General features: G+C 45.9%; 1 protein-coding gene across 1 annotated transcript; it reads left to right on the top strand.

Moving 5' to 3' along the window:
• The first annotated feature begins 45,259 nt into the window (after positions 1 to 45,259).
• On the top strand, positions 45,260 to 944,968 carry LOC115474937 (pericentrin-like). Its single transcript, XM_030210648.1, has 16 exons — positions 45,260 to 45,334; positions 97,888 to 98,439; positions 141,486 to 142,004; positions 208,405 to 208,456; positions 268,442 to 268,608; positions 309,525 to 309,716; positions 310,468 to 310,641; positions 427,058 to 427,253; positions 465,222 to 465,444; positions 582,875 to 583,013; positions 648,350 to 648,925; positions 671,952 to 672,217; positions 722,233 to 722,329; positions 811,861 to 812,031; positions 850,342 to 850,579; positions 944,931 to 944,968. The coding sequence occupies exons 3-15, from the start codon at positions 141,543 to 141,545 to the stop codon at positions 850,447 to 850,449; spliced, it is 2,823 nt and encodes a 940-aa protein (XP_030066508.1). The 5' UTR covers positions 45,260 to 45,334; positions 97,888 to 98,439; positions 141,486 to 141,542; the 3' UTR covers positions 850,450 to 850,579; positions 944,931 to 944,968.
• Positions 944,969 to 1,153,433: the final 208,465 nt, after the last annotated feature.

The raw sequence follows: 1,153,433 nt of genomic DNA on the forward strand, positions 1-1,153,433 counted from the left end.
ACTTACCCCGATCGCAACGGCGTCCGTGGGACCTCCCCGGAGGAGCTGGGCACCACTCTCATCTCAAAAGACCGAGTCAAACGAGCTCCGGTCAAGCTGCACTGGAAAATAGCTCAGAATAGCCACGCAGAACCAATGCGTATTTCTTTTTTTTTTTAACGCTGTGAGGAAAGTTGGAGGCAGGCAGCAACGGAGGTACTCCGGTAGGCAGAGGGATGGGTAAGGCAGGGAAAGGGCAAACCTATATGCCTTCAAAGTGGGCACCACCAGCCACAACACCCCTGCTTCAACTGGCAAAAGCACAGGAGCCACCCCAGGCAGAATTTTTCCAGGAGCAGATCAAGTTACATCCACACCTGCTGGGAGATAGAGCAATATTGAAGGCAGATGGAGCTAGCCGTCCATAAAGCACTATGGTTTTTCAGTATTCTCTATCTCCACCTGCTGGTAAGTGGATATAACCCATCAGTTAATGGATTCATCTGCTGCTGATGACAAGGAATCTAGCTTTACGACTATTAGCTGGTTGATATTCAGCAGAAGATAACCAATTCGACGTCAAGTTTCCTAATATGATTTGATAACAGCATTTTCTCAGTTATTATCCAAATGCAAACATAATTATAATGTCAATTAATACGTTTTGGATGTTACTGATTTCTATTATTCTATCTCACTGTATTTCCAGTTTTGGCACAGTATAAGTCATCACAAGGAAAAAATAGAAGAAAACCAATGGACTGCATTAAAGGCTTATGGCCCATCTAGTTATGTTTAAACAAATGAGAGATCTGCATGAAAGAAATATTTATTTTTATTATTTTGACTTATGAAACCACTTGTCTCTGAAACATGCTCATAAACAGAATAATACATTGTACAAAACAGATGAGGTGAGATGTGATTCTGGTCAGCCATATATGCAGACCAATGGTCCCTAACAACCAACACAGAAGATTTCCTATCAGAATGGGACAAGAGAACCGACAACATACTGGACGTCAAAGCCCCAATGAAAACTAAAACCAGACAGAGGCGCAAAGCAACCCCCCTGGTATGAGGAAGACCTGAAAGTGGAAAAAAACACACTGCAGAAAACTGGAACGAGTATGGACGAAACACAAAAAAAGAAACAAACCTCTTGGAGGGAAGCATGAAATAGCTAAAATAAATTCTATAAAGATATAATAGGTTCAGATTACAGAGACACGAAGAAGAATTATACAAAATTATAAATACGCTAATAACACCAAACCCTTAACGACTCATCTCTTCAACAAGGCCTACTAAGAGAACCCACAGCCTCACAACATTACCTCACCAATATTCCCAATTGTTAAAGTCCACCTTCTATACCATCCGAATAACACCTTCCTTCCTTCTTTCTTCCTTTACTTAATCTCTGTACAATACTAAGTGTTTTTGTTATCATGAAATGACTATACCATAACAAACTATGTAAGCCACATTGAGCCTGCAAATAGGTGGGAAAATGTGGGATACAAATGCAATAAATAAATAAATAAAATAAATAAATAAATAACAACATCTAACGAGGACCCCCCATCAACAAATAAACTTGCCAGACTCTTCGAAGAGAAGATTCAAAACTAAGGAATAGTCTAACACAAAATGACACAAACTTTGAAACCCTCATAGATTAACACAATCGCCCTCCAGAAGAAGCTCCAGCGGGCAGGACATGGACCTCTTTCACTCTACCCACAAAGGAGCCAGTAGCACAAGCACTAAGAAATTCTCCTCAGCATACTGCATGCTAGATACATGTCCCAACCACGCACTGAAACTCACCCCTGACTGATTCAGACCAACTCACCTCTCATCTGACTTACATGTTTCAGGAAGGTCAATTTCCACTGGATAAAGGCCACATAGTGCTCACACCAATCCCAAAAGACATCAAGAAAAACATCATGGATATCTCGAACCACAGACCAGTGGCATTCATACCTCTAACGATTAAAATAATGGAAGGCATAGCAGCAAACCAGCTAAGTGACTACATCAACAAATTTTACATATTACACAAATCTCAATCAGGCTTCAGACCTCATCACAGCACCGAAACAGTGCTGATTACACTATTGCCTAACTTCAAAAAGGAAATCGTGAAAGGAACAAACATTCTGCTACTATAATTTACCATGTCAAGCGCATTCAACATGGTTGACCATCAAATCCTCAAAAAAATACTTGACAAAATAGGCACCGTAGGGAAGGTGCTCAAATGGTTCCTTGGATTCCTAACTACCAGATCCTACCAAGTGAAGATGAATTTCTCTCTCTCTCCCCTCCATGGAAAGCTGAATGCGGGGTCCCCTAAGGTTTGCCACTCATCACTATTCAAACTAAAGATGGTCCCCCTCGCCCGAACACTATTAAAAAACAAGGATTCAACTCCCTGATATACGCCGATGACGTGTCAATATACATCCCTTTTAAAAAGGATCTGCATGAAATCATAACCAGAATCACGGATGGTATTACTATAATGGAATTCAGGGCATCATCGTTCAAACATAAACTGAACAAAGAAAAAACACAGTGCGTGATAATAACATCACCACACAACACAGATCACTTCCCGGTACATCCCTCCTGATTACAGACAATCTAAAAACCCTGGCCATCATCATAGACCACAATCTGTCCTTCGACAAACAAATCTCAAACACCACAAAGAAAATGTTCCAGAACATGTGGAAATTCGCACACTAGTCCAATCCATAGTCGTCACCCACGCTGACACTGCAACGTAATCTATGATGGATGCAAGGAACAATCACTAAAGAGACTGCAAACAGCACAAAACAGAGCAGCAAGACTGATCTTCGGAAAAAACGATTCAAAAATGCATGACCGCTACTTCCGATACCTACGCTGCTAGCCGTTAAAGCACGCATATCCTTCAAGATATGCACCCTAGCCTATAGAATAATTTTTGGACTATCTCCGGAATATATGACAAACCTAATAGAACTACCTATACACAATGCAATCAAGGGTGCAAGAACCTAACTCACCCTACACTTCCCCAAATGCCAAGGACTGAAATACAAATCTTCATACTCAATGAACTTTACATACATTTGCCTCAAGCTACAAAACTCAATACGAATGAACCTAAAATGCACATTTACTTAGCATTCTGAAAACAACTGAAAGCCCTCTTCTTCAGAAAATTCTTCTTCAACGAACCAACATAGTCAAACAGACCACCAACCAACATTCCATGGTACTTGACCTCTAACAGAACCTGAATAAGGCAAACACTAAATTCTAAACGACTATATAACCTCCTCTCAAGAGATCGCACTCCTGGGAGGCGTGGAGCGAGGAGCACCTGGGGAGAAACCCAGAGGCCGAGACCGTGACTGGCCCTGCTGGAATCCGCGAACGAGGCCTCTCACATGAGATCACCATCCGACCGCTTGGTGACTCGAGCTGCGACGGCCGACCGAGACGCGGCCCTGAATCAATACCCAGACTCCATCCTGCCATTTGACTACAGAGAGGAGGGAGTGGAGAGCGGCTGGGGACCGATGATCGGAACAAGCCCAAGACTGCCCAGCGGAGGCTCACCACGAGGCTGTGCTCCTGCGACCCTGGGCCCAGCATACTGGAGAGACCTCTGAAATCTCGTTGCGCCAGGAAGACGGAAACAATAGGGAAATCGACCGCCGACCGTGCAGAATAGCAGTAGGAGAGAAAAGGCCACACACCCAAGCACACACCAGATTATCGGACTGCAGGTCATCCAAGCACATCGGAAGTACCAGGGGACCAGGCTACAAGAAAGCAGTTGGTGGAATGCAGCTCCAGACCTCTCTCCCTGCACAGGTTAACTCTTTGTTTGCTTGTTGAAACACTGTAGTAAAAACTCTTGTGATAAATTCCATGCATAGACACTCTAATCGAACTACCACTCTATTTGTTAAAATATTGTAGTAAGAGACCCTAAGAACCTGGCCAACCTAAATGTTTCAGCTGCACTGCTACACTTAAATGTACCTCAAGGTTTTTCGAATGCTTTGCTTTTAATGCCTTGCTTATAAATGCTTCTAAGTGCCTTGCATTATAAATGTCCTACCTCACTTAAATGTTTAATGCCAACATAAATGCTTTAATTGCCTTGCTACCTTTAAACACATGCTAAAACCTTTCAATTTGCTTTACTTCCAAACGTTCCTAAATGCCTACTTTTTAAATGCTTTATAATTAACCTGTCAGACATCTAACAATACCACAAGGAAACACGATCCGTTACCTATTTAATTTTAAATACATACTACGGACCTCAGTACAACAGCCAACATGAACACCAACAAACTGATTATGATAATCTACTTCCTCTCCCTTATATATCACGCATGGACCATTCCTAACACAAACACCAATTTGCCTACAACATACACAACCTTCAGACAATTTACGCACAACCCACAGAACAAAGGAACAACAATCAACTAAAAGGAAAAAATAATATATATGGAAATAACCAACAGAAAGGGAAGAAAGGACATAACAAAACTAGACATCAGGAAAACAGGCAACTAATAAAAATCAAGACGTCAGCGCCCCGAATTGAACCTTACCACTCAATCTTAATGGGATACGTAAACGCCAGATCAGTAGTAAACAAAACAGAAACCATAACAGACTGGATCATTGCCGACAACCTTGACTTCCTATTTATCACTGAAACCTGGGTCCACAACCTTCAAGATCCTATAATCCCACCAGGATACAAAATCACACACTGGACAAGAAACGGGAAAAGAGGAGGAGGAATAGCCATAATATACAAAGCTGAGTTCAACATCACAAACATAGCTAAATCCATACTGCCAAAACTTGAAATCACTTCCAAAAGAATCAGTCACCCAAATTTGCAGGAACACCTTAACGCAGTTATACTCTACAGACCACCAGGCAACTGGCGAGATAGCCACTCTTCATGGACTTTATCTCGAACACTTGTATCTCTTCCTCTAAACTCATCATAATAGGAGATATTAACCTACACCTGGAAGATCTCACCACAACAAGTACCCCAAGACTGCAAAGAGTTCCTACAATTATGGGATCTACAAGGACCAAACACGCAACCAACACACAAAAAAGGACACATATTAGACATCATAACACACAAATTTGACCATGACACAAACTTCATATTAACTAACACTAAATGGTCACCTATACTGTGGTCAGACCATTACAAAGCACATATCACCCTCCAATGGAGAATGAAAGACCTACGTAACAAACAACCACGAAAAACTTACACCACAAGAGGAAAAATAGATCCAGTTATATTCTGGCAACAGATCTACACTGACGGATGGACAATAAAGACAGACACAATCCAATTCCTGTCAAAATGGGATAATAGATGCAAATCAATACTAGACAACATTGCTCCAATCCAAACCAGGACCTCGCACAGAAAGAACTCAATACCATGGTTCAACGAAGAATTGAAAAAACTCAAAACACAAGTCAGGAAACTAGAACGTGTGTGGAACAAAAAGAAAGACAATCCCGCTCTTAACGCTTGGAAGCAACTCCGAAGGAAATATAAATATACCATATGACAAACCAAAAGACAATACTACAAAACTGAAGTCGGACCAAATTACAAAGACACACACAAACTCTTCCAACTCGTGAATAAATTATTAGATACCACTCCAGTCACCAACAACAACAACAAAGACACACCAGGAGCTGACGACTTGGCGAAATACTTCAAAGAGAAAATCATACAACTGCGACTCAAAATACCTGTCAGCCCAATCAAATACACTACACTCCTAGAATGCCTAGACCCAGACCCTGGAGTTTACCCAGCGGACAGGATTTGGACTGAACTTACTATACTACCAGAAGACCTTATTTCACAAACACTTAAAAAATTCACCAAATCTCATTGCAAATTAGATATATGCCCAAACAACCTCATGAAGTCAGCCCTTCAACACTTTATAACGGACCTAACAAATCATATGAACTTTATGTTTATGGACTCTTCCCATGGGAGAAAGGTAACATCCTACTCACCCCCATTCCCAAGGATGCAAAGAAAAATGCTAGTGAACTAACGAACTATAGACCAGTAGCATCCATTCCCTTAATTACCAAAATAACAGAAGGTATGGTGACCAAACAACTCACAGAATATCTAAACAAGTTCTCAATACTACACGATTCCCAGTCAGGATTTCGCTCTAATCACAGTACTGAAACCGTACTAGTTACGCTCATGACCAAATTCAAACAACTGATAGCAAACGGGAACAACATACTACTGTTACAATTCGACATGTCAAGCGCATTTGACATGGTTGACCATGGAATCTTATTACACATCCTCGAATACTTCAGAATCGGAGGCAACGTTCTCAATTGGTTTAAAGGGTTCCTAACTACTCGCTCATATCAAGTGACATCAAATTCGACTACATCAGCAATATGGACACCTGAATGCGGAGTTCCACAGGGATCCTCCCTCTCACCAACCATATTCAACCTAATGATGACACCCTTGGCAAAACTACTATCGAATCAGAATCTAAACCCATATATATACGCTGATGATGTAACGATTTTTATCCCATTCAAACAAGATCTAAGACAAATCTCCAATGAAATCAACCAAAGCCTACATATTATGAACTCCTGAGCAGGTGTATTTCAACTGAAACTTAACGCAGAAAAAAACCCAATGCCTAGTACTCACCTCGCAATACAACAAGAATGAATTTACCACCATCAACACACCTAAACTAAGTCTACCAGTTTCGGATACCCTAAAAATTCTTGGAGTCACCATTGACCGACACCTAACACTTGAGAATCATGCAAAAAACATAACTAAAAAGATGTTTCACTCAATGTGGAAACTAAAAAGAGTCAGGCCATTTTTTCCAAGGAGTGTCTTCCGCAACCTGGTACAATCATTGGTACTTAGTCATCTGGACTATTGTAACTCACTCTACGCTGGCTGCAAAGAGCAAATACTTAAAAAACTCCAGACAGCCCAGAACATGGCAGCCAGACTAATATTCGGCAAATCAAAATATGAAAGCGCAAAACCCCTACGTGAAAAACTACACTGGCTCCCACTCAAAGAACGCATCACGTTCAAAATTTGTACCCTAGTTCATAAAATCATCAATGGTGATGCCCCAGCATATATGTCAGACCTAATAGAACTACCACCCAGAAACGCAAAAAAATCTTCTCGCACATTCCTCAATCTTCATCCTCCCAAGTGCAAAGGCTTGAAATATAAATTAATGCATGCATCAACCTTTTCCTATACAAGCACACAGCTCTGGAACGCGTTGCCACGCAACCTGAAAACGGTCTATGAATTGACCAACTTCCGCAAACTATTGAAAACTTATCTTTTTGACAAAATATATCACAAAGATCAACACGTGTAACTGCACTATCTTTAATATATCCAGAAATGTTCTTTAATGTCTTTTGCTTTAAAACTATCATGTATTTCACCACCATGTAACCCAAAACTCTCTGTAAAACCAATTGTATATTCTCGTCTACCTCCAGCATCCATGATGAATTGTAAGCTACATTGAGCCTGCAAAGAGGTGGGATAATGTGGGATACAAATGCAATAAATAATATAATAATATGTCTAACCAAATGTAACAGTAAGCCATGTTGAACCGACACCTAGATTGGAAAAATGTGGGGTATAAATGCAGAAATAAATAAATCTCCATGTGCCCCAGTGAAAGGAGAGTTTAATTTCACTTCCAGTGTTTATACACTAGGCTTCCCAGGCAGATTACAACAGTTAAGATGAATCCATCAGTAAACAGGATATGCTCACTGAAATTTGAACATGTATTATGCATTGTATAGAACAGTGTAGAATAATGTGCACAAAATAAAGCCTTTGTTAGTACTGTTTCCACCAGCTACAATAATTTTGAAGCTGTTTTAGTGATATGCAGTTTTCATTTCATTTTATTGAGTGGAGGAGTGGCCTAGTGGTTAGCATGGTGGACTTTAGTCCTGGGGAACTGGGTTCAATTCCCACTACAGGCACAGGCAGCTCCTTGTGACTCTGGGCAAGTCACTTAACCCTCCATTGACCCAGGTACAAATAAGTACCTGTATATAATATGTAAGCCGCATTGAGCCTGCTATGAGTGGGAAAGCACAGGGTTCAAATATAACAAAAAAAAAAATTTCATATTTATATCTACATATGGGAAGCTTTAAAATAAATTAAAAAGTTGTCAAAGTGAAAAAAAATCTTTTGTCCTCCACATTTTAATGCACTGCCTATCCAACTGGAACAGCTTTTCACTTTTTACAAATGGACCACGCATAGGCAGTCGTATCTCTCTATATAAAACGCACCTCCAACGTTCTAATGAAGCCTCAAAAAGTTCAAAATTTGTAGTTGTGTAATTGCTGTTTGCCCATGAGTGTCTGCCCCGCCCTCACGTCACAACGTGATGACGTCGAGGGCGGAGCACTGACACTCAATGAATCGCATCGCTCACCCGTTGCTATGCGACAAAAAGTGACTTCAGCACCCCAAAGTCACCGCCCCTCACCCCCCCAGGCTGCCACCGTTACCACCCTCCACCCCCCCCAGGTCGCCGCAGCCACTGATCAACCCTCCACCACAGGTCGCTGCTGCTCCCCCCCTCCGTCCAACGTCAGCTGCGGCCGGTACAAAAACAAACAAAACAACAACAACAACAAACCCTACAAAAAAGCTTTTAACAAGGAAGCAGAGCATCGCAGGCAGCCATCGGCTGTCAGCTCTTCATCCACTCCTCCTCTAACCTCTCACATCACTGCCCCTGGAGTAGAACCCCGGAGGACCACAGCAACGTGAGAGGTGCGAGGAGGAGCGGATGCACAGCTGACAGCCGATGGCTGCCTGCGGTGCCCTGCGTCCTTTAATAAATTCAACGCCGACTGTACTGCAGGCGCACACAGACACAGCCTCCACGTGCTTTCAAGCAGACAAGTTCCGGGGCGAGAAAGAAGTCTGCGCATGCTCCTTCTCAAGCTCTGTATCCTGACTTGTGGTGTCTGCAGTGCACCTGCGCCGCGCGGACTCTCTCCCTGGCCCTACCATGTGGCTTCCCAGAGCTGCTGATCCTCGCAAAAACATGGGCAGTAATTAAAGTAAGTGTGGAGGTGGAGGCAGAGGGCGTGCAGCACCAGCAGCACCACAGTTATTGGTAGGGGCTAAAGCAACCCGGCGCAGGGACCAACCTGAGGAGAGCAGCAGCAGCAGCAGCAGTCGGGGGGGGGGGGGGGGGAGAGGAAGGAGTGGTGGCACCTGGGGGGGGGGGGGGGGGGTGAGCGGCTACAACTTTGGGAGGGGCTTGGCGGCAGGGATGGGGCCTGAGACCACGGAGGCGGAAGGGGTCCTGAGGCCAGAGGGGAGGAGGTCCTGAGACCACAGGGGAGGGGGAAAAGAAACCTGAGAGGGAGGGGGGATGGGGAGGATGAGGGCCGGAAGGGGTCCTGAGACCAGAGGGGGGAGGGGGTCCTGAGAGCACAGACAAAGGGGGGAGGGGAGATCAAGAGACCTGAGAGGAGGGGTGGAGGGAACCTGAGAGGAGGGCGGGAGACAGACCAAAGAGGGAGGGGGAGGGGTCCTGTGACCACAGAGCGGGAGAGGCAGGGAGAGGGGGGTCCTGCGAACATAGAGAGGGAGGGGGAGGTATCTTTGTCACACACACAATCTCTCACAGTCAGTGTCTCTCTCACTCTCATACACTGTCTACAACACACGCAATGTTTCACACTGTATCACATTCACTCTCTATGTGTCAGACGGTCACTCTCAAACACTCTCTCAATCTCACAGAGTCTGTGTATCACACACATACTCTCTCACACACACACTCTCTCTCACACACTGTATCTGTGTGAAACACTCTCTCACACTCACTGTGGCTCACATATGCACTCGTAAACACTCTCAATATCACGCACACACTCTCTAACAGACACACTCGCAGCCACACACATTCACTCTCTCTCTCTCACACACAGTCACTCTCACACACACTCTTCTCAAACATACACACTCCGAGGAAAACCTTGCTAGCGCCCGTTTCATTTGTGTCAGAAACGGGCCTTTTTTAATAGTTTCTAATAATTTTTTACTATTATTTTCATTAGTATTTGCTGTTGCTTTGGGTGAAACCAGTGTGATGGCAAGCTCTGCCTTTTGGCTTTAACCCATGTAAGGGGCTAGATAGGCGGGACGGTGTAAAAACCGGATACGGCGGGATCCTCGGGATCTTCCCGGATTCGATCACAAACCTTTTCAAAGTTAATTTTTTTTCTCCGAGGACAAGCAGGCTGCTTGTTCTCACTGATGGGTGACGTCCACGGCAGCCCCTCCAATCGGAACACTTTTCTAGCAAAGTCCTTTGCTAGTCCTCGCGCGCCGATGTGCACTGCGCATGCGCAGCCGTCTTCCCGCCCGAACCGGCTCATGTTCGTTAGTCTTCTTTTGTCCGCGCTCGGTACAGTCGTGTTACGCCGTTCGCGCCCCTTAAGTCGACCTCACGCGTCTTTTTGGCTCTTTCGCTAAAAAAAAAAAAAAAAAAGGGGAAAGGATTTCGGAAGAAGGCCTTTTCGGTCTTTTTCCCCTTCCGGTAATTCCAGTTTTTGCCCCGTTAAGTTTCTTTTCATTTTCGGGGTAGGCCCTTTTGAGGCCTCGGGTCGAATTTTTTTCTTCCCCTCATTTTTGGTGCCTTACCGCAATTACGAGTTTTGATTTCGCCGGCGTGATTTTTCCGCCCATGTCATCGAAGTCTCCCTGCGGCTTCAAGAAGTGCACCCTGTGCGCCCGGGTAATCTCGCTCACTGACAGGCACGCGTCGTGTCTTCAGTGTCTGAGGGCTGGGCACCGCCCGCAGGCCTGTAGTCTTTGCACCCTTTTACAGAAAAGGACTCAGGTAGCGAGATTGGCCCAGTGGAACGTTTTGTTCTCGGGCTCTTCGTCGGCATCGGCACTGGGAGTATCGAGTGCATCGACGTCGGCAGCGTCAAGACCTCCGTCCTCGGCCGCGACTGCATCGAGTGCATCGAGGCATCGACCCTCTGCATCGGGGCCGAGACATCGGAAGGCTGTGTCGGCGTTGGTGGTACCGGGACCTCCACTTCTGCTGATGTCGTCAGATGGTGGTGCTTCGACTGGAGTGCAGGTGAGGGCTGTCCATTCCCCTGCTGTTGGCGGTGAGCCTTCGGGTGGGTCTCCCCCTACCCTGAGGGCTCCTGCGGTACAGCCCCCCCCCCCCGAGACCGACCTTCTTCGGCCTCGGCCCCGAGGAAGCGACGGCTGGATTCTACATCCTCCTCGTCGGTGCCGGGAAGTTCTGGTGACATGCTTCGTTTGAAGAAGTCAAAGAAGCATCGACACCGGTCTCCTTCCCGTGTCGGTACCGAGAGCTCTGGGTCACCGAGGGAGTCGGCACCCAGTAGGCATCGGCACCGAGAGGACCGCTCACCCTCTGTTCAGGAGGTGTCGATGCGCTCCACTTTGGACAGCCCGGAACAGCCTCCACGCCCGGAACAGACTCTGACATCGACAACTGCATCGGCTTCCATGTCTTTCTCTACAGCCGCTCTGCACGAGAGTCTCCGGGCCGTCCTCCCAGAGATCCTGGGAGAGCTGTTGCGCTCTTCCCCTCCGTAACCGGGGGTGCTTGCGCCACCGGTACCGTCGAGTGAGGCGCCGGCTGGCCCCTTGCCCGGGGTGAGGTCTCCGACATCGGTGCCGCTTGCGGTACCGACTGCGGTCGCCTCCCAGGAAGGCTCCCCGACGACGTTGGTGGAGGGAGCTTCACCGGTGCGGGCGAGGGAGTCTACCTCTCGACGTTCACACCGTGGCCGTGGTTCCACGGAGTCGAGCCGGGCACGGCTTCAGACACAGGTCCGTGAACTTGTGTCTGATACCAATGGTGAGGCCTCGTGGGAGGAGGAGGAGGACATCAGATATTTCTCTGACGAGGAGTCTGATGGCCTGCCTTCTGATCCCACTCCGTCCCCTGAAAGGCAGCTTTCTCCTCCCGAGAGTCTGTCTTTTGCGGCCTTTGTCCGGGAGATGTCTACGGCCATCCCCTTCCCGGTGGTTGTGGAGGACGAGCCCAGGGTTGAAATGTTTGAGCTCCTGGACTATCCTTCTCCACCTAAGGAAGCGTCCACAGTACCCATGCATCATGTCCTGAAAAAGACATTGCTGGCGAACTGGACCAAGCCATTAAGTAATTCCCACATTCCCAAGAAGATCGAGTCCCAGTACTGGATCCATGGGGGCCCAGAGCTGATGTGCACTCAGTTGCCTCACGACTCTGGAGTTGTGGATTTGGCCCTAAAGAAGGCTAAGAGTTCTAGGGAGCATGCTTCGGCGCCCCCGGGCAAGGACTCTAGAACCTTAGACTCCTTTGGGAGGAAGGCCTACCATTCTTCTATGCTCGTGGCCAAAATCCAGTCTTACCAGCTCTACATGAGCATACACATGCGGAACAATGTGCGGCAGTTGGCGGGCTTATTTTTTTTTTTTTTATTTAATTGCATTTGTATCCCACATTTTCCCACCTATTTGCGGGCTCAGTGTGGCTTACAATACATTGTAAATGATGGAAATACAGTTTGTTACAATACGATTATGGGTTACATTGTGAATAGTTAAGGAAGACAGAGTCAGGTCAATCATCTTTGGGGTGTAGAAACTGGCTTGGGCTTGGTGGACAAGCTCCCTCCTGAGCAAGCCAAGCCATTTCAGGAGGTGGTCAGGCAGCTGAAGGCGTGCAGAAAATTCCTGGCCAGAGGGGCGTATGACACCTTTGATGTTGCGTCCAGGGCTGCTGCTCAGGGTGTGGTGATGCGCAGACTCTCATGGCTGCGTGCCTCCGACCTGGAGAATAGGATCCAGCAGCGGATTGCGGACTCGCCTTGCCGTGCGGATAACATTTTTGGAGAGAAAGTCGAACAGGTGGTAGAGCAGCTCCACCAGCGGGATACCGCTTTCGACAAGTTCTCCCGCCGGCAGCCTTCAGCTTCTACCTCTTCAGGTAGACGATTTTTGGGGGGAAGGAAGACTGTTCCCTACTCTTCTGGTAAGCGTAGGTACAATCCTCCTTCTTGACAGCCTGCGGCCCAGGCTAAGCCCCAGCGCGCGCGCTCTCGTGAGCAGCGTGCGCCTCAGCAAGGCCCCTCGGCTCCCCAGCAAAAGCAAGGGACGAGCTTTTGACTGGCTCCAGCAGAGCATAGCCGACATCCAAGTGTCAGTGCCGGGCGACCTGCCGGTCGGAGGGAGGTTGAAAGTTTTCACCAAAGGTGGCCTCTCATAACCTCCGAATAGTCCGGCAAGGATACACCCTCAATTTGGCCTCAAAACCTCCAAATTGTCCACCGGGAGCTCAGTCTTACAGCTTCCAACACAAGCAGGTACTTGCAGAGGAACTCTCCGTCCTTCTCAGCGCCAATGCGGTCGAGCCCGTGCCATCCGGGCAGGAAGGGCTGGGATTCTATTCCAGGTACTTCCTTGTGGAAAAGAAAACAGGGGGGATGCGTCCCATCCTAGACCTAAGGGCCCTGAACAAATATCTGGTCAAGGAAAAGTTCAGGATGCTTTCCCTGGGCACCCTTCTTCCCATGATTCAGGAATATGATTGGCTATGCTCTCTGGACTTGAAGGACGCCTACACTCACATCCCGATACTGCTAGCTCACAGACAGTATCTGCGATTTCAGCTGGGCACACGTCACTTCCAGTACTGTGTGCTACCCTTTGGGCTCGCCTCTGCGCCCAGAGTGTTCACGAAGTGCTTGGCTGTAGTAGCAGCGGCACTTCACAGGCTGGGGGTACACGTGTTCCCATATCTCGACGATTGGCTGGTGAAGAACACATCCGAGGCAGGAGCTCTACAGTCCATGCAGATGACTATTCGCCTCCTGGAGCTACTGGGGTTGTGATAAATTATCCAAAGTCCCACCTTCTCCCAGTGCAGAAACTCGAATTCATAGGAGCTCTGCTGGATTCTCGGACGGCTCGTGCCTATCTCCCAGAGGCGCGAGCCAACAACTTGTTGTCCCTCGTCTCGCGGGTGCGAGCGTCCCAGCAGATCACAGCTCGGCAGATGTTGAGATTGTTGGGCCACATGGCCTCCACAGTTTATGTGACTCCCATGGCCCGCCTTCACATGAGATCTGCTCAATGGACCCTAGCTTCCCAGTGGTTTCAGGCTGCTGGGGATCTAGAAGACGTGATCCACCTGTCCACGAGTTTTCTCAAATCCCTGTATTGGTGGACGATTTGGTCCAATTTGACTCTGGGACGTCCTTTCCAAATTCCTCACCCACAAAATGTGCTGACTACGGATGCGTCCCTCCTGGGGTGGGGAGCTCATGTCGATGGACTTCACACCCAAGGAAGCTGGTCCCTCCAGGAACGCGATCTGCAGACCAATCTCCTGGAGTTGCGAGTGGTCTGGAACGCTCTGAAGGCTTTCAGAGATCGGCTGTCCCACCAAATTATCCAAATTCAGACAGACAACCAGGTTGCCATGTATTACATCAACAAGCAGGGGGGGCACCGGATCTCGCCCCCTGTGTCAGGAAGCCGTCAGCATGTGGCTCTGGGCTCGCCGTCACGGCATGGTGCTCCAAGCCACATATCTGGCAGGCGTAAACAACAGTCTGGCCGACAGGTTGAGCAGGATTATGCAACCTCACGAGTGGTCGCTCAATTCTAGGGTAGTGCGACAGATCTTCCAGGTGTGGGGCACCCCCTTGGTGGATCTCTTCGCATCTCGAGCCAACCACAAAGTCCCTCAGTTCTGTTCCAGGCTTCAGGCCCCCCGGCAGACTGGCATCGGATGCCTTCCTCCTGGACTGGGGAGAAGGTCTGCTATATGCTTATCCTCCCATACCTCTGGTGGGGAAGACTTTGTTGAAACTCAAGCAAGACCGAGGCACCATGATTCTGATCGCTCCTTTTTGGCCGCGTCAGATCTGGTTCCCTCTTCTTCTGGAGTTATCCTCCGAAGAACCGTGGAGATTGGAGTGTTTTCCGACCCTCATCACACAGGACGAAGGGGCGCTTCTGCATCCCAACCTCCGGTCTCTGGCTCTCATGGCCTGGATGTTGAGAGCGTAGACTTTGCCTCTTGGGTCTGTCAGAGGGTGTCTCCCGCATCTTGCTTGCTTCCAGGAAAGATTCCACTAAGAGGAGTTACTTCTTTCTATGGAGCAGGTTTGCCATCTGGTGTGACAGCAAGGCCCTAGATCCTCGCTCTTGTTCTATACAGACCCTGCTTGAATACCTTCTGCACTTGTCTGAGTCTGGTCTCAAGACCAACTCTGTAAGGGTTCACCTTAGCGCGATTAGTGCATTACCGTGTGGAAGGTAAGCCGATCTCAGGACAGCCTTTAGTTGTTCGCTTCATGAGAGGTTTGCTTTTGTCAAAGCCCCCCATCAAGCCTCCTACAGTGTCATGGGATCTCAATGTCGTTCTCACCCAGCTGATGAAACCTCCTTTTGAGCCACTGAACTCCTGCCATCTGAAGTACTTGACCTGGAAGGTCATTTTCTTGGTGGCAGTTACTTCAGCTCGTAGAGTCAGTGAGCTTCAGGCCCTGGTAGCCCAGGCCCCTTACACCAAATTTCATCATAACAGAGTAGTCCTCCGCACTCACCCTAAGTTCTTGCCAAAGGTTGTGTCGGAGTTCCATCTGAACCAGTCAATTGTCTTGCCAACATTCTTTCCCTGTCCTCATTCCTGCCCTGCTGAACGTCAGCTGCACACATTGGACTGCAAGGGAGCATTGGCCTTCTATCTGGAGCGGACACAGCCCAACAGACAGTCCGCCCAATTGTTTGTTTCTTTTGATCCCAACAGGAGGGGAGTGGCTGTAGGGAAACGCACCATATCCAATTGGCTAGCAGATTGCATTTCCTTCACTTACGCCCAGGCTGGGCTGGCTCTTGAGGGTCATGTCACGGCTCATATGTTAGAGCCATGGCAGCGTCGGTAGCCCACTTGAAGTCAGCCACTATTGAAGAGATTTGCAAAGCTGCGACGTGGTCATCTGTCCACACATTCACATCTCATTACTGCCTGCAGCAGGATACCCGACGCGACAGTCGGTTCGGGCAGTCAGTGCTTCAGAATCTGTTCGGGGTTTAGAATCCAACTCCACCCCCCTAGGCCCATGTTTATTCTGTTCCAGGCTACACTCTCAGTTAGTTGGATAAATTGTTAGGTCAATCTCAGTTATGTCCTCGCCGTTGCGAGGCCCAATTGACCATGTTTGTTGTTTTGAGTGAGCCTGGGGGCTAGGGATACCCCAGTTGTGAGAACAAGCAGCCTGCTTGACCTCTTCTCCGAGGACAGCAGGCTGATTGTTCTCACAAACCCGCCCGCCTCCCCTTTGGAGTTGTGTCTTCCCTTGCTTTGTTTGCTACATATGGGACTGACGAACACGAGCCGGTTCGGGCGGGAAGACGGCCGCGCATGCACAGTGCGCATCGGCGCGCGAGGACTAGCAAAGGACTTTGCTAGAAAAGTGTTCCGATTGGAGGGGCTGCCGTGGACGTCACCCATCAGTGAGAACAATCAGCCTGCTGTCCTCGGAGAATACCTTCTACAGGTAGATAGCATTCGCTTTTCGGCAGTCGTTTAGATACGGACATTTTACATGTATTACACAAATTTTTTTTCTTTTCTCTGTTGATTCTACTACTACTACTACTACTATTTAGCATTTCTATAGCGCTACAAGGCATATGCAGCGCTGCACAAACATAGAAGAAAGACAGTCCCTGCTTAAAGAGCTTACAATCTAATAGACAAAAAATAAATAAAGTAAGCAAATCAAATCAATTAATGTGAACGGGAAGCAAGAGAGGAAGGTAGGTGGAGGCGAGTGGTTACAAGCGGTTACGAGTCAAAAGCAATGTTAAAGAGGTGGGCTTTCAGTCTAGATTTAAAGGTGGCCAAGGATGGGGCAAGACGTAGGGGCTCAGGAAGTTTATTCCAGGCGTAGCGCTACAGATTATTGATTATTCTCCCTGACCCTCCCATTTGCACATAGTCCACCTTAAAAGGGGCGAGCCCCCGTACTGCCGTAAATTTCATTGGTTCCTCTCCAGAGGACAACGTCACGTCACAGGGGGCGTGGCCAGGGGCGTGACTTCACCCATATATTCCATCGTCTTTATAAACCTCAGGCTTCACAAGGCATATTACAATCAGTTAAGATGAACCGATCAGGAAAAAGAATATTCTCACTGAAATCTGCCATCTGTATGGTATAGAACACTGAATAAAAATGAGCACAAACTACAGAATTTATAATTGATGTTTCTACTAGCTACAATAATTTTTGAAGTTGTTTTTGTGATATTCAATTTTGTCTTTTCTCCTCCACTTTGTAAGGCATTTAAAAGTTGCAGCGAGCTTTTAAACAGAAAATATGTTGAACACTGCATACTGTAAACAGCAGCGGAAGCGGAGTGGCCGTCAAAACACAGACGTTTTTAAGGTCGTACGTGGATCTGGAAGAACCCGGGGATCCCGCAGATCTGGCTTTTACACCGTCCCTACACCAGGATCTAGAGGTATGCTGTCCATCTGAACCCAAATACACCCAGATCCTGGTCTTTTTTGCCCTCCTGCGCGAAATAAACAAGGATCCTAGTACTTGTGGCCCCTGACATTGCAAAATACACCAGGATCTGGCAGTGTGCGGCCCTGCAGATCAAAAATACACCAGGATCTAAAGGTATGCTGTCCATCTGAACCCAAATACACCCAGATCCTGGTCTTTTTCGCCATCCTGCGCGAAATAAACAAGGATCCTGGTACTTGTGGCCCCTGACATTGCAAAATACACCAGGATCTGGCCGTGTGCGGCCTTGGAGATCAAAAATACACCAGGATCTAGAGGTATGCCGTCCATCTGAACCCAAATACACCCAGATCCTGGTCTTTTTCGCCCTCCTGCGCGAAATAAACAAGGATCCTGGTGCTTGTGGCCCCTGACATTGCAAACAGACCAGGATCCTGCAGTATGCGGGCTTTCCAATCAAAAATACACCAGGATCTAGAGGTATGCTGTCCATCTGAACCCAAATACACCCAGATCCTGGTCTTTTTCGCCCTCCTGCGCGAAATAAACAAGGATCCTGGTACTTGTGGCCCCTGACATTGCAAAATACACCAGGATCTGGCCGTGTGCGTCCTTGGAGATCAAAAATACACCAGGATCTAGAGGTATGCTGTCCATCTGAACCCAAATACACCGAGATCCTGGTCTTTTTCGCCCTCCTGCGCGAAATAAACAAGGATCCTGGTGCTTGTGGCCCCTGACATTGCAAACAGACCAGGATCCTGCAGTATGCGGGCTTTCCAATCAAAAATACACCAGGATCTAGAGGTATGCTGTCCATCTGAACCCAAATACACCCAGATCCTGGTCTTTTTCACCCTCCTGCGCGAAATAAACAAGGATCCTGGTGCTTGTGGCCCCTGACATGGCAAACAGACCAGGATCCTGCAGTATGCGGCTTTCCAATCAAAAATACACCAGGATCTAGAGGTATGCTGCCCATCTGAACCCAAATACACCCAGATCCTGGTCTTTTTCGCCCTCCTGTGCGAAATAAACAAGGATCCTGGTACTTGTGGCCCCTGACATTGCAAAATACACCAGGATCTGGCCGTGTGCGGCCCTGCAGATCCCCAGGAGGGACGTTGTAAAAACCGGATACAGCGGGATCCTCGGGATCTTCCCGGATTTGATCACAAACCTTTTCAAAGTTAATTTCTTTTTCGGCAGTCGTTTAGATACGGACATTTTACATGTATTACACAAAATTTTTTTTTCTTTTCTCTGTTGATTCTATTTAGCGCTACAGATTATTGATTATTCTCCCTGACCCTCCCATTTGCGCATAATCTCGTCCACCTTAAAAGGGGTGAGCCCCCGTACTGCCGTAAATTTCATTGGTTCCTCTCCAGAGGACAACGTCACGTCACAGGGGGCGTGGCCAGGTGTGTGACTTACCCACATATTCCATCGTCCTTATAAACCTCAGGCTTCACAAGGCATATTACAATCAGTTAAGATGAACCGATCAGGAAAAAGAATATTCTCACTGAAATCTGCCATCTGTATGGTATAGAACACTGAATAAAAATGAGCACAAACTACAGAATTTATAATTGATGTTTCTACTAGCTACAATAATTTTTGAAGTTGTTTTTGTGATATTCAGTTTTGTCTTTTCTCCTCCACCTTGTAAGGCATTTAAAAGTTGCAGCGAGCTTTTAAACAGAAAATATGTTGAACAAAGTAGCTGTAAAATGTCTGTATCTAGTGCAGGTATTATGGAGGTTCTTTGTATGTATATTCAAATAATTTAACCTTTACTTTCCTGCATATTTATTCTGTCAAAATCTTCATATACTTTTATACGAAGAACCGGCAAAAGGTAAAAAACGGATAACGCGGGATTCTCGGGATCTTCCCGGATTCGATCAGAAAGCTTTTAAAAGTTCATTTTTTTGGGGCAGTCATTTACATACGAACATTTTACATCTATTCGACGAATTTTTTTTTGTTTTCTCTGTTGATTGTATTTAGCGCTAGAGATTATTGATTATTCTCCCTGACCCTCCCATTTGCGCACAATCTTGTCCACCTTAAAAGGTGCGAGCCCCCGTACTGGTTCCTCTCCGCAGGAAGTTAATGTCACGTCACAGGGGGCGGGACTTAGCAGGATCTGTTTTTCTCGGAGGTTGAATAAAACAGGATACGGGTTCTTCCTATGTAGACCACTAAAGCCAGTAGGTGGAGCTTGCCTGGACTAGACTGAGCATGCCGCCGTTTTAGTTCACCAAAACAATAGCAATTGACAACACTTGCAAAATGTATACTTTCTCATGCATTTCCACTACTCATGACGTATTGTAAGCCACATTGCGCCTGCAAAGAGGTGGGAAAATGTGGGATACAAATGCAACAAATAAATAAATAATAAATAAAAAAATAAAGATTATTAGAAATAACGGACTGGTTATGCTTATGCATGGTCCATCTGTGTAGTCTAAACCTAATCCAGTTGGATACAGATGGCCAAATTTCATAGAACTCCTGTTTCCTGATTGGTTCATCTTAATTGTTGTTGGAATCTGCCTTGGGAAGCCTGGTGTTATAAAGATGGAATAAAAAACTCTCCTTTAATTGGAGCACATGGAATCACATCTTCATCTCATCTGTCATGTAGATGTTGACATTTTAGATATACAAATGGATTATTCTATTTTTAGGCATATTTCAGGGACAAGTGGTTTTATAACTCAAAAGAAAAATAAATATTTTATTTCATGCAGATCTCTTTTGCTTAAACATAACTAAGGTCCTCATGATCAAAAGCAAACTCCGGCGCTAGAGGCTGTTAACGCCATACTAGCGCCGGAGTTTGCTGCCGACCCATGATCAGAGCCCTCAAGCGCCTGAAACAACGCACTTGAGGGCTCTTAGCGCAAGTAGCTTGCAAATGCATGCTAATCAGCGCTTAATGCATTCATCCCCCAATGATCAGCGTCCAGCGCGCCAAAATCAACGCCAGTTCCGAGCTGGCGTTATATTTTGCGGATCATTGGGGAGGAATGGTGAGCCCTGTCCAGCATGCAGTTGTATGCTGGCAGGCCCCCGTTCCCCCCCAAAGCAAACGCGAACAGGGGGCTGGAGGTCCGGTGGACCTCCGGTCCCCCCGACGACCCCCCCCCCCCCCCATGTTCAGGGAGGGCTGGAGATCCGGTGGGTCTCCAGCCCCCCCAAAACACCCAGAAATTGTGAAGTGGCCGCCTCCGGCCAAACGCTCTCCCACCCTCCCACCCAGTGACGGGGGTGGGGGGCTGGAGGTCCGGTGGGTCTCCAGCCCCCCCCAAACCCCCAGAAATTGTGAAGTGTCTGCCTCCGGCCAAACGCTCTCCCACCCAGTGACAGGGGGTGGGGGTGGGGGCTGGAGGTCCGGTGGACCTCCAGCCCACCCCAACTCCTCCCCCCCCCCAGCGTTCTCCTTTCAATCCCTGGTGGACCTGTTGCCCCACCCAGCGCATCCCAGGATGCAATGAGCGGGGCTGGGCGCCGCCATTTTGCGGCAGCGGCGTCGACTGGAAGAGGAGGGAGGCAGGCTGCGTCCCTACTCCAACGAAAGGTAGGGGGGCCGGGAGGGGGGTTGTCACCACGGACCACCAGGGATTGAAAGGAGAACGCTGGGGGGGAGGAGTTGGGGTGGGCTGGAGGTCCACCGGACCTCCAGCCCCCACCCCCACCCCCTGTCGCTGGGTGGGAGAGCGTTTGGCCGGAGGCAGCCACTTCACAATTTCTGGGGGTTTGGGGGGGGCTGGAGACCCACCGGATCTCCAGCTCTCCCTGAACATGGAGGGGGTGGGATCGTCGGGGGGACCGGACCTCCAGCCCTCCCCCCCCTGTCGCTGGGTGGGAGGGTGGAAGAGCGTTTTGCCGGAGGCGGCCACTTCACAATTTCTGGGGGTTTGGGGGGGCTGGAGACCCACTGGATCTCCAGCCCTCCCTGAACATGGAGGGGGTGGGATCGTCAGGGGGACTGGAGGTCCACTGGACCTCCAGCCCCCCCCCCCCCCCCGTTGCTGGGTGGGAGAGGGTTTGGCCGCCGGCGGCCATGACGTTTTCTGGAGGTTGGGGGGGGGGGGGCTGGGGACCCACCGGACCTCCAGCCCCCGTTGTTCGGGCCTCGGGGCAGGCTGTTTGACAGGTTTAGGCATGCTCGGCACAATTCGCCCGCACTTCTACATGATAATCAAAGATAATTGCGCTGCTTAGATTTGCATGCATTATCTTTGATCATCTATGCAGTAAAGCCCTGCGCTGTTCCAGCGCTATTTTTAGAGCGCTGTTCGGAACAGCGCGGGGCTTTGGATCATGAGGGCCTAAATGAGCTAGAAGCCCCTAATGCAGTCCATAGATTTTCTTATGTTCTGTTCGTGTCATGACTTATACTGTACCAAAACAGAAATCTCTTATCTCTATCTGTTCGATAATTGTGAACACTATTCACCCTAAAAAGTTGTTATGTGGCTGTACAGGAGGAATTGTGATATTGAATAAAGCGAAAGATACATATCTGTAGCAGGTATTCTCCGAGGACAGCTGGCTGATTGTTCTCACATGAGGGTGACGTCCACGGCAGCCCCCTCCAACCGGAAGAGTTTCCCTAGCAAACTTCAAAAGTCTCGCGGGAGGTCCCGCGCGCGGGGCACGCCCACTGCATATGTGCAGCTGTCTTCCCGCCCGTGCTCGACCGCTCCCACACAGTTAAGTGAACAGCAAAATTAGAGGAAGAAGTACAACTCCAAAGGGGAGGAAGGAGGGTTGGTGAGAACAATCAGCCTGCTGTCCTTGGAGAATACCTGCTACAGGTATGTATCTTTCGCTTTCTCCAAGGACAAGCAGGCTGATTGTTCTCACATGTGGGGTATACCTAGCACCCAGGCTCACTCAAAACAAGAACCCAGGTCAATTGGGCCTTGCAACGGCGAGGACATAACAGTAATTGACTTATGAAGAACAACTAACTGAGAGTGCAGCCTGAACAGAATAAAACAGGGCCTAGGGGGGTGGAGTTGGATTCTAAACCCCCGAACAGATTCTTCAGCACCGACTGCCCAAACCGACTGTCACGTCTGGTATCCTGCTGGAGGCAGTAATGAGATGTGAATGTGTGGACTGATGATCACGTCGCAGCCTTGCAAATCTCTTCAATAGTGGCTGACTTGAAAGTGGGCCACTGACGCTGCCATGGCTCGAACACTATGAGCTGTGACATGACCCTCCAGAGTCAGCCCAGCTTGGGCATAAGTGAAGGAAATGCAATCTGCTAGCCAATTTGAGATGGTGCATTTCCCGACAGCAACCCCCTTTCTATTGGGGTCAAAAGAAACAAACATTTGGGCGGACTGTCTGTGGGGCTTGTCCGCTCCAGATAGAAGGCCAATGCTCTGTTGCAGTCCAATGTGTGCAACTGACGTTCAGCAGGGCGGGTATGCGGACGGGGAAAAAATGTTGGCAAGACAATTGACTAGTTCAGATGCAACTCCGACACCACCTTCGGCAGGAACTTAGGGTGAGTGCGGAGGACTACTCTGTTATGATGGAATTTGATATAGGGAGCATGGGCTACCAAAGCTTGAAGCTCACTGACTCTACGAGCTGAAGTAACAGCCACCAAGAAAATGACCTTCCAGGTCAAGTACTTCAGATCGTTCTGAGTGATGAGGGTTGGAAAACACTCCGATCTCCACGGTTCTTCTGAAGACAACTCCAGAAGAAGAGGGAACCAGATCTGATGGGGCCAAAAGGGCGCAATCAGAATCATGGTGCCGTGGTCCTGCTTGAGTTTCAGCAAAGTCTTCCCCAGCAAAGGTATGGGAGGATACACGTACAGAAGGCCGTTTCCCCAATGCAGGAGGAAGGCGTCCGATGCTAGCCTGTCGTGGGCCTGAAGCCTGGAACAGAACTGAGGCAGCTTGTGGTTGGCCTGAGTGGCGAAAAGATCCACCGAGGGGGTGCCCCACTCCCGGAAGATCTTGCGTTCCACGCTCAGATTCAGCGACCATTCGTGTGGTTGCATAATTCTGCTCAACCTGTCGGCCAGACTGTTGTTTACACCTGCCAGGTATGTGGCTTGGAGAAGCATGCTGTGCCGGCGAACACAGCACCACATCCCGATGGCTTCCTGACACAGGGGGCGAGATCCGGTGCCCCCTGCTTGTTGATGTAATACATCGCAACCTGATTGTCTGTCCGAATTTGGATAACTTCAAAGGACAGCCGATCTCTGAAAGCCCATAGCACATTCCAGACCACTCTCAACTCCAGGAGGTTGATCTGCAGACCTGATTCCTGGAGGGACCATAGTCCTTGAGTGTGAAGCCCATCGACATGGGCTCCCCACCCCAGGAGAGCTGCATCCGTCGTTAGCACTTTTTGCGGCTGAGGAATTTGGAAAGGGCGTCCCAAAGTCAAATTGGACCGAATCGTCCACCAGTGGAGTGGATTGCGAAAACTGGTGGGCAGTTGGATTGCATCCTCTAGATTCCCCGCAGCCTGATACCACTGGGAAGCTAGGGTCCATTGAGCTGATCTCATGTGAAGACGAACCATGGGAGTCACATGGGCTGTAGAGGCCATATGGCCCAGGAGTCTCAACATCTGCCGTGCTGTGATCTGCTGAGATGCTCTGGCCCGGGAGGCGAGGGGCAGGAGATTCTCCGCCCGCGCTTTGGGGAGATAGGCATGGGCCGTCTGTGAATTCAGCAGAGCTCCTATGAATTCGAGTGACTCGACTGGGCGGAGATGGGACTTCGGGTAATTTATCACAAACCCCAGTAGCTCCAGAAGTTGAATAGTCACCTGCATGGACTGTAGAGCTCCTGCCTCCGAGGTGCTCTTCATCAGCCACTCGTCGAGATACGGGAACATATGCACTCCCAGCTTCGGCAGCGACGCCGCAACCACTACCAGGCATTTTGTAAACACTCGTGGCGCAGAGGCAAGCCCAAAGGGTAGCATACAATACTGAAAATGCTGTGTTCCCAGATGGAATCGAAGATACTGCCTGTGAGCTGGCAGTATTGGGATATGGGTATAAGCATCCTTTTTAAATCCAGGGAGCATGAGGTCACGTGATGCGGAGGGAGCAGTAGACATGTTTTAGAACTCCTCCAAGGTTCCCACTCGATCCTTGCCCGCCACGAACCTTCAAACACACCACAACAAGGTACCTGGACTCCTCCGGATCAGTAAAGTTTGCATGGAACAGTTCCTCGTATCCATGCCATCCGGAACGACGAGAAAAAGCGGGAAAAGCGAGAAAGATAAAATGGCAGCACCTGGGAGCAATTCTAAGATGGCGGCCAGGTCTCCGCGCAGTGAGGCGGAGTTCTTGGCCCGCCAGCTGACACAGCTTGCTTCCGCGGTGGGCACAGTGCTGGAACCGCGCTTCGCCGCACTGGAGGGGTGGCTGGTGAAATTCGATGGATTGCTAGCGGACCTTGTGAGTTGTACCGCGGAGGCAGAAAAATGGGTGTCCGATTTGGAGGATTCATGGCAGCGGTGGGAACCGGAAGTAAAAGGCCTCAAAGCTACACTGGCTCACCAAGCAGAAAAAATGGATGAGCTGGAAAATAGCGCAGCAACCTTAGACTGGTAGGACTGCCTGAAACTATTTCAGACAAGAACCTGGGTACTGTACTCGAGGAATGGCTCCCAAAGGGATTTGCGCTATCCGACGACAGCAGAGGACCTTTCTGCATTGAAAGGGCGCAAAGGACTGGGAGGCCACAGCAGAACAGCCAGCGCCCGAGAGTGGTCATCATTAAAGTTCATAATTATATCCATAAGGAAGAAATCCTGCAGGGCTATCGATTGAAAAGAGAGTCCTTAACCTACGCAGGGGACCAGATCAGAATTTTTCAGGACTATTCAGCTAGTGTACAAGAAAAAAGGTGGAAATTCCACCCGATCTGCACAGCGCTGATAGACAAGAAAGCCCGTTTTATGCTACCATACCCAGCTGCTTTGAAAATACAGCATGAGGGGAAATGGATCTCCTTCACATCCGACCAATTGGCTCTGCAGTTTGTGAATCGGGAACTGAAGGGATCCGCGAGTCCAACCTGACGCCCCACCACTTTACTCCCTGTTTGATGGGGATGGAGGTTTTTGTGGGTTTGTTGTGGTCGGGGGCTGACTTGCATTGCAGACTTTGAGTGGTGAAGGTTAAGTAATTTGTATTAAAGATGCTGAGGAGTCTGAGGCAGGGGCGTATCTGCGTGGGGCCACAGGGGCCTGGGCCCCTGCAGATTTCGTCCTGGACCCCCCTACCGCTGTTAACCCTCCCCCGCCTTCCGCCGTCAACCCTTTCCCCGCCTACCGCCGTCACCTACCCCCGGTCCGCTTCCTCCTGCCGGTTTTTTAAAATATTTACTTCAGCTGGCGGGGACCCCAACCACCGCCAGCCCAGCCGAGGTCTTGTTTAAGTTCTTCGTCCTCATGCTGTGAAAGCTGCATCCTTCCAGCTGGATGGAGTCTGACGTCGCAGCACGTTGACGTCCTGCACGTACAACGTGCTGCGACGTCAGACTCCGTCCCACTGGAAGGATGCAGCTTTCACAGCACGAGGGTGAAGAACTTAAACAAGTCCTCGGCTGGGCTGGCGGTGGTTGGGGTCCCCCGCCAGCTGAAGTAAATATTTAAAAAAACCGGCAGGAGGAAGCGGACCGCGGGGGTAGGTGACGGCGATAGGCGGGGAAAGGGTTGACGGCGGTAGGCGAGGGAGGGTTAACGGCAGTAGGGGGGGCTATAATGTGCCCCCTCACTCTAGCCCCTGCCCCCCCTACCGCCGAACCTCAGACACACCCCTGGTCTGATGGCAGGGGGACGCCTCGGTTAGAGGCTACCAGAGGAGCTCCAGTTCCCGTTTCTCCTGATTCGGAGACGGAGGGTCAGGGTGAGTGTTTCTCCCCGGAGTTTGTGCTTTTAATGCTGAAAAGAGCTCTGCCGCATGTGTCTGCCACTACGATGCTACCTGGTTTCCCCCCGGGTGTTGATAGCCTGGGGCTGGCTGATTACCCCGAGCGTTGGAAGGACGCAAAACATTGACAGGTAAATTCCCCGTCGGAGAGTGGCGCACTTCCCTCTCCCCCCCCCCCCCCCTCCGTGGTCGGGCTGTGGGGATTCTGAGGGTTCTGGCAGGGCCTCTTGGTCTGAAGAGCCAGAGGAAAGTGCTAGTTTGCCACGATCTGGATGATCCCAATGCGGTGAGGATTTTCCACCGCGGTGAGCTGCCAGCGCTCATTTCTGCCGCCTTGCAGGCCCTCTCTATTGATGATCCTGCCAAGGGCGAGGACTCCTCTGGGGATCCGAGGATGGTGAGTACTAAGAAGCCTGCTCGAGCCTTTCCTGTGCATGACTCCATCCAAGAGCTTATTTCAGCTCATTGGTCTGAACCCGAAGGGCCTTTGAAAGTGGCCAGGGCTATGGGTCAGCTTTTCCCTCTAAGTGAGGAGCACTTGGCCCCTTTGGGGATGCCTAAAGTGGACGCACTGGTCACAGCGGTGACTAAAAAGACCACCCTCCCCGTAGAGGCCGGGGTTGCCCTGAAAGACATTCAGGACCGGTGGCTTGTATCCACATTGAAACAGTCATTTGAAATCTCGGGCCTTGCCTTAAGGGCGTCTATATGCAGATCTTATGCTGCCCGGGCCTCCCTCTCTTGGTTACAACAGGAAGTGGCACAGCCCACGGATGGTGCGGAGTCCCACTCTGAGGTTGTACCGTGGATGGAGTCTGATCAGGGCTTTGGCTAAACAGATGTCTGGGGCGGTTGTGGCCCGCCGCCTTCTATGGCTACGGCATTGGGCGGCTGATATGGCCTCTAAGCACAGGCGGGTGAAGCTTCCCTTTCGGGGTCACCTGTTATTCGGAGAGGAGCTGGAGAAGATTGTGAAAGCCCTGGGGGACCCTTAACCCCAGCGCTTACCCGAGGATAGGCCGCGGCCTTCTTCCAAGGGTGCTGTGTGGCCCTCCTCTTCAAGACCTCGCTTCTGTGAAGCTCGCAGGTATCACCCGGGGTGCTCTGCTGGGGTTTCTCAACGTGCCCGTTTTCAGCAGAGGAACTCCTTTCGCTCAGACAAGCGTTCCACAGCGGCCGGTTCTCAGCCTGGAGTGCAACGGTGGCCCTCTCAATGATGGCGCACCGGTCCATTCCTCGATTCCTGCAGTAGGATGATGGGTTTCCCTCTCTCTCGAGGAATGCACCAAGATTTCCTCAGATCAGTGGATCTTGGACCTGATCAGAGAAGGGTACCGATTGGAATTCAGCGCCCCGGTGATAGACGTGTTTGTGGAGTCCCGATGCCGTACTGCCATCAAACGGGCGGCGGTAGGGGAGACCTTACAAGTCTTGTTGCACCTTGGAGCGGTGATCCCTGTGCCTCCTGCCGAACGCGACTGCGGTCGCTACTCGATTTACTTTGTGGTGCCTCGAAAAGGCGGGTCTTTCCGACCGATCCTTGACTTAAGGTCAGTCAACGAGGCTCTCAGAGTGCGACATTTTCGCATGGATACCCTGCGCTCCGTCATTGTGGCGGTACAGCCAGGAGAATTTCTCATGTCTCTGGACCTGAAAGAAGCTTACTTGCACATTCCTATTTGGCCCCCGTACCAACCGTTTTTCCGGTTTGTGGTGTTGGGAAAGCATTTCCAGTTTCAGGCCTTGCCTTTTGGCCTCGCCACAGCTCCCCGAACCTTTTCCAAGGTAATGGTGGTAGTAGCTGCCTTTCTCCGGCGAGAGGGTATCCGGGTTCACCCGCACCTCGATGACTGGCTCATCATGTAACAGCCAGAGTGGTCTCAGTACTGCAATCTCTGGGCTGGGTCATTAGTATACCCAAAAGTCACCTGACCCCCTCTTTAGATTTGGGGGTCCGGTTCGACACAGCCTCGGGGTTTGTCTTTCTACCCGATCAAAGGCGGTGCAAGCTTCAGAATCAGGTCCGTCTGCTCCTGAGGATGCCTCGCCCACGAGTTTGGGCCGTGGTCCAGCTGTTGGGGTTGATGATGGCCACCTTGGAAGTGGTGCCATGGGCGAGAGCGCACATAACACCTCTGCAGTTTTCCCTGCTTCAACTATGGTCTCCAATGTCTCAGGATTATCAGCGCAGACTCACGTGGCTCCCTGCTGCCCAATTCAGTGGCTATCAGTCAGCATGCTGCGGCGAGGAATGCCGCTAGCGCTTCCTGATTGGTGCCTGGTGGTAGCAGATGCCAGCCTGAAGGACTGGGGAGCACATTGCCAGGGAAGGCATGCCCAGGGTCTGTGGACACCTGAGTAATCGGAGTGGTCCATTAATCCTTGGAGCTGAGAGCGATATTCCAGGCGCTTCTGGCCTTTCACACGACCCTGGAGGGACTGGCTGTCAGAGTTCTGTCGGACGACAGCAGTGGCCTACATAAATTGACAAGGCGGCACTCAGTGCAGAGCACTAGCCGCGCAGGCCACGCAGATTTGCCACTGGGCCGAGCTACATCTGCAGTTTCTGTCAGCAGCTTACATTACAGGTCAGAGCAACGTGCAAGCCGATTATCTAAGCAGGCATCAAGTTGACCCAGCGGAGTGGGAACTGGCAGACGAAGTGTTCTTTCAGATCTGTCCCAAATGAGGGACGCCCATAGCGGATCTTATGGCGTCAAGCGCAAATGCCAAAGTCCCATGCTTTTTCAGCAGATGGAGAGATCCTCGCTTGGCGAAGTTGGATGCCTAGGGCGAGTCCTCCTGCGAATTCGGCTACATCAAGGAGTGGTGGTCCTCATTGCCCCGGATTGGCCCAGGTGGCCGTGGTATGCGGACCTTCGGCGGATTCTGGTGGAGGCTCCCCTTCCTTTGCCTCTGGTACCGAACCTGTTGTCGCAGGGTCCGGTGACAATGGAGGATCCCTGCCGCTTTGGTTTTACGGCATGGCTATTGAGAGGGCGCAATTGAGAGACAAGGGCTATTCAAACAAGGTTATCTCCACTCTCTTGCTGGCCTGCAAGCGTTCCACTTCCATTGCTTATGCTCGGATCTGGCGCCAGTTTGAGGCTGGGTGTGCTTCTAAAGCCATCACACCCATGCAGGCTTCTGTCTCGCCGATACTTGACTTTTTGCAGGATGGTTTATGTTTCAACATTTTTTATTGATGATTGACAAAATTAACCATTTAGTTTCAGTCTTATGCATAAATGCCTTCAATACACTCTCAGGGTAATTACAGCAGTAAAGTCCATCATCAAAATTTTTACCCTTTTCTCCCTACCTCCCTAACCCACCCTCTTCCTTCCTCTGTTGGATCTATGGTTACTAGATACCATGTATAAACAAACACACAACAGAGCAATCTGCATCAGCAAATACATAGAACACATCAATAACATTGTTTAAACACAATTATGTTAGACTGTTTCCCCCTTTCCGGTAACCCGATTGACCTTTTTCCATCTCCACCGGTCAATAAACAATAAGTTTACTTTAAACTGTGAGTACAATCTAACTTAAATTAACTGTGTAACCTGCTGCGAGTGATTGTCTTCTTTCCCTCCCCCCCCCCCCTCCCTGTGGACTATTCAGGTGTTCAAATATTCAGAATATAGCTGCGGCCTTTGGAAGGCATGGTTAACCACAAAGGTTCCCATTGTGTGCGGAATTTCTCCCCTTCTTCCGATTCCAACGAGTGGACACCACATCTTTCTAATTTCATTTGATAGATTAACTGTGTTCTCCAGTATGTCAGTGGTGGTTTCAGGTCAGTCAGCCAGTATTTTAAAATAGTGGAAATCCCATGTAATGATGTCAAATGCATGAACCGTTTAAACCCTGGAGGAGGTGGCCCCGTGAATTTATACTTATAGAACAAGAGGAGGGGGTCTCGAACCACTGTACATCCCCACATTTGTTGCAATGTTTGAGTGATCTCCCCCCAGAACTCCTCGATCAAGGGGCATCCCCAGAACATGTGACCTAAGCCCGCCTCTCCTCTTCCACATCTAGGACAGGTCCCATCACAAGTTTCCATTACATGTGCCGCCCTCTCAGGTGGCATATATGTTCTTAATAGAAATCTATATTGTCTCTCACACTGTGTAACTGGTAACTGCAACCGGTATAATTTTTTAATAAACTCCTTACATATATCCGTCGTTATTTCAGCTTCTAGTTCCTTTGACCAATCTCGAGCTAATCTCCCATAATCTATTTCCGAGGTAGAGTCTTTTAGCTGTTGGTGATGGAACCTGAGAGGAACTGACAACTGAGCCCCCAGTGTGTATGTCTCTTTTAGAGTGTCAATTACATCCTCTGTTAAGTCGGTCCACAACAGCGACGCTATGTAATGTTTCAACTGCAAATATTCAAAATAATGCCTCTCTTGTATGCCAAATTCTTCCACCAATTTCTGGAAAGGTTTTATTTTCCCCTCCTCATCGACTACATGTGTTAAATAAAGAATGCCCTTCGTGGCCCATTGACTAAAGATGCTGTTGCCCTGTCCCGGAGGAAAGTCGGGGTTATTCGTGATGGCTAATAGTGGGGTGGTTTTAGTCGTGAAGTGATGTTTCCTACACACCCACCGCCATGTGTTCCTAAGTGATTGTAACAGGGGGTGCTTCTTAAATGCAAGTGCTGGTAGTCGGGTGCCCGAATGTAACAAATAACTAAAGTGTGTTCGGGGGAAAATAGTAGTCTCTATCCCTGTAGCCGAAAATTCTTGGGTACCCCGATACCAGTCGTTTATATGGCGCATTGCACTAGCAATTGATAAGTTCCTTATGCTCAGGAGTCCCATTCCCCCTTGTTCCCGTGGTGTTGTAATCACTGACATCGGTAATCTGGGACGTTTCCCCTTCCATAGGAATCTCTGAATCTGCCTGTCCAAGGCCTTCTCGTCTTTCCCTTTCAAGTATAGGGGTAGCTGTTGGAAGAGATACAGCCATCTCGGGGCTATAATCATGTTGAAGAGAGCGATTCTACCCCATATTGATAAAGGTAAAGTCTGCCACAAAGATAATCTCTGTTTCGTACTTTCCATCAGGGGGCCCACATTGATTCTGTACAGTGAGGTCCCATCCCGAGGGATCATTGTTCCTAAATATTTAAGGCCTTCTCTGCCCACTGTAATGGGAAAATCCCTTGCCATCTCTCCCGTATGGCGTTGTCTACTGCCAGTGCCCCGGACTTCTGCAAGTTCAGAGCAAATCCCGTGAGCCTGCCGAACTCCTCCACGGCATCTAGGACATATTGCAGTGACTTCCGGGGTTCACGAAGAACCAGGAAAATATCATCAGCATATGCTAACGTTTTGACCTCCTCTCCTTTCAGCTGTACCCCTCTAATCTCCCGGGAGCCATTCAGCAGTCTTATTAGGGGCTCCAAGGAAAGGTCAAAGAGGAACGGGGACAGGGGACATCCCTGTCTCGTTCCTCGCATGACTGGGAACCATTCTGACTGACTACCATTTGCTATGATCCGTGCGCCCAGACCTGTGTACAGTACCCGGATGATCCGTATGACCTCTTCCGGCAGTCCCATCCACTCCAATGACTGCAACAGATACCCCCAATTGACATGATCAAACGCCTTGGAGGCATCTAAACTCACTAGCATCAGGGGGTCATTATTGCTCCTACAGTGTGCCATAGCAAGGAGGATTTTCCGTACATGTAAAACTGAATGTCTTTTTGGTATGAATCCAACTTGTGCAGCATCCACCAGAGTTGAAATGTGTTCTGCTAATCTATTAGCTATTATTTTTGAGAAGAGTTTAATGTCTACATTAATGAGCGATATTGGGCGGTAAGAGTCGGGATCTGATGCCTCCTTTCCTGGCTTTAATATTAGAGTAATTAAGGCTGTGTTTTCATGTTTCGGGAACTCCCCCCTCACTGTCACTTCTTGAAAATAATCAAGTAAAGTAGGAATCAGAGGCAGTTGTAGTGCTTTGTAGAACTCACCCGAGAACCCGTCTATCCCAGGCGCCGAGTTATGTTTTAGACCTCGGATAGCCCTCTGAAGTTCCCTCGACTGTAAGGGTTGGGCTAAATGGTCCCGGGCTTCTGAAGTTAATTTTGGCATCCCGGCTCTAGTCATAAGTGTTTCTACCTCATGTTGTGAAGGTGAGCCAGATGAGTCATACAGTTCTCTAAAATATGTCTGTACTATTTCCAAAATGTCTGCAGTTTTATTCTTTACTTCTCCCTTCTCATTCTGCATGGCCGTAATAGTCCGGTTTCCCGCCCATGGCCGAATTAACTTTGCTAGCATGCCCCCTTGTTTGTTACCATGTTTGTGTAGCCTATATTTATAAAATGTTAATCCTCTTTGTGTCTGTTCGTGTATTAATGCGTTTAGGGTGGTTTGTAGTGCCTCATAATTGTCCCTATTGGCTTGGGTCGGGGAGTGCTGGTATGCATGCCTTGCTCTGCCCAATCGGTCGGACAGATTAATGATACTGGCTGCGATTTTCCGCTTTCTTGCCGTTACATAAGAGATGATCTCCCCCCGCATCACCGCCTTTGCAGTGCACCAGAACAGAGTTGGGTCGGATTTGTGTTCCTGATTATGTAAGGTGAATTCCTCCCACTTTTTGTGTAAGAACTTCGTAAAATCTGTATTTTTTATTAAATAATTTGGGAATCTCCATGTCCTGGCTGTCTGACTTCCCTTTTGATCGGTCCACTGAAACCACACTGGTGAGTGGTCTGAGATCAGCTCTTGTTCTATCCCTGCTGCTGTTACATTGGGAAAGCTCTGGCTAGATATGAACATGTAGTCTAAACGGGCCCAGGACCCGTGAGCTCTAGATCTGTGAGTGTAGTCTTTTACCTCGGGGAACAGAGACCTCCAAACATCCACCACTCCCAGATCAGAGGCGAACGTCGAGAGGACCCCCCCATCCCCAGCTCCCTCCACCCCTTCACTCCGTCTTCCCGTACAGTCCATATTTGGATTCATCAATATATTCATGTCTCCAGTAATTATTAATCTCTTGTCTCTATATGGTAACATAATGCGTAATAGCTCTGAAAAGAAATCAGGAGTGGAGGGAGTCGGCGCGTATACAGATAGCAAGAATATTTCAGACCCTTGTAAATTAAGTTTAACTAATAGATATCTGCCATTCTCATCCCGTAACATGACCTCTGATGTGTAAACAAGGTGTTTGCGATATAGGATCGCCACCCCCCCTCTTCTTTTACCTGATGACACATAGTCTACGTGTCCTACCCATGTTCTCTGTAATTTCTGATGTTCTTCATCAGAGAGTCTGGTTTCCTGTATGCAGGCAATGTCAGCACCCAGTCTCTTCAGATGTGTGAGGATCTTCCCCCGCTTTAGTGGGGATGAAACTCCGCCCACATTCCATGTAATTATTTTATAGCTTGGCGAGCCCAGTTATCAAACATTCTCCCAGTGTATCCCTCTTGTTAATCTTGTTGGTGCCCGGATCCCAGCCCTTCTCCGGACCCAACCAAGTCTTTCCCTTATTCCACTTCCCTTCCTTATTAGTTCCACAGCCTTCTATCTTATGTACCCAATTAGAACAGTCCACATTCATCCCCACCCTCCCCCCGTCCTTTACCTTGTATCAACTTATCTCGTTCTAACCATTCCTCTTCCCCCCCCTGAAATTCCCCAACATAACTATTGTGTAGTGACGCCATCTGTCGCCACCAAGGTCACTTCTCTGCGTTGGCCCCCGCTCCCCTGTGATCTTAATATTTATATAACCTCTCAAACATTCAGTCAACTTTAACTCTTAACCTCTGTGGTCTGTTTCAGCCCCACAAGCCACCAGAACACCAATTTCAAAGTAACAGATACCAAATTAGTCCATACCCAGTCTTGTTTCATGAAGCCTCTTCCTGATGACCCAGTTCTCTGTTTATGTAGTCCATGGCCACTTTCTCTGAAGTAAAGGAGTTCCACTTCCCATCTTTCTGGATTTTGAGAGTTGCTGGGTATGCCAGTGTGAAGCGGATTTTCTTCTCCGCCAATGTTGAGCATGCCGCATGAAACCGCCTTCTCTTTTCTTGCAGACCTGCTGAGTAATCAGGAAAAATTAGAATCCGTTGGTCATCGTATTGTAAAGTGTCCCTTTTTGATCTGAATCCTTGCATAATCTCTTCTTTATGGATATAGTTATGTATTTTTATAATGACCACGCGGGGCTTCTGCTTCTCTGCTTGAAACCTTCCCAGCCGGTGTGCTCTCTCAATGCAGAATCCCCCGCTACTGTCTGAAAGGGCAAATTCTTGTTGTAGCCATTTTTCTAAAATAGGACCCAAGTTCTTTTCAGTTATCGATTCTGGAAGTCCAACCAGCCTCAGGTTTGAGCGCCGTGCTCTGTTTTCAAGATCTTCCAGTTTCTCTGCTTGTGCCCTAAGCTCTTGTTCTATGGTAGTCATTCGCGGCTGGTTAGCGTTACCCGCGTCTTCCACGCTGGACACTCTTTGTTCTAATTCGTGTGTCCGCTTTGTTAACTCTGCCATGTTGGCGTCCAGCTTCACCAAATGGTTTGCCAATGATTGAAATCTTGGTTCCAAGGCTGCCACTACCGCCGTAGTCAGCTGGGTAATTTGTCGTTCTGAGAACTCCTCGTTTGTTCCTCGCCCACTGTCCGCCATCTTGGGCTCCGCCGGCGAGGGAGGTAGTTTCCCTTTTTCCACTTTTACGCTTCGTTTGGACGTTCCGGTCGGCATAGGGACCAGAAAAGGTTCCATGCACCCTCTAACCGTCTGGGTTGAGTTCGGGTTCCGATTATTTGCTGTTTTTGTTAGCTGGCCGAGCAGTTAGAGGAGCGGGGGCCCGGAGCTCAGCTTCTATGCTGTTAACGCTCCCAGCGCGTCACGTGACCTCTGCAGGATGGTTTATAAAAAGGCTTGGCCTATAATTCCCTGCGTGTTCAAGTGGCAGCCTTGGCATGTTTTCGGGGGAAGGTGGCTGGCCTCTCCCTGGCTGCTTATCCGAACATTGCACGTTTTTTTTAGAGGGGTGCTGTGGCTCCGTCCTCTCGTGCGGGCCCCTTGTCCGGCCTGGAACCTGGGGCTAGTATTAAAGGCTCTTCAGTGTTCGCCCTTCAAGCCGCTTAGGCGAGCTTCGGAGAAGGATGTGACCCTAAAGACGGTCTTTTTGGTGGCCATTACATCGGCGAGACGGGTGTCTGAGCTCCAGGCGCTGACCTGTCGAGACCCATTTCTGCAGTCCTCAGAGTCCGGAGTCAAAATTACGTACTGTACCTTTCTTCCTGCCTAAGGTGGTTTCAGCGTTTCACCTAAACCAGCCTATTTTCTTGCCTTCCTTTTCTAGGGAGGAGTTTCCGGAATCCTTTGGGCAGTTGCACCTTCTGGATGTACGCAGGGCTCTGTTGCAATATCTGCGAATGTCAAATGCTTTCAGGACCTCTGATCACCGTTTTGTTTTTTGTCAGGTCCTCGCAGAGGGTCTCCAGCGTCTAAAGCTACACTACCCGTTGGCTTAAGGAAGCTATTTTTTCTGCATATCTGCTGTGTGGCTGGCCTCCGCCTGACGCCTTTAAGGCACATTCCACAAGAGCGATTTCCTCTTCTTGGGCTGAAACAGGAGCACTCTCTCTTCAAGAGATATGTAGTGCAGCAACGTGGGCCTCTAAACTCTCATTTGCCCGACATTACAGGCTGGATGTGGCCACCAGGAGGGATGCGCGTTTTGCAACACAAGTGCTTGCGCGTGGTGTGGCCTGTTCCCACCCTATCTAGGGATTGCTTTGATACATCCCATTCGTAATGGATTCATCTGCTGCTGATGATAAGGAATCCCTGGAAGAATGGCTCGGAGTCGCTCGTCTAGAGTGTCTGTCGAGCAAGGCTGTGGGATCGGTACAGGAGACGAAGCCAGAATCTGCCTAGGGCGAGGAGGCGGTACCGGGCTGACCGGAGACCGGCGCATCGACACCTCCTGAATGGAGGGTGAGCGGTCCTCCCGGTGTCGACGCTTCACGGGTGCCGAATCCTTCGGCGTCCCGCAGCTCTCGGTACCGTGACGGGAAGCACGTCACCGGTACCCCCCCCCCCCGGTACTGACGAGGAGGACGTGGAATCCACACGCCTCCTTGGGGTCGGGTCCAAAAGAGGTCGGTCCCGATGGGCCTGTACCGCAGGCGCCCTTGAGGCAGGTGGAGACCCACTCAATCGTTCACTGCTGCCAGCGTGAGATGGTCTCTGGACAGCCATTACCTGCGCTCCTGATGTCAATGCACTCTCCGGTGCCGCCATCGACACTGTCCCCGAAGACCTCGGTACCGCTGCCGACGTCAACTCCAAAGGACCGGGCACAGCTCGAAACAGACGTTCCCACTGGGCTAATCTCAACACCTGTGTCCGCTTTTTAAGGCTAAGACACAGAGTACAGGCGTTGGGGCGATGACCAGCCCCAAGACACTGAATACACGAAGCGTGTGGATCAATGACTGAGATTGCCCGGCTGCACTGCGTGCACTTCTTGAAGCTGCTGGCAATCTTCGATGTCATCGACAGAAAAACAGCGGCTGCGAAATCAAAACCCGCGATGGTCCCAAAGAAGGGCACAAAAAAGGGAGAAAAACCGTATGGGCAGCCAACAAGGCCGCACCCGAAAACGAAAGAAAACTTACAGGGACAAACTAAGAATTAAAAGAAAGTTTGTTTTGGGTTCTTTTTTTTTTTTTTAAGAAAACGAACGCAAGTGCACTCGTACAAGAAACAAGAAAAAAGCAAAAAACGCTACATTGCTGAAGAGGGCTCTCTTCTGAGGCGCATAGCAGCCGAAAAACAGCCACCCTGACCGCAGAAAAAAAGAGACTGAGTCTGTACGCTCGCGCTACGGGCGGGAAGACGGCTGCACATGCGTGGTGCTCACACATGCGTGGTGCACGCATGTGTGTGCGAGGGCTCTAGCAAGCTTTGTTGCTAGGAAGATTTCCGGACCTGGGGCTGCCGTCGGATGTCAACCCATCAGTGAGAACAAGCGGCCTCCTTGTCCTCAGAGAATATTCTGTTTCCTGATGGGTTCATCTTAACTGGTTGTAATCTGCCTTGGGAAGCCTGGTGTTTATAAAGACGATGGAATATATTTGTAGAAGTTTGCCTTTTAGATACACAAATGGATTATTCTGTTTTGGAACATGTTTTAGGGGCAAGTGGTTTTATAACTCCAAATAAAAATATGGGCTATAAGCTCCTTATGCAATCCTTTGGTTTTCTTATATTTTGTTCTTGTGATGACTTATACTGTGCCAAAATGAAAACTCTTATCGCTATCACCTTGAGGTTAAATGAGGGGACATGGGATGAGCTTATCTGGTCCACATGAGACGGTATGACTATGAAGTTGAAGCCGGTCCCCCTGCAGCAGCCATCTCCATTTGTCAAAAACAATACCAAAGTAGATTTGCCTTCTCTCTTGTAAGGGGATGGGGGTGGGGGGTGCAGGGAGGGAGCGAAGAAGGTCTAAGAGGAGTTGTAGGGGGCTGGTGGAATTTTCAAGGATCTGTGAAGGAGGGAGGGTTATTTTCAAAATATATTTGTCAGTACTGCAGAAGCTGCTTTGTTATTTCCAGTGCTGCATTGTGGTTTTCATTGGAGCGCTAGATGCCTGCCTTTTTCTTTATGATGACAATAAAGAGAGTCCTCTATAAAAATACTTGCAAACGTTTTAATGCCTATGTGTGTCATTTTTTTAAATTTGACAAAATTGTATTTTATTTTAAAGCTTCTCCTATGAACATATAACATTAAATTTTTAAATCAGCAAAACAGCATTAAAAATTACTGTACCTGCTAGACACAGCAGAAACTCTGTTTGCATCACCTGATCACCTTCACACTTCATCACCCTCCCCCTCAGTCCCCCCCAATACTAACCACTACTTCTAGGAATCTCCAGGCGGTCGACCCTCCCACCTTATCCTCTACTATCTCTGATCTCCTCCCTTCTATCATGTCCTCCGAGACTGTCGACAAGACTGTCTCCACATACAATGCCACCCTCTCCTCTGCTCTCGATGCCCTTGCACCGTCCATCTCCCGTCCCATGAGGCGTACTAATCCCCAGCCCTGGCTGACCCCTTGCACCCGATACCTTCACTCCTGCGCCCGATTGGCTGAACGCCTCTGGAGGAAATCTCGCACCCACACCGATTTCATTCATTATAAATTCATGTTATCCTCCTTCCAGTCCTCCCTATTCCTCGCCAAACAGGACTATTACACCCAATTGACCAACTCCCTCAGTTCTAACCCCCGTCGTCTCTTCGCCACCCTTAACTCCCTCCTCAAAGTGCCCTCTGCTCCCACCCCCCCCCCCCCTCACTCTCTCCTGAAACACTGGCGGACTACTTTCGCGACAAGGTGCAGAAAATCAACCTCGAATTCACCTCCAAACCATCTTCTCCTCCTCCTCACCCTACAACACACTCCCTCAACCAACCAACCAACCCAGGCCTCCTCCTCTTTTCCTGATATCACCGAAGAGGAAACCGCCTATCTTCTCTCCTCTTCGAAATGCACCACCTGTTCCTCAGACCCCATCCCCACCATCTTACTTAACACCATCACTCCAACAACAACAACAACAATCATTTCTAAAGCGCTACTAGGGTTACGCAGCGCTGTACAATTCAAACATAGAAGGACAGTCCCTGCTCAAAGAGCTTACAATCTAAAAGACAAGAGAACAAACTAAGGACAAGTGAACAATCTAGAGGACGAGTGAACAGTTAATCTGATAGGGTGGTTAGATTGGGGTATTTTATATTTCTCGAGCGGTTAGGCGCCGAAGGCAGCATTGAAGAGGTGAGTTTTAAGCAGAGATTTGAAGATGGGTAGGGAGGGGGCCTGGCGTATGGGTAAAGGAAGATTATTCCAGGCATAGGGTGAGGCAAGGCAGAATGAGCGGAGCCTGGAGTTGGCAGTAGTGGAGAAGGGTCACCCCCCCCCCCCCCCCCATCTGTCATATCCTCAACCTCTCTCTCTCCACTGCAACTGTCCCTGACACCTTCAAGCATGCTGTAGTCACACCACTCCTCAAAAAACCATCAGTTGACCCTACCTGTCCCTCCAACTACCGCCCCATTTCCCTCCTACCCTTCCTCTCCAAGAAACTTGAACACAGCCGCTGCCTCGATTTTCTATCCTCTCACGCCATCCTCGATCCACTTCAATCCGGCTTTCGCCCCCTACACTCGACTGAAACGGCACTATCTAAAGTCTGCAATGACCTGTTCCTTGCCAAATCCGAAGGTCACTACTCCATCCTTATCCTCCTCGACCTATCCGCCGCTTTTGACACTGTCAATCATAACTTACTTCTCGCCACACTGTCCTCACTTGGGTTCCAGGGCTCTGTCCTCTCCTGGTTCTCTTCTTATCTCTCCCACCGTACCTTCAGAGTACATTCTCAGGGTTCGTCCTCCACCCCCATCCCGCTGTCTGTCGGAGTTCCTCAGGGATCTGTCCTTGGACCCCTTCTTTTCTCAATCTACACCTCCTCCCTGGATTCCCTAATCTCCTCCCATGGGTTCCAATATCATCTTTATGCCGATGACACCCAGCTTTATCTCTCCATACCAGACATCACTGCAGAAACCCAGGCTAAAGTATCGGCCTGCTTAGCCGACATTGCGACCTGGATGTCCAACCGCCACTTGAAACTGAACATGGCCAAGACCGAGCATATTGTCTTCCCTCCCAAACCCACTTCTCCTCTCCCTCCACTCTCTATCTCTGTTGATAACACCCTCATCGTCCCCGTCTCATCTGCCCGCAACCTCGGGGTCATCTTTGACTCCTCTCTCTCCTTCTCTGCGCATATCCAGCAGATAGCCAAGACCTGTCGCTTCTTCCTCTATAACATCAGCAAAATTCGCCCCTTCCTGTCTGAGCACACCACCCGAACTCTCATCCATTCTCTCATTACCTCGCGCCTTGACTACTGCAACCTACTCCTCACTGGCCTCCCAATTTGCCACCTATCCCCCCTTCAGTCCATTCAAAACTCTGCTGCACGTCTTATCTTCCGCCTGAACCGGTACACTCATATCACCCCTCTCCTCAAGTCACTTCACTGGCTTCCGGTCAGGTACCGCATACAGTTTAAGCTTCTCCTTTTAACCTACAAATGCACTCGATCTACAGCCCCTCCCTACCTCTCTACCCTCATCTCCCCTTACATTCTTACCCGTAACCTCCGTTCTCAAGACAAATCCCTCCTGTCAGTACCCTTCTCCACCACCGCCAACTCCAGGCTCCGCTCTTTCTGCCTCGCCTCACCCCATGCCTGGAATAATCTCCCTGAGCCCATACGCCAGGCCCTCTCCCTGCTCATCTTCAAAGCTTTGCTCAAAACCCACCTCTTCAATGTCGCCTTCGGCACCTAACCATCATACCTCTATTCAGGAAACTTGGATTGCCCCTACTTGACATTTCGCCCTTTAGATTGTAAGCTCCTTGGAGCAGGGACTGTCCTTTATGTCAATTTATGTTAATCTGTACAGCGCTGCGTAACCCTAGTAGCGCTCTAGAAATGTTAAGTAGAAGTAGTAGTATATGTGTAAAATTTTCTGGAAGGGCTGCTCACACCTAAATCCAGCTGTATTCATTGTATGAGGGGCAGCGTATATCTAGACTGAGCTCTGTTTCTCATCAGAAGGGCCAAAGAGACCAGGATCCTGGTGTATTTGGGATCAAAAGCACAGCACACATCAAGATCCTGGTGTATTATTGATTGGAAGGCCCGCATACTGCCGGATCCTGGTCTATTTGCGATCTCAGGGGCCACAAACACCAGAATCATTGTGTATTTTGCGCAGGAGGGCGAAAAAGACCAGGATCTGGGTGTATTTGGGTTCAGATGGACAGCATACCTCTAGATCCTGGTGTATTTTTGATCTCCAAGGCCGCACACGGCCAGATCGTGGTGTATTTTGCAATGTCAGGGGCCACAAGTACCAGGATCCTTGTTTATTTCGCGCAGGATGGCGAAAAAGACCAGGATCTGGGTGTATTTGGGTTCAGATGGACAGCATACCTCTAGATCCTGGTGTATTTTTGATTGGAAAGCCCGCATACTGCAGGTTCCTGGTCTGTTTGCAATGTCAGGGGCCACAAGCACCAGGATCCTTGTTTATTTTGCGCAGGAGGGCGAAAAAGACCAGGGCCTGGGTGTATTTGGGTTCAGATGGACAGCATACCTCTAGATCCTGGTGTATTTTTGATCTCCAAGGCCGCACACGGCCAGATCGTGGTGTATTTTGCAATGTCAGGGGCCACAAGTACCAGGATCCTTGTTTATTTCGCGCAGGATGGCGAAAAAGACCAGGATCTGGGTGTATTTGGGTTCAGATGGACAGCATACCTCTAGATCCTGGTGTATTTTTGATCTGCAGGGCCGCACACGGCCAGATCCTGGTGTATTTTGCAATGACAGGGGCCACAAGTACCAGGATCCTTGTTTATTTCGCGCAGGATGGTGAAAAGGACCAGGATCTGGGTGTATTTGGGTTCAGATGGACAGCATACCTCTAGATCCTGGTGTATTTTTGATTGGAAAGCCCGCATACTGCAGGATCCTGGTCTGTTTGCAATGTCAGGGGCCACAAGTACCAGGATCCTTGTTTATTTTGCGCAGGAGGGCGAAAAAGACCAGGATCTGGGTGTATTTGGGTTCAGATGGACAGCATACCTCTAGATCCTGGTGTATTTTGATCCGCAGAGCCGCACACGGCCAGATCCTGGTGTATTTTGCAATGTCAGGGGCCACAAGTACCAGGATCCTTGTTTATTTCGCGCAGGAGGGCGAAAAAGACCAGGATCTTGGTGTATTTGGGTTCAGATGGACAGCATACCTTTAGATCCTGGTGTATTTTTGATCTGCAGGGCCCCATACTGCCGGATCCTGGTCTTTTTATGCAATCTCAGGGGCCACAAACAGCAGGATCCTTGTGTATTTCGCGCAGGAGGGCGAAATATACCAGGATCCTGGTTTATTTCTGATCAGAAGGATGGCACACCTCTAGATCCTGGTGTATTTTTGATCTGCAGGGCCGCATACTGCCGGATCCTGGTCTATTTGCGATCTCAGGGGCCACAAACACCAGAATCCTTGTGTATTTCGCGCAGGAGGGTGAAATATACCAGGATCCTGGTGTATTTCTGATCAGAGGGACGGCACACCTCTAGATCCTGGTGTATTTTTCATTTTCAAGGCCACATACTGCAGGATCCTGGTCTTTTTATGCGATCTCAGGGGCCACAAACAGCAGGATCCTGGCATATTTTCAATTAGACGGGCCACATACAGCAGGATCCTGGTCTTTTTGGATCGGAAGGCCCAAATAAATGCAAATCTACTTTGCTATTGTTTTTGACATGGCTGCTGTTGGGGGACCAGCTTCAACTCTCCTGTGGACCAGATAAACTTATCCCATGTTCCCTCATGTAACCTCAAGGAGATAAGAGTTTTCAGTTGTGGCACAGTATAAGACATCAGAAGAACAAAATATAAGAAAACCACTGGACTGCATTTGGGGCTATTAGCCCATTTACAGAGAAAAGTTTACTTAGTGTGCCTTTGGTTTCATAGTTTGTGGGAGTGCTCCTGGTTAACAAAATGTTAAAAGTTTCACCGGGGAAGGGAAACAAAGCTTTTTTTTTTCTTTTTAAGGAAACATGCAAATGTATGTGATTGCAATAATTAAAACAGTAGGAAGATAGACATTTTGTAAGAATATAGTAATTGTAGGAAATTCTTGTATTTTCATAATACAACATTACTATTTTCCTGTGCACACGTATGTGACAAGTCAGGTAATAATACTTCTGAAAATGTGCTTTGGTGTGTGTGCATCAGGAGGCAGAGTGCAACGATTTGTTGTTTTTTTTTGGTTTAAATGCTTGCCTCTATTTTTGGGAGGGGGGGTGATTCAGAATTTTTGGTATGGGTGTTTTCTTTGGGTGGGGGAGCAATAAGAGTTTCTCCACCCCACCCAATCCATCTGAATATGGAGCTCCAGGTCTGGTTTTTCGCACTTGTACGCAGGGAAATGTAGTTCCGATCCACTCAGGGACCTCCGCTGGCCATTGGAGTCGACTCTGTGGGTGCGCAAGCAACCACAGCACCCACACAGTCGGCTCCAATGGCCAGCGGAGGTTCCTGAGTGGATCGGAACTATATTGAAAAAATTCCTTATATGTGTCCAGGGAGGGGTTATTTCCATTGGGCTTAGCACCCCCAATAATTTTTAAAAGTTGGCTCCTATGCCGCTGGCAAATAGGAACTACATTTCCCTATGTGCAAGTGTGAAAAAAACAGGGCTGGATCGCCCTGTTCTAATGATTTGGGGATTAGGGGCAAGCAGTTTAAGCTTAGCTGGGAGTATGAAAGTTTAAGTTGCTGCCACTGGTGCAGGTTTTGTTTAGGTGCAGCAGCCGATCAGTCAGTGATGCGCCCTAGGACTGGCCATGTGCCCCTGGAAGTGCTGGGGAGAGTGCGGGGCGTGCAGGGCCTCCAGCCCCGTGAAGTCATCCTCCTGCAGGATTGTGGCGCTGCTGCGCGGGATCTGCATACTGTAAACAGCAGCGGAGCGAGCAGGATCCTCGGGATCTGCATACTGTAAACAGCAGCGGAAGCGGAGCGGCTGTCAAAACACAGACGTTTTTAAGGTCGTACGTGGATCCGGAAGATCCCGGGGATCCCGCAGATCTGGCTTTTACACCGTCCCCTAGATAGGCTGGTACCGTCTCCTGTTCTCAGTCTAACCTCCTTGCTCTTCCCTCAGTATTCAATACCTCTTGTTCAAATAGCAGTAATAAAAAAAAAATCAAGTTCATTTTTACCATTGCACTCCACAAAACAAAAGGTACAAGTTCCCATATACCATCTTTCTCTTTTGATCTATGCACAAGAAAAAAAAGATTTTAAATGCTCCCAGGTTTCAACCTATTAACAAACCTTTGCAGTTAAAAATAAAAACCCTGAATGTTGAGCACCTGATTCTCATAACATGATGTCCGTTTTGGTGGTCCTTTACTAGGTGAAAAAATCTCAGCACCAATACAATGCCTGCTACGGTATTCCTATAACCAGCCCCTCCAAATGACAGGACGATTACGATTTAGAAATAATTACTACTCTAACCGATGAAAAGTTGTTCCGTTGCGATAGTTCCTCTGTGCACATCCCTAGGTTGCACAAGCAGGCAAGTGGGATACAAATGCAATAAATAATAAATAACATAGAAAATGTGGATACAGCGCCTGATAGCCTCCTTGCTTTGTATTGGGTGTACGAATATGGTGGCTGCTAGGAGAAACCAGCTTCAGACCTGTGGCGTCATGCCGTCTCCGGTTCTTTCTCCACCCTCTATGGGTAGGTAGCCGGTCACCAAGATACCTGTACACGCCGCACGAACTACCTTTATCCCCATAAACCCCATTCCCGTGCAGCTCTCTACTTCCAATTTGTCTATGAGATCGCCCGCGCCGCGACAGGTTCCTCCTCTACAGCTTTCCGTCTCCTCTCCGGTCCCACCCTCCACTGATGCTATTTCCATTTCCGGTAAGGCGGGCCGCGGGATGCTTCAGAATGCTTCAGAGGGAGAAGAAAAGCTTCTTGATTGTTGGTGGGCAGCATCGGGTATGAGCTTGGCGGCAGAGAGAGAGAGAGTTGAGGTTGAGGACATGCTAGACTGGGGAGAGTGGAAGCGAGAGAGAGAGAGAAGGCAAAGGGGAGACCGGTTCCCGAATGCGTGTGAGAGTGTGAGTGGAGCCCAATGAGTGTGACTTGGGCCAAGATGCACTAAAACAATCGTTAATGCCCGTTGCTAAGGAATCGGTAAGCAACAGGAATGCATGAAGGAAAGGGAATGCAAATGAGCTGCTCGTTGTAGCTCACTTGCATTCTCGATTCCATCGCTAAACAGTCAACCGGTCGAGCATGGGCAGAGCAGCCAAGTGTTATGCTGGCTGCGCTGCGCATGCCAAGGACATCCTTTATGGACGTCCTTCACTATATATATATATATATATATATATATATATTTATAAAAAGACGAGCTGTGCCTATGGACGTCCTCCCCCCCCCCCCACCACCGAGATAGCTGCCGCTTCCCCCTCCCCCCTGCATTGAAATGAGAGCATCCTGCAGCCCCGCCTCCTCGCCATCCTCCGCACCCCCAGGGCCCCTGCCCTGCCCTGATGTTGCCGCCACCGCTCCCCCCCTCCACCCGCCCCCCTCCATCTGCCGCCGGGCCCTCACAGCGCTTCTCATCTCCGTGTGAAGGTGCTGCAGCAAGCAACAGCTGATCGCTTCCCTTCGGACTTTCCTCCTTTCCTCCCTGGCCCGCCCTCGTCTGGAGGGGGGGAGCGGAGGCGGTGATGAACTCAGGGGCGGGGCAACGGGATGCGGAGGATGGTGGGGAGGCCGGGGCTGCGGGAAGCTGTCATTTCAATGCAAGGGGGGGGGGGGGGGCTGAGCTAAACGCACTGTGAGAGACTTCCAGGTCTCTCAGCTGAGTGAAGAACGTCCATAAAGGATGTCCCCGACGAGCACTCAACCTACACCTAGATAAACAGAACAACACCAACATCAGAGATCTAATGAACTTCCTAGACTGATGGAACTTCACAGCAGCACAAGGGACATCATCCCACACAAAGGGCCACCTTGTGGACATACTACTACTACTACTTAACATTTCTAGAGCGCTACTAAGGTTACGCAGCGCTGTACAATTTAACAAAGAGAGACAGTCCCTGCTCAAAGAGCTTACAATCTAATAGACAAGTGAACGGTCGGTCCGATAGGGGCAATCAAATTGGGGCAGTCTGGATTCACTGAACGGTAAGGGTTAGGTGCCGAACGCAGCATTGAAGAGGTGGGCTTTAAGCAAAGACTTGAAGACGGGCAGGGAGGGGGCTTGGTGTAAGGGCTCAGGAAGGTTGTTCCAAGCATAGGGTGAGGTGAGGCAGAATGAGCGGAGCCTGGAGTTGGCGGTGGTGGATAAGGGTACTGAGAGGAGGGATTTATCCTGTGAACGGAGGTTACGGGCGGGAACGTAAGGGGAGATGAGGGTAGAAAGATAGTGAGGGGCAGCAGACTGAGTGCATTTGTAGGTAAGAAGGAGAAGCTTGAATGCGGTATCTGATCGGAAGCCAGTGAAGTGACCTGAGGAGAGGGGTGATATGAGTATATCGGTTCTGGCGGAATATGAGACGTGCAGCAGAGTTCTGAACAGATTGAAGGGGGGATAGATGGCTAAGTGGGAGGCCGGTGAGGAGTAAGTTGCAGTAGTCCAGGCGAGAGGTAATGAGAGCGTGGACGAGAGTTCGGGTGGTGTGTTCAGAGAGGAAAGGGTGAATTTTGCTGATGTTAAAGAGGAAGAAGCGACAGGTCTTGGCTATCTGCTGGATATGCGCAGAGAAGGAGAGAGAGGAGTCAAAGATGACTCCGAGGTTGCGGGCAGATGAGACGGGGAGGATGAGGGTGTTATCAACTGAGATAGAAAGTGGAGGAAGAGGAGAAGTGGGTTTTGGTGGAAAGACGATAAGCTCGGTCTTGGACATGTTCAGTTTCAGGTGGCGGTTGGACATCCAGGCAGCAATGTCGGATAAGCAGGCCAATACCTTTGCCTGGGTCTCCGCGGTGATGTCTGGTGTGGAGAGACACTGGGTGTCATCAGCATAGAGATGATACTGGAAACCATGAGATGAGATCAGGGAGCCCAGGGAAGAGGTGTAGATTGAGAAGAGAAGGGGTCCAAGGACAGATCCCTGGGGAACACCAACAGATAAGGGGATGGGGGTGGAGGAAGATCCATGAGAGTGAACTTTGAAGGTGCGGTGGGAGAGATAGGAGGAGAACCAGGAGAGGACAGAACCCTGGAACCCAAATGAGGACAGTGTGGCAAGAAGTAAGTCATGATTGACAGTGTCAAAAGCGGCGGATAGATCGAGGAGGATGAGGATGGAGTAGTGGGCTCTGGATTTGGCAAGGAACAGGTCATTACAGACTTTAGAGAGTGCCGTTTTTGTCGCGTGAAGAGGTTCTCACACGGGTTCTCAGTAAATAGCAGTAAATAGCAAGCACATACTGGAAAACCACAGATGGGAAGACCATAACAAGCGCAATTTCACACAAAAATGGAAAGAGAACAGAAATAACCCCAAAACCACCACACACATACATAACCAGAGGGAAGGTAGACAACCACACCTTCTGGGAAACAGCGAAGAACAAACACTACAACCTAACACCAAATGACATCCACTTCATGAGAAACTGGGATGAAACAAGCGACAATATCCTGAACATAATAGCAACGATCAAAACATATTTACTTATCATTCAAAAGCAGCCAAAACAGGTCTGGACCTGATGGAAAACTGGGCAGCAACATTCAAACTCAAACTAAATAGGGACAAAACCAAATTCCTATCTCTATCAAGTCCACACAACCCCACATCACACCAAAACATCAATCAAAACACATCTAAAAATACTGGAAATCATCCTTGTTAGTCGCTTCTGCATGTAAATCATAATTATATCTTCCACCGCAAGGCAAACTGTAGGCAATCACTGTAATTTCATAAGAATGTAAATTGTAAGCCACTTTGAGCTGAAACTTGTTTTGGATAACAGTGGGATACAAGAATGCATAAATAAATAACTGTTACTTTGTGGCCATGTGGTGGGGAGCACTTATCGCCACCCACTGAAGTGGTGTTAAGGGCTCCCATGGTAACTGGGCAGTGCATGGTGACGCCCAATTACTGCTGGGTTAGCGCCACACTACAAAAAGAAAATTTCCCAGTGCGCTGGAAATAGTGCGTACTTGAGCCGGGCTTACCGCAGCTTTGTAAAAGGGCCCCTCAGTCTTTTATTGTTGTTAGTCAACTTGTTTCCTTTGAGTTGGAATTCTGTTGGTCTCTCCCGTTTGTTTCTTTTGTTCTATTGTGCTTTGGGATTTTCTTTTGCTTTTAGAAACTGCCCTTATTATTTGTGTATTAACAGTGAGAGGGAGAGAGAGAGAGAGTGTGTGTGTGCTTTCACATACACACACACTTTGCCCGGGGAAAAAGCGAGCCCCCTAAACATTTTGCAGTGACGATTACAAGCTTGCACTTAATTAAAATTTTACATGTACAAGGTGACATCTATTTCAAACAATGTTGTATGGTTTAATAGAAATTCATCTTAATGTTACTGAGATGTCAAATTTTAAATAACATTACCCAGAACTTAAGAGTTTCTAACACAGTTAATGTCAACCTGAACAGTCTGAATGTTTAAAAATCTTTCAGCGCTGTATCTTTCTTCAGATCTGAATATCTTTTTGATAACATTTTGTTTATCAAATGCGCAATGACATCACAGATGACATCAGCGAGTAAGTAATTAAGGCATGTCAGAAACTGAGATTTGTGACAGCAGTTTGTAAAATTTAAAAATCTCTTGTAATTTTGTGTCAGTGACATAAATAAATGTCACTTTGTGCAAGTAAAATTGTAATTAATTTGGTGTAGGTTCGAGGTTGTTATTGCAAAATGCTTAGGGGGCTCACTTTTTTCCAAACACACACATTAATGTATGTGTGTGTATATATGTGTGTGTGTATTTATATGTGTATAAAATGTAATGTTGGTTTGAGGAAGGGCAGATCAGGGGCCTGAAAATTGAAGGTTCACCTAGAGCATTGAATGCTCTTGCAGCAGCCCTAACTGTGATTGTTGGTATGGCCTGTGCTGTTTTTACATTCACTCAGTGGTTGCAGAATGGCTTTGTTAATTTGCTCACTACTGCACCCAAATAACTGGCACCTGTGCCATACTTAGTTAAATCGCAAACCTTAAACTCCATGGCTGAGAAAAATGATCAAAACAAAAAAGCTGTAGCCATTGTGACTAGAGTGGGTACAGCAGCTCCCAACTTTTTTTTTGTTGGTATTGGGGCATACCCATTTTACTGGGTTCATCATCTTTCCATGAAACTCCGTCATTTGTTTTCCTAATAGTAATTTTGTTAATCATGTGGCTTCAGATGATATGTAAAAGTTGAGGCTGCCGTAGTTTTTCAAACCTGGTACAAAATGTTTCGTTTGGAAGAATTACATAGCTGATGAGATTGTCACTTATTTGAATCTACAACATATGTAGAGTTCACAGAGACAATAGACCTGTGCTGGAGAGGTGAATTGCTAAAAACAAAAACAGCAATTCAAAATACAAACATCGGAAATGCACGTTTTCTGAAGCTGTCAGGGAAAGAAAGATTTCCCACTAGGGTCATTCTATGTCAAGTGGTCTGATTTCAGAGAAGTGCCCTGCTCGACCATCACGGATTTCAGTGAAATTTTCTGTGAACATTCATACACGTCCCCAATGAACATTGGTAAAGTTTTATGTTCACCGATGCAATACTTGCTGAGATCTAGGGTCATTCCATGTCAAGTGGTCTTGTGGTCCCTGCGCGACCATCACGGATTTCGATGAAATTTTCTGTGAACATTCATACATATCCCCAATGAACATTGGTAAAGTTTTACGTTCGCCGATGCAATACTTGCTGAGATACAGTAATCTGTTTGACCCCATACTGCAGCCTTCTATGGTATGACTCCGAGATTTCGACAACTTTGATGCACTGTATCTCCGGCAATATTTTGTTGAGAGAAACAAAACTTGGCCATCTTGTACAACATTTTGTGCTCTATTAAACAAAATAATAAAAAAAATCTTCATGAGCGATTTCCATGAAGAAAACTTGGAGCAAACTTGGTCCGAAAAATTTGTGGCACGAAAAAATTGTAAAGTTTGGCTTTTTATATCTCAGGAATTAAAGGTGTGATAAACGTGAAACTTTGCACACAACAACTTACCAACACAAGGTTTTTGAATATAAAATTTCATTCCCTATCATCAAGCCGATCAATCCATAGACTGGTGGGTTGTGTCCATCTACCAGCAGGTGGAGATAGAGAATATACACCTGCTGGTAGATGGACACAACCCACCAGTCTATGGATTGATCGGCTATGATTAAGGGAAAGAAAATTATCAGGTATGATACATAATTTTACCTTCTCCTAATAGTTTCCATTAGTTCACAAATGTGTAAAGTTGATGATTTTTGCCAAAACGCCAAAAATAAGGTATTTTTAGCCCACTTTTACAAAAAAAGACCTTCTGGAAACTCTTTTTAATCATTTTCATTAGAAAGAGCATATTTCAAACTCCTTAAAAAAGTAGGGTTGGTTTTTCATCGCTGGCATATAAGGCCCTAGAAATAGGGACAAAGTTGAGGACGTTGCTATAGCACTCTGCTATCGCAACATCACATGCATTCTATTATTTTTGTTTTATACAGACATTAGTGCCTAAATTGCGTTGGTCCATGGTGATATTGTCACTACCAGTTCAGGAACTTGAACCAGTAACCCCATCGCCATAGGGGTCACGCCCGATAGCTGTGCAATACCAGCCACGGGTGGGTTTCTTGGATGAGGATCCCAAGCCTCTAGTTTGGTTTCTTCATCAAGGTTCCAAAGCCTTGTGTGGGTATCTGTCTGGTTCCCAAGCCGACGATTGGGCAGCTTATCCTAGGTTCCTAAGCCTAAAGTGGGTATCTTAAATGGTTCCCAAGCCGAAGTCCGTAATGTTTGTATGAACTGCCAAATTCCAATGATTGCTTATTTATTATTGAATTTACAAGCCACTTTCTTTAGTGTCACTTCTGGGAATTGATACTGGCAGCCTGACGACGTAACTGATGGTGCTGGAAGCACACAATAAGATGTTGTCCTGGAACCCAACAAACATCTTTTCTTTCAGGCCAATAAAATGAATGAGCCGGGCCTGGTGGATGCATAAATGTTACCAATGCATCATTTTGTTCGATGGAAATTTCTACAACGTTGCCTACCCACCACTTATTGTCATAAATGCAGGCAACATAACAACCAGGCAATAGTTTGGCCAATTTTAAATTAGGATCGACGATGTTGGAAATTTTGGCCACAAAGTTAATCATGTAATTTGAAACTTTGCTGACAGAAATCGAATTCGAATCAACTGGCACAAACTGGTGATGATATCTTGTGCCAGCTATTGTGCAGCTAGCTTTCCGTTTTTCTTCTTGTAGCATACTGTTTTCTTGGATTTCTTCAGTCGGAACATACATATATTTAATTCCATGAATGTTTTTGTCACAAAAGTTAAACAGATCTATTGGCGTCAGTATTTGGTCAGTTAATGGTCGCTGGAGGCTGGTTCGAGCAGCCAAACGTTTAGTCATGCCACCAACTCCATCACATGGTGACTTGCCATGACTCATGCCAAAAAAGTTCCATTCGGCCTCAATTTCAAAATCATTCTTGTGATTGCACAGATTGACAAAATTTTTGTAATTTTTGTATTGTGCTGCTGAACCGTCACTAAAGTAGTATATTCTTGTAATCTTTGTTTTATTCGTCAAAAACTCAATCAACTTCCGAATGAACATGTGCACGGAAACCGTATCATGTTGCATATGATCAGATCTGACGAAGAAGGGCAACCTTCAAAAGCTAATCAAGAAATGTATTAAGTTATGTCCAATAAAAAAGGTATCATCTTATTTTCTTTTCCATGTTTTATTTTGTTTGATTTCTATTGATTCCTCTTGGGCTGAAACTGGAGCACTCTCTCTTCATGAGATATGCAGTGCAGCAACATGGGCTTCTAAGCTCTCATTTGCCCGACATTACAGGTTGGATGTGGCTGCTGAGAGGGATGTGCGCTTTGGAGCTCAAGTGTTAGCGCGTGGTGTGGCTTGTTCCCACCCTATCTAGGGATTGCTTTGTTACATCCCATTCGTAATGGCTTCATCTGCTTGATGACAAGGAAGGGAAAATTAGGTTCTTACCTTGGTAATTTTCTTTCCTTTAGTCATAGCAGATGAAGCCATGAGCCCTCCCTGTCTGATTGACTGTGTGCTGATGTGACGCTATTTGATGTTCAGTTTCTTTCCTGAAGATTTAGTCCTTCCTTGGGAGAAAGTTGGAAAACAGTCTTCAGAATTACTGTTCAAGTGCAGGAGGATGAGTTCATTCCCTCCTTTGAGTTACAGGAGGACGAGTTCATTCCCTCCTTTTGAGTTAATGCTCCTGTTATGGGGCCATCGTTCGCTGTGAGGAAAGTTCATGTTATTCCCATTGCGGTCTGTATACTGCTTTGGAAGCTTCAAATACTGAAGAGGCAGTGGAGCTAGCTGGCCAAGAGCTACTATGGTTTTTGAGTGCTCTCTATCTCCCCCTGCTGGTTGATGGACACAACCCATTCGTAATGGCTTCATCTGCTATGACTAAAGGAAAGAAAATTACCAAGGTAAGAACCTAATTTTCCCTTATGGAACTTTAAACACAATCTTAATACACATTTGTTAAATGTTTATATACATATGTTTCAACATTTTTATTGATGACTAGTAAAAGAAGCCCGTTTCAGAGGAAATGAAACAGGCTAGCAAGGTTTTCGTCTCCAACACCCTCCTCCCTCCCTGGCCAACCCCTTCGTTGTTCTGGCATTGGTCCGCCCCCAACGTTATGACGTTAGATGTGAGGGCGGGGCCCGGAGCGATTTCCCACCCACCTCTGCCTCCCTGCCTCCCACCCTGCTAACCCCTTCTTTGTTCTGCCATTGCTCTGCCCTCGAGGGCGGGGCCCGGAGTGATTTCCCACCTCCCTGCCTCCCTCCCTGCCAACCCCTTCGTTGTTCTGCCATTGCTCCGCCCTCGAGGGCGGGGCCAGGAGTGATTTCCCACCCACCCCCGCCTCCCTGCCAACCCCTTCGTCGTTCTGCCATTGCTCCGCCCTCGAGGGCGGGGCCCGGAGCGATTTTGGTGGCTTCACCACCACGAACCTTCGAACCTTTTTGAAGGAAGTCAGGGCTTGGCTTCACTGACGTCAGTGTCCTCAGAACGTTGAGGGTGAGTTTTATTATAGTAGATAATTCAAAAAGAACATTTCCAATTAACAGATGGAAATAAAATACACAGCTCAAATTTGTGTTCAACTCTAACAGAATAATACAGTCTACCATCAAGCTTTTCTCCCATTTTTCTCCCTCCCCCCACTTCCAAGATGACCCTCTTGCACTGCTCAACACATTGTAATAAAATCCATTTATGACTATCAAGAATAATAACTATATCGCAACGCTGCTTCAAAAAAACATAAATAGTGTAACCATCAACTGTCACTGCAGTATTTATAAAGTACTGCTCTAGCGGAGTGCCTTAACTCTGATTACACCCCACCTTAATTAAGTAACCTACTATTAACCCATCCCCCAAGTCCCTACCCAATCTCTAACTATCAATGAATATTCCCACTCCCTGTATCCTAACCCTCCCTGGCAATTCACCTGACCACCCAAAGGCCAAAACATTAAATTAAAATAGAAAAAGAAAAAAGAAAACACACGTCTTCCCTTTCAGAGCTTGTTAAATATTAAACTACAAGCTTTATGTGACAAGGATTGTATATAGGGTTCCCACACCGCCAAAAATGCTTTCCGCCTCTTAGGGGAAGACCCAACGCCCCTGCGTTCCAGTAAAAGAAGTTCATGTAATTTGTTCCTCCAATGCCAGAAATCTGGCGGGGACTCACTCGTCCACGCACCCATTATGAGCTTCTTCCCCACCATACTTGCCTTACGGATAAGCTGCTGGGTCCCCTTACCATGAAGTCGAAATACTTCATATTTGTCCAATAATACCCCCTGTGGCGAAAGTGGAATCCGAACATTCACCAGGGACTCTAAATATTGGAATATCTGCCTCCAAAAGGCCTGAATCTTATGGCAAGTCCAAAGGGAGTGCAACAACGTACCCTCTCTCTGCCCACATTTCACACAAAGCGGATCCACAACCCCCCCCAAATTTGAACAATTGGCTTTTGGCCATATATGCCCTGTACGTTATACGATATTGACACTCCCGGAGGCCTGCATTTACTGATATCTGAGGAATACGTGGTATCAGTTTATGAAAATCTAACTGCAAATTTGGTTGTCCCAAATCCACTGCCCACCTTTGACGAATAGAGTCCGTGTCTCTCTTTCCCTCCAGCTCCCCTATGGCTTTCTGTAGGCTTGATACTGACAACCTGTCTCCGGGGATCATCCCAAAAAAGGCCCTGATTCTACGCCCATGTCCACTCTCCAGCTTACTTTGGTCCGGAGAGCGGACATAGTGAGCCAGTTGATGGTATGCAAATAGGTGGTTCATACTAATACCAACTCCTAAGGCTCCTAGAGACAGGATCTTTCCCCTTGTATCCAGGACATGCTCAAGTCTCGTGATTCCCAGTTCCGCCCATCTGCGAAATATTTTGTTTTCAGACCCTGGGGTAAATTGTGGGTTGTCCTGCAGTGGCAGCAGATCTGAAACATCTGCCTACAAGCCCCATATCTTATTCAAATCCCTCCAGACCTCCCGCAAGGGACCCAACAGTATACTGTTACGAATGTGTGTCGGTACTGCTCTCAATGCAATAAGTAGTGTGGATGGAACGGTTTAAAAAACTCATATTCCATACCCCGTGGCGTATAGTCCTGCCTCCTCCTCAGCCAGTCCCCCAAGTGGCGCAGCAGACAAGCTTGGTTATATCTGCGGATATTGGGAAGTCCCATGCCTCCCTCTCTCCATGGGCCCATGAGTAAGTTCAATGGAAGTTTCGGTTTAGCATCTCTCCACACAAACCTCCTCAGATATCGATATAACTGACTTAGGTCTTTACGCCGAAGCCACAGGGGCAGCACCTGGAATGTATATAGCCACCTCGGAAATTCGACCATTCGAAACAGATGTATCCGCCCGTGCAACGTAAGCGGTAACGTCCCCCACGTACTCAGCCGACCCTTTAACTTGTCTAACAGGTGATTAAAATTGAGCTGGTATAACATGGACGTTCTCATAGAGATCCTCACCCCTAAATATGGAAGAAAGTCCGAAGCCCACTTGAGCGGGAATCTAGCTTCCCATTCCGTCTTCACACTTGTGTGGGCTGTCAACGCCAAAGATTTAGAATAATTAATTTTGAGCCCTGCAAGGTCGCCATATTCCTGGAACAATTCCAACAAAGCTCTCAACGACCTACCGGGGTGGGTGAGATGTACTAAGATATCGTCCGCAAACGCGGAAACATTAAACGAGGAGGTTCCCCACTTCACCCCCTCCACTTCTGGATGGTTCTCGATTTCCCTAATCAATGGGTCCAGAGCAAGCACAAACAACAATGGGGACAGTGGACACCCCTGGCGGGTGCCTCTTCTGATCGGAAACAGTGCCGACTGCTCCCCATTGACCCACATGAATGCCTGTGGGTTAGAGTAGAGTGCAACCACTGCCGCAAGGAATTTACCGTCCACGCTGACTTTTTCCATAACCGCGAACATGAAATTCCAAATCACCCGATCAAAGGCCTTCTCTGCATCGAAACTGACCAACAGGGAAGGCGTTTTCCACATCTCCACAATCTCCAGGGATGCCAAGAGTGCCCGAACATTACTCCCTACCGACCTGCCTTTCACAAATCCCACTTGTGGGGACGCAATCAGGTCTGGCAGCACTCGAGGCAGTCGGTTGGCCAGGATCTTAGCATAGATCTTGACATCACAATTTAATAGGGATATGGGCCTATACGACCCTACATCATTCCCATCTTTTCCAGGCTTCAATAACACTATTACTTTTGTCACGTTCTATGTATCTGACAATACCCCAGAAGTTGCCACGTCATTATAAAGATTTAACAGAGGAATTGTCACCTGATCTTGAACTATATTGTAATATGCTATGGTGTATCCATCTGGCCCTGGTGCCTTTTGTATATTACTCTGCTGAAGCGCCCGCATCAGCTCACCTTCTGTAATGGGACCATTTAGATACATCTTCTGGGATTCTGACACCTGAGGCAAGGCCTGATTGATTAAGTATAACGTACTATCTTGCATTATATCTAATGGCTCCCTATACAATCTCTCATAATACCTTTTAAAACGATCTGCGATGTCTTTAGACTCCCTGAGGAGATGGCCACCCTCAATTTTTACCTCTAAAATTCTCTGAGTACCTCTTTTCCCCCGCACCAATCTCCCCAACAGTGCCCCAGCTTTGTTGCCATGAATGAAATATTGATATTAATACTTATGAGACTTAACCGCCCTCTGATGGAGTAATTCATTCAGTGCTTTCTGAGTGGCTAAGAGAGCGCCTTTCTCCTCAGGTGTCATGTGGATCCCACACCTAACCCTCTGCGAATGGACCTCCTTCTCCAGTCTAATGATCTCTTTGACCCTCATCCTCTTAACTCTAGCCTTATAGGCAATTATCTCTCCCCGTATCACCGCTTTAGACTTTTCCCAATATAAACTGGGTTGGTTCTGATGTTGTTGGTTGTGGGTCGCATACTCCCTCTTTTTCACTTATGTGTGCTTTAAATTGTGAGTCCCAAAATAACTCAAAGGGGAATCTCCAACCCCCCCCCCTCCTCCCCCAGTCCCTATTCCCTGCAACTGGAACCAAATGATCGAATGATCCGACACTTCGCACGGCCCTATCTCTGCTACTAATACTTTTGAAAAGAGAGCTCTTGAAATGAGGAAATAATCGATACGCGATTGTGTAAGATGTGCTCTAGAAGTATGTGTGTAGTCCCTTACATTCGGGTGTAATACTCTCCATACATCAATCAAATCCAGTGTGGAGCAGAGAAAGGGCAGGCCCCTCGCCCCTGGACTCTGAACTGCCGTCGAAGGACTCGTTTTATCCATCTGAGCATCGTACACCAGATTAAAATCAAACTGAGCTCTCTTTTTCATCAAGCACTGCCATTTCCTCCCCTCACCCTCCCCACTGACAGTTTGAACTTCGTGGGTGTGGCTTGGATCTCTTTCAGGGGGAGAAAACTAACAACTTATAGCAGCAGCTTCAGAGAGCATTTTCCATCTCACAGATAGGCTGCAGAGAATACCTTCTCCTGCTTTAGACTTAGCCTGGCCTCAGAATGACATCCTATAGTATATCTCCTATCAAACTGAGCTCTCTTTTTCATCAAGCACTGCCATTTCCTCCCCTCACCGTCCCCACTGACAGTTTGAACTTCGTGGGTGTGGCTTGGATCTCTTTCAGGGAGAGAAAACTAACAACTTATAGCAGCAGCTTCAGAGAGCATTTTCCATCTCACAGATAGGCTGCAGAAAATACCTTCTCCTGCTTTAGACTTAGCCTGGCCTCAGAATGACATCCTATAGTATATCTCCTATCAAACTGAGCTCTCTTTTTCATCAAGCACTGCCATTTCCTCCCCTCACCCTCCCCACTGACAGTTTGAACTTCGTGGGTGTGGCTTGGATCTCTTTCAGGGAGAGAAAACTAACAACTTATAGCAGCAGCTTCAGAGAGCATTTTCCATCTCACAGATAGGCTGCAGAGAATACCTTCTCCTGCTTTAGACTTAATCCTACCCACCCTACCCCTCTACCCACCCACCCCTAGAGTGACATGTCTTATATAACCTCCCTATCAACCCACTCATTACTTTACCTCACCCATTTCTATTCTTCTATCACCTTCTCCCACTACTCCAACCAGAGTTACACCTAATCACACTGACCACCCTTCAACATCTTCTGTCCTTCTGTGACTGTTCTCTTGTGCTTGACTGCTTAAATATTTTAAATTTAAATGCTTTACTTTTTGTCTATTAGATTGTAAGCTCTTTGAGCAGGGACTGTCTTTCTTTTGTGTTTGTACAGCGCTGCGTACACTTTGTAGCGCTCTAGAAATGTTAAATAGTAGTAGTAGTAGTAGTAAAATCTCCTCCCAGAATCACATTTCCCCCCTGATGGGGACCCAGCAGCTCAATGAGGGTTCGGTGGAATTTACGGTCAAATACATTGGGTGCATATACATTACATAAAATATACTTGGACTGCCCCAACTCCATTTCGACTAATACGTATTTACCCTCTGAGCCCCGCTTAACACGGTTTCTCCGAGGACAAGCAGGCTGCTTGTTCTCACGACTGGGTTGTCGGCCACGGCAGCCCCCACCAACCGGAAGAAAACTTCACAGGCGGTCCCACATGCAGGGCACGCCCACCGCGCATGCGTTGCCGTCTTCCCGCCCGTGCGCGACTGTTCCCGCTCAGTTTTTTTCTATTCCGCGCTGGAGAGAGACGTGTTATCGTCTCTCTGTCAGCCCCGGAAACCAGAGTGTGGCCTAGCCGCGGCTTTTTTCTATTCGCGTACGCGTTCGCGTATTTTTTTCTATCGCTTTAAAAAAAAAAAAAAGAAGTTTCCTCGTCGTTCTTAGCCAAGAGGGCGCTTCGTTGCGGCCTTGTGGCTGCGCGGTCGTTTTCTTTTCGGGTGTGCTTTTTACCGCCACCATCGACAACTTTGACTTCGCCGACGCGATTTTTCCGTTGATGTCCTCGAAGGTCCCGAGCGGATAAAAAAGTGTGGTCGATGTGGCCGGCAGATCTCGCAAACCGATACCCACGCTTGGTGCCTCCAGTGCCTCGGCCCGGAGCATAATACCAAGACGTGCACCTTGTGTCTCGGCAAAAGGAAGCGGACACAGGTGGCGAGGCAAGTTCTTCGGGACCGTCTTTTCGGTACTTGCGCCGCCCTTCGACGTCGACTTCGACGGCATCGGTGTCGACGGCTGGATCTTCGGTACCGGTACCGATGTCGACGAAATCGGCGCCGACTCTGGCACCGACCCCAGGAGTACAGGTACCGTTGGCCCACCGGGGGTGAGCGGCCGCGCGGGCAGTGGCCCCGGCCACTCCCTCTACCCAGGGCCATCGGGACCGAACCCTGTCGGAGCCGATTCCTCGAGGCCGGGGGGTTCTACCTCCTCTTCGTCTCTGCCGCCGAGCGCCGGGCATCGAAAGAAAGCGAAGAAACACCGTCATCGGTCGCCCACGGCGCACGGGACTGCCAGCTCCGCTACCTCGAGGGATGACTCGACGCCCAGGAAGCGGCAGTGCCAAGAGGAGCATTCCCCCTCGGTTGAAGAGGTGTCGCTGCGTCAGTCCGCGGGTACTTCGGTACCATCTCCTGGAGCCGAGCAGCTTCCGACACCCACACCGGCCCCCCTGCCTTTCCCGACAGCGTGCCTTGACGAGTGCCTCCGAGCCATCCTTCCGGGGATTCTGGAAGGGCTGATGCGTCAGGCTCTGCCGGCACCGGGGGTGCTTGCGCCCCCGGCGCCGTTGATGGAGGCGCCGGTGTGCTCTAGCCCGATGCCGAGGCCGCCAACGCCGCTTGCGGCACAGGTGTCGACCGCCACGCAGGTGGAGTCGACATCGATGGAGGGAGCTTCGTCCCCGCCGGCGCGGGAGTCCACCACTCGACACCATCATCGAGGACGTGGTTCCTCGCAGTCAAGACGGGCCCGGTTGAGGTCTGAGCTGCAAGAGCTCATGTCCGACACCGAGGAAGAGGAGGCCTCGTGCGGGGAGGAGGAGGACCCCAGATATTTCTCCTCAGAGCTGTGGGCCTTCCCTCCGACCCCACTCCTTCACTGGAGAGGAAGCTCTCGCCCCCTGAGAGTCTCTCCTTTGCCTCCTTTGTCAGGGATATGTCTATTTGCATTCCCTTTCCCGTGGCCACTGTGGATGAGCCGAGGGCTGAGATGCTCGAAGTCCTCGACTATCCATCACCACCTAGCGAGTCTTCCACGGTGCCGTTGCACAATGTCCTCAAAGAGACACTGCTTCGGAACTGGCTGAAGCCATTATCTAATCCCACCATCCCCAAGAAAGCGGAGTCCCAATACAGGATCCACTCTGACCCAGAGTTGATGCGGCCTCAATTGCCTCATGACTCGGCGGTCGTGGACTCTGCTCTCAAGAGAGCACGGAGTTCGAGGGATACCGCCTCGGCGCCCCCGGGACGGGAGTCTCACACTCTAGACTCGTTTGGGAGGAAGGCCTACCAATCGTCCATGCTCGTGACCCGCATCCAGTCATACCAGCTCTACACGAGCATTCACATGCAGAACAATGTGAGGCAACTGGCGGACCTGGTCGACAAGCTCCCCCGGAGCAGTCCAGGCCTTTTCAGAAGGTGTTCAGGCAGCTGAAGGCGTGCAGAAAGTTCCTGTCCAGGGGTATCTATGACACCTGTGATGTGGCATCTCGAGCTGCGGCCCATGGTATAGTGATGCGCAGAATCTCCTGGCTGCATGCCTCTGACCTGGACAACCGCACCCAGCAGCGGCTGGCGGATGTCCCTTGCCGGGGGGATAACATTTTCGGCGAGAAGGTCGAGCAGTTGGTGGACCAACTACACCAGCGGGAAACCGCTCTCGACAAACTCTCCCATCGGATGCCTTCAGCATCCACCTCTGCAGGTGAACGTTTTTCCCGGGCCCGGCAGGCTGCACCTTACGCCTACAGCAAGCGTAGGTACACCCAGCCGGCCTGAAGGCCTCCTCAGGCACAGGGACAGTCCCAGTGTGCTCGTTCCCGTCAACAGCGTGCGCCTAAGCAGCCCCCTGCGCCTCCACAGCAAAAGCAGGGGACGGGCTTTTGACTGGATCCATGGGAACATAGCCGCCATCAAAGTGTCCGTGCCGGACGACCTGCCGGTCGGGGGGAGGTTGAAAGCTTTTCACCAAAGGTGGCCTCTTATAACCTCCGATCAGTGGGTTCTCCAAATAGTGCGGTGCGGATACACCCTGAATTTGGTCTCCACCCCACCAAATTGCCCACCGGGAGCCCAATCCTTCAGCTCCCATCACAAGCAGGTACTTGCAGAGGAACTCTCCGCCCTTTTCAGCGCCAATGCAGTCAAGCCCGTGCCACCCGGGCAGGAAGGGCAGGGATTCTATTCCAGGTACTTCCTTGTGGAAAAGAAAACAGGAGGGGATGCGCCCCATCCTAGACCTGAGAGGCCTGAACAAATATCTGGTCAAAGAAAAGTTCAGGATACTTTCCTTGGGCACCCTTCTACCCATGATTCAGAAAGACGATTGGCTATGTTCCCTGGATTTAAAGGACGCTTATACTCACATCCCGATACTGCCAGCTCACAGACAGTATCTCCGATTCCGTCTGGGGACACGGCACTTTCAGTATTGTGTACTGCCCTTTGGGCTCGCCTCTGCACCACGGGTGTTCACGAAGTGTCTCGTGGTGGTTGCGGCGTATCTACGCAAGCTGGGGGTGCACGTGTTCCTGTATCTCGACGATTGACTGGTCAAGAGCACCTCAGAGGCAGGCGCTCTTCGGTCCATGCAGTGCACTATTCACCTTCTGGAGCTGCTGGGGTTTGTGATAAATTACCCGAAGTCCCATCTCCAGCCAGTCCAATCTCTGGAATTCATAGGAGCTCTGCTGAATTCTCAGACGGCTCAGGCCTTTCTTCCCGAAGCAGGGCGCAGAATCTTCTGTCCCTCGCTTCCCAGACCAGAGCGTCTCAGCAGGTCACAGCTCGGCAGATGTTGAGACTCCTGGGTCATAAGGCCTCCACGGTTCATGTGACTCCCATGGCTCGCCTTCACATGAGATCTGCTCAATGGACCCTAGCTTCCCAGTGGTGCCAAGCTACCGGGAATCTAGAAGATGTCATCCGCCTGTCTGCCAGTTGCCACAATTCGCTGCACTGGTGGATGATTCGGACCAATTTGACCCTGGGACGTCCGTTCCAAATTCCGCAGCCCACGAATGTGCTGACGACGGATGCATCTCACCTGGGGTGGGGAGCTCATGTCGATGGGCTCCACACCCAGGGACTGTGGTCCCTCCAGGAACAAGATCTTCAGATCAACCTCCTGGAGCTCCGAGCGGTCTGGAACGCACTGAAGGCCTTCAGAGATTGGCTGCCCTACCAAATTATCCAAATTTGGACAGACAATCAGGTTGCAATGTATTATATCAACAAGCAGGGGGGCACCGGATCTCGCCCCCTGTGTCAGGAAGCCGTCGGGATGTGGAGTTGGGCTTGCCAGTTCGGCATGCTTCTCCAAGCCACATACCTGGCAGGCGTAAACAACAGTTTGGCCGACAGGCTGAGCAGAGTCATGCAACCGCACGAGTGGTCGCTCCATTCCAGAGTGGTACGCAAGATCGTCCGAGAGTGGGGCACCTTTTCGCCTCTCAGACCAACTACAAGCTGCCTCTGTTCTGTTCCAGACTACAGGCGCACGGCAGACTGGCGTCGGATGCCTTTCTCCTTCATTGGGGGAACGGCCTCCTGTATGCTTATCCTCCCATACCTTTGGTGGGGAAGACCTTGCTGAAGCTCAAGCAAGACCACGGCACCATGCTTCTGATAGCGCCTTTTTGGCCCCATCAGATCTGGTTCCCTCTACTTCTGGAGTTGTCCTCCGAAGAACCGTGGAGATTGGAGTCTTTTCCGACTCTCATTTCGCAGAATGACGGAGCGCTTCTGCACCTCAACCTTCAGTCTCTGGCTCTCACGGCCTGGATGTTGAGGGCGTAGATTTTGCTAAGTTGGGTTTGTCTGAGGGTGTCTCCCGCGTCTTGCTTGCCTCCAGAAAGGATTCCACTAAAAAGAGTTACTTTTTCAAGTGGAGGAGGTTTGTCGTTTGGTGTGAGAGCAAGGCCCTAGAACCTCGTTCTTGTCCTGCACAGAACCTGCTTGAATACCTTCTGCACTTATCAGAGTCTGGTCTCAAGACCAACTCGGTAAGGAATCACCTCAGTGCGATTAGTGCTTACCATCATCGTGTAGAGGGTTAAGCCATCTCTGGAGAGCCTTTAGTCGTTCGATTTATGAGAGGCTTGCTTTTGTCAAGGCCTCCTGTCAAGCCTCCTGCAGTGTCATGGGATCTCAACGTCGTCCTCACCCAGCTGATGAAACCTCCTTTTGAGCCACTGAATTCTTGCCATCTGAAGTACTTGACCTGGAAGGTCATTTTCTTGGTGGCAGTTACTTCAGCTCGTAGAGTCAGTGAGCTTCAAGCCCTGGTAGCTCATGCTCCCTATACAAAATTTCATCATAACAGAGTAGTACTCCGCACTCACCCTAAGTTCCTGCCAAAGGTGGTGTCGGAGTTCCATCTTAACCAGTCAATTGTCTTGCCAACATTCTTTCCCAGACCGCATACCCGCCCTGCTGAATGTCAGTTGCACACATTGGACTGCAAGCGAGCGTTGGCCTTCTATCTGGAGCGGACACAGCCCCACAGACAGTCCGTCCAATTGTTTATTTCTTTCGACCCCAATAGGAAGGGGGTCGCTGTTGGGAAATGCACCATCTCCAATTGGCTAGCAGATTGCATTTCCTTCACTTACGCCCAGGCTGGGCTGGCTCTTGAGGGTCATGTCACGGCTCATAGTGTTAGAGCCATGGCAGCATCAGTGGCCCACTTGAAGTCAGCCACTATTGAAGAGATTTGCAAGGCTGCGACGTGGTCATCTGTCCACACATTCACATCTCATTACTGCCTCCAGCAGGATACCCGACGCGACAGTCGGTTCGGGCAGTCGGTGCTGCAGAATCTGTTTGGAGTTTGAATCCAACTCCACCCTCCAGGACCCGATTTTATTCTGTTCAGGCTGCACTCTCAGTTAGTTGTTCTTCGTAGGTCAATTTCTGTTATGCCCTCGCCGTTGCGAGGTTCAATTGACCTGGGTTCTTGTTTTGAGTGAGCCTGAGAGCTAGGGATACCCCAGTCGTGAGAACAAGCAGCCTGCTTGTCCTCGGAGAAAGCGAATGATACATACCTGTAGCAGGTGTTCTTCGAGGACAGCAGGCTGATTGTTCTCACCTACCCTCCCTCCTCCCCTTTGGAGTTGCGTTTTACTCATTCCTTTGCTTGTCATTCAACTGAGCGGGAACGGTCGCGCACGGGCGGGAAGACGGCCGCGCATGTGCGGTGTGCCTGCCCTGCGTGCGGGACCGCCCGCAAAGTTTTCTTCCGGTTGTTGGGGGCTGCCGTGGACGTCAACCCAGTCGTGAGAACAATCAGCCTGCTGTCCTCGGAGAACACCTGCTACAGGTATGTATCATTCGCTGTATCCGAAACTGCAGGCCTTTACGAATCAATATCAAGACCCCCCCTTACCTACAGCTGGGGATCCCACTGCCTGTTCTACCCATCCCTGCTGGAATTTATTGTGTTCCTGAGTTGTCAGATGAGTCTCCTGCAAAAATGCAAGATCTGCTTTATGTCGCCGCAGGGCCTGCAGCACCTTAGTGTGCTTGATGGGCGAGGAGATCCCCCCCCCCCCCCCCCACGTTCCAGGATACTATTTTAACGATCCCATCGTCCTGCAGGACCCCTGTGCTACATTCAGATTGCAGAACCATCATTGTGAGGCCGCACCCCCCAGCCCTTGGATGTGACCTCCACCCACCACTCCATTTAAAGCATTTCAATTTACAATTTTTATCCCATGCTGCACGGAAGGAAGAAATACAGTAAGAAAATACAAACCAAACCAGACACACAAAATACTTGGGCACACTTACACCCCATCCACCCTCCCCAACCCACCCCTCCCTTCCTCTCTTCTTACCTCCCACCAACTTTACTGCGTCCTCACTGAGAACTGGTCATGCCCACCGCCCCTCCCCTCACCCGGCGACATCACCCGTTCAGTATAACTTTTATCACCCCAGCTCCAAAAAGTTTCCATCTCATGAGCAATTAGCTTAAAAATTCGCCCTCTTGCCCACCTCCCAAGACAGTAGCCAACACCTTTAGTTTACTGTCCTCTGCTGCTCTTTATGCTTCTTCTCAGTGTTCTTCCCCCTATGACTTGTGTCCTTCTCTGATGACATGTTTCCCTGCCGGACGCTGGTCTGGTAGATTGCCCGATGCCTTCATGTCTCCGCAGGGGATGTGAAAAAGTGTGGCTTGCCTTCAAACTGAATGCACAGCTTGGCGGGAAATAGTAGTGCGAAGCGTGCTTGCCTCTCGTAGAGCTGCTTGCAGACCTCCGTGAACTGTCTGCGCTGGGCAGCCACCGCTGCCAAAAAATCTTGGAAGCAAAGCACTGTGGAATCTTCATACTGGATTTTGCCCCGCAGCCGCCATGTGTGTAAAATATCCTGCTTGTGGGTATAATTCAGGACTCTGCATATTACGATTCTCGGTCTATCCTTCCCTTGTCTGATACTTCCCAGTCGGTGTGCCCGCTCAATCTTCAAACAGTTCTCCAGCTGTTTCAGATTCAAAACCTGGGGCAGCCATTTCTCCAAGAACTGTTGGAGGTCCACTTCTCTAATGGACTCCGGCAGCCCCACTAACCTTAAATTGTTATGGCGCGAGTGGTTCTCTAAATCTTCAAGCTTGGACTCTAGGCTTTCCAGTCTTTTTAGCATCTCTTTCTGCTGGCTTTCATGCTGCATGCTCTGGTCTTCTATACCAGAGAGACGCTGCTGGAAGCCTGACATGTCAGTTTTTAATCCCTCCATTTTACCGTCCAGCTGTTCAATTTGGTCTGAGATCCGCTGCAATTTCTTATCCACTGACACCTCCAGGAGACTCGATACTTCCCCTGCAATCTCTGCTGCCCAGATCGAGCTCGGTGATTCACCCGAGGAGCCTGCGTCCACCATTTTGCCGTCTCCCACACGGCTCCTCATTCCTTCTTTACGGCTCGCTTTTGATGCCATTCCAGCCTGTTTGCCGCGGTGATTTTGAGAAGTTTTGCTGTAGGGAAATTCCCACTTTGCGTGCTGCAGTTTTGCTGGGTTTTTACCGGATTTTGATGTCGCTACGGGTTGATGTTACACGAAGATCCGCGGAGCTACAACGTGCGGCGTCCTACTGCTACTACTATTTAGCATTTCTATAGCGCTACAAGGCGTACGCAGCGCTGCACAAACATAGAAGAAAGACAGTCCCTGCTCAAAGAGCTTACAATCTAATAGACAAAAAAATAAATAAAGTAGGCAAATCAAATCAATTAATGTGAACAGGAAGGAAGAGAGGAGGGTAGGTGGAGGTGAGTGGTTACAAGTGGTTATGAGTCAAAAGCAATGTTAAAGAGGTGGGCTTTCAGTCTAGATTTAAAGGTGGCCAAGGATGGGGCAAGACGTAGGGGCTCAGGAAGTTTATTCTAGGCGTAGGGTGCAGTGAGACAGAAGGCGCGAAGTCTGGAGTTGGCAGTAGTGGAGAAGGGAACAGATAAGAAGGATTTATCCATGGAGCGGAGTGCACGGGAAGGGGTGTAGGGAAGGACGAGTGTGGAGAGATACTGGGGAGCAGCAGAGTGAGTACATTTATAGGTTAGTAGAAGAAGTTTGAACAGGATGCGAAAACGGATAGGGAGCCAGTGAAGCGACTTGAGGAGAGGGGTAGTATGAGTAAAGCGACCCTGGCGGAAGACGAGACGGGCAGCAGAGTTTTGAACCGATTGGGGAGAGGTGACTAAGTGGGAGGCCAGCAAGAAGCAGATTGCAGTAGTCTAAACGAGAGGTGACAAGAGTGTGGATGAGGGTTTTGGTAGAGTGCTCGGAAAGAAAGGGGCGGATTTTACGGATGGTGTAAAGAAAGAAATGACAGGTCTTGGCGGTCTACTGGATATGAGCAGAGAAGGAGAGAGAAGAGTCAAAGATGACCCCAAGGTTTCAAGCTGAGGAGACAGGGAGAATGAGAGAACCATCAACAGAAATAGAAAACGGGGGGAGTGGGGAGGTGGGTTTGGGGGGAAAAATGAGAAGCTCGGTTTTGGTCATGTTTAATTTCAGGTGGTGTTGAGACATCCAGACAGCAGTGTCAGACAAGCATGCTGAAACTTTGGTTTGGATGCAAGGTGAGATATCAGGGGTAGATTTGGGAGTCATCAGCATAGAGATGGTAGGAAAAGCCATGGGATGAAATTAATGAACCAAGGGAAGAGGAGGGGACCAAGAACAGAACCCAGAGGGACAGAAGTAGAAGATCCCATTCCCACCCACCTTCTTAATGCCATCTCTCCTGCTCTTATTCCTTTTATCTGTCACATTCTCAACCTCTCACTTTCCACTGCGACTGTCCCTGCTGCCTTTAAATATGCTGTGGTCACACCTCTCCTTATGAAGCCTTCACTCGATCCTACTTGTCCCTCTAATTACCGACCCATCTCCCTCCTTCCTTTTCTCTCCAAATTACTTGAGCGTGCTGTTCGCCGCTGCCTTGCGTTTCTCTCCTCACATGCTATTCTTGACCCACTACAATCTGGTTTTCGCCCTCTCCACTCAACCAAAACTGCGCTTACTAAAGTCTCCAATGACCTGTTACTGGCTAAATCCAGAGGTCAATATTCCATCCTCATTCTTCTTGACCTTTCCGCTGCTTTTGACACTGTCGATCACAGCATACTTCTCGATACCCTGTCCTCACTTGGATTCCAGGGCTCTGTCCTTTCCTGGTTCTCTTCCTACCTCTCCCTCCACACCTTTAGTGTTCACTCTGGTGGATCCTCTTCTACTTCTATCCCTCTGCCTGTCGGCATACCTCAGGGTTCTGTTCTTGGTCCCCTCCTCTTTTCTATCTACACTTCTTCCCTTGGTTCATTAATCTCATCCCATGGCTTTTCCTACCATCTCTATGCTGATGACTCCCAAATCTACCTTTCTACCCCTGATATCTCACCTTGCATCCAAACCAAAGTTTCAGCGTGCTTGTCTGACATTGCTGTCTGGATGTTTCAACGCCACCTGAAATTAAATATGACCAAAACCGAGCTTCTCATTTCCCCCCCCCCAAACCCACCTCCTATTTCTATTTCTGTTGATGGCTCTCTCATTCTCCCTGTCTCCTCAGCTCGAAACCTTGGGGTAATCTTTGACTCTTCTCTCTCCTTCTCTGCTCATATCCAGCAGATTGCCAAGACCTGTCGTTTCTTTCTTTACAACATCCGTAAAATCCGCCCCTTTCTTTCCGAGCACTCTACCAAAACCCTCATTCACACCCTTGTCACCTCTCGTTTAGACTACTGCAATCTGCTTCTTGCTGGCCTCCCACTTAGTCACCTCTCCCCTCTCCAGTCGGTTCAAAACTCTGCTGCCCATCTCGTCTTCCGCCAGGGTCGCTTTACTCATACTACCCCTCTACTCAAGACCCTTCACTGGCTCCCTATCCGTTTTCGCATCCTGTTCAAACTTCTTCTACTAACCTATAAATGTACTCACTCTGCTGCTCCCCAGTATCTCTCCACACTTGTCCTTCCCTACACCCCTTCCCGTGCACTCCGCTCCATGGATAAATCCTTCTTATCTGTTCCCTTCTCCACTACTGCCAACTCCAGACTTCGCGCCTTCTGTCTCGCTGCACCCTACGCCTGGAATAAACTTCCTGAGCCCCTACGTCTTGCCCCATCCTTGGCCACCTTTAAATCTAGACTAAAAGCCCACCTAACATTGCTTTTGACTCGTAACCACTTGTAACCACTCGCCTCCACCTACCCTCCTCTCTTCCTTCCCGTTCACATTAATTGATTTGATTTGCTTACTTTATTTATTTATTTTTTGTCTATTAGATTGTAAGCTCTTTGAGCATGGACTGTCTTTCTTCTATGTTTGTGCAGCGCTGCATACTCCTTGTAGTGCTATAGAAATGCTAAATAGTAGTAGTAAATAGTAGTAGTAGTAGAAGAGGATCCACCAGAGTGAACACTAAAGTGGAGTGGAGGAGTGGCCTAGTGGTTAGGGTGGTAGACTCTGGTACTGAGGAACTGAGTTCGATTCCCACTTCAGGCACAGGCAGCTCCTTGTGACTCTGGGCAAGTCACCTAACCCTCCATTGCCCCAGGTACAAATAAGTACCTGTATACAATATGTAAGCTGCATTGAGCCCGCCATGAGTGGGAAAGCGCAGGGTACAAATGTAACTAAAATAAATAAATAAAGGTGCGGAGGGAGAGGTAGGAAGAGAACCAGGAAAGGACAGAGCCCTGGAATCCAAGTGAGGACAGGGTATCGAGAAGTATGTTGTGATCGACAGTGTCAAAAGCAGCGGAAAGATCGTTCTTTTCTTACAGAAAGGAGAAGCCCATGGTGTCCTGTGGTATCTCAGGCTGCCATCCTATTTCCCCACAGCAGTTCTCCTACATTTAAGCTGCAGCTAGGGCTGTTCTAGGGTTCCCCTTCCTTCCAGCCCCCTGTGAATTGTCCTCCAGGATTTGTCCTCAATTTGCTAAGTTGCAGACAGGGATTTAAGAGTTTTTGTGTGATAGAGGAGGGATGCTGAGTCCACTGACAGCAGGATTAGCTGGTCCAGACGTTAATGTAGGTGTCCTCAAGGAATACTACTTTATTGTGGGCAGAGCCTGAGCTGCCTCTTTCGCATTCATAGCTAGCAGATAACGCTATCACTGATGCATTCGATACTGAGCTCTCTGGTGGATTCCCATTTTAGTGCTCAGTCCCTTTCTACTTTTAATAATGAACAACAAAAAAAGAAATCCAGAACTATGAAAGAAAAAATTCTCCCAGCCAGCAGCTGCTCTAACTCTCTGTGAAAAGCGAAGCTGGGTTCGTGTACAGAACGAACAGGAGAGTGTTCCTGGGATTACGTCCAAACCCCAGATGCAGCCCAGTCTCTTGTGATCCCGTCTAAGCCTCAGAAAAACAATTTGTTTCTTTATGCAGGCTGCAGGATACAGACCAACACAATCACCCTGCGACCCTGCGGCGGGATTTCAAAGCTCACACAAAGGGGATAGCCAGACTGGGAAAACCAGTTGATCAATTAACTGAAGACAAAGTTAGTTACAAAGGATTGTTGCTAAGTTAACATGACAGAGACACAAGAAACAATTCATCTATGCTCGCAGAAGAAAAAGAAAAAAGGTGTTTAAAAAAAGACGCTGCTTACAACTAAAATGAAATATATTCCTGGTTACAGTGCGTTAGAGCCATGAAATTGAACATAACAAAAGAAGATTTGAACAGAAGTCAAGCTAAATAAAAATATATTTAGCAAGATTTATTACAACAAATATCAAAGAGTTATTCTGTGTTGGCTCTTGGATGTCAAAATGAATTTAAAAGTTAAATTGTTTCAATAAGTCTCTGCCTAGTAAATTTACGGGGCACAGTAGGGCAGACAATAAAAGAACTTCTTATCCAGAGAAATGAATTTTAACAAACCCATTTTGGTAACATGCTCATGGGATAACTTTAATTCTTTTTAGTAAGTTCATAGGGTCATTGGCCAAAACTAATCTGTACGGGGCTGAAAATAATTATTATGGGAACTCCCTCGTGTCTGGGAGCCGCTCCTACACTCCGAAGCATAATGACCAATATTATTGCATTACCAACATTGAATATTGGGTCGGTGAGATGAACTAGGTTGTCCAGCTCTGCTGTGGCTAGAGAAACCAAAGCCTTTCTGTCTCCCACGAGAATTACCTTTAGGTGGGCTTTCATATGGTGGAGGCGCTGGCGAAGCCATAGCCGTAGCTTCAGGTAGAGGAGGTGGGAATTTACCAACCAAAACCCATGTATCTCTGCATTCAGAGGCAAAATGTCCATAGTTGTTACATTGCCAGCACTGAATATTATAGTGGCGGGATGGACTAGGTCAATCTCTGGCTTTCACGTAAAAAACAAAATTGTGGTCTTTTTCACCCTCGTCAAGGTGAGAACAATTTTGATCTTGGTGGTGTTAAACACAGATGTGCCGTTCTTATGTTTTTCATTATAATCAATGCTTTTAAAGTGGGCGGATCAAAAGATTCGTGCACTGGCCAACAAAAATCAGTTTGTTTTTGGTTCCATTTATACAATTTAGTACGGGTCTTAGTAAAATCTGTTTGTTCTAGTGGAAAGCATTTAATTACTATCTCACAAAACATGGTCCTCTTACATTTAATACTGTAAACAAAATATAATAAAAGTAAATGTTCTTCTTACTACTGTTCAGGATTCCAGAAGTCCTGCAGCTTGAAAACTGAAGACTATTTTTACTCGTCACGTAGTCAGCTAGTCGGATGACCTCGTCCAGTGTCCCAGATCGAGGTTCTATCCAACCCTATCCAAGTATAAAACTAAAAACTTGGATCCACTTTTTATTGTCTTTTTCCATTTTTTTTTTTTTTTTTTTACTTTTTATGGTCTTTATTGTTTTTTTTCTCTTTTTTGTTTAAATGTTTTTTCTTTTTTTGCTTTGCCTCAACCCGAAATCTGGGTCAATCGGAGGGTCCGTGCATGACCCTTAACGGACGATCCCTCCTATCAACGTCAGGGGTTACCAATGTTTTTATATTACTAGTCTTTTTACCATCTCCCCAAATTATTACTCATCAGCCACCCAAAATTTAGAGAGATAAAAGACTAGGAAGGCCACGTGTATGAGAAAAGCAATTCTTTAATTACTTACCAAGAGAAAGTTACAATTACAAATGCTAGTTTCTTATGTGGAGAGCAGGGGACACAAACACGTGGTCTGCCACTGCCTCTCCAACGTAATGCTCTGGTTCAATTGTTTATATACCTTTTGTGTTAAGCAATACTTCACATTACTTCAGCACTTATCTTCCTCAGAGATCTTTCTGTTTTCTGTTCTCACCATCTAATTTCCCTTAAGTTGCTAAATCACATTCTCTTGTTTATACTAGTTTATTTCCCAAGGCCTGCTTTGCCCCCTAAGGGTATCATAATAGACCATAAATTCCTGAGTTTACACAGGCTTATGTTCTTTAATAAATTACAGGCTTCTCAATCTCTGATAGATTCCAGAGTCGCACCAGCTTGTCAGCCTCTGCCCTTTTTGACCTGTGCTGGGGTGCTGACCTGTGCTTATGATTCTACAAGGTCCAGCCTTTGGTGCACGTGGGTGCTCGATTGAGTCAGTTTTACCAGAGGTGGACCCAGATCACGTTGGATCAGTGGGTTCTAGAGATAATATGCATTAATAGTTTGACAGTCCACTCCCCGAGTTCTTTCTGGAGTCCCTGTGTCGTTCCCGGCTCAATGCGGGATCAGTTCGGAACACTTTACTTCGTCTGATCAGTCTGGGGACCCATGCCTCAAAGAGATCGGGGATTCCCGAGAAGGGGGGTTCCTTTCATACCATTTTAAATCTCAAGAGGGTCAATGGAGTCTAAAAGTCCCCTCCTTTCGAATGGAGTTGTTACACTTTGTCATTGTGGCGGTCCGGAGTGGAGAATTCCTCACTTCGCTGGACTTGATGGAAGCTTATCTGCATATCCCAATCCGAGTGGCTCATCAGCGCTTTCTTTGGTTTGCTGTCTTAGGGAAGCATTTTCAGTTCTGTGTGCTGCCTTTTGGTCTTGCGACGGCGCCACGGACCTTTTCCAAGGTCATGGTGGTGGTAGTTTGACAATTGGTTGATCCAGGCCAAATCGCGGACAGAGAGCGAAGTGACGACTGCTCGGATGGTGATTTTCTTGTAGTTTCCAGGATGGGTTGTCAATCCGGCCAAGAGTCCCTGGAGTATCTGGGAGTTCTGTTTGATATGTTGAAAGGCCGTGTGTTTCTGCCTCCTGCGCGGATTTCCAAACTGCAGAGGCAGATTTGACGACTTTGTTCAGAGAGGGCTCCAATAGCCCGTTCTTACCTTCAAGTGCTGGGTCTGATGGTGGCAGCCATAGAGGTCGTTCCGTGGGCCAGGGTGCGGCAGTTGCAGTTTGCTCTTCTGAATTGCTGGTCTCCACAGACGCAAGACTTGGAGGTAAAGTTGCCTGTGATGGGAGTCCCCCGCCTCAGCCTGCAGTGGTGGCTTCACACGCTGAATCTGGAGAAGGGCATGCCTTTGGACCTCCCCCCCCCCCCCCCCGGAGTGGATAGTTCTCACCACGGATGCGAGTCTGGGAGGCTTATTGTGTAGGTCAGGTAGCCCAGGGTCATTGGTCTCTGGAGGAAGCTCGATGGTCCAACAATCGGAGACGCAGGCGATTCATTTGGCTCTGAAGTCCTTCCAGTCACTCCTCGTTGGCAAGGCCGTCGGGGTTCTCTCCGACAACACAACGGCCATAGTCTATGTCAACCATCAAGGGGGCATGAAGAGCCGGTCAGTTGCCGAGGAGGTGGTGGAGTTGCTGCACTGGGCAGAGTTTTATCTTCAGGATCTCTTAGCGGGTCATGTGGCTGGCATGGAGATTGTGAATGTAGATTTTCTAAGCAGGCACACTCTGGATCCTGGAGAGTGGTTTCTTCATCAATCTGTCTTCGCCCGCATCGTGTTGGAATGGGGTCAGCCAGTGATGGATCTCATGGCAATGGTTGACAGTGCCCAGGTACCATGTTTCTTTAGTCGACGAAGGGATCCTCGGCCAGAAGGGATCGACGCGTTGGTTCTTTGGTGCCCCTCAGGAGTTGCTGTATGTGTTTCCCCTGTGGCCTTTGGTAGGTCGGGTGGTTCAGCTCATCGAGCGTCACTCTGGCCTGGTAATCCTGGTGGCTTCAAATTGGCCGTGTCATCTGTGGTACGGAGACTTGATGTTCCTGGCAGAGAAGGAACCGCTTCATTTAAGGGTGACAGTACTTTTATGTGAGGGTCCCATCATGATGCCCGATCCTTCTCCATTCTCACTTACGGCCTGGCTCTTGAGAGGAGCAGGTTAAGGAAGAAAGGTTTTTCTCCCAGGGAAATTCCTACGATGTTACGGTCCACTTCATTGGCCTATGTGTGCATGTGGTGGATTTTTGAGAATTGGTGCCAAGAAAAAGGCTTATCTCCCTTTGCGCACTTCTGTCACGGAGGTGTTGAGATTTTTGCAGGATGGTTTGGACAGAGGCCTAGCTCTGTTTTCCTTGAAAGTACAGGTAGCTGCTTTGTCCTGCTTCCTGGGGAAGGTTCAGGGGTGGTCCTTAGCTTCCTCTCTGGATGTGGTCTATTTTTTATGGGGAGTAAAATTAATTCAGTATAAAAGAACCAAACTCAGGGTAAGATGCTCCAATAGGCAATTTTATTTGGACCCTACACGGTCCGTGTTTCGGTTTTTAAAAAAGCCTTCATCAGGGGTCTAGAAAATAACATATACATAATAATTAAATTTAAGAGGGGTCACGTGATGAGCTGAGGGAGGAAGTCGCAGCTTTCATCTCTCCAGGGTTCCCCCTCCGCTTTCACGCCGTTAACGGCTAATTGTAGCAGCGAAACTGCCCCAGAATCGGTGTACCAGCCCGGAGTAATCTATGGATACGTTTGTGACCCGAGAAACGAGAGTGACGCCAGCAAGAACGGCAAAAAAAGGTGTAGACAAACTGCGAGGCTCGGGAGATTCCAAGATGGCATCGAGCGCGGTGTTGGACCCACCTCCGCAGTTCCACCCGATGCAGCTACAACAAATTGCAGAAGCAGTTAAGTCTGCACTTGAACTGCAACTTACTAAAATTTCCAAACGACGCGAGGGAGTTGAAATGCTGTTGGGGGAAACAACGCGTTGCACGGGGGAGCTGGAGGTGCGGGTGTCTGAATTGGAAGACATGGCTCTGGGCAGAGATGGCTTACTCACGGAGCTCCAAAACCATCTAAAACAACAGGCACAGCACCTGGATGACTTGGAGAACAGATCACGGAGGTCCAATCTGCGCCTGATCGGCATCCCAGAGTCGGTGCAGGACCGCCAACTGCCTGCACAATTGGAGCGCTGGTTAAAGTAGGAGTTTGCCCTATCTGATAGTGCTGGGCCCCTGTGCTTGGAAAGAGCGCATAGACTGGGACGCAGGGCCACTGGCAACAGGCCTCGAGCTGTGATCATAAAGGTCCACAATTTTCTCCACAAGGAAGAAATACTGAGAGGAGCGCGGGCGAAATGGGACACTCTAACATTTGATGGCGTGGGAGTTAAAATCTTTCAGGATTACTCTGTTGCCCTACAGGAAGGCTTATGGGCCATTGTGTCGACACTTGGCTGAGAAAAACCAGAGGTTCATGCTGCTTTATCTGGCCCAGTTGAAAGTCTTAATGGAGGGTGGATGGAAAACATTCCAGTCTCTTGAAGAAGCAAAGAAGATGTTGCAGGATACTCCAGTATCAAGCCCTGGACAGCTGGACTGAGGAGTACCCTGTTAGCCTAGAAGTGGCATGCATTAGTTGATCACTGGCGCAGGCCTGCCAGCAATTAGGAGTTGAATTCTATTGAGGTTATGTGACATTTTTTGTGGAGGGCGGAATGCACACTGTTTAATGTAAGTGCGGTTTGACTGACTGTGTTTGTATGGGGTAAGAGTGAGTAGGCGTGTAGGGTGGGGGGGCCCCTTATCACTTTGTGACCTGTACTCTCCGTGCAGCAGATGCTGCGTCAGGAGACTGTGGTTAAGGGGGGGGGGGGGGGGGGGGGGAGGGGTGAGGGGGGGTTGGGGGGGTCAAGTGGGAGGTAATAGTGAGGGAAAGTATAGAAGTGGGAGGAGAATTTATGGGAGATTGATAAGTGTAGAGAGGGAGATTCAGAGGATAAACGTATGGGCGAGGAATTCTCCGGGGAGAGGCTGGGCCCCCGGAGCTACATAATGAACGAATGAGGTGGATGTGGGAACTTGTGGCAACAAAAGAGGATGGGAAAATCAACTCTTAAACTATTGTCTTGGAATGTGGCGGGGATAACGTCGCCAATCAGACGCTATAAGATCTTGTTACAGTTGAGGGCGCATGGAGCTACCATTGCTTGTCTTCAAGAGATGAAGCTCTCGGATAGTGAACATGCGAAATTGTGCCAAAGGTGGGTGGGGGAATGTCATTCTTCTTCTTCTGGGAACCGTAGGAATGGGGTGGCTGTTCTCATAAAAAAGGGTGTTTCCTGCCAAACCAAACTTGTGTATAAGGACTCTGATGGGCGAGTGGTGCTGCTTTATGTAAATTATCAGGGAACAAAATTTTATCTATGCACAGTATATGGGCCCAATACATTCTCTCCCTCCTTTTTTCAGCAATTGGTGGCGTTGGGCTTGCAACACACAGTCGCCCCGTGGGTGTGGGCGAGAGATTTCAACCAAGTAATGGACCCTGCATTGGATAGATATTCACCTTGAGCGGTGGCAGCGGTGGGGGGAGGGAGAGGCCTGCCGGCTTTGTGTAACTCTCTGCGGTTGGTCGACACCTAGAGATTGTTGCACCCTGCGACGCGGGACTATACTCACCAGTCCAGGGTCCATCAATCGTGGTCCCGCATTGATTGTATACTATTGGCACGCTCCTGGTTTTTCAGGACACACAAGGTATTCATTGGCCCCACGGAAATTTCCAACCATTCTCTGATTGGGTTAGAGTTGGCTGTCGGCACGGGAGGGCCCGTGGCGAGTTCCTGGCGATTCCCTTCGCACTTGTATCAAGACCGACAATTCATAGGGCACCTTAGAACCCGATGGCAGTTTTATGTAGAGACTAATGAGCCCTCTTGCACGTCGTCAACCTTGTTTAGGGAAGCCTCCAAGGCGGTACTCCATGGTGAGGTTATCGCATTCATGAGTGCACGAGCCAAACAGCTGGCGGCAGGCATCATGCGGTTAGAGTTAGCTTATAAGACTGCAAAGAGGCAACACATAATTTACCCATCTAGAGAACACCAGGAGAAAGTGGCAACTGCCTTGGTGGCGTTAAATTCTATGATTCACGAAAAATATAAGGGACTATTGTTTGCCAGGCAACTAAACTTTCAGAGATTTGGCAATAAGGCGGGAAGGTTGCTGGCGCAGGTAGCGAGAGCAAAAACATTGCGGAATTATATTTCTCATATTACTTCAGGCGCTGGATCCTGCATCTCGCAACTGGCAGAGATAGCAAAGGTCTTCAAAGACTATTTCCAGGGAATTTATTCCCATAGCGGAGAACCCCAATCCTCTTTTATAGATGATTACTTAGAAGATGCGGGTATGCCGCGCTTAGAACAAAGAGTTAAAGAACAGTTGTCATTACCTATTAGAGCGCAGGAGTTTCAAAGGGCCATAAAATCCCTTCGGCTTCGGTCAGCCCCTGGTCCGGATGGGTTCTAGGGCGAGTATTATAAAATATTGGGTTCGGAAGTGGTGGGGCCCCTTGTCTCATACTATGACGCAGTGGTGGACCATGGTTTCTTTTCCCTGGGAGGAAACGAGGCCTTAATCACCCTCATTCCGAAGCCTGGCAAGCCTCAGGACCAGGTGAAATCTTACAGGCCAATCTCATTGCTCAATGTTGATATTAAGCTTTTGGCAAGAGTATTGGCTGAGAGATTGGCGCAGCATTTGCCGTCCTTAATTGGTGAGCACCAAGTGGGCTTCGTCCGAGGACGCCAGGCGACGGTCAATGTGCGAAAAGTCCTCTTATCCATGGCACACAGTCACAACACTAAAGAACAGTTGTTATTGTTGAGTTTGGATGCTGAAAAAGCGTTTGATAAGGTGCAATGGAACTACCTTTTTAGAGTGCTGCAATGGGTAGGGCTGGGGGGCTGGTTTATGGAGGCAATTGCGGCCTTGTATGCCAGCCCCTCAGCACGCATAGTGACGAACGGGACTGAGTCTGCAGCATTCCGGTTGCAGAGAGGGACAAGACAGGGTTGCCCACTCTTCCCGCTGTTGTTTTTGCTGTATCTAGAGCCTTTGCTCCGTACACTTATGAAAGACCCAGATGTTGCGGGGATCACCATGCCAACACAGGAGGTTAAAGTGCTAGCATTTGCGGACGATATCCTCTTTACTCTGACACGACCTGAGAAATCGGTGCAGCATCTGTTGGCGACTTTAGACGAATTTAGTTTTCTCACAGGCTTCTCCCTCAATTTTGAAAAATCTGTTGCTCTCCCACTACAAGCTGAGATTCGGGCAGGGTGGGCGGGCCAGTTCCCTTTCCAGTGAGAACAATCCCAAATTAAGTATTTGGGGGTTTATATCCCCATAGACCTGTCAGAGTTATATACACAAAATATTGTACCTTTAAAACAGCAGACTACGAAACTTCTGCAGAGATGGCAGGCGCTCCCGATTACCCTGTTGGGCCGCATAGCTCTTTATATCATGGTTTTGTTTTCCAAATGGACCTATGTGTTGCAGATGCTTCCCCTTTTACTGCGACCTAATGAGGGAAAGTGGCTGCGGAAAAAACTAAACTACTTCTATGGCAGGGGAAGAGGGCCCGCTTGCCACTCTCCAAAGTAATGATGCCCTGAGTGAAGGGGGGGGGGGGGGGCTGGGGCTTTTGGACCTCAGGCTTTTTTCCATGGCTAGCAGTATGAGACATTTATCTGATTGGTTTCGTAACACCCACTATTTTTCTTGCACCACAGCAGAAACCACAATTGGGGCCACTCAAATGTGTATTGGGCCCGCTGCATACTACCTGGAAGCAGTGGCGGTCCGTGCTTGGCTGACACCTGGGGCGGATCACCGCTGCGCGCACCCCCCCCCCCCCCGGGTGCAGTGCAACACAGCGCCCCCCCCCCCCCCCGGGTGCGGTGCAGCACGGCACACCCCCCCCCCCGGCGCAGCGCCTCTCACTCCCCCCAACAGTCCCCACCTACCTACCAGCTGAGCTCCGGCCGGTACCTCCAATCTGCAGCGCTGCTGACTTTAAATGAAGAAAACCGTCTCGTCGTTGGCCCTTCACTACTGAGTCCCGCCCTCTGATATAACTTCCTATTTCCTCGAGGGCAGGACTCAGTAGTGAAGGGCCAATGACGAGACGGTTTTCTTCATTTAAAGTCAGCAGCGCTGCAGATTGGAGGTGCCGGCCGGAGCTCAGCTGGTAGGCAGGTGGGGACTGTCGGGGGGGAGTGAGAGGTGCTGCGCCGGGGGGGGGTTGGACGGAGCACCCCCCACCCGTTGACACCCGGGGCGGACCGCCACCACCGCCCTGCCCTTGCTACGCCACTGCCTGGAAGCGGCTTGGTCGGTTAAAGTTGTTGGATTCCTCTGTTTTGGTGCTTTTGCCGCTCCAGGGAAATCTGGCATTCCCGGCGGGGAGCTCATCGCTCCATTTCCGGAGGTGGGCCGCAGCGGGAATTAAATATTTGTTTCATGTGGTTACTGAACAAGGGGATTTGAAATCATTTGAAGCTTTGTAAGAGGAGTACGGATTGAGTGGGAATGACTGGTTTGCATATGTACAGTTGAAGCATTATGTAAGTTCACTGCCCTCGGCATCTCTAACTGCTGACTCTTGGGAAAGACTCAATGAACTATTGGGATTAGACGCACAGTTAAGAGTGCTGTTGAGCTATTTCCATCACCATCTGAGAGAGGCACTATCATCGAGCGGTGACCCCGGCCTGGAATATGGAGCTACAGCTGAACCTCCAGCCGGAACATATAAGTACATGCCTGAAATCGCTGTATGCAACTACGGATAACGCTGCCTGGTGGGAACTGCAGTATAAATTTTTGCTTCACTTACACATTTCACCTCACAGAGCGGAAGTCGGACTCTTGCCCAAAGTGCGGAGGCGCCAATGCACATCTGGGACACGTATTGGAGCTGTCCCTGAGTCAAAATGTTTTGGACTGAATTAAACAGACATGTGTCTCAGCTCTGGAGCACGACGTGGAAATCCTCTCCGAGGCAGCTGTTTGACTTATTTGGAATACAAAGCCCGACTCCAACAGGATTTAAATGTTTTTAGAAGCGTACAATGGTGATGGCAAAGTGAGTCATTTTGCAACTATGGTTGGCGGCGGACCGTCCGACCATATCCCACTGGAGATCAGCTATGATTCAAGCCTGTGCGCTTGAGAAGACAGGAATCCCGGACTTGGCCTCCAAAAGAGGCGAACAGTTCTGTAATATTTGGTCTCCTTTTTGGGACTCTCTCACTCCTGTAGCACGTAGCAAGATATTGAATTGTTAATATAGATAGGATACTGGTTGATAAGGAACGGTAGGGGGGGAAGGCATGGGGGGGGAGGGTAGGGGAGGGGGAGATTAGTTGAGACAAACTTTAAAACATGCAACCCAGGCGATGTCTTTCTTTTGTGTCGCATTGTTTCATTTTGATTGTAAGCTGACTCAGTTTGGATTGCAATAAATATGATTATAAAAAAAAAAAATTAATTTAATATATAAAAATCAAAATAGACAAGATATATAAAGAAGTTTAAAAATCAAAACAAACATATATACAAAAAATATGTAAAATTACACATTCAATATATTAAATTAATAGAGTAGATGTAATTCGATAAAATGAAAATTATTGTATAGCTATTATAATAAATCCACTGATACATCAGAGATAATAAGAGATTAGAGGTGATACAAGTTAATAACAAATATAGAAATTAATAATAAAAAATTATTTGAAAAACTCTATAAAAACATACCTCAGAAAAATCTCTATATATCCATGGCACAAGTGTATTATATCAATCCATTGTAATATTTGTTTATATAAAATGATATAGCATACAACAGAACAAAAATAAAAATAATATGATAATGTTAAAAATAATAATATAATGAACTGATCCATAGAAGTAATATGACATTCCTACATATAAGGAACTATTATAAATAGAAGTAAAAATACTAATGCAAATCCAATCATAAGAGAGATAAAATTGTTGCATTACATATAGGTCTATATTTGTTATTAACTTGTATCACCTCTAATCTCTTATTATCTCTGATGTATCAGTGGATTTATTATAATAGCTATACAATAATTTTCATTTTATCGAATTACATCTACTCTATTAATTTAATATATTGAATGTGTAATTTTACATATTTTTTGTATATATGTTGTTTGTTTTGATTTTTAAACTTCTTTATATATCTTGTCTATTTTGATTTTTATGTATTAAATTTAATTATTATGTATATGTTATTTTCTAGACCCCTGATGAAGGCTTTTTTAAAAGCCGAAACATGGACCGTGTAGGGTCCAAATAAAATTGCCTATTGGAGCATCTTACCCTGAGTTTGGACTGATCTCTTGAAGTTGGTTTCTTTTCCACTTTTTTTTGTGCTGTTGAATTTTGTGAATATTGTGAACCCCTTTGCTTTGCGGGAGTAAAATTAATTCGCCTGTCGTGGCGTCCATTGGCCCCTTTGTGGGATTTAAATGTCACCTTGGAGGCTCTAGTGGGACCTTTCTTTTGAGCCCTTAGAGGCGAGCACGTGCAATGATCGTACCCTGAAGACAGTGTTCTTAGTGGCCATTGCCTCGGCACAGAGGATTTCAGAACTTCAAGCTTTGTCGAGTAGAGCTCCTTACTTTTTCCAAAGAGAAGGTTTCGCTGAAGACGGTATCATCCTTTTTGCCGAAGGTAGTTTCCGATTTTCATGTGAATCAGGTCATTTTGCTACCATTTCTGGGAGATAGATCAGGAGATTCGACACAGCGTCGCCTGGCTAAGTTGGATATCCAATGGATCTTGTGGTCTTACCTGAAGCGGACATAGGAGTTTTGCATTTCGGATAGGTTGGTTGTTCTCTATGGCAGATCTAAGTAGGATGCAGCCGCTTCCAAGGTGACAGTAGCCAGGTGCTTGAAGGAGGCGATTGCCTCGACCTATTTGCTGAAGGGCCGCCATGTGCCACTGGTTCTTAAGGCACATTCCACTCGGGGGTGGCTTCCTCCTGGGCGGAAAGCAGTTTGACTCCTCCGTAGGACAATTGCAGGGCTGCTTTCTGGTCATCTTTATATTCCTTTGTGAAACATTATAGAATTGACATTCAGGTGAGAGAGGATGGTAGTTTTGGGGCAGCAGTCTTGACCTCTGGGTTTCTGGGGTCCCGCCCTTGCATGTTTTCTGCTTTGGTACATCCCAAGCGTCTTGACCGGACTGGAAGGTTGCTGATGAAGGTGAAATTAGGCCTTACATGCTAATTTTCTTTCCTCTAGACCCTCTAGACCGGTCAAGAACCCACCCTGTGTTTATAGGCTATGGGGGTGTCTTCTGGTTTCTTGTTTTGAGCCTGTGTTTCGCTGTGGCTGCTGAATTGTATGTTATAGTCCATACTAGTGCCAGGTGGACGTTCTGGTGTTAGACTGGTGCAGGTGTGGGTGCTGGTTGTGTTCAGCCTGCAGAAGCACAGTCATAGTTGAGTAGAGTTTCCATCTACAGGGTTCTGTTTTTCATCTAGGTTTCTTTCTCTGCTTTGTTATTGATATACTGGCTAGTAGTGGTTCCGCACAGGTTACATATACAGTGTTCAAAGTTCAGTGTTTCTCAGTCTCTCTTTGCTGGTAGGCATGCATAACCCAAGCATTTTGACTGGTCTGGAGGGTCTAGAGGAAAGAAAATTAGCAGGTATGGCCTAATTTCAGCTTACCTGATGCTAGGGTCCACCTTTAGGAGTCAGCACTCAAGAAAAAGATCTAGGTGTCATTATAGACAAACTGAAATCTTCTGCCCAGTGTGTGGTGGCGGCCAAAAAAGCAAACAGGATGCTAGGAATTATTAGGAAATGGATGCAAAATAAGACCAAGGATATTATAACGCCTCTGTATCGCTCCATGGTGTGACCCCACCTTGAGTATTGCGTTCAATTCTGGTTGCTGTATCTGAAAAAATATACAGTGGAATTAGAAAAGGTTCAAAGAACCGTGACCAAAGTGATGATAAAGGGGATGGAACTGTTCCCATTTGAGAAAAGGCTAAAGTGGTTAGGGCTCTTCAGCTTGGAAATGAGACGGCGGAGTGGGGATATGATTGAGGTCTATAAAATCCTGAGTGGTGTTAAACGGGTAAAAGTAAATCGATTGTTTACTCTTTCAAAAAAGTACAAAGACCAGGGAACACTCAATGAAATTGCATGGAAATACTTTTAAAGCAAATAGGAGGAAATAAGTTTTCACTCAAAGAGTAGTTGTTCTGGAACTTGCTGCTGGATGATGTGGTAACAGCGGTTAGCGTATCTGGGTTTAAAAATTAATGGTACAGGTTGATCTCCTGTAAAGACAAGCAAAGAATTCATTCAGTCTTTCTTTGCTATGGCCTCATCCTGTGTGCACCTTTTGCTCTTTCATGATTTAATGGTACAGGTTGATCTCCTGTAAAGACAAGCAAATAATTCATTCAGTCTTTCTTTGCTATGGCCTCATCCTGTGTGCACCTTTTGCTCTTTCATGATTTAATGGTCCCATGGATTCCCTCACAGGCTTTCTGCTTATGATATACCTGAAAAAGTTGTTACTGTGAGTTTTTGTCTCTGCCGCAAGTTTTTCTTCATGTTCTGTTTTAGCCTTCTTTATCAGTGCTTTGCATCTATCTTGCCAATGCTTATGTTGCTTCTTATTTTCTTTATTTAGATCCTTTTTCCAATCCGTGATTGATGTTCTTTTAGCTCTAATAGCTTCTTTCATTTCACCTTTTAACCATGCTGGCTGTCATTTGCTCTTCTTTCCACCTTTGTAGATGTTCAGTGCTGATGCCTGGACATGGTCTGTCATTGAATATCTAGGTCTAGTTTAGCTGGCTCAGTTATTACTTAAAAAAAATGCTGAGTGCTGTTGGCTGAATATTGACTGGTGAGTGTCCAGAGCCTGTAGACCATGTTTGGACTGGAAGTAATCTCTAATCCTTTATTAAAACCCAGTAGGGAAAACAGAGAAGTCAGAGACCTTTTACAGTTCTGTATCTAAAATATAGAAGTTTATACTCCTGCTGGAATTCTGTGCAAAAAAAAAATTTAAATTCTGTGCAAAAAGTTTACAAATTTTGTAAACTTCTACCCACAAAATGTTCAAAATTTTTTGCAGTACCCTACTTTCCACCCACAGCATCCCCCTTATTTTGCAGCCCCTCCCATCCACAACATCCCTTTTTTAACAGCCATTCACAGCATGTCCACCCCTTAAAACATTTTTTTTTTACAGTCGCTCCCTCCCTCCCTCCAGACACCCTCGCACTCACCTGAGGTAGGAGCTGAAGCAGGAGTACTGTTTGGGGGCAGGAAAGAACCCACTTTTTTCTGCCCTGCTGTCACCACTCTCTTGCTGGTGCTGTGCTTTTTCAGATTGCCACCGAGACTTCAAGCAGTAGTCTCACAAGATTACCGCTTGAAGTCTTGACGGGCACGTTGAAAAAGCATGACACCAGCAAGAGAGCGGCGGTAGCGGGGCTGGAAAGAGTGGAGTTCTTTCCTGCCCCAAAAGAGTCCACTAGACCACCGGGGAATGCACAGGTAGGCCAGGCGGCAGCGGGCAAAGAGTCTGACGAGCGGGGGAGGGAGGGTCTGTCTTTTTGCGGATTCTGAGTGGAAATGTTGAATTCTGTGCGCAGAATTCTGGCAGGAATAAGTTTATCCATTGATTGGCATAGAGAAGGGCAAAAAGCAACGAAGAAGGTTTTTTTTTTTGTTTTTTTTAAAGATTATGTGTAGTAAACTTATAGTAAGAAAAAATACAGGTAACAGAATATCTCAAAGCAAAGCCAAGGTTAGAGAAAACATATTAAAGAAGCTAAAAAATGTTTAGCTATTGAGGGTCTGGAATCAGCAGATAGCCACACCATACCAAATAGGAGTTTGTTTCACTAATGTACACAACATGAAAGAACAATTATAGAAATATTAAAACATTAAGAATAAGAAACCAAGAGTTTTGACTGCAAAATTCAGCTGATGTGAACAGATGACTAGGGCATTTTACTGCAAATGTACCTGCACCACTAGAGGTATATTTTCTTTTCCATAGTGCATATAAAGTTACTTAAAAATCTAAGGATCAGAATGTACTTAAAATAAACCAGCATCTGTTTTATATCAGATAGGTCCCTGGCTTTTTGACTGTTTTGGACATAACATCTAAGACTGATTTTTTTTATGCATCATGTGATTCTTTGGAAACCTGGGAATTCCCAGATACAAATTCACACAACTCCCATCAGAGACAAACCTCAGTTTTATTATAGGGTCATTCCATGCCAAGTGGTCTAAACCTTACCAACATCATGTCTCCAATTTTGTTCAAATTTTATCTGTTGCACGAGTCAGGTGTTAAACGAAGTTTCCCAAAATTTGAGGTCTCTTAACTGCAATAGTTGCAGATCTAGACCCCCTTTTCTGAAAGTTTGTCAGTCCACGAGCGTGCTACATTTACGAAAATGCCATTCTCCGAGGACAAGCAGGCTGCTTGTTCTCACTGATGGGTGACGTCCACGGCAGCCCCTCCAATCGGAATCTTCACTAGCAAAGTCCTTTGCTAGCCCTCGCGCGCACCGCGCATGCGCGGGCCGTCTTCCCGCCCTAAACCGCTCGAGCCGACCAGTCTTCTTTCGTCCGCACTCGGTACGGTCGTGTTTTCGCCGTGTCGAGCTCCGGAGAGTCGACCTCCGCGCGTCCTTTTCGACGTGTTTCTTCGGAAAATCCTAAAAACTGTTTGGGAAGTGCTCCGGAAGCCCTCTTGGGTTTCGTGTGCCCCTTCCCGTATTTTTCAGATTTTGCCCCGGTAAATTTTCTTTCGTTGTCGGGGTAGGCCTCTTTTCGGCCTCGGTCGAGATTTTTTCTCCCTCAAACTTTTGGTGCTCACTTCCGTCATTTCGGATTTTGATTTCGCCGGCGTGATTTTTCCGCCCATGACATCGAAGCCTTCCAGCGGCTTCAAAAAGTGCACCCAGTGCGCCCGGGTAATCTCGCTCACTGATAGGCACTCGTCGTGTCTTCAGTGTCTGGGGGCCGAGCACCGTCCTCAGAACTGTAGTCTGTGTTCCCTGTTACAAAGGCGGACTCAGGTAGCGAGATTGGCCCAGTGGAACGTTTGTTCTCGGGCTCTTCGTCGGCATCGACACCGGGGTCATCGAGTGCATCGACGTCGTCAGCGTCCAGACCTTCATCCTCGGCCGCCAGTGCAATCGAGTGCATCGAGGCATCGGCCCTCTGCATCGGCGCCGAGACATCGGATAGCTGCATCGACGTCGGTGGTACCGGGACCTCGTCTACTGATGTCGTCGGACGGTGGTGCATCGTCAGGAGTGCAGGTGAGGGCTGTCCATTCCCCTGCTGGTGGCGGTGAGCCTTCGGGTGGGTCTCCCCTACCCTGAGGGCTCCTGCGGTACAGCCCCCCCGAGATCGACCTCCTTTGACCTCGGCCCCGAGGAAGCGACGGCTGGATTCTACGTCCTCCTCGTCGGTGCCGGGGAGCTCCGGTGACATGCTTCGGAAGAAGTCGACGAAGCATCGACACCGGTCTCCTCCCCGCGTCGGCACCGAGAGCTCTGGGTCGCCGAGGGAGTCGGCACCCAGCAGGCATCGGCACCGAGAGGACCGCTCACCCTCTGTTCAGGAGGTGTCGATGCGCTCCACTCTGGACAGCCCGGAACAGCCTCCACGCCCGGAACAGGTTCTGACGTCGACGCCTGCATCGACCTCTATGCCTTTCTCTGCAGCCACTCTGAACGAGAGCCTTCGGGCCGTTCTCCCAGAGATTCTGGGAGAGCTGTTGCGCCCTACCCCTCCGGTACCGGCGGTGCTTGCGCCACCGTACCGTCGAGCGTGGCGCGGCTGGCCTATCGCCCGGGGTGAGGTCCCCGACGTCGGTACCGCGTGCGGTGCCGACTGCGGCCACCTCCCAGGAAGGCTCCCCGACTACGTCGGCGGAGGGAGCTTCGCCGATGCGGGCCAGGGAGTCTACCTCTCGACGCCCCCATCGTGGACGCGGCTCCACTGAGTCGAGCCGGGCAAGGTTGCAGACACAGGTTCGTGAACTTGTGTCTGACACCGAAGGTGAGGCCTCGTGGGAGGAAGAGGAGGACCCCAGATATTTCTCTGACGAGGAGTCTGAGGGTCTTCCTTCTGATCCCACTCCCTCCCCTGAAAGACAGCTTTCTCCTCCTGAGAGTCTGTCTTTCGCTTCCTTTGTCCGGGAGATGTCTACAGCCATCCCCTTCCCGGTGGTTGTGGAGGACGAGCCCAGGGCTGAAATGTTTGAGCTCCTGGACTATCCTTCTCCACCTAAGGAAGCGTCCACTGTTCCCTTGCACCATATCCTGAAAAGACATTGCTTGCGAACTGGACCAAACCATTAAGTAATCCCCACATTCCCAAGAAGATCGAGTCCCAGTACCGGATTCATGGGGACCCAGAGCTGATGCGCACTCAGTTGCCTCACGACTCTGGAGTTGTGGATCTGGCCCTAAAGAAGGCTAAGAGTTCTAGGGAGCATGCTTCGGCGCCCCCGGGCAAAGACTCTAGAACCTTAGACTCCTTTGGGAGGAAGGCCTACCATTCTTCTAGTGCTCGTGGCCAAAATCCAGTCTTACCAGCTCTACACGAGCATACACATGCGGAACAATGTGCGGCAGTTGGCGGGCTTGGTTGATGCGCTTCCCCCGGAGCAAGCCAAGCCTTTTCAGGAGGTGGTCAGGCAGCTGAAGGCGTGCAGAAAATTCCTGGCCAGAGGGGTGTATGACACCTTTGATGTTGCGTCCAGGGCCGCTGCTCAAGGTGTGGTGATGCGCAGGCTCTCATGGCTGCGTGCCTCCGACCTGGAGAATAGACTCCAGCAGCGGATTGTGGACTCGCCTTGCTGTGCGGACAATATTTTTGGAGAGAAGGTCGAGCAGGTGGTAGAGCATCTCCACCAGCGGGATACCGCATTCGACAAGTTCTCCTGCCGGCAGCCTTCAGCATCTACCTCTACAGGTAGAAGATTTTTTGGGGGAAGGAGGACTGTTCCCTACTCTTCTGGCAAGCGTAGGTACAATCCTCCTTCTCGACAGCCTGCGGCCCAGGCTAAGCCCCAGCGCGCTCGCTCTCGTCAGCAGCGTGCGCCTCAGCAAGGCCCCGCGGCTCCCCAGCAAAAGCAAGGGGCGAGCTTTTGACTGGCTCCAGCAGAGCATAGCCGACATCCAAGTGTCAGTGCCGGGCGACCTGCCGGTCGGGGGGAGGTTGAAAGCTTTTCACCAAAGGTGGCCTCTCATAACCTCCGATCAGTGGGTTCTGCAAATAGTCCGGCAAGGATACACCCTAAATTTGGCCTCAAAACCTCCAAATTGTCCACCGGGAGCTCAGTCTTACAGCTTCCAGCACAAGCAGGTACTTGCAGAGGAACTCTCCGCCCTTCTCAGAGCCAATGCGGTCGAGCCCGTGCCATCCGGGCAAGAAGGGCTGGGATTCTATTCCAGGTACTTCCTTGTGGAAAAGAAAACAGGGGGGATGCGTCCCATCCTAGACCTAAGGGCCCTGAACAAATATCTCGTAAAAGAAAAGTTCAGGATGCTTTCCCTGGGCACCCTCCTTCCCATGATTCAGGAAAACGATTGGCTATGCTCTCTGGACTTGAAGGATGCCTATACACACATCCCGATACTGCCAGCTCACAGACAGTATCTGCGATTTCAGCTGGGCACACGTCACTTCCAGTACTGTGTGCTACCCTTTGGGCTCGCCTCTGCGCCCAGGGTGTTCACAAAGTGCTTGGCTGTAGTAGCAGCAGCACTTCGCAGGCTGGGGGTGCACGTGTTCCCATATCTCGACGATTGGCTGGTGAAGAACACGTCCGAGGCAGGAGCCCTGCAGTCCATGCAGATGACTATTCGCCTCCTGGAGCTACTGGGGTTTGTGATAAATTACCCAAAGTCCCATCTTCTTCCAGCACAGAGACTCGAATTCATAGGAGCTCTGCTGGATTCTCGGACTGCTCGCGCCTATCTCCCAGAGGCGAGAGCCAACAACTTGCTGTCCCTCGTCTCGCGGGTGCGAGCGTCCCAGCAGATCACAGCTCGGCAGATGTTGAGATTGCTGGGCCACATGGCCTCCACAGTTCATGTGACTCCCATGGCCCGCCTTCACATGAGATCTGCTCAATGGACCCTAGCTTCCCAGTGGTTTCAGGCTGCTGGGGATCTAGAGGACGTCATCCACCTGTCCACGAGTTTTCTCGAATCCCTGTATTGGTGGACGATTTGGTCCAATTTGACTCTGGGACGTCCTTTCCAAATTCCTCAGCCACAAAAAGTGCTGACCACGGATGCGTCTCTCCTGGGATGGGGAGCTCATGTCGATGGGCTTCACACCCAAGGAAGCTGGTCCCTCCAGGAACGCGATCTACAGATCAATCTTCTGGAGTTGCGAGCGATCTGGAACGCTCTGAAGGCTTTCAGAGATCGGCTGTCCCACCAAATTATCCAAATTCAGACAGACAACCAGGTTGCCATATACTATGTCAACAAGCAGGGGGGCACCGGATCTCGCCCCCTGTGTCAGGAAGCCGTCAGCATGTGGCTCTGGGCTCGCCGTCACGGCATGGTGCTCCAAGCCACATATCTGGCAGGCGTAAACAACAGTCTGGCCGACAGACTGAGCAGGATTATGCAACCTCACGAGTGGTCGCTCAACTCCCGAGTGGTGCGCCAGATCTTCCAAGCGTGGGGCACCCCCTTGGTGGATCTCTTCGCATCTCGAGCAAACCACAAAGTCCCTCAGTTCTGTTCCAGGCTTCAGGCCCCCGGCAGACTGGCATCGGATGCCTTCCTCCTGTTTTGGGGGGAGGGCCTGCTGTATACTTATCCTCCCATTCCTCTGGTGGGGAAGACTTTGTTGAAACTCAAGCAAGACCGAGGCACCATGATTCTGATTGCTCCTTTTTGGCCGCGTCAGATCTGGTTCCCTCTTCTTCTGGAGTTATCCTCCGAAGAACCGTGGAGATTGGAGTGTTTTCCGACCCTCATCACACAGGACGAAGGGGCGCTTCTGCATCCCAGCCTCCGGTCCCTGGCTCTCACGGCCTGGATGTTGAGAGCGTAGACTTTGCCTCTTTGGGTCTGTCAGAGGGTGTCTCCCGTATCTTGCTTGCTTCCAGGAAAGATTCCACTAAGAGGAGTTACTTCTTTCTATGGAGGAGGTTTGCCGTCTGGTGTGACAGCAAGGCCTTAGATCCTCGCTCTTGTCCTACACAGACCCTGCTTGAATACCTTCTGCACTTGTCTGAGTCTGGTCTCAAGACCAACTCTGTAAGGGTTCACCTTAGTGCAATCAGTGCATACCATTACCGTGTGGAAGGTAAGCCGATCTCAGGACAGCCTTTAGTTGTTCGCGTTCATGAGAGGTTTGCTTTTGTCAAAGCCCCCTGTCAAGGCCTCCTACAGTGTCATGGGATCTCAATGTCGTTCTCACCCAGCTGATGAAACCTCCTTTTGAGCCACTGGATTCCTGCCATCTGAAGTACTTGACCTGGAAGGTCATTTTCTTGGTGGCAGTTACTTCAGCTCGTAGAGTCAGTGAGCTTCAGGCCCTGGTAGCCCAGGCCCCTTACACTAAATTTCATCATAACAGAGTAGTCCTCCACACTCACCCTAAGTTCTTGCCAAAGGTCATGTCGGAGTTCCATCTGAACCAGTCAATTGTCTTGCCAACATTTTTTCCCCGTCCTCATTCCTGCCCTGCTGAACGTCAGCTGCACACATTGGACTGCAAGAGAGCATTGGCCTTCTACCTGGAGCGGACACAGCCCAACAGACAGTCCGCCCAATTGTTTGTTTCTTTTGATCCCAATAGGAGGGGAGTGGCTGTAGGGAAACGCACCATATCCAATTGGCTAGCAGATTGCATTTCCTTCACTTACGCCCAGGCGGGGCTGACTCTTGAGGGTCATGTCACGGCTCATAATGTTAGAGCCATGGCTGCGTCGGTAGCCCACTTGAAGTCAGCCTCTATTGAAGAAATTTGCAAAGCTGCGACGTGGTCATCTGTCCACACATTCACATCTCATTACTGCCTGCAGCAGGATACCCGACGCGACAGTCGGTTCGGGCAGTCAGTTCTTCAGAACCTGTTTGGGCTTTAGGATCCAACTCCACCCCCCGAGGGCCCTGTTTGTTCTGTTCCAGGCTACACTCTCAGTTAGTTGGTAAATTTTTTTAGGTCAATCTCAGTTATGTCCTCGCCGTTGCGAGGCCCAATTGACCATGGTTGTTGTTTTGAGTGAGCCTGGGGGCTAGGGATACCCCATCAGTGAGAACAAGCAGCCTGCTTGTCCTCGGAGAAAAGCGAATGCTACATACCTGTAGAAGGTATTCTCCGAGGACAGCAGGCTGATTGTTCTCACAAACCCGCCCGCCTCCCTTTGGAGTTGAGTCTTCCCTTGTTTCTCTTTTGCTACATACGAGACTGGCCGGCTCGAGCCGTTTCGGGCGGGAAGACGGCCGCGCATGCGCTGTGCGCGCGGGCGCGCGAGGGCTAGCAAAGGACTTTGCTAGTGAAGATTCCGATTGGAGGGGCTGCCGTGGACGTCACCCATCAGTGAGAACAATCAGCCTGCTGTCCTCGGAGAATACCTTCTACAGGTATGTAGCATTCGCTTTTTTGGGTCTAATAAAATCCAAACATATTTATAAGAATGGCTAAAAAAGTCAAATCCTGTACAGTTTTTGATGCTAATTCCGATGAAATACATTTTAACATTATGGATGCAAAATCCAGTCAAACAAGTTGACTCAAAGTGTGCATCAAAATTGGTCGCGACTCATCGGAACATATTTGGACCAATACAAAAACATATCAGTGTTGTAGAGCACAATTTTCTCTTTCAGATGATACTGTTCACAAGCTGATTCAGGCAGACTCTTTTTTAATAATTGGCTTTGAACTTTGGTACATTTTACCATTTGCGCTGACAGTGCCAACTTTGAAGAGATCCTGCAGGGCGGTTATAGATGCTGGTTAATTGCAAATCTGGCGTGCTCATGGACTGACAACCTTTCAGAAAAGGGGGTCTAGATCTGCAACTATTGCAGTTAGAGACCTCAAATTTTGGGAAACTTTGTTTAACACCTGACTTGCGCAACAGATAAAATTTGAACAAAATTGGAGAACAAGATGGTGGAACCTTTTTTAAATTTTAGACCACTTGGCATGGAATGACCCTATAGCATGTAGCTATAAACGAGCACAGGCTATGTTCACAACATGACACAGCACATACTGAATTGCTTCTGGTCTTGTAAGCAATGTTATACAATTATGGAACTAATCATTCATTGGTCAGTATCAACTTCATATCTTGTGGTCACTCGTGCTTAATTATCTTATCAAATCATGGTTATCCCCTGCTATAGAGATTTGTAGTAGTAGTCTTCCAGTGACCCCCCATTACCATCTATAGCTTAGTTCCTACTATATTGGCAAGACGAGACAATAAGCTAGGTGGTGATAGTCTATTCCATTACTTCTCATTTATTACACTTCTAGTTGGAAAGCTTAACTGTTTAACAAGTGGGGAAAGAAAGGTTATGTAGGAAACCAAATACAGATGCACATTTATCGTACTCTTAACCACAAAAAATCCTTAAGATCCTTGAATAACCATCATTTGGTTCTCCCTAGCCCTTCAAGGGCATACTGAGAATCTACCAGAAGAAGCGCTTTTTACTTTTATCTCTTTTTAATGGGAGTCCCTAGAGTTGTCTTTTGCAAATGTAAATTTAAACTAAAGACACATTTTAAAATCTTTGCTTTGGGGGATTTGCTGGGACAAAAGTAGCGGTGACAAGGGGTTGTGTGCGCTTGGGAATACTGCAGCCAGTGCTATCTCATTGCATGTTTCTTGAGAATGATGCCTGTCCTTTATTTTATGGAGTTCTTTTCTGACTGCTTGTATTTTTATTGTAAATTTAGAAAGCTGTTAAGAACTGCTTTCTTTGTGGAAGCTTTTTTTCTGAGAGATGTATATTATGTTTGTGATTGTTATTCAGTTTAAGCTGTATGGATAGGATGTCAGAAGGCTAAAGTAAGTTTGGTACTATTGATGTTGGCTGAGTTTTTGTTTTTTATTATGTACTAGGAAAAAAAGGCCCGTTTCTGAAACCAATGAAATGGGCGCTAGCAAGGTTTTTCCTTGGAGTATGTATGTTTTAGAGAGTGTGTGTGAGAGAGAGAGAGTGAATATGCGAGTGTGTGTGTGACAGAGAGAGAGTGAGACTGGCTGCAAGTGTGTCTGTGAGAGAGAGAGTGTGTGTGTGTGTGTGTGTGTGTGAGAATAAGAGTGTGTGCCAGGGTGCCATAGTAAAAAAGGCCCGTTTCTGTAAGAAATGAAACGGGCGCTAGCAAGGTTATCCCCCCCCCTTGCTCTCTCCCTCTGTCCCCTCCGAGTCCCACGCCCCCTCCCTCCCCTCTGAGTCCCACGTCCCCCTTTCCTGCCTTCCGATTTCCAGGCCATTCTCCCTCCCCTTTCCCAGTCCCCTGCAACTCACCACTTTGTCCATAAGTTTCCAGGTCTTCTCTACGGCTCTGCAGTCGGCCGCCGCCACCTGCTTGGGGTGCCCCACCGCCTTCAGGTCGTGTTGTGTTTGGCTGTCATTAGTGAAGTGTTTTTGTGTGTGTGATAGATATTGTGTTTTTGTTTTGAGAATGTTGTTTGAGGGGGGGGGGGGGGGGAAGGGGGTGGCCAGGATTGGCTAGCTGGGAGGTTGTGGCAGGGGGCTTGGAGGGTGTTGCGCTGCAAGGCAGATGGATCCTTCTGTCCGTGTTGTTGCTGGCTGTTATTAGTGTTGTTTTTTTTGTGTGTGTGATAGTGATTTTGTGTGTGTGCGTGTTTATTTTTTTTTTTTGGGGGGGGTCGGTCTGGCAGGGTGCTTAGAGGGGGGTCAGCATTACTGGGGTGATACAGAGAGTGAGTGTGTGTGAGATTGAGAGAGTGGGGGTGTGATACAGAGAGTGTATGTGTGTGTCACAGAGAGAGGTCATGTGTTTCACAGAGATATATTGTGTGTGTGTGTGATAGAGATTGTGTGTGTGTGTAACAATATTAGGGGTGTGTGTCTGGTGAACGGGGAGGGGTTGGCGGGGGGCTTGGAGTGTGGTTTGCTGGGAGGTGGATGAATCCTTCAGGCTGTGTTGGTGCTGACTGTCATTATTGTAGTGTTTTGGTGTGTGTGTGAAAATGTTAGTGGGGGGGCGTGGCTTGCAAACTGGGAGGGTGTGGTTGGGGGGGGGGGGTTGAAGGGGTTTGCGCTGCTAGGCTCACGTATCCTTCACACCGTGTTGTCGCTGTCTGTCATTACTGTAGCGTTGTGTTGTGTGTTTGGGATAGACTTTGTGTGTGTGTGTGAGAAAGTTATATGGGGGTGGGGGCGGTGCTAGCGAGGCGGGAGTGTGTGGCGTGGAGTTTGGAGAGAGATTGTGTGTGTGAATGTTTGATGGTGGGTTGAGCTGCGATGCCCACGTATCCTTCAGACCGTGCTGTCGCTGTCTGTCATTACTGTAGCGTTGTGTGTGTTAGTGATAGACTTTGTGTGTGTGTGTGAGAATGTTATATGGGGGGTGGGGGCGGTGCTAGCGAGATGGGAGGGTATGGCGTGGTGCTTGGAAACAGATTGTGTGTGTGTGAATGTTTGAGTGGGGGGTGCGTTGCTGGCGAACTGTGAGGGAGTGGTGGTGGGCTTGGAGGGGGGTCAGCGTTGCTGGGGGGATGGGGTGAAAGTGACAGAGGGTGGAGTGTCTTGAAAGCGTGGGTGTGTGGCAGTTCAGACGCGTTGGGGGTCATAGGAGCCGACTTTTCAAAATGATTGTGGGTGCTGGTTTTTTTTTTTATAGGTGGTGCATTCCCCCCCTCCTCCCCTCTCCTCTGAGTTCCAGGCCCCGCCTCCCTCCCTCCCTCCCTCCCTTCGAGTTCCAGACCCCCCATCCCTCCCTCCCTCCCTCCCTCCGAGTTCCAGACCCCCCATCCCTCCTTCCTTCCGAGTTCCAGACCCCCCCTTCCTCCCTCTCTCCGAGTTCCAGACCCTCTCCCTTCTTCCCTCCCTCCGAGTTCCAGACCCTCCTCCCTCCTTCCCTCCCTCCCTCCGAGTTCCAGAACCCTCCTCCCTCCGAGTTCCAGCCCCTCCATCCCTCCCTCCCTCCTTCCGAGTTCCAGACCCCCCTCCCTCCTTCCCTCCCTCCCTCCCTCCGAGTTCCAGACCCTCCATCCCTCCCTCCCTCCTTCCGAGTTCCAGACCCCCCCCCTCCCTGTTCCAGACCCCCCCTCCCTCCCTCTCTCCGAGTTCCAGACCCCCCTCCCTCCCTCTCTGAGTTCCAGACCCCCTCCCTCCCTCCCTCCGAGTTCCAGACTCCCCTTCTTCCGAGTTCCAGACCCCCCATCCCTCCCTCCGACTCGATTCTGTTCCAGGCCGCTCTTCTCCCACTTCCACAACAGTCCTTTGCCTGCCCCTCACCTTCCTGCATGCCGCCAACCCAGAATTTAAAAGTCATCTTACCGGGGTCACGGCGACAGCAGAGAAAGGCAAGCAGGCTGCCTTCCCTTCTCTTCACTGTCAGCTCTGCCTTTGGTCCCGCCCTTGCGGAAACAGGAAATGAGGGCGGGACCAGAGGCAGAGTTGAAAGCGAAGAGAAGGGAAGGCAGCTGGCTCGCCTTTCTCTGCTGCTGCTGTGACCGCAGTAAGATGACTTTTAAATTCTGGGTGGGCGGCACGGAGGAAGTCGAGCGGCCACCCTGTGGGGGGTTGGGTTGGGGTGGGGTGGTGCAGTGTGGCGGTGGAGGTCAGATTCGGGTCTGTAGGGGGGTCCAGCGGCGACTCGGGAGGGGGTCGGTCAGTCTGCGCTCTCTACGTCATAACGTTTCGACGTTAGGGCGGGACAGTGAGAGCCAATGAAACGCTGAGTTACAGACTTAAACCCTACACTGCCACAGTTCCACGAGTCAGCTTCAGAACGTTGGAGGTGCTTTTATTATAGTAGATGTTTTATTGTGGACCGCTTAGGTTTAAGCCGGCTATGATTTATTTATTTATGTTAAAATTTAATCCCTTTGATTTGCTTTGCAATTAAAAGTGATTTTATCAAATGCCAATAAACCATAAAAGCTTCAAAGAAGACACATCAAGTTCAAGCTTGAGATGTAGATGCTTGACATTTAAATGCGACATTAATCCCACTCTTTGCCCTTCAGACTTATGGGCTCATTTTCAAAAGAGAAAAAACATCCAAAAAGTGGCATGTCTGCATTTGGACGTTTTTTCTCACAAAAACGTCCAAATTGGTATTTTCAAAACCATTTTTAGACGTTTTTCCATGAAGTCCGTCAGAAGTGCATTCAAATCACAAGGGGGGCGCGTCAGGGGCATGTTAAGGGTGGGATTTGGGGTGTTCCTGACACTTAGACGTTTTTCAGCCATAGTGGAACAAAACAAACTGTCCAAGACACATTAAGACATTTTGAGCTAGACCTGTTTTTATAACGAATAAGGCACAAAACGGTGCCCTAAATGACCAGATGACCACTAGAGGGAATCAGGGGTGACATCCCCTTACTCCCTCAGTGGTCACTAACTCCCTCCCACCCCAAAAAATGTGATTAAAAACATTACTTGCCAGCCTCTATGTCAACCTCAGATGTTATACTTGGGTCCATTAGAACAGGATGCAGGTCCCTGGAATAGTCTAATGGGTGGGTGCAGTGCACTGCAGACAGGGTGGACCCCAGGCCCATACCTCTCCCTACCTGTTACACTTGTGGAGCAAACTGTGAGCCCTACAAAACTCACCAGAAACCCACTGTACCCCACATATAGGTGCCCCTTTACCCACATATAGGTGCCCCCTTCACCCGTAAGGGCTATGGTAGTGGTGTACAATTTGGGGTAGTGGGTTTTGGATGGATTTTGGGGGGGCTCAGCAGACAAGATAAGGGAGCAATGGTGAGATGTGTACCTGGGTGCATTTATGAAGTCCACTGCAGTGCCCCTAGGGTGCCCTATTGCTTTACTGGGAGTCAGGGGGGACCAGTCTACTAAAAATGCTGGCTCCTCCTACATCCCAATGGCTTGATTTTGTGTGTTTTGCACTTGGACGTTTTTTGTTTCAAAATGGACCAAAAAACATTAAAATCACAAAACCTTGTATTTTCGAAAACAAAAGATAGACCTTCTTTCCTATTCAGATTTTGGACGTTTTTTGTAAAATGTCCAAAGTTGGACCTTAGATGTCATATCGAAAATGCCCCTCTTAGTCCACTCCACATCCTATTCTTCTATATAGCATAGCAGATTGTTTTCCTAACTTATGCAAGGCTGTGAGCTTCATGGTATCAGTCCCCATCACTTAAACCCTACTGGGACCGAACTTCTAACCATTTTCCTCTTCCTTAATTCTGTTTGTAACTGTATTCTTTATGCAGACTGCATATTCTGAGAAAACTAAATCTTTAAAATTCTAGAGGTCATAGTCCGTTTTCAACTAACACATGCTTGATGCCCCAGTGGGTTCCATTGTGTAAAACCATCTGTAGGATCCCTGGATATCCGGTCCACAATTCCATTGGAAAGAAGTACTTCCATTCATGAAGGTGCTTGAAAAAAGTAATATTTGCTGTTCAAATTTAATTATTTAACATGTATTATTTATTTTTTGGTGATGCCTTTAGATTTGTGGTGAAACAGAAAGAAACTGAATAATCTGCTTGCTGAATAGGAGACATACCAACAAGGGTTTGCAGACACATATACCTAAACTGGAAGCTCAAAGCATTCAGCTTATTAAGAAGCATCTGGGATAGCTGGAATCTCTCTCCAAGGAATTGCAGGTGCAGCAACTACCTCAGAGTGAAGCATACTAATTGAACCTGCAAAGCAAACAAGCTCAGTTCAAAGACTGTGAGACTGACCTACAGAAAACATATTGGGCACAGAACCAGCATTTGAAAGCTAAATATTTCTCTAACCTGGATTCTTCAGAGGAGTCTTATGTGTCAAAAATTCAGACTATCCGAGATGAGCCACAAAAGGCTCTGGAGGAGCTTGAGAGGTGTTTGCTGGAGAAGCTACAGAGAAAAGAAATGGAGGTGCAGACAACAACTTTATCAGCAGGCAGAGCTGCTCCGACTGCAGCATAACCAGGAGATGCTGTTACGCAAAGACCAACTTGAGAGCATGAAAGAGTTTAAAGTGATGGTAGCTGAGCTAGAAGTGTTCATAAGGTGAGTCCTTAAGATGTGTAAACAGTTATCTTCCTTGTCATCAAGCAGATGAAGCCATTACGTATCGGTTATGTCCATCAACCAGCAGGGGAGATAGAGAGCACTCAAACTTTCACAGTGCCCTCTTGGCCAGTTAGCTCCACTGCCTCTTCAGTATTCTCTATCCTCCCCTAGCAGGGTGGCTGCAGCTTGTTCGAGCTCCAGAAAAATCTGCCGGGAGGTGGTTCCTGGCTTGCCAGTTGTTAACCCGGGGTGTTGGAGTCTATAGCAGCCTCACTTTAAAGGCACATAGGTTAGCCCTTTCCCTGCCTTACCCATACCTCTGTGGATGTGGACATATTGCCTTGCTTTCCCTGTCCTTACCCACCAACAGTGGATGCAGGCATATAGGTTCGCCCTTCCCTGCCTTTCCCACTCATCTGAGCCTCCGGAGTCTTCAATACCTCTGCTTTCCTCACAGCTTAAAAAAAAAAAAAAAGTCGCGTCGCGTTTTTAAACGCAGAGATACTGGAACAGAGGTTTTGACCTGATTTCAGCAGGATCATAATTGTACACTAGATCCTTTGAGGGTAAGAGTGTTTTCCAACTCCTCCGGGGTGGGCCCGCGATCGGGGCGATTTTGGCACGAAACCGCCATCTTGGATTTTACCGCCATTTTTCGGCGATGGCTGCGGACAATGTAAAGCGCTGTTCCACTTGTGGCAAGCGAAATCAGCAGCAGGGCTCTGTAAATCGTGCTGTACTGGCGTAGGAGCCGGCCCGAGCATGGCGAGCGATTGTTTCTTCCCGCTCTGAGCTGGCAGCGGGCGCCATTTTGCTTACACCACATGGCGCGGCCTCCGTGGACACGGAGAGACCTGAGCCGGGTGGGGCACCTCGAGATGAGGTTATTTCAGGAGTGGCTAGCACCGGACAGGATTTGGGTGCCCAGGGTGAGATTTTCTCCCCGGATTTTGTGCTTTTGCTGCATAAAGCATACATGATGAAAAGAGCCCTTCCTCAAGGGTCGCCTGAGGCTCCTCTGATTGGCCCCCACCGATGGATTCTGGCCTGGGACATGCCCAGTGAGGCTTTTTTCCCCGGAGGCTTGGCCTAAAGATAAGCACAGAAGGGTTAATTCCCCTTCAGATTGTGGTGCACCTTTTTCCCCCCCGTGGTCGGGGTGTGGAGGATTCGGAGAACTCTGACAGACGTTCTTGGTCTGAGGAACCAGAGTCAGGTGCGGATTTACCACAGGATCTGGATGATCCCTCCGCGGTGAGGATTTCCACCGTGATGAGCTGCCAGCGCTTATTTCAGATAACCCTGCAGGCCCTCTCGATTGAAGATCCTGACAGTGGCATGGCCTCCTCGGGTAATCCCAGGATGGCTAGTACCAAGAAAGCTGCTCGGGGCCTTCCCTTTGCATGACTCCATCCTAGAGCTTGTTTCGGCTCAGTGGGCTGACCCCCGAGGGACCTTTGAGAGTTTCCAGGCTATGGGGCAGTTATACCCTCTGTGTGAGGACATATGGCTCGTTTTCAAATGCCTACAGTGGATGCCCTAGTCACTGCGGTGACAAAAGAGAACTACCCTCCCTGTTGAAGGAGGTGTTGCCCTGAAGGATGTTCAAGACCGTAGGCTGGAAACAGCATTGAAAACGTCCTTTGAAATTGCAGGTCTCACTGTTCGGGGCGTCTGCATGCAGCTGATATGCTGTTAGAGCCTGCCTAGCTTGGCTGCAACAGGCAGTGGCTCGAGCCCGGAGATGGAGCAGAGCCCTTCTTGGATGTGGCTCCGCGGAGTGGAGGTGGCCTTGTCCTTTCTGGCTGATGCCCTTATGACCTTGTCAGAGCTTCGGCTAAACAAATGGCAGTAGCAGTGGCGGCTCGCCGTCGTCTGTGGCTACGACACTGGGCAGCGGACATGGCCTCTAAGCAAGGTTGGTGAAGTTGCCTTTTCAAGGACTTCTCCTATTGGTAAGGAGTTGGAGAAAATTGTGAAAGGCCTGGGTGATCCAAAAACCCCGGCGCTTGCCCGAAGATAGGCAGAGGCCTTCCTCTAAGGGCCAGGCGGTCCACTCCTCGTACAGACCTCGCTTCCGTGAAGCTAGAAGGTACCGCCCGGGGCATTCTGCTGGGTTCACTTCACGTGCTCGTGGTCAGCAGAGGAACTCCTTTCGCCTCGGACAAGCGTTCCGCAGCCGGTGGCTCAAGACCAGGAGTTCAGGGGGCGACCCTCTCAATGATGGTGCGCCGGCCCTCTTCTCGATGCCTGTCATCGGAGGACGCTTTCCCTCTTTGTCGAGGAGTGGGCAAGATTTCCTCAGATCAGTGGGTTCTAGACCTGATCAGAGATGGATACAGAATAGAATTCAACGCCCCAGTAAGAGACGTGTTTTGTGGAGTCCCGATGCGGTTCTGCCGTCAAACGGGCGGCGGTGGAGGAGACTTTACAAGGTCTGATTCAGTTAGGGGCAGTGACCCCGGTGGCCTCCCGCCGAGCAAGGCTGCGGCCGATACTCCATCTACTTTGTGGTGCCGCGAAAAGGTGGGTCCTTTCGCCCTCTTCTAGACTTAAAAGCAGTGATAAGGTCCTTGAGAGTGTGGCATTTCCACATGGAATCTCTGCGCTGCCGTCATTGCGGCGGTACAGCCAGGAGAGTTTCTCACGTCTCTAGACCTGAAAGAAGCTTACTTGCACATACCGATTTGGCCCCCGCACCAGAAGTTTCTGAGGTTTGCGGTGTTGGGAAAACATTTCCAGTTCAGGGCCTTGCCTTTTGGCCTCGCACAGCTCCCCGAACCTTTTCGAAGGTAAGGGTGGTAGTCGCTGCTTTTCTCAGGCGAGAAGGTATCAGGGTTCACACCGTACCTAGACGACTGGCTCATCAGAGCAGACTCTGCAACAGAGAGCTTACAAGCTACAGCCAGAGTGGTCTCAGTAACTGCAATCTCTAGGCTGGGTCGTCAATATGGCCAAAAGTCACCTTGTCCCCTTCACAATCTCTAGAGTTTTTGGGGGCCATGTTCGACACAGTCTCGGGCTATGTGTTCCTACCCGAGCTAAGGTGGTGCAAGCTTCAGAATCAGGTCCGTCTGCTCCTGAGGATGGCCCCGCCCGCGAGCTTGGGACATTGTCCAGCTGCTGGGATCGATGACAGCCACGATGGAAGTGGTACCCTGGGCGAGAGCGCACCTGAGACCTCTACAGTATTCCCTACTCCGGAGATGGTCTCCTATTTCTCAGGATTACCAATGCAGACTTACTTGGCTCCCTGCGGCCCGACTCAGCATGGAGTGGTGGCTCTCGGACATGCATGCTGCGGCGAGGGAATGCCGCTGACGCGTCCCCGTTTGGTGCCTAGTGGTAACAGATGCCAGCCTGAAGGGCTGGGGCGCACACTGCAAGGGGAAGCTTGCCCCAGGGTTCTATGACACCCAGAGTCGAGTGGTCCATCAACCGCCTAGAGTTGAAAAGCGGTGTTTCAGGCGCTTCTGGCCTTTTCAGTTGACCCTGGAAGTTGGCTTGCAGAGTGATGTCGTACAACACGACAACGGTGGCCTGTATAATCGACAAGGCGGAACAAGGTGCAGAGCACTAGCCGCGCAGGGCCGAACTGATTTGCCACTGGGGCCGAGCTGCATCTTCAGTGTCTGTCGGCAGCTCATATTGCAGGTCAGAGCAATGTGTAGGCCGATTATCTGAGCAGCACAGATCGATCCGCAGAATGGAATTTGGCAGACGAAGTATTCCTGCAATCTGTGCCAAAATGGGGCAAGCCCGTGATGGATCTAATGGCGACAAGTGCCAATACCAAAGTCCCGTGCTTCTTCAGCAGATGGAGAGATCCTCGCTCGGCGGGGTTGGATGTCTTGGTTCAACCCTGGCCTCCGGGTCTATTTTATGTGTTTCCCCCATGGCCCTGATAGGGTGCCTGCTCTTGCGGATTCGGCTGCACCAGGAGAAGTGGTCCTCATCGCCCCGGATTGGCCAAGGAGACCTTGGTATGCAGACCTCCGACAGATGCTCCTGGAGGCTCCTCTCTGCCGTTACCGTCTGGTACCGAACCAGTTGACTCAGGGACCGGTAGCCCATGGAGGACACCGGCCGCTTTGGTCTTACGGCTTGGCTATTGAGAGGGCGCAATTGAGGGATAAAGGTTATTCCAATAACGTTATTTCCACTCTTCTGCAAGCCCGCAAGCGGTCCACTTCCGTGGCTTATGCCAGGATTGGTGCCTTCCAGAGCCATTGCTCCAATGCGGGCCTCCTGTCTCCGCCGATTCTGGACTTTTTGCAGGAAGGTGTACAAAAAGGCTTGGCCTATAATTCCCTGCGGGTGCAGGTGGCAGCGTTGGCCTCCCTTCGTGGTAAGGTGGAAGGCGTGTCTTTGGCTGCTCACCCAGATGTGGCCACGTGTTTCTTAGAGGGGTGCTTCGGCTCCGACCTCCAGTGCGAGCACCCTGTCCAGCTTGGAACCTGGGGCTAGTTTTGAAAACCCTGCAGGCATCTCCTTTTGAGCCGCTTCGGCGAGCATCGGAGAAAGATTTGACACTGAAGGCTGTTTTTCTGGTGGCCATTTCCTCGGCGAGACGGGTGTCAGAGCTCCAGGCGCTGTCCTGTAGAGACCCATTTCTGCAATTTTCAGAGTCCGGAGTCACGGTTCGGACCGTGCCTTCCTTTATGCCTAAGGTGGTTTCAGCTTTTCACCTAAACCAGCCTATTTTCTTGCCCTCTTTTTCAGAGGAAGAGTTTCCAGAATCTTTTGGGCAGCTGCACCTTTTGGATGTGCGCAGGACTCTGCTGCAGTATCTGCGAGTTACTAACTCTTTCAGGACTTCTGATCATCTGTTTGTTTTGCTATCCGGTTCTCGCAAAGGGTCTCCAGCGTCTAAAGCCACTATTGCCCGCTGGCTCAAAGAAACTATCTTTTCAGCTTATCTGCTGGCCGGCAGGGTTCCGCCTGTAGCCTTTAAGGCACATTCTACTAGAGCGATTTCTTCCTCTTGGGCTTGAAACTGGAGCACTCTCTCTTCAAGAGATATGCAGTGCAGCAACATGGGCTTCCTAAGCTCTCCTTTGCCCGACATTACAGGCTGGATTGTGGCTGCCAGGAGGGATGCCGCGTTTGGTGCACAAGTGCTAGCACGTGTGTGGCTTGTTCCCACCCTATCTAGGGATTGCTTTGTTACATCCATACGTAATGGCTTCATCTGCTTGATGACAAGGAAGGGAAAATTAGGTTTCTTACCTTGGTAATTTTCCTTTCCTTTAGTCATAGCAGATGAAGCCATGAGCCCTCCCTGTAGATTGTCTGTATGCTGTGAATCTGTTTTCAGGTTCTGTTCTAATTTCCTGAATTTCCTTCCTTGGGAGAAAGTTGGGAAAACAATCTTCAGGATTCATGTTCAGTTAAATTTAGGAGGATGTGTTCATTCCCTCCAGCATGTTTTTTTGGAGGATGTGTTGATTCTCTCCAGGAGGCGCGTGTGTTCCCCTCCAGTTCTATAAATAGGAGGATGAGTTCATTCCTCCAGTGTGTTGGGAGGATGTGTGATTCCCTCCAGGAGGCGCGTGTGTTCCCCTCCACTTATACATAAGGAGGATGAGTTATTCCCTCCAGGAGGCTGTGCATTCCCTCCTTTATGAGTTCATGCCCTTGTGATGGGCCATCGTTCGCTGTGAGGAAGCTCTTGTGATTCCCATTGCGGTTTGCCATACTGCTTTGGAAGCTTCAAATACTGAAGAGGCAGTGGAGCCTAGCTGGCCAGAGGGCACTGTGAAAGGTTTGAGTGCTCTCTATCTCCCCTGCTGGTTGATGGACATAAACCCATACATATGGCTTCATCTGCTATGACTAAAGGAAAGAAAATTACCAAGGTAAGAACCTAATTTTCCCTTTGGTTTTATGAGAGGTGGTCAAATAATGCGTTAATGTTATTAACATGTCAATTTTTTAACACACCTAGTTCATTTTAATGTCACCATGTTTTTTTAATTAAACGCAGACTCTCCCTCTCCCCCCCCCCCCCCCACCATTTTACCTTTACAGCAGGGCTCAGGACTCTGCTTAGCGTTCCCGTCCCAGTTTCTCAGAGCCCCGTGCAGCCATGCACCCCTCCATGCTCCACAGGTGGCCCCCAAGAAAACTAATCGTGCCTACTTTAGAGGTAAACGCCGGAGGAGGGGGGAGAGAAATTGGGTGAAGGCTGTGGAGTCTCAAAAAATGAACAAAAGATAGAAAAATTAAAAAAAAACTGAATGGGTTACAACAATGCATGAAAAAAAAATCACTTTGGGCTGCTATTATTACATTTTGTTTGAAAATTTCCCCTCTTCTTTTCAAGCTGTGCAGCAATGCTAACACAGCCCATTCAAAGTGAATGGGCTTTGTTGGCATTACTGCAATGGCAGCCGCTAGTGGCCACTTGATAAAAGGGGACCTTTGTTTTTTTACTGCCCAAATGCATGCCCCAGTCAAGCGCGACCAACCATGCAGTGAAAACTTTTGATCGCACAGTTGATTGTGATTTAAAATTTTTAGTTGTTGCCCACCCCAGTTTTTATTAATGTAAAGCCTCCTCTCTCTCCTGCACCCCCTCCTGCCACCCATGTCCAGCGACCCTCCTCTCTCCCCTGCCCCCTCTCCAGCCACCCATGTCCAGCGACCCTCCTCTCTCCCCTGCCCCTCCCCTCCAGCCACCCATGTCCAGCGACCCTCCTCTCTCCCCTGCCCCCCCCTCCAGCCACCCATGTTCCAGTGACCCTCCTCTGGACCAGCTGTGAGGCATGTTTCCCCCCCCCCCCCCCCGGGTTCTGAAGTTGACATCATAATGGCTACGGTGATGTCAGGCTGATCTACGGAGCCTAGCAGACCAACTCGGAATGAGCCACTGTCCCAGGCAGCAAGTCAGAACGTTGGAGGTGGAGAATTATTATAGGATAATTTTTATTGTAAACTGCTGTTATCTGTATAAGCCTAGTGGTATTATATACTGTAATAACCACCATTCCTTCAATGGAGTTTAACTCCATTGAAGGAATGGTGGTTATTACAGTATATAACAATTTTTTTTTGTTTATTAAAAATTTCTTTACCACTAGGCTTATACAGATAACAGCAGTTTACAATAAAAATTATCTCTCTATATAAAACGCACATCCAACGTTCTAATGAAGTCTCAGAAATTTCCGACGTTCTAAATTGAAGCTCTGTAGATCACATAAGTGTCTGCCCCGTGATGACGTCGAGGGCGCTGATAGGTTTGCTTGCTTTGTTTTGAGTGTACTGGATGACGGCTGTGCGGAGGAGTGGAAACAGAGATTAGCCAAATTTGCTTCCTCCTTGCAGCAGCTCATAGGTTTCCTTGCTTTGTTTTGAGTGTATTGCAATGACGATGACGTGGGGGAGTGGAAACAAAGATTAACCAAATTGGCTTCCTTGATTACAGTGGGCTAGATAGGCTTCCACTCCTGTCTATTAAACCTCCTTGATTAGATCGAAAGATTGAAGCAAGCAGAAGGTGGGCCACTTAGGTAAGTCAAGCAAGCCTGTGAGCTGCTGAATCGAAGTTGTCGTCCTTTATTATTGGTGGCATATTTATTTATTCTAACTTATATGTGCAGCATAGGAAGTGTTGTGTCATTTGGAGGGGTTGGCTATAGGGACTTCCTGTATTCGTGCCACAGATGTTTCAGTTAGTGAAGGGCAAACAAAACAGAAATCATGTTATGAGAATCAGGTACTTAACAAGCACACTTACTATTTATAAGTACAATTAAAAAGAAATCATTAATTAGGTTGAAACTGGAGCGTTTAACATCATTTTTTTCCTGCGCCTACATCAAAAGGAAAAGATAGCATGTGGGAACTTGCTCCATTTTGTTTTCTGGAATGCAGTGATTATTATAAAAATGGTCTTGCTTTTATTTTTTTATATTACTATTTCACAGATATATATTGAATACTGAGGTAGGGGCTGCCTTCATGACTGTCCAGAGTCAGTCTAAATGTGCCAGCATTGTCCAGTTCAACACACTATTAGCAACCAAGTTCATACAAACTTAATTATGTCCAATATGGAGGGGGGGGCCTTAAGACCACAGAGGAGGGTCCCTAAGACCACAGAGAGGGGGGAAGGGGGGTCCTCAGACCACAGGGGAGGGGGTCCTGAGACCTAACGGGGACAGGGGAGGACACTCACTGTCCTCACATACGCACTCACACACACTCTCTCACAGACACACACCCATTCTTACTCTGTCAACACACACACACTTGCACATTCACTCTCTCTCACCACAGTCACTCTCACAGACACTCTCTCAAACATACACACTCCGCGGAAAACCTTGCTAGCGCCCGTTTCATTTGAGCCAGAAACGGGCCTTTTTTACTAGTCCTATATAATAATTCTCACCTCCAACGTTCTGACTTGCTGCCTGGAACAGTGGCTCATTCCGAGTTGGTCTGCTAGGCTCCGTAGATCAGCCTGACATCACCGTAGCCATTATGATGTCAAAATCAGAACCCGGGGAGGGGGGGGGGGGGAACATGCCTCACAGCTGATCCATGTCCAGAGGAGGGTCACTGGACATGGGTGGCTGGAGGGGGGGGCAGTGGAGAGAGGAGGGTCGCTGGACATGGGTGGCTGGAGAGGGGGCAGGGGAGAGAGGAGGGTCGCTGGACATGGGTGGCAGGAGGGGGGGCAGGAGAGAGAGGAGGTTCGCTGGACATGGGTGGCTGCAGTGGGCGCAAGGCGAGAGGAGGGTCGCTGGACATGGGTGGCTGCAGGGGGAGAGGAGGGTCGCTGGACATGGGTGGCTGCAGGGGAGCCGAGGAAAACCTTTCGCCCGTTTCATTTGTGTCAGAAATGGGCCTTTTTTACTAGTAAACATATAAAAGGAGCTCGAATAAGAGAATAGAAAAGAAAACTAACTCAATCACTAAGAAGTATTGTTAACAATTCTTCTAAATAATCAACATCCATTAGTACTCAGCAATGAACTTCCCTTTTCCCCCAAAACCCTTTTCACCAAAATACAAAAAACTGGGTCTTTAACAAAACTTTAAATTTTCTCAGACACTTCAGCACTGACAGAAGTGGTAAGTTTATTCCACAGAGAAGGCACCAACCAGAACAACACATTTTCTTGGGTTTGTTCCAACAAGCTCTTCCTTTTTGTCCAACAGATCAGTCCTGGGTTATGTCCACCAACCATCGGATGGAGACAGACAGAAGTTCCTTGTGATTTGTCACCTTAAGGGTATCTCTGTCTCCAAGCGGATGGATGATGCACACTAACTGTGTGCTGTTTCTGAATTTCATGGAGAAACTCCTGAACCAGTTTCAAGGGGGGAGTGGTTGCTAGACCACCAGGTACATTTTTGCTTTGGGGTGGCAGGAGGGGGTGTGGGGCGATTGTGGTCCACTGGACCACCAGTGTGTTCTTGCTTGGGTGGGGGTTGGCTGATGGGCGTGCAGGGTCCACTGGGCAATCTGGGTTTTTATGCACGGGTTGGGGCCAGGAGGGGATCTGGTCATGTTTGATCGGCGGGGGTAGGGGTTGGGAGGCAGTCCATTGGACCACCAGAGATCTTTGGAAAGCTGTCAGATGGATTTGACAGGTTCAGTTCGCAAGTGGCGACTGATGGCATGAAGGGAGATCATGCATCTCATTTGCATACAATTCCCTTAGTGGTTGCTGTTTGTGACTTGGTAATTTTTACCGCAGGACCCATATTTAACGGGTTCCGCTGTGCATCGGCCCCTTAGTCTGCACAGCTGTTTGCTAATTTGAAAAAAAAAAATTCTAGGCTTTACAGCAGCTGTCTTGATAATAGAGCAGAAACGATCTTGCCACAGGGAGCTCTCAGCTTTTATCTTTGCGCCCTTTTTACTGGTTAGCGTCAGCTTCTAAGTATGCTATTACAGCCTGATACTCAGAAGCAAATGCAGGTGCTAGAGGCCATCAGCACCGGACTAGCACATGCATTTGATAGCGCTGGATGCTTGGAGGGATATAGCGCAGGGATCAACAAGCGTAGCAAAGGCTAGAGCAGCTAGCATTTAAATTGCATCTAAATTAGGTAATTTGCAATGCACCCGGATTCTCAAAGAAGAGCACCCTTAACAAGGGTGCCCTTACCGCTAGAAGCCCAATGCCAGCTCGCAGCCATTGAAGAGAGGAGCCGAGGCCAAAAGAGACCAGGCAAGTGTGTGGGAGCCACTGCCTTTAAAAGTGAGCTTCTGTCCTGTGGGCGCCATTGCTTTTAAAGATTTCCCAAAGATGTAACTTTTAAGTATTTATGAAAACTTCTCACATTCTGCAGTGGGAACTCCAGGCCCTGACAACCATTGAAGGAGACACTGCCTTTAAAAGTTGGGAGCTGCTGCCTTTAACAGATGAGTTAGGTACTTCTTCCTTCCCCTTCCCTCCTTCCCATCTGGTCTTTGGGCATACCACAAGAGCTGTGCTTAATGCACAGCTCTTTAGTGCATGCCCAGACACAATTCTCCTGCAATTTTCTCTCATGCTCAACGCTATGACCGCACTTAAATTTGTATGTCACAGGGGCGTAGCTACGGGTGGGCCTGGGTGGGCCCAGGCCCACCCAATTTCAGCTCTGGCCCGCCCACCACTTTTCCTTCAGCCCTGCCAGCCCCAGCTCCCATTGCCGTTGCCGGCCACTGCTGCTTTTCCTGATGAGCAGCAGGGCCGGCGCTACAAAAAGAAGAAGCCATGACGTAAGAGACGGGAGGAGCCTGCAGAGCCAGCAGCCAATGCTTCGAGGTTGCCTGCGGTGCCGCGTTTTTTTAAAAACATTTTTTCTCGTCGGGTTAGCGTTGGCGCTCAGCTCAGTCAGCTGAGCGCTTCTTTTTGTAGCACTGGCCCTGCTGCTCATCAGGAAAAGCAGCAGTGGCCGACAATGGGAGCAGGGGCTGGTGGGCCTGAATCGGGAGAGGGAAAATGGATGGCAGGATGGGGAGAAAGAGGGAAAATGGAAGGATGGGGAGAGAAAGAGGGAAAACAGATGGAGGATGGCAGAGAAAGAGGGGAAAACGGAGGGAGGGGAGAGAAAGAGGGAAAACAGATGGGAGATGGCAGAGAAAGAGGGAAAACGGAAGGATGGGGAGAGAAAGAGGGAAAACAGATGGGAGGATGGCAGAGAAAGAGGGAAAACGGAAGGATGGGGAGAGAAAGAGGGAAAACAGATGGGAGGATGGCAGAAAAAGAGGGAAAATGGAGGATGGGGAGAAAAAGAGGGAAAACAGATGGGAGGATGGCAGAGAAAGAGGGAAAACGGAAGGATGGGGAGAGAAAGAGGGAGAACGGAAGGATGGGGAGAGAAAGAGGGAAAACAGATGGAAGGATGGCAGAGAAAGAGGGAAACAGATGGATGGGGAGAGAGACACTGGATGGAAGGATGGGGAGAGAAAGAGGGGAGATGGATGAAAGGATGCAGAGAAAAAGGGGAGAGACTGGAAGGATGGGGAGAGAGAAGGGACACTGAACAGAAAAGGGTAGAGAGATAGACACTGGTTAGAAGGAGGGAGAGAGACATTAGATGGAAGGATCAGGAGAGAGGGTAGATGGGTAGAAGGATGGGGAGAGAAGAGGGAAGACGCTGGATGGAAGGGTATGGAGAAAGAGGTGACACGATGGAAGGATGCAGAAAGAAAGAGGGGAGACTATTGGAAGGATGGGGAGAGAGGGGAGACACTGAAAGGATGGGGAGAGAAAGAGGAGAGCTGCTGCATGGAAAGGGGGAGTAGTGAAAGATTGGAGAATAAGAGGAAGGGGCATGGGGAGAACAAGGGTGAGAAAAAGATGGTGGAGGTGTGGCCTAGTGGTTAGGGTGGTGGACTTTGGTCCTGGGGAACTGAGGAACTGAGTTCGATTCCCGGCACAGGCAGCTCCTTGTGACTCTGGGCAAGTCACTTAACCCTCCATTGCCTGCCGCATTGAGCCTGCCATGAGTGGGAAAGTGCGGGGTACAAATGTAACAAAAAAAAAAAAAAAAGCCATAAGTAGATGAAGGAAATTAAAGAATGGATAGTAAGAATGAATTAAATCTGGACACAGAGGGAGGCAGAAAAATATTGAAGAAAGCAAAGAAAAAGGAGAGAAAAATGACAAATGGCCAGGAAACCCTGGCAGAAGAGTTAAGCGAAAACGAAGGAAAGCAGAATCTAGAGACTGTGAGCAACACAATGAGAAAAAGTAAATGGCCATACAACAAAGGTAAAGAAAATAATTTTATTTTAAATTTAGGATAAAGTAATATGGTGTTAATAAAGTTTGAGACCAATACTTCCTTCCTTAGGTCAGGAGAGGATACCGTAACAGCATTATACTGACCTGAGGCAGGAGGTTTTGGCCTCTGAAAGCTCACTGAAAAGGATTAGGCTACCGTGTTTCCCCGAAAATAAGACACTGTCTTATATTAATTTTTGCCCCCCAAAATGCGCTAGGTCTTATTTTCAGGGGCTGTCTTATTTTTCGGGGAAACATTGGGGCTGGATCGGGGTTGGCCTGCCCGCCCTCCGTCGCTCCCGGAAGTAACCTTAAATGCCTCCTTTCATCTTCGCAGCAAGCAGCAGCAGGGCAGGCCACTCCTTCCTTCCGTGTCCCGCCCTCGCCTGACGTAACGTCCGCGAGGGCGGGGCACGGAAGGAAGGAGAGGTCTGTCCTGCTGCTGCTTGCTGTGAAGGTGAAAGGAGGCGTTTAAGGTTAGTTCCGGGAGCGACGGAGGGTGGGTGGAGGGGGGGCCCGGCGACTTCGGGTGGGGGGGCGGCCCGGGGGTGGCCTTGTCCGGCTCTCATCGGCCCTGCTTTCAAACAAAAATTTGCTCGGTCTTACTTTTGGGGAGGCCTTATATCTACCAATTCAGGAAAACCTCTACTAGGTCTTATTTTCGGGGGATGTCTTACTTTCGGGGAAACAGGGTATTAAATAAATTGTCTGAAATCGGATGCACTGAAAAGCACCACTTTACCCTGTGTGACAAATGCATCTGACTGTGACTAAATTTTGCTGGGGGGGGGGGGGGGGGGTAGATAGAAAATTTTGTGCCCACCCACTTTGGGTTCAGGCCCACCCATAATTGGCAGTCTGGCTACGCCACTGGTATGTCATTAACGTTGAGCGTGAGGGAGCTGTTCAGACGTTTTAATCCAGCAGTATTTTTCTGGTGGTGGTCCGAACAGCGTTGGAGTTGCATCTGGACCTTAGTGCACTAGAAATGCTCCACATCAGCTAGTAGGCACAGCATCAGTCCTAACCTGAGCTCCCTTTTCTCTGGTACAGGCTATGCAAAAAAGATAATTTATTGACTAACCCCCCCCCCCCCCCAAAAAAAAAAAAAAAAAAAAGCATTTCTTCTGTTTCCCTTTACATTTGCCTTTTGCAGCCATCTGCCTTAACTCCTGTGTTTTTCTTTGGTTTACAGTCATTACTCAGAGGGTGGAAAATCTTCTGAGCTGCTGGTTACTTCATAATGCTTTCTTTGAGGTCTGGATATTTCCCTAAGGATCATGAATCTTTGTTGTTGATAATTTTCCCTATCAGTTCTCCCCAGTGTCTTGCTCTTTGTTGGTTTCAGCCTATGCTCTTCTGCACTCCTTGTTTGCCTCTCAGCCCGGGTGCTTGTCAGATTTTCTGTCTCTTTGATCCTTATGCTAAGTAATCTTAATTCATAGCCTCTTTAGTCCAGTTCTTATCAGTGGGATAGATGTTTATTTAGACAGGCACTGCTTTTTGCAGCAAACTGCAGGCTGAGCCCAGTGTCACGTGAACTGTTAACTTTTCACTGTTTGTTCTTAGCTTTATACTTTTAATCTTAATAGCCTCAGCAGCACTATTTACTCAAAACTCCTGCGCTGTACGGAACAGCGCCAGAAAAATAGTGCCAGAACAGCGTGGCAAAACAATTCCCTAATGCTCAACATTAATGGCATGCAAATATAGGCATGCTATTAGCATTGAGCATTACAGAGTTAAGGGGGGAGGATTGTTCATGTACAGGTACAGAAGAGCTCTCTGTTGCTGGAACCTAGCTGGTGGGATAGCTCAGTCCTCTCAATACCTTTCCTGAGCACTCAGGCACAGAACTGCTCCATAAACCTTCTTGGTTCTACAGTCTAGGCTCCTCACGTATCCAACTCTGAACCTCGGCGGGACTTGGAGTGCCGCAAGGTTCACAGCCTGTTTTGGCTCCGCTTCTTCTGCTGTGGGCAGCATCCAGCAGTTCTCTCTGATGATTTCCGCTGCTCTGTGAAACACCCCAGGTCCTCCATAAAACACCTGTCTATTCCCATTCTATAAAATAAATTCATATCTATAACTGGTCAATGTGAATTAGTCATTTATTTTAGAATTGTGTATAATAGCTTGTTAACAGGGAAGAAAACCCAACAGGGACATTTCTTTCCTGGATACATTTTTATAGGCTAACTCACAGATATAGTAATGAATCCATTCAATTCAAAGAATGATAAATAAAAACATAGGGTGGGGGGGGGGGGGTGTAGAAAGAAAACAGATAGAAAAATGAAATGATTTTTCTATCACCCTGGTGCCTAAGTAGGGGAAAGAGTAAACATTCATCCTCCCCGTCTCTTCAGCCCGCAATCTCGGAGTCATTTTCGACTCCTCCCTCTCCTTCTCTGCCCATATCCAGCAGACAGCTAAGACCTGTCGCTTCTTCCTCTATAATTAGCAAAATTCGCCCATTCCTCTCTGAACAGACCACCCGAACCCTCGTCCACTCACTCGTTACCTCTCGTCTTGACTATTGCAACCTTCTCCTCGCTGGCCTCCTGCTTAGCCACCTATCCCCCCTTCAATCTGTCCAAAATTCTGCCGCACGTCTTATCTACCGCGTGAACCGATACTCTCATATCACCCCTCTCCTCAAGTCACTTCACTGGCTCCCGATCCGCTACCGTATACAGTTCAAGCTTCTCCTATTGACCTTCAAGTGCACTCAATCTGCAGCCCCCCATTACCTCTCTACCCTCCTCTCCCCGTATGTTCCCACCCGTAACCTCCGCTCTCAGGACAAATTACTCCTATCTGTACCCTTCTCCACCACCGCTAACTCCAGACTCCGCCCCTTCTGCCTCGCATCACCTTATGCTTGGAACAGACTTCCCGAGCCCATACGCCATGCGCCCTCCCTGCCCATTTTCAAGTCCTTACTCAAAGCCCATCTCTTCTCCCTTGCTTTTGGCGCCTAACCACCTTCCCCATTCATGATACCTACACTGACTACATAGTTTGTTACCTTTAGATTGTAAGCTCTCTTGAGCAGGGACTGTCCTTCCCCATGTTTAAACTTGTACAGCGCTGCGTAACCCTGGCAGCGCTATAGAAATACTAAGTAGTAGTAGTAGTAATATAGACAGCTTATCTCTTAGCTGTTGTCTGTAGTGCCTGGACAAATTAGAGGTTAATAGGTGAAGGCTAAGAGAACAAGTCAGTGTCAGCAGTTTTCTACCATCAAATGTGGAATATTTTCCTTAAGTATTCTAACATTAACTATTTATTTACCAGATTCCACAGTTCCCTACTCTTATTCATGTGATCTCTATAAAGAGCATTATGAATAATAAAAGTCGCATATTACCTTCTTTCCTATGCAAACATTTAACTCTTACGTGGTTCAACATTTTTTATTGATGACAAAAGCAAAGAAAATACAGCCTGCCAAATATGTACTCGGAGAAAAAGTCAAATATAAAAAGAAACAACATACATCGTAAAAAGAGGGTAAAGTAGTCTGTCATCAAAAGTTTGTATTACAGGTATCCCTGCTGCATCCCTTATACAATCATGAGAACAATATGAAGAACGCAAACTCTAAACCTTGTGAACCAAAGAAAATGTAAGGTATTAACAAACCGAAGAACACTGGTAGTTTAGAAGAATTATACATTCATCAAACCAGTATGAACTGAAGTCTCTAAATCAAACCATTGCTGCTTCTGTACTGAGTAGAACCCATCCTCCCCCCTCCCTAAACCCCCTCCTTCCAGCCCACCCATCCCTAGTTTCATAGAGAATGGTATGAATGAGAACAAAACAATCCAATTACTAGGAGATTGCAGAGGAAACAAAAGTCTGTGTAGGCCTCAGAACCCTCAAAGGGAATTGACCACTAAATTGTGCTCTCAAGGGTTCAGAGAGTACATATAGGGCCCCCAGATAGAGAGACAATGCTTTCTGCATCTGGGGGACAAACATGCTCCTCTATGCTCTAATACATGAGGTCATGAAATTTATTGCGCCAGTGCCAATATTCCGGGGGCAATTCACTTGTCCATAGGCTCAAAATGACTTGTTTGCATTACAGGCTTTATGAATTAATTGCTGGGCGTTTCTGCTCTGCAACACAGAGAGTTCATATTTATCTAAAATAACTCCAAGGGGTGAAACTGAAATACATGAGTGCAATAAAATTTCCAAGTACTGAAAAACAGCAGTCTAAAATGCTTGCACTAAAAAGCAATCCCAGAGAGAGTGGAAGAACGAGCCCTGGTCCCGTTAGCATTTAGTACAGAAAGAGTGTCCACTCCCCCCATTTTAAAAATTTGAGATTTAGTGAGATACGCCCTGTGTAATATTCGAAATTGGCACTCCCTTAGGTCTTCACCAATCACCAAAGTGGGATCCGGGAGGTCAGTGAGAAAAAAATTTAAGGAAAGATTTGGTCTATCTAAATCTTGTGCCCAATAAAAGTGGTGAGAGCGGGCAATCCATTCACCAACACTTGAGCTTGCGGAAGAAAATACAAAGCCCGTATCGCTTCCTGATAAAACCCCTGTATGCCTTAAGCATCCAATACCCCAAACAAAAAGTCCCTCGCCACCCTGTCAAAGGCCTTTTCAGCATCAAAACTAATCAGCACTGAGGGAACTTCTAGATCAGCTGCCAACTCCAGAGTAGCAAGAATCTTCCTCACATTTTTTGGTAATATTGTGATCTTGCGTGAAACCCACGAGAGTCCTCTAGCATATCAGGAAGAACACGAGATAAACGGTTTGCCAAATGTATAAATCTGTGGTCAATAAGATGGTGGACCACTGTGTAACTTTTAAGATGCCTTCCTTTTTTCTGTGAAGCAGAGTTTGCCCAACTCTGTAGAACAGCAAGGTAAGGTCAGACAGTATTTCAGTATAATCTTATCTTAAAATTCCAGTTGCAAGCACAGTAACGGGGAGGGGTGAAGAAGGAGGTTAAACAGGCCCTAAGACTATTCTGTGCAAAGATTTATGGTTGGAGGTCATGAGACTGCTTTTGCTGGAACAAGTAAATCAAATGTTTTTAGATAAGGGGGCCATCAATTGAGACAGCAGTAGCTGAAACAGCAGACTGAGAATTGTCACGTACACATAGTTAGAAAAAAGGTATAAAAGGAATAGTTTATCACTACACTAGTAAAAAAGGCCCGTTTCTGACTGAAATGAAACAGGCGCTAGCAAGGTTTTCCTCGGAGTGTGTATGTTTGAGAGATAGAGTGTGTGTGTCAGAGAGAGAATGAGAGAGAGACAGAGTGTGTTTGTGTGAGAGAGAGAGAGTGTGATAGAGAGTGTGTCAGAGAGAGTGTATGTGAGAGACAGTGAGTGTGTGCCCCCCCTCGCAGGGCCCCCCTCCCCGCCTCCCTCTCCCCTGCCCCCTCCTCCAGCAATCCATGTTCAGCGACCCTCCTTTCCCCCTGCCCCCCCCCCCCCCGCGCATCAAACCCCCTCGCCACCCGCAGCTGCCACTGGTAACGCTGTCCGGCCGCTGCTGCTTCTCCTGTTGAGTAGCAGCGGCCGCTACAAAAAGAAAAAAAGCAATAAATGTTTTTAAACATCAAGCACGGCACCGCAGACAGCCATCAGGCTCTGCAGCCGCTCCTCCTCTCGCCTCCACGTCACTGCCCCTGGAGTAAGACGTGAGAGGCGAGAGGAGGAGCGGCTGAAGAGTCGACAGCCAATGCCTGATGGCTGTCTGCGGTGCCGTGCTTGATGTTTAAAAACATTTATGGCTTTTTTTCTTTTTGTAGCGGCCGCTGCTGCTCAACAGGAGAAGCAGCAGCGGCCAGACAGCGTTACCAGTGGCAGCTACGGGTGGCAAGGGGATTGATGTGCTTCAGGGGGGGGGGTGTTGATGTGTTTCGGGGGATGTTTGATGTGCCGGGGGGGCTTGGGTGATGCGCCAGCGGCGCACTCACAACTGATTCTCAGGCAGGGGGAGGAGTAGGGAAACACGCGGAGCAACTTGCTCCGCATGTTTCCCTACTCCTCCCCCTGCCTGGGAATCAGCTGTGAGTGACGTCAGCCTGGCTACGGAGCCTAGCTCAGCAACTCCAGGAGCCACGGACACAGGCAGCTACTTTAGAACCTTGGTGGTGAGAATTATTATATAGGATAACAAGGAATCATGATAGCTCTGTGTAGCGCTTTTAGCTCCAGGCTGCTAAATTCCTCCACAGGAACATAGAAAGGAAAAAGACTATTTGTATGTACTATTTATGAATTGTAATTGGCAAAGCAGCAATTAGAAGTCTATTTTCCTATCCTATATAATATAAAGCACCTCCAACATTCTGAAGCTGACTCTATGGCACTGTGGCAGTGTAGGGTTCGTAAGTCTGTAGTTCAGCATTTCATTGGCTCTCTCTGGCCCCGCCCTCACGTCGAGGAAACGGAATGCTGCATAGTTGCCAAGCAAACAATCGCGACATCACAGGAACGAAGAACCAATCAGAACGGAACTTGGAGGAGGGAAGTGGAGTGGATTGAATCTCTAACAAACAATCATATACAGCAAGGTATGAACATCAGTGGAGGCAAGTGCACAGAACGGAAGGGAAGACAAACATTTAATCACTTTGTCACTCACACACATACACACACACACAGACATCACACACACACTCAATCACTCTGTGTATCTCTCTCTTACACTGTCTGTAAAACACACTGTCACTCTCAGTCTCTCACATGGGCAACTGTATGTTGCATTCTCAGGAGTAAGGAGCTCTTCTGATGTGATTGTTAAACTGATTGAAGGGCCTGAACAAGGAAAACTTTTACCACATTGTAACACAGTTTACACAAAAAATATTGTATGTAAAGAAATCTTACACATGTAAACAACAATTATATTCAGAATACAACCGTGGAAACATTAATGGCAGGAACTCATCACATTGCTAGCGCCCGTTTCATTGCGTGAAGAAACGGGCCTTTTTTACTAGTTTGTAATAAATAAACTTCTATGATAAATTTATGATTGGCTAATGGTTTATCTCTTCCTGTATTCTGTAATCCAAATTATTTTATCCAGGGAATAAATGTCTGAAAGTTTAGCCTTGCATCTTGCAGCCTGCCTGATAAGGAGTCATAGGTATAAGGCTAAACACAGCCAAGGAGTTTTTCTCCAAGCAAGGAAAACTTCTCTAAGGCTGAAGTGTAGTCCCCTCCCAAGGGCAGGGGTCATGATTACACAAAACTTTTGCAAGTATCTTAGCTTCATAATTGAGCAGTGAGATCGGTCGATACGATTCCGGTTTTAGCCGATCTTGAGCTGGTTTTGGCAAAATGACTATCTGGGCTAGCCTCAGAGATTCAGGCAACCGTCCCTCTTCTACTATAGTGTTAAACATAGAAGTTAAACATACAACCTCCTCTCAACATCTTATAGAATTCTCCTCTATAACCATCAGCTCCAGGAGCTTTACCTAAGGGACCCCTCTGTATAGCCCAAGGTACCTCCTTTGCCTCAAAAGGAGCATTTAACCTAGCCAGTCTGGATCCAACCATGAAAGATCCAAACCAGAAAGGTACATAGAACTTTCCAACGGAGGAGGGTCAGGGGACGAATACAGTTAGGCATAGTAGTCACTTATAATGTGGTTGATTTGAACATCTCCATTTTCCTAAACCCCAGTGGAAGTGTACAGGGCATCAATCTTAAATGGACCCTGACGGGGACGAACCAATCAGGCTAGCAATCTACCACTCTTATTTGCATGCTTGTATAATTGATATTGAAAATAACTATTTGATTTCTGGGTATTGTGATGAATGAATTCATTTAGAGAGTGCTGCAACTCTAAGAGCTGAGCTTTAATCTGTACATTATAGTGGATCCCATAAAGACATCTCAGATGTGTAACCTCCCTTTCCAACGGGAGCAGCTCCCTGTCTCTGACCTTATTTTGATCACTAGCATAGGTTATAATCTCTCCTCTAAGCGCTGCCTTGGGAGTATCCCAGTATAAGATGGTTATCCACATGGGCAGCATTCGTTTCCTTAAACATCTGATGTTTCAGTGAGATAAAGTCTAAAAACCTCCCATCCCCATAGAGCCGAATAGGGAACTTCCACTGATAATGTCATGGGGATGCCCCGGGGAACTCCGAGCAAGCGGATACCATAGCATGATCTGAAATTTTAATGGGTCCAATCTCCGTTGCCTGTATCATTGTAAGTAAACAATGCAAGATGAAAATATAATCTATCCTGGACACGGTGGCATGCGCCATAGACAGATGAGTATAGTCCTGTTCTACCGGGTGCAAGGTGCGCTGAACATCCACCAAATCCAGGACTTCACTCAACATTGAGATACCCTGAGAGCCACTACCGTATCTATTCACTGTCCCTTGAGATCTATCTAACCCTGGGTCCCCCACATCGTTAAAGTCCCCTCCTATCAAAAAAGGAACCCCATCAAAACTTTGAATATGATGAAGAATTTGCTTTACTGTAAGAATTAGGTGCATAAACATTGCACAAGAGCAGTGGGTGGCGTTCAACAGTTACATGAACTAGCAAAAAACACCCAGCCTCATCATGAATAATTTTATGGGTAACTAATTGGATCCCTTTCCGAACTAGTATTATGACTCTTGCCTTTTTTACCCTCGCCGGAGGATCAAAATAGGAACCAACCCACCAACGGCACAGCTTTTGATGTTCCTTTGCATCTAGTGGTTAGTGCAGTGGACTTTGATCCTGGGGAACTGAGTTTGATTCCCACTGCAGCTCCTTGTAACTCTGGGCAAGTCACTTAACCCTCCATTGCCCCTGGTACAAAATAAGTACTTGAATATATGTAAACCGTTTTGGATGTAGTTGCAAAAACCTCAGAAAGGCAGTATATCAAGTCCCATTTCCCTTTCCCTTCCCTTTCTTGGAGGAGGTCTATGGACACCTTTTGTTGGTTTTGTGCTTGAAGTATTTTCTGATGCTTAATTGGGGAAGAAATGCCTCCGACATTTCAAGTGCAATTTTGAAGGGCATTACGTGATAGCATTGCATAAATGATATAGAAAGTTGATAACCACTCTAAGAGAGCGACAAGGGCATCCCAGCCAGTACCCCCACCACTCCAACCATAGTATCTTCTGTTGCATATTCTCCCAATTGACAATCCGGAGTTCCCTGCCTATATCTAACCTTTCAGCCCTCTCAAGAAAATCCCCAACCATCCTGCTCCACCCTCCCTCCCCTTCCCCCAACCCCTCCCCTCTCCAAATGGGCACCATAAGGTGCACAACTTCCATACCCCCAACTGCAGACCCCAACCTATAACTTGAAAAAGGAAAATGATCTAATGACTCTGACTCCCTCCCAACCATATAGAACAGTACAAACAAATAGCAGAACTTCTGCCTTTGGTGGGGAGGGGGGAAGCCACAAAACATACTCCCCCCATTCTCTCAGACATAGTCAGAAAGGCCCCAGGTATAATACTAATAACTCATAATTCAGTTGGAGGTGCTTGGCCTATCACGTTCCAGTTGAGCCATGAAAACTTGTTCTGCTTCAATTGTGTCATAATATTTGAAAGTTCCGTTATGATGAATTCTCAACTTTGCCGGGTATAACAAGTAGGTGGCCACAAAGTGGAGAGAACTGCCGGCGTTGAAGAGAAACTTTGGTAGAATAGTCTTGAAAACACAAAATCTTATGTCCTTCATACTCTAGGGTTTTACCACCTCTAAATGCTGACAGTATCTCCATCTTATGATGATAATGGAGCAGCCTAAAGATGACTATCCTGGGGCGGTCTATTGGTGATCGTTTGGGACCCAGATGATGTGCACGTTCTATACGAAGAGGGCCAGCCGTACTTTGATGCTGTAAAACCTTAGGGAACCAAGCTTCCAGAAAACCGCATAGTTCCACATCATTCACCAATTCCGGCAATCCAACTAGTCTTAGGTTATTCCTATGAGAATGGTTTTCCAAGTCATCAACTTTTTCTTCCAAGGAAGCAACCTTATCTTGAAGATTCTTAATGTCAAAGTTTCCACATCTCCAATTCTCTGTTGAACCTCTTGAAGATCCTTGGAGAAAGTAGCGAATCGGTGTTCCATGCCATCCAGTTTATCTATAATTTGCTGCAGCTGTGCTCCTAAAGTCTGTTCCATGGCCTGACGGACCTCCATGACTATTTCCACGAGGCGAGGGAGGTGCATGTTGCTCCGCCATCTTTAAGCCTCCTCCCCGAGTCTTCTCCGTTTCTTTCTTGGAACCTTGAGTAGCCATACGAGAACACATCACATCACCCCTCAGGCAACTCCAGTATATTAATGCGCCTCTGCTGGCAAGTTAAGTGACAGGCATCTCCAGAAGCTAAGAGGTGAGGGGGGAGGAATGGAAAAGAAAAAAAGCCACACGCAATTCAGCACTGCTTCACTGCTCACAATCCAGGTAATCAGTCACAGGAGCAGCCCTGTGCTGCCCTCCATTGCTCACAATCTATGTGGAGTTCAGCCAAAGAAGCATCCCGGCACTATCCTCTACCTGCTCACCCTCCAACTTCTGCGCCTCATCTCTTCCTCTCTCAGATCATCACCTGATCACCTTCACACTTCATCACCCTCCCCCTTAGTCTCGCCCTAAACTAACCACTACTTTCAGGAATCTCCAGGCCGTCGACCCTCCCACCTTATCCTCTAGTATCTCTAATTTCCTCCCCTCCATCATGTCCTCCCGAGTCTGTCGACAAGGCTGTCTCCGCTTACAATGCCACTCTCTCCTCTGCTCTGGACACCCTTGCACCATCCATCTCCCGTCCCACAAGGCATACTAATCCCCAGCCCTTTCTGACCCCTTGCATCCGATACCTTCGCTCTTGCGCCCGATCTGCTGAACGCCTCTGGAGGAAATCTCGCACCCATACCGACTTCATTTATTACAAATTCATGCTATCCTCCTTCCAGTCCTCCCTATTCCTTGCCAAATAGGACTATTACACCCAATTAATTCCCTCAGCTCCAGCCCTCGTCGTCTCTTCGCCACCCTTAACTCCCTCCTCAAAGTGCCCTCCGCTCCCACCCCTCCCTTACTCTCTCCTCAATCTCTGGCTGACTACTTTCGCGACAAGGTACAGAAGATAAACCTCAAATTCACTACCAAACCACCTCATCCTCCTCACCCTTTAACCCACTCCCTCAACCAACCAACCCAGGCCGCCTCCTCCTCTTTTCCTATTATCACTGAAGAGGAAATTGCCCACCTTCTTTCCTCCTCGAAATGCACCACCTGTTCCTCTGACCCCATCCCCACCAACTTACTTAACACCATCTGCCCTACTGTCACCCCCTCCATCTGTCATATCCTCAACCTCTCTCTCTCTCCACTGCAACTGTCCCTGATACCTTCAAACATGCTGTAGTCACACCACTCCTCAAAAAACCATCACTAGACCCCACCTGTCCCTCCAACTACCGCTCCATCTCCCTCCTACCCTGCCTCTCCAAGATACTTGAACACGCCGTTCACAGCCGCTGCCTTGATTTTCTCTCCTCTCATGCCATCCTCGATCCGCTTCAATCCGGTTTTCGCCCTCTACACTCGACAGAAACGGCACTCACTAAAGTCTGTAATGACCTGTTCCTTGCCAAATCCAAAGGTCACTACTCCATCCTCATCCTCCTTGACCTATCCGCTGCTTTTGACACTGTCAATCATAATCTACTTCTTGCCGCACTGTCCTCATTTGGGTTCCAGGGCTCTGTCCTCTCCTGGTTCTCCTCTTATCTCTCCCACCGTACCTTCAGTGTACATTCTCATGGATCTTCCTCCACCCCCATACCGCTCTCTGTCGGAGTTCCTCAGGGATCTGTCCTTGGACCCCTTCTTTTTTCAATCTACGCCTTTTCCCTGGGCTCCCTGATCTTATCTCATGGTTTCCAATATCATCTCTATGCTGACGACACCCAGCTTTATCTCTCCACACCAGACATCACTGTGGAAACCCAGACCAAGGTATCGGCCTGTTTATCCGACATTGCTGCATGGATGTCCAACCGCCACCTGAAACTGAATATGGCCAAGACAGAGCTTATTGTCTTTCCACCCAAACCCACTTCTCCTCTCCTTCCACTTTCTATCTCAGTCGATGGCACTCTCATCTGCCCGCAACCTCGGAGTCATCTTCGACTCCTCCCTCTCCTTCTCTGCGCATATTCAGCAGATAGCCAAGACCTGTCGCTTCTTTCTCTATAACATCAGCAAAATTCACCCTTTCCTCTCTGAGCACACCACTCGAACTCTCGTCCACTCTCTCATTACCTCTCGCCTTGACTATTGCAACCTACTCCTCACTGGCCTCCCACTTAGCCATCTATCCCCCCTTCAATCTGTTCAGAACTCTGCTGCACGTCTTATCTTCCGCCTGGACCGATATGCTCATGTCACCCCTCTCCTCAAGTCACTTCACTGGCTTCCGATCAGGTACCGCATCCAGTTCAAGCTTTTCCTACTAACCTACAAATGCACTCAATCTGCAGCCTCTCATTACCTCTCTACCCTTATCTCCCCTTACGCTCCTACCCGAAACCTCCGCTCACAGGACAAATCCCTCCTCTCTGTACCCTTCTCCATCACCGCCAATTCCAGGCTCCGCCCTTTCTGCCTCGCCTTTCCCTATGCTTAGAATAAACTTCCTGAGCCCATACGCCAAGCCCCCTCCCTGCCCATCTTCAAATCCTTGCTCAAAGCCCACCTCTTCAATGTCGCCTTCGGCACCTAACCATTATACCTCTATTCAGGAAATATAGTCTGCCCCAATTTGATTGTCTGGACATTTTGTGCATTAGATTGTAAGCTCCTTTGAGCAGGGACTGTCCTTCTTTGTTAAACTGTACAGTGCTGCGTAACCCTAGTAGTGCTTTAGAAATGTTAAGTAGTAGTAGTAATATCCACCTCATTGAGGACTTAGGAAATGGTTTCTTGGTCTCTGTTTAAGCTGAGGGAGCAGAACCCTGGCGATTTTCAGGCTAGGCGCCAACCAGCCACGTACCTCAGGGCCTAGAGCAGTGGCCGTATCTTGTAGGACACCTCACCATGCATCGCCCCGATGCTACCGCACCGGCTCCCTCTGCAGTGCTGGCCACCTCCAGGCAAGTTGGCACCTCTTCTAGCGCCCAAAATCGGTACTGGAACCAGCTACCGTGCTCCTCCATGTTGGACCACCGGGCTATCCTGCCATGCCGCCGCTGCAGCTTTGCCTTGTCCAGTGATTGGAATTCATAGGAGCCCTACTCGATACACATAAGGTTCGAGCCTACGTTCCGGAGATTAGAGTGGACACTCTTGTCACACTCACTTCCAAGATTTGAGCCTCACAGCAGGTCACAGCTCAGCAGATGTTGAGATTGTTGGGCCACATGGCTTCCACAGTGTATATTACACCCATGACACATCTTCACATGAGATCAGCTCAGTGGACCCTGGCTTCTCAGTGTATCAATGAATTGTAAGCCACATTGAGCCTGCAAAAAAGGTGGGATAATGTGGGATACAAATGTAATAATAATAATCAAGCCACAGGGAGCTGGAAGATATCCTCCAAGTGTCCCCAGAGCTTTTATTCTCTCTTCAGTGGTGGACAATTCAATCCAATTTGACTCTGGGACTTACATTCCAAATTCCTCAGGCATAAAAACTGTTGATGACTGATGCGTCTGTTCTGGGATGTTGGGCTCATGTAGATGGGCTTCACACCCAAGGTGTTTGGTCCACCCAGTAAACGAATCTTCAGATCAGTCTCCAGGAGCTAAGTGTGATCTATAACAAACGCTCTAAAGGCTTTCAGAGATTGGCTGTCTTATCAAATTGTACTCATTCAAACAATCAGGTTGCATGGTGGCACCAGATCTTGCCCTCTGTGTAAGGAGGCCGTCCAGATGTGGCATTGGGCTCGCCAGCTTGGCATGTTCTTTCGAGCCACTTATCTGGAAGTCAAAAACAATACCTTGCCTGACAGACTGAGCAGGATAATAGTCTCTCAATATGGGTAGAGCCCACAAGATCTTCCGAGCATGGGGCACCCCCCTCGATGGAATTTTTTGTCACTCAGATCAACCACAAGGTCTCATAGTTCTGTTCCAGGCTTCAGACCCATGATAGACTAGCTTCGGATACCTTCCTCCTCAATTGAGGGACAGGTCTTCTGTATTTGTATTCTCCCATACCTCTAGTGGGGAAGACTTTGTCGAAACTCAAGCAAGACCACGGAACCATGATTCTGATTGCGTAGTACTGGCCTCTGCAGATATGGTTCCGTAGTGTTTTTCTTCCCTCATCATTCAGAACAAGGGGTCACTTCTACATCCCAACCACCAGTCTCTTGCTGTCATAGCTTGGATGTTGAAAGCCTAGAATTAGCTTCCTTGGGTCTTTTAGAGAGTGTCTCCTGGGTCTTGCTGGGTTCCAGGAAAGATTCCACTACGAGGTGCTATTCTTTCAAATGGAAGAGGTTTGCTGTCTGGTTTGAGAGCAAAGCCTTAGATCTCCTTGCTTGCCCTACAGAGACCCTGATTGAATACCTTCTACACCAATCAGAGTCTGGTCTCAAGATCAGCTCCATAAGGGTTCACCTTAGTGCAGTTAGTGCTTATCATCAGTGTGTAGAAGCTAAGCCCATCTCTTGACAGCCTCCATCTGTATCTTCACAAGAAGATTTTGAACTGGGCAGAGGGGCAGGTCCTATTATTCTCAGAGGCATAGATACCAGCCCTCAGCCTGGTCCACTCAGGCGACTCAAGGCCAGCGTCCCAGTCCTCGCCAGTCCCACCCTCAGAAGTCCCAACTGGCTCCCCCGTCAAAGTAGGGTATGGGCTTTTGACTGGCTCCAGTAGAGCATAGCCGCCCAAAGAGTATCCATTCGGAAGGAGGCTCACCTTTTACCACCACAGATGGCCCCTTATAACTTATGATCAGTGGGTTCTTCTCCTAGGGATAAATCAATGGCACGAGTAGCATTACAGTGGAGACTTTCTGGAAATGCCATTCTCATAACGCAAACAGTCTCATTTCCTGTAAGATCATTGGCATAAACCATTGCTACTAATGATGATAAAAATATATCCATGTATATAAAATATTTAGGGGTAAAATACGTTTTCTTTGCACTTGAACATTTAAAACAATTTATTTCTCAGAAAAAATTATTATAATGCTTGTTGAATCTAAACCAGTTATGTTTCGCCTTAAGATTAGGATGTTGGGAGTTGTAATTATATTTTGGGGGGTTGTAATAATCTGCTATTGCTTTATTTCAATCTTGAGATATGTTGAAGTGAATTTCTTTCTCCTAAGTTAACGGCTCTTAGCCCCTGGACTTTGGTGGTCTAATACAAGTTTTGTAATATTTTCCTGATTTGTTTTGTTTGATTAATCATGTGGTAATTTCTTAACTGTATTACCTATTCAATTAGTAAATCGGTGCTTTCATCTCACTAGCATTTAATTGTACACAGGTTATTGTTTTTCCTTGATCTGGACCAGGTTTCAATGACCACTGCATTGCTGCTAAACTACTTCTACCAGGGGCGTAGCTATGGGTGGGCCCAGGCCCACCCAATCTCGGTTCAGGCCCACCCACTTTGTCCTAATCCTCCAATCAGGAGGATCTTCTAGGTGCTAGATAGGCTGCAGTCGCTTGTCAGTTCTGCCGTTGCGCAGCTACATAAATGTAGGCAGCTGGCACTGGCAGCAAAAACAGCAGCTCTCCTACCTGTGACTTGCTTAAATTTAAAATCCGTGTCAGAATGGCAGGGAACAGGCTGTTTCAGCCAATCCCGGGGCCTTTCTTCAACCCTCCGGGGTGGGACAAGCTGAAGGAAGGCCCCTGGGATTGGCTGAAGTAGCCTGTTCCCTGCCGACGTATACCAGCAGCACTGCTTAAAAAAAAAACAAAAAAAAAACTGATCGCGCGACGCGCAGTGGCCGAGTGTGTGCTCGCTTGCGCTCCTTTTCGACTTGTTGCCGGTAGTGCCAGTGGTGGTCTCTGTGCCCCCCTGATTGCAGCTTTTTCACATGGCCTGGTTCTCTTGGCTGTGCTGCAGCGCGGAGACAGACGCCAGATGGAAGGTGTCTCTGGTGGCGGGTCCCCTCCCGATCTGCTCTTATTGTCAGAGAAAGCAGATCATTAGGAGAGAGGGACCTGCAGCGCTACCAGAGAGGACAGAGCTGGAGGAGCCACAGAAAGTGTGAGTCTGGGATGGGGATAGGGATCGCTGCCTGGATGTCCAACCGTCATCTGAAACTGAACATGGCAAAGACTGAGCTCATTGTCTTTCCACCCAAACCCTCTTCTCCTCTTCCTCCACTCTCCATTTCTGTTGACAACACCCTCATCCTCCCCGTTTCATCAGCCCGCAGCCTCGGAGTTATCTTCGACTCCTCCCTCTCCTTCTCTGCCCATATCCAGCAGACAGCCAAGACCTGTCGCTTCTTTCTCTATAATATTAACAAAATTCGCCCGTTTCTCTCTGAACAGACCATCCAAACCCTCATCTACTCCACTCGTTACCTCTCGCCTTGACTATTGCAACCTACTACTCACTGGTCTCCCACTTAACTACAGGTATCTATCCCCCCTTCAATCCGTCCAGAATTCCGCTGCGCGTCTTATCTTCCGCATGGACCGATATACTCACATCACCCCTCTCCTCAAGTCACTTCACTGGCTCCCGATCAGATACCGTATACAGTTCAAGCTTCTACTAACCTACAAATGCACTCAATCTGCAGCCCCTTATTACCTCTCTACCCTCATCTCCCCGTACGTTCCTACCCGTAACCTCCGCTCACAGGACAAATCCCTCCTATCAGTACCCTTCTCCACCACCGCCAACTCCAGTCTCCGCCCCTTCTGCCTCGCCTCGCCCTATGCTTGGAATAAACTTCCCGAGCCCATACACCATGCGCCCTCCCTGCCCATCTTCAAATCCTTACTCAAAGCCCACCTCTTCACTGTAGCTTTCGGCACATAACCACTTACCTCTATCCAGGAAACCTACACTGCCCCATTTGATTGACTACATACTTGTCCTTTAGATTGTAAGCTCTTTTGAGCAGGGACTGTCCTTCCTCGTTTAAAATTGTACAGCGCTGCGTAACCCTGGTAGCGCTTTAGAAATGTTAAGTAGTAGTAGTAGTGGAGGGAGCCGGAGCAGATCGGATTGGATAAGAGCTGCTGCAACCACATTGTGCTTAATTGTTGGACAGCATTTTTATTTAATTTTATTTATATTTTAAGACATACCAGCCAGCTGCTGCAGCATACGGATGTACTAGAGAAAGTATAACTTTTTATAGGTAGAGTAGTAATTTGTTATAAATCGTAATTAATGTGTCATTTGGAGGGAGGGGCAGGTTACAGGGACACCCTAGCATGTGTTATATACTTGCAGAGATTTTTTTTCTCCTGGTAAAAGGTCCACTAAAACAGACATCATATTATGAGAATCAGGTGTTCAACATTCAGAGTTTCTATCTATTTACTTATTTTTGGGATTTTATCCCACATTAAACATGAATTAGATTGGAACCTGGGAGCATTTAAAATCGTTCTTTTTTTCTGGAGAGAGTAAAGCATTGCCCCCTCCCAGGCTCTCTCCCTGGGTTTAGCCAGCCTTGCAATTTGGGTGGGGGGGGGGGGGGAGGGGGCGCAGAGGTAGACTGGGGCCTCTGCGCCCTCCCAACAAAAAGAAATTGCAGGCTATACCCGGGGAGAGAGCCTGTTGTTAAAATTTTACCAGCACACCACTGCCTTGGTACCACCTCTTAGGTGTGCGAAAGTTAATTAACATAGTAGATGACGGCAGAAAAAGACCTGCACGGTCCATCCAGTCTGCCCAAGAAGATAAATTCATATGTGCTACTTTTTTATTTGTACTGTCCTCTTCAGTGCACAGACCGTATAAGTCTGGCCAGCCCTATTCCCGCCTCCCAACCACCAGCTCTGGCACAGACCCTATAAGTCTGCCCAGCACTATCCCTGCCTCCCACCACCGGCTCTGGCACAGAACGTATAAGTCTGCCAAGCACTACCCCCGCCGTCCAACCGCCAGCCCCGGCACAGACCGTATAAGTCTGCCCACCACTAGTCCCTCCTCCCACCACCAGCTCTGGCACAGACCGTATAAGTCTGCCCAGCACTATCCCCGCCGCCCAATCACCAGCCCTGGCACAGACCGTATAAGTCTGCCCAGCACTAGTCCCGCCTCCCAACCACCAGCCCCAGCACAGACCGTATATGTCTGCCCAGCACTAGCCCCGCCTCCCAACCACCAGCTCTGCCACCCATTCTAGGCTAAGCTCCTGAGGATCCCTTCCTTCTGCACAGGATTCCTTTATGTTTATCCCACGCATGCCCAGCCCTAATTATGTGCGCTATACTGGTGGTGACAGAAGTGTGAAGGGGTCGTGGGCTGGTGGATCCAGCAGGAAGGCATGGGCAACAGAGTAATTAGGGAGGATTTTGAATGAGTTTATACCGATCAACCCCACACTCAACGAAGGAAAGAAATACTAGGTAGGATCGCCTTGCAAAATGAGTATGGGCTGTTGATATTCTCAGGTCGCCTGCCTTGCATTCCACCCCCCCCCCCCCCCCCCCGTGCTCCTCAGTGAAGGGCCCACCTTCACCCAGAAACCCACCAACAATAAATTTTAATAAAGGCGAGTTTCTGGGTGGGGGGTGGGCTCTACAGTGCCCAGGTTAAAATAAAAAAACAAGTTTTGTATTTAATGTAGGCAGGTTTCTGGGTGGGGGTGGACTCTACAGTGCAAAGGACATTAAAAATACCAAAATGTTTTATATTTAATGCTGGTGTGCTTCAGAGTGGGGGAGGGTGAGAATGGAAAGGGCAGGGGATGGGTAGAAGTAGGGCAGGGCTGAGGCTATAGGGAGGGGTGGGGGTAGGATAGGGCTGATGCCTAGCTACGGGAAGGATGGTGAGGAAGGGAAGGGCTGATGCTGGGCTATGTGGATGGATGGGGAGAGTAGGGGAGGGCTGATGCTGGGCCACTGGGATGGATGGGAGGGGGGTAGGGAAAGGAAGGACTACAGGACAAATTTAGGTTTAATAATTTTTGTTGATGAATGCAGAGATAAAACAATTCCATGTTAAACAAGATAACTCAGGCAGTTAACATTGTAAACCTGTACTAATACAGCGAAACTGCTATCATCAATTTTTCTTTTTTTGTTTCTCCCCCCACCCTCCCCTCCCCCCTCCGTATTACTATATTAATTAACAATGGCATATGCATGCAAAAGTGTTGTACATAACTATTATCAATAAATCTTCCTGTGATTTTTGGAATGTATCAACTAGCAACCTGAACATTATGCAACAAAATTTAAAAATAAATATAAATCACTGGTGCCATTCTGTGTGCTTAGTTTTTATTCCATTGCTGTGCTATACTGTGGTTCTGCCAGTCAGCAAGTTATCACCCACTTAGCAGGAGAATCACATCGCATCTGTATGGTGCCACTATCTCCATCCTACTCTCATTAACGACCCCTCTCCCCAACTATACCTACCCCCTCTTCCCTCCCCCCCCTTACCACCCCCTCCCAAGGTATCTTCCAGAATCAACCCACCTATAAACCATGCTCTCTTCTGACAAAGTCAGAGGGAATTTAGTACCAGACTTCTACCTCTTGTATGCAGCGACTGAATGAATGGGCTCCAAATGTCCAAAAAAGACTTCCTCCTCCTAGAGGAGCCTCTGACTCCCCGGCGTTCACAAAGCATCAGCTCGTGAAATCTATTTCTCCAGTGCCAGAAGTCCGGGAGGGTACTGCTCACCCATTGACAGAGTAGCAACCTCTTACCAACCAGACAGGCCTTACGAACCAGGTGTTTCCCAGATGTACTCAAGACAAAAACCTCGTGTCTATCCAGCAGTACACCCATCGGAGAACATATAATCCTAGAGCCCAGCAGAAATGACAGATATTTCAAAACAGTCATCCAAAAGCGCTTTACCTGAAAGCATTCCCACAAACAGTGGAACAGAGAACCCGGCACTCTCCCACACTTTTCACACAACGGGTCTTCCACCCCTCCCATCTGAAAAAGCTGAGTTTTCGTGAGATACGCTCTATGAAGAATTCGGTATTGACATTCACGGAGGCCCGCATTACCAGTCATCTCCGGGATCCGAGAAGTCAGTGTATCAAAATCTAAGGATAACCTCGGCCTGGCAAAGTCTTTAGCCCACCTCATCCTGATTAACTCTGTCCTTCTGAAGTGGCAGTTTCCCTAATATCTTATACAACTTTGAGACCGAAAGTCGATCCGTGCCTACTCTGTCTAAAAACTGTCTCATCCGATGGCAATGTCTGCCTCTCAAAGCTTCCAAATCTAGGGACCGCACATAGTGTGCTACTTGGTGGTAGGCAAAAATGTTGTTCATATCATAGCCAATACCTAGAGCTCCCAGATTTAACAGCCTCCCTTGCTCATTTAACAGATGTTCCAGACGACTGATACCTAAGTGCCCCCAGACCCGAAATGTCCCATTTTCCATCCCTGGCCTGAAAGACAAATTGCCACAGATGGGCAACATATCCAACATGTGAATCGATAAGCCCCAAATACCCATCAACTCTCTCCAGAGAGACCGCAAAGATGTCAACAGCAGACTATTCCGCAGGTGTTGCGGAATCTTTGCCCTGGGTGCTTGTATTAGAAAATAGAAATGACAAGGGGCAAAAAACTGGCCCTCAATTGTACGAGGTGTATAATCTTCCCGGTCAAAAAACCAGTCACCAAAATACCTCAGTAAACACGCCCTGTTATACCTTTTCAGGTCTGGTAAGCCCAGTCCTCCCTCCTGCCAGTGGCCCATCAACAGAGGCAGCGACAGTTTGGCCTTTTCCCCCCCCCCCCCCCCCCCAACAATACCTTCTAAGCAAGCGATATAGGACCTTAAAATCTCGGCGGTAGATAAGAATGGGCAATAACCTTATACAATAAAGCCACCTGGGGAATTCCACCATCCGAAATAACTGACTGCGCCCATAGAGTGTAAGAGGCAAAGTCCCCCAACTCTTCAGCTGTGCCTCTGTAGCCTCCAGCAATCGATTCACATTCAGTCCATATATCTCAGTCGAGTTCATAGACAGCCAAACCCCCAGATAACAAAACGAGCCGTGCGCCCACCGGAGCGCAAAAGTCTGTCCCCATTCCCTCTTCTGTTCCTCTGAGGAGGCCAGTGCCAAAGATTTCATATAGTTAAGCTTGAACCCTGCATAATCGCCAAACTCCTGAAAAAGTTCTCACAAAGCTGGGAGTGACTGGGAGGGTTGTGTCAAATGCACCAATAAGTCATCCGCAAAAGCAGACACCAAGAACCGCGACACCCCTATCGGTACTCCCCTGATCTCTGGATGGGTTTGTATCGCTCTAACCAAGGGGTCTAAGGACAACACAAATAATAAAGGAGAAAGCGGACACCCCTGCCTGGCGCCTCGAAAGATGTTAAATGAGCGGGAACAAACCCCATTTACCCAGACATGTGCCTTAGGCTCCAGATACAACACCTTAATCGCATCTAGAAAGAGCCCCTGGATACCATATTGCTTCAAAGTCTCAAACAGATAGTGCCAGTTCACTCGGTCAAAAGCTTTCTCCGCGTCAAAACTGACTAACAGAGACGCCAGACGCTTATGTTGTACCGTCTCTAAAGAGGCCAATATAGCACGGAGATTCCGATCCGCTGTCCTCCCCTTTACAAAACCCACTTGAGCGTCTTCTACCAACTCCGGAAGTACCCGAGCCAGCGGATTTGCCAAAATCTTAGCATACAATTTGGCATCCACATTAAGGAGGGAAATTGGTCTATACGATCCAGGATCTTCCTTGTCCTTACCTGCCTTCGGGATAACCACAATCTGGGCCACCTTCATCGTTTCCGGCACAGTCTGTTCCTCGACCATAGAATTAAACAAGGCCAAAAGCGATCTCTTGTCATAGAACTGCTTGTAAAATTCCATACGGTAGCCATCCATGCCCGGGGTTTTATGAGAAGCGTTTTGCTGCAATGCTAGCATAAGATCTCCCTCTACAATTGGGCTATTTAACCTCTGCAACTGCTGAGGGGACAATTTAGGGAGCGCTACCGACTCTAAAAACATTTCAGCATTCAGCCCCTCATCTGCAGACCTAGCATATAAAGTCTCATAGAACTGGCCAAAACGGTCTGCTATGCTCTGATCTGTTCTCAATACCTGCCCATTTAAAGCTTTCAGTTGCAAAACTCTGGAAGCCCCCTTTTTACTCCGTACCATGTTCGCTAACAATCTCCCTGCCTTGTTACTATACTGGAATAGTTTATATTTATAATAAAACTGGGACTTGACTGCTCTCTGATGCAACAATTCATTAAGTTCTTTCTGTACGCCCAAAAGCAGTGACCTATTCTGTTCAGTAGCTGTCCGACCATATATCTTCCTGTATTTGCGAACCTGCAATTCTAACCTCAATATCTCCCTATCTCGGATCCGCCGAGCTCTAGCACAATAAGAAATAATATCCCCTCGTAAGACAGCTTTCTCTGTTTCCCAAAAAAGGATTGGCTGCTGTCTGTGAATATCATTATTAACCTCATAGTCTGCCATCCTTTTCGTTAGAAATATTTGGAATCTCTGATCTCCAACTAGATCTAAGGGATATCTCCAGAGGCGCATACCACCCCCCTGCATGGGTCTCCGCCAACTCAGCCAAATGAGAGCATGATCTGAGACCCCGTATGGACCAATCTCGGCATGCTCCATCTGCGAAACCAATGAGCCCGAGACAAACAAGTAATCTATGCGAGATTGAGATGCATGGGCTCTAGAGAGGTGAGTAAAGTCCCTATCCGATGGGTGTAAAACACGCCAGACATCCACAAGATCCAATGCCTCACAAAGCAGGGATAAGGCCTGAGCACCCCCTCCCGAACTCCCAGCACCAGAGTTTGATCTATCCAGCCGTGGATCAGCCACTAGGTTAAAATCCCCTCCCATGATAATATTCCTTCCTTTGAACTTGGTTATGTGAGATATCAACCCCTGAAAAAACTTTTTATCAAACACATTTGGAGCATACACATTACATAGTACCAATTGCTGGCCCTCAATCTCCATGTGTGCTACAATATAACGGCCCTCCACATTCCGGAACGTGGAGGTAACCTTTACTTGTAAACCTTTCCTAAAGAGAATTAGTACTCCTGCCTTCCGTCCCACTGCTGGTGCCTCTAGCAATGAACCCACCCATCCTGTCTTGAATTTTAAATGTTCCCCTGATGACAGATTCGTCTCCTGCAATAGAGCTATATCCACTTGCTGTCTTTTCAGCGCCTGAAGCACCTTTGTCCTCTTAATGGGGGACGAAACCCCCCCCAATATTCCAAGAGACAATTCTAAGTGACCCCAGTGCACCAGAAATCTAATATCACCATGAAAAAGGTTATACATCTGCAAAACTGAAGAGAAACCCCCCCCAGCCCATGGGGTCCTCTCCTTCAATCCCCTCCGACTCCATCCCTTAAAGCAAAACTCTTTCAGATACCTCCCTCCCCCTCCTATCCCCCCTCCCCCCTTCCCCACCCTTGAACTTCCCCACAATGCCATTGTGGCTTAGGTCATGTGAGCTCCCCCCCCCCCCCCCCCGACACTTCCTCTATCTGCTACCCAATATGATACTTTCTTAGAGGGCCCCCCTCCCTCCCATATCGCAGTTTGGACCCGCTCTTGTTACCCCACAATTACACTAGAAGAAAAGGAGAGAAAGAGAAAAAAAAAAGGGAAACCCTTCAGCTTTGGGTAACGTGACAGACCCCTTTCTCCTGGACTTCAGGATCCCATCATCAGGTTGACTAGCACTAATTATAACACAATGCTGCTATCCCTGAAAGTGTAGGTCCTATGTCTCAACCAAACAATTAACAGGAGAAACATTAACAATAAATACAATAAATGCATGTGAGCCCTTGCTGCCCTTCCACGGTCCGTGGCCCATTACCACTTTCTTGGTCACCAAGGTATCCAACCTTATCTCCACCGCACAGTATGCATGCTCCAATGTAACTCTTAGGGATCCGCATCCGCAATGTTCCATCGAATCTTTCTCATCTGTCTGTTACAAATGGGCCCACTGCACCCAGGGCTCGTTTTTCCAACTGCATAACTTCCACCAGTCCTCAGTCCAAAAAGAGAGAAAAAAAAGAAGAAAACTGGAAAACCAAAACACTTCTGTGCTGTTCAGCTCCACTGCTGTCTCCAGGCACCCTCATACTCAGCGCTCCTCCAACAACCCATTATACTCTAACTCATGCTGGTCTTTCAGCTTCCAAATCTCGCTTCACGAATTTCAGAGCCTCTGTCGCCGATGAAAACATGGTCTGCTTCCCATCATGCCAGATCTTTAAGCGTGCCGGGTATAACAAAGCAAACTGTATTTTCCTTGCAAATAACAGTTGACATACCTCCCGGAAAGCTCGCCGTTGCAACGACACCCCAGCCGAGAAATCTTGGAAGCAACGTACCGTAGCGTTCTCATATTGTACAGTCCCAGCTTTTCTGAAGGCTCTGAAAATTTCTTGCTTATGAGCAAAGTTGAGTACTTTAAAGATGACCACTCGGGGGCGCGGGTCCTTCGAATTTCCAGGCCCCAACCGGTGAGCTCGCTCCACTCTTAAGGGCCCAGCCAAGGATTGTAATTTCAAAGTTTTAGGGAGCCAGCTTTCCAAGAAATCTCTCAGTTCAGAATCTTTAATCTTTTCAGTCAGACCTACCAGTCTGATGTTACTCCTGCGGGCCCGATTCTCCAGATCTTCTAGCTTACTTTCTAGTTTGTCCACTTTGCTCTGCAAGTCCAGCTGTGTGACCTCATGCTGCTGGACTCGATCCTCCACATCTGAGAGCCTCTGCTTATAAAGGGAGAACTCTGATTGAATATTCTCCAGTTTAGCATCGATACCTCCCAGCTGCTCTGTTATCTTCTCTAGCTTGGTGTCCACCGAGGTGCCCAACATGGCTGAGACCTCTGCGGCAACTTCTGCTGCCCACACGGAGCTGATCGATTTCGGGCCCTCTCCCTCTCCGTCCGCCATCTTTGCTTCAGCCGCGTGGCTCCGTGTGGCGTCTTTCTTCGCCGATTTTGCGGCCATCACCTGCTTCGTTTGTCTCGCGCTTTACCTCCAGCGATGCTCCGCGCGATCTGCTCTCCCTGAGTATGTTTTCCACGTTTGAAGATGGCGATTGTAAAGTTTTTGAGCTTATACTCGCGCGAGGGAGGTGGGAGCTCAGCACGACGACACCCGCTCTCTAGCTGTGCATCACGTGACCCCCTACAGGACAAATTTAAATTTAAACTGGGGGATTGGGCGTGCAAGTGGCAGATGAAGTTCAATGTTGACAAGTGCAAAGTGGGTAAGAGGAACCCGAATTACAGCTATGTCATGCAAGGTTCCGCATTAGGAGTTACCGACCTAGAAAGGGATCTGGGAGTCATCGTGGATAAGACGTTAAAAACTTCTGCTCAGTGTGCTGCTGCGGCTAAGAAAGCGCACAGAATGTTGAGTATTATTAGGAAAGGGATGGAAAACAAACACGAGGATGTTATAATGCCGTTGTATTGCTCCATGGTGCGACTCCACCTTGAGTATTGTGTCCAATTCTGGTCGCCGCATCTCAAAAAAGATATAAAGGAATTAGAAAAGGTGCAGAGAAGGGCGACGAAAATGATAAAGGGAATGGAACGACTTCCCTATGAGGAAAGGCTGAGAAGGTTAGGGCTCTTCAGCTTGGAGAAAAGGCGGCTGAGGGACGATATGATAGAAGTCTACAAGATAATGAGCGGAGTAGAGCGGACAGATGTGAAGCGTTTGTTTACACTTTCAAACAACAACAAAACCAGGGGACACGATGAAGCTAGAATATGGTAGATTTAAAACAAATAGGAGAAAGTTTTTCTTTACTCAGCGTGTAGTTAGACTCTAGAACTCGTTGCCGGAGAATGTAGTGACAGCAACTGGTCTTACGGAATTTAAAGGGGGTTTGGACAGATTCCTGAGGGAAAAGTCCATTGAACATTATTAATTTGTTTTTTTTTGTTTGTTTTTTTTTTTGGGGGGGGGGGGGGTTGCCGGGTTCTTGAAGCCTGGATTAGCCACTGTCAGAGACAGGATGCTGGGATTGATGGACCCTTGGTCTATTCCAAGTTTGGTGGTGCTTATGTGCTTCTGACAGCATACTTTTGTATTTTCCACCAGGTAAGAGTACCTGGCTAGAATTATTGATGAATACCAGAGATAGCTAATGGTACGGCGGGCTAGGGTGGCATCGATGGGATAGATCTTCAGCAGATAACACAGTAGCTTGCCCTGGAGGTCCAAATCCAGCAGAAGGAGGCTCAAAAGCTGCTATAGCAGATGCCGGATGCTAACCAAAGCCAACAGCAGCCCCTCCTGAATTTGTTTCAGAATGTGCAATATGCACAGAACTTACTTAAGTACATAAGTATTGCCATACTGGGACAGACTGAAGGTCTATCAAGCCCAGCATCCTGTTTCCTACAGTGGCCAATCCAGGACATAAGTACATAAGTATTGCCATACTGGGAAATACAAAAGGTCCATCAAACCCAGCATCCTGTTTCCAACAGTGGCCAATCCAGGTCACAAATACCCGGCAAGATCCCAAAAATGTACAAAACATTTTATACTGCTTATCCCAGAAATAGTGGATTTTCCCCAAGTCCAAGACCTTTTTTAAACTCCGCTAAGCTAACCGCCTTTACCACATTCTCTGCCAACGAATTCCAGAATTTAATTACATGTTGAGTGAAGAAAAATTTTTGTCCGATTCGTTTTAAATTTACTACATTGTAGCTTCATCGCATGCCCTCTAGTCCTAGTATTTTTGGAAAGCATAAACAGATGCTTCACATCTACCTATTCAACTCCACTCATTATTTTATAGACCTCTATCATATCTCCCCTCAGCCGCCTTTTCTCCAAGCTGAAGAGCCCTATCCGCTTTAGCCTTTCCTCATAGGGAAGTCGTCCCATCCCCTTTATCATTTTCGTTGCCCTTCTCTGCACCTTTTCTAATTCCACTATACCTTTTTTGAGATGTGGCGACCAGAATTGAACACAATATTCGAGGTACGGTCGCATCATGGAGCGATACAAAGGCATTATAACATCCTCATTTTTGTTTTCCATTCCTTTCCTAATAATGCCTAACATTCTATTTGCTTTCTTAGCCGCAGCTGCACACTGAGCAGAAGGTTTCAATGTATCATCAACGACGACACCTAGATCCCTTTCTTGGTCCGTGACTCCTAATGTGCAACCTTGCATGACGTAGCTATAATTCAGGTTCCTCTTTCCTGGCAAGTACCTGGCAAGATCCCAAAACAGAACAATACATTTTATGCTGCTTATCCTAGAAATATGTCAAATATAAGTGGCTCTTCTCTACTTATAATGTCAACAATAACGTAACCTGAAAGCGACCTATGAACTGACCAACTTTCGTAAAGTACTAAAGACCCATCTCTTTGACAAGATATACCACAAAGACCAAAGCATGTGAAACTCTCACATATATCCAGAAATGTAAATTAATTCCTTCTCTTTTATTACTTTCATGTATTCCATTACCATGCAACCCAAAATCCTTCTGTAACACCAAATGTCTACTCTCTTCTCATTTCCACTATCCATGATGTATTGTAAGCCACATTGAGCCTGCAAAGAGGTGGGGAAATATGGGATACAAATGCAATAAATAAATAAATAAATAAATAAAATAAATAAACAATTGCAAATTGGTCAGAAGTAGAGCGTTTATTTAGAGTAGTGCACTCCTCTGTAGTGATCGTTCATGTATTGACTAATAATGGAGGGGGAGTCTCATAAGTCTACACAGCTGATTTCACTTCACCGCACAGTGAGTCTTAGTTTGTGTGTGTGCTTATAATCATGGACTCGCCTTCCTCTTTATCTCACTCTGAGGCAATCTTAACAATACTGATGGCTACGCGTCACTTATCTGTATCAGCTGGTGTGCCCTCTTTCCCCGACAGGTGCCTGTTTTGCTGATAACGCTTTGTCAAGGGGGAGTCATAGCACCAGACCTGCAATGATACAATTACTATAGAACTATGCAAAACTATACAAACTTCTGGGCCATACTTCTGACTTTGGGGTGACAGCTACCAAAATCCAGAAAAGTGTTCTTGTCTGTTAACTTAGTAAACACCTTGGTGGTGAATACCCAGTGTTGCAGTTGTACCTCCACATCAAGAAAATGTACTTTTGTGTGTGACACAGTTCCCCACAGAAGGCTCTTAAATAAACTGGATGGGCTGAAGATAGGACCCGAAGTGGTGAACTGGATTAGGAACTGGTTGACGGACAGACGCCAGAGGGTGGTGGTGAATGGAATTGGCTTGGAGGAGGGAAAGGTGAGTAGTGGAGTGCCTCAAGGATCGGTGCTGGGGCCGATTCTGTTCAATATATTTGTGAGTGACATTGCCGAAGGATTAGAAGGTAAAGTTTGCCTATTTGCGGATGATACTAAGATCTGTAACAGAGTGAACACCCCGGAGGGAGTGGAAAACATGAAAAAGGACCTACGGAAGCTAGAAGAATGGTCTAAGGTTTGGCAATTAAAATTCAATGCGAAGAAATGCAAAGTGATGCACTTAGGGAATAGAAATCCACGGGAGACGTATGTGTTAGGCGGGGAGAGTCTGATAAGTATGGACGGGGAGAGGGATCTTGGGGTGATAGTATCTGAGGATATGAAGGTGCTGATGTGTTGGTCTCGCAGCAGCCAAGACCCATCTCCCGCATTGACCCTAGCTGTTCTTCAACCTGCACCTGATCCGGAACCCCAGCCTTTCCTAGTGTCTGCCCTCGATGAGTGCATCTAGGTCTTGCTCCCTGAGCTGCAGGATTGCAATGGTTTGCATTGGCATTGAGGGTGCTTTTGCCTACCCTTCCTAGCATTGCGGCCCCACTTGGCCCTCAGCCTGCAGTGTGGCCTCCGATGCCGATGCCGTATGTGGCTCCAGTGTCAACTGCCACCCAAGTAGGCACTCCCTCAACGTCAGTGGAAGCTTTGCCATAGTTGAAGTGGGAACTGACTTTTCAATGCCGTTCTCGAGGACATGGCGCCTCCATGTCGAGGCAGGAATACTTCCATAAGGAAGTATTGTCTGACAACAAACAGGAGCTCTCATGGAATTCAGAAGAGGATCCACGGTACTTTTCCTCTAATGAATCCTATGGAATTCCCTCTGAACCCTCCCCTTCACCTGAAAGGAGAAAGTCTCCTCTGGAGAGCCTTTCATTCCCATCTTGTCAGTCCCAGTCATGCCCAAAAAGATCAACATCCAGTATCGGATCCACAAGGTACCTGGTTTTGATAAGACTCGGTTGCCTCACAATTTCATGGTGGTGGAATCTGCTGTCAAGAGAACCAGGAGTTTCAGGGACTATTCCTCGGCATCCCCAGATAGAGAAGCTAGAACCCTGGATTCTTTTGGGAGATATATCAGGCTTCAATGCTCATATCCCAGATACAATCATACCAGCTCTTCATGAGCATTCACTTACGAAACTTGGTGTGCAAGTTGTCGGACCTGGCTGAGATGCTCCCTCTAGAGCAGGCGGAGTCACTTCGCCAGTTGGTCAAGCAGCAAGGTCTGTTTCTAGTTACTTTAACATTGCCTGTACAATTCTCCTTGACTCCCTTGTCACTTCTCGTCTTGATTACTGTAATGTTATCTGCCGGTCTTCTGTACACTCTTCTTAAAAGGTTACAGACCATTCAAAATACTTCAATTAGGCTTCTCTGCCACGCTCATCATCATGACCTTATTACTCTGCTTCTAGCCTAACTTCACTGGCTCCCCATTTCTTATCCAAAAACAAAACAGGAGATATGGGTACTTGGATACAAGGATATTTGAATACAAATATAATATCCTCTGGAGGATATCTATGCAGCTAATGGCTGTCTGTACTTGGAAATTTTATTTTGAACTTTTGGATTTTCATTGTGACTGTTATTAAATATTTTTTGTTAACCTTCATCTTGGCTTTGAGGGGATTGTTGTGATCCACCCCATACACAATATCCGAATGATATCCTATAAGGTGTTGCATCTAGGGACCCCATCTTTGATCACCCTGTACACACCCTGTCACTATCTGCGTTTTTCTACTCAATATTGTCTTCTATTCCCCCTGTTTACTGCTCATAGCCTTGAATTTACATGACATTCAGCCTTCCTTTGCATCACACCCTCCTTATGTACCTCTCTGTGCCCAGAATAATCCTACCCTAAATTTTAGAACCTCCCCGAAGGCTTACTTCTTTTCTCTGGCCTTCCCTGGTCTAGTGATGGGGTGGACATTTCAGCAGATGGCGGCTGATTATGCCCCTCCTTCCCCTGTTTTGTTACTACCCCTATTCTCTATCACTTTCCTGTTATTAAATTGTAGTTCTTCTCTCTCCTCTTCTAGTTTGTTTACCGCTTTGATTGACTTGTATACTGCCTTTCAATATCAAGTATTTAATAAACATAAACATATCTTTCCACCCAAACCTCACATAGCATTCTACTTTAAAGAGTCACTTTTAAATCCTGACTTGAGGTTTTAAGGGATGAGAGAATACTGTAACTGGTTCTCTGCTTTGATTTGAAATGCTAACTAATGCCTGCTTTCCCCTTCTCCCTGTAGGCAAAAGATTTGAGTATATCTGACCTACAAACCCATATTGAGAACCTTAGTATTCAGATGAAGCAACTTCAAGAAACATTGCTTCGACGGGAAGAAGAGCTCAGCAGTAAGGCTAATCTGCAGGATCCAAGGAAGCATGTAAGGGATGCAGAGGATTTTACAAAGAGTGTTCCACAAGCTAAAGATAAACCAAAGAGCTTTATAGAGACCCTCATTAACTTGAGCCCATGGGGCTCACCAGATCTGATGAGAAAGCGAGACGTAAGCTTGGAACGTCCATACAACTTCCAAGGAACCACTCCTTACTCAAAGGGTATTGTCATATATAGCACAGACCAGGAAGCAATGCCTGCCAAATCCTTGGCACTTAAGGGAGATAAATTTCAACTCCAAGGATATCTTGGCTCATGTATGAGTGGAATCCAATATTCCAAAGAGAGGCAAGACTACAGAAACTTTTCCTTCTCTGGAAGTACCTATTCCATTGCAGAATCTCAGGATGCTGAAACGATCCACCTGGTACAGTATTTATTTGCTTGTCCTAAACTTTTTAACCTCACAGAAGATAGGCATGTAGGTATGGAAAATTGTTGTTAAAGCAGTACAGCTGGACACTTGAAAACTTTGGAGCAGGGATGTATGTAGAAAACTTGTTTACTATGTTAATGAGCAGAGTGAAACCAGCCACACAAATGGATAACATCATCCAGTTGCAGCAATATAGTGTAAAACTAACGGAAAGTTTTCTTATCATGTGAAAGTTTAACCCGAGCTGTGTCTCATTTTTTGTCCACTCTGTTATGGGCTGCATTTTTCTTCTGTACCAGCTCCTGTTATTCACACCTTTTTTTTCCTTTCAGGTTGAGGATGAAGGAAATTTTATCTTAATTTTTTTCTTCTTTCTTCTGTCTTTCACTTTTGCAGTTCTAAGGAAAAAAGCCTCTTGCCATAGTTTTACATTTTTAAAAAATTATATTTATCACTATTGAGTTGAATTGTTTTCATATTTATAATGACAGGCAAAACTTTTCAGTGACTTCAAGAATTGTCTTCCTTGTAGGAGACAAATATTCATGATGGACCACTGTGTGATGTGTATGCCCTTTGCGTAAATCCTTCCCATAATGTGCCTGGTTGATTCAACTCTACAAGAGTCGGAAGATTAAGCTTACAGAATTCCTCTCATCTTCAAATCAGACTTCCTGTTATTGCCCACGCTAGCAATACACAAGTCTTCAGCTTGTCTTCCATCAAGTCAGCTAGCATAATTTATCTAGAGTCTTCCATGTTCACAGAGGCCAAAAAACCCACAAAGATCTCCCTTAGGTTAGGTCAACTTGTTCTTGAATCAATCATTGGCCAGTTAGGTGTAGCCATGGATTGCAATGGTCACCATTCTTCGTCTAAGAAATAAGGGAAGTCTTATGTGTCACCTAGAGCTTTTGAAATGATGCCTCAAAAAGCATTTTCCCAGTAGTGCAGAGAGGAAGTTTGATGGTGTTGAAAATAAACCATATGTTACTGACATCATAGGCGCCGACGCCGTGGGTGCTGTGGGTGCTCGAGCACCCCCAATATTTTCAAACCTGCCCTCCTTGCTTTCCTGGCGCTCAGCCAGCACTTAAAACTCATTTTACCTGACTGAATGGCAGTGAAAGAAGCAGAGTACAGCCGGCTCCGTCTTCAGCTTTCTCCTTCCCTCTCAGCTGTGGTTCCGCCCTCATTTCCTGTTTACGCAAGGGCGGGACCACGGATGCAGGGGGCAGGGGAAGAGGGGAGAAATCGCTGAACATGGATGCAGGGGAGGGCAGGGAAGAGGGGAGAAATCGCTGAACATGGATGCAGGGGAGGGCAGGGAAGAGGGGAGAAACCGCTGAACATGGATGCAGGGGAGGGCAGGGAAGCAGGGCGAAATCGCTGAACATGGATGCAGGGCAGGGGGCAGGGAAGAGGGGAGAAATTGCTGAACATGGATGCAGGGGAGGGCAGGGGAGAGAGGAGAGTTGCTAGACATGGATGGAGGGGAGGGCAGGGGAGAGATGAGAGTTGCTGTACATGGATGCAGGGGAGGGCAGGAGAAATGCTGGACATGGATGGAAGAGAGGAAAGACAGGAAGGAGATGCACATGGACGGAGGGAAGGGGAGAGAGAAGAAATGCTGGACATGGAGTGGAGGAAAGACAGGAAGCAGATGCACATGGAGGGGAGAGGAGAAATGCTGGACATGATGGAGGGAAGGGAGGACAGGGGGAAATGTACATGGATGGCAGGGAGAGAGGAGAAATGCTGGACATGGATGGAGGATTGGGAAGACAGGAGGAGATGCACATGGATGGAGGGGAGAGAGGAGAAATGCTGGACATGGACAGAGTGGAGGGAAGACAGGAGGAGATGCACACGGATGGAGGGGAGAGAGGAAAAATGCTGGACATGGATGGAGGGGAGGGAAGAGAGGAAGTGAGATGAACATGGATGGAGGGATGGAGAGAGAGGAAAAATGGTGGACATGGATGGAGGAGACGGAAGAGAGAGGAAGGAGTTGCATATGGATGGAGGGGAGTGAAGAAAGAGGAAGGAGATGCATACTGACAGAGATGAGGGAAAGGGAAAAGAGGAGAAAAACTACACATGGATGGAGAAAATAGACGGATGGAAAGAGGGAAGAGAGGGGGCAGACGCTGGATGGAAAGGAGAGAGAGAGGGGGCAGACGCTTAATGGAAAGGAGAGAAAGAGGGGTCAGATGCTGGATGGAAAGAGGGAAGAGAGGGGGCAGATGCTGGAAGGAAATGGGGGGAGAGAGGGGTTAGATGCTGGATGGAAAGGGAGGAAAGTTAAAGATCGAGGATAGAAGAAACAAGAGACTGTGACCAACACAATTAGAAACAGTAAACGGCCAGACCACAAAGGTAGGAAAAAATGAATTTTATTTTTAGTTTAGGATAAAGTAGTGTGGTAGCTGTGTTAATAAATACAGAAAATGGAAGTAAGGTGATAACGTTTACTGGACTAATTTTAATACATTTTTGACTAATGTTTGGAGACCAAACCCTCCTTTCTTGTGTCAGAAGAGAATACCATAACAGCAGTATACTGTCCTGACCTGAGGAAAGAGGTTTTGGCCTTTGAAAGCTAATTGAAAAATGTATTTAGTCCACTAGAATGATATCATATTTTCCATTTTTTGTTTTATTTGTTAACCTATAGTATAATGATTGAAATATGTCAGTTTTTGAAATTTGCATCTCTTTATATTTGCACAGTACAGGGGGACTGAGGGGTGGGACTGTTCAGGGAAGACGTCCTGGTGCAGGTTGCAGGCAGCCTATGAGTGGCGCTGCCACTGCCCAGGTGAAGACTGCAGTAGACAGAATTTTAAGGTATTGGGGGGGGGGGGGGGACGCACTGCCTGTAAAAAAAAAAAAAAATTTCAGCACCCCCAATCATTTTGAAAAGTTGGCTCCTATGACTGACATAGAGAAGAACTACACAAGTGGGGCAAGCTCAAGGAATTGTGACTTCCTGAGAAAGCTTTTACTTCAGCACCTCCTACCCCCAATCTCACACCAGCAGCTACCCCCCCCCCCCATGTCAAATCCCTTCTAGTCATCCCACCCGCATAAACTTGACTCACCCCAAGGGTCTAGGGGTTTACAGAGCAGGATTGATTCCAAGATGGCACTGCGATGGGGTTCAAACTACAATATAAGGAAAAAAAAGCCCTTACATGGCAGCTTGTACCCCCTAGTGATAGTATAGCTTACTGTCTCACCAGGTTGTCCAAGCATTGTGCAATCTCAATAAGCAGTCTTGAGTAATAGCCCTCAAGACACCTTGGAGTATTCCAGATAAGGCCTACGTGACCGCAGTCCAAAAGGGGGAGATCAAGGCACAATTCCACCAGATATGTAAAAGGGACCCTGGCAAAAGGCCACATCCCCAACATTTATCTGAAACATTTGGAAATATCTTCTTTAAACATTCTGGCATGTAGTAGCACCAGGTAAGCACTTTATAAGCATTTTCTTGCACTTAACACACATACAGAGGCTAATTGAACCTCAGAACACCCAGTTTTCCAGTCCAGTGGGGTAAATACACAGTGCAAATCCTGCTCCCAATATAACATATATTTACAGGATCAAACACCCTAAAATATCTATGTAGTACAGAAATTGGCCTAGGCACTCTCACCATCAGCACCCACAAATTTCCCCATTATTCTTTCCCTATGGGATCCTCCCTCAACCATTCCGGGGTAGCCATGAAATATTGTAATTGCGTATGAGGGAAAAAAAAATCACCAGATGGCAAATCATATCTTTCCTGTAAAACCTCAAATGGAATTGACATTCCCTTATCCAACACATTCCGAAAGGTAACCAAGTACATCTTCTCCCATTTGACAAGTGCCCCCCCTAGAATAATCTCCCAGAAACCGGGGTTCTGAGTATAAGGCAGCCAGCGTGGACAGCATCCCCCCTCCCAATATCCTAGCTCTTTTGGGACTCGCCCCACACTTCCAGTACATGTTGCAGAAGAGAATCATGTATTTTCTGAACTTTAGCTTTGGGATTGACCGACATCCAAAGGAGGTGCCATTAACGGACACTCCCGGACATAAGACTGCTCTAACTGCACCACAGGCTTAGTACTACTAAATAAAGCTGTGCAGCTATAAAATATCAATAAAGATTACAGATCACCCTCACACCCTGATCCTGAACCCCCCAAAGCCCCTTTTTTGCCTAGCACAGGGATTTCCCTTCCCAAATAAAATAAAAATAATCAAGTGTAATCAATGGAGAACCCCTCGGGGGAGAAGTATGGGAATGGTCTAAATAAAAATAGAAGCCAAGGTAGGATGTTCATCTTAAGAACTGCAATTCGTCCCCACCAAGACCTTTCCACCACCCCAGATCCCCCCAGATTTGTTGAGCAATCCTGGAGTAATTAAGAGTATAATGCTATGAGAGATCCCTAGAAATTCCAATTTCCAAGTAACGGGTAGCAGACTTGGCGATGCAAAAGGGAAATGCCCTCATCAACCTAATTTCATCCTCTACCAAGGTGGTAATTCCCAAAAGCTCGGATTTGTCCTTGTTGACTTTGAACCCTGCCACCCTACTATAAGCCCAAAAGTCATCCGGAATAATTGAGAATGTTAAGCCTGAATCCTGAACAGACATCAAATATCATCCACAAAAAGAGCTATGCGATGCTCCACTCCTCCCATGCATACCCTTCGAATGTCAGGATGAGCCCGTAGGAAAGTTTTAGATGATCAAGAAGAGCAAGGAGTAAGAGCATTCTAGAGTTTATTTGCCAAAAATATACTGAAACAGGAAAGGGGACATTGGATACCCCTGCTTCTTTTTTTGCATAATGGGGAAGAACTCCATATATGTATGGTTAATCTGAAGACTCACCACTGGAGCAACATATAAAACCGCAAGCCACTGACAAAAATTGGGACCAAAACCCATCTGCCGTATTATCACCTTCAAGAAACAGAGTCGCCGAGAGGCGTGATCGCGTCCCGACAGGAGCAGGAGAGAGAAAACTCAGGCACCATGCCCACCTTGGAGGCTGTGGAGGACCCGGAGCTTCCTCCAGCGCAGCTCTTCTGCCCATTGCTGAGCGGCTGCTTTTCCTCTCAGGTGCGCATGCTCGGTTTTGAAACCGAGCTTACCTGAGAGGAAGAGCAGTCACAGGGGTAGGCAGTCAGCGCTGGAGGAAGACATTATCTGCTGGTGGGGCCTCGGGATCCCCGCCAGCCAAGGTATTTCAGCCCTGTTGTGGCAGTGATGGGGGTGGGGGGCAGCAGCGATCGGGGAGGTGGACAATGATTTGGGAGTGGGGTGGCCGTGCCCCGGATCTGGTTCAGTATCTCGGCGGCCCTGTCAAGAAACCCCATCTTGATCAACTAAAAACCTTCTCCGCATCAACTGTGAAAAGGACCATCTTCTCCTAAGATCGCTGGGCCTCCCAAATCCAAGTGCAGGGTGCGTTGAATATTATCCCCCACCTGATTATGTGCAATAAATCCTGACTGATCAACATGAACAAGTCTCAGCAGTAACCTAGCTAACCTTATAGTCTAAACCTTAGCCAAGATTTTCACATCTGTATTTCGAAGGGAAATGGGTCTATAGGAACCACAGGTCAAAGGGTCCTTCCCTGGTTTTAACAACACTGTAACCCCTGCCTCAAACATAGAGTGGAGTAGCAAATGGCCCGCAAGAACACCATTGCCCACCTGCACCAATAACCCTTATAGCTCCCCTAAAAATGCCTTATAAAACTGCCCTGTGTATATGTCCAACCCCGGTGTTTGTCAGAATAAGATCAGAAAATTGCAGACATATTTCAGAAGAGGAGTCATGTCATAAAAAAGGAATGTCTGTAATAGGGCACCCACTATAGGTGTTGATTATAGTCTCTCTCTTAAGTCTATTTTATAAAGAAAGGTAGGTGCTGCTTTTCTTTATGCAATAGTAGTACAAAAGACAGAAAATGTTTGTACATTAAGGCACAATTCCTTACACAAGCTGTATAGTTGGTATAAATGCCCATGCCTAGATATTACTCTCTGAAGATTTATGAGAAGACTGCAGATGCTATTTTAGAGCTCTACCCTGAAGAAGATTGCAAAACCTGGCCATGTTGGCAGAGGCTTTATTCATTTTCTAACTAAGTAGCTTTTGAATTTTTGATATAAAAAGATTAAAGATAAAATGAGAGACCAATGAGGAGTATGCAGTGCTACATCAAAAAATTGACTGCTGATAGCACTTGCATTGTGATACCTGAGGATCCTGTTATTTAAAAAAATGTTATTGTGTGAATATGAATATACTTGCAAGTCTGATGGTGTTGAAAAATTGGTACTTTGAGAATACTTGCTGGGAAAACTGATTTTGTTATATACTAACTATCCCTGCATCTATATTTGGTCCTGTTTATTGGACATTCCTAGATATTAGCATGTATGTGTATAAATAAACATGTAAAAAAAATAAAAAATAGGATTTTATAATTTATGCACATATCTGTGTGCTTTGCCCAAACTCAGTGTGTGTGCAAGCCCATTGGCAAGGTACGTGCCATCAAATCGTGGTGTGTTCTTTTCCACTACTTATTCTATAAAAGGTCATCTACACAAGTGGCCATGTTAATGACTAGAATACTGCCATTTACATGTCTCCATTCCACCTAAATCTAGATGATTCTTTATAGAATTGCCCCCAAATGGACTATTTCTAGACCTATTAGATATCCTACAGTCAAATGGTAGAAGACAATACTATACAATTTAGGCAAAGCAATAGGTACTTCATCACACAACAATTTGATTCCTCACTATAGCAAGACCATTGCTTCCTTTAACGCAATATGATTGCGTGAAAAGCTATTAAGAAGATATTTATTTATTCTTGTATCCTACTATTATCCAAAATAAAGTTTCGGTTCAGTGTGGCTTACAGTTGACAATCAGGTGAGGTTACAATGTTGCATTTCATTTATAATTTGTCTGGGTCATCTGGCGTGCATTTTAACCATAACATTTCTTGAAGAGGTAGGTTTTCAGTTCTTTTCTGAATTGGAGGTAGTTTGTGATGCTTTGTGTGATCTTCGGGATTGAGTTCCACCATTGGATCCCAGATAACTGAATCCTGTCATGTAGGTGGTTTTGTAGATTGTGTTTCTGCACTTGGGTAGGTAAAGTAATAGGTCTAGCATGTAGTCAGGTGCCATGCCGAACAGTATTTTGAAGACAAGGGTGCTAGTTTTGAACAGTGATCTAGCTTTGATTGGGAGCCAGTGTAGCATTTTGAGTAGTAAGGTTGCTCTTTCATAGTTTGACTTTTTGTAGATCATTCTTGCTGCTGTATTTTGAACTGTTTGTAATGATTTCAAGATGTTTTCTTTGCACCCTGCAAATGCTGCATTGCAGTAGTCTAATTGTGGCAGTATTAATGATTGTACTATGAGATGCAATGATTTATTGGTAAAGTAGTCTCTGATTCTTTGCAGTTTCCATAGCAATTTGAAACCCTTTGCTGTAACTGCTGAAATTTGTTTTTCAAGAGATTGGTGTTCGTCATGAATGATTCCTAGTACTTTTAGTTGTGGTTTGATTCATATGTTTGTTGGTCGATTCTGAATTTTTGATATGAGTTCGGGTCATGCGGGCTGGTTAGAACCAGGAATTTTGTTTTATCTCTATTTAGTTTGAGTTTAAAGATTGTAACCCAGTTTTCCATGAGATCTAGCCAGTGGTGTGCTGGTAAATGTTTAACAACAGGCTCTGTCCCCGGTCCACCTCTGCGCCCCCCCCCCCCCCCCCACCGCAAATTGCAGAGCTGGCTATAAACGGGGAGAGAGCCTGGGGGGGGGGGCAATGCATTACTCCAGGAAAAAAAATTAAATGATCCCAGGTTCCAATCTAATTCATGTTTAATGTGGGATAAAATGCCATAAATAAGTAAATATAAACTTTTAACGTTGAGCACCTGATTCTCAAAGTGGACATATTCCAAACACTATAATGAAAATAAAATGATTTTTTTCTACCTTTGTTGTTTGGTGACTTTGTTTTTCTGATCATGCTGGCCCAGTATCCGATTGTGCTGCTATCTCTCCTCTTAACCCCATTTCCAGGGCTTCCTTTCCATTTATTTCTTTACTTTCTGCCTTTCTTCTTCATTTCTTGTCCTACGTCCGTAAGTAAAAGCTGGGTCCTCTGCAGACGTGACTGTCCAGTGAATCCAGCTTCTGCCTATTTTCTTCATCCATGTGCAGTTTTTCCTCTCTTCCTTTTCCCTCATCTCATCTCCTTCCTCACTCTTCCCTCCCCTCCATCCATGTCCATCAACCCTCCTCTTCTCCTGCCCTCCCCTCCATCCACCCATGTCCAGCAACTCTCCTCTCCCCTCTCCTCCATCCACCCAAGTCCAGCAACTCTCCTCTCCCCTGCCCCCCTCCATTCATTCATACCCAGCGATTCTCTTCTCTCCCCTGCCCCCCCTCCAGCCATCCATACCCAGTGATTCTTTTCTCTCCCCTGCCCCCCCTCCACCAAACCTTACCCAGCGATTCTCCTCTGTCCCCTGATTACCTTTGTCGAAGCGGCCGCGTCACTGAAAGCCCTGCCCGTCTGTAGCCTTCCCTTTGAGTTTATTCCCTCAGAGTCTCGCCCTCGCGGAAAGAGGAAATGACATCAGAAGTCGGGACTCTGAGGGAACGAACTCACGAAGGGAAGGCTAGAGACGGGCAGGGCTTTCAATGATGTGGCCGCTTCGACGGAGGTAATAAAAACAATTTAACCCTCCCCCCAGGGCGGCGCAGGCAAACGAGGGCAGTGGTAGGAGGTGAGGTAAATGGGGTAAGGGTGGCTTGTGGCGTCCTCCTGCCATGCTTACCTCGTTTACCGGAGCCGGCTCGCCGTGCTGAACAACCAGCTCGCAAGATCTTTAAAAAATTAACAACCGGCTCCAGCACACCACTGGGTCTAGCCCTGTTTTGATCCTGTTCAGTATTTCTGTGATGTTGTTTTTGAAAGTTATGAATCCTGTGTTCTCTCGTTTCATGCCAAGTGTGACCATCATGATATTGAACAGCATGGGTGACATTGGGGAGCCCTGTGGCACCCCTCATACTAGGATCATGGATTTGAAAACTGTTTAGACATCTTTACAATGTAGGATCTAGTTTTTAGGAAACCGCTGAACCAGGTGGCCACTGCGCCAGTGATTCCCACATTGTCGAGCAGTATCATTAGTATGTTGTGGTTTAATAGATCGAATGCACTTGACATATCAAATTGTAGTAGCAGGACCTTATGACCTTGGCAAATTAGTCTTCTGAATTTTATCATCAGGGTAGTTATGACTGTTTCTGTACTGTATTGTGGTCTGTAAGATTGAGTAATTCGTTAGATATTCCATTAGCTGTTGTGCTGCTAATCCCTCCATCGTTTTGGTTAGCAGTGGTATTGACACCACTGGTCTATAGTTTGTGAGTTCATTTATCTTACGTTTACTGTTTTGGGGGATGGGGTAAGTATGATGTTGCCCTTATCAGGAGGGAATTTACCATTCGAGAACATGTAATATATGTGTTCAGTAAAGCATTAAATGTTCACCATGTAATTAGGGCTGCTGTCTAATAGACAGTTTGCATGTGTGTATTTTGTCAGTAGTGCTTTAACTGTGTTTGTTGTTGGCATCTTATTCTGTGTGCTGTGATGTGATCTTTGTAAGAGTGAAGGTCATGTAGGAAGTTTAAGGGGGATGTTTGTGTTGTAGCAAGATTTTTTTCTTATGTTATTTTTTGCTCGAAGTATTGTGCAAGTTCGTCTGCTTTTGGTGATATTTCATTTCATGTTTGTAGGGCTTAGGTGTTTATTAGTTTATTCATGAGTTCGTAGGTTTTTTTTTCATGTTGATCTGTTCTTGGCTTATGTGTGTTCTGTAGTGTTCCGTTTTGGTTCTTTTTATTTTTTGTTTGTACGTTTTTATTGCATTTCTCCATGTAGCTTTGTGTTCGACTTGTTTTTGGACCACTTTCTTTCCAGTTTTTTGCAGAGTTTTTTCATCTCTAGTAGCTCGTCATTAAACCATGGACGTGGTTGTTTGTTGTTTTCGTTTTGTGTGGTGCTATTTTGTTCAGTATGTTTCTGCTTATTCCATCCCATGTGCTCATGAACTGATTGTCGGGTAGAATGTTTGTTCATCCTGTGCTGTTGCTCAGTATTTGTGGTTATCCATTTTTCCTCTGGTTTTAAAAGTGTGTGGTGTTCTAGGTTCTCTAGTCTTAGTGTTTTCTTTCCATTGAAGGGTGAAAGTGAGTCGGCTGTGATCTAGCAATATCACCTCTGGTTTTGGTTTTCAAATATTGGTTGTTGTTTGCCAAGAATCTGTGTGCTATTAAATTTAATGCATGCCCTTTCGTGTGTGATGGGGTGGATTGCGTTGTTTTGAAATCTTAGTGTTGCTGTCTTGATGGCTTTCTAGATGTAGGTTGATGTCTCCTAGTAGGAGGACGTCAGAGAAGTTGGTGCAGATGTTTGATACAAGGTCTATGAAGTCCTCTTAGGCACTAGGCAGATGATAAAAGAGTATGCAGCATAGTTGGCCTATTACTACTACTACTACTACTATTTAGCATTTCTATAGCGCTACAAGGCGTACGCAGCGCTGCACAAACATAGAAGAAAGACAGTCCCTGCTCAAAGAGCTTACAATCTAATAGACAAAAAATAAATAAAGTAATCAAATCAATTAATGTGAACGGGAAGGAAGAGAGGAGGGTAGGTGGAGGCGAGTGGTTACGAGTCAAAAGCAATGTTAAAGAGGTGGGCTTTCAGTCTAGATTTAAAGGTGGCCAAGGATGGGGCAAGATGTAGGGGCTCAGGAAGTTTATTCCAGGCGTAGGGTGCAGCGAGACAGAAGGCGCGAAGTCTGGAGTTGGCAGTAGTGGAGAAGGGAACAGATAAGAAGGATTTATTCATGGAGTGGAATGCACGGGAAGGGGTGTAGGGAAGGACGAGTGTGGAGAGATACTGGGGAGCAGCAGAGTGAGTACATTTATAGGTTAGTAGAAGAAGTTTGAACAGGATGCGAAAACGGATAGGGAGCCAGTGAAGGGTCTTGAGGAGAGGGGTAGTATGAGTAAAGCGACCCTGGCGGAAGACGAGACGGGCAGCAGAGTTTTGAACCAACTGGAGAGGGGAGAGGTGACTAAGTGGGAGGCCAGCAAGAAGCAGATTGCAGTAGTCTAAACGAGAGGTGACAAGGGTGTGGATGAGGGTTTTGGTAGAGTGCTCGGAAAGAAAGGGGCGGATTTTATGGATGTTGTAAAGAAAGAAACGACAGGTCTTGGCAATCCGCTGGATATGAGCAGAGAAGGAGAGAGAAGAGTCAAAGATGACCCCAAGGTTTCGAGCTGAAGAGACAGGGAGAATGAGAGAGCCATCAACAGAAATAGAAAACGGGGGGAGCGGGGAGGTGGGTTTGGGGGGGGGGAGGGAATGAGAAGCTCGGTTTTGGTCATATTTAATTTCAGGTGGCGTTGAGACATCCAGACAGCAATGTCAGACAAGCACGCTGAAACTTTGGTTTGGATGCAAGGTGAGATATCAGGGGTAGAAAGGTAGATTTGGGAGTCATCAGCATGGAGATGGTAGGAAAAGCCATGGGATGAGATTAATGAACCAAGGGAAGAAGTGTAGATAGAAAAGAGGAGGGGACCAAGATCAGAACCCTGAGGTACGCCGACAGGCAGAGGGATAGAAGTATAAGAGGATCCACCAGAGTGAACACTAAAGGTGCGGAGGGAGAGGTAGGAAGAGAACCAGGAAAGGACAGAGCCCTGGAATCCAAGTGAGGACAGGGTATCGAGAAATATGCTGTGATCGACAGTGTCAAAAGCAGCGGAACGATCAAGAAGAATGAGGATGGAATATTGACCTCTGGATTTAGCCAGTAATAGGTCATTGGAGACTTTAGTAAGTGCAGTTTCGGTTGAGTGGAGAGGGCGAAAACTGTTAGCGTTTTGCCAGTGATTTTGCATGCCAAAATTTCATGCGTAGGGGAATGTGTGTTCGCAATAGGTTCTATTGTGAAAGAGGATTTGTATATTAGAGCAATTCCACCTCCTCTCTTTTTGGTTCTGGTGTTGTGTGTTATTTTGTAGCCCGGTGGGCATAGTTCTAGTAGTATTGGGTCATTATTAAGGCGCAGCAATGTTTCCTTTATGAACAGGAAGCCTAATTGTGCAGATTTGATCTAGTCTTTGATTATCTCTGGCTTGTTAATAACTGATCTTGCATTTATGCAAACTTTGGGGATAGGGATGATTGTATGTGTCATGGTTGATGTTGGTGTGTTTGATATGTTGTGTATGTGCGTTTTGTCTTTTTTTTTTCTGTTTTTGGTCATTTTGATTGCTGTTCATATTTATCTTTTTGTTGGCTGTCCTAGTGGTTTTCGGTTTGTTTTTGCCTTTACAATTTGGCCTTTCCAGTTGGTATTGGGAGCGTCATCTGTCGGAAACATGTACAGGTATTTTATTCCATTCGTTGTCTGTGGTGGCTTGCATCCCAATTATACATATTATTATTATGCAGTAGAAAAGCCATGCCCTTATGTTAGCCATTATAAGGTGTGTTGGTGACACAGTTATTATGACAGGTTGTGGTTATTCACATTACTTTGAGGTTCTGTTAAGTTTTCCTGCAGTTTTGTTTGGGGGTGTTTGTGTTCTGACCAGTAGACATATTCTTTGTGAAACAGTACAGGTTTTGCTTACAAGTTAGCTTACTTTTGTTTATAACTTTTGCTTAGTTTTGTGAGCCATTGTGTGCCTCTCCATGAGGTTTAGAAAGGTTTCATGGCTGGGGAAATCCTCTGCACCAATTGCAGTCAGAGTATCAAGGGGTATTTCCTTCTGTTTCTGGGTGAAGTTCATTTCCAAGTTTCAGTGGCTCCTCGAGTCATGGTGGCGTCTCGTTCTACCTTCCTCTGCTCTCGGGTGTTTGGCTGGATTGCGGTTTTGTTGGTTGATTCCAGGTGGGCTTCGCTGTGCAGTACCAGCCATCAGAATGGATCCCCACTCTGGAGGCCTTGGAGACAGTAGTGCTCCGGCATTGGCCGCATTGGAAGGCACCCCCCCCCCCCCCCCCCCACTCTGGAGATAGTGGAGATACGGCACCTGCAATTTGCGCTCCTTGCTTCACTGGACTCTGAGCCCCTGGATGGTCAGCAGTGACCCTCTCTGTCCGATCTCCCTGGGGTGAACAGAAACAGCGGCAGCCAGTTGCTCCATGGCTGGGTCGTCTGAGGTCAAGAAAGGCTCGAATGGCTCGATTCTTACCTCCCTTGCTGCTCTCCGTGACCTCTTTGATTGGATTCCAGCTCAACTCTGGTTTTAGTCTGTGCGACTAATCCTTGTCTGGTTGATCACCCTGGGATCAGCGGGACAACAGCTACTGAGCTCAGCTGCCGGGCCGTCTCAGTACAGGAAGACTTGCAGTGTGCGACCCTCACCTCTCTCTTTTCTCTCCGCAATCTTCTCCGTCAAATCAGTGGGACAGTGGCCGCCAAAGCTCCGCTGATGGTCTGTCTTCTCATGTAGGCTTGCATGTTGCAACCTCATCTCCCTTTTCCTCTCTGTGATCTTCTCTGTCGTTTTTTACCCCAGGTCAGGTCCGAATCTGTGCTGTCGCCCAATAGCACGTTGCGACCTGGCCTCCCTTTCTCCTCTCCGTGATCTTCTCTGTCGTTTTCTGCCACACGACTGCCATGGGTTGTGTCTGAGTCTGTGCAGTCCTCTTCGTGATCTACTCTGCTGCGATTTTGCCCCAGGTCAGTTCCGAATCTGTATGGTTGTCTGGGAGCACACTACAGGAGCTCCCTTTTGGCAACCATTTTATAAATGCTGAACCTACTCCCTTTCATCCTTCTCGATAAAAATAAAAATAAAAATAACCAACTTCTCATCCAACAAAAAAATCACAGAAAAGCTTCTTTTTTGGGGGGGCGGGGGGAGGGCAAATAAACCAGGTACGCAATCAAATGAACAGGATACAGAGGTCCATAACCTTAGTATCCATAACACATAGTGCATACTGCAAATAAGCAGTGCACAGTTAAGCTGCAGAATCTGTTGCCAGAAGATGTGGTCAAGGCGACTAACATAGTAGGATTCTAAAGAAGTGTGACAAAAAACATAAAATGTTATTTATTTATTTATTTATTTATTATTTATTTATTTATTGGTTCACTTGTATCCCACATTTTCCCAGCTTATGTGGGCTCAATGTGGCTAAGAAAGTTACTAGAAAATTACATAATACAACAGGATAAAATTGTTCCAGAAAAAAGTGACAAATACAAGTTCAGAAGCAGTGGAAAAAGAGAATACGGATGGGAATACAGGAGCAACAAAAGGGAAGCAAACAGAAGGGAAAAAAGCGGGAAAACAAAATGGGAAAAAAGGGGTTTAAAGTGCATTGTGGACTTCGGGGTAGGCTTTACTAAACAAATACGTTTTTAGTAATTTTTTAATTGTTTGATGATCCGGAGTCTCTTTTAGGAGTCTCGGCAAAGCATTCCAGGTTCACGGGCTGATGAACGAAAAGGAAGAAGCTTAGATCGTCTTGTATTTTAGATTCCTGCAGGAAGCCTAGTGCAGATTAAGGTAAGTTCAAGATGACGCCAATGAATTTCTAGGAGGTAAATTAAGCAAATCACACATGTAAACTGGTGCTTCTTCGTAAATGATTTTATGAGTTTATGCAGATCTTGAAATCAATACGGTCTTTAATGGGAAGCCAGTGAAGAGTCTCACGGATAGGCTGCGCACTGTCGAAACAAGATTTTCCAAAGAATAGTCTGGCTGCAGTGTTTTGAACCGTCTGAAGCTTCTTCAGAATATAGTGTGTACAACCAGCGTAAATTCCGCTGCAGTAATCAATGTGGCTGAGGACCATGGAATGTATCAGGGTTCGAAATATATCTTTTGGCAGGAGTTGTTTGATGCGTTTAAGCTTCCACAAAGAAAAGAACATTTTTTTTGTAATCTGCTTAACATGACAATCAAGTGACAGATGGTTGTACAGTGTGACCCCAAGAATTTTCAAACTGTTCAAGATTGGGAGGGTATAATCGGGAATAACCAAAGCTTTGGGAATAGATTTGGTATGTTGTGAAGAAAAAACAATACATTGAGTTTTATCCTTATTGAGTTTAAATTGAAACGCATTAGCCCAGGATTCCATAATGGAAAAACTGGCTTGGATTGTGCCAGAAATTTCAGACAGTGTGGACTTAAAAGGGATGGATATGGTTACATCATCCGCATAAATAAAAGGATGGAGGCCATGTTTGGATAATGCATTTGTGAGAGGAATCAGCATAATGTTGAAGAGCATCGGAGATAGAGGAGAACCTTGCGGAACTCCACAGACGGGTTTCCAAGGTGGTGATATAGTAGAGTTCACTTTGACTTGATAAGACCTAGATGACAGGAAACCCTTGAACCAATTTAACACATTGCCACCGATACTGAATTTATAGTCAATCATGTCGAATGCACTGGACAAATCAAATTGCAGTAGAAGTATTTTTTTGCCCACAGAGATTTCTCTTTTAAAATCGGACAACACAGTAATCAGAACTGTTTTAGTGCTATGTTGCGGAAACCTGATTGAGATTCGTGAAGAATATTGAATTTGTTCAAGTAACATGTAAGCTGATTAGTGACCATACTTTCCATTAGCTTTATGAATAGCAGGATAGAAGCAATTGGACGATAGTTAGTAATGATATTAGCCTTTTTGTTCGGGTCCTTTGGAATTGGGGTAAGCAGAATACTACCATGGTCCTTTGGGAAACGACCTTCCTGTAGCATAAAATTGAGGTGAGACGTGAGATCAGTAATAAAACATGAAGGAGGAGAAGATAATAGGTAATGAGGGCAAATATCTAGTTTAGAAAAAGTTTTTGAAAACCTTGTAAGCGATTGCGCTACAGTCTCCGAAGTCAAGGGCGTGAAGTTGATCCAAAAGCGATCTGCAGGGCAATGAACAGATGAGTAATCAAGGTCATTAAGAAAGGTGCCAAATTCTGTGGGGAAGAGGCACAGTGATTTGCACAGGGATAAAATTTTCTCTTGGAAATATCTTGCGAGCTGATCAGCAGTTGGAAGGTCCACTTGTTGTGATATAATTGCAGTAGTGTCAAGAAGTGAGTTTATGAGTTGGTAATGTTTCTTAGGGTCTTTACTAGATTGAGTAATTTGTTTCCTATGAATAACTATCTTTCGCAAATCACTGAAGACACATCTCTTCAACAAGGCCTACAAAGAGAACCCACAGCCTTACAAAACTACCTCACCAACCCACCCAGTTATGAAAGTCCACCTTCTATACTAATCTGCCAAACACTTTCCTTCTCTCCTCCCCTACTTAATCTTTGTACACTACCAATTGTATCTGATATCCTGGAATGACTATGTCATAACAAAACTCTGTAAGCCACATTCAGCCTGCAAATAGGTGGGAAAATGTGGGATACAAAGGCAATAAATAAATAATAAAGTCTCTTAGCTTGTTTAATAGCACGCTTATATTTTCATCGCTGTGTTTTCCAAGCAGCAAGCGCAAATTCATTTTTTGATTTGGACCATGCACGTTCGTACCTCATAGTTTGAGTTTTTAATATTTTTAAGTCCTGATTAAACCATGGAGTTGAAGTACGCTTTAAGCTTTAATTCGCAAAGGGGCCAAGACGTCCAGCACTGAACGACATCTGGAGTCCCATGCCGAAAGGAAATCACCGGAATCCGGGTGAACTAACCAATCAGTATTGTATAACAATTGCCAAAACGATTTAGGGTCAACAACTCTTCTTGAATAGTTTGAAGAGGGTTCTCTTTTGATAGATAAACCCGATTTAAACCAGTGCAATGTGAGATTTAATTTATAGTGATCAGACCAGGGCACCTCAGGCCACTTGATATCAGACAAAAAGAAACTCTTGTCATTGTGGAACTTGTAGGATAGGAGGTCCAAGGTGTGATCTTTTATATGCGTTGGATGCATTCTGGGCCAAATAAAATCCCAGAGTTTAAGGAAGTCCAAACATTGGCAGGCATTTCTTGAATTTGTAACTTCAAGGTGGAGGTTTAAATCACCAAGTATTAGAATATTAATTATTGGTGCAGGTATCGGAGATGAAATCCATGAGGTTAGATAGACTGTTCCAGTTGGAAGATGGTCTATAGAACAAAACACAAGTCAGGCAATCTCGAATAGTATTACGGTGTATCTTGATAGACGAAATTTCAAGGCATGGCGAGATGGATTCGGCTAATGTTTCAACAGTAAATAGAGAGCGATAGATTAACGCTATACCACCACCTCTCTTATCCGATCTGGTCCAATGTGTAATCTTGTAGCCTGTGGGGCACAGGTCTAACAAAATAGGATCTTTAGAGCTGTGGATTCAAGTTTCAGAGACGAAGAGAAGGTCCAAGTTCTCATTTGTAATCCAGTCAGTTATAATTTCAGCCTTATTAACAACAGATCTAGCGTTAATATAGCCCACACGTACATGTTGATATTGAGCAGCAGAGAGCCTGGAGGTGTTAATGACTTGGAGGCATCTAATCCTAGGAGATTGTAAATTAGATGAATTCCTTATGGGATACTGTATAGAGAAGGCATGGAAAACATTTGTGCCAAGTCAAGGACCAACGTGCAGGTGCGAGGAATACTTGGGCAATCTTCTATTATAAATGATTGGTGGAATAAAGGTGCTATCAGATAAAAGAGTGGTAAGCGAAACGTATCAAAATGGTGTAATGATTAGTAATGGTTTATGGACCTTTTTTTAGGAAATTATCCAAACCTGGTTTAAACCATGCTAAGTTAACTGCTGAATTTACTGACATCTGAATTTACTAGTGACATTACTGCCAATTTGTTATCATTGAAGTATGGGAGGAAGCTCCGCCAGACAAGTTCTCTACTTGTTTTTAGCAACTTCAACTGCTTCTGTAATCATAGATACCAAGGCGTGGGAGCAAGCTCTGCCTAGTTTGTGCTCTCATCAGACGCTACGGGCCTTAAAATCCAGCCTGAATCCACCACTTCATCCTGACCTATGAAATTTACTAGTGACATTGCTGCTAATTTGTTATCACTGAGGCATGGGAGCCAGCTCCGCCAGACAAGTTCTCTACTTGTTTTTAGCAATTTCAGCTGATTCTATAATCTTAGCTATCAAGGCGTGGGAACAAGCTCCGCCTAGTTTGTTTTTTCATCAGATGCTGAGGGATTATCCTGTGGAACCTAATGGCACTAGTAGCATACACAATTGCACAGCATCTTTAGCTAGTGTGTTCGTTGACTAAGGCATTGTCTTATTTTATAGCTTATTGTTTTTATTTCAGTAGGGTAAAGATCATCCTAATACAAGCTCTTTATGGCTGAGCTGGAAGAGACATTTCTGAATACATACAAGGCCAAACCCCTAAAATACTACCAGTACATCGATGACATTTTTATGATTTGGACGGAGGGGGAAGAAACTCTAAAACATTTTTACAATTCCTTCAATACATACCATCCTACAATCAGATTCAAAATTTTTTTTTAATTATTTTATTTATAACTTTTTACAATTATAATCAAGCAAAGCTTGTTTTGAAAAGCAATACATTTCACATATTAGTTTGACAAGAATATAATAGTCATAAAGCAACAATTTGAAATTTCTTGCTCAAGTCAACATAATTGAAGCAAGATGTTAAGAAATGGAATATATTTTTAAGCAAGAAGTTTTCAAAGAAATAAAGCGAACAAAAAGTTAACAGGATAACATTACTCGGTGTTGAGTTACACAGTTAAGGGAAGAATAACATTTTAAGCCCCCATATTTTGCCTTGATGCTAGAAACGCTGTTAATTGAACATGTCTCACTACACATTTACATGGATATCTCAAATAAAATGTAGCACCCAGCTGTGTGACCCCTGGTTTCATGAAAAGAAATTGCTTTCGACGCTTTTGCGTTTCTCTAGAGATATCAGGAAATAATTTTATTTTTTGACCAAGAAACAGTTTGTCTTTATTTATTTATTTTTTTTAATCATTTTTTTATTATTAACAGAACACATTGTTTACAAGCAACGTCTCATGTTACAACCATATATACTTGTTCTACACATTCAACTTTCCCAAGTTTTGTTTTTCTCCCTCCCGCCCCTCCCTCACCTCCCCCCCTCTCAGCTCAAGCATTCAAGATCTTACTTTTAGCAACTGCAGTTAGTGTGTCCCAGTAGGGGGACCAAGTTCTACAAAACCGGTCTCCTGCTTCTGATGCCAAGTCCTTGATACTTTGTCTTTCCAAAGCGCACATTTGTATCATCATCGACCTCCAACAACTGATTGTGGGCTGCTCATCTGTCAACCACACCTGTAGTATTGTTTTCTTTCCCATCAGGATTGCTCTCTGAAGAAATGTCCTCATGCCTGTCGGCATTTGTCCCTGTACAGTAAAAATATGGAACAGTTGTCTGGGTGAACGCTGCCATTGAATTCTCCACATACCCGATACATGTTCCTCTAAGCTTTTCCAAAATCTCTGTATCCTTGGGCAGGACCAGAACATATGGCTCAAATGCGCATTTGTACGAGCACATTTCGGGCAGGAATCATTGTCTCTCAACTTAGCTCTGAACGCCCTGTGCGGTGAAATGTACAATCGAAAAATAAATTTATACTGAGTTTCTCGCCAGTTCACATTCTCAGTTAATTTATGCAGTCTTTTAATGCACACTTCCAGCTGTTCCTGTGTAAGTTGTATTCCAAGTTCTGATTTCCACTGCTGTAACACCTTAGAATAATTTGTTGCTTTGGTATTGTCTCTCAAGTGCATATGGAAATATTTCATTGGGACTCTAGCTTGTGCGTCTAGACCCAACAGTTGGTTATATTTCCCCCAAGTTTCCATTGTTAATGTTTCTTTAGGTAAAGATCGCACATAGTGTTTTAACTGCAAGTATGCAAACAAGTCTGACTCAGGTACTCCAAACTCTCTACAAAGTTCAGCAAATGGCTTCATTATTCCTTGCTCATTCACCACATGATACACATATCTCACTCCCCTTGCTGCCCACGTCTGGAAGGCCCGGGAAGTGCTACCCGCAGGAAATTGGGGATTCCCCCTGATGGGCAGCATCGGGGAGCTTACTTGGCTAAGCCTTAAAAATTTACAGAGCCATCTCCAAGCACATCTTAAAGGTTGAAATAACGGGGTCACTGGCCCTAGCTTTTGTGCCTGTCCCCCAGGAGCCTGTAACCAACTTGCAAAATGTTGTTCCCGAAACCAGTGTGTCTCAGATAATGTAAGAGAAAAGTGTTCCGTGTTTCGGAACCAGTCAGAGATATGTCGCAACCCACCAGCCAGCGATAGTAGGCGTAGGTCTAACACTCCCAGACCTCCCTTCTCCCTAGGCAACATTGCCTTGTGCATTGTCATCCGGGCCCTTTTACCCTGCCATAAAAATTTTGCTAGTTTATTCTTTAGCCACCTTTCATCTCTTCCTCTAAGGTACATGGGCAGCATTTGGAAGGTATATACCCAGATTGGGAACAATATCATGTTGTATAATGCCACACGTCCCATCAAAGATATGGGGAGCGCCTGCCACCTGCCCAAGGCACTCTCCACCTTTCTTTTTAAGGGTTCTATATTTAATGTGTATAAGTGAGTTAAGTTGATTGGGATTCTCACCCCCAAGTATGTCATTGTCTCCTGTGCCCATTGCATTGGGAAAGGACCCTCCCATGCTCCTTTTATCTCTGGGTCCGAGGGTAAGGCTAAGGACTTACTGGCATTCAGTGTAAACCCCGAATGGAACCCAAACTCCTCGATTACTTCTATCAATCGCCCTAGTGACTCTTGAGGCCTAGTCAATGTCAACAGCAGGTCATCAGCGAAGGCTAGCACTTTTACCGTTTGGCTCGGGAGTATGACCCCTTGTATCCCAGGGTCCTGATCAATCGTGCGGAGAAGTGGTTCTAAGTACAGTAGAAATAGCAAGGGGGAGAGGGGGCAACCCTGTCTGGTACCTGCTTGTATCTCTAATGGATCAGATCGCTTTCCATTTACTAACAGCCTAGCTGTGGGTGTCGTATATAAAGTCTTTACTGCTTCTAAAAACCAGCCCGACACACCCACATGCTCCAGTACCCGAAATAAATAGCTCCATCTCACTTTGTCGAAAGCCTTTTCGGCATCAAGGCTTGTCAGTAGTAGATGGGTATCTGTTGCACTGCATTGGGCAATGGTCAATAGGACCTTTCGTATGTTGAGCACAGAGTGTCGTCCCCTCACGAATCCTACCTGATTTTGTCCTATCAAATTGGGTAAGTAAGGTGCTAGCCTGTTAGCCAGTACCCGTGCTAATATCTTAAGATCCACATTAATAAGCGATATGGGTCTATAAGAACCCACTCGATCTTCTGGCTTCCCTGGTTTGGGTATTAATGTGATCCAGGCCTCATTCTCTCCCCTAGTAAAACTCCCTCTCTGCACCACCGCCTCATAATATTCTAATAAAGGGGCCCCAAAGTCCACTGGGAGAAGTTTGTAATACTCTGCTGGGTAGCCATCTGGCCCCGGCGCCGAGCCCTGTGGTAATGATTTGAGCACCTGCTGTATCTCCTGTACCTGTATCGGCCTAGACAACCCCTCGCTAATGTCAGGCGGCAGGGTGGGCATCCCTGCGTCCTCTATATAATCTTGTACCGGGGTCTCTTCTTCTTCTCCCCCCTTTGCATAGAGGCTCGTAAAAAATGTGTGAAACTCTCCCATAATACCCTCTAGTGTCCTTATCCTAGTTCCCGAGGAAGATCTCACTGACGTAATTATCCTCTTCCGCTCCTGCGTACGGGCTACTTGTGCCAACATCTTCCCCGTTTTGTTCCCAAATCGTCTAAATTTCATCCCCCTCGCCCATAGCCTTTTTTTTGTCTGGTCATGTATAAGGGAGTTAAGGGCCACTGAAGTTGCCACCATAACATCCTTGTGCTCCCTTGATGGTGTTTTGACATATTTCTTTTTCGCCTGCTTCAACTCTGTTTCTAGCCTAATTATTCCCGCTGCTATTCTCTTCTTCCTTGCGCTCATGTATGCTATGATACTACCCCTAATGACCACTTTCGAAGCCTCCCAGAATACTATTGGGGATTCACAGGATTCTGCATTTGTGTCCACATAGGCCATCCACTGTTCTTTAATGTACTTCCCGAAATTCTCATCTTTATATAGAAAGGCTGGGAATTTCCATATCCTATCCCACTTCCCGGGCCCAGCAAAATCTACATCCACCCAAATTATTGAATGGTCAGATACCTCCAAGGGGCCTATTTCAGCTCCTGTTATTCGTGAAAATAATGATTGGGCCACTAATATGTAGTCCAATCGGGACCATGTTAAATGAACCTTAGATTGATGAGTATAGTTGTTTGTGAGGGGATGGGTCAAACGCCACGGGTCCACTAAGGTTAAAGCTGTGCACATGGAGTCAAGCAACCCCTCCCTTTCTACCAATCGTCTTGTTCCCGATCGATCCGCCTGCTGATCCATAACTTCATTAAAATCTCCCGCCCATATCCATGGTGCATCATTGTATTTTAAACCCAGCGCTATTAGTTCTTGAAAAAATCGAGCGGTTTGAGAATTAGGACCATATATCGTGCATAAATAAACTATCTGCCCCTGGAGAGTTATTTTCAATAACAATGTCCTTCCCTTTTTATCTGAGTAAATCAATTCTGTGTGGCATGGGAGCCCCTTTCTGATAAGGACCGCTACCCCACTTATTTTCCCTCCCGATGAGGAGTAGTAACAATCTCCCACCCACTGCTGCCTCAGCTTTTCGTGTTCCATGTCTGTTAGTTTGGTTTCTTGAATGCATGCAATGTCTGCTTTGTGATGTTTAAGCTGAGCCAGTATTTTGGACCTTTTGATGGGGGAAGTGATGCCAGAAACATTCCAAGAAACAATCCTAAGTGGCTGGTTAACATATGGCATCACCCCTCTCTGTTGCATGCTTGTGTGAAATCCATTCTATCAGTTCCCCCCAGGAGCCCAGCCCCACTCCCAGGAGACAGCATTCACGCTTCCCTTCCAGCATCTCCCATAATCTCAACGGTCCTACCCGCCACCAGGACACTCCCACTATTTTGCTTGAGCTGTTCCCCATCCCCTCCCACTCCTCTCCCCTGCCTCCCCCCTCCCCCCCCTTAATGCAAGCTATGTGCGGCGCCATTAAGCGTCACCTGGGTCACTTGTGTGCTGGGATCCCCCCTCCTCTCTCAAAACATTTCTATTTACAACAATCAGATCTATATCTTACCCACATATTCAGTCATATCACATTCATTCTCTATTTTCTGAGTCCAACGGACCTTTCCTAAGTGTTCCAATCTTCTCAGCTCTTCTCGATCTCCCTCATGTAGGTGGTGTCTGTTCATTTAACTCTTTGTTCAGAAAGTCCATTGCCAACTTTTCTGATGAGAATACAGACCATTTTCCATGTATTTGTATCTTTAAAACTGCTGGATAGGACAGAGCAAACCGGATCTTCTTCTCTGCTAATGTTGAACATATAGGATGAAATCTCTTCCTTTTCTCCTGTATCCCTGCTGAATAATCTGGAAAGATCAAGATTGCATTTCCCTCAAATTTCAGGGTATCTCTTTTTATTTTATATCCATGCATGATCTCCTCTTTATGGATGAAGTTGTGTATTTTAATTATCACAACTCGTGGTTTCCTGCCTTCTTGGAATCTTCCAAGCCTGTGAGCCCTTTCAATACAGAGGCCCCCTCTGCTGTCTGAGAGTGCAAACTCTTTTTGTAGCCAACTTTCCAGCTTGGGCCCCAGCATTTTATCCGATACAGCCTCCGGTATTCCCACCAGTCTCAAATTAGAGCGTCGGGCCCTATTTTCTAGGTCCTCCAATTTTTCAGTTTGCATGTTGATCTTTGCGTCCAGCTCTTCTAGTTTTGGCGCGCTTGTGGCCCACGTGTCCTCCATGTCTGACACTCGTTGCTCTAGTTCTTGCGTACGCTTCGAGTTTTCCGCAATGTTAGTATCCATTTTACTCAACTGGGACGCCAGGGATTCAAATCGGGGCTCTAATGCTAACTCGATCACCTTTGATATCTGCGCGAGCTGCCGCTCCGAGAACTCGGCATGCGTTCCCGGCTCCCCGCCCGCCATCTTGGAAATCGCTGGTGCTGGCGGCGATTTTCCTTTCTCAGTCCGGAGGCTTCTTTTTGTAGAGCTCGCTGGCATGGAGACTAAAAATTGGTCCATACACCTTTCTCACTTCGTCTCACCAGGTCAGGGATCGTCGAATTGCTATTTAAGCGCTGTTTTCAGGCGAAACGAGGAGCGGGGATCCCGGAGCTCAGCTGCTATGCTGCTGTTGCTCTCAGTGCATCACGTGACCGTTAGCCGTTTGTCTTTATTTTTAAAGTACATAAGGACTTATCCGGTGCTAGTGCAACTGTTGCAATTAGAGTAGTTAGAGTAACAGGTTCAAGATCTGTAGATTCAAGTATATCTGTAACATTCAAAACTTGATCTTGCTCTTGTTTCTTCTGATCCACCTGTTCTCTGGGAGGTAGGTAATAAACCTGGGTGAAAGGAGGAATAATTTCTTCTTTAACACCAAAAATCTCAATTAAGTATTTTTTTAACATTTCCCTAGGAGATTTAGTAATTTGCTTGGGAAAGTTTAAAAAATGAAGGTTATTACTTCAAAGAGAGTTCTCAAGAGATTGTCTTTCTTCTTAGTGAGGTCAAATCTTTAACCATAATCTCCTGTTGGGTTTGCATTTTTTTCATTTCCAGATCCTTTTTAAGGTCTAATTGCTCCAGTTTTTCAACGTTTAAATCCAAGGATTTTATATTTTGTTCTTGTATTATTATTTCTTGATTCAATTTCTGAATCTGAGGTGATACGGATTTCCCTAGATTCACTATTAAAGTCCATAAGGAATCTAGGGTAACTTCAGCTGGTTTTTTGATTTCAAAAGAAAAATGTGAAGGGAGTACCTCTTTCTCCGTCGCAATCGCCAGGTTCGCAGTAGCAGCGTCTCCCACCTTCATTGGTGGTGGTGTTCCCATCAAGGATTCCAGACTACCAGCAGGTTGATTTTCTTTCTCCCGACACTGCTCATTCTCACCACTTCCAGGGGGAACGCTCAGAGTCGCCTCTGCTGGTGTACTGCTGCCAACGAGCTGAGGGGACGGTTCCCTTGTGTCGGGGCTTAGCATCAGCTCTAGCCCTGGAGACGCTTCCGTGCCTCCATTCGCACTGGAGCGTGTCAATGGGCCGCCTTCCGACATTGCCAACACCGGCGTTGCTGGAGTTACTGCAGTCTGGAACAAAGACCGAATATCCTGCGAAGGAAGAGCCTGTCGAGGAGGGGCATTGGAGGCTGATTTGCCCCGTCTCTTCGGCATCTCTAGGAGTCAGAAATATTTGAGAGCGGTAAGAGAAAATGCTGCCTGCTAACAGTTTCGCTCGGCAGCCATCTTGCTTCCCAATCAGATTCAAAATTGACTACTCCCCAGAAAAAAGTCAATTTTTTGGACACCACAGTCTCAGTCAGTGATGGCTACATACAAACATCCATATACAAGAAACCCACAGACAAATGCAGCTACCTCCACAACTCCAGCTTCCACCCTTCACATACAGAAAGATCCATTATTTACAGCCAAGTCACAAGATACCACCGTATCTGCTCTGACCCAGGGGACAGAGACAGACATCTTGAAATCCTGACTGCACCCTTTGAACAGAAAGGCTACAACCCCAAAATAATCTCCAAGAATCTCCTCCCTCAAAACACCCAGGGAAAATCTGCTACAGTACAAAGAAAATAAAAGCCACAGAAAGAATCCCCCTTATAGTGACATACAACCCAGAGCTGGAAAAATTAAGACAGATGTGAAGCGTTTGTTTACGCTTTCTAACAATAATAGAACCAGGGGACACAAGATGAAGTTAGAATGTGGTAGGTTTAAAACAAATCTGAGAAAGTTTTTCTTTACTCAGCGTGTAGTTAGACTCTGGAACTCATTGCCGGAGAAGGTAGTGATGGCAGCTGGCCTTGCTGAGTTTAAAGGGGGTCTGGACAGATTTCTGAAGGAAAAGTCCATTGATCGTTATTAAATTTTGGGTTTTTTGCCAGGTTCTTGGGGCCTGGATTGGCCACTGTCGGAGACAGAGTGCTGGGCTTGATGACCTTTGGTCTTTTCCCAGCGTGGCAGTGCTTATGTGCTTATCTACAACCTCTACTCCAGGAGGATGAATTACCGAAAGAGATATTCCCATCCCCACCAGTTCTGGCCTTCCGACAGCCACCCAACTTAAAACACAAGCTAATTAGAAGTAAGCTCCCAACACGGACTCAAAAAGAAGAGAATGGCACACATCCTTTCAATATATCCAGCTGCAAACTATGCCAAAATGCAACGAAGGCTGCTACATTGGAGAAACCAGTCAGATGCTAAAGAAGAGATTTAATTTACATAGACACCATATGAAAAATGCTTGTACCAATCAGGATGTCACCTTTGTGGGGCAGCACTTTACAAAACCAGAACACTGTGCCAGTGATTTCATGGTAAGAATCCTGAAAGGGAACTTTATGTTTAAATCATTTTTATTGGTAACAGACTGAATGATTCTTACAAGCAATTCTGTAGGTTCTGATACCAACATTTTAACACTTTAACTCCCTGTCCCTTCCCCTCCCCCCACCCCTTCCCCGTCCCATCTTAGTGCGAAACAGATACAACGATTATCATTCTCTTCCTATTACATGTTCAATAATTGACTTCTAGATTCAGAGGTCAGAGTTGCCAGAAACGGGCTCCATCTGTCCATAAAATGGTCAAACTCTGTGCGCGGCTGCTCCTTTGTCTGTAACCTTTCCATCTTCATGAGATTTATCATTTGAGTTCGCCATGTCTGAATCGAGGGTCCTGTGATCTCTAGCCAGTCTATTAAGATAGTTTTCTTTGCCATCATAGTAGCTCTCTTCACGAAGGCCACATAGCCCTTAGGCCCAGGCCTACTAAGTACTGGTTTGCCAAACAGTAATAGTGGCGTACACCTCCATTTTGCCTTCCATAAGCTCTCAATTTGCCTGAGTAGGTTGATCAAGAAGCAAGTGACTCTCGGACAGTTCCAGAACATATGTCCTAATGTCGCTCCGCTCCCCTTACATTTGGGGCAAGCTCCATCTGTAGACAACCCCATGTGAAATGCCCGGCGGGGGGGAACATAGAGTCGTAATGCAAATCGATATTGGAGTTCCCAATGTGCAGCCCATGCTGACATTTGCCGTAACGAGAGAACGTGTTCCATGAACACATTAGTTGGTATCTGTATTGATAAGTCCCTTCCCCAGTCTCTGGCATACTTAGCATAATCTAATTCAGATTTAGTGTCTTTAATATGTCTATGATGATAATGCAATGGTACTCTTTGTTGCGAGTTCAAGGACAACGCTGAAGCCAGCTCCTCTTGTACGTCCTCTGCGAGGTCTTCCCAAGGCAGGCTTGATATATAATGACGTATTTGCCAGTAATGAAAATAGTCATTTGGTCCCAGTATTTGTAATCCTTGCAGTGTAGCACGGGACTGCAATTTCCCCTCGTTATTGATGATTTGCTGTATATAAGTAACTTTCCGCTCTGTCCATTTTCTGAATATTCCATATATAAGGCCTGGTGGGAATGCTGGGTTACCACATATGGGAAGCAAAGGTGTCACTTTGTGAGAACAGTGGTGTAGTTTGCATATCCACCGCCACGCTTTTTGCGCTGTAGGTAAGATGTGCGAGACCTCTAGTGCTGGAGATATGGGGCACTTTAAGCCATGAAGAAGACTACTGAAGTGGTAGGGTCTGAAAAGTTCCAGCTCTATCTTTGTTGCAGTGAAATCAGTAGTACCTCTAAACCAGTCATTCAAATGTCTCATAGAGCTTGCTACAGTTAATGATCTGATGTCTAAGAGGCCTAGGCCTCCATATTCCTTTGGAGTGTGGACCATAGCGAGGGGCAATCTCGGTCTCCTCCCCTTCCACAGGAATTTTGTCAAAGCTGAGTTCAGTTTTTGTTCATCTGGTCTTTTTATATACAATGGTAACATTTGAAACATATAAAGCCAGCAGGGCACTATCATCATATTATACAATGCCACCCGCCCTAGAAGCGATATAGGTAGCTCCTGCCATTGTGTCATTTTCCTTATAGTTCTCAACAGCAAGGGTTGAACATTTAAGTCATAGAGTTTAGACAGATCCTGAGGAATCTGGACACCTAGATATTTGATCTCCTTCCCCTGTTTTAACTGAGCATCTGTCCCTAGTGTTGTAGTTCCTCCCTGTGGGTACATTTGCATTATATAAGATTTCTGTAAATTTATTTTAAATCCTGAGAGTTCCCCAAAACTTGCAGTTCTTTGTATCAGCTTTCGTACTGAACTCTCTGGACAAGCTGTCACTATCAGTAGGTCATCAGCAAATGCCATCACTTTAACATTCTCTCCTCCCACCTTTACACCCACTATTCCCTGTTCTTTAACTAGCGCCCTCAGGAATGGTTCCAGGGCTAGTAGGAACAATACCGGGGAGAGAGGGCATCCCTGTCTAGTACCCCGCGAGACCGGGAATTGTGGGGTGCCTACTCCATTGACTAGTACAGCCGCTGTTGGGTTCGTATATAACGACTGTATCGCTTGGTAAGCCCATCCCTGTATTCCTATATGCTGGAGTACTTCAAATAAATATTCCCAATTTACGCTATCAAACGCTTTCTCAGCGTCTAAGCTGATTAGCGCAGACTTAATCTTTGCTTGTTGGCAGTGCCCCATAGCCAGTAATAGCCGTCTCACATTCACTACTGAATGCCGATTACGCACGAATCCCACCTGTTCTGGTCCTATAAGACGAGGAATGTATTGTTGTAACCTATTAGATAACACTTTGGCCAAGATTTTTACGTCCACATTTATTAGAGAGATTGGACGATATGAATCTGCTTTGGACTCTAACCTTCCTGGTTTGAGAATTAGGGTTATCAGAGCTTCATTTGCATTTGGGGGAAATTTCTGTTGTTCTACCACTTCTTCAAAATAATCATGCAGTGCTCCTACAATCGAGGGTCCTAAAATTTTATAAAATTCACTGGTGTATCCATCGGGACCTGGGGCTGAGTGAGTGGGTAGGGATTTGATGATATCTTGCAACTCTTTCCCCGATATCGGGTCTCCCAAGGCTCTTGCCTCTTTAGTTAGTTGAGGCATGCCTGCATTATGCAAGTAGTCTCGCACTTTTGTCAGGTTTGGAGCTTGTCCTCGCTTGTACATCATACTAAAAAAGTCCTGAAACACCTGCGCCACCTGTTCCCTTTTGTATTGAAGTACACCCTCTTTATCTTTTATCGCTGTGATCACCCGGGGTCCTCCCCTTTGTTTAACTAGTCTTGCCAGTAGTGCCCCCGTCTTATTACCCATCTTCTGCAGCTTATATTTCCTGAGGATTAATGCCTTAGAGGCTCTCTCTTGAAGTAGCGAATTTAACGCCACCCGTGTCGCTTGCATTTGTTCTTTATGCTGGCTTGTGGGAGCCTGTATGTACCTACGCTTCGTTTTTTGGAGCTTTTTCTCCAAGTACACAATGGCCCTCGTCATTTTGCGTTCACGGTTAGCTGTGTATGCTATGATCTCTCCCCTAATGACAGCTTTCGCCGCCGGCCAAAATATATCTGGGCGATTCTTATATTCTGAATTTAGATCTATGTACTCCGCCCACCTGCCTTGTATATATTCCTGGAAATCTGGATTCGCTGCTAAGTAGGATGGGAAACGCCATCCTGAGGGGGTGTATGTACTATTTGGCACCTTCAGGTCTGCCCAGACCATCGCGTGGTCCGAGATTTCTTCCGGCCCAATCTCCACCACCTCTATTTGTGAAAATATCTTCCTATCTATTAGTATGTAGTCAATCCTAGAGAACGTGCCATGCGCCCTAGAGAGATGAGTGAAATCTCGAGTGTCTGGGTGTATTGTACGCCAAGCATCCACTACATTGAGTTCTTGCATAAATTGGTGCAAAGCCCTTTTGTTAGACCCCCCTCTCTCTGCACGTCTAGGCGCGGAACAGTCCATTAGGGGGTCTGCCACTAAATTGAAATCTCCCATGATTAATATTGGTAATGATTTGTAGAGTAAGCATGAGTGTACAATCTGATCATAAAATGTCTTATCATATTGGTTCGGACCATATACAGCAACTACTAGGTACTCTTTATGATGTAGCCAGAGATGAATAATGACAAACCTCCCTAGTGGGTCGCTCTCTACTAGTTGTGACCTGGCTACTAGGCCTTTTCTGAGCAAAATAGCTACTCCACGTTTTCTCCCTGCTGCCGAAGCTGCATGTACTTCTCCTACCCATCCTTGTTTCAGTTTTTGGTGTTCTTCTGGGGATAAGCGAGTTTCTTGTAAGCAGACCACATCTGCTTTGTGTCTCTTTAAGGCTGCTAGTATCTTAGTTCTCTTTACTGGTGAGGTGACTCCACCCACGTTCCAAGTTAGGAACCTCGTTACTATGCCACTAGTCATGAATGACACTCAGAAGTTCAATTAAGCTGTCTCCCATGACTTGTGGGGTCTCTAGTGCCCAGCTCACTAGAGCGTCCCTACCTTTGTCGACTTTAAACAACTTTAAATCTTGCTCCTCATCAGAAGTAATAACAGCCCTTTTCTGATTGAGTAAACAGAATCTATCAATTTCCCAGACTTCTATTTCTTTGAACGCAGCCCTCCAAACCCATTGCTGTAAAATTGTCTGTCTCAACCCTCCCTCTCTTCCCTCCCCTCCCCTCTTCCCTCCCAAACTCCCTTTTACCTCCCCTATTAACCCTCCACTCTCCATCCCAAACAACGGTTGGAGAAGTGTAGATCTAAAGATGGTGGCATCCCCCCCCCCCCATTTCTCTTACTGGTTCCACACCCCTTCACGCATTATTCCAACTACATAGCTTAATGAAAAAATTAACATCATTTCTGAACAGCTGGTGATATCCATTCAACATAGACTTATATTAACTTTCAATTCAACGTTTAAACATTTTTGTCAAACTTTACCAAACATTTGTGCTGTCTGTATTTTCTTGAGAGTTTTTTCTTTGCTGGCCGATCACTTCGTACTTGTATCCATAGTAGGGTCATACTTTAGGCCTTGTTGTGCCTCTTGCAGCGTTGTAAAGGTTTTCCATGACCCCTCTATTTGCACCTTTAATAATGCCGGATACAACAGCCTGAAGCGCTGCTTATTGTCTGCTAAGTGTTTGCAGATGGGCCCAAAAGCTCTTCTCTTTTCTTGCACTGCCAGAGAATAATCCTGAAACACCCTTATCGGTGACCCCTCAAATAGCAGCTTGTCCCATTTTTGTTGGGCCCCTCGCAAGATTTCCTCCTTGTGAATGAAATTGTGTACTTTGATGATTACTGCTCGCGGCCTGTTGTTCATATTGCTTCGCTTCCCTATTCGATGTGCCCTCTCCAGGCAAAGTGGCCCCGCGCTGTCTGAAAGAGCGAATTCCGATTTTAACCAGCGCTCTAGTTGGAAGGAGAGGGAGCGATCTGGGATCGATTCCGATATGCCAATTAGGCGGAGATTCGACCTTCGGGACCTATTTTCTAGGTCATCTATGTGGTGAGTTAAGGAATGGAGCTCGCTTTGCAGGTCTTTTATCACCAGCGCTCTAGCGGCCTCGGCGTCTTCGATGTCGGACACTCGTATCTCCAGCTCCCTAGTTCTTCGAGTTGTCTCGTCCAATCTCGTTTCCATCCCAGCTAATTGGGCGGCTAGTTTGTCGAACTGGGGAGCTATTGCGGTCTGCACCACTTCCATGAGTTGCGAAAGCTGAGCGGCATTGAATATTGAGGCGGCCTCCTGTTTTGGGCTCGCCGCCATCTTGCCTTCTCCGTGTCCACGTTGTTTTTCTGGTTCTTTCTTTACCGTCCTGCCCGGCATCACCCTGCTTTCACGGACAACAAAGGAGTCCATAGACAACGTGTCCGCTCTGTACTCGGTATTCGTTTCTATTGATTTCAGGTGGAATTAGCGTTGGGTGGGGGGTTAGCCCAGGAGAGAGCAGAAACACGTCTTCTTCTCTCTCAGTCCATCACGTGATCGAAAGGGAACTTTAAAACAATACAGCAACATAAGACCTTTGAATTCAGAATGATTAAATATTTTGATGCCCACCAGACAGGACTTAACAAAGATCTGGGTTTCCTAGCTCATTATAAACCATAAAATTGTACTGCTTTGTCACCCTCCTATCTCCATGCATATCTCCCTGTCCCTCATCCACCCGACTCTTCCTGTCTCTCACCTATCCAACCCCATCCTGTTAGACTTTCACTGAAATTCTTTGATGTTTCACTTACATATACTGTCATCTATCAACATTTGCTTATTTCTGATCTGATGAAGAAGGGCAACCTTCGAAAGCTAATCAAGAAATGTATTATGTCCAATAAAAAAGGTATCATCTTATTTTCTTTTCCATGTTTTATTTTGTTTTATTTCTATAGATTCATTAACAAAGAAATGTTCTGTCCTGATGAAAAAATTGCACCATGGAGCGATTCAAAGGCATTTTAACATTCTCATTTTTGTTTTCCATTCCTTTCCTAATAATTCCTAACATTCTATTTGCTTTCATAGCCACCGCTGCACACTGAGCAGAGGGTTTCAACATAGTATCAATGACGACACCTAGATCCTTTTTTTGGGCAGTGATTCCTAATGCGGAACCTTGCATTGCGTAGCTATAATTTGGGTTCTTTTTTCCCACATGCGTCACTTTGCGCTTGCTCACATTAAACATCATCTGCCATTTGGTTGCCCAGTCTCCCAGTCTCGTAAGGTCCTCTTGTAATTTTTCACAATCCTCTTGTGATTTAACAACTTTGAATAACTTTGTGTCGTCAGCAAATTTAATTACCTCATTCCTTGTCATCAAGCAGATGAAGCCATTACGTATGGGTTGTGTCCATCAACCAGCAGGGGGAGATAGAGAGCACTCAAATTTCACAGTGCCACACAGTCAGCTAGCTCCACTGCCTCTTCAGTATTCTCTATCTCCCCAAGCAGGGTGGTTGCAGCTTGATCAAGCTCCTTAAAAAATCTGCCTGGGGGTGGCTCCTGGCTTGCCAGTTGTTAGCCGGGGTGTTAGAGGCTGTAGCAGCTTCACTTTAAAGGCACATAGGTTAGCCCTTTCCCTGCCTTACCCATCCCCCCAGTGGATGTGAGCACATTAGTTTCACTTTTCCCTGCTCTTTCCCACTCTATACTTGGTGGATGCAGGCACATTGGTTCGCCTTTCCCTACCTTTCCCACTGTTCTGTACCTCCGGAGTTGATTTGATTGCCTCTTTTGCTGTGTTCGCTACTTTCTTCACAGCGTTAAAAAAAAAAAGAGAGAGAGAAAGAGGTCTTCAGTTTCTACAGCATGACCGGAGCTTGTATACTCGGTCCAGTGAGGTAAGAGTGTTTTCTGACTCCTCCGGGGAGGGTCCGCAATCGGGACGTTTTTTGTGCGAAGCCGCCATTTTGAATTTTCTGCCATTTTTCAGCGATGGCTGCAGAGAGTGTTAAGCGCTGTTCCAAGTGTGGCAAGCGCAGATCAGCAGCGGGGCTCTGTAAAATGTGCTGTTCAGGCGTAAGAGCCGGCCCGAGCATGGCGAGCGATGATTCTTCCCGCTCGGTGGAACTGGCAGCGGGCGCCATTTTGAAAGCACCACATGGCGCGACCCCCGCTGAGGTGGAGGGTCTGGAGACCGGAGGGGGCCCTCGAATTGAGGCTGGCCAAAGAGCTACTAGCCCCGGACTGGAACCGGGTGCCCAGGGCGAGTTTTTCTCCCCTGACTGTATTATTGCTTCATAATGCATATATGCTTAAAAGAGCTCAGCCACAGGGGTTTTCTACGGGCCCCCCTTACTGCCCCTCCGGTGGATGCAGGCCTGGGATTGCCCTCTGAGGCGTGTTTCCCTGATAGCTGGCTGCAAGAGAAGCGCAGAAGGGTAAATTCCCCTTCAGAGAGTGGCGCACCCCCTTCCCCTCCCTCCCCCCCGTGGTCGGGATGTGGTGACTCTGAGGGGTCTGGCAGGCCCTCATGGCCAGAGGAAGGTGCAGAAGGGCCACTGGATCCAGATGATCCGTCCGCGGTGAAGATTTTCCACCAAGAGGAGCTGCCAGCGCTTATTTCAGATTGTCTTACAGGTCCTCTCTATTGAAGATTCTGGGAGTGGCGTGGCCTCCTCTGGAAATCCGAGGATGGCAAGTACCAAAAAGCCTGCTCGAGTCTTTCCTTTGCATGACTCCATCCAAGAGCTTATTTCAGCTCAATGGGCTGACCCCGAAGGACCTTTGAAAGTTTCGAGGGCTATGGGGCAATTATACCCTCTGAGTGAGGAGCATTTGGCTCGCTTTGCAATGCCTAAGGTGGATGCCCTAGTCACAGCTGTGACAAAGAGAACTACCCTCCCTGTTGAAGGAGGTGTTGCCCTGAAGCACATGCAAGAGTGTAGACTGGAATCAGCACTTAAACGGTCCTTTGAAATTGCTGGTCTTACTATTTGGGCGTCTGCATGCAGTTGTTATGTTGCTGGAGCCTGCCTGGCATGGTTGCAACAAGCAGTGGAACAGCCCGGTGATGGAGCGGAGCCCTTGTCTGTAGTGGCTCCGCGAATGGAGTCGGCCTTGTCCTTTTTGGCTGACGCCCTTTATGATATTGTCAGAGCTTCGGCTAAACAGATGGCTGTAGCAGTGGCGGCTCGCCGTCTTCTGTGGCTACGGCATTGGGCAGCGGACATGGCCTCTAAGCAAAGGTTGGTGAAGTTGCCCTTTCAAGGCCTTCTCCTGTTTGATGAGGAATTGGAGAAAATTGTGAAAGGCCAGGGAGATGCTAAACCCCAGCGCTTACCCGAGGATAGGCTGTGGCCTCCCTCCAAGGGTCAGGCGGTTCACTTCTCTTATAGACCTCGCTTCCGGGAAGCTAGAAGGTACCGTCCGGGGCATTCTGCTGGGTCCACTTCTCGTGGCCGGTTTTCAGCAGAGGAACTCCTTTCGTTCGGACAAACGTTCCACAGCAGCAGGCTCAAGACCAGGAGTTCAAGGGCGACCCTCTCAATGAGGGTGCACCGGCCCCCTCCTCGATTCCTGTTATAGGAGGACGTCTTTCCCTCTTTCTCGAGGAGTGGGCCAAGATTACCTCAGATCAGTGGGTCTTGGACCTGATCAGAGAAGGATACCGAATAGAATTCGATGCCCCGATAAGAGACGTGTTTGTGGAGTCCCGATGCGGTTCTGCCGCCAAACGGGCGGCGGTAGAGGAGACCTTACAAGGCTTGATTCACATTGGAGCGGTTTCCTCCAGTGCCTCCCGCCGATTTCGGCTGCGGCCGCTACTCCATTTACTTTGTGGTGCCGTGAAAAGGTGGGTCTTTTGGCCCTTTTCTGGACTTAAAAGAATTAAACAAGTCCCTAAGAATGCGGCATTTTCACATGGAAACCCTGCGCTCCGTCAGTGCGGCGGTACAGCCAGGAGAGTTTCTCACGTCTCTGGACCTGAAAGAAGCTTACTTGCACATTCCAATTTGGCTCCCGCACCAGAAGTTTCTGCGGTTTGCGGTGATGGGAAAACATTTCCAGTTTCGGGCCTAGCCTTTTGGCCTCGCCACAGCTCCCCGAACCTTTTCCAAGGTAATGGTGGTAGTAGCTGCTTTTCTCAGGCGAGAAGGTATCTGGGTTCACCCGTACCTATACGACTGGCTCATCAGAGAGGACTCCGCAACAGAGAGCCATCAAGCTACAGCCAGAGTGGTCTCAGTACTGCAATCTCTGGGCTGGGTCGTCAATGTAGCCAAAACTCACCTGACCCCATCGCAATCTCTAGAATATTTGGGGACACGGATCAACACAGACTCGGGATATGTATTCCTACCCGAGCAAAGGCGGTGCAAGCTTCAGAATCAGGTCCGTCTGCTCCTGAGGATGCCCCGCCCGCGAGCTTGGGACATTGTCCAGCTGTTGGGATCGATGACAGCCACCTTGGATTTGGTGCCCTGGGCGAGAGCGCACCTGAGACCTCTGCAGTATTCCCTGCTTCAACGATGGTCTCCAGTATCTCAGGATTATCAATGCAGACTATCTTGGCTCCCTGCGGCCCGACTCAACATGGAGTGGTGGCTCTCAGACAGCATGCTGCGGCGAGGAATGCCACTGGCGCTCCCCGATTGGTACCTAGTTGGTGACAGATGCCAGCCTGAAGGGCTGGGGCGCACATTGCAAGGGGAAGCATGCCCAGGGTCTTTGGACACCCGACGAGTCAGAGTGGTCCATCAATCGCCTAGAGTTGAAACCGGTGTTTCAGGCGCTTCTGGCTTTTCAAGTGACCCTGGAAGGATTGGCTGTCAGAGTGATGTCGGACAACGCGACAACAGTGGCCTACATAAACCGACAAGGCGGCACTCAGTGTAGAGCGCTGGCCGCGCAGGCCGAACAGATTTGCCACTGGGCGAGCTGCATCTACAGTTTCTGTCGGCAGCTCACATTGCAGGTCAGAGCAACGTGCAAGCCAATTATCTAAGCAGGAATCAAATCGATCCAGCGGAATGGGAACTGGCAGACGAAGTATTCCTGCAGATATGTGCCAAATGGGGCAAGCCCGTAATGGATCTTATGGCGACAAGCTCAAATGCCAAAGTCCCGTGCTTTTCAGCAGACGGAGACATCCTCGCTCAGCCGGGTTGGATGCCTTGGCTCAACCCTGGCCTCTGGGCCTCTGGTATGTGTTCCTTCCGTGGCCCTTGATAGGGCGAGTGCTCCTACGGATTCGGCTTCACCCAGGAGAAGTGGTTCTCATCGCCCCGGATTGGCCCAGGGGGCCTTGGTATACGGACCTCCGACAGATGCTAGTGGAGGCTCCCCTTCCTTTACCTCTGGTACCGAACTTGTTGTCGCAGGGACCGGTGGCCATGGAGGACGCCTGCTGTTTTGGTCTTACGGCATGGCTATTGAGAGGGCGCAATTGAGAGGCAAAGGCTATTCCAATAATGTTATTTCCACTCTCCTGCAGGCCCGCAAGCGGTCCACTTCCGTGGCTTATGCCAGGATCTGGCGCCAGTTTGAGGCTTGGTATGTTTCAAAAGCGATCACACCCATGCGGGCTCCTGTCTCGCCGATTCTGGACTTTTTGCAGGATGGTGTACAAAAAGGCTTGGCCTATAATTCCCTGCAGGTGCAAGTGGCAGCTTTGGCCTCCCTTCATGGTAAGGTTGCAGGCGTGTCTTTAGCTGCTCATCCAGATGTGGCACGGTTTCTTAGAGGGGTGCTTTGGCTCCGTCCTCCCGTGCGGGCACCTTGTCCAGCTTGGAACCTGGGGCTAGTTTTGAAGGCTCTGCAGGGTTCTCCTTTTGAGCCGCTATGGCGAGCTTCAGAGAAAGATTTGACACTAAAGGCCGTTTTTCTGGTGGCCATTACTTCGGCGAGACGGGTGTCAGAACTCCAGGCTGTCCTGTCGAGACCCATTTCTGCAATTTTCAGAGTCCGGGGTCACGGTTCATACCGTGCCTTCCTTCATGCCTAAGGTGGTTTCAGCGTTTCACCTAAACCAGCCTATTTTTCTACCCTCTTTTGTTAAGGAGGAGTTTCCAGAATCCTTTGGGCAGTTGCACCTGTTGGATGTGCGCAGGACTCTGTTGCAGTATCTGCGAGTTACAAATTCTTTCAGGACCTCTGATCATTTGTTTGTTTTACTATCAGGTTCTCGCAGAGGGTCTCCAGCGTCTAAAGCCACTATTGCCCGCTGGCTCAAAGAAGCTATCTTTTCAGCTTATCTGCTTGCCGGCCGGCCTCCGCCTGTAGCCTTTAAGGCACATTCTACAAGAGTGATTTCTTCCTCTTGGGCTGAAACTGTAGCACTCTCTCTTCATGAGATTTGCAGTGCAGCAACATGGGCTTCGAAGCTCTCATTTGCCCGACATTATAGGCTGGATGTGGCTGCTAGGAGGGATGCGCGTTTTGGAGCATAAGTTCTAGCGCGTGGTGTGACTTGTTCCCACCCTATATAGGGATTGCTTTGATACATCCCATACGTAATGGCTTCATCTGCTTGATGACAAGGAAAGGAAAATTAGGTTCTTACCTTGGTAATTTTCTTTCCTTTAGTCATAGCAGATGAAGCCATGAGCCCTCCCTGTATGATTGTCTGTATGATGTGAATCTGTTTCAGGTTCTGTTCTTGTTTCTTGAAGTTCTAATCCTTCCTTGGGAGAAAGTTGGAAAACAATCTTCAGAATTCTTGTTCACTTATAGGAGGATGAGTTCATTCCCTCCAGTTCATGTGTAGGAAGTTGAGTTCATTCCTTCCAGGAGGATGTGTGTATTCCCTCCATAAATACAAAGAGGAGGACGAGTTTATTCCCTCCAGGAGGATGTGTTCATTCCCTCCTTTTGAGTTCATGCCCTTGTTATGGGGCCATCGTTCGCTGTGAGGAAAGTTCATGTTATTTCCATTGCGGTTTGTATTACTGCTTTGGAAGCTTCAAATACTGAAGAGGCAGTGGAGCTAGCTGACCATGTGGCACTGTGAAATTTGAGTGCTCTCTATCTCCCCCTGCTGGTTGATGGACACAACCCATATGTAATGGCTTCATCTGCTATGACTAAAGGAAAGAAAATTACCAAGGTAAGAACCTAATTTTCCCCTAGTTACTCCCATCTCTAGATCATTTATAAATATATTAAAAAGCAATGGTCCCAGCGCAGACGCCAGGGGAATCCCACTATCTACCCTTCTCCAATGAGAATACATCATAGTCGAGGTCACGTGATGCCGAGCTAGGAAGCGGCTGTGATTGAGGAGAGCTCCCGGTTCGACCCTCGAACTAACTATTTAACAGAGCTTTTACCACAAGACTTTGGTGCTGCCGATTGAGGACTGATCTCTGGAAAGCAGCTGAAACATAGTGGGCTTCTTCGAGTGCGATGGCCCTTCGTGCACCGCGAAAAGATAAAGATAAAGCGCGCCAGAGTGAGCATAAAATGGTGGACGACGGCGAATTGGGCCAAGCCACGATCAGCTCAGCTTGGGTGGCGGAGGTTGTGGTGGAGGTGCGGAAAGTCATTGACGCCTCCTTAGATAAGCTCTGACACCGTGGACGGAAGGCTGGAGGACTTGAAAGGTGAATTCTCAGCCCAATGCCAAAGAGTGTCTGACTTGGAAGATAAGGTGCAGCAGTTGACGGCTGGGAAGGAAGACCTGCAAAAATGTGTGCGTTCGCTGGAGGATCAGATTGACGACATCGAAAACCGCTCTATGCGAGCTAATTTGTGGCTGGCGGATTCAGACCTTCGCAGATTTTTAGAATCCTGGTTGAGCAAGAGTCTTCAATTGAAATCAGAAGCAGGAGAACTCCGCATTGAACGCGCCCATCGTTTGGGCCTGCGGAGGGCCGCGGAGGCCAGGCTGCGAGTGGTTATCTTCAAGCTATTAAATTATGTCCACAAGACCGAAATACTTAGAGCTATTCGAAGTAGGGGCACTTTAACCTTTGAAAATCAACCTGTACTTTGCTTTCAGGACTACTCTTCTAGGGTGGCCCTGTTGCGCAAGGCCTACGCTCCTATTTGTGGAGAACTGCATCGGCGGAACATTCAGTTTTGTTGCTGTATCCTGCGCGGCTCAAAGTATTCACCGAAGGGAAGCCGCAGCTGTTTGAGACAACCGATGGAGCCAAAGCTTTCCTGCAATCGCTACCGCCGTTGTAGGCGCAATCACCTGGAGCGGTGGACAATAAGTATGGTAATTCTGGATGGTGGTGGTTGCTTGAGAAGGGACTTTGCAGCTCTCACAGTATTCTTTCTCTAATGTTTGTTCTTTTTGTAAAAAAGAAGCTTGCTGTCCATATCTGAAAAACCATATGGGATGGTGCATGGGGTATCCTAGATTTGAAACAGTATGACTGCCCAATAGTCTGCTGATAACAGTTGTTTTTTGGATATTGGATGCTTGCAATGGGGTGACATCAGTTGGATGTATAGGATCTGAGTTATGTTGAATTTGAATCCCTGAGGGGTATAAAAGGGGAATTGAAGGGTAATTGCTTTGGGTGAGGCCTGAGTGACTCGGATGGAGGGATGTAGGGAAATGCTCAGAGGATGCATGATGCGAGTGTGTGGGGCATGGATGATGTTTTGGATGATGAAAAAGTAGAGACATGCACTAGTTATCTCTGACTGGGTGGTTGGCAATGATAGCCTAGCCTTCTTGATTAGCAGAGGGGGGCCGGGGTAGTGCTTCTCCTACGGGGCCTACTTAGTGGGGGATGGTGGAGTTGGGAACTTCAACCCAAGGGAGGGAAGGGGAAGTGCAAGTGGTCGGGGGGGGGGGAGTTTGGTTGGGTTAGGGGGGGGAGATGTTTCATTTGTTATGTTTTGTTTGTTTATTTTGTTTCTTGCTTTAATTTTTGTGATGGTTTTATTGCCCGGGTGGCTCCCCCGGTCTGCGGGCACACTGGAGTAGAGTGGGAGAAGTGGGGGGCTGGAAGGGTTATTGCTGGGGTAGCCCTGAGGCCTACTTTAAAGGATTGGATATTTGGAATTACTTGCATTCTATTCCTCCATGACTACGCTCAAATTGATATCATGGAATGTGAATGGGGTTTCTTCACCCATAAAACGACCAAAAATTATGCAGGCCTTAAATCGGCAGAGGGCAGACATAATTTCTTTTACAAGAGACTCATCTGCCCACTTCAGAACACCTTAAATTTAAGAAATGGTGGGTGGCAGACTTGGTGGAAGCGCCTGATCTTATTACTACTACTACTACTATTTAGCATTTCTATAGCGCTACAAGGCATACGCAGCGCTGCACAAACATAGAAGAAAGACAGTCCCTGCTCAAAGAGCTTACAATCTAATAGACAAAAAATAAATAAAGTAAGCAAATCAAATCAATTAATGTGAACGGGAAGGAAGAGAGGAGGGTAGGTGGAGGCGAGTGGTTACAAGTGGTTATGAGTCAAAAGCAATGTTAAAGAGGTGGGCTTTCAGTCTAGATTTAAAGGTGGCCAAGGATGGGGCAAGACGTAGGGGCTCAGGAAGTTTATTCCAGGCGTAGGGTGCAGCGAGACAGAAGGCGCGAAGTCTGGAGTTGGCAGTAGTGGAGAAGGGAACAGATAAGAAGGATTTATCCATGGAGCGGAGTGCACGGGAAGGGGTGTAGGGAAGGACGAGTGTGGAGAGATACTGGGGAGCAGCAGAGTGAATACATTTATAGGTTAGTAGAAGAAGTTTGAACAGGATGCGAAAACGGATAGGGAGCCAGTGAAGGGTCTTGAGGAGAGGGGTAGTATGAGTAAAGCGACCCTGGTGGAAGATGAGACGGGCAGCAGAGTTTTGAACCGACTGGAGAGGGGAGAGGTGACTAAGTGGGAGGCCAGCAAGAAGCAGATTGCAGTAGTCTAAACGAGAGGTGACAAGGGTGTGGATGAGGGACTGGAAGTTCAAAAAATGCAAATTTGGAGAGATCCCAAGGGTCGTTTTCTAATTGCCAGGGTGATATTGGATAAGTAAGAAGTACTTTTATGTAATGTTTATGGTCCCAGCAACTATGATAGTAGCTTTATACATGCCCTTACTCGTAGATTGCTAGAGATGCCAGATATACCTATACTGATGGGAGGGGATTTCAATTTAGTTCATGACCCAACTGTGGATAGTTCTTCAGGAATCCGGAGGGCGGGAAATTCTAATAAGGGTATTCCATTAATCTGCACTACGCTACATGTGCTAGATGTGTGGCGCACGTTACACCCCATGGAGAAGGATTTCACCTACCTTTCGAGAGCCCATGGAACTCAGTCACGGATTGACTATTGGTTAATATCAACATCCTTTTTCTCAAAGGTAAAAGAGGCTGGGATTGGGGCTTATAGTGTGTCGGATCATGCATGGGTGTGATGACAAGGGCATTTAGGTGGAGGTTTCCATTGCAATTGTATTGGGATGTTGAGTTCCGAGACTACTTGTTAAAAAAATGGGCTGAGTATCAGGAAGATAATGCTGCACACAGGAACAACCCAGTCCTTTTCTGGGAGACGGCTAAGGCAGTTTTGTGCAGAGAAATTATAGCATACACGGCATTTAAAAAGAAGGCAAGAGACCGGGAGATTTTGAGGCTAGAGAAGCAATTGACTAAGGAGCGGATTCTTTATGGGAAATACCAGTCGGAAGATAGGCGGAGTGCTTTGATGGCTGTACAGACCTCATTGGGGGAGTTACTTCATTCGCAGGCGGTTAAATCAATGCAATACTTCAAGTACCAGTTATATAGGCATGGGAACAAATCTGGAAAGCTAATGGCCCGACTGGTTTGAGGAGCTAGAGGTTCATCTAGAATATCTCAAATTGATAGAGGGGATGGTGTGTTAGTGAGAGAAGACTCGGAAATTTTGGATGTTTTCTTGAAATACTATAAACAGTTATATGCAGCTTCAGAGGGGGAGTTATTGAAGGGTGATACCTACTTGCATAGTGTAGATCTTCCTTGTGTGCATGATAAAGATCGTAGAATGTTTGATGCAGACATAACAGAGGATGAGGTGGTGTTAGCCATACAGCAGAGCACTGTGGGTAAGGCACCGGGGCCAGATGGCCTGAGAGCTGAATTTTATAGGCTCCTTTCATCATCCCTTGTACCATTACTACATTCGGTGTTTACGCAATTTATTTGTAATGGGGCTCTCCATCACTCCAGATGGCTCAGATTAGTCTGCTGTTGAAGCCTGGGAAGGATCCTACGAAACCGTCTTCATATAGACCCATATCTTTATTAAATACTGAGGCTAAGTTGTTTGCCAAGGTGTTGGCGAATCGGCTGTCGCGGGTTTTGCCCTCTGTGATAGCCGATCCACAGGCGGGATTTGTCAGGGGTAGAACCGTCGTGAAAAATGTAAGGAAGATCATGATATCTCTGGAACAAGTAGAACGCACACAGACACCATCCCTTGTGGTTAGCTTCGACGCTGAAAAAGCGTTCGACCGGGTGAGTTGGAGATTTATGTTTGCGGTCCTGCGGAAATATGGAGTGGGAGAGTCTTTTCTTCAGGCTGTGCAAGTACTTTATACGTCTCCATTAGCAATGATTGGCTTGAACGGGGGGTTCAGGCCCCCCTTTGCGATTAACAGGGGTACACGTCAGGGGTGTCCTCTTTCTCCCTTGCTTTTTGTTCTCTCACTAGACCCTCTGGTGAGGGAAGTGGTGAGTAATCCAGAAATAAAAGGGGTGCAGGTTGGGAGTCAAGAATTCAAACTGTCTGCATTTGCGGATGACCACCTGATTCATATTGTTGAGCCCCAGGGTTCGTTAACAACTTTAATGGAGAGCTTTCGGGAGTATGGGGAATTTTCAGGTTTTAAGCTCAATCTGGACAAGTCTTTGGCGCTACCCACCTGCGAGTCTGTACGATGAAAATGGATGGGTGGATATCCTTTAAAATGGGGGACTAATTCGTTTAGATATTTAGGCATTCAGCTCTGTACGAGAACATCACGGCTGTATAGGTGTAATGTTGAGAGGTTGCTGAACTCCACGAGAGACTGGCTGCAGAAGTGGATACATTTACCACTCTCACTTCATGGCCGAATACAGCTCTTCAATATGGTTCTTTTTCCAAGATGGTTGTATGTACTCCAGGTCTTACCGCTGCGGTTATTGAAGCGGGATCTGGGTGTGCTGAGAGGATTGTTATCTAAATTTTGTTGGGCGGGGAAAAAGCCCAAAATGGCCTTTAGATACCTCTTAGGAGCTTGGAAGCATGGTGGTTTTGGATTGCCAGATCTGAGAGCGTATAATCACACATGTCTAATGCGGCATCTAGGAGACTGGTATTTGAATGAACAGACTTTTACACCAGTAGAGCTTGAAAGAGAATACTATGCACCTTGGCATATTAACTATTTGATGCAGGAGGTAGGTAAACAGCTGCCCAAAGAGTTGAGAAGTAGCATAGTACTGCAATCGGTGCGAGAGGCCTGGAGATATTTAGTCCCGCTATTGGGGGGGGGGGGGACCCTGGGATATCGGACCAATTACCCATTCGGGGTAACAAACAGTTTCCCCCAGGACAAGATAATGCTAGTTTTCGACGATGGGCTAATGGGGGGTTAACTCTCTTTAGGCATGTATTAGATGAGGAGGGTAGACTATTTAATTGGGCAGAATTTCAAAGTCAGTTGGGAGTGGAACAGAGAGATGTGCTAGCCTATTTACAATTACAGCATTATTATAAATCTTTGGATAGGAGAGCATTAGGGACCCGGATGGGAACCTGTTTAGATGAGTTTTTTGGGCAGTTTTCTGAGAGGGGACTGTCGATTTCGTCTCTTCATAAGGAGGTGCAAAAACGGGTAGTGAGTCGGTCCAGAGCGGCAATTTTACGTCGTTGGAATCAGGATTTAGTGGAACATCTGACGGGAGATCGATCTCTCAGTTTTGATTCGGAAGATCCCTGAGGTGTCTACTAGTGCAGAGTTGAGAGAGTGCCAATATAGGGTTTTACACCGAGCATATATGACACAGGAGCAGTTATTTAGATTTGGAGGAGTGGAGACACTGGTATGCCCCAAATGTAAACAAGGAAATAATTCATTTTATCATGCTTTTTGGGACTGTCCAGAGGTTAAATTGTTTTGGGCAGAAATCTTGAACTATGTGGGGGGGGTCTTTGGAAACGCCCTCTGCCGATGGTGCCTGCTGGAGTGTTGTTAGATAAATATAAGAAGTTTGGGGTAACTAAACGGGAAACAATATTGTTTATACGGAAAGCAATAGTGGTAGGGAAGCGGATTATCTTGAGAGAATGGATTGGAACTGAGAGCCCCTCGTTTTGGGCTTGGAGGAATCGTTTGCATGTATTGTTGTTATTGGAGAAATGAGAGATGTGGGGTACACCAAAGAGGAAAAAACAATTCTTGTTGATTTGGGACCCATATTTGCAATCACTCCCGCATAGAGCGAGGAGCCTCATTCTAAATACGATCTAAGATTGACCTTTTGTTAAGGGTAATAGACTATGAGTAACTAGGATAAGGGAGTTCTTGTTAGGGTGCCCGCGCTGAACCACGGGGGGAAGGGGGGGAGCACCGGGTGGAATAAGGAAAGGAGAAAGAAGCATGGAGGGAAGGTTGGAGGGGGGACCAGAAAAGAGGGTTGTTGTTTTTTTTTTAGGGTGGGTTAAGTGTGTGAGAGGTGCCATAGGGAGGGGGTTGGGGATAATGGGGAGTTGTTTGTTCTTTCTCACCGCCTTTGGGGGCTATCAGATCACAAGCTCCCAGGGGCATTGCTGAGGGGAATTCTTCTTTTTCTTTGTATGGGAGGGAGGGAGGGAGGGAGTTGGGAGTTATAGGGTTTCAATGGTAGGCATTTATTAGTAGACATCGAGACTGTATTATCTTTAGATATGTGATGTGAAATGATATTCCCATGTATATAATTGTTGTTCTATGAGTTGGATGAAGGGGGTGGTTTGGGGGAAAGAGGAGGGGATGGAAGGGAAAGGGGGTGGGGGGAAAGGAGTTTGAAGAATGTAGTAGATTGGTCTGGAATAGATTTGGGTTGTTATGTCACACTGCTGTTATTTGTGCACAAAATTGTATTGTTTTGATTTGTGTGAAAACTCAATAAACCGTTTAAACATAGTATCTACATCATACTTGTCATGTTCCCTGCTTGCGCAGGTATGGGCATCTGAGGAGATGGCGGCCATCTTGGATGTGGACATCTCCAGGATAGGGCGGCCATCTTAGAGGTGGGCATCTTAGGATGGGGTGGCCATCTTGGAGCTGGGCAGCCTCAGGAAGGAAGTCCATATTTGGGCTTGAGGACGTCTCTGGTGGGGGCAGCCATCTTGAAGACAGCTGTGCAGGTTTGGGCCTAATTCCTGTCCTATTTAAAGCCATGCCTCCTGTCCTTCCATGCTTCGACTTCTGCTCTGTTTCCTGGGTAGTTGCAGTGCTTCTGGATCTACTTCTGTTTGCTGCCTGGTATTGACCTTTGCCTGTTCCTGGATCTGCTACTGTTTCCTGCCTGGTATTGACCTTTGCCTGTTCCTGGATCTGCTACTGTTCGCCGCCTGGTATTGACCTTTGCCGGTTCCTGGATCTGCTACTGCTTGCTGCCCGGTACTGACCTCTGTTGGCTCCTGGTCCTGCTTCTGGCCGTTGCTTGGCCGTGCCCCGTGGACTTTGTTCTGGACTCAGTTCTCTCTGTTGTTTGCTTCCCACACCTGGGGGCTCAATCCCTGGGGAATGGAGGGGGACACAGGGGGAACTCGGGGTTGGCCGACAGCTCGGTGAGGAATCCTTCTCCATTGGGCACAAGAGCTCACACCTCCACTGGGCGAGCCTGACAATACTGAGAGTTTGCTCAGCTATCTATCCCCTTAGCTGCCTGTTTACTCAGAGATAAATGACAATTGCAAGCCCAGTACACAGGAATGAGAGCTTATCTGCCTTTTTAAATGCAGAGAGGTCAGCTAGTAAGATTTCTCTCCTATACTTACCACTCAGCAAGATCTCCACCTTCCATACCCCACACATGCATACCTCAAAAAAATCTTTTCAGTTCCCTCTTTTATAAGAAATCTTTTATAACTACTACTACTACTTAACATTTCTAGAGCGCTACTAGGGTTACGCAGCGCTGTACAGTTTAACAAAGAAGGACAGTCCCTGCTCGAAGCTTACAATCTAAGGACGAAATGTCAAGTTGGGGCAGTCAAGATTTCCTGAATAGAGGTGTAGTGGTTATAAGAAATCTATGCCGAACTCCTTGATTGTCTAGATCCAGTCCCAGGTGTACACCCAGCAGACAGAACCTGGACCACCTTCGAGACATTATTGGAGGATATCATCTCCCAAACGCTTAAAAGATTTGCCAAATCTCATTGCAAATTAGACATATGCCCAAACAGCCTTATGACATCTGCCCCTCAACAATTTATGACAGACGTAATGAATCACTTGAACTATATGTTACAAAATGGACTCTTCCCGAAGGAGAAAGGAAACATTCTACTCACCCCCATACCCAAAGATGCAAAGAAAAGTGCTAATGAACTAACCCAATTACAGGCCAGTAGCATCCATTCCCTTAATAACCAAACTAACGGAAGCGATGGTGACCAAACAACTCACAAACTACTTAAACAAATTCTCAATACTACATGACTCCCAGTCAGGATTTCATTCTAACCACAGTACTGAAACAGTACTAGTTACTCTCATGTCTAAATTCAAACAAACGATTGCAACTGGCAAGAACATACTACTTCTACAATTTGACATGTCTAGCACCTTCGACATGGTTGACCACGGAATACTACTACATATCCTCGAGTACTTCGGAATTGGAGGCAACGTTCTCAATTGGTTCAAGGGGTTCCTAACCACACGATCATACCAAGTGACATCTAATTCGACTACATCAGCCACATGGATACCTGAATGCGGAGTTCCACAAGGATCTCCCTTCTCACCGACTCTATTCAATTTAATGATGATACCCTTGGCCAAACTACTATCAAACCAAAACCTCAACCCATACATATACGCAGACGACATAATGATCTACATCCCATTTAAACAAGATCTAACGGAAATTTCCAATGACATCAACCAAAGTCTACATATCATGCATACATGGGCGGATGCATTTCAGCTGAAACTCAATGCAGAAAAAACCCAATGCCTAATACTCACCTCCCAACATAACATGAACAAATTCACCACCATTAACACACCAAAACTGACTCTCCCAATCTCGGACACCCTAAAAATTCGTGGAGTTACCGTTGATCGACACCTAACACTTGAGAACCATGCGAAAAATACAACCAAGAAGATGTTCCACTCAATGTGGAAATTAAAAAGAGTAAGACCTTTCTTCCTAAGGACCGTCTTCTGTAACCTGGTACAATCAATGGTATTCAGTCACCTAGACTACTGCAACGCACTCTACGCTGGCTGCAGAGAGCAAATAATCAAGAAACTTCAGACAGCCCAGAACACTGCAGCTAGACTCATATTCAGTAAAACAAAATATGAAAGTGCTAAACCCTTACGAGAAAAGCTATACTGGCTCCCACTTAAAGAACGCATCACATTTAAAATATGCTCCCTAGTGCACAAAATCATTCACGAAGATGCCCCAGCCTGCATGTCAGACCTGATAGACATACCACCCAGGAATGCTAAAAAATCATCCCGCACATTCCTTAAGCTTCACTTCCCCAACTGTAAAGGTCTAAAATACAAACTAACGCATGCGTCAACCTTTTCATACCTGAGCACACAATTCTGGAATGCGCTGCTGCGCAATTTAAAAACGACGGATGAACTAACTAACTTCCGCAAATTACTGAAAACCCATCTCTTTAACAAGGCATACCACAAAGACCAACAAATATAAACTCCTCCACATATATCCAGAATTGTCTTAAATATCTGCTTGTTGTACTACTATCATGCTTTATCTTTATAATGTTATCCAAGATCCTACTGTAATACTAAATGTCTATTTTCTTATATATTTCCACCATTCAGAGGTCACGTGGGTGCCATGAGCTAGATAGCAGCAGCTGGCGAGAGCTCCGGAGCCCCATCCCGCCACACGAGGAAAACTTAGAAATCTACCTTACTTTATCGCTGGCTCCAATTAACTCACCTCTATGGACAAATATTTGAGAAGTACCCCGACAGGAATGGCGCAGAGAACCGCTAAAAAAGAAAAAACAAAGTCGAGTGGAGGTGAGCCCAAGATGGCCGACGAGGGGGAGATGGCGCCAAAAGAATTCACTGACGCACAGTTAGACCAACTAACCTCAGCCATCGCAAAGGCCTGGGAACCCAAGTGGGCGGCTTTAGACCGCAAACTGGAGGGCTTTAACTCGCGGCTCGAAGGATTACAAACGCGAGTGGCGGATGCGGAGGTCCGAATATCAGCATTAGAGGATGATACCCGAAGTTACGGCCCAGACTTCGCCGCAACAAAACAACAGTTAAACGAGCAGGCGAACAAGTTAGAGGATCTGGAAAACCGCGCTCGCCGTAACAACATACGCATTGTGGGTTTGGATGAATCCCTTCCTGAACGAAATTTGGAAATATGGCTGGAAAATTGGCTGTCTAAAGAACTAGCTACAACGGATACCATGGGCGCCTTGATGATAGAAAGGGCTCACCGCGTAGGCCGGAAAATGGAGAACCAAAACAGACCGCGCGTTGTGGTGGCGAAAATTTTACATTATAGACATAAAGTTGAAGTATTGCAAGGATTCAGATTAAAGAGAGACTCGCTCAAATACAATGGGAAAAACATTTTAATTTTTCAGGACTTCTCAACTGAAGTGCAGGAGCGGCGGAGACAATATCATCCACTTTGTGCAGCGTTAGTTGCAAAAAAGATACGCTTCGCAATGCAATACCCAGCAAAGCTGAGAGTACAGATACAGGACACTTGGCAGACATTCAACACGATGGCGGAAGCCAAGCACCACTTATTGGAACATAAGATAATTGACTTATAGGAGCCTTCTGTTGGTGACCAGTGAATTAAGTGAAACGCCAAGAGGTTTGATATATGAATGTAATTTTCTAGGTAGATAACCGACAATGTTATAGGCGGGATGGGGACCCCAGGCACGACGAGTGGCCTTACTCCTTCCCCTGAGGTCCAAGGGGACGGGGCGGGTTAAGAAGAAGGGGAGGGGGGGGCAGTTGGGGTGGGGTAATGGAATCCCGAAGTTCAATAATTTTGTATAAGTTATGGGGAGTTTTACGATACGTAAATGAAGACAGACGAGAATTGGGGAGTGGAGCACCCAGGAGAAAGATTCAAATGCTCCATATGCTAATTGACACAGATGGTTTTGGGAGTTTGGATAATAGCAATAAAACTGTAATATGCCAGCCCGGATAATATCATGGAATGTGGGAGGTATTAGTACTCCCATAAAAAGGGCAAAGATACTGAGTGCATTAAAAAGGCACAGAGCAGACGTTGCCTGCTTGCAGGAAACACGCCTGAATGATATTGAACATGCCAAATTGTGTAGGAACTGGGTAGGAGAATGCCACTCAATAGCAGCACGAGGGCGGAGAGGGGGCCTAGCAATACTAATAAGGAAAGGGCTGTCATGTAACGTTAAAGTGCTCGCGCAAGGAAAGCAGGGAAGATATATCATCGCAAAAATATGGTTACAAGGTTTGGAATTCATGATAGTAAATTTATATGGCCCAAATGAGCATATCCCAGGTTTCTTTACTAAACTAGTTAATGTTTGCTTACAATATAAGGCCTTAAAAGTAATAGTGGTGGGAGATTTCAATTTAGTCTCGGACCCAAGGCAGGATACCACGAGTACGGCCTCCTCTCATTATACAGGGCAGAGACATAAAGAATTTATTGCATTCCAAAGAATGTTAAGCCTTGTTGACGTATGGAGAGTCTTACACCCAAGCGAACGCGAGTATACCCACAGATCTAGAGCCCATGGGACATTAGCCCGTTTAGACTACACGTTGGTGGACAGCTCTTTAATAGATAAGGTTAAAACAGCAGAGATAGGACCTGAGGAGATCTCGGACCATGCCATAATCTGGCTGGACCTGGAGATACCGGCAGATAGGCAGGGTGGAGGGGGCTGGAGATTTCCGACATATCTATACAACGACCACCATTTTAGGGCATACCTGAGTAGCAAATGGGAGGAATACATTGAAAATAACAAAGAACACGCAGAGAGCCAGCCCAGCTTATTTTGGGCGACCTCAAAGGCAGTGATAAGAGGAGGCATTATTGCATACAATAATATGAGGAACAAACGCAGAATGTTAAGTATCATAAAGTTAGAGAAGCAGATGCAAAAAGCAAAAAGGAAGTATGCAAATAGACCTGGACAAGCAACGTTAGATGAGTTGAAAGCGATCCAGACTACACTAAACACGTTATTACATGAGCGAGAAACCAGGTCCTCTTTGTATTATAAATACCGACTGCAGAGATTTGGGAATAAAACGGGTGCTCTGCTGGCCAAAGTCATTAAAAACTGGGGAGGACCCCGGGTGATACCTGTTTTACAGGACGCACAAGGAAGACTAACTAACTGTAGAGAGGACATAGGACATCGGTTCACTGAATATTTTGCTAGATTATATGCAGCCCAACCGCAGGTGACTAAACAACAAATACACGCATACTTAGAGGGACTAGGTTTAGATAAACTAAAAGAGGTGGAGATGGAAAAGCTAAACGCCCCAATAACTGTGCTAGAGTTACAACAGGCCATCAAAACCCAAAAACTCAGTTCAGCGCCTGGCCCGGACGGGTTTACAGGGGAGTACTATAAACTATTACCACCACAGGCATTACTGGCATTATTAGACTACTATGAAGATGTGATTAACCAGGGCCAGTTCCCTAAATACGCCAATGAGGCATTGATTACACTGATCCCTAAGCCTGGGAAAGCACCAGATAAAGTAGAATCTTACCGGCCAATATCATTACTAAATGTAGACACCAAGCTACTTGCTAAAATACTTGCAGAACGTTTAGCGGGAATTTTACCCAACTTGATAGGGCAGGAGCAAGTAGGATTTGTGCGACATAGACAGGCAACACAAAACGTACGGAGGTTATTAATGTCCATGGCAACCTGTTTAGAAAACATGTATCCCGCAGTGGTAGTAGCACTAGATGCAGAGAAAGCGTTTGACCAAGTACGGTGGGATTATCTATTTAGTACTCTAGAATATGTGGGCTTTTCAGGATGGTATCTACAAGCACTTAAAACACTATATTGTCACCCTGAGGCAAGTGTATTAGTTAATGGAGTCCGAGAGAGAAGGTTCGTGATAGAGAGAGGCACAAGACAGGGCTGCCCTCTCTCCCCTCTGCTCTTTGTATTATCCTTAGAGCCGTTGCTGCGAAATTTGAAGAAAGAGAATGAAATTAGTGGCATTCCCCTGGGGGCCCGAAATGTCAAGGTGCTGGCATACGCAGATGACCTCCTGTTAACCCTGACGAATCCAGAGCGGTCCATAAAGGTACTGTTAGAGAAAATTAAAGAATTCGGACAGCTCTCGGGTTTTAAATTAAATTTGACTAAGTCTACTGTGATGGAGATTGGCCCAAGCAGAGGGGGGAAATGGGGAGAAGGGTTCCCCTTTCAGAGAGCTGAAGAGCATATTAGATATCTAGGAGTTGAAATTACAGCAGATCTGGATAATTTATATGACCGCAATGTTCATAAACTTTTAAGAGAGACAAAACATACCTTAGAAGCATGGGCCGGTCTCCCTCTTTCGTTGCTAGGCCGCATTGCCTTATTTAATATGTTTGTAGCACCTAAATGGTTGTATGTTTTACAAATGCTCCCTTTATATTTGAAAAGTAATACTATGCAAAAGCTACAGTCCATGATACAGAGATTCCTCTGGCGGGGTAAGAAGGCCCGCCTGGCTTTCACTACGCTCAGTATACCAGTGGAACATGGTGGACTGGGACTATTGAATATACGATACTTAAATATTGCAAGCGGGATGAGAACCATTAATGATTGGTTTCGAGGTACGCAAGACTTCACAGACACTCCCATGGAGCTCGAACTTACTGGGGAAATACACTTTAGCAATTACTTACATTCTGCAGAGACCCCGATGCCTAACATTTTGAAAACCACAAAAATCATGCCATATGCAGTGTCGGTCTGGAAGTGGATTTGCCGTCTACATCACTTTTCTTCAAAAGTAACTCCATACCTATCGATATGTGATAACATAACTTTTGTCCCAGGACAGATGTATGCAGTGTTCCACAGGTGGAGGAGACGGGGAATAGTGTATTTATTACAAGTAATTAACAATGAGGGGCGTATAAAATCCTTTTCTGATTTACAGGCAGAATTTGGGATACCCCAAAAAGAGCAGTTCTTTTATGAACAATTGAAACATTATGTGACCTCATTGCCCTGGGAGTCCTTGGCGGAGGATGTTCAAGAAGAGCTGTCAGCGGCATTCTCCCTAGGGGCCCAACAAAAAGTGCCTTTATCTTACCATCACCGTCATATAAAAGACACAGTGGAGGAACCGGACTATGAACATTTATCCAGGCAATGGACAACAGACTTGCACACAGAGATAAGTGCAGGCCAGATCAAGACCCATGTGTTGACAATCAGACGAATTACATATCAATCCAAGCACTGGGAATTACAATACAAATTTGCACTGCGCTTACATATACCCCCCAAAAGAGCTTTCTACATGGGTCTTTCCCCTTGGGGAGAATGCCCGAAGTGTAGAGCAGAAGGAGCAGATTTGGGACATATGTTCTGGCTATGCAAAGCGGTGGAGAAATTTTGGAAAGAAATAATCCAATACGTAAATTCAATCTGGAAGCAAGGCTGGACTTATCACTCGACCCTTCTGTTTGGGCAACTAATAAATAGTCGACCTACAGTAAAAGGCTTTACAGCATTTACCCAGCGCGCAGTAATTGTGGGCAAACATGTTATATTGACAGAATGGCTGTCAACTGGGGGTCTGACACTGCAACAGTGGAGGACGCAAATGCTACAGACATTGCGCACAGAGAGGACGGGAGTAACGGACATTAACTCACAAATTGGAATACAATTACAACAACGGTGGACCCCCTTTTGGAACACTCTAACTCCTCAAGCACGAAGTTATCTTTTAAACTTGTAATGAACGCATAAACTCAGAAGACAGACTGTTAAGAACAAGGGAAAGGGAAGGGGAGGGAAGGGAGTTGGGGGGAGGGCTTATTGAGGAGATAAAAAGAAAATGGATGGTGAACAGTTGTAAAAGTTATGTAATTTTGTTTATACTGCTTGTCACATCAATAAAAATGATTTAAATATATATTTCCACCATTCATGATGTATTGTAAGCCACATTCAGCCTGCAAATAGGTGGGAAAATGTGGGATGCAATAAATAAATAAATAAATAAATAAATTATGGACCTCAATGACAAGCTCCACCCTTGTTCTGTATGTGTCCTAATGCCTGTAATAATGATGACATGGCGATATCCAGTACAAGGAAACTTAGGGAAATTCCAGGGAGGAAAGTTTATTCTGACACCTTGTCAGTCTACCATTGGTTATTTCCAGTGGTCCACTTTGCAACGCCCTTGTCAGAATCTTCCATTGGTTCATGTCATTACTCTGATTAGCTTATCTGGGTTGATATGATCTCCCTTCAAGGAGAATGTCAAACTGACCTGACATCTTTGAACATATCTGCTCAAATGTAAATACTGGTCTTGGTTCTTCATGAACAGGTGAGCTATTCTAGGTCCAAATCAAATAGCATGACTCCAAAATAATATCCAAAGGTGAACCACCAAAAATTAGCTAAGCTCTGTATCCTGAGGCCTATTACTATGTATTTCTCTCAGAGTATAATGGCTTCCCTATTTTCCATTCCTATCATAGCCTAAATTCCCCTGTTATCCCATGAAATCTGTAATAAATTTCATTCCTAACAGCGGTAACTGGGCATCGATTGGTTACCACTGGGTAATTCCCTGCAGGTGGGGATGGAAGTACCACCAGTGCCCGCATTGAGCCGGTGGTAGTTGCAGATTGCTGTGTGGTAAGCCTGTGGTGGGCTTGCCGCTTCTTTGTAACAGGACCCCCTAAGTTAGCTCTGTACACACTTTTGAGCCCTCTAAGGTCCTCTCAAAAAGCTTCACTATTCGTACCCTTGTCTAAAGAAATTGCACAATGTGATACCTGCCAGCAAACCACCTCAGGAGTAATCCACATACTTCAGAACTCACTTCCAAAGGGCTGCATCAAACTCAAGACTCCCTCTATTTCAGGATGTGGGTGAAAGCCTGGCTCTTCTCAGTGTTTAATACATATAGCAGCAGACTATGCACACACTCCACCCTTGTGCCAGGAGGGAGTGGAAAACATGAAAAAGGATCTGAGGAAGCTAGAAGAATGGTCTAAGGCAGTGATGGGCAACCTTTTGAGCTTGGTGTGTCAAAATTCGCCAAAAAACCGAGCATAACTCGGGTGGTGTGTCACTTCGAGAAAAAAACCATAATTTCGCGATATTTATAGTTTAAATAACAAAAATGTATAATTGTAATATATAACTGTATTTAATAAACCAAAACCTATTTATTTAACTTACCTGCTTAGTGACTTCTTTGTTCATCTGTCAGTCGGTTTCTTTTGTTGGTCTTGATATTATTTAACTTGTGTGGGGTGCCGTGAACTAAGATAAGTGAGGGGGAGGGGGAATTCTTTAACTAATCTGCCTATTAGTGACTTTTTTGTTGCTGAATTTCATTGGCTAAATCTTCAATTGAAGGTTGGTATTTTGTACACTTCAAGCCCAAGCAAGCACTACTAACTTCATCTTTCAATCTGTTTCTTTTGTTGGTTTTGATATTATTTAACGCTGAGAATAAGGTTTCACAAAACTACGTAGAGGGAAAAATTGTGAGTAAAGCCATTGCTATATTTTTCAGGGTGCTAAAAGTGTCTGGTAATCGGATCCAGGCACTCCAAATTTCCTGGTAACTCAGATATTCTCTTAATAATTGCATCTTTATTCTGCATATCATGAAATAGAACTGGTGCACATCTTAGGAGAGTTTCTTTAATAAATTCTCCCTCACTGAGTGCTTTTCCATGCTGAGCTATGGAGTGAGCAGTGCTCAAACTTGCAGATGTTAAATTTGTAGAACCTTTACAAATTTAAGGATGGACTTAGATTGGCTCTTATAAAAGTGTAGCTGCCTGGAAATATATTCCTTCCTTTCATCCTCACTTTTTTTCAAGAGCTGGGAATGATTAGTTTCAAAATGTCTATTTACTGTATGTTCCACGTTCTGCTTACTACCGTTTCAGTACATAGAACGCAAAATGATCTGCCATTTTTTTCTATAATGCCATACATCTCGGTCCATGTCTCTTGAAAGGGTCGGCTACTGCTACTACCACTTCCTTTACTTAACCTTGGTTTTTTATTTTTTGGGTTCTCCATCAGGGAGGCAGTGACAGAAGATAGAATTATAGATAGCCTGTTAGCCCTGCAGGCAATTAGGGGTTAACTAGCCTAACTGACCACCTTATGTAAATTAAGATGGCTGCCGCTATTTCTAATGGCGGGAAACGGCACCCATAGCACATGCCCTCGCCTCTCCCAGCCTCCCCCTCACCTATCTCAGCAATGATGGTCAATTAGAAATCCACGACACCCCAGAACAGTAGATTGGATGATGGTTGCTGTGGTTATGTGGTAATGGTGATCACAGGGCCCCCAGAGATGCGTCCCCCACGGCATTCCGCTGCTCTCTGCTCCGCCGGCCGGAAGTGAGGTCAAAGATCCCCTAACGGCCGTGCAGGAGCCGGGGCAGAGGGAGCAGCAGGGAGGGAACAAGCGGAGGACTCGGAGGGAGCCAATAGGAGCGCACACGGCACCCCCCCCAGCGGGTAAACATGCACCGGGGGGGGGGGTGATTTCGCCGGGGGGGGGGAGGTCGCGCTGCACCTGGGGGGGGGACGCATCGGCGATCCGCCCCGGGGAATGCCGCTGCTTCTCTGTATGCGGCCACATGCGGCCGCGTGTCACCGAAAATGGCTAAGCGTGTCAGTACTGACACGCGTGTCATAGGTTCGCCATCATGGGTCTAAGGTTTGGCAATTAAAATTCAATGCGAAGAAGTGCAAAGTGATGCACTTAGGGAGTAGAAATCCACGGGAGACGTATGTGTTAGGCGGTGAGAGTCTGATATGTACAGACGGGGAGAGGGATCTTGGGGTGATAGTATCTGAGGATCTGAATGCGACAAAACAGTGTGACAAGGCGGTGGCCGTAGCTACAAGGTTGCTAGGCTATATAGAGAGAGGTGTGACCAGCAGAAGAAAGGAGGTGTTGATGCCCCTTTATAAGTCGTTGGTGAGGCCCCACCTAGAGTATTGTGTTTAGTTTTGGAGGCCGTATCTTGCTAAGGATGTAAAAAGAATTGAAGCGGTGCAAAGAAAAGCTACAAGAATGGTATGGGATTTGCGTTAAATGACGTATGAGGAGAGGCTTGCTGACCTGGAGGAAAGGAGAAACAGGGGTGATATGATAGACGTTCAAATATTTGAAAGGTATTCATCCGCAAACGAACCTTTTCCATAGAACTAGAGGTCATGAAATGAGATTGAAGGGGGGCAGACTCAAGAAAAATGTCAGGAAGTATTTTTTTCACGGAGAGAGTGGTGGATTCTTGGAATGCTCTCCCACGGGAGGTGGTGGAGATGAAAACGGTAACGGAATTCAAAAATGCGTGGGATAAACATAAAGGAATCCTGTTCAGAAGGAAGGGATCCTCAGAAGCTTAGCGGAGATTGGGTGGCAGAGCCGCTGGTGGGAGGCGGGGCGAGTGCTGGGCACACTTCTACGGTCTGTGCCCTGAAAATGACAGATACAAATCAAGGTCAGGTATACACATAAACTAGCACATATGAGTTTATCTTGTTGGGGAGACTGGATGGACCGTGTGGGTCTTTCTCTGCCGTCATCTACTATGTTAATTCTCACCCTGTAACTTAAGAATTTGAACATTTTACATGTAAAGCACAAAATAACAATATGGAAAGACACTCAAAGCAAGAAAAAAAAAATTCAAAAAGCAATAAAGAGGACATAGACCCCCACAAGTAAGCATTACTATTTTCTCGTGCTTCCCAATCAGGAATCTACAACATCTGAAGAGGAAACCTTTTTTTTCCACGCTCAATAAAAAGCGACTCTAGTTGCAATTGACCAAAAACTATATAATCCTTTCTCAATAAAGAAACATAACATTTTGAGGGTAACTTTAGGAAGAAGGTGGCTTTAAGAAAAAAAACACTTTAGTCAAAGACAAAAATATCTAACTTTGCAACTGTGACATCAGGAAACATTAGAACAACAGCTTCAGAACTAACTCAGTAATAGTGGAGCAGTATTTAAACACTCGTGATTCTCATATTGCATCAGTACAGGCTGTTGCCACATCTTCTGTCGAAAAATAATTTTATCTATGCATCTCAACATAGGTTCTTTGAAAATAGATTGAGAGAGAAAAATTTACATATTTTGAATTTTCCTTGTACTAGATTATTTATTTATTTGGTGCACTTGTATCCCACATTTTCCCACCTATTTGCAGGCTGAATGTGGCTTACATAGTACTGTGATGGCGATCGCTAATTCCAATATGAGAAATACAGGGTGGTATTGCATTAATGTTCATAAGTGACAGAGTAAATTAAGTAGTGAGAGTTTTGTTCAGTTATGATGTGAGTTTTGTTGTGTTGCAGGGTTCAGGTGTTTAAGTTGGATCATTATGGTATGCCTTTTTGAACAAGTTGGTTTTTAATGATTTCCGGAAGTTTGTTAGTTCGTGCATTGTCTTCATGACGTTTGGTAGTGCATTCCATAGTTGCATGCTTATGTAGAAGCTGGATGCATATGTTGATTTATATTTTAGGCCTTTGCAGCTAGGCTAGTGGAGATTCAGGTATGTGCGTGCTGATCTTTCTGAGTTCCTGGTTGGTAAGTCAATGAGGTTTGTCGTGTAAACCGGGGCCTCGCCATGGATAATTTTATGAACCAGGGTGCAGATTTTGAACGCAATTCGTTCTTTGATTGGGAGCCAATGTAGTTTTTCTCTTAAGGGCTTGGCACTTTCGTATTTCGTTTTTCCAAATATGAGTCTGGCTACGGAGGTTTGGGCAGTTTGGAGTTTCTTAATAATCCGTTCTTTGCATCCGGCATAGATTGCGATGCAGTAGTCTAGGTGACTTAGCACCATTGATTGTACCAGGGTGCGGAATATTTCCCTCGGGAAGAAAGGTTTTACTCGTTTGAGTTTCCACATTGAGTGGAACATTTTCTTTGTTGTGGTTTTTGCTTGAATTTCTAGCATGAGATTTTGGTCGATAGTAACTCCCAAGAATTTTGAGGCTGTCTGAGACAGGAAAGGTGTAGTTTGGGGTGCTTATGTTGGTGGGTTTGTTCATGTTGTATTGTGATGAGAGAATGAGGCAGTGTGTTTTTTCTACGTTGAGTTTTAATTGAAATGCATCCGCCCATGAGTTCATGATTTGCAGGCTAAGTTTGAATTTGTTTGTGATTTCTGTTAGATCGTGTTTGAACGGGATGTATATCGTAACATTGTCTGCGTAAATGTAAGGGTTAATGCCTTGGTTGGATAGGGATTTGGCTAGTGGGGTCATCATTAGGTTGAAAAGGGTCAGTGATAGCGGTGATCCTTGGGGTACTCCCATAGGCATAGTTTGACTGTTTCATTTGGGAGGGCAAAGGATGAGGCGGAGCATATTAGCGTATTCATTTGCATATATATATATATAGAGCAAATGAATATGCTAATATAGAGGAAGGAAGGGAAAAAAAGCTGGCTTTTTTTGGGAATAACCATAATGAATATGTATGAGATATCAAGCCAGCTCTTTCTCCCTCCCTTCCTTTTTTCCTCCTTACCCAGCACTCCCTCCATCTTGTAAGGCACTGCCTACTCAACAAAAACAGTGTTAGAGATCTGGCCATCTGAATTGATTTATTTTCTCCTCAATCTTGTAAGGCACTGCCTACCCAACAAAAACAGTGTTAGAGACATTACCTGATATGCTTATTGCTCTGGTCTGTGAAAACACTACCATTGTAGTTGTTGATGTTCAAACTTATTGAAAGAATCATGGGTTGATCAGCTTGCTAAATTGATTATTGCTAATGCACCTATTTTACCAAATTTGGAGCCATACTATGTCAATATAGGAATAATATTAAATTGAATTTAAACTCATGATACAAAATACCACCCAAAATAGGAGAACTATCCAAAGCCGAGAACTTGGAGATACTTCCCCCAAAAAGCTGTTTGATTTCATTATGTACATCTTTTGTACCTCACTCATAATTGTTACAGAAATCAGTTTGATTTTTTTTAAATAAAATATCCTCCATAAACATAAGAGTTTGTCATTTTAGGCACTTTAAAAATCCTCTTCATCTTTCAGCCATACATTCAGAAAATTATACTTTAGGATAAATATTACAGCTTATATCTAACACAGTGAATTCTACTTTAAACTTCAAGTTCCGAGTTTATATCTTGATAATGCCATGAGCGTTCAGTGCGATTTACAATTAAAATCAACAATTTCCAGTTAAGAGTCTTTGCAGCAGGAAATCTGCTAAACAGAAGATGCTTTTCCTGGGAAACTGTCTATTTAGTGTTAATATATGGCCTGGCTTTAAGGCTACCACTGGAATAGTGATGGCCAAAGCTATGCAGCCTAAAACAACTGAAAAAGTACTGACTAGGCCAAACAACAAGTAAATGATTTAATATTTGAGAGTCTGCAAAAAGCAGGTCTGAACAATGAGTCCTGCCACAAATTGGTACAATTTTTAAATCAAATACAGCACCTGTAATGAAAGAATGATGGATCAGATGAATAAAATGGAGCTTATAATTTTTGTATAAAATGATACAGAGGTCATGCAGAGTTCATAAGATGGTGTGAAAAGTATTGCAACAGGGAGATGTGAAACTGTTATCTCAAACCGCACGATGAGAAAAAACAAAACAACTTGTTCCCAAAACATGCTGATAAGACGCGTGGGAAAGTATGATCTCAGAAAGTGAGAAAGATTAGGAGCAAGGTTTCTCACCATTCACTTCTATGGAGAGGTTTGTGTATAAAAGAGGGGAGATTTTGCCTTAGTTTCGGAGTCCTCCCCAACGCTTCTCTCAGACGGCAGGGCGCTGTGCAGATGAACCCAGAATCTGTCTGATGTCTGTATTTGTATCAACTTGAAGACTTGTCTTTGGGTAAGAAATAAAATGTAACTATCTATCTAAACCTATCTCTGTCTCTATTTGTATTGATTCCATCTTCTCATTACCTAACATTTAGCCTACAAGGTAGATCACATACAAGTGACACTCAGTGTTGGACAGAAAACAGTAGTTATGGGAATTAGTTTTCAATTACAGCTCCTAATGCCACCCCCTTATGATTGGGTGACAATGGAGATTAGAGAAACTATACAGAACCCGATATATGAAATAAGTACCTTTAGTCCCCCGTGGGAAAGAGTCAGAAAGAGGTCTATAAAGCAGGCAAATTTAAAACATTAGCAGCTTACAACACATCCAGCATTCAAACGAGTAAGAACCGCAGCATGGCGATTAAGCAGAAGTATTAGCTATAGTTATGCAACTTTATGCTATTTATAAACACAAGATTCAAATGGGGTGGGTGGGGGGGGGGGGGGTCACAGGTTTGCTTGCTTTTTTTGAGTGAATGGCGACGGCTGCATGGGGGAGTGGAAAAAAATGTGATTTACCAAATTACGTCGTCTTCCTTCTACTACTACTACTACTTAACATTTCTAGAGCGCTACTAGGGTTATGCAGCGCTGTACAATTTAACAAAGAGAGACAGTCCCTGCTCAAAGAGCTTACAATCTAATAGACAAGTGAACGGTCGATCCGATAGGGGCAGTCAAATTGGGGCAGTCTGGATTCACTGAATGGTAAGGGTTAGGTGCCGAACGCAGCATTGAAGAGGTGGGCTTTAAGCAAAGACTTGAAGACGGGCAGGGAGGGGGCTTGGCGTAAGGGCTCAGGAAGGTTATTCCAAGCATAGGGTGAGGCGAGGCAGAATGAGCGGAGCCTGGAGTTGGCGCTGGTGGAGAAGGGTACTGAGAGGAGGGATTTATCCTGTGAACGGAGGTTACGGGCGGGAACGTAAGGGGAGATGAGGGTAGAAAGATAGTGAGGGGCAGCAGACTGAGTGCATTTGTAGGTAAGAAGGAGAAGCTTGAATTGAATGCGGTATCTGATCGGAAGCCAGTGAAGTGACCTGAGGAGAGGGGTGATATGAGTATATTGGTTCTGGCGGAATATGAGACGTGCAGCAGAGTGCTGAACAGATTGAAGGGGAGATAGATGGCTAAGTGAGGAGTAAGTTGCAGTAGTCCAGGAGAGAGGTAATGAGAGCGTGGATGAGAGTTCGGGGGTGGTGTGTTCAGAGAGGAAAGGGCGAATTTTGCTGATGTTAAAGAGGGAGAAGCGACAGGTCTTGGCTATCTGCTGGATATGCGCAGAGAAGGAGAGAGAGGAGTCAAAGATGACTCCGAGGTTGCGGGCAGATGAGACGGGGAGGATGAGGGTGTTATCAACTGAGATAGAAAGTGGAGGAAGAGGAGAAGTCTTCTTCCTTCTGTGGACTCAGGACGCTCAGGCTCAGTCACTTCACTTCCACTACGGACAAGGCTTGCAGCGGCGAACTAGCACCAGTAAAAGCACCAACAGGCAAGCTTGACGCCGTCCTTCGCTTCCCTGCCCTCTCAGCGTCCCGCCCGAAAGGAAATGACATCAGAGGAAGTCGGGACACAGAGGGCAGGGAAGCGAAGGACGGAGTCAAGCCTGCCTGTTTGTTGGTGCTTTTACTGTGATTCGGGTGAAATGAAAGTCGTAAGTCGTTTCATTTGAGGGGACAGTGCCCCCCTCGCCCCCACAGTCTACGCCCATGGGTACTCAATATTCTGGTTTCCATGGTGATGATGTGTTCGAATTTGATATCACTTGGTATGTTCTTGCGGTTAGGAAACCCTTGATCCAACTAAGTATGCTTCCACCGATCCTGAAGTATTCTAGGATGTTTAGTAGTATTTTATGATTTATCATGTCGAATGCTCTAGACATGTCGAATTGTAGGAGAAGTACATTTTTGCCAGTTGCAATTTCTTGTTTGAATTTGGTTAGGAGAGTGATTATTACTATTTCGGTGCTGTGGTTGGAGCAAAATCCTGATTGTGATTCGTGCAGTATTGAGAATTTGTTTAAAAAGTGCTAACTCTGTGTGTGCTTATGGCAAGGACAGCAGAGAACGGAGAGGCTGTTTGAAAGGAGCAGGTTTTTTAGCTGCTGTATTTCACTGTAGCAAGTTTCTAAGTTGTAAAAGCTGGAACTACTTCTCACATAGAAATCCACTGGTCCATTTTGCAGGCGGAGCTTATTTTCCAGAATCGCCAGTCTGAACTGGCCTATTTTTATCTTGATATATCTTTTACCCTCGATATCTTTATGGGCATCAGTACCCATACTGCCTGAACGTAAGGCATGTTAGAGGACATGTCTGTGCAGAAATTACAGAGGGAATGCTGGAACGCCCCCAACAGATGTTAAGCAATTATCAGCACTAATTAGCATTAATTGAGATTTACACACACAACTCGCTAAGTGTATTCTATAATGTGGTGTACCTCATATATTCTCAGGCTCTTTAGAAAATATTTGAAGGCGATTCTATTGATAAGGTTGAATTGCTTAATTTTACCAACTGGTATTAAATTCCTAATAGGAAGTGGGTAGTGGTAGAGGGTGAGGCAGAGCCTGATACTTTGAATCCACTTGATAGCCTTGGATTTTGCTTTCTTGAGGATTTGCAGGATATTACTACATACTTTAAGATCAACTTTATGTGTAACTTTGGCATTGAAGAGTAACTGATTATAACAGCTTTTTTTTTTTTAAGAAAAAGGATGTTCTATTTTCTGAAGCCATTGTTCTAATGTTTCCTGATGTCACAGTTGCAAAGTTAGATATTTTTGTCTTTGAAATCTAAAGTGGTTTTTCTTAGAGCCACCTTCTTCCTAAAGTTACCGACAGAATGTTATGTTTCTTTATTGGGAAAGGATTATATAGTTTTTTATCAATTGCAACTAGAGTCGCTTTTTATGACTGCTTATTCTGGTGAATGATGTGTTCTCTTTTCTATCCACCAATGGAATTCCTTTTATATTTTGTTTGTTTTATCAAAGTCTGTTTTAGGATTTGCTAAAATAAACTTATGTATGCTTTTATTATGTAAACCGCTTCAACTCATTCTCAAATGAGGCAGTATAGTTAATAAATACATGATAATGTGCCCCTTAGGCCAAGTCCTGTGGCTGCATGCTGCAGCACTGTGTGATGATCATCTCTTAGTGAAGGCCAGGGGTCTGTCTTGCATTGTGCCTGTGACTAGAATAGGACTTCACCTCTCACTCCACGCCCATGGGCCTGGCCTTCCAGACTAATTCCTAATCTCCCCTTCTTCTTTCCACAGTAGTTCTAATTCTCTCTTTCATGCTTCATCTTTTTTGTCATGCATCTCTCTCTTATGCTCCATTATGCTTGTTGGGAAGAGAAGCAGGAGAACTGTGGTAATGTGTAGTTCTTCAGGCCTCATCCCTGTCCTCTACTGCTCAGATAGGTTGTGATATGCTTAAAAATGTGCAGGACGCCGTATTTCTGTGCAATTCAAAACATGGTAAAACAGCCTAGACAGCAGAGGAAGAAGATACGGTCTGAGGCACTGCTGCTGTTATTTTAACAAGTGGAGATAGTCCAGCAAAAGGTGGGGAGGAGAAAGAGAAGAGCTTCTGCTATTGCCCTGGGTGTCTGATGTGAGGCCTCACCACATATTCTCCTGATGAAGACTGCAGGAGAACTGTTTCCGAGACAAAGGCCACAAAAGAAAGAAATATAGAGATGCAACACATTGCATGCTCCCAAAAGTTTTCATTCAGCACCAATGAAGGTGGGTGAATGAATAACAGCTCAGGACTTATGAAAGGTCTCTCTTCAGGCTGAATGAAAGGGCTCGTTGGCCAGAAGTGGTCCATGAGCTATATGTTTATCAACATTCTGTCACTATCAAACAGGATACTGCTCAGTCTGGAATTGGAAGCACTTAAAAAAAAGCTAGAACTTTAAACTCATGTAATTTTGACTTCCCTCTTCACATTGGCTACTGATCTTTTAACACTCCCTGAGATGCGGTAACCCAGATGTTTAGATCAGGAGTTCCCAAACTTTTTTGGTTCATGGCAACCCCCTCCCAGGTCTCCACGGCACCCCCCCACCCCAGCCACATGGGTCTCTGCGGCACCCCATCACCACCACACACATGAGTCTCCCTTTCCCTGCAGCCCCCTCCTCTCACACCAGTACACCTTTGCCTCCCTGCAGCCCCCTCCTCTCACACCAGCACATCTCTGCTTCCCTGCAGCCCCTTCCTCTCACACCAGCACACCCCTGCAGCCCCCCTCCTCTCACACCAGCACACCTCTGTATCCCTGCAGCCCCCCTCCTCTCACACCAGCACACCTCTGCCTCCCTCCTCTCACACCAGCACACCTCTGCCTCCCTGCAGTTCCCCTCCTCTCATACCAGCACACCAGTACACCTCTGCCTTCCCTAAATCCAGCATTGCTTGCTTGCTACCTTCCTTCCTGCAGGTCCAGGATCACTGCTGCTTCTTACTTCTTCCCTGCCGCCACTTGCAGCTTGCATTTTTGGGCCATCTGCAATTCACACAGACACTCCAGAGCCTTCCCAATCTGCTGCATCCGGCCCTCTCTGGTGCAGCTTCCTGTTGCGAGGGCTGGATGCAGCAGAGGGAAGTCTCCACAGTGCCTGTGTGAATCATGGATGGCCTGAAAATGTAAGCTGCAAGCACTGCAGCAGCAGCAGCGGGGGGAAGAAGCAGGAAGCGGCAGATGCCGGACCTGAGAAGAGGGGAAGGTAGGGAGCGATGCTCCGCAGCACCCCTGAGATTTCGCTGCAGCGCACCAGAGTGCCGAGGTGCACAGTTTGGGAACCGCTGGTTTAGACTGTTGGCATTAATGGAACTGCAATTGACAGGAAAAATTTCCAGTAGTTAATTCCATGGAGAGAAGCACTATAATTTATTTGCAAAATATTGACTGATGCAATTTTTTTTTGTCTTGTGTTAAAGGCATCTTCTCTGAGGACAAGCAGGATATCACTTACCACATATGGGTGGTAATGTGTCTCCTGCTGCCCTCGGAGAACACCTGGTACATTAAGTTTAAGTTTATTTGAGACTTAATATACCGCTTTGGAAGAAACCTATTAAATCAGTTTATAACAAATAATATCAACAAAAAGAAGAGTACTACAATAATATAAAGAAACAGACTAGGGAGGGGAATAATGTTAATTTTCAAAGGGTGGTATATCAAACCCAAAATAAAGAAATTTAATATATTTTCCCTTTGAATAGGTAGGATATACTGTTGATTTTAGACTTTAATTTTCTCTCTGTTTCTCAGGAGGACCGAACATCTTCATCTCTTCCAGTGCCAGCTTGTGGTTATGGCAGTTGTAAGTGTCTTTCTTTTGTTTTCTTCTAAGTATAAGATAGTTGAAGCCTATGAAGGGTATAGAATGTAAGCGTTGTTTTTTTTGACACTCAGGATACTTTGAGATTACTACTACTACTACTTAACATTTCTAAAGCGCTACTAGGGTTACGCATCAATAATCAGTTTTGGGTGCCATCTTGTTACAGTATGCAAAAATATTTTTTAAATCATTGATACTCAGTTATTTCCTTCTACTGTACTTAAATTGTACATGGTTCAGGTCAACATCTGCCTGACCATTTCTGGGTTTTGACAAAGAAAGGAGTCTATTGACACCAAATCTCTATAGTCTTTCTGCATGGGCGTAGATTGGGGGGGGCGAGGGGGGCATTGCCCCCCCCCCCCAAACGACGACGACGACAATTTAATGTTCTTGCCCATAGTGGCGAACTGGCAGGCGGGGCGCCACTCCGGTAGTAAAAGCAGCAAGCAGCCAGGCTCGACTCCGTCCTTCGCTTCCTGCCCTCTCAGCGTCCCGCCCACCCGAAAGGAAATGACATCAGAGGAAGGTGGGACGCAGAGAGGGCAGGAAGCGAAGGATGGAGTCGAGCCTGGGTGCTTGCTGCTTTTATGCCCGCCCGCCGCTGCAACTTCGGGAGTGGAGTGGAAGTGAGCCAGCCTATCTAGTCCACTGTAAGGAAGGAATCCATTTGGTAAATCTATTTCCACTCCCCCGCACAGCCGTTGCCGTTCACTCAAAACACAGCAAGCAAACCTGTGAGCTGCTGCATCCACGTTGTCGTTCTTTATTGAGAGAGAGAGAGAGAGAGAGAGAGGGGAGATGCTGCGAAGGGGGAGAGAGGAGGGGAGGGAGACGCTGGATAGAATGGGGAATGGGATGGAAAGAAACAGGATGGGCAGGGGAGAGAGGAGAATTACTGGACAACAGGGATTGAAGGAGGGGACAGGGGAGAGAGGAAATTTTCTGGAGATGGATGGATGAGAAGGCACTAGGCAGGGGAGAATGGAGAGTTGCTGGACATGGAGCGGAGGGCAGGGGAAGGAGGAGAATTGCTGGACATGGATAGATGGAGGGGAGTGGGGAGAGAGGAAATTTGCTGGATATGGATGGATGGAGGAGAGGGCAGGGGAGAATGGAGAGTTCCTGGACATGGAGCGGAGGGCAGGGGAAGGAGGGGAATTGCTGGACATGGATGGATGGAGGGGAAAGGGGAGAGAGGAAATTTGCTGGATATGGATGGATGGAGGAGAGGGCAGGGGAGAATGGAGAGTTGCTGGACATGGATGGATGGAGGAGAGGGCAGGGGAGAGAGGAGAATTGCTGAACATGGATGGATGAATGGAGGGGGCAGGGGACAGAGGACATTTGCTGGATATGGGTGGATGGAGGAGAGGGCAGGGGAGAATGGAGAGTTGCTGGACGGATGGCTGGTTGGAGGGGAGAGGTCAGGGAGGAGATGCACATGGATGAAGGGGAGGGAAGAGAGGAGAAATGCTGGACATGGATGGAGTGGAGGGCAGGGAAGAGAGGAGAAATGTTGGACAAGGATGGAGGGAAGGAAAGACAAAGGAAGGAGATGCACATGGATGGAGGGGAAGAGAGAGAGGAGAAATGCTGGACATGGATGGAGGGGAGGGAAGACAGAGGAAATAGATGCACATGGATGGAGGGGAGTGAGGAGAAATGCTGGATATGGATGGAGGGAAAACTGCTGAGTTTAAGGGCTGGTTTGGAACACGTTGAGGGCAGATACTGAAACTTGAGGAAGGATAGGGACAGGGCTACAGATGGTAGACAGGACGCATAAGGACACAGGAGGATGGTGGACATGGTGAGAGAAAAAATATCAAATGGAAAGAAGACACTGCATAAAACAGAAGACACTGGGACCAAAGCGAATAGAAAAACTAAATGATCAGACAACAAAGGTAGAAAAAAGTATTTTATTCAGAATTTATTAATTGGAATATGTCAGCTTTTGGAAATGTGCATCTGTGATATTTTGCATGTAAGTTTCAATTTTTCTGGTATTGCTGCATGCAGAGTCTGACTTCTTGAGTTAACTTTCCAGTTCAGTATTTTGCCTTCATATTTTTTTGATTTCTAGTTCCTTGTGTCATGTCTGTTGTGTCATGTGTTTTTCATGTGTGATCAAGGTGCAGTATTCTGCTAGCGTGTAGCAGTGGCGTAGCCAGACAGCCAATTTTGGATGGGCCTGAGCCCAAAGTGGGTGGGCACAACATTTTCTCTGCCCCGCTCTACCCCCACCTCAAAATATAAATTACACTTTCTCTGAAGGTAGCCAGAATTTCCATATACCAAGCTTGGCAGACAGCAGCATTGTCCCTAAGCCATTGATGCCGGCACCCCACTCACGTATAGGTATCGGTGGCTCAAGGATGCTGTCCTCGACTGCAGAGCTTGGAAGAAGGGAGTTTTGGCTATCTTTGGATGAATTCTACAGCTGGGGATACTTGGGGATCCCCACCAGCTATACAGCAAGGGTCGGGACCGATGTTAGCCATGCTAGAGCGTAGGTCAGAAAATAGAGGAGAGCCCCCCTTACTGAACCCCTCTCCTCTCTGCCTCCCCTCCAATTTCCCCACCTGCCATCACTATCACACCACAAAGGGTACAAGAGTACACACTAAGTGGCAACAATACCAAAATGCTTATTAACCAAACACACTATGAATCAATTTATTGCATCAACATATAAAATTTTTGTTTAACTTTTAAAGACAACGAGGCATCATATATGGCTCTAAAATAAACTACTAGATATTCCATATCACACAGCTATACTAGATCCGAAACTGTCCAATCTGTCCTAATCATTTGCATCCAATGTCTTATTTTATCTTTTACATAAAAATGCACTTCTGCAACAAACGTTTTTTTTTTAAAAAGGCAACAAAACAGTAACCAGTTCACTTATCTGAGAATGCAGATTACAGTACTGTACAGACTTGATCAACACACTGACAGACCCTCACCAAATACAGAACAAGGGATCACAAATTAGAAATAAAAATGTTTAGACAAACATTGAGCTGGGATAAATCTAGCACGTACTACAACACTGGAGAAAGAAAAACAGAGATGCATTTCCTTTTCTACTGAGTACAATACAAAATCATTTACTATGCACATTTCCCAAAGCTAACATATTCCTTTAAAAAAATTCAAAATAAAATTCTTTTTTCTACCTTTGTGGTCTGGAAATTGTATTTTTCCATCATGTTGGTTCTGATTTCTCTGTTCTGCTTTCCTGTCTGCCAGATCTGCTAATTCTCCTTCAAGTGGCTGCTGTTCATTTATTTGTCTTTTCTCCTCTCTCCTGCCTATTCACTCACTACACCTGCCTCTAACATACTGATCATTCCTTTTTAGCGCTTTCCTCTTTTTTTTTCTTTTCGGTCAACTTAAATTTCACCCTTCTCCTCCTTTTTACTTTTCAGCCATCTATCAAATTTCCATCTTCTCTCACCCAGTAGGGTAGCTCTCCCATTACCCATCTCAAACCTTCCCCAGCCCTCAATTCTCTTTCATCTCTAATCTATTCTCCATTACCATATTTGTAATCATTATCCTCTCATTCATTTCCTTGCCACCTCCTCCTGGCCTCCCCCACATGATTCTACCATCCCCTCCTATCCCAGCAACTGTTCCCTCTTTCTCCCTGTCTCTTCTCTCTTTCCTCCTGCTTGTTCCCTCACTCCCACTGTCCAGTATCTCTCCATCACTCCCTTCTGCTCCTGAATCCAACATCTCCCTCTTTCTCTCCTCTCCCTCCCTCTCATCTTCCTCCATGTCCAAAATCTCTCCTTCTATCCTATTGTCCACCATCTCTTTCCCTCCCTTGTGCCCAAAATCTCTTCCCCCTCCCCAATGCAGCATTTGTTTCCCTTCCTCCTGTCCACTATCTTGTCCAACACTTCTCCTCTCTCCCTGTGCACCATCTCTTCCTCCCCTCCACCCCTATGTCTAACATTTCTCCCTCTCACCCTCCAGTCCATTCAGCATCTCACTCTCATGTTCAACAATTCTCCCCTCCTCTCCCCATCTCCAACAGTTTTCTCTCTCTCACCCTCTATGCAACAATTCTCCCTCACTCTCTCACCCCTCTCACTCTCCATGTGGCCTCTCGCTCACCCCTCCACCCCATGCCCATTTATCCCTCTCATTCTCCATACATCATCCCTCCCCTCCACCCTTATCTCCAACAGCTCTCCTCTCCCCTGTCCAACAGTTCTCCCTCTCTCATCCCTCACACCCCCCATGCAGCTTCTCTCCCTCCCTTCCAACCCTATGTCCAACATTTCTCCCTCTCTCACCCCTAACACCTTCCATGGCTATGTAGCATTTCTCCCTCTCTCATCCCTCTCACCCTCCGTGCAGCATCTCACCATCCCGTCCACCCTTATGTCCAACAATAATCCCCTCCCATCCCATGTCCAACAATTCTCCCTCTATGACATTCCCCCCACCCCCAGCATTTCTCATTCCTTACCCCACCTCACAACTTTCTATGATCAGGTTCCTGGCAGCGGCAGCGTGGAGGGAAGCAGGCTGGGCTCCTGCAGTCCTGCAGAAGTTACGATCTGGATTAGACTGTCACTGGAATGATCTCGATCGAAGAACCTTTCTTAAGTTTCTTTAATAATTCCCACGTTTTTCTTCAGGGCAGGTCAATCCCCCCCCCCCCCCCCCCCCCCCCTACGTGGCATGCACATGCAGCTAGCTATGCCCTCAGAAGATGCCATCATGCAATGAGCGTGCATGCGGACTGCGGAGCAAGAGCGAGGCTGAGCAGCACGCCCGCCGCTGCGCACAGCCATGTCTTCCGCGTAGCGGCGTAAGATGGATGGAATGCATTGGAAAACAACTCGATTGACACGCCTGGACTCCTGGAGAGAACTCATCATCATCAGCTAAGCCTGTCTGTGATGTACGCTTACTACGCTAGGCTGCTCCGCTCCGCTGCTGCAGTCAGTAACAAGTATATTGTGCGTGCGCTTGGGTGGTGCCGTGGTCGTGGTGGCGGGCGGGCCTGAGTCGAAATTGGGCTGGAAGGAACAGAAGGAACCTGGTCCCGGAGACAGAGAGATCAGCTGAGCCAGAGCGCGAACGGGTGCTGCAGTGTGCAAAATTTGCATGCGCTTGGGTGGGCGGACGGGCCTGGGCCGAAATTGGATGGGCCTGGGCCCGTCCAGGCCCACCTGTAGCTACACTCCTGGCGTGTAGTATTTGCAGCCCTTTTTGTTTTGCTTCTTTTTCACGCGGTAGTGTATTGGTGTTTTAGAGCCTGGTGTAATTACAGTTCTGCCTTTTCACTCATAAGGTTGTAGCTCGTCCTGTCGTTGGAATTAGTGCTGTTATGGTTTAGTAAGGATATCAGTGTGTTTTTGCACAAGTTTGTGTATAGCGTTTTGCAGTGGAGAGATTGTGTGTTGGCCTTACTGAGGTGGCACCAAAACATCAGAAAGGGTGTAGAGCCTAAATCATGACACACACTACCTCTTGAAGGATCTACATATAGACCCTATACATTTCTAAGGTCAGCACTGGCATGGTATGGGAAAGGGGGTGGGGAAATACTACTGGAGAGGAAGAGGGAGTGCTGGGTAAGGAGGAAAGAAGGAAGGAAGGGAGAAAGAGCTGGCTTGATATCTCATACATATTCATTATGGTTATTCCCCAAAAAAGCCAGCTGGATGGCTGTAGCAGGGAAGTTGGAGAGAGAGAGAGGAGATTCTGGATGAAGAGGTGAGATACTAGATGGAAGGGGGAAAGGGAGGTACTGAATGGAAGAGGAGGGGGACAATGGAAGGGGGGGGGGGAGAGAGGAAGATACTGGTTGTTTCCATCTGCTTAAACATGGGAGCAATCTCTGTTCAATCTCTTTCAAGCAGCTGTGATTGAATGTGGGAATAGGCTCTGCCTACTAAATCTCTGACACAAGATGCTGCTGGTATTTTAAACTTGAGTATTGACTGCATAATCTAAGCCTCTTGCTGCCTATCTGTCAACTGCTTTGCTTGCTAGTTGTATTTCCATCTGCTTAGTCTTGGGGGCAAGCTCCGTTCAATCTCTTTCAATCAGCTATGATTGAACGTGGGAACAGGCTCCGCTTAATCCAGGGGCGTAGCCATGGGTGGGCCTGGACGGGCCCAGGCCCAGCCATTTTCCCTCCAGGCCCGCCCATCCTTCGCACGCTGTCGCTGCCCTTTTGTCCCGCGGAGGCAGCGTTCAACGTTTCCATCCTGCCCTGTCTTCTCCCCAGGCTCCTGCATCGTCCCTGCAAGTGGAATCCTTCTCCTTTTCGGACGTCGTGCTGCGCTGCCATACACACAGGCAGCTTTGCTCCTCCCTGCTGCGTCCATTCTGGCCCTCTCTGATGCACTTCCTGTTAGGGCCGGATGAACGCGGTGGGGGAGAGCGAAGCTGCCTGTGTGAATGGCAGCGCAGCACGACGGCCGAAAAGGAAAAGGATTCCACTTGCAGGGACGATGCAGCGGAGCCTGGGGAGAAGACAGAGCAGGAAGGAAACGCTGAACGCTGCCTCCGCGGGACAAAAGGGCAGCGACAGCGCGCGAAGGTTGTGGATGGGCGGGCCTGGAGGGAAAATGGCTGAGCTGCTGGGACATGGGAGGGGGAAGGGAGAGAGCTACTGTGACATGGGAGGGAGAGGAAAAAGGGACTGGAGGGAAGGGAGAGAGCTGCTGGGACATGGGAGGGAGAGGAAGAAGGGACTAGAGGGAAGGGAGAGAGCTGCTGGACATGGGATGGAGAGGAGGAGGGGATTGGATGGGAGAGAGCTACTGGACATGGGAGGAAGAAGGGACTGGAGGAAGGGAGAGAGCGTCTGGGACATGGGAGGGAGAGGAAGAAGGGACTGACGGGAAGGGAGAGCTGCTGGGATATGGGAGGGACTGGCGGGAAGGGAGGGAGAGGAGGAAGGGGCTGGAGAGCTGCTGGACAAGGGAGGAAGAAGGGACTAGAGGGAAGGGAGAGAGCTGCTGGACATGGGATGGAGAGGAGGAGGGGATTGGATGGAAGGGAGAGAGCTGCTGGACATGGGAGGGAGAGGAGGAAGGGGCTAGAGAGCTGCTGGACAAGGAAGGAAGAGGAAGAAGGGACTAAATGGGAGAGAGCTGCTGGACATGGGAGGATAGGGAGAGGAAGAAGGGAGATGGATGAAAGGATGCAGAGAGAAAGGGGAGAAACTAGAAGGATGTGGAGAGAGGGAGGAGACTGAACAGAAAAGGGTAGAGAGGTAGACACTGGATAGAAGGAGAGGGGAGATAGAGACACTAGATGGAAGGATCAGGAGAGAGGGTAGATGAGTGGAAGGGTAAGGAGAGAAAGAGGGAAGACACTGGATGGAAGGGTAGGGAGAAAAAGGTGACGCTGGATGCAAAAGAAAGAGGGGAGACACTGGAAGGATGGGGAGAGAAAGAGGGGAGCTGTTGGATGGAAAGAGGGAGAGGACAGAGTAGGGAAAGACTGGAGAATAAGAGGAAGGGGCATGTGGCGAACAAGGGTGAGGAAAAGATGAAAAGCCATAGGTGATGAATGGACAGGAAACTCTGGCAAGAGAAAGACGAAGGAAAGCAGAATCTAGAGACTGGGAGCAACACAATGAGAAAAAGTAAATGGCCATACAACAAAGGTAAAGAAAATAATTTTATTTTTAATTTAGGATAAAGTAATATGGTACCTGTGTTAATAAAGTTTCAGAGACCAATACTTCCTTCCTTAGGTCAGGAGAGGATACCATAACAGCATTATACTGACCTAAGGCAGGAGGTTTTGGCCTCTGAAAGCTCATTGAAAAGGGTGTTAGGCTATTAAATAAATTATTTTCTGAAACCTGATGCACTGAAAAGCAGCACACAGGGGTGTGACAAATGCATCTGATTAGTGTGACTAAATTTTGCTGGGGAAGGGGGGTAGAGAGAAAATTTTGTGCCCACCCACTTTAGGTTCAGGCCCATCCAAAATTGGCAGTCTGGCTACGCCACTGGCTTAATCACCTTCTAATCGCTGCTGGTATTTTAAACATGAGAATTGACTGCATAATCTAAGCCTCTTGCTGCCTATCTTCAAGTGCTTTTTATGCTAATTTGTTTATTTTTATTTATTTATTCGAGACTTAATATACTGCCTTTAACTGCCAGCCAGAGCAAGGCAGTGTACAAAAATAATAACAAAGCAATAAGCAAATAAAAGAACTACAATATTGTGATAGGAAAGGTAAGCAAGCACACAAACAGAGATAAGCATTACTTCAGAGGTAGACATAAAACTTCCCTCTCTCAAACATTGATAACCTGCAAGCCATTCCAATTAGCTAGAGTAGGCTTGCTCGAATAACCAGGTCTTAAGAATGGCTTTAAATTTCTTGGTACTTAGTTCACTGCGTAAAGGTAAATGCATAGAATTCCAGAGATAAGGGACTGTAAAAAAAAGAATGTAAAACGAGGCCTTGGTAGAGTCATATAGAACGAAACACTCGGGCTGAAGAATGTGGGATAGTCAAAGAAACCAAGTATAGAGGTGTACCTTGTCAGAAAGCCTTGAAACCTAGTAAAAAAAAAAAAAAGCTTTAAACTGGATACGATATTGAATAGGAAACTAGTGATGCTCTTTTAAAGTGGGTGTAACATGATCAAATTTACGTAAGTGGCAAAGTAAACGGATAGTGTACAAAATCCAATTATCCAAAACTCAGTTCATTCAGTTCATAGTATATAAAAAAATATGTAGAAACAAAACGGTACCAAGGAAAAATTTTTATTCAACTGTCAATGCCATGACAGAGCAATGCAACATCGGGTTGCATAGGAAGCAAGTATACAAGAACAGTCTCATCAGTTACAAAGCTACAGTTATAATTGCTTGCTAATACATTTCACCTCTAGTTTATATACAGTTTTTTTCTTTTCATCACACAATGCTTTATTCTTTTCATGTGAATCATGATTCTCACAGAAGCCATCTGGCGTCTAGGTTCCTTTCACTCCTTTTCCCCTTATCTACAAAAGTTACAGCCACAAGTTTAGTTCTCTTGCCAATCGTTGTTCTCTGTTATTTTCTCTTTATGACTCATATGCACATGTTCATTCTGCAGGCCTCTGTACATTCTGTACAAGGTCAATTATATTTCTACTGCTGCTTGTCCTGCAAGCAACCATTTTCTTTCTGCTTGACTCCATTTTGTATTGCCAATTATTTACATACCTCCCTTGAACACTGATGACAGTGTTCACATTATTATGCACTAATAGTTTCACTAGCATGTTTGAGCTTGTTTAAGATGTAGAATGTCACATTACTCTTTTTCACAAGGCCGTCGTCACTAGGAAACAGTTTCTGTCAAGTGCTATTTTTTCATTACAGATGCTTTAGCATACACATTGTGTATTTCTTTTTTCTCAATCAATTCCTGATTGATCTGGGTTATGTTTACATTTTGTTTCTGAGACATCATGGTTGTGGTTGTTACTTTTGTCAATATGTTTCCACACATTTTCATACAGCAAGGAATTAGACAAGCCAGTAGCAATAAAACTATTATAAAAACAATTGCAAATGTTACAAGTCCTTTTAACCATGGGCCCAGTCCTCCAAACCATCCTTTTACTGATTCCCACCATGAGGTATCCAATATACCTTCATAATCTTTGCTTGATAATTTTACCAAGTCAACAATACGCTTCATTGCATTTCTTACAATTATTGATTTATTTCTAATAACTGAACAACAGGAGGTATCATTCACTATGCTGCATACTCCTCCAGATTGGGCCAACATAAAATCAACCGCCATGCGTGTGTGCATTGCATATCTCGCTGTATCATCAATTTCCTCTTGAAGTGCTGTTATAGCTATGTCTAATTCATGTGTTACAACATGTAATAGTGATTGTAAACGTCTGATTGACATACCCATTTCAGCTGCAATGGCAGATCCTGCAAATGGAAGCCATCCAGTGGCTGACAAGGCATCTAAACGTTTCTTGGTCATAGGATAAGTACTGTTAATATAATCTAATGCTAATTGTAAAGCTTGATCATCTCCTGTTAAAGCACTAAAGGAGGTACTGGAAACATCTCTTTTACGTCGTCTCTGACTATTAGAACTATGTGATGTGCCATCTAATGGAATGATCAAATCAAATAGATTTAGTTGGACAAGAGTGCAGAACTTATAACATGATGGAAGATAGGTGTACAGGATATTATCACATAACAGATAATCTCCCAACCGTAAAGACTGTAGAGAAGTTAGGTTATGATATAAAGCATAAGTTTGAGAAAAAGGAAAAATAGGATTATTTAGTGCCTTAAGTGAAGAACACGCAGTAGGCATAGCAGTAATGGCTTGTATAGAAGAGGCATTAAATTGACATAATGAAAAGAAGAAAGTCAAATTTGTAAGAGTAAGGTTAGTAGAGGTCACATAAGAGGTTGTCAGCGTCCGGTTACAGAACATTTTGTTAGCACAAGCTATAGATGTTGCAGTCTGATTTATGACATAGGATCCCTGTAACACAGTCCAATTTCGGGATTGTATGTCATAAGTATAATTACATAAAACATTAGGCATCTTACCCTGAAGTGAACTAGAGTTTATCAGACACCAATAGTTTAGTGCAGGAATAGTATGAGCAAACAAAGAAGGCAGGCGTTGAGCAGTAACATTGGTCCAATATTGCCCGTGCTCATGACCCAGACCCAAATAGCAGGTACCATTACTGAAACAGTTATGAATACCTTGTAACTTAATCATAGAGTAAGGGTGAATGTGTGCTGGAATGGTAAGTACGGAAGTGACAAGTGGAGTGCAAACAATACAGTTAGTCAGATTAAGAGTCTTTGAGGCATGTTGAATTCTTTCAACATATGTATTGAGTCCATAAGTAAGTCCTACCAGCAAACAGATTGCAAAAACCCTCATAATTCCTCTGCACTGATGACGTTACTAAGGAATGCCTTCTGGGGGTACAGTAGTGGTTTCTATTTGCTCAGATGGTCCTGGATCAGGAGCCTTGCGTAAATCAGATAGATGCACCCAAGTGATGTGGTCTGACAATCTTGCTGCTGTATGAGTTAGCTCTTTTATTTCAAATGGTCCCACGTAAATTGGGTCCTTCCAGGTCTTATGTGTGAAGTTCTTTCGAAGGACCTTTTGACCTACTGAAAAAGATGAAGAAAAAGTCAGATTAGGAGCTTCCTTCGATTTACAAATTGCCATGTCTCTAGTTAAATTTATTATTGGATTTATTTGTTTCCAATAATTAGTTATACCGTCAAAGCCGGTATCAATTTCTTTTACAGGTACCCCTCTAGGGTCTCGTCCTGTATGTAATTGAAAAGGTGAGATCTGCAATTTTGTACTTGGATGACACCTTAACTGTAGCACAGCCATGGGCAATAAGTCCAACCAGGTATATTTCTTTTCTGAGCCTTGATTTAATGAGGCTAGTAAGACTCTAAGTCTTGTTTTTAATAGGCCATTATAGCGTTCCACTAGGCCATTAGAAGTAGGGCGATAGACTGCCACCCGTCTATGCAGTATTCCACATAAATCAGTCATATCTTTGACCAGTGAGTTTACAAAATGACTTCCATTGTCCGTTACCAATTTTTGTGGACATCCATGGGCTGGTAATATATTTTTCAAAAAGGTGTCTATTACCACCTGAGCAGTTTCCTTTGAACACGGAAACGCTTCCACCCATTTTGTAAATGCGTCGACCCACACTAAAAGATACCTTTTACCTTTTACTGGTATTACCATATCTGTAAAGTCCAAATGCCACTCTACTCCAGGTCCCGTTGGAATTGGAATGGATCCAGGAGAAATAACTGGAACAAACTAAACAGTTTAATACAATTCGTGTGGCATAAGAAAACATATTTGGATGCCAAAATGAGACTTCCATAGCTTTACTCATGTCAGACGCTGGTAAGTGCAATGTCACATGCCAATTATAAAAATTATTTATCAATTCAGAAGTAGAAATACATATCTTTCCACTTGGATGTATCCATTTAGTTTTTCCTGCATCCATTTTACATTCCAAATTTTTCCATTTTATTTCTTCAGATTCGGTAGGTTTTTCCCTTATTTGAGTGACATCTGGTGGATAGGGTGTGTCACTACACTGCTGACTTTGTGATCGTGTATTAATCATTACTTGTAATACCTCTTTGGCTGCTCTATCTGCCAAATCATTTCCTCTTGCTTCAAAAGAATTTTGGCCCGTATGAGCAGGTGTCCAAACTATGGCTGTTGCTATTCCTCTACCTTCTCTTTCACTCAAAAGATGTAACAAGTGTTCCCATAGTTTGGCATGTTGCAGAGGCTTACCATCTGCAGTAAGAAATCCCCTTCTTTTCCATTTTAACAAATGATACTGTAAAGAACTGACAACATAAGAGCTATCAGTATAAATAGTTCCTTCCACTATCAGTCCCATTTCTTTTACAGCCTCACATACTGCAGTGAGCTCAGCTTCCTGAGCCGTAACTCCTTTTGGCAATTGCTTTTGAACCTTCTTACAAATTGAAATTAAATCATCTGTGTTTTGAACCTTTAAAGCAGCGAAAGATGTTTTATCCCCTGTCTGGGCTGCATCCGTGAACCAAACCTCTCCTCCCTTGGGCAAGGGTTGAAAGGACAACAATTTAAAAGTGGAATCTCCTGTAAACCTTGTAAATAATCTTCAGTCTCTTGTTCTATTTTAAATAATGCATCCATAAGCTTGATATTGTCTTTTGTTAGGGGTTGAGTTTTTATCCCTTGACCTACCAATATAGCCTGATATTTCCCAAATCTTGTACTAGTAAGGGCAAGTTGACTAGTTGATAGTAAATGATGAATCGTGTGATTAGTATGTACTACAATTGGTATGAATGGCATTACCGCTCTCCATTTCTCCACCGCAGCTATCACTGCCACTAAAAATCTAGGAATTTCCTCCATTCCCTTTTCTACAGCCGTAAAAGTACCTGACAAAAATGAAACAGGCTGTATAAACTTATCACATTGATTCACCATGGCTGCCCAAGTACTGTTCATATCTTTTACCCATAAGTGTATTTCTCTATCTGTATCCACAGAAGCTAAGGGATTATACGATATCAACTGTTGTGCCACTAACTTAATCAATGCAATATCATCTGTAGTCAATTTTATAGGTGTTTTTAAAGGTGTTCCAGCCGGTACACGCAAATGTCTGTACAATGGCGCTATTATTTGTGAATAATTGGGGATCCATTGTCTGCAGTAATTAAATGATCCCAGTAATCCTCGTAACTGCGTAAGAGTCTGAGGCAAAGGTGACTGCAATATTTCTACTAGTGCTTCCTTTGTTATAATTTTAGAAGCACTAGATATCGTTTGGCCCAAGAAGGTAACTTGTTCTTTACATACAAAACATTTATCACGATTGCATTTATATCCCTTTAATAACAGTTGTTCAAATAAGGCTAATGTCCAAGAGAGACATTTCTCTTTTGTGGGAGCTGATAACAAAATATCATCTACATATACAAACAAAGACATATCATCAGGTAAGGAATCTTTAAATCCCTTCAGGTCTTCCATGATCTGTTTAAAGAAAACTGACGGACTTTCGGTATACCCTTGCGGCATACGCGTCCATCTATAGGCCTTGTTGTCAATTACAAAAGACGTTAAATCTCGCGATTCTTCTGCGAGGGGAATGGCAAAGAAAGCATTTGACAAGTCAATTACTGAGTTATATGTATGTATGGGTTGTGTTTGTAGAAGAGTTAAAGGATTAGGACACACTGGAAATTGTGCTTTCACTAAATCATTTAATCCCCTTAAATCATGCACTATTCTAACGTCTCCATTTGGTTTAGGAACAGGAAATAAAGGAGTATTAAAAGGTGAGCTGGACGGCTCTATTACGTTATGTTTTAAAAGTTTTTCAATCTGCAATAAAGTTTTAGTAAGTAACTGGGGCTTAATAGGGTACGGTGGCCACTCAGGACCATCATTCTCATGTTTCAATCGTATTACATGAGGTATCATCTTTGCCTTACCATATGGATCATCTGGTGTACTCCAGATGTCAGAGGGCAAATTTTTCAGTAATTTATCTCCCTCTTCTTCTTCCTCAGTACAGAAAAAATCTTGTAGAACCGAAACTAATAAACTTTGTTTATCTTGTGGGAATTTAAGTGTTAGTCCTAATTGAGTAAGTAAATCTCGTCCACACAAATTAACAGGGCAATTTTCTGCAACAACAAAATCAATTGTTCCTGTTCGTATCCTTTCCTCATTATTAATAGTCTGAACCTTTAAAATAACATTTGTGGGAATTGTCACGCGTTTATCCTGCTTTTTTCCCTCAAATCCCACCAATGTATCAACTCGTTTACTCAAAGGGACTCCTTTTATTCGCTTACACAAGACCGATCTAGTAGCACCGGTGTCAATAAGAAAGGAGACGGGAACATGGTCTGGTCCTATAAACAGAGTAATAAAAGGTTCTTGTGTGTTCAGTGAAAAAGTAAAATCATCATTTCCCCCTATGCCTAGTCAGTATACATTATCCTCATTTTCTTGCTCAGATTCCCACACAGGGAATTGCTGCTGCGGTACCTGTGGTGGATGCGACTGAGGTATTGCCTGTGGTGTCACAAATGGATTATTAGCATTTAAATTCCCGTGATCAAGTACCTGTCCAATCGTCTGACCCTGGATCATGGGAGCCACTGGTTGTCCTAAATTTAGGTTCCCTGTTGGTACAGGCATCATTTGTCCTACCCTTAAAGGGCATTCATTCGAATAATGTCCCCAATTCTGGCACGTCCAACATTGGACATTTGTTCTTCTACTGGGCGAAGACTGACTAAAACCTCTTCCTCTTCCTCCATGCCCTCTACCCATTCCTCTTCCTCTTGGAGGATATTGGAATGATTGAAAATTCTGGGGCGATGTATATGGCATTGAGATCTGATTAGGTTGATTCATACCTATGGGATTCTGTGACGGGGTCATATAATAAATAGGTCCCCGTGTATCTTTACTGCCCTTCCCCTTTTTATCTTCTATCTCTTTAATCTGCATTGCCACAAGTTTATCAGACAACTTTTGCTGCTCTTTTACTGGTGTCTCCAACATTTTCATATGTATTGTACTAAAATGTATCAATGTTGCCCTAATCTCAGGCCATGGCTTTGTTGCTAATGCCACGACATTATCAAGGTTTTTTCTCATATTCATAGGTAGCGTTACAAGAAACAGATGCAAGAATATTGCCGATGCCGGCGCTACATCTGCATCATCTCCAGTTTGAGCTTTATAAATCTGCATGCATTTGGTCAAATGAACAGTAAAATCCTCCTTCCCATTCCATTTTGTGGAAGTAACAGCTGAAAAATCTACCTCTGTTGGATACATGGCTTGTAGGGCTGCTGCTAATTCTACCCTCGCATTCCCAGAAAATATAGCTCCGTCTTCATCATGAGCTAAAATAGCAGGATTCTGGCTCTGTATGGCCAATTGAGGTAAACTGACTCCTGCTGCTGAACAGAAAGCTTTAAAATCTCCCACTGCTAGCTGTGTCCCTGCGGTAAGGGCATCCATCTGTTCCAGCCAAATCCTAGCTCCCTTCTGAATACTCGGCAATTTATTTACCATTGTACTGATGTCTATAGGACTATATGGTTTATAAATCCTTACACGATTACCCAGGGCATCTGTGCGCGTAAACACAGGTAAAATGGTGCTTCCCGATGCACTATCCTTTTTTTCCTTAATAACTTCTTGTATAATTTCCCGCCAAATTTTAAGACCATCAATTAGTCTATCCTGATTTGTCCACTCTGTTCCTTTTCTTTCAATTTTATTTATAAGTGTAGTAATATCTTCCAAACTAGTAGGGCCCTTCTCATTAACTGGAAACCTGACTTTATTTGTGGTAAAACTTCCTACCAATTCGTTCCAAAACCCGTGTCCATACTGTTTTTCCAAATCTTTATTTAGTCCTGCCATAATGGTTTCCATAAACATCCCTTTATCTGCTCCCCACTTAGTTTTCCCTTCTTCTCTAACCTTTTCCTTTGTGTCTTTATCAGCATCAACCCTTTTCACTTTCTTTAATTCAACTCGATCTACCTGCTTATGCTTGGATTCTCTTTTTTTCTTTTCTGTTATTACTTCCTCTGCTTGTTCCTTCAGTAACGTTACTTTTCCTTTCATATTAAAAGATCCCTTTATCTCAACATTAGCTTCATTATCTCCCTCTACTCCTGACTGATTGGACTCTTCCCTGTCTGATTCTTCCGATGCTGTGGAAGTATCAGTATCAGAGTCATTTATCTGAAATACCTTTGTACTTTTCTTTCTCAGTTTCTTTCCTTTCGGCTCACTATCCTTAGGTGCAGCATGCTTCCATGGTTTATACCCTGCAGCTGTCCCACTCTCCTTAGAAACTAAATCCTGTAATTCTTTAAGAGAATTTACGGGATATAATGATTGAACCCCTGCATTCCCTTCGTACGGTGGTGGAGCCGTAGGCGTTACCACAGCATCAGGTACTGACGGGACCGAGCATCCAGCTGTAGCTGAATCTCGCACTAACCTCACGGCACATTCTTTTTTATCATAGTGCCACATGTCAGAAGTAACAGTAAATAAATTCCAAATATGTAAATGTTTGACCAACGATTTACCTTTCTTATTTTTCTGTATGTATTGTAACATTGGTAAAAGTAGAGAGCGATCAAGAGAGCCATTATCTGGCCACCCTAAAAAGGCGTCTTTAGACGCGTATTTAACCCATTTCATGTGTATCTTACGAATTTGATCCTTTTGAAAAGGAAAAGCAGTGCGTACATGCTCAAGAGGAGTCAGAGAACTGGTACTATCTACATACAATGTATATTTAGAATCACTAACATTTTCCGAAACAGGAACCTCAATATCAATATTAATATTAGCCATTTTACATATAGTACAATAGTATTGCAAATAATAGCAAAGAACAAAAAGTACAAGAGAAAATAAAAAATAAAACAGAAAAATGGCAAGCAGCGTAAGGAAATATAATACAGAAGAAAGAATGACGTCAAAGTTATACTCACAGGATCCAAATAACAAGATAAACTCTGCCACAAGATCAGAAGATTGCAGGGCACCTCTCACGAGCTGGCCAGTATCGTAAGACCGATGCACCTGGGCTCAATCAACAGCTCCAAGGAATGGAGTCCCTTCGTGCAGGTCGCCAATTGTACAAAATCCAATTATCCAAAACTCAGTTCATTCAGTTCATAGTATATAAAAAAATATGTAGAAACAAAACGGTACCAAGGAAAAATTTTTATTCAACTGTCAATGCCATGACAGAGCAATGCAACATCAGGTTGCATAGGAAGCAAGTATACAAGAACAGTCTCATCAGTTACAAAGCTACAGTTATAATTGCTTGCTAATACATTTCACCTCTAGTTTATATACAGTTTTTTTTCTTTTCATCACACAATGCTTTATTCTTTTCATGTGAATCATGATTCTCACAGAAGCCATCTGGCGTCTAGGTTCCTTTCACTCCTTTTCCCCTTATCTACAAAAGTTACAGCCACAAGTTTAGTTCTCTTGCCAATCGTTGTTCTCTGTTATTTTCTCTTTATGACTCATATGCACATGTTCATTCTGCAGGCCTCTGTACATTCTGTACAAGGTCAATTATATTTCTACTGCTGCTTGTCCTGCAAGCAACCATTTTCTTTCTGCTTGACTCCATTTTGTATTGCCAATTATTGATCAAATTTACGTAAGTGGCAAAGTAAACGGATAGGTATATTTTGAAGTGTCTGAAGCTTAGTAAGCAGAATTTTAGTAATCCCTAAATAAAAAGGGACAAAATAAGTGAATGGAATGTATCATGATCAAAAAGGTTGCGGACCGATCTCAGATGGCGCAACAGAAAGAATTGGTATTTGCATAGAGCAGAAAACTGTGGTTCAAAGAAAGAGCAGAGTCCAAAAGGACTTGAAACTAGGACTTGAAACTAGGAACTGGAGAAATAGAGGTATCAAATAGTAGAATCGGAGCAGCGGGGGCAGTATAATGATCAATTAGCCAAAAGGCAACCATTTTGTTACTATTTAACACAAGGCGGCGATCTGCAAGCCACTGTGCAACAACATGCAAGCATTGTTGAAGAGGTAACAAATTCATGGTTGACAGATTGACTTTAAACAGTAAAAGAAAGTTATCTGCATAGATATGAAAGGAGATACATGAATAAGGTTTTCAAGTTGTTAAAAAGAAGGGGTAAAAGAATTGACCGCTGTTTTTATATGACTCAGAATCAGTACGAACAGATTTAGGCACCCCACTAATTAATCTCGCTGCTGCATTCTCTATAATCTTCAGATCCCAAATAAAGTGAATTACAGTAATAACAGTAGGTAAAGTAGTGTCCAAGTATCTCTCCATATATATAACTTTGGTCTTTGACAAGTTAAACATTAACTTATGCCTTATGAACTACAGGCTGGTAAATCTGACTTCTGTGGTAAGTAAATTAATGGAATTGCTTTTAAAACAGAGGAAATTTTTCAAATCCAATGGATTACAGGACCTGAGGCAACATGATTTCCTTGTCATCAACAGCAGATGAATCCATTAACTGATGGATTGTATCCGCCTACCAGCAGGTGGAGATAGAGAACACTGAAATCACATGGTGTTCCTGGACACCCAGCCCCCTCTGCCTTTAGTATATCTCTATCTCCCAGCAGGTGTGGACGTCGCTTTCTCATCTCCTGGATTTCTGCCTGGGGTGGCTCCTGAGCTTTGCCAGTAGAGTGGGAGGTGTTGTGGCTGGTGGTGCCCACTTTAAAAGCATACTTGGTTTTCCCTGTCCCTGCCTTACCCCATTCCCCCTCCTCCTGGAGTTCCTCTGTGGCTGCCTGCCTCTACCTTTCCTCACATTTAAAAAAAAAAAAAAAAGAGCCTCGCTTTCTCAGCGTGGCTATTTCTGAAGCTTTTTCCTGAGCTCCTGGTTCGGTGCAGCTTGACCGCAACTTGTTTGACTCGGTCTCCTGAGGTGAGAGCTCCTCCGGGGAGGTTCCTGCTGACAGTGCTCTGTGCGGGGTAAGTTTTGGCGTGAAGGCGCCATTTTGTTTTCTGTAGTTGATAGCTGCTGAAGGGGTTAAGCGTTTCTCCCACTGTGGGAAACGCAGATCAGCAGTAGGGCTTTGCAGCACATGCTTCCTAGATGCTAATGCTGGCACGAGCATGGTGGGCGGTGATTCTCCCTCCCGACAGAGTTGGCAGTGGCCGCCATCTTGGAGGCACTGCATGACTCGACCCTCGCGGTTGCAGAGGGGTCTGAGTGCAGGGGGACGTCTCGTTTCGAGATTTCTAGAGGAGCTATTGCCTCCGCTTCCCCCAATGTGGGGGCGGATGTACAGGGTGAATTTTTCTCCCCTGAATTTGTGCTGCTGAAGCATAAGGCATTTATGTTAAAAAGAGCACTGCCTGAGGCTCCTGACAATTCCTGTCAGACTGGGTTGCCTCCAATTCTTGATAGCCCAGCGTCTGCTGGAGATTTTATTTCTTCCCCCGAGCTTTTGGCTGACGCTAAGCGTAGACGAGTGAATACCCCATCTGAGGGGGACTCTTCACCCTGTTCTCCCCCGTGGTCTAGTTTCGGGAAGTCTGAGGGGTCTGGGAGGCCCTTACGGACTGATGATCCAGATGACGGTGGTTGCTTGCCACAGGAGTTGGATGACCCTAAAGCGGTTCAGATTTTCCACCGCGACGAGCTGCCAGCTCTCATTTCTGATGCCTTACAGGCCCTTTGTATTGAAGATCCTGACGAGGGCACTGCCTCTTCTATTAATCCTAGGATGGCTAGTACTAAGAAGCCTTCTTGGGATTTTCCCGTGCATGCTTCCATCCAAGAGCTTATTTCAGCTTAATGGCCTGACCCTGATGGTCCCTTGAAGGTGGCCAGGGCTATGTGTCACCTTTACCCTCTGAGTGAAAGTCAGTTGGCCCTCTTTGGAATGCCTAAAGTGGATGCTTTAGTCACGGCTGTAACTAAAAAGACTACTCTCCCGGTGGAGGGAGGGGCCACTTTGAAAGATATGCAGGACCGGTGGCTGGAATCCACGTTGAAGTGGCCCTTTGAAATCTCGGGCCTTTCCTTACAGGCGGCTATTTGCAGTTCCTATGCAGCCCGGGCCTGCCCTTCATGGTTGCAGCAGGTGGTTGAGCAGCCTGCCGATGGAGCGGGTTCCCTCGCTGAGGTCGGCCCGCATATGGAGTCTGCCCTGTCTTTTTTGGCTGATGCCCTTTATGATCTGGTCAGAGCTTCGGCTAAGCAGATGTCTGTGGCGGTTGCTGCCCGCCGCCTTCTTTGGCTCTGGCATTGGGCGGCTGATATGGCCTCTAAACAAAGGCTGGTGAAGTTACACTTTCAGGGCCTTCTTTTATTTGGGGAGGATTTGGAGAAGATTGTTAAGGACCTAGGAGACTCTAAGTCCCAACGGTTGCCTGAGGATAGGCCGAGGCCTTCTTCCAAAAGTCCTTCTTTTCCCTCATCTTCCAGGCCACGTTTTCACGAAGCTCGCAGGTAACATAATAACATAGTAACATAGTAGATGACAGCAGAAAAAGAATTGCATGGTCCATCCAGTCTGCCCAACAAGATAAACTCATATGTGCTACTTTTTGTGTATACCTTACCTTGATTTGTACCTGTCCTTTTCAGGGCACAGACTGTGTAAGTCTGCCCAGCACTATCCCCGCCTCCCAGTCCCGCTTCCCACCACCGGTTCTGGCACAGACCATATAAGTTTGCCCAGCACTATCCCCGCCTCCCAACCACCAGCCCCGCCTCCCACCACCGGCTCTGGCACAGACCGTATAAGTCTGCCCAGCACTATCCCCGCCTCCCAACCACCAGCCCCGCCTCCCACCACCGGCTCTGGCACAGACCGTATAAGTCTGCCCAGCACTATCCCCGCCTCCCGCCACCGGCTCTGCCACCCAATCTCGGCTAAACTCCTTAGGATCCATTCCTTCTGAACAGGATTCCTTTATGTTTATCCCACGCGTGCTTGAATTCTGTTACCGTTTTCATTTCCACCACCTCCTGCAGGAGGGCATTCCAAGCATCCACTACTCTCTCCGTGAAAAAATACTTCCTGACATTTTTCTTGAGTCTGCCCCCCTTCAATCTCATTTCATGTCCTCTTGTTCTACCTCCTTCGCATCTCCGGAAAAGGTTCGTTTGCAGATTAATACTTTTCAAATATTTGAACGTCTGTATCATATCACCCCTGTTTCTCCTTTCTTCCAGAGTATACATGTTCAGGTCATCAAGTCTCTCCTCATACGTCTTGTAACGCAAATCCCTTACCATTGTCGTAGCTTTTCTTTGCACCGCTTCAGTTCTTTTTACATCCTTTGCAAAGTACGGCCTCCAAAACTGAACACAATACTCTAGGTGGGGCCTCACCAATGACTTATACAGGGGCATCAACACCCCCTTTCTTCTGCTGGTCACACCTCTCTCTATACAGCCTAACAACCTTCTAGCTACGGCTACCTTCTTGTCACATTGTTTCGTCGCCTTCAGATCCTCAGATACTATCTCCCCAAGATCCCTCTCTCCGTCCGTTCCTATCAGACTCTCCCCGCCTAACACATACGTCTCTCGAGGATTTCTATTCCCTAAGTGCATCACTTTGCATTTCTTCGCATTGAATTTTAATTGCCAAACCTTAGACCATTCTTCTAGCTTCCTCAGATCCTTTTTCATGTTTTCCACTCCCGGGTGTCCACTCTGTTACAGATCTTAGTATCATCCGCAAATAGGCAATGTCACTCACAAATATGTTGAACAGAATCGGTCCCAGCACTGATCCTTGAGGCACACCCCTACTCACCTTTCCGTCCTCCGAGGTATCGCCCGGGGCGCTCTGCGGGGTTTGGTCAACGTACCCGTTTCCAGCAGAGGAACTCCTTTCGTTCGGACAAACACGCGTCGTCGTCCTGGCAATGATGGGGCGCTGGTCCACTCGTCGGTTCCCGCAGTAGGGGGTCGTCTCTACCTCTTTCTCGAGGAGTGGACTAAGATTACTTCGGATCAGTGGGTCCAGGACCTGATCAGAGAAGGAACTTGCTGCCCCAGTGGGAGGCGCATTTTTGGAGTCCCGATGCGACACTGCTGTCAAGCGGGCGGCGGTAAACGAGACCTTGCAGGTGTTGCTGAAGCTCAGAGCGGTGGTTCTGGTTCCTCCCGCTGAACGCGGCTGCAGTTGCTGCTCCATCTATTTTGTGGTGCCTCGAAAAGACGGGTCGTTCAGACCTATCCTCAACTTACGCAGAGTCGAGGCCTTAGGAGTGCGACACTTCCACATGGAAACCCTGCGCTCCGTCATTGCAGCAGTACAGCCAGGAGAGTTTCTCATGTCTCTGGACCTCAAGGAAGTGTAATTGCATATTCCCATCTAGCCGCTGCATCAGCGGTTTCTCCGGTTTGTGGTATGGAGCCAACATTTCCAATTTCGCGCCTTGCCTTTTGGCCTGGCAACTGCCTTTTGGACTTTTTCCAAGTTGATGGTAGTGGTGGCTGCCTTTCTCAGGCGAGAGAGTATCAGAGTTCACCCTTATCTTGACGACTGGCTCATCAGAGCGGATTTAGCAGATGAAAATCGACTTGCCACAGCCAGAGTTGTTACAGTTCTTCAGACTCTGGGCTGGGTAGTCAGTATGCCCAAAACTCACCTGACCCCCTCTCAGTCTCTCGAGTATTTGGGGGTCCGGTTTGACACGGCTTCGGAGTTCGTTTTTTCTTCCTGACAGCAGGCGGCTTAAGCTTCAGAATCAGGTCTGGCTGCTCCTGCGGATGCCTCGCCCTTGAGCTTGGGACTTTGTTCAGCTCCTGGGATCGATGACGGCCACCATAGAGGTGGTTCCCTGGGTGAGAGCTCACATGAGCTCCGCTGCCGCTTGCTCTGCTTCAGCAATGGTCTCCGATTTCCCAGGAATACCAACGCAGACTAAGGTGGCTTCCTGCAGCCCAGCACAGTATGGATTGGTGGCTTTCCGACAGCATGCTGCAACAGGGGATACCACTGGCACTTCCTTTTTGGTGACTGGTGATAACGGATGCCAGCCTTTCGGGCTGGGTAGCTCATTGCCGGGGATGCTAGGCTCAGGGTCTGTGGTCCACCGCGGAAGCGGGATGGTCCATCAATTGCTTGGAACTGAGAGTGATATTCCAGGCTCTTCTGGCCTTTCACAGGATGCTGAAGTGTCTTCCTGTCTGAGTTCTGTCAGACAACACGACAGCAATGGCCTACATCAATCATCAGGGCGGCACTCAGTGCAGGGCCCCGGCTGCGGAGGCGTCTCAGATCTGCAACTGTGCCGAGCGCCACCTAGAGCTGCTGTCCGCGGCTCACATAGCCGGTCAGAGCAACGTACAAGCCAATTTCCTCAGCAGACATCAAATTGACCCGGCAGAATGGGAACTGGCAGAAGAAGTTTTTCTTCAGATTTGTGCCAAATGGGGGACCTCATTGCGTCAAGCGTAAACGCCAAAGTCCCTCGCTTTTTCAGCAGAAGGAGAGATCCTCGCTCGGCAGGGTTGGATACTCTGGCTCAACCTTGGCCCTTGATAGGGCGAGTACTACTTCAGATTTGCCTGCACCGAGGATTGGTGATTCTCATCGCCCCGGATTGGCCAAGGCGTCCGTGGTGCACGGATCTCCGGCGGATGCTGGTGGGCGCACCTCTTCCGTTGCCTCGGTTTCCGAACTTGTTAGTTCAGGGTCCTGTGACTATGGAAGATCCTTGCCGCTTTGGTCTTGAGAGGGCGCAATTGAGGGACAAGGGCTATTCTAATAAGGTTATTACCACGCTCTTGCAGGCTCGCACGCGGTCTACCTCTGCAACTTATGCTCGAATCTGGTGCACTTTTGAGGCGTGGTGTACTCCAAAGTCTATCTCGCCGACTGGCGACAGTCTCGCTCTTGCTGGACTTTTTGCAGGACGGGCTACAAAAGGGCCTGGCCTACAATTCCCTTCGAGTTCAAGTGGCAGCGTTGGCCTGCTTCCGGGGGAAAGTCTCCGGCTTGTCCTTTGCTGCTCATCCGGATATTGTCCGATTTCTCAGAGGGGCGCTTCGTCTCCGTCCTCCTTTGCAGTCGCCTTTTCCGGCTTGGAACCTGGGGCGCGTGTTGAAGGCACTCCATCGATCTCCGTTTGAGCCTCTTAAACGGGCTTCTGAGAAGGATGTGGCTCTCAAGACAGTTTTTTTAGTGGCAATGACGTCGGCAAGAAGAGTGTCTGAGCTTCAGGCTCTTTCCTGTCGGGATCCTTTTCTACAGTTCTCGGAATCCGGGGTAACTGTTCGTACGGTGCCTTCCTTTCCTTCCTAAGGTGGTTTCAGCTTTTCACCTCAACCAGCCCATTTTTCTTCTTTCCTTCTGTAAGGAGGAGTTTTCGGACTCCTTTGGGCAATTGCGCCTTTTGGATGTCCGCAGGGCTCTGTGGCAGTATCTGCAGATGTCAAATGAGTTTAGGAATTCTGATCATTTATTTGTTCTGTTGGCAGGTCCCTGACGGGGGTTTCCGGCATCTAAGGTCCCTATAGCCCGCTGGCTTAAGGAACTCATTTTTTCTGCTTATCTGCTTTCAGGGCGGTCGCCGCCTGAAGCGTTTAAAGTGCACTCTACGAGAGCAATGTGCTCTTCATTGGCTGAAACGGGTGTCTTTTCTCTGCAGGAGATCTGTCGTGCGGCTACCTGGGCTTCTCAGCTCTCTTTTGTGCGGCATTACAGGCTGGATGTGGCAGCGCGGCAGGATGCGCATTTTGGAGCGCAAGTGCTTGCTCGCGGAGTTGGCTGTTCCCACCCTACTTAGGGAGTACTTTGGTACATCCCATCAGTTAATGGATTCATCTGCTGTTGATGACAAGGAAGGGAAAATTAGGGTCTTACCTTGATACTTTTCTTTCCTTTAGTCACAGCAGATGAATCCATGATCCCTCCCTTTAGTTTTTGTACAGATGTTGCATACAGACATTGTACCTCATCAGGAGTACTTGAAGACAAGTTATCAGAGTTTCTACATACTGTTTTTATTGCAGGAGGTTGATAACATCCCTCCTTTGTTTGGTTATTGCTCCGGTTCAGAGGCGTTTGTTCTCTGTGAGGAAAGTTTATGTTGTTTTGCCTTTCTTATTCACTCTGCTTTGGAAATTTCATATACTAAAGGCAGAGGGGGCTGGGCATCCAGGAACACCATGTGCTTTCAGTGTTCTCTATCTCCACTTGCTGGTAGGCGGATACAACCCATCAGTTAATGGATTCATCTGCTGTGACTAAAGGAAAGGAAATTATCAAGGTAAGAATCTAATTTTCCCTTCACTAAAGTCAGGTCTTCTCAAACAAATTTGATTAATTTTTTTGATTTGATGGCCAGAGAGTTGGATTGAGGGAGTGCACTAGATATGTGGTGTATTTTAGATTTTAGCCTTTGAAACGGTTCCACATAGATGACTAATAAAATAACTGAGTGGCTTTTATATGGGCCTTAAAGTGAGTTACTGGTTTAAGAACTGGTTGGGTGGAAGGCAAAAGAGAGTAGTGGTAAACAGAGCTCAATCTGAGGAAAGGGATGTTAACCAGAGTGCCATAAGGTTGGTTCTTGAGCTGGTTCTTTTTAACATTTTTAGAAGCGCTATTGCTGAAGGGCTGTCTGGTAAAGTTTGTTTCTTTGCAGGTGATATCAAAATCTGCAAAGGGTAGACACACCTGATGGTGTGGCTAACACGAGGGAGGACTTAACAAAGTTTAAAAAATGGTCAAGAATTTAGCAGCTAAGATTTAATGCTAAAAATTGCAAGGTCATACATTTGGGCTACAAAAGTCCAAGGGAACAGTACAGTTTAGGGGGTGAAGAACATTTATGCATGATAGAAGAACAGGACTTGGGTGTGATCGTATGTGATGATCTTAAGGTGGCCAAACAGGTAGCAAAGGCAAAAGCTAGAAGGATGCTTTGAGAGGAATGACCAGTAGGAAAAGGGAGGTGTTGATGCCCCCTGTATAAGACTCTGGTGAGAACTCATTTAGAATTTTGTGTACAGTTCTGGAGACTGCACCTTCAAAAGGGTATAAACAGGATGGAGTCGGTCCAGAGGACATCAGTGATTGTTGTCATATAGCGTATGGGGAAAGACTTGAAGATCTTAATGTATACTTTGGAAGAAAAGTAGGAGAGGAAAGATATGATAGAGAGGTTTAAATACCTCTGTGGTATAAATCAGGGGCGTAGCTAGACCTGACATTTTGAGGGGGCCCAGAGTTAACATGGGGGGCACTAAGCATACAGATTGAGTGTAGTGCTTGGTATACTCCTAAATAATGCCTTACAGTATTCTTGATCATGGATGACTAAGTACACATTCTGTCCTGCATCAATTTATACCACATACACATTTATAGAAACCTTGTAAACACTGACATTTTTAAATAAAGTTGCATTATACCATTATAGTAAACTTGAGTCTGGTCAACCTCTAAACACACATCAGATTGTCCTACAAAATAATTACTGCAGTGGCATATCCTTTGTTTAACAAATATAAATGCCTTATAAAGCTGATTTAATAAATTAAGGAAATACCTTTGAAGGCTTCTTTTCCATTGCTTTGGCTCTACTAATTTCTCTCCTTTCTGAGGCAGACAATCAGTTCAATCCCTGTAATTCCTGACAGTGTTCCTTCCACCCATGCAAAGGATTGTCATAGGGAAAAATCCAACAGCACTTCACGCTTAGTTCAGTGCCTCAAAATCGGCATTTGTCTGTTGCATGTTTTTTTATTGTCATTGATGCTGACTGTGAACCATCTGTAGCCCAGTGTCCTTTGCTGCAATTATGAATGTCTAAGCTGTATATAAAAATTATTTTCTCTTCAACCATCCCAGTGTCGACTCCTAACCACTACTCACTTGCCCTATCCTTTAACCCCCTATTTACTCCCTTACCCTTAATTGTTCTGTCTGTCTACCTGTCTGATCTAGATTGTAAGCTCTTTGAGCAGGGACTGTCTTTTTTTTGTGTATGGTGTACAGCGCTGCTTATGCCTTGTAGCGCTATAGAAATGATAAATAGTAGTAGTAGTAGTGTCAGGTTTTAATTTACTCTTTTCTGAAGTAACTATATGAAACACAACTATAATGAAACAACCAGTTTTCCTTTCTGTTCAAATTCTTTGAAGAGCTTTTTCTCTTGTTTTATAAATTGTGAGGTGTCTTGCTAGTCAACGTTTTATTTTTCCTGTCATTTGTCAGAACTCTTGTTCAAGTTTAATCAAAACCAATTGGCCACTTGCTTTTCTAGTTGAACTCTTTTTGAGTATTGTGGTCTCTTGATACTGTTAGATAAACTCAAAAGTCTCATCATAAATATAATCTATACAGTCCATATTTTACTGTAATCCACATAAGCCAAGTGGTAAAGAAAATTTATTAATAAATATTTAGCTCTTCAGATATACAAATGTGGCCATAATCTTGCTCTTACAAAATTGTCTGGTGGGCAGGACCAATGAAGCTTTAAATAAAAAGTTAAAATTTGTGGAAACACTATTCTCACTATAGAATGAGGCGCCATCTTTTGCTGTTGAATGTTAATAATGCTGTCATAGTTCAATGAATCACATAGTTCTCTCTCAAAAGATAAAAGTGATAGATTCTATAGAAACATAGTAGATGACGGCAGAGAAAGACCTGTACAGTCCATCCAGTCTGCCCAACAAAATAAACTCATATGTGCTACTTTATGTGTATACCTGACCTTGATTTGTATCTGCCATTTTCAGGACTGTAGGTAGTTCACAAATGATACTTATAGAACACAACTCCCAACAATCTCATCTGCGCCCAAGGTTCCCAGTACAGAATTATTTGCAAGCAAATACTCTGTTTTCTGTCTAGGGATGGAGGGAACCTGGATTGGCACCAAGCCAAAACTTCCGATAGAGAGAAACGAAACTGAAGAAGCCAGCTGAAATATATATTAGATTTTATTATAGATAGATAAGATATACAAAATAGAAACTCTGTAGCAAAGCTTGGCTAAATACAAAAATAATTGGCTGGTAAAAGAATTACAAAATATATTGTCGCTAACTAGACACTGATTCTTACTGGCATACGAGGTAATCTGATTGGTAACACTGAACTAAGGTTCTGAGGTAGCAGTTGTTAGCAGCTTATCTCCTGACCATGGGTATGATTCTAACCAGCCTTTGCTCAGGTAAACCCCAGTCACTAATCCCAGACTAATAGGAAATAAACCACCGTTTCTTACCAGGCTGTCTCTTGGGCAGTCTCTCGGATGTTGGCACAGGTTACTTCTCAGACTCAAGCTGACTTTTCCAGCGAGTCTCAGTCTCAGAAATAGGACAGGGTCTCTGCAGCAAGCTGGGGCACAGTCACTCCGTGCTGGTACAGCTGAACCAAACAGTACTTTCTCCAGATACACAGTTCATAAGGTTGTGGACCACGTCAGGTCTCACTCGTCCTCTTGCCGGCTCCAACTCCTTCCAGCGATTCCGACCAACTAACTTTCTTTTGTTCCCGCTTTCCTTTGTCCCTTCTCAGGTGACCAGACGGGACCAATCATGATCTTGTCCAGCTCATTCCATGAGCAAGAAATGACCGTTGTTCATAACCTTAAAACTGTTACTTCTTGGTATGCATTTCGGTTTCTCACCCGGCCTGCTGGAGCCATGTCTCACTCCCTTTCAGCTTCTCAGGGAGATAAAGGGGGGATTGGTTGCCCACAACATGTCCTTGGATGTTACATGACTGCCAGTGATTTTCCACAAGCAGAAAGCTAAGCAGGCTCACTGATGTGCAGGGTCAGAGGTTGCAGACTCCATCTTGATGTAATAGGATTGCACAGGCTGAGACCAGCCAGGTGAGATTCACAGGGAAATATCCCTACAGGACACAGACCGTAGAAGTCTGCCCAGCACTAGTCCTGCCTCCCAACCATTAGCCCCGCCTCCCACCACCGGTGCTGCCACCCAATCTCCGCTAAGCGTCTGAGGATCCCTTCCTTCTGAACAGGATTCCTTTATGTTTATCCCACGCATTTTTTAATTCCGTTACCGTTTTCATCTCCACCACCTCCCGCGGGAGGGCATTCCAAGTATCCACCACTCTCGCCATGAAAAAATACTTCCTAATATTTTTCTTGAGTCTGCCCCCCTTCAATCTCATTTCATGTCCTCTAGTTCTACCGCCTTCCCATCTCCGGAAAAGGTTTGTTTGCGGATTAATACCTTTCAAATATTTGAACGTCTGTATCATATCACCCTTGTTTCTACTTTCCTCCAGGTTATACATGTTCAGGTTATGGAGGCGGCTGGTGAGCATTGAGGCTCTCAATGCTGCTTTGATCCTGTTTACAGCAGAAAAGAGTCGTTCCACAGTGCAGGTTGTCATTGGCAGAGTGATAAGTACTTTTAATAGGGCATTGACATTTGCAAGATATCTACACTGCAGTTGTCTAGCACTTCAGTAAATGATGGATAATTTACACCTTCTGCTACATTGCGTTTTAGATGCTGAACAAACACTGAAAAGTCCTCTATTTTGATGGTGATGCCATACAAAGTGCTTGGGGACTGTAGATTTTCTCTTTGGCCAAAGGACTCAGATGTTGGCATACAGGCAGCAGAAGCAGTCATCATTCCATAATCATCATCTTGAAAACGATTTTTCAATTCTGTTATCTGACAATCAATAATCGCATTCCACAGATGTCTCAAATCTTCATTGCTTCGCACACAAGATTTACCCAAAGATGAAAAAAACCAATGTATCACTAATCTTTGCAGGTAGCTTTGTCTTTCGAGATGAAGAGATATCCCACTTTTCGATATATTTCTCCATGAGCTCATCTGCTAACTTAAGAACTTTGTCAAAGTCGTGTGATGTGTTCTCCCTAAACCGAACAAAAGTTTCTTTTAGAAACTCTATCAGACTAATGCAAACTGTAACAGACACAGTGGCGCTCTGTAGAACTTTAGTGGCAAAATCACTACTTTCAAACAATTTCCCAAATGTAACTGCCAGAAATAAGAATTTCTTTGTCTCTTTTTTTTTTTTTAATATTTATTTTTATTAACACAGTACAGCAGTGCTCGCACAGACATATCCAAAACATCCAGTTATGTGTATACAGTAACTCATAAAGATCCCATTTTGAAGCTTACAAAGCATCTAACCATAAATCATCGGCCTGGTTCGCACTACACACTGCATTTTCTGTTTTATTCCCCTTCCCCAATCATACTTCACGCTCACCACTTTAACCCACACCAGAACTCAACATCTATCCCAAACGCTCCCCTCATACCCTCCCATTCCCTCCCCCCCCCCCCCCCCCTCATTGCCCTGTAAAGGTAACACTTTTAAACAGGCTGTCCACAGACCATGATATTGCCTGGTGGTAAGCTTTGCTGAGGTGGCATAGATACGGCATTCATTCTCACCCACCATTCTCATTTTATTATACCACACTTCTACCGGGGGATGTTCTGGTTGTATCCAAAATTGTAAAATGGTCTTTTTGATCAATAAGAGGGATGTATATATAAATCTCCTATGTGACTTAGGAAGGTCCTGGGCAATCAGAAGGTCTTGGTCTCCCAACAGTAAGGTTGCATAATCCCACTCTATTTGCCTGTTTGTGACTTCTTTAATCACCTGAAATGCTTGGTTCCACAGTGAAAGAGACGGGCATTCTAAAAAAGAGTGAATAAAAGTCCCCCACCCTGTCTGGCAGTTGGTACATTGACCCTCTCCCCAGAGGCCCATGACTGCCCCCTTAGCCTTTGTAATGTATGCTCGGTGCAATATCCTGTATTGAGTTTCTTGCAGGTCTGCTACTTTAACCATGTCATAGATATTGGAGAAAAGCTTACTAAATTCTTTAATAGTGTAGTTTCTATTCAACTCTCTATTCCACTGGTCCATCAATCTTTCCATCCCTCCCAGAAGCCTATGCATCTGAAATATTTTATACCATGTGGATAGGCTGTTCTCCTTGTACGGTATACGCAATAGAATCTTGTCCATTGGCCCCCACAGCCATCGATCTTCATGTGTCCGTTGTAAAGAAGTATAATAATGCCGTACTTGAAGATATTGTAGTAAATGCTTATTGGGGAAGTCCCACCTTCAGCTGATCAAATGATTCTAACTGCTCCTGCCCTTGTGCCATAAGATGGACCACCATCACACATCCCCTCTCCTTCCACTTGTCAAATATAGAATATCCTAGGCCTGCCGGGAAATCTGCATTGCCCACCATCCCCAGGAAGGGGGATGCCTCTGGTGCTCGATTCTGATGCCCTCTCCACCAGGCTCACGCCCTTCGCAGAGGCTGCAGAAAGGCCAGTCTTCCTGCTGTATCATATATATTACTAGGCCTCATATGTATTAGATTTATGAATGACCATGGGGCACTCCAATCCTCCAGTCCTCCGCTCGGCAAAAACCGGTAAGTACCCGTCATTCCCTCAAAAATAAATCGCATAAGTGCCGCCACGTTATATAGGCGTAGTTCAGGCAGTGCCAGGCCTCCCACGTTCTTACTCAGAGAGAGCTTCTGGTGCCCTATCCGTGCTCCCCTCCCCTGCCAGATGAAGGAACGTATGATAGATCGGTATAAACGTTCGTCTCTCCGTAACAGCCATATGGGGGCCGCTTGTAAGGGGTATAAGATCTTTGGCAGTAAAACCATTTTAACTAAGGCTATTCTGCCCATCAGAGAAAGCGGCAAGTGCTTCCATCTGTCACACAGCTTCCTGATATTTTCTAATATATCAACCACATTCTTTTTGTAGAATATCAATGTATTAACACTAAGAAAGATTCCCAGATATCTCATGGCTCCTCGCGCTAGGGGTATTGGCAATCCCGACCGCCCGGGTCTGCAGTGCTTCCTGATAACGGGAGCACTTCTGATTTTAAACAGTTGACCCGCAGCCCCGACATGTCCCCGAAATCACCTACTATTGCCAGCACCCGGGGGAGGTCTCTAGGCCCATTAGCCAGGTATACTAAAATGTCATCTGCAAATAGATTTACTCTAAAGTCCCTTTTGCCCACCCTGATCCCCCGTATGGCCCTAGTTCCCCTAATTGTTATAGCTAACGGTTCTATAGCTAGCAAGAAGAGGAGCGGTGACAAGGGGCATCCCTGCCGGGTTCCCCGTTGTATAAAGCGGTATAAAGCGCTTTAATCCAAGATATGTATGCCCCTGTTATGCCATAACGGTTCAGGACCCAGAACAAATACTGCCACTAAATGCTGTCAAACGCTTTTTCCATATCAAGCCCCATAATAACTTCCAAGCCCCCTCTGCCCCTACATTCCTGTATAGCCAGGAGGGCTCTCATGATATTCATCAAGGCATGCCTTCCCGGGACAAATCCCACTTGGTCCTCATGAACTAAAGAAGAAACCACCCCGTTCATTCGCCGAGCCATTATAGCAGCCAGGATTTTAATATCCTGATTTAGCAATGAAATGGGGCGGTAAGAGCCCACCTGAGTTAAGTCTTTGCCCGGCTTCGGTATTAGTACTATATGGGCCATATTGTTTTGTATAGGTAAGTTGTTATCCACTATCCCATTGAACCAAGCTCCCAGGGGGCCCGCCACCAAGTCCGCCATTATTCGGTAATACTCTGGGCCATAGCCATCTGGTCCTGGCGCCTTGGTCAGCTTTAAAGACTTGATGGCTTGTCTGATCTCTTGTTCCACTATAGGACCATTAAGAGTTTGTAGTTGATCATGTGTAAGTGTAGGTATACAAATATCTTGAAAGAAACCCTCGCATGCTTCGGAGTCAAACCCTCTTGCCCCATATAAGGAGCTGTAATAGATGACGAATTGCTGTGTAATATGTTTATCTGTGGTGTGTTCTCTCCCTGCCGCATCCCTGATAGCTGTATTGGTTTGCCTTTTACGGTATGGCCTGACCAGTGCTGCCAGTAGTTTCCCAGCTTTATTCCCCCATTTAAATAGTTTAAAGCGTTGGAAGTATATATCCCGTTGCGCCCTCTGATTCAAGATTTCGTCTATTTGGTGTCTAACCTCTAATATGCGTGAGCGATCTCTTGCATTCATAGTGCCTATATGTGTTCTTCTCAATTGATGGTATTCATTAGACAGTCTCAGCAGGTCTGCCTCTCTTTCCTTCTTTTTCCCCGCAGTGTAGGCTATTATGTGACCCCTCATCACTGCTTTCGATGCTTCCCAATACATGCCCACATCTACATCTGCTGTTTGGTTATATGTTTGATAATCTATCCACTTAGTTCGTAGGTATTCCCTGAATTCTTTGTCATGGTACAGTGAAGGATGAAACTTCCACACCCTCTCTCCCCTTCCCCCCGCAAAGGATATCGTCATAGTAACTGCTGAGTGATCGCTAAGGACACAATCCACTATGTGAACATGAGAAGACCTAGAAAGCAGAGATGGTGTAGTGAGCAGGTAGTCAATCCGGGAGTAGGTGTTATGCGGGTGGGAGTAGAAGGTAAATTCACTATCGTGTGGGTGCAAAAGCCTCCAAATATCCACAAGCCCTAGCTGGGATGATAAAAAGTTGACCCCTCTGCTCCCCCAATTCCCCCCCCCCTTAGCTTCCTGGGTTTACAATCCACCGTCTGGTCCGCTACACAGTTAAAATCTCCCCCCATCACTATGTGACAGTCCGGGAAGGGCACCACTTTAGCCACTAATTCTGAGAAGAATCTATGGGAGTAAATGTTGGGTCCATAAATGTTACACAGTAGAATACTCTGTCCCCAGAGGTCTCCCAGTACAAGCACATATCGACCCTCCTTATCCGAGATCACTTTCTGTGTTTTAAAGGGCAGCTGCTTATGTATCAAAATAGCCACCCCCCTTTGCCTAGAGTTGTATGAAGCATATTCTACCTCTCCTACCCAGCTCCTCCGGAGTTTTTGGTGTTCTGTTATGTTCAAGTGTGTCTCCTGGAGGAAAGCTATGTCAGATCTCTCCCTTTTCAGCCAGGAGAGCACTTTAGTTCTCTTAACCGGGGAATGAAGCCCATCTACATTAAGAGTGACCACTTTCAAATTAACCATTGGCACCAGAGTGGGGATTACTTGTTATCATTATGTTAGTATTCCATTCACTGGCCTCCCAGCTAAGCCAGTGAATTCCCTCTCGCTGTCCCTTCAGAGACCTTCCAATTCTCTCCCACACTCCTCTCCTTCCCCCTCCCCCTTGGATCCGAGCCTCAGTCTTAATTCCATTTTGTGTTCCCTTTACTCCCCCCCTACCCACCCCCCTTCCACTCACTTCCACACACCAATCACACACACACTCATTCCCCTCCCCACCCTCATCCCTCCCTCGCTCCCCCCTGCCCCCCATCTCCTGTGTGCCCCCTCTCCCTCCCAAAGTACTTCCCCACATCCTTCACCTACCCACAACAGCTTAAAGAGAGAACATCCAACCCCTCCCCCCACCCTAACAAGTTTAATTCAGAACAGTACCAAACTATGCTTTTTTTTTTTCCCTTTTTAACTGTGATTATCTCATAACTGTCCAGCAAACCCCAAAAAGGAAAAACAGAAACATATTCACATAGATGATCTGGCAAACATTTTCTCTCAGGTACTGCACTTGGCCCCACTCCGTTTCTCCCAGGGTCTTGAGTGTAGGTTGTGCTCTGGCTTCCTGCTATATCAGTAGACATTGTTCACTTCTTAGCCTCTCGAAGCCAGGCAAAATGTCCACAGTCCCCTTGCCAATATGGAGATAACGCTCTCTGCAGCAGGCCTCACCATCCCTGTCCACAGCTCTCTGCTATTCTGGTTCTGGGTGTCCTGTAGCCTTCTCCTGATTGCATTTCTGCAAAAAAACCTTCGTTCCAGCCACATCGTTTATCAGCTGAGTCTTCCCATCCACCCAGACCCGCAGCTTGGCTGGATAAAGCAGCGCGAATCTGACCCCCCTTTTGTAAAGGGCAGTGCAGATAGGCGCCATTGCCTTCCTCATTAGGGCCACGCGCATGGAGTAGTCATTAAATAGCATCAAGCGATGCCCCTCGTAGAGGAGCGCCTCCTTCATTCTTGCCGCTTTTAAAATCCTCTCCTTCGCCTGCCAGTTTATGAAATGGGCTATTGCCGTCCGGGGTCTTGTATTCCCCTCGCCTCGTGCTCCAATGCGGTGTGCTCTATCGCAGCAGAAATAGCCCTCCTGTTCCGCCAGGCTTAAGTGGTTTGGTAGCCATTTTACAAAGAAGTCATACAGGCCTTTGTCGGACACGGTCTCAGGCAGCCCGATCACCCGCAAATTATTTTGTCGAGCCCGATTTTCGTGCTCTTCTACCTTCTCTTGCAACTCCGTGATGCTCTTTTGGAGAGTGGCGACTTGCGCTGCAACGGCCTGCGCCTCCTCTTCTCTGGCGGAGATCCGGTGTTCCACCTCCGCGATGCGAGTTGTATGCGAGTCAAACTTCTCATTTATCTCGTCTACAGCAGACTGCAATTTGTTTAATTTGTCCTCCAGTGCTGCCGATACAGAGCGGGAGATCTCCTGCGCCCAGTCTGTTGTTGGAATCGCCAGGGTTGTCTGTTTAGATGATTCCCCCGCCATTTTATCCATGCGGCTGCTCGTTGGTTTAGACGATTTTTTGGGGGCTCTGGTGGGCATACCTTGGAAGGGACTCCCTCGATCGACTGCCAAGGTGAGTCCTCTTCCCTAACCGCGACTCTCCCCCGAGCCACAACCTGTTAGTCTGGTACTGTTAGCAGATATAGGTAGGTGGATTGCGGAGCCTCTCTTCTTTGCTGCCTTCTAGGTAGCAGGCATCACGTGACCCCCCCCCCCCCTTTGTCTCTATTTGTTGTAGCAGAAAATGGGATTCTAATTTTGTCTGCCCAGTAGAGTTTGAAAATTCAGCAAGCACTTCAAGAATAACATCATAAAGCAACAGTACTTTTTTCACAGAGCCAGATTTTGAGCTCCACCTTGTGTCTGCTGATTGTTCAAGTTCCAGGCATTGTCTATCAGGATGCAGTTGTTTCTGTACTTCCAAAAAACGAGCATGCCTGTGTGTCCCTGTCATAAAGCCATGCAAGGAGTTCAGAATGTGAAAAAATGTGGTAAGAGAGGGACATACTTTAGATGCTGTGTAGAGGACCAGGTTGAGGTGATGAGAATTACAATGCACATAAACAGCCCGCTGAAATGTGCGTTTCAAAATCACATGAACACCTCCCTTATTTCCAGACATCACAGATGCTTCATAAAAGCTGAAGCCAACACATAACTCAGGATCTAACTCAAGAACCTCAAGCACGTTTATCTGAAATCCAATTTGCTGTCATGTCTGCAGTGTCAACAAATCCAACTGCCCTTTCCTTTATTTTCCCCTTGTGTAGGTACCTGACACATACTGCAACAAGCTCACGTTTGGAGAGATCTTTGCATTCATCACACAGAATTGCATAGTACGTATTACTGGTTTCATGTATTTCGGATTTGATTTTGCGAACCAGTAATAAAGTGGCCGATTCCAACAGCTCATTCTGAATATGTGGGCTCATCAGAGTTGCTTTCTTAGGGAGTTTTTCAAGAAGACTTTGTATTTCATTGTTGTGCTTGCTGAGGAGTTTAAACAATTCCATAAAGTTTCCTTTATTTGAAGCATCATCGGTCTCTCTGTGTCCACGTAGTGGAACGTCTTGTTTTGCACAGAATATTGCTATATCAAGCACTACTTTGATATGTTCACAATTTCTTTCTATAACATGGCATCGTGGTTTAGCTGATTTAAGATAGTTCCACGACCTCTTGGAAGGTGACTTTGTAGTCTTCAGGTTTTCCCAGGGCAAGACAGCGTGTGCCCATACTTAATTCATGTCTTGAGCTGCTGAGACCCAGTCTTTAAAGCCAGTCCTGGTGAAAGCATTATCAGTGTTGGCATCAGGAAAATGTCTGCATACTTTGCAGAACACTGCATCTTGGCTTATGCTATATTCCAACCAGCAAAATTTATACTAGTGAGAGGAAAAGCTTCTGGACTTGTCACCAATTATACTAACTGGGAAAGACTTTAACTTTGGTTTTGTAGGTGGTTCATTGATGTCGGATAAATCAGAAGGTAATTCTTTGGGTTCCATACCAGATCTACTAATCTTTGGGCATAAAGTGGAACTTGTAGAGGGACCAGCCAATGATTCACTTCTATCAGCATTTTCGCCATGTTCTTCTAGACGTGGTTTTTTGTTTCTGTCTTCATCCTTGCCATGATCTTCTAGATGTGTTTTCTTGAAGTAAGTTAGCAAAGAACTTTTGTTTTGCCATGGGTGCACTGTCAGGAAATTCTTTTTTTCTTGGGAACACTGTCAGGAACTTTCTCTCTTGGAAGCTAAAATCATAATGAATTTTCATAAGTTTTCTGATAAACACAAAAGATCCTACCTCCTAAAAAGTGGTTAGTGGAATCATAATATAATGACACCAGAGCTCATGTAGCAAACTTAACAGCAACAATTCTGAACACACAAAAGACAGCAGTAAAAATACAGAACAGCAATAAGCTTCCTACTGGAAAAGCCAGACAAGTCAGACTACCCAGCACAAACCATGTACCAGCAGAATCTCTCACGGTCTCAACTTGCTCAGTCACAGAACACAGACCAACCCTCACTGATTAAAGAATAAAGGACCAACAGGTGCCCTTGGCCTGGATTGGCCGCTGTCATGGACAAGATGCTGGACTCGATGGACCCTTGGTCTTTTCCCAGTATGGCATTACTTATGTACTTATGTAACAGTTAGAACAGGAAACACTGAGAAATCACATTCTCTATAAGCAATACAGCCAAGGAGAAATAAAATAATAAGGTATTATCAACTGTGGGGAGCACAATGCAAGATCACTTATTACCCAAAGTGAAACACACAAATTAATTAATTATCTGAATACCTATGAAATGTAAAAAAAAAATAATAATAATAACTTGTGGGACACAATATCGCCAGCAACAGAGTTTAAATATGTTCCTCAAAGACATGCCTTGTAAGTTAAAGGGGTATTTGCCAAATAGCAGTTAGACAACATTTTAGCGTTCATATACATGTAAGTGGACACATACACATCTGTATGCTAATATTCTAAACATTTACACCTGTAACAAAAATAAAGCACCTTTTGCCCAACCAGGTCTATCAATCTGAATTTGAGTAAATCAGGGGAAGGATGGGGGAACACAACAGTGCCAATCATTATTAATCCCCCCCACTTAGGGCTAACACCAATGAAACATAAATATAGGAACATAGATCAAATCTGGATACTCTAGATCCATCAGATACAGTCTATAACACCTTAAATCAGGCTTTTACCAAGTCAGCCACCTCCCTGGAAACCTCTGGATCCAACTTCAATGTGAAGAATACAAAATTATGTTCCTGAGCAGGAAAAGCCAGTGCAAAGCAGACAATGACAGCAGAGGATCCAGGGATATGGCTGAGCAGAGAACTGGGAAAAAGCCAGATCCTCCAGCTTTAAAGTGTTATAGACTGGATCAAGCAGATCCAGGAGATCTTGCTTTTACCCAGTCCGTAAATACAGCACAAGAACAGAGGCTGTGTTCTTCAGAGCCCTGAACAGGCACACATATTCAATAAGTAACCAAAACAAGATAGCAGAAACATACAGAAATTGTCCTATAGCCAAGCATCTCCCCTGCCATTCCATACCCCCCAACCCCTTCATATAAACTCCAGCTTCTCCCCTGCCCTTCCGTACCCCCCAGCCCCTTCATATAAAGCCCAGAATATCCCCTGCTCTTCTCTATACCCCACCTTCTCATAGCTCCTCTGCCCTTCTCTACTCCACCATCCCCACAGTCCAACATCAATTCGGATTTTCTAACCCCACCCCACCCAGCATCGCGTTAACTCTGCCCAGTTCCCACTATCACCACAGTCCAGCCCAACCAGCATCACCTCCTGTCCCCACTCCCCAAAGTTTTTTTGTTTTTTTGTTTTTTACCTGGAGTCTGAGTGGACAGCATGCAGGCATAGTGTTAGAGCCTGCACTTTTGGTCTGGAGCCGAGGTTGAGTAAAGCTAGGCACTATCAGTGCCTTGGCTTCACCACACGGGAGAGGCTTCCTTTCAGTCAGCAGCAGAAGTGCTGCTGTAGTGACACTCTGAGCAGATGGTGGCTCCTCCTGACTGAGGGGGACCCGATCCCCACCCGCCAGCGGACAGAAAACCTCACCTGCAAACCACAGGAAAAACGATCGAGGCTCCGACCCAGTGGAATCGATCCCCACTCGCCCCCGGACAAAAGACCTCACCTGAATATCGCTGGACATGGGGCTGTAATTATCGCAAACGACCCTTCCCTGATGGACCATCACCAAAGATGAACCACTCCTGCTGTGACTGAGAAGTGGCTTGGACAATGACGATAGGACTAGGACAACACTACCTTCAGAAACCACAGTGACCCCGTCTGTCCCCAATAGCATATAACCCTTTGTTCCTGCCTGGCAATGAGAAAGGGACCTTCACTAGATGGTACGGGCTGGGGGTGAAAACGTGGGGGCAACTGTATGAAGCTGAATCCCTAATTTCTTTCTCAGCATTACAGGGTATGTACCCCGTGGAGGAGAGGGATGAGTTTGCTTATCGTCAGCTGGCGCACTTCCTCCAGACTGAGGCAATTACACGGGTGATCCAGCGGGAAAAAACACCACTAGAGGAAATTTGTGAAAAATTCCATATGTCACGGGGATTGATTGGGAGCCTGTATGGTTGTATATGTAGGCGGGCACCCTGTTACAGTAAACACAGGAAAAGCTGGGAAGGAGAGCTTGGTGTGGCCCTGGGGGAGGCCCGGTGGGAGAGAATAGAACGGGCAGTGGCGAAAGTGTCAATCCATGTACCGCTTAAGGAAAATGCGGTGAAGGTGCTGTACCGATGGTACCTTACTCCGGATCGCCTTCAGCGCATATACCCGGATTTGACGGGGCTGTGCTGGAGGAGGTGTGGTCAAAAAGGCACAATGGGACATGTGTGGTGGAGCTGTATCAAAGTGAAAGCCTTTTGGAAAGCTGTTCACAGTAGGCTGCAGCATTGGGTGGGCTGTTCAATTGCCTGGGCCCCAGAGGTTTTTCTTTTCTCTATAAAGGTAGCAGGTCTAACAACACATCAACAAGCATTGGTGAGGCAGGCGGTGGGGGCTGCCCGGGTAGTAATAGCTTCGCACTGGAAACAAGTGGGGGTCCCACCAATTGCGAAGTGGTATAATAAATTGCGATATGTGTGTGAAATGGAGAGACTTGTAGCAGAGCGGAAACATCAAAAGAGCAAATGGTATTTGACCTGGAAATTCTTTCTCAATGATGCGAACACAATCTAGAGTTATGCTGGTGCAAATGTAAGGTTGCAAAAGTTTAATGTAATCCCCACAAGGTGGTGAGGGGGGGGAGGGGAAGGGACGGGGAGGGGAGGGGGGGGAAAAAAAAAAAGTCAACAGAGGGTTTTTTCTTTTTGAATGTTGTTATAATATAGAAAGCATCTTGTTGGAATGTTTGTCACATGGACATATTTGTACAACTGCACTGATGGATTTTGTTTTGCACAAAATGTAATGCATAAATGTTCAATAAAGACTTTATACAAGTGAAAAAAGAAACCACAGTGACCCAAAACCAATATGATCACTTTCAAATTGCTCCTAGCAATTTACTCCACTATATTAATGCCCACAATTCTAACCACTCCACTCACGAACAGAAACATGACACCCATGCCACAAACACACCAAAGACTAACTGAACACAATACACCCTCTCACATAGACAATAGGCCAATCAACAGAAAATCACCAAAACGCGGACAACCACAACAGAAGGGAAATAAAGACCCTACACAAGTCAGGAGATATGAACGAGCATGGAAAAAATGAAAAATGATCATACAGTGAACGCATGGAAACAAATGCAAAGAAAATACAAATATACAATAAGACAAACCAAAAGAGCATACTACAAAACCAAAATAGGACCAGACTACAAAGACGCACACAAACTCTACCAACTTGTGAATAAATTATTAGACACCACTCCGGTTACCACAACCAGCATAGACACCCCATCAGCAGAAAACCTTGCCAAATACTTTAATGAGAAAATTATAAAACTACGAGCAACGCTACCATTCAATACCACCGATTACAAAAAATTCATGGACTGTCTGGACCCTACTCCCGAGGAATACCCAGCAGATCGAATCTGGACAAACTTCGATCTCTTAACCGATGAAACCATCACCCAAGCAATCAATACATTCACCAAATCTCACTGTAAACTGGATATATGTCCCAATAACTTAAAATATGCCCCCCATTGCTACATAACAGACCTCACGTCATATTTGAACTATATGCTACAACATGGTTTTTTCCCTAAGGACAAAGGAAATATACTACTCACCCCTATACCCAAAGACTTAAAGAAAAAAATTAAATGACACAACCAACTACCGGCCAGTAGCGTCCATACCTTTGGTAGTCAAGCTGATGGAAAGCATGGTAACTAAACAACTTACTTATTACTTAAACAAATTCACAATACTACATGAATCACAGTCAGGATTTCAATCTAACCACAGTACTGAAACAGTGCTAGTCACTCTCCTAGCCAAATTCAGACAAACAATTGCAACCGGAAATAATGTGCTTCTCCTACAGTTTGACGTGTCCAGCGCGTTCGACATGGTCAGTAACCAAATACTATCGAACATCCTACAGTACTTCGGGATTGGAGGAAATATACTCAAATGGTTTGACGGCTTCCTAACCGCAAGAACATATCAAGTGATATCAAACTCAAAAACATCACAATGGAAACCAGAATGCGGAGTGCCACAAGGATCACCGCTCTTACCAACCCTTTTCAACTTAATGATGACACCATTAGTCCAACCAGGGACTCAACCCGTACATCTATGCAGATTATGTCACAATCTACATCCCGTTCAAACACGATCTAACTGAAATCACAAATGAAATCAAACACAGTCTCCAAATAATGAACTCATGGGCGGATGCATTACAACTAAAGCTAATTAGACGCGGAAAAGACACACAGGCTTATTTTCAAAGCACTTTGGGAGGCTAAGTTCCATAGGTTTCTATGGAACTTTGGGAGGCTAAGTGCTTTGAAAATATGCCCAATGATGTCTTATTCTCTCCTCACTATACAACATGAACAAACCCACCACCATAAATATCTCAGATTACACCTTTCATATCTCAGACAGTCTGAAAATTCTTGGAGTTACAATTGACCGGAATCTCACACTCGAAACCCATGCGAAAAACACAGCAAAGAAAATGTTCCACTCAATGTAGAAACTAAAAAGAATCAAACCTTTCTTCCCAAGGGAAATATTCTGCAGCCTGGTACAATCTTTTATTTATTTATTTATTGCATTTGTATCCCACATTTTCCCACCTCTTTGCAGGCTCAATGTGGCTTACAATACATCATGAATATTGGAAATATATAATAGAATATACATTTAGTTTAGTGGAAGGATTCTGGGTAACATGATAGTGATAAAGCATCGTAAAAGGATGATAGAAAGGATAGTAAAAGAGCATGATATAAAGGATTTGGGTTACATGATAATGAATAAGCATGATATAAAGGCAAATATTATAAGGCAATACTGGATGCATGTGGAGGAGTTCACATTTGTTGATCTTTGTTATATACCTTATTAAAGAGATGGGTCTTCAGTAGTTTGCGGAAGTTGGTTAGTTCATAGATCGTTTTTAAGTTGCGCGGTAGCGCGTTCCAGAATTGTGTACTCAAGTAGGAGAAGGTCGACGCATGCGTTAGTTTGTATTTTAGACCTTTACAGCCAGGGAAGTGAAGGTTGAGGAATGTGTGGGATGATCTTTTAGCGTTTCTGGGTGGTAGGTCTATTAGGTCTGACATGTAGGCAGGGGCATCTCCGTGAATGATTTTGTGGACTAGGGTACATATTTTGAACGTGATGCGTTCTCTTAGTGGAAGCCAGTGTAACTTTTCCCGTAGAGGTTTTAGCACTTTCATATTTTGTTTTACGAAATATATGAGTCTAGCTGTAGTGTTCTAGGCTGTCTGAAGTTTCTTGATTATTTGTTCTTTGCAGCCAGCGTACAGTCCATTGCAGTAGTCCAGATGACTTAGTACCATTGATTGTACTAGGTTCCGGAAGATGTTGCTTGGGAAGAAAGGTCTTACTCTTTTTAATTTCCACATTGAGTGGTGTTAAGCCACCTAGATTACTGCAATGCCATCTATGCAGGATGCAAAGAACAAATCCTTAAGAAGCTTCAGACTGCCCAAAATACAGCAGCCAGACTCATATTTGGAAAAACGAAATACAAAAGTGCTAAACCCCTAAGAGAAAAACTTCACTGGCTCCCACTAAAAGAACGAATTGCGTTCAAAGTTTGCACCCTGGTCAACAAAATCGTTCATGGTGAAGCCCCAATCTATATGTTAGACCTCATAGACCTGCCAACTAGGAACACAAACAGATCAGCCCGTACATTCCTGAATCTCCACTACCCCAGCTGCAAAGGACTAAAATATAAGTCTACATATGCATCTAGCTTCTCCTACATATCCACGCAACTTTGGAACGCACTACCAAAGGCCATAAAAACAATGCGTGACCTAACAATCTTCCGAAAACTGCTGAAAACCGACCTATTCAAGAAGGCATACCAAAACATTCCATCCTAACCACAGACTTTAAATGAACTAGACAAAACCGTATCCCCACACCTGACTGATGACCAAATGACTACTAATGAAAATTACGCAACATGCACTATCACTTTATTTCTTATGTCAGAAACGAACTCTCTATAGCTGACTAACCAACTTATGCTATAATTAACTCTATCACTCAGGAACCTCTATGCAATATCAAATTGTATCATATTTTACCATGTATGCACCTTAAGGTAACATCATTTGTAATTCTCGTCCCGGAAATGGCGTTCGCCATTACGGCATAATGTAAGCCACATTGAGCCTGCAAATGGGTGGGAAAATGTGGGATACAAATGCTACAAATAATAAATAAATGGTGGGCTTTTCGCAGCTCCAGTCCTCTGTGTCAGATCAGCGGGTCTGGGTAAAAGTTGACTTTGTTTGAGGCGCGAGGTGACAGGCCGGTGGGCATCCAGAAGCAGGAATTCAGTGAGATCTGCAGGGTGACTGACGGGGCACGGGGGTCCCTTCAGACAGCAGCACGCACCTCTCAGGCAGTCCTGCTTCTTCAGGCGAGCTCTCACGCACTGCGCTCTTGAAGAAAGATGATGTAAATTCGTGACCTGCACCGGATTCTGCTTCCTTCTTGGCTAACTAGCAGCTGTGCAGCAGTGTGTGTGTGCTGCGGTGGCGGCTCAAGTTACTTTGTCCAATTCCGATGATGATCAATTCAGAATTAAGAAAAGAATTCAGAGATGATGGCATCGGCGGGCTCACTCTCCAGTTTACAGCTTCTGCACCTCGTGAGCGGTTCTCTTCGTGCTGTGTGTGATCATGCTGTAGTAGGCAGGGCTCTTCACGGCTCCGTCAAGGAGGTTGGTAGCTTGAAAATTTAGGGCTCAGCGCAGCAGTGCCTGTGACGCTCTGAGTCACATGGGGGCAGGAACCGAGTGTGGGGGCCACAAGGGTAGGTGCCAGTATTGCTGGGAAGCTGGAACATGCAAGATCAATGACGTCCTTCAAAGCTGAAGCAAACTGCATTTGCTAGAAGTGGTGCCTAAAATCAGGCACCTGACTGGCCACCAGAGTAGAGGGGGCCTGAGAGAGGAATGTGGGGCCTTGGCCCCTGAGGCCCCACGTAGCTACACCACTGGTATAAATGCGCAAGAGGCACTTCTCTTTCAGTTGAAAGGAAGCTCTGGAATGAGGGGTTGAAGGATGAAGGTGAAAGAGGATATACTGAGAAGTAATCTACATAAGTACATAAGTATTGCCATACTGGAACAGATTGAAGGTCCATCAAGCCCAGCATCCTGTTTCCAACAGTGGCCAATTCAGGTCACAAGTACCTGGCAAGATCCCAAAACAGTACAATACATTTTATACTGCTTATCCTAAAAATAAGCAGTGGATTTTCCCCAAGTTATTTTAATAATGGCTTATGGACTTTTCTTTTAGGAAGCTATCCAAACCTTTTTAAACCCTGCTAAGCTAACTGCTTTTACTACATTCCCTGGCAACGAATACCAGAGTTTAATTACATGTTGATTGAAGAAATATTTTCTCCGATTCGTTTTAAATTTACTACTTTGTAGCTTCATTGCGTTCCCCCTAGTTCTAGTATTTTTGGAAAGCGTAAACAAATGAATCACGTCTACCCATTCCATTCCACTCATTATTTTATAAACCTCTATCATATCTCCCCTCAGCCGCCTTTTCTCCAAGCTGAAGAGCCCTAGCCGCTTTAGACTTTCCTCATAGGGAAGTCATCCCATCCCCTTTATCATTTTCATCGCTCTTCCTCATACCTTTTCTAATTCTATTATATCTTTTTTGAGATGCGGTGACTAGAATTGCACACAATATTCGAGATGCGGTCGCACAATGGAGCGATAGAAAGACATTATCATATCCTCATTTTTGTTTTCCATTCCTTTTCTAATAATACCTAACATTCTATTTGCTTTCTTAGCCACTGCCGCACACTGAGCAGAGGGTTTCAACGTATCATCAACGTTGACACCTAGATCCTTTTCCTTGTCGGTGACTCCTAATGCAGAACCTTGCATTACATAGCTATAATTTGGGTTCCTTATTCCCAACTGCATCACTTTGCACTTGCTGACATTAAACATAATCTGCCATTTGGATGACCAGTTTCGTAAGGTCCTCTTGTAATTTTTCACAATCCTCTTGTGATTTAACAACTTTGAATAACTTTGTGTCGTCAGATCATTTATAAATATGTTAAAAAGCAGCAGTCCCAGCACATACGCCTGGGGAACCCCACTATCTACCCTTCTCCATTGAGAATACTGACCATTTAACCCTACTCTCTGTTTTCTGTCTTTTAACCAGTTTTCAATTCACAATAGAACACTACCTCCTATCCCATGACTCTCCAATTTCCTCAGGAGTCTTTCATGAGGTACTTTGTCAAACGCCTTTTGAAAATCCAGATACACAATTTTGACAGGCTCACCTTTATCCACATGTTTGTTCATCCCTTCAAAGAAATGTAATAGATTGGTGAGGCAAGATTTCCCTTCACTAAATCCATGTTGGCTTTGTCTCATTAATCCATGCTTTTGAATATGCTCTGTAATTTTGTTCTTTATAATAGTCTCTACCATTTTGCCCAGCGCTGACTTCAGACTCACCGGTCTGTAATTTCCCAGATCACCTCTGGAATGCTTGATTTCAAAGACAAATTACATATTACTAACAATAGTTCTGCAAGTTCATTTTTTATCAGTACTCTGGGATGAATACCATCCGGTCCAGGTGATTTGCTATTCAATTTGTTTGATTTTGCCGTTACATCTTCCAGGTTTATAGAGATTTCATTCAGTTTCTCTTACTCGTCAACTTTGAATATCTTTTCTGACACCGGTATCTCTCCCAAATCTTCCTTGGTGAAGACTGAAGCAAAGAATTCATTTAATCTCTCCGCTGCAGCTTTGTCTTCCTTGAGTGCCCCTTTTATCTCTTGGTCATCTAGCAGTCCAACCAATTCTTTTGCCTGCTTCTTGCTTTGAATATACTTAAAAAAAAATGTTACAATATGTTTTTGCCTCCAGCGCAGTCTTTTTTTCAAAGTTTCTCTTTGCCTTCCTTATCAGTGCTTTGCATTTGACTTGCCATTTCTTATGCTGTTTCTTATTATTTTCAGTTGAATCCTTCTTCAGTTTTCTGAAAGATTTTCTTTTAGCTCTAATAGTTTACTTAACCTCATTTTTTAACCATGCCAGCTGTCATTTGGTCTTCCTTCCTCCTATTTTAATACATGGAATATATTTGGCCTGGGCTTCCAGGATTGTATTTTTGAACAGCATCTACACCTGATGTAAGACCTTCACAGCTGTTCCTCTTGGTTTTTTTTTCTCCGTTCTTCTCACTTTATCATAGTCTCCTTTTTGAAAGTTAAATGCTAACATATTGGATTTCCTATGTGTATTACCCCAAAGCTATTATCAAGTGGCCCCCATCACCATTCCTCCTGCACCAGATCATGTGCTCCACTAAGGACGAGACCTAGAATTCTTCCTCCTCTTGTTGGCTCCTGTACCAGCTGTTCCGTAAAGCAGTCCTTGATTTCATCAAGGAATTTTACCTCCCTAGCATGCCCTGATGTTATATATTTTTTAAAATTCTTTATTTATAAGTTTCATTATTACATTTACATAACATAAATGTTAATTGGAAAAAAAAGAAATACATTATGCAGGAAAATCTAAATAAATAAAATTTGAAATAGCATATGCATTTGTCCACTATATATTTTAGGCATGATACAAGGAAAAATATTATAAAGAAAAATAATTTTGAAATATTATTTCTAAAGATAGAGGGGATATGTTAAAGGACCACTAGCGATTGCCAGCATTCACTTTTTTTTTTACATTTGTTCCCCGCGCTTTCCCACTCATGGCAGGCTCAATGCGGCTTACATGGGGCAATGTAGGGTTAAGTGACTTGCCCAGAGTCACAAGGAGCTGCCTGTGCCTGAAGTGGGAATTGAACTCAGTTCCTCAGTTCCCCAGGACCAAAGTCCACCACCCTAACACTAGGCCACTCCTCCCAACTACTAACTACTTCTCCTTCATGAGACAAAATAAACTCCTGTAGTTTCCGTGGTTAAAAAAAAAACATAATTAACTGCATTTAGAGAAATTAAACATCTACATGGAAGATTTAGTAGGAAAGTCCCATTTATAGATTTCAAATCTATAAATTGCTTTCTTCTTTTCTGAGTCTCTCTGTTCAAGTCAGGAAACACCTGTATTTTAGTTCCAAGAAATTGTGTTGAAATGTATCTGAAATAAAGTTGGAGTATGTTGTTTCTATCAGTCTCAAATGCAAAAGTCACTATTAAAGTTGTACGCTCCGTAATCACATCGAGGGAACTTTCCAAAAATTCCGTTAAATTAAGTTGTTGTTGAAGATCAGCAGGAGCCGATGTCCGAGTAATATAATATGCTTTAACAATAGGAGGAAATGCTTCTGTAGGAATCATCAATACTTCTGTACAATACTTCTTAAGCATATCAATAGGGGTAATCAAAGGAGATCTCGGAAACTTAAGGAATCTCAGATTATTCTTCCTCATTTGGTTATCTAAATGTTCTAATCTTTTATCCAAGATGTTTCTATCTTGGATTAAGGTTCCAGTGGAACTTTGCAATTTTTTAATTTCACCTTCATGCATTTCAGTTTTTTGTTCATTTAATTGAACTCTTTCAGTAAAAGAAGTTTTAAATTGATTCAATGCAAAAAGTTCTTGCTTAAATGAGTTATTTACCTGAAGAAATGAAGTGTTTAAAGTCTGGATAGCTTCCCACAACACATCTAGTGTTACTACCGCAGGTTTTACAATCGTCCCGAGACTTCCAGAAGTAACTCCCACGATTGGAGAAAACAGAGGAGCACCAGCCCCAACTGTTTATGTTGGTATCGGGGTAGATGAGACAGCAGGGCCTCTCCCAGCCATCGAAGTGGAATTAACATCTTCGGGAAACTCCTTTCGGGGCTCAGCTGCTGTCATTGTTTCCCTTCCTGGTCTCGGGGGTGGTAGCTGATAGAGCGGACTTAACAAAGCCGCTTCTATGCTGGATTCCCCAGCTGAACAAGGGGATTCAATCAAGGTAGGCCTTTGCATAGCTGGTGGTGGAGCTCTGAAATCTTCCAGCGTCGTCTGTCTGAGAGTGGGATTAACTCCAGGGTTAGGGGAGGCTTTCACCCCAGTTTTCCCTTTCCTTTTCCCCATTTGAAACGGGGGAAAAAGTACTTCTCCTCAAGAAAACGCGATTCAGATTGCAAGAGCTCTCAAACCACGTCTCCTCCCACAGACGCCATCTTGCCCCCCCCCCCCCCGATGTTATATTTGCCCAATGAGGAAATACTTCACAGAATCGATGGTGAATTAGTTAAACAGCCTCCCAGTGGAGGTGGTGGAAACAAAAGCAGTATCTGAATTCAAAAAAATTTGTAACAAATACATAGGATCAATTATCCAAATATAGACTGGGAAAATGTAACATCGGGACACAGAGACACAATTCCTTGATGAAATCAAGGACAGCTTTATGGAGCAACTGGTGCAGGAGCCGACGAGACAAGGAAAAATTCTAGACTTGGTCCTTAGTGGAGCGCATGATCTGGTGAGGGACGTTATGGTACTGGGGCCGCTTGATAACAGTGACCATAATATGATCAGTTTTGATATCGACCTTGAAGTAACTGTACACAGAAAGTCAAATACGTTAGCGTTTAACTTTAAAAAAGGAGACTATGATAAAATGAGAAGAACGGTAAAAAAAAAACTTAGGGGGGCAACTGAGAGAGTAAAAACTGTTCAACAGGTGTGGACGCCGTTCAAAAATACCATCCTGGAGGCCCAGGCCATACATATTCCGCGAATTAGAAAAGAAAGATGGAACTCCAAAAGACAGCCGGCCTGGTTGAAAAGTGAGGTGCATTTAATAGCACAAAGGTGACTCCACCATTCATGAAAGTTTAGATGGGAGTTGTTTTTCCAATATAGGACTATAAGATGGGTAGCAAGTGTCATCATGATATTAAAACGTTTGTGGTGTTGGTCCTCATTAAGGAAAGTTAGGGTTGAGGATCGGAGGATTATCATATCATATGAAGTCTGGAAGAAAGGAGATAGAGAACTGTGGCAATCCTCTTCCATATTTGAGTCCAATAATTGCACACATGGGCACATTTGAAGAGCATGTGGGATAAATTGCCATTAGGTGCAGAACATGACCAACAGAGTTTGTTGCTAGTTTGTTGCTATAATATATTAATAAGATTACTAGATAAGTTCGGGATTGGTGGAAACATACTTAGCTGGATCAAGGGTTTCCTAACCACAAGAACATATCAAGTTAAATCAAACTCAAACATATCATCGAAGTGGAAAGCAGACTGCAGAGTACCACAAGGATCACCACTATCACCGATCCTCTTCAACCTAATGATGACCCCACTACCAAGTCCTTATCCAACCAAGGCCTTAACCCTTCCATCTATGCAGACGATGTCAAGATATTCATTCCTTACGAATCTAAACTGACTGAAATCACCAACGAAATCAAGATCAGCTTGAACATCATGGACTCTTGGGCAAATGCTTTTCAACTAAAACTAAACAAAGAAAAAACTCACTGTCTCATCCTCTCATCCCTACACAGCACGGACAACCCCACTATTATCAACACCCCAGAGTACACACTCCCTGTCTCAGACAGCCTGAAAATCCTCGGCGTTACAATGGACCGCAACTTAACACTAGAGAGCTAAGTGACATCCACAACTAAGAAAATGTTCCACTCAATGTGGAAACTCAAACGCGTGAAACAATTCTTCCAGAGGGGAACATTTCGCAACTTGATACAATCTATGGTACTAAGCCATGTAAACTACTGCAATGGAATTTATGCGGGATGCAAAGAACAAACCTGAAACTTCAGACCACTTAAAACATGGCAGTTAGGCTTATCTTCGGAGAAACGCAATTTGAAAGTGCAAAACCCCATCGCGAAAAACTACACTGGCTCCCAATCAAAGAACGCATTGCTTTCAAAATCTGCACTCTGGTTCACAAAATTATCTACGGTGAAACTCCGGGATACATGACAGACTTGATTGACCTACTAACTAGAAAAACATCTGAATTTATTTATTTTGTATTTTTGTTACATTTGTACCCCGCGCTTTCCCACTTATGGCAGGCTCAATGCGGCTTACATGGGGCAATGGAGGGTTAAGTGACTTGCCCAGAGTCACAAGGAGCTGTCTGTGTCTGAAGTGGGAATCGAACTCAGTTCCCCAGGACCAAAGCCCACCACCCTAACCACTAGGCCGCTCCTCCACTCAATACGAACATACCTAAATCTGCACTATCCAAGCTGCAAAGGACTCAAATACAAACCAACTTACACATCCAGTTTTTCCTACATAAGCACACAACTGTGGAACGCATTACCAAAAGCCTTGAAAACTACGAACGACCACCTAAACTTCCGGCAAACACTAAAAACTAACCTGTTTAAAAAGGCATACCCTACCGATCCAACATAAATGCCTGATCTACTACTACTACTAATAGCATTTATATAGTGCTACCAGACGCACACAGCGCTGTACATTTGACATAGAGAGACAGTCTCTGCTCGAAGAGCTTACAATCTAGGTAACACAAACAGACAAGACATTACGGGCAAGGAAGTTACAGGGTAAAGAGGAACAGGGGAGGAGGGCAAATGAGTAGCGGTTAGGAGCCAAAGGCAGTAGTGAAAAGGTGAGCCTTCAGCATAGATTTGAAGTCAGGTAGAGATGGAACTAGACGTATGGGTTCGGGAAGACGGTTCCAGGCATAAGGTGCCGCAAGATAAAAGGAACGAAGTCTGGAGTTAGCGGTGGAGGAGAAAGGGGACAACAAGAGAGATTTGTTCAGAGAGTGGTGTTCACGGGGAGGAATGTAGGGAGAGATGAGAGAGGAGAGGTAGTGAGGGGTCATAGAGTGGATGCATTTAAAGGTCAGTAAGAGGAGTTTGAAATGTATACGGAAGCGGATAGGGAGCCAGTGAAGTGACTTGAGGAGTGGGCTAGTGTGGGCATAACGATTCTGGCGGAAAATAAGTCGAGCTGCAGAATTCTGGACAGATTGGAGAGGAGAAAGAAGATTGAGCGGAAGACCAGTGAGAAGTAAATTGCAATAGTCCAAGTGAGAAGTAACAAGGGTGTAAATAAGGGTTTTGGTGACGTGTTCAGAAAGGAAGGGGCGAAGTTTTGCTAATGTTGAAGATAAAGAAGCGACAGGTTTTGGCAATTTGTTGAATATGAGCAGAGAAGGAGAGAGAGGAGTCAAAGATGACTCCAAGGTTATGAGCCGAGGAGACGGAGGATATGAGAGCCATTAACAGAGATAGAGAATGGGGGAGGAGGGTTTAGGGGGAAAAATTAGAAGTTCAGTTTTAGCCATGTTTAATTTGAGATGGCGTTGAGACATCCAGGCAGCAATGTCAGACAAGCAGGCAGAGATTTTGTCCTGGATTAAGGTTGAGATTTCAGGGGTGGAGATGTAGATCTGAGAGTCATCAGCGTAAAGATGGTAATGAAAACCATGGGATGATATCAGGGCACCAAGGGAGGCGGTATAGATGGAGAAAAGGAGTGGTCCAAGGACAGAACCCTGAGGCATACCTACTGAAAGTGGGAGGGAAGTTGAAGAGGATCCACCAGAGTGAACACTGAAAGTACGGAGTGAGAGATAGGAAGAGAGCCAGAAAAGAACAGGTCCCTGGAATCCAAGCGAGGACAGCGTATCGAGAAGTAAGGTGTGGTCAACAGTGTCGAAAGCAGCAGATAGGTCTAGAAGGATGAGGATGGAGTAGAGACCTCTGGATTTAGCCAGAAGCAGATCATTAGAGATTATAGTAAGTGCAGTTTCAGTAGAGTGAAGAGGGTGAAATTCGGATTGAAGTGGGTCAAGAATAGGTTGAGAAGAGAGAAAGTCAAGACAGCGGCAGTGAACGACGCGTTCGAGTAATTTGGAGAGGAAAGGGAGATGGGGCGATAGTTGGAGGGACAGGTAGGGTCAAGTGAGGGTTTTTTAAGGAGTGGAGTGACAATAGCATGTTTGAAGGTCGTAGGAACAGTTGCAGTGGAGAGTGAAAGATTAAGGATGTGACAGATGACAGGGATGATAGTAGGAGAGATAGTGTTAAGTAGGTAAGTGGGGATGGGATCAGAGGAACAGGTAGTACATTTAGAGGAGGAAAGAAGAAGGGCAGTTTCTTCAGTAGAAACTTCAGAGAAGGAGGAGAAAGAAGGAAGGAGAGGAAGGAGAGTAGGGGGTGTGGACTAAGGGAGAGAGAGGTGGGGAGGGTTTGGATGAAAATTCAAGGTTAATCTTACGGATTTTATCATGGAAGTAATCAGCTAGAGTCTGTGGAGAAAGAGAAGTGGGAATAGGAGACGGAGGTACTTTGAGAAGAGAGTTCAGTGTTGCGAAGAGAAGTCGAGGGTTAGAACCAAGGGAATACAACTATACAATACAACAAAATACAATACAACAAAACTAAAGAACGTAATGGACATAACACAACTTTTCCGCTGTACGATTCCTTAGTGTAGCTGTGCCACATGAACTTTTACCACAACATCACTTTTTATTTGTTTACACCGGAGTCTGTAGCGCCTCTCCGGTACTATGTAAGCCACATTGAGCCTACAAATAGGTGGGAAAATGTGGGATATAAATGTAACAAATAAATAAATACTCACCGGCACTGTCACAGCCTCTTGTGGTGAGGGAGTTGAAACTGATGGTGTTATGTTCTATTATTTATTCTGTTCTGCCATTACCTCCACAGTTCAGGGTGAATTACATCATTAAGAAGCCGAGCCACTACATCCACAGAATAGACGATAAAACAACTATGCTATTGTCACGTCTGTGGCCGTGACCACCCTCAGACTTACATTATTTCTGGGAGTCAGCTTCTAAGCTGGCTTCTGCCTATCCTTTCTGGAGTAGTTTTCCTTCTGTGTGCTGGCTTCTTCCAGCATGGCTCTAATTACTCTACTCTACTGCACCTGGGGGTGCTGCCTGAGTTAGCTCTACCTCTGTCTCCAGCCTGGCTCTGTTTGCTCCTCTGTGCTGCACCTAGGTATTCTAAGTCTCTCTATGTTCTGTGTGCGCTCTGCCTGCTCCTTGGTTTGTGCTTCTCTCACCCGCTGGTGGCCAGAGCCAGTGACTGCCATAGTTTGTCTTGCTGTTCCTACCCGTTCCAGACTTTAGCCTAGTCCAGTCCGGTTCTTCCAGGCTGTCTGACTTGTCTCTCTTGTTTGTGCCTGGACAGCCTCTGTAGTTGCTTACTGATGGCTTCAGCTGCTCCTCAGTTGTTGAAGGGCTTTATTAATCACTTAGAGACTGCAGCCATTGCCTTTGCATCGTCTAAGGTCCCTGGTATGTTTGAGTGCTCTGTGCACTGCTTCCTTGTCTAGTTCAGTGTGAGTTTCACAATATCGACAGGCTCACCGTTATCCACATGTTTGTTCACCCCTTCAAAGAAATGTAATAGATTGGTGAGGCAAGATGCCACTTCACTTAATCCATGTTGGCTTTGTCTCATTAATCTATGCAGAGAATAAAACATAAAGTGCCCTGAAATAAATCATTAGCAACTTCACAATCTAAAATTTCCAAGGAACTGATGGATTGTAAAAGTTAAACCTTAAAAAATGAATTATGTACCAACACTAAACCCCTTCCATGATGACCTACCCTAGGTAAGTGAAGAATTTTGTAACCAGACTTTTAGAGTGATTTTAACCTAGGGTCATCAATTATAGGGAATCAAGTTGCACTTAGAAATAAGAACCCGAGCGGATTAAATTCTATCAGATCCTTTAATATCTTGGCCTTAGCAGCAGCTGACAGTACATTGATATATGCACAAGAAATTGGATTTGAATTCACAGTTGGTACTTTGGTAGACCCAGATACTTCAGGTTAGCACAGAATACATTCTCATCCTCAGTCTCCTACTATTTCTGGGATAAGCAGTATAAAATGTTTTGTACTTTTTTGGGATCTTACCAGGTATTTGTGACCTGGATTGGCCACTGTTGGAAACAGATGCTGGGCTTGATTGACCTTTGGTCTGTCCTAGTATGGCCATACTTATGTACTAAATTGGCCACTGTTGGAAGCAGGATACTGGCTTGATGAACCTTTAGTCTGACCCAGTATGTCAATGCTTATGATCTTGTAATCTTAATGCTGGGGAGCACTTACTACAACAGGCTGCATTAGATTACATCACTCATTACAGTGCAGGTGTCATCCCGATTGTCCTCGGAGAACAATCCTTCAAAATTAAGATGCTGAACAGAATCAGCTCCAGGACTGACCCTTGAGATACGCCATTCTCACATTTCTTCCAAATGAATGCCATATACCACTACTTTACTTCATCTGCATGTGGATGGGTTCCATAGTGGTCAACTGGATAAAAATGTGTTAAATGACAGATGACGTAAAGTAGTGGTATATGGCATTCATTTGGAGGAGTTGGAGATGAAGGACAAACCTAGGGCTGAATTGTTGAATGTCTTGGACTATAATTCTCCTCCAAGTGAGGCTGTAATGTTTCCTGTCCACAGTGTCCTGAAGAATGCATAGATGGAGAACTGCTGGACCTCTCTCTCTGTGCCTACAGAGGCTCCTAGATTTGGGAAGGTGCTGTTACCCCACAACTCCACGGTGGTTGAATCTGCTCTCAAAAGAGCTAGAAGTTCCAAGACTCATGCCTTAGCTCCCCAAGACAAGGAGGCTCCAGACTCTTTTGGGAGGATAAGCCTCAATACTTATCTCCCACATCCAGATCTAGCAGCTCTACACGAGCATGTACTTGAAGTCCCTGGTTTCCAGTGTGTTTCACTTTGCAAGCAGTCTCCCGTTGGAGCAAGCTGCAGAGTTTTGCCAGCTAGCCCAGAAGCAGAATTTCTGCAGGGAATAGTTGGCTTGGGGCACCTTTGACTCTTTGAATTTGGCGTCTAGACTCTCCAATTTGGGTGTCTGGATGCACAGACTCTCATGCAGCATGTCTCAGACCTAGAACTAGTGGTTCAGAAGAGGCTGTCAGATGTCTTCTGCTGAGGTGATAATCTTTTTGGGGACAGAGTGAAAGAGGTTACGGACCTCATCAAAAAGCATGCTGACACCATCAAGTCCCTTTCTTGGCCTACTCCTTCTGCGGCCTTCACTTTTTGGAGGTTTTCTTGAGGGAATAGGAGAGGTTCCTACTACTCTCAAAGACATAGATATGCCCCTTCTTCCTCTCCTCAGCAACAGACCCAGGCCCAGTGCTCCTGGCCTAGACAGCAGTGAGTGCAGAAATCCCAGCCAAATCCCCAGTCTAAGCAAGAGAGAATTGCTACCATAAAAGTATCTGTCCCGGGCGACCTACCAGTAGGATGGAGGCTGAATTTTTTTCCCAAGAAAGGTGGCTCCTGGTAACCTTGGACTGGTAGGTTCTTCAAATAATCCAGGTGGGTTACACCCTCAGCTTTCATCCTCCAAATTGCCGACCGAGAGCGTCAAACTTCAGCTCTTAGCACAAGGAAGTATCTCTTCCCTTCTGAAGGCCCACGTGGCCAAACCCATTCCACTAGGGGAAGAAGGGAAGGGATTTATTCCAAGTCCTTCTTGGTCCCAAAAAGATAGGGGATTGGGGTGGGGGTGACAATTTCGTCCCATCCTAGTCCTAAGAGCCCCGAACAAATGTCTGGTCAAAGAAACGTTCAGGATGATTTCCCTGGGCACCCTTCTTTTTATGATTCAGAAAAACAATTGGCTATGATTTCTGGACTTAAAAGGATAAGGAAACACCACTACCAATATTGCATCTGCCAGTTGACCGTGTGTCCACTGCCAGGGTATTCACAAAATGCCTCGCTGTAGTCGCTGCATTGCTACACAGACTGGGAGTTCATATGTTTCCCTGCTTGGACGATTGGCTGGTCCAGAGTGTGTCAGTGGAAGATGCTCACGAGACAATGCAGAGAATATTCAGTTGTTGGAGCTACCAAAGATCGTCTCAAGTCCCACTTGATCCCAGTCCAGGAAATGAACTCCTGCTAAACACACAGCATGCTCTGGCCTGTCTCCCTCCGCAATGTGCAGATTCCCTTGTTGCGGTTGCCACTCAGGTCCAGAGCAGTCAGCAGGTCACAGCTTAGCAGATGTTGAGGTTGATGGGCCTCCACAGTGCTTGTCACTCCCATAGCACACCTGCACCTAATAGGGCACCCAGTGGACCCTAGCTTCTCAGAGGTGTCTAGCCACAGGGAACCTTGTGGATGTCATCACAGTTACTCTAGAGCTAGTTCAGTCACTTCTCTGGTGGATTGTTCAATCCAGTTTGACTCTGGGACTCCCATTCCAAATTTCTCCTTATCGGAAGGTCCTAACTATGGATACATCCATTCTCAGGTGGGGAGCCCATATCGATGGGTTTCACATCCAGTGGACCAGATCTGCTCAGGAGTCCTGACTTCACATTAACCTCCTAGAGTTATGGGCAATATGTCAGCTGCTGAACCAAATTGTGCTCATTTAGATGAACAATCAGGTTGCAATGAAGTATGTCAACAAGCAGGGGGATATGAAATCCTTCCCCGATGTGGCAGTGGGCCACCGGTCATGGCATGGTGCTCTGAGCCATATACCTGGCAGGGAAAAGCAACAGCCTGATGGACAGATTGAGCAGGGTGATGCAACCATATGAGTGGTCTCTCAGCATGGGCATAGCCTGCAGGATCTTCCGAGAGTGGGGTACCCTCTTGGTTCTTTTTGCCGCTCATCTCAACAGTGTCCTTCAGTACTGCTCTAGATTTGGGTTACACAACAGGCTAGCGTCAGATGCCTTCCTCCTGGTTTGGGAAGAGGGTCTCCTTATCCTCCCATTCTTTTGATAGGGAAAACGTTTCTGAAACTCAAGCAAGACTGGGGAACCATGATCCCCATTGCTTCTTACTGGCTGAACCAGATCTGGTTCGCTCTTCTTCTGGAGTTGTCCTCTGAAGAACCGTGGAGACTAGATTGCTTTCTGACCCTCATTATGAAGAATGAGGGGTCTCTTCTGCATCACAGCCTCCAGTCACTGTCCCTCACAGCCTGGAGAGCATAGAATTTGCACCTCTGCAGCTGCCCGAGGGTATCTCCAGGATCCTGCTGGCTTCCAGGTCAACATTCCACTAAGAGGGGTTATACTTTTAAATGGAGATTTGCTGTCACCTGCTGGTGAACACACAAATCACTTTTAATGCTGAACCCAGAAAACCTGGCATTGAAATTAAGTTTGCATATTCAAGGAGTCATTTTGTTGATGTGCCCACGCATGGACATCATTGTGTATGTCGCATAGAATATATGCACACAAACCTGCACCTGTACATTTCTATGCATATGTTTTTCTTCAGTACATATGTGCATTGAATGACATCTCTAGCCACACAGTTTATAAAATCCCAGGGTACTTTTCAACAACCCTTTTTTGCCTTGGACATCTTCACCTCTCTCATCTATGTAAGATTACCCTCCACATGTGTTGCAATAAAAGTGTCTTGATAGCTCACTCATCTTAAAATTCTGTGATATCACAATGCATCTTAGCAGCATTGTTCCTTGAAGTCTGTTATGTCACTGTGTCTTTGCAAATGCTTTAACTAGCTGCATTGGATAGCAGAGGATTGACCTAAAAGCTAATGGAAAAATCAATTTGAGGCACTTGGGTCCCCCCCCCCCCCAGTCACTTAGTTTGTGCAAAGTATGCAAAATATTTGAAAGCCATAGCTAAATATATCTTATTCTTAGGAGCTTCAGTTGACAAGCACGGTGGCATGAGCTCATAGATAACCATTTTAAAGCAAAATGAACTTAGATTGATTGCTCAAAATATCATCTGATTTTTCTATTGCTTCCAGTTATTCCCAGTCTCCTAGCTGTTTTGTCAATTAATTCCTGTTTTTGCTTCTTGCATGAAGAGGTGTGCAGTTATTTTCAAGATATCAGCATGTTCGAATAGTAACATATACTGTTTGGAGGATTTCCAGGTCATGCTGGTTGAGATACTATAAGCAATTTTGGTGGAAAGTAGGGGAGGATCTTTTCCCCCTGCCACTTTTCATTTTTTCCGTAAAGATCTCTCTTTTCATTACTTTATCATTCTCACTCTGGTTCATCTTTTCCCTTCACTTTATTTTCTCTTGCTTGTTCCATCTACTGCCTGCTCCCTTATTTCTTCAGCTCTTTTGTTTTCCTGGTTAATTACTTGTATTAATCCGCAAACAAATCTTTTCCGGAGATGGGTAGGCGGTAGAACGAGAGGACATGAAATGAGATTGAAGGGGGGCAGACTCAGGAAAGATGTCAGGAAGTATTTTTTCACAGAAAGGGTGGTGGATGCTTGGAATGCCCTCCCGCGGAAGGTGGTGGAGATGAAAACGGTAACGGAATTCAAACATGCGTGGGATATACATAAAGGAATCCTGTGCAGAAGGAATGGATCCTCAGAAGCTTAGCCGAAATTGGGTGGTGGAGCTGGAGGGGGGAAGAGGGGTTGGTGGTTGGGAGGCGAGGATAGTGGAGGGCAGACTTATACGGTCTGTGCCAGAGCCGGTGATGGGAGGCGGGACTGGTGGTTGGGAGGCGGGGAATCCTGCTGGGCAGACTTATACGGTCTGTGCCCTGAAAAAGACAGGTACAAATCAAGGTAAGGTATACACATATGAATTTATCTTGTTGGGCAGACTGGATGGACCATGCAGGTCTTTTTCTGCCGTCATCATCTACTATGTTTCAGACTGGCTCCTCTGTGGCTAAGGGATTTCAGTTCATTCTCTTACATAATATTGAATCATTGAATGGTTAATGGCACACATCAATTATTTGGTGTTCTGATCAAAGCACATCCCTGTTTTTGGATTTATAGATGTATTGTATGGCCTTATTTGCATTTTGTGGGTTATGCTTATTCCTACCTCATTATCCCTCTTTAAGAGATGCCTTTTTTTATATTCTTTCAGATACCATTTCAGATTTGGGAAGCAATTTAAGTCAGGTAGTAGAAAGCAGTCATCTCAGTGTTCAGTGTTTGGCTCATTTGCAGCTTCCTGAAATGGATGAAGATAGTGCTGAGTCAGCAAATGAAATGGAAGTTACTGAATTACAAAAACTGTCACCATTGTTGCAGGTAATCATATTAAAGGATTTATAATTTTATGGATTTATAACTTTAAACTGGAAGTAAATTATTTCACTTTTTTTTTTTTTTTTTTTTTTTTTTTTTTGCATTTTCATACCCGTCAAGTAGTCTTATCTTGCATTAGATAGCCCACTTGTCCAGTGTTCCCTCTAATTTCTTCTGGGATAAGTGCAGATATGTTCTGTTTTTGCTCACTTAATTTTTTGATGTGAGCATCAGGCATGGGAGTCTCTCAGTTTCTATCCTCTGCTGTCTTCTCTCTGCCACCCCGCAGCTTCTATCCTCTGCTTCCTTCCTTATCTCCCTTCCTCCCGCCATCAGCAGCTTTTCCCCTTCTTCATCTTCCCTTAGCATTTGCCCCTGTTTCCTAGCTCCTCTGTCTAGCATCTGCACCCTATTTCCTCCTTCCACTCCCTCAAAATCCTCTCCTATGTCTCTTTATTTCAAATCCCTAGCATCCTTTACCGTGTCTTTTAACCTCCCAAACAAAGTGTTGCCAAATTTGTTAAGAAAATAAGCTATATAGAAGGTAATATCCACATAGCTTTCAGATCATCAGATGGTATGTTCAGTAATACACTTTATTGCTAAATGTACATGGGTCCATTCATCATCTGCATATCCAGAATAATTACTGCTTAAGTGATTTTCTTTCCACCTAAGTACCTTACTCTACACACCTATGTGTCTTTATAAAATACTAGGGGCAAAATGACATATTTTGCATCTAGATTGATGCTGTGGACATGATGCCTGTTTAGGCATAAATGTTCCTCCATAAATCCCGATTTTGACCATTCTCTGCCCAAACTTTGCCCCTAAAAGCTTCCACATGTAGGTTGTGTAAAACCTTGTCTCTGTGGATATTTATATGCACATAACCCTAGGATAATTTTATAAAAGCCCTTTAATGCAGGTAAAAGAGTCTTCCCATATAAAGAATGTTGTACAAAATTACCCTCATAAAGTGTATGTACAGACCTGCCTCAGAATATGAGAAAATTTATCTGAGATCATTGGGGAGAGGAAGTAACCTAGAGATTAGAGCAATAGCCTGAAAACCATGGTACTAGGGTTCACATTAGCAGTCACTGGATATCAGAAAGATTGTTGCTAGATGGAAAAGATTTAGTTAATTTTACAATTAATACCTACAGCAATCAGCTTCTTGTTTTAATTACAGATGTACAGGAATTTAAAATGTTTTGTGCCCACCCGTGCTCCAAATTTCCATTCTTTGTACTGAGTCTCTCAAGTTTCCACTCAGGAATGTTGTGGCTTTAAAAGGTTAAGTGTCTCTGGAGGCCTTGTATGTACCTGAAGTGTGAAAAGTTGTGCCGGTCTGTAGGATTGTTCTAAATGCAATTTATAACTAGTCGAAACCAGTCACTACACCATCTTCCTTCTGTCTTCCGCTTCTTCCCCCGCATCATAATTTCTCCCTCTTCCTTTTCTGGCCGTATCATTTTAAAGGAGTGAGTGTTATCGTCTCCTACCACAGATGGAGGTAGAGAAACTGATCTTTTCCAGTGAACTCATCAGTATAATCTGCTGGTACTCAGTGGAAAACTCCTGTATTTTCTGTACCTTTAGCAGATGACCTTTAGGTCATTTGGGCTGGTACTCCCGGTCCCTGGCCTCGCTCTCTGCTCTGTATGCCATGGCCGCACAGCAAGGTTCAACCTAATGGCTGTTCCCATGTTCCTGGTTCCTGGACCGGACCTTGTTGAGTGCAGAACACAGCTGTGCTGTCTCCAGTCACACTTCTTAGTATCCAGTGGCTAATGCTTTGGCTCAGCCTCCAGGTCCCAATCTCCCTCTTCTCATTGTCCATTCAACCTGTTTGGGAATTATTCCCCCAGGCTCCCCTGCAGCACCCGAACAGTTTCAATTGATTGTGTCTGATTTAGCTTTATTCCTTTATCCAGGGAATAAAATTAATTGAGTTTAAAAAAAATGCAAGAACAAAAATGGATAGTACGGGGGGCGGAGCAAGATGGCGGCTTCGACAACGCTCCACGAGTAGCTCCGGAGATTTGAGAGGTTCAACCCTTCCCTTCAAGCTTTTTTCTTCAGGAAATATTTCTTTTTTTTCAGCATGCCGCATACGAAGAGGAAGGGTTTGGTTAGAGCCAAGACCCAACCGGCACTAACATCGACACCGAACCAGCAAACCCTGGAAACCTACCTCGTGCGCTCCTCACTTTTAGCGGTAGGAGATCCCGCTGAGTTACAGGACCAGGAAGAGTCTGAACCCCTGGGACAGGACATTTCATTGTCCCCCCCGCCGCATTATCCTCCGCCGCAGCCAGCAGAACCCAACAGCGGGGGTGCTTCTAATTCTCGCGAGAGCGAAGGGAGAAACACACGAGTGGGGCCTGCAGTTGGGATTCCTGCTGAGGTCCATTTTCCATCTGGGACTTCTCATTTAACAATGCAGAACCCAAGTAAGGGTTCCACTGCGTCGGCTACCCTTGAGGCGATTTGGGAGATGTTACAGACTGTTCAGGCATCGACCGGCAAGATTGAAGGACTGGTGAGCAATGTTCAAGATTTAACCGTTTCATTTGCATCAATGAAAGGTGAATTAACTGATAAAATTAACCATCTAACAGCAGAAAATGCAAAATTGAAAGAAATTTCTACTAAGTTGATAAAGGATACAAATGCCATAAATAACAAATTGGAATACTTCGAGAATTACAACAGGAGGTTAAACCTTCGGTTACTAAACTTTCCCTGTACACCAGTGTACTCTCCAATGGAGATATTTAAGAAATATTTGGTGGACAATTTGAATTTTTCTTCTGATAATATACCTCCTGTGAATAAAATGTATTATTTACCTACAAAAAAGAATAGTGACATTCAACCACAAGGAGATTTGAACGTTACTGATTTACTAGAATCTTCCATTACATCTACAACAGAGAGAAAAACTTTATTGGTATCTTTTATATTTCAACAAGATCTGGATTCAGTAAGAAAGATGGCCTTAAGAAACTTACAAACCCCTTTTTATGGAGGGAAAATCTGGGTATTCCCAGACGTAACAAAACAAACCCAGGCCAGAAGAAAGGATTTTCTTGCATTGCGAACTGAAGTTTTGGCGTTGGGTGCTGTTTTTAATTTAAATTACCCATGCAAATGTAATATAAAATATCAGGGTGTAAAATATGTTTTTCTTTTTCCAGAACATTTAAAACAATTTATAGATCAAAAAAAGATATTGTAATGCCGGTCTGTGTCATACAGTCTGAACACTTCCGAGTGGGTAATTTATAGAATAGGCAAGTATGGAGCAATTAGCTAAGTCTTTCTTTAAAAATTTATGTAAAACTCTTATCTTCCAAGTTAATAACGGCTCATGCCCCCCTAAGTTGGTGGTCTAATTCAAGTCATTTTATTTTACTTTAAATGTTACCTTAAGAATTTCTGACTATTTTTTTTTCCTATTCAAGTAGTAATTGCTTGTAAATTTTTGAAAATGGATAAATAAAAATTAAAAAAAAAAAAAAAAAATGCAAGAACTAAAACCTAGTGGGCAGAGGGATGGTGGAGATGCCTGAACAGTCAGGCAGGTTTGCAAGTGCAGGCTAAGTGTCTTGGAATGCCTGCCATTAGAGGCTACTCTGCAGATAAGCTACTGGTTCTGTCTGCCCTTCTTGAGATAGATTGTTCCTGACTCAGGGAATGGTCCTGGGGGGGAGGGGGCAGGGGAATCAGGGGCCCATCAAAGCCGCCTTGTAGGTTCCCAGCATGTAGGCATCGAGACTCGTGGTCCTGATGTCTTTTGAAATGAACACCATGTTTGAACATGCCCTTTTCTCTCCTGCATTTTTTGTGTATCAGAAGATCTCACAGTCTCCTTGGGGGGACTGGGTTGTTCGGGAGACTCCAGAGGATCTGGAGGGTCTTTAATATCCCCAATGCCCCTTGAATTCAGATTCTGTGCATGATCCTCCTTTGAGAGAGGCGGTATGGTCACATGTGATCCAGCTTTTCTAATGGGACAGCTCTCTTGTCTCATTGATGCGGTTATGGATGCCATTGGGCTCCCCAGAACTTCTGCTGCTGACCCTTCCGACGGGGACCCTTTTTTTAGAGGGATTAGTGGGGGCCCCCAAAACATTTCTGCTCCACAAGGATCTATCTTGCATAATGTTGGGGAAGGGTGAGGTTCCCTGGATAGGGCTCTAAGGGGCCAGGGTCCCTGATCGCCTATATATGTTTGTCCCTGAGGAGCTAGAAGGATACTGGACTTACCCTAAGGTGGATGCTCTTGCCACAGAGACCACCATACCCATGCAAGGAGGTTTGGTCCTCATGGAGCTCTATGAAAAGTGAGTGGAGCAGCAGTATAGGTTAGAATTTGCCTTTGGGGCATCTGGCTTTCAAGCTGCCATCTCCGGGGGCTATGCGATGCGGGCTATGCTGTGTTGGTTACAAGTTCCTAGAGGTCTCTTGCCTGGAGTCTGGTGCAACTTTCCTGGTGGATGACCTTTACAATCTGCTGCATCTTTACAATGGCTGCCTCTGTAGTAGGCTGCCATTAAGCTGAAAATTCGGTCTCCAAGAAGCTCTCCAGTCAGCTATCCTTTTGGAGACCATTATTTGAGGAAGAAAATGGAAAGTAAGTTAAGGATATGGAGGAGGATTGCCCTCTCTGGCAGAAAGGTCCTCAACAATACTCAGTAACTAGAGTTCACTCTAAAGGAGCGGGCTGTTTTGGGCTGATTTGGCTTTGGGCACAGGTAGACCTTTTAACAAGAGATCCAGAGACTCTGGTCCTTTCAGGCATTTCCAGTGAAGGTGCGCTGAACCCCTTAGTGGTTCTGGTAGGGGTCATCTTTGATCAGTGGGTTCTGGAAGTAGTCAAGAAGGATTACTCCCTGGAGCTAGTCTACACCATTCCCAATGCCTTCCTACTATGTCTTCCTGTGCCTTGGAGCTAAAGCAGCAGTCCATTGCCCTTACCCTGCAGCATCTTCTCAAGCTGGGGGCAGTGGAGCCTATCCTGATGGTAGAATATGGCCTGGAGCGGAATTCCATTTATTTCATAGTCCCAAAAAAGGGTTGCTCTTTTTGTCCCATCCTGGATCTCAAAGGAGTGAATATTTGTCTCCAGGTACAGCACTTTTGCATGGAGACTGTTTGGTCTGTGATCACCTCAGTTCATTCGAGCGAGCTCTTAATCTCCTTGGACTTTATGGAGCTCTATTTGGCACTTCTTTCAGGTCAAGTATAAAATATAATCTAAATTAAGGGTTAATTTCAAGTTCTTGATTTCACCTGGGATATTCCTTATAACTGTATATAATAAAGAAAAACATACTGCAAAAAAAACATAGTAGTCGAATGCTCATGCATACATACAAGCCTCGTTTATATCACATGTTGGTTTTCTTGGAAAAAAAGCCTAAATATTGTTTGTTGCTCTACAGGACCCCTGATGAAGGCCTGCGTGCTGAAAAATGGCCCATGTTGGGTTTTTACCTGTATGTTGCAATTGATGAATATGGATTTACCTGTTTACTGAATTTGAAGAATAAACCCAGTTTTCTGGAAAATCAGCCATTGGTTGGTTTGGAACTTGTTTGTGGTGACCTCTATCCTTGTGTTGTTTTCCTGATTTTTTTTTTTTTTTTTTGTGGAATGTGTTTTTCCTTTTTTCCCTTTTTTTCCCCCTTGCATTCCCATAGTGGACCATCACAAACAGTGCCCCACTTTTGTGTGCTTGATCACCATTTTCAGTTTTTGGGCACTTCCCTTTGGGTTGGCCGTGGTTTCTCGACAGTTTTTCATTTATGCAGTCATGTCTTTTGATGATGTTACAGACAAGGCTGATAAAGATTTAGGATTCAAGGTGGTCTATTTGTAGAAGATTTATAACAGTGAGTAATTGAATGTTTGACACCATGAAATACAGTCAATTGATGATATGATGAGAATTTCGATAATTAATTGAGCTGACTGGTGAGATGTAGAGTTTGTGATACATGTGTTGGCATAGAATTGGGCTGATCAAGATGGGATTAATGTATATCTTTTTAATTTTGTTTTAGTTTTTTTTTGAAGGGGTATGTTGATCACCCCTGATTTTTAGGTATGTATTGATACATTATTGGATTTGAGCAAATCCATTCAACGTTTTATATATGTTCTAATGACTATATATGTTTTGATCACACTTTTATATGTTTGGAAAGTGGTTTGTCTTATCTCCTCCTCCATTTTACTTTTGAATGTGTAATGCATTTGTTGTACTTTATTTTATCATTTGCTGTTACGACGTTTTATATATTTGAGAAGATATATATATATACATATATATATATACATAATTTGAGATGATGTTATTACTATTTTTATGTTTTTATTTGTAGTTTTACCCCCTGATGCAGCCTGAGGGCGAAACGTGGCCACGTCGGGTACTGTTTTTGTCTTGGTTTGAATAAATTATTTCTTTGTTTTTTTATATATGTGTATCGGTCTACTTTTTATAATAGACCATTTCTGTTCTGTTCCAGGCTGCACTCTCACTTAGTTGTGTTTCTTTTTAGGTCAATCTAAGTTATGTCCTCGCTGTTTGAGCTTGGGGGCTAGGGATACCCCATCAGTGATAATATTCAGCCTGCTTGTCTTCGGAGAAAATGAAGATACATACCTCTATATCCGAGGACAGCAGGCTGAATATTATCACAACCTACCCTCCTCCCCTTTGGAGTTGTTCCTCTTCTCTACATTGCTTTTCATTAAACTAAAGGCGACACGCTCGCGTCATGGGCGGGAACCTGCTCGCGCATGCGCGGTGCATCTTTTCCCGTTCGACGTCGCGTTCTGGAAAGTTCTTATTTTTTTACAAGTTCCGTCGCAGTTGACGACCCATCAGTGATAATATTCAGCCTGCTGTCCTCGGAGAATACCTGCTACAGGTATGTATCTTCATTATTTGGTGCAGGAAGTAGTGGTGCTGGGACTACTTGATAACAGTGATCATAATATGATCAGATTTGATATCAGCTCTGGAGTAAGTACACACAGGAAATCCAATACGTTAGCATTTAACTTTCAAAAAGGAGAGTATGATAAAATGAGAAGAACGGTTAAAAAAAAAACTTAGAGGAGCAGTTCGCCCTTTCCTTTCTGAGCACACTACCAGAACCCTCACCCACACTCTTATCACCTCTCACTTAGACTATTGCAACTTGCTTCTCACAGGTCTCCCACTTAGCCATCTCTCTCCTCTTCAATCTGTTCAAAATTCTGCTGCACGATTAATATTCTGCCAGTGTCATTATGCTTATATTACCCCTCTCCTCAAGTCACTTCACTGGCTTCCTATCCGTTTCCGTATACAGTTCAAACTCCTCTTATTGACCTATAAGTGCATTCACTCTGCAGCTCCTCAGTACCTCTCCACTCTCATCTCTACCTACATTCCTCCCCGGGAACTCGGTTCACTGGGTAAATCTCTCTTATCTGCACCCTTCTGCTCCACTGCTAACTCGAGTCCAGACTCCGTTCCTTTTATCTTGCTGCAACATATTCCTGGAATAGACTTCCTGAGCCGGTACGTCAAGCTCCATCTCTGGCCATCTTCAAATCTAAGCTAAAAGCCCACCTTTTTGCTGCTGCTTTTAACTCCTAACCCTTGTTCACTTGTTCAGAACCCTTATTTTATCATCCTCACTTTAATATTCCCTTATCTCTTGTTTGTCCTGTTTGTCTGTCCTAATTAGATTGTAAGCTCTGTCGGGCAGGGACTGTCTCTTCATGTTCAAGTGTACAGCGCTGTGTACATCTAGTAGCGCTATAGAAATGATAAGTAGTAGTAGTAGTAGTAGTAGTAGTTGCGAAGGTCAAAAATTTACATGAGGCATGGATGCTGTTCAAAAATACCATCCTGGAAGCCCAGGCTAGTTTATATTCCATATATTAAAAAAGAGGAAGCTAGGCCAAATGACAGCCGGCTTGATTAAAAACTGAGGTGTAGGAAGCTATTAGCTAAAAGAAAATCCTTCAGAAAATGAAGAAGGATCTGACTGAAAATAATAAGAAACAGCATAAGGAATGGCAAGTCAAGTGTAAAGTGCTGATGAGGAAGGCAAAAACTCGCAAGAGTTGCATTGGACTCCCTCAAGGATTCCATTCAGGACTTACTGTGTTAGACAGATGCATCCCCATGATTGTAGCCAGATCCCCTATCGCTTCAAATGCAGGTCACATGACCTCAGTGACTTACTGGTGCTAGACAGATGCACCCCCCTGGTTGTTAGCCGGATCCCCTACCGCTTCAAATTTGGGTCACGTGACCTCAACAACTTGTGCTAGAGATACACGTCCCTCTGGTTGTTAGCCAAATCCCTTACCGCTTCAAACTCAGGTCACGTGATCTCAGTGTAAGCAGGCTGCTCCGGTAGTCTCTTCCAGCATTACTGTATTTTTGGAATGCTCTGTATCTTTCTGTATCTGTATTCTTTCCAATGTGCATCACCTTGCATTTGTCCACATTAAATTTCATCTGCCATTTGGACGCCCAGTCTTCCAATTTCTTAAGGTCTTCCTGCAACAGTACGCACGTGTTTTAACAACCTTGAATAGTTTTCTATCATCTGCAAATTTGATCACCTCACTCGCCATTTTGATTTCTATATCATTTATAAATACATTAAATAGTACCGGTCCCTGTATACATCCCTGCGGCACTCTACTGTTCACTGTCCTCCATTGAGAGAAATGACCTTTAACCCTACCCTCTGTTTTCTGTCCAATAACCAATTCCTAATGCACTCCAGAACCTTGCCTCCTAGCCCATGACTTCTTATTTTTCTCAGGAGTCTCTCATGAGAAACTTTATCAAAAGCTTTCTGAAAATCTAGATATACTACATCAACTGGCTCACCTTTATCCACATGTTTATTCATGCCTTCAAAGAAATGAAGCAAGTTGATGAGGCAAGACTTCCCTTGGCTGAACCCATGCTGGCTCCGTCCCATTAAACCATGTTTGTCTGCTTGTGCTATAATTTTATTCTTTCTAATAGTTTCCACTATTTTGCCCAGCATCGACGGGATCACCTCTAGAACCCTTTTTAAAAATTGGCGTCACATTGGCCACTCTCCAATATTCAGGTACTACGGATGATTTTAATGATGTGTTACATATTGCTAACAGCAGATCAGCAATTTCATGCTTGAATTCTTTGTGTACCCTTGGATGTATGCCATCAAATCCAGGTGATTTACTACTCTTCAATTTGTCGATTTGGTTCAGTACATCTTCCAGGTTCACCGAGATTTCTTTCAGTTCCTCCACATCATCAGCCTTAAAAACCATTTCCAGTACAGGCAGATCTCTTACATCTTCTTCCGTAAAGACAGAAGCAAAGAATTCATTCAGTTTCTCTGCTGTGGCGTTGTCCTCCCTGAGTGCCCCTTTTGCTACTTTGTGATCTCACGGTCCCACAGATTCCCTCACAGGCTTTCTGCTTCTGATGTACCTGAAAAAGTTGTTACTGTGAGTTTTAGCCTCTGCGGCAAGTTTCTCTTCATATTCTCTTTTAACCTTCTTTATTAATGCTTTCATCTGACTTGCCAGTGGTTATGTTGCTTCTTATTTTCTTTGGGTCCTTTTTCCCTTCTTTCAAGGACAATTGTTTGGCTGTAATGGCCTCTTTTACTTCACCTTTTAACCGAGCTGGCTGACATTTTCTCTTTTTTCCACCTTTGCAAATACGTGGAAGGCATCTGGACTGGGCTTCCAATATGGTATTTTTGAATAACATCCATGCCTGATTGAGTGTCCTAACCTTTGCAGCTGCTCCTTTTTGTTTCTTTATAACCATTTTCCTCATTTTATTATAGTCACCCTTTCAAAAATTAAATGCAGCTACAGTAGATTTCTTTTGATAGTTCATCCCAGATAGTAGCTCAAACTTAATCATGTTATAATCACTGTTTCCTAAAGGACCCAACACCGCCACCTCTTGCACTATGCCCTGCACGCCACCAAGGACCAGATCCAAAATGGCTCCCCCTCGCATCAGTTCCTGGACCAGCTGCTCCAAGAAACAGTTGTTTATTACATCTTGAAATTTTATCGCCCTGGCACTCCCTGATATAACTTTTAGCCAGTCAATATCGGGGTAATTGAAATCACCCATTATTACAGCATTGTCCAGTTTACCAGCTTTCCTAATCTCTGTAAACTTTTCTTCATCTGTCTGTTAGTTCTGTCCTGGCGGATGAAAGTATAGCCCTACGAGAATACTCCTTTCCTTCACACATAGAATTTCTATCCATAATGATTCCACGCTCCTATCTGTGTCATGTGGAAAGTTTATTTTATTTGACTCAATTCCCTCTTTAACATATAGCGCAACCCCACCCCCCTCCAATTTGATCCTTCTATCATTGCGATACAATTTGTACCCTGTTAACACAGTGTCCCATAGATTGTCCTCTTTCCACCAAGTCTCTGAGATGGCTATTATATCTACCTCATCATTTAGTGCTATATATTCTGGTTTTCCTTTCGTATTTTTTAGGCTTCTAGCATTTGTGTACAGGCACTTCAAATTGTGTTTCTTCCTTTGATCTACAAGCTGCTTAGAAGTGGAAGGGAATAATGCTCATCCTTTATCCTGCTCTCTCATTAAGCACACCTGGCTTTCTTTCAGCAATGTTGAAATCTCTCTACTGGGATTCCCTAAATGTCCTGTCTCATTAGTATCCTTGAAGAATACTCCACACCGAACCATGCACTCCTGGGCGACTGTCGACTCCCCCCTCCCCCATTCTAGTTTAAAAGTTGCTCTATCTCCTTTTTAAAAGTTAGCACCAGCAGCCTGGTTCCATCCCGGTTAAGGTGGAGCCCATTCTTTCGGAACAGTCTCCCCCTTTCCTAGAATGTTGCCCAGTTCTTAACAAGTCTGTCCCTCATCCCTGGACCATCGTCTCAACCACTCATTGAGACTTCGGATATCTGCCTGCATTTTGGGTCCGGCTTGTGGAACGGGGAGCATCTCTGAAAATGCGATCCTGGAGGATCTGGACTTCAGCTTTCTACCCAAGAGCCTGTTTGGCTTCCAGAACCTCCCTCCCAGATTTTCCTATGTGATTGGTACCCACATATACGAAGACAGCTGACTCCTCCCCAGCACTATGTAAGATCCTGTCTAGGTGACGCATGAGGTCCGCCAGCTTCGCACCAGGCAGAGGCAGTTCACCAGGCGATCCTCACGTCTACCAGCCACCCAGCTATCTATATGCATACTGATCGAATCGTCAGCTACAACAGCTGTCCTAACCTTTCCCTCCTGGGCAGAACTTGGAGACATATCATCGGTGCGAGAGTGTAGTACTGTAGCTTGTGATAATGTGCCTGATCTATTTTTGGTAAGGGAATAATATATACCAAGATCAGCTAAGGTATTGTCTCATTGTCACTTATGAAAAAGCATTGTCATTTTCCCTCATCTTTCACTCCTCCTTCAGACTCCCACAAAGAGAGGAAGTAATGTGCTCAGAAGTATGTCAGTTTTGAAAGCAGCTAAAGCAGTTTATTGCTCAGTAAATACATATGAACACCCAAATAGCTGAATTTGAACTTCTGGTCTCTCTTCACTGAATCAACCCTCCCTTCTGGTTGTCACAAGTGGAAGGAAATAAACCCAGCTGGTTGCTCTCAGTCTCTTTCAGATAAGTTCTCTCTGCGGTCAAACTGACGTGAACTGGTATGAACTGCTAGTTAGCTGTTAGCTCACAGTTGAGAGACAGGCCTGAAGCAACGCGGGCTATGGAGTGAGAGCTTGTGAGGTAGCTATTCAATTAGACAGGCTTCTAGATCAACCGTCTTGCTCAGGGTTTTCCAGGGCCTAAATCCTCCTTTATTGCACACTTTGAGAATACAGCAAAACTTTTTCCTCGAGGCTGGACACACTTCAGTTGGTCAGGTTCCCAGCTTCAAGCTACCTTGCTGCACTTGCCCTCCCCCTCTTCTCCATCCACTCCTCTTTCTGTCTCTCTCCACTGTGTCAGAATGTGAGAGTCAGGGTGCGTCTGATTCCCTTTACATTGGTCAGTATGACCTTTTATACTATTTTGCTTGCAAATTCTGGAATTTTCCTTTTGCAAGCTATGAGAAAAGCAACTTGTTTACCACCCCATGAGATGTTGCCTGAAAGTACATCTGATGCCTATCAGGAGCATACATCCATACATATCAAGGAGGGTCAGTCTGACATATGTCTTATTCGCAGAACTGTGTACTTGTCCCTATTTCAAATTTTAGGAAACAACCAGCCTACTTCTTTTCCACAGACAAACTTCAGGCCTAGTCACTCTGGCTACTACTAAAAAAACAGGTTAAGTTACAGAAAAATACCTATATTCCAATTTAAAAATACTAGTCTCCAATTTTGATTCTTAACAGTACATCCTCTGGTGGGCAGGTCCTGGCTACAGGAGTACTTCCTACTTCACCAGGGTGATGCTCTCCTTCTAGGAGGCCTCCCTCCTCCAAGGCAGCACAGGGGCTACCAGACTGGAGGTGGGACTTCTCTACAACATCCCTGTAGGTCTCCTCTATGTACCTCTCTGTTTCCCTCAGCTCCATCAAGTCTGCTACTCTAGCCTCAAGAGAACAGACTCGTTCTCTGAGAGTTAGGAGCTCTTTGCATTGGGCACACACATATAACCGCTCACCAGCTGGGAGATAATCATACATGTGACACTCAATGCAAAAGGCTGGATAGCACCCCTCTCGCTGCTGGACTGCTGACTCCATCTTAGTATTTTTGAGTTTTTCAATAATGTAAAACTTGCTAAGGTATTAAGGGTATTAGCCTAATATAAAAATGTGTTTAGTTTATATGGTATATTATCTGATTCATTTAATGTTTTCTTCTTAGAAGGTAGTGAAATGTATTTAAAACTCTGTAAGAGCACTCCTTGCTTGTTATCCTAATTACAATAACTAACTATAAATGAAGAGTTGTGCTAGGGGTAGGCGTGACGAAGACTAAACTAGGTCGTGCAGAGCCTGCTAGAGGCTATCTGTTAATGCTGTGGTAGAAAGTTCAAGTTTTAAAACTGGGGGGAAAAGAGTATGGAGATTAGTTGATAAAGTTTGTTTTTTTATATTTTTATTCTGCTTATCACTAACCTACAATTCCTCCTTTAAACCCCAATCTTTTTTTTTAATTTTTTTTTATTTATTTATCATTTTACTTAATTACATTCACATTTATCACATAAAGGTAAGGGAAAACAGAAATTAATATAAAGGAAAAAGAAAACATTTTCTCTCATTAATATATATTATATAATTGTCCACAATTGGGAGATCCAAGATCAGGAAAACAATCTCAAAGAAAATAAGAAAAACTCAAAATGGTTAATCTTACAATTCACATTTTCTGAGGGAGGAAGGTTATTCGGTAATTGCAGCCGGTACAGTGGTAACTAAAGGAAGTTGCTGCAGAGGGTTCTTCATCTGTTCTTTCAACTCCACAAACTCTTGTAATTTCTTAGGTTCAACAAATAAGTAATAAGGAAATAAAACACTTACAAGGGAATCACACTAGGAAGGTCCCACCTAGGGCAATGATTCCTGGCTTAAAAGCCAAGAATTCACGCCTCCTAGTCTGCGATTTCCTTGATATGTCAGGAAATATATTCATCTTTGAACCCAAAAAACTATCAGGCATGTGTCGGAAATACAATTTCAAAACATTGTTCCTATCTAAATCAAAGGCGAAAGTCACTAATAATATAACAATATCTGTAATTTCTGAATTTTCCAAAATGTCAGTTAAGTTCACATCTCTTTTCTCTGATAAAGAAAATGTTAAGGGAACTATAAATCACTTTAGACACCAGAAGGTGGCTATTAGAAGGTATTTGCAAAATATCAGAGAAATATTTCTTCAACAGTTCAGTAGCTGATATATATGATGTTATAGGAAAATTTATCATTCTCAAATTATTTTTCCTTAATTGGTTCTCCAGAAATTCCAATTTTTACAAGAAACATGGCTGTCCTTCATTACCAAATTAACTGATTTTCGTAGAGAAACTATTTCCATAGTCAAAGTCTCTATTTTTATATCTTGGACTTCCACTTTGTTAGATAAGTATTAATATAAATTCTTTAACTCACATGTTTATTCCTGAAAAATTTTAAACATCTGAAAAAGAGAGTTATTCACACTCTGCAGCATTTCCCATAGTACGTCCATTGTGACATTATTGGCTTCACCAGATCCAATTTCTCCACAGAAACCGCTCCAGATATCTTCGGGGGGGAGAGCTCACTCGCCAATCCCCCAGTTGGTTTATTATCCGGAGTCAATGCTGCGCCAGGACCTCCTTGGGTCGCGTGAAAATGCTAACCCACTTCAGCCGTTTCCACTGTCGACCTCCATAGCGAAGCATTATTGTTTCCGGGTCTTGGAGGGGTCGTGCCAGCAGGGGGACTCAAAATCACTCCCTCTCCACTGAGATTTGGCGATAAAGCCTTGCTGTTCCCCGAAGCAGGAACCGATATCCCCGATGTTATAACCCCGAATCTCTCCAAATTAGGCTGAAAAGTGATGGGAACCCCAGCCGTGTTCGAGGAGGACACCACCACGGCTTTGCCTTTTCTCTTCCCCATTCTCTGGGGATTGCGCCTACTTCTTCCTCCCTCGACGCCATCTTGGATCCTCCAGTTTGGGACACTCTTTGTCTGGTTTCTCCTCAGAGGCCTGTCTGATTTGGGTAACCCTTCAGCATAGCCCTCTGAGTCATTGAAACACAGAAGCCCCTCCACCCCTACAAGGTGGTGTCCCTTCAGAGGGGCTTTAAACCCCAATCTTTAAGTTCCCAAAGCACAAAGCAAAATAATGTTCACTTACTAGAGAAATGTCCTCTTCTCTGAGAACTCTTCAGAAAGGAAGTCGAGGGAAGTCTTTCTTCGGGAAGTCTTTCCTCACCAACTTGCTTCATTTCTTTGAAGGCCTGAATAAACATGTGGATAACGGTGAGCCAGTTGATGTAGTTTACCCAGATTTTCAGGAAACGTTTGAGAAACGTCCTCATGAGAGACTCCTGAGAAAATTAGAGAGTCATGGGATAGGAGGCAAGGTTCTGTTGTGGATTAGGAATTGGTTATTGGACAGAAAAAGAGGGTAAGGTTAAATGGTCATTTCTCTCAGAGGAGGTTGAACAGCGGAGTGCCGCAGGGATCTGTACTGGGACCAGTGCTATTTAATATATTTATAAATGATATGGAAATCGGAATGACGAGTGAGGTGATTATATTTGCAGATGATACAAAACTAGTCAAGGTTGTTAAAACATGTGCGAACTGTGAAATACTGCAGGAAGACATTAGGAAACTGGAAGACTGGGCATCCAAATGGCAGATGAAAGTTAATGTGGACAAATGCAAGGTGATACACATTGGAAAGAATAATCTGAATCATAGTTACCTGATGCTAGAGTCCACCTTGGGGGGTTAGCACTCAAGAAAAAGATCTAGGTGTCGTAGATAATACGCTGAAATCTTCTGCTCAGTGTGCGTTGGCGTCGGCAGCCAGAAAAGCAAACAGGATGCTAGGAATTATTAGGAAAGGGATGGTGAATAAGACCAAAATACTATAATGCTTTTGTATCACTCCATGGTGCGACTGCACCTTGAGTATTGTGTTCAGTTCTGGTGGCTGTATCTCAGAAAAGATAAACTGCAATTAGAAAAAGGTCAAAGAAGACCAACCAAAATGATAAAGGGGATGGATCTCCTCTTGTATGAGGAAAGGCTAAAGAGGTTAGGGCTCTTCAGCTTGGGAAAGAGATGGATGAGGGGAGATATGATTGAGGTCTACAGAATCCTGAGTGGTGAATAATGAGTGGAAGTAAATTGATTTATTTTCTCGTTCCAAAAGTACAAAGACTAGGGGACACTCGAGGAAGTTACATGGAAATACTTTTAAATCAAATAGGAGGAAATATTTTTTCACTCAACGAATAGTGAAGCTATGGAACTCTTTGCCAGAGGATGTATAAGCTTATCTTAGCTGTTAGCTTATCTGGGTTTAAAAAGAGGTTTGGACAAGTTCCTGGAGGAAAAGTCCATAATCTGCTATTGAGACAAACATGGGAAGCGAGTTCTTGCCCCGGGATTGGTACCATGGAATGTTGTTGCTAATCGCGTTTTTGCTAGGTTCTTGTGACCTAACTTGGCCACTGTTTGGAAAACAGGATACTGGGATAGTTGGACAGGTCTGACCCACTATGACTATTCTTATGTTCTTATTTTTCAGAAAGGTTTGAAGACTTTCCTATGTAAGAAATTTATGATTTAGATATTTTAATGTTCTATTTATGTTATATTTTATTTTGTAATTATATAGACACAAAATTGTTATTTTCTTCGAACTTATAAAGGGAATAAGTGGGTTAGAAATATCAGTTTAGATTAGATTAGACCTTGTGGTGTTGATGCCTGAAGATCTTAAGGTGACAAAACAATGCAAAAAGGCAGTGTCCACGGTTCGAACGATGCTAGGTGTCATGATCTTCAGGAAAAGTAAGTAAGTGAGCCCTTGAGCTGGTCCGAAGACCAGCGGTCAAGAAATCCAATACTTCCCCTGCATCGACCGTGTTTCCATAGTGGTGGAGCCCTTGGTTTCGGGCGGCCAACAGGACTTAAGTGGATGGGGCAACAAGACCATGGAGATGATGCTCAGGATTGGACAGGAAGATTAGGCGAGGCCGACCCTAGACAGAAGTAAGTTCCAGAGGTGATCGGGTCCAAGCAGAAGTCAGGGCAGGCGTCATTCCAGAAGTGGTCAGGTCCAGGCAGAAGTCAAGCAGGCGGCGTCCCAGAAGTGGTCAGGTCCAGGCAGAAGTCAGGGCAGGCGTCATTCCAGAATTGGTCAGGTCCAGGCAGGGCAGGCTTCATTCCAGAAGTGGTCAGGTCCAGGCAGACGTCTAGCAGGTGGTGTTCCAGAGGTAGTCAGGGGCAGGCGACATTCCAGAGGTGGTCAGGTCCAGGCAGAAGTCAGGGCAGTCGACGTTCCAGAGGTGATCAGGTCCAGGCAGAAGTCAGGGCAGGCGGCATTCCGTAGGTGGTGAGGTCAGGTCAGGCAGTGTTCTGGAGGCGGTGAGGTCCAGGCAGAAGTCCAGGGCAGGTGGTGTTCCAGAAGTGGTCAGGTCCAGGCAGGAGTCAGGGCAGGTGTCGTTCCAGAAGTGGTCAGGTCCGGCAGAAGTCAGGGCAGGCGTCGTTCCAGAAGTGGTCAGGTCCGGCAGAAGTCAGGGCAGGCGTCGTTCCAGAAGTGGTCAGGTCCGGCAGAAGTCAAGCAGGCGGTGTTCCAGAAGTGGTCAGGTCCCAGCAGAAGTCAGGGCAGGTAGCATTCCAGAAGTGGTCAGGTCCAGGCAGAAGTCAAGCAGGCGGTGTTCCAGAAGTGGGTCATGTCCAGGCAGAAGTCAAGCAGGCTGTGTTCCAGAAGTGGTCAGGTCCAGGCAGAAGTCAGGCAAGCGGCATTCCAGAAGTGGTCAGGTCCAAGCAGAAGTCAGGCAAGCGGCGTTCCAGAAGTATTTAGATCCAGGCAGAAGTGAGGGCAGGTGGCATACCATAGGTGGTGAGGTCAGGGCAGGCAGCGTTCCAGAAGTGGTCAGGTCCTGGCAGAAGTCAAGCAGGCGGTGTTCCAGAAGTGGTCAGGTCCCGGCAGAAGTCAGGGCAGGCAGCATTCCAGAAGTGGTCAGGTCCAGGCAGAAGTCAGGCAAGCGGCATTCCAGAAGTGGTCAGATCCAGGCAGAAGTCAGGGCAGGTGGCGTTCCATTGGTGGTGAGGTCATGGCAGGCAGCATTCCAGAAGTGGTCAGGTCCTGGCAGAAGTCAGGGTAGGTGGCGTTCCATAGGTGGTGAGGTCAGGGCAGGCAGCGTACCAGAAGTGGTCAGGTCCCGGCAGAAGTCATGGCAGGTGGTGTTCCAGAAGTGGTCAGGTCCAGGGAGAAGTCAGGCAAGCGGCGTTCCAGAAGTGGTTAGATCCGGGCAGGCGTCATCCCAGAAGTGGTCAGATTCAGGCAGAAGTCAGGGCAGGCGTCATTCCAGAAGTGATCAGGTCCAGGCAGAAGTCAGGCAGGCGGCGTTCCAGAGGTGGTCAGGTCTAGGCAGAAGTCACGGCAGGCGACTTTCCAGAGGTGATCAGATCCAGGCAGGAGGGAGCAAAAACAACAAGAAAATCCCACACTGAAGCTCTCCCAAAAGTAGTGCAGCTGAAGCCCTGAAGTGAGGGCATGCCTCTCTTAAGAAGGTTGTGGGCGTCTGATGTCACGGGGAGAAGCACTGGAAGTAGCATAATTCTGGTCCGAGGTCCTGGAAAGCAGGGGAACGCCGGGGCGGCCAGTAAGCTCAGCGGCTGCATGGGAGATTGCTGGAGGCAGCCAGAGAGACCAAAGAAAAGAAGTGAAAGAGTGGCCTGCCGTGACGTGCCCGAGCAGAACGGTCGCACCAGACGCAGTCCTGCCGAGTGGAAGGCAGGTTAGTGCATCCCTCCCCTAGTTGCTGGGTGCCCTCCAGCAGCCTGACTTGTGACAACACCGCTTCCCCAAGAGCCCCCCCCCCCCACTCTGATTCGGGCCAGGCTTAGGATAGCGGGAGTGGAACTTCCGGAGTAAATCACGGTAATGAATATTGGTTGCGGGTTCCCAGGAAGTGACTTCAGGACCAAAGTGTTTCCAGGAGAGGAGGTAGTAAAGACGTCCTGCACTTTGCTTTGAATCCAGTATCTCCGCCACCTCAATTTCGGGGTCTGGAGTGGTGTCAGAAAGAGTAGGTTGTGTAGGTTCAGGATGCCATTTAGAGGATACAAAGGGCTTCAGAGAGACACATGGAAAGCGTTATGCAGTTGATAAGTGAGGGCTCCAATTTGGGACCGTACAGTGAACGGTCCAATAAATCTAGATGCAGATTTATAAGTGGTAGACGAAGATGCAGGTATTTAGTACTTAGCTGACTTTCTGTCCTGGTTGGAAAACAGGGGCTGTTTTGCGTTGCCGAACATGCTGAAGCTTGCTGGAGATGGTTTTGAACCTTATGCCATATGTCCTGAATATCTTGGAGAGTTTGATGAACAGCTGGAGGTTCTGAGGTTTCAGAAATTGGTAAGGGTAGGCGAGAATGTCGACTGTACACAACATAGAATGGAGATATTCGTGAGGATTGTTGTTGTAGGCGAATTCAGCCCAGGGAAGAAGGGTGGCCCAGTCATCTTGTTTGTCGTTCACATACAGTCAAAGGGAATTTTTGAGAGTTTGATTCGTTTGTTCTACTTGTCCATTTATCTGGGGATGGTAAGTGGAAGAGGAGAGAGAGTAGAGCATAGAATCCAGAATCGGGAATTAAGTTGAGGCCCCCTGTCACTCAAAACACGTTGAGGAAGTCCTTGAAGACAAAATATGTGTTGGGAGGAAGACCCGGTCCAGAGTTGCCACAGAGGGAAAAGAGGGCATAGGTGATCCACAACTACCCAGATCATAGTATTTCCATCGGAAGCAGGGAGGTCAGTAATGAAGTCCATGGAAAGCTCCTGTCATGGGGCGTCAGGAACAGGTAGAGGTTGAAGAAGTCCCCAAGGTTTATTTTGAGATCCCTTATTACGTGCACAGGTAGGGCAAGTGGCGACAAAGTGCCGGATGTATTGTGCCATGCGAGCCCACCAGTAGTGTCGCTGGATGAGATGTAAAGTTTTGCGAAAACCAGGATGTCCAGCCAGACGTGATGAGTTCCCCCACTGCAGGATAGAGCGTTGAAGTCTGCAGGAGACTGGAGTGATTCCAGGCAGAGGAGAGAGATTAGTTGAAGCTATTATATTAATGGAGTTTCTCCGAGGACAAGCAGGCTGCTTCTTCTCACTGATGGGTGACGTCCACGGCAGCCCCTCCAATCGGAAACTTCACTAGCAAAGGCCTTTGCTAGTCCTCGCGCGCCCATGCGCACCGCGCATGCGCGGCCGTCTTCCCGCCCGAACCGGCTCGTGTTCGTCAGTCTTCTTTTGTCCGCGCTCGGTTCGGTCGTGTTTACGCCGTTTGCGCCCCTTAAGTTGACCCTCGCGCGTCTTTTTGACTTTTCGCTACTAAAAAAAAAAAAAAAGGATTTCGGAAGAAGGCCTTTCGGTCTTTTTCCCCTTCCTGTATTTCCAGTTTTTGCCCCGTTAAGTTTTCTTTCGTTTTCGGGGCTTTGAGGCCTCGGGTCGAATTTTTTCTCCCCCTCTTTTTGGTGCCTTACCGCAATTACGAGTTTTGATTTCGCCGGCGTGATTTTTCCGCCCATGTCATCGAAGTCTCCCAGCGGCTTCAAGAAGTGCACCCAGTGCGCCCGGGTAATCTCGCTCACTGACAGGCACGCGTCGTGTCTTCAGTGTCTGGGGGCTGGGCACCGCCCGCAGGCCTGTAGTCTTTGCGCCCTTTTACAGAAAAGGACTCAGGTAGCGAGATTGGCCCAGTGGAACGTTTTGTTCTCGGGCTCTTCGTTGGCATCGGCACCGGGAGTATCGAGTGTGTCGACGTCAACAGCGTCAAGATCTCCGCCCTCGGCCGCGACTGCATCGAGTGCATCGAGGCATCGACCCTGTGCGTCGTCGGGGCCGAGACATCGGAAGGTTGCGTCGGCGTCGGTGGTACCGGGACCTCCACTAGTGCTGATGTCGTCGGACGGTGGTGCTTCGACTGGAGTGCAGGTGAGGGCTGTCCAATCCCCTGCTGGTGGCGGTGAGCCTTCGGGTGGGTCTCCCCCTACCCTTAGGGCTCCTGCGGTACAGCCCCCCCGAGACCGACCTTCTTCGGCCTCGGCCCCGAGGAAGCGACGGCTGGATTCTACGTCCTCCTCGTCGGTACCGGGAAGCTCCGATGACATGCTTTGTTTGAAAAAGTCAAAGAAGCATCGACACCGGTCTCCTTCCCGTGTTGGAACCGAGAGCTCTGGGTCGCCGAGGGAGTCGGCACCTAGTAGGCATCGGCACCGGGAGGACCGCTCACCCTCTGTTCAGGAGGTGTCGATGTGCTCCACCTTGGACAGCCCGGAACAGCCTCCACGCCCGGAACAGACTCTGACATCGACACCTGCATCGGCTTCCATGTCTTTCTCCACAGCCGCTCTGCACGAGAGTCTCCGGGCCGTTCTCCCAGAGATCCTGGGAGAGCTGTTGCGCCCTTCCCCTCCGGTACCGGGGGTGCTTGCGCCACCGGTACCGTTGAGTGAGGCGCCGGCTGGCCCTTTGCCCGGGGTGAGGTCTCCGACATCAGTGCCGCTTGCGGTACCGACTGCGGTCGCCTCCCCGACGACGTCGGCAGAGGGAGCTTCGCCGGTGCGGGCGAGGGAGTCTACCTCTCGACGCTCCCACCGTGGCCGTGATTCCACGGAGTCGAGCCGGGCACGGCTTCAGACACAGGTCCGTGAACTTGTGTCTGATACCTATGGTGAGGCCTCGTGGGAGGAGGAGGAGGACATCAGATATTTCTCTGACGAGGAGTCTGATGGCCTTCCTTCTGATCCCACTCCCTCCCCTGAAAGGCAGCTTTCTCCTCCCGAGAGTCTGTCTTTTGCGGCCTTTGTCTGGGAGATGTCTACGGCCATCCCCTTCCCGGTGGTTGTGGAGGACGAGCCCAGGGCTGAAATGTTTGAGCTCCTGGACTATCCTTCTCCACCTAAGGAAGCGTCCACAGTACCCATGCGTCATGTCCTAAAGAAGACATTGCTGGCGAACTGGACCAAGCCTTTAACTAATCCCCACATTCCCAAGAAGATCGAGTCCCAGTACCGGATCCATGGGGACCCAGAGTTAATGCGCACTCAGTTGCCTCACGACTCTGGAGTTGTGGATTTGGCCCTAAAGAAGGCTAAGAGTTCTAGGGAGCATGCTTCGGCTTTGGGAGGAAGGCCTACCATTCCTCTATGCTCGTGGCCAAAATTCAGTCTTACCAGCTCTACACGAGCATACACATGCGGAACAATGTGCGGCAGTTGGCGGGCTTGGTGGACAAGCTCCCTCCTGAGCAAGCCAAGCCATTTCAGGAGGTGGTCAGGCAGCTGAAGGTGTGCAGAAAATTCCTGGCCAGAGGGGTGTATGACAACTTTGATGTTGCGTCCAGGGCCGCTGCTCAAGGTGTGGTGATGCACAGACTCTCATGGCTGCGTGCCTCCGACCTGGAGAATAGAATCCAGCAGCGGATTGCGGACTCGCCTTGCCGTGCGGATAATATTTTTGGAGAAAAGGTCGAACAGGTGGTAGAGCAGCTCCACCAGCGGGATACCGCTTTCGACAAGTTCTCCCGCCGGCAGCCTTCAGCTTCTACCTCCACAGGTAGACGTTTTTATGGGGGAAGGAAGACTGTTCCCTACTCTTCTGGCAAGCGTAGGTACAATCCTTCTTCTCGACAGCCTGTGGCCCAGGCTAAGCCCCAGCGCGCTCGCTCTCGTCAGCAGCGTGCGACTCAGCAAGGCCCCTCGGCTCCCCAGCAAAAGCAAGGGATGAGCTTTTGACTGGCTCCAGCAGAGCATAGCCGACATCCAAGTGTCAGTGCCGGGCAACCTGCCGGTCGGGGGGAGGTTGAAAGCTTTTCACCAAAGGTGGCCTCTCATAACCTCCGATCAGTGGGTTCTTCAAATAGTCCGGCACGGATACACCCTCAATTTGGCCTCAAAACCTCCAAATTGTCCACCGGGAGCTCAGTCTTACAGCTTCCAACACAAGCAGGTACTTGCAGAGGAACTCTCCGCCCTTCTCAGCGCCAGTGCGGTCGAGCCCGTGCCATCCGGGCAGGAAGGGCTGGGATTCTATTCCAGGTACTTCCTTGTGGAAAAGAAAACAGGGGGGATGCGTCCCATCCTAGACCTAAGGGCCCTGAACAAATATCTGGTCAAGGAAAAGTTCAGGATGCTTTCCCTGGGCACCCTTCTCCCTATGATTCAGGAAAACGATTGGCTATGCTCTCTGGACTTGAAGGACGCCTACACGCACATCCCGATACTGCCAGCTCACAGACAGTATCTGCGATTTCAGCTGGGCACACGTCACTTCCAGTACTGTGTGCTACCCTTTGGGCTCGCCTCTGCGCCCAGAGTGTTCACGAAGTGCTTGGCTGTAGTAGCAGCGGCACTTCGCAGGCTGGGGGTACATGTGTTCCCATATCTCGACGATTGGCTGGTGAAGAACACATCCGAGGCAGGAGCTCTACAGTCCATGCAGATGACTATTCGCCTCCTGGAGCTACTGGGGTTTGTGATAAATTATCCAAAGTCCCATCTTCTCCCAGTACAGAGACTCGAATTCATAGGAGCTCTGCTGGATTCTCGGACGGCTCGTGCCTATCTCCCAGAGGCGAGAGCCAACAACTTGTTGTACCTCGTCTCGCGGGTGCGAGCGTCCCAGCAGATCACAACTCGGCAGATGTTGAGATTGCTGGGCCACATGGCCTCCACAGTTCATGTGACTCCCATGGCCCGCCTTCACATGAGATCTGCTCAATGGACCCTAGCTTCCCAGTGGTTTCAGGCTGCTGGGGATCTAGAAGACGTGATCCACCTGTCCACGAGTTTTCTCAAATCCCTGTATTGGTGGACGATTTGGTCCAATTTGACTCAGGGACGTCCTTTCCAAATTCCTCAGCCACAAAAGGTGCTGACTACGGATGCGTCTCTCTTGGGGTGGGGAGCTCATGTCAATGGGCTCCACACCCAGGGAAGCTGGTCCCTCCAGGAACGAGATCTGCAGATCAATCTTCTGGAGTTGCGAGCGGTCTGGAACGCTCTGAAGGCTGTCAGAGATCGGCTGTCCCACCAAATTATCCAAATTCAGACAGACAACCAGGTTGCCATGTATTACATCAACAAGCAGGGGGGCACCGGATCTCGCCCCCTGTGTCAGGAAGCCGTCAGCATGTGGCTCTGGGCTTGCCGTCACGGCATGGTGCTCCAAGCCACATATCTGGCAGGCGTAAACAACAGTCTGGCCAACAGACTGAGCAGGATTATGCAACCTCACGAGTGGTTGCTCAATTCCCGAGTAGTGCGCCAGATCTTCCAGGTGTGGGGCACCCCCTTGGTAGATCTCTTTGCATCTCGAGCCAACCACAAAGTCCCTTAGTTCTGTTCCAGGCTTCAGGCCCACAGCAGACTGGCATCGGATGCCTTCCTCCTGGATTGGGGGGAGGGTCTGCTGTATGCTTATCCTCCCATACCTCTGGTGGGGAAGACTTTGTTGAAACTCAAGCAAGACCGAGGCACCATGATTCTGATCGCTCCTTTTTGGCCGCGTCAGATCTGGTTCCCTCTTCTTCTGGAGTTATCCTCCGAAGAACCGTGGAGATTGGAGTGTTTTCCGACCCTCATCACACAGGACGAAGGGGCGCTTCTGCATCCCAACCTCCGGTCTCTGGCTCTCACGGCCTGGATGTTGAGAGCGTAGACTTTGCCTCTTTGGGTCTGTCAGAGGGTGTCTCCCGCATCTTGCTTGCTTCCAGGAAAGATTCCACTAAGAGGAGTTACTTCTTTCTTTGGAGGAGGTTTGCCGTCTGGTGTGACAGCAAGGCCCTAGATCCTCGCTCTTGTCCTACACAGACCCTGCTTGAATACCTTCTGCACTTGTCTGAGTCTGGTCTCAAGACCAACTCTGTAAGGGTTCACCTTAGTGCAATCAGTGCATACCATTACCGTGTGGAAGGTAAGCCGATCTCAGGACAGCCTTTAGTTGTTCGCTTCATGAGAGGTTTGCTTTTGTCAAAGCCCCCTGTCAAACCTCCTACAGTGTCATGGGATCTCAATGTCGTTCTCACCCAGCTGATGAAACCTCCTTTTGAGCCACTGAACTCCTGCCATCTGAAGTACTTGACCTGGAAGGTCATTTTCTTGGTGGCAGTTACTTCAGCTCGTAGAGTCAGTGAGCTTCAGGCCCTGGTAGCCCAGGCCCCTTACACCAAATTTCATCATAACAGAGTAGTCCTCCGCACTCACCCTAAGTTCTTGCCAAAGGTTGTGTCGGAGTTCCATCTGAACCAGTCAATTGTCTTGTCAACATTCTTTCCCCGTCCTCATTCCTGCCCTGCTGAACGTCAGCTGCACACATTGGACTGCAAAAGAGCATTGGCCTTCTATCTGGAGCGGACACAGCCCAACAGACAGTCCGCCCAATTGTTTGTTTCTTTTGATCCCAACAGGAGGGGAGTGGCTGTGGGGAAATGCACCATATCCAATTGGCTAGCAGATTGCATTTCCTTCACTTACGCCCAGGCTGGGCTGGCTCTTGAGGGTCATGTCACGGCTCATAATGTTAGAGCCATGGCAGCGTCGGTAGCCCACTTGAAGTCAGCCACTATTGAAGAGATTTGCAAAGCTGCGACGTGGTCATCTGTCCACACATTCACATCTCATTACTGCCTGCAGCAGGATACCCGACGCGACAGTCGGTTCGGGCAGTCAGTGCTTCAGAATCTGTTCAGGGTTTAGGATCCAACTCCACCCCCCTAGGCCCATGTTTATTCTGTTCCAGGCTACACTCTCAGTTAGTTGGATAAGTTGTTAGGTCAATCTCAGTTATGTCCTCGCCGTTGCGAGGCCCAATTGACCATGTTTGTTGTTTTGAGTGAGCCTGGGGGCTAGGGATACCCCATCAGTGAGAACAAGCAGCCTGCTTGTCCTCGGAGAAAGCGAATGCTACATACCTGTAGAAGGTATTCTCCGAGGACAGCAGGCTGATTGTTCTCACAAACCCGCCCGCCTCCCCTTTGGAGTTGTGTCTTCCCTTGCCTTTGTTTTGCTACATATGGGACTGACGAACACGAGCCGGTTCGGGCGGGAAGACGGCCGCGCATGCGCGGTGCGCATGGGCGTGCGAGGACTAGCAAAGGCCTTTGCTAGTGAAGTTTCCAATTGGAGGGGCTGCCGTGGACGTCACCCATCAGTGAGAACAATCAGCCTGCTGTCCTCGGAGAATACCTTCTACAGGTATGTAGCATTCGCTTTAACATCGGTCGTGGTTGTCGGTCTCATCTGGAGGTTCAAAGGCTCTGGATAGGACATCAGCCCAAGTGTTGTTCTCTGCTAGTCTAAATGTCAAGCGAAAGTTAAAGCGGGCGAAAAACAAGGACCATCGAGCTTGTCAATGGTTCAGATGTTTAGCATCTTGTAAATATAGGAGATTTTTGTGATCTGCTATAACAGTGAACCACTGGCTCGCCCCTTCTAGCAGGTAACGCCACTCTTGAAGAGCGAGTTTCAGCGCCAATAACTCCCGCTCTCCAATGGTATAGTTGCGTTCAGTTGGTGTAAATTTTTTTGGGGAAAAAAAAAGCATGGGTGGAGTTTCCCTGCCATAGGGGCTTGGGATAAAACTGCTCCAGCTCCTAGAGAAGAGGAATCTACTTCCAACATGAAGGGTTTTGTCATGTCCGGGCTCCAGAGAACAGAGGCAGAAAGAAAACCCTGTTTCAGGTGGTGGAAGGCTTGAAGAAGTTCAGGTGGCCAATGTTTGACGCCCGCCCGCTTTTTCGTGAGAGCAGTGTGAGGTGCCGCGATGAGAGAATAACAGTTAATGAATTGTCTATAATAAATTGTGAAGTCCAAAAAGCGTTGTAATGCTCGCAGACTCTGTGGTTGAGGCCAGTTTTGGATAGCCTGCAGTTTGTCTGGGTCCATTTGTAGGCCAGTAGAAAGATTATGTACCCTAAAAAGGGAATGGAAGATTGATGGAAGGAACATTTTTCAAGCTTGGCTTATAGCTGATTGTCCTAAAGTCGCTGGAGAACAGTTCGTACATGGTTCAGATGTTCTTGCGGGGAGGAAGAAAATATAAGTATATCATCCAGGTACACAATAACAGAGGAATATAGGAGATCTCGGAAAATGTGGTTATTGAAGTTTTGGAAGACAGCAGGCACATTGCACATGCCGAAGGGCATGAACCAGTATTCATAATGTCCATCGTGCATTTTGAAGGCTGTCTTCCATTCGTCTCCACTGTGTATTCGGATGAGATTGTAGGCTCAATGTAGGTCCAGCTTAGTGAACATTACTGCCCCCTGCAGTCAGTCGAACAATTCAGGTATAAGCGGAAGGGTCTAGCGATTCTTAATTGTAATGTCATTTAATGTAATCTATGCAGGGCCAAAGAGTACCATCTTGCTTGGCGACAAAGAAGAACCTGGCCCCCACTGGGGAGGTGGTAGGTTAGATAAAAACCCCCTTTTAAGGTTCTCCTGAATATAGTACCTCATTGCTTGGGACTCGTCTCGAGAGAGGGTATACAATTGCCCGCGAGGAGGCAGCTTCCCCGGATGTAAGTCAGTGGCACAATTGAAGCTCCTGTGGGGAGGTAGATGGTCGGCCTCCTTCTTGCTGAAAACGTCAGTAAAGTCCGCATACTCAGGTGGAAGAGCAAACCCCTGAGTTGAACAGGAAAGAGCAGTGGAGATAGCGACCATAGAGTGGGGTACAACAGAGTTCAGATAATTTAAAAAACATCTTGGCTCCCACTTGATGATGATATTGGTGCTCCAGTCAATAGTTGGAGAATGCAGGTGGAGCCAGGGGAGGCCTAATACCACGGAATGAATGGATTGGGGTAGGACCAGAAATTGGATGGTCTCAAGATGTAAAATTCCGAACTGTAAGTGGAGTGGAAACGAGATCTGAGAGAAACCCCAGGGAGAACCTGCCCTTGGATAGAGGTCACCGGCAGGGCTGGGTCCATGGCTTGCATGGGAATTTAATGCGGCCGCAGTAGCTTAGCACTATTGAAGTTCCCCGCGGCTCCAGAGTCTATGAGGGCTACAATCTCAATCGTCTTTTCAGCCCACTGGAGGGTGACTGGGAAAGTCAACAAAGATTTGGGGAAATTCAAAGACAGGCCCAGGATCATTTTCCCTGAAGTTCCCAGGCCTAGGCGTTTCTCTCCTTCTGTGGGCATTTGTTAGGAAAGTGGCCAGCCCGTCTGCAATAAAGACAGAGGTTATTTAGTCGACGATAGGACCTCTCCTTCTTTGATAGGCGATAACTGCCAACCACCATAGGTTCCTCTGATTTCTCCAGCGAGGAGCCCGAATTAGGAGTCAGAAGCAAGGGCCATTGGAAATCAGGAGCTAGGCGAGGAGGTCACCACTAGGCGGCGCATTCTTGGGCCTTCTCCTGGAACCGAATGTTAATTCGGATACACAAGGCTATAAGCTTATCGAAAGTGGTCGGCATCTCCTGGCCCGTGAGCTCATCCTTTATCCGCTCAGCCAATCCTTGCCAAAACATAGCTGTTAGAGCCTCCTGATTCCAGCGCAGCTCAGAGGCTAGAGTCCAGAAACGAACTGTGTAGGCCCCTATGGAGAGATTCCCTTGTTGGAGCCGAAGGATTTCACTAGCAGCAGAGGAGGGACACCCTGGCTCATCAAAGACCATCCTGAATCGACAAAGAAAGACAGCGAGATCTGTGAGAATAGGGTCCTGTTGTTCCCATAATGGAGATATCCAAGCCAGGGCTTGACCAGATAATACGGATATAATGTAAATTACCTTAATGTGGTCCGATGGGAAGGATGCTGGCTGCAGTTCGAAGTGCATGAGGCACTGGTTCAGGAACCCATGGCAGGCCGCTTGGGAAACGTCAAATCGAGGTGGCTCAGGAACTCGGAGGGGCAATCCTCCAGGAGTAGGCGCGGAGGCTCCTGTCTGAGGAGTTACCGATCACTGCTGAGAACGGATTGTGGAGAGCTGGGAGCAAGCATCCTGGAGCACTCCCAATAAGTGACGGAGTTGGCTCTGCTGTTGCTGCACAACTTGTGCTAGGTCAGGTAGGTCGGGCTTGTCTGATGAACTCATGCCCTCAGCTATCTGTCATGATCTTCAGGAAAAGTAAGTGAGCCCTTGAGCTGGTCCAAAGACCAGCAGTCAAGAAACCCAACACTTCCCCTGCAGTGACCGACTTTCCCCGGTGGTTGAGCCCCTGGGTTTGGGTGGCCAACTGGACTTAAGAGAACGGTGCAACAAGACTACGGAGACGGGTTTCAGGACAGGAAAAGTAGGCAAGGCTAGCCCTAGGCAGGACAGGCGACGTTCCAGAGGTGATCAGGTCCAGGCAGAAGTCAGGGCAGGCAGCGTTCTGGAGGCGCTGAGGTCCAGGCAGGTCAGGGCAGGAGGCATTCCAGAAGTGGTCAGGTCCCGGCAGATTTCAGGGCAGGTGGCGTTCCAGAAGTGGTCAGGTCCAGGCAGAAGTCAGGCAGGCAGCATTCCAGAAGTGGTCAGATCCAGGCAGAAGTCAGGACAGGCGGCATTCCAGAAGTGGTCAGGTCCCTGCAGAAGTCAGGGCAGGTGGCGTTCCAGATCCAGGCAGGAGGGAGCAAAAACATCAAGAAAAGCCCACACTGAAGCTCTCCCAAAAGGAGTGTAGCTGAGGCCCTGAAGTCAGGGCATGCCTCTCTTAAGAAGGTCATGGGCATCTCACGTCATGGGAAGGAGCACTGTAAATAGTGGAATGCGAGTCTGAGGAAAGCAGGAGAACGCCGAGGCGGCATAGGAAATCGCTGGAGGCAGCCGGAGAGAGAGCAAAGGAAAGAATGGAAAGAGGGGCCTGCCGAGATGCGCCCGAACAGAACAGCCGCACCAGATGCAGTCCCGCTGAGAGGAAGGCAGGTTAGTGCGTCCCTGCCCTAGTCGCCGCTCGCCCTCCAGCAGCCCGAGTTGTGACACTAGGCTGCATAGATAGGAGTATAACCAGCAGACGAAAAGAGGTGTTGATGCTCCTGTACAAGTTGTTGGTGAGGCCTTACTTGCAGTATTGTGTTCGGTCTTGGAAGCTGTATCTTGATAAGGACATAAAAAAAACTTCAAACAGTTCAGAGAAAAGCAACAAAAATGTTATGGGTTTTGTGTCACAAGACATATGAGGAGAGATTTGAGGACCTGAAGATATATGCCCTGGAGGAGAGGATAGACAGGGGTGATATGATACAGACATTCAAATATTTGAAAGGTTTTAATCTACAAACGAACCTTTTCCAGAGATGGGAAGGTGTAGAACGCGACTACATGAATTGAAGTTGTGGGGGGAGGGGAAGACTCAGGAATGATGTCAGCAAGTACTTTTTCACGGCTAGGGTGGTAGATGCCAGTAATGCCCTCCTATGGGAATTGGTGGAGATGAAAATGGTAATGGAATTAAAAAATATTTGAGATAAACACAAAGGAATCCTTGATAGAAGGCATGGAGCCAAACAAGCTGTTATGATTCAGCCGGTCTGGCAGGGGAGGGGTGTGGATTTCATTCCTGATTGGCTGTCAGGGTTTGAGCTGACGTCAGTGGGTAGTACTTAAGTCTACATGTTCCTGCTTTGGCGTTACGTTTCTTTGTGACTAAAGCCTTTGCAGTTCTCTGTCAGAACGTAGTTCTGTTCTCTGGTTTTGAATCTGTGTTCCCTGTTCAGGGCTTTCTGTTATTTTCCCTTTGTTTGGGATATCTCGTGGCAGCGTGTGTATCTGTGTCTGTATTTAGCTTGCTGTTTAGTTTCCTTTGATTGGGTTCGTTTCTGTCAGCGTGTGTGTGTGTGTGTGTGTGTGTGAGTAATTAGTTCACTTGCCTCCAGCTGGGGCTCTCCCTCGCTGCTTGCAGTTCTCTGTGGGAGGCCAGCTACTTTGTTTGTTCAGTGGGGGCAAAGTTCTGCCAACTCGGGCCTTCCCTCAGGTTGTTTGTTTATTCAGTTATCTTCCTCCTCCATGTTCCTGCCTCGGACTTCTGGTTCAGTAAGTTTAACCCCTTGAGTACTGTGTCTCTGCCTCTGTCTTCTGTGTGTTTTAGACAGGGGATTTTCTTCATCCCTTTTGTATCTTTGCCTCTGGCCTCCGGTTTGAGGGCTAGTTTACCTTTTGTTTCCTGTACCTGTCTCTGGCTTTTGTGGCTTTTAGTTAGTTCATTTTCCCTTCTGTCCTGGGAGGGTTCCTGGCTGCGGTGTTCTTGTGGCAGCTTGGTATTCCAGCTGTTTTCTCCATATCCTCCTGTGGTTACAGGGTGCTTCCTGTATTAGTTTTCCTTTCCTGCGCTTGTCCCCTGGGGGGGGGGGGTGGCCCCCGTTCTGGTTCCTTTGGTGTCCTTCCTTATAGTCTGGGGGAGTTCTGTCCTGGGTCTGTGGAGCCTCCATGGTTGGTTTTTCCTGCGCCCTGTGGCTGGTGTTCAGTGCGCGACTGGCACCTTGGGTTCCGTGGTGACTCCTGTGTTTCTTTCTCCCCTCCCTGGGTGTGTATCGCTTCCAGTTTGGCCGTGAGGCCCGTACGAGTGGGTCTGAGTGTATCGGTTCCAGTTCTGCCGTGAGGCCCGCTTGAATGCCTATTTCCCTTTCTTCCTGAGGTGCTGCATGTGGGTAGGCTAGGGGTGTTGGATATCTGGGGTGTGTAGTGGCGGGTTGGTCTCGCCTAGGCCTTGGCCTCTGCTATCAGCGGGCCTCGGCCTGGGCTCAAGGGCTCATGACCAATCCAACAGATTACACAAGCTTAGCGGTGATTAGATGATAACACCAATAATTGGGAAGCAAAGCCAGTTCTGGGCAGACTTCTACAGTCTTTGCCTTGAACATGGCTTAACAGATTTGGATGGGCTGGAGTGAGATTTCAATGACAACTTCAGAAGCTAGAGAACAAGGCCAGTGCCAGGCATATTTCTACGATCTGTGCCCTGAAAATGGCAAAGACAAATCACGATCAAATATACATATGTAGTATCACATCATACGTTATGCTATGAGTTTATCTTGTTGAAAAGGCTGGATGAACTTCAGAGGTTTTTATCTGCCTTCAATCTACTATGTGTTGCAAGGCGGTAGTGGCTGTACACCTGCAATGCCAAGGCATTCAGATTTATTCTTAAGCGGATGATTGGTTGATTGAGGCTAACTCAGAGACGAATGTCAGGGTAGCTATCTCTACTGGGTGGTGAACCTTGCAAGAGTCACATGCTCCCTTTCCAAGCCCTTTGACACAGCAGAGGAGATGGTTTCCCTTCTGGACTATCGAGGAGCCAAAAACGTCAGGCTGTTGGCTCCCAGGGCTTGGGACTATTTGCAGCTCTTGGGCTCTAGGGTGGCAACTCTGGAGGGTGGTGCCTTGGGCATGAACACACATTTGGGGTTTGCAGTCAGCTCACCTGGCTCTATGGGCCTTGGTCTCTCAGGACTTTGAGCACCAAATGCCAGTCCCTGATAATTCCAGAGCAAGTCTGGAATGATGGGACAGCCCTGTTCACCTCCTGCATAGTGTGTCACTGGACTCCACAGAGTAGATTGGTCACCACCAATGTGCGTCTCAGGGAGCGCACTGCCTGGGCAGAATGGCACAGGGCACTTGGTCCGCACTAGAATCTTCTTGGTCTATCAACTACCTGGGCTGTGATACACCTGGGCTTGGGTGGAGTTCCCTCCTCCTCTTTGGGGGAAGGTGGTCCAAGAGATGGTGGGCAACGCCATGGTGGTAACTTACCAACAAGCAAGGAGGCACCAGGAGCCATGTAGTGGCCTTGAATGTTGAGAGACATCTGCAAGCTCTCTTGACCATCCATATTGTGGGTAATGATAAGGTCCAGGTGGACTTTCTCAGCTGTTGGATTCGAGAGAAATAGGAGCTAGGGTCAATGGTCTTTGAGCTCATTAAGGATTGGTAGGGGGTACTACTGTTTGACCTGATGACCTGGATTGGCCATTGTTGGAAACAGGATGCTGGACTTGATAGACCTTTGGTCTTTCCCAGTATGGCAATACTTAGTGTACTTATGTAATATGACAACAATAATATTTTACAAGCATAAGCATTTGAGAAAAGAAATAAAATGACATAAAATACCTCATATCAAATAAGATAATCCACTTGAAAAATCTGGAACATATTGTATGCAAAACATTCAAAACAATAGAAGATTGTAATACAATGCTTATTACAAGGAAATGTGTCATAGGGTGTCAACATTAGTTAAACACCTAAAAGTAAAACAAACTAATATGTAATGCTGAAAGCCCACCTCTTCAGTGCTGCTTTCGTCACCTAACTCTTACCTTTCAGGAAATCCAGACTGCCCAATTTGACGGCCCCTATCGGACTGACTGTTCATTTGTCCTTTAGATTGTAAGCTCTTTGAGCATAAGTACATAAGTAATGCCATACTGGGAAAAGACCAAGGGTCCATCGAGCCCAGCATCCTGTCCACGACAGCGGCCAATCCAGGCCAAGGGCACCTGGCAAGCTTCCCAAACGTACAAACATTCTATACATGTTATTCCTGGAATTTTGGATTTTTCCAAGTCCATTTAGTAGCGGTTTATGGACTTGTCCTTTAGGAAACCGTCCAACCCCTTTTTAAACTCTGCTAAGCTAACCGCCTTCACCACTTTCTCCGGCAACGAATTCCAGAGTTTAATTACACGTTGGGTGAAGAAAAATTTTCTCCGATTTGTTTTAAATTTACTACACTGTAGTTTCATCGCATGCCCCCTAGTCCTAGTATTTTTGGAAAGCGTGAACAGACGCTTCACATCCACCTGTTCCACTCCACTCATTATTTTATATACCTCTATCATGTCTCCCCTCAGCCGTCTCTTCTCCAAGCTGTATAGCCCTAGCCTCCTTAGTCTTTCTTCATAGGGAAGTCGTCCCATCCCCGCTATCATTTTAGTCGCCCTTCGCTGCACCTTTTCCAATTCTACTATATCTTTCTTGAGATGCGGCGACCAGAATTGAACACAATACTCAAGGTGCGGTCGCACCATGGAGCGATACAACGGCATTATAACATCCTCACACCTGTTTTCCATACCTTTCCTAATAATACCCAACATTCTATTTGCTTTCTTAGCCGCAGCAGCACACTGAGCAGAAGGTTTCAGTGTGTTATGGACGACGACACCCAGATCCCTTTCTTGGTCCGTAACTCCTAACGTGGAACCTTGCATGACGTAGCTATAATTCGGGTTCTTTTTTCCCACATGCATCACCTTGCACTTGCTCACATTAAACATCATCTGCCATTTAGCCGCCCAGTCTCCCAGTCTCGTAAGGTCCTCTTGTAATTTTTCACAATCCTGTCGCGATTTAACGACTTTGAATAACTTTGTGTCATCAGCAAATTTAATTACCTCGCTAGTTACTCCCATCTCTAAATCATTTATAAATATATTAAAAAGCAGCGGTCCTAGCACAGACCCCTGAGGAACCCCACTAACTACCCTTCTCCATTGTGAATACTGCCCATTTAACCCCACTCTCTGTTTCCTATCCTTCAACCAGTTTTTAATCCACAATAGGACATTTCCTCCTATCCCATGACCCTCCAATTTCCTCTGTAGCCTTTCATGAGGTACCTTGTCAAACGCCTTTTGAAAATCCAGATACACAATATCAACCGACTCCCCTTTGTCCACATGTTTGTTCACTCCTTCAAAGAATTGAAGTAAATTGGTCAGGCAAGATTTCCCCACACAAAAGCCATGCTGACTTGGTCTCAGTAATCCATGTCCTCGGATGTGCTCTGTAATTTTGTTTTTAATAATAGCCTCTACCATTTTCCCAGGCACCGACGTCAGACTCACCGGTCTATAATTTCCCGGATCTCCCCTGGAGCCTTTTTTAAAAATGGGCGTTACATTGGCCACCCTCCAATCTTCCGGTACCACGCTCGATTTTAAGGATAAGTTGCATATCACTAGCAGTAGCTCCGCAAGCTCGTTTTTCAGTTCTATCAGTACTCTAGGATGAATACCATCCGGTCCAGGAGATTTGCTACTCTTCAGTTTGCCGAACTGCCCCATTACGTCCTCCAGGTTTACCGTGAAGTCAGTAAGTTTCTCTGACTCGTCCGCTTGAAATACCATTTCCGACACCGGTATCCCACCGGTATCCCACTGTTAAATTGTACAGCGCTTTAGAAATGTCAAGTAGTAGTAGTAGTACTACTGTTTGACCTGATGACTACACGCTCCAGTGCCAAGACAGAGCATTTCTTCAGCGGCAGGAGGAAGCCAGCCTTTCAAAAGTTATATTCTTTGGTTCAACCATGGTCAGTGGAAAATCCCCTGTATATCTTCTTGCCTTGTCCTCTGATGTGCTGACTGTTGTGCAGGATTGTATTGCATCCTCATCTTGTACTTCTGGTGGCAATAGCCTATAAAGTTCACAAAATATCAAGAAATTGAATACAATGAATTCAAGAATTACAACTCAAATCACCATACAAGTTAACAAATCACGTGTGCTCTCCTGGGCTCCTTTTGAGCCTTTGAGGTTGGCCTCCGTTTAGATTCAAGATTACATTTATTTGATATATCGCTTTATGTCTGGGCATCCAAGCTGTTTACAAAATAAACTATAGAAAACAGAAAGGAGCTCCAATAAAACATCAGACAAAGAGGATAACGCTGGACCTCATGCTCAAGACAGTTTTCCTCGTTTTGATTATCTCAGCTCAGAGGGTCTCAGAGCTTCAAGCTCTGTCTTTTCGGACCCGTATCTCTCCTCAGGGGACTTGATGACCACATTCATATGGTTCTCTTTCTTCCCAAGGTTATTTCTCCATTCCATAACATAGTAGATGACGGCCGAAAAAGACCTGAACGGTCCATCCAGTCTGCCCAACAAGATAAACTCATATGTGCTACTTTTTGTGTATACCTCACCTTGATTTGTATCCGTCATTTTCAGGGCACAGACCGTAGAAGTCTGCCCAGCACTAGCCTCACCTCTCAACCACCAGCCCCGCCTCCCACCACCAGTTCCGCCACCCAATCTTGACTAAGCTTCTGAGGATCCATTCCTTCTGAACAGGATTCCTTTATGTTTATCCCACGCGTGTTTGAATTCCGTTACCGTTTTCATCTCCACCACCTCCCACGGGAGGGCATTCCAAGTATCCACCACTCTCTCCATGAAAAAATACTTTCTGACATTTTCTGCCCCCCTTCAATCTCATTTCATGTCCTCTAGTTCTACCGCCTTCCCATCTCCGGAAAAGGTTCATTTGCAGATTAATACCTTTCAAATATTTGAACGTCTGTATCATATCACCCCTGTTTCTCCTTTCCTCCAGGGTATACATGTTCAGGTCATCAAGTCTCTCCTCATACGTCTTGTAACGCAAATCCCATACCATTCTCGTAGCTTTTCTTTGCACCGCTTCAATTCTTTTTACATCCTTAGCAAGATACGGCCTCCAAAACTGAACACAGTGCTCCAGGTGGGGCCTCACCAACGACTTATACGGGGGCATCAACACCTCCTTTCTTCTGCTGGTCACACCTCTCTCTATACAGCCTAGCAACCTTGTAGCTACAGCCACCGCCTTGTGACACTGTTTTGTCACCTTCAGATCCTCAGATACTATCACCCCAAGATCCCTCTCCCCGTCTGTACATATCAGACTCTCACCACCTAACACATACTTCTCTCGTGGCTTTCTACTCCCTAAGTGCATCACTTTGCATTTCTTTGCATTGAGTTTTAATTGCCAAACCTTAGAGCATTCTTCTAGCTTCCGCAGATCCTTTTTCATGTTTTCCACTCCCTCCCGGGTGTCCACTCTGTTACAAATCTTAGTATCATCCGCAAATAGGCAAACTTTACCTTCTAATCCTTTGGCAATGTCACTCACAAATATATTGAACAGAATCGGCCCAAGCACCGATCCCTGAGGCACTCCACTACTCACCTTTCCCTCCTCCAAGCGAATTCCATTAACCACCACCCTCTGGCGTCTGTCCGTCAACCAGGTCCTAATCCAGTTCATCACTTCGGGTCCTGTCTTCAGCCTGCCCAGTTTATTTAAGAGCCTCCTGTGGGAAACCGTGTCAAAAGCTTTGCTTAAATCTAAGTAGATTACGTCTACAGCACATCCATGATTCAATTCTCCGGTCACCCAGTCAAAGAATTCAATGAGATTCGTTTGGCACGATTTACCTTTGGTAAAACGATGTTGTCTCGGATCTTGCAACTTATTGGCTTCCAGGAAATTCACTATCCTTTCCTTCAGCATCGCTTCTATTACTTTTCCAATAACCGAAGTGAGGCTTACCGGCCTGTAGTTTCCAGCTTCTTCCCTATTACCACTTTTGTGAAGAACCTCTCCCATCTCCAAGGATTTATTAAACAAATCTTTAAGAGGACCCGCCAGAACCTCTCTGAGCTCCCTCAGTATCCTGGGGTGGATCTCGTCTGGTCCCATGGCTTTGTCCATCTTTAGCTTTTCAAGTTGTTCATACACACTCTCTTCCTTGAACGATGCTATATCCACTCCATTCTCAAATGTACTTTTGCCAGTCCATCGTGGTCCTTCTCCAGGATTTTCTTCTGTGAAAACAGAACAAAAGTATCTATTTAGCAAATTTGCCTTTTCTTCCTCATTTTCCACATAGCAGTTCGCAGTATCTTTTAGTCTCATAATTCCCTTTTTAGTCATTCTCCTTTCACTAATATACCTGAAGACAGTTTTGTAACCCCTCCTTACATTTCTAGCCATTTGTTCTTCCGCTTGCGCTTTCACCAGACGTATCTCTCTCTTGGCTTCTTTTAGTTTCATCCGGTATTCCTCCCTGTGTTCCTCTTTTTGAGTTTTTCTGTATTTCAGGAACGCCAACTCTTTAGCCTTTATTTTCTCAGCCACTTGCTTGGAGAACCATATTGGTTTCATTTTTCTCTTGCTTTTATTTACTCTCCTTACATAAAGGTTTGTGGCCATATTTATAGCTTCTTTCAGCCTTGGACCACTGTCCTTCCACTTCTCGTATTTCCTCCCAGCCCATCAGCTCCTTCCTCAGGTATTCCCCCGTTTTACTAAAGTCAGCACGCTTGAAATCCAGGACTTTGAGTTTTGAGTGACCGCCCTCCACTTCAGCTGTCATATTAAAACAAACCGTTTGATGGTCACTGGTGCCCAGGTGGGCACCCACTTGGACATTTGTCACACTATCCCCATTTGTGAGCACCAGATGCAGTGTCGCTCCCTCCCTCGTGGGTTCCGTCACCATTTGTCTGAGCAGAACACTTTGGAAAGCATCCACGATCTCTCTACTTCTTTCTGATTCCGCAGATGGAACCTTCCAATCTACATCCGGTAGATTGAATCTCCCAGCAACAGCACCTCTCTCTTGTTTCCCAACTTTTGAATATCTGCGATCAGGTCTTTATCTAATTCCTCCAATTATGTCGGAGGTCTGTAGACAACACCCACGTGGACAGAGGTTCTATCATCTCTTTTTAAGGTGATCCATATCGCTTCTTCCTTTACCCAGGTCCCTGTCATTTCAGTCGCTGCGATATCATTTCTCACATATACAGCTACTCCTCCACCTTTACGACTCTCTCAATCCTTCCTAAATAGATTATAGCCTGGAATGTTTGCATCCCATTCATGGGAACCATTGAGCCACGTCTCCGTGATTGCAACAACGTCTAAGTCTGCCTCCAACATCATGGCTTGAAGGTCATGAACTTTATTGCTTAGACTGCGAGCATTTGTGGTCATCGCTTTCCATCTACATTTCCTGGTATGTGTTTCAACATTAGTGATTTGGGGGTGTCTTTTCTCCTTGGGTACCTTCATATCTTTTTGTTCCAACTTCATTGCTTTTTTTCTGCCTCAGTTCTATTTTCAGGAACATAACAGTGCTGTAATGAAGCAAAAGAATTCTGTAGGGGCAACACTTGTGAGGGCGGATGCTTCTGTGTCACATAACAAAGTCTGCCTGAGCCTACCGTGAACCAGGAGGTTGCCCTCCTTTGAGGAAGGCGGTTCTGACACTTCGGCTCAGAGACTGTACAAGGTAGACATCTGGCAGGCTGCTTGGAGGTGACGAATGACTCTTGTTTCTCCGATCTTCTGTTTGGCTGATACCATGGCCCTTGAAAGAGCCTGGCAGCATCCAAGATCTCTGTTGTGAGGTGGATCAATGCAGCCATTGAGACAGCCTACATCAACAGGTGCTTCATGGGTTGAAAGCCTATTTGACTTAGGCATAGGTGGAGTTTGTAGGGCGTTGATGTGGCCATTGCACCACTCCTTTGTGAAGCATTATAGGTTTGACGTGCTAGCCAAGGCCTGCTTGGACTTTTGCAGAACCATTATTATTGGGGCTTTGTTTTCCCCGCCTAGTAAATATGCTTGGGTTCATCTCACTCATTCAGAACAATATGGCCAGATGACAAGGAAGGTGATATTATCTTACCTGATAATTTCTTTTCCTTTAGTTGTCTGTACTGTTTTGAAACACCCCTCTCTTAAGACAACAGGGCTCATGAGGTGCTCTGTTCTTTCCCGTTCAGTTTAGAGGTGTGGTAGCCGTGTTAGTCCACTCTTAAAGGTTATCAATAGAAATGAGTTTAAAAATAAATCTGTCAGAGAAATTCTGACATATGCAGGTTAGCAAGTGCCACGGATATGGTGTTATGGTCACTTGGTGATCATTACAGCTGCAGTGGGTGTTGGGGCATGGCTGTGTGTTAAAGGGCCCTTCTGGTGCTTTGGCAGATGCATTCTGAAGTTTTCCACTGAGCGCCAACAGGTTATACTGGTGAGTTCACTGGAAAAGATCAATGTCACAAAATGTGTAGCCACCCGCCTGGTTATCCCTAGCACAGCTCAGGTCCGCCTGTACCTGCCGCTTGTGCTCTACACTAGCACCCTCCTCCCACCGAGTGGGTCCAAACCGCCTCTGGGCGTGTCTCCCGCTCTCAGATTATCCCCAGTGATTTCTAGGTTGCTGGAGCTACACTCCCAGTGGTCCCACAATTCCCAGAAAGCACTCATAGACCCAACACACAAACTCCAAGCCAATCAGAGCCCAGAACACAACATTTCAAAAGCATCTTGCTTCCTGTTTGTGTTAAACTACGGAAAAGAAAATTCATTTCTCTGTAACAGCTTTACAGAAAAGAAACACCATCTGCTGGCCAAATAGGAGAAATACATTTCAGGACATAATTCATTCAGGAAAAAATCCAATACATTTTACAGGCTTAAAACACTGTTTCTTCACAATCAGTTTCTCTACCTCCGTCTGCTGGTAGGAGAGGATAATACCCACTTGTTCTGAACAGTACGGTCCAACTAAAGGAAAGGCAATTATCAGGTAAGACGCAATTTCACCTTACCTTGCTACCACCACTGCATCTGCCCATCACTCTATGGTCTCCTCCTTATACTGGTTCTTTGGGAACCAGTGCGTCCATGACTGCTGCTTCTTCCAGTCTGTATCTGCCCTGCAAGCATATTCTGAATTCACAAGACCATATTTCCTTTATGTCAATAATGTATTGCTTTTTCCATATCTGAGCTCAAAATAAGTTACAATTCACTAAATGGGGCTTATATTCAAAGTGACTGATGTGACTTGCCTAAAGTCACAAGAGGAATCAGTAGGAGATGCTGGTTTTGAGCCCTGTTTTCTGTGGTTCTTAGCCTACTGTGTTTAACACTATGCCACTTTTCCACAGACGTTAGCTGTTTCTGGATCCTACAAACCAGTTAGATTTGTGATTTGAAATACACTCTGTCTCTCAACACATCTCTCCTTCCCCATCTCTATTTCGCAGGAGAAGCTCAAGAGGGTACATACACATTAATGAAGATGAAAAATTGAGGTAGTCTGAAGGATATGAGATTCCTAGTATGCAATCTAAGCAGCATGGAAAAAAAATATAAAATTAATGTAATTATGTTTTTGATTAGAGACATTCAAGTAATGTGTTTAGTACTAAAAATATGTATATGCTGGAAATTGTGTGTTGGAATTCTGATATCGTCATTGACAAAAGATGATTTTTTAAAGATTAGATAGGTATGAATGTTCTTGATTAGCTTTTCTCTCGCTCTTAGCATACAATTGAAAATGTCAGGTTTTCTCTTCTCTTTTTTTGCAACAGGCAGCGCTAGATATGGTACATGAGGAAAGCTGCAATATTTTGGCATGCTCTGAACATCCCTTCATTTGTAAAGTGACTCCAAGGAATTCTCAACACAGTCTGGAGAGTTGGCAGCAAGAGAGGCTTAACCTACTGGGCATAATAGACACCCTGAAGGAATTCCTCATTAAAATGATTGACAAACGACACAAGGTAGAGAACTTGTATTGAGCTGCACGTTCAAACTGTCACAGACAGTAATACCAAACTGCAAAGATATCTGTGCTGTCAATATCCTCTTTCTATTAACTCTAGGGATATTTATGGAATAACATCTATTATATTGCACAAAATACTGCTGTTAGATCGATTTATAGAGTGAAGCAATACAATAGAATTTCTCCACTGTTGTTGAGATTACATTGGCTGCCAATCCAGGCTCATGGTTTGTTTGTTTTTTTAATGGCTTGTATAATTTGTAGTGTTTTTCGAGGTTCTGGTCCAGAGTATTTTTCACAGTCCTTAGCAGTTCTTCCATCTAAACTCTAATGGAGTTGGCATCGTTGCTTGCTCAAATTTCTATCTAGAAGAGGAATTTGATTATTCAAATTTTTAGTTCCTCTTTTTAATTCCAAGCAGCCAAGCTTTGGTTTGCTTTCCTTCTCCATTTAAGACAAATTTTCTCTTAATTGAGTTTTCATTGGTCTGTGAAAACATTTTATTTCGCAAAATATTATACTAATGGTAGCTAAGTATTGTTTTTGTATTTGACTAACTTTGTGGCTTCTGGTGTATGCACTTAGAACCTAATATTAAGGATTAGGCGACTAATATCTATAGAGAATAGAATATCAATGGAGTACTGTTCTGGTTTCTTCTGTAGCATTTTGTGATATGATTTATTAAGTAGGGAAACTTTCAATATCATGTTTCCCTTTGTAATCTTAACTTTGTTTTCTCATAGGATTCTGAAGATACTCCATGTGACTGGAAAGGAGAGATTCTTCATAGTGTTCAAGGTTTATTTGAAAAAGAGCACATCGCTCTGCATACTGAGCTGCTTCCTCATTTCCATGACCATAGTTCTGGAGACACAGGTTCTGTAATGGAGAAGTTGGAACACATAGTGAAAGAACAGGTATCTAAAATAATTTCCTCCAATAGGTTTTCTACATTGGAATCCTTGGAATTGGGTCATTCCATGCCAAGTGGTCTAAAATTAAAAAAAAAGTTCCCACCATCATGTTCTCCTATTTTCTTCAAATTTTATCTGTTGTGCGAGTCAGGTGTTAAACGAAGTTTCCCAAAATTTGAGGTCTCTAACCGCAATAGTTGCAGATCTAGACCCCCTTTTCTGAAAGGTTGTCAGTCCATGGCTACTTAATGGTGGCATTGCGAAAACAAAAACATATCAGTGTTGTAGAGCACAATTTTCTCTTTCAGATGATACTGTTCACAAGCTGATTCAGGCAGACTCTTTTTTAATAATTGGCTTTGAACTTTGGTACATTTTACCATTTGCGCTGACAGTGCCAAATTTGAAGAGATCCTGCAGGGTGGTTATAGATGCTGGTTAGTTGCAAATCTGGCAGTATTATGTCCAGCACAAGCATAATGCTTGTTCAAACTTTCAAGTCCGTATCTTTGTTTGCATGGAAGTTGTTGCGGTCTGAATATTGGTCCAAATATGTTCGGATGAGTCGCGACCAATTTTGATGCACACTTTGAGTCAACTTGTTTGACTGGATTTTGCATCCATAATGTTAAAATGTATTTCATCGGAAATAGCATCAAAAACTGTACAGGATTTGAATTTTTTTTTTTTAATCATTTATTTATAATTTTTTCATTTTACAAGGATCACTTGCAAAACAGTAAAACAGAGATGATTGCACATTAAAACAATATTAGAAGAAAACAATCTCAACAAGATAAATGGATTTTATACAATCTTTCTCTTTCTTAGACCACAAAATAAATAGGGAGAGTGAAACAAGACAAGGAGATCAATTTAAACAACAGCAAACAAAGAAAACGTGGTATTAACCCGATTATCCCCAGTTATTATTTATCTAAATCATTATTCCACATTGATCATCTGGTTGGTTTCTTCAAGACCATAATGGTGCATAGTCCATCAATTTCATTGGAAACATACTTATTGCCCAATATTAGTGAAAGTAGTACACCTGATTTCATTTTTTTTTCCCTTTTAAAACCAGAAATTGTTTAACAATACAGACCCTTGAATCTCCAATCCAATTCCCGCTGATTAAAGTAATCCCAGTTTCACAGGCTTCACTCCTTTTGAATTAATATATTAAGAGGAATCATTTCAGAGGAAAAAAAAACATTAGAAGTCATACCCGGAACTCTGGGAAAACAACAATCTCGATATTAATCATCTGTAACAATATTCATTTTGTTCAAATTTTTCTGGTCTTTTATCATTTTCAAATCTTAACCGTTTCCTACTTCAGTAGAACTTCATTTGCTGTATATTCTCAAAGGATTCGATTAGATTATCCATGTGGCTCATTAACAAGACTATATCTGAAGCAAAGTCATTCTCTACCACCGTCAGGTCCTGGAGCACCCTCCAGATGACATTCAATGCAACCTCCACGGGAGCCAAAAACTCCAAGCTGATAACTCTTAAGGGTTTAGGAGTAGCACCGCCGACACGGGTTCAGCTGTAAACGACTTCCGTTTCAGCATACACTCCTTTGGGCATGGTGGTTAAATGATTTTTGAGCGATGAAGTTGTTTCCAGGTCCAAGAGCATCAACGCTCCTTCGTCGGCGCTAATCAAAGGACTCATCAACCCAGTCATCTATGGGCAGCTCGTCACACAGCGGTCCCACACTTGCTGCACAGGGGACACAACGCTGTTCATCGGCGGCTGACCCCCCATTATCCCCTTCCTCTGTTAAGGCAACTGCTAATGCAGAGAGGAAATTTCAAGTGAACAAAAACTGAACTTCAGAGGACAGCTGGGCCGTTGAGTGTACGAGCTTCAGGTCACCATCTTTCCCCTCTCCCTAAGGATTTGAATTTTTTAGCCATTCTTATAAATGTGTTTGGATTTTATTAGACCCCAAAAATGGCATTTTGGTAAATGTCGCGCGCTCATGGACTGACAACCTTTCAGAAAAGGGGGTCTAGATCTGCAACTGTTGCAGTTAGAGACCTCAAATTTTGGGAAACTTCGTTTAACACCTGACTTGCGCAACAGATAAAATTTGAACAAAATTGGAGACATGATGGTGGGACGGATTAGACCACTTGGAATGGAATGACCCATGTACCTCTCTGTCTCCCTCAGCTCCACCAAGTCTGCTACTGTAGCCTCAAGAGAACGGACATGTTCCCTCAGAGCTAGGATCTCTTTGCATCGGGCACACACATATGACATCTCACCAACTGGGAGATAATCATACATGTGACACTCAATGCAAAAGACTGGATAGCACCCCTCTCGCTGCTGGACTGCTGACTCCATCTTAGTGTTTTTGAGTTTTTCAATAATTTAAAACTTGCTACAGTATTAAGGATATTAGCCTAATATAAAAGTGGCTTTTAGTTTATATACATGCATATTTTCAAAGCACTTGGCCTTCCAAAGTTCCATAGAAACCTATGGAACTTTGGAAGGCTAAGTGCTTTGAAAATATGCCTCAGCGTATATTATATGATTTAGTTAGTGTTTCCTTCGTAGATGGTAATGAAATGTATTTGAAACTTTGTAAGAGCACTCCTTGCTTGTTACCCTAATTACAATAACTGACTATAAATGAAGAGTTGTCCTAGGGGTGGGAAGACTAAACTAGATCCTGCAGTGCCTGTTAGATTCTATCCGTTAATGCTGTGGTACAAAATTTTTAAAACTAAGTGGAAAAGACTATGGAGATTAGTTGATAAAATTTGCTTTTTATATTTTTATTTTGCCTAACACTAACCTACAATTCCTCCTTTAAACCCCAATCTTTATGTTCCTAAAACACAAAGCAAAATAGCGTTCACTTACCAGAGAAATGTTCTCTTCTCTCGGAACTGTTGTAGTCGTTTTGGTCAAATAGGTTGGTAATGACCATGAATTTAGTTTTTCTCTTTATTTGCTTTTGTTTGGATTCTGAGGCCCTGGTTTCCATCAGATTTAAGCCAAGTTTTGCCTTTTGTAAGATATCTTTAATGTTCTTTTTGAAGTTTATGTATATGGTAACATCGTCAGCATATATGAATGTTTTGAATCCTGCTGTTCTAGTCTGTTGGCTAGTGGTGACATCATTACATTAAACAGAATGGGCGATAATGGAGAACCCTGAGGGGCGCCACAGTCCGATGACCAAGGAGAGGATAAGGTTCCTTTCATTTTCACTTTGTAAGATCTTGATTTCAGGAATCCTTGAAACCATTTGTGGACTGTCACATATACCAAAGTTGTCTAGTATGTTTAGTAGGATATTATGATCTTCTACATCGAATGCGTTAGACATATCGAACTGCATTATTAAGATCTTAGACCTTATGCTAATTTCTGAGATTTGATACTAGGGTAGTAAGGACAGTCTCGGTGCTATAGCATGGTCTGAAACCTGATTGCAATTTGTGAAGTAGGGAGAAATGTGAAAGGTAGCCCATAGTTTGTGCTGCTACTATTCCTTCCATCACCTTTACCACCAAAGGAATGGAGGCTACTGGTCTGTAGTTTGTTACATCAGTTATGGTGATTGAATTGTTTTTTTTTTGTATTAGTGTTAGGATAATAGAACCTTTATTATCATGGGAAATGCCGTGGAATAGTAGGAAGGAGATATGCTGCTGAAGCAGATTGATGAATATATTAGGAGCTTCCTTCATAAGGTAACTAGGGCAAGGATCTAGTATGCATTGTGAGTTTGAATATTTTAGGAGGTAATGTTTTACTGTGTCATGGATTGGTTGGAAGGAAGACCAGACTCTGTTGGTGGCTATTCTGTCACGTTTTCCAAAGCAGGAACTAGGATCGGGAGCCCTTGGGCCACTGCCGAGGAGCGGCAGTGGCAGGCAAAACCACCCCACACAGGGATAAGACAGACCTCTGACAGGGACGGCTAGACTTCACCTGCACCTGGCCATCCTTCCCCAGGAGTTAAGCCCCTGGGTGCAGGTGGCCGGCAGGACTTGCCGGACAGGGCCGGAACTGGATACCAGCAGGATACACAAAGGGACTAGAATACACAGGGAGGCTAGGCAGAATACTAGACTAGGACTGTCAGACAGAGAACTGAAAGCTGCAAACAGCCACTGAAACAGGGAACAAACACTGATAGACAGGAGACAGAACTGAAAGCTGCCAGGCAGCCACTGAACAAGAAACACAGGCAACTAAGAACTAGACAAAGACATACAAACAAGAAACAAGACTGGGAAACAAGCAATACAGAACAAGAAGCTACACAAAGACTAAACTAGAATCAGGCAAGAATTACAGACTATAAACTGGACTAGGCCGAAGTGCACCAGCACCCCAACGTACCAGGGACCTTGGACGATGCAAAGGCAAAGCAAAGAGTTCCCAAATGGCTAATAAGCCCAGCAGCAGCTGAGATTTAGCTGCAGCAATCACAAGGCAGCTACGGGTGCTGTGCAGGCTCAAACAAGACAAGCAAGTCTGGCAGGCCGGAAGATCCGGACTGGACTGGGCTGAAGTCTGGAATGGGAAACAGCACACAAACAATCCAATGCAGCCACCAGGTCTGGCCACCAGAGGGCAAGAGGAACACAAACCAAAACACAGGCAGAAAGCATACTGAAGCACAGAGAGGCTTAACACACACAGGTGCAGTATAGTGGAGTAATCAGAGCCATGCTGGAAGCAGCCAGCACACAGAGACAGAACTAACTCAGGAAGAACAGACAGAGCCAGCTCAGAAGCTGACCGCCGGAAATAAGGTGAGCCTGAGAGGGGTCATGACTACAATCATGACATATTCCTCTGTGTGTCTGACTGTTTTTCGTAAATATCTTGATGGTTGACTTTTAATTTGAGGACTCCTCTGAGTTTAACTATTTTTTGTTCAAAAAAAGTAGCCAGTTGCTCTGCTGTTGGTGGAGACTGTGTGGTTGTGGTTATTTCTTTTGTGGATAATAGGCTTTTTTATCAGATTGAAAAGTTTACTGGTATTAAGGAAATTACCACTGATTATTTTGTCATAGTATTGAGCTTTTGCAATTTTGATCTCATTTTTATATGTTTTGATGGCAGTTTTCCAAGTTCATTTGTTTTCGTTTGATTTGTCTTTAGCTCATTTCCTTTCCAGTTTTTTACGTTTTGTTTTCAAAAGGATAGATTGATTTAACCAAGGTGAAATTTTATGGGTTGGTTTGGATGTAGATTTGAGGGGAGCTATGTTATTTAAGACATTTATGCTTAGGTCATCCCATTTAATCATGAAGTTGTTATTGTCTGCTGGAAGAAGAGCAGGATTATTCAAGACGTTAGACCAGAACGTCGTGGCATTTATTTTTCCTCTAGTTTTGTGAAGAATCGTAGTGTTTTTATTTTTCATTGATTTTGTATTTTCTTTCCAATAGAGGGAAAACTCGAGTTTACTGTGATCTGACCAGGGACTTTGAGTCCAAGTATGGTTAGTAACATAGTAACATAGTAGATGATGGCAGAAAAAGACCTGCATGGTCCATCCAGTCTGCCCAACAAGATAAACTCATATGTGTATACCTTACCTTGATTTGTACCTGCCTTTTTCAGGGCACAGACCGTACAAGTCTGCCAGCAGTATTTCCCGCCTCCCAACCACCAGTCCCGCCTCCCATCACCGGCTCTGGCACAGACCGTATAAGTCTGCCCTCCACTATCCTTGCCTCCCAACCACCAACCTCTCTTCCCCCACCTGCTCCGCCACCCAATTTCGGCTAAGCTTTGAGGATCCATTCCTACTGCACAGGATTCCTTTATGCATATCCCACGCATGTTTGAATTCTGTTACCGTTTTCATCTCCACCACCTCCCGCGGGAGGGCATTCCAAGCATCCACCACCCTCTCTGTGAAAAAATACTTCCTGACATCTTTTTTTGAGTCTGCCCCCCTTCTATCACCCCAAGATCCCTCTCCCCCTCAGTACCTATCAGACTCTCCCCGCCTAACACATAAGTCTCTCGTGGGTTTCTACTCCCTAAATGCATCACTTTGCATTGCTTCGCATTGAATTTTAATTGCCAAACCTTAGACCATTCTTCTAGCTTCCTCAGATCCCTTTTCATGCTTTCCACTCCCTCCTGGGTGTCCACTCTATTGCAAATCTTAGTATCATCCGCAAATAGGCAAACTTTACCTTCTAACCCTTCGGCAATGTCACTCACAAATATATTGAACAGAATCGGCCCCAGCACCGATCCCTGAGGCACTCCACTACTCACCTTTCCCTCCTCCGAACGAACTCCATTTACGACCACCCTCTGTCGTCTGTCCGTCAACCGGTTCCTAATCCAGTTCACCACTTCGGGACCTATCTTCAGCCCATCTAGTTTATTTAAGAGCCTCCTGTGGGGAACCGTGTCAAAAGCTTTGCTAGGGTTTTACACAAGAGAAATGTGCCACAAGATAAATATTGTTAGAAAGTCTGAATTCTTAATTAGGCTGGATTAATAGTAACTCATTTTGAGGCTCAGATGAATTTTTTTCTGCTGCTGGCTGGAGTGTTGAAGGTGCTCTTTTCTCTGTACTTGGATGGTATTTGATTGAGGTTCAGCTTAATTCTTTCTGCTGCTGGATGGAGTGGTGAAGGGGTTCCTTGCTGGAAAAGAAGTCTTTTTTGGCAGATTTGTTGAAGGTCCAGAAAGATTCAGTGAAGGTCCAGAAAGATGTAGATCATCCCACAGTCAGGGTCATGGGAGAAGAGAAGAGAGGGAGCAGACTGTGTTCCAGGTTTTATAATTTCTTGTTACGCCAATAGGCTGAAGTTAGGTGAGGTGTATTGATCCAATGAAAACTCAGGGATAGCTGAAACTAGTTCTTTCTGGTTTTGCAGATGGAACAGGGTAACTGGTCACATGTTTAAACTATACACACCCAGAAATACTTAACAAGATTAGGTGGGTCATGGTCTGAGAGTTTCACTGTCTTTTGTTAACTCAAGTCTCTTTGATTGCTGTCAATCTTCTTTCTTAATTCTTGCCTAGCCTGTCTAATAACATCAGAGAAAAACAGAGAACCAAGGAGCATAATTAGATTTTTGCTTATTTATCGTGTTCACAAGAACAATTATATCAAGCGTATTCAATAGCGTATCATGCCAGTGTTAAAACCTATCAACTGTGGACACCCTTTTATTTAACAGCATCAAAAGACAGGTACAAATCAAGGTAAGGTATACACAAAATGTGGCACATGTGAGTTATCTTGTTGGGCAGACTGGATGGACCATGCAGGTCTTTTTCTGCCGTCATCTACTATGTTACTATGTAATATACAAACGTTGTTCTTTGGAGATGTGATTGTATCCACCCAGCTAGTTCTAATGTTACAAGCTATCAGTGGCTTTCAGGGGGAGGGTGGAGGTCAGGCCTGTTTTTCTGATACTGCTCAAATTGCATTAGCAAAACATTTTTTATATCAATATATATATGTTTTCTAGCAAAATCAATAATTCTGAAAGTTCTTCATACCGTGCTACAATACTAATAGCCCCTTACTGGCCACGACAAGCATGGTTCCTGTTTCTCGTCTGTCTAGCAATAGAAGAACAATCTGCCTGCCTCTGTGCCCCAATCTGATCATTCAACAACATGAAACTGCTTCATCTGAATCTTTCATTCTTGATGGTCTCTGCCTGGAAGTTGAAGGGTTGTCATTAAATGGTTCTCTACAATAAACATTGGAACAGCTCCTCATTGCAGCCAGAAAACCATCAACAAGGAAATCTTACAATTTAGAATGGAAGATGTTTTCTGTCTGATGCGTAAGCCATGGTCTCCAGGACACCTCTATGTCCTATCTAGTATGTGCTAGAATACCGCCTTCATTTTTCTCAAGCAGGATTAAAGACTAACTCCATCAAGGTTCACCTCGGTGCCCTATCGGCATTTCAAGCAGCCCATTATTTCCAGGTTTCATTTGAGATCTCTTTAACTTAAAGCCCCCCCCCCCCCCCCTTAAAGCCACCTATCACACAATGAAACCTAAATGTGGTCCTGACTCAACTCATGCAAATTCCATTTGTGGCTCTCATATCCACAAACATCAAAATTGAAGTAAATGAGTAGCCTAGCGGTTAGTACAGTGGTCTGAGATCATGGGGAACTGGGTTCAATTCCAGCTGTAGCTCCTTGTGACCCTGGGCAAGTTACTTAAGCTTGAGATTGTAAACTGTTTTTCTCTGAGGACAAGCAGGCTGACTGATTCTTACAAGTGGGTCGACAATCCGTGTCGGCCAAGGAACCGGTATAATTAATAGCAAAAAGAAAAAATACTTTGCTAGAGCCTTCTGGTTCATGTGCTGCACCGCACATGCACAGAGTGCCTTCCCACTTTTTCCCCGCGTGAGGAGCTATGGACTTTTTGCTGTCGCTCCTTTCTTACGCCGGGGAAAGAGCCTTTTTGTGCCTTATTATGCAAATATGTTCGTGTTCTTCTTCCCTTTCTTTCACTATTGTTTAAAAAAAAAAACCTTAATATTTTTAGTTTTCTTTATTTTCTTTGCGGGCTGCACTTAGGTCTGCTCAGTCAGGCTTCCCATTTTTGTGCTTTTATTTTTCTGCACAATCGAGTCTTTTAATTTTGCCGAAGCCATTTTCCCTTCCATGTCATTGAAGACTCCCAGTGACTTCAAACGTTGTATTCGGTGCAACCAGACCATCTTGGGTACTGTTTGGGCCTGTTGGTGCTGCGTCTCAGAACAAAAAAAATCCAACACCTCACCCACACAAATTCCCCAGCTGGTTTCTTAGCAACAACTATAAACAAAAGAAGCTTCTTACATTACTAAAGTTTTATTCTAATCCAAGAGCAGGAAAATAAGAAATAATAAAAAGTTTAGGAGCAGCGCACAGGAAACAGGATGGTAAGGAAGCATAAACAAAAGGGGAAATGCCATGGAAATGGTCGTATATTCCTTAGCCCTAATAGAGGCTGGGGAAGATTTTCATCAACCCACCTCGCCTTCCAGACCAGGCATTTATATAGGGTTTCCAGCCCTGAAGTACAAAGAACTGTTTTTTTTTCTAAGGAACACATCATACAGGAATACGTCATGCAGGATATGTCATTTGTTTGTTAAAAGGCCTAGTGGTTAGAGTGGTGGACTTTGGTCCTGGGGAACTGGGTTCGATTCCCACTGCAGGCACAGGCAGCTCCTTGTGACTCTGGGCAAGTCACTTAACCCACCATTGCCCCAGGTACAAATAAGTACCTGTATATAATATGTAAGCCGCATTGAGCATGCCATGAGTGGGAAAGCGCGGGGTACAAATGTAATAAAAAAATAAAAAATAAAATAAATATCTCTCTATATAAAAGGCACCACCAACGTTCTATGAAGCCTCCAGCCGGAAGTGTGAAGGGGGAGAGATATCCGGTTTCCCCATGAGTGTCTGCCCTGCCCTCGCTCTCTCTGTAACACAAACAGTGAAGGAAAACACAGCAAAGCATGAAATCAAATCGCTCTCTCTGTAACAGTGAAGGACTCAGAGGGGGGAGGGGAGACAGGGCAGAGGGCAGGGACACACATACTCCCACATGCACACAGAAGAAAACCTTGCTAGCCCCCCGTTTCATTTGCATCAGAAACGGGGCTTTTTTACTAGTATATATATATATATATATATATATATATATATATATATATTGCATTTCCCTAAAAGATACATCCTCAGTGCTTTGGTAAATAAGCACATCCTCAGTAAAACAATCTTTATCTTCCTTCAAAGGATTCAGGATTCCGTTTCCACCGACCCCCTGCAATATGCCATTATCCTATCCTGATTGCAGAATTCTGTCTCTCTCCTCTGCCAGCACCCTGCACCTGTCACATGGAAATTAGTTCTGCAACCTAAAAGTCTCTAGAGGCTCTTTGAACACACTCATCATAAACAGTGAATGGCATGACTCATTGTCTTTCAATTACCTGCCCAGAGGAAGGTAGGAAGGGGTGAGGTACTTGCTTGACATCAAATGGCCTTGCTTATATCGCTGTAATCCACAGAAAAAAAAGGTCTTCACCTCTTATGGTCTGTAGATTAATTCTTTATTTCCATATCATCATGCTGATCAATCCATAGACTGGTGGGTTGTGTCCATCTACCAGCAGGTGGAGATAGAGAGCAATCCTTTTGCCTCCCTATATGTGGTCATGTGCTGCCGGAAACTCCCCAGTATGTTCTCTATCTCAGCAGGTGGTGGTCACACACAGCAGCAGCTCTGGCTAGGCCTCCAAGCCTAATTCTTAGGTTTTGTTGAGTGCCTGAGGTTGAGGGCTCTTCTTGAGCAAGTGCAAACCTGGTGGCGCCAGGTCCCTCCTTTTCTCCCCCCTCCCGCTGGCTCCGTTAAAAAAAAAAAAAAATTTTGGACGTCCTTAAAGGCGTTTATTTCGATGTTTATTTAAACGTTTATTGCAGCTACTCACTGGGACACCAGGTCGTTATAGCTCGGAGCGAGAAGCAGGTAATTTTTACCTTTTTATAGCGGGCAGGGGGTTCCCCGATCGATCTCCACGCGGCCTATGGCGTCAGAGGGCGAGGGCGCGAAGAATCGCTCCCCGGACCGCGTGTGCGCTTCTAGCGGGGATGCGGGGGTCTTAAAGTCTGATTCGCCCTTGTTTGGGTGTCAGTTCGGAGGCCGGTCAGTGTCCCATGTCTTCCTCCGGTGCGGCGGTTTTTCCCGCCATAAACGCCCATCCCCTGCTGCTCGCCTCCGCCATCTTGGCCGGCCACTCTGCTCGGACGGCTTCTTCTTGGGCCGCCCTTGAGCTGGGAGACGTTAATGCCATGGCCGCCCTTGATTTGGGCGACGGCAAAAAAGCGGCTAAAGTTAAGCGCCGTTCTTCCCGCGCGGCTCCTTCGCGGAGTGTTGCGCCGGACGCCATCTTGGATGCGCAGCATGTTTCTCTCCCGCTCTTGCGAGCGCCGGTTGAGGGTGCGTCTAGGGCTGTGGCCCAGGCTGCTGAAGTGCACAGTCTGGGGGGTTTCTCCCCCGAGTTTATTTTGCTGCTGCATCAGGCCTTCCTTATGCAAAACGCTGCCCCTTCTCCCTTGTCCGATAAAGGGGTTGAGGCCCCCGGACGTAAACGCCCTCGGGTGGGTTCCCAGGCCTTAGAGGACTCTGTTTCCTCAGATGTAGATGAGGGCAGCGTATCTGAGTTCTCCCAACGGTCCTTTGGGGATTCCTTGGAGGAGACGGATTCCCGCTCGGATGGAGCGGATGACCCCTCTGCAGCGCGGATCTTTCGCTCAGAGGATTTGCCCAACCTGTTAGTGCAGGCCATGAGCATTTTGAAGATTTCCTCTCCAGAGGACGTCTCTCCCTCAGCCCCTAGAACCTTCCACGTGCATGATGCCATGCACACCTTAATTTCGGCTCAATGGGATGTCCCGGAAGCGAGCCTCAAAGTGGCTAGGGCTATGTCCCGCCTCTATCCTTTGCCTGAATGTGAACGTGAGGCCTTTCTTTGGCCTACCGTGGATTCTTTAATCACTGCGGTGACTAAGAAAACGGTGTTGCCGGTGGAAGGTGGCGCGGCCCTAAAGGACGCCCAAGACAGAAGATTGGAGGCGGCCTTAAGGTCGTCCTTCGAGGCGGCTGCCTTAAGTTTGCAGGCCTCAGTTTGTGGCTCTTATGTGGCCAGGGCGTGCCTGACGATTGTGCAGCGGGCTTCCCCCTCGGATCTTTCCTTGAGGGCTGATTGGCCGGCCCTGGAATCAGGCTTGGCTTATTTGGCAGACTTACTGTATGATGTCTTGAGAGCCTCGGCTAAAGGTATGGCTCAGACAGTCTCTGCGCGGCGGTGGCTTTGGCTGAAACATTGGTCTGCTGACCACGCCTCTAAGTCCTGCCTGGCTAAGTTGCCTTTTAAAGGCAAGCTGCTCTTTGGGGTCGAGCTGGACAAAATTGTGACCGATCTCGGCACGTCTAAGGGCAAGAGGTTACCAGAGGTCAGGGCTCGGGCCAGTGCTCGCCCCGGTATCTCCAGAGGACGGTTTCAGGAAGCCCGTCGGTACCGCCCGGGCAAGTCGGGCTCCTCTGCCCCCTCTTCCTTCAAGAGGAATTTCTCCCCCAAGCAGCATTCCTTTCGCAGAGACCGCCGTCCCGGAGGTGCGCCCTCCGGTCCTCGCCCAGGGTCTCGTGCCCAATGACGGGGTCCTGGTCCATGGCCCAGTGCAGATTGGAGGACGCCTGTCCTCATTTATGGGCGAGTGGACCAGGGTAACTTCAGACGCTTGGGTGCTGGAAGTCATCAGAGACGGCTACAAGCTAGAATTCTGCCGACCCTTAAGAGACGGGTTTGTACTCTCTCCCTGCAAGTCTCCGGTCAAAGCTGTGGCAGTGCAGCAGACCTTGGACAATCTGATCCGCCTGGGTGCGGTCGTTCCGGTGCCAGAAAATCAGCTTGGCAAGGGACGTTACTCCATTTACTTTGTGGTACCAAAGAAAGGAGGTTCTGTACGGCCTATCCTCGACCTCAAAGGGGTCAATCGGGCCTTGAAAGTTCGGCACTTTCGCATGGAGACTCTCCGCTCTGTTATAGCGGCAGTGAAGGCAGGGGAGTTCCTGGCATCCTTGGACATCAAGGAAGCGTACTTGCATATTCCCATCTGGCCTCCTCATCAATGCTTTCTGCGTTTTGCAGTCCTGGGCCGACACTTCCAGTTCAGAGCCCTCCCGTTCGGGTTGGCTACTGCTCCACGGACCTTCTCCAAAGTAATGGTGGTCATCGCGGCCTTCCTGCGAAAGGAAGGAGTACAAGTCCATCCTTATCTGGACGACTGGTTGATCCGAGCCCCCTCTTATGCAGAGTGCGGCAAAGCTGTGGACCGGGTGATTGCTCTTTTGAGCTCCCTGGGGTGGATCATCAACTGGGAGAAAAGTCAGCTGCGCCCGACTCAGTCCCTGGAGTATCTGGGAGTTCGATTCGACACCCAAGTGGGCAGAGTGTTCCTGCTGGACAATCGGATTGTCAAACTTCAGGCTCAGGTGGACCAGTTCCTAGTAGCCTCTCCGCTTCGGGCTTGGGACTATGTGCAGCTGTTGGGCTCTATGACGGCCACGATGGAAGTAGTGCCCTGGTCCAGGGCTCATATGAGACCACTACAACACTCTCTGCTGCAGCGCTGGACTCCGGTGTCGGAGGATTATGCTGTGCGCCTTCCCTTGGACCCAGCAGTGCGCAAGGCGCTGAGCTGGTGGCTGAAGACAGACAAGTTGTCTGCAGGGATGCCTCTTGTGACCCCGGAGTGGATTGTCGTCATGACGGACGCCTCTTTGACGGGCTGGGGAGCCCACTGCTTGGGAAGGACAGCGCAGGGGCTCTGGTCTCCTGCAGAGGCAAAGTGGTCTATCAACCTCCTGGAACTCAGAGCCATTCGGTTGGCGCTTTTGGAGTTCCTCCCGGTACTGGCGTTGAAGCCAGTACGGGTCCTGTCGGACAACGCCACGGCTGTGGCCTATGTCAACCGCCAGGGAGGTACCAAGAGCGCCCCTCTAGCCAAGGAAGCCATGAATCAATGCCAGTGGGCGGAAGCGAACCTGGAACAGCTGTCAGCTGCCCACATTGCTGGAGTCAGGAATGTCAAGGCGGACTTTCTCAGTCGCCATACCTTGGATCCCGGAGAGTGGCAGTTATCGGCTCAGGCGTTCTTGGACATCACGAAGCGCTGGGGCCAGCCGAGCCTAGATCTGATGGCGTCATCGGCCAATTGCCAAGTGCCGGGCTTTTTCAGCAGAGGACGGGACCCTCGATCTCTGGGAGTAGATGCTCTTCTCCAACAGTGGCCGACACAAGAGCTTCTCTATGTGTTCCCGCCCTGGCCCATGTTGGGCAGGGTACTAGACCGGGTGGCAAAGCATCCGGGCCGGATAATCCTGGTGGGTCCGGACTGGCCCAGACGTCCCTGGTATGCGGACTTGATCAGGCTCTCAGTGGACGACCCTCTGCGGCTGCCAGTGGAGCAGGGCCTGTTGCATCAGGGTCCCATGGTGATGGAGGATCCCTCCCCCTTTGGTCTTACGGCCTGGCTATTGAGCGGCAGCGTCTGAGGAAGAAGGGCTTCTCAGACAAGGTCATCGCCACTATGCTGAGAGCGAGGAAGCGCTCTACTTCTACTGCTTACGCCAGGGTTTGGCGTACCTTTGCAGCGTGGTGTGAAGCAGGCTCACTTCTCCCTTCACTGCTCCAATTTCTTCAGTGCTGGCGTTCCTGCAAGAAGGTCTGGAGAAAGGCCTGTCGCTCAGTTCCTGTAAAGTCCAGGTAGCGGCTCTGGCTTGCTTCAGGGGCCGCCTGAAGGGTGCTTCCCTGGCTTCACAGCCAGATGTGGTACGTTTTCTCAAGGGAGTTAATCACCTGCGCCCTCCTCTGCACTCAGTGGTGCCTGCGTGGAATCTCAACCTGGTGCTAAGAGCCTTGCAGAAGCCGCCTTTTGAACCCTTGTCGAGGGCATCTCTGAAAGACCTGATGTTGAAAGCAGTCTTTTTGGTGGCTATCACTTCAGCCAGAAGAGTTTCCGAGCTCCAGGCACTCTCATGTCGAGAGCCTTTTCTGCAGTTCACTGAGGCAGGAGTGACTATTCGCACAGTGCCTTCCTTCCTTCCCAAGATTGTTTCTCGCTTCCATGTGAATCAGCAGCTCTGTCTCCCTTCCTTTCGTAGGGAGGACTACCCAGAGGAATACTCTGCTCTCAAATATCTGGATGTGAGACGAATCATCATCAGATACTTGGAAGTGACCAATGATTTCCGGAAATCGGATCATCTGTTTGTCCTGTTTGCAGGTCCTCGTAAGGGTCTGCAGGCTGCTAAGCCTACAGTGGCAAGATGGGTCAAGGAAGCCATTGCAGCGGCTTATGTGGCCGCGGGGAAGGTGCCGCCTATCCAGCTGAAGGCTCACTCCACTAGAGCTCAGGCGGCCTCGATGGCAGAGGCCGGGTCCGTCTCCTTGGAAGAGATTTGCAAGGCGGCAACTTGGGCATCGGCCCATACCTTCTCCAGGCATTACCGCTTGACTGTGGCTGCTCGGGCGGGGGCCCGGTTTGGAGCTTCAGTGTTGCGGTCAGGGATTTCAATGTCCCGCCCTGGGTGAGTACTGCTTCGGTACATCCCACCAGTCTATGGATTGATCAGCATGATGATATGGAAGGTAAAATTATGTATCATACCTGATAATTTTCTTTCCATTAATCATAGCTGATCAATCCATAGCCCCTCCCAGATATCTGTACTGTTTATATTCTGGTTGCATTTCAGATTCAAGTTTAGTCTTCAGTTCCTGTTCAGGAGGACTTCGTGTTCAAGTTTTTTCAATTGGATTATTCAAGAGTTGAGACGAGTTTGTGTTACAGTGAGCTGCTGCATTCCTCTCCCCTCCGTTTTACGGGGCTGGATTGAGACATAAATTCTGCCGGCGCTCCCTCCCGCTTCGTGCGGCTGTAGGGCAGCTTTGTACACCTCCCGCTTCGGCGGTGTTAGGGTCAGTCAGCTCCTCCCGCGGTTGCGGTTGCAGGATAAGCCAGATCCCCCCGCATTGGCGGGTGTGGTGTCCCTCCCCCGCTCCGCGGGGATGAGCTGGACGGATTCCCCTCCCCCACTTGTGTGGGGATGAGCTGGGTTAATTCCCCTCCCCCGTTTCTGCGGTGGTGAGCTGGGCAGAATGTCCCTTTGTGGGTGTAATTCTCTAAGTGCTGAGTCCTGCGGATGTAGCTTGGATATCGACATACTGAGGAGTTTCCGGCAGCACATGACCACATATAGGGAGGCAAAAGGATTGCTCTCTATCTCCACCTGCTGGTAGATGGACACAACCCACCAGTCTATGGATTGATCAGCTATGATTAATGGAAAGAAAATTATCAGGTATGATACATAATTTTACCATTAGATATTTAGCAGCACTGAAACTGCATGGTCTATGCCTTCATAAGTACATGTCCACCAACATCTCCCCCCCCCCCCCCCCCCCCCCCCGGAAAAAAAAGAAGACTGTTCCGTTCTTCAGTGTTCAGCCAATGGAGACAAGATAGGGTGCAGAGTTCATGAGCCATGCTTACTACAAGTAAGAAAGGGGCAAATAGTGGCTGAAGAAGAGGAGCGAGAGAGAATGTGATACTAAAAAGTATGCAAAACCTGTGTTCAGGAACCAGGAGGAGAAATTAAACACAAGCAGAGGGAACCAATGTCTCAGGATCCGTAGTGGGAGTAGCAGTATAAGAACTTCATGGGGCATAGTTATGTGAAGTATTTGCTGATATAAAAAGGATTTTAGGTGGAGTGAATAATTTGTGTAAACGGGGTGATGCAACCAAGCAAACAACAAGATAGGATCAATGCAACAATAAAGCATAACAGTCCAATAAAAAGAGATCTGAAGGTACCACCTAAATTAGAGAACCAAGAGGTGAAAGCATCCCACCTGGACATGTCTAATAGACCCTTGTAAGTGTCTGCACCTACATGAGTAACAGCTAGCGTGTCTTGTACAGCATTAACTATAATCTCAGACTTAGAGTTTAAAAGAGTACAATATGTGGAAGAATTAATCACGTAATATAAAATAATCTGGGGTTCACTGAATGTGGTTTCTTCTAACGTTCTCACAAAAAATGTTAGAAACCTAACTTCACATCAGCATCATATAAGATTCATTATTGTATAAGTGCAAATTGATGTATATTAATATATTATTGTAGTGCTCAGATTGCAGTGTATGTACTACAGCCATAAAACAGCTTTTAACTGTGAATAACTGTGACCCTAACATCACTTTTGAGATTTTGGTTGGGGGGGGGGGGGGGGGGCACCGGGTTAACTTTCTGGACATTCAGATTGAATATAGTGCTGATGGTTTACATACTCAATTGTATCGTAAACCCACGGATACCAATTCCCCCCTACATTATTCCAGTTTTCATCCTATGGCACAGAAAGAGGCTATACCATATGGACAATTTTTACGGGTTAGGAAAATATGTGACACCAATGAGGATTTTGTATTTCATGCTAATAATATGAGGAAAAGATTCGTGGATCGAGGTTATCCAAAAAAGACTATTAATAAAGCATACAAGAGAGCAGCTAATAATCAGAGACAATGGCTATTGACCCCGAAGAATAAAACAAGTTCAAATAGTGATTACATCACGTGTACTACCATATTCTACAATGTCCACCCACATTAAGAGGATTATTAGGAGCCATTGGCCCATGATGCGCCTGCATGGTATATCAACCAGCCCTCGTTTTGCATATACAAGGTCAAGAAATTTGGGGGAGATCCTAAAACAGCAGGCAGGCAACACAATTCCCATACGTGAAAGAGGACATAAGAGATGTCACAATTGTTCATATTGTAGATATGCATGACCTCGCAGGTGGTGCATGGTATCAGATGTCCCTGCGATAAATGGTACATTGGACAAACCAAAAGGAAGATCAAACAGCGCATTTGCGAGCATTTAAGTAATCTTCGTATTCAAAAGAGAGACGCTTCGATGGTGAGCCATTGGGAACGTATGCACCATAGTGAAGAAGATTTGTCTTTTGTGGTGTTATTTCATCTTCAGTTCAGATCGGGAGGCAATGTGGGCCTTCAGTTGTTGAAAAAAGAAGCTCAGTTCATCTATAACTGGCAGACTACATTTCCCAGGGGTCTCAATAAAGCCATTGATTGGTGGGCGATTGCACACATGAGATGATTAGCAAATGAGGGCTTTATAAGGAAGGTGCGCATGTGCCAGCGTTTTTCGACCATGATGGGATTGCGGGCTGTCGCCTTCCTGTGAGTTGCCATTTCAAATATAGTTTTAAGAAAGTATTGATTTATAATGTGTCTATTGAAGAAACAAGATTATTGCAAAGGTGTATAATATGATTATTGTTGATCTTAATTTAGATTTTTGTTCTCCTGAAGACGCCAGTTTGGCGAAACATGCAGCATGTAGAGAACATGAACATTTTTAATCACGAAACACTTGAGCACAAATATGGATATTAGCACAAACAGCAACAGAAGAAAAATATTTAAAAAAGATAACAGATTGTCAGTGTCAACACAGCCTGATTACTCACAGGGATCCCGAAGCATATGATCCATCATAATACTCAAAGCTAAGTACTATCTTTTTTGATTTTTCAGCAATTACAGGAAGGGAGGGAGGCTAGTGCTGTGATGGTGGGTCCCAGTGATATGTCATAAGCTGTTTTATGGCTGTAGTACATACACTGCAATCTGAGCACTACAATAATATATTAATATACATCAATTTGCACTTATACGATGATGAATCTTATATGATGTTGATGTGAAGTTAGGTTTCTAACATTTTTTGGAAGAATTAATCATGCCACAAGATTCCCCTCCTACTAGTTGCACCATACTCAGCAGCAAGAGCAGAGGGTCCAAGTGGCAGCCAGACTATGGAAGAAAGCGCATCATGAACTTGTTTAGACAGTGGGGAAGTAGCGTTTATATACTCGAGTGCAAGGGTAAGGGATTCTTCCCTAGCTGAAGAAATGTATCTGCGCACTCTGGCATGAACAGGATTTGGATTAACCTTGGTGTATGAAACAAACGGAAGGAGTTGGGCCAAATAGCAAGTACCTTTCCATATTGGGGGTAAGGCCTGATAGGCCAAGAACCACAAACTCAACAGTGTCCCACTAAAGCATCTAATCCCTCCGGGAAGGGGAGATTAGGATCATAACCTAGCATGTGCATCAGCTGCATAGACAATGCAACAGATGTGCATTCATTCCATAGTCTACAGAATAAAGTGTAAGGACCATAGAAAGGCCAGGGGTTACCAGTACGGACATTGTGCATTTTAGAGGTAGGGGTAGAGGCTGCCAAGCGGGCAGTGAGGGGATCTAGGTAACTGGAAAAGAAGGTAGAGTGATTAAGAGAGGGCTGGGACTGCCACGTTCCATTAGGAAGAAGGTGCATCAGACGGATAGAAGCATCAATATTGCCCAGAGCAGGGCCTGAGCCATTGTTGGTAAAGCAGAAAGGAATGGGGGTAGTTGGATCAAACAGGACAGGGAAAGAAGCAGAAGAAGACAAATTAGATGAAGACCACAATTGGACACGATCATCATCTACCTTATCATTTTTGCACTGAGCATAGCTAGGTGGAAAGCAAATCAGGTTACCAGCGATCTGGCTAGAGGCCTTATGTACAGGGGCTAGGCCAGAGCTAGGTACTATAGGAACACATACCACATAATTAGAAAGACCTGATAGGCTAGCAGAACTGGTCAAGTACTGGACAAAGAGGTTATTTTCCAAAAGGTGGGAAAAAAAACAGGCACAGCAAAAGCAAAGAGACAGAAAGGAGATAACAAGAAAGTGGAGACACAAGTGAGAATGCATGACAGGGTAGAAGGTATATATATATATATATATATATATATAAGAGGTAATACAATAATAAAAGCAAACAACCCCCCCCCCCCCCCAAAATGGGCAAAAATAGTGAATAGCCTTATTTTTTTATACATAACCAATATGTATTCAGGAGAGAAACTATTTATATGTACTGATTGTGTTACCCACAAAACTAAAGGTCATGAACAGTCACTTATGCTGATTATATATAGGGTATAAAGTCCTAGAAAGTATTTGGAGCAATTGTCCAAAATTTAGGATGAGTGAGGTGCAGGTTTCACTGTAGAGATGTGGTGCCAGGTATCTGAATCCTGAATCTGAACTGCAAAGGGTGCAGAGCCAGTGATCTTGAAAGGACCTTTGTATCTTGGCTCTGCCCACGATGCTGGACGTTGGTTCTAAGTAGACAAAGTCACCAGCTGAGCATCTGAGAACTGGGCGGGCACCTTCATGTTCTGCTGTGCTATGTGTCGTGGATAGACGAGATCCCTTGCCACCTGCAAAGCAGAAAAATAGAGAGAAAGGTCATCAGCAGAGGAGACAGGAAAAGGTGTATAGGGACCCTGCAGATCACGTCCGGTGAGGTGTAAAGCCTGACTGCCTCAGACACCTGTTTATGAGAGAAAAAAGTGCCAGGGGCAAAACTTGCAACCAAGTTAGACGTGGAGTCTCCATCAGAATTTTCCTTAGAGTTGTTTTCAGGATGCCATTAGTGTGCTCCACCAGGCCATTTGCCTGGGGCCTGTAGACGCATACACAGTGTTCTTTGATGTGCAGTTTTTCTGTTAGCTCCTGTAAAAGACAGTTACGGAAGTGTGTCCCGTTGTCCGTGTGTATCCTGGAAGGAAAACCAAATCTGGGGAAGAATTCTGTTAACAAACATTTTGCCACTACTTTAGCAGATTCGCTGGAACATGGGAACGCTTCTAACCACTGTGAGAATGGGCACACGCATACCAGTAAATATCTTTTACCCTGGCATGGGGTCTGCATATCTGTGAAATAAATATGTAAGTCCAGGAAAGGTCCTACCGCTTTTGGGAGGACTGCAGGGAGAGATAGTACCTGTTTCCTGGATTGGGAAGTAGTCTGCTGACACACTGAGCATAGAAACAAAAAATTCTGTACAACTTGTTTCAAGTTGGGCACCCACCATTTCTGTCTTATGTCATTTATTAAGGTGGATGCTGGTATATGTCTCCAATCTCATATCTATTCCCCTCCTCCCCCCCTCTTCCCTCCCCTTCTCATGTGCACTGTGGAATGCCCACTCGGTCTGCAACAAACTTCCCTTCACCCACGATCTCTTCATCTCTCATTCCCTTCACCTGCTTGCCCTAACTGAAACCTGGCTCCCCTGATGACTCTGCCTCAGTTGCGGCTCTATGCCATTGAGGCTATCTCTTCTCCCACACTCCCCGCCTAGTTGGCCGCGGAGGAGGCATCGGGTTACTACTCTCGCCCTCCTGTAGTTTCCAACCCCTCCTCCTACCACAGTCTCACTGCTTCTCATCCTTTGAAGTCCACTCCATCCGTCTATTCTACCCGTTGCCACTCAGAGTGGCAGTCATTTACCGCCCCCCTGATAAATCCCTCTCTTCCTTCCTCACCGACTTCGATGCCTGGCTTTCTGTTTTTCTTGAACCCTCATCTCCATCCCTCATTCTCGGAGACTTTAACATACACGTTGATGACCCGTCCAACTCTCAGGCTTCTCAGTTCCTCACTCTAACATCCTCCTTCAACCTCCAGCTATGTTCCACCACCCCTACTCACCGTGATGGCCATTGCCTTGACCTCGTCCTCTCCTCTTCCGGCTCACTCTCCAATTTCCACACCTCAACTCTTCCTGTCTCTGATCATCACCTGATCACCTTCACACTTCTTCACCCTCCCCCTCAGCCCCGCCCAACATTAACCACTACTTCCAGGAATCTCCAGGCTATTGACCCTCCCCCCTTATCATCTAGTATTTCTAATCTCCTCCCCTCCATCATGTCCTCCGAGTCTGTCGACGAGGCTGTCTCCGCTTACAATGCCACTCTCTCCTCTGCTCTGGACACCCTTGCACCATGCACCTCCCGTCCCACAAGGCGTACTAATCCCCAGCCCTGGCTGACCCCTTGCATCCGTTACCTTCGCTCCTGCGCCCGATCTGCTGAACGCCTCTGGAGGAAATCTCGCACCCATTCAGATTTCCTTCACTACAAATTCATGCTATCCTCCTTCCAGTCCTCACTATTCCTTGCCAAACAGGACTATTACACCCAATTGACTAATTCTCTCAGCACTAACTCTTGTCGTCTCTTCGCCACCCTTAACTCCCTCCTCAAAGTGCCCTCCGCTCCCACCCCCCCTCGCTCTCTCCTCAATCACTGGCTGACTACTTCCGCGACAAGGTGCAAAAGATCAACCTTGAGTTCACTACCAAGCCACCTCCTCCTCTTCACCCTTCAACCCTCTCCCTCAACCAACCAACCCAGACCTCCTCCTTTCCTGATATCTCCGAGGAGGAAACCGCCCGCCTTCTTTCCTCCTCAAAATGCACCACTTGTTCCTCTGATCCCATCCCCACCAACTTACTTAACACCATCTCTCCTACTATCACCCCCTCCATCTGTCATATCCTCAACCTCTCTCTCTCCACTGCAACTGTCCCCGACACCTTCAAGCATGCCGTAGTCACGCCACTCCTCAAAAACCATCACTAGACCCTACCTGTCCCTCCAACTACCGCCCCATCTCCCTCCTACCCTTCCTCTCCAAGATACTTGAGCGCGCAGTCCACAGCCGCTGCCTTGATTTTCTCTCCTCTCATGCCATCCTCGATCCGCTTCAATCCGGTTTTCGCCCTCTTCACTCGACAGAAACAGCACTCTCTAAAGTCTGTAATGACCTGTTCCTTGCCAAATCCAGAGGCCACTACTCCATCCTCATCCTCCTGGATCTATCCGCCACTTTTGACACTGTCAATCATGACTTACTTCTTGCCACACTGTCCTCATTTGGGTTCCAGGGCTCTGTCCTCTCCTGGTTCTCCTCCTATCTCTCCCACCGCACCTTCAAAGTTCACTCTCATTGATCTTCCTCCACCCCCATCCCCTTATCTGTTGGTGTTCCCCAGGGATCGGTCCTTGGACCCCTTCTCTTCTCAATCTACACCTCTTCCCTGGGCTCCCTGATCTCATCTCATGGTTTCCAGTATCATCTCTATGCTGATGACACCCAACTGTATCTCTCCACACCAGACATCACCGCGGAGACCCAGGCAAAGGTATCGGCCTGCTTATCCGACATTGCTGTCTGGATGTTCAACCGCCACCTGAAACTGAACGTGTCCAAGACCGAGCTTATCGTCTTTCCACCAAAACCCACTTCTCCTCTTCCTCCACTTTCTATCTCAGTTGATAACACCCTCATCCTCCCCGTCTCATCTGCCCGCAACCTCGGAGTCATCTTTGACACCTCTCTCTCCTTCTCTGCGCATATCCAGCAGATAGCCAAAACCTGTCGCTTCTTCCTCTTTAACATCAGCAAAATTCGCCCTTTGCTCTCTGAACACACCACACGAACTCTCATTCACGCTCTCATTACCTCTCGCCTGGACTACTGCAACTTACTCCTCACCGGCCTCCCACTTAGCCATCTATCCCCCCTTCAATCTGTTCAGAACTCTGCTGCACGTCTCATATTCCGCCAGAACCGATATACTCATATCACCCCTCTCCTCAGGTCACTTCACTGGCTTCCGATCAGATACCGCATTCAATTCAAGCTTCTCCTTCTTACCTACAAATGCACTCAGTCTGCTGCCCCTCACTATCTTTCTACCCTCATCTCCCCTTACGTTCCCGCCCGTAACCTCCATTCACAGGATAAATCCCTCCTCTTAGTACCCTTCTCCACCACCGCCCACTCCAGGCTCCGCTCATTCTGCCTCACCTCACCCTATGCTTGGAACAACCTTCCTGAACCCTTACGCCAAGCCCCCTCCCTGCCCGTCTTCAAGTCTTTGCTTAAAGCCCACCTCTTCAATGCTGCGTTCGGCACCTAACCCTTACCGTTCAGTGAATCCAGACTGCCCAAATTTGACTGCCCCTATCGGACCGACCGTTCACTTGTCTATTAGATTGTAAGCTCTTTGAGCAGGGACTGTCTGTCTTTGTTAAATTGTACAGTGCTGCGTAACCCTAGTAGCGCTCTAGAAATGTTAAGTAGTAGTAGTATATGTAGTGATGAGTGCATCTGGCCTAACATCATTGTTAAGGCCTGAAAAGAAATGCAAGGGTTACCTGAGGGGTGAAACCATATCCCATTCTGGGACTGACATCCTGCACTTTCCCATTGCTTCAGCTCAGTCTGGAGAGCTTGTGACTGCATCTCCTTCAAGAGATCTGTAGGTTGGGATGGCTGGAACTGTTTGCCTGAGTGCAAGATAATTAACTGTAGAGGCCTGCTATCTCCCTTCCAGGGCTTGTCTCTAGCTAGTTTGGCCTCATGGTCACAAATGTCATTCATGGAAGAGATCCAGTCCTTGCCTCCAGTATGTGCTTGACACTTAATTACAGCTACTGGGACCTGCTGCTCCAATCTCCGATGCAGTAGCCAAATTATGTCACAGAGAATGGATAGATGAGACACAGGGGGGGTACCATGCCCTGTGAGCATACCTCTCCTTACCCATCCGTCCAGATTCTTAGTCAGTGCCTGGTGCACATATTGTGAATTGTCAGTGATGACTGGGTGTATGAGCTCAATGCCACCCTGCAGGCATAAAGCTCTGCTGATTGGGCTGTGTTCTTAGATTGGTCCAGGAACCCTGCCTGTACCATATCCCATTCCCCATACATGGAGTCATGATAGGCCCTAATAACTGCATATCCTACTGCCAGTGGCTGATCCTGTGTGCTGGAAGCAGACCCATCAATAAAAACAGTTACGCTGCCTGGGATGAGGGTCTCACCCGCTAACCACTGATTCTCTTTTGCACATATATGGGATTCTGGGCCTGGAATATTCATCTTTGCCAGCACAGTGGATGGATTTTCCGCCTCCACTGTACTGTGCAAAGTCACTGAGGGATGTGAGAGCAGGAACAAGGCGGTTGCCTGCCTGGAATTGGACAATAAACCTGTGCATTGCTTCAAGATCACTTTAACACAATGAGGAACATATAATTCCAATTGTATCTGGAAGAACAGAACATTCAGGTGTTGTATTGCCATAGCAGCAGCCCACAGCTGCTTCAAACACATGGAGTATCCTCACTCCACAGTCCTTAATGGACTTGACCAAAACATGATCAGTTTCTGAGACTTCCCCTGTTTCTGTGTCACTACTGTATGTATAGAAATTTCATCTGCTGAAATGTACACTTGCAAAGGCTGTCCTTCAACCGGTGTAGAAAGTGGTTGAGCCTTTTCCAGAATATCCAACACATGGTGAAAGCTAACTGTTGCTCTGTATCCCATTGTATTCACCTGGAACCCTCCCCTGGCTGAGTACCCTTCAGAAGCCTCCGAATGGGCTCATTGACTGTGGCATATCCTGGTATCCAATCCCTACAAAAATTCAGCAGCCCCATAAGTGCTTTCATGTCTGACACTCTCTTGGGGTCCCTTACTGCCCTCAAGTCTGACATACGGCTCTCATGCACTAGCTGTGATCCTACTGTAATCGTGGTTCCCAGAAAGATCACTTCTGTCTGGCACAGCTGGGCTTTGGACTTATTCACCTTGTACCCAAAATGATCTAGGGCTTTAAGTACCTGAACAGTAGTTGCTGTGCACTGCTGTCGGTCAGGGGCAGATATCAGGATGTCATCAACATACTGATATAAACCCACTGTCCGAGGTAACTGCTGTTGCACATGCTTTAAATCTCCAGACAGAACTTTATTAAAAACGGATGGACTCTCACAGTAACCCTGAGCAAAGCGAGTCCAAGTGTACTGTTGCCCCTCATAAGAAAAAGCAAATAAATCCCAATTTTGTTCATCAATCCCAATACACCAAAAGGCATTACTGAGATCTAAAACTGAAAAATGAGTATGGTCTTCTGGGATTCCCTGTGTCGCTAAGGTGGTGGGGTCAGGTATCACTGGGAATTCTGCCTTCACTACATCATTAAGCTTGCGTAAATCCTGAACGATTCTCCACTTCCCATTAGGTTTTCGGACAGGACACAAAAGAGTATTGTACTCGCTGCTAATGGGAACTATAATACCATGCTGCATAAGTGTCTATTTCTTCCCTGATTCCTTCTATTGCCTGCTTGGAAAGGGTGTATTGTCTAATCTGTGGACCATCACAACCTTTCGTGAGAAAAATAGAGACACTATCTATTGATTTAGCCCTCCCATATGGCTGCTGTGGAGTTACCCAAACTGAGGGTGGGACCTCCTCCCACACATTTGATGCCATTACTAAATTGCATGGAGCTGACAGTATGGTACATGTAAAGTCCCACTGCAGACACTCCCACACTGTGTAATCATCTAACTTCCCTTTCTGAATCTTCTTCCACTGTCCCCTGGAGGAGGTACCTATTGGTCGCCCTATTACCCCCACCCACCAGGGCTCATCCTCACCCCGTAGGGTGGCCCACAAGAAAATCTCTTCCTCTCCTCTCAGACAATGTCTAGCTGTAAGATGTACTTGTGTCTGGGCAGCATACATATCTTGACCCACTAGGGGTTGCATGGCACCTGTACTACAGGGAATCAGATCCTCAAAATTCCACTAACTGGCAATTGCTTGGGTCATCAGTTCAATCTGCCCTGGCTCAGGCTCCCACCAGAGCACTGGGGCTACAGACATGTAAGCCTGAAATCTTTTCAAGTGTTCTGCTCTACAGTGGATCTATACTCCTAACTTAGTAAATCTTTTCCCAGTAAGTTAATGGGAGAGTCAGGGGCATACAAGAATTTTGCCTCTATTTGTTCTCCCCCCCCCCCCCCAACTCTAAGTTTAAAGGCACTGTATATCTTAACTCGTGGGACTGTCCAGAGAATCCTATCATGTTAGTAGTTTCTGAGGAAAGAGGAAATGGGCATATGTTCTGACCCGACCCTATGATGGATATGGTGGCCCCAGTGTCAATCAAAAATTGAACTGGCACAGTAGCCAGCCTACCCTCCATAACAGGATCTTCTAGCCCAATCTCTGGCCTCAGAACCTGCTGTGGTGCTAGTCATTGGGGACCTGAACCTCCCCATGGTGCATTCCATGGGGCTCGGAAATTCCCTCCCCTCAGGGCCTGATGTTTTGGAGCTGGACCTGCATAGCACTGTCCCCTAGCCCTGCACCCCTGCTCAGGTGTCCTATCTGTCCACAGTTCCAACACTGTGACTGTGAAAAATCTGGTCTCTGTGGGTAGTCTGTTCTCCCTGTCCCCTGCTGAATCTGTCCCTGCCCTGCCCCCACTCCTAAGGAACTAATCAAGGCTAGCTGTGTCTCTGCCTGCTCTATTTGTGTGGAGAGAAATTTGTTCTCTAATCCTTTCTCCTTACTTGCCATTCTTGTCTGCCTGTTGCTGTGTTCTCTGCATAAAATGCACAATAATCTTGGCCCAAGACTTATGTTCTATGGCCACTACACCATCCAGGTCCTTTTGGACTTCTATAGGGAGTCCTTTCTTTAAAATATGATAAAATAAAATGTGGGAGTTCTCATAATCCCAGGGTTGGCCAATTTCCAATTGCCACAGGTCCTGCAGCACCTTTATATAGTGATGAGCATCTTCCCCCGGGGCCATCACTGTACTGGACACATTGCTAAAATTGCGGGTGTCTCTATATCGCTGCCTCAGAGCTCCCCAGAGCGCATTGCGCATGGGACCAAACTCAGCACTGTCATTATCAGTGCTCTGCAGCGGCACTCCTGGAAATCCTGCCATTCTAAAAAGTTCATCCGTATTACCCCCCCCCACTAGTCTGGCTAGCAATGCTTTTACATCACCCACAGCTCTACAGTATGCACCAATGTAATCTGTTCAAATTTATCTATAAAGGCTGAGGCTCCTTTCTCCAGAGGAGGTAAGGACCTGCATACATTTTCCAGATCCATAAAGGACCAAGGAACATATCTTAATACTGGAGCTCCAGCCCTGTCCAAATGGTTAGTCCTAAGTAAAGGATTCATTGATTTCAGTGGGGCTGACTTACGGGGGTGCTTAACTGCTACCAGTGTTCTCCCCTGCTTGTCCGGCTTCTGCTTGCTTCAGGTATGATCTGCTGGTCTTTCTACCAGTTCTGACTCATTACTTTCTTCTCCCTGATTACTACTCTGTTCCCCATCCGTGTCCTCCTCCTCCTCTTCCTATCTCCCATCATCTTCATCTTCCTTCTTATTTACCTTCATAATTTTTCTGACTTCCTTCTCCAAACCTCCCTCTTTCACCCACTGATCTACATACTCATCCATCACTAAGGGCCCCCACAATCCTGTAGGATTCAGGAACCCACATGCCCCAATCCACATACTATTGCCCTCATCTGTGTTGGGATAGTTAATAGGCACCTACTTCACTGCTTCCTTAGGGGGGTTAGGGTAAGTTCCCCGGTCACACTGAGCTGCCTCTCCTAATATTATGGATACAGAGGCAGTGGGAACCAGGGCTGCTTGCCCTATAGATGGCTGCATCTCCAGCACTTCTCTAGGCTGTGCCAACAATTCCTTTTCAGACCTGTCTATAGCTGGGGCAGAGGTGATGGCTGCTGTATAACCGGTAGCAGTAGGCCGTATGGGCAGCTGCACCTGATTTGGATGTTTAGAATCTGGGGGCAGTGTTGCAGACCCTTCCCCTAACATACATTGCTTGGAGACTGCCACATAGGGTGGAGGGGTCTGTGCTGCCTGATCATAACCACTGTTTGCCATAGTGTCCTATAATCCCCACAAATTTAAATGTTTCTCCTTACTGTATTTCTTAGTTTTAGTGCATTCTATCCACAATTTTTTTTATTTTTTTTTTAATATAGCCTTTTATTGTTAACCAAGCATTATACAATCCAACCAAAACAGAAACAGAATTTGCTTGTACAAGCAATCATCCCCATCCCCAACTGTATAGATTCTCTCCCCTCCCCCCTACTCCAGTGGTGGCTGATTCTGCTCTTTAGATTGTTCGTATAGCGTCCATATTTTTGTGAAGGTCTGCATAGTCCCTCTCCGTATTGCCGTTAGCTTTGACATCTGGTAAAGGAAATCCACTTTCTGAGTCACCACCTGCATTTCTGGCATTTCCACCTGTTTCCATGCTCTGGCCAAGGCGATTTTAGCTGCTACAAAGTATTAGCTCGCCAGCCTATGGTGCCAGCTAGGTACCGATGCCGGCCTAAAATGTAGCAGGCAGTGTCTGCGCCCCCTGGGTATGGTTTTTGGATTACTTTATTGACCAGCTCTACCACCTTAGTCCAATATGTTCGTGCTTTCGTACAATCCCACCTTATACGGATAAATGTGCCTCTGTGGCCACACTCCCGCCAACATTGTCCTGACAATCCCGGGTACATTTTCTGCAATTTGGCTGGAGTATAGTACCACCAATATAGCATTTTAAACCCATTTTCATTTAAAGATTGTGCTAGAGATACTTTAAGCAAATACTTATAGTTCCTCCTCCATACTTCTTTAGGATAAGAATGTTGTAACGCCCCTTCCCATCTCGCATGATATATTATCTGGGGGTCTGTGTGGCCTAACAGCGCTAAATAGATACGCGTTATACTCCCCTTACCACCCCCTCTGCACATGGCTAATTCCAGGGCTGTATCAGCTAATTCCAATTCATCCGTGTTCTCGCCTCTTAATAAAGTTACGGAGGCAACAGTAATAAGCTAAATCCCTCTCTGCTAGTCCATATTCCTCCTGTAGGTCAGCAAAGCTAGCCCACTCTGCGTTGTTCCATATTTGTCCCAATGTACGCAAGCCCACTTTGGCCCAGGTGTCAAATACTCTTTCTGACCTTCCCAATGGGAATCCCGTCGCCCATCTAATTGTTGTTTGCCGATAATAGGTCCTCTCAGGGAACATAAGTTTCCTAATTTGATACCATGTCGTGAGAGGGTGTTTCAAAGCTAGAGGCATCTTTTTTAGTATATGTGCTAGCTCTTCCCCTGGTATCCATAGTAGGTCCTCAATCTCACGGCTACCCAACCATGTCCGTTCCCAGTGCAACCATTTCTTTGAGGCCCCCGAGGTACATTCCGCCAGTACCCGAAGCTGGGCTGCTTGATAATAAAGAAAAAAATTAGGGACTCCCATGCCTTCCCGCTCATAAGTTTGATACATCATTGTTCAGCGCACCCTCGGTGGGCGTTTCCTCCATATGTATGCAAACATTTTGCGATTTAATGTTCCAAAGAAGGAGGTCGGGATTGGGATAGGCAGCGCTAGGAAGAGATAGAGTACCTTAGGCAGCATCATCATCTTGATAGCATGGATGCGTCCCTTCCAAGGTATATTAAGACCTTCCCAGCCATTGAGTTCCTTAAAAAGCTCTTCTATTTTATGAGGAAAATTTGCGAGAAAAAGGTCTTCTACCTTTGGTGTGATCTGTATGCCCAAGTACCTAATAGATTTCTGCGCCCAGACAAACGGGAAGGCTGCTCTGAGGCCCGGCAGGTCTCCCGATGCTACTGTAAGATTGAGAAACACTGATTTAGTTAAATTAGGTTTAAACACAGACAATTGCCCATAGTGTGTCATGTGCTCTATGACCCGTTTTACTGAGAGCTCAGGTTGTGCTAACGTGAGCAAAATATCATCAGCGAATAGCATAAGTTTATGTTCCCGCCAACCTCTCACTATCCCCCGTACCTCTCTATCCTTCCTCAGCAGGCAGGCCAATGGCTCCAAATATAGGGCAAAAAGGAGTGGGGATACCGCACATCCCTGCCTGGTCCCCTGCCCAAGTTTGAACATTTTAGTGTATGATCCATTAATTTTTAGTGTGGCTAAGAGGTCTTTATATAGGAGCTGAAGCCAAGCTAGGTATCTCCCTGCAATCCCTACTCGTTGTAGCACCTCAAACAAAAATGTCCAATCCACGCGATCAAACGCTTTCTCGGCATCAATTGATAGCAATAGTGCCGGCGTTTGATCGTCCCTTACTTGTTGTATAACATGTATCAGACAACATATATTATCAAATGTTTGGCGCCCATTTATAAATCCCGCCTGATCTGCGTGGACTAAACCCAGCATTCGTTCCTGCAACCATCTCTTCAAGATAGCCTATCCTAACGATTCAACCTAACCAAAACTTGCCCACATGATTCTTATTGACAACTGTTATACATTGACCATGTTTCCCATTATCCTTTTTGCTACCACATATCCATTCCTCTCTATCTTCCTACGCCTACCTCCCAACGCTCATTTCCTTCTGCACCCAATCCCTCCCCTGCTCAATTTACTTATCCGTTAACCCCATTATGTTTGCTTTTACTACAAACTATATATTCTTCTTACGACTTTGTAATTTCTTTATATTGTTACTATGTAAGCCGCATTGAGCCTACCATGTGTGGGAAAGCGCGGGGTACAAATGTAATAAATAAATCTACGGGCCAGGATTTTCGTAAAGATCTTGTAATCCACATTGAGGAGTGATGTCGGCCTGTATGAGCTACATAGCTGGGGATTTTTCCCTGGTTTTGCTATTAAAGTTACACCCGCTAGTCTCCACGAGAGAGGGAGTTCTTGGGCATCTTCCAACACATGAAATAGTCGTAATAGCACCGGACCCAGGTGTTTAGCGAACAGCTTATAGAATTTTGTAGGGAATCCATCAAGGCTCGGGGCTTTACCATTGGCAAGATCCCCGATTGCCCAGTTGACATCCTCAAGCGTTATGGGGGCAGATAGGGCTTCAGATTCTCTACGCGTCAACTGGGGGATATCCACTCCCTGCAAGTATTGCCCAATTTCTGCTACCTCTGACGTCTGTTCTGTCGCATAGAGTGTCTTATAATAATCCAAAAAAGTGTCTTGTATTTGCGCATTCTGAGTGACAAATTCCCCTACTAAATTCTGAACGCCCCCGATATAGTTACGTTGGGCTTGTTTTTTGAGCTTGTTGGCCAGCAAACGCCCTGCCTTGTCCCCAAATTCAGATTGTTCCTGCTGCACCTGTTGTAATTGTGCAGCTAAATCTGCTAGCTGAATTTCGTTTAGTTTTAATCTCAGCTGATGTATTTTCTCCAGCCCTTTAGCGTCCGCTGGCCTCTCTTTATGCTCCTGCTCCAATCTCCAAAGTTCCTCCCTAAGGTTGGCCTCCTGTGCTGTGCGATCTTTAATAATATGGGCACGCAACGCAATCAATTGCCCACGGAGTACAGCTTTAAGTCCCTCCCATAGACTGGTCGGATGGGCCCCTTCCACATCATTAAATTCGAGATACTCTACAATATATTTTTCTATCACTGGGATATTTTTCATATCATGAAGGATAGCCTCATCTAATCTCCAATATCTGGGGCCTATTACTTTAGTGCCAGCTCTAAACACCAGTACCACTGGCGAGTGATCAGACCATGTACGTGGTTCGATAGATATCTCCTGTATTTTATTTGCCAGCAGCCCATCACCCAACCATCCATCTATTCTAGAAAAAGAGTGGTATTTGGAGGAATAGTATGTATAATCTTTCCTTGATCCCTGATTAGTTCTCCATAGATCTAGCAATCCCCAGCGGGCCATAAAGCTTTTAAGCAACTTCCTATCTGCTTTGGCATAAGTAGCCTGTCCCGTGGAATTATCTAGTGGTGGGTATAGTGTTATATTAAAGTCTCCCCCTATCAGTAAATAACCTTGCTGATGTCGCTGCAGGACCTGTTCTATCCGCTCCATATAAGGACCTTGTCCTTGATTAGGGGCGTAGACATTAAGAATAGTGTATTGAACATTATATAAGGAGACCACCATCAGTAAATACCTACCCTCTACATCATGCACAGTTTTCACTACCTGCCAAGGGTGGGCCCCAGATAGCGCTATCACCACCCCTCTTTTTTTAGGGGTGGCTGTACAAGAGGAAAAATACATTATAGTAAATCGCCTATGAGATACCAACTTCTCATGGCATTTTTTGAGATGAGTTTCTTGTAAAAAAAACTACATCCGCTTTTAAACGCATCATCTCTTTGAACATTAGTTTGCGCTTCATAGGCGAATTAAGCCCCCTCACATTCATGGTTACACAGCGGATCACTTTATCTATCATGTCCAACCATATAGTTTATGACATAACCACCACTTGTTCCCCCCCTCCCTCCTCCCTATTCCCTGTCCCCCTCCCCGCCTACCCGTAATCCAAAAACAACACGTCCCTCTCACCAGATAGGACATGTCTGTGGCGGTGTAACTCAATGTCCCAACCAACTTGCCAGCCTGCTGGATGTGTCCGGCCCTCTTGCTGTTAATAGAGGAAGTCCTTGCAGCGTGTCTGCTGAATAGCCAAAAAGGTAAAGGAGTGACATTTATAATCCATATGGGTGCAGTGACTCATGTGTCCTTGTCAACTATGCTTGTATGCCCCGATATTTGTCGTCTCAGGCGTCCGCGTCCTTGGGAGACCTGCTGCCATTTCGACTTGGAGCTCAGTAATGGGGCCTTCGATGATTGCGACTGAGCCGCATCCGCCGCTGCCTCTGGATCAAGATATTCTTGTGCTTCATCCATTGAGGTTACTCTGCGCTGTTTACCCTCCCGATAAAACACCAGGGCAAACGGGTGCTGCCATTTATATTTGATGCCATCTGCCCGCAATCGTTCTGTCAGCGGACGCAATTCTCTTCTACGCTTAAGTGTTGTGGCTAAGATATCCTGAAATAGTTCTATAGGGAAGGTTTCCCAAGTGATAGGGCCATTCACCCTCGCCTTATGCATAACTTCCTCTTTAATTTTGAATTATGTAAAACACGCCACGATATCTTTAGGCACGTTAGCTTTACGCGGTCCCATTGCCCGGTGTGCTCGTTCTATCTGGACGCTCTCGGGGGTCACAACATGCTCTGCCGTAGATAGGAGGTGGGCTGCCAATGTCTGCACCACTTGTTCACAGTTATTGTATTCCGGCAGCTCAGGTAGGCCCCGGATCCTAATGTTTGACCGTCGACTTCTGTTCTCGAGGTCTTCCACTTTATCAATGAGAAAACGGACATCTGTCTGCTGTTCTTGTAAGTGTTTTTCAATCTTACTTATAGAGCCTGCATGTTCCTCAAGTCCAGCCTCAGCCTCATTCACTCTATTCCCCAGCTCTGTTATCTCTCCCCGCAAATCTGCGCCCAGCCTGGGCGAAGTCTCTGTGCATCTCCTTCATTTCCGATTTAAGGTCCTGGAACCAGGTGCATAATTGGTCCCATTTATCCAGCTGTATTTCGCCGTCCCCTTCTTCTCCAAGCTCTGTGGGGGGTGACTGGCGATCGTGGCCGCATGGCGCTCCCGCTCGCGTTTTTTTCCGCGGCCTACACCTCTGGCGCCTGCTCACGCTGCCGGTATCCATAGGTGTTTAAATCCATCTGTTTGAGCTTGGAGTTTGACATCGCTGGGTCCGCGCACTATCGTCCTCTCGTTAACATTGCTCAGATTTCCTCGAGGGCTCAGACTGCAGCTGTTTTTCTCCTCTTTTTAGGCTGGGTATCGGGAGCTCCGCTTTTAAGCTGCCATTGCGGAGCGTGACATCATTTCCTCCCCCTATCCACAATTTTAAAGCTGTTAGAGTTTCTTTGTCAAAACTGCCTGACTGAGGCCATTTAATACTCAATTTTTTAGTACCACTAACCCATTTCTTATGGCACGCCAAAATCTCCTTTTTGTAAGAGGGAACTGCCTTCGAGACCAGCTCTAGAGGAGTTTGCATGATTACATCAAAACAAATTCTATCTTAAAATCTTAAAGCAGAAAGAGGAAAGAACACAGAGGAAAATATAAAAATAAACCCTCAAAATACACCCCAAGTACTTACTACAGCCGTCTTCCTTTTTTCTCACCGTTCACCATGTGTCCTAAGAACCGTACCCTCAGTCAGTTGCTAGTTTGGACCAAATCTCTGGATTTTGCCAATTGCAACATGTGCACCTGTCAGCAGTCGGCGGTTCTGATCCAAATAGAACCGAGCAGAAACACTTCTTTTGTTTGGGCCTGTTGGTGCTGCTTCTCAGAACCAAAAACCCAACACCTCACCCGTACAAATTCCCCAACCGGTTTCTTAGCATCACCGGCCTGGTAAGTACCAAAAACAACTATAAACAAAAGAAGCTTCTTACATTACTAAAGTTTTATTCTAATCCAAGAACAGGAAAATAAGAAATAATAAAAAGTTTAGGAGCAGCGCACGAGTAACAGGATGGTGAGGGAGCATAAACAAAAGGGGAACTGCCATGGAAATGATCGTATATTCCTTAGCCCTAATAGAGGCTGGGGAAGATTTTCATCGACCCCCCTCGCCTTCCAGACCAGGCATTTATATTTATTTATTTATTACATTTGTACCCCGTGCTTTCCCACACATGGCAGGCTCAATGCGGCTTACATAGTAACAATGTAAAGAATTACAAAGTCTTAAGAAGAATATACAATTTGTGGTAAATGAATATTAATGGGGTTAACGGATAAGTAAATTGAACATAGCAGGAATTGGGTGCAGAAGGGAATGAGCGGTAGGAGGTAGTCGTAGGAAGTTGGAGAGGAATAGATATGGGATAGCATTAAGGATAATGGGAAACATGGTCAATGTATAACAATCGTCGGTAAGAATCGTGGGCAGGCTTTAGTTGTTGAGTCGTTAGGGTAGGCTTTCTTGAAGAGATGGGTCGTCAATGCTTTTCTGAAGAGCAAAAGGCCGTTAATTGTATGGATGGATCTTGGTAGAGCGTTCCAAAGCTGGCTACCCAAAAAGGAAAAATTGGATGTGCAAAAGGATTTGTACTTAATACCTTTGCAGTTGGGAAGGTGTAGATTAAGGTAAGTACGGGAAGATGTCAAACTGTTTCTGGTTGGGAGGTCGATAAGGTGTTTCATGTAGGCGGGGGCTTCTCCGTGTAGTATCTTGTGAATTATTGTGTGAACTTTAAAATTAATTCTTTTTTTTTAACCATTTATTTTATTATTTTCATATATAAACATAACAGTGTGTAAAACATTTCTAATACAACCAAAATGCTAACCAATGATTTCCATACCAGTTTCACATTGCTAGGTCTTATCTTCCATTTTAAAGCCCACCCTCCCTCCCCCTCTTCCCCTCCCAGCGTTCAATCAGCTCTATCCTTCTCAGTATTACCTTATACATTATTGTCCAGGAGTATGCTGTGAGGCTAGCCATTGTTCATAAGACTTCCAAATTTTTTGATGTTGCACTAGGCGGCCAGTCCGTAGTGCTGTAAGTTTTGACATTAGGCAGATATAATCCAGTTTCTGCAGGACTCTCTGAAGGTCAGGTAACGTTGGTTGTTTCCAGGCCGCTGCCAGCACCAGCTTGCTTGCCACAAATAGTTGTCCAGCAAACTGATGTACTGGACTCTGGATTCCTTTTGGTTTAAAATGTAGCAGACAATGGTCCATTTTCATTGGGTATTTCACCCCAGTAACCTCATGCAAAAATTTCAGTATCTCAGCCCAGTAGGTCTGAGCGTGTGTGCAGGCCCACCAAATGTGGAACGTATCTCCTACTGCATCGCATTGCTGCCAGCATTTAGCTGAGCCTGTCCGAAACATCTTTGCAATGCGATGTGGAGTATAGTACCAGCAATATAATATTTTATGTCCATTTTCAATCGTGGTACTAGAAATCGAAATTTTAAGCAGAGATCTAAATGCTAGTTTCCATTGTGGGAGTGTGTATGTCTCCCCTAAGGATTCATTCCATTTAGCCAAATAGTGTTCTACTGGGTTGGAATATAAAAGTAGCACTCCATAGAGTCTTGATATACTGCCCTTCCCCCCCTCCCCCTCCCCATTCCATTTTCTATCTTGGTTTCTGGTAAGCTAAGCTCTCCCTTTGCCCTTCGATTTATAAAATCCCGCACTTGGTAGTACTGGAAGGCTTGTAGGGGGGATAGCCCATGTTCTTTACAAAGCTCCTCAAAAAGTATCGTTTTATTCTCTTCCCACATTTGGCCTAGTGTACACAGTCCCATATCCTCCCAATTACAATAGGCCATATCCTGCCTACCTGGTCCAAAGTGTGGAGCAAATCTAAGATACATGTGCCAATAAAACCTACGCCCCGGGAAAAACTGTTCTCGAACCTTGCTCCAGGTAAGCAGAGGCCACTGCATCAATGGCGGGCATCTTTTGATTAGTTCATCCAACTCCTGTTTAGCTAGCCATGGTATAGCCCTAAGCGGGAAGGGGCCCATCCAGCCTTGCTCTATTCTTATACCTAGTTTCTCCGTATCTGTAAAAAAAGCAAAAGAGGGGACCCCCATCCCACCTCGCTCTCTTGGTTGATACATGACTTCCCTTCTAACACGTGGGGGTCTTTTTTTCCAGATAAATGAGAAGATGTTTCTCTGGAGGCCTTGTAGGAAGCTATCAGGGATTGAGATCGGCAATGCCATGAAGAGGTATAGTATCCTCGGGAGTATTACCATTTTTACTGCGCTAATCCTCCCAACCCAGGACAATTGTAAACCCTCCCATCTCTGCAAATCTTGAAGGAGCCGCCATACTGTCTCGGGGAAGTTAAACTGGAAAAGTTCATCAATATGTCTTGGGATATTGATCCCTAGGTGTTGAATATATCGCGGTGCCCATCGGATTGGGGCTGTATTTTGCAATCTGGATTTTTGTTCAGTGGGGATGTTTATATCTAGTGCCTCAGATTTGTCTAGATTAATCTTGAAACCCGAGACTCTCCCATAAGCATATAATATCTCTAGTACTTTCGGAAAGGAGGTCTGAGGGTCTCTCAGCAGAAGCATAATGTCATCAGCAAAAAGGAGAGCTCGTGTTTCCAACCTTCCCAACCGTGGCCCCCTAATGTCAGGATGTGTCCTAAGCTTGACTGCAAGTGGCTCCATTACTATAGCAAAGAGCAGGGGAGACAGCGCAAATCCCTGTCGCGTCCCTCTATATAAAAGAAAGGGCTCTGTGACCCTCCCATTTATTCTGATGGAAGCTTTGGGGGTTTTATAGATTAGGTGGAGCCAGTGAATAAATCGTCCCGAAAATCCCAATTTATCTAGCACTCCAAACAAGAAGGACCAACTCACTCTATCAAACGCCTTTTCGGCGTCTAGTGACAAGATGCATAATGGGACTGTGTGTCTTGCGCATGGTATACCATGTGCAGGGCTCTTCGTATATTATCGAATGTCTGTCTCCCATGGACAAAGCCTGCCTGATCTTCGTGGACCAGGGAGGGCAAGTGTTTCTGCAGCCGCATTGCCAAAATCTTAGTAAAGATCTTGTAGTTTATCCCCAATAGCGAGATAGGCCTATAAGATCCGCAGAGCTGCTGGTCCTTCCCTGGTTTGTGAATAACCGTGATATTGGCCAGGTTCCATGTTGGTGGGAGCCCCGGACTAGTCTCCAAAGAATTGAACACCCGCAGTAACAATGGGGCCAATAGCTTCCCAAATATCTTATAAAATTTGTTGGTAAATCCGTCAGGGCCCGTCGCTTTTCCTGCTGGGAGTCCCTTGATAGTGTGGAAGACCTCTTCTAATTCAATGGGGTGTGATAGCATCTGGTTAATACTGGTCGCCAGTCTGGGAAGCTCTGAACCCTCTAGATATTTTTTCTATGTCTGCCTTCTATACCTCTTCACCTCTAGCATACAGCTTCTCATAGTACTCTTTAAATGCTAATTCTATGTAGTCAGAGTCTGTGTGTGTCACCCCTCTCTCATCTCTCAGGCTCGCAATTATATTGCGGGTTGCTTGCTGTTTAAGTTTGTATGCTAGGAGACGGCTAGCCTTATTTATTTATTACATTTGTACCCCGCGCTTTCCCACACATGGCAGGCTCAATGCGGCTTACATAGTAACAATATAAAGAAATTACAAAGTCGTAAGAAGAATATACAGTTTGTAGTAAAAGCAAAAATAATGGGGTTAACGGATAAGTAAATTGAGCAGGGGAGGGATTGGGTGCAGAAGGAAATGAGCGTTGGGAGGTAGGTGTAGGAAGATAGAGAGGAATGGATATGTGGTAGCAAAAAGGATAATGGGAAACATGGTCAATGTATAACAGTTGTCAATAAGAATCATGTGGGCAAGTTTTGGTTAGGTTGAATCGTTAGGATAGGCTATCTTGAAGAGATGGGTCTTCAGTGCTTTTCTGAAGGGCAAAAGGCCATTAATGGTACAGATAGGTCTTGGTAGAGCATTCCAAAGCTAGCTGAAAAGGAAAAAGGGTCATTCCATGCCAAGTGGTCCAAACCTTCACACCATCATGTCTCCAACCCTGCTCAAACTCCATCTGCTGCGCGAGTCAGGTGTCAAACGAAGCCTCCCAAAACCCGAGGTCTCCAACCGCAACAGCTGCAGATCCAGACCCCCCTCTCTGAAAGGCTGCCAGTCCACGAGCGCGCAACATCCACCAAAATGCCACTCTGGGGGTCTAACAAAAGCCAAACACATTTATAAGAATGGCCAAAAAACTCAAATCCTGTACAGTTCCTGACCCCAACCCCGACGAAATACATCCCAACACCATGGAGACAAAATCCAGCCAAACAAGCCGACCCAAAGTGCGCACCAAAATTGGTCGCGACCCATCGGAACACACCTGGACCAACACCCAGACCGCAACAACCTCCATGCAAACAATGACATGGACTTGAAACCCCGAACAAGCACTATGCTGGACATAATACTGCCAGATTTGCAACTAACCAGCATCTGTAACCGCCCTGCAGGATCTCTCCAAAGTTGGCACCGCCGGCGCAAATGACAAAATGCACCAAAGTTCAAAGCCAATCATCAAAAAAGAGTCTGCCCAAATCAGCCCGTGAACAGCACCATCCGAAAGAGAAAATTTCCAAATTCATAGTGTGTTTGTTGGGCCTTCTGAAGGTCTTCCGATAGATCCGCCAGCTCCAGGTCGCATATTTGATTTCGGAGCTGGTGGATGTTGTCTATGAGTGCTTGTGAGTGCTCAGACCCACCTCGGTGGAGTCTGGCTTCTTCCTGTTCTAGTTGTCTCCGGAGGGTAGCCTCCCGTGACATCTGCTGTTTCCTAACATGTACCCTCAGCGCTATGAGGTGACCCCGCATAACTGCCTTAAATCCCTCCCAGACCACTATAGGCGAAACTGCCCCGTTGTCATTGAATTGGATATATTCTTTGATGTTGTTTTCTATGCTCACTATATTAATTGGATCTTGCAAAAGAGCGTCATCCAGCCGCCACCCTCTCTGCACTTCACGTGTCTTAGGTAATACCAGCTGCAATAGAACTGGTGAATGGTCCGACCAGGTTCTGGGCAGTTTCTGATGTGACCCCATCATCCCTGCTATAGATGCCTCCCCTAGCCAAAAATCAATCCGGGAGAATGATTGGTGGACTGTGGAATAGTATGTATAGCTACAATCTCACGGATTTATCTGGCGCCACAGATCTATTAGGTGCCAATGGTTAACAAATTCTTGCAGTCTTGCTCTATCTCTATGGCCATATTGGACACTTCTCGAGGAGTTGTCTAAGTGGGATTGCAATGTGAGATTAAAGTCTCCACCTACAATTAGGGAGCCCTCTATATGTTTCTGAACTAATTGATTTAGCTCTGAAAAAAATCCCTTCTGCTGCGAGTTGGGTCCGTAGACGTTTATTACAGTGTAGACCCGTCCCAACAGTGAAAAGACCACCAGGAGATATCGTCCTCCCTCGTGAATGCCATCAACACTCCCTTACTCTTTGTATTGTCCCCATTTGACGCAAAGTATATATTTGGGAATTTTTTATGGTGACATAGATATTCAGATCTGGGTAATAAATGGGTTTTCTGCACTAGGACCACATCTGCACGAAGGCGGAGCATTTCTCTAAACAGGAGTTGTCGCTTTCTTGGGATATTCAGCCCTCTAGCATTAAGCATCAATAGATTGATATCTGACATGTGTTAACTTAATTGGCCTCTCTGTAACCTTCTGGAGTCTTAACTAGTTCGCCTCTCTGTGTATTCGACTTTCGCCTCCTCTGGATAGTCCTCTCCTCAGCTTCCTTATAGGTCTCCTCCCTCCCCTTTCCCTCTTTTCCCCTCCCCTCCTCCCTCCCGCCCCCTCCCCCCCCCCCCCCCCCCCCCCCCCCGAATTTCAAAGCTGCCCCTGTGTATCACTAAGGGCATCCTAGGAAGAAGTGTGAGCTGAACATTCATCTTTCTGTGTCCCCGCAGGTGCTCTTATGTATTAAATCAGAGCCCTATTTAGTTTCAATTCTGAGCCACATTATATAATCGTGTAACAGTATAACAGTGCAACAGGTGTATTCATATTATCAACATAGTAACATACGTCACCCAACCACTCTTCAGAGTCCATCATTTCTTGTCTCTATCATTGGGCGGCTTTATGGGCGTGCCAGCGGTCTTTGGCCCAAGATCTCTTCTGTTACTATCCAGCTTGTCCATCAGCTACATATGAACAGAAGCTCTCCCCTCTGGATTGGTCCTCTCTCAGGTCACTTTGGTTGCCGACTGTTGCCGCTTCAGGCGTCTCTGGCCATTGCCTGCTCATTGCCGTTTTGGTGGTATCACCCGCGTTGGGCCTCATTTTGCCGTTCCTGCTGAATTCGATGTCTCCGTTGCGCCGTCCTCTGGCAAGATTTCTCTCGCCTCTGAGAGTGTCTTTTAAAATTCTTTCTTTGATGGGGAGCCAGTGAAGCTTCTCTCGAAGAGGTGTTGCGCTATCGAATCTTGACCTGCCGAAAATAAGACTGGCTGCCGTGTTTTGGGTAGTCTGGAGCTTTTTCAATATTAGGGACTTACAACCTAAAAAACACTGTTGCAGTAATCTGCGTGTGTGAGTACAGTGGATTGAACTAGGTGTCCAAGGGAAGATTTGATTTCACTCGTTTCAAAATCCACATTATGTTGAACATCTTTTTGTTGATGAATTTAATATGGTTTTCAAATGATAAATGGCTATCAATCGTTACTCCAAGGATTTTCAAGTTGTCTGATATGGGAAGTTTAACCTCTGGGGTGCTAAGAGTATTTGGGAGGAGGAGTGGAGAGTGTTGAGATGAGAGGACTAAACACTGTGTTTTCTCTTTATTTAATTTCATCTTAAAAACATCAGCCTAAGAGGTTAGAGTGGTCATACCTGTGTTTATTTTATCGGAGGTTTCACATAGGTTGGATTTAAAAGGGATAAATATGGTGACGTCGTCAGCGTAAATGACGGGATTAAGGCCAAATTTGGCTAGTGATCTGGTTATTGTTTCATTACTTTTTATTTGACAAAGGTGCAAACAATAGTATACATGCATCCGATCGTTAACGACATTAATTGCAGATATCAAATCCCGGGTATACTTACAATATCATTGTGTCTCTACAAAGTGGTTCTCCTTTATCTTTTTTCCCCCCTCCCCCCCCCCCACACCCCATCTGGGGCTGCTCTCACTCCATGGTCCATCAGTCCATTGTCAATTGTTTATATGTTTAGCAGATAACTCCGTGCTGCTGGCGTTAGTGTGTTCCATAGGGGCCCCCAGCGACGTACAAACTCCTGTTTGTACCGAGGGGGTTGTCTGTTCATTTCAAGTGGAGTGGAGGAGTGGCCTAGTGGTTAGGGTGGTGGACTTTGGTCCTGGGGAACTGAGGAACTGAGTTTGATTCCCACTTCAGGCACAGGCAGCTCCTTGTGACTCTGGGCAAGTCACTTAACCCTCCATTGCCCCATGTAAGCTGTATTGAGCCTGCCATGAGTGGGAAAGCGCGGGGTACAAATGTAACAAAAAAAAAGCGCATAAGTTCTAGCATGCCTCCCCTCCAGTACTGAGCTGAGGGTCCCGTCCCCCCCCCCCCCCCCCCCCCCGGGGCCAGCCAGGCCTTTAAAATTGCCTTTTTTGCCAGTATGATAGCTCTCAGAGCAAATTGGCGCATTCTCCTCGGGGTAGGGTGTGGGAGCCGCAGATTGCCAAACAAAAGTTCTGGGTGAGGCCGCCACTGCACTCGCCAAATCTGGGAAATCTCCTGTAATAAGCTTCTCCAATAGTCCCGGACTTTTGGGGATGTCCAAAACATATGGCCCAGCTCGGCTCCCTCCAACCCACACTTTGGGCACGCTCCATCTGGGGAGAGCCCCATATGAAAAGCTCGTCTTGGCGATACATGTGCTCTGGACACTACTTTGTATTGTAATTCCCAATGTCCTGTGAGGGCAGTGTATTTTTTCATGCCCAGGATATGTGTCTTTATAGTCTCTTGCTTTATTGTAGCTCCCAAGTCCTCGCTCCAGGCTACTGCCAGGCGCATACAGTCCCACTCTGTGCAATTATCTCTAATATATCTGTGATGATAAGCCAGCAGGACCTTCTGCTGTGCCCGAAAGGAGAAGGCCTCTGCCAGTTCTGTTGGGCATAATAAAACATGTCTGTGGGGGCCAGGTTATAGTTTCGGCTCAATTCTGTAAAAGTCTTTATGTGGCCCTCTTTGGAGACCACATGTATCAAATGACTGATGCCCTCTGTCTTCTATCTACGGAATGCCTTATGCAGTAACCCCGGAGCAAACTCCAGGTTACCCAATATTGGTAAGTATGGGTTCACTTTAGGCGTAAAGTGGTAGAGGCGACAAATCCATTTCCATACTGCTTGGGCTGAACTGTAGATTCCAGTGTCTTTCAAGTCTTACGCGATTGCTGCCCTCGGCGTGTGCATGACATATCCAAGATGTAGACCCTGTAGCATGTGGCTTTCCAATGTTGTAGCTGAAAAGTCATTTGTATCTCTGTACCAATCATTGACATGTCGCATACTGCTAGCTACTGTAATATGTCGGAGGCTAAGCAGTCCCAGGCCTCCATATTGTGTTGGTGTCTGAAGTATTGCTAGCGGTATCCGGGCCCGTTTCCCATTCAACAGGAATCTCTGTAGGGCTTTGTTAAACTGTATTTCATCTTTACGAGTCAAGAAAAATGGTAGCACCTGGAACATGTAAAGCCATTTAGGTATAATCATCATGTTAACCACAGCTATGCGGCCCAAGAGTGAGAGCGGGTACCCCTGCCACATCTGCAGTTTTGCTTTTGTGGCTCCCAACAGTTTATATACATTGCTCGCATATAGCTGAGTAAGATCATTTGTAATCATTACCCCCAGGTATTTTAACTGCTCTGTTTCCCAGGCTAAGTTTAAGCTCCCCTTCCACCTCTCCTTGTCTTCCCTTAGGACTGCTAGTGCAGTGGATTTCTGTAAATTCAGAGTAAATCCAGAGTGGTCACCATACAGCGCGATCTTGCACAATAATATAGGTACTGAACGGTCTGGATCCTGAAGCAGTACTAGTAAATCATCAGCAAAAGCTAGCGTCTTTACTGTATGTTCTCCCATGTCCACTCCACGCACCCTGCCCGCCCGTTTCAAACCTCTGAGTAGTGGTTCCAGAGACAATATGAGCAGCATGGGCGAAAGTGGGCAGCCTTGGCGTGTGCCTCGATGAATAGTGAATTCTCTACTACGGACCCCATTAACTATCACCGATGCCCTCACCTCTTTGTACAGGGACCCTATGGCCTCCCGAAACCAGCCTTGTATTCCCATATGCCCCAGCACCCCGAACATAAATTCCCAGTCTACTTTGTCAAAAGCCTTTTCGGCATCTAGGCTTAATATCAATGCTGGGGTGGATTTTGCACTGTGCCATTGCCAAGAGAAACTTCCTGATGTTCCCCCCCCCCCCCCCCCACTTGCCGTTGGCGGACAAAATCTACCTGTTCCTCACCTGTCATCCGGGGCAACACCGGAGCTAACCGGTTCGCTAATATTTTGTCTAATATTGTTTGGTCTACATTTATTAAGGAGATAGGTCTATAAGAGTCTGCACAGTCCCCAGGTCTCCCCGGCTTTGGGATCAGCGAGATTAATGCTATGTTTTCACCGCGTGGGAACTCTCCGTGGCTGATAATTTGACTCTAGTAAGCTTGTAATGCCCCAGTCACCGTCTCTGGAAGGAGCTTATAGAATTCCCCGGAGAATCCGTCTGGCCCAGGGGCCGAGCGTAGTTTAAGTCCCTTAATGACTGCTTGGATTTCTTTGCCCTGGATAGGTCTATTGAACAAATCTATATTGTGCGCAAGCAGTTTGGGCAGCTTTAAGGTGGCTAAATACTCATTTTGCTCTCTTTCAGTTGGTGTTGGTCGTTTAGTGTAAAGATTGGACAAGTGTTGCACAAAAATTTTCGTTATTGCCTCACAGCTTGTTTCTACTTTCCCTTGGGTTCCCTTCATTGTTGTTATGACTCGGTTTGTTTTCCAGGTGCTCATTAATCTACCCGGCAGGGGCCCCGTTTTGTTCCCATACCTATGTAACCGATATTTCTGGTAGAACCGAGATCTGGTCGCTTTTTCATAGAGGTGAGAGTTCAAAGCTATTTGAATAGCCCTCATATGTTCCCGTGTAGCTACTGTCGGCAAGCGAATATGGGCGCGTTTGACTTTTACTAGTTTGAGTTCTAGTTGCAGGATCGCTGTGGTGATCTTCCTGTTCTGCTTCTAGTCAAAGGCTATTACCTCACCTCTTAACACAGCCTTGGATGCCATCCAGAACAGCATTGGGTTATCTTTGTGTTCTGCATTAAACTTAACATATTCTTCCCACTTGTGGCCTATTAGTGAACAAATATCCCGGGAAACGCCATCCCGTGCCCACTTGATAGTAGGGTGGGGCTTCTATGTCCACCCACACCAAAGCGTGATCAGACATCTCTTCCAGCCCAATCTCGGACTGCAAAACCCCTGAGAACAAGCCAGTAGCGATCATTATGTGGTCTATTCTTGAGTATGTACCGTGAGCTCTCGACAGATGGGTAAAGTCCTTCTCTTCTGGGTGCATTGCGCGCCAGACATCCACAACCCCTAGAGTCCGCATGAGTGTACCTAACGCCCGTGTCCGTGGCCCCCCTTGTTTTGCTTCCCATGGATGCAAGCAGTCTTTTTCTGGGTCTACCACTAAGTTGAAATCCCCAAGGAGCACCAGGGTCCTATTTTGTATTGTGGAGCAGAGTCTAACTATTTGTTGGTAAAACTGTGGCTCATATTCATTTGGTCCGTATAAGCCTAGTATCACGTATTCCTTATTATATAACCAAAGGTTAATACATACATAACGGCCCTGCGGGTCTTTAGCTATAAGCTCTGCTTTTGCGGCAATGTTTTTCCTTATTAGTAACGCAACTCCCCTCTTCCTGCCTTCCGCCGAAGCTGAGTAAACTTCACCCACCCAAGCTCGTTTTAGCTTTGCGTGTTCGTGTTCTTTTAACCTGGTCTCCTGTATACATGCAATATCTGCGTCATGTCGCTTTAAAGCTGAAAGAATTTTAGACCTTTTCACTGGCGAGGTTATCCCACCTATGTTCCAAGTAATGAGCCTTGTTTTTTTTAAATCTGTGTCATTGTTGATATGCCCACCCTTTCTTAAGTCTCATGTATCTCATTCTTCTGACCCCGGAGGCCTGTAGGTTCTGATAAACAACTCTTATCGGAGAACAATAAGGTTATTTATTCCAAGGTTCCTGGCTCAGCCTAGGGGAAATTATATAGAACCTTGGTTCTGGCACCTTGCCAAATGTTACGGAGAAAAATGAAACCAAGCCACAAATGATATATATATATATTTATTAGAGATAGGAAAATATAGAAACACTCTGCATTAGCTTATGTGCAATTGAAATATCTCTTACTGATAAAAGCACTACCAAAATATATTGTCTAACTATACTCTGATTATTCTGAGACTAAGTACAGCAATGATTAGAACAGTACAAATGACATCCTAATAATCCTTATGAAAACTTATCATCTCTTATGCAAAATACAAATTAGCAGCGTACTCTCTGACCACGAGATGACATAAACCAATCTTCTTGCTTAGATAACCACTAACTAATCCCAGACTAGGAAGTAAATCACCATGATCTTACCGCTGTCCTTATGACGGCTTCAGATAAGAACGGAACAGAATCTCCCCAGACACTGTCTCAGCTGTCTGTGTCTTAGATGAAGAGGGTCGTAAAGGTGGAGGAGTAGCTCTGTATGTGAGGAATGATATGATGGCGACTGAAATGACAGGGACCTGGGGAAAGGAAGAAGCGATATGGATCACCTTAAAAAGAGATGATAGAACCTCTGTCCACATGGGTGTTGTCTACAGACCCCCGACACAATTAGAGGAACTAGATAAAGATCTGATCGCAGATATTCAAAAATTAGGAAAGAAAAAAGAGGTTCTGTTAATGGGAGATTTCAATCTGCCGGATGTAGATTGGAAGGTTCCGTCTGCAAAATCGGAAAGAAGTAGAGAGATCGCGGATGCTTTCTAAAGTGCTCTGCTCAGACAAATGGTAACAGAACCCACGAGGGAGGGAGCGACGCTGGATCTGGTGCTCACAAATAGGGATAGTGTGTCAAATGTCCGAGTGGGTGCACACCTGGGAAGCAGCAACCATCAAACGGTTTGGTTTGATATGACAGCTGAAGTGGAGGGCAGCCACTCTAAACTCAAAGTCCTGGATTTCAAGCGTGCTGACTTTAGTAAAATGGGGGAATACCTGAGGAAGGAGCTGATGGGCTGGGAGGACGTACAAGAAGTGGAAGGACAGTGGTCCAGGCTGAAAGAAGTAATAAATAGGGCCACAGACCTTTATGTAAGGAGAGTAAATAAAAGCAAGAGAAAAAGGAAACCGATATGGTTCTCCATGCAAGTGGCTGAGAAAATAAAGGCTAAAGAGTTGGCGTTCCAGAAATATAGAAAATCTCAAGAAGAGGAACACGGGGAGGAATACTGGATGAAAGAAGCCAAGAGAGAGATACGTCTGGCGAAGGCGCAAGCGGAAGAACAAATGGCTAGAAATGTAAGGAGGGGAGACAAAAATTTCTTCAGGTATATTAGTGAAAGGAGAATGACTAAAAAGGGAATTGTGAGACTAAAAGATACAGCGAAACGTTATGTAGATAATGATGAAGAAAAAGCCAATTTGCTAAATAGATACTTTTGTTCTGTTTTCACTGAAGAAAATCCTGGAGAAGGACCACAAGGGACTGGCAAAAGTACACCTGAGAATGGAGTGGATAGAGCACCGTTCACGAAAGAGAGTGTGTATCAACAACTTGGAAAGCTAAAGGTGGACAAAGCCATGGGACCGGACGGGATCCACCCCAGAATATTGAGGGAGCTCAGAGAGGGTCTGGCGGGTCCTCTTAAAGATTTGTTTAATAAATCCTTGGAGACGGGAGAGGTTCCGAGGGATTGGAGAACGGCGGATGTGGTTCTTCTTCACAAAAGTGGTGATAGGGAAGAAGCTGGAAACTACAGGCCGGTAAGCCTCAATTTGGTTATTGGAAAAGTAATGGAAGCGATGCTGAAGGAAAGGATAGTGAATTTCCTGGAAGCCAATAAGTTGCAAGATCCGAGACAACATGGTTTTACCAGAGGGAAATTGTGCCAAACGAATCTCATTGAATTATTTGATTGGGTAACTGGAGAATTGAATCATCGACATGCTATAGACGTAATCTACTTAGATTTTAGCAAAGCTTTTGACACGGTTCCCCACAGAAGGCTCTTAAATAAACTCGATGGGCTGAAGATAGGTCCCGAAGTGGTGAACTGGATTAGGAACTGGTTGAAGGACATACGACAGAGGGTGGTGGTAAATGGAGTTCGCTCGGAGGAGGGAAAGGTGAGTAGTGGAGTGCCTCGGGGATCGGTGCTGGGGCCGATTCTGTTCAATATATTTGTGAGTGACATTGCCGAAGGGTTAGAAGGTAAAGTTTGCCTATTTGCGGATGATACTAAGATTTGCAACAGAGTGGACACCCGGGAGGGAGTGGAAAGCATGAAAAAGGATCTGAGGAAGCTAGAAGAATGGTCTAAGGTTTGGCAATTAAAATTAAATGTGAAGAAATGCAAAGTGATGCACTTAGGGAGTAGAAACCCAAGAGAGACTTATGTGTTAGGCGGTGAGAGTCTGATAGGTACTGAGGGGGAGAGGGATCTTGGGGTGATAGTATCCGAGGATCTGAAGGCGACGAAACAGTGTAACAAGGCGGTGGCAGTAGTGAGAAGGTTGCTAGGCTATATAGAGAGAGGTATGATCAGCTGAAGAAAGGAAGTGTTGATGCCCCTGTACAAGTCATTGGTGAGGCCCCACCTGGAGTATTGTGTTCAGTTTTGGAGGCCGTATCTAGCGAAGGATGTTAAAAAAATGGAAGCGGTGCAAAGAAAATCTACGAGAATGGTATGGGATTTGCGTTCCAAGACGTATGAGGAGAGACTTGCTGACCTGAACATGTATACCCTGGAGGAAAGGAGGAACAGGGGTGATATGATACAGACGTTCAAATATTTGAAAGGTATTAATCCGCAAACAAATCTTTTCCGGAGATGGGAAGGCGGTAGAACGAGAGGACATGAAATGAGATTGAAGGGGGGCAGACTCAGGAAAGATGTCAGGAAGTATTTTTTAAAAGGTCCAAAAATTTCCACAAAAGTTCAACACAAGAGAGAAACGAGTGGAAACACAGTTTCAAGAGATCAAGCCAGGATAAGAGGTGAAATGCTCCAAAAAACTTTATTGAGGACCCAACACGGTCCGTGTTTCGGTTTTTAAAAAAACCTTCATCAGGGGTCTCACTTCATCTCTCACTCTCATTATAGAAACTGCCTCTATAATGAGAGTGAGAGATGAAGTGAGACCCCTGATGAAGGTTTTTTTAAAAACCGAAACACGGACCGTGTTGGGTCCTCAATAAAGTTTTTTGGAGCATTTCACCTCTTATCCTGGCTTGATCTCTTGAAACTGTGTTTCCACTCGTTTCTCTCTTAGGAAGTATTTTTTCACAGAGAGGGTGGTGGATGCTTGGAATGCCCTCTCGCGGGAGGTGGTGGAGATGAAAACGGTAACGGAATTCAAACGTGCGTGGGATATACATAAAGGAATCTTGTGCAGAAGGAATGGATCCTCAGAAGCTTAGCCAAAATTGGGTGGCGGAGCAGCTGGGGGGAAGAGGAGTTGGTGGTTGGGAGGCGAGGATAGTGGAGGGCAGACTTATTCGGTCTGTGCCAGAGCCGGTGATGGGAGGCGGGTCTGGTGGTTGGGAGGCAGGGAATCCTGCTGGGCAGACTTATACGGTCTGTGCCCTGAAAAACAGGGCCGGTCTTAGGGCGAGGCGGCCGCATAGGGCCCCGCGCTCAAGGGGGCCCCGCGCGGCACGCCTGGGGTCGCCCCGCCCGCCGTTCCCACCCCCCAACGATCGATCGCTGCCTGTTCTGTAAAAAAATTGAGAAGCGCCGAGTAGCAGGCAGCGCCTCGCATCTGCCCTGCTAGTAAAAATCTCCTGCACGTCTTTGGGCCGGCCTTCCCGCATTAAATCCCGCCCTCCTCTGAGGTAATAGGCTATTACCTCAGAGGAGGGCGGGACTTAATGCGGGAAGAGCCTATTACCTCAGAGGAGGGCGGGACTTAATGCGGGAAGGCCGGCCCGACGACGTGCAGGAGATTTTTACTAGCAGGGCAGACGCGAGGCGCTGCCTGCTACTCGGCGCTTCTCAATTTTTTTTTTAAGTTAGTGGGTGCAGCAGGAGAACAGAGTTTGTTAGGTGGGTCGGGGGGGGGGGGGGACTCAGATGGGAGAAGGGTGTGGGATGGGGGTTCTCAGTTGGGGGAGGGAGTAAGGGGGACTCAGATGGGAGAAGGGTGTGGGATGGAGGTTCTCAGTTGGAGGAAGGGGGTAAGGGGGACTCAGATGGGAGAAGGGTGTGGGATGGAGGTTCTCAGTTGGAGGAAGGGGGTAAGCGGGACTCAGATGGGAGAAGGGTGTGGGATGGGGGTTCTCAGTTGGGGGGAGGGGTAAGGGGGACTCAGATGGGAGAAGGGTGTGGGATGGGGGTTCTCAGATGGGGGAGGGGGTAAGGGGAACTCAGATGGGAGAAGGGTGTGGGATGGGGGTTCTCATTTGGGGGGAGGGGTAAGGGGGACTCAGATGGGAGAAGGGTGTGGGATGGGGGTTCTCAGTTGGGGTAAGGGGTAAGGGGGACTCAGATGGGAGAAGGGTGTGGGATGGGGGTTCTCAGTTGGGGGAAGGGGGTAAGGGGGACAGATGGGAGAAGGATGGGGGGAGGGGGTAAGGGGAACTCAGATGGGAGAAGGTTGCAGGGTGGGGGTTCTCAGATGGGGGAGGGGGTAAGGGGGACTCAGATGGGAGAAGGGTATGGGATGGGGGTTCTCAGATGGGGGGAGGGGGTAAGGGGAACAGATGCGAGAAGGGTGTGGGATGGGGTTCTCAGATGGGGGGAGGGGTAAGGGGGACTCAGATGGGAGAAGGTTGCAGGGTGGGGGGGTCTCAGATGGGGGGGAGGGGGTAAGGGGGACTCAGATGGGAGAAGGGTGTGGGATGTGGGTTCTCAGATGGGAGGAGGGGACTGGAACTGGGGTTTGAGAAGGGGCCATATGGGAAATGGGGGCCATGCATGGGGCTGGTGGGAAAATGGGGCATGCGTGGGTCAGGTGGGAGAATGGTTCTGGGGCTGGAAAGGGGGGCTCTAATACAAGGCATGTGGATGAAGGGGGCTGGAACTGGGGGCTGAAAAGGAGGGTAGGTGGGATAAGGGGGCTAGTACTAGGACTGGAGGCTGAAAAGGGGCAGGGGCTGAAACTGTGGGTACTGGGGGCTGAAAAGGAGATAGGGAGAAGTGGCTGGGGCGGAAGCTTGGGACTGGTGAGAGAAAAGGGCTGGGGACTGGGGTTGAAACTGGGGGCTGAAAAGGGGACAGGGAGGAGTGGCTGGGGGCTGAAGCTCGGGACTGGTGGGAGAAAAGGGCTGGGGCTGAAACGGGGGACTGGTGGGATAGTGGGGCTGGAACTGGGGGCTGAAAAAAAGGGGCAGAGAGAGGGGCAGATCCTGGATGGAAGGGGGAGGAGAGGGAGGGCAGACCTGGATGGATGGGAGAGGGAGGGCAAATGGTGGATTGAAAGGGCAGAGAGAAAGGGCAGACAGTGGATGGAAGGGATAGAAAGGGCAGACAGTGAATGGAAGGGGCAGAAATAGAGGGCAGATGTGCACGGAAGGGGCAGGGAGAGAGGGCAGACACTGGATGGCAGAGAAAGAACGAAGACAGATGCTGGATGGAAGGAAGACAGTGAAAAGAAGATGAGGAAAGCAGAAACCAGAGACGACAAACTGTAAATAAAATATATATTTTTATTTTTTTGCTTTAGGATAAAGTAGTATTGTAGCTGTGTTAATAAATGTTTATAACAGAACATGTAAATAAGGTAATCTTTTTATTGGACTAATTTTAATACATTTTGAGTAGAGAAGTGTGGTAGCCGTGTTAGTCCACTCTTAAGGTTATCAATAGAAATCAAACAAAATAAAACATGGAAAAGAAAATAAGATGATACCTTTTTTATTGGACATAACTTAATACATTTCTTGATTAGCTTTCGAAGGTTGCCCTTCTTCGTCAGATCTTCGAAAGCTAATCAAGAAATGTATTAAGTTATGTCCAATAAAAAAGGTATCATCTTATTTTCTTTTCCATGTTTTATTTTGTTTGATTTCTATTGAATACATTTTGACAAACTTTCGGAGAACAAAGCCCCCTTCCTCAGGTCAGGATACGATACTGTAACAGCTCTATAATGTATTGACCTGAGGATGGAGATTTTGGCCTCTGAAAGCTAAATGTATTAGTTCAATAAAATGGTATTATTTTATTTTCTATATTTGTTTTATTTCTATTTGTTAATTTGTAAAGTGGTGATTGGTATTTGTTAGTTATTTTTTCAAATTTACATCTGTTGTCTTTATATTTTGCACAGTACTAGGGGACATTTTCTGTTTCTGTGGTGTTGAATTGTATGCAGAGTCTGGCATCTTGGGGGTTCAGTTTAATTTGTGTCTAAATAGAAAGTTTAAATATTACTACTTATTCTATAGTGGATTAGGGTGTGTATCTGTGTTTGTGAAAAAGACATGGTTTTCAGTTGGCATTGACTGTGCAGGATCGACAAGCCCTGGAGCTGGGGGCCTTGGAGCTCGGAGGGAGGGGTGGCCGGCCCTGGAGCTAGGGTGGGGGCGGAGCTAGAGTGGGGTGGAGTTAGGGTGGGGGCGGGGCTAGGGTGGGGCCCCGTCAAATTGGTCTGCATAGGGCCCCGCACTTGCTAAGACAGGCCCTGCTGAAAAAGACAGGTACAAATCAAGGTAAGATATACACATATGAATTTATCTTGTTGGGCAGACTGGATGGACCATGCAGGTCTTTTTCTGCCGTCATCTACTATGTTACTAGTGCAGGTCTCTCTCAGCAGCAAGCAGGTTTCCGTCCCTCCGTTGGATCTCAGAGCCAATATCTCTGCCCCACGTATTTGCACCAGTTATGCAGGTCACAAGGTTGGTATCAAAAACAGTCTCTGGCTCACCCCCAGCCTTGCTGGATTCCTCAGGTCTTCTTACCAGTTACCCCTCCTTCCGAGGGTCTCCGACTTACAAACTTTCTTCAGTTCCCGCTTTCTCAGTACCTCTCGATCAGGTGACTGCAGGAACCAATCATGGTCTCGTCCAGTTCAGTACATGGGCAAGAAGAGTTCTTTGTTTTGTGACCTTGGAGAATGGTAACTTCTGGTGCCATGTCTGCCTTCCTTCTCAGCTTCTCAGGGTGATAGAAGGGGGTGGTTAGAACACAGAATGTCCTTGGCTTCAGCAAGCCTGTCAGTGATTTTCCTCAAGCTGAAGCTGGATCTTTCTGACACAGGTCAGAGGTGGTAGCATCCATTTTGTTTGTGCATAGGCTGGTATGAACCAAGACCAGCTCAGGTAAGATCACAGGGAAATACCCCTACAGGCCCAGCCCTCCTCCGAGGCCCTTTCTCACAGTTTTAAGCGCATATTCTAGCCAGCTATCTCCAGGCCATAAATTTGCTTTTCCGGAGTGGAGCAACCCCTCCCCCCCCTGCACCCTCCCCTTCCCTTAATTCTTCCTTCAACTCTTCCCAACTATCTTCCCGTCCTCCTTCCCCCTTCCCTCCTGTATAATTATGGTACAGCCAGAGACCCCCCCACTGGAATGGTGGAGGGCTCTGTCATAGAGCTCAGGCCATTACAGACCTTGGCTGAGTCAGAAATCTGATGGCTGACATAACTGGGAGCTTACTGGAAAAGTATGGCCTAGTTTGTAGCCCAGATTGAGGCCTAAAAGTTAAGTCAATAGATATGGAAACAAAATGGAGGATTTCAACACAAAATGGAAGCCCGTATCTGTTACAAAGTGGAATTTTCTCTAATGTAAGTTAGAAAAACAAGTTGAGAAATAAGTGAGTCATAGCAGGTGCAAAGAAAATAGGGAACTAGCTGTTCCAGAGAGGAGGGAGACTTCCTGTGAGCAGGATTGTGGTCAGCTGGTGTGAAAAAGGAAAGGCGTAGCAAGATAGAAGCTACTCATTAGCATGAGCCAATCAGTGACAACCATGACATTAGCATAGATCCAATCAGGTATATCTGCTGTCATATTACCCATATCCTGAGGGCACCTATAAAATTCAGGGTATTTCCTGGTTTAAGTTAGAGAGACAAGGGTTGGCACTCTCTCTCCAAGGGAAACCAATGTGTCCAGCAGAATTGACAAATTACCTAGTTGCTTTCCCTTGTAAAACCTCTAATTGGTAAAAGAAATTATAAAAGATTAGCACATAATTAACACCTGTTTGCAGCTTATTATATTCCTATAATTAATTGATTGTACATGCCTGTTGTCAATCACTGATTTGACTTATACCTTAGCAAATAAACTCCTCATTCCAAATGATGATCTGTGGGCTTCACTTAATGATGAAAGGCTGTAAGTATAAATGCATTGTATAACTTGTAATCTAAATCCAGTTTGTCATAAGGCTGGTATCTTTTCCTTAGACCTAACGTCTCCCTTAGAGGCAATAACTCCTTGATTACCCCAGTACTAGTGTTATTTAGAGATGGAGTCAGATTAAGGTCACTCTAGCCTTCTTGGGGGGGGCTCGGGACCCCCCAATTCTCAACACTCCCCAGGACCTTTCCAATCCCTTTACTTCTCCTCTTACCCCCCATTTCTTACTCCCCCAAACCCTTCTCCAGCGAAGAGTTCTATCCGGATCTCGTCTGTACTACTACTACTACTATTACTACTATTAAACGTTTCTAAAGCGCTACTAGACTTATGCAGCGCTGTACAAATTAACATGAAAAAACAGTCCCTGCTCAACAGAGCTTACAATCTAAATTGGACAGACGAACAGACAGCTAGGGGTGGGGAAATTGCAGTGGTAGGGGAGATAAGTGAAGGTGTTGAGTAAGAGAGTCATGGTTAGGAGTCGAAAGCAGTAGCAAAGAGGTGGGCTTTAAGCCTAGACTTGAAGACAGCCAGAGACTGAGCCTGACGTACTGGCTCAGGGAGTCTATTCCAGGCATAGGGAGCAGCGAGATAGAAGGAACGGAGCTGGGAGTTAGCAGTGGGGGAGAAGGGGGACGACAGGAGACATTTACCCAGCGAACGGAGTTCACGGGGAGGAGTGTAGGGAGAGATGAGAGCGGAAAGGTACTGAGGAGCTGCGGAGTGGATGCACTTGTAGGTCAAAAGGAGAAGTTTGAACCGTATGCGGAAGCGAATAGGGAGCCAGTGAAGCGACTTGAGGAGAGGGCTAACGTGAGTATAGCGACTCTGGCGGAATATAAGACGTGCAGCAGAGTTTTGGACAGATTGAAGAGGAGATAGATGGCTGAGCGGGAGACCAGCGAGAAGGAAATTGCAGTAGTCTAGGCGAGAGGTGATAAGGATACTGTCCCCTTAACCCTCCCCCCAGTGTCGCCTATGTTCAAACCTATGTGTCTTTATTACCCCAACCTCACTTTGGGTCCTGTCCCCATCACACTAACATCCAAACAGTGCATAACAATTTTACAACAGTGAACTTCAACCTATAATGTTGCTGCCTAGGTTGCTTTATCCCTCCAGCAAACATGTACTCCATATACATCACCACACCTTGTCTGCCATGCCCGGGTCTCGGGGCCTTGCCCACAGGTTCTCAGTCATTGGAGTCCATTTTGAATTGTTCTTCTATGAACTTGGTTGCCGCGTCCGGGGTATTAAGTGTGGTCCAGGCAACATTGAGATTAATTTTTAGTTGCGCTGGGTACACCAACATAAAGCGTGTTCCGGCTTCTGAAATTGACTTGCAGGCTGGTCCAAAAAGCTTTATGTCGTGCCTGCAAAGCTACAGAGTAGTCTTGAAAGATCTTAACTGGTGTCTTTTCATATCTTAAATCTTGCCATTTCTGACTCGCTCCTTTGAGTATTTCAGTCTTTTGTATGTAGTTATGCACTTTTATTATAACAACTCTGGGCCTTTCTCCTGGGCGTCCCAGTCTGCCGATGCGATGTGCCCACTCCAGGCACAATTTGCCCGAGCTATCCGAGAGCGCGAATTCTGCCTGAAGCCACTTCTCTAGCAGTGAGCCCAGTAGGGAGTCCGGTACTGATTGTGGTATGCCCACAATTCGCAAGTTTGAACGCCTGGATCTGTTTTCCAGGTCGTCTATGTGTTGGGCTTGCTCCTCTACCTGTTTCCTTAGCTGCCCCATTGCGTCTTTGTGGCCCTCCTCGCTGTCTTCCATTGCAGATACCCATTGCTCTAATTCCTCCGTTCGTTGCTTTGTCTCCCGATTTGTCCAGACAGCGACGTGAACTGCGGTTCAAGCGCTGACTTAACAGCCTCCATGAGCTGCGCTATCTGGGGCGGGGTGAACAGCTTTGCAGTTGGTTCCAGACTCGCCGCCATTTTGGTGTCTTGCCCGCCTCGTTGTTTTTCTGGCTCCTTCCTTGTTGTTTTACCCGGCATAGCCTCCGCACTCCTCACCAAATACTTGTCCATGCACCAGCGCCTGTTAATCGGTATTCCGCCGTTCGTCGTGCGCTTTTGTGAGGTTTAGGCAGGTTTTACCGGGGGGGAAGCCAGGGAGAATAGCGAACCTACGACCGCTCGCCTCAGCACATCTCGCGAGATCCAGTAGCAGTCATCATCATAAGGTTAAAGAGTATCGAAGAAAGCGGAGATCCCTGTGGCACTCCGAATTCCGATAGCCATGGAGATGACATGTTTGTAGGCTCTTTGACTTGGTAGGATCTTGTAGTGATGAAACTTTTTATCCAGTTAATGATGTTGCCATCTATCCCAAGTTTGTCCAAAAGTTTAGTTGGGATGGTATGATTAACCATGTCAAAGGCGCTGGATAAGTCGAATTGCAGAAGGAGGATATGGTTACCAATTGCTATTTCTTGTTTGAATTTGGATATTAAGGTAATAAGGACTGTTTCTGTGCTGTGGGCCAAACGGAAGCCCGATTGTGATTCATGCAAGATGGAGAACTTTTGAATATACTCGTTGAGCTGCGAAGTCACTCTGTTTTCCATCAGTTTTGTAATTAAGGGAATGGAGGCAATTGGACAGTAGTTGGTAATATCGTTTGCAGGTTTCTAGGAGTTCTTTGGTATTGGTGTTAATAATATATTACCATGACTGGTGGGGAAGGAGCCTCGTTGGAGTAGGAAATTTAAGTGAGTGGTGAGATCAGCGATGAAACACATTGGAGCGCTTTTCAGAAGGTAGTTGGGACAAGGGTCAAGGTGGCAATAAGACCTGGAGAGTTTAGAGATGATTTTGGAGACTTCTTCATTAGTAAGGAGGGTGAAAGTGGTCCAATATCGGGTTTCCAGCCCTGAAGTACAAAGAGCTGGGTTTTTTCTAAGGAACACATCATACAGGACTACGTCATGCAGGATATGTCATTTGTTTGTTAAAAGGCACATTAAAAATATATATATATTACATTTCCCTAAAAGATACATCCTCAGTTCTTTGGTAAATAAACACATCCTCAGTAAAACAATCTTTATCTTACTTCAAAGGATTCAGGATTCCGTTCCCACCGACCCCCCGCAATATGCCATTCTCCTATTCTGTCCTGATTGCAGAATTCTGTCTCTCTCCTCTGCCAGCACCCTGCCCCTGTCACATGGAAATTAGTTTTGTAACCTAAAAGTTTCTAGAGGCTCTTTGAACTAGAGAGTTGCACGGGGACAGAAATCCAACCCATCCCCACTGGAATCCAACCTGTCCCCACCCGTCCCCTTAGGAAATTTAACCCATCCCTGCCCATCCCCGTGGGGAATCTCACCCGTCCCCAGAGGGAATCGTACCCGTCCCCGCAAGAATTTAACCTGTTCTCACCCACAAGAATTTAATGGTACATTAAAACAAAATTCCTGTCAGCTCTCTCAGTCTCTGGGTTTGAGCCGCAGCACTGCAGGCAAGGAAGGAACAGAAGCTGGAACACTCTGGTGCGCACATATAAGACTTCTCTGATTCACTGGCACTGTGTGCTAAGAGATCACCACATGCACGCGCCAGTAGGTCAGGTGACATCTGATGCTCATGCTTATGTCAGAGCTGAGGTCTGCGCATCAGCCTGGAAGCAGAGAAGATTAATAGTAAATGACAGCAGATAAAAACCAGATCGGTCCATTCACCCAATAGTCACAATCATTATCAATTCATGATTAAATCAACAATGAATGTGATATTATATACTTGATTATGGTCTTTCTGTGGTGTTTCTGGGACATAGACCATAGAAGTCCGCCTGGCCCTATCCTTATGTTCCAACTGCTGGAGTTGCCCTCAAAGCCCACTCCAGCCTATTCACCTTCTCATTTGCAGGACACAGACCGTAAAAGTCTGTCCAGAACTGTGCTCATGTTCCAGCCACTAAAGTTGCTGTTTAAACCCTTTCCAGCCCATCCAAAACCAGATTGCCATTTATGAGACACAGACCGTACAGGTCTCCCAGTATCGGCCCTAGTTTATCACAGCCAGAGTCACCATGTAAGTGTTATGCGACACATCCACACACATGCTGCCATTTAAGTTTAAGTATTTTATAACTTCCATTTTCTAAATAGAGATCCTCTGTGTTCATCCCATGCCTTTTTGAATTTCGCCACCATTTGTATCTCTACCACCTCCTTAATGGAGGCTTTCCACATCTGTGCTGTTAAAGCAAGGAGGAGGAGGAGACAGCACTCAAAGAACTTGGTACTCGGTAGGTGAGAGGCTGGCGCAAGTGCAGCTTACACTTCCACGGGAACCCCACAGAAACTGCTTCCGTCCCCATGGGAACCCCACAGGAACTGCTTCCGTCCCCACGGGATCCCCGTAGAACTGCTTCCGTCCCCACGGGAATCCCGCAAACCCCGTTCCCGTGCAAGTCTCTACTTTGAACACACTCATCATAAACAGTGAATGGCATGACTCATTGTCTTTCAATTACCTGCCCAGAGGAAGGTAGGGAGGGGTGAGGTACTTGCTTGACATCAAATGGCCTTGCTTGTATCATTGTAATCCACAGAACAAAAAGGTCTTCACCTCTTAAGGTCTGTAGATTAATTCTTTATATTAGATATTTAGCAGCACTGAAACTGCATGGTCTAGGCTTTCATAAGTACACCTCCACCAACAGTACTGATACACATTCTTGGTGTATTCAGTGTCTGGGGCCCGACCATAGCCTGGAAAATTATGTCCTTGTCTTCGTATGAAGAAAAGGACGCAAATTTCCCGAGAAGTTCAGAGAGAGAAACCTTTTGGAGCTCAGTCTGGTCCATCAGCGTTGAGGGGAGGCATCGACATTGGGAGTAGAGGTAGGGATGGCTGCTGCGAGGCCCACAGAAACAGGGAGCGGGTGAGTCTCCACCTGTCTCGTGTGCCGGCCCTCTGGGATCAGCTTCTGTCGGACCCGACCCCAAGGCAACATGAAGATTCCATGTCAGCCTCATCACCGAGCAGCTTTGGTGAGGTGCACCAATCTCCTTTGACACACAGAGCCGGGAGCTCCAGGGCACCAAGGGATCCAGTACCCGAGAAGCGTCGATGCTGGGAGGATCACTCTCCATCCATTCAAGAGGTGCTGATGCAACCGTCTCCCAGCAGCTGAGACCCTGCTTCCACGCCCCAAGTGCTTCTACAACCTGATCTCCAACCGGCCCCGCAGCCTTTACCGATGGAGGCTCTCGACAAGTGTATCTGGGCCTTGCTCCAAGAGGGCTTACTGCAACGATCTGGATTAGCATCGGGGTTGCTTGCGCCTACTATGCCTTCTGCTGAAGCCGACTCTGGCCCACAGCCCACAGTGTGGCCTCCGGCACTGCTTGCCACCCAGGCCGGTTCTCCGACGCCAGTGGAGGAAGCTTCACTGGAGTTAAGTCAGGAACTGACTCCTCGATGTTGAGGTGGGCTCGGTCTTGGACATCCCTGACGGAAGTGCTGTCCGATACCCAGGAGGAACGCTCGTGGGAATCAGAGGAGGATCCCAGGTACTTCTCTGATGAGTCCTATGGGATCCCTTCTGAGCCGTCCCCTCCACCTCAGAGGAGACTGTCTCCACCAGAGAGCCTCTCCTTTGCATCCTTTGTATGGGAAATGGCAGATGCCATTCCATTCCCCATAGAAGTGAAGGATGAGCCCAGGGCTAAGATGCTCGAGTCCTGGACTACACCTCTCCACCTAAGGGGAGGCAGTGGCGGCTCCTCTGCACAAGGTACTCAGAACAATCCTATTGCGGAACTGGGCATCCCCTCTGTTCCTGTGGTCCCCAAGAAAATAGTATCGGATCCACAGGAAACCTGGGTTAGCGAGGTCTCAGTTACCTCACAACTCCATGGTGGTGGATGCCGCTCTAAAGAGAGCTAAGAGTACTAGGGACTATGCCTTGGCTCCCCCATGCAGAGAAGCTAGGACCTTGGATTCTATTGGGAGAAAGATGTATCAGGCCACGATGCTCATCGCCCGCATTCACTCATACCAGCTCTTCATCAGCATTTACTTGCGGAACTCGGTGAGAAAGCTGTCTGACTTGGTTGACATGCTCCCTCCGGAGCAGGCCAAACCTTGTCGCCAGCTGGTCAAGCAGCAGAAGGTGTATCACAAATTCTTGGCCAGGGGCAATTTCGACACTTTTGACGTGCATCCAGAATCTCTGCCCAAGGTATAGCAATGTGTAGGCTTATGGCTGTGCATTTCTGACCGGGACCATTCGGTCCAGCAGAGGATTGCGGATGCCCCTTGCTGGGAAGATAATGTTTTTGGAGAGAAGGTGGATGAACTGGTTGACCACATCAAAAAGCACACAGATGCTATGTCTTCTCTCTCGCGCCAGACGTCTTCTGCACATTCCTCCTCATCTAGGAGGTATTTTGGTGGGTCAAGGAGTGCTTCCTATTCTAGGTATAGGTATGCTCCCGTGGCTCGCCAGCCTTCTTAGGCTGAACCCCAGTGCGCTCGTTCCCATCAACAGCATGCGCCCAAGGCTTCTACTGCTCCCACAAAAGCAAGAAATGAGCTTTTGACTGGTTCCAGCAGAGCATAGCCTCCATAAAAGTGTCCATGCTGGGCAACTTGGCGGTTGAAGGGAGGTTAAAATTTTTTCACCAAAGGTGGCCTCTTATAACCTCCGACCAGTGGGTTCTTCAAATAGTCTTCAAATACACCCTCAATTTGATATCCAAACCTCCAAATTGCCCACCGAGAGCTCATTCGCTCAGCTCTCAGCACAATCAGGTACTTGCAGAGGAACTCTCCTCCCTTCTCAAGGCCCATGTGGTCAAACCCGTTCCTCCAGGGGAAGAAGGGCAGGGATTCTATTCCATGTACTTCCTTGTGCGGAAAAAGACAGGAGGGATACATACCATCCTAGACCTAAGGGTCCTGAACAAATTCCTAGTTCGAGAAAAGTTCAAGATGGTTTCTCTTGACACCCTTGTTCCCATGATTCAGAAAAACAATTGGCTATGCTCTCTGGACTTAAAGGATGCATATACACATATCCCGATACTTCTAGCTCACAGAAAGTATCTTCGATTTCGGCTGGGAACACATCATTTTCAGTACCGCGTGTTGCCTTTTGGCCTCGCGTCAGCTCCCAGGGTATTTACCAGATGTCTAGCGGTAGTTGCTGTGTCGCTACGCAGACTGGGAGTGCATGTGTTCCCTTATCTCGACGATTGGCTGGTGAAGAGCACATCAGAGGAAGGTGCTCGAGAGTCCATGCGAAAGACTATTCAGGTTCTCTAGCTACTAGGGTTTGTAATAAACTTCCCCAAGTCCCATCTCAATCTTGTCCAACAATTGGAGTTTATAGGAGTCCTTCTTGATGAGAAGAATGTCTGAGCTTTCCTCCCAGAGGCATGTGCAGTCAACCTTCTCTCCCTTGTGTCTAAGATTTGGACATCGCAGCAGGTCACAGCTTGGCAGATGTTGAGATTGTTGGGCCACATGGCTTGCACAGTGTATTTTACACCCATTGCATGTCTTCACATGAGATCTGCTCAATGGACCCTGGCTTCCCAGTGGTATCAGTCTGGAAGATGTCATCCGAGTGTCCCCCAAGCTGGTATGCTCTCTTCAGTGGTGGACAATTCAGTCCAATCTGATTTTGGGACTACCATTTCAAATTCCTCTGCTACAAAAAGTTCTGACGACGGATGCATCATCCCTGGGGTGGAGAGCTCATGTGGATGGGTTTCACACTCAGGGAGCCTGGTCCCTCCAGAAAACAGGTCTTCAGATCAATCCCCTGGAGCTTCGAGCGATCTGGAACGCTCTAAAGGTTTTCAGAGATCGGCTGTCCAACCAAATTATCTTAGTTCAAACAAACAATCAGGTTGTGATGTATTACACCAACAAGCAGGGGGGCACCGGATCTCACCCTCTGTGTCAGGAAGCCATCCAGGTGTGGCTTTGGGCACACCGCCACGGCATGTTTCTCCAAGCCACTTTAGAAGGCATGGCCGACAGACTGAGCAGAGTAATGCAACTTCATGAGTGGTCCCTGAACATGGGCATAGCCCACAAGACCTTCCGAGCCTGGGGCACCCCTTCAGTGGATCTTTTTGCCACTCAGATCTACCACAAGGTCCCTCAGTTCTGTTCTAGTCTTCAGGCCCTCGACAGACTAGTGTCAGATGACTTCCTTCTTCATTGGGGGACAGGCCTTCTGTATGCGTATTCTCAAGCAAGACTGTGGAACCATGATTCTGATTGCACCCTACTGGCCGTGACAGATTTGGTTCCCTCTTCTTCTGGAATCGTCCTCCGAAGAAACGTGGAGATTTGAGTGTTTTCCGACCATCATCACTCAGAACCAAGGGGTTGCTTCTACATTTGAACCTCCAGTCTCCGGCTCTCATAGCCTGGATGTTTTGGGTTTTGTTTTTTTTAATTTATTTATAACCATTTAAATTTTTATAAGCGATAAAACAACTTGCTGGAAATACAGAGAAAGTAATATGTAGGAATTATTTCAGTCAGGTAATTCTATTCTCCTCCTTAGACCACTAAATAGGGAGAGTGAAACAAGATAAGGAGATCAATTAAACAGTAAACAGGAAAAAAAAACGTGGTATTAACTTGATTATCCCCAGATATTACTCGTCTAATTTATTATTCCACATTGATCATCTGGTTGGCTTCTTCAAGGCCAATACGGTGTATAGTCAAATCATTTCATTGAAAACATACTTATTGTCCAATATTAGTTAGAAATAATACATCTGATTACATTCTTTCTCTTTTAAAAACCAGAAGTTATTTAACAATATATATACTTAAGTCTCTAATTCAAATCCCACTGATTAAAGTAATCCCAGTTTTCACAGGCTTCACTCCTTTTAAAGTAATAATTTGAGGAAATATTTCTGAGGAAAACTTTAGGAGTCATACCCGGAACTCTGGGAAAAACAATAATCTCGATATTAATCATCTATAATAATATTCATTTTATTATTCAAAATTTCTGGTCTATTATCATTTTCAAAATCATAACCACTTCTTGCTCATGTAGAATCATTTGTTATATCAATTTTTTACTCTCAAAGGGTTCAGTTGAATTGTCCATGTAACTCTCTAATAAAATTATATCTGAAACAAAATTATTTACTGCCACCGTTAGGTCCTGAGCGCCTTCCAGATGATTTCTCATAGGTGTTTAGGAGTGGTTCCGCTGATTCGGGTTCTGCTGTAAACGTCCTCCGTTTCAGCATACACCTCTAACTCACTCCTCCACTCCTTTGGGCATGGTGGTTGAATATTTCGGGAGCGATGGAGTTGTTTTTTCCAGGTCCAAGAGCGTTGACGCTCCTTCGCCGGCGCTAATCAAAGGACTCGCCAACCCTTTCATCTGTGGGCAGTTCGTCGCGCAGCAGTCTCACACTTGCTGCTCAGGAGATAAAACGCTGGCCATCGGCGGCTGACCACCGGTTGTCCCCTTCCTTTCAGTTAAGGTAACTGCAATTGCAGAGAGGAAATTTACGTAAAGACAACGAAACTTCAGAGGGCAGCTGGGCCATTGGGCATACGAAATTCAGGTCACCATCTTACCACTCTCCCAGTCTGGGACACTCTTTGTCTGGTTTCTCCTCAGAGGCCTGTCTGATATGGGTAACCCTTCAGCATAGCCCTCTAAGTCATTGAAACACACAAGCCCCTCCACCCCTACAAGGTGGTGTCCCTTCGGAGGGGACAGCCTGGATGTTGAGAGCCTAGAATTCTCTTCCTTGGGTCTTTCAGAGGGTGTCTCCCGAGTCTTGCTGACTGGCTTCCAGGAAAGATTCCACTAAGAGGTGTTACTCTTTTAAATGGTGTGACAGCAAGGCCGTAGATCCCCTTTCTTGACCTACACAGACCCTGCTCAAGTACCTTCTACACTTATCAGATTCTGGTCTCAAGATCAACTCCGTAAGGGTTCACCTTAGCGCAATCAACGCTTATCAGCGTGTAGAAGGTAAGCCTATCTCTGGACAGCCTTTAATTTGCTTCATGCGAGGTTTGCTTTTATCAAACAGGTGTCATGGAATCTCAACGTCGTTCTCACCCAGCTGATGAAAGCTCCTTTTGAGCCACTGAATTCCTGCCATCTGAAGTACTTGACCTGGAAGGTTGTTTTCTTGGTGGCTGTTACTTCAGCTTTTGTAGGGTCAGTGAGCTCTGACCTCGTATCCCCCCCCCCCCCCCCCCCCCCCCCCAGACTGCCTTAAACAGTCTGGGTATTAACAAGCTCCATAATCAGAAGGACACTGGGATTTAGTGGATATAATAATGTAGTCTTTATTAACCATCTCACCCAAAGGCAGTACAGGCAACTAGGCATTCATATCTGGAACATGGTGGAACCGCGCTTCACGACACCCAGCAGGTGCAGTCTGTCCTCTCTCTTTAGCCTTCTGCCGTCTCTCTGCTCATAACCCAGAATAGTGCCCTTTTTATACACTCATGGCACAATTCATTCCTTGGCCTGTACTTCACTGAGAGCAAGTGACAGCATATTTCTACAATACTAATTTTCATCACAATAGAATAGTCTTCCGCACACACCCTAAGATCCTGCCGCAGGTGGTGTCAGAGTTCCATCTGAACCAGTCCTCATGCCCACCCTGGTGAAAACAGCTTGCACACTTTGCACTGCAAGAAAGCATTTGCCTTTTACATGGAGCGGATGAAGCCCTTCAGACAGTCCGCATAGTTGTTTGTTTCTTTTGACCCCAACAGGAGGGGAGTCACCATCTGTAAACGTACCATTTCCAGTTGGCTAGCAGATTGCATTTCCTTCGCTTATGCCCAAGCCAGGCTGACTCTGGAGGGTCATGTCACGGCTCATAATGTCAGAGCCATGGCTGCGTCGGTGACTCACTTAAAGTCAGCCTCCATTGAAGAGATTTGCAAAGCTGCAACGTGGTCTTCAGTCCACACATTCACATCACATTACTGCCTCCTGCAGGGCACCCGATGTGATAGTCGGTTTGGGCAATCAGTGTTGCAGAATCGGTTTGGGGTTCGGAATCCAAATCCACTCTCCTAGCCCCAATTTATTTGATTCCAGGCTGCACTCTCAGCTAGTTTGTATATAGTTTCAGGTTAATCTGTGTTTTTCCCTTGCCATTGCGAGGTCTAATTGACCGATGTTTGTTGTTTTGGGTGAGCCTGGGTGCTAGGCATACCCCACATGAGAATCAGTCAGCCTGCTTGATCTCAGAGAAAGCGAAGATACTTATCTGTAGCAGGTATTCTCCGTAGACAGCAGGCTGATGATTCTCACAATCCTGCCTACCTCCCCTTGGAGTTGTTTTCTCTTTCTCTTTTTCTTGCTTTTGGATTCAATTGAGGAGTGCAATTGCACGACAGGTGGGAAGGCACTCTGCGCATGTATGGTGCGCTTCGGCACATGCACTAGAAGGCTCTAGTAAAGTCATTTTTTGTTTTTGCTATTATACCGGTTCCCGGGCCGACATGGATCGTCGACCCACTTGTGAGAATCATCAGCCTGCTGTCCTCGGAGAATACCTGCTACTGGTATGTATCTTTGCTTAATTATATAACAGGAAGGTGTTATATCAAATCTCATTACACCTTACCCCCACTTTTTTTTTTGTAGTTGTCAATTCCTCAGTATGTTGAATAAGCGAATTCCATGCCTTGTTTCACTGCCTACCATATGCCTAGACTTTCAATGAGAGAGTATTAATAAGGAATACATAAGAACAGAGCTGGGCAGACTTCTATGGTCTGTGTCCCAGAAAGACCATGATCAAGTATATAATGTCACGTTAATCATTGATTTAAGTATTTAATTGATAATGAATGTGACTGTTGGTCAGACTGGATGGATCATTCAGGTCTTTATCTGCCGTCACTATGTTCTATGAGTGCTCATCCACAATTTCTACCAAAGGTGGTTTTCGAATTTTGTATTGATCAATCCATAGTCCTACCAACCTTTTGCCCACTGCCACACCAAGACACAGCCCAGGAGTGCTTCCACGCCGTGGACTGTAAACATACACTCACCATATGCGTTCAGTGCCTGGCAGCATCAAGGAAAACCGTGCAACTTTTCGTCTTATATAATTGCAATAGACCAGTCATGGAGGTCACAAAGAGATGTTCCTCTAGCTATTGGTCTACACTGATTTCTGCTATAAAGCCTTGAACACACCTTGCCTTGAACACACCTTTCCAGGGCAAACTTTCAGCCTGTCGGTTGCGTGCCAGGAAATTCTCGTTAGGAATTGGGAGTCCCCTCTGTCAGTCCCAGTATTGCCCAAGAAGATCAATGCCATGTCCTGGATCCACAACACACCTGGATTTGATAAACCTCATTTGCCTCACAATTCCATGATGGTGGAATCCACTCTAAAAAGAGCCAGGAGTTCCAGGGACTATGCTTCAGCACCCCCAGGTAGAGAAGCTAGAACCCTGAATTCTTTTGGGAGAAAGATGTCCAAGCCTCAATGATCATCTCCCGAATACAATCCTATCAGCTCTTCATGAGCGTTTACTTGCGAAACTCACACAGTCTTCTCCCCCCAGGAGAGCATCCATGGCCTGGGGAGCCAGGACACCTCAGCATAGCCTGAGGAGTCAGGTATGTTTGGGAGAAGGAAGCTGTGCTGTTTGCTCTCTCTATTTCACCCTCTAGCAGGGGGTGTGGTGGTCCACTCCCATGTGTAGTCCAGGTTCTCAGGTAGGAGAGGGAGGGTTTAAGAAGGCACGCCAGTGTACATGCTGAAAGGCTGGTTATCAGGGGCCATGTCCCAACAATTCTACAGGGGGTACTGGTTAGTGGGCTGTTCTGGGGCCACTCATCTTACTGGGTGGAGGGCCTCTGTATCTACTTGTTTAGATGTGTTCTTTCCTTCCTACACCCATCACCAACCAGTGCATATTTCTATTGTCTGTGCCTCTGTGTGTTCTCACTGTGGCCCTATCTACCACATTCATTCCTTCTGTACCCACCTGGTTGTGTGGCTGTCCGGCAATTTGGCCTCTGAGGTACACAGTGCACCATACCTCTTGGCTCCAGCAGTGTTGCATGTAGATGACAGACATCTTTGGGTTGCATGACAATGCTGTTCGTCATCAGTTGTGGTCTGGACGTGCAAACAGAGAGGTATGTTCAGGAATGCAGTAGTAGAGTGCTAGATTAGGTAGTGCAACAGAGACATTTCCTTCACTTTCCCTATGCAGGCGCTAAAACTGAGTACGATCAGAAGGGCACTGGAAGAGAACAACAGCAAGCTGAAGACACCAGCCAGGAGCTGCCTGCAAAGGAAAAAGCACCGGAGCAATCAAGCACCCTCCTCCCCCCCAACATTTGCAGATGGGGCCAGGAAATTGTAGGAGGCTGATGAGGAGCCACAGGTGACCTGGAAGGGCCCTACCGTCACAGGCACAAGGTGCTGCAGCTGCTGCATGAGGAGGTGAAGGTGCAAAGGGAATGTGCACAGCAGCTGTGGAGCATGCAGCAGGAGAGCCAGCAGGCAGCTAAAACTATGTGGCAACAGCTTCTGGGGATCCACCAAGATTTTCAAGATTACACGGCAACTTTATTGGCCACAGTGGCCATACAGGAGGCACCTGAGTCTCCACCTGGAGTCAGAGAGGCCACCAGTCTGGCAGCACCATCCTCCCTATCATCTGCAAGTGCCGCCAGTCCTGCGTCAGCTGCCGCACTGCACACACCCTTGAAACAGCCCAATGGAACAACAAAAAGGACAGCACCCTCACAGGAAGCACACACTCCATTGCTGGGTCCAGTACCAGAGATGATACCCATCCAGCCAGGTGATCTGTTTTTCATGGTGCAGGAGGGTCTAGTGAGGATAGTGGGAGCCCCACAGGGGAGGAGGAAGATCCAGCTTATTGCCATTTGCTCATGGCTAGGGTTACCATATTTTGTCCTCTGAAAAAGAGGACACATGCCCCGCCCCCTGCCCCACCCACACCACGCCCCCTGCCCCGCCCCCTGTCCCATCCACACCATGCCCCCCTGCCCCGCCCACACATATCCTTTTCGGATCCTCTCCCCACCCTTTCTCGCTCTCACCCTGCCCCCTGTCACATATTTCCCTCCCCTGCCCCCCCATCACCTCCCCTCCCCCTTACTACTACCCCTTGTCACATATTCCCCTACATTCTACCAGTGGGCCATACATTGACCACCAGAAATGTATCACTCAGCTCCCTTGTGCACTTCACCTCAGATCATCAAAGCCAAGTTGTGGGTCCTCTATGCCTGCTATCACTTCACTCTTCAGCACACTTTTCTGTATCTGTGCTGAATAGTAAATTAGCTGTGTTACCAAGGCTTTCTGCAGGGTTAGTTTGTGCGTGAAACCCCTTTCCGCATTATGTACCCAAGTTGTGCTAACCCTGTGTAAAGTCTGAGCACACCTTATTGATTTGGCCCCTTAAATTGTAAGCCCTGGAAGGACAGGAAAATACCTCCCTGTATCTGATTGTAAGTCACTCACAAGTTCTAAAGGAATGAACTAAATTTAAAACCTCGTCCTTTCCACAAAGCTGAATGACACACCTGCTACTTAACTGAAAACACTGACTACAGGGAATTATTATTGCTGGAAGTGTGTTAGGCAGCCTTATAGAGCTCAAGCTTAAAAAAAATGTAATGGCTGATTTCTGAGACATTTTTTCCTGTTTCAACTTCTCTGCTAGAGTTTTTTAAAATAAATAATTGGCTCCCATTTCGTTTCTATTTGCTATATGGTTATTAAACTTCAAGCAAGTAGTTTTAGTTTTGTTCCCGTGGAACATGGTGTTGGGAATGTTATCAGAGCAAACAGTAAGCTTAATTAATTTTCTCATGAAATTAGTTCTATTTCACAGTATAGAAGTGCTGTAGGCTCTGTATGCTGCTTTTCTTCATCAGAGCTCTACAGCCCAGACGATGTAGTCCTCTTTCTCTGTGAAAATAAATTTCATGAGCCTTAGTTTTTTTTTTGTCTGCACACACGCAGCCTGTCTACTGCAAGTTTGTCATGTACTGCTTGTGAGTTTCTGATTCAGAAACAATAGGACCTGAAACAAACTCAGAAACTGGAAAGTCAATCCCAAAGTTTCCCTGCACAGTGTTTTTCACTTTATCTCCACCTAGAATGAAAAATAACTCATCTCTTTAATCATTGATGAATCACAGGAATCCAGATTGCAAAAAGATTTAGCAGTTTACTTAGAGTTTGTGAATTTAGGAGTCATATATGATTCTTCTTAACTCATCTGCTGATCAGCAGCAGGCTGCACTGAGCAGGCAGGCTAATGACAAACGCTGCCTCCCCCCAGTCCCAGGAGGAGTTAAACAGCTGAGCTGGCTGCAGCTGGTCTTCAGTTCAGTACGGCTTCGGGCTTCTATTCTGCTATTTATTTGGCAGCAGCTACAAGCCTACCAACGTCCAACAACAGCCGGCTTCGGGCTTCACTTTGACTTTCTTTGCAGCAACAAACACAGGCTTAGGAGTGACTCGAGGCACGTCAGAAATACAAATACCGTCCCCTCACCTCCCCACTGAACTGTCATCTCTGTCTCTCTCTCTCCCCGGAATTCCCCAGTGCAGCATGTCTCCTCCACCATTCCCAGAACTGCCCTGCTACCACCCAATCCTACCTTTAAGCAAGCAAGCTCATGTCTCAGATCGCCAGCCAGCAGCAGCCCTACTAATTTCCTACTCCAGCACCTTCCGATCGTCCCCCCCAGCCAGAAACAGGAAGTTAAAAGTCAGAGGAACGTGAACGAACGTCAGAGCAGGGGGGGAGTGGAGGAGGCTGGAGAAGCAAAGCTGTGTTGGTGACTCAGAGTCGCTAGCAACCTGAAAAGCAAGTTGGGAAGTGTTTGCGTGTCTGCTTCTTCCGGTTTGTATTCTCACACAGTGATAGAAGGAAGGGGAGGGGATACGCATGGCGCTGCTCGCCTGCACATTTGTCCATAAATCCGGACAAACGTGCGTGCAGGCAAAACCCGCCGGACGCCACGGACATGCCCTCAAAAAGAGGACATGTCCGGGGAAATCCGGACGAATGGTAACCCTACTCATGGCTGGGGGGATGGGAAGGAGAAATAGGCTTGTTATCTACATATTTTTTGTTATTTTTGTTACATTTGTACCCCACGCTTTCCCACTCATGGCCGGCTCAATACGGCTTACATGGGGCAATGGAGGGTTAAGTGACTTGTCCAGAGTCACAAGGAGTTGCCTGTGCCTGAAGTGGGAATCAAACTCAGTTCCTCAGTTCCCCAGGACCAAAGTCCACCACCCTAACCACTAGGCCACTCCTCCACTCATATTTGCCGTGCTGTGGTGGTGTGTAATTTGGGGAAGGGGTGGGGGGATATGAGGGGGAGGGGTAGTGTGAATGAAGAAGGAGGGTAGTGTTGTGCACAAATAGATGATACACTTACCCTTATTGGAAATTGGTCTGTATCTTTCTCTGGGCCTCTAGCTTGTGTACTCCCTGGTTAGCTCTATAGGTGGGAGGTAGAGAGAGGAGCTCCTCATCCTTTGAGTCTGGCGGCTGCTGCTGTGGTTGCTGGTCCTCCTGTGACAGGGCCTGTCCTCTTTGGAAAGCCAGGTTGTGCAGCACACACCAGGCCAAGGAGATTTTGGCTTCTTTTGCTGGCCTGTAAAGGAGCTCCCCTCCAGAATGTTTGAGACATTTAAATCTATTTTTGAGCTGTCCAAAGGTGCCTTCAATGATAGGGCAGGTGGTATTATGCCTCTTGTTGTACTCCTCCTCTGCCTCATTTTGTGGGTGGACTAGGGGAGTCATGAGCCAGGTTCATTGGGGGTAGCCTCTGTCACCTGTGGGGGGAAGCAGAATGACAGACATGGGTGTGTATTGGCCAGTATGGTGACCTTATGGAGGTGGGATAATGGCTGTAGGTTCTAGGGGCATCTTGAGACAGGGAGAGTGTGGAAAGTTTTTTTTTTTTGGAGGGGAGGTGCGTATGGTGTGTGGGAATTCCAGTCCTGCTTACCTAGGAGCCAGCCTATAGTGATCTCCCCTTTGTCAAACCTGTGGTGGATCCCTGAATGCTGAAGGATGAAGGTGAGTAGAGCCTGGGTAGCAGGGACATGCATCCACAATCTCCCCCTGGGCATCACACACAATCTGCATGTTCATAGATTTTCTATTTCTGTAGATGTCCTCTTGTGCCAGGAGGGGAGGGGAGTCTGAATGTGACTTGTGTGCAGTCAGTGATGCTTGTGACCAAGGGGAAATAGTCTATGGTGTAGAACTGAGCCATTATCTGGAGGGCCTGGGCGGTAGTGGGGAAGGTAATATAGTCTGAAGTGTGGGTGAGGAAGGCATCAAGGAACTGGGCCAGACAGTTGGAGATGGAGGGCTGAGTGAGGGCTGCATTAATTGCTAGCACTGACTGGAAGGTGCCAGTGGCCAGAAAAGCAAGGGAGGCAGTGACCTTCAGGTGTACGAGCATGGAATTATTCCTGCATGTCCTGGGCTGGAGGAGGGCTTGTAGCTGGTCACAGGTTCTGTATGGCAGCCCTGTCAAACCGGAACCTAGTCAGGCAGTCCTGGTCATTGAAGCCCAGGAAGCAGGTGCAGGACCTGAAGACTCTCTGAAAGGAATATCTCCTGTGGGGCCTCCTCTCTGAGCCCCCAAACATTTGTTGCATCCATGATTGGCATTCAAGTGGCCCACCACCACAGATGCAACTTGCTGACCTTAGAAATACCACTGTGCACACCTTCACCTATTGCACCTCGTGAGACCCGTCACGAACCCCTGCACCGGCACACAATCATGAGACACACACACCAGATCCCCAAAATACACACTCTCCCACCACCGACAAACATTATAGACACGCTACTGCAGAAGAAAGCACTCACTCTTTCAGCAACAGTGATATGCAATTTATCCTTAAAATCGAGCGTGGTACCGAAAGATTGGAGGGTGGCCAATGTAACACACATTTTTAAAAAAGGTTCCAGGGGAGATCCGGGAAATTATAGACCGGTGAGTCTGACGTCGGTGCCGGGGAAAATGGTAGAGGCTATTATTAAAAACAAAATTACAGAGCACATCTGAGGACATGGATTACTGAGACCGAGTGAGCACGGCTTTTGTGGGGGGAAATCTTGCCTGACCAATTTACTTCAATTCTTTGAAGGAGTAAACAAACATGTGGACAAAGGGGAGCCGGTTGATATTGTGTATCTGGATTTTCAAAAGGCGTTTGACAAGGTACCTCATGAAAGGCTACAGAGGAAATTGGAGGGTCATGGGATAGGAGGAAAAGTCCTATTGTGGATTAAAAACTGGTTGAAGGATAGGAAACAGAGAGTGGGGTTAAATGGGCAGTATTCACAATGGAGAAGGGTAGTTAGTGGGGTTCCTCAGGGGTCTGTGCTAGGACCGCTGCTTTTTAATATATTTATAAATGATTTAGAGATGGGAGTAACTAGCGAGGTAATTAAATTTGCTGATGACACAAAGTTATTCAAAGTCGTTAACTCGCGACAGGATTGTGAAAAATTACAGAAGGACCTTACGAGACTGGGAGACTGGGCGGCTAAATGGCAGATGACGTTTAATGTGAGCAAGTGCAAGGTGATGCATGTGGGAAAAAAGAACCCGAATTATAGCTACGTCATGCAAGGTTCCACGTTAGGAGTTACGGACCAAGAAAGGGATCTGGGTATCGTTGTCGATAATACACTGAAACCTTCTGCTTAGTGTGCTGCTGCGGCTCGAAAAGCGAATAGAATGTTGGGTATTATTAGGAAAGGTATGGAAAACAGGTGTGAGGATGTTATAATGCCATTATATCGCTCCATGGTGCGACCGCACCTTGAGTATTGTGTTCCATTCTGGTCGCCGCATCTCAAGAAAGATATAGTGGAATTGGAAAAGGTGCAGCGAAGGGCGACTAAAATGATAGCGAGGATGGGACGACTTCCCTATGAAGAAAGACTAAGGAGGCTAGGGCTTTTCAGCTTGGAGATAGACGGTTGAGGGGAGACATGACAGAGGTATAGTGGAACAGGTGGATGTGAAGCGTCTGTTCACGCTTTCCAAAAATACTAGGACTAGGGGGCATGCGATGAAACTACAGTGTAGTAAATTTAAAACAAATCGGAGAAAAGTTTTCTTCACCCAACGCGTAATTAAACTCTGGAATTTGTTGCCGGAGAACGTGGTGAAGGCGGTTAGCTTGGCAGAGTTTAAAAGGGGGTTACACGGTTTCCTAAAGGACAAGTCCATAAACCGCTACTAAATGGACTTGGGAAAAATCCACAATTCCGGGAATAACATGTATAGAATGTTTGTACGTTTGGGAAACTTGCCAGGTGCCCTTGGCCTGGATTGGCCGCTGTCGTGGACAGGATGCTGGGCTCGATGGACCCTTGGTCTTTTCCCAGTGTGGCATTACTTATGTAGCACACACACAGCCCTCACACAAACATCAGCAGCACAGAGCATGGGGACAAACTGGAACTGGACAAACAGATGAACACAGACACAAAGCAGGTAGGGATGTGGAATGGGAGGTGTGGGGACAGTGAGTGTTTGGTGGGGGAAGGGGGCGAGATACAGAGGAAGGGATGGATGTGGCTGGGGTGCTAGCAGATGTGGGAGGAGGTGAGAGACAGAGGAGGCAAGGCAGGAAATGTAAAGGTGTAAAAGTTCAGACTGGGGAAAACAGACAAAGGCAACAAAGCAACTCTCAGCACAAACAGCCACTTCCACCTCTCCACTCTCCCGCTCAGCAAAATGTCAAACTGGTCTAAAGACAAGTTTGGCGTTACCCTAGATGCTTTTAAAGCAGGTATAATGCTGGCCACTTTTCTTCCCTCTACTAGAATGTCACTTTGCTACCCATTATGGGCTGGAGACATTCATTGCGTAAGACCACACGTCATGCCAAAACGACCCCTCTGGGAACATTTTCTTGTAAACGACTAGTGGTTTTGGACTTTTCTCTTTTTTTTTTTAAACCTTTAGTTCGATTATATGGCTTAGGTATGTTTGTGCTAGAAAAACATCCATCTGCCTGTTATGCCATTTTATGGATGTTTTTCTGTTTTGAAAATGAGCGTCTTTGCACTACAGATTATAACTTTTTGTTAAAGGAAACAAAGACCTTATAAAGATTTGAACAGCCTTTAATTCATGTCAATTATATCCTCTCACAATCATTGATCTGGGGAAAATTAAAAAAAGCTTAAATCAACTTTTAAATTGAATAACCTACTTTTTTTGTTATATAAATCATGGACACAGACCATGTCTCAAAAATCGGATGAGTAATCTAACAATTTTACTTTCAATATGCTATAGGGTAATATCCTTCAAAATAAGTGCAATGGATAGATAGCTTTCCTGAATCTTTACACTTTTATGCACCACTCTTCTAAGGCTTAAGGTAAGCTATACGTTTTAAGAATACAAGGTTACTCATGTACAGTCTTTACCCTTTAAGTAATTTTCAAAAAGAGCTCTTTAATGTATGCAGAGAGTTTTCATACAGTCCTTCTATAACTTGAAATCATGCTGCTCAGTAAAGTACTATGGAAAAATATATGCTGTGAGACTTAGAATACTGAAGTCCAATATTAAATAATCCTCTACTTTTTCCTTTATATTTCTATAATTGAAATTCCATCAAATTCACTTCACTATGAAGTTGTTCTGATAAGGAAATTAATAATTTTGAACCCAGTTTACTTTGATTGATTTTATTTATTTATTTATTACATTTGTATCCCACACTTTCTCACTAAAAGCAGGTTCAATGCGGCTTACACAGTAATAGATAATACAGAATTTTGTTAGATAAGGTAAGAAATTAAGTATAACGTAGTAATAGAGAATGGATGGGTAGGTAGAGATAGGCGATAGAGAGGGGGATAAGGTGGGAGATAAAGTCTGGGTCAATTTTATTGCTTTCCAGGTTTTTCAGTTGGTATTTAGGACAATATCGTTCAAACCATTGTGGAATAGGTTATTTTATTTCCACTTATTGTTATTTTACATGATTTTAATGTGTGTGGATGATTTAGAGGGGCTTTTAGTGAAGGTTAGCTCGAGTTATCTGCAGCAGGTCCCATTCTATTCATATGGACCCTGCTGCAGATAACTTGAGCTAATCTTTAGTAAAAGATCCCTTTAGCTTTTCCACCTACTCGGTATTTTAATTTTTAAGTGAGGAATTCAACTTTGGGTCTTGTCCTATACACACATTAGCAGTCACATTCTAGATTTGTGTTGCCCAGTCCTTCTAGTCCATTTGTTTTAGTAGATTTTTGTACTACTACGCTCTCCTGGACTGATCACTAATTATTATGTCATTTGAACCATAAATTGAAGGAAGTAAGTGCAATAGGGAAAATTGATCAGAGAGCTACATAAAGTTGATCCAGAATAATTATCACCTTTTCTTCCTGAGGATTTTATTCATAAAAACATGGATGAGCAGGAAGAATTATGGAATGATGTACTCCAGAAGAAAATTGAAGATATTGCCTTCCTTAAAAGAGATCCTTTTGTTGGACATAAGTACAAAAAATGGTGCCAACCTGGATTAAAACTTTTGAAAAAAAACCTAAATTAGGTGTATAGAATGACGGCAAAATCAGTGTACACAAGCTCATAGCACAGAAACTATTATGACAGCCCTGTTAAGTGAACTACTTAGTAACATAGTAAATATTGGCAGATGGTCCATCCAGTCTTTTAATCTGGCACTTTGCACAGGTTCCACTTCCTAATGATTAAACATTGGTATACTTAATCATGCTGAAGTGGAACCTATGCAGAGTGCCAGATTAAAGTCTAGCCACCTTGAGCAGACTGATGGACCTTCGTTTCTAATTCCCAACTGCTAGATTTGCAGCCGAATCCTACTTCAGCCTTGGCAGTTTCTTTAGCTTTTGCTTTGGTCTTTGATTTGTTAGATCACATTTCCTTATGATCACTTATATATCATTGGTCTGAGAGGTAATGTTATAACTTGTTTTTCTTTTTTTCTTTTTTCTTACAAAATAGATCTTCCTGTGTCACCTTCTATTCAATAGTATCTAAGGTGCTTCCCCTCCCTATTTTTAATATTATACAAAGTTTTGGTATAAATGTTTTCTGCAATGACTTTTGGTCACTAAGGTTCCTGCATCTCCACCTAACTAAACGTCACAACAAAACTGCGATGGCTTAAGGATCATTGTTTAGTCCTAAACATTGATAAGACAGTAGCTTGCTGGATTTCAGATCATCCCACATTAATGCCAGACTTATTTGGTAGACCCATGCTTTTGGGTCATTTAGCTATAATCTTTTATGAAAGGTGATCATTTTGTGAGCAGGTGCCATCTTTAGTAAAGAAAGGTTTTTTCGTGTTATGTCAGTGAAACATTGTTTTAACAAGGCGTCATTGAATACTTTAATACATGCTCTTCTTATATCCCATTTCTATTTTCTGAACATGGTATGTGCAAAACATAGTAACATAGTAAATGACGGCAGAAAAAGACCTGCATGGTCCATCCAGTCTGCCCAACAAGATAAACTCATATGTGCTACTTTTATACCACACCTTGATTTGTACCTGTCCTCTTCAGGGCACAGACTGTATAAGTCTGCCCAGCACTATCCCCGCCTCCCAACCACCAATCCCCGCCTCCCAACGACCAATATTAAACATTTGCAGAAGATCACAATGCAAATTAGACATCTGCCCCACTAGCCTAATAAGATCCACCCCCAAACAATTCAAAAAAGACCTCACGAATCATCTAAACCACAGTCTTCAAAATGGTCTCTTTCCCGCGGAGAAAGGTAACATCTTACTCCGCTGCCAAAAGATGCTAAGAAAAGCACAATGGACCTAACCAACTATCGCCCAGTAGCATCTATTCCGCTCACAACCAAACTCATGGAGGGCATAGTGACGAAACAACTCTCTGATTACCTAAATAAACACTCAATTCTGCACGAGCCCCAATCAGGATTTCGGTCAAATCACAGCACCGAAACGGTACTAGTATCTGCAATGAACTCATTCAAACAAGCAATTGCAACTGGTAACAACATACTCCTCCTACAATTCGACATGTCCAGCACCTTCGACATGGTTAATCATGGAATACTATTACATATACTAGAATACTTCGTAGTAGGAGGTACAATTCTCAAGTGGTTCAAAGGATTCCTGACCACAAGATCATACCAAGTAACAACGAATGTGGATATATCACCCGCATGGATACCTGAATGTGGAGTTCCCCAAGGATCCCCCCTATCACCTACTCTCTTCAACCTAATGATGATACCTTTAGTCAAACTTCTAGCCATTCAAAACCTCACTCCCTACATATATGCAGACGATGTCACGATTTACATACCATTTAAACATGATCTAAACGAAATCACCAATGAGATCAACCAAAGCCTCCAAATCATGTACTCCTGGGCGGATGCATTCCAGCTGAAACTCAACGCAGAGAAAACACAATGTCTTGTACTCACCTCACAACACAACAAAAACAACTACTCCACCATAACCACACCATACTGTTCTCTCCCCGTCGCACAAAATCTAAAAATTCTTGAGTCACCATTGACCGAAACCTCACACTCGACGCTCACGTGAAGAACACAATGAAAAAGATGTTCCACTCCACGTGGAAGCTCAAAATAATAAAATCTTTCTTCCCGAGATATATCTTCCGTGCCCTGGTACAGTCAATGGTAATAAGTCATCTGGACTACTGTAATGCACTATACGCTGGCTGCAAAGACAGACTATCAAAAAACTCCAAACAGCCCAGAATACCGCCGCCAGACTCATATTTGGAAAAACTAAATATGAAAGTGCAAAACCCCTAAGAGAGAAACTTCACTGGCTCCCACTCAAGGAACGCATTGCGTTCAAGATTTGCACGATTGTTCTCAAAATTATTAACGCAGCCGCCCCAATCTACATGCTAAACCTTGTGGTCTTGCCTCCCAGAAATGCCACAAGATCATCCCGCAAATTTCTCAATCTGCACTTCCCCAGCTGTAAAGGACTAAAATACAAGCTGATACACGCCACCACCTTCTCCTACATGAGCACGCAGTTGTGGAATGCATTACCTACAGCCCTAAAAGCTATTGACGAAATAACTAACTTCCGCAAATCATTGAAGACACATCTCTTCAACAAGGCCTACAAAGAGAACCCATAACCTTACAAAACTACCTCACTAATCCACCCAGTTATTAAAATCCACCTTCTATCTTGCCTAATACGTTCCTTCTCTCTTCCCTTACTTAATCTTTGTACAATACTAATTGTATCTGATAACATGGAATGATTATGTCATAACTAAACTCTGTAAGCCACATTGAGCCTGCAAATAGGTGGGATACAAAGGCAATAAATAAATAAATCTTTATTCATCACAATGGCGTAGCTACGGGGGGGCCACCCAATAGATCCAAAGGATGCACAAAAAACAGTGAAGCGAGCAATGGTTGGCAGAAGATCTTTGTTCAACAAAAACTACCTGACACAGACTATGTTTCAGCTCTGTGGCCTGCGTCAGGTGTCTAAAAACATATAAAAACATCAAATACTTGTGTTCATGTTCGGTTTTGGTGAATCTGAGCATACGCGACAATTCTCGCATGCTTAATTTCATTAAAATTGAGCATGCACAACGTGAGAGGAAGCAGGGCAGGCAATGTAAGAAGAGCATCACTGGAGAAATTCTTCAGCTGGCGGGGGGTTGGAGACCCCTGCCAGCCAAGGTATGCGGTATTGCGGCAGGGGGAACAGTGGGGAGGTGGGCCAAAATGTGCCCCCTCACTTTGGGCTCTGGTTCCCCCCACTTCAAGGTCTGGCTATGCCCCTGATTCATCAAAAATGATTTTGGTTGTTTTTTTTTATGAAGTTTTAATGTATTTTGGTGTTTTTATATGTTTTTAGACCCCTGACCGCAGGCCATAGCGCTGATACACAGTCCATGTCGGGTTGTTTTTGTTGAATAAGGATCTTCTGCCAGCCATTGTTCCCTTCACTGTTTTTTGTGCATCCTTTGTCTTCTGCGGAGGACTCTTAGATCTTTGCAGGACCATAGAATGGTGCTGTCTCACATTTCAAGAGCCTGCCGGGAATCTGCATTTTCATGTGCATATTTTTTTGGGGGGGGGGGGGGGGACACAGCCCCTACTCTTTGGATCAATCTTCCAAAAATAATTTGTGAGGAAATGGACTTTTAAAAAAATTCAAAGGTTTGATAAAAACTCTCTTTTTTTAATATTATCTTTTGAAATTCAACCTGCAGAGGAAAGAAAGATCTGTTGATTGAAATGGAGGACATGTTTTTTTTCATTTTTTATTTATATATATATATGTATTTTTTGGAATGGATGTGTTAGGTCTGTCCTTTTATAATTTATGGAGTTCTTTAAATGATTTGTTTTTATTGTAAACCACCTTGATCCAATAAGGTTGATAAGACGATGTTACAATTTATATCCCCTTCAGACATGATCTCTCTGAAATCTCCAGTGAAATCACGCACTGTCTGAACGTCATGGATTCTTGGGCTAACTCATTTCAACTAAAACTAAAGTAGAGAGGTGTGGTAGCCATGTTAGTCCACTCTTAAAGGTTATCAATAGAAATCAAACAAAATAAAACATGGAAAAGAAAATAAGATGATACCTTTTTTATTGGACATAACTTAATACATTTCTTGATTAGCTTTCGAAGGTTGCCCTTCTTCCTCAGATCGGAAATAAGCAAATGTGTTAGCAGATAGTATATATAAGGGAAACATCAAAGCATCACTTTGACAGTCTGACAGAGTAGGAGGGTGGGGGTATGCATGGGGACATCAAAGCATTTCATTGATATTCTAACAGAATGGGTGAGAGGTGAGAGGAGGGTAATAAACAGAGAAATAAACAGAGAAATACAGCTTTATGGTTTATAATGGGTTAGAAAACCCAGATATTTATTAAATCCTGTTTGTTGGGTGTCAAAATATTCAATCATTCTTATTTCAAAGGTCTTACGTTCCTGTATTGTTTTAAAATTACCTTTTAGTATTCTTACTGTGAAATCACTGGTGCAGTGTTCTGGTCTTGTGAAGTGTTGGCCCACAGGGGTGGGGGCTTGACTGGCACCGGCTATTTTCATGTGATGTCTGTGCAGATTGAATTTTGTCTTAAGCATCTGGCCTGTTTCTCCAATATAGCATCCTTCGTTACATTTTTTACACTGAATGATATATACCACATTGGAAGATGAGCATGTAAAATAGTCCTTTATGTTGAATATTTTTCCTTTGTGAATGACTGTGGGGTCTTGTGAAATGTTTTGGCATAGTTTGCAGCTGGCTGTGTTACACGGAAACGTGCCCTTTTCTTTTTCCGTCTGTGTTGGAAGTTTACTTCTGATCAGCTTGTGTTTTAAATTTGGTGGCAGTCGGAAGGCCAGCACTGGTGGGGATGGGAATATCTCTTTCAGTAATTCATCTTCCTGAAGTAGTGGCTGTAGGTCTCTTATGATTTTCCTCAGTTTCTCCAGCTCTGGGTTGTATGTCACTACAAGGGGAATTCTGTCTGTGGCTTTTTTTCTTTATACTGTAGCAGATTTTCCCTGGGTGTTTTGAGGGAGGAGGCAATATTCTTGGAGATTATTTTGGGGTTGTAGTCTTTCTGTTTGACGGATGCAGTCAGGGTTTTAAGGTGTCTGTCTCTATCCTCTGGGTCCGAGCAGATACGGTGGTATCTTGTGGCTTGGCTGTAAATAATGGATCTTTTTGTATGTGAAGGGTGGAAGCTGGAGTTGTGGAGGTAGCTGCATCTGTCTGTGGGTTTCTTGTATATAGATGTTTGTATACAGCCATCACTGATTGAGACTGTGGTGTCCAAAAAATTGACTTTTTCTGGGGAGTAGTCAATTTTGAATCTGATTGTAGGATGGTATGTAGTGAAGGAATAGTAAAATTGTTTCAGAGTTTCTTCCCCCTCCGTCCAAATCATAAAAATGTCATCGATGTACCGGTAGTATTTTAGAGGTTTGGTCTGGTATGTATTCAGAAATGTCTCTTCCAGCTCAGCCATAAAAAGGTTGGCATATTGGGGTGCTGTCCTGGTGCCCATCGCAGTGCCCATTATTTGTAGATAGATATCATTGTTAAAGCGGAAGTAGTTGTGAGTTAAAATGAATTTGATTAATTTTGTAATAGTTTCTGGTGAGTATTGATGGTCCAGTGTGGATTTTTTTAGGAGTTTTCCACATGCAGCTATGCCATCCGTATGTGGAATGTTGCTGTATAGTGATTCTACATCCATCATGACCAGAGGGGTGTTTGGTGGTAATTGTTTGATATTTTTCAATTTATTCAGAAAGTCTGTGGTGTCTTGTAAGTAGCTGTTAGTTTTGTGCACGAGAGGTTTCAGAATTCCCTCTATGAGTTCAGATATTTCCTCCATGAGCGTGCCAATACCTGATATGATTGGTCTGCCCGGGTTTCCAGGTGTGTGGATTTTGGGTAGCATGTAGAATGTGCCCACAGAAGGCTGGTTTGGTATGAGTTCCTTCAGATGAGGCTGTGCTTGTGTAGGAAATGTTCTGATAAGATCTTTTAGCTGCTTTGTATAATCCTGTGTGGGGTCCTCAGTTAGTTTCCTGTAGTATTTGTTGTCTGAGAGCTCTCTGTGTCCCTCTTCAATGTATTTTTGTGTGTCTATAATCACCACTGCGCCTCCTTTGTCTGCGGGTTTGATGATAATGCATTCGTTAGTTTGTAGAGTTCTTAATGCCGCTCTTTCTGGTGGGGTAAGATTGTACAGAATTATTTTTTGTTTGTTGGAGAGTTATGATTTAACGCTATGTCTGAAACTTTCTATGTAATTATCCAGCTTGTAGTTTTGTCCCTCCTGTGGGGTGAAATAAGTGTTCTTTTGTTTAAGACTGTATTCCAGTCAGTTTGGTGTCCCTCTATTGTGGAAATGTCCTCTAAGACACATTTTTCTGAAGAATTCTTCTAGGTCTGAATATAGTTGGATTACATCAAGTTTGCTAGATGGGCAAAAAGAAAGTCCTTTGGAGAGTACAGAGACTTCATGCTGTGTTAATTGATGGTTCGAAAGGTTTATTATACCCATCTGATCTGCATCTCTGAAGGTGTGATCAGTATTCCTTGGTTTGCTTGGGCTCTGATTTTCACATGCCTCAGATGTATATCCAAGTGTCTCCAAGGTGTCTGGGGATGTTGTTTCTGCAGAGCTGTGGTTATCCAAATATAGGCTGTTTTTCTCTCTGTGATCCTGCAGGAGAAAAGATAGCTTTATTTCTTTCTTGTGGATAGCCATGTGTTGTTTTTCTCTTTGGATGTTATATAGGTCCTCTTTAAGTTGGTTCCTACGGTGTGGATGGAGTTCCTCTATGTTCCTCATGATTTCATCCCTTTGGGTTTGTATTATTCTCTTTTTCTTGTAGAGTTGATGTATGAGTTCATTTCTTATTTTCTGACTAGTGCGTTTGCAGATTTTCTCTGCATAGTCAGAATTGTAAGTGGTAGCCACAAGACCAGAACACTGCACCAGTGATTTCACAGTAAGAATACTGAAAGGTAATTTTTTTTTTCAAATAAGTTTTTTATTTTTATCATAACAGTTCTGACAAACAAAACATAAACCAATGGCTGGTTACACACTCTGATATTTGATTCAACACACAACTCTTACCCACAATCCATAGCATTATCCTCAACAGAACTGTACCCTCCCCATCTTACCTTACCCACCCTCCCTCCCCCTTCCTCTTCAGCCCTGGGGTCAAATCAAATTTTGTTTTACTGTTTCATATAGCTGCCATATTTTTTGATTGATATGCATCTGGCCTTTTCTCAATGCCGTCAATTTCGACATCAGGTGTAAATAATCTACTCTGTTCAACACTTCTTTAATGTTGGGGGTTGCTACTTGTTTCCAAGCTTTCGCCAGTGGCATTTTAGCGGCTACCCAGAAGTGTATTGCTAATTTATGACTATATTTCTTGCTTTTACGGGGCCTTAAGTGCAATAAGCATGTTGCTGCTTGACATGGGTAGTCCTCCTGCACCACTTTCTTCACTAGTTCTGTTACCTGAGACCAGTACACCAGTACCTTTAGACACTCCCACCATACATGAAGAAAGGTTCCACGTCTCCACATTCCCTTCAACAGTCTGCGGAAACCTGGGGGTAAATTTTATGCAATCTCTCTGGTGTGTAATACCACCAATACAGTATTTTATACCCATTTTCAATTAGGGCTTGGGCGATGGAGGGTTTCAACAGATATCTATAGCTACAAGACCACCATTTTGGGGAGAATCTAGTCTGTAGTGCTTCCTTCTACCTCCCGGTATAGAACTCCTGCGGGGTCGAGAGGAGCAACAATGCTCTATACAGCCGAGTAATACTACCTCTTCCTCCTCCCCCTCTCAGCGTCCTTTCAAGTCTTGTTTCCGTTAGCTCTAACTCTTCCCTCGCCCTTCTCTGGATATAATTTCTCAAGCAGTGGTAGTACACTAAATCTCTATTTTCCAGGCCATATTCTTCTTGTATTTCACTAAAATCCTTTATCCCTTCCTGAGCCCATAACTGCTCCAGTTTATATAGGCCTTTAAATGCCCATTGTTGGTATATCTTTTCTGCCCTCCCTAGAGGGAAGTCCGGCGCTTCTCTAATCGCCATTTGAAGGAAGTACTTCCTTTCTGGGAAGACCTTTTTTCGTATTAATAGCCATGTGTGAAGCAGGTGACCCATCCCCATGGGTACCCGCCTTATTATTGCCTGTATGCCTTTCTCTGATAGCCACAGTTTATCCCCCAGGAAGCGCATTCCCAACCACGCCCTCTCCCAGTGTAACCATTTCTTAGTGTTGTAGGGGTCCCAATCCGCTAATATACGCAGCTGTGCTGCCTGGTAGTACAGCTCAAAATTGGGGACTCCCATCCCTCCCTGAGATGGCATTTGAAACATCATTGATCTGCGCACCCTAGGTGGCCGCTAATTCCAAATGTACGCAAATAGCTTTCTGTTCAATTGCTGGAAGAATGTTCTAGGGATTGGTATCGGTAGTGCCATAAATAGATATAGGAACTTGGGCAATAACATCATCTTTATTGCGTGAATTCTTCCCATCCAAGAAACTGTTAGACCCTCCCACCTATCCAATTCCATAAATAGCTCTTTTACTTTTTGAGGGTAATTCGCTTGGAATAGTTGCTCAAATTTAGGGGTGATCGTGACTCCCAAATATCTGATCCCTCTAGGTGCCCACTTAAAGGAGAACTCTTTCTGTAACCGCTGGACTTCCTGCTGGGGCACTGTAAGATTGAGTATTTCTGATTTAGAAACATTGATTTTAAAGCCCGATCTTAAGCCATACTGAGCCAATGTTTGCATCACTCTCGGCAGCGATTGATGGGGTTGTGTCAAGGTCAACAAAATGTCATCAGCAAACAACATGACCTTATGCTTTCTCATACCTCTGACTATACCTCGTATTTCCCCATGCTCCCGAATACGCTTAGCTAATGGTTCTATTGATAATGCAAATAAAAGGGGTGACATTGCACAGCCCTGTCTAGTACCCCGACCTAGTTTTAGTGGCCTAGAGTGAGCCCCATTCACCTTCAGTATCGCCAGCGGGCTAGCGTACAGCAATTGAAGCCATTCCAGGTATCTCCCACTCAGGCCCAACTTTCTCAGCACCTCAGACAGAAAGGACCACTCCACCCTGTCGAATGCCTTTTCGGCATCGACTGATAGCAAAAGTGCTGGGGAAGATAGGTCCTCACCGGCGAATTGTACCACATGCAACAAGGTTCTGACATTGTCAAAAGTCTGTCTGCCTGTATTAATCCCGCCTGGTCCTCGTGTACCAGGCGAGGCAGAAGCCCCTGGATCCTACGGGCCAAAAGTTTTGTAAAAATTTTATAATCTATATTCAGAAGTGAGATTGGTCTATAGGACCCACACTGTGAGGCATCTTTGCCCGGTTTCAGAATAAGAATAATTTCCGCCACTCTTCAGGAATATGGCAGCTCGCGCTGTGACTCAAAAGAGTTATGGCCCTTAATAAAATGGGGGCCAGCCACTTCTTATATAGCTTGTAAAAGAGCGCAGGGAACCCATCCAACCCGGGGGCTTTATTGTTGGGGAGTTCATCTATTGTTTCTATTATCTCTGTCAGGGTTATATCTCGGGATAGCCTCTCCAGGTCTTCCCCTGTGAGTTTTGACAATGCTGCATCCTGCACATATTGTGCAATGTCCTGCTGAGATGCGACCTGCTCTGATTGATAAACCTGCTCATAAAAGTTGCGGAATATTTCCTGAATTTGTTCGGTTTGAGTAACGCGTTCCCCTGTCTGATTAACTATACTGGAAATCCAGTTGCATTGGGCCTGCTTCTTAAACTTATATGCCAATAGCCTACTTGCCTTATTTCCAAATTCAAAGTGTTCCTGTTGCGCTTGTTGGAGCTGTATAGTAATATCCGCTAATTGAGTATCATTCAATTGTAATCTAGCCTGATGTAGTTCTTGCCTCATCTTTCTGTTCGTGGGATCTCTTTTGTGTGCCCGCTCCAGGTTATCTAACCTTGTTCGAAGTGCAGTTTCTAACTCCATTTTTTTCTTATGTAGGTGGGCTTGCAGTGCTAGTAGTTGGCCTCTCAAAATTGCCTTTAAGCCCTCCCAGAGACTATCAGGCCTAACCTCCCCTGTATCATTGATATTTATGTAGTCCACTATGTACTGCTCTAGCTGCGTTACATGTTGGGGATCCAACAGCATGGCTTCATTTAATCTCCATTAATTACTATGTTTCTTTTTCTCTGATCCATTCAGCGTCATAGACAACATCGAGTGGTCCGACCAACTGCATGGCATTATGGTCACCGCTTGAGTCCTTCCTCTAGTTTCTCCATCGCCCAGCCAATAGTCTATCCTAGAGTAGGAATTATATTTTGGTGCGTAAAATGTGTAATCCCTAACAGCTACATGGTGGGCTCGCCAAAGGTCTATCATACCCCATCTCGCCATCCACGCCTTTAATGCTTTCCTATCCCATTTAGCATAGCCCACCGCCCCACCAGAATTGTCCATTTGAGGGTCTATGGTTAAGTTGAGGTCTCCCCCCACTATTAGCTGCCCTCTTGCATGTTTTTGAATGCTTCTGTCTAATTCCTCCAAAATTAACCCTTGCCCCTCATTTGGGGCATAGAAACACACCATAGTATAGTAGCTATTCTGCAGGGAGTCCACTAGCAATATATATCTAACCGCTGCATCTCTCACCGTACGATGAATCATCCACGGGAAAGTGCCTGCGAGGGCTATGAGAACTCCCCTTTTTTTTTTACCATCTGAGCTAGAAGCGCAGTAAATTAGTGGGTAGCGTCTATGCCGCACCAAATGCTCATGACTACGCTTCAAGTGGGTTTCCTGGAGGAATACAACATCCGCCTTTAGACGCAACATTTCCCCAAATACCTGTTTGCGTTTTTGCGGAGTATTAAGGCCTCTAACATTTACAGTTATATATTTGCATTCCATCTATTCAGCTTACATTTACAACGCTCTCATTTCGTCCCCATCCGCTGAGAGGCTTCCAAATCCTTTCCCCTTCTACCCACCCCTGTACCTTATTGATCATCCCCCTCCCATCCCACCCCTCTCTCATCCCCAAAAACCAATGCACCTCTTCTCTATTGAATTGGTGCTTCATAGGAGGAAGTATCATCCAGTCACTTCCAAGCTGATGTCCAAGATCCCTCCCTGAACCAATATTCAGTGACTCTTTGATTGCGAGTCTCTCCTTATCCCGAATTCACAAACACAGATTATCCTTCGGTTAAAATTCACCCTTTTATCAAGACCCTTTGCCAGTATTCCCCAGGGCAGTCTTTAGTCTTGTACTCATGGTAATCGGGGAGCTGACAACTGGCGTTCCAGCCTCATGCGACCCACTCTTTGTCACTTCGGATGGGTCTTTAGTCCTGCTTTTGGGTGCTCCCCTCTGTTGTTCTCGGCATGTGTTCACCATCTGGGAAAATCGCCCAAGCTTCCGCCAGCGTCTTGACTTGATGTTGTTTTCCATCCTTATAGAACACCAGTGCAAATGGGTATCTCCATCGGTATTGGAGACCTAGCTCTTTTAGTTGTGCTGTCACTGGCTTTAGCTCTGCTCGCCGTTTCAATGTTGCTGCCGCTAGGTCTTGATAGATTTCCACACGATAGGAATCCCATTGGAAATCTTCTGCCTGACGCGCTGCCTTTATAACTCTTTCTTTCAGTTTGAAGTCACGGAAGCATGCAATTATGTCTTTTGAAAGGTTATTCTTAACCGGCCCCAGTGCTCGATGTGAACGCTCCAATATCACCTGATCTGGCGTTATAGGGGACTCGGTTTTTTCGACGTCCACCTGTTGGACTACAAACTCTGCATCTTGATATGGTGGCGTATCGGGCAGTCCTCGAAATCTCAGATTACATCGTCTACTACGATTTTCCAAATCCTCTAGTTGTTCCAGAACGCGTTGTTGCCCAATGTCCATGTCAGTGATCTTCCTGTCTATAGCCCCCAACTCTTCAGTGTGGTCATCAAGTCTGGTCTCAGCTTCTTCCACCCTGCGGCCTATGTCCGCTATTTCACTGCGCAGTTCGGCACCCAGGGTCTCTAATTTTGTCGGTGCGGATTTCTTGCAGCCACTGCCTTAGCTCCGGGAAGCCACCATCACCTCCTGTTGTCGACTCCTGCATTTGGAACAGGTCGCCCACGGTCTGCTCCATGAGGATCTCCGGCGTGTTAGGGGATTCTTCCACCATGGCCGCCATGTGCTTATGAGAGCCGCCGCTGATGTAAGCGTATTGGGATAGATTTATCGTCTCTTCGCGGCTCTGCATCTCCGCCATCGCTGCCGGTATTGTTCGTCGGCTAAAATTGTCTCTTTGAGCCCAATATCTCTTGCTAGATCAGGGAGAAATCACTTATTTTCATCTGTGGACTGACGGAGCGCGGCTCTTAAGCTCCCATCAACTCCGCTGACGTCACTTCCTCCCTACTGAAAGGTAATTTTAAAACAATACAGGAACGTAAGACCTTTGAAATAAGAATGATTTAATATTTTGACACCCAACAAACAGAACGTAATAAGGATCTGGGTTTTCTAACCCATTATAAACCATAAAGCTGTATTTCTCTGTTTATTACCCTCCTCTCACCTACGAACACCCATTCTGTTAGAATATCAATGAAATGCTTTGATGTCCCCATGCATACCCCCACCCTCCCACTCTGTCAGACTGTCAAAGTGATGCTTTGATGTTTCTCTTATATATACTATCTGCTAACACATTTGCTTATTTCCGATCTGACGAAGAAGGGCAACCTTCGAAAACTAATCAAGAAATGTATTAAGTTATGTCCAATAAAAAAGGTATCATCTTATTTTCTTTTCCATGTTTTATTTTGTTTGATTTCTATTGATAACAACTAAAACTAAACACCAAAAAAACACATTGTCTTATCCTCTCATCCCCATACAATAATTATAAACCCAGAACCCTAAGCACTCCTGTTTATTCTCTTCCTGTTTCTGATAACCTCAAAATCTTAGGTGTTATAGGTGTTATTATTGATAGCCATCTTACACTTGAGAGCCAAGTTAACTCCATTATAAAGAAGTTGTTTCATTCTATGTGGAAACTTAAACGTATAAGACCTTACTTCCTGAGGGAAATTTTCTGTAACTTGAAACAATGGTTCTAAGCCACGCAGATTACTGCAATGGATTATATGCGAGATGTAAAGTACAGCTTATGAAGAAACTCCAGACAGCCCAAAACACAGCTGCCAGGCTGATATTCGGTAAAATACGATTTGATAGCGCTAAACCTCTCCGATTAAGATTGCACTGGCTCCCAATCAAGGATCGCATTACCTTCAAAATCTGCTCTTTGGTCCACAAGATTGTCTACGGTGATGCCCCAGGATATATGATTGACTTGATAGATCTTCCGACCAGAAACAGAACCAGAGCGCCATGTACCTATTTGAACCTCCACTATCCAAGCTACATTGCACTCAGATACAAATCAACATATGCATGAATTTTTCTTGCTTAAGTACACAAATGTGCAATGCACTACCAAAGAGTGTGAAAACGATTCACGACCATCAAAACTTCAGCGATCATTAAAAACCTATCTGTTTTGCAAGGCCTATCCTACTGGCCCTACTTAAATGCCTCAACTCTACAATGCATCAATTCCTTACATCGCATTGGACATTATATATTCCTTTATTTCCTTGTACCTGTTTTACTCTAACCTTACCTGACCCTTATTTTAAACTGTATTTGTTTAACATCTACCAGACTTGGCGATCGCCGTTATGATATAATGTAAGCCACATTGAGCCTGCTAATGGGTGGGAAAATTTGGGATACAAATGTTACAAATAAATAAATAAATATCAAATTCTAATAAACTGTAACTGTATATAAAATTTGAAAAACACATCCTGGCTCAGCGCTCTTGTACATCATATTTATTTATTTATTTGTTGCATTTGTATCCCACATTTCCCCACCTATTTGCAGGTTCAATATGGCTTACAATGTTTCCGTCATGACTTATGCCATTTCAGAATACAGATACAATTGGTAATACATATAGAACATGGATGATGTAATGAACAGTCAGGTAACACATATTTAACATGGATTACATACAATTGGTATCACATATTGAACGTGGATTACATATTGAAATTAGACAATACGATATAGGGTGAAGCTGACTTACTCCAAAAACCCAAAGTTATTAGTAGCTAGATCTCATTACATAAAATTGAACCTGTGCTAAAATAGCATGAGTTAGTGGTTAAATAACCTACTTAACGGTAGACCACGTTGAAAATTGCTTCCCTTTGTTTGCTGTTGTTACATTGCTCATAGCATTGTTTTTTGCTTATTTTGTAATAAAACTTGGAACATCAGATGCAACAGTTCTCTTATTTAGTATCAGTCTTGAGTAGGCCTCTGGCTAGCATGCCAAGCAGTCTGTGGCTGGTGGGGCTGCCCCATCCCAAACACAGCCTGTAAGTTACACAACTTTGGTTTCTGAGGACTGTGTTCCATTATCAAAGAAATTTCACAAGTTCAACCAGTCAGAGTTGAACAGGCTACTGCCAGATCATAGTAAGCTTCAGTTCTTCCTTCCCTGTGCCTCCTTAACCTCAGTGTGGCCCTGTCTTTTAACCTCCCAGGTATTGATGTCCTGGCTCACTTCCTCCCAGGGCGGAACCAGTGCTCTTAAGGTGGCCCAGGCTATCGGTGGGACTTTTCTTAAGGATGAGGGGCAGTGTTCTATAAACCCCTTCACGAGGGGGGGGGGGGGGGGGGAGAGGGGAAGAAAACTGCTTCCCCAAATTTCACATCCTAAGACACCACTCTGCTGCACAGTTTTGTTTTGTTTTTACAAAGTTTATGATAAAGCTGAAAGCAGGAATAGCACTTATCTTTTAGGAAGATTGATGTGCTATTGAAGTGTAAAACACAGCATAGACTTCTCCCTCCAGCATAAAATCCAGCTAGTCTACTGCTTGTTTTCAACCTCTGCTGGCAACCAGCCTGACCATAGTAAAGAAAACTGTCAGGACAGCCGAAAACTTGTCAGTGTGTCAACCACAAAAAAAATCCCTATATTTTCCTTCTAACTTCTCTGCAATATTATTCAATTATATTGGACAGAACCAGCACCAAGAGTAATCCATGAAGCTCTCTACTAATTTCCGTTCTCTCCTTAGAATGAATTCTGCATTCCACTGTGCTCTATCATCTTGGTACCTATTCAGGATACTCAGTTGTGCCTACTATGAGGGGCAGTGTCAAATCAAAGTAAGCTATATCCAGTGGTTGCCTTTGATCTAATTCTCTAGCCACACATGGAGGCCAAGCAGAACTGCTTTTTTTTTTGTTTCAACCAAAACTAAAACTGCCTCTGAACCTGCCTGAAAGCTTTCAACTGAAACTTCAGACAAAGCCAAAAACTCAAAATTGGTTGTGTGATTGTGAACCAGTGATGGCCACCGGGGATTGTCAAAATTTGCTGTCTGCATCCTTTTTCTAAACCACAGTATCCAAGCCAGAATATAATAATCTAAATAATAAAAGACTGTATTTCGATCGCTATGATCGGGAATAGCAACAGCTGAGGCTAGCTCCCGAGATCTTCCTCTTGATCAGGTTGTATTCGGCAATCTTGACTGCTGATTTCCCCCTGAATCATTGTGGGAAGAGAAGAAGATAGAGCGGACAATATTTTAAGAAGTAAGGCTGAGATTATGGCTTTGAAACCGCCATGCAAAGAATGAGACAAGCAGAAAGGGATGGAACCTAAAATGGCGGGCACATGCGCAGCTGCGAGTCCTCAGGGATCTGACATGTGGACAGCGGACTTGGTGGTGGAGATAAAAACGGTGGTTGAGGAGGCGTTGGACTCTAGATTGCAGCAGCTAATGGATAGAATAGAGGAGGCACATGAGAGACTGGATAATGTCTGCTTGGAGCTAGATGCTGGCCTGCATAGAACGTCAACATTAGAAACGCGGATTATGTGGAAGAGCAGGAAGGCCTGAAAAAGCAGATGCTTGAGCTAGAAAGCAAGCTAGATGACTTAGAAAATCGTTCACGTCGCAATAACTTGCGGTTGGTTGGATTACCTGACGCTGCTAGTGGCACGGATCTGGTAAACTTTTTGGAGTCATGGCTGCCTACGGCGCTGCATTTGGAAGACTGCATGATGCATTTTCACTTTGAAAGAGCCCACAGATTAGGCCCCAAGAACGGGATGAGAGAGAAGCCTAGAGTGGTGATGTTCAGAATTTTGAACTAGTCGCATAAACGGCTGGTCCTTCGCACGATTCGAGAAGGGATGACGCTTCAACATCAAAACACTAAGGTACTGTGTTTCCAAGATTAATTTTTACAAGTGCAACAGCAGAGGAAGGCCTTTGCACCTGCGTGCACTTTGCTGGTTGCACGCCATATGCGGTTTGCATTATTGTATCTACCTAAACTTAGGATCACGTATGAGAATCAAACACACTTATTTACTAAAGCTGGAGATGCTCTTGTTTTCCTGGAGGCACTGCCAAAATCGACCTCGACGGAGTCAGTACCTTGAATTCTTGGCCTAAAAGAGCCAGGGATGATCGATGGAATTACAATCTGAAGATTAGACAGATGAAAATAGCTTCTATAGAACCATTATGATTTATTATGCTGCAGAGAAACTGTACACATTTGAAGACTTACTGACTATTGATTACCATACGATGGGGCTGTTTTTTTTTTTTCTTTTGTCTTCTCTCAGTTAGAGAACTGTATCCTTTGGGTAATACAAACCTATATTTTTATATTACTGACTAGATATAACGGGTTTCTAGACTATAGGACTGAGCTTATCTGTAGTAATTTGGAATCTAGTGCTGATTATGATGTTGAGAAATGTATGGCTTGGTAAAATGTATGCATATAGGGCTGCTTAGCTAAACTAAGTTCTCGAACCTCAAGCTGTTAGTTGAAACATAAATATTTGGGTGGGTGATTTGAGAATAGGAGGAAAGGAATATGTGGTGTACACAAGAATATATGGATGTAAGGAATCTGTGGAGAAGAGATGGTTGATTAGATAGAACAAATGACAGCAGCACTATAATGTATTGGCACATTGTTTGTTTTTTTGTAAAGAGAGATATTATGGGATGATAATGTATGGTAATGGGAGTTGTATGGTAGCGGAACATTATAGCTGAGAGGGAGGGGGATGCGATCCTTACGTGACTGCTCCTAGGAGGGGTGGGGATAGAATAGGGATTGGTTGTGGGATGAGTGGGTGGGGGAAGGGGGGATGGGGAAGGGTATTTGATGAGGGAGCGATACACAGAGATTTATACATAGGAGGGAATGATTGGAATAGGACACTTTCTTGGTTATGGAAGATTAAGGTAGACCGGTGGTGATGTAGTAGTGGGGCTGGCAGATTAGACAGGGTATGTTGGAGGATGGGACAACGTACCTGGATTGTATGGGGAATTGAGTTACCTTATAGATCCTACATAGGGGTTGTTACATGAGGGATTGGAAAGTGTACTCTTGGAATGTGGGAGGCATATCATCTCCCATAAAAAGGAAAAAAATCTTGCAAAGTCTGCATCATAAAGGAGCTGCCATTGCTATGATTCAGGAGACTCATCTTTCTGCAGTGGAACACTGTAAATTACAAACCTGGTGGGTTGGGGACTATATTGAAGCTCCAGCTAGAGGGAAAAAAGCTGGTGGTGTAATACTATTTCATAAAAGTTTGAATATTGAGAAAGTATCATTGGAGACAGATCCAGAGGGCCCCGCTACATTATAGCCCATTTGGTGATTGACGGGGTTTCTTGTGTTTTGTGAAATGTTTACGCTCCTAATAACTATGATAACACAATTTTTTGGAACATTATTCACAAAATTCAAAAGTTAGATGGGCTGCCGATTATCATGGGAGGAGATTTTAATGTAGTGGCGGACCCAAATTTGGATAAATCACACTCCCTAGGGGGCTTTAGTTATGATGAGACAAAAGGGATTCCATTGTTGTGTGAGATGCTAGAATTATTGGATGTTTGGAGGGTGTTACACCCGAATGAAAGGGATTACATGCATTTATCACGAGCTCATCAAACCCAGTCTCACATAGATTATCTGTTTATAAGTGAGAGACTCTTTACTAGAATGTGTTCAGCTACCATTGATCCCAGTGCGATATCGGATCGTGCCCCAATTTGGGTTGCATTGAAGGGGAAGCACACTGGGATGCAGTTTCGACGGTGGGCCTTTCCTTTGGACCTATATTAGGATAGAGAGTTTATGGAGTATATTAGACACAAGTGGAATGAATATCAAGAGTTTAACGACCAGCATAGTGACGACACTGTTTTATTTTGGGAAACAGCTAAGGCTGTCCTTAGAGGCGATACTATTGCTTATAGCGTCGTAAAGAGAAAACGGAGAGATGCGGCTATACTCCAGCTGGAAAAACAAGTGCGTACTTGTCAGCAGCAATATGGTCGAAAATCATCTACTGAAGTTCGGGATCATTATTTAGCTGCACAAAATTCCCTTAATGAGCTGATACATCAAAGAGCTAAAAACATCGGCCTTATACTATCAATATCAGATTTATAAGCATGGAAATAGGGCAGGGAAGATGTTGGCAAGGTTGGTACGCCATAGTCAGGGACCAAGAAAGGTATTGACCCTTCGGGATGATTTTGGACGGTTGATTCACTCTGATAGAGATATTGTACAGTCTTTCAAGTCATACTATCAACAGCTATATCAGATGGACAATAATCAGGAACTGGAGCCAGATGTCTATTTGCATAGCTTGGATCTTCCCAGGTTGTCGGAGGTTCAGGCGGCAACACTGAATGTTCTAATAGATCTAGAGGAAGTGCAGAGAGTCGTAAGCAAGAGCATGTTGTATAAGGCCCCAGGGCCTGATGGGTATAGGGCCAAGTTTTACAAAATAATGCTTCCAGATATTCAACATGTTTTGGTTCAACTATTAAACATGATTATAGAGAATCAGCAGTTGCCTGCCACTTTAAGATTAGCGGAGATAGTGGTTTTTCCAAAACCGGGAAGGGATCCAACTCTCCCGGAATCTTATAAACCAATATCGCTGATTGGGTATGAGGCGAAACTTTTGGCTGGCATTCTGGCCAATTGTTTGGCGCGGGTTTTACCATCGGTGATAGCTGAGCCTCAGGTGGGCTTTATACGGGAGAGGCAAGTGATAAAAAATATTCATACTATTTTGGCCTCGTTGGAGTAAGTGCAGAAGACATGAACTCCCACGCTCTTAATTAGTTTTGACGTGGAGAAAGCGTTTGACAGAGTTCAATGGGAGTTCCTGTTTGCAGTATTGCGGGCATATGGTATTGAAGATTTCTTTGCTAGAGCTATTCGGACATTATATAACAACACAACTGCACGTGTTATGGTAAATGGACATGTTTCGGACCCCTTTCCTATTCTTAGGGGAACTCGGCAAGGATGCCCGCTATATCCGTTATTATTTGCCATCACATTGGATCCCCTGGTTAGGGAGATCATAAGTAATTCAGATATACGTGGAGTTCAACTGGGAACTTATAAGTTTAAGATGTCGGCATTCGCTGATGGCCTATTAGTACATCTGTCTTTCCCTGATCGGTCTCTGCCAGCATTTTTAGAAAGTTTTTCTGAATATGGTTAATTCTCTGGGTTTCGACTTAATATGCATAGGTCAGAAGGATTACCAACATTTCTGGAGGTACGCACTCATTGGAAGGGCCCATTCCTGTTAAAATGGGCTGCAGAACAGTTTCGCTATTTGGGAATTGTATTAACTAGCAACATGAATAACTTATATATATGATTCTCATATAGAAGCAGGAGAGTGTGCAGAGGGCACACTCTCCTGCTTCTATATGAGAATCATTTCAGAGTTCCTGAGGAAGTTTTGAACGAAACCCTGCAGAGTTGGACTCTTGATGATTGATTGATAAAATATTATTTGGGAGCATGATTGATATTTATGTCTACAATATTATGCCTTGAAGCCCAGAACAAAGGAATTAACGGCTCAGGCTTGTCGGTGGAGAAGACAATAGCCACAAAGTAATACCCGTCTTTACAGCCCTAAGGAGAGGCTCGCGACGGATAAGTGCCTTCCTTTATACACTATATAGTTTAAAGACCTAGATGGGGTCTATCTTTAGTCTTCTTTGAGGACTTTTGGAACATTAAGGCGTCAGCTTGAAATATATATTTTGATTATAAATTTTAAAGACACGTTGTTTGAATTACTCACTGAGGAGTGAAGTGATTAGAGCACTTATGTGGTTTTAGTGGAAGTTTGGTATTGGTATATATATAAAAAAAACACAGAGGGATTCAGTGATTGAGACGATCAACCACCCGTAGAGATGGTATAAGTAACTTGCCATGCCTTGCCGTGTCTCTTTTTGGGCGAGTTAATACTCTGAGAATCCTCCTAAAAATCAATAATTATTATTAAGAACATTAAAGGGATTTCAAGCTGGCACCTTAATAGATGTATCCAAGTTTGCAGATTCTGGCTTGTATTTGAGTGACTCTGGTATTGTCCGGCTAGTCATAGTTTTTGGTTGCAGTTAATTCAATATTGGGAGCGTTTATTGCACAAACCAATTTTAGCCACACCAAAATCAATCAATTATTTATTTATTTATTTAACACATTTATATCCCACAGTTGCAGGCTCAATGTGGCTTACACAATACCATAAAGTTCCGGTTCAATATTACAGATACATAATAAAGTAGAAAGCATGATAAGAAACATAAGTATAAGCTACAAGGAATGAAGAGGGGGTGATAATAAAAGTCTAGTTTTATCCATATTTAGCAGTGTCGCAGGAAGTAAAAGTTAATCTGGTTCAGAGGGATAGACCTTCTTAAACATGATGGTTTTCATTATTTTCCTGTGGTTATGGATAGATCTTACAGCTTTGGGCAAAGCGTTCCACAGTTGTGTACTTATGTAAGAAAAGCTGGATGCATAAGTAGATTTGTATCCAAGTCCATTACAGTCTGGATAATGCAGATTTAAATAAGTACGGGATAGGTTGGTACTGTTTCTGGGTGGTAGTTTTATAAGGTCCAGCATGTATCCAGGAACATCACCATAGATAATCCTGTGGACAAGAGTACAAACCTTGAAGGCAACACGTTCCTTGGTGGGAAGCCAATGCAGTTTTTCACGAATGGGTTTGGCACTTTCAAATTTTGGTTGGGTGGGACAAGATGCTACACTTGGTCAGAAAGCGTCAATTTGTCTATAAAGCAGCTGTAGTAGGGAAAAATGCATCTTGCAGTGTTGGACCCAAGAAACAGCTCCCAATTTTTGGGCTTGGAAAAATGCATTTCATAGTCTTCTGTTGATGGAGGCAAGAGAGGCAGGGCAGACTCCAAAATGAAGGAAAAAATTCTGGTCTGTATGGGACCCATATATTATGGCGCTGCCTCCAAGGATACGTAGTCTCCTTCTGAATCAAGTTTCGTTATAATATTGGGAAGATGATAATTATTCACAGGTGGTAGATTGGAAGGCTGGTCTTGGGGTGGTACTAAACACAGGGTTTGGTATTATCTGGTGTTGATAAGAAGAATACTGATGTTGCAAGCTCTTATTAAACTATAAGTGGGACTTCCTATGTATAAGAGAAGCTAAGGTATTGAGTGGTAGGGTTGGGTTTAGGAGGAGGGGAGGGGGTGGGTGCGGAAGGGAAGCTGGAGGAGTTGATAACTCTATCTATCTGCCTCACACCCCAGTCACTACACATACACCTGTTACACCTCAATCACTACTTATGGCCCCTGTCCACATTCTCTTCCTTGCCCTGTCCCTTCCTAATCTTTTTCCCCTCCCCCTACCGCTGTCTACCGCTGGATATCTTTGCCCACCCCTGTCCCCTCCCGTCCTGCTTGCTACGGCAATACCCTATTTACCCCCATCCCCCACCACCTCACCATCTCTCTTGTCTCCCTCCTCCTTCCTAGCTCTTAACCTTCAACACTTCCTTCCTGCCATTAACCCATCACCATTCCTCCTAAGTGCATCCCGTCTTCGTCGCCCGACCTCCCCCACCCTCCTCCGCACTCTCTTGCTCCTCCTCTTGCTATCCGCGGGAGACATTAATCCTAATCCAGGCCCCCCCTCACCTGTCCTCCTCCTATCCATGCAAACGATTCCCGTGATGTCTCCAATCTCGTCTCTATTCCCCTCCTTCCCCCCTCCTCCCTCCCTTCTCATGTGCCCTATGGAATGCCCACTCGGTCTGCAACAAACTGCCCTTCACCCACGATCTCTTCATCTCTCGTTCCCTTCAACTGCTCACCCTAACTGAAACCTGGCTCTCCCCTGATGACTCCGCCTCAGTAGCGGTCCTCTGCCATGGAGGTTATCTCTTCTCCCACACTCCCCGCCTAGCTGGCCGCGGTGGAGGCGTCGGGCTTCTACTCTCGCCCTCCAGTAGTTTCCAACCCCTCCTCCTACCACAATCTCACTGCTTCTCATCCTTTGAAGCACACTCCATCCGGCTATTCTACCCATTGCCACTCAGAGTGGCAGTCATTTACCACCCCCCTAATAAATCCCTCTCTTCCTTCCTCACCGACCTTGATGCTTGGCTTTCCATTTTTCTCGAACCCTCATCTCCGTTCCTCATTCTCGGAGACTTTAACATACATGTTGATGACCAATCCAACCCTCACGCTTCTCAGTTCCTCACTCTAACATCCTCCTTCAACCTCCAGCTATGCTCCACCACCCCTACTCACCGTGATGGCCATTGTCTTGACCTCGTCCTCTCCTCTTCCGGCTCTCCCTCCAATTTCCACGCTTCAGCTCTTCCTCTCTCCGATCATCACCTAATCACCTTCACACTTATCCACCCCCCCCCCCCTCAGCCCCGTCCAACTTTAACCACCACCTCCAGGAATCTCCAGGCTATTGACCCTCCCACCCTATCCTCTAGTATTTCTAATCTCCTCCCCTCCATCATGTCCTCTGAGTCTGTCGACAAGGCTGTCTCCACTTACAATGCCACTCTCTCCTCTGCTCTGGACACCCTCGCACCATCCACCTCCCGTCCCACTAAGCGTACTATTCCCCAGCCATGGCTGACCCCTTGCATCTGTTACCTTCGCTCCTGTGCCCGAACTGCTGAATGCCTCTGGAGGAAATCCCGCACCCATTCAGATTTCCTTCATTACAAATTCATGCTATCCTCCTTCCACTCCTCCCTATTCCTTGCCAAACAGGATTATTACACCCAATTGACCAATTCTCTCAGCTCCAACCCCCGCCGTCTCTTCGCCACCCTTAACTCCCTCCTTAAAGTGCCCTCTGCTCCCACCCCCCCCTCGCTCTCTCCTCAATCACTGGCCGATTACTTCCGCGACAAGGTGCAAAAGATCAACCTTGAGTTCACTTCCAAGCAATCTCCTCCTCTTCACCCTTCAACCCTCTCCCTCAACCAATCAACCCAGGCCTCCTCCTCCTCCTTTCCCGACATCACCGAGGAGGAAACCGCTCGCATTCTTTCCTCCTCGAAATGCACCACCTGCTCTTCTGATCCCATCCCCACCAACCTACTTAATATCATCTCTCATACTGTCACCCCCGCCATCTGTCATATCCTCAACCTCTCTCTCTCCACTGCAACTGTCCCTGCCACCTTCAAGCACGCTGTAGTCACACCTCTCCTCAAAAAACCATCACTTGACCCTACCTGTCCCTCCAACTACCGCCCCATCTCCCTCCTACCCTTCTTCTCCAAAATACTTGAGCGCGCCGTTCACAGCCGCTGCCTTGATTTTCTCTCCTCTCATGCTATCCTCGATCCACTTCAGTCCGGTTTTCGCCCTCTACACTTGACAGAAACAGCACTCTCTAAAATCTGTAATGACCTGTTCCTTGCCAAATCCAGAGGCCACTACTCCATCCTCATCCTCCTCGATCTATCCGCCGCTTTTGACACTGTCAATCATGATTTACTCCTTGCCACACTGTCCTCATTTGGGTTCCAGGGCTCGGTCCTCTCCTGGTTCTCCTCCTATCTCTCCCACCGCACCTTCAGAGTCCACCCCATCCCGCTATCTGTTGGTGTTCCCCAGGGATCTGTCCTTGGACCCCTTCTCTTCTCAATCTATACCTCTTCCCTGGGCTCCCTGATCTCATCCCATGGTTTCCAGTATCATCACTATGCTGATGACACCCAGCTGTATCTCTCCACACCAGACATCACCGCGGAGACCCAGGCAAAGGTATCAGCCTGCTTATCCGACATTGCTGCCTGGATGTCCAACCGCCATCTGAAACTGAACATGTCCAAGACCGAGCTCATCGTCTTTCCACCAAAACCCACTTCTCCTCTTCCTCCACTTTCTATCTCAATTGATAACACCCTCATCCTCCCCGTCTTATCTGCCCGCAACCTCGGAGTCATCTTTGACTCCTCCCTCTCCTTCTCTGTTCATATCCAGCAGATAGCCAAGACCTGTCGCTTCTTCCTCTTTAACATCAGCAAAATTCGCCCTTTCCTCTCTGAACACACCACCCGAACTCTCGTCCACGCTCTCATTACCTCTCGCCTTGACTACTGCAACTTACTCCTCACCGGCCTCCCACTTAGCCACCTATCCCCCCTTCAATCTGTTCAGAACTCTGCTGCACGTCTTATATTCCACCAGAACCGATTTACTCATATCACCCCTCTCCTCAGGTCACTTCACTGGCTTCCAATCAGATACCGCATTCAGTTCAAGCTTCTCCTTCTTACCTATAAATGCACTCAGTCTGCTGCCCCTCACTACCTCTCTACCCTCATCTCCCCGCCCGAAACCTCCGTTCACAGGACAAATCCCTCCTCTCATTACCCTTCTCCACCACTGCCAACTCCAGGCTCCGCTCATTCTGCCTCGCCTCACCCTATGCTTGGAACAACCTTCCCGAGCCCATACGCCAAGCCCCCTCCCTGCCCATTTTCAAGTCTTTGCTTAAAGCCCACCTCTTCAATGCTGCGTTCGGCACCTAACTCTTTCAGGAAATCCAGACTGTCCCAATTTGACCGCCCCTATCAGACTCACTGTTCATGTGTCCTTTAGATTGTAAGCTCTTTGAGCAGGGACTGTCCTTCTATGTTAAATTGTACAGCGCTGCGTAACCCTTGTAGCGCTTTAGAAATGTTAAGTAGTAGTAGTAAGATATTAAGGGGACTTGGAGTAACTAAACCTATTTCTGTTACAATTGCTTATGATATAGTATTTACATAACTGTGTTTGTAAGATTATGGTGTGTTTTATGTTTCAAGTATATAACATAAAGGTTGCATCGAAGGGAGGGGAGAAAATTGTAAAAACTTTGATTATACAATATACAATCTTGCTTATATTGATGGATCTTAGATGTTAATCTGCTGAATATTGCAATTTTGGATGTATTTTGACTCGTTATCATCAATAAAAATTTGATTAATAAATAAAAGACTGTATTTCACCTCCATGCAAAATATCCTCCACACATATGGACCACAGCTAATGAAAACTGAAAACCATGGTGCTTTTACAGTGGTTGACTTTTTGCCATATTCAGAGTTGCAGCTGACATCACTCCACAGAGAGGCTAATTCCTAAGGGACTTACCATCCTATTTTTACAGACTTAAATTCCTGCTAAAATGTTTATATCGGAAGCATTTATTTGAAGAGCATTCTCTTTACCAGATAAAGTATTGTGCAAGATCATATCTGCAGTACAAAAAAAAAAAAAAGAATACAAGGGTAGCCCCTTTCCAGGACTACCTTACAGTCTCTCGTGGTCTAGTGGTATAGTAAGGGCAGGAGCAATGCCCCTATCACAGCAGCTATTTTGTGAGAAGAGACAGAATGGGCAAGTGTAACTGGATACCACTTTTGTGCCAACTACACCCCTAGACTACCAGAGATTGTAAGATGGGCCCAGAGGGGGCCTACAGGTCAAAGGGGGGAGGCACTCAGGAGGTCTAGGAGGTTGGGGGGGGGGGGAGGAGGAAGGGAAGGAGACAAACGGGACAAAGCACAAATTTTCAGCTTCCACCTAAAACATAAGGTCATTTTCGGTCAAAACCAAAAACATGGGCAAATATTAAAATACCTTTTCAGCTGAAAACGAAACTGGGCAATAAAAGAATCTTGGTGCCATAACCAAAATTTGGTCAGCCTCTATTTACTAAAAAAAAAAAAAATTACCATCCTTGCTTGACATGGTCTGTCTCTGGAAACCATAATGCCCCATCTCCATTAATTTTCCTACCAACACACCACAGTCATCTTTTTCCAGTGCCATAGAAGCACTCTCCAGAGGTCTATCAGTGTGCCCTTCAGAGCCTCTTTGAGCTCAGTTTCCTAGAATGTATCTCATTAGGCCTCGTGGGTTTGTCTATGTTTAGTTTTGCTATTCCTTGCCGTGGCTCTTTAATTCACTCTTCCCTACATGCTGCACAGGAAGAATGAACAAGTGCCTTCCCTCATCCCTGTTCTTGTTCTTAATTTTTTTTTTTTAATTTGAGATGTCTGTTTATATAAAATTGTTCCAGGCAGCGTATGAAATATAGTAGAAATGAAACACAAAACAAACTAATAATCTCTACTTCAGAAAGCAGGAACCAGGAAGAATTCTGCTGACAGATCAGGCCCCGAAAGGGCACTGAGGAGCCGGTGACCTCTTTTTCCCCAAGGAAGCGTCCTCCCCCAAGGGATTGAAGATTGACCTAGTCTCAGTCCACATTGGCTCTGGTATCAATGTACACCAGACAAGGAGATTATGAGCCTCGAGAAGATGGCTTGGGGCTCCCAAGGAGATGACAATGCCTTAGCATTATGTCAGGTCAGAACACATCACATCTTTTTATGCATCAAGGCAACTGTCGGTAAAGACTTGTGTCTCTGCTGGTGCAGTCACATCTGTGGAAGCCTTCAGGCCTGAATTGGTGACCTGATCTTGGCTTGATGGAGGCTGTCACCAGTGAGGGTGAGCTGCGATCATATCAGGAGTGCTTTGAAGGTATTGAAGCCTTAGATGCATTGGTGCTCTCAATACCTTGCTTTGAGGGTTGGACCAATGCTGATGCTTCTTGGCTTCTCCCTGATGCATAGAATCGGAGTCCCTTGGAGTTGATGAAGACAGATGAATTCTTCCTAGACCATAGGGTAGGATCAGAGGATGCTCAATCCCATTGTGCACTACTGATGATTGATGCCGAGGTAGGCGGAGACCTTCTCAATGCAGATGTATCCCCATTGTATGATGCAGTGCCCGGAGCCACTGAGACTGATGCCTCCAATGGCAAAGTTGATGGACTGGATTTCTCGGCTCCAAAGATTCATTCATGTTGCTTCTGACAAACTTTGATTCCTCTTTTTGGCAGCTATGAACAGAGTTTGCAAAAAGAAAGATTATTAATGGTTCCCAGGCACTGTAGGCACCATTTATAAGTGTCCGTGAGGGACATACTCACGTTGCACTCGGTGAACTTCTTAAAACAACTGGGAGTTTTAAAGAGCATGTCTGAAAAAATAGCCAAGGTGAAATAAAATGGCTTAATTTTGAAAAATAATAGGTTTCCTGGCCTGGAGCTTGGGGCCTAGGGAACCACAAAAAAATAAAACTTCAACGTATTGTATTGTATTTTGTGATTTCTATTCTGCCTTTAACCAAAACAGTGCAAAGCGGATTACAAATCTATCAAATGAAAATTCAAGTCAGACAGAATTACAAAAACATAATCAATTTACAATCTCTAAATTAAATAATCAGAGCTAATATTAAGCAATCAGGATTGTTGATATAAAAACAGACATGATTTAAGTGCTTTACAAAAAAATAAAATATGGCTTAATAAGATGAACTTCTTCAGGGATAGCGTTCCTAATCTTTGCACCCTGAAAAATGAAAGAACGTTTCCAAATTGACTTGGAGACCTGATGGAAGGAGGACAGTGGGATACTGTCATACTGGGGTACAAATTATATCATAGTGATAGGGTGGATCAAATTGGTGGAGGGGTAGCATTGTATATTAATGAGAGCCTTGAATCAAATAGATTGAAAATTCTGCAGAAAACAAAACACTTCTTGGAATCACTGTGGATTGAAATTCCATGTGTAAAGGGGAAAAGGATAGTGATAGGAGTGTACTACCGTCCGCCTGGCCAGGATGAACAGACGGATGCAGAAATGTTAAAGGAAATTAGAGACACAAACAAACTGGGCAACACAGTAATAATGGGTGATTTCAATTACCCCGATATTGACTGGGTAGGGAGGTACAATTCCTTGATGAAATCAAGGACAGCTTTATGGAGCAGCAGGTACAGGAGCCAACGAGAGAAGGAAAAATTCTAGACCTAGTCCTTAGTGGAGCGCATGATCTGGTGCGGGAGGTAATGGTGCTGGGGCCGCTTGATAACAGTGATCATAATATGATCAGATTTGATATTAGCTTTGAAGTAAGTATAAATAGGAAATCAAATACGTTAGTGTTTAACTTTAAAAAAGGAGACTATGATAAAATGAGAAGAACGGTGAAAAGAAAACTTAGAGGAGCGACTGCGAGGGTCAAAAATTTACATCAGGCGTGGATGCTGTTCAAAAATACCATCCTGGAAGCCCAGGCCAAATATATTCCGTGTATTAAAAAAGGAGGACGGAAAACCAAATGACAGCTGGCGTGGTTAAAAAGTGAGGTGAAGGAAGCTATTACAGCTAAAAGAATATCCTTCAGAAAATGGAGGAAGGAACCGACTGAAAATAATAAGAAACAGCATAAGGAATGTCAAGTCAAATGCAAAGCACTGATAAGAAAGGCTAAGAGGGACTTCGAAAAAAAGATTGCGTTGGAGGCAAAAACACATAGTAAAACATTTTTTAGGTATATTAAAAGCAGGAAGCCGGCAAAAGAATCAGTTGGACCGCTAGATGACCGAAGAGTAAAAGGGGCAGTCAGGGAAGACAAAGCCATAGCAGAGAGATTGAATGAATTCTTTGCTTTGGTTTTCACCGAGGAAGATTTAGGAGTGATACCGGTGCCAGAAATGGTATTCGAAGCTGACAAGTCGGAGAAACTTAATGAATTCTCTGTAAACCTGGAGGATCTACTGGGGCAGTTCTACAAATGGTAGAGTAGCAAATTTCCTGGACCAGATGGTATTCATCCCAGAGTACTGATAGAACTGAAAAATGAGCTTGCAGAGCTATTGTTAGAAATATGTAATTTATCCTTAACATCGAGTATGGTACCGGAAGACTGGAGGGTGGCCAATGTAACGCCGATTTTTTAAAAAGGCTCCAGTCTGGGAAATTATAGACCGGTGAGTCTGACATCGGTGCCGGGCAAAATGGTAGAGACTATTATTAAGAACAAAATTACAGAGCATATTCAAAAGCATATTCAAAAGCCCCTTTCTTTCCGAGCACTCTACCAAAACCCTCATCCACACCCTTGTCACCTCTCGTTTAGACTACTGCAATCTGCTTCTTGCTGGCCTCCCACTTAGTCACCTCTCCCCTCTCCAGTCGGTTCAAAACTCTGCTGCCCGTCTCATCTTCCGCCAGGGTCGCTTTACTCATACTACCCCTCTCCTCAAGACCCTTCACTGGCTCCCTATCCGTTTTCGCATCCTGTTCAAACTTCTTCTACTAACCTATAAATGTACTCACTCTGCTGCTCCCCAGTATCTCTCCACACTCGTCCTTCCCTACACCCCTTCCCGTGCACTCCGCTCCATGGATAAATCCTTCTTATCTGTTCCCTTCTCCACTACTGCCAACTCCAGACTTCGAGCCTTCTGTCTTGCTGCACCCTACGCCTGGAATAAACTTCCTGAGCCCCTACGTCTTGCCCCATCCTTGGCCACCTTTAAATCTAGACTGAAAGCCCACCTCTTTAACATAGTAACATAGTAGATGACGGCAGAAAAAGACCTGCACGGTCCATCTAGTCTGCCCACGATAAACTCATATGTGTATACCTTACCTTGATTTGTACCTGTCTTTTTCAAGGCACAGACTGTATAAGTCTGTCCAGCAGTATTTCCCGCCTCCCAACCACCAGTCCCGCCTCCCATCACCGGCTCTGGCACAGACCCCGTATAAGTCTGCCCTCCCCTATCCTAGCCTCTCAACCACCAACTCCTCTTCCCCCCGCCACCCAATTTCAGCTAAGCTTCTGTGGATCCATTCCTTCTGCACAGGATTCCTTTATGCCTATCCCACGCATGTTTGAACTCCGTTACCGTTTTCATGTCCACCACCTCCCGCGGGAGGGCTTTCCAAGCGTTCACCACCCTCTCCGTGAAGAAATACTTCCTGACATCTTTCCTGAGTCTGCCCCCCTTCAATCTCATTTCATGTCCTCTCGTTCTACCGCCTTCCCATCTCTGGAAAAGATTCGTTTGCGGATTAATACCTTTCAAATATTTGAACGTCTGTATCATATCACCCCTGTTCCTCCTTTCCTCCAGAGTATACATGTTCAGGTCAGCAAGTCTCTCTTCATACGTCTTGGAACGCAACTCCCATACCATCCTCGTAGCTTTTCTTTGTACCGCTTCCATTTTTTTAACATCCTTCGCAAGGTACGGCCTCCAAAACTGAACACAATACTCCAGGTGGGGCCTCACCAACGTCTTATACAGGGGCATTAAAACCTCCTTTCTTCTGCTGGTCACACCTCTCTCTATACAGCCTAGCAACCTTCTCGCTACGGCCACCGCCTTGTCGCACTGTTTCATCGCCTTCAGGTCCTCAGATACTATCACCCCAAGATCCCTCTCCCCGTCCGTGTCTATCAGGCTCTCCCCACCTAACACATACGCCTCCCTTGGATTTCTACTCCCTAAGTGCATCACTTTGCATTTCTTCGCATTGAATTTTAATTGCCAAATGTTAGACCATTCTTCCAGCTTCTTCAGATCTTTTTTCATGTTTTCCACTCCCTCCGGGGTGTCCACTCTGTTGCAAATCTTGGTGTCATCCGCAAAAAGGCAAACTTTACCTTGTAACCCTTCGGCAATGTCACTCACAAATATATTGAACAGAATGGGCCCCAGCACCGATCCCTGAGGCACTCCACTACTCACCTTTCCCTCCTCCGAGCGAACTCCATTTACCACCACCCTCTGGCGTCTGCCCGTCAACCAGTTCCTAATCCAGTTCACCACTTCGGGTCCTATCTTCAGCCCTTCTAGTTTATTAAAGAGCCTCCTGTGGGGAACCGTGTCAAAAGCCTTGCTGAAATCTAAGTAGATGACGTCCATAGCACGTCCTTGATTTAATTCTCCTGTCACCCAGTCAAAGAATTCAATGAGATTCGTTTGGCACGATTTCCCTTTGGTGAAACCATGTTGTCTCGGATCTTGCAACTTATTGGCTTCCAGGAAATTCACTATCCTTTCCTTCAGCATGGCTTCCATTACTTTTCCAATAACCGAAGTGAGGCTTACCGGCCTGTAGTTTCCAGCTTCTTTCCTATCACCACTTTTGTGAAGAGGGACCACCTCCGCCGTTCTCCAATCCCTCGGAACCTCTCCCGTCTCCAAGGATTTATTAAACAAATCTTTAAGAGGACCCGCCAGAACCTCTCTGAGCTCCCTCAGTATTCTGGGGTGGATCCCGTCTGGCCCCATGGCTTTGTCCACCTTTAGCTTTCCAAGTTGTTCATATACACTCTCTTCCGTGAACGGTGCTTTATCCACTTCATTCTCAGGTGTACTTTTGCCAGTCCCTCTCGGTCCTTCCCCAGGATTTTCTTCAGTGAAAACAGAACAAAAGTATCTATTTAGCAAATTGGCTTTTTCTTCATCATTTTCTACATAGCGTTTTGCTGTATCTTTTAGTCTCACAATCCCCTTTTTAGTCTTTCTCCTTTCACTAATATACTTGAAGACGTTTTTGTCTCCCCTCTGTACATTTCTAGCCATTTGTTCTTCCGCTTGCGCCTTGGCCAGACGTACCTCTCTCTTAGCTTCTTTCAGTTCCATCCGGTATTCCTCCCCGTGTTCCTCTACTTGAGATTTTTTGTATTTCTGGAATGCTAACTCTTTAGCCTTTATTTTCTCAGCCACTTGCTTTGAAAACCATATCGGTTTCCTTTTTCTCTTGCTTTTATTTACTCTCCTTACATAAAGGTCTGTGGCCCTGTTTATTACTTCTTTCAGCTTGGACCACTGTCCTTCCACATGTTGTGCGTTCTCGCAGCCCATCAGCTTCTTCCTCAGGTATTCCCCCATTTTGTTAAAGTCAGTTTGCTTGAAGTCCAGGACTTTGAGTTTAGAGTGGCCGCTAACCACATGAGCCGTTATATCAAAACAAACCGTTTGATGGTCACTGCTTCCCAGGTGCGCAGCCACTCGGCAGCCACTCGGACATTTGACACACTATCTCCATTCGTGAGCACCAGATCCAGCGTCGCTCCCTCCCTTGTGGGTTCCGTCACCATTCATCTGAGCAGAGCACTTTGGAAAGCATCCACAATCTCTCTACTTCTTTCCGATTTCGCAGAAGGAACCTTCCAATCTACATCCAGCAGATTAAAATCTCCCAACAACAGCACCTCTCTTTTCTTCCCCAACTTTTGAATATCAGCGATCAGATCTTTATCCAGTTCCTCCAATTGTGTCGGGGGTCTGTAGACAACACCCACATAGACCAAGGTTCTATCCTCTCTTGTTAAGGTGATCCATATCGCTTCTTCCTTTCTCCACTTCCCTGTCATTTCAGTTGCTGCGATATCATTTCTCACATACAGAGCTACTCCTCTACCTTTACGTCCCTCTCTATCCTTCCTAAAAAGATTATAGCCTGGTATGTTTACATCCCATTCATGGGAACCATTGAGCCATGTCTCTGTGACTGCAACTATGTCCAAGTCAGTCTCCAACATCAGGGCTTGAAGGTCATGAATTTTATTGCTTAGACTGTGAGCAGTTGTGGTCATTGCTTTCCAACTACATTTCCTAGTATGTGTTTTGGGTTTAGTGATTTGTGAGTGTCTTTTCTCTTTGGGTACCTTCTCCTCTTTTTGTTCCCTCTTCCTTGCTTTTTCTTTTTCTTCTGCTTCAATTTTAGTTTCAGGAACATCACAGTGCTGTAGTGGAGCAAAAGAATTTTGTAGTGGCAACACTTGTGTGGGCGAATGCTTCTGTGTCACATGACGAATTCTGCCTGAGCCTACTGTGAACCATCTGTTCCTTTGTGGTTTTATTCTCTGAGGCAGTGGTGAGAAGTTATGATTCTGCACAGTCCTATAAGTTGCTTTAATTGCATCTAATTCTTGCATTACTTTATAGAGCTCTTGTTTTAAAATAGATAGCTGAAGACAGATAGGACAAGCTTTAAGTTTCCAGATGATTGGCCTTGAAACTAAAGCAGCACAATTATTGCAGAGAATAAAAGTCATCCTGATTGGTTGAAATGGGTATGAACAGGTGTACTATGTTCGAGTATCAGCCTGCAAGACTGCCTGTGTATGACTGTGGAGTAAAGTTAATGAGGTTTGGTTTGTCTATAAATGAGTGGACAACCCTGGGGTGGATGGGTTATGGGGAGGGTGGGTGGGATTATAAGTCCCAATGGGTCAGCTAAGTGCTGCTATCAAGGGAATTCTCTAGCTGAATGGACCAAAATGGTAGTGTCTGATCCAGGACTTTACAATTTATTTTACTTTTTAAAACTGCCCTAGATATTAATAACTTTCCTTTTAAATAAATCCAGATATTGCCAATAATTATAGCAGTGTCAGCTATGTAAAAATGCCCCTCCCTCTATCAGAGTTTGGCAGGAACAGAAAGAAAGAAAGAAAGACAGAAAGAGAGGTTTACCAGTGCTAATTAAATTGATTAAGCAACAAGCCTTAAAATTTTAAGACAATATCAGGCAGGTTTCTCACCTAACGCCAGTCAATTTGAGAAGTATGGGATTTAGGGGTCAGAATAAACCTGTCCGTTTTGCAGGAGCTTGGTTCAGTCCCAGCACCTGGAAGTTAGAAGTAAAAGTGGTATGTCCTTTAGTTTGAGTCCAACCCTGCTTGCCCCCAGCTGTGGGGGTGCTTAAGTCCCAATGGGTCAGCTAAGTGCTGCTATCAAGGGAATTCTCTAGCTGAATGGACCAAAATGGTAGTGTCTGATCCAGGACTTTACAATTTATTTTACTTTTTAAAACTGCCCTAGATATTAATAACTTTCCTTTTAAATAAATGTAGATATTGCCAATAATTATAGCAGTGTCAGCTATGTAAAAATGCCCCTCCCTCTATCAGAGTTTGGCAGGAACAGAAAGAAAGAAAGAAAGACAGAAAGAGAGGTTTCCCAGTGCTAATTAAATTGATTAAGCAACAAGCCTTAAAATTTTAAGACAATATCAGGCAGGTTTCTCACCTAACGCCAGTCAATTTGAGAAGTATGGGATTTAGGGGTCAGAATAAACCTGTCCGTTTTGCAGGAGCTTGGTTCAGTCCCAGCACCTGGAAGTTAGAAGTAAAAGTGGTATGTCCTTTAGTTTGAGTCCAACCCTGCTTGCCCCCAGCTGTGGGGGTGCTTAAGTCCCAATGGGTCAGCTAAGTGCTGCTATCAAGGGAATTCTCTAGCTGAGTGGACCAAAATGGTAGTGTCTGATCCAGGACTTTACAATTTATTTTACTTTTTAAAACTGCCCTAGATATTAATAACTTTCCTTTTAAATAAATCTAGATATTGCCAATAATTATAGCAGTGTCAGCTATGTAAAAATGCCCCTCCCCTCTATCAGAGTTTGGCAGGAACAGAAAGAAAGAAAGAGAGGTTTCCCAGTGCTAATTAAATTGATTAAGCAACAAGCCTTAAAAATTTAAGACAATATCAGGTAGGTTTCTCACCTAACGCCAGTCAATTTGAGAAGTATGGGATTTAGGGGTCAGAATAAACCTGTCCTTTTTGCAGGAGCTTGGTTCAGTCCCAGCACCTAACGCCAGTCAATTTGAGAAGTAACATTGCTTTTGACTCGTAACCACTTGTAACAACTCGCCTCCACCTACCCTCCTCTCTTCCTTCCCGTTCACATTAATTGATTTGATTTGCTTACTTTATTTATTTTTTGTCTATTTGATTGTAAGCTCTTTGAGCAGGGACTGTCTTTCTTCTATGTTTGTGCAGCGCTGCGTATGCCTTGTAGCGCTATAGAAATGCTAAATAGTAGTAGTAGTAGTAGTAGGATTAATGAGACAAAGTCAACATGGATTTAGTGAAGGGGAATCTTGCCTCACCAATCTATTACATTTCTTTGAAGGGGTGAACAAACATGTGGATAAAGGGGAGCCGGTTGATATTGTGTATCTGGATTTTCAGAAGGCGTTTGACAAAGTGCCTCATGAAAAGAGGAAATTGGAGAGTCATGGGATAGGAGGTAGTGTTCTATTGTGGATTAAAAACTGGTTAAAAGATAGAAAACAGAGAGTAGGGTTAAATGGTCATTATTCTTAATGGAGAAGGGTAGTTAGTTTGGTTTCGCACGAGTCTGCTCGGACCGCTGCTTTTTAACATAATTATAAATGACCTAGAGATGGGAGTAACTAGTGAGGTAATTAAATTTGCTGATGACACAAAGTTATTCAAAGTCGTTAAATCGCGAGAGGATTGTGAAAAATTACAAGAGGACCTTACGAGACTGGGCACCTAAATGGCTGATGACGTTTAATGTGAGCAAGTGGAAAGTGATGCATGTGGGAAAGAGGAACCCGAATTATACAGTGGGGGAAATAAGTATTTGATCCCTTGCTGATTTTGTAAGTTTGCCCACTGACAAAGACATGAGCAGCCCATAATTGAAGGGTAGGTTATTGGTAACAGTGAGAGATAGCACATCACAAATTAAATCCGGAAAATCACATTGTGGAAAGTATATGAATTTATTTGCATTCTGCAGAGGGAAATAAGTATTTGATCCCCCACCAACCAGTAAGAGATCTGGCCCCTACAGACCAGGTAGATGCTCCAAATCAACTCGTTACCTGCATGACAGACAGCTGTCGGCAATGGTCACCTGTATGAAAGACACCTGTCCACAGACTCAGTGAATCAGTCAGACTCTAACCTCTACAAAATGGCCAAGAGCAAGGAGCTGTCTAAGGATGTCAGGGACAAGATCATACACCTGCACAAGGCTGGAATGGGCTACAAAACCATCAGTAAGACGCTGGGCGAGAAGGAGACAACTGTTGGTGCCATAGTAAGAAAATGGAAGAAGTACAAAATGACTGTCAATCGACAAAGATCTGGGGCTCCACGCAAAATCTCACCTCGTGGGGTATCCTTGATCATGAGGAAGGTTAGAAATCAGCCTACAACTACAAGGGGGGAACTTGTCAATGATCTCAAGGCAGCTGGGACCACTGTCACCACGAAAACCATTGGTAACACATTACGACATAACGGATTGCAATCCTGCAGTGCCCGCAAGGTCCCCCTGCTCCGGAAGGCACATGTGACGGCCCGTCTGAAGTTTGCCAGTGAACACCTGGATGATGCCGAGAGTGATTGGGAGAAGGTGCTGTGGTCAGATGAGACAAAAATTGAGCTCTTTGGCATGAACTCAACTCGCCGTGTTTGGAGGAAGAAAAATGCTGCCTATGACCCAAAGAACACCGTCCCCACTGTCAAGCATGGAGGTGGAAATGTTATGTTTTGGGGGTGTTTCTCTGCTAAGGGCACAGGACTACTTCACCGCATCAATGGGAGAATGGATGGGGCCATGTACCGTACAATTCTGAGTGACAACCTCCTTCCCTCCGCCAGGGCCTTAAAAATGGGTCGTGGCTGGGTCTTCCAGCACGACAATGACCCAAAACATACAGCCAAGGCAACAAAGGAGTGACTCAGGAAGAAGCACATTAGGGTCATGGAGGGGCCTAGCCAGTCACCAGACCTTAATCCCATTGAAAACTTATGGAGGGAGCTGAAGATGCGAGTTGCCAAGCGACAGCCCAGAACTCTTAATGATTTAGAGATGATCTGCAAAGAGGAGTGGACCAAAATTCCTCCTGACATGTGTGCAAACCTCATCATCAACTACAGAAGACGTCTGACCGCTGTGCTTGCCAACAAGGGTTTTGCCACCAAGTATTAGGTCTTGTTTGCCAGAGGGATTAAATACTTATTTCCCTCTGCAGAATGCAAATAAATTCATATACTTTCCACAATGTGATTTTCCGGATTTAATTTGTGATGTGCTATCTCTCACTGTTACCAATAACCTACCCTTCAATTATAGGCTGCTCATGTCTTTGTCAGTGGGCAAACTTACAAAATCAGCAAGGGATCAAATACTTATTTCCCCCACTGTAGCTACATCATGCAAGGTTCCACGTTAGGAATCACAGATCAAGAAAGGGATCTAGGTGTCGTCGTCGATGATACGTTGAAACCTTCTGCTCAGTGTGCTGCTGCGGCTAAGAAAGCAAATAGAATGTTAGGTATTATTAGGAAAGGAATGGAAAACAAAAATGAGGATGTTATAATGCCTTTGTATCGCTCTATGGTGCGACCGCAACTCGAATATTGTGTTCAATTCTGGTCACCTTATCTCAATAAAGATATAGTGGAATTAGAAAAGGTGCAGAGAAGGGCGACGAAAATGATAAAGGGGATGGGACGACTTCCCTATGAAGAGAGGCTAAAGCGGCTAGGGCTCTTCAGCTTGGAGAAAAGACGGCTGAGGGGAGATATGATAGAGGTCTATAAAATAATGAGTGGAGTTGAACGGGTAGATGTGAAGTGTCTGTTCATGCTTTCCAAAAATACTAGGACTAGGGGGCATGCGATGAAGCTACAATATAGTAAATTTAAAACGAATCGGAGAAAACTTTTCTTCACTCAATGTGTAATTAAACTCTGGAATTTGTTGGCAGAGAATGTGGTAAAAGCGTTTGGCTTAGCGGAGTTTAGCAAAGGTTTGGACGACTTCCTAAAGGAAAAGTCCATAGACCGTTATTAAATGGACTTGGGGAAAATCCACTATTTCTGGGATAAGCAGTATAAAATGTTTTGGACTTTTTTGGGATCTTGCCAGGTATTTGTGATCTGGATTTGCCACTGTTGGAAACAGGATGCTGGGCTCGATGGACCTTTGGTCTTTCCCAGTATGGCAATACTTATGTACTTATGTACTTTGAGGTCATCTTTTTAGTAGAAGGAAAGTCTAATGATAGATATTTCCTACTTCTAAGCTGACTTCTCTTATTTGCAAGGAGTGGAGGAGTGGCCTAGTGGTTAGGGTGGTGGACTTTGGTCCTGGGGAACTGAGTTCAATTCCCACTTCAGGCACAGGCAGCTCCTTGTGACTCTGGGCAAGTCACTTAACCCTCCATTGCCCCAGAACGCGGGGTACAAATGTAAAAAAAAAAAAAGCCCACCCACTAATTCTGAGTTAATGCCATAAAAAAACTTTTGTATATCAGACATGCAACTTTAAAATGAATGCGAGATTTGATTTTTAACCAGTGTACTTAAGCTATTTAATAGAGGTATGTAGCTTCATTAAATTTACCTAGATTAAAAATCAGTCTTGCGGATGTATTCTGTAATAATTGGAGTATTTTCTTTAACTGTTTGTTAATTGTACAATATAAAGAATTGCAGTAATCCAAATGCGGTGCCAGAACTGCTTGGCTATCATTCTAAAATTTAAAAGATTGTTTAAAAGCTCTAACAGCCTCAGTTTAGGCAGATGAAAGAAAAACTTCTTCACCAACTCATTTATCTGACTTTCAAAAGATAATTTGGAATCTAGAATTATTCCCAGACATTCCTGATAGTAGAACTTTTTGTTGATCTCCAAACCATACTAACTTTGTTTTTTGAGCATTTAGTTTAAGAAAATTAGCAGTAGCCCAATTTTCAACATTGAAAAAGTACTTTCAGTGGAGTTTTGGACCGGGCAAAGTAAAAATATGTCATCTATATATGACAATGGAAATAAGTTCTTATCTTTTAAATATCCTCCCAGATGACTCATATACACATTGAACAATTGAAGTGACAGTAGTTTTCCCTGAGAGACGCCACACTCTGGTTGCCAGCTTTCTGACTCAATGCCATTTTTTTACAACTTTATACTGTCTATTCCTCAGAACAGCTGAGAGATGACCCCCCCCCCCCCCCCCCCCCTCACCCAATCCCCATTTCACGTAACCTGTTCAAAAGTAAGCTGTGATTGATGGCATCAAATGCTGCCGATATATCAAACTGTAAAAGAATCACATCTCCTCCAAGTAACATTAATCTCCTTATCTCGGTTAGAAGAGCTGTAGGCATGGTCTCCTTGCTGTGCATTGGAGGAAATCCATGTTGTCAAGAATGTACAATGTTCTGAAAATGTGACTAAAGGAAAATGGGAAGGAATCTGACTCTGAGTAACATGTACATGAAGGAGTAAAATAACTGAAGAAAAGCTGAAACAGAAAGCAACTATGACAGAGAAGAGATGTGAGCTGAGTAAATAGCATCCTAACCACTCAACAGAAAGAAGATGACTGATCTGGTCCTGCGCAACAGAAGCAGAAGGGAAGATGGTTGCATGCACGGTGCTTTGCTCTCAAATGCTTCTACAGAGTTGCTGGGGACTGGTAGCTGTGCCAATTGGAGGATATCAGTCATCAGTCAGAATAGTGACATCCTGCTTGTATTTGGAGAACTTACCTACTTACTCTGTTACATACATATCTCTGGAAGTTAGGTGTGAGTACTTTCAGCAGCTCTGTGGCTGCCTTAAGTGCTCATGCCTAAATTATAGGCACATATATCACCTCTTATGCAAGTTTTCTATAAAGGAAAGTGGGTGCCTACAGAATATGTGGCCTCTGGTCACCTCTATATTTATTTATTTATTACATTTGTACCCCGCGCTTTCCCATACACGGCAGGCTCAATGCGGCTTACATAGTAACAATATAAAGAAATTACAAAGTCGTAAGAAGAATATACAGTTTGTAGTTGCACTGTTATTGAATTTACTTCCCACAGTGTTCCCTTTCCCTTAACCCCCATTTTGTCTTTTGGAGTATTTGAAAGTTGGCTTTTTTCTGACTTCAAGGAAATCTTAGTGCTTTCTGGAGGCTCTTTTAACCGGCCATTATTGCACTCTGAATGTTTCTTGCTCTTCCTGTTTTGCTTGAACAGAAATATTTTCTTTTGGGTTATTTTCTACACAGGAAGGACAGCAACAGCTTGGTTCGGAGTGTATCCTATCCTTGGATCGTAGTAGCTTGCTTGGAGAAATTCAAGATTTGCGGGCTCAGTTGCGAATGACCCAACTTCGGAATCAGGAAAAGCTGCAGGAGTTGCAAGAAAGTGTTACTTGTGCAGAGGAGCATGGGAGCAAGCGTGAACATCAACTGCGTAAGCAGGGTAAGGACCCATAGCTGCTTCAGTCTGTAAGTCTGTAGTGATATTCACAAATAGTTCCTATTTATTTGATATACTTCAAATCAAATAAAATATAATGGTTTACTATAATAGAATTTTAAAAATGGGGGAAATAAACATCTATATATAAACAAGGAGGCAGGAAAAACTCAGGACAAATATAAGGCATGAAAGTAACGAATCATATAAACACAAAAGGTAGAATATGAAGAGGGAGTGCACATAAACCATGTACCTTGTAACCACAAGCTTCAAAATCTGCATTAGCCAGAATTCAAATGGACTATGGAAGAGAAAATCAAGCACAGACAGCCTTGCTAAAGCAAAATGTTTTTAAATGAGATTTACATTTCGTGAAGGAGGACTCAGATTTGATGCAAAGAAGTAAAGAGGTGTGTGTTACGTCTGTGCTTTCCTCGCCCTCTGGTGGCCAGTACAGGTGGCTGCTATGGACCATCACTCATTCCAGATTTTAGCTGAGTCCGGTCCGGATCTTCCAGGCTGCCAGGTTTGCTTGCTTGGATTGAGCCTGCACAGCCACCATAACTTCCTGGTGATTGCTGCAGCTGAGTGTTTCCTGTCTGGGGTTATTAGCCATTTTGAAACTCTCTGGCTTTGCCTTTGCATCGCGTCTAAGGCCCTGGTATGTTGGGGTGCTGGTGCACTTCTGCTGAGTACAGTTTCTAGTTTGGTTTCCTGCCTTGATTCTTGTCTGTTCTAGTTAGTCTGTGGATAGTTAGATTAGCTTGTTGTTTGTTTGTTAGTCTTGTCTCTGGGTTATAGTTTTGTGTGTAGTCCTTGTCTGTTTGTATCTTAGTGGCTGCTCTGCAGCTTTTAGTTTTGTGTCTTGTTAGTCAGTATTTTGCTCCCTGTTTTAGTGGCTGTTTTCAGCTTTCAGTCCTGTCCTTTATTTTACCCTTTCCTTGCCCTGCTGTCCCTGTATGTTCCTTTCCCCTCTGACCCTCAGTCCCTGTTTAGTCTAGTTGGGATCCTGTTCCTGCCCTGTCCTACAAGTCCTGCCGGCCACCTGAAGCCAAGGGCTCAACCTTTGGTGAAAAGTGGCCAGGTGCAGGTGAAGCCTAACTGTTCATTAAAGCTCTGCCTTGTCACTGGTGTGGGGTGGTTTTGCCTGCCGCTGCCGCTCCTCGGCAGTGGCCCAAGGGCTCACAACCTAGTTTCCTGTTTTGAAAACGTGACAGTGTGGTAGCCATGTTAGTCCACTCTTAAAGGTTATCAATAGAAATCAAACAAAATAAAACATGGAAAAGAAAATAAGATGATACCTTTTTTATTGGACATAACTTAATACATTTCTTGATTAGCTTTCAAAGGTTGCAGAAGGGCAACCTTCGAAAGCTAATCAAGAGATGCAAAGAAGCAAATCTTTCCAAAGAGTTTGGGCTGAAACACCAAAACAAAAGCTATGAGTGCCATCCAGACATACTTTATGGTGAGAGGGAATAGTCAAAAGATGATGCTTAGATGAGCAGAGGGTTCGTAAAGGAGAAAAAGGAATTCTACTAGTGTACAAGAAAGAAACACAGGAAGACTTGAAGGGAAAAAACCTGATAATTTTGAATTGGATCCAGTAGGGGACTGGCAATCAGTGTTCAGTTTGCAGAAATGGAGTGACATGATCATACTTTTTGTTATTTAACAAAATATATCCATTAAACTACTATTTAGTAGTTTAATGGATATATTCTAAATCAGTTGCAGTCTCCATAGTTGAGAGATGGCAATACCCAGGTACAGAGAATTAGTCATCCAATTTAAAGATAATGTAAGAATCAGCTGATGTAAGGAATGAACTGGGTGAAATATTGAAGGACAGGGAGGGAATGTTGTTGGTGTGGGCTTCCTTTCTGTTTAAGTGGGCTGATACAGTTTTAAATACCATGGAGTCCACATTGCAGTGGAGAACTTGCTTGTGTATGGATTGAATTATGGAAAGTTAATTCCTAAGTTGGAAAAAGATTTAAACATTTGGGACTACTTTAATTTCATGTGGCTTAGCTTATAGCAAACATAAAGATAAACATTCTCCCAAAATTGTTTTACATTTTCCTCACCTTGCCACTGGAAATACTGGAGGGAGTGTTGCGGCATCTGCAAAGGAAATTGTTTTAGTACATCTGAAAGTACAGATCCACCCGGATCTCCCCATATGGTGTTGTATCAGAGTAAAGTTCAGGGGGCCTACCTGTGTTCACACTTAAATGGTTACTACAGGGTCATGCAAACACAGGCAGTGCTGGATTGGCAAAACCCTCAGAGGATGAAGATATGGACACACTAGAGTAGGAGATTGGGGGGAGATGCCTCTATAAGGGTCTTGGGTGTAAAAAGACCAATGTTTTGAGCCTGTTTACCTCAGTTCATCTTCGAGTTAGGGACAGGGGGTATGCCCAATTGTTATGGGAAAGGTGGCAATCAAGTTTTTTACCTATATGTTTTAATAAACAATTTGAAGTGGTTTACACACACTCCACTTTTTGGAGATGGGAGGATAAAGGTGTTTAGAACTGATTTGCAGGTGGTTGGTAGTGATGGACAGTTGATCTCTTTTGAGAAGCTGAAAGAATGGTTTGGGCTGGGGATAATAACTTTCTGGACTATATGTAAGTACAGGGCAAATGAAAGAGAGGAAGTCCAAAGCACAGGAAACCAAGTCAAGCAAAAAAAAGCAGAAAAGATGTCCAAGAATGTGTTTGCATCCAAAGTTTATTGAAGGACCCAACATGTCCATGTTTCGGCGGAACGTGTATGTCAGGTGTCGTCAACGTAAGTGACACAATCAGAATACTCTCCTCTGTTCTTCAAAAATCAGTGGGTAATACCAACACATACAAATGTTAAAACAACATAGCCATCCACACAACTAAGTAGAAAATGCTGTCAAGACTCTAAAATGTCAAGTCACTAGCCTGTCTTGGCAGCATTTTCTACTTAGTTGTATGAATTGGCTATGTTGTTTTAACATTTGTTTCCTTTCTATCCATAGACCAGTCCAGACGAATGGGTTGTGTCCATCTACCATGAGATGGTGACAGAGAAAAATAGTTCCAAGTAAATTGCCCCATAAGGGTATCTGGAATGTTCAGTATTTTTCTCTGACTCCAAGCAGATGGTAGCGGATCATGCAGCTCCTCTGTGGTGCTTTTCTGTCAGCTCCTGATTCGATTCGTCTGGATGTCAGTTGAGCAGAGGGTTGTTGCCGGCCGGATTAGCTCAAGTCATGTTGACAATTCCTTACTGAGTTCGGATGATACTCAGTAACATAGTAGATGACGGCAGATAACAACCTGTATAGTCCATCCAGTCTGCCCAACAAGATAAACTTGGATTCTACATATGTATACTTGATCTTGATTTGTCCTTGCCATTTTCAGGGCACATACAGTAGAAGTCAGCCCAGCACTGGCCTTGTTCTCCAGCTACTGAAGCTGAATCTGTCCAGTCACGATCACGGTAGAGACCATAGACGTCTGTCCAGCACTAGCTTTGCTTCCCAATTACTGGTGTTGCCATCTAATCACTTCTAAGCTTGTTTGGTTCCTTGCCTTCTTTACAGGATTCCTTTGTGTTTATCACACACATTTTTGAATTCCAATACCATTTTCTTCACTACCACTTCCTGCAGGAGGGCATTCCAGGTATCTGCCATTCTCTTCGTGAAAAAGTACTTCCTGACTTTATTCCTGTGTTGGCCCCCCTGCAATCTCAATTCATGTCCTCTAGTTCTACCACCTTCCCGTCTCTGGAAAACGTTTGTTTGTAGATTAATACCTTTCAAATATTTGAATGTCTGTATCATATCACCCCTATCTTATTTCTTCTAGGGTACACATGTTCAGGTCCTCAAGTCTCTCCTCATGCATCTTGTGATGCAAACCCCATACCATTTTTGTTGCTTTTCTCTGAACTTCCTGAAGTCTTTTTATGTCCTTAGCAAGATACGACACCAAAAACTAAACACAAGTACTTCAGGTCCCTCATTCCCCAACCTGGGTGACACCTGGTAGTGCTGGGTCTTTTCCCCCACCTCAGCAACATTCCAGCGACACTATAGCTGTACTTCTTCCCTGTTTATATGGAATGAAGTGAGGCTAAGATTATTATTCTAAGATTATTATTTTTTTCCCCTTTGTCTGTATGTGACATATTCTTGAAGCCTTTACTGCTAGCAAGTTTGAGATTTATATTTAACTCTTCTGGTGGGTTGTTTGCTGAGGTAAGTGCTGTTTTACTGCACATTTTCAGCAGTTTTGATGGACTGACATGTCCGTGCATTTGGGGTTGTATTTTTTAATCCATCTCCCATCCGTTGTCAATTGGTGGAAAGTTTCTGTTGCCTGAGCCATATTTCCAGTTGCTAGCACCACTACCAACATTTTCAACCCCATTTAATTTGTTTTCTAATGTTTTAGATGGTATTTAATTTCTTTTGCTGGATATTTGTTAATTTTCTCATCAGCATTTTTTAGTCTCCTATGCAGCAAATGTCTCACCATTTTGGCAGGTTCCTGTCTTCCAGACTAGTTTGGCCTTTTTCTTGCCTTCTTTATATGTTTGTCAGTACATTTCAGTTTACCTTCGGTGTAACAATAACCTTAGGTTGCCTCCAATTGTACAGCCCTAATTTAGCTATGTTCTTCTGTCATATGGAAGTTAAAAAAAAAAAAAAAAGGGCAGAAGGAGAGAGACATAATATTCTCTATTTGGCCTTTGCGTGGTTCACCGTATGGGCTCCCTTGTTATTTCCCTGCCTTCCTTCCTGACTTCTTTTTTTGCATGATTTTTCTTCATGAAGATAGTTTCTTTTTTTCTCAGCTGTGCAGTTGAATTAGCTTCTGCATTTTGGCTTTCTTTCAATTCTTTGTATGTGCCTACAGTATCTCAGCTTGGGAATTCCATACCTCTGGGCTACGGAGAAAGCAGCAGTAACCTGCTTATAAAAGCGGTGTCCATCATCATTCCATAGTACACCTGATGGCATATGTTACACAGTTGACCACTGGTACATAGTACAACTTCCAGTTTGTTTTATGGTGCTATACCAGCTACCACAGGTGCTATCTAGAAGCAGCACATTTTTGTGCCTTGTTAGAACAGTGTGTTCACCACTTCTCAGCCCAATTGGATGTAGTCCCCCTACAGCTTCTAACATCTACTACAACGTCTGCTCGTGCTTAGCTGTAATGTGTGCTGGGCTGTAACTTCTGTTCAGTAATGCCAACATTTACTTGTTCCATTCTCTCTCCTACTCTGTATCAGCAGCCCTTTGTGGTTCATTTCAATGATCTGTTGTGCTTCTCAGGGCCAGCATCGTTATCTGTTATTTCCTTCTAGCATGTTTTTGCTGTGCACAGATGATTCTCTTTACTGCAGTGAGATGCAGCATCCTGTGTTTTCCTGAGAGAGAACCCTCATCTTAGTTCTGTGCAAAGGGAGAAGCCATTTAAACTCCCCTTTTATCAGGCGCCAACATCACAGTAGCCTCAAAGGTTGACACTGTAGCCAAATCTGTATTCAAAGACTCCAAAACAGCAGAAACATCCAGCGGTGGATCATTCTGAACTGTATTCTGGTTAGCCACAGATTAGTGGTTAAATAATATACTTGAGAAAAAGGTGGAATACTTTCTTCAGCAACCCCTAATATCTCTTTCATATATCTTTTAAGCATATCACTAGGAGTAACAGCAAACAACTTAGGAAAATTAAGAAAGTGGAGATTATTACTCCTAATGGAGTTTTCAAATGATTCAGCTCTCCTCCTCAGATTAGATATATCCTTCACTATGCTGTTTTGAAGATTTTGAACATTCTCAAGATCCTTTTCTTGTTTCTTCACTTGCTCAGTTAGAGTTTTTAATCTGGTATCTGTTTCCTTAAACTTCACCTCCAAATTAGTCAAATCTTGGTCCAATGTTTGGACCTGGGGGCACAAAGCTTTACCCAGTTCCCCTATTAGGGACCACAGGCTTCACCAAAGTTACTTCAGCAGGCTTAACAAAGGATAACGTGGGTTGAAGAGGATTTCATCTCAGTACTCACAGCCTCCAACTCCCCCAAAATAGAAAAGAAAATCCAGGCACTCAGAGACTTTACAAGGGAGGGAGAAAACTGGAGGGGGGGGGGGGGCTCATTGAAGGGTAAAATGGTAAATGCACCAGGGAAAAACATAGTAACATAGTAGATGACAGCAGAGAACGACCTGTACGGTCCATCCAGTCTGCCCAACAAGATAAACTCATATGTGCTATTTTATATGTATACTTGACCTTGATTTGTATCTGCCATTTTCAGGGCACAGACCATAGAAGTCTGCCCAGCCCAAGCCCCGCCTCCCAACCACTGGTACTGCCACCCAATCTCTGCTAAGCTTCTGAGGATCCATTCCTTCTGAACAGGATTCTTTTATGTTTATCCCATGCATTTTTGAATTCCATTACCATTTTCATCTCCACCACCTCCCGTGGGAGGGCATTCCAAGTATGCACCACTCTCTCCATGAAAAAATACTTCCTGACATTTTTCTTGAGTCTGGCCCCCTTCAGCCTCATTTTATGTCCTCTAGTTCTACCGCTTTCCCGTCTCCGGAAAAGATTTGTTTGCGGATTAATACCTTTCAAATATTTGAACGTCTGTATCATATCACTCCTGTTTCTCCTTTCCTCCAGGGTATACATGTTCAGGTCAGCGAGTCTCTCCTCATATGTCTTGTAATTCTTTTTACATCCTTAGCAAGGTACGGCCTTCAAAACTGAACATAAATCTCCAGGAGGGGCCTCACCAACGACTTGTAGAGGGGCATCAACACCTCCTTTCTTCTGCTGGTCACACCTCTCTCTATACAGCCTAGCAACCTTCTAGCTATGGCCACTGCCTTGTCGCGTTCAGATCCTCAGATACTATCACCCCAAGATCCCTCTCCTTGTCTGTACATATCAGACTCTCAACACCTAACACATACCTCTTTCATTGATTTATACTCCATAAGTGCATCACTTTGGGAGTAGAAAGGGTACAAAAGGTCAATACAGCAGTCAAACATACTTCAGTTGTCGTTGAAAGCCCAAGTGTAAAACCATGATTTTAAGGAGATCTTAAATTGCTTCAAGGATTGTTTGGCACGAAGTAACCGAGGCATTTGTAGGAGCAACACAAGCGCTACTGAAGAACTATAAGGAGTACTATATCAGCCATCCATGTGACTATATGAACCTATATGACATACATGGTCCTTCAGACATTGCACTATCCAGCATTAAGAACCTAATTGTAATGTGGAAATTCAGACATCTCCTCCATAAAGACTGTAAGACATTGTGGAGACAACAAGTCTAACAGAAGAATAACAACTCTTGTTTACTGTACAGAAAATGCTGATAAAGGACAGTATTATCAGCATTGGCGCAGGTTAATCAGAATTGACGTCAGTGCAGCAAGCTGTTATCAGAATTGACGTCAATGCAGTACACTTGGAGCTACTTGTTTATGTTCTTCAAGGAGACAAGGCTCATGATTTCTCCATAAAAGGCAACTCTTATCACAGCTACAGGGCTGTGTGTCAACATCACATCCGAGGGATAAGATCTGCGTTGGACAAGATGGACATTGGAGGAATTTGCTGACATCTGAAAGACTATTTCATCTATTTCTGTAATCAAATTGTCTTTGTCTTTATTCCTTTTTATTTTGTCATTTGCTGCTACTGTAAGAGTATGAAGTTAGTTTGTTCTGTTGTTTTGGTGCAGTGGGCTTTGATCTAAGGATAAGGGGTGATGCATTTACTCCTGACACTGTACTGACTAATGTTAGTTTTGTTTGGGACCCATTTCTGTCATAATTTATTCTGTCAGGTACACTAATACACCAATACTATCTGTTTTGCACCCACACATTGAGTTCCAAAGGGAAGGAGCAGCAAAAATGAAGGCTCTGTGCCTAGTAGATTCTAAACTGACCTGTTTCGGGCCTGGGACAACCGAAAGGTGATCATTAAGAGACCGAAGTGAGCGGGATGGACAATAGGGAATGGTGAGTGATGACAGGTGGTCAGGAGGGCCAAGCAGGACAGCCTTAAAAGCAAGTAACAGTGTCTTGTAGATGAGTTGCTGCTCTACTGGGAGCTCATGGTGGCCAATGTAACGCCCATTTTTAAAAAAGGCTCCAGGGGAGATCCGGGAAATTATAGACCGGTGAGTCTGACGTCGGTGCCTGGGAAAATGGTAGAGGCTATTATTAAAAACAAAATTACAGAGCACATCCGAGGACATGGATTACTGAGACCAAGTCAGCATGGCTTTTGTGTGGGGAAATCTTGCCTGACCAATTTACTTCAATTCTTTGAAGGAGTGAACAAACATGTGGACAAAGGGGAGTCGGTTGATATTGTGTATCTGGATTTTCAAAAGGCTTTTGACAAGGTACCTCATGAAAGGCTACAGAGGAAATTGGAGGGTCATGGGATAGGAGGAAATGTCCTGTTGTGGATTAAAAACTGGTTGAAGGATAGGAAACAGAGAGTGGGGTTAAATGGGCAGTATTCACAATGGAGAAGGGTAGTTAGTGGGGTTCCTCAGGGGTCTGTGCTAGGACCGCTGCTTTTTAATATATTTATAAATGATTTAGAGATGGGAGTAACTAGCGAGGTAATTAAATTTGCTGATGACACAAAGTTATTCAAAGTCGTTAAATCGTGACAGGATTGTGAAAGATTGCAAGAGAACCTTGCGAGACTGGGAGACTGGGCGGCTAAATGGCAGATGATGTTTAATGTGAGCAAGTGCAAGGTGATGCATGTGGGAAAAAAGAACCTGAATTATAGCTACGTCATGCAAGGTTCCACGTTAGGAGTTACAGACCAAGAAAGGGATCTGGGTGTCGTCGTCGATAACACACTGAAACCTTCTGCTCAATGTGCTGCTGCGGCTAAGAAAGCAAATAGAATGTTGGGTATTATTAGGAAAGGTATGGAAAACAGGTGTGAGGATGTTGTAATGCCGTTGTATCGCTCCATGGTGCGACCGCACCTTGAGTATTGTGTTCAATTCTGGTCGCCGCATCTCAAGAAAGATATAGTAGAATTGGAAAAGATGCAGCGAAGGGCGACTAAAATGATAGCGGGGATGGGACGACTTCCCTATGAAGAAAGACTAAGGAGGCTAGGGCTATACAGCTTGGAGAAGAGACGGCTGAGGGGAGACATGATAGAGGTATATAAAATAATGAGTGGAGTGGAACAGGTGGATGTGAAGCGTCTGTTCACGCTGTCCAAAAATACTAGGACTAGGGGGCATGCAATGAAACTACAGTGTAGTAAATTTAAAACAAATCGGAGAAAACTTTTCTTCACCCAACGTGTAATTAAACTCTGGAATTCGTTGCCGGAGAAAGTGGTGAAGGCGGTTAGCTTAGCAGAGTTTAAAAAGGGGTTGGACGGTTTCCTAAAGGACAAGTCCATAAACCGCTACTAAACGGACTTGGAAAAATCCAAAATTCCAGGAATAACATGTATAGAATGTTTGTACGTTTGGGAAGCTTGCCAGGTGCCCTTGGCCTGGATTGGCCGCTGTCGTGGACAGGATGCTGGGCTCGATGGACCCTTGGTCTTTTCCCAGTGTGGCATTACTTATGTACTTATGTACTTACAGAGTAGTGGAGAGACATGATCATATCCATGGGCATGACATAGGAGGCATATGGCAGTGTTCTGAAGAGCCTATAACTTTCTTAAACATGAGTGAGGGCAGCCTAGATAAATGATATTGCAGTAATCCATTCTAGAAGTAAGTAGGGAAATAAGTGAGTGGAGAGTCATGGTCAAAATACCGTCTAATAGAGTGTAATTGTCTTAACATAGTAAAGCCAGATTTACATACAGCTGAGATTTGTTTTGAAAAGGAAAGTTGAGAATCTAAGATAACACCCAAGTAACAGAAAGATTTAGAAGGCTGGATCATAGTCCCAAATAAATTTAGGGGAAGGACTGGTACTGAGCAGCCCCCATTAAACTAGCATACTACTGTTTTTGAGTGTTCAGCACCAGGTGATGTGAGACAAGCCAGCGAGAAACTGATGATAGACAGTCTTGTAAAGGATGAATATCTGGTGAATAAGGCTTCATGGGAAAGATCAGCAAAATATCAAATGACAAGGAAATGCCAAAGGCCTGAATAAGGGAAAGGGGATGGGCTTGATATACCGCCTTTCTGTGTTTTTTGTAACTACATTCAAAGCGGTTTACATAGTATATACAGATACTTATTTGTACCTGGGGCAATGGAGGGTTAAGTGACCTGCCCAGAGTCACAAGGAGCTGCAGTGGGAATCGAACCCAGTTCCCAAGGATCAGAGTCCGCTGCACTAACCACTAGGCTACTCCTCCACTCCACTCCTCCTCCATTTCTGAGCAGCAAGAGGGCTCAGAAATAGGTTGAAAAGAAGAGGGAATAGGATTGATCCCTGAGGAACAGCACAAAGTAATGGACAAGGAGCTGACATAGAAGAAGCAGTGAGAACTCTATATCAACGGCCCATGAGAAATGAAGAAAACCAAACAGGAACTGAACTGGATATTCCAAGCGAAGAGAATCTAGCTAATAATAGACAGTGGTTAATTAAATCAAAATCTGCTGATAGATCTAAAGAAACTGCAAGAAGGATATAGTGCTTATCTAAGTGGGAGTAGATTTCACTTAAAAGCTGTCAAGACTGTTTCTGTACTAAAATGGGGCCTGAAACCAGATTGTTTTGGATGTAGAGCAAAAGATTTCTCAGAGTTTATCAGTTATACAAAAAACATTTATCAAGTATTTTGGACGGAAAACATAGATTGGATACAGGTCGCAGTGGTGCATTTTGTTTTAACACAATATATAAAGTAGTATGAAGGCAAGCATTACATTCATCAAGTTCTAGTTCAGAGAAATCTTCTAAAGTTGTAGAATTAGGGGAATAGCGCCTATCTATCTTGTAAACGGGACCGCTGCGCCAGTAGGGGGAGGAAGGAAGTCTCCTCCCCAGGATTAATCCGAGCCCCACAAATTTCCACCAGCAGATACCTTCAAATATTCTTTTTCTTTTTATTTTGTTTCCAAGTTACAAACAAAAGTTTCAGTCCAGCCCTGGGTTAGGACTGCCCCAGGCAGGGTTGTGCTGCCCCTCACCCAGCAATCCAAAGTCTCGGCCCTTTCTTGAGGGCTGCAATAGTCCCCTTTGAAAATACTTCCTTTTCAAAGTAGGTATCACAAGCAGTGCTGGCCTTTCAACAGGATTGTTCCCTCCTGTCGAACCAGGGTTTCCAGCTCCCACCGTTCTTATACACAACAAACAGGAGCAGCTGGGGAACCAGGCTTATAACTCTTCCAGCCCTCTGCCCTTCCCCCATAGCAAACAGTTGAAATCAAAACAGGCTTCTTCCTTACAACAGGTTTTAAATCAAAACTTTTAAACACATAGCTTCCCCCCTTTAGGTGCTACCTTCCTCAGGGCTCTCCAGCTCCCATTCCATCCTGCTTTCTGCTTCCTGCTCAGCCTCTTTAACCCCCTCCTCCACCCAATCCATCCCCTCCTCCTCCTGCTTCTCACCCCACCCTTCCCTCTTACAGGTGGGAGACATGATGTATTGATTACGGAGCCAGGGGAACTGGGCTTCTTCCTTCTCCCTCCCTCTTGTGGTCAGAGTTGGTATAGATCCATCTTGTCTATCCCTGGGGCTCCCCTTGCTGGGATGGGCAATGCATTCTGGGAGACGTAGTTCAGGATTTTGTTGTTTCATTTTGTACCTCTGGGCCGTAGCCTTGTCACAATCTTTATAAAATAGGTGCCTTCATGACCAGGCAACCTACGTACCCTGTTTATAAAATTACTTTCCAAATTTCAGTAATGTGTGTTACTAAAAGAAATGTGACAAAATGTATTGTTTATGTTTTTTAAAAAAATGCTAACAACTGTTTTCTGAGAAACTAAAAAATAAAAATCAAACAACTTTTTTGGATAGAATTACAAGTCAGCAGTGTAAACAGACTAAAGTTATATCTTAATTATTCAGGTATTCAAAACAACAAAATAAACCCAAAACAAATCTAGTTGTTCATGGCTATCATGCTGTGAAAGAAAAACATCAAAGTATCACTTACAAAATGTAAGAAGCAAAATAACCAACAGATAATTGTCTACATCTGGTACCACAGACAACATCTGTTGTTGTGACTTTGATTTGATAATACAGTAATATGTAGGTTGAAGTAATGGATATTTTTGTCAATTCTAAGCTAGCTATATTGGCTAAAAATTCAGTGGGGACTTGCTGATTTTCTGACCAAGATTAAGATCCCCAAAAAAGTACAAAACATTTTATGCTGCTTATCCCAGAAATATTTTCCCCAAGTCCAATTTAATAATGGTCTATGGATTTTTCCTTTAGGAAGCCATCCAAACCTTTTTTAAACTCTGCTAAGCTAACCGCCTTTACCACATTTTCTGGCAATGAATTCCAGAGTTGAATTACACATTGAGTGAAGAAAATTTTTCTCCGATTCGTTTTAAATTTACTACATTGTAGCTTCATCGCATACCTCCTAGTCCTAGTATTTTTGGAAAACGTAAACAGACGCTTCACATCTACCCGTTCCACTCCACTCATTATTTTATAGACCTCTATCATATCTCCCCTCAGCCGTCTTTTCTCCAAGCTGAAGAGCCCCAGTCGCTTTAGCCTTTACTCATAGGGAAGTTGTCCCATCCCCTTTATCATTTTTGTCGCCCTTCTCTGCTCCTTTTTTAATTCCACTATATCTTTTTTGAGATGCGGCGACCAGAATTGAACACAATATTTGAGGTGCGGTCGCACCATGGAGCGATACAAAGGTATTATAACATCCTCATTTTTGTTTTCCATTCCTTTCCTAATAATACCTAACATTCTGTTTGCTTTCTTAGCCGCTGCAGCACACTAAGCAGAAGGTTCCAACATATCATCAACGACGACACCTAGATCCCTTTCTTGGTCTGTGACTCCTAACGTGGAATCTTGCATGATGTAGCTATAATTTGGGTTCCTCTTTCCCACATGCATCGCGTTGTACTTGCTCACTTTAAACGTCATCAGCCATTTAGACGTAAGGTCCTCTTGTAATTTTTCACAATCCACCCGCAATTTAACGACTTTGAATAACTTTGTGTCATCAGCAAATTTAATTACCTCACTAGTTACTCCCATCTCTAGGTCATTTATAAGTATGTTAAAAAGCAGCGGTCCCAGCACAGACCCCTGGGAAACCCCACTAACTACCTTTCTCCATTGAGAATACTGACCATTTAACCCTACTCTCTGTTTTCTATCTTTTAACCAGTTTTTAATCCACAATAGGACACTACCTCCTATCCCATGACTCTCCAATTTCCTCTGGAGTCTTTAATGAGGTACTCTGTCAAACGCTTTCTGAAAATCCAGATACACAATATCAACTGGCTCACCTTTATCCACATGTTTGCTCACCCCTTCAAAGAAATGTAATAGATTTGTGAGGCAAGATTTCCCTTCACTAAATCCTTGTTGGCTTTGTCTCATTAATCCATGCTTTTGAATATGCTCAGTAATTTGCTCATGTACATTACTACCGATAGTAATGTACATGAACATTTCAGTACTGCAATCAGGTAATAATGTTCAGTTATAGAAATGGTTCTTAGGTAAGACTAAATCTACAAAATAGTAAACTAGACGTGAGCTGTGCATCAAACTTAGGTGTAGTGGGTGCAAATCGTTCGGATGTTACCAGTGATCAAGTAGGACTGAAAGTGATCTTATGTTGATTGAATCCCGGCGAATTGCTCGCTTGTATCAGTAGAGTTGATCGGAGGTAGACAATCTGTCGGCAGCAATGGAGGCTCCGGTCGCAATTTCCTAATCCTAGGCGACGTGTGCATTTTCGGTAGGTCGTTTTTTCACTGGGCTCGCTTTTTCGTTCCGCAGGGTTTCGTTCTCAGGGCTCGGGGGCTCCTCTGGAGTTTGAGGCTGCAGCTTCTCGGTAGGCCGCTTTGTTCAGTTTAGCATGCCACGTGCTCTCTTTGCCGTCTAATTTTGTGTTCCACACGTTGCTCTGGTCCGGTGAGGGGTTGAGGATCGGACGTTTGACTTCAGGTGGCAGCAGGCTCTTCCATGGGTCAGTTATGGGTCGATTTTTGGATCCCGCAACTCTCTTGACCCTAGGCGCCTGATTTATGGGAGGGTGGGGCTCGGATGAGTTTGCAGATCACTTCGAGACCTCGATACAACCTGGTCCCTCTTGCTGTTCACTTCTAGTTCTCGGTCGTGTGGGTAGAGCACGCCTGACCGAGAAGTGCCTCTTGCGTACCTCGTGGAGAGAGGTTCACTTGTCTCTCTCTGCTCGAGGAAAATGTTGAGCAATCATCGGGCTCCACCGGGATTGCGTCGGCGGTCTTGAGCACCCGGAATTCTGATTTATGGCTTGTGGAGTGTCCGTGTGTGCCTCGTGGAGAGAGGTTCACTTGCCTCTCTCTGCCCGAGGGAATCAATAATCGACCGTCGGGCTTCACCGGGATTGCGTCGGCGATCTTGTGCACCTGGAGCTCTGTTTATGGCTACGGCTTTGGGCTTGCTCCGTTGTCACGGTCTGATGCCGTTTCGGAGGGGTCGGAGCTCACTCAGATAGGTCCTACCTCGGCGCCATCTTGGATCTGCTGAGGAAGGGGAGAGGAAAAAAAAAAGCCTCCGATTTTTGTAAGTTTAGTTTGAAGCCTGAATAGTATCCATATTCCATAATAACATCCAGCACTGAGCCTAAGGAACTCTGAGGATTTGTGATGGTAAGCAATATATCATCTGCATATGCCAACACTTTAATGGAGAGCTGAGGTAACGTGACTCCCGTGATCGCCGGGTCTTTCATAATGGTGCAGAGAAGGGGTTCTAAATATAATAAGAATAAGAGAGGGGACAGCGGGCATCCCTGCCAAGTTCCCCTAGTCACCCGAAAACTGGGGGAACATAAACCATTCACCAGCACCCGAGCCACCGACCAGATTTATAAGGTGCCCACTGCTTGCAAAAACCACCCCTTCATCCTTAAATAACGCAACACTTCAAAAAGGTAGTCCCAACATACACGATCAAAGGCTTTCTCAGCATCCAGTCCAACAAGCAGCATCGGCTGTTGCGAGGCCTCGCCCTGGGCCACCGCCAACAAAGCTCTACGAACATTCAATCCTGGGTGACGCCCTCTAACAAATCCCACTTGATGTTCTCCCACTAAGGTCAGAATGTGTGTAGCTGGCCTGTCTGCTAATATTCTTGCTAAGATTTTCACATCCACTTTAAGCAGTGAGATTGGACGGTAAGCCCCAGGAGAGTCTGGGGATTTACCTGGCTTAGGAATAAGCACTATAAGCGCTTCATTAACTCGAGCGGGGAACGTTCCCCCCGAAATTGCCTCCTCGAAAAATAACGTAAGCGGAACACTCACTTTCTGTACCAGCATCTTGTAATATTCCAAAGAGAACTCGTCAATCCCTGGAGCAGTTCCCAATGTCAAAGATTTGATTATCTGTTGGACTTCTCGCGCGTGCAGTGGGGCACTTAATTGACTGCTAGCCTCAGGGGAGACGGTTGGGAGACGCAAATCGTCGAGGTAGTCTAATAGTGATGGGCCACCCCACTCCACATCCGCCTGATAGATCTATGAGAAATAATCATAGAAGAGTTGCATAACATTGTTGGGATTAGATTTCCTAGAGCCATCTGGTGCCACTAAGAGGGATGAACGTCCGGGCTGACCACGCTTTCACTACTCGGGCAAGTAGTTTACCCGGACGATTACCAAACTTATGGAGTTTGCAGCGACAAGAGAATAACTGTTTTTTCATACGTTCATGAAGCAAAGAGTTCAATGCAGCCAAAGTGGCTTTCACATTCTCAAAGTTAACCCCCGATGGATTTTTTTATATGGGTCGCCTTGGCTTGTTGGTAACGGCGTTCCAACAGGAGGATCCCCTGGGTGATTCTCCTGTTTTGCGCAATCACATAGCTAATAATCTCATCCCGCATCACTGCCTTTGATGTTTCCCAAAACAAATCTGGGGCGTCCCTATGACCAGCATTGGTTTCCGCAAAGAGTTCCCATTTTTGAATCAAAAAATCCCGAAAGTCAGTGTTGTCCGAAAGATAAGATGGAAATCTCCAAGCTTTCATCGCCCCTACATCCGGGCCCAGCGATAAATCCACCCAAATAGGCGTATGATCTGAAATTGCCATAGGGCCCAGATCCGCGGACACAACCCACGAGGAGCGAGGTGGCTAGTAGGATATAGTCAATATGAGACTAAGTCTGGTGGGCCCGAGACAGATGTGTGTAATCATGCCGCGACGGGTAAAATAATCGCCACGGGTCCACCAGATCCAGTAGCCTGCAGAGATAGGGCAAACCCCTGCCCTTGGGCAACGCACGCTGTGCCCACAGGCGAGGAGCGGTCTGAAGTTGAGTCCAGGACCTGATTGAAGTCACCCACAACAATGCACGGGGCCGTGTCGTATCTAAGTTCCAAATTGACAAGTGTGTGGAAAAAAGCTAGCTTCATATACGTTAGGCCCATACAGTGCGCATAGATAACATTCCTGACCCATATAGTTTAATTGAATTAAGACATATCTGCCCTCAGAGTCTCTTTCCACCAATCGTGACATGCGAGGCAGACCCCGTTTTAACCCCTCCGCCAGCCACCCGAGAAGTGACACTCCCCCACCCATTGCTGGCACAGCTTCTGATGCTCCCTGTCTGAGAGTTTCGTTTCCTGTAAGCATGCTGTGGAGGCCCCGTGGCGCTTAAGGGTCAACAAAAGTTTGGTACGCTTAGTAGGAGATGTAATCCCCGCTACATTCCGAGACACTATTCACACTGGTGGGGTCCTAGGCATACCAATCATTCAGGTCCCACATTGCAAATGCTTTCAGGTCTCTATCAGGCCCCCAGTTGCCCAGCCTCAACCAGGGGGTATCCAAGCAAACCGAAGGGTGTACAACACCCTCTGCGTGACACTGACATCCATATGCCCACCATACACATCTACCACTACCCAAACTGCAACCCAACATTCACACCATCCTCCAGTCGACTCCCTACCCCCCACCCAAACCAACTCCCCCCTCCCTTCCTCCACCTTCCTTTCCCCCTCCCCCCAAACATAACAAACCCCAGATCTCTACCCTACTCCTAGGTAACCAGAACCACCCCTCTTATGAAAGGGCAGTCAATGTTACGCCCCTCACCTGGTGCCAGGCCTGCGCGGCCAATTCGCCGGCGAGTCGTGGTCCATCGAAGATAGCCGGCTATCTTGGTGTTGGTTAAGCTTCAGGAAGGAAGAAGGGTCTGTTTGTTTCCTATTTCTGGCAACCGTCATCTGGGTTGGATCAATGGCCGCAGCCATCTTGGATAGATCAGGTCCTGGGAAGCCATCTTGGAGTAACGAGGTCAGGAAGGAAGCCCATATCTGGACGTAGGCACCTCTGTTGATGGGGGCAGCCATCTTGAATCAGCTGCACATGCTTGACCCTAATTCCTCCACTACTTAAGGCCCTGCCTTCAGTCCTTCGTTGCTTCGGCCTCAGTTGTCTCAGAGGTCCACGCCCGCCGGAGTTCTGTTCACCAGCTTTCCTCAGTTCCTGTATTCCTGTGTACCAGACCTCGGCTTGTTTTCCTGACCACGATTGTTTGCTGCCTGCCTAGACCTTGGACTGTTTTGACTATTCTTTGCCCTTCGGATTACTTGGCTATTGGACTGTGTCTGCTTGCCCATCAGACTGGTCAGTGGCTGTGCAACCCCGCCGGTTCCAGAAGTCCTGGTGGCTGCCTGCAGCTGGAAGCTCTACTCTTGGTGAACGGTGGTCACTTCCCAAGTGAAGCTAGGGGTTGTCTGGATGCCTGACCGAGTGCGGCGTCACTCCATCTCTGCCGTGCTCAGTCGGGGCACAGGGGCTCACTACTACCGGGTCATAACAGTCAAGGAACGTCTAGGATGCTGTGGGGTCCCCATGCCCAGACTTTTAACATAAACTCAAGAACAAAATGCATGGCTCCCAGAGGGATAACACAGAGTCAATGCCTGAATATACATTAACCAGGAATGTTCACTCTCCATGAAGCAATAACTCACTACACAGGGGCCCGAGTGTGTTGATCCCCCACATCCTGGCTGGTCCTGCATACGGGTCTACCAGCCACGCTCGAGCCTATCAGATAGACTCTGCAATCATCCAATGTTCTTAGTCCAAAACTCATACTGTAATCCAATTTTGGACTAAAATAGAGCAGTCCCAATTCCGAACTCATCAAACTGATTCATGGCCAACTTGGCAACCAACGAAGATGTTCTCCCAAGTACAAAGCAACATTTGGTCCCGGGCACTAACCAAATCACTACTCAAGTATCCGGCTGGTTAAGTCACTCCGACACTGCTTCAGGCGTGCCAAAGGATTTCCAGGTGCCATTAATCAGAACTTTCAAGGTGGCCGGGTACTGCAGAATGAAACAGAGTTGTTTTCCCACCAGTTTAGCACAGGCTACCAAAAATGCGCAGAGCTTGACCGTTGGGGCTGCAGAATAGTCCTGGAAGATTCTTATCAATTCACCATCGAATTTTGTGGCCTCTCTGCAATTCTTGTAAAGTCGCAACAGAGTAGCTTTCTGAGAGTAGCATTGATCTCTCCTAGGCTTTGGGTCTACACAGTGGGCCCTTTCAAGGCTCCTCAAAAAACCGTCATTAGACCTTTCCTGTCCTTCCAACTACCGTCCCATCTCCCTCTTACCCTACCTCTCCAAGTTACTTGAGCGTGCCGGTCACAGCCGCTGCCTTGATTTTCTCTCCTCTCATGCCATCCTTGATCCGCTTCAATGCGGCTTTCGCCCTCTATATTCGACTGAAACAGCGCTCACTAAAGTCTGTAATGATATATTCCTCGCCAAATCCAAAGGCCATTACTCCATCCTTATCCTTATTCTCCTAGATCTATCTGCTGCTTTTGACACAATTTATTTATTTATTTATTTGATACTTATATCCCACATTTTCCCACTCATGCAGGCACAATGTGGCTTACAGAGTATTAAATAAGAGTACAAACTTAACAGCTTAGGCAAACATTAAGAAGTAAGTAGGAGGGAAGAAACTAACAAAGTGAACTAGGTAGGGTAAGGGACAAGGGATGCTTTAATCAACATGGTAACTTGAGGGATAAGTCTTAGCAAAGAGGAATGTCTTTAACAACTTCTTAAAAAGGGCATGGTCCACTTGAGTTTTAAGGTGACGAGGTAACGTGTTCCAGTGTTTGGGACTCCAATAACGGAAAGACGAGGCAAAGATTTTCTTATACTTGACTCCCTTACAATTCGGAAAATGAAGGTGGAGATAGGACCGAGCAGCAGGGTTGGCATTTCTAGGCGGAAGGTCGATCAAGGGGAGCATGTATTCCGGGGCAGCCCCATAGATGATTTTATGTGTTAGGGAGCAGATCTTAAAAGCAATTCGCTCCTGTACTGGCAGCCAATGAAGTTTAAAACGCAGGGGGTCGGCGTGTGCAAAACGCCTTTCATTTAGGATGAGCCTCGCCGCAGTGTTCTGAGCCGTTTGGAAAGTTTTCAATAAGGAGGCCTGGCAACCCACATAAATACCACTACAATAATCCAGGTGGGATAGGACAAGCCAATGGACAAGGGTACGAAACAAGTCTCTGGGAAGGAGGTATCTGATGCGCCGAAGCCTCCACATGGCCTGGAACATTTTTTTGGAGACCAAGTGTACATGATCAACCAGCTGGAGATGTGAATCCAGATGCACTCCTAAAAGTCTCAGGCTGTTGGCAATCGGGAGGGCAGAACCCTGAACTGGAAGCATTGTGTCAGTTACATGAGCGTGCGTGGACGAGAGGATGAGACAATGAGTTTTTTCCCTGTTTAGCCTGAAGCGAAACACCCTGGCCCATTGTTCTAAAGTGGAGAAACAGGCATCTATGAGGTTGGCAACTTCTGATACTGTGGATTGAAAAGGGATATAGACTGTAATATCATCCGCATAGATGAAAGGATTTAGGTCCAGATTTGCAAGTGCTGTGGCTAAAGGCATCATCATTATATTGAATAGGGTAGGTGAGAGGGGAGAGCCCTGAGGGACCCCACAGGAAGCATTCCACGGTTCAGAAGTGTGGGAATTCACCATGACCTGATAGGACCTTGAGGTCAAGAAACCCTTGAACCAATGCAAAACTGGCCCTCCTATACCAATAGAATCCAGTAGATGGAGCAGGAGTTCATGATCTACCATGTCAAAAGCACTAGACATGTCAAATTGTAACAGAAGAATCTTCCGTCCAATAGATAGTTCTCGTCGAAAGTTGGATAAGAGGGTAACCAGGACAGTCTCCGTGCTGTAATGAACTCGAAAACCTGATTGTGAATGATGGAGGATATCGAAATTAGTCAAAAATTCGTTGAGCTGAACATTGACCAGACTCTCCATCAGCTTGATAACTAGAGGTATAGAAGCCACTGGGCGATAGTTAGAGATGACATCTGGCTTGATCTTTAAATTTTTTGGGATTGGGGTGAGAAGGATGTTTCCATGACCTGGCGGGAAGAATCCTGCGCTTAACATATAGTTAAGGTAACAGGTCAGTTCTACAATGTAACATTTTGGTGCGACTTTTAGGAGATGAGTCGGACATACATCTAATCTGCAGCTTTTATTTGTGAATTTACGTAGAGCAGCAGTCACCTTGTCGGGTAACAGGCGATTGAATTTGATCCAAAAGCGGTCAGCAGGGCAAGCACCCGAAGGCACATCCAAGGATGCCAGAAAGTCATCCACATCAGAGAGGCAACTGACGGTTGAAGACCGCAGGGTAAGAATTTTCTCCTTGAAGTAGGTTCCAAGTTGTATAGCTGAGGGAGGATCAACACTGGAGCGTTCTAGCTTGCAAGTATCTAGAAAGGTGTTTAGTAGTTGATATATCTGTCGGATGTCCCGGCCAGCCGCCTGCATCTTAGATGAAAAGTAGGTGCGCTTTGCAATTCAATCATAGTCTTCTTCTTGCCACACTGTCCTCATTTGGATTTCATGGCTCTGTTCTTTCCTGGTTCTCCTCTTATCTCTCCCACCGTACCTTCAGAGTATATTCTGGTGGATCATCCTCCACCCCTATCCCACTCACAGTTGGAGTACCTCAGGGATCTGTCCTTGGACCCCTCCTTTTTTCCATTTACACATCTTCCCTGGGTTCTCTGATCGCATCTCACGGTTTCCAATACCATCTTTATGCTGACGACACCCAGCTCTACCTCTCCACACCTGACATTACTGCTGAAACTGAAGCCAAAGTTTCAGCCTGCTTGACCGACATAGCTGCCTGGATGTCAAACCGCCACCTGAAACTGAACATGGCCAAAACTGAGCTTACTGTCTTTCCCCCCAAACCCACCTCGCCTCTCCCCCCATTCTCTATTTCAGTAGTTGGCACCCTCATCCTCCCTGTCTCATCTGCTCGCAACCTAGGAGTCATCTTTGATTCTTCCCTCTCCTTCTCTGCTCATATCCATCATAACATCAACAAAATTTGCCCTTTCCTCTCTGAGCACACCACACGCACCTCATCCACACTCTTATTACCTCTCGCCTAGATTACTGCAACCTGCTCCTCACTTGCCTCCCACTTAGCCATCTATCCCTCCTTCTATCTGTTCAGAATTCCGCGGTACGTCTTATTTTCCGCCAGAGCTGATATGTTCACATCAGCCCTTTCCTGATGTCACTTCACTAGCTTCCGATCCGTTACCGCATACAATTCAAGCTTCTCCTACTAACCTACAAATGCTCTCACTCTGCTGCCCCTCCTTACCTCTCCACCCTCATCTCCCCTACATTCCTACCCAGAACCTCTGCTCACTGGACAAATCCCTCCTTTCTGTTCCCTTCTCCACCTCTGCTAACTCCAGACTCCGCCTTTTCTGCCTCACTTTACCCTTTGTCTGGAATAAACTTCCTGAACTGATACGTCAGGCCCCATCCCTGCCCATCTTCAAATACTTGCTCAAAGCTCATCTTTTCGACTCTGCTTTTGACACTTAACCTAACCATTACTCCTCTATTCAATACCACTACCAATCTGTCTGTATTATGCATTTGCATACCTTAATTGTCTTTAGCTGTTTAGATCTATTAGTCTGTCCCTTTGAACTATTGTGTAATCAGATGTACTATGCTGTCCTAATTTGATTGTCTCTGTTGTTATGTCCTTTAGATTGTAAGCTCTTTGAGCAGGGACTGTCTCTCTTCATGTTTGACTGTACAGCGCTGCGTAAGTCTGGTAGCGCTTTAGAAATGTTGAGTAGTAGTAGTAGTAGGATTGCCCTTCCCTCTGCTGCATCCAGGAAAGTGGCCAGGAGCCAGGTTTCCAGTGTCTGTTTAAGTTTTGTTTCAGCAATGGATTCCGGAAACCCGACGAACCTCAGATTATCACGACGGGAGCGATTCTCCAGATCTTCAAGCTTCTGGTGATATTCTTGTGTTAAGCATTCCAACTTTTCCAACTCCCCTGCATGGGTTTGTTGCACATCCTCCACCTCCGACACCCGCGCCTCCAACTCCCCAGTTCTGCACGTGAGTTCTGAGGTTAAAGCTGTGAGTCCTGTAAGTTGACCTGATAGTTGTGTAAATCTAGGATCCAGGGCACGCACCACTAAGTCGGTGAGTTCTGGAATAAGATTGTCAGGAGGTGAGCGGGGCAGCGAGGCCGCTGGAGATGCGGCCGCCATGTTGGTATCCAAATGCTTCTGTTGCTTCTCTTTTCATTTCGAACATTTAGGAGCCTGCGCTTCACAGCTCGGGTTAGATATTTGTCCATATGTTGTGAACTACTCGAGTCAAAAAATCTAGTTTCTAAGTTCCAGGAGACATGCAAAAAAGTCAAACTGTGGATGGTGCCCTGAGCAGCTGAAGTGACACGCGTCTTCCACTGCTCACAGCATCACGTGACACCCCCCCCCCCCTTCCCAGCTTCCTGCTTTTAATATACCTAAATAAATTTTTACTATGTGTTTTTGCCTCCAACACAATCTTTTTTTCAAAGTCCCTCTTTATTGAAATAACAAAAGCAGCAGCTAAGAACTTAGCGTATAGTCGGCTAACTGTTATTTAACCCGGCTAGGAGCTGCTCCTGGCCCGGTTAAATAGCACTGAATATCGGGCCCTTAGACTTTATTGCACATTGTAATTTCTTGTTTATCTACCCTTTGTTTCAATAGCAGTTCTGTTACAAAGTCTTATCTTTTCACAACAAATGGATTTTGTCTTAGAAACTATGACCAAAGTATTAAGTCTACTTACATTTCTCAGACTGAACTAAATATTCTAACTAACCCCAATGCTAGAAGAATGATTACAGCCTTACAAATTTCAGTGCAAGGCACAACCACCTCTGAGTTTTCTCCCAGGAAGTGGAGCTAATGCTAGGAGAGGCAGTATTATTCCCAATCCCAGCTTAAGTCTCCTAGACCCTTGGTGTGTGAGACCTAGAAAAGGGCCACTGAAACAAAGGGTAGATAAACAAGAAATTATAATGTGCAATAAAGACTAAGGGACCGATATTCAGTGCTATTTAAACGGGCCAGGACCAGCTCCTAGCCGGGTTAAATAACAGTTAGCCGACTATACGCTAATATTCAGTGCGAGATAGCAGGTTATCTCCACTTAATATTAACACTTTGCAGCAGCTCTGAGATAATATGTCCCTTAATGTCTTGGGCAGTGTGTCAAAACAGTGACACAAAATGCAAAGTCTTTGTCTCTTTCAAAGCATTTAGTAAGTTTCAGTTATCAATGCTGTGTATAATCCATGCCTGTGCTCTATAAACAGTCACTGTGACTGGTTAAATGGAGTTAGCAGTACCACTCAGAAACTCATTATCTTGTGGACATCAGATGTGCAGCATCTTCAGAAATAAATCAGGGCTAGAAGCTGGTTTGTACAAGTATATAGAATGTAAATAAGCTGTCTTGGTACATGTGGGTACCAATGACATAGTAACATACATACATAGTAACATAGTAGATGACGGCAGAAAAAGACATGCACGGTCCATCCAGTCTACCCAACAAGACAAACTCATATGTGTATACCTTACCTTGATTTGTACCTGCCTTATTCAGGGCACAGACCATACAAGTCTGCCCAGCAGTACTTCCCGCCTCCCAACCACCAGTCCCGCCTCCCATCACCGGCTCTGGCACAGACCGTATAAGTCTGCCCTCCACTATCCTCGCCTCCCAAACACCAACCCCTCTTCCCCCCACCTGCTCCGCCACCCAATTTTGGCTAAGCTTCTGAGGATCCATTCCTTCTGTACAGGATTCCTTTATGCATATCCCACGCATGTTTGAATTCCGTTACCGTTTTCATCTCCACCACCTCCCGCGGGAGGGCATTCCAAGCATCCACCACCCTCTCTGTGGAAAAAATACGTCCTGACATCTTTCCTGAGTCTGCCCACCTTCAACCTCATTTCATGTCCTCTCGTTCTACCGCCTTCCCATCTCCGGAAAAGATTTGTTTGCGGATTAATACCTTTCAAATATTTGAACGTCTGTATCATATCACCCCTGTTCCTCCTTTCCTCCAGGGTATACATGTTCAGGTCAGCAAGTCTCTCTTCATGCGTCTTGGAAAGCAAATCCCGTACCATTCTCGTAGCTTTTCTTTGCACCGCTTCCATTTTTTTAACATTGTTCGCAAGGTACAGCCTCCAAAACTGCACAATACTCCAGGTGGGGCCTCACCAACGACTTGTACAGGGGCATCAACACTTCCTTTCTTCTGCTGATCACACCTCTCTCTATACAGCCTAGCAACCTTCTCCCTACAGCCACCGCCTTTTCACACTGTTTCGTCGCCTTCAGATCCTCGGATACTATCACACCAAGATCCCTCTCTCTATACAGCCTAGCAACCTTCTCGCTACGGCCACCACCTTGTCACACTGTTTCATCGCCTTCAGATCCTCGGATACTATCACACCAAGATCCCTCTCCCCCTCAGTACCTATCAGACTCTCACCACCTAACACATAAGTCTCTCTTGGGTTTCTACTCCCTAAGTGCATCACTTTGCATTTCTTCGCATTGAATTTTAATGCCAAACCTTAGACCATTCTTCTAGCTTCCTCAGATCCTTTTTCATGCTTTCCACTCCCTCCCGGGTGTCCACTCTGTTGCAAATCTTAGTATCATCCGCAAATAGGCAAACTTTACCTTCTAACCCTTTGGCAATGTCACTCACAAATATATTGAACAGAATCGGCCCCAGCACCAATCCCTGAGGCACTCACCTTTCCCTCCGAGCAAACTCAATTTACCACCACCCTCTGTCATCTGTCCTTCAACCAGTTCCTAATCCAGTTAACCACTTCGGGACCTATCTTCAGCCCATCGAGTTTATTTAAGAGCCTCCTGTGGGGAACCGTGTCAAAAGCTTTGCTAAAATCTAAGTAGATTACATCTATAGCATGTCGATGATTCAATTCTCCAGTTACCCAATCAAATAATTCAATGAGATTTGTTTGGCACGATTTCCCTCTGGTAAAACCATGTTGTCTCGGATCTTGCAACATATTGGCTTCCAGGAAATTCACTATCCTTTCCTTCAGCATCGCTTCCATTACTTTTCCAATAACCGAAGTGAGGCTTACTGGCCTGTAGTTTCCAGCTTCTTCCCTATCACCACTTTTGTGAAGAAGGACCACATCCGCCGTTCTCCAATCCCTCGGAACCTCTCCCGTCTCCAAGGATTTATTAAACAAATCTTTAAGAGGACCCGCCAGAACCTCTCTGAGCGCCCTCAATATTCTGGGGTGGATCCCGTCCGGTCCCATGGCTTTGTCCACCTTTAGCTTTCCAAGTTGTTGATACACGCTCTCTTCCGTGAACGGTGCTCTATCCACTCCATTCTCAGGTGTACTTTTGCCAGTCCCTCGTGGTCCTTCTCCAGGATTTTCTTCATTGAAAACAGAACAAAAGTATCTATTTAGCAAATTGGCTTTTTCTTTATCATTATCTACATAGCGTTTCGCTGTATCTTTTAGTCTCACAATTCCCTTTTTAGTCATTCTCCTTTCACTAATATACCTGAAGAAATTTTTGTCTCCCCTCCTTACATTTCTAGCCATTTGTTCTTCTGCTTGCGCCTTCGCCAGATGTACCTCTCTCTTGGCTTCTTTCAGTTTCATCCGGTATTCCTCCCCTTGTTCCTCTTCTTGAGATTTTCTATATCTCTGGAACGCTATCTCTTTAGCCTTTATTTTCTCAGCCACTTGCTTGGAGAACCATATCGGTTTCCTTTTTCTCTTGCTTTTATTTACTCTCCTTACATAAAGGTCTGTGGCCCTATTTATTACTTCTTTCAGCCTGGACCACTGTCCTTCCATTTCTTGTATGTCCTCCAAGCCCATCAGCTCCTTCCTCAGGTATTCCCCGATTTTACTAAAGTCAGCACGCTTGAAATCCAGGACTTTGAGTTTAGAGTGGCCGCCCTCCACTTCAGCCGTCATATCAAATCAAACCATTTGATGGTCACTGCTTCCCAGGTGTGCACCCACTCGGACATTTGACACACTATCCCCATTTCTGAGCACCAGATCCAGCATCACTCCCTCCCTCGTGGGTTCCGTCACAATTTGTCTAAGCAGAGCACTTTGGAAAGCATCCACGATCTCTCTACTTCTTTCCGATTTTGCAGACGGAACCTTCCAATCTACATCTGGCAGATTGAAATCTCCCATCAACAGAACCTCTTTTTTCTTTCCTAACTTTTGAATATCTGCGATCTGATCTTTATCTAGTTCCTCTAATTGTGTCGGGGGTCTGTAGACAATACCCACGTGGACAGAGGTTCTATCCTCTCTTTTTAAGGTGATCCATATCGCTTCTTCTTTTCCCCAGGTCCCTGTCATTTCAGTCGCCATGATATCATTCTTTACATACAGAGCTACTCCTCCACCTTTTCGACCCTCTCTATCCTTCCTAAATAGATTATTGCCTGGTATGTTTGCATCCCATTCATGGGAACCATTGAGCCACGTCTCCGTGATTGCAACAACATCTAAGTCTGCCTCCAACATCAGGGCTTGAAGGTCATGAACTTTATTGCTTAGACTATGAGCATTGTGTGGCCATCGCTTTTCATCTATATTTCCTGCTATGTGTTTCAACATTTGTGATTTGGAGTTTCTGGAAGCCAAATTTATGCTCTTAGGTAGAAAGCTCAAATCCAGATCCTCTAGGGTAGCATTTTCTGAAATGCTACCTGTTCCACGCGCAGGGCCAAAGAGACAGGCAGAGCTCTGGCGTCTCAATGCGTGGATGAGATGATGGTGCAGGGAGGAGGGTTTTAGATTTGTTAGGAACTGGGCAACATTCTGGGGAAGAGGGAGCCTATTCATCACGGAAACATGGTTCCACAGCCCTACAGACCCTGCCATCATAGAGACATGCCCAGCAGAATACAAAATCACCCACTGGACAAGATATGGAAAAAGAGGTGGCAAAATAGCAATAATTTACAAATCCGAGTTCACCATCACAACCACTGGCGAATCCACCTCACCACAACTTGAAATCGGCTCGACAAAAATCACTCATCCGAACCTACAAGGACACCTCAGTGCAATCCTATTCTACAGACCACCAGGAAAATGGAAAGACTCCCAAACGTAACTCATGGACTTCATCTCGAATACTTGTGTCTCTGCCTCAAACATCCTCATAATAGGAGATAGCAACCTACACCTCGAAGACGACACCTCAACAGGCACACAAGAATGCAAAGAATTCTTAAAACTCTGGGATTTACACGCACCTAATACTCAACCAACGCACGTTAAGGGACACACACTAGACATCATTACACACAAATTCGACTCAGACTCAACTCTCCAACTTACAGACACAAGATGGACACCCGCATTATGGACAGACCACCATAAAGCATATGTCTCCCTCCACTGGCGAATAATGCACAAAAACGCAATCAACAAACATGAACAAACAACATACACCACGAGAGGAAAAATAGACTCCACAACATTCTGGCAACAGGTTTACCAAAATGAATGGTCAACAAATACAGACACCATCCAATTCTTCCAAGAGTGGGATGACATATGCAAAACAACATTGGACACAATTGCCCCAATCCAAACCAGAACATCACGCAGGAAAAAATGAAATCCATGGTTCACCGAAGAGCTGAAAAAACTCAAAACACAAGTCAGAAAGCTAGAACGCGCATGGAACAAAAAGAAAGATGAACACACACTAAATGCCTGGAAATCACTTCGGAGGAAATACAAATGTACCATAAAACAGACTAAAAGACTACACTACAAAACAATAATTGGACCAAACTACAAAGACACACACAAACTCTTCTACCTTGTAAATAAATTGCTAGACACCACACCAGTTACAAACAACAGCAAAGATACACCAGGGGTCGACGACCTTGCGAAATACTTCAAGGAAAAAAAAATTATACAATTACAACTTAAAATACCCACTAGCCCTACTGAATACGCCACACTCCTAAACTGTCTAGACCCAGAAGACGGAATATACCCAGTAGACAGGATCTGGACCGAATTCGAACTACTGTCAGAGGACATCATCTCTAAAACGCTCAAAAGATTCGCCAAATCCCATTGCAAACTAGATATCTGCCCAAATAATCTCATGAAATCAGCTCCTCAACAATTCATAATAGACCTAACGAACCACATGAATTTCATGCTACAAAATGGACTTTTCCCAAAGGAAAAAGGAAATATTTACTCACCCCAATACCCAAAGACACACAGAAAAACGCAAGCGAAATAACTATTCCACTAATAACCAAAATAACCGAAGGGATGGTAACCAAACAACTCACAAATTATCTCAACAAGTTCGCAATACTGCATGATGCCCAATCAGGATTCCGGTCAAATCACAGCACAGAAACAGTGCTGGTTACCCTAATGACCAAATTCAAACAAATGATTGCTACAGGCACCAACATACTCCTCCTACAATTTGACATGTCAAGTGCCTTTGATATGGTTGACCACGGAATTCTATTACATATACTTGAATATTTCGGCATTGGAGGCAATGTCCTAAACTGGTTCAAGGTATTCCTAACCTTGCACTCATATCAAGTCACATCAAATTCAACTACGTCTGCTGCATGGACATCTGAATGTGGAGTACCGCAGGGATCCCCCCTCTCGCCAACTATTTTCAACCTAATGATGATCCCCTTGGCAAAACTTCTATCAAATCATAACCTTCACCCTTACATATATGCAGATGATGTAACGATATATATTCCCTTCAAACCAGACATTAACGAAATCTCCAACGAAATCAACCAAAGTCTACACATCATGAACACCTGGGCAGATGCATTCCGATTGAAACTGAATGCAGAAAAAACTCAATGCTTGATACTTACCTCCCAATACAACACGAATAAATTTACCGCTATTAACACACCTAAACTACAACTGCCAATCTCCGAAACTTTAAAAATCCTTGGAGTCACTATTGACCGCCACCTAACACTTGAGACCCACGCAAACAACACAACCAAAAAGATGTTCTACTCCATGTGGAAACTGAAAAGAATAAGACCATTCTTTCCGAGATCCGTTTTCCGCAGCCTAGTGCAATCACTCGTATTCAGTCATCTGGACTATTGTAACTCATTATACGCAGGTTGCAAAGAACAAATACTGAGAAACTTCAAACAGCACAGAATACAGCAGCCAGACTCATCTTCGGAAAACCAAAATACGAAAGTGCAAAACCCTTACGTGAGAAACTGCACTGGCTCCCACTCAAGGAACGTATCACCTTTAAAGTATGCACCTTAGTCCACAAAATCATCCACGGTGAAGCCTCGGCATTCATGTCTGATTTAATAGACCTGCCACCCAGAAATGCTAAAAGATCATCCCGAACTTTCCTCAATCTCCACTTCCCTAACTGCAAAGGCATAAAATACAAAGTACTGCATGCATCAACCTTCTCTTATATGAGCATGCAACTCTGGAACACACTATCACGCAACCTGAAAACGATCTACGAATCAACCGACTTCCACAAACGATTGAAGACTTATCTCTTTAAGAAAATTTACTGCAAGGATCATAACACAAGAAGTCCACACACACTAACAGAAATACATCAATACACCCTCTTCTGAATTCTCTTACCCCGTATTTTCTCCACAATTAATACTCCACCCACATATAAAATTGTTATACTATAAGGTTTTCGTGCTATTGTTCTATCGCCCTATCTTTTCCCCATTGTAACATTCCATTGTTTCTACGCTCCAAATGATGTTTTGACTTGACTTTGTCTTCCCATAACTCCTCATAATGTAACCCATAATCGTACTGTAACATATTGTATTTCCATCATTCACAATGTATTGTAAGCCACACTGAGCCCGCAAATAGGTGGGAAAATGTGGGATACAAATGCAATAAAATAAATAAATAAAAAATATTCTGAAAGGATGAGTTCCACCTTAACCAGGGTGGGACCAGGCTGCTGGCATCGGCATTTAAAAAGGAGATAGAGCAGCTTTTAAACTAGAAATGGGGGGAAGGCCGACAGTCGCTCAAAAGCGCATGGACCGGGATAAGGTATCTTGCAAGGATACCTCACAAACAGGGAAGATAGGGTTTCTGGATAGTGAGGTTGCACAACAGACAGTGGTAGGCCAGATGCCCTTAAATACAACTAAAGATCAGACAAAAGATGACAAATCAATAGTGTTAAGTACTAAGCATCATGCAAATAGGAACAACAGACATACTCTGAAATATCTATATGCAAATGCTAGGAGTCTAAGAAATAAGATGGGAGAGTTGGAATATATTGCACTAAATGAAAAATTGGATATAATAGGCATTACTTAGACCTGGTGGAAGGAAGATAACCAGTGGGACACTGTCATACCGGGGTACAAAGTATATCATAGTGATAGGGTGGACCGGACTGGTGGAGGGGTAGCATTGTATATTAACAAGAGCCTTGACTCAGATAGATTACAAATTCAGCAGGACACAAATCACACCTTTGAATCATTGTGGGTTGAAATTCCATGTATAAAGGGGAAAAGGACGGTGAAAGGAGTGTACTACCGTCCGCCTCGCCAGGATGAGCAGGTAGATGCAGAAATGATAAAAGAAATCAGAGACGCAAACAAAATGGGCAATGTGATAATAATGGGTGACTTCAGTTATCCAAATATAGACTGGGTAAATGTAACATCGGGACACACTAGAGAGGTACAATTCCTTGATGAAATCAAGGGCAGCTTTATGGAGCAGCTGGTGCAGGAGCCGACGAGAGAATAAAAAATTCTAGACTTGGTCCTTAGTGGAGCGCATGATCTGGTGAGGGACGTTATGGTACTGGGGCCGCTTGATAACAGTGATCATAATATGATATCAGACTTGAAGTAACTATACTCAAGAAGTCAAATACATTAGCATTTAACTTTAAAAAAGGAGACTATGATAAAATAATAAGAACGGTTAAAAAAAACTTAGGGGGCCAACTGAGACGGTAAAAACTGTACAACAGGCATGGACGCTGTTCAAAAATACCATCCTGGAGGCCCAGGCCAAACATATTCCGCGAATTAGAAAAGAAAGACGGAAGTCCAAAAGACAGCCGGCGTGGTTGAAAAGTGAGCTGAAAGAAGCTATTAGGGCTAAAAGAAATGCCTTCAGAAAATGGAAGAAGGAACCGTCTGAAAATAACAAGAAGCAGCATAAGGAGTGTCAAAGCAAATGCAAGGCACAGATAAAGAAGGCCAAGAGGGATTAAAAAAAAAAAGATAGCATTAGAGGCAAAAAAACATAGCAAAACTTTTTTCCGGTATATTAAAAACAGGAAGCCGGCAAAAGAATCGGTTGGGCCGCTGGATGACCGAGGGGTAAAAGGGGCGATCATGGAAGATAAAGACGTAGCGGAGAGATTGAATGAATTCTTTGCTTCGGTCTTCACCGAGGAAGATTTGGGTGGGATACCGGTGTTGGAAATGGTATTTCAGGCGGACGAGTCGGAGAAACTTACTGACTTCACGGTAAACCTGAAGGACATAATGGGGCAGTTCAGCAAACTGAAAAGTTGCAAATCTCCTGGACCGGATGGTATTCATCCTAGAGTACTGATAGAACTGAAAAATTAGCTTGCGGAGCTAGTGATATGCAATTTATCCTTAAAATCGAGCGTGGTACCGGAAGATTGGAGGGTAGCCAATGTAACGCCGATTTTTAAAAAAGGTTCCAGGGGAGATCCGGGAAATTATAGACCGGTGAATCTGACATCGGTGCCGGGGAAAATGGTAGAGGCTATTATCAAAGACAAAATTACAGAGCACATCCAAGGACATGGATTACTGAGACCAAGTCAGCACGGCTTTTGTGTGGGGAAATCTTGCCTGACCAATTTACTTCAGTTCTTTGAAGGAGTAAACAAACATGTGGACAAAGGGGAGCCGGTTGATATTGTGTATCTGGATTTTCAAAAGGCATTTATTTATTTAGTTAGTTATTACAGTTGTATCCCACGTTTTTCCACCTCTTTGCAGGCTCAATGTGGCTTACAATATATCATGGATACTGGAAATAAGAAGAGGATATACATTTGGTTTTACAGAAGGATTTTGTGTTACATGGTCATGAAGTAACAGATAGTGGTATTACAGAAGACATTATCAGATATTAGAAATACAAGATAGTGGTATAGCAGGGACATTGTAAGACATTAGACGTGTTACAACGTTTCTGGGTGTATTTGGAGATTTTACATGTTTTGATCTTTGTGGTATACCTTTTCAAAGAGATGAGTCTTTAGTAGTTTACGGAAGTTGTCCAGTTCATAGGTCGCTTTCAAGTAACGTGGTAACGCGTTCAAGAGTTGCGTGCTCATGTAGGAGAAGGTGGAGGCATGTATTAATTTGTATTTCAGTCCTTTGCAGTTGGGGGAAATGAAGATTAAGGAATGTTCGAGAAGATTTTTTTGCATTCCTGGGTGGCAGGTCTATTAGGTCTGACATGTAGGCTGGTACCTCATGAAAGGCTACATTGGAGGGTCATGGGATAGGAGGAAATGTCCTATTGTGGAGTAAAAACTGGTTGAAGGATAGGAAACAGAGAGTGGGGTTAAATGGGCAGTATTCACAATGGAGAAGGGTAGTTAGTGGGGTTCCTCAGGGGTCTGTGCTAGGACCACTGCTTGATTTAGAGATGGGAGTAACTAGCGAGGTAATTAAATTTGCTGATGACACAGGATTGTGAAAAATTACAGAAGGACCTTACGAGAGTGGGAGACTGGGTGGCTAAATGGCAGATGACGTTTAATGTGAGCAAGTGCAAGGTGATGCATGTGGGGAAAAAAGAACCCGAATTATAGCTACGTCATGCAAGGTTCCACGTTAGGAGTTACGGACCAAGAAAGGGATCTGGGTGTCGTCGTCGTCGATAATACACTGAAACCTTCTGCTCAGTGTGCTGCTGCGGCTAGGAAAGCGAATAGAATGTTGGGTATTATTAGGAAAGGTATGGAAAACAGGTGTGAGGATGTTGTAATGCCGTTGTATCGCTCCATGGTGCGACCGCACCTTGAGTATTGTGTTCAATTCTGGTCACCACATCTGAAGAAAGATATAGTAGAATTGGAAAAGGTGCAGCGAAGGGTGACTAAAATGATAGCGGGGTTGGAACTACTTCCCCATGAAGAAAGACTAAGGAGGCTAGGGCTTTTCAGCTTGAAGAAGAGGCGGCTGAGGGGAGACATGATAGAGGTATATAAAATAATGAGTGGAGTGGAACAGGTGGATGTGAAGCGTCTGTTCACGCTTTCCAAAAATACTAGGACTAGGAGGCATGCGATGAAACTACAGTGTAGTAAATTTAAAACAAATCAGAGAAAAGTTTTCTTCATCTAACGCTTAATTAAACTCTGGAATTCATTGCCAGAGAATGTGGTGAAGGTGTTTAGCTTAGAAGAGTTTAAAAGGGGGTTAGACGGTTTCCTAAAGGACAAGTTCATAAACCACTACTAAATGGACTTGGGAAAAATCCACAATTCCATAACATGTATAGAATGTACGTTTGGGAAGCTTGCCAGGTGCCCTTGGCCTGGATTGGCCGCTGTCGTGGACAGGATGCTGGGCTCGATAGACCCTTAGTCTTTTCCCAGTGTGGCATTACTTATGTCCTTGATTCTTCACACACAGCAGAATGGAAAACTGGCAGTGTCACAGGCCCATAGTGCTTTACAGTAGACTCCATGTTAGATTGGTTCTGCTGCACACCAAAGACTGGTTAAGCTGTTGCCCTACAATAAACCTGTTCTTGCCTGAATGTACATGGACCTGTGGATTAAAAACTGGTTGAAGGATAGGAAACAGAGAGTGGGGTTAAATGGGCAGTATTCACAATGGAGAAGGGTAGTTAGTGGGGTTCCTGCCTGAATGTACATGTTAAATAGTATGGACCTAGCCTCTCCACCTCACTCCAACCCATGGTCCGATACATGTCTACAATTGTGGGACAACTAACTAAAGTAGAACTCATAGGATAAAGACATATTTGCCATTATACCTGATTCGTGGCCGTCTAATAATAGCCCATTTTGTAGTGTTCGTTTGATAAAAAAGGCACAATACCGCAAGCAAGAACACACAACCTACACCACGAGAAGACAAATTGACCCTGTAACATTTTGGCAACAGATCTACACTAACGAATGGAAAACACAAACAGACTCCATACATTATCTACTAAAATGGGACGACAGATGCAGGAACACACTAGACAAAATCGCACCACTACAAACAAGAACCGCACGACGACAAACCTCAGTACCTTGGTTCAACGAAGAACTGAAAACAAAAAAAACACAAGTCAGGAGATATGAACGAGCATGGGAAAAAATGAAAAATGATCATACAGTGAGCACATGGAAACAAATGCAAAGAAAATACAAATATACAATAAGACAAACCAAAAGAGCATACTACAAAACCAAAATAGGACCAGACTACAAAGACGCACACAAACTCTACCAACTTGTGAATAAATTATTAGACACCACTCCGGTTACTACAACCAGCATAGACACCCCATCAGCAGAAAACCTTGCCAAATACTTTAATGAGAAAATTATAAAACTACGAGCAACGCTACCATTCAATACCACCGATCACGAAAAATTCATGGACTGTCTGGACCTTACTCCCGAGGAATACCCAGCAGATCAAATCTGGACAAACTTCGATCTCTTAACCGATGAAACCATCACCCAAGCAATCAATACATTCACCAAATCTCACTGTAAACTGGATATATGTCCCAATAACTTAATAAAATATGCCCCCCATTGCTACATAACAGACCTCACGTCATATTTGAACTATATGCTACAACATGGTCTTTTCCCTAAGGACAAAGGAAATATACTACTCACCCCTATGCCCAAAGACTTAAAGAAAAAAATTAAATGACACAACCAACTACCGTCCAGTAGCGTCCATACCTATGGTAGTCAAGCTGATGGAAAGCATGGTAACTAAACAACTTACTGATTACTTAAACAAATTCACAATACTACATGACTCACAGTCAGGATTTTGATCTAACCACAGTATTGAAACAGTGCTAGTCACTCTCCTAGCCAAATTCAAACAAACAATTGCAACCGGAAATAATGTGCTTCTCCTACAGTTTGACATGTCCAGCGCGTTCGACATGGTCAGTAACCAAATACTATCGAACTTCCTACAGTACTTCGGGATTGGAGGAAATGTACTCAAATGGTTTGACGGCTTCCTAACCACAAGAACATATCAAGTGATATCAAACTCAAAAACATCACAGTGGAAACCAGAATGCGGAGTGCCACAAGGATCACCGCTCTCACCAACCTTTTTCAACATAATGATGACACCATTAGCTAAGACGTTATCCAACCAAGGACTCAACCCGTACATCTATGCAGACAATGTCACAATCTACATCCCGTTCAAACACGATCTAACTGAAATCAGAAATGAAATCAAACACAGTCTCCAAATAATGAACTCGTGGGCGGATGCATTCCAACTAAAGCTAAACGCAGAAAAGACACAATGTCTTATTCTCTCCTCACAATACAACACGAACAAACCCACCACCATAAATACCTCAGATTACACTCTTAATATCTCAGACAGTCTGAAAATTCTTGGAGTTACAATTGACCAGAATCTCACATTCGAAACCCATGCGAAAAACACAGCAAAGAAAATGTTCCACTCATGTGGAAACTAAAAAGAATCAAACCTTTCTTCCCAAGGGAAATATTCCGCAGCCTGGTACAATCAATGGTGTTAAGCCATCTAGATTACTGCAATGCCATCTATGCAGGATGCAAAGAACAAATCCTTAAGAGGCTTCAGACTGCCCAAAATACAGCAGCCAGACTCATATTTGGAAAAACGAAATACGAAAGTGCTAAATCCCTAAGAGAAAAACTTCACTGGCTCCCACTAAAAGAACGAATTGCGTTCAAAGTTTGCACCCTGGTCCACAAAATCGTTCATGGTGAAGCACCAATCTATATGTTAGACCTCATAGACCTGCCAACTAGGAACACAAACAGATCAGCCCGTACATTCCTGAATCTCCACTACCCCAGCTGCAAAGGACTAAAATATAAGTCTACATATGCATCTAGCTTCTCCTACATATCCACGCAACTTTGGAACACACTACCAAAGGCCATAAAAACAATGCATGACCTAACAATCTTCCGAAAACTGCTGAAAACCGACCTATTCAAGAAGGCATACCACAACATTCCATCCTAACCACATACTTTAAATGAACTAGACAAAACCGTACCCCCACACCTGACTGATGACCAAATGACTACTAATGAAAATTACGCAGCACGCACTATCATTTTATTTCTTATGTCGGAAACGAACTCTCTATAGCTGACTAACCAACTTATGCTATAATTAACTCTATCACTCAGGAACCTCTATGCAATATCAAATTGTATCATATTTTACCATGTATGCACCTTAAGGTAACATCATTTGTAATTCTCGTCCCGGAAATGGCGATCGCCATTATGGCGTAATGTAAGCCACATTGAGCCTGCAAATGGGTGGGAAAATGTGGGATACAAATGCTATAAATAATAATAATCTGTCTTGGCACTAGATAACTTCTCGTACTGACATTTAAATGCATCCACTCTGCAGCCCCCCGTTACCTCTCTGCTGTCATCTTTCCCTACATTCCTCCCCATGAACTTCGCTTGCTTGACAAATCTCTCTTGTCGTCCTCCTCCTCCTCCACTGCTAACTCCAGGCTTCGCTCCTTTTCTCTCGTGGCACCTTATGCCTGGAATAGACTTCCTAGACCTATATGTCTAGCTCCATCTCTACCTGTTTTCAAATTTATGCTGAAAACCCACCTTCTCACTGCTGCTTTTAGCTCCTAGCCACAATTGCCCTCCCCTTGTTCCTTCTTCCCTTCTCACCCATTAGTTCCCTCACCCGTAACTGTCTTGTTTGTCTGTATTACTTAGATTGTAAGCTCTTTTGAGCAGGGACTGTCTCTTTGTGTCAGGTGTTCAGCGCTGCGTGCGTCTGGTAGCGCTATACAAATGCTAATAATAATAATAACTTTACTCATTTGCTGATTTGCTTGGGGGATATGTAAATGTTGGGTGGAATGCAGGTTTAAGTGAAGAAAAAGAAAAAAAATAATTGGCTGCTGTTGGTGAGAACTATAGAGCCATGACAAGAACGCCTTTCTCTCTGTCTTCTAGTTGAATTATTGGAGTACAAACTGCAGCAGGAGATGTCCATGGTGAATGATCTGCAATGCTCCCTTAACTGTCAGCAGGAACAGTTGGCAGAGCAGTTCCAGCACTTAAAAGAGGAACAGAACACCACTTCAAACCTACGGAATGAATTATGGAATAGTAAACAAGAACTTGAGAGGCTGTTATCATCACATCGAGCAATGCAACAGGAAATCAGCAGACTAAGGTACAAGCAGGGGTCTGTAACCTGTGGCTCTGCCATGTAGGCACTAAAATGTAGCAATACAGGGCAAACAGTATAAATGCAAGGGATATAGGGAGGGGAGGGGGCTGAGAGAGAATAACTTCTAGAGGTTGAAGGGATTTAAAAGCAAGAGAAGCTGCTAGAGATGGAGGAGAGATTGAATGTGTGTTTGTGAATGCTGTGGATAGAAGGAATTGAGAGAAAGAGAGTGACTGTTAGACACAAGGGGGTTTGTTTGAGAGGGTGGATGAATATGTGGTGTTTTCATTGCTTTTTTTGTAGGAAAAAAGGTACCAGTACTCATTATGGGTGGGGTTGCCATATATGGCTCCGCCCCTATAGTAGCCACACCCACAGTTGCCACACCCCTTATATCAGCCGTGGCGCATATAAGCAGTATCATTAAAATTACTATACCAGTATAGGAGCAAAAAATAACTTGTGATTTTTTTTCATTATAAATAATTTCTGCAAGCTGTTACAGCTCTAGTATACCCATTGCAAAATAAGACAGCAGATGTAAATTCTCAAATTGGACATCTTCCAAACAGTAAAATGAAAATAAAATGATTTTTTTCTACCTTTGTTGTCTGGTGACTGTTTTTCTGAACATGTTGGTCCCAGTCTCTGATTCTGAGGCTCTTATCTGATCCCTTAACTCCGTTTCCAGGGCTTCCTTTCCATTTATTTCTTTACTTTCCTCCTTCATTTCTTGCCCTACATTCATAGGTAAAACCTGGGTCCTCTGCGGACTTGACTGGAGGAGGTATAGAGTGGATCCAGCTTTTGCCTATAATCCATGTGCAGATTTTCTCCTCTTTTCCCTTTCCCTCACCTTGTCAGTATGCATCTCCTTCCTCTCTCCATCACGTCCAGCATTTTTCTTCTCCCCCTCCATCCATGTCCAGCATTTCTCCTCTCTTCTCCCCTCCATCCATGTTCATCTCACTTCTTCTCTCTTCCCTTCCCTCTATCCATGTCCAGCATTTCAACTCTCTCTCCTCCCCTCCATCCATGTCCAAAATTTCTCCTCTCTCCCCTAAATCCTCCTCTGTCTTCCCTCCCCTCCATCCATGTCTAGTGTTTCTCCTTTCTCTCTTCCCCTCCAACCGTGTGCATCTCTTTCCTTCCCTCCACCATTTCTCCTCTCTTCCCTGCCCTCCACTCCATCCATGTCCAGCATTTCTCCTCTCTCCCCTCCATCCATGTGCATCTCCTTCCTGTCTTCCCTCCACTCCATCCGTGTCCAGCATTTCTCCTGCCCTTCCCTCCATCCATCCATGTCCAGAAACTGTGCTCTCTCCCCTGCCCTCTCTTCCCATCCATGTCCTGATTCTCCTCTGCTCTCCCATCTGTGTCCAGCAACTCTGCTCTCTCCCCTGCCCTCTCTTCCCATCCATGTCCAGATTCTCCTCTGCTCTCCCATCTGTGTCCAGCGATTCTCCTCTCTCCCCTGCCCTCCATGTCCAGCAATTCTCCTCTGCCCTCCCCTCCCCTCCCATCTATGTCCAGCGATTTCTCCTCTCCCCTGCCTTCCCCTCCCATCCATGTCCAGCAATTCTCATCTCTCCCCTGCCCTCCCTGTCCAGCGATTCTCCTCTGCCGTCCCCTCCCTGTCCAGCGATTCTCCTCTGCCCTTTCCTCCCCTCCATGTCCAGTAACTCGCCCCAGGCCTCCACCCCCCCCCTTTTAAGCCCCCATCGACTTTCAGTGCCCCAGCGCCACCTGCCCGCCCTTAGCTTCCCGACAGCCCCACCACCACGCCCCCCCCCCCGTGACGCGTTTAAATCTTTTATTATTTTTTTTAACATGAAGTCACAGCGCCAGCGTTAGTGAGAGGACCAGGCTCGCCTTCCCTTCATTCCCTCTCAGTGTCCCACCTTCCTGTGACGTAGTTTCCTGTTTCCGAGAGGGCGGGACACTGAGAGGGAACAAAGGGAAGGCAGGAGGAGGTGAGCCTGGTCCTCTCACTAATGCCGGCGCTGCGACTTCATGTAAAAAAAAATAATAAAGATTTAAACGCGTCGTGGGGGGTGGTGGGGCTGGGGCGCTGGAACTCGACGGGGGCTTAAAAGGGGCGCTGTGGGTGGCAGGAATGGAAAGCAGGGCTGGGGAGCTAAGGGCGGGTAGGTGAGCCTAGGAAAAAAAGGTGCCGGTACACTGTACCGGCGTGTACTGGCACAAAAAAACCACTGGGGTTTTAAATGAGGGTCCTAATTTACAAAAGGGTAGCAGCTCTTAAAATATTTTGGGCAAAGAGGAAAGAAATCATGAAATGCTTCTTCTAGGAGGCTAAGTGATAGGGAATATACATAGCATAAAGTCAAGGCAGATGCTGAATAGAAAAAGCAAGTGGGGGATGTACAGAGCAGGGTAGGGTGGAGTATTAGCTGGACGAGAAAGATGGACTCAGATATGGGATACAGCGATGGTGACTAAGGTGTATGTCTTTTAGCCCTCCCCAGATAATAAACTACAAAAATCTCATAGCCTGGAGTGTCCACCACTCCAGACAATAAAGAACTTATCACTCACCAAATGAGGAGACAAAAAGATATAGAAAGCTATAGATATATGAGAATAATAAAATAATCTGATAAACTGAGTAGTACAATCAGTTCTCATATGAGTGACTAACCGTGACACAAGTGTGACCACTGGCATTAGTTCTCTGGCAACTCTGATCCATGGTTCTAACTCTTATAACCTCGTTTTCCATATACTTATAATTGAAAGTGCATATTAATCATCATGTCAAAGCATATTTCATAAGGACTTATATGTCAAATTGCAAGTGCAAATTCATCATGTTTAATGCTTTTTCTTAACATCAGCAAAGTCAACCTAGTTTGCAAAATCATCTTCCCTGCAACCATATTTAGGCTGCTTCCGTGGTTAGCAGAAAATTCCCCTTAGATTAGCAAAGTTATACATCATTTTCTTCTACAAAGCATATTTCAACCATATCTCCATGTCAGCTCATTTTTCCCTTCAATAAGCAGAGAAGGACATGAGACTCTGTGTCACCCTTGTTTACCAGCTTCTCGGTGACTTGCCCTCTTGACCTGTATTGTGAGGCCTAGCATTTACTCATAACTGTCAGGCTGGCATAGCAGGCCTGTCATTTAGGTGTATGTCCAGCATGTCCCATTTCTACAAGGGATGTACAGAGCATTGAAATGTGGATCAAAGTGAGTGATAAGCAGAAAAAACGGGAGGGGGGGTAATAACAAGATGCTTATGTGAAATATCTACTTCTTTCATTCTTTCCTTTTTTACATCTCCCCTCCCCTGGACTGACCTTTATCTCATTGTATTTCATCTGCCTTGTTCTTTTCCCCCTTCTACTAAGTCTTCTCCCTTTGTTCCTAAGAGACTGTTTGGTGACTCTGCAGCGATTGTCCTAGCATGTCAACTGACAATAGTTTCTCCTAATCCAGATGGCTCTTTCTCATGAAATCTCTTCCTTGCATTCCTCTTTGTCATAAATATTGGACTCTGTTGCCCCTATCAGAAAACTACCTACTCAGAAGCACAGAAGCCCTGCAGCGTACAGCGAAGATCAGCTGAGAGGAGCGCATCTGTGTGGGCCGCGCACGCCGGAATCAGAAGACAGCACTTCTGCTGGCGGGGGTTCGGGTGGAAGGGGCCCGGCCCGGAGGTGGGTAGGGACTGTGGCACCGGGCCCCCCTCAGGGGGGGCGGTGACAACCTTGGTGGGGGTGGGGCCAGGGGCCCGGGGGTGGCCTTGTCCCGGGCCCGGCCCAGTCTCTCAGCGGCCCTGCCCTTGACTTCTCTGTTATATTGTTACCCTGGTTTGCATGCTATTTCTCTGGCTTTTCTTTCCAGATTCAGCATAGTCAAGCCATTTCTACATCTTATGCCATTAGTTTTATTATGTAAACACCTGATGACAAGGCTTGTCATTCTTTCAGCAAGATGCTGTATCACCTTTCAAATTTTAGAAAATGGTGGTGTGAGTGTATATTCCGCAAACATATGAGATATACATTTATCACAGTAAATACATTACATTGGATTACAAAATAGCATAAACACATACTCAAAATATTTAGATCTGCCAGTTTGTGTGTCTCCATTGGAACTACTGCACTCTGCAGGTAAAGCTTTTTTTTCTCTTTCTGCTTTCTGTTCTGTAACCGCTTTTTCCCTCTAAGTAAACACCCTTCCTATCTTACATAAGAACTCTGTAGCATTGCTGGTTACCTAAATCAGCATCAGAACACTACCAGTGCACACAAGTCAGTGTGTATATTGAAAGTCCGGTTAGCTGCTGGGCATTAGAAGAGAAGGGGAGGGGGTGTTGGTGTGCTGCTTTCTCAGTTGGGGAATGCAGGGATCTGCCAGCTCTGGCTTGTGCTTCCACAATCCAGTCTGGGCCTGCCTGTAATCATTTCCCAGGCCTCTGCTTCGGGCACTTCTTGTTAGATGCTGCTTAGGTTTAGCAGTATCATCCAGCCCCAGATCCTAGCCCCCCCCCCCCCCAATATGTCCCTCTTAAGCACCCTCAGCCCCTCTTTTATATGGTTTTTAACTTACATAAAGCTCAGTGTAAATTTTGCCTGTCATGTCTGGGCATACAGATAAGCTTACCCTCGTGATCATTTCAAAGAATCAACAGCTCCATAGGAGGTCCCAAGGTCATAGATGGAGGGCTGCTGAGTGCGATGAGACTCCATTCTGGTCCTTTTACAACTCACCAAATCATGTTGTTTTCATGTTGTTTTCCACTCTTTCTGAGCTTATCTTAGTCCAGCATGTCATGTTCTCAGTAATTATTGGAAAACATAGCTCATGTTTCTTTTTCTTTTACTGTAGTAAACAAGCAAACTGGTAAATTCCATCTAAGATAGACTAACATCTGACACGATACCATTTAATTAAAAATTCCACTGCAGCATCTGTCCATACAGTTGTGGTGTCCCTCCAGGGCTCAATTTTAGCTCCAACACTGTTCAATATTTTCTTGACTTCATTAATTTTGCTGATCCATTCGAAAGGATGCAATCCCTAGCCTTATGCTGCAGTGGTGTAGCCAGACAGCCAATAACTCAAGCAATGTACATGATGCAAAGACGTCCTGCAACTTTGGGAACTACACTGGCCAAACACACAACCCACCCATAAAAAAGGACATACACTAGACATCATCACCCACAAATTCTCACCAGAACCAAATATCACACTAATAGACACAAAATGGACAGCTAGGCCATAGTCCGACCACTACAGTGCAAACCTTTCCCTCCACTGGAGAGCAAAAAAGACACAACAAAAACAACAAACATATACTACGAGAGGCAAAATAGACCCACTAACATTCTGGCAAAAACTCTACAGTGATGAATGGACAATACCTACAGACTCACCCCAATTTCTTCAAGATTGGGATAACAAATGCAGAATAACACTAGACAACATAGCACCACTTCAAACCAGAACCTCACATAGAAAAAACTCAATACCATGGTTTAACGAAGAATTAAAAGAACTAAAAACACAAGTCAGAAGACTGGAAAGAGCATGGAGTAAGAAAAAAGACGAAAACACACACAAAGAATGGAAACAACTACAAAGAAAATACAAATACAACATCAGACAAACGAAAAGGACCTATTACAAAACCGAAATAGGACCAAACTACAAGGATACACACAAACTCTTCTCACTCGTAAACAATCTTCTAAATACTATCAAGGTCACCTCGAACAACTCAGATACACCATCAGCAACCAACCTTGCGAACTACTTCAATGAAAAAATCATAAAGCTCCGACTCATGATACCCACTACCACAATGGACTATACAAATATCCTCGAATGTCTAGACCCAAAACCCGGAGAATGCCCAGCAGATCGATCATGGACCGACTTTGACACGCTCTCACCAAAAGAAATTTCACACTGGCTAGGAAAATACGCCAAATCGCATTACAAAGTAGACATCTGCCCTAACAGTCTAATAAGATCGGCACCCAAACAATTCAAAACAGACCTCACGAAGCATATAAATTACAGGCTTCAAAATGGACTCTTTCCCACGGATAAAGGAAACATCCTTCTCACTCCGTTACCGATGCTAAAAAAAGCACAATGGACCTAACTAATTACCGACCAGTAGCACCTATTCCACTCATGACCAAACTCATAGAAGGCATAGTGACGAAACAACTTACTGGATACCTAAATAAACACTCAATTCTGCATGAGTCCCAATCAGGATTTCGGACGAACCACAGCACTGAAACTGTACTAGTATCTGCAATGAGTTCATTCAAAAAAGCAATTGCGACAGGCAACAACATCCTCCTCCTGCAGTTCAACATGTCCAGTGCCGTTGACATGGTCAACCATTAAATACTAATACATATACTAGAATACTTCGGAGTAGGAGGCACTGTTCTTAAGTGGTTCAAAGGATTCTTGACCACAAGATCATACCGAGTAATAACGAACGGGGACAGATCACCTCCATGGATACCGGAATGTGGAGTCCCCCAGGGATCCCCTCTGTCACCAACATTATTCAACCTAATGATGATACCGCTAGCCAAACTACTAGCCAATCAAAACCTCAACCCCTACATTTATGCAGATGATGTCACAATCTACATCCCATTCAAGCAAGATCTAAATGAAATCACCAACGAGATCAACCAAAGCCTCCAAATAATGCACACCTGGGCAGATGCATTCCAACTAAAACTTAACACAGAAAAAACACAATGTCTTGTACTCACCTCACAACATAACACAAAAAACTTTGACGCCATAATAACATAGTAGATGACGGCAGAAAAAGACCTGCACGGTCCATCCAGTCTGCCCAGCAAGATAACTCACATGTGCCACATTTTGTGTATACCTTACCTTGATTTGTACCTGTCTTTTTCAGGGCACAGACCGTATAAGTCTGCCCAGCACTATCCCCGCCCCCCCCAACCACCAGCCCCGCCTCCCACCACCAGCTCTGGCACAGATCATATAACCCCATACTGTTCTCTTCCGGTCTCACAAAACTTGAAAATTCTCGGAGTCACCATTGATCGAAACCTCACTCTTGATACCCAAGCGAAAAACATGACGAAAAAGATGTTCTACACCATGTGGAAACTTAAAAAAGTAAAACCTTTCTTCCCGAGATACATCTTCCATACCCTGGTACAGTCAATGGTAATAAGCTATCTGGACAACTGCAATGCACTATATGCCGGGTGCAAAGAACAGACAATCAAAAAACTCCAAACTGCCCAGAATACTGCCGCCAGACTCATATTTGGAAATACCAAATATGAAAGCGCAAAACCCATCAGAGAGAAACTTCACTGGCTTCCACTTAAGGAGTGCATTACGTTCAAGATCTGCATGATTGTACACAAAATCATTCATGCAGACGCCCCAATCTATATGCTAAACCTCATGGACCTACCTCCCAGAAACGCCACAAGATCATCCCGCAAATTTCTCAACCTACACTACCCCAGCTGCAAAGGACTTAAATACAAGCTAATGCACGCCACTACCTTCTCTTACAAGAGCATGCAGATATGGAATGCATTACCTACAGACCTGAAAGCAATCAAAGAAACAACTATGTTTCGAAAATCTCTGAAAACATTCTTCTTCAAGAAAGCCTACAATGAAAACCTATAACCTCACTAAGTCCACTCAATTATGAACGCATACCCTCTATAACTACCTTAACAACTCTCTTCCTTCTTCCCTCTCCCCTTCCTTAATCACTACACATAACTAACTGTATCTGATATCCAACTATGACAATGTTATCAAATCTATGTTATAAAACAAAAAGTGAGGAGAGTGAATGAGGATACCAAAAAATATTTATTCACATGAAAAATAAAAATTAAAAAGTGACATAATATACATAAAATGACCCGACACGGCCGTGTTTCGGCCAAAAGGCCTGCCTCAGGGGTCTTTGTAACCTAAGTGAAACAATAAGACAAATGAAGAATATTGTTACAAATATATCATAGACATGAATATAATGAATGAAACAACAGACATTGGCTGAATGTATAGCATAAATGAACAGACAAAACGAACGGAAAATTGTCTGTGACTCAATCTAATAACATGACATTGAGTGATAAAAGTCAAATATATCTATGAAGTTTAAAAAAAATTTTTAAAACAATTGTGGATTATTAAAAATTATTATGAATTATTAAAACGCATAGATTATACTTTAAACAATACATCAATCTGTAAAAATGAACAATATATTTGTATGCAAATTATAAAAAATGAAAAATGTATATGATCTATGCAATTAAAAATATATAATTAAAAATATATGGATTAATATGTAAGTATATGTATTTAAAAGAAAAAATATAAGGATATTTATACATTTATAGTAAACATATGTTAGTCTTAAATGATCATGACAATGAACCAAATCTTATGTATTTTTCACAACAAAATCTAATTGCTACTAAATAGCACATGAATATAATAAGTCAATTATACCCAAAAAGAAAAATTTAAGAATGAAATAAATGAATTGTAAAGTACCTCAGAAAATATGACTCAGAATATGTGCTCCAAGGGAAATAACAAGACACAACTCTCTTGGGTCTGTGTATATAAGAGTAAAAGTGATATAAAAAATAATCAATAAAATACAGCGAAAACAAAATACTTGTGTAGAATGAAACATGTAAGATAATGCTAAAAAATAGAAAAGGTATATATTGTGATATCATGTACCTGAAAAAACGTAAATGTAAAACATCGCAGGTATTGAACGGAGTGCTAAAATGAAGGAGCTAAGCGCTAAGTTAAGAGACATTGAATAAGTGACAATAAATATTATAGACTCTATGTTGGAAACTGAATGTAATGGAATTTCTATATGCGAATGGAAAATTCTATGTATAAATATGCTGATGATGTGATTAATCAAATATGTAGAGGCTGGACAAGCTTACCTCCTCTCTTCTAAAAAATATATTAAAAAGCAAAACGAACTTGTTATGCTGCAAGAGAAACAAAAAACTTGTTATACTGCAAGAAAGGCAGAAACCATGAACTTATGGTAAAATGAGTTTAAAAGTTTAAAATGGCGTGATTTTATGAAATAAACAAAAGAACGTAGTATAATGGGCACTGAAATCTCTATTGTAACATCTATAGAATCGATGCTACTATGTTATTTATATATTAAGGGCACTAAGATCTCTATTGTAACATCTATTGTATCGATGCTACTATGTTGTTTATATATTCACAACCGTTAGGATCTGAATCACTTAAGAAATTATCTGTATCAAACTGTCGGGAGTCTATGAACCAAAATGATCTTCAGTGGAAATTTTTCAAGGCGTTTATTTAATGAGTGCTGCTATATTGATATATATATCTCTCTACAAACATATGAATTTTGAGTCCACAAAAGTTTTATCTATTTAAAATATAGATCTATATTTGTGTTAGAATCTGAATCACCTGAGAAATTATCTGTATCAAGCTGTCGGGAGTCTATGAACCAAAATGATCTTCAGTGGAAATTTTTAGTGGAAATTTTTCAAGGCGTTTATTTAATGAGTGCTGCTATATTGATATATATATATATCTCTCTACAAACGTATGAATTCTAAACCCACAAAAGTTTTATCTATTTTAAAATAATAAAAGTCTATTAACCAAATTGTAAAATTATATGCGTGATGGTTTAATACCAAGGAGCGCAGAAAAAGTTCTAGATCTTAGTGCTTACCTCCTCTCCGAAGAGATGTCTACAAATGTGAAATATATTGAAAAATGGCGGTAGTGTCAGCGTCTCTTAAATAGATGAAATAAAGGAAATGACGTTTTTCAAAAAAATGGAGGGAAAAAGTAAACGTATAATATTCAATTAGAAGCAACTAATGAAATAAGGAAATGAAGTCGGGCTGAAATTCACTTAATCGCGCTAGTTTTGTGGGGAATGAAATATGTTACGGGACTAGGCATTTAGCGAATTGGAAAGGGCCACTGTACTCTATTTACTGTCAAATTAATTTAGCTTTAATTACTCTCAAATTGAATTATATTCATTAGATATGTCCTGGATCCTTTCTTTTGCTTGTTTATATCATATTTTATCTCACGATTATTTTCCTAAATACATTATTTCAAATCCAAGTAGTATCTTTTCCACAAATTTAAATACACGCATTCAAGATCATTTAACAGTTAGATAACGTTGACATTCCATTTTACTTTATACCATGCATTTATCACGTTCATCAATAATCATTTAATGTGGGTGATAATTATCCTTTAGTTTTTAATCACGACAGCATTTATTTCACTTTCAATCTTGGTCACTTTATCTGTTAATTATTGTTTACTGTATATACAATCATTTTCGTTTTGAACCCTTTCCAATTCGCTAAATGCCTAGTCCCGTAGCATATTTCATTCCCCACAAAACTAGCGCGATTAAGTGAATTTCAGCCCGACTTCATTTCCTTATTTCATTAGTTGCTTCTAATTGAATATTATACGTTTACTTTTTCCCTCCATTTTTTTGAAAAACGTCATTTCCTTTATTTCATCTATTTAAGAGACGCTGACACTACTGCCATTTTTCAATATATTTCACATTTGTAGACATCTCTTCGGAGAGGAGGTAAGCACAAAGATCTAGAACCTTTTCTGCGCTCCTTGGTATTAAACCATCACGCATATAATTTTACAATTTGGTTAATAGACTTTTATTATTTTAAAATAGATAAAACTTTTGTGGGTTTAGAATTCATATGTTTGTAGAGATATACAGTGGGGGAAATAAGTATTTGATCCCTTGCTGATTTTGTAAGTTTGCCCACTGACAAAGACATGAGCAGCCCATAATTGAAGGGTAGGTTATTGGTAACAGTGAGAGATAGCACATCACAAATTAAATCCGGAAAATCACATTGTGGAAAGTATATGAATTTATTTGCATTCTGCAGAGGGAAATAAGTATTTGATCCCCCACCAACCAGTAAGAGATCTGGCCCCTACAGATAAGGTAGATGCTCCAAATCAACTCGTTACCTGCATGACAGACAGCTGTCGGCAATGGTCACCTGTATGAAAGACACCTGTCCACAGACTCAGTGAATCAGTCAGACTCTAACCTCTACAAAATGGCCAAGAGCAAGGAGCTGTCTAAGGATGTCAGGGACAAGATCATACACCTGCACAAGGCTGGAATGGGCTACAAAACCATCAGTAAGACGCTGGGCGAGAAGGAGACAACTGTTGGTGCCATAGTAAGAAAATGGAAGAAGTACAAAATGACTGTCAATCGACAAAGATCTGGGGCTCCACGCAAAATCTCACCTCGTGGGGTATCCTTGATCATGAGGAAGGTTAGAAATCAGCCTACAACTACAAGGGGGGAACTTGTCAATGATCTCAAGGCAGCTGGGACCACTGTCACCACGAAAACCATTGGTAACACATTACGACATAACGGATTGCAATCCTGCAGTGCCCGCAAGGTCCCCCTGCTCCGGAAGGCACATGTGACGGCCCGTCTGAAGTTTGCCAGTGAACACCTGGATGATGCCGAGAGTGATTGGGAGAAGGTGCTGTGGTCAGATGAGACAAAAATTGAGCTCTTTGGCATGAACTCAACTCGCCGTGTTTGGAGGAAGAGAAATGCTGCCTATGACCCAAAGAACACCGTCCCCACTGTCAAGCATGGAGGTGGAAATGTTATGTTTTGGGGGTGTTTCTCTGCTAAGGGCACAGGACTACTTCACCACATCAATGGGAGAATGGATGGGGCCATGTACCGTACAATTCTGAGTGACAACCTCCTTCCCTCCGCCAGGGCCTTAAAAATGGGTCGTGGCTGGGTCTTCCAGCACGACAATGACCCAAAACATACAGCCAAGGCAACAAAGGAGTGGCTCAGGAAGAAGCACATTAGGGTCATGGAGTGGCCTAGCCAGTCACCAGACCTTAATCCCATTGAAAACTTATGGAGGGAGCTGAAGCTGCGAGTTGCCAAGCGACAGCCCAGACCTCTTAATGATTTAGAGATGATCTGCAAAGAGGAGTGGACCAAAATTCCTCCTGACATGTGTGCAAACCTCATCATCAACTACAGAAGACGTCTGACCGCTGTGCTTGCCAACAAGGGTTTTGCCACCAAGTATTAGGTCTTGTTTGCCAGAGGGATTAAATACTTATTTCCCTCTGCAGAATGCAAATAAATTCATATACTTTCCACAATGTGATTTTCCGGATTTAATTTGTGATGTGCTATCTCTCACTGTTACCAATAACCTACCCTTCAATTATGGGCTGCTCATGTCTTTGTCAGTGGGCAAACTTACAAAATCAGCAAGGGATCAAATACTTATTTCCCCCACTGTATATATATACAGTATATATCAATATAGCAGCACTCATTAAATAAACGCCTTGAAAAATTTCCACTAAAAATTTCCATTGAAGATCATTTTGGTTCATAGACTCCCGACAGCTTGATACAGATAATTTCTCAGGTGATTCAGATTCTAACACAAATATAGATCTATATTTTAAATAGATAAAACTTTTGTGGACTCAGAATTCATATGTTTGTAGAGAGATATATATATCAATATAGCAGCACTCATTAAATAAACGCCTTGAAAAATTTCCACTGAAGATCATTTTGGTTCATAGACTCCCAACAGCTTGATACAGATAATTTCTTAAGTGATTCAGATCCTAACGGTTGTCAATATATAAACAACATAGTAGCATCGATACAATAGATGTTACAATAGAGATCTTAGTGCCCTTAATATATAAATAACATAGTAGCATCGATTCTATAGATGTTACAATAGAGATTTCAGTGCCCATTATACTACGTTCTTTTGTTTATTTCATAAAATCACGCCATTTTAAACTTTTAAACTCATTTTACCATAAGTTCATGGTTTCTGTCTTTCTTGCAGTATAACAAGTTTTTTGTTTCTCTTGCAGCATAACAAGTTCGTTTTGCTTTTTAATATATTTTTTAGAAGAGAGGAGGTAAGCTTGTCCAGCCTCTACATATTTGATTAATCACATCATCAGCATATTTATACATAGAATTTTCCATTCGCATATAGAAATTCCATTACATTCAGTTTTCAACATAGAGTCTATAATATTTATTGTCACTTATTCAATGTCTCTTAACTTAGCGCTTAGCTCCTTCATTTTAGCGCTCCGTTCAATACCTGCGCTGTTTTACATTTACGTTTTTTCAGGTACATGATATCACAATATATACCTTTTCTATTTTTTAGCATTATCTTACATGTTTCATTCTACACAAGTATTTTGTTTTCGCTGTATTTTATTGATTATTTTTTATATCACTTTTACTCTTATATACACAGACCCAAGAGAGTTGTGTCTTGTTATTTCCCTTGGAGCACATATTCTGAGTCATATTTTCTGAGGTACTTTACAATTCATTTATTTCATTCTTAAATTTTTCTTTTTGGGTATAATTGACTTATTATATTCATGTGCTATTTAGTAGCAATTAGATTTTGTTGTGAAAAATACATAAGATTTGGTTCATTGTCATGATCATTTAAGACTAACATATGTTTACTATAAATGTATAAATATCCTTATATTTTTTCTTTTAAATACATATACTTACATATTAATCCATATACTTTTAATTATATATTTTTAATTGCATAGATCATATACATTTTTCATTTTTTATAATTTGCATACAAATATATTGTTCATTTTTACAGATTGATGTATTGTTTAAAGTATAATCTATGCGTTTTAATAATTCATAATAATTTTTAATAATCCACAATTGTTTTAAAAATTTTTTTTAAACTTCATAGATATATTTGACTTTTATCACTCAATGTCATGTTATTAGATTGAGTCACAGACAATTTTCCGTTCGTTTTGTCTGTTCATTTATGCTATACATTCAGCCAATGTCTGTTGTTTCATTCATTATATTCATGTCTATGATATATTTGTAACAATATTCTTCATTTGTCTTATTGTTTCACTTAGGTTACAAAGACCCCTGAGGCAGGCCTTTTGGCCGAAACACGGCCGTGTCGGGTCATTTTATGTATATTATGTCACTTTTTAATTTTTATTTTTCATGTGAATAAATATTTTTTGGTATCCTCATTCACTCTCCTCACTTTTTGTTTTATATCTCACGGTTCCGTGAGGGTTTTTACCTCCTTTTTTGTTTTTGTATCAAATCTATGTTAGCCACATTGAGCCTGCAAATAGGTGGGGGAATGTGAATACAAATGCAATAAATAAAATAATTTTGAGTGGGCCTCAGCTCAAACTGGGTGGGCACCAAATTTTCTATCAGCCTTCACTCTCCCCTTACTCTCCACCCTTTCCCCGGCACCTCCCATTTCAAAATATAAATACTTTAGCTAATAAGGATCCCCAAGGTCTGTCAGCTGAAAACTTCCTCTGAAGGTAGCCAGAATTTCCTTTTACCAAGCTTGGCAGACTGCAGAAACATCCTTGAGCCACTGGTGCCAGTATCTCATACATGCTTAGCTGATAGTGGCTCAAGGATGCTGCTGCCAACTGCAGAGCTCGTAGAAAAGAGTTCTGGCTGTCTTTGGAGGAGGTCCTCAGCTGGCGATGCTTGAGGGTCAGTGCCTGTGTTAGACATGCTAGGGCCCAGGTCAGAAAATAAATGAGGGGACCTCCCGGATCCTCTCTCCTCTCTACCTTCCCTCTGATCTCCCCACCTGTCAGTACTATCCCTTTGACTTATGCTCACAAAATATAGAACAAGGGATCACAAATTAGAAATAAAAATACAAAGGCAAAAATTAAAAACATAAGAAGAGCCATACTGGGTCAGACTAGTGGTCCATCTAGCCCAGCATCCTGCCTCCAACAGTGGCCAATCCAGGTCACAAGTACCTGGCAGAAACCCAATCAGTAGTTCCTAATTTGGCCATAGCAGCAGTGGTCCTGAAGCCAGCTGCCAGGCACTAAGCTCCTTTCAGAACCCTGCATCAAAGCACTCTAACTCTGGTCAGTGCCAAGGGCTGTGAACAACGTCTCTACAACAACCTAGGCCTCAGTCACACCAATTACAAACACCTGATTTGAGGACAGAACCAAGGCCCTTCAACATGGCACTTCATAGCTCTTCCACTGAGTTGACCCAAAACAAAAGAACAGTTAAGTATAGGTCACTTTAGCATATTATTAAAGTACAATATTCAAAGCAATTGAACAGCTGTACAGATATGCTTCCCTGATCCTTTAATTATACGCTTTGGGGAGGCATGGTAAACCTATTAAATCATAAACTACATCCCCATCACCCCCAAACTCTTATATATTATAAAAGTCAGGAAACAAACTTGGGTAGGAAAAGCTCTGGTGGGGTTTCCCCCACCCCTTCCTGGACTAAACTTTCTTCCCACCCCCTACCTCAGGAAAGTCTCTTCCTTTTCTTGCTCCTATCTCCAAGTGGCCGCTTCCCCCTCCCTTGTAACATCTTCAAGCTTTGCCCCCCTTTCTTGCTTCCCAAGGGAACTATTCTTCCTCTAGCCTGTCCTTGCCTCAGTGCTTTCTCCCAGCAGAAATTCTACCCCCTTCCTTCTAGGGAAACACTGACACCCAGTTCCCCCACCCACATCCTTCCCCAGGGAAAACACTCCAGTGGCAACAGCCATTCCTCCTTCTTCTCCACAGGGCTTTTTCCCACCTGTTCCCTCCTCCAATCTCGCACCAGTGGGGAAAATTTTCTTCTCCCAGCTCCTCTTCCCCCACCCCCATGGGTGAAACTTTCTCCTCCCAGCTCTTCTTCTCTTTCCTCCCTAGGACAACCTCAATCTTGCTTCTGCCCACCTATCCCCTGGCTGTGCTTGTCTCTAGAAAATGTAATTCCCCAGGATTTCCCTCTTTCTCTCCATTGGGAAGCATTTCTTGTGGTCGCCATTTCTCCCCTCTGCTCGCAGACACCCCTCACTAGTCAAAGAAGCTCCAGAACCGGAAGAGCACCAACTCGGCCTGTTGAGGGGAACAGTACTGAAAGTCAAGGTGGGGCGGGAGATGAGAAATACCAGCAGGAAGTGCTAAGCACTGACCCACGGCTGAGCCCGGCGCTGTCCATACCAAGTGAAACTGGTGAAAGCAAAAAAACAAGCCCGATGTCAGGTCCCTATGGGGGAGGGGGCATGGCGTCGCTGGCACTGTTTGCTAACTACATGCACCTACCTGCGTCACAGCCTCTCACGCACACATCCCTGCACCAGGCCACGTGGCTGACAGAAGAGGGCGCGAGATGCCAAAACAACAAGATTGAGAGGGTGATGCCGGACCATGGGAGTCCAGCTTGCTTCCACTATGCTGGGTGTCACATGCGCAGTGCTGCTGGGTGGGCCTGAGCTCAAACTGGTTGGGCTACGCCCCTGTTATGCTGATGACATTCAAATCCTCTGTACACTCCCTTTTTCGTTGTCTGATATAAGACCACTTAATTGTTTTCAGTCTGTTTCTTCATGGTTACTACATAATCTCCTGTTTCGGAACATCAGTAAGTGTCAGGCTATTTACTTTTAAGGTCCTAACACTGTTTCTCTTCTCTCACCCTTAATTGGCACTCTTTCCAACTCTGTATGTAGTGTCCAATTTGACACCTGACTCTGCTTCAAACCCCAAATAGATGGCATTATTAGATCCAGTTTCTTTTCTCCTCCACATTGGAGGAGTGGAGGAGTAGCCTAGTGGTTAGTGCAGCGGACTTTGATCCTGGGGAACTGGGTTCGATTCCCACTGCAGCTCCTTGTGACTGTGGGCAAGTCACTTAACATAGTAACATAGAGGGGAATAATCGAACGTCGCCGGCGAAATAGGTTGCCGGCGATCTAGTTTGGCGGCGGCGCAACAGCTGGCTGGAACCGTATTTTCAAAAAAGATGGCCGGCCATCTTTTTTCGATAATACAGTGTGCATTTCGCCGGGTTTGAGATCGCCACTTTTGTTTTTCCGCAATAATGGAAAAAACTGCCGGCGATCTCAAACCCGGCGAAATCCAAGGCATTTGGCCGTGGGAGGAGCCAGCATTTGTAGTGCAATGGTCCCCCTCACATGCCAGGACACCAACCGGGCACCCTAGGGGGCACTTCAAACATCTTTTATAAACAACCAAATTAGCTTCCAGGTGCATAGCACCCTTCCCTTGTGTGCTGAGTCCCCCAAATCCCCCCAAAACCCACTGCCCACAAGTGTGCACCATTACCCTAGCCCTAAGGGCTGAAGGGGGGCACCTACATGTGGGTACCGTGGGTTTTGGGGGGGTTTGGGAGGGCTCAACATTACCCACCACAAGTGGAACAGGTAGGGGGGGATGGGCCTGGCTCTGCCTTTCTGCAGTCCACTGCAACCAACAACAACTGTTCCAGGGACCTGCATACTGCTGTCTGGGTGCTGGGTATGACATTTGAGGCTGGCATACAGGCTGGCAAAAAAGGTTTGTATTTTAATAATTTTAGTGTGGGAGGGGGTTGGCGACCACTGGGGGGGAGTAAGGGGAGGTCATCCCCCATTCCCTCCGGTGGTCATCTGGTCAGTTGGGGCACCTTTTTGAGGCTTGGTCGTGAAAATAAAAGGACCAAATAAACCTGGCGAAATACTGCTTATCGCTGGGTTTTATTTTTCCATTATCCGCGAAAGCCGGCCATCTGGTAGCCACGCCCAAGCCTGCCCATGTCCCACCTTCGCTTCGCCGCCAACACGCCCCTTTGAACTTTCGCCGGCAAGGCGAAGGGAAAGCGGTGAAGCTATCACAAATGTAGCTTTCGAATATATGCTTTTCGCCGCTTTTGCGAAATCGCCGGCCATATCCCGATTTGTGTCGGGAAATAGCCAGCGATTACTTTCGATTATAAGCTGGATAGTAACATAGTAGATGACGGCAGAAAAAGACCTGCACGGTCCATCCAGTCTGCCCAACAAGACAACTCATATGTGCTACTTTCTGTGTATACCCTACTTTGATTTGTACCTGTGCTCTTCAGGGCACAGACCGTATAAGTCTGCCCAGCACTATCCCCGCCTCCCAACCACCAGCCCCGCCTCCCAACCACCGGCCCTGGCACAGACCGTATAAGTCTGCCCAGCACTATCCCCGCCTCCCACCACCAGCTCTGGCACAGACCTTATACCCTCCATTGCCCCAGGTACAAAATAAGTACCTGTACATATGTAAACCGCTTTGAATGTAGTTGCAAAATACCACAGAAAGGTGGTATATCAAGCAGTGGCGTTCATAGCCTCGACGACACCCGGGGCGGATCGCCAATGCGCCCCCCCCCGGGTGCAGCGCGACCCCCCCCCCCCCCGCGAAGTGACACCCCCCCGGGTGCACGCCGCTGGGGGGATGCCGCTGCGCGCGCCTGTCAGCTCCGAGTTCGCTACACTAATTTAGCGTAGCGAACTCGGAGCTGACAGGCGCGCGCTGCGGCACCCCCCCAGCGGCATGCACCCGGGACGGACCGCCCCCACCGCCCCCCCCTTGGTACGCCACTGATATCAAGCCCCATTTCCCTTTCCCTTTCTTTATATACCACATTCACTCGGTAAAGCATCTCTTGTCCCAGTTGCTTATTTGCATACTGACTATCTCATTAGTCTTATCCCACTTGGGTTTTTGAAACTCCCTCCACAGTGGTCTTCCACAATCATCATTAAAATATCTTCCTCTGGTTCAATCCTCTTCCATTAAACTTTATGGCGCTAAATGCTTTGACCATGTAACCTCATTCATTATCAAAGAACATGGGTTAACCATTGCAGTTCAGATCAAATACAGAGTTATGCTTGTGTATAAAGGTTTAGCTCCAAATGTGATTTGTCTAATCTTCTTATTCCCTATGTTCCATCTCATACTTTGTTTTTTTCACAACAGGCACTTTTCTCCTCCCTCCCTCCCTCCCGACTCTGTCTGGAAATCTCTCATAACTCTGCTTCTCATAGCTTGGCCCCTATCTCTGGAATTCTCTTCCACTTAATGTCAAATTTGAGCCAGCCTTTCCCACATTCAAGAAAAAGAAACAAATCCTGACTTTTCCAGCTCACAGTTGATTTTTATCTTTCTTTTTTTTTTCTTTAGCTGTCTCCACTCTCTTATTTTGTAAACTACTTAGCTACACCATCAGTGTAATTAATGGTATATCAAATCATTGTAATAAATAATTGTAATAAAAAGTACTGCCTATATACATTTCTTTAAAGATAAGCCGTCGGAACTATCCTCAATAATGCAAAAACATTCTCACACTAATAAACACTTGCCCCAGAGAAAATATAAATGTGTTTATTTATCCTTTGTGTGCATGTGTAAAATACATTTTTACATTGCAGCACTACACCAGCTCTACCCAAACTATGGCCCCCAAGGAATGCCTGCACATGGTGCATGTTTAAGTATGTTTCCTTGGGGTAGATGCATCAAGCAAACGTAAAAAAATCAGAAACGTTAAAACCTTTACCGAATTTAAAATAACGAAGCATGCTCCAAAAACACAGCCCCAAAAAGTTTGGTGCGGTATTGGAAAGAACGATGCACCAATCCCCGTCGGTAATCGGCTCGTAAAGCATGCGCAAAGCAGCCAAGCGTTATGCTGGCTGCTCTGCGCATGCCAGAAACGTTCAAAACACAGTCAAATCGCAAGCACATGGCTCCCAAATCAAAATAAAAATAAAAAAAGGATCGGGAGGGGGCAAGGGCGCTCATCAGGAGCGTCCTGTACGGACGGCCTTGCCCCCCCCCCACACTTTCCGCCGCTCCCCCCACCCCGAAAAAGCAAACTTCTAGAAGCCCCTGCCCCCCTCCCTTCCTCACTACTCTGTCACCTCAGCTCCGCCTCCCGACATCCTCCGTCCGCGCCCCGCCCCCTTTTGGGGTCGTCGCCGCCATTCCCCTCCTCCATCGGGCCCCCCTTCCTCTTACCGGGCCCGTGCAGCGCCTCTCTCCTCTGTCCGAAGGCGCTGCACGGGCAAGAAGAAAGCTGAATCAGCTGATGCCTGCCTTCGCGATGGCGCGTCTTTCTCCTGCTGCGCCCGCCCCTGTCTGACGTCAGTAACCTACGTAGGTTACTGACGTCAGACAGGGGCGGGCGCAGCAGGAGAAAGACGCGCCATCGCGAAGGCAGGCATCAGCTGATTCAGCTTTCTTCTTGCCCGTGCAGCGCCTTCGGACAGAGGAGAGAGGCGCTGCACGGGCCCGGTAAGAGGAAGGGGGGCCCGATGGAGGAGGGGAATGGCGGCGACGACCCCAAAAGGGGGCGGGGCGCGGACGGAGGATGTCGGGAGGCGGAGCTGAGGTGACAGAGTAGTGAGGAAGGGAGGGGGGCAGGGGCTTCTAGAAGTTTGCTTTTTCGGGGTGGGGGGGAGCGGCGGAAAGTGTGGGGGGGGGGGCAAGGCCGTCCGTACAGGACGCTCCTGATGAGCGCCCTTGCCCCCTCCCGATCCTTTTTTTATTTTTATTTTTTTATGTGTTTTCTGAGGTCCTTTGGACCAATCACAGCGCTTTTAGCTCTGCTAATGCGCTGGGATTGGCTCAAAGTTTGTTTATTTTTTCACTTAACACTTTTTCCTGGCACAGAGCTGTCCTAACGAGAGGTCCAGACCTCTCGTTAGTTTTCCTGCCTTTTTCCTGCGTAAAGGCAATCGGAAAAGGTTAGTGCATGTCGTTTCAATGGGGTTTTCACACTAATTGCTCATCTCCATTCCGTTTTCGTTAGCTGCTACTACCGTCGAAAAATAGGCTTTAGTGCATGGAAAGGATCGGAAATTCTTCCTTAAGGGATCATTTAACGATGAAAAACGTTTAGTGCATCTGGGCCCTTGTCACTTGCAGCAGATGAATCCAGGAACTAGTGGGTTAAGTCCGCCTACCAGCAGGTGGAAATAGAGATAAACAAACTAAAGGCAGTGATGTCAGAGGGCCAGCTCCTTCCTCAGTTAGTATGTCTCTATATCAGCAGGTGATGGACAGCTTTTACTTCAGCTCCTGGGCCCAAGGCCTCTGAGGGTGCTCCTGGGTCGGTGGCCAGTTTGAGCTGGGGGTGGCGGACTGGTGGTGTCCCCTTTGGCAGCATACGCAGTTGCTGGGTCCCTGCTGTTTCTCAATTTCCCTCTGAACAGGCTTTTGCTGTTCCTTTCCTTCCCTGTTTGTTTCTGCCTCTTCACAAAAAAAAAAAAAAAAGAGAGAATCATAGAATTTGTTTAAAAGAGAAACACAGAAGCACAGGGAAGTGTGTTTTTTTGCTGAGAGCAGGTTTGTGTTTTTCAGTTGCTTGCTTGTCTGAGCCTGCCTCGAAGTGGAGTCGGAGAGTTTTTTTCTTCGGCTCAGCTGTCAGTTCCCGCGCTTTCCTGGTCCAGGGTAAGTCCTGCTGGGTTCCTGTTCGGGGGCGAGTGATGGCAGCGGAGGCGGTAAAATGCTGTTCCTGATGCAGGAAACGGTGTTCGGCGGTGGGCCTTTGCAGCGCGGGGTGCGCTGATTTTGTGGGACTCGACGGAGCAGTCCCCCCCCCTCCGACAGCGTGCTTTCTTACCCGGAGCTGGCGATTCTTGCACCATTTTGTGATCGGTCACGGAGTCGGCTCCGGTAGCGGTTTTTGGCAAAGCTTCTTCTCTGCTGGTAGGGGAGTCGGGGGGGGGGGGGGGGCGTCAGGCACTGTGGCTGGTGCTGCAGGTGCCATGGCTTTGACCTCCTCCGTTGCGGGGGAGGGGTTTTCGCCAGAGTTAATTTTGCTACTCCAGGCGTTTTTGTTGAAAAGGGCCTTGCCCCCCCCTCACGCGGCTGCGACAGCTTCGATTCTGTCAGGGGGTCTGGGGGTAACCAAGAGATGGGGTTTTCCCCAGAGGATTTCTCCTCCCTTAAAAAGTCTAGGTTTTCTTTGGGGTCTGAGGAGGGGTCCTGCATATGGCCTGCAGCTTCCTCCGTGGTGGCTCTCTCAGAGCAGACGGGGGTAGAGGACGTGGAGGACGGTGTCCTCACTGACCAAGCGGAGGACTCTTCTGCCGTGAGGATTTTCCATAAGGAGGAGTTGTCCTCCTTTATCTCAGGCGCTGGAAGCCCTGAATATAGAGGTCCCTGAGGTTGCGTCTTCTCAGGCGGTCAATTTTAAGATGGCTAGTACCAGATAACCTTCTAAGGCCTTTCCGATACATGAAGCTATTGAAGAGTTGATTTCAGCCCAGTGGACGGATCCGGATGGGGAGCTGAAAGTAGCCAGGGCTATGGCCAGGCTGTATCCGGTTTCAGCGGACCATTTAGAGCAATTTGCTCTACCTGGGCGGTCACTAAGAAGACTACTCTTCCAATGGAAGGTGTTATGGCACTTAAGGATATGCAAGACAGACGGCCAGAGGCCTCTTTAAAACGTGCCTTTGAGGTGGCCGCTTTGACACTTCAAGATTCTGTTTGTAGTTCTTATGCGGCTAGAGCTTGTCTCAGTTGGCTACATTCTGTCATGGATTTGATTTTGGAGTCTGATATGCCGGGAACTCCTCAGATGTCGCTGATAGATATTGGGCCGCAGATATGGCCTCTAAGCAGTGGCTCATTAAATTGCCTTTCCGAGGGAAATTGCATTTTGGGGAAGACCTAGAAAGGAGTCTCGAGGTTACGTTTCAGAGAGACGCGACAGTATCGCCCAGGGCGGTCCAACGCAGCCTTTCAGCGTCCTCGTTTTGGGCAGTGTTCTTCCTTTCACAACGAGAAGGGTCCGGCTGGACCCCCTTCTCGTCAGGGGGCTCCTTCTCGGGCCTCCCAATGATGGGGCGCAGGTCCACTCGGGAGGAGAACAGATCGGTGGTCGGCTTTCTCTTTTTCTTCCAGAGTGGGCCAGAATTACTTCGGACCAGTGGGTCCTCGATGTGGTGCAAGAAGGTTACAATCTAGAATTCTTCTCTCCCGTCACAGACCTTTTTCTGGAGTCCCGCTGTGTATCACGGGCCAAGAGGACAGCAGTTCTGCAGTGTTTGCGAGACCTGCTAAGGATAGGGGCTATCGTGCCTGTTCCTCCTCTCGAAAGGCACACAGGTCGGTACGCCATCTTCTTTGTGGTTCCAAAGAAGGGAGGGGCTTACGGCCTATTATCGATCTCAGAAAAGTAAACCAGTTTTTGCGTGTTTGTCACTTTCGCATGGAGACATTAAGGGCAGTTTTTGCTGCTGTTCAACCGGGCGAGTGTTTGACTGCTCTCGATTTGAGAGAAGCTTACCTGCACATTCCCATTTGGCAGCCCCATCAGAGATTTCTCAGATTTGCGGTGCTGGATCAACACTTCCAGTTTCGGGCCCCTTCCTTTAGGAATGGCCACTGCCCCACGCACTTTTTCCAAGGTTATGGTGGTGGTGGCAGCTTTCCTGCGGAAGGAGGGGATTTGAGTGCATCCATATCTCGACAACTGGCTAATTCGGGCGACAACAGCAGAGGAGAGTCGAGTGGTCGCCGACCGAGTGATTGCGGTGTTGCAATCCTTAGGTTGGGTGGTCAATATGGACAAGAGTCATCTGGTTCCTACTCAGAGTCTGGAGTATCTTGGAGTGCAATTCGATACGAAGCGGGGAAAGGTGTTTCTCCCCGAGGGGCAAAGAATCAAATTGCTTTCTCAGGTATGGACCTTATTGAGTCATCGCGCTCCCGAGTGTGGGACTATGTTCAGCTCCTCGGTTCCATGACGCCGACCTTGCAGAAGGGTGTTTCTCTGGCGTCTCCCAATTGGGCGGTAGTCGTGACGGATGCCAGCCTTGCGGGCTGGGGAGCCCATTGTCTTCATCGAGTAGCCCAGGGATCGTGGACCCCTCTTGAAGGGACTTGGCCGATAAATCGTCTGGAGTTGCAAGCAGTCGTGAATGCGCTGCAGAGTTTTCAGGACGTTCTGCAGGGGCAGGCGGTTGGACAACACCATGACGGTGGCCTACATCAATCGGCAGGAGGGCACTCGCAGTCTTCCCTTGGCAGTGGAAGCGTCTCGTCTTCTAGTATGGGCGGAAGCGCATGTTTAGAGTCTGTCGGCAGCGCACATTGCAGGTCAAGACAATGTTCAAGTGGATTTTCTCAGCTGGACTCTTTTGGGCGCAGCGGAATGGACGCTGTCAGACTCGGCTTTCAGCTGATCTGTCAACGTTGGGGAAGACCAGTAATGGATCTCATGGCCGTGGCTTGCAATGCCAAAGTTCCCCAGTTCTTCAGCCGAAAACGGCAGCCAGGACTCGCAAGATTGGACGCTCTTCTCCAGCCATGGCCGGAACAACAGCTACTGTATGTTTTTCCTCCATGGCCTCTGATAGGGAGAGTTTTTTGCCGCATAGAGGGCCTGTCATTCTAGTAGCCCCAGACTGGCCCTGATGGCCGTGGTATGTGGATCTCGTTTGAGCACTCTCAGAGCCACCATTGCGACTTCCGGTGACTTCCGATCTGCTGCATCAAGGGCCAGTTCATATGGAAATCCCTCCCGCTTTGGTTTTACAGCCTGGCTATTGAGAGGCGGCAGCTGAGGAAGAAGGGATTTTCAGGACCAGTTATTGCCACTCTTTTGGGGGCATGGAAGCAATCTACTTCAGCAGCGTATGCGCAAGTGTGGAAAGCTTTCTTGGTGTGGTGTGCTTTGCGTTCTGAATCTCCTTTTTGGGTGGACATTCCGGTTATTCTGGAGTTCCTTCAGGATGGTCTTCAAAAGGGATTGGCATATAATTCCCTTCGAGTGCAGGTGGCCACGCTAGCTTGTTTTAGGGACAAACTGGACGGTTCCTCTTTAACAGCTCACTCTGATGTGGTCCGTTTCCTACGCGGGGCTCTTCGGCCTCCTTTGCGGCAGCCATGCCTGGCGTGGCATTTGAATGTGGCACTGCAAGCCCTCCAGGCCCCACTGTTTGAGCCGTTGAATAAGGTTTCTGAGAAGGATCTAACACATAAGACAGTGTTTTTGGTGGCCATTGCTTCGGCTAGAAGGATTTCTGAAATTCAGGCTTTGTCTTCCAGAGATCCTTTTTTACAGTTTTCTGAAGCAGGGGTGTCGATCCAGACGGTGCCGTCATTTCTACCTAAAGTGGTTTCGGGCTTTGGCTTTCCATGTGAATCAGGCGGTTTGTCTTCCGTCTTTTCAAAGAGAGGATTATCTGGGGGAGTTTGCTTCGCTATGTTTCCTGGACGTGCGGAGAGCCTTGTTTCGGTACTTGCAGATCTCTAATAAGTTCCGATGCTCGGATCATCTCTTTGTGCTCTTGTCGGGATCGAAAAGAGGTGAGGCGGCTTCTAAGGCTTCCATTGCTTGCTGGATTAGGGAAGCCATTGGAGCGGTGTATCTGTTACAAGGGCGGGCGTCTCCAGTGGCCCTGAAGGTGCATTCTACACGGGCACAGGCGCTTCTTGGGCAGAGGCAGAGGCCTTATCTCTGGAAGAGATTTGTCGGGCGGCTACTTGGGCGTCCCATCATACTTTTGCGAAGCATTACAGGCTAGACGTGTCTGCTCGGGAGGATACGAGTTTTGGGGCGGGAGTGTTGGCGCGGGGAGCATCAGCTTCCCACCCTACTTAAGGAATGCTTTGGTACATCCCACTAGTTCCTGGATTCATCTGCTGCAAGTGACAAGGAAGGTAAAATTATGTCTTACCTGATAATTTTCTTTCCTTTAACGTGGCAGATGAATCCAGGATCCCTCCCTAGTTCAGCCGACTGTATTTTTCATTTTCTGCACAGTGTGGCTATATTTTCTTTCCGGGTTTTCTTTTGCAGAGTTCAGACAGATATGGGAACACAGAAAGGATTCCAATTTCTGGATCAAGTTGCAGTTATTTCGAAGTTCTTATTTGGTTCTCTGTTTTTCATAGTGAGGATGGTTTCTGGTTGTTGCTGGTTTCATATTTTTGGCCTTGGCAAATGCTTACGAATGATATACTAACTGAGAAAGGAGCTGGCTGTCTGACATCACTGCCTTTAGTTTGCTTATCTCTATCTCCACCTGCTGGTAGGCGGACTTAACCTACTAGTTCCTGGATTCATCTGATGCGTTAAAGGAAAGAAAATTATCAGGTAAGACATAATTTTACCATGGTATTTTTAGCACACTTATATCCATGTCTTCAGTAGCATAATTTATATTAACCATGCTTAGAAGTAGAAAATGCTTTATGAATTTTACCCCTATGTAGAGAGAATAATGTGGTGCAAGGACTGAGTGGACAACAAGATAAATAGAACAAGGAACTGGGAGTTATATACATGGGGAATGAACAGAAAAAGAAAGCTCAAGTAGAAGGCCTGAAGAATACTGAGCTTTAAAGTATGTATACAGTTTTGATTGAACATGGAACATCGATGAGTCAATTTTGTTGACTTAAGACAGTGGTTCCCAAACCTGGTCCTGGAGGCACTCCAGCCAGTCAGGTTTTCAGGATATCCACAATGAATAGTCATGATAGAGATTTGCATATATTGGAGGCAGTGCATGCAAATATCTCAGGTTTGGGAATCATTGACTTAAGATTATGTTCTTCTCAAATATACCGATCAGAAGACTGACAAATTTAAAGAAAATAATGAGATCCCTTTTGTATGCATTATTCAATTCTCCTATCTGGCTAACAATATTAGATATATTCTTTTTTTTTTTTTATTTATAAGAAGTCTTTATTGTGCAATTCAAAAATACAGATTTGCTGCGATACAATAAAAATGATGCACCTGTCCACAAATCTTACATAAACATAGGTAAAGCCAATACACTTTTCGTATATAACTGTAACATTCAAATACAAACCTTAGTAGACTTCGAGTTATTTTTCTTAAACTTTTCAATATTCGCTAATTATCCCCCCTGTGTCCTACCCGCCCCCCCCCCCTTCCCATTTTCCCCCCCTTCCCTCCCTCCCATTTAATTTAGCGATGTAACCGTACAGGCTGCTGTCATGATAACATCACACTACAGAGTTTGCATAGCGATCAGAGAAATGTTTCCATATCGATTGCCATTTATTCATCTGGCGTTTTCTAACTGCTATCAACCTCTCCATCTCACACACATAGCTCAATTTGTTATGCCATTTTTTGATTGGCGGGACCCCTGTCTGTTTCCAATGGGAAGCTATGGTGACTCTGGCAGCCCCCAGTGCCTGTTGCACCAAGATTTGTTGGGGCTTCTTTAGTCCTGGTGGCTTTACTGAAAAGAGAAAGAGCTCAGGAGTCCACGGAATTGAACATCCCACCCACTGCTGTAACCGAGCATGTACTGACTTCCAAAATGCCCGAACTTTTACACATCTCCACCACACATGACCCATATTCCCTCTTTGTCCGCATCCCCTCCAGCACAGCCCGGAAGAATCCGGAAATATGCGCTGAAGGCGATCCGGAGTGAGGTACCATCTGTATAATACTTTCATTGCATTTTCTTTAAATGGGACATGGCTATACACTCCGGCCACATGTCGCTCTATTCTCTCCCACTCAGTCTCCCCCAGGGCCATTCCAGTCTCTTTTTCCCAACTCTTCCTATGTAGAGTATAGCTAGGTACTTGTGCAGCGATACTGTGATATAATCGACTGATCAATCCCCGTGAGAAGGCAAATTTCTCACATATGTCTTCTAGGCATAGCCGTTCCCTTTTTATGACCTTACGTACAGCCTCAGTTTTAAGGAAATGTGCTAATTGACAATAAGCAAATTCATCCCCATCCTCTATGGAGTATTTGATCTTCAGGGTTTCAAACGGGATCAGAGAATCCTCCTCAAACATCCGACCCCAATTGCTCAGGCCCTCCATATGCCACCGCTGAAAAACCCCCGTTTCGTTCCCGGGTAAAAACATGGGATTAAATGCTATAGGGGCCATACGTGTTAGTATACAACGCCCTTTTGGAAACATGCTATCCCAATAGTGGAGAGTGACACATATGGACGGACACATACCCTCCCTCAGCACTCTGAAAGGCTTAGGAAGCCACACAAGCGATCCCAAAGGCCTCGTCCCCAAGGAATGTTGTTCAATATGCACCCATTGTCTATCAGGGTAATTCTGATGCCATTCAATCGCAGCTTTCCCCTGAGCGGCCCTGTAGTACCATAGAAGATTTGGGACACCCAATCCTCCCTTTCTCCTAACTTGGTAGAGCAACTGGCGCGCTAAACGCGGACGTTTACCCGCCCAGACGAATCGCATAATAGAGTCTTGCATGGATGCAAGGAGTCGCCTGGGCAGCATTACAGGTAGCGCTTGAAATAGATATAACAGACGGGGTAGCACGTTCATCTTAACAATGGCTATCCTTCCGAACCACGAAACCTCCTGATCTCCCCAACGCTCTAGGTCTAGCTTGATGGTGCGGGTCAGCCCCTTATAATTGGCCTCGGTTAGTTCAGATAGATTGGAAGTAATATTCACCCCCAGGTATTTGATGTGTTTTGTAGCCCACCGGAACTGGTATTGTGCCTTCAAGGTCTCTACTATATCCTCTGGAAGTGAAACATTCAAAGCCTCCGACTTTGTCATATTGACTTTGAAACCAGAAACTGCTGAATATTCCTCTATAAGACACAGAAGGTTAGAGAAAGTGGGCACAGGACGAGTGACATATAATAAAATATCATCCGCGAAAAGAGCTGCCTTATGTGTTCTATCCGCTACTCGGGCCCCATACACTCCCGGATCTGACCTTAGTTTTGAAGCAAACGGCTCCATAACCATTGCAAATAAAAGGGGTGACAACGGGCATCCCTGCCTAGTTCCCCTTTGAAGTCCAAACAGATCTGAATTACTCCCATTGACCCGAACACACGCTTGAGGAGAATCATATAGTGCCTGGATCCATTTCCTGAATTGGGCTCCAAATCCCATGGCCTCCAGAACCTTATACATGAAGGGCCAATGGACCCTATCGAAAGCTTTTTCTGCGTCCAAGCTAAGTAGACACAGAGGCCGTTTAGTATTTTTTGCTAGGTATATAAGGTCCAGGGTACGCCTGATGTTATCTGTGGCTTTACGATGCGACACAAACCCAACCTGGTCGGGATGTATGAGTGTCGGCATCAATGGTGCCAGTCTGTTTGTCAGCACTTTAGCCAGTATTTTAACATCTGAGTTCAAGATTGAAATAGGTCTGTAAGAACCACAGTCAACCGGATCTTTATCTGGCTTAGGTAATACTGCAATCCATGCCTCCATCATTGAGGTGGGCAACTTCCCCCCCCTTCCCACCTGATTGAACAGGTCCGCGAGAAGTGGGGCCAGTTCAATTGCAAATTTCTTATAGAATTCATTCGGAAGCCCATCCAATCCAGGCGACTTACAGGAGGGCAGGCCACGCATTGCCTCCTGTACCTCAAGTGGAGTAACGGGTTTATCTAACAATTCTCGGTGCTGGAGTGTTAAGCTTGAAATCTCACTATCAGCCAGGTAGGTATCGATAGATTCCGAGGTGGGTGCGATCTCTTGTGTATACAATGTTTGATAAAATTCCCTAAAGCGTTTACGAATAAGGTCTGATTTATATATTGTGGATCCTGTGCCATCACGTACCTGCTTTACTGTACGATCAACTTTTTGTCTCTTTAATTTAATAGCCAGGAGCCGGCCAGCCTTATTGGCAAATTCGTATACTCCAGCCCTTAACCTCTCTCGGCCCATGTTAAGCTGCTCTGTGTAAATGGAGTCCAGCTTCATCCGTTCTCCACGCAGTTGGGTCAGTATGTGAGGTGATTTATTAGCTTTGTGTTGGCCCTCCAGCACCTGTATCCGGTCCATACATCTCGCTATTTGGAGTTTACGTGCCCGCGAGCGTGTGCTTGCTAGTTTTAAAAAATAACCCCTTGAGACCGCCTTCATTGCATCCCACACAGTAGCTAAGGATGGGCCTGAATTAAGGTTGAACTCTAAGTATTCCTTCAACAGCTTTCTATAGCCGTCTTCCACCTCCTGTTCTAGCAACAAGCTCGTGTTCAGTGTCCATCTCCTATCTTTTATTTCCAATTTTATATTCGGCAAGGTGACCCATACAGGTGCATGGTCGGAGATCGTTATGTTGCCTATTCCAGCCGTTGGACCTTGCTCTACCAGCGAGACATCTACAAATATATGGTCAATACGAGAATAAGAATTGTGCACTGGGGAGTGATATGTATAATCTCTGTCCGCCACATGTGTCAATCTCCATAGATCTAGTGTACCTAGGGAATGTGCCAATGACGCCAGTGCTAGAGCCTCTCTTCTCCCCTCCGTATTGGTAGGTCCCGTTCTATCCAATTCTGGGTTAAGGACTGCATTAAAATCACCCCCCATTATTAAAGGGCCCTGCACAAATAAGGCTAGCAAATTCTTCACCCTAGTAAAGAACTCTGCCTGCCCACTGTTGGGGGCATATACAGATGCTATCGTTAAGTCAACCTGGTCTATTTGGACATGTAAGAATATAAACCGCCCTCCCGGGTCTTTCTTTATTCGTAGCACCTTTACCGCTACTGCTGAGTGGAACATTACAGCCACCCCTCTTTTTTTGGAGGCCTCAGATGAAGCACAATAGACCCCAGGGTATCCCGAGCAGGAGAGAAGTTTTTCATGCTTGCTTCGGAGGTGTGTCTCCTGCAGGAGAACCACGTGTGGCTTCAACTGTTGTAGCTCTTTATAGAGCTTCTGCCTCTTTTGGGGCATATTCAAACCTTTAACATTATAGGATATTATTTTTAATTCAGCACTCATTATTCAAGGTGTAAATAGCGTGCAACTTTGATATTGACAGCAGCTTTACATTCCAGTTTGCACCACAATATAAGCGTAAGAACATTTCAGTCACCCAGCATCTAGTACAGTCTATACATATGTTCCTTTCAGTCACCCCATCCCCCCCTTCTTTGACCTTACCCCAAGATCCCTTTCTTAATCGCATCCCTCCCTCCTCCCACTGTTCTCCCCCCTTCCCTACCCTCCCTTCTAGTTCCCAACCCTTAAAATCCCTCCTAGTTCCCCCATTCCCACCAGGTCTACCTGATTCCATCCCCCCACCAGACAGTGCCTTAGGCACCGAATGGGTTATCAGAGAAAGAAACCTCTCCGATCAGGTTGGCCACCCTTCCCCCTCCCTCACAAAACACAGCTCCCCTCTCTTTAGATTTATTGCTCATGATGCTATTCATCCGTGGCACACCCACCCCTTATAGGAGCATATACCACTTGAAAACTTTCCCACTTCCAGACAGTTTGATAAGTCCCATTATGCTGACATCAATACTTATAACAGAGTTTACCAGTGTACAAACCAATTCAGTTCCTTTATTTCTGAGTCTTCTGACCCACACGCTTCCATTTCTGCAAGCGAGCTTTCGTGGAAGGCGCTATCTCTGTTGGCAGCGCAGATGTCGGGGTCAGGCCTGCATCGTGTAAGATCTGCCATGCTTCAGAGACCCGGCGAAGCCGGAGCTGTTTGCCTTTTAATTCAAAACATACAGCAAAAGGGAAGCTCCAGCGATATGCAATTTTTTCCTTATTTAGGATCTCCAGGACTGGTTTCATTGCCCTCCTTTGAGCCAGCGTGTATAATGAAAGGTCTTGAAACACTGTAATCCGCGCTTCTTTATATTCTAGCGTGGTCAGTTGGCGAGCCCGCTGCCAGACCCGTTCCTTAAATGTGAATGATGTAAAGCGCACAATTATATCTCTAGGCCTGTTTGCCATTGTTTTACCCAGTGCCCTGTGTGCACGATCTATCTCCAACTCTCCAGGGGTGTAGCTCTCTCCCATGATGTGCTCGCAGAGAGTTCGCACGACAGTTGGGATATCTTCGCCGCCGCCATTTTCAGGTACTCCCCGAAATCTCAAATTGTGTCTGCGCCCTCTATTTTCTAAATCATCCAGCTTATATTGTAGCTCCTCAGCCTGGTCAGCCAGTTGACCGATGCGTGCGTCCATGGCCGCGTTAGCCTCTGCTTGCTCGTCGGCTCTCTCTTCTAGTGTCACCACGCGGCCTCCCAGCTCCCGTAGATCCATGCTAATGGAGTCCACGTGTTCCAGAATTTCCACCCTGGACGCCTTAATTTCTTCGCGTATTGCTTCAAGGCATTTCGCTAGATCTTTAGGGTAACTTTTCTTTTTAAGCGCCGAACTTCGCCGGTCCACGTGGGAAGACGCAGTGTCAGAGTCTGATGATTGCCGCTGCTCCGGAGAAGCATGGCGCGACAGGCCTTTCGCCGTCTGCCTTGTCGAGTGGCGCTCTCCCTCCCGCGTCTGCGAAGTCGCGATTTTGCTCATTATGTGGAGCGGGTTATTCCAACCTTGTCCACCCGATTTGGCACTTGATTTGTGATGGGGCACCACAGAAAACAGCTCTATTCAGCGGGGAAGTGCAGGAGCAAGAGTTTTAGGCAGCCATCTAATCTCGTGACGTCACTTCCTCTTCTATTAGATATATTCTTAAAAAACACTGGCATATTTAGGAAAGTGTAGAATGTTTTCATAACAACAGACTTCTGGTAGCACACACCAGATGTCCCAGTCTTAGGAACAAATTAGTACCCTTAGCATTACCTGCATTTAAACCATCTGTAAAACAACATGTTGACCACTTTAAATGTAGGAAACATACTTTTTGTTCTCAGATGATTACCTCAAAATCCTTCAGAGGGAAGAAAACTATTTTTCAAACTGCTCTACAGCCATTGTGATCTATGTTATTGTTTGTCATTGTGACCTCCTCTACATCAGGGGCGTAGCTACAGGTGGGCCCACCCAATCACAACTCAGGCCCACCCAGTCAGCACTCGGAAAATTGGCCATTTAAAAAAAATCTGTGAAGCCGTTTCGCAGGCAGCGGGACACAGTGAGGGAAGGCCCGAAGACGACGAGGTGATTTCCTTCTTTTGCAATGCACGCAGGGCAGACGTGAAGTGCTGCCTGCGAAACAGCTTCACAGATCTTTTTTTTAAGGCAGGGAGGTGGTAGGAGAACTAAGAGGGCTGTCGACGTTGACGGAGCTGGTAGTCGGGTCGGGTCAGGGGGGGTCTCAGATGGGAGAAGGGGACTGGGGTGGGGGGTCTCAGATGGGAGGAAGGTTGGGGAGGGGGTCTCAGATGGGAGAAGGGGTGGGGAGGGGGTCTCAGTTGAGGGGAGGGAAGTCTCAGATGGGGGAGGGGAGGGGGTCGGGTCTCAGATGGGGGAAGGGGAGGGGGGTCTCAGATGGCAGGAGGGGAGGGGAAGGGGGTCTCAGATGGGAGAAGGGAAGGGGAGAGGAGGGGGGTCTCAGATGGGAGAAGGGAGCTGGAACTGGGATCTGAGAAGGGGCCAGTAGGGAAAATAGGGGCCATGCCTGGGGCTGGTGGGGTGGGAAAATGGGGCATGCCTGGGGCAGCTGGGAGAATGGGTCTGGGGCTGAAAAGGGGGGGGCCCTAATGCAAGGCATGTGGATGAAGGCTGGAACTGGGGCTGAAAAGGAGGGTAGGTGGGATAAGGGGGCTAGCACTGGAACTGGGGGCTGAAAAGGGGCAGGGGCTGAAACTGTGGAGACAGGGGGCTGAAAAGGGGACAGGGAGAAGTGGCTGGGGCTGAAGCTCGGGACTGGTGAGAGAAAAGGGCTGGGGTGGAAACTAGGGGCTGAAAAGGACAGGGAGAAGTGGCTAGGGGCTGAATCTCAGGACTGGTGGGAGAAAAGGGCTGGGGCTGAAACTGGGGGCTGGTGGTATAATGGAGCTGAAACTGGAGGCTGAAAAGGGGGGGCAGGTGGGAGATGTGGGTTGGGGCTAGAACTAGGGGCAGGTGGGATAAGGGGGCTGGAACTGGGGACTGAAAAAAAGGGGCGGAGAGAGGGGACAGATCCTGGATGGAAGGGGGAGTGAGAGGGAGGGCAGACCCTGGATGGATGGGAGAGGGAGGGCAAATGGTGGATTGAAGGGGCAGAGAAAAAGGGCAGACAGTGGATGGAAGGGATAGAAAGGGCAGACAGTGAATGGAAGGGGGAGAGAGAGAGAGGGCAGACGGGGGCAGATGGTGGATGGAAGGGGCAGAGATATAGGGCACATGTGCATGGAAGGGGCAGGGAGAGAAGTCAGACATTGGATGGAGGGGACAGCAGAGAGGGCAGACACTGGATGGCAGAGAAAGAACGAAGACAGGTGCTGGATGGAAGGAAGACAGTGAAAAGAAGATGAGGAAAGCAGAAACCAGAGACAACAAACTGTAAATAAAATATATATTTTTATTTTTTTGCTTTAGGATAAAGTAGTATTGTAGCTGTGTTAATGTTTATAATAGAACATGTAAATAAGGTAATCTTTTTATTGGACTAATTTTAATACATTTTGACAAACTTTCGGAGAACAAAACCCCCTTCCTCAGGTCAGGATAGGATACTGTAACAGCACTATACTGTATTGACCTGAGGAAGAAGGTTTTGGCCTCTGATAGCTAAATGTATAATAAAATGGTATTATTTTATTTTCTATATTTGTTTTATTTCTATTTGTTAATTTGTAAAGTGGTGATTGGTATTTGTTAGTTTTTTCAAATTTACATCTGCTGTCTTTATATTTTGCACAGTACTAGGGGACATTTTCTGTTTCTGTGGTGTTGCATTGTATGCAGAGTCTGGCATCTTTGGGGGTCCAGTTTAATTTCTGTCTAAATACAAAGTTTATGATTACTTATTTTATAGTGGATTAGGGTGTATCTATGTTTGTGAAAAAGACATGGCTTTCAGTTGGCATTGACTGTGCAGGATCTAGGATCTGTACTATTCTGTCTGGTTTCGTTTTACAATAGGTGAATTGATGTTCTAGTGCTCACTGTAGTGTTTAAGATGCTTTCCTTTTCCTTGTGTGACTCATAGAAATGACTACTTATGCTAAGGTAGAATTGCTCTATAGGTCCTGAGTGTTCTGTATTCTCAGTATGGTGGTTTTAAGGTTTGCACCATAGGTTCCGAATATGTATGTGGTTTATGTTGCTGTAGGACAGCTGTTGGGCAGACTGTTTATTAAAAATTATTTAGGATCCCAAAAAAAGCTACTCACACCAGTATAGTGCCCACCCATATACGAACGCGGACAGATCACCCCCATGGATACCTGAATGTGGAGTCCCCCAAGGATCCCCCCTCTCACCAACCTTATTCAACCTAATGATGATACCTTTAGCCAAATACTAGCCAATCAAAACCTCAAACCCTACATATATGCAGATGACGTCACAATCTACATCCCGTTCAAACATGTTCTAAATGAAATCACCAGTGAGATCAACCAAAGCCTCCAAATAATGCACACCTGGGCAGATGCATTCCAACTAAAACTTAACGCAGAAAAAAACACAATGTCTTGTACTCACCTCACAACATCACAAAAAACTTCACCATAATCACACCATACTGTTCTCTTCTGGTCTCACAAAACTTGAAAATTCTTGGAGTCACCATTGATCGAAACCTCACTCTTGATACCCACTTGAAAAACACGACGAAAAATATGTTCTACTCCATGTGGAAACTTAAAAGAGTAAAACCTTTCTTCCCGAGATACATCTTCCGTACCCTGGTACAGTCAATGGTAATAAGTCATCTGGACTACTGCAACGCACTATACGTGGGCTGCAAAGAACAGACTATCAAAAAACTCCAAACTGCCCAGAATACTGCCGCCAGACTCATATTTGGAAAAACTAAATATGAAAGTGCAAAACCCTTAAGAGAGAAACTCCACTGGCTCCCACTTAAGGAACGCATTGTGTTCAAGATCTGCACGATTGTACACAAAATCATTCACGCAGACGCCCCAATCTACATGCTAAACCTCGTGGACCTACCTCCAAGAAACGCCACAAGATCATCCCGCAAATTTCTCAACCTACACTTCCCCAGCTGTAAAGGACTAAAATTCAAGCTGATGCATGCCACTACCTTCTCTTACATAAGCACGCAATTATGGAATGCATTACCTACAGATCTGAAAACAATCGACGAAACAACTATCTTTCGCAAATCTCTGAAGACATATCTCTTCAACAAGGCCTACAATGAGAACCTATAGCCACACTAATCCACCTCACCAACCCACTCAGTTAAGAAAGGCCACTTTCTATAAATACCCTAATCACTCCCTTCCTTCCTTCTTCTTTCTTCCCTTACTTAATCTCTGCACAATACTAAATGTATCTGTTATCCTGTAATGACAATGTTAACAAAACTATGTAAGCCACATTGAGCCTTGCAAATAGGTGGGAAAATGTGGGATACAAATGCAATAAATAAATATTAGCTCTGCCCACCTAAAATGTCAGGTCTGGCTATGCCACTGCTCTACATTAGTAAATTGAAAAGGATACTATGAACCAGACTTTCAGAGCACAAGGGTTGTGTGAAACACAATCGTCAGAAGGCACATTGCAACCTTCTTGGCCATTCATTTGAACAACTTAAGATCTCTGCTGTACAACTTATGAGAAGATCATGGCATGGTGGTAATCATGACAAAAAACTATTTCAAGAAGACTGATTTTCTAAATGAAACACTATCCAGCCCCATAGTCTGATTCAAACCCTTGCTTTTCTGTGTTCCTATGATTTGTTTGATTTTTAAGGGGGGGGGAGGTATTCATGTCTTTTTTTCACTTATGATACTAGAAATTTTGTAAAGCTGACTCACTGATATAGTTATATCTTTTATCTTGTTGTTTCATTCTCCTCTCGCTGTACTCTTTTTAGATTGGATGCATTCACACATTGAGTTCCACCTCATTTATGCCTTTTTCTTTTATTCATTTGTTTTATTTGTTCATTATTTTTATCTTTAGTTTTAGGAAGTAGCTTGGGGGGCAATCTTTGTGGGAAGTGGTGGTAACTTCGACGGAATCACTATACTGAATGTTATTAATTTAGAATGTTTTCTAGACTTTGGGGGGAGGGGTTACCCCCTATTCTTTTTTGGAGTTGCATTGTCTATGTACTTCCTTCTGGAATTGTTCTTCATTCATTCAATAAAAAGAACTTTACATAAATAAATGAGCTAAAGACCATATCTTTCTGTAGTTGGAAATTTGGACTTTCCAGCGGGGCTCTCAGATCCCAGATTTCAGTCCTGGGCTGATCAAGGCACTTGTTCAACATGCCATGGATGAGGAGGAACCTAAAATGTTGCCATATGACATGGTAAAAACCACATATCTTCTTACTTCAGCTGACTGGTTTGCTTATCAACATTCGAGTCATTACATTGGTACTCTGCATCATAACCCAGGGGATTTTTCAGAATCGCCCTTTGATGAGAAATTACCTCTTTCTGCAGTTTGTAAAGGCTTAGTGGGCAGCTACTATGGAAGTATGAAGAGGCTACTACAATTGTCACCTCTTCAAAAGGTTGTTGATCACTAGGCACGTGATTTTGGCACTTACACCCTGGACTCTTGCCTTCAAAACCTAACATGGCCCTCGGCTGGTGGAAAGTGTACAATTACAAGAAGCTCATTATAAATTTCTTATGAGCTCCAAAGATGGGTCTCCCTCTAATGGGACCTGTCCTAAATGTCATGCTGTTAATGCTTGCTACCGACACTGTATTTGGTACTTCCAGGGAATCAATTTGTCCTGGATTGACCTTTGGCAGCAGTTGAGCGCCCTTTATCATAGGCATTGGGATGCTACTCCCCAAAGGTGCCTATTGGACGATCTGTTAATGGTAGTAGAGGGTACTCAGATTTCAGCATTATTTCTCCGCAAGGTGGCTCTGGTTTTGAAGAGATGCATCCTGTTGCAGTGGCTTTGTGCGAATCCATCTACTCTAATGTTATGGCAGAATCAGATATACAAACTACTTAACATGGAATGTTCTGTAGAAACTAAATCTACCCGGATTTGCAATACTTTTTTGTGCACTTGGTTTGCGTATTTGGCTACTCTGTCACCAAGAGTACCCTCTGCTGTCCTGAATACATTGGAGGTTGAATTGTGTTCACAGTTTTGAGTGTATGTGATTTTATAGGCACATGGTGGTGGGGAAAGGGCTTTGGGAGGTATTGAGGGAGTGGGCTTGGGGTGGGAAGTATGGAATGGAGGGATATGATGGTAATTTGGTTCTTTGTTGTGACTTTTTCTATGATGATCTTCTTTGTTTGAACTTGATAAATATATTTCAACATAAAAAATTGCCGTTACATTGAACACGCTCCAATCCTCTGGTACCATGTGTGATTTTAAATTACATTTTGCTGACAGTAGCTCTGCCAGTTCATTTTTCAATTCTGTCAGTACTCTGGGATAAAAACCCATCCAGTCCAGGCGATTTGCTACTCTTTAATTTGTCAAATTGCTCCATTATATCTTCCAGACTTGGTTCAGGATCTCTGACTCATCAGCACTGAATACCATTTCTGGCAGTGGTATCTCTCTTTGCCTTCCTTATCAGTGCTTTGCATTTGACTTCCTGTTCCTTACTGTTTCCTATTATTTTCAGTTGATTCCTTCTTCTATTTTCTGAAGGATTTTCTTTTCTTTTAGCTCTATTAGCTTCCTACACTTCACTTTTTAACCATACCAGCTATCGTTTGTCCTTCCTGTCACGTTTTCAAATCTGGAACTGGGTTGTGAGCCCTTGGGCCACTGCCGAGGAGCGGCAGTGGCAGGCAAAACCACCCCACACCAGGGGCAAGACAGAACACTGACAACAGTTAGGCTTCATCTGTACCTGGCCACTTTCCACCAGAAGTTAAGCTCCCAGCTTCAGGTGGCCGACAGGACTTTGCAGGGCAGGGCAGGAGCTGGATAACAGCTAGGCAGCACAGGGACTGAGTGTCAGAGGGGAAAGGAAGGAACATGGGCAGCTAGACAATACAACACCAGGCAGGGACAGGACAAGCTAGGGGACAGAAACAGGAAGCTGCAAGCAGCCACTGAAACAGGGAACAAAACACTGACTAACAAGACACAGAACTAAAAGCTGCAGAGCAGCCAGCAGGATACAAACAGACAAGGACTAAACACAAAACTAAAGCCCAGAGACAAGACTAGCAAACAAACTACAACCTAATCTAACTACACACTGACTGGCAAGAACAGACAAGAATCAAGGCAAGGATTCAAAACTAGGCAGCAGAGCAACAGGCACTAACATACCAGGGCCTTAGACGCAATGCAAAGGCAAAGCCAGAGAGTTTCAAAATGGCTAATAAGCCCAGACAGGAAAGACTCAGCTGCAGCAATCACCAGGAAGCTATGGTGGCTGTGCAGGCTCAATCCAAGCAAGCAAACCTGGCAGCCTGGAAGATCCGGACCGGACTCAGCTAAAATCTGGAACGGGTGATGGTCCATAGCAGCCACCTGTACTGGCCACCAGAGGGTGAGGAGAGCATAGACGTAACACTTCCTTCCTCCTTTTTTAATACAAGGAATATATTTGTTCTGGGATTCCAGGATAGTATTTTTGAATAGCATCCACTCCTGATATAATTTTTTACCTTTGTAGCGGCTCCTCTTAAGTTTTTTTTTTTAAACCATTCTCATTTTATCGTTGAGGGGCATAATCGAACAGGGGCGTCCATCTATAAGGACGTCCATCTCTAAGGACGGCGCCACGAAAGGGCAGGGCAACCCGCATTATCAAAACAAAATGGGCGGCCATCTTTCGTTTCGATAATACCGTCGGAGACGGCCAAATCTCACCATTTAGGTCACACTTAGAGATGGCCGGCTTCGGTTTTCGCCTATAATGGAAACCGAGGACGGCCATCTCAGAAATGACCAACTCCAAGCCATTTGGTCGTGGGAGGAGCCAGCATTAGTAGTTCACTGGTCCCCTCTCACATGCCAGGACACCAACTGGGCACCCTAGGGGGCACTGCAGTGGACTTCACAAATTGATCCCTTACCTTGGGTGCTGAGCCCCCCAAAACCCCCTACCCACAACTGTACAACACTGCCATAGCCCTTAAAGGGTGAAGGGGGGCACCTAGATGTGGGTACAGTGGGTTTTGGAGGGCTCCCATTTACCACCACAAGTGTAACAGGTAGGGGGGGATAAGCCTGGTCCACCTGCCTGAAGTGCACTGCAGTACCCACTAAAAACTGCTCCAGAGACCTGCATACAGCTGTGATGGAGCTGGGTATGACATTTGAGGCTGGCATATAGGCTGGAAAAAAATGTTTTTTAATTAGTTTTTTTTGGGTGGGAGGCACATTTTTGAGGCTTGGTCGTGAACAAAAAGGGACCAAGTAAAGTCGGCCAAATGCTCGTCAGGGACGTCCTTCTTTTTTCCATTATCGACCAAGGACGGCCATCTGTTAACCACGCCCCCATCCCGCCTTCGGTACACTGCCGACACGACCCCTTGAACTTTGGCCGTCCCTGGGGTGGAAAGCAGTTGAGGTCGGCCAAAATTGGCTTTCGATTATGCCGATTTGGCCGGCCCTGAGAGAAGGCCGCCCATCTCCCGATTTGTGTCGGAAGATGGGTGCCCTTCTTTTTCAAAAATGAGTTGGATAGTCTCCTTTTTGAAAGTTAAATGCTAACATATTGGATTTCCAGTGTGTACTTGCTCCAGAGATTATATCAAACCTCCAGTCCCCCCCCCCCCCGACGATCCCATCCCCCCAGGTTCAGGGAGGGCTGGAGATCCGGTGGGATCCTGGGATGCGCTGGGCAGGGCTACAGACCATATAAGGGAGTGATTCAATGGGAGGGGCTGGGCGCCGCCATTTTGCGGCGTTGTCAACCCAAGGAAGAGGAGGGTGGCAGGCTACCTCCCTCCTCCAACTAAGGTAGGGGGGCCGGGAGGGGGTTCTTTTTAACGGCCACTTTTTAGCGGCCGCTGGAACACCAGGGACCATTTTCTGGGGGTTTGTGGGGGCTGGAGACCCACCGGATCTCCAGCCCTCCTGATCCTAGGGGGATGGGATCGTTGGGAGGACCGGAGGTCTGCTGGACCTCCAGCCCCTCCTCCCCCCGTCGCTCACTGGGAGGGAGGGAGGTGTATTGGCCGGCGGCCACTGGACCACCAGAGACCATTTTCTGGGGGTTGGGGGGGGCTGGAGATCCACCGGATTTCCAGCCCTCCCTGAACCTGGGGGTGATGGGATCGTCAGAGGGACCATAGGTCCACCGGACCTCCAGCCCCTGTTGCTCGGGGCAGGGGTAGTTCAGGGCCTGGCGGTCCCATGGACCTCCAGCCCTGTGTTTGACAGGTTTGGGCTTTTGACAGCCCAGACCTGTCAAACAAGTGTGGGAGGATTGTGCTGAGCGCATGCTCGGCACAATTCGCCCGCACTTCTACCCCATGATCAGAGATAATTGCGCTGCTTAAATTTGCATGCATTATCTCTGATTATAGGTCTGATAGCGCCCCACGCTGTTCCAGCGCTATTTAGAGCGCTGTTTGGAACAGCGTGGGGCTTTTGATCATCTGCCTGTCAGTGCAGAAATTTCTTAGCTCTTGGAGAATTTATTTAATCTCTTGAGGCTAAAGAGTATCAGACTTGAAGGAGCTGAGACAGACAGATAGAGGAGACCTACAGGGACATCACCTGAAAGGAGAGCATCACCTGGTGAAGCAGGAAGTGATCTTGTAGCCAGGATCTGCCCTCCAGAGGATTCAATATCCTCTCACACCAAGGATGTGTCTCCAGAGTCATCTACCCAGGAGGTAAGGATTAGGATGTCCGTTTGAGTTGGTAAATCAGTCTGGATTGTAGGTAGTGGGCATGAGGATTGTTTGGTCACTTGCCTTCCTGGTGTGAAGGTGGCAGATCACATGCATCACCTAAAGAAGATTTTAGACCATGCTGGGGAGGAGCTGGCTGTATTGGTTTACATGTGTACCAACGATATAAGTAAATGGTTTGAGGGAAGTCTGGAAGCCAAATTTAGGCTTTCTGGTAGAGATTTGAAATCCAGATTCTCCATTTTCAGAAATGCTCCCTGTTCCTTGTGCAGGACCCAAGAGACAGGCAGAGTTCCAGAGTTTCAATGCATGGTGGAAATAATGGTTCAGGGATGAGGGATTTAGATTTGATAGAAACTGGGCAACATTCTGGAGAAAGGGGAACCTGTTCTGAAAAGATGGACTCCAACTTAACAGAAATGGAACCAGGTTGCTGGCACTAACAGCAGCTTTTAAACTAGAATGGGGGGATGGAGCCAGCAGTTGCTCAGGAATGCATGGTTTGGAGTGAGGTATCTTTGGATACTATTAAAACAGGGAAGTTAAGGCATCTTAATGAAAATACAGCAACAAAGACAAAAAAGTAAGCCAGGAGCCTTTAAGGTATTTCATATACCACGCTATCATAAAAGCGTGGCTTAGATATCTTTATATTAAAACTGATGATAATGTGATTTCTGTGCTATGGCTTTCATGATAACAGGTCAGTAGTCCATATTTAGTATGGTTTATAGTTGGTATTATTATTATTATTACATTTGTACCCCACGCTTTCCCACTCAAAGCAGGTTCAATTCGGCTTACATAGTAATAGGGATTACAGGATATTGATAAAGAAAATAAAAGTTAAATTTTACAGAATAACAAAAGCGATAGGTAGGTAGAGAAGGACAGGGGTGAAGGAGTAGGAGATGTGTGAGCAAGAGTAGAAGAGGCAGGAGGGGGATGGATTACAGGATAAGCATATGGAATTTTGATAGGAAAGATAGTCAAGGTCATTGTCGTTGTCTCCTGGATATGTGATGGGTATTAGGATTCATAGAATTAGTTTGGGTCATTAAGATAGGCTTGCTTGAACAGATGGGTTTTTAGTGATTTCCAGAAGGATAGATAGTCACTGATTGATCTGATAGGTCTTGGGAGGGCATTCCAGAGTTGGCTACCTAAGAAGGAGAAATTGGATGTATAATAGATTTTATATCTCCTTTGCAATTGGGGTAATGTAGATTGAGGTAAGTGCGTGAAGTTTCAGACATGTTTCTGGTGGGAAGGTCAATCAGATTAAACATATAGCTCGGAGATTTACCGTGGATAATCTTATAGATTAATGTATGGACCTTGAAGTTGATACATTCTCTGATAGGGAGCCAGTGAAGTTTTTCACGAAGAGCTGTTGCACATTCAAATCGAGATTTGCCAAAAATAAGTCTTGCTGCTGTGTTTTGGGCAGTTTGAATTTTTTTCAGGATGTGGGTCTTGCAGCCTAAGAAAATACTATTACAGTAGTCAACGTGGCTGAGTATCGTGGATTGTACCAAGTTCCGAAAAGTATTCAGGGGGAGATAAGGTTTTACACCTTTCAGTATCCATATCATGTTGAACATTTTCTTTGTAGTGGATTTTGAGCCTTTCTTTAAAAAACGGCATGGTATTGCAATGTTCAATAAAGACTTCTATAAATTAAAAAAAAAAACGGCAGTAGGAGTAAAAGATATGATGGACTGTTTAGTCCAGAGTAGACCAAAAATAATTAAGAATGCTTAATAATTCTTGAATATAATTTCCTGAAGCCTGAATACATTTAGAAAATGAAGAATATTTTTCTTGTTTAAGGGAGAGCTTATTTTGCTTTTTGAAGAATTTTATATTGATTGAAGTTTGAGGCCGATTTTGCTTTCATCATGGTCTCTGCACCTTTCTTAAATGTTGTTGAATAGATCTAGGTACTGTAGAAATCTGGAACGTACATCCTATATAATAATTCTCACCTCCAACATTCTAATCTTGCTGCCTCAGACCATGGCTCCTTCGGAGTTGGTCTGCTAGGCTCCGTAGATCGCTGACGTCACCGGAAAGGAGACAAAAGGAGAAGAAGCAGGAGGGGTATGTCACCCGCAACACTGACCAACTGCAAGACAGGAGCAAAAGGCCCCGCCCCTGCCGCCCTCGCTGCAACACCATGCCCCCCCCAGGTCTCCCTCCCTCCCAGATCCCCGAGTTTCAGGGTCTCCCTCCCACTACCAGGATCCTCCCTCCATCCCAGTTCCAGGATCCCCCCTTGCTCACAGTTCCAGGATCGTCGTAGCCTCCCTCCCTCCCGTCCACTGCCAGCCCTCCTCCTTACGAATTTTTGAAGTCTCACCCAGTCGGGGTTACGGCGTACGGCGGCAGCAGCAGCAGCAGCATCGGTAAATGGCGTACAGGCTTGGGCCGTCTCTGTCTCTCAGCTCTGGTCCCGCCCTCATTTCCTGGCAGTGGACGGGAGGAAGGGAGGCTACGATGATCCTGGAACTGTGAGCGAGGGGGTATCCTGGAACTGGGTGGGTGGGATGGAGGGAGGATCCTGGTAGTGGGACCCTGACACTCAGAGGGAGGGAGATACTGGGAAGGTGTGTGAAATATGCATGAGGCAGTTTTTTTTTGGGGGGGGGAGGCTGTTGGATCACCTCGGGGGGGGGGGTGGAGGGAGGGAGCGGTGACGACTTCGGGGGGGGGGGGGGGGGGGAGCGGCGGCGACCTGGGGGAAAACTTTGCTAGCACCCGTTTCATTGTGTTCAGAAACGGGCCTTTTTTACTAGTATATCCATACACTGAGTTGTGAGTCTTAAAGGAGCAGACTTTACATTAGAGAACACAGATAGTTTTTCCTCCACAGATAAATACTGAAATTAATCTAAAATTGATAACACAATGAGGCAAAAGAAGGAATATGTCTCTCTGAGCGAATTACACTCTTCACAAAAGAGTCCCTTACAACTCCCAGATCTTGATGCTATTAAGCTTATAACAACTAGAAAAGGAGTGTTTTCATATGGACCTCTTCTCTGGAATTCTTTGCCTGAGGAACTTCGTAAAGTTTTTTCTTAATTTGCCTTTTGCAAACTTTTAAAAACTTGATTGTTTCAACATTATAATGGAATTTTATGTCTATCATATTTTGTTTTAAAAGATTAATTGTAAACTACTTTGACACTAAGATATTTATACATGTGAGGGAGGGAGTGACATAGGGGAAGGAAACACTCCCTCACTGGTCTGGTTCAGGGGCTCCAGGTCCAAGGAGAGAGTGAGTGAGCAAGAGGCCCTGACACAGAGGCCCAGGGAAGAGGTTAAGGAGGAAAGAGTTCCTCAAGAGAATCATAGCCTGTGACCATAATGTTAGCAGACAGGTCAAGGTAGGAGATTTATATTTTTCAGTATTTACTTAACCTGTGATAGCAGTATTTGCAGTTGGGTTCACGTGGAAGGTATACAGATTAAAAGTGAAGTATTGAAGTGAGCCTGTTAAGAGTAGTCACTATGAGTGCTAGCAAGTGTGAGTTAATGAAACTGGACTTCAGGATATCTAAGACAATTAAGTTTCTTTTTGTGTGAAGTGAATGCCTTCTACATCTGTGACAGTAACAGACTTTTGGTACTTTTTGTTCACAATAAAGACTTTCCCTTTGGTTTACCCAGTCTGCTGCTTGTGTTTGTGAAGGGTCCAAGCCTGGCCGCTTGTCCATGCTATCTCAGTGTGGTTTATAAAATCAATAAATCCAGTTCAATATCCCACAGCTAGCAAGTCTAAACAGCGACCTGTAGGAGTAATCAGTAATCGCCATGAAATGTGGTAGGATGAAGGCCTTTATAAAATAACTGTTCTGCACTCTAGTGATAAGTTGTGCTTTTATCAGCTGACCATTCTGAAAACCCTCTAGAGATACACTGTTAAACTCTAAAATCACATGTACTGACAGTAATTACAAGGGAGGGTTTATTTACAATAATGAAATTTAAACTACAATGAAAACCGAAACAACTAGGATAGAAAAGCTATGTATCAATGTTCAGAGTATTACAGGATAAAAGTTAGAATAAAAGTTTTTTTTACTTTAAATGCAAGAAATAAACCCTTGTCAGGAACTGGTTAGGGAACATGGGTTCTCAACCCAGTCCTTAGGACACACCTAGAGGGGCATTTTCGAAAGGGATGTCCAAGTTTTGATGAGGATGGCCTCGCAAAACGTCCCCATCCAGGGGCGGGGAAACCCGTATTTTCGAAACAAGATGGACGTCCATCTTTTGTTTTGATAATATGGTCAGGGACGCCCAAATCCTGAAATTTGGTCTTCCCTAGACTTGGTCGTTTCTGATTTTCGGCGATAATTGAAACCAAGGACGTCCATCTCAGAAACGACCAAATGCAAGCCATATGGTCGTGGGAGGAGCCAGCATTTCTAGTGCACTGGTCCCCCTGACATGCCAGTACACCAACCGGGCACCCTATGGGGCACTGCAGTGGACTTCATAAATTGCTCCCAGGAGCATAGCTCCCTTACCTTGTGTGCTGAGCCCCCCAACCCCCCCCCCCCCCCCAAAACCCACTACCCCCAACTGTACACCACTACAATAGCCCTTACGGGGATGTCCAAAATCGGCTTTCGATTATACCGATTTGGACGACCCTGTGAGAAGGACGCCCATCTTCCGATTTATGTCGAAAGATGGGCGTCCTTCTCTTTCGAAAATGAGCCCACTAGTCAGTCAGCTTTTAAGGATACCCACAATGAATATTCATGAGGTAAATTTGCATGCACTGCCTCCATTGTATTCAGACGTATCTCATGCATATTCATTGTGGGTATCCTGAAAATCTGACTGACTAGGTATGTCCCGAGGACTGGTTTGAGAACACCTGGGTTACAGTAAATACATTCCCTGTGGTACAAAAAAAGGGAAACCATCACTTCCATACACAGGAATCAGCTCAACAAAAGAGTGGAAGAGTTCTATCGCCAGGATGATCCAAAAGTGGTAATAAAAAAAAACTAATCACGAACTTGTAAGATACAATATCCTGAATGGATTTAAGTACAAGCACCCAGTCCTGGATGAACCTAAGTACCACAAATCTAGATTCAAATATACGGTCCCAAGAGCCAAAGTCTTCCCTTTTTCTTTTTTTTCTTTTTTTTCATCTTCCCTTAATTTATATCAATATGTGCTATTAACTCTTTGGTCACAGGTTTATGCTGCAGTATCTTCACTTTAGTTCACCTTTCTTTCTACAGTAGTTTCTACATTTCCATAGTTTTATATTTTCACTAATATGTTTTACACTTTCTGATTTTCACACGCATAATTGTGTTATAGTATCTCTTCCTGTTTGTGTTATGTTGGTTTTTTTCTTTATGTAATTATTGTTTATGTATCCACTTGTAAAAGGACTCCTGAGGAAGGCTGGGAAGCCAAAACACAGCCTGTGTTGAGTGTACCTTTTGGGATTGTGCAAGACTTTGACTCTTGAGACTGTATATTTGGACCTAGATTGTGGTACTTAGGTCCATCCAGGACTGTGTACTTGTACCTAGATCCATTCAGGACATATCTTACAAGTTACCAATAACAGTTTTTTATTACCAACTTTGGATCACCCTGGCGATAGAACTCTTCTGCTCTTTTGTTGTACAAAAATTAAAACACCTGTTTGTTACTCAATGGTGATTACAGGTCTTGACTTATATACAGTGGGGGAAATAAGTATTTGATCCCTTGCTGATTTTGTAAGTTTGCCCACTGACAAAGACATGAGCAGCCCATAATTGAAGGGTAGGTTATTGGTAACAGTGAGAGATAGCACATCACAAATTAAATCCGGAAAATCACATTGTGGAAAGTATATGAATTTATTTGCATTCTGCAGAGGGAAATAAGTATTTGATCCCCCACCAACCAGTAAGAGATCTGGCCCCTACAGACCAGGTAGATGCTCCAAATCAACTCGTTACCTGCATGACAGACAGCTGTCGGCAATGGTCACCTGTATGAAAGACACCTGTCCACAGACTCAGTGAATCAGTCAGACTCTAACCTCTACAAAATGGCCAAGAGCAAGGAGCTGTCTAAGGATGTCAGGGACAAGATCATACACCTGCACAAGGCTGGAATGGGCTACAAAACCATCAGTAAGACGCTGGGCGAGAAGGAGACAACTGTTGGTGCCATAGTAAGAAAATGGAAGAAGTACAAAATGACTGTCAATCGACAAAGATCTGGGGCTCCACGCAAAATCTCACCTCGTGGGGTATCCTTGATCATGAGGAAGGTTAGAAATCAGCCTACAACTACAAGGGGGGAACTTGTCAATGATCTCAAGGCAGCTGGGACCACTGTCACCACGAAAACCATTGGTAACACATTACGACATAACGGATTGCAATCCTGCAGTGCCCGCAAGGTCCCCCTGCTCCGGAAGGCACATGTGACGGCCCGTCTGAAGTTTGCCAGTGAACACCTGGATGATGCCGAGAGTGATTGGGAGAAGGTGCTGTGGTCAGATGAGACAAAAATTGAGCTCTTTGGCATGAACTCAACTCGCCGTGTTTGGAGGAAGAGAAATGCTGCCTATGACCCAAAGAACACCGACCCCACTGTCAAGCATGGAGGTGGAAATGTTATGTTTTGGGGGTGTTTCTCTGCTAAGGGCACAGGACTACTTCACCGCATCAATGGGAGAATGGATGGGGCCATGTACCGTACAATTCTGAGTGACAACCTCCTTCCCTCCGCCAGGGCCTTAAAAATGGGTCGTGGCTGGGTCTTCCAGCACGACAATGACCCAAAACATACAGCCAAGGCAACAAAGGAGTGGCTCAGGAAGAAGCACATTAGGGTCATGGAGTGGCCTAGCCAGTCACCAGACCTTAATCCCATTGAAAACTTATGGAGGGAGCTGAAGCTGCGAGTTGCCAAGCGACAGCCCAGAACTCTTAATGATTTAGAGATGATCTGCAAAGAGGAGTGGACCAAAATTCCTCCTGACATGTGTGCAAACCTCATCATCAACTACAGAAGACGTCTGACCGCTGTGCTTGCCAACAAGGGTTTTGCCACCAAGTATTAGGTCTTGTTTGCCAGAGGGATTAAATACTTATTTCCCTCTGCAGAATGCAAATAAATTCATATACTTTCCACAATGTGATTTTCCGGATTTAATTTGTGATGTGCTATCTCTCACTGTTACCAATAACCTACCCTTCAATTATGGGCTGCTCATGTCTTTGTCAGTGGGCAAACTTACAAAATCAGCAAGGGATCAAATACTTATTTCCCCCACTGTATCCTGTGTAGGTGATGTAAGTCTCTCCCTCCTTGGGAATGGCTGGAACAACAGGTGGTTGTTACAGGCAGTGCTTGTTCTGAAGTGTTTAGATGATAATGATTTGATGAGATAACTTCTTCCCACGGGAGATGCCATTTTACATCATTTTGCTGTCAGCAGTGTCTCCGATGATTAGATAGGTGATTGGCCCATGCCCTGATGTTGTGACTAAATAACACAAGAATGTCTTTTGATGTTATTCTGGAGGCTTTTCCCTGAATTCATGCTCCAGGGAGACTGGGTCAGTATGACTGAGTGTTCCTCTCACATTGCTCATATTTTTTTTGTCTTTCATCTGTTAAATTGTAACAGGGTCACAGGTTCTTTCCTTAGAAGTGCATGGGGCAAAAGTCTGAGTAAAAGTCTTTGCTTTGTTCCAGTACTGAGCACTATATATTATGTGATCCATAGAAGCTATACCACAGCCCTGTGTATCAAGCTGTGTAATACACTGGTTATGTTGTGGCAGGGGCTTTTATCCCTACAGACCTAGGTTCTGAAGTCATAAGGCAAAGCCAGAGTCTTGGAGTACAGCCAAAAAAGTGTCCTCCAGTAGGATGGTAGAGGAGTCAAGATGGAACATAAGGACAGAGCTGGGCGGACTTCTACAGTCTGTGTCCCAGAAACAGCAAAGAAAGACCATGATCAAATATGTAATACTAGTAAAAAAAGGCCCGTTTCGGTGAGCAATGAAACGGACGCTAGCAAGGTATTTGATTTCTGCAATGATTGTGTTGAAAGAGGATGGGTGTTTGTTGGTGGATGTGTCAGTGTGGTTCTTTGATATTTTGTTTGTATCTCACAATGTCAGTTTTTTTTGTTTGTTTGTTTTTGTTGACTTGATAGGTTGTATGAAGGGGGCTTGGAGGGTTTTGTTTTTTTTAGGGGTGTGGAGAGTGGGTTTTTCCCGGAATGGGTTTTTTTAAATGTATTTTTTTGGGGGGGGGGGGGGGGGGTTCGGTGAATGTCCCTTGCTTACAAAGTTTTTTTGTTTGTTTGTTTCTTTTTGTGTTGTGCTGTCAAAGTTGGAGGAAGTGTTTTTGAACTGAGAGGGTTTTCAAGGGGGTTTGGATTCGGGTCTGCTTGTGTTTTTTGTTGGGGGTGGAGGGTGAGAGTCACCTTCATCGTCGTCGTTACGGCTGCAGCAGTCCAAAGCGTGTAGACTCTGTCCTTTTATCTCTCATGTTCTGTGTTCGCACGGGCGGGACCTGAGCTGTGTGAGAGAGAGAAGTGCAGAGTCTGGACGCTTTGGACTGCGGCTGCCATTCGCCGTATCAGCGACGATGGAGGGATGGTGCCTGCAAGTGTTTTGGAGGGATGACACGACGACCCTTTGGGGGGGTGGGGAGGAGAGGGTGGTGTCCTGTACGTCCGCAGGTGTATCGTGACGGGAGGGCGGAGGGTAGGAACCAATTGCTCGCCGATTCGAGAGGGAGTCTGTGGGAGACGAGGGGGAGGTCCAAAGTCGTAGAGGAGAGGGCGGGGGTCCGAAGTCAGATGAGGGGGACGTGGTGAAGTGGCACTTCGGGAGGGCCGAGTGACAGAGCTCCGGGGGGGGGGGGGGGCCTTACCGGCACTGCTGTTCTGTTTTTGCGCTGTTGGCAGTTTTTTTAAAATACTTTTTTGGTTCTCCGTGACTCCGCCCTCAACGTCATGACGTTTGACGCGAGGGCGGGGCACACAGTCATGGTGGAATTCCGATCTACACCATGACGGAAGTTGGAGATTAGCAATTTGGCTTCATTAGAACGTTGGAGTTGTGAATTATGTCCAGAAGGGGCGTGGCTGAGGGCGGGTCTATGGCTGAGGGTGAGTGGTGCTGACAGCCTAGCCTAGGAAGAGTAGATTCAGTGCTTCACTGAACGTTGGAGGTGAGAATTATTTATATAGATCATGTTCATTATTGATTTACTCTAGAACTGAGAATGAATGTGACTGTTGGGCAGACTGGTTGGACCATCCAGGTCTTTATCCGCTGTCACTTACTATGTTACTATATAAGTTCCCAAGTAAAATCAGTGGATTTTGCTTTAAATTGAAATCCGACAACAGACTACTTAGATTTTCAGATCTAATTTTAAGTCTGATGCATTCAAACTAATTGCACAATCACTAATGTTGGCTCATATTATTGCAACATTATTTAGGTTGCAAGGATTTAATAGTAAAGAAACTTCAGACTCTAATGTGTACAACTGCCCATTTAATTTTAGGGATAGCAAAGTTCAATAGAGCCACTCCACTGTTTGTGCAATTACACTGGTTACTCATAGAGGCTCAAATTGTTTTTAAACTTTGCTTTGTTTTTGATTGTGCATGGAGAGACACCTACTTACACATTAAATCTTATTTGTTTATCACTCAAAATGCTGTTTGGGATTCTAGGTGTTTTTAAATTCTTCACTATCCAGATTCATCAAGGGTGGTTTTATCAAATAGCCTTTTTAGGAGTATCTTCTGGGAGATAAGCTAGGGTATCTAGATTAAGGTATTTTATACAATTAATGTGCTACTCTGATAACTCTTAGACGTTTTATAGCTTGATAGTTTTATTGAAACTCACAGCTATTTGGTGAGGTGAGAAATCAAGTCAGGGCTGGGCCTAGCATTAGGCAGTCATCTTGGGCAGCACAATTTTAGGGGTGTAACATAGGCACCCAGTAACCCAGCCATGACATTCCCATCTCCTACCTGCTGCTACCCCTACTGCTGCTACTGATCTTAGGGGCTAAACAACAGGAAACAGTTGTGGGACCCCAGCCTCCATGTATGCAGCTGACAACTTTGCCCCATGTGACATTGATTTCTTGGGAATGTGGCAGTGCCAGCAGAGCAGCAGGCAGACACATAGAGGCCAAAGATTTCAACTTTCCTGTTTTGTTGCTAGTGGTCCAGGGCAAACAGAAGATGCTGAGGGTATATAGGAGAAACAGGAAAAGAAGAAACACTGGATGGAAGGGGTGGGGGGGCGGTGGAGAGGAAGGAAATGCTGAATAGAAAAGGGAGGGAGATCTTGGAGAGAGAATTTAATAGGTTAAAATACTTGATAACCACCCAAAAGTTAGTGGTTTACAACCCAAAAATAAAAATAAATAAAACCAGAAAAGAACGCCCATATACATAGCTTTATGCACTAAAAACTAAATCTTATACAAGGGGCGAAACCATCGACAACCAGTAGAAACAAACAGTGGGTTCACATATTCCTTCCAACCCACTCCCTCTAACAACCGAAGCCCCACATTTTGTAACATTCTCAATCTTTTACCCAAGTAGTGTGGAATCTCCAAATACACTACATTCCCATACAGTTATGCAAAGTTATTTCATCAAAATAGGGTTTAACCAGATGTAACATCCTCAAGGCACAAAGTCCTACAAAAACCACGCGAGACACCTGCTGCTCAAATCGCAGCCTAGAGGGGAAGGAAATGCTAGATGGAAAAGTGGAGATAGTAAAATTTTGAGGACTAAGAGAAAAGGAGATTGGGAGAGCCGGTTGATGGTAAACACAGCAATAAGAAATAAATTGAAAACTGGATAGCAAGAATGAATAAAATCTGGACTGCAAGGCAGAAAAATAAAAGGAAGAAAGCGGAAAGGAACAATCATTGTATCACTAAAGAAAGAGGTGGATATAATAGGCATCTAAGAGACCTTCATCGTCGTGGACAACCAATGAAACAGTGTGTTACTAGGGTGCAAATTATATCACAGCTAGTAAAAAAGGCCCGTTTCTGTCAGAAATGAAATGGGCGCTAGCAAGGTTTTCCTCTGAGTGTATGTTTGAGAGAGAGTGTGTGTGAGAGATGGAGTGTGCGTGTCAGAGAGAGAATGAGAGAGAGACAGAATGTGTGTGTGTTTGTGTGAGAGAGAGTGTGTGTGTGAGACTGTGTGTGTGTGACAGAGAGATAGAGTGTGATAGCCAGAGAGTGTGTCAGAGAGAGTGTATGTGAGAGACAGAGAGTGAGTGAGTGTGCCCCCACCCCCATCTCTCAGGACCCCCCTCCCCCCTTTATGGTCTGAGGACCCCCTTCCACCCCCACCTCTCTGGTCTCAGGACCTCCCTCTCCCCTGCCCCTCCTCCAGCCACCCATGTCCAGCGACCCTCCTCTCCCCCTGCCCCCCCTGCAGCCACCCATGTCCAGTGACCCTCCTCTCCCCCTGCCCCCCTCCAGCCACCCATGTCCAGTGACCCTCCTCTCCCCCTGCAGCCACCCATGTCCAGCGACCCTCCTCTCCCCCTGCCCCCCCTGCAGCCACCCATGTCCAGTGACCCTCCTCTTCCCCTGCCCCCCCTGCAGCCACCCATGTCCAGCGACCCTCCTCTCCCCCTGCCCCCCCTCCAGCCACCCATGTCCAACGACCCTGCTCTCTCACCTGCCTCCCCTCCAGCCACCCAGGTTGTGTAGCGAATTCTTCGGGGCAGGCAGGAAAGATCCCCGGTCCTGCCTGCCCGCTGCTGGATCGCTGTTCAAAATGGCCGCTGATTCCAATGGCGGACTCGCGAGACTTCTGTTGTAGTCTTAGAGGCCGCCCTTGTAAGTGTCGGCGGCCATTTTGAACAGCGATCCTGCAGCGGGGGAGGGCCAGCAGCAGGCAGGCAGGACAGGGGATCTTTCCTGCCTGCCCCGAAGAATTCGCTACACAACCTGGGTGGCTGGAGGGGAGGCAGGTGAGAGAGCATGGTCGTTGGACATGGGGGGCAGAGGAGAGAGGAGGGTCGCTGGACATGGATCAGCTGTGAGGCATGAAATGTTTTTTTTTCTTTTTTCATGGGTTCTGAAGTTCACAACATAATTGCAACAGTGACGTCAGCCTGACTACAGAGCCTAGCTCAGCAACTCCGAAGGAGCCACGGTCACAGGCAGCAAGATTAGAACGTTGGAGGTGAGAATTATTATATAGGATAATAGAATGGATCAAGATGGAGGAGGGGTGATGCTATATGTTAAAGAGAGAATTGAGTCTAACAGAATAAACATTCAGGAAACAAATCCTTATGGGTAGAAATTCCATGTGTGAAGGGAAAGAGAATCCTGGTAGGGCTATACTACTGTCTGCCTAAACAGAATGAATGGGCAGATGATGAAATGTTAAAAGAAATAAGGGAAGCTGACAAATGGAGGAGGGTGAATATTGGAGTGCCACAGGGATCTGTACATGAACCGGTGCTATTTAACATATTTATAAATGATCTGGAAATCAGAATGATTAATGAGGTAATTAAATTTGCAGATGACAGAAAAGTATTCAAGGTTGTTAAAACACATGCAGACTGTGAAAAATTGCAGTAAGACTTTTATTTATTGGGATTTATTAACCGCCTTTATTAAGAGATTCACCCAAGGCGGTATACAGCAGGTACAGTTTAACATAAAACTTACAATTTTGTTAATAGCATAACAATAGTAAAATAACAAAAAATAAACCTAATTACAATAAATGAGGTAAACTTGAAAAAAGTAGATTGAAACCTAATAATAGAACTGCCATGAAACAGTATCAAAAATATACACATTTAACAGCACTGGAATTCAAATACCAGAGATATAATACAATGTTAGCATAATACTATGATACGCCTAATAAGCATTCATTAGTACATTCAACTAACATAGATATGATGCCAAAGAATTTCTACAATACATCTTACCATATAGCTGAGGGATCAAGAGCAGAAATATGATGGGAACAACATGCATGGTACAGAGGCAGTTGGGATAATTTGTTGGTTAGCTAAATTTAAAGCAATGTTGTATAGTTAAGCAAGAGATAAGGAATTGATCTAAGTTAGTGTGTGTAACAAGCTAGTTCAGGTGCAGAATGAGTGTATAGTCAGTCACTCTATGTATTAAAGGCTTGGGAGAAGAGCCAGGCTTTCACCCGCTTTCTGAAGTAGAAGTAGTCTCGAGTTATACATAGCCCATCTGGGAGTAAATTCCAGAGCATGGGCTACTCTTGAGAAGGCTTGCTGGTGGGTATCACATTGTACAATTTCTTTTGACAAAGGTACAGGTAGTGATGATCCTTGAGAAGATCTTAGAGGTCTTAAAGTTTTGTAAAGGGCTAATTTATTCTTTAAGTACTCCAGACCATTTTGTCTGAGGACCTAGAAAATCAAACATAGAGTTTTAAATTTAGCCCTGTAAGGTACTTGTAGCTAGTGTAGCTTTTGCCGGAAGCATGTGATGTGGTCACACCACTTGCAATCTTCTATCAGTTATGCTGCAGCATTCTGAATTAGTAGGAGCTGATACAAACTCTTTTTGGTTTGGCCAGTGTACAGGGCATTATAGTAGTCTAGTTGTGATATTATCATGACATGGACCACTGATTTATCTATTCAATATATGGAAGATTTCATAGCTGCCTTAGGAAACTGGAAGACTTGGCATCCAAATGGCAGTTGAAGTTTAATGTGGACAACTGCAAAGTGATGCACATTGGGAAGCGTAATCCACATCATAGTTACCTGATGCTAGGGTCCACCTTGGGGGTCAGCACCCAAGGAAAAGATCTAGGTGTCATAGATAATACGCTAAAATCTTCTGCCCAGTGTGCAGCTATGACTAAAAAAGCAAATAGGATGTTAGGAATTATTATGAAAGGGATAGTAAATAAGACCGAGAATACTCTAATGCCTCTGTATCGTTCCATGGTGCGATCTCACCTTGAGTATTGCGTTCTCTTCTAGTCGTCGTGCATAAAAAAAGATATAGCAGAATTAGAGAAGGTTCAAAGAAGTGTGACCAGTATGATAAAGGGGATGGAACTCTTTTTGTATGCGAAAAGGCTAAAGAGGTTAGGGCTCTTCAGCTTGGAAAAGAGACAGCTGAGGAGAGAGATGACTGAGGTCTGCAAAATCCTGAGTGGTGCAGAACAAGTAGAAGTGAATCAATTTTTTACTCTTTCAAAAAGTACAAAGACTAGGGGACACACAATGAAGTAACATGGAAATACTTTAAAAACAAATAGGATGAAATAGTTTTTCACTCAATGGAACTCTTTGCCGGAAGATGTAGTAATAGCAGTTAGTTCCTGGAGGAAAAGTCCATAGTCTGCTGTTGAGGCAGACATGGGGAAGCCACTGCTTGCCCCTGGATTGATAGCACGAAGTGTTGCTACTATTTGGATTTCTGCCGTATACTTGCCCTAACGTCCTCATTTAATCTTCAGCTGTGCTCCTCGGCACCCACTCACCAAAATGGTCACTGTCTCGACCTTATCCTCTCCTCTAACTGCTCTCCCTCCAGCTTCTATTCCTCTGATCTCCCACTATCCGATCATCACCTGCTAACCTTCATTCTTAAGCACCCTCCTCCCCAGTCCCACCCAATCTCATCCCCCACCTCTAGGAACCTTCAAGCTATCGATCCCTTTACTCTATCCTCTTGTGTCTCTAACCTTCTCTCTACCACCACCTTACCTAAGTCTGTGAATGAAGCTATTTCTTCCTATGATACTACCACCACCTTACCTAAGTCTGTGAATGAAGCTATTTCTTCCTATGATACTGTTACCGGATATGATTTAAATGTTCTTAATATCCATTAAAAATGTTACAAAATTGTCATAGTCCTAATATGATATTTAAGAACAAAGAGCAGGGGAATATTTTAAGAGCACTCGCTAAAATTTCTTCACCAGTTGCTGATTAAAGCAACAATAATCACAATTGCAATGAATTAAATATTATCTCTGTTGAAATGCAGTGTCCTGCGTTTCCAGATTTAAAGGTATGCACCCAGGACACAAAGAGACTATATTTTTAGCTTCAAAAGGGTTTATTTAATATATTGCAAACGAGAGATAGCTTTTAAAAGGATCTTAGAACAGAAGAATTTGTGCTTAGGAAACAACACAACAGACTTAAATCACAAGTTACTTACAAGTCCATGTTATGGCAGCTGAGAGAGAAAAAGTCTTTTGGAAAAGTTCTATTATTCAGCTGAGTGATGAGCCATGTGGCCGAGGTAGTAGCAGGAGGCTGGACATCCTTCTCACCCTTTATAGGTCTGGAATGGATTGCAGCTGAAGAGAGAATCTCTGTTGTGTGGAACACTTCTTCCTTTTATATTCTTAGTTTGCAGGGAGAAATGAGTGCATGCCCTGGATCATTTGCTTCCTGGTTTGTACTGGACTCTGGGTATTTGCAAAGCATTATGGTCCTGGTTTCATTGGTTTGTGTGTAGTTGTAACATGATAAGTCCTTATCTTCTACACATGTGTGCTGGGTCCTTTGTCTGTAGCCAGCAAGCAGGCAAAAAGTTTTTATGGCTTCCTGTTGGTTTATTGCAAGCATCCTGGCAGAGTTTATAGTAACTCTTGGGTCTGGTTTTCTGCTATCCATCTTTGATCCTTTGCTGTGTTGATATTTACACCCACAATGGTTTTGATCAGTAGTCTTTTGTTAGGGGGAGGAAGGGGGGAGATGAAAGCCAGACCAGTTTCTCTGCTGCAGTCCTTTTAAAAGCTGCATTTTTATATTGGTACCTGATTCAGCACAATTCTACATATTTAATTCTGCTGCATACTTAATTCTGACAATTGAACTGACATATCACGCTACAATACTATTCTGTCCTCTGCTTTTGACCCTCTTGCCCCTCTCATGCCCCATCCTACTAGGCGTACCAAACCCCAGCCTTGGCTAACCTCTAGAATCCGTTATTTTTGCTCCTGCACCCGCTCAGCAGAACTTTCTTGGCTTAAATCCCGTACCCTTGCCGACTTCACTCATTTCAAATTCATGCTGAACTCCTTCCAGTCTGCCCTTTCCCTAGCCAAACAGGATTACTTCACCCATTTGACTAATTCCCTCAGTTCTAACCCTCGACTTCTCTTCGCCACACTGAACTCTCTTCTCAAAGTACCTCCGTCTCCTATTCCCCCTTCTCTTTCTCCACAGACTCTAGCTGATTACTTCCATGATAAAATCCATAAGATTAACCTTGAATTTTCATCCAAACCCTCCCAACCTCTCTCTCCCTTCGTCCACACCCCCTACTCTCCTTCCTCTCCTTCTTTCTCCTCCTTCTCTGAAGTTTCTACTGAAGAAACTGCCCATCTTCTTTCCTCCTCTAAATGTACTACCTGTTCCTCTGATCCCATCCCCACTTACCTAAACACTATCTCTCCTACTATCATCCCTGTCATCTGTCACATCCTTAATCTTTCACTCTCCACTGCAACTGTTCCTACGACCTTCAAACATGCTATTGTCACTCCACTCCTTAAAAAACCCTCACTTGACCCTACCTGTCCCTCCAACTATCGCCCCATCTCCCTTCTCCCTTTCCTCTCCAAATTACTTGAACGCATCGTTCACCGCCGTTGTCTTGACTTTCTCTCTTCTCAACCTATTCTTGACCCACTTCAATCCGGATTTCGCCCTCTTCACTCTACTGAAACTGCACTTACTAAAGTCTCTAATGATCTGCTTCTGGCTAAATCCAGAGGTCTCTATTCCATCCTCATCCTTCTTGACCTATCTGCTGCTTTCGACACTGTTGACCACACCTTACTCCTCGATACGCTGTCCTCGCTTGGATTCCAGGGCCCTGTTCTTTCCTGGTTCTCTTCCTACCTCTTACTCCGTACTTTCAGTGTTCACTCTGGTGGATCCTCTTCAACTTCCCTCCCACTTTCAGTAGGTATGCCTCATGGTTCTGTCCTTGGACCACTCCTTTTCTCCATCTATACCTTCTCCCTTGGTGCCCTGATCTCATCCCATGGTTTTCATTACCATCTTTACGCTGATGACTCTCAGATCTACATCTCCACCCCTGAAATCTCAACCTTAATCCAGGACAAAATCTCTGCCTGCTTGTCTGACATTGCTGCCTGGATGTCTCAACGCCATCTCAAATTAAACATGGCTAAAACTGAACTTCTCATTTTTCCCCCTAAACCCTCATCCCCTCTTCCCCCATTCTCTGTTAATGGCTCTCATATCCTCCCTGTCTCCTTGGCTTGTAACCTTGGAGTCATCTTCGACTCCTCTCTCTTCTTCTCTGCTCATATTCAACAAATCGCCAAAACCTGTCGCTTTTTTATCTTCAACATTAGCAAAATTCGCCCCTTCCTTTCTGAACACACCACCAAAACCTTTATTCACACCCTTGTTACTTCTCGCTTGGACTATTGCAATTTACTTCTCACAGGTCTTCCGCTCAATCATCTTTCTCCTCTCCAATCTGTCCAGAATTCTGCAGCTCGACTTATTTTCCGCCAGAATCGTTATGCCCACACTAGCCCACTCCTTAAGTCACTTCACTGGCTCCCTGCCCGCTTCCGTATACAGTTAAAACTCTTACGGACCTTTAAATGCATCCACTCTATGACCCCTCATTACCTCTCCTCTCTCATCTCTCCCTACACTCCTCCCCGTGAGCTCTGCTCTCTGAACAAATCTCTCTTGTCGTCCCCCTTCTCCTCCACCGCTAACTCCAGACTGTGTGCCTTTTATCGTGCGGCACCTTATGCCTGGAACCGTCTTCCCGAACCCATACATCTAGCTCCATCTCTACCTGTTTTTAAATCTATGCTGAAAGCTCACCTTTTCACTACTGCCTTTGGCTCCTAACCGCTACTCATTTGCCCTCCTCCTCCCCTGTTCCTCTTTACCCTGTATTTCCCTTGCCGGTAATGTCTTGTCTGTCTGTTTTATCTAGGTTGTAAACTCTTTGAGCAGGGACTGTCTCTCTATGTCAGGTGTTCAGCGCTGCGTGCGTCTGGTAGTGCTATATAAATGCTATTAGTAGTAGTAGTATACTTGTGACCTGGATTGGCCATTGTTGGAAACAGGATAGTGGGCTAATGGACTGTTGGTCTGACCCAGTATGGCAAATCTTATGTTCTTATAATAATTGTTGATTTCTATTACCAAACAACAATCGGGGTAGCAGAAAATAATCCAAAGCTAATACAATTACTTCTTCAAACTATCTTACAGAAGAGTGATAAATAGTAATAAATAAATAAAAAGAAGAGATGTGAGAGACCTCAGCATTCACAAACCAAGTAATATACATCTCTCTGGCCTGATGTGCTACTTTCTTTAAATTAGTCACCTTATTTTCTAACTCCTCTTACTCTCTTACCTATCTATGGGGCCCTTTTACTAAGCCACATAAGTGTCTACGCATGCCCAATGCACGCCAAAATGGAGTTACTGCCCGACTACCACATGGCTCTTGCGATAATTTCATTTTTGGCGCATGTCCGATAAGCACATCTGAAAAATATTTTTTATTTTTGGGCGTGCGTAATGGACGTGTGCCAAGTGGCATTTGGCGCGCGTAGGTCATTACCGCCCAGTTACTGAGTGAGTCTTTACCGCTAGGTCAATGGCTGGCGGTAAGGTCTCAGATCCAAAATGGCTGCGTGGCAATTTTCATTTTGCTGCACGTCCATTTTCGACAAAAAATGAAAAAAGGCCTTTTTTATAGGTGCGCTAAGAATGGATTGGCGAGTGCCCAAAACCCACGCTTATGCTACCGCAAGCCATTTTTCAGCGCGCGCGTTTATAAAAGGACCCCTATATTTTCCTCCTTTGCTTATATCCTACGCTGTCTATTAAAATGTTCTTTTACATACTGTGTTGACATTGTAAGTAGTGTGCTATGCTATACTTTGTATTGTTTGAATATTTTTACTGCTGTAATTGTCTATTGCTTATGTTTAATTTATTCTTTCTGTACACCGCCTTGACTGAATTCTTTCAAAAAGGCGGTTAAAAAATCCTAATAAATAAATAGTAGTTTTTACAGAACTATGCCAGTGATCAGACATTTCACTAACTCTCTATATAACAATCAAATGGACAAAAAAATCCTCCACTCCAAAAAGTCAATCACTCATCGCTCTTCTAGAAGGGAAAAAATATATCAAAAAGGTCTTATGCTTGTACATGTACAGCAAAAATGTTAAAAACTATTATTTGAATTTCGCGTAATAATGCAACAAACTCATCTTTGTGGCATAATTGTCTTTCAGTCACTTCCAGTGGTGTACCTAGCGTATTTGACACCCGGGGCCGATCATTTTTTAACACCCTCTCCTCTATATGAAAATATTATTTTTAGTAATAATCCACGAGTCACACAAGGGTGTACCTAGGAAAGGCATCATCTTAAACACTGCAGTGAGCACTAGAACATCAATTCACCCATTGTAAAACTAACCAAGACATTAGTAAAAATGATCCTGCCAACAGAAAACCATATCTTTTTCACAAATATAGAACACTATACATCCTCACCAAGTATAAAATAAGTAACCACAAACTAAAATTAAACTGAACCCCCAAGAGGCCAGATCCCGCATACAATGCAACACCATAGAAACAGTGATGCATGTCCCCCAGTACTGTGCAAAATATAAAGATTGCAGACATAAATTTGAAAAACTGACAAATACCAATCACCACTTTACAAATTAACAAATAGAAATAAAACAAAAAATAGAAAATAAGATAATACCATTTGATTTGACTAATATATTTTTCAATTAGCTTTCAGAGGCCAAAACCTCCTTCCTCAGGTCAGTACAATATACTGCTGTTACGGTCCTGTCTTGACCTAAGGATGGAGGTTTTGGTCTCTGAAAGTTAGTCAAAAATGTATTAAAATTAGTCCAACAAAAAGATCATCTTATTTTCATTTTCTGTTTATCACCACAGCCACAATACTACTTTATTCTAAAGCAAATAAATAAATAAATAAATCTTCTTTTCTACCTTTGTCGTCTCTGGTTTCTGCTTTCCTCGTCTTCTCTTCACTCTCTCACTTCCATCTAGCATCTGTTCTCTTTCTCTCTCCCTTTCATCCAGTGTCTGTCTGCTTTCTCTGCCCCTTCCATCCACTGTCTGCCCTCTCCCCCTTTTCATATGGTGTCTGCCGGCTTTCTCTGCCCCTTCCATCCACTGCCTGCCTTTTCTTTCCCTTCTATCCAGCATGTGCCTCCCTCTCTCCTTTTTTTATGATGCATTCCAGCATCTCCCCCTCTCGCCATCTTTCTCTCTCCACTCTGTTCCCCATCCATATCCATCTTCTGCTTATCTCCTGTTTATTTGACTTTTTTCTCTCCATGTTCACTGTCATTCCCTCTTACTCCCTCTCTCTCCTATCCATAACCTCCCCTCTGTGTCTCTGTCCCTATTCTTCCATGTTCAGCATTTGCTCTGTGTCCCCATCCCTTCCTATGTTCTTCACCCTTCTTTCTCCCTCTCTCCTGCACTCCAAACCCAGGGCCAGTATCTCTCTCCCCTGCTTCATAGTACTACATCTTGTTCTCCCCCTCCCCTGATCTAGCTTTTTCCTAGTCTCCTCTCCTTCATGCATCCCACCTTTCTCTTCCCTCCCCTTCTTGCTTCCCTTAGATCTAGACTAGCATCAATCTTACTCCTTTCTCCACCTTCCTTTTCCCATTTTCCTGCCATTGCTTTCCTTCCTCTCTCCACCACCCTTTCCCCTTAGGTCTGGCATCGCAGTCTCCAACCCCTCTTCCCCTTAGATGTGGCATCACATCCTCCTCTCTCCACCCCCCCTTTCCCTTTGGTCTGGCTGGCTGGCTGACATTGCTTCCCCCCCCCCCCCCCGGATTAGTGCAGTATCGCTCTCCCCCTCCTCACTCCATGCCCGCTCCGCTCCTGCACGTCTTTAAACTTTGAGGTTTCTGGCAGCAGCATCAGCAATATAAGTGCTGACCTGCCTGCCCCGGAAGCACACTCTATACAGCTTCCCGCGTAGGAAGGACGCTGTCCAGAGAAGGCTTCCGGGGCTGGCCGAAGGCAGCGCTTACATTGCTGATGCTGCTGTCAGAAGCCTCGAAGTTTAAAGATGTGCAGAGTGGGGCGGACGTGAAGTGAGAAAGGAAAGAGTGATACCATACTAGTCGGGGGGGATGGGGGGGGAAGGACACCCATGCAGCAGCACCGCACCGGGGGGGGGGGAGTAAAGACGGCAGCACCGCACCAGTCGGGGGGGGGGGGGGAAGACGTACATGGCAGCACCCCCTCACGAGCTGCACTCAGGGCGATCCGCCCCCACCCGCCCCGCTCTCGGTATGTCACTGATCACTTCTAAATGTTCTGTTTGTGAGAAGGATTCCTTGTTTCACAGCCACTGCCTCAGGGGACAAACACCACCAAATGTGTAAAACTCAGACATAAAGACAACAAGACCACCAGAATGGACAAAGAACAACAGTGTCCCACGAATAATCTCAGGAGCAAAGGAGGAGTGGGAATGGAACCAGGCTCTTCAATGAACAGACTGGAGACGGTCAAGATTCAAAATATAATTTATTAAATGAAGACTCTACAAGGTATCCTGTTTTGCCATTGCAAGTGCCTTCTTCAGGAGTCTATATAAATGTAAAAGACATGTAAAAAAACATAAAAAAACATTTGAATAAAAAGCATATATTAATAGTTATTAAAACAATAAAATATGAATAGATGATTAATTGAAAAGTGACGAAGGACAAGTATAGTCAAAAAATATGAAATAAAATGGCAAATGTATACTTATGACATTTACAATATAGCTTAGACATCAAAATCACAATCAGCAGTGGAGGATAAGTGAGCAACTACGGTACTATAAAGTACATTGTATAAAATATGGCGAAACTAGTAAATAAGGCCCGTTTCTGAGAGAAATGAAACGGGCGCTGGCAAGGTTTTCCTCGGAGTGTGTATGTTTGAGACAGTGTGTGTGAGAGTGACTGTGTGAGAGAGAGAGAGAGTGAATGTGCAAGTGTGTGTGTGAGAGAGAGAGAGTGTGGGTGCGAGTGTGTCTGTGAGAGAGTGTGTGTGAGAATGAGAGTGTGTGTGTTTGAATGTGAGTGTGTGCATGAATGTGAGTGTGTGCAAGTGTGTATGATAGGCACAGTGATTGTGAGAGAGTGTTTGACACAGATACAGTGTGTGAGAGAGTATGTGTGCAATTCAGACTGTCTGTGAGACCGAGAGAGTGTATGAGACCGAGAGTGTGTGAGAGTGACTGTGTGACACATAGAGTGAATGTGATACAGTGTGAGACGATAGTGTTTGAGAGTGAAAGAAGACACTGACTGTGAGAGTGTGTGTGAGAGAGAGAGTGTCTGTGTGACAGAGATACCTCCCCCCCCTCCCTCTGTGGTCTCAGTGTGTGTGTGTGACACAGAGAGTGATACAGGGTATGAGTGTGTTTGTGAGAGAGTGTGTGTGATTGTCTTCTGTCCCCTGCCACCGTCGAGTCACCCAGCAATTCTCGTGTCTCCCCTGGCCCCCCTTCCAGCCACCCAGTGATTCTCCTGTCTCCCCTGCCACCCTCCAGCCACCCAGCGATTCTGCTCTATCCCCTGCCCCCCCTCGAGGTATCCAGCAATTCTCCTCTGTCCCCTGCCTCCCCCTCCAGTCACCCAGCGATTATCCTCTGTCCCCTACCTCCCTCCAGCCACCCAGCTATTCTCCTTGGCCCCCCCTCCAGGAACCCAGCGATTCTGGTTTCCCCTGCCCCCCTCCCCGTCAAGCCATTCAGCAATTCTCCTCTGTCCCCTGCCTCCCTGTCCAGCCACCCAGCGAGTATGCTCTGTTCCTTGCCCCCCCCCCCTTCAGCCACCCAGCGATTCTCTCCTGTCCCCCTCTCCAGCCACCCTGCGAATCTGCTGTGTCCCTTGCCCCCCCTTCAGTCACCCAGCGATACTCCTCTCTCCCTTGCCTCCCCTGCAGGCACCGTGCGATTCTCCTCCAGTTCGTTCCCCCAGTCCTGCAGCCTTCTGGTCCGCCCTCGACGTCATCGCTCGTTCCCTCAATCCTGCAGCCCATCACGTTTTGACGCACCCTCAACGTCATCGCTCGTTCCCTCAGTCCTGCAGCCTTCTGGCCCGCCCTCAACGTCATCGCGTCAAACATCGCTCGTTCCCTCAGTCCTGCAGCCTTCTGGCCCGTCCTCGACGTCATCGCATTTTGACGTGAGGGCAGGTCATTGACAGATGGGGCATAGAGCGTGGAGCGATTGACACCACTACGAATGCTTCACAGAGAGAAGCCAGAGTCAGCTTCAGAACGTTGGCGGTGCGTTTTATTATAGTAGATGTGAAAAAATAGCTATTATATACTTATAACATTTAACATATAACAAACGTCAAAATGTAATCGGTAGTGAAAGATACAGTTTACAAAACGTGAAGAAAAATATTAAAATGACAGTATCGAAACTAACATTACTTTGTCTCAAGGAGTTAGTCGAAAAAGCATACTGGATAGAGTTATTTGGGAGTAAACATTCTGGTCTAAAAAGATTACATTTTTATTATTATTTGTTACATTTGTATCCCACATTTTCCCACCTTTTGCAGGCTCAATGTAGCTTACATATAACCATTAATGGCGTTAGCTGGTTTGAACAACTACATGGTATGAATGAATAGAAAGTGATATTGTGTTATAATGAGGTATATGTATGGTAGGAAACATTTGGGGGGAACTTAGAGAGGGAAAGGGGGAAGAAGAGTCAGGTAATGTCCGTTACGGTCTTTGGTTATATTGTGTCGCAAGTGACCGGTATTTTTATGTTGGGTCATTAGGGTATGCTCTTCTGAACAAGTCTGTCTTTAGTGCTTTCTGAAAGTTTAGGTGGTCGAGCATGGTTTTTACTGCTTTTGGCAATGAGTTCCATAGTTGTGCGCATAGGTAGGAAAAGCTGGTTGCATAGGTGGATTTGTACTTGAGTCCTTTGCTGCTTGGGTAGTGGAGGTTTAGATATGATCGTGCAGATTTTGTGGAGTTTCTGGTTGGCAGGTCAAGGAGGTCTGTCATGTATCCCGGTGCCTCACCATAAATAATTTTGTGAACAGTCGTGCAGATTTTGAAGGTGATGCGTTCTTTGATTCGTTGGCCAGTGCAGTTTTTCTCTGAGTGGTTTGGCGCTGTCAAAACGTGTTTTTCCAAATATAAGCCTGGCTGCTGTATTTTGGGCGGTCTGAAGTTTCTTTATGATTTGATCCTTGCATCCCACATAGATTCTGTTATTTTTTTTTATTTATGTCGATTTATATACCATATCTTATTGCAACTGCAAAACAGAATGGTTTACATATGTATAAAAACAACTAATGTTGTTTTTACTAAGGAACTCCATTCATGACAGGGAAAGCACAGCAAATCAGAATTAACTACATAATAAAAACCAATACAAATTAAAAATCTAATATACAGTTAAGCTTTATTTTTTCTGAAAATTTCTATGTACAAAGTCGTGGGCAAAAGTTTGCAACCAATTAGTTTTCAACTGCACTGTATTCTTGATTACTAATATTGTTTGAGCTACTTTGAGGTATAGTCTTTATTTGTTTTAGGGCTAAATATTTACTTTTTAACAGTTAAGCCATCTTTGTAATAAATTTTGCTTAGAAGGTAAAAATTTGGATTCTGCAGTCCTGCCTGAAAATATATGTCACCTTATAAGGTTCTTATTTGTACAATTTTTGGTATAATCAAACCTTTGTTGTTTGTCAGTGTAAGAATAGATAGCAGTCATAGCTGTGAGCAGGGGCGTAGCTACGGGTGGGCCTGGGTGGGCACAGGCCCACCCATATTTGGCTCAGGCCCACCCAGTCTTATTGATCACCAATCAGCTGCCAGCAATCCTGCACAGCTACACACAGTAGTCCAGTCGCATTAGTAAATGTGCAGAAAGCAGTGAAGCACCTCCTACTGCCTTGCTTTGTTTCCTGCTATTCGGGAGTCAAGCATCGGATGGGGGGGGGGGGGAAGAAGCGAGGCTCCACTCTGCACCGCTCCGCTCCGCACCGCACCACTCCGCTATACACCGCACCCTTCTTATGGTGGTTTATTTCTCTCTGCTCCTCTGTCTCCGTTTCCTATGGCTGCCTGCTGCCTCTCCTCTAGCATATGCTCACTTACGCGGTCTGCCCTGCAGTACATGCATCGATCTGGCCAGGTTTCATCTCGTCGTCTCCAGTGAGCCCCCAGCCAGGACCCAAGGGGTTGAATTGAGAACGGGAGACAGCATGGCAGCAAAGGGTTGAGGCCACAGACTCAGAAGTTGGTCTGTTTTCCCTCCCTTGCGCACAGCCATAATCCCCATGCACTCGGGGCAGGGCAAATGGGCCTGTGGGCTGCTGCATCCACGTTGTCCTCCTTTATTGTTGGTGGCGTTTTTGTTTGATCTCGCTTGTGTTTTTAAGCAAGCGGGCTTGTGCAGTATGCGGTTGTACACAGAGAAAGTATAATAACGGGATAACTTTTCGTGGGTAGAGTTGTGATTTATTGTGAGTTGTGATCAGTGTGTCATTTTTTTTTTTTAATTTTATTTTTGTTACATTTGTACCTCGCGCTTTCCCACTCATAGCAGGCTCAATGCGGCGGGCAATGGAGGGTTAAGTGCCTGTGCCGGGAATCAAACTCAGTTCCTCAGTTCCCCAGGACCAAAGTCCACCACCCTAACCACTAGGCTGCTTGTGGGGACACCCTAGCACGTGATGTATTTGTGTGGAGATATTTTCCTCCTGGTGAAGGGCCACTAAAGCAGACATTATGAGAATCAGGTGCTTGACATTCAGATTTCTATCAATCTATTTATTTACTTACTTAATGGCATTTTTATGTATGTAACAACCAATATATGCACTAAGGGATAAGAATTGGGTTGATACATGGGAGCATTTGAAGTCTTTTTTTTTTCCTGTGTCTGTGTCAAGGGAGGGGGATGATTTGTGGGAACTTGCTCGTTTTGTTTTGTGGGGTGCGGTGGTATATTATAAAGGTGCACTTAATATTGTTTATTGCTGCTATTTAAGAGAGAAATATTGGGTGATGGGGCAGAGCTACCATCATACAGAAGTCAAGGATCAGTCTGGGTGTGTGCCAACATTTTCCAGTTCTGTAAAGTCTGTTTGGTTGTGAAAGGCATATATATATATATATATTTTTTTTTTTTTTTTTGGGGGGGGGTTAATCTTTGTCTCCCAGCTCTGTGTTTGTATATAGATGAGTCCCTGGAATAATGATGGCTAAGGGAAAGCAGCAGTAAAACAGTTGGAGCTGAATGACGCTTATGTTTTCCAAATGATGATGCATAGCTTGATGGGATGTCCTTGTTGTAAGACCAGAGTAAATAATTTCTTAGCTTCTTGCCTAAAATTAACCAAGGAGGAACAACTCTATTACTCTGTCTCATTGTATTTCCAGTTTTAGCACAGTATAAGTCATCACAAGGACAAAATATAAGAAAACCAATGGACTACATTAGGGGCTTATAGACCCTGTAGTTATGTTTAAACAAATGAGAGATCTGCATGAAAGAAAATATTTTTTATTATTTTGACTTATGAAACCCACTTGTCCCTGAAACATGTTCAAAATGGAATAATTCATTTGTACAAAAGAGATGAAGTGAAGATGTGATTCCATATGCCCCAATGAAAGGAGAGTTTCATTTTAATTCAATTTAATTTCTTATAAAGCAAAGTTTAAACGATGTATGCCATTGCTGTAATTATTTTTACAGGATACTGTGATGTGTGTTTAGATGTTTGTCATTATAATAGACTTATGCCTTGTCAAGTTTAAGTGTTGCTTGTCTAGTAATTAATATGCAAAATGTTATGTATGTTCTATACACTATTAATCAGAGGATAGAAGAGACCAATTTAAATCACATGAGAAGAGTCCTTTCCTAGGGGTGCCAGCTAGAGCATACACTATTTAGCCAATAGCACATTTAAAGCTATCAATTACACAGATATGCGTACACTTACCTGTTGCTTTTCTGTCCATTTACAGACTCAAAGTGGCACATACTGTGATGCTTTGGGTGTGCAATTGGGTTGGGTGGTGTGTGTTTTGGCTGGCACTTTTGGGAGAAGTTTCTTCTTGTGAAAATTTATGTATATACAGTTGCAGCCTGCCTAGAATTGTGGGATAGTGCAGGATTGACATTTTTAAATTTATTTAAAAAATTTCTGTGTTCCATAAAAGTATGTATGTGGTTTATGTTGATGCAGGACATCTGTTGGGCAGATAATTTTGTCATCAAGTGCATGCTAAGGCATTATTTAGACTATCCCATGAAACATGACTCATACCTATATACATAGTGCCCACCCATATTAGCTCTGGGCCCATCCAAAATGTCAGGTCTGGCTACGCCACTGGCTGTGAGTGATAGGTTTAATGATCTCTTAGACTACTATAATAAGTGTTGTTTGATAAACATGACTGTAACAAAGAATCAGATCCATTAAAATTTGATACTGAGTTGAGTAAAACAATTTGTTATGTTAAAGACACAAACTGAATATTTATTATTTTGTTTACAAATGCAACAAAATGAAAATCTAAAGCATCTATACAGTGTCTATTTGTGAGATATTGTATATATTTGATGTGTTTTGGTTTGATTTGCTTTAGGTTTTTAATACGGCAGCATGGTACATGGGAAAGAGCTTACCTCAGGGAAACGTGCACAGATCGTAAATCTGTACAAAGAAAAGATACCAATAAGAGCAATTGCAAAGAAGCTGAAAGTTGCTCATTCAGCTGTCATAGCAATGATCATACAAGATGAAGAGCTGAACAGTTTTCAGTCTCGGGCACACTCAGGTTGAAAAGTTACAGATGTATAAATGGACAATGTGATCATAAAGGCAGATGTATAAATGGACAATGTGATCGTAAAGGCAGCTAAACTTTGCCCAAGAATATCATCAAGTGTTATCAGAGCCAGAATTGCAGGTAGTCCACTGAAGAAACCAAGTAGCAGGACAATATGCAGGAGATTATTTGATGTTGATCTTATTGGCCTGCTTGAAAAGCAAAGTTATCTGCCAAAAATATCAAAGATCAGCTTGCTTTCTGACATAAGCACAGGCAGTGGACAGCTGATCAATGGGAGTGAATTATGTTTACAGATGAAAGCACTTTCATTCAGTTCTACTGTTTCTGTAGACACGTAAGGAGACCTTTAAATCAGAGACATAACCTGAGGTATGTTATACCCACAGTGAGATGATAACCAAAAGTTATGGTTTGGGGTCCAGTATCAAGATCTGGTTGAGCAGGTCTATGGGTTATGCAAAAGAATATCACAATCAACGGAACTGTTTATTTGAATGTTTTGAATGAGAAACTGTCAAACGTTATGCTTATTTACAACATAACCCATTTCCAACAGGATGGTGCACCATGCCATGGAACAAAAGCTGTTAAAATATGGCTGGTTCATGAACAGATCCAAATGATAGAACCTAGGCCAGGCAACAGCCCAAATTTAAACATTATTGAAAATATGTGGACCACGATGAAGCAGAAAGTGGCCATACACAATCCAGCATCTAAAGCTGTGTGGACTCAAGAAATAACTCTAGAATTCTGCAGAAAACTGACCAGATCAATGCCAGAACACACGACGGTAGTTCTTAAGAAGAAAGGACATCACTATAAATACCTAGCAGAAAATGTCTGCAGACAATGACTTTAGATACTAAATACAACATAGATACAGTGGCGTAGCAAGGGGGGGCGGGAGGGGCGGTCCGCCCCGGGTGTCAGCTCGGGGGGGGGGGGGATGCTCCCTGCCAGCTTCCCCCCCCTCGGCGCATCGACACCCCCCCCCTAGTGTCCACCCTCCTCCGTCCAACCAGCTCCCCATACCTTTAAAAAAATATCGGAATCCGAAGCGAGGCGCAGCGCCTCGCGCCTGCACGTAAAAGAAATGTGCAGGTCTCATCAGGCCTTCTCTCGCTCTGTCTGTCCCGCCCTTGCGGAAATAGGAAGTTACGTCAGCGGAGGGCGGGACAGACAGAGCGAGGGAAGGCCCGATGAGACGGTGCACATTTCTTTTATGTGCAGGCGCGAGGCGCTGTGCCTCGCTTCGGATTCCGATATTTTTTTAAAGGTAGGGAGCTGGTTGGACGGAAGAGGGTGGGTACTGGGGGGGTGTGGATGCGCCGAGGGGAGGGTATGTCATCGTGCTGCACCGGGGGGGGAGTGCAACGGCGAACCGCCCCGCTCCGGGTGGCAGCCCCCCTCACTACGCCACTGCATAGATAATGTGTAACTTTGAAATCTGATTTACTATTGGATTGTTGGTTCAACAATGATATGATAATGAATGTGATTGTTGGGCAGACAGGATGGGCCATTCAGGTCTTTATCTGCCATCATCATTTACTATAAGTCCGACAGTGATTCAGCCAAATACCACAATTAAAAATGTTCTCTGGGAGGGGCAAGCAATGAGACAATTTGAAACAAAATCCAGGTTTTACTGGAAATCTAACTTTTCTTCTTTAAACCAAATAATCCTAATAAATACATGATAGCTATTCAAGAGTGGATGGAGGCAAATAGATTGGCTTTGAATTTGAACAAAACAGAGATAATGATTGTAGGACGAAAGAGGGATGATAGATGGCCTCAGTCATTTGAAAGTGTGTGGTGTGGAAATACAGATTAGGAATGAGATGAAATTATTGGGGGTGGTGTTGGATTCACATCTTACTATGGAATCTCAGATTACCCGTATCATTTATACATCATTTGCTCAATTACGTTTGTTATATTGGCTGAAACCAATGCTGTCTTTTTCTGATTTTTGCACTGTTGTGCAAAGTATGGTGGTATGGAGGATAGATTACTGTAATTCTTTGCACTTGGGGATACCAGTTGCGAAAATTAAAGCATTGCAGATAGTGCAGAATGCTGCAATGGGGGTTGTTATGGGGCTTTCACGGTGTGAGCATATCACTCCCGCTTTGAAGCATCTGCACTGGCTGCCTGTGCAATATAGGATTCATTTTAAGATTTTGTATTTTCTCCATCAGGTTGTGCATGGCAAGATTGCATGGTATTTTCGGTCTGTGATCAAGTTGTTTGTATCTGCAAGGGGTTTGAGATCTGACCACAAAAAACTGGCAACTGATTCATTGATAAGCACGCACTATGCTTGTACATGAGTTAGCAGCCTTCTCAGTTGAAGGTCCTGGATTGTGGAATGTGCTGTTTAGTTATCTATTCTACTGTACTAATGGAGAACATTTTAAGAAGTTTTTGAAGACTCATTTATTCAGGCATTTTAATATCTTTGGCGAGACTTTTTAAGTTTCTGGTTGTTAGGAAACAGTGGGCATTGTCATTGTGTTATATGTGAACGTTATATTGTTATCTGCTTAGGTTTTGGACAGGATATAAATTTTATAAATAAATATAGCATTTTCTTTAATATCAATATGCAGGATCTCAATAAATATTGCAGTTTTTTTTAATGTAATTACAAATTAAACTAGTTGAAGACTAAAGCTACTTGCTTCTCATCTCTGACTTCTGCTGAAGTTAGATGGCTTTTGAATAAATATGCTAAAGCTAATTGCAACTTAGATCCCTGTCCAGCGCATCTCATGGATGATATGCCTGAGAAATTTTTATCACTTAACTGAGTGGTTTAATAACTATCTATCTGAGGCTCAATTTCTTTATGTTGTTTTGACTCCCATCCCTAAAAAACCTAATAGTGATTTGTCATCTCCTAGTAATTATTGCCCTGTAACCAGGTCCTTTATTTACTAAGGGGTCCTTTATTTACTAAAGCTGCAGCAAAATGTGGCCTGCGGTAGCATGGGCACGTGTTTTTGGTGCACACTGGGCCAGTTTTTACCACATCTGGGAAGAGGGCTTTTTCCCAATGGGCCAGGAAAAGGGACTGCAATAAAATTGATACCAGTGTGCGCCTAATTACGACCTAAGTCCTTAATTCCACCCAAACACTACACACGCGGTGACTGCCAATTAATGCCGGAAATGTCGTGAGCAGTAGGGATTTGTCCTGGTAGTATGGGCATGCACCAGATTCAAAATTACTGCCATGGGGCACACTAGCCTGGTGGTAGTCTCATTTTGGCACATATGTAGAACCTATCGCGCCTTTGTAAAAGTGCCCCTAAAATCACTGAAGGACACATGTCACAACTTTTAGATAATCCAGCAAGAAAAGGAGTAGGGTGGGCTGGCTCTGTCAAGAAACCAAGGGAGACGTATGTGCGGCAATAAGTCTTTATTAAAGGAGCATCAAGTGACTTGACATAGCTGCCGTGCTTCGGTGCTTATGCGCCTGCCTCAGGAGTCTACGAAACATATATAAAAACTTAAACGAACATAAAATGTCAAAATGTACAAAAAATAATTGACAATAGAATAAAAATATGTATACACAAAAATATAAATACAATAATACAATATGATTCAACATCTTAAAAATACATATGTAAGAGAATCCAATTTTAAATTTTGCATAAGTGCTCTGGACCTTGTGATGTTTCCAGTGTATAGTATAAATAATGGTTGTCATTTTAGAGAACAAAGCTCTAATCAAATTACAAGATCCTATAAAGGAGAGGTGAAAGGTTATCCATTTGAGCAATTGAAAGAGGACAAGATGTGGTAAAAAATGAGCAATGAAAACAAGAGCACCCGTGTGTCAGTCCATTGTTTAAATAGACTGAAAAGTATGCCAAAATGCCAAAAAATCCGCTTCCACATACAGTGTACATTGGGAAAAGAACAAATTCATGCATATAAAACCAAAAGGCTATGTACATTGCTTAAGTGTTGAACGTATGATGTACATTTGAAATGTCTTTTTATGCAGAGAGAGGGAGATATAGTGAAATAAGGTAGAATGGAAGAAAATAGAATGGAGCAGCATCAAGTAAACTTCGGTTATATCATATACGCTGATAGGGGGTGGTATGTGAAAACAAAATAATAAAATACATAAACATAGAATGATAAAAACACATAAAACCTTGTACAATATAATAAGAAAACAATATAATGCAATAAAAAATGGTTAAATAAAATATGATTAAATAAAATGAAATAAGGACTATATGCCTATGCGTCTTTTCTATGGAGATAGGAAAGGGGTATAATCTATGTCAGCATTTAACCCATGTGGTATTAATTTTAGTTATCCTTCTGCGCAAATTGTCTTTGAACACCTTGAAAACAAAATATTTTAAATCTTGGATGGAATGTCCAGCAGCTTACCAGTGTGCGACCAGTGATGCAGATTCTACATTTCTTCTGAGACAGCTGCGATATTCTATAATGCGTGTCTTGATAGATCATTTGGTTTTTCCCATATAGGCAAGGGGGCATGGGCATAAAATGATGTAGATGACATTGGAAGTAATACAATTGGCACTATGTTTCAGTTTATAATTTTCTCCAGTGCTAGGATTCGTGAAACATGAAATTTCTAAACAATGTTCACACACACTGCATTTTCCACACTTTTTGTGCCCTGCTGAAACATCTTGTGGGTCTTTTGACAGAATTGGTGGCAGAGTAGATGGGACCAAGATCTCTTTAAGATTTCTCTCGCGAGAGTAAGCTATAACTAAGCGTTTATTCTTGAAACAGTCATGTTTCTCCTAAATGTGCCAATGTCGTCTGATAGAGCTCTGTATTTGTCTTGCCAAGTGAGAAAATCTAAGGGTGGGTTTATCAGGTCTAGAAGATAGTAGCTTATCCCCAGGGTTTTCCACTCATTTATAGACAAGCCAAAACTCATTAACTTTACTCCTCAGTCATACTCTTGCAGACTGTTAATCCCAACATAGTACACCTGTAATACTCATTTCAACCAATCAGGATGACTTTTATTCTCTGTAATAATTGTGGTGCTGTAGTTTCAAGGCCAATCATCTGGAGACTTAAGGCTTCTCCTATCTGTCTTCAGCTATCTAGTTTAAAACAGGAGCTCAGTAAAGCAAGAATTGGATGCACTTAAAGCAGCTTCTAGGACCGCACAGAATCATACCAACTTCCCACCACTGCCTCAAAGAATAAAACCACCTAAGAATAGATGGTTCACGGTAGGCTCAGGCAGACACAGAAGCATCCAGCCTCACAAGTGTTGCCCCTACAGAATTCTTTTGCTCCATTACAGCACTGTGATGTTCTTGAAAATAGAACTGAGGCAGAGGAAAAAACAATGAAGTTAGAACAAAAAGATATGAAGGTACCCAAAGAGAAAAGACACCCCCAAATCACTAATGTTGAAACACATACCAGGAAATGTAGATGGAAAGCGATGGCCACAAATGCTCGCAGTCTAAGCAATAAAGTTCATGACCTTCAAGCCCTAGCACATAAGCACTGCCACTCTGGGAAAAGACCAAAGGTCCATCAAGCCCAGCATTCTGTCTCCGACAGCGGCCAATCCAGGCCCCAAGAACCTGGCAAAAAAACCCAAAATTTAATAACGATCAATGTACTTTTCCTTCAGAAATCTGTCCAGACCCCTTTTAAACTCAGCAAGGTCAGCTGCTGTCACTACCTTCTCCGGCAATGAGTTCCAGAGTCTAGCTATGTGCTGAGAAAATAAAAACTTTCTCCGATTTGTTTTAAACCTACCACATTCTAATTTCTTGTGTCCCCTGATTCTATTATTGTTAGAAAGCGTAAACAAACGCTTCACATCTGTCCGCTCTATCCTGCTCATTATTTTGTAAACCTCTATCATATCACCTCTCAGCCGCCTTCTCTCCAGGCTAAAGAGTCCTAGCCATCTTAACCTCTCCTCATAGGGTAGTTGTCCCATCCCTTTTATCATTTTTGTCGCCCTTCTCTGCACCTTCTCCAATTCCTTTATATCTTTTTGGAGATGAGGTGACCAGAACTGAACACAATACTCCAGGTGCGGTCGCACCATGGAGCGATATAACAGCATTATAACATCCTCATGCTTGGTTTCCATCCCTTTTCTAATAATACTCAACATTCTGTTCACCTTAGCCGCCGCAGCACATTGAACTGAAGATTTCAACGTCCTATCCACGATGACTCCCAGATCCCTTTCTCGGTCCGTAACTCCTAACGCGGAACCTTGCATAACATAGCTGTAATTCGGGTTCTTCCTTCCCACGTGCATCACTTTGCACTTGTCAACGTTGAACTTCATCTGCCATTTGGACGCCCAATCCCCCAGTCTCACAACAAGACGACCTGGATAATTTTGTGACATCTGCGAATTTAACTACCTCACTAGTTACTCCCATCTCGAGGTCATTTATAAATATGTTAAAAGCAGCGGTCCCAGCACAGACCCCTGAGGGACCCCACTAACCACCCTTCTCCATCGAGAATAATGGCCATTTAACCCTACTCTCTGCTTCCTATCCTTTAACCACCTCTTAATCCATAAAAATACACTGCCTCCGATCCCATGACTCTCCAGTTTTCTTTGGAGTCTTTCATGCGGCACTTTGTCAAACGCCTTCTGAAAATCTAGATATACAATCTCCACCGGCTCCCCTTTGTCCACGTGTTTGTTCACCCCCTCAAAAAAATGCAGTAGATTTGTGAGGCAAGACTTCCCTTCACTAAAACCGTGCTGACTTTGTCTCAGTAGCCCATGCTTTTGTATGTGCTCTGTAATTTTATTCTTAATAATAGCCTCCACCATTTTCCCGGCACCGACGTCAGAGTCACCGGTCTATAATTTCCCGGATCGCCTCTGGAACCCTTTTTAAAAATCAGCGTTACATTGGCCACCCTCCAATCTTCTGGTACCACACCTGTTTTTAGGGATAAATTGCATATTACTAACAGTAGCTCCACAAGTTCATTTTTCAGCTCTATTAATACTCTGGGATTAATACCATCCGGTCCTGGTGATTTACTACTTTTCAGTTTGCAGAACTGCCCCATTACATCCTCCAAGTTTACAATGAAATCATTTAGTCTTTCTGACTCGTCCGCTTCAAATACCTTTTCCAGCACCGGTATCCCTCCCAAATCCTCCTCGGTGAAGACCGAAGCAAAGAATTCATTAAATTTCTCCGCTACGGCTTTGTCTTCCCTGATCGCCCCTTTAACACCACAGTCGTCCAGCGGCCCTACCGATTCTTTAGCCGGCTTCCTACCTTTAATATACCTAAAAAACTTTTTGCTATGTGTTTTTGCTTCTAACGCTAACTTTTTTTCAAACTCCTTCTTAGCCCTCCTTATCTCCTTTTTGCATTCGGTTTGACATTCCTTATGTTTTATCTTATTGTCTTCAGGCTGTTCCCTTCTCCATTTTCTGAAGGATTGTTTTTGGCTCTAATAGCTTCCTTTACCTTACCATTTAGCCACGCCGGCTGACGTTTGGTCTTTTTTCCTCTTTTTCTAATACGCGGAATATATTTCTCCTGTACTTCTAGGATGGTGTTTTTGAACAGCATCCACGCCTGATTCAAGTTTTTTACCCTTTCAGCTGCTCCCTTCAGTCTTTTTTTCACTGTTCTTCTCATTTTATCGTAATCTCCTTTTCTAAAGTTAAACGCTAGTGTATTTGATTTCCTGAGTTCACTTACTTCGCAGCCAATATCAAAACCGATCATATTATGGTCACTGTTATCAAGCGGCCCTCGCACCGTTACCCCCTGCACCAGATCATGAGCTCCACTAATGATTAAGTCTAGTATTTTTCCTTCTCTTGTCGGCTCCTGAACCAGCTGTTCCATGAAGCCGTCCTTGATTTCATCAAGAAATTTCACCTCCCTTGCGTGTACCGATGTTTCATTCACCCAGTCTATATCCGGATAATTGAAGTCACCCATTAATATTACATTTCCCTTGGAGGCAGACTTAGACGTTGTTGCAATCACGGAGACGTGGCTCAATGGTTCCCATGAATGGAATGCAAACATACCAGGCTATAATCTATTTAGGAAGGATAGAGAGGGTCGTAAAGGTGGATGAGTAGCTCTATATGTGAGAAATGATATCACAGCGACTGAAATGACAGGGACCTGGGGAAAGGAAGAAGCGATATGGATCACCTTAAAAAGAGATGATAGAGCCTCTGTCCACGTGGGTATTGTCTACAGACCTCCAACACAATTGGACAAATTAGATAAAGACCTGATCGCGGATATTCAAAAGTTGGGAAAGGAGAGAGAGGTGCTGTTGCTGGGAGATTTCAATCTGCCGGATGTAGATTGGAAGGTTCCATCTGCGGAATCGGAAAGAAGTTGAGAGATCGTGGATGCTTTCCAAAGTGCTCAGCTCAGACAAATGGTGACCGAACCCACGAGGGAGGGAGCGATGCTAGATCTGGTGCTCACAAATGGGGATAGTGTGTCAAATGTCAGAGTGGGTGCCCACCTGGGCAGCAGTGACCATCAAACGGTTTGGTTTGATATGACGGCTGAAGTGGAGGGCGGCCACTCAAAACTCAGTCCTGGATTTCAAGCGTGCTGACTTTAGTAAAATGGGGGAATACCTGAGGAAGGAGCTGATGGGCTGGGAGGACATATGAGAAGTGGAAGGACAGTGGTCTAGGCTGAAAGAAGTAATAAATAGGGTCACAAACCTTTATGTAAGGAGAACAAATAAAAGCAAGAGAAAAGGGAAACCAATATGGTTCTCCAAGCAAGTGGCTGAGAAAATAAAGGCTAAAGAGTTGGCGTTCCTGAAATACAGAGAAACTCAAGAAGAGGAACACGGGGAGGAATACCGGATGAAACAGAAAGAAGCCAAGAGAGAGGTACGTCGGGCGAAGGCACAAGCGGAAGAACAAATGGCTAGAAATGTAAGGACAAAAATTTCTTCAGGTATATTAGTGAAAGGAGAATGACTAAAAAGGGAATTGTGAGACTAAAAGATACTGTGAACCGCTATGTAGATAATGAGGAAGAAAAAGCAATTTGCTAAATAGATACTTTTGTTCTGTTTTAACTGAAGAAAATCCTTGAGAAGGACCATGAGGGACTTGCAAAAGTACATTTGAGAATGGAGTGGATATAGCACCGTTCACAGAAGAGAGTGTGTATGAACAACTTGGAAATCTAAAGGTGGACAAAGCCATGGGACCGGACGGGATCCACCCCAGAATATTGAGGGAGCTCAGAGAGGTTCTGGCGGGTCCTTTTAAAGATTTGTGTAATAAATCCTTGGAGACAGAGAGGTTCCGAGGGATTGGAGAACGGCGGATGTGGTCCCTCTTCACAAAAGTGGTGATAGGGAAGAAGCTGGAAACTACAGGCCGGTAAGCCTCACTTCGGTTATTGGAAAAGTAATGGAAGCGATGGTGAAGGAAAGGATCGTGAATTTCCTGGAAGCCAATAAGTTGCAAGATCCGAGACAACATGGTTTTACCAAAGTGACATCATGCCAAACGAACCTCATTGAATTCTTTGATTGGGTAACTGGAAAATTGAATCATCGACGTGCTATAGACATAATCTACTTAGATTTTAGCAAAGCTTTTGACACGGTCCCCCACAGGAGGCTCTTAAATAAACTGGACGGGCTGAAGATAGGACCCGAAGTGGTGAACTGGATTAGGAACTGGTTGACGGACAGACGACAGAGGGTGGTGGTAAATGGAGTTCGCTCGGATGAGGGAAAGGTGAATAGTGGAGTGCCTCAGGGATCGGTGCTGGGGCCGATTCTGTTCAATATATTTGTGAGTGACATTGCCGAAGGGTTAGAAGGTAAAGTTTGCCTATTTGCAGATGATACTAAGATTTGTAAAAGAGTGGACACCCGGGAGGGAGTGGAAAACATGAAAAAGGATCTGCGGAAGCTGGACGAATGGTCTAAGGTTTAACTATTAAAATTCATTGTGAAGAAATGCAAAGTGATGCACTTAGGGAGTAGAAATCCACGAGAGACGTATGTGTTAGGCGGTGAGAGTCTGATATGTACAGACGAGGAGAGGGATCTTGGGGTGATAGTATCTGAGGATCTGAAGGCGACAAAACAGTGTGACAGGGCGGTGGCCGTAGCTAGAAGGTTGCTAGGCTGTATAGAGAGAAGTGTGACCAGCAGAAGAAAGGAGGTGTTGATCCTCTACAAGTCGTTGGTGAGGCCCCACCTGGAGTATTGTGTTCAGTTTTGGAGGCCGCATCTTGCAAAAGATGTAAAAAGACTGGAAGCGGTGCAAGAAAAGCTACGAAAATGGTATGGGATTTGCGTTACAAGACGTATGAGGAGAGACTTGCGGACCTGAACATGTATACCCTGGAGGAAAGGAGAAACAGGGGTGATATGATACAGACGTTCAAATATTTGAAAGGTATTAATCCGCAAACGAACCTTTTCCGGATATGGGAAGGCGGTAGAACGAGAGGACATGAAATGAGATTGAAGGGGGGCAGACTCAAGAAAAATGTCAGGAAGTATTTTTTCACAGAGAGAGTGGTGGATACTTGGAATGCCCTCCTGCGGGAGGTGGTGGAGATGAAAACGGTAACAGAATTCAAACATCCTGTGCAGAAGGAATGGATACTCAGAAGCTTAGCCGAAATTGGGTGGCGGAGCCGGTGGGGGGAGGAAGGGTTGGTGGTTGGGAGGCGGGGCTAGCGCTGGGCAGACTTCTGCGGTCTGTGCCCTGAAAATTACAGATACAAATCAAAGTAAGATATACACAAAAAGTAGCACATATGATTTTATCTTTTTGGGCAGACTGGATGGACCATGCAGGTCTTTTTCTGTCCTCATCTACTATGTTACTATGTTCTGTGACTGCTCTGGCATATCCATCTGCTATGTGCTTCTTTGGGTATCCCCTGCTCTCAAATCTATGGGCCATGATGTTAGATTGGTGATTAAATTCTTCAAAATCCGTACATATCGTCTTTAAGCTTAAGAACTGGCATAAAGGAAGATTCTTTTTTAGTCTGTGATGATGAAAACTTGTAAAATGAAGAAATGCGTTTTGATCTGTAGGTTTCTTGAATAAAGTGGTATGTATCCTTATGAATAAGTAAATCCAGGAAACTGATCTCTGTCTCATAGAACTGTATTTTGAAGTGAAGGTTCTCATCTCAGTTGGAGAAATTATCAAGTGATGTTGTATCCCCTTTCCAAATCATAAAAATGCCATCATTATAGCTCTTATAAAGGATTACCTGGTTTTTATATGGGTGATTCTCATGAAATAATTTCTTAAAATGTGCGACATACAAGTTTGCAATATCAGGAGTCATGGCCGTGCCTTTCATTTGTTGATTTGTTGGTAAAACTTCTGTTGAAAGCAAAATTAATTGTTAGTAAGTGCCATGCTTGCAAGTGTAAGGATGAATTTATTAGGGATATGTGTATGAGTAGTTTGGACTCTGAGGGTTTCTTCAATAATCTGGAGTGCTTCATATTGCAGAATATTGGTATACAATGAGTTTATATCCAAAGTGACCATGAGAGTGTTTTCAAGGTCTCCATCAAATTCTTGTAATAGATTAATCATGTGGGTAGAGACTCTAATATATGAAGGTACTAGTAAAACAGGCCCGTTTCTGACACAAATTAAACGGGCGCTAGCAAGGTTTTTCTTGGAGTGTGTATGTTTGAGAGAGTGTGTGTGAGAGTGACTGTGTATGGAAGAGAGAGTGAATGTGCGAGTGTGTGTGTGTGACAGACAGAGAGTGAGACTGGGTGCGAGTGTGTCTGTGAGAGAGAGAGTGTGTGCCATGGGCCCACATCCCTCCCTCCCTCCCTCCCTTCCTCCCAGTTTCAATGTCATCCCCCTCCCTCCCTCCGAGTTCCAGGGTTGTCCCCCCTCCCTCCAAGTTCCAGGGTCGTCCCCCTCCCTCCCTCTGAGTTCCAGGGTCATCGACCCCCTCCCTCCCTCCGAGTTCCAGGGTCGTCGTCCCCCTCCCTCCCTCTGAGATCCAGGGTCGTCCCCCTCCCTCCGAGATCCAGGGTCGTCTCCCTCCCTCCCTCTATCCAAGTTCCAGGGTCATCGCCCTCCCTCCCTCCTTCTCTCCGAGTTCCAGGGTCGTACCCCTCTCTCCCTCCGAGTTCCAGGGTCGTCCCCCCTGCCCTCCCTCTGAGTTCCAGGGTCGTCGTCCCCTCCCTCCCTCCGAGGTCCAGGGTCCTCCCTCCGAGATCCAGGGTTGTCCCCCCTTCCCTCCCTCACTCCGAGTTCCAGGGTCATCCCCCCTTCCCTCCCTCACTCCGAGTTCCAGGGTCGTCGTCCCCCCCTCATTCCGAGTTCCAGGGTCGTCGTCCCCCCCCCTCATTCCGAGTTCCAGGGTCGTCCCCCCTCCCTCCCTCACTCCGAGTTCCAGGGTCGTCCCTCCCTCCCTCCGAGTTCCAGGGTCGTCATCCCCCTCCCTCCCTCCCTCACTCCGAGTTTCAGGGTCCCCCCTCCTTCTCTCTGAGTTTCAGGGTCCCCCTCCCTCCCAGTTCCAGGATCCCCCTCCCTCCCACTTCCAGGGTCGTCGTCCCTCCCTTCCTCCCTCCCTCCCTCCCTTCGAATTTTAGAAGTCATCTTCACTTAATAAGTCGGGGATAAGGCAGCCGTCAGCAGCCGTAAAAGGTGTGCTGGCTCGACCCTTCTTTCTCTCTCAGCTCTGGTCCCGTCCTCATTTCCTGTTTCCGCAAGGGTAGGACCAGAGCTGAGAGAGAGAGAAGGGCCGAGCCTGCACGCCTTTTACCGCTGCTGACGGCCGCCATAAACCCGACTTGGTAAGTGATGATGACTTTTAAAATTTGGAGGGAGGGGGCCTGGAAACTGGAAGGGAGGGAGGGAGGGACGACAACACCCTCATGCGTGTGACATCGCGTTCCGTGGCCTGGCAACTCTGTAGCATTCCCTTCCAGTGATTGGTCACTGCTGTTTGTGACGAACCCGGAAGTACGTGACGTCAGTTCAGGAGATGGATACGAGCATGGAGATGGAAGGCTTCACTTCCACAGAGTCAGCTTCAGAACATTGGAGGTGCTTTTTATTATATAGGATGAGTAAGGCCTAACAAAAAAATCAACAAAAACAGAAAAGGGTTCTAAAACAAAGCCATTGCAAGAAATAATAGGTCTGCCAGGAGGATCTCTGAGCGATTTATGAATCTTAGGTAGTACGTAAATTGTAGGAATAGTAGGATTGTCTGGAAGGAGAAAGTTGGCTTCTTTGTTAGTCAGATATCCTGCTTTCGATGCAAATTCTACAAGGGACGAAATATCCTTCTGTAACTCTGTAGTTGGATCTGAAGGTAAGGATGCATAGTATCTTCTGTAATTTAGTTGTTTTTCTATTTCTGTAACATACTTGGAACAGTCAAGAATAACTATTCCACCTCCTTTGTCTGCCAGCTTGATGACTATGTCAGTGTTTTGGGCCAATTTGTGCATGGCATCTTTCTCTTCTTTTCATAGGTTATAAAATTGTGGTCTTTTTTTCTTTTCAATCTTCAGGAGATCTTGTTCCACACAGGCATTAAATGCTTGGATAAGTGGGTCCACAGGGCCGGAAGGAATCCAGACCGAAGGTTTATTGACTACCGAAGTATCAATATTGGGTGGTTGTTGGGAGAAACACTGTATAATCTGTAATTTCCTTGAAAACTTATTTTTAAGATTTTGAATCATATTGTATTATTGTACTGTTTTATAAGCAGTTGTGTGCCTTTTTGTTTTTTTTTTTGTTATTGTATTTTTATATTTATTTATTTATTGCATTTGTATCCCACATTTTCCCACCTCTTTGCAGGCTCAATTTGGCTTACAATACATCATGAATAATAGAAATACATGATAAGATAGATATTTAGTATTACAGACAGATCTTGGGTGACATGATTATGATAAGACAAGATAGTAGTCTAACAAGCAGATATACTAAGTCTTTTCTGGATACTTGTGAAGAGGTTTACATTTGTTGGTCTTTGTGGTATGCCTTGTTAAAGAGATGGGTCTTCAGTAGTTTGCGGAAGTTAGTAAGTTCATAGTTCGTTTTTAAATTGTGCGGCAGCGCGTTCCAGAATTGTGTGCTCGGGTAGGAAAAGGTTGACGCATGCGTTAGTTTGTATTTTAGACCTATGCAGTTGGGGAAGTGAAGGTTGAGGAATGCGCGGGATGATTTTTTGGCATTCCTGGGTGGTAGGTCTATCAGGTCTGACATGTAGGCTGGTGCATCCCCATGAATTATTTTGTGAACTAGGGAGCATATCTTGAACGTGATGTGTTCTTTGACTGGGAGCCAGTGTAGCTTTTCTCTTAGGGGTTGAGCACTTTCATATTTTGTTTTACCGAATATGAGTCCAGCTGCAGTGTTCTGGGCTGTTTGGAGTTTCTTGATTATTTGCTCTTTGCAGCCAGCGTATAGTGCGTTGCAGTAGTCTAGATGGCTGAGTACCATTGATTGCACCAGGTTGCGGAAGACGGACCTTGGGAAGAAAGGTCTTACTCTTTTTAATTTCCACGTTGAGTGGAACATTTTCTTGGTTGTGTTTTTCGTATGGTTCTCAAGGGTTAGGTGTCGGTCAATTGTGACTCCAAGGATTTTTAAGGTGTCTGAGATTGGAAGATTCAGTTTAGGTGTGTTTATGGTGGTGAATTTGTTCGTGTTGTACTGAGAGGTGAGTATTAGGCATTGGGTTTTTTCTGCATTGAGTTTCAGCTGAAATGCATCCGCCCGTGAGCGCATGATTTGTAGACTTTGGTTGATTTCATTGGAGATTTCCTTTAAATCTTGATTGAATGGGATGTAGATCGTTACGTCGTCTGCGTATATGTATGGGTTGAGATTTTGGTTTGTTAGTAGTTTGGCCAAGGGTATCATCATTAAGTTGAATAGAGTCGGTGAGAGGGGGGATCCCTGTGGGACTCCGCATTCAGGTATCCATGTGGCTGATGTGGTCGATTTGGATGTCACTTGTTATGATCTTGTGGTTAGGAATCCCTTGAACCATTTGAGAACGTTGCCTCAGATTCCGAAGTACACAAGGATATGTAGTAGTATTCCATGGCCAACCATGTCGAAGGCACTAGACATGGTTAATTGTAGAAGTAGTATGTTCTTTCCAGTTGCGATCAGTTGTTTGAATTTAGTCATGAGAGTGACTAGTACTGTTTCTGTACTATGGTTTGAACGAAATCCTGACTGGGAGTCGTGTAATATTGAGAATTTGTGTAGGTAGTGTGTGAGTTGTTCAGTCACCATCCCTTCCGTTATTTTGGTTATTAAGGGGATGGATGCTACTGGTCTGTGGTTGGTTATTTCACTAACACTTTTCTTCGTATCTTTGGGTATAGGGGTAAGTAGGATGTTTCTCTTTCGGGAAGAGTCTGTTTTGTAACATATAGTTCAAGTGATTCATTAGGTCCGTTATAAATTGTTGAGGGGCATATGTCATAAGGTTGTGTGGGCATGTGTCTAGTTTGCAGTGAGATTTGGCAAATCCTTTGAGCGTTTGGAAGATGTTTTCTTCTGATAATGTCTCGAAGTTGGTCCAGGTTCTGTCTGCTGGGTATACGCCAGGATCTGGGTCTAGCTGGTCAAGGAATTCGGCGTAGTCAATGGTACTGACAGGTATTTTTTTTCGCAATTGGACAATTTTCTCGTTGAAGTATTTCGCGAGGTTGTCTGCTTCTGGTGTATCTTCGTTATTGGTAGTGACTGGTGTGGTATCCAGTAGTTTTTTCACGAGTTGGAAGAGTTTGTGCGTGTCCTTGTAGTTTGGTCCAATCTCAGTTTTGTAGTATAGTCTTTTAGTTTGTCTTATGGTATTTTCTTTGAAGTTGTTTCTAGTCGTTGAGTGTGGGTTCGTCCTTTTTATACCATGCACGTTCTAATCTTCTAACTTGTTTTTTAAGTTTTTTCATGTCTTCATTGAACCATGGTGTTGATTTTTTTCTGCGTGAAGTTCTGGTTTGAGTTGGGGCGATGTTGTCTAGTATTGATTTGCATCTATCGTCCCATTCTCGTAGGAATAGGTTTGTATCTGTTTTTATTGTCCATCCATTGTGATAGATCTGTTGCCAGAATGTTACCGGGTCTATTTTTCCTCTCGTGGTGTAAGTTTTACGTTCTTGTTTATTAATAGAGTCTTTCGTGCGCCATTGGAGTGAGATGTATGCTTTGTAGTGGTCTGACCACGGTGCGGGTGTCCATTTTGTGTCTATTAATATAAGGTTTGAGTCAGGATCAAATTTGTATGTGATAATGTCTAGTGTATGTCCTTTATTGTGAGTTGGTTGCGTATTTGGTTCGTGTAGATCCCATAGTTTTAGGAACTCTTTGCTTGGTTGCTTGTTGAGGTAATCTCTTCAAGATGCAGGTTGATATCTATTATAATAAGATTTGAGGTTGAGATACAAGTATTTGATATAAAGTCCATAAAGTGTGTTTGGGAATTCTGCCAGTTTCCTGGCGGTCTGTAGAGTAGGACTATGTTAAGGTGTTCCTGCAGTTTTGGGTGATTGTTACCGAGGCGATTTCAAGTTGTGACAGGATGGATTCGGCTTTGGCTGTGATGGTGAATTCGGATTTGTATATTATGGCTATTCCTCCTCCTCTTTTTCCTTTCTTGTCCAGTGGGTAATTTTGTATCCTGAAGGGCATAAATCTAAAATTATGGGGTCTTTTAGGTCGTGGATCCAGGTTTCAGTGATGAATAGGAGGTTGAGATTATCTGTAGTGATCCAGTCTGTTATGATCTCTGTTTTATTTACTACTGATCTGGCGTTTATGTACCCCATTTGGATTGAGTGGTAAGCTTTGTTTTGGGACATGGATGTGTTAATTTTTATCAGTTGCCTGTCTTCTTGGTATTTGGTTCTGTTGTGTCCTTTCTTCCCTGTCTGTTGGTTGTTTCCGTATGTGTTTGTTTTTCCTTTTAGTTGGTTGTTATTCTTATGGTCTGTTGAGCTGTGATTAAGTTGTCTGTAGGGTTTGTGTGCTGTGGGTATGTTGTTATTTATGTTGGTGGTGGTCCATGCATGGTAAATTAGGGGGAGGAAGTATATTACCATAAGCAAGTTGTTGGTGTTCATGTTGGCTATTGTGTGTGATCTTTGGTTGTGCCTGAGGTGCTAGTGAATGATTTATTATATGAACATCAGTCAGTATCAACTTTAGGCAATATCAACATCAATCAGCGTGAACATAAGCGATGAATGTGTAGTATCAAGCAGTATACGTAGTAAGCAATCTTAACATCAAGCAGTGTTAACTTCAAGCAGTATTAACTTTAGGCAGTATCAGCATTAATAACATTGTGTCCCGTTCCGGGCCCTTACCTGGCGGTCCGCGGGCAGGAGCGGGAACCAGGGGCGCCCTTGGGATCCGGGACGGCAGGGAGAGGCTGCCGAGGGGATCGGCGCTGCCGCCAGCTGCTCCGAGGCCGGCGATCCAGAGGAGCAAGCGCCGGCCTCGGAGAAGGAGATCCGCCGGCCAAGATGGCGGCGCCGGCGTCTTCGTCCTCCTCGCTGGAGCAGGACCAGCGAGGTAGCTCCGCCCACTCGCGCCGGATTGGCGCATCCACAAAGAGACTCCGCCCGCCGGACGGGAGGACCAATCCGGGTCCCTCTGCTTGCCTGGGCGAAGAGGATTGGCTCCAGCTGTTACCATCGGAGGGACGAGCGGGGGATTTAAACGAAGACACGGAAGGGGTCCAGTGCTTCCGTTTCGTTTGTCAGAAGCCACCTCCTGTGAAGACTGTGTTCGTCCCTTGTGTTCAGCTAGCCGTCCTGCTAGCCACCTCCTGTGAAGACTGTGTTCGTTCCTAGTGTTCAGCTAGCCGTCCTGCTAGCCACCTCCTGTGAAGACTGTGTTTGTTCCTAGTGTTCAGCTAGCCGTCCTGCTAGCCACCTCCGGTGAAGACTGTGTTTCCTTCAGCTAGCCGTCCTGCTAGGGCCTCTGGAGCCTGAGGTTCTTCTTAGAGCCATAAGCCGCCTCTACTAGTCCTTCCCTAAAGACTGTGTGCTGACTTCCAGCCAGGCCAGCCGTCACCCCGCGGTTCCAGCAGTCCTGCTGGCCGCCTGCAGCTGAGGGCTCAACCCTCGGTGAACGGCGGTCGCCGCGGGTGAAGATTCGGGGTGCTCGGCTGTTCCCTGGGGCCTTGTGGGGCTCGGGGAGACTCGAGAGCTCACCAACAAAAGAGAAACATCAGAGACACGACAGGAAACGGAAGCCATGAGCTCGCCGACGCAACCTGATCTACGGGACCTGGCCAAGGTACTCCAGCAGCAACAGGAACAGCTTAATGCCCTGTCTGGGGCGCTCCAGAACGTATGCTCTCAACTTTCCACGCTTCAGGTACAGAACCAGGCCGCTGCGGTCCAGGGGGCCGCAGCGGCTCCCCGAGTGGGAGGGTTCCGCATGGGACCTCGGTTCCCTGAACCAGCACGATATGATGGGACCCCCGGAGGTTGTCGGGGGTTCCTCAACCAGTGTAATCTGGCCTTCCGGATGCAACCGGAGGCATTTGCTTCGGACCAAAGTAAGGTGGGCTACATTATGGGCCTTTGTGTAGGGAAGGCCCAGGCCTGGGTGGCCCCCCTGAACGAGCAGCAGGACCCCATTCTGGATGATTATAGTGAATTTCAGCGCCGGTTCCGGATGGTGTTCGACCTTCCGGGGAGACCCTCCTCCGTGGCGTCGGAACTGCTCCGGATTCATCAGGGAGAAGGAACGGTGGCCGACTATGCCATCCGGTTTCGGACCTTAGCCACGGAGCTGCGTTGGAATCCGGAGTCCTTGATGGCCATCTTTATGGAAGGCCTACAAGAACGGATCAAGGACGAATTGGCGGGACGGGAGATCCCCGGACAATTGGATGCCCTCATTTCGCTCTGTATACGAGTTGACACTCGATTCCAGGAGCGAGCCAGAGCCCGGGCGGAGCGGCAGAAGTGGGCACGAGGGACATCCCGGATGGGCAAAGGGCCGTCCCCCCGCCAGGAGAACCGGGACTCCACAGAGCCCGGGGAAGAGCCGATAGTGATGGGCCGTCAACGGTTGACTCCCTCCGAAAGACAGCAACGACAGTCGAACGGACTGTGCTTCTATTGTGGGAAGGCTGGACATTTCCTCCGGACTTGTTCCGTCCGGCCGGGAAATGCGCTCCCCAAGGCACCCTGAGGGGAGGGTTCTTGGGGCACTCCGCTCCCCTACCGGACTCCTTGATAACACTACCAGTAACATTATGGTGGCAGGAGACCACGATCCAGACCCGGGCCCTGGTGGACTCGGGGTCAGGGGGCAACTTTATTGGACTCGAACTGCTGCAGCAAATGGGCTGGCCCACGCTCCCGCGGAGGCCGGTGCTGCGAATAACCTCCATCCAAGGGACTACACTTCCCCAGCCGGTCACGGAGATCACCCCCGGGTTGGGATTGCAGGTGGGGGAGGATCATCGGGAGGAGGCCCAATTCCTAGTGCTATCCCGGACCATCCACCCAGTGGTCCTGGGACTGCCGTGGTTACGGTGCCACAACCCGGTTATCGATTGGCCCGGGGGAAGGATTCAAGCTTGGGGTAGTTCCTGTCAGGAGACCTGTTGTAAGGGCCGGGCTGGCAGCTGTCCGGCCTTAAATACGTTGCCCGATGAGGGACGGGTTGAACTGGGCTCGCTGCCTATGGATTATAGAGACTTTGCAGATGTGTTTAATCCCAAGGAAGCGGAGGTGCTACCGCCTCATAGGTCTTTTGACTGTGCCATTAATCTGAAGACGGATACGGTGCCCCCACGGGGCCGACTGTACAAGCTGTCCCGAGGAGAGTCCAAGGTAATGCAAGAATACATCCGGGAGAACCTGCGAAAAGGGTTCATCCAGCCTTCTACGTCCCCAGCGGGGGCGGGATTCTTTTTTGTTACCAAGAAGGATGGGTCCCTGAGACCTTGTATTGACTATCGGGGGTTAAATGCCATCACCGTGAAAGATCGGTTTCCTCTACCGCTCATTCCCGAGCTCTTTGACAGGCTGCAAGGAGCACAGGTGTTCACTAAATTGGATTTGCGGGGGGCCTACAATTTAGTTCGAATCCGGTCAGGGGACGAATGGAAAACGGCTTTTAACACCCACGAGGGACATTTTGAATATCGGGTGATGCCGTTCGGTCTATGCAATGCCCCTGCGGTGTTTCAACGTCTTATCAACTACGTGCTAGAGGATTTGCTAAACTCCACGGTGATTGTATACCTGGATGACATTCTGGTTTACTCTAAGGACCCCACGGAGCATACGGGCCATGTTCGCGCTGTGCTGCACCGGTTACGACGAGCCCATCTATTTGCTAAACTCAGTAAATGCGCTTTCCTTCAGCGGTCATTACCCTTTTTAGGACATATTCTGCTACCCGGGGGCCTACAGATGGAGCCAGACAAACTCCGGGCCATTCGAGAGTGGCCACAACCGTTGGGACTGAAGGCACTACAACGGTTCCTGGGCTTCGCCAATTACTATCGCCAGTTTATCCCCCAGTATTCCCAATTGACAGCACCACTGACGGCGCTCACCCAAAAGAACACGAAGGTCCGGGATTGGCCGCCAGAGGCGCAAGCGGCTTTTCGTCAGGTAAAAGAGGCCTTCGAGTCAGCGTCCATCCTGCTGGCCCCCGATCCGGAGAAACCTTTTATTGTAGAAGTGGACGCGTCCGCCTTGGGGGCCGGGGCGGTCATCTCTCAAATCAACCCCGGAGGCCAGCGTCAACCGTGCTCCTTCTTCTCACGTAAATTCTCCCCAGCAGAACGGAATTATACGGTAGGGGATAGAGAACTCCTGGCCCTGAAATTAGCCCTGCAGGAATGGAGGCACTTGCTGGAGGGAGCGGAGCACCGATTTACGGTCATCACTGACCACAAGAACCTCCTATACCTTCAAGAGGCTCAGCGATTGAACCCCTGACAGGCTCGGTGGTCATTATTCTTTGCCAGGTTTCATTTTCAGTTAGTGTTCCGGGCGGCGTCCCAGAATACCCCGGCGGACTCGCTCTCCCGAGCATTTGAGGTCCCTGAAGAGACCAAGGAGGCTCATCCTATGTTAGATCCCGCGTGTCTCAGTGCGGCTACAGGGGAAGTCGCACCGATCAAGGAGTTCGTGTCGGCCGCCGACCGAAAAAGAGTAATGCAATGGGGACACTCATCTAGATGGGCCGGGCACTTCGGGTATCAAAAGACTCTCTGATTCATCGCGAGACAGTATCAATGGCCGCAAATGAGGCGGGATATTCTCCAGTTTGTTACCTCGTGCCCGGTGTGTGCACGGACCAAGCCAGTAGGGGGACCTCCCGTGGGAGACCTGCAACCACTGCCCGTACCGACCACTCCCTGGTCGGAGGTATCCATGGATTTCATCACTGACCTACCCCGTTCCCAGGGTCATACCGTGATCTGGGTTGTGGTAGACCGTTTCTCAAAGATGGCTCACTTTGTTCCATTCTCGAGCCTTCCTTCGGCAGCCTCTCTAGCCCAGGCCTTCATTCACCACATTTTTCGACTACATGGGCTGCCCAGTCGGATCATCAGTGACCGAGGACCCCAATTTACCTCACGCTTCTGGAGAGCCTTGTGCACGGCCTTGGGAGTAGAGACCCATTTTTCATCCGCCTACCATCCCCAAACCAACGGCATGGTTGAGAGAATTAACCAAACATTGAAAGGATTCTTGCGAGCGTTTGTTAACCAACGACAAGATAACTGGGCTTCTCTACTTCCATGGGCCGAGTTCGCTTATAACCAGAGTGACCATTCATCCTCAGGACATTCCCCGTTCTTCGTGGTATACGGACGACATCCTCGGCTTCCAGGGCCGTTCCCTTCTACCGCGGTAACCCCGGTAGGGGACCAAACCCTGGCAGACCTACAGAAGGTCTGGGAGATGGCTAGGGAACAACTACAGAAGACCGTTACCGAAGATAAAATCTTTGCCGACCGCCACCGGCGACCCGCCCCAGTGCTCCAGCCGGGGCAGAAGGTATGGTTAAGCACTAAGCATCTGAGGCTCCGAGCGCCTTCCCGGAAACTGGGACTTCGATATGCTGGACCTTTTGCTATTCAAGAACGAATTGGACCAGTAACGTATCGGTTGCGGTTACCCAGGACCCTACGAGTGCACAACGCCTTCCATATCTCCTTATTGAAGAGGTTTCGAGGGTCCAGATGGCACCCGCACCCATCCGAAGAGGAAGCTCTCCAGGTGGCCCCGGATCCAGAGTATGAGGTAGGAGAGATTCTTGACTCAAAATGGCGGCGGGGAAGACTGTATTATTTGTTATCATGGAAATCTTTTGGCCCCGAAGACAACTCCTGGGAACCCGTAGCTAATGTACATGCTCCAGAATTGGTTAAAGCTTTCCACGCCCGATATCCGTCCAAACCCGGGCCCCGGGAGAAGGGGTCATCCGGGGAGGATACTGTCCCGTTCCGGGCCCTTACCTGGCGGTCCGCGGGCAGGAGCGGGAACCAGGGGCGCCCGTGGGATCCGGGACGGCAGGGAGAGGCTGCCGAGGGGATCGGCGCTGCCGCCAGCTGCTCCGAGGCCGGCGATCCAGAGGAGCAAGCGCCGGCCTCGGAGAAGGAGATCCGCCGGCCAAGATGGCGGCGCCGGCGTCTTCGTCCTCCTCGCTGGAGCAGGACCAGCGAGGTAGCTCCGCCCACTCGCGCCGGATTGGCGCATCCACAAAGAGACTCCGCCCGCCGGACGGGAGGACCAATCCGGGTCCCTCTGCTTGCCTGGGCGAAGAGGATTGGCTCCAGCTGTTACCATCGGAGGGACGAGCGGGGGATTTAAACGAAGACACGGAAGGGGTCCAGTGCTTCCGTTTCGTTTGTCAGAAGCCACCTCCTGTGAAGACTGTGTTCGTCCCTTGTGTTCAGCTAGCCGTCCTGCTAGCCACCTCCTGTGAAGACTGTGTTTGTTCCTAGTGTTCAGCTAGCCGTCCTGCTAGCCACCTCCTGTGAAGACTGTGTTCGTTCCTAGTGTTCAGCTAGCCGTCCTGCTAGCCACCTCCTGTGAAGACTGTGTTCGTTCCTAGTGTTCAGCTAGCCGTCCTGCTAGCCACCTCCTGTGAAGACTGTGTTCGTTCCTAGTGTTCAGCTAGCCGTCCTGCTAGCCACCTCCTGTGAAGACTGTGTTTGTTCCTAGTGTTCAGCTAGCCGTCCTGCTAGCCACCTCCTGTGAAGACTGTGTTTGTTCCTAGTGTTCAGCTAGCCGTCCTGCTAGCCACCTCCGGTGAAGACTGTGTTTCCTTCAGCTAGCCGTCCTGCTAGGGCCTCTGGAGCCTGAGGTTCTTCTTAGAGCCATAAGCCGCCTCTACTAGTCCTTCCCTAAAGACTGTGTGCTGACTTCCAGCCAGGCCAGCCGTCACCCCGCGGTTCCAGCAGTCCTGCTGGCCGCCTGCAGCTGAGGGCTCAACCCTCGGTGAACGGCGGTCGCCGCGGGTGAAGATTCGGGGTGCTCGGCTGTTCCCTGGGGCCTTGTGGGGCTCGGGGAGACTCGAGAGCTCACCAACAAAAGAGAAACATCAGAGACACGACACATTGGCAGCATTAACATCAGGCAGTATCAATATTAAGCAGTAATAACATCAGCATTATCAACATTAAGCAGATCGGCGTTGATCAGTGTCGGCGACTAGCAGTTAGTGTTATTTTCTGTATTTATAAAGTTGTTTTTTTAAGCAAGTGTAGAAGACTTACATGTATTGGGTGAGGGTAAGCATTACAGTATTGTATGGGAAGGGATTTGAAGAGAGAGGATACTTGCAGGTTTGAACAGAAGAAAATAATGGAGTAGGTCCGTGTTTTCAGTCTTCCGTCTCACTCTCCAGGCGGTCACGACCACATGGCTTGGGGAGATGCGTCTCGGTGAATCGCGAACGGCTTGAGTCCTCCGGTTGTGTGATCAGGCTATTGGGCATGTCGTCTCTGCACTGGTCACCGCTCGCTAGCTGTCCGATCTCAGTGATCCATCGGGAGCAAGGTGGGCCAGCGGACCGGCCACATGGGGTTCTGTGTGCTGCTCGTTCCTCCGCATCCCCGTCCAGTCTCCAACGCTCCTCCAGATCGAGTCGTGGTCGTCCGTCGATCTTATGCCACCGTGGAGTTCAGGCCTTTGCAAAGCGGCGTTGGTTTCCCTAGCAGAGAAGAACCCACCGCTCAATTACTGCAATCCGCCTCGTATCGCTTTGCGGTCCGGCCTGGGTCGGCAACAGCGCTCCGTCCGGGCGTCTGCCCCGTAACTGGGTGGCCGTCCGAAGCTGGCAAAGCACGGCTGCGGCTCACCTATGTCAGTTCCCATCTTCCAGACGTTCTTGGAGTCACGGTCGGACCTTCTGCTCTCCCCCGGTGACTCACCACGTCCCGCTCTGCGGTCCAGCGGTCCGGCCCGAGTGGTCGCGTGGTCAGGCCGAGTCACCGATGTCGCCCTGTTCAGGTGTTTGCTCTATCGCTGGGTGGTCGTCCGATCCGGTAAGGCAATTCCACGGTTTACCCCTGTTATTGCCCGGCCTCTGGACTCTGCGGTCACGCCTCCGAGGTTCGGTTCCTCCCAGGAGCGTTTTTACTCGGGAGCTCCTCACCTGAGCTCCTGTCCGTCGGCCATTTTACCTTTATTTATATTTATATTTTTTTGTGTACATATTTTTATTTTACTGTCAATTATTTTATGTACATTTTGACATTTTATGTTCATTTAAGTTTTTATATATGTTTCGTAGACTCCTGAGGCAGGTGCGTAAGTGCCGAAACATGGCAGCTGTGTCAAGTCACTTGATGTTCCTTTAATAAAGACTTATTGCTGCACATGCGTCTCCCTTGGTTTCTTGAAAGAGCCAGCCCACCCTATTCTTTTTCCTGCTGTATTGTTTTAACGTAGGGACTTAGTGTTCCTCCACTTTTTGTGGTATTATTTTCTTCTTTCAACTTTTAGATAATTATGTACTTGATAAAAATATCTTGCATCATAGCACTGAGACTGTAATTACATCTATTTTTGCCCAGGCTAAGGCACTTTTGAGTCAGGGTCTGAAAGCTGTGGTAGTGCAGTTTGATCTATTCTGTGCATTTGATCTGGTTGATCACGACTTAGTGAGATTGGAATTTGTGATAGAGTGTTGCACTGATTCAAAGGTTTTTTTTGACAACATTTTATTTTTATTTATTTATTTACATCAATTTATATACCGTATCTTATTGCTACTGCAAGACAGAACGGTTTACAATTTATAAAAAAAAAAAAAAAAGCAGTACCATAAGTACAAATTGGACAAACATTAGAACTCCAATCATTACAGGAAAGCACAGCAAACCCAACAAACTAGCTACATAAGATGAAAACAATATAACTCATGATTAATACACAGGAGAACACTGCAGATACAAAATTAAATACATAATATAATCTACACAGACAGATAATACAGTTTTGACTTAGTATATATTACAGATGCCCATTTATAACCTTTCTTCCATTATTCTAAATTCTGATCTACATACTCGATAAAGTAGAAGGTTTTCAAAAGTTTCCGAAAATGAAAGTAAGATTTCTCAAGTCTGATCTCTTTTGGAAGGCCATTCCAAAGAGAGGGAGACAGATAGAAAAAAGCCGAATTCCGTGTAGATTCCCATCTAGCCCTAGCAAGAGGAGGAATCACTAACCTGTTATCTGTCAGGGATCTAAGGGTTCGTGTGGCAGTGTAAGGAATAGTTAGATTTGACAGATAGTCAGGATTTAGTGTATAAAAGGCCTTATGGGTCAAGACTAAGGCTTTAAACTTAACTCTTGCTTCAACTGGAAGCCAATGCAGTTGATGTAGCAAAGGTGTTACTCTGTCATCCCTCCGGGCCCTACAAATCATACGTGCTGCAGTATTCTGTATTCTTTGTAATCGCTTCAAGCTAGCTTGGGTGATCCCTGAATATATGATATTACAGTAGTCTAAGCGTGAGGTAATATAAGCAGATGTCAACGTTTTAAGGGAATCCTTACTAATTGAATTCCTAACTGACCGAAGTCTCCTAAGATGGAAAAAAGATTTTCTCACTACATCAGATATTTGTTCCTCGAAAGTCAGAGCAGAATCAATTATAACCCCAAGGTATCTAAAAGATTTAACATGGAGGTATAGGGTTCAGAAAGATGGTATATTTCAGCATGCTGGAGCTCTCGATGTGGGGTTCCACTAGGGTCTCCCTGTCACCATCACTGTTAAACTTCCTTCTCCGCCCATTGGGATTATTGTTGGAAAAATTTAATGTTCCTTTCTATATCTATGCAGATGACATTACATAGTAAATGACGGCAGATAAAGATCTGTACGGTCCATCCAGTCTGCCAAACAAGATAAACTCATTTTATATGGTATGTGATTGTGATACTTTATATGTATACCCGAGTTTGATTTGTCCTTGCCTTTCTCATGGCACAGACCGTAGAAGTCTGCCCAGTGCTGTTCTTTTACTAAGTTCTGAAGCTAACATCGAAGCCCCTTAAAATTTACACTCCAGCCCATCCCTATCTATTCAGTCACGATCAGGGCGTAGACCGTAGAAGTCTGCCCAGCTCCCGTTTTGTTTCCAATTACCAGCGTCGCCACCCAATCTCCGCTAAGATTCCACGGAACCATTCCTTCTAAACAGGACTCCTTTGTGTTTATCCCATGCATGTTTGAATTCCATTACCGTTTTCATCTCCACCACCTCCCGCAGGAGGGCGTTCCACATATCCAAACATCCTGTGCAGAAGGAATGGATCCTCAGAAGCTTAGCCGAAATTGGGTGGCGGAGCCGGTGGGGGGAGGAAGGGTTGGTGGTTGGGGAACCTTTCACACCATCAACCACACTCATATATCCAAACATACCATAAATTATATACTTGACATGTTATGTGTTATACACACTAACACAATGATCTTGTATATATTAGTAACTTGCTGTGCAGCCACTAAGGGCAGAACCAGCTTGCTTCGATTGGAGACAGTTCAACTTTCAAAGCCTCAAAATGGCCTAAGTAATAGATACAAAGTCCTGCGTTGTAACAAAATATCAGCGCCGCAGGGCAGAACCTGCTTGCTTCAATTGGAGACAGTTCAACTTTCAGTTTGTCAAAAAGAGCCTCGAAATGGCCTCAGTAATAGATACAAAGTTCTGCATTGTAACAAAATTTCAGCGCCACATCACTTGCTCTTGACATTATACTGGGCTCCACATATGGCAACAGTGCCTGGCTTAAAGAAAGCTACCTGAGGAAACCCATTTACATAACCTAATCGATTATGTTAAGTTCCACTAGTTTGACAAACTGAAAGTTGAACTGTCTCCAATTGAAGCAAGCTGGTTCTGCCCTGCGGTGCTGATATTTTGTTACAACGCAGGACTTTGTATTTATTACTGAGCTGAGGCCATTTTGAGGCTTTGAAAGTTGAACTGTCTCCAGCTGAAGCAAGCTGGTTCTGATCTTAGTGGCTGCACAGCAAGTTGCTAATATATATAAGATCATTGTGTTAGTGTGTATAACACATAACATGTCAAGTATGTTTAGATATATGAGTGTGGTTGATGGTGTGAAAGGCTGACAAGTTAGAGTTCCTTTGGAAACATATTAATATATGAATGATATATGTGCATCTATTTTCTCCAAGAACAAGCAGGCTGCTTGTTCTCACTGATGGGGTGATGTCCACGGCACCCCCTCCAACCGAAATCTTCACTAGCAAAGATGTTTGCTAGCCCTCGTGCGCCGATGCGCACCGCACATGCGTGGTCGTCTTCCCGCCCGAACCGGCTCGTGTTCGTCAGTCTTCTTTTGTCCGCGCTCGGGACGGTCGTGTTTTTGCTGCCATTTCGTGCCCCTCAGAGGACCCTCGCGCGTCTTTCGTGTTTTCACACACAAAAAAAAAAGAGACCTTTTTCCCGTATTTCTAGCTTTTTCCCAGCGTAAGTTTTCTTTTGCTTTCGGCAGCAGCCTTGTTGGCCGCCTGTACGGGGTTTTTTCCCCCTTTTTTATCTGGGTGCTCGTGTCATCGCGAATTTTGATTTTGCCGGCGCGATTTTTCCGCCCATGACTTCGAAGCCTTCCAGCGGCTTCAAGAAGTGCACCCAGTGCGCCCAGGTAATCTCACTCACTGATAGGCACGCCTCGTGTCTTCAGTGTCTGGGGGCTGGGCACCGCCCGCAGGCCTGTAGTCTTTGTGCTCTTTTGCAAAAGAGGACTCGGGTAGCGAGATTGGCCCAGTGGAACGTTCTGTTCTCCGGTGCTTCGACGGCATCGGCATCGAGAGATTCGTCGGGTGCATCGGCATCGGCAGCACCGAAGTCTTCGGAGACAGCATCGGCATCGACTGCATCGAGGCGTCCTCCTCCTGCATCGTCAATACCGAAGCTTCGGAAGAGTGCGTAGGCGTCGGTGGTAACGCCCATTTTTAAAAAAGGCTCCAGGGGAGATCCGGGAAATTATAGACTGGTGAGTCTGACGTCGGTGCCAGGGAAAATGGTAGAGGCTATTATTAAAAACAAAATTACAGAGCACATCCGAGGACATGGATTACTGAGACCGAGTCAGCACGGCTTTTGTGTGGGGAAATCTTGCCTGACCAATTTACTTCAATTCTTTGAAGGAGTGAACAAACATGTGGACAAAGGGGAGCCGGTTGATATTGTGCATCTGGATTTTCAAAAGCTGTTTGACAAGGTACCTCATGAAAGGCTACAGAGGAAATTGGAGGGTCATGGGATAGGAGGAAATGTCCTATTATGGATTAAAAACTGGTTGAAGGATAGGAAACAGAGAGTGGGGTTAAATGGGCAGTATTCACAATGGAGAAGGGTAGTTAGTGGGGTTCCTCAGGGGTCTGTGCTAGGACCGCTGCTTTTTAATATATTTATAAATGATTTAGAGATGGGAGTAACCAGCGAGGTAATTAAATTTGCTGATGACACAAAGTTATTCAAAGTCGTTAACTCGCGACAGGATTGTGAAAAATTACAAGAGGACCTTACGAGACTGGGAGACTGGGCGGCTAAATGGCAGATGACGTTTAATGTGAGCAAGTGCAAGGTGATGCATGTGGGAAAAAAGAACCCGAATTATAACTACGTCATGCAAGGTTCCACGTTAGGAGTTACGGACCAAGAAAGGGATCTGGGTGTCGTCGATAACACGCTGAAACCTTCTGCTCAGTGTGCTGCTGCGGCTAGGAAAGCGAATAGAATGTTGGGTATTATTAGGAAAGGTATGGAAAACAGGTGTGAGGATGTTATAATGCCGTTGTATCGCTCCATGGTGCGACCGCACCTTGAGTATTGTGTTCAATTCTGGTCGCCGCATCTCAAGAAAGATATAGTAGAATTGGAAAAGGTGCAGCGAAGGGCGACTAAAATGATAGCGGGGATGGGACGACTTCCCTATGAAGAAAGACTAAGGAGGCTAGGGCTATTCAGCTTGGAGAAGAGACGGCTGAGGGGAGACATGATAGAGGTATATAAAATAATGAGTGGAGTGGAACAGATGGATGTGAAGCGTCTGTTCATGCTTTCCAAAAATACTAGGACTAGGGGGCATGCGATGAAACTACAGTGTAGTAAATTTAAAACAAATCGGAGAAAATTTTTCTTCACCCAACGTGTAATTAAACTCTGGAATTCATTGCCGGAGAATGTGGTGAAGGCAGTTAGCTTAGCAGAGTTTAAAAAGGGGTTGGACAGTTTCCTAAAGGACAAGTCCATAAACCGCTACTAAACGGACTTGGAAAAATCCAAAATTCCAGGAATAACATGTATAGAATGTTTGTACATTTGGGAAGCTTGCCAGGTGCCCTTGGCCTGGATTGGCCGCTGTCGTGGACAAGATGCTGGGCTCGATGGACCCTTGGTCTTTTCCCAGTATGGCATTACTTATGTACTTATGTATCGGGACCCCCTCTGGTGCTGATGTCGTCGGACGGTGGTGCTTCGTCTGGAGTGCAGGTGAGGGCTGTCCATTCCCCTGCTGGTGGCGGTGAGCCTTTGGGTAGGTCTCCTCCTGCCCTGAGGGCTCCTGCGGTACAGCCCCCCCGGCATCGACCATCTTCGGCCCCGGCCCCGAGGAAGCGACGTCTGGATTCAACGTCCTCCTCATCGGTACCGGGGAGTTCCGGTGACATGCTTCGCTCGAAGAACTCGAAGAAGCATCGTTACCGGTCACCTTCCCAACTGGGTACCGGGAGCTCTGGGTCGCCGAGGGAGTCGGCACCCAGCAGGCATCGGCACCGGGAGGACCGCTCACCCTCCATCCAGGAGGTGTCGGTGCGCTCTACCTCGGACAGCCTGGTACCGCCTCCATGCCCGGAACAGATTCTGACCTCGACACCTGCACCGGCTTCCCAGTCTTTCTCTACAGCCGCTCTGTACGGGATTCTCCGGGCCGTTCTTCCTGGCATTCTGGAAGACCTGTTGCGCCCTTCTCCTCCGGTACCGGGGGTGCTTGCGCCACCGGTGCCGTCGAGTGAGGCGACAGCTGGTCCTTTGCCCGGGGTGAGGTCCCCGGTACTGGTGCCGCTTGCGGTACCGGTTTTGGCTGCCTCCCTCGGGGGAGGGAGCTTCGCCGCTGCCGGCCAGGGAGTCCACCTCTCGACGCTCCCACCGTGGCCGTGGTTCCACGGAGTCGAGATGGACACGGCTTCAGACACAGGTCCGTGAACTTGTGTCTGATACCGATGATGAGGCCTCGTGGGAGGCAGAGGAGGACATCAGATATTTCTCTGACGAGGAGTCTGATGGCCTTCCTTCTGACCCCACTCCTTCCCCTGAAAGGCAGCTTTCTCCTCCCGAGAGTCTGTCTTTCTCAGCCTTTGTCCGGGAGATGTCTACGGCCATCCCCTTCCCGGTGGTTGTGGAGGATGAGCCAAGGGCTGAAATGTTTGAGCTCTTGGACTATCCTTCTCCACCTAAGGAAGCGTCCACAGTACCCATGCATCATGTCCTGAAAAAGACATTGCTGGCGAACTGGACCAAGCCTCTAACTAATCCCCACATTCCCAAAAAGATAGAATCCCAATATCGGATCCATGGGGACCCAGAGCTGATGCGCACTCAGTTGCCTCACGACTCTGGTGTGGTGGATGTGGCCCTGAAGAAGACTAAGAGTTCTAGGGAGCATGTTTCTGTGCCCCCGGGCAAAGACTCTAGAACCTTAGACTCCTTTGGGAGGAAGGCCTACCATTCTTCCATGCTCGTGGCCAAGATTCAATCTTACCAGCTCTACACGAGCATCCATATGCGGAATAATGTGCGGAAGCTGGCGGACTTGGTTGACCAGCTCCCTTCTGAGCAAGCCAAGCCGTTTCAGGAGGTGGTCAGGCAGCTGAAGGCTTGTAGGAAATTCCTGGCCAGAGGGGTATTTGATACCTTTGATGTTGCGTCCAGGGCCGCTGCTCAAGGTGTGGTGATGCGCAGACTCTCATGGCTGCGTGCCTCCGACCTGGAGAATAGGATCCAGCAGCGGATTGCGGACTCCCCTTGCTGTGCGGACAACATTTTTGGAGAGAAAGTCGAGCAGGTGGTAGAACAGCTCCACCAGCGGGATAACGCTTTCGACAAATTCTCCCGCCGGCAGCCTTCAGCATCTACCTCTTCAGGTAGACGTTTTTATGGGGGAAGGAGGGCTGTTCCCTACTCTTCTGGTAAGCGTAGGTACAATCCTCCCTCTCGACAGCCTGTGGCCCAGGCTAAGCCCCACCGCGCTCGCTCTCGTCAAGTGGAGGAGGTTTGTCATTTGGTGTGAGAGCAAGGCCATAGAACCTCGTTCTTGTCCTGCACAGAACCTGCTTGAATACCTTCTGCACTTATCAGAGTCTGGTCTCAAGACCAACTCAGTAAGGAATCACCTTAGTGCGATTAGTGCTTACCATTATCGTGTAGAGGGTAAAGCCATCTCTGGAGAGCCTTTAGTCGTTCAATTCATGAGAGGCTTGCTTTTGTCAAGGCCCCCTGTCAAACCTCCTGCAGTGTCATGGGATCTCAACGTCGTCCTCACCTAGCTGATGAAGCCTCCTTTTGAGCCACTGAATTCTTGCCATCTGAAGTACTTGACCTGGAAGGTCATTTTCTTGGTGGCAGTTACTTCAGCTCGTAGAGTCAGTGAGCTGCAGGCCCTGGTAGCTCATGCTTCTTATAGAAAATTTCATCATAACAGAGTAGTACTTCGCACTCACCCTAAGTTCCTGCCAAAGGTGGTGTCGGAGTTCCATCTTAACCAGTCAGTTGTCTTGCCAACATTCTTTCCCAGACTGCATACCCGCCCTGCTGAACGTCAGTTGCACACATTGGACTGCAAGCGAGCGTTGGCCTTCTATCTGGAGCAGACACAGCCCCACAGACAGTCCGCCCAATTGTTTATTTCTTTCGACACCAATAGGAAGGGGGTCGCTGTCGGGAAACGCACCATCTCCAATTGGCTAGCAGAATGTATTTCCTTTACTTACGCCCAGGCTGGGCTGGCTCTTGAGGGTCATGTCACGGCTCATAGTGTTAGAGCCATGGCAGCGTCAGTGGCCCACTTGAAGTCAGCCACTATTGAAGAGATTTGCAAGGCTGCGACGTGGTCATCGGTCCACACATTCACATCACATTACTGCCTCAAGCAGGATACCCGACGCGACAGTCGGTTTGGGCAGTCAGTGCTGCAGAATGTGTTTGGTGTTTGAATCCAACTCCACCCTCCAGGACCCGATTTATTCTGTTCAGGCTGCACTCTCAGTTAGTTGTTCTTCGTAGGTCAATTTCTGTTATGCCCTCGCTGTTGCGAGGTTCAATTGACCTGGGTTCTTGTTTTGAGTGAGCCTGAGAGCTAGGGATACCCCAGTCATGAGAACAAGCAGCCTGCTTGTCCTCTGAGAAAGCGAATGATACATACCTGTAGCAGGTGTTCTCCGAGGACAGCAGGCTGATTGTTCTCACCTACCCTCCTTCCTCCTCTTTGGAGTTGTGCTTTACTCATTCCTTTGCTTGTCATTCAACTGAGCGGGAACGGTCGCGCACAGGTGAGAAGATGGCCGCACATGCGCGGTAGGCATGCCCTGCGTGCGGGACCGCCCGCGAAGTTTTCTTCCAGTTGCTGGGGGCTGCCGTGGACGTCAACCCAGTCGTGAGAACAATCAGCCTGCTGTCTTCGGAGAACACCTACTACAGGTATGTATCATTCGCTATATTGGGTGAAGGAGGATCCCCCGGCATACTGGCACTGGAGGAATCAAGTGCACTTGCTGGTGACATGGGAAGCCAGAGAGGCTAGGGGATCCCTCAGGAGAAGGAAGGACTTTTTGGCGATCTGGAGTCCCTATCTGCCAGTCTTAGCTCTAGGGGAAGAAGCCTGATTGTCAATACCTTGTAATCTGGGAGATGGATACCTATTAGGGGAGGGGGCGTGGGGAAGAGGGTGGGAATTTGGGGGGGAGTAAAGGTTGAAGATGGATGGGTGGACGATTGTTGAAGGCTATTGAGTAAAGCTTAAATGTGAACTTCTGCATGATTATAATACCTGTAATAGGAGGGTTTGCTCAGCTATCCTGTAAAATGCTGCATGTAAATGTCTCTACACCTCACACCCCGAGAGGGCCAGCAGCTCTGATCCTGTGAGCCGTGGATGGGGGAGAATTGCATTAGAAGAAGAGGGGAGGGAGAGGGAAGTAATCGGGCTACTCACTGGTGAAGGGTCTGGCAATGATAGCGAGAGGCGGGGGAGGGGTATGGAGCTCTGGGAAGTACAATGGTTTTAAAATTATGATTGGCTGCTGATTATGGGTATGTAGTCTTAAGCAGCAGGGTTGGTTGGAACTGGTTTAAGCAAGAGGTGTAACGTAGGAATTTCAATAGAATTGTTAAATACAAAAAGTTGTAACATAACATCAGTACTACAGTGGGTAGGGGAGGGGGAAAGTAATTGTCAAAAGTTTGATGACTGCCTGTACTGTTATATCTTTTTTTTCTGTATGTCTTGACTTTGGAACTTCTGTTTATTCGCTGGTGGATTTGTTACCATTGACTTGTCATCAATAAAAATTGTTGAATCATAAAAATATAAGTAGAACAGTTGTTTTGGAGTACTTTTGTATTGACTATAAGTAATATAGTACTCTAATGTAAAATAATTTCCCATATTTGAAACAGAGATTAAATTTTAACTGCCAGACCCTCAACCATTCTTCTAACGTTCGGAGATCTCTTCTCATCATTTTTACGCCCTCCAGGGTATCCACTCTATTGGTTATTTTCGTGTCATCCGCAAAAAGGCACACCTTTCCTTCCCCCCCTTCAGCAATATCTCCCACAAATATATTAAACAGAATCGGCCCCAGCACCGACCCCTGAGGAACTCCACTTCTCACCTTCCTTTCCTCCGAGCGGATTCCATTTACCACCACCCTCTGCCACCTGTCGGTCAACCAGTTTCTTATCCAGTTTACCACTTTCGGTCCTAAGTTCAACCCTTTCAGCTTATTCACGAGTCTTCTGTGGGGGACTGTATCAAAGGCTTTGCTGAAGTCCAAGTAGATTACATCTAGCGCACGTCCCTCATCCAGTTCTTTGGTCACCCAGTCAAAAAAGTCAATAAGATTTGTTTGGCAGGATTTTCCTTTGGTAAAGCCATGTTGCCTCGGGTCCTGTAACCCATCGGTTTCTAGGAAGTTAACTATTCTTTCTTTCAGCAGCAACTCCATTATTTTTCCTACCACCGACATGAGACTTACCGGTCTGTAGTTTCCCACTTCTTCCCTGTCTCCACTTCCGCTCGTCTCAAATCTCACGGAACCTCTCCCGTCTCTAAAGATCTAGTAAATAAATCTTTAAGAGGTCCCACCAGGACCTGTCTGAGCTTCTTCAGTATCCTGGGATGTATCCCATCCGGCCCCATAGCTTTGTTCACCTTCAGATTCTTCAGCTATTTATAAACTTTCTTCCGTAAACTGCGCAGTATCCACTCCATTCCCAGATGTTCCCTCGGCACCAACTGCGGTCCTTCTCCAGGATTTTCCTCCGTGAACACCGAAGAGAAATAATTGTTTAGCACATTCACTTTATCTTCATCACTCACCACATAGCCATTCTCATTATCTTTCAATCTCGCAATTCCATTCCTATCTCTTCTCCTTTTTCCAATATATCTGAAAAAAGACATTACAATGTTATTTCCAGTTGTGGAGGATTGGGCCACTACGTTAGCTTTAATATCTTCTTGTGTAACTACAACTGAGAGCTGAATCTCACATAACTGATTAAAATTAAATAGTGATAAAACAACATTTTTATGGTTAGGTCCTACAGATACACCTGAGTTTTCGCAACCATTTACCCATAGTTACTAATACTTTTTCCTTTGTATCTGCTTAGAATTTTGGACGTGGAGGTAAATAGTTTGTTGACATTCTCCAAAAACGTAACATCGGAAGTTAAAAAATCCTTTTTGATGCTGAGGAAGTTACAAGTAATTCGTAAATATTTTGAACCAAGTGCTTTCAGATTGTTGGTTCAAGCATTGTTGTTGTCTAGGCTGGACTACTGTAATGTTGTGTATATGTGTTGCACTAAAACTTTGATTAAAAGATTACAGTTCAGAATACAGCTGCTCAGTTAATATTTTCATCAAGTATATATGATTCAGCTTCATTCTTACTGCAGAAACTCCATTGGCTCCCTAGATATTCAAGATCTAAATTTGAGTTATGTTTGTTGACATTTAAGATTTCATACAGTGAGACCCCTTCCTATCTTTTAGATTGGACTGTTTTACTACACATGAAAGCTGGATCTAAATCCTGCAACTTAATGTTATTGGCTTTTCCCTCTATTAGACGGACTACTAAACGTTGACTTATCTCTCTCCTATCAAATTTCCTTGGTATGGAATATATTATCGTTACAGCTTCAGATCTTGACTAATTATTACACTTTTAGGAAGGCAACAGTTTTATTTATAGAATTAATTTGAAATGAATAGTTATTTCATTAATATGCATCGAATTGTGATATGATTTGTATTAGCCTTTTGTATTTTTTATTTTATTATAATCCACAGCGAACCATTTGTGGTATTTGCGGAATATAAGCAGTGGATAACGTAACATAACTTGGAAAATAAACCTTGCAGAGCCAAAGTTAGGTAACTTAGTAAGTGTTAATAAAATGATTCATAAATAATGAAAATGGTGTTGGTGGCAACTTTTGACCATGTGTATCATGAAATATAGGAATATAAAATGCCTTTTTGATCCTCCACAGCTATCCTTTTCTAAGTGATAAATGTTTGCTGTCTCCTGAGAAAACTTTAGTTCTGCCTTAGGCAATGGGACACACTTTAGATTGCCTTCAATAAAATAATGACTAATGCCTTTACTAATGACATCTGGCAAAATAGTGGAAACTATTATAAAAAATAAAATTACAGAACACATAGGCAAATGTGGTTTAATGGGACAGAGTCAGCATGGGTTCTCCGAGGGAAGTCTTCCCTCACCAATTTGCTTTATTTCTTTGAAGGCGTGAATAAACATGTGGATAAAGGTGAGCTGGTTGATGTAATATATCTAGATTTTCAGAAAGCTTTTGATAAAGTTCCTCATGAGAGACTCCTGAGAAAATTAGAGAGTAATGGGATAGGAGGCAAGGTTGTGGTGTGAATTGAGAATTGGTTATTGGACAGAAAACAGAGGGTAGGGTTAAATGGTAATTTTTCTCATTGGAGGAGGGTGAACAGTGAAGTGCCGCAGTGATCTGTACTGGGACCGGTGCTATTTAAGGTATTTATAAATGACATGGAAATCGGAATGAGTGAAATGATTAAATTTGCAGGTGACACAAAACTATTCAAGGTTGTTAAAACACATGTGGACTGTGACATCTAAATGGCAGATGAAATTTAATGTGGAGAAATGCAAGTTTTATTATTATTTTATTTATCATTTTACTTAATTACATTTACATTTATCACATAAATGAAAGGAAAAACAGAAATTAATATAAAGGAAAAAGAAAACATTTTCTCTCATCAATATATATTATATAATTGTCCACAATTGGGAGATCCAAGATCAGGAAAACAATCTCAAAGAAAATAAGAAAAACTCAAAATGGTTAATCTTACAATTCACATTTTCTGAGGGAGGAAGGTTAATCAGTAATTGCAGCCGGTACAGTGGTAACTAAAGGAAGTTGCTGCAGAGGGTTCTTCATCTGTTCTTTCAACTCCACAAACTCTTGTAATTTCTTAGATTCAACAAATAAGTAATAAGGAAATAAAACACTTACAAGGGAATCGCACTAGGAAGGTCCCACCTAGGGCAATGATTCCTGGCTTAAAAGCCAAGAATTCACGCCTCCTAGTCTGCGATTCCCTTGATATGTCAGGAAATATATTCATCTTTCAACCCAAAAAACTATCAGCCATGTGTCGGAAATACAATTCCAAAACATTGTTCCTATCTAAATCAAAGGCGAAAGTCACTAATAATATAACTCTATCTGTAATTTCTGAATTTTCCAAAATGTCAGTTAAGTTCACATCTCTTTTCTCTGATAAAGAAAATTTTAAGGGAAATATAAATCACTTTACACCAGAGGATGGCTATCAGAAGATATTTGCAAAATATCAGAGAAATATTTCTTCAACAGTTCAGTAGCTGATATATAGGATATTATAGGAAAATGTATCATTCTCAAGTTATTTTTCCTTAATTGGTTCTCCAGAAATTCCAATTTTTACAAGAAACATGGCTGTCCTTCATTACCAAATTAACTGATTTTCGTAGAGAAACCATTTCCGTAGTTAAAGTCTCTATTTTTATATCTTGGACTTCCAGGAGATCGCGAGATGTGCTGAGGAGAGCGGCAGCAGGAAGCTCTCCTCTTAGGCCCCGTCCTTCCCCCCACTCCACCAGCGACTGAAATCCTGACCAGAGCGAAATAAAAGCGAAGCGAGAACCGGAGGGAGTGTATGGACAACTTTGTAACACGCGGGGAACAAACAATGCCGGCGAAAACAGCGCGGAAAGAAACAGAAAAGCCCCGCGCGGCGGAGTCAAAGATGGCCGCCAGCCCCCCACCAGAGACTCCCGAGATAAAGTTTACGGCGCCGCAGCTACAACAACTAACCGAGGCGGTGCAGCAGGCACTAGCCCCGCAGTTCCAACAATTATCAAGTCATCTCACGGCAGTGGAGACAAAGCTAGAGGATACCACGCGACGCACCGGAGAACTAGAGCAGCGCGTATCGGCTGCGGAGGACGAGGGGACCGGTGCAACAGCTGAAATAAAAGAACTACGCGAATTGGTGAAAAAACAGGCCCTGCAGATTGATGACCTCGAAAACAGGTCACGAAGAGATAACTTACGGATCCTTGGCATCCCAGAGTCCATCTCAGAACACCTTCTGCCCAGCATCTTAGAGAAATGGCTGCAGGAGGAATTTGCTTTATCAGATGGAGCGGGGCCCTTGTGCTTAGAGCGGGCGCATCGCGTGGGCAGAAAGTCAGACAGCACACAGAGGCCCCGAGTAGTCATGATTAAGGTGCACAATTTCATCCATAAAGTAGAAATTCTCAGAGGGGCACGGCTCAAGAGAGACAAATTGACTTTTGAAAACTCTCCGGTTAAAATCTTTCAGGATTTCTCGATGTCATTGCAGGAGAAGAGGCGAAAATATGGACCAATATGCAAAACACTGGCTGAAGCAAACAAGAAATTTATGCTGGTATATCCAGCCACATTGCGGGTTCAACACCAGGACAAATGGCACTCATTCAAAACCGCAAAAGAGGCACAAGATTGGCTGACAGATTACCAAAGCCTAAAGCCATGATGACAAAGCCTGATAGAATACAGATGGACATAAGCAGATCAATATGCAAGCCCTGGTGTTGGAGTCTTGATAAAGAATCTACAAGGCCGGATAATTCCCCGGGACGGTGAGAGTGGATGGGGGGGGGGGGGGGGCTACACATCATTGATCCTTTCTCTCCCTTTCCGGTAGTAGTATTGGGAAGGGGTTGGAAAAGGGGATGGAGATTAGGGAAGGGGATGGGTTAAGGGATAGAGGGGGGTGGGAAGGGAGGGATGGGAGGCAAGGGGGGAAGGGAGGAAGGCAGGAACAAGATTTGTTAGGTAATAATAGAACACGACAGTTGGAGGAGGGAGAATACACTGTAGACCCTATGAGAGTCCCTATAAACATTTGCTTGAGCGTCATGGGTGAGGCTGGGCACCTGTGGCACCCGGTATTTCCAGAACCGCGTAGATCAATAAAAATAGAACAGAGCAATAGTTAAAGCTACACGTTTTGCCACATGGAACGTGGGTGGGATAGCAACTCCTATCAAACGGGCAAAAATATTATCAGCCCTTCAGAGGCACAAAGCAGATATATGCTGCCTGCAAGAGACAAAACTAACAACACTGGAACATAGCAAACTAAAAAGACGATGGGTGGGAGAAGTTCACGCAGCATCCTCCGGGGACAGGAAAAGTGGCGTAGCAATACTAATCAGAAAGGGACTGGCTGCCAAATCCGAATTAATAGAGGCTGACAAGCAGGGTCGATATGTGATAATACGGTTATGGCTACAGCAGAGAGAGTATTTGGTTTTAGGCTTATACGGCCCAAATACATATGATGCTAAGTTCTACACGAATCTAATCCAGCTATGCCTCCCATATACAACTGCACAGCTGATAGTACTAGGCGATTTTAACCTAGTGGCAGACCCCGCTAGGGACTGCTCAAATCCTAGAGGAGCACATAGAGGAGGGCCAAGAGCGCATGCTTTGTCAGCCTTTCAACGCACACTATACCTAGTGGATGCCTGGCGTAGCTTACACCCGGAAGAGCGTGATTACACACACCTATCTAGGGCCCACGGGACACTCTCAAGAATAGACTACATATTAGTGGCCCAAACTCTATTTCCCTGGGTGGTTCATGTGGAAATAGGCCCGGAAGAGGTATCAGATCATTCCATGGTGTGGATTGATATAGAGGCCCCAAAATTCTATCAACAACAAAGGGGTTGGCGATTTCCAGCATATTTGAGCCGAGACAGAGAATTCAAAGAATTCATACAAAAGAAATGGGAAGATTACGCTCTCTATAATAAAGAATACAATGATAAACCTGGGATCTTCTGGGAGGCCGCAAAGGTGGTATTGCGGGGCGAAATAATCGCATTTGACCACGCGAGAAGGAAGAAACACTCCATAGCGATCTTGAGGCTAGAACATAGTCTAAAGAAAGCCAAGTCACAGCTTATCAAACACCCGTCCACTAAAGCAAAAGAGCAGGTACAAGCCATACAAATAACCTTAAATACCTTACTTCACGAGCGCAGTAGTAGAGCATTAGCTTGGCAAAAATTCAAACTGAATAGGTATGGCAACAGGACAGGGGCAATGTTGGCGAGGCTGGTAACGGCTTGGGGACCCCGTAGACCCATAATTACACTTAAAGATGACAAAGGAATGGTACACAACAAAAGTGAAAAAATAGCAGAAATCCTGACCAATTACTTCGCCTCCCTTTACACAGCCTCCCAGGATCCAGAAGATGAGGCTATTCAAAAATTTTTGGATAGGGCAGATATACCAAAACTAACTAAGGAAGAGATAGAGGCTTTGGCAGCTCCACTAGATATCAAAGAGATACAGACAGTAATTAAATCCCTACCGACAGGGTCTGCCCCGGGACCGGACGGGTATTCAGGGGAATTTTATAAAATGCTGCCTAGCTCATCCTACCTTCCACTATGCGAGTATCTAGACCAGGCTGTCGATGAGGGGAGGTTCCCAATACACGCAAATTCAGCCCTGATCACACTGATATTGAAACCGGGACGCCCAGAGGACCAAGCGGGGTCCTATAGACCTATATCCCTTTTAAATTTAGATCAAAAGATTTTGGCGAAGGTCTTAGCTAACCGATTGGCTGAGATTTTACCAAGGCTAGTGGGGGAGGAACAAGTAGGATTCGTTAGGTCCAGGCAGGCAGCAAAAAATGTACGCCGACTCCTGTTGGCAATGGCTACAGGCCAATTGACAGAGACCCCAACAAACCTTTACTCAATCGATGCAGAAAAGGCATTCGACCAGGTGGGGTGGAAATACCTCCTTACAGTACTTCAATATATGGGGTTTAATGGCTGGTTTTACAAGGCAGTGCAGACACTTTATACAGAGCCCAAGGCCTCCATACTGGTGAATGGTATCAAAGCACAACCATTCAAGATTCTAAGGGGGACAAGACAGGGCTGCCCACTATCCCCATCGCTATTTATACTATCACTGGAGCCACTACTGAGAACATTAAAGAATATGGATGGAGTACCAGGAGTGCAGGTAGGGGGGAAGGTAGTCAAATCATTCGCCTTTGCAGACGACTTAATGGTAATCACAACACACCCATATAGCGCCTTGTCCAGGATGCTGGAGACAATGCAGAACTTTGGTCGCCTCTCTGGCTTTACCTTAAATGCACAAAAGTCCTTGGCTTTGGAGGTACACCCTGCGCAAAATAAGCCAGATGCCTCAACATTTGCTCTGACCTGGGCCGGAAACAAGATCAAATACTTAGGCACGTATATAACCCAAGATATATCAAAACTGTACCAAGAGAATATTACACCGTTGCTGGCTATCACGAGTTTGAAGCTTAGCCAGTGGGAAACACTACCTCTGTCACTTATGGGCCGCATCTCACTATACAATATGATGATAGTGCCGAAGTGGCTGTATATTTTCCAGACCTTACCGCTATACCTGCGCAGAGAAGATGAAAAAGCACTGAACAAGAGGATACAGCGGTTCCTCTGGAGAGGAAAGAAACCACTTATAGCGATTTCAACTTTGCAGATTCCACGCGAATTTGGAGGACTCGGGTTATTGAGTATCCGCCATCTCTCGGTGGCTAGCGGCATGAGACATATCTCAGACTGGTATAGGACCTCCTCCGAGTTTTCAGACACAGAGATAGAAACCTCGCTAATGAATGGAGTGCATTTTAGTAGCCTACTACATGGAAAAGGTGGGGAACACTTAGATGTTTTACAACGGTCGCATATACTTCCCACCGCAAAAGCGGTGTGGAAATGGACTTGCAGATACCACCATTTTTCAAGCAACATCACTCCCTTCCTGTCCATATGTGGAAATCCGCAATTCCCTCCGGGAGAACTACACCGTGCATTTCAGAGTTGGCAAAGCAAAGGCTTGGTATATATCTTACAAGTCCTAACAGAGGAGGGTCGGGTGAAATCCTTTAAAGATCTTCAAAGCCAGTATGCCCTACCAAATGGAGACTATTTCCACTACATACAACTCAATCATTACATAAACAGCCTGCCTAGAGAACACCTCACAGAGGATGTGCAAGAAGAACTTTCATCGGCATATTCACTGCAGGCACAAAACAAAGTGCCAATGAAAATGCATCATAGGCATATAAGAGACATGATTATGGAAATAGACTATCAATCGCTGGCCAAGGCGTGGAGTTTAGATCTATCAATTGAGATAACACCACAAATACTCAAGGATTACATATATTCGATTCAGAGATCTTCAAAATTGATAACCTATAGCGAAATGGAATACAAGTTTGCGTTACGAACACATATCCCACCGAGAAGAGCATTCCATATGGGGGTCTCCCCTGACGGGGCATGCCCCAAATGCGCAGCTCCTGGAGCAATCTTGGGCCATATGTTTTGGTCCTGCCCACCAATTCAACAATTTTGGAAAACACTACAGCAAGCCATAACATCAATGTGGGGGGCGACATGGCGGAGGGAAGCTAAACTGTTGTTTGGACAAGTTACAGCGATTAGACCACATCCAACAGGATTTAAGAGTTTCACTCACAGAGCCATAGTAGTGGCGAAGAAAGTTATTCTCCGAGAATGGATTACAAATAAAGCACCAACGTTACAACAGTGGCGTGGCTACATGATGGACTTTATGAAATTTGAACGACGAATGGCAGACCTTCAACAGGACTCTAATTTTACAGAGAAAGATTTCCTCAGAATTTGGCATCCGTTCTGGCAGACAATACCTAAGGGGGGCAGAACTCGAATTCTCAACCTCTAATGACTGATAACAAGAGACTAAGACAAAAGTTAATCTAAGCATCCTCCCGGGGTGGGGTAGATAGAGGGTTGGGGGGGGGAGGGGGGAGGGGTTAGAATAGGGGAGGAAATAGAAAGAGTTTGATTTAACTAAAAGTTATTCAGTTTAATAAGTTGGTGATGATAAGATGAGACAAGTTGACAATTTCCTAGAAAACTTGCTGTTAGCACAAGTATAGGAGATCAGTAGTAGAATAAGTAATGTGTGAGTGTATACATGGGCACAAAGTAACAATACATAAGTAACATGTAAATCACCTATGAATATATGTAAAGGAATGATAACTAATAAACAAATTTTGAAATAAATATCTTGGACTTCCACTTTGTTAGATAAGTATTAATATAAATTCTTTAACTCACATGTTTATTCCTGAAAATTTTTAAACATCTGAAGAAGAGAGTTATTCACACTCTGCAGCACTTCCCATAGTACGTCCATTATGACATTATTGGCTTCACCAGATCCAATTTCTCCACAGAAACCGCTCCAGATATCTTCGGGGGGAAGAGCTCACTCTCCAATCCCCCAGTTGGTTTATTATCCGGAGTCGATGCTGCACCAGGACCTCCTCGGGTCGTGTGAAAATCCTAACCCACTTCGGGCGTTTCCACTGTCGACCTCCATAGCGAAGCGTTACTGTTTCTGGGTCTTGGAGAGGTCATGCCAGCAGGGGGACTCAGAGTCACTCCCTCTCCACTGAGATTCGGCAATAAAGCCTTGCTGTTCCCCGAAGCAGGAACCAATATCCACAACGTTATGACCCCGAATCTCTCCAAAGTAGGGTGAGAAGTGGTGGGAACCCCAGCCGTGTTCGAGGAGGACAACACCACGGCTTTGCCTTTTCTCTTCCCCATTCTCTGGGGAGCGCGCCTACTTCTTCAGGTATTCTGGTGTAAAACGGGAACTCAACTAACGTACGTCCTCCCTCAATGCCATCTTGGATCCTCCAGTTTGGGACACTCTTTGTCTGGTTTTTCCTCAGAGGCCTGTCTGATATGGGTAACCCTTTAGCATAGCCCTCTGAGTCATTGAAACACGGAAGCCCCTCCACCCCTGCAAGGTGCTGTCCCTTCAGAGGGGCGACAAATGCAAGTTGATGCACATTGGAAAAAATAATCCGAATCATAGTTACGTGATGTTAGGGTCCACCATGGGGCTCAGCACTCATATGTGGAAATCTTCTGCTCGGTGTGCAGCAGCAGCCAAAAAAGCTAACAGGATGCTAGGAATTATTAGGAAAGGAATGGTGACTAAGACCAAAAATACTATAATGCCTCTGTATCGCTCCTTGGTGCATCCGCACCTTGAGTATTGGATTCAGTTCTGGTCGCCGTATCTCAAAAACGATATAGTGGAATTAGAAAAGGTTCAAAGAAGAGCGACCAAAATGATAAAGGAGATGAAACTCCTCTGGAAGGGCTAAAGATGTTAGGGCTCTTCAGCTTGGAAAAGAGATGGATGAGGGGAGATATGATTGAGGTCTACAAAATTCTGAGTGGTGTAGAATGAGTGGAAGTAAATAGATTTTTTTACTCGTTCCAAAAATACAAAGACTAGGGCACACTCGAGGAAATTGCATGGAAAAACGTTTAAAACAAATAGGAGGAAATATTTTTTCACTCAACGAATAGTTAAGCTCTGGAACTCTTTGCCAGAGGATGTGGTAACAATGGTTAGTGTATCTGGGTTTAAAAAAGGTTTGAACAAATTCTTGGAGGAAAAGTCCATAGTCTGCTATTGAGACAGACATAGGAAGCAACTTCTTGCCCTGGGATTTGTAGTATGGAGTGTTGCCACGATTTGGGCTTCTCCTAGGTATTTGTGACCTGGCTTGGTCACTGTTTGGAAAACAGGACATTGGGCTAGATTGACCATTGGTCTGACACAGTATGGCTACTCTTATGTTCTTATGTTCTAATTAGTTTTTGATCTGGTGGTAGTTTTCTTATACTGTTATGAAAATCTCCTTATTGGACTTCTCCACCCTGTAAATTGTGAACTTTACAGAGATCAGATATGTTATCTTTTATGGTTGTATTATTACTTAACTTTTGTTGTTGTTGTTGTTGTTGCTGTTGCTGTTGCTGCTGCTCTTATACGAGCAAAAATATTTGTTTTATCTTTTTAAGGATATTATAAATAATTTTTTTTTAAACGCTAAGGCCAGTAATCCTTGTCATGTCCTTTGACAGAATTTCCCTTGTGGTGAGCAGTGAGTTCAGTTACACTTCTGCTGAAAACTGGTTGGCACTCTCAATTGGATCAAGGGTTTTCTAACCACAAGAACATATCAAGTGAAATCAAAAACAAACATATTGTCACCATGGAAACCAGGCTGCAGAGTACCGCAAGGATCACCACTATCACTGATCCTTTTCAACCTCATGATGACTCCACTAGCCAAGACCTTATCCACCTAAGGCCTCAACCCATTTATCTATGCTGATGACGTTACATTATACACTCCCTACAAACATGATCTGGCAGAAATCACCAACGAAACCAAGCTCAGCCTAAACATCATGAACTCATGGGCAAATGCATTCCAATTAAAACTCAATACAGAAAAAACACACTGTCTCATCATCTCATCCCAATACAATACATACAAACCTACAAACATTAACACCCCAGGATACACCCTCCCTATCTCAGACAGCCTGAAAATTCTCAGAGTAACAATTGACCATAGCCTATCACTAGAGAACCAAGCGAAATCCACCATAAAGAAAATGTTTTTCTCAATGTGGAAACTCAAACGCCTGAAACCATTCTTCCCGAGGGAAATATTTCGTAACCTGGTACAGTCAATGGTACTAAGCCACACAGACTACTGCAATGGAATCTATGCGGGATGCAAGGATCAAATCATAAAGAAACTTCAGACCGCCCAAAACACAGCAGCCAGGCTTATATTTGGAAAAACGCTTTTGACAGCGCCAAACCACTCTGAGAAAAACTGCATTTGTTACCAATCAAAGAACGCATCACTTTCAAAATCTGCACGATTGTTCATAAAATTATTTGCGGCGAGGCACCAGGATACATGACAGACCTCATCAATCTACCAACCAGAAACACCACAAAATCTACACGATCATACCTAAACCTCCACTACCCAAGCAGCAAAGGACTCAAATACAAATCCACCTATGCATCCAGCTTTTCCTACTTAAGCGCGCAACTATGGAACGCACTGCCAAAAGCAGTAAAAACTACGCTCGACCACCTAAATTTCCGGAAAGCACTAAAGACAGACCTGTTCAGAAGAGCATACCCCAACGACCCAACATAAAATACCTGAACACTTGTGACACAATATAACCAAAGACCGTAACGGACATTACCTGACTCTTCCTCTCCTCTCCCTCTCTAAGTTCCCCCCAATTACCTCCCATACATGTACCTCATTCTACCACAATATCACTTTGTATTCATTCATACCATGTATTTGTTCAGACCGGAATCATCTAACGCCGTTAACGGTAAAATGTAAGCCCCATTGAGCCTGAAAAAATGTGGGAAATGTGGGATGCAAATGTAACAAATAATAATAATAAAATGTTTATTTCAATCCCATGAGAGTTGCAGTGCAGTCCGTGCTATGAAGCATCATAATGTTGATGTATAAATGAGTCTCATCCCTCTTACTATAAAATATCTATGCATAAATCACAGATTGTTGTGAGAAATGAACTTTGTAAACTGAAGTTTCAACATACTAGTTTATATAATTACAAAACTTACAGATGAATACTAAAAAAGTTACAGATGGCACAAAACACAGCAGCCAGGCTGATTTTCAGATGCCCCCCACCACCACCACTTCAAAACTTCCAGTCTACTACTGCTGCAAGCGTTACATCCATCAAAGCACGGATAATGTTCAAACTATGCACAATAATATACCAAATCCTATTTGGCACATGTGCGTCTGATCACGCTACCACTGAAAAACTTCAGTCTAAAGGCATGAAACTATCTAATGCTCCTTCTCTCAGATTGTCAGAAACTAGTTTATGACCGTTTACTCAGCAGGATTCTCATATATTAGTACCAAATGGTGGAACTCCGTTCCAAACAACGTAAGATGCATGATGAACTATCTAGAATTTCACAAACATCTAAAGGCCTTCCTCTTCAAGAAATTCTTCCCCAAGAACAGTTCTGCATAGTTGAAACTAAGAATCGCCAGCTTCACACACCCGGAACACATGACACCCTGACATAGCATAAACAACAACAAAAATGTTAGTACTTAAAATTTTGTTAGCCACATTGAACCAATTCATTTTGGATAATTGTGGACTATAAATGTTGTTATAAATAGATAAGCAGTATGCATTTTGCGATGGCAGTTAAAAATTAATATGTAAATTTTATATTAGAAACAGTTATTACTAAAACAAGATCCTTGCATAATGTTTTCTGTCTCTTGTGTAAGAGAATACATTTCCCATTAATATAAGTAACCTATTAGTAAATAGTTTCATTTCCTGTTTTGCAGTTACACATTAGAGCACAAGGAACAGGATCTACTAGCAGCAGTCCAAAGCCTGCAGAGAGAACATGAAAAAACAAAGGAGAGGATTGAGCAGGAACAACATCAAAGCCATCAAGAGGATCAGAAAGAAAATACAGTGGAGGTAACTTATTGTTGAGGGAAGGCAGTTAAACACATGTACCAGCTCACGTTACATTTAGAGCCTGATTTTAGAAAGAATGTAGGAAAGGGAACTAAGAGGCTTATTTTCGAAAGAGAAAAACGCCCAAATTCCGACCTAAATCGGGAGATGGACGTCTTTCTCTTGTGGGTGCCCAAATCGGTATAATCGAAAGCCGATTTTGGGCGTTTCCAACTGCACTCCGTCGCGGGAACGCATAAAGTTGACGGGGGCGTGTCGGAGGCGTGGTGAAGGCGGGACTGAGGCGTGGTTATCGGCTGAGCAGAGATGTGCGTGCTCGGCCGATAATGGAAAAAAGAAAGGCGTTTTCAGAGAGAATTTAGGTCACTTTTGTTGGACCCTTTTTTTTCACGAACAGGTCCCAAAAAAGTGCCCTAAATGACCAGATGACCACCGGAGGGAACCGGGGATGACCTCCCCTGACTCCCCCAGTGGTCACTAACCCCCTCCCACCAAAAAAAACCGAATGTTAAACACTTTTTTTCCAACTTGTAAGCCAGCCTCAAATGTCATCCCCAGCTCCATGACAGCAGTATGCAGGTCCCCGAAGTAATTTTAGTTTAGTTAGTGCTGTGCGGGACCCATGCAGAGAGAAAAAATCAGAAGAAAAAAAAAAAAAACAAGCAAGTGCAGTCAGGGACGTCTTAATTACCAGGATAGTAAAAGGGGGAATCGAACCAGCAACCTTCTGATTACAAGCTCAGTGCTCTAGCCAGTGAGCCACATTATTCAGGTGCTTAGATGTCCTTCCCTTTCCATTAAGTCCCTCCAAGTTTCTGTCAGCCAATCACCGCTGTTTAGCTGACACAGATGTCAGCTAAATGAGCTGTGATTGGCTGACAGAAACTTGGAGAGACTTAATGGAAAGGGAAGGACATCTAATCAGTGGTGCACTGGCTAGAGCACTGAGCTTGTAATCAAAAGGTTGCTGGTTCAATTCCCCTTTTTACTATCCTGGTAATTAAGACGTCCCTGACTGCACTTGCTTGCTTGTTTTTTTTTTCTTCCGATTTTTCCTCTCTGCATGGGTCCCGCGCAGCACCAACTAAAGTAAAATTGCTCTGGGGACCTGCATACTACTGTCATGGAGCTAGGTATGATATTTGAGGCTGACATAGAGGCATCTCAGGGGGACCAGTGCACTACGAATGCTGACCCCTCCCACGACCAAATGCCTTGGATTTGGTCGTTTTTGAGCTGGGACGCTTCGGTTTCGATTATCGCTAAAAAACAAAACGCCCAGCTCAAAAAACGCCCTAATCCAATGTATTTTTGAAAAAAAAGATGGACGTCCATTTTTTTCGAAAATACAGTTCGGCCCGCCCCTTCACGGACCCGTTCTCGGAGATGGACGTTTTTACAAATGGGCGTTCGCGTTCGATTATGCCCCTCTAAGTCATCCAGGTTGGGACATGGAAAATTACCACAGTATTTTACAAGGACTCTGCCAAAAACAGAACTTTTTGTAAAATATGTGAAAGGACATACTGGACTGTACTCGTGGAAAAAATTGTACAGCTTATCTCCAACTTATGAATGGGAGCAGCTTTGTAAAATCACTGCTTACAACAGCATCCATTCCCCCTTATACCCCAATCCCTCTCTTGTAACAGCAGCAATATCCTCACCTGCAGTAGATCCCCTTCCCCTTCTGATCCTAGCCCTGGCTTCTTCTGGGGGCCTGTGTTGATGTAGTGGGAGCAGGAGCAATTCCCACTTGCTCCAGGTTCAAAATGGTACCTGAAAACCCTAGTGGTATCCTTGTGGTTCTAAGACTAGAGGTCAGGAGCTACATAAGGGCATTGCTCAGGGGTCCACCACTGAGGGGGTGGGTCTTCATGAATATAGGACACCGCCAGGGGAGTTCTTCATGCTTGGCATGGTGTTGAGGATAGGGGAGATCTGGATGTTTGGTGGGTGGAAGGGGACTTTGGGCTTTACACCTGATACTAAAAAATGGTACTTATGTGTGCCTCAGAGCAGGTGTAAAGGATGACATTTGCATTTTTTTTTATATTCACATGTGCACCCCTTCTAAAATGGGTCATACACATCAATATTTTAAACTGTCCCAAACCACTAAAATAACGGCTTTCTGAAATCATTATTTGCATGTGTAGATGATGTCCATTTTTAAAAGCGACTATTTACATGTGTGGATACTTCTAAAATAAGGGCTTTAGTTACAGAAGCAGTCAGAGCTAGAAGCACTGATAGCTTACATATGGTTTGGTGGACTTAGTAACACCATACATGCCTTTATTCAGACAAAAGGATGGTTTCTATTTAGCTCATGTCTTTTTGGTGTAATTGAAGGCTAGTTACATTCAGGTATACAAGTCAATCCTAATCACCAGACAGAGCAGCTCATGTTTTCTCTGGGGACAAATATTTATTTATGTTATTTATTTGGATTTTGCTCACACCTTTTTCAGTATTAACTCAAGGTGAGTTACATTCAGGTACACTGGGTATAGGATAGCAAGTCCCCAAAGCATTGGTATATCGCCGAGAGCGCCCATGCGGGAAGCTTTTCTATCTTACAATACGCTCAACACTGCCATAAACAGCTGTAACTTTCCTGGAGGTGCAAGAGCCTAGAAGTAAGCATAAAACTCAGACTGCTGCTGTTAGAGATTTTCTCCTGTTGACTCTGACTCATGTGCGTATTTAGAAGATATGAACTTGGATAGCATGGAACAAATAAATAAAATTCAAATTGCAAAAACTTTAAAAAATAGGGCTGTTTTTAACATCTTGGACTTTTAAGGCTTGCTTGACCTTAATCAGGCTACATTGTTAATAACAGTTGCTGATGGGAAAGCACAGTGTTCTTAAGCAGACTCGTGGTTGTTCACATTTTGCATGCATGACTGCTGAAGCAATTTGAATAGGCTTTTTAAAGCTGAAAAAATGATGATTTAATACTTCTTTACTGTGTTGTTGCTTTGTGTGTGTTTATTTTCTCTTTGGTTTCTACTTTGTGGTTCTTTGAGTGGTTTTTAAGACTGGTAATACAAAGTCTTTATATTCTTTAGTGTCCATACCAGGCCATTCCAGACTATGGGGTTAACCAGCAGATGGAGACAGATAAAATTGTAGTTCTTTGAGTCACCCTTAAGGGTATCTTGCAGCTTGGAATGTTGAGTATTTTTCTCTGTCGCCAAGCAGATGGTTGGCAAACTGTACAGCTCATCTTTGGTGCTCTTACCTAGCTCCTGACTCAGCTGATATCTGGTGTCGGTAGAGCAGGGGGTTACAGATGGATGGAATTGGCTCTATTTTAATTAGCCTAATTGACAAGCATAGCTGGAAAGGGGTGACACTTGGTAATGCCAAGTCGCTGCCTTCCCTCTCCCTCCTCATTTAATGAGGAGTTTCTCAGAACGGACTTGTGAGATAAACATCTGGCTACCATGAATTTATTAAGTATTTTACATTGCCTTTTTAATGTTTTATTTCTTTTATCTCAACAGCTAGAAAGAAGACAGGAAATCTCCTTGTTTTAAGAGACTTCAATTTATTAATGCCCTTCAATTTTCTTGCCACTTCGAGCAGCAGTACTCTACTACTGACCGCTTTGGGCTGGCTTGGTTTCTTTCTGCTTTAGTGCATACCTTTTTTGCTTTCGCCTCTGCTTTCCTGTGCCCCAATTTAGTGATCCGGCAATGGCTCCCTTCTGGAAGTGGTTGTCTGGTCGGGTTCTTATTGGTCCTAACACCGCAAATTGGTGCATTTGCTTGGGAAGATTTTTTTTCTATCAGTCGATATGGGTTTTGTTGCCAGGCTTAAATTTCATTACTGTAGTTAATTGTGTGCACCTTGTCAGGGCCGGTCTTAGCAAGTGCGGGGCCCTGTGCAGACCAATTTGGTAGGGCCCCATCCTAGCCCCTCCCCACCATAGCCCCGCCCCCACCATAGCTCCGCCCCATTGATAAGATTATTCCATTTTTAGAAAATTTTTCATTTATGAAATTTCAAATAAAGACAAATGAAGCTAAACTTGTACAACTTGTACAAAAAAACTGATTGAAATAATAAGCACAATGCTATCATGAACCCCCCCCCCCCAGAAATTCAGTTCAAGTCCACTACAATTAGTAGTTCCAATTCTCATAACAAAGGAGAATAAAGGAAAAATACTAAGAAAAGATCCAGTACTTTCAAATTCCCCTATTTTTTTTAATTTAAAAAGGTTCTTTGGAAATGGATTTTATATGTGCTCTTTTCCTCTCCTAAGCTGAACATGCTTAGAGAAATGCCCCTCTTTCTTGAGGCTACAATGCTATTTGCTTTGGAACATTTTACATTGGCTTTGTAAAAGGACCCCACAGTAAATTAGCTATATTTCAGTTGAGTATTGTTGAAGTTACTGGCTGAATGGTTTGTATGATCTTGAGTTTTCAATGATGACTGCTTGCTTAGTCGAAATACTGGCGAAAGGCTGGCATATTCTTGAATGGTCACCATACTGCCTCAGTGTATGAGATGAATGCTGCCACCTTGCAACATCTATGATCCTCCCTAAAGAAGACCGTGGAGGATGGAACCTGTTGGAGTAGAATTAATATGGCAGTTTGAAGTAGTTTAGTATTCTGCTTATTGAATATTTCGTTTTTAGTACATTTATGTGAAGTCCTTCACTTTTGTTGGAACTGTTCGTGAGGATTCTTTCTTTATTGAGAGAATTTTAATTGTTTTCAAAACATTTTGAGATAGGGAATACTGATGGATTAATAGAGTTTGTTATATTTTTCTAAACATTTTTTAATTTTTTGAAGAAATATGAGATGAATATCACTTTTTGGGACATATTTTCAGCCTTTTTGGGTTAGTGTTTTCAATATTTTTTTATTACAAAATTTGTATTCCTAGTCAAAAAACAGAACATTCCAAGCTGCACAATATAAGTACATAAGTATTGCCACACTGGGACAGACCAAAGGTCCCTCAAGCCCAGTATCTTGTTTCCAACAGTGGCCAACCCAGGTCACAAATACCTGGCAAGATCCTAGAAAAGCTCAATACATTTTATGATGCTTATCCCAGAAATAAATAAGCATTGGATTTTCCCAAGTCAATTTAACCCATTTGTGCCCAATGTTCACATCAATTTGTTCCCATATGGCTTATTATGGGAACATTGGGCACTAATGGGTTAATAATGGTCTATGGACTTTTCCTTTAGGAGACTATCCAGACCCTTTTTAAACCCTGCTAAGCTAACCACCTTTACCACATTCTCAGGCAACGAATTCCAGAGTTTAATTACACATTGAGTGAAGAAACTTTTTCTCCGAATCATATTAAATTCACTATTTTTAGCTCCATCGCATGCCCTCTAATCCTAGTATTTTTGGAAAGATTAAACAAGCGATTCACATCTACCTGTTCCACTCCAATCATTATTTTATAGACCTCTATCATATCTCCCCTCAGCCGCCTTTTCTCCAAGCTGAAGAGCCTTAGCCGCTTTAGCCTTTCCTCATAGGGAAGTTGTCCCATCCCCTTTATCATTTTCGTCGCCCATCTCTGGACCTTTTCTAATTCCACTATATCTTTTTTGAGATGCGGCGACCAGAATTGAACACAATATTCGAGGTGCGGTCGCACCATGAAGCGATACAAAGGCATTATAACGTCCTCAGTTTTGTTTTCCATTCCTTTCTTAATAATACCTAACATTCTATTTGCTTTCTTAGCCACAGCAGCACACTGAGCAGAAGGTTTCAACTTATCATCAACGACAACACCTAGATCCCTTTCTTGGTTGGTGACTCCTAAAGTGGAACCTTGCATTACGTAGCTGTAGTTAGAGTTCTTCTTTCCCACATGCATCACTTTGCACTTGCTCGCATTAAACATCATCTGCCATTTAGACGCCCAGTCTCGTAAGGTCCTCTTGTAATTTTTCACAATCCTCTCACGATTTGACGTTTGAATAACTTGTGTTGACAGCAAATTTAATTACCTCACTAGTTACTCCAGTGGCGTTCCTAGGGGGGCTGACACCCGGGGCGGATCGCCGATACGTCCCGCCCCCCCGGTGCAGCGCCCCCCCCGGGTGCAGTGCGACCCCCCCCTGATGAAAGGACACCCCCCCGGCGAAGGACCTCCCCCGGGTGCACGCCGCTGGGGGGGGGAAGGGTGCCGCACGCCTGTCTGCTTCGTTCGTTTCCATGCTCCCTCTGCCCCGGAACAGGAAGTAACCTGTTCCGGGGCAAAGGGAGCACAGAATGAACGTAGCGGACAGGCGCGCGACACCCCCCCCAGCGGCGTGCACCCGGGGCGGACCGCCTCCACCACGCCCCCTTGGTACGCCACTGAGTTACTCCCATCTCTAAATCATTTATAAATATGTTAAAAAGCAGCAGTTCCAGCACAGACCCCTGAGGAACCCCACTATCTACCCTTCTCCATTGAGAATACTGACCATTTAACCTTACTCTCTGTTTTCTATCCTTTAACCAGTTTTTAATCCACAATAGGACACTACCTCCTATCCCATGACTCTCCAGTATCCTCTGGAGTCTTTCATGAGGTACTTTGTCAAACGCCTTTTGAAAATCCAGATACACAATATCAGCCGGCTTGCCTTGCTCCACATGTTTGTTCACCACTTCAAAGAAATGTAATAGATTGGTGAGGCAAGATTTCCCTTCACTAAATCCGTGTTGGCTTTGTCTCATTAATCCATGCTTTTGAATATGCTCTGTAATTTTGTTCTTTATAATAGTCTCTACCATTTTGCCCGGCACCAACGTCAGGCTCACCAGTCTATAATTTCCCGGATCCCCTCTGGAACCTTTTTTAAATATCGGCGTTACATGGGCTACCCTCCAATCTTCCAGTACCACGCTTGATTTTAAAGATAGTTTACATATTACTAACAGTAGTTCTGCCAGTTCATTTTTCAATTCTATCAGTACTCTGGGATGAATACCATCCGGTCCAGGAGATTTGCTACTCTTCAATTTGTCAAATTGCCCAATTACAACCTCTAGGTTTATAGAGATTTCATTCCGTTTCTCCGACTCATCAGTTTCTAATACCATTTCTGGCACCTGTATTACTCCCAAATCTTCCTCGGTGAAGACCGATGCAAATAATTCATTTAATCTCTCTGCCCCTTTTACCCCTCAGTCATCTAGCAGGTGGGGAGGAAGGGAGGAACCATACCTGGAAAAATAAGAATGAATGCCAAATGAAGTACATAAAAACATAAGAGTAGCCATACTGGGTCAGACCAATGGTCCATCTAGCTCAGTATCCTGTTTCCAAAAGTGGCCAAGCCAGGTCACAAGTACCTGGCAGGACCCAAATCATAGCAACACTCCATTCTACCAATCCCAGGGCAACCAGTTGCTTCCCCATGTCTGTCTCAATTGCAGGCTGTGGACTTTTACTCCAGGAACATGTCCAAACCTTTTTTAAACCCAGATATGCTAACTGCTGTTACTACATCCTCCAACAAAGAGTTTCAGAGCTTAACTATTTGTTGAGTGAAAAAATATTTCCTCCTATTTATTTTAAAACTATTTCCATGTAACTTCCTTGAGTGTCCCATAGTCTTTGTATTTTTGGAACGAGTGAAAAATTGATTTACTTCTACTTGTTCTACACCACTCAGGATTTTGTAGACCTCAATCATATCTCCCCTCATCCATCTCTTTACCAAGCTGAAGAGCCCTAACCTCTGTAGCCTTTCCTCATACCAGAAGAGTTCCATCCCCTTTATCATTTTGGTCAATCATCTTTGAACCTTTTCTAATTCCACTACATTTTTTTTGAGATACAGCGACCATAAGTGAACGCAATACTCAAGGTGAAGTCGCATCATGGAGCGATACAGAGGCATTATAGTATTTTGGGTCTTATTCACAATCCCTTTCCTATTAATTCCTAGAATCCTGTTTGCTTTTTTGTTTGCCACCGCACATTGAGCAGAAGATTTCACTGTATTATCTACAGCAATACCTAGATCTTTTTTTTGGTTGCTGACCCCCAAGGTCAGATTATTCTTTCCAATGTGCATTACCTTACATTTATCCAACTTAAATTTCATTTGCCGTTTTGATGCCCAGTCTTACAATTTCCTAAGGTCTTTCTGCAATATTTCACAGTCCGCACTTGCTTTAACAGACTTGAATAGTTTTGTGTCATCTGCAAATTTAACCACCACACTCGTCGTTCCAATTTCCATATCATTTATAAATATGTTAAATAGCACTGGTCCCAGTACTGATCCCTATGGCACTCCACTTTTCACCCCTCTCCATTGAAAGAAATGACCATTTAACCTTACCCTCTGTTTTTGTCCAATAACCAATTCCTAATCCACACCAGAACATTACCTCCAATCCTAATACTCTGTAATTTTCTCAACAGTCTGTCATGAGGAACTTTTATCAAAAGCTTTCTGAATATCTAGATACATTACATATATTGGCTCATCTTTATCCACACGTTTGTTCACACCTTTAAATAAATTAAGCCAATTGATGAGGCAAGGCTTCCCTTGGCTGAACCCATTCTGACTCTCAGGCTTATTTTCAAAGCACTTTGGGAGGCTAAGTTCCATAGGTTTCTATGGAACTTTGGGAGGCTAAGTGCTTTGAAAATATGCCTCTCTGTCCCATTAAATCTTTCTTCTCTATTTGTTCCATAATTTTATTCTTTATAATTGTTTCCACTATTTTCTCTGCACTGACTACAGGCTTACTGGTCTGTAATTTCCTGAATCACCCCTGGAACCCTTTTAAAAAATCGGCGTCACATTGGCCACCCTCCAGTCTTCAGGTTCTATGGATTATTTTAACAACAAGTTACATATTACTAACAGCAGAACAGCAATTTCATGTTTGAGTTCTTTGAGTACTCTTGGATGTATGCCATCTGAGCCAGGTGATTTACTACTCTTTAATTTGTCAATTTCGCTCAGTACATCTTCCAGGTTCACTAAGATTTCTTTCACTTCCTCCACATCATCACCCTTGAAAACCATTTCCGGTACAGGCAGATCTCTTACATCTTCTTCCATAAAGACCGAAGCAAAGAATGAATAAAGAATTTATTCAGTTTCTCTGCTATGACCTTGTCCTCCCTGAGTGCCCCTTTCGCTCCTTTGAGATCTGATGGTCCCACAGATTCTCTTGCAGGCTTTCTGCTTCTGATGTACCTAAAGAAGTTGTTGCTATGAGTTTTAGCCTGTGTGGCAAGTTTCTCTTTATATTCTCTTTTAGCCTTCTTTATTAATGCTTTGCATCTGACTTGCCAGTTCTTATGTTGCTTCTTATTTTCTTCATTTGGGTCCTTTTTCCATTCATTGAAGGACATTCTTTTGGCTTTAAAAGCCTCTTTCAGTTCAGCTTTTAACCAAGCTGGCTGTCATTTTTTCCTTCTTTCCACCTTTACAAATACATGGAATGCATCTGGTCTGGGCTTCCAAGATTATATTTTTGAATAATGTCTACACCTGATTTAGTTCTAGACCTCATCCTTAGTGGAGTACATGATCTGGTGCAGGAGGTAATGGTGATGGGGCCACTTGATGACAGTGATCAGGCATGGATGCTGTTCAAAAATACCATCCTGGAAGCTCAGGCCAAATATATGCTGTGTATTAAAAAGGGAGGGAGGAAAACCAAACGACAGCCAGCATAGTTAAAAAGTGAGGTGAAGGAAGCTATTAGAGCTAAAAGAAAATCCTTCAGAAAATAGAAGAAGGAACCAACTGAAAATAAAAAAGAAACAATATAAGGAATGTCAAATCAAATGCAAAGCACTGATAAGAAAGCCAAAAGAGGGACTTTGAAAAAAAGATTGCGTTGAAGACAAAAACACATAGTAAGAATTTTTTAAAGGTATATTAAAAGCAAGAAGCCAGCAAAAGAATCGGTTGGACCGCTAGATGACCGAGGGGTAAAAGGAGCAATCAGGGAAGAAAAAGCCATATTGGACAGATTAAATGAATTATTTGCTTCTGTCTTCACTGAGGAAGATTTGGGCAAGATACCAGTGCCAGAGGTATTCAAAGCTGACAAGTCGGAGAAACTGAATGAAATCTTTATAAACCTGGAGGATGTAATGCGGCAATTTGACAAACTGAAGAGTAGCAAATCTAGACCAGATGGTATTCATCCCAGAGTACTGATAGAATTGAAAAATGAACTTGCAGAACTATTATTAGTAACATGTAAATCAAGCGTGGTATCAGAAGATTGGAGGGTGGCCAATGTAACGCCGTGTTACGCTTGTGAGCCCTTGTGCCCAGACGGAGCACAGCGACCAGGTGTTGAGCTTGCGCTCAGTCGGGCAGCCGAGCAACCCCGAGGCTTCACCTGAGAGGACTACCGTTCCCCGAGGGTTGAGCCCCCAGGTGCAGATGGCCAACAGGACTTCGGGATATGGACAGGGGTCAGACGGCCGCAGGCAGAGAGTAATCAGGTAGCAAGCAGAGAGTAGTCAGGTTCCAAGCAGAGGTCGGGTCAGGCGGTTAAGTGATTAGCAAACCAAGAATCTACTACCAGTAGCAAACCTACTGAAGTAGAAGCCAAAGCAAAGACGTGGTGTAAGATTGCCCTTTAAATAGCCCTCGTTATCAGGGGAAGTAGGATCAGCTGGAAGGGAGAACTCCTCGCCCATGCCATCAGAGAGAACGGAATCAGCTGGTAGGGGAAGGCTCTCATTGGCTGGCAGCCAGCCGAAGGGGCAGGAAGAACCGGAGCCAACCCCGAGGAGCAGGAGGCGGGGCGACGCGGAAGCTGGGCTGGAAAATCTGGATTGTTCCACTGGCAGAAGGAGGAGGCGGAGTCTAGCCGCCCATGGCCAATCTGGGGGACAGGCATGGTCCAAGTTCCCGGGCCTCCGCACCCGGAAAAGGAGAGACCCTATCGGGTTGCCAGCGTAGCCAACATGGCCGGCGTTCCTGGAGGCAGGAGCACTGTGTTGGCCCTGCCAGGACGGCCAGCAAGGCGAGCAGTGAGAGGCGTGGGCCAGGGGAGTGTCGGTCCCGGCCAGCATGGCCAATGCTTCCCTCTACTGAGGTGGAGCCGGAGAGCGGGTTGGCCGCAAAGAGCACACCACAGGTGAGGGGCACGACAGTATCCCCCTCCCCCCCCCCCCCCCCCCCCCCGGAAGCTCCCCTCTCTGTCTCGGTCCGGCCTTAGAAGGGTAACGGGAGTGAAACTCGTGGACCAAGTCTGGAGCATGTACATTACCAGCAGGTTCCCAGGAATTGTCTTCGGGACCGAAATGCTTCCATGATAATAAGTAGAAGAGCCTTCCTCTCTGAAGTTTGGAATCTACAATCTCCTCCACTTCAAACTCGGGGTCTGGTTCGGACTCGGGTATGCTATTTACCTCTGGTTCAGAATGCCACTGGGATATCACAAATGGATTCAGCAGAGAGGCATTAAAGGCGTTATGAATACGCAGATTCCTGGGTAGATGTAGACGATAGGTGACCGAGCCCACTCGACACTGAATGGGAAAGGGACCAATGAACCGTGGAGCAAATTTTATGGAAGGCAGCCGGAGTCTTAGATACTTAGTACTGAGCCACACCCTCTGGCCTGGTTGAAAGATCGGAGTGGCCCGTCTCCTCTGGTCCGCAAAATGTTTGTATCTGGCTGCCGCTTGTTGTAAACGCTGCTGGACCCTCTTCCAAGTCTCCTGGATATTGGTAAGGGTATGCTGACGCTGTGGAATCGATTGATCTGTAGGAATTGGTGGAGGAAGGCGTGGGTGTCGTCCATATATAACGAAGAAAGGGGACATCTTGGAGGCCAAGTGAAGACTGTTATTGTAGGCTAACTTGTCCCAGGGGAGTAACAGTGACTAGTTATCCTGGTGGTCATTAGTAAAGGCCCGCAAGAATGCTTTGAGAGTCTGATTGGTTCTCTCCACTATTCCATTGGTTTGCAGGTAATAGGCAGAGTAGTCACCCCGAGCGCTGCACACAGCGCTTTCCAGAATTTAGAGGTGAATTGCAATCCTCAATCGCTAATAATGCACAAGGGGAGACCTTGGAGGCGGAATATATGCTGGATGAAACTGGATGCTAGGCTGACTGCAGAGGGCAAAGTCTTCAGAGGAATGAAATGCGCCACTCGTGAAAACCGATCTATCACCACCCAGATCACCGTATGCCCCTGAGAGCACGGGAGGTCAGTGATAAAATCCATGGAGAGCTCCTGACATGGTTGAGAGGGAACCGGCAGGGGTTGAAGATCTCCCCAAGGTTTCCCAACAATAGCCTTGGTCCTGGTGCAGGTGGGACAGGAGGAGACAAAGTGCAGGATGCCTTGTGCCATATGTGGCCATTGATAATGCCGAGAGATGAGGTGCATGGTCTTACGAAATCCAAATTGCTTGGCGAAGGTTGATGAATGACCCCATTGCAGTACCTTCTTCCTGGCTCGAGGGGGCACAAAAGTTTTCAAGGTGGTTGAGGCTGCAGGAACGGGCGACACACATGCTGGCGGGCGACACACATGCTGGATCTATCATGGGATACAGTTCTTCAAGGTCTTCGGATGTCTCAAAGGCTCATGATAGTGCATCCGCTTGTATGTTTTTCTCTGCTGGGCGGAAGACCAACCGAAAGCGAAACCGGGTGAAGAAGAGTGACCATCACACCTGCCATGGGTTCAATCTCTTGCCTCTTGCAGATACAAGAGATACTTATGATCTGTAATTACAGTGATCAGATGCGAGGCTCCCTCCAATAATTATCTCCATTCGTGAAAGGCGAGTTTCAGAGCGAGTAATTCCCTGTCCCTGACAGTGTAATTCCGTTCTGCGGGGTGAACTTCCGGGAGAAAAAGAAGCATGGGAGTCGTTTGCCAGAGGTCGTGAGCTGAGATAACACGGCCCCGGCCCCTAGCGAAGAAGCATCGACTTTGTGAAAGGCTTTGTGATATCTGGACTGCGAAGGATGGGAGCAGCCAGAAAGGCTCTTTTCAAAGCAGCGAAGGCCTTATGAGCCTCAGGAGACCAATTCGCGCTCTTCTTGGTAAGGGCGGTCAAGGGTGCGATGACCTGGGAGTAATGTGGGATGAATTGACGGTAGTAATTAACGAATCCTAGGAATCGTTGTAGGGCCTTGAGCCCTTGAGGTACTGGCCAGTCCTGGATAGCTTGTAATTTGACGGGATCCATCTGAAGTCCCTCAGGAGAGATAATGTATCCCAAAAAGGGAATAACTCGCTGGTGAAACGCATACTTCTCCAGCTTGGCAAACAGACAATGTTCCTGTAACCTTTGAAGCACTGTACGGACGTGCTGCTGCGGGGATGAAGAAAAGACCAGGATGTCATCCAAATATACGAGTATAGGAGATCCTGCAGAATAAAATTGATAAAATCTTGGAAAACCGCAGGGGCATTACAGAGTCCAAACGGCATCACCAAATACTCAAAATGGCCCTCATGAGTGTTGAAGGCGGTTTTCCATTCATCCCCTTGGTGGATGTGATCAGGTTGTACGCTCCCCGCAGGTCTAATTTAGTAAAGATCACCGCTCCTTGTAGGCGATCCAAAAGTTCAGGGATCAGCGGGAGAGGGTACCGGTTCTTGACCGTAATCTCATTCAGGCCCTGGTAGTCAGTACAATGCCGGAGGGACCCATCTTTCTTAGAGACAAAGAAGAACCGCACTCCTGCGGGGGACGAAGAACGGCGAATAAACCACTTCTGGAGATTCTCCTGGATGTAGAATCGCATTGTCTTAGACTCCTCTCGAGAAAGCGTGTACAACCTGCCTCTAGGGGGCATCTTCCCCAGGAGCAGATCAATAGGGCAATCGAAAGGTCGGTGCGGAGGCAAAGCGTCGGCTTCCAGCGGGTTGAACACATCCTGAAAGTTCTGGTATTCCCTTGGTAAAGAGGCTTTGCAAGGCTGAAGAGCTCCCGGGAGAGCCGAGATGGTCTTGTGGGGAGGTTCCACAGGCGTAAGACACGAGCCGAAACAGCGATCTCCCCAACGACTGATCTCACCATGGACCCAATGTGTGTGGGTGTGTGGCGGTGTAACCAGGGTAGGCCCAGAATGAGCGGGTGGATTGCTTGGGGTAATATCAGGAGTTGAATTTCTTCCTGATGCAGGACCCCGACCTGCTTCGACAAAGGTGGAATGATCAGAGTGATGGGTTGAGGCAGGGTCGATCCCTGAATAGAGCTTACCTGTAGTGCGGGTCGACAAGGCATCGCAGGATGTCCCAAGCGTTCAAGGAGGTCAGCACTGATAAAGTTACCTCCTTCTTCCAAATCCAGCAAGGCCCTTGTCCTGATACAGAATTCCTGCCAAAGAAGGGTGAAGGGAATGGTTATCAGATTTCCGGGAGGGGCGAGGATCGACCCAAGGCCAGCCCCCTCACCGGGCCTTGGTTCCAGCATTTCCCGGCCGGTTGGAGCAGGAGTTTACAAAGTGACCGGCCTGTCCACAGTATAAACAAAGTCTATTGCTTCGTCGATGGGCCCTTTCTGCCTCAGAAAGATGCTGTCTCCCAATCACCATAGGCTCTTCAGAAGTTCCCATTCGGGAGGACATCGCGCCCCGTGACAACGGAGGCCGAGCCGGCCAGGAGGATTGTTTTGGGGCAGGCGTTGAGTGGCCCGCACCTGCGATCTCTCCTCAAAACGGACAACCAGCCGTATGCAAAGGGTGATGAGGGCATCCAAGGTAGTCGGAAGGTCTTGGCCGGCCAGTTCTTCTTTAATCCGACCATTTAGCCCTTGCCAGAAAACTGTAGTGAGAGCCTCTTGATTCCAATGGACCTCTGTGGCTAAGGTCCGAAAACGAACTGCATATGTTCCAACCGATCCGCTCCCGTGCTGAATCCGCAGCAAATCAGCCACCACCGAGGATGGCCTCCCTGGTACATCAAAAACCATCCTAAACTGGCGGAGAAACTCCCCCAGATCTGATAGGAGGGGATTGTGTTGCTCCCAGAGAGGAGAGATCCATGACAGGGCGGATCCAGAGAGGAGGGAAATAATGTAGGTAATCTTAATGTTCTCAGAGGGGAATGACCCTGGTTGCATCTCGAAAAGCATCATACATTGATTCAGGAATCCCCAGCAGGCTGCAGGAGTCCCGTCGAACCGAGGAGGTTCCAGGAGATGCAACCCCGAAAGCGGGGCAGGTCTATGCACAGGGAGAACAGGTGGCCGTTTGGCCTGGAGAGCGGTCATTTGAGTACAAATCTCTTGTAAGGCCCCTGACAGCCTACTCAAGTGCGCTTGTTGTTGCTGAAGAACCTTTGCCAGGTCCACTAGTTCAGGTTTGTCCGGTGAGCTCATGGCTTCGCCTTACTGTCACACTTCTGAGCCCTTGTGCCCAGACGGAGCACAGCGACCAGGTGTTGAGCTTGCACTCAGTCGAGCAGCCGAGCAACCCTGAGGCTTCACCTGAGAGGACCACCGTTCCCCGAGGGTTGAGCCCCTAGGTGCAGGTGGCCAACAGGACTTCTGGATACGGACAGGGGTCAGACAGCCACAGATAGCAGGCAGAGAGTAATTGGGTTCCAAGCAGAGGTCAGGTCAGGCAGCAAGCAGAGAGTAGTCAGGTTCCAAGTAGAGGTCAGGTCAGGCAGCAAACAGAGAGTAGTCAGGTTCCAAGCAGAGGTCAGGTCAGGCAGCAAGCAGAGTGTAGTCAGGTTCCAAGCAGAGGTCAGGTCAGGCAGCAAGCAGGGAGTAGTCAGGTTCCAAGCAGAGAGTAGTCAGGTTTCAAGCAGAGGTCAGGTCCGGCAGCAAGCAGAGAGTAGTCAGGTTCCAAGCAGAGGTCAGTTCAGGTGGTTGAGTGATTAGCAAACCAAGAATCCACTACTACTACTTAACATTTCTAAAGCGCTACCAGAGTTACGCAGCGCTGTACAATTTAACACAGAGGACAGTCCCTGCTCGAAGGAGCTTACAATCTAAAGGACAAACAAGTGCAGTCAATCAAATTGGGGCAGTCTAGATTTCCTGAATAGAGGTATAATGGTTAGGTGCCGAAAGCGACATTGAAGAGGTGGGCTTTGAGCAAGGATTTGAAGATGGGCAGGGAGGGGGCTTGGCGTATGGGCTCAGGGAGTTTATTCCAAGCATAGGGTGAGGCAAGGCAGAAAGGGCGGAGCCTGGAGTTGGCGGTGGTGGAGAAGGGTACTGAGAGGAGGGATTTATCCTGTGAGCGGAGGTTACGGGAAGGAGCATAAGGGGAGATGAGGGTAGAGAGGTAATGAGGGGCTGCAGATTGAGTGCATTTGTAGGTTAATAAGTAGAGGAGTGTGATAGCCGTGTTAGTCCACTCTTAAGGTTATCAATAGAAATCAAACAAAATAAAACATGGAAAAGAAAATAAGATGATACCTTTTTTATTGGACATAACTTAATACATTTCTTGATTAGCTTTCGAAGGTTGCCCTTCTTCCTCAGATCGGAAATAAGCAAATGTGCTAGCTGACAGTGTTTATAAGTGAAAACATTCAAGCATTACTGTGACAGTCTGACAGGGTGGGAGGAGGGGGGTGGGTAGGAAGTATGCATGGGGACATCAAAGCATATCATTGATATTCTAACAGGGTGGGTGTGGATAGGTGAGGGGAGGGTGATCAACAGAGACATACAGCTTTATGATTTATAATGGGCTAGGAACCCCAGATCCTTGTTAAGTCCTTTCTGTTGGGTGTTAAAATATTCAATCATTCTGACTTCAAAGGTCTTACGTTCTTGTATGGTTTTAAAGTTACCTTTGAGGATTCTCACTGTGAAATCACTGGTACAGTGTCCTGGTCCTGTAAAATGTTGACCAACAGGCGTGGGAACCCTGCTGGCACCAGTATTGTTCATATGATGTCTATGTAAATTGAATCTTGTCTTAAGCATCTGGCCTGTTTCTCACTTGCTCATCTTCCAATGTGGTATATATCATTCAGTGTAAAAAATGTAACGAAGGATGCTATATTGGAGAAACAGGCCAGATGCTTAAGACAAGATTCAATTTACATAGACATCATATGAACAATACTGGTGCCAGCAGGGTTCCCACGCCTGTTGGTCAACATTTTACAGGACCAGGACACTGTACCAGTGATTTCACAGTGAGAATCCTCAAAGGTAACTTTAAAACCATACAAGAACGTAAGACCTTTGAAGTCAGAATGATTGAATATTTTAACACCCAACAGAAAGGACTTAACAAGGATCTGGGGGGTTCCTAGCCCATTATAAACCATAAAGCTGTATGTCTCTGTTGATCACCCTCCCCTCACCTATCCACACCCACACTGTTAGAATATCAATGATATGCTTTGATGTCCCCATGCATACTTCCTACCCACCCCCCTCCTCCCACCCTGTCAGACTGTCACAGTAATGCTTGAATGTTTTCACTTATAAACACTGTCAGCTAGCACATTTGCTTATTTCCGATCTGAGGAAGAAGGGCAACCTTCGAAAGCTAATCAAGAAATGTATTAAGTTATGTCCAATAAAAAAGGTATCATCTTATTTTCTTTTCCATGTTTTATTTTGTTTGATTTCTATTGATAGGTTAATAAGAGAAGCTTGAATTGTATGCAGTACCTGATCGGAAGCCAGTGAAGTGACTTGAGGAGAGGGGTGATATGAGCATATCGGTCTAGGCGGAAGATAAGACGCGCAGCAGAGTTCTGAATGGATTGAAGGGGGGATAGATGGTTAAGTGGGAGGCCAGTGAGGAGTAGGTTGCAGTAGTCAAGGCGAGAGGTGATGAGAGAGTGGATGAGAGTTCGGGTGGTGTGCTCAGAGAGGAAAGGGTGAATTTTGTTGATGTTATAGAGAAAGAAGCGACAGGTCTTGGCTGTCTGCTGGATATGCACAGAGAAGGAGAGGGAGGAGTCGAAGATGACTCTGAGGTTGCGGGCAGATGAGACAGGGAGGATGTGAGGGTGTTATCGACTGAAATAGAGAGTGGGGGGAGAGGAGAAGTGGGTTTGGGTGGAAAGACAATGAGTTCGGGCTTGGCCATGTTCAGTTTCAGGTGGCAGTTGGACATCCAGGCAGCAGTGTCGGATAAGCAGGCCGACACTTTGGCCTGGGTTTCCGCAGTGATGTCTGGTGTGGAGAGATAAAGCTGGGTGTCGTCAGCATAAAGATGATATTGGAAACTATGAGATAAGATCAGCGAGCCCAGGGAAGAGGTATAGATTGAGAAAAGAAGGGGTCCAAGGACAGATCCCTGAGGAACACCAACAGAGAGTGGGATGGGGGTAGAGGAAGATCCATGAGAATGTACTCTGAAGTTACGGTGAGAGAGATAAGAGGAGAACCAGGAGAGGACAGAGCCCTAGAATCCAAATGAGGATAGTGCGTCAAGAAGTAGATTGTGATTGACAGTGTCAAAAGCGGCGGATAGGTCAAGGAGGATGAGGATGGAGTAGTGACCTTTGGATTTTGCAAGGAACAGGTCATTGCAGACTTTAGATAGTGCCGTTTCTGTCGAGTGTAGGGGGTGAAAGCCAGATTGAAGCGGATCGAGGATGGCATGAGAGGAGAGAAAATCAAGGCAGCTGCTGTAAACGGCGCGTTCAAGTATCTTGGACAGGAAGGGTAGGAGGGAGATGGGGCGGTAGTTGGAAGGACAGGTAGGGTCTAGTGATGGTTTTTTGAGTGGTGTGACTACAGCATGCTTGAAGGTGTCAGGGACAGTTGCAGTGGAGAGAGAGAGGTTGAGGATATGACAGATGGGGGGGGGGGGGTGACAGTAGGGGAGATGGTGTTTAGTAAGTTGGTGGGGATGGGATCAGAAAAACAGGTGGTGCATTTCAAGGAGGAAAGAAGGTGGGCGGTTTCCTCCTCGGTGATATCAGGAAAAGAGGAGAAGGAGGCCTGGGTTGATTGGATGAGGGAGTGGGTTAAAGGGTGAAGAGTAGGAGGTGGCTTGGTAGTGAATTCGAGGTTGATCTTCTGCACTTTGTCGTGGAAGTAGTCAGCCAGTGATTGAGGAGAGAGTGAGGGGGGTGGGAGCGGAGGGCACTTTGAGGAGGGAGTTAAGGGTGGCGAAGAGATGACGAGGGTTGGAGCCGAGAGAATTAGTCAATTGGGTGTAATAGTCCTGTTTGGCAAGGAATAGAGAGGACTGGAAGGAGGGGGATAGCATGAAATTGTAATGAATTAAATTGGTATGGGTGCGAGAATTCCTCCAGAGGCATTCAGCAGATCGGGCGCAGGAGCGAAGGTATCGGATGCAAGGTGTCAGCCAGGGCTGGGGATTAGTACGCCTTGTGGGACGGGAGATGGATGGTGCAAGGGTGTCCAGAGCAGAGGAGAGAGTGGCATGTAAGCAGAGACAGCCTTGTCGACAGACTCAGAGGACATGATAGAAGGGAGGAGATTAGAGATACTAGAGGATAAGGTGGGAGGGTCGACAGCCTGGAGATTCCTGAAAGTAGTGGTTAGTGTTGGGCGGGACTGAGGGGGAGGGTGATGAAGTGTAAAGGTGATCAGGTGATGATCGGAGAGAGGAAGAGCTGAGGCGCAGAATTTGGAGGGTAAGCAGGTAGAGGAGAGGATGAGGTCAAGACAGTGGCCAGTTTGGTGAGTAGGGGTGGTGGAGCTCAGCTGGAGGTTGAAGGAGGATGTCAGTGTGAGGAACTGAGAAGCGTAAGAGTCGGAAGGGTCGTCAGCGTGTATGTTAAAGTCTCCAAGAATGAGGGATGGAGATGAGGGTTCAAGAAAAACGGAGAGCCAGGCATCGAAGTCGGTAAGGAAGGAAGAGAGGGACTTATCAGGGGGGCGGTAAATGACTGCAACTCTGAGTGGCAGAGGGTAGAATAGACGGATGGAGTGAACTTCAAAGGATGAGAAGCAGTGAGATTGCGGTAGGAGGAGGGGTTGAAAGCTACAGGAGGGCGAAAGTAGAAACTCGACGCCTCCGCGGCCAACTGGGCGGGGAGTGTGGGAGAAAAGATAACCTCCATGGCATAGGGCCATGACTGAGGCAGAGTCGTCGAGGGTGAGCCAGGTTTCAGTTCGGGCGAGCAGTTGAAGGAAATGGGAGATGAAGAGATCATGGGTGAAGGAAAGTTTGTTGCAGACCGAGCGGGCATTCCACAGGGCACACGAGAAGGGGAGAGAAGAGGGGGGGAGGAGGGGAATAGAGATGAGATTGGAGACATCCCGGAATCGTTTGCATGGATAGGACGAGGACAGGTGTGGGGGACCTGGATTAGGATTTATGTCTCCCGCGGATAGCAGGAGGAGGAGCAAGAGAGTGAGGAGGAGGGTGGGGGAGGTAGGGCGACGAAGGTGACGAAGATGGGATGCGCTTAGGAGGAATGGGGATGGGTTAATGGCAGGAAGGAAGTGTTGAAGGTTGAGAGCTAAGAAGGAGGAGGGGGATAGGAGAAATGGTGAGGTGGTGAGGGACGGGGGTGGGTAAGGTATTGCAGTAGCGAGCAGGATGGGAGAGGACATGGACTGGCAGTGTGTTCCTACGGTAGACAGGGGGAGAGGGAATAGATTAGGAAGGGACAGGGCAAGGAAGAGGATGTGTATAGGGGCCATGAGTAGTGACTGAGGTGTTTATGGGTGTATATGTAGTGACTGAGGTGTTAAGCAACAGATAGAGCAGGAAAGCAGGACTGAAGCTGGGACAGCAGGCAACAATTTGGAACAGAGGGGCTGGCGGGTAGGCAGGTGGTTTGACAGGCAGAGTGGCAGGTGGGGAGGTAGGTAGAAGGGCTGGCAGGCGGGTAGATAGGCTGATGGGTGGGCAAGCAGGCAGGTAGGTTGATGGCCTGAGGGGCAGGCAGGTTGATGGGCTGGGAGGCAAGCATGTTGATGGTTGAGCTGGCAGGGAGGTAAGTTGATGGGCTGGCAAGCCGGCAGGTGGGAAGGCAGGTAGGTAGTTGTGCAGGTTTGAGGGCAGGCAGGTAGTTGATGGGCTGACAGGCAGGTTGGTTGATGGGCTAGCAGGCAGGCAGGCAGGAACAGATGAGAGCAGTGGAGAGCTCAGCAGTAGGACTGGAATAAGATGGAATAATTTGGAATAAGCTGGAACAGACGGATAGGAATAAGCTGGATCAGGCAGACTGGAACAAGCTGGAGCAGATGGACTTGAGCAAGCTGGAACAAGCTGGATCAGACGGACTGGAACAAGCTGGAATAGATGGACTGGAACAGGCTGGAGCAGAGGAGAGCTGAGCAGCAGGGCTGGAACAAGCTTGTTTGGAGCAGAAGAGAGCAGAGTAGTAGGACTGGGACAAGCTGGAACAGACAGATTGGAACAAACTGGATCAGGCGGACTGGAACAAGCTGGAGCAGATGGACTGGAACAAGCTAGAACAGGCTGGATCAGGCGGGCTGGAACAAGCTGGAGTAGATGGACTGGAACAAGCTGGAGCAGAGGAGAGCTGAGCAGCAGGGCTGGAACAAGCTGGAGCAGGTGGACTGAAACAAGCTGGAGCAGAGGAGAGCCGAGCAGCAGGACCGGGACAAGCTGGAAAAGACAGACTGGAGTAGTCTGGAACAGAAGAGAAGAGAGTGGAGCAGCAGGACTGAAACAAGCTGGAATAGATGGGCTAGAACGGCTGGAGCCGAAGAGAGCGGAGCAGCCGGACTGGAACACGCTGGGCAAGATGGACTGGAACAAGCTGGAGCAGGAGAGAGTCCATCCACTCAGGTTACCCTTTCACACCGGTTGTTCTCTGCTGGAATAGATGGGCTGGAACGGCTGGAGCCGAGGAGAGCGGAGCAGCCGGACTGGTACACGCTGGGTGAGATGGACTGGAGCAAGCTGGAGCAGGAGAGAGACCATCTGCTCAGGTTACCCTTTCACACCAGTTGTTCTCTGCTCGGTGCTCAGTGGAGACGGGATGGGGCTTCTCTTGCGAAGCCATCGTGCTCGGCGCAAGTCCATGTGGTTGGGACGACTAGGGATCGGTCAGGGATCGCTGTGAGGGGGTGCAGGAGTGCTCCCCAGCGCAAACACGACCTCCGATGTGCCGTCGTGTGCCTCTCTCGGGTGGGTGCAAGCCTCTCCCGCATGGCTGCAGCAATTCAGCGCGGTTCCTCGATGGGCGATTACAGATCGGCTCGATCGTGTCAGTCCGTGGCGATCAGCTCTGTGATGGGACGGCAGTGAACCTACTGAAGTAGAAGCCGAAGCAAAGACGTGGTGTAAGATTTCCCTTTAAATAGTCCTCGGTATCATGGGAAGTAGGATCAGCTGGAAGGGAGAACTCCTCGCACCCGCCATCAGAGAGAACGGAATCAGCTGGAAGGGGAAGGGTCTCATTGGCTGGCAGCCAGCCAAAGGGGCCGGAAGAACCGGAGCCAACCCCGAGGAGCAGGAGGCGGGGAGACATGGAGGCTGGGTAGGAAAACCTGGATTGGTCCGCTGGCAGAAGGAGGAGGCGGAGTCTAGCCGCCCATGGCCAATCCGGGGGACAGAGGCGTGGACCAAGTTCCCGGGCCTCCGCGCCCGGAATATCGTTTATTCATTTTACTATACCGTTTCAAATTCAAACGGTTTACATGTTGATATAAAATCAAAATAAAAGGAGATCACGTGATGCGGTGAGGAGAGTCAGACCTGAGAGTCTGGAGCTGCTTGGGGACCCTCTCCTCAATCTCTTTACAGAGCTGTAACAAGGCCCACAAACGGTTGTTTCGACTTAGTTTGGGTATTGGAATCTTTTTATGGACAAATATCTGACCCCATTGAGCACTATGGCAGCAAAATCGGCCAAAAAGGGGCCCAATCGTAACAAGCATGTAGAGGACAAGATGGCGGACCATGTGCAGGCCCCGCAGTTTACATGCTCGGAATCGGCGATGGTGGAACTTACGAATGCGGTGGTGCTGGCTCTTGATCCGCGTTTACAACAGATATCGGAGCAGATTACGGGCATGACCCAACTTACGTCGGACCTCACCCGCAGAACAGGTGAATTAGAGTGCCGCTTGTCAGATATTGAGGACGGTGCTCAGGTGAACAGCGTGGAGCTCACGCGGCTGTGAGAGCTGGTAACCGCCCAACAAAGCAAGCTCGACGAGCTGGAAATAGAGCGCGCAGAGACAATCTCAGGTTTTTGGGTATCACAGAGTCAGTGCCAGAAAAGTCTCTGCGTCTGACGTTGGAGCGGTGGCTGAGCCCTATGCTAGCTGGAGTGGAGGATGCGGAGCCGGTTCGCCTGGAGCGCGCGCACTGCTTGGGGGCTAAGTCAGCGGATGAGAGCCGACCCCGAATAGTGATTTCCAAATTTCTAAATTCAGCGCAGAAGGACGCTTTTTTGCAGCACTATCGCTTACATATGGAGGGAATCAGCTACGAGGGAACCCACATTCACGTGTTCCAGGATTATTCTGCGGCCCTTTCGGCGAAACGCTGACATTATTCATCGGTCTGTGCTCGTCTGGTGGAGCGGAAGTATAAGTTCCAAGTGAGATATCCAGCAGTGTTAAAGATCTGGGACAATGGCCAGTGGAGATCCTACGAGACCCCTGAAAGTGCAATGGATTGGTTAAATGGAGCTTCATCGACCCACACATCATGGAAATGAACTCGGTAGAGCAGAAATGGAGAATGGCGGGATAGTCTGCAGCGGAGGCACTTTCGAGGTGCACAGTGGAGACTTGCTGTTTTTTAGACATTATTGAATTAAAAGATGTACATTTGAGCAGTATGTAAACATATGGGAGGGTTTAGTAGGCCTGCAGGGTCGGTGTTAGTGTGAGAGAGGCATGAGGTCTGGAGGGGGATGCGTGGTGGTAGAATCATGGGGTTGGCTTGAGTGGGGGGGATGCATGGAGCGGGAGGAGGCTGTGGTAGTGGATTATCTGGTGGTATTGTGGATGTGACTGGAGGATTAGTGGGGTTGTGGAGATTTGGGGAATAGCGTGGGGTGTTTGGGGTTGAGTGAGAGGGCTTGGTATGGATGAGGGGGAAGGGTTTGTGGTGTACGAGTCTGGAAGAGAGGGAGTGAGTGGGGTGGATGGGAATGTTAATAAATGGTGGGCCTGGACTTTTGTTACTTAGAGGAGGGGTGCCCTTTGGTGTTTTTATGTGATCACTGGTAGTTCTCTCTGTTATTGAATGGAGAGAGCCGGGTTTGGTGATTGCAGGGTTTGGGGAGGGAGGGGGGGAGGGTGGTTTGGGTATGGAGGGGGGGGGGGGGGGGGGGGGTTGGGGTCACCATGTTCCAAGTGGATCTTATATGTGTTCTTTAGGAGTTGAGAGATTTGAAGGATCGTCATTGGGTAGCAGACCCCTGGGTGAAGGCTGGGCGCCCGGGAGTTCTGGTTGGTACCCATGTTTTTGTGTTTTCAGTATGACCTGGAATTCGGATACTGGATAAAGTGCCAGTCCCTAGACTAATCTCTTGGAATGTATCCGGCATCTCTTCCCCTGTTAAGCGAGCAAAACGTTTGTCCACCCTTCAGCGTCACGGAGTATCTGTGGCATGTCTTCAGGAGACCAAATTGTCAGATGCAGAGCATTTAAAGTTAAAGCAGCATTGGGTGGGGGAATGTTTCTTTGCGTCAGCGAGGGGCACGAGGGGCGGAGTGGCGGTCTTGATTCATAAGAGTTTGCAATGTTCACCCAGGGTGGTAGCACGGGATGTGAATGGACGTTATATACTGTTGCAGTTAAATATCATGGGTCAAACTATTTTTCTTCTGAATGTTTATGGCCCCAATGTATATGATCATTCTTTTTTCCAACACTTGGTCCGCTTGGGAGTGCAACATGCTGCAGCCCCATGGATTGTGGCAGGAGATTTTAATCAGGTGTTGGATGGACAACAGGACAGGTCGGCTCCTACCTTGGGGTCGACAATGGGGAAGGGGTTACCGTATTTATGTAAAGCCTTAGGTTTGGAGGACCCGTGGCGGTTGACTAACCCTGGCGTGAGGGATTACACTCATTTGTCCCTAGCTCATGGTACCTGGTCACATTTGGACTACATATTGGTGTCGGCGTCGCTTTTTCTGCAGGTGGTGAAGGCAGAAATTTGGCCGATGGACGTGTCAGATCACACTTTAATTAGGGCGGACTTGGACTTAGGTGAGGCAAGGTTGAGGCAGCGCCAGTGGAGATTCCCGGCATATTTAGTGGATGATGAAAATTTTAAAGAGTATTTACATAAGACATGGTCCATGTTTGCGGACGTGAATGCTTGTCATATATCGGAGGCATGATTGTACTGGGAAACCTCGAAGGTTGTGTTACGTGGGGACATCATATCGTACATGGTTGCGCGGGCCAAGTGGATTTCACTGGGGGTTATACAATTGGAGCGGAAATATCAAAAAGCTAAGAGAGCCCATCTGGCAGTCCCGTCGGCGCAGAACCGGGAAGGGATGCTGTCCGCATTGGCAGCATTAAATTCCATGATTCATGAGCGCACCAAGAAACATTTCTTTCATTGTTCCTTCTCATTCCATCGGTTTGGTAATAAATCGGGCAGGTTATTAGCTCGGATCGCTCGTTCTTAGAGTGGGAACAGGTTTATTCCCTCACTAATGGCATCTGATGGTAAGCGGGTAACCCAGGTATCAGATGTGGCACAGATTTTACATGTTTATTATGCGACTCTGTATGCTGCTCCGGACCCGAGAGAGGGACCTTCGGTGGCAGATTATTTGGAGAGTTCGGGCCTGCCGCGCCTTTCGGTACCGGTTATTGAGCAACTAAATGCCCCATTGAGTGCAAAGGAGATTCAGACCGTGGTGAAGTCACTTAGGAGGGGTACAGCTCCGGGGCCGGACGGCTATGGGACGGAGTTCTATCAGTGTATGTTTCCTCAGATATGCGGTCCTTTGATGGATTATTTTGAGGCCTCGCTCATACAGGGGGCATTTCCTCGATATGCCAATGAAGCATTGATTACTCTAATCCCAAAGCCAGGGAAACCAGCAGATTGTCCAGGCTCATATAGGCCGATTTCCCTTATAAATGTGGATGAGAAGATTCTATCACGACTTCTAGCGGATTGTTTGGCAACTTACATTCCATCATTGGTGGGAGAAGGACAGGTAGGATTTGTCCGGGGGAGACACTCCTTTGTGAATGTGCGTAAAGTGTGTCTTGCCATTGCAAAGAGTCACCTACTTCACGATCCTTTACTCTTGGTAAGTTTAGACGCCGAAAAGGCGTTCGATAAAGTACGCTGGGATTACTTGTTTTCCGTTTTGGAATTTGTGGGAATTACGGGATGGTTCCTGCAGGCAGTGCGGGTGTTATATGAGCAGCCCAGGGCGTCTTTAGTGGTGAATGGTGTGCGGACGGCTTCTTTTCCGGTATCCCATTGTTGTCCCATTGTTATACTACCAATGATATTCGAATGCCTCGCACAACTCTGTTCAATGTAATCCATAACCTAGTCGTAACAAATGTATTTCTATTATGCAAGTCTTATTGTAAGCCACACTGAGCCCGCAAATAGGTGGGAAAATGTGGGATACAAATGCAACAAATAAATAAATATCCTGTGGTACTCGGCAGGGTTGTCCTCTGTCCCCCTTACTTTTTCTTCTCTATCTAGAGCCCTTGTTGTGCTCCATTCAAAGGGACACGGACATTTCGGGGGTAGCTTTCTCCTCGTCCGTAATGAAGATCTTAGCATTTGCTGATGATGTACTGGTGACTCTGACCAATCTGCAGCAGTCGGTTGCTGCTCTCCTCGCGGAAATTGCGGAGTTTAGCTACTACTCCGGATTTGCTCTCAATCTCCAGAAATCTGTGGTGTATCCGATTCAAGAGCAAATAAGGGAGACATGGGTAGGCGACTTCCCTTTGTCCTGGACTTCAGGTCCCCTACGGTATTTGGGGATATGGATCTCGTCAGAGCTGTCCCAGCTTTATGAGTTAAACCTGGCACCGTTAAGAGCAGGTATGACATCAGCGCTGCAGGTGTGGCAGTCGTTGCCGTTGTCTGCTATGGGCAGAGTTGCTCTCTATAACATGATACTGGTGCCGAGGTGGACGTATATTCTGCAGACGCTTCCCATATTGCTTAGTCGTCGAGATGAGCAGCTGGTAACTGGACTGGTAATGCGTTATATTGGGCAGGGAAAGAGAGCACGGGTGGCGACGCATCAGCTTTTTCGGCCTTGGGCGCAGGGTGGATGGGGATTGTTAAATGTTAGGTTGCTGTCCGTGGCGAGTAATATGCGCCATCTTACAGATTGGTTTTGGGGCAGTAATTATTTTACATGTACTGCAGAGGAACAGCAACTCCTAGGTACAACTACATGCCCCAGTGAACCGGTGTTCTACGCCAAGCGTCTATGCCAAGCGTCTATGCGGTTTTACTACGACCATTGAGGCGGACATGGAAATGGGTGTGTCGTTTCTTCGGTCTCTCTTCAACATCTTCCCCTTTATTACCACTACAGGGTAACCCAGATTTTCCGTCGGGTACGACCTCTCCTTATTTTGCAGCCTGGGGGGGCGAAAGGGGCCCATTATTTACATCAGCTCTATGCAGAAGATGGTGTCTTGAAGTCGTTAGAGGATTGGCAGCTGGAATATGGAAGGCGGGGAGGGGACTTTTTTGCTTAGTTCCAGTTGCAGCACTACATCTGTTCTCTTCCTGCCGCCTCGCTGACGCCAGGGGTGTGGGAGACGCTGCTTACTATATTTGCTTTAGATGCTCAAGGGGCAGTGCCCCTGAAGTATTACCATTTGTGTTTAAGGGAGCGATTGGGGGAGGTGAACTATGATGTTGGCTTCCCAGTGGAATAGGGAGTTGGCACTTAGCCTTCGGGGTGAGCATTTGAAGACATATCTCCTGGATATTCCAAAAGTAACAGAGAATGTGACGCTGAGGGAAACCCTGTATAAGTTTGTAATGCGAATGTATATTTCTTCGCATAGGGCGATGAGGGCCGCGATGCGGGAAGATGATGCTTGTGTTAAATGTGCTTGCTCCCCGGCAGATCTTGGACACATGTTTTGGACATGTCCGCGTGTCTTTGAGTTCTGGATGCGAGTGTGCGGGCATGTGTCGGATCTCTGGGGAGTGATTTGGCGGCCCAATTCCCTGCAGTTGTTTGATCAATTTAAGTTTTCTGTACCAGGGGCGAGGGGGCTTAAACCCTTTTTAAAGAGAGCAGTACTTATGGGGAAAAAGGTCATCCTTCATTGTTGGATGGTAGTTCAGCCGCCGGACTTTCAACAGTGGCAGTCCAGAATGATATCCTTATGTGCCTTGGAACGAAGGGGGGTGGGAGACCTTTCTTCAGCTAAGGGTGACGCCTATTGTCAGAGATGGTTCCCTTTTTGGGAGTCTTTAGCCCCAGTAGCCCGCAGTTGGATATTGAGCTATACTGCATGGTGACGGGGGGGGGGAGGGGTAGGAGTGGGGAGGGAGGGGTACATAGAGGGGGGGAGAGGGGATAACATGAAAAATTTCTTTGAGGTAAGACAAATAGATGGTTGTTTATTGATAGGGTAAGGTGGGGTGGTATCGATGTACCCTTTGAGTTGATATTGCAGCTGTTAATTACAGAGGATACTTGAAAGGTAGTAGATTACTCTGCTGTGTGTTGGGTGGCGCCTAGCTGGTGGGATAGGCAGTATGTCAGGGGTTTATCTGTTTGGGGCGCTTAACCGCAGTATGGATTCCATACCGAGTGTTTGTTGCAACCAATGTATATATTGTTTAGGATAGAAATCTTTCTGTTTCAAGGTCGGGCTATAAGAGACAAGGCCCTTGGCTGTTTTTTGGAGTAGACTTCTAATTGAATGTGGGTACGGTGATTGTATCTACACGGTAGTTTGTTTGAGCTTGTATTTTGCAATTTCTTACTAAGTAGAGTTAAACATAAATAATTTAAACATATAACATGTAGGGGGGAGGGGGGAGAAAATGAAAAAGCATTGATGTTTATGGGAACGTTGGTGGACTGTTGTTTTTGCATTATGACATTTTGTATGTCTATTCATAATGGATTGTTTTGTCTTTTTTGTCAATAAAATAGATTTAAACATAAAATCAAAATAAAAACTAACATAAAAGAACTCCATCGAATTTATAGGAAAGCAAACTAAAACAACCATTCTTACAAAGATAGAAGACACCAATTCTTACTGAACAGTCGTTCATAACAAATACATGGATAACATATAAAGTTGTTCTGCAAGTTCAATGCTACCTACCTAATATTGCCTTTTATCACAGATTATTTTCAAACGTATCCTGGAATAAATATGTTTTCAAAAATTTTCGAAATTGAATGTAAGACTCTTTCAGTCTAAGATATTTTGGGAGACAATTCCAAAGAGAGGGGGCCAGAAAAAAGAAAGCTGAGTTTCTAGTAGACTCCCATCTAGCCTTCTGTGGTGATGGAATAATCAATCGGTTGTCTGTAAGTGAACGAAGGGTTCGCCTAGGCGAATACGGCAGGATAAGATTTGATAAATATGATGGAATTAATAAATATAGTGCTTTATGAGTCAGTGTAAGGATTTTAAATTTTATTCTGGCTTCTACTGGAAGCCAGTTAAGTTGGAGCAAAAGTGGTGTAATTCTATCGTATTTTGAAGCTCTACAGATGACACGAGCTGCAGTGTTCTGTATCATCTGTAAGCGTTTTATGTTTATTTTAGTTAGCCCTGCATAAGTGATGTTACAATAGTCCAGGCGTGTTGTGATATATGCATGTGTTAATGTGCATAGTGAAGCTTTATCAATTAAGTTTCTAATTGAACGTAATCTTCGAAGATGATAGAAAGAGTTCTTGACTACCATGGCCGGCGTTCCCGGAGGCGGGAGCACTGCGTTGGCCCCGCCAGGACGGCCAGTGAGGCGAGCAGTGAGAGGCGTGGGCTGGAGAAGCATCGGTCCTGGCCAGCATGGCCGACACTTCCCTCTACCGAGCCGGAGAGTGGGTTGGCCGCAAAGAGCGCACCACAGGTGAGTGGCGCAACACGCCGATATTTTAAAAAGGTTCCAGAGGAGATCCAGGAAATTATAGACCGGTGAGCCTGACGTCGGTGCAAAATGATAGAGACTATTATAAAGAACAAAATTACAGAGCATATTCAAAAACATGGATTAATGAGATAGAGCAAACATGGATTTAGTGAAGGGAAATCTTGCCTCACCAATATATTACATTTCTTTGAAGGGGTGAACAAACTTGTGGATAAAAGCGAGCCAGTTGATATTGTGTATCTGGATTTAACAAAGTACCTCATGAAAGACTCCAGAAGAAATTGGAGAGTCATGGGATAGGAGGTAGTGTCCTATTGTGGATTAAAAGCTGGTTAAAAGATAGAAAACAGAGAGTAGGTTTAACTGGTCAGTATTCTCAATGTGCTGCAGCGGCTAAGAAACCAAATAGAATGTTAGGTATTATTAGGAAAGGAATGGAAAACAAAAATTAGGACGTTATAATGCCTTTGTATTGCTCCATGGTGCAACCGCATCTCGAATATTGTGTTCAATTCTGGTCACCGCATCTAAAAAAAGATATAGTAGAATTAGAAAAGGTCCAGAGAACGGCGACGAAAATGATAAAGGGGATGGGATGACTTCACTATGAGGAAAGACTGAAGTGGCTAGGGCTCCTCAGCTTAGAGAAAAGATGGCTAGTGGAGTGGAATGGGTAGACATGAATCGTTTGTTTACTCTTTCCAAAAATACTAGGACTATGGGACATGTGATGACACTACAAAGTAGTAAATTTAAAACAAATCGCAGAAAACGTTTCTTCATTCAACGTGTAATTAAACTCTGGAATTCGTTGCCAGAGAATGTGGTAAAGGCAATTATCTTAGCGAGGTTTAAAAAAGGTTTGGGTGACTTCCTAAAGGAAAAGTCCATAGATTATTATTAAAATAACTTGGGGAAAATCCACTGCTTATTTCTTGATAAGCAGCATAGAATGTATTGAACTTTTTGGGGATCTTGCCAGGTATTTGTGACCTGGATTGGCCACTGTTGGAAACAGGATGCTGGGCTTGATGGAGCTTTGGTCTGTCCCAGTGTGGCGTTACTTATGTAGTGTCCTAACCTTTGCAGCTGACCCTTTGGCTTCTTTTTAACCATTCTCCTCATTTTATTATAGCCGCCCTTAATTAAATGCAGCTACAGTAGATTTCCTTTTGTGATTTCATCCCATATAGTAGCTCAAACTTGATCATGTTATGATCACTGTTTCCCAGGGGACCCAACACCGCTACCTCTCGCACTATGCCCTGCACACCACCAAGGACCAGGTCCAAAATGGCTCTCCCTCTTCTTGGTTCCTGGACCAGTTGGTCCAGGTCCATGGCACTCCCTAATGTAACATTTATCCAGTCATTACTGGGGTAATTAAAATCACCCATTATAATATTGTTGCCCAATTTGCCAGCTTTCCTAATTTCTGTAAATATTTCTTCATCTGTCTGTTTGTTCTGTCGCGGTGGTCAGCCCTACAAGTATACTCCTTCACACATGGAATTTCTATCCATAATGATTCCACGCTGCTATCTGTTTTATCTGGAATGTTTATTTTATTTGACTTAATACCCTCTTTAACATATAGCACAACCCCCCCCCCCCCCCCAATTTGATCCTCTCTATCATTGTGATACAGTTTGTACCCTATTAACAATAGTGTCCTATTGATTGTCCTCTTTCCACCAAGCCTCTGAGATGCCTATTATATATACCTCATCATTTAGGCCCTCATGATCAAAAGCAAACTCCGGCGCTAAAGGCTGTTAACGCCAAACTTGAAAGGCTGTTAACGCCAAACTTGTTGTCGACCCATAATCAGAGCCCTCGAGCGTGTGAAACAACGCACTCGAGGGCTCGTAGTGCAAGTAGCATGCAAATGCATGCTAAACAGGGCTCTTAGCGCAAGTAGCCTGCAAATGCATGCTAATCAGCGCTTAACGCATTCATCCCCAATGATCAGCGTCCAGCGCGCCAAAGATTGGGTCGCTGGCCGCAGCAAACTCAACGCCAGCTCTGAGCTGGCGTTAGGGTTTGCCGATCATTGGGGAGGAATGGTGAGCCCTGTCCAGCATGCAGTTGAATGCTGGCAGGCCCCCGTTCCCACCCAAAGCAAACGCGAACAGGGGGCTGGAGGTCCGGTGGACCTCCGGTCCCCCCGACGATCCCACCCCCCACCCCCCCATGTTCAGGGAGAGCTGAAGATCCGGTGGGTCTCCAGCCCCCCATACCCCCAGAAAATGTCAAGTGGCCGCCGCCAGCCAAACCCTCTCCGGTGCACCTCCAGCCCCCCCCAACTCCCCCCCCCCCAGCATTGTCCTTCCAATCCATGGTGGTCCGTGAGGATAAGTAGAAGTAGTACTAATAGTAGTAGTGACAACCCCCCTCCCGGCCCCCCTACCTTTAGTTGGAGCGATTCCCTTACATGGTCTGTAGCCCTGCCCAGTGCATCCCAGGATGCAATGGGCTGGGCGCCGCCATTTTGCTGTGGCGTCGACTGGAAGAGGAGATGGGCGTTCGCATTCGATTATGCCCCTCTATGTCTCTATCTCAGCAGGTGGTGGATGGCTTTTTCTCCAGCTCCTGGGCCCAAGGCCTCTGAGGGTGCTCCTGGGCCGGTGGCCAGTTTGAGCTGGGGGTGGCGGACTCTGAACAGGGTTTTGCTGTTCCCTTCCTTCCCTGTTTGTTTCTGCCTCCTCACTAAAAAAACAAACAAAAAAACAGAACCATAGAATTTATTTAAAAGAGAAACACAGAAGCACAGGGAAGTGTGTTTTTACCTCACTAAAAAAAAACAAACAAAAAAACAAAAAAACAGAACCATAGAATTTATTTAAAAGAGAAACACAGAAGCACAGGGAAGTGTGTTTTTGCTGAGAGCAGGTTTGTGTTACTGCTGTCTGAGTCCTGTTTTCTATTGCCTGCTTGTCTGAGCCTGCCTCGAAGTGGAGTCGGAGAGTTTTTTTTTCTTCGGCTCAGCTGTCAGTTCCCACGCTTTCCTGGTCCAGGGTAAGTCCTGCTCGTTTCCTGTTTGGGGACGGGCAATGGCAGCGGAGGCGGTAAAACCCTGTTCCCGATGCGGGAAACGGCATTCGACGGCAGGCCTTTGCAGCGCGGGGTGTTCTGATTTGGCGGGACTTGACGAAGCGGAGCCCCCCCTCCCCCCGAGAGCATGCTTTCCTGCCCAGAGCCTGGCGATTCTCGCTCCATTTTGTGGTCGGTCGCAGAGCCAGCTCCGGTAGCGGTTTTGGGCAAAGCTTCTTCTCCGCTGGTAGGGGAGTCGGGGGGGCCGTCAGGCACTGTTGGCGGTGGTGCAGGTGCCATGGCTGCGACCTCCTCCGTTGCGGGGGAGGGGTTTTCACCAGAGTTTGTTTTGCTACTCCATCAGGCGTTTTTGTTGAAAAGAGCCTTGCCCCCCCCCCCCCCACGCAGCTGCGACAGCTTCAGCCTTTGATTCTGTCAGAGGTTCTGGGGGTAACCAAGAGATTTTGGGTTTTTCCCCAGAGGATTTCTCCTCCCTTAAAAAGCCTAGGCTTTCTTTGGGGTCTGAGGAGGGGTCCTGCATATGGTCGCCTGCAGCTTCCTCCGTGGTGGCTCTCTCAGAGCAGACGGGGGTAGAGGACGTGGAGGACGGTGTCCTCACTGACCAAGTAGAGGACTCTTCCGCCGTGAGGATTTTCCATAAGGAGGAGTTGTCCTCCTTTATCTCTCAGGTGCTGGAAGCCCTGAATATAGAGGTCCCTGAGGTTGCATCTTCTCAGGCGGTCAATTCCAAGATGGCTAGTACCAGACAACCTTCTAAGGCCTTTCCGGTACATGAAGCTATTGAAGAGTTGATTTCGGATCCGGATGAGGGGCTGAAAGTAGCCAGGGCTATGGCCAGGCTGTATCCGTTTTCAGCGGACCATTTAGAGCAGTGTGCTCTACCTAGGGTGGATGCCCTGGTGACGGCGGTCACTAAGAAGACTACTCTTCCAGTGGAAGGTGTTGTGGCACTTAAGGATATGCAAGACAGATGGCTAGAAGCCTCTTTAAAACGTGCCTTTGAGGTGGCCGCTTTGACACTTCAAGTTTCTGTTTGTAGTTCTTATGTGGCTAGAGCTTGTCTCAGTTGGCTACATTCTGTCATGGATTCGATTTCGGAGTCTGATATGCTGGGAATTCCGCAGATGTTGCTGATAGATATTGGGCTGGCGTACTTGGCGGATGCCTTGTATGATTTGGTTCGTGCTTCAGCCAAACTCATGGCCTTGACCGTTTCCTGTCGGCGTCTTCTGTGGCTCCGTCATTGGGCCGCAGATATGGCCTCTAAGCAACGGCTTATTAAATTGCCTTTCCGAGGGAAATTGATTTTTGGGGAAGAACTAGAAAAGATTGTTAAAGATTTGGGGGATTCCAAATCTCAGCGTCTTCCGGAGGATAGACCCAAGTCTACTTCCAGGCAGGGAGCCTCGAAGTCACGTTTCAGAGAGACGCGACGGTATCGCCTGGGGCGGTCCAACGCAGCCTTTCAACGTCCTTGTTTTGGGCAGTGTTCTTCCTTTCACAACGAGAAGCGTCCAGCTGGACCCCCCTCTCATCAGGGGGCTCCTTCTCGAGCCTCCCAATGATGGGGCACAGGTCCACTCGGGAGGAGAGTAGATCGGTGGTCAGCTTTCTCTGTTTCTTCCATAGTGGGCCAGACCCCCCAATGATGGGGCGCAGGTCCACTCGGGAGGAGAGTAGATCGGTGGTCGGCTTTCGCTGTTTCTTCCAGAGTGGGCCAGAATTACTTCGGACCAGTGGGTCCTCGATGTGGTGCAAGAAGGTTACAATCTAGAATTCTTCTCTCCCATCACAGACTTTTTTCTGGAGCCCCGCTGTGTATCGCGAGCCAAGAGGACAGCGGTTCTGCAGTGTTTGCGAGACCTGCTAAGGATAGGGGCTATCGTGCCTGTTCCTCCTCTTGAAAGGCTCACAGGTCGGTGCTCCATCTTCTTTGTGGTTCCAAAAAAGTGAGGGGCCTTTCGACCTATTCTCGATCTCAGAAAAGTAAACCAGTTTTTGCGGGCTCGTCACTTCCACATGGAGACATTAAGGGCAGTTATTGTTGCTGTTCAACCAGGCAAGTTTTTGATGGCTCTTGGTTTGAGGGAAGCTTACCTGCACATTCTCATTTGGCAGCCCCATCAGAGATTTCTCAGATTTGCGGTGCTAGGTCAGCACTTCCAGTTTCGGGCCCTTTCGGAATGGCCACTGCCCCATGCACATTTTCCAAGTTCATGGTGGTGGTGGCAGCGTTCCTGCGGAAGGAGGGGATTCAAGTGTATCCATATCTCGACAACTGGCTGATTCTGGCGACGACAGCAGAGGAGAGTCGAGTGGTCACCGACCAAGTGATTGCGGTGTTGCAATCCTTAGGTTGGGTGGTCAATATGGACAAGAGTCATCTGGTTCCTACTCAGTCTGGAGTATCTTCAGGGCCGTGCCGATGCGGTAAGCGAGGTAAGCGCCGCAGGGGGGCGCCCACCTCTGGAGGGCGCCGCCGCGGTGCTTACCCTCGCCCCGCCGAGGCCTTTAAATCTTTTGGTCGCCCCGGGTGTCACCAGAAAGGGGGGTGCCGCCGCTCCCGCTGCTCTTCATCCTGGCACCCCCCCCCCCCCCCGCACCAGCCCTTTAAATTTATTTGCCGACGCGATAGTGAGCGCAGCACCTCGTGTGAAGTAAAGGAAGCGGATCCGATCATCTCATTGGGCCTTCCCTCACTGTCCCGCCCTCCTCTGACGCAACTTCCTATTTCCTCTAGGGCGGGACAGTGAAGGAAGGCCCAATGAGATGATCGGATTCGCTTCTTTTACTTCCACACGAGGTGCTGCGCTCGCTATCGCGTCGGCAAACAATTTCTTTTTAAAGACGGGTGGCAGGGAGGGAGAAGACGAGGCAGGGTGAGGGTGGGGGACAGATGGGGTGACCGTGAAGGTGGGGGAGGACTCGGATAGCAGAAGGGACTGGGTGGGAGGCAGATGGGGTGAGGGGGACTCGGATGGGCAGAAGGGACTGGGTGGGAGACAGATGGGGTGAGGGTGGGGGGCACTTGGATAGCAGAAGGGACTGGGTGGGAGACAGATGGGGTGAGGGGGACTCGGATGGGCAGAAGGGACTGGGTGGGAGACAGATGGGGTGAGGGTGGGGGGCACTTGGATAGCAGAAGGGACTGGGTGGGAGGCAGATGGGGTGAGGGGGACTCGGATGGGCAGAAGGGACTGGGTGGGAGACAGATGGGGTGAGGGGGACTCGGATGGGCAGAAGGGACTGGGTGGGAGACAGATGGGGTGAGGGTGGGGGGCACTTGGATAGCAGAAGGGACTGGGTGGGAGACAGATGGGGTGAGGGGGACTAGGATGGGCAGAAGGGACTGGGTGGGAGACAGATGGGGTGAGGGTGGGGGGCACTTGGATAGCAGAAGGGACTGGGTGGGAGACAGATGGGGTGAGGGTGGGGGGCGCTTGGATAGCAGAAGGGACTGGGTGGGAGGCAGATGGGGTGAGGGGGACTCGGATGGGCAGAAGGGACTGGGTGGGAGACAGATGGGGTGAGGGTGGGGGGCACTTGGATAGCAGAAGGGACTGGGTGGGAGGCAGATGGGGTGAGGGGACGGATGGGCAGAAGGGACTGGGTGGGAGACAGATGGGGTGAGGGTGGGGGGCACTTGGATAGCAGAAGGGACTGGGAGGGAGTCAGATGGGGTGAGGGGGACTCAGATGGGCAGAAGGGACTGGGTGGGAGACAGATGGGGTGAGGGTGGGGGGCACTTGGATAGCAGAAGGGACTGGGTGGGAGACAGATGGGGTGAGGGGGACTCGGATGGGCAGAAGGGACTGGGGGAGACAGATGGGGTGAGGGTGGGGGGCACTTGGATAGCAGAAGGGACTGGGTGGGAGACAGAAATAGAGGGCAGATGTGGATGGAAGGAACATTAGAAGGGCAGACAAACTGAGAGCAGAGAGAGAGCGAAGACAGATGCTGGATGGAAGGAAGACGGTGAAAAGAAGATAAGGAAAGCAGAAACCAAAGACAACAAACTGTAAATATATATTTTTATTATTTTGCTTTAGGCTATAGTATTTTAGCTGTGTTAATAAATGTTTATAAATAGAACATGTAAATAAGGTAATCTTTTTATTGGACTAATTTTAATACATTTTTACTTAACTTTCAGAGAACAAAACCCCCTTCCTCAGATCAGGATAGGATACTGTAACAGCACTATACTGTATTGACCTGAGGAAGGAGATTTTTGGCCTCTGGAAGCTAAATGTATTAGTCCAATAAAATGGTATTATTTTATTTTCTGTATATGTTTTATTTCTATTTGTTAATTTGTAAAGTGGTGATTGGGTATTTGTTAGTTTTTTCAAATTTACATCTGCTGTCTTTATATTTTGCACAGTACTAGGGGAACATTTTCTGTTTCTGTGGTGTTGCATTGTATGCAGAGGTCTGGCATCGGGGGTCAGTTTAATTTTTGTCTAAATAGAAAGTTTATGATACTTATCCTATAGTGGATTAGGGTGTATCGTGTTTGAAAAAGACATGGCTTTCAGTTGGCATGGACTGTGCAGGATCTACGATCTGTACTATTCTGTCTGGTTTCGTTTACAATAGGTGAATTGATGTTCTAGTGCTCACTGTAGTGTTTAAGATGCTTTCCTTTTCCTTGTGTGACTCGTAGAAAACGACTGCTTATGGTATGGTAAAATTGCTCTATAGGTCGTGAGTGTTTTGTATTCTCGGTATGCCTAGTACTGGATTGGGGGGGGGGGGGGGGTGTTAAACAATGACCGGCCCCGGGTGTCAACTACCCTAGCTACGCCACTGCTGCCGACGTCTCCCTTCCCTTGCACCTCGTTGGTTCCCTCAGTGTCCCGCCTTCTTCTGATGTCAGAAGAAGGCGGACACTGAGGGAACCAAGAGCGCAAAGGGAAGGGAGACGTCGGCAGCGCTCCGCTTTCACTGGCGCTGCTGCGACCGGAAGTAAAAGATTTAAAGGCCCCAGGGTGCGGAGGGAAGGGCAGAGAGGCATGGATGGGAGGGCAGGGTCCAGGGAGAGGACAAATTGCTGGAAGGGAAGGGGAGGGGAGAGAGGATTGCTGGCTATGGATGGAGGAGGGAAGGGCAGAGAGGGACAAGGATGGACATGGGGGCCCAGGGAGAGGACAAATTGCTGGAAATGGAGGGGAGGGAATAGAGGAGGCAAGGATTGCTGGCTATGGATGGAGGAGGGAAGGGCAGAGAGGGACAAGGATGGACATGGGGGCCCAGGGAGAGGACAAATTGCTGGAAGGGAAGGGGAGGGGAGAGAGGATTGCTGGCTATGGATGGAGGAGGGGAAAGGGCAGAGAGGGACAAAGGATGGGACATGGGGGCCCAGGGAGAGGACAAATTGCTGGAAATGGAGGGGAGGGGATAGAGGAGGCAAGGATTGCGGGCTATGGATGGAGGAGGGAAGGGCAGAGAGGGACAAGGATGGACATGGGGGCCCAGGGAGAGGACAAATTGCTGGAAATGGAGGGGAGGGGAGAGAGGAGGCTTGCTGGCTATGGATGGAGGAGGGAAGGGCAGAGAGGGACAAGGATGGACATGGGGGCCCAGGGAGAGGACAAATTGCTGGAAATGGAGGGGAGGGGAGAGAGGAGCTTGCTGGCTATGGATGGAGGAGGGAAGGGCAGAGAGGGACAAGAATGGACATGGATGGGAGGGCAGGACCCAGGGAGAGAGGAGAAATTGCTGGAAATGGATATAGAGCAAGAAATGAAGAAGAAAGGAGAAAAGTAAAGAAATAAATGGAAAGGAAGCCCTGGAAATGGAGTTAAGAGGACATAAAGCAGCAGAATCAGATACTGGACCAGCATGATTGAAAAAAGAAAGTCACCAGACAACAAAGGTAGAAAAAAATTATTTTATTTTCATTTTAGCATTTGGAATATGTCCACTTTGAGAATTTACATCTGCTATCTTATTTTGCAATGTATAGCAATTTGTTTCTAAGAATATTTCTGACAATTCCTTTCAGTGTGGCAAGTGGTGAGCGATCATTTTCATGGGGGGGGGCGTGATCATTTTCACGGGGGGGGGGGGGGGGGGGCGCCAACTGATAGTCTGCAGGGGGGCGCCAGAGACCCTAGGCACGGCCCTGAGTATCTTGGAGTGCAATTCGATACGAAGCGGGGCAAGGTTTTTCTCCCTGAGGGGGCAAAGGATCAAATTGCTTTCTCAGGTATGGACCGTATTGAGTCATCGCGCACCCGAGTGTGGGACTATGTTCAGCTCCTTGGTTCCATGATGGCGACCTTGGAGGTCATTCCATGGGCAAGGGCTCACATGCGGCCTCTTCAGAATTTCCTTTTGAATAGATGGTCACCGACGTCGCTGGATTATCAACGACGCCTTCCTTGGTCGAGTCGGGCCAGGGACAATCTTGCATGGTGGCTCTAGTCAGCCAATTTGCAGAAGGGTGTTTCTCTGGCGTCTCCCAATTGGGTGGTAGTCGTGACAGATGCCAGCCTTGCAGGCTGGGGAGCCCATTGTCTTCATCGAGTAGCCTAGAGATCGTGGACCCCTCTCGAAGCGACTTGGCTGATAAATCGTCTGGAGCTGTGAGCAGTCGTGAATGCACTGAGGAGTTTTCAGGACCTTCTGCAGGGGCAGGCGGTTTGTGTATTGTCAGACAACACCACGACGGTGGCCTACATCAATCGGCAGGGGGGCACTCGCAGTCTTCCCTTGGCAGTGGAAGCGTCTTGTCTTCTAGTATGGGCAGAAGCACATGTTCAGAGTCTGTCGGCAGTGCACATTGCAGGTCAAGACAATGTTCAAGCGGATTTTCTCAGCCGGACTCTTTTGGGCACAGCGGAATGGACGCTGTCAGACTCGGCTTTCAGCTGATCTGTCAATGTTGGGGAAGACCAGTAATGGATCTCATGGTCATGGCTTGCAATGCCAAAGTTCCCCAGTTCTTCAGCCGCAAACGGCAGCCAGGATTCACAAGATTGGACGCTCTTCTCCAGCCATGGCCAGAACAACAGCTACTGTATGTTTTTCCTCTGTGGCCTCTGATAGGGAGAGTTCTTTGCCGCATAGAAAGGCATTTGGGGCCGGTCGTTCTAGTTGCCCCAGACTGGCCCCGACAGTCGTGGTATGCGGATCTCGTTCGAGCACTCTCAGAGCCATCATTGCGACTTCCGGTGACTCCCAATCTGCTGTATCAAGGGCCAGTTCAGATGGAAAATCCCTCCCGCTTTGGTCTTACGGCCTGGCTATTGAGAGGCGGCAGCTGAGGAAGAAGGGATTTTCAGGACCAGTCATTGCCACTCTTTTGGGGGCAAGGAAACAGTCTACTTCAGCAGCGTATGTGCGATTGTGGAAAGCTTTCTTGGCGTGGTGTACTTTGTGAATCGCCTTTTCGGTTGTACATTCCGTTTATTCTGGAGTTCCTTCAGGATGGTCTTCAAAAGGGATTGGCATATAATTCCCTTCGAGTGCAGGTGGCCGCGCTAGCTTGTTTTAGGGGCAAACTGGATGGTTCCTCTAACAGCTCACTCTGATGTGGTCCATTTCCTAGGCGGGGCTCTTCGGCTTCAGCCTCCTCTGCGGCAGCCATGCCCAGCGTGGCAATTGAATGTGGTACTGTGAGCCCTCCAGGCCCCACCGTTTGAGCCATTAAATAAGGTTTCTGAGAAGGATCTAACACTTAAGACTGTTTTTGGTGGCCATTGCTTCGGCTAGGAAGATTTCTGAAATTCAGGGTTTCTCTTCCAGAGATCCTTTTTTGCAGTTTTCTGAAGCAGGGGTGTCGATCCAGACGGTGCCGTCGTTTCTACCTAAAGTGATTTCGGCTTTCCATGTCAATCAGGCGGTTTATCTTCCATCTTTTCGAAGAGAGGATTATCCGAGGGAGTTTGCCTCACTACGTTTCCTGGCCGTTCGGAGAGCCTTGTTTCGGTACTTGCAGATCTCTAACGAGTTTCGACGCTTGGATCATCTCTTTGTGCTCTTGTCGGGATCGAAAAGAGGTGAGACGGCTTCTAAGGCTTCCATTTGAAGGGAAGCCATTGGAGCGGCGTATCTGCTACAAGGGCGGGCATCTCCAGTGGCCCTGAAGGCACATTCTACTTGGGCACAGGCAGCTTCTTGGGTGGAGGCGTCGGCCTTATTTCTGGAAGAGATTTGTCGGGCAGCTACTTGGGCATCCCGTCATACTTTTGCGAAGCATTACGGGCTAGAAGTGTCTGCTCAGGAGGATGCGAGTTTTGGGGCGGGAGTGTTGGCGCGGGGAGCGTTGGCTTCCCACCCTACTTAAGGAATGCTTTGGTACATCCCACTAGTTCCTGGATTCATCTGCTGAGACATGGAAGGTAAAATTATGTCTTACCTGATAATTTTTTTTCCTTTAACTCAGCAGATGAATCCAGGATCCCTTCCTAGTTCAGTCAATGGTTTTTTCATTTTCCGCGCAGTGTGGCTATTTTTTCCTTCTGGGTTCTCTTTTGCAGAGTTCAGACAGATATGGGAACACAGAAAGGATTCCGATTTCTGGATCAAGTTGCAGTTATTTCGAAGTTCTTATTTGGTTCTCTGTTTTTCATAGTGAGGATGGTTTCTGGTTGTTATTGGTTTCATATTTTTGTCCTTGGCAAATGGTTACAAATGACATACTAACTGAGGAAGGAGCTGGCCATCTGGCATCACTGCCTTTAGTTTGTTTATCTCTATCTCCACCTGCTGGTAGGCGGACAACCCACTAGTTTCTGCATTCATCTGCTGTGTTAAAAGAAAAAAAATTATCAGGTAAGACATAATTTTACCATCTTATTTTTTAGGCTTCTAGCATTTGTTTACAGGCATTTCAAATTGTGTTTTTTCCTTGGATCTACAAGCTGTTTAGAAGTTGACGGGGATAATGTGGTTAGTGCAGTCAGTGGCGTTCCTACGGGGCCTGACACCCGGGACGGATCGCCGATGCGCCCCGCCCCCCGGGTGCAGCGGCGCCCCCCCCCCCCCCCGGCAAAAAACCCCCGATCCTCCGTTGAAACGCCCCCCCCCCGGGTGCACGCCGCTGGGGGGGGGGGGGTGCCGCGCTTGCCGGCTCTTCGTTTTCATGCTCCCTCTGCTCCGGAACAGGAAGTAACCTGTTCCGGGGCAGAGGGAGCATGAAAACGAAGAGCAGGCAGGCACGCGGCACCCCCCCAGCGAAGTGCACCCGGGGCGGACGGCCCCCACCGCAACCCCTTGGTACGCCACTGAGTGCAGTGGACTTTGATCCTGGGGAACTGAGTTTGATTCCCACTGCAGCTCCTTGTGACTCTGGGCAAGTCACTTAACCCTTCATTGCTCCTGGTACAAAATAATTACCTGAATATATGTAAACCTCTTTGAATGTAGTTGCAAAAACCTCAGAAAGGCGGTATATCAAGTCCCATTTCCCTTTATTCTGCTCTTTCATTAAGCACACATGACTTACTTTCAGCACTGTTGAAACCTTTCTACTGGAATTCTCTAAATGTCCTGTTTCAATAGTATCAACACCGAACCATGTGCTCCCGGGCAACTGTCGTCTTTCCACCCCATTCTAGTTTAAAAGCTTCTATCTCCTTTTTAAAAGTTAGCGCCAACCGCTGATTTCCATCCTGGTTAAAGGTGGAGGCCATCCTTTCAGAACAGTCTCCCTGTTTCCCAGCATGTTGCCCAGCTCCTAAGAAATCTAAATCCCTCATCCTTGTACCAGTGTCTCAACCACACATTGTGACTTCAGAGCTCTGCCTGCATTTTGGGTCCTACCCATGGAACTTGGAGCAATTCTGAAAATGCTACCCTGGAGATTCTGGACTTCAGCTTTCTACCTAAGAGCCTAAATTTGGCTTCCAGAACCTCCCTCCCACATTTTTCTATGTCATCGGTACCCACATGTAGCAAGACAGCCGGCTCCTCCCCAGCACTATCTAAGACTTTGTCTAGGTGACGCATGAGTCTGGTACCTTCATACCAGGCAGGCAAGTGACCAGGTGATCCTCACGTCCACCAGCTACCCAACTATCTACATGCCTAATGATCAAATCACCAACTACAACAGCTGGCCAAACCCTTCCTGCCTGAGCAGAAGTTGGAGACATATCCTTGGAGCGAGAGGATAGTGCATCTCCTGGTGGGCAGGTACTGGCTACAGGAATACTTCCTACTTCACGAGGATACTGTGGGAGGATTGTGCATTCCCTCGTGGGCAGGTCCTGGCTATAGGAATATTTCCTACTTCACTAGGGTGCTGCTGTCCTTCTAGGAGACCCCCCTCCCTCCAAGGCAGCACAGGGGCTGCCAGACTGGAGGTGGGACTTCTTTACCCTGTAGGTCTCCTCTATACCTCTCTGTCTCCCTCATCTCCACTACTCTAGTCTCATGAGAACAGATCCATTCTCTGAGAGCTAGGAGCTCTTTGCATCTTGTCCTTAATCCCCAGGATTTTACCCATGTAAGCACACAGACTTACACCAAACAGCAATTCATTTCTCTAGCTTATAAATGTAGCACAACTTATTAAACCATTTATTCATCTGTCTCTTTCCATGCTGCAGCCAGGACCAGGTTTGCTGCACTCAAAGAATGATAATCCTGGGAAATCTTAGCCAAAGTGAAACCTGGGGACCTTGAGCTCAGTAAGCAGTTGAATTTGAAATTGAATGCTCTTCAATGAGCCTTGGGTTTTGGGCAAGTCCACCAAACATTTATCAAAGTAACTCTACACAGGCACCAAGAGCAGGGAACCAGCTTTAAATAGCAGTGGCACAATATTTTAGCATGGTTCTCCTGAATATTTGCTGACATTGCTAGTTTTGAAAGCAGTGACTCCATAGCCACCCAGTCAGTAGCAGCATATGTAATTCACAGACCCCCTCCTCCAATTAATCCTATAACTGAGGTCAGGGGGTTCCGGTTCCCGGAGATATTTATAAATAGTTGCAACCAAATACTTCATTGTTCAAAAATTCTCACATATATCTTCCACAACAGAAGCCTCCCCTACCAACTGAAATTTTAATATCATTATTCGAAAGCATTTGAGAAAGCTGTATATAAGCTTTATGATGAAGACCACTGACCATTTTTGTAGCTGCTCTCTGAACCGACTCCATCCTGTTTATATCTTTTTGAAAGTGCGGTCTCCAGAATTGTGAATATTGTGTACAATTCTGGAGATCACACCTTCAAAAAGATATAAACATGATGAAGTTGGTCACGAGGACAGCTACTAAAATGGTCAGTGGTCTTCGTCATAAAGCGTATGGGGACAGACTTAAAGATATATTTGAAATAACTAGGATATATAGAGAAGAAATTTATTTATTTATTTGCTACATTTGTATCCCACATTTTCCCACCTCTTTGCAGGCTCAATGTGGCTTACAATCTAGTCAGATGTCAATTTTTAAAGGATCTCTATGTAAGCTGTGCAAATGTTCAAAATATTTATCCTGGTTGGAGGAAAAGTATCTCAGAGACCCACACATGCGCTAAAAGCAACTTACTGTGTTATATTGGTCAGTTCTCATTCATTGTTGCTGGAAAACCTCCACTAATTCATGTGTGGAAGAAATACTTAAATACACTCATTGCAAATATGACAATATAACGCAATAAATATTCATTAATAGACCATGAATCACTTTCCTCACACGTTCACTCAAACTTATATAATCATTAAACAAATACAGCAATCACTTAGTTTAATCATTGCCTACACCCGACAGGACATATTTCACCAGGAACATCTGGCTTCCGCAAGTGTCAGAACTAGTGGACGGACTTGGTGCAGTCTACAACAAATAAATAACACATTCTCACCATTATATTCATTAAAATGCCTACCACTATCAAAGTTTAACATTTTAGAAACTTACTTTGCCAAAACTGCATACAGCTTCCTGCAGGCTGCTAACACAACATGGCAGTATAATTACTACTACTACTATTTGACATTTGTAGAGCGCTACTAGGGTTACGCAGCGCTGTACAATAAACAAAGAATGACTGTCCCTGCTCAGAGCAGTAGTATAATGGCAGTATAATTCTTAGACACCAAGGCATGCACATAGATGTCATAGGCACTCTTACTTATACTGTTGTCAGGCTTTAAAATTCTTAGAGGTGCATTGCGTATAAACACAGCATTCTCCTTTCATGGATGTAAACTCTTAATTAAACTTCCAAATTCACAAAAAAACATTCCAGTCCAAATTTCTATTTAGCCTCAACGGTCTCAAAGAATTCAGTATAGTGGTCCACCGCACATGTTTTCCTCCCCGCTGTCAGGCAGGTTCTAAATCAATGACCAAACACTTTAAATCTTCAAATTTATGATTATATTTTATACAGTGTTCAACTAAAGGCTCAGAAACCCTAGATCTCCTAATATTATGTTCTACTAGTAAAAAAGGCCCGTTTCCATGAGAGATGAAATGGGCGCTAGCAAGGTTTTCGGTGTGCAGCGATCCTCGTGTCTCCCGGGCCCCCCTGCAGGCAACCGTCGTCAGCGACCCAGCTGTCCCCAACCCCCCTCCAGGCACCTGTGAATCGCGTGTGAAGCGATCCTCGTGTCTCCCAGGCCTCCCTGCAGGCAACCGTCGTCAGCGACCTAGCTGTCCCCCAACCCCCCTCCAGGCACCTGTGAATTGCGTTTCGAGCCTCCTGTCCCCCGGGCCCCCCTGCAGCGACCCATTGTAAGCAACCCAGCTGTCCCCCAGCCCCCTGCAGGCACCTGCGCGCTCCGTGATGCAGGGTCCGTATGTCAAATGGCCGCCGAGGGGCAGGGGGAGACCGCGCTTCGTGGAGTGTCAGTGCTCCGCCCTCATCATCACATTGTGACGTGAGGGCGGGGCACACAGTCATGGTCAAAAAGGATATCTCACGCCTCACCCTTCCGGTTGAGGCTTCATTTAGAATGTTGGGGTTGCGAATTATGTCCAGAAGGGGCGTGGCTGGGGGGCGGGTCTATGAGTGACAGTGAGTGGTGCATGAGTGACAGTGAGTGGTGCTGACAGCCTAGCCTACCAACAGTGCAGGGCTTCAGTGTTTCCCTGCCACAGAGTGAGCTTCAGAATGTTGGAGGTGAGAAATATTTATATAGAAGATCATTGTTACGTTCAAACTCCTAATGGTCATCCCGATGTATAACGTCAAACAAGGACGTTGCACAACATACACTATATGATCAGTTTTACAAGTGCTAAAATGTCTTAGGATATAAAGTTCACCAGTAACTGGTTTGTTTAATTTCTTTGGTTTGCTAAGCCTGGTCACAAATACTGCATGACATACATTTAAAGTGTCCGCCTAGTAAACAAGATACGTCAGAAGATGATGAATCTAAAACAATCCCAGTCAGACTCAAAATTTCTTTTAAATTCTTTGTTCTAGAAAAAAGCTATCTGTAATTCTGAATCAATAAACACTGGGTTTAATTGCACTATCCCCAATGTTGTCATATAATGTCCGCTACTGCAGATCCCTCATAACTAAACCTTAAACATTTTGTACATCCTCATCTACAGATTTCCAAGTAGACCTTAGCAAAAGATCCCTATTACAGGATCTAGTTCTTTTATGTGCTTTCTTCAATACCTTGGCTGGATACCTCCTTTGGAATAATTTGTCCATCATCTCTGGTGCTTGAATCTTAAACATATCTAAAGATGAGCAGTTCTTTCGCACCCTGAGCAATTGAGAAAATGGAAGACTGTATTTCAGTTTCTTAGGATGGCAGCTGCCATACACCAGAACAATGTTTCTGTTGGTAGGTTTAACATAGGAACTTGTTTCAAAATCCTTCAGTAGACAGTCTAATATCCAAATCCAAAAAATGTAACCTCTTATCTGAAAATTTCACAGTGAGCATCAAATTCTAATCACAGGAATTCAGCCACTGTGAAAAAGTGATAGTTCTTCTGAAGTACCCTTCCATAATACAGATATATCATCAATATTTCTGTACCATTTATGGATCTTCTTTGGCTCCCATTGCCATTCCCAACATCGTCAGGTAGAAATTCCCATTATACATAAAGAAATTTTCTTTCAGTGCTATTTGAGATATTTTCATCAAAATGTCAGTCAGACTCTGATGAGCTCTTGGTCTACACTCCAAAGGTCTCTCTATGACAGATAGTGCTTCGTCTTGCAGAATCATAGTGTACAATGAGGTCACATCAAGACTCACCATAATCAACGGTAAATCTACCTTATCAGCCTCAGCCAATAAGATAAAAATGGACTGAGTTCCTGATGTGTATGAAGGTTTCTATTACCTCAGTTCTCAAAAATTGGTCCTCAAACAAAGAGAGGGGTTCTAACAAAGAATCATGTAATGACGTAATAGAACACCCAGGGGGGGTTATCTAATTTTTATGAATTTTAGGCAACATATATAACATAGGCACAACAGAATGCTGCTTGTTCAGAAACGTATAATCTTTAGAGGTAAAACCCCGTTCAAACCATTTTTTGTAATTCTGTGAATTTGAGATTGTAAACGCTTAGGGTTTAGTGATAATTTCTTATACACAGCCTTGTCCTGTAGTTGTCTGGACACCTCAGCATTAATTTTGTTCAATACTACAATTGCACCTCCTTTATCTGCCCTTTTTATGACTATAGCTGTGTCATTCTGTAAATTTCTAAGTGCAGATCTCATTTCTTTAGATAAATTATTGTACCCCCTTAAATGCTGATTTTGTCATTGCTGTATCTCTTTAATAACTCTCAAAGCTGACCTATCAGGTAGCATCTCCTAAATACTTTGAGCTGTAAATTCCTCAAAACCCTTTCTAAATCTATCATAACTTGAAATTGATCAAATTTTATAGAAGGTACAAAGGACAAACCTCAAGATAATAACCTTTCCTCTATATTGTTTAGAAGTCTTTTAGAAAGATGACTACCACTGACTCAACTTGTTCTGTGATCTGGTGACCGATTTCATTTTCTGACCTCCTCTCCCTCTCCTTCCTCTTCCTGTGATATTGATCTATTTTCTTTAACCCCCCCTCCCCCATGAGTTATCACTATGAGAGGAGAAGGGGGCAAAAGATCTATCACTAGTCTCACTATGTCAATGTCTACATTCCTCACAGGTATTTGAACATTAGATCCTGCGATCTCATCATATTTCTGCATCCATGAATATACTTTATTATTTACATAATCCTGTTCATTACATTCAAATTTGCACATCTTGTTCTTTGCCAAATAATCTCTACATTTTTCAATAGTATCCATTAAAATCTTATGCTGTTTCTCATATCCCTCTAAACTATTACTATATTTCAGTTTACTCAAATCCTTATCTAATTTAATCTTTTTCTCATCTTTTTTTTTGCTTTTCTTGATTATTAATAGCATGAAATCTAGGCAATATTTGTTCAATATTCAGTTCCATTTATCTGCAAATCCTGCATCCTCCTTGAAACCTGGGGTTCCTTCAACATCCTTAAATGCTCCAGTTTACAATATTCTATTAAAATTGCATTAATTTCCCAACAGATAAAATACCCACCAGTGAAGTTCTCTTTTTCTCTGTAAGTGCCCTCACAGCACCTCTTCTTGACTTTCTGGAGAGTTTCCAGTAGAAGGTCTTAAAAAAAATTTAAACGGATGAGGTTTGTTGTATGGTGGGACGGAAGGGGTCTAGACCTCAATTTCTGTCACACACAAAAACTGCTTGAATACCTTCTACATTTGTTTGAAAGCCTAGTCCATTAGAGTATATCTTAGTGTAGTTGGCATTTATCACCAGCATGTAGAAGGGAACCCCATTTCTGTACAGCCTTTAGTTTTATATATGTAGGGCAGTGGTTTCCAAACCTGGTCCTGGAGGCACCCCAGCCAATCAGGTTTTGGGGATATCCACAGTGAATATTCATGAGAGATATTTGCATGCATGGCCTCTACTGCATGCAAATCTCTCTCATGAATATTCATTGTGGATATTCCGAATATCTGACTGGTTGGGGTGCCTCCAGGATCAGGTTTGGGAACCACTGATGTAGGGCTTGCTTGTGTTGAAGCCTGTTATTAAACCTTTTACAGTGTCACAGTGGCGTTCCTGGGGGGGGGGGGCAGTGGGTGCAGTCCGTCCCGGGTGCACGCTGCTGGTGGGGGTGCCGCGCGCCTGTTTGCTCCGCTCGTTCCGTGCTCCCTCTGCCCCGGAACAGGTTACTTCCTGTTCTGGGGCAGAGGGAGCATGGAACGAGTGAAGCAGACAGGCACGCGGCACCCCCCCAGCAGGTAAAAATGCACCCGGGGGGGGGGGGGTGTCCTGTCGCGGGGGGGGGGGGGGGGGGGGGCCTTTCGCTGGGGGGGGTTGCGCTGCACCGGGGGGGTGGCCTTTCCCCGGGGGGGGGGCATCGGTGATCCGCCCCGGGTGTCAGCCACCCTAGGAATGCCACTGCAGTGTCATGAGACTTCAATGTGGTAATGATCTAGTTGTTGAAAACTCCTTTCAAGTCCCTTGATACCTGTGAACTGAAGTACTTGATCTGGAAGGTTAGTGGTGGTAACTTCTGTGCACAGAGTGAGTAACTCCAGGCTCTAGTAACTGATCCATCTTAAAATTAAATTTTTAACTACAGAGTGGTTCTGCTTACTCATCCCCTTTCTTCATAAAACAGTGCTGGATTTTCATTCTAACCAGTCTATTGTCCTTATAATATTTTTTCCAGTCCTCATGCCCACAAAAATGAAAGCATACTGCACAATTGGATTAAAAGAGAGCTTTGACCTTCTATTTGGAGTGGACCAGAGTCCATAGAAAGTTCACCAAGGAGCTTCTGTCAACAACACACACTGTCTAATTGGCTAGCAGCTGCATTTTGTTTTTCATTTATGACCAGGTAGGTTTGACTGTTGAGGACCATGTATCAGCTTACAGTATCAGCTATGGTGGCATCAGTAACCCACTTGAGATCAGCCTCCATTAAGGAAATTTGCAAAGCTGCAACATGGACATCTGTTCGTTCATTCACAGTTCAGGGAATAAACTCCTAAGACATAGAAACATGACGACAGATAAAGGCCAAATGGCCCATCCAGTCTGCCTATCCTCAGTAACCACTAACTCTTCCTTTTCATAAGAGATCTCATTGCCTGTCCTATGCTTTATTAAATTCAGACACAGTTCTTGACTCCAAGACCTCCACTGGGAAGCTATGCTATATGTCATCCACCCTTTTCGTGAAAGAGTATTTTCTTCGATTACTCCTGTGTCACGTCTGTGGTCATGACCACCCTTAGACTTACCTTATTTCTGGGGGTCAGCATCTATGCTGGCTTCTGTCTGTTTCTGTGTTAGTCTTGTCTCTGTATCTGTGTGCTGATTGCTTCACTAGATCTCACCTGTGTGGGCTATGCCTCTCTGAGGAGCCAGCATCTAAGATGGCTCCTGCTTGTTTTGTGCCAGCTTCCAAGATGACTCCTGCTTGTTTTGTGCCAGCTTCCAAGATGGCTCCTGCCTGTTCTTCCTATGTGTTCCAAGCCTCTCCTTGGTGTGAGTGTGTTCCCTGCTCCCATCCTGCAGTAGGTGACATCATCAGTGAGAGCCTTCATAAGGAAGTGCTGTGCTTGCATTCAGGGCCTTTGCATAGTGAGTAAGAGTGTTATGCCAATAGGCCGTGAGGTTAGTGAGAGCACTGTTGCGCTGTTACTTAGCCTTTCTCTGGGGCTCTTGCCCATCTGCTATTTGTGTCTGTGGACTGCCAGTCCTTCTGTGTGGGCGCTGCGCTTCTGCTTTGTGTCTGTGGACTGCTAGTCCTTCCGTGTGGGCTTTTGCCCTTCTGTTTTGTGTCTGTGGACTGCTAGTCCTTCCTTTGCCTTGCTCTGCATTTGGAGTCTGAAGCTTCAGCCATTTTCTCTCTGTCTGGGAGCTGCTAAAGCTTTAGCCCTGACTCTGTTATCCCTGGTTTATTCCTCTGCCTGCTGCCCGACCAAAGACTCTGTTTGCTCCTGTTTTATTCTACTGTCTGCTGCCTGCCCAAAGACTCTGTTTGCTCCTGGCTTATTCTATTATCTGCTGCCTGCCCAAAGACTGTTTGCTCCTGGTTTATTCTGTTGCAGGAATTGAGATAGGAATTTGTGATACTTCAGGAGTCAGACAGCACACACCAGAATGAGAGAGTAATCTTCTTTGTTTTGCCAGCAAACAAAGCAGGACATCAGTTTCTAGCTCTCTTCTCTCTCTCTCAGCTCTCTGGATGTTATGGCTTTTGTCTGTCCTCTTCAGCTGTCTTCTCTTCTGTCTGTTCCTTCTGTCCTTCTCTTTCTTCTGAGCTCCTTCTGACGTAAACTGCTTCTTCTCCTACTTAAATACTGTTCTATCTAGCCTAGCCTAGCCTAGCCTAGCCCAGCCCCCTTACTCTCCAATGGTTAAGGAATAGATTGATTACCTTGCCTCAACCAATCATTACCTTAAAAATATCAGTTACATAGGTTTGATATTTCTCAAACTGACCTGTGACCTGGGGCCCCTTACACCAGACATTTGGTCTCCAGAACTCTTACATGTTATTATGATTGATTTCTCATATTCCTAGTACTAACTGCTAACTAAACTCTGGCATTCATTAAAGGGGTCAAAAGCCAATCTTACTTAATAGCATACATATCAGGTTATCACTTTCAAGACCATTTCTACATTTTACCTATAATTAATCAAGGAGAAGAGAGCTGACTAGTCCTGACCTCTTCACCTATCAGCTTATACATTGAACCAGCCAGAACTATGGCTAAGTCAAACCATATGCTGATCTCCTCAACTGCAGTCTTAAACAGCAGACAAAGGATCATTTTAAAAGTAACACAGAGTTGAACAAACATCCTACATAGAAATTACAGAGAATAAAACATATTCTAAAATACACAGAATCAGTATTCCTTATAAGCAAGAACTTCTAATTCTAATCTATTGCCTCTCTCTCTAAATAGTATTTTCTATCTAAGCATTTTTCTATTTAATCCTAAACAACTGCCTGCTTACAAAACTATTCAGTATGCCTAATAATGTACAGATGTTGAGCCAGCTTTCATCATTCACCAGGGTGAAAGAAATTCCTATCTCTGACCTTTTTAACCCTTTTGCTCGACAGCTAGAGTTCTAGTAATTAACTCCAGCCTGCATTCCTTCACTACTTGCAGAGTAAAGAGTTGAAATTTGAAATAAGAATTCAATTCAAATACCAAGCTTTTAACAGAATTAACCCTTCATATGATTTCTCAGAATTATTCTTTGCCCACTGCCTCATTCCCCCCTTTGAGACTAAAATCAGCTTATGCAGAGATAAGTCTCACATCTCAAACTCTGGAGATTATAGTGATCCTAACTGGGAATAGACTTATGAACCACCATTACCCTACTTGTTAAGGTTCGACGGCATACTGCCGAAGCACATGAGGCCAGGAAACAAAACAAAAACCCTGCTAAAACAAGACTATTAGGGAAATGAACAAAGGACGTATCCAGAGGTCAATGACCACCACCAGGAGGTAAGGTCTAATCCCTCCTCGGTAATCTTCCACATTAGGCTAGCCAACTGTAGGACTTTATCCATGGCATGCCTAACTACATGCGTCCTATTTATGACAATAGTACAGCACTCTGAAGAATTTAGCACTGGTACAGAGGCCACCCTGAGCTGCAAAGAGGTAGTCAAGGCCCATACGATTATACCGAGAAACTATACTTAATTCATTAATTTGATCCTGCAATGCATTGACTACCACGTTCAGCTCATGAACTAAAACATGGAGTAGGGACGGAAGTCTCCGGGTAGCCATACCTAGTTCAGTAATACCCGCTACCGGGCCTCCAATTGGAATCCAGGCCGTGGCAGAAAGGGCTACAAGTCTCTTATTTAGTCAGAGGATAAGTAGAGTTGATATACTGGAGGGCTAATTCATCGCCTCAATCCTCTGTGGCAAACGGAGAGGGTAAGGACAAAGCCTCTCGCTTAGAGCGGTGCGGGATAGTGGCTTGAAGAGGAATAACTTAGGAAAATAATTCAAGGTTAGCCAAGACACAAAAATCATATGTGGAGGGAAGAACCATGTGGAGGACATTATCACAGAGCCAGTAATGACCAAGGAGAGGGTGAGGAAAGTTCCCAATAAATGTTGGCTCAGGCTGGACAGGGTACTTAGGGTGCCCATAATGCGAGCCCCTATCCCAGGGGGAACGAAGACGAAATGGAGACTTTGCACACCATAGGCGCCAATCCCCAATTGTGACAGGCGGCTCATTTGTTAGTAACTCTTCATACCCCGGGGACTTATGAAAGTAGAAAATAAGCTTGGACACTATAGTCTTCTCAGTGGTACGCTTAGGAGCCAGATAATCACCTGGGTCATAATCTACAGGTATGGTAGTAGGGCACATAGGAGTACCTGGAGAAACTACCCACACAGATTCTCCTTTTTCCTGGAGAACATTAGTATAGTTACAGGGAATGGGAAGAACAGTTGATGATGCTTCTTGTTAAACAAACACTCCAGAGGCTGGATAGGAGACGTAAAAACTGGCCTTAGAGAAGAGTCAGAGGGGAAGTAGCATTATAAAAGGACCACCAAGTATAATCCTGGCTCCAAGGGCCTGAACTCGAAAAATAGGGAGGTATAAGAAGCTGGGAGTTGCACAGGGACAGGAACAGCTGGGACATCTGTAGTATAAGGAGAAAATCGGGAACACACAATACAAGGGGAAGTAATCTTTGCCTGGCTAATTAGTTCCTGGACTGAGGTGTAACCAAAGGTTGGAGCGAGTTGGGGTATTAGAACAAGGAGGCAAGGAGTAGAAAACAACAAAAGCATCCAAACTACTAACATTTTCTTCTTCCTAATCTAAAACAAATACAGCAAACTAAGTAAGCAATAATATTTCAACAATCTGTGCTAATCACAGATTACTCTCATATAGTGTTCTCAGTCTTTGAGTTCTTATACCAGTTGGGATAGGACCCTCAACTGACAAGGATCAGCTTTCAAATTCCAGGAAAGCCAGAATCAGGCAAGAAAGATCTCAGTGTGAAGCCGAAGTTCAGCCGCTCCTGCAGGTATGCAGTTGACCCTTCTTTTCAGCTAGTAGATTCTTTGGTTCGGCGTCAAGCGCAACTTCAATGGCTCCGCTGGATCACTTTCTGCTCTCCACTGTCTAGGCTCCGTCTGATCCGTGCTGGGCTCAGTCTGGTCAGCAGACTTAATTCGAGACCAATGGACCCATGGAGTAATCCCTGCGACCTTCACAGCTGCAGGGGTAGAAAGCAAAACAGTAAAAGGTCCTTTCCATCGGGGCCCCAAAGGCTGGAGCCTCCAGTCTTTCACCCAAACTCTATCCCCTGGCAGGAAGGAATGTACCTGAGCCTGGAAGGGACAGGGTTATTTCTCTCACATAAGACTGAAGCTCAGGAATTATCTTACCCAGGAGGGCTACCTGCTCCTGCACCTGGGCAGACCCTAAAATCCCTATGTCTCCCTTAATTCCCTGTAAAATGGCTGGGGGCTTCCCATACACAATTTCAAAGGAGAAGAGGGCTGTTCCTTTAGTTGGGGTGCATCGGAGGCGGAAGAGGGCTAGTGGCAATGCCTGTGGCCATTTCAATTGGGTTTCCTGACAAATCTTTGCTAGGCTATTTTTCAAGGTTCTGTTTGCTCGCTCAACCTGCCCTGAACTCTGGGGACGGTAGGCACAATGCAATTTCCAGGTAATGCGCAATGCGCGGGACAGGGCCTGAAGTGTAGCTTCAACAAAGGCGGGACCATTATCTGAACCTATGGCAAGGGCAGTCCATACCTGGGGATGACATCCCTAAGGAGAGCTCGAGCTACTTCTGTGCTTTCTCAGTGACTGTAGGATATGCTTCCACCCACCCAGAGAAGGTACAGACCATAACTAAGAGATATCGGAGCCTACCGCTCCTGGGCATTTCTGTGAAGTCTATAACTAGGGACTCAAAGGGTGTTAGTCCTCTAGACTGAACTCCTGGTGGAATACGGGGTCCCTGACGAGCATTATTCTGGGCACAGAGAGTACATCGGGCAGAGGCAGTGGCAACCAGACTATCCAATCCTTCCAGCACCACTACTCGATTGAGTAGGCGGGCTAGTGCTGTTTTCCCTAAGTGTGATAGGTCATGAGCTTGAGACACTACAGGCCAAGCTAGGTGGCGTGGCACCAGAACTCTGGTATCAGGGAGATGTAACCAGCCATCAGGTCTCCTTACTGCACCTTCTTCTTGAGCCCATTTCTCTTCCATTTGGGTATACATAGGCGTCCATTCTTGCAATCGGATTTGGAACAGGGGAGTCACAGTACTTGCTGGGGGTCCTCGAGCAGCTTCCTTGGCCACCCGATCAGCATGGCGGTTCCCTCGGGCCACTGGAGTATCTATTCTTTGGTGTCCCCTACAGTGAATGACAGCTACCTTCTTGGGGGCCCAAACAGCCTCTAGCAGCTGAAGTATTTCAGGTCCATACTTAACAGGTTGGCCTGCAGCATTTATGAGTCCCTTTTCCTTATACAAAGCTCCATGAGCATGTAGGGTTGTGAAGGCATACTTAGAATCAGTATAAATGTTGGTCACCAGTCCTGCTGCTAACTCCAGAGCTCGTATGAGGGCCACAAGTTCTGCTTTCTGGGCTGAAGTTCCTTGGGGCAGGGCTCTTGCTTCTATCACCTTGTCCTCTGTCACCACAGCATAGCCTGCCAATCGCTTGGAGTTCTCCACATAACTGCTTCCATCTGTAAAATAAATTACATCTGGGTCCCTCCAAGGAACATCTTTAAGATCTGGTCGACTGGAATACACTTCATCCATGGTTTGGATACAGTCATGATCTGGTGGTCCCTCAGATGCTGGCAAAAGAGTGGCAGGATTGAATGTAGCCACTGTTTCCAGGTGTATCCGTGGATTCTCACACAAGCTAGCTTGGTACTTAACCATGCGGTTATTTGTAAACCAGTGATTGCCCTTATACTCCATGAGGGTGAGAACTGCGTGGGGGACTTTAACAACCAGTTCTTGCCCCAAGGTCAACTTATCAGCTTCCTGGACCAGTAAGGCTGTTGCTGCAATGGCCCTCATGCAGGCTGGCCATCCTTTAGCCACTCCATCCAGCTGTTTAGACAGGTATGCAACAGGCCTCTGCCAGGATCCCATCATCTGGGTCAGCACACCTAGAGCAACCCCCTGTCGCTCATGGACATACAGTGAGAAAGGTTTCTCTACATCAGGAAGGCCTAACGCAGGGGCTTGGAGTAGGGCTTTCTTTATGGCAATGAAGGATTGTTGAGCAGTAGGTCCCCATTCAAATGGTTCCTTTTCACCCCCCTTTGTGGCTTGGTAAAGGGGTTTCGCCATCAATGCAAAATTTGGAATCCAAATTCTGCAGAATCCGGCTGCTCCCAGGAATTCCCTAACTTCTCTTCTAGACTTGGGTTGGGGAATTGCAGCTACCGCTTGCTTCCTACTAGCATCCAGTCTCCGACTTCCCTGGGAAATGCAAAAGCCCAGATACTTCACTTCTGACTGACAGAGTTGGGCCTTTGAGCGTGAGACCTTATAGCCTGCATCCAAGAGTAGCTCCAGCAATTCTCTAGTAGCCTCAAAACACTCTTCCTGGGTCACTGCTGCAATCAGGAGGTCATCTACATACTGGAGTAAAACTCGCCTGGAAGGCTCAGATTTAAAAGTCTTAAGATCTTGTCCTAGGGCAGTCCCAAAAATGGTGGGGGAATTCTTGAACCCCTGTGGCAGACGGGTCCATGTGTACTGAAGCTTCCTTCCTGTTACTGGGTTTTCCCATTGAAAGGCGAAAAGCAGTTGACTAGCGGGGGCCACCCGAATACAAAAGAAGGCATCTTTTAGGTCTAGTGTTGTGAAATGGGTAGCTCCAGAAGGTATCAATCCTAACAGGACATATGGATTAGGCACTACAGGGTGTAATGAGATAGTGGATTTGTTAACCACTCGTAAGTCTTGGACTGGCCGGTAATCCTCAGTCCCTGGCTTCTGAACTGGCAATAGTGGCGTATTCCATGGAGACTGGCAAGGTCGAATAATTCCATGGGATAACAGACGATTCAAATGTGCTTGAATCCCTTCCAGAGCCTTTCTGGGAATTGGGTATTGGCGAAGATGGATTGGCCGGGCACTTGGAAGTAAGTCTACATGTACAGGAGGAATATTTCGGGCCAACCCTGGGGGATTATCTTCTGCCCATACCCCACTGACCTGAAAGCTGTTTGCCAGGGGTAGGTCAACTTGGCCCTGCGACTGATGCAGCCGCCATTCTTCTTCAAGAGGGCAGCAGAAACTCAATATACCCTTAGGGCTGGATGTCGGGGGCCGAAAGGAGACTGAAGTCTGGCCATCAGAGTCAAAGGAAATTGGGCCCTAAGCTTGGACAGCAGGTCTCGACCTAACAAAGGGATTGGACAGTCTGGCATATACAGGAATTCATGAGTGACTATGTGTGAGCCTAATTGGCATCTACGGGTTGTCAGGAAGGGCCTCCGGTTCTGCACCCCCGTGGCTCCCACCACTCGGACAGTTTTTCCAGACACAGGCGCTAATCGCTCCGTCACAACAGAATGTTCAGCTCCTGTATCAATCATAAATGGAATTGAGCGGCTCCCTATAGTTAACTTGACCATAGGTTCCTGGGAGCCCAGTTTGTAGGAACCCGGTCTGTCCTATTCGTCCCATTCTGCCATCTCGGCTATCCCGATGATGTCAGATTCAGGAGGCTCATATCTTCCCTCTCGAACTCGGCCTCGGCTTCCTCGATCTCCTGGTCCCCTTCTCAGTCCCTGGCGCCTCTGGGGGCATTCATCTTTCCAGTGCCCTCTTTCCTTACAGTAGGCACACTGGTCCCTCTCCAATCTTGGTCTGGGATTCTCCCCCCTTGGCCGGGATTGATTGAAGGAATCTCGGGGCCTGGCTGGTGGTCCGGGATCCCACTTTGGCTTCCCATTAGCTAGAGGTCGACCTCGGTTAAGGGTGGAATTAGTAATGGCTGCCGCTAAAAGGTCGGCCTTCTTCTGCATCTTCCGGTCAGCCTCTCGGCGCACCTCCTGATCTCTATTAATGAAAACCTTGGTTGCGATCTCAATTAGCTGGGTGGTATTCATCCCTGCGAATCCCTCCTGACGCTGCAACTTCTTCCGGATATCTGGCATACTCTGGGCCACCAATGCGCTATTCACCATTCTCTGGTTTTCTTGGGCTTCAGGGTCAAATGGGGTGTATGTTCTGTAGGCTTCAATTAGTCGCTCTAGAAAGGCCCCAGGGGATTCAGTTGCCCCTTGGAGAATTTCAGAGACCTTTGCCAGATTAATGGGCCTCTTTATGCCTTTCCTCATACCTTCCAGTAAGTCCCGGCAATAGCCAGACAACAGTTCATAGTGCTGCCCATCATTTGGATCCCAATCTGGAGCTGCGCGAGGAAACCGAGCTCTAACCCATCCCTCTGGGTCCTGTGTCCCCCCGGGGACACGCTCTCGCGTGATGGCCTCAGCATTTTGCAAAATCTTCCGCCTCTCCTCAGTTGTGAAGAGGGTCAGGAGAAGTTGTTGACAATCAGTCCAGGTTGGGTTATGGGTGGCCATAATGCTAGTCACTAGGTCCACCACTGCCTGAGGCTTTTCAGTATAAGAGGGGTAATGCGTCTTCCAATTCAGGAGATCGGTGGTTGTGAAGGGTACATACTGATAGGCCTGTGCCTGTATAACCTGACCCTCATTATTAGGATCCGGTCGAGTGATGGTTACCTGTCGGAGTGGCAGAACTCTCGAGGAGGTGGGAATGGAATCTGAGGTAGAGCTAGGAGCTACCCTCCTATCATGCTCAAAGGTGATTGCAGCAGGTCTAACCCATTCAGGGGAGGTAGGTTGAACCCCTGAGGGATGGGGAGGGGTACTCATAGACTGAGAGGTGGTCACAGGTGAGTCAGTCCATTGAAAGGGATGCCGGGCCCCTAATGAGTGGGTAGGGGTATTAGAAGGAGAGGCTGGGCTGTCGGGAGTTGAGGAGTCAGGGAGTGGAACCCAAAACGGGTCTTCAGAGGTTAACAGGAGAGGATGTGGCACAGAAGGGTAGAGGCCGGGTGAAAAGTCCAACCTAGGGTGTGGCAGGTTTGGCACAGGAGGGGAAGAACTATCCGGAGAAGCCTGTGCTGGAGAAGCTTGGGCTGGGCGGCGTGGATCTCTGGGGGTAGCACGGAACCCCAACAATGGGCCATAAGGTGGTGGCTCAAGGTCTGAGGGGTCATCAGAGAGTATGGGTTTCTCGGACAGGGTAGGGGCGGAAGCCACCGATTGGGTGCAGGGCCGTGCCTAGGGTCTCTGGCGCCCCCCTGCAGACTATCAGTTGGCGCCCCCCCCCCATGAAAATGATCGCTCACCACTTGCCACACTGAAAGGAATTGTCAGCAATATTCTTAGAAACTAATTGCTATACATTGCAAAATAAGATAGCAGATGTAAATTCTCAAAGTGGACATATTCCAAACGCTAAAATGAAAATAAAATAATTTTTTTCTACCTTTGTTGTCTGGTGACTTTCTTTTTTCAATCATACTGGTCCAGTATCTGATTCTGCTGCTATATGTCCTCTTAACTCCATTTCCAGGGCTTCCTTTCCATTTATTTCTTTACTTTTCTCCTTTCTTCTTCATTTCTTGCTCTATATCCATTTCCAGCAATTTCTCCTCTCTCCCTGGGTCCTGCCCTCCCATCCATGTCCATTCTTGTCCCTCTCTGCCCTTCCCTCCTCCATCCATACCCAGCAATCCTCCTCTCTCACCTCCCCTCCATTTCCAGCAATTTGTCCTCTCCCTGGGCCCCCATGTCCATCCTTGTCCCTCTCTGCCCTTCCCTCCTCCATCCATAGCCAGCAATCCTTGCCTCCTCTATCCCCTCCCCTCCATTTCCAGCAATTTGTCCTCTCCCTGGGCCCCATGTCCATCCTTGTCCCTCTCTGCCCTTCCCTCCTCCATCCATAGCCAGCAATCCTTGCCTCCTCTATCCCCTCCCCTCCATTTCCAGCAATTTGTCCTCTCCCTGGGCCCCCATGTCCATCCTTGTCCCTCTCTGCCCTTCCCTCCTCCATCCATAGCCAGCAATCCTCTCTCCCCTCCCCTTCCCTTCCAGCAATTTGTCCTCTCCCTGGGCCCTGCCCTCCCATCCATGCCTCTCTGCCCTTCCCTCCGCACCCTGGGGCCTTTAAATCTTTTACTTCCGGTCGCAGCAGCGTCAGTGAAAGCGGAGCGCTGCCGACGTCTCCCTTCCCTTTGCGCTTTTGGTTCCCTCAGTGTCCGCCTTCTTCTGACGTCAGTCCCTTCTGCCCATCCGAGTCCCCCTCACCCCATCTGGCTCCCACCCAGTCCCTTCTGCTATCCAAGTGCCCCCCACCCTCACCCCATCTGTCTCCCACCCAGTCCCTTCTGCCCATCCGAGTCCCCCTCACCCCATCTGGCTCCCACCCAGTAGTCCCTTCTGCTATCCAAGTGCCCCCCACCCTCACCCCATCTATCTCCCACCCAGTCCCTTCTGCCCATCCGAGTCCCCCTCACCCCATCTGGCTCCCACCCAGTCCCTTCTGCCCATCCGAGTCCCCCTCACCCCATCTGGCTCCCACCCAGTCCCTTCTGCTATCCAAGTGCCCCCCACCCTCACCCCATCTATCTCCCACCCAGTCCCTTCTGCCCATCCGAGGTCCCCCTCACCCCATCTGTCTCCCACCCAGTCCCTTCTGCTATCAAGTGCCCCCCACCCTCACCCCATCTGTCTCCCACCCAGTCCCTTCTGCCCATCCGAGTCCCCCCTCACCCCATCTGGCTCCCACCCAGTCCCTTCTGCCCATCCGAGTCCCCCTCACCCCATCTGTCTCCCACCCAGTCCCTTCTGCTATCCAAGTGCCCCCCACCCTCACCCCATCTGTCTCCCACCCAGTCCCTTCTGCCCATCCGAGTCCCCCTCACCCCATCTGTCTCCCACCCAGTCCCTTCTGCTATCCGAGTCCTCCCCCACCTTCACGGTCACCCCATCTGTCCCCCACCCTCACCCTGCCTCGTCTTCTCCCTCCCTGCCATCCGTCTTTAAAAAGAAATTGCCGACGCGATAGCGAGCGCAGCACCTCGTGTGGAAGTAAAAGAAGCGAATCCGATCATCTCATTGGGCCTTCCTTCACTGTCCCGCCCTAGAGGAAATAGGAAGTTGCGTCAGAGGAGGGCGGGACAGTGAGGGAAGGCCCAATGAGATGATCGGATCCGCTTCCTTTACTTCCACACGAGGTGCTGCGCTCGCTATCGCGTCGGCAAATAAATTTAAAGGGCTGGTGCGGGGGCGGTGCCAGGATGAAGAGCAGCGGGAGCGGCGGCGGCACCCCCCTCTCTGGTGACACCCGGGGCGACCAAAAGATTTAAAGGCCTCGGCGGGGCGAGGGTAAGCACCGCGGCGGCGCCCTCAGGAGGTGGGCGCCCCCCTGCGGCGCTTACCTCGCTTACCGCATCGGCACGGCCCTGATTGGGTGGTAGGCTTCCTAGGGCTCTTTCCCTCTTCTAGTTTAGATTTTCTAATCTTTCTTTGAACACGACCTAACATGAATTTTACTGGGGATCCCATATAAGTTTTTAACCAGGAGGGAGGGTCAGTCACAAGGCTGTCCCAGGAATCTATATAAGGGAGTTGTTCAGAATATTCTGGTTCTCCTACAACTATGCTGTAGACCTTCCGGATTACTTCAATATCTAAGCTGCCACTAGGGGGCCACCCCACTCCCATAGATGGCCACTCAACTTCACACAAGGTTCTTAAAGTACTTGAGCTTAAAGTCTGTCCATAGTCATTAATTAAAAATCCTTTCTTGAAGTTCTTAAGCATACAATCTAGGGGGGTATCAATTTGTCTAGATGATGTCCCACCCATAATGCTTACAGTTACAACACACAAAAAGGGAGGGAATTTTTTTGAAAGTGCAGTAAGGGGTCTGCACTCTCGAGACACTAGGTAGACAGACAGCAATCGCTTCCTTCCGTTGCTGACCAATTGAACTCGCGTTAATTGGAAATGCAGCTATAAGAAGTCCGCACTCAATAATCATTCACGCATCACACATTCCATACAGAAAATCCCACCCAACAATTTCAGATTTCTCAAATACAGATAAGCTCAAGCGTTTTCGCTTCTAGTCCCCGCGACTAGAAGGTACTAGGGCCTTCGCTGAGAGTTGATCAGGCTCTCCTTCCTCAATTTGTTTGAGGGGCTGATTTACAATTTTCTAGCTAGAATTACAATACAGAATACAGAATACATACCCGGCGAATGTTCTCCAGTCAGTTGGGTGCTGGGATTAATGCAGGATTCATCCCACCGCTGCCACCAAGAATTGTTGCAGGAATTGAGATAGGAATTTGTGATACTTCAGGAGTCAGACAGCACACACCAGAATGAGAGAGTAATCTTCTTTATTTGCCAGCAAACAAAGCAGGACATCAGTTCTAGCTCTCTTCTCTCTCTCTCAGCTCTCTGGATGTTATGGCTTTTGTCTGTCCTCTTCAGCTGTCTTCTCTTCTGTCTGTTCCTTCTGTCCTTCTCTTTCTTCTGAGCTCCTTCTGACGTAAACTGCTTCTTCTCCTACTTAAATACTGTTCTATCTAGCCTAGCCTAGCCTAGCCTAGCCCAGCCCCCTTACTCTCCAATTGGTTAAGGAATAGATTGATTACCTTGCCTCAACCAATCATTACCTTAAAAATATCAGTTACATAGGTTTGATATTTCTCAAACTGACCTGTGACCTGGGGCCCCTTACACCAGACATTTGGTCTCCAGAACTCTTACATGTTATTATGATTGATTTCTCATATTCCTAGTACTAACTGCTAACTAAACTCTGGCATTCATTAAAGGGGTCAAAAGCCAATCTTACTTAATAGCATACATATCAGGTTATCACTTTCAAGACCATTTCTACATTTTACCTATAATTAATCAAGGAGAAGAGAGCTGACTAGTCCTGACCTCTTCACCTATCAGCTTATACATTGAACCAGCCAGAACTATGGCTAAGTCAAACCATATGCTGATCTCCTCAACTGCAGTCTTAAACAGCAGACAAAGGATCATTTTAAAAGTAACACAGAGTTGAACAAACATCCTACATAGAAATTACAGAGAATAAAACATATTCTAAAATACACAGAATCAGTATTCCTTATAAGCAAGAACTTCTAAATTCTAATCTATTGCCTCTCTCTCTAAATAGTATTTTCTATCTAAGCATTTTTCTATTTAATCCTAAACAAACTGCCTGCTTACAAAACTATTCAGTATGCCTAATAATGTACAGATGTTGAGCCAGCTTTCATCATTCACCAGGGTGAAAGAAATTCCTGTCTCTGACCTTTTTAACCCTTTTGCTCGACAGCTAGAGTTCTAGTAATTAACTCCAGCCTGCATTCCTTCACTACTTGCAGAGTAAAGAGTTGAAATTTGAAATAAGAATTCAATTCAAATACCAAGCTTTTAACAGAATTAACCCTTCATATGATTTCTCAGAATTATTCTTTGCCCACTGCCTCAATTCTATTATCCGCTGCCTGCCCTAAGACTCTGTTAGCTCCTGGTTTATTCCTCTGCCTGCCCAAAGACTCTGTTTGCTCCTGGTTTATTCTATTGTCCGCTGCCTGCCCAAAGACTCTGCTAGTTCCTGGTTACTTCTTCTGTCTGCTCTGCCTAGCTTGCTTGTATATCCTGAGTCCTGTTTCTGCCAAGCTTGCTTGTATATCCCGAGTCCTGTTTCTGCCAAGCTTGCTTTTGTATACCCTGAGTCCTGTTTCTGCCAAGCTTGCTTGTATTTCCTGAATCCTGTCTCTGCCTAGCTAGGGTGTATATCCTGAGTGTATATCCTGAATCCTGCCTCTGCCTAGCTAGTGTGTATATCTTGAATCCTGTCTCTGCCTAGCTAGTGTGTATATCCTGAATCCTGTCTCTGCCTAGCCTCCCTCGTGTTTCCCAGACCCGGAGTGGGTCCTCTGGATCTTCAGTTCCTGCTCTGTCCTACAAGTCCTGCCGGCCACCCGCACTCCGGAGCTCAACTCCAGAGTAACGGTGGTCAAGCCCAGGTGAAGCTGGCCTGTTCTGCCTGTTCTAGTTGCCTGCCTTTGTTACTACTCCAGTCCCGAGTTCCAGTCCTGCTCTTCCTTGTATCCAGTTCCAGGGTGGTCTTGCCTGCCTCTGCTGCTCCTCGGCAGTGGTCCAAGGGGTCACGAATTCCGGTCCTGCCTCGAGGTCCTGACATCCTGAGCCTATTTCCTCTTAACAACACTACGTTTTGCCAGTCAGTTCTCCAGAATCTCTTTGGGGAGTAGAATCCACCTCAACACCTCACTAGACCCATTTATTTTCTGTTCCAGACTGCCTTCCAAACAAAAAAAAAAAAGAACAAGAAAAAATTCCTAAGGCTAGTTCCTTCAGAAAAATGTTGCTAATGTTTGCCTATTGTAGTATCATTTTGTTTCCCTTCTTTTCTGTTGAAAGCAATTTGCAGCTAGGGAGTCTCATACCGTGAGTACTTGCTATCCTGCTTATGTTCTGAGAGAACGATCTGTATCTTGTGTTCTCTATGAACAGCAGGATACTAGGCCTCACCTATCCACCCACCTCTTCAAGGAATTATATTCTTTTCAGACAAGCATATAGAGTGAGGTGGTCACACATGCTCCGCCATCCAATTTCAGAAGCTTAGCCGAAATTGGATGGCGGAGCAGGTGGGGGAAGAGGGGTTGGTGGTTGGGAGGCGAGGATAGTGGAGGGCAGACTTATACGGTATGTGCCAGAGCCAGTGATGGGAGGCAGGACTGGTGGTTGGGAGGCGGGAAATACTGCTGGGCAGACTTGTACGGTCTGTGCCCTGAAAAAGGCAGGTACAAATCAAGGTAAGGTATACACATATGAGTTTATCTTGTTGGGCAGACTGGATGGACCATGCAGGTCTTTTTCTGCCGTCATCTACTATGTTACACATGACAGCAGCAGATGAGAAGTGGTGTATAAGTGTAGTGGCTATGAGTGTATTCTAAGCTGGAGAAGCTTCCTGCACAGGCTTCAGTACTGACATTACCCATGCTGTGAGGACTTTACCCGTGCTGAACACCTGCCACAGGTAAGCAACTTGGTTTGCTTCCAGTTAATGTTTTTTTCGTGAATTCTTAGGATGTCTCTGATGTGCTGCTTGTGAGGATTGATTTGAGTACTACATAAGACTTTGGTTTGAATGTCCCAGCTCAATTCTAAAAAAGATTTTCTATTCCCCTGAACAGGATTTAAAGGCAACTCTTGAGGAAAAAAAAAGTCTCAATAAACAGTTGTCTATTGCTTTGGAATATGAACAAGCTTCCAACATCAATCTGAGGAAAGAACTACAGATTGAGTACTCACGTTGTGAGGCGCTGCTCTCCCATGAGCGTAGCAAGCTGTCAGATTTTCAGCATATTCTCACATTAGAAAGGCAGCACGCTGAGGATCTGGCAGCTACTGTAAACTATGAGCGGACTGTTTTGGAGCAACTCACCATGAAGCATCAAGAACAGACTTCACTTAAAGACCAAGAAAAACTGATGGAGCAAAGCTTTGTGCAGGGGCTGCAAGCTCAGCTGAAGGAAGAACGAAAACATACTGCAGAATTAGCTAACATGATGGAGAAAACTCAACAGCAGACTGCTTTGGCCAAAATGCAGGCAGTAATTGAGCTCCAGAAAAGTCGTGATGAGACCAAGAAGGAGAGGGAATTCAGAAAGAAGTTGCAATCTACTTTGGAGTTGCTGCAGAGAGACAGAAAGGCCCAGCTTCTGATCATGAGAGAACAAGAGCAGCAGGCAGGGAATGACCAGGAAAAGGTTAAGTGTTCTAGAACTCTCAAATGTGATTTATTTCCTGGAAAGAATTTATATATCCTGTATTCCTTTAGAAAGATTTAAAGTTTTACCATTTGGGGTCAATGTGGTTAAACTGAAATCAGATATTTAGATAAATATTTGGTTTCATTGCTGACTTGGAATTACCATTTGGTTAGCAACTTTATTCAGACTGTTAACAAGATAAAGTTAGGACAGTCTTTTTGCTAGCCTAACATTATCTAGATAGCTATCATTTAGCAGTCTGCATATGGCCACTAGCTAGACAACCTCCAGCACTGTTCAGATAGTGCCAAGGTAGTCAGAGGAAGCATTTAGCTCGTCTGTCCAGTTAGTATTGCTGAATATCCCTCATTCTAGTGGTTAGCAGCACGTACTAACCGGATAAGTGCCTTTAAAACATAGTAACATAGTAGATGACGGCAGAAAAAGACCTGTATGGTCCATCCAGTCTGCCCAACAAGATAAACTCATATGTGTATACCTTACCTTGATTTGTACTTGCCTTTTTCAGGGCACAGACCGTACAAGTCTGCCCAGCAGTGTTTCCCGCCTCCCAACCACCAGTCTCGCCTCCCATCACCGGCTCTGGCACAGACCGTATAAGTTTGCCCGCCACTAACCTCGCCTCCCAACCACCAACCTCTCTTCCCCCACCTGCTCCGCCACCCAATTTCGGCTAAGCTTCTGAGGATCCATTCCTGCTGCACAGGATTCCTTTATGCATATCCCACGCATGTTTGAATTCCGTTACCATTTTCATCTCCACCACCTCCCGCGGGAGGGCATTCCAAGCATCCACCACCCTCTCCGTGAAAGAATACTTCCTGACATCTTTTTTGAGTCTGCCCCCCTTCAATCTCATTTCATGTCCTCTCGTTCTACCGCCTTCCCATCTCCAGAAAAGATTTTTTTGCGGATTAATACCTTTCAAGTATCTGAACGTCTGTATCATATCACCCCTGTTCCTCCTTTCCTCCAGGGTATACATGTTCAGGTCAGCAAGTCTTTGGTCATACGTCTTGGAACGCAAATCCCATACCATTCTCGTAGCTTTTCTTTGCACTGCTTCCATTTTTTTAACATCCTTCGCAAGGTACGGCCTCCAAAACTGAACACAATACTCCAGGTGGGGCCTCACCAATGACTTGTACAGGGGCATCAACACTTCCTTTCTTCTGCTGATCACACCTCTCTCTATACAGCCTAGCAAGCTTCTCGCTACGGCCACCGCCTTGTCACACTGTTTCGTCACCTTCAGATCCTCGGATACTATCACCCCAAGATCCCTCTCCCCCTCAGTACCTATCAGACTCTCACCGCCTAACACATACGTCTCTCGTGGGTTTCTACTCCTTAAATGCATCACTTTGCATTTCTTCGCATTGAATTTTAATTGCCAAACCTTAGACCATTCTTCTAGCTTCCTCAGATCCCTTTTCATGCTTTCCACTCCCTCCCGGGTGTCCACTCTGTTGCAAATCTTAGTATCATCCGCAAATAGGCAAACTTTACCTTCTAACTCTTCGGCAATGTCACTCACAAATATATTGAACAGAATCGGCCCCAGCACCGATCCCTGAGGCACTCCGCTACTCACCTTTCCCTCCGAGCGAACTCCATTTACCACCACCCTCTGTCGTCGGTCTGTTAACCAGTTCCTAATCCAGTTCACCACTTTGGGACCTATCTTCAGCCCATCTAGTTTATTAAAGAGCCTCCTGTGAGGAACCATGTCAAAAGCTTTGCTAAAATCTAAGTAGATTACATCTATAGCACGTCGATGATTCAGTTCTCCAGTTACCCAATCAAAGAATTGAATGAAATTCGTTTGGCACGATTTCCCTCTGGTAAAACCATGTTGTCTCGGATCTTGCAGCTTGTTGGCTTCTAGGAAATTCACTATCCTTTCCTTCTGCATGGCTTTCATTACTTTTCCAATAACCAAAGTGAGGCTTACCGGCCTGTAGTTTCCAGCTTCTTCCCTATCACCACTTTTGTGAAGAGGTACCACCTCCGCCGTTCTCCAGTCCCTCGGAACCTCTCCCGTCTCCAAGGATTTATTAAACAAATCATTAAGAGGACCCGCCAGGACCTCTCTGAGCTCCCTCAATATTCTGGGGTGGATCCCGTCCGGTCCCATGGCTTTGTCCACCTTTAGCTTTCCAAGTTGTTGATACACACTCTCTTCCGTGAACGGTTCTATATCCATTCCATTCTCAGGTGTACTTTTGCCAGTCCTTCGCGGTCCTTCTCCAGGATTTTCTTCAGTGAAAACCGAACAAAAGTATCTATTTAGCAAATTGGCTTTTTCTTCATCATTATCTACATAGCGGTTTGCTGTATCTTTTAGTCTCACAATTCCCTTTTTAGTCATTCTTCTGTCACTAATATACCTGAAGAAATTTTTGTCGCCCCTCCTTACATTTCTAGCCATTTGTTCTTCTGCTTGCGCCTTCGCCAGACGTACCTCTCTCTTGGCTTCTTTCAGTTTCATCCGGTATTCCTCCCCGTGTTCCTCTTCTTGAGATTTTCTATATTTCTGGAACACCAACTCTTTAGCCTTTATTTTCTCAGCTACTTGCTTGGAGAACCATATCGGTTTCCTTTTCCTCTTGCTTTTATTTACTCTCCTTACATAAAGGTCTGTGGCCCTATTTATTGCTTCTTTCAGCCTGGACCACTGCCCTTCCACTTCATGTTCGTCCTCCCAGCCCATCATCTCCTTCCTCAGGTATTCCCCCATTTTACTAAAGTCAGCACGCTTGAAATCCAGGACTTTGAGTTTAGAGTGGCCGCCCTCCACCTCAGCCGTTATATCAAACCAAACCGTTTGATGGTCACTGCTTCCCAGGTGTGCACACACTCGCACATTTGACACACTATCCCCATTTGTGAGCACCAGATCCAGCATCGCTCCCTCCCTCGTGGGTTCTGTCACCATCTGTCTGAACAGAGCACTTTAGAAAGCATCCACGATCTCTCTACTTCTTTCCGATTTGGCAGACGGAACCTTCCAATCTACATCCGGCAGATTGAAATCTCCCATCAACAGAACCTCTTTTTTCTTTCCTAATTTTTGAATATATGCAATCAGATCTTTATCTAGTTCCTCTAATTGTGTGGGGGGTCTGTAGACAACACCCACGTGGACAGAGGTTCTATCCTCTTTTTTTAAGGTGATCCATATCACTTCTTCTTTTCCCCAGGTCCCTGTCATTTCAGTCGCCATGATATCATTCCTCACATACAGAGCTACTCCTCCACCTTTACGACCCTCTCTATCCTTCCTAAATAGATTATAGCCTGGTATGCTTGCATCCCATTCGTGGGAACTGTTGAGCCATGTCTCTGTGATTGCAACAACATCTAAGTCTGCCTCCAACATCAGGGCTTGAAGGTCATGAACTTTGTTGCTTAGACTACGAGCATTTGTGGCCATTGCTTTCCACCTATATTTCTTGGTATGTGTTTCAACATTAGTGATTTGGGGGTGTCTTTTCACTTTGGGTACCTTCATGTCGTTTTGTTCCAACTTTATTGCTTTTTCCTCTGCTTCAGTTCTATTTTCAGGAGCATTACAGTGCTGTAATGGAGCAAAAGAATTCTTTAGTGGCAACACTTGTGCGGGTGGATGCTTCTGTGTCACATGACGAAGTCTGCCTGAGCCTACTGTGAACCATCTGTTCTTATGTGGTTTTATTCTTTGAGGGAGTGGTGAGAAGCTATTTCTCTGTGCAGTCCTAGAAGCTGCTTTAATTGTATCCAATTCTTGCATTACTTTACTGAGCTCTTGTTTAAACCTAGATAGTTGAAGACAGATAGGGCAAGCTTTAAGTCTCCAGATGATTGGCCTTGAAACTAAATACCACAATTATTGCAGAGAATAAAAGTCATCCTGATTTGTTGAATTGGATATGAACAGGTGTACTTAGTTGGGGTTAACAGTCTGTAAGACTGCCTGTGTATGATTGAGTAAAGTTAATGAGGTTTGGTTTGTCTATAAATGAGTGGAAAACCCTGGGGTGGGTGGAATGTGGGGAGGGTGGGTGGGATTATAAGTCCCAAGTGCCAGCTAACTACTGTTGTTAAGGCAATTCTCTGGATGGGACCAGAATTTTCAAATGATTTAACTTCCAAATTTGCCCTAGAATATAAAAAAATAAACTTTCCTTGTTGTAATATAAATCCAGATATTCCCAATAATTATATCAGTTTCAACAATGTAAAATGCACTTTAGAGCCCCAATACAATACAATGCAATGCAGCCTCCCTCTCTCTCAGAGCTTGGCAGGAAGAGAAAGAAAGAAAGAAAATAAGAGGTTTCACAGGGCAAAATTAATTAAGCACTAAGCATTAAATTAAAGAGAATATCAGGTATCTCACCTATAGCCAGAAAGTTGAGAAGTTTGGAATTTAAAAGGTCCAAATTTGTTTTACTTTGGAGGAGTTTGCTTCAGGTATAGACAGAGAGGTCAGCACCTGAGCAAAGTTAGAAATGGTTTGACCCCTATTCAGAGCTCAACCCTTACCTCCTGCTGTGTAATGATTAAGTCCCAAGTTACAGCTAACTACTGTTGTTAAGGCAATTCTCTGGATGGGACCAGAATTTTCAAATGATTTAACTTCCAAAATTGCCCTCCTGCTGTGTAATGATTAAGTTTGACTCCTATGTATCTAAGTAGTTTAAAATTAAAAATAATAGGAGAAACAAAGCAAGCTTTTTGAAGTTTCCTTTAGAAATATATTGATGGTTTAGATTTCCAGTGGCTACAATGGAAAGATTAAAAATTATGGCACATAATGACCGTATAGCCTATCCAGGCTGCCCAACCATACCAACTGCTAAGTTCTACAATCCCTCCCTCTTCCTCAGAGATCCTCTGTGCTGCTTCTATGCATTTTTGAAATCATATATCATCCTCATCTCCACCACCTCCACTGGGAGACTATTCCACGCGCCTGTTGCTCCTTTCATAAAAAAATATTTTATTAGATTGCTTCTAAATCTAACCCCTTTCACTCTCACTATATGACCTCTCATTCTAGAACTATTTTTTTATTAAAAAAGGCCCACCTCTGTAGTTACACCTTGGAAATATTTACGTATTCTGTTATCTCCCCCTCTCCTCCTTTCCTTCCAAAGTATACATATTGGAGGCCTCTCATCATTGCTGTTTCTCTATATTCTCACCCTTTAGGTCTGTTATCATTATTCTAGCTGAATAATAAAATCACAACTGCCTCTTTTTTTTATTTTATTTTCATTAAAATCACATATTTGCTTTAGCACAGACGTTGAGTGCTTGTTTAAAAGTATTCCTTAAAGAATGCTAAGAGTCCTACTATATTGTTTAATTTCGTTTCTCATTCCATCTAGACACTTAATTCATTCTACTAATGAGTTTGATTCCTATTTTGCTATCCCAGTGATATATTCTACAAGATGATATTATCCTTATTGGTTACTAGCTTATCACCAAAGGAATCCCTCTGGTTTTGCTCCTAACTATTTGAATCACAACGATCCAAACATTGTGCCTTCTACTAAACATCATATTAAAAAAGGCTCCAAAACCTTTTGTAATAAATGCCACGTGATTAAAGTCCCACTGTCGAGCAACTTGTTCTTGTTTTTCCCTGTCTCTAGGTTATGTCAATGCTCGATCGATTGTTAACAAAGTTGTAATTATTAAAGATTGGATAATTGATGTTCAATTTGATTTTGTTATAATCTCTGAAACTTGGCTACACACAAAAGATTATCCTATTATTCTTGATATATGCCCTCCCAGTTATTCCAGTCTTCATTTCCCTAGAGCTAAAAAAAAATGGAAAGTGCTTTAGCTATCATCTATAAATCTTTCTTTGAGGTAAAAATCATCTCTGAATTCTAATCTGGAAATTGCTACTTGTTCCATATCTTGTGATTCTTTTTTTAAACCTATCTGCCTTCTAATGTTATATTGTGCTCCTAATTGTTGGAACTTAGTTAAGGCTGATCTTATTGAATTCATCTCCAATGCATGTGTTAATAATGATAATATCATTATGGTTGGAGATGTCCAATTTACATCTTGAAAACATTACCAACCAATACACCAAGAATTTCCTAGAATTCCTTAATGTTTGGCAATTCTCACTCTTCAACTGAATGTCCTCTCATGTTAAAGGTCCTCAATTAGATATATTAGCAACGAAATTTACAGACCCAACTAAACTACTTTTTTTATCTCAGATTTTCATTGGACCCCAATACCTTGGTCAGATCACAGTAGCCTCTTTTTTAAATTGCACTGGAAGGAAATTGTCATTTCAAATCCCCAAATTTGTTACATTCCTTTAAAACTGGAGGTAAAATTGAACTTTTAAAATTCTGGTCCAATGAGTCATTCAGTGCATTACTTACCTCAAATCCTTCCCTGAATTTCATTCAGCAATGGCATGATACTTGTAAAGCAGTCCTTGATGTTATTGCACCTGTAACTGTCAAATCTCAACCGAAAAGATTATCTCCTTGGTTCAATGATGATCCTTTTCAAATGAAACATAAATGCAGGGCTAAGAGAATATGGGCTAAGGACAAATCCACTGAACAATGGATCGCTTGGAAAAAACTTTTGAAACCCTACAAAGCTATGATCTCCAAAGTGAAAACCTCCTACTATTCCAAATTCATTGGCGGATATGGTAGTCAACCCGAGGAAAGTTTATTGAACACTCAACTAATGACCAATTCAATCGATCTCACACCTACTGCCGACCACTTGGCTACTTATTTTAAACAGAAAATAACTAAAATCAGACCAGAACTTAATAATATCCCTTAATCTATAGACTGTTTCCTCTATTTACATGATCCTTTACTGCTTCATTCTCAACCAGGTAGAATCTGGTCTGTTTTTCATCCAATCACTACTGATCAGGTCAATTGCGCAAATACGCAAATTCAAATACGCAATACACGTCTGCTTGATACGTGCACTACTTATCTCCTCAAGTCAGCTCCTGATTTATTCTTACATCATTTGCAGTAGAATCTTACTTTCTCTCTGACAATGGCAATATTATTTTGACTCCTATATCTAAAAATACCCAAACTAACCTGTTTAGTTTCCAACTATAGACCAGTAGCCTTAGTTCCTTATGGAGTATCTCCAGCTTCATGCAATTTTGCATAGTTCACAGTCTGGTTTTAGGCCCTCTTAGAGTACAGAAACTGTGCTTACCACCCTCTTAGCTAACTTTAGTAGAGAATTAAGCTTTGGCAACAAAATATTGATACTTCAATTTGATCTGTCCAGTGCCTTTGATATTGTTGATCACAATATTCTTTTAAATATTCTTGACTATTACGGAATTTGTGGAGTTGTCCTGAAATGGTTTTCTGGCTTCTTAAGATCTAGGTCGTATCACGTCAAACAATCAGGTGTACTTTCTTCTACTTGGTTTCTTTGCTGTGGGGTCCCTCAGGGTTTCCCCTCTTTCCCCCATCTTGTTTAATATTATAATGATACCTGTTGGTCATCTTTTAGAAGAACATGGTATTTTGACATACATATATGCTGATGATGTCACCATTTATATCCCATTCTCTAAGGAATTACTTGACATAACTCACATGATTAGTCTAGGGATAAAACTTATGGAATCATGGGCTTCTAATTTCAAACTAAAAATATAGATTAAGCTAAGTTCCTAATAATAACTAACCTTCACCATCCTATGAATCTTAGTAACTTTACCATTAAGAACAAAACCTATTCCCTTGAGTCATCAGTGAAAATCTTGGGAGTCACAATAGATTGTTTCCTCATCCTTGAAAACCAAGTCTTTAAGTTGACTTTGAGTGTCTTTCACTCACTTTGAAAGCTAAAGAGATGAGGCCATTTTTCTCAAAATCTGTTTTTCATACTTCGGTTCAATTCTTTGTCCTCACCAAATTCGACTATTGCAATTTCCATCTATGCTGGACTTAAAAGTTGCCTTCTCAAAAAATTGCAAACAGCTTAAAATGCTGCTGCTCATCTTATATGTAGATCTCCTCGCTTCGCGAAAGCCACTCCTCGTTTATATGAGCTACATTGGTTACCAATAAGAGAGAGAATATCTTTCAAATTATGTGTTTTCATTCACCAAATCCTGATTGGTCACGCCTCATCATATATGAATAATCTTATTGAAAATTACAAAACAATTCACTCTGCTAATTTCTCCTATCAAGGCACCAAAATTTGGAATTCTCTTCCTAAATCAATCAAGTTTACAGATGATTACCTAACTTTTAGAAGTCTTCTAAGAACACATTTCTTCAATCTGGCCTTTCTGAATACAAAGAATTCTATTTGAATTTTACTCACACCCTTTTCTTAATCTCATTTCCTAGTCCTGCCTAATTATGCTCTCACCTAATGAGCTCCTGGGTCAATCAGAGCCCAGAACAAGAAAATTTCAAAAATATACTGTTTCTTGCTTCCTGTTTGTGTACTAAAACTAAAGAAAGAACATTTATTACTCTATAACAGCTTTACTGTAAAGAAACACCACCTGCTGGCCAAATAGGAGAAATACACTTCAAGACATAATTAATGCAGGAAAATATCCAATACATTTTACAGGCTTAAAAAACACTGTTTCTTCACAATGATCATTGAACATTTTAGTTAACATAGGAAATGTCGGCAGATAAAGATCTGCATGGTCCATCCAGTCTGCCCAATAAGGTGGCCAGAGTTGTATCTGGCACTCTGCACCAGTGGCGTACCAAGGGGGGGGCGGTGGGGGCGATCCGCCCCGGGTGTCAGTGGGTGGGGGGGTGCTCCGTCGGCGCTGCAGACTGCAGGCAGCCTTCGTCTCCTGCCTCCATCTTGTGCCTTAAAGAAAAATCTGAAAAGCGGCATGGCAGGCATGCTTCACGTCTGCCCTGCCTGCTTGTAAAAGAAAGCGGCAAATCTTGTCGACGTTGCGACGTTGCGTCGGGTCTTCCCTCACTGGGGGGGGGGGGGGCGGGACAAGACCCGACGCAACATTGCAACATCGACGAGGAGATTTGCCACTTTCTTTTACAAGCAGGCAGAGCAGACGCGAAGCATGCCTGCCATGCCGCTTTTCAGATTTTTCTTTAAAGGCACAGCAAGATGGAGGCAGGAGACAAGGGCTGTCGTCTCTCCACGAAGGTGGTAGGTGGGTCGAGTTGGGGGGGCTTAGATGGAAGAGGAGGACTGGGGAGGGGGTTTTCAAATGGGAGAAGGGGACTGGGTAGGGGGGCCTCAGATTGGAGAAGGGGACTGGGGTGGGGAGGGGGGTCTCAGATGGGAGAAGAGGGGAGAAGGGGACTGGGGTGGGAAGGGGGATCTCAGATGGGAAAAGGGGGGTGGGAGGTCTCAGATGGGAGATGAGGGGAGAAGGGGGGTGGGGTGGGGAGAAGGGGGTGGGGGTCTCAGATGGGAGAAGAGGGGAGAAGGGGACTGGGGTGGGGAGAAGTGGGGTGGGGGGGTCTCAGGTGGGAGAAGGGGACTGGGGTGGGGAGGGGGTCTCAGATGGGAGAAGAGGGGAGAAGGGGACGGGTGGGGAGAAGGGGAGTGGGGAAGGGGCCATGCGAGAAAATGGGAGCCATGCCTGGGGCTGGTGGGAAAATGGGTCTGGGGCTGAAAAGGAGTCCCTAATGCAAGGCATGTGGATGAAGGGGGCTGGAACTGGGGGCTGAAAAGGAGGGTAGGTGGGATAAGGGGGCTAGTACTGGAACTGGGGGCTGAAAAGGGGCAGAAACTGGGGGGAACTGGGGGCTGAAAAGGGGACAGGGAGAAGTGGCTGGGGTTGAAGCTCGGGACTGGTGAGCGAAAAGGGCTGGAGCTGAAACTGCGGACTGGTGGGATAGTGGGGCTGAAAAGGGAGGGCATGTGGGAGATGTGGGCTGGGGCTAGAACTTGGGGCAGGTGGGATAAGAGGGCTGGAACTGGGGGCTGAAAAAAGGGGCAGAGAGAGAGGGGGGACAGACGGATGGATGGATGGGGGGGAGAGGGGAGGGCAGACCCTGGATGGGGGGAGAGGGGAGGGCAGACCCTGGATAGATGAGGGGGTGAGGGAGGGCAGACCCTGGATGGATGGGGGGGAGAGGGAGGGCAGACAGTGAATGGAAGGGGGAGAGAGAGAGGGCAGACATTGGATGGCGGGGACAGCAGAGAGGGCAGACACTGGATGGCAGAGAAAGAACAAAGACAGATGCTGGATGGAAGGAAGACAGTGAAAAGAAGATGAGGAAAGCAGAAACCAGAGACAACAAACTGTAAATAAAATATATATTTTTATTTTTTTTGCATTAGGATAAAGTAGTATTGTAGCTGTGTTAATAAATGTTTATAATAGAACATGTAAATAAGGTAATCTTTTTATTGGACTAATTTTAATAAATTTTAACTAACTTTCGAAGAACAAAACCCCCTTCCTCAGGTCAATTTAGGACACTGTAACACACTATACTGTATTGACCTGAGGAAGAAGGTTTTGGCCTCTGACAGCTAAATGTATTAGTCCAATAAAATGGTATTTTATTTTCTATATTTGTTTTATTTCTATTGTTAATTTGTAAAGTGGTGATTGGTATTTGTTAGTTTTTTCAAATTTACATCTGCTGTCTTTATATTTTGCACAGTACTAGGGGACATTTTCTGTTTCTGTGGTGTTGCATTGTATGCAGAGTCTGGCATCTTGAGGGTTCAGTTTAATTTTTGTCTAAATAGAAAGTTTATGATTACTTGTTCTATAATGGATTAGGGTGTATCTGTGTTTGTGAAAAAGACATGACTTTCAGTTGGCATTGATTGTGCAGGATTGACAATCTGTACTATCTGTCTGGTTTCGTTTAACAATAGGTGAATTGATGATCTAGTGCTCACTGTAGTGTTTAAGATGCTTTCTTTTTCCTTGTGTGACTCGTAGAAATGACTGCTTATGCTATGGTAGAATTGCTCTATAGGTCCTGAGTGTTTTGTATTCTCGGTATGCCTAGTACTGGATTTTGGAGGGGGGTGTTAAAAAATGACCGGCCCCGGGTGTCAACTACCCTAGGTATGCCACTGCTCTGCACAGGTTCAACTTCTTCATGATTAAAAACCAGCAGGGAGAGAATAAATATGTCAGTATTGGGGCACAGACATAAAAGTCTGCCTAGCACCAGTCCTACTTTCCAACTACTGGAGTTGATGTTGATCCCACTCCAGCCTTGATTCTGGTGCTGATCTGTCTTTGCCATTTATGGGACCCAGAGAGTAAAAGTCTATCCAGCATTGATTTTACCTGCCAACCTCTGGAGTTGTCATCAAAGCTGACTCCAGCAGGTCACATAAGTTTTGCCTTAATTGGATTCCATCCTTTCTCCCACATATTCTTGAATTCCATCATTGTTTTTGCCTTCTCCACTTCCTCCAGGTGGACGTTCCAGGCATCCACCACTCTTTCTGTGAAAGTTTATTTCCTGGTCTTGCATCTAAGTCTCTCACCCCACAACTTCAACTCATGGCCTCTAGTTCTACCACTTCTCCATCTCTGAAAAAGATTAGTTTGCATATTAATTAAACATATGTATCACTTCTCCCCTTTCCTCTATGATATACATGTTCAGATATTCAAGTCTCTTCTCATATGTCTTTTAGCACAAGCCCCATATCATTTTTGTCGCCTTCCTCTGAACCGGCTTAAGTTTTTTGATGTCCTTAGTGAGATACGTTCTCCAAATAGGGCCTCACCAACAACTTGTACAGAGGTATTAACACCTCCTTTTTTCTTCTGGATATGCCTCTCTCTGTGTAGCCAAGCATCCTGGCTACAGCCACTGCCTTGTTGCATAGTTTTGTTACCTTAAGATCCTTCAACACTATCACCCTAAGGTCCGTCCCAGTCTGTGCTTATCAGCCTCACACCCCCAATCAAATATAACTCTTTTGGGTTTCTACACCCTAAATTTAAACTGCCAAACATTAGACCATTCTTACATAAGAATAGCCATACTGGGTCAGACCAATTATTCCATCTAACCCAAATCCTGCTTCCAGCAGTGGCTGATCCAGCTCACAAGTTCCTGGCAGAATCCCAGTTACTAGTACCATTCCATGCTACCAATCCCAGGGCAAGCAGTGGCTTTGATTACGTAAGACACCACCAGAGCAGGTCACATACCTGGCTCTTTACTCCTATCTCTTAGAGATCAAAGGAAAGAAATCCAACACACACCACTAATAAAAAAATTTATAGATCAAAGGCCTTTGGAGAGAGAGTGGGTCCCACATAATGACAGTGAGCTCACCCAGAACTGTCTCAACTTCTTCGGCTCTCTGCTTCATTTTATTGGTATAAAGTATTAGGTCATGAGTTACATGATCAACAGGTTTACATCATACATCACAAAATACAAACAATAGATACTTATTGATTGAGATTATATTCAGCTTTCTCCGAGGACAAGCAGGCTGCTTGTTCTCAATGATGGGTGACGTCCACGGCAGCCCCTCCAATCGGAATCTTCACTAGCAAAAGCCTTTGCTAGCCCTCGCGCGCCGATGCGCACTGCGCATGCGCGACCGTCTTCCCGCCCGAAACCGGCTTGTGCCGGCCAGTCTTCTTTTCTCCGCGCTCGGTACGGTTGTATTTTGCCGTTTGTGCCCCGAAAAGTCGACCTCGCACGTCGTTTTCGACTCGTTTCTGTGAGAAACTGTTCAAATTGTTTCGGAAAGACCTCTTTTGGTTTTTCCCTTCCTGTACTTTGAGTTTTTTCTGCCCCGGTAAGTTTTCTTTCGTCGTCGGGGTAGGCCTTTTTTTAGGCCCCGGTCGAAATTTCCTTCTCGCTATTTTTTCTGGTGCCAAATTTCGCCATTTCGACTTTTGATCTCGCCGGCATGATTTTTCCGCCCATGACATCGAAGCCTTCCAGCGGCTTCAAGAAGTGTACCCAGTGCGCCCGGGTAATCTCGCTCACTGACAGGCACGCGTCGTGTCTTCAGTGTCTGGGGGCTGGGCACCGCCCTCAGGCCTGTAGTCTGTGTTCCCTTTTACAAAAGCGGACTCAGGTAGCGAGGTTAGCCCAGTGGAACATTTTGTTCTCGGGCTCTTCGTCGGCAACGGCACCGGGGGTATCGAGTGCATCGACGTCTTTAGCGTCCAGACCTTCATCCTCGGCTGCCAGTGCATCGAGTGCATCGAGGCGTCGGCCCTCTGCATCGGCGCTGAGACATCGGACGACTGTATCGACGTCGGTGGTACCGGGACCTCGTCTGCTGATGTCGTCAGACGGTGGTGCTTCGTCTGGAGTGCAGGTGAGGGCTGTCCATTCCCCTGCTGGTGGCGGTGAGCCTTCGGGTGGGTCTCCCCCTACCCTGAGGGCGCCTGCGGTACAGCCCCCCCGAGACCGACCTCCTTCGGTCTCGGCCCCGAGGAAGCGACGGCTGGATTCTACGTCCTCCTCTTCGGTGCCGGGAAGCTCCGGTGACATGCTTCGTTCCAAGAAGTCGACGAAGCATCGTCATCGGTCTCCTTCCCGGGTCGGCACCGAGAGCTCTGGGTCGCCGAGGGAGTCGGCACCCAGCAGGCATCGGCACCGAGAGGACCGCTCACCCTCTGTTCAGGAGGTGTCGATGCGCTCCACTCTGGACAGCCCGGAACAGCCTCCACGCCCGGAACAGGTTCTGACGTCGACTCCTGCATCGACCTCCATGCCTTTCTCTGCAGCCGCTCTAAACGAGAGCCTCCGGGCCGTTCTCCCAGAGATTCTGGGAGAGCTGTTGCGCCCTACCCCTCCGGTACCGGCGGTGCTTGCGCCACCGGTACCGTCGAGCGTGGCGCCGGCTGGCCCATCGCCCGAGGTGAGGTCTCCGGCGTCGGTGCCGCGTGCGGTACCGCCTGCCGCCGCCTCCCAGGAAGGCTCCCCGACTACGTCGGCGGAGGGAGCTTCGCCGATGCGGGCGAGGGAGTCTACCTCTCGACGCCTCCATCGTGGACGTGGCTCCACAGAGTCGAGTCGGGCGAGGTTGCAGACACAGGTCCGTGAACTTGTGTCTGACACCGAGGGTGAGGCCTCGTGGGAAGACGAAGGAGACATCAGATATTTCTCTGACGAGGAGTCTGAGGGTCTTCCTTCTGATCCCACTCCCTCTCCTGAAAGACAGCTTTCTCCTCCCGAGAGTCTGTCTTTCGCTTCCTTTGTCCGGGAGATGTCTACGGCCATCCCCTTCCCGGTGGTTGTGGAGGACGAGCCCAGGGCTGAAATGTTTGAGCTCCTGGACTATCCTTCTCCACCTAAGGAAGCGTCCACTGTACCCATGCACCATGTCCTAAAAAAGACATTGCTGGCGAACTGGACCAAGCCTTTAACTAACCCCCACATTCCCAAGAAGATCGAGTCCCAGTACCGGATCCATGGGGACCCAGAGCTGATGCGCACTCAGTTGCCTCACGACTCTGGAGTTGTGGATTTGGCCCTAAAGAAGGCCAAGAGTTCTAGGGAGCATGCTTCGGCGCCCCCGGGCAAGGACTCTAGAACCTTGGACTCCTTTGGGAGGAAGGCCTACCATTCTTCTATGCTCGTGGCCAAAATTCAGTCTTACCAGCTCTACACGAGCATACACATGCGGAACAATGTGCGGCAGTTGGCGGGCTTGGTGGATGCGCTCCCCCCTGAGCAAGCCAAGCCATTTCAGGAGGTGGTCAGGCAGCTGAAGGCATGCAGAAAATTCCTGGCCAGAGGGGTGTATGACACCTTTGATGTTGCGTCCAGGGCCGCTGCTCAAGGTGTGGTGATGCGCAGACTCTCATGGCTGCGTGCCTCCGACCTGGAGAATAGAATCCAGCAGCGGATTGCGGACTCGCCTTGCCGTGCGGATAATATTTTTGGAGAGAAAGTCGAACAGGTGGTAGAGCAGCTCCACCAGCGGGACACTGCATTTGACAAGTTCTCCCACCGGCAGCCTTCAGCCTCTACCTCTACAGGTAGAAGATTTTTTGGGGGAAGGAAGACTGTTCCCTACTCTTCTGGCAAGCGTACGTACAATCCTCCTTCTCGACAGCCTGCGGCCCAGGCTAAGCCCCAGCGCGCTCACTCTCGTCAGCAGCGTGCGCCTCAGCAAGGCCCCTCGGCTCCTCAGCAAAAGCAAGGGACGAGCTTTTGACTGGCTCCAGCAGAGCATAGCCGACATCCAAGTGTCAGTGCCGGGCGACCTGCCAGTCGGAGGGAGGTTGAAAGCTTTTCACCAAAGGTGGCCTCTCATAACCTCCGATCAGTGGGTTCTCCAAATAGTCCGGCACGGATACACCCTCAATTTGGCCTCAAAACCTCCAAATTGTCCACCGGGAGCTCAGTCTTACAGCTTCCAGCACAAGCAGGTACTTGCAGAGGAACTCTCCGCCCTTCTCAGCGCCAATGCGGTCGAGCCCGTGCCATCCGGGCAAGAAGGGCTGGGATTCTATTCCAGGTACTTCCTTGTGGAAAAGAAAACAGGGGGGATGCGTCCCATCCTAGACCTAAGGGCCCTGAACAAATATCTGGTCAAAGAAAAGTTCAGGATGCTTTCCCTGGGCACCCTTCTTCCCATGATTCAGGAAAACTATTGGCTATGCTCTCTGGACTTGAAGGATGCCTACACACACATCCCGATACTGCCAGCTCACAGACAGTATCTGCGATTTCAGCTGGGCACACGTCACTTCCAGTACTGTGCTACCCTTTGGGCTCGCCTCTGCGCCCAGGGTGTTCACAAAGTGCTTGGCTGTAGTAGCAGCGGTACTTCGCAGGCTGGGGGTGCACGTGTTCCCATATCTCGACGATTGGCTGGTGAAGAACACATCCGAGGCAGGAGCCCTGCAGTCCATGCAGATGACTATTCGCCTCCTGGAGCTACTGGGGTTTGTGATAAATTATCCAAAGTCCCATCTTCTCCCAGTGCAGAGACTAGAATTCATAGGAGCTCTGCTGGATTCTCGGACGGCTCGCGCCTATCTCCCAGAGACGAGAGCCAACAACTTGTTGTCCCTCGTCTCGCGGGTGCGAGCGTCCCAGCAGATCACAGCTCGGCAGATGTTGAGATTGCTGGGCCACATGGCCTCCACAGTTCATGTGACTCCCATGGCCCGCCTTCACATGAGATCTGCTCAATGGACCCGAGCTTCCCAGTGGTTTCAGGCTGCTGGGGATCTAGAAGACGTGATCCACCTGTCCACGAGTTTTCTCAAATCCCTGTATTGGTGGACGATTTGCTCCAATTTGACTCTGGGACGTCCTTTCCAAATTCCTCAGCCACAAAAAGTGCTGACCACGGATGCGTCTCTCCTGGGATGGGGAGCTCATGTCGATGGGCTCCACACCCAAGGAAGCTGGTCCCTCCAGGAACGCGATCTGCAGATCAATCTTCTGGAGTTGCGAGCGATCTGGAACGCTCTGAAGGCTTTCAGAGATCGGCTGTCCCACCAAATTATCCAAATTCAGACAGACAACCAGGTTGCCATGTACTACGTCAACAAGCAGGGGGGCACCGGATCTCACCCCCTGTGTCAGGAAGCCGTCAGCATGTGGCTTTGGGCTCGCCGTCACGGCATGGTGCTCCAAGCCACATATCTGGCAGGCGTAAACAACAGTCTGGCCGACAGGTTGAGCAAGATTATGCAACCTCATGAGTGGTCGCTCAATTCCCGTGTAGTGCGACAGATCTTTCAGGTGTGGGGCACCCCCTTGATAGATCTCTTCGCATCTCGAGCCAACCACAAAGTCCCTCAGTTCTGTTCCAGGCTTCAGGCCAACGGCAGACTGGCATCGGATGCCTTCCTCCTGGACTGGGGGGAAGGTCTACTGTATGCTTATCCTCCCATACCTCTGGTGGGGAAGACTTTGTTGAAACTCAAGCAAGACCGAGGCACCATGATTCTGATTGCTCCTTTTTGGCCGCATCAGATCTGGTTCCCTCTTCTTCTGGAGTTGTCCTCCGAAGAGCCGTGGAGATTGGAGTGTTTTCCGACCCTCATCACCCAGAACGAAGGGGCGCTTCTGCATCCCAACCTCCGGTCTCTGGCTCTCACGGCCTGGATGTTGAGAGCGTAGACTTTGCCTCTTTGGGTCTGTCAGAGGGTGTCTCCCGCATCTTGCTTGCTTCCAGGAAAGATTCCACTAAGAGGAGTTACTTCTTTCTTTGGAGGAGGTTTGCCGTCTGGTGTGACAGCAAGGCCCTAGATCCTCGCTCTTGTCCTACACAGACCCTGCTTGAATACCTTCTGCACCTGTCTGAGTCTGGTCTCAAGACCAACTCTGTAAGGGTTCACCTTGAGGTTTGCCGTCTGGTGTGACAGCAAGGCCCTAGATCCTCGCTCTTGTCCTACACAGACCCTGCTTGAATACCTTCTGCACCTGTCTGAGTCTGGTCTCAAGACCAACTCTGTAAGGGTTCACCTTGGTGCAATCAGTGCATACCATTACCGTGTGGAAGGTAAGCCGATCTCAGGACAGCCTTTAGTTGTTCGCTTCATGAGAGGTTTGCTTTTGTCAAAGCCCCCTGTCAAACCTCCTACAGTGTCATGGGATCTCAATGTCGTTCTCACCCAGCTGATGAAACCTCCTTTTGAGCCACTGAATTCCTGCCATCTGAAGTACTTGACCTGGAAGGTCATTTTCTTGGTGGCAGTTATTTCAGCTCGTAGAGTCAGTGAGCTTCAGGCCCTGGTAGCCCAGGCTCCTTACACCAAATTTCATCATAACAGAGTAGTCCTCCGCACTCACCCTAAGTTCTTGCCAAAGGTTGTGTCGGAGTTCCATCTGAACCTGTCAATTGTCTTGCCAACATTCTTTCCCCGTCCTCATTCCTGCGCTGCTGAACGTCAGCTGCACACATTGGACTGCAAGAGAGCATTGGCCTTCTACCTGGAGCGGACACAGCCCAACAGACAGTCCGCCCAATTGTTTGTTTCTTTTGATCCCAATAGGAGGGGAGTGGCTGTGGGGAAACGCACCATATCCAATTGGCTAGCAGATTGCATTTCCTTCACTTACGCCCAGGCCAGCCATGGCAGCGTCGGTAGCCCACTTGAAGTCAGCCACTATTGAAGAGATTTGCAAAGCTGCGACGTGGTCATCTGTCCACACATTCACATCTCATTACTGCCTGCAGCAGGATACCCGACGCGACAGTCGGTTCGGGCAGTCAGTTCTTCAGAACCTGTTTGGGCTTTAGGATCCAACTCCACCCCCCGAGGGCCCTGTTGTTCTGTTCCAGGCTGCACTCTCAGTTAGTTGGTAAATTTTTTAGGTCAATCTCAGTTATGTCCTCGCCGTTGCGAGGCCCAATTGACCATGGTTGTTGTTTTGAGTGAGCCTGGGGGCTAGGGATACCCCATCAGTGAGAACAAGCAGCCTGCTTGTCCTCGGAGAAAGCGAATGCTACATACCTGTAGAAGGTATTCTCCGAGGACAGCAGGCTGATTGTTCTCACAAACCCGCCCGCCTCCCCTTTGGAGTTGTGTCTTCCCTAGTCTTTGTCTTGCTACATATGAGACTGGCCGGCACAAGCCGGTTTCGGGCGGGAAGACGGTCGCGCATGCGCGGTGCGCATCGGTGTGCTGGGGCTAGCAAAGGCTTTTGCTAGTGAAGATTCCGATTGGAGGGGCTGCCGTGGACGTCACCCATCAGTGAGAACAATCAGCCTGCTGTCCTCGGAGAATACCTTCTACAGGTATGTAGCATTCGCTTTATCAGCATTCTAAAGAGCAAAGGTTAGATAGCTGCTAACTATTTCAGTAAAACTCATTACCATATTGGGAACATGAAACTCTTAAACAACAAGTATATATATATATTTTTCAGCATACATCTGCTTGCTCAAAACATGCAGCCTATGATTGTACATTATTTTTGGTTCCCCTCATTTCCTATTCTTACCAAACATGTGCGTGCCAAGTGGGTCTTTCCTATCATCTGGACAGACATTTATTACTTCAGCATGTTTAAACTGTCAGCCTAGTAATATGTCAGGTTAAATGCATCTGTCCTGCTCTGTCTTCAAATTGACTTTATTTTCACAATTTACTGCTTGACTCTTGATATTCCTTTCTGAGCTGGGGGTGCCTATCATGTTCATAGTACATCCTTAATATAATCAGCTTCCCCTATGTCCATCTCAAAAACAGACTGTGGACCTTTCCTCCAGGAACTTGTCCAAACTTTTTTTAAACCCAGATATGCTAACCACCATTCCTCCAGCAACAAGTTCCAGAGCTTTTTTGAGTGAAAAAATATTTCCTCCTAATTGTTTTTAAAGTATTTCCATTCAATTTCATTGAGTGTCCCCAGGTCTTTGTACTTTTTGAATGACTAAAAAATTGATTCCCCTCCACCCACCCCACACCACTCAGGATTTTGTAGACCTCTGATTTCATTCATTACAAATTCATGCTATCCTCCTTCCAGTCCTCCCTATTCCTCGCCAAACAGGACTATTACACCCAGTTGACTAATTCCCTCAGCTCTAACCCTCGTCGTCTCTTCGCCACCCGTAACTCCCTCCTCAAAGTGCCCTCCGCCCCCGGACTCCTCAATCACTGGCTGATTACTTTTTTTTTTTTTTGTTACATTTGTACCCCGCGCTTTCCCACTCATGGCAGGCTCAATGCGGCGGGCAGTGGAGGGTTAAGTGACTTGCCCAGAGTCACAAGGAGCTGCCTATGCCGGGAATCGAACTCAGTTCCTCAGTTCTCCAGGACCAAAGTCCACCACCCTAACCACTAGGCCACTCCTCCACTTCCGCGACAAGGTGCAGAAGATCAATATCATCTTTATGCCGACGACACCCAGCTTTATCTCTCCACACCAGACATCACTGTGGAAACCCAGGCCTAGGTATCGGCCTGCTTATTCGACATTGCTGCCTGGATGTCCAACCGCCACCTGAAACTGAACATGGCCAAGACCGAGCTTATTGTCTTCCCACCCAAACCCACTTCTCCTCTCCCTCCACTCTCTATCTCAGTTGATAACACTCTCATTCTCCCCGTCTCATCTGCCCGCAGCCTTGGAGTCATCTTCGACTCCTCTCTCTCCTTCTCTGCGCATATCCAGCAGATAGCCAAGACCTGTCGCTTCTTTCTCTACAACATTAGCAAAATTCGCCCTTTCCTCTCTGAGTACACCACCCAAACTCTCATCCACTCTCTCATTACCTCTCGCCTTGACTACTGCAACCTACTCCTCACTGGCCTCCCACTTAGCCATCTATCCCCCCTTCAGTCTGTTCAGAACTCTGCTGCACGTCTTATCTTCCGCCTGGACCGATATACTCATATCACCCCTCTCCTCAAGTCACTGCACTGGCTTCTGATTAGGTACTGCATACAGTTCAAGCTTCTCCTACTAACCTACAAAAGCACTCGATCTGCAGCCCCTCCCTACCTCTCTACCCTCATCTCCCCCTACATTCCTACCCGTAACCTCCGCTCTCAAGACAAATCCCTCCTTTCAGTACCCTTCTCCACCACAGCCAACTCCAGGCTCTGCCCTGTCTGCCTCGCCTCACCCCATGCTTGGAATAAACTCCCTGAGCCCATTCGCCAGGCCCCCTCCCTGCCTATCTTCAAATCCTTGCTCAAAGTCCACCTCTTCAATGTCGCCTTCAGCACCTAACCACCATACCATACCATATTCAGGAAATCTAGACTGCCCCAACTTGACATTTCGTCCTTTAGACTGTAAGCTCCTTTGAGCAGGGACTGTCCTTTGTTAAACTGTACAGCGCTGCGTAACCCTAGTAGCGTTCTAGAAATGTTAAGTAGTAGTAGTAGTAGTACCTCAGTTATGTCCCCCTCAGCCATTTCTTTTCCAAGCTGAAGAGCCCTAACCACTTTAGCCTTTCCTCATATGCGAGCAGTTCCACCCCCTCTTATCATTTTGATGGCTCTTCTTTGAGTCTTTTCTAATTCTACTATATATCTATTTTAAGATATGGCGACCAGAATTGAACTCTATTGCAATCTTTATGTTACTACAAAAAGGCAAACCTTTCCTGCTAACCCTTTAGCAGTGTCACTCTCAAATATATTGAATAGAATCGGCCCCAATAATGATCCTTGAGGCACTCCACTAGTCACCTTTCTTTCCTCTGAGGGAATTCCATTCACTACCGCCCTCAGTCATCTGTCAGTCAACCAGTTTTCTAATCTAGTTCACCACTTTGGATCCTATCTTCAGCCCATTCAGTTTGTTCACAGCCCTCCTGTGAGGAACCATATCAAAGGTTTTGCTGAAATCCAAATAGACCACATCTAGCACAGCCTCAGCTGATTATAGTAGCTAATACCAAATCCTCTTTTCCTCTGCCTAGATTAGAGATGTTTGTTTGAGGTAGGCTTTTCAGGGCATCCTCCTTTTTTTTTTTTTTTTTAATCTTTGAACCTGGCTACAGGGGCTTCTATGTCACATTTTAATGTTTTTTTACAGTAATACTAGTAGAAAAGGCCCATTTCAGGCAGAAATGAAACGGGCGCTAGCAAGGTCCCCCCCTTCCCCAGTTCCAGACCCCTCCCTCCCGCTCCGAGTTCCAGACCCCACCTCCCTGCCTTCCTCCCTCCGATTTCCGGCCCCGCTCCCTCAGAGTTCCTGACCCCCCCCCCCCCATTGTCACGACCCTCTGGAACCCCCCCTCCCGCCGCCAAACCTCCCCAGCCGCCATCGCGTACCTGTGCTGGCGGGGGACCCCAACCCCCGCCAGCCTGTCTTCCCAAATGCTTTTAAAAAGGAAGCGGGGCACTGCAGGCAGCCATCGGCTGTCAGCTGTGCATCCGCTCCTCTTCTCACCTTTGACGTCACTGCCCCTGGAGAAGAACCCCGGAGGAGCGCACTGCGCAGCGATGTCAGAGGTGAGAGGAGGAGCAGATGCACAGCTGACAGCCGATGGCTGCCTGCGGTGCCCCGCTTCCTTTTTAAAAGCATTTTTGCAGGTTTTTTTTTTTGTATCGGATGGAGGGGGGGGGGGGTACCAGCACTGAGCTGATGTAGGACAGAGGGGGAGTTAGCGGCGGCGACCTGTTTGGGGGGGGAGGGTGGAGCAGTGGCTGGGGCGACTGAGGGGAGAGGAGGGTGGAGCAGTGGGTGTTGCGACCTCGGGGGTGGGTGGAGGGGGGGAGCGGTGGCAACATATGGAGGGGTGGAGGGTGGTAGTGGTGGTAACTTGGGGGGGTTGTAGGGGTGAGGGGTGTTGACTTTGGGGGGGCGTGAGCTGATGTAGGACAGAGGGGGGCTGGCTCTTAGTGGTGTAGATCAATGCCTGCCACGCCCTCGTGTCAAACGTGATGACGTTGAGGGCGAAGCGATGCGATTGGTTGAGTGCCATTGCTCCGCCCTCGACGTCATCGCGTTTGATGCGAGGGCGGGGCAAACACTCATGGGCAAATTTCAATCTACACCACCATAAATTTAGAACGTTGGGACTTGTGGAGGCTTCATTAGAACGTTGGGGTTGTGAATTATGTCTGGATGGGGCGTGGCTGAGGGCGGGTCAATGAGTGAGAGTGAGTGTGAGTGAGTGAGTGGTGCTGACAGCCTAGCCTACTAACTGTACAGGGCTTCAGTGTTTCCCTGCCACACAGTGAGCTTCAGAACGTTGGAGGTGAGAATTATTTATATAGATAATTAGAGATGAGAATTTATTCTTCATGGAATTCAGGTCTTGCCAGTGTTTGTTTAACCACAGTTCACCAGGCATGCGGCAGAGGCAAAACTTTCCACTTAGTAGCAGTATGTATGAGACAAACTTCTGCTCTTTTGTAAGTGTGCTATAATGCAAACATAAACATGTGAGTGTCATTTATATTGATCTTAGCGATCAACAAACAAGCAGACCAACAGTTCTGAAGCACTGTATCATTTTATTGTTTTAATGATAAAGTGCTTCAGAACAGCTGGTCTGCTTGTTTGTTGTTTGCTATGCTTAATTTCTGATCATCGCCTCTTTTGTTTGTTCTATTTATATTGTTCTTTCCTTTCTCCTGTAGCAGGAATTACAACTACAAAACCAGAGAGATCAGCAGAAAATCAAGGAGCTGCATAAAATACTGATAGAGCTGGAACAGCATGAATGCATGGCCAGCTCTGAGAAACAGGAGCAAGAGAATGATATTACTTCCAAAAGAAACAATGACAGTGAGCTGTGTTTCCATAGTTTTGGTACCATGAACCTGCAGAAGCTGGAGAAAGCCCGACAGCAGCTGCTGTTCATTGCCATCCATCTTCAGAAGTTTGTTCGTTATGTTGCTGATAGGTGAGGAGCTGCCGAACTGTGGGACTGTCCTACTTCCCTGAATTACTGAGAAAGCAATAGGTTCTATGCTAACCTTTTTCTGCAGGGATAAGTTTGATAGTCATATGTAATATCCTGGCCTGAACTATACCTTTGCAAAAATCTTAGTGCCAGCAGTAAATATTAAAAGGAAGATGGTACTTATTTTCAGGTACAGAATTTCCACCTTGCCACTTACTTGAATGCAGTGCTGTATTTGTACAGCGCTGCATAGTCTAGAAATTATATATAATGGTAGAAACTTGGAATTCCTGCTATATGTTTGGGAAGGAATGTGTATGTTAATAAAATGTTTATATAATCTAAATATAGGAAGAGAAAGTGCTTAACCTCTCTTACATGCTTAGCACTGACTCCTCATCCAAACTCTTATACAATTTAAGGTATTGGTGGTGGTGTTCTGAGCATTAAAGGGAAATGACCCAGTACTTTTCTCCTATCAAATGCATTATCAGCCAAGGAGAACCTTGCAGTCTACTCAGAAAGTATTTTTGAGGGTTATTTCAGTTAGGGAGATAAAGAAAGAGAAGTTGCAGACCAGGGCTTTTTCAATTCAGAGCCCAGTTTTTTGAATAGTCTTCACTCAGATTTGAAGTTGGAGGTCAACCATCTGTATTTTGAAAAATCTGAAAAGCTGGAGGTCTCTGTGTGTGGAAGAAAAGCTGGCATGGTGTAGGATATGCTGTAATAGGGATGGGAGGGAGGTGGACTGAGTAGAATAGAATAGAAGGGTTTTGGTAGAAGTTTTGGTTTTGAAGGTTAAGAATAAATTTAGGGAATGTTTTATTTTAAATGTATTCTTGTAAACTGTACTGGACAATAGATTCTCCGAGGGCAAGCAGGACACAAAGAGCACACATATGGATGATGTTATCCAATGGAGCCTGGCACAGATACTCTCCCTAGCATTCTATCACTTAAAGTTTTTGGAAGTGGCTACCACACATGCCTTCCCACCCGTGACTGTCACGCAGGACCAAAGCTGTCATCTTTTCTGAGTTGCTGTGAAGACACTATTTTTGGTTTCCTCACCAGACAGCCCTCTGCTTCTGAAGTCCTTCCTTGTGATTTTTTTTTTTTTTTTGCTGCTGTATTGCATTTTTTCCATATAAGCGCGCAGGACCTTTTCCTTTAGTGTACGTAGCTTTTTCAGCATTTAATGTTTCCTTGTTCTTGCATGGCTCATTCGGCCCTCTTAGACCTGAGCACGCCAGTCAGGTATACTTTGCATCATTGAACCATTTGATTTTGCTGTGACTGTTTATCCAACCATATCACAAAGTCCCAGTGGTTTTAAAAAGTGTTCTAGAGGATTTAAGGTCTTGGTCCACACAGACCCGTACAACTGGTGCTTGCTGTTTCTGGGACCAGTTCATGACACTTCTCTGTGCAAACTCTGTTCACAGATGAAAAAGAGGTCCATTCAAAGTCAAGAAGGAGTAATTTGGGGGGGGGGGGTCAAGATGGCTGACTGAGAGGATGCATGACAGCTAGCTCTGCTCTTACCTTGTTTCCTGACTGGAGCCATACCTTCTAAACATAAGGGGAAGATGAGAATCTTTCCCCCCAAGTCCACCTCAACCCCTGTAGTTCAGCAGAAGCTAGATTCTTTTCTGCTGCCACACCGGGTTGTTATGCAGGAAGGAATCCCGGCTCAGTGTGGGATGCAGGTAGAGTCTCCACTTTGGGAAAATATGGTTGTCCCCCTCTGACCAGATTCTCCCACCACCCAAGCAGATGCAGATCATGGCATTGGCTCTGGAGACGCCGAGGAAGGAGGAGGTGCCTGTGACCGCCGTTATAGGGGATGCCGTTGGATCTGAAGCTGCAAGTGGAATTCAGGTGGTAAATTCAGGAGATGGAAGAACTGGAATTAGCGTTGTTTTGGTTTCTTCAAAGATGTTTACACTTGAGACTTTAGGTGAGGCTGTAACTCTGATAGAAGCCTCTATACAGGGCTGTTGTTTGGAACTTTCTTCTCTGGTGCAATCAGTTCACACATTTGCTCAAGCACATGAAGGTAATGTTCAAGAGTTTAAAGATCAAGGGCTCCTTTTACTAACAGGCAATAAGCCCAACACGCCATCATTTCCGGTGCAATGCAAATTTGTAGCATCAGATACTACCCGGTGGTAATTGGGCAGTGCCACACGCTGCCTAGTTACCGCCAGGATAGCGTGGGAGCCCTTACCGCCACCTCAATGGGTGGCGGTAAGGGTTCCCCTCGAAATGGCTGCATGGCAAGTGCTTTACTTGCCGCCTGGCCATTTCCTGAAGGAAAGCAAGACCGGCCCTTTTACCAGCTGTTGTAAAAGGGTTCCTCGGCGCACATGTAAAACACGCGCCAATACTAACACAGGCTCCCTTTTGCCGCAGCTTGGTAAAAGGGGTCCAAATTACTTTTTGAAGGAAGAGACTGGTAAAATTAAAGAAGTACAAGTTGCCATTATAAAAGACAAAGAAGTGTTAAATAGAAGAGTGGAAAATGTGGAAAATCAAGTTAAACATCTTAATCTTCATTTGTTGAATTTTCCTAAAATAAATGCAGTCTCACCATCGGAAACTTTTAAGAGATATCTTATAGAAGTGTTGGAATATCCTGTGGATGCTATACCACATGTTGGAAAAATTTATTTTCTACCTAGAAGAAAGAAAGAAAAACGGTTTCTGCTAGAAGTGTGGGAAATAATTTGGATGCTTCATTGGGCTCAGTGGATACCTCTCAGGTGTTTTACAAGCATCTACAGCAATGGTGGAAAGAATCACATTTCTTATTTCTTTAGTATTCAAACAGGATCTGAACTCATTGATGTGAATATATTTCTGGAAACAAGATGACAAGCGATCTGCAAAATCCAACGTGGAGACAAACAAAGCAGATCAATCAGTGATATGGTTCAAAACTTTATTTTCAGAGATTCGCCCAACACAGACTGTGTTTCGCCCACAAGGGCTGCGTCAGGGGCTCTACAAAAGCAAATAAAATCAAATACAATTAAAAACATATATATTTGTATAATACTATATCATAAAACATTAATAATCAAAAAGAAACCATATCAGATATATAAAATCAATCAAACACTTGGCAGGAGAAATCAAATGTCGTTGAGGAAATAAACATAAATACCTGCATAAACCTATGTTTACAAACATACAAATTTGAGTAACACAAATAAGACATAATCATAAATTCTCTGTTATGCATATGATAATTATCTGAAATAGAGATAACTGATTTAGATAGCATAAGAACAATTGTCCAAACAATAATTAACATAATAAAATATCATTTATACTTACATATATAAAGAATCAGACTCACAACAATTATAGCAAAATACCTCATACAATTTTATCACTCAATAAACCTCACAAAAAGAATTATATGGCAATATATATTTATAATACATTTAAAATGTCAGTTATAATTATATATATATACAAAAAAAGGTAAAATAGAATATTAAAAGGACCAAAATAAATCATATGATTCAACAAGACAACGGCCACACAGAAAAGATTCTATGGCAATACTTATTTAAAATGTCATTTGTTATCAGTTATCTCTTTCAGAAAGGAATGGCATATATGTTGGATGAATACCTTAATAGGAGAAATCTATTACTATAATGTTACTTGAAAACATACATAATCAAAATAATAAAAACATAGATAACTCACAATAGTCCAAGCAGGACATGAGATTGAAATGTAAAAAAATAGCAGGGTGCTTTCCTCAATCAAGGTGAGGACACTGCAAACAAATTGCGAAAAGTAAGAAAAAAGAAGAAGGAAAAACTTTCCATATGCTACTTGGAGACTTAAAAAAATTATATATATATATTTTAAGCGTTAAATCTTCCTTTAATAATGATAATAAATCGCCATAGCAGTTGTTATCTTATTTAATAAATAAACAGAGAGCTAACATAACACAAACAGGCTATATATAGAGAGAGAGCTCTCAATCTCTACACTTGCCTTAACGAACCATTACTTGCTACAAAGAACTAACTAGCAACAGTCCACTATAGAAAGCAAAGTGAAACTGAACTGAAAACATGGAATAAAACCAGAGCTGGCAAGTGTGCACAAACACCTACTCTGCTTGATTGCTCAGCTATAAACCACCCAGGAAGTAGCGTCTTTAAAACAAAAGTCAAAAAATCACCAAAGATGTGAAGGAACTAAAACCAATGTGTAACTCCAACCAAACCTCTCTACACATGCCTGAATTGGGCATTAATTGCTGCAAAAAGCAACAGTCCACTATAGAGATCAAAGTGAAACTGAACTGAATGCATGGAAAACTCAGAGCTGACAAGTATACACAAACACCTACTCTGCTTGATTGCTCAGCTGTTGTAAACCACAGAGGAAGTGGCGTCTTTTAAAACAGAAGTCTTAAAACACCAACCACTGCCAAATAAAACTGAGCCTCAGTCCCTACTAACAGTCTTAGAGGCAGATGCAGCAACAAAACGTAAAAAAATCAAAATCGTTAAAGTCCCTAACGATTTTAAAAAAACGAAGAATGCACCAAAAAAAAAAGTCACACATGCTCAGATCCGTATTGAAATGTACAATGTATCAAAGAATCACAATACACATCGGTAATCGGCCCCTAAATCATGCGCAGAGCAGCCAAGCGTTTTGCTGGCTGCTCTGCACATGCTGCAAACGTCAAAACAAACAAACAAAAAAAAAGCCACAACACATACACGTGGCTACCCGGTCAGCAAAATCCAAAAACAAAGGAGCAGGAGGGGGCAAGGGCGCTCGTCCGGAGCGTCTTGTATGGATGGCCTTGCCCCCCCCCCCCCGCTGCTCCCCACTTTCCGCCGCTCCCCCCCCCCCCCCCCACGAAAAACCAAAATTCTAGCAGCCCCGGTCACCCTCCCTTCCTGTTCTTCTGCTTTGCAAAAGCTAACTCCGCCTCCCGTCATTCTTCCGCCCCGTGCCCCGCCCCCGCTGCCCCCCCTGAGGTCGACTACGCCGCTCCCCCCCTCCACCGAGACCCTCCTCCCTATTACCAACCCGAGCAGCGCCTCTCACCTCTTTCTGAAGCGCTGCACGGGCAAGAAAATCTGTTGTGTTGGTTGTAGAGTCTCCATGACATCTCTTCTTCCCTGGCCTAGGCCCCGCCTCCTTCTGACGTAAGTAACCAACGTCAGAAGGAGGCGGGCCTAGGCCAGGGAAGAAGAGACGTCATGGAGACTCTACGACCAACACAACAGATCTTCCTGCCCGTGCAGCGCTTCAGAAAGAGGTGAGAGGCGCTGCTCGGGTCGGTAATAGGGAGGTGGGTCTCGGTGGAGGGGGGGAGCGGCGTAGTCGACCTCAGGGGGGGCAGCGGGGGGCGGGGCACGGGGCGGAAGAATGATGGGAGGCGGAGTTAGCTTTGCAAATCACAAGAACAGGAAGGGAGGGGGACCGGGGCTGCTAGAATTTCGCTTTTTCGTGGTGGGTGGGAAAGCGGTGGAAAGTGGGGAGCAGCGGGGGGTGCACGGGGCGGAGGAATTATGGGAGGCGGAGTTAGCTTTTGCAAAACAGAAGAACAGGAAGGGAGGGGGACCGGGGCTGCTAGAATTTCGCTTTCTCGTGTGGGGGGGGGGGGAAGTGGCGGACAGTGGGGAGCAGCGGGGGGGGGGGGGGGCATGGCCGTCCATACAGGACGCTCCTGATGAGCGCCCTTGCCCCCTCCCGATCCTTTTTTTATTTGATGTGTTTTCTGACGTCCTTTGGACCAATCACAGCGCTTTTAGCTCTGCTAATGCGCTGGGATTGGCTCAAAGTTTCACTTTACAATTTTTCCTGGCACAGAGCTGTCCTAACGAGAGGTCCAGACCTCTTGTTAGATTTCCTGCCTTTTTCCTGCGTAAAGGCAATCGGAAAAGGTTAGTGCATCTCGTTTCAATGGGGTTTCTACACTAATTGCTCATCTCCATTCCGTTTTCGTTAGCTGCTAGCTTCCTCAGTAAAAGCCCTTTGCTGCATGCAATGGATCAAATTTTCCTCATTGGAGGGTCATTAAAGGCTCATTAAGCTTTAGTGCATCTGCCTCTTAATATTTAAGATGGAATAAAACCCTAGCACTTGTGGAAACGTCTGAATAACAGCATGTCCCTTAAAACTGGCACTTACTCAGCTCAATACACAGGGTAAGTCCAGTGGCATCTCTCAGCTGCTGGAAAAAACCGAGTGGAGGAAATGACTTCTTTTATATTAATTGCATGTCACAGCTGACCGGAAGTGCAAGGCAATACAATACCCTGTAATCTCTGTGCCCCCCCCACCCAAAGACAAGTAAAAGATTTTAAAAAAAAGTGGTTAAGAATATATTAAAAAGGAGAAAAAATTAAAGAATAAAAAATTATGAATAAAAACAAATCAGATAACATCCTTAAAAAAATTTTAATAATCCAGCATATAAAATCCATTTTAAAGAAACACAGATAAATCAGTCTCCATATTTAAGCCACCTGGGTGTAAAGTCCCCAAATCAATTGTTGTTCTTTTTGCAACAGTTGTTTATCAATCGCTCCACCCCTCCATGATTTCTTGTGTACAAAAAGGGTACAAAACCTGAATTCTTCAAATTTATGTCCTAGTTGTAAGGCATATTTTACTAGTGGTTTTTTTTGTAGTTTCCTCTTCAATGCACTTCTGTGCTCTATAATTCTAACATTCAACTTTATTTTAGTCTTCCCTATATAAGCCAGTCCACATGGACACAAGGCAGCATAAACTACATTTTCAGTTTTACAATTGGAAAAATGTCTAAGGTCAAACTTTTGGCCTGAGGATGGTATGTAAAACGTTTGGATTTTAGTGTTAACATAACATACTGAACATGAACCACAGGGGTAATGTCCCATGGGTAAATTCCTAACTGATTGTCTATTATTTTGTAATGCAGATGGCACTAACATATCCCTCAGATTTTCTCTCATTTGTATGTGATCATCAAATCTTTATTGTTGAATGGAGCGAGACCTTGCACCATGTGCCAATGTTTTTTTAAAATTTTCACAATGGAATTAGACAAATGAGTGAATGGCAGTGTGCATACTATTTTTTCTCCCTTCTTTTTATTATCAGTTGGCTTTAAAAGTGATGTTTTCGGGATACATGATGCTCTCTGATAGCCCTTTTCAATCACTGTTCTCGGATATCCTTTATCATGGAAGTGTTTGCTCATATCTCCTGATCTCAGTTTATAGGTTTTTTCATCTGTGCACAGGCGTCTCAGACATAGCAACTGGCTATATGGTAAATTATTTTTAAGTGGCCTACTATGACAACTTTTGTAGTTTAGTAGTTTGTTTACATCCGTAGGTTTTCGGTAAACTTCTGTTACAAACCCATTGTCCTTCATAGTAATATTGATGTCAAGGAAAGGTATCGACTCTCTACTATAGTTGATTTGGAATCTGAGATTTGTATCTAGAGTGTTTAACCATTCAAAAAATTCATTTAGTTCACACTCCGTCCCAGTCCAAATCAGCAAAATATCATCAATGTACCTTCTCCAAAGGGCAATTCTATTGGATAGCAATGAGGAATGGAGGTGCTTATTCTTAAACTCACCTACGTGCAGATTTGCCAAGGAGGGTGCGAACGTAGCACCCATAGCGGTGCCCTTTATCTGCTGATAAAATGTCCCATTAAAAGAAAAGTAATTCTTCATAAGTGCAATCTTGGCTAACTCTACTACAAATTCTGTAGGAATTCTTGTTACGTTCCTCACCTGATTCCAGGCCTGCGCGTCTGATTCGCCGGCGAGGTGCGGTCCGGCAGAACTAGCCGGCTTTTTGATGTTTCTCCAGGATGGGTCGGTTTCAGTTTCCCAAGTCTGGCAGCCGTCATCCGGCTTAGAGCACAGGCAGCAGCGGCCACCTTGGCTAGCTCAGGAGGGGGCAGCCATCTGGTATAAACGAGATCAGGAAGGAACTCCATATTTGGTCTTGGGAGGATCTCCTATGGGGGCAGCCATGTTGGCTTCACCTGAGTGTGGTTTGCTCAGATTTCCTCACTATTTAAAGCACTGCCTCCAGGCCTTCATTGCTTCGGCCTCATTTGTTCTGAGGAGTTGCTGTCGGAGTGCTGTTCACCGACTTCCTTCTGTTCCTGTTTTTCCTGTGTACCAGACCTTGGCTAGTTATCTCGGATTTCTCTTGTTTGCTGCCTGCCTTGACTCTGGACTGATTTGACTTTTTCTTTGCCTGTTGGAGTACTGGTTCCTGCTATCCTGGTCAGCGGCTGTGCAACCCCGCTGGTTCCTAAAGTCCTGGTGGCCGCCTGCAGCTGGGGGCTCAACTCCCGGTGAATGGTGGTCGCTTCCCAGGTGAAGCTAGGGGTTGTCTGGCTGCCTGACCGAGTGCGGTGTCACTCCATCTCTGCCGTGCTCAGTCGGGGCACAGGGGCTCACCACTACCGGGTCATAACAGTAGGCCGAAGCCATGAGCTCGCCAGACGGTTCCGAGCTTCCTAAGCTGGCCCAGGCGGTACAGGAGCAGCAGGCGCAAATAGCCCGATTGTCCAGTATACTGCAGAACGTCTGCAATCAACTTCTAGGGGCTCAGCAGCAGGCCGCTGCGGGTCCTCCAGGATCTAGAGCGGAGGCTTCCACCACACGTCTGCGTCTCCCAGAGCCACCGCACTTTGATGGAACCCCAGCAGCCTGCAGAGGGTTCCTTAACCAATGTCAGATCTTGTTTGAGTTGCAGCCGGATGCTTTTTCTTCCGACTGAATTAAAGTGACTTTCATTATTTCTCTGTTGTCTGGTGCTGCTCTGGCTTGGGCATCTCCGCTGTGGGAACAGCGGAGCCCGATACTGACCAACCTGGAGGAGTTCTTGCGGCATTTGAGGATGGTGTTCGACGTACCTGGCCGACCATTTTCTGCCTCGGGAGCACTGCTGCGGATTCAGCAGGGCTCCGGGTCGGTCGGGGCGTACGCCATCCGGTTCCGCACGCTGGCCGCGGAGCTCCGGTGGAACCAGGAGGCATTAATGGCCATCTTCTGGCAAGGACTGGACGGGCGAATCAAGGATGAGCTGGCCGGCCGAGGGATTCCGGCCACTTTGGACAGCCTTATTGCTCTCTGCACAAGGATTGACATCCGGTACCAGGAGCGAGCCCAAGAGAGAGGCATGTCGCGGCCGCGGCAGAGATCCGGAGGTCCGTCTCCTCATCCAGAGGCACGTGGTTTCCATGAGGAAGGTTCGGAAGGAACCCAGGATGAACCCATGGTAATGGGCCGACATCGCCTGTCCAAGGAAGAAAGAAATCATCAACTCTGAAACCGTCTGTGCTTGTATTGTGGGGAAGCCGGCCATTTCTCAGGCAGTTGCCCAAACAAGCCTAAGTGGTCGGGAAACGCTCCGGCCCGAGCCCCATGAAGGGAGTGGCTCTGGGCCGGTTGGCCTCCCTTCCGGACAATTTGCTCTCAGTTCCTGTTCTGCTCCAGGACAGGGAACGTCGGGTTCAGACTAGAGCCTTATTGGACTCCGGGGCCGGAGGGAACTTCATTGACGCAGAGTTCCTGTCCCAGCTGGGAAGTCCCACGCTACCCTGTCAGCCGGTGCTCTGGGTCACCTCCATCCAGGGGGACAGCCTTCCCCGGACTATTTCTCAGGTTACCACAGCCATCCATCTTCAGGTGGGGGCACTGCATCAGGAGAAGATCCAGTTTCTGGTGCTCGCCCGAGCCATCCATCCAGTGATTCTGGGACTTCCCTGGCTCCGGCTGCACGCTCCTGTAATCAACTGGACTACCGGTGAGATTGGGCAGTGGGGTTCTCGATGTTTTGAGCACTGCCTCCTGCGAGTCAAGACCCCTATGCCACTCTGCTCTGTGTCACTGCAAACCCCGCAGAAGGGGTTATCTGGGTTACCCCATGACTATCAGGACTTCCAGGATGTGTTCAGCGCCCGGGCAGCGGATACTTTACCCCCACACCGGTCGTTTGACTGTGCTATAGATCTTCTGCCAGGTGCAGAGCCACCTCGGGGGCGTCTTTATACATTATCTCGGGAGGAATCCCGTGTTATGAGAGAATACATTCAGGAGAATCTCATCAAGGGGTTTATCCGGCCCTCCACTTCTCCTGCAGGGGCCGGGTTCTTCTTTGTGTCCAAGAAGGATGGGTCCCTTCGCCCCTGCATAGATTATCGGGGCCTGAACAAGATCACCATTAAGAACCGGTATCCGCTTCCACTCATTCCGGAGTTGTTTGACCGCCTTCAAGGAGCCCGGATTTTCACCAAACTGGATTTGCGCGGGGCTTACAATCTGGTGCGGATCCATGAAGTGGATGAGTGGAAGACGGCTTTTAACACTCACGAGGGGCACTTCGAATACCGGGTTATGCCATTTGGACTCTGCAATGCTCCTGCGGTGTTCCAGAACTTCGTGAATTACATTTTTCAAGATCTACTGTACACTTCTGTCATAGTGTATCTGGATGACATCCTGATTTTCTCTGCCTCACTGCACCAGCATGTGTCCAATGTCCGCATTGTGCTCTAGCGGCTCCGGGAGCACCGCTTATATGCCAAATTGGAGAAATGCTAGTTTCACCAGCAGAGTCTTCCGTTCCTGGGGTATATTGTGTCCTCCACCGGATTGCAAATGGATCCTGGGAAATTGACTGCAATCCGCGACTGGCTGGCTCCCCAGGGCCTGCGGGCCTTGCAGAGGTTCCTGGGGTTCGCCAACTACTACCGACAGTTCATCAAGGACTACTCCCTCATCACGGCTCCCTTAACGACCCTCACTAGGAAGGGCGCCGATGTCAAGAACTGGACGCCAGAGGCGGTTGCTGCATTTACCACCTTGAAGAAAGCGTTTCTTTCTGCACCAGTCCTCCGCAATCCGGATCCTACCCAGCCCTTCCTGGTGGAAGTAGACGCCTCAGCCTTGGGAGTAGGGGCCGTGCTCTCCCAGACATCTGCTGCCGGGAAGAAGCATCCCTGCTTCTTCTTCTCCCGTAAGTTCACCCCCGCGGAACGAAACTATACAGTGGGAGATCGGGAGCTTCTGGCGCTCAAGTTGGCTTTCGAGGAATGGCGGTACCTGCTGGAGGGAGCAGCGCGTCCGGTGACGGTGATCACCGACCACAAGAACCTCTTATACCTCCAAAATGCTACCAGACTGAATCCTCGTCAGGCCCGGTGGTCTCTGTTTTTTGCACGCTTCGACTTCCGCCTGATTTTCAGACCAGGGGAGAAGAACGTCCAGGCGGATGCCTTGTCCCGCAGTTTCGAGGCTCCCGGGGACCAGGAAGAGCCATATCCCATGTTGAACCCGGCCTGCATTCCTTCCATATCTGGGGCGAGTGCCGCGTGCCAGAAGGCAGTACCAGTGGGTCTCCGGAGGAAGGTGCTGCGCTGGGGGCATGCTTCTGAATTCGCCGGACACTTCGGGTTCCACAAGACCCTCCATCTGATCTCCCAGTCGTACTGGTGGCCGCGGACGGCGCAGGATGTGCGGCAGTATGTGATCACCTGTCCGGTATGCACCCGAACTAAGAGTTCCATCAGAGGCAGTGGGGCTTGATGCAGCCCATGCCGGTACCACAGCAGCCCTGGGAGGACCTTTCCATGGACTTTATCACTGATCTGCCAGCCTCCCAGGGCAACACCGTCATCTGGGTGGTGATAGACCGGTTTTCCAAGATGGCTCACTTTGTTCCAATGAAGACCTTGCCCACTGCAGCCAGCCTTGCCGCCAGCTTCATCACCCACATCTTCAGGCTCCATGGATTACCCCAAAGGATCATCAGTGACCGGGGCTCTCAGTTCACCTCCCGCTTTTGGAGAGCGCTGTGTTGAGCTTTTGGGGTAACCACTCTCTTTTCCTCAGCCTACCATCCGCAGACTAACAGGATGGTGGAACGGGTCAACCAAACCGTGAAGGCGTTCCTCCGAGCCTACTCGAATTAGCGCCAAGATGATTGGTCCACCCTGCTACCCTGGGCGGAGTTCGCTTACAACAACAGTCTGCATTCAGCTTCCCGGACTACACCCTTCAGCACCATCTATGGGCGTCATCCTCGTCTACCTCTACCAATTTCCCCCGCTGAGGTTCCACCTCAAGTTCAGTCCACGGTAGAGAGCTGCACGGCTTCCGTCCCCGCGGAACCCGCAGGATTCCCGTGGGGACGGAGGCAGTTCCTGCGGGGTTCCCGCGGGGATGGAAGCAGTTCTGCGGGGTTCCCGCGGGGACGGAGGCAGTTCCTGCGGGGTTCCCGCGGGGATGGAACCAGTTCTGTGGGCTTCTCGTGGAAGTGTAAGCTGCACCTGCACCAGCCTCTCATCTACCGAATACCAATTTATTTGAGTGCTGTCTCTTCCTCCTCCTCTTCTTCCTTTCTTTAACAGCATAAATGTGGAAAGTCTTCCATTAAGGAGGTGGTAGAGTCACAAATGATGACGGAATTCAAAAAGGCGTGGGATGAACACAGAGGATCTCTAATTAGAAAATGGAAGTTATATAAAAGCTAACCTTAAATGGCTGCATGTGTGTGGATATGTCAAGTGACACTTAGATGGCGACTCTGGCTGTGATGAACTAGAGCTGATACCTGGCAGACTTGTATGGTCTGTGTCTCATACATGGCAATCTGGTGTAGGATGGGCTGGAAAGGGCTTAGACAGCAACTTCAGTGGCTGGAACATAAGGACAGTGCTGGACAGACTTTTACGGTCTGTGTCCCACAAATGAGAACATGAATAGGCTGGAGTGGGCTTCGATGGCAACTCCAGCAGTTGGAACATAAGGATGGGGCCAGATAGACTCCTGTGGTCTTTGTTCCAGAAACACGAAAGAAAGACCATAATCAAGTATATAATATCACACTCGTTGATTTAATGATGAATTGATCATGAGTGTGACTATTGGGCAGAGTGGATGGACCGTTCAGGTCTATTTGCTGTCACTTACTATGTTACTGTTAATCCTCTTTGCTCCCAGGCTGGTGCACAGACCTCAGCTCTGACACAGGCACGAGAATCAGATGTCACCTGACCTACTGGCGCGTGCATGTGGCGTGAATGGACTCATCCTCAGCACACACTGCCAGTGAATCAGAGACAAATCTTACATGTGCGCACCAGAGTGTTCCAAGTTCCAACTTCTATTCCTTCCTTGCCTACAGTGCTGTGGCTCAAATCCAGAAAGGGAGCTGACTGGAACTTTCTTTTATGTACTATTAAATTCTTACGGGGATGGGTGGGGATGGGTTAAATTCTTGCGGGGACGGGTGGGGACGGGTTGGAATGGTTTTAATTTTTGCGGGGATGGGTGGGGACGGGTAAGATTCCAGCGGGGATGGGTGGGGACGGGTAAGATTCCAGCAGGGACGGGCGGGGATGGGTAGGATTTCTGTCCCCATGCAACTCTCTAGTCCACGGTCCGAACACTTCAGGAAGCATGGAAGAAGGTTCAGGAGCAGCTGCGCTGGGCAGCAGTCAAGGCCAAGGAGACATACGACCGCAAGAGGCAAGCGGCTCCCACGTTCCAGCCAGGAGAGAAGGTTTGGCTAAGCACCCGGTACCTGAAGCTGTGGCTCCCATCACTCAAGTTTGCCCCTCGCTTCATCGGGCCGTTTGCGGTGCGTTCCAGGATAGGCGCGGTGACTTATCGGCTGCACCTGCCCGGTCAACTGAGAGTACACAATGCTTTCCACGTGTCTCTCTTGAAACCTTTCCGCAGGTCCAAGTGGCATCCGGAACCCAAGAGGGTGGTCGTACCAGAGAGTGATCCAGACCCCGAGTACGAGGTGGACCGGATTCTGGACTCGAAGCTACGTGGAGGGAGGTTGTTCTACCTGTTGTCCTGGAAACACTTCGGACCTGAAGACAACTCCTGGGAGCCAGCAACCAACGTCCATGCTCCAGACCTGGTCCGTGAGTACCATTCCCTCCATCCTAATCGATCCGGACCAGGGAGACGGGGGAGGCGTTACATTCCTCACCTGATTCCAGGCCTGCGCGTCTGATTCGCCGGTGAGGTGCAGTCCGGCAGAACTAACCGGCTTTTTGATGTTTCTCCAGGATGGGTCGGTTTCAGTTTCCCAAGTCTGGCAGCCGTCATCCGGCTTAGAGCACAGGCAGCAGCAGCCATCTTGGCTAGCTCAGGAGGGGGCGGCCATCTTGTTTAAACAAGATCAGGAAGGAACTCCATATTTGGTCTTGGGAGGATCTATGGGGGCAGCCATGTTGGCTTCACCTGAGTGTGGTTTGCTCAGATTTCCTCACTATTTAAAGCACATGCCTCCAGGCCTTCATTGCTTTGGCCTCATTTGTTCTGAGGAGTTGCTGTCGGAGTGCTGTTCACCGACTTCCTTCTGTTCCTGTTTTTCCTGTGTACCAGACCTTGGCTAGTTATCTCGGATTTCGCTTGTTTGCTGCCTGCCTTGACTCTGGACTGATTTTACTTTTTCTTTGCCTGTTGGAGTACTGGTTCTGGACTGTGTCTGTTTCCTGCTATCCTGGTCAGCGGCTGTGCAACCCCGCCAGTTCCTGAAGTCCTGGTGGCCGCCTGCAGCTGGGGGCTCAACTCCCGGTGAACGGTGGTCGCTTCCCAGGTGAAGCTAGGGGTTGTCTGGCTGCCTGACCGAGTGCGGTGTCACTCCATCTCTGCCGTGCTCAGTCGGGGCACAGGGGCTCACCACTACCGGGTCATAACAATTCTCATATAGAAATCCCTATTAGTGATTGTTTTCCTGATTATTCCAATTGCTTCTTTCTGAGGTATATTTGTGTGGAGACTCTCTACATCCAGAGTAACCAGAATTGTATCTTTGCTGTATGTCATAGTATTCAAAACATTAATTATATCGGCTGAATCACGTATGTACGAAGGTATCTTGCTAACATAAGGACGTAAGAATTTATCCACAAAAATTGAAATAGGTTCAAGAAGTGAGCCGCATGCCGATACTATAGGTCTTCCTGGAGGGGAGGATAGGGATTTGTGTATTTTCAGACGCATATAGATGGTTGGGATTACGGGTTCGTCTACTTTCAAAAAATCTGATTCCTTTTGAGTAATATACTGTGCCTCTAGCCCTAATTGAACCAATGTCTTAATCTCTTCTTTTAGTATAGGTGTGGGGTCGTTTCTAAGTGGTGAATAGAATGTTTTATCACGTAATTGCCTATTCTCCGAAGACAAGCAGGCTGATATTCTCACAAGTGGGTTACGTCACGTCGGCCCTGGAGGATTTGAAAGCAAAATCTAAAAATCTCTTTAACGGCGTTCTGTCGCGCGAGCGATCGCACCGCGCATGTGCGCACACATCTTCCCACTCGCCGTGCGGACACGCCCCTCAGTTCTTCTTTTTCTGCGTCTGAGGAGACACGGAGTTCGTTAGTGCTTCGTGTTTTCTTCAGGTCCTCGGAGTTAAATCTCTTTTTTATTTTAACCTTTTATAGAAATGCCAAGTAGTAGTAGTAGTACCCTTTTGGGTGTTCTTTATTTTTTTGTTTGTACTTTACTCATGGCAGGCTCATTGTGGCTTACATATACAGGTACTTTTTGTACCTGGGGCAAGGAAAGTTTAAGTAATTGCCAGAGTCACAAGGGGCTGTGCCTGAAATGAGAACCAAAACTTATAGGTATTTCTTTATAAGTTTCTTTCTTCTTTTTTCTTATTAAAAAAGAGTGTGCTGGTAAATTGTTATCTGTGGGCTCTCTCTCGCCAGCAAAGTAAAAGAATCCATTTGTTAAAGTCCCCAAATTATTTAAAACTTAACAAATGGCTCTCGAGAGCTGTGAGAGCCTGCTCCAGCACACCACTGACTTTAAGCCTTGTACCCGCTGCAACCGGATGCATCGAGTGAGTCTCCACCCGCCTCAGCGCCTCCTGCTTTGCAGGTCATTCGGGCGCATCGGCGGACGTGTCTTGGGCCGGATCATCTCCCTGAGAAGTGCAAGTAGTGTCTCAAAATGACGAGACGTATGCTACTTGCCAGGGATGCCCAAAGGAGATCAATTTTTGAGTCCGATAGAGACCGATGCACGCTGGGTACAGTGATGCATCGAGTGGGTCTCCACCTGCCTCGGCGCCTCCTGCTTTGCAGGTCATTCGGGCGCATCGGCGGACGTCTGTACCATCGGTGCCCAGAGCTTTGCTCCCTCTGTTACGGAGGTATCCTGGCATCAGACGTTGGTCGGTGCCGAGAGCGTTGCTCCCTCTGTTATGGAGGTATCCTGGCATCGGACGTCGGTACCATCGGTACCAGGTATCATGGGTACCATCGGTACCAGGTATCATGGGTATCATCGGTACCAGGTATAATCGGTACCATGGGTACCATCGATACCGGGTATCATGGGTACCATCGGTACCATGTGTACCATCGGTACCGTCGGTGCCATCAGTACCAGATGTCATGGATACCATCGGTACCAGGTATCGGTACCATTGGTACCAGGTATCATGGGTACCATCAGTACCGGGTATCATGGGTACCATCGGTACCGTCGGTGCCATCGGTACCAGGTATCATGGGTACCATCGGTACCAGATGTCATGGGTACCATCGGTACCAGGTATCATGGGTACCATCGGTACCAGGTATCATGGGTACCATCGGTACCGTCGATACCAGATATCATGACTATCATTGGTATCAGGTACCATCACACGGTACCATGGGTACCATCGAGTGCCATTGGTGCTAGCGCCTCCTGCGGCATCTAGCTTTTCACCTGGGATTAGATCTCCTTCACCGATGCTGCCTCCGGTATTGGTGTTCGCAGCCTACTGGGTCGATTCTCCTTCACTGGAGTCGTCTGGAGAGTCAACTTCTCGACCCCGTCGTAGAGGTTACCGGGCCTCCATGTCGGACGGGTTTGGATCTGAGCTGCTGTGTCTGAGTTGTTAGCTCAATTCAATGATGGCTCATCTGATGAACATGAAGGTCATGGGGTTTTCTCTGCTGAGAATTCTCTAGATCTATCTGTCTCGATACATTACAATGGAGATTGTGAATCAGCCCAAGGCCCCAGATGCTCGAGGTCCTGGACTATCCATCTTCACCTAAGTCTTCTACCACATGATATAAGAAGACTGAATCCCAGTATCGGATCCACGGGGAACCCAGTTTCATTAGGCCTCAGTTACCTCATGATTCTGCGGTGGTGGATTCTGCTCTCAGAACAGATAGGAGTTCTAAAAACTTGCTTCGGCGCCCCCGGGGCCAGAGCATACATCCTTAGCCTCTTTTGGGAGAACGGCGTACCAGGCTGGCATGATCGCGTCCAAAATCGAGTCCTGCCAGATCTTTACGAGCATTCCCACCGGAGCAGGCTAAACCTTTTCAACGGTGTGTCGCAGGTTTCTGACCAGGGGCATTTTCGACACTTGTAATGTAACATCTAGATTTCTGCTCTGGGTATAGTGATGCGCAGACTCTCATGACTGCGTGCCTCTCACTTGGAGGAGGGGATTCAGCAGAAAATTGTAGATATTCTGTGCATACACTTCCTCATCTTGGAAGTTCTTTAAAGAGAAGAGAAGTTTTCCTTGTGCCTTAAGGGATCGTACGTATACTCCTGCTTCTCGACAGCCGGTTCAGGCTATGCCACAGCACGCTCGTTCTAGTCAACGGCGTGCACCTAATCAGGCCCCTGCAGCTACTCCACAAAAACCAGGGACGGGTTTTTGACTGGCTCCAGTTCACCATAGCCACCATAAAAAAAAAAAATGTCCGTACCGGCTAATCTGCCTGTCGGGGGGAGGTCTAACTTTTCTCCACCAAAGGTGGCTTCTTGTAACCTCTAGCTGGTGAGTTCATCAAATAGTCCGGTTAGGATACTTTCTCAATCTGGAATCAAACCCCCCACATTGCTCATTGGGAGCTTAATCCTTTAGCTTCCATCACAAGTGGGTACTTGCAGAGGAACTCTCCGCCTTTCTCAGCGCCAATGCAGTCGAGCCCGTTCCACCAGGGCAAGAAGGGTTGAGATTCTATTCCACGTGCTTCCTTGTGGGTTGCGTCCCATCATAGACATAAGGGGCCTACACAGATATTTGGTTCAGGATGCTTTCCCTGGGCATCCTTCTTCCCATACTTCAGGAAAACGATTGGCTATGCTCTCTGGACTTACCGGATACTTATACCCAGTTTGCGTCCAGAGAATTGTTCCCTAGTGCCTGGCTGTTGTTGCAGCGTCTCTTCATGGACTGGGAGTGCATGTGTTCCCTTAACACAATGATTGCCCGTCTCAACAGATTACAGCACAGTAAATATTGAGACTTCTAGGCACATGGCTTCCACAGTTCACGTAACTCCATGGCACATTTACACATGACATCCGCTCAGTGCATCCTAGCTTCCCAGTGGTATCAAGTTCAGGGTATCTGGAGGATGTGACCCAACTGTTCACCAGTTTTCGGAATTCCCTTCAGAGGTGGTCAATTCTCTCCAATTTGATTCTGGGGCGTCCCTTCCAACTTCCTCAGCCACAAAAGCTGCTGACGAAGGTTGCATCCCCCCTGGGGTCGGCTATCCAACCAAATTATTCTAATTCAACCAAACAATCGGGTTGCGATGTACTCGATAACAAAGGGGTACTGGATCTTGCCCTCTGAGTCAGGATGCCATGCAGATGTAGCGGTGGGCCCGCCAGCGTGGCATGTTTTCTCCAAGCCACTTATCTAGTTGGCGTAAACAGCAGTCTGGCCGACAGCCTGAGCAGGATAATACTACAGTCATGGTTGTTGAGCGTGCTGTAGCTCGAAAGATCTTCCGGGAGGGAGACACCCCCTCAGTGGATCTTTTTGCCACTTAGTCCAATCACAAAGTCCCTCAGTTCTGTTCCAGGCTGCAGGTTCACGGTAGGCTAGCATCGGATGCCTTTCTCCTTTATTGGGGGACAGGCTTTCTGTATGCGTATCCTCCCATACCTCTGGTGGAAAAGACTTTGCTGATTCTCAAGCAAGATTGTGGAGCCATGATTCTGTTCGCTCCCTTCTAGCCGCGTCAGATATGGTTCCCTCTTCTTCTGGAGTTGGAATGTTTTCCAGCTCTCATTATGCAGAACGAGGGTGCACTTCTACATCCCATCCTCCAATCTCTGGCTCACACGGTCTGGATGTTGAGAGTATGGATTTCGTTGAGTCTTCCAGAGAGTGTCTCCCGAGTCTTGCTTGCTTCCAGAAAAGATTCCACGAAGAGGTGTTATTCTTTTTCATGGAAGGAGTTTGCCGTCTGGTGTGACAGCAAGGCCCTAGATCCTGCCTCTTGTCTTATACAGACCTTGCTTGAGTTCTTTCTACACCTGTCTGAGTCTGGTCTCAAGACCAACTCTGTCAGTGTTCATCTTCGTGCAATAAGTGCTTATCATCAACGTGTAAAAGGTCAGCCTTTAGCTGTCCACTTCATGAGAGGTTTACTTCTCCCCCAATATTGAGAGAATTCCTTTTATGTGTCTAGGGGGGGGTTATTTCTGTTGGGCTTAGCACCCCCAATAATTTTGAAAATTGGCTCTTATGCTTCGGTCAAAGCCCTTATCAATCCTTCTCCAGTATCTTGGGGTCTCTATGTCGTTTTCATCCAGCTGCTGAAAGCTCAATTCGGGCCACTGGATTCCTGCCATCTGAAGTATTGGACCTGGAAGGTCATTTTCCTTGATAGCTGTTCCTTCAACTCGTAAGGTCGGTGAGCTTCAGACTCTAGTAGCTCAAGCGCCTTACCTTACTTTTCATCTTAACAGAGTAGTTCTCCGCATGCAGCCAAAGTTCTTACTGGCGGTGGTATCGGAGTACCATCTGATCCAGTCAATTGTCTTGCCAACATTCTTTCTCCCTCATCTTACAAGCCCTGGCGAAAGCAAGCTGCGCACTTTTTACGTGGAACGGACGAGCCCCCTCAGACAGTCCGCCCTGTTGTTTATTTCTTTTAATGCCAATAGAGAGGAGTTGCTGTCGGAAACCGCACCATTTCTTCTTGGCTAGCAGATTGCATTTCCTTCGTTTTTGTCCAAACTGGACTGACTCTAGAGGGCCATGTCACGGCTCACAAAATTAGAGCCATGGCTGAGTCGGTGGCTCATCTAAGATCAGTCACTATTGAAGAGATCTGCAAAGCTGCGGCGTGGTCATCAGTCCACACATTCACATCTCACTACTGCCTTCAGCAGGATAGCTGACGTGACAGTCGGTTTGGGCAGTCGGGGCTGCAGAACTTATTTGGGGTTTAGAATCCAACTCCAACCCTCCTAGGCCCATTTTTGTTCTGTTCCAGGCTACACTCATTTAGATGTTTCTTCTTTTCAGGTCAATTTTTATTCTGGCGTCGCCATTGCGAGACTCAATTGACCACTGTTTGTTGTGTTCTGTAAGCCTGGAAGCTAGGGATACCCCACTTGTGAGAATATCAGCCTGCTTGTCTTCGGAGAAAGAGTAGTTACTTACCTGTAACAGGTGTTCTCCAAAGACAGCAGGCTGCATATTCTCACAAACCCTCCCACCTCCCCTTTTGGAGTTGTCTCCTTCATCTTTTGGATTTAACTGAGGGGCGTGTCCGCACGGCGAGCGGGAAGATGTGTGTGCACATGCGCGGTGCGATCGCTCGCGTGACAGAACGCCGTTAAAGAGATTTTTAGATTTTGCTTTAAAATCCTCCGGGGCCGACGTGACGTCACCCACTTGTGAGAATATGCAGCCTGCTGTCTTCGGAGATCACCTGTTACAGGTAAGTTACTACTCTTTTACTTCTGCAATATAGAGATCTTTATCCATAACGACAACTGCGCCACCTTTATCTGCTGGCTTAATAATAATTGTATCATCATTACGTAGGACATTAATAGCAGCATTCTCTTCTTTGCTCAAATTAAAAAATGTTTTCTTATTCTTACTTTGCTCCAACTCTGTTATCTCTTTAAGAACAATAGTTTCAAAAGATTGAATAAGATGGTGTGTATTGTTCGGTGGGAGCCATTTACTCTCATTTCTAACTATAGAATGATCTCTACAGCCTACATTACTTTTTGAAAAGAAGTCTATAATCTTCAATTTTCTAACAAATTTAAATAGTTCATCCCTTGTTTTGAAAGCATTATACTTCGGGGTAGGGACAAAGGAAAGGCCTTTGCTAAGTACATTAATCTCTGTAGTGGTCAACACCCTTTTTGAAATGTTACATACGGTATTTAATATCTCCCTTGTACCTCCTGTCTCATGGGGTAATGTTGGTATTGGCGAACACCTCTTCCTCTGCCCCTTCCTCTTCCTTTCCCTCTGTAATATACATGCTCCCTCTGATTGTCTATGGTATGGTTGTCCGAGACTGATTTCTTTTTCCATAACTGGCCTATTTGAAAAACCTGCTTGTCAATATTACCCCGAGGTGGTGTAGTATATAATGAGGCCGAAGGATCAAAAACCTTGATGATATTTGATTTCTCCTTCCAAGTGTTTGATTGATTTTATATATATGATATGGTTTCTTTTTGATTATTAATGTTTTATGATATAGTATTTATTTTTTTATTTATTTTTGTTACATTTGTACCCCGCGCTTTTTCCCACTCATGGCAGGCTCAATGCGGCAGGCAATGGAGGGTTAAGTGACTTGCCCAGAGTCACAAGGAGCTGCCTGTGCCGGGAATCGAACTCAGTTCCTCAGTTCCCCAGGACCAAAGTCCACCACCCTAACCACTAGGCCACTCCTCTCCCCAAATGTATATGTTTTTAATTGTATTTGATTTTATTTGCTTTTGTAGAGCCCCTGACGCAGCGCTTGTGGGCGAAACACAGTCTGTGTCCGGTGAATCTCTGAAAATAAAGTTTTGAACCATATCACTGATTGATCTGCTTTGTTTGTCTCTATATTTCTGGAAAGCTTGAAATGTGTTTGAGGGACAGAACATTTGGATTTTTCGTTATCTCTCCAGGGCTACTTAGGAAAGGTAAAAGCTACTTAGTCTTTGGGTGCAGTTTTCCAGTTAAGATATCCTTGTAAATGTGTAGTGAAGTATTAAAATGAGCAATATGTTTTCTTTTTCCCCTCAACAACTTAGGTCTTTTCTTAATTACAAAAAAATTACAACTGGTGGATTGTTTGAAGGGGTGAACAAACATGTGGATAAAGGTGAGCCGGTCGATATTGTGTATCTGGATTTTCAAAAGGCGTTTGACAAAATACCTCATGAAAGAAAAGACTATAGAGGAAATTGAAGAGTCATGGGATAGGAGGTAGTGTCCTATTGTGGATTAAAAACTAGTTAAAAGATAGAAAACAGAGAGTGGGGTAAATGGTCAGTATTCTCAATGGAGAAGGGTATTCCCAAAGGGTCTGTGCTGGAACCGCTGCTTTTTAACATATTTATAAATGATCTAGAGATGGGAGTAACTAGTGAGGTAATTAAATTTGCTGACGACACAGTTATTCAAAGTTGTTAAATCGCAAGATGATTGTGAAAAATTACAAAAGGACCTTAACGAGACTGGGAGACTGGGCATCTAAATAGCAGATGACATTTAATGTGAGCAAGTGCAAAGTGATGGATGTGGGAAAGAAGAACCTGAATTATAGCTACGTAATGCAAGGTTCCACGTTAGATGTCACCGACCAAGAAAGGGATCTAGGTGTCGTCGTTGATGATACATTGAAACCTTCTGGTCAGTGTCCTGCGACAGCTAAGAAAGCAAATAGAATGTTAGGTATTATTAGGAAAGGAATGGAAAACAAAAATAAGGACATTATAATACCTTTGTATCGCTCCATGGTGCGACCGCACCTCAAATATTGTGTTCAATTCTGGTCACCGCATCTTAAAAAAGATATAGTGGAATTAGAAAAGGTACAGAGAAGGGCGACGAAAATGATAAAGGGGATTGGTTGGGACGATTTCCCTATGAGGAAAGGCTAAAGCGGCTAGGGCTCTTCAGCTTGGAGAAAAGACGGCTGAGGGGAGATATGCTAGAGGTCTATAAAATAATGAGTGGAGTGGAACGGGTAGACGTGAATAGCTTGTGTATCAAAAAATTCTAGGACTAGGGGGCATGTAATGAAGCTACAAAGTAGTAAATTTAAAATGAATTGGCGAAAATATTTCTTAACTCAACGTGTAATTAAACTCTGGAATTTGTTGCCAGAGAACGTGGTAAAAGCAGATAGCGGGATTTAAAAAAGGTTTGGATAACTTCGTAAAGTCCATAAGCCATTATTAAAATGGACTTGGGAAAATCCACTGCTTATTTCTGGGATAAGCAGCATAAAATGTATTGTACTGTTTTGGGATCTTGCCAGGTACTTGTGACCTGGATTGGCCACTGTTGGAAACAGGATACTGGGCTTGATGGACCTTCGGTCTGTCCTAGTACGGCAACACTTATGTTCTTGTGTTATGTTCTCTGAGCCTCATTTTTTCAACTCATATTTCCCTCTCGTGGGTTTTTGAGAAGTATGGCATATTCCCTCTTTGGGATTTGTTTCCTTGTTTTTCCCTTATAATCCTAGTTTCCATATCATCATGCTGATCAATCCATAGACTGGTGGGTTGTGTCCATATACCAGCAGGTGGAGATAGAGAGCAATCCTTTTGCCTCCCTATATGTGGTCATGTGCTGCCGGAAACTCCTCCTGTATGTTCTCTATCTCAGCAGGTGGTGGTCACACACAGCAGCAGCTCTGGCTAGGTCTCCAAGCCTAATTTTTAGGTTTTGTTGAGTACCTGGGGTTGAGGGCTCTTCTTGAGCAAGTGCAAACCTGGTGGTGCCAGGTCCCTCCTTTTCTCCCCCCTCCCGCTAGCTCCGTTAAAAAAAAAAAATTTGGGACGTCTTTAAGGGCGTTTATTTCAACGTTTATTGCAGCTGCTCACTGGGACACCAGTTCGTTACAGCTCGGAGCGAGAAGCAGGTAATTTTACCTTTTTATAGCGGGCAGGGGGTTCCCCGTTCGGTCTCCTCGTGGCTTATGGCGTCGGAGGGCGAGGGCGCGAGGATTTGCTCCCTGGACCGCGTGGGTGCGTCTAGCGGGGATGCGGGGATTTCAAAACCTGAATCACCTTTGTTAAGCATTAGTTTGGAGGCCGGTCAGTGTCCTGGTTCTTCCTCCGGTGCGGCGGTTTTTCCCGCCATAAGCGCCCATCCCCCGCTGCTTGCCCACTCCATGTTGGCCGGCCACTCTGCTCGGACGGCTTCTTCTTGGGCCACCCTCGAGCTGGGAGACGTAATACTATGGTCGCCCTTGATTCGGGCGACGGTAAGAAAGCGGCCAAAGTTAAGCGCCGTTCTTCCCGTGCGGCTCCTTCTCGGAGTTTCGCGCCGGACGCCATTTTGGATGCGCAGCACGTTTCTCCCCCGCTCTTGCGAGCGCTGGTTGAGGGTGCGGCTAGGGCCGTGGCCTAAGCTGCAGAAGTGCACTGTTCAGGGGGATTCTCCCCTGAGTTCATTTTGCTGCTGCATCAGGCTTTTCTTATGCAAAACGCTGCCCCTGCCCCCCTGTCTGATAAGGGGGTTGAGGCCTCCGGAAGCAAACGCCCTCGGGTGGATTTCCAGGCCCTAGAGGACTCTGTCTCCTCTGATGTAGATGAGGGCAGCGTATCTGAGTTCTCCCAACGGTCCTTTGGGGATTCCTTGGAGGAGACGGATTCCCGCTCGGATGGAGCGAATGACCCCTCTGCAGCGCGGATCTTTCACTCAGAGGATTTGCCCAACCTGTTAGTGCAGGCCATGAGCATTTTGAAGATTTCCTCTCTGGAGGACGTCTCTCCCTCAGCCTCTGTTGGCTCCGCCATTATGCTGGGCATGAAGCGCCCGCCTAGAACCTTCCACGTGCATGAGGCCATGCGCACCTTGATTTCGGCTCAATGGGATGTCCCAGAAGCGAGCCTCAAAGTGGCTAGGGCTATGTCCCACCTCTATCCTCTGCCTGAAGGTGAACGGGAGGCCTTTCTTTGGCCTACCGTGGATTCTTTAATCACTGCGGTGACTAAGAAAACGGCGTTGCGGTGGAAGGTGGCACGGCCTTAAAGGACGCCCAAGACAGAAGATTGGAGGCGGCCTTAAGGTCGTCCTTCGAGGCGGCTGCTTTAAGTTTGCAGGCCTCAGTTTGCGGCTCCTATGTGGCCAGGGCGTGCCTGACGATTGTGCAGCGGGCTTCCCCCTCGGATCCTTCCTTGAGGGCTGATTGGCCGGCCCTGGAATCGGGCTTGGCTTATTTGGCAGACTTGCTGTATGATGTCTTGAGAGCCTCAGCTAAAGGTATGGCTCAGACAGTCTCTGCGCGGGTGGTGGCTTTGGCTGAAGCATTGGTCTGCTGACCACGCCTCTAAGTCTCGCCTGGCTAAGTTGCCTTTTAAAGGCAAGCTGCTTTTTGGGGTCGAGCTGGACAAAATTGTGACCGATCTCGGCACGTCTAAGGGCAAGAGGTTACCAGAGGTCAGGGCTCGGGCCAGTGCTCGCCCCGGTAACTCCAAAGGACGGTTTCAGGAAGCCCGTCGGTATCGCCCGGGCAAGTCGGGCTCCTCTGCCCCCTCTTCCTTCAAGAGGAACTCCCCCAAGCAGCATTCCTTTCGCAGAGACCGCCGTCCCGGAGGTGCTTCCTCCGGTCCTCCCCCAGGGTCTCGTACCCAATGACGGGGCCCTTGTCCATGGCCCAGTGCAGATTGGAGGACGCCTGTCCTCGTTTCTGGGCGAGTGGACCAGGGTAACTTCAGACGCTTGGGTGCTGGAAGTCATCAGAGACGGCTACAAGCTAGAGTACTGCCGACCCTTAAGAGACGGGTTTGTACACTCTCCCTGCAAGTCTCCGGTCAAAGCTGTGGTACCTGCACTCAGTGGTACCTGCGTGGAATCTCAATCTAGTGCTAAGAGCCTTGCAGAAGCCCCCTTTTGAACCCTTGTCGAGGGCATCTCTGAAAGACCTGACGTTGAAAGCAGTCTTTTTGGTGGCTATCACTTCAGCCAGAAGAGTTTCCGAGCTCCAGGAGCTATCATGTCGAGAGCCCTTTCTGCAGTTCAGTGAGGCAGGAGTGTCTATTCACACAGTGCCTTCCTTCCTGCCCAAGATTGTTTCTCGCTTCCATGTGAATCAGCAGCTCTGTCTCCCATCCTTTCGTAGGGAGGACTACCCAGAGGAGTACTCTGCTCTCAAATATCTAGATGTGAGACGAGTCATCATCAGATATTTGGAAGTGACCAATGATTTCCAGAAGTGACCAATGATTTCCAGAAGTCGGATCATCTGTTTGTCCTGTTTGCAGGTCTTCGTAAGGGTCTGCAGGCTGCTAAGCCTACAGTGGCAAGATGGGTCAAGGAAGCCATTGCAGCGGCTTATGAGGCCGCGGGGAAGGTGCCGCCTATCCGGCTGAAGGCTCACTCCACTAGAGCTCAGGCGGCCTCGATGGCGGAGGCCGGGTCTGTCTCCTTGGAAGAGATTTGCAAGGCGGCAACTTGGGCATCGGCTCATACCTTCTCCAGGCATTACCGCTTGACTGTGGCTGCTCGGGCGGAGGCCCGGTTTGGAGCTTTAGTGTTGCGGTCAGGGATTTCTATGTCCCGCCCTGGGTGAGTACTGCTTCGGTACATCCCACCAGTCTATGGATTGATCAGCATGATGATATGGAAGGTAAAATTTTGTATCATACCTGATAATTTTCTTTCCATTAATCATAGCTGATCAATCCATAGCCCCTCCCAGATATCTGTACTGTTTTTATTCTGGTTGCATTTCAGGTTCAGGTTTAGTCTTCAGTTCCTGTTCAGGAGGACTTTGTGTTCAAGTTTTTTCAATTGGATTCTTCAGGAGTTGAGACGATTTTGTGTTACAGTGAGCTGCTGCATTCCTCTCCCCTCCGTTTTACGGGGCTAGATTGAGACCTAAATTCTGCCAGCGCTCCCTCCCGCTTCGTGCGGCTGTAGGGTAGCTTTGTACCCCTCCCGCTTCGGCGGTGTTAGGGTCAGTCAGCTCCTCCCGCGGTTGCGGTTGCAGGATAAGCCAGATCCCCCCGCATCGGCGGGGGTGGTGTCCCTCCCCCGCTCCGCGGGGATGAGCTGGACGGATTTCCCTCCCCCACTTGTGTGGGGATGAGCTGGGTTAATTCCCCTCCCCCGTTTCGGCGGTGGTGAGCTGGGCAGAGTGTCCCTTTGTGGGTGTAATTCTCTAAGTGCTGAGTCCTGCGGATGAAGCTTTGATATCGACATACTGAGGAGTTTCCGGCAGCACAGGACCACATATAGGGAGGCAAAAGGATTGCTCTCTATCTCCACCTGCTGGTAGATGGATACAACCCACCAGTCTATGGATTGATCAGCTATGATTAATGGAAAGAAAATTATCAGGTATGATACATAATTTTACCTTGCTTTGCTCTATTTTAAGTTTCCTTTATTTTTTTTTTGGCCTTGGCAAGGCTCTGTTATGCATGAACATTGGACAGGTGCTATTCCTTACTTTTTTGGTTATTAGCCCCCTTTTTCATCACCATAGAGTTGTTTAATTTAGCCACAACTGTTTTTCCTTCCATGCCATCAAAGGCTCTCAGTGGCTTTATGTTTAAATATGTTTTATTGAAGAAACAGACGAACACAATAAGTAACACTTTAAACTACACAACTTTCCTCTTCAATGATTTACATCCCCCCCCCCCCAAGTTACCCTCTTCTATCTACCACCCCTCCCTCCCCTCCCCCCCTCCCTTATCCTTCCTGTCCCCCACCCCCCTCCCTTCTCTCCCCGTACCCAACATCCAGCTCCTTAGATCCTCCACAACATTCATTCATATTCAACCCTGTTTAAATATTCATTAACTGCCCTCTGGCCACAGGCGTCAGTGTCATCCAAAAGTTGAAAAGTTCTGTCTTTTATCGGCCTTTGTATGTTCTGCTCCATTCTTTCATTTCTCATCAAATGAATCATCTGTCATCTCCAGTGTTGCACAGAAGGGCCTGCTGAGTCTAGCCAGGCCACTAGTATTGTCTTTTTTGCCACCATAATGGCACGCATCACAAAAGCTTTACACCCTTTGGGTAATGGTTGAATTAAGGTTGGTTTTCCAAATAGCAATCTCGCTTCACAGCGCCAGGCTATTGTCCATAACACAGAGGTCTGCTTGATCACTATTGCCCAAAATTTCCTGATTTTGGGGCATGTCCAGAACATGTGTCCCAGAGTCGCTCTGTCCCCTCCGCACTTCGTGCAGGCCCAATCCAGGGAGAGCCCCATATGGAACGCCCTTCTGGGCGAGATATATGCTCGTACTGCAAATTTTGTGTTGCATTGCCCAGTATGCTGCTAATCCTGTGATCCTTCTGTAGCCCTTTAGGTATTCACTCACCTCTGCTTCTGTGATCTCTGTTTGTATCTCTGCGCTCCATGCTCTCACTATGGCCACTGTGTTTAGGTCCTCTGCCATGTCTTTAAGATGTCTATGATAGAACTTCAGGGGCACTTTCTGCCCAACGACAGAACTGACCCTAGCTCCTCCTGTACATCTTCCGTCAATGCTTCTCTGGGCAGGCTGGCTACATATTTCTTCAATTGGTAATAATGATACCAGTCCGTTGGCGCAGTGAAATTAGGTTAGCAGTTCCGCCCATGGCTTAATCTGCCGTTCTGTGTCCAACACATGCAGTAGGTACTTCACCCCCTTTTTAACCCATCTGTGAAATGCATTTTGTATCCTTCCCAGAGGAAAATCCAGGTTTCCACAAATGGGTAGTTACGGTGTGATTTGACTTGAGAACTGATGTCGCCGGCACAGCCATCGCCATGTCGCTCTTGCCGTTGGCAGTATCTGAACTGAGTTCAGTAATCTTCCTTCGGCTCCACTTCCTTTGTGCAGCAGGTGGCTTATATGCCTGTCCTTTACCTCGCTCAGCTCTAATTCAGTTGGCGTAAAATATTGTGTTGTTCGGAGCCAATCATTAAGGTGTCTCATCCCACAGGCGATCGTCATGTATCTCATGTTTAGTAACCCCAGGCCTCTATACTCCACTGACACCTGCAGTGTCAAGAGCGCTATTTTTGGCTTTTTCCCCCGCCATAAAAATTTTTGAAGCATCTCATTTAACCTACATAGTAACATACATAGTAGATGACGGCAGAAAAAGACCTGCACGGTCCATCCAGTCTGCCCAACAAGACAACTCATGTGTGCTACTTTTTGTGTATACCCTACTTTGATTTGTACCTATGCTCTTCAGGGCACAGACCATATAAGTCTGCCCTGCACTATCCCCGCCTCCCAACCACCAGCCCTGCCTCCCAACCACCGGCTCTGGCACAGACCGTATGTCTGCCCAGCACTATCCCCGCCTCCCACCACCGGCTCTGGCACAGACTGTATAAGTCTGCCCAGCACTATCCCTGCCTCCCAACCTCCAGTCCCGCCTCCCACCACTGGCTCTGGCACAGACCGTATAAGTCTGCCCCGCACTATCCCCACCTCCCAACCTCCAGCCCCGCCTCCCACTACCGGTTCTGCTATCCAATCTCGGTTAAGCTCCTTAGGATCCATTCCTTCTGAACAGGATTCCTTTATGTTTATCCCACGCATGTTTGAATTCCATTACCGTTTAAATCTCCACCACCTCCCACGGGAGGGCATTCCAAGCATCCACCACTCTCTCCGTGAAGAAATACTTCCTGACATTTTTCTTGAGTCTGCCCCCCTTCAATCTCATTTCATGTCCTCTCGTTCTACCGCCTTCGTATCTCCAGAAAAGGTTCGTTTGCGGATTAATACCTTTCAAATATTTGAACGTCTGTATCATATCACCCCTGTTTCTCCTTTCCTCCAGGGTATACATGTTCAGGTCAGCAAGTCTCTCCTCATACGTCTTGTTACGCAAATCCCATACCATTCTCGTAGCTTGTCTTTGCACTGCTTCAATTCTTTTAACATCCTTAGCAAGATACGACCTCCAAAACTGAACACAATACTCCAGATGGGATGAACTTGTGTTCATCATTCCTAGTCATGTACAGAGGTATTGTCTGAAACACATACAACCATCTGGGCACTATCACCATATTGAAAAAGGCTATTCTACCTAAGAGGGACAGGGGAAATCCCTGCCATAGTTGTAACCTAACCCTAGTATCATCCATCAACCCTTTCACATTCCATGCATACAAGCTTTTGAGATCTCAGGGGATTCTAGTACCCAGGTATTTGAGAGTGTCCATTTCCCACGTTATGTTCAGCGCCATTTCCTGCTGTATATTATCTCCCTCTGAGACCTGCATTGCTCATGATTTTTGTATGTTTAGCGTGTAACCCGAGAACGCACTATATCTCTTCACTACCTCTATGATTTTAGGGACAGAGTGTTCTGGGGTCTTGGGGTTACTATTAACAGGTCATCTGCAAATGCTAGGGCTTTGACTGTTCCCCCTGCTAGCTCAACCCCTGTCACCCCCTCTTCTCTCTTTATGGCTCTCAGTAACGGCTCCATCGCCAGCACAAACAGAAGGGGTGACAGCGGGCATCCCTGCCTTGGTGTCACGTAGGCGAAGGTTTCCTTGTTTGTGCTCACCTCGCCCTCTGGTGGCTAGAACCGGTGGCTGCTATGGACTGTCACATGTTCCAGATTTCAGCCCAATCCGGTCCAGATCTTCCAGGCTGCCAGACTTGCTTTTCTTGTTTGTACCTGAACAGCACCCGTAGTTGCCTTGTCATTCTTGTAGCTGAACTTCAATTGCTGATGGGATTTATTAGCCATCTGGAAGCTTCTGGGTTTGCCTTTGCATTGTCTAAGGTCCCTGGTATGTTTGGGTGCTGTTGCACTTCTGCCTAGGCTGGTTTCTTGTATTAGTTTTTTGTTGTTGTTGTTGTTGTTACATTTGTACCCTGCGCTTTCCCACTCATGGCAGGCTCAATGCGGCTTACATGGGGCAATGGAGGGTTAAGTGACTTGCCCAGAGTCACAAGGAGCTGCCTGTGCCTGAAGTGGGAATTGAACTCACTTCCTCAGTTCCCCAGGACCAAAGTCCACCACCCTAACCACTAGGCCACTCCTCCACTCCAAACCAGGGAAGCTAGAATCTTGTTTGTTTCTACTTAGTTTGTGTGTAGTTCAGCTTAGGTTCATTGCTTTTTCCTTGCCTTGTTTCTTGTTTGTATTTCTGTGTTTAGTTTCTGTTTGTCTGTGTTTCTTGTTCAGTGGCTGCCTGGCAGCTTTAAGTTCTGTCTCTTGTTTGTCAGTGTTTGTTCCTTGTTTTAGTGGCTGCTTGCAGCTTTCAGTTCTGTCTCTTGTTTGTCAGTGTTTGTTCCCTGATTTAGTGGCTGCTTGCAGCTTTCAGTTCTGTCTCTTGTCTGTCAATGTTGCTTGCAGCTTCCAGTTCCTGCCCTGTCCAGAAAGTTCTGCCGGCCGCCTGCAGCCAGGGGCTCAACTCCTGGGAAAGGGCGGCTAAGTGCAGGTGAAGTCTGGCTGTTCCTGTCAGAATTCTGCCTTGTCTCTGGTGTGGGGTGGTTTTGCCTGCCACTGCTGCTCCACGGCAGTGGCCCAAAGGCTCACAAACCTAGTTTCTGCCTTGAAAACCTGACACTTGTTCCCCGTCGGATTCTAAATGATTCACTCCTTACCCCATTCACTATAATGGATGCCTTTGGTTTGTTATATAAGGCTTGCAGTGCATCATGAAATCACCCCCGAACTCCCATATAGCGGAGGACTCCAAACAGATAACCCCAGTCTATTTTGTCAAACGCTTTTTCGGCGTCTAAGCTTAGGATTAGCGCTGACTTCTCTTCAAGTTAACATTTTGCCATGGCTGGTAATAATCGTCTGACATTGCTTCCCGCCTGTCTGCTTCGCACAAATCCTACCTGTTCTCCACCTATCAGTTGTGGTAGTATCTGTCCCAGCCGCTCCGCCATGATGTGGGCCAATATTTTAATGTCCACATTGATCAGTGATATGGGCCTATAGGAATCTGCGTTTGATTCTGGCTTCCCTGGTTTGTGTATTAAAGTTATTAGGGCTTCATTCGCATGCAGTGGGAACTCTCTGTCATCTATTGCTTGGTCTAGATATTTACTCAATGTTCCCAGCCCTGTCTTAGGCAATGCTTTATAAAACTCCCCAGTGAAATCATCGGGACCCGGCGCAGAGTTACGGGCCAGCTCCCCAATGGCTCCCTGAAGTTCCTTCCCTGTTATGGGCTGATTTAGCTGTTCTATATCCCTCTGTTGGAGTTGTGGAAATCCCTTATTCACTAGGTAGCCTTCCAGACTGTCTGGGTGCTCCTCAGGTCTTTTATCATATAGCACCCTGAAATAGTTAGTGAAGGTCTGCGCTATCTCCTCACTTTTGTATTTGAGTGTTCCTTGTTGATCTCTCACCGCCGTTATTACTCTACTAGGTCTCCCTATTTTGATCAGCTTTGCCAGGAGTTCCCCAGCTTTGTTCCCAAAACGTTGCAGTTTGTACTTGTAGTATATTAAGGAGCGCATGGTTTGCTTATGTATTAAGGAATTGAGGGCTGTCTGTATCACCTGGAGTTCCTCTCTATTAACCCTGCATGGCTCTTTTATATAGTTTTTTTTAAGTTGTTTTTCTAAGCGCAGGATTGCTGTGGCTTGCTGTTTCTTGCGAGCCTGGACGAGCGCTATTATGTCCCTCTGTAACACTGCTTTGACTGCCATCCAGTATAGTTTCGGGTCACTTGCATGCTGTTTGTTGAAGGTATCATATTCTGCCCATCTATTGGCTAAGTATTTGGCAAACTCTTCATCTCCATGCAGGTATCCCGGGTATCTCCACCCCCCTGTGGTTTGATAGAATTCTGGGGCTTCAAGTTCCACCCAAATCATCGCATGGTCTGAGATCTCCGTAGGCCCTATACCCACATCCCCGTACCCAGGGGAACACTGCTCTATCCACCAATATATAGTCAATTCGAGAGAGAGTCTCGAGCCCTCGAGAGGTGTGTGTAATCCCTCACTTCCGGATTTAAGGACCTCCAATGGTCCACCAGGTTCATTGTATGCATAAATGTAGGCAGCGCTCAGGTCCGGGCCCCTCCCTGCGGTGCCATCCTGCCAATATTAATTTGAAGGAGTGGTATGGTGCGAAGTACTTTATGAGCTTTATGAGCGACTGAAAAAATTGGGGTATAAACCATTTGGGCCATACAGTGAGGCCACCAAGAATTCTCGGTTTTTGAAGCCATAAATGGATCAAGACGAATCTACCATGAGGGTCCCTAGCAATCAGCTCTGCCCTTGCCGCCACTCCTTTCCGGATTAGTATTGCCCACCCCCTGCTTCCTACCCTCAGCTGAGGCGGAGAACACCTCTCCCACCCAAGTTCTTTTTAGTTTCTGATGCTCCTCCTCCGTCAATCTAGTCTCTTGCAGACATGCTACATCTGCTTTGTGTCTTGTAAAGCAGCTAGTATCGTAGCCCGCTTTACTGGCGTTGCAATTCCTCCCACGTTCCAAGAGATAATTCGGGTCCCTTAGTCATTCCCAACCATCCTGACTTTTGTCCCCATTGCTATATCTTGTTCTTTATTTGGAGTCCGGGTGCCCAGCCTCACCCGACCCCCTGCTGTTCTAAATTCCTACTGAACGTTAAATGTGAATTTCCCTTCGTTGACTTTGTGAGCTCTCCCCTATACCCTCCCTCCTCCCCAGCTTCCCTCCATCCCTCCATCCCTCTTCCCACTCCTATCCCCCTGCGTTCCCTATCGATCCCCTACCTGCCTAGTAGGTGATGCGAGATCTCATGATTGTAGGCTCCTCCCCCACCCACCCCTTCCCACTCCTCCCCTACTCCCATTCTCTCATATTCTCTCATTCAAACATTGCCATACTGCCCGTCCCATAGTCTCCCGTGGATAATCCTTAATTATCCCATTAGCTATTCCTTTCATCATCCACATTCAGTCCCTCTTTCTCACAGTTCTCAAGTTTCCTTGCATTCCAAACTTACAGTTTAAACAGCATATTCACCATCTCTGACCACTTCTTCATGGTAACCTGCTGGACTTTCCCTGCCCACGTTTGTCCATATTAATGTTCATATTAATGTCCTTCAGGCTGGGTCCGTGTGTGCAAGCTGATGTGCTCTCACAAATGTTTTCGCTTCCTCTGGCGTCTTGAAGATTCTCCAGGCTCCATCATGCATAATTTTCAGAATCGCTGGGTAAATCAGCCGGAACTTCGTCTTTGCTTCTGCTAAACTTTTACAGATCGGGCCGAACATCCTACGCTTCTCTTGTAATTGTAGTGAGTAATTCTGGAAGATCCGTATTTGCGCTCCCTCGTACTGCATATTGTTCCATTTCTCTCAGGCCCCTCTCAAGATTTCTGCCTTATGGATGAAGTTATGCACTTTGACCATTACCACTCGTGGCCTTGTCATATTGTCCTGCTTCCTCCCTATTCTGTGCGCTCTTTCTAAGCAGAAGGGGCCCAAGCTGTCCAAGAGCGCGAATTCTTCCTTCATCCACCTTTCCAGCAGGGTAATCAATGCGTGTTCTGGGACCTTCTCTGGAATGCCCACTATTCTTAGGTTGGAACTTCTAGATCTGTTCTCCAGATTGTCTAATAGGCAGTCCTGCGCTTTTATCTGCTGCTGTAGTTTAGCGAGCTGGTCCGCCATTTCTTTGCTGACGTCTTCTGCCTCCGACAGTCTGTGCTCAATTTCTCCGTGCGTCGTACTGTTTCGTCCATCAGTCCTTCTAAGTTAGTAATTTGAGATGAGAGTTGTTTTAATTGTGGCTCTATCGCCATTTTCACTGCCTCTGTCAGTTATTGCATTTGGGGCTCTGAGAACAACAGCGACGGTTTGGCCGGGCTCGTCGCCATCTTAGGTTCCGCGGCTCCTCGGCTCTTGTCTTGCTCTTTTTTTTTTTTTTCCTGGCATCCCCGGTACATTCCGCACCACAAACTCATCCGTATAAATCGGGACTGCCTCGCCAAGTTTCTTTATCACTTTTGAGCTGGTTTTCGTCTGGGATCGGGCTGAACGGGGGAGGGTTGCCTGGAGAAGAGATCGCTTGCGTCCTCAGTCCATCATGTGATCTCCTCTCAGTGGCTTTAAACACTGTGCTCGGTGCAATCGGACCACCTCTGGGCCTGACACCCATTCCTGGTGTATCCAGTGTTTGGGGCCAGACCATTACTCTACAAACTGTATTCTTTGCTTGTGTATTCAAAAAAGGTCCAGAAGACCCAAAAAGAGAAAATTTTTGGAGCCAGGTCTAATGTTCCCTCTACGCAGAGTGCAGTTCCTCATACATTTTAGGAGTGTCACTCACAGATTTTACATGGTTGCTCACAAAAATGTTTTTTGTGCTGTATACAGAAATGCATTGCTAATACTAGCGCTCAAAAATTGTTGGTTTTTAAAACTTGTTGCTCCCAAGATGGCCGTGCTCTGTTAAGACGCTGTGTTTCGCGCTCCTCTGAAATTTCAAAAATGCCTAAGCATAGAGGAAGAGTAGCGGTTAGAGCCTCCCCGCTACCTCCCTCCTTACCTACTACTACTACTACTACTATTTAGCATTTCTATAGCGCTACAAGGCATACGCAGCGCTGCACAAACATAGAAGAAAGACAGTCCCTGCTCAAAGAGCTTACAATCTAATAGACAAAAATAAATAAAGTAAGCAAATCAAATCAATTAATGTGAACGGGAAGGAAGAGAGGAGAGTAGGTGGAGGCGAGTGGTTACAAGTGGTTACGAGTCAAAAGCAATGTTAAAGAGGTGGGCTTTCAGTCTAGATTTAAAGGTGGCCAAGGATGGGGCAAGACGTAGGGGCTCAGGAAGTTTATTCCAGGCGTAGGGTGCAGCGAGACAGAAGGCGCGAAGTCTGGAGTTGGCAGTAGTGGAGAAGGGAACAGATAAGAAGGATTTATCCATGGAGCGGAGTGCACGGGAAGGGGTGTAGGGAAGGACGAGTGTGGAGAGATACTGGGGAGCAGCAGAGTGAATACATTATAGTTAGTAGAAGAAGTTTGAACAGGATGCGAAAACGGATAGGGAGCCAGTGAAGGGTCTTGAGGAGAGGGGTAGTATGAGTAAAGCGACCCTGGCGGAAGATGAGACGGGCAGCAGAGTTTTGAACCGACTGGAGAGGGGAGAGGTGACTAAGTGGGAGGCCAGCAAGAAGCAGATTGCAGTAATCTAACGAGAGGTGACAAGGGTGTGGATGAGGGTTTTGGTAGAGTGCTCGGAAAGAAAGGGGCGGATTTACGGATGTTGTAAAGAAAGAAACGACAGGTCTTGGCGGTCTGCTGGATATGAGCAGAGAAGGAGAGAGAAGAGTCAAAGATGACCCCAAGGTTTCGAGCTGAGGAGACAGGGAGAATGAGAGAGCCATCAACAGAAATAGACAATGGGGGGAGCGGGGAGGTGGGTTTGGGGGGGGAAAATGAGAAGCTCGGTTTTGGTCATATTTAATTTCAGGTGGCGTTGAGACATCCAGGCAGCAATGTCAGACAAGCACGCTGAAACTTTGGTTTGGATGCAAGGTGAGATATCAGGGGTAGAAAGGTAGATTTGGGAGTCATCAGCATAGAGATGGTAGGAAAAGCCATGGGATGAGATTAATGAACCAAGGGAAGAAGTGTAGAATAGAAAAAGAGGAGGGGACCAAGAACAGAACCCTGAGGTACGCCGACAGGCAGAGGGATAGAAGTAGAAGAGGATCCACCAGAGTGAACACTAAAGGTGCCGGAGGGAGAGGTAGGAAGAGAACCAGGAAAGGACAGAGCCCTGGAATCCAAAGTGAGGACAGGGTATCGAGAAGATGCTGTGATCGACAGTGTCAAAGCAGCGGAAAGATCAAGAAGAATGAGGATGGAATATTGACCTCTGGATTTAGCCAAGTAACTAGGTCATGGAGACTTTAGTAAGCGCAGTTTCGGTTGAGTGGTGAGAGGGCGGAAAAACCAGATGTAATGGGTCAAGATAGCATGTGAGGAGAGTAAATCAAGGCAGCGGCGGTTGAACAGCACGCTCAAGTAATTTGGAGAGAAAAGGAAGGAGGGAAACTGGGTCGGTAATTAGAGGGACAAGTAGGGTCAAGTGAAGGCTTCTTAAGGAGAGGTGTGACCACAGCATGTTTAAAGGCAGCAGGGACAGTCGCAGTGGAAAGTGAGAGGTTGAGAATGTGACAGATAAAAGGAATAAGAGTAGGAGAGATGGCATTAAGAAGGTGGGTGGGAATGGGATCAGAGGAACAGGTGGTACATTTTGAGGAAGAAAGGAGAAGTGTAGTTTCCTCAATAGTAACTTCAGGAAAGGAGGAAAGGGAATGAGGGGAAGGAGAGAGAGGGGAACGGACTAGTGGAGGGAGAGCTGGTGAGGTAGAGAAAGCAGGTTTATCTTTTGAACCTTGTTGTGAAAGAATTCAGCAAGGGTCTGAGGAGATAATGAAGGGGGAGTTGGGGGAGGGGGCACCTTGAGGAGAGAGTTCAATGTGGTGAAGAGAAGTCGAGGATTAGAGCCAAGAGAGTTGGTCAGTTGGATATAATAATCCTGTTTGGCACGTAAAAGAGCAGATTGGAAGGAGGTCAGCATGAACTTAAAGTGTAAGAAATCAGGAAGGGCCCGAGATTTCCGCCAGAGGCGTTCGGCGGAGCGGGTACAGGAACGTAGGTAGCGGATATTAGAAGTCAGCCAAGGTTGGGGTTTTGTACGCATTACAGGGCGGGTCATCAAAGGTGCAAGAGTGTCTAAGGCAGAGGATAGAGTATTGTGTAAGAAGAAACAGCCTCGTTGACCGATGTGGATGGTGGCACAGTAGAGAGGAGGTTTGAAACATGGGAGGATAGAGATGAAGGGTCAATATCGTGAAGATTCTAGATAAATTAGATAGGACTAGGACGGGACCTGGGAGGAGGAGATTTAAGTTGTGAAAGTTATAAGATGGTGATCAGAGGAGGGATGATCAGAGGCAAGGAAATTAGAAGGTGAACAGTTGGAGGAGAAGATGAGATCAAGACAGTGACCATTTTGATGAGTGGGGGAGGTGGAGCATAGTTGGAGATTAAAGGAGGACGTTAAAGCGAGTAACTTGGAAATATAAAGAGTTGGAAGGATCAATTAGCAGGACTATTAAAGTCACCAAGGATGAGAGAGGAGGAGGAAGGTCATGGAAGACGGCAAGCCAGCGTCAAAGTCACTGAGAAAGGATGAAAGGGACTATCAGGGGGACGATAACTGACCGCTATTCGAAGAGGCAGAGGAGAGAAAAGGCGGATAGAGGGACTTCAACGGAGGAAAAACAGTGAGATTGAGGTGGAAGAAGGGGTTGGAAATCTGGGGAGGGAGAGAGAAGTACAAACACCGCCCCCACGGCCAGCAGGGCGAGGAGTATGTGAAAATAGATAACCGCCATGGCATAGGGCTGCGACTGAAGCAGAGTCATCAGGGCAGAGCCAGGTTTCTGTTATGGCGAGCAGATGGAGGTGACACGAGATAAAGAGGTCCTGGATATAGGGGAGTTTGTTACAGATAGAGCGGCATTCCATAGGGCGCAAGAGAAGGGCAGAGAAGAGGAGGGGAGTAGAGAATAGAGATGAGGTTAAGAGAGGTCACGGTGAGATCTGTAGAGTTTGGATAATAGTTGGTGAGGAGGGCCAGGATTGGGATTGATGTCACCAGCTGAGAGTAAGAGAAGGAGTAAAAGAGAGCGGAGGAGAGTAGGAGAGGTGTGGCCACGAAGGCGCTCGAAGGCGAGAGGGTATTTAGGTGGAATGGGGAAGGCAAAATGAGGGAAGAAAGAGACGGAGATTAAAAGCCAAGAGGGAGGAAGAGGGTAGGAGAGAAGGTGAGGTGATGAAGTCAATGGATGGGAAGTGAGTTCCTGTAGCGGAGAGAGGTAGGGGGTGAGGGAAAAGATTAGGAAGGGACAGAACTAGGAAGAGAATGTGAATAGGGGCCATAAATGATTAAGATACTTTAGCAACTGGAAAAGATTAGATACAAAGAGAAAAAGGCCCTGAGTGGATCGGGGTGGACCTGAGTGTCACCCCGGAGAAGGCTGTAAGGATATGCAGATGAGCTGCAAGTCCTCCACAGCACCTGAAAGGCAGCGGTGGTAGAGGTGGGCACCTCTCAGCTGAGGAAAGGCTTACCAGGGGTTAGGCCAAAGCCAGCATTCCTCCCCCTGAGGGTCGCCTGGTCTATGGATCGTTTTCTGCGGACCACAGGGAGTTGGTCAAAACGGCGGAATGCCTCCAGTAGGGAATGCCGGCGAAAGGGAGAATTCGGCTTCCCCTGGTTTGACATCACTTTGAGCCCCGCGCGCGTCACTCCTCCTCCCCAACCGCATGGCACTAGTTCTTCCTTTCAGAACCCACAGGGTCGCCCCAAGTGGGAATCATGGGCCCAGAAGAGCGTCGGCTGGAGGTCCTTGTTACAGCAGCGGAAGGAATAGAGGGCAGTCTGCCCATGGAATCGCCACGGATAAGGGCAGAGAAGCGAGGGAGTAAGCGAGATTCGTGGACAACGCTCTGAAAGTATGAACTTCCAGCAGAATTAGTAGTCAAACCAAAGAAGTGACACTGGATGCATTATGGGACTTAATGTCAACCCTGGGACAAACTTTTATAAAACAGATTAATGAAGTATACCGAGAGTAAAGTCCTTGGAAATTGACTTACAAAAAAAAAGAGGAAGAAGCTAAGGCTTGAATGACAAAACTGAAAATATGGATCAAAGAATTGTGAAATTTGAAACAATGCAACCAACTATGATAAAGATCTGACGACTCTCAGGCAGAGAATGGAGATGTTTGATAATTCTACCAAAATCATAACCTGAGATTTGTTAACTTTCCTAGAGTGTTAAATTTTGCTCCTCTTGAGATGTTGAAACGTTATTTACGTGATGTTTTGAATATACCTGATCAGAATCTGCCACCATTTTCACAAGCATATTATATACCAGGGAAGGACTCAAACCCAATGACTGAAAATCCAATAGATGTTTCTCTTTTGCTTGAGACTTCTGACTCTGAGTTGGCAACTGCAGCTACTTTAGTGGTGACGGTTGCATTATTGCTGGGCAAAAATTGGATTTTCCGTTTGTTTTTCCGAAATAAAGATAAACCTTTTTTAGGTTTTAAGATATTGCTTTTTCCTGACGTCTCTAAGGAGACAAGGCGACGGAGGAAACAATTTTTGATCCTTAAGCCTGAAGTTCTGCACCTGGGGTGCACCTTCTTTTTAAGATACCCCTGCATAATAAGACTTGGGGAAAGAAATATGTATTTACAGAACCTGCCCATGTGTCGGCGCTTATAGCCTCGGCGAAAATGGAAAAGCGCCAAGGATAAATAAGATATTAACTCCACTCAACAGAGTAGTGTTATCCTGAATGGTTTTCCTTTTATTCATTATTCTCCATGTTTTTCCGAATTCTTGGATCCCACTTTATGGACTTGAGTGTTAATTTTTCCTAAAATGTATATATTCTAATTTTTTGCTTATTATTATTATAAGTAATTTCCTAAGTAACAAACACTTTACTACACAAGATGTTTCTTGTATAATCACTAAATGAATAATTAATAAAAAAAAAAAAAACTTGTTGCTCACATGAAAAAAAATTTGCATACACCAGGCTACTCCTTAGAGTCCAGGTCCAAATCGTTGATGTTGGCATCGGCGTTGATGTCAACACTTGCACTGGCATCAGGTACATTGGCCCCTATGGCTACTAGACCTTGTCTGACACTGGAGTGGATATGCATTGAGTAGGTGTTCACCTGCCTCAATGCTGACCATTATGCAGGGCCCCCGGGACCGGTCAGACATTGGACCCAACACCAAGGAGATGAAAGGATTCAATGTCTTCCTCTTTGGCACCGAGGGTGCGATGCTCGGCATTGGGCGATAGCCAGGAAGCATAAGCATCGATCTCCCTCAACCCATGGGAGCACCGGGACACCGAGAGATCTGCTACCCAAGAAGTGTCGGCAGCGGCCCTCTCTGTTAAAGAGATGCCTGCGCAGAGGTCTCCATGTAGCCGAGACCAGGTACCAGAGTTGACACTGATAATTCAGCACAATGCTGCAGCCTTTTGCTATGTCTACCCTCGAAGAGCGGATCCAGTCCATTCTCCAAGAGCACTTGGCGAGACTTTTACAGCAGAATGCATTGGCATCTTGTTCCAGCCATGCCTCTACAATCTGCCTCATAGGGCCCTCAGCCTGTGATGAGCTCACTGACACCAGTGCAGCATGTGGTATCGGCGTTGGTAGCTGCCTATGTGAGTACTCTCTCGACGTTGATGGAGAAATCTTCACCGGAGTAAGAGTGGAGCTTGCATCTTGATGCCATTCCAGGTAGGGACATGGCTCTTCCTACCTGAGACAGGCACAGTCTCAGCCCTCCCATGAGGAGGGGAGGGGGAGTTTTTTAATTTAAATTTTTTTTTGCTGATTTCGATACGGACCTCTTATATTTGTCTATTAATGATCCATGGTACTTCTCAGAGGAGGAGTCCTATGGCATTCCATCAGACCCTTCCCACCAGAAGAGAGGTGAAAATCTCCACCAGAGAATCTCTCCTTCCCTGCTTTTGTGAAGGAGTTGTTGGCTGCGATCTCAATTCAATTGGAGACAGAGGTCGAGCCTAGGGCTGAGATGTTTGAGATCCTAGACCACGACCTCCACCTAGAGAGGCTATGACTGTCCCACTTCACGAGATCTTACGTGATGTTCAGATGAAGAATTGGGAGTCCCCCTTTGTCTATCCCTGTCTTCCCCAAAAAGATTGACACCATGTATTGGATTCAGAGTTCACCTAGAGTTGATAAGCCGCAGTTGCCTCATCATTCTCTGGTGGTGGAATCTGCACTCAAATGGGCCAGAAGTTCCAGAGACTTTGCTTCAGCACGCCTAGGCAGAGAAGCTCACTCATTTGTGCATAAGATGTATCAGGTCTTAATGCTTATTTCTCATACCAGCTCTGCATGAGTCTTTACTTGTGGAACCTAGTGCGCAGTATGACTGATTTGGCAGATACTCTCCCTGTGGAGCAGGCCAAATCACTTCGCCAGTTGGCCAAACAGCAGAAGGCTTGTTGCAAATTCCTGACCGGGGCGCATATGATTCTTTTTTGATGTAGCAATGCGCAGACTCTCATGGCTGTGTGTCTCTGACTTGGACCCGGTGGTCTAGCAGAGGTTGGCGGACACCACTTATTGTGGAGGTAACCTTTTGGAAAGAAGGTGCAGGAGGTTGCAGACCTTATCAAGAAACACAGTGATACTATCTACATTCTCTCTGTGAGCGCCATCTGCACCCTCCTCTTCTGGAAGGTTTTTGGGCAAGTCAAAGTGAGGTCCCTACTATCAAAGGTGTAGGTATACTCCTCGCCCCACTCAGGAAGTTCACCCCACCATGTTTGTTTTCACCAACACTGTGTGCCTAAGGCCCAGCCAAGTAACTGTATCGGACGACATACCAGTAGGAGGGAGGCTGCGTTTTTTTCCAAGAAAAGTGGCCCCTTGTAACCTCCTACCCAATGGGTTTTTCAGATAGTCCATCTCGGTTATGCTCTACATTAGCGACAGACCACCAAGTTGTCCCCCAAGAGCATCTTTCTTCAGTTCTCTTCACAAGGAGGTACTCACAGAGAAACTCTGCACTTCTAATTGCTCATGCAGTTGAACCCATTCCACCAGGAGAAGAAGGGAAGGGATTCTTTTCCAGGTATTCCTTTGTGACAAAGAAAACTGAGGAGAATGCGTCCCATCCTAGACATCAAGGCCTTGAACAAATTCCTGGTCAAAGAAAAGTTCAGGATGGTTTCCCTGGGCACCTTTCTCCAGTGATTCAGGAAAAAGATTGTCTATGCTCTCTGGACTTAAAGGAAGCCTACACACGTGTCCCAATATTCCAGGCCACAGGAGGTATCTCAGATTTTAGGTGGGAATACATTACTTGCAGTACCACGTCTTGCCATTTGGCCTCGTGTCATCTCCAAGAGTTTTCACAAAATGTCTAGCAGTAGTCACAGTATTGCTAGGCAGACTGGGAGTCCATGTGTTTCCCTCCCTGGACGATTGGCTGGTGAAGAGCACGTTGAAGGAAAATGTTCAGAAGTCTGTGCAGAGAACTATTTGGGTGCTAGAGCTACTAGGGTTCATTTTAAACTACCCCAAGTCCTATCTGCTCCCTGTTCAGCAATTGGAGTTCATTGGAGCCCCTGCTGGATACATGGCAGGTGCAAACTTTTCTCCCTGTGCTGAGAGCGCATGTGCTAGTCACTTTTACCACTCAGTTTCATGCCAGCCAGCAGGTCACAGCAGATTTTGAGGTTATTAAGCCACATGGCCTCCACTGTGCACGTTACTCCCTTGGCACATCTTTACATGAGAACCATCCAGTGGTCTCAAGCCTCGGGGAACCTAGCAGGTTTTTGTCAACCAGAGTAGAGATTTAATCAACTCTGGAGACAATTCGATCCAATTTGACCATAGGACCTTCATTCCAAATTCCTGAGCCCCAGAAGGTGCTGATGATGGATGCATCCCTCCTGGGGTGGGGAGCTAACTTTGATGGGCTTTACACTCAGGGTGCTTGGTCAGCTCAGGAGATTGATCTTCAAATCAACCTTCTGGAGCTCCAGGCAATCTGGAACACTCTAAAGGCTTTCAGAGAAAAGCTGTTTAACCAAAAATGTGCAGGTTCCGATGTATTACACCAACAAGCGGGGAGAGTATAGGATCACGCTCTCTGTCAGGAGGCTGTTCTCAGAGCCACATACCTGGTGGAAAATCCAACAGTCTGGCCAACAGACTGATCAGGGTCATGCAACCATATGAGTGGTCACTCAGCATGGGCGTTTGCGAGAATTTCCGAGAGTTGGGCACCCCCTTAGTGGATATCTTTACCACTCCTTACAACCACAAAGTCCCTCAGTACTGCTCAAGATCAAAGCACACGACAGGCTAGCATTGGATGCCTTCCTCCTCCATTGGGGGAACAACCTGTATGCATATCCTCCCATCCCTCTCATGGGGAAAACTTTGCTAAAACTCAAGCAAGACCGGGGAACCATGATCCTAATCGCCCCATATTGGCCCAGACAGATCTGGTTCCCCCTTCTTTTGAAGTTATCCTCCAGAGAACCTTGGATCTAGGACCCTGCTATCTGCTCCTCTTTCTTGCCCTACACAGACTGCTTGAATATCTAATACACCTCTCTGAATATGGTCTTAAGACCAACTCTGTAAGGGTTCACCTTGGTACAGTTAGTGCTTACCATCACTGTGTAGAAGGTAAGCCCTTCCTGTGGACTGCCCTTAGTTGTTCACTTCATGAGAGGTTTGCTTTGGCAGAGCCCCCTGCAAACCTCCGCCTATGTCATGGACCCTCAATGTCATCCTTAACCCAGTTGATGAAAGCTCCTTTTGAGCCACTCTATTCCTGTACTCTGATGTACTTGACCTGAAAGGTTTTATTTTTGGTTGCAGTTACTTCAGCTCACAGGGTCAGCGAGTTTCAGGCCTTAGTAGCGGATCCATCTTACACACAATTTCATCATAACAGAGTAGTTCTCCACGTGCATCCTAAGTTCCTGCCTAAAGTAATGTCGGAGTTCCATCTAAATCAGGCTGTCGTCCTTCCAACATTCTTTCCCAAACCTCATGCCCATCCTGGTGAAAGCACACTGCACAGTTTGGACTGCAGGCGCGCATTGGCCTTTTACGTGGAACAGACTGGGCCCTATAGACAGTCCACCCAGCTTTTTATTTCTTTTGATCCCAACAGGATGGGGGGTTGCCATCGGGAAATGCACAATTTCCAGTTGACTGGCAGATTGCATAACTTTTACTTATGCTGAAGCTGGGCTGACTCTTGAGGGTCATGTCAGAGCCATTGCGGCATCAGTAGCCCACTTGAGATCAGCTTTTATTGAAGAGATTTGCAATGCTACAATGTGGTCTTCAGTCCACACATTCACATCTCAGTATTGCCTTGATGCAACAGTTGGTTTGGACAGACTGTTCTGCAGAATTTGTTTGGTGTCTAGAATCCAACTCCACCCTTCTAGGCCTGTTCTGTGCTGTTGCAGGCTGCACTCTCATAACCAGTGTTTATATATAGTTTCAGGTTAATTTACTTTTTTTTAATCTTTCCATTGCAAGTTCCTATTGTCCTAGTGTTGTTTTCTGTGAACCTGGTAGCTAGGGATTCCCACATGTGAGAATTAACTGGCCTGCTTGTCCTTGGAAAAGTGAAGATACTTAACTTTAGCAGGTATTCTCTGAGGACTTATTCTTACATACCCTCCCACCTCTCCTCGAAGTTGTATTATTTAGCTATGTTTAATGTTTAAAAGGACTTGATATACCACCCTTCAGAGAACAATCAGAGCCACCCTCCCCCCCCCCCCCGGTGCAGCATGGCGCGCACCCCCCCCCCCCCCGAGTGCATTCTTACCAGTCGCGCGCATAGGAAAGGGAGCGGGCGAGAGGGCCGGTCCGCCCCGAGTGTACGTTGCTGGGAGCTGCGTTGGCTCTGCTGGTTCCCTGCTCTCTCTGCCCTGGAACAGGAAGTAACCTGTTCCGGGGCAGAGGGAGTGGGGAACCAGCGGAGCCGATACCCCCCAGCGGCGTGCATCCGGGGCGGACTGCCCCTCCTGCCCCCCCCCTTCCTACGCCATTGATAAGAGCAGTGTACAAATACAAAAGTGTGGAAAGGGGAAAGAAACTGCACAAAGCAAAAAACAGGTATAGCACAGGAAGGAATAACTAGAGACAAGGAAAGCGTTGGGAGTGCTGCCGCGAGCTCTTAAAGATATAGTACACTGGGCAGTGTTTCTGCACCGGGCACCATGGATGATGGCCTGCTGTCCTTGGAGAATAACTGTTACAGATAAGTATCTTCGCCTTACTGAATTAGAGAGAAGAAAAATATCCATAGTCTTGCTACAAGAGAGTCATTAACTCAAGCAGACCATGACATTGAAACAGGCTTGGGTACACTGAGTATTTTCAGTATCCTTCAGGTCAAGCCAGAGGGGAAGTGTTAATTTGATTGCAAAATATTACCCATGTATAATGCAAGACATCCTATATAATAATTCTCACCTCCAACGTTCTATCCGTCTGGCTGCCTGTGTCCATGACTTTCTTCAGAGTTGGTCTGCTAGGCTCCAAAGCCCAGCCTGACGTCACACGCAGCACTGACCAACCGCACGACAGCAGCACGAGGCCTCGCTCCCCCCCTCCCAGGGTCATCACCATTCACCCTCTCCACCCCCCTTCCCGAGGTTGTCGCAGCAACTCCTCCCCCTCCACCCCCCCTGAGGTCGCCTCTCTCCCCTGCCCCCCTCCAGCCACCCAGGTTGTCCAGCGAATTCTTCGGGGCAGGCAGGAAAGATCCCCAGTCTTACCTGCCCGCTGCCGGCGCTGACCCTCCCCCGCTGCCAGATCGCTCTTCAAAATGGCTGCTGAGACTTCAGCTGGAAGTCTCGGCGGCCATTTTGAAGAGTGATCCAGCAATGGGGGCAGGGGAGAGAGGAGGGTCGCTGGACATGGGTGGCTGGAGGGGGGGCAGGAGGAGAGGAGGGTCGCTGGACATGGGTGGCTGGGGGGCAGGGGAGAGAGGAGAGTCGCTGGACATGGGTGGCTGGAGGGGGGCAGGGGAGAGAGGAGGGTCGCTGGACATGGGTGGCTGCTCACAGAGAGTCTGTGTATCGCACATACTCTCTCACACTCTCTGTCTCACACTCTCTGTCTCACACACTCTCTCTCACACACACTGTATCTGTGTGAAACACACTTTCTCTCCCTCACACTCACTGTGTCTCAGATACGCAGTCGCACACACTCATTCTCACACACACACTCTCTCTCACAGACACACGCAACCAGTCTCACTCTCTCTCTGTCACACACACACACTCGCACATTCACTCTCTCTCTCTCACACACACTCTCTCAAACATGCACACTCCGAGGAAAACCTTGCTAGCGCCCATTTCATTTGTGTCAGAAACTGGCCTTTTTTACTAGTTATACATAAAGAAGGGCAATATATAGTTTTTAGTGGGGGAAGCAAATGGATATAGGCTTATGCAAGCTAACGTTTATGCTCCCAATGCTCATGCCTTTCACTCCTTTTCTGCCTTTTTCCTATATTGAAAGCTGATGCTTGAGATAGTATCAGCTTAGGAGAAGCCTTTAACATCACGCTTCCTCTGAAGATAGATCTCAGTGCAGATCTGAGATGAAGGGTTTCAAGATTATTGAAGTACTACATAAAAGATTTTCAGCTCCATATATGTGATATGTAGGCTGTAGTAGTCCAGGATTTTCCTGTGTTTTTCTTTTTAATCAACTTGCCATTTGTATTGTAGAATAGATTTTTGGATTATCTCTGCTATTTTGTTACCTGAAATGCAAGCATGTAATCTGTGGCCTATTTTGAAATCTGATCACACTCCCCTAACAATTAACTTGGCTCCTTAATGTTAGGTATTCGTCCAAGAGCTTGGACAATGAATAGATTTTTGCTAGCTCAACCTGATATTTTAGATATCAGCTTGGTAGGTATATTACATCAAAAAGCAGAGAGAGAGAGAGAGAGTAAACTTGCTGATCTTATTGATAAAAACAGAGGAGGAGCATAAATGGTCCCAAGATAAATACACTTCAAATCGTAGCTGTAATTATAGAAAGTTCTTGTGGGGCCTACTATCTGCATTTAACACAGTACATTTTCTATGAAAATGCTGACAAACCATCTAAACGTCTGATGCGGTATCTATGTTGGAAAAATGAGAAAGAATAATATGGCTTGGCAAAGACTAATGGTGTTACCATTTCTGAATCACATGAAATGGTGGAAACCTTTGAATCCTTTTATCAAACCCTTTATGCATTGCAGCTTACTCAAAGCCAGAGAGAATACCTAATGGCTCCACTCTCTTGGGCTGCCTCAATTCAGTAAAGAAACAGTTGGCAAAAATAGAGCAGCCTTTTACTCTCCTGGAAGTGACCACTGTTGTAAATAGTTTAAAACACAATAAGGCTGTGGGGCCTGATTATCTCCCAGCTGAAATGTATCAAGCCATGTCAGAACACTTGCTCAGGTGCTGTTAGAAGTTTACGATCAGGTGCTAATACGAAGTAAACTTCCAGATTCTTTCTGTGATATTCTGATTACAGTCATAGCCCCTTTCTGTGCCAACTATAGATCAGTTTCTCCTCTTAATGAAGGAAGGGATCCTCAAAAGTTTAGCGGAGATTGGGTGGCAGAGCCGGTGGGGGGGGGCGGGGCTGGTGGTTGGGAGGTGGGGCTAGTGCTGGGCAGACTTCTACGGTGTGTGCCGTGAGGATGGCCAATATGAGTTTATCTTGTTGGCAGACTGGATGGACCATGCAGGTCTGTCTCTGCCATCATCTACTATGTTACTATCCTGCTTATTTTCGAAGGAGAAGGGCGGCCATCTTCTGACACAAATCGGGAGATAAATCGGTATAATCAAAAGCCGATTTTGGCCGGCTTCAACTGCTTTCCCTCGCAGGGCTGGCCAAAGTTCAAGGGGGCATGCCAGCAGTGTACTGAAGGCGGGACGGGGGCGTGGTTAAGAGATGGCTGGCCTTGGCCGATAATGGAAAAAAGAAAGCCGGCTCTGGCGAGCATTTGGCCGACTTTACTTGGTCCTGTTTTGTTCACAACCAAGCCTTGAAAAGGTGCCCGAACTGACCAGATGACCACCAGAGGGAATCAGAGATCCACTCCCCTTAATCCCCCGGTGGTCACCAACCCCCTCCCACCCCAGCCTTTATGCCAGCCTCAAATGTCATACCCAGCTCCATCACAGCACTATGCATGTCCCTGGAGCAGTTTTTAGTGGGTACTGCAGTGCACTTCAGGCAGGCGGACCCAGGCCCATCTCCCCACTACCTGTTACACTTGTGCTGGTAAATGGGAGCCCTTCAAAATCCACCAGAAACCCACTGTACCCCCATCTAGGTGCCCCCCTTCACCCATAAGGGCTATGGTAGTGGTGTACAGTTGTGGGTAGTGGGTTTTGGGGGGGGGGCTCAGCACACAAAATGAGGGAGCTATTTACCTGGGAGCAATTTATGAAGTCCACTGTAGTGCCCCGTAGGGTGCCCGGTTGGTGTCCTGGCATGTGAGGGGGACCAGTGCACTACAAATGCTGGCTCCTCCCACGACCAAATGCCTTGGATTTGGCCGGTTTTTAGATGGCCACCCTTAGTTTCCATTATCAGTGAAAACCAATGGTGGCCATCTCTAACGCCGGCGATCTCTAAGGGCGGGCCAAATGTTGAGATTTGGCCGGCCCCGAGCATATTATCGAAACGAAAGATGGCCGGCCATCTTGTTTCGATAATAACAGTCGGGTACGCCGCTTAACGGGGCTGTCGTTGGAGATGGCCGCCCCCGTTCGATTGTGCCCCTCCACATTACTATGTAATGTAGATTATAAATTTTTTGTAAAAATATTATGGGTTTGAATTGAACTGTACATTCCCACTATAATATATCCAGATCAAACAGGGTTTGTTAAAGGGCGTTATGGCTTTGACAGTATTAGAAGACTGCTGAGCACTATTGGGCTCATTTTCAAAAGAGAAGGACGTCCATCTTTTGACATAAATCGGAAGATGGACGTCCTGCTCCCAGGGACATCAGATTAGTGAGCACTGGCTTCCTGTTTCGGCTAAACAAATTCAAAATTCTGACACTTGTATTCAAGGGCCTGAAACTACAACCTTGTGATGTATTTATTCCATATGTTCCTTCACATAATCAGCGTTCGTCACAAGCCCTTCCTCGTCTCCAGCTTGATATTTCGAGAGATTCAGGGAGAGGGAGGGAAGGACTGGCTGCTGCTTGGCAATGAATTAAGAAAGGTTAGAGAGGATTTTAAGTCTCTACTACCTCTCATGTATCTTCTGAAGAGCATTCACTGACATCTATATTTTGTTTTTGCTCTATTTTCTTTCCTGATACTTCACTAGGATTGATAAAGCTTGCATGTTTATTTTTAGGTGCGCCACTGATTGGTCAGATGAGGCCTCCATGATGTCTTTGCTACATACTTTAGAGGAACTGAAATTAGAGTTAAAAAATCTGTCCACTTTTCAGGTAAGGGGCACCTTATCTTTAAGTTTGCTCTCTGGGATCAAGTTTCTTCTTCATTTACAAACAGGGCTGGCGTTATTTATGTTGGGGTCCAGGGCAGACATTTGAGAGGGAGCCCTAAAGCAGGTTGTGCCTTCCTAAGTTTTCTGCAAGCATAGGGAGACCCCTACAGCCAGGGGGCCAGGGCAGTTGCCATGTTTGCACTCCTCCTAATGTTGGCCCAGTTTACAAGGTGTGTAGGAGAGATATCATTGTATCTTAGGGGCATCTATATTAATAAATCCCACCTTGAACATTCTGAAGCTCACTCCAAGGCAGAGAAGCTCACTCCAAGGCAGAGAAGCACAAAAATCCTGTAGTCTTCATAGGCTAGGACCAGTCACCCTCACTCAGACCCGCCCTCAGCCACGCCCCATCTATATTAATAAATCCCACCTTGAACGTTCTGAAGCTCACTCCAAGGCAGAGAAGCACAAAAATCCTGTAGTCTTCATAGGCTAGGACCAGTTACCCTCACTCATAGACCCGCCCTCAGCCACGCCCCATCTGTACATAAAACGCTACCTCAACATTCTGAAGACAACCTGCTGAAGCCATCTGCAAAATCCCTAAACAGTTCGTAAGTTCATGGTGGTGAAGCCATCCAACTCACCATGTCTCTCTGCCCCGCCCTCGAGGGCGGAACACAGAGAGTAAAGGGATCCATAAAGGCACCCCTACCAACTGGCAACCCCCTCCAACAAACAACGACCCAGGCAGGGGGAGTGTTTCCGTACTCCTCCCCCTGCCTAGGAATCGCTACAGACTGCTGGCAAACTCCCCAACCACACAACCACAAAAGCCACCCGCAAACCCCCCCCCCCCACACACAAACACATACACAAACACACACACATAAACACACATACACACATATAAACACACACAAACACATACACATAAACACACAAACGCAAACACACACATAAACACACACACACACATAAACACACACACACAAACGCAAACACACACACACACATAAACACACACACAAACACGCAAACACACAAACAAACACACACAATCGCACACATACAAACACACACACAAATGCACACACACAACCACACAACCACAAACACAAAAACACACACACACACATACACACACATAAACACACACACAAACGCAAACAAACACACACACACGCAAACACACACACACACACATAAATACACACACAAACACATAAACACACAAACGCACACACACATAAACACACACACAAACGCAAACACAGACAAACACACACACATAAACGCACACACACAAACACACACACACAAACGCACACACACACACAAACATACACACACACACACACACAAAAACATACACACACACACAAACACAAACACACACACAGAAACACAAACACACAAACAAACAAACACACAAACACACACATACACAAACACACACACACAAACATACAAACACATACAAACACACATACAAACACAAACACACACACACAACGGCCTCGACGGTGCACCTCTAAGTGCCCCCCCGCCGCATCGCCACAACAACCCGTGCAACGGGGCATCAGAAAGCCCCTACCCCCCTTCCCTCCTCGCCGCATCACCCAACCCCTCCCCCGCCGCTTCACCAAGCCCCCCCCCCCCACATCGACCGCCTCGCCACCCGCGACCGCTAATACAAACTCTGTCCGGCGGCTGCTGCTGCTTCTATTCAGCAGCAGCAGCCCGTACATAAAGAAAACAAGCAAACAAAAAAACAACCTCCTAAAACGCACCTCCGTGGAGAACCATCTCACATTGGCTGACGTCTCTGCAGCCGCTCCTCCTCTCCCCTCAACATCAGTGCCCCTGCCAGAAGACCCTGGAGAAACGCCGAGACGTCAGAGGGGAGAGGAGGAGCGCATGCTGAGACTTCAGCCAATGTGAGATGCTTCTCAACGGAGGTGCGTTTTAGGAGGATTTTTTTTTTTGGTTTTCTTTATGTACGGGCTGCTGCTGCTGAATAGCAGAAGCAGCAGCCGCCGGACACAGTTTGTATTAGCGGTTGCGGGTGGCGAGGGGGTTGATGAGGGGGGAGGGGCTTGGTGATGTGCCATGGTGGGGGGGGTTGGCTGATGCGCGAAGGGGGGGACAAGGGGCTTTCTTTGGGTGCTGCGCCGGCTGGGGGGGGGGAAGGGGGGTCTCTCTGGACATGGGTGGCTGGAAGGAAGCAGGGGGAGGGGAGGGTCGCTGCACATGGGTGGCTGCAGGGGGGGCAGGGAACAGGGAGATAGGGATGGGGCTCCACACACCACATGGATGCCTGCAAGGGGGACAGGGGATACAGGACAGACACTGCAGGGCGGGCAGGGGGACAGAAGGGTTGGTGGTCATCAGGGGGGACAGGTGGGTTGATGGACATGGCTGGCCACAGGGGAGGAACAGGGAAAAGGAGAGGAGTGTCCTCAGACATGGGTGGCTGCACAGGAGAGGAGGGTCGCTGGACATGGGTAGCTGCAGGGGGGGGCAGGGGGACAGAAGGGTCGCTGGACATGGCTGGCTGCTGGGGGGACAGGGGAGAGAGGAGGGACGCTGCACATGCTTGCCTGCAGGGGGACAGGAGGGATGCTGGGGGGGGGGGGGCCTGTGACCACATGGGTGGCTGCAGGGGGAGCAGGGGAGACAGGAAGGACGCAGCAGGGAGAGAGGAGGGTTGATGGGCATGGGTGGCTGCAGGGGGATGCTGGACATGGGTTGCTGCAGGGGGAACACGGGGAGAGGAGGGTCGCTGCACATGCCTGGCTGCAAGGGGGCAGGGGTGAGGGAGGGGGTGAGGGGGTTCCTCACACCACACACGCAGTCACTCATTCTCTGTCTGCCACATACACTCTCACTCACACACTCACTGTCTTTGTCCCTCTCTCTCATACAGTGTCACACAGAAACACAAACACTGTCTCTCACACACTCTCTCTCGCACAAAATCATACACTCTGTCTCTCTCTCTCTCTTACATTCTCTCTCTGACACACACGCTCCATCTCTCACACACGCTCTTTCTGAAACATACACTCCAAGGAAAACTTTGCTAGCGCCTGTTTCATTTCTAACAGAAACGGGCCTTTTTTACTAGTGTTCAATAAAGTACACTTTAAGGGTGTTTTCTGCACACTAAAAAAACAGTATGCTCTGCATTAAGGTCTTAATGGAGACATTGAGATTATCCTCTATTATACTTAACTTGTAAATGAGGGAGCATCATATGAAAATGAGGTTTTGTTCAGTCCCAAAGGAAACAGCATGATAATACTTTCATTCTGCATTGACAAGCAGGATTGAATCAGGCACACAAGTGGGTGATGTCAGCTGATGGTGCCAGGACAGAACAGATCTTCAGTGTTAGAAATGAATGGAAATCTCTAAGTGTGTGCAACTCTTCCTGCACGCAGCAGTCCCCTCAGTCTCATCAGCTCTGCAAAAAGATGTAAAACAAAGCTCTCCCAACTTTTGTATTAGTCTTCTAGTTTCCATCCTCTTTGTTCATTATCTTTTTCTGTTGGTTTGTTTTGATGCAAATTTGTTAGAGAAAAAGAGCAGATAATGACATATATCAGGGGCGTAGCCAGACACCCAATTTTGGGTGGGCCAGAGCCCAAGATGGGTGGGTAGAAGAACTCAGCCTTGTCGCACCAGTAATTTGGTCTCTCCCTCTGTCGCCTGCATGCCATATGGTCTCTCAAACATCCCCCCTCCCCCGCACACCTTTTAAATAGCAGATTTTCACCGGCAGCGAGCAGCAACTAATACACACTGCTCATGTTGGCCCCACAGCCTTCCCTCTGATGCAACTTCCTGTTTCCGTATAAGTGGGAATACATCAGAGGGAAGGCTATGAGTCCAGTGCGAGCAGTATGTATCAGTCGCTGCGGGCGAAGATCTGCTATTTACAAGGTGTGCAGAAGGGACAGTTGTTGGGCGTTTTCGGTTGGTGGGGCTTGGGGATCCCTGCCAGCCACATCATAGGTGTACTGCTACTGGGTGGGCCTAATCCCAAAGTGGGTGGGCCTGGGCCCACCCTTGGCTACGCCACTGACATATATATTCTCTGTCATTTGTTTGAGCTCAGCTAGGAATGCAGACACTTGTCCCTGTTAGCCTGGAAGAACAGCCTTTATCTCTGTGATCATTATCAGGCAGAGAAGAGCATCTTAAAAATGAAGAAAAAAAATCTGCACAGCGGTATTGTGTCCAATTCTGGTCGCCGCATCTCAAAAAAGATATAAAGGAATTAGAGACGGTGCAGAGAAGGGCGACGAAAATGATAAAGGGAATGGAACGACTTCCCTATGAGGAAAGGCTAAGAAGGTTAGGGCTCTTCAGCTTGGAGAAAAGGGAGAGGTGATATGATAGAAGTCTACTTGATAATGAGCGAATTAGAGCAGACAGATGTGAAGCCTTTGTTTATACTTTCAAACAACAACAAAACCAGGAGACACAAGATGAAGCTGGAATATGGTAGATTTAAAACAAATAGGAGAAAGTTTTTCTTTACTCAGCATGTAGTTAGACTCTGGAACTCGTTGCCAGAGAATGTAGTGACAGCAGCTGGCCTTACAGAATTTAAAGGGGGTTTGGACAGATTCCTGAGGGAAAAGTCCATTAAACATTATTAATTTTTTTTTTTTTTTTTTTTTTGGGGGGGGGGGGGTTGCCGGGTTCTTGAAGCCTGGATTGACCGCTGTCGGAGACAGGATGCTGGGCTTGATGGACCCTTGGTCTTTTCCCAGTATGGCGGTGCTTATGTACTTATGCAAACCAGGATATCTTCCTCTCTCATAGTAACATAGTAGATGAAGGCAGAAAAAGACCTGCACAGTCCATCCAGTCTACCCAAGAAATGTGCCACTTTTTTGTGTATACCTTACCTTGATTTGTACTTGTCTTTTTCAGGGCACAGACCGTACAAGTCTGCCCAGCACTATCCACGCCTCCCACCATTGGCTCTGGCACAGACCGTATAAGTCTGCCCGGCACTATCCTCGCTCCCAACCACTAGCTTCGTGGCTCTGTTATCCAATCTCGGCTAAGCTCCTGAGGATCCATTTCTTCTGCACAGGATTCCTTTATGCTTATCCCACGCATGTTTGAATTCCGTTACCGTTTTCATCTCCACCACCTCCCACGGGAGGGCATTCCAAGCATCCACCACTCTCTCCGTGAAAAAATACTTCCTGACATTTTTCTTGAGTCTGCCCCCCTTCAGTCTCATTTCATGTCCTCTCGTTCTACCGCCTTCCCATCTCCAGAAAAGATTTTTTTTCGGATTAATACCTTTCAAATATTTGAATGTCTGTATCATATCACCCCTGTTTCTCCTTTCCTCCAGAGTATACATGTTCAGGTCAGCAAGTCTCTCCTCATATGTCTTGTAACGCAAATCCCAAATCATTCTCGTAGCTTTTCTTTGCACCGCTTCGATTCTTTTTACATCCTTAGCAAGATATGGCCTCCAAAACTGAACATAATACTCCAGATGGGGCCTCACCAACGTCTTATACAGGGGCATCAACACTTCCTTTCTTCTGCTGGTCACACCTCTCTCTATACAGCCTAGCAATCTTCTAGCTACGGCCACCGCCTTGTCACACTGTTTCGTTGCCTTCAAATCCTCAGATACTATCACCCCAAGATCCCTCTCCCCGTCCGTACCTATCAGACTCTCGCTGCCTAACACATACGTCTCCCGTGGATTTCTATTCCCTAAGTGCATCACTTTGCATTTCTTGGCATTGAATTTTAATTGCCAAACCGTAGACCATTCTTCTAGCTTCTTCAGATCCTTTTTCATGTTTTCCACTCCCTCCGGGGTGTCCACTCTGTTACAGATCTTAGTATCATCCGCAAATAGGCAAACTTTACCTTCTAACCCTTAGGCAAGGTCACTCACAAATATATTGAACAGAATCGGCCCCAGCACCGATCCTTGAGGCACTCCACTACTCACCTTTCCCTCCTCCGAGCGAACTCCATTCACCACCACCCTCTGGCGTCTGTCCGTCAACCAGTTCCTAATCCAGTTAACCACTTCGGGTCCTATCTGCAGCCCATCCAGTTTATTTAAAAGCCTTCTGTGGGGAACCTTGTCAAAAGCTTTGCTGAAATCTAAGTAGATTACGTCCATAGCTCGTCCCTGATTCAATTCTCCTGTCACCCAATCAAAGAACTCAGTGAGATTCGTTTGGCACGATTTCCCTTTGGTAAAACCATGTCTCGGATCTTGCAACTTATTGGCTTCCATGAAATTCACTATCGTTTCCTTCAGCATCGCTTCCATTACTTTTCCAATAACCGAAGTGAGGCTTACTGGCCTGTAGTTTCCAGCTTCTTCCCTATCACCACTTTTGTGAAGAGGGACCACCAGAGGACCCGCCATAACCTCTCTGAGCTCCCTCAATATCCTGGGGTGGATCCCGTCCGGTCCCATGGCTTTGTCCACCTTTAGCTTTACAAGTTGTTCATACACACTCTCTTCTGTAAATGATGCTGTATCCGCTCCATTTTCATTTGTACTTTTTCCAGTCCATCGCGGTCCTGCTCCAGGATTTTCTTCTTTGAAAACAGAACAGAAGTATCTATTTAGCAAATTTGCTTTTTCTTCATCACTATCTACATAGCGGTTCTCAGTAACTTTTAGTCTCACAATTCCCTTTTTAGTCATTCTCCTTTCACTAATATACCTGAAGACATTTTTGTCACCCCTCCTTACATTTCTAGCCATTTGTTCTTCCGCTTGCGCTTTCGCCAGACGTATCTCTTTCTTGGCTTCTTTCAGTTTCATCCGGTATTCCTCCCTGTGTTCCTGTTCTTGAGTTTTTGTGTATTTCTGGAACGCCAACTCTTTAGCCTATATTTTCTCAGCCACTTGTTTGGAGAACCATATCGGTTTCCTTTTTCTCTTGCTTTTATTTACTTTCCTTACATAAAGGTTCGTGGCCTTATTTATAGCTTCTTTTAGCCTTGACCACTGTCCTTCCACTTCTTGTACTTCCTCCCAGCCCATCATCACCTTCCTCAGGTATTCCCCCATTTTAGTAAAGTCAGCACGCTTGAAATCCGGGACTTTGAGTTTTGAGTGGCCGCCCTCCACTACAGCCGTCATATCAAACCAAACCGTTTGATGGTCACTGTTGCCTCTGTCTCATCGTGCAGTGGCTTCAAAAGTCTTTTTATGAAAGGGTAGTATTATACCTCCTTGGAGAGGAACCAGACTCATCTGCACTGTAGGTCGAGAAGTCTTATCCATCTTTGGTGCAGTCAGAACCTTCTAAACATCAAGGTTGAAAAACAGCTGCAAAACACCATTATTTCAGGACAGAACATGCAACCATGCTGACATCCTGAAGTGCAAGAAGTTTGAAAATGTTTATGCACCATCATCTGCACATAAGCAGACACCCAATCCTGGCTTAGGAAATGGTTCAGAGCCATATTGTGCTAGTCATTCTTAGGTTATGGCAGCACATTGTCATGCAACTGTTTTCTCAGAGATATTTCATCATAAAATCAGTACAAACGTCCTTTTTTTTTCTCTGTACAAGATTCTGTGATATTATCATATAGTCTGTGCAACACCAATTGAAAAGCTCATTCTTCTTTACAAAACCACCATCATCCATCCCAATTCTGGTTACCTCGTCAGTATCTTTGCCCTTAACAGAACAGCCCCACTCATTTTTGCAGAAAATCTCATATTCTGAGTCACTGGAGGGCCACTCCTTACCACCTCTTTCCCACCAGTCAGAACATTCTCAGCCTATTCTGGAAGACTTCAAAGATCCATAGTACATCCAGTTGTCTCTTTCCCTAAAAGGGAGTACTCCTTTCTGATAGCTCTCCTCTTCCTACAAGGAACTTGCCTCCTTACAGAGATATCTCTTATTCCAGGTTTGTGCAGATTAAGCAGATTAAAGAAGGTTCCTATTCCACTCCAGCAGGAGGTGAAACCTAGAACTGGTGTCTTTGGTCTGTTAAAATTTATAGAAGCTCGAGAAGGAAGTGACCTCACGAACACTGATGGCCGTCTGAATCCATAGCTCTGTGGCAACCCCGCTATTAATTGGCAATATCGGCTTCCATCTGCCTTGTATTTGGGCTTTAAACCTGCTCGAGTTGTAATTAACTCTTCCTAAGTTGATCCGGCTGACTAATCTGTTGATATGTCGGCGGTTCGCAAGGAAAGTTCGCAGCAGCCTGGCAGGTCGGCAGGTAAGGCCCCGAGACGCCATGTTTCCTCCGAGTGCATTACGCGCTCTGATTCCGACTCGGTGTTATCTACAACTGAGGGGTGTTCTGGAATAGGGGTTGCCTAAAGATCTAACTGCCTGCCTTATCAAGATACAAGACAAGATAAAGGCATCCAAGGAAGAGATATTATAGCGTATGGACGTTCTCTGTGTGGATTTGCGGGAACTTAGCGGCCGTGTGAAGGAACTAGAGACACGTGTTGAGACCCAGGATGAACTTCTAAACGCGACGGACGCCCATTTTAAGAATTTAATTGCCTCATATGAAGAAATGCAACACAAAATGGATGATTTGGAGAATCGAGGGCGGCACAACAATCTACGCTTGCGTGGGGTCCCTGAATTGGGTGATAAAGAGGATGTGCCTGTGATTGCCCGGTTGATCTGTGGTAAGTTGCTGGACTCAGAAGACTTTGATTGAGAGAGCTCACGGGGCGCTAGGTAAACCGGCTAATAATCGACCCTGGGACATTATAATCTATTTTGGCTCTTATGCTGTGAAAGATCAGGTGTTACAGTGGGCTTGTGGAATACAACGAGGTGAGAGTCACGGTGTTCCAAGATCTATCTCAATTTACTTTGAATCAAAGACGTGCAATGAAGCTTGCATTAGATGTACTGATCAAGAATAAGATCCCATACCGGTGGGCTTTCCCCTTTGCACTTTGTTTTACAGCCTGAGGGAAGATGCACCGGCTGCGCTCTTTACCTGAAATTTGGAAGATCTTAAAAGAGATGGGTCTGACAACGGCTGAGGCGCCTCCAGTTGACACGAGTTCTACTACTAGAGCTAAACTCCAACAATGGAAGCGAGTAGTCAGCAAGTCTAAGAACAGTTAAATAACTGCTTGCTTTATACACATAGCTCAGTCTTTTGTTGTCTGTATTGAAGCTAAGAGAATTCCTTTGATATTTGATTATTGGTATTTGCCATTTGGGAATGTAGCAGGTGTATGTATAGGGGGTGAGGCTGGTGTGTCTGTGTGTGAATGGGGAAGGGATAAGGTGCTTGAGGGTTAGGGTGGCTTTGGGAATAGTGCGGATGAATAAGCTGGGGTGGATGGGGGGATGGTTTGGGTGGTGCTGTGTTTGTGGTAGGCTCTTCCTTCTATTTTCCAAGACAGTGGCATGGGGTGGGGGGGTCTTTGGTGGTTATTTGGTTTGGGGGGGGGGATGAAGATAGGGGATGGGGGGTTAGGGTTGGAGAGGGGAGGTGGGGTGGGGTGGTTTCTTTCTCATTCTCTTTCTCTCTTCTCCCACTCTTCAGCCTTCTCTTTTGCTTTGGGTTATGTTTGTAAGTGGCTTATATACTGCTGACTAAATGAGTATGGACTTGAAGTTTTTGACATATAATGTTAAGGGTCTAAATTCTCCACAAAAGCACCAGAAACTATTTAAGGAACTAGCGTCCCAAAAAGCACGTTATCTTTCTCCAGGAGACTCATTTAAAGCGGGAACATGAGAAGTTCCTGGCCCATCATCATTATCCAAATGTCTTTTATGCTTCTGCTGCAGACGCATCAAAGAAGCGGGGAGTTGCTATCCTACTGCATTCATCTTTGCAGGTTCAAGTGGTGAAGATACAGCGGATCCTGTGGGTAGATTTCTATGTTTACAGGTTCTGTTGAATAATTTTGCTTTTTCCTTGGTTGCGGTTTACGCGCCCAATGAATCTCCGGGGGAATTTTTTGCACAGCTTGGTAAAACTGTTCAATCTGATTCCTATGGTAAATTGTTTTTGGAAGGTGACTTTAATGCATCTTTTAACCTGACTTTGAATAGGTCTGGAGGGCTGTCGAAGCTTGATGTTATAAATTCTAAGGCCCTGGGAGACTAGGACGTTAGCAGCGTGTGATGTGTGGAGACTACACTATCCAAAGGTTCGGGACTATTCCTTTTACTCACATTCACATGATTCCTATTCTCGCATTGATCATGTTTTAATGGATGTGTCTCTGGCTCAAGGTAGTAGTCTTTCTGGAGTTAACCCCATTACTATTTCAGACCATTCCTCAGTTTGGGTTCAACTGTTGTTCTTTTGTAAGGAAGACCAAGATAGCAGGTGGACCTTGAATGTTTCCCTGTTGAGAGAGGATAGTATTGTAGCTAACTATCGTACACTTTTGAAGGAATATTTAGATATAAACTTGGCCTCTGGACCATCTCTGGGGATTGTGTGGGATGCGTCTCGAGGGTATTTCTTACAACAGGCTAGTGGTCGGGCTCGGACCTGGCGAAAGGAGATAGCCAAATGTACTTCTCAATTGTCCCATTTGGAGAATATCCATAAGTCTTCTACTTCGATTGTTATCCTGAGGCAGATTCAATTGCAATTTACTTGGGGTCAGCAACAGCTTACTCAGTACTTTAATCATAACAAACCGGGTCGTTCATTGGTCCTTAAGTTGAGGCAGCGTAGATTTGATCATACAATTCTTCTTATTGGGGATAGCAAGAATACACTGCTGTATAAATCCTCTTTGATTCGTCAGAGGTTTCAGTCTTTCAATCATTATACTCGGCTGATTGTACAATTCGTCAAGACGCTATTGGGGCCTTCTTATCCTCTCAAAATATACCTTCCTTGACAGAGGAACAGCGTTATATGCTGGAAGGTGCTATTCAGGTAGATGAAGTTGTTAAAATCATTAAGGATTTGCCCATTGGGAAAGCCCCAGGCTTGGATGGCCTACCGAATGACTTTTATAGGATGTTTAGAGGAGAGTTAGCTCCTCTCTTGGTTGAGAGGAGGGGGAAGCTCTCCCGCCATCTATGCTGGAAGCTTGGATAGCTGTGATTCCAAAACCGGGTAAAGACAAGACGGATTGCGCTTCCTACCGTCCCATTTCCATTCTCAATTTGGATATAAAGATTATAGCAAAGGTTCTGGCAAATCGATTAGCTAAAGTCCTTCCTGATTTAATACATCCAGATCAGGTCGGGTTTGTTCCACAACGGCAAGTGAAAGATAATGTTCGTAGAATGGTTAATTTGCTTCATGTAGCTAAAACTTCTAAAATTCCAGTGTGCCTTTTGGGTCTTGACGCGGAAAAGGCTTTCGATCACGTTCATTGGTCTTTTATGTTTAGTGTTATGGAACGAATGGAGTTTGGATCTGGGTTTAGGGAATGGACTCAATCACTTTATAATTCTCCTAGAGTGTGCATGCGAATTAATGGAGGGAATTCCTCAATGTTCTCCTTGTCTAGGGGGACGAGGCAGGGTTGCCCTCTTTCGCCAATGCTATTCGCTTTGGTTATGGAACCTCTTGCTATTGCAATTAGGTCTAATATTGATATATCGGGCATTGTAGTGGGTGATCAGGAGTATAAGCTTGCTATGTTCGCTGACAACATCTTACTTTCCTTAACCAAACCGTCAATTTCTATGCCTAATTTGCTTAAGCTCCTGGCGAAATATTCTGCAGTGTCGGGATTTAAGCTTAATATGGCTAAGTCAGAAGCTATGGCCATTGGTATTCCCAGTCCAAATCTACAAGATTTACAAAAAACTTTTTCTTTCAGGTGGGTAACTCGAGGTATTAAATATTTGGGAATTCTCCTTACTCAGAATTTTTTGGATTTATTCTCGGCTAATTACCCTTCTCTTCTGCGGGAAATATACAAGGACTTGGAAGCTTGGAGTTCTATTGATCTGTCATGGTTTGGTTGGATTGCTTCGTTGAAAATGAATGTGTTGCCTCGCTTGTTGTATCTTTTTCAGGTCCTCCCTCTTCGTTTGTCGCATAACTTTGTGTCGGGTATTCAAAATCGCTTTCTCCGTTTCATTTGGGCGAATAAAAAGCCGTGTCTTTCGAGAAATTTGTTATATAGGGATCAGAAAAAGGGTGGTTTGGGTGTCCTGAATTTTTATTGGTATTATAAGGTGGCTCAGGCTCTGGCTGCAATAGAGTGGTTCTATGCTAGTCCCCAAAAAAGATGGATCTATTTGGAACAGAGTTCGGTAGGCTCATGCCCTCTGTGTTCCTTAATGTGGCTCCCTTGGAGAAACCGTTCTTTGGGACGGGCCATGTGCCCTTCTATTTCGTCCACTCTTCATTATTGGGATGGCCTATTTGTTAAGCCTGATCAGGTTTTTTCTAAGCTTAGTCCAATAACTAATAACCCACTTTTTCCACCTGGCCTTGAGCCTGGGCCATTTATGAATTGGCTGGTCTGAAGACTTGGGGTCAGTTTTTTGATGAAGATTCGATTATCCCCTTTAATGTATTAGTTGGAACGTACATGACCTCTCCTGCGGATACTTTTGTATATATATAGAAGCGAAGCATTTTCTCTCTATTGCTGATATTAGGGCCAAGATTCTTCGGGAAGATTCCTTTTTGGAAGATTTATGTGAAGACTCTAAGGGCACCAGGGGTCTTATTATTTGTTTGTATTCTTACCAGCATAGAAAGATGCAGCCCCTGGTGGACCATCGCATGCGTTGGCATCAGGAGCTGGATTTGACATTGGGTGATGATGATTGGAATTTTATGGAAGTTGCTCTATCGAGGATTTCCATTTCCATTCCTTTTAAAGAGAATGCTGTTAAAGTTTTATACAGGTGGTATTTGACCCCTGCTCACCTTCATCACATGTTCCTGACGGCTCACCGCTGTGCTGGAGGGAGTGTGGACAGAGGGGGACTATGGGCCATCTCTGGTGGCCGTGTATTAAAGCTCAGGCTTTTTGGAAAGCTGTTCAGCATAGGCTTCAGAGTTGGATATCTCGGCCTATTCAGTGGTCGCCTGAATTTTTTCTTTTCCCTAAAAAGCCTCCTGGTCTTACTACATCACAATCACTACTTGTTCGTCATGCTATGTCTGCTGCTAGGGTTACTTTAGCAGCTCACTGGAAGTCTCCTAAGGTTCCTTCGTAGGTACAGTGGTTAAATAAGCTGTGGTATATTTGTGAGATGAAGAGGCTTTGGGCCATTCATCATAAAACTTTGTCCAAGTGGGAAGCTATTTTGGATCCTTTTGTGTCACATTGTGGGGGATGGTGGGAGAGGCGAGTGGGGAGGGGGGGGGGTTTAAAGGGGGGAAAATCTTGTTATAAGTAGGAGTACCTTGTTAGCGAACCTTTTTGCTGGGAGAGTTTTTACAGAATGTTAATTTGACTTGGAGCTGCGTGCGATGTGGTTTTGTTTACATATGAATGCAACTCACTTTTGTATTTAGCTGCATTTAGTTTGTATCTGTACTGTCTTTCTCAAATCCAATAAAGTCTTCTACAAATTAAAAAACAAATTTATAGACGCTCCAAAGCCCACATTAGTGGTTTGATTCCATGTTTAATGCATGAACAGCAGCTATTTATGTGGCAGGCTCCCATGTCTGTTTAGCTAGTTTCAAAGAAGTTGGACCTTAAAGAGAAGGTGCAATACAACCACAATCATTTCCTGAATTTAACAATGTGCTGCTCTTACATATCTCTGTTTGTTGAATTAACAGTGAAAACAGCAAAGAAATTGAAGGAATATTCAAATGTATCATTGGGAAAAGACCTCAGACTCTTTGACCACTAGAAATGAAAATTTTCCAAGGAGCTATACTTTCTGCAAGGATTACTTCTTACCATTTGTACATGGTGTACTATATGCATATCTTGGTTCAAAAGGAACAAGACGTTTGATCTAATCTCACTGCTCAGATTCAAGTTGAAGTAACTGTCATTTTGTCTGAGGTAAATACACATGAAACTGATATGATTTATTTTCCACTTATTTCTTTAACACCTCTTCTAGGATTTCAACATCAGCCATTTCATCTAGGTGCCTTGCCTGGTTATGGGCTTCAGGATTTAGAAACCATTTTCATGCCGAGTTGGCAGATACATCTTTCATTGGAGAGAACCTTTCTGGCAAAAAGATTAGTGATGATCTATACCATTAAAAACCATTATGCAACCCTGCAACATCCTTCTGTTGTAGCATGTCATGAATCAAGGAAGGAAAGCCCTTGGGCCACAGCCAGGTTGGCACTGCCCGGTCAACCCCAGGGTTAGCTGGGCCCAACTTACAGCAGGCAAGTCAACCAGGCTAGGCACAGGCTCAGCAGGAACTGAAGATCAGGCTGGAGTAGGCCACAGGACAGACAGGGCTGGTTGGAGACTAGGCAGGCAAAGCTGGGACTGAAGGCTAGGCAAGGCAATGCTGGAGCTTGGAGGCTAGGCAAGGCAATTCTGGAACTCGGAGGCAAGGCAAGGCTGCAACTGGAGACAAGGCAGGCAAGGCTGGAGGCAAGTCAGGCAAAGCTGGAGCTGGAGACAGAACAGGCAAGCAGCGACTAGACGACCTATTGTGAAGATAGTGAGAGATGAACATAGCCGCCTTTTGAGGACCTGGAAACGGGCATCATCACTGGTCATCCCGTTGGGACTCCTTCTGTGGAACCTTTTGAAGGCACTCCCAGTGCACACATCTAATACAGTAACATCCCGAACACCCTGTACATCAGAAGCTGCGATGCTGACAGCCCGCTGCGCCAAAGACTTGGGTCTAAAGCTCCTTTCAGAGGTCATGGACCCCGGCCCCAAAACCTGCCGAAGCTTGCAGGTAGGTCAGGGCTGTTACAATACCCCCTCCTCAAAGGGCCCCCTCTCCTCGGTCTGGGGTTGAGGGTATGGGGAAGCAGGTGATGGGACCTTCTCAGGAACAACAGAACAACAGTGGCTAAAAGACTTACATAAGAACATAAGAGTAGTCATACTGGGTCAGACCCATGGTCCATCTAGCCCAGTATCCTGTTTTCCAAATAGTGGTCAAGCCCGGTCACAAGTACCTGGCAGAAACCCAAATCATGGCAACATTCCATACCACAAATCCCAGGGCAAGCAGTTGCTTCCCATGTCTGTCTCAATAGCAGACTATGGACTTTGTCTCCAGGAATTTGTCCAAATGTTTTTTAAACCCAGATACACTAACCACTGTTACCACATCCTCTGGCAAAGAGTTCCAGAGCTTAACTATTCGTTGAGTGAAAAAATATTTCCTCCTATTTGTTTTAAGAGTATTTCCATGTAACTTCCTTGAGTGTCCCCTAGTCTTTGTACTTTTGGAACGAGTAAAAACTCGATTTTCTTCTACTTGTTCTACACCACTCAGGATTTTGTAGACCTCAATCATATCCCACCTCATCCATCTCTTTTCCAAGCTGAAGAGCCCTAACCTCTTAGCCTTTCCTTATACGAGAGGAGTTCCATCCCCTTTATCATTTTGGTCGCTCTTCTTTGAACCTTTTCTAATTCCGCTTTATCTTTTTTGAGATACAGCGACCAGAACTGTACTCAAGATGCGGACGCATCATCGAGCGATACAAAGGCATTGTAGTATTTTCGGTCTTATTCACCATCTGTTTCCTAATAATTCCTAGCATCCTGTTTGCTTTTTTGGCTGCCGCTGCCACCACACACTAAGCAGAAGATTTCAACGTATTATCTGCAACAACACCTAGATCTTTTTCTTGAGTGCTGATCTCTAGCAACAGGTAACTATGATTCGGATTATTCTTTCCAATGTGCATTATTCTTTCCAATGTACATCACCTTGCATTTGTCCACATTAAATTTCCTCTGCAATTTTGATGCCCATTCTTCCAACTTCTTAAGGTTTTCCTCTTATATTTCACAGTCCACACGTGTTTTAACAACCTTGAATAGTTTTGTATCATCTGCAAATTTAATCAACCTCACTCGTTGTTCTGATTTCCATATCATTTAGTACCAGTCCCAGTATAGATCCCTGCAGCTCTCCACTGTTCACCCTCCATTGCGAGAAATTACCATTTAACCCTGTTTTCTGTCCAATAACCAGTTCCTAATCCACACCAGAACCTTGCCTCCTATCCCATGACTCTTTAATTTTCTCAGGAGTCTCTCATGAGGAACTTTATCAAAAGCTTTCTGAAAATCTAGATAACACTACATCAACCGGCTTACCTTTATCCACATGTTTATTTATGCCTTCAAAGAAATGAAGCAAATTGGTGTAAGACTTCCCTCAGCTGAACCCATGCTGACTCTGTCCCATTAAACCATTTTTGTTTACATGTTCTGTAATTTTATTCTTTAACTTCCTTAAGTTATCCTTGGAACCACAGGCCTTCTTGGAATGAATGTCTTGGATCACGTCCCCATGGTCCGGATCTTCAGGCATGGCATGGAAAGTAGGAAGTTCCCTCAGTAGGTTTCTTTCTTTCTTTCTTTTTATTTATTTATTTATTTATGATTTACAAGAATAATATCACGCATTAATCCTTGAAAAAATAGTGATATATATATAAAGGAAATAAAGAAAATTAAGGACAAAGTTTTTATGTAATCTTTAAATTATCACTCAAGTTCACAGTTTTGGGGGGGATCCAAGATCAAACTGAGGAATTTAATAAGCAATCAAAAAATAGAGGCAATTTTAGCATCTACGAAGAGGCTTGGATTTCTTCTTTTGAGCTTCCTGACGATTTCTTAGAGGCGATGAAAGCTGAGACGTGTCCATGAAAATATATTTAGTAGTACCAAACCTAATTATGCATTTGCAGGAGTATCTAAAAAAAAAAAAGGTACCTCCTGCTTGCAGGACAGCCGGTTTCAGTATGAGAAATTGTTTCCTTTTTCTTTGAGTCTCTCTTGACGAATTGGGGAATAAGGAAATACATAAACCCAAAAATGTTTTTTCCTTATGTTTGAAAAACAATTGGAATAGCCATTGTTTATCTGGAAGTAAAGCGACTGTAGCAACTAATGTTGCGGCCGTAGCTAATTCTGTATCCGATGTCTCTAACAGGCAGATGATCAAAAGCCCCACGCTGTTCCAAACAGCGCTCTAAAATAGCGCTGGAACAGCACGGGGCGCTATTAGACTTATGATCAGAGATAATGCATGCAAATTTAAGCAGCGCAATTATCTCTGATCATGGGGTAGAAGTGCGAGAGAATTGTGCCTGAGCATGCGCTCAGCACAATCCTCCCGCGCTTGTTTGTAAGGTCTGGGCTGGAGACCAATGAAAAGAGAAGGACATCCATCTTTAAATCGGAAGATGGATGGCCTCAACTGCCCTGTTGCAGAGACGGCCAAATTTCAAGGGGGTGTCGGAAGTATAGCGACGGGGCAGTTAAGGACGTCCAAAATGTGGACTTTTTTTGCAATGGGCAGTTAAGGATGTCCAAAATTGGATGTTTCTATGAGAAAGACGTCTTTCTCGTAGACACATCCAATTTTGGCCGTCCTTAACTGCCCATTGCAGAAACGTCCAAAATTTGGACGTCCACAACTGCCCCATCACAGAAACGTCCACATTTTGGACGTCCTCAACTGCCCTCGCTGGCAGGTTTGTTGTAGGGAATGGGGCCTGCCAGCATGCAAATGCATGCTGGACAGGGCTTACCATTCCTCCCCAATGATCTGCAAACCCTAACGCCAGCGCGGAGCTGGCGTAGGGCTTGTCACAGCCAGCGACCCAATCTTTGGCGCGAGGACGCTGATCATTGGGGATGAATGCATTAAGCCCTGATTAGCATGCATTTGCAGGCTACTTGCGCTAAGAGCCCTCGAGCGCATTGTTTCACGCACTGGAGGGCTCTTATCATGGGGCGGTAGCAAACGCCAGCGCTAGTATGGCGCTAACAGCCTCTAGCGCCGGCGTTTGCTTTTGATCATCTGCCTGTAAGAGAGCTGAAATATCCAAGTTTTGAACCTCTTGTTGTTGTTGATGCGTTATTTTTTTTGGTAGATAATATACCTTTGTAAAAGGTGGTAAATTAGTCTCTGGTATACTCAAATTTTCTTGTAAATATCTTTTTAACATATCACCTGGTTTTACCATTGGAATCAAAGGAAAATTAATAAAACGAAGATTATGACTTCTGATACAATTCTCAAAATTTTCAGATTTGTCTTATCAATAGAAATCAAACAAAATAAAACATGGAAAAGAAAATAAGATGATACCTTTTTTATTGGACATAACTTAATACATTTCTTGATTAGCTTTCAAAGGTTTCCCTTCTTCGTCAGATCGGAAATAAGCAAATGTGTTAGTTGATAGTATATATAAGTGAAGCTTCAAAGCATTTCAATGACAGTCTAGCAAGGTGGGGGTTGGGTACATCAAAGCATTTCATTTCATTGATAGTCTAACAGGAAGGGTGTCGGTAGTTGAGAGGAGAGTGATAAACAGAGCAATACAACTTCATGGTTTATAATGGGCTAGAAAACCCAGATCCTTGTTAAGTCCTGTCTGTTGGGTGTCAAAATATTCAATAATTCTGACTTCAAAGGTCTTACGTTCCTGTATTGTTTTAAAGTTACCTTTCAGGATTCTTACTGTGAAATCACTGGTGCAGTGTCCTGGTCCTGTAAAGTGTTGGCCCACAGGGGTGGGAATCTGACTGGCACCAGCTTTCTTCATGTTGTGTCTATGTAAATTGAATCTTGTCTTAAGCATCTGGCCTGTTTCTCCAATATAGCATCCTTCATTACATTTTTTACACTGAATGATATATACCACATTGGAAGATGAGCATGTGAAAGATTCCTTTATGTTGAATGTTTTTCCTTTGTGAATGACTGTGGGGTCCTGTGAAATGTTTTGGCATAGCTTGCAGCTGGATCTGTTACAGGGAAACGTGCCCTTTTCTTTTTCAGTCTGTGTTGGGAGTTTACTTCTGATTAAAAATTTTCTTTACTCCACGTTCCATTTCGTCTATTCGAGAAGTCGTTTTATCAAAGTCAATTTTTTGTATTTCCACCCTCAGTAGGTTTCTAAGCATGTCATCAACCACAACCTTGGGTCTTGGATGCTAAGAGCGAGCCTTACTTTAGAGAAGCCTCCCTCTCGATAGGAGATACACAGCCTCCTTCGGATGAAGACAACACATCTCTGTTTGCTGCTCATGATACTCATTGGCTTGGACCCCACTGACCTAGTGCACATCATCTAGAAAGTTGGTAGTAGCTAGAGTGACAGCAGGTATCTCAGAATCTAGACAACATTGATGACAGGCCAGAGATCTTTCCTCCTTCCCAGTCTAGTGTTGGGTTGTGTTTCTGCAGCCAAGGTAATCCCAAGATGATGGGCCTCACGAACGTCTGAAGGGTATGTAAAGCAATTTCCTCCCTATGGTCACCGATACACAAGCGTACTGGAACAGTCCAGGTCTGAATATTCCCATACACTGAGGAGACTGGAATGGTCCTAGACAAATCCTGGGTAAGAATCTTGAAATGCTGGACAAGAGTTTTATCTATGAAGTTCCCCCCTGCTCCAGAATCCAAGAAAACCTCGATGTTTTTCTTCCCTTGATCCAACTCAAGTACTGCCAGATTTAAAAATTGGGTACTAGGAGCCCCGAGTGGCAGATCCAGCACCGCACCCCTGGCCAGAGCTAGGTTTGACTTGTTGGGACATTTAAGAACGAAATGACCCTTCTCACCACAATAGAGGCATATACATACATTCAAGGTCCAACGCCTCTATTTCTCCTGAACTTAGATAGGGGAGCGTCTACCTGCATGGCTTCCTCAAGATCGGGAGGTGGAACCTCCCTCAGACTGGGAATATGTTGGCTGGTAACTAGGCACCCTCAGCGATTGCTGCTCCCGGAACCGGATATCCACCATATTACAGGGGCCGATAAGGTCATCCAGTGCATTAGGGTGGTCCCGTCCTGCCAGCTTATCTTTCATTTGGGGAAAGGCCAACCCCTGCCAGAAGGCCACACCAAGACTCTTGTTGTTCCAACTTAGTTCAGAAGCCAAGGTGCAGAACTGTATAGCATAATTACCTGGGGTCCGCATCCCCTGCTTCAAGAAGGTTGGAAGCTGCCAACTTTTCCAGGCTATTCAAAGACCCTCTAGAACTGTCCCAAGAAACTATGGAGGTCATCGAGCACTAGGTTGTTCCATTTCTAAAGTCAGGTGATGCCCATTCCAGGGCTTGGCCAGACAGCAGGGAAATAAGGTAGGCCACCCAGGCCCTGTCAGAGGAGAGATGTCTCTAGCTTGGAGTTCAAAAAAACATCCATCACTGGTTAATAAATCCTCTACAGTCCTTGGGGTTCCAGTCATACCTTAAGGGAGCCACAAGACAAATACCTGGATATGAGCACCGGAGCTGTCAGACTCTTGAGGGAAAATCTGGACTCGTGAGCTCTTGGGCCACTGCCAAGGAGCGGCAGGAGAACCACCCAAACAACAGACGAGGCAGAACTCAGACGGACTGGTAGAAACAGGACTGGAACCGCCGGACTGGAGCTGCAGCTGAGCCTGAGGCAAGGCAGGCTGGAACAGGCAGGGCAGGAACAGCTAGACTTCTCCAAGAACCAAGCAGGGTCAAAGGCAGCAACAGTAGAATACTCCAAGAACCAAGCAGGGACAAAGTCAGGCAGCAAACAGTAGAATACTCCAGCAAACAGGCAGGGTCAAAAGCAGGATAAGAAGTAACAGGATAGCGCTGCAACAACACTCACCGACGAGAAGCTCATCAGAAGACCTCTGCTGCAAAGGCAAAGCTAGAAGGTTCCCAGGTGCTTGATAAAGGCAGTCCCAGCTGAGGTCACGAATAAGGGTGAGGCTTGATTGCAGGAACAGCAGAGCGCGGCTTGGCAAGAACAGGATCCAGGAACGGATTTGGCTTAACTGGAATGGGATTCAGGATTTTCACCCAGGCTTCAGGATTTTCAAGCAGGCTTGACTTGGCTGGAGGAACCCCAAAGTAAGTCTAGCATGGAATATAGTCACAATCGTGGCAGGAGCAGTGTCTAGAGGAGAAGAGGTCGAGGCCTTGGGTGCTGCAGAAATGTGGTGGTCCAAGTGATCCAGAGCAGCTCCTGCAAGTTGCTTGAACTGGTCCATGTGAGAAGCTAGGTCCTGGACAGAACTAGACAAGTGCTGAAGCTGTAGATCTAGTTGCTGTAGGAGCTGCAAGGCAGATGACTCATCTGAGCTCATGGCCTTCACAATCTGTCACAAATCAAGGAAGATGAGCCCTTGGGCTGCAGCCAGGTTGGTGCTGCCTGATCAACCCGAGAGTTAACGGGGCCCCAAATGTTGGCAGGCAAGTTACCTGGGCAAGGCACAAGAACTGAAGATCAGGCCACAAGACAGATAGGGCTGGCTGGAAACTAGGTAGTGTATAATTATGGTACAGCCAGAGACCCCCCCACTGGAATGGTGGTGGGCCCAGTCATAGAGCTCAGGCCATTACAGACCTTGGCTGAGTCAGAAATCTGATGGCTGACATAACTGGGAGCTTACTGGAAAAGTATGGCCTACTTTGTAGCCCAGATTGAGGCCTAAATAAGCTAAATTAGGAAAAGTTAATAGATATGGAAACAAAATGGAGGATTTCAACACAAAATGGAAGCCGTATCTGTTACAAAGTGGAATTTTCTCTAATGTAAGTTAGAAAAACAAGTTGAGCAATGAGTGAGTCATGCCAGGTGCAGAGAAAATAGGGAACTAGCTGTCCAAGAGAGGAGGGAGACTTTCCTGTGAGCAGGGTCTTGCTTAAGAAGCGAGCTAAAGATAAAATGTTTGGATGTCCGTATCTAGGGAGATGTTGACAAAAAAGGAAGTTACACAATAATTTGCAATAGCTGAAACGGAAAGGAGAGAACAGGGAAATTGCACAATAACTTGCAATAGCTAAAACGGAAAGAGGGGCACCTGACCGGAGGGCATGACTCATAGATTAAGCAAGATTAGAGAAAAAAAATCCCTCTCCATAGACTTGTATAGTGACCAAATTGTATAAAAGCAGGGTGCATGCAAGCCCTCGTTGGAACGATTTTCCCCAACGCGTCCTAGAGGGCAGGGCTCTGGCCAGTTGAACCCAGAATCTGTCTGCTGAATGTACCTGATTAAAGTCTGATTTACAAATAAACTCCTCATTCCAAATGATGATTTGTGGGCTTCACTTAATGATGAAAGGCTGTAAGTATAAATGCTTTTGCTACATCAGGCTATCATTCGCTGCATTGTATAACCTGTAGCCTAAATCCAGTTTGTCATAAGGCTGGTATTTATTCCTTGCCAGTGCTGAGAGGCGGACTAATGCGGGTCTCTTAGACCTAACGTCTCTCTCAGTGGCAATTCCTTTTAGAACCTCATAACTCCTGGATTACCCCAGTACTAGTGTTATTTAGAGATAGAGTCAGATTAAGGTCACTCCAGCCTTCTTGGGGGGGCTCGGGACCCCCAAATTCTAAACAGTAGGCAAGGCTGGAGCTGGAGACAAAGCAGGCAAAGCTGGAGCTGGAGACGAGGCAGGCAAGGCTGGAGCTGGAGACTGGGCAAGGCAAGGCTGGAACTGGAGGCAAGGCATGCAAAGCTGGAGCTGGAGACAGGCATGCAGCGACTAGGCAACCTGTTGCAAAGGCAGTGAGAGATCTGCACAACCACCTTATGAAGAGCCGGGAACGGACGTCATCACTGGGCTCCCCATTGGGGCTCCTGCTGCGGAACCTTTTAAGGCGGTCCCAGTGCATGCATGCACACGTGATGCAGTGATGTCCTGAACAACCTGGACAACAGAAGCTGTAGCGCTGGTGGCCTGCCGTGCCGAGGACCCAGGTCCATAACACCTTGCAGAGACAGCGGACCCCAACCCCCGCCAAGGCTTCAGGTAGGTCGGGGTGCTGTGACATAGCCTCAGAGTCAACATCATCTTCTAGCTCATAGTTCTTTATTTGATATGCTGCCTATAAAATTATTTATCTAAGTGGTGTACAGTAGAATAGTAAAAGGTGAGAAATTTGGTGGAAGTTAGAATAGGAGGCCTAAGTTGTAAAATTAATCAAATTCCAGTAGTCATGAACTTAACTCAAATACCTAAGTCACAAAAGGAGGATGTGCAGTGTGGCTGGCAGACAGGCCTGGGCACTTAATAAGTACAGCTGCACAAAGGATTAAATGTAGGGCTGCATGTTAATTGCTGTTAACACTTTGATTAACGTATTAAATATTAATCATGATTTAAACATTTAATCTCAATCCATGCTGCCTGCCTTCTGCCTCCCTCCTGCCTCCCTTCCACACCTCCCCTCACTGTGTATGGTCCAGCATTGCTCCCTCCCTTCCAAGACCTGCTCGTGGCTCTCCTTCCCCTCCACACCCGCACCCCCACCCGGTGTACCTTTTTAAACAGCAAGTATTTGGCCCTGCAGGCCTGCACCGGGGCTTTCCCTCTGACCCAGCCTGCCCCTTCTGAGGCAACTTCCTGTTTGCAGAAGGGTGAGGCCAAGTCAGAGGAAAAGGCCCGGTGCAGGCAGCCTTTGCATATAGCTACCTCTGGCCTGCAAGGCTGAAGACTTGCTGCTTAAAAAAGGTTCACTGGGAGCAGGGGGGGGGGGAAGGGACCTGATGGCGAGCCACAATCAGGTCCGGGAGGGGAGGAAATTGAGACAACCATAGGCACTATGGGGGGGGGGGGGTGAGAGGGAGGGAATTGAGAGAGAACCTTGGGCAGTGTGCGGGGAAGAGGAGAAATTGTGAGAGAACTGCAGGCACTGTGTGAGGGTTGTAGGGAAAGGAGGGAATTGAGAGAGAACTGTGTGCACTGTGTGGGAGTCAGGGGGAGAAAACTGAGAGAGAACCTCGGGCACCGTGCATGGGGGGAAGGAGAGAACCGCGGGCACAGTGTGGGGGTTGGAGGGAGAAAATTGAGAGAGAACCTCGGGCACCATGCATGTGGGGGAGGCGATAACTGAGAGAGAACCATGGGCAGTGCCAAAGGGGGAGGAGAGATGCTGGATTGTGCACGAAGGGGGGAGAAATACAGAGATGCCAAACTGAGGAAGAGAAGGTGAGAAGAGGGGGAAGAGAGAGGGAGATATGTTGGGCTCAGAGGGAGGAAGGGGGGAGAGAGAGAGAGAGTGGACCTGGGGTGGAGAGGATGGAGGGCCTGGGGTGGAGGGAACAAAAGAGGTGTTGGGGAGGGGCTGGAAGAGAGGGAAGAGAGAGAGAATGGACCTGGTAATAAAGGGGAGGGAGAGAGAGTTGGACCTGGAGGCTGGAGAAAGGATAATATTGGGTCTTTAATCAGAGGCACAGATGGGGGTCGGGACCTTGGAGACCTGGGCCCCCCATTTGGCCTCAGACCCCCTCCAAAGTTGCAGTACGTGTTCAATGGCTGTTGGTATAGCTGAAGCCCCACCAGCCGAAGAAATCCGCTGCCTGAGTCACCCTCTTCCTCCTTGTACTGCCTCAGGAGCGAAGAAGTCAGCGGCATGCCTCCAGCCACCGACACTTGCACTCCCCAAGCATATTCAGTTTGTGCATGAACTGAGCATGCTTGGGGAGTGCCGCAATCGGCAGCTGGAGGCACCTTGCTGACTTCCTCGCTCCTGAGGCAACATAAGGAGAAAGGGGGCAGTTTTGGCACTGGATTTCTTCTACTGGATGGGCTTCAGCATTCCCACCAGCAAAGGTATAATATCTAATGTGATTGTGGGGAGGGAGAGGAAATGCATGACTGCCCCTGTCCCCCTCCAGTAGACTACTGGCTATATCCCGCCTTTAATCGCACGATTAATCTCGCAATTAAAATTTTAATCAAAATGCAGCCCTAGTTAAAAGTAAAATGTTTATTGATGTACAGGGAGAAGGGTAACCTGTTTCACAGGGGTGTAGAAATGAACATGCAAAAATCAGACCTCCAGTGTCTGCTTTCTGTTTTTCTTGTGTCGCTGCTAGACACTCAGCGCCTCTTTGCTATTCCAAGGAAAACGGTAATGTCATCAGCATAAACATATGATTGAATATTATTCTTCTCTAGAGCTACCGCTAAAGACTCCATCAAAATATTGAATAGAGTAGTAGAGAGGTGAGCCTTGAAGGACACCACAACGAACCCCATAGGACTTAGATATTTCTCCTCTCATTTTGACTATATAAGATCTTGTCTATAAAAAAAACACCCCTGAAACCAGCTGAGAACCTGGTCTTGAATTCCAGATTCATGCAGGATGTATAGCAGTAATTGATGGTTGGCCAAGTCAAAGGCACTAGTAAGATCAAGTTATATTTTTAAAGAACAGCATCCCTATCTCAACATCTGATTGTCAAGAGTAGTCAGCGAGCCCACCACTGTTTCTTTACTGAACCTTTTTCAGAACCCAGGCTAGGAGACATGAAGCAGCTCAAATTTATCCAAGTAAAAGTCAAATTGACTGGTAACCCATCATTCCATAATTTATTATCAGAACGGGAATTGAGGCAACTGGATGATAATTGATGACACTAGAAACATCTCCTTTTTTATTCAGTATAGGTGTCAAAACAATTTTGCCTCCAGTGGGGGGGGGGGGGGGGGGGGAGCTGCCAGATGACTATTTATCCAATTTGAATACAAAGATATGATAGGGAAATAAATTTCATCAAGTAAACTGGACAAGGGTCTAAAATACGGTTAGATTTGTCATATCTGAATTGTAGTCATTTAATATATTATTAGGTGATGGCAAGTCAAACCAACACCATAAGCAAATCAACAGTTGAAGGATCTGAATCTCCTAGTATAGGATACTGATTTGTAGCCAGTAGCTGAGACCGGATACATTTCACTTTATTCTTAAAATATAGAGCTAACTCAGTTGCTCTAGGGAATATGGTCTCATTATTAGATATCAGACCATCAACATTCAGCAGAGAATCTAACAAGTTGTATAATTTCTTAGGATCTAAACGATCCAGTCTAATTCATTTAGAATAGTATTCTTTTCTAATAACAGCCAGTTTTAATTTATAGTTGATATTCTCCAGTCAATCCTGTTGGCCTCGAAGGGGTGTTTTCCCCATTTCCTCTCTAATTTGCGACATAAATGCATCAGAAGAAGTAACTCAGAAACTGCTGATCATATTTCCTACAAATTCTTGTTTTCTATTTAATTGGTGCCATTTCATTTAAGATGATCTAACTGATTTGCCTCCAGTTATTAACTGTTTCAGGGAAATTAGTTGAACTATCCTATACTGTCTCATCCACCTTTGACCAAAATAAGTTTGCTTCCATCCTATCCCTAGAATAATATAGGGGCCCTTTTACTAAGCTGCGGGAGAAAGGGCCCTGCAGTTGCCTGCAGCTGGTAAAATGTCTCCAAAAAATGGCAATGTGGTAGGATAATTCTTAATGCGTGGTCATGTGGCAGGGAGCTCTTACCATCACCCATTGAGGTAGCAGTAAGGGCTCCCACAGTAACCGTGCAGTGATGCCTGATTACCGCCTGATGCTAGGGGAAAACAATTTCCTGGAGCATCAGAAATGACGCATGCTCCAGCTGGAACTACCGCTTGCAGCCATGTTGAGCTGGCAGTAGTTCCATTTTAGCATGCAGTAGGCCCGCATAGGGCTTACCACCGCTTTGTAAAAGATCCCCATAGTGATTGACCATTTACATAGTAACATAGTAAGTGACAGCAAATAAAGATCTGAATGGTCCATCCAGTCTGCCCAACAGTCATTTTCATTATCAATTCAAGATTAAATCAACAATGAAGGTGATATTATATATTTGATCATGGTCTTTCTGTGGTGTTTCTGCGACATAGACCATAGAAGTCTGCCCGGCTTTGTCCTTATGTTCCAACAACTGGACTTGCCATCAAAGCCCTGAATCCGTCTTGTCATTTGTGGGACACAGACCATGAAATTCTGCCCTGGCATTGTCCTCAAGTTCCAAATTATTGGAGTCTGTTGAAGCTTTCTCCATCCTATCCTACAATCAGATTGCTATATGCGAGACTCATACCTTACAAGCCAGCCTAGCACCAGCCTTAGCTGATACAGCCAGAGTTGCCATCTAAACACCACTTAACATGCAAACACATATGCAACCCTTTAAGTTTTTTATACCATTCATTTTCTAATTAGAGATTCTCTGTGTAAAGAATTTTCTGATAATTACACCTGAGTTTACCACCTTGCAACCTCAGTTCATGTCGTCCTCTAGTTTTATCATTTTCCCTTCTCTGGAAAATATTTGTTTTTATATTAATACCTTGCAAGTATTTCAACATCTGTATCATATCTCCCCTGTCCCTCCTGTCCTCTAGGGTATACTTATTCAGGTTTTTCAGTCTCTTCTGATATGTCTTTTGGTGCAGGTATCATATCATTTTTGTTGCTTTCCTCTGAACTGCTTCCAGTCTTCGTATATCCTTAGCAAAATACAGCCTCCAAAACTGAACACAATACTCCCGGTGGACCTTCACCAAAGACTTGTATAGGGGCATCAACACCTCCTTTCTTCTGCTGGTTACACCTCTCCCTGTACAGCCTAGCATCATTCTGTCTACAGCCATCGCCTTGTCACACTGGATCCTCAGATAATTATCACCCCAAGATTCCTCTCCCTGTCTGTGCATATCAGCCTCTCACTGCCTAACGCATATGTCTCCCTTGGATTTCTACTCCCTAAGTGCATCACTTTGCACTTCTTTGCATTGAATTTTAATTGCCAAACATTAGACCATTCTTCTAACTTCTGCAGATCCTTTTTCATGTTTTCCACTCCCTCCGGGGTGTCCACTTTGTTATAAATCTTGATATCATCTGCAAAAAGGCAAATCTTACCTTCTAACACTTCATCAATGTTGCTTACAAATATATTGAACACAATTGGCCCCAGCACAGATCCTTGAGGCACGCCACTACTCACCTTTCCTTCCTCTGAGTGAATTCCATTAACCACCATCCTATGGCATCTGTAAGTCAACCAGTTCCTAATCCAGTCCTCCACTTTGGGTTCTTACTTGAGCCTGTCAAGTTCATTCAAGAGCCTCCTATGAAGAACCGTGTCAAAGGCTTTGCTGAAATCTAAGTAGATTACATCTAGAGCACGTCCTTGATCCAGTTCTCTGGTCACCCAGACAAAGAATTCAATCAGATTCGTTTGGCATGATTTACCTTTGGTAAAACCATGTTGTCTCAGATCTCTATTGGATTCCAGGAAATTCACGAACCTTTCCTTCAGCATCGCTTCCATTACTTTTCCAATAACCAAAGTGAGGCTTACTGGCCTGTAGTTTCCAGTTTCTTCTCTACCACTTTTGTGAACAGGGCCGGCACATCCCGGTAAGCGCGGTAAGCATGGCAGGGGGGGCGCAGACCTCTGGAAGGGCACCATAAGCCATGCTTACCGCTGCCGGGAGGCTCACAGTTCCAGCCCCAGCTGCCGGCAGCTCACGGTCCTCAACTGCCCTCCTTTCCTTCTTGCCGGCCTGTGTTTAAAACTTGTATTTTACCTCAAGTCGCAACGGCGGCGACAGTGAAAGCAGCAGGCTCGCCTCCAGCCTTCCCTTCCCTCTCAGTGTCCCGCCCTTTTCTGATGTAATTTCTTGTTTCCACAAGGGCGGGACACTGAGCGGGAAGGGAAGGCTGGAGGCAAGCCTGCTGCTTTCACTGCTGCCTTCGCTGCTGCAACTTGAGGTAAAATAAAAGTTTTAAACGCAGGGCGGCAGGAAGGAAAGGAGGGCTGTTGTGGGAGAAGAGGGCGGGCAGGTGAGGGTTGGGCATGGGCGTAGACTGGGGGGGGGGCGAGGGGGCATTGCCCCCCCAAACGCAAGGCCAGAGAGCCGGCACAACGCTGCTCCCTCCCTCCCGAGTCCTCGTCTGCACGTCTCTCCAGTCTGCGTGGGCACTCACTGGCCTGAAGCCTGCCTCCTCCGAGGACAAGCAGGCTGCTTGTTCTCACGACTGGGTTGACGTCCACGGCAGCCCCCACCAACCGTTCCCACTCAGTTTTTTTCTATTCCGCGCTGGAGAGAGACGTGTTACTCGTCTCTCTCTTTGTCAGCCCCGGAAACCGGATTGTGGCCTAGCCGCGGTTTTTTTCTTTGTTTTGCGTACGCACTCGCGTGTTTTTTTTCTTCGAAAAAAAAAAGGAGTTGTCCTCGTCGTTCTTAGCCGCGAGGGTGCTGCGCGGTCGTTTCTTTTTCGGGTGTGCTTTTCACCGCCACCATCGACGACTTTGACCTCACCGACGCGATTTTTCCATCGATGTCCTTGAAGGTCCCGAGCGGATTCAAGAAGTGTGGTCGGTACGGCCGGCAGATCTCGCAGACCAATACCCACGCTTGGTACCTCCAGTGCCTCGGCCCGGAGCATAATTCCAAGACGTGCACCTTGTGTCTCGGCTTAAGGAAGCGGACACAGGTGGCGAGGCAAGTTCTTCGGGACCGTCTTTTTGGAACTTGCGCCGCCCTTCGACGTCGACCTCGACGGCATCGGTGTCTACAGCCGGGTCTTCGGTACTGGTACCAATCTCGACGAAATTGGCGCCGACTCTGGCACCGACCCCAGGAGTACAGGTACCGTTGGCCCGCCGGACTGCCAGTGACGGCGGGGGTGAGCGGCCGCGCGGGCAGTCTGCCCTGGCTACTCCCTCTACCCAGGGCCATCGGGACCGAACCCTGTCGGATCCGATTCCTCGAGGCCGGGGGGTTCCACCTCCTCCTCGTCACTTCCGCCGAGCGCCGATGACGGGCATCGAAAGAAAGCAAAGAAGCACCGTCATCGGTCGCCCATGGCACACGGGACTGCCAGCTCCGGTACTTTGAGGAACGACTCGACGCCCAGGAAGCGGCAGTGCCGGGAGGAGCGTTCCCCCTCGGTTGAAGAGGTGTCGCTGCGTCAGTCCGCGGGTACTTTGATACCGTCTCCTGGACCCGAGCAGCTTCCGGCACCGACACCCACACCGGCCCCCCTGCCTTTCCCAACAGCGGGCCTTGACAAGTGCCTCCGAGCCATCCTTCCTGGTATTCTGGAAGGGCTGATGCGCCAGGCTCTGCCAGCACCGGGGGTGCTTGCGCCCCCAGCGCCGTTGATGGAGGCGCCGGTGTGCTCCAGCCCGATGCCGAGGTCGCCGACGCCGCTTGCGGCACCGGTGTCAACCGCCACGCAGGTGGAATCCCCGTTGACGTCGATGGAGGGAGCTTCGTCCCCGCCGGCGCGGGAGTCCACCGCTCGACGCCATCATCGAGGACGTGGTTCCTTGCAGTTGAGACGGGCCCAGTTGAGGTCTGAGCTGAGAGAGCTCATGTCCGACACCGAGGAGGAGGAGGCCTCATGGGGGGAGGAGGTGGACCCCAGATATTTCTCCTCAGAGGAGTCTGTGGGTCTTCCCTCCGACCCCACTCCTTCACCGGAGAGGAAGCTGTCGCCCCCTGAGAGCCTATCCTTTGCCTCCTTTGTCAGGGATATGTCTATTTGCATTCCCTTTCCCGTGGTTACTGTGGATGAGCCGAGGGCGGAGATGCTCGAAGTCCTCGACTATCCATCACCACTTAGAGAGTCTTCCACGGTGCCGTTGCACAATGTCCTTAAGGAGACACTGCTTCGGAACTGGCTGAAGCCACTATCTAATCCCACCATCCCCAAGAAAGCGGAGTCCCAATACAGGATCCACTCAGACCCAGAGTTGATGCGGCCTCAATTGCCTCATGACTCGGCGGTCGTGGACTCTGTTCTCAAGAGAGCACGGAGTTCGAGGGATACCGCCTCGGCACCCCCTGGGCGGGAGTCTCGCACTCTGGACTCGTTTGGGAGGAAGGCCTACCAGTCTTCCATGCTCGTGACCCGCATCCAATCATACCAGCTCTACACGAGCATTCACATGCGGAACAATGTGAGGCAACTGGCGGACCTGGTCGACAAGCTCCCCCCGGAGCAGTCCAGGCCGTTTCAGGAGGTGGTCAGGCAGCTGACGGCGTGCAGAAAGTTCCAGTCCAGGGGTATCTATGACACCTGTGATGTGGCATCTCGAACTGCGGCCCAAGGTATAGTGATGCACAGACTCTCATGGCTGCGTGCCTCTGACCTGGACAACCGCACCCAGCAACGACTGGCGGATGTCCCTTGCCGGGGGGATAACATTTTCGGTGAGAAGGTGGAGCAGTTGGTGGACCAACTACACCAGCAGGAAACCGCTCTCGACAAGCTCTCCCACCGGGCGCCTTCAGCATCCACCTCTGCAGGTGAACGTTTTTCCCGGGTCCGGCAGGCTGCGCAGGTACACCCAGCCGGCCCGAAGGCCTCCTCAGGCACAGGGACAGTCCCAGCGCGCTCGTTCCCGTCAACAGCGTGTGCCTAAGCAGCCCTCTGCACCTCCACAGCAAAAGCAGGGGACGGGCTTTTGACTGGATCCATGGGAACATAGCCGCCATCAAAGTACCCGTACCGGACGACCTGCTGGTCGGGGGGAGGTTGAAAGTTTTTCACCAAAGGTAGCCTCTCATAACCTCCGACCAGTGGGTTCTCCAAATAGTGTGGTGCGGATACACCCTGAATTTGATTTCCACCCCGCCATATTGCCCACCGGGAGCCCAATCCTTCAGCTCCCATCACAAGCAGGTACTTGCAGAGGAACTCTCCGCCCTTTTCAGCGCCAATGCGGTCGAGCCCGTGCCACCCGGGCAGGAAGGGCAGGGATTCTATTCCAGGTACTTCCTTGTGGAAAAGAAAACAGGGGGGATGCGCCCCATCCTAGACCTGAGAGGCCTGAACAAATATCTGGTCCGAGAGTTCAGGATGCTTTCCTTGGGCACCCTTCTACCCATGATTCAGAAAGACGATTGGCTATGTTCCCTGGATTTAAAGGACGCTTACACTCACATCCCGATACTGCCAGCTCACAGACAGTATCTCTGATTCCGTCTGGGGACACGGTACTTTCAGTATTGTGTGCTGCCCTTTGGGCTTGCCTCGGTACCACGGGTGTTCACGAAGTGTCTCGTGGTGGTTGCGGCGTATCTACGCAAGCTGGGGGTGCACGTGTTCCCGTATCTCGATGATTGGCTGGTCAAGAGCACCTCAGAGGCAGGAGCTCTTTGGTCCATGCAGTTCACTATTCACCTTCTGGAGCTGCTGGGGTTTGTGATAAATTACCCAAAGTCCCATCTCCAGCCAGTCCAATCTCTGGAATTCATAGGAGCTCTGCTGAATTCTCAGATGGCTCAGGCCTTTCTTCCCGAAGCAAGGGCGCAGAATCTCCTGTCCCTCGCTTCCCAGACCAGAACGTCTCAGCAGGTCACAGCTCGGCAGATGTTGAGACTCCTGGGTCATATGGCCTGCACGGTTCATGTGACTCCCATGGCACATCTTCACATGAGACCAGCTCAATGGACCCTGGCTTCCCAGTGGTGCCAAGCTACTGGGAATCTAGATGATGCCATCCGCCTGTCTGTCAGTTGCCGCAATTCGCTGCAGTGGTGGACGATTCGGACCAATTTGACCCTGGGACGTCCATTCCAAATTCCGCAGCCCACGAAGCTGCTGACGACGGCTGCATCTCGCCTGGGCTGGGGAGCTCATGTCGATGGGCTCCACACCCAGGTAACTGTGGTCCCTCCAGGAACAAGATCTTCAGATCAACCTCCTGGAGCTCCGAGCGGTCTGGAACGCACTGAAGGCCTTCAGAGATCGGCTGTCCTACCAAATCATCCAAATTTGGACAATCAGGTTGCAATGTATTATATCAACAAGCAGGGAGGCACCGGATCTCGCCCCCTGTGTCAGTAAGCCGTCAGGATGTGGCGTTGGGCTTGCCAGTTCGGCATGCTTCTCCAAGCCACATACCTGGCAGGCGTAAACAACAGTCTGGCCGACAGGCTGAGCAGAGTCCTGCAACCGCACGAGTGGTCGCTCCATTCCAGAGTGGTACGCAAGATCTTCCGAGACTGGGGCACCCCCTCGGTGGACCTTTTCGCCTCTCAGACCAACCACAAGCTGCCTCTGTTCTGTTCCAGACTACAGGCGCACGGCAGACTGGCGTCGGATGCCTTTCTCCTCCATTGGGGGAACGGCCTCCTGTATGCTTATCCTCCCATACCTTTGGTGGGGAAGACCTTGCTGAAGCTCAAGCAAGACCACGGCACCATGATTCTGATAGCGCCTTTTTGGCCCGTCAGATCTGGTTCCCTCTACTTCTGGAGTTGTCCTCCGAAGAACCGTGGAGATTGGAGTGTTTTCCGACTCTCATTTCGCAGAACGACGGAGCGCTTCTGCACCCCAACCTTCAGTCTCTGGCTCTCACGGCCTGGATGTTGAGGGCGTAGACTTTGCTTCGTTGGGTCTGTCGGAGGGTGTCTCCCGCGTCTAGCTTGCCTCTAGGAAGGATTCCACTAAAAAGAGTTACTTTTTCAAGTGGAGGAGGTTTGTCGTTTGGTGTGAGAGCAAGGCCATAGAACCTCGTTCTTGTCATACACAGAACCTGCTTGAATACCTTCTGCACTTATCAGAGTCTGGTCTCAAGACCAACTCAGTAAGGAATCACCTCAGTGCGATTAGTGCTTACCATCATCATGTAGAGGGTAAAGCCATCTCTGGAGAGCCTTTAGTTGTTCGATTTATGAGAGGCTTGCTTTTGTCAAGGCCTCAGGTCAGGCCTCCTGCAGTGTCATGGGATCTCAACGTCGTCCTCACCCAGCTGATGAAACCTTCTTTTGAGCCACTGAATTCTTGCCATCTGAAGTACTTGACCTGGAAGGTCATTTTCTTGGTGGCAGTTACTTCAGCTCGTAGAGTCAGTGCGCTTCAAGCCCTGGTAGCTAATGCTCCTTATACCAAATTTCATCATAACAGAGTAGTACTCCGCACTCACCCTAAGTTCCTGCCAAAGGTGGTGTCGGAGGTCCATCTTAACCAGTCAATTGTCTTGCCAACATTCTTTCCCAGACCGCATACCCGCCCTGCTGAACGTCAGTTGCACACATTGGACTGCAAGCGAGCGTTGGCCTTCTGTCTGGAGCGGACACAGCCCCACAGACAGTCCGCCCAATTGTTTATTTCTTTCGACCCCAATAGGAAGGGGGTCGCTGTCGGGAAACGCACCATCTCCAATTGGCTAGCAGATTGCATTTCCTTCACTTACGCCCAGGCTGGGCTGGCTCTTGCGGGTCATGTCACGGCTCATAGTGTTAGAGCCATGGCAGCGTCAGTGGCCCACTTGAAGTCAACCACTATTGAAGAGATTTGCAAGGCTGCGACGTGGTCATCTGTCCACACATTCACACCACATTACTGCCTTCAGCAGGATACCCGACGCGACAGTCGGTTTGGGCAGTCGGTGCTGCAGAATCTGTTTGGGGTTTGAATCCAACTCCACCCTCCAGGACCTGATTTATTCTGTTCAGGCTGCACTCTCAGTTAGTTCTTCGTAGGTCAATTTCTGTTATGCCCTCGCCGTTGCGAGGTTCAATTGACCTGGGTTCTTGTTTTGAGTGAGCCAGAGAGCTAAGGATACCCCAGTCGCGAGAACAAGCAGCCTGCTTGTCCTCGGAGAAAGCGAATGATACATACCTGTAGCAGGTGTTCTCCGAGGACAGCAGGCTGATTGTTCTCATCTACCCTCCCTCCTCCCCTTTGGAGTTGCGCTTTACTCATTCCTTTGCTTGTCATTCAACTGAGCGGGAACGGTCGCGCACGGGTGGGAAGACGGCCGCCCATGCGCGGTGGGCGTGCCCTGCGTGCGGGACCGCCCGTGAAGTTTTTTTTCCGGTTGGTGGGGGCTGCCGTGGACGTCAACCCAGTCGTGAGAACAATCAGCCTGCTGTCCTCGGAGAACACCTGCTACAGGTATGTATCATTTGCTTTCTCCGTCTCCCTCCTGCGCAGCATCGGCGATCCAGTCAGCTTTCTGGCAGCGTCGGGGCCTCTCTCTCCTCAGGCGTGTCCCGCCTACTCTATTGCAACTTCCTGTTTTCCGCAGAGGTGGGACGCGCCTGAGGAGAGAGAGGCCCCGACGCTGCCAGAAAGCTGACTGACTGGATCGCCGGTGCTGCGCAGGAGGGAGACGGAGAAGGCAAGCTTCAGCAGGCTTCAGGCCAGTGAGTGCCCACGCATCACGGACAGGAGATTGGCACACGAGGACTCGGGAGGCGGGCGGGGGGAGGGAGAGAGAGAGGGGGGGAGGGTTCTGGAGTCAGGGAGGGGGATTGATGGCGTCAGGCCAGCAGCGGGAGAGAGAGAGGGGAAACAGAGGGTGCTGGCAGGGGATTGATGGCAGCGGAGAGAGGGGAAACAGGGTGCTGGGGAGGGGGATTGATGGCAGCGGAGGGAGAGAGGGGAAACAGAGGGTGCTGGCAGGGGATTGATGGCAACGGAGAGAGAGAGGGGAAACAGAGGGTGCTGGGGAGGGGGATTGAAGGCAGCGGAGGGAGAGAGGGGAAACAGAGGGTGCTGGCAGGGGATTGATGGCAGCGGAGAGAGAGAGGGGAAACAGAAGGTGCTGGGGAGGGGGATTGAAGGCAGCAGAGGGAGAGAGGGGAAACAGAGGGTGCTGGGGAGGGGAATTGATGGCAGCAGAGGGAGAGAGGGGAAACAGAGGGTGCTGGCAGGGGATTGATGGCAACGGAGTGAGGGGAAACAGGGTGCTGGGGAGGGGGATTGAAGATAGTGGAGAGAGAGAGAGGGGAAACAGAGGATGCTGGGGAGGGGGATTGATGGCAGCAGAGGGAGAGAGGGGAAACAGGGTGCTGGGGAGGGGGATTGATGGCAGCGGAGGGAGAGAGGGGAAACAGGGTGCTGGGGAGGGGGATTGATGGCAGCGGAGGGAGAGAGGGGAAACAGGATGCTGGGGAGGGGGATTGATGGCAGCAGAGGGAGAGAGAGGAAACAGAGGGTGCTGGCAGGGGATTGATGGCAGCGGAGAGAGAGAGGGGAAACAGAGGGTGCTGGGGAGGGGGATTGAAGGCAGTAGAGAGAGAGAGGGGAAACAGAGGGTGCTGGGGAGGGGATTGGTGGCAGTGGAGAGAGAGAGGGTGCTGGGGAGGTGGAGGACAAAATATAGGTGGAGGACTGAAGAATAAGAAGATAAAATCTAAGGAGAGAGACAGAAAACAGAGAAAGAGGAAACGAGTCCGAGACAGATATAGTGAGGGAATAGAAGAAGATAAGAAGGAAATGGAGAAAGGACAAATGGACCGCACCCACTGGAAAGACAGCAGAAGACAGACAGAAGAAACTGGGACCAACATGCAAATAAAATACCCAGACAACAAAGGTAGAATAAAGTATTTTATTTTCAATTTATTTGGTGGTGTGTTTTTCATGTGTGTAGTATTTGCAGCCCTTTTGTTTTTTGTTTTTTTCTCATTAGGTAGTGTACAGGTGTTTTAGAGCGCCGTGTAATTACAGTGCTGCCTTTCCACGCATAAGGTTGCAGCTCGTCCTGTCCTTGGAATTAGTGCTGTTATGGTTTGGTAAGGTTATGAGTGGGTTTTTGCACAAGTTTGTGTATAGTGTTTTGCAGTGGAGAGATTGTGTGTTGGCCTTACTGAGGTGGCACCAAAACATCAGAAAGGGTGTAGAGCCTAAATCATGACACACTACATAGGGTCGTTAATAAAAGGAGCTCATTATGAACACTATCCACCCTAACTTCTTGAGTTAACTTTCCAGTTCAGTATTTTGCCTTCATACATATTCATTATGGTTATTCCCCAAAAAAGCCAGCTCTTTTTTCCTTCCTTCCTCCATATTAGCATATTAATTTGCATATATATATATATATATATATATATATATATATATATATATATATATATGCAAATTAATATGCTAATATGCTCCGCCCCATCCTTTGCCCCCCCAAATGAAACAGTCAAACTACGCCTATGGGGTTGGGGTTAGAACTGGAACTCCGTGGCTGAAATAAGACAGCAGATATAAATTCTCAAATTGGACATATTCCAAACACTAAAATGAAAATAAAATGATTTTTTTCTACTTTTGTTGTCTGGTGACTTTGTTTTTCTTATGTTGGTCCCAGTCTCTGATTCTGCTGCTCTCTATGTGTTCCCTTAACTCTGTTCCCAGGACTTCCATTTCTTTACTTTCCTCCTTTCTTCTTCATTTCTTGCCCTACATCCATAGGTAAAAGCTGGGTCCGCCATGGACTTGACTGTAGGAGGTATAGAGTGGATCCAGCTTTTGCCTATTTTATTCATCCATGTGCAGTTTTTCTCCTCTTTTCCCTTTCCCTCATCTCGTCAGTATGCATCTCCTTCCTCTTTCCATCCACGCCCAGCATTTCTCCTCTCTCCTCCATCCATGTTCAACTCACTTCCTCTCTCTTCCCTCCCCTCCATCCATATCCAGTATTTCTCCTCTCTCCCTTCCCCTCCAACCGTGTGCATCCCCTGCCTCTGTCTTTCTTTCCCTCCAACATTTCTCCTCTCTTCCCTGCCCTCCACTCCATCCATGTCCAGCATTTCTCCTCTCTCCCCTCCATCCATGTTCTTCTCCTTCCTGTCTTACCTCTCCTCCATTCATGTCCAGCAACTCTGCTCTCTCCTTTGCCCTCCCCTCTCATCTATGTCCAGCAATTCTCCTTTGCCCCATCCTCCCCATCCAACCATGTCCAGTGATTCTCCTCTCTCCCCTGCCCTCCATGTCAAGCGATTCTCCTCTGCCCTCCCCTCCCATCTATGTCCATCGATTTCTCCTCTCTCCCCTGCCCTCCCCTCCCATCCATGTCCAGCGATTTTTCCTCTCTCCCCTGCCCTCCCCTCCATGTCCAGCGATTCTCCTCTACCCTCCCCTCCATGTCCAGCAATTCTCCTTTGCCCCCTATCCTCTCCTCCATGTCCAGTAACTTGCCCCAGCCTCCCCCTGCCCCCTGTTTAAGCTCCCGTCGAGTTCCAGTACTAACCCCAGCCCCACCTGCCCGCCCTTAGCTCCCCAACATCCCTGCTTTCTGTTCCTGCCGTCCCGCGACGCATTTAAATCTTTTATTTTTTTTTACCTGAAGTCGCAGCGCCGGCATTAGCGAAAGCACCAGGCTCGCCTCCTCCATCCTTCCCTTCATTCCCTTTCAGTGTCCCGCCCTCGCAGAAACAGGAAACTACTTCAGAGGAAGGCGGGACACTGAGCGGGAATGAAGGGAAGGCTGGAGGAGGCGAGCCTGGTGCTTTAACGCCGCCGCCGCGACTTCAGGTTAAAAAAAATAAAAGATTTAAACTCATCACAGGGTGCAGGAATAGAAAACAGGGCTGTTTGGGAGCTAAGGGTGGGCAGGTGAGCTGGCCCTAGGAAAAAAAGGTGCTGGTACACAAAAACACTGGTTTCAGGTTTGGCAAGACTGTTCTTCTAATTCCTGGTCTGTATGCTAATTTGGTTTGTGTCATTTTGAGTATAGTGGAGCTATAACAGCTTACAGAAATTATTTATAATGAAAAAAAACACCAAGTTATTTTTCTTCTCCTATACTGGTGTAATATTTTCAATAATGCCTGTTTATATGCCCCATGGCTGGTAAAAAGGGGTGTGGCTACTGTAGGGGCAGAGCCATAGTGACCCCGTCCCTGGATGGGTAGGGGGCGCCGAATAATAGGCTTCAGGAAACCCTAGCACCGGCCCTGTTTGTGAAGAGGGACCACATCCTCTCTTTTCCAGCCCCAAGGAACCACCCCCATCTCTAAGGATTTATTAAACAAATCTTTAAGAGAACCTACCAGAACTCTGAGCTCCCTCAGTATCCTGGGATGTATCCCGTCTGATCCCATGGCTTTGTCCACCTTCAGTTTTTCAAGTTCATAAACACTTTCTTCCATGAACAGTGCTATATCTGCTCCATTCTCATATGTACCTTTGCCATAAGTACATAAGTAATGCCACACTGGGAAAAGACCAAGGGTCCATCAAGCCCAGCATCCTGTCCACGACAGTAGCCAATCCAGGCCAAGGGCACCTGGCAAGCTTCCCAAACGTACAAACATTCTATACATGTTATTCCTGGAATTGTGGATTTTTCCCGAGTCCATTTAGTAGTGGTTTATGGACTTGTCCTTTAGGAAACCGTCTAACCCCTTTTTAAACTCTGTCAAGCTAACCGCCTTCACCACGTTCTCTAGCAACGAATTCCAGAGTTTAATTATGCGTTGGGTGAAGAAAAATTTTCTCCGATTTGTTTTAAATTTACTACACTGTAGTTTCATCGCATGCCCCTGAGTCCTAGTATTTTTGAAAAGCGTGAACAGATGCTTCACATCCACCTGTTCCACTCCACTCATTATTTTATATACCTCTATCATGTCTCCCCTCAGCCATCTCTTCTCCAAGCTGAAAAGCCCTAGCCTCCTTAGTCTTTCTTCATGGGGAAGTCGTCCCATCCCCGCTATCATTTTAGTCGCCCTTTGCTGCATCTTTTCCAATTCTACTATATCTTTCTTGAGATGCGGTGACCAGAATTGAACAAAATACTGTTTTAATTTAGGGTTTGTTAGACCCACGAAGACCCTCTGTGGTGGGTTGGCAAACTAGCCATACACCAGAGAGGTTCCTCACAAGGCTGCCACTATAAAGTGCCAGCACGTATCTGACTCATTTCTAATGTCCATTAACATATGTGTATTCTTACCAAGCATTTTAACCAGTTTATTTAATTCTCTAGACATTCTATAGAAAGGAGTGAGAGGAGAGGCTATAAGGATAATTACCTTTATTATAGCTTACCACAACAATACAGCAGGATCAGGAATACAAGCAGATGGGTGTCCAGTCGGACAGCACTTTGTGTAGCAAGTCAAAAGGTCTTCTGGCACGCCCAAAATCTACCCACCTTATATATTCTCATATCTCCATTCTGAGTAATGGGGCCCATAAGCTACCATGTTAAGGTGTTTGTCCCGAGCTAGCTGACCACAATCTTGCTTAATTGGAAAGTTGACACCCCTTTTTCTCAATCATTTCCTTGCACCTGGCATGACGTATTCGTTTCTCAACTTGTTTTTCTAACTTAGATTAGAGAAAAGTCCACTTTGCAACTGATAGTTTCCATTTTAATTCTCTAATCTTCCATTTTGTTTCATTTTTTTTCCTTGACCTAACTTTTCAATTTAAGTCATTCAGGCCTTTTCCTAAGCCTGACAACTACACTTGGCTTTATCATCAGGCCTCTATCTGTGCTAACTACTAGGCTATACTTTTCCAGTAAGCTCCCAGTTATGTCAGCCATCAGATTTTCTGACTTGGCCAAGATCTGTAATAGCCTGAGCTCTATGACTGGGCCCGCCACCATTCCAGTGGGGGGGTCTCTGGCTGTACCATAATTATACAATACTCAAGGTGCGGTCGCACCATGGAGCGATACAATGGCATTACAACATCCTCACACCTGTTTTCCATACCTTTCCTAATAATACCCAACATTCTATTCGCTTTCCTAGCCACAGCAGCACACTGAGCAGAAGGTTTCAGTGTATTATCGACGACGACACCCAGATCCCTTTCTTCATCCGTAACTCCTAATGTGGAACCTTGCATGACGTAGCTATAATTCGGGTTCTTTTTTCCCACATGCATCACCTTGCACTTGCTCACATTAAACGTCATCTGCCATTTAGCTGCCCAGTCTCCCAGTCTCGTAAGGTCCTTCTGTAATTTTTCACAATCCTGTCACGAGTTAACGACTTTGAATAACTTTGTGTCATCAGCAAATTTAATTACCTCGCTAGTTACTCCAATCTCTAAAACATTTATAAATATATTAAAAAGCAGCGGTCCTAGCACAGACCCCTGAGGAACCCCACTAACTACCCTTCTCCATTGTAAATACAGCCCATTTAACCCCACTCTCTGTTTCCTATCCTTCAACCAGTTTTTAATTCACAATTGGACATTTCTTCCTATCTACAACATGGACCTTTCTATGCCATTTATATCGTAATGTGCAATTACAGGAAAAATTGTTGGCATGTTGGAAGGAGTACGTGCACTTTAATCAAGATTCTGCCCCTAATGCAGTTCTGTATTGGGAAGCTGCGAAAGCAGTCTTGCGAGGTGACATAATTATCTATTCCAGTCACCTTAAAAAAGCCAAAGATCAAGAGTTGCTTAGGTTGGAACATTGTTTAATAAGCCTGTGCAAATGTTTTAAGGCCCACTGTGATGCGGTCATTAAACAGGAATTACTGTCGGTGCAAACCACACTGAATACATTACTTCATGAACGTGCAGTTAAATCACAGACCTTTTATAGATATCAGTTGTATAAGCATGTCAACAAGAGTGGAACAATGTTAGCAAAATTGATCGCAAGGAAAAAGGCGTCTTGTGCGATTACTACTCTTAAAGATAATTCTGGACATCTGGTACATTCTAATTCAGCTATTCATGATATTTTTTAAACTATTATCAAACTTTATACACTTCCCCTAGAGCCGATGGGCTCCCTAGTCATCTTTATCTGGATAGTTTGAACCTCCCTCGTCTGTCCTCACTGGATCAGGAATTTTTAAATGCACCAATCCATTCAGATGAGGTATATTGGACGATCAGCTTAGTCCACTGGGAAAAGCGCCAGGTCCCGACAGTTTCAGGGCTGAGTTTTACAAAATATTGGGCGACTCTATTATCACCCCTTTAACTAATATGTTTAACGCCTGGGTGAACGTGGAATCTCTGCCAGCTCATTTGAACTTAGCACAAATTATTGTTTTACCTAAGCTGAACTGGGACCCTACTCTCCCAGAGTCATACAGACCAATATCACTGTTACATTATGAGGTGAAACTGTTTGCAAAAATGTTGGCAAATAGGTTGGGACGTGTGCTGCCTTCTCTTATTCATGACTCCCAAGCTGGGTTTGTACAAGGTTGCTCGGTGGCTAAAATTCTCAAGCGTATTCTAGTATCGCTGGAGAAGGTGACCACTTGTGCTCAACCAGCCTTATTAATTAGCTTTGATGCAGAGAAAGCTTTGATAGGGTTCATTGGGATTTTTTGTTTGCTTATGGATTGGCAGGATGGTTCGTGTCAGCGGTCAAGGCGCTTTATGCTTCTCCTTGAGCACGAGTGATAGTTAATGGATAAGTATCTGGAGATTTTTTGATTGGACGAGGAACTCAACAGGGATTCCCATTGTTGCCTCTCCTTTTTGTTTTAATGATGGACCCTCTCCTTCAAGACATTCATTTAAACCCTGATATTCACTGAGTTAACTTTGGACAGGAGGTTTTGAAGGTAGTGGCCTTTGCTGACGATCTATTGGTTCTTTTAACGGAACCCTGTGGATCTTTGAGAGCTCTCTTGGAGACTTTTGTTGAATATGGAGACTTCACGGGGTTCCGTCTGAATCTGGCTTGGCTAAGTCAGAGGCTTTAGCAACCACCCCGGATGTTAAACTCCTTTGGTTGGAGAGCTTCCTGTTATGGTGGGTGGACATTTTTTAAAAATATTTGGCCATCAGATTAACTCCTAAATTGGAGGAGTTATATAATCTCAATACGAACTGGATGATGGAGAAGACTGAGAGACAATTGGAAAGCTGGCAATTGTTACCCTTGTCATTAGCAGGGCGAATATGTCTTATCCGAATGGTGATTTTGCCTAGATGGCTCTATATGTTTCAAGCCCTGCCTCTACGATTACTACAGAAAGATTTTCAGAGGCTCTATCGCTTGATTCAACGTTTCTCTTGGGCGAAAAAGAAACCCAAATTATGTTGCCAGTATTTGATGGGGAATTGGGCTCAAGGTGGCCTAGGTCTACCTAATTTGAAGCTGTATAACATTGCGTGTTTGTTGCGACATGTCCAAGATTGACTTTTTTCTCAAAGCTGTTTTACCCCTTTAGAGATGGAAACGGCATGTTTTGCTCCTTATAATGTGCTCTCAGTACTGCATGTGAATCGTTCATTACTTCCTATGAGGTTGAGGGGCAGTGTGCTTTTGTCCTCTGAGAGAGGCATGGAATAAGCTGGTGAGGGGCCTTGGCGGTGACCCACAGATATCAGATCTGCTTTCTTTGCGAGGTAACCCCACTTTTCAACCCAGATTGGATAATCCAGTTTTTGCTCAATGGCAGAGAGTGGCTCGTAGAACATGTTGATGCGGAAGGCGATCTCTGGCCCTTAGAATAACTGAGAGGGCAGGAATGTCTTCAATGGGGAGACACTTTCGCTTACTGCCAGCTAAAACACTATGTTCGGTCCTTACCTAGGGAATCCTTGAGACTCCATATTGGGACCACCGTTCAGGGTTTTTTTGATGCTATTTCACCTACTACTACTAGTGTCTCAGGGCTTCATAAGGCATTGTGGAAGTTCGAAGATCCCAGAGATATGGAACCACTTCAACATAAATGGGAAAGAGACCTTGGTGACCCGTTGGATTCACAGGATATTTTATCTTCCATTCGGAGCATGCCATGTTTGACTAGTAATGTCAATCTTAGGGAATGTGCTTTTCGAGTCCTATTACAAACTTATTGTTCGCAAGCTCGGTTGTTTCGCACCGGCGGAGTGGCATTGCCTTTGTGCTTAAAGTGTAAAGTGGCTGATAATACCTTTTACCATGCCTTTTGGGAATGCTCGGTGGTGAGATGTTTTTGGAATAAAGTGGTTCTATACCTGGAATCGACCTTACAATGTAAGATTGGGGGTATGCCATTACAACTACTGTTGGACTGTCTGGGATCTTTCGGGGGCCCTAGTACATCCAGTATTTTGTTGCCTCAGAAATTGTCTCTTGGCAAAGAAATATATTTTGCAGTCTTGGACCTCAGCAGATTCACCTACATTTTGGCACTGGCACAGCTCAATCTATTCTATAATAACATTAGAGGCGAGGGATGCAAAGGGATCTTACAAGAGCAAACCCAGATTTTTGAAACTTTGGAACCCTTATTTGATTTCATTGCCCCCAGGAGTAGAAATCGTGTTTTAAATGGCCTTTGCTAGTCCATTCTCCAAGTTACAGATTTTGGTCTTGTATTTTTTATTTTATTTTTCCTTTTGATAGCCTGACTTGAGTGATGGACAATTTCAGTTGGGGGTTGGTAGAGATTTGAGATGTTCCTGTTGTAGCATCCGTTCTACTTCCCCGGGGGCTATAAGAGCTCAGGCCCCTGGGGGGGGGGGGGGGGGGATGGATGCAGTATACTTGTTGGTTATAAGCATGGGGAGGTTGGATTTGGTATTTGACGCGTTTTAATATGTAGGATGTTATTGGGGGTGGGGCATGGTACACTAAAATGGGGACCCTAAATAGGTTAGCTTTCAGGTTTTTTTTTAGGGTGTTGAGGAATTGTTAAAACTTTGATGAAGGCATTTATTACCTTGTGTTTTTGAAGTATATGGTAACCACGCATATCAATGTTCAGTGCTTTGTTGGGTAATGTGTACTTTGCTGATTCATCAATAAAATTGTTCAAACACAAAATTAATAATGAGACTGCAACAATTTAAATTAATCTAAAAATACATAAAATATGATATTAGTTCCTAATAAATTATACTTATTAGCACAAAGCAAAACAGATGGGATAGAAATAAACAGAAATGAAAGTTTAAAAAAAATAGAAAGTTCTGAGAGAAGAGGGCATTTATCTGGTAAGTGAACACTATTTTGCTTTGGGAACTTAAAGATTGGGGTTTAAAGGAGGAATTGTAGGTTAGTGAAAGGAAAAGTCCATAGACCATTATTAAATGGACTTGGGAAAATCCACTATTTCTGGGATAAGCAGTATAAAATGTTTTGTACTTTTTGGGGATCTTGCCAGATATTTGTGACCTGGATTGGCCACTGTTGGAAACAGGATGCTGGCTTGATGGACCTTTGGTCTTTCCCAGTATGGCAATACTTATGTACTTATGTAGAAAGAGAACTGTAGCCCAACATTTCCAGACATGAGAAAATTTGCCTGAAATAAAAACTAAGTAAATCCACCTCATGTTTCAAGGGAATCAGTAGTGAGTTCCATAATGAGAGTCCAGTGACACTGAGGCATGTGCAAGTCTCTCTGTTAGATGTAATAACCGGGCTGATGGAATATCAAGCAAATTGTGTTCTTAAGAGTGCAAAGAACAAAAAGGCTGATCCATATTGCAAGCTGCAGTTAGTACACACAGGCAGCAGTGTTTTGAACTACTTGTAGAGCACCCACCACTGAATTAGGTAAACCAGTGTACAAAGTTTCAGTAATCTATGCCACTCAATACTAATAATTGTAGCATTAACCCAAAGTTATAAGGACTCTGATAAGTTTTTAATGTTCTGTGTATTTATTGTTTGAAAAAGCTACTTTTTATTAGTGCTTTCAACTGGGTTCCCAGTTTCAAATGACAAGAAGAGCTGAACACAACTAACATATCAATCTCATCGCTTTGACTCGTTCTTTTTTCTACAGGCAAGAAATTAATTCAGCTAAAAAGAATTAATTCAGCTAAAAAGAAATATTTTTCTTCGGCGTGTATGGTCCTTCTGATTTGTATGATCTCCTTAAAACATTTTTTTTAACTCAGTGGTAAAACCCCTTCTATCTCTCCTCTGATGACCTGGCCAGTAGTTTCTCCGAGGACAAGCAGGCTGCTTGTTCTCACGACTGGGTTGACGTCCACGGCAGCCCCCACTAACCGGAACAAAACTTCGCGGGTGGTCCCGCACGCAGGGCACGCCCACCGCGCATGCACGGCCGTCTTCCCGCCCATGCGCGACCGTTCCCGCTCAGTCTTTTCTTTTCCGCGCTGGAGAGAGCCGTGTTCGTCTCTCTCTCTCTGTCAGCCCCGGAAACCGGATCGTGCCTTAGCCGCAAATTTTTTCTTCTTCGTTTGTTTTTTCCTTTATTCTGTTTTCTTTCAAAAAAAAAAAAAGAAAAAACTTTGTTTTCCCCCCCTCGTAAATGTCTAGCGGGGGGCGCCTCGTTGCGGCCTTGTGGCGCACGGTCGATTTCTTTTCGGGTGTGCTTTTTACCGCCACCATCGACGACTTTGACTTCACCGATGCGATTTTTCCGTCGATGTCCTCGAAGGTCCCGAGTGGATTTAAGAAGTGTGGTCGGTGCGGCCGGCATATCTCGCAGACCGACACTCACGCTTGGTGCCTCCATTGCCTCGGGCCGGAGCACGATACCAAGACGTACACCTTGTGTCTCGGTTTACGGAAACGGATACAGGTGGTGAGGCAAGTTCTGCGGGACCGTCTTTTTGGAACTTGCGCCGGCCCCTCGACGTCGACTTCGATGGCATCGGTGTCGACGGCCGGATCTTCGGTACCGGTACCAATGTCCACGAATTCGGCACTGACGGCACCAACCCCAGGAGCACAGGTTCCGTTGGCCCGCCGGTCTTCCGGAGATGGCAGGGGTGAGCGGCCGCACGGGCAGTCGGCCCCGGTCACTCCCTCTACCCACTGCCATCGGGACCGAACCCTGTCTGACCCGATCCCTCGAGGCCGAGGGGGATCTACCTCCTCCTCTTCGGTACCGCCGAGCGCCGATGACGGGCACTGGAAGAAGGCTAAAAAGCACCGTCATCGGTCGCCTACGGCGCATGTGGCTACCAGCTCCGGCTCCAGAGTTGACTCGATGCCGAGGAAGCGGCAGCGCAGGGAGGAGCGGTCCCTCTCGGTGGTAGAGGTATCGCTGCGTCAGGGCACGGGCACTTCGGTGCCGTCTCCTGGACCCGAGCAGATTCTGGCACCGGCACCTCCACCGGCCCCCTCGCCTTTCCCGACAGCGGGCCTTGACGAGTGCCTCCGAGCCATCCTTCCAGGGATCCTGGAAGGGCTGATGCGCCAGACTGTGCCGGTGCCGGGGGTGCTTGCGCCCTCGGCGCCGTTGATGGAGGCGCCGGTGTGCTCTAGCCTGGCGCCGAGGCCTTCGACGTTGACCGCCACGCAGGTGGAGTCCCCGTCGATGGAGGGAGCTTCATCCCCGCCGGCACGGGAGTCCACCGCTCGACGACGCCACCGAGGTCTCGGTGCCTCGAAGTCGAGCTGGGCCCGGTTGAGATCTGAGCTACAGGAGCTCATGTCCGACACCGAGGAAGAGGCCTCGTGGGGGGAGGAGGAGGACCCCAGATATTTCTCCTCAGAGGAGTCTGTGGGCCTTCCCTCCGACCCCACTCCTTCACCGGAGAGGAAGCTCTCGCCATCTGAGAGCCTCTCCTTTGCCTCCTTTGTTAGGGATATGTCTATCTGCATTCCCTTTCCTGTGGTCTCTGTGGATGAGCTGAGGGCCAAGATGCTCGAGGTCCTCGACTATCCATCACCACCTAGAGAGTCCTCCACGGTGCCGTTGCACAATGTCCTCAAAGAGACACTGCTTCGGAACTGGTTGAGACCTTTATCTAATCCCACCATCCCCAAGAAAGCGGAGTCCCAATACAGGATCCACTCAGACCCAGAGTTAATGCGGCCCCAATTGCCTCATGACTCGGCGGTCGTGGACTCTGCTCTCAAGAGGGCACGGAGTTCGAGGGATACCGCTTCGGCACCCCCGGGGCGGGAGTCTCGCACTCTGGACTCGTTTGGGAGGAAGGCCTACCAATCTTCAATGCTCGTGACCCGCATCCAATCCTACCAGCTCTGCACGAGCATACACATGCGGAATAATGTGAAGCAACTGGCGGACCTGGTCGACAAGCTCCCCCCGGAGCAGTCCAGGCCTTTTCAGGAGGTGGTCAGGCAGCTGAAGGCGTCCAGAAAGTTCCTGTCCAGGGGTATTTATGACACCTGTGATGTGGCATCTCGAGCTGCGGCCCAAGGTATAGTGATGCGCAGACTCTCCTGGCTGCGTGCCTCTGACCTGGACAACCGCACCCAGCAGCGGCTGGCTGATGTCCCTTGCTGGGGGGATAATATTTTCGGCGAGAAGGACGAGCAGTTGGTGGACCAACTACATCAGCGGGAAACCGCCCTCGACAAGCTCTACCACCAGGCGCCTTCAGCATCCACCTCTGCAGGTGGACGTTTTTCCCGGGCCCGGCAGGCTGCGTCCTACGCCTTCAACAAGTGTAGGTACACCCAGCCGGCCCGAAGGCCTCATCAGGCACAGGGACAGTCCTAGCGCGCTCGTTCCCGTCAACAGCGTGCGCCTAAGCAGCCCCCTGCGCCTCCACAGCAAAAGCCGGGGACGGTCTTTTGACAGGATCCATGGGAACATAGCCACCATCAAAGTGTCCGTACCAGACGATCTGCCAGTCGGGGGGAGGTTGAAAGTTTTTCACCAAAGGTGGCCTCTAATAACCTCCGACCAGTGGGTTCTCCAAATAGTGCGGTGCGGATACGCCCTGAATTTGGCCTCCACTCCACCAAATTGTCCTCCGGGAGCCCAATCCTTCAGCTCCCGTAACAAGCAGGTACTTGCAGAGGAACTCTCCGCCCTTCTCAGCGCCAATGCGGTCGAGCCTGTGCCACCCGGGCAGGAAGGGCAGGGATTCTATTCCAGGTACTTCCTTGTGGAAAAGAAAACAGGGGGGATGCGCCCCATCCTAGACCTGAGAGGCCTGAACAAATATCTGGTCCGAGAGAAATTCAGGATGCTTTCCTTGGGCACCCTTCTACCCATGATTCAGAAAGATGATTGGCTATGTTCCTTGGATTTAAAGGACGCTTACACTCACATCCCGATACTGCCAGCTCACAGACAGTATCTCAGATTCCGTTTGGGAACACGGCACTTTAAGTACTGTGTGCTGCCCTTTGGGCTCGCCTCTGCGCCACGAGTGTTCACAAAGTGCCTCGTGGTGGTGGCGGCGTACTTGTGCAAGCTGGGAGTGCACGTGTTCCCGTATCTCGACGATTGGCTGGTCAAGAACACCTCAGAGGCAGGATCCCTTCGGTCCATGCAGTGCACTATCCACCTTCTGGAGCTGCTGGGGTTTGTGCTAAATTACCCGCAGATGGAGATAGGGAACACTGAAGAGAAAGCAGTGACCCTGGACGTCCAGCTCCTTGTCACTTCAGTATATCTCTATCTCCAGCAGGTGGTGGACAGATTCCTTAGAGCACCTGGATTCTTGGGGAACTCCTGGGCACTTGTGCCAGTTGAGTGTGGGGGCATCTGGCTAACGGTGCCAGCCTTAAGGACATACTTGTTCTGCAGGTCCCTGTCGTACCCCGTTTCTGTGAGCAACCTTGCTAGCTGCAAAAAAAGAACAAACCTCCTCTTCCTCGCAGCACAGCAGCTTACAGCCGGCAAAAACAAAACATAGAGTAACCCCTAGTAGGAGCGGACTTTCTCTTTATGTCTACTGAGCTGTGAGGGGAGTGGGAGCGCCTTTTGGACTCCCCTGAGAGCTTCTGTCCCTTTTGCTATCTTCCTCCTGCACCGGTGAGTGTTTCATTTCACTTTCTCTGTAGAAGTCGGTATGGCCAAGTGCCAGCAGGATGGAGCGCATCATGGCGGCAGAGGCATTAAACGGTGTTCCTGCTGCTGCTCTGCAGCGGGTGCCTGCGTTGCGTGTTCTGATGCGATTTCAGCGGCAGAGAGTTCTGTGGAAGTGGTCAGGGAGTCTTCCCGCACTTCGGAGTCGGTGGCCAGTATTTCTGTGATCGCACCCAAAGCGGTTGCTGAGCCCGCGCTTTTCTCTTTTTCTGAGCCTTCCCGCCTCTCGGGTCCTTCGGGTGCTGGGACAATGCTCCTATGTCTGGCAAGGATTTTTCTCTGGATTTTATTCTGTTACATCAGGCTTATTTACTTAAGAAGGGATTGCCTGTGGGTCCCCTCCCCCCCCCTCAGGTCTCTTTGTAAGGCAGGGCTAACCTTCCTAATCTTGGAGAAGGTTCAGCAGAGGTCAAATCAACAAGGGTGGAGTCTTGAGGATGGGCAATGTTCCATGCAGGTACAGGTGGGGCGTCCTGGTGGGTAATGTCTGTGGTGGCTAGATACTCGGTCATGGAGCAGAATTTTAGTCCATCAGCCTAAGACGGCGGTGGCAAAGAATGTGTAAATCAGAAAGTTCGTAGTAAAGATGATAAAGATGTGCAAAGTTAGGTGCATCAGGAGTGAGCAAATCCTCAACCAAATCAAGTATATGCACAATCCGGGCGTGTAAGTGGGGGATGCGATCTTCAGGTACAGGAACCAGGTGGATCAGCAGTGGTGGAGGCTGCAGGGGTGGCGCCTGTGGAAGCGGTGGAGGTGTCTGGTTGACTTGTGGTGGGTGAGTTGGTATCATCAATGGGCTTGAAAAGGTCAGAATCAGGAGCCTTGTAGATATGGATATCTTTGAGATGAACCCAGGAAGCGTGATCTCGCAACTTGACTGCAGTGGCTGACAGGGCCTCAACTTGGAAGGGGCCTACGTAGAAAGGATCCTTCCACGTTTTGTGGGTATAATACTTCCAGTAGACCCAATGTCCGACTTTGAGATGTGTCGGGGAACCAGGGGGCAGGGATATCATTACCCTCCCCTCTTCTGTCTGAGATTGCCTGTGGAAGCAAAGACAGAGTAGTAATGATAGTTTGCAATACATCCCAGTAAACAGGAGTCAGGTAAGGTGTGGGCAGGATTGCCTTTAAGAAGGCGCATATTGCGGCCAGTACAGAGCTGAAAAGGAGACAACTTTAAAGAGGCAGAGGGGGAGGCTCGTAGGGCCAGCAAGGCCAAAGGCAAAGCATCGAGCCAAGTCGTAATACCATTTGCCATAAGTTGTCTCAATTTCGTTTTCAAAAGGCCGTTGTAGCGCTCAACTAGGCAATTGCTAGTAGGTCTGTAAACAGAAACAGTACGGTGGGTAATACCCAAGGCAGGAAGAAAAGACTTGAGGAACTCATTGACAAAATGAGAGCCATTGTCGGTGGTGATGCGACAGGGAATCCCAAATCTGGGAATTATTTCCTGACAAAGAGAATGTGCCATGACCTGTGCAGTTTCTCTGGTGCAGGGAAATGCTTCTATCCAGCGTGAGTAAGCATCCACGCAGACAAGCAGGTACCTTTTACCTCTGACAGGTATCTGCATATCTGTAAAATCAACATACCAGTGAAGGCCTGGACCTTGCACCATGGGCAAGTGACCAGTTGGAATAGCAGGTCCCCGCTTAGGGGTATACAGAAAACATTTGTAACAACTTAGAGGAGAGTTGGTTATACAAAGTAGAAGCATTCAGATGAAGTGGGTAATGGAGTGAATGTAGCAGGGGCGTAGCTACTGGTGGGTCTGGGTGGGCCCAGGCCCACCCAATCTCGGCCTGGGCCCATCCAGTCTTTTGGGACCCTCACCTACCACGACGACGATGACTTCGTTTTTTTTGCCCGCAGCGGCCAGCGGGCGTAAAAGCAGCAAGCAGCGAGCCAGTCTCGACTCCGCGTCCTTCGCTTCCTGCCCTCTCAGCGTCCCGCCTGCCTGAAAGGAAATGACATCAGAGGAAGGCGGGACGGCACAGAGAGAGGGCAGGAAGCGAAGGACGGAGTCGAGACTGGCTCGCTGCTTGCTGCTTTTACGCTGCAACTTCGGGAGTGGAAGTGAGCCAGCCAGAAAGAAGCGATTTGGTTTCCACTCCTCCGTGCAGCCATCGCCGTTCGCTCAAAACACAGGGCAAGCAAACCTGTGAGCTGCTGCATCCACGTTGTCGTTCTTTTGAGGGGGGGGGGCAGGGGAGATGCCAGATAGAATGGGGAAGGGGATTGAAATAAACAGGATGGGCAGGGGAGAGAGGAGAATTGCCGGACAACAGGGATTGATGGAGGGGGCAAGGGAGAGAGGAAATTTGCTGGAGATGGATGGAGGAGAAGGAAGGGGAGAATGGAGAGTTGCTGGACGGAGCGGAGGGCAGGGGAAGGAGGAGAATTGCTGGACATAGCTAGATGGCGGGAAAAGGGGAGAGAGGAAATTGGCTGGAGATGGATGGATGGAGGAGAGGGCAGGGGAGAATGGAGAGTTGCTGGACGGAGCGGAGAGCAGGGGAAGGAGGAGAATTCCTGGACATGGATGGAGGGAAAAGGGGAGAAAGGAAATTTGCTGGGTATGGTTGGATGGAGTAGAGGGCAGGGGAGAATGGAGAGTTGCTGGACGGAGCGGAGGGCAGGGGAAGGAGGAGAATTGCTGGACATGGCTAGATGGAGGGAAAAGGGGAGAGAGGAAATTGGCTGGAGATGGATGGATGGAGAGAGGAGAATTGCTGGACGGAGCGGAGGGCAGGGGAAGGAGGAGAATTGCTGGACATGGATGGATGGAGGGGAAAGGGGAGAGAGGAAATTTGCTGGGTATGGATGGATGGAGGGGAGGGCAGAGGAGAGAGGAGAATTGCTGAACATGGATGGATGAATGCAGGGGACAGAGGACATTTGCTGGATATGGGTGGATGGAGGAGAGAGCAGGAGAGAATGGAGAGTTGATGGATGGAGGGAAGGGAGAGAAGTCAGGGAGGAGATGCGCATGGATGGAGGGGAGGGAAGAGAGGAGAAATGCTGGACATGGATGGAGTGGAGGGCAGGGAAGAGAAGGAAAAATGTTGGACAAGGATGGAGGGGAGGGAAGACAGAGGAAGTAGAAGCACATGGATGGAGGGGAGTAAGGAGAAATGCTGGATATGGATGGAGGGAAAACTGCTGAGTTTAAGGGCTGGTTTGGAACACGTTGAGGGCAGATACTGAAACTCGAGGAAGGATAGGGACAGGGCTACAGATGGTAGACAGGACACATAGGACACAGGAGGATGGTGGACATGGTGAGAGAAAAAATATCAGATGGAAAGAAGACACTGCATAAAACAGAAGACACTAGGACCAAAGCAAATAGAAAAACTAAATGATCAGACAACAAAGGTAGAAAAAAGTATTTTATTCAGAATTTGGAAATGTGAATCTGTGATATTTTGCATGTAAGTTTCAATTTTTCTGGTATTGCTGCATGCTGAGTCTGACTTCTTGAGTTAACTTTCCAGTTCAGTATTTTGCCTTCATATTTTTTGATTTCTAGTTCCTTGTGTCATGTCTATTGTGTCATGTGTTTTTCATGTGTGATCAAGGTGCAGTATTCTGCTAGCATGTATTTGCAGCCCTTTTTGTTTTGCTTTTTTTTTTCACGAAGTAGTGTATTGGTGTTTTAGAGCCTAGTGTAATTACAGTTCTGCCTTTTCAAGCATAAGGTTGTAGCTCGTCCTGTCCTTGGAATTAGTGCTGTTATGGTTTAGTAAGGATATGAGTGTGTTTTTGCACAAGTTTGTGTATAGCATTTTGCAGTGAAGAGATTGTGGGATAATGTAATTATATTTAAAAATATCAATTTTTCCATTAAGTATGTATGTGGTTATACTGATGCAGGGCAGCTGTTGGGCATCAAGTGAATTCTAAGGCATTATTTTGTAGGATCCCAAGAGACGCTACTCAAACTTATATAGACAGTGCGTGCCCACCCATATTAGCTCTGGGCCCACCCAAAATCTCAGGTCTGGCTACGTCACTGGAATGTAGGAGTAAAGATACAATGTACTGCGATGCACATAACTGACCAGTAGGGCAGTGATGGCGAACCTTTCAGAGACCGAGTGCCCAAACAGCAACCCAAAATCAAATTATTTATCGTAAAGTGCCGGTACTCATTATGGGCAGGGTCACCACATATGACTCCACCCCTATGATAGCCACACCCCTTACACTAGCCATGGCGCATATAAACAGACATCATTGAAAATATTATACTAGTATAGGAGAAAAAAATAACATGATTTTCTTCTATTATAAATCATTTCTTTAAGCTGTTACAGCTCCAGTGCAAAATACCCAGTGCAAAATAAGACAGCAGATGTAAATTCTCAAATTCGACATATTCCAAACACTAAAATGAAAATAAAATGATTTTTCCTACCTTTGTTGTCTGGTGATTTTGTTTTTCTATCTATATTGGTTCTAGTCGCTGATTCTGCTGCTCTCTATCTGTTCTCTTAACTCCGTTTCCAGGGCTTCCTTTCCATTTATTTCTTTACTTTCCTCCTTTCTTCTTCATTTCTTGCCCTCCATCCATGTCCTGCAACCATCCTCTCCCCTCCAGCCACAAATGTCCAGCAACCCTACTCTCCCTCCACCCACAAATGTCCAGCCACCCTCCTCTGCCCCCTGCCCTCCCTCCCAGCACCCGGCAGCACCCAGCACCCGGCCTCCCTCCAACCCAGCACCCAACAGGCCTCCCTCCCACCCAGCACCCAACACCAGGCCTCCCTCTCACCCAGCACCCACCATCAGGCTTCCCTCCCACCCAGCACCCAACATTAGGCTTCCCTCCCACCCAGCACCCACCATCAGGCTTCCCTCCCACCCAGCACCCAACATCAGGCCTCCCTCCCACCAAGCACCCAACCAGGCCTCCCTCCCACCCAGTACCCACCATTAGGCTTCCCTCCCACCCAGCACCCAACATCAGGCCTGCCTCCTACCCAGCACCCAACATCAGGCCTCCCTCCCTCCCTCCCAGCACACAGTAGCAGGCCTCCCTCCTCCCTCCCACTCACCCACCCACCCAGCATCAGGCCCCCCTCCCACCCAGCAGCACCCAGCACCAGGCCTGCCTCCCGCCCTCCCTCCAACCAAACAAGCAACCATCAACTCGCCCGTCCTCCCTCCCTCCCTTCCTCCCAGCACCAGGAACCCCCCCTTCTCCTCTTAAATTTTAAAAGCGTACCTCCTCGGAGTTCATTCAGGCGGCGTGCGTCGGCAGCGGCAGCAAAGCGAGTGTTCTCCGCTCGGCGTGCCTTCCTTCCCTTCTGTCGCTCAAGCTCGGGCGGGACCAGAGCTTGAGAGACAGAAAGGAAGGCGCGCTGAGCAAAGAACACGCGCTTCACTGCCGCTGCCGACGCACGCCGCCTGAATGAACTCCGAGGAGGTACGCTTTTAAAATTTAAGCGGAGCAGGGGGGGTTCCTGGTGCTGGGAGGGAGGGAGGACGGGCGGGCGGGTTGATGGTTGCTTGTTTGGTTGGAGGGAGGGCGGGAGGCAGGCCTGGTGCTGGGAGGGAGGGAGAGTGGGCGGACCAGCGATGGCGCGTGTGCCAAGGGAGAGGGCGCTGCGTGCCCTCTCTGGTACGCGTGCCATAGGTTCGCCATCACTGCAGTAGGGTGTATCCAGATACCATCAAGATTAAGAAAGCAGCCAGCTAGTTTCCATTGTTTGAGTTCTGCTTGAGTAACGGAAGACTGTAAAGTAGTGGCAAAATCTGGGAAAGGAGGGGGAAGGGGGGGAGGGATGCCAGAGGGAGGGGGCTTGTGAAGAGGAGGGGGTGGGGTAGTAGAAGGTGGGGTAGGAGGCATAGGGGAAGGAGGGGCCATGGGGAAGAGGAAGGGGGGTGGAAAGTGGAGAGGAAGGAGGGGTGGAAGTGGGAGAGAAGGGAGGGGGAGTGGGGGGGAGAGAAGAAGGAGGGGCTGAGGGGGAAGAGGAAGGGAGGACTGCGGGGGAAGAGGGAGGGGGAGTGGGGAGGAGAGGGGAAGGAGAGGCAGGGGGAAGAGGAAGGGAGGGCTGCTGGGGAAGAGGGAGGGGGAGTGGGGGGAGAGGAGAGGGGCTGAGAGGGAAGAGGAAGGGAGGGCTATGGGGGAGGGGTAGGGGGGTGGGTGGAGGTGTGTCAAGTGAGGGTGGGTAGACGTCCGGGACATGTACCGGCAGAGTGAGGTCAGGACCGGGTGGCACCGGGCATGACGTCACCTGGCAGGCCAGGTCATCAGCTAAATTGTTGCCATTGACTGTAAAGGAAAAGGTGGTCTCTTGGTGGGCCTTAATCCAGGTAATGGCTGTGCGTAGGCCTTTTTCCTGGCGCTGTTGGAGGGCCTCAAATAGGACCGTCCAAAGTGGTAAATGGCTTAAAGGCTGACCAATAGAGGAAACCATACCTCTCTGGTTCCATTTACGTGCATGAGAGTGCAGAGAGGAAAACACATAGTCAGAATCTGTGACGATAGAAAGATCTGTGTCTGAAGCTTTAAATTGTAAAACATACAGTACAGCTGCAAGTTCAGCAGTCTGAGCAGTGTAATTGTCAGGGAGTAAAAACTGGAGTCAAGTATGTCCTCATCAGGTGTGTAATGTACAGCTGCAAAATCTGCCCTGTCATGCTGAAATGACCCATCTGTGAACCACACTTGACCATTCTGTAATATCTCATAATGAATGGTAAGAAGGTCAGGTAAGGGGGGCAAGTGTGAATTGCACTAGTGTGGAAAAAGGGCATTGTGGCCTTTAAGAGTAAGTGTAAACAGAGGATCCAGGCGATGAATGTCTTTCACTGTCAGTGGATGAATGGAGTGCACTACACTAAATAAAATAACCTGATATTTCTGGAGACGAGAAGCAGTCATGTGACTGATCTGTTTGTCTAAAAGGTACTTAACATCATGAGACGTGTGCAAAATAACAGGGAGATGGGGAACATAGCTGTAAAGTTTCAGGATTGCAGCTGCCGCTGCAACTAATCCTTTTTCACAAAGAGCAAAAGCTCTTTCAACAGAGGAAAAAGAGCCTGATAAGTACCCATAAGCTATGTCCTCGTCTGTTTGAGTTATTAATGCACACCAGGTGTCTTCTGAGTGAACAACCCATAAATGGACATTCTGGGATACATCAATGGTGGCTAATGGGGAACTAAGCATTACATCTTTCACTAAAGACATAAGATCTTCAGTTTCTTCAGTAGTAAGGTGTATAGGTTTTTTTAAAAAGTTTTTGTTTCCCTGCTAACAAGTTGTAAAAGGGCTGGCTGCGGGCTGAATAATTTGGGATCCATAATCTACAGAAATTTAACATTCCCAGTATACCGTGTTTCCCCGAAAATAAGACACTGTCTTTTATTAATTTTTGCCCCCCAAAATGCGCTAGGTCTTATTTTCAGGGGCTGTCTTATTTTTCGGGGAAACATCGGGGTTGGTTCGCCCGCCCTCCGTCGCTCCCGGAACTAACCTTAAACGCCTCTTTTCACCTTCGCAGCAAGCAGCAGCAGGGCAGGCCACTCCTTCCTTCCATGTCCCGCTCTCGCCTGACATAATGTCCATGAGGGCGGGGCATGGAAGGAAGGAGAGGTCTGCCCTGCTGCTGCTTGCTGCGAAGGTGAAAAGAGGCGTTTAAGGTTAGTTCCGGGAGCGATGGAGGGGGGGCCCGGCGAACTCGGGGGGGGGGGGGGGGGCGGCCCGGGGGCGGCCTTGTCCGGCTCTCGGCTGCCCTGCTTTCAAACAAAAATTTGCTAGGTCTTACTTTCGGAGGAGGCCTTATATCTACCAATTCAGGAAAACCTCTACTAGGTCTTATTTTCGGGGGATGTCTTACTTTCGGGGAAACAGGGTAGCTCTGAGGTCAGAGACTGTATCGGGCATGCGCAAGGAAGACACATGTTGCAATGTGTCGGTTGCTAGGCAATGGGTTTGAGAGCCTATCTGATGGCCAAGAAAAGTAACTTGAGTCTGTGCAACCTGTAACTTTTTCCGGTTTACTTTGTAACCTTTCGTAGCTAAAAAAGCTAGAAAGTCACAAGTAACCTGCAAACAGCTATCAAAAGTGGGGCACATAATCAGCATGTCATCGACATATTGAATGATGGAAGTGTGGGGTGGTAAAACATATTTGTGATCCTTGAATTCACGAATATGCTCTGCTAGTGTCTGAGAGAATATGGTGGGACTGTCAATGAAAACCTGTGGAAGGCGTGTCCACTGGTAGGTGGCGTTATCAAACTGAAAAGCTGTGAGGGGCGGCTTTGAAGGTCGAGTTTGATAGAAAAAAAGGCATTAGACAAATCAATGGTGGAATGGTATTTTTGAAGGGTTATGCTGTTGAGGAGAGTAGTGGGGTTTTCCACATTTGGAAAGATGGGTGTGGTCACCTCATTTAGCGCGCGCAAATCTTGCACTATGCGCCAATGGCCTGGCTCCTTCTTCTTAACTGGGAACAATGGGGTGTTGTAGGGGGAGTGACATTTCTCAATTATACCTTGATGTAGTAAGGAATGAATTTGTTCTTGAGCACCTGCAACAACTTCAGGTTTCAGAGGGTACTGGGGAATTTGGGGACCCTTACATCCAGGCATAAGCTGAATGTGGTGAGAGCGATTGAGCACCTCACCGTAAGGTGAGGTAGGAGATGCCCACAGGTAATCAATCAGGCAGTCTGTTAAGGGCATCAGTCATCTGCTGATCAACATAGGATGCCACTGTCATTAAAAGGGATTTACGCTCTTGGCGACCAGGCAAGTCAAAATTAATTTGAAACTTGAAAAGAGTTAACAAGTCTCTGCCTAGCAAATTAACAGGGCACACAGGTGCATAGAGCAGTGATGCAGACAGCAATTGATCTGCAAACTGGATAGGCAAGGGTTCTAGAATGGGAGTGTCCGTGGGGACCCCATTGAAATCTGTAGTGGTAAGATTTTCATGGGAAAGTTTCAAATGCTTTTTCAGCTTCTGAGGGGCATGAGCCAGCACAGAGCGAGAAGCGCCTATGTCAATGAGAAAAGAAACTGGTATATTACAGATGAGCAGGGTAATCATGGGGTCTTCATAACCTGCTTCTGTGCGAACCACGCCTAGTCACTGGGGACGGCGGCTGTCGGGGTTCCACATGGGGAAGGATTGCTGTACAGGGGAATCATTGCGCAGGGCACGCCTATCAAAGGACCTAGCGTCCTGGCGACACTCAGCTGCGAAATGACCTAACCTGTGACAATGCCAGCATTCAGCATTTGCACGGCGATTAGGGCTAGACTGATTATAGTCTGGGCCAGGTCGCATGTTGCGATGTGGTGGGCTTCTCTGAGTTGGTCTACCTCGAGACATGGGGTAGCCGTTTCTGGTATCATGTTGGTAGGACCTCGGATTGGGACCTCTGGCATTATTATAATAAGTACCAGAGTACATGGTAAAGCTGGGCGAGGGTGGGTCATGTTTCATACAGAAAGGAAATTCTGGACAGTCAGGAGAGCAATTGGCAAAAGGATTTTGAATATCTGGAGTGGAACTGGAAGGGGTGGAAGGTGTACCGTAACGGACTGGAAATAAATTGGGGGAGCAGGAACTGGGAGTGGAAGGGAGACAGGGTCATATTGACATTGGACAGCTGGATCCGGAAGTGGAACCAAAGACAGGGGAGGAAGTGGGCTGCGCAGACTTCTGTTCCTTAAGTTTGGCTATCTTAAGGGTCATAAGATGAGTGCGCATGGCTTTTTCCTTACATAATTCATTCTGTGCATTTTTAAATAGGACCCTGCAGTGGTGCAGAATGTGGTCCTTCATCTCAGCCCAGGGTTTGTGGGACAGGCCGACAGTACTATCAAGACCCTCTCGCACTTTAGGAGGAAGGGTCTCCTTCAGGAGATGATAAAAAACAGGGAGAACATTTTTATCATCAAATCTTTGTTCTGTCTCATCTCTGTATAGCTGCTACATCCTTGATAGGAAGGTTTCAATTGGTTCTGTGTCTGAAACCCAGCGCTGGGAGGTGAGGACGGAAAAGTCCTTATCGGGGGGGGGGGGGGGAAGGCAGTGCTTATAGCAGCCATTAGCTTAGTTTCAATTAAAGAAAAAGGGTTACCATCAAAGGTGGTGGAGGCCATGAGCTCAGCATAGCATGGGGGATGCGACCTAAAAGGGCTTTGATATCGCCTACAGCAAAGGTGGTGCCAAGTGTGATTTCACGGAATTGGCGAATCCACCGGCCACCACCATTAGTAATGTCCGGTAGTTGCTGGACAAGGGTATTAAGGTCAGCAGCGGAGTAAGGAGTATACTCCATGTGAGGTTGTCCGCCAGACATTTTGTTAAGCAGCGGCAGGACTTTGGCAGGGGGCACACTAGAGGAGGGAGTGAGGACAGTGAGGCTGTAGTCAGTACCATCGGGTAACTTGTAAGCCAAGGGATGTTTGGACCTAATATGGTCTGCAATCTGTGGAGGATAGTTGTCTGCATAAGCGGGGTGGTATTGTCGGGCAACAACAGCATCTATACAGTCATTGATAGTACAGTCCTGCAGAAGTAGACTGGAGGATGCAGAGTTACAGTCAAGAGTGGAAGATGCCGCTGGCGGGGTATGGGAAGGCAACAACTCAGTCGTGGGCTGTTGGGTGGAGGAACTCACTAATGGAGTTTCATGTGGCGAAAGTTAGGGCATGATATCAGATGGGAGAGGCGGAACCGATGTAGGCTCAGCCACTAGGTGAGGCATGGAGGGCTGTACAGGCATGGGTACAACCTGGGAATCAGATTGTCCCACGGGGGGGTGATCGATAACCCTATACTTCAGAGGAGGCAGACTGTCTGTAACAGAAACATCAACCGGAATTGGGGGAACAGATGGGGGACGGTCGATTGGAATCTTGGGACATGCACCCAAGTGTGGCCAATCGGGAGCAGTGGCACAAGCTGTGGCCAATGGGGGTAAAGTCGGTGGCAGGACAGCATACTCAGTGAGGGCGGTGTCAGCTAGAATCTGTAATGGATTTGACGGTGGAAGCAACGTAGGGGCAGGGGATTGGGGAGGGTAGGATGGGAGACCCACATTATTGGCTGTAGCAGCAGCAAGTTGCGGTGACTGGGCGGAATCCGTAGCCTGCCCAACCAAGGCAGCCTGAGGGAGGCCAGTGGGGTCTGGGGGTAGGGCAGGGATAATAGGATTGGGAACAACGTGCTCCCTTTCTGGTAACTGAGGGACCTGAGTAGGGGGTGCACGGGTGGCAACCCCTGGTAACAGCAAATCTCCAACAGCCAGATCTATCCGATCAAGCACGGCCATGAGACCAGTTTGTATTGGACTGGCAGGTAGTGGACAGGCAGGTATCTGCCATGATAAGCTTGGAAGCCCCTGGGAAGGGGGCAGGGTAGGGGTGGCAGAACCGAGCATCGTAGGGTTGGGAACAGCCGGGGTGAGCATGCAGGGTAGACCAGACCAGCGTCGGGGTATAGGTACAGATTGAGGAAGAATGGGGCAAGGAACAGGTATAGCAGCACCTGGGATGACAGGTTGCGGGGTATTGGGGATAGCAGCGCCAGGGACCACAGTAGCACCTGGAACAATGGGTGAAGGGATGGTTTGAGGAATGAGAGGGACAGCAACACCTGAAACAACAGGTGAAGACACAGCACCAGTAGCACCTGAAACAACTGGTGCAGGAATGGCATGGATAGCGGCACCTGGAACAGGTGGGAGGATGGCAGGAGTAGTAACACCTGAGACAACAGGTGCAGGAATGGTAGGGGTGGCAACACCAGGAACAGCAGGTCCTGGGCTGGAAGAGACAGGAACCGGGACAGGTGACAGATCTACCGTACCAGAGATCTGTACAGTAGTGGACGTCCAGAGTAATAGGATGGTAAAGGGGGAGGTGCAGTTGTGGGATTCAGGATATGTGGGGGTATGGGCGTATAACCAACAGCTACGCCACAGGTTAAAAGTTTCTCAGAAAAGCCTGGCTCATATGGAGGCGGAGTCCCCTCATATGAGGGTAGGGGCATAGGTGCAGTGGTATCCAAAGGTGGAGGTGCCGGGGTTTGGGAGGTGAGCAGAGGTCTGGTTTTGCCTTCTTGCTCCCCAATAAGGATAAATTTATTTATGGCATTGAGATGTTTATCTCTGGACTTCCCTGTTTTACGGGAGTTGTTATAAGCAATTAGGGCACGCAATTTAGCAGGTTCAAAAGATCTGGAGGCAGGCCAATCAAGGGTGTCATCATTGGCATTCCAAACTTTAAACCATTTCTCACAGATACGGGTAAGGGTTTTCTTTTCATTTGAGAAGAACGTTAGGGCTGTTTCTAAGGGTGTAGACATGGTTAGGGAAATATAAGGCCCAAAGGGTCACACAAGTGGAGGTATGAAACTATGTGCTGGGCTATATTAGAGTGTTACAGGAGTCTTAACAGTGTACAATGAAATACAACAAATCTGGCAGAATGTCTAAATCTGCATTTCAAACTGGGTCAAAGAAAAAATGAAATAAATTTTATACTTACCTGTTTTCAGAGCTGTCAGTTCTCCAAGGAGACTTCACAGAAGAGGGCTATTCAGATACCCCACATTCACCCAAGGAGGCCTGTGAATACGTTCAAGTAAAAAGAAACGGTTGCCTAGGGCAATTTCATAAAGGTACAATTTTAGCTGAACTGGACAAAAATAAAAAAGAAAATTGCAATGTGCATGCAAACAAAAAATTCTCAAGGTACTTAGCAAACCCCGCGGTCTAAACCCGGCCCATCAATCCATGCGTCCACAGGCTGAGAGTTCTCTCAGGATTCATCACAAGACACTTAAGACAGGATCGCTAAAGGTTACCTGTATTACAAAAAAAACGCGGTTCTCCTTGAACTGGAAGAAAAAACCCTCAACCTCGGTCAATAGACCAGACAAACCTCGGTCAGGAGACCGGACAAAAAACCCTCAGTTACTCTGGACTGGACCCTCAGTCTCTCTGGACTGGACAAACCTGAGTCTTCCTGCGACTGGAAAAGAAGCCGCGGTGTATGTTGACACAGGAAAAATGAAAACCCTTGCAACTTAATTACCTCAAAAACCTGTAAAAAACGTAATTGTCAGCTAAAATTATAGTACCTGAATGAGGGCAAACCCAAAAAACCACTTGTTGGTATTCACAATAAAAAATTAATCTGGGGGACAATTTGGAGAGTACCCCATATAGAGGCACCTAGACAATGAATTCTATATATTCACAAAGGGGTGGGACAGTAAGTATACAAAGAGAAGGTGACTCGCAACACCCCTCCCCTTTTTTTTTCTTGATGGGACACTGTCTAATTAAAAATACAATTTCTCCCCTCCGAAGGGACACCACCTTGCAAGTGGTGGAGGGGCTTCCCAGGGTTGCCAGGTGGAAAATTTTTTTCCAGCCCACTGGAGCCCAAAAAACAGCCCAAAAACCGCCCAAACACAAACCCCGCCCCTGACACCCCCACCCCCGCGTCATCAACCCCGCCCCCGCCGTCACCGGCCCCGCCTCCCACGTCACCGGCCCCGCCTCCCCGTCATCGGCCCCGCCTCTCACGTCATCGGCCCCGCCTCCCCGTCATCGGCCCCGCCTCCCACGTCATCGGCCCCGCCTCCCACGTCACTAACCCCGCCCAAAACGTCATTAACCCCACCCAAAAACGTCACTAACCCCGCCCCCCCGCGGCCGAAAAAACCGCCCGAAGCACAAAAACCAGCCCAAAAAACCGCAACCCGCCGCGGGCAAAAATTTCCCGCGGCGGGTCGCGGAAAACCGCCCAATTGGGCGGTAAAACCGCCCACCTGGCAACACTGGGGCTTCCGTGTTTCAATGACTCAGAGGTGTTATGATTCTGCCGGTTTGGCTGAGGGGGAGGGGGGACGTCTCTTCTGATTGGCTGCCAGGGGTTGTGCTGACGTCAGGGGATAGTACTTTAGCCTGCAGCTGAAGAGTTTCTCTGCTTTTGCGTTACTTATCTGGTGGTAACAGGAAAGCCTGATAGGTTTCTCTCAGAACGTGCTCTAGGTTCTGACAGGGATCTGTGTTGATTTAGAGTATTCTTTTCCTTCCCTCTGGGTTAGCTGCTGCTGTGTGTGTGTGTGTGTGTGTGTGCGTAGCTCTATAATCAGGGTCAGCTGCTCGTTTGTTTAGTGGGGGCTGGGCATTGCTCAGCCTCCGGGGCTCTGGGCTGAGTGAGAGCGTTCTTCCCAGTGTCCTGGCCTGCTGGCTCAGTGAGTTTAACCCTTTGTGTACTGTGTGTATTGTATTCCTGCCTCTGCCAGTGTGTTTGTTTGGATGGGCCCCACTCCCTCTCGGGAGGGGAAGCATTCTCTCTGATTGTTTGTTGATTTATGGCACTCTCTCTCTGCTGGCTCTACAAGCTTAACCCTTTATGTTCTGTGTGCCTCTGTCTACAGTGGGTTTGAGGCAAAGGCTTTCTGCCTTCCTTTGTGTTTGGTTCCTCTGGCTTCTGCCTGGGGCTCCTACCCTGGTGGGGAGGGGGTTGCTGTGTTAGTTCCCCTGTCCTGCGCTAGTCCCCTGCGTGGGCGTGGCCCGCTCTGGTCCTTTGTTTCCCCTTCTGCCCTATTGCTGGTGTTCAGCGCGTGTCTGGCATCTTGGGGCCCTCTGGATTCTTTCACCCCTCCCTGTGTGTGATTGGGTTCCAGTTCAGCCGTGAGGCTCGCACGAGTGGCTCTGTCTGCGTGGGTTCCGGTTCGGCCGCGAGGCCCGCCTGTATGCCTATTTCCCTTCTTCCTGAGGGACTGGGGGGAGGGGTAGCTTAGGGGGTATTGTGTAGCTGGGGTGTGCGGTGGTGGGTCGGTCTCCCCTTGGCCTGGGTCGGCGCCCTGCTGGCCTCGGCCAGGGCCCAAGGGCTCACGACCAACCCAACGGATTACAAGAGGGCTATGCTGTAGGGTTACCCATATCAGACAGGCCTCTGAGGAGAAACCAGACAAAGAGTGTCCCAACCTGGAGGATCCAAGATGGCGTTGAGGGGGGATGTACGCTAGTTGAGTTCCCGTTTTACACCAGAATGCCTGAAGAAGAAGGCGCGCTCCCCAGAGAATGGGGAAGAGAAAAGGCAAAGCCGTGGTGCTGTCCTCCTCGAACACAGCTGGGGTTCCCACCACTTCTCAGTCTACTTTGGAGAGATTCGAGGTCATAACATCAGGGATATCGGTTCTTGCTTTGGGGAACAGCAAGGCTTTATTGCCGAATCTCAGTGGAGGGAGTGACTTTGAGTCCCCCTGTTGGCACGACCCCTCCAAGACCCGGAAATAGTAATGCTTCGCTATGGAGGTCAATAATGGAAACGCCCGAAGTGGGTTAGGATTTTCATGTGATCCGAGAAGGTCCTGGCGCAGCATCGACTCCAGATAATAAACCAACTGGGGAATTGGAGAGTGAGCTCTTTCCCCCGAAGATATCTAGAGCAGTTTCTGTGGAGAAATTGGACTTGGTGAAGCCAATAATGTCATAAAGGACATACTATAGGAACTGCAGCAGAATGTGAATAACTGTCTTCTTCAGATGTTTAAAATTTTTCACTATGTGAGTTAAAGAATTTATATTAATACTTATCTAACAAAGTGGAAGTCCAAGATATAAAAAGAGACTTTGATTACGGAAATGGTTTCTCTATGAAAATTAGATAATTTGGTAATGAAGAATAGTTATTTTTCTTGTAAAAACTGGAATTTCTGGAGAACCAATTAAGGGAAAATAACTTCAGAACGATAAATTTACCTATAATATTCTATGTATTAGCTACTGAATTCTTGAAGAAATATTTCTCTGATACTTTGCTAATACCTTCTGATAGCCATCTTTTGGTGACTAAAATTATATTTCCTTTAAAATCTTCTTTCAGAGAAAAGAGATGTGTTTAATTGACATTTTGGAAAATTCAGAAGTTATAGATAGAGTTATATTATTAGTGACTTTCGTCTTTGATTAGATAGGATCAACGTTTTAAAATTGTATTTCCGATATATGGTTGATAGTTTTTTTGGGTTCAAAGATGAATATATTTCCTGACACATCAAGGGAATTGCAGACTGGGAGGTGTGAAGTCTTGGCTTTTCAGCCAGGAATCATTGCCCCAGGTGGGACCTTCCTAGCACGATTCCCTTGTAAGTGTTTTATTTTCCTTATTACTTATTTGTTTGAACCTAAGAAATTATAGAGTTTGTGGAAACATGAAGAATCCTCTGCAGCAACTTCCTTCAGTTACCACTGTACCGGCTGCAATAACCGATTAACCTTCCTCCCTCAGAAAATGTGAAGTGTAAGATTAACTGTTTTGAGTTTTTCTTATTTTCTTTAAGATTGTTTTCCTGATCTTGGATCTTCCAATTGTGGACAATTATGTAAATATATATTGTTGAGAGAAAATGTTTTCCTTTTTATATTAATTTCTGTATTTCCTTACATTTATGTGATAAATGTGAATGTAATTAAGTAAAATGATAAATAAAATACAAAAAAAATACAATTTCTAATGCAGAAATGGCAGTGCTGATAATTTGAAAAAGTGAATGGTAGGCAGGAGTTGAAAGAAACATGGGTTTCCCTAATGTTGTCTGTGCAAGGGCAACTTGCATAGGGAAGAGCGGAAAAGTCAGTGAAAACTACTTTTAAAAACAGCGTGGCTATGCTGCTTCAGCAGAGCTGAATCGATAAGGAAGGCAGGATTGGCAACCTTCCCAGAAACAAGAAACCGTGAATACAAAGTAATTGTTCTGTTTGGTGCCCAAGTTTAAAGATGCCCAGGTTTAAAGGTGGCAGATTTAAAAAGGGACCCTAAGAGAAACCCACAGCTGTGCACAAGGACAGTAAGGTACCCAAACTAATAGGTAAATTATTGGAGGTGGAAACCAGGCAATCTCTCTATTCAGTACCTAAAACCCTAAAAATATACCTTGGTACAGATTAAGATGGCATTTCATACTCCCTTTATTATTGTTGGGGGAAAGAGCAGCCAACACAGACTGTAAGAAGTCCGGAACCTGCACAAAGGGTGGGGTCAGTCTCCAGTAATTGGAAACTGGCTACTGCGTGACCCAGCTTAAAGTGGTAATTAGGGACCGCAGCCAGGGGAAGGCTGTTTGTGTATCAGAAATTGCTGCCGAAGGAGGCAGACTGAAAATCTAGAGATAGGGAATCATAAATCTCATCGGCGTTAAGGGAAGGACCCTTGCATTAGTCCGCCGTCGAGAATAGGTTGATAAAAAAAAGTTGTACCAGTTCCGAGAGATGAAACTGGAGTTTAAAGGTGTGAAAAAGATAAGAGAGGGAGGGAGTTAGATGGATTTAGGAGCAATATAGTTGACAGAGGATAGACAGCAAGAAGTTAAAAAGAATACATGTGTAAATGACTGTTTAACTTGTACCACTTCAGCATGGGACATAAAAAGAAAAGAAAAATTACTGCTGTTATTCCCGTTTGTTTGTTTTTCAAAAGGGGAAAACCCCCCCAGAAAGCTAAGTTACTGTTAAAAGTGCAGGGCTGGAGAGATAAGACAGCTAAGCTTGGCACATCTCCCAGCTTTTCGTGGCCTTGACAAACTGAGTTAAAGTCACTGTTACGTCTGTGGCCGTGACCACCCTCAGACTTACCCTGTTTCTGGGAGTCAGTGGCTGTGCTGGCTTCTGCTTGTCTCTGTGTCTGTCTCTGTCTTGGTTTCTCTCTGGCTCTGTGTGCTGATTGCCCTACTGAACCTCACCTGTGTGGGCTATGCCTTTTCCAAGATGGCTGCCGCCGACTCCTCTATGCCAGTATCCAAGATGGCTCCCGCTGGGCTGACTGCTCTGTGTGTCAAGCCTCTGTTTGTATGCAAGGTGATTGCTGCAGCTGTGCCTCTGGTGTGGAAGGGCTTTATTAATCACTTAGAGACTACAGCCCTGGCCTTTGCATTGTTCATCTAAGGGCCCTGGTGTATAGAGTGCTCTGTACACTGTTTCAGTGTTTGCTCTGTGTGAGTTTCTATGTTTGACTAGATAGCTTAGGCACCGTGTGGCTTGTTAGCCTGTGTATAGCTTTGCTAGTTCTCTGTGTTTGTTCCTAGTGTTAGACTAGCCAGCTTAGGCACCGTGTGGCTTGTTAGCCTGTGTATAGCTTTGCTAGTGCTCTGTGTTTGTTTAGACTAGCCAGCTTAGGCACCGTGTGGCTTGTTAGCCTGTGTATAGCTTTGCTAGTGCTCTGTGTTTGTTTAGACTAGCCAGCTTAGGCACCGTGTGGCTTGTTAGCTTGTGTATAGCTTTGCTAGTGCTCTGTGTTTGTTTCCAGTGCATGACTTGTTAGCTTGGGCACAGCTTTGTTGTTAGCTGGTGTATAGCTTTCAAGTCTCCTGAGTGTGCTCTGTGTATGTTTCTTGTGTACAACTGGTTTGCCTGGGTATAGCGTTTCTATTAGCCTAGGTACAGTTTACCAGTCATTGTGTTTAAACCTGCCAACTGCCAGAACCCGGACAGTCCCTGCCTGTCGGCTTTGCCTGCGCCTAGGTGCCAGGGGGCACTCCTGGATCTTCATTCCTGCTGTTCCTGCTTGCAAGTTCCAGTTCCGGGTTTTCCTGTAAGTCCTACCGGCTGCCAGAACCTGAGGGCTCAACCCTCGGGGAAAGGTGGTCAAGCGTAGGTGAAGCCGAGGTCCAGTGTGTTCCAGTCCAGCGGGTTTCACTCCTGTATGTTCCAGTCCTGTGGGGCCCTCCAGTGTGTTCCAGTCCAGCGGGCTCCACTCCAGTGCGCACCCGTCTGGTGCGTTCCAGTTCCGTGTATTCCGGTGTAGAACTCCAGTCCGGGGTTCCGGTCCAGTTTTGTCTCATCTCTACCTTGGAGGTAATCTTGCCTGCCACTGCCGCTCCACGGTAGTGGCCCATGGGCTCACGAACCCAGTGCTCCCGGGGAAGAAGCCTAACAGTATGCCAAGGTCCTCGAGCACGCGACAGTCACATTAGGAAGAACTGGAAACAGTAAAGGAAAAAAAATGCGTGATTTTAAAATACAGTTCTGTGGCCAGAAAAATGTTTTAAAGTAAGTTACAGTTCTGTGCTCCAAATTAAAGTGAATCAAATTAAAAGTATAAGGAAAAAGAATATAGAAAAATTTATAGTCCTGTGCCCAATGGTAAGAAAAGGAACTTAACTGTTAATTAAAAGTTAGGGAGGCAGATCCTAAGCTCAGAGGGGAAACACATCCGTCTGCTACCAAAATGTAAATAATTAGGTCTGCCTCACCCATTTGGGCAGCGGAAGCCATGGGCTCTCTGTACTATCCTAGAGAGAACTGCAAATCCCCTCTAGATGCTTAATTACCCCAATCCTGTTTCTGCTCATGACAGGCTTACACCGTCAAGGCAGTATAGACCCTTGTAATTAGAAAGGAACCCAGTATGAGGTAGATAAAGTAATATAGTTTATTAGCATTGATATCTTACCCAAAGATGGTACAAGCAGTTCAGACAGTCATATCATGGAACAGCATCTCATGCCAGCCTTCTCTGGTAGCTTCCTTCTCTTGTCTGTCCTAATACCCTCTAGACTGGTCCTTATATACTATTTTGGCTTCATTTGTTCCAATAGACCCCAGTCTTTCTCACCAGGGCTCTTGGCCCTTATCAGTTGATTAGAATGGCTTGACAAGTTCTCAAGCTCTAACTATAAACAAGATCTGTTCACAGCGCATCTCTGAGATGATCTCACAGGCCATTTTGCTCTCTTCAGCTCACCCCCTCCCATTGAGTATGCTTGTTCTACGTACATCTTACCCTTTATCAACTTCTATTAACCAAAACATCTTTCTCATGACTTCTCACAGGTGCCAGTCCCAGAGCAAGTGCCCCCCCTTTGCCAGCTCAGCACTTGCCACAGTGAAATGTAACTGTGTCAAAGGTGAACACTGATTCTTACAGGCTAGCTTTCTTTTGTATCAGAGATGATTTTGATTTCTAAGAGAGGCCTAGCTCTTATTATGAGCCATTGGCCTGTATTTCACTGAGAGCAGGGGCTAGCATAACTCTTCAGCCTCAGAGGTGACCAACCTGCTGAATTGAGCAGAGATCCACCTTCTCTCAGCACTCACATTGCAGGTCAGAGCAATGTACAAGCCGACTTTCTCAGCCGTCGATCGGCGGAGTGGGAGTTAGCGATGAAGGCCTTCTGTCTTAACTGTTGCCGGTGGGGCACTCCAGTAATGGACCTGATGGCGAACAAACAAAACGCCAAAGTTCCCAAGTTCTTCAGCAGAAGAAGAGAGGTTGACTCAGCGGGACTAGACGCACTATCAACCCTGGCCGAAGTTGGATCTTCTCTATGTCTTCCCTCCTTTGCCTTTGATCGGACGGCTTCTGCATCGGATCAGACTTCATCCCGGTCTGGTAGTGTTGATAGCTCCAGGCTGGCCGTATCGACCGTGATATGCGGATCTAGTTCGGCTGCTCGTGGAGCCTCCTCTGCGGCTCCTGGTGTTTCCCAGTCTTCTTCATCAAGGCCCGATTCAGATGGAAGACATCTCCCACTTTGGTCTTACGGCTTTGCTCTGGAGAAGGCAAGGCTAAGGAAAATAGGCTATGAGGATTCTGTGATTTCCAGTTTACTTCGGGCCCGAAAACGTTCCACCACTTCGGCGTATGCCAGGGTGTGGCATACTTGTGAGGTGTGGTGTGTCGATCAGGCTTGGTCCCCTTTTAAGGCGTCCGTTACCCAGATTTTAGTCTTTCTACAGAGCGGTCTTCAGAAGGGGTTATCTTATACTCTCTACGGGTACAAGTCACGACTCTTGTCTGTTTCCGTGGACGAGTAGCAGGTTCTTCTCTTGCGGCTCATTCAGATGTGGTGCAGTTTTTGAAAGGTTCTCTTAATCTTCGTCCCCTGCTTTGGCATCCGTGTCCTTCGTGGAAGTTGGATTTGGTACTTTACAAGGTCCGCCTTTTGAACCATTGCGTTCAGCTAAGATCTCACTCTGAAGACAGTGTTTTTGGTGCACTTGGAGAGCAGCCGCAGCACACCAGTTGAAAAACACTGCCCTTTTGCCTTTCTTGCCCTCCATGATCACAACCAGTCTTTCACATGGTCACTTCCCTATCTGGTCACATTCGATCAGTGTGGGCAACCGTGACTTGGCGCTTCCATCTATTGCCTCGATCACGTAACCGCTCGCCACTCTTCCCGACATTTGCACGATTCCTGTACATGTCATAATGCTGTAAGAGGAACAGGCTTGATGGAGCTTGAACAGGTCGAAAAACTCTGATCTTGCAAGGGACCGGTTGCTCTGTTCGTCTATGATAGCGTACATTTTTACTGCTTCCTCGGGTCGCCCTTCGGGATACACCTTGACTAGGCATATCTTGGTGCAAGACCTCCCTTCGTGGGTCTTCCCATAGAAAGCTGGCTATTGTTTGGTCTCTCTGCAAATATCCAAACAGTGACATTTCTTCTGCTTCTAATTTTCATCCTACTTTGCTATATGCTATATTCCATTTCTCATCATCTCAAAGGTAGTGGAGAAAGTTGTAACTGAAAAACTGGTTGATTTTTTTGGACAAAGTAAATGCTCTTCATTCTTGGCAAACCGATTTTCATAGTCACCACTCAACAGAATGCTACCTTCTTGGACTTAATAATTCCATTAAGCTTATCCACAACAGCAGTAAGGATGCTCTTTTGGTTGCATTAGATTTATTGGCTACTTTCAATCATTTACACCAGTGGTCTCCTGTCTTTTTTATGTAAATGGCCATAAAGGCTCTGCTTCTGTCAGAGCTGTTGAAATCTCACTCTCACTGTGGGCCTGTGCTCCCATCGGAGCTGCTGGGCTCCCACTCTCACTGTGGGCCTGCATTTACTTTAGATCTGCTGGGCTCCCACTTTTACAGCAGTCTACACATTTATTGGTACTGCTGAGCCCCCATTTTTACAGTGTTCTACACTTTTATTAGAGCTGCTGAGCTCCAACCTTTATTGTAGCCTGCTCTTGGGGAAGGCTTTCCTCAACCATCATCTTTCACAGCATAATTTCAAACCAGGCAGACGATTGGTGATACCAGAAAGCACCTCCCACAATAGGCAGCTTGCTTCTGAGGCTCTGCTTCTGTCAGAGCTGTTGAAATCTCACTCTCACTGTGGGCCTGGGCTCCCACTCTCACTGTGGGCCTGCAGTTATAGTGTATAGTTATTATTTCTATTGTGTAAGATGTGTACACATTAATCTATCCCTGAATTTGTATCTTTGCTTTGACTTCTATTTAGTTGCAAGTGCATTATTTCACTCGAAGTGACACCTGTTATGTCCTGCTGAAACCATATTTAACTAACTCATATCTATTGTCTACTATTCATTGTATACAACTTCCTTTACATAGTTCCTTATACAGCAAACTGCTGTTCCACTCTAATAATTGGTGACAACCACGAGACATATCTGAATAACTATTCCTAATTCACCTTTATCTATTATCAAGGGCTGATAACTAATAACTTTAATAACTTTACTCATTGAAAACAATTTCAAGGACCTATCTCTGGGCACCTTCACTGTCGACTACCAATCAATCCAACATTACAGGGATATAACATCAAGATGAATACCACTCAACTTTTCTTCTCTATCTACTCACTTACCCTAATTCGCTATATGCTTACCACCCCCCTAATGGAAACGAACAGCATTCCTACAATCTACATACCTTATTGACCTCCCAAGCACAATGCATTTCGCCATAATAATAACAACAACCAAAATAATGGAATTAATACCTCATTTGAACAACATCGAAATAAAGGAAAATGGGCATAATAAATCTTCACTACTAGTTAACAGACAACTAAGAAAAATCAACATAACCCCCAATCTGACTGATCCCTTTCAAATAATCCAAATAGGATATACAAATGCCAGATCAGCTGTCAACAAAGCTAAAATATTAACAGATTGGATTACCGACGACAACCTTGATCTGCTAATTATCAATGAAACCTGGATTCATAGTCACAATGACCCAATTTTACTAGATCTCTGCCCTCCAGACTACAAAATTACTCACTGGCCGGGGAGGAAGTGACGTCACGGCGACAAATGGCTGCCTAGACGAGTAGCTCTGACACTTTCCTACCTTATAATAGAACTAATCGCGCTCACAACAGCTTGATTTTGTCAGCGGTATAGTGGAACTGCACACTGAACCCCACCGATCAAAATGAGCAAACTCCCTTCATCGCAGCAGCGGGGGAACGAGAGTAAAGCGCAGAGACGGACGGCGAGGAGTCTTTCGCGCCCGATTTCCCCGACGATGTCTGACTCTGATTCGGCTGCTTCCCACGTGGCGCTGCACCGTCCCGCGTCGAAAAACAGCCCGTCGAAAGAACTAGCTCGCTGTTTGGATGCACTCCGCGAGGAAATAAAAACTTCCAAAGTGGAAATTTTGGAGCATGTGGACGCCATAAGTTTGGACCTTAAAGAGCTAGGAGGGCGAGTTGAAACCCTAGAAGAACGCGTGGATGAGCAAGAGGAACAACATGGCGCACTGGGAATGCAGATTACTCAGCTGCATGAACAAGCTGAGGACTTTAAATACAAGCTGGACGACTTGGAAAACAGGGGAAGGAGGCACAATTTGAGGTTTTGTGGGGTCCCAGAGGATGGGAATGTGGAAAATGTCCAGGCCATGGTGCGAGCCTTATGTGAAAAGATAATGGGAGAGACCTGGGATCCAGCTGAGGCGACCATGGATCAAGCACATAGAGTGCAAGGCACCCGAGCGGACAATAAGCCAAGAGATATTCTTGTTCGCTTCTCCTCCTATGCATACAAGGAAATGATATGGCAGAAAGCAAGGCGGCTTCCAGCACTGGTCTTTAATGACGCACAGGTCTCGGTGTTTCATGATCTCTCACTGTTCACGTTGACACAGCGGCGTGCTATGAAGCCAGTGATTGAGATCCTGAATAAGGAAAAAATTGCTTACAGATGGGCCTTCCCATTTGCTATTTGCTTTGAAATCAAGGGCAAGCATTGTAGAAGTCGGAAGGTGACAGATGCATGGAGGAGCCTATACGAGGCGGGCCTGACTGCGGTGGAAACGGTGCCTACGGGGGTGGCTCCCACGACCAAGGCACGCTTACAGAAGTGGAAGAGGGTCCCGCAGAAAGCGAAAACATCAAGAACCATGACGTGACTGTATTAACAAGACTATGTTGCCTAATAACATGTTACTCTCTTTCATTGCAGGGTGCTGTTGTGTTTGATGGCTTAGAATTTCTATGCAGAATATAGTTTAAATGGTGGGTGGGGGTGATTAGTAATTGTGTAGTAATGTGGGGTAGGTGTGTGTTTATATGGCGGGGAGAAGCCTGGGTGGTATTTATTCTGGGGGTTGCTTTTCTCTAGTATCCCATGTGGCGCTTACGGGCGCTGCTTGGTGGAAGAACCAAAGGGGAGGAGAGAGTGGGGATAGAGAGGGGGGAGGGGGGTGGGCTAAGGGAGGAGGGGAGTTAGGTAAGGGGGATGGGACCCTACACTTGTCACGTACCTTTCTACGAATATATGGCCTAGCAGGTGAATCCTAAATGACAGATTATAAATTTTTCAGTTACAATATAAAAGGGCTAAATTCTCCATACAAACGACATGCTTTACTGCGTGAGTTGTGCCTGGCGAAACCACATGTGGTTTTTCTTCAAGAAACCCATCTCTTACGAAAGTATGAGGGGCTAATAGTCTCGAAGCAATACCCTAAGGTGGCCTGTGCTTCTGATACAACAGGAGCTAAAAAAAGAGGGGTTGCTATCCTGTTTCATAAAGATGTTAATGTGCAAATATTACACCAGAGAAGGGACAAAGAAGGGAGATTTCTTTTTTTGCATGTAATGCTGGAGCAGGAGGAGTTTACATTGGTTTGTGTATATGCACCCAATGAGAAGCAGGAGCATTTTTTCTTGCGACTTCAAAGGGAGATGCAGACCTTTGTCAGGGGTAGAGTGCTGGTGGCGGGAGATTTCAATGCCACTATGCAACCCGGTGTGGACCGGTCATCTCCTCCTGCTCCGGTAGATCGTAAGCTCTCTCAGGCTTTGAAAAATCTCGTGGATGGGGTGGGTTTGTACGATGTGTGGAGGTTGGGCAACCCTAGAGGGAGAGACTACACCTATTACTCTCAGGTACATCTCACGTATTCCAGACTGGATTATATTTTCCTTGATAAATCATTATCAGAGGGGGGGGGGGGAGATTCCTCCATAGGGTGTATTACCATCTCGGATCATGCTCCGGTCTGGACGACTATCCCCTCTTTGAGGGAGGAGGCTAGAGAAAAGAGATGGACTTTTAATAATAACTTATTACATGACCCAGAGGTTCGGGCCAGCTTTCTTCCAGTCTTGAAAGAATATTTTGAACTTAATTGGGACTCCGGACCGCCAGTGGATATAGTGTGGGATGCTTTTAAAGCTGTCTCTAGAGGGCATTTTATAAAACATGCAAGTATAAAAGCCCGAGCCCACAGAACACGCTTGAGGCAATGTATGGAGCAGGTGGGTGCTTTGGAAGTTAGATACAGGGCGTCTGGCTCTGTGTCTGATTATCGAAAGCTACAAGCGAAGCGGTTGGAAATTGCAGCCTTACATGAGGCAAGTCTGAAATTTGTGCATGCAAGGTTGAATCAGGTTTACTATGAGTGTACCAATAAGCCTGGAAGGTTGTTGGCCTCCAAATTAAGAAAAATGAGATCTGACCGACACATTTTGAGGGTAAGGGATGCCAAGGGAGCCATGCTACACAAATCAGCACAGATCAGAGACCGTTTTGCCAAATATTATGAGTTACTATATAAAGCGGATGCTGCTGTACAGATTGGGGACATTGATGACTACCTGGCGAACAGGAACTTGCCGACCCTGTCCGATTTAAAGCGGGGAGAACTTGAAGCGCCTGTGCGGGTGGATGAGGTCATTAGGGTTATCAAAGCATTACCGACGGGTAAGTTGCCGGGTTTAGACGGGTTTACAAATGAGTTTTACAAGGCATATGTGTTTGAATTAGCGCCTTACTTGACGATGATCATTAACTCAGTGAGAGAAGGGGCTCCCTTTCCCAAGTCTATGATGGAGGCCTGGGTGGCGGTCATACCAAAGCCTGGTAAGGATAATACTGATTGTGCCTCTTATAGATCCATATCGATACTCAATACAGATGTTAAAATATTGGCAAAGATACTGGCAAACCGGTTGGGGCATATGCTCCCCGGCTTAGTTCACCCGGACCAGGTGGGCTTCGTAGCAAAGAGGCAGGCAATGGATAATGTACGCCGTACGATAGACCTAGTGTATGCAGCTCAGACAAAACACCGGCCCTTGGTGTTGCTTGGGTTGGACGCGGAAAAGGCGTTTGACCGGGTACACTGGGGGTACTTGGATAAGGTTCTACACAGGATGGGGATAGGTCAGATTTTCAGAACATGGATCCGAGCATTGTACTCTTCGCCTCAGGCGTGTGTGAGAGTGAATGGTGGAACCTCGGGCTCCTTCATGCTTGGACGAGGAACTAGACAGGGATGCCCACTGTCCCCTTTATTATTTGATCTGGCAATGGAGCCCTTGGCGGCAGCTATTAGGGAAAACGATGACATCTCTGGAGTGCGGGTGGGAACTCATGAATACAAAATTGCCTTGTTTGCGGACGATGTGCTCTTGTCCCTCACAAATCCTTTGATTTCCCTTCCAAACTTAATGAAGGAGATTGAGGACTATACCAGGATCTCAGGTTATAAACTTAACGCTAGCAAGTCAGTGGGATTAGCTGTAGATGTACCACAGGATGTGAGGGACTCCTTGCAGACGACCTTCACCTTTAAGTGGGCAAGCAGTGCCTTAAGTTACCTGGGGGTGAAGATTCCAGGGGATTTGTCTGAGCTGTTTACTGTTAATTACCCGGTTCTTAAGAGAGAGGTTCAAGGAGATTTGGACAGATGGCAGACCATGGGTCTATCCTGGTTTGGGCGGATCGCCGCGATTAAAATGAACATTCTACCGCGTTTCTTATACCTATTTCAAGTCCTCCCATTGCGGCTGCCTCGGTCTTTCTTGTCTGGATTGCAGGACAAGCTGATTAGATTTGTCTGGAATCGGAAACGACCGAGGCTGCCTCGGGCTTTTCTGTACAGGTCTAAACGGGAGGGAAGGCTAGGAGTGCCCAACTTGTATTGGTACTATTGTGCGGCGCAGGCTAGAGCGGCTGTAGATTGGTTTAGAACAGAAGATTTCAAATTGTGGGTTAATCTTGAGCAAGAGCTGACGGGTTCTAGGTCCTTAGGGCACTTGATGTGGCTGGCGAGTAAATATAGAGGACGGGTAGACAGGTTCCCATCAACTGTTCAGGCCACATTTTACTATTGGGACCTTCTGTCCCCAGAACGTCAGCCTCCAGTATCTGGCTTGGCCCCAATAGTGGATAATCCCTTGTTTGAGCCGGGTATTGGTAACAACATTTTTTGCAGGTGGGCAGAGGCTGGATTGGATATGCTGGGGCAGGTGCATATAGGCAAGAATCTCATACCCTTTGACACCTTGATGGACGATTTTGGGCTCCGGCCCAGTGATCGCTTTGCCTATTTACAGTTGTCACATTTTCTGAAAGGGCCAAAGTATATAGCTTGCATGCGTCGCGAAGTACACCCACTAGAGGAGGCGTGTGTAGCTTTGAAGGGTACGCGTGGACTGATCTCCTTCCTTTATAGATATCAGGTAGCAAATGCTAAACCTTCTGTTTTACACAGGAGGAGATGGGAGCAGGAGCTACAGTTTACTCTATCAGACACAAAATGGCAGTTTCTGGAAAAGAGGATCTTGAGATCTTCATTAGCGGTGACGCTGCAAGAGAACGCTATTAAGGTGTTCTACCGATGGTACTTGACACCGGTACGGTTACATCACATGTATGCCAACGTGTCAAGGGAGTGTTGGAGGAATTGTGGGGAAGTGGGAACTATGGGTCACATATGGTGGTCATGCCGCAAGGCACAGGCATATTGGAGAGGAGTACAGAATCGCTTGCAGGTGTGGCTGGGACGTTCTGTACAGTGGCATCCCTTAGTTTTCGTACTGGGACAGAGACCAGACGGCTGTACATCTGATCAGTGGCTATTGATAAGGGACTCTTTGCATGCAGCTCGGTTAAACCTAGCACAGCACTGGAAGTCACCGATAGTCCCCTCATTGGTGCGATGGATAACAAAACTGCACTATATATGTGAGATGGAGAGATTAACTGCAGAAAAGCGAAAAACTAAGAATACATGGGCAAGGATTTGGGAACCATTTTTAAAGGGAAATTTGAGATGAGAGGTGTGTACAAGTGTCGGAGGGCGGCGGGGGGTGTGGGAGAGAGAGGGACGAGATAGTAGGTGAGGGGAATAGTACTTGGGGGTGATTTATTATACACTAAAATGGAAAAAATTTGAAGTTGAAATAGTTTTGGTTTAAGCATTTTTGTTTGCTGGTGTCTAGTTAGGTTCAGACTTATGGATGTGATTCGGTATAAGTGTCATATATTGCTATGTACTGAGCTGCGTGACTATTGTACTGGTTAAACAATTCTCAATAAACACTTCCATAAATCAAAAAATTACTCACTGGCCAAGAAATGGAAAGAGAGGAGGAGGCATTGCATTAATTTACAAATACCATTTTACAGTAACAACCATAGCTGAATCCATGACACCACAACTCGAAATTGCCTCAATTAGTATTAATCATTCTACCTTGCTTGACAGTCTAAACATTATTTTGTTTTATAGACCACCAGGAAACTGGAAAGAATGCCACCACATCTCATGGACTTCGTCTCAAATGCTTGCGTGTCTAACTCTAATCTTCTTATATTGGGAGATATAAACTTGCATCTAGAAGACCTCAGTGCAAAGAATACACAAGAATATAAGGATTTTCTCAAACTATGGGAATTCAACTGGATTAATACTCAAGCAACACATATCAAAGGACACACGCTCAACCTCTTCAAATACAAATTTTCCTCTGATCAAACCTTTACAATAACAGATATAAAATGGACAAAAGTACCATGGTCAGATCACTTTAAACTACATATATCCATGCAATGGCGGACAAAAAATCTGGTCCAGAAACAAGAACAAAAATCTTTCACCACAAGAGGCCAAATTGATCCAGTACTATTTTCGCAACAGCTTTACGCGAACGAATGGACAGTTCAAACAGATTCCAATCAATAGCTTTTAAATTGGGACAACAGATGCAAGTACATACTTGATGCAGTAGCACCATTACAAACAAAAAACATTGCAAAGACATAACTCACTTCCTTGGTTTAATGACGAACTGAAAACACTAAAAACTCAAGCAAGGAGGCTCGAACGTGCATGGAATAAAATGAAAGATGAACAAGCATTCACTGTGTGGAAACAAATGTTAAGAAAATACAAATATACTATCAGATAGACTAAAAGGTCATATTACAAATCCAAAATTGGACCAGATTGTAAAGATTTAAACAAGTTATTCCAATCTGTTCGTAACCTCATAGATACTACACCGGTCACCTCAACTAATTCAGATACCCCATCAGCAAATGATCTAGCCACGTACTTCAACGAAAAAATCATTAAACTATGATCCACCTTACCAACTAATTCCACCTTACCAACTAATTCCTCTAACTACGAAATATTCATTGATTGCCTGAACTCAACCACCAATGAATATCCAGTAGACTGTATATGGACAAATTTCAATTCTCTAATGGAGGACACAGTCACCCAAGCAATCAATAGATTCACCAAATCCCATTGCAAACTAGACACATGCCCCAGTCACTTAATAAAATCTGCCCCTCAACGCTTCCTAACAGACCTCACATCCTACCTAAACCACGTACTCCAACATGGATTCTTTCCTATGGATAAGGGTAATATACTACTTACACCAATTCCCAAAGATCAGAAGAAAAAATTAAATGATATAACCAATTATTGCCCAGTTGCATCCATCCCTCTTGTAGTTAAGTTAATGGAAAGCCTAGTAACTAAACAACTTATTGATTACTTAAGCAAATTCTCAGTATTACATGCATCCCAATCTGGATTCCGTGATAATCATAGTACTGAAACAGTTCTTATAACACTCCTGACTAAATTCAAACAAATTATTGCAACTGGCAATAATGTTCTCCTCCTCCAGTTCGATATGTCCAGCGCGTTCGACATGGTTAACCATGGTGTTCTTTTAAACATCCTAGAATACTTTGGAATTGGCGGAAATGTATTGAATTGGTTTCACAGCTTCCTAACCGCAAGAACATATCAGGTGATATCTAAGTCGATCATATCATCACCATGGAGACCTGGATGTGGAGTGCCTCAGGGATCGCTGCTTTCACCGATTCTCTTTAACTTATCCAATCAAGGCCTAAACCCATATATTTATGCTGATGACATTACGATATATATTTCGTTTAAGAACAACTTATCAGAAATTGCAGACAAAATTAATAACAGCTTCCAAATAATGAACTCATGGGCGAATGCATTTCAGCTTAAGTTTAATGCAGAAAAGACGCAATGTCTTATCCTTTCATCGCAGTATAACAAGACCAATTACACCAACATAAATACACCAAGCCACACTCTTCCTGTTGCGGATACCCTGAAACTCCTGGGTGTTTGTATTGACTGAAATCTTACCCTTGATTGCCATGTGAAAAATGTTACAAAGAAAATGTTTTATGCAATGTGGAAGCTTAAAAGAGTGAAACCTTTTTTCCCAAGGGAGATATTCCACAAGCTGGTGCAATCATTGGTACTGAGCCATCTGGATTACTGCATTTACGCAGGATGCAAAGTGCAAACCATTAAGAAACTCCAGACTGCCCAGAACACCGCAGCCAGACTCATATTCGGAAAGACGAAATATGAAAGCGCCAAACCTCTTAGAGAAAAATTACATTGGTTCCCATTAAAAGATCGAATTACATTTAAAATCTGCACCTTAACTCATAAAATCATTCATGGAGAGGCCCCATCATATATGTCAGACCTAATTGACTTACCAACACGAAATACCAAAAGTTCATCACATACTTTCCTAAATCTCCACTACCCCAATTGCAGAGGTCTTAAATACAAATCAATACATGCATCTAGCTTCGCCTACCTCTGCACACAATTATGGAATAAACTACCGAATACTATAAAAACTACGCACAACTTGACAACCTTCCGGAAGTTACTGAAGACGTACCTGTTCAAAGAGACTTACAAAAAGAATCCTCCTTAATGACTTGTTTCCTAATCTATACCAGAACCAACCAATATTGATCCCTTCTGATTTGATTATTTTATCATATTATTATTATTGAACATTACATTTTTCCTACTCTCACTTGTATGTTATGTATTATCATTTTATTTACCCTACCTACCTGTTATTCTTGTACATTAATTGTAACAATATGCTGAACCTCTTACTTTGCTAATGGTGATGTCATTGCTATATAATGTAAGCCACATTGAGCCTGCAAATAGGTGGGAAAATGTGGGATACAAATGCAGCAAATAAATAAAGTGGACAAGAGAAAACTCCAAGGGCCACCAAGAGGTTTTAGGCTTCCACATTTAACTTTTAAAATAAAATAATTATTCTTACTTTACCTGGCACTCCTGCCCCACCCCTCACGGTCCATGTCCTCTCACTATCAGCTCAGTCTGCCTGCCCATCTCTGCCCTCCAAACTTGCCTTTAATGCTACTGCACTAAAAACATGCTGTTTCTCTCATCTACCCAAAGCCTCTCTGTAACATCCCACCTGGAAACAGGAAGTTCTGTCAGAGGAGGGGGCATGGGCAGCATTAAAAGCAAGTTTGGAGGGCTGAGATAGGCAAGTAGATGGAGCTGAGAGTGATAGGACGCGGAATGTGGGGGTGGGGGGGTAGACCATTTCTCCTGAATGTTTGAGGGTCACAACAGAGGACTTCTTGGGCCATGGGTTGGAGACCACTATGTTACTCTTCTCCTTCAGCCTTTGGCTGACTTGCATACATACAGTACTATTCTCTCATGGTTTCAGTCCTACCTCAATAATCTATCTTTTTTAGTTCACAAATAAACTGTTAATCTCAGGGGGGTGCCTCAAGGATCTATTCTTGGCCTCTTTCTTTTCAATGTCTTTCTCTTCCCCCTTGCTCTATTAGTTCAATCTCTTAGTCTTATTTTGTTTACTTATGCTGGCAATATTCAGGTCCTAGTGCCTTTGGATCTTCTGTCTCCTCACACTATGGCTATGATTTCTTCTAAATTGGACAAAATTACAGACTGGCTTGTAGCACATCATTTGAAATTCAACACTTCTAAATCTGACACTATTATTTTCTCTACTAACTCCCCTACTTTTCCTTACCCTTCTCTTAAGATTCATGGGGTTGAAATTCTCAAAGACTCCTAACAGAGATTAGGGGTTACACTTGGTAGTTCAACTGTCCTGTCCACAGATATCTATTATTAGTAAGTGTTTTTACACTTTGAAACAAATTTGCTCTGTTCGGTCAATGTTAGAACTCTTATCTCTCCGTCATCATTTTGTTTGCCCTTGTAATAGCAAAACTGGATGATTGTAATTCTCTTTGCCATGACCTATCGCCATTGGCGCCCGTATAAGAGGCTTGGGGAGGCTTAGCCCAATCGTGGACTTCCTTTGCCTGCTGCCCTCACAAACACAGCGCTTTTGCCAGATAGCTCTCCCTCCTTCCTTCCCACTCTTGCCGGCTTCCCAATCAGCAGCCCTCCCCCCCCCCCCCCCCCCCCCGCGCACGCGCAGATGTGTTTTAACCTTTTACTTTCCGTGGCAGCGACGTCAATCAAGAAAAAGGTACTACAGGCTCGCCTCCGGCTCCAGCTTCTCCCTTCACACAGTGTCCCGCCTTCTGCGATGATGCAATTCCTGTTTCCGCGAGGGCGGGACACTGTGTAAAGAGAGAAGGGAGAAGCTGGAGGCGAGCCTGTAATGCCTTTTTCTTGATTGACGTCGCTGCCATGGTCACTTTTTGGTTTGTGGCTGTTGTCTTCACTACCTTCTCTTCTGCTGACAGTCTTCTGCTGGCTTCCACCTCAACCGCACAGCTACAGAGCAACCCCCAAAGCCAGCTGTGCTCCCAGGGTTCTCTCTCTTGCTAGCCATCCTTCAAAAAAATTGCAGCCATCAGAAGGACGGTAACTTTTTTTCCCTCTTTTTTTTTTAAACCTCTGATTACACTGGGATGAAAAGAAAGAGGCAGAGGGCTATTAAGAAGGTAAGAGACAAACAAAAGTGAGAAGTCATTGATGGAGGTGTGAGAGGTTAGAAATGGGGAAGTAAAAGTGGGGTAGGAATGTAGATAAGGGGTGTGATGTAAGGAACTGAAGGTGGAGAGAGGATGAGTGATGAGGAAGAAACTGGTTGGTGAAGGGATGAGAGGCAGATGAATGTAGATGAGTCTAGGAAGAGGATGAGCACAAAGAGTGGAAATGAGGAACTAAAAAGTAGCTGAAAGACAAGGGAATAGGAGGCTGACAAAGAATGAGAGACATGAAAATGGGAGGGCTAGAGAGGTAAGTGGAGGGAGACTGAGGACTGGAGGAGGGATAAAAACATAGATGAGAAACAAAGATCAGTGTCAGAGACAGATATAGGAGAGGAGAGAAAGGAAAAGAAAGGAGTTGGGCGTGATGAAGAAACAAAATGGAAATAAGATCTTGAAAAAGGATTTAGGAGTAAGCCAACAAGAGCATAGGCACCCTGTATAATGGACTTCCCTTGGCTGCTGCCCTCACAAACGCAGCGCTTTTGCCAGATAGCTCTCCCTCTTTCCTTCCCGCTCTCGCTGGCTTCCCGACTGGCAGCCCTCCTCCTCCCCCCCCCCCCTCTGCGCGCGCGTTTTAACCTTTTACTTTCCGTGGCAGCGACGTCAATCAAGAAAAAGGCACTACAGGCTCGCCTCCAGCTCCAGCTTCTCCCTTCCCTCTTCACACAGTGTCCCGCCTTCTGCGATGATGCATTTCCTGTTTCCGTGAGGGTGGGACACTGTGTGAAGGGAGAAGCTGGAGGCGAGCCTGTTTTTCTTCATTGACGTCGCTGCCACAGAGAGTAAAAGGGTTAAATGGGGGCGGGGGGAAGACAGGAACGGAGAGGAGGGCTGTCGGGGAGCTGAGGGAGGGCAGGGAGAATCGCTGGACATGGAGGAGAGGGGGAGAGAACAGATTGCTGGACATGGAGAGAAGGGGAGGGCAGGGGGAGAGAGATCACTGGACATGGATGGAGGGGAGAGCAGAGGAAGTACATGCACATGGATGGAGGGGATGGGAGTGAAGAGAAATGCTTTATATGGATGGCGGGGAAATTGCTGAATTTAAGGGCTGGATTGGAACACTTTGAGAACAGATGTTGAAACTGGAGAAAGGATAGGGACAGGGCTACAGATGGTAGACAGGACGCATAAGGACACAGGAGGATGGTGGACATGGTGAGAGAAAAAATATCAAATGGAAAGAAGACACTGCATAAAACAGAAGACACTAATAGAAAAACTAAATGCTCAGACAGCAAAGGTAGAAAATATTTTTTATTCAGAATTTATTAATTGGAATATGTCAGCTTTTGGAAATGTGCATCTGTGATATTTTGCATGTAAGCTTCAATTTTTCTAGTATTGCTGCATGCTGAGTCCGACTTCTTGAGGTAACTTTCCAGTTCAGTATTTTGCCTTCATATCTGTTGTGTCATGTGTATTTCATGTGTGATCAAGGAGCAGTATTCTGCTAGCGTGTAGTATTTGCAGCCCTTTTTGTTTCACTAGGTCGTGTACTGGTGTTTTAGAGCCCGGTGTAATTACAGTGCTGCCTTTCCACGCATAAGGTTGTCGCTCATCCTGTCCTTGGAATTAGTGCTATTATGGTTTGGTAAGATTATGAGTGTGTTTTTGCACAAGTTTGTGTATAGTGTTTTGCAGTGGAGAGATTGTGTATTGGGTTTTAGAGCCTAAATCATGATACACTACCTCTTGAAGGATCTACATATGGTCGTTAATAAAAGGAGCTCATTGTGAACACTGTGCACCCTAAAAGGGTGTTCAATGGCTCTACATGAGAATTGTGATATTATGATCCCTTGTTTCATATTGTTGACGGTCTGCATTTTCCGTATGGGTGGTATATTTTTGTATTAGGGTCTGCCCAGTGTAATATTTATGGTACAGTAAGGTTCTGAGTGTGTTTTTGCACAATGTTGTGCATAGTGTTTTGCAGTTGAGCAATTGTGGTTAGTATATGCTTTGAGCAAACACTTTATTCTTTGACATATGATACATATCTAATATCTAAATTTAATAAAAGGTATTGTGACTATTTTATTTTTACTTATTTTTTTTCTATGTGTTGTCAGACAGTTATGGATGTAAGCTCCGCCCCTGGCCCCACCCCTAAATGCCCCCTTTAGCCTCCCCAAACAGTTGGGCACCGACCGCCTATGCCTATCGCTATCCCAATTCAGAAGGCATTAACTTGTTCAAAACACTGCCATTAAACTGCTGTTTAGTAAGATCATTTTTCCCTGCTCCTAATTGTGGAGCATTGGCTCAGTTGCATTCTGAGTTCCATACATATATTTGACTGTTACCATAAGTACATAAGTAATTCCACACTGGGAAAAGACCAAGGGTCCATCGAGCCCAGCATCCTGTCCATGACAGTGGCCAATCCAGGCCAAGGGCACCTGGAAGCTTCCCAAACGTACAAACATTCTAGAAGTAGAGAGATTGTGGATGCTTTCCAAAGTGCTGTGCTCAGACAAATGGTCATGGAACCCACGAGGGAGGGAGCGACGCTGGATCTGGTGCTCACAAATGCGGATAGCGTGTCAAATGTCTGAGTGGGTGCCCACCTGGGTGGCAGTGACCATCAAACGGTTTGGTTTGATATGACGGCTGAAGAGGAGGATAAGACGCTTGAAAAGTCCTGGATTTCAAGCGTGCTGACTTTAGTAAAATGGGGGAATACCTAAGGAAGGAGCTGATGGGCTGGGAGGACGTACGAGAAGTGGAAGGACAGTGGTCCAGGCTGAAAGAAGCTATAAATTGGGCCACAAACCTTTATGTAAGGAAAGTAAATAAAAGCAAGAGAAAAAGGAAACCGCTATGGTTCTCCAAGCAAGTGGCTGAGAAAATAAAGGCTAAAGAGTTTGCATTCCAGAAATACAAAAAAACTGAAGACGAGGAACACGGGGAGGAATACCGGAGGAAACTGAAAGAAGCCAAGAGAGAGGTACGTCTGGCGAAAGCGGAAGAACAAATGGCTAGAAAGGTAAGAAGGGATGACAAAAATTTCTTTAGGTATATTAGTGAAAGGAGAAAGACTAAAAAGGGGATTGTGAGACTAAAAGATACTGCAAACCGCTATGTAGATAATGATGAAGAAAAGGCAAATTTGCTAAATAGATACTTTTGTTCTGTTTTTACTGAAGAAAATCCGGGAGAAGGACCACGATGGACTGGCAAAAGTTCATTTGAGAATGGAGTGGATATAGCACCGTTCACGGAAGAGAGTGTGTATCAACAACTAGAAAAACTAAAGGTGGACAAAGCCATGGGACCGGATGGGATCCACCCCAGGATATTGAGGGAGCTCAGAGAGGTTCTGGCGGGTCCTCTTAAAGATTTGTTTAATAAATCCTTAGAAATGGGAGAGGTTCCGAGGGATTGGAGAACGGCGGAGGTGGTCCCTCTTCACAAAAGTGGTGATAGGGAAGAAGCTGGAAACTACAGGCCGGTAAGCCTCACTTCGATTATTGGAAAAGTAATGGAAGCGATGCTGAAGGAAAGGATAGTGAATTTCCTGGAAGAAAATGAGTTGCAAGATCCGAGACAACATGGTTTTACCAAAGGGAAATCGTGCCAAACGAATCTCATTGAATTCTTTGATTGGGTGACCGGAGAATTGAACCGTGGACGTGCTATAGACGTAATCTACTTAGATTTCAGCAAGGCTTTTGACACGGTTCCCCACAGGAGGCTCTTAAATAAACTGGATGGGCTGAAGATAGGACACAAAGTGGTGAACTGGATTAGGAACTGGTTGACGGACAAGCGCCAGAGGGTGGTGGTGAATGGAGTTCGCTCGGAGGAGGGAAATGTGAGTAGTGGGGTGCCTCAGGGATCGGTGCTGGGGCCGATTCTGTTCAATATATTTGTGAGTGACATTGCCGAAGGGTTAGAAGGTAAAGTTTGCCTATTTGCGGATGATACTAAGATTTGTAACACAGTGGACACCCCGGAGGGAGTGGAAAACATGAAAAAGGATCTGAAAAAGCTAGAAGAATGGTCTAAGGTTTGGCAATTAAAATTCAATGCGAAGAAATGCAAAGTGATGCACTTAGGGAGTAGAACTCCAAGAGAGGCGTATGTGTTAGGCGGTGAGAGTCTGCTAGGTATGGATGGGGAGAGGGATCTTGGGGTGATAGTATCTGAGGATCTGAAGGCGATGAAACAGTGTGACAAGGCGGTGGCCATAGCTAGAAGGTTCCTAGGCTGTATAGAGAGAGATGTGACCAGCAGAAGAAAAGAGGTGTTGATGCCCCTGTACAAGTCGTTGGTGAGGCCCCACCTGGAGTATTATGTTCAGTTTTGGAGGCTGTATCTTGCTAAGGATGTAAAAAGAATTGAAGCGGTGCAAAGAAAAGTTACGAGGATGGTATGGGATTTGCGTTACAAGACGAATGAGGAGAGACTTGCGGACCTGAACATGTATACCCTGGAGGAAAGGAGGAACAGGGGTGATATGATACAGACATTCAAATATTTGAAAGGTATTAATCCGCAAACAAACCTTTTCCGGAGATGGGAAGGCGGTAGAACGAGAGGGCATGAAATGAGATTGAAGGGGGGCAGACTCAAGAAGAATGTCAGGAAGTATTTTTTCACGAAGAGGGTGGTGGATGCTTGGAATGCCCTCCCGCGGTGGTGGTGGAGATGAAAACGGTAACGGAATTCAAACATGCGTGGGATAAACATAAAGGAATCTTGTGCAGAAGGAAGGGATCCTCAGGAGCTTAGCCTAGAATGGGTGGCAGAGCTGGTGGTTGGGAGGCGGGGCTAGTGCTGGGCAGACATATACGGTCTGTGCCTGGGCTGGTGGTTGGGAGGCGGGACTAGTGCTGGGCAGACTTATACGGTCTGGGCTGGTGGTTGGGTGGCGGGGATAGTGCTGGGCAGACTTATACGGTCTGTGCCAGAGCCGGTGGTGGGAGGCAGGGATAGTGCTGGGCAGACTTATACGGTCTGTGCCAGAGCTGGGGGTTGGTGGTTGGGAGGCGGGGATAGGGCTGGCCAGACTTATACGGTCTGTGCACTGAAGAGGACAGTACAAATAAAAAAGTAGCACATATGAATTTATCTTCTTGGGCAGACTGGATGGACCATGCAGGTCTTTTTCTGCCGTCATCTACAATGGTACTATGTTATTCCTGGAATTTTGGATTTTTCCCAAATCCATTTAGTAGTGGTTTATGGACTTGTCCTTTAGGAAACCGTCTAACCCCTTTTAAAACTCTGCTAAGCTAACAGCCTTTACCACATTCTCCGGCAACGAATTCCAGAGTTTAATTAAGCATTAGGTGAAGAAATATTTTCTCTGATTTGTTTTAAATTTACTACACTGTAGTTTCATCGCATGCCCCCTAGTCCTAGTATTTTTGGAAAGTGTGAACAGACGCTTCACATCCACCTGTTCCACTCCACTCATTATTTTATATACCTCTATCACGTCTCCCCTCAGCCGCCTCTTCTCCAAGCTGAAAAGCCCTAGCCTCCTTAGTCTTTCTTCATAGTGAAATCGTCCCATCCCCGCTATCATTTTAGTCGTCCTTCGCTGCACCTTTTCCAGTTCTACTATATCTTTCTTGAGATGCGGTGACCAGAATTGAACACGGTCGCACCATGGAGCGATAAAACAGCATTACAACATCCTCACACCTGTTTTCCATACCTTTCCTAATAATACCCAACATTCTATTCGCTTTCCTAGCCGCTGCAGCACACTGAGCAGAAGGTTTCAGTGTATTATCGACGACTCCTAAAGTGGAACCTTGCATAACGTAGCTATAATTCGGGTTCTTTTTTCCCACATGCGTCACCTTGCACTTGCTCACATTAAACGTCATCTGCCATTTAGCTGCCCAGTCTCCCAGTCTCGTAAGGTCCTTCTGTAATTTTTCACAATCCTGTTGCGAGTTAACGACTTTGAATAACTTTGTGTCATCAGCAAATTTAATTACCTCGCTAGCTACTCCCATCTCTAAATCATTTATAAATATATTAAAAAGCAGCGGTCCTAGCACAGACCCCTGAGGAACCCCATTAACTACCCTTTTCCATTGTGAATACTGCCCATTTAACCCCACTCTCTGTTTCCTATCCTTCAACCAGTTTTTAATCCACAATAGGGAATTACCTCCTATCCCATGACCCTCCAATTTCCTCTGTAGCCTTTCATGAGGTACCTTGTCAAATGCCTTTTGAAAATCCAGATACACAATATCAATCGGCTCCCCTTTGTCCACATGTTTGTTTACTGCTTCAAAGAATTGAAGTAAATTGGTCAGGCAAGATTTCCCCACACAAAAGCCATGCTGACTTGGTCTCAGTAATCCATGTCCTTGGATGTGCTCTGTAATTTTGTTTTTGATAATAGCCTCTACCATTTTCCCCGGCACCGACGTCGGACTCACAGGTCTATAATTTCCCGGATCTCCCCTGGAACCTTTTTTAAAAATCGGCGTTACATTGGCCGCCCTCCAATCTTCCGGTACCACGCTCGATTTTAAGGATAAATTGCATATCACTAACAGTAGCTCCGCAAGCTCATTGAGCATTACAAATTAATGTGATACAGGGAGATGTTCTGGATACATTTGTTTATTTGTTTAAATGTTCAATAAAGACTTCATTTAAATAAAAAAAAAAAAGATAAAATGCACAGCAAAATATTTAAGATAATCTATAAAAAAAATAATATTGGTGTGTTAGCAGTTCTATGTCATTAATTGCACTTTGTTTTATTTCAAAAATTTCAGAAGCCTCTACATGACTCTGCTGTTTTAACTGATGTGCTGCTCTTAGAAAATGAAGAACTTACAAAGTCTGTAACATCACTGACTGAAGAAAAGCTGAAACTACAGAGAGAAAGGGAAAATCTGGAGAATAACCTCCAGCATTACTTGTCCCGGAGAGCTGCAGAGGAGCAGGTATATCAAGGGGAAGTAAGACAGAAAACTCGGTTATTATTCCTTCTATTGAGCTGTAGTACAAGTAGTAATCAGGATATATGAGAATTAAAATGTGCTAAATTTTTAAACTGTTTTTTGGAGTGCAATGTTTATTAGCCATGTTATTTTTATTTTTGTTACATTTGTACCCTGCGCTTTCCCACTCATGGCAGGCTCAATGCAGCGGGCAATGGAGGGTTAAGTGACTTGCCCAGAGTCACAAGGAGCTGCCTGTGCCGGGAATCGAACTCAGTTCCTCAGTTCCCCAGGACCAAAGTCCACCACCCTAACCACTAGGCCACTAGACTCTAGAAGTTATTGTTTTCTTTGTAGGTGTGACATTTGTGAGCCCTTGGCCCAGAGGTTGCCACGTGAGAATCACCCAACCACCTCTGGGTAGACCGAGTCCCCTCAGTGCTCCGAAGAACTGGACTAGACCACAAGTGGAGATGAACTGAGGCAACTTTATTAGCAGCAAAAACACAGGGCTAAAAGGGTTTCCAAACGGCACAGAAAGGAAAACAGGCAGCCTAGCTATACAGTCTAACCTGGCTGAAACAATGCAAAACATAACATATACAGTAAAGGTAAAGTAGAACAGCCTAGCTGTATCATAAGCAGCCTAGCTGCGCATGTCAATACTATCAAACACAATGCAAAGCATAAAGTATACAGTAAAGGTAAAGTAAAACAGCCTAACGGTGTGGAGAAATCAAACACAAGCAGCCTAGCTGCACATCTCAATACTAGCAGAGCAATGCAAATATACAGCATACAGTAGAATACAATACACTAGGTAAAAGGCCCGCCCTAGCGGGTTAAAGTCAAATAGGCAGTACTTGGCTGACAGAGGTAACACTGCTATTGGTTAAGGAAAGGGTTCATTCTGTCAGTACACTCATATGAGCCACGGAACAACCACGGCAAGCTCCCTCAAAACCAGAGCGGAGCAGAAGCAAAACAAAGGGAAAAGGAAGAGTCTTTTGAAGACCTGCACCGCAGGTGGAGGCAAGAGCGGGTCACTCCGCTCACAGAAGACTAGGGATGTCACCTAAGACAAGCAAACAGTCACTGAGGCGCCCGAGCCAGATGCTCCCAAGGTAAGCAAGATAAAGCAACAAAGCCTGAGCTGACGCTCCCAAGGCAAGCAAGGTGAAGAAGCCAAACCTGAGCCAATGCTCACAAGGTAAGCAAGGTGAAGAAGCCAAACCTGAGCCGATGCTCCCAAGGTAGAAGACTCAGTGGCCCTGCACAGCACCCAAGGGCCAGGATCAGCCCACGTGGACCCCTCCGCGCTCCAAGCATTGCTCCCTTGTCCAGAGACAGCTCAAGACATGGCCTCAGCCACTGCACCTGCAGCATTCCCCGTCATCCAGCCCACACAGTCCCAAAAACAGCACAAAACCACTCACTGCATACAGCAACTAAGGACTCACAGTGGGTGACTGGAATCTCGACTGAGGCACTGGAGGGTCTGGACTCACAGGCCTGGCAGCAGGCTTCACTGGACCCAAGCAAAGGTGAAAGCTGTAGGCAGAGCTATTAAGAACTACCAAGCTTGAAAGCAGGCTTCACAGGAACACAGCATTAGGTGAAAGTTGTAGGCAAAGCTTTACTCCTCGGGACTCCCTGGCTTGAAAGCAGACTTCCACTGGAACACAGCATAAGGAGAAAGCTGTAGGCAAAGCTTCGGGCCATGGCCTCGCAAAGAAACAGAGTTGGAACTAGCAGAGCCCCAGGCGGGCCTGGGCCCAATCAATGGTAATTGCCAGAACACTGAGCACTCTCAGAAGCCAGCTTAAGAAGTGCTCAGTGCTGATGTCATCACCAGCTTGGCCTCCACCACTCAACAGTGACCCCACAGGTCACTGACTGGAACTTCAGGTAAATTTAGTAGGTAAGAAGGAGGAGCATAGCATAGACAAGCAAGGCACGGACATTGGTGACAACGACTGTGACAGTAGGTTATATTTATTACTGGACTTACCAAATAGATGCTGTAGTATATGAGTTTTTGAGCTTGCACAGGTCCCTTCTTCAGATATAGACCAAAGTTTGTTTTCTGTCACTCCAGCTTTGGCAGCATACCAGTACCTGGCGATATGGTGCTAGTGAGAGACCGCAGTTAAGTACCACTGTCAGCTCATCCTGCCTCAAATGCGATGGCAAGGCTTCAGGGGAGTTTTGGGGTAGTCTGGTGAATCCTTTGGAGAAACCATGTTAAAGCATCAACAGTTGAAAGAGGTGTCCATTCCCACTACTGGGTCTTGGTTTTCATTAGGATGAGCAGCCATTTCAACTTCAGACCACGGTTCTCTATGCATTTCAGGGTAGACTTATTTTATGTATTTATTTAGATCATGCGTTTCCAGTGGTGGTGTATGCCTTGTAGCGCTATAGAAATGATAAATAGTAGTAGTAGTAGTTCAAGGCAAGTTACATTCAGGTACACTAGGTATATCCCAGTTATATTGGAATCAGAGATCCCCCCCCCAGTGCTACAGAATATTGGGGCCTAGAGGAGGGACCCCAGTGGGGGCCAACATGGTTTTTGGGGTCACAATTCTGTCAGGCACTTTCAGAGTGCCTCGGTATCAAGGCCCTTGATTTTGTGGGCCTCTGTTTCTAAGGGTTCTAGGACCCAGGATCCTTTGGCGGGTCCTTCAAGTCATGGGAAAAGGCCTAGATCCTCTGGTTGGGATTCTGGAGGCCACTCGGCTCTAGCTCTCCCTTCTTCAATGGTATTGGAACAATATGCAGAACGGGATCTAGATGATGATGGTCTTTCTGCGGAGAATTCTTTGCCAGAATCAGGTGAATTATCCCCAGAAGATGATCATTCCTCATCAGTAGCCCCTTTTTTTCTTCAGGGGGAGTTGCAGTTTCTATTAATCAGGTAGTCTCTGCTCTTTGCATCTCTACATTTTCGCAGGGGCAGACGTCTGATGGTGATCCTATTTTGAAGGGATTGAGAAAGCTGGCTAAGGTATTTCTCCTCCATAGAACTTTGGAACAGATGATTTATGCAGCAAGGAAAGCGCTAGATTTAGTCTTGAGGGGCCTCAAATTGATGAATAAATTATATCTCCTTTCCTAGGCAGACCTGGACTGTCTTTTTGGGTCTCTGGAGTAGATATCTTGGTGATTGTGATAACTAAAAGAAACACAATCCTGGTGCAAGGAGGTTGTCATAACATGAAGATAGAGCTGCTTCTTAAGCAATCCTTCAATTCTTGGGCCCTTGAGGTTCAGGCAACCTTTCTGTGGAGGCAGTGTGGCTTGAGCAGTGGTTTACCAGCTTCAGCAACTCTCGGTCTTGCTGAAGGTTGCCCTTCTGAAATAAAGAACAGCGTTTTTGCTGATGTGAACTATGATTTTATTCTCATTTACTCTAGATTAATAGGCTTAGTGGTGGTAGTTTGGCGCTAGCTTTGGTTGAGAAATTGGTCAGCAATTTCTGCCTCTAAGATTCATCTGAGCAAACTTCCTTTCCAGGGTCACTGTTTTGGAGAAGATCTTGAAAAGATTGTAAAAATCTTTTGTGAATTTAGACATCATCACCTCCCCAAAACAGGTCCCATTTATGTAAAGCATTGAGCAGCAGGTCTTAAGCCAGAGATTGAGGCCATTCCCAGTTGTCAAAGAAGAATTCTCATTCTTCTGTGAACTCAAAAAAGGGTCACTCCTTTCTGGTGCAGACAGGTTGAGGGCAGTGTAGGGTCCCCTTCTCTACATCTGCTGCCTCAAGAAGACCCCACTGAAGGTTAATGGGGTTCGCTCTGTGGAGATGCAAGTGGGAGGCAAAGTTACATAAGAACGTAAGAGTTGCTGTATCAGATCAAACCAAAGATCCTCCTAGCCCCGAATCCTGTTTACAACAGTGGCCAGTCCAGATCACAAGTACCTGGTAGAGTCCAGAGACTTCACCTCATTCTGCAGGAGACGACTCTTATCACCTCAGATCAGTGAGTTCTGGATGTGATTCCAAACAGTTACGTTCTCAAGTTTGCACATCTTGTCTCAGTCACTTTTATGGTGTCTCCCTGCAGTTCAACTTTCAAATGAAGGGCAGTGCAGGAAACCTTAGATGCCTCATTGTCTTCGCTAGCATACATAGAAAAGACAGTTCACCACTCCAGTTCTGAGCAATTGGCTCAGCTCATGTTAAAAGACAGGCCATACAGATGGATTCCTTCTTTGGCAATCTGTGATATCTTACAGCAGACCCAGCAGCTGGTGACATTAAACACAGTTGCTGCAGCTTTGAGGGTCTCATGGAAGACATTCTTGTAGGCCATTCACCCTTCAGATGGCAGTAGTTAACCTCAGTGACCTTATGGCAGTAGTAGTGACCTGTGAAGTAGACAAGGTGAGTTTCTGTTTCAAGTAGCACTGGAGCAGTATACTTGGGCCCCAGGCCATAATCTTCCTCTTCCCATTTTCCCTCTATTAACAATGCTAGGAGCCACCCATACTTTCCGTAGTTTAGTTCCCAATAGTGCAGAATAAGTAGTCATGCGTAGCTTGCTGGGCAGTATCACTATTTGTCTAATGTTTTCCACATGTTTAAACTCTACTTCAGCTACTGAGGTAATAGTTACACAGTGTTCCCCTATAGGATCCTTGTAAACATCCCTTACCCACTAACAGGTGTCCAGTAACTTGGCAGAGGGGATAAACTGTAGGTCACCAGTAAAATTGTCTAGTATCTCCGTAGGCACCAGTATTTATTCCCAGGTGTAACACTTTTTCTTGTCATCCCCGAGTTTCTGCTCACCCTTAAATCTTCTAACATGCATACTGGGTTAGGATTATTTAGGGATACCGACCAGCCTTTGGTAGTCACTGTGACTACCCAATGGGAATGCCCTTTCCCAATATCTCCACCAACCTTCATTGGATAGGGGTATTAGGTCCTACTGCATGATTGTTCAGTCAGAAGACAGCCTTCAATACTTTGTTGCAGCCCTTCATCGTACATGTAGATGTGAGTTTGGAAATTTGTTCCTTTAGAAGACCATTCATTCTCTCAATCGAACAGTGGCCTGAGGGTAATGAAAAATGTGGAACATTCATTGGATACCATATTCCTCTGCCCATTGTTGTACTGCTTGTGAGTACCTTTGAATGGATCTCTTAAGGAAGTCTATAAAAGTGTGTTAACATGTCCAATATCTTCAAAGTAGTTTCTTTTGATCTGCATGTTTAGTAGCTCACACTTGTAGCAAACCATGTACATATCCACAGCAGTGGCATAGCACCATGTGCCACCTGTTCCTCCAGGCATGGGTCCAATGAAGCCAAGTTGCACAATTATATAAAGAAAACTTGTCCAGCTTGTGGTCCCTAGTGAATTTCCCCTAATACCAGGATCAGTGGCCAAAGTATGTGTGATTGAGATTCCTTTCTGCTGCACCTATTGCCTGATGCCTATTGCCCCTTAGTGCCCAGACTTTCCATGAGCCTATTGTCCCAATATATCTTAATTCTGGTTCCCTGTGGCCTACATTAGTTACTTGGATTATGTTATTAGTTATTTTGCTGTTGATATAAGTGCATAAGTATTGCCATACTGGAACAGACCAAAGGTCCATCAAGCCCAGCATCCTATTTCTAACAGTGGCTAATCCAGGTTGCAAGTACCTGGCAAGATCCCAAAACAGTACAATGCATTTTATGCTGCTTATCCTAGAAATAAGCAGTGGATTTTCCCCAAGTCCATTTTAATAATGGTTTATGGTAGTTTCCTTTAGGAAGCTACCAGACCTTTTTTAAAACCCCCCTAAGTAAACTGTTTTTACTACATTCTCCTGCAACAAATTCCAGAGTTTAATTACAAGTTGAGTGAAGAAATATTTTCTCTGATTCCTTTTAAATTTACTACTTTGTATCTTCATTGCGTACCCCCTAGTCCTAGTATTTTTGGAAAGATTAAACAAGTGATTCAAATTTATCTGTTCCACTCAACTCATTATTTTATAGACCTCTATCATATCTCCCCTGAGCCGTCTTTTCTCCAAGCTGAAGAGCCTTAGCCGCTTTAGCCTTTCCTCATAGGGAAGATGTCCCATCCCCTTTATCATTTTCGTCACTCTTCTCTGTACCTTTTCTAATTCCTTTTTTTGGGAGGCGGTGACCAGAATTGCATACAATATTTGAGGTGTGGTCGCACAATGGAACAGTACAAAGGCATTATAACATCCTCATTTTTGTTTTCTATTCCTTTCCTAATAATACCTAACATTCTATTTGCTTTCTTAGCCGCCACAGCACACTGAGCAGAGGATTTCAACATATCATCAACAACGACGTTGAGATCCCTTTCTTGGTCAGTGACTCCTAACATGGAACCTTCCATTATTTATTTATTTTATTTATTTACGGTTCATTTCTACCCCACATTTTCCCACAAATGCAGACACAATGTGGCTTCCATGAATTACAAAAGTTAAGAGATACAGCACATGAATTTAGCAGTAGAATAAGGATAAAATGTTAACAGCAATTAGGATGACTAAACAGCAGATTCACTAATGGAATACACTTGTTCAAAAAGGTACGTTTTCAGCAGCTTCTTGAACAGAGGGTGGTCAGCTTGCGACTTTAGGTACAGGGGAAGAGTGTTCCAGGTCTTCGGGCTGGAGTAGTGGAAGCAAAAAGAAGCTTGTATTTAACACCCCGGCAAGATGGATAATGGAGTTGTAAAAAGGTGCGTGCTGTAGTGATGGCATTTCTAGGTGGGAGATCTATTAGAGGAATCATATATTCCGGAGCTAAGCCATAGATTATTTTATGTGTCAAAGTACAGATCTTGAATGCAATTCGTTCTCTCACAGGTAGCCAGTGTAGGTTGAAACGTACCTTACTATAGTTCAAGTTCTTCATTCCCACATGCATCACTTTGTACTTACTCACATTAAACGTCAACTGCCATTTAGATGCCCAGTCTCCCAGTCTTGTTAAGGTCCTCTTGTTATTTTTCACAATCGTCTTACAATTTAACAACTTTGAATAACTTTGTGTTGTCAGCAAACTTAATTACCTCACTAATTACTTCCATCTCTAGATCATTTATAAATATGTTAAAAAGCAGTGGTCCCAGCACAGACCCCTGGGGAACCCCACTATCTACCCTTCTCCATTGAGAATACAGACCATTTAACCTACTCTCTGTTTTCTATCTTTTAACCAGTTTTTAATCTGCAGTAGAACACTACCTCCTTTCCCATGACTCTCCAATTTTCTCAGGAGTTTTTCATGAGGTACTTTGTCAAATGCCACTTGAAAATCCAGATACACAATATCGACCGGCTCACCTTTATCCACATGTTTGTTGAGGCAAGATTTCCCTTCTCTAAATCCATGTTGGCTTTGTCTCATTAATCCATACTTTTGAATATGTTCTATAATTTTGTTCTTTATAATATTCTGTACCATTTTGCCCAGCACCAACATCATGCTTACTGGTCTATAATTTCCCATATCACCTCTGGAACATTTTTTTAAAAAACTGGGCATTATGGGACCACATGATGCGTATAGTGGAGCAGACATGATTTTGCTTCTCTCGTAGGGCTCCCAACCCTGAATTGATGTATATTGATGTTCCTGAGTGGAAATAATAGAATTTTCATTTCAGCACCTCCATATACTTTATGAACAAATATCTGGTGGTGAAATCGGGAATTATGTCAGCTAAAACGCAAAAAGAAGATAAGAATAAACCCAGTAGCAATGAAGTCAAGATGGCGTCATCGGAGACTCAGGCGGTCCCTCCCTTTACTTCCCAACAGCTCTAGCAACTGACTGATGCAGTTAGGCAGGCGGTGGAATCACAGTGGGAAAAACTGTGTGAACAATTGTCTGGAGTAGAGACCATTTTGACAGACACCACTCGGCGTGTGACACAGCCTAGGAGAGAATCTTGGCGGTGGAAGATACTATGACGGAGGCGGATGTCCACATTAGGGTACTTGAAAAGAAAGTGGAGGATCAGGCTGACCATATAGATGACTTGGAAAATTGAGCACGAAGGGACAATTTATGGCTGATTGGCCTTCTAGAGACTGCCTGATCACAATCTGGGAACCGTATTGGAGCATTGGCTAAAAACTGAGTTCACTCTATCTGACAGCTTAAGCCCTCTCTATCTTGAGAGTGAACACAGAGTAGGCCGCAAGAGGGAAGCAGATATTCGGCCATGTGCATTAGTGATGAAAATACATAACTATATCCACAAAATTGAAATACTGAGGGCATACCGGCAAAAACAGGATCAGCTGAAATGTGACAGTAATCCAGTGCGCATATTTCAAGAGTATTCAGCGGCATTAGCAGATAAAAGAAGATGCTTTTCTTTTGTTTGTACTGAATTGAGGAATTTACAATTCAGATTCATGCTGATATATCCAACTATATTGAGGATACAACAGGATGAACAATGGGAAAACTTTGATAATCCGCAAGTGGCAACAGAGTATGTCAAGGCACTGAATAAATGAGATGTGTCAGAATAGCATGATAAGATGTATCAGAATAGCATGTTATTGTTCCACTGCCATGATATAAAGTAGGTATTGTTTTGTAGCAGAGGTGATAAAAAAACAACTTGTTAGGAGCGATAATTTGTAATGTAATTAGAGAGGGTTAGAGAGCCCTAAACGTCAGACATGGTCTTACATATTCTCCCATAGTACTTATGGGGAATACGTGTGGGGGCATACAGAGAATAAGAGAATTGATGAGGGGATATGGGAGTAATAGAAAGAAATGTAATCTTGAGCTGTTAGGGAGGGGTGGGTAGGAGACGGGCGTCATAAGGATGGGATCTGGAGTATAGTGTGGGTGCAAAGCAGCAGAGAAGTGGGTAAAAAACCAGGAATCCCAGAGATTGGATCTTAGTAAAGATGAACTAAAATTTTATTATACAGTATATTGACTCGACACAACATTGTGTTTTGTCCACAAGGCCTACATCAGGAGTCTACAAATAAAAACATTATATAAAAACAATAAAAATAATGACATAAGAAAATCAGACAAAATACACATATAATTCACAAAATTAATAATAAAATAAGGAGAATATTTAAAAACGTTGTGTCGAGTCAATATACTGTATAATAAAATTTTAGTTCATCTTTACTAAGATCCAGTCTCTGGGATTCCTGGTTTTTTACCCACTTCTCTGCTGCTTTGATACTTGAACGTGCTGTTCACCGCCGTTGCCTTGACTTTCTTTCATCTCAAGCTATTCTTGATCCACTTCAATCTGGCTTTCGCCCCCTTCATTCAACTGAAACAATGCTTGCTAAAGTCTCCAGTGAACTGTTCCTAGCCAAATCCAAAGGTCTCTATTCTATCCTCATCCTTCTCGATCTATCTGCTGCTTTTGACACTGTTGGTCACAGCCTACTCCTTGATACACTGTCCTCACTTGGATTTCAGGGCTCTATTCTTTCCTGGTTTTCTTCTTATCTCTCCCAGAGTACCTTTAGTGTATACTCTAGTGGATCCTCTTCTACTTCTATCCCACTGTCAGTTGGTGTACCTCAGGGATCTGTCCTGGGACCTCTTCTCTTCTCCATCTGTACTTCTTCCCTTGGTACTCTGATCTCATCCCATGGTTTTCAGTATCATCTTTACGCTGATGACTCCCAGATCGACCTCTCCACACCAGAAATCTCAGCTGAAATCCAGGCCAAAGTATCAGCCTGCCTGTCTGACATTGCTGCCTGGATGTCTCAGCGCCATCTGAAACTAAACATGACCAAGATTGAGCTTCTTATCTTTCCCCCTAAACCAACCTCTCCTCCTCCCCCATTCTCTATTTCGGTGGATAACACTCTCATCCTTCCTGTCTCATCAGCTCGTAACCTTGGGGTCATCTTCGACTCCTCCCTCTCCTTCTCTGCACATATTCAACAGACTGCTAAAACCTGTCATTTCTTTCTCTATAATATCAGCAAAATTTGCCCTTTCCTTTCTGAGCACACTACCAGAACCCTTATCCACGCTCTTATCACCTCTCGCTTAGACTATTGCAACTTGCTTCTCACAGGTCTCCCACTTAGCCATCTCTCTCCTCGTCAATCTGTTCAAAATTCTGCTACACAACTAATATTCCGCCAGGGTCGTTATGCTCATATTAGCCCTCTCCTCAAGTCACTTCACTGGCTTCTTATCCGTTTCCGCATACAGTTCAAACTCCTCTTATTGACCTATAAGTGCATTCACTCTGCAGCTCCTCAGTACCTCTCCACTCTCATTTCTCCCTACATTCCTCCCCGGGAACTCCGTTCACTGGGTAAATCTCTCGTATCTGCACCCTTCTCCTCCACTGCTAACTCCAGACTCCGTTCCTTTTATCTTGCTGCACCATATGCCTGGAATAGACTTCCTGAGCTGGTATGTCAAGCTCCATCTCTGACCGTCTTCAAATCTAAGCTAAAAGCTCACCTTTTTGATGCTGCTTTTAACTCCTAATCTTTGTTCACTTGTTCAGAACCCTTAAGTTATCATCCTCACTTTAATATTCCCTTATCTCTTGTTTGTCCTGTTTGTCTGTCCTAATTAGATTGTAAGCTCTGTCGAGCAGGGACTGTCTCTTCATGTTCAAGTGTACAGCGCTGCGTACATCTAGTGGCGCTATAGAAATGATAAGTAGTAGTAGTGCTTTGCAATTATTCGTGGGACTTCTTTGAGTTCTCCACGTTCGTGGATTCTCTACTGTATAGTGTGGATGGATATTGATAGGTTGTCGGGTGAGGCTGGATGCCTGGCAGCATACAAAGTTTATTGTGATCGCAATAAATAAGATATTTATTTATTTTGCTCACACCTTTTTCAGTAGTAGCTCAAGGTGAGTTACATTCAGGTACACTGGATATTTCTCTGTCCCACGAGGGCTCACAATCTAGGTTTGTACCTGAGGCAATGGAGGGCTAAGATCACAAGGAGCAGCAGTGGGATTTGAACCGGCCACCTCTGGTTTGCAAGACCAGTGCTCTAACCACTAGGCCACTCCACCACTCCCTAATGATAGATGAGTAAAACCCCCATAAGAGCAATACGATTCCTATCGTGGAATGTTTGTGGAATTACGTCTCCTGTGAAAAGAACAAAACTTCTAGGAGCCTTGCATGGGCATAAAGTGGATCTTATCTGCTTACAAGAGACTAGGTTATCTATGCAGGAGTACCAAACATTGGGTAGGTGAAGGTTGAGGGATGTTTTCTGTTCTCCCTTCATGGGAAGGAGAGGGGGATTGGCTATTCTAATCCGGAAATCACTTCACGTACAGACCGCCAGATTTTAACAGATGATCAAGGCCATTATGTAGGAGTATACCTTAATTTACAGGGTCATGAGATGGTCCTGGTGGGTGTGTACGGTCTGAGCTCTCCCCAAAAAATCATTTTTCATCCAGCTTGCTCATGAATGTATGGGCCATTCAGATTTACCTCTTTTGCTGATGGGAGATTTTAATGCTGTTGTAGATCCTGGTTGGGATCGTATGCCCGAGAGAGGAGGTACACAGTGGGGAAATGACTTGCAGACATTCTGTAATGCCCTGAATGTGCTCGACCTATGGTGCCACCTCCATCCAGAGGAGAAAGACTACACACACATCCAGGATTCATAGAAGTATGTCTAGAATAGATTATATATTTGTAAGTCAGGCCCTCTTTTAAATAGTTTGAGCTGTAGTCATAGGGCCAGAGGAAATATCTCACCACAATATGATTTGGATAGATATAGATAGTGGCCTATATTTTGCCCAAAAACAGGAGTGGTTCTTTCCTTGTTATTTATCTTCCTCCCCTGAGTTCAAATCTTACCTTCAGACTAGTGAATGGCATATAAGGAACATAATAAAGGGCACGCTTCCCAGCTGGCCTTATTTTGGCTTGCTGGGAAAGCAGTGATGAGGGAAGAAATATAGTAACACTAGTAAAAAAGGCCCATTTCTGACACAAATGAAACGGGCGCTAGCAAGGTTTTCCTCGGAGTGTGTATGTTTGGGAGAGTGTATGTGAGAGTGAGTGTTTGAGAGTCAGAGTGAAAGTGTGAGTCCAATCCATGCTCCTCTGTCACCTGGCCCCTCCATTCATCCCTATCCAGCAATTCCGCTGTCTCCCTGAGGCCTGCCCTGCAATCCATATGCATCCATGGCCATCTGTCCCCTCCATTCATCCCTATCCAGCAATTCCCCTCTCCCTCAGTCCTGCCCTTCCAATCCATGCCCATCCATGCTCCTTTGTCACCTGGCCCCTCCATTTTTCCCTATCCAGCATTTCCCCTCTCTGCCTGAGGCCTGCCCTGCAATCCATATCCATCCATGGCCATCTGTCCCCTCCATTCATCCTTATCCAGCAATTCCCCTCTCCCTGAGTCCTGCCCTTCCAATCCATGCTCCTCTTTCACCTGGCCCCTCCATTCATCCGTATCCAGCAATTCCCCTCTCTGCCTGAGGCCTGCCCTGCAATCCATATGCATCCATGCCCATCTGTGCCCTCCATTCATCCCTATCCAGCAATTCCCCTCTCCCTGAGTCCTGCCCTTCCAATCCATGCCCATCCATGCTCATCTGTCACCTGGCCCCTCCATTTTTCCCTATCCCGCATTTCCCCTCTCTGCCTGAGGCCTGCCCTGCAATCCATATCCATCCATGCCCATCTGTCCCCTCCATTCATCCCTATGCAGCAATTCCCCTCTCCCTGAGTCCTGCCCTTCCAATCCATGCCCATCCATGCTCATCTGTCACCTGGCCCCTCCATTTTTCCCTATCCAGCAATTGCCCTGTCTCCCTGAGGCCTGCCCTGCAATCCATATCCATCCATGCCCATCTGTCCCCTCTATTCATCCCTATCCAGCAATTTCCCTCTCTCCCTGAGTCCTGCCCTCCCAATCCATGCCCATCCATGCTCCTCTGTCCCCTGCCCCCTCCATTCATCCCTTTCCAGCAATTGCCCTCTCTCCCTGAGCCCTGCCCTCCCAATCCATGCCCATCCATGCTCCTCTGTCCCCTGCCGCCTCCATTCATCCTTTTCCAGCAAGTCCCCTGTCTCCCTTCCATGACCCCCCCTTGCATCCATGCTCCTCTCTCTCCCATGTCCCAGCCTGGGCCGCCCTCTTCTTCCCCCCCCCCCCCCCCCCTCGCATCCATGCTGTCGTTTCTCCCCTGCCCTCCCGCTCCCATTGTTTTTCTTTTGTGGCCACCCTCTTCGCTCCCCCCCAACATGGTTTTTTTTTTTTTTCCTTGTTTTTAAATTTACCTCCGTGGCGGTTCCGGCAGCGAAGCGTCAGGGAAGGAGGCGGTGCTCCCGACGTCTAGGTTTCCCTTCGCTGTGTTCCGCCTTCTTTTGACGTCATCCTTGACGTCAGAAGAAGGCGGAACACAGCGAAGGGAAGGCTAGACGTTGAGAGCGCCGCCTCCTTTCCTGGCGCTTCGCTGCCGAGCGTTGCGATTGGTTGAGTGTCATTGCTCCGCCCTCGACGTCATCACGTTTGACGCGTGGGCGGGGCAGACACAATGCGATCTCACCCCCTTCACTTTTGGCTAACAGAGGCTTCATTCGAACGTTGGAGGTGCGTTTTATATAGAGAGATAGTAGATGACGGCAGAAAAAGACCTGCACGGTCCATCCAGTCTGCCCAACAAGATAAACTCATATGTGCTACTTTTTGTGTATACCTTACCTTGATTTGTACCTGTCCTTTTTAGGGTACAGACCGTATAAGTCTGCCCAGCACTATCCCCGCCTCCCAACCACCAGCCCCGCCTCCCACCACCGGTTCTGGCACAGACCGTATAGGTCTGCCCAGCACCATCCCACCTCCCAACCACCAGTCCCGCCTCCCAACACCGGCTCTGGCATAGACCGTATAAGTCTGCCCAGCACCACCCTCGCCTCCCACCACCGGCTCTGCCACCCAATCTCGGCTAAGCTCCTTAGGATCCATTCCTTCTGAACAGGATTCCTTTATGTTTATCCCACGCATGTTTGAATTCCGTTACCGTTTTCATTTCCACCACCTCCCGCAGGAGGGCATTCCAAGCATCCACAACTCTCTCCGTGAAAAAATACTTCCTGACATTTTTCTTGAGTCTGCCCCTCTTCAATCTCATTTCATGTCCTCTCGTTCTACCGCCTTCGCATCTCCGGAAAAGTTTCGTTTGCGGATTAATACCTTTCAAATATTTGAACGTCTGTATCATATCACCCCTGTTTCTCCTTTCCTCCAGAGTATACATGTTCAGGTCAGCAAGTCTCTCCTCATACGTCTTGTAACGCAAATCCCATACCATTGTCGTAGCTTTTCTTTGCACCGCTTCAATTCTTTTTACATTCTTAGCAGGATACGGCCTCCAAAACTGAACACAATACTCAAGGTGGGGCCTCACCAACGATTTATACAGGGGCATCAACACCCCCTTTCTTCTGCTGGTCACACCTCTCTCTATACAGCTTAACAACCTTCTAGCTACGGCCACCGCCTTGTCACACTGTTTCGTCGCCTTCAAATCCTCAGATACTATCACCCCAAGATTCCTCTCCCCGTCCGTACTTATCAGACTCTCCCCTCCTAACACATACGTCTCCCGTGGATTTCTATTCCCTAAGTGCATCACTTTGCATTTCTTCACATTGAATTTTAATTGCCAAACCTTAGACCATTCTTCTAGCTTCTGTAGGTCCTTTTTCATGTTTTCCACTCCCTCCGGGGTGTCCACTCTGTTACAGATCTTAGTATCATCCGCAAATAGGCAAACGTTACCTTCTAACCCTTCGGCAATGTCACTCACAAATATATTGAACAGAATCGGCCCCAGCACCGATCCTTGAGGCACTCCACTACTCACCTTTCCCTCCTCCGAGCGAATTCCATTCACCACCACCCTCTGGCTTCTGTCCGTCAACCAGTTCCTAATCCAGTTCACCACTTCGGGCCCTATCTTCAGCCCATCCAGTTTATGTAAGTGCCTATGTAAGTGCATGGAAAAAGAGGCTGGCCCAGGGGATCATAGGAAACTCAAAGCAGCTAGGCGTAAATATATTTTCAAACCCATCCTGGATTCCTATGATATACTGCAAACAACCAGATCGGCCCTAAATTCATATATCCATGAGCGTACATCACAGAACCGTTACAAGCGGCACAGCTTTGTTAGATAGATATGGGAATAACACTGGTAAACTTCAGGCCTGGGTGACAAAGACATGGGTGGGTCATAGATTCATTCCTATGATCAAAAAATGGAGAGGGTAAGTTAACATCAAAAATAGAAGAGATAGCAGAGATGTTCGTTACTCATTTTAGCAAACTTTTCTGAAGGCAGGCGCTCCCACCAGACGCGGAAAACTCTATTGCAGATTATGTTACTAGATCAGGGATGCCACAACTCTACTACTATTACTAATAACATTTGTATAGCGCTACCAGGTCCTCCCCAATATGAGAAACTTTAAATCAGCCACTTACTGTGAAAGAAGTGCAACTAGTATTTAAAGCTCTTAAACAAGGCATGGCACTGGGATCTGTTTACGAAGACTATTATAAACTACAATTACAATTGATAGGGCCCCTGATCCGTTATTATGATGGAGTGGTGGAGGTAGGCAGAGATTCCCCAAAAATGAAAATGCAGCGTTGATTAGTCTCATTCCTAAGCCTTCTCACCCCCCCCCCCCCCAACTGATCATGAAATTTACCGTCCAATTTCTGTACTAAATGTTGATTTCAAGTTATTGACAAGATTCTTGGCTGCCAGATTAGTGGTAGGACTACCGAATTTTGGTACATGCTGACCAAACAGGATTTGTGAAAGGTCAGCAATTAGTGTTAAATATACGTAAACTGTTGCTCACACTCGCTTACTGTCAGTAGAAAGACCTTCCCCTGCTAGTCACTAGTTTAGACGCAGACCGAGCATTCAGTCAGGTACAGTGGCCCTTTCTATTTGCAACTCTTTCTTACATTGGGGTGGAAGGGTGGTTTAAGCAGACAACATCCTTTCCTATTTTCTGTGTTATCAATAGAAATCAAACAAAATAAAACATGGAAAAGAAAATAAGATGATACCTTTTTTATTGGACATAACTTAATACATTTCTTGATTAGCTTTCGAAGGTTGCCCTTCTTCCTCAGATCGGAAATAAGCAAATGTGCTAGCTGACAGTGTATATAAGTGAAAACATTCAAGCATTACTTTGACAGTCTGACAGGGTGGGAGGAGGGGGGTGGGTAGGAAGTATGCATGGGGACATCAAAGCATATCATTGATATTCTAACAGGGTGGGTGTGGATAGGTGAGAGGAGGGTGATCAACAGAGACATACAGCTTTATGGTTTATAATGGGCTAGGAACCCCAGATCCTTGTTAAGTCCTTTCTGTTGGGTGTTAAAATATTCAATCATTCTGCCTTCAAAGGTCTTACATTCTTGTATGGTTTTAAAGTTACCTTTGAGGATTCTCACTGTGAAATCACTGGTACAGTGTCCTGGTCCTGTAAAATGTTGACCAACAGGCGTGGGAACCCTGCTGGCACCAGTATTGTTCATATGATGTCTATGTAAATTGAATCTTGTCTTAAGCATCTGGCCTGTTTCTCCAATATAGCATCCTTCGTTACATTTTTTACACTGAATGATATATACCACATTGGAAGATGAGCAAGTGAAAGATCCCTTTATGTTGAATATCTTTCCTTTGTGGATGACTTTGGGGTCCTGTGAAATATTTTGGCATAGTTTGCAACTGGATAAATTACAGGGAAGTGTGCCCTTCTGTTCCTTTTCAGTCTGTGAAGGAAGTTTACTTCTGATTAGCTTGTGTTTTAAATTGGGTGGCTGTCGGAAGGCCAGTACTGGTGGGGATGGGAATATCTCTTTCAGTAATTCATCCTCCTGGAGTATAGGTTGTAGATCTCTTATGATTTTCCTCAGTTTTTCCAGCTCTGGATTGTATGTCACTACAAGCGGGATTCTGTCTGTGGATTTTTTCTTTTTGTACTGTAGCAGATTCTCCCTGGGTGTTTTGAGGGAGGAGGCAATATTCTTGGAGATTATTTGGGGGTTGTAGCCCTTCTGTTTGAAAGATTCAGTCAGGGTTTTAAGGTGGGCACCAGGACAGCACCCCAATATGCCAACCTTTTTATGGCTGAGCTGGAAGAGACATTTCTGAATACACACCAGACCAAACCTCTAAAATACTACCAGTACATCGATGACATTTTTATGATTTGGACGGAGGGTGAAGAAACTCTGAAACAATTTTATTCTGCATTCAATACATACCATCCTACAATCAGATTCAAAATTGACTACTCCCCAGAAAAAGTCAATTTTTTGGACACCACGGTCTCAATCAGTGATGGCTGTATACAAACATCTATATACAAGAAACCCACAGACAGATGTAGCTACCTCCACAACTCCAGCTTCCATCCTTCACATACAAAAAGATCCATCATTTACAGCCAAGCCACAAGATACCACAGACATCTTAAAACCCTGGTGCCAGCAAGGTTCCCACGCCTGTTGGTCAACATTTTACAGGACCAGGACACTGTACCAGTGATTTCACAGTGAGAATCCTCAAAGGTAACTTTAAAACCATACAAGAATGTAAGACCTTTGAAGGCAGAATGATTGAATATTTTAACACCCAACAGAAAGGACTTAACAAGGATCTGGGGTTCCTAGCCCATTATAAACCATAAAGCTGTATTTCTCTGTTGATCACCCTCCTCTCACCTATCCACACCCACCCTGTTAGAATATCAATGATATGCTTTGATGTCCCCATGCATACTTCCTACCCACCCCACTCCTCCCACCCTGTCAGACTGTCAAAGTAATGCTTGAATGTTTTCACTTATATACACTGTCAGCACATTTGCTTATTTCCGATCTGAGGAAGAAGGGCAACCTTCGAAAGCTAATCAAGAAATGTATTAAGTTATGTCCAATAAAAAAGGTATCATCTTATTTTCTTTTCCATGTTTTATTTTGTTTGATTTCTATTGATAACCTTAAGAGTGGACTAACACGGCTACCACACTCCTCTATTTTCTGTGGAAAGCGACAGGGCTGCCCTCTCTCCCTACTGTTATTCATAATAACCCTAGAACCCTTGCTTTGTACCATCAGAAGCTTAGATTTAGTGGAGGGGTGAGTATTAACGGCCAAAACTTTAAAGTCTTGGCATTCGCAGATGATCTGCTCCTGCTTCTTTGCAGGGGGGGGGCAAATTTTCCCATGCCCAGACCTCTAAGCGGGGGCCTGGTGCTGGGGTCTCTCTCTCCTGGTCCTGAAGGGACCCGGGTGATCACGTCCTGACAGAAGCAGGAGAAAGAAAACTCCTGCGCTGGCCCCCCCCCCCCCCACATTGCCTGCCTAGCAGCTGCTGGGCCCTCAGGCCATGCATGCTCAGTTTTGAGACCGCAACTCTAAAGTGAACTTGTTCACTTGAATATGTAATAACAGTGACTGACTGTGCACTTGTCCTTTAGATTGTAAGCTCCTTGAGCAGGGACTGTCCTTCTCTGTTAAACTGTACAGCGCTGCGTAACCCTAGTAGCGCTTTAGAAATGTTAAGTAGTAGTAGTAGGAAAAGGTCTCATTTGTCACTGGGATCTGTTACTCAATAGTAGCGTTCTATAACATATGCAATCCCATATTGTGACTCATCATTGACCAAAAGACCCCCTCCTACCTAAAAAAGTGCTCTGTGCAAATACATTTTTTGTTAAACTTTTTTCAATTTTTGTGGGGCATGTGAAGATGGCGGCACGCTGCTGATCGCTGTTTGACTCTCGTGGTTAACGCTGAATTAAAACTTTTCTTCAGACTCAATGCCTCATACAAAACGCAAAGGGACAGTCAAGGCCGGTCCCTTGATGGCCAGGACCTCCTCACCTCAGCAGCAATCCACAGAGAGGTTAGCAACGAGAGCTCCCACCTATAACGCCAGGAAGATCCATGCTGTCGCTTCGGGAGGAAAAGACCCTGGAGACTTGGGGCTAGATTTTACCCTCCCCCCCCCCCCCCCCCCCCCCCCCCCCCCCGGTGCTCAACTCTCCACCTCTCCACGAAGGACCCGTGTCTTAGTGGAGGCTTCCTGAACTCGAAGAAGCTGCAGGAAGTCCACCAGATCGAGGAATTGAGAACATGGGGCCATTGGGAGGTCTGAAGCCCTTCTGTGCTTCGACTGAGCGGGTGATGCCATTAAAACAGCCAGAGTCGGTAACGCTGGAGACTATCTGGATGCTCTGCAGCAGTTGGATAATACAGTGCCTAAATCTACAACTGAAGTCTCGACTTTAGTGAGTACTGTTGAAACTTTATCAAATTCCTTAGTAGCTATAAAGACAGAATTTAACACTCAAGTGGATAAAATTAAAGAAGATGTAAAGAATTTGCAAGAATGTGCTGCAATGGTGGTAAAAGATAAAACGATATTACATCGTAAGATTGAACAAATAGAAAATTATAATCATAGATTAAATCTCCGCTTTCTGAATTTCCCAAAATCTCCGGGTATTACCCCTTTGGAAGTATTTAAGAAATATTTGCTTGAAATTTTAAAATTTACCCCGGAAACAATTCCACCGATAAATCAGATATACTATTTACCTAATAAGAAAATCTCAGAGAATCCTCTGGAAATATCTAGTCAAGAAAGCAAAGACTTATTAAATATATCTGAACTTTTGGAAACATCATTATCTTCAGAATCGGAAAGGACGACCTTATTGGTTTCATTTGTGTTTGAGCAAGATTTGGAAGCGGTGAGAAGGTTATTCCTCCGTAATTTATAAACTTTGTTCTATGGGAAAAAAGTTTGGATATTTCCAGATGTAAGAAAGCAAACACAAGATAGGAGGAAAGCTGTTTTGGCTTTCAGAACGGACACTTTGGCATTGGGGGCTTCCTTTTATCTTAATTACCCATGCAAATGTGGTGTTAAATATGTTGGCATAAAATATGTCTTTTTTTTTCTTTTGGAACAGTTACGTGCTTTTATAGATTTGAAAAATATTCACACTGTATTACCCTCAGTTGAGAATAAGTAAAAAGGGGTGGGGAATAGCGTTCTATAGCATTTATTTGTGACCTGTGTACTGATATTGTGTACCTTTTCTCCTGAGCTGTATGTTACTTACCCCCCTTAATTGTTGTCTAAAAGAAGATTAACCTTGTATTTTCTTTTGCCTTTATATTACTGATGTAAAGCTTTTATTTTATTTTCTGAATTTCTTGATCAAGTGTTATGACTTGTAAATTGTTTATATACTAATAAAAAAAACTTTTTTCAATTTTGGCAGTGTTAATACTTTGGCAGTGTTAATACTTTGTAGAGTCTTAACAGGATTATCGGCAGTAAGGCATATATTGCTGCCGCTTTCTCAAGGGACCTGATTCAGTGAATACTTATTACTCATCTGCCTTTGCTTCCTGCCGCCAAGAGTAGATCAATAATGGTGGCGACGAAACGGGTGCCTGTCGGGATCAACAGAGCTTCCTGTTAAGTGATACTGCTTTAGAGCAATATATGCCTTACTGATGATAATCGTGTTAAGACTGTACAAAGTATTAACACTGCCAAAATTGAAAAAAGTTTAACAAAAAATGTGTTTGCACATAACACTTTTTTAGATAGGAGGGAGTTTTTTGGTCAATGATGATCTTTGTCACAATATGGGATTGCATATGTTATAGACGTTACTATTGAGTAACAGATCCCAGTGACAAATGAGACCTTTTCCCCCTGTTATTACATATTCAAGTGAACAACAAGTCCACTTTAGAGTTGCGATTGTTATAGTAGATAGTGGACTATTTGAGCCGTTACATGTTGTTTAAGTGCAGTTTTGAGAACGAGCATGTGCGACCTGAGGATGGAAAGCAGTCTCAGGGGCAGGCAATGCTGAGCAGAAGAAGGCGCCGCACTGCCTGCAGCTGTCGGGGCCAGCCAAGGTACTTCAGGTGGGCGACGACGATAACGATGCTGGGGGGGGGGGGCAGCGGCCCAGGCCCAGCTCACTTGGCAGCCCTGCTTCTTCATAATCCTGTGGGATCTCTCATGGAGTTACTGTCTCTTGTACGGGACTATGGACTGCTATCATGATTCAAATTAAATTGCTCCAAGTCCCAAGAACTTCCCTTAGAATGTGAGATTCCGGACACGTGGCCGGGGCACTTTCCTTTAAATTGGGCGAATGAAGCTATCACTTATGTGGGGGTCCATGTCCCAGTTGTTCTTTCGGAGGAATATACAGATTTTAATGGTGACTACCATAAAAAAACTTGAAATGTGGAAGGTGTTACCCTTAACTATGCTAGGTAGGATAGCTTTGTTTTATATGGTCCTAGTCCTACAGTGGCTGTATGTTCTCCAGATGCTTCCAATTTATATTAGAGTGAAAAAGGAGAGAATGTTGAACAAAATGTTACAAAAGTATTTGTGGCAGGGGAAGCTTGCCCTTGGCTGCTTTGCAAATGTCTAGAGTACATGGAGGGCTAGGGATGCTAAATATAAGATGTTTGAATGTATCCTGCATCATGAGACATATCAATGATTGGTATAGAGCAAGAGGAGGTTTCTCAATACCTGATATTGAACCAGATTTGTTTACAGAAGACCACTTTAGTTGGCAACCATACACGATATCAGGTTGAACTCTTCATATGTTGTGTTGAAATCCCTTTCTGCAGGTGGCGAGGACCTCCTGGTGCTGGTTATGCAGGAGGCACCACTTTTCTGCTGTAGTAACTCCATATTTAGCCATCCAACATAATCCAGATTTCCTACCAGGTACAGACTCACCAATATTTGTGAAATGGCGGTCCAAGGGAATTTGCTATATATTCTAATTATTACGGGACGACGGCTCATTGCAGCGGACATATTAATTGCCCTCTATAGATCACTTTGCTTACATGCAGCTACATCACTACATTAAAAGTTTCCCCTGGACAGATTTGTGGGAAGACATACAAGACACGATCAATGAAGCTTTGACACTGTACTCCCAAAATAGAGTGCCATTGACATATCATCATAAATACTTGCAGGACACCACAGAAGTTATCAACTACACTAAGTTGGCAGCACAGTGGTCCACAGATTTACAAACTACTATTTTGGAGATGCATATTAAACTCTACTGGCCGTTGGGGCACATTTTGCCAAATGCCAGATTGTGGGAATTACAGTATAAATTCATTTTAAGGACATATGTTTCTCCACACAGATCCAGACAGGCGACGTTTGCAGTATCGACATTATGTTTGAAGTGTGACTATGCTCCTGCAACCCTAGGGCACATGTTTTGGGACTGTCCTGAAATACAAGCCTTTTGTAAGAATATACTGCAAACAATGATGTCCCAATTTTTTTTTTCTGAAAAGTTTTTTTTGTTGTTGAAAATTCTGTAATGCCATACAAAACAGAGCTGAAAAAACTGTTACATCATACCGAAGCTAATACACTTAGTCATCTAGTTTCCCCCCCCCCCCCCCCCCCCTTCCCCTGGACATCATAGTGGCGCTGACAACTGTGCTTTCGACTGTGCGTAGGGCTGCCAAATTTTTTTAAATGTCACCAAGTGGCCTCTTCTCATTGCAGTAAGTTTCAACATTTGGTATAAGTAATCCACTTTATGCAGTTGCATGGAAGGTAGAGACTGTTGTTTCCAAGCCCTTGCCTGAGACAGCTTTGCAGCAACAAAAAACTGAGTTGCAAGTCTATGGTGGGAGACGCAAATCTCCGGAGGGTTAAAATGTAGTAGGCAGTATTCTGCTTTGCTAGGATAGTGTTGTTGCAACACTTGATGAACCATCCGGAGCACTTGTTTCCAGTAAGTCTGGGCCATCGGGCACTCCCACCATATATGTAAGAAGGATCCCCGAGAACCACAGTTACGCCAGCAGTCTGCAGATACCTTGGAATACATTTGCTGTAATCTATCAGGGTTGTAATACCACCAGTACAACATCTTAAAACCATTTTCTACCATAGTGTGAGCTAAAGATGTTTTGAGCAAGAATCTATACCCCCTTGACCATGTTTCCCTCGGGTGGGTGTTCTGTAATGCTACATTTCATTATAATATAATTGGGGGTTAGTGTAGAATAGTAAAGCTAGATATAAACAAGATACACTTCCTTTACCCCCCTCCCCCCCATTCCGTAGGGCCTTCTCTAATGCTGTTTCAGTTAGGTCCAGTTCCTCCCGTGCTTGTCTGTGGATATAGTTTCTTAAGCAGCTATAGTAAAAGAGGTCACTTTCAACCAACCCATATTCGTCTTGGAGTTCTTCAAAATTAAGTATCCTCCCATTATCCCACACCTGTCCCAGAGTATACAGGCCCGCCCGGGCCAACGTTCATATACCGGTTCTGAGGAGCCCAAAGGAAACCCTGGGGCCCACCGGATAGCTGTCTGCAGGTAGTATTTCTGATCTGGAAAGAATTGTTTCCGTATATGGTACCATGTGGATAGCAAGTGGCTCACCCCCAACAGGACTCTCCGCATTATAGCCAATAAATCACTCCCCGGTAGCCACATAACATCTCCCAGGGATCAGGTCCCCAGCCAGGCTCGCTCCCAGTGGAGCCATTTCTTAGTAGTAGCCAGGGTACAATCCGCTAATACTTTCAGCTGGGCCGCTTGATAGTACAGATAAAAATTGGGAACTCCCATACCCCCCCTATCGTGCGTCTGGTACATCATGGCCCAACGCACCCGAGGTGGGCGCTTCTGCCAGATGTAAGCAAACATTTTGCTGTTAAGTAGAAAAAATAAACTGTGAGGAATTGTGATCGGGAGAGCCAGAAATCTCTCTATATAAAAGGCACCACCAACGTTCTATGAAGCCTCCAGCCGGAAGTGTGAAGGGGGAGAGATATCCGGTTTCCCCATGAGTGTCTGCCCCGCCCTCACTCTCACTGTAACACAAACAGTGAAGGAAAACACAGCAAAGCACAAAATCAAATTGCTCTCTCTGTAACAGTGAAGGACTCAGAGGGGGGAGGGGGCAGAGGGCAGGGACACACACACTCCCACATGCACACAGAGGAAAACCTTGCTAGCCCCATTTCATTTGCATCAGAAACGGGGCTTTTTTACTAGTAGATATAATAATTTAGGGAGCAACATCATTTTGATTGCATGAATACACCCTGTCCATGATATTGTCAATCCCTCCCACCTATCGAGCTCTGCAAAACGTTCTGCTGTCTTCTTAGGGTAGTTAGCTGAGAATAAGCCCTCCACAGTGGGTGTTATGTTTATCCCCAAGTATTTAATAGATTTAGTGGCCCAGACAAATGGGAAAGCAGCTTTTAACTGAGGAATTTCCTGTGAGGGAACCGTGAGATTAAGGATTTCCAATTTGGTAATGTTGATCTTAAACCCTGATAATTGCCCATATTGTGTAATAGTTTCCATTGCCTGTTGTACAGAGGACTCCGGGCAGGACAAGATCAGGAGTACATCATCTGCAAATAACATTATTTTATGTTCCCTTTGTCCCCTGACCAGGCCCCTAATCCCAGAGTTCCCCCTAATCAAACTAGCAAGCGGTTCGATGGACAAAGCAAATAGTAGTGGAGAAACTGCACAGCCCTGTCTGGTTCCCCTATGGAGCTCCAAGGGCTTAGTGTATGTACCATTTATTTTTAAAGTTGCTAATGGGCTTGCATACAGCAATTTAAGCCACGTCATGTACCGCCCCCCCTATCCCCACATGCTTCAGGACCACGAACAAGAATGACCAGTTCACCCGGTCGAATGCTTTTTCAGCATCAATCGAGAGTAACAGCGCTGGTGTCCTATCATCTGTTGCTTGTTGAATTATGTGTAGCAAGCATCTAATGTTATCATGAGTCTGGTGACCCATGATAAACCCTGCCTGGTCCTCGTGTATCAACCTAGGCAGTACCATCTGAAGTCTACATGCTAGGATCTTTGTAAAGATTTTGTAGTCTGTATTTAAGAGGGAAATTGGTCTATAAGAGCCACACTGCTGGGGATCTTTCCCTGGCTTCAACAGCAAGATAACCGCTGCCAGTCACCAGGAGTGGGGCAGTTCCTGTAGAGTATCAAAGAAGGCAAATACTCTCAGCAATATGGGAGCCAATCGCTTAACAAACAGTTTATAAAACCTGGTGGGAAAGCCATCTGGGCCAGGGGCCTTATTGTGGGCAAGGTCTGAAATTGCCCATTCAATATCATCTGTTGTTATGGGTGCTGATAGCAATGCCATCTCTCCTTTCGTTAGCTGCGGAAGACTGACCTCCTGGAGGTAAGCTTCTATGACAGATGGAGATGGAGTTACTGCATGTGAATAGATCTCTGTATAGTACTCATAGAAAGCCTCCTGAATTTGCTCTGATTGGCTGTACTGTATCCCCGAGGTGTTTTTAATGGTAAAGATATGATTGCATTGGGCTTGTTTCTTTAATTTACAAGCTAATAGCCTACTAGCTTTGTCAACAAATTCAAAGTGCTCCTGCTGCACCTGTTGCAATTGAGTGGAAAGCTCAACCATTTGAACCTCATTAAGCTTTAATCTGAGCTGATAAAAGGTTAGATTGGGATCCAAGATGGCGACGGTGTGACTTGCACTGACAGACACATTCTGAATAGTGCTCAAGCTGACTCTGGAAAGAGCCTCTTACCTGCTGTTTCAGATGGATAAGAGATGAGGGAAAGTCAGGGAGATTCCCTCTGCCCCAGGCAATAAACCCCCGCTCCAACAGCCGACGCTCGAACACTTTGGAATTGCGTCTGGCTCAGGTATGACCTCTACTCCTGCTGCTGGAGTCCGCCCCTTGGAGCCGACCGACAGTGTCAACGGGGCTTCTTTGAGCCCTGTCCCACGTACAGCACCACCCCAACCAGGAAGAGCTTTGTGGCGAGTCCTGTTGCTTCAATCCTGTCAGGTGAAAGGAGCATTCATGGAGGGAACTTGCTCCAAGCTGGAACAAACGCTGTAAGCTTGAATATTCCAGAGGAAAGCTCTACTCCGGCTGTGACTGTGGGGTATCCTGGAACAAGTTGTTAAAGCACCTCCACTGGTTTTGAGGGGAAGTTGGAAAGACCTGCTGTAGTGACATTAGAGTCACTTTGGGATTTAAATTCCACAACTCTCTCTGCTTTACAAACTATGATAGTAAAGAATTCTGAAACTATCAGGGTTTTGGCTGGGTCTACATTGAAACAATTACAAATTAATGATCTCCAAGCAGCAGAGGTAAAAACCCTCTCTGGCAAACTTGAAAAAATGGAAATCGTGGAGCAGTCTTTGATTAAAGAAAGGAATTTTGCCTCTAAACGCTTGGAATATTTGGAGAATCAATTAAAGAGACTTAACCTAAGAATTATTAACTTTCCTAAATCTCCACTTGTGTCACCAGTACAAATGGTTAAGAAATATTTAGTAGAAATCCTAGGACTACCTGAAAATTCTTTACCACCTATTACAAGGGCATACTATTTGCAAATTACTGGGAAAAACCCAGACAATTTAAACCCTCAAGGTGTAATGAACTTGACTGAGTTCCTGGAATCATCTCTGGAGGTTGTCACACAAAGAACTACTTTGTTAGTGACATTTGCATTAGAATTAGATAGAGATGCTGTACTCAGACTGTTCTTGAGACATTTGAATTCTTTATTTTTAGGTTCAAAAGTAAGGGTTTTCCCGGATTTATCCAGGGAAACCCAAAAGAGAAGAAACGTATTTCTTTTACAGCGTCCTAGCTTTAGGAGCAAATTTTCAGTTGAAATTTCCTTGTGTTTGTAGGATACTGTATCAAACAAAGCAATATCAATTTTTTGAACCTAAGCAGTTAGAGGATTTTTTATTAAGCAAAGAGAGTGTAATTGTGAAAATTTAATCCTGAATGTAACACTGTATAGTAGCTTGGATTAAGTCAACAGAGCATGGTGCAGTCTTTGGTTTAACAATTAGAGAATAGGCTTTGTTATATTAGCTTATAATTTAATTTCTTTTTCTTGGATCAGTTCCTAAATTGTGGTCGATAAGAGTTTTTTTTTCTATTTCTCTTTGTATTATTGTTTCCCTATGATGATGATGCATATTTCATGTATTTTATTCAAGATTTATTGAATATTGTAATTATTAAAATTTGAAAAAAAAAAAAAAAGCTTTAATCTGAGCTGATGCAATGTTTCAGCTCCCTTGAGATCAGAGGGATCTGCTTTGTGCAGCTTCTCTAACTGTGCTATATTGCCTCTAAGATCTTGTTCTTGAACCACCCAAGTTTTGGTAAGATGGGCTTGTAATGCTATCAGGTGTCCGCGAAGGACTGCGTTTAAGCCTTCCCATAAAATAGGTGGTTGTATCTCTCCTAGGTCATTGAAGTCTAGATATTCCACAATGTATTTTTCCACGGTAGAAATGCTCTGCGGGTCTTGCAATAGCGACTCATTAAGCCACCAATATCTGCGGCCCTCAGGTATACTTATTGTTCCCAGAGTCACTACCACCGGAGAGTGATCAGACCATGTGCAGGGTTCAGTAGTTACAGCATGCAGATTACGTGCTATAGCTCCGTCCCCCAGCCAGAGGTCTATCCTGGAGTATGTATTATACTTAGGGAAGAAGTATGTGTAATCCCTCTCTTGACCATGATTCCCACGCCAGAGGTCAACCAACCCCCAGCGTGCCAAAAAGCTTTTAAATATGTTTCTATCCCACTTAGCATAATATACCTGCCCCATAGAATTGTCTAGTGACGAGTCTATTGTAAGATTGAAGTCACCCCCTATTACTAATTGTCCCTGTGCATGGCGTTGTAACACCTTCTCCACATCTGCTATAAAGGACCCTTGCCCTTCATTAGGTGCGTAAATTGACAACATGGTATATTGAGTGTTATATAAGGATGCTGTAACTATGAGATATCTGCCTTCTTTATCAGATACAGTATTATGTATGTGCCTTGGGAGAGCAGCTGAAAAAGCTATAAGAACCCCTTTTGTTTTTTGATTAGTTGTATTGGAGGCACATACAACAATGGGAAACCGCTTATGATTAACTAATTTTTCATGCTGTTTTTTCAAATGGGTCTCCTGAATGAATACCACAGCTGCCTTCAGGCGCAACATTTCTTTAAACATTAATATGCGTTTCATAGGCGAGTTAAGACCACGGACATTCAAAGTAACACACTTGAACATATGCATAAGCCCCCTATCATTCAGCAAGCCTAGTCAGCCACCACCAGATGCCATGTAGTTTCCCCCAACCCCCCCACCCCTAGCCCCCCCCCAATACCAACTGTAACATGTCAGTTTACCAAGGCGTGACATGTCTACTAGAGAAGAAAGTGAGTCCCCGATCCATCTACCAGTCAAATATAGTTGAACCTCCACACTTGCAAGATTTGACGCTTGTCAGCATCCAGTTATCCTATATAGTAGAGCACAGTTTCTAGAGCTGTTAGTCTCAGCTTGGGCCTGATGGCGATGTAACTTGTCTTCCAGAGATCTATCTCCTAAGGCGGCCCTTCCCTTGAGATACCCGATGCCATTTTGGCCTGCCTTGCTTCTTACTACCAGGCTGCTGATGCTTCCCTGGTGGGTCAACTCGATCACCAGTAGATAAAACTTCTTGTGCTTCTTCCAGCGAGGCCACTCTACATTGTTTGCTCTCTTTGTAGAACACTAGAGCAAAAGGATGCTGCCATTTATTCTGAATCCCCTCCTCTCTCAATCGGTAGGTTAATGGGCTTAGTTCACTCCGCCGTTTGAGGGTGGTAGCTGAAAGGTCATGGTAGATCTCTGTGGGGTAACTGTCCCACAGTATAGGGTTAGCTGCCCTTGCTTTGTTCATCACAGCTTTCTTTAATTTAAATTCAGCAAAGCAGACCACAATATCTTTAGGCACATTTGGTTTTCTCGTCCCCAATGCTCGGTGAGTGATTATCAGGGTCAGAGAGCAAGTGGGCCGCCAGGCGCTGCACAACTTCTTCGCAGTCTGAATATTCAGGTAACTCCAGCAGCCCACGAACTTGGAATGATGACTCTGGTTTCTAAATCTTCCACCTTATCTAATAGGTACCTGGTTTCTTTATTTTGGTCCTGTAGCTGTTGTTCAAGCATGGTTAGAGACTGCGTGTTCTTCCAGGCCCACTTCCGTTTCAGCCATGCGATTACCCAGCTCCACTATTTCTCCTCGGAGGTCTGCCCCCAGCATTGCCAAATCTTGGCGCATTGCCTTTAAATCTGACCTGATTTCTTGGAGCCAACTGCATAGTGTGGTCTAGGTTTCATACTGTGGTAATGGCACCTCTCCATTCGCAATGTTGACTTTCCTCATCTCGGACGCCATGTTCCTCGGGTTGCTTAGCTGGAGACATCGCCTTCCGCTGAAATGCGTACACTTGTAGATCGAGTGTTTTCGCTCGTGAGACAGTCACTATGGGCCCTCCAATCGAGAGTGTGTCCCGCGTGATATAGCGTGGAGGAAAGCTGTTAATTAAGCTAATTCTTGGCAGTGGCTTGGGAGCTCCATTTTCAAGCTGCCATTCGGGTCTATGACGTCACTTCCTCCAATGATGTCCCAATTTAACATCTAAACTCTTGTTTCTAGACTACAATTTGTCAGCACCCAAACCATCTGGTCTTGTGTAATTTCTCTGTAGAGCAGTGTTAATTGCCAAGCGGGTCATATTTCAGCAGTGGAGAGAAGTGTGGTAGCCGTGTTAGTCCACTCTTAAAGGTTATCAATAGAAATCAAACAAAATAAAACATGGAAAAGAAAATAAGATGATACCTTTTTTATTGGACATAACTTAATACATTTCTTGATTAGCTTTCGAAGGTTGCCCTTCTTCGTCAGATCGGAAATAAGCAAATGTGGTAGCAGATAGTATATATAAGAGAAACATCAAAGCATTACTTTGACAGTCTGTCAGAGTGGAAGGCTGGGGGTATGCATGGGGACATCAAAGCATTTCATTGATATTCTAACAGGATGGGTGTTCGTAGGTGAAAGGAGAGTAATAAACAGAGAAATAAACAGAGAAATACAACTTTATGGTTTATAATGGGTTAGAAAACCCAGATCCTTATTAAGTCCTGTCTGTTGGGTGTTAAAATATTCGATCATTCTTATTTCAAAGGTCCACTTCTGTATTCTACTTGGCATTCGCAGATGATAACTCTGGACCGCACCTGGAGTATTGTGTTCAGTACTGGTCTCCGTATCTCAAAAAAGATATAGTAGAATTGGAAAAGGTACAGCGAAGGGCGACGAAAATGATAGTGGGGATGGGACGACTTTCCTATGAAGAGAGGCTGAGAAGGCTAGGGCTTTTCAGCTTGGAGAAGAGATGGCTGAGGGGAGATATGATAGAAGTGTATAAAATAATGAGTGGAATGGATCGGGTGGATGTGAAGCGACTGTTCACGCTATCCAAAAATACTAGGACTAGAGGGCATGAGTTGAAGCTACAGTGTGGTAAATTTAAAACGAATCAGAGAAAATATTTCTTCACCCAACGTGTAATTAGACTCTGGAATACGTTGCCGGAGAACGTGGTACGGGCGGTTAGCTTGACAGAGTTTAAAAAGGGGTTAGATAGATTCCTAAAGGACAAGTCCATAGACCGCTATTAAATGGACTTGGAAAAATTCCGCATTTTTAGGTATAACTTGTCTGGAATGTTTTTACGTTTGGGGAGCGTGCCAGGTGCCCTTGACCTGGATTGGCCACTGTCGGTGACAGGATGCTGGGCTAGATGGACCTTTGGTCTTTCCCAGTATGGCACTACTTATGTACTTATGATGGACATGAAATATTTTATTTGCTTCTGAAAAGGGAAGAAAATTTCAACACTGTTGGGAGAGATTTTGGTCCACACTCGGACTCAAAGCTGTCTCTTTAATTAACATGACCAGACATGATTAATCATAACTACATTCTATTTGGTTCTCACTGAACTTGATATTCTTATTTGACACCGCTGATAAGGAAGGCTAAGAGGGATTTTGAAAAAAAAGATTGTGTTGGAGGCAGAAACACATAGTAAAAACTTTTTTAGGTATATTAAAAGCAGGAAGCCGGAAAAAGAATCGGTTGGACCGCTAGATGACTGAGGAGTAAAAGGAGCAATCAGGGAAGACAAAGCCGTAGTGGAGAGATTAAATGAATTCTTTGCTTCGATCTTCACTGAGGAAGATTTGGGTGGGATACTGGTGCCAGAAGTGGTATTCGAAGATGACGAGTCGGAGAAACTTAATGAATTCTCTGTAAACCTAGAGGATGTAATGGGGCAGTTCTACAAACTGAAGAGTAGCAAATCTCCTGGACCGGATGGTATTCATCCCAGAGTACTGATAGAACTGAAAAATGAAATTGCGGAGCTATTGTTAGTAATATGTAATTTATCCTTAAAATCGAGCGTGGTACTGGAAGATTGGAGGGTGGCCCATGTAACGCCGATTTTTTTAGAAAGGTTCCAGAGGAGATCCAGGAAATTATAGACCAGTGAGTCTGACGTTGGTGCTGGGCAAAATGGTAGAGACTATTATAAAGAACAAAATTACAGAGTATATTCAAAAGCATGGATTAATGAGACAAAGTCAACATGGATTTAGTGAAGGGAAATCTTGCCTTCTTAGAAGAGGTGAACAAACATGGATAAAGGTGAGCCGGTTGATATTGTGTATCTGGATTTTCAGAAGGCATTTGACAAAGTACTTCCTGAAAGACTCCAGAGGAAATTGGAGAGTCATGGGATAGGAGGTAGTGTTCTATTGTGGATTAAAAACTGGTTAAAAGATAGAAAACAGAGAGTAGGGTTAAATGGTCAGTATTCTCAATGGAGAAGGATAATTAGTGGGGTTCCCCAGGGGTCTGTGCTGGGACTGCTGCTTTTTAACATATTTATAAATGACCTAGAGATGGGAGTAACTAGTGAGGTAATTAAATTTGCTGACCACACAAAATTATTCAAAGTCGTTAAATCACGGGAGGACTGTGAAAAATTACAAGAGGACCTTACGAGACTGGGAGACTGTGCAGCTAAATGGCAGATGACGTTTAATGTGAGCAACTGCAAAGTGATGCATGTGGGACAGAGGAACCCGAATTATAGCTACGTCATGCAAGGTTCCACGTTAGGCGTCACGGACCAAGAAAGCAATCTAGGTGTCGTCGTTGATGATACGTTGAAACCGCGACTAAGAAAGCAAATAGAATGTTAGGTATTATTAGGAAAGGATTGGAAAACAAAAATGAGGACGTTATAATGCCTTTGTATCGCACCTCGAATATTGTGTTCAATTCTGGTCGCCGTATCTCAAAAAAGATATAGTGGAATTAGAAAAAGTGCAAAGAAGGGCGATGAAATGATAAAGGGGATGGGATTACTTCCCTATGAGGAAAGGCTAAAGCAGCTAGGGTTCTTCAGCTTGGAGAAAAAGGCAGCTGAGGGGAGATATGATAGAGGTCTATAAAATAATGAGTTGAGTGGAACGGGTAGATGTGAAGCGTCTGTTATGCTTTCCAAAAATACTAGGACTAGGGGGCATGCGATGAAGCTGCAATGTAGTAAATTTAAAACGAATCGGAGAAATATTTCTTCACTCAACGTGTAATTAAACTCTGGAATCGTTGCCAGAGAATGTGGTAAAGGCGGTTAGCTTAGCGGAGTTTTAAAAAAGGTTTGGACAGCTTCCTAAAGTCCATAGACCATATTAAATGGACTTGGGGAAATCCACTATTTCTGGGATTAGCAGTATAGAATGTTTTGTACTTTTTTGGGATCTTGCCAGGTATTTGTGACCTGGATTGGCCACTGTTGGAAACAGGATGCTGAGCTTGATGGACCTTTGGTCTTTCCCAGTATGGCAATACTTATGTACTTATGTACCTCTCAGAGATGGGGGGGGACTGGGATGGGTAGGTAGTAGGGTACTAAAATTGAAGTTGAAAACAAATCGTTTCTTGGTGGGTACATTTTTGATCTATGGTGATATGTACGTTGATACTGTTGATGCCTTTGTAACTCCAGTTGTGTTTCAATAAAAAGGATTTATATAAAATGTTACATTGGCCACCCTCCAATCTTCTGGTACCATGCTTGATCTGCAAGTTCATTTTTCAATTCTGTCAGTACTCTGGATGGATACCATCCGGTCCAGGAGTATTCATACTGTTCAATTTGTCAAATTGCCGCATTACATCCTCCAGGTTTATAGAGATTTCATTCATTTTCTCTGACTTGTCATCTTTGAATACCATTTCTGGCACCGGTATCTCTCCCAAATCTTTCTCAGTGAAGACCGAAGCAAAGAATTTATTTAATCTCTCCACTATTGCCCCTTTTACCCCTCAGTCATCTAGCGATCCAACTGATTCTTTTACCGGCTTTTTCCTTTTAATATACTGTGTGTTTTTGCCTCCAGCGCAATCTTTTTTTCAAAGTCCCTCTTTGCCTTCCTTATCAGCGCTTTGCATTTGACTTGACAAATGCTGTTTCTTTTTATTTTCAGTCAGATCCATCTTCCATTTTCTGAAGGATTTTCTTTTAGTTATAATAGCTTCCTACACCTCAGTTTTTAACCATTCTGGCTGTTGTTTGGACTGCCTTCCTCCTTTTTGAATACACAGAATATATTTGGCCTGGGCTTCCAGGGTGGCATTTTTTGAACAGCATCCACACCTGATGTAAATTTTTGACCTTTGCAACTCCTCTAAGTTTTTTTTTTTTTTTTAATCGTTCTTCTCATTTTATCACAGTCTCCTTTTAGAAAGTTAAATGCTAACGTATTGGATTAGGAATTGGTTATCGAACAGAAAACAGAGTAGGGTTAAATGGCCATTTTTCTCAATGGAGGAGGGGGAATAGTGGAGTACCACAGGGATTCTGTACTGGTGCTATTTAACATATTTATAAATTATCTGGAAGTTGAAACGATGGGTGAGGTGATTAAATTTGCAGATGACATAAAACTATTCAAAGTTGTCAAAATATGTGAAAAATTGCAGGAAGACCTTAGGAAACTGGAAGACTGGGTATCCAAATGGCAGATGAAATTTAATGTGGGCATACACAAAGTGATGCACATTGGGAAAAATAAACTGAGTTGCCTGATGCTAGGGTCCAACTTAGGAGTAAGCACTCAAGAAAAAGATCCAGGTGTCATTTTAGACAGTACTCTGAAATCTTCTGCCCAGTGTGTGGCAGCGGCCAAAAAAAGCAAACATGATGCTAGGAATTATTAGGAAAGGAGTGCAAATAAGACCAAGGATGTTGCTCTGTATTGCTCCATGTTGCGACCTTACCTTGAGTATTGCATTCAATTCTTGTTGCCGTATCTCAAAAAGGATATAGCAAAATTATTAAAGGTTTAAAGAAGAGCAACCAAAATGATAAAGGGAATAGAACTTCTCCCATATTTATTTATTTGTTACATTTGTATCCCCACATTTTCCCACCTATTTACAGGCTCAATGTGGCTTACATAGTACCGTAGAGGCATTTGCCAGCCCAGTAAAGAAACAAATACAGGTGGTATTATGGTTAAGTAAGGAGCATATGTTTCAGTTACATTGTGCGCATGCCTAGGCTAATCCTGAAGTGAAGTACACGTCTGTGCCATTTTTCTGCACCTTTAAATATAAGCTTGTCCATTTTTTTTCACTTAAATGGTTTATATTTATTTATGCGAAGAAAACAGAGAAAATTCTAAAAATTCTTGTCTTCAAATCCTCCTCAATGTCAGCAGTAAGAGCAGGGTTTGTTTGTGTGCTGTTCTCAGAGTATTGGGAGGGCATTTAAATACAATTTGTGGCCATCTTTGGCACACATGTTTTCTGCGCTAAAGCTCTCTGAGCATTTTTGCTCAGGAAACATGTGATTAGTTCAGCACTAATTAGCTCTAACGCAGTAGAATTTGAACCAGCCTTGTCTGGTTCTCAGCTCACAGCTTTATCCATTAGGCTACTCCTACATTTTACTCATTGTTGAATGGGATAGAGCCAACATGAATTTAGCCAGTAGAAGTCATGCCTCACTTAGGGGCCCTTTTACTGAGTCATGATAAAAAGTGGCCTGTGCGGTGTTGGGGGCGTGTCAAAATGGCGCCGGGAGCAGAGGCTTTGTAAGCAGCTCCAACTAAGCTTTGCCAAATTTTCTTTTCCTTCTTGAAAGAATGCCTCATTCGAAGCGCAACGAGGTCATCCGGATAGTTCCCACACCTACCGGGACGTCCACGCCGACGAAGCCTGGTTTGGAGCGCTTTTTTCCCCGCTCTTTCTCGTGAAGTTGGCGGGATGGACTCCATAGCGGGTGGAGCCAGTGAAGTGGCCACCCCGCTGGAAGCGGAAACATCTTTATCTCCCCCGCTGAACTCTATGATTCCTCTGTGCCCTGCAACCGCAGTGAGTCGGGAGGGGAACCCATCAGAAACCGGAAAGGTAGATGCTGGTGGACCTAGTGGGGTTACCGAACCTGTGTTAACAACAACTATTGCAGGGAAAGAATCGGGGGTAAGCTTGGGTCAGATATGGCTGAAGTTACTGGATATGGAAACAACCTTGCAACAGTCCTCAGCAGAGGTAAAACTTTTAAATTCTACTGTGCAAGAATTGAAAGACTCCATTGTTAAACAAGACTTTTCCTTAAGATAGAGACTTACAGAAAGAGATGACTCAAACAGCAGAATTTTGAAATGGCAGTAATAAAAGACTAATACAGAAATAAGAAGAAAGATCGAACAAATGGAAAATTTTAATAGGAGATTAAATCTTCGTCTGCTTAATTTTCCTAAACCTTTGGGGGTTTCTCCAATAGAAGTGTTCACTAGATTTTTGAGAGAAAATCTAAAGTTTCCACAAGAAGCAATTCCTCCATTGAATAAAATATATTTTTTTACCTAATACAATAAAAAAAGCAGAAGGAGAGAAATCTACAGATATGCATAACATTACGGCCATTTTGGGAGCAGTCACTGGATGATGTGACTGAAAGAGCGATGCTGATTGTCTCATTTGTTTTCAGCAAGATTTGAACTCAGTAATGAAACTCTATTTCAAATCTACGAATCATATATTTGGAGGACAAAAAATCTGGATTTATCCAGATGTGATCAAGGTCACACAACAAAAGAGAAAATTGTTTCTTTCTATGAGGCCAAAATAATAGAACTAGGAGGATCTTTCCTTCTTGCAATATTCATGTAAATGTGTTGTAAGGTTAAATCAGACAAAATATGTTTTTTTATAACTGATCAACTTAAATCTTTCCTGGACTCAAAACAACAATAGAGACTTTTGGGAATAAATACGAGAATTACGACGACATATTTCTGTATATGTTTGTAATATAAAACGTAATCTTCACTAATTCCTACCCCCCTTCCACTAATAGGGGTCTAAGGAAGCCATTGTTATGTTTTGCTATGAGAAAAAGGAATTCTTATAATAGCACTGTATCTATAGGCTGTATTTCACTTAACAGTTCATGTCTGTTTAAGTTGTAAAAATCAATAAAAATGATAAATGAAAAAAAAAAGTGGCCTGTGCTAGTTTTGGTGCGTGAAATTGAAGTGCACTGGACCATTTTTTACCGTAGCAGGAAAAAGGCCTTTTTTAAATGGGGCAGTAAATGGCCACGCACTAATATTAAAATTAGTGCGTGGCTATTTACTGCCTGAATCCTTACCGTCACCTATTTAGAAGGCGATAAAGGGCTCATGTGCTACTCGTTCAGTATTGGGCAGCGCGCAGCAATGTGATTGTGCTGCCGATTACCGCCGGGAATGCTGCCGCAGTATAAAATTTAAAAATTATTTTCTACTGCAGGAAACTGCACATGCCAACTTCGGAACTACCGCTGATACCCCAATACTACTGCGATACCTTCGGAACTGCCGCCAGTACCCAATACTACTGCAATACCCTGGCTGTAGGGTCAATTTGGGGTGCACTACTCATGCAAGTACCCATACCGCTTATATTATAAAAATTTTGACGTAAAATAGAAAATACAAAACAACCAACAAGGCAAAAAGTAGCAAATAGGGTACAACACTTCCAACAACTACAGCCCCCTCCCAACACCCAAAAATCCACCCATAACCCACCCCATGTAGAGGATCCCAGTGTCCCAACTGACATCACAAGGACAGGAGTCCCACCACATTCTGATACAGGCGCCAAACACATGCAAAGGCACCCAGAGAGTCTTTCTAGCGAGTTTGGACATGAGGTAAATATGGGCCAGCTTAGAAAGGAGGCACTACTTTGGTGGAAGGGTCAGTAGACTTCCAACAGACGCTAAACAGAGGCATACTGCTGCAGCAACCAAGGCTACCAAATGGTACACATTGTCCTCAAGGCCTGGAGGCTGAGCATTAAACAGAAAGGTCCCCCCATATCTAAAGGCAAAGTGACCCAAAGAGCATCCCACAGCAAAGCAACCAGCGTTCCCCAGTACTGCTGCACTTTCAGGCACTCACAGCAAATAGAAGCAAAAGAACCCTGCTGCCCACAGTCCCACCACACAACCCAGTCCTTGTCCCAATATACTCATTGCAAACACTCAGGAGTATAATACCACTGAAACAGCAGTTTTATACCTACGTTCAATAAGGCTCAAAGCAATAAAAACCTTAAGCAAGCAAGCACAGATGACCGCCTACTGCCCTTCTGTATAGTGTATGGAGTTATGAAGCCAAACGGGAGGCCATATTAGGTACCCACATGGCCTCCCGTTTGGCTTCATAACTCCATACACAAGGGGCGGAAAGCTACAAGGCTTTATATATGTGAGAGACAAGCCCAGTACCACTACCCAAGCAGAAGATCTTAAGTAATGGAAATTCTCCATGTCCCAATTAGGGCTAAATTCACGGAGCTGCAAATGATAGAAAAAAATCCAGATCTTGTTTTTGTTTTTTTGAAGTGTGAATACCTGTGGGTAAAGGTGAGCTGGTTGAAATAGTATACTTGAATTTTCAGAATAGGGAAATCAAAAAGCCAGGGATAAGAAGTAATTTCCTATTGTGGGATTGGGAACTAGCTGGGAAAAAAAACGGTCAATTTTCTCAGTAGGGAAAAGGGTGAATAGTGGTTGCTATAATTTCTTTGTATTAATTTTGTGATAGTTTTCCATCACAGCTGTCTAGCTTGTTGTTTGTTTTCTGCTGTGACCTCTAAAGAGATGAATTGTGAAAGGCTGTTTCTCATGGGGGTTACTAGCTTTCTGAAAATAAAATGTTCTTCCTTTTCTCTTGCAGGTGCAAAGACTGTACAAGAAGTACCTGCGAGCAGAGAGCTATAGGAAGGCTCTGATTTATCCAAAAGAAATATCTGCTTCTGCTTCTTGGAGGATTTCAAGATTGTGAGCAGGCAACCTTATCTCTGATTGCTCGGATGGGTGTATATCCCTCACCCATGGACCTCCAAGTATCTACCATGCACTCTCATGCTTTCAACAATTTAGATCGGTGTGAGGACCATCATTGCTATATCTAGGTACAGTGAGTGGAATTTATGTTGTCCATAACCACATCTGCCTTAGAAACCTTTTCCCTTGCAGAATTAGTAACACTAAAAATTTACACTGATACACTGTAAGAAACACTTAAGGAAAAAACCTGACTTGCTCAAATGCACTATTAATTAAATCTTCAGTTAATTTTTGTACTGATATAAGAGATTTCTTTTCCAGAATAAATTGTAACACAGAACCCTAACCACTTTACTGAGCAAATTATATGGGCCACTAAAATGTTGTTATATGCATAAAATAACCAGATACAGAGATTAGGAAGGAAGGCTAAGAGGGACTTTGAAAAAAAAGATTTGTTGGAGGCAAAAACACATACTAAAAACTTTTTTAGGTATATTAAAAGCAGGAAGCTGGCAAAAGAATCGGTTGGACCGCTAGATGACCGAGGAGTAAAAGGGGCGATCAGGGAAGACAAAGCCGTAGCGGAGAGATTAAACGAATTCTTTGCTTTGGTCTTCACCGAGGAAGATTTAGGTGAGATACCGGTGCCAGAAATGGTATTTGAAGCTGACGAGTCGGAGAAACTGAATGAATTCTCTATATACCTGGAGGATGTAATAGGGCAGTTCTACAAATTGAAAAGTAGCAAATCTCCTGGACCGATGGTATTCATCCCAGAGTACTGATAGAACTGAAAAATGACTTGCGGAGCTATTGTTAGTATATGTAATTTATCCTTAAAAATCGAGCTTGGGACCGGAAGATTGGAGGGTGGCCAATGTAACGCTGATTTTTAAAAAAGGTTCCAGAGGAAATCCAGGAAATTTTAGACCAGTGAGTCTAACGTCGGTGTTGGGCAAAATGGTAAAGACTATTATAAAGAACAAAATTACACAGCATATTCAAAAGCATGGATTATGAGAAAGTCAACATGGATTTAGTGAAGGGAAATCTGCCTCACCAATCTATTACATTTCTTTCAAGGGGTGAACAACAGTGGATAAGGTGAGCGACTGATAGTGTGTATCTGGATTTTCAGAAGGCATTTGACAAGTACCTCATGAAAGACTCCAGAGGAAATTGGAGAGTCATGGGATAGGAGGTAGTGTTCTATTGTAGATTAAAAACTGGTTAAAAGATAGAAAACAGAGAGTAGGGTTAATGGTCAGTATTCTCAATGGAGAAGGATAATTAGTTGGGTTCCCCAGGGATCTGTGCTGGGACTGCTGCTTTTTAACATATTTATAAATGACCTAGAGATGGGAGTAACTAGTGAGGTAATTAATTTGCTGACGACACAAAGTTATTCAAAGTCGTTAAATCACGGGAGGACTGTGAAAAATTACAAAGGACCTTATGAGACAGAGAGACTGGGCATCTAAATGGCAGATGACGTTTAATGTGAACAAGTGCAAAGTGATGCATGTGGGAAAGAGGAACCTGAATTAATAGCTACGTCATGCAAGGTTCGACGTTAGGAGTCACAGACCAAGAAAGAGATCTAGGTGTCGTCGTTGATGATACGTTGAAACCTTCAGCTCGGTGTGCTGCTGCAGCTAAGAAAGCAAATAGAATGTTAGGTATTATTAGGAAAGAAATGGAAAACAAAAATGAGGATGTTATAAGCCTTTTGTATCGGTCCATGGTGCGACTGCACCTTGAATATTGTGTTCAGTTTTGGTGGCTAGCATCTAATTAAAAATATAGTGGAATTAGAAAAGGTGCAGAGAAGGTCGACGAAAATGATAAAGGGGATGGGACGACTTCCCTATGAGGAAAGGCTAAGCGGCTATTCAGCTTGGAGAAAAGGCGGCTGAGGAGAGATATGATAGAGGTCCTATAAAATAATGAGTGGAGTTGAACGGGTAGGAAGCGTCTGTTTATGGTTTCCAAAAATACTAGGACTAGGGGACATGCGATGAAGCTACAATGTAGTAAATTTAAAATGAATCAGAGAAAATTTTTTCACTCAACGAGTAATTAAACTCTGGAATTTGTTGCCAGAGAATGTGGTAAAGGCAGTTAGCTTAGCAGAGTTATAAAAGGCTTGGATGGCTTCCTAAAGGAAAAATCCATAGACCATTATTAAATGGACTTGGGGAAAATCCACTATTTCTGGGATAAGCAGTATAAAATGTTTTGCACTTTTTTGAGATCTTGCGAGGTATTTGTGACCTGGATTGGCCACTGTTGGAAACAGGATGCTGGGCTTGATGGACCTTGGTCTGTCCCAGTATGGCAACACTTATGTACTTATTTCTCTTATGCATGGGTGAGCATTAGATATGTAGTTAAGATTCTTTGTGTAATATCTCATAGGGCAACAATAGCAGTTCTTTTGTATGTATGTGTTGAATCTGCATCCATAGCTATAATTTCTTGTCCTAGCCCTCTGGAGAACCATTACTGTATATGGCACTGATCAGGCTCTCCATTTGTTTTTTACTTTGTCATTGTCTCATCTAGAAATACATTCACTCTGCAGCTCCATTCTGCCTTTCTTCATTCCTGTGCCCTTATCTTTGATGTTCATACATCAGGAAAGCTGCTTGGCCTCTGACTTTCTCCTTCATTGCTAATTACAATTTTGGTCTTACACACTGTCTGGATAATTTTAATTTTTCTCTGAAAAAGCAAGATGAATTAGCAACACAAGTAATAATGCCATGTACCTTATAGCAGCATAGACAGCTCTTTGTAAGCTTAGAAAAATCTAAGAGTTTCCTGAACATGCATAGGTACTGCCTCCAGCCTGGAGGCTGTTATACGGTCTGTTGTATCTGAGGAGAGTTCTCTTTGATCAGAGCTTTTTTTTTTTCTTTTAGCTTTTTTCTTGAAAACCCTAAGTTGTCTTCTCTCCTTTCCCAGAAAAACAAATGTTTTTTAAAAATTCTAAAACATTCGTACTCAGAATTTAGGTTGACTTGGCTGGCAGGCAGGTCATGGTGAATTCAGCAATTTCAAGAGGTGCACATGTGACTGGATGGTGCTATCATGAATGCTCAATACTGCCTGCGTATAAGTGCCTGGGACTAGATCACAATGTTCTGAACGTTCTACTGTATTCAAATTTCACATTGGGCCGAGCATTTTAGTTGGCATTTAGCTGCCATATTCTAGACCATTCTTCAAGCTTCACTATATACCAGTATTTTTCGGACTATAAGACGCACCGGACCATAAGACGCACCTAGGTTTTAGAGGAGGGAAATAGGAAAAAAAAATTTTCCTCTTTCCCTCCTCTAAAACCTAGGTGCTCTGCTTCCGGTGCATCTTGTCCGGGTTTCGGACCATCCGTTCCAGTACTTACATGATTCCATGTGCCCTGGTGGTCTAGTGATGTCGGGGCAGGAAAGAGCCCCCTCTTTCCTGCCCATCGCGCTGCTCTCCGTGCTCCTCAATGCTTTCTGACGGTCTCGGCGGCCATTTGAATATCGCTGAGACCATCAGAAAGCATTGAGAAGCACGGAGAGCAGCGCGATGGGCAGGAAAGAGGGGCTCTTTCCTGCCCCGACGTCACTAGACCACCAGGGCACATGGAATCATGTAAGTACTGGAACGGAGGTCCGAAAACGCTACCTTCGGACTATAAGACGCACCCCCCATTTCCTCCCAAATTTTGGGGGAAAAAAGTGCGTCTTATAGTCCGAAAAATACGGTACCTCCTCACCTTTAATTGCACCTTCCTTTGGCTCAACAGATTACAACAATGAACTGTTGCATTGTGTAATGAAAGGGCAGTTGATCATCATACACAATATTTTGCAGTTTGTGAAGTGGTTGGCATCGCACAACACGAGGGGTAAATCATAGACTGAAACAAAGAATTATTTAGGATGAATATGTGCCAACCCCTCCCCTCCCCCCCCCCCCCCCCCCCCCCCACACACACACACACTTCAGTAGTTATTCACACTTTTCCTTGGGATATTTACTCTAATGCATATTTTGGGTACATCTGCAAAAAGACAAACCTTACCTGACCAGCAATATCTCTGTCCTTGTGATTTGTTGCTCTGTAAGTTTTATTGGTTTGGCTTATTCTGTCTTCCAGGTTCACTGAGATGTTCTTCTGTATCGTCTCTCTAAATACCATTTTCTGGCAGTAAGACTACTACTACTACTACTTTATCATTTCTATAGCACTACTAGACGTACGCAGCGCTGTACACTTGAACACGAAGAGACAGTCCCTGCTCGACAGAGCTTACAATCTAATTAGGACAGACAAACAAGAGATAAGGGAATATTAAGTGAGGATGATAAAATAAGGGTTCTGACAGTGAATCCTAGGCACAAAGCAAAGTACAAGGAAGTGATTCAGAAGAAAGTGAAAGTTCAAGTAACCCAGTTGTAGTTCACAGATAATCCCTAGCCAACTTGAAGAGCTTGATTATTCTAAAAGGAAGGATGGGCAAAAACTGTATCAACCCATTGTGCAAAATTAGTTTACTACCCTTAACGCGAACTTGTCTGAAGACGATTTTCTGGGGCTGTTACTGCTGCGAAAAAGGTTTCCACCAGGTTCCTATATATAAAACTCACCTCCAACGTTCTAAAGTGCTTGGGACCGTGGCTCCCTCAGCACGGAGGTGGTCTGCGAGGCAGGCATCAAACTCAATGCCGTCAGCAAACCCAGCTGATCGCAGGAAACTGGCTGCTGGCATGCGCAAAAAAAAAAACGTCACCAACCCGCAGATCGCAGGAACTGGCTGCTGGCCGTGAAAAAAAAAAAGGCTTGAGAAAGAACCCAGCCACACCTCCTAAAGGGGTGCTGGGCACAACCGGGCCGATGGCCTGCGACGTGGGGGAGGGAGGGTGGAGGGGAGAGGAGGGTGCAGGAAGATAGAAAGGTAGTGATAGGCAAGCAAAGGGTTAAAGCACGAAGGGGAGGGGAGGGGCGGAGAGAAAGAAAAGTGAAAGGAAGGGAAGGAAAGGGGGAATTTCCTTACATTCGGGACAGCAAGGAGAGAGCAGCGCTCTTACCTTTGATCCAACGGAGAGTACCGCTGTTGTCTTTTTGATCCCCCGTCGCCGCGTGGGTAGACAGCAGGAATTGCTGGAACGTTGTGGCGCAGCGGGGGTGCTTTGCGGAGGTCGAGGCAGCAGGCGCAGCGCACGCGTGCATTTGAAAACCCCGTGGTCGCTCCTCTAGGCGGGCAACGAGTACGGGCATCGCGATTCGCGACGTGGTGAACGGTATGTTATAAAAATTATAAATATATAGATAAGGGCAATGGCCGTCGGAGGGTGCAGCTGCTGAGGGGATTGCTGGGGTGCACGGGGCGCAGCGGATCGCGAGGAGTAGGAGATAAAAACAAAAGAAATAGAACAAGGCGGGGTTTCCGCATCGGGGCGCGGCGTGTGTCTGGTGCATGGCGCTCCCAGGAAAGAGTCGGGCGAGCAGCGGCGGGAGCAGGGGATAGAGATTTTACCAGCGCGCGATCGGCGGTGTGGTCTCGCTCTCCGCCGCCCGGGCTGTGCACCTGAGAGGGCTCCACATCTGCGGGGGGAGCAGAGGACAGAGGTGGTAAGCGAGTGCACGGCAGTTGCAGGGCGAGTAACAAGTTCCAGAGCGTGGCTCAGGCTAAGGCCACCATTGGCTATAGCGGCGCGTCCCGAACGTGTGGGGCGAGCTGGGAGCAAGCAGGAGGATTAAAAAAAAAAAAAAAAAGGGAGAGAGGAAAAACGTGTGGCAGCCATTTTGGCTGGGGGGGCTGGGGCTCTCGGCTCCACGTGGTCCACAGCATGTTTTCCCATTTAGCAATTGATATGCGAGGTGGTAGTATCGCGAAGGAGACACTAGAGGGCGGTGGTACACTAATAATGGGGGAGTTAGACTACTCTAAGCGGCGATTCCCCACTAGAGGGCAGCAGTACTTTTACAAATGGGATGGAAGGCAGGCTAAGAATTTGACCTCATAGCAGCAGGAATTTTGTCAGACTGGTGTGCTGCTATGGAAAAATATGCAGCAAGACTTAGCGAATTTGGCATGTTGGTTCCCACGGTTGCGTTTGGGCTGGTCCAGCATCATTCCACGAGGGTATGGAGAGATGAAAAGATCACACAAGGCAGGGATAGGGTGCGAAAGAAAATTAATATTGGGATGGCTAAGTTTATGAGATCAATTAAAGGGCATACGATAACGCACGAACTGATCAAGGAGTCTGTGCAGGATTATACAGGGCAGATGGAGTACACTTGTCAGACATAGGGCTCGATATATTTAATTCTGACTTACAGGGTTATATCGAGGCGCTTATGTTATGAGCAGTCGCAGTCAGGAACAATTGGGGACCACGGCGAACGAGGTGTCGTGGCCGTGGTCAGTGGCGGTAAGAGGAGAGGTTGACGCAATGACACCAGGGGGTACACAGCAACATACCAGTACAGTACAACTGAGATGCTGATAACAGGGGCAGAAAGACCTCTTGCAAAGTGATAAGCATAAGCAACAGTACGGCTGCATAGTGGCAGCAGGAAAATCTGACAGCGTGTCCTCCTGGCTTAGGTGGCCGGGGGGCCAGAACGCCGTTTGGATATTAGGGCTGGGCATCCTTAAGCGGGATGCGCCAGGAGTCTACGGGTGCTGGTAATTGGCACAGGGAACCCACAGGCTGCTTGGGCGGCAACCTGTGGGGCATACTAAGCAGTTTGCGAGACCCGAAGCTGTGTACCCCCAAGTTATTAATTGATGATAAATGTTAGTTATGTGGTTATGACAATAATTATGTTATAATGTTGTTCTGAATTGTAATGTAAAACGTTCCTGGCTGCGGCCAAAATAAATCCAACATTCTTCAAGATGCGTTTGGTGTGGTGTTTGCGAGTGAGGCGGAGCAAGTGCCGAGTGCACGAGTTGGCACTCCCGACCCTGCCATGCTCTAACGAAATCAACAACCGCCATCCACAACGCTCGCACCGCACGAGACTGCCAGCCAGCTGAGGAGAATACCGCCGTCCGGACCCGCACCAACAAACAAAAAAAGGTGAAGAAACAGCCTCCAGCCGCCCTCCGGACCCACACTAACAAAAAAAAAAAAAAAGGTAAAGAAACAGCCTCCAGCAGCCCTCTGGACCCGCACTAACAAAAAAAACAAGGTCAACAGACAGCCTCCAGCCACCTTAACAGGGGACGTCAAAAAAAGCAAAAAGACTTCAGCAGGCTGTGCAAGAAGATAAAACAAACTGCAGCCTTCTCTGGACGAGGTTCACGCCGCCCTGAACTGCCCTCCCGATACTGCAGCACTAACAACAGGGCAAGCTGGACGAGGTTCACAGACACCGATCCTGCAGACAGCAGTGCAACGTAAACGAACAGGTACAATTAAGGGGGCAGAAACTTTAAGGGTGAGGCCATGGAACTTGAAGGGGAGACAGACAAACACATGGAGAGGGGGTGAGAAAACAGAAGGGAGAGGAAAAATGATGCACATGGATGAATGGAGGGCATGAGAAGAGAGCACAATCGCTGGATAAAAGAAAGAAAAGGAATTCAAAAACGAAACACGGGGGGGGGGGCACCCTTACATTGCCACTCACATGAGGGAAGGGGGGAAAACTTCTAACAGAAAGGGGGGACTGCACTTCACACAGAAGGAGGGGGACATGCACACATACCACACACACAGTCTTTCACTCTCCGTGTGTCACTGTGACACACACTCTGTCAAACACACACACACACTCTGTCTCACTGTCACACCCACACTCTCACACAGGCATACACTCTGTTTCAATGCCCACTGTAACACACACACACTCTCACATTCACTCTCTCTCTCACACACAGACACTCTTAAACACGCTCTCAAACATATACTGCACCTGGGAAGACAGTTGCTTCACATGACGGAACAACACAGCAACAGATGATTTACAAATTTAACAAATATTCCTTCTCATTATAATACTTTTCTAACAACTCTATAGTTACCAAAAAAAAAACAAAAAAAAAACCCATTGCTAACGCCCGTTTCCTTTCAAACAGAAACGGGCCTTTTTTTACTAGTTTTTTAATATTTTGATGATTCTTTCACATTGAAAATATACAGTATGTTATGTAGAACTGTGAAACCAACTCTATATTAATGCATTTAGAACTATATTTTTCAGACAGCAAAAAGCGAAAAAATGCACAAGGGTGTGAACATTGTTGCAAGGCACTGTATAGGTGTGTATACACACACACAAATACCCATACATTGCTTATAAAGATTCAGGTTCAACAATTAAGAACAAATTGTACTGTAAGCAGGGGCGTAGCCAGACAACAGATGTTAGTGGGCCTTGACAAGAAGTGGGTGAGCACCAAGTGTTCTCCCTCCCCCCAACCACCACCAAAAAATATTTTTACTATGTATCTCAGCTGGTGGGAAAACGCTTCTTTCTACTTTGGCAGTCTGCAGCAGGCATGCGCTGAAAACTGAGCATGCGCAGGTGCCAGTATCATAGCGTTTTCGTTACCATCAGAGGGAAGTCTTCAGCTGGCTGAGCTTGGGATCTCCACCAGCTACCGCCAAACATGTGCTACTGTTGGGTGGGCCTGGGCCCTAAATGGGTGGGCCCTGGCCCACCCAGGCCCACCTGTGGCTACGCCACTGACTGTAAGAGAAGACCAATTCCAGGATGTGCAGGTTGAATCCCTCTTCTTCGATTCCTTACAGGGGTGTGTGTGTGTGTGTATGGGGGGGGGGGGAGCAGATGGAAGGCCTTTCTCTAGGAATAGAGAAAAGAAGCTATACTGGAATCTCACTATGGGGAAGAGTCTATGTTACTATCATATTAACCAATACTGTACCCATCACAGTGCATTCACACAAACAGCAGGAACTCAGAAGCTGCAGGTCCCAGTCTCACCTAGCAGAGCAGGGGCAATTCTAGTAGTAGCATTAAATCTCCTCTACATTTAAGGTAATGCGTGAACCCCTCAAGCATGTGGGGCACATATAACTGCAGAAGGCACCAGGGTATGTGCCCTGGGAGGAGTAGGACAAATCGCTGGCACCTTTTACATTTCTACACTTTTAGGTGAAAAGAGCTCATGTCCCAGCCTTTAAGAAAGTCTCAGCTCTTTAGCCTCCCCAGACTAACACTATTGGGCAGTAAAATAATTTTAATTGCACCTTCCTTTGGCTCACAGATTACAACAATGAACTGTTGCATTGTGTAATGAAAGGGCAGTTGATCATCATACACAATATTTTGCAGTTGTGAAGTGGTTGGCATCCCACAACACGAGGGAGTAAATCATAGACTGAAGTAAAGAATTAATTTAGGAGTGAAATATGTGCCAACCCCTCCCCCCCCCCCCCCCCCCCACTTCAGTAGTTCTATAAGCTGCGCCTAAAGTTAGGTGCAGTTTATAGAATAGCACTTAAGTGTAGGGGTCGTGTGTAAATATAGGCGTGCCATTTGCACCAACAAAAGCATGGTGCAAATGCCCCTGCCTAAATTTTTGCATGGAACGCCCTTATTCTATAATTGCATGTGTAACTGGAATCCATTCTCACACTCCACCCTGAAAGACCCATGATCCTCCCATTTCCCTCCCCATAACATTTAGGCATGTGCATTTTTGGTAACTTTTATAGAATTAAGGGATTAGTCTCTCTGTTAATGCCTTCTTCTCCTTGAGTATTCTTTTATGCATTTATAACATAATCCATAGGCGCCCGGTATAAGAGGCTTGGAGAGGCTAAGCCTCCCCTGCTGTGCTCTGAGGGGTTTAAATTGTTGATTTACCTTCATACTCACCGAAGGAGCTGCAGTGAAAGCCTTCTAGCCTTGTTAATCAGTTGTAGAAATTGGTTTATGGTTTGTTTACCTTACTGCTGGGAGAGGGGGGGGGGGGTTGGCTGGAGGTGTCCTGGGTTGCCAGGGAGATATTTAATGAGGATGACTTCCTGACCTGCACTGAGGACAGATAGCAGCAGAATCGGATACTGGACCAGCATGATCAGAAAAAGTCACCAGACAACAAAGGTAGAAAAGATCATTTTATTTTCATTATAGTGTTTGGAATATGTCCACTTTGAGAATCAGGTGCTCAACTTTAAAAGTTTATATTTATTTACTTGTTTATGGCATTTTATCCCCATGAATTAGGGTGTTTTGTGGCTCTACATGAGAATTGTGATGATATGATCCCTTGTTTCATATTGTTGATGGTCTGCATTTTCCGTATGGGTGATATATTGGTGTATTAGGTTCTGCCCAGTGTAATATTTATGGTGCAGTAAGGTTCTGAGTGTGTTTTTGCACAAAGTTGTGCATAGTGTTTTGCAGTTGAGCGATTGTGCTTAGAATATGCTTTGAGCAACCACTTTATTCTTTGACATATGATAAGTACATAAGTACATAAGTAGTGCCATACTGGGAAAGACCAAAGGTCCATCTAGCCCAGCATCCTGTCACCGACAGTGGCCAATCCAGGTCAAGGGCACCTGGCACGCTCCCTAAACGTAAAAACATTCCAGACAAGTTATACCTAAAAATGCGGAATTTTTCCAAGTCCATTTAATAGCGGTCTATGGACTTGTCCTTTAGGAATCTATCTAACCCCTTTTTAAACTCCGTCAAGCTAACCGCCGTACCACGTTCTCCGGCAACGAATTCCAGAGTCTAATTACACGTTGGGTGAAGAAAAATTTTCTCCGATTCGTTTTAAATTTACCACACTGTAGCTTCAACTCATGCCCTCTAGTCCTAGTATTTTTGGATAGCGTGAACAGTCGCTTCACATCCACCCGATCCATTCCACTCATTATTTTATACACTTCTATCATATCTCCCCTCAGCCGTCTCTTCTCCAAGCTGAAAAGCCCTAGCCTTCTCAGCCTCTCTTCATAGGAAAGTCGTCCCATCCCCACTATCATTTTCGTCGCCCTTCGCTGTACCTTTTCCAATTCTACTATATCTTTTTGAGATACGGAGACCAGTACTGAACAATACTCCAGGTGCGGTCTAATATCTAAATTTAATAAAAGGTATTAATTGTGACTTATTTTTATTTATTTATTTTTTATGTGTGTTATCAGACAATTATGGATTTAAGCTCCACCCCTGGCCCCACCCCCAACCCCACCCCCCTTAGCCTCCCCAAACAGTTGGGCCACCGACCGCTTATGACCTAATGGTCCAACTGACTCCCTCAGACTTTATGCTTTAATGTACCTGAAAAAATGTTTGCTATGAGTTTTTGCCTTTATGGAAAGCTCAGTTTTAAATTCTTTTTTAGCCTTCTTTTTATCAGTGCTTTTTATCCCAGTGCTTATGCTGCTTCCTGGTTTCTTCATTCGGATCCTTTTTTCATTTTTTGAAAGATGTTCTTTTGGCTGTAATATCCTCTTCAACCTCACCTTTTAACCATGCTGGCCTTCCTGTCACGTTTTTTGATATGTAGAATACATTTATTCTGGGCTTCCAAGATGGTATTTAAAAAAAAAAGTCAATGCCTGATTTAAACTCTTAACCTTTGCAGCTGCTTCTTTTAGCTTTTTTTTTTTCAACCGTTTTCCTCATTTTATCATAGTTGCCCTTTCAAAAGTAAATGCTGCCCAGTAGATTTCCTTGGTATCTTTACTCCAGTTATTAAGTCAGATTTGATCATGTTGTAATCACTATTGCCAAGTGGCCCTGACACCATTACTTCTGTCATCAAATTCTGCATTCCACTGAGGACTAGATCTAGATTTGTTCCCCCTCTTGTCAGTTTCTGAACTAGCTGGTTCATGAAGTAGTTACTTCATTCAGTGCTTCTTAACCTAATCCTTTGGGCCAGGGGTGTTACCACGGGCAGGCCTGGACAGGCCCAGGCCCAGCCAACATCCTTTGATCTAGTGGCGTACCAAGGGCGGGGCGGGGGTGGCAGTCCGTCCCGGGTGTCAGCAGGTGGGGGGTGCTCCACTGGCACCGCAGTCCCCACCTGCCTACCAACTCCATCGACGGACAGATGACCCTCTTCTCCTGGCACCCAGCCTAAAAAAAAAAAAACTATGAAGCGCCTCGCGTCTGCTCTGCTGTAAAGGAAGCAAATCGCCTCGTCGCGTCGGCCCTTCCCTCACTGTGTCCCCCTTCACAGAAATAGGAAGTTATATCAGAGGCGGGACACATTGAGGGAAAGGGCGACGCGATGAGGTAATTTACTTCCTTTACAGCAGAGCAGACGCGAGGCGCTTCACAGATTTTTTTTTAAGGCTGGGTGCCGGGTGGCAGGAGACGAGGGTTGTCTGTCCATCAATGGAGCTGGTAAGCAGGTGGGGACTTGGTCGGGGGGGGGGCTCAGATGGGAGAAGGGACTGGGTCTGGGGGTCTCAGATGGGAGAAGGGGACTGGGACTGGGTGGGGGGGGCTCAGATGGGAAGGGGACTGGGTCTGGGGGGGCTCAGATGGGAGAAGGGGACTGGGTCTGGGTGGGGTGTGGTGTGGTGGGCGCAGAGGGGAGAAGGGGCCTAGAGGTGGAACTGGGGTCTGAGAAGGTGGCAGGACGGAGAATGGGGCCATGCCTGGGGCAGGTGGGAGAATGGGTCTGGGGCTGAAAAGGGGGGCCCTAATGCAAGGCATGTGGATGAAGGGGACTGGCACTGGGGGCTGAAAAGGAGGGTAGGTGGGATAAGGGTGCTAGTACTGGAACTGGGGGCTGAAAGGGAGGCAGGGGCTGAAACTGTGGGGACTGGGGGCTGAAAAGGGGACAGGGAGAAGTGGCTGGGGCTGAAGCTTGGGACTGGGGGAGAAAATTGCTGGGGTTGAAACTGGGGACTGGGGGAGAGGAAGTGACGTCACCATCGCATATGGCGGCTTAAAGAATCTGCTCCCGCTCACCCGTGTGAAGAGGCGAGTGTTCTCCCAAAAGCAGAGTCCCCTTTTGCTTGATCTTGGCTCCCCGAGTAGTTTACGTACTGGAGATCGAGGTGGCAATGAGTACAGAGGCGGAACTGAGCCAATTTGGATTCCATATCATCATGCTGATCAATCCATAGACTGGTGGGTTGTGTCCATCTACCAGCAGGTGGAGATAGAGAGCAATCCTTTTGCCTCCCTATATGTGGTCATGTGCTGCCGGAAACTCCTCAGTATGTTCTCTATCTCAGCAGGTGGTGGTCACACACAGCAGCTCTGGCTAGGCCTCCAAGCCTAATTTTTAGGTTTTGTTGAGTGCCTGGGGTTGAGGGCTTGAGCAAGTGCAAACCTGGTGGTGCCAGGTCCCTCCTTTTCTCCCCCCTCCCGCTGGCTCCGTTTAAAAAAAAAAAAAAAAAATTTTGGACGTCCTTAAGGGCGTTTATTTCGACGTTTATTTAAACGTTTATTGCAGCTACTCACTGGGACACCAGGTCGTTACAGCTCGGAGCGGAAAGCAGGTAATTTTACCTTTTTGTAGCGGGCAGGGGGTTCCCCGATTGATCTCCACGTGGCTGATGGCGTCGGAGGGCGAGGGCGCAAAGAATCGCTCCCCGGACCGCGTGTGCGCGTCTAGTGGGGATGCGGGGGTTTTACAGTCTGATTCGCCCTTGTTGGGTGTCAGTTTGGAGGTGGGTCAGTGTCCCGGTTCTTCCTCCGGTGCGGCGGTTTTTCCCGCCATAAACGCCCATCCCCCGCTGCTCGCCTCCGCCATCTTGGCCGGCCACGCTGCTCGGACGGCTTCTTCTTGGGCCGCCCTTGAGGTGGGAGACGTTAATGCCATGGCCGCCCTTCATTTGGGCGACGGCAGAAAAGCGGCTAAAGTTAAGCGCCGTTCTTCCCGCGCGGCTCCTTCGCGGAGTGTCGCGCCGGACGCCATCTTGGATGCGCAGCATGTTTCTCCCCCGCTCTTGCGAGCGCCGGTTGAGGGTGCGTCTAGGGCTGTGGCCCAGGCTGCTGAAGTGCACAGTCTGGGGGTTTCTCCCCCGAGTTTATTTTGCTGCTGCATCAGGCCTTCCTTATGCAAAACGCTGCCCCTGCTCCCTTGTCCGATAAAGGGATTGAGGCCCCCGGAAGTAAACGCGCTCGGGTGGATTTCCAGGCCTTAGAGGACTCTGTCTCCTCTGATGTATGAGGAGCGCGTATCTGAGTTCTCCCAACGGTCCTTTGGGGATTCCTTGGAGGAGACGGATTCCCGCTCGGATGGAGCGGATGACCCCTCTGCAGCGCGGATCTTTCGCTCAGAGGACTTGCCCAACCTGTTAATGCAGGCCATGAGCATTTTGAAGATTTCCTCTCCAGAGGACGTCTCTCCCTCAGCCCCTGTTGGCTCCGCCATTATGCTGGGGACGAAGCGCCCGCCTAGAACCTTCCACGTGCATGATGCCATGCGCACCTTGATTTCGGCTCAATGGGATGTCCCGGAAGCGAGCCTCAAAGTGGCTAGGGCTATGTCCCGCCTCTATCCTTTGCCTGAAAGTGAACGGGAGACCTTTCTTTGGCCTACCGTGGATTCTTTAATCACTGCGGTGACTAAGAAAATGGCGTTGCCGGTGGAAGGTGGCACGGCCCTAAAGGACGCCCAAGACAGAAGATTGGAGGCGGCCTTAAGGTCGTCCTTCGAGGCGGCTGCTTTAAGTTTGCAGGCCTCAGTTTGTGGCTCCTATGTGGCCAGGGCGTGCCTGACGATTGTGCAGCGGGCTTCCCCCGGCTCCTTCCTTGAGGGCTGACTGGCCGGCCCTGGAATCGGGCCTGGCTTATTTGGCAGACTTACTGTATGATGTCTTGAGAGCCTCGGCTAAAGGTATGGCTCAGACAGTCTCTGCGCGGCGGTGGCTTTGCTGAAGCATTGGCTGTCTGACCACGCATCTAAAGTCCCGCCTGGCTAAGTTGCCTTTAAAGGCAAGCTGCTCTTTGGGGGTCGATCTGGACAAAAATTGTGACCGATCTCGGCACGTCTAAGGGCAAGAGGTTACCAGAGTCAGGGCTCGGGCCAGTGGTGCTCGCCCTGGTAACTCCAGAGGACGTTTCAGGAAGACCACTCGGTACCGCCGCGGGCAAGTCGGGCTCCTCTGCCCCCTCTTCCTTCAAAGGAACTTCTCCCCAAGCAGCATTCCTTTCGCAGAGACCGCCGTCCCGGAGGTGCACCCTCCGGTCCTCCCCCAGGGTCTCGTACCAATGACGGGGCCCTGGTCCATGTCCCAGTGCAGATTGAGGACGCCTGTCCTCTTTCGGGCGAGTGGACCAGGGTAACTTCAGACGCTTGGGTTCTGGAAGTCATCAGAGACGGCTACAAGCTAGAGTTCTGCCGACCCTTAAGAGACGGTTTTGTACTCTCTCCCTGCAAGTCTCCGGTCAAAGCTGTGGGCAGGTGCAGCAGACCTTGGACACCTGATACGCCTGGGGTGCGGTCGTTCTGGTGCCAGAAAAATCAGATTGGCAGGGACGTTACTTCCATTACTTTGTGGTACCAAAGAAAGGAGGTTCTGTCTGGCCTATCCTCGACCTCAAAAGGGGTCAATCGGGCCTTGAAAGTGCGGCATTTCGCATGGAGACTCTCCGCTCTGTTATAGCGGCAGTGAAGCAGGGGAGTTCTTGGCTTCCTTGGACATCAAGGAAGCGTACCTGCATATTCCCATCTGGCCTCCTCATCAACGCTTTCTTCTGCGTTTTGCAGTCCTTGGGCCGACACTTCCATTCATAGAGCCCTCCCTTTCGGGTTGGCTACTGCTGCCGCGGACCTGCTCCAAAAGTAATGGTGGTCATCGCGGCCTTCCGCGAAAGGAAGAGTACAAGTCCATCCTTATCTGACGACTGGTTGATCCGAGCCCCCCCTACTTATGCAGAGTGCGGCAAAGCTGTGGACCGGTGATTGCTCTTTTGAGCTCCCGGGGGTGGATCATCAACTGGGAGAAGAGCCAGCTGCGCCCGACTCAGTCCTGGAGTATCTGGGAGTTCGATTCGACACCCAAGTGGGCAGAGTGTTCCTGCCAGACAATCGGATTGTCAAACTTCAGCTCAGGTGGACCAGTTCCTAGTAGCCTCTCCTCTTCGGGCTTGGGACTATGTGCAGCTGTTGGGTTCATGACGGCCACGATGGAAGTAGTGCCCTGGGCCAGGGCTCATATGAGACCACGACAACACTCTCTGCTGCAGCGCTGGACTCCGGTTGTCAGAGGATTATGCTGTGCGCCTTTCCTTGGACCCAGCAGTGCGCAAGGCGCTGAGCTGGTGGCTGCAGACAGACAAGTTGTCTGCAGGATGCCTCTGGTGACCCCGGAGTGGATTGTCGTCACGACGGACGCCTCTTTGTCGGGCTGGGGAGCCCACTGCTTGGGAAGGACAGCGCAGGGGCTCTGGTCTCCTGCAGAGGCAAAGTGGTCTATCAACCTCCTGGAACTCAGAGCCATTCGGTTGGCGTCTTTTGGAGTTCATCCTGGTACTGGCGTTGAAGCCAGTACGGGTCCTGTCGGACAATGCCACGGCTGTGGCCTATGTCAACCGCCAGGGAGGTACCAAGAGCGCCCCTCTAGCCAAGGAGGCCATGAATCTATGCCAGTGGGCAGAAGCGAACCTGGAACAGCTGTCAGCGGCCCACATTGCCGGAGTCATGAATGTCAAGGCGGACTTTCTCAGTCGCCATAACCTTGGATCCCGGAGAGTGGCAGCTATCTGCTCAGGCGTTCTTGGACATCACTAAGCGCTGGGGCCAGCGCAACCTAGATCTGATGGCGTCATCGGCCAATTGCCAAGTGCCGCGCTTTTTCAGGCAGAGGACAGGACCCTCGATCCCTGGGAGTAGATGCTCTTCTCCAACAGTGGCCGACACAGGAGCTTCTCTATGTGTTCCCGCCCTGGCCCACGTTGGGCAGGGTGCTAGACCGGGTGGCAAAGCATCCGGGCCGGATAATCCTGGTGGGTCCGGACTGGCCCAGACGTCCCTGGTATGCGGACTTGATCAGGCTCTCAGTGGACGATCCTCTGCGGCTGCCAGTGGAGCAGGGCCTGTTGCATCAGGGTCCCGTGGGTGATGGAGGATCCCTCCCCCTTTGGTCGTACGGCCTGGCTATTGAGCGGCAGCGTCTGAGAAAGAAGGGCTTCTCAGACAAGGTCATCGCCACTATGCTGAGAGCGAGGAAGTGCTCTACTTCACGGCTTACGCCAGGGTTTAGCGTACCTTTGCAGCGTGGTGTGAAGCAGGCTCACTTTCTCCCTTCACTGCTCCAATTTCTTCAGTGTTGGGCGTTCCTGCAAGAAAGGTCTGGAGAAAGGCCTGTCGCTCAGTTCCCTTAAAGTCCAGGTAGCGGCTCTGGCTTGCTTCAGGGGCCGCCTGAAGGGTGCTTCCCTGGCTTCGCAGCCAGATGTGGTGCGCTTTCTCAAGGGAGTTAATCACCTGCGCCCTCCTCTGCACTCAGTGGTGCCTGCGTGGAATCTCAACCTGGTGCTAAGAGCCTTGCAGAAGCCGCCTTTTGAACCCTTGTCAAGGGCATCTCTGAAAGACCTGAACGTTGAAAGCAGTCTTTTTGGTGGCTATCACTTCAGCCAGAAGAGTTTCCGAGCTCCAGGCACTCTCATGTCAAGAGCCCTTTCTGCAGTTCACTGAGGCAGGAGTGTCTATTCGCACAGTGCCTTCCTTCCTGCCCAAGATTGTTTCTCGCTTCCATGTGAATCAGCAGCTCTGTCTCCCTTCCTTTCGTAGGGAGGACTACCCAGAGGAATACTCTGCTCTCAAATATCTGGATGTGAGACGAGTCATCATCAGATACTTGGAAGTGACCAATGATTTCCGGAAGTCGGATCATCTGTTTGTCCTGTTTGCAGGTCCTCGTAAGGGTCTGCAGGCTGCTAAGCCTACAGTGGCAAGATGGGTCAAGGAAGCCATTGCAGCGGCTTATGTGGCCGCGGGGAAGGTGCCGCCTATCCAGCTGAAGGCTCACTCCACTAGAGCTCAGGCTGGCCTCGATGGCAGAGGCCGGGTCCGTCTCCTTGGAAGAGATTTGCAAGCGCAACTTGGGCATCGGCCCATACCTTCTCCAGGCATTACCACTTGACTGTGGCTGCTCGGGCGGAGGCCCGGTTTGGAGCTTCAGTGTTGCGGTCAGGGATTTCTATGTCCCGCCCTGGGTGAGTACCTGCTTCGGTACATCCACCAGTCTATGGATTGATCAGCATGATGATATGGAAGGTAAAATTATGTATCATACCTGATAATTTTCTTTCCATTAATCATAGCTGATCAATCCATAGCCCCTCCCAGATATCTGTATTGTTATATTCTGGTTGCATTTCAGGTTCAAGTTTAGTCTTCAGTTCCTGTTCAGGAGGACTTCGTGTTCAAGTTTTTCAATGGGTTCTTCAAGAGTTGAGACGAATTTGTGTTACAGTGAGCTGCTGCATCCTCTCCCCTCCGTTTTACGGGGCTGGATTGAGACTTAAATTCTGCCAGCAGCGCCCATCCCGCTTCATGCGGCAGTAGGGCAGCTTTGTACCACCTCCCGCTTCGGCGGTGTTAGGGTCAGTCAGCTCCTCCCGCGGTTGTGGTTGCAGGATAAGCCAGATCCCCCCGCATCGGCAGGTGTGGTGTCCCTCCCCCGCTCCGCGGGGATGAGCTGGACGGATTCCCCTCCCCCACTTGTGTGGGGATGAGCTGGGTTAATTCCCCTCCCCCGTTTCGGCGGTGGTGAGCTGGGCAGAGTGTCCCTTTGTGGGTGTAATTCTCTAAGTGCTGAGTCCTGCGGATGGAGCTTGGATATCGACATACTGAGGATTTTCCGGCAGCACATGACCACATATAGGGAGGCAAAAGGATTGCTCTCTATCTCCACCAGCTGGTAGATGGACACACCCACCGTCTATGGATTGATCAGCTATGATTAATGGAAAGAAAATTATCAGGTATGATACATAATTTTACCTTGTGTACGCTATAGTCTCCCCCCTGAGAACCGCCTTAGCAGTCTCCCAGTAGAGCACTGGATCCGCCCTATGAATCTCATTAGTATTACTAAAGTCTTTCCAACATGAACCAAGTGAGGAAGAAACTGCCCATCCCGATATAACCAGCTTGGAAATTGCCACACCTTATCGCCTCTCCTCCCCTCATCTAACTGCAGTCTCACCATTACCCAGGCATGATCGGAGACCCACATATTCTGCTGCCAAATTGTTATACCTGTTTATGGCGCTCCCCATTGCTTTACCTGAAAAATGTTTTAGGGGCCTGCAGCGTAGGGTCTTCTCTTTCATATGGAAGCGAAGCCACCATGGGTGTGTCGGTCAGTAATGCATCAGCCACGAGCATATGGGGGCATGGAGTACCCTCGTTTTGTCTTTACTACCAGGCGGCTCACCTCCGCATAATAGCGAGTGGCTTCATGGGGGAGTGAAGGCCTGGAAGGCTATGGAGCAAGTATGGTGTAACTCCTGCCCACTAAGAGCCATTCCCTGGCTACCTGACCGAGAGTTAAAAGAGATATAAAAGGACGTACCACTAATTGTTGGGTGGCCACTTACGACTTGGAGCAAAGTTCGTACCAGCTTTTTCCAGGGGCACACACATTTTCACATATGACAATTCGCTTTGCACCAGGTTTCCACCAGGATCCTCAGATCCCTGTTTTAGGAACTGCTTTTCAATATTACCAATTGAGGGATTTTATCTTGAGACGAGCGAAGGAAGAGTTGTGTTTGAATGAAACACAACTAGAGTGGGCAATGGCCAGCGGAGGTGGTAGAGGGGGATATCTAGGCTGTATAAAGCCCTCTTGTTACAGTCCCCAGCCCATCCTACATTACCTACACAATGGGAAAAAATATTGGGGGCCTCCTATGAGTACTCAGTGTGGAAAGGGTGTTCACATCTCTGCTCAAGGTGTCAGTATCTAACGCTCTTGTGGAAAATGGCTTTAAAATATTATATTGCTGGTATTACACGCCACAGAGATTAGCTAAAATGTTTAAGGGGGTCCGCTGTCTGTTGGCGTCAATGCGGAATGGAAGGAGACATGTTTCATATCTGGTGGGACTGCCCTCAAGCTCAGCAGTATTGTAACATAGTAAAATAGTAACATAGTAGATGACGGCAGAAAAAAGACCTGCACGGTCCATCCAGTCTGCCCAAGAAGACAACTCATGTGTGCTACTTTTTGTGTATACCCTACTTTGATTTGTACCTGTGCTCTTCAGGGCACAGACCGTATAAGTCTGCCCAGCACTATCCCCCCTCCCAACCACCAGCCCCGCCTCCCAACCACCGGCTCTGATACAGACCGTATAAGTCTGCCCAGCACTATCCCTGCCTCCCAACCTCCAGTCCCGCCTCCCAACTCCGGCTCTGGCACAGACCGTATAAGTCTGCCCAGCACTATCCCCCCCTCCCAACCTCCAGCCCCACCTCCCACTACCGGCTCTGCTGTCCAATCTCGGTTAAGCTCCTGAGGATCCATTCTTTCTGAACAGAATGCGGGTTGTGAAACTGATTGCTAGTATAACAAAAATTGCTTTTCCTATGAAAATGGAACACTGCCTTTTACATATGCGGCTTCAGGGAAGCGAACGATATGCGCATTAATTGGCAAAAAATTGGTGGCTAGCAAATTGGTACTGGCAGTGGCATGGAAGCAGCAGGCTTTACCGGGCCTATGGGTGATCCTGCGGAAACTGGACTACATTCAGTTGATGTCCAAGCTAACGGCAATGCGACTAGTCCGCCTGATATCTTATCATCGTGTTTGGGATCCATACCAGTGGCGTAGCCAAGGGTGGGCCTGGGCTAAGGCCCCCCAGTAGCAGCACACCTATGGTGTGGCTGGCAGGGATTCCCAAGCCCCACCAGCTGAAAACTCCCAACAACTGTTGTAAATAGCAGATGGCATGCAGGTGCGACAAGGAGAGTCCAAATCACCTGTGGGACAGGGAGGGGTTCTGCCCACCCATCTTGAGTCCAGGCCCACCCAAATTTGGGTGTCTGGCTATGCCCCTGATCCATACATTGAGTGGCGGCATGGCCCGACGCTACCTTGCCTGTTAATTAGGGGGGGGGTAAGGGGAGGGGAGAGGGGGAAACATACAGTGGGTTATAGCTTAACAGAAGTTTCAATACTTGGTGCTGGAAGTATTTGAGCTGTACGATTGCATTTATAATTGTATGTTATGTTTATATTCAATAAATATAAATAAAATATAAAAAAAAAAAAACTGGGGACTGGGTGCTGAAAAGGGGACAGGAAAAGTGGCTGGGGGCTGAAGCTCGGGACTGGTGGGAGAAAAGGGCTGGGGCTGAAAACTGGGGACTGGTGGAATAGTGGGGCTGAAAAGGAGGGGCAGGTGGAAAATGTGGGCTGGGGCTGGAACTAGGGGCAGGTGGGATAATGGGGCTGGAACTGGAGGCCGAAAAGAAGGGGCAGCGAAAGGGAGGGCAGACCCTGGATGGATGAGAGAGGGAGGGCGAATGGTGAATTGAAGGGGCAGAGAGAAAGAGCACAGTGGATGGAAGGGACGGCAGAGAGGGCAGACACTGGATGGCAAGAGAGAGCGAAGACAGATGCTGGATGGAAGGAAAACGGTGAAAAGAAGATGAGGAAAGCAGAAACCAGAGACAACCAAACTGTAAATAAAATATGTATTTTTATTTTTTTTTCTTTAGGATAAAGTAGTATTGTAGATGTTAATAAATGTTTATAAATAGAAGATGTAAATAAGGTAATCTTTTTATTGGACTAATTTTAATACATTTTGACTAACTTTCGGAGAACCAAAACCCCTGGTCAGGATAGGATACTGTAACAGCACTATACTGTATTGACCTGAGGAAGGAGGTTTTGGCCTCTGAAAGCTAAATGTATTAGTCCAATAAATGGTATTATTTTATTGTCTATATTTGTTTTATTTCTGTTTGTTAACTTGTAAAATGGGTGATTGGTATTTGTTAGTTTTTTTTTTCAAATTTACATCTGCTGTGTTTATATTTTGCACAGTACTAGGGGACTTACTACTTATCATTTCTATAGCGCTACAAGGCATACGGAGCGCTGTACACCATACACAAAAGACAGTCCCTGCTCAAAGAGCTTACAATCTAGATAAGTCAGGTAAACGGACAGAACATTAAGGGTAAGGAATAAAGAGGGTGAGGAAAAAGGACAGGGTAAGTGAGTTAGGAGTCAAAAGCAGTGGTAAAGAGGTGGGATTTGAGTTTGGACTTGAAAACGGCTAAAGACGGGGCTAGACGTGTACAGACTCAGGAAGTCTATTCCAGGGTGAGGTGCAGCGAGACAAAAGGAACGGAGTCCTTGAATTAGCAGTAGAGGAGAAGAAAGGGACGGATAAAAGAGATTTATCTACAGAACGGAGTACTCGAGGGGAACGTAGGGGAGACAAGAGTGGAGAGGTACTGGGGAACGGCAGAGTGAATGCACTTATAAGTCAATAGGAGAAGTTTGAATAGAATACGGAAACGTAATTAGAGAGCCAGTGAAGTGACTTAAGGAGAGGGCTAGTATGGGCATAGCGACTTTGGCGGAAACAATGAGTCGTGCATGCAGAGTTTTGGATTGATTGAAGAGGAGAGAGATGGCTAAGAGGGAGGCCGGGTGAGAAGTAGGTTACAATAATCAAGACGAGAGGTGGATAAGGGTTCTGGTAGAGTGCTCAGAGATGAAGGGACGGTATTTGCTAATGTTGTAGAGAAAGAAACGACATGTTTTAGCAGTCTATTGAATATGAGCAGAGAAGGAGAGAGAAGAGTCAAAGATGACCCCAAGGTTATGAGCAGATGAGACAGGGAGAATGAGAGTGCCATCCACCGAAATAGAGAAATGGGGAGGTAGGTTTAGGGGGAAAAGATGAGAAGCTCGGTTTTGGCCATGTTGAGCTTCAGGTGACGCTGAGACATCCAGGCAGCAATATCAGATAGGCAGGCTGAGACATTGGTCTGGATGGTAGTTGAGATTTCGGGGGTAGAGAGGTAGATTTGGGAGTCATCAGCATAGAGATGGAATTGAAAGCCATGGGATGATATCAGAGAGCCAAGGGAGGAAGTATAGATGGATGAACAGGAGAGGACCGAGAACAGAACCCTGAGACACCAATTGGTAGAGGGATAGAAGTGGAAGAGGATCCATCAGAGTGTACACTAAAGGTGCGAAGCGAGAGGTAGGAGGAGAGCCAGGAAAGAACAGAGCCCTGGAATCCAAATGAAGACAATGTGTGAAGGAGTTAGGCTGTGATCAACAGTGTCGAAAGCGGTGGACAGATTGAGAAGGATGAGGATAGAATAGAGACCTTTGGATTTGGCCAGGAACAGGTCATTGGAAACCTTTAGTAAGTGCAGTTCAATAGAATGAAGAGGGCAAAAGCCAGATTGGAGTGGGTCAAGAACAGCATGAGACGAGGAGAAAGTCAAGACAGCGACGGTGAACAGCGCGTTCAAGTAACTTGGAAGGAAGGGGGAGGAGGGAGATGGGTCGATAGTGTGAAGGACATTTTCTGTTTCTGTGGTGTTGCATTGTATGCAGAGTCTGACATCTTGGGGGTTCAGTTAATTTTTGTCTAAATAGAAAGTTTACAATTACTTATTCTATAGTGGATTAGGGTGTATCTGTGTTTGTGAAAAGACATGGCTTTCAGTTGGCATTGACTGTGCAGGATCGACGATCTGTACTATTCTGTCTGGTTTCGTTTTACAATAGATGAATTGATTTTCTAGTGCTCACTGTAGTGCTTTCCTTTTCCTTGTGGACTTGTAGAAATGACTGCTTATAGTATGCTAGAATTGCTCTATAGGTCCTGAGTGTTTTGTATTCTCGGTATGCCTAGTACTGGATTTGTAGGGGGGGTGTTAAAAATGACCAGCCCCAGGTGTCAACTACCCTAGGTACGCCAATGCTTTGATCAGTGTTGCTGCCTTTTCTCCCGCGGCTCCGGGTACATGCCATCCGGGAGGCAGCGTTCAGCATTGCCTGCCTGCCTGCCCTGAAATTGTTCTCCCCAGGCTCCGCTCCGCTGCCTTGGTCCCTGCATTCTTTTTTTCGCTCGCGCACAGCATTGCCATTCACACAGCAATTCCGCTCCCCTCTGCCGCGTCCATCCGGCCCTGTCTGATGCACTTCCTGTTTACGTAGGGCCAGATGGATGCGGCAGAGGGGAGCGGAATTGCTGTGTAAATGGAGTTGGGAGCTGGCAACAGAGAAGGACATACTAGCACAGGTAAGTGTGACTTGCCTGATGAATGGAGTTCACCAGGAAAGGTGCAGGGAGAGAGAAGATAGATAATGAGAAGCTGCAGAGCAAACACATTTGTAAGTAAGAGAAGCTTGCACCTCTCCAGGTCCGTGTGAGGTCTCACTTGCTCTAGAAGGGAGTGACAAAATGGTATGGGGTTTCTGCCAAACAACCTATGAGAAGAGACTTGAAGCCCTGAATTATGCACCCTAGATCTGTGGTTTTCAACGCAGTCCTCAGGGACCACCTGGTGAGCTTCTGGGTGCGGGTGGGCTCTGTGGAGCCAAGGTTAAAAAATGTTCTATATTCTGGGCTTCTGGTTGGGGATTGGGAAGGCCAGAGGAGTGTGGGGGGGGGGGGGAGAAGGGCAGAACTGATGCCAGACTATGAGGGAAGGAGGATGGGTAGAGCTGATGCCAAACTCTGGGGGGAGGGGCACAGCTGAAGCCAACACAGGGGTGGGGAAGGGCAGGGTTGATGCGGGGGGGGGGGGGGGGGGGTGCGGCTACAGTTTCAGGCTGGAGATTTTGGGACAGTCCTGCATTTCTGACCACCCCATTGTTATGGACTTGCAGCACTGATTTCCATGGGCAGAATCAGACACTGCAAATCCCACACTGATTTGGTTTATAAAGTTTAAATCAGGACTGCACAAAATCTCAAGCCTGGAACTGTGGGTAATTTTGCCATCTCTGTGATTTCTAATTTTTGTGTTTTATTCTGCAATTTGTAAGGGGTGGTCTGTGTTCTTGGCATCTCTGCGATTTCTAATTTTTTGTCTTTTATTCTGCAGTTGGTAAGGGTGGTCTGTGTTCTGCATGTGACCGATGTAAAAGATTCTGTGTGCATGTAGTTCGTGTGGGGATTATTATTATTAACATTTGTATAGCGCTACCAGACGCACGCAGCGCTGAACACCTGACACAGAGAGACAGTCCCTGCTCGATAGAGCTTACAATCTAAAAATACAGACAGACAAGACAATTAAGGGTGAGGAGGAACAAGGATAGGGAAATTGAGTAGTGGTTAGGAGCCAAAAGCAGCGGTGAAAAGGTGGGTTTTCAGCACAAATTTGAAAACAGGCAGAGATGGAGCTAGGCGTACAGGCTCAGGAAGTCCATTCCAGGCATAAGGCGCCGCAAGGGAAAAGGAATGAAGCCTGGAATTAGCAGTGGAGGAGAAGGGGGATGATAAGAGAGATTTGTCCAGCGAGCGGAGTTTACGGGGAGGAATGTAGGGAGAGAGGAGAGGTAATGGGGGGGGGGGTGCAGAATGGATGCATTTAGAGGTCAGTAAGAGAAGTTTGACCTGTACGCGGAAGCGGACAGGGAGCCAGTGAAGTGACTTGAGGAGTGGACTAGTGTGGGTAAAACGATTTTGGCGGAAAATAAGTCGTGCCGCAGAATTTTGGACAGACTGGAGAGGAGAGAGATGGCTGAGCGGAAGACCAGTGAGAAGCAAATTGCAATAATCCAAGCGAGAGGTGACAAGGGTTTGGATAAGGGTTCTGGTAGCGTATTCAGAGAGTCTGACTTCTCTAGCTTTTTAAATGGGAATGTCAGTTTCAGAATTTTACCTGTTTTATGAATACAGCTTAATCAGGCATTTGCATGGTTACAAAGCAAAGTTTGAAGGATATGTGCCATTGACATGTTAACCTTATAGCAGTCATATTTGGTCAAGTTTAAGATATGGGATAAAATCACTATATTTAAAAATATCGGTGTTCCATGAGCCAGGTATGTGGTTTATGTTAATGTGTTAGTTAGAAATCCATCATCAAGTGCACTCTAAGGCATTATTGAGGAGTATCCCAAGAAACACTACTCAAACCTAGTGCCCACCCAATATTAGCTCTGGGCCCACCCAAAATGTCAGGTCTGGCTACGCCACTGCTTTGGGCACACCCAGAAAGTCAAGTTTTCAGGATATCCACAGTGAATATGCAATGAAATAGATGTGCATACCAAGGAGGCAATGCATGCAAACTATTTCATGCGTATTCATTGTCGATATCCTGAAAACCTGACTGATTGGGTGTGCTCCAAAGACTGGGTTGAGAAACACCGATTTAGGAACTTTATTTCCCTAGCATTTCCTTGTGTGACACAGTTGCGTAGCCAGACTGCCAATTTTGGATGGGCCTGAACCTAAAGTGGGTGGGCACAAAATTTTCTCTCTACCCCCCTTACCCAGCAAAATGTAGTCACACTAATCAGATGCATTTGTCACACAGGGGTAAAGTGCTGCTTTTCAGTGCATCAGGTTTCAGAAAATAATTTATTTAATAGCCTAACACCCTTTTCAATGAGCTTTCAGAGGCCAAAACCTCCTGCCTTAGGTCAGTATAATGCTGTTATGGTATCCTCTCCTGACCTAAGGAAGGAAGTATTGGTCTCTGAAACTTTATTAACACAGGTGCCATATTACTTTATCCTAAATTAAAAATAAAATTATTTTCTTTACCTTTGTTGTATGGCCATTTACTTTTTCTCATTGTGTTGCTCCCAGTCTCTAGATTCTGCTTCCTTCGTCTTTCTCTTGCCAGGGTTTCCTGTCCATTCATCACCTATGGCTTTTCATCTTTTCCTCACCCTTGTTCGCCACATGCCCCTTCCTCTCATTCTCCAGTCTTTCCCTACTCTGCCCTCTCCCTCTTTCCATCCAGCAGCACCCCCTCTTTCTCTCCCCATCCTTCCAGTGTCTCCCCTCTTTCTTTTGCATCCAGCGTCACCTTTTTCTCCCTACCCTTCCATCCAGTGTCTTCCCTCTTTCTCTCCTATCCTTCCACTCATCTACCCTCTCTCCTGATCCTTCCATCTAGTGTCTCTATTTCCCCTCTCCTTCTATCCAGTGTCTATCTCTCTACCCTTTTCTGTTCAGTCTCCTCCCTCTCTCCACATCCTTCTAGTTTCTCCCTTTCTCTCTGCATCCTTTCATCCATCTCCCCTCTTTCTCTCCCTATCCTCCCATGTCCAGCAGCGCTCTCCCCTCTAGTCCCTTCTTCCTCTTCCTTCCTTGTCCAGCAGCTCTCCAGCCCCTTCCTCCTCTCCCTCCCATGTCCAGCAGCTCTCTCCCTTCCCTCTAGTCCCTTCTTCCTCCCTTGTCCAGCAGCTCTCCAGCCCCTTCCTCCTCTCCCTCCCATGTCCAGTAGCTCTCTCCCTTCCCGCCAGTCCCTCCCATATCCCAGCAGCTCTCCCTTCCAGTCAGTCCCTTCTTCCTCTCTCTCCCATGTCCCAGACGCTCTCTCCCTTTCCTCCAGTCCCTTCTTCCTCTCCCTCCATGTCCAGCAGCTCTCTCCCTTCCCTCTAGTCCCTTCTTCCTCTCCTTCCCATGTCCCAGCAGTTCTCCCTTCCCTCCAGTCCCTTCTTCATCTCCCTCCCATGTCCCAGTAGCTCTCTCTCTTCCCCCTCTCTCCCTCCCATGTCCCAGCAGCTCAGCCATTTTCCCTCTAGGCCCGCCCATCCACAACCTTCGCGCGCTGTCGCTGCCCTTTTGTCCCGCGGAGGCAGCGTTCAGCGTTTCCTTCTTGCCCTGTCTTCTCCCCAGGCTCCGCTGCATCGTCCCTGCAAGTGGAATCCTTTTCCTTTTCGGCTGTCGCGCTGTGCTGCCATTCACACAGGCAGCTTCGCTCTCCCCCACCGCGTTCATCCGGCCCTAACAGGAAGTGCATCAGAGAGGGCCAGAATGGACACGGCAGGGAGGAGCAAAGCTGCCTGTGTATATGGCAGCACAGCGTGACGGCCGAAAAGGAGAAGGATTCCACTTGCAGGGACGATGCAGGAGCCTGGGGAGAAGACAGGGCAGGATGGAAATGCTGAACGCTGCCTCCGCGGGACAAAAGGGCAGCGACAGCGTGCGAAGGATAGGCAGGCCTGGAGGGAAATGGGTGGGCCTGGGCCCATCCAGGCCCACCCGTGGCTACGCCCCTGATAAGCACAATGCTATCATGAACCCCCCCCCCCTCCCCAGAAATTCAGTTCAAATCCACTACAATTAGTAGTTCCAATTCTCATAACAAAGGAGAATAAAGGAAAAATTGTAAGTATATGGCACTATTGATGGCCCAAAAATGTATATGGATGGCACATTGTGTGTTAAAAAAGCTGGAGAGCCCTAAAAGGACAATAACTCAAGTGATAAGGATAGACGAAAAAAGCTGGAACTCACAGAGACCCCAACTGAAAAAAAATGACACCAAATCAAAAAATGAGGCAAATATCTGTGTGTTTGGTGAGCTGTGCTTATCTGGGACTGGAAAACCAGCAAAAGGGGAAGGGCCTATAAGTTATAGGGAACCTGTAAAAATGGACTGTAGCCGATTTCTAGGTTAAGGCCTCCGGGAGTGACTGTCTTGAGTTACAAATTAGCCTTTTTTTCTTCCCTGAGGAGTAGATTGTCTACATCACCTCTTCTCCAGATGGATAGAAATGCCTTGAAAACAAAAAATCTTCAGATCACTTGTGGTGTTGCCTGCCGAATTCCAATGGAGAACTAATGGTGCAGATTCTGTGTTCCTGTTTACACAACTGTGGTGTTCAATGATGTGTGTCTTGATCATGCATTTTGTTTTGCTGAATATAAGAGAATAGGGGCACTGAATAATGTAGAGAACTTGTGAAGTGTTACAATCAGAGGAGTGGCGTAACTTGAAAATCTTATTTCTCTGAGGACAAGCAGGCTTACATTCTCACAAGTGGGTAGACGATCCACGTCACCCAGGTTTCAGCACATTAGCCAGCACTAAAAAAATTTCGAGAGCTTTCTGGTGTGCGTGCCACGTCCCACTGTGAATGTGCAGAGCGTCTTCCTGCCTGCAGTACATCCACTTCTCTTCAGTTCTTTTCCACAAGAGGAAGCAGCTGCTTTTCTACGTTGCTCCTCACATACCCAGGAAGAGCATCAACCGCGTTTTCAGCACTATTTACTTTGGGGTTTTTTTTTCTTTTCTTTCTTCATTATTAAAAAAAACCAAACCCTTCATCTTACCCTCTTAGTTTTTGTCCTGGGTTTAATTTTTCTATGTTTTTCGTCGTGGGCCCCCATTTAGGCCTGCTCGAATGGGTATACTATTTTTGTGTCTTTTCCTTTTTTTCAGGCACAATCACGACCTTTGATTTTGCTGGAGCCATTTTCCCTGCCATGTCATCGAAGACTCCCAGTGGCTTCAAGCATTGCTCCCAGTGCAACCAGACCATCTCAGATACTGATACACATTCTTGGTGTATTCAGTAATGGGCCCAACCATAGCCCAGCAAATTGTGTCCTTTCCCTTGGTATGAAGAAAAGGACACAAATTTCCTGAGAAGCTCAACACAACAAACATTTTGGAGCTCGGTCCGGTTCTTCGACATAGGCGTCGACATCGAGGTTGGCGGAGTCGGCGTCAACATCGAAGGAAGAATCAGCATCAGGAGTCGAGGTAGGAATGGCTGCTGCGAGACCCCGAGACACTGGGAGCAGCGAGGCGTCAAGTGGGTCTCCACCTGCCTTGAGGCCTCCTGCTATGCAGGCACCCCGGGACCGGCCATCGTCGGACACAACACCGAGGAGACATGAGGATTCTATGTCATCCTCATTGGCACCGAGGAGTTTGGATGAAGTGCTTTGAGCAAAGACCAAGAAGTACCAACACTGATCTCCTTCAATACACAGTGCCGGGAGCTCTGGGGCGCCAAGGGATTCGGCACCTGAAAAGCATCGACATCGGGAGGACCACGCCACCTCCATCCAAGAGGTGCCGATGCGTTTTTCTCCCAGCAGTCGAGATCCTAAGGTGTTTCAGCAACTTGATCCTGCACTGGTCCCCCAGCCTTTACCGATGGCGGCTCGCGACGAGCGTATATGGGCCTTGCTCACAGAGCGTAGGAGGGATTGATGCAGCACCTTCCATGCCTTCCACTGTGGCCCTACCTGGCCTCCAGCCTGCAGTGCGGCCTCTAGCACTGCTTGCGGCGCTGGTGTCGATTGTCACCCAGGCTGGTTCTCCCTCGACGTCGATGGAGGAAGCTTTGCCTGAGTCAAGACAGGAGCCGGCTCCTCGATGCCAAGGAAATGGGTCCTCCATGTCGAGGTGGGCCCAGTCTCTAACATACCTGAGGGAAGTGCTGTCTGATACTGAAGAGGAGCACTCGTGGGAATCAGAAGAGGATCCTAGGTACTTTTCCTCCAATGAGTCCTATGGGATCCCTTATGAGCCTTCTCCTCCACCTGAAGAGACTGTCTCCACCTGAGAGTCTCTCTTTCACCTGTTTTGTACGGGCAGTGGCGGAGGCCATTCCATACCTTGTAGAAGTAGTGGATGAGCCCAGGGCCAAGATGCTTGAGGTTCTGGACTACACCACTCCACCTAAGGAGGCAGTGATGGCTCCCCTCCACGAGATACTCAAGGCAGTACTCGTACGGAATTGGGCATCCCCTCTGTCTGTCCCTGTGGTCCCCAAGAAAATTGACACCCAATATCAGATCCACAGGGAACCTGGGTTGGTCGACTCCATGGTGGTGGATGCCACTTTCAAAAAGACCAGGAGTTCTAAGGACTATGCTTCAGTTCCCCCAGGTAGAGAAGCTAGAACCCTAGACTCTCTTGGGAGAAAGATGTACCAGGTCGCTATACTCATCGCGTGTATTCAGTTTTACCAGCTCTTCACAAGTATCTACTTGTGGAACTTGGTGAGGGAGCTGTCTGACTTGGTCGATACGCTCCCTCAGGATCAAGCCGAGCCTTTTCACTAGTTGGTCAAGCAACAGAAGGCGTGTCGCAAGTTCTTGGCCAGGGGCACTTACAACATTTTTGCCATGGCATTCAGAATTTCTGCCCAAGGTATAGCAATGCATAGACTCTCATGGTTGCGTTTTTCTGACCATTCGGTCCAGCAGAGAATGGCGGATGCCCCTTGCTGGGGGGATAACATTTTCGAAGAGAAGGTCGAAGAGGTCACTGGCCAGATCAAAAAGAACACCGGCTCTGTCACAGACCGTATAAGTCTGCCCAGCACTATCCCTGCCTCCCAACCACCAGCCCCGCCTCCCGATCTTGACTAAGCTCCTGAAGATCCATTCCTTCGGCACAGGATTCCTTTATGCTTATCCCACGCGTGTTTGAATTCCGTTACCGTTTTCATTTCCACCACCTCCTGCGGGAGGGCATTCCAAGCATCCACTACTCTCTTCATGAAAAAATACTTCCTGACATTTTTCTTGAGTCTGCCCCCCTTCAATCTCATTTCATGTCCTCTCGTTCTACCACCTTCCCATCTCTTGAAAAGGTTCGTTTGCGGATTAATACCTTTCAAATATTTGAACGTCTGTATCATATCACCCCTGTTTCTCCTTTCCTCCAGAGTATACATATTTAGTTCAGCAAGTCTCTCCTCATACGTCATGTAACGCAAATCCCATACCATTCTCGTAGCTTTTCTTTCCACTGCTTCAATTCTTTTTACATCCTTAGCAAGATACGGCCTCCAAAACTGAACACAATACTCCAGGTGGGGCCTCACCAACGACTTATACAGGGGCATCAACACCCCCTTTCTTCTGCTGGTCACACCTCTCTCTATACAGCCTAACAACCTTCTAGCTACGGCCACCGCCTTGTCACACTGTTTCGTCGCCTTCAAATCCTCAGATACTATCACCCCAAGATCCCTCTCTCCGCCCGTACCTGTCAGACTCTCCCCGCCTAACACATACGTCTCCCGTGGATTTCTATTCCCTAAGTGCATCACTTTGCATTTCTTCGCATTGAATTTTAATTGCCAAACCTTAGACCATTCTTCTAGCTTCCTCAGATCCTTTTTTATGTTTTCCACTCCCTCCGGGGTGTCTACTCTGTTAAGATCTTAGTATCATCCGCAAATAGGCAAACTTTACCTTCTAACCCTTTGGCAATGTTACTCACAAATATATTGAACAGAATCGGCCCCAGCACCGATCCCTGAGGCACTCCACTACTCACCTTTCCTTCCTCCGAGCGAATTCCATTCACCACCACCCTCTGGCGTCTGTCCGTCAACCAGTTCCTAATCCAGTTCACCACCTCAGGTCCTATCTTCAGCCCCTCCAGTTTATTTAAGAGCCTCCTGTGGGGAACCGTGTCAAAAGCTTTACTGAAATCTAAGTAGATTACGTCCATAGCTCGTCCCTGATTCAATTCTCCTGTCACCCAATCAAAGAACTCAATGAGATTCGTTTGGCACGATTTCCCTTTGGTAAAACCATGTTGTCTCGGATCTTGCAACTTATTGGCTTCCAGAAAATTCACTATCCTTTCCTTCAGCATCGCTTCCATTACTTTTCCAATAACCGAAGTGAGGCTTACTGGCCTGTAGTTTCCAGCTTCTTCCCTATCACCACTTTTGTGAAGAGGGACCACCTCCGCCGTTCTCCAATCCCTCGGAACCTTTCCCGTCTGCAAGGATATATTAAACAAATCTTTTAGAGGACCCGCCAAAACCTCTCTGAGCTCCCTCAATATCCTGGGGTGGATCCCGTCCGGTCCCATGGCTTTGTCCACCTTTAGCTTTTCAAGTTGTTGATACACACTTTCTTCCGTGAACAGTGCTCTATCCACTTCATTCTCAATTGTATTATTTCCAGTCCATCGCGGTCCTTCTCCAGAATTTTCCTCTGTGAAAAAAGAACAAAAGTATCTATTTAGCAAATTTGCTTTTTCTTCATCATTTTCCACATAGCGGTTCGCAGTATCTTTTAGTCTCACAATTCCCTTTTTAGTCATTCTCCTTTCACTAATATACCTGAAGAAATTTTTGTCACCCCTCCTTACATTTCTAGCCATTTGTTCTTCCGCTTGCGCTTTTGCCAGTCGTATCTCTCTCTTGGCTTCTTTCATTTTCATCCGGTAATCCTCCATGTGTTCCTTTTGTTGAGTTTTTCTGTATTTCTGGAACGCCAACTCTTTAGCCTTTATTTTCTCAACCACTTGCTTGGAGAACCATATCGGTTTCCTTTTTCTCTTGCTTTTATTTACTTTCCTTACATAAAGGTTCGTGGCCCTATTTATAGCTTCTTTCAGCCTGGACCACTGTCCTTCCACTTCTCGTATTTCCTCCCAGCCCATCATCTCCTTCCTCAGGTATTCCCCCATTTTACTAAAGTCAGCACGCTTGAAATCCAGGACTTTGAGTTTTGAGTGGCCGCTCTCCACTTTAGCTGTCATATCAAACGGTTTGGTTTGATATGACAGCTAAAGTGGAGAGCGGCCACTCAAAACTCAAAGTCCTGGATTAGAACATTTATCTTATTGTTACAGGTTTTAAACATTTTTCCCTGAAGTGATCCGTCTGCATAACATCTCCTAAGAAAACTGCCTGTTGAAATCCTTTAGATTTATTAAATAGAAATATAGAGACCTATATTAAAGTGACTAATTCCAGTCAAAGTGTATTTAAATAGGCACATTATATATTTTTACAATACAAAATGACAAACGTCTGCATAACATCTTCTAGGACCCTATGCTCTTTTTAGCCTTTGCTTGCACCTAAGGTTGACAGTATGAAAACATGAATTCACCCTACTATCCTAAACCATGTTTGTGTGTCTTTTGGTTTTCCAATAAAAACCCAAAACAAAACTCCATTTAATACTAGATTATAAGCCTTTTACTTCTACACTGGGTTCCCTTAGAAAGAAAAGTAAACAGTGTCTTTAACATCAGATACCCCAAAGCCCTAAAGAATCTCTATATATACGTAAAAGGCACCACCAACGTTCTAAATGAAGCCTCCAGCCGGAAGTGTGAAGGAGGAGAGATATCCGGTTTCCCCATGAGTGTCTGCCCCGCCCTCGCTCTCTCTGTAACACAAAGTGAAGGAAAACACAGCAAAGCACGAAATCAAATCGCTCTCTCTGTAACAGTGAAGGACTCAGAGGGGGGAGGGGAGACAGGGCAGAAGCCCTCACTATCTCTGTAACACAAACACAGCAGGAAACTTAATACTGAAGGACTCGACTCTGAGGGGGGAGGGGACAGGCAGCACAGGGGAAGGGAGAGAGGGCAGAGGGCAGGGACACACACACTCCCACATGCACACAGAAGAAAACCTTACTAGCCCCCATTTCATTTGCATCAGAAATGGGGCTTTTTTACTAGTAAATTAATAAAACTGTGCAGTACTGTGACAATCTAGCGAAGTGTAAGCAGGAAAAGTGCTGACTCATCACCTGCTGACATAAAGCAAGTAGATTCACCAGCTTTAGGACATTTTGGCCTCAGTGCTCTCCACCAGTTATGCACCAAAGATGTTAAAAAGAAAAACAAGCAAGCAAAATAAATCATAACACAACGATGAATAAATAAAAGCAGGAAAATCAAGGTTCTGGGTTCTGAAAATATGGTTTATATTTTTCTCTAAATAGATTTCCCACGGGCTTCCTGAATTTACATAGCAAAGTTTCAAGGCAGAAAACAAAACGTAAACATCAGTTATTTCGCCCCTCCCCAAAATGGAAATGTTGAAAAGAGCTTAAGTCAAAATAGGATAGTTTTTTTCAGCTGCTCTTGTAGATGGACTAAATGAACAGCTGTATGTTACTAATATCTTAGTGATTTTTATTCTCAGGCCCTTCAAGCAGTAATTTTCTGCTTTGAAAATGGAAACGGAAGGTTGGCCTACGAAAGAATGCAATTTGCATTCGTTTCCACATCTTAAAGCGCTCAGAAGGTTAGGATTCACTAAATCCGAGTAATTGTAGCACAGGTAAATATGATTCATTTAACTATGATTTGTATTTAGTACTAATCGATGCCAAAGTTTCTGGAGACATAAAATACAGACAATTTAAGGACTAGTTTCCAATTCTTTTAAATAAAGTTCATAGTACTGATGATGGCACAAACTGTTAAAACACATTTTCATCATACAATAAATATCAAATGTGACCACAATTTCAGTTTCTTAAGTTCTCACATTGCATACTTTAGGCCATAAAACTGCGAAGTGTGAAGTAAAAAAAAAAAAAAAAAAAGTTTGTCTCTGGTGTCAAACCCAATATATAACCCTTCTATTATTTTAGGTTAAACGAGGAAACATTTCCAACACGATTTCTTCTTCCAAGCCATAGGATCGGCAGTAATTTGGAAATTAGTGAAATGTTACTCTTGGTGGGGGCTTTGGATTAAGAGGCTGGAAGAGTGTGAAACAAGCCAACGTGTAATTGTATGATAAGGCTCTCACCTCACGAGGAATTTATTGGCCAAGTTGCTGTTTCCATTCCGTCCTAATCTCGTTTAGCACATTCATTCTCTGCAATCTGTCTCCATAATCTTCTGTGACAGAACGGCAGCCAGTGGAAGCGTGCGTGTTTGGAGAGCAGCGAAAATATGCAGAGGCTGATAAACTAACTGATGCTAATTATCCACATTTAGGACACCAAGTGCAGGAGATCAAGGTTTACAAATAACAAACCAGAGCCAATGATGGTGGCTTCCTAGTGTGGAAAGAATCTTTCCACACTAGGAGGCCACCATCATTGGCTCTGGTTTGTACAAAAACAAAAACAGCTGATTTTAGGAAGCAGGAGCGGCACCGCAGGCAGCCATTGGCTGTCGGCTCTGCAGCTGCTCCTCTTCCTCTACGTCACTGCCCCTGAAGGAGAACCCCGGAGGAGCGCAGCGACGTGAGAGGTGCGGCTGCAGAGCCGACAGCCAATGGCTGATGGCTGCCTGCGGTGCTGTTCCTGCTTCTTGAAAGCAGCGGCCAGACGGAGGTACAAAGGAGAAAAAAAAGGAAAGGGATCTTGCAGAGAGAAGAGGGCGGGCAGTTGGGCAATGGGAGCGGGAGGGCGAGGTAAGCTTGGTGCGGCGGTGCCCCCCAGAGGACGGCGCCCCCCTGCCGTGCTTACCCCGCTTACCGTGTTGGCACGGCCCTGGGAGTGGATATTGCGCCATTTACAGAACAAAGAGTTTATAAACAGCTTGATACATCCCAGGATACTGAAAGAGCTCAGAGAGGTCCTGGCAGGACCTCTTAAAGATTTATTTAATAGATTAGAGACTGGAGAGGTTCTGTGGTATTGGAAACAAGCGGATGTGGTCCCTCTTCACAAAGGTGGAGACAGGGAAGAATTGGGAAACTACAGACCGGTAAGTTTTACGTCAGTGGTAGGAAAAATAATGGAGTCACTGCTGAAAGAAAGGATAGTAAACTATCTAGAAACCAACAGGTTACAGGACCCAAGGCAACATGGCTTTACCAAAGGAAAATCCTGCCAAATGAATCTTATTGACTTCTTTGACTGGGTGACCAAAGAACTGGATGAAGGACGTGTGCTAGACGTAATCTACTTGGATTTCAGCAAAGCCTTTGATATGGTCCCCAACAGAAGACTCGTGAATAACCTGAAAGGGTTGAACTTAGGACTGAAAGTGGTGAACTGGATAAGAAATTGGTTGACTGACAGGTGGCAGAGGGTGGTGGTAAATGGAATCCGCTCAGAGGACAGGAAGGTGAGCAGTGGAGTTCCTTAGGGGTCAGTGCTGGGGCCGATTTGAAACATGCGTGGGATAAACATAAAGGAAGTTTAGCCAAGATTGGGTGGTGGGGCTGGTGGTTGGGAGGCGGGGATAGTGCTGGCCAGACTTATACAGTCTGTGCCAGAGCCGGTGGTGGGAGGCGGGGCTAGTGCTGGGCAGACTTGTACGGTCTGTGCCCTGAAAATGACAGTTACAAATCAAGGTAAGATATACACAAAAAGTAGCACTATGTAAACCACATTGAGCCTGCAAATAGGTGGGAAAATGTGGGGTACAAATAAATAAACTTAAGACCTATAAAGAAACCTGATTATCTTATTTTATAGATTATCAAAGATCCTTCTTTATATTTGTGATAGTGCAGTACTGGGTGCATATTATAGAGCTAGTGAATAACTCCTTTAACAGCACCAACGCCCACCATTATAGCACTATATAGCCCTGCCTCCCTGCCATTTGTATTTTAAATTTTTATGGGTCATAAACCTCTTTGCCTTTACAGCCTATGTCTATCCGCTTCTCCTTTCCAGGATTTCTATATCAAGCTGTGCTGTTTTCCAGTTCTTACACTTTATACTTTTCTTATACTTTATCAGCAGAAGTTTATAAAAGGTCAACTTATTTTATAGGGATATGTTGTATCGATATAGTGCCATAGACTGGTTGATGCTCCAGTCTTGTAATTCTTTTTTTTCTTTTTGATTGTGATGTCCTACCCTTTTTCCCTCTGTGATATAAAGCGTGTTCCCTGTCTCAGTGATTCACTCCCGTTCCCAACATGCTTGCCTGTTTTGCATTGCACATCATCAGGGGAACGGCTAACTGAAATAAAAAAAAATTTTCATTCACTTTCAGTTCCACATTATAACTAATATATATCATTTAACTCATTAATCGGAGAACTTTTTACTTACATTTTTCGGCAATCCTGTGGTGTGGATCAGGTAGAACGCCGGTACATGTGCAGTCTCGCCATATCTTCCCGCCCGCCATTTAAATACCCTTAGAAGTGTGTCCCACCTACCAGTCAATCTCTTTGTTCAAGCCTTTAGGGACTGTGGTCTGCCAGCGAAAAATAAACTGTGCTTCTTTACGTAAAAGAATTGTAGATATATTGCCTCCCCGTGATAGACAGATCAGTGCTAAGACTACGAATAAAAGGTCTTTTACTTGGTGTCCCAGTTGTTCCCAATGGTTAACTAAAGGCGCTTCTTTTTTATGAGTCCGTAGGTTGCTAGGGTGTTCCCCGATTCGCTGCTTTATCTTTCGTCTGGTCTGGCCGATATACCATTTATCACAAGGGCATTTTATGCCATAAGTCACTTGTGTAGATTCGTAATCGGTCTTCCCTTTTAGCTCAAATCTTCGCCCTGTGACTGGGTGTATTATGGCTGTAGTAACCCATGCATATTGACAATATGAACATCTGTCACACGTCCTGTGACCACTATATTCCCCTTCGTTTAATGGCTCATCATGTCTTGCGAGTACTTCTCCTAAATTCTGAGCCCTAGTGTATGCAGATCGGGGCTCTGCCTTAATCCCATGCAATTGCAACATAGGCCAATGTTTCAGTATGATTTGCTTGATTTGGGTTACTCATGAGGAAAAAGGTAGTACACAGGTGACTTTTGTGTCCTGTATTGAGCAGCTAATTCTCATAGACAATGGCTTTTGCGACCCCCGCGATCTACCCCTTTTGTGTGCGTTTTTAATGATCTTCTTGGGGTATCCCCTCTGTAGAAACCTATTCCGTAAATCATTAGCGTGTTGATAGAAATTTTCTCTCGAATGACATAACTTTTTCGCTCTCAAAAACTGCCCTACGGGGATGCCTTCTTTCTGTGTTCGTGTATGAAAACTATTATAGTGTAAAATCGAGTTTGTGTCTGTGGGTTTTCGGTACAGCTGGGTGTGAAAGGTCCCTTGATGTATGACAACCTGTATATCAAGAAAATTGATCTGGTACATACCCATGTTAGCCTCAAACGATGTTCGGATCACAAGTATTAAGATGTTCGAAAAATTGGTTTAAGGATTTTTCATCGCCGCCCCATACCAGAAAAATGTCATCAATAAATCTTTTCCAACATATACAGGCATTGTTCAATGAGCTGTATACTTGGTTCCTCTCAAATGGTGCCATATATAAGCATGCCACGGTGGGTACTACTGTGGCACCCATAGCACACCCCGTATCTGTAGATAGTAAGACTCTTCATATTGGAAATAATTCTGCAGAATAACCATTCGGGCCATCTATTTCAGTAGCGCAATTTTGTGGTGGGAGATATCTATTTCTTGCAGGTGTTCATTATTTCATTCTAATGCTTTCTGTTGGGGTATCATAGTATATAATGATACCACATCCATAGTAGCTAAAATTACAGGGTTATCCCCAATCTGTAAATCCAGCATTGTAATTAGATGCGCTGAATCCCTAACGTATGAAGGAATATTTTTTTACTATGGGCTGTAGATGAAAGTCTAGAAATTGGGATTATGGTTCATTCAATGAACCATTACTTGCCACTATAGGTCTTCCTGGCGGTTTATGTAGCGTTTTGTGAATCTTAGGTACAAATCTTATACATGGTGTTGAATCATTAAATACTGGGATTCCCTGATTGAGATGGTGCCCTCCATTGTGGCCTGTTATAACATGGTTTTTATTTCATCCTGATGACAATGGTGCACAGCGTTCGTTTCCAATTGGATATAGAAATTAGTGTCCCTCAGTTAAGTACATAAGTATTGCCATACTGGGAAAGACCAAAGGTCTATCAAGCCCAGCATCCTGTTTCCAACAGTGGCCAATCCAGGTCACAATATACCTGGCAAGATCCCAAAAAAGTACAAAACATTTTATACTGCTTATCCCAGAAATAGTGGATTTTCCCCAAGTCCATTTAATAATGGTCTATGGACTTTTTCTTTAGGAAGCCGTCCAAACCTTTTTTTAAACTCCACTAAGCTAACCGCCTTTACCACATTCTCTGGCAAGGAATTCCAGAGTTTAATTACACGTTGAGTGAAGAAACTTTTTCTCAGATTCGTTTTAAATTTACTACATTGTAGCTTCATCGCATGCCCCCTAGTCCTAGTATTTTTGAAAAGCGTAAACAGACGCTTCACATCTACCTGTTCCACTCCACTTATTATTTTATAGACCTCTATCATATCTCCCCTCAGCCGCCTTTTCTCCAAACTGAAGAGCCCTAGTCACTTTAGCCTTTCCTCATAGGGAAGTCTTCTCATCCCCTTTATCATTTTCGTCGCCTTTCTCTGCACCTTTTCTAATTCCACTATATCTTTTTTGAGATACGGCGACCAGAAATTTAAAACAATATTCGAGATGCGGTCGACCATGGAGCGATACAAAGGCATTATAACATCCTCATTTTTGTTTTCCATTCCTTTCCTAATAATACCTAACGTTCTATTTGCTTTCTTAGCCGCAGCAGCACACTGAGCAGAAGGTTTCAACGTATCATCAACGACGACACATAGATCCCTTTCTTGGTCTGTGACTCCTAACGTGGAACCTTGCATGACGTAGCTATAATTAGGGTTCCTCTTTCCCAAATGCATCACTTTGCAGTTGCTCACATTAAACATCATCTGCCATTTAGACGCCCAGTCTTCCAGTCTCGTAAGGTCCTCTTGTAATTTTTCACAATCCTCTTGCGATTTAACGACTTTGAATAACTTTGTGTCAGCAGTGTAATTACCTCACTAGTTACTCCCATCTCTAGGTCATTTATAAATATGTTAAAAAGCAGTGGTCCCAGCACAGACCCCTGGGGAACCCCATTAACTACCCTTCTCCATTGAGAATACTGACCATTTAACCCTACTCTCTGTTTTCTATCTTTTAACCAGTTTTTAATCCACAATAGAACACTACCTCCTATCCCATGACTCTCCAATTTCCTCTGGAGTCTTTCATGAGGTACTTTGTCAAACACCTTCTGAAAATCCAGATACACAATATCAACCGGCTCACCTTTATCCACATGTTTGTTCACCCCTTCAAAGAAATGTAGTAGATTGGTGAGGCAAGATTTCCCTTCACTAAATCCATGTTGACTTTGTCTCATTAATCCATGCTTTTGAATATGCTCTGTAATTTTGTTCTTTATAATAGTCTCTACAATTTTGCCCGGCACCGATGTCAGACTCATCAGTATATAATTTCCCAGATCTCCTCTGGAACCTTTTTTAAAAATCGGCGTTACATTGGCCACCCTCCAATCTTCTGGTACCACGCTCGATTTTAAGGATAAATTACATATTACTAGCAATAACTCTGCAAATTCATCAGTACTCTGGGATGAATACCATCCGGTCCAGGAGATTTGCTACTCTTCAGTTTGTAGAACTACCCCATTACATCCTCCAGGCTTACAGAGAATTCATTAAGTTTCTCCGACTCGTCAGCTTTGAATACCATTTCTGGCACTGGTATCCCACCCAAATCTTCCGCGGTGAAGACCGAAGCAAAGAATTCTTTTAATTTTTTCACTATGGCCTTGTCTTCTCTGATCGCCCCTTTTACCCCTCGGTCATCTAGTGGTCCAACCGATTCTTTTGCCAGCTTCTTGCTTTTAATAAACCTAAAAAGAAATTCCTTTGTGTTTTTGCCTCCAACGCAATCTTCCTTATCAGTGCTTTGCATTTGACTTGACATTCCTTATGTTGTTTCTTATTATTTTCAGTCGGTTCCTTCTTCCATGTTCTGAAGGTTTTTCTTTTAGATCTAATAGCTTCCTTCACCTCACTTTTTAACCATGCTGGCTGTCATTTGGTTTTCCGTCCTCCTTTTTAAATACGCGGAATATATTTGGCCACTACCGCTCCTCCCTTATCTGCCCTATGAATGATTATGGTGGTGTCCTGTTGCAATTCCTTTAGTGCCTATACATGTTTTTTGTTAGATTGTTATATGTGTATCTGGAGACACTCTCCATATTTTCAATATCTTTTAGCACTAGACGTTGGAAGGTCTGTATCACTGCATCAGGAGGAATCCACTATTTCTTTAGAAATAATGATGTTGCTGATTCTATAATAGGTGTATCTGATGGTTCTTCTCCAAAATATGCTTTCAATTTGAGCCTTCTAAAAAACCGATGCAAAAATTGACGATTGGTGAATTCATCATATATGGTAAATGGGACGAATGATAATCCTAATTGTAAGACCTATCACAAATATAAAGAAGGCTCTATATGTAGTAAGTTTGACTCAGAAGAGAGACCTTGGGGTGTTGGTGTCCGAGAATCTAAAGGCAAAGTAACAATGTGACAAGGCGACGGCAGTAGCCAGAAGGATGCTAGGCTGCATAGAGAGAAGTATAACCAGCAGAAGAAAGGTAGTGTTGATGCCCCTCTACAAGTCATTGGTGAGGCCCCGCTTGGAGTATTGTGTTCAGTTTTGGAGGCTATATCTTGCTAAAGATGTAAAAAGACTGGAAGCGGTGCAAAGAAAAGCTATAAAAATGGTATGGGATTTGCGTTGCAAACTATACGAGGAGAGACTTGCCGACCTGAACATGCATACTTTGGAGGAAAGGAGAGACAGACATTCAGATATTTGAAAGGTATTAATCCGCAAACAAACCTTTTCTGGAGACGGGAATGTGGTAGATCTAGAGGACATGAATTGAGGTTAAAGAGGGGTAGACTCGGGAGTAATGTCAGGAAGTAATTTTTCACAGAGAGGGTGTTGGAGGTGGTGATGAAAACGGTAATGTAATTCAAACGTGTGGGATAAACACAAAGGAATCCTGTTTAGAAGGAATGGATCCATGGAATCGTAGCAGAGATTGGGTGGCAACACCGGTAATTGGGGAGCAAATTCAGTGCTGGGCAGACTTCTACAGTCTACACCCTGATCATGACTGAATAAGGGATGGGCTTGAGTGTAAAGTTTAAGGGGCTTTGACATTAACTTCAGAACTTTTAGTACAACAAGAGTGCTGTGCAAACTTCTATGGTCTGTGCCCTGAGAATGGCAAGGACAAATCAAACTTGGGTATACATATAAAGTATCACATACCATGTAAAATGAGTTTATTTTGTTGGGCAGACTGGATGGACCATACAGGTCTTTATCTGCTGTCATTTACTATGTTACAATGTTAGGAAGTAGCCAGCTGCTATACCCAGATAAAACCCAAAGGTACAAAAGAAAAACAGAAATAAAAGTTAAAATAAATCCTTATCTGAGAAGTATGCCATCTGCTTCTTTCAAGAATCACTTTGACCAAGCACAGGAGCCTTGGGGGAGGGGTAGCTGGAAACCAGACCTGAGAGAGAAGCTCAGCAGGCAGCTTGAGGATGAAGCTGTGTCTGCAGGAAGCTGTAGCTGGAAATACACTGGCAGGTTCAACAGCCACTATAAGAAGGGTTTGCCAAGCAGAAGAGGAGAGGACGGGCTGACAATCCTTGAGTTAAGGTTAGTCCCAGAAGGAGTGAGCGGGCTGAAAACCCCCGGGTTACAGCCCTAGAAGGACAGGCTCAAACTCCCTGTGCTGATAGTCCCAAAAGGAACAAAAGGCCAGAGGCAGGCAAATTCTAAGCGCAGCATACTAGGAAAACAGTCTGGAATTAAGAACGTAGGAAAGTGGTACCTGGTAGCCTTGATGGAGGTTAGAAATTACCCTGATATATAAAAGGGGGTTGGAATTACCCTGGATTATAAAGAGGGTATGAAACTGCCCTGAAGAAAAGGAAAGGGGTTTACAATTACTCTGGATTATAAAGAGGGTGAGAAACTGCCATGAAGTAAAAGAAAAGGGTTTAGAATTGCCCTTGGTGGGAAAAGGAACCTGAGAATTACCATTGATTGTGGAAAGGGGAATGTGTTCAAAGGATGCTAGGGGTTGAGGTTGACAGTAAACTCTCATTGAGTGTTCAGGTTAGTAAAATAATTTTAAAAACTCCTTTATATTGCTAAAGAAATTTAGAACTGTTTGAAAAAATGTTAATCAGTTTTCAGACCCTACTAGTGTACTATTCTTGTCAAGACTGTGGTCGTGACTCCACTTTCAGCCTCACCTTGTCTTCCAGTGGTCAGCTTCACAGCTGGCTCCAGTCTATTTTTTCCCTTGCATTGTTGCCTCTGCTACCACTTCCTTTGTGTTCCAAGCCTCACTCTGGTGTTAAGTGTGTTTCAAGCCTGTTTGCTGTAGTCGTGACATCATCAGTGAAGACATTCATCAGTGAGGACATTCATTCTGGGCCTTTGCAAAGCCAAAGGTCTCCAGGTTTGTTGGTGTGCTAGTGTAGCACTTCTGCCCTGTTTCCTAGTCGGAGTGCTTGTGTAGCACTTCTGTCTTGTTTCCTAGTTAGTGTGCTAGGGTTAGCACTTCTGTCTTGGTTATTGCCTGTTTGATCTGTTGTTTGTTTAAGTGGCCCATCCTTGAGTTCTGCCTAGTCTGCCTTGCCTAGAGCTCTGCCTAGTCTGCCTTGTCTAGACTTTTGCCTAGTCTGCCTTGCCTAGAGTTCTGCCTGTGTGTACGTGCCTTCTCTCCTGCCTTCTACCGTTGAGGTTGGGTTCCAGTTCGGCCTTTTGGCCTTTATGAGAGGGCTCTGTGTACACGTGTTCCAGTTCGGCCTTGCGGCCTGTTTGAGTGTTTTCTCTTGTGGCTTTACTTGGTTCTGTCCCTGTGTTCTCTGCCTAGTCAAGTGCTGTTTCTTAGTACTGTCTGTGTGGTCTGTGCACTTGTGGTCTGTTTCTGCCTGTGTGCTTATTGCACTTCTAGTCTGCTCCAATCTTGCTTGTTGAGTCCAGTCCTGGTTTGTGTCTTAGTACAGTCTGTGTGCTCTGTGCACTTCTAGTCTGCTCCAGTCTTGCTTGTTGAGTCCAGTCCTGGTTTGTGTCTTAGTACAGCCTGTGTGCTTATTGCACTTCTAGTCTGCTCCAGTCCTGGTTGGAAGGTTCACCTGCCGCTGCTGTTCATCGACAGTGGCCCAAGAGTTCACGTTTTCCCTGAGTCCGTGACAGTTTGCTAAGACCACGTGACCGTGACAATTGTCTATATTAGATGTTCTGAAGCTTTAAGTAGTAGGCTGCAGATGGCTTAGAATGCAGCAGCTAAGCTGATATTTTCTGCCCATAAATATGACTCTGTTAGTGCTTTTTTTTTCTCAAATTTCACTGGCTGCCTATTGAAGCCAGAGTACAATTTAAACTTTGCACTGTAATATTTAAATCACTTTATGATGATGCATCACTCTATATGGCTGACTTTCTTCAGCTCCTAAATGGAAATGCCTTGCATGTTGTTAGACATCAATTGTTTTTAAGTTTTCCCACTGTAAAGAAGATAAAATATTGTAACTTAACACCACCATCTTGATCTTGCCAGGCTGCTTTAGTCTGAACCTCTCTGCCTTCTTCAGTTAGGATGCTGGGAAACTTCTTTCTATTTAGGGAAATGTTAACAACTTTTTTGTTTAAAAGGTATGTTTTACTTACCAGTAAGGAAATGCTCTTAGTTGTATGTTAGATACACAATGTAATTCCCAGATTATGTTCTGACTCTGTTATTATCTGTATTGAACTATACAGGTAAATTCAGACTATAAGACTCATAATGTAATGCAATGTAATATCCAACATAAATAGGACCATTGTTGGATAATTGAAAAGTTAGATAATACAGAAAACATGGATGAGGCATATAGAATTTGTTTCAAATGTTGTTTAGTAATACCATTCAGCAACCTAGTAGCAACAGTATTGTACATGCTTGTAATCAGTGGCGTACCAAGGGGGGGGGGGCAGTGGGGGAGGTCCGGCCTGGGTGCACGCCGCTGGGGGGGTGCAGCGCGCCTGTCGGCTCTTCGTTTTCATGCTCCCTTTGCCCCAGAACAGGTTACTTCCTGTTCCGGGGCAGAGGGAGCATGAAAACGAAGAGCCGGCAGGCGCGCAGCACCCCCCTCCCCCCCCCCCCCAGCGGTGTGCACCCGGGGGGGGGGGGTTCTTTCGCCGGGGGATCGGGGATTCTTTCGCGGGGAGGGGGGCATCGCGCTGTTCTGGGGGTGCGCTGCACCCGGGGGGCAGGGCGCATCGGCAATCCGCCCCGGGTGTCAGCCCCCCTAGCAACGCCACTGCTTCTAATGTATCAAACATTTTTTACAGAAACTGTATATTCATAAACAAAACTGAATACAGTAGTGTACTGCATTAATTCTAGCACAGTAATGTAGTTATTGGAACAACACTAGAACCAATAGTTATTTTAAGTATTTTGTAATTATTTATTTGTTTGTTACATTTGTATCCCACATTTTCCAACCTATTTAGTAGTGTGAAGCAGGAATTGGATGCACTTAAAGCAACATCTAGGACTGCACAAAATCATACTGCACAGAATCATACCAAATTTCCACCACTGCCACAAAAGATAAAACCACCTAAGAATAGATGGATCATGGTAGGCTCAGGCAGACTTCGTTATGTAACACAAAAGCATCCACCCTCACAAGTGTTGCCCCTACAGAATTCTTTTGCTCCATTACAGCACTGTGATGTTCCTAAAAATAGAACTGAAGCCGATGAAAAAGCAATGAAGGTGAAACAAAAAGATATGAAGGTACCCAAAGAGAAAAGACACCCCCAAATCACTAACGTTGAAACACATAACAAGAAATGTAGATGGAAAGCGATGACCACAAATACTCGCAGTCTAAGCAACAAAGTTCATTACCTTCAAGCCCTGATGTTGGAGGCAGACTTAGATGTTGTTGCAATCATGGAGACGTGGCTCAATGATTCCCATGAATGGGATGCAAACATACCAGGCTATAATCTATTTTGGAAGGATAGAGATGGTCGTAAAGGTGGAGGAGTAGCTCTGTATGTGAGAAATGATATCACAACGACTGAAATGACAGGGACCTGGGGAAAGGAAGAAGCGATATGGATCATCCTAAAAAGAGCGGATAGAACCTCTGTCCACGTGGGTGTTGTCTACAGACCCCCGACACAAATGGGGGAACTAGATAAAGATCTGATCGCAGACATTCAAAAGTTGGGAAAGAAGAGAGTGGTTCTGTTGATGGGAGATTTCAATCTGCCAGATGTAGATTGGAAGGTTCCATCTGCGGAATCGGAAAGAAAAAGAGAGATAGTGGATGCTTTTCAAAATGCTCTACTCAGACAAATGGTGATGGAACCCACGAGGGAGGAAGCGATGCTGGATCTGGTGCTCACAAATGGGGATAGTGTGTCAAATGTCCGAGTGGGTGCCCACCTGGGCACCAGTGACCATCAAACGGTTTGGTTTGATGTGACGGCTGAAGTGGAGGGCGGCCACTCAAAACTCAGTCATGGATTTCATGCGCGCTGACTTTAGTAAAATGGGGGAATACCTGAGGAAGGAACTGAGAGGTTGGAAGGACGAACGAGAAGTGGAAGGACAGTGGTCCAAGCTGAAAGAAGCTATAAATAGGGCCACAAACCTTTATGTAAGGAGAGTAAATAAAAGCAAGAGAAAAGGAAACCGATAAGGTTCTCCAAGCAAGTGGCCGAGAAAATAAAGGCCAAAGAGTTGGCATTCCTGAAAAACTCAAGAAGAGGAACACGGAAAGGAATACCGGATGAAACTGAAAGAAGCCATGAGAGTGATACATCTGGCACAAGCGGAAGAACAAGTGGCTAGAAAGGTAAGGAGGGGTGAAAAAATTTCTTCAGGTATATTAGTGAAAGGAGAAAGATTATAAAAGGAAATGTGAGACTGAAAGATGCTGCGAACCGCTATGTAGATAATGAGGAAGAAAAAGCAAATTTGCTAAATAGATACTTTTGTTCTGCTTTCACAGAAGAAAATCCTGGAGAAGGACCGCGATTGACTGGCAAAAGTACAAATGAGAATGGAGTGGATACAGCACCATTCACGGAAGAGAGTGTATATGAACAACTTGAAAAGCTAAAGGCGGACAAAGCCATGGGACCGGATGGGATCCACCCCAGGATATTGAGGGAGCTCAGAGAGGTTCTGGTGGGTCCTCTAAAAGATTTGTTTAATAAATCCTTGGAGACTGGAGAGGTTCCGGGGGATTGGAGAACAGCGGAGGTGATCCCTCTTCACAAAAGTGGTGATAGGGAAGATGCTGGAAACTACAGGCCGGTAAGCCTCACTTCGGTTATTGGAAAAGTAATGGAAGTGATGCTGAAGGAAAGGATAGTGAATTTCCTGGAAGCCAATAAGTTGCAAGATCCGAGACAACATGGTTTTACCAAAGGTAAATCATGCCAAATGAATCTCATTGAATTCTTTGACTGGGTGACTGGAGAATTGAATCAGGGACCTGCTATAGACGTAATCTACTTAGATTTCAGCAAAGCTTTTGACAAGGTTCCCCACAGGAGGCTATTGAATAAACTAGACGGGCTGAAGATAGGACCCGACGTGGGAAACTGGATTAGGAACTGGTTGAAGGACAGACACCAGAGGGTGGTGGTTATTGGAATTCGCTTGGATGAGGGAAAGGTGAATAATGGAGTACCTCGGGGATCGGTGCTGGGGCCGATTCTGTTCAATATATTTGTGAGTGACATTGCCGAAGGGTTAGAAGGTAAAGTTTGCCTTTTTGCGGATGATACTAAGATTTGTAACAGAGTGGACACCCGGGAGGGAGTGGAAAACATGAAAAAAGATCTGCGGAAGCTAGAAAAATGGTCTAAGGTTTGGCAGTTAATATTCAATGCGAAGAAATGCAAAGTGATGCACTTAGGGAGTAGAAATCCACGGGAGACGTATATGTTAGTCGGTGAGAGTCTGATATGTACGGATGGGGAGAGGGATCTTGGGGTGATAGTATCTGAGGATCTGAAGGCGACGAAACAGTGTGACAAGGCAGTGTCCGTAGCTAGAAGGTTGCTAGGCTATACAGAGAGAGGTGTGACCAGCAGAAGAAAAGAGGTTTTAATGCAACTGTTGGTGAGGCCCCACCTGGAGTATTGTGTTCAGTTTTGGAGGCTGTATCTTGCTAAGGATGTAAAAAGAATTGAAGCGGTGCAAAGAAAAGCTATGAGAATGGTATGGGATTTGCGTTACAAGACGTATGAGGAGAGACTTGCTGACCTGAACATGTATACCCTGGAGGAAAGGAGAAACAAGGGTGATATGATACAGAAGTTCAAATATTTGAAAAGTGTTAATCCGCAAAAAAACCTTTTCCGGAGATGGGAAGGCAGTAGAATGAGAGGACATGAAACGAGATTGAAGGGTGGAGGCAGACTTAAGAAAAATGTCAGGAAGTATTTTTTCATGGAGAGAGTGGTGGATGCTTGGAATGCCCTCCCGCGGGAGGTGGTGGAGATGAAAACGGTAACGGAATTCAAACATGCGTGGGATAAACATAAAGGAATCCTGTTCAGAAGGAATGGATCCTCAGAAGCTTAGCTGAGATTGGGTGGCAGAGCCGGTGGGGAGAGGTGGGGCTGGTGATTGGGAGGCGGGGCTAGTGCTGGGCAAGACTTCTACGGTCTGTGCCCTGAAAATGGCAGATACAAATCAAGGTAAGGTATGCACAAAAAGTAGCACATATGAGTTTATCTTATTGGGCAGACTGGATGGACCGTGCAGGTCTTTTTCTGCCTTCATCTACTATTTCCAGGCTCAGTGTGGCTTGCATAGTACCGGAGAGGCGTTTGCAGACTCCGATGTGAACAAATACAAAGTGATGTTGTGGTAAGATAAAGTTCATGTAGCACAGCCACATTAGGGAATCATAAATGGAAGAGTTGAGTTATGTCCATTACATACTTTAGTAAGTTGCAGAGATCTTGCATTTAAGTTGGATCGGTAGGGTATGCCTTTTTAAACAGGTTAGTTTTTAGTGATTTCCGGAAGTTTAGGTGGTTGGACCTCATTTTCAAGGCTTTTGGTAGTGCATTCCACAGTTGCGTGCTTATGTAGGAGAAACTGGGCGCTTAAGTTGATTTGTGTTTAAGTCCTTTGCAGCTTGGGTAGTGCAGATTTAGAAATGTTCGTGTTGATTCGGATGAGTTTCTAGTGTCACCTATGTGAATGTTTCCTTGTCTATGCTCACCTTGCCCTCTGGTGGCCAGAACCAGTGGCTGATATGAAGTGTCACACGTTCCAGACTTCAGCCCAGTCCGGTCCGGATCTTCCAGGCTGCCAGACTTGCTTTTCTTGTTTGGGCCTGAACAGCACCCGTAGCTGCCTTGTGATTCCTGCAGCTGAGCTTCAGCAGCTGATGGGCTTTATTAATCACCTGGAAACTTCTGTGTTTGCCTTTGCATCGTCTAAGGTCCCCTGGTTTGTTGGTGCTTTGTTGCACTTCTGCCTAGTCCGGTTTCTTGTTTGAGTTTCTTGTCCAGTTCTAGTTAGTCTGTGTGTAGTTTAGCTTAGGTTTATTGCTTTTTCCTAGTCTTGTTTCTGGTCTGCCTTCCTGGTCTAGTTTCTGTTTGTCTGTGTCTCTTTCTCAGTGGCTGTGTGGCAGCTTTCAGTCCTGTCTCTTGTCTGTCAGTATTTGTACCCTGTTTTCATTGGCTGCTTGTCAGCTTTCAGTTCCTGTCCTTTAGCTTGTCCATTTCCTGCTTTGTGTAGTATTGTCTGTCTGTGAGTCCTAGCCCAGTTTCCTGCCTTGCTGTCCATGTATATTCCTTTCCCCTCTGACCCTCAGTCCCTGTTCAGCCTAGTTGGTATTCAGTTCCTGCCCTGTCCGGTATGTCCTGCCGGCCAACTGCACCCAGGGGCTCAACTCCTGGGGAAGGTTGGTCAAGTGCAGGTGAAGTCTAGCTTTCCCTGTCAGAATTCTGCCTTGTCTCTGGTGTGGGGTGGTTTTTGCCTGCCGCTGCCGCTCCTCGGCAGTGGCCCAAGGGCTCACGAATCTAGTTTCTGTCTTGAAAACGTGACAGAATGCAAAGGCTATGAGCTCAGAAAGATCATCTTACCAGCTGGGTTTCCAGCCTATGACTTTTTCCACAGTTGGCAATATGGATTGCCACCTGGGGTTAACTCCTAGTTTCAGTTCGAATTCCGGTCCCATCACAGTGACTGCTCTTAGTTGTTTTATGACGCTCCATGACTACCGTGTTAAACTTTTGTAAACTTTTGTCTGATCCAGCCCTGAAGAATACCCCGGAAGCTGCAATGGAGAGAAGGCGTGTCTCATGGCTTGGGTTCATTAATAACCCAGTTTCTGCTATTGATCCTTCTACCAAGCTCTACGATTACCGCCTCAGACTTTCCTTTGATCCAGCCCTGCGGGATACTCCTGAAGCCGACGCTGAGAGAAGGCGAGTTAGAAGTCCCGAGTGCATGGTTCTCCTGCAATCTTTTTTCGCTTCCACACTGAGTTCCAGTTTTAGCCAAGCTGCTGAGGCCACGCTGAGTTCCAGTTCTAGCCAAGATGCTGAGTCCGGATCAAGTTGCAGTCCCGGCCAAGATGCTGAGTCCGGATCGAGCTGTAGTTCCAACCAAGATGCTGAGTCCAGATCGAGTTCCAGTTCCAGCCAAGATGCTGAGTCCGAATTGAGTTCCAGTTCCAGCCAAGATGCTGAGTTCGTATCGAGTTCCAGTTCTGGTCCAGATGCGGAGTCCACGCCGAGTCCCAGTTTCAGCCGAGATGCTGAGTCCATGCCAAGTTCTAGTTCCAGCCGAGCTGCTGATTCCACGCCGAGTTCCGAATCCAGTCAAGATGTTGAGTTCACTCTGAGTTCTAGCTCCAGTCAAGAGGCAAGTTCCAGTCCGGGTTCCAGTCTTACCCCCTGTTCAAACTCCAGCCCAGCTACCCCTGGTCATGTTTTGAAGCTCCTCCGTAGGTTTCACCATTGTTACCCATGGAGACCTGAATCCCTCGTGGAGGTCGGGGGGGTCCTTGAGGGGGAGGTACTGTCACGTATGTGAATGTTTCCTTGTCTATGCTCACTCGCCCTCTGTTGGCCAGAACCAGTGGCTGCTATGAACTTCCAGGCTGCCAGACTTGCTTTTCTTGTTTGGGCCTGAGCAGCACCCGTAGCTGCCTTGTGATTCCTCCTGCAGCTGAGATTCAGCAGCTGTTGGGCTTTATTAATCACCTGGAAACTTCTGTGTTTGCCTTTGCATCGTCTAAGGTCCTTGGTTTGTTGGTGCTTTGTTGCACTTCTGCCTAGTCTGGTTTCTTGTTTGAGTTTCTTGTCCAGTTCTAGTTAGTCTGTGTGTAGTTTAGGTTAGGTTTATTGCTTTTTCCTAGTCTTGTTAATGATCTGTCTTCCTGGTCTAGTTTCTGTTTGTCTGTGTCTTTTTCTCAGTGATATTGATTTTGTTAGTGATTTCTGTCAGTTTGGTTTTGTAAGGAATGTATATTATGACATCTTCTGCATATATGAAAGGGTTAAGGCCTTGGTTGGATAAGGTCTTGGCTAATGGAGTCATCATTAGGTTGAAGAGTGTCGGTGATAGCGGTGATCCTTGTGGTACTCCACAGTCTGCTTTCCACTGTGATGATATGGTGGAATTTGATTTTACTTGATATGTTCTTGTGGTTAGGAAGCCCTTGGTCCAGCTAAGTATGTTTCCCCAAAGCCCGATGTTATCTAGTAGGCTTATTAATATATTATGGTTTTACCATGTCGAATGCACTAGACGTGTCTAATTGGAGGAGAAGGATGTTTTTACCTATTGCTATTTCCTATTTGAATTTGGCTGGGAGAGTGAGTAGTACTGTTTCTGTGCTTTGGAGGGGGCGGAAACCTGACTGTGATTCGTGCAATATTGAGAATTTGTTTAAATAATCTGTAATTTGTTTGGTTACCATGCTTTCTATCAGTTACCAACGGGATTGATGCTACTGGGCGGTAATTAGTGATGTCATTTGTTTTTTTTCTTGATGTCTTTTGGTATCGGAGTGAGTAGGATGTTGCCATTTTCCTTGGGGAAGAGACCCTGCTGAAGCATGTAATTTAGGTGGGCTGTGAGGTCTGCTATGAAGCAGTCAGGGGCGGATTTCATTAGGTAGCTGGGACAGGTATCTAGTTTGCAGTGAGTGTTGGAGTGTTGGAGAACCTGCTAATCGCCTGGGTGACTGTTTCAACGGTAAGGAGGGCGAAATTTAACCAAGTCCAGTTAGCTGGGTATTCTCCAGTGGTTGGGTCCAACTCGTTAAGGAAGGTTTCAATGTCCGTGTTGTCCTGAGATAGTTAGTGTGCTGCGTAGGTTTACAATTTTTTCATTGAAATACTTAGCAAGTTTATCTGTCTGTATTCATTGTAGTGACCAAGTTGGAGTTCAGGAGTTTGTTCACGAGTTGGTATAATTTCTTTGTGTCTTTGCAATCTGTCCCTATTTTAGTTCTGTAGTATGATCTTTTTATCTGTCTTATTGCGTATTTGTGTTTTCTTTGTATTTGTTTCCATGTGTTAAGTGTATGTTCATCTTTTGTTTTTCTCCCTGCTCGTCCGAGTTTCTTGGTATGTGTTTTAGCTTTTTCAGTTCGTCGTTGTACCATGGTATTGAGTTGTGCTTCTGTGAGGTTCTTGTTGGTAAGGGTGCAGTTTCATCTAGTATGCTTTCTCACCTTTTATCCCATTCTGTGAGGTAATTTATGGAGTCTATTTGTGCTGTCCATTCATTATTGTATATCAGTTGCCAGAATGTTTGCGTGTCTACTTGACCTCTTGTGCTTTAGGATGTGTGTTCTTGTATTTGTTGTAGACCCTTCTTCCACCTGTGTAGGGATGAGTTTAGTTTGTAGTGGTCAGTCCAGGGTGTTTCTGTCCATTTGATATCTGTTATTGTTATGTTCTGGTCTGTTGAGAGTTTGTGTGCGATGAGATCGAGTGTGTGCCTTTGACGTGGGTTTATTTATTTATTGCATTTGTATCCCACATTTTCCCACCTATTTGCGGGCTCAATGATGGAAATACGATTTGCTACAACTCAGTTATGGATTACATTGTGAGAAGTTATGCGAAGACAAAGTCAAAGTATCGTTAGGAAATAGGACAAAGGAAAAGAATAATGGAACAGTGGAAAGAGACAACGGGAAACTGATAGGGTAATAGAACATTAGCAAGAGAACATTCGGTATAACATTTTTCTGTGAGTAAAGGTATAAATGTGATAAAATTACGGGGGATGAGAATTCAGAAGAGAATGTATTGGTGTATTTCTGAACAGTGAATGTGGACTTCATGTGTTTTGATCCTTACAGTAAATTTTATCAAAGAGATGAGTTTTCAATAGTTTGCGGAAGTTGGTTAGTTCATGGATCGTTTTCAAGTTGCGTGGCAGTGTATTCCAGAATTGCGTGCTTATGTAAGAAAAGGTTGATGCGTGCAGCGCCTTGTATTTTATGCCTTTGCAATTAGGGGAAGTGGAGGTTAAGGAAAGTTCGAGATGATCTTTTTGCGTTTCTGGAAGGTAGGTCTATTAAGTCAGACATGTAGGCTGGGGCTTCACCGTGAATAATTTTGTGGACTAATGTGCATACTTTAAAAGTAATGCGTTCCTTAAGTGGGAGCCAGTGTAGCTTCTCTCGTAAGGGATTTGCACTTTCGTATTTTGGTTTTCCGAAGATGAGTCTGGCTGCTGTGTTCTGGGCTGTTTGAAGTTTCCTCAGTATTTGCTCTTTACAACCTGCGTATAGTGAATTGCAGTAATCCAGATGGCTGAGTACGAGGGATTGCACTAGGTTGCGAAAGACGGATCTTGGGAAGAATGGTCTTATTCTTTTCAGTTTCCACATGCAGTAGAACATCTTTTTGGTTGTATTATTTGCATGGGTTTCGAGTGTTAGATGGCGATCAATAGTGACTCCAAGGATTTTTAAAGTTTCTGAGATTGGAAGGTTTAGTTTTGGTGTGTTTAAAGCGGTAAATTCATTCATGTTGTATTGGGAGGTGAGTATTAGGCATTGAGTTTTTTCTGCGTTTAGTTTCAATCGAAATGCATCTGCCCAGGTGTTCATGATGTGTAGACTTTGGTTAATTTCATTGGATATTTCTTTGATGTCTTGTTTGAAAGGGATGTATATTGTTACATCGTCAGCATATATATATATATGGGTTGAGGTTATGATTTGATAGAAGTTTTGCCAATGAGATCATCATTATTTTGAAAATGGTTGGTGAGAGGGGTGATCCTTGCGGTACTCCACATTCAGGTGTCCATGAAGCGGACGCAGTTGAATTTGATGTGACTTGATATGAACGCAGGGTTAGGAACCCCTTGAACCAGTTTAGGACATTTCCTCCGATGCCGAAATATTCAAGTATGTGCAAAAGAATTCCATGGTCAACCATATCAAAGGCACTTGACATGTCAAATTGTAGGAGGAGTATATTGTTGCCGGTTGCGATCATTTGTTTGAATTTAGTCATTAGGGTAATTAATACTGTTTCTGTGCTGTGATTCGATCGGAATCCTGATTGGGCATCATGCAGTATTGAGAACTTGTTTAAATAGTTTGTGAGTTGTTTTGTTACCATCCCTTCGGTTATTTTGGTTATTAGTGGTATGGATGCTACTGGTCTGTAATTGGTTATTTCGCTTGCGCTTTTCTTTGTATCTTTGGGTATTGGGGTAAGTAAAATTTTTCCTTTTTCCTTTGGGAAGAGTCCGTTTTATAGCATGAAGTTTACGTGGTTCGTTAGGTCTATTATAAATTGTTGAGGAGCTGATTTCATGAGGATGTTTGGGCATATGTCTAGTTTGCAGTAGGATTTAGCAAATCTTTTAAGTGTTTCAGAGATGAGGTCTTCTGATAGTAATTCGAATTCGGTCCAGGTTCTGTCTGCTGGGTATGTTCCGTCTTCTAGGTCTAGATAGTCTAGAAGTGTGGCGTATTCAATAGTGCTGGCGGGTATTTTAAGTCGTAGTTGTATAATTTTCTCCTTAAAGTATTTCGCAAGGTTGTCGACATCTGGTATGTCTTTGCTGTTGTTTGTAACTGGTGAGGTGTCTAGCAATTTATTCACAAGGTAGAAGAGTTTGTGTGTGTCTTTGTTGTTGGGTCCTATCATTGTTTTGTAATGTAGTCTTTTAGTCTGTTTTATGGTATATTTGTATTTCTTCCAAAGTGGTTTCCAGGCATTTAGTGTTTGTTCATCTTTCTTTTTGTTCCATGCGCGTTCTAGTTTCCTGACTTGTGTTTTAAGTTTTTTCAGCTCTTCGGTGAACCATGGATTTGATTTTTTCCTATGTGATGTTCTGGTTTGGATTGGGGCGATTCTGTCTAATGTTGTTGTGCATATATCGTCCCATTCTTGGAGGAATTGGATGGTGTCAGCATTTGTTGACCATTTGTTCTGGTAGATCTGTTGCCAGAATGTTGTGGTGTATGTTGTTCGTTCATGTTTGTTGATTGTGTTTATGTGTGTTTTTCACCAGTTGAGGGAGACATATGCTTTGTGGTGGTCTGACCATAGTGTAGGTGTCCATCTTGTGTCAGTAAGTAGGATATTTGAGTCTGGGTCAAATTTATGTGTAATGATGTCCAGTGTGTGTCCTTTTGTGTGTGTTGGTTGCATGTTCGGTGCGTGCAGATCCCAACGTTTTAAGAATTCTTTGCATTCTCGTGTGCCTGTAGAGGTGTCGTCTTCAAGGTGTTGGTTGATGTCTTCTATTATGAGGATGTTTGAGGCAGAGACACATGTGTTCGAGATGAAGTCCATGAGTTGCATTTGGGAGTCTTGCCATTTTCCTAGTGGCCTGTAGAATAGGATTGCGTTGAGGTGTCCTAGTAGGTTTGGGTGAGTGATTCTTGTCGAGGCAATTTCAAGTTGTGGAGAGGTGGATTCACCCGTGGTTGTGATGGTGAATTCGGGTTTGTAAATTATGGCTATTCCCCTCTTTTTCCATTTCTTGTCCAGTGGGTGATTTTGTATTCTGGTGGGCAAGTCTCTAATATGGCAGGGGCTGTAGGGTTGCTTGCATTTGTGGCCATTTGAGATCCCATAGGCGGAGGAATTCCTTATATTCTCTTGTGTTGATAGAGTTTAGGTCTTCTAAGTGAAGGTTGATGTCTCCTAATTCTAGTTTGTTGGAGTTGGTTACATATGTGTTTGAAATGAAGTCCATGAAGTTAGTCTGGGCTTCATTCCAGTTACCTGGAGGTCTGTAGATCAGGACACAATTCATTTGATCGCATAGGGTTTTGTTGTGGATTCCGATTGAGGCAATTTCAAGTTGAGGTGTTATGGACTCGGCAGTGGTTTCAGTGGTGAAATGGGATCGATAGATTAGTGCTATGCCTCCGCCTCTTTTTTTTTCTGGTCCAGTGTGTGCTTTTTGTATCCTGGAGGGCACAGGTCTAGGATTATAGGGTCCTTTTGGTCGTGGATCCAGGTTTCATTAATGAAGAGTAGGTCAGGGTTTTCAGACATGATCCAGTCTGTTAGTGCTGCTGTTTTATTTACAGCGGATCTGGCGTTGATGTAGCCCACTTGGATTTTTTGGAATGGGTCTTCTGTGTTTGGTGTTGCGTGGACTTTTGTTAGTTGTCGTTTCTTTGTTAAGGTGAGTTTGTTTGGACCCTTCTTTCCCTTCTGTTGTGATTGTCCGCATTTTAGTGTTCTTCCTTTGTTTAATTTGTCGGTTTGATGAGTTGTGGTGTATCTGGTCAGTCTTTGATGATTGTGTAGTATGGGTGTGATGTTACTTTCTGCAAGTGGGGTGGTTAGTGTTAAGTGGATCAGTGTTAAGGAGTAGATTATTAGGAGTAGTTTGAGGGTGTTCATTTTGGTTTCTAATGAGACCGTGTTTTATTTCTTACTCTTTCTTATGCTTGCTTTAAAGTGTTAGAATGTTCATGGATTTGCCAATGCAAAAGAGTTTCCCTTCTTACGCCCCTGGCTGTCTTTGATTACTGCTAAGTTTGATCAGTGGGGAGGGTTGCTCTTGATCCGGGAGAGGCATTTGGAGGACAATAGGATGGTACTTGGCTTAATTACTCTTTGGAATGTGGTCAGCGATGAATCCTAGCACTTGAGTTCTGGTATTAAACTTCTAGAACATCTCCTGCTTTTTTACAGACTGCTCTACTAATTAATGCACTTAAGCAGTCCCAAGCAGGTTTGTTTTCCTGTTTAATTCTCTTCCTTGCGGTGAGGTCATATCAGCATCTCAATAACATAACATCAGTAGCCATCGCTTCCTCTTGTTCCAGGTAAGCCAGTGCTGCCCTTGGTAGCTTTGACCCCCTTCACTTTGACTGATTTTCACAGTTTTATGTAGTCCATTTGCAGGCTCAGTGCACCACCATCTTCGTTCTCAATCCCATTCACTATAGCAATCACATCACAGTCAGTTCTTGCTCATGTTACTGCATCCATTTCTTTGTCATCTTCACAAGTATTCTCACAATCAAGTATTTTGTGTAACAAAGGAAGGAGATTATTATCATCATCCTCTTCCTGAGCCACATCATGTTTAGTAGTATCCACTTACTACTACTACTTGACATTTCTAAAGCGTTACTAGGGTTACGCAGTGCTGTACAGTTTAACAAAAAGGACAGTCCCTGCTCAAAGGAGCTTACAATCTAAAGGACAAAATGACAAGTTGGTGCAGTCTAGATTTCTTGAATAGAGGTAGAGTGGTTAGGTGCCAAAGGCGACATTGAAGAGGTGTCCATTATCCTTCATGATCTTGCTTGAGTTCAATTTCATCCCATGATTGAGTAATCCAGTAAATAACTTCTTTAATGTTCTTCTTTCTTTCTTTCTTTCTTATTTGTTACATTTGTATCCTACATTTTCTCACCTATTTGCAGGCTCAATGTGGCTTACATAGTGCCAGAGTTGCGATTGCAGACTCCGGTGTAAACAAATACAGAGTGATGTAGAGATAAGATAAAGTTCATGTGGTATAGCCACGTAAGATAGGTAAAGTTCATGTGGTATAGCCACATAGGGGCGTCCTTCACAGAAGAGTTGTGTTGTGTCCATACCGTATTTTGGTTTTGTTGTGTTGCAGCGGTCAGGCATTTATGTTGGGTTGGTGGGGTATGCCTTTTTGAACAAATAAGTTTTCAGTGTTCTCCGGAAGTGTAGGTGGTCGTACGTGGTTTTCACTGATTTTGGGAGTGCGTTCCACAGTTGTGTGCTTAAGTAGGAAAAACTGGATGCTTAAGTTGATTTGTATTTGAGTCCTTTGCAGCTTGGGTAGTGCAGGTTTAGGTACGTTCGTGATGAGGAGGAGTGGCCTAGAGGAGAAGTGGCCTAGTGGTTAGGTTGGTGGACTTTGGTCCTGGGGAACTGAGGAACTGAGTTCGATTCCCAGCACAGGCAGCTCCTTGTGACTCTGGGCAAGTCACTTAACCCTCCATTGCCTGCCGCATTGAGCCTGCCATGAGTGGGGAAAGTGCGGGGTACAAATGTAACAAAAATAAAAAAAATAAAATTTTGAGGTATTTCCAGTTGGTAGGTCAGTCAGGTCTGTCATGTATCCTGGGGCTTCGCCGTAGATAATGTTGTGAATCATTGTGCAGATTTTGAAAGTAATACGTTCTTTGATTGGGAGCCAGTGTAGTTTTTCACAGAGGGGTTTTGCGCTATCAAATCGGGTTTTTCCGAAGATAAGTCTGGCTGCCGTGTTCAGAGCGGTCTGAAGTTTCTGTAATGTTTGTTCTTTACATCCCTCATAGATTCCATTGCAGTAGTCTATGTGACTTAGTACCATTGATTATGTACTATCAGGTTGCGAAATGTTTCCCTTGGGAAGAATTGTTTCACTCATTTGAGTTTCCACATTGAGTAAAACATTTTCTTGGTTGTGGATGTCACTTGTTTCTCCAGTGTTAGGTTGCGGTCTATTATGACGCCGAGGATCTTCAGGCTGTCTGAGATAGGGAGGGTGTGATCTGGGGTGTTGATAATTATGGGGTAATCCGCGTTGTGTTGGGATGAGACAACGAGAAGTGTGTTTTTTCTTCGTTGAGTTTTAGTTGAAAAGCATTTGCCCAGGAGTCCATGATGTTCAAGCTGCTTTTGATTTCATTGGAGATTTCTGTCAGATTAGATTTGTAAGGAATGTATATTGTGACATTGTCTGCATATATGAAAGGGTTCAGGCCTTGGTTGGATAGGGTCTTGGCTGGAGGGGTCATCATTAGGTTGAAGAGGATTGGTGATAACGGTGAGCCTTGTGGTACTCCGCAGTCTGCCTTCCAAGGTGATGATGTGGTTGAGTTTGATTTTACTTGATATGTTCTTGTGGTTAGGAAGCCTTTGATCCAGCTAAGTATGTTACCACCAATCCCAAACTTATCTAATAATCTTAATAGTATATTGTGGTTTACCATGTCGAACGCACTAGACATGTTGAACTGGAGGAGGAGGAGGTTTTTGCCTGTTGCTATTTACTGTTTGAACTTGACTAGGAGAGTGAATGGTACTGGTTCTGTGCTGTGTAGTGGGCGAAATCCTGACTGAGATTCGTGTAATATTGAGAATTTGTGTATATATTCTGTGAGTTGTTTGGTTACCATGCTTTCCATCAGTTTGACTGATAGCGAGATGGATGCTACTGGACGGTAGTTTGTGATTTCATTTGCTTTTTTCATGGTGTCTTTTGGTATCGGGGTGAGTATAATGTTGCCATTTTCTTTTGGGAAGAGGCCTCGCTGAAGCATGTAGTTTAGGTGGGATGTGAGGGCTGCGATGAAGCGGTCAGGGGCGGATTTCATTAGGTAGTTGGGGCAGGTGTCTAGTTTGCAATGAGTGTCGGAGAACCTACTGATCACCTGTGCAACTGCATCGACGGTAAGGAGGGCGAAGTTTGACCAGGTTCGGTCCGCCAGGTATTCACCAGCAGGTGGGTCCTGTTCGTTGAGGAAATTTTCTATGAGGTAGCATGTTGCCTAGATTTACAATTTTCTACTTGAAATAATTTGCGAGTTTTTTTGCAGATGGAAAGTCTGTATTCAATGAAGTGACCAAGTTGGTGTCTAGGAGTTTGTTCACGAGTTGATATAATTTCTTCATGTCTTTGTAGTCTGTCCCTATTTTGGTTTTATAGTATGATCTTTTTGACTGTTTTATTACGTATTTATATTTTCTTTGTGATTGTTTCCATGTGTTGAGTGTGTTTTCATCTTTTATTTTTTTCCATGCTCTTTCGAGTTTCCTGGATTGTGTTTTTAGTATTTTCAGTTCATCATTGAACCATGGTATCGAGTTGCGTTTACGTGACGTTTTTCTATGTAAGGGTACTATATCATCTAGTATGCCTTTGCATCTCTTATTCCATTCCAAGAGATAGTATTGGATAGTATTGTGTTGTCCAGTCATTGTTGTATGTCATTTGCCAGAATGCTTTCGTGTCTATGTGACCTCTTGTTCTCTAGGATGTGAGTTCTCGGTTTTGGTGTGATCCCTTCTTCCTCCAGTGTAGGGAAAGGTTTAGTTTGTAATGATCAGACCATGGTGTTTCTGTCCATTTAATATCTGTTATGAATATGCTCTGGTTTGTTGACAGATTATGTGAGATGAGATCTAGTGTGTGCCCTTTGACGTGGGTTGCTTGCATTTGCGGCCAGTTGAGATCCCATAGGTGGAGGAATTCCTTACATTCATGTCAGTTGATTGAGGTTGGGTCTTCTAAGTGAAGGTTGATGTCTCCTAATACTAGTACTGAATTTAAGAAAGAGTAGGACAAACACGTGAGATCTCTTAAGGAAAGGAGGAGATAATGGTTGCTGTGGATGAGCAGATTGGATGGACCATTTGGCTCTTATCTGCTGTCATGTTTTTATTTTTCTATTATCAGTGAGTAGGATTGCTTTCCTAGGCATGTTTAGCAATTTCATAAACTTTTTCTAATGATGAACAATTTCACTGAAAAACCAGCCTCGGAAAATGTCTATGTCCATCCAGGCATTCTTCTGTTTCTTGTAGGAAATTGGAAGTGTAGCAGGAGCCAGGTGGTTTTTTTTTTCAACTTTCCAATAAATGTGACTTGTAATTTGTTTACCAGTTGCATTGCTACAGGCTAGAATAGTCACTGATTCTTTACTTTGTTTATAACCATGAGCTGAAGCTTTGAGCATTGAAGCTAAAGTTTTTGCTGGCAACATTTTAAAATTTAAACTAGTTTCACCAGAATTTTATATCTGCTTCCTTGATACTCCTTTTTTTTAATAAGACTGAAATTTTGTTTTAAATCCAATAAATTCATAGTAACATAGTAGATGACGGCAGAAAAAGACCCGCACGGTCCATCCAGTCTGCCCAACAAGATAAACTCATGTGTATACCTTACCTTGATTTGTACCTGTCTTTTTCAGGGCACAGACCGTATAAGTCTGGCCAGCACTATCCCCTCCTCCCAACCACCAGCCCCGCCTCCCACCACCGGCTCTGGCACAGACCATATAAGTCTGCCCAGCACTATTCCCCGCCTCCCAACCACCAGTCCCGCCTCCCATCACCGGATCTGGCACAGACCGTATAAGTCTGCCCACCACTATCTTCACCTCCCCACCACCAACCCCTTTTCCCCCCACCGGCTCCACCACCCAATTTCGGCTAAGCTTCTGAGGGTCCATTCCTTCTGCACAGGATTCCTTTATGTATATCCCACGCATGTTTGAATTCCGTTACCATTTTCTTCTCCACCACCTCCCATGGGAGGGCATTCCAAGCATCTACCACTCTCTCTGTGAAAAAATACTTCCTGACATTTTTCTTGAGTCTGCCCCCCTTCAATCTCATTTCATGTCCTCTCGTTCTACCACCTTCCCATCTCCGGAAAAGATTTGTTTGCGGATTAATACCTTTCAAATATTTGAACGTTTGTATCATATCACCCCTGTTCCTCCTTTCCTCCAGGGTATACATGTTCAGATCAGCAAGTCTCTCCTCATACGTCTTGGAACACAAATCCCATACCATTCCCGAATCTGCTGACAGTTTTTTCCCCCAAATATTGAGATGTCTTATTCCATATCTTTTTTTGCAGCAATAAAGCCAACCCACACTAGCAGTGAAATCAGGGTTACGTACATTAAATTCCTTTTGGAAAAACAGAGCTCTTTCTCTTGCAAAATAAGGCCTCATATTGGCATACCCTTGTTTCTTTGCTGTGTGAACCATAGGAGCAAAGCTTCACTCACCTTCTCATATTAAAATTTTTTCATAGTTTTCCTAGTGTTTAATCCATATTTAGAAGTACGATTGGAACCCCATTTCTCAAGCTCACTTTGTTGCCTTTTCAGTCAATAACAGTTACTCTCCCCACTCCAAGTTCAGTTGCAATTTTTTGTATGGACTCACTCTTGTCTATTCAAAGCTTCAAGTTTCTGATGTATAGACAGTACAACATTTTTTTTTTCTTTCTCTTGATGTGCCATTGCAGAGAAAGCAAAGTCACAGGTACAGCTGATATTGTTTCAATTGAAAAGTGAAAAACAATCCATGAATAATAATATTAAAAGGTGGAGATCACGTGATGCGGTGAGCGGGTCAGGTTGTTTTAGCTGCTCAGAGGACCCTCTTATCTCACCCCATATTAATGGAATAAAAGCACCAACAAACGTACCGGTGGATATCTCAACGTGAGGGTATTGTATGGACAAATATCTGGCCAAATCGTGTAACGGATGGCTGCAAAACTGGCAAGGAAAGGTGCCGACAGAGGGAAGTTGGGAGAGGACAAGATGGCGGATCCTCCTTCCTGTTTCCCTTGGCCATTGGGTGAAGCCCTTACGTCTGAAATAAGAGTCGGTGGTACAGGCTCTAGATTAACGATTCACCACACTTTCAGAATAGGTATCAAACATGCAAAGTGCGATCCAAGAGGTTGTAACACATGCAGGAGAAATGGAGGTACGGGTGTTGTACCTAGAAGACCGCATGCAGAACAGGACTTGGAATCTTTGAAGCGCTTAGTTGGACAACAATCTGAGAAACTAGAAGATCTTGAAAATCGTACACACAGAGAGAATTTACGTTTTATTGGATTCCCAGAAACGATAGTGGATTCAGCAGTAATGGATACTCTCTCGAAGTGGCTTACACACACTTTTCCCCAAGTAGCAGCGGAACGCTAAATCCAATTGGAGAGAGTGCATCGTGTAGGCCATAAACATAAAGGTGACCACAGACCTCGCCCAATTATTGCCCGATTTCATTCATACCATCAAAAAGCAGGCATCCTACATCAATAGAAACACAAGTGTGAGGACATGAAATATGAAGACCTGCCAATAAAAATCTTTCAAGACTTTTCCATTAATTGAGAAACGCAGACCTTTCACTCCACTTTGTGCTAAACTTTGTGAGTGCGACATTTGATTCATGCTGATTTACCCAGCCATCTTGAAAATTTACTCAGAAGGACTCTGGCTGGTCTTTGAGGATGACAAGAAAGCAGCTCAATGGATTAATCATCAAGAATCAAATACATGAACCACATATTAGGTCCAACCCGTGAGAAGAATAACTTGTTAGCTTTCTAAACATAAACACTGGTTTGTAAGTTCTATGGCAAGGGCGGTGTATTGTCATTACTCATTCCTGGTGTGAGGTAACATGGGAAAACAAATGAAAGTCTTGTATTTTACAATTGTTTTATTTATTTATTATTACATTTATATCCCACCTTTTCCCACTGATCGCAGGCTCAAAATGGCTTTAAGTCTGTAGTGCAAGCTACAGTACAAGAAGAACAATTATACAAATTGAGAATAAAGATATAAAATAACAAACAGCAAAAGACAAGAGATAATAACGGGTAATTATAGTCCTTGGGTCTGAAATTTATAATAATAGTTAATTCTAGTTAAGTAAAGCCTGGGGAATAAACCTTCTTAAACAATACTGATTTCAATAATTTGCAGAGGTTTAGGTAGTTCTGGGTAGATTTTATTTGTTTGGGTAGAGCATTCCATAATTGAGTGCCTATGTATGTAAAGTTGGTGGCATAAATTGACTTGTATTTAAGGCCATTAAGGTAACGAATCTGTTTCTGGGTGGTAAGTCAATCAATTCGAGCATATATTCTGGGACTTCACCGAAGACTATCCTGTGAATTAGTGAGCATATTGTGAAGGCTACTCGTTCTCTAATTGGGAGCCAGTGCAGAATTTCTCGAAGTGGTCTTGCAGATTCAAATTTGGGTTTTCCAAAGATCAGTCTAGCCGCAGTATTTTGAGCTGTTTGTAATTTCTTGAGTAGTTGTTCCTTGCATCCTGCATATATAACGTTGCAGTAGTCCATCTGACTTAAGACCATAGATTGTATCAGATTGCGGAAGACGTCACGAGGAAAAAATGGTTTTATTTGTTTGAGTCTCCACATTGAATAAAACATTTTTTTAGTGTTGGTCACTTGAGTCGCCAATGATAAATGTCGATCAGTTGTGATCCCTAGAAGTTTCAGACTATCTGAGATTGGTAAAGAAAGGTTGGGAGTATTTAAAGTGGTGGGATAATATTTGTTATACTGAGACGATAGAATTAAACAATGAGTCTTTTCAGCATTTAGTTTCAGGTGGAAAGAGTTGGCCCAATTGTCCATTGTGGACAGTCCAAGAGTGACTTGATTGGTAATTTCATCCAACTTCTTATTAAATGGTATATATATTGTTACATCATCTGCGTAAATAAAAGGATTTAAACCTAACCTGGATAAAGCATTGGCTAGTGGGGTCATCATTATGTTAAACAATATGGGGGACAGTGGTGATCCCTGAGGGACTCTGCAAACTGCGTTCCATGAAAAAGATACGGTTGAGTTCATTTTCACTTGATAGGATCTAAATGAAAGAAAACCCTTAATCCATTCCAGTACAGTTCCACCGAATCCGAAATAGTCCAAGAGGTGTAACAAGATGTTGTGGTCAATCATGTCAAATGCGCTGGACATATCAATTGAATAAGGAGTATACTTTTACCAGCAGCAGTTAGTTGTTTAAACTTGGATAAAAGTGTAACTAATACCATTTCAGTACTATATGAAGATCGAAATCCGGATTGTGAATCATGTAGGATGGAAAATTTGTCCAAGTACTCTATAAGTTGTTTAGTTACCATGCTCTCCATTAACTTCATTATTAATGTCATGGAGGGAATTGGACGATAGTAATGTCACTTAATTTTTTCTTATTATCTTTAGGAATGGGGTAAGGAGTATGTTTCCATAATTTTTTGGGAAGAAACCAGTTTTAAGCATAAAGTTTAGACAGAATGTGAGGTCGTGGATGAAGCAGGGAGGAGCGGATTTTAGTAGATAGGACATGTATCCAATATACAGAAGGAGTTTGAGAATTTAGCAATTGCTTTGGTGATCTGTTCAATGGAGAGTGGAGCGAAATGCAGCCAAATATGATCTGCTGAATAGTCTTCGGAAGTAGACTGAAGGTGATTAATGAATCCATCAATGTCAGAGTTTTGTAGGATGAGGGAGTTGCGTAATTATAGGATTTTTTCTTTGAAATAACTGGCCAGTGAATCCGCCGATAGGGAAATTGAGCTTGTTTTGATATCAACCTTGAAGTAACTATACATAGGAAGTCAAATACGTTAGTGTTTAACTTTAAAAAAGGAGACTATGATAAAATGAGAAGAACGGTTAAGAAAAAACTTAGAGGGGCAACTGAAAGGGTAAAAACTGTACAATAGGCGTGGATGCTATTCAAAAATACCATCCTGGAGGCCCAGGCCAAACATATTCTGCGAATTAGAAAAGAAAGACGGAAGTCCAAAAGACAGCCGGCGTGGTTAAAAAGTGAGGTGAAGTAAGCTATTAGGGCTAAAAGAAACGCCTTCAGAAAATGGAAGAAGGAACCGTCTGAAAATAACAAGCAGCAGCATAAGGAGTGTCAAAGCAAGTGCAAGGCGCAGATAAAGAAGGCCAAGTGGGATTACGAAGAAAAGATAGCAATAGAGGCAAAAAAACATAGTAAAAAATTTTTTCGGTATATTAAAAGCAGGAAGCCGGCAAAAGAATCGGTTGGGCCGCTGGAGGACCGAGGGTTAAAAGGGGCAATCAAGGAAGACAAAGACGTAGCGGAGAAAGGGGTAGAAAACAGGTGTGAGGATGTTATAATGCCGCTGTATCGTTCCATGGTGCGACCGCAACTTGAGTATTGTGTCCAATTCTGGTCGCCGCATCTCAAGAAAGATATAGTGGAATTGAAAAAGGTGCAGCAAAGGGCGACAAAAATGACAGTGGGGATGGGACAACTTCCCTATGAAGAAAGACTAATGAGGCTAGGGCTTTTCAGCTTGGAGAAGAGACGGCTGAGGGGAGACATGATAGAGGTATATAAAATAATGAGTGGAATGTGAAGTATCTGTTCACACTTTCCAAAAATAGTAGGACTAGGGAGCATGCAATGAAACTACAGTGTAGTACATTTAAAACAAATAGGAGAAAATGTTTCGTCACCCAACGCGTAATTAAACTCTGGAATTTGTTCCCGGAGAACGTGGTGAAGGCAGTTAGCTTGGCAGAGTTTAAAAAGGGTTTGGACGGTTTCCTAAAGGATGTCCATAGACCGCTACTAAATGGACTTGGGAAAAATCCACAAATTCAGGAATAACATGTATAGAATGTTTGTACGTTTGGGAAGCTGCCAGGTGCCCTTGACCTGGATTGGCCGCTGTTGGGGACAGGATGCTGGGCTTGATGGGCCTTTGGTCTTTTCCCAGTATGGCATTACTTGTGTACTTATGTAGGGGTGACAAAATTTGTATCAAGAAGATTATTGACAATTTGGAATAATTTCTTTGGGTTTGAATAATCATATCCGATTTTTGATTTGTAATATTGCTTTCGTGCTTGTTTTGTAGCATATTTATATTTTCTAAGGGTTTGTTTCCATTCTGGAAGGGTGTGTTCATTTATATATTTTTTTCCACTTACGTTCCATTTTTCTGGTTAATGATTTTAAAGATTTTAGTTCTTCATTATACCAAGGTGTTGTATTTAATCTTTTTTTCTTCTTTTAAGTTCATAATTTACAAGTTGGGGTGGTTCTGGGCATAGAACACGTGGCCAGAACTTTCCCCTATGAAGATTGCGAGGGGGGAGAGGCATTGTAGTCCAGTTGGGGGAGCTCAGAGAGGTTCTGGTGGGTCCTCTTAAAGATTTGTTTAATATATCCTTGCAGACGGGAGAGGTTCCGAGGGATTGGAGAACGGCGGAGGTGGTCCCTCTTCACAAAAGTGGTGATAGGGAAGAAGCTGGAAACTACAGGCCAGTAAGCCTCACTTCGATTATTGGAAAAGTAATGGAAGCGATGCTGAAGGAAAGGATAGTGAATTTCCTGGAAGCCAATAAGTTGCAAGATCCGAGACAACATGGTTTTACCAAAGGGAAATCGTGCCAAACGAATCTCATTGAATTCTTTGATTGGGTGACAGGAGAATTGAATCAGGGACGAGCTATAGACGTAATCTACTTAGATTTCAGCAAAGCTTTTGACACGGTTCCCCACAGGAGGCTCTTAAATAAACTGGATGGGCTGAAGATAGGACCCGAAGTGGTGAACTGGATTAGGAACTGGTTGACGGACAGAAGCCAGAGGGTGGTGGTGAATGGAATTCGCTCGGAGGGAAAGGTGAGTAGTGGTGTGCCTGAAGGATCGGTGCTGGGACCGATTCTGTTCAATATATTTGTGAGTGACATTGCCAAAAGGTTAGAAAGTAAAGTTTGCCTATTTGCGGATGATACTAAGATCTGTAACAGAGTGGACACCCGGGAGGGAGTGGAAAACATGAAAAAGGGTCTGAGGAAGCTAGAAGAATGGTCTAAGGTTTGGCAATTAAAATTCAATGCGAAGAAATGCAAAGTGATGCACTTAGGGAATAGAAATACTCGGGAGACATATGTGTTAGTCTGATAGGAATGGACGGGGAGAGGGATCTTGGGGTGATAGTATCTGAGGATCTGAAGGCGACGAAACAGTGTGACAAGGCGGTGGCCGTAGCTAGAAGGTTGTTAGGCTGTATAGAGAGAGGTGTGACCAGCAGAAGAAAGGGGGTGTTGATGCCCCTGTATAAGTCGTTGGTGAGGCCCCACCTAGAGTATTGTGTTCAGTTTTGGAGGCCGTACCTTGCGAAGGATGTAAAAAGAATTGAAGCGGTGCAAAGAAAAGCAACGAGAATGGTAAGGGATTTGCATTACAAGACGTATGAGGAGAGACTTGATGACCTGAACATGTATACTCTGGAAGAAAGGAGAAACAGGGGTGATATGATACAGATGTTCAAATATTTGAAAAGTATTAATCCGCAAACGAACCTTTTCCGGAGATGCGAAGGAGGTAGAAAGAGAGGACATGAAATGAGATTGAAGGGGGGCAGACTCAAGAAAAATGTCAGGAAGTATTTTTTCACGGAGAGAGTAGTGGATGCTTGGAATGCCCTCCCGCGGGAGGTGGTGGAAATGAAAACGGTAACAGAATTCAAGCACGCTTGGGATAAACATAAAAGGAATCCTGTTCAGAAGAAATGGATCCTAAGGAGCTTAGCCGAGATTGGGTGGCAGAGCCGGTGGCGGGAGGCGGGGATAGTGCTGGGCAGACTTATACGGTCTGTGCCAGAGCCGGTGGTGGGAGGCGGGACTGGTGGTTGGGAGGCGGGGATAGTGCTGGGCAGACTTATAGGGTCTGTGCCAGAACCGGTGGTGGGAGGCGGGACTGGTAGTTGGGAGGCGGGGATAGTGCTGGGCAGACTTACACGGTCTGTGCCCTGAAAAGGACAGGTACAAATCAAGGTAAGGTATACACAAAAAGTAGCACATATGAGTTTATCTTGTTGGGCAGACTGGATGGACCATGCAGGTCTTATTCTGCCGTCATCTACTATGTTACTATGTTAAGGGGAGGGATTGATTAGTGGAGGGGACCTAGTTCTCTGTTTGCCGATAAGATCATTTTTACCTTATTATGTTCAGTTAATCACTTTTGTACTTGCAAAATATTGTTTAGGGTTCTGCTGCGTATGTTATTGCCTCGGGTGGGGGTTGAGCACTCGAGGTGTGAAGTTTTATGTCTAGATCAAAAATTCCAATTCATATTCTCCTTAGATGGGAGGTCCTACATTAAAGCTTCTTTCATGGAATGTGGCAGGCATTACGTCACCCATAAAATGGAGTAAAATCTTAACGCATTTGAAAAGACAAGAGGCAGACATAGTATTTTTACAGGAGACAAAACTCACAGACCAGATACACCAGAAGCTGGTACGGGGATGGGTGGGTGAAATGTTTTACTCCTCCACTAATCACAGAAAAGAGGGAGTGGCAGTACTTGTCAGGAAAAACCTGCAAGGTTTGATTCAGTTTGTCAAACGTGACCTATATATGGATGTTTTAATGTTATTAAAGGTGAAGTGGCAGACTCAAGAGGTATTTATTGGGTTGAAAGTTACATCATATTGCATCCTATTGAAGAGTACAATATTTCAAAGATGTACAGTCTACCACATCAATTATCAAAAAGAAAGATATACACATGTGAAAATTGAGTTCAGTTTTTCTATGCGAGAACTGTAGAAAACCTATATTCAATCAACCAATTTTTACCAATGTATTTCCCCCACACTCCCCTTCCTCCACCCCTACAGCTTGGAAAAGACTAACAATCTTATTTAAAACAGAATGTTTGACAATTTCTCCTTTGTTGTCTGTAAATAATCTGAAAGCTATTGAGAAGTAAAAGTCAACAGAATGTTACTTTAGCACATTTTTGAGTCCACAATTTCTTCTGACCTTTTAGTGCAGTTATTTTCTCATATTTTCTCATTTCTGCATATATCCTGTACCAGAGATCCATAGTTGTACCTGAAGCAATCTTCCAAGAACGAGCAAAAGCCAACTTTGCTGCTAGCAGTATATCCAATCCTAGAGGTGACTCCACAGATTGATGCCTGTAATCTTGGACATTCCCCAACAAACAGGTCTCAGGATCAAATTCCCATAAAGTGGCACCGCAGAGGTTCAATTTAGACCAGACCTGTTTCCAAAACATTTGACTTACTGGGCAATCCCACCACATGTGTTCATATGTACCTTCTATTCCACACCCCCTCCTACAGCTTCCATTGGGTGGGTTTCCTAGTGTAGCACCATTCATTTTTTATATGGGTACCAATACATTCTTAAGATTAACATGAACTGAATTTGTTGATAATTGGAAACACTTGAGCATCATCTGATAAAATTGTAAATGTTTGTCCACTCCCCTGCATCTAATGACTGCCCCAACCACCCATCCCAACTAAGTTCGTGTATTGGAGTGACATCTACAGATAGTGCTTCCAACACCTTATATAAGTTCGATAGAAGTTGCTTCGATGGCCTAAATTTACATAACACAATTTCTAAGTCTGTGGGTTGCCTATGAAGATGAGGACCTTCCATTGTGTTTTGAAGCAAATCTCACATTTGAAAGTATTGAAAAAAGGGGATTTTAAAGTTCACAAGCTCTTGAAGATGTGACAGAGTCAAAAATGTCCCTTGAGTTAACTCCTTGCAGTAATGTATACCCAGGGACTCTAGTCCCCGCTGTATTGGACCTAAATATCCAGTTTGAAAAGAGGGATAGTCTCTCAACAAGCTATGTGGATGAAAGAAAACCCCTACCCCTTTCTGTGTCTGTACCTCTTTCCATTGTACTAATAACGAGTCTAAAAATACATGGGGGAGGCATTTTATCTGCACCTGCCCCTCCCACACATATTCATAGGTGGCACATGGAGTCATGTGTACCTGTTCGAGTGACACCCACAATTTATCCAGTCCAGGAGTGTGGTGATCTTTTAAAGCTGCCAACACCACTGCTGTATAGTACTGCCTTAGGTTAGGGAATCCCATCCCCCCTTCATCCCGTGAACGCATCAGTCTATTGAGGCTCATTTTTGGTCTGTGTCCATTCCATATAAAAGTTCTCAACATCGTCCCATCTCTTAAACATGCCCTTAGGTACCATGATAGATAGATTTTGGAAAAAGAACAAAAAGCGGAGAATAACCATTTTAATGACTACAATTCTCCCCACCCATGTAAGCCATAATCCCTACCATTCATTTAGCAAAGCTCTCACTCTTTGCTCCAGTGGAGGGTAGTTTAGTCTAAATAAATCCTGTGCTAGATTTGAAATTTTAATGCCCAAATAACGAAAGCTTTTGGTGTTCAGCTGAAAGGTAAGGTTCTGAAGCCCTTCCTGTCTGGTAGTGTTAAATAACATAGCTTCTGTCTTATCTTTATTAAGCTTATATCCAGAGTATTGGGAATATAGGTCCAGCTCAGCTAGTAATGGGTCCAGAGAATGTGCTGGATTCTGGATAAAGAGGAGTGTATCATCAGCGTATAATAATATTTTGTGTTCCCGTTGTCCTTCAGTGACTGCTAATATTGATTGATTATGTCTAATTCCCTTCACTAAAGACTCAATGGCCAATGCGAAGACCAGAGGGAGCATTGGACATCCTTGCTGCACTCCCCTCCCTAGTGTAAAAGGTTCTGATACTTCTCCATTTACTACAATTTGACTTGTAGGAGCTACATATAATGTCTTAATCCATTGCCCGTATTGTCCACCCAATCCCATCTGTTGCATGAAGTGAAAAAGAAACTCCCATTACACACGATCTCGTATCAGTGAGATCAGATTAATTGCTCTCTGAACTCTATCACCCAATATTCTACCCTTAACAAAGCCTGTTTGGTCCCTGTGTACCAGCTTCAGGAGCAGAATATCCTATCTAGAAGCCAATACTTTTACAAAAATCGTCATGTCTGTATTAAGGAGTGCAATGGGATGATAACTAGTGCATAGCGCTGGATCTTTGCCCGGTTTTGGAAGTACAGCTACCCTGGCTTGATACATACTGGACGGTAAGAGAACCCCTTCTCTTATACCATTAAATAAGCGTGTCAGGAAAAGGGCCATCACAGGAGCCAATAATTTATAATATTCAGCGGGGAATCCATCTCCCCCTGACGATTTGTCTTTCTTCAAGGTCGTAATAGCTCTCTCCACTTCCTCATGTTGGATTTCTCTATTAAGCCATAACTGGTCTGAGGCTGACAAGGTGGGAAGTGACAGCCTATCAAGATAGGCATCAACATAGTAAAAAAACATAGTAAAAAATTTTTTCGGTATATTAAAAGCAGGAAGCCGGCAAAAGAATCGGTTGGGCCGCTGGATGACCGAGGGGGTAAAAGGGGCGATCAAGAAAGACAAAGACGTAGCGGAGAGACTGAATGAATTCTTTGCTTCTGTCTTCACCGAGGAAGGTTTGGGTGGGATACCGGTGTCGGAAATGGTATTTCAAGCGGACGAGCAGGAGAAACTTACTGACTTCACGGTAAACCTGGAGGACGTAATGGGGCAGTTTGGCAAACTGAAGAGTAGCAAATCTCCTGGACCGGATGGTATTCATCCTAGAGTACTGATAGAACTGAAAAATGAGCTTGTGGAGCTACTGCTAGTGATATGCAACTTATCCTTAAAATCGAGCGTGGTACCGGAAAATTGGAGGGTGGCCAATGTAACGCCCATTTTTTAAAAAGGCTCCAGGGGAGATCCGGGAAATTATAGACTGGTGAGTCTGACGTCGGTGCCGGGGAAAATGGTAGAGGCTATTATTAAAAACAAAATTACAGAGCACATCCGAGGACATGGATTACTGAGACCGAGTCAGCATGGCTTTTGTGTGGGGAAATCTTGCCTGACCAATTTACTTCAATTCTTTGAAGGAGTAAACAAACGTGGACAAAGGGGAGCCGGTTGATATTGTGTATCTGGATTTTCAAAAGGCGTTTGACAAGGTACCTCATGAAAGGCTACAGAGGAAATTGGAGGGTCATGGGATAGGAGGAAATGTCCTATTGTGGATTAAAAACTGGTTGAAGGATAGGAAACAGAGAGTGGGGTTAAATGGGCAGTATCCACAATGGAGAAGGGTAGTTAGTGGGGTTCCTCAGGGGTCTGTGTTAGGACCGCTGCTTTTTAATATATTTATAAATGATTTAGAGATGGGAGTAACTAGCGAGGTAATTAAATTTGCTGATGACACAAAGTTATTCAAAGTTGTTAACTCGCGACAGGATTGTGAAAAATTACAAGAGGACCTTGGGAGACTGGGCGGCTAAATGGCAGATGACGTTTAATGTGAGCAAGTGCAAGGTGATGCATGTGGGAAAAAAGAACCCGAATTATAGCTACGTCATGCAAGGTTCCACGTTAGGAGTTACGGACCAAGAAAGGGATCTGGGTGTCGTCGTCGATAACACGCTGAAACCTTCTGCTCAGTGTGCTGCTGCTGCGGCTAGGAAAGCGAATAGAATGTTGGATATTATTAGGAAAGGTATGGAAAACAGGTGTGAGGATGTTATAATGCCGTTGTATCGCTCCATGGTGCAACCGCACCTTGAGTATTGTGTTCAATTCTGGTCGCCGCATCTCAAAAAAAGATATAGTAGAATTGGAAAAGGTGCAGCGAAGGGCGACTAAAATGATAGCGGGGATGGGACGACTTCCCTATGAAGAAAGACTAAGGAGGCTAGGGCTATTCAGCTTGGAGAAGAGACGGCTGAGGGGAGACATGATAGAGGTATATAAAATAATGAGTGGAACAGGTGGATGTGAAACGTCTGTTCACGCTTTCCAAAAATACTAGGACTAGGGGGCATGCGATTAAACTACAGTGTAGTAAATTTAAAACAAATCGGAGAAAAAAGTTTTCTTCACCCAACGTGTAATTAAACTCTGGAATTCATTGCCGGAAAATGTGGTGAAGGCGGTTAGCTTAGCAGAGTTTAAAAAGGGGTTGGACGGTTTCCTAAAGGACAAGTCCATAAACCGCTACTAAACGGACTTGGAAAAATCCAAAATCCCAGGAATAACATGTATAGAATGTTTGTACGTTTGGGAAGCTTGCCAAGTGCCCTTGGCCTGGATTGGCCGCTGTCGTGGACAAGATGCTGGGCTCGATGGACCCTTGGTCTTTTCCCAGTATGGCATTACTTATGTACTTATGTACTTAACAGTGCTTTCTGGCATTTGGGCCTCAGATGTATAAAGGATTTTATAAAACGTTTGGAATTCAGCTGCTATAGCTTGGTTAGATGTTATATTTACCCCCCCCCCCCCCCCCCCTTGAAGTTCCCAAAGAGCACACTCACTTCAAATCCCTCTGTTTTTTAAGTTGCCATGCAAGTAATTTCCCTGCCTTATTGCCATGTTCCAGAAATGTACACTTAGAGCGTGCTATAAGAAATTCCATGTGTTGCGTCTCCATTAAATCTAACTGTCGTTTCTTTTGCATCAATAACTTCAATATCTTGGCACTTCCTGTTTCTACATGCGAGGCCTGCAGGGAATTAATATCCGATTGCAATAGTCGTTTCTGGCATTCACGCTTTTTTTTTTTTTTTTAGTTGTGCTCCCTTCTGGATAAGCAAGCCTCTCGTGTATGCCTTCCCAGCCTCCCAAACAATACCAGGTGAAACCGCTCCCATGTCATTATTCTGTTCATATGAACTCCATTCATTGTGGAGCCATTCCCCAACTTCAGGCTGCATCAAAAGCTGGACATTGGTCCTTTTAGCATTTTCCTATCCTATTCATGTCCGTTCTCCCACTACTAGTGCATGATCTGATTAAATGATAGGCAGAATCTGCAGATGTGACCAAGAAACAAAACAAAGGGCAGGAAGAAACCTCTACATAGAAAGTCCACGCAAGGAGAAGCAGAAGCTGACCAAAAAGGTGAATCCAACACTGGAGATATTGTGAAGAAGACTTTATTGTAGCTGATATAGTGTGACCCGACACGGTCCATGTTTCGGTGCCACATTCGCCTACATCAGGGGTCAATCAAAGGTTCTAAAAAACCAAGATATGACATGCAACCTCATAAAACATTGTCTAAAAAACTAACAACACATAAAATCATTAAAAACCATAATTTAAAAACATCAATTAAAGAAACATAATTTAAAAACTATGGATAAAAGACATGTAAATCTAAATGAAATATGGCAGAGTACTGTACCATAAAATATGGATAATATTAAACAATGCAACACCATGTACGAAATAGTGGATGACACAATGAACCATAAAGGGAGGAAGTGCTGAGACTGCTAGAAAGACATGTAAAAACAGGCAGCTTGTTGACATAATGATATGTAGATTATCTGATAGTGATGAAGGCCGCAGGAAGCAACAAATTGTACGGAATATGTATAGATATGAACTATTGGTCCATGGAATCTATCAGTGAAGGATGTATTGAGGCGTGGTGCAATAAAAAAATAGTGAAACAACTGCTTAAACTGTGGAGCTGTGAAATGTAAGGAACTGTATTAAACTCTAATTGTGGGTATTCAGAGTTCTGAAAGGTGTTTGAAACAGAGGGACAGAGATGGTTCATTGTGTCATCCACTATTTCGTACATGGTGTTGCATTGTTTAATATTATCCATATTTTATGGTACAGTACTCTGACATATTTCATTTAGATCTACGTGTCTATCCATAGCTTTTTTAATTGTTTCTTTAATTGATGTTTTTTAAATTATGGTTTTTAATGATTTTATGTGTTAGTTTTTTAAGCAATGTTTTATACGGTTGCATGTCATATCTTGGTTTTTTAGAACTTTTGATTGACCCCTGATGTAGGCGCATTTGGCACCGAAACATGGACTGTCAGGTCACCCTATAGCAGCTACAATAAAGTGTTCTTCACAATATCTCCAGTGTTGGATTCGCCTTTTTGGTCAGCCTCTGCTTCTCCTTGCTTGGTGTGAAGAGGACCCCAACTGAGACACAGAGCCCAACATATAATCCAACCATGCATCCATATACCATCAATGCGGGAGCAGGTGTAGGCCACATGTGAATAAAATGTATAGTTGCACTGCTGCCCATGCATTAACTGCCAGCAATCCACATCCTCTAACCCCCTGAAAAATTTGGAGAGCTCTCCAATGGGGCCTGCAATATTGCCCTCCCAAGGAATGATCCAGGTGTGCATCTATAGCCACATTAAAATCTCCCCCAATAATCACATCTCCCCGCACGAAGCCCTGAGGTTCTCCCAATTTTGTCCAGAAAAAGTCTGCTTGGCCTATATTCGGTGCATATATGTTAACCAAGGTTATCTCCCTCCCTTGATAGAATCCCCTTAAAGTGAAACACCGGCCTCTCTGGTCTTTAAATTCCTGCTGCGCGCTGAATCCAAAACCCTCCTGGATCAAAACTACCACTCCCCCTGTACAAAGGGGTGATAGCATAAGACTTGAGCATCTCAGGGTGTAAGGTGACTCTCCTGCAGGAAAATGACAGCCCACTGCAACCTACCCAACTCCTTCAAAACCACACTACATTTCCCCGGGTTATTGAGACCATGGACATTCCAGCAGCCTATTTCCATCAGTCCCTCTCCCCCCCAGACCCTGTAACGCTCATTCCCCCCTCCCCCCCCGCCTACTCCCCCTAATCCCCCCTCCCTTTATCCCCTTTCCCCTTAACTCCTATCTGCTCCCCGCCCCTCAATCCCGCTGATCTCCTCCCAGTCGGATCAGCCACCCTGTAAGGAACTGACAACCCCACCCCGAAGGCAAATAAACCTCCCCAAGTGAACCTGCTTTAACTCCTCTCACAGCCACACATATCCATCCATTCATCCATAAAATAATAAATCCCTGCATCCTGCGACCACCCCCACCTCTTCCCCTCCATACAGGAGTATATATACTTTCTCCCTTAATCCTAACAACCATGGCAAAGTCCGCCCCCCCCCCCCCCCCCCCCCCCCCCATCCTCAGCAACCAAAACCAACCACAGAAAAGCTTAGTCTAATACATGGGTTAACACCTAACATAAGTACCTAAAGCTCAAAAAAGACACATAACAGCAATTATTCAGGTGGCCCCTTTAAAAGGCTTCTTCCCCTGGCGCACCACCATCTGCCATGCTGAGTCCACCCGTGGGGCAGACTCTCGCGGTGGGGATTTTGAAGCTGCAGGTAAATTCTCACAACCCAAATCTTTCAGGGCTAACCAGGCATCCACAGCAGTTTTAACTTTGCGAGATTTCCCCTCAACTGTCATTCAAACTGCAAAGGGGAACACCCATCGGCATTGATATCCTCTCGCATGCAGAAACCAGGTAACTTCCTGAAATGAATGGCACGTCCGTAAGGTAGTCCATGCCAAATCCTGATATACACCAATTTTACAGTTCTTCCAGGTTATGTCCAGCTGTTGACGCGCCTTGGATGAAAATGTGTTCTTTATTGGGAAAATCCCCCAAACAAGCCACAATATCTTGGGAAACCCTTTCACATATAGGGCCCAGGCTCCGGTGAGTGTGCTGTATGTGAAAATCCATAGGCTCCCCATCACCCCCAGGATTCAATAAAAAGTTTCAAAAGTTAGTCACTATCTGCAAACAATCTTTGAATGCTTTCATCTCATGGACACCCTTGAATCTCAAGTTGCAGCACCGGGACCTGTTCTCAAGATCCTCTAATTGTTCTCTCAACTCTTCGACTGCCACACTCTCCTTAGATAGAGAAGCCTTGAGTGAGGTAACGTTCCCTCTCATGGTGTCCATCGAATCTTCCACCATGGCCATGCGGTTTCCCAGCTCTCCAATCTCCTCTTTAATATCCTTCAAAACAGCTTGAACATCCCGCTGACTCCCTCCATGTTTGCCCGCAGTTCTTGAAAGCAGCCTACCATGTCCATCTTTGTAACATCTGACTGCTCCGATGGACCACCACCTGACCCTCCTCTTCTGAGTCAGACAGTATCACCGCCATCTTTTTCTCACTCTCCTAAGTCCCCACTGACTCCAAGCTCACTTTCCCTCCCTGTGCGTCGGTGTAGCAGTATTTCTCTAGGCTCTTTCGCGGTGGCATGCCTTTCCCTGCATTGTTAGTCAAAGACTCGATAGCAGCATGTCTATCACTAACAGAAATCGCTGTAATTCAATGCAGCCCCTTCGGAGCCGCAAAACTATGCTGCCACCTATACAGGTGACGTCAATTTTTCCTGAGGGTGAGTTTTTCTGTAGCTGGACAAGTCAAGGCTGGATACAGGCATCTAGCAAAGCCATTTGGATTGACAAAACAGGTAATCTTGACATTTTTCAAAATTCCACGGTTTAATTTAGATTTGCATTTTTTAATTTATTTACCTAACTTTCCAAATCCAAGTTAGAGTTGGTAGGCCCCTGTCCAAGAGGGCTTACTGCCTGAGTTTCTACCTGAGGCAATAGTGAGTGACATGACTTAGAATGTAAGAATAGCCATACTGGATTAGACAGATGGTACATTTAGCCCAGTATCCTGCTTCTAACAGTGACCAAATCAGACAGAATCCCAAATAGTAGCAAGATTCCATGCTACCTATCTCAGGGCAAGCTATCTCAATAACAGACTATGGACTTTTCCTCCAGGAACTTATCCAAACCTTTTGTAAACCCATATTTGCTAACTGCTGTAACCACATCCTCTGGCAGTGAGTTCCAGAGCTTAACTATTTGTTGAGTGAAAAATATTTCCTCCCATTCATTTTAAAAGTATTACCATGTCCAGTACTAGGCAGGGTTGTCCCCTCTCCCCTCTGTTGTTTCTCCTGTACCTAGAACCGCTTCTCCGTACGATTGAACAGGACCCCGAGATACAGGGGGTTACACTTCCGAGCCAAACGGTGAAAGTGTTGGCCTTCGCGGACGATCTGTTTTTGACGTTGACAAGGCCCCAAGAGTCACTAGGGCGACTGATCGAAGTAATTGAAGAGTTTGGGTTTCACTCTGGGTTTACACTAAACACTAGCAAGTCACTAGCCCTACCCTCAGAACCAGAGATAAAAGAGACATGGGAGGGACCCTTCCCAATGCAATGGGCGCAGGAGGCAATGACGTACCTGGGGGTGAAAATTCCACTCGATTTAACCCGCATATATGCATTAAATATAGAACCCTTAAAAAGAAAGGTGGAGAGTGCTTTGGGCAGGTGGCAGGCGCTTCCTATATCCTTGATGGGACGCGTGGCCTTATATAACATGATCTTGTTTCCAATTTGGGTCTACACCTTCCAAATGATGCCCATGTATCTTAGAGGAAGGGACGAGAGGTGGCTGAGGGGAAAACTAGCAAAATTTTTATGGCAGGGGAAGAGGGCCCGGATGACAATGCATAATGCAATGTTGCCCCAGGAGAAAGGAGGTCTGGGAGTGTTGGATTTGCGCCTGCTGTCAGTAGCTGGTGGGATTCGACATCTCTCCGACTGGTTCCAAAACACAGAATATTTTTCTCTTACACTATCTGAACTACACTGGTTCCAGGAACAACATTTTGCAAGCTGGTTACAGGCTCCCGGGGGACAGGCACAGAAGTTAGGTCCTGTAACCCCGATATTTCAACCTCTGAGACATGCCTGGAAATGGCTCTGTAAATTTTGCAGGCTTAACCAAGTAAGTTCCCCTATGCTACCCATTAGGGGGAATCCCCAATTTCCAGTGGGTAGTACTTCACGGGCCTTTCAGATTTGGGCAACAAAGGGAGTGAGATATGTGTACCATGTGGTGAATGAACAGGGAATAATAAAACCATTTGCGGAACTTTGTAGAGAGTATAAACTACATGAGGCAGACTTGTTTGCATACTTACAGTTACAGCACTATGTGCGGACCTTGCCTAGAGAAACTTTGACAATGGAAATATGGGAGAAATACAATGAACTACTGGGCTTGGACGCGCAGGCTAGAGTCCCGCTGAAATATTTCCATGCGCATTTGAGAGAACATACTAAACTAGCAAATTATTCTGTGGTGTTACAACAGTGGAAATCAGAACTTGGAGTACAACTCACACAGGAGCAATTGGAAATGTGTATTAAGCGGATCTATAAATTAACTGAGAATGTGTGCTGGCGGGAAACCCAATATAAATTTATTTTTCGATTGTACATATCACCGCATAGAGCGTACAGAGCCACACTGAGAGACACTGACTCCTGCCCGAAATGTGCCCGCACAAATGCACACCTGGGCCACATGTTCTGGTCCTGTCCAAAGATACATGGTTTTTGGAAAAACTTGGCGGAGCATGTATCGGACATGTGGGGAATTCGATGGCACCACTCTCCCAAACAACTTTTCCATGTATTTACTGTTCAGGGTCAAGCGCCGACTGGCATAAGGGCGTTCCTCCAGAGGGCAACCCTGATGGGGAAGAAAACAATCCTACAAGTGTGGCTGACAGAGGAGCAACCCACAGTCAGTTGTTGGAGATAGTTGATGATACAAATGTGTGCGTTGGAATGGCATACCATCACGGATCTGGCATCAGAGGCAGGAGACCTGTTCTGCAAAATTTGGTCCCCCTACTGGGACACCCTGACACCAGTTGCTAGGAGCAAAATTTTAAATGCTTGAACTGGGGGAGGGGGAGGCAGGGGAAGGGTGGGAGGGGAAGGGAGAAAATCTGGGAAAGTTGAATATGAAGTGTTAACATACATGGTTGTAGCATGAGATGTTGTTTGTAAGCACTGTGTTTCGAAAACAATAAATATGATTATTAAAAAAAAAAAAAGTATTACCATGTAACCTCATTGAGTGGCCCCCTAGTCCTTGTACTTTTTGAAAAGTAAAAATTCGATTCATTTGCACCCATTTACAACACTCGAGATTTTGTAGACCTCTGTCATATCCCCTGTTGGCAAACTCTCTTCCAAGCTGAAGAGCCCTAACCTCTTTAGCCTTCCTCATAAAAGAGTTCTCCGAGGACAAGCAGGCTGTTTGTTCTCACGATTGGGTCATTGTCCGCGACGGCCCAGGAGACCGACAAAATCTCTAAAGCAAAAGAAAAAACTTTCTAGAACGCTCCGGCGTGCAGGCAGAGCAAACCGCGCATGCGCAAAAGGCTTCCCGCCCGTGGCAGGATCGTGACATAGTTAATTTTCATCCACGTCTGAAGTGACACGGTGTTCAGCTGTGTTCCTTCTGGCCCACGAGACTTTTTTGCGTTACCACTTCATTGTTCTTATTTTTCTTTTCGTTCTTTGTTTAGACAAAGTTTTTTAAAAAAAAGTTTATTTTCTCTTTTCTTTAGTTTTTCCACTAAAGTTTAAGTTTCCCTCTTTTTTTACCGCGGCCGGCTTTCAGGCTGCTCGGCCGTGTTTTGTTTTCCATTTTTGTGCCTTTTTAATTGGCACAATCACGTCCTTCAATTTTGCAGCCTTTGTTTTTCCCTCCATGTCATCAAGGACACCCAGTGGCTTCAAGCGTTGTACTCGGTGCAACCGGACCATCTCGGGTACCGACCCCCACTCGTGGTGTCTCCAATGCCTTGGGCCCGATCATCTGCCAGCTGCTTGTAAGCTGTGTTCTTTAATGGAAAAAATGAACCCAAGTGTCTCGGGATGCTCAACAAGAAAGACGTTTTGCGGATCGGTCCGGTCCTTCAACATCTGCATCGGTACCGAGGTCGGCGGTGTCGACATCGAGGGAAGCATCAACTTCAAGAGCGCAGGTAATGGTTGCCGAATGACCATATCACGCTGGGAGCAGCGAGGCATCAAGTGGGTCTACACCTGTCTCGTGGCCTACTGCTATGCAGGCCCCCCGAGACTGACCTTCGTCGAACCCAGCCCCGAGGAGGCGTGAGGATTCCACGTCCTCTTCGGTACCGAGGAGGCTCGATGACGGGTGTCGAGCGAAGGCTAAGAAGCACCGTCATCGATCTCCTTCCATGTGCGGTACCGAGAACTCCTGGGAGCCGAGGGATTCGGCACCCGAGAAGCGTCAGCGCCGAGAGGACCACTCACCCTCTATATAGGAGGTGCCAATGCGTCGGTCTTCTGGCAGCCTGGTTCCAGCTCTCGAACCCCCTCAGATTCTGCCACCGACTCCTGCACTGGCCCCCCAGCCTTTTCCGATGAAAGCTCTTGACAAGCGCATCAGGGCCCTTGTTCCAGAGCTTTTGGAGGGATTCCTGCGCCAGTGTACTTCGGTGCCAGGAGTGCTTGCGCCTTCTGCACCGACTGTTGAAGCGGCATCTGATCCTTCACCTGTGGTGAGATCCTCGGTGCTGCTTGCGGCATCGGCGTCAGCTGCCACCCGGGTCGACTCTCCTTCAACGTCTGGGGAGAAAGCTTCGCTGCAGTCCAGGCAGGGGTCGACTTCTCGACATCCCCCTCGAGGTCGTCGTTCCTCAACGACGAGACAGGCTCAGGTTTGGGCTGCTCTTAGAGAGCTTTTGTCCGATACCGAGGATGAGCGCTCGTGGGAGGAAGAGGAAGATCCCAGATAATTTTCTGAAGAAGAGTCATATGAGGTCCCCTCTGATCCTACTCTGCCAATTGAAAGAAGGATGTCTCCGCCTGAGAGTCTTCCTTTTTCCTCCTTTGTTCGGGAAATTTCTAAGGATATTCCCTTCCCTATGGAGGTTGTGGATGAGCCCAGGGCCAAGATGCTCGAGGTCTTGGATTATCCTTCTCCACCTACAGAGGTTGCAATGGCTCCCTTGCATAACACACTCAGGGAAGTTCTTATGCGAAACTGGTCGTTCCCTCTCTCTAATTCAGTGGTCCCCAGAAAAGCTGAGTCCCAGTACAGAGTCCATGGAGAAGTCTCAACTAGCTCACAATTCCATGGTGGTGGATTCTGCTCTCATGAGAGCCAAGAGTACTAGGGACTATGCCTCAGCGCCCCCAGGCCGAGAGTCTAAGACCTTGGATTCTTTTGGGAGAAAGACGTATCAGACTGCTATGCTCGCAGCCAAGATTCAAACATGCCAGCTCTACATGACCATCCACTTGCAGAACTCGGTGAGGCAACTGTCCAGTTTGGTCGAAGCACTTCCTCCGGAGTTCACCGAACCTTTTCACCAGGTGGTCAGGCAGCAGAAGGCGTGTCGAAAATTCCTGGCCAGGGGTACTTACGACACTTTTGATATGGCATCCCGAGTACCTGCTCAGGGTATAGTGATGCGCAGATTTTCATGGCTGTGCATCTCTGACCTGGATCACAAAACCCAGCAGCAAATGGCGGATGTTCCTTGCCGGGGGGGATAACCTTTTTGGCGAAAAAGTAGAGGATATGGTCGAACAGATCAAGAAGCACCATGATGCTATGGATTCTCTCTCCCGCCGGGTGTCTTCCGCTATCACCTCCTTATCTAAGAGTTTTTTTGGAGGAAAGAGGAGTGCTCCCTATTTCTATAATAGGCGTAGGTACACTCCTGCTTCTCGGCAGTCTGTCCAGGTTCAGTCCCAGCATGTTCGTTCCCGTCAACAGCGTGCGCCTAAGACCCCTGCAGCTCCCCAGCAAAAGCAAGGGACGGGCTTTTACCTGGCTCCAGTGCAGCATAGCCTCAGAAAAGTGTCCGTGCTGGATGAATTGCTGGTTGGAGAGAGGTTGATATTTTTTCACCAAAGGTAGCCTCTCATAACCTCTGATCGGTGGGTTCTTCAAATAGTCCGGTCAGGATACACCCTCAATCTGGAATCCAAACCTCCTAATTGCCCACCGGGAGCTCATTCTTACAGCTCCCAGCACATGTAGGTACTTGCAGAGGAACTCTCCACCCTTCTAAAGGCCAGTGCAGTCGAACCCATTCCACTAGGGGAAGAAGGGCTGGGATTCTATTCCAGGTATTTCCTTGTGCAAAAGAAAACGGGGGATGCGTCCCATCCTAGACCTAAGGGCCCTGAACAAATTCCTAGTCCAAGAAAAGTTCAGGATGGTTTCCCTGGGCACCCTTCTTCCCATGATTCAGGAAAATGATTGGCTATGCTCTCTGGACTTAAAGGACGCCTATACCCACATCTTGATACTCCCAGCTCACAGGAATATCTTCGATTTTGGTTGTGAACTCGTCACTTTCAGTACTGTGTACTGCCCTTTGGTCTCGCGTCTGCGCCCATGGTTTTCACAAAGTGCCTGGCAGTTGTCACAGCATCACTACGCAGACTGGGAGTGCATGTGTTCCCTTTATCTCGACGATTGGCTGGTGAAGAGCACCTCAGAGGCGGGTGCTCTACAGTCCATGCGAATTACTATTCAAGTGCTAGAACTTCTGGGGTTTGTGATCAATTATCCCAAGTCCCATCTTGTCCCGATTCAAAATTTGGAGTTCATTGGAGTTCTGTTGGACACACACACGTCTCAAGCTTATCTTCCCCAGGCAAGGGCAGACAATTTCCTGGCCCTAGTGTCCATGGCTCGAGCATCTCAACAGATCACAGCTCGGCAGATGTTGAGACTCTTAGGACACATGGCTTCCACAGTTCATGTAACTCCCATGGCACGCCTACATATGAGATCAGCTCAGTGGACCCTAGCTTCCCAGTGGTGCCAGGCCACAGGGGATCTAGAGGATGTGATCCATCTCTCCACCGACTTTTGCAGTTCCCTTCAGTGGTGGACCATTCGATTTCAATTTGACCTTGGGACGTTCATTCCAAATTCCTCAGCCACAAAAAGTGCTGACGATGGATGCATCTCTCCAGGGGTGGGGAGCTCATGTAGATGGACTTCACACTCATGGAGCTTGGTCCTTTCAGGAAAAGGGTCTTCAGATCAACCTACTGTAATTACGAGCAATCTGGAACTCTGTAAAGGCTTTCAGAGACCAGCTGTCCAACCACATCATATTGATTCAGACAGACAATCAGGTTGCTATGTATTACACCAACAAGCAGGGGGGCACCGGATCTCGCCCTCTGTGTCAGGAAGCTGTTCGGATGTGGCTTTGGGCATGTCATCACGGCATGTTTCTCCAAGCCACTTATCTGGCAGGTGTAAACAACAGTCTATCCGACAGTTTGAGCAGGGTCATGCAACCTCATGAGTGGTTGCTCAACATGGGCATTGTCCTCACGATCTTCCAAGCGTGGGGCACCCCCTCAGTGGATCTTTTTGCCACTCAGATCAATCACAAAGTCCCAGACTTCAGGCCCACGACAGACTAGCATCAGATGCTTTTCTCCTGCATTGGGGGACAGGTCTTCTGTATGCGTATCCTTCCATACCTCTAGTAGGGAACACTTTGCTGAAACTCAAGCAAGACCGCAGAACAATGATCCTGGTTGCTCCCTTCTGGCCTCATCAGATCTGGTTTCCTCTTCTTCTAGAGTTTTCCTCCAAAGAGCCGTGGAGATTGGAGTGTTTTCCGACCCTTATCACCCAGAACGAGGGGTCGCTTCTATATCTCAACCTCCAGTCTCTGGCTCCAGAAAAGATTCCACGAAAAAGTGTTATTCTTTCAAATGGAGGAGGTTTGCCATCTAGTGTGACAGCAAGGCCCTAGATCCTTTTTCTTGTCCTACACGGACCCTGCTTGAATACCTTCTACACTTATCAGAGTCTGGTCTCAAGACCAACTCCGTAAGAGTTCACCTTAGTGTAATTAGTACTTATCATCAACGTGTAGAGGGTAAGCCTATCTCTGGACAGCCTTTAGTTGTTCACCTCATGTGAGGTTTGCTTTTGTCAAAGCCCCATGTCAAAACTCCACCAGTGTCATGGGATCTCAAGGTCGTTCTCACCCAGCTAATGAAAGCTCCTTTTGAGCCACTGAATTCCTGCCATCTGAAGTACTTGACCTGGAAGGTCATTTTCTTGGTGGCGGTTACTTCAGCTCGTAGAGTCAGTGAGCTCCAAGCCCTGATAGTGCATGCACCTTATATCAAGTTTAATCATAACAGAGTAGTCCTCTGCACTCACCCTAAGTTCTTGCCGAAGGTGGTGTCAGAGTTCCATCTGAACCAGTCAATTGTCTTGCCAACATGTTTTCCCCGTCCTCATACCTTCCCTGGTGAAGACAAGTTGCACACCTTGGACTATAAGAGAACATTGGCCTTTTACGTGGAGCAGACAAAGCCTTACAGACAGTCCACCCAATTGTTTGTTTCTTTCGATCCCAACAGGAGGGGAGTCGCCATCGGAAAACGCACAATCTCTAATTGGCTAGCGGATTGCATATGAACTTTAGGTTTATTTATCCCTTTCTAAAGTGTATGGACCAGCCACCTCCTAATAGGTGGAATAAATTGAGAAATGTGATCGTTTGTGTGTACTCACCAAGCACAATACCTAGGAATACATAAATCACCCAAGGCTACAGCAGTTTGCTCTTTATTAGATACCTTATTTCTTATTAAGTATTTGCACAATTAGCAGATCAGTGATATCTCACTGGGAATACAGAACACTGCTACACAAAATTACTTCTATATCTGAGACTCCAAAGAATATACTAGCAACCAAATACTTTTATTTATTATTCTCCAAATATATGTACAATCAATTGCTTATGGGAATACAGTACCAGAGGTACACATAAGTGTTGTTCTGGGTCTGAGTCTCCAATGTTTTATTTTAGTGTCTTTTTCACCCTCACCCCAAATTACCAGCTAAAGCCAATTTACAGATATAAAAGACTCCAGGGTTCTTATGAGAAAGCAATAGGATTACTTGCCAGTTGATTGGTTTCTCATGGGAGTGCAGCCCGGCTTGCACAAGGGTGCTGGCTGTGACTGTCTCACCCCCAAAGAAATAGGAAGTACAATCACTTATATACGCTCATTAACATAACAGGTCATTCTGACAATAACCCCATTTATTGGATATATGCTAATGTAATAGTTAACACTGATTGGCCATGATAATGAGTTGATTAGCATTTACTGGAAAAGCTAACAATAGACCAACTCTTACTGGAAGACTAACGGACTTATTTTCGAAAGTGATGGGTGCCCATATTTCGACCCAAATCGGGAGGTGGGTGCCCAAATCGCAAAGGCGCCTAAATCGGTATAATCGAAAGCCGATTTTGGGCGTCTTCAACTGCACTCCGTCGCGGGAATGAACAAAGTTGACGGGCATGTCGGATGCGTGGTGAAGGTGGGACTGGGGCGTGTTTATCAGCCGAGGAGAGATGGGCGCCTTTGGCCTATAATCGAAAAAAAGGGCGGCAGACGCGAGAATTTGGGTCACTTTTGCTGGACCCTATTTTTTCATGACCCAAGTCCCAAAAAAGTGCCCCAACTGGCCAGATGACCACCGGAGGGAATGAAGGATGACCTCCCCTGACTCCCCCAGTGGTCACCAACCCCCTCCCACCACAAAAAAAGAACTTTAAAAACTTTTTTTGACAGCCTGTATGCAAGCCTCAAATACAGTGGGGGAAATAAGTATTTGATCCCTTGCTGATTTTGTAAGTTTGCCCACTGACAAAGACATGAGCAGCCCATAATTGAAGGGTAGGTTATTGGTAACAGTGAGAGATAGCACATCACAAATTAAATCCGGAAAATCACATTGTGGAAAGTATATGAATTTATTTGCATTCTGCAGAGGGAAATAAGTATTTGATCCCCCACCAACCAGTAAGAGATCTGGCCCCTACAGACCAGGTAGATGCTCCAAATCAACTCGTTACCTGCATGACAGACAGCTGTCGGCAATGGTCACCTGTATGAAAGACACCTGTCCACAGACTCAGTGAATCAGTCAGACTCTAACCTCTACAAAATGGCCAAGAGCAAGGAGCTGTCTAAGGATGTCAGGGACAAGATCATACACCTGCACAAGGCTGGAATGGGCTACAAAACCATCAGTAAGACGCTGGGCGAGAAGGAGACAACTGTTGGTGCCATAGTAAGAAAATGGAAGAAGTACAAAATGACTGTCAATCGACAAAGATCTGGGGCTCCACGCAAAATCTCACCTCGTGGGGTATCCTTGATCATGAGGAAGGTTAGAAATCAGCCTACAACTACAAGGGGGGAACTTGTCAATGATCTCAAGGCAGCTGGGACCACTGTCACCACGAAAACCATTGGTAACACATTACGACATAACGGATTGCAATCCTGCAGTGCCCGCAAGGTCCCCCCTGCTCCGGAAGGCACATGTGACGGCCCGTCTGAAGTTTGCCAGTGAACACCTGGATGATGCCGAGAGTGATTGGGAGAAGGTGCTGTGGTCAGATGAGACAAAAATTGAGCTCTTTGGCATGAACTCAACTCGCCGTATTTGGAGGAAGAGAAATGCTGCCTATGACCCAAAGAACACCGTCCCCACTGTCAAGCATGGAGGTGGAAATGTTATGTTTTGGGGGTGTTTCTCTGCTAAGGGCACAGGACTACTTCACCGCATCAATGGGAGAATGGATGGGGCCATGTACCGTACAATTCTGAGTGACAACCTCCTTCCCTCCGCCAGGGCCTTAAAAATGGGTCGTGGCTGGGTCTTCCAGCACGACAATGACCCAAAACATACAGCCAAGGCAACAAAGGAGTGGCTCAGGAAGAAGCACATTAGGGTCATGGAGTGGCCTAGCCAGTCACCAGACCTTAATCCCATTGAAAACTTATGGAGGGAGCTGAAGCTGCGAGTTGCCAAGCGACAGCCCAGAACTCTTAATGATTTAGAGATGATCTGCAAAGAGGAGTGGACCAAAATTCCTCCTGACATGTGTGCAAACCTCATCATCAACTACAGAAGACGTCTGACCGCTGTGCTTGCCAACAAGGGTTTTGCCACCAAGTATTAGGTCTTGTTTGCCAGAGGGATTAAATACTTATTTCCCTCTGCAGAATGCAAATAAATTCATATACTTTCCACAATGTGATTTTCCGGATTTAATTTGTGATGTGCTATCTCTCACTGTTACCAATAACCTACCCTTCAATTATGGGCTGCTCATGTCTTTGTCAGTGGGCAAACTTACAAAATCAGCAAGGGATCAAATACTTATTTCCCCCACTGTATCATACCCAGCTCCCTGACAGCAGTATGCAGGTCCCTGGAGCAGTTGTTAGTGAGTGCAGTGGACGTCAGGCAGGCAGACGCAGGCCCATCCCCCCCACCTGTTCCACTTGTGCTGGTTAATGTTGAGCAGTGGGTTTGGGGGGGGGGGGGGTTGGGGGGCTCAGCACACAAGGGAAGGGTGCTATTTTAAATTTTCTTTTTTAATTTGTAAAAGTGCCCCCTAGGGTGCCCAGTTGGTGTCCTGGCATGTGAGGGGGACCAGTGCACTACGAATCCTGGCCCCTCCCACGACCAAATGCCTTGGATTTGTTCGTTTTTGAGCTGGGCGCCTTCGGTTTCCATTATCGCTGAAAACCCAGCTCAAAAACGCCCAAATCCTAGGCATTTTTTAAATTTTTATTTTTTTATTTTTGTTACATTTGTACCCCGCGCTTTCCCACTCATGGCAGGCTCAATGCGGCTTACATGGGGCAATGGATGGTTAAGTGACTTGCCCAGAGTCACAAGGAGCTGCCTGTGCCTGAAGTGGGAATTGAACTCAGTTCCTCAGTTCCCCAGGACCAAAGTCCACTACCCTAACCACTAGGCCACTCCTCCACATAACCCGTATTATCGAAAAAAACATGGGCGCCCATCTTTTTTCAAAATACGGTTTGTCCCGCCCCTTCGCATGGCCACCCACAGAGATGGGCACCCATTTTCAATTATGCCCCTCTAAGTCATCTTCCTGAGGATTTGTCTTGTTCTATTTTTCACCAAAACATCTGTGACCACTATGTTGCTAAACGATGTTACTCTGTCTTTCCACCTATGCCCGTTCCTCTTTCTGCTCCATGATCATAAGTTCTGCAGTCCCACTTGAAGTTCAGGTTAAAATCATGGGCCTGTAAGATTTTTTCTCATTTTAGATCCTGAACCAAAGTCTCAGGCCTTGAACCCAAGCTCATAGCTGTAATAATAATAAACACATATCCTTTACTTATGCCCAAGCTGGGCTGACTCTGGAGGGCTATGTCACGGCTCATAATGTCAGAGCCATGGCTGCGTCAGTGGCTCACTTGAAGTCAGCCTCTATTGAACAGATTTGCAAGGCTGCAACGTGATCATCAGTCCACACATTCACATCTCACTACTGCCTTCAGCAGGATACCCGACGCGATAGTCGGTTTGGGCAGTCGGTGCTGCAGAATCTATTTGGGGTTTAGAATCCAACTCCACCCTCCTAGGCCCATTTTTGTTCTGTTCCAGGCTGCACTCTCACTTAGTTGTGTTTCTTTTCAGGTCAATCTCTGTTATGTCCTTGGTGTTGCGAGGCCCAATTGACCAATCTTCATTGTTTTGAGTGAGCCTGGCTGCTAGGGATACCCCAATCGTGAGAACAAGCACCCTGCTTGTCCTCGGAGAAAGTGAAGATACACATACCTGTAGCAGGTATTCTCCAAGGACAGCAGGCTGATTGTTCTCACAAACCCACCCACCTCCTCTCTGGAGTTGTTCTTATTCTCTGGTGTTTTTATTTTTTAACTGACTGTCACACTCGTGCCACGGGCGGGAAGCCGTTCGCGCATGCGCAGTTTGCTCTTCCCACGCGCCGGAGCGTTCTAGAAAGTTTTTTGTTTTGCTTTAGAGATTTTGCCGGTCTCCTGGGCCATCACGGACGACGACCCAATCGTGAGAACAATCAACCTGCTGTCCTCGGAGAATACCTGCTACAGGTATGTATCTTCACTGCATTCCTTCCCCTTAATCATTTAGGTTGCCGTTATTTGAACCTTTTCTGATTCTGCTATTTCTTGTCACAAGGAACATCATTGGGAGAAAGGAGATGTTAAAGCTTGGCTTCTCTGGTTGTCAGCCCACTGCTCCAGGCTACTGCATTTTTTATTAGTTATCTGTCATATACTCAATATCAATATTTATACTGCTCTGGTAATAGATATCAAATTGTTAATCATTTGCATAGATGATTTACAACCCCCTAGTATCCTCAGTTATAACTGATGATGATCTAGTTGGATGATAGATATATCTGTACCGATTATGCACCAGTGAACACTTAATGGAGATAGTTTACAATACAATACTAAGCAATACAATTTAATCTTGTAAGGTTAACAATCAAGACAGCTGAACAAAGTTCATGAATTATACATGATTATAAATGTTTAAGATGGTTAATTTGAATATTTTCTAAAAATATAAGACTTTAAACATTTTTGAACAATAGGTAAGGGCTTATTTTCCTTAAGAAAATTGGTAGTGAGTTCCAAGTATGCTCAACTAAATAATGTAGAGTAACATTATAGGTTCTGTTCGAGACATAGGGCTTTGGACTAGGAAAAAAAAAATATAAACATTTGTGGCAGATTTACAAATGTTCTTCTTAGAAGAAAATAGAATACAGTTCAAATAAGACAGAGGTAATCCCAACAAAATTCCATAAACTGTAATACAAAGTTTAAACTCTATTCAAGCAGCAACTGGAAATCAGTGGAAAGATCTCAATAATAGCGGAATTCTATCAGACAAATGCTCTGAAAAGATGAGCCTGGCAGCTGTATTTTATACAGTCTGTAATCCAGAGGGGCATAATCGAACGTTGCCGGCGAAATAGGTCACCAGCGATCTATTGTGGCAGCGGCGCAACAGCTGGCCGGAACCGTATTTTTGAAAAAGATGGCCGGTCATCTTTTTTTTCGATAATACGGTTTAGCCCGGCCAAATGCCAGAGTTCGCTGGGTTTGAGATCGGCGGCCATCTCAAACCCGGCGAAATCCAAGGCATTTGGTCGTGGGAGGAGCCAGCATTTGTAGTGCACTGGTCCCCCTGACATGCCAGAACACCAACCGGGCACCCTAGGGGGCACTTCTAAAAATTAAAAAAATATATACAAATAGCTCCCAGGTCCATAGCTCCCTTACTTTGGGTGCTGAGCCCCCCCAAATCCCCCCAAAACCCACTCCCCACAACTCTGCACCATTATCATAACTCTTATGGGCGAAGGGGGGCACCTACATGTGGGTACAGTGGGTTTTGGGGGGGGGTTTGGAGGGCTCAACACTTACCACCACAAGTGTAACAGGTAGGGGGGTGGGCCTTGGTCCACCTGCCTGAAGCCCACTGCAACCAACAAAAACTGTTCCAGGGACCTGCATACTGCTGTCAGGGAGCTGGGTATGACATTTGAGGCTGGCAAAGAGGCTGGCAAAAAAGTGTTTTATTTTTATTTTTTTAGTGTGGGAGGTGGTCATCTGGTCAATTGGGGCGCCGCTTTTTTTTCCATTATTCATGAAAGCCGGCCATCTGGTAGCCACGCCCATGCCCACCCATGTCCCGCCTTCGCTACGCTGCCGACACGCCCCCTTGAACTTTTGCCGGCGAGGCGACGGAAAAGCGGTGATGCTGTCAAAAAAGGCGCTTTCGATTATACCGATTTTGCCGCTTTTGAGAGATCGCCGGCCATCTCCCGATTTATGTCAGGAAATGGCCGGCGATCACTTTTGAAAATAAGCCTGCTAGTCAGTTGCAATTTAGTACATCCAACAAAATGCAAGTTAAAATAATCCAACTGTGCAATAAATAAGATCTGGACAACAAACCTAAAAACCTCAGGATCCAATAAGTTCCAAATTCTGCAAAGTTTGCTCATTAAAAGAAAAGATTTTGGAACCAGAGAGGATATTTGTAACTCTGGAGTTGGTTATTAAACAAAACACCTAATATTTTCAGGTGGAGCTCAAATTTAAACTTTAATCCATCAATATAGAGGAGAGTATTGTTCCAAATATGGTCCTCCTGGCCAATCAGTAAAAACTTAGTATTATCTTTATTCCATTTCAGAAAATGATCTGCAATCCATTTCTCAAGTAGTCATATACGTTTTACGATTCTACACAAAATATCAGTGGGCTTGCTATCAATTGGTATCAATAGGATAATATCAATTGCATATCTTGAAACCAGCAGATGCAATCACATATCCTAATAAACTCATCAAAACATTAAACACAGCAGGGGACAAAGAGGAACCCTGTGGAACACCACAGGAAGGTCTCCAAGAAGAAGAAAGAGATTTCTGAAATCTCCCCGAGTAAGATCTTGAAGTAAAAAAAGAATGCTCTGAACCCAATGCAATATATTACCCTATATTCCAATAAAACTTAATAATGTCAACATAAGGCCATGATTCAACAAGTTGAAAGCACATGACAAATCAAACTGTAGTAGTATGGCTTTCGGACCTTTACCTAGTATGGATCTACTCCTAGTCATGATAGCTCCAATTACTGCCTCTGTGCTGCAATTTTTCTGACACCCAGTTATGAAGCATATATGATATGAAATTTATCCAGATATGATGTCAATCAAGATGTCGCCAAGCCCTCCAAAATTTTAGTAAATAAAGAAGTTGATTTACAATTAAGAATTCTTAATTATAGGCCTAAGAACAGTATGGCCCTTATTAGATGGAAAACTGCCTTCTTTGAATTACTGATCCAACCATTGCTTCAGAAAAATTCTGGAGCCTCCCTTATAACATGAGGAGGACAACTATCCAAAGAGCAATAAGATGCACTTTATTTTTAAAGTAAAGTTCTCAGTTCTCTCTCATTAACCTTTTCAAAATCTGGCCATAATCTAATTGAACATAATCTGAGAATTGCACACTTAAATCAGTTTGCAAACTAATAGCATAATCTTTTTTATTTATTTATTGCATTTGTATCCCACATTTTCCCACCTATTTGCAGGCTCAATGTGGCTTACAGAGATCTGTTATACCATTTCCATTCCAGGGTGTCAGATACAATTGGTGATGCAAAGAGATTGAGGATGGGAAAGAAGTTTTAAGAGAATAGATATAGAAAGATGATTTTCAGATTGGGGTGGATTGGTGAGGTGTTAAAGTTAAGCTATGGGTCCTCTTTGTAGGCTTTATTGAAGAGATACGTCTTCAGGGATTTACGAAAGTTGGATATTTTGTCAATTTTATAGATATTTATATCCTCTTCTGTTTATCCATTAATAATGTGTATATATGTTTATAATAGGTTGTGTTTTCTGGTAAAGAAATGGCACAAGTTGAGCAGAAAGGAAAGTCAGAGTGAAGCCACCACCCAGAATACTGCTGGTAAGAACTTTTTCTCAAACTTTTATCACATAAGGTATAATAAAATATTTTATTGGATTGCTTTGGTATGTTGGGTCCTCATTTTGGTCTATGATTCTATTTAAAGGACTGGTGCTTCACTTTTTTTTTTAAAGAATATTACTATAAATGAATGATGTATTTGCTCAGTGCAGAACACTACAAACCTTTGAGCCTTTTAGTAAACATAAAATGTGTCAGTATTTAAAAGCATTTATCTGGGTAGCGGGTGCTTCCAGAGATGGTAATAACGAAGTAGTTGTACTTCGTTTATAATACTTAAGTACAATTGGCAGTACCTTTATTTGTAATGAGTTACATTTTTTTGCCATGTTTTTTTACTTGTAACTGGTTACAATTAAGCTGCACTTTCTACTTAGTAACAAAGTACAAATTTTGGAGAGTATTTTTTAAAGTATTTTTCATCCCTCTGCTTCTCCCGTTGTGCATAGTAACATAGTAAATGATGGCAGATAAAGACCTGTACGGTTCATCCAGTTTGCCCAACAAGATAAACTCATTTTACATGGTATGTGATACTTTATATATTCAAGCCTCCCAAGATCTGTCACTGTAAGATCTTAGTATCTTGATGTATAACCTCAGCACATCAATACACCCTGAAGTCTCTTTATATTTCTGAAATATCCTTTAATAAATAACAGTTTACTCACAAATCAGAAGAGGTGCTACTTAGCACAGAGCCTTCGTGTTCTGAATGCTGCCTCAGATGGAATCAGAGACCTGAGGAAGAGGGCAGTTCTACTGCTTAGGTAGAAAATAGAGCAGCTCACAGGTGGGAGATTGAAGATGCAATTGGCAAGATATGTATGAGATATATATGAGAATATTTATGAGATATTTATGAGGTAAAAACCGAGTTCTCTCCAGTGTGTCTATGAGGACAAGTGCTGACAGAAAATAAGATGGAGACAGCCATCAAGTCAGTCAGAGAGAGCAACTGGATAGGAGGAGGGGGGGGGGGTGCTCCCAGAGCCCAAAGAACAAGAGGCCATGAAGACCAATGAGAACAGAGCCAAGTTAGGCTGAGCAAAAAAAAAGGCCTAGGCAACAGCACACCACTAAAAACAGTTCTCTAAACAAGTGTGTCTGCACTACCTGTGAACTACATTTCACATAATGCCTTGCTTATTTAACATTACAGTGACTACATTAAACATTAAACACATTACAGGAATCTATCCCAACCAGGCAAGGCTGTCAAAGGACAGTACATTATATGTATACCAGAGTTTGATTTGTCCTTGCCTTTCTCAGGGCACAGACCGTAAAAGTCTGCCCAGCACTGTTCTTGTACTAAGTTCTGAAGCTAACGTCGAAGCCCCTTAAAATTTTAACTCAGATTCCATGGAACCATTCCTTCTAAACAGGATTCCTTTGTGTTTATCCCACACATGTTTGAATTCCATTACCGTTTTCATTTCCACCACCTCCCGCGGGAGGGCATTCCACATATCCACCACCTTCTCCGTGAAAAAATACTTCCTGACATTAGTCCTGAGTCTGCCTCCCTTCAACCTCAATTCATGGCCTCTAGTACTACCGCCTTCCCATCTCCGAAAAAGTTTCATTTGCAGATTAATACCGTTCAAATATTTGAACATCTGTATCACGTCACCCCTGTTTCTCCTTTCCTCCAAGGTATACAGGCTTTCCAAGGGATGTCAGACGTGGCTTACAGCTGCTTGGGCCCTAATTTCCAGTCCCAAAAACAGCTCAGCTGGGACCTGAAGATCAGGCCCAATCAGATGCAAGCTGGCATCTATCACTACCTGAAAACCCTAGCCCCCGTCCTCTACACATACCCAGAACAGCTGTTGGTTGGCTATTACTTTGTTGTCTGTCTCAGCTGCCTCTCCAGCCTGAACCACACCTTCACTGCCTGTCGGACCCACTCCCTCTACCAGGGCTGGTGCTAGGGTTTCTGGCGCCCCCCTGCAGCCTATTAGTCAGCAACCCCTACAGCACTTCCTATCCCCTCCTCTCAGTGAGAGCAACACAAACTCCTCTACTACCAGACACCTGCCCCCAGTGTTTTTTTGTAGGAAAAAAGGTACCCTCATTATAGGTAACCTTAGGGGTGGGATCACTATGGCTCTTCTCCTACAGTAACCACACCCCTTTTACCAGCCATGGTGCATATAAACAGGCATCATTGAAAATATTAGTACATAAGTATTGCCATACTGGGACAGACCAAAGGTCCATCAAGCTCAGCATCCTGTTTCCAACAGCGGACAATCCAGGTCACAAATACCTGGCAAGATCCCAAAAAACTACAAAACATTTTATGCTGCTTATCCCAGAAATAAGCAGTGGATTTTCCCCAAGTCCATTTCAATAATTGTCTATGGACTTTTCCTTTAGGAAGCTGTCCAAACCTTTTTTAAACCCTGCTAAGCTAACCACCTTTACCACATTCTCTGACAACGAATTCCAGAGTTTAATTACACGTTGAAACATTTTCTCAGATTCATTTAAATTTACTACTTTGTAGCTTCATTGCATGGGAGCTGAGCAGACTTCTGCGGTCTACGCCCAGATCGTGACTGAGTAGATAGGGATGGGCTGGAGTGTACATTTTAAGGGGCTTTGACATTAGCTTCAGAACTTAGTACAAGAACAGTACTGGGCAGACGTCTACGGTCTGTGCCCTGAGAAAGGCAAGGACAAATCAAACTCGGGTATACATATAAAGTATCACATACCATGTAAAATGAGTTTATCTTGTTGGACAGGTTGTACAGGTCTTTATCTGCCGTCATTTACTATGTTACTATCCAGCTTATTTTCGAAAGAGATCGACGGCCATCTTCTGACAAAAATCGGGAGATGGCCGGCCATCTCCTGAACCCGGCCAAATCGGTATAATCGAAAGCTGATTTTGGCTGGCACCAACTGCATTCAGTCGCGGAGCCAGCCAAACTTTAAGGCATGGTACAGAAGGCGGGACGGGGGCGTAGTGGAGGCGTGGTTACGAGATGGCGGGCTTCGCCTGATAATGGAAAAAAGACAGCCGGTTCTGACAAGCATTTCGCCGGATGCACTTGGTCAATTTATTTTTAGGACCAAGTCTGAAAAACGTGCCCCAATTGACCAGATGACCACCGGAGGGAATCAGGGATGACCTCCCCCTACTCCCCCAGTGGTCACCAACCCCCTCCCACCCAAAAGCATAAAAAAACAATTGCCAGCCTGTATGCCAGCCTCAAATGTCATACCCAGCTCCCTGACAGCAGCATGCAGGTCCCTGGAGCAGTGTTTAGTGGGTGCAATGCACTTCAGGCAGGTGGACCCAGGCCCATCCCCCCCCTTACTGTTTCACTTGTGGTGGTAAATGTTTAGCCCTCCAAAAAAAAACCAAAACCCATGTGCCCACATGTAGGTACCCCCTTCACCCCTTAGGGCTATGGTAGTGGTGTAGAGTTGTGGGGAGTGGGTTTTGGAGGGGATTTGGGGGGCTCAGCACACAAGGTAAGGGAGGTATGCACCTGGGAGCAATTTTTGAAGTCCACTGCAGTGCCTCCTAGGGTGCCCGGTTGGTGTCCTGGCATGTCAGGGGGGCCAGTGCACTACAAATGCTGGCTCCTCCCACAACCAAATGCCTTGCATTTGACAGGTTTGAGATTGCTGGGTCCGGTTTCCCTTATGGCTGGAAACCGAACCCAGCCATCTCTAAAGCCGGCCCAAATGCTGACATTTGGCTGGCTCCAACCGTATTATCGAAAGAAAAGATAGCCGGCTATCTTGTTCGATAATACGGTTCTGCCACCGCTTTTCGGCGCTGGCTGTATAGATGGCCGGCCATCTATTTAGCCGGCGCAGTTCGATTATGCCCCTCTATGTTACATCTTCCAGTTTCACCGAGATTTCTTTCAGTTCCTCCGTATCATCACCCTTAAAAACCATTTCCAATATAGGCAGATCTCTTACATCTTCTTCCATAAAGACAGAAGCAAAAAATTCAATCAGTTGTTCCGCTATGGCCTTATCCTCTCTGAGTGCCCCTTTTGCTCCTTGGTCCCACGGATTGCCTCGCTGGATTTCTGCTTCTGATGTATCTGAAAAAGTTTTAGCCTCTGTGACAAATTTCTCTTCATGTTCTCTTTTAGCCTTTTTATTAATGCTTTGCATCTGACTTGCCAGTGCTTATGTTACTGTTTATTTTCTTCATTTGGGTCCTTTTTCCATTCTTTGAAGGACAATGTTTTGGTTGTAATAGCCTCTTTCGCTTCACCTTTTAACCATGCTGGCTGTCGTTTTCTCTTCTTTCCACCTTTGCAAATACGTGGAATGCATCTGGACTGGGCTTCCAATATGGTATTTTTGAATGGCATCCATGCCTGATTTAGTTTCGTAACCTTTGCAGCTGATCCTCTTAGCTTCTTTTTAACTGTTTTCCTCATCCTTTTGAAAGTTAAATGCAGCTACAGTAGATTTCCTTTGTAGGCTCATCCCAGATAGTAGTTCAAACTTGATCATGTTATGATCTCTGTTTCCCAGGGGACCCAAAGCCGCCACCTCTCACACTATTCCCTGCATGCCACCAAGGAGCATGTCCAAAATGGCTCCCCTTCTTGTCAGTTCCTGGACCAGTTACTCCATGAAGCAGTCATTTATTACATCTAGAAATTTTAGCTCCCTAGCAGTCCCTGATGTAACATTTATCCAGTCAGTATTGGGGTAATTGAAATCAATAATATTTTCGCTATCCTACCTATTATGCAACGTGTTTGAGGGACACTCTGGTAAACAACACAAGAAAGTGGAGAAAAAAAGACCTCAGGTCATTCGGCTACTCCTCGTTCTTAAAGGACAAGCCTTTTGTATAATGAGGAGGCCTTATCAGTCATAGGTCTTCAAAAAAAACTCCACTAACTAAATTTCTCAAATTTAACCACAAGTCCCAACAAGCAGATGCATAGGAGACACAATTTTCGTATATATTAAAGCTTGGCAAGAGTACTTATCTTAATGTATGAATTCTTGAAAAGTCCAGCCTTATCCAATATGCTCTTGACATTCAAAAGATCCCGACAGGGAAGCCCTGTTTCGCTAAATAATATAGCTGCTTCAGGGGAATCTTTCAAAATAACCGCAATCCCAAGCCTGTAAAATATCTCCATCTCCAATCTCACTGGAACAGAAAATGACGGACGGCTTCTCTTTACCCGTTGAATGTTTATATACTCAGCGTCTGACGTCATCTCGCACTTATCCAATCAAACGGAGCAGTGATCAAAGAAACGCTTTCCACTCAATTGCAACATTTAAGCCTTTGGGAATGACAGTCCCTAGATCAAATATCCAGCGTTGTTCTCTTTGTCTTAAAATCCGTCTGATGTCTCCCTTCCTTTCAGTTATTCTTATTTGCTCCAATATGATACATTTCAAATCTGAAAATTGATGTTGATATTTCAGGCAATGCCATACCATGGGTTCATAAGTTTTACCAGTCTGAATACAATGTCTATGTTCTATTAACCGTGTTTTTAAATTCCGGGATGTCTGTCCCACGTAGCACAAACCACATGGGCATATTATGGCATATATCACATGCGCTGAGGCACAGTTCGTTTTAGCATGTAGCATATACACTTTCTTTGAACAAGGATCCATAAATACACTAGACTCCATCATAATGTTACATATAGAACAATGGCCACAAGAACTGTGACCACCTTCTTCTCTTCTCCCAACGGTGTTACAATTCCAGACATCCGCGGGACATAATACATTATTGAGATTACTGTTTCGTTGGAAAGCAAAAATCACACGTAAATCTCGAAAGCAAGGATGGACTTGTAACAAAGATAGATGGCGTTTAACAATTTTAATCATCTTGTTTGAATGAGCATTAAAACGCGTAACAAATGTCAATATTTCTTCTGCCTCCTGGATTCTCTGTGGAGGATGCAATAGCCAATCTCTATGATTATTTCCAGCTCTTTTCTTAGCTTTAGCCACCAATTTTTTAGGATAGCCTCTATCTATTAACCTAGCTTCCAATTGGGTGGCTTGCTGTGCATAACCATCTCTGGAAGAACAAATCCTTCTATATCTAAGAAATTGTGCAAAAGGAATATTAGTCCTGTAATGATGCGGATGCATACTATTGTATTGTAAAGTCGTATTCCTATCCGTGGGTTTAATGTACACAGACGTGTCTAAGAGGTGTTGTTCTAAACTTACTTTCACATCCAAAAAGGCAATAGATGAAACACTATGTTTATCTTCAAATCTGATCGTATTATGACATGTATTTAATTCTTCTACAAATAAATTCAACTGTTCTAATGTCCCTCTCCAAGCCACGAAGATATCATCGATATATCGAAACCAACATATGGCATGGACAAATAAATCAGATGTATAAATCCATCGGTTCTCAAAATATTCCATAAAAAGATTAGCAATGGTAGGAGAGCAAGCTGCTCCCTTGGAAACCCCTGTTTTCTGAAAATAGAATCTATGGTTCCATGTGAAATAATTTCGAGGCAAAGTAATGCGAATTAATTCAATGATGAATTCAGTAGGAATTAACTGGGGACGTGGTCTAGATTCTAACTTCTTCTTGAGGTATTGACGTGTATAGAGCACATACGTCAAGGGTAACTAGCAGAACCTCTGATTCTTCTTGTATTTGTAAAGATTCTAACAACATCAAAAAATGGGAACTATCCCGTACATATGAGCGTATTGTTAACATATGTGGTTGCAAGATCTTATCAATATATTGTGCAGCACGTTCCAGTAAAGATCCCTTGGCCGACACAATAGGCCGGCCAGGAGGATGTTCCAAATTTTTATGAATCTTAGGCAAAGTATAAAAAATAGGAACTTTGAAGAAACGAAAATTCAAAAAAGTATATTCTTTCTGAGTAAGAAAACCAGCATTTTTACCTCCACTAGTCACCTTCTCAATCAAGTCCTGTACTTCTTCAGAAGGGTCCCCCTCCACTTCCACATATGTGTCTCCATCCGATAATTGACGTATTATTTCTTCCATATAGGCAGTAGTATTTTGTATCACCACCGCCCCTCCTTTGTCTGCTCTCCGAATAATTATCCTAGGATCTGTTTTTAAAGTCTGCAAGGCTGCACGTTCTTCTTTATCCAAATTCAGCTTGCATCTGGGTAAGTGCAATTCTACCTCCTCCAAGTCCTTTAAAATGCACATTCTAAAGGTCGCCAACACCGCTTCTAAATTGCCCATAGGACACCATTTAGAAGGTTCACTCACCAAAGATCTATTCATGCCCGTAGAAGATTCTTCAGAGGAAAAAAATAACTTTAAATTCAACTTACGTATGAATTTTTCCAAATCCATACGAAAAAGAAAAGGATCATGAAATCCGGTGGGTATAAACGATAAACCTTTACTCAACACTTTCATCTCTATAGGAGATAATACTCGATATGAGATATTTACCACTGCTGACCCTCAGTCCCTGTTCAGCCTAGTTGATATCCAGTGCCTGCCCTGTCCGGTAAGTCCTGCCGGCTGCCTGCACCCAGGGGCTCAATTCCTGGGGAAGGGCGGTCAAGCGCAGGTGAAGTCTAGCTGTTTCTGTCAGAGTTCTGCCTTGTCTCTGGTGTGGGGTGGTTTTGCCTGCCACTGCTGCTCCACGGCAGTGGCCCAAGGGCTTACGAACCTAGATTCTGCCATGAAAGCCTGACCCCCCCCCCCCCCCAATTTGATGCTCTCTATCATTGCAATACAATTTGTACCCTGTTAACACAGTGTCCCATTGATTGTCTTCTTTCCACCAAGTCTTTTAGATGCCTATTATATCTACCTCATCATTTAGTGCTATATACTCTAACTCTCCCATCTTATTTTTTAGGCTTCTAGCATTTGTATACAGGCATTTCAAATTGTGTTTTTCCTTCGATCTACAAGCTGCTTAGAAGTTGGAGGGGATAATGTGCATCCTTTATCCTGCTCTCTCATTAAGCACACATGGCTTACTTTCAGCATTGTTGAAACCTCTCTACTGGGATTCCCTAGATGTCCTGTTTCAATCATATCCTTCAAGGATACTCCACATTGAACCATGCGCTCCTGGGCGACTGTTGGCTTCCCCCCATTCTAGTTTAAAAGCTGCTCTATCTCCTTTTTAAAAGTTAGCATCAGCAGCCTGGTTCCATCCCCGTTAAGGTGGAGGTCATCCTTTCGGAACAGTCTCCCCCTTTCCCAGAATGTTGCCCAGTTCCTAACAAATCTAAACCTCTCATCCCTGCATCATCATTTCAGCTACGCATTAAAAAGGGCAGAAGTTCATCCTTTGCTAAAGAACAACAACCTTGACCAGGATAAACTTGAAAATTACCGTCCAGTATCCAACATCCCATTTTTAAGGAAAGTTATAGAACAAACAGTCTGTGATCAACTGAGTGATTGGCTAGAAGCAGTGGCGTACTAAGGGGGGGGGGTGTGGGCGGTCCGCCCCGGGTGCACGCCGCTGGGGGGGTGCCGCGCGTCTGTCGGCAACTCTCGTTCTCTGCTCCCTCTGGCCCCAGAATGGGTTATTTCCTGTAACGGGGCAGAGGGAGCAAGGAACGAGCGTTGCTGACAGATGCGTGCCACCACCCCCCCCCCCCCAGCAGGTAAAGATGCACCGGGGGGGGTGTTGTTTCGCTGGGGGGAGCTGCCCCTTTCTCGTCCCCTTCCACGCCCTCACCTCCCCCCTGTCATCTCTCCTCCCCCTCCCCTCCCCTTACTCTGCTATCCCAATCCCTGATGGTCTAGAGGTACCTCTTCGGGGCAGGAAAGAGCCCCCTCTTTCCTGCCCAGAGCTGCTAGCTGCCATGCATCCTCCTGTCCTGTGGTGAGTCCCGCTCTCAGCGTTTCAAAATGGCCGCCGAGAGTTGAAGCAGCCTCGCGAGACTTCAACTCTCGGCGGCCATTTTGATACACCGAGAGCCGGACTCACCACAGGACAGGAGGATGCAGGGCAGCTAGCAGCTCCGGGCAGGAAAGAGGGGGCTCTTTCCTGCCCCGAAGAGGTACCTCTAGACCACCAGGGATTGGGATAGCAGAGTAAGGGGAGGGGGGATAGTCGCATTTCGCCGGGGGGGGGGGGGGGGGTCATGCTGCACCCGGGGGGGGGGGGCGCATCGGCGATCCGCCCCGGGTGTCAGCCCCCCTAGGAACGCCACTGGCTAGAAGAGAAAAACTGGCTAGATCCATGTCCATCTGGATTCAGACCCAATTATGGAACAGAAACAGTCCTTGTATCCCTATTAGATGATCTTCAGAGAAACGGAGACAGGGGATTTGCCTCGGTGTTGGTATTGCTAGATTTCTCAGCAGCTTTTGACACTGTGGTTCACAATATTATGCTAGCATGACTGGCAGAAACAGGTATCAATGGTACTATCTATCAGACAGGCAACAGTCCATAGTGTTCAACACAACCTCATCACCATCATGGGCAGTGTCCTGTGGGGTACCAGAAGGATCAATACTGTCACCTATTCTATTCTATATCTACCTCAAGCCACTAGCTGAGCTGATTCGGTTAATGGACACACTGTTCTACATCTATGCGGATGACGTGCAGCTACTTAATACCCAGTGAACCTGACTTACCCACAGCCCTGAATAAACTGACTACCTATCTAGCATCAATTCAAGAATGGGCTAAAAATAACAAACTTTGCCTGAACCCAAGTAAAACTGAGCTTCTATGGGTCCCTAACACAAGTGGGGGACATACCCAACATTAAAATCTCTTTTGGGAAAATATGAACTCCCTTTAAAAAAAAAAAGTCAGGAACCTTAGAACACAGCTTTCTTGATTCAACACTTACTCTGATCCCCCATATCCAAGCAACCTTCAAGAACATCTTCTATCACTTGTGACAACTACGCTGCCTGTCTCCTAACATTGAGAAGGCAAGCCTTTTCTCACTTGTGCATACCATGACAACATCAAGACTGGATTATTTTAATGCACTCTATACTGGTCTGACTACAAAGGGTTTGCACCAGCTCCAATTGATTCAGAATATTGCAGTAAGACTAACAGAAGGTTGCAAGCGACATGACCACATCACATCATTTTTGCATAAACTTCACTGGCTACCAGTACAATACAGAGCCAAATTTAAAACTCTCTGTTTGACCTTCAAGGTCCTTAAAGGAAATGGCCCAGAGTATATGAAGAACAGGATCTCCCTCTACACACCTTCAAGGTCACTAAGGTCCTCCCAAGGAGTTTCCTTAACCACACCCTCTCCAAAGGCCATCACATGATGTGATACCTGCAAGCGAGCCTTCTCCAGAGTACCCCCACGCTCTGGAATGCACTCCCTGAAAGGCTTGGCTTAATACAAGACTATCTGTACTTCAGAAAGCAGGTGAAAGCTTGGCTCCTCAACCAGTCCTTTAACGGAAGAAGTAAATGACACCGGCTGCACATATTATAGCAAGACATGTTTATCCACTCCTACCCTGTCCAAGGTAATATTCGAGCACCTTTCTGACCTCATTCACAACTCTCTTTAACTAGTCCCTTATTTTCTTACTTCTGTTACTCTATCTTATCTACCTATATATTCCATCTTTGCTTACACTCTGTGCTATTAAAATGTTTTATTGTATATTGTGGTGGCATTGTAATGTAGCATACTATGCCATACTTTGTATTGTATGAATATTTTTATTGCTGTAATTGTCTATTGCTTATGTTTGACGTATTCTTGCTGTACACTGCCTTGAGTGAATTCCTTCAAAAAGGCAGTAAGTAAATCCAAATAAATTAAATAAATAAATACAATTAAACTACTCATGGATATAATATAGGACTTTCCACTTCATTAGATACCACAATCAACATAATAAACCCAAAATTCAAATTGGCTATATACTGAGTGGAAATATTCCCTGACTTGACTCAAATGTGGATGTCTAGCAACAGACAAAAAATGCCAGATTAAATATCCTCCACTAAACGTATTAACACTCAAAAGGCGTGCCCAAAAATACTTTTAATTTTAGCCTACACACAGTCGAATGTGGGTGTTAATCCCAGTCAGCATAGTATTCAAACCCTTGGGTATAACAGTGTCCCATTCAAAAATGAACTGCTGTTCCCTGCGCAATAGTACCTGAGAAATATCACACCCCCCCCCCCCCCCCTGGGTAAACTGATTCGAACCAGAAAGAACTTAACATCTGTCAATAAATGATGATATTGTATAACGGAGCTGTCATTTTCTTGGTCCTAATATAGATAAGATGTTTAGCAGTTCTATCTTTTAACTGGTCTCTTTGTTTCTCCAATATAATACAATCCATAAGGGCAAATTATACAATAAATCTACCTGATTCAAAAACAATCTGTGCGCATATGGAGGTGAAATTGACCCCGATTATATGGAACAGCCACTTTCCTCTAATGCATGAGAACAATACATACACTGACCACACTTAAAATGACCCAAAGGTTTGTCTGCATCACCAGTGGAAGACATGAGAAAATTCCCAGATAATATTGCTCCTATATTTCTACTCCTCCGATAAGCAAACTTAGGGATAATATCTAATTGAGAATGCACACTCAAAACTAGCCATTGTTTATATATAATATCCCTAATCTTCTTTGAGTTAAACGAAAAAAGCAAAGTGCACACCAAAGGAGAATCTAATTAGGCATGCTTCGGAGTAAGCAACCACTCTTTGTGTGTGCGTTTCCACAATCTAACATACTGGTAATGAACAAAGTTATAAATAAACCTCTCATCAGATTGAGTCATTTAAATGCCATTTGAGAATTGGGATGAAATTGAGGTATGTATATGTGTTATATTGATGAATTAAGTTTCAAAACTATACAATATGTATGGTTTATGGGGAACATTGATATACTGTAATGGTTCCCTTTCCGAGTCTCACGTTGCCATGTGAGGTGAAAGTTATCCGAGCACATTCACCTAATTTATTAATTCATTTATTCGTTATAATATTTGTCATTAGTGTTATGTTCAGTGCCATCTGTAATATTGGTTTCTTCTTTGAATGGCTGTTGGTAGATTGCCATGTGTTTCCTACAGTTTGGCCTGCCTTCATCTAGGTGAGATTTACCCAGTTTTCAGTTTTACATCCTGAGTACTTAAGGGCCTGTAGTTCCAGTGAGAACTACAGGGAGCGTTTGTACATAGACCATATAAGCTTCTTTTGTGGGGCAGTTGTTTTCTAAGGCTATCACTAAATGTGCATTCCAGATGTAAAACTGTTCTGGCACTCTTAAGTAGTCTTTTCATCCATAAAAGGGGTAAGGCAAGGCCTCCATAAAACACTCGACATCCAGATTTCTCATATCTCAAATGCCTTTCCAAACTTTGATCAGGCCCATCTGTTTTAGGTTGTCTATAAAACTCTTATTAAAATCTGTCCATGATAAAGGTGTTAACTTGATGCCACCAGCCTTGTGTTCAGAGATGTTGAACCCTTTGCAGAACACCAAGTCTAGTTTATGACCCTTTTCATGGTTTGAAGGTTTGATCACCTGTGTGAATCCTAAAGGTGTCATCATATCAAGAAAAGCAGCAGTGGTGATGTCTGGAGTTTCAGTATGTAGGTTAATGTCTCCCATGATCACTCACCCTAGGTTAGGGAAATGGAAATGGGACTTGATATACCGCCTTTCTGAGGTTTTTGCAACTACATTCAAAGCGGTTTACATATATTCAGGTACTTATTTTGTACCAGGGGCAATGGAGGGTTAAGTGACTTGCCCAGAGTCACAAGGAGCTGCAGTGGGAATCGAACTCAGTTCCCCAGGATCAAAGTCCACTGCACTAACCACTAGGCTACTCCTCCACTGTAACCAGTTCCACAATTCTTGCACAGATGATGTGTTGTTGTGAAGTGCTCAGTAGACCATTAGCAGCAACATTGTTTCCTTATCTCCTAGCTGACTCAGATATGTGCAGTTTGATTGTCTCTCAGATCAGGACTGCTACCCCTCCACCCCATTTCCCTGATCTTGGTTGATACTGGATGATGAATCTTGTTGGGCATAGTTCAGTCTTTGGGATTCCACTTTCATCCAGCCAGGTCACCGTTATTTCCAAGTGTCTAGTTGGTATTCACTACCTACACAATGTACATAATAAGGCCATGTCAGTTTATTGCATAGGTACCAAGAGCAACAGTTAATAGCTACAAGCCATTTTAATATGCTCATTGCTTCCTCTTGCTGCAGTGTGTTGCTTGATCTGTGTTTTTACCTCCATTTCCCTGCCAATCCTGTGTGCTTGTTTTCATGCTTTTTTTTTTTTTTTGAAATCTGAAATTATTTTTTTCTTCCACCACCTCCACTGATCTTAAATCTGTAACCCTCTCTGTGAAGAGAGTATCAAAGTAAAGTGGAATAGCAGCAACAAGGCAACACTGAAAAAGAACCTAAATATATAACATTTGTGGTATATTAGAAAATAGGGGAGAATTTGATATTTCTCATATCACGGTATAGCAGGTTCTCAAAACTGTCCTGAGGGCATCCTAGCCAGTCAGGTTTTCAGGATATCCACAATGAAAATGCATGAGATCTATTTGCATACACTGCTTCCTTGGTATTCAAATCTATCTCATGCAAATTCATTGTGGATATTCTGAAAGCCTGACTGGCAGGGGTTCCTCCACAACAGGAGTGAGAATCATTACAGTATAGTAATAATCGGGAATGGTGGAAGTCCATGCTGAATGGGGCTGAGAAAAAGCAAAGCAGCTGCCATTTGTAAATTTGTTCATAGAATATACTATGTCTTATCTATTAGCATTGATGGGAGCCAGATCCAAGATTTCTGGACAGTGGTTTCAGCTGAGCAGTAACATCTTGAGCTCTCCTCCAGCCCAGGACACTTCTTCCTCCCACAAAGTTGGTTCAGCTACACATGCCTCTTCAGCAAAATCCTCACAGAACAGGTCAGTATAGAGTGGACATCCAACTCCGATTGCAGAAGGGGAAGAAACATCCATGTTTAAAAAGATGAATGTCTGTATTTAGACCTGTTACTGAGCATGTCCAAGTTAGAGAAAGGTCTCCGATTGAGCAGTTCGCCACTAAATGGAGTAAGGGAAGTCACAGTAGGTATTTTCTTGTCCATGAAGAGCTCAAAATTAAAAAAAAAAAAGAAATTACAAAAAGTTGCTGTGGGACTTGAACCACCAACTTCTGGCTTTCTGCCTTGGTTCTCAGTAGGCTGCTCCAGCCATTAGGATGTCTGGCCTTTTTATAATATGGACGTTCCTCTGCTGTCACGCAAGACATGCATTAGAGGTCAACTGAATTTCGGTTTCAGTTATGGTGCCAAAGCTAGCTCAGAATCCTTTTTCTGCCCGGTTTCAGTTTCAGCCGAAAGGATATTTTAATTTTTGGCCATGGACGAAAAATGAATGTTTTTGGTGAAAGCAAAAAATGTGTACTTTGTCCTTGTCTCTCTCCCTCCCTTCCTCCCCCTTCACCCTGAACAGAAGTTGCTCCTCTTTCTAGACCACCCTGAGTGCCTCCCCACCTATATGCCCCCCCCCCCCCGGTCTATCTTACAATCCCTGATGGTCTAGAGATGTAGTTGGGGCAGGAACGATCCCCAGTTCCCACTACTCATGCTGCTCTCAAAATGTCCATGACTGGGGCATCACTCCTGCCCTGAATACACCACTAGACCACAAGAGATTATAAGGTAGTCTTGGGGGAGGGTGGGCTACTCTTCGTATTCTTTTTTTTTTTTTTTTTTTTTAATACAAAATTTTAGCAGGAATTAGTGTGTAAATTTGGGATAAGCTGCTTAGGAATTAGCCTGTGTGGAGTTAATGACATCCGCTGTCACTCTGAGTGTAGCCCAAAGTCAACCACTGTAAAAGCACCACAGCTTTATGTTTCAGTTTTCATTAGATGCGGCCCATGTGTGTGGAAGATATTTTGCTCAGAGGTAAAATACGGTCTTTCATTATTTAAATTATATTCTGGCTTGGATACTGTGGGTTTAGCAGAGGGATGCAGACTGCTAAGTTCTCAGAATCCCCAACATCCTTCAGTGATTCACAGCCTAACTTGAGTTTGAGTTTTCGGTTGGCTGAACCCAGGTGATGAGTTTCTGCTTCAACTAAAAGTTTCCAGGTAATTTCGGTTTTGGCTGAAACTAAAAAAAAAAAAAAAACAACAACAACTTGTCAGCCTCTAACGTCCATGTCTTGGATGTTCATGCTGGACATAATTTGATGTCCATTTTTCATGTATTTTAGAACAGGCTGCATGTTGATCGATCTTATTCTGAAATACAAGAGAAATGGATGTCCATATATGGCATACAGACTTGGACATCCTTTCTAAAATGCCCTTCTTTGTTATTATGTAAAATTTAGATGTAGAATATATTATTCTCCAAGGACAAGCAGGCCATAATTCTCACAAGTGGGTAACGCGGTTCCACATTGGTCGGTCCGGATCTTTGTGGAGCATGAGACGCTCCACCGCACATACACTGGTGCCTTCCCATAAACTTGAAAAGATCAGAAAAGTACAATGTAATAAAATAAAACAAGAAGGAAAGAAAAAAAATATCATTATGTAGTCCACAATATAAGGGGGACAAGTCAAAAGAAAAAAGAAAGAAAATTACAAATCAAGGGAACAGCAAGAACCTGTAGTAGCCTACAGCCAGTACACATCATTTTCCAGGCAGTACATTAGAGCTAACTAAAACACCAATTCCTTCCCTGGCCACAATAAACTCAATCAGTTGCTTCGGTTATAAAAACAGAAAATTCTTAGCTTGATATATGATACAACATTTAACAGGAAATTTCAGAATAAATGTGGCACCCAAAGACCCTTGGTTAAGGGCCAAGAACTCCTGCACTTCTGTGTCATCTGAGACAAATCAAGAAATATACAAACATTTGAATCCAAAAACTGTTCATTAATATGACAAATATAATCTCAAAACACAATCTTTGTCATGTTCCAAAACAAAAGTCACTAGAAGAGTCGTCCTAGCTGTTATAACCTCCATTGAACTCTCCAAAAAAGCTATTAGTTCCAAATCAGCCGGACCATCTCCCTTCATTCCAACCAGAGTTGAATTTCCAGGCTTCCCCCCCTAAAGTCAAATATTGAGTTCTCACAAGAGGGGGGTAATTTCAGGTGGAATTAGCAGTACCTCACGAAAGTATCTACACACCATTTCTATAGAGGAAACTATCGGAGACCTTGGAAAATTAAAAATTCTCAAGTTGTTCTTTCTTGACTGATTCTCCATATATTCCACTTCTGTGCTATCAAAGATTTTTCCTTCAAAAATGACCGCTCAAGTTGTTTCATTTCTGCTAATTGCTCAGTCTGCCTCTCTAGCTGTTCTCCAAGCAAGGTCAGCAACTCTCCATGATCAGTTTTAATCTCTTTCATTGCCTTTTTTAAAGGTTAGTGTCCATAGCTCTAATAGCTTGCCATAGAGCCTCCAAAGATACTTCGGCTGGTTGTTCAACTTCCCCCACCAGAGAGAGATTACCTCCAAAAGCAGTTACTTACACTCCAGTCTGCAGCAAAGATCTTCCTGCAGCCAAGCTAGCCACCAAAGGCTTCTGCATGACTGCCCCTTCTTGGACGTGGGTTGTATCTCTCATCAACCTCACGGGAATGAGACTCTACCATCATCACCACCGCTGGAGCTCTTCCGGGCTGCGGGGGAGGGGTTCAGCCTCTGATCTGGGCTGAGACACATCCAATCAATGTTGAGGTCTGCCGACTCACTCGGCATTCCTCCCAAAGTAGGCAACACCGCTCCAACTTAATGCGTTACAGCCACCTCGAGTGTGGTTTGCACCAGTCGCCTCAGAGCAACTGAAGCTAGAGGGTGAGTTTTCGGGGCTCTTTTCCATTTTCCCGTGCTGAAAACGGCCGGTTCAATGGCGGCTTCTGGGAGAAACACGAACAAGGGAGAGCAGCGGCATCATACTTCTGTTCCCAACACCATCTTGGCCCATCATGTCATGCCACTCTTTTTCAGACAACTTCACCCCCATGTCCCACTTCACTTCAACTGATACTTGAATTTCAGAGAATCTCCTTCCAGTAGTAAGTCATAGAGATTTGAAAACAGTTTACGCTGCTCAGCTCCCATTTTCAAAAGTTCTTCAAAAGGGGTTGAGGGGTCCCAAATGAGGATCCACCAATTTATTCTTTAATAGGTGGCAATTTTTTGTCTGTTAGCGATTGTAAGCTCTTTGAGCAGGGACTTCTATGTTTGTGCAGCGCTGCGTACGCCTTGTAGCACTATAGAAATGCTAAGTAGTAGTGGTAGTAGAAATAGAAATCAGAATTTGGTACATTTATTTATTTATTTATTTATTGCATTTGTATCCCACATTTTCCCACCTTTTTGCGGATTCAGTGTGGCTTACAATATGAGTTAAATGATGGAAATACAATTTGTTACAGATTGGTTATGGATTACATTGTGCAGAGTTATGCGAGACAATCGAGGTGTCGTTAAGGAATGTAACAATGGAACACAAACATTGAAACGTTGGTAGGAGACAATCAGGCTCATTTTCAAAGCACTTAGCCTCCCAAAGTTCCATAGAAACCTATGGAACTTAGCCTCCCAAAGTGCTTTGAAAATATGCCTCAATGGGAGCTTAGAGGGCATGAGGACATAAGGCATGAGGACATATGGTATATATCTTTCTGTGAGTAAAGGTATGAGTGATGTGATATTACGGGAATGAGAGTTCAGAAGTGGATGTATGATGCATTAATGAACAGTAAGTATGGACTTTATGTGTTTTGGTTCTTTCCGTAAATTTTTTCAAAAAGATGGGTCTTCAATAATCTGCAGAAGGAAGCTTGCCCGTGGATCGTTCTTAAGTTGCGCGGCAGTGTATTCCAAAACTGCGTGCTCATGTGAGAAAAGGTTGACGCGTGTAGCGTCTTGTATTTCAAGCCCTTGCAGTTGGGGAAGTGGAGGTTAAGGAAGGTTCGGGATGATCTTTTGGCGTTTCTGGGTGGTTAGTCTATTAACTCAGACATGTAGGCTGGGGCTTCGCCGTGAATGATTTTGTGGACTAATGTGCATACTTTAAAAGTGACGCGTTCCTTGAGTGGAAGCCAGTGCAGTTTCTCTCGTAATGGTTTTGCACTTTCATATTTTGGCTTTCCAAAGATGAGTCTGGCTGCCGTATTCTGGGCTGTTTGAAGTTTCCTCAGTGTTTGCTCTTTGCAACCTGCATATAGTGAGTTGCAGTAATCCAGATGGCTGAGTAAGAGGGATTGCACTAGGCTGCGAAAGACGGATCTTGGGAAGTATGGTCTTATCCTTTTCAGTTTCCACATGCTGTAAAACATCTTTTTAGTTGTGTTGTTAGTGTGAGTTTCAAGCGTTAGGTGGCGGTCGATAGTGATTCCAAGGATTTTTAGCGTTTCTGAGATTTGAAGGTTTAGGTTTGGTGTGTTTATAGCGGTGAATTCCTTTGTGTTGTATTGGGAGGTGAGTATCAGGCATTGAGTTTTTTCTGCGTTTAATTTCAGACGAAATGCATCTGCCCATGTGTTCATGATGTGTAGGCTTTGATTGATTTCGTTGAAGATTTCGTTAATGTCTTGTTTGAAGGGGATGTATATTGTCACATCATCAGCGTATATATATGGGTTGAGGTTATGGTTTGATAGGAGTTTTGCCAGAGGGATCATCATTAGGTTGAAAATGGTGAGAGAGGTGATCCTTGTGGTACTCCACATTCAGGTGTCCATGCCTTAGACGTGGTCGAATTTGATATGACTTGATACGAACGTTGGGTTAGGAACCCTTAGAACCAATTCAGGACATTTCCTCCAATGCCAAAGTATTCGAGTATGTGTAATAGGATTCTGTGGTCAACCATATCGAAGGCACTTGACATGTCTTCGATATGGACATTATAGATCTCCCTCATTATAGATCATTATAGACATTATAGATCTCCCTCAATTTCTGAAAGGTACACATAATTCCATTGCTATAAAATTGCCCCATCCTAGTGATACCATAAGTCTCTCACTTGCAGAGAGCTAAATTGTCCCAACTGGGTGAGAATAGATAAAGAGATCCAATTGGAGCCACTGTTGAGGCTTCTTCCAAGTTAACCTCCTCTTAACCCCGGAATAAAATCAAAATCATATGATCTAGAAAAGAGTACATAACCCCTACTGGGAGCCAAAGCAGATTATGCCAAAGATGCTGCTTAATATATGTTCTCTCAGTCCACACCCAAACCTTGGGTTTAGATTCATAACAATCAAAAATGGGCTTAACTTGTGCTGAGCAAAAATTATACTTAAGATCTTGTACCCCTAGGCCTCCTTTAGATCTCCTACAAGCCAAGATACATGCCACCCTAGGAGGACATTTCTTCCATATGTATGAGAATATTTTTCTTTGCAGATGTTCAAGTGTGGATGCCAGAATACAATGGGTTGTGCCTGGCAGAGGTATAAAAATCTTGGGAGAATTACCATCTTGCAGATGGAGATTCTTCCATCCATGTATGGTTTAATTTATGCCATCTATCAAGTTTATCCAGTACCTCAGGCAACAGCCTCCTGTAATTTAGAGAGAACAGTCGCCGCACATCAACAATGAACTTCACTCTCAGATACTGAACATTATCTTTTGCCCAGTCGCAAGGAAATTGGGATTTCAATACTTGTACCATCTCTAGAGCAAGATTGATATTTAAAAGCTCAAACTTGAAGGCATTCATCTTGAAGCTGGATAGTTTGCCATAATCATGTAAGACTGTCATAAGGACACTGAGAGATGTTTGTGGATTGCTGATACTTTAAGAGCATATCATCCTCAAAAAGAGAGATTTTAAATTTTTCTTCCACTACTTGTACTCTTCTGATACCCCCATGTAGCCGAAAGCAAATTGACAGGTGGAAAGAAGAGAAAATGACAGCCTGCATGGTTAAAAGATGAAGTGTGAGAGGTTATTAGAGCCAAAATAATATATGTCAAAAAATGGAAAAAGAATCCAAATGAACAAGAAAAAGAAGTAGCATAAGCACTGCAAAGATAGAGGCAAAGCATTAATAAAGAAGGCTAAAGGTAAAATTATGTATAATCATACCTGATAATTTTCTTTCCATTAATCATAGCTGATCAATCCATAGACTGGTGGGTTGTGTCCATCTACCAGCAGGTGGAGATAGAGAGCAAACTTTTGCCTCCCTATATGTGGTCATGTGCTGCCGGAAACTCCTCAGTATGTCGATATCAAAGCTCCATCCGCAGGACTCAGCACTTAGAGAATTACACCCACGAAGGGACACTCTGCCCAGCTCACCACCGCCGAAACGGGGGAGGGGAATTAACCCAGCTCATCCCCACACAAGTGGGGGAGGGGAATCCGTCCAGCTCATCCCCGCGGAGCGGGGGAGGGACACCACACCCGCCGATGCGGGGGGATCTGGCTTAACCTGCAACCGCGGGAGGAGCTGACTGACCCTAACACCGCCGAAGCGGGAGGGGTACAAAGCTGCCCTACAGCCGCACGAAGCGGGAGGGAGTGCCGGCAGAATTTTAAGTCTCAATCCAGCCCCGTAAAACGGAGGGGAGAGGAATGCAGCAGCTCACTGTAACACAAACTCGTCTTAACTCTTGAAGAATCCAAGTGAAAAAACTTGAACACGAAGTCTTTCTGAAGTAACTGAAGACTAAACTTGAACCTGAAATGCAACCAGAATAAAAACAGTACAGATATCTGGGAGGGGCTATGGATTGATCAGCTATGATTAATGGAAAGAAAATTATCAGGTATGATTATACATAATTTTACCTTCCATATCATCAAGCTGATCAATCCATAGACTGGTGGGATGTACCGAAGCAGTACTCACCCAGGGCGGGACATTGAAATCCCTGACCTCAACACTGAAGCTCCAAACCGGGCCTCCGCCCGTGCAGCCACAGTCAAACGGTAATGCTTGGAGAATGTATGAGCCGAAGCCCAAGTTGCCGCCTTGCATATCTCTTCCAAGGAGACGGATCCGGCCTCTGCCATCGAGGCCGCCTGAGCTCTCGTGGAGTGAGCCTTCAGCTGGATAGGCGGCACCTTCCCCGCGGCCACATAAGCCGCTGCAATGGCTTCCTTGACCCATCTTGCCACTGTAGGCTTAGCAGCCTGCAGACCCTTACGAGGACCTGCAAACAGGACAAACAGATGATCCGATTTCCGGAAATCATTGGTCACTTCCAAGTATCTGATGATGACTCATCTCACATCCAGATATTTAAGAGCAGAGTACTCCTCTGGGTAGTCCTCCCTACGAAAGGAAGGGAGACAGAGCTGCTGATTCACATGGAAGCGAGAAACAATCTTGGGCAGGAAGGAAGGCACTGTGCGAATAGTCACTCCTGCCTCAGTGAACTGCAGAAAAGGCTCTCGACATGAGAGCGCCTGGAGCTCGGAAACTCTTCTGGCTGAAGTGATAGCCACCAAAAAGACTGCTTTCAACGTCAGGTCTTTCAGAGATGCCCTCGACAAGGGTTCAAAAGGCGGCTTCTGCAATGCTCTTAGCACCAGGTTGAGATTCCACGCAGGCACCACTGAGTGCAGAGGAGGGCGCAGGTGATTAACTCCCTTGAGAAAGCGCACCACATCTGGCTGCGAAGCCAGGGAAGCACCTTTCAGGCGGCCCCTGAAGCAAGCCAGAGCCGCTACCTGGATTAAGGGAACTGAGCGACAGGCCTTTCTCCAGACCTTCTTGCAGGAACGCCAACACTGAAGAAATTGGAGCAGTGAAGGGAGAAAGTGAGCCTGCTTCACACCACGCTGCAAAGATACGCCAAACCCTGGCGTAAGCAGTAGAAGTAGAGCGCTTCCTCGCTCTCAGCATAGTGGCGATGACCTTGTCTGAGAAGCCCTTCTTCCTCAGACGCTGCCGCTCAATAGCCAGGCCGTAAGACCAAAGGGGGAGGGATCCTCCATCACCACGGGACCCTGATGTAACAGGCCCTGCTCCACTGGCAGCCGCAGAGGATCGTCGACTGAGAGCCTGATCAAGTCCGCATACCAGGGACGCCTGGGCCAATCCGGACTCACCAGGATTACCCTGCCGGGATGCTTTGCCACACGGTCTAGCACCCTGCCCAACATGGGCCAGGGCGGGAACACATAGAGAAGCTCTTGTGTCGGCCACTGTTGGAGAAGAGCATCTACTCCCAGGGATCGAGGGTCCCGTCCTCTGCTGAAAAAGCGCGGCACTTGGCAATTGGCCGATGACGCCATCAGATCTAGGCTCGGCTGGCCCCAGCGCTTCGTGATGTCCAAGAACGCCTGAGCAGATAGCTGCCACTCTCCGGGCTCCAAGGTATGGCGACTGAGAAAGTCCGCCTTGACATTCATGACTCCGGCAATGTGGGCCGCTGAAAGCTGCTCCAGGTTCGCTTCCGCCCACTGGCAAAGATTCATAGCCTCCTTGGCTAGAGGGGCGCTCTTGGTACCTCCCTGGCGGTTGACATAGGCCACAGCCGTGGCATTGTCCGACAGGACCCGTACAGGCTTCAACACCAGTACCGGGATGAACTCCAAAAGCGCCAACCGAATGGCTCTGAGTTCCAGGAGGTTGATAGACCACTTTGCCTCTGCAGGAGACCAGAGCCCCTGCGCTGTCCTTCCCAAGCAGTGGGCTCCCCAGCCCGACAACGAGGCGTCCGTCGTGACGACAATCCACTCTGGGGTCACCAGAGGCATTCCCGCAGACAACTTGTCTGTCTGCATCCACCAGCTCAGCGCCTTGCGCACTGCTGGGTCCAAGGGAAGGCGCACAGCATAATCCTCCGACATCGGAGTCCAGCGCTGCAGCAAAGAGTGTTGAAGTGGTCTCATATGAGCCCTGGCCCAGGGCACAACTTCCATCGTGGCCGTCATAGAGCCCAACAGCTGCACATAGTCCCAAGCCCGAAGGGGAGAGGCTACTAGGAACTGGTCCACCTGAGCCTGAAGTTTGACAATCCGATTGTCTGGCAGGAAAACTCTGCCCACTTGGGTGTCGAATCGAACTCCCAGGTACTCCAGGGACTGAGTCGGGCGCAGCTGGCTCTTCTCCCAGTTGATGATCCATCCCAGGGAGCTCAAAAGAGCAACTACCCGGTCCACAGCTTAGCCGCACTCTGCATAAGAGGGGGCTCGGATCAACCAGTCGTCCAGATAAGGATGGACTTGTACCCCTTCCTTTCGTAGGAAGGCCGCGATGACCACCATTACTTTGGAAAAGGTCCGCGGAGCAGTAGCCAACCCGAAAGGGAGGGCTCTGAACTGGAAGTGTCGTCCCAGGACTGCAAAACGCAGAAAGCGTTGATGAGGAGGCCAGATGGGAATATGCAGGTACGCTTCCTTGATGTCCAAGGATGCCAGGAACTCTCCTGCCTTCACTGCCGCTATAACAGAGCGGAGAGTCTCCATGCGAAAGTGCCGCACTTTCAAGGCCCGATTGACCCCTTTGAGGTCGAGGATAGGCCGGACAGAACCTCCTTTCTTTGGTACCACAAAGTAAATGGAGTAACGTCCCTTGCCAAGCTGACCTTCTGGCACCGGAACGACCGCGCCCAGGCGGATCAGATTGTCCAAGGTCTGCTGCACTGCCACAGCTTTGACCGGAGACTTGCAGGGAGAGAGTACAAACCCGTCTTTTAAGGGTCGGCAGAACTCTAGTTTGTAGCCGTCTCTGATGACTTCCAGCACCCACGCGTCTGAAGTTATTGTGGTCCACTCGCCCAGAAACGAGGACAGCCGTCCTCCAATCTGCACTGGGGCGTGGACCAAGACCCCGTCATTGGGTACGAGACCCTGGGGGAGGACCGGAGGGAGCACCTCCGGGACGGCGGTCTCTGCGAAAGGAATGCTGCTTGGGGGAGAAATTCCTCTTGAAGGAAGAGGGGGCAGAGGAACCCGACTTGCCCGGGCGGTACCGACGGGCTTCCTGCAACCGTCCTCTGGAGGTACCGGGACGAGAACTAGCCCGAGCCCTGACCTCTGGTAATTTCTTGCCCTTAGACGTGCCGAGATCGGTCACGATTTTGTCCAACTCGACCCCAAAGAGCAGCTTGCCTTTAAAAGGCAACCTAGCCAGGCGGGATTTAGAGGCGTGGTCAGCAGACCAATGTTTCAGCCAAAGCCACCGCCGCGCAGAGATTGTCTGAGCCATGCCTTTCGCTGAGGCCCTCAAGACATCATACAGCAAGTCTGCCAAATAGGCTAAGCCCGATTCCAGGGCCGGCCAATCAGCCCTCAAGGAATGATCCGAGGGGGAAGCCCGCTGCACCATAGTCAGGCACGCCCTGGCCACATAGGAGCCGCAAACTGAGGCCTGCAAACTTAAAGCAGCCGCCTCAAAGGACGACCTTAAGGCCGCCTCCAATCTTCTGTCTTGGGCGTCCTTTAGGGCCGTGCCACCTTCCACCGGCAACGCCGTTTTCTTAGTCACCGCAGTGATTAAAGAATCCACGGTAGGCCACAGATAGGCCTCACGCTCACTCACAGCCAAAGGATAGAGGCGGGACATAGCCCTAGCCACTTTAAGGCTCGCTTCTGGGACATCCCATTGAGCCGAAATTAGGGTGTGCATGGCATCATGCACGTGGAAGGTTCTAGGCGGGCGCTTCGTCCCCAGCATAATGGCAGAGCCAACAGGGGCTGAGGGAGAGACGTCCTCCGGAGAGGAAATCTTCAAAGTGTCCATGGCCTGTAACAACAGGTTGGGCAAATCCCCTGGGCTAAAAAGCCGCGCTGCAGAGGGGTCATCCGCTCCATCCGAGCGGGGATCCGTCTCCTCCAAGGAATCCGCAAAGGACCGTTGGGAGATCTCAGACACGCTGCCCTCATCTACATCGGAGGAAACAAATTCCTCCAAGGCCTGGGAATCAACCCGAGGGCGTTTACCTCTGGGAACCTCAACCTCTTTACCAGACGAGGGAGCAGGGGCAGCGTTTTGCATGAGGACAGCCTGATGCAGCAGCAAAACAAACTCAGGGGAGAAACCCCCCAGACTGTGCACTTCCGCAGCCTGGGCAACAGCCCTAGACGCACCCTCAACCGGCGCTCGCAAGAGCGGGGGAGAGACATGCTGCGCATCCAAAATGGCGTCCGGCGCAACACTCCGCAAAGGAGCTGCGCGGGAAGAACGGCGCTTAACTTTAGCCGCTTTTGTGCCGTCGCCCAAATTAAGGGCGTTCATGGCATTAATGTCTCCAACCTCAAGGGCGGCCCACGAAGAAGCCGTCCGAGCCGCGTGGCCGGCCAAGATGGCGGAGGCGAGGAGCGGGGGATGGGCGTTTATGGCGGGAAAAACCGCCACGCCGGAGGAAGGACGGGGACATTCATCGGTCACGAAACTGTCACCCAACAAGGGCGAATCAGGCTGTAAGACCCCCGCATCCCCTCTAGAAGCGCTCAAGCGATCCGGGGAGCGACCCTTTGCGCCCTCGCCCTCCGAAGCCATATGCCATGAGGAGAAGAATCGGGGAACCCCCTGCCCGCTATAAAAAGGTAAAAATTACCTGCTGTCCGCTCCGAGCTGTAACGAACTGGTGTCCCAGTGAGTAGCTGCAATGAACGTTTAAATAAACGTCGAAATAAACGCCTTTAAGGACGTTTAAAATTTTTTTTTTTTTTTTTTAACGGAGCCAGCGGGAGGGGGGAGAAAAGGAGGGACCTGGCACCACCAGGTTTGCACTTGCTCAAAAGAGCCCTCAACCCCAGGCACTCAACAAAACCTAAAAATTAGGCTTGGAGGCCTAGCCAGAGCTGCTGCTGTGTGTGACCACCACCTGCTGAGATAGAGAACATACTGAGGAGTTTCCGGCAGCACATGACCACATATAGGGAGGCAAAAGTTTGCTCTCTATCTCCACCTGCTGGTAGATGGACACAACCCACCAGTCTATGGATTGATCAGCTTGATGATATGGAAAGAGAATTTGAAGAGTTGAAGAAGAAAAAACTCATAGTAATAACTTTTTCAGGTATATTAGAAGCAGAAAGCCTGTGAGGGAATCTGTGGGACCATTACATCATCAGTGGCATTCCGACGCTGGCTGACACCCAAGATGGATCGCTGATGCGCCCCCCCCCCCCCCCCGGGTGCATGCCACTGGGGGGGGTGCCGCGGCGTTCGCCTGTCGCACTGTCGGCTCCGAGTTCGCATGTGTTCACTGCTCCCTCTGCCCCGGAACAGGAAGTAACCTGTTCCGGGGCAGAGGGAGCAGTGAACACATGCGAACTCGGAGACAGGGCGACAGGCGCGCGCCACGGCACCCCCCCAGCGGCGTGCAACCGGGGCGGACCGCCCCCACTGCCCCCCCTTGGTACGCCACTGATGTTACATCATCAGTTATTGAAAGGAACACTTAGGAAGGACAAGGCCATAGCTTGAATGAATTCTGTGCTTCGCTCTTTACTGTATAGGATTTAAGAGTGTTACCTGTGCTAGAAATGGTTTTTAAGGGAGAGAGTTCAAAGGAGCTTAAATAAATCTCTGTGAACCTGGAATATGTACTGATCCAAATCGACAATTCCTTATTGTCTTCTCCTGTATAAGGGTCTGTGGAAACCCTCACCTGCTGACTATTTCTCAGTCTCGAAAACACCCCACCAGGCTAAGGAGGGTATTTCTGAGGAGCTGGTGACTTCTCTGCGTGGCACGCCAGATGCAGTTTTGGTGGGAACGTCCACCATGTTGGCACCGCATGCTCCTGCCCTTGATTAGGGAGAGGAGTCGCTGGTTCTCTCTCGGCATGATATCTCCATGGTTCCATCTCCTCCTTTTCCAACAGAATTTGTCATTTTGTTGCATCTGGCTTATTGCCTGAAACTGGGACTCCCGCTGGATGCTTTAGGGGATCCGCCTGCACCTCTGGCACAGGATGGGCCCTTGGTGCCCTCAGTCGGGGCCCTTGGGACCAAGAGACCCTCCTCAGGTGACATGAAAAGGGGATCTGCTGCTAAAGGGGGTCTGCAGACCACCCCAGACTTCCATATCATAAAGATTTGAAGGAGCTGGTGGAGGCAGAGTGACTGACCCCAGATTCTCCTTTACAAATTAGTCGAGCCATGGCTTACCTCTGTCAGCTCCCCCAGCAGATCTGGACACCTTTCGTGTTCTTAAGGTGGATGCGCTGGTAACAGCAGTTACCAAAAAGACAGCCATCCCTGTTGAGGGTGAGGTGGCAGTTAGGGATCCTCAGGACTGCCAGTTGGAGGCTTTACTGAAGTGCCCCTTTGAGGTTTCTGCCTTAGCCTTGCAAGCGGCCATTTGTGGTGGTCACGTTGCACGAGCTTGTTTTCGTTGGGCTGAGCATTTTCCGGACGTCCCGGACGACTCCTCTTCGCATTCTGCTTCCGATGTTATTAATTTAGAGGTGGACACTGCCTTTTTTGCGGATGCCATGTATGATTTAGTTCAGACTTCTGCGAGAATCTGGCCCTGGTTGTAGTGGAACGACATTCTTATGGCTCCAGAATTGGTCAGCTGATGTAGCTTCCAAGGTTCGTTGGAGTCAGCTTCCTTTCCAGGGTAAGCTTCTGTTTGGCGACGAGTTGGAAAAGCTGGTTAAGAGTTTGGGCGAGTCCAAGCTGGGCGCCTAAGGGACATGCGGAGATACAGGCCGGGTAGGGGAGCTGGCTCCCAGCGTGCTTGGTTCTGAAATAGAGGCCAGTCCTTTTGGGGTAATCAAAGGGGAGGTCGCGACGGGGGCACTGGCGGTACCAGAACTTCCCAATGAAGTTATGGGTACCCAGTGTCTACTGCCCAGATTGCAGATGTTTTACTACTACTACTACTTATGTCTATAGCGCTATTAGATGTACGCAGCACTGTACACTTGAACATGAAGAGACAGTCCCTGCTCGACAGAGCTTACAATCTAATTTTTACCGGAGATTGGTCCGTGTAACTTCGGACCAGTGGGTCCTGGATTTAATCAAGCATCGTTATGCCCTGGAATTTTGCTATCCTCTTTCAGACGCTTTCTCGTCCCCTCTCAATGCAAGGCCGTCCGTCAAACCTTAGACCGCCTTTTAGCTCTGCGAGCCGTGGTTCCCGTTCCTCTGGACAAGAGAGGTTCTGGAAGGTATTCCATTTACTTTGTCGTGCCCAAGAAAGAGGGCTCCTGACGTCCAATTCTAGATCTCAAACAGGTGAATCGGGCCTTGTGGGTGTTACCTTTTTGAATGGAGACCCTCCGGTTGGTCATTATGGCACTGCAACCGAGGGAGTTTCTCACATCCTTGGATCTATTGAAAGCGTACCTTTATATCCCCATTCTTCCAGATCATCAGAAGTTTCTCCATTTTGCAGGCTTGGGAGATCACTTCTAGTTTTGGGCGATGCCCTTCAGCCTGGCTACAGTGCCACGGACCTTCTCCAAGGTGATGGTAGTAGTGGCAGCCCAATTACGTCGGAAGGGTGTCCTGGTGCGTCCCTTCGTGGACAACTGGTTAGTCCGGGCAAAGTCTGCGGAGAAGAGCCGGTGAGTCCCAGATCGAGTCGTCCACCTGCTACAGCATTTAGGCTAGATTGTCAATGTGTCCAAGTGTTCTCTTTTTCCCACAAATTCCTTGGAGTTTCTGGGGGTGCACTACCACAACTTTTCTCTTCTTTACCATGCATGTATGCACATGTTTTATATATATATATATATATATACACACACACACACATATATATACACACCATGATCTATTCCATATATGTTATGCTCCATGTTTGCTACCATGTATGTAAGCACCTTAACGCAATACCATTTGTAACTCTGCTACCCGGAAATGGCAATCGCCATTACGGCAAATGTAAGCCACATTGAGCCTGCAAATTGGTGGGAAAATGTGGGATACAAATGCTACAAATAAATAAATACACGGGAGGACTTGGTGCACCTTCCGGAAGCAGGAATCCTGAAGGTTTAGTCCCAGGTTCATCAGTTGCTTGTGACCTCGTCTCCATCTGCATGGGACATTTTGCAAGTTCTTGGGTCCATGGCGGCGACCATTGAGGTGGTGCCATGGGCAAGGGTGCATATGATGCTTCTTCAGTCAGCCCTGCCACGCTGGTCTCCCCAAGTGGAGCTGCTCTCTTGCAGAGTTTGTCTCCACTGGGCAGTGCGCCTCAGCCTTCAGTGTTGGCTAGACCATCGTTATCTGTATTTCTTCCGTGGTCGCTCATCGGTCATGTTCTTCTGCACATTCAGGGTCATGTCAGTCGCGTGATTGTGATGGCTCCCTACTGGCCACGTTGGCTATGGTATGCGGATCTCATGAAGTTACAAGTAGACACTTCGCTTCCTCTTCCCTCGGAGGATGGTCTGTTGAATGCCTGACATGGCTCGATTCTCGCTTACGGCTTTGACTGTTGAGTGGGCGCGACTGTTGAAGAAGTGTTACTCTGCTGCAGTGGTTCATACCCTTTTGAGTTCCAGGAAACGGTCCATTTCCTTGGCTTATATGCGGGTTTGGTGTATTTTTGAGACCTGGTGTGAAGAGAGAGAGGTAAAGCCGTTAAGGGCTTCTGTGGGTCACCTGTTGGATTTTCTTCAAAGCAGTATAGAAAAGGGTTTGTCCCTGTCATCCCTTCGGGTGCAGTTAGCGGCGCTCGCTTGTTTTCAGGGTCCGCTTCAGAGGAAGTCATTGTCCTTTCATCCGGATGTCGCTCATTTTTTCCAGGGGGTTAAATGGTTGAGACCTCCTTTGCGCCCGGTGGTATCTCCTTGCAATTTGAATTTGGTTCTGTCGGCCTTGATTCAAGTCCCATTTCAGCCTCTGGGGCAGGCCACACTTAAAGATCTCAATCTCAAGGTGGTATTTTTGGTGGCTATCACATCAGCGTGGTGTATTTCAGAGTTGCAGACAATGTCCTGTCGCAAGCCGTTTCTTGTCTTCTCTAAAGAAAAGGTGTTGTTAAGAATGGTTCTTTTTCTTGCGAAGGTGGTTTCCCCATTTCATGTCACAGTCTATTTCTTTACCATTCTTTCTGAGGTATGTTTCCTCAGTTGTATAGGCTTGATGTTCGTCGTGCGCTGTGGTGTTATGTTTGCCGGATGACAGAGTTTCGGAAATCCGACCACCTCTTTGTTTTGTTTGGGGGACTGCGGAAGGGAGAGGTGGTATCTAAAGCCTCCATTGCTTACTGGATTAAAGAGGCAATTTCTTCTGCATACCTACTGTTGGGTAAGGAGGTGCCCACGGTGCTGTGTGCACATTCCATGGGCAGAACATTCTTTCATTCCTCAGGACATTTCAGGCACTACAGATTGGATGTTCAGGCCCGGCGGGATGCTTGCTTTGGGGCTTCCGTATTGATCCAGGGACTTTCCACCCTCGGTGAGTACTTCTTTGGTACTTCCCACTCATCGGGAGTGGTCTGGAGAAGACGATAATGAAGGAGAAATTAGATCTTACCTACTAGTTTGCTTTCCTTGAGTCTCTCCAGACCATTCCCGAACCCCACCCGGGGACAGTGGAAGGGGGCTAGGTAGGTGCCTCTTCATTCTGGGATTGTAGTTGCATCTGTGACTTTGAGTGGTTTGGTTACAGTTTTCTCGATTGGTGCTCTCTTCCTTCTGGGGTTTCCCTCTGGGAGCTTAGTCTATAGGTATATATAGTTGTGTTTTGATAGGTTCTATTGTTACTTGCTGATAGTTATGTGCTGCTTAGCTATTGGAAATACTGAGCAAGTCAGGTTTCCACAGTCCCTTATACAGGAGCACTGCTCAATAATTCTCTGTCTCCCTCTGCTGGTAGGAGTGCATATTACTCACTCGTCAGGAATGGGCTGGAGAGACTCAAGGAAAGCAAATTAGCAGGTAAGCTCTAATTTCTCCTTTAAAGAGCAGTAAACCACTAGGACCAGATGGTACACACTCCAGAGTACTGAACTCAAACATGAAATTGCTGGTCTGCTATTAGTATCTGTAACCTGTCATTTAAATAATTAGAGGGTAGCCAATTTTTTAGAAAAGGTTCCGGGGTGATCTGAGAAATTACAGGCCAGTAATCCTGATGTCAGTGTCAAGCAAATTGATAGAAACTATTATAAAGAATAAAATTACTGAACATATAACTGAACATGGTTTAATAGGACAGAGAGAATCTTGCCTTACCAATTTACTTAATTTCTTTGATGGTGTGATTAAAGGGTCATGTATTTGATATACTGCCTAACTGTGGTATGACCAAAGCTGTTTACATATTTATTTATTTATTTATTACATTTGTACCCCGCGCTTTCCCACACATAGCAGGTTCATTATTATGTGCAGGTACTTTTTCGGTCCCTAGTGAACTCACAATCTAATTTTTGTACCTGAGGCAATGGAGGGTTATGTGAGCTGCAGTGGGAACTGAACCAATCATTAGGCTACTGAACCTGTTGATGATGCAGAGTATCTAGATTTTCAGAAAGCTTTTTACAGAATCCCTCATATCCATTATTATTAACATTTGTATAGCGCTACCAAACGCACACAGCACTGAACATCCAACGTAGAGAGAGACAGTCCCTGCTCAAAAGAGCTTACAATCTAAAAATAAGACAGACAAGACAATTAAGGACAAGGGAAGTACTGGGTGAGAATGAACAAGGGGAAGGCAAATTGAGTAGTGGCTAGGAGCCAAAAGCAGTGGTGAAAAGGTGGGTTTTTAGCATAGATTTGAAAACAGGTAGAGATGGAGCTAGACGTACAGGCTCAGGAAGTCTATTCCAGGCATAAGGTGCAGCAAGGGAAAGGGAATGAAGTTGGAGTTAGCAGTAGAGGAGAAGGGGGACGACAAGAGAGATTTGTCCAGTGAGCGGAGTTCACGGGGATGGATGTAGGGAGAGATGAGAGTGGAGAGGTCATGGGGAGCTGCAGAATGGATGCATTTAAAGGTCGGTAAGAGAAGTTTGAACTGTATGCGGAAGCGGACAGGGAGCCAATGAAGTGACTTGAGGAGTAGGTATAACGATTTTGGCAGAAAATAAGTCGTGCTGCAGAATTTTGGACAGACTGGAGAGGAGAGAGATGGCTGAGAGGAAGAATGGTCTATTATGGTCCATTTATGGTCTAAGGTCCCCAGAAGTCGGATGTCAGCTTTGGTGCTCTTCAGGGTCTGGGTTCCTTGTTCTGATCCTGGGTCAACTTCTTAGTGGCAGTGGGTTTCGTAGCACAATAATACAACACACAGATGTGGCGTGGAAAAAGGTATTTTATATAAAACTAGTAAAAAAAGGGGAGTCACGTGATGCAGTTGGAGCGATAGCAACGTTTTGGTGCTGCTCCGCGGACCCCGCTCGCTCCCGGCGTCCTACAAACTGACTGACCTCAAAATCTACTAACTTCGTCCCATTCGTCCCGTTAAAGTGTGGTGGAAGGTGCATGGACCCATTTCTCGTACCCATGCCGCTTGGAAGCACGAGGAAGAGCTCAAAAAACGAAAAAGAAAAGACCTTGGTAATGAGCGGTGAATCCAAGATGGCGGCCGCGTCGCCGCGAGGCGAGGCTGAATTTACCGCCAGACAGCTCTCACAACTAGTAGCGGCGGTGGGCACAGCGCTAGAGCCTCGATTCCTCACACTAGAGGGGAAGCTGGAGAAACTGGACAGCCGATTGGGAGAAATCAATAGCAGAACCGCAGAGGTGGAAAGGAGAGTCTCTGAAATCGAAGAAACCTGGCAACAACATGAGCCAGAACTCTCCAACCTAAAAAAACGCCTGGCCGCCCAAGAGGAGAAGTTGGATGAACTAGAAAACAGAGCCAGACGATGTAATCTTAGGCTGGTGGGCCTGCCTGAAACAATTCCTGATAAAAACCTGGGCACGCTGCTTGAAAGTTGGATTTCTAAAGAATTTGCTATCTCGGACAGCAGAGGTCCACTATGCATTGAAAGAGCACATAGGCTGGGGAAACCACGCCTAAATGGAGCTAAACCTAGAGTGGTAATTATAAAAATTCACAACTATATTCACAAAGAAGAAATCCTACAGGGATTCCGTCAGAAAAGAGATTCGCTTAACTACGCAGGTGCCCAGATCCGCATATTCCAAGATTACTCAGCCAGCATACAAGAAAGGAGAAGGAAATTTCACCCGGTGTGTACAACTTTGATTGAACAAAATACCAGGTTTATGCTGCTTTACCCTGCCACTCTAAAAATTATGGAAAACGTGAAGTGGATATCATTTACATCAGAACACTTAGCACGGCAATACATTAACCAAGAGCTGAAAAGCCAGGAAGCACCGGCTTGAACCAGTTTTGAGCACATGGTGGTGAGCACATTCTGCAATTGATTGAAATGTCTTGATGGGACAAACAGCACTGTAAAGACTTTTCACATAGAGGTCATAGTTTATATGTTTTATTATTGCATTGTTGGACCTGGGGGTGTGGGGAACCGGCACGCTGTGACTCTGCCTAGATGGGGTTTTCCATCTCGGGGCCAATCTGGGAGAAAAGGGGGGGGATAAGGGGGTTAGACACAGGGAGGGAGGGAGGGAGGGGGGTGGGCAAGGATGGGAGGGAAGAGATAGGAGTGGAGCCATGTTATAAAATAGCGAAGAAGTTCTTAATAATGTTTGTTCTCACAAATGGAGTGTTTGGGATAATGAAAAATTTCCCACAGGTTGAACCACATACCCCCTGGGGGAGGCTGGGCTCCCGGAGGAATATTTTGATGTTACCCATAATAGTTTCAATGAAACACAGGAAAGATTAGTCGAACTGGTCTTAAGATATTATCATGGAATGTTTCAGGAGTCACATCACCTGTAAAACGTTATAAAATTCTGACACAGATAAAGAGACAAGGTATAGATATTGCATGCTTACAGGAAACAAAGTTATCTGACTCAGAGCATAAAAAATTATGTCAGCGATGGGTGGGTGAAAGCCACTTCTCCTCTTCGGGTAATAGGAGGAGCGGGGTAGCAATACTTATTCGTAAGGGATTACCCTGCACAACAAAACTAATTCATAGAGACACTGAGGGACGACTTGTACTCTTACAAATAAACTACCAAGGACAAAAGTTTTACATCTGTGCAATATATGCCCCAAATGCTTATAGCTCAAATTTCTTCCAGTCCCTTATAACACTAGGACTACAGTACAGTGATGCCCCCTGGATATGGGCGGGAGATTTTAACCAAGTACTAGACCCGAGTCTAGATAGATCCTCACCTACAACTATTCCCGGGTCAGGTAAGGGGAAGGGGATACCAATGCTTTGTAAACACCTCCAATTAATTGATCCGTGGCGCACCCTCCACCCCACAACAAAAGACTATACACATCAGTCTAAAGTACATTCCTCCTGGTCCAGAATTGACTACATATTAATATCACAACCCTGGTTCTTTAAAATCCAGAAAGCCACTATTGGCCCGATGGAAATATCGGACCATAGCATGATATGGGTGGAAATTAATATAGGTGGGGGTAGTGGAGGAAGCAATAAATGGAGATTTCCTGCATATCTATACCAAGATAAACAACTGTTAGAACACATGCAAGCAAAATGGCAATTATATGAAGATACAAACTCGATATCATGTGATTCTCCTACAATATATTGGGAAGCCTCTAAGGCGGTTATGAGGGGAGAAATAATAGCATTTCAGTGTGCTAGGAAAAAACGCCTGGCAGCCGGAATATTACAACTAGAAACAACATATATAAAGGCCAAGAGGAAATACCTGGGTAACCCAACAACAATTAATAGAGACTCAATGTCTGCAGCCTTAGTAGCATTGAACTCCCTGATACATGAGCAAACAAAGAAACAGTTAATAGCGCGACGTCTGAATTTTCAAAGATTTGGGAACAAGTCTGGGAAATTATTGACAAGGGTGGCAAAAGCAACTACTACACAGCGATTTATCCCTTTGATTGAAAATGCCAAGGGAGACAAGTTTAATCAGTTACAGGACATAGTAAACGCATTCCATGAGCACTTTACACAGATGTATACTTCCCAAAATAGGGTCCAAGGCCCCCTGACTAAAGATTACTTAGAGGATGCAAAAATGCCACGATTGCCAGAGGAAGCCAGTCAAATACTATCTAAACCCCTACAAACACAAGAAGTATTCAAAGTAATAAAAAATTTACAAATAGGGTCGGCACCAGGATTGGACGGCTTCTCCAATGAGTATTACAAAATGCTAACACCACAACTATGTGGAGCGTTAACTGACTATTTAGAAGCAGTGGTTGCCAGGGGAGCCTTTTCACCCAGAGAGAATGAGGCGTTGATCACCCTAATACCTAAACCAGGCAAACCCAAAGATCAAGTAGAATCATATAGGCCCATCTCCCTCATTAATGTTGATGTAAAGATTCTATCCCGAATTTTAGCAAATAGACTGATGGACCACTTGCCAGTATTAATTGGAGAACACCAGGTGGGGTTTGTTAAGGGCCGTCAAGCAGTTCAGCAGGTACGGAAAGCCCTATTGGCAGTAGCATATGGGCAAGCTACAGGGGACCCTCTCATATTGGTTAGCCTAGATGCAGCTAAAGCATTCGACAAAGTTAACTGGGACTATATGTTCCAAGTACTTGAATATACGGGCTTAGATGGCTGGTTTTTAAAAGCTACAAAAACACTGTACAAAAATACCACAGCACAACTACTAATAAATGGTACCAGATCTAAGCCATTTGGAGTAGAGCGTGGTACTAGACAAGGATGTCCACTATCCCCTTTGCTGTTCCTCATATATTTAGAACCGCTATTGCGTACCATGCTTTTAGACCCAGACATACAGGGAGTTACGCTTCATGGAACACTAATTAAAACCCTGGCTTTTGCTGATGATATGCTTCTCACACTTACTCAACCAAAAGCTTCAGTCCAACGCCTACTAGAAGTCATAGACGAATTTGGGTTCTACTCAGGATTGCAATTAAACCTGCAAAAATCACTGGCCCTTTCAGTACAAGAAACAGTGCAAGAGGAGTGGGAGGGTCCCTTTCCCTTTCAGTGGGCCCGGGGCTCACTTAAGTACCTAGGGGTCAAGGTACCGAGGGATCTAACAAAGTTGTATAAGGAAAATATGGACCCCTTAATGAGGCATACAAGGGAGGCTCTACAGGGGTGGCAGGGCTTACCTTTGTCTTTGAGGGGAAGAATCACCATGTACAACATGTTTATTTTTCCCAAATGGACATATACCTTCCAGATGATTCCTGCTATACTGGGATATAAAGAGGAGAGGTGGCTAAAAAAAACCCTTACAACATTTCTGTGGCAAGGAAAACGCGCACGTATTGGCTTACATAAACTTATGAGACCTTGCCTAAAAGGAGGGCTGGGGCTGCTTGATTTAAAACTCATTTCAATTGCTTGTAACCTGAGACATTTATCAGATTGGTTTCGTTCCAGAGAGTTTTTCTCCTGTACGAAAGTGGAAACCTTGCTGATGGCCCCAATGGGATTTGCTTATTGGCTACATGCCCCTCCAGAGGAACTCCCAAACCTAGGCTCATATAGATTTCTATTGAACCCCTTGCGGAAAACATGGAAATGGTTGAGTAAAAAAAACAAATGGAATAGTATGGTGTCCCCATTAATACCCATTAAAGGTAACTCAGCATTCCCGGAGGGAGGAAAATCTGCGTTGTTTAGGAAATGGGAGATGTGTGGTATTAAATATCTATTCCAAGCAGTGTCGGAGACAGGGGTTATTAAAACATTTCAGGCCCTGTGTACAGAATTTGGACTTGAACAAAAAGACTATTTTCAATATTTGCAACTTAAACATTATATACGAACGTTGCCGGCCATGGCTCTTACCCAACAAATATGGGAATCAATGAGTGAGATGCTGGGCCTAGAAGCACAATTAAAAGTGCCACTCAAATACTTTCATCATCATTTAAGAGATTTACAGGAAACACTTGACTACGCGCAGGTGTCACAACAATGGCATCAGGAGCTCCGATGGAAACCGGATCCAGAACAGATAAAACTGAGCTTAAAGGGTGTGTACAGTGTGACGGAGAATGTAACCTGGCAGGAAATGCATTACAAATTTCTCATGAGATTGTATATATCACCACACAGGGCCTACAAGGCGACTCTGAGAGCAACAGATGACTGCCCAAAATGTGGAACAGTGGGGGCATCTTTGGGACATATGTTCTGGTACTGCCCAAGGGTAAAGCCCTTCTGGATAAAACTTGGACATCAAGTATCGCAAATGTGGAACATACATTGGCAGCCAACACCGGGACAATTATTTGATGTCTATAAAATTTGTGGCAAGACACCAGAGAGACTTAAAGAGTTCTTGAAAAGAGTAATCTTGATGGGCAAACGCACCATATTACAACTATGGTTACAACCAGACCCACCCGAAACACCGCAATGGCGCGGTGCTATGATGCAATGCTGTATGTTGGAAAAAAAAAAAGTGGGAGACTTAGCTTCAAAGAAGGGAGACCAGTTCTGTAAAACCTGGCTCCCGTTTTGGGATACCCTGACACCCGTTGTGAGAAGCAGGATATTGAATTGTTAATAGAACTTGTAGCGGAATAGTTGAGGGTGGGAATGGAGAGGGGGGGGGGAGAAAAAATATATAAACTTGATGACATTTTTTATATGTATTGTTTGCATTATTTGATATGATATGTTCAGTGTTATCAATAAAATGATATGGAAAAAAAAAACTAGTAAAAAAAGGCCTGTTTCTCAAACCGATGAAACGGGGGGCTAGCAAGGTTATCATCTAATGGCGATTATGTTTTTAAGGGAACTGTTAGGAAGAATGTGCTATGATGATAAAGAATAATTGGGAAGGGTGTATAATGAGTAATATGGTCCAGGGGTATGACATGTGGATTGTTTTCTTTTTTTTTTTTTTAATCTCTGTGTTTTGTTTTAATTTTTATTTATAGTATATTTCCAAAAAGCTAAAGAGTACGCAGAAATTTAAAAAATGTTATTAGAAATATAATGCTTGTTTACATTTGCAAGATTTCTTTATAAACAATATTTTTAGTGAAAACTTTGTTCTCCGAGGATAAGCAGGCTGCTTGTTCTCACTGATGGGTGACGTCCATGGCAGCCCCTCCAATCGGAACACTTTACTAGCAAATGCCTTTGCTAGTCCTCGCGCGCCGATCAGAGACACATTCCAACATGGTTAACATCACATGACTAGAAAAAGAACACTAACTGCTGAGGAGCAGGCTGAAGTTAAAAGAAAAAGAGCTGTAGCACAACGAAAAAGGTGTGCAGCTCTGAGTGAAGACGAAAAGGCACATGAAAGTCAAGAAGCCACGGCAAGAAAAAGGTCCAGGATACAAAAGATGACTGATGAGGAAAGTGCAAGTAACTGACAAAGAAACGCCGATTCAGAAAGGCACAGAATTGCTGAAATGACGGACGAACAGAGACAAACACACAGAACAAGGCACACTGCTATACAACGCAAAAGATTTGAAAAAATGACAGAAGAAGAAAAAGCAACAAATAGAAAAAGGAGAACATATTTAGAAAATGAAAGAATTAAACAAATGACAGAGAAACAGAGAGAAACAACAAGACAAAGACAAAAAGATTTACGGCGGAAAAGACTTGCAGAAATGACAGACAAGCAACGAAGAATGACTACACAAAATATAACAGATTTCAAATGCAAAACAATTGGAAATCTGAAACAAAAGAAAAAACCCTGTGGCACAGCACAAAATAATGCAAGAACGGATACAGTGACAGCACAGTGCAGAACTCCAACCATAGGAATTGTAGTAAGAGACTGTATCAATAAGAAACTCAATACTATAGTTGTGGTCCAATGAATGCAGTCTGTATATTTTGCAATGCCAAACACTTTCATAATGAAACACCTTCTGACAACCTATTTACACAATGTTGTAGTAAGGGCAAAGCACAACTTCTAGGAATTAGGTACAATGAATTAATGCAACAGCTTCTCTCCAGGGAACATGAATATTCAAAGAATTTTGTACAAAACATTAGGTCCATTAATAGTTCCTCAGCTTTTGCCTCCATGGGAGCTAACATTGCACCACCACCCGGATATGGCCCTTATTGTTTTCAAATCAATGGTACTTTTTACCATAGAACAGCAGCACTACATCCTGAAAATGACAAAGACAATTTGTACATAAGTACATAAGTAGTGCCATACTGGGAAAGACCAAAGGTCCATCTAGCCCAGCATCCTGTCACCGACAGTGGCCAATCCAGGTCAAGGGCACCTGGCACGCTCCCCAAACGTAAAAACATTCCAGACAAGTTATACCTAAAAATGAGGAATTTTTCCAGTCCATTTAATAGCGGTCTATGGACTTGTCCTTTAGGAATCTATCTAACCCCTTTTTAAACTCCGTCAAGCTAACCGCCCGTACCACGTTCTCCGGCAATGAATTCCAGAGTCTAATTACACGTTGGGTGAAGAAAAATTTTCTCCGATTCGTTTTAAATTTACCACACTGTAGCTTCAACTCATGCCCTCTAGTCCTAGTATTTTTGGATAGCGTGAACAGTCGCTTCACATCCACCCGATCCATTCCACTCATTATTTTATACACTTCTATCATATCTCCCCTCAGCCGTCTCTTCTCCAAGCTGAAAAGCCCTAGCCTTCTCAGCCTCTCTTCATAGGAAAGTCGTCCCATCCCCACTATCATTTTCGTCGCCCTTCGCTGTACCTTTTCCAATTCTACTATATCTTTTTTGAGATACGGAGACCAGTACTGAACACAATACTCCAGGTGCTCAATTATATATTCTTGATCCTGATGAAGCAGCTGTTCAGAGACTACGAATCTCAACAAATGCACACAACCAACCATACATTAATGAGACAAGCGATTTTATGGCACGGGAAAATCCATTTGCAGACGCATGCAAGATGCTGTATGAAGTATAAAATGAATGCATATGTGAAGCACAACGAAGAAGAATAGCACTTCCAACAGTTTCAATGGCCATTGTTCAAGATTGTAAAAATGATTCAAGACGATACAATACCCCTAGAGCCAATGAGGTGGCTTTCATTTTTCAAAATACAGATGGGGAACCTCCCTTACATAGAGATCTGATAATACATTGCCGAAACAAGCCAAATGAAGAAAACAAAACTGAGATAATCAGTGTGTTGGACCCCAATCTAGAACCAATGGTATATCCATTACTCTTTCCATGTGGAGATCAGAGCTGGGGGATACATATTCTTTTGTCTAAACAACCAAAATGTATAATGCACCTCTGTTGCAAATCAAACACCCCAAGACTAAGAGTTACACAAATACAGTACTATGGGTACCATTTGGCAATAAGAGACGAATTCAATACTTTTCTTAGTGCAGGAAAACTAAAGCACAATATTTTGTGGATGCATATATTAAAACAGAGGCAAACAGACTTAATTATATTTGATAAAATCAAAAACTGTTAAGAGTTGAAAAATACTCTAGGTTGGTGGTTGGGAGGTGGGGATAGTGCTGGGCAGACTTATACGGTCTGTGCCAGAGCCGGTGGTGGGAAGCGGGACTGGTGGTTGGGAGACGGGGATAGTGCTGGACAGACTTGTACGGTCTGTGCCAGAGCCGGTGGTTGGGAGGCAGGGCTGGTGGTTGGGAGGTGAGGCTAGTGCTGGGCAGACTTATACGGTCTGTGCCAGAGCCGGTGGTTGGGAGGAGGGGCTGGTGGTTGGGAGGCGGGGATAGGGCTGGGCAGACTTATACGGTCTGTGCCCTGAAGAGCACAGGTACAAATCAAAGTAGGGTATACACAAAAAGCAGCAAATATGAGTTATCTTGTTGGGCAGACTGGATGGACCGTGCAGGTCTTTTTCTGCCGTCATCTACTATGTTACTATGTTAATGGACCACCTTGCAAGTGAAGCTGCAAATGCAGGATTTACACCTGGACAGGCATTTATTTTACCATCATCATTTGCTGGCAGCCCAAGAAATATGCATCAAAATTTTCAGGATGCAAAGGCAATAGTTCACAAATATAGCAAGCCAGATCTGTTCATTACTATGACCTGCAACCCAAGATGGGAAGAAATTACTCAAAATCTAAAAAAAGGTCAGGCACCAGAGTTTCGACCTGACTTATTGGTAAGGGTGTTTCATTTAAAACTAAACGAGTTACTACACAATATATGCAAAAAACATATACTTGGTGTCCCTCTTGCAAAAATTCATGTCATTGAATTTCAAAAGCGTGGTTTACCTCACGCTCATATATTAATTATCATGAAAGAGGAACACAAGCCGAAAAGAAAGGAAATAATTGACAAAATCATATGTGCTGAAATTCCTGAAATAAACAACTTTCCACGTCTCTATGCAACAGTTGCTAAACATGTGATACATGGCCCATGCAGTGACCATAACTTAAATTATCCCTGCATGCTTTATGGGAAGTGCTCTAAACAGTTTCCAAAACTATTCCAAAATGAAACTATTGAGAACTGTGATGGATATCCTAAATACCGCAGAAGGGATAACTGCATCAGTACACTCTTAAATGGAAAATTCATTAATAACAGTTGGGTAGTCCCTTATAATCCTTACTTTTAAAGTACATTTCCCATATAAATGTGGAAGTATATGCATCTATTAAAAGTGCCAAGTACCTCTTTAAATATGTCTATAAAGGACACGATTGTGCTAATGTGGTTATTACAGAGCACCAAACGTTACAACATGATGAAATTAAAATACTTACTGACTCTAGATATGTTAGTGCTCCTGAAGCTGTATGGTGATTAAACGGTTTTGAAATGCATCACCAATCACATACTATCCAGAGATTGGAAGTACACTTACCAGATCAACAAAGCATTGTTTTTCACCCTAACGAAGTTGAGGCTGCAGTACAAAGAGCCAGAACCAGGGACACCACTTTAACAGCGTGGTTTAAACTTAATGCAGAAGACAATCCTCCAAAGACCATTTTGTATGTATGTACTATACTTTTGACAAAAGAGAACGAAAGTGGAAAAGTAGAAAAGCAGGATATGACAAAACAATTGGGAGAATGTATGCAGTTCATTTTTCAGTGGACCCTGAGCGTTACTGTTTAAGGCTAATTCTACTACACATCCAGGGGCTAAGTCCTTTGAAGACTTAAAAACAGTTGCATGTGTTCTTTTAATACATTTCAAGATGCAGCCAAGAGAATGGGTCTCACTGACGACAAAGCTCTGTGGGAGAACACCTTAGACGATGCACTCACATGCAGCATGCCACAGCAAATCAAACACCTTTTTGCATACATTTGTGTTTTTGCCGTACCATCAAATGCTTTCCAAATTTTCCAAAAATACAAACTTAATATGACACAAGATTTTCAACACATCCATGGTTGCAAAGGTGATTGTTTGATTTGTGAACAATTGTGCCTTCAGAAAATCCAAGCTGTTCTGACTACACATGGCAAAAAAAACTTGAACACTTTGGTTTATCAACAGTCATCCACAGAATAGAAGATCCTAAACTTGCTTTCAATGTTGGAGATGAAAAGCAGAAAGCTAAACAAATGGTAGAAAAACTAAATAATGAGCAAAGGGAAGCATTTCATATTATACTTTCTGCCTGCAATACAAAAAACGTAACCCACACGTGCTTCTTCCTAGACGGTCCTGCTGGAAGTGGAAAAATGTATACGTATAATACTATCCTGAGCGCCATCCGAGGAGATGGAGGAATTGCACTACCTGTTGCTGCTACAGGAATTGCTGCAAATCTCCTTCCAGGAGGACAAACTTATCATTCACAGTTTAAGTTACCTGTTCCTCTACTGGAAATGTCAAGATCAAGTATCAGATTAACATCAAATGATGCTTCCATCATTAGAGATGCTAAAATCTTTATTTGGGATGAGTCAACTATGGCACCCAGTATGGCACTTACTGCTGTACATAGAATCCTCAAAGACATCATGAACAATCAGAAACCATTTGGCGGGAAAGTTCTTCTCCTTGGTGGAGATTTTCGACAAACTCTACCAGTGGTACCACACGGTGATCGAGCTCACATTATTGAAGCCAGCAATAAGTTAAATAAACTATGGAAAAAAATTGAAATACTAAAATTAAACAACAATGTCCGCTCTGTAGACCCAGATTACAACAACTGGCTTATTACTTTAGCAGACGGAAATCTTCCATGTCCAGATGGTTTCAAAGATATTATCGAAATCCCGCAGAAGCACATTTGTGACAGCGATATAGTTAATGCCGTTTTTGGAGAAAAAATTACCGCAGATACTGTTTACAACTTTGCTAAAAAGGCTATTTTTTGCCCCCAAAATGCACATGTTGACAAGTTAAACAAGGCTGTTCTAAATATTTTAGAAGGTGAGACAATTACTTATTTAAGTTTGGACTCCATTCATGACTCCAATGATGAGGAACATCAGTTATATCCTGTAGAATTCCTTCATGAACAAACTCCAACTGAAATGCCTTGCCATAAACTGCATTTAAAAATTGGAGCCATAATTATCCTACTCAGGAATTTAAATACCAAGCGAGGTTTATGTAACGGAACTCGCTTAATAGTGAAAGACTTGAAAACTAACCTCATTATTAGTCAAGTAATCACTGGGTCAACTGCAGGGAGTACTGTTTTTATCCTACGTATTGAACTAACACCATCTAACACTGACCTCCCATTTACATTACGTCGAAAACAATTTCCTGTGAAATTGGCTTTTGCAATGACAATTAACAAGTCACAAGGACAAACATTTGAAAAAGTTGGCATTTTCCTCCCAGAACCAGTGTTTACACATGGGCAAAGCATTTTCAAGAGTTCGAAACTCTTCTGATGCAATTGTAAAAGTCATAGATGGTCCTGAACAAGGAAAGCTTTTCCCTCAATGTAAAGCGAATGCTACATACCTGTAGAAGGTATTCTCCGAGGACAGCAGTCTGATTGTTCTCACTGATGGGTGACGTCCACGGCAGCCCCTCCAATCGGAACACTTTACTAGCAAAGGCCTTTGCTAGTCCTCGCGCACCGATGCGCACCACGCATGCGCGGCCGTCTTCCCGCCCGAACCGGCTCGTGTTCGTCAGTCCCATATGTAGCAAGACAAAGACAAGGGAAGACACAACTCCAAAGGGGAGGCGGGCGGGTTTGTGAGAACAATCAGCCTGCTGTCCTCGGAGAATACCTTCTACAGGTATGTAGCATTCACTTTCTCCGAGGACAAGCAGGCTGCTTGTTCTCACTGATGGGGTATCCCTAGCCCCCAGGCTCACTCAAAACAACAAACATGGTCAATTGGGCCTCGCAACGGCGAGGACATAACTGAGATTGACCTAACAATTTTTCCAACTAACTGAGAGTGTAGCCTGGAACAGAATAAACATGGGCCTAGGGGGGGTGGAGTTGGATTCTAAACCCCGAACAGATTCTGAAGCACTGACTGCCCGAACCGACTGTCGCGTCGGGTATCCTGCTGCAGGCAGTAATGAGATGTGAATGTGTGGACAGATGACCACGTCGCAGCTTTGCAGATCTCTTCAATAGTGGCTGACTTCAAGTGGGCCACTGACGCTGCCATGGCTCTAACATTATGAGCCGTGACATTACCCTCAAGAGCCAGCCCAGCCTGGGCGTAAGTGAAGGAAATGCAATCTGCTAGCCAATTGGATATGGTGCGTTTCCCCACAGCCACTCCCCTCCTGTTGGGATCAAAAGAAACAAACAATTGGGCGGACTGTCTGTTCGGCTGTGTCTGCTCCAGATAGAAGGCCAATGCTCTTTTGCAGTCCAATCTGTGCAGCTGACGTTCAGCAGGGCAGGAATGAGGACGGGGAAAGAATGTTGGCAAGACAATTGACTGGTTCAGATGGAACTCCGACACAACCTTTGGCAAGAACTTAGGGTGAGTGCGGAGGACTACTCTGTTATGATGAAATTTGGTGTAAGGGGCCTGGGCTACCAGGGCCTGAAGCTCACTGACTCTACGAGCTGAAGTAACTGCCACCAAGAAAATGACCTTCCAGGTCAAGTACTTCAGATGGCAGGAGTTCAGTGGCTCAAAAGGAGGTTTCATCAGCTGGGTGAGAACGACATTGAGATCCCATGACACTGTAGGAGGTTTGACGGGGGGCTTTGACAAAAGCAAACCTCTCATGAAGCGAACAACTAAAGGCTGTCCTGAGATAGGCTTACCTTCCACACGGTAATGGTATGCACTGATTGCGCTAAGGTGAACCCTTACAGAGTTGGTCTTGAGACCAGACTCAGACAAGTGCAGAAGGTATTCAAGCAGGGTCTGGGTAGGACAAAAGCGAGGATCTAGGGCCTTGCTGTCACACCAGACGGCAAACCTCCTCCATAGAAAGAAGTAGCTCCTCTTAGTGGAATCTTTCCTGGAAGCAAGCAAGATGCGGGAGACACCCTCTGACAGGCCCAAAGAGGCAAAGTCTACGCTCTCAACATCCAGGCCGTGAGAGCCAGAGACTGGAGGTTGGGATGCAGAAGCGCCCCTTCGTCCTGTGTGATGAGGGTCGGAAAACACTCCAATCTCCACGGTTCTTCGGAGGACAACTCCAGAAGAAGAGGGAACCAGATCTGACGCGGCCAAAAGGGAGCAATCAGAATCATGGTGCCTCGGTCTTGCTTGAGTTTCAACAAAGTCTTCCCCACAAGAGGTATGGGAGGATAAGCATACAGCAGGCCTTCCCCCCAATCCAGGAGGAAGGCATCCGATGCCATTCTGCCAGGGGCCTGAAGTCTGGAACAGAACTGAGGGACCTTGTGGTTGGCTCGAGATGCAAAGAGATCTACCAAGGGGGTGCCCCACACCTGGAAGATCCGGCGCACTACTTTGGAGTTGAGCGACCACTCGTGAGGTTGCATAATCCTGCTCAACCTGTCGGCCAGACTGTTGTTTACGCCTGCCAGGTATGTGGCTTGGAGCACCATGCCGTGACGGCAAGCCCAGAACCCCACATGCTGACGGCTTCCTGACACAGGGGGCGAGATCCGGTGCCCCCCTGCTTGTTGATGTAATACATGGCAACCTGAATTTGGATAATTTGGTGGGACAGCCGATCTCTGAAAGCCTTCAGAGCGTTCCAGACCGCTCGTAACTCCAGAGGATTGATCTGCAGATCGCGTTCCTGGAGGGACCAGCTTCCCTGGGTGTGAAGCCCATCGACATGAGCTCCCCAGCCCAGGAGAGACGCATCCGTAGTCAGCACTTTTTGTGGCTGAGGAATTTGGAAAGGACGTCCCAGGGTCAAATTAGACCAAATCGTCCACCAATACAGGGATTTGAGAAAACTCGTGGACAGGTGGATCACGTCTTCTAGATCCCCAGCAGCCTGAAACCACTGGGAAGCTAGGGTCCATTGAGCAGATCGCATGTGAAGGCGGGCCATGGGAGTCACATGAACTGTGAAGGCCATGTGGCCCAGCAATCTCAACATCTGCCGAGCTGTGATCTGCTGGGACGCTCACACCCGCGAGACGAGGGACAACAAGTTGTTGGCTCTCGTCTCTGGGAGATAGGCACGAGCCGTCCGAGAATCCAACAGAGCTCCTATGAATTCGAGTCTCTGTACTGGGAGAAGATGGGACTTTGGGTAATTTATCACAAACCCCAGTAGCAGAGAGATGCTGAACCACGGGGGAAGAGAGAAGGGATTGGGAGATATCAGGCTATGAGGGAGGGGAAGGGAGAAAGAGGGAGAAGATGCTGGGAATGGTGGAACCTTGTGGAAAATGCCAGGAGGTGGTGAGGAAATAAGAGGAGGATAGTGATTACAGAATGGATCTCAATCCTAAAAAAAACAGTTGCTTGCTGGATTATGGGATATCCTCTTGGCTCAGTTGAACATCTTTTTTGGGAACTTATATCAAACTGGTGCAGTCATGTCGCTATCTAGGAGTAACCCTTGACTCCCAACTTTCTTTTGCTCCCCATGTCTCTTCTTTGCTCCAGTCAGGTTTTTTTTGTACTGCAACAACTACACTGTGTTAGGAATTTTTTGGATCATGATTCATTTCATTCCCTAGTCCTGTCTTTAGCTGGCACCACCTGACAGTGTGTAGGGGTAGGCTGATCTTTATATGCCCTCCCCCACCAGGGAACCTATCAGTTCTTTATCCTAGATTCCCCTGTAGAGGTCATTTGAAATAGAAATAGAGCACATACACAAAAAATATATATAAAAGCAAAGGCCAATGCGGAGCGAACTCCTGAGTATCTTGAACCACAGCGATTCTACAGGGCTGGCTCAGAGATACACTTCAGCCCACTTCTTTTTATTGGTAAACAATCAGTGCCACATCATCATTAGAGTAGGAACCAATCACTTGTTATCAGCATCACATGGAAAACATTACCTTTCTTATGAAAGTTCAGCAGGATCTTGGAAAATTGTTGTAATATCAGAATATGTCAGCAGTTGTCCATCCAGCATATTAGTAACAATCTGACCTATATTTTATCTTTCTAATTCAGTGTCAAGTGTCTGGTCAGGCAACGGATCTTAAGTCACTTAATGCTGACAAATCTATGATTTCCCAAAAGCAAGCTGTAATTAAAATTTACTGATCAGGGACACGGTTTCATGTTCTTTATCATTCTGCTAACCTCAGAAATATGTGTTATGTCTAGCATCTATCTCAAGTTATTTCAACATTAGCTCAATGTTCAGTAAATTATCATTTTCTGTAAGCAGAATCATCAAGCTGCAAGCTTTTTGTTTCCCATAATTTAATTGTTACATTAAATTCCTGGGCAGCTCTTCATAATCATTTTCAACCCGGATCTGGGGGTCTCCATTCTCAGACAGATTTTCCAGACCATCAGTTACAAAAATTGATTATTGCAATATTGTTTTTGCAGGATTACCAAAATGTTTTCCTTGAAAAAGCTTCAGACTTTGCAGAATACTGCTGTGCCAGTAAATATGATTCAGTTTCACCACTTTTTCAGAAACTTCATTGGCTTCCCATTTCCTATCGAGCCCAGCATTCTGTCCACGACAGTGGCCAATCCAGGCCAAGGGCACCTGGCAAGCTTCCCAAACGTACAAACATTCTATACATGTTATTCCTGGAATTGTGGATTTTTCCCAAGTCCATTTAGTAGCGGTTTATGGACTTGTCCTTTAGGAAACCGTGTAACCCCTTTTTAACTCTGTCAAGCTAACCGCCTTCACCATGTTCTCTGGCAACGAATTCCAGGGTTTAATTACGCGTTGGGTGAAGAAAACTTTTTTCTCCGATTTGTTTTAAATTTACTACACTGTAGTTTCATCGCATTCTTCCTAGTCCTAGTATTTTTGGAAAGCGTGAACAGACGCTTCACATCCACCTGTTCCACTCCACTCAATATTTTATATACCTTTATCATGTCTCCCCTCAGCCGACTCTTCTCCAAGCTGAAAAGCCCTAGCCTCCTTAGTCTTTCTTCATAGGGAAGTCATCCCATCCCCGCTATCATTTTAGTCGCCCTTCGCTGCACCTTTTCCAATTCTGCTATATCTTTCTTGAGATGCTGCGACCAGAACTGAACACAATACTCAAGGTGCGGTCGCACCATGGAGCGATATAACGGCATTATGACATCCTCACACCTGTTTTCCATACCTTTCCTAATAATACCCAACATTCTATTCGCTTTCCTAGCTGCAGCAGCACACTGAGCAAAAGGTTTCAGTGTATTATCGACGACGACACCCAGATCCCTTTCTTGGTCCGTAACTTCTAACGTGCAACCTTGCATGACGTAGCTATAATTCGGGTTCTTTTTTCCCACATGCATCACCTTGCACTTGCTCACATTAAACGTCATCTGCCATTTAGCCGCCCAGTCTCCCAGTCTCGTAAGATCCTTCTGTAATTTTTCACAATCCTGTCGCGAGTTAACGACTTTGAATAACTTTGTGTCATCAGCAAATTTAATTACCTCGCTGGTTACTCCCATCTCTAAATCATTTATAAATATATTTAAAAGCAGCGGTCCTAGCACTGACCCCCTGAGGAACCCCACTAACTACCATAGTAACATATAGTAACATAGTAGATGACGGCAGAAAAAGACCTGCACGGTCCATCCAGTCTGCCCAACAAGATAACTCATATTTGCTGCTTTTTGTGTGTACCCTACTTTGATTTGTACCTGTGCGCTTCAGGGCACAGACCGTATAAGTCTGCCCAGCACTATCCTCACCTCCCCACCACCAGCCCTGCCTCCCAACCACCGGCTCTGGCACAGACCGTACAAGTCTGTCCAGCACTATCCCCGCCTCCCAACCACCAGTCCCGCTTCCCACCACCGGCTCTGGTACAGACCGTATAAGTTTGCCCAGCCCTATCCCCGCCTCCCAACCATCAGCCCCGCCTCCCGATCTTGACTAAGCTTCTCCATTGTGAATACTGCCCATTTAACCCCACTCTCTGTTTCCTATCCTTCAATCAGTTTTTAATCCACAATAGGACATTTCCTCCTATCCCATGACCCTCCAATTTCCTCTGTAGCCTTTCATGAGGTACCTTGTCAAACGCCTTTTGAAAATCCAGATACACAATATCAACCGGCTCCCCTTTGTCCACATGTTTGTTTACTCCTTCAAAGAATTGAAGTAAATTGGTCAGGCAAGATTTCCCCACTCAAAAGCCGTGCTGACTTGGTCTCAGTAATCCATGTCCTCGGATGTGCTCTGTAATTTTGTTTTAATAATAGCCTCTACCATTTTCCCCGGCACCGACGTCAGACTCACCGGTCTATAATTTCCTGGATCTCCCCTGGAACCTTTTTTAAAAATTGGCGTTACATTGGCCACCCTCCAATCTTCCAGTACCACGCTCGATTTTAAGGATAAATTGCATATCACTAGCAGTAGCTCCGCAAGCTCATTTTTCAGTTCTATCAGTACTCTAGGATGAATATCATCCGGTCCAGGAGCTTTGCTACTCTTCAGTTTGCTTTTTTTTTTTTTCTCCAATTTTTATTGAGTAGAAACTGAACATACAAGTAGAACTGCAGATATACAACATAATATTTTCCAAATACAAATTATAATCTCATCTGCTTAACAGGAACCCACTGTATGTTTCCCCCTTCCCCCCTCCCCATTCTGTTAATTATTTAGCAAGGCAGAATCAGGCTGCGCCAACCACTGTGTATAGGGGTCCCAAACCTGATGGTAGGGGATCAGACGGCCCAAACGCATTGCTGTCAACTTAGACATTAACTGAATGTAGTCCAGTTTCCTCAAGATCGCCCGTAGCCCCAGCAAAGTCTGTTGTTTCCATGCTGCTGCCAGCACCAATTTGCTGGCTACCAATATCTGCGTAGCCAGTTGAAATCCATATTTTTTGCTTCCTGGAGGCCGCACATGTAAAAGGCAATGTTCAATTTTCATAGGAAAAACACTTTTTGTTATGCTAGTAATCAATTTCAGAACTCTCGACCAATATTGTTGAGCCTGCGGACAAACCCACCAAATGTGCGCCATATCCCCTTCCATGCCACATTGACGCCAACAGAGGGGAGATCCCCCTTTAAACATTTTAGCTAGTCTCTGTGGAGTGTAGTACCAGCAGTATAATATCTTGTAGCCATTTTCTACCAGAGCATTAGAAACTGACACCTTAAGTAAGGATGCGAACACCCCTTCCCACTTGCAGTATTCATATGTGCCCCCCAAAATGCTTTCCCATTTGTGTGTATAGTATAGAATGGGCCGTGTTTGTAGCAGGAGTGCCTTATATAGCCTGGATATCCCGCCTCTACCACCTCCACTTGCCATTGCCCGCTCTAATAGCGTTTCCTCAACGCTCAACTCATCTTTTGCTCGGCGCAAGAGGAAATCCCTTAACTGGCGATATTGAAAAGCATTGGAGGCTGGAATCCCATACTCTTCTTGCACTTCCCCGAAGGTGAGAAGCTCCCCATCCTCCCACACCTGTCCCAGCTCCCATAAACCCTTCTGCTCCCAATTCCTAAAACATAAGTCTGTGGCTCCTGGACCATATCCTGGCGCGCTACGAATCGTCGTTTGTAGAAAGTGTGTGCGCCCCCGGTAAAAACTAGTGCGCACTGCACTCCAAGTTGTGAGTGGCCACCGAGCTATTGGAGGAACCTCCTTTATTATCTCTTTCAACGCTCGGTCAGGCAACCAGGGTATAGCTTTCAAGGGGCATGAGTCACACCAATACTGGTCCATCGCTTTCCACGCCTTCACTTTTCCCGATTGCCACTCCGCTAATATGCGAAGGTGGGCTGCTTTATAGTAAAGCAAAAACGAAGGTACTCCCATGCCCCCCTGTGCCCGTGGCTGATGCATTACCGGCCTGCGCACCCGTGGTGGCTTCCTTTTCCAAATGAAGGAAAAGACCCTGCACTGCAAGCCTTTAAAAAACTTTTCAGGTAGTGAAATGGGAAGCACCATGAACATATATAGCATTTTGGGCAATAGGATCATTTTAACCACACTGATCCGTCCCATCCATGAGATCGTTAAGCCCTCCCACCTATCCAACTCCAGTAGAAGCTCTCGTATCTTTGCTGGGTAATTGGCCGCATATAAGTCCTCCAGACGCCTTGTGATATTTATCCCTAAATATTTAATGCACTTAGGAGCCCATCTGTAGGGGAAACTAGCTCGCAACTCCTCTGCCTGAATTGCTGGAATCGTAATATTTAATGCTTCTGATTTATCCATGTTAACTTTAAATCCAGCTACCCAGCCATAGTCCCTAAGGGCCGCCCCTATAATTGGGAGTGATGTTTTAGGATTCGTCAGTGTGAGGAGAATATTGTCTGCAAATAATAGGATCCTAGTCTCAATGGTTCCCATCCTCAAGCCTCCAATCTCCGGGTGTGACCTAATGTAAGCTGCCAGTGGTTCTATTGCTAGGGTGAAGAGGAGAGGCGACAAGGCACAGCCCTGCCTTGTTCCTCATTTCAAAGAAAATATAGGCGACTGACTCCCATTAACCCGGACCGAAGCCATGGGTGCTCTATATAGCAAAGAAAGCCAATGTAGAAAATCCCCTGAAATGCCCACCTTCCTCAGGGTTGCAAATAAGAATGGCCAATGCACCCTATCGAACGCCTTTTCCGCGTCCAATGAGATTAAACAAAGAGGGAACTCTTTTATGTGTGCATATTGAATAAGATGTAGTGTCCTGCGAATGTTATCGAACGTTTGGCGCTCTCTCACGAACCCCGCCTGATACTCATGAACTACTTGTGGAAGGTATTGCTGTAGGCGAGCTGCTAGGATTGCAGTAAAGATTTTGTAGTCTACCCCCAATAAAGAGATCGGCCTGAATGAGGTACACAGCCGATGATCCTTGCCCGCTTTGGGTAAGACTATAATATTCGCTAAATACCAAGTCCCTGGAAGCGACTCCCTCTCTCTTAGATCATTAAATACCTGTAAGCATTTATAGGTGAATAACTCTTATGGGCAAAGCTACCCAATGAGTAATTCCCAGGTTCCGTTTACAGAAGTCTGGCTAAACCAACTTCCTAGCTCTCTGTCCAGGGGGTGGTTATTATAAAGGAACCTGGCTGTTCTGGGCCTACAAAAAGAAGCAGATCGTGTAGAAATGAAATGCAATTTATTTAAACAATACAGCAATATTTATATGAATACAAAGTTTGTATTCATATAAATATTGCTGTATTGTTTAAATAAATTGCATTTCATTTCTACACGATCTGCTTCTTTTTGTTTTCCATCTTGGAGTTTGCAGACCGTCTGCCCTCGTGCTTTCTTGTTCTGGGCCTACACCAGAACTTTTCTTCTATTAAAGAGAACTGGAATAAAGCAAAGTCACTGCTGAAATATATTAATTTATTATATAGGTAAGAAAATATAAATAATACACCCTACACTACGGCTTAGCTGTACAAATGTAGCTCCCTTATGCTGATAAGCAAACTATAGAATGTATTGTCTAACTAAAACACTGATATCACTGGTTACTAGGTTATTACACAATCCTGATTAGCAATACTGACTAGGTCATGAAGTAATACAGTTAGCAGCACATCTTCCTGACCACAGTTCTGATTAACCCACCTTTGCTGAGGCAAAAACCTACTAGCTAATCCCCGTCTATTAGGAAATAAACCTCTGTAATCCTCACCTAGCTGACCCTGGGTGGTCGCTCAGATGAAGTGGACACCGGTTTTCCTTTTAGACTCTAGCTGTCTTCCACAGCGAGTCCCCGTCTTAGGAAACAGCACAGGCTCCTTGCAGCATGCAGGATTACAGTCCCTCTGGCCGGTACAGCTGAACCAACAGGTACTTTCTTCAGATGGTCAGGTCACAAGGTTGTGGACCACTTCAGGTCTCGCTGGTCTGCTTGCCAGCTACCCTTCTTCCAGTAGAACCAGACAAATTCTCCCTTGCTTCCTTCTCCTCTCGTCTCCTTTTTCTCTGTCCTTTTTCTGGTTCCCGCTCTCTGGCCCCTGATTCCCAGGTGACCAGACAGCAACCAATCAGGAATCTTGTCCAGCTCCTTCCCTGAGCAAGAAAAAACCTTTTTAATCTTCCAGTTGGTACATTGGTATGCATTCCTGTCTCTCGTCAGACTCGCTGGCACCATGGCCTTACCCCCTGGAGCTCATCAGGGAGGTGCAAGGGTCAGGTAGCCCACTGCATATCCTTGAGTTTTTCCAGACCTGCCAGTTATTTACCACAAGCAGAGCTCTGCCACAAACAGAAAGTTGAATCTGCTTGGTCACTGAAGTGCAGGGTCTTAGTTCACAGACTCCATCTTGACATAGTTGTATACACAGGCTGAGACCAGCAGAGTGAGGCTCACATAGGGTTACCATCCGTCCGGATTTCCCCTGACATGTCCTCTTTTTGAGGGCGCTGTCGGGAGTCCGGGCGGATTTCACCTTTCCGATCGTTTGTCCGGGTTTTTCGGGTCATCGCGTCACATGACCGCTCCGAGTCCGACGTCCGACCTGTCAGCTGACTCCTCTGATGCAAGCGCGGCGGCGTGGGACGATGCAGGCAGGCTACAGGCAGCGTACATTCTTGTGCGTCACCTGCCTGCATCAGCTGATGTGATTTCGTCGATCCTGCACGCAGCACGCAGGCCCAGTTTACAGCTACTGCAGCCGCCTGCCTGCCGCCTTTTTTGCCCTATATAAAATCCGAATCGACGATGACTGAGGCAGCAGCGTGCAGCGTCTGGGGTCTGTCTTGTGCTCTCCTTGCTGCCCTACTGCTTAGCCTGCCGGCCGGCGCCATAACCTGAGATTCTGAGAAGAAGGACCACAAGGTAAGAGAATCAAGATTTAAGATTAAATAAGCATGCCTCCGGGGAGCCTAAGATAAAAGGCTACTTCTGCTTGAATTTGAAGGGGAAAGATTAAGGAAGGAGTCAAAGGGGGAGGGTATTCTTGTTGGCGGGGGAGGGGAGGAACTGAAAACACATGGCTCTCCTGTTCCTGTGTTCGGGAATAGAGAGAAGAGGATTTTAAAACACAAAACAGAGGAAATATGGTGTAAAAAAACTCAGCCCAGTCGTCATCTACCCAGTAAAAGATAAGTGTAGATGTTTTAAAGACATTTTCTTGAACTGTTAAACCATGATATTGTTCTTGGACCGGGTCAGCACACAAGATTTATTTGAATTGATTATTAAGGATAGAAAGGATTCAGGAAGGATAAGTGCTGTGATGTTTGGCAGCTGATGTCCCCATATTTATGGTTTAAAAGGCACTACTGAGAGCACTGCAATTTAAAAAAAATGTATTGTGAATGAATTGATTATATGCTGGATATTCTGGTGTAATTGGAAGTATCAGTATAAAGATCTAACTAGCAGCACCAGGTTAGATTTGAATTGATCCCTAACTAAGGATTAAACTGTTCTCCTGTGTGTATGCCAGCAGCCACTGAGCGCATCTAAAATGTGTTGGAAGGACATGGAACTGTGGTGTAAGCTCTCCAGAGCAGGGACTGTCCTTCCCCTTGTGAAACTTGTACAGCGCTGCGTAACCCTGGCAGCGCTATAGAAATGCTAAGTAGTAGTAGTAGTAGTAGTGGTTGTGGCCAAACTGGTGATTGTTTCTATCTCAGTGCCCAACGATTTCCACATCACTGATGCCAGCTGGTTAATCTGCTTTTACTGCAATGGTTTGCTCCCTTATCATTATCAGGAACACAGATCCTCTCTATATGTGTCTTGGTGCTGCTACCATGATTCCAGCCATTAAATAAAGGAAATCCTGTCTCAGCTGAAATCGCAGAGCAAATGATAATCAAATGCCTGCATGCTTAAAAATAATTAATAGGTCTTTAAATTAAAAATATATATAATTTTTAGGGGGTGAGGAGGAAGGCTGAAGGGATGGTGTGTGTGTGTGTGTGTGTGTGTGTGTATATATACACACACGCTGCATAATTTCTGTTACTATTCATAGTTGTATCAACCCATGATACAGACCTTCTTGCAAGATGGAGCATTTCCATAGACTCGAATGTGATCCTTCAGCATCAGTATGCATATCATTATTCACCACAATTTTAAACGGTTCACTCAGGATTATAATCTTATAACTTTAGGGTTTCAAAATCTTTTTTTTTTTTTTTGAGGATTTGAGGGCAGCAGACAACTATTTTCAGAAAACTCAAACTAGAATGTTAAGGTAAAAGGGGGTGGGGGGTGTACAGCCACTTTTTTTTAAATGTTAGCCAGTTTGCGATGCAGTAAAGAGTCGCAGCAATATTATCAGCTGTACAAAGAGCAGATTTCCTGGGAACAACAAATTCCAGAATTTAATTAAACGTTGAGTGAGGAAATATTTTCTACAGTTTGTTTTAAATTTACTACTCAGTAGTTTCGTTGCATATGATCCCCTAGGCCTTGTATTTTGGAAAATAGTAAACAAGCAATTCATGTCTACTCATTCCACTCCACTCATTATTTCATAGACCTCTATCATACCTCCCCTCAGCTGTCTCTTTTCCAAGGTGACGAGCCCTAGCCTCTTTATCCTTTTTTCATAGGGAAGTCTGTCATCCTGTTTGCCATTTTTGTCACTGTTCTCTATACCTTTTCTACTTCCGTTATATTTTTTTTGAGGTACGGTGACCAGAATTGCACTCAGTATTCAAGGTGCAGTCGCACCATCGAGTGATACAAAGGCATCATAATAGTCTCATTTTTGTTTTTCATTCCTAATAGCTTAGCAGACAATGGGGGGGTGGATAAACTAGGAGACGTTTTGGAACTGGGAATGAGGTTGAGCATGGCATGGGGGAGATATGCCGGATAAGAAGACAGGATGAAAGTGGAAGAAGTGAACAGGGAGACAGTGGGAATCCAGGTCATACAAGGAATATATATGACGGTTTTCTTGGTTTGTGTTTACAGAGTTTTCACTACACTGACTTAGTGAGCACAGTCATCTGACGTGAGCTACGAACTTGAAATGCCGAAACGAAACTGTTCATTTACTGATACGATGAAAGCGAAATACCCATGTTTCCGTGCAGGTCGACATGACAAGGAAGCGGAATGCATAACATGTGGCGTTGGGACTTATATTTCTGTTGCGCATAAAGGTGCACTTGATTTAGAGGCACATATCAGAACATCGAAACATGTTAAGAATGTTCGTGGAGAAAGCTCATCTATGAAACTTACAGATTTTTTCATAGCACCGTGTTCCAAAATTGATGATTCTGTTTCGGCTGTTGAAGGAACATTGGCGTTTCATGCAGTTAAACATCATCATAGCTATAAATCAATGGACTGCAGTTGCAGGTTAGTAAAAACAATATTGCCTGACTCCAGTATTGCACGAAAAATATCATGTGCACGAACAAAAACCGAAGCAATTGTTAATAGTGTGCTGGCTCCGCATTCCGTTGATGTGGTTGTAAAAGCACTAAGCTGTGTACGCTTTTGTGGGGTCGCGACAGATGGTAGTAATCATGGATCTCAGAAGTTGTTTCCAATTCTTATTTACTACTTCGATTGGAAAAATGGTGGTTTACAGTCGAAACTTATTGATGTGCATAGCACTCCAGATGAAACTGCAGAAAGAATTTCAACGTGCATTAAGAACACCTTGGACAGACATAGCTTATTTCAGAAGTGTATAGCCTTTGCAGGAGATAATTGTAATACTAATTTTGGAGGTGTCCAGCGTAGAGCTACTGGCAAGAATGTGTTTGCAAATTTAAAGAAGATGAAAGGAGAAAGCAGTGGCAATGGTTCATTAGTTGGAATTGGTTGTCCAGCACATGTTTTGAATAACTGCATTCAGCATGGCGCTGATACACTTGATGTTGATATTGAGTCAATAGTTTTAAAAATTTACAACTATTTCTCAATCTACACTGTTCGAACTGAACATTTAAAAGAGTACTGTGAATTTGTTGAAGTGGAATATCGCCAGCTACTTTATCACTGCAAGACTCGATGGTTGTCTTTGTTTGCTAGCATCCATCGCATGTTGCAGATGTTTCCAGCCTTGAAGTCTTTCTTTTTGTCTCAAGAAAAGCCACCTGCTGTGATCCGAAATTTCTTTGAAAATGATCTCAGTGAGATTTACCTTTGGCATATGCATTCACTGATGAATGTGTTCCATTCACACATTGAAAAAATTGAACGTGAAAATAACTCACTACTGGAGGTTATGAACTGCCTTAAATCTGTCCAGTCTGTTCTCACATGTCGAGCACAACAGAGTTTCATGTCACTAAAGGTGAAGGAGATGTTAAATAAGTTGCGTCAAGATGGACTGAATGACCACTGTGATGCATTTTGTTCACAAGTAGCCTCGCTGTACACCACATGTTTGGAATATTTGGAATTGTGGACCATGCCACTGGAGGAGTTCACTGTATTTTCATGGATGGCTTTCACTACAATTCCAAGTTGGGGTGAAGTTCTTGCAACTGTGGCATATCTCAAAGAAAAGGGAATAGACATTGACGATAGCAAATGTTTTGATCAGTTCTGCAACTTGAAGAGATTTGTTGAGTCAAACCAAAATGAAGATTTTGAAAAGTTATTGTCACATGAGAAATGGGTGAAGTACTTCAACAGATGCAAGACTGAGGAATGTTTCTCAGAACTTCTTGTCATTGCAGAGTTTTTCTTTGCGATTCCATCACATAATGCTAACACTGAACGAGTTTTTTCCTTAATGCAGAGCCAATGGACAAAGGAGAGAAACAAACTTCTGGTTGAGTCTGTAAAGGGAATTCTCCTTGTGCACCACAACTTTAAGCATATGACATGCAAAGACTTTCATATGTATATCAAGTGCCAACCAAAGTTGTTGCGGAATATCCGCTCTTCTGATAAGTATTCTAGAGCTCAGACTCAATCAAATTCAGATTCAGAAACCTTTGAAACATAGATTGTCTACTGCTGCTGCAGTGTCATGAGAGAGGTTTGCACTGCAGGTGGGTATCCTGGAAATCTGGCTGGGGAGCCTCCAGGACCACTGAATGCAAACTTTGCAAATCTCTTTCATGAATATATATTGTGGGTATCCTGAAAACCTGACTGGCTGGAATGCGGGTGCCTCCAGGAGTATGGACCAGGTTTGGGAACCACTGCAATTCTCTGTTGTACAGTACACTCAATACAGCTGCTTGTCAATGTTTTGCAGTTTTGCTGCTTTTATAGTTGTAAGAGGTTTTACACTAGATAGTTGGTCTACCTCCATTTTCTTGTGGGTTTTATTTGTCCATGCAAATGGGGGCAAACAGTTGTTCAAAAACTTGAAATCTGACATAAAATCATGGCTCTCCCTGGTAGGGTTACCATGAGGCTCATTTTCAAAGCACATAGACTTACAAAGTTATGTATGTTACTATGGAACTTTATAAGTCTATGTGCTTTGACAATGAGAACCCATATGTCCAGTTTTACCTGGACATGTCCTCTTGTTGAGAACACGGCCAGGCATCCGGGTGGGTTGGGCAGTCCTCAGGGTGTCCTATCCACCCTCCTCTCCTTTACCTTACTGTGGTGCCCTGGTGGTCTAGCGACCTCTTCAGGGCAGAAATGACTGTCTTGCTCCCTGTGCCACTTCAAAATTGCTGCTAACAGTTCAAGCGGCAGCTTCGTGAGACTTCCATTGAAGTCTTGCATAGGGGGCGGGGTGTGGGCGGGGAAGAGGTGTGCCAGGGGGCGGGGTATGTGTCCTCTTTTTTTCTTAGGGCAAATATGGTAACCCTAGGCTCACAGGGAAATAGCCCTACATACCCTCCACAGCATGGGGGCCACTAGGGCGCTAAAGGTTTTATAGAACTTGTTTGTAAATCCATCGGGTCCCGGGGCTTTACTAGGTGCCAGCTCTTTGATTGCCTGCATGACCTCTTCCAGCTCAATTGGTCTAGAGAGCCTATCCTGTGCACCTTCTGTGAGAGTAGGCATCGTAACTGTATCTAGAAAGGCTTTAATCTCAATCTCCTCTGGGTGAATATCAGGAGTGTAGAGTTTTTCATAATAGCGCTTGAAGAGCGCCAATATGGTTTCCGGGTCTGTTGTACTGTCCCCTCTATCATCTTTCAATTGGGTGATATGTGTTCTATTTGCCTGTTGTTTTAATTTATGCGCCAAAAGCCTGCTCGCCTTGTTGCCAAACTCAAAATGAGCCTGGCGTACCCTCTGCAACTGATCAGAGATATCCGCCAGTTGGATTTCCCGAAGTTCCTGTCTAATTTTATGAGCTTGATCTAGCAAGGTTTGTGTTGGGCCTCTATAGCCCCGCTGACTTATTAATTTCTCTACCTGTAATAGACGTCTGCGCCCAGCTTCCTCCGCCTCCATTTTTTCTCGTCGTATATGGGCTTTTAGAGCAATAAAGTGGCCTCTCATGACTGCCTTGAAACCTTCCCAAAGAACCCCTGGGGAAACTTCTCCATTATCATTAAGTTGGATATATTCTTTAATAAGCCTCTCAAATTGAAGAACATGGGTCATATCAGCCAGCAATGCATCATCCAAGCGCCATTGCGGAGTAAACCTGCGCTCCTCCGGGGACCTCAGAACAAGAATGACTGGGCTATGATCTGACCACGTTCGCGGCTCTATGCGCTGGTCCCTAACATTGCCCAGGACACTAGTGTCCCCAAGCCAAAAATCAATGCGAGATAAAGAATTGTGAACCTGAGAAAAGCAAGTGTAGTCCCTTTGGGTTGGGTGGGCCCATCTCCATATGTCGCTCAAATGCCACTTAGCTAAAAAAGCTTGAAGTGCCTCTCGCCCCCGACGAGCATATTGTATTGATGGGGAGGAAATGTCCAATTGTGGGTTTGGGGTGATATTAAAATCACCACCCACTAGCACATGTCCCTCCCCATGCGACAGTAATATTTGATCCACTTGATGAAAAAAGTCCCCCTGGTCCTCATTAGGCCCATATATATTAACTATAGTGTACTTTTGTGTTCCCAAGAGCATAATTATCAAAAGAAATCGGCCCCCTTTATCCCTGATAACCTTTTGAAACTGCCATGGGCGGGAGTCATTAAACGCTATCATGACCCCCTTGCTTTTAGAGCCTGAAGTGTTTGATGCATAAAAAATATGGGGATACTGGCGATGTTTGCACAGCCCTTCATATTGCTTTTTTAAGTGAGACTCCTGAATCAGTTTGATATCTACTTTCAGGCGAATCAGCTCCCTAAACAGGAGCTGACGCTTCATAGACACATTCAAGCCTCTGACATTCAGGAGCGCTAATGTTATGTCCTGCATCTCGCCACCCCCTCCTGGTCACCCAACTCCCCTCTCGGCCTGCTTATAGCCTTCTTCGCCCTCACCTTCTTGGTTGCTAATTATACCCCTGCCCCTTAATCCCGCTTCAATTACCCCCCCTCCCTCCCTCCCACCACCCCCCAACTTTACAATGATCCTCCCTCATAATGGAAAAAGTATCTAATGGAGGAAGTAGCTCACCCCTCCACTCACCAAACTGTTATTTTTATTTTTGTTACATTTGTACCCCGCGCTTTCCCACTCATGGCAGGCTCAATGTGGCTTACATATTGTATACAGGTACTTATTTGTACCTGGGGCAATGGAGGGTAAGTGACTTGCCCAGAGTCACAAGGAGCTGCCTGTGCATTTTACAGCTTATAAACAGGTCTCACTTCAACAGCCTGTCAACTCAATACAAACAGGTACCTAATAATACTGTAAAGCTGTTGGCCTCTGCCAGGCTTATGTTAGCCGAACAGTTACCCCCCTTACCCACAGTCAGGTAAGCTGGCCAGCCAATTGCTGGCGTTGCAATCTCTTTTGGCCTTTGCCCACTTGCTGCTCCTGAAGCCTTCGTGTTACAGGTTTCAGCTCCGCTCGACGTTTTAAAGTGGCAGCTGCCAGGTCTTGATAAATCTCTATTGGGTACATGTCCCACTTGAAGCTTTGGAGGCGCCTGGCAGCCTGAAACACCCTCTCTTTTAATTTATAGTCCTGAAAGCAAGCAATAATATCCTTGGGTAGATATTTCTGGCTGGGCCTAGAGTTCTGTGGGAGCGTTCCAAGGCGACTGTATTCGCCTCTAATGGGGTGCCCGCCTCCTTCAAAATGGCACTCACCACTTGTTGAACCACAGCTTCGCAGTTAACATATTCTGGAGTTTCAGGTATACCTCTGAAGCGAAGATTGTGTCGCCGGCTTCTGTTCTCTAAATCCTCCATTTTGTCTGCTAATTGTTGTTGGCCCAGGTGGACATCCGCTACTGCCCGATCCAGGGACCCGAGTTCCTCCGAGTGTTCTTCCACGCGGCTTTCTAATTCCTCTATGCGGCCACCCACCTCTTTAATTTCACCGCGTAGGTCAGATCCTAGTGTCTCTAGTTCTGCCCGGACCGCCTTCATGTCCACCCGGATTTCCTGTATCCATTCTTTGAGATCTGCCAGGGGATCCGCTGTGGTTAGCTCTTGATCTTCCCCAAAAAGGCACGGGCTTTTTTGGGACCCTTCATCCGCCAGTGTACGAGGGCGCGCGGGCGGATGTTCTGCTCCCGCCACGCAGTTCACCGTCGTCCCACCTTTGAAGCCGAATTGGCTTAATTCTGCCTGCATGGACATCTCCGCTCGAGTCACCGACCCTTGCGTGATCTTTGGGAGTCTGGATCTTTCGGCAATGGCCCTGCTAGTGGGAGACCTTGCATTTTTTTATGCTTCGGTGAGCGGGAGCAAATTCTTTAAGCCACCATCTTCTTCTGTGACGTCACTTCCTCCTATACTCTTCAATTTGCTGAACTGCCCCATTATGTCCTCCAGGTTTACCGTGAAGTCAGTAAGTTTCTCCGACTCGTCCACTTGAAATACCATTTCCGACACCGGAATCCCACCCAAATCTTACTCGGTGAAGACCGAAGCAAAGAATTCATTCAATCTCTCCGCTACGTCTTTATCTTCCTTGATCGCCCCTTTTACCCTTCGGTCATCCAGCGGCCCAACCGATTCTTTTGCCAGCTTCCTGCTTTTAATATACCGAAAAAAATGTTAACTGTGTTTTTTTGCCTCTAATACTATCTTTTTTTCGTAATCCCTCTTGGCCTTCTTTATCTGCGCCTTGCATTTGCTTTGACACTCCTTATGCTGCTGCTTCTTGTTATTTTCACAAGGTTCCGTCTTCCATTTTCTGAAGGCATTTCTTTTAGCCCTAATAGCTTCCTTCACCTCACTTTTCAACCACGCTGGCTGTCTTTTGGACTTCCGTCTTTCTTTTCTAATTCGCGGAATATGTTTGGCCTGGGCCTGCAGGATGGTATTTTTGAACAGCGTCCATGCCTGTTGTACAGTTTTTACCCTCTCAGTTGCCCCCCTAAGTTTTTTTTTTCACCGTTCTTCTCATTTTATCATAGTCTCCTTTTTTAAAGTTAAACTCTAACATATTTGACTTCCTGTGTATAGTTACTTCAAGGTTGATATCAAAACTGATCATATTATGATCACTGTTATCAAGTGGCCCCAGTACCATAACGTCCCTCACCAGATCATGCGCTCCAATAAGGACCAAGTCTAGAATTTTTCCTTCTCTTGTCGGCTCCTGCACCAGCTGCTCCATAAACCTGTCCTTGATTTCATCAAGGAATTTACCTCTCTAGCGTGTCCCGATGTTACATTTACCCAGTCTATATTTGGATAATTGAAGTCACCCATTATTATCACATTGCCCATTTTGTTCGCGTCTCTGATTTCTTTTATCATTTCTGCTTCTACCTGCTCATCCTGGCGAGGCGGACGGTAGTACACTCCTATCACCGTCCTTTTCCTTTTTATACATGGAATTTTAACCCACAATGATTCAAAGGTGTGATTTGTGTCCTGCTGAATTTATAATCTATCTGAGTCAAGGCTCTCGTTAATATACAATGCTACCCATCCACCAGTCAGTCCACCCTATCACTGTCAGGCTTCTCACGGAAGCACAGGGTTTGTGAGCCCTTGGACCACTGCCGTGGAGTGGCTGTGGCAGGCAAAACCACCCCCAAACCAGAGGCAAGGCAGAACAGGACTGGAGTTGCAGCAGTGGCAAACTAGCTGGGATAGGCAGAGCAAGAACAGCTAGACTTCACCTGCGCTTGACCGCCGTTCCCCAGGAGTTGAGCCCCTGGGTGCAGGCGGCCGGCAGGACTTACAGGACAGAGCAGGAACTGGATACCAACAGGAAACACACAACAGAGTCAGGACTAAAAGCTGCCAGGCAGCCACTAAGACAGAAACACAGACAGGTGAGAGTCAGGACTGAAAGCTGCCAAGCAGCCACTAAAAAGGAACACAGACACAAGACAAGGAAATGCAGACCAGAAACAAGACTAGGAACTAAGCAATAAAACCAAAGCTAACTACACACAAACAAACTAGAACCAGGCAAGAAACTCAGACTAGAACTGGACTAGACAGAAGTGCACAGAGCACACCCACATACCAGGGAACTTAGACGATGCCAAGGCAAACACAGAAGTTTCCAGGTGGCTAATAAAGCCCATCAGCAGCTGGAGTTGAAGCTGCAGGAATCACAAGGCAGCTACAGGTGCTGTTCAGGCACCATCAAGAAAAGCAAGCATGGAAGATCCAGACTGAAGTCTGGGCTGAAGTCTGGAACGTGTAACAGTTCATAGCAGCCACCGGTTCAGGCCACCAGAGGGCAAGGTGAGCACAGACAAGGAAACAGTCCCACCGTGACAATCACTACGATATACTTTGTACCCCGGTATGACAGTGTCCCACTGGTTATCCTCCTTCCACCAGGTCTCAGTCATTTTTTATTTTATTTTTGTTATATTTGTACCCCGCGCTTTCCCACTCATGGCAGGCTCAATGCAGCAGGCAATGGAGGGTTAAGTGACTTGCCCAGAGTCACAAGGAGCTGCCTGTGCCGGGAATCGAACTCAGTTCCTCAGTTCCCCAGGACCAAAGCCCACCACCCTAACCACTAGGCGACTCCTCCAAATTTTCATTTAGTGCAATATATTCCAACTCTCCCATCTTATTTCTTAGACTCCTTGCATTTGCATATAGACATTTCAGAGTATGTTTGTTGTTCCTATTTGCATGATGCTTAGTACTTGACACTATTGATTTGCCATCTTTTGTCTGATCTTTAGTTGTATTTAAGGGCACCTGGCCTACCACTGTCTGTTGTGCAACCTCACTATCCAGAAACCCTATCTTCCCTGTTTGTGAATACCTTATCCCGAACCATGCACTTTTGAGCGACTGTCAGCCTTTCCCCCATTTCTAGTTTAAAAGCTGCTCTATCTCATTTTTAAATGCCGACGCCAGCAGCCTGGTCCCACCCTGGTTAAGGTGGAGCCCATCCTTTCGGAATAGGCTCCCCCTTCCCCCGAATGTTGCCCAGTTCCTAACAAATCTAAAACCCTCCTCCCTGCACCATTGTCTCATCCACACATTGAGACTCCGGAGCTCTGCCTGTCTCTTGGGCCCTGCGCATGGAACAGGTAGCATTTCAGAAAATGCTACCCTAGAGGATCTGGATTTAAGCTTTCTACCTAAGAGCCTAAATTCAGCTTCCAGAACCTCTCTCCACATTGTCCTATGCCATTGGTACCCACATGTACCAAGACAGCCGACTCCTCTCCAGCACTATCTAGAATCCTATCTAGGTGACGCATGAGGTCCGCCACCTTCGCACCGGGCAGGCAAGTCACCAGGCGATCGTCACGTCCAGCTATCTATATGCCTAATGATCAAATCATCAACTACAACAGCTGTCCTAACCTTTCCCTCCCGGGCAACACTTGGAGACATATCCTCGGTGCGAGAGGATAGTGCATCCCCTGGTGGGCAGATCCTGGCTACAGGAGTACTTCCTACTTCACCAGGGTGATGCTCTCCTTCTAGGAGACCTCCTTCCTCCAAGGTAGCACAAGGGCTACCAGATTGGAGGTGGGACTTCTCTACAACATCCCTGTAGGTCTCCTCTATGTACCTCTCTTGTCTTCCTCAGCTCCACCAAGTCTGCTACTCTAGCATCAAGAGAACGGACACGTTCTCTAAGAGCTAGGAGCTCTTTGCATCGGGCACACACATATGACATCTCACCAACTGGGAGATAATCATACATGGGATACTCAATGCAAAAGACTGGATAGCAACCCTCTCACTGCTGGACTGCTGACTCCATCTTAGTGTTTTTGAGTTTTTCAATAATTTAAAACTTGCTACAGTATTAAGGACATTAGCCTAATATAAAAGTGTCTTTTAGTTTATATAGTATATTGTATGATTTATTTAGTGTTTTCTTCTTAGATGGTAACAAAATGTATTTAAAACTCAGTAGTCCTTGCTTGTTACCCTAATTACAATAACTGACTATAAATGAAGAGTTGTCTAGGGGTGGGCGGGAAGACTAAACTAGATCCTGCAGTGCCTGTTAGATTCTGTTAATGCTGTGGTACAAAGCTTTTAAAACTAAGTGGAAAAGACTATGGAGATTAGTTGTTAAGATTTGCTTTTTATATTTTTATTTTGCCTAACTCTAACCTACAATTCCTCCTTTAAACCCCAATCTTTAAGTTCCCAAAGCACAAAGCAAAGTAGCATTCACTTACCAGAGAAATATCCTCTTCTCTCAGAACTTCTCAGAAGTACTACTTCTGGCATTCAAGGCTTTCAGAATGGTTCCCCGCCTTGTCTCTCTTCCCTTACTATCCCTTATTCTCCTATGCATTTGCTACTTTCAATAAATAGTACTCACAGGCCATAAAGCTGAACGAACACATCATAGTGCTTTCTGTTTATTGGCCCCTGCTTCTTGGAATAATCTTCCATTAGATATTCGTAGTGAGCTTTGCCTTCCAAAATTTAAAACTGCAGTCAAAACCTGGTTGTTTAAGCAGGCTTTTGGACTGTCATGACAGAGTCCTGTTACCCTTTTTCCTTTTCCGTTCACCTCTCTTCCTCTTTAGTTTCTGCTTACCCTATTGGTTTTTAACTTGTCTCTTTTTGAGGGGTTTTTTTTTTCAAATGTTGTCTGAGTGTTGTCTACTTCTCCCCTATTTCCTTTCTTTTATTGGAGTTTTTTTTTCTCATCCTCTTATACTTATTATTTTTAACATAAACTGTTTAGCTCTGTGCATCAGTTTAAGTGGTATAGCAAATGCAATAAAAATAAATACAGGAATTGTGAGTAGATTTAAGATGAAAGGGAATGGAAGGCTGGGGAAGGAATGAAATGGGGAATGGAAAAGCTAGTGGGTGAGAGAAGAAAATGTATAGGTAGCTGAAAAGTGAAAAGAGAAGGGTGAAAAAGGATAAAATTTGAGTGAACAGAGGCAGAAAAGAAAATAAGGAAAGAGCTAAATAGGAATGATCAATATATCAGAGACAGGTGTAGCAAGAGAATGGAACAAGACAAGGAGAGAGGATAAAAGAGAAATAAACAACAACTGCTTGAAGGAGAATTAGCAGAAGACAGGAAAGCAAAAAAAAAAAGAAACTGAAACCAATATAATGGGAAAATAAAATGTCCAGACAACAAAGGTAGAAAAAGGCATTTTATTTTGAATGTTTGAAATTCTCTGTAAACTAAACGAATTCTCTGTAAACTTGGAGGATGTAATGGGTCAGTTCTGCAAACTGAAGAGTAGTAAATCACCAGGACCTGATGGTATTCATCCCAGAGTATTAATAGAACTGAAAAATGGACTTGTAGAACTACTGTTAGTAATATGCAATCTATCCCTAAAATCGAGTGTGGTACCGGAAGACTGGAGGGTAGCCAGTGTTACACCGATTTTTTTAAAAAAAGGTTCCAGAGGAGATCCGGGCAAAATGGTAGAGGCTATTATCAAGAATAAAATTATAAAGCACGGGTTAAAACATGGGCTGATGAGACAAAGTCAGCACGGATTTAATGAAGGGAAACAATCCACTGCATTTTTTTGAGGGGGTGAACAAACATGTGGACAATGGGGAGCCGGTGGATATTGTGTATCTGGATTTTCAAAATGCGTTTGACAAAGTGCCTCATGAAAGACTCCTGAGGAAACTGGAGAGTCATGGGATCAGAGGTAGGGTATTACTATGAATTAAGAGCTGGTTGAAAGATAGGAAGCAAAGAGTAGGGTTGAATGGTCGATATTCTTAGTGGAGAAGGGTAGTTAGTGGGGTCCCGCAGGGGTCTGTGTTGGGACCGCTGCTTTTTAACATATTTATAAATGACCTAGAGATGGGAGTAACTAGTGAGGTAATTAAATTCGCAGATGACACAAAATTATTCAGGGTCGTCAAGTCGCAGGAGGAGTGTGAAAGATTACAGGAGGACCTCGCGAGACTGGGGGATTGGGCGTCCAAGTGGCAGATGAAGTTCAGTGTTGACAAGTGCAAAGTGATGCATGTGGGTAAGAGGAACCCGAATTACAGCTGTGTCATGCAAGGCTCCGCGTTAGGAGTTACGGACCTAGAAAGGGATCTGGGAGTCATCGTGGATAAGACGTTAAAAACGTCTGCCCTGTGTGCTGCTGCGGCTAAGAAAGCACACAGAATGTTGAGTATTATTAGGAAAGGGATGGAAAACAAACACAAGGATGTTATAATGCCATTGTATCGCTCCATGGTGCGACCACATCTCGAGTATTGTGTCAATTCTGGTCGCCGCATCTAAAAAAAGATATAAAGGAATTAGAAAAGGTGCAGAGAAGGGCAACGAAAATGATAAAGGGAATGAAACGACTTCCTTATGAGGAAAGGCTGAGAAAGTTAGGGCTCTTCAGCTTGGGGAAAAGGTGGCTGAGGGGTGATATGATAGAAGTCTACAAGATAATGAGCAGAATAGAGCGGACAGATGTGAAGCGTTTGTTTACATTTTCAAACAACAACAAAACCAGGGGACACAAGATGAAGCTAGAATATGGTAGATTTAAAACAAATAGGAGAAAGTTTTTCTTTACTCAACGTGTAGTTAGACTCTGGAACTCGTTGCCGGAGAATGTAGTGACAGCAGCTGGCCTTATGGAATTTAAAGGGGGTTTGGACAGATTCCTGAGGTAAAAGTCCATTGAACATTATTAATTTTTTTTTTTTTTTGGGGGGGGGGGGGGGGGTTTGCCGGGTTCTTGAAGTGTGGATTGGCCGCTGTCGGAGACAGGAAGCTGGGCTTGATGGATCCTTGGTCTTTTCCCAGTATGGCGGTGCTTATGTACTTATGAATATCTTAGCTTTGGGAAATGTGTGTAGCAGATGTCTTTGTATTGTGTTTAGTAGAAAAGGAAATGCATTTCTGTTTTTATTTCTCCAGTATTGCAGTACATGCCAAATTTAACTTCTTGGGGTTCCCATTTCAAATTTTGTCTACATATTTTTATTTCTAATTTGTTATCCCTTGTTCTGTATTTGATTAGGTTATGTTGATGGGATAGTAATGGCAGGTGAGAGATTGGAGAGGAGGCCTTGATCCTTGCTGTAGCTGTTGGCGATCCTCAGGCATCGCCAGCGGAGGACCTCCTCCAAAGGAGGCCAGAACTCCTTTCTGCCAAGCTCTGCAGTTGGCAGCAGCATCCTTGAGCCACTGACATGGCATTGGTGGATCAGGGACATTGCTGCTGCCTGCCAAACTTGGTAAATGGGAGTTCTCTCCACCTTCGGAGGAAGTCTTCATTGGCTGAAGAATTTATGTTTTCAGATTGGGGTAGGTTACATAAGTACATAAGTATTGCCACACTGGGACAGACGAAAGGTCCATTATGCCCAGCATCCTGTTTCCAACAGTGGCCAATCCAGGTCACCTGGCAAGATCCAAGAAAAAGCTCAATACATTTTATGCTGCTTATCCCAGAAATAAGCAGTGGATTTTCCCCAAGTCAATTTAATCACCTCCTTGGGTGAATCTCTTTATAAAGGCGGTTAATAAATCCCAGTAAATACAAAAAAGAAATGGTCTATGGACTTTTCTTTTAGGAAGCCATCCAGACCCTTTTGTAAACCCCGCTAAGCTAACTGCCTTTACCACATTCTCTGGCAATGAATTCCAGAGTTTAATTACACGTTGAGTGAAGATGGAGAGAAAGCTGCCTGACTGGGTGGCTGGGTTCACATGAGGCTCTGCAAATAATATACTTTTTGCTTATTTACAACCCAAATTTTTAGTGACTTCCGCGCAGTCTGTATTGAGGCATCAGTCCTCAGTTTTACTTTGAACTTCTTTCTTTTATTTTGGCTGGAGAAAAGAACTTTTATCTTCCCTTCATATTGCAAATAACTCTCCTCATGCCCTGTGACCGGTACTGGATCTATATTTACATCTAACCCTCCTCCTGGACAACAAAGAAAAAGCCTGTACAGCAACCTGCTTCAATTGGACCATCCAAGTTCATACCTACGATCCGTGAGTTAAAGTTTTATTTTAACCACATAACTATTTCTAAAACTATGAATCTGTTAGATTTCTTAAAACTAAAGTCAACTATCAGCCCCTGCATTAAGTTTCCAAAGAAATTCACATAGAAGTGCTAAGTACATCCATTTGTTTCACTATTGCTGGAAGCCTTTGATCTTTGCTTGTGAAATAAGCTGGATTTACAACTGAAAAACCTCCAGAGATCTGCATCAGTTGGAACAAAGGACACCAGGATCAGAAACTGCTAACTAAACCCACCACTACAACTTTTGAATTAATGTTCATATCTGTCTTATCCGCAAGGAAGGTGAGCCCTTAGGTCCCGTAAGGCCCCGAAGGACCTCAAAGGACAGCCGTGCAACCCCAAGTCTTCACCCGTGGCGACCGCCGTTCACCAAGGGTTGAGCCCCCAGCTGCAGGCGGTCAACGGGACTTCAGGAACCGCGGGGTAGACGGACTGACCTGGACTGGAACCGGGAGAGAAGCGGGCAGGTGGAATAGAGATGTCCACAAACTGGCAGCAGATCAGGGCAGGCAGCTAACAGCGTAGGCAGAGTCAGGCAAGAGGTCAAGGCAGGCGGCTAGTAGAGAAGTCAAAGTCAGGCCAGAGGTCTAGGCAGGCAGCTAGCAGAGAAACCAGGAAACAGTCCAAAGTCCAAAATCAGCAACACCAGGAAAACAACGGAACACAGGAACCACGGAGAATGGCCTCGGGAACAGAACCTGAAGCAAAGTTCTGGCTCAGTCCCCTCCCTTAAATACAGTTCAGCATCAGCCGCCCCGCCCCCGTAAGTACAGCCGACCAATCCGGACCTGGTTATCGGCAGAGCCCTTCTGATTGGCTCTGTCCGATTCCCCAGGCGGGACCACCAACTTGGCCTCCCAATCCAGCACCTCAGAGGTGGAGCTCCGGGCCCTCCCGCCCGGGAGAGAAGAAGACGCTGGCCATCGCGCCTCGGCGCCGCCTCCTTCAGCGGCGCAAACATAGCCCCCACAGCCGGCGACTGAGAGACCGGCGGCCGCAGTCTCCGGCCTCGGTCCCGGACGGAACGGCCATTACCGCGGCAGCCCCCGGCTCCCCGCCGTGGCCTCCGGACCGCCACCCCTCGCCACGGAGGACACTGGCTCCCGCCCCCCACGGCGGAGGAGCCGGAAGGAGCGATGGACGCGACAATATCTATAACTTATACTACCTCTAAAGCTCTGTTATCTTGCTGAAGCTTCCTCAGCATTAAAAATTACAAATAATTTCACAGGAGTGAAACACATCCATCTGCTACATGTCTTTGATGAACAGAAGTGCTGTTAAATATTAGATACTGGACTTTAAAAACCAAATTACCAAGCATTTCCCCTGGCTACATTCCAAGGTGTGGTTATGGTCAATGACGCCCCATCTCCTCTTCCCCTCTCCACTGCCTGCAGTAATTCCAAGCCTGCACTTACCATCTAAGCAATTGCATAAAGATAAGCAAAACAGCTGCCCTAACTTGTGCTGAGTCAATCGGGTACCAGTCTGAATTGCCCCCCACGGGGGACCACACGAGGCAGCAGATGGCGCTCGGGGAGCCCGTTCGGGTATGGCGAATGGCACCGCTGTCGCCCTCGGCTCAGGGAGAGGCATCCGAACCTCTCCCCACGGGGGACTGCACGAGGCTTGCGGGACAGCGACCGCGTGCCCGACTCTGCTTCCTCACCCACCCGCCCATTCAGAGTAGAGAGAGATGATCGAGCCTCTTCCATGGGGACCACACGGGCTGTGTGGAAGCGGTTGTGCACCCGGGTCTGCCTCTTCGCCCGCCCGCCCGCTAGTTCCTCAGGCGGCAGCAGGAAAGGGGAGCACTGTCCGGTGGAGCTGCCCCAGGAGCATGGGAGTTTTGGAGGCATGAGGACGCTCTCGGAGGGAACCGCCAAGGCCACCGAGGGTTCAGTCAACAGCACTGAGACCAGAGCACAGCAGCAGCAACAAGAGGAGAAGGGGCAACGCGGCGGAGGCCCCGGAGACAGACTCCAAGGGGCTCAGAGCAAAGCAGTAGTGGCAGCCTGAGGCTGCGGCCCCCCTCTGGTGTCTACCTCCAACATAGACACAGCTCCCAGGATTGTGGAGTCTCTGTGCCTATTCCAATCACCAGACCGTGAGTGAAGTGCCTATTATATTTCAAGATATTGAGACTTTACAACTGACAAGGCTTGAAAGGCGTGACAGTAAAAACCAAAGTAAAAACTGAATAATTGCTAGTGAACTGAAGAACTTTCAGCAGGACGGGCGTGCCTGAGAAGGCAGGTTTGTGAGGAGTGCAGATTGGGGCAACACGGTCTTAATAGTAACCACAAGAAATATATACCATAATGAATACCCTCAAACTACTCCTAATAATCTACTCCCTAACACTGATCCTCTTAACACTAACCACCCCACTTGCAGAAAACAACATCATACCCATACTACACAATCATCATAGATTGATCAAATACACCACACCTCACCAAACTGATAACAACCTAAACAAAGGAAGAACACTTAAATGCGAACAACCACAACAGAAGGGAAAAAAGGGCCCAAACAAACTCACCTCAACAAAGAAACGACAACTAACAAAAGTCCACTTAACACCAAACACAGAAGACCCATTCCAAACAATCCAAGTGGGCTACGTCAACGCCAGATCTGCTGTAAATAAAACAGCAATACTAACAGACTGGATCATGTCAGAAAACCTCGACCTACTCTTCCTCACTGAAACTTGGATCCATGACCAAAAGGACCCTATAATCCTAGACCTGTGCCCTCCAGGATACAAAATCACACACTGGACCAGAAAAGAAAAAAGAGGCGGAGGCATAGCACTAATCTATCGGTCCCACTTTACCACTGAAACCACTGCCAAGTCCATAACACCTCAACTTGAAATTGCCGCAATCAGAATCCACAACAAAACCATACGTGATCATTTGAATTGTGTCTGTTTTACAGACCTCCAGGTAATTGGAACAAAGGCCAGACCAACTTCATGGACTTCATTTCAAACACATGTGTAACCAACTCTAATACACTAGTACTAGGAGACATCAAGACCCAAACTCTATGAACGCACGAGAATGTAAGGAATTTCTCTACTTATGCGATCTCAAATGGCCACAAATGCAGGCAATCCATGTCAAAGGGCACACACTTGATCTCATCTCACAGAAACTCTCAACAGACCAGAACCTAGCAATAACAAATACGAAATGGACAGAGACACCCTGGACCGACCACTACAAACTAAACTTATCCCTACATTAGCAGAAGAAGGGTATACAACAAATACTAGAACACACATCCTACAGCACAAGAGGTCAAGTAGACACGAAAACATTCTGGCAACTAATATACAATAATGAATGGGCAACACAGACAGACTCCATGTACTACCTCATAGAATGGGACAAAAGATGCAAAAGCATACTAGATGAAATTGTGCCCTTACAAACAAGAACCCCACACAAGCATAACTCGACACCATGGTTCAACGATGAACTGAAAAAGTTAAAAACACAAACCAGGAAACTCGAATGAGCATGGAATAAAACAAAAGATGAACATACACTCAACACATGGAAACAAATACAAAGAAAATACAAATACGCAATAAGACAGGCCAAAAGATCATACTATAAAACCAAAATAAGGACAGATTACAAAAACATGAAGAAATTATACCAACTCCTGAACACCAACTTGGTCACTACCACGAATACAGACATCCCATCTGCAGATAAACTTGCAAACTACTTCAATGAAAAAATTGTAAACCTACGCAACACACTACCTCAGAACAACACCGACATTGAAAACTTCCTTAATGAATTGGACCCAACCATTGGAATTCCCAGCAGATCGGACCTGGTTAAACTTCGCCCTCCTTACTGTCGAAATGGTTACCCAGGTGATTAATAGGTTTTCCAACACTCACTGTAAACTAGATACCTGTCCCAGCTACCTAATGAAATCCGCCCCTGACCGCTTCATAGCAGGCCTCACATCCCACAAAAATTACATGCTTCAGCAAGGCCTCTTCCCTAAGGAAAATTGCAATATCCTACTCACCCCAATACCAAAAGATACCAAGAAAAAAAACAGACGAAATCACTAACTACCGTCCAGTAGCATCTATCCCGTTGGTGATCAAATTCATGGAAAGCATGGTAACCAAACAACTTACAGATTACATAAACAAATCTATATAAATAAAAATGTAAATGTTCGTTTGTTCAAAATGTTAAATCTCCGAAAGTTCTTCACCGATTGCTTTCAAATTTGGACACAACGTTGCATTCGAATACGCGCATGTTTTTATATACCTACTATTATATAGATGTCACAGCTGTCGTACTCGCGGAGCAGAAGCAGTGCGACGAGTAATTGCAAATCAAACTGAGGAAGAACGGCCATCACCGAACGAGCGAAACAGACAAAGAATAGCTCAAATACATGCCGAGGAAGCAGCAGAGCGACGTGCAGCCAGACTTGACGATGCACGGTTGCGAGCACGGCGATTGCATTCTGCAGCTTCAGATCTGCTTCGTTCTCAACAGAATCAACACGACAGGCTGAGAGTGGCTTTAATCTCCGAAAGTTCTTCACCGATTGCTTTGAAATTACGCGCATGTTTTTATATACCTACTATTATGTAGATGTCACAGCTGTCGTACTCGTGGAGCGGAAGCAGTGAGACAAGTAATTGCAAATCAAACTGAGGAAGAACAGCCATCAGCAAACGAGCGAAACAGACAAAGAATGGCTCAAATACGTGTCGAGGAAGCAGCAGAGCAACGTGCAGCCAGACTTGACGATGCACGGTTGCAAGCACGCCGATCTTGTTCTGCAGCTTCAGATCTGCTTCATTCTCAACAGAATCAATGCGACAGGCTGACAATGGCTTAAATCTCCGAAAGTTCTTCACCGATTGCTTTGAAATTTCCACAAAACGTTGCATTTGAATACGCGGGTATTTTTATATGCCTACAATTGCAAATCAAACTGAGGAAAAACGGGCATCAGTGAATGAGCGAAACAGACAAAGAATGGCTCAAATACGTGCCAAGGAAACAGCACAGCAAAAAACATCGCTCGAGGCTCTTGATCGATCATTGCAAGATTTGCATGGGAACATCAGACCGTTTGGGAACACATTAATATTGCTTGCAGGAGATTTCAGGCAAACATTACCTGTAGTTTTTTTTTGTTGTTGTTACATTTGTACCCCGCGCTTTCCCACTCATGGCAGGCTCAATGCGGCAGGCAATGGAGGGTTAAGTGACTTGCCCAGAGTCACAAGGAGCTGCCTGTGCCGGGAATCGAACTCAGTTCCTCAGTTCCCCAGTACCAAAGTCCACCACCCTAACCACTAGGCCACTCCTCCACTAGTTCCTCGATTGACACCAGCGGACGAAATAAATGCTTGCCTAAAATACTGTACTTTGTGGCAACACGTAAAGACGTTAAACTTAACTACAAATATGCGTGTCCAGCTGCAAAACCATCAGTCAGCTCAGATATTCTCACATCAGTTGCTGAAAATTGGGAATGGAAAGGTGCTGGTTGATCTGACCTCAGGACGAATTTCATTGCCCCATAACTTCTGCAATTTAGTGACCTCAAAAGAACAATTGGTTGAAAAGTATTTCCCAATATTCAAACCAATTATAAGAATCACGATTCGCTGAGTGAAAGTGCTATTCTTGCGGCCAATAACAAAGACATCTATGAACTGAACAATATTATTCAGTCTAACATTCAAAGCGAGCCACTCACATACAAGTCCGTCGACACTGTTCTGGAAGCAGATGAAGCGCTTAATTATCCAACAGACTTTTTCAATTCACTCGATCTGCCAGGGATGCCACCGCACGTACTGCAATTGAAAATCGGCGTGCCAATTATCATGTTGCAAAATATGAACCAGCCAAAGCTTTCCAACCGCACGCGGCTTGCAGTAAAAAAATTAATGAGCAATGTCGTACAAGCAACAATCTTGACAGGACCTTTCAAAGGTCCTCATTCCTCGCATTCCTATGATTCCAACAGATTGCAATTCCCAATTCGATTGGCGTTTGCAATCACCATCAACAAAGCTCAGGGCCAATCTTTAGAATTCACCCGTTTACATCTACACACGGATTGCTTCTCACATGGACAATTATATGTTGCATGTTCTACAGTCGGCAAACCAGACAATCTCTATCTCTGCACACACACTGGAACAACAAAAAATATTGTATACCCACAAACATTGTGAAATTAAACATATTAGAAACGTATGCTTCCTTTTTTCTTTCTTTTCCATTTAACCAGACTGAGCCACAGCAACGCGTGGCCGGGTAGAGCTAGTACTCAATATTACACGAATCACAGGCAGGCTTTCGCCCCCTCCACAGCACGGAAATAGTACTACTCACTCTTCTAGCCAAATTCAACCAGGAAATAGCAACAGGCAAAAACATCCTTCTCCTCCAATTCGACATGTCTAGTGCACTCGACATGGTAAACCATAATATATTAATAAGATTACTAGATAAGTTCTGGATTGGTGGAAACATACTTAACTGGATCAAGGGCTTCCTAACCACAAGAACATATCAAATAAAATCAAATTCAAACATATCATCACCGTGGAAAGCAGACTGTGGAGCACCACAAGGATCACCGCTATCACCGATCCTATTCAACCTAATGATGACCCCACTTGCCAAGTCCTTATCCAACCATGGCCTTAACCCTTTCATATATGCAGATGATGTCACAATATACATTCCTTACAAAACCAAACTGACAGAAATCACCATAGTAACATATAGTAACATAGTAACATAGTAGATGACGGCAGAAAAAGACCTGCATGGTCCATCCAGTCTGCCCAAGACAAACTCATATGTGTATACCTTACCTTGAATTTGTACCTGTCCTTTTCAGGGCACAGACCATATAAGTCTGCCCAGCAGTATTTCCCGCCTCCCAAACACCAGTCCCGCCTCCCATCACTGGCTCTGGTACAGACTGTATAAGTCTGCCCTCCCCTATCCTCGCCGTCCAACCACCACCCCCTCTTCCCCCCACCTTCTCCGCCACCCAATTTCAGCTAAGCTTCTGAGGATCCATTCCTTCTGCACAGGATTCCTCTATGCATATCCCACGCATGTTTGAACTCCGTTACCGTTTTCATCTCCACCACCTCCCGCGGGAGGGCATTCCAGCCTAGACTTGGTGAGAGAAGGACGTGTGCTTGAAGGCTCGGTCTCTAGAGAGCAGGAAGGGTGCTGGGCTGGCTCCTTCCCCAGGTGGGCAGAGAGGCCCGGGGAAGAGTTTCCCAGGAAAGGCCCAGGACATGGGGCCTCTGGGCCCTACGGACCAGAAGGCCCGGAAGGATTGTGTGCAGCTCAGTCCAGCCTCAGGGAGCAGAGAAAGGAGCCCTGTGGACCGCAGGGCTCAGCGTCTCCGAGATGAAGAGGTAACCGGTACCTCCTCCATGACCCAGTGGTTTCCGGAAAGGGAGCCTGAAGAACATGGAGGGGGGAGGTGGATAGGGAGGGCCTCGGGCCTCCAGACGGTGGAAGGAGAGGAGCCGATGGTGGTACACCAGGAGCTTCAGCCGGGTCCGGGCGTACAGGACTATGATAGTGATTGGTCGGAGGAGGAAGACAGGGAGGATGGTGTACGGTCGGTGAGTGAAGGACCGGGGCACTTGGCTGAAGAAGTGGTACAAAGGGTGCGAATGATTAAAGCCCTGGAGAAAGACATAGTGGAGCAGGGGAAACGGCTGAAGATGGCAAAAGCCATGACTAGGCTGGCCCCGGGAGATAAACGGGACATTTACAAGAAAGAAGAGGCTCGTTTGTTAAAGCAGCTTCAACACAAAGAAAAGACTTTGGTTTCATTAAAGAAGAATACTGATAATCCCTTAAGGGAACTTTACATAAACCAGGAGAGAATGGCACAAGGCACAGCAAAATCTCAGAGTCAGGTTTCCCCAGTATATACAGCAGAACTTTTTCAACAACAACAGTGTGTGAGTGAGGACTTGCCAGCAACAAACACTGGACATACACTGCAATTTATGAAGGGCTTAGCAAGTCAAACAGATTCTGGTGCACTTACTGTGATGGCTGCTTCTGGTAATGAGAGGGGAGGAGGCAGCAGGGAGTCCACAGTATCTCTGGAGCCTACAAGGACAGAGAAAGAGTTTCAAAAGGCTCCTACACATTTGCAGGCTATGGAAACCAGAGATAGAGACTTTTTCATACAAGAGCTCCAGACAAGTGTTCCTAGTCTTGCAGAAAGAAGGTTTCCTGAAGAAGGCAGGACAGGAGAAGGTAAAAAGGACAGTTTTACTCTGATTGAAGGTGCATTTGTGGAAGAACTGTTGCCAGCAGAAGAGCTCTGCTTGCAAGCACAGGTGCACTCTACAGGCTCCCTGAGTGCAGGAACTGTTGCTAAGTTACAAGGAGTAGCTGCAGCTGGGCAAGCAGGCTCTGGGGAATCCTACCTTCGAGAGCTGGAAAGACAGGAGGTTTCTGCCAATCAGGAGGATGCAAGGGGAAATTCCTCTCATAACACAGTGACTGGTCTCGCGGGACCCTTCTGAGCAGAATGCAACAGACAGCCAGCTGGGAGCAGAGGAGCCTGAGCAGCAGGATATTCAGAGGGAGCAGCAGTGCAAGGTTTCTTCTGAACAGATAAGCAGGGATCTCCCCTGTGGACAAAATCTGGAGAACAGTGACAGTCTAGTAAATGGTTTCAGTTTGGACTTGGGGGGGAAGGCTGCTTTGGATGGGGTGGATGAGCAGGGTGGGGGATTGGTAAGAGAAGAGGGACAGAATGGGTGTACTTTTGAAGCTATGGAGGTGGCAGTCTGTGATCAGAGGAGGGGGGAGGAAGGGAGGGGGGGGTGCCAGGGCAGGCTGCAGAAGGTAGAGGGGGTGGGGGTGGGGACAGCTCAGAAGGGGCAGTTGGAGAAGGGCATGGGTTAGGATGGTCAAAACGGTTCCAGGTCAAGGAAGAGCGGGGGTGGGGAGGGGAAGAGGTCGGTATCTTTTGCGGCTGTGGTGAGGGGGGAAGGGGAGGGGGAGGTTAGGTTTTGCGGGTGGGGGGGGGAGACGGGTTTGGAGGAGGAGGGAGGGGGCAAGGGCAGATCCCCAAACGCCGGAATGTCGTTCAGCTCAAATGGGTGGGGGAGGGGGGTATGCCATCCCGGGATAAGGTTTTGCAGTTGGTACTAGGGCTAGGGTTTATTCCAGAAGATTTATATGCTTGCATCCACCCGGCTAACATTCCGGAATATGATGTCAGTTTTTTGACTCAAAGGGGGATGGAGGTGTTTTGGGAAAAGTACGAAGAAGTTCGAGGGAGGGGGGAATGGAGAAGTTATAGGGTGATTCCGATAAGCAGACCTGATCTGGTGCAGGTGACCCTTTTAGTCCGGAATGAATCCATCTCAGCGGCGGACCTGGCCTTCTGGTTTCAGCGGTATGCTGAATTGAGAACTCCACTAACCAAGCTCCCGGATCCAAGTAGAGTATGGGCAGGGGGGTGGGGGGCTTTAGTTAGGCTTAAACAGGTGGGTCAGGTGGTCCAGCATATTCCCTCGGCAGCTTTTATCGGGAGAGATAGGATCCTGTGCTTCTATAAAGGACAGCCAAGACAATGTTTTAGGTGTGGGTCTTTCCGCCACTTTAGCATGTCCTGCCCGGTACAGCAGTGTGCAAAGTGTGGGTCTAAGGATCATCTTTCGGAATGCAGGAGGAGTATCGGGCCTTCTTGGAGGATCAGCTCTCCATCCAGGGTATTTTTCCCTCTATTGGAGAATGGTGGGAGGTAGTCAAAAAGCGCACGAGGAGATTTTTTACCCAACAGGCAAGAAGGGAAGGACGGGAAAGGACGAGGTTAGGAACGGCACTTAAGAAACGCAGGGATTATTTACTCTCCACAGGGGGTAGGCGGGAGGATATCCTGGAACTGCAAGCGCAGTTAGAGAAGGTCCAATACGATAGATATGCCTCCTTGCTTTATGAACGTGATTTCGGGAAATTGATTAGTCCTGATCCGTTTGTCTGCTGTAAGGAGCGGAGGGAGCGGAGGGTAGTGGGAGGGTTAAGGGACGCAAGGGGAGTAGTGCAGGTTTCGAAGGAGGGGATTTTGAAGGTAGTAGGAGAACATTTTGCACGTTTTTTTTCGGGAGGACACTTGGATAAGGAGGTGATGGGACACTATATCGACGGGACACCAGGGGTGGGAAAGGGAGGGCCCCATCTCCAGGCCCTGTCGCGTCCCTGGACACTGGGGGAAGTGGAGGAGGCCATCGGGGCCTTACGGAAAAGAACGGCTCCAGGGCCAGATGGCCTGACGGCTGAATATTACCAAACTTTTAAGGTCCATCTGGCTCCAATTCTGTTGCAGGTCTGGGAAGCCGCACGACAGCAGGGGATTCTGCCCCAATCTCTGACAGAGGTAGCATTAGTTTTGCTTAGTAAAGGGAAAGATCCTGGGTCCCTGTTGAACTGGCGTCCTATCGCCTTGTTGAATGGGGACAGGACAATTTTTGCACACATGCTCTTAAAAAGGATGAAGTCAGTGGTCCAGGAAGTGGTGGCAGTTTCACAGCAGTGTGGGGTTAAGGGGAGGGGGGGTCTTGGAGGCGGCTGCATGGGTTAGGGAGGGTCTAGAGCACAGCCGGGGGGAGGGGAATTGGAGGTTGGTGGTGGCTTTAGACCAAGATAAAGCTTTTGATAGGGTACAGTGGTTTTTTCTTTGGAGGTTGTTAGAGCATTATGGATTTCCAAGGGATTGGGTGGCACAGTTACAGTTACTTTACACCGGGGCCAGTTGTTTTCCTCTGGTAAATGGTTGGAAAGGGAAGAGTTTTGGGGTCACAGCAGGGGTTCGGCAAGGGTGTCCCCTAAGTCCTCTGTTATACACCTTCGCAATAGATCCCTTTGTTAGGCGTTTAGAGCAGGGAGGGAGGGAGGGATTTCGGGGGGTGGAGGTGAGTACAGGGTGTCATTTGAGGGTGGTAGCTTACGCAGATGACATCACAGTGTGGGTGGCAGATCCAAGGGAGGGGGAGAAGTTGCAGGAGTTGATTTCCAGTTACTCACGGGCCTCGGGGTCACTGATTAATTTCCAGAAAAGTCAGAGTTTATGGGTGGGTCCACCAGGGCTGGCATTTGCTTTGGGAGGGGGGTTTCCGGCCGCAATTGCCAGAATGAGAGTGTTAGGGGTTTATTTTGATCAAGGAGATTATGCATCTTTTAACTGGCAGCGGTGCATCCAGGCAGCTACAGTCAAGGTTGACAGATGGAAAGGCTGGAGGATGACAATGTCTGACCGGGTTCAGCTGATTAAGAGGCACCTGGTGCCCATGTTCCTGTTTCTCAGTTATATTTGTTTGGTGCCAGCACACTGTTATACTACCCTGTATAGTGTGTTTTTCCAACTACTGTGGGGGAATCGGCTGAACCCGGTTAAACAGAACATTACATACTTACCCCGGAAGGATGGCGGGGTGGGAATGGTGAACCCAGTGTTATTTTTCAGTTCCTTGTTCCTCCAGTTTAATTTGGGACGGGCAGTGGGTAGGGACCCGCCAGGGTGGGCACAAAGTGTCTTATTATGGTGGGAAAGATTTTGGATTCCATAGCGGATGGGGGGAAGGGTGGCGGCTTTAAAGAAGGGGGCACCCATGCAGGTAGGGTACTATTGGATGTTGGTTCGGTTGGTAAGAGTCTGGGGGATCACGGTGGAGGAAATTAAGGCAGGGAGCAGGGAGGTATGGGTGGAAAGGGTGCGGGCCCAGGCCTTTTCAGCACCCCTGACACTCCGAGATGCACCTGGGTCGGTGCTGCGGCAGGGCTTGCTATTGGTTACATCGAGGCGGATTCCGCCTAAGTACAGGGACATTGCTTGGCTGTCCTTTCATGGGAAATTGTATGTGAGAGGAAATCTCAACTATAGGACTATGCAGGATCGGGATTGTCCAAGGGGGGAATGTGTGGGTACGGAAGAAACACTGGACCATTTTTTGCGGGATTGCCCCTTTTCAAGGACCGTGGGGGATAGAGTGGCATCGCTTTTGCACATTTCTAGCTTCCGGTCGTACTCATATGCTGATTGGGTCTATGGGCGGCAGCAGCGAAGTGGGGGTTTGGATCCGGTGACGGAGTTTATCATTTCGGTAATACTCAGGTTTTACCTTTGGATGGCTCGGTGTGGGGTGTCCCTGCCCCAGGACTACAGGTCGGCTGAACAGGTTAGTTGGGACATAATTAGGGGAGTTCAGGAGGTGGGTAAATGGGAACGGGTGACGGAAGGGTTACAGAAGGCAAATGTGTGGTGGAAACATGTTCATTTGAAACCTCCATAGGGGAGGTTTGGTATAGGGTGGGGGTTTTTAAAGGGGGGGGGTTAGTTGGCTCTGTATAGGTGTTTAGGGTCTAGGAGATATGTGGGTTTTTTTTATTGCTTGTACGTACTTTTGTTGAAGTATTGTTTTGCGTTTCGTTTAATAAAAGAGTTCTCCAAGCGTCCACCATCCTCTCCGTGAAAAAATACTTCCTGACATCTTTCCTGAGTCTGCCAATGAAATGAAGCTCGACCTGAACATAATGGTTTCATGGGCAAATGCATTTCAACTAAAACTCAATAAAGAAAAAACTCATTGTCTCATCTTCTCATCCCAACACAGCGCGGACATCCCCACAAGTATCAACACCCCAGATCACACCCTTCCTATCTCAGACAGCTTGAAAATCCTCAGCGTTACATTGGACCGCAACTTAACATTAGAGAGCCAAGTGGCATCCACAACAAAGAAAATGTTCCACTCAATGTGGAAACTCAAACGCGTGAAGCAATTCTTCCCAAGGGAAACATTTCGCAACCTGATACAATCAATGGTACTAAGCCACTTAGATTACTGCAATAGAATTTATGTGGGATGTAAAGAACAAACCTTAAAGAAACTTCAGACCACTCAAAACACGGCAGTTATGCTTATATTTGGTAAAACGCGATTTGAAAGCGCAAAACCCCTCCGTGAAAAATTACACTGGCTCCCAATCAAAGAATGCATCGCCTTCAAAATCTGTACCATGGTTCACAAAATCATCTATGCAGAAGCCCTGAGTTACATGACAGACTTGATCGACTTACCAATTAGAAATACATCCGAATCAACACGATCTTATCTAAATCTGCACTACCCAAGCTGCAAAGGACTTTGATACAAAACAACTTACGCATCTAGTTTTTCCTACATAAGCACACAACTGTGGAACGCATTACCAAAGCCTTGAAAACGACGTACGACCACCTAAACTTCTGGAAATCACTAAAAACCAACCTGTTTGAAAAGGCATACCCTACCGATCCAACTTAAATGCCTAATCTCTGCAACACAACCAAACTAAATCACGTAATGGACATAACACAACTCTTCCGTTCTCCGATTCCCTAATGTGCCACATGAACTTGATCTTACCACAACATCACACTGTATTTGTTCACACCGGAGCCTGCAAGGGCCTCTCCGGTACTATGTAAGCCACATTGAGCCTACAAATAGGTGGAAAAATGTGGGATACAAATGTAATAAATAAATATAAGAAATATTTTCTCCAATTCGTATTAAATTTACTACTTTGTAGCTTCATCACATGCCCCCTAGTCCTAGTATTTTTGGAAAGAGTGAACAAATGATTCACGTCTATCCGTTCCACTGCAGTCATTATTTTATAGACCTCTATCATACCTCTCCTCAGCTGTCTCTTCTTCAAGCTGAAGATCCTTAGACGCTTCAGCCTTTCCTCATAGGGAAGTTGACCCATCCTCTTTATCATTTTCGTCACCCTTCTCTGTACCTTTTCTAATTCCACTATATCTTTTTTCAGATGCGGCGACCAGAATTGAGATCAATATTCGAGGTGCGGTCGCACCATGAACCGATACAAAGGCATTATAACGTCCTCACTTTTGTTTTCAATTCCTTTCCTAATAATACCTAACATTCTATTTGCTTTCTTAGCCGCTGCAGCACACTGAGCAGATGATTTCAACGTATCATCAACAGTGACACCGAGATCCCTTTCTTGGTAGGTGACTCCTAACTTGGAACCTTGCATGACGTAGCTATAATTCAGGTTCCTCTTTCCCACATGCATCACTTTGCACTTGCTCAAATTAAACGTTATCTACCATTTAGACACCCAGTCACCCAGTCTCGTAAGGTCCTCTTGTAATTTTTCACAATCCTTTTGCGATTTAACAACTTTAAATAACTTTGTGTCGTCAGCAAATTTAATTACCTCACTAGTTACTCCCATCTCTAGATCATTTATAAATATGTTAAAAATCAGTGGTCCTAGCATAGACCCCTGAGGAACCCCACTATCTACCCTTCTCCATTGAGAATACTGACCGCTTAACCCTACTTTCTGTTTTCTATCCTTTAACCAGTTTTTAATCCACAATAGAACACTACCTCCTATCCCATGACTCTCCAATTTCCTCTGGAGTCTTTCATGAGGTACTTTGTAAAATGCCTTTTCACAATCCAGATACACAATATCAACTGGCTCCCCTTTATTCACATGTTTGTTCACCCGTTCAAAGAAATGTAACAGCTTGGTGAGGCAAGATTTCCCTTCACTAAATCCATGTTAGCTTTGTCTCATTAATCCATGCTTTTGAATATGCTCTGTAATTTTGTTTTTTATAATAGTTTCTACCATTTTGCCCAGCACTGACGTCAGGCTCATTGGTCTATAATGTCCCGGATTCCCTCTGGAACCTTTTTTAAATATCGGCGTTACATTGGCTACCCTCCAATCTTCCAGTACCACGCTCAATTTTAAAGATAAATTACATATTACTAACAATAGTTGCGCCAGTTCATTTTTCAATTCTATCAGTACTCTGGGATGAATACCATCCAGTCCAGGAGATTTGCTACTCTTCATCGTCAAATTGCCCCATTATATCCTGTAGATTTATAGAGATTTCATTCAGTTTCTCCGACTCGTCAGCTCCGAATACCATTTCTGGCACTGGTATCTCTCCCAAAGCTTCCTCAGTGAAGACTGAAGCAAAAAATTCATTTAATCTCTCCCTATGGCTTTGTCTTCCCTGATCGCCCCTTTTACTGCTCAGTCATCTAGCGGTCCAACCAATTCTTTTGCCGGCTTCTTGCTTTTAATATACCTAAAAAAAATTTTACTATGTGTTTTTGCCTCCAACGCAATCTTTTTTTCAAAGTCCCTCTTTGCCTTCCTTATCAGCACTTTACATTTGACTTGACATTCCTTATGTTGTTTCTTATTATTTTCAGTCGGTTCCTTCTTCCATTTTCTGAAGGATTTTTTTTTAGCTCTAATAACTTCCTTCACCTCACTTTTTAACCATGCCAGCTCACGTTTGGTCTTCCTTCCTCCTCTTTTAATACACGGAATATATTTGGCCTGGGCTTCCAGGATGGTATTTTTGAACAGCATCCACGCCTGATGTAAATTTACCGTTGCAGCTGCTCCTCTATGGTTTTTTTTTCACCGTTCTTCTCATTTTATCATAGTCTTCTTTTTGAAAGTTAAACACTAACATATTGGATTTCCTGATTATACATACTCCAAAGCTAATATCAAATCTGATCATATTATGATCACTGTTATCAAGCGGACCCATCACAATTGCCTCCCGCACCAGATCATGCGCTCCACTAAGGACTAGGTCTAGAATGTCTCCTTCTCATCGGCTCCTGTACCAGCTGCTCCATAAAGCAATCCTTGATTTAATCAAGGAATTTTACCTCCCTAGCATACCCTAGTGAATAAACTACTAGACACCATACCAGTCAAGAACAACAGCAAAGACACACCAGGAGATGAAAACCTCGCGAAGTACTTCAAAGAGAAAATAGTACAACTGCGACTTAAAATACCTGTCAGCCCCATCGAATACGCTGCACTCCTAGACTGTCTAGACCCAGACCCTGGAGTATACCTAGCAGATAGGATGAATTTGAGACATTATCGGAAGATCTCATTTCCCAAACGCTTAAGAGATTCACCAAATTTCATGGCAAACTAGATATATGCCCAAATAACCTTATGAAATCGGCCCCCCCAGCACTTTATAACAGATCTAACGAAACATGTGAATTTTATGCTACAAAATGGACTCTTCCCAAAGGAGAAAGGAAACATTCTACTCACCCCCATACCCAAAGATGCAAAGAAAAACGCGAGTGAATTAACCAACTATAGACTGTAGCATTCATTTCCTTAATAACCAAAATAACAGAAGGGATGGTAACCAAACAACTCACAGACTATCTAAACATGTTTTCAATACTACACGACTCCCAGTCAGGATTTCGCTCTAATTACACAGTACTGAAACAGTACTAGTCAAGCTCATGACTAAATTCAAACAAACGATTGCAACCGGCAAGAATATATTACTTCTACAATTCAACATGTCAAGCGCCTTCGACATGGTTGATCATGGAATCCTACTACACATACTTGAATACTTCGGTATCGGAGGCAACGTTCTTAAATGGTTTAAAGGATTCCTAACCACACACTCATATCAAGTGACATCAAATTCGATCATCTCAGCCACATGGACACCTGAATGTGGAGTTCCACAGGGATCTCCCCTCTCACCGACTATATTCAACCTAATGATGACACCCTTGGCCAAACTACTTTCAAACCAGAACCTCAACCCATACATTTACGCTGATGATGTAACGATCTACATCCCATTCAAACAAGACCTAAAAGAAATTTCCAGTGATATCAACCAAAGTCTACATATCATGCACTCCTGGGCAGATGCCTTTCAATTAAAACTCAACGCAGAAAAAACCCAATGCCTGATACTTACCTCTCAACACAACACGAGCAAATTCACCACCATCAACACACCAAAACTAAATCTACCAATTTCGGAAACCTTGAAAATTCTTGGAGTTACCATCAATCAGCACCTAACACTTGAGAATCACGCGAAAAACACAACCAAAAAGATGTTCCATTCAGTGTGGAAATTAAAAAGAGTAAGACCATCTTCCGTAATCTAGTACAATCATTAGTACTCAGTCATCTAGAGTACTGCAACTCACTCTACGCTGGCTGCAAGGAGCAGATAATCAAAAAACTCCAAACAGCCCAGAACACAGCGGCCAGACTCATATTTGGAAAATTAAGATACGAGAGCGCAGGACCCCTACGAGAGAAGCTACACTGGCTCCCACTGAAAGAGCGCATCACGTTCAAAATATGTACCCTAGTACATAACATCATCCATGGCGATCATCTCGCACATTCCTTAATCTTCATTTTCCCAACTGTAAAGGTCTAAAATATAAATTAATGCATAGTAACATAGTAACATAGTAGATGACGGCAGAAAAAGACCTGCACGGTCCATCTAGTCTGCCCAAGATAAACTCATATGTGTATACCTTACCTTGATTTGTACCTGTCTTTTCCAGGGCACAGACTGTATAAGTCTGTCCAGCAGTATTTCCTGCCTCCCAACCACCAGTCCCGCCTCCCATCACCGGCTCTGGCACAGACCCCGTATAAGTCTGCCCTCCCCTATCCTAGCCTCTCAACCACCAACCCCTCTTCCCCCCGCCACCCAATTTCAGCTAAGCTTCTGTGGATCCATTCCTTCTGCACAGGATTCCTTTATGCCTATCCCACGCATGTTTGAATTCTGTTACCGTTTTCATGTCCACCACCTCCCGCAGGAGGGCATTCCAATCGTTCACCACCCTCTCCGTGAAGAAATACTTCCTGACATATTTCCTGAGTCTGCCCCCCTTCAATCTCATCTCATGTCCTCTCGTTCTACCGCCTTCCCATCTCCGGAAAAGATTCGTTTGCGGATTAATACCCTTCAAATATTTGAACGTCTGTATCATATCACCCCTGTTCCTCCTTTCCTCCAGAGTATACATGTTCAGGTCACCAAGTCTCTCTTCATACGTCTTGGAACGCAACTCCCATACCATCCTCGTAGCTTTTCTTTGTACCGCTTCCATTTTTTTAACATCCTTCTCAAGGTACGGCCTCCAAAACTGAACACAATACTCCAGGTGGGGTCTCACCAACGTCTTATACAGGGGCATTAAAACCTCCTTTCTTCTGCTGGTCACACCTCTCTCTACACAGCCTAGCAACCTTCTCGCTACGGCCACCGCCTTGTCGCACTGTTTCATCGCCTTCAGGTCCTCAGATACTATCACCCCAAGATCCCTCTCCCCGTCCGTGTCTATCAGGCTCTCCCCACCTAACACATACGCCTCCCTTGGATTTCTACTCCCTAAGTGCATCACTTTGCATTTCTTTGCATTGAATTTTAATTGCCAAATGTTAGACCATTCTTACAGCTTCTTCAGATCTTTTTTCATGTTTTCCACTCCCTCCGGGGTGTCCACTCTGTTGCAAATCTTGGTGTCATCCGCAAAAAGGCAAACTTTACCTTGTAACCCTTCGGCAATGTCACTCACAAATATATTGAACAGAATGGGCCCCAGCACCGATCCCTGAGGCACTCCACTACTCACCTTTCCCTCCTCCGAGCGAACTCCATTTACCACCACCCTCTGGCGTCTGCCCGTCAACCAGTTCCTAATCCAGTTCACCACTTCTGGTCCTATCTTCAGCCCTTCTAGTTTATTCAAGAGCCTCCTGTGGGGAACTGTGTCAAAAGCCTTGCTGAAATCTAAGTAGATGACGTCCAAAGTACGTTCTTGATTTAATTCTCCTGTCACCCAGTCAAAGAATTCAATGAGATTCGTTTGGCACGATTTCCCTTTGGTGAAACCATGTTGTCTCGGATCTTGCAACTTATTGGCTTCCAGGAAATTCACTATCCTTTCCTTCAGCATGGCTTCCATTACTTTTCCAATAACCGAAGTGAGGCTTACCGGCTTGTAGTTTCCAGCTTCTTCCCTATCACCACTTTTGTGAAGAGGGACCACCTCCGCCGTTCTCCAATCCCTCGGAACCTCTCCCGTCTCCAAGGATTTATTAAACAAATCTTTAAGAGGACCCGCCAGAACCTCTCTGAGCTCCCTCAGTATTCTGGGGTGGATCCCGTCCGGCCCATGGCTTTGTCCACCTTTAGCTTTCCAAGTTGTTCATATACACTCTCTTCCGTGAACGGTGCTCTATCCACTTCATTCTCAGGTGTACTTTTGCCAGTCAATCTCGGTCCTTCCCCAGGATTTTCTTCAGTGAAAACAGAACAAAAGTATCTATTTAGCAAATTGGCTTTTTCTTCATCATTTTCTACATAGCGTTTTGCTGTATCTTTTAGTCTCACAATCCCCTTTTTAGTCTTTCTCCTTTCACTAATATACCTGAAGACATTTTTGTCTCCCCTCTGTACATTTCTAGCCATTTGTTCTTGCGCCTTCGCCAGACGTACCTCTCTCTTGGCTTCTTTCAGTTTCATCCGGTATTCCTCCCCGTGTTCCTGTACTTGAGATTTTTTGTATTTCTGGAATGCTAACTCTTTAGCCTTTATTTTCTCAGCCACTTGCTTTGAAAACCATATCGGTTTCCTTTTTCTCTTGCTTTTATTTACTCTCCTTACATAAAGGTCTGTGGCCCTGTTTATTACTTCTTTCATCTTGGACCACTGTCCTTCCACATGTTGTGCGTTCTCGCAGCCCATCAGCTCCTGCCTCAGGTATTCCCCCATTTTGTTAAAGTCAGTTCGCTTGAAGTCCAGGACTTTAGAGTGGCCGCTAACCACATGAGCCGTTATATCAAAACAAACCGTTTGATGGTCACTGCTTCCCAGGTGCGCAACCACTCGGACATTTGACACACTATCTCCAATCGTGAGCACCAGATCCAGCGTCGCTCCCTCCCTTGTGGGTTCCGTCACCATTTGTCTGAGCAGAGCACTTTGGAAAGCATCCACAATCTCTCTACTTCTTTCCGATTTCGCAGAAGGAACCTTCCAATCTACATCCGGCAGATTAAAAACTCCCAACAACAGCACCTTTCTTTTCTTCCCCAACTTTTGAATATCAGCGATCAGATCTTTATCCAGTTCCTCCAATTGTGTCGGGGGTCTGTAGACAACACCCACGTGGACCAAGGTTCTGTCCTCTCTTGTTAAGGTGATCCATATCGCTTCTTCCTTTCCCCACTTCTCTGTCATTTCAGTTGCTGCGATATCATTTCTCACATACAGAGCTACTCCTCCACCTTTACGTCCCTCTCTATCCTTCCTAAAAAGATTATAGCCTGGTATGTTTACATCCCATTCATGGGAACCATTGAGCCATGTCTCTGTGACTGCAACTATGTCCAAGTCAGTCTCCAACATCAGGGCTTGAAGGTCATGAATTTTATTGCTCAGACTGTGAGCATTTGTGGTCATTGCTTTCCAACTACATTTCCTAGTATGTGTTTTGGGTTTAGTGATTTGTGAGTGTCTTTTCTCTTTGGGTACCTTCTCCTCTTTTTGTTCCCTCTTCCTTGCTTTTTCTTTTGCTTCAATTTTAGTTTCAGGAACATCACAGTGCTGAAGTGGAGCAAAAGAATTTTGTAGTGGCAACACTTGTGTGGGCGGATGCTTCTGTGTCACATGACGAATTCTGTCTGAGCCTACTGTGAACCCTCTGTTCCTTTGTGGTTTTATTCTCTGAGGCAGTGGTGAGAAGTTATGATTCTGCACAGTCCTATAAGTTGCTTTAATTGCATCTAATTCTTGCATTACTTTATAGAGCTCTTGTTTTAAAATAGATAGCTGAAGACAGATAGGACAAGCTTTAAGTTTCCAGATGATTGGCCTTGAAACTAAAGCAGCACAATTATTGCAGAGAATAAAAGTCATCCTGATTGGTTGAAATGGGTATGAACAGGTGTACTATGTTGGAGTATCAGCCTGCAAGACTGCCTATGTATGACTGTGGAGTAAAGTTAATGAGGTTTGGTTTGTCTATAAATGAGTGGACAACCCTGGGGTGGATGGGTTATGGGGAGGGTGGGTGTGATTATAAGTCCCAATGGGTCAGCTAAGTGCTGCTATCAAGGGAATTCTCTAGCTGAATGGACCAAAATGGTAGTGTCTGATCCAGGACTTTACAATTTATTTTACTTTTTAAAACTGCCCTAGATATTAATAACTTTCCTTTTAAATAAATCTAGATATTGCCAATAATTATAGCAATGTCAGCTATGTAAAAATGCCCCTCCCCTCTATCAGAGTTTGGCAGGAACAGAAAGAAAGAAAGACAGAAAGAGAGGTTTCCCAGTGGTAATTAAATTGATTAAGCAACAAGCCTTAAAAAATTTAAGACAATATCAGGTAGGTTTCTCACCTAACGCCAGTCAATTTGAGAAGTATGGGATTTAGGGGTCAGAATAAACCTGTCCGTTTTGCAGGAGCTTGGTTCAGTCCCAGCACCTGGAAGTTAGAAGTAAAAGTGGTATGTCCTTTAGTTTGAGTCCAACCCTGCTTGCCCCCAGCTGTGGGGGTGCTTAAGTCCCAATGGGTCAGCTAAGTGCTGCTATCAAGGGAATTCTCTAGCTGAATGGACCAAAATGGTAGTGTCTGATCCAGGACTTTACAGTTTATTTTACTTTTTAAAACTGCCCTAGATATTAATAACTTTCCTTTTAAATAAATCTAGATATTGCCAATAATTATAGCAGTGTCAGCTATGTAAAAATGCCCCTCCCCTCTATCAGAGTTTGGCAGGAACAGAAAGAAAGAAAGACAGACAGAAAGAGAGGTTTCCCAGTTGTCCTGTTTCTGTTATAGGTGAGCCCTTATGTTCCCTGAGGCCCCGCAAGACCTCAGAGGACAGCCTCGCACCCCGAATCTTCACCCGCGGCGACCGCCGTTCACCAAGGGTTGAGCCCCCAGCTGCAGGCGGCCAGCAGGACTGCTGGAACCGTGGGGTGACGGCCGGCCTGGCTGGTAGTCAACAACTCAGTCTCTGAAGGGCAGCTAGCAAGGACGGCTAGCACTGAAGAGGAACACAGTCTTTGAAAAAGCTAGCAAGGGCGGCTAGCACTGAATAGGAACACAGTCTCTGGAGGTGGCTAGCAAGGACGGCTAGCACTGAAGATGGACCCAGTCTCTGGAGGTGGCTAGCAAGGACGGCTAGCACTGAAGATGGACCCAGTCTCTGGAGGTGGCTAGCAAGGACGGCTAGCGCTGCAAAGGAACATAGTCTCTAAAGAGCAACACTCCGAGATCCACTGTGTCGGCTTCTGACATCTGAAACGGAAGCACTGGACCCTTCCCGTTCCGTAGTTTAAATCTCCCGCCAGTCCATCCCCTCCCTAGAAGAGGAACCAATCCCCTCGGCCCTGGCAGGCAAGGAGCGCCTGGATTGGCCAGCCCACCTTGCAGGCGGAGTCTTCAGCTGTAATGCGCCAATCCGGCGCGAGTAGGCGGAGCTTGATCGCTGGTCTGCGCTGAGCCAGGGAGATGACGACGCCGGCGCCGCCATCTTGGCCGGCGTGCTCCCTTCTCCGAGGCCGGCGTTCGCTCCAGCAGTTCGCTGGCCTCGGGCCGACCCGCGGCAGCGCCGGCCCCGTCGGCGGCTCGTCTCTGCCGCCCTGGGCACCGCGAGCCCCGCCGACCATCGCTCCCCCCCCCCCCCCCCCCCCGGGGGAGCACAGGTAAGAGCCCGAGACGGGACAGTATCCTCCCCGGATGCCCCCTTTTCCCCGGGCCCGGGTTTGGAAGGAGACCGGGCGTGGAAGGCTTTGATCAACTCTGGTGCATGTACATTCGCCGCGGGCTCCCAGGAGTTGTCTTCGGGACCAAAATTCTTCCAGGACAATAAATAATATAGCCTTCCCCGTCGCTTCTTTGAATCCAGAACCTCCTCCACCTCATACTATGGATCGGGATCCGCTTCTAGAGCTTTGGCCTCCTGCCGTTGGGGGTGCCATCGAGATCCTCGAAAACTTTTCAATAGGGAAATATGGAAGGCGTTATGCACCCGCAGGGTACTAGGTAACCGCAACCGATATGTCACAGCTCCAATTCGCGATTGGATTGCAAATGGTCCAATATACCGAGGTCCCAATCTCCGAGAGGGCACCCGGAGTCGGAGGTATTTCGTGCTTAGCCATACCTTCTCCCTGGTTGTAAGACTGGAGCGGCTCGCCGGCGACGATCTGCGAAGATCTTGTATTTGGCAGCCGCCCTCTGCAATTGTTCTCGAGCCATCTCCCAGACTCTTTGCAGATCTGCCAGAGTTACATTAACCATGGGGGTCGGAGATCCAGACGGGAAAGGTGCTGGAAGCCGAGGATGTCGTCCATATACCAAGAAGAACGGAGAGTCTCCCGGGGCCGAGTGGACGCTGTGGTTATATGCAAACTCGGCCCAAGGAAGCAGGGAGACCCAGTTGTCTTGACGCTTGTTGACAAATGCTCGCAAGAACCCCTTTAATGTTTGGTTTGTCCTTTCGACCATGCCATTGGTTTGAGGATGGTACGCTGATGAAAAATGGGTCTTTACCCCCAAAGCTGTACATAAGGCCCTCCAGAAACGTGAGGTGAATTGGGGTCCTCGGTCACTAATAATCCGAAGAGGCAGCCCATGAAGTCGAAAAATATGTTGAATGAAGAGTTGGGCTAAGGAGACCGCCGAAGGAAGTCCCGGCAAGGGAACAAAATGGGCCATCCTGGAAAAACGGTCAATTACCACCCAAATCACCGTGTGTCCCCGGGAGCTGGGGAGGTCGGTGATAAAATCCATGGATAGCTCTGTCCAGGGGACTATCGGTACGGACAGCGGTTGTAACTTCCCCATGGGGGCCCCGATTACTGGTTTAGTCCGGGCGCACACAGGACAGGTGGTGACGAATTGAAGAATGTCTCGCCTCATCTGAGGCCATCGATACTGTCTGGCAATGAGACGAAGAGTCTTTTGATACCCGAAATGCCCGGCCCATCTGGACGAATGCCCCCATTCCATTACCTTCGCTCGATCGGCGGCCGGCACTAACTCTTTCGTAGGAGCGACCTCCCCCACGGCCGCGTTGAGGCATGCCGGATCCAACATGGAATGGATCTCTCTTGTCTCCTCTGGAACCTCAAATGCTCTGGAGAGAGAGTCCGCAGGGGTATTCTGAGCAGCAGCCCGAAAGACCAGTTGAAAATGAAATCTGGCAAAAAACAATGATCGACGGGCCTGTCGGGGATTGAGCCGTTGAGCCTCTTGAAGATACAGCAGATTTTTGTGGTCAGTGATCACCGTGAACCGGTGTTCAGCTCCCTCCAGTAGATGCCTCCATTCCTGTAGGGCTAATTTTAATGCTAAGAGTTCTCTATCCCCTACTGTATAGTTACGTTCCACCGGGGAGAATCTACAGTGGTGGAAATAAGTATTTGATCCCTTGCTGATTTTGTAAGTTTGCCCACTGACAAAGACATGAGCAGCCCATAATTGAAGGGTAGGTTATTGGTAACAGTGAGAGATAGCACATCACAAATTAAATCCGGAAAATCACATTGTGGAAAGTATATGAATTTATTTGCATTCTGCAGAGGGAAATAAGTATTTAATCCCTCTGGCAAACAAGACCTAATACTTGGTGGCAAAACCCTTGTTGGCAAGCACAGCGGTCAGACGTCTTCTGTAGTTGATGATGAGGTTTGCACACATGTCAGGAGGAATTTTGGTCCACTCCTCTTTGCAGATCATCTCTAAATCATTAAGAGTTCTGGGCTGTCGCTTGGCAACTCGCAGCTTCAGCTCCCTCCATAAGTTTTCAATGGGATTAAGGTCTGGTGACTGGCTAGGCCACTCCATGACCCTAATGTGCTTCTTCCTGAGCCACTCCTTTGTTGCCTTGGCTGTATGTTTTGGGTCATTGTCGTGCTGGAAGACCCAGCCACGACCCATTTTTAAGGCCCTGGCGGAGGGAAGGAGGTTGTCACTCAGAATTGTACGGTACATGGCCCCATCCATTCTCCCATTGATGCGGTGAAGTAGTCCTGTGCCCTTAGCAGAGAAACACCCCCAAAACATAACATTTCCACCTCCATGCTTGACAGTGGGGACGGTGTTCTTTGGGTCATAGGCAGCATTTCTCTTCCTCCAAACACGGCGAGTTGAGTTCATGCCAAAGAGCTCAATTTTTGTCTCATCTGACCACAGCACCTTATCCCAATCACTCTCGGCATCATCCAGGTGTTCACTGGCAAACTTCAGACGGGCCGTCACATGTGCCTTCCGGAGCAGGGGGACCTTGCGGGCACTGCAGGATTGCAATCCGTTATGTCGTAATGTGTTACCAATGGTTTTCGTGGTGACAGTGGTCCCAGCTGCCTTGAGATCATTGACAAGTTCCCCCCTTGTAGTTGTAGGCTGATTTCTAACCTTCCTCATGATCAAGGATACCCCACGAGGTGAGATTTTGCGTGGAGCCCCAGATCTTTGTCGATTGACAGTCATTTTGTACTTCTTCCATTTTCTTACTATGGCACCAACAGTTGTCTCCTTCTCGCCCAGCGTCTTACTGATGGTTTTGTAGCCCATTCCAGCCTTGTGCAGGTGTATGATCTTGTCCCTGACATCCTTAGACAGCTCCTTGCTCTTGGCCATTTTGTAGAGGTTAGAGTCTGACTGATTCACTGAGTCTGTGGACAGGTGTCTTTCATACAGGTGACCATTGCCGACAGCTGTCTGTCATGCAGGTAACGAGTTGATTTGGAGCATCTACCTGGTCTGTAGGGGCCAGATCTCTTACTGGTTGGTGGGGGATCAAATACTTATTTCCCTCTGCAGAATGCAAATAAATTCATATACTTTCCACAATGTGATTTTCCGGATTTAATTTGTGATGTGCTATCTCTCACTGTTACCAATAACCTACCCTTCAATTATGGGCTGCTCATGTCTTTGTCAGTGGGCAAACTTACAAAATCAGCAAGGGATCAAATACTTATTTCCACCACTGTACGAGAGAAGAAAGAGCAAGGTTGGCGCCGGCCCTTGGGATTCACCTGAGAGAGGACCGCCCCGGCTCCCAAAGCGGACGCGTCCACTTCCACAATAAAGGGTTTCTCTGGATCCGGGGCTGACAAGATGGACGCTGAGTTGAATGCCTCCTTTACCTGGCGGAAAGCCACTTGCGCCTCTGGCGGCCAATCCCGGACATTCGCGTTTTTCCTAGTGAGCGCCGTCAACGGCGCCATCAGTTGTGAATACTGAGGAATAAACTGGCGATAATAGTTCGCGAATCCCAAAAAACGCTGTAGCGCTTTCGATCCCAGCGGTTGCGGCCACTCCCGAATAGCGCGGAGCTTGCAGGCTCCATCCGCAACCCCTCGGGTAAGAGAATATGTCCCAAAAATGGCAGAGACCGCTGATGAAAAGCGCACTTACTGAGCTTGGCGAACAGGCGAAACCGCCGTAACCGTTGCAGCACCGCACGAACATGCCCCACATGTTCAGCGGGATCCTTGGAGTAGATCAGGATGTCGTCCAGGTATACTATCACCGTGGAGTTCAACAATTCCTCGAGCACAAAATTGATGAAGCGCTGGAACACCGCGGGGGCGTTGCATAGTCCAAACGGCATCACCCGATACTCAAAATGTCCCTCGTGAGTATTAAATGCAGTCTTCCACTCGTCCCCCTGCCGGATCCGAACCAGATTGTAGGCCCCCCACAGATCCAACTTAGTAAATATCTGGGCTCCTTGCAGCCTGTCAAAGAGTTCAGGAATGAGCGGTAGAGGAAACCGATCTTTTATAGTGATGGCATTTAATCCTCGATTATCGATACAGGGCCTCAAGGAGCCATCCTTTTTGGTAACACAAAAAGAATCCGGCCCCGGCAGGGGACGTAGATGGACGGATGAACCCTTTCTGCAGATTCTCCCGGATGTATTCCTGCATCACCTTGGACTCTCCCCGGGACAAGGTATACAGTCGGCCCCGGGGTGGCATTGTGTCTGCCATCAATCTAATGGCACAGTCAAATGAGCGGTGAGGTGGTAGACTCTCCGCCTCCACGGGGCTGAATACATCTATGAAGTCCCGATAGGCCACCAGCAGGGAGCCTAGATCAGCCCGGGCCCCCTCGGGCGCCATAGTTAATGCGGGGCAGCCGCCGATCCGGCCCCTGCAGCAGGTCTCCCGACAGGTGTCACCCCAAGACCGGATCCTTCCCCCGATCCAGTCAATCACGGGGTTGTGACACCGTAGCCAGGGCAACCGTAGGACCACCGGGTGAATGGTCCGGGACAGCACCAGGAATTGAACCTCCTCCTGGTGATCCTCCCCTACCTGAAGTCCCAAAAAGGGGGTGACGTCCGTGACCGGCTGCGGTAAAGTAGTTCCCTGAATAGAGGTGACTTGCAACGCCGGTCGCCGAGGAAGCGTGGGCCAGCTCATCTGTAGTAGTAGTTCGTGCCCAATGAAGTTGCCCCCTGACCCAGAATCCACCAGGGCCTGGGTCTGGATCATGGTCTCGTGCCAACGTAGAGTTACTGGCAGTATTATCAGGGAAGCCGGTAGGGGAGCGGAATGCCCCAAGACCCCTCCCCTCAAGGTGCCTTGGGGGAAGCGTTTCCCGCCCGAGCGGGACAAGTACGGACAAAATGCCCTGCCTCACCGCAATAGAGGCACAGTCCGTCCCACAAGCGCTTCTTCCGATCTGAGGGAGCCAGCCGTTGACGGCCAATCACCATCGGTTCCTCCCCATTCCCCTTGGAGTCCCGATTCCCACGGCGGGGGGACGGCCCTTTACCGGTCCGAGAGGCGCCCTGCACTCACTTTTGCCGTTCCGCCCGGGCTCTAGCTCGCTCCTGGAACCGGGTGTCTACTCGTATACAGAGCGAAATCAGGGCATCCAACTGCCCCGGGACCTCCCGTCCTGCCAATTCGTCCTTGATTCGCTCTTGCAGGCCTTCCATAAATATGGCCACCAAGGACTCCTGATTCCAGCGCAGTTCCATGGCTAGGGTCCGAAAACGAATGGCATAGTCCGCCACCGTCCCCTCCCCCTGTTGAATCTGCGACCGCCGTTCACCAAGGGTTGAGCCCCCAGCTGCAGGCGGCCAGCAGGACTGCTGGAACCGCGGGGTGACGGCCGGCCTGGCTGGTAGTCAGCAACTCAGTCTCTGAAGGGCAGCTAGCAAGGACGGCTAGCATTGAAGAGGAACACAGTCTTTGAAAAAGCTAGCAAGGGCGGCTAGCACTGAATAGGAACACAGTCTCTGAGGGTGGCTAGCAAGGACGGCTAGCACTGAAGATGGACCCAGTCTCTGAAGGTGGCTAGCAAGGACGGCTAGCACTGAAGATGGACCCAGTCTCTGGAGGTGGCTAGCAAGGACGGCTAGCACTGAAGATGGACCCAGTCTCTGGAGGTGGCTAGCAAGGACGGCTAGCGCTGCAAAGGAACACAGTCTCTAAAGAGCAACACTCCGAGATCCACTGTGTCGGCTTCTGACATCTGAAACGGAAGCACTGGACCCTTCCCGTTCCGTAGTTTAAATCTCCCGCCAGTTCATCCCCTCCCTAGAAGAGGAACCAATCCCCTCGGCCCTGGCAGGCAAGGAGCGCCTGGATTGGCCAGCCCACCTTGCAGGCGGAGTCTTCAGCTGTAATGCGCCAATCCGGCGCAAGTAGGCGGAGCTTGATCGCTGGTCTGCGCTGAGCCAGGGAGACGACGACGCCGGCGCCGCCATCTTGGCCAGCATTCGCTCCAGCGGTTCGCCGGCCTCGGGCCGACCCGCGGCAGCGCCGGCCCCGTCGGCGGCTCGTCTCCGCCACCCTGGGCACCGCGAGCCCCACCGACCATCGCTCCCCCCCCCCCGGGGGAGCACAGGTAAGGGCCCGGGACGGGACACCAGTGCTAATTAAATTGATTAAGCAACAAGCCTTAAAAATTTAAGACAATATCAGGCATCAACCTTTTCCTATACGAGTACGCAATTCTGGAACGCACTGCCACGTAACCTAAGAACGATTTATGAACTGACCAACTTCCGTAAACTACTAAAGACCCATCTCTTCGACAAGATATACCACAAAGATCAAATCATGTGAAACTCCCACTTATATCCAGAAATGTTTAATAATGCCCTCTATTATATTACTATCATGTATTCCATTACCATGCAATCCAACATTCTTCTTTAGCACCAAATGTCTGTTCTCTTCTCATTTCCATTATCCATGATGTATTGTAAGCCACATTGCGCCTGCAAAGAGGTGGGAAAATGTGGGATACAAATGCAATAAATAAATAAAATACCCTGATGTTACATTTACCCAGTCAATATCGGTGTAATTAAAATCAACCAATATTATCATGTTGCCCAGTTTGTTAGCCTCCCTAATGTCCAATATCCATCTGTTCATCCTGGCCAGACGGACAGTAGTACACTCATCACTATCCTTTTCCCCTTTATGCATGGAATTTCAATCCACAGGGATTCCAAGATGTGTTTTGTTTCCTGCAGAATTTTCAATCTATTTGGTTCAAGGCCCTCCTTAACATATAATGCTACCTCTCCACCAATTCGTTCCACCCTATCTGGTTAGCCTCCTTCCACCAGATGCCTATTATATCTAATTTTTCATTTAGTGCAATATATTCTAATTCTCCCATCTTATTTCTTAGGCTTCTGGAATTCGCATATAGACATTTCAAACTATGTTTGTTCGTATTTACATCATGCTCAGTACTTGACAGTATTAATTTGCAATCTTTTGTCTGATTTTTATTTAAGGACACCTGATCTACTGTGTTCTCTTTTGCAACCTCACTATTGGGACACCCTATCTTCCCTGTTTTGGTGATATCTTTAAAAGATACTTTATTCCTGTCATGCTTCACACGAAGCACTGGATAGTGAGCCCTTGGGCTACTGCTGAGGACGGCAGCGGCAGGAGGAACACCCACCGGAACAGAGCCACAGCAGAGAACAGGAAGATAGTCCACAAACCCAGCAGAACCGGGGCCAGGCAAATGAAGTCCAGGTCCAGCTCCAGGCACAGATTCCAAGGCAGGTGGCAAGCAAAGTCCGAGTCCAGGTCCAGGCAAAGGTTCAAAGGCAGGTGGCAAGCAAAGTCAAAGTCCAGGACCAGGCAAAGGTTCAAAGGCAAGCGGCAAGTAACGTCAGAGTCCAGGTCCAGGCAAAGGTTCAAAGGCAGGCGGCAAGCAAAGTCAAAGTCCAGGTCCAGGCACTACGTTCAAAGACAGAAACTGAAAGTAGCAAAAGCACAGCAACAAAGAACCACAGAAGACACACCTCTGAGGACCTCTGTTGCAAGGCAAACTAGAAACACTTCCAGGTGGTTAATAAAGGCCAACAGCCAGGGAGTTCACCAGATATGGAAACAACTTAGTTCCAAAAAGTCTCGAGACCAACTGGCAGGCTAGAAAATCCGGACCGGACCGGCATGACTTCTGGAACCGGGAAAACCATCAACAGACAGTCCATTGCGACCACCAGGTCTGACCACCAGGGGGCGAGATGAATGAGAGCATGATACTGGGGCAGAGTCATAACAATTCTGAACCATGCTCTTTTGAGCGACTGTCGGCCTTCCCCAAGTCTCTAGTTTAAAAGCTGCTCTATCTCCTTTTTAAATGCCGATGCTAGCAGGGGTAGAGGTAGAGAAATTTTTGTGCCCACCCTCTTTGGGCTTAGGCCCACCCAAACTTATGCCACTGATTTCAAGTGGGTGTGTTGGTGTTATAGGGCCCAGTGTACTAGTTGTAGAGCTGCATATTCATTGATTACCTCTGAGGAATTCTGTGCAACACAGAATTAGTGCAGAATTCTGTGTTTGCCTTGAAGAATTCTGTGCAGGAAACAAAGGGCAGAAAATTTGTTAGGGTTCTGATTCTTTCCGCTTATAGCACACACCCACAGATTGCTTGTACAACTCCACTGCTACTCTGTGTACTGCGTCTTCCTGGATTATGTGGCACAAGAAAGAAGCAAGCAACTGTGCATCAAACTACTTCCACCTCCTCTGCTGGCCTGGGCCCATTGCTTATTTGAGCTGCGCTGTGTGGCTGTACAAAGTCCTGAGTAGTTCAATAAGCAGTGGACCCAGTCTAGCAGAGGAGGAGGAAGTGGTATGATGCACAGCCGCTTGCTTCTTCTTTAAGCCACATGATCCGGGAGGAAGAAACGATAAGATGGAGGCATGGCGAGAAAGAAGAGAGGTAGGGATTGCTGGCTAAGAAGAGAGAAAGAATTAGGGGGCAGGGAAGGATAGGTGAAAGGAAGGGGGTTTCTAGCTAAGTTGGATGAGAAAAAGCTGGGGAGGGTGGAACCTAGAGAGTAATATAACTGGGGAAAGAAGAAGCTGGAGGAGTAGTCAAGCGTTATGTTTAGGGAAATTGTGCACAAAAAATGGCAAAGAATGCAGCATTTTAAAGTATTGTGCATAGAATTTCCAAAATTTTTTCACAAACTTTTTTTTATGTGGAATAGCTAGAGTTATTGCTGTTTGAATCATAGCATTAGTGCTACTGTTGTATGACATGTTTTCTGAATGTATGTTAGGATTTTTTCATGTTTGTTTAATTAGTTCACAATGTGCCTGGTGATAGACATATTTATTTTGCTATTGCTGAGACGACATGAGAATAATATTTTTTTTTGTATTGTGACTTCCATGGAGAAATGTCCTAGTTATGAACTTCACTAGTTGGTGGGGTAGGAGGGGGAAGGTTGGACTTTTGTGTATGCAGACCATGTTTATATTTAACTTAAAATGACTGCTATATTTTGTTGGACCAAAGGTCTGGTCATGTATGCAGTGCATCAAATATACAAGCATGACTCATGATACAGTATGTCCCAACCAGAGCCGGCTCAAGGGACTGTGGTGCCCTGAGCCAACTTTTGCATCGGTGCCCCCCCAACCATGATCCAGTAGTTCCCCCTCAATCTCAAGTCTCCCTCCTCCAACACCAAAGTCCTGAATCCCAATCAAGAATCTCTCCCTCCCGGCCCGCAGAGGGTTATTCGAAGACAATTGCACAATGAGACATTATTGAAAAATGCCTGTCCAAACCAGTGGTATAGCCATCGCCTGTTCCTCCCAAACACACACACCTTGGACCCCAGACCCAGATTGTATATGGTATGGTTCCTGATTATATGATTTCTTTTGTCCATAGACCAATTGCAAGTCAGTTCTATAGTATTAGGAATACATTATCATTGTCTTTTTCTAGTCCTAAAGGGTTAACTTCAAAGAAAATGTTTACTTTTCTATTTGCATATCAAGCAGCCAGTTTATGGTTTTCCTTTTCCCATGAATTAATGTGTAATTTATTTATTTATTACATTTGTACCCCGCGCTTTCCCACACATGGCAGGCTCAATGCAGCTTACATAGTAACAATATAAAGAATTACAAAGTCGTAAGAAGAACCAATATTGATCCCTTCTGATTTGATTATTTTATCATATTATTTTATCATATTATCATTATTGAACATTACATTTTTCCTACTCTCACTTGTATGTTATGTATTATCATTTTATTTACCCTACCTACCTGTTATTCTTGTACATTAATTGTAACAATATGCTGAACCTCTTACTCTGTTAATGGTGATGCCATTGCTGTATAATGTAAGCCACATTGAGCCTGCAAATAGTTGGGAAAATGTGAGATACAAATGCAGCAAATAAATATACAATTTGTGGTAAACGCAATATCAATGGGGTTAACTGACAAGTAAATTGAACATGGGAGGAATAGGGTACAGAAGGAAAAGAGCGTATTATGTAAATTCTAGTATTGACACCTTTAAAAAGAGTTTAAAGTCACTGTTATTTTTCAAATATGATTTAAGGAAATAATAACTACCTGTATATAATATGTAAGCCGCATTGAGCCTGCCATGAGTGGGAAAGTGCGGGTTACAAATAAAAAATATATATATATATATGGTTTCATATGAATGACAATTAGGTTTCTCTGAGGACAAGCAGGCCTTCTTATTCTCACATCTTGGTGACATCATCCAACGTAGCCTGGTGCGAATGCTGACTAGCTAGTAAGGTAGAAAGTTCTAGCAATGTCCCACTGCGCATGCACTGGTGCCTTCCCGCCCTTCCAGTCTTCTTTTTTTCCACGGGTGTGGCTGCCCGGTTTAGGCCACATCCTTGATCTCAGTTTGAACACTACCCCTTTTTGAGAGTACAAGATTGAGGAGTTTAATTTGACTGAGATTCTTTTTTTTTTATGTCACAGAAGACACCCAGTGTAGACAGGTGATTTCCACCATGGACCTGCACATTTGGTGAATCAGGTGCCTTGGGCCAGATTATGTCCCCTCTGATTGTGATCTCTGTTTAAAAATGCAGGTGAGATCTCAGCGGATGCAACTGGCTCAAAGAGAGCAACATTTTGGCTCCTCGAAGGCCTGAACATCGACTTCGGCACCGGCAGCATTGAGTGGGTCTCCACCTGCCTCGACACCAGGCACTGATACCAGGCCCTGGGACCGTTTAGCATCATAACAGATTCAGAATGGATTCAGTGGCATCCTGTTTGGCACTGGAGGCTCTATGCATCGGGGGAAGCATAAGCATCAGGAGGAGCGCTCCCCCTTCTTAGCAGAAATGTCAGTGCACAAGTCGTCCAGCAGCCCGGTCCCCACCACCAGTTCGGCACAGATGCCTTCTCAGAATGCCTCTGCCCCAGCTCCCATACTTTTTCCGATGCCTGCCTTCGATGAGTCGTTCCGGAGTGTGATCCGAGAGGAGCTGGTTCAGTTGCTTCAGGGGGCTCCCGCTTCGGCATCAAGGACACTTGTACCACCAGCAGAGCAACCCCAGGCCTTCTCCAAGGCTCCTTCGGTGCCGGTGCCCAGATCTTCAATGCTGGTGCCTCACAGATCAGCGTTGAGGTCGGGACATGCAGGAATCTCCCCAGGAATCTGAGGGGAGGGCTGCACCTTGCAGCTCTTCAGAATGTGAACATTGCTCCACCAGGCTGAGGCTAGTCAGGACTCAATCCCCTGCTCCTGAGTAGGGGGAAGAGTCTGATTGGGACCACTTTTGGGAGTCAGATGAGGATCCACATTACTTCTTGGAGAAGTCATGTGGAATCCCATCTGAGCTCTCACCTCCTCAAGAGAGATGAAAATCTCCACCAGAGGCACTCTTTTTCACTAGTTTTATAAGGGAGATGGCTGCGCCCATCCCATTTCAGTTAAAGATGGAGGAGGAACCCAGAGCAGAGGTGTTATCTGTCCTGGGCTACAAGTCTCCTCCTAAGGAAGAGGTCACAGTACCATTGCACCCTGTCCTTAAGGACGCACTGTTGAAGAATGGAGAGTCTCCCCTCACAGTGCAGGTCGCACCCAAGAAGGTGAATACACAATATTATATCCAGAAGTCTTTCAAATTTGAAAGATCTCAGCTGCCTCACCACTTCATGGTGGTCGAATCTGCTCTCAAACGGGCCAAGAGTTCTCAGTTTCATGGCTCGGCACCTTCAGGGTGAGAAGCCAGATCTTTATATTCATTTGGGAGAAATACTTTTCAGGCCTCGATGCTCATTGCCCGAATCCAGTCCTACCAGCTCTGTACAAGTCTGTACTTGAAGTCTCTGGTGTACAGTACACTGATGAATTCTGTCCCTTCAGAGCAGGCTGCAGAGCTTTGCCAGCTGGCCAAGAAGCAGATGGAGTGTAGACATTATCTGGTCAGGGTCGCCTTTGATACTTCTGACGTTGCGTCCAGACTCTGGCATGGGTGTGGGGATGCGCAGACTTTCCTAGCTGCATGTCTCTGACTTCAAACAGGCGGTTCAAGAGAGAATAGTGGATATGCCATGCCAAGGGGACAGTTGGCTTGGAGAGAAAGTGGAGGAGGTTGCTGACCTCATTAAGAAGTATACAGATACAATCCATACTCTCTCAGAATCCTCCATCTGCACCTTCTTCAACAAGAAGGTTTTTGACCGGGTCAAGGCGGCGTTCTTACTATTCTCAAAGTGTAGGTTCCTGCCTCTCACTCACTCAACTCAGGTGACTCAGGCCCAGCATCCCAGGCCTCGCCAGTCCCATCCTCAGAAGTCCCAGCCAGCTCTCCAAGTCAAAGGGTGTGGGCTTTTGACTGGCCCCAGCAGAGTATAGCAGATCAAAGTATCCGTCTTGAACAGCTTACTGGTTGGAGGGAAGCTCACTTTTTACCAACACAGATGGCCCCTTTTAACCTCCAACCAGTGGGTTCTTTAAATAGTCCATCTCGGATATGCACTGAATTGGCATCAGAGACCTACAAATTGCCCACAAGAGCATCATACATTAACTGTCAGCACAAGCAGGTACTTGTAGAGAAAATCTCTGCCCTTCTTCAGTCCCAAGCAGTTGAACCCGTACCACCATAGGAACATAGAAACATGACGGCAGATAAAGGCCAAATGGCCCATCCAGTCTGCCCATCCTCTGTAACCCCTAACTCTTCCTTTTCCTAAACGATCCTACGTGCTTATCACATGCCTTCTTAAATTCTGACACAGTCCTCAACTCCACAACCTCCACCGGGAGGCCATTCCACGCTTCCACCACCGTTTCTGAATAATAATACTTTCTTAGATTATTCCTAAGCCTATTCCCGCTTAACTTCATTGTATGCCCCCTCGTTCCAGAATTTTCCTTCAGTTGAAAAAGGCTTACTTCCTGTACTTTAATGCCCTTGAGATATTTAAACATCTCTATTATATCTCCTCGCTCCCTCCTCTCTTCCAGCATATACATGTTGAGGTTCATAAGCCTGTCACTATATTTTTTGTGTTCAAGACTGCTTACTAATTTTGTAGCTGCCCTCTGGACCGACTCCATCCTATTTATATCTTTCCGTAGGTGCGGTCTCCAGAACTGCACACAGTACTGTAAATGGGGCCTCATCAGAGACTTATACAAGGGCACTATTTCCTACTGGTCATCCCTCTCTTTATGCACCCAAGCATCCTTCTGGCTTTGACCGTCGCTTTTTCTACCTGTTTGAAAGCTTTAAGGTCATCAGACACAATCACCCCCAAGTCCCGCGCTTCCTTCGTACACAGAATCACTTCACCCCTATATTGTTTCCTCAGATTCTTGTGACCCAACTGCATGACCCTGCATTTTTTAGCATTAAATCTTAGTTGCCAAGTATCGGTCCATTCCTCCAGCTTTGCTAGGTCCTTCCTCATGTCATCCACACCCTCCAGGGTGTCCACTCTGTTGCAGAATTTGGTATCATCCACAAAGAGACAAACCTTACCAAACAGCCCTTCCACAATATTGCTCACAAAGATGTTAAAAAGAGCCAGCCCAAGGACTGATCCCTGCAGTACTGACAACATCCCTTTCTTCAGAGCAAGCCACCTGGAAGAGCACCAAATGCCACTAGGGCAAGAAGGGAAGAGACTCTATTCCAGGTACAGTCTTGTGACCAAAACAATGGGGGGATAGCAGCCTATTCTAGACCTAAGGGCCCTGAACAAATTTCTAGTCAAGGTAATGTTCAGGATGGTTTCCCTGGGTACCTTTCTTCCTCTAATTCAGGAAAATGACTGGCTATGCTCTCTAGACAAAGGATGCCTATACCTACATCTCAATACTTCCGAGTCACAGGAGGTATCTCAGATTTTGAGGGGGAAATGCCACAACTAGTATCGTGCTCTGCCATTTGGCCTGGTGCCTGCCCCCAGAGTTTTCACCAAGTGTCTAGCGATAGTCGCAGCGTATCTATGCAGACTGGAGGTGTATGTATTTCCCTACCTAGATGATCGGTTAGTCAATGGCACATCTCAGGAGGAAGCCATGGAGTCAATGCGGATGACTAGTCAGGTGCTGGAGCTACTGAGGTTTGTCATAAACTTCCCCCAAGTCCCATCTTCAACCAGTTCATTAATTGGAGTACATAGGAACCTTGATAGATACATTGCAGGCTCAGGCCTTCGTTCCTCAAACGAGAGTGGATGCCTTGGTGACTCTTGCCTCGCAGGTCCGCAGCAGCCAGCAGGTTTCAGCTCGGCAAATGTTGAGATTTATGGACCACATGACCTCGACAGTTCATGTCACTCCTATGGCATGGATCCACTTGAGAGCAGCCCAATGGACCTTAGCTTCCAAGTGGTCTCAGACGACAGGAAACCTAACAGATGTCATTCGCATGCCACCGGAACTGGTCCATGCCCTTCTCTGGTGGATGATTCGGTCCAATTTGACCCTGGGACTTCCATTTCAAATTCCACCACCTTGAAAGGTGTTGCCAACGGATGCATCCAGCCTGGATTGGGGAGCTCATATAGATGGGCTTCATACTTAGGGCCAATGGTCCACTCAGGAGGTTCAATTCCACATCAGTTTTCTCAAGCTTCAGGCCATTCGGAACACTCAAGACTTTCAGAGATCGCTCCAGAACCAAATTGTTCTTCTTCAAACAGACAACCAGGTTGCAATGTTCTGTGTCAAAATGCAGGGGGGTACAGGATCCTACCTCGTGTGTCAGGAAGCGGTGTGCTCTACTTCATGGTGTGGACCTCTGTGCCATGTACCTGCCTGGCAAGAGTAACTGCATGGTGGACAGACAGAGCAGGATATTGCAACTGCACGAGTGGTCTCTGAACATGGGCATCGCGCAGAAGATCTTCCATGAGTGGAACACCCCCTTAATAGATCTTTTTGCCATTCATCTCAACAACAAGGTCCTTCAGTTTTGCTCCAGGCTTGGATCACATGGCGTCGGATGCTTTTCTCCTTGATTGTGGACAGGGTCTTGTGTATGTGTATCCTCTCCTACCTCTCATAGAGAAGACTTTGCCGAAACTCAAGTAAGACCGGGGCACTGTGATTCTGTTCTCCCCTTACTGTCCTGGGCAGATCTGGTTCCCTCTTCTTCTGGAGTTGTCCTCTGAAGACCCGTGGAGATTTGGACTGTTTTCCAACCCTTATCACACAAAACAAAGGGTTCCTTCTGCATCCCAACCTCCAATCTCTGGCCCTCATAGCTTGGATGTTGAGAGTGTAGATTTCGACTCCCTTGGATTGCCTGAAGGTGTATTCCATATCTTGCTGGCTTCCAGGAAAGATTCCACTAAGAGATGATACTCTTTTAAATAGAGAAGGTTTGCTGTCTGGTGTGAGGGCACGGCCTTAAATCCTTTTTCTTGTCCTTCACAAAAACTGCTTGAGTACCCCCTGCACCTCTCTGAGTCTGGTTTAAAAACCAACTCTGTAAGGGTTCATCTCAGTGCAGTTGACACTTATTGTCACCGTTTGGGTGGCAAGTCCATCTCTGTACAGGCTTTAGTTGTTTGCTTCATGAGAGGTTTGTTATTAACCAAGCACCCTACAAAATCTCCCATTGTGTCATGGGATCTCAACATTATCCTCACTCAGCTGATGAAAGTTCCTTTTGAGCCCCTGGACACCTGTCACCTGACGTTTTTGATCTGGAAAGCTATGTTTCTGGTGACGATCACTTCAGCTCACAGAGTCAGTGATCTGCAGGTCCTGTTAGCTCATCCACCATATATTAAATTTAATCACAATAGAGTAATTCTCTGCACACCCCCTAAGGTCCTTCCTAATGTAGTGCATTGAGTTCCATCTTAACCAGTCAATTGTTCTACCACTGCATACCTTAGACTGCAAGCGAGCCTTTTCCTTCTGTCTGGAGCGGACTCAAGCCTATAGACAGTCCACCCAGCTTTTCGTGTCTTTTCACCCCAACAAATTGGGTGTGGCCATCGGCACACACACACTGTCAAATTGGATAGCAAATTGGGCTGAATCTTGAGGTCCATGTCACAGCTCGCAGTGTCAGAGCCATGGATCCATCTGTAGCCCATTCGAGATCAACCTTCATACAGGAGATTTGCAAGGCTGCGAAGTGGTCTTCAGTACACACATAAACATCCCACTACTGTCTGGATCAGGATACCCGACACAACAGTCAATTTAGACAAGCAGTTCTGCAGAGCTTGTTCGGTGCTGGAATTCAACTCCACCCTCCTAGACCCTGTTTTATTCTGTTCCAGGCTGGACCTACACAGCTAGTATTTATATAGTTTCAGGTTGATTGAAGTTTTAGTCTCTAAATTTTGAGACTCAATTATCCCACCTTTCTTGTTTTCTGTGAGCCGGTAGCTAGGGATTCCCAGATGTGAGAATAAGAAGGTCTACTTGTCCTTGGAGAAAGCAAAGATACTTACCTGTAGCTGATGTTCTCCGAGGACAGCAGGTCAGTTGTTCACACAAACCCTCCCACCTTCCCTAGGAATTGTCTTTAGTTGCAGGCTTTTTGCTTTTTCACCTGACTGGAGGACCAGCACTCGCGCATTGTCAGGATTTTGTAGACATGACACAGATAGCAGCGTGGAATCATTATGCATAGAAATTCCATGTGTGAAGGGAAGGAGTATTCTTGTAGGGCTGTACTACTGTCCTCTGGGACAGAACGAACAGACGGATGAAGAAATGTTTACAGAGATTAGGAAAGCTGGCAAATTGGGCAATGCTATAATAATGGGTGATTTATTACAATATTAATATACACCAATTTTACTTAAATAGAAGGGAGCTCACAATCAATCTACTATATATATGCTCAGCTTCAATTTATTTTCTTTACACCAATTTATCTCCAGGATCCCCTAACTCAGGAAGGCATAATATTTTTTTAGGATCAGTCAGATAAGCGTACCCTCCCCTAATAAGGCTAAATGAGCCTAGCATATATCGATAAGGGGTGTAACGCAACCCTCATCAATCCTTATAAACACTTCCTTTAGTATTTTCATTTATTTAAATATTTTTCTTTTTTCAACACGATTTAACACACATTCAAGCTCAATAATAGCTTCATTTTTTATATATTCTTTATGTATTCAAATACTTAGCTTTTGACTTCAGCTACGGCTTTTAAATGTCTTTACAAATATAGAATTGGAGACCAGATGTCAACCGACACAGATCCATGTTTCGCGTTAAGAAACGCTGTTTCAAGGGAGTCTCCACAAATATGTTAAACGATCGTTTAACATATTTGTGGAGACTCCCTTGAAACAGCGTTTCTTAACGCGAAACATGGATCTGTGTCAGTTGACATCTGGTCTCCAATTGTATATTTGCAAAGAAATTTAAAAGCCGTAGCTGAAGTCAAAAGCTAAGTATTTGAATACATAAAGAATATATAAAAAATGAAGCTATTATTGAGCTTGAATGTGTGTTAAATCGTGTTGAAAAAAGAAAAATATTTAAATAAATGAAAATACTAAAGGAAGTGTTTATAAGGATTGATGAGGATTGCGTTACACCCCTTATTGATATATGTAAGGCTCATTTAGCCTTATTAGGGGAGGGTACGCTTATCTGACTGATCCTAAAAAAATATTATGCCTTCCTGAGTTAAGGGATCCTGGAGATAAATTGATGTAAAGAAAATAAATTGAAGCTGAACATATATATAGTATAATAATGGGTGACTTCAGTTATCCCAATATTGACTGGATAAATGTTACATCAGGGAGTGCCAGGGAGATACCAGTTCTAGATGTAATAAATGACTGCTTCTTGGAGCAGCTGGTCCAGGAACTGAAGAGAGGGGGAGCCATTTTGGATCTGGTCCTTGGTGGCGTGCAGGGCATAGTACGAGATGTGGTGGTGTTGGGACCCCTGGGAAACAGTGATCATAACATGATCATGTCTGAGCTATTATCTGGGATGAAATCACAAAAGGAAATCTACTGTAGCTGCATTTAATTTTTGAAAGGGCAACTATAATAAAATGAGGAAAATGGTTAAAAAGAAACTAAATAAAATCGACTGCAAAGGTTAGGACACTAAATCAGGCGTGGACATTATTCAAAAATACCATCTTAGAAGCCCAATCCAGATGCATTCTGCATATTTGCAAAGGTGGAAAGAAGAGAAAACGTCAGCCAGCGTGCTAAAAGGTGAAGTAAAAGAGGCCATTAAAGCCAAAAGATTGTCCTTCAAAGAATGGAAAAAGGACCCAAATGAAGAAAATAAGAAGCAACATAAGCACTGGCAAGTCAGATGCAAAGCATTAATAAAAAAGGCTAAAAGAGAATATGAAGAGAAACTTGCCGCAGATGCTAAAACTCAAAGTAACAACTTTTTCAGCTACATCAGCAGTAGAAAGCCTGCAGGGGAGTCCGTGGGACCATTAGATTATGAACGAGCAAACGGTTCACTCAGGGAGGACAAGGCCATAGTGGAGAAACTGAATGAATTCTTTGCTTCTGTCTTTACAGAAGAAGATGTAATAGATCTGCCTGAACCAGAAATGGTTTTCAAGGGTGATGATGCAAAGGAATTGAAAGCAATCTCGGTGAACCTGGAAGATGTACTGAACCAAATTGACAAATTAAAGAAGAGTAAATCACCTGAACTGGATGGCATACATCCAAGGGTACTCAAAGAACTGAACATGAAATTACTGATCAGCTGTTAGTACTATGTAACCTGTTGTTAAAAGCGTCCATAGTACCTGAAGATTGGAGGCTGGCCAATGTGATGCTGATTTTTAAAAAGGGTTCTAGGGATGATCCAGGAAATTATAGACCGGTAAGCCTGACATCGGTGCCAGCCAAAATAATGGAAACTATTATAAAAAAATAAAATTATACAACATGGAGACAAACATGGTTTAATGGGACAGAATCAGCATAGGTTCAGCCGAGGGAAGTCTTGCCTCACCAATTTGCTTCATTTCTTTGAAGGCGTGAATAAACATGCCGATGAAGGTGAGCCAGTTGATGTAGTGTATCTAGATTTTCAGAAAGCTTTTGATAAATTTCTTTATGAGAGACTCCTGAGAAAATTAAAGAGTCTTGGGATAGGAAGCAAGGTTCTGGTGTGGATTAGGAATTAGCTATTGAACAGAAAACAGGCTTCACTCCTTTTCTCTCGCGGCACCTTATGCCTGGAATAGACTTCCTGGACCTATACGTCTAGCTCCATCTCTACCTGTTTTCAAATCTATGCTGAAAAACCCACCTTTTCACTGCTGCTTTTTAGCTCCCATTACTTCCCTCACCCGTAACTGTCTTGTCTGTCTGTATTATTTAGATTGTAAGCTCTTTTGAGCAGAGACTGTCTCTTTGTATCAGGTGTTCAGAGCTGCATGCGTCTGGTAGCGCTATACAAATGCTAATAATAATAAATGGTCATTTCTGTCAATGGAGGAGAGTGAACGGTGGAGTGCCACAGGGATCTGTACTGGGACCAGTACTATTTAAGACAGTAACAAACAGAAGGCAAAATACTCTACTGGAAAAGGGGCACTATTTAACACATTTCTAAGTGATATGGAAATCGGAACGACGAGTGAGGTGATCAAATTTGCAGATGATACAAAACTATTCAAGGTTGTTAAAACACATGCGGTCTATGAAATATTGCAGGAAGACCTTAGGAAACTGGAAATCTGGGCGTCCTAATGGCAGATGAAATTTAATGTGAACAAATGCAAAGTGATGCACATTGGAAAGAATAATCCAAATCACAGTTACCTGTCAGCGCTCAAGAAAAAGATCTGGGTTTTGTTGTAAATAATATGCTGTAATCTTCTGTTTAGTGTGCGGCAGCAACCAAAAAAGCAAACAGGATGCTAGGAATTATTAGGAAAGGGATGGTGAATAAGTCCGAAAATACTATAATGCCTTTGTATCGCTCCATGGTGCATCTGCATCTTGAGTATTGCGTTCAGTTCTGGTCGCCGTATCTCAAAGAAGATATAGCGGAATTAGAAAAGGTTTAAAGAAGAGCGACTAAAATTATAAAGAGAATGGAACTCCTCTCGTATGAGGAAAGGCTCATTCCCTTTATCCTGAGTGGTGTAGAATGAGTAGAAGTAAATTGATTTTTTACTCATTCCAAAAGTACAAAGACTAGGGGACACTCAAGGAAGTTGCTTGGAAATATTTTTAAAACAAATAGGAGAAAATATTTTTTCACTCAACAAATAGTTAAGCTCTGGAACTCTTTGCCGGAGTAGGTGGTAACAGCGGTTAGCGTATCTGGCTTTAAAAAAGGTTTAGACAAATTCCTGGAGGAAAAGTTCATTGTCTTCTATTGAGACAGACATGGGAAACAAGTGCTTGCCCTGGGATTTGTAGTATGGAGTATTGCCGCGATTTGGGTTTCTGCCAGGTACTCATGACCTAGCTTGGCCACTGTTTGGAAAAGAAGATACTGAGCTAGATGGACCATTGTTCTGACCCAGTATGGCTACTCATGTTCTTATGAAGGCACCAGCACATACGTGATGGGACGCTGTTAGAACTTTCTACCTTGGTAGCTAGTCAGCATCCGTACTGGACTCCGTCGGATGACATCACCCAGATGTGAAAATAATTGGACTGCTGTCCTCGGAGAACACCAGCTACAGTAAATATTTTTGCTTTATTTGATGCTCACTTTATTAGGAGTCAAAGATGAAGCTAGCCTTTGGACGAAGTAATTTCTATCTTACTTTTGGATTATTATGTGACATCCTAGTTTGTTTGTTTTTAATCTAGTATCTTAAATTGTAATCCAGTAAGAAGTACATTGTTGGCTTTGGCAGGCTATAAATAAACTAACTGTAAAATCCGAGGTCTGGCTATGCACTTGCGCCCAACTTGGGTGTCATTACTAGAGTGGAACAAGGAGAAATTCCATAATTAGGTATATAAAGATCCAGTTAGCATATAGTATTGTAGATGTTCCCTCAAATGGTCAAGGATAATCCCATCAAAAACTCTAAATGTGTAAAATAAAAGTTTACATTTCTCCCTGCATTGTGTAAATTAAAAGTTTACATTTCTCCCTGCATTCTGCTGGAAGCCAGTGGTGATGAAAAACATGATCCAATCAGTGAAGTCCTTGAATGAGATAAACTGCATTATTTTTAACATACTGTCATTTTGAATAGAGTTTTTAGACAGTCCCGACCAATGAGTTACAGCACACTGTGGGTGATGACCCCAAATGGGGTCCCGAAACCCAAGTTTGGAGTCGCAACCTAGGCTAATGTTCCATAGGTTATCATTGTCCCGTGCTGCCTGGGGTTCACACATTTTCTGCAGCTGAGTGAATTGGGGCACAGTCACAGAAAAAGCCTCCCCTCCTTCCTTTCCCCTTCCCCCCAGCCCACACCTTTAAGTACTCCATTGAATGACCAACCAAACCCCCCATCTCTTAGGCCCCCCCCCCCCCAGGACCTACCGTAGCTCCCTGACAGAGGTATCGCCAGATCTTTATTTTGGTGGAGGGCCTTAGCCCAAAGTGGAGGGGGGGGGGCACATTTTGCCCCACCGCTCTCCGTCCATAAGAGAACATAAGAGTAGCCATACTGGCTCAGACCAATGGTCCATCTAGCCCAATATCCTGTTTTCCAAACAGTGGCCAAGCCAGGTCACAAGTACCTGACAGGAACCCAGATTGTGGCAACACTCCATACTACTAATCCCAGGGCGTGCAGTTGTTTCCCATGTCTGTCTCATTAGCAGACTATGGACTTTTCCTCCAGGAACCTGTCCAATATCTTTTTAAAACTCAGATATGCTACTGCTGTTACAAGATCCTCTGGCAAAGAGTTCCAGAGCTTAACTATTCATTGAGTGAAAAAATATTTCCTCCTATTGGTTTTAAAAGTATTTCCATGTAACTTCCTTGAGTGTCCCCTAGTCTCTTGTACTTTTAGAATGAGTAATAAATCGATTTACTTCTACTCGTTCTACACCACTGAGGATTTTGTAGACCTCAATCATATCTCCCCTAATCCGTCTCTTTTCCACGCTGAAGAGCCCTAACCTCAGCCTTTCCTCATACGAGAGGAGTTCCATCCCCTTTATAATTTTGTTCGCTCTTCTTTGAACCTTTTCTAATGCCGCTATATCTTTTTTGAGATACGGCGACCAGAACTAAACGTAATACTCAAGGTGCGGATGCACCATGGAGCGATACAAAGGCATTATAGTATTTTCGGTCTTATTCACCATCCTTTCCTAATAATTCGTAGCATCCTCTTTGCTTTTTTGGCCACAGCCGCATACTGAGCAACTCCACATATCTGGACTGGCCCCCCAGCAGAAGCCTTCCTGTGGCGATATTCGGCGCTGCCTGCCCTGCTTCCCGCCCCAGCGTGCCTGCTTGATTTTAGTGACACTTGCACATGCTGAATTTCATTAAAACCAAGCATGCTTTGAGGGAGGGTATGTAGGGCAGTCAAGCGCGGTGGTGAATTTGCAGCAGGAAAGCTTCTGCTGGTGGGGCTTGGGAACCCCCACCAGCCAAGCCAGCACACTTTGGGGGGCATGAACCCAAATTGGGAGCCCCCCCCCCCCCCCCACAATGGCTACGCCATTGCTCCCTGGTGATCCAGTGGAGCTATGGGGACAGAAGCAAGGTCCACTTGCAGCTACTTTAAGAAAATGATTGCCACAATCTCTTGTGACAACCTCACTGTACTACACAAGAGGTCACAGTAGACATTTTCTTAAGGCAGCTGTTTGGAAAAACCACTTTAGATTATATGTTGCTCTGATGAGTAATAATTTTGATATTTTTACGCTTTGGTACATTGAAGTGACTTTTTGAGGTTTGTTGCTACGCAGGCTTTTCATTGCCTTTTTGTGTTTTGTTTTTTATTTTTAGTGTTAACTAGACAGGGAAAACATTTTATTTCTTCTGCTGGGTATGTAATGTTGTTTTTTTCTATATTAACATCTGAGCTGCTGCTGTTCTTATATGTATATTATGCTGTGAGTGTTTTCTGCTATAAGATTTTACCTGATGGCCTTTTATATATTTAATCATTTCACAGTTTATGTTACGCTCTAAAGCAGCCCTTGAGAGAACATAGCCATGTTGGGCAACTAGAGAACAATTGTATGCTGATTGTATTTATATGTATTGAATAAATTTTGTTTTATTTCATCACGTGGGTCTGCTCTTTTTTTCTGCTGTGTATTTTTTTGGAACCATAAGAGCTGGCCATGCCTTGCCATAAGGAGGTGGCTTATCCAACAATGCTGGAGCTGACCCGGAGGAGTCAGTCTGTGACACTGGTTTGCACATCCATAACTCAGGAGCCCTTTGCACCTCCTAAATAGGAGGTGGTAAGTTTTCCCTCAATAATTATTTTTAATGGCTGCATGCTGATGCTTGGTCACCTCTGCTGTTCTGTTTGTTGCGTGCTAATGCTAACAGCGCATGGCCATAAATGAAACAAATAGAAAGAAGCCTTTTTTTGATGGCCCTAAAGTTGCCAAATCATTTTATTCAAGAAAAGGCTTTAATTGCAATAACTGTTTCAAATTTTTAAAAAGCCAAGTTTTTAAATGTGAATAATATGAGGCCCCAGAGTGAGCTCTGAATCCACTAATACGTATAAGACTTGGACCGCTTTACAACAAAGAGTTTCATGGTCAAGCTTTATCATTTGATTAGTCAGATGAATGTTCAGTTTTATCATTTTTTTTGTTATATTTGTACCCCGCGCTTTCCCACATAGCAGGCTCAATGCGGCTTACATGGGGCAATGGAGGGTTAAGTGACTTGCCCAGAGTCACAAGGAGCTGCCTGTGCCTGAAGTGGGAATCGAACTCAGTTCCTCAGTTCCCCAGGACCAAAGTCCACCACCACCCTAACCACTAGGCCACTCCTCCACCCATCATCAAGAAAAATCTTAGATTATATTTATTGATTTAAAATTTTTCACAGCCGCCTATCAAATATCTAGGTGGAATGCAGAAAAACATATATAAATGATTCTAAAATCAAATTCTCTAAAATAACAATTATCCATATAAAACTATATACAATAGATTTGATTTCATCTATTAGCATTTAATTAATTGCCTTTCATCACAAAGATAAAGCGATGTACAAAAATCTAAAACCAGTAAAAATATGAAAGGCACAACAAAATAATCATAGGACAGAACACAGAAAAGAAGGAGATAGAGAGGTAGTTAGAACAGAAGGCTAGTGGACTTTGCAGGCATATTCAGGGCTGAGGCAGAGGGAAAAAGACTTTTCAAAAAGATGAGTTTTAAAAAGAATCTTAAATTTAGGGTAGGAGCACTCTAAATGGTTAGAGATAGAAGAAAGTTCCAAAGAGATGGTGCAAGCCAAAAGAAAGCACGGGAACTTGTAGAGTGACTTGGGGTTTAGTGTCTGCCCATTTTCGGACAATCAGAGAGAAGTTTTCCTTAAATTTTTACTCCTGTTGTTCTGTCTTGTCCTGTTGAGTTTTTTATTTCTTCTTTTTTCCTCCTGATGTATTTTGAATTTATTGTATTGTAAATTGCCTTGAAAGAAATTGTGTTTCTTATATACTGCCTGCAAGCCCAATAGCTATCAAAGTGGTGTATATACAAGTAACATAGTAAATAACAGCAGATAAAAATCCGTAAGGTGCCAGAGCTGCCCCTGCCACTCCTTGCAGGTTATAGTCATTCATGATTAAACACTAGTTGGCAATTTTGGCATATTTCAACCATATATTGGCAGTTAAATATGATGCAGTCTTTGAACAATATATTTATTTATATATACAGTCTTATATCCCACAATTATCCAAAAACAAGTTTTGGTTCAATATGGCTTACAATTGGTGAGCTAGGGGTTACAATTTGCTGAGGGATTAAAGATGAGTTAGGGAGTTAGATTGTTGATGAGTCATTGGTGATGTTTGAGGTTAATCATAGTCTCTCTTAAATATATATGTTTTCAGTTCCTTTCTGAATTACTACTTACTACTTAACACTTCTAAAGCGCTACTAGGGTTACGCAGTGCTGTACAGTTTAACAAAGAAGGACAGTCCCTGCTCAAAGGAGCTTACAATCTAATAGACAACATCTGCAGACAATCAAATTGGGGCAGTCTAGAGTTTCCCTGAATAGAGGTAGAATGGTTAGGTGCTGAAGGCGACATTGAAGAGGTGGGCTTTGAGCAAGGATTTGAGGACGGGCAGGGAGGGTGCTTGGCGTATGGGCTCAGAAAGTTTATTCCAAGCATAGGGAGAGGCGAGGCAGAAAGGGCGGAGCCTGGAGTTGGCGGTGGTGGAGAAGGGTACAGAGAGGAGGGATTTGTCTTGTGAGCGGAGGTTTCAGGTAGGAGTGTAGGGGGAGATAAGGGTAGAGAGGTAATGAGGGGCTACAGATTGAGTGCATTTGTAGGTTAGTAGGAGAAGCTTGAACTGAATGTGGTACCTGATCGGAAGCCAGTGAAGTGACTTGAGGAGAGGGGTGATATGAGTATATCGGTCTAGGCGGAAGATAAGACGTACAGCAGAGTTCTGAACAGATTGAAGGGGGGATAGATGGCTAAGTGGGAGGCCAGTGAGGAGTAGGTTGCAGTAGTCAAGGCGAGAGGTGATGAGAGAGTGGACGAGAGTTCGGATGGTGTGCTCAGAGAGGAAAGGGTGAATTTTGCTGATGTTATAAAGAAAGAAGCGACAGGTCTTGGCTATCTGCTGGATATGCGCAGAGAAGGAGAGGGAGGAGTCGAAGATGACTCCAAGGTTGCGGGCAGATGAGACGGGGAGGATGAGGGTGCCATCGACTGAGATAGAGAGTGGGGGGAGAGGAGAAGTGGGTTTGGGTGGAAAGACAATAAGCTCTGTCTTGATCATGTTCAGTTTCAGGTGGCGGTTGGACATACAAGCAGCAATGTCAGACAAGCAGGCCGATACCTTGGCCTGGGTTTCCGCAGTGATGTCTGGTGTGGAGAGATAAAGCTGGGTGTCATTAGCATAGAGATGATACTTGAAACCATGAGATGAGATCAGTGAGCCCAGGGAAGAGGTGTAGATTGAAAAAAGAAGGGGTCCAAGGACAGATCCCTGAGGAACTCCAACAGAGAGCGGGATGGGGGTGGAGGAAGAGCCATGAGAATGTACTTTGAAGGTACGGTGGGAGAGATAAGAGAAGAACCAGGGAGGACAGAGCCCTGGAACCCAAACGAGGACAGTGTGGCAAGAAGTAGATTATGATTGACAGTGTCAAAAGCGGCGGATAGGTCAAGGAGGATGAGGATGGAGTAGTGACCTTTGGATTTGGCAATGAACAGGTCATTACGGACTTTAGTGAGTGCTGTTTTTGTCGAGTGTAGAGGGCGAAAACCGGATTGAAGCGGGTCGAGGATGGCATGAGAGGAGAGAAAATCAAGGCAGCGGCTATGAATGGCGCGTTCAAGTATCTTGGAAAGGAAGGGTAGGGTCATGTGATGGTTTTTTGAGGAATGGTGTGACTACAGCATGCTTGAAGGTGTCAGGGACAGTTGCAGTGGAGAGAGAGAGGTTGAGGATATGACAGGTGGAGGGGGTGACAGTAGGAGAAATGGTGTTAAGTAAGTTGGTGGGGATGGGGTCAGAGGAACAGGTGGTGCATTTCGAGGAGGAAAGAAGGTGGGCGGTTTCCTCTTCGGTGATATTAGGAAAAGAGGAGAAGGATGCCTGGGTTGGTTGGTTGAGGGAGTGGGTTAAAGGGTGAGGAGGAGGAGGTGGTTTGGTAGTGAATTCGAGGTTGATCTTCAGTACCTTGTCACGGAAGTAGTCAGCCAGAGATTGGGGAGAGAGTGAGGGGGGTGGGAGCGGAGGGCACTTTGAGGAGGGAGTTAAGGGTGGCGAAGAGACGATGAGGGTTGGAGCTGAGGGAATTAGTCAATTGGGTGTAATAGTCCTGTTTGGCAAGGAATAGGAAGGACTGGAAGGAGGATAGCATGAATTTGTAATGAATGAAGTCGGTATGGGTACGAGATTTCCTCCAGAGGCGTTCAGCAGAACGGGCGCAGGAGCAAAGGTATCGGATGCAAGGGGTCAGCCAGGGCTGGGGATTAGTACGCCTTATGGGACGGGAGATGGATGGTGCAAGAGTGTCCAGAGCAGAGGAGAGAGTGGCATTGTAAGCGGAGACAGCCTTGTCGACAGATTCGGAGGACATGATGGAGGGAAGGAGATTAGAGATACTAGAGGATAAGGTGGGAGGGTCGACGGCCTGGAGATTCCTGAAAGTAGTGGTTAGTGTAGGGGGGGATGAAGTGTGAAGGTGATCAGGTGATGATCTGAGAGAGGAAGAGCTGAAGCGCAGAAGTTGGAGGGTGAGCAGGTAGAGGAGAGGAAGAGGTCAAGACAATGGCCAGTTTGGTGAGTAGGGGTGATGGAGCTCAGCTGGAGGTTGAAGGAGGATGTCAGAGTGAGGAACTGAAAAGCGTAAGAGTCTGATGGGTCGTCAGCATGTATGTTAAAGTCTCCAAGAATGAGGGACGGAGATGAGGGTTCAAGAAAAATGGAGAGCCATGCATCGAATTCGGTAAGAAAGGAGGGGAGGGACTTATCAGGGGGGCGGTAAATGACTGCGACTCTGAGTGGCAGCGGGTAGAATAGACGGATGGAGTGAACTTCAAAGGATGAGAAGCAGTGAGACTGCGGTAGGAGGAGGGGTTGAAAACTACAGGCGGGCGAAAGTAGTAACCCGACACCTCCTCCGCGGCCGACTGTGCGGGGAGTGTGGGAGAAAAGATAACCTCCATGGCATAGGGCCGCGACTGAGGCAGAGACGTCGGGGGTGAGCCAGGTTTCAGTTAGGGTGAGCAGTTGAAGGGAACTGGAGATGAAGAGATCATGGGTGAAGGAAAGTTTGTTGCAGACAGAGTGGGCATTCCACAGGGCACACGAGAAGGGGAGGGAAGAGGGGGGAGGAGAGGAATAGAGATGAGATTGGAGACATCCCAGAATCGTTTGCATGGATAAGACGAGGACAGGTGTGGGGGACCTGGATTGGGATTGATGTCTCCGGCGGATAGCAGGAGAAGGAGCAAGAGAGTGCGGAGGAAGGAGAGGGAGGTAGGGCGACAAAGTCAACGAATACGGGATGCGCTTAGGAGGAATGGGGATGGGCTAATGGCAGGAAGGATTGAAGGTTGAGAGCTAGGAAGGAGGAGGGGGATAGGAGAGATGGTGAGGGATGGGGGTGGGTAGGGTATTGCAGTAGTGAGCAGGACGGGAGACGACATGGATGGGCAGTGAGTTCCTGCGGTAGACAGCCGTAGGGGGAGGGGGAAAAGATTAGGAAGGGACAGGGCGATGAGAATGTGTATAGGGGCCATAAGTAGTGGGGAGGTAGGTAGAAGGGCTGGCAGGTGGGTAGGTAGGTTGATGGGTGGACAGGGGCAGGTAGGTTGATGGGCAGGGGGAAAGCAGGTCGATGGGCTTTGAGGCAGGCAGGTGATGGGTGAGCTGGCAGGTAGGTTAATGGGCTGGCAAGCTGCCAGGCGGGGAGGCAGTTAGGTAGTTGTGCAGGCTTGAAGGCAGGCAGGTACTTGATGGGCTGACAAGCAGGCAAGTTGATGGGCGGAGAAGCAGGCAGGTTGGTTGATGGCAGGCAGGCAGGTAGGTTGGGGCAGATGCGATGTGACTGGAACAAGCTGGAATGGAAGGAGTGGAACAAGCTGGAACAGGCGGACTGGAACAAGTTGGAATGGATGGACTGGAACAAGCTGGAACAGATGGACGGACGGATGGACTGGAGCAGTAGGACTGTAATAAGCTGGAACAGACGGACTGGAACAAGCCGGAACAGGTTGGAAGAGATGGACTGGAGCAAGTTGAAGCAGAAGATAGCAGAGCAGCAGAACTGGAACACGCTGGAACAGACAGACTGGAACAAGCTGGAACGGACGGACTGGGACAAGCTGGAGCAGAAGACAGAGGAACAGCAGGACTGGAACAGACAGACTGGGACAAGCTGGAACAGACGGTTGCGGTTCGCCTTCGGGTCACCCAGGCGTGGGCTGCAGAGTAAGTAACGCGGTCACCGCGTGGTGTCCCAGCCTGGACCTCCGTCGGTAGATCCTGATCGCTGTTTCCCCTTAGATGCTGATCCCAGTTGGGAAGGTATTCCACTTCTTCGATGGCAGCGGGATAATTCAGCTTATACTTTAAAGTAGATGCTCCTGTATTGTTTGTCCTCTAGTCAGAGCTTACCATGAGTGAGGTCTATGACGACCGCAAGGTCTGGTTGCCTTTGTACTGGTCCTCGGTGTCAGTCATGTGGGGTGAGGCCCAGGAGTTTATCACTCCTTGCCTTCTGCGGCTAGTTGCTTTCACTGTCCTTATGCAGCCGCCGAACTCGCATCAGTAGCTCCAGGACTTGCATTCGGGTTAGATCCCGCTTCCTGCTCTGCCGTTGGATCCAGTGAGCCTCTGGCCGCTACAACCCTTGACTGCCGCTGTTCGCAGTCCCGCGTCCCTCTGGTGCCATCACCGAATCCCTCCGCCGCTGCCCTCCTCGGGGGATCAGCGGGTGCTAGTACACGTGTGGGCCCGGTGTCGCCTGCTCCTCCAACTCGGACGCCCCATCGGTGTTTTCTCCTCTGCCCTGCGCCCTTGGCCTCCGCTGCTCTGGCCTGGGGCGTTGGAGGTAGTTGTTGATGCTTCTTATGGTCTTGGGGATTGGTTCCACCATTTGGAGCCCACGTAGTTGAACCCAGCTGTGTAGATGGATTTGTAGATGATGTTACTGCATTTGTGTAGGTGTGGTAATAAATAGTTCCTGGTTCCTGGAACTATTTATGTCAGGTTCCTGGAACTATAAGTGTCAGGTCCAGCATGCAATTGGGAGCCTTGCTGAACAGTGTTTTGAAGATTAGCTTGCTGGTTTTGAAGAACAGTCTAGCCTTCATTGGTAACCAGTGTAGCATTATTTCAGAGTCTATCCCCTTTCACCTTCATCCTATTTTCTCTCGTTCAAGACTTTATTTCAATTGAGACTTGCCACCTGTGCATTTATGCTGCATGGGTATTTAAATGGCCCTATCATATCTCCCCTCTCCCACTTTTTTTCCAAAGCATACATATTGAGATAGTTAAATCTATCCTCATATGATTTATGATGAAGACCACTGACCGATTTAGTAGCCACCCTCAAGACCAACTCCATCCTGTTTATATCTTTTGGAAAGTGCTGTTTCCAGAATTGTACACAATATTCTAAATGAGGTCTCACTAGAGTCTTATAGAGGCATCACCTCCTTTTTCCTACTGGCCATTCTTCTCCCTATGCACTCAAGAATTCTTCTAGCTTTCACCGTCGCCTTTTCTACCAGTTTTTTTCACCTTAAGATCATCATCACCCAAGTCCCGCTCCTCTTTCATGCACAAAAGTCCTTCACCCCCTAAACTGTACCTTTCCCTCAGATTTTTGCAGCCCAAATCCATGACCCTGCATTTTTAGCATTAAATCTAAACTGCTAAATTCCAGACCATTCCTCTAGCTTTGCTAAGTCCTTCCTCATCTTAACCACACCATCAGGGGTGTCTGCGCTACTGCATATTTTGGTATAATTTGCAAAGAGGTAAACCTTACCAGACAGTCATTCAGCAGTTTTGCTTACAAAAATGTTAAAAACAACCAGCTCAAGAACTGAACCTTGCCGCACACCACACATGTGAAGGAGTAGCCTAATGATTAGATCATCCAGCTGGGAACCAGAGCAGAGAATCAGAGGTTGTAGGTTCAAATCCCGCAGTGGCTGTTTGTAATTTTTCTTTTTGGAGGGGGGGGGGGTGGATCTTGCCAGGTACTTGTGACCTGAATTGGCCACTGTTGGAAACGGGATGCTGGGCTTGATGGACCTTTGGTCTGTCCTAGTATGGCAATACTTATGTACTTATCCTTTTCCTCAGAATGAGCTACATTTAACACTACCCTCTGTCACCTTCAACTCAACCAGTTCCTAACCTAGGGCCCATATACCAAGGGCACTTAGTTTATTTATTAGCCACCTATGCGAAACCTGTCAAAAGGCTTTCCTAAAACCTAAATACACCACATCTAGCACTCTCTCTTGATCCAACTCTCTGGTCACCCAGTCAAAGAAATTAATCAGAATTCTCTGACAAGACCTACACCTAGTGAATCCATGTTGCCTTGGGTCCTATAATCCTTTGGATTCCAAAACTGTACTATTTTTAATTTTTAAATCATTTCCATTAATTTACTTACCACGGAAGTCAGACTTACCAGTCTGTAGTTCCCAACCTCTTCTTTACTTCCGCTTTTATGGAGAGGGACTACATTTGCATTTCTCCATGGATAGTTACTACATTCTGGGCAATATACCCTGATTGTCTGGTTCTTTCCAACTTTCTTATACTTATAAGAACTTTTTGACCCCTGAAGCAGGCGTTTGTACGCCGAAACACGGCCCATGACAGGTCATTTTCAGAATAAAAAGGACTACATTCATCTCCATCCTGAAGGTCCAGTGTTGCTTTTTATGCTTGTATACTGTCTCACCCTCTCTTTTGTAACTGTGTAGAAATGCGGGTGCCAGAAATGGCACTCAGTGCTGTCAAGTCAGAGAAACCGAACAAATCTCTTCAAATCCGGAAGATTGTAACAGGACAGCCTGACAAATTAACCTGACAAATCGCCTGCACCAGACAGCACCCACCCCAGAGTACTGACAGAATGGAAAAACGAGCCTGCAGAACCACTGCCAGCAATATGCAATCCATCACCAAAATCAAGCATGGCACTAAAAGACCGGGGAATGGCCAATATGTTAAATACTGTTAGCAATACATTTTGGTTTTAACTTGCTAATTTCAACATTAAAATACCTTCTTCCTCCCCCTCAAGATGTTCAGCATCCTCACTCATAGCATCTAATATAATAAAACGCACCGTGAACGTTCTGAAGACAACGTTCTGTGAAGCCGGAAGCTTGAAGCCGGAAGCCTAAGTTCTCAGGACAACGTTCTGTGAAGCCGGAAGCTTGAAGCCGGAAGTCTGAAGCCTTGAAGCCTGAAGCCTGAAGCCTTGAAGCCATCTGACGTCACTCCCAGGCTGAGGCTGAAGGGTTCGGGGATTCGTGGTGTGAAGCCTTCAAGCCAGCCAGCCGTCTCTGCCCCGCCCTCGCGACAAAACAAACAAATCCGGAAGCGAAACGTCAGGGAAGGAGGCGGCGCTCCCGACGTCTAGCCTTCCCTTCGCTGTGTTCCGCCTTCAAAACAAGGCGGAACACAGCGAAGGGAAAGCTAGACGTCGGGAGCGCCGCCTCCTTCCCTGACGCTTCGCTGCACGAACCGCCACGGAGGTAAAGTTAAAAAGAATTAAAAAAAAAAAAAGGGAGGCATGGATGCGAGGCATGGATGCGAAGGAGGGGGCATGGATGCGAAGGGGTGGGGGGGCATGGATGCGAAGGGGTGGGGGGGCATGGATGCGAGGGGGGGGCATGGATGCGAGGCATGGATGCGAAGGGGGGGGCATGGATGCGAGGCATGGATGCGAAGGGGGGGGGAAAAGAAGAGGGCGGGCCAGGCTGGGACATGGGAGAGAGCGTAGCATGGATGCGAGGGGGGGGGGGTCATGGAAGGGCGAGAGGGGACTTGCTGGAAAAGGATGAATGGAGGCGGCAGGGGACAGAGGAGCATGGATTACAGAGCAGGCCTCAGGCAGAGAGGGGAAATGCTGGATAGGGAAAAATGGAGGGGCCAGGTGACAGATGAGCATGGATGGGCATGGATTGGAAGGGCAGGACTCAGGGAGAGGGGAATTGCTGGATAGGATGAATGGAGGGGACAGATGGGCATGGATGGATATGGATTACAGAGCAGGCCTCAGGCAGAGAGGGGAAATGCTGGATAGGGAAAAATGGAGGGGCCAGGTGACAGAGGAGCATGGATGGGCATGGATTGGAAGGGCAGGACTCAGGGAGAGGGGAATTGCTGGATAGGGATGAATGGAGGGGACAGATGGGCATGGATGGATATGGATTGCAGGGCAGGCCTCAAGCAGAGAGGGGAAATGCTGGATAGGGATGAATGGAGGGGGCAGGTGACAGACAAACATGGATGGCCATGGATTGGGAGAGCAGGGCTCACGGACAGAGGGGAATTGCTGGAAAAGGATGAATGGAGGGGGCAGGGGACAGATGGCCATGGATTGGGAGGGCACGGCTCACACTCTCTCTCTCATATACAATGTCTTTCTCACTCTCACACACTCTGTCTCACACTGTATCACATTCACTCTCTATGTGCCACACAGTCACTCACACACTCGCTTGGTCTCATACACTCACTCAAACAGAGAATCTGTGTCTCACACACACTCTCTCTCTCTCCCACACACACACACTCTCACTCACACTGTGTCTCACATACACACTTGCACACACTCTCATTCTCACACACACACTCTCTGACAAACACACTCACACCCAGACTCACGCTCTCTCTCACACAATCACACTTTCACTCCGACTCTCAAACACTCACTCTCACATACACTCTCCCAAACATACACACTCCGAGGAAAACCTTGCTAGCGCCCGTTTCATTTGTGTCAGAAACGGGCCTTTTTTACTAGTATGATAATAAAGTGGTATACAATATGCAGACTTGGGGGGTTGTTTACTAAAGCTTAGCTCGAGTTATCTGCACAAGGGCCCATAGGAATAAAATGGGCCCTGCTACAGATAACTCGAGCTAAGCTTTAGTAAACAACCCCCTTGATCATCATCTGTCGCTTCACATTTGTTGGCACAGACTGTTGTCAGACATTGTTTATCAACGGCTCTTGTTTTCCAGTATATTCTGAGATAAAAAGTTTGGGAGTGGTTTTAGATTATGCACTCTCGAGAAACATGTATCTTTATTATAAAAAAAAATGTTTTCCTCTAAGAAGAGTGAGGAAAGCTAGACACTTTTGATTATTCACAATGTAAATTATTTGTTCATACTATAATCTTAAACCAATAAGATTATTGCAATATGAGAGGGCGGTGACGTCATGATATGAGATGGTGGCGTGAAGGAACAGCTCCGCATGCCCAACGATCAGAAGCTTAGTATATAGCGGTTTCTGAGCTGCAATTTCCCCATACAAGATGCGCTGGAGAGAATAGCGATGGCTGGGAAAGAAACCTCCGCACCCCGCAAATCACTGAAAGTCTTCACATACCAACCGCAGACTGCTGGAGGTAAAATGGCGTCTGGGACGGGAACCGCACGGGCCAAAAGTAGCCTGCGGGAAAGTGAAAAGGGCGAGATGACAAGTGACGGAGACTTTTCAGCAAAAGAAGTTCGAGCTCTTCTCGAGGAGATTCAGGCAGAGGTAAAAGGTGGTCGGGAAGACATAACAAAGCTGGCCGAGGAACTTCGGGGAGAATTGGCGGAAATGGGCCAGCGGGTAGCGGAGGTGGATGAGCGCGTGGACGATCAGCAAGAGACTTTGTGCACGTTGGAGTCCGCGTTTAAGGAACAACAGGACATTTGCAAATCGTTAATGGATAAAATAGAAGATTTAGAAAATCGCGGAAGGAAGGATTCTGGGCATTCCAGAGCAGGCAGAGTACATGGATTGTGAAAAGGTGACGCAACAAGTTGCCAGCATGTTACTCTCTGATGAAGGCCATGAGGTGAATCCGAAAGATATTAAACTGGATAGGGCACATAGAGTGATGATGCGCACTCGGGCAAATGTGCCCAGAGACATAATTGCATGCTTTTCGGAGTACAAGGTCAAGGAGGCCATATTGAAAAAGGCCCACAAGAAAGACGCTATTAAGTGGGAGTTGCTCCCTATTGAGATCTATCAGGATTTGGCCCCGGTGACTTTGAAACGTCGAGCAGAACTGCGGAGCTTCACGAGGTACCTACGTGATCAGGACATAATATATCGCTGGCAATATCCATTTGCGTTGTCATACAATACAGAGGGCAAGTGGAACCGAATTCAGAATGTAGAAGAAGCACGTGCATCGTGGCCAGAGGTGGAGGGGGGCCTCGGAAAGATCGGAAAGCAGCGCGGAGGCAGAGGCACGTCCGACACGACAGCGCTGGACACGGGTGACAAGGAGCAACAATCTGAGCAGCTATTGAAATCCACAAATAAAGCTGGACCCTGAATGTTGGCAATGGACGCTATATCTGTGTAAGGGGAAGAAAGGTATGCAGAATATATTAAAAAAAAAAAAAATATATATATATATATACACAGAAACATAAAGAAAGAGTTGTTTGGGGGAAGTTAGGATATATATATATATATATATACACAGAAACATAAAGAAAGAGTTGTTTGGGGGAAGTTAGGATATATATATATATATACACAGAAACATAAAGAAAGAGTTGTTTGGGGGAAGTTAGGTTAGTCTATGTAAAAGACACCATAATAATACTTGGGCATGCATGTGGTTGCCGTTCTCTTAATTTGGGGGTGGGATAAGTTTGACCCACTGGATGAAGAGGGAATGGGGGGAGGGGGTTGGGGGATCTGGGTAACTCAGGGAGATGTTTCAGGTATTTTCTGTGATGGGAAGACCCATTTTATGCAGAGATTGAAGGCGGACAATACTGTTGCGGGATTAAGATGGTAGCGATCAAATGTATGACCTTCAATGCCAGAGGCTTAAACTCTCCAATGAAATGGAAGGGCTTTTTTTAAAGAGATTACCAGGATGGGAGCGGATATTGTCCTGGTACAAGACACTCATCTATTAGATAGGCAGATTAGATTGTCTTTTAGATTGTAAGCTCCTTGAGCAGGGACTGTCCTTCCATGTTAAAATTGTACAGCGCTGCGTAACCCTAGTAGCGCTTTAGAAATGTTAAGTAGTAGTAGTAGTATAGGCATGAATATCTCTTGAATAACCCCCGATATCCCTCTCAGTATATGGCATCTAATAGAAAGCAGCGTAAGACTGCAGGAGTGGGGATACTGCTTAAACAAGGACTACCATGGGAGACCATAGCTGTGAAAAGGGATATGGGAGGGCGTTTTGTGATTTTGGTGGGCAAGATGGAGGGTCAGTTACACACTATAGTGAATATTTATGCCCCGAACCAGGCACAAGGTGATTTTTTTGATGTCAGCTCTCAACTTTCCAGAATGGTGCAAGGGGAGGTTCTCATGGGGGAGGATTTTAATATTACTATGGATCCCGGGATGGATAACTCAGGGGTGGCAGCGGGATATGCACAGGCGGAGCTCGCTCGCTTACTTCAATTCCTTAATCAATGGGGACTGGTGGATATTTGGAGGGTGTTGCATGGGGTAGAAAGGGACTATACCTGCTACTCGGCTCCTCATAATACACATTCAAGAATTGATATGTGGATGGGTAGTGCAGGCCTGATGTTACAGGTCATATCCTCAGAAATACAGATACGCACATGGTCAGATCATGCCCCAGTTATTATCTCTTTACGAGGGAGGCAGGTGGTACGGGGGGCAAGAACATGGCAATTTCCAGATAGTCTATTAGATGACCCCAAGCAGGTTAAACAAATTGAAGGGGATCTAAAAGAATTTCTTCAAATCAATGATACACCTGATATTACCCCCAGGATATTATGGGAAAGCCTGAAGGTAGTGATTCGTGGGAAAATGATATCTTTACAAGTGCATTTAAATAAAGAAACTAAGAAACAGGAAACAGAATTGCGTTCTACTATAAGGCGGTTAGATAATTTGGTGAAATTACAGCAGGCTACCTCGAATCAGCAAGAGGAGCTTCATACAGCATGGGTACATCTGGCCACTTTAGAAAACAAAGGTATACAAGAGCAGTTACAAAGGGTGAAGCAGGAATATCATGAGTTTAACAATAAGGCCAGCAAGCTACTGGCGTATAAATTGAAACAACTGACCAATATCAATAGTATACAGGATGACAAAGGGCAGGTATGGGATCAGCTGGAAGATGTTCAGAGAGAGTTTGTAAAGTATTATATACAGCTCTACCAGCCGGATGCCCCTCCATCGGCAGAAACGATTCGGTCGCTGTTGGAGATGGTGGATTTTCCCGTCTTAACGGAGACAGAACGGATTATGCTATCGGCCCCCATTGTGAGGAAGGAGATAGATGAGGTCATCAGGGGTCTCCCGGGGGGAAAGTGCCAGGGCTTGACAGTTATGGTAATCGGTTTTACAAATGCTTTCGAGTGTTGCTTCGAGTGTTTAATGACATCACGAGAGACACCTTGCTCCCGCACTAGTGGAGACTGGCTAACGTGGTGTTGCTGCTTAAACCACATAAGGATCCGCAGCGCTGTGGGTCCTATTGCCCAATTTCCCTATTAGGGACAGATTATAAAATTTTTACCACTATTTTAGCCACTCATTTGCAAAAAGTGTTGCCCCGCATGATACATGAAAACCAAGCAGGTTTCATTACAAATAGGCAGACCTTTGATAATACCAGAAAAGCGCAATACCTCTTGGACAGGGTGCAGCGGCTTGGCTATCAGCGGTGTTTCTTTCACTGGATGCAGAGAAAGCATTCGATAGAGTGCTGTAGCCCTTTCTTTTTAGGCTGTTGGAGCGTGCAGGATTTGGCGGGCAGTTTTTGTATTGGGTCGCAGCGCTCTATCGACAGCCCAATTGAAGATTAATGGCAGTAACACAACATCTTTTGAGCTGTTCAGGGATACGAGGCAGGGCTGTGCGCTGTCTCCCCTGTTGTTTGTAATGTCCCTGGAACCATTAGCGAGTATGATTCGGCAGGACCCACGGGTGCAGGGTATAAGAATAGGACACCAAGAAACTAAAATTATGTTGTATGCAGATGACGTTTTACTTACTTTAGCAAACCCCGGGGAATCCATGCAAGCGGTGATGGACATCCTTAAGATGTATGGGGAAGCTGCGGGTTTAAAAATTAATGTACAAAAATCAGAGCTCTTGCCCTTGCGGTTTCCAGAACGACTGCAAGATGAACTACAACCATTGTTCCCATTTAGCTGGGCGCCAAAGTCTATAAGATATCTAGGGATTAATGTGACCCCGAACACAGAAGATCTCTTTCGGGAAAATTTTGTCCCTAAAGTGCAGGAATTATTTCAAGAACTGGAGCGATGGGGAGGGTTGGGCCTCTCATGGATGGGTAGAATAGCGGCGGTGAAGATGACATTGCTTCCCAAGCTCTTGTATTTATTCATGGCTATACCAATTTATATTCCGAACACCTTTTTCCAGACGCCTAACAGGAAGGTCTTTGCCTTTATCCGGCGGAAAAGACCTCCGCGAGTAAATAGGAAGGTCCTGTACCAGACTAGAAAGGATGGGGGCACCAAATTTTTGGTTATATTACAGAGCAGCACTATTCCAAATGTTGGCCATAGGGCAGAAGGGGCTCTCTAAACCTTGGTCGCATGCGGCTCAGTGGGGCCTGAAGGGGGGTGCCTTTGTGGGCGGCATCATGGCTCCCCATCCCGTTGTTAAGGAGCCTCATTATGGGACTGAAAGGACAGATGGGGGTAGCTCTTAGAGAATGGGTTAGATGCAGGGTGGCCTGGTTCCCGGGACGAAAATGCCATATGAATTCTCCCATAATTTTTGCATTGGATTTCCCAGCGGGTAGAGAAGAACGGGTGTACGGACATTGGTCCGCAGCATCGTTACGTTGGCTAGGACAATTATGGGAGGATGGACATTGTCAATCGTTTGATGCTCTGAGAGATAAGTATGGGCTGTTGGACAGGGATAAATTTCATTATATGCAGGTTCGGGATTTTATACAGCGGAAGGCCAAGGATGAGTTGCTACTAGCTGTAACTGAGTTAGAACAGGCAATGGGGTCGGGGGCTGGGAAGGGTGGAATAGCTAGAATATATAAAGGTCTGTTGCATCATTCTTTTTCCCTGACACCTTATATCGCAAAGTGGGAGGTTTTGCTTTCAGTAAACTATGAGCGGGAGAAATGGATAAAAATATTTAAAAACCTACTGGACCTTCTCGGTGGCGACGCCTCTGGTGGAAAATGGGTACAAGATGTTATACCAGTGGTACCTCACCCCATATCGATTATCGCGTATATTTAAAAGTGGGGTGGTGACATGTTGGCGGGGTTGTGGGGCACAGGGTACATTTTGGCATGTGTGGTGGGAATGTCCGACTATTCAGAAATTTTGGGTGAGTTTAGTGGCTCAAATACAAGGACAATTGGGGATACAGATCATGTTGAATCCAGGTTTGTGTTTGCTCAACATACCTGTGGCTGGCATACGAAATTCACAGCACCGTTTGCTTGCTTATATAGTTACAGCGGCTCGGACCTTAATTGCGAGGCTGTGGAAGCAAGCTGCTGTCCCCACGGTGGAGCAGGTATTCACAAAAGTAGACTTTTGTTGTGTAATGGATAAACTGACAGCTCGGAGAAGAGGTCGGGTGGTAAACTTCTTTAAAACATGGGAGAGATATATGGAATGGAGAAAGCTAACAGTTTGCTAAACAGGCAGATCCCTGTAAGGGGACATGAACAGAACGAGCTGGGGATGGGAGGGAGGGTAGGGCGGGAAAGGGGGGAGGAGGGGGTGGGGGTTGGATGGTACATTTTGTGTATGTTGTATACAGAGGCTAATTATTTGTTATGCTTTGTTGTTGGATTGCATATGGTGTGTTGATATATTAAAATTAATAAACATACGTTAAAAAAAAAGATTATTGCAATATGTTGTTTGGGGGTTGTACACAAGCTCTTTTGAGAAGACTCCAGATGCTACAAAACACGCTAGTTTGGTTTACTAGTGGAAAGGTTTGACAGTTCAACCCCCTTGATTAAAGCTTATTGGTTGCCAATTCAAACAAGAATATGCTTCAAGATTGGTACAATTAATTTTTAAGATATTACATGACTTGGCTTCACAATATATGATTTCATTGTTGGTTTTCCCAAGTTATAGCAATATCATGCGGCTGAGAGATGTGTTAGTTTTACACTTACCGTCTGCTAAATTTATTAGGTTTAAGAACATTTTTCAGTCTGCTTTCTCCTTTGTTTAAGTTACATTTTGGAATAATATATTTTCAACTATAAGACATATTAATAGGTTCTTTCTGTTCCAGAAGTTGCTAAAAATGTGGCTGTTTGAGAAATTCTTTTGTTGATTTTAATTGTTCTTGATGGATTTTTTTTAATATTAAGATTATGTAATAGGAAGTTTTATGTATTTCCCAGGAATGCCTGGCTTCTGTTTTTATGCAAGCCCTGTCTCATCACGCATTGTATTCAAAATCCTTGTGTTGGTGTATAAATCAAGACTCCTATCTGCTTCTGCCTACCTTAACAACCTTCTCATTCCTACACCCCCCCTTCACTTCTTATGCACAGCTGATAACAAACTGCTTACTCTTCTGCCTTCCATCCTGCATAGGACTTTCCTCTAACCATCACTCTGCTTTCTGTTATCTTGCTCCCAAATTGTGGAATAACCCGCTACTATCCATCAGAAATCAGCCCTCTCCCCACAAATTCAGTCAAGCCTTGAAAACTCACTTTTTTTCGTATTTCCTTCTCTGGCTCTACATAGAATTCTTTTTGTCTGTCCATCAGTCTTCTACCTCCCCCTTTTTTTTAAAACCTTTTATATGTTATTTATTTTACTTTTATATGTTATTCTTTAAACCTTTTATATACTATTTTGTAAACCGCTTTTATGTGCTTTAGTGGTACATGAAGTCTGTGTAAATAAAATAAATAAATAATACAAGTGTTAGATTAGATTAAAATCTAAAATAATACCTTCAAGACCACAGACACTCCAACAGGAGTCAGGATAGAATTTTTCTGGTTAAAAAGAGGAAGGGAGAGAGGAAGTCCAGGGTGCAGTTATACTTTAACTACATACCGCTGATTGTTAGCATTAATCAATTAACTCCAAGTGGAAAAATAACTAGCTTAAAGTTACCCCGATAAATTAACTTTAAACCAACTTTATTCAACAAGATATCTATGGCCCAGGTACTTTAGATTCTCCCAATCATGGCTTGGCCATCTTAACCTAGACCCTTTTATTTGATTTTGTTTTATGACTTGTCTTTCTGACTTGACTAGATTGTAAACTACAAGGAGTAGGGACTAGCCTTTATGAAGATAATGGTTTTTTATAAAAGGTCACCTGGGAGCCCTTTCACAGGGAGGCGGTAAGCCCAACACAGGCTTATCACGTGCTGTTCCGGGATTACCACCGGCACAATGTGACCACCGGCGATATTCCCGCCCCGAGTGAGCACCATTTCTAGAGGAAAAAGAAAACCCCCGAGAATGGCTTGCTCGGCGGTAACCCAGCAGTAATCAGGCATTGCTGCATGCTACCCGCTTACCACCGGGTTAGCGCAGGAGCCCTTATTGCACCTCAGTGAGTGGCGGTAAGGGCTCCCTATCGCATGGCTATGCAGTAAGAGTTCTCCAAGGACAGGCAGGCTTGCTTATTCTCACAAGTGGGTAGACGCCATCCCACGTTGCCCGGCCCAGCAAATTTTCCATAGAAAACACAAGAGCTTTTTGGAGCGCGAGCCACACTCCGGCATGCATGCGCGAGTACCTTCCCACCCACTGCGCGAATGCACCTGCCTTAGTTTCACTTTTTCCGTGTGAGGAGCAGCTGCTTTTTGTGGTGGCTCCTCACATGCCCAGTCAGAGCATTTCTTTCTCTTTTGAGTGCCTTTTAGCGGTTTTTCTACCCGCTTTGTTTTGCCTGTAAAAAAAAAAAAAAAAGAGAGAGACCTTTATTTTTTAAAGTTTTTTCCCATGTCTAAGTTTCCTTTATTTTTTGACGCGGGCCATTTTTAGGTCTGCCCGGTTGGGTTTCTTTCTTTTTGTGCCTTTCCCCCTTTTTTTCAGGCACCATCGCATCTTTTGATTTGGCCGATGTGGTTTTTCCTTCCATGTCCACGAAGACTCCCAGTGGCTTCAAGCCTTATACCCAGTGCAACCGGACCATCTCGGGGAAGGACACCTATTCTTGGTGTCATCAGTGCTTTGGGCCTGACCACAGCCCTGCCAACTGTGTCCTCTGTCTTTGTATAAAGAAGAGGACCCAGATTTCCCGAGAGGCTCAATGCGCAAAGATTTATGGCTAGTTTGAGACCCCGTGACACTGGGAGCAGTGAGGTATCCTGCTATGCAGGCCCCCCGGGACTGACCATCCATTGTCGGACCCGACCCCAAGTTGACAGGAGGATTCAACGTCTTCCTCATCGGCACCGAAGAGCATGGGTGACATGCATCGGGCAAAGGCCAAGAAGCACCATCACCAATCTCCCTCGATACATGGTGCCGGGAGCTCCGGGCGCTTGAGGGATTCGGCACCTGAGAAGCGTCGACGCCAGGAGAAACACTCCCCCTCTATCTAGGAGGTGCCGATGCATGTGTCTCCAAGCAGCCGAGATCCTGCTCCCGCACCGGCCCCAGCGATTCTGCAGCCTGAGCCTCAACCAATGCCACAGTCTCTCTCGATGGTGGCCCTTGATGAGCGATCCGGGCCTTGCTCCCTAAGTTTCTGGATGGCCTTATGAAGCATTGTGCATCGGTATTGGGGGTGCTTACGCCTACCATACCTCCCGCCGTTCCCCCACCTGGCCCTCAGCCTGTGGTGCAGCCCTAATGCCGGCGCCACTTGCAGTTCTGGTGTCGACAGCCACCCAGGCCTGCACCCCCTCAACGTCAGTGGAAGAAGCTTCACTGGAGTCGAGACAGGAGCTGGTTTCTCGACACCACTCTTAAGGACGTGGATCCTTGGTATCGAGGCGAGCCTGGTCTCAGACATCCCTTAGGGAGGTGCTATCCAACACTGAAGAGGAGAGCTCATGGGAATCAGAAGAGGATTCCAGGTACTTTTCCTCCAATGAGTCCTATGGGATTCTTCCAAGCCCTCCCCTCCACCTGAGAGCCTCTCTATTACATCTTTTGTATGGGAAATGGCTGATTCCATTCCCCATAGAATGGAAGGATGAACCCAGGGCCAAGATGCTTGACGTGCTGGACTACACCTCCCCTCCTAAGGAGGCACTGACGGCTCCACTCCATGAGGGACTCAAGGCAGTCGTCATATGAAACTGGGCATCCCCTCTGTCTATCCCTGTGGTCCCCAAGAAAATTGATACCCAGTATAGGATCCACGGTGAACCTGGGTTTGTGAGGTCCCAGTTACCTCAAGAGAGCCATGAGTACTAGGGACTATGCCTCGGCTCCCCCCAGGCAGAGAAACTAGAACCCTGGACTCTTTTGGGAGAAAGATGTATCAGGCCTCTATGCTCATCGCCCGTATCCAGTCATACCAGCTCTTCACAATTGTGTACTTGCGGAACTCAGTGAGGCAACTGTCAGACTTGGTCGATGCGCTCCCTCCAAAGCAGGCTGAGCCGTTTTGCCAGTTTGTCAAGCTGCAGAAGGCGTGTCACAGATTCTTGGCCAGGGGCACTTATGACACTTTTGACATGGCATCCAGGATCTCTGTCTAAGATATAGCAATTCGCAGACTCTCGTGTCTGCATGTTTCTGACCTGGAACATTCTGTTCAGCAGAGGTTGGCGGATGCTCCTTGCCGGGGAGATAACCTTTTTGGAGAGAAGGTTGAGGAGGTCGCTGACCAGATCAAGAAGCATACAGATGCTATATCTTCTTTCTCCCGCTGGGCATCTTCTGCATCTGCCGCCTCATCCAGGAGGTATTTTGGCAAGTCGCAGAGTGCTCCCTATTCCTATTCTAGGCATAGGTACACTCTTGTGGCTCACCACCCTGCTCATGCTCAGCCCCAGCGTGCTTGTCGTCAACAGCGTGTGCCCAAGGCCCCTGCTGCTCACCAGCAAAAGCAAGGATTGAGATTTTGACTGGCTGCAGCAGAGCATAGCCACAGACAAAGTGTCTGTGCCAGACAACTTGCTGGTCAAGGGGAAGTTGAAATTTTTTCACCAAAGTTGACCTCTCATAACCTCTGACCGATGGGTTCTTCAAATAGTCTGGCTCGGATACACCCTCAGTTTGATTTCCAGACCTAATTGTCCACCGAGAGCCCATTCTTTCAGCACAAGCAAGTACTTGCAGAGGAACTCTCTGCCCTTGTCAAGGCCCATGCAGTCGAACCTATTCCACTAGGGGAAGAAGGGCAGGGATTCTATTCCAGATACTTCCTTGTTCAGAAAAAAAGACAGGGTGGATGCGTCCCATCCTAGACTTAAGGGCCCTGAACAAATTCCTAGTCCGAGAAAAGTTCAGGATGGTTTCCATAAGCACCCTTCTTCCCATGGTTCAGGAATATGATTGGCTATTCTCTCTGGACTTGAAGGATGCATATACTCACATCCCAATACTTCCAGCCCACAGGAAGTATCTTCAGTTTCGGCTGGGAACACATCACTTTCAGTACCGCATCAGCTCCCAGTGTCTTTACCACGTGTCTAGCAGTAGTTGCAAAACTGGGAGTTCATGTGTTCCCTTATCTCGACGGTTGGTGAAGAGCACCTCGGAGGACAGTGCTCAGGAGTCCATGCGGATGACTATTCGGGTGCTTGAACTACTAGGGTTTATCAACTACCCCAAGTCCCATCTCCATGGTGTTCAACAATTGGAATTCATAGGAGCCCTGCTTGACACGAGGACTGTCCAAGTCTACGTCCCGGAGACGCGTGTGGACAATCTTGTTTCCATAGCGTCCAATGTTCAGGACTGTCAGCAGATGTTGAGATTGTTGGGCCAAGTGGCTTCCACAGTATATGTTACACCGATGGCACACCTGCACATGTGATCTGCTCAATGGACCCTGGCTTAGTGGTGTGAAGCCATGAGGAATCTAGAGGATGTCATCCAAGTGTCCCCAGAGCTTGTTCACTCTCTTCAGTGGTGGACAATTCGATCCAATTTGACTCTGGGACTTCTATTCCAAATTCCTCAGCCGCAAAAGGTGCTAATGACGGATGCATCTCTCCTGGGTTGGGGAGCTCATTTAGATGGGCTTTACACTGAAGAAGTTTGGTCCTCCCAGGAAATGAATCTTCAGATCAATCTCCAGGAGCTTCGCGTGATCTGGAACACTCTAAAGGCTTTCAGAGATTGGCTTTTGTGTCAAATTATTCTAATTCAAACAGACAATCAGGTTACAATGTATTACACCAACAAGCAGGGGGGCACTGGATCTCTCTGTCTGTGTCAGGAAGCCGTCCAGATGTGACATTGGGTTTGCCGGTATGACCTGTCCGACAGGCTGAGCAGGATAATGCAACTGCACGAGTGGTCTCTTCATATTGGCGCAGCCCACAAGATCTTCCAAGCGTGGGGCACCCCCTTGGTGGATCTTTTTGCCACTCAGATCAACCACAAGGTCCCTCAGTTCTGTCATAGGCTTCAGGCACATGACAGACTAGCGTCAGATTCCTTCTGTCTTCATTGGGGGACAGGCCTTCTGTATGCATATCCTCCCATACCTCTAGTGGGAAAGACTTTATTGAAAGTCGAGCAAAACCATGGAACCTTGATTCTGATCGTGCCGTACTGGCCGCAGCAGATATGGTTCCCTCTATATCTGGAATTGTCCTCCGAAGAACCGTGGAGATTGGAGTGTTTTCCAACCCTCGTCACTCAGAATGAGGGGTCACTTCTACATCCCAACCTCCAGTCTCTGGCTCTCATGGCCTGGATGTTGAGAGCCTAGAATTTGCTTCCTTGGGTCTTTCAAAGGGTGTATCCCAAGTCTTGCTGGTTTATTCCACTAAGAGGTGTTTTTCTTTTAAATGGAGGTTTGCCGTCTGGTGTGACAGCAAGGCCATAGACCCCTATCTTGTCCTACACAGACCCTGCTTGAATATCTTCTACAATTATCAGAGTCTGGGTTCAGCTTAGTGCAATGAGTGCTTATCATCAATGTGTAGAATACATAGGCTTATGTATTAAAATAATCTCATAAACCTATCTCTGGACAGCCTTTAGTTGTTCGCTTCATGAGAGGTTTGCTTTTGTCAAAGCCCCCTGTCAAAACTCCACCAGTGTCATGGGATCTCAATGTCGTTCTCACCCAGCTGATGAAAGCTCCTTTTGAGCCACTGAATTCCTGCCATCTGAAGTACTTGACCTGGAAGGTCGTTTTCTTGGTGGCTGTTACTTCAGCTGGTAGCTTCAGGCCTTAGTAGTGGATGCACCTTATACTAAGTTTCATTACAACAGAGTAGTCCTCCGCACGCACTGTAAGTTCCTGATGAAGGTGGTGGTGGAGTTCCATCTGAACCAGTCGATTGTCTTACCAACATTCTTTACTCGACCTCATGCAAGAAAGCGTTGGCCTTTTACGTGGAACGGACGAAGCCCTTCAGACAGTCCGCCCAGCTTTTTGTTTCTTTTGATCCCAACAGGATGGGGGGGGTCGCCATTGGGAAACGCACCATATTCAGTTGGCTGACAGATTACATTTCCTTCACTTATGCCCAGGCTGGGCTGACTTTGGAGGGTCATGTCACCACTCATAATGTCAGAGCCATGGCTACGTCAGTAGCCCACTTGAAGTCAGCCTCCATTGAAGAGATTTGCAAGCCTGCCACATGGTCTTCAGTCCACACGTTGACATCTCACTACTGCCTTGAGCAGGATACCCGACTGGACAGTCGGTTTGGGAAGTCAGTGTTGCACAATCTGTTTGGGGTCTAGAATCCAACTCCACCCTCCTAGGCCTGTTTTATTCTGTTCCAGGCTGCACTCTCATCTAGTTTGTATATAGTTTCAGGTTAATCTGTGTTATGTCCTTGCTGTTGCGAGGCCCAATTGACCAACATTTGTTGTTTTGGATGAGCCTGGATGCTAGAGATTCCCCACTTGTGAGAATAAGCAAGCCTGCTTGTCCTCAGAGAAAGTGAAGATACTTATCTGTAGCAGGTATTCTCCAAGGACAGCAGACTTCTTATTCTCAAAATCCCGCCCACCTCCCCTTGGAATTGTCTACTTGCATGTTTTTGTTTGTTATTTTTGCTTTTGTATTAAACTAAGGCAGGCATGGTGAGCGGGAAGGCACTTGCACATTCATGCTGGAGCATGGCTCACGCTCCTAAAAGCTCTAGTTTTTTCTATGGCAAATTTCCCGGGCTGGGCAAATCGGGACAGTGTCTACCCACTTATGAGAATAAGAAGCCTGATGTCCTCTGAGAATACCTGCTACATCTTCGCTTTCTCTTACCGCATGGCCATGTTTGTCTGGGGGCTTTCTACCCACTGCAGTAAAAAGTGCTCTGGCACGCAGGAAAAATGGCCCTGCTGCTAATGCAGGGCCCTTTTTCCTGCAGCTTGGTAAAAGGACCCCCTAGTTAGGAAGTCCAATTAAGGTCCTGTTTGGGGGCAATTGTATAAGGACAACATGGGTGCCTGTATTTATATAAAATAATCTTATAACACCTTCAACAGTCACAGGTAAAGCACTTATATTTCTTTGTGCCTATTTAATGCAAGTTTAATCCCTGGGGTAATTTTATTAAATTTGGATTTAGGTCACACCTGTTCAGTAGTCGCTCAAGTTGAATTATATTCGGGTACACTATGTATTTCCCTGTTCCAATAGGGGTTACAATCTAATTTTGTACCTGAGGTAATGAGGAGTTAAATGACTTGTACAAGCAGGGTTTGTACCTAGCTTTGCCGGTTGTTAGTGCAGTGCTGTAACCACTAGACTTCTCCTACACTCCTTTTCTGTGGGTAGACCAAGGTTTACCCACAGAAAAAAAATATATAAAATTATTCACTATTGGTGGCATTTTATTTATTTAGATTTTGCTCACACCTTTTTCGGTAGTAGCTCAAGGTGAGTTATATTTCTCTGTCCCAGGACGGCTTACAATCTAAGTTTGTACCTGAGGCAATGGAGGGTTAAGTGTGCCCAAGATCACAAGGAGCAGCAGTGGGATTTGAACTAGCCACCTCTGGATTGCAAGACCAGTGCTAGGATATACAAATTGGAATTGAAATGTCCAACTCGGGACATCTCAAATTCTGTTAGTATTTTAGAACAGGATATGCCAATGTAGAGCCTATTCTACATAGTAATGTTTCATGCACCAGTTAGAAGCAGCAGGAGTATCTATTTCAGAAATGTGTTTTAAATATCAGTGGGCACAACAACAAGGCAACAAATGTTTTCTGATGCTGTCACAGAGCCCACTATTCTTTGCTGGTGTTGCTTCGGAGAGGGATGGGACAATAAATACTGGGAAATTAAAGGACAACCTCCCTTAATCCCTTCAGTGAAGTGCTACATTAATTAAACACTTTTCTGAAAACTAGACTTCCTGGGGAGCAAGTGTAGATCCCGGAATCCATCATTTTGGACATAGATGAGTGTTCCCCTTCTCAAATGGGGAATTTGTGTTTATTTTTTGATTCAGCACTAGTTCTGCTCCAAACATACCCAGACAGCACCTCCTTACCATATGCATGTTTATGAGATTTAGACATTTATCTTCACATTGTAAAATTGGGATTTAGATCTGTGTTCAATATACACATCTAAATGCCAGGTTATGCACATCTAATTTGTATATTGCTCCTTTATTCCAGAATCTTAGCACCTAAATGTAGGTGCCTTTTGCATACTAAAATTATAGAATACCTTGGGTGCTAAACTGTGTTCTACATGATTAGCTTGCAACTGCAAAAGGTGGGGGGGGGGGGGGGGGGGGGGGGGGAGAGACATATACAGTGGAGGAGTATGGGTGGGTCCCAAACATATGCGTAACTTAAAGAATGCTATAAGTTACTTTCTGAAGTGCAACATTTATATGCTAACATTTACACCTACCTCTTACATTGTGTAAGTAATAGCACCTAAATGTTGGTGCGCAAATGCCAGCTTACACTCTATTCTGTAACAAAATCTGGACATCCAGTTGCCATTATAGAATTCGCACTCAGTGCCCTGCATTTGTTTTGCACAAATTGGGGTGATCCTTATAGAATTGCCTCCATTTAGGGCTTCTAAAATAAGCACCTATATGTCTCTGTATAATGCTGTATAAAATTATATGTGCTATAAAATTCATGATAAAATAATTTGTTTTAGGCTCCCTCTGTCTTCCAGTATCTCTCTAGAGAGCTCATTGGCTTGCATCCAAGACCCTGAATACTCACTAACAGAATACATTCATCATTTAGAAGTTATTCAGAAGAGACTTGGAGGCTTACGACAAGGTAAGCATAAAAAAGCTTTACATACCCTCTCATTGACATTTGCTGGTTGACAGTCTGTCTGGAGAGCTCATTGGCTTGCACCCAAGACCCTGAATACTCACTAACAAAATACATTCATTATTTAGAAGTTATTCAGAAGAGACTTGGAGGCTTACAACAAGGTAAGCATAAAAAAGCCTTATACATCCCCTCTCATTGACATTTGCTGGTTGACAGTGTCTGGCTTTCACTGTAAATAATGCTGAACAGCATTTCAGCAGGATACTGCTATGAATACCTACATTTATGAGATTTAATTTAATTTTAGTATTTATATTCCACCTTATCCCACCAAGTCTAGAGTAGCTAGCAAGCATCAATTCCAGTGCATACATCCTCATAATAATACACAAAAACAGATTACATAAAATATAAAAATTATATAAAGAAACAATTCAAAATTGAATAAATAAAACAGCAAAATAAAATCACAAAAGAAGTTAACCCTAAAATAAAAATTTGTAAAAAAAAAAAAAAAAGATTCCAAAATCTTTTAAACAGACTGAAAGAATAACAAATGCACCTTCTTATTCCTGATAAGAATTTATTTCATTGTAATGCTGCTTGATATGAAAATAAACATTTTAGTAGAATGTAAATTGATAGCTGATGGAAAATTTAAGCAAACTGAATGTAAGGATTTCCTGTATGTACTAAAAGATAGTAAATGCAGAATATAACCTAATGGTAAACTTTTCATTATTTTTAAAATCAGGCATAATAATTTAAAAATTATCCTCGATTGCACAGACCACCAATGCAGTATGCCTTATAATGGGGAAGCTCTTACTTTTGTTTTCTAAATATGTTTGAGTGCACTGTTCTGCAATATATGTAACCTGGGAATCAACTTCATAGGAAGTCCTAAATATGTTACAATAATCTAAATGCGGCAGTATCAAAGCCTGCACCAATAATCTAAAATGTTCTTCATGCAAACAAGTTCTAAACTGCCTAAGCTGTTATAGTCTTCCAAACGCTTTCTATACAATAGACGTAATTTGAGGTTCCGTGGATAAAGTTGAATCTAAACACCCATCTATAATTTTTACTGTAATGTCCAAAGGAATAACAGTTCCTAAAATCATATGATCAACTTAAGGTTTACAATGTAGATGATTACACAACCATGGCAATTTAGTTTTATTTAGAGGAGATAAGATGGCGCCTGGCTAGAACAGTCAGACCAATATGAGCTCCGAATTGAGAACTGAAAACCTGAGACCCTAATAACTGGCTCAGGAGGAGTTCCAGGCAACAACTGTCTGACCGAACGATCGAATCATCTGTTCCCACCATCAGCAACGCCAGTATCATACCGTAGTATGGCTCACCTTACCTGTTGGCAGCTGGCAACGGTCCTGAGCGTTAGAGTCCAGTGAGGTGGGTAACGATCCTGATCGTTTGCGGTTCCCGAACCAGTCCGGGTCCATCTGCATGGACGTCGGCGCCTGGGAGTGCTGCTGGCTGTCTCCTCGATCGCAACACTGTTCCTTCTGGCGTGGGGAGCCAGGAGACCTGGGGCAGCTGACCCCCTTGGCCCTGGTGTTGATCCTTCTGGCGTGGGGAGCTTGGGGAGCCAGGTGACCTGGGGCAGCTGATCCCTAGGCCCTCGTGTTGATCCTCTCCCTCAGGCCCACTTTTCATATCCTGTACCACTTGCTGGCTCTGTCCTTGCCTCCCTGCCATCCTGCTGCCCTGTCTATCTGCCGCCGGTCCTTTGTCCTAGCTTGCTCTGGTCCTTCAGCCCCAGCCTGTTCCAATCCGGCTTGTTCCAGTCCGCTGCTCTGCTCTCTTCTGCCTCTGCTCCTGCTTGTCCCAATCCGTCTGTTCCAGCTTATTCTGGTCCTGCTGCTCCACTGTCTTCTGCTCCAGCTTGTTCCAGTCCGTCTGTCCCAGCGTGTTCCAGTCCTGCTGCGCCACTGTCTTCTGCTCCAACTTGCTCCAGTCCATCTGTTCCAGCTTGTTCCAGTCCATCTGTTTCAGCTGTTCCAGTCCATCTGTTCCAGCTTGTTCGTCTGTCCATTCCAGCTTGTTCAAATCCGTCTGTTCCTACTTGCTCCAGTCCATCTGCACCTGCTTGTTCCAATCCGTCTGTTCCAGCTTGTTCCAGTCCGTCTGTTCCAGCTTGTTCTAGTCTGTCCATTCCAGCTTGTTCAAGTCTGTCCATTCTAGCTTGTTCAAGTCCGTCTGTTCCTACTTGCTCCAGTCCATCTGCACCTGCTTGTTCCAATCCGTCTGTTCCAGTTTGTTCCGGCTTGTTTCAGCTTGTTCCAGTCCGCCCATTCCGGCTGTTCCAGCTTGTTCCAGTCCATCCATTCCAGCTTATTCCTGTCCGTCTGTCCCAGTTGGCTCCAGTCCATCTATCCCAGCTCGTTCCAGTCCTACTGCTCCAGTCCATCCATCTGTTCCAGCTCGCTCCAGTCCTACTGCTACAGTCCATCCATCTGTCCATCTGTTCCAGCTTGTTCCAGTCCTTCGTTCCAGCCTGTTCCAGCCACATCACATCTGCCCCAGCCTACCTGCATGCCTGCCTGCCTGCCTACCAGCAACCAACCTACCTGCTTGTCAGTCCATCAACTTGCCTGCCTATCAGCAACCAACCTGCCTGCCTGCCAGTCCATCAACTTGCCTGCTTATCAACCCACCAACTACCTGCCTACCATCTAGCCTGCTCAACTACCTAACTGCCTCCCCGCCTGTTGCCTGCCTTCAAGCCTGCACAAATACCTGACTGCCTCCCCGCCTGCCGGCTTACCAGCCCATTAACCCACCTGTATACCAGCTCACCAATCACCTGCCTGCCTCCCTGACCATGGCCCCTATACACATTCTCTTCATCGCCCTGTCCCTTCCTAATCTTTTCGCCCTCCCCCCACCGCTGTCCCCCGCAGGAACTCCTTGCCCATCCATGTCCTCTCCCATTCTGCTCACTACTGCATTACCCTACCCACCCCCGTCCCTCACCACCACACCATCTCTCCTATCCTCCCCCTCCCTCCTAGCTCTCTACATTCAACACTTCCTCCCTGCCATTAGCCCATCCCCATTCCTACTAAGCTCATCCCGTCTTCGTCGCCTTCATCGCCCTACCTCCCCCACCCTCCTCCGCACTCTCTTGCTCCTTCTCCTACTCTCCGCCGGAGACATCAATCCCAATCCAGGCCCCCCACACGTGTCCTCGTCTTAACCATGTAAACGCTTCCGAGATGTCTCCAATCTCATCTCTGTACCCCTCCTTCCCCCTTCCTCCCTCCCCTTCTCGTGTGCCCGCTCTGTCTGCAACAAACTTTCCTTAACCCATGATCTCTTCATCTCCAGTTCCATTCAACTGCTCGCCCTAACTGAAACCTGGCTCACCCCCAATGACTCGGCCTCAGTCGCGGCCCTATGCCATGGAGGTTATCTTTACTCCCACACTCCCCGCCCAGTCAGCCGCGGAGGAGGTGTCAGGTTACTACTTCCCCCCCTGTAGTTTTCAACCCCTCCTCCTACCGCAATCTCACTGCTTCTCATCCTTTGAAGTTCACTCCATCCGTCTATTCTACCCGCTGCCACTCAGAGTTGCAGTCATTTACCGCCCCCCTGATAAGTCCCTCCCCTCCTTCCTTACCGACTTCGATGCATGGCTCTCCGTTTTTCTTGAACCCTCATCTCCGTCCCTCATTCTTGGAGATTTTAACATACACGCTGACGACCCATCAGACTCTTACGCTTCTCAGTTCCTCACTCTGACATCCTCCTTCAACCTCCAGTTGAGCTCCACCACCCCCACTCACCGAACTGGCCACTGTCTTGACCTCATCCTCTCCTCTACCTGCTCACCCTCCAATTTCTGCGCCTCAGCTCTTCCTCTCTCCGATCATCACCTGATCACCTTCACACTTCATCACCCTTCCCCTCAGTCCCGCCCTACACTAACCACTACTTTCAGGAATCTCCAGGCCGTTGACCCTCCCACCTTATCCTCTAGTATCTCTAATCTCCTCCCCTCCATCATGTCCTCCGAGTCTGTCGATAAGGCTGTCTTCGCTTACAATGCCACTCTCTCATCTGCTCTGGATACCTTTGCACCATCCATCTCCCATCCCACAAGGCGAACTAATCCCCAGCCCTGGCTGACCCCCTGCAGATGATACCTTCGCTCCTGTGCCCGATCTGCTGAAAGCCTCTGGAGGAAATCTCACAACCATTCAGACTTCATTCATTATAAATACATGCTATCCTCCTCCCAGTCCTCCCTATTCCTTGCCAAACAGGACTATTACACCCATAAGTACATAAGTAATGCCATACTGGGAAAACGCCAAGGGTCCATCGAGCCCAGCAACCTGTCCACCACAGCGGCCAATCCAGGCCAAGAGCACCTGGCAAGCTTCCCAAACGTACAAACTTTCCATACATGTTATTCCTGGAATTGTGGATTTTTCCCAAGTCCATTTAGTAGCGGTTTATGGACTTGTCCTTTAGGAATATCCCAGGAATAACATGTATAGAATGTTTGTACATTTGGGAAGCTTGCCAGGTGCCCTTGACCTGGATTGGCCGCTGTCGTGGACAAGATGCTGGGCTCGATGGACCCTTGGTCTTTTCCCAGTATGGCATTACTTATGTAAACCGTCCAACCCCTTTTTAAACTCTGCTAAGCTAACCGCCTTCACCACTTTCTCCGGCAACAAATTCCAGAGTTTAATTATACGTTGGGTGAAGAAAAAGTTTCTCCGATTTGTTTTAAATTTACTACATCGCATGCCCCCTAGTCCTAGTATTTTTGGAAAGCGTGAACAGACGCTTCACATCCACCTGTTCCACTCCACTCATTATTTTATATACCTCTATCATGTCTCCCCTCAGCCGTCTCTTTTCCAAGCTGAATAGCCCTAGCCTCCTTAATCTTCCTTCATAGGGAACTCGTCCCATCCCCGCTATCATTTTAGTCGCCCTTCGCTGCACCTTTTCCAATTCTACTATATCTTTCTTGAGATGAGGCGACCAGAATTGAACACAATACTCAAGGTGCGGTCGCACCATGGAGCGATACAACGGCATTATAACATCCCAACTAACTAATTCCCTCAGCTCCAACCCTCGTCATCTCTTCGCCACCCTTAACTCCCTCCTTAAAGTGCCCTCCGCTCCCACCCCCCCTCACTCTCTCCTCAATCACTGGCTGATTACTTCCACGATAAGGTATGGAAGATCAACCTCGAATTTACTACCAAACCACCTCCTCCTTTAACCCATTCCCTCAACCAACCAACCCAGGCCTCCTTCTCCTCTTTTCCTAATATCACCGAAGAGGAAACCGCCCACCTTCTTTCCTCCTCGAAATGCACCACCTGTTCCTCGGACCCCATCCCCACCAACCTAACACCATCTCTCCTACCGTCACCCCCTCCATCTGCCATATCCTCAACCTCTCTCTCTCCACCGCAACCGTCCCTGACACCTTCAAGCATGCTGTAGTCACACCACTCCTCAAAAAACCATCACTTGACCCTACCTGTCCCTTCAACTATCGCTCCATCTCCTACCCTTCCTCTCCAAGGTACTTGAACGCGCCGTTCATAGCCGCTGCCTCGATTCTCTCTCCTCTCATGCCATCCTCGATCCGCTTCAATCTGGTTTTCGCCCTCTACACTCGACAGAAACAGCACTCACTAAAGTCTGTAATGACCTGTTCCTTGCCAAATCCAAAGGTCACTACTCCATCCTCATCCTTCTCGACATATCCGCCGCTTTTGACACTGTCAGTCATAATTTACTTCTTGCCACACTGTCTTCATTTGGGTTCCAAGGCTCTGTCCTCTCCTGGTTCTCCTCCTATCTCTCCCACCGTACCTTCAGAGTACACTCTCATGGATCTTCCTCCACCCCCATCCCGCTCTCTGTTGGAGTTCCTCAGGGATCTGTCCTTGGACCCCTTCTTTTTTCAATCTACACCTCTTCCCTGGGCTCGCTGATTTCATCTTATGGTTTCCAATATCATCTCTATACCGACGACACCCAGCTTTATCTCTCCACACCAGACATCACTGCGGAAACCCAGGCCAAAGTATCGGCCTGCTTATCCGACATTGCTGCCTGGATGTCCAACCGCCACCTGAAACTGAACATGTCCAAGACAAAGCTTATTGTCTTTCCACCCAAACCCACCTCTCCTCTTCCTCCACTCTCTAGCTCAGTCGATGACACCCTCATCCTCCCCGTCTCATCTGCCCGCAACCTCGGAGTCATCTTTGACTCCTCCCTCTCCTCCGTGTATATCCAGCAGATAGCCAAGACCTGTCGCTTCTTTCTCTATAATATCAGAAAAATTCGCCCTTTCTTCTCTGAGCATACCACCCGAACTCTCGTCCACTCTCTCATTACCTCTCGCCTTGACTATTGCAACCTACACCTCACTGGCCTCCCTCTTAGCCATCTATCCCCCCTTCAATCCATTCAGAACTCTGCTGCACGTCTCATCTTCCGCCTAGACCGATATGCTCATATCACCCCTCTCCTCAAGTCACTTCACTGGCTTCCGATCAGGTACCGCATACAGTTCAAGCTTCTCCTACTAACCTAGAAATGCACTCAATCTGCAGCCCCTCACTACCTCTCTACCCTTATCTCCCCGTTCGCTCCTACCCGAAATCTCCGCTCACAGGACAAATCCCTCCTCTCTGTTCCCTTCTCCACCATCGCCAACGCCAGGCTCCGCCCTTTCTGCCTTGCCTCTCCCTATGCTTGGAAGAAACTTCCTGAGCCCATACACCAAGCCCCCTCCCTGCCCATCTTTAAATCCTTGCTCAAAGCCCATCTCTTCAATGTCACCTTCGGCACCTAACCATTTCACCTCTATCCAGGAAATCTAGACTGCCCCAATTTGACTGTCTGCACATGTTGTCCATTAGATTGTAAGCTGACTTCACATGTTATCCTTTAGATTATAAGCTCCTTTGAGCAGGGACTGTCCTTCTTTGTTAAACTGTACAGCGCTGCGTAACCCTAATAGCGCTTTAGAAATGTTAAGTAGTAGTAATCCAGCTATCTATGGCTGATGAAGAGCTATTTCTAGTCCTTAGTCAGAGGGATCACGGCTGGGGTTCCCTCGCTCCAAGCTCCTTGCCGGATGGACATCTCCATGGAGCTCCACACTCCTTGATCCTCTGCCCCACGCCACGAGGTCGGGCCTGGCTTGGAAGTGTGTACCAGGTCTGGGGCGGTGTATTCGTTGAGTATCAGCTATCTACGGCTGAGGAAGCGCTTTTAGTCCTTACTCAGAGGAATCACGGCTGGGGTTCCCTCGCTCCACGCTCCTTGTCGGGTGGACATCTCTGTGCAGCTCCACACTCATCGATCCTCTGCCCCGCGCCACCAGGTCAGCCCTAGCTTGTAAGTGTGCAACTGGTCTGGGGCGGTGTGTTCGTTGAGGATCAGCGTGTCTGCCCGAGATTCATTGACCGCCACTTTCATCTGATAAGGCGCTAGAGTTACTGTCCGCCATCGAGGGGAACACAATCCGCCACCGCTTCATTGGCTCGGACGGCAACAACGGACTCCCTAAGCATCAGGGCCACATGTTAGTGTCCACTTGAGTGTGCTGCAGTCCTAACTGTGAGATTGAAACAATGTGCGAATAAGTAGACAAGCTAGTGTCTCATAACGAGTAATGCTTTCACCACCAATAAGAACACTACCAATACTTCGTTGACCATCACTCTTGACCACTGCAACAACTCGTAACGGAATGTGAGCAGCTGTTTTTAGTAAGCAAAGGCTGAGTATAGATGGCATCAGATGGCTTGTAGCTGAAGCGGAGAGACTCAAGATCTGGATTTTACTACTGACTGGATTTGTATATTGTTTAGTCAAATTCAGATGATTTTGTATATTGTTTAGTCAAATTCAGATGGCTTGTAGCTGAAGCGGAGTGACTCAAGATCTGGATTTTACTACTGACTGGATTTGTATATTGTTTAGTCAAATTCAGATGATTTTGTATATTGTTTAGTCAAATTCAGATGGCTTGTAGCTGAAGCGGAGTGACTCAAGATCTGGATCTTACTACTGTCTGGTTTTGCATATTGCTTAGTCAAGTTCATATAGAGACATTATATTGAACTGTATTAATGACTTGTTTTGCTGACTTCTGACCTTCTACTGCTACCTCTGCATCATATTGCTTTTCACTAAATTACATTACTAAATGTAATATCAATAATTGAGAACTAATTGTAAAATCAATAATTGAGAATTACAACGCAATTGAAAAATCGATTTCAAAAACCCTACATTATGTACTTAAGAATTAATAACAAAACTGAGAAAATCGATCTCAAAAACCCTACAGTGTGTACTTCAACTATCGAGCACTATCAATCAAACATCCCTTATGAAATAATATCAAGATGAATATCACTAAACTACTCTTAACCATCTACTCACTTACCCTAATTTATCACATACTAACCACCCCCCTATCGGAAACTAATAGCATTCCCATAATACACCTGCCTTACCGACCAGCCAGACATAATACATACCGCCATAACAACAACAATAACCAAAACAATGGAATCATCACCTCACTTGAACAACATCAAGATAAAGGAAAAAATGGATATAACAAACCTCCACCATCAGCGAATAGACATCTAAGAAAAATCAACATAATCTCAAACTTCACTGATCCCTTCCAAACAATCCAGTTAGGATATACAAATGCCAGATCTGTTGTTAATAAAACAACTATAATAACAGATTGGTTCCACGTTAGGAGTTACGGATCAAGAAAGGGATCTGGGTGTCGTCGTCGATGATACGCTGAAACCTTCTGCTCAGTGTGCTGCTGCGGCTAGGAAAGCGAATAGAATGTTGGGTGTTATTAGGAAGGGTATGGAGTCCAGGTGTGCGGATGTTATAATGCTGTTGTATCGCTCCATGGTGCGACCGCACCTGGAGTATTGTGTTCAGTACTGGTCTCCGTATCTCAAAAAAGATATAGTAGAATTGGAAAAGGTACAGCGAAGGGCGACGAAAATGATAGTGGGGATGGGACGACTTTCCTATGAAGAGAGGCTGAGAAGGCTAGGGCTTTTCAGCTTGGAGAAGAGACGGCTGAGGGGAGATATGATAGAAGTGTATAAAATAATGAGTGGAATGGATCGGGTGGATGTGAAGCGACTGTTCACGCTATCCAAAAATACTAGGACTAGAGGGCATGAGTTGAAGCTACAGTGTGGTAAATTTAAAACGAATCGGAGAAAATTTTTCTTCACCCAACGTGTAATTAGACTCTGGAATTCATTGCCGGAGAACGTGGTACGGGCGGTTAGCTTGACGGAGTTTAAAAAGGGGTTAGATAGATTCCTAAAGGACAAGTCCATAGACCGCTATTAAATGGACTTGGAAAAATTCCGCATTTTTAGGTATAACTTGTCTGGAATGTTTTTACGTTTGGGGAGCGTGCCAGGTGCCCTTGACCTGGATTGGCCACTGTCGGTGACAGGATGCTGGGCTAGATGGACCTTTGGTCTTTCCCAGTATGGCACTACTTATGTACTTATGTACTTATGATTACTGATGACAACCTAGATCTAGAAATCATCAATGAAACTTGGATTCATGTTCAAAATGACCCAATAATGCTGGATCTTTACCCACCAGGCTACAAAATTACTTACTGGTCGAAAAAGGGAAAGAGAGGAGGATGCATTGCATTAATTTACAAATCTTATCTTACAGCAACAACTATAGCCGAATCCATAACACCACAACTCAAAATTGCCTCCATTAGTATAAAGCATTCCACCTTGCTTGACCATTTAAACATTATTTTGTTTTACAGACCACCAGCAAATTGGCAAGAATGTCAACCACAATTCATGGACTTCATTTCTAACGCCTGTGTACCTAATTCTAATCTTCTAATATTAGGGGACATAAACTTGCACCTAGAAGACCATAATGCAAAGAATACTTGAGAATGCAGGGACTTTCTCCAACTATGGGAATTTAATTGGATTAATATTCAAGCAACGCATACTAAAGGACACACGCTTGACCTTATCACACACAAATTCTCTTTAGATCAAATCTTTATACTAACAGACATAAAATGGTCTGAGATACCATGGTCAGACCACTTTAAATTAAACTCATCCATACAATGGCGGAGAAAAAAATCTAGTCCAGAAACAAGAACATAAAACTTACACCACAAGAGGCCAAACTGATCCGGTACTATTCTGGCAACAGTTCTACATGAACGAATGGTCAGTACAAATAGTTTCCAATCAATACCTGCTAAATTGGGACAATAGATGCATGAACATATTTGACATAATAGCACCATCACAAACAAGAACATCGCTTAGACATAGTTCACTACCTTGGTTTAATGATGACTTGAAAAAATTAAAAACTCAAGTAAGAAGACTTGAACGAGCGTGGACCAAAAAGAAAGATGAATGCACATTTAAAGAATGGAAACAAATGCTAAGAAAATACAAATATACAATTAGACAAAATAAAAGGTCATACTACAAATCCAAAATCGGACCAGAATATAAAGATACATATAAGCTAATCCAATTCGTACATAGTCTTCTTGACACCACTCTGGTTACCACAACCAATACAGATACCCCATCGGCAAATGAATTAGCCACTTACTTCCACGAGAAAATTACCAAGCTATGATCCACCCTACCACTTAATTCAACCGATTATGAAAAATTCATTAACTGTTTGGACCCTGCCATTGATGAATATCCAGTTGACCAAATCTGGACAAACTTCGATTTATTGAAGGAAGGAACAATCACCCAAGTGATCAATAAATTTACCAAGTCCCACTGCAAATTAGACACATGCCCTAGTTACTTAGTAAAAACTGCCCCAAAACGTTTCATAACAGACCTCACCTCCTTCTTAAATTACATGCTTCAACATGGATTTTTTCCTCTGGACAAAGGCAATATACTGCTCACGCCTATCCCCAAAGACCTGAAGAAAAAATTAAATGATATAACTAACTACAGCCCAGTTGCTTCCATCCCTCTTGTAGTCAAGCTAATGGAAAGTCTAGTTACTAAACAACTTACCGATTATTTAAACAATTTTTCAGTTTTACACGCTTCTCAATCTGGATTCCGTGCTAACCACAGTACTGAAACAGTACTTATAACACTTCTAACTAAATTCAAACAAACAATTGCAGTTGGCAGTAATGTTCTCCTCCTACAATTCGACATGTCCAGTGCGTTTGATATGGTTAGCCATGATATTCTACTGAACATTCTAGAGTATTTCGGAATTGGAGGAAATGTTTTGAATTGGTTCCGTAGCTTCCTAACTGCAAGAACTTACCAAGTAATATCAAAATCGATTATATCATCACCATGGAAACCTGAATGTGGAGTGCCTCAAGGATCGCCGCTTTCACCAATCCTCTTTAATTTGATGATGTTACCATTGGCCAAATCACTATCCGACCAAGGCTTAAACTCATACATTTATGCTGATGATGTTACGATATATATCCCGTTTAAAAATGACATCAGAAATCACAAATAAAATCAACCATAGCTTCCAAATAATGAATTCATGGGCGGATGCATTCCAATTGAAACTTAATGCAGAAAAGACACTACTACTACTACTTCTTATAATTTCTAATGCCTTATCCTTTCATCGCAATACAATAAAACTAATTACACCAACATAAACATACCAAATCACACTGTTCCTGTTGCGGACACCCTGAAACTCCTGGGAGTCACAATAGACCGTAACCTTACTTTAGACAGTCATAAAATGTAACAAAGAAGATGTTCCATGCAATGTGGAAGCTAAAAAGAGTGAAACCAGGTATTCCGTAATTTGGTGCAATCTCTTGTATTGAGTCATTTGGACTATTGCAACTCCATCTATGCCAGATGTAAAGCCCAAATTATTAAGAGACTCCAGACAGCGCAGAATACTGCAGCCAGACTCATATTTGGAAAAGCGAAATATGAAAGCGCCAGACCCCTTAGGAAAAAATTACACTGGCTCCCACTAACAGACCGAATTACATTCAAAATCTGCACCCTGGCTCATAAAATCATCCACGGAGAGACCCCGATTTATATGTCAGACCTTATAGACCTACCAGCAAGAAACACAAAACGTTCTTCACGTACTTTCTTAAACCTCCATTACCCTAACTGTAAGGGACTTAAATATAAATCATTATATGCATCTAGCTTCTCCTACATCTGCGTGCAACGTTGGAATGCACTACCGAATGCCTTAAAAACAACACACGATCTGACAGCCTTCCGGAGATCACTGAAAACTTAACTTATTCAACGAGACTTATAAGAATCCTTCATAAAAGTCTCATTATCACATCTGTATTATTAATTTATTTATTTGTACCCCGCGCTTTCCCACACATAGCAGGTTCAATGCAACTTACATAGTAAATAGAATTGCAAAGTCTTAAAGGAGAATGTTACAAGTTGTAGTAAACATAGAGGCATATTTTCAAAGCACTTTGCCTTCCAAAGTTCCCCACTAACACTATGGGGCTTTGAAAATGAGTCCCATAGTGTTAGTGGGGTTTTGAGGATATGTAAATTAAGCATGGAGAGGTAAAGATAGGATGAGCAAAAGGAGAAGAGATTGGGAGGGGTAAGGAGTAGGAAGGATGGAGAGGAAAAGATTGAGGAATGAGCATAAGGAGATTGTGAGACATGGTCAAAGGTATAATAATCGTCGGGGCAGGAATCATGTGGGTGGGCTTAAAAAGTTAAGTTGGGTCATTAGGGTAAGCTTTCTTGAAGAGATGGGTCTCAACATTTTTCAGAATGGTAGATGGTCGTTGATTGTTCGGATGGATCTTGGTAGAGCGTTCCAAAGCTGGCTGCCCAAAAAGGAGAAACTGGATGCATAGGAGGTCTTGTATTTAATACCTTTGCAGTAGACAGCAGGACAGCAAATGAAGGTAGACTAGAAAGAGGAAGAAGAGAAGGCGAGATGCTGGACCAGGTCAGGGGGGAGGATGGAAGGAAGGGAGATGCCGGACTAGGTGTGTGTGGGGGGGGGGGGGGGTGGGGGATGGAAGGATAGATGCTGCACCAGGTTGGGAGGGTAGAGGGTAAGTACATAAGCATCGCCATGCCGAGACAGACCAAGGGTTCATCGAGCCCAGCAGCCTGTCTCCGACAGCGGCCAAAAGAACAAACAATTTGTCCCGCCCATCCCAGAAAGAGTGGATTATTCCACATCTATTCAATAACATTCTATGGCCTTTTCCTCCAGGAAGCCGTCCAACCCTTTTTTAAAGTCCGCTAAGTCAACCGCCTTAACCACTTTTTCCGGCAACGAATTCCAGAGTCTAACTATGCATTGAGTGAAGAAAAATTTCCTCTGATTTGTTTTAAATTTACTACACTGCAGCTTCATTGCATGCCCCCTTGTCCTAGTATTTTTGGAAAGAGTAAACAGACGCTCCGCATCGACCTGTTCCATTCCACTCATGATCTTATAGACCTCTATCATATCTCCCCTCAGCTGCCTTTTCTCAAAGCTGAAGAGCCCTAGCCTCTTCAGCCTTTCCACATAGGGAAGTCGTCCCATCCCCAGTATCATCTTCTTTGCCCTTCTCTGCACCCTTTCTAATTCCACTATATCTTTTTTGAGGTGTGGCGACCAGAATTGAACACAATACTCGAGGTGCGGTCGCACCGTGGAGCGATACAACGGCAGAATAATATCCTCATTTTTGTTTTCTATCCCTTTCCTAATAATACCCAACATTCTATTTGCTTTCCTAGCCGCAGCAGCACATTGAGCAGAAGGTTTCAACTTATTATCAACGATGACAACCAGATCCCTTTCTTGGTCTGTGACTCCTAACGCTGAACCCTGCAAGACGTAGTTACAGTTTGGGTTCCTCTTTCCCACAAACATCACCTTGCACTTGTTCACATTAAACGTCATCTGCCATTTAGAAGCCCAGTCTCCCAGTCTCGTAAGGTCCTCTTGTAATTTTTCACAATCTTCCTGCGATTTGACGACTTTGAATAACTTTGTGTCATCAGCAAATTTGATTACCTCACTAGTTACCCCCGTCTCCAGGTCATTTATGAATATGTTAAAAAGCAGAGGTCCCAGCACAGATCCCTGGGGGACCCCGCTAACTACCCTTCTCCACTTCTAATTTTCTTGATATGTTATGTACCTTAATTGAAACAATACTCTGTTCTTCTCATTCCGTTAATGATGATTGTCATTGCGGCATAATGTAAGCCACATTGAGTCTTCAAAGAGGTGGGAAAATGTGGGTTACAAATGCAGAAAATAAAATTTGTATTTCACTTCAGAGGATGTGAAGAAATCCAGTTATCCACGAGAGTATTACCACTATCTGATTTTGTGCTTGTTTGCTTTTTCTAACTATGCCGAATATTGTCTATTCTTTAGCTGTTCTCTGCTATTGATATGTGTGTTTGTTTATTTATTTATTTATTTATTGCATTTGTATCCCACATTCCCCCACCTATTTGCAGGCTCAATGTGGCTTACATAGATTTGTTAACATTGTCATTTCAGGATATCAGATACAGTTAGTAGTGTGTAGCAATCAAAGGAAGGGATGAGAGAAGAAGGTAGAGAGTGATTGGGGTAGTTATAGAAGGCGGGCGTTCCTAATTGAGTGGGTTGGTGAGGTGACTTATTAAGGTAGTAGGCTCTCATTGTAGGCCTTGTTGAAGAAGAATGTTTTCAGAGATTTTCGAAAGATAGTTGTTTCGTTGATTGCTTTCAAGTCTGTAGGTAATACATTCCATAACTGCGTTCTCGTGTAAGAGAAGGTAGTGGTCTGCATCCGCTTGTATTTAAGTCCTTTGCAGCTGGGGTAGTGCAAGTTGAGAAATTTTGTGATGATCTTGTGGCGTTTCTGGAAGGTAGGTCCACTAGGTTTAGCATGTATATTGGGGCGTCTGCATGAATGATTTTGTGTACAATCGTGCAGATCTTGAACGCAATGCGTTCCTTAAGTGGGAGCCAGTGTAGTTTCTCTCTTATGGGTTTTGCGCTTTCATATTTTGTTTTTCCAAATATGAGTCTGGCAGCCGTATGCTGGGCAGTCTGGAGTTTTTTTATTGTCTGTTCTTTGCATCCGACGTATAGGGCATTGCTGTAGTCCAGATGACTTATTACCATTGACTGTACCAGGGTACGGAAGATGTATCTCGGGAAGAAAGGTTTTACTCTTTTAAGTTTCCACATGGTGTAGAACATTTTTTTTGTTGTGTTTTTCACATGGGTATCAAGAGTGAGGTTTCGATCAATGGTGACTCCTAGAATTTTCAGGTTTTGTGAGACAGGAAGGGAACAGTATGGCGTGATTATGGTGGTGAAGTTTTTTGTGTTATGTTGTGAGGTGAGTACAAGACAATGTGTTTTTTGTGCGTTAAGTTTTAGTTGGAATGCATCTGCCCAAGTGTGCATTATTTGGAGGCTTTGGTTGATCTCATTGGTGATTTCATTTAGATCCTGTTTGAATGGGATATAGATTGTGACGTCATCTGCATATATGTAGGGGTTGAGGTTTTGATTGGCTAGTAGTTTGGCTAGAGGTATCATCATTAGGTTGAATAATGTTGGTGAGAGAGGGGATCCCTGGGGGACTCCACACTCAGGTGTCCATGGGGGTGATCTGTCCGCATTCGTTGTTACTTGGTATGATCTTGTGGTCAGGAAACCTTTGAACCATTTGAGAACTGTGCCTCCTACTCCGAAGTATTCTAGTATATGTATTAGTATATCATGGTTAACCATGTCAAAGGCACTGGACATGTCAAATTGTAAGAGGAGGATGCTGTTACCAGTTGCAATTGCCTGTTTGAATGAGTTCATTGCGGACACTAGTACAGTTTCGGTGCTGTGATTCGTCTGAAATCCTGATTGGGACTCGTGCAGAATTGAATGTTTATTTAAGTATTCAGTAACTACTACTACTCTTACTACTTAACATTTCTAAAGCGCTACTAGGTTTACGCAGCACTGTACAATTTAGCATAGAGGGACGGTCCCTGCTCAAGGAGCTTACAATCTAAGAGACAAGTGAACGGACAGTCCGATAGGGGCGGTCAAATTGGGGCAGTCTGGATTTAGTGAACGGTAAGAGTTAGGTGCCAAATGCAGCATTGAAGAGGTGGGTTTTAAGCAAAGACTTGAAGATGGGCAGGGAGGGGGCTCGGCGTAAGGGCTCAGGAAGGTTGTTCCAAGCATAGGGTGAGGCAAGGCAGAATGAGCGGAGCCTGGAGTTGGCGGTGTTGGAGAAGGGTACAGAGAGGAGGGATTTGTCCTGTGAACGGAGGTTACGGGCGGGAACATAGGGGGAGATGAGGGAGGAGAGGTAGTGAGGGGCAGCAGACTGAATGCATTTGTAGGTAAGAAGGAGAAGCTTGAATTGAATGCGGTATCTGATTGGAAGCCAGTGAAGTGACCTGAGGAGAGGGGTGACATGAGTAAATCGGTTTTGGCGGAATATGAGACATGCCGCAGAGTTCTGAACAGATTGAAGGGGGGATAGATGGCTAAGTGGGAGGCCAGTGAGGAGTAAGTTGCAGTAGTCAAGGCGAGAGGTAATGAGAGCATGGACGAGAGTTCGGGTGGTGTGTTCAGAGAGGAAAGGGCGAATTTTGCTGATGTTAAAGAGGAAGAAACGGCAGGTCTTGGCAGTGTGCTGGATATGCGCAGAGAAGGAGAGGGAGGAGTCAAAGATGACTCCGAGGTTGCGGGCAGATGAGACGGGGAGGATGAGGGTGTTATCAACTGAGATAGAAAGTTGTTTCGTCACTATTCCTTCCATGAGTTTGGTCATGAGTGGAATAGATGCTACTGGTCGATAGTTGGTTAGGTCCAGTTTGCTTTTTTTAGCATCTTTCGGTAGCGAAGTAGGATGTTTTATTTATCCGTGGGAAAGAGTCCATTTTGAAGCCTGTAATTTATGTGGTTCGTGAGGTCTGTTTTGAATTGTTTGGGTGCGGATCTTATTAGACTGTTAGGGCAGATGTCTAATTTGCATTGTGATTTGGCGTATTTTCCGAGCCAATATGAGATTTCTTTTGATGAGAGTGTGTCAAAGTCGGTCCATGATTGATCTGCTGGCCATTCTCCGGGTTTTGGGTCTAGACATTCAAGGATGTTTGTATATTCCGTTGTGTTAGTGGGTATCATGAGTCCGAGCTTTATGATTTTTTCATTGAAGTAGTTTGCAAGGTTGGTTGCTGATGGGGTATCTGAGTTGTTGGAGGTGACCTTGGTAGTATTTAGAAGATTGTCTACGAGTTTGAAGAGTTTGTGTGTATCCTTGTAGTTTGGTCCTATTTTGGTTTTGTAATAGGTCCTTTTAGTTTGTCTGATAGTGTATTTGTATTTTCTTTGTAGTTGTTTCCAGTCTTTGTGAGTGTTTTCGTCTTTTTTCTTGCTCCATGCTCTCTCTAATCTTCTGACTTGAGTTTTTAGTTCTTTCAGTTCTTCGTTAAACCATGGTATTGAGTTTTCTTCCTGTCCTATCATTTAATGGAGTTCTTTTCTATTATTCATGGCCTTGATTAGACGGGCAGGTTTGGTGGTATATTATCAAACATTAAACAGTAAACCCAGTGGCGTAGCTAGGTGGGGCACAGGGGGAGCGGGCACAGGGGGATTTTCTCAATAAAATGGTGCCTGTGCACATGCGCGCTGCTGCTGCCTTCCCATTCGGAGTCCGTGAGTGCCTGCTGCTGCTGCTGCTCTGCGCCGGGAACAGACTTCTGAGGCTCAGTTGCTGCTGCTAAGCCGAGTTACCCATGCGTTCTCATCAGCGCTCTCGACAACATTCCTATGTGTCCTCTTTTTTTTCTCTGACGCGACTCCACTGCAGCGCAGCACTGTGGGGCAGGCAGAGCTAGGCCCACCCCACGGGTCCTACTCTCCTCCTCAGGCACAGTGCCGCAGTCGGCACGGTGTTAGGCACCAGTGCAGCTGCTGCAGCCCATGCTGACCACCCACGCCCAGCTGTTCGGCGCTCAGATGATGTGGAGCCTCTTGATCTCGGCTTCAGCTGAGCTCTTCTCTGGGGTAAGGTAAGGCTGTGCTGGCAGTCCGCAGGCTGTGTGTGGGGGATGGAAATTGGAAGGGTTCCTCGGGCACTAGCTGTTACAGCTAAAAATAAAATATAATTCTCAGGTCCCGGGGGGGGGGGGTTGGGTTACGTTACAGAAGGCGATCGATGGACGGGGGGGGGGGGGGGAAGGGTACACACAGCCTTTTTTTTTAGCCCATAAAATAAAAAAAAGAAAGGGGAGGGGTGTTGATAGTCACAACAGGAGGGGTCATCAAGGGAAGCAAGAGGGAGATTTCAGGGGGGGGGGGGGAAGCAAGGGAGATCCAGAGAGGAGGGGGGCCAGGGAAGCAAGGGGTGATCTCCAAGGAGATTAAAGAAAACAGGAGATGGGGTGATCCTATCTAGTCCTTTATACAGACTTTAGTTCAGTCAAAACGATAGCAAATGCTAAAGCAATAGCAAAAGATTATTTAAAGCTGTTCCAGTTGAATAGGCAGTGCCTTAAAAGGTGGAGGACAAACGATTTTGTTTTCTTTTTTACTTATTTGATAGCTTTTTAATTTATTTGAAAGCTTCCCATATGTAGATATAAATATCATGAAATAAAACTTGAACATCACTAAAATAGCTTTAAAATTATTATAGCTGGGTGAAACCGTAGTTATAATCTCTGTATTTTGTGCTCATTTTTCTACACTGGCAAAATTTCAGTGAGAATATCCTGTTTCTTGATCTTAACTATTGCTGTAATCTGCCTTTGAGAAGCCTGGTGTTATAATGATGGAATATGCTGAAATTAAATGGAAGTAAAATTAAACTCTTTCATTGGGACACATGAACCACATCTGCATCTGATGTCTATTACTAGGTGAAAACATCTCTGCACGAATACAGGAGGGTGAGGGGGAGTACAGGAGAAAATGCATTTCTGTTTCTCGTGTACTGATACTGCACTACTTATAGAGCCTAGCTTTCTTGGATAGAGGGGAGGGGGGGTCACCATTTCAGTTTTTATGGATGCTAATAAACTAGGAGTGCTCTTACATTACTATACATTACCATTAATTACCATTTAAGCAGCTAACACAACAGGGATAATACAATATCCTGTATATAAGCTCACCAATTACCTAAATAAATACTCAATTCTTCGCGAATCTCAGTCAGGATTTCGGTCGAACCACAGCACTGAAACAGTACTAGTGACTTTAATGAATAAATTTAAACAAACAATTGCAACTGGCAACAATATACTTCTCTTACAATTCGACATGTCCAGTGCCTTCGACATGGTCAACCATGGAATATTACTACATATCCTAGAATACTTTGGAGTTGGAGGTAACGTTCTTAACTGATTTAGAGGATTCCTGACCACAAGATCATACCGTTACAACTAACGCGGCTATATCAGCCCCATGGACACCTGATGTGGAGTCCCCCAGGGAATCCCCCCTTTCACCAACCCTCTTCAACCTAATGATGATACCATTAGCCAAGCTACTAGCCAATCAAAACCTCAATCCATACATATACGCAGATGATGTCATGATCTACATCCCGTTCAAACATGATCTAAAGGAAATCACTAACGACATCAACCAAAGCTTCCAAATCATGCACTCCTGGGCTGATGCATTCCAGCTAAACATTAAGGCCAGTGGCGTAGGAAGGGGGTGGGGCGGTTCGCCCCGGGTGCACGCCGCTGGGGGGGTGTCGGCTCCGTTGGTTTCTTGCTCCCTCTGCCCCGGAATAGGTTACTTCTTGTTCCGGGACAGAGAGAGCAAGGAACCAACGGAGCCGACGCAGCTCCCAGCGACGTGGACTCGGGGGCGGATCGGCCCTGCCGCCCACCCCTCGCTTCTAAATCAATTAAGAATGCGCTCCGGGGGGAGGGTGCACTCCAGAGGGAGGGGGGTGCCGTGCTGCACCCGGGGGGGGGGGGTGCGCAGCGGCGACCCGCCCCGGGTGTCAGCTGCCCTCGCTACGGCACTGCTTAAGGCAGATAAAACACAATGTCTTATACTCACCTCACAACATAATGCAAGTAAATTCACCACCATAACCATACCAAACTTTTCCTTTCCCGTCTCAAACACTCTGAAAATTCTTGGAGTTACCATTGATCAAAATCTCACTATCGAAAATCACGTGAAGAATACAACTAAGAAGATGTTCCACTCCATGTTCTTCCCAAGATCAATTTTTCGCGACCTGGTACAGTCAATGGTACTAAGTCACCTGAACTATTGCAATACACTCTACGCTGGCTGCAAAGAACAAACTCTCAAGAAACTCCAAACAGCCCAGAATACCACAGCCAGACTCATATTTGGAAAAACAAAATATGAAAGTGCAAAACCCCTTAGAGAGAAACTACACTGGCTCCCACTTAAAGAATGTATCGCGTTCAAGATCTGCACGATTGTTCATAAAATCATTTATGGAGATGCCCCGACCTATATGCTAGACCTTGTGGACCTACCCCCCAGAAATGCTAAAAGATCTGCCCGCACATTTCTTAATCTACACTTCCCCAGCTGTAAATGACTAAAATACAGACTGACACATGCGATCAGCTTTTCCTACATGAGCACGCAGCTGTGGAATGCACTACCAACTAACTTGAAAACAATTAACGAAATAACTAACTTTCGCAAATCTTTGAAAACCTCTCTTCATCAAAGCCTATCACGAGTATCCATAGCTTAGTCATAACACATCTTCACCCCACCCTTATTCTGAAAGTCTTCTTCAATAAATGTTTGCTTAATTCTTTTTTGTCATCCATGATCTTTTTGTAACACCGATTGTATCTTTTACCCTGGAATGGCGATGCCATAACAGGTCTTTGTAAGCCACATTGAGCCTGCAAATAGGTGGGAAAATGTGGGCTACAAGTGCAATAAATAAATAAATAAAATAAACTACAGAACACTTATATCTTACTAGCATTCTTAATACTATAGCTACTCGTATAAGATTTAAAAACACTAAGATGGAGTCAGTAGTCCAATAGCAGGAGGTGTGCTACCTAGTCTTTTGCATTGAGTGCCACATGTATGATTATCTCCCAGTTGGTGTGAAGTCATACGTGTGTGCCCGGTGCAAAGAGCTCCTAGCTCTCAGAGAGCAGGTGCGTTCTCTACAGGCTGGAGTTCAAGACTTGGTAGAGATGAGGGAGATAGAGCAGTACATAGATGAGACCTACAGGGATGTTGTAGAGAGGTCCCACCTCCAGTCAGGTAGTCCCTGTGCTACTTCAGAGGAGAGAGGTCTCCTGGAAGGAGAGCATTCCCCTGGTGAAGTAGGAAGTACTCCTGTAGCCAGGACCTGCCCACCAGAGGATGTATTATCCTCTCGCACCGAGGATATGTCTCCGATTACAGCCCACAGGGGAAAATATAGGACCGCTGTTGTAGTTGGCGACTCAATCATTAGGCATGTAGATAGCTGGGTGGCTGGTGGACGTGAGGATCGCCTGGTGACTTGCCTGCCTGGTGCGAAGGTGGCGGACCTTACGAGGCACCTAGACAAGATTTTAGATAGTGCTGGGGAGGAGCCAGCCATCTTGGTACACGTGGGTACCAATGACGTAGGAAAATGTGGGAGAGAGGTACTGGAAGCTAAATTTAGGCTTTTAGGAAGGAAGCTCAAATCCAGATCCTCTAGGGTAGCATTTTCTGAAATACTACCTGTTCTGCGCGCAGGGCCCAAGCTCCAGACAGAGATCCGGAGTCTCAATGCGTGGATGAGACGATGGTGTGGGGAAGAGGGTTTTGGATTTGTCAGGAACTGGTCAGCATTCTGGGGAAGGGAGAGCCTATTTCGATCTGATGGGCTTCACCTTAACCAGGGTGGGACCAGGCTGCTGGCATCAACTTTTAAAAAGGAAATAGAGCAGCTTTTAAACTATAAACGGGGGGAAGGCTGACAGTTGCTCAAAAGCGCATGGTTCAGGATAAGGTATCTTTTGAGGATATCACCCAGACAGGGATGTAAGAATGTCAAAGAAATCGTAGTAGATCAGATGACCTTAAATAAAATTAATAATGACCAGACAGAAGATAACATATTAATAATGCCATGTATTAAACGTAATATAAAACGGAACAAGCATGCATTGAAATGTCTATACGCAAATGCCAGGAGCCTGAGACATAAGATGGGAGAGCTGGAGTACATTGCACACAATGAAAAATTGGATATTATTGGTATCTCTGAGACCTGATGGAAGGAAGATAACCAATGGGACACAGTCATACCGGGCTACAAATTATATCGTAGCAATAGGGTGGATAGGATAGGAGGAGGAGTAGCACTGTATGTAAATGAGAACCTTGACTCAGATAGGCTGCAAATATTGCAGGAGACAAAACCCCTATTGGAATCTTTGTGGATTGAAATTCCACGTGAAAAGGGGAAAAGGGCGGTGATAGGAGTGTACTACCGTCCGCCTGGCCAGGACGAGCGGACGGACGCAGCAATGTCAAAGGAAACTAGGGAAGTGAATAAATTGGGCAATGTAATATTAATGGGTGATTTCAATTATCCACATATAGACTGGGTTTAATGTAACATCGGTACATGCTAGGGAGGTGAAATTTCTTGATGAAATCAAGGCAGCTTCATGGAACAGCTGGTTCAGGAGCCCACAAGAGAAGGAAAAATACTAGACTTAGTCATTACTAGAGCTCATGATCTGGTGTGGAGGGGTAACGGTGCGAGGGCCACTTGATAACAGTGATCATAAATTTGATATTGGCATTGAAGTAAGTGAACTTAGGAAATCAAATACACTAGCGTTTAACTTTAGAAAAGGTGATTACGACAAAATGAGAAAAACGGTGAAAAAAAAAAAAGACTGAAAGGTGCGGCTCGCAGGGTAAAAAACTTGCATCAGGCGTGGATGCTGTTTAAAAACACCATCCTGGAGGTACAGGACAAATATATTCCGCGTATTAGAAAAAGGGGAAAAAAGACTAAACGTCAGCCAGCGTGGCTAAACAGTAAGGTAAAGGAAGTCATTAGAACCAAAAAACAATCATTCAGAAAGTGGAGAAGAGAACCGACTGAAAGTAACAAGATAAAACATAAGCAATGCCAAGCCAAATTCAAAGCGGAGATAAGGAGGGCAAAAAAGGACTTTGAAAAAAAGCTAGCGTTAGAAGCGAAAATACATAGTAAAAAATTTTTTAGATACATTAAAAGCAGGAAGCCGGCTAAAGAATCGGTTGGGTCGCTGGACGAAAATGGTGTTAAAGGGGCGATCAGGGAAGACCAAGCCGTAGCGGAGAAATTAAATGAATTCTTTGCTTCGGTCTTCACAGAGGAGGATTTAGGAGGGACACCGGTGCCAGAAAGCATATTTGAAGCAGGCGAGTCGGAGAAACTAAACGAATGACCTAGAGATGGGAGTAACTAGTGAGGTAATTAAATTCGCAGATGACACAAAATTATTCAGGGTCGTCAAGTCGCTGGAGGAGTGTGAAAGATTACAGGAGGACCTCGCGAGACTGGGGGATTGGGCGTCCAAGTGGCAGGGGGGATTGGGCGTCCAAGTGGCAGATGAAGTTCAGTGTTGACAAGTGCAAAGTGATGCATGTGGGTAAGAGGAACCCGAATTACAGCTATGTCATGCAAGGTTCCGCGTTAGGAGTTACAGACCTAGAAAGGGATCTGGGAGTCATCGTTGATAAGACGTTAAAAACATCTGCCCAGTGTGCTGTGGCGGCTAAGAAAGTGCACAGAATGTTGAGTATTATTAGGAAAGGGATGGAAAACAAACACGAGGATGTTATAATGCCGTTGTATCGCTCCATGGTGCGACCGCACTCTAGTATTGTGTCCAATTCTGGTCGCCGCATCTCAAAAAAAGATATAAAGGAATTAGAAAAGGTGCAAAGAAGGGCAACGAAAATGATAAAGGGAATGGAACGACTTCCCTATGAGGAAAGGCTAAGAAGGTTAGGGCTCTTCAGCTTGGAGAAAAGGCGGCTGAGGGATGATATGATAGAAGTCTACAAGATAATGAGCGGAGTAGAGCAGAAAGATGTGAAGCATTTGTTTACACTTTCAAACAACAACAAAACCAGGGGACACAAGATGTAGCTAGAATATGGTAGATTTAAAACAAATATGAGAAAGTTTTTCTGCCAAATAGAAGATGAGCATGGTAATCCAGAAGGCCATGCAGTGCAGTCCCCAGACTAATCTGGGGACCTTCCCTCATGGTGGGAGCCCTTCTGAATAGCTGTGCAGTGGAATAGATAATGCTGCTGTAAGCCAACCCCTGTAAATGTAGCAGAGTTGTGTTTTTTGTTTTTTTTTTGGGGGGGGGGGGGGGGAAGAGTAATGCTAGTTGGATACATATATATGTATCCATGTATGTCAAAGAAATGGCCCCCATCACATAACATATAGCACCATGCTATGTGTTCCTGGGCTCTTGATACATATTGTGTACCTTTAATCAGTGTGCTTTTTCTAGCGAAAAAGGTGCCGGTACTCAAATGCCAGGCCACCCTTCAGGGTTGGGGTGATCACTGAGAGACCCACCCCACAATAGCCAGGCCCCCTGCAACCAGTCACAGAATCTATCACAAGGCAGAATTTGTATGTAGACATTGAGCTATTTCATTAAAATATGAGAACCGTGGGTCAGTTTTAGCAGACAATGGAAAAGGTGCCAGTACTCAGTACCCCCAAATACCCCCTCAAAAAAAAGCCCTGCCTTTAATGCTCTGCCACCCAATCTCAGTAGCTTAGCTGAAATTGGGTGGCAGAGCAGTTGGGGGGAAGAGGGGGAGGTGGTTGGGAGGCGAGGATAGGGGAGGGCAGACTTATACGGTCTGTACCAGAGCCGCTGATGGGAGGCGGGACTGGTGGTTGGGCTGGGCAGACTTGTATGGTCTGTGCCCTGAAGGGGACAGGTACAAATTCAAGGTAAGGTATACACTTATAGGTTTCTCGTTGGGCAGACTGGATGGACCGTGCAGGTCTTTTTCTGCCGTCATCTACTATGTTACTATGTTACTATGTAATGGTAAATGTGAATGAGGTTACTGAAGGGTTAGGAGGAAAAGTTTGCCTTTTTTTCAGCTGACATGAAGATTGCAAACTGATGTAGAATGGAACAAATATGTTTCTGTCAGTAGAAATCGGGCCCATGTAGGCTGTGAATTGGGCTTTCCAGAGGCCTCTCCCTGGATATCCAAGGCCTTACCTTTAGACTCACATCTGTTTTTCTTATCTGACATGCCCCTGTTTGCACTGCTTTGTCTCTGAATCCCCCTGCCACAGCATGAGACCTTCACCCCCCCCCCTTATCAGTACATAAGTAATGCCATACTGGGAAAAGACCAAGGGTCCATCGAGCCCAGCATCCTGTCCACGACAGCGGCCAATCCAGGCCAAGGGCACCTGGCAAGCTTCCCAAACGTACAAACATTCTATACATGTTATTCCTGGAATTTTGGATTTTTCCAAGTCCGTTTAGTAGCGGTTTATGGACTTGTCCTTTAGGAAACCGTCCAACCCCTTTTTAAACTCTGCTAAGCTAACCGCCTTCACCACTTTCTCCGGCAACGAATTCTAGAGTTTAATTACACGTTGGGTGAAGAAAGATTTTCTCCGATTTGTTTTAAATTTACTACACTGTAGTTTCATCGCATGCCCCCTAGTCCTAGTATTTTTGGAAAGCGTGAACAGACGCTTCACATCCACCTGTTCCACTCCACTCATTATTTTATATACCTCTATCATGTCTCCCCTCAGCCGTCTCTTCTCCAAGCTGTATAGCCCCAGCCTCCTTAGTCTTTTTTCATAGGGAAGTCGTCCCATCCCCGCTATCATTTTAGTCGCCCTTCGCTGCACCTTTTCCAATTCTACTATATCTTTCTTGAGATGCGGCGACCAGAATTGAACACAATACTCAAGGTGCGGTCGCTCCATGGAGCGATACAACGGCATTATAACATCCTCACACCTGTTTTCCATACCTTTCCTAATAATACCCAACATTCTATTCGCTTTCTTAGCCGCAGCAGCACACTGAGCAGAAGGTTTCAGTGTGTTATCGACGACGACACCCAGATCCCTGTCTTGGTCCGTAACTCCTAACGTGGAACCTTGCATGACGTAGCTATAATTCGGGTTCTTTTTTCCCACATGCATCACCTTGCACTTGCTCACATTAAACATCATCTGCCATTTAGCCGCCCAGTCTCCCAGTCTCGTAAGGTCCTCTTGTAATTTTTCACAATCCTTCCTTTTTCTGTGTATGTGCATATTACCCTGGCCAGGCTCTGTGCATGTGTATTGGTTGGCCTGACCAGGCTCTGCTCTGGTTTGGGCTAGACAAAGCAAGAGTATAACTGCACTGTGCACTGATATTTTTTAGAGAACTTCCTTAGAGCTTTTTTTCTTTGGCTTTGGCTTTTTGCTCTGATATTCCATCTCTGTGCACGGCAAGATATTACAGTCCAGACCCTTCATGCCCCTCTTCCCCTGCACCGGAAGCTAGAGATTGCCGTGAATACCGTCTACCTGTAACCAGAATCTGTGTGAACTGATTATTCTGTTGGTGTCATATTAAGAATATCTATCGTATGCTATGAATGTGTGATTCTTTAGTCTATGCTGTAAACGGGCCCGCTGCTCCAGTATGGGGGAGGAAGCCGCCTCCTGCGACTAGCCAGATCTTCACAAACTGCCACCAGGGGATACTTCAAAACATTCCTTTATTTTTCAGGCTAATGACCAAAACTTCACTCCAGAGCCCTGGGTTAGGGCTTCTCAGGCAGGGCTGTTCTGCCTTGCTTAGTACATCAGCCCACTAAACACAAAGTCTGTGCCCCCTTCCCTGAGGGGGAGGCAATAGTCCTTTTGAAATCCCTCCTTGTTATCAAAATCAGTAGCAAACAAACAGTACTTGCCCCCAAGCAGCATTTCCCCCCCTTCATAAACAAGCCTTTCAAATTCAACAGAGTTTCTCAAATAATCAGGTTTCAGTTTGGGAAACAGGTTTGTAATTCTCCCCAGCAAACTTTCCAACAGTCAGGGTTTCTCCCAAAGCAAACAGGTCCCAGAAAAGAAAGCAGGCTTCTCTATTTAAGCAGGGTTTAAACAAAAATAAATTCCAAACAATGTAGATTTGCAAACCTTCAGGTGCTGCGCTCCTCAGTGCTCTCAAGCTCCCATTCCATTGAGGTTTCTTCCCCCTGCCTAATCAATCCCTGGCTTCTCCTCTCACAACCAATCATTCCCCTTCCATTAGCTTCCACCACACCCATACCAGCTGAGTTGAGCATTAGACTAATGATGAGCTCCTGCACACAGGGTTTCTTATCTCTTTCCCCCTAGTGGCAGCCAATCTACACATCCTGCCAGCTTACACCCTCGTCTTCCTCTATTGCAGCTAGGAGTCCAGTCCGGGTTCTTCATCTCACCCCCTGGCTCCTTGCCTGCAATGCCTTCTGGGACTTGTATTTCAAACTGACACTGCCTTAACCCAACTATCCTGGATGTGACTTTATCACAATGCACGTTTGTCTTCTGAAAATACAAAAGAACTCACAAGGTACCTGCAGGAGTCACTGCTGTTGTAGATCACAAAAGAGGGGATATCCTGGAGGGAGTAGAAAATCTGAGAAGAGATCTACAAAACTTAGAATAATCTAAAGATTGACAGTTGAAATTTAATGTGAAGAAGTGCAGAGTGTGATGCATTTGGGATGCAGAAATACAAAGGAGATGTACCAAATTGAAGGTAAGAAACTGATAATATAACAAGCTCAGGAGAGAGACCTTGAGGTGATAGTGTTTGAGGATATCAAAGCAGCAAAACAATGTGACAAAGCAGTGGCCTTAGCCAGAAGGCTACTAAGCTGCATAGAAAGAGGTATAACCAGCAGAAGAAAAGAGGTATTGTACAAGTTGTTGATGAGGTTCCCCTTGGAGTATTTTGTTCAGTTTTGGAGGCCATAACATGGACAAATGCAAGGTGATGCACATTGGAAAGAATAATCTGAATCATAGTTACCTAATGTTAGGTTCCACTTTGGGGGTCAGTGCTCAAGAAAAAGATCTGGGTGTCATCGTAGATAATAAGCTGAAATCTTCTGCACCTTGAGTATTGCTTTCAATTCTGGTCACTGTGTCTCAAAAAAAGATATAGCAGAATTAGAAAAGGTTCTAAGAAGAGTGATCAAAATGATAAAGGGGATGGAACTCCTCTTCTATGAGGAAAGGCTAGAGGTTAGGGCTCCTCAGCTTGGAAAAGAGGCGGCTGAGGCAAGATATGATTGAGGTCTACAAAATCCTGAGTGGTGTAGAATGAGTAGAAGTAAATAGATTTTTTTACTCAGTCCAAAAGTACAAAGACTAGGGTACACTCGAGGAAATTACATGGAAATACTTTTAAAACAAATAGGAGGAAATATTTTTTCACTCAATGAATAGTTAAGCTCTGGAACTCTTTGCCGGAGGATGTGGTAACAGCGGTTAGCATATCTGGGTTTTAAAAAGGTTTGGTCAAATTCCTGGAGAAAAAGTTCATAGTCTCCTATTCAGACAGACATGGGAAGCAACTACTTGCCCTGGGATTTGTAGTATGGAGTGTTGCCACAATTTGGGTTTCTGCCAGGTACTTGTACCTGGCTTGGCCACTGTTTGGAAAACAAGATACTGGGCTAGATGGACCATTGGTCTGACCCAGTATGGCTACTTTTATTTTCTTAACTCTGTAACGGGCCCTTTTAGAAAGCAGCGGTAAGCCCACCGCGGGCTTACCATGTAGCAATTGTCAAGATGAGGCTACTGTGAAGATGAAGCTCCCACCTCAGGATCCCAGGTCCCTCTTTCACTCAGGGTGAGCTGGTTCTCAGTATACAGATTTTATGCAAATTATTCTACTACCCCTTTCTGCTCAGGGTGACCTGCTTCTCAAAGGCAAACACAGTCAGGTCTCACCAACAGGATATTCTCTTACAAATCTTTTATTCCCCCTTCCTGGGGCACACTTCTTCCAGCTTAAAACACTTTTACAAGCTTAAACAGTCCTTCCAGCATAAACACCTGGACACCCAGTCCTTCCTTGTAACATGAACACCCCAGTCCTTCCTTGTAGCCCGGACACTCAGTCCGTCCTTGTAACACACAGTTCTTATACCTGGCACTCTAGGGCCTTCTTACCCCAGCCAGCTTCCTTGCTTTGCACATAGTTCACCACCAGTCCAAAGGGCTCAGCCAGTACTTCACATGGGGACCTCCTGCTTCAGCTACCAGCTCTCTTCTTCCGCTGCTAGCTCTCCTCTCCCCCTCACCACTCAGGTGGGGTATTAAGTGTTTAATGGCCAAACAGGACCCAGCCCATAACCTGCTGCACCTGTTTCCACCTCCAGGAATCTCCCCGGTCCTAGCGACCTCCAGCTATACCTCCCCTTACTGGCTCCCTTCAGCAACTCACCCAGCCCTTCTCCCTGGACATTTTAGGGGAACAGCGCCCTCTAGGGGCCTAACCAGAGTAGGACAGCCTCTCCCTTCTCACACAATCCAGAACTACTGTCGGCCCAATGCAGGTGCCGGCAGTAGTTCCACTTCCAGCGTGCAATATTTCCAGTGCACAGGGGGTTACTGGTAGTAATTAGGCAGCGCCATGCACTGCTCAGTTACCGCTAGATTAGTGTGGGAGCCTTGACAAGTGCTCCCCTCCCCCCTTGCATGGCCACGTGGTAAGTACAGTCTTACTGCATGGCCATTTCTTTTTTCGGCCTTTTTATCTGCTACTGTAAAAAGGGCCTCCACACAACAGAAACTGTTGCCACTGCTGGCACAGGGCCCCTTTTACCACAGCGTAGTAAAAGGGCCCCTAAGGACATAAAATGATTTGAAGTGGTTCTAGACAAGCAACAAAAATAGTAGGGGGTTTGAACCAAAAGACATATGAGAAGAGACTTGAGGACCTGAAGATGTAAGAAAGGAGGGATAGGAGTAATATGATACAGATATTTACATTTTTTTATTTTATTGTATTTTTATGTTTAACTCATTTTTATTAAGTTTCCAATAGATAACAATACACATAGGAAATGAACAATTACAAGAGGATTCATTTGCATAGGTACTAGTCATTAACAATATTATTATCTCCTCTGACAGCCTCTATAAACTCCTTACCCCTTTCCCACCCATCCCTCCCTTCTTCCCAACCCCTCAAACCACAAACTGATCCCCTTCATGAGTTCAAGTGTTATTAGGAGTCCATTTACACATTTCAAATTCTGGACAAAATTTACTAATTTAGGATTCTGCTTCTCGCTGCAGGCTGTAGTGTATCCCAGAAGTGTGCCCATATTTTTTCCAGTGTCTTGCCCTCCTCAGACGAGAAGTCTGTTACTCCACATCTTTCCAATTTCAGTAGTTCAATCATTTGTGTCCTCCAAACGCCTATTGACGGGGTTGCAGGTTCCCGCCAGCTCAACAAAATAGTCTTTTTGCCAATAAACATTGATCGTCTTACAAAGGCTGTAAAGCCTGGTATTGTGGGCTTTGCACTTTGATAGATCCCGAATAGAATCAGTGGATGGCTCTTTATGGTACGGCCCCAGTAAATCTTGATTTCGGACAACACTCTGTACCAAAAGTCTGCCACGCGAGGGCATTGCCAAAACATGTGTCCGAGTGTCGCCGACTTCTGTCCACATCGTGGGCATGCTCCTGACTCACCAAATCCCGCTTTCAGCGCTCTTACTGGGGAAACATATAGGCGCATTGCAAATTTGTACTGAAGTTCCCAGTATCTCGTGTAGACTGCTTGACTCTGGGCCTGCCTCAGGTACTCTTTGAATATCTCTGCTGTTACTTCCGTCCCCAGGTCTTTGGCCCAAGCTTGTGCTCTACTGACATAGTCTATGTCCTCCGTGGTATCTTGTAGGAACTTATGATGATATCGGAGGGGTACAGTGTTTTGTGCTCCCAGAGTCAGGGCCGTGTTCAAAACTTCCTGTACATCTTCACTAAGGTTCGTCCAGCCCAATGCTCTCGAATAGTGTTGAATTTGTAGATATGCAAACTGGTCTATTTGAGTTAATTGATAGTCTTGTTTTAGTTCTCCAAAGGGTCGTATAGTTCCTTCTTCCGTCAAAAGTTGGTATAGGTATTGTATTCCTTTATCTCTCCATCTTTTAAAGCTCACTGAGGAGGATCCCTCTGGAAAATCCGGATTATTGTGTAGGGGCAAGAATGGCGTCGCCCTCCAGTCAAAGTGATGTCTCCTGCAGAGCCATCTCCATGTCGCTCATGCTGACGTTATCAATGGGTTATTCCCTATTCTAGTCACTATCCCCTTGCCGGTTGCATGTAATACCCAACCCAGGTGTGTGGTGGGGTAAAAAGACCTCTCCAATTGTGTATTTGAGAAATCCCTCTGCCCAGTCAACCAATCTCTGATGTGCCTCATGGAGCACGCCTCGGTTAGATATCTTACATTTAATAAGCCCATCCCTCCATGCGCCTTAGGTTTTTGAATAATGTGGAGTGGGAGTCTCGGTCTCTTCCCCCGCCATAAAAACCCTTGTGTCATCTTGTTTAATGTCCGTTCTTCTCTTTGTCTCAGATGCAGTGGCAGCATCTGGAATAGGTAGAGCCATTTGGGGGCTATCATCATGTTAAATAAACTAATACGCCCCGTTAGGGATAACGGGTATTCCTCCCATAGCTGTAGCACACGTTTTGTCTGCGCCAGCAGTGGGGCCACGTTTTTGTCGTATAGCATTTTCACATCCGATGGAATGGCAACCCCTAGATATTGAACCTGTCCCTCCGCCCACTGTAAAGGGAACCTATCCCTCCAGTCCTGCCTTCGCAGCGAGCCCAACGGCAGTGCCAGCGATTTGGTAAGGTTCAAGCGGAAACCCGATAGTGCTCCGTAGCTCGAGATGGAGCCGAGGAGCTCATCCAAGGAAGTCCGAGGGTGGCTCAACAGCAGCATCAGATCATCTGCGTAAGCTAACACTTTTAACTCTCTTCCCTGTACCTGAATCCCCTGTATGGATTTGTTTGTACGTATCTCGTTAAGCAGCGGTTCTAAAGTTAACAGAAATAGTGATGGCGACATTGGGCATCCCTGACGTGTCCCTTTTTGTATTCCAAATTCCTCTGTTTTAACCCCGTTCACCAGTACCATGGCTCGCGATCCAGTGTACAGGGTCGATATGGCCTGCAGGAACCACCCCTCCAGCCCTATCCATTTCAGGGTTTCGAACAGAAAGGGCCACAGTACGCGATCAAATGCGCGCTCTGCGTCCAGACTTACCATCAACCCTGGGGTTGTCTCTTCTGAGGCCATAATCGTGGCCAACAGCAGTTTCCGCACATTTATTACCGAGTGGCGTCCTCTAACGAAACCAGCCTGCTCCTCCTGTATTATCTGAGGCAACAGTGGCGCCAACCTGTCAGCCAACATTCTGGCCAGCAGCTTGGCTTCCACATTTATTAGCGAAATGGGCCTGTAGGAGCCGGGCTGTAGTGGATCCCTGCCCTTCTTGTATATCAAACTAATTAGTGCCGTATTTGCGTGGTGTGGAAAGTGCCCCACTTCTATCACTGCATTGAAGTACTCTAATAAAGGTCTTGTGACCTGGGCCTTCATCATCTTATAGAACTCTCCCGATAGACGGTCTGGTCCTGGTGCCGAGTGTAGTTTCAGTGCAGATATTGCTTTGTGTAGCTCTTTAGCCTCTATTGGTTTATGCAAGGACGCCACTTGATCTTCTGAAAGCTTCCCCATTTGTACCTTATCTAAATATGCTTGGATCGTTGTACTCATATCTGATGGTTCTGGTGATCCCTTGTATAGGGTAGCAAAATGTCTATAAAATACACTCGCTATCTCTTCTGGATTGGTAGTTATTTCTTTCGTGTTTTTGTATATTGCTGCTATATAATTACTCTTACGCGTCCCTTTTATTAGGCGAGCTAGCATCCCTCCCGTTCTATCTCCGAATTTATATAATCGATGTTTTCTATAGAGTAGGGAGCGCGTTGTACGTTCATGTATTAAACTGTTGAGCGCTGTCTTGGTGGCCAATAGAGTTTCAAAATGTGTTTGTGTGGGTCTCCTGCAGTATTGCTGTTTTGCTGCTCGAAGTTTCCGCTCTAAATCTACAATACCCTGTGTAATCTTCCGATTGCGCTTACTGACGAAGGCTATCATCCCCCCTCTTAGTACTGCCTTCGCTGCGGACCAGTACAAGAGTGGGTCTTCTATATGTTCCTGGTTATGTATGCAATACTCCTCCCAGCTTTTCTGCAAGTGTTCCTGGAATTCTTTTGAATGATGTAGGTAGGACGGGAACCTCCAACTCGGGGGCTGGTTGATATAGGCTGTAGGCTCCAGATCCAACCACACCATCGAGTGGTCCGAGATTTCCTCTGGCCCTATCGTGGCTTCTATTATTCTTTGAAACAAACCCGGGGAAGCGAAAATATAGTCTAGCCTGGATTGTGAACGGTGCACTCTCGAGGTGTGTGTGTAGTCTTTTTCCTCTCCGTGCAGCAATCTCCATGGGTCAAGCAATCCTAGTTTTTGTAAAAACAGGTCCAAGAGTGTTGGGGTTTCTGCCAGACTTATGTGTGCCTGAGTGGACCTATCTAACCGCGGATCTAACACTTGGTTCATATCACCTGCTACCGCTATGTGTAAGTGTGTATATTGTTGGCAGTGTGTTAGCAGTTGGGAATAGAAGCTAGCTGCAGCTGTATGGGGGCCATATATAGATACCAGGAGGGACTCCGTTCCTTGTAAATTGATTTGAATTCCCACGTATCTGCCCATAGTGTCTTTAAATGCAAGTTTGGCCTTACACATTAAAGCTTTATGTATTAGAATTGCTGTTCCTCCTTTCCTTCCCGTGGCTGGTGAATAAAATACCTCCCCTACCCAGTCTCGTTTTAATTTCTCACTTTCCTCTTCTGATAGTCTGGTTTCCTGTAGGCAAGCAACTCCCACCTTATGGCGTTTGAGAGCAGCCAGTATTTTTTTCCGCTTTATGGGGGATGTAATGCCACACACATTCCAGGAAACCACACGCAATTTACTACTGAGCGTTAGTTCGTTTTGGTTGTCTGCGCAGGTATCTCAGTTTATAAGTGCATCCGGGGCTCCCAGCCACACCCCGAATGCCCCTCGAGAGTCTTTCTCCCCACCACAGCCTCTGTTTACATGTAATCTCTAAATCCTTATTCTTAACGTGTTCTGAACTCCTTATTGCTGTCCAATGTTGATAATATCCCACCCTGCCCCTTCCCCTCCCCAACAATCCTTCTCTCTTCCCTTGTACCTTCTGCAATCTCTTTTCTAATCCCCAGTCCCCGAGCATGCCTTAAAGTTGTAAGAGGGTCACTGCCATGCTCGAGGCCCACCGCCCAGTTTTTCAATTGTGTTTTAATCTCCCCCATTTTCACTTTTATAATGTTCCATACCTTGACATCTCTTTTATTTGGCAATCCTCACTCAGTGTGATGTTTTTCCATGTGCTCTTGGCTGTTCTGTTCCAGTTTAGTGATATATTCTTGCGCTGCTGTTATATTTTCATAATTCTTCCATTTGCCATTTTGGCGGATTCTCAGCACCGCTGGATATACTAGCATAAATTGAGTCCGCATCTCGTGGAGGCGGCGGCACAGCGGTGTGAATTTCCTTCTGCGTTCTTGTAAGGATGCTGAAAAGTCCTGGAAGATGCGAATCAGTTTGCCATCATATTTTGTTTCATCTCTCTTAAGTCTGTAGCCTCGCAAGATTTCCACCTTGTGGATATAATTATGTATCTTTATTATTACTGGCCTCGGGTTTTGCCGGCCATCTTGTATGCGGCCTAGACGATGAACACGTTCCAAGCAAAGTGCTCCGGCGTGGTCTAACAGAGCGAACTCCGTGTTCAGCCATTTCTCCACCATCGTGGCCAGCACCGAGTCTCCAACTGTCTCTGGTATGCCGATTAACCGTAAATTACTACGTCGTGCTCTGTTTTCTAGTTCGTCAACTTTATCTGTTAGGTTATCCACCGTTTTCTGCAGATCTTCCATCTGTGAAAGTAATGGCGTTTGTGCCTCTTCTAGGTCGGAAACTCTCTGTTCGAGGTCTCCCGTCTTTTGCTTAGTCTCTGCTAGTGCGTTTTCAAATCCAGCGAGTTGTGTAGATAGCTTTTCAAAGCGCGGCTCCAGCGCCCGAGTCAATAGTGTTTCTAACTTCGGCTCTAGCGCCTGGGTCATTACCGCTGTAAGTTGTGCAAGCTGCTCTGGTGAGAAGCTCTGCCCGCTCTGCGATGCGGCCTTCGATTCACTGGTCTCCGCCATGCGCGTTTTTTCTTTCTCTTTTTTCACGCTCCGCGCCGGCAGAATTTTGGTCGCCGTTTCCACATATTTGTCCATGGCTGTTTTAGATGGGGTGCCCGTTTCAGGTTTTTGTTTAGATGTTATCTTCTTAGGGGATTTCTGGTAGTTTTCGGCGGTGGGCCTCGGAGAGCAAGAAACGCACGTCCTGCTCTCTCAGTGCATCACGTGACCTCCTCTTTATTGTATTTTTAATATACACCAAAGACAAAATCCTTGAACAAGAAGCAATGGGGAAATATTTACATTCAAAACTATGGAATATAGCAAATTATAAGAAGATTACATAGAGGCATATTTTCAAAGCACTTTGGGAGGCTAAGTTCCATAGGTTTCTATGGAACTTTGGGAGGCTAAGTGCTTTGAAAATGAGCTTGATAGTAACATAGTAGATGACTGCTCTCCAAAATGGCCGACGGACAGGAGTCCTAACGCAGAGCTCCCGCACCAAAGTGCCACCGGACCGGCCCGACCACCAGAACCGCGAATCGGGAAACGATTTGCACGTCCGGAGGCTGGGAGCTTGATAAGGGTAAGCCGTAGCTGCATCTGACGGCTTCGGGCAGCTACCCATTGACTGCACAGACTCCCGAACGCAGCACCATCAGCAACCAGGCTGGGACACGCGACCAGCAGCAGATCCGACCATGCGATGGCCGCTGTCGGAATGGTCACGGAGTACTGACCTTCCTGATTGGGAACGTCAGCAGAACCCACCATAAAAGACCACATTAAAGACAACTGCGATCGGCGGTGGGAACAAGCGCAAGCAGCTCCAACTCAAGTAAGACCCAGCCTTCGGCTGTCTTGCCCAGCGACCTGTACTGCACACTAGAGCTCCACCAAACTGAATCTACCTGCATGCTGGAGCTCCGCCGAAACGAGCCTAATCCATAGCGGAGTCGTGATCCTTGGGTAAACCCGGTGCCCCACACGGTGAAGATCGGATACGGTACACCACCCAAAGGAGAGCAACAAAACTAGGAAACAACGCCATTTGCAACGGTCCGAACCACGCGGCCGACCTCACGTTTGGAGAGAGCTCACCGGCGAGAAGCCCAGACATCGCGGCGCAGGTGAGGAGCAACAGGGAACAACCAACGGCTGCTCAGCCAGAGTGGAGACCAGTGGCGAACGGGGACTGAGAGCGGGCGATTATCTGGAGACGAGCTCGGCTGAAGAGTACTGCTACATATGAGCGCTGGCACCGAACCATTGCCACGGTTGCAGGGAACCCTAGATCGCCCAGATAAGCGAACTAACGCGGTCACATACACCGACAAGAGGGACACGCGGCGCGCAGCACTGAATGAGACAAGCTGCTGCAGGTATATACCAGCAGGCATAAACTCTCTTTAAAAAACTCACTCATATATAGCACAATGTTTTCACACACATCTAAACTGCTTGATACTACCATGCTTAGCGCTTGACTGTCCATATTGCTCAAAAACATCTGATAATACTTGATAAAACCTTCACCCAGCGCTTAACTGCTCAAGCTGCCCGATGCTGACTCTAATTAATGTTAATGTTGATACTGCTTAATGTTCACACAAAATAGCCTAATATACGCTTAATGCTGATACTGCTGAGGCTCACACAAAATTGCTTATTATATGCTTATATATGCCTAGACATGCTTAATGCTGATACTGCCTGATGTTCATACAAAGCTGATTAACATATGCTTATATATGTTTATGTATGCTCATACACACTTAATATTGATACTGCTTGATGTTTACTCAAAACTGTTTAATTTATGCCTACATGTGCCTATATATGCCTATATACGCTTACTGCTGATACTGCTTATGTTTATGTATGCTCATATATGCCTATATATGCTTACTGCTGATACTGCTTGATGCTCACACAAAATTCCGTTCACCAACGCCAACTACCAACCACTACCAAACACAACAAACATGAATATCAATAAACTACTCATGATAATCTACTTCCTCCCTCTAATCTACTACGCATGGACCACTCCCGATATTAACAACAATTTACCAACAACACATAAACCCTTCATGCAACCTAATCACAGCCCACCTGTCCAAAAGAATAATAATCAACTAAAAGGAAAAACAAATACATTCGGAAATAACCAACAGAAAGGGAAGAAAGGAAACAAGAGAACCAGATACCAAGAAAACAGGCAAATAATAAAAATTAACACAACCAAATTCCATATAGAACCTTACCGACCAATTCAAATAGGATACGCAAATGCCAGATCAGCAGTAAATAAAACAGAGATTATAACGGATTGGATCACCACAGACAATCTAGATCTCCTATTCATTACTGAAACCTGGATTTGTGACCTTAAAGACCCCATAATCTTAGATCTATGTCCACCGGGATACAAAATCACCCACTGGACAAGAAATGGAAAAAGAAGAGGAGGAATAGCCATAATATACAAATCTGAGTTCAACATCACAACCACAGCCGAATCCATTCTACCACAACTTGAAATTGCCTCCGTAAGAATCAGTCACCCTAACTTGCAGGAACACCTTAGCGTAGTCCTGCTCTACAGACCACCAGGCAATTGGCAAGAATCCCAAACACACTTCATGGACTTCATCTCGAACACCTGCGTCTCCACCTCAAATCTTATCATTATAGGAGATATCAACCTGCACCTCGAAGATCCGAATTCAACAAACACCCAAGAATGCGAAGAATTCCTTCAACTATGGGAACTCCACAAGACAATCACACAACCAACCTTCTCTTTACCTTATTTAATTCCACTATCCAGCTTATTTTTGAAAGAGAAAAACGCCTATAGTGCGACCTAAATCGGGAGATAGACGTTTGTCTCGCAAAGGCGCCCAAATCAGTATAATCGAAAGCCGATTTTGGGCCTTTCCAACTGCACTCCGTTGCGGAAACGAATAAAGTTGACGGGAGCGTGTCGGAGGCGGAACTGGGGCGTGGTTATCAGCCGAGGAGAGATGGGCGTCTTTAGCTGATAATCGAAAAAAAAAAGGTGTTTTTACCGCGATTTTGGGTCACTTTTTTGGACCCTTTCTTTTCACGAACAAATCCCAAAAAAGTGCTCCAACTGCCCAGATGACCACTGGAGGGAATCGGGGATGACCTCCCCGGACTCCCCCAGGGGTCACTAACCCCCTCCCAGCAAAAAAAAAAACACTTTACAAACTTTTTTTCCAGCCTGTATGCCAGCCTCAAATGCCGTACTCACCTCCATGACAACAGAATGTGTTCGATCCTGTCACAGCCTTTCCCTGGGTCAGATGTGGCTCTCGGGTGCAGTACAGGGTCACATCAGCATTGCAATGTGGTGGGTGTAGGGTATTGGGCTCCAAGATTTCATTAGCTTGTGTTACAGTCTCACGATGTTGGTAGTTGGTAGGCTCTTCTCCCATGGTGCTTTTCCCCCTGCCTACTGGGTCAGAGTGTGCCCTGTTGTGTTTCCTGTTGTAGTCCATGCGGTAGTGGCCATTTTTGTAAGCCAGGTTTAGTTCCATTTCCTGTATTAGCCACGTTAGACAACTTAGTTCTTCCCTTGAATGTGGCTGAAAGAGGGCATTGTACAGCATTCTGCCAGCTCTGACCTACTGCTCATCTCAGTACCAGGGAGACTCGTTGCCAGTGGGGCACAACCTCTGATCTGCAGTTAACTGTGAGTAAAGGCGGTTATTCCAATAAAGGACGTTTTCGGAGAGATTAGTCTTCAGTGTCAACTGGTGTGCCAATGTTATATAGCAGCAACCAGTCCTAGAGGCCTGCGTGTATGCAGGTCCCTGGAGCACTTTTAGTGGGTACCGCAGTGCACTTCAGCCAGGTGGCCCCAGGCCCATCCCCCCCCCACCCACCTGTAACATTTGTGCTGGTAAATGGGAGGCCTCCAAAACCCACTGTACCCACATGTACAGTAGGTGCCCCCTTCACCCCTAAGAGCTATGGTAGTGTTGTACATTTGTGGGTAGTGGGTTTTGGGGGAGGGTGGTTGGGAGCTCAGCACCCGTGGTAAGAGAGCTATGCATGTGGGAGCTTTTTCTGAAGTCCACCGCACTGACCTAGGGTGCCCAGTTGGTGTCCTGGCATATCAGGGGGGCCAGTGTACTACCAATCCTGGCCCCTTCCACGACCAAATGGCTTGGATTAGGACGTTTTTGAGCTGGGCATTTTTAGTTTCCATTATCGCTAAAAAAAAACAAACGCCCAGCTCAAAAACGTCCATTTTTTCAAAAATTCGGTTCGGCCCTCCCTTTCACGGACCCGTTCTGGGAGATAAACGCCCATGGAGATAGGCGTTTCCATTCGATTATGCCCCTCCATATCTTTTTTGAGACACGGTGACCAGAACTGCACACAGTATTCATGGTGCAGTCACACCATGCAGTAATACAAAAGCATTATAACATCCTCGTTTTTATTTTCCATTCCTTTCCTAATAATACCTAACATTCTATTTGCTTTAAACTCCGCCACCACATACTGAGCAGAGGGTTTCAACGTATCATCATCGATGACACTTAGATCCTTTTCCTGGTCGGTGACTTCTAATGTGGAGCTTTGCATCACGTAGCTATAGTTAGGGTTCCTCTTTCCCACATGCATCACGTCTGCCATTTGGTTGCCCAGTCTCCCAGTCTTGTAAAGTTCTCGTGCAATTTATCACAATCTTCTTGCGATTTAACAACTTTGAATAACTTTGTGTTGTCAGCAAATTTAATTACCTCACTAGTTATTCCTATATCTAGATCATTTATAAATTTGTTAAAAAGCAGTGGTCCCAGCATAGACCCCTGTGTAACCCCACTATCAACTCTTCTGCATTGAGAATACTGAGCATTTAACCCTATTCTCTTATTTTTTAACCAGTTTTTAATCCTCAATAGAACAGTACCTCCTATCCCATGACGTTACAATTTCCTCTGGAGTCTTTCTTGAGGTATTGTCACGCTTCTCACGGAAGCACTGGATTGTGAGCCCTTGGACCACTGCCGTGGAGCGGCAGTGGCAGGCAAAATGACCTCCAAACAGAGACAAGGCAAAACAGGACTGGAACCCCGGACTGGAGTTGCAGCAGAGGCAAACAAGCTGGAACAGGCAGAGCAGAAACAGCTAGACTTTACCTGCACTTGACCGCCGTTCCCCGGGAGTTGAGCCCCCAGGTGCTGGCGGCCTGCAGGACTTTCAAGACAGGGCAGGGGCTGGATACCAACAGGAAACCCACAGGATCTAGAATACCCAAGGGAGGCTAGGCAGAATACTAGACTAGGACCCTCAAACAAAGACCACACTAGGTAGAAGCAGACAGGGTTGGAATCAAGACAGGGGTGCAGGGCAATGGCTGGAGCTCCAGTAGCGGAGAAGTACAGGCAGACCAGGACTATGGCTGAAGCTCCAGTAGCTAGAAATACAGGCAGGGAGCAGGGCTGTGGCTGGAGCTCCAGTAGCTGAGAAATACAGGCAGAGGACAGGACTATGGCTGAAGCTCCAGCAGCTAGAAATACAGGCAGGGAGCAGGGCTGTGGCTGGAGCTCCAGTAGCTGAGAAATACAGGCAGAGGACAGGACTATGGCTGAAGCTCCAGTACCTAGAAATACAGGCAGGGAGCAGAGCAATACTGAAAGCTGCCAAGCAGCCACTAAGAAAGAAACCCAAGCCAGGAATACAGACCCAGAGGCAAGACTAGGAAACAAGCAATAGAACCACAACTAGCTACACACAGACTAACTAGAATTAAGCTATACACAAGCCTAACTAGAATTAAGCTACACACAAGCTAACTAGAATACAAGCAAGAAACTCAGACTAGAACTGGACTAGGCAGAAGTGCACAGCGCACCCCAACATACCAGGGACCTTACACGATACAAAGGCAAAGCAGAGAGTTTCCAAATGGCTAATAAGCCCAGCAGCAGCTGAGATTCAGCTGCAGCAATCACCAGGCAGCTATGGGTGCTGTGCAGGCACAAACAAGAAAGACAAGTCTGGCAGCCTGGAAGATCCGGACCGGACTGGGCTAAAGCCTGGAACGGGTAGGAACAGCAAGACAGTATATGGCAGCCACCGGTTTTGGCCACCAGAGGGCGAGGGGAGCACAAACCAAGAAGCAGGCAGAAAGCATACTGAAGCCTAGAGCGGCTCATCATACACAGGTGCCGCACAGAGGAGCAATCAGAGCCATGCTGGAATCAGCCAGCACACAGAGACAGAGCCAACTTAGAAAGACCAGACAGAAGCCAGCTTAGAAGCTGACCACCAGAAATAAGGTAAGCCTGAGAGGGGTCACGACCACAGACGTGACAGGTATGTTGTCAAGTACCTTTTGAAAATCCAGGTACACAATATCAACCGGCTCACCTTTATCCACATGTTCACCCCTTCAAAGAAATGTAGTAGATCGGTGAGGCAAGATTTCCCTTACCTAAATACACATTGGCTTTTTCTCATTAATCCATGCTCTGTAATTTTGTTTTTTATAATGCAAAGATGTTTACCTGTAGCAGGTATTCTGCGAGGACAGTAACCTTCATATTCTCACAAGTGGGTGATGCTGATCCATGTCTCCTGGTTCAGCATGTGCCATAGTAAAAGAGAGCTTTGTGGACTGCGAGCCATGCTCCACCGAGCATGCGTGAGTGCCTTGCCACCCGTCGCGCAAACGCGGTCTCCTCAGTTTAATACTAAAGCAAAAAATAAGTAAAAACAGATTCTGCAGTACCGCCTACCCAAACCGACTGTCACGTCGGGTATCTTGCTCAAGGCAGTAGTGAGATGTGTATGTGTGGACTGAAAACCACGTCACAGCCTTGCACATTTCTTCAGTGGAGGCTGACCTCAAGTGGGCTACCCACGTGGCCATGGCTCTAACATTATGAGCCATTACATGACCCTCTAAGGCCAGCCGAGCCTGGGCATAAGCAAAGGAAATGCAGTCTGCTAGCCAAATTGAAATGGTGCATTTCCCAATGGCGAGCCCCATCCTGTTAGGATCAAAAGAAACAAAAAGCTGCGTGGACTGTTTGTGGGGCCTTGTCTGCTCCATGTAGTAGGCCAATGCTGTCTTGCAATCCAAGATATGCAAGCTGCTTTCACCAGGATGGGCATAACGGGGAAAGAATGTTGGCAAGACAATCGACTGGTTTAGATTGAACTCCGACACCATCTATGGCAGGAACTTAGGGTGCGTGCAGAGGACTACTCTATTGTGATGAAACTTAGTATAAGTTGCGTTCACTAATAAGGCCTGAAGCTCACTGACCCTACGAGCTGAAGTAACAGCCACCAAGAAAATGACCTTCCAGGTCAAGTACTTCAGATGACAGGAATTCAGCGGCTCAAAAGGAGCTTTCATCAGCTGGGTGAGAATGACGTTGAGATCCCATGACCCTGGTGGAGGTTTGACATTGGGCTTTGACAAAAAAAAACCTGATGAAGCGAACAACTAAAGGCTGTCCAGAGATGGGCTTAAACTTCTACATGTTGATGATAAGCACTAATTGCACTAAGGTGAAACCTTACGGAGTTGGTCTTGAGACCAGACTCTGATAAGTGTAGATGGTATTCAGATAGGGTCTGTGTAGGGCAAGTAAGGGGATCTAAGGCCTTGCTGTCACACCACACACAAACTGCCTGCATTTAAAAGAGTAACACCTCTTAATGGAATATTTCCTGGAAGCCAGTAAGACATGGGAGACACCCTCCGAGAGACCTATGGAAGCAAATTCTAGAGTCTCAACATCCAAGCTGTGAGAGCCAGAGACTGGAGGTTGGGATGTAGAAGTGACCCCCTCGTTCTCAGTAATGGGGGTCAAAAAACACTCCAATCTCTACGGTTCTTCAGAGAATAACTCCAGAAGAAGAGGGAACCATATCTGCCGTGGCCAGTACGGCACGGTCAGAATCATGGTTCTGTGGTCTTGTTTGAGTTTCAACAAAGTTTTTCCCACTAGAGGTATTGGAGGATACACATACAGAAGACCTGTCTTCCAATTAAGAAGGACGGCATCTGATGCTAGTTTGTCATGGGTCTGAACCCTGGAACAGAACTGAGGGACCTTGTGGTTGATCTAAGTGGCAAAAAGATACACTGAGAGAGTGCCCCACGCTCGGAAGATCTTGTGCGCTATGCCCATATTGAGATACCACACGTGCGGTTGCATTATCCTACTCAGTCTGTCAGCCAGGGTATTGTTTCTGCCCGCCAGATAAGTTGCTCAAAGGAGCATGCCGTGTTAGCAATCCCAGTGCTACATCCGAATGCCCCCCGACACAGAGAGCATGATCCGGTGCCCCCTGCTTGTTGGTGTAATATACTGCAACCTGATTGTTTGGATGAGAACAATTTGGTGAGATAGCTGATCTCTGAAAGCCTTTAGAGCGTTCCAGATCTCCTGAAGCTCCAGGAGATTGATCTGAAGATTTGTTTCCTGGGCGGAACAAGCACCTTGAGTGTGAAGCCCATTTACATTAGCTCCTCATCCCAGGAGAGATGCATCCGTCGTCAGCACTTTTTGTGGCTGAGGAATTTGGAATGGAAGTTGCAGAGTCAAATTGGATTGCATTGTCCACCACTGAAGAGAGTGTACAAGTTCTGCGAACACTTGGATGACATCTTCTAGATTCCCCGTGGCTTGATACCACTGAGAAGTCAGGGTCAATTGAGCTGATCTCAGGTGAAGTTGTGTCATGGGTGTAACGTACACTGTGGAAACCACGTGGCCCAACAACCTCAACATCTACTGAGCTGTCACCTGCTGAGAGGCATGAACCTTGCACGCAATCGAGACAAGATTGTCTGCTTGCATTTCCGAGACGTAGGTTCAGGGCCAGCAAGGGGGGGGGGGGGCAAAATTCCATGAGCCTGGCTTCCAGGGGGAGGCCCAGGCACAGGCCTCCACACCTTGGAGGCAAACAGAAAAGGGTAATGGGCAGGTGGGAGCGGCGGTCCGATTCTGTTCCAGGCCCGGCTATGTCTCTCAGCGGCCCTGGGTAGGCTCGAACCTTCTGTGTCGAGCAGGGCTCTATGAATTCCAATTGCTGGACAGGGTGGAGATAGGACTTGGAGTAGATTAAAACGAACCCTAGTGTTCGAGTACCCGATTAGTCATCCTTATGGACTCCTGAGCACCGTCCTCTGAAGTTCTCTTCACCAGCCAGTTGTCGAGATATGGGAACACAGCCTTTGTAGTGATGCTGCAACTACCGCTAGACACTTGGTGAAGACCCTGGGAGCTGACGTGAGGCCAAAAGGCAACATGCAATACTGAAAGTGGTGTGATCCCAGCCAGAATTGAAGATACTGCCAGTGGGATGTGAGTATATTATGAAAAGGGTCCACTGCTTCCCAGCCAGGTGGAGCCGCCCACCAACCAAACTTCCAGAGCTCACCATAATTGCAGACAGTGGCTAGGTTAAAAGCTTTTATTATCAGGCCAATAACAGCTGTCTCAAACTTCAGTACACAAGTTATCTCCAAACAAACAAGTTCCACCCACATAGGTTTCCAGTAAGGCAGGTAAATAAAGCAAGCTTCCAAATTAATTAGGCTTCTAATAAGGCAGGTGAATAAAGCAGGTTTCAAAATAAGTCAGGCTTCCAATAAAGCAGGTAAATGAAGCAGGTTTCCAAATACATCAGGCTTTCAATAAAGCAGGTAAATAAAGCAGGTTCCAAATACCTCAGGCTTTCAATAAAGCAGGTTTCCAAACCCTCAGGAGCTGGCCATCCCTGCCTTCGAACTCTCCCACTCCATAGAGGCTTCTCCCCCCCCCCCCCCGGGATTCCTGTCCCCCCTGATCTACCCCTTTTTCCATGTAATCCATCCAGTCATCTTCTTCCCTCTGTATTCCAGATGGGCTGCATGGTATATTGATTGCGTATCCAGGGGAATTACTACTACTACTACAACTTAACATTTCTAAAGCGCTACTAGGGTTACGCAGCGCTGTACAATTTAACATAAAAGGATAGGCCCTGCTCAAAGAGCTTACAATCTAAAGGACAAGTGAGTAGACGATACAATGGGAGCAGTCAATTTGGGGCAGTCCGGATATCCTGAAGGTAAGAGTTAGGTGCCGAAGGCAGCATTGAAGAGGTGGGCTTTAAGCAGAGACTTGAAGATGGGCAGGGAGGGGGCTTGACGTAGGGGGGGACAAAATTATAGGCTCAGCCTGGCCATCCACCTGGCTCCCTCTGCTGGAGCTGGGAATCCATTCTCTTGTTTCCAGATTACTCTCTGCCTCCCTCCTTGCAATGGCTTCTGGTAATTGTATTTCAGGTTGTTAATGCTTCATTCCAGCCCCCCTGCCTTGTCACAATATGCATCTTTTAAGTCCAGAGAGCATAGCCAATCGTTTTTCTGAATCATTGGGAGAAGAGTGCCCATGGAAACCATCCTGAACTTTTCTTGTACTAGGAATTTGTTCAAGGCCCTTAAGTCTAGGATGGGATGCATCCCCCCTGTCTTTTTCTGCACAAGGAAGTACCTGGAATAGAATCCCTGCCCTTCTTCCCCTGGTGGAATAGGTTTGACTGCAAGGGCCTTTAGAAGGGCAGAGTTCCTCTTCAAGTACCTGCCTATGCTGAAACCTGCATGAATGCGCTCTCGGTGGGCAGTTTGGAAGTTTGAGATGCCAATTGAGGGTGTATCCAAGACAAACTATTTGAAGAACCTACCAGTCAGAGGTTATAAGAGGTACTTTTGAGCTTCCCCCCGACTGGCAAGTCGTCCGGGTTGTACACTTTTACTGTGGCTATGCTCTGCTGCAGCCAGTCAAAAGCTCGTCCCTTACTTTGCCTGGGAAGCAGCAGGGGCCTTAGGCACATGATGTTGACATGAATAAGCACGCTGGGGCTGAGCCTGAGTAGGCTGGCGAGCCGAAGGGTTGTACCTACACCTAGGATAGTAATAGATACTCTTCCTTGACTTGTCAAAAGTTCTCCCAGCTGAGGAGGTTGATGTAGAAGGCGTCCAATGGGAGAGAGAAGACATTCTATCAGTGTGTTTCTTGATTTGGTCAGCAACCTCCTCAATCTTCTCTCCAAAAATGTTGTCCCCCTCCCCCGGCAAGGGACATCTACCAACCGCTGCTGAACAGAGTGTTCCAAGTCAGAAACATGCAGCCATGAGAATCTTTGCATTGCTATACTTTGAGCAGAGATCCTGGCTGCCACATCAAAAGTGTCGTAAGTGCCGCTGGCCAAGAACTTTCGACACGCCTTCTACTGCTTGACCAACTGGCGAAAAGGCTTGGCGTGCTCCACAGGGAGCATGTCAACCAAGTCTGACAGCTGTTGCACTGAGTTTCACAAGTAGATACTCCTAAAGAGCTTGTAGGATTTTATGCGGGAGATGAGCATTGAAGCCTGCTATATCTTCCTCCAAAAAGAATCCAAGGTTCTACCTTCTCTGCCTGGGGGGCGCTGAGGCTTAGTCTCTGGAACTCCTGGCTCTTTTGAGATCGGATTCCACCACCATGGAATTGTGAGGCAACTGTGGCCTATCAAAACCAGGTGTACCGTGAATTCTGTACTGGGTGTCAATCTTCTTGGGCATAACAGGGACTGACAAGGACTTCCTTGAGTACCTATTGGAGAGGTGCAGTCACAGCCTGCTTAGGAGGAGATGTATTGTCAAGGACCTCGAGCATCTTGGCCCTGGGCTCATCCTCCACTTCCAACGGAAATGGAATAGCCCCAGCCATTACTTTTTCAAAAAAATGGAAATGAAAGGCTCTCCAGCTGAGACCATCTCCTTTCAGGTGGTGGAGAGGGTTCAGAAAGAATCCTATAAGACTTATCTGAGGAAAGGTATCGGGGATCCTCCTCTGAGCGCTCCTCATCTGTGTCAGTCAGTATCTCTCTATGGAACTACAGAGACCTAACCTGCCACAGTGCTGAAGAACTATGTTATCGAGATCGGCATTGAGAAGTCGACTCCTGCCTCGATTCCGATGAAACTTCCTTCACTGACATCAAGGGGGTGCTGGCTTGGGGGGCAGTCGATACCGGGGCCACAAGTGGCACCGGAGTCTAAGGGCCAGGTGGGGCCACATCGGAAGGTAGGGTAGGTGCAAGCACCCCATTGCATAAGGCCATCCAGCAGCTCAGGGAGCAAGACCTGGATGCACTCATCGAGGGCCAACACTGGGAAAAACTGGGGTGCCGGTTGAGTCGCAGGTTGCAGAACCTATAGGGTCGGCATGGGAGCAGGATCTCGGATGCTTGGAGACAAGCGCATCGGCACCTTCTGTATGGAGGGGGAGCGATCTTCCAGGTGACAACGCTTCTCGGGTGCCGAATCCTTCGACGCCCCAGAGCTCCCGGCACCATGTAACACATGACATAGTGACCTTCCGTAAACTATTGAAAACTTATTTATTTAAGAAAGCATACAATAATAATTCATCCTAAATGCAAATTAACAAAACGCATCTATACAACATGTATTCTCTATATCTCAACTGTTTTTGCTAAATTATCTTGATTTCCAGTTTAATTTTCTTAATTGTTCAAGCTAATTTTGTCATGGATGAAATTTAACCTATTTAGCTCTTATCATAGGACGAACTTTCCTCTTGTAACCTAACCCAATTTGTCCCTCTACCTCAACTATGTATTTCTCCTATCCGGAACTGGTATCACCACTTACGGAACTATGTAAGCCACATTGAGCCTGCAAATAGGTGGGAAAATGTGGGATACAAAAGTTATACATAAATAAATAAATGTATCGAGGGTGACTGTGCTTCTTGGCCTTAACCCGAAGTGAGTCACCAAGGCTCCTCGGTGCCGACGAGGATGACGCCCAAATCCTCATGTCGCCTCGGGGTTGGGTCTGACAGTGGATGGTCTCGGGGGGCCTGTACAGCAGTAGGCCTTGAGACAGATAGAGACCCACACGATGCTTCACTGCTCCAAGTGTCTAAGGGTCTAGAAGCAGCCGTGTTTACCGACACTCCTGATACTGGTACGATGCTCATTGTCAATGCTGATGCCGACACCGACAAACCAGACTTGGCTCCAAAAATTCTCTCTCGTTGAGCCTCTCAGGAAACCTGGGTCCTCTTCTTCATGCGAAGACAGAAAACATAGCAAGGTTATGATCAGGCACAAGGCGCTGCAGACACCAAGAATGAGTGTCTTTTCCCGAGATAGTCTGATTGCACCAGGTACAGCGCTTGAAGCCACTGGGAATCTTTGTGGACATGGATGGAAAAACTTCATCTGCTCAATTAAATGGCTCGATGGTGCCTGAAAAAGGGGCAAGGCACAGAGAAAAACAAAGGAAGATACCCCACCAAAGTCAGGGCCTAAAAGCAGCCGAATGACGATGGAAAAAATAATAAAACTTAAAACTGGGCAAAACAATTTTAAAAAGATTACATCCCTATGACTATCTTTATGTACTGTTCTCATCCAGCATCCTCACCAGCAAGGTTTGCATATTGTGCACAGCCCGTAAACTTGACCTCTAAGGATGAAAGACATTGTATGATCCCAAAATATATGATTTGCTGAGCTATCTTTTTAAAGATATTTGTCATAAATGACAGATTAGACTCTGGTCTGTAGCTTGATAGTTCAACTTTTGAAAGGTTGTTTTTTTCAATAATGGTCTAATAATTGAATATTTCCATAAATCTGGAAACTATTCTTCAGCTAGACTTGTATTAATAACAAATAAAAATAATGTTGAAGACAAGGTCAAGCATTTCCTGAAAAGTGGAAAAGAAATTACATCAGCCAAAGATGATGAACTGGACATTGTTTTAACTGTCTTTTGCAGAGACGTAGGTGTCATCAAAGTGAACTGGGACAATTCACTGACTGGAAGCAAACTACACGCATCTAATTGGTAATAATCTAGAAATGGTAAAAGGTCAAAACACTGAACAAAACGTTTGGTAAGGCCATCCAGGTTCAAAATCTTATCTTGCAAAAAATATCAAACTCCTCTGCTGAAATCTCTGGTTTTGGAGTGTGATAAGTATGGATCATGCTCCACCAAGAAAAGGCCACCAGAGGGAGCTCTCACAGTGTAAAATGAGGCATTAGAGTGAGCTCCAGCAAGAGCCAGGAATCTATAGGCTAGGAAGGGCCCATAGCAGAGGGAAGAGGATGGTTCCCCTTTAAGAAGGAAGCACCCTGGAGAAAGTTATGGACCTTTCTAGAAGGAGGAGGAGGGTCTTAGAAGGGCTGGGCTGGGCTATTAGCAGCCCTATAAAAGGCACTTCCTGGGACAAGGTATCCAGAAGGGAAGGGGGCCTGAAGAAAGAAGGATGGAGACCTGGAGGTAACCTAAGAGGCTGGTTGGAACAAGCTGCGAACCCCGGGGCATGGACCCCTAAGGAGGCTGGACTGGTGACCAGAGAGAAGGATTTCCACTGAAGGCCTGGAGATGCTTGAGGCAAGAAGCCACATCCCCGAGCAGGAAAAGGCACTCAAGGAAAAGGTACTTACCTTAAAAGTTGTGCTGTATAAAGACTGCAACTATGTTGGGGATCCCAGTGTGAGGCAACACTGGGCCCTTTTGAACTAAGAATTGGACTAACAGCTGAGGTTGGAGGACATGACCTTATGGTTAAGGTGAAAGTTAAAGTCCTGACCTAGTGATGGAGGCTGTTTAACTGAAACCCCAGTTCCAGTGGCATTCCTAGGGTGGCTGACACCCGGGGCGGATTGCTGATGCGCCCCTCCCCCCCCCTGGGTGCAGCGTGACCCCCCCCCCCCCCCAGGTGCATTTTTACCTGCTGGGGGGTGCCGCGCGCCTGTTGGCTTCGCTCGTTCCATGCTCCCTCTGCCTCGGAACAGGAAGTAACCGCCCCCACCGCCCCCCCCCCCTTGGTACGCCACTGCCCAGTTCTCTTCAAGGAGGGCTCAGTTGGCTTGATGAACTATCTGTTTTGGAGAATTCCCCCAACAAAATGGTTAGTGAAGGCTAGGTGGAACTGATCTGCATATCGGTTGCCTAATTTGCATAGCACCTGAAGCCTTCTAACCAAGTATGTTTGTTCCTATAAGAGGTGCTAGGGGGGCGCATAGACGTACCAGAACTGTTGTGTGATCCATGAAAAACCTTCTTAGTGGTGTTGGACTGGATGACACTGAGTACTAGCTGCTATAGTTGAGAGCTGTGTTTGAACAATTTCTTAGAGGCTCTGGTTAGCACTTCTGCTTTATATCATTTACTGGATTGATAGAACTTGATAGACTCCTGTTGTATAATGCACCCAACAGATATTGACTTCACTTTTTATTCATCACTACACTATTCATACACTTGCCTATATTATATATTTGTTTTTCAGTCTTTACTTCCAGAAGTAGTTAAATCTTCTGTAGAACCAATAGTGGTATCAGATCATGCTTGTGTGACCCTCAACTTAAGAGTCTCCTGACCTGCTTTACCTTCCAAGGCCTGGAGGTTTAATACTGAATTATTGAGAGACATAGACTTTTGAACATCTTTATTAACTTGGTCTGAAGAATATTTTAATATCAATGAAACAGATGACATGGAACATCATACTGTCTGGGATGCTTACAAAGCATATGTGCAGGGGGAAATCATCAAGTTCACATCTCAAAATTATAGAGAGCAGAAAGAAGAATGCTCCAACATGGAAAGGGTTATTAAACAACTTGAATAGTTGTATTGCCATTTTTTTTTTTATTTTAATTTGTAGAATAATTTATTGAATTGGAGAAAAACAATTCAAATACAAGTTGTATGCAGTAAAATACAAAAGAAAATTACATTCATCAAAGAACAATATTAAGTTACAAATAGCACTAATTCGGTATAACAGACTATGAACACTCTCCCATGACAGAAGTTAGATAAGAAAGTTCTCCTAGTATTAGTAGAATTGGAAAAGGTGCAGCGAAGGGCGACTAAAATGATAGCGGGGATGGGACAACTTCCCTATGAAGAAAGACTAAGGAGGCTAGGGCTTTTCAGCTTGGAGAAGAGACGGCTGAGAGGAGGCATGATAGAGATATATAAAATAATGAGTGGAGTGGAACAGGTGGATGTGAAGCGTCTGTTCATGCTTTCCAAAAATACTAGGACTAGGGAGCATGCGATTAAACTATAGTGTAGTAAATTTAAAACAAATCGGAGAAAATGTTTCTTCACCCAACTCATAATTAAATTCTGGAACGTGTTGAAGGCGGTTAGCTTAGCAGAGTTTAAAAAGGGGTTAGACGGTTTCCTAAAGGACAAGTCCATCAACCACTACTAAATGGACTTGGGAAAAATCCACAATTCCAGGAATAACATGTATAGAATTTTTATACGTTTGGAAGCTTGCCAGGTGCCCTTGGCCTGGATTGGCCACTGTCGTGGACAGGATATTGGGCTCGATGGACCCTTGGTCTTTTCCCAGTGTGGCATTACTTATATACTTATAACCAGTCCCCCCCCCCCCGTTTAAGCCCCCCCTCCCTATATAGACCCCCCCCCACACTTTCCATAATTCATCATGAACAATGTGACACAAAAGGAGCCCAAATAGCTTCCCACTTGGACAAAGTTTTATGACATTTAGACCAGAGTCTCTCCATCTCACAAATATACCACAGCTTGTTTAACCACTGAGCCAGTGAAGGAACTGTCGGAGATTTCCAATGAGCCGCTAAGGTAACCCTAGCAGCAGACATGGCATGACGGACCAATAATGATTGTGATGTTGTGAGACCAGGCGGTTTTTTAGGGAATAGAAAAAATTCAGGCGACCACTTTATTGGCCTACCTAACCAGCTCTGGAGCCTATGCTGGACAGATTTCCAATAAGCCTGGGCTTTATTACATGACCACCACAGATGGCCCATGGTCCCCCTCTGTCCACATTTCCTCCAACACAGCGGTGATGCCGAGGGGAACATGTGGTGAAGACGAACCGGGGTCAAATACCACCTATATAACACTTTAACAGCATTCTCTTTGAAAGGGATAGAAATGGAAATCTTCGCTAGAGCAAGTTCGATGCAATTCCAATCATCATCACCCAATGTCACCCCCAGCTCCCGGTGCCAGCACATACGATGATCAACTAGAGGCCGTACATTCCTACGTTGGTAAAAATACAGACAAGTAATAAGACCTCTCGTTCCCTTAGATTCCTCACATATATCCTCCAAAAAAGAATCTTCCCAAAGAACCTTAGCCTTAATATCAGCCTTTGAAAGAAAATGCTTTACTTGTATGTATAAAATGGTATAAAAAGAAATGCAAAGTGATGCACTTAGGGAATAAAAATCCACGGGAGACGTATGTGTTAGGCGGGGAGAGTCTGATAGGTACGGGCGGAGAGAGGGATCTTGGGTGATAGTATCTGAGGATTTGAAGGCGACGAAACAGTGTGACAAGGCGGTGGCCTTAGCTAGAAGGTTGTTAGGCTGTATAGAGAGAGGTGTGACCAGCAGAAGAAAGGGGGTGTTGATGCCCCTGTATAAGTCGTTGGTGAGGCCCCACCTGGAGTACTGTGTTCAGTTTTGGAGACCGTATCTTGTTAAGGATGTAAAAAGAATTGAAGCGGTGCAAAGAAAAGCTACGAGAATGGTATGGGATTTGCGTTACAAGACGTATGAGGAGAGACTTGCTGAACTAAACATGTATACTCTGGAGGAAAGGAGAAACAGGGGTGATATGATACAGACGTTCAAATATTTGAAAGGTATTAATCCGCAAACGAACCTTTTCCAGAGATGGGAAGATGGTAGAACGAGAGGACATGAAATGAGATTGAAGGGGAGCAGACTCAAGAAAAATGTCAGGAAGAATTTTTTCACGGAGAGAGTAGTGGATGCTTGGAATGCCCTCCCGCGGGAGGTGGTGGAAATGAAAACGGTAACAGAATTCAAACATGCGTGGGATAAGCATAAAGGAAAACAGGTGTGAGGATGTTATAATGCCGTTGTATCGCTCCATGGTGCGACCGCACCTTGAGTATTGTGTTCAATTCTGGTCGCCGCATCTCAAGAAAGATATAGTAGAATTGGAAAAGGTGCAGCGAAGGGCGACTAAAATGATAGCGGGGATGGGACGACTTCCCTATGAAGAAAGACTAAGGAGGCTAGGGCTATACAGCTTGGAGAAGAGACGGCTGAGGGGAGACATGATAGAGGTATATAAAATAATGAGTGGAGTGGAACAGGTGGATGTGAAGCTTCTGTTCACGCTTTCCAAAAATACTAGGACTAGGGGGCATGCGATGAAACTACAGTGTAGTAAATTTAAAACAAATCGGAGAAAATTTTTCTTCACCCAACGTGTAATTAAACTCTGGAATTCGTTGCCGGAGAAAGTGGTGAAGGCGGTTAGCTTAGCAGAGTTTAAAAAGGGGTTGGATGGTTTCCTAAAGGACAAGTCCATAAACCGCTACTAAACGGACTTGGAAAAATCCAAAATTCCAGGAATAACATGTATAGAATGTTTGTACGTTTGGGAAGCTTGCCAGGTGCCCTTGGCCTGGATTGGCCGCTGTCGTGGACAGGATGCTGGGCTCGATGGACCCTTGGTCTTTTCCCAGTATGGCATTACTTATTATTGTGTGCCGAAGGAATGGATCCTCAGGAGCTTAGTCAAGATCGGGAGGCGGGGCTGGTGGTTGGGAGGCGGGGATAGTGCTGGGCAGACTTATACGGTCTGTGCCAGAGCCAGTGGTGGGAAGCCGGACTGGTGGTTGGGAGGCGGGGATAGTGCTGGGCAGACTTGTACGGTCTGTGCCAGAGCCGGTGGTTGGGAGGCGGGGCTGGTGGTTGGGAGGCGAGGATAGTGCTGGGCAGACTTATACGGTCTGTGCCCTGAAGAGCACAGGTACAAATCAAAGTAGGGTATACACAAAAAGTAGCAAATATGAGTTATCTTGTTGGGCAGACTGGATGGACCGTGCTGGTCTTTTTCTGCCGTCATCTACTATGTTACTATGTATGTATCCGCAGGCAAGATCCCATACATTCCAACTAATACATTAAAAGGGATGAGCACATCGTCCTCAAAAAACTGACCCTAAGTCTGCAGACCAGCCGAGAACCAGTTCACGAATGGCCCAGGCTCAAGACCAGGAGGGAAAAAAAGGTTATTAGTTAGCGGGCTGAGCTTAGAAAAAACCTGATCGGGCTGATCAAAGAGGCCATCCCAGTAGTAAAGAGTGGACAAGATGGAAGGGCATATGGCCTTGCCCAAAGAGCGATTTCTCAGAGGAAGCCAGATTAAAGAGCGCAAAGGGCAGGAGCCTACCGATCTCTGTTCCAAAGAAACCCATCGTTTTTGGCTACTAGCATGGAACCACTCTATTGCAGCCAAAGCCTGAGCCGCCTTATGGACACCTAAACCCCCCTTTTTCTGATCCCTATATAGCAGATTTCTCGAGAGACGCGGCTTTTTGTTTGCCCAAATGAAGCGGAAGAAGCGATCTTGAATACCCGACACAAACTTACGTGACAAACGAAGAGGGAGGACCTGAAAAAGGTACAGCAAGCAAGGCAAGACATTCATTTTCAACGAAGCAATTCGACCAAACCACGACAGGTCAAGGGAGTTCCAAGTCTCCAAGTCCTTATAAATTCCACGCAGAAGAGAAGGATAATTAGCCGAAAATAAATCTGAATAATTCGGAGTAAGAAGAACTCCCAAGTATTTAATACCCCGGGTTACCCACCAAAAGGAGAAATGTTGTATGGCTTCTAGATTTGTGCTAGGAATACCAATGGCCATAGCTTCTGACTTAGTCATATTAAGCTGAAAACCTGACACTGCAGAATATTCTGCCAGGAATTTGAGCAGATTAGGCATTGAGATTAAGGGTTTGGTTAAGGAAAGTAAGATATCATCCGCAAACATAGCAAGCTTATACTCCTGATCGCCCACTGTAATGCCCGATATGTCAACATTAGAGCGAATTGCAATAGCAAGGGGTTCCATGACCAAGGCAAAGAGCATAGGCGAGACAGGGCAACCCTGCCTGGTCCCCCTAGACAAGGAAAATATCAATGAATTCCCTCCATTAATTCTTACACACGCTCTAGGGGAAGCGTACAGAGCCTGAGTCCATTCCCTAAAGCCCAATCCAAACCTCATTCTTTCAGTGACACTAAACATAATAGACCAGTGGACGCGATCAAAAGCCTTCTCTTTGTCAAGCCCTAACAGGCACAGTGAAATTTTAGATGGAGCAAATTAACCATTCTATGAACGTTATCCTTCGCTTGCCTTTGTGGAACAAACCCAACTTGATCTGGGTGAATTAGCTAAGCCTGGGGATTTCCCAATGGGCAAATTCTTAATAACTTTAACAACTTCTTCTTTGTGAATGATACCTTCCATCATACTACGCTGTTCTTCAGTCAAGGAGGGTAAATTCTGAGATGCTAGGAAGGCCTCTATAGCGTCTTGACGGATTGTGGAATCAGCCGAATAGAGTGATTGATAGAAAGATTGAAACCTCTGACGAATTAAAGAAGATTTATATAGTATTGTGTTCTTACCATCCCCAATACGAAGAATTGTACGATCAAATCTACGCTGCCTCAGCTTCAGAACTAAAGAGCGACCGTGTTTGTTATGATTAAAGTACTGAATAAGCTGTTGCTGACCCTGAATAAATTGCAGTTGTTCTGTATAAATACTATCGAGTTTCAGCCGAAGAGCCTGGATCTGCCTAAAGATAGCTATCGAAGGAGAAGATTTATGGATATTTTCCAGATGAGACAATTGAGAAGTGCACTCATCTTTTTCCTTTCGCCAGGCTCGAGCCCGAGCACTAGCCTGTTGTAAAAAGTAACCCCGAGAGACTGCCTTTAACGCATCCCACACAATCCCCGGAGAGAGTCCAGAGGCCAAGTTTATATCCAAGTATTCCTTCAGAGGTGTACGATAATTAGCAACAACCCTATCCTCTCTCAATAGAGAGACATTCAAGGTCCATCTACTGTCTCGGTCTTCCTCACAGAAGGACGAAAGCTGGACCCAAACCGGGGAATGGTCTGAAATAGTAATGGGGTTAATTCCGGAAATGCACCTCCCCTGAGCTAAAGACACATCCATTAATACATAGTCAGTGAGAGAATAAGAATCATGCGAGTGCAAGTAGAAGGAATAGTCCCTAACCCTTGGATAATGTAGTCTCCAAACATCACATACTGCTAACGTCCTAGCCAAATCTCCCAGAGCCTTAGAGTTTATATCATCGAGCTTCGACCGCCCTCCAGATTTGTCCAAAGTCGGGTCAAATGAGGCATTAAAGTCACCTCCCAAAACCAATTTACCATAAGGATCAGATTGAACAACTTTACCTAGCTTTATAAAAAATTCCTCCTGCTACTCATTAGGCGCTTAGCAACCAAGGAAAAGGCAACATTATTTAATAAAACCTGTAAACGTAGAAACCTACCCATGGGATCCCGCCGTATCTTCAGCACTTGAACCTGCAAAGATGAATGCAGCAAGATAGCAACTCCCTGCTTCTTTGATGCGTCAGCAGCAGAAGCACAAAAGACATGTGGGTAATGATGATGGACCCTCTCATGTTCCCTTTTTAAGTGGGTCTCCTGAAGAAAGATAACATGCGCCTTTTGGGAGCTGAGTTACTTAAATATCTTCTGGCGATTTTGTGGAGAATTAAGACCTTTAACATTATATGTCAAAAACTTTAAATTCGTACTCATTTAAACAACATTATCTAAGCCCATTACAATAGGCATAGAAATGGAAAAACAAACCCCTCTAACCCCAACCCTGAACCCATCCCCATCCCCAATAGCAACCCCCCTCCAACCAACTAACCCCCAGACAAAGAATCTCCCCCCTCACAATTCTCCTGTCTAGGTAAACAGAAGGAAGAGCCACCCACAAGCACAGCACCACTCAAACCATATCCCCCCCCCCCCCCCCCCCACACACACACACAAACCTGATCTTCCTAACCATTTCAAACACCACCTTAACACTCAAGTATCCTACCCCTATCCATTAACACAGTCACACACAGCATTCACCTCTCCTAAACATCCACCCGCCACATTCCCACTTGACACATACCCATAAAGAGTGACAAGTTAAATCACAAAGCTTAATTATAGATAACAGTGAGCCAAGTTGGGTAATTAAAGCAAACAACTATTCAAGTGTTCTTAGACTTGCGGACAACTCTCTTCCACTGCTGGAGTTTAGCCCTGGCAGATGAACTCAGGTCAACCGTAGGTTCCTCAGCAGTCGTCAGTCCCATCTCTTTTAAGATCTTCCAGATTTCAGATAGAGAACGCAGTCGATGCATCTTCCCTCCATCTGTGAAACAAAGAGCAAAGGGGAAAGCCCACTTGTATGGAATCCTATTCTTGATCAGAACATCCAGTGCAGGTTTCATTGCACGCCTTAAATTCAATGTGAATTGAGACAAATCTTGAAAAACTGTGACTCTCCCCTCGTTGTATTCCACACTATTCAGCTGGCGGGCCCTCTGCAGCACCTGATCTTTCACTGCATAAGAACCAAAGCAGATGATGATGTCCCGGGGACGATTGTTAATCGGTTTACCTAGTGCTCTGTGGGCTTTTTCTATCACAAAGTCCTCAGAATCCAGAAACTTCCCGCATATCACCTTGGCAATCACATCCTCTTTGCCACTCGATTCAGGGACCCCACGCAGACGCAAATTGTTGCGCCTACTTCGATTCTCCAAATCAGGGCCGGTCTTAGCAAGTGCAGGGCCCTGTGCAGACCAATTTGGTGGGGCCCCATCCTAGCCCCTCCCCACCTTAGCCCCGCCTCTACCATAGCTCCACCCCACCCTAGTTCCACCCCCACCCTAGCTCCACCCCATTGATAAGATTATTCCATTTTTAGAAATTTTTTTATTTATGAAATTTCAAATAAAGACAAATGAAGCTAAACTTGTACAAATTGTACAAAAAAACTGATTGAAATAATAAGCACCAGTGGCGTAGCCAGACTGCCAATTTTGGATGGACCTGAACCTAAAGTGGGTGGGCACAACATTTTTTCTCTACCCCCCTTCCCCAGCAAAATTTAGTCACACTAATCAGATGCATTTGTCACACAGGGGTAAAGTGCTGCTTTTCAGTGCATCAGGTTTCAGAAAATAATTTATTTAATAGCCTAACACCCTTTTCAATGAGCTTTCAGAGGCCAAAACCTCCTGCCTTAGGTCAGTATAATGCTGTTATGGTATCCTCTCCTGACCTAAGGAAGGAAGTATTGGTCTCTGAAACTTTATTAACACAGGTACCATATTACTTTATCCTAAATTAAAAATAAAATTATTTTCTTTACCTTTGTTGTATGGCCATTTACTTTTTCTCATTGTGTTGCTCCCAGTCTCTAGATTCTGTTTTCCTTCGTCTTTCTCTTGCCAGGGTTTCCTGTCCATTCATCACCTATGGCTTTTTATCTTTTCCTCACCCTTGTTCGCCACATGCCCCTTCCTCTTATTCTCCAGTCTTTCCCTACTCTGTCCTCTCCCTCTTTCCATCCAGCAGCTCCCCTCTTTCTCTCCCCATCCTTCCAGTGTCTCCCCTCTTTCTTTTGCATCCAGCGTCACCTTTTTCTCCCTACCCTTCCATCCAGTGTCTTCCCTCTTTCTCTCCTTATCCTTCCACTCATCTACCCTCTCTCCTGATCCTTCCATCTAGTGTCTCTATCTCCCCTCTCCTTCTATCCAATGTCTATCTCTCTACCCTTTTCTGTTCAGTCTCCTCCCTCTCTCCACATCCTTCTAGTTTCTCCCCTTTCTCTCTGCATCCTTTCATCCATCTCCCCTCTTTCTCTCCCTATCCTCCCATGTCCAGCAGCTCTTTCCCCTCTAGTCCCTTCTTCCTTCCTTGTCCAGCAGCTCTCCAGCCCCTTCCTCCTCTCCCTCCCATGTCCAGCAGCTCTCTCCCTTCCATCCAATCCCCTCCTCCTCTCCATCCCATGTCCAGCAGCTCTCTCCCTTCCCTCTAGTCCCTTCTTCCTCCCTTGTCCAGCAGCTCTCCAGCCCCTTCCTCCTCTCCCTCCCATGTCCAGTAGCTCTCTCCCTTCCCGCCAGTCCCTCCCATATCCCAGCAGCTCTCCCTTCCCGTCAGTCCCTTCTTCCTCTCTCTCCCATGTCCCAGACGCTCTCTCCCTTTCCTCCAGTCCCTTCTTCCTCTCCCTCCCATGTCCAGTAGCTCTCTCCCATCCAATCCCCTCCTCCTCTCCATCCCATGTCCAGCAGCTCTCTCCCTTCCCTCTAGTCCCTTCTTCCTCTCCCTCCCATGTCCCAGTAGCTCTCTCCCTTCCCTCAAGTCCCTTCCTCCTCTCTCCCTCCCATGTCCCAGCAGCTTAGCCATTTTCCCTCCACGCCCGCCCATCCACAACCTTCGCGCGCTGTCGCTGCCCTTTTGTCCCGCGGAGGCAGCGTTCAGCGTTTCCTTCCTGCCCTGACTTCTCCCCAGGCTCCGCTGCATCGTCCCTACAAGTGGAATCCTTTTCCTTTTCGGCCATCGCGCTGCGCTGCCATTCACACAGGCAGCTTCGCTCTCCCCCACCGTGTTCATCCGGCCCTAACAGGAAGTGCATCAGAGAGGGCCAGAATGGAGGTGGCAGGGAGGAGCGAAGCTGCCTGTGTGTATGGCAGCGCAGCGCGACGGCCGAAAAGGAGAAGGATCCCACTTGCAGGGACGATGCAGGAGCCTAGGGAGAAGACAGGGCAGGATGGAAACGCTGAACGCTGCCTCCGCGGGACAAAAGGGCAGCGACAGCGTGCGAAGGATGGGCGGGCCTGGAGGGAAAATGGGTGGGCCTGGGCCCGTCCAGGCCCACCCTTGGCTACGCCCCTGATAAGCACAATGCTATCATGAACCCCCCCCCCCCCCCAGAAATTCAGTTCAAATCCACTACAATTAGTAGTTCCAATTCTCATAACAAAGGAGAATAAAGGAAAAATACTAAGAAAAGATCCAGTACTTTCAAATTCCCCTATTTTTTAATTTAAAAAGGTTCCTTGGAAATGGATTTTATATGTGCTCTTTTCCTCTCCTAAGCTGAACATGCTTTGAGAAATGCCCCTCTTTCTTGAGGCTACAATGCTATTTGCTTTTGAAACTCAAATTCTCCTAAATACACATGATCTGGCCAGCTTAGCAAGATAAGTACCTTTAGATGGACAATTTTTAGTCTGCCCACTTGGGATTCTTTAGGTTTTCAATAACTTTGGGCAAATTAACAGTAAAGTCTGACACTACTAGCCCTCTCCACTTGCCCCTGTTCCCACCCCTCACATACACGCACCACTTTAGCTAACCTCTTGATCTTTTCCTGTCACTGCCCTTCATAAAACACTGAATTTTGACTTAATCACTGATGGGAGAATAATAGACTACTGCAATAGTATTTACCTTTAAAATGGCACAAAAGGGGTTTGAAACTTCCTTCTTCCTTATAAGAAAAGCTATCATCATACCTGGCTTGCTTTTGAATGGCTGTGGCACAAACTTGCTCGAGCTCCACTTGACTGTCTTTATTTATTTTTAAGTCGCACTCACTCGCACACCGGCTCACCTCCGACCAGGCTCTAGGCAGCTTTCCCGCTCAGTGACTCCCGCCCGCCAAACAGGAAATACCTCATCAGAAGGCGGGACATTGAGCGGGAAGTGAAACGCTGGGGTGAGCCATCGCTGCAACTCTCTGTTGGGAGCTGGGGCCGTCGCGCTGGCACTGCAACTGTCGGGGTCCAGGGAGGTGGGAGGCTGCTGACGGCGGGCTCAGCGGGGGGTGGGCACCGTGCTGCAACGTGGCAGGAGCGGAGCGGCGGCGGCTGAACGGGATCATGATGCGGTCGTCCGAGCGGGGGTCAGTTGGAGTGAGGCAGCCGCCTTGGTCGCCTCTGCCTAAGACCAGCCATGCTCCAAATCATCTATTTTATGCAGCATTTCATCATATGAGGCATTTAAGTGCTTAAGTCGGGCATCAGCCGCATTATGAAGCTCATCTTGGGTCTCTGCACATGTCTCGAGCTCTTCCACGCGGCCACCTAGCTCCCACAAGTCAACACAGAGAACATCCATGCGGTCTAAAATCTCTTCCTTAGAAGCTTTTATCTCGTTACGTATCTCATTAAGGCAGGCTGTTAATTCCTTAGGTAAACAATGTGAAGAACTACTCGAGCATACCTCAGCCATAGACAATGCTAAGTCTGAGTCAGAGCGTGAAATGCACTCGGATGAAACATTGCGCCTCGAGACCTTGCCCACCGACCTGCCACCGACCTGCCAGGCTGCCGCTGACATTTACAGACCGCCGACATTTCGGTTTGTCAGGCAATCCGGTTAATCCAGGAGAGAGAGATTCTATTCAAGCAGGATTTTTATGCGAAATATCTGGCGAAAAACTGCCGATGTCGCCGATTAATCACGGGGGTACCGTGGAGCTACGGACTCAAGCAGCCATCCGCGCTCGTGACGTCACTTCCTCCATTGTATTGCCATTTTAACAATAAAGCTACTCTTTTGGAATTACAAAATTGAAATTCCAATATAATCGTGTGTTGAGTTCCAGAGCCATTAATGCATTAAAAATAAATAAGGCTACTGACAATGATGGTCTTAATATTCATTTCTACTACTACTGCTACTACTACTTAACATTTCTAGAGCGCTACTAGGGTTACGCAGCGCTGTACAAATTAACAAAGAAGAACGGTCCCTGCTCAAAGGAGCTTACAATCTAAAGAACAAAATGTCAAGTTGGGGCAGTCTGGATTTCCCCAGTAGAGGTGTAGTGGTTAGGTGCCGAAGGCGACATTGAAGAGGTGGGCTTTAAGCAGTGATTTGAAGATGGGCAGGGAGGGGGCCTGGCGTATGGGCTCGGGGAGTTTGTTCCAAGCATGGGGTGAGGCGAGGCAGAAGCGGAGCCTGGAGTTGGCGGTGGTGGAGAAGGGTACTGAAAGGAGGGATTTGTCTTGAGAGCGGAGGTTACGGGTAGGAACGTAAGGGGAGATGAGGGTTGAGAGGTAAGGAGGGGCTGCAGATCGAGTGCATTTGTAGGTTAGTAGCAGAAGCTTGAACTGAATGTGGTCCCTGATCGGAAGCCAATGAAGTGACTTGAGGAGAGGGGTGATATGAGTGTATCGGTTCAGGCGGAAGATAAGACGTGCAGCAGAGTTCTGAACGGACTGAAGGGATAGGTGGCTAAGTGGGAGACCAGTGAGGAGTAGGTTACAGTAGTCAAGGCGAGAGGTAATGAGAGAGTGGATGAGAGTTCGGGTGGTGTGCTCAGAGAGGAAAGGGCGAATTTTGCTAATGTTATAGAGGAAGAAGCGACAGGTCTTGGCTATCTGCTGGATATGCGCAGAGAAGGAGAGGGAGGAGTCGAAGATGACACCGAGGTTGTGGGCAGATGAGACGGGGACGATGAGGGTGTTATCAACCGAGATAGAGAGTGGAGGTAGAGGAGAAGTGGGTTTGGGTGGGAAGACAAGAAGTTCGGTCTTGGCCATGTTCAGTTTCAAGTGGCGGTTGGACATCCAGGCAGCAATGTCGGATAAGCAGGCCGATACTTTGGCCTGGGTTTCCACAGTGATGTCTGGTATGGAGAGATAAAGCTGGGTGTCGTCAGCATAAAGATGATAGTGGAAGCCATGGGACGAGATCAGCGAGTCCAAGGAAGAGGTGTAGATTGAGAAAAGAAGGGGTCCAAGGACAGAACCCTGAGGGACACCAACAGAGAGCGGGATAGGGGTGGAGGAAGAACCATGAGAGTGTACTCTGAAGGTACGATGGGAGAGATAAGAGGAGAACCAGAAGAGGACAGAGCCCTGGAACCCAAAAGAGGACAGTGTGTCGAGAAGTAAGTTGTGATTGACAGTGTCAAAAGCGGCGGATAGGTCTAGGAGAATGAGGATGTAGTAATGACCTTTGGATTTGGCGAGGAGCAGGTCATTGCAGACTTTGGATAATGCCGTTTCTGTCGAGTGTAATGGGCGAAAGCCAGATTGAAGCGGATCGAGGATAGCATGAGAGGCGAGAAAATCAAGGCAACGGCTGTGAACGGTGCATTCAAGTATTTTGGAGAGGAAGGGTAGGAGGGAAATGGGGCAGTAGTTGGAGGGACAGGTAGGGTCAAGTGAAGGTTTTTTGAGGAGAGGTGTGACTACAGCATGCTTGAAGGTGTCAGGGACAGTTGCAGTGGAGAGAGAGAGGTTGAGGATATGACAGATGGGGGGGGGTGATAGTAGGTGTTAAGTAAGTTGGTGGGGATGGGGTCTGAGGAACAGGTGGTGCATTTCGAGGAGGAGAGAAGATGGGCAGTTTCCTCTTCGGTGATATCAGGAAAAGAGGAGAAGGAGGCCTGGGTTGGTTGGTTGAGGGAGTGGGTGATAGGATAAAGAGGAGGAGAGGGTTTAGTGGTGAGTTCGAGGTTGATGTTCTGGACCTTGTCCCGGAAGTAGTCAGCCAGTGATTGAGGAGAGAGTGAGGGGGTGGGGTGGGAGCGGAGGGCACTTTGAGGAGGGAATTGAGGGTGGCGAAGAGACAACGAGGGTTAGAGCTGAGGGAATTAGTCAATTGGGTGTAATAGTCCTGTTTGGCGAGGAATAGGGAGGACTGGAAGGAGGATAGCATGAATTTGTAGTGAATGAAGTCAGTATGGGTGCGAGATTTCCTCCATAGGCGTTCAGCTGATCGGGTGCAGGAGCGAAGGTAATGGGTGCAAGGGTTAAGCCAGGGCTAGGGATTAGTGCGCCTTGTGGGACGGGAAACGGACGGTGCAAGGGTGTCTAGGGCAGAGGAGAGAGTGGCATTGTAAGTGGAAACAGCCTTGTCGACAGACTCGGAGGACATGATGGATGGGAGGAGATCAGAGATACTAGAGGATAAGGTGGGGGGGGGGTCAATAGCCTGGAGATTCCTGGAGGTAGTGGTTAGTGTTGGGCGGGACTGAGGGGGAGAGTGATGAAGTATGAATGTGATCAGGTGATGGTCAGAAATGGGAAGAGCAGAGACGCAGAAATTGGAGGGCGAGCAGGTAGAAGAGAGGACGAGATCAAGACAGTGACCAGATTTGTGAGTAGGGGTGGTGGAGCTCAGTTGGAGGTTGAAGGAGGAGGTTAGAGTGAGGAATTGAGAAGCGTATGAGTCGGATGGGTTATCAGTGTGTATGTTGAAGTCACCAAGAATGAGGGATGAGGATGAGGGCTCAAGAAAAACGGAGAGCCATGCATCGAAGTCAGTAAGGAAGGAAGGGAGGGACTTATCAGGGGGGCGGTAAATGACTGCAACTCGGAGTGGCAGCGGGTAGAATAGACAGATGGAATGGACTTCAAAGGATGAGAAGCAGTGAGACTGTGGTAGGAGGAGGGGTTGAAAACTGCAGGAGGGCGAAAGTAGTAGGCCAACACCGCCACCTCGGCTAACTGGGCGGGGCGAATGGGAGAAAAGATAACCTCCGTGGCATAGGGCCGTGACTGAGGCAGAGTCATCGGGGGTGAGCCAGGTTTCGGTTAGGGCGAGCAGTTGAAGGGAATGGGAGATGAAGAGATCATGGGTGAAGGTAAGTTTGTTGCAGATTGAGTGGGCATTCCACAGGGCACACAAGAAGGGGAGTGAGGAGGGGAATGGAGATGAGATTGGAGATATCGCGGGAACGTTTGCATAGATGAGACGAGGACGAGGACATGTGTGGTGGACCTGGGTTGGGATTGATGTCTCCCGCGGATAGCAGGAGAAGGCGCAAGAGAGAGCAGAGAAGGGTGGGGGAGGTAGGGCGATGAAGGCGACGAAGACGGGATGCGCTTAGGAGGAATGGGGAAGGGTTCATGGCAGGAAGGAGGTGTTGGAGGTTGAGAGCAAGGAAGGAGGAGGAGGACAGTAGAGATGGTGAGGTGGTGGGGATAGGGGTAGGTAGGGTATTGCAGTAGTGAGCAGGACTGGGGAGGATGGGTAGTGAGTTTGTGTAGTATACAGCGGTGGGAGGGGGAAAAGATTAGGGAGGGATAGGGCAAGGAGTAGAATGTGAATAGGGGCCGTAAGTAGTGAGTGAGGTGTTTATGGGGGCAGGTAGCTGGGTTGGGAGACAGGCAGGTTGAGGTGAGCAGCCGTGCAGGAGAGTGATGGGCTGGCATGACGATGGACTTGGGGGCAGGCAGGTTTCAAGGTGAGTAGCCAGTCAGGAGGGTGAAGGGCTGGGAAGTGGCAGGTTGTTGAGGGGCAGGCAAGTTGAAGGGCTGACAAGTGGCAGGCAGATTGATTGGCCAGCAGGCAGGCTGAATGATTGGTTAGCAGGCAGGCGGGCAGGAACAGGTGGTTGGCTAGTAGGCAGGTTGATTGGTTAGCAGGCTGGAGCAGAAGGACTGGAGCAAGCAGGGAGAAGTTGAACAGGCGGGTTGGAGCAAGCTGGGAGAAGCTGAACAGGCGGGCTGGAACACGCTGGAGCAGAAGGCTGGAACAAGCAGGGAGAAGCTGGATCAAGCGGGCTGGAGCAAGCTGGTGCAGATGGACTGGAAGCTGGATCAGGCGGGCTGGAGCAAGCTGGTGCAGATGGACTGGAATGAGCAGGGGGAAGCTGGAGAAGCTGGATCAGGCTGACTGGAACAAGCTGGATCAGGCGGGTTGGAACAGCTGGAGCAGAAGGACTAGAGCAAGCAGGGAGAAGCTGCTCAGGTGGGCTGGAATAGGCTGGAGCAGATGGCTGGAACAAGCAGGGAGAAGCTGGATCAGGCGGACTGGATCAAGCTGGTGCAGATGGACTGGATTGAGCAGGGAGAAGCAGAATCAGATGGACTGGAACTAGCTGGACGAGCTGGATCAGGTGGGCTGGAACAAGATAGAGCAGATGGACTGGAACGAGCAGGGAGAAGCTGGATCAGGCGGACTGGAGCAAGCTGGATCAGGCGGGCTGGAACAAGCAGGGAGAAGCTGGATCCGATGGACTGGAATGAGCAGGGAGAAGCTGGATCAGATGGAATGGAACAAGCTGGACGAGCTGGATCAGGTAGGCTGGACCAAGCTGGAGCAGATGGCTGTAACAAGCAGGGAGAGGCT

Source organism: Microcaecilia unicolor, chromosome 7 (genome assembly GCF_901765095.1).
Source record: "Microcaecilia unicolor chromosome 7, aMicUni1.1, whole genome shotgun sequence".
Lineage (NCBI taxonomy): Eukaryota > Metazoa > Chordata > Amphibia > Gymnophiona > Siphonopidae > Microcaecilia > Microcaecilia unicolor.

What these genes read in the sequence shown, in the direction of transcription:
- LOC115474937 (XM_030210648.1), top strand. Translation starts at nt 141,543, where the DNA reads ATGAAGCAACTTCAAGAAACATTGCTTCGACGGGAAGAAGAGCTCAGC. An exon ending in AGCTTGTGGTTATGGCAGTT is followed by an intron (nt 208,457 to 268,441) that starts GTAAGTGTCTTT and finishes ATATTCTTTCAG; the next exon opens with ATACCATTTCAGATTTGGGA. An exon ending in TGATTGACAAACGACACAAG is followed by an intron (nt 309,717 to 310,467) that starts GTAGAGAACTTG and finishes GTTTTCTCATAG; the next exon opens with GATTCTGAAGATACTCCATG.